The following is a 1,153,433-nucleotide window of genomic DNA, read 5'->3' as shown; positions in this document are numbered from 1 at the left end:
TTGGATCCAGACAACTAACTTCTAACTTCAAATCCAGGGTGAGATCCTATTTACTCAGTCAGCTTGTTCCCAAGTGTGTCTGGCTAAGTTTTCATCTCTCTCTTCATCCTCTAAGTAAATGAGAATCCTACGATGATCTTTGGGTTTCTTTGAAGAGTAAGAGGTGCTTGATGTGTGGAGTAGAGCTGACTCAAGTTAGATCCTGAAGTGACTTTGACTGTAGCTTTTGAAAAATGATGTTAGACTATGAGTGGTTCTGTAGTAACTCAAAGGATTGAGTGGGCAAAGGCTGGTGAGCTGGCTCCCAGAGGAGGCTGGGTCCTTCCAGCTGTGACCGAGATGACTTGAGTTGAACCAAGTAACATGTTTTTATGAAGCCTTTTTGGAAGGAACAAGGACTCTGGGGAAAGCAAAATATAGTCAAAATACACACTGAATTGTACAATGGTCTTCCTGTTTACTTCCTGACAGAATTCAAATTGCTGATCAGAATCTAACAACCAATTATATAGGTTGATTCCACTACCGAGAAAAATTTCTTAAGAATTCTAGTTAATAGGAAACCAGTAGAGTCCGAAACTTGGTAGGTTTCATTCTTGCCATTGAACTAAAATGCCCATCTCTTTGGCTGACAGAAAGGAAGGGAAGACACGACCTCCCCATGGAGAGTCTCTTGGTTCCCTGTGTTCACAATCTTCAAGGAGTCCCTATGGGATTAAGTTCACATAGCTCACATTGGCCTAGGGGTTTGAATGTGTTGCTCATTTGCCATCCTCACTTTCCAAAGGAAGAAATCAAGGTCAAGGGAGGGCAGGATATATTCCCAAGAGCATTCAGTCAGAAAATTAAGACGCAGATTGGAACCTCGATATTCTGATTCTCAGGCTATTGTCCCATTCATTTTCCCTTGTAAAGCTTTCTCAACTCAGTTGGCTTTGTGGTTATCTTAGTAAATAAGGACTTACTAGTAAGTTAGACTCTTTCTGTAGTCACCCAATTTTTGGTAGGATATTGGGCCCAGTGTGGGGTGAGGACAGGAATCCTTGCTGGAACTGGATCTACTCTCTATAAACCTTCCCAGAGAAATGGCTACATCAAGTTAAGATTTAATGCTTTAATCCGGTTTTCAGAGGGTTAAAATAAATTGTGTCCTTTGAACCTTTCCAGGTCTCTGGCCAAAGCAAGAGTTGAAGCTTAATGATGTATCCCTTTATCCAATGCTCCTCTTCTAAGGATCTGTGGGAGAAGCTCCCTGGAGAATTCGGCAAATGTAGGCAAGCTTGCTGACAAGGGGGATTCTATCCTCTAAAGTGTTTCCTTTTTTGCCTCAGATACCAGAAAACTCAGATTGAAACTCAGTGTGCAAATGTAGAAAACAGCTGGCCCCCAGTGCCTGGCAATATCTATCCTTTCACGAATCTTCCCTTTTGATTATTCATTGCCTTGTTTCATATGCTGCAGATTTCATCCCCCCTTCAGATTCTTCTGGGAATCAGGCAAAGGAAGCAGCAATAATAACTGGCATTTAGGAGCTTCTAATGTTTGTGGAACCCTTCCTCTAACAGCTCAGTGAGCATCCCCACAATGCCAAGAAGTAGAGGTTCACACTCCCCTGTTGTACAGATGAGAAAAAGAAGGTCGAGAAAGATCAGGTGGCTCCTAGTGGCCCATCCAAGAGTCAGAAGCAAAATCTGAACTTAAGTACTTGGTGTGCTGGAATGTTCAAGGAAGGAAGGAAGGAAGGAAAAAGGGAAGGAAAAAGGGAAGGAAGGAGGGAAGGAGGGAAGGAAGGAGGGAAGGAGGGAAAGAAGGAGGGGAAAAGGGAGAGAAGGAGGGAAAGAAGAGGGAAGGAAGGAAGGAAGGAGGGAAGGAAAGAAGGAAGGAGGGAAGGAAAGAAGGAAGGAGGGAAGGAAGGAAAGAGGGAGGGAAGAAGAGAAGGGAGGGAAAGAAAGAAAGTGGGAAGGAGAAAGGGATGGATGAAAGAAAGTAAAGAAAAAGACAGAGAGAAAGAGAGAAGAAAGAAAGGAACAAAGAAAAAAGAAAACTACATGTAGCTATTATCAACTCTATCCCCCAAACACAAGATGACAAAGGGTTTGCAGGGTGTGTGTGTGTGTGTGTGTGTGTGTGTGTGTGTGTGTGTGTTATAAGCATGGCTGGGCTCAGGAAGAAAAGCAATTTTGTGAAACGGGGATAGGGATGGGGAGCACGAGCTGGACCAGCTTTGCGCCCAGCTTGTCCCCACTTGGGAACGGTAGCTCTGTCCTCCCCCTGCTAGTTTCTGCGGCTTCTGGGCTGCAGGAGTGGCTGTGGGAACAGCAGTGTCGGAGACAGCCGCAGTAGCAGGGGCTCCCCCATCACCCCCACTCGAGTGTGGGCTCCCTGCAGCTGCCACCTGCACTTGCGGGCTCCAGCCTGGCCAGGGTCACACTCGGTGCCGGAGGCAGGCGTATTCAGATGAGGTTGGGAGCTGCCTCAGCAAACACCAGCAAAAAGTGAAAAGGCTTGGGGTGGTGGGTTATTTTCATTCTTTCAGTTTCTCTCAGCTAAAGGGTTAACAGAAACCCAAGCAAGGGGACTACACTCAAAGCCATGAAGGATGCTTCCTTTTGGGACTCCCTCTGACTGGCCTGAGGATGTGGGGGCTCACATTCCCCCACTGGGGAGAGAGTCTCCCCCTCTCCTCCCATTCCTGGCTCATGCTTAGTAAGCCAGAGAGGAAGCATCCCAGATCCATCTTCCGTCTGTCTCATTCCCGGACCGGCCCTGGTACTTTAACCTCGGCAGTGAACACCCTCGCCCCAAGAGCAGCATTCTGGGGCATCGGCCATCCATCCATCGGAGGAACCCAGGCTTGCCCGTCTTGACAAGCACAGGGGCTTCTGGAAGCGTGAGAAAATAAAACACAGATATCCATGTACTACACATAACAAATGCCCCACGTTCCTCATACCTATTAAATCAGCCTGGTAAGTTGGTCCCCAAACAAACAGACATCATGTTCTCCCTCATTTTTATGCCTCATTGCTGGTCTCCTCCATCCTTAAAAAAACAACTAAACATAAATACAAAGATATGGGAAAAAACACTTTTGCTTAAATCCTCCATCTCCTCAAACTCCTTCCCTTTCATAGGCAAAGTCCTCACTCTGGCCCTAAATTCATCTGGACTCTATGTGCCTGGTCTGGAGTAGCGTATTCCAAGCTCAGACTGGCCTGATCAGCCACACTGTAACTTGCCTCTAACTTAGCCATCCTTTCCCACCCACAGAGCCATCTATACTCATTTTCTCATCCTCCATTCACTTTTTAATTCCTTCTAGTCTGGCTTCTGTTCATTTCACTAAAATGAATTTCTTCAAAATGATCCAGTCTCAGCTAAATCCAATGCACTGTTTTCTTCCTACATCTCCTTGTCCTCTCTGATCTCGGGCAGTCATTCATCCTTTGCCTCTGGTCACTCCCTCCTTGGCTAGATGGGATTTCCTGGCGATCTCCTTCCCGTACTGCCCATTCATGGTCAGCCTTCTCCACTAAATCTTGCTTCCTCTCTGGCTTACTAAGCATGAATGGCCACCCAGGCTCTGTCCTGGGCCCCTTCTACCTCTCTCCCTGTGATCTGTCTTGGTGATCTCATAAACTCCTTCCCTGCAAGGAGACTGCCCTCCTTTGGGAGGTAACAACTCAAACTTAGATAAACAAATACAAGGTAATTTGAGGTTGCAAAAAGCACCAACAGTTGAGACAATTTCCTTGGAGAGATGACCTTGAGCTGAGCCTTTTATCCAACTGAGAGGCAAAAAGCAGGGGAATGTACATTATGGGCCAGAACCAAAGTTAAAAGTCCTTCCCTCCAGAAGGTCAGTTTCTTCTCTTTTTTACTCGATCTCTACCAGAAGATCTTCTCCAGGGACATCTAAATAAAAATGTATCCATATAGATTGTGACCAGGCTTCCCAAATGTGGATTACTGGGTCTTCCCCCACAGACACTCAGTATACCACAAGGGATATGTATATATATATATATATATATATATATATATATATATATATATATATATATATATGAGAGACATCCCATATTTCCCTTTCTTTGAGACTGAGATAAGTACAAAAGATACTTGGGAGTTTGGGGGAAAGTGTAGGATAAATATAGAAATATAGCCCTCAGTAACCATCAGGGAAGATGAACACATGTATTATTGGATGCCCAGCAAGCAATTCCTCTTGACCCAGGACCTGCACCAACTTTAGTTTCATGGCAATAACAGGGAAGGGTTTGGCCATATTCAGCCTCCTATTCCCTAGAACCCGACCCCAGGCCTCCAGTTGGACAGTCATGCTGGCCTTCTTTTTCTCCCCCACAGAACACATTGTGAAGAAAATGTTCTTCTTCTAGGAGATCATTATCCAAACTCTCAAACTCAGCAACTCTTGACCTTGAGAACCCATGATTTTGGAATTACCCAAAGGATGATCCCCATATCAGAGAAAGTCTATTCTCAGGAATCCTACATAGGCTCAGAAAAAGAAACAAAAAGGCAGAAGATGGTGGTCAGGTCCTCCAAAGTCCAACAATTATCCTGAATACTTCTACTGCTAATATGTAACACCTTTAATCAATAAATCAATCAGTGAGAATTTAAGCACTTACTAATTCCCAGTCATTGTTCTAAGCATTGAAGATACAAAGGGATAAAAAGGAAAACAATCTATCTTCTATGCCAGATTTGTACTATTATTGTTAAAACTCCTTATGTATTTTATCTCTGTCCAGGGGGCCTCTAAAAGAAGGCAACATGGAGTAGTAAAAAAAAGTAATCTGGAATCCCAGGATTTGGATCCAGTGCTGCCTCTGCCTAATGTTTCACTCCTCTGCACCTTCATTTCCTCATCCATAAGATGAATGTGTTGTACTAGACCACTCTAAATTTATGTTCCTAATATAATTCCACTAAACAATCTTTTCTGTTCTTGCTTCAATTGCTCTCCCTCCAGAAACTCCTCACTGCTATTTCTAAATCATCCCTTTCCCTCCATTACTGAGCAACATCTTTGCCTTTAGGGCATTTCAACTTGAAAGTATTTCTCCTGAAAGCCACCATTTTCTCCATCTAATGAATGTACTCTAGTCAAGAACCCAAGGGAGAAAAGGTGAAAGAAAGGATTCTTATTTGGAATCTCACCTCACTTTAAGAATCTATTTACCCTAGTTCCAGTTACCTAACATTTTAGAGTCAGCCTCATATCCTGGGAACCAAGCAAAGGGATCCCCTGTGTCCTCTCAACAAGGTTCATATATTTACCTCCATGTGAGTTTTCTCATCAAGTCAATGGTTATCATGTTAATAGATGGATCCCTAAGCAAGGGATTATTCGACTATTCCTCTCCTCTTCCTCTGACTCTTATGGGGTGATCTCTCCTTTGGGAATTTTTGTGGCTCTATTATATTATTGCTAGGAGTAAAAGCATCTTTCTCCTCCTAAGAGCCTCCACCTCCATCTTGAGGAGCCTCAATGAGGATGACAGAGGACTTTGCAGCTTTTACATTAAACAACCAGTGGAGTTGGAGTATGATATTCCAGAAGGCAAAAGAGCTTGGATTACAACCAAGAATCACATACCCAGCAAAACTGAGCATGATCCTTTGGGGGAGGGAGAAGGAGAAAGAAAGACTATTTAATGAAATAGAGAATTTTCAAGCCTTCTTAATTAAAACACCAGAGCTGAGTAAAAAAAAACATTATTCTTTAAATAAAAGACTCAAGAGAAACATTAAAAAGTAGAAAAAAAGAGATAAGGAAGAGAAAATCTAAGAGATTCAATAAGGTTAAATTGTTTATATTCCCATATGGCAAGATGATATTTGAAACTATTAAGAACTTTATCATTATAAGGAAATTAAAGGAGTATATACATAGAGGATAACGTTTGCGATGATTATGACATAACTATATAAAAACAAAATTAAGAAGTGAAAAAAACCATTTAGAGATAGAATGAGACAAAATTATCTCACCTAAAAGAGGCATGAAAGATCTGTTACAATGGAGGAAAAGATGGGGGAGTTGAAGGTTTGAATCTTAGTTTCAAATCTCTTACTTGGCTCAAAAGAGGAATAACATGCATAGTCAATTTGATATGGAAATCTATCTTACCTTATGGGGAAGTAAAAAGAAATGGGGATGGGGGACCAATAAAAAGGAAGCATATTGGAAGAGGCAGTGATCAGAATTAAATACTTGTGAGAAGAGACAGCGTTAAAGGTAAGAGAGAGAACAAAGAAGGAAAAAAACATAATAGAGGAAAATACAGTTAGTTTTCACAACTGTAAAAGTGAATGGGATGAACTCACCCATAAAATAGAAGCAGATAACAGAATCCCACAATATGCTGTTTGCAAGAAACACATTTGAAGCACAGAGAGATACTTCTATGCAGCAGAATCTATTATGCTTCAGCTGAAGTTAGAAAAGTCTTAGATCCAGTTTTTGGATCCTGATTTGTACAATTGTCTTTTTTTCCCTGTCTTCTCTGAATAATCTTCTTTCACTTTCTAATCATCCTGATAAAGGATAGCATTCATCTCTGATTCCTCCTATTTTTTGGCTCTGAAATTTTGGTTTTGTTTCTTTTAGGAACACTCTATTCTTTCCCAAAATCTTGATGTTAGAGAAGCATTCCTTGAGTCTTTTCTCCTTCTGTAGGAAATAAGCTTTCATTGGGACATTGAATAGTCAGTAATTGCTTAGCTGTGGCAGAAATGTAAACATCATGTATGTAATACAAGTCTTTACACAATTTCCCCTATTTTCTATGATGGTTAAGATCTCCCTTTTCTTCTTCTTCTGATTCTTGTTGTTGTTGTTGTTGTTCTTTTTTCTTTTGTTCTTTTTCTTCTTGTTCTTGTTTTTATTCTTGCTCTTCTTTCTCTTATCTGCTTGTTTATTTGTATACTTCAGCCATAAACTTGTGTTTAAAATAAGAACGGTTTAGAATTAGGGAAAACAAAGTAAAATTACACCTAAAGGGTTATAAAACTGTGCAGACCCTTTAACCCAGCAGTACCACTACTAGGTCTATAGACTTAGCAAATATCAAAGAGAAAAAATGATATATATACAACAACACTTACAGTAGCTCTTTTTATGGTGGCAAATAATTGGAAATTGAGGGGATGCTCATCAACTGGGGAATGGTGGAACAAGTTGTGGCATGTGATCATGATGGGATACTCTCGTGCTAGAAGAAATGACAATGGGTATGATTTTAGAAAAATCTGAGTTGCTGATACAAAATGAAATGTGTATATAAAATGGGAATTTGAAACTGAAATTTTTTAAAAATTAAAATTTTATTTAAAACCTTGATGGGGATGGTTAGTGATGGTGTGAAATTTGAGGTCTTCTACAAAACTACAGAATATAGCTTGAACCAGATTAAAACATAACTGGGAAATTTTTAACAAATTAATTTTTAAAAATAAAAAATAGTAATCAATTATCACCTCTTCTTCAATTTAGCAATACAAATTTAAGTACCTACTATGCAGCACCTGCTATGCGTTGTGTTAGGTGCTGGGTGTAAAAGCCATGAAAGAAAATAATCATACTACATATGCTTTGGTTCACCATCTTCATTGGAAAGAACTAGCTCAGTAATTGTAATTATGCTCGTTGCCACACTTTTCCTGTTTTTTCTCCCACAGGAGAGATCTCTTGGGGACACTCAAGGAACTTTTATGATTCATCAGTTCCTGCCCTAGGATGGTCCCTTCACTTCTATTGACTTATCCCGTTACCAAGCACAGTCCAAACATTGCCCTCTTCTCCCTCCACCTATTCTCTGAGAGTTGCCTCATCAGGTTATGCAGGAGAAGTCTGATGCATCCATGTTTTAATTCCTCTCAGTGCAGGCAGGGAAACTACTTCATCAGTTTGACTATTGAATTTTAATCCCTCAAAACACTTTGGGATTGCAGTGCAGACTTCATGATGTCCTAGCACCAAGGAGACAACTGAACTCCTACAAAAGCTTCTTCATTGATTCTCAGAATCAGAGAACCACAAACTCCCAGGGGTAGCCAAGATCTCAGAAACCATCTTTTCCCAGTAATTCTTGAAAAAAGAAAGGTTATAACGTTTTGGTCATGTATACTTATTGTGTATCTAATTTATATTTTAATGTATTTAACATCTACTGGTCATCCTGTCATCTAGGGGAGGGGGTGGGGGGTAAGAGGTGAAAAATTGGAACAAGAGGTTTGGCAATTGTTAACGCTGTAAAGTTATCCATGCATATAACCTGTAAATAAAAGGCTATTAAATAAAAAAAATTTTAAAAAAAGAAAGGTTTTTCTCTAATTCACAACAAGTGGTCCTGAGGAAACCCAAGCTACTTTGGACAGCTCTCATTAAGGAAATGGTTTTTTAGACATCACATTTATTTTATGTGGCTTCCATTAATTAAGGACTCCTAATTCTTCTTCTCTCTGTGACCAAACAGACCCTGTCTAACTGCTTCTTCCTCCCTTTACAGGTTTAGCTGTTGTCGTTTAGTCTTTTTCAGTCATATTTTATTCTTTATGACCCCATTTAGGGTGTTCTTGACAAAGATACTGAAGTTCTTTGCCATTTCCTTCTCTAGTTAGATGAGGAAACCGAGGCAAACAGTTAAGTGATCTCCCCAGCATCACACAGATAGGAAGTATCTGAGGCCAGTTTTGAACTTCCAAGCTGAGTCCTCCAGACTCCAACCCTAATACCTCACATGAAGCCCATCAAATCCTAGCTCTTCTGCTTACTACTCTATGGTCTTGGGCTATGGTGACTGAAACTCACTGTGCCTCAGTTTCCTCCTGTGTAAAATAAAGAGAAGCTACTAAGTGTGGTCTCTTCCAGCTCCCCTTCCATGATCCTATGACAAATAATTGAAGTTTTCTGTGACAATGCCCTGAAATCTTTCTTTCTACAAGATAAACATCCCTTACCCAATCAATGTTCATGTGGCATAGATACTGCCCTGGCTGCTCTCTTCTGGATGCTTTTCTGCTTATAGATGTCATTCCTCAATTATAATGCCTGGAATTAAGCAGAATATTCAATAACTTCTGACCAAGGCAGAGGATAGTACCTTAGCCCGATATCTGGCATGCAGTAGATACTTAATAAATGTTCACTGAGCTGAATGGAATGGACAATCGCTCCCGACATCCTGGAAGCCAATCCTCTCCAAATGAGGTTTTACTACTTACACCTGTTCTTACTGCGCTTTCAGTAATATGCCCACAGAACCTTCCTCCATTCTAGTCCTCTTCAAATATCTTACAATAGAGTACAGGAGAGTCTGAGGCCTCAGATACTTAGACCGAGGGCACAAAATCCACCATGCTGCAAAGACATCATGAATGGGTCTGGTGATGGACAATGTCTCCATTGTAAGAGAATTATGCTACTTGATACCATACAGGCCACAGAGTGATTAGTTGTGTTTTTTTTAATCCACAGAGACTCACAGAAACCTATTCCTGTCACCTCAAAAGGTTTTGAGAAGAGGCTTGATTCCCTCTTGTAGGGTATATTGTGCTGGGTTTCCTTGAAGGTATGGCTTAAACAAGATGGCTCCTGATGTTCCTTCCTCCTCTTGCAATCTGGGAATTCAAAGTTCCATAATATGACGGCATAAAATGGTAGACTACATCATTGGAAGGAGTCTTGCTTACAGAACTGAACTCCACCCCGCTCTAGTTCACATAGTATACATGACACATAGTAGGAACTTCAATTTTTCTTTGATTGATGGGTAGATAATGCCCCATTCAGCCCGTCTACAACTTAACAGAGTCGATCTGGCCGACAGAGTAGAGCATTGAAAGCTACCTCGGACTTGGCCTTTACCTGACATCCAGCCTGTGGGCACATCACTTCGTCATTGGGCCCGCCAAGAACAAAAGTCACAAGTCTCTCAAAAACTAAAGTACACGTTCTGGTGGAAACTTGTAGTCCTGCTGTCAAGAGACCAAGCAGGGGGACATCTACGTAATGGCACAGGATTGCCTGTCTTACAGGGTGACAGGCCTTTATTGCACAGGAAATTATATGGGGCCCCCCTTGGACTCCCTCCAACAGGGGAAATCACAGTGTGTATCCAGCTGGGTCATGCCCCAGTGCTTCTGGGTGAGATGAAGCAGGAAGGGCAGGATGAATACTGGTGGTGAAGGAGGTTCGACTGTTTAACTGAAAGTGATGCCAGGAGAATCTGAGGGGGGGTTGTTTCCAACCCAGGAAGCCAGGCTCGAGACAGATCCTCCAGCCACCATAGTTGCTGGGGCACTCATGTTAGCCAGCAGAGTCCAGAAAATGGCAGTCTGAATGGGGAAGGACCTTGAATAACTAACTGAAAATGTTTAGCCTGGAAGAGAGAAGTTATTCAATCATTTAATAAGCATTTACTAAAGATTTACTCTGTTCCAGAAACCATGATGAGTTCTAGGTTTGATTCCAGAAGCTGCCTTTCAGCATGTGAAGAGCTGGCTCCTGGAAGATGGATGAAAGTCATTCTGCTTATCTCCATAGGACAGATCTAAGAGCACCAGGAGGAAGCTCCTGAGAAGGAGATTAGGATCATCAGGAAAAAATAAATCCTTAACTGATAGAGCAAAGAATGTGTTGCCTCAGGACTGGTGGGCACTGTGCATTGGAGGTTTGGGGTATGTTAGAAAAAGGATTATTGTTCAAGGATGGTTTGGACTCAATATCCCTCTCCATTCTGAAATTTAGTGACTCAGTCATCCCAGAGCTCCAGCTTGTTGGCCCCTAGAGCTGCCATTCAATGATTTAACTGTCCCTCAAAGATTCTTCTTTTCTGCTAATTTATTGAGCACTTTATTCCTTTATTGCAGCATTGAAAAAAACTGTTAAAAAGCCCAAGTCCCTTAGGAACACACCGGAGACCATCCTCCAGAGTGACATTCAATAACGGATATGTTTTTGGTCCTATCATTAAGCCAATTTGCCTTTCGCTAAGCTACTTCTTTCCATTTTGTCCCCAAGAATATCAAGAGAGTTGGCCAAATGCCTTGCTGAGATGCGTGCCGGCTAGGTCTGTAGCACCGACCTGGTTAATAATTGCCCACGCATCTGTGATCTCACTGACATGGCTTCTCTTCTTACTACACGTGGGGGCCATCTGCTTTGATGATGATTTTCTTCGGATAAGTTCCTTTCTGCCGCTTCTCCAAAAAAATCCTTTAGACAATAGGACCTTGTGGCTTAGCACATGGCTCTTCAGTGCCTATTGGATGAGTCACAACTATGAGTCTATGAGATCTTGGTCTGAAAACATCACCAGAAGAATATAATTGCTCAAAAGGATGTGACTTGGCCAGTGTGCTTCCGGGGCCTTCTCCCACCATCTTTTATAGCTCCTCCATGTCAAGAGATGATTAAAGTCCCTACTTCTGAGAAGATGTGGATAAAAATAACTAAATGGACAAGTGTGGATAAGCTGCTCTCTGTCTGTTGGAGGGACTATCCACTTCAGGAAATTCTCAGATCTATCAGAGTACCAGAGAAACTACTTCATAGGGCCAATCAATGAGATGACCCATATGATGTGCTCTGGAAATGTCAGTTCTGCTATTGTCCCCTCCCACATATAGCAGACTTTGAGGTCCTAATATTTTAAAAGTCCTGGTTATTGCAGGATCTTCTGTGCCTTGTTGCTACACTAGGTTCTCTGGCACAGAGGGAGCAGAGACAGATGCTCCGTCACCTACATGTGCTCAGGATTTGTCACAAACTACATGGCTACTGTCCTGGAGTCTCCTTCAGAGAAGGGATCATAGAATGGGAGAGTGTGAGCTCCTGTAGAATGCGCCATGTAAGAGTGTGAGTTCAATATTATTCTGATTTGCACAATCAAGGCCAATTCTTCCTTTAACAGAGGCTCAGAAAACGTGGATGAGATGCCCAAGATCTAGCAACTGGTTCCTCTACATTCTGAAATTTAATGACTCGGTCATCTCAGAATTCCAGCTTGCTGGATCCTAGAGCTGTTGTCCAATGATTTAACTGTCCCAGCACCAAAATTAGATTCCAGGGGTCAATTCAGTAATTCAGTAGTATTTATCATTCCCCTCCCGGCTGTGCTTCTGACTTTCTGGACTTTATCAACACTGGGCCTCCACTGGAAGTCTCACCCTGGATCTCTCTTTAGTGTCCATGATCATCTTGCCCCGGAGCATCCAACTAGCTACTCCTGAGACCTTCTCTCCCCTGGTGGAACGTCCTCCACCATGCTGACTCATTTCACTGATGAGTCCCCACTCCCTCCTTCTCCTCCAAGGCCTCCATTTAGGGAGACTTCCCAGCCAACCAGCTCCTGAGTCTTCTTCCGAGTTTCTGGACTTCGTTAATAAGCCAAGAATTCTCCATCTGGCTTTTAAACACTTTTATGTGTGTTGTCTCCCTTAGAATGGATCCCCCTGAAGGCAAGGACAGTCTTGTTTCCTTCTCATAGTAAGCACTCGGTAAATGTGTGCTGCCTTCTCTGTTAAGCATTGTTCTGTTAGCTCCATATTCCGGACTGAAGGATGGAGACTTTTGGAGGCGGTGGATCCCTTCTTACCTTCTAGCTCAGGTTGAAGCTTGACCTTCAGTAAACATGTCTGCCCTGACCTTCAGGAGTGTTGGGGCTGCCTCTTTGGAGCCTGGGGCCCCCAGAAAAAACACAGAATGAGACCCTGCTTCTTTTCCAAGTTCAAGATGGTACAGAATTCTTTTTAACACCGTAGTCCACAAAAACCTTGATTCTGCTGACTCCCTGGATCAGGCTCATGTGGCTGAAAGAGACATTTGTCAGTTTTTGGCTCCACCTTTGATTTAATAGAAGCTACTATTCACTTGATGCCTCAATTTACCCTTCTGTAAAACACTGAGAGATTCAGACTGACATATCTGTCACTGGTGGGGTCTGGGCATGGGGAGCGATAGAAGGGAAAGGGATCGAGTCATAATAGTGTCTCCAACTCTTCTTGGAGCTCTTTCTGGAGAAAGACGTGGCAGGAGCGCAAACTCTGATTCCTTCTCCTGACTGCAAACCGAGGCTTTGGAAGGCACTTCTCCTGTTTTCCAAACACTTCCCTTGGAAATCCTGAAAACCTGCTGCCTCCGAGCAGTGCCCAGATCCCAGCTGGAACCGAGATAATCTCTTCTCACCTACCCTGAGTTCCTCCCGCTTGGCCTGCAGGTTTCTACCAGGAACATATCCCTCCCACAATGATGCTCTGCCCCACACAAGCCATGTTTCTCAGGGATCAAGCTGATTTCTGAACCCCAAATCCAAGAACACCCTTCTGAGACTCCTGTGTCCCCCCAAGTGGCGTAGAAACAGGAAGGAAATTTGTAGGGGCTGGGAACACAATTACTCAGCATAATTCAGCAAAAGTAGTAAACTTCCTAAAAGGTAAAGATTGTGCCATTCATTCATTTGTTTGTTTATTCAGGCATAAATTCATTAATTTTTTTCACTCATCCATTTATTTGCTTGTGTTCCTTTTATCCTCATGGACTTACTGTGTCTTGAAGCACACAGTAGGTGCTTAATTAATGGCAATGTAATCGATTGAGTTGAACTCCTAGAAAGAAACCCCCCCCCCAAAAAAAAGCAAGGAGAGAACCAAGGAAACTTCTGGGATAAGGAAGCAGTGGCTGATGGGAATGAGGCTGATGGGAATAGGGCTGAGGATAACTGAGTCCTAGACAGGTACACCTAGCCCTAGACTTTGGGTGAAAAAGGCAAGATGGCTACAGGAAAAATGGCAGCTCTGTATTCCTGGTGGCTCAGGTCTGCTCTGCAGCCCCCTGGGACTTGGGTCCTGGCTTTGACCCAGAGTGCGGGGGAAGCTGGCCAGGTTCAGGAAGTGGTCAGCCCTGCAGTGGGGGACACAGAACCCCAATGAGGACCAAGCCTATGTGTCAGTGATGGTATGGCCCGGCTCATGGCAGGCAGGGAGGATGGGTGGGACCTCAGCTGTTCAGTTCCATGGACGTAAAGTGCTCAGAAGCTAATAGAGGTGGCAAATATGAGGAGTAGGAATTAATCTGCAGTCCTCAAACTAGATGGATGCCTTTCCCTTCCTTCTTTCCCCGCACAACTTTTAGGTGCGGTCTGACCATGATGGCACCACCCACCCACCGGGTGCTCCCTGATTCTGGTCAAACTTCCTTCCTTCCAAGCCCTTGCAGAGGCTGATGGGATTGTTTAGTAAAATAGATAGATGAATAAATGGATGAGTGGATGGATGGACAGATAGATAGATGAATAGATGGATGAAATGATGGATGGATGGATAGACAGATAGATGAATAGATGGATTAATGGATGGATGGATAGACAGATAGATAGATGAATAGATGGAACAATGGACGGATGGATAGATAGATAGATTGATGAATAGATAGAGGAATGAATGGATAGATGGATAGATAGAAAGAAAAAGTCTTCATTTCTCTGTGAAATTATGTTTATAAAGTGCTTAGCACAGTTTCTGACTCTTAGCAGGCACTTAATAACTCCTTGTTCCTTCCCTCCCTTTCATCTAGACCCAACATTGGTATGGAGACATCCAGCTGATGGAGACTACAAGACTGAGCTTGGCTCTAGGGACTTAACAGCAACATCAAGTGATCATCTGTTTCTCATCAAAACACAATCAAAGAGGGATCTTGTGTCCTGGGTGCTTAGTCCATTGTATGATGATGGTGTTTGGTTCCCAAGAGCTTGGTCCTGCTTCTACAACAGGACAGATACGTTTAGAAAGTTTCAAAGAAAAAATCTGTCATTCGTAGCCATATCCAATGAGCTAATTTATAATAATAATAACATTCTTACAGTGCTTTATGATTTGCAAAACATTTTACATACATCACTGCATGTAAACCTCATAACAACCTTATAAGGTAAGTGTTATTATGATTCCCATTTTGCTGATGAGGAAACTGAGGCAGAGAATGATGAGGTTATATGTTCAGTTGGGGTCTGAAGGTCTGAGAAAGGAGCTGAATCCAGGTTTTTCTGACTTTCCAAGTTCCCCCCTCTCCTTAGTGCTACTCCCTCCATGCTAAGCCTGGGATCAAAGACAGCATTAACACAGCCCTGCCCTTGAGGAGTTCAGTCGAATGGGGGGTACAGCACGATCTTACAGAAGCATAATTAAATGAAATTATTACAAAGGGCGCAGTGTCATTTTGGGAAGGGGGCATTTGAAGCTGGGGGATGAGGAACAGCTATATATAGCAGGCGATGCTTGAGTTGAGCCTCAAAGGAAATCAGAGATTCCCAGAGGCGGAGGTGTGGAGGAAAGTTTCAGGGATGGGGGCCAGCTGGAAGCTGAGGCACAGAGATGAGAGAAGGGGTGTTGTGTGTGCCGAACACCAAGTTGGCCAACATGGCTGGATCACAGCGTAAAAAGTGGAGTGAGATGTGAGAAGACCAGAAAGGTAGGAAGGGCCACAGCAGCCTGCTTCTGTTTCGGGCTGCCAAGATCTACACACACTTTCACAAATATGGCAATACAAAATAACGGACGTGTTTCAGCGTCAACAATTCATTGAAAGTAGGTTGGATGGGAGCTGCTGCGGTTGTACACATCATCTTTAACTTTCCTTCTAATTTGATACTGATTTTGCCTTTAATCTTGACCTTCTGATGATCAACACAAAGATAATTTTTAATGGCGTTTAATGTTAATTTGGTCCCGGACCCTAAAATGCCAGACCACGTTTCTTTGTCAATAATTATTTCTATGATTCTGATCCCCAACCAAGCTGTCCCCTGAGATTGTAAAAATTTGACTCATTTTGCCTCCATCCTAGGTTTGAACATCAGAATTTCATTCTTGACTTTCTTATAAAGGGCCTGAAATTCCCCGTCAAGCATTCAGGCTGACAAAATATCGACTAAAGGACAGGTTTATTTTAACCTCCCCCCCCCAAAAAAAAAAATTAAAACCACCAAGCAGGCTCCTGCCCAAGCCACATTCAGGAAGACTCTCCACCCCTTTCCTGAAGGGCATGAAGCAACCTCTTTGTTCAGTGTGGAAAGAATGTCAGAGGGAGAGCCAGGAAACCTCAGTTTGTAACCTCACTCTTATGCTCACTAGCTGTATGACCATGGGCCATTCATTGAGGCTCTCTGAACCTCAAGCTCCTCATCTAAAGAATAAGGATAATGTTTCCCCGTTAAAATACGCAGGGCAGTTCACATGGTTGTTATGGGGACAGTGCTTTGGAAGGCATGAAGTATCAGGCACATAAAAGTAATTGTCTTCACTGCCGTTAACTGGACCTGGTATTTTATCTGTTCTTGAGTAAGGCATTCCTTTTATCAAAGCATCTCTGCAGAGATTCTGTTCTGAGGTCCTGCTGTCCTTTGAGGTTCAGTGACCGGACACATCTCAGGGATGGTGTAAATCACTGGCAGGATTTGAACCTGATCCTTGTGATCTTGGGGTTAGCTCTCCAGTTATTGTGAGAGCTCTCTCTTCTATTTAGGATTATTATTCAATTCCATTCAATTCAACAATATTTATATTTATTAAAGAACCAGATATAATGTGCCGAACTTGGGAGTCAGAATATGAATCCCACCTCTGTCACATTACCTGGGTAATTTTAGGCCAGTTATTTAAGCTTTCTAAGATTCAGAGAGAGTTGGGCTAAGTCACTTAATTTTTAGCCCTTTTCATCTTTTTTGATCAAGTCATTTAAGCTCTCTAAACCTTTTTTTTTCCTTTAACTAAAATGAGGGAACTGGAGTAGATAGCATCTAGGTGCTCTTAAAGCTTTAATTTCTGATCTTTCAATATAGCTGAATTCTAATAACTACTCAAATGAAACTTGCCCCATTTGCCCATCAAACATTCTCTGTACTAGAACAGAAGGGCATTAAGAATGGTGAGGAAAAGCAGTTATATGCTCAAAAAGCATTGGATTAAGCCACCAAATGTAGTAAATTCAGGAGGAGGAAAAGAGAGAAGTAGAGGTATTAGTGCTAGAATTCAGTGAAATTGTAATTTGCATTTCAGCAGCCCTTCCAAATAATTTGAAGTCAGATTAAACAGCCTTACAAACCAGGCATCTGTGATCCAAAAAAGAAAACTATAGACTTCTCCTTGTCTGAACCGCAAAGTGGTTTCATCCACCTAAGAAGACAATTGGGCATTTTTCTTATTGTTTGAAAAGTAAATTGGCGATTGTAATTTCATAACTTTAAAACTGGAAAAGAAGAATTAATGTACTCTCTTATTTTTGCAGCAGAGAAACATGATTTGTCCAAGGTCACCGAGATTACAAATATTCTTCCAACCTTTATTTAAAAATATCCAATGAAAGGTAAACTCAGTACTTCCAAGGTAGCCCATGATAGCTGCAAGTTTTAGGAAATTTGCTTGTATCAAACCTAAATTTGATTTTTCTCAATCTCTACTCATTCCCATCAGTTCTGTTCTCTAAGCACGAACAGAATAAATACAATTCCTCTTTCAAGTAGCAATCCTTTGAATATACAAAGTGAATTATCATATATTTCCTAAAACTTCTCTTCTCAAACTAGGCATCCTCCATGATTTCAACTAACCCCATATTAAATGACCTTAAGGCTCACCATTTTGAGTCCATTTTTCTATCTGTGCCTTATATCCATGCTAATTAGTGAAATTAGAGAAGGTCCTGACACATTGAATGAATCAATCAATCAAGAGTAGAAACTAAATGTAAATAAGTCTTTAATCAATTTGAAAGCATTACTTGGTTTGGATCATTGAATGAAGGCACAGAAAGTTGAATAGAAAAGATCTTGAGATTGACTGAAATAATCTGACATGCATCTGGACCTATGTATGAAAAGAAAACTCAATCAAATAGTAGACCTGACGACTAGCTGTTGGAAGAATTTCACCTCAAGAGTTGGAGCCAAGTCCCTAAGAGGAAAAAAATCTGGGCAACAGAAGTGAGAAGGAAGAGGTGTTGGAGGAAGGGGAAAGGTTATTCTTTCTTTCTTTCTTTCTTTCTTTCCTTCTTTCTTTCTTTTGTCCCTTCCTTCCTTCCTTTCTATCTTTTTTCTCTCTTTCTTTCTTCTGTCCCTTCCTTCCTTCCTTTCCTTTTCTCTTTCCCTTCCTTCCCCTTTCCCCTTTTCTCCCCCCTCCCCCCCCCAGGATGGGCACAAATAGAACAAATAAAGGATGGGAGGAAAGATAATGATATTTGGTGTCCCTTCTTATTTTAATTCACTCTAAGAATCTCTATGAATGGTCAAAAGCATGGGGATCAGAAAGTAAAAGGATGGATGTATTCAGAGGCCAGAGAATAGTCTAGTTGGCCACAGCTAGTATACCTGGAGGGAAATAGTTGAGAGAATTCTGGGGAATGAGGGAGGGAGTGAAGACTGGAGGGAGAGTTGCACCCTGGCATGGAGACTGATTTTTACCCTGTAGGCAATAATAGATTGAAAGGTTTTGAATGGAGGTGAGAAGCAGAGAAAGACCTGGAAAAATAATTGTTTTGGTTTTTTTCCCCTCAATAGTCCGGGGTAATTCCTACCAATTATTAATGAAGAATGAGGTATACATTTTGGGGCATGGCCAATTTGCTTTGTTTGAGGGTTTGGGCTTTTTGTTTTTCAGTTAGGAACAAAGGGTGGTAGGAGAAGAAAATAAATCTTTGTTCAGTGAAAAAGTTCAACTTTCAATATGGTTCAGGTGAGTGTATATACAAGTTTGAACTGGGTTGGTCATAGTAGGAACAGAGAGATGGGATGAGGTTTGAGAGATCTGGATGTAGAGCTGGCAATTCTTGTGACTGACTGGCTATGAAAATTTAGGTAAGAAGAATCCAAGATAACCAGCCAATAAATGTCTTGATTATATTCCTATAGCTATGTGGTAGTTGATAGAGAGTTGAACTCAAGAATATCTGAGTTTAAAGAGAGTTGAAGTCAAGAATATCTGAGTTTAAATCTGGCCTTGCATAATTACTAGCTGTGTAAATCTAGGTCACTTAACCTCCATCTGCTGTGTCCTCATATGTAAAAAGGAGATTAATAATAGCACCCACCTCCCAAGGTTGTTGTGAGAATAGAGCAAGGTTGTATTTATAAAATGCTTAGCAATATTTAAACCTCTTGATAAATGTTAGAAAGGAGGAGGAGAATGGTGAACTTGAAGATGAGGATGTGTAAGATAGTGTGATCTGGGTTCATGACCCAAAGACAAAAATGCAATGCTCTCTGCCCTCAACAAGCTTACATTCTATCAAGAAAGATTATGGAGACATAAATAAGGATGTTTTGTATTTTAAAAAAAAGGATTATTTGAAAGAAAGAGAAAAAAAAACACCTAACAATCCCAAGGGAAAAGATGGTCCCCAAAGCTATAAGCATGAGTAGCCAAGTAACTAGTGATACTAGAGACAGAGATAATGAATAAAAACAGATTTAATAAAATTAGAGGGAAAGACATATTGACCTCAGCTTGGAACACACCCAGTAGCTGCCATTGGTGTTTTCTGAAGTCTACTCTCATCTACACTAATCCCAAAACCACTTCCATGGGATTGAGAAAGCTTTGGAAAAATGAAATACTCAAAGGCAGTTAATTTGAGGAGTCAAAAACTTTTAGGAGCTTTACTTTTGCCATGGCAATAGTGGAATTCATTTCATAAGACTTATTAGCTTTTTTCTCACTGGGCTCAGCTAAGCTGATTATCTCTAGGAGCCTCAGATATCATTGACTGATAAATGTCTAGAAATCTACTCCTCTCCCCCTCTTCTTTCCCTCTTCTGATTGATTGGGTTATACTGACTTATGACACAGATTCATTTCTCTCTGCCTCCATCTACAATGATTCTCCATGATTCATGATTGAAAAATCCTCTGATTTACTCAGTGGTATATTTCCCTTTGGGATGTAGAAAAGGGAAAGGGAAAGATGAGATAGTTACCAAAATCTCTTATGCCAAGGATGGTAAATCTGTGTTTTGGTTTCCTTTTTTTTCTTAACTAGTCTAGTGTGGACAAGGGGGAAAAAAGGGGGGACTTATAATAGAGCATGATTAGTCTTTGGAAAAATTCTTGAAGGGACTTCTTAGAACCATAGTATTTTGGAAGTGTGAGAGCTTTCAGAGACTGAGTCATCCTCCCCAATAATCCCCCATTGGAAAGAATTTTATTAAGAATAAGGTGATGGTGATTGCCAGCTTTTATGGCGTACCAAAAGTTTTGCCAAAGACTTTCCACTCTCAGCTCTGATAACCTGGAACTTTTTCTCTGTTGGTGCAGTTGACTCTCTGGGTCAGATGTTATCACCTCTCACCTGGACTATTGCTACAATTTTTTTAATTGGATTCCAAGTTCAAGGCTCTTCCTACTCACTCATCTTCCACACAGCTGCCAAAATGATTTTTCTAAAGGGTCTAACCACACTGCTCTCTAGCTTAACTCCAGTGGCTCCTAGTGCCTCTAGGATCAAATGCATTGACAATATTTCATAATCTAACTATGACTAACATTTCCAGGTTTATTACACTCAAGTCCCCTTCCTGTATTCTTAGGATGCAGCCAAAATGACTTTCCTTCTCTCTCTGACAAATGACATCCCCTCCTCCCACACCCATGCTTTTATACAAGATGTCCGTCATGCCTGAAAAGCATTACTTCTCACCTTCACCTTTTAGAATCTCTAGTTTTCTTCAAAATCCAAAGAAAAACCTCCTACATGACACATTTCCTGAGTTCTCCGGCTACTAGTCTGCCTCCCCTCATCCAAAGACCCGGTATTGATTTTGAGAGTATTCTACATATATCTGTATATGCTATTTCTCCCAATAAAATGTGAGCTCTTTGAGAGCAAAGGTTGTTTTATGACTGACTCTGTATTTGCAGAGCCCAAAACTGTGTTGATTCAATAGTAGGCACCTTAAAAAATAGTTGTTGATTTATTATGATAAGGCTCAAAAGATTCAAGCTTGGTTACAGCTCTTGACTTGCCCCTCTATATTCAGATAAAGCACTCCCTTGGGAAGCATATATGCCTGGGTGGGGCAGAGACAAGAGCTTGTCCAACTGTTCCATCCTACTTTGAACACAAGATGCATCTTGTGTCACATCTGAGCCACAAACCTATCTCTAGGAGCACAGTGGTCCTTTTGTGAACATGAGCTCATCCAAAATCTACAACACTTGAGTCCTGGCCTTTTGTATATTTAAATGTAGTTTGGGTAGATATAAGTGCATGCTGTTTTCCTTGATAAAATGTGAGTTCCTGGAGGACAGGAATTTTGTCTTTGTATTCCCAGTAGCAAGCACAGTATATGCTTGCTAAGTAGTAAATGTATTACTTAGTAGATCTAGTAGATGTTTATTGGATGGTTGTTGATTGAGGGACTGGGGTAATAAGTCAGGCAGGGACTGGTGCCATGGCCGGAGGCCAGTCAGTACCTACTTGGCCAATGCCAATCTAAACCATCAGGGGTCATTATTATTGTCTTTATCTTCATTCCAAGGAGGCTACCCCCACCAAGGAAGTCTCTCTAGATCTTGTGAAATCTGAGTAATTAACTAGTCCCACGCCCGGGGGGCAGAGATAAGAGCTTGACCTACTGTTCCATCCTACTTTGAATATCCAAGCTCCCCAAATACACAAACTAGGACTTTCTTGCCTAGCTCCACAGTAGGTGAGTTTGTGCCCTCTTTCACTTTTGCCCATACTAAAGCTAACTCTGCTTGCAACCTTCTCCGAGGTCTCCAAGATGCTGCCGGCGCCCGTCCTGTTGGGCAATGGCCGACCTTATGCAAGTGTACTCTTCCCTACCTTTCGAGATTACTCTGCAACTCTGCCCAACAGCAACTCAACTGTGCCTTTGGATTTCAAGTGCAAAGTTTCTGAGGGGAACTCTATTCCTCCCCCACCCCCATCTGCCCTTGAGGAACTTAAGGGACCTCTCAGTCTTGCAGGCCCTTTTTTGAAGCTCTATACACCCCTCCACAGGTGCTAAGGTCTCTTGGCAGGGCATCAAAGGGTTGCATCTCACCCCTGCTGGTATCAAACCTCTCTGCAAGCTGGAATCATCAAGCACCAGAGTCCCCTCAGCTCCCATTTCCTTTTCAATTCAAGAAACATTTGTTAAATATCTACTATCTACCAATCATGATGCTAGATACTTTGGAGGCGACTCTATTAAATTCTACTCTCATCCATCTCTTCCTTCCATTCCTGTCATCCCACTCTTCTCTGAACTTCAAGAGCCTCTTTGTATCCAGATTGCATCACTGCCTTCTGTTTCTCCCCATCCAACATTATGCCGCCATCTTTTTTTCTCAATATTTTATTTTATTTTTCCAAATACACATAAAGATAGTTTTCAACATTCTTTTGTTATAAGATTTTGCGTTCAAAATTTTTGCTCTCTCTCTGCCTTATCTTCCCCCTCCCCAAGCTAACAAACAATCTGATACAAATTATAAAGATTATATAGGTACAATCCTTTTAAAACATATTTCCATATTTGCTCTGTGCAAGAGAAACCAGGTTGAAAGGGGAAAAAAAGTCACTGAAAAAGAAAAGCAAACAAACAAATAAAGTTGAAAATTATGTGCTTCTCTATGCATCCACTCTTTGTAGTTCTCTCTCTGGATGTGGATGGCATTTTCCCACCCAAGTGGGAAATTTTCTTGTATCACCACATTGCTGAGAAGAGCTAAGTCTATATGCTTGCTCATCCCATAATTTTGCTCTTATTGTGTGTAATGTGCTTTTGGTTCTGCTCACTTCATTCATCATCAATTCATGTAAGTCTTTCCAAGATTTTCTGAAGTCAGCCTGCTCATCATTTCTTAGAGAACAATAATATTCATCGCATTCATATACCACAGGCTTCATTTGTAAGCACAACTTAAGTCACATGGCATGCCTCTTATCAAAACCATTTAATAGCTAAAGCCTACAGGATCAGGGCCAGATGCTCTTGCTGGAGGCAGGCCTTGATTAAGAAATCAGAGAAATGGGCCCAAATTCTGCCATATTCACTCACTGCCAGTGTGATATTAGGCAAGTCACTGGGCTCAATATCCTCATCTTAAAACAAGGGTGGGTGACTCTTCCACTTTTGGAGCCATGGTGTGAGAAGCCCTTGGTTCTTCCAGGCTCAGCCTTAGACTTCGAGATAAACTTTCTATCCAGCCAAACTTGTCTACTCAGTTCTTCCCTGAACAGACCTCTATCTCTAGGCCTTTGTTCTCCTACCCCATCCCTTCTCTCCCTCTTGACCTTCTATCTCCACTGCCTATCAGCAGTCTATCTTGACTGCAAGACCTCCTCCATGCGTTTTCCCAGACTGCTTCAGCCCCAAGGCATAGCTCCTTCCTCTGGGACATTCACAGGACACATCATTTCACAACCTGGGTCAGCATTAACCTGTATTTTACCTCCTGTGCCTGTTTTTTATCTCCCCGATTAGGAGATAAGTTCCCTATGGGTACAGATCAGCCTCATAAGCCTTGGGATCCCCCACATTGCTCTGAATTAACACTTTGATTAGATGATATTTACTGATTGTTTTCGTTACCATAAATACAACTTCCAGGTCTTTCGAACACAGAACAGGAATCAAGAGGGGATTGGTTTCCCTCCCTGATCCCTGATTCAGAGTTGCTCTTTTCACCCCAAACACTGAAGCCCCATTCCCCCATCAGGGAGCTTAAGGAGGTTCAAATACCTCCTTCCTACCCTTTCTGCTCCCTTAATAAAATAATAGCAGATCACAGGTTCATAAATGTGAGATTATCTTCTCCTAATCCTTCATTTTATAGATGAGAAACCAAAGGCCATAAAAGTGAAATAATTAAATGTTTAGGCTGGACTCCAAAGCCCAGTTCTCCCAACTGAGGACTCCTCATGATGGCTAATGCCAAGAAGGGGTCTATGATGGAGTTATCATTAAGTTGGATGAATGGTTCCAGGGGATCTAAAGAAAGGTGTTAATCTCCTTAAGTTTTGAATTAGCTTAGCAAGACTTTTCATCTAGTCACCTCTGAAGGGTGTGAGTATGTATGTGTCCATAGCTTCTCACTATGCACTCAAAAGGAGGAGAATTGAGTCTTAGAATGTGGCAGGTGAGGAGATGGGAAGAAAGTTTCTTTCTCATAGGCTTCACCCTGAAAACACTGACTTCCCACTCTCACTTGAATCTGGAAGGGAAGCCATGTTTAAAAGCTTGACTCTCTTTTCTTGACCCTGTATGTTCATGGTCCCCATGAGATGCTGTCCTAGAGGAAGGCCTGCCCTTGAAGGCGAGGATCACGTGTTTCTGAGCAGTCTTCCACCTCCAAGCAGCCTTCACAAATTTACACACACACCCTTGGTTGTCAGGGAGAAAGCTTAGCTCAGCCAGTCTCCTATTTCTGAGCCCCTTAGTTCTCCCCATCCTCCCCCCACCCACCCCCTTCCTCCAGAGGAGACAAGATATTTTAAAGCCCTTGTTTTGATCTTCTTTGCATATCAGTTACGCTATTTCTGAACTCGTTTATTTTTCTTTTTTTCCGGTGGTGAGCTCTCAACTCGCTCATTTCCACTTCCTCTCACTTTCCTTCTCTGACTGTGTCTTGAGCTGATAGGTCTGTTCACCTTTGATGGAGAAGCAGCCTCCCTCTCCCTCCTCCCACCTCCTCAATGCTCTATAAGAAGAGGCTTGGGGTGAACTGTAATTAGCAGGTGAGAAAAAGCATCTCTTGACTTTGCTGTTTGCAAGTAGATTATGGACCAGGCTGTGGAGATGCGGAGGGAGGGAAGGAGGGGACCAAAGCACAAGAAAGGAGACTATGAATCACAAAATCATGCAACTTAAGAGCTGGAAGGGACTTCGGTAGCCATCTAGGCCAACCCATACAGGAAAGGAATTCCCACTGTATGTAACACAATGAGCTTTATTTTCCACAGTGCCCTGCATATTTAATAAGTATTTGCTGACTTACAATTGAGTTGACCTAAATTGCTGAATTCATGTGAAAAAGCATCACATCTTCTGGGAGAGGGCATGTGTGAGTTCTATGAATAGGCTGAGCCGGTCCAGGATCCTAGATATTTTACTGAGACAAAATGAATCCAGGCCTGGGGATGACGGGGCATCTTTTCCTAACTCTGCAATAGCTTTGCCCCTCAAGTTCATAGAGCTGTAATAGAGTGAATGATATTTTTTTCATTCTGTGAGAAAGTACTTCACAAAACTGCAAGTTTGGGGTGAGATTTCCTTCCCTGGAGGGTTTGGGAAGGTGGCAAGATTCAAATGTCACAGAATCTCAGAGCTAGTACTAATAACCCCAACAAAATATTATCCAGACTCTTCTTGCAGATCTCTAGTGATGGTGAACTTTCTATCATTAGAGTCCATTCCCCTCTAGAATAGTGGGTCTCACTGTTTGGAAGTTTCTGTTGGAGTCTCTACTAAATCAGCCTAGCATTCACAAAATCCCAGACTACCCACCTGGGGCAGGGGGCTTTGAAAGCAGGACCCCTTTGTCTTTGCAGATAAAGATTTGAGCTTACAAAGAGTTATGTGGGTGGTCAGTGGTGGTGGACTCTGGATTTGATCTGACCATGCTGGTTGTGGTCCCAATGTTCTTTCCAGTTTGCTATAACTCTTGCCACCACCTTCCATTATTCTGAAATCTACCCTTTGGTGCCAAGAAGAAAAAGTTTGATCCTTGTTCCACTTGGGAGTAAGTCCTTAATTACTCGAATTATCCATATCTCACCCCAAGTCTTCCTATTACCAGCCTAATTATCTCTAGTTCTTCTTCAGTTCTAGTTCTGGTCTTCAGTTTATCGCAACAATTAGTCAACACTATTTAAGTATAGAATATGATAATAGTTACTAGAGATACAGAGACAAACCCCAAAGATTTAAGAATCTGAGAGCTTAAGGGACATTGGACATCAATTTATTCCTTAACCCAAAGGAATCCCTACTCTGGAGAGCCAAGAAGTGATCATCCAGCCTTTTGTCACCAACCTGCAGGGAACAGGAATCCAGCACCGCCTCTCAGGAAGCTACTTTGGAAGAAAGAGTTCATTGCTAAAAGGCTGTAAATTACCCCAAGCCTCTTTCCATCCTCCACTCATTGTTTCTAGTTTGTCCTCAATGGCCAAACAGAGTGAGTCTGACTTCTCCTCCAAGTGACAATCCTTCAAAATGGCTGAAGATGCTGCTATGGTCACTGACCCTTCTCCTTTCCAGTATCACCTGCTCACTTCCCTCCACCAATGCTTACGTGACATGAACTCAAGACCCTTCCCATTTTAGTTGTCTTCCTATAGAAACTCTTCAGTTTTTCAGTGTCCTTGATATGCCAAGGTCCATAAAATTGAACACAATAATGCAGATGAAGTCTGACGAAGGCAGAATATCCTCCCTGCTCCTGGAGACTCTCTGCCTTATAATGCAACCCCAAATCTCATTAGCAGTCTTGACCGCCCCATCCCACTGCTGACTTGTATTGAGTTTGCCGTCCATTAAAACCTTCAGATTTGTTCCAAAGTGGTAGCTAGCCAAGTCATCCGATACATCTATGAAGTGGACTTTGAGATGTTCTGTCTGTCTTTGACACAAAGCCTTTCCTGATCCTGTAGCTGTTCTGTCTTCTGTTCCAAAACCACCTTGTGATTGTTTTGCAATGTCTTTATGTGTATGTTCTGTTTGCACCAGGTGGATTATAAGCTTGTAGAGAAAAGATGCTATTTTTGGTTGGTATCACAGCACCTCACATACAGTAGGTACTTGATAAATGCTTGTTGACTGGTGGATTTTAATGTCATCTTGCTAGATTTTAGCTACAACTGTTAGACCTCTATGGGTCCTGACTGTCATTCACTGTGCTACCTTCCTTTTAGCTTTGTGTAATCTAAAATTTTGATAGCATGTAACCAAAGCCACCTGCATCTTTATCTAGGTTATTGAGAAAAATACTGAATATCTGAGGGCATATCTCTGGTGTCCTTGACTGGAGACCTGAGGTCATCATTGAACCATTAACAACCAGTTTCAAAGCCATTGAACTGTATCATCACCGGTCCACATTCTCCATCACCATCATCATCTTCTTTCAGCTAGCATTTATCTGGCACTTTAAGGTCAGCAAAATGCTCCCAATTGTTGTCTCATTTGATCCTCAAAACACCCCTGTGAGGTAGGTGCTATTTTCTACAGATTTTCTACAGATGAGGAAACACACAGCTAGTAAGTGTGTGAAGCAGGATGTGAATTTAGGTCTTCCTCTAGGTCCGGTGCTCTATCTACTGTGTCATCGAGCTGTCTATAATATTTTACCAAAAGCTTTGCTGAAGGCTGGGTAGTTCCTGTCTATGGAACCATTGTACCCTTATGCTCTGGAGATTCAGCGTGTAATTTAAAATTTAAAGTGATTTAAAGCCATATGGAATCATTCAAAATCATTTCATGACATCCGTGAAACAAAGGGGGGAAAACGAGGGCCAGCACACTAGTGATTGTGGGGATAACTGTTAATAGCTACCCAAAGGAAGCTGCATTTTAGATGAGCTTGAAGGAAGGTAAAATCCTGAGAGATGGAAATGAACACATAGTGGGAGCCACGTATGGAAGAGATGAGAATGCACGGAGGCAAGAAGTGGAATCTCATGTTAGGGCACAGAATGGACGAGTTTGGCTGGAATTTGGAGACCATAAAAGGGAAGAATGAGAGGTAGCACTGGAGCCGTAGAATGGAGTCCAGCTGGGGACGTTTATTGGTTGCCTTGGAGAGGGGAAGGGACCAAATGATGTTGACATGGTCAGAACTGAGCTAAGGAGCCTGTAGTGACAGCAGACAAAGGAAGCCAATATCCAAGTGGAAGATTAAGGTAGTCCGACCTGTGCTTTTACAATTGTGTTTCCAGCTCTATGCAGGATGGATTAGAAACTGGAGAAAATACAGCAAGAGGGAATAATTGGGAGATTTTCACAATAGTACAGGCAAGAAGCACACATGAGGGGAGGAAAGGGGATACAGGAGTCAACTGCCATGGAAATGGAAGCCAGAGGCCTTAGCAATTGTGTATAGGGAGTAAGAGAGGAAAGCATCAAAGACGACCTCACTATTCCAAAGCTGGGTGAAGAACTTGGGCTTGCCCACCGGGAGGAAGAGGTGGCCGTGGGAGGGAGGGGGCTGAGGTGACAGCCGTGGCTTTGAGACCCCTCATTGCTGCACTGCACTAGCTCCAGTTGGTCACAGGCAGTGCCCAGGACTGAATACAGCCTGGGATGTGTCATCAAAGGAAGGCTGGCTCCCAGGGATTTACCTTCCCTTTTCTGGCTCCTCTGATTGCAAAGATGCCACCTAAAATCACATTCACTTTTTTTCATTGCCACATCACACAGGTGGGTTATGACTCAACCCATCTAAGTTTTCAGTCTATTAAAACCTCCAGGTCTTTTTCCCATGAACTCTTCTCTACCAATGCTTGTCTTGACCTGCGCTTGCACACTAATTTTTTTAAAAACTCAAATGGAAGACTTATTCTTATTTCATTTCATCTTCTTAGATTCAGCCCAGTCCACTGATCTGTCATGAACTTTGTCATCCAGCGCGCCGATTATTCCCACCGCTTTTTTGTCATTTGTAAATTTACTATGGGAGCCGTCACCATCTTCATTCAAGTCATCGATAACAATGGCGATCAGAAGTGAGCTAAGAGGCCTGTGTTTATAACTAGACAAAGTAAGCCAGTATCTAAGTAGAAGATGAACATAGTGCTTTAAAGTATGTTTCCAGCTATAGGCAGGATGGATTAGAAACTGGAGAAAGTACAGCAAGAGGAATAATTAGGAGCCATGTGAAGGCTCTTCCGTTCCTGAGCTGGAGCCGCCTTCCTTTGGTGATCTATTAATGCTACTCTTTGGTTCAGGTTTTCAACACACAATAAATCCATTTAATAAGAATGTTATCTGTTCCACAACTTTCTCTCTTTCCTATAAGGAAGACACGAGATAGTCTGTCAAACACTTTGTCGCCTCCTGATATACCATTTAGTGACCTTGGTTAAAAATTGGAAATGAATATTTGTTCTTGAAGAGTTCTCGTTGGTTCATAGTGTTCATTGCTGCCCTTTCTAAATAGTCACAAGTCATCCTTTTAATATTATGTCCTTAAATTTTCTCCTACCAGATTAAGCTGAATGAACCAGAGACATCTGCTCTTTGAAAGCTTGTTTTGAATAGTTCGTACCTAAAGAAAAGGGCATGAGTGAAATAACATTTCAAGCACCTCATTTGCCTGTGATTCTCAATTCAGCCTTGGAAGACACTGGCACGGTATAACATCCTGAGATGCAAGTGCCAAAAGAACCATCCAAGAGGTTTATGTGGAAGTCATAGTATGGGACCCGAGATATTTGCCCTAATTTAGGGTTCCAATTAATTAATAATGAATGCATCATCCTCATAATAAATGGTCTTTAACATTTTGAAGCAGTCTCACCCCTATTATCTCTTAGTACTCACAATCACTCCAAGCACAGCTATTATTAATATCATTTTACAGGTGAAGAAACTGAGACCCAGAGAATGAGCGTCTCAGCCAAGATCTTCACTCTAGATCTCCTAGAGAGATCCCTAGGGACACTTAACCTTGTTCTTTATAGCACTAAGCTCAGTCTTTCCTTAAGTGCCATACAAAGGGATAATGACAGGTGCTGGCAGGTATTTTAAAAACTCCAAGTAGCAAGATATGGACACACGGTGATTTTGTCATTCATGAAACATTTGTTATGTGCCAAATATTACTCTGAGCCACAAAAGCAAAAATTAAACAGCCTTTGGCATCATGGGACACACAGGGAAATGAGATCTGGGTAGGTATACATGGAAGGGGATGGTTCAGAAAAGCCTCCTATATGGGGTGTTCCAAAAATCTTAGTGAGATATAAATGAGAATAGTTGCAGGCTCCTCCTGCACAGGACCAAGCTGTAAGCACGGGAGCTGCATTTGGAGGGGACGTGGGGAGGTGTAGGTGGTACCTTTGAGGTAGAGGTGAAGAGGAAGGGCATTCCAGGTATAGGGATGGCCTATGCAAACGTGTGGAGATGGGAAATGAAATGTCACGAAATACTAGCATTAAATGTCAGTTTGGCTGAACCAGCCTGGAAAGAGTGGCCAGAGGCTGGAAGTAATAGTGAGCCATCTGAGCTCTTTGAGATGCAGAGTGACACGGTGTCAGAAGTGTACAGGGGGAAGCTAGGCGGAAGAGTCTCAAGTCTCAGAGACAAAATAAGAGACCATTGTAATAAATCAGGCAAGCGGTACCAGGGGTCAGAATCAAGATGGTGGCCATGGGAGGAGAGAATAGGCGATGGATAAGAGAGCAATTCTGAGGAAGCTTGGTATGGGATTTGGAGTCAGAGAGCCCAAATTTGGTGGGAAAATCACCACCAGATTTCTTCATTTGAACCAGGATCCTATGGAGTTCTGGCAAAACTTGGCAATTGATGTTTGGAGGAGAATCGAGTTGCATTGAAAATATTAGTTACTGAAGAGGTGCTGGTGACCTCAATGGAAAGAGATACATTAGGAGAATTACCATCTAAATTCAGAGACACCCTACAGGATCTGTTAGCTTCTTGAGAGCAATTATTCCAGGGGTTCAAATCAGATTTATATTTGGGAAATGTCCCAGAGTCCTCTTCTTTCTCTTCCTAAAGAAGGAAATGCTGCCGAGGGAGGGCTAGCAAAGCAGGGGGTGGGGGAGTTTGGGATTCCTAAAAGAGGGAGTGGGAAGGAGCTTTAAAGTCCATTTAATTAAGTGACCTTGTGTTACAAACAAGACACCAGAGATAATAAGACTTACACAGAATGATGGGACCGGGAAATCTAGGGCTCTTGGGACTTCTTGGGGCTGAGAGGTGGAGAGACCCCTGAGGGCTTGCAGGCCCCTCTGAAGCAGCTCCCCTGGGCCATTCCTGGCTGGAGAGAGATGCTTTGGTTTGCAAGAAGGAAAGGACTCTGGAGTTTCTGCTGTGTGGAGGTAGCCCCAGGGCTTCTCACTTTTCAGCTGCCTGATTAATGTTTGTCAAACGCCTGTGTGAAGGCCGGGAGATAGCCATGGAGACCAGTCAGGGACTCAGACTGGGACCAAGGTGTAAATCAGAGGGCAGGAGAAATCCCTCGGGGTAAGGACTTTCTCCCCTGGATTTCTCTAAGAGGGGGCTCCAAGGTCCTTTGCTTAAAACTGGAACTGATGAAATGTTCAAAAGGAAAAGGGGAGCAATTTCAAAACCGAGGAAACACAAGAAACTTCTAGTTCTTTTATGCAACATCTCATAACCTGCAGAGCTCATGAGCAACACAGTGCATCGAGTTTCACAGCAAAAAGGGTTAGACACTGACTCACTGTGTAATCTTAGGCCAGGGGCAGCTTCTTTGGAGCTCAGTCTCCTAATCTGCAAAATGGAATAATTGTACCCACCTCCTACTCAACTCACAGGGACGTCTTGAAGAGTAATTAGATTTAAAAAAAAAAAGAAAAGAAAAATGCTTTGAGATCCTTTAAGGGAAGGGGAAAGAAGCCTGTGTAAATAAAAGGTGTCGCTTATTAACTGTGAAGCAATATCTGCAGCCCTGTGGTATTGCAGTGGCGCGCCAGTGTGAGGTGGACGCTGGGCTATTTTTAAAACCCCATCTCTGGTAGCATATGGCCTCGGCGGCTGCCAGAAAAAGGAAACTGGACTGTTTGAGGGTTTTTGTTTGTTTGTTTTTGTGTTTCATTTTGTTGGGCTGTGATTGGCTCAAGCCTGCCCTCCACTCAGGTAAGGATGATCCCTTGGTAGAAGGGGACCAGACTCGGCGCATACGGCTCTCAATGTGTATGCTCTGTTTATAGCCAGGGCCACCTGGAGACTGTCATGGCAATGGGGTTTGTTTAGGTGACAGTAATGGAAGGTTACCGTGGAACGGTGTATTTACGGCCACAGACAAATCTCCTGGAACGCCTCTGGAGTGACTAACGTATGGCAGGCAGAACTTAGTTGGCTGCTTCGTATATTTTTTATTCTTTGATGTAGTGACCCCTTTGCTCTGCTGGCCATCGGCCATTGGACAGATTCGATGGCTATATAACAAAACACTGGGGGCAGCTCTGGGGTAGAAAAGGCGTGAAAATGCAGTGATTGCTCATCGATTGCCAATGGCTAAGAAAACTAAGGGAGATGGAGGCGATCGAGCGTTATCATGCAACAGACTTGCCGAGGAAAAGGAGAAATTCAGAGAACCATGAAAAAGATAGAGCAACAGAGGCAGAGGGAAATAAGTGTCGGTCAGATGAGTCACTCTCGGACTCAATAAACTCTAGTTATTTCCAGTCCAATGTAAAATGCTCTTCACACCTTGGTCCTGACCCTCTATGCCTTTTGCTGTTTGGGGATCATATGCTTGGGATCATAGGAATCAAGTGGATCCTATGGATCACTTCTAAAAAGAATGCTTTTAAATGCAGAAAACAAAATAAATAGAATTATATTGAAACAGAGATTCAAATTCACAAACCCTGAATTCAAGGGGTCCATGGATCCCAGGATAAGAATATATCATCATCATCATCATCATCATCATCATCATCAGATATTCAAGCCAAAGAAACCAGTCCAAGTGTTTGGGTTGTTCCAAAATGGCCCTTCCCTCTTCAACCTGGCTGTGTGTCATATTAAGAAGGGGGCCCATCAAAATTAAGAGATAGAGTGAGAGTTTCTCTGGAAGTCGAAGTTACAGAGCAGTCCCTGCCTGGGCAACCCTGAAGGAGGGCAACTTGTTCCTTACAAAGGCCCTGGCATCTTTCCCTTCCTCAGCTACCGAACTCACTCAATCAAATCATCCGGCCCCCACCCATCTCAAAAAAAAACGTTTCTGGAAAGATTTCTTTCTGATTTCTCTTGAATTATTTCTGAATTTTCTAGTACAAACGCCTCCCAGCCTCCTTCAGCCAAGTTCCCTTTTCTTTCTGTTTTTCCCCTTTTCTCTCTTCTTTGACAATGCTCGTGAGTGCCTTTGGCTCCAGCTCTCAGATGTGGCAGGTGCTTCTGTGATAAATGTTTGTTACATAAGTTCATTCACACTCACATGGCAGCTGCTGTGTATGTGTGTGTGTGTGTACATGCACACGTGCACACATCCAGTAGCTTCACTCCACTGTATAATTGTCCTTGAGAGCCAGAAGGCAGCGGTCTCCAAGAAGGAGGGCTCCCTTCCCCTCAGCCCTGCTTTTTCTTCTCTTCTTGGTCATTCCTAATGTTTTTTCCTCCTTGGATGGATTTGGGTCCTACTTGAATACCCCTTCCTGTGTAAATAGGGAGGGGATGGAGTAAGGGGTCTATTGTGTGTATGTGTGTGTGTGAGTGTGCATGAATGTGTGTGTGAGTGTGTGTGTGAGTCTGCATGTGAGTCTGTGTGTGTCTGTGTGTGTATGTCTATGTGTAAGTGTGAGTGTGTGTGAGTATATATGTGAGTCTGTGTGTGTGCGAGTGTAAGTGTGTGTGAGTGTATGTGTGTGTGAGTGTGTGAATTGTGTCTGTATGTATGAGTGTGAGTGTGTGTGAGTGTGTGTGTGAGTCTATGTGAGTGAGTGTGTGTGTATGAGTGTGAGTGTGTGTGTGTGACTCTGTATGTGTGAATGTGTGTGTGTGTGTGTGTGTGTGTGTGTGTGTGTGGAAAAATAGCCAGGGACAGAAGAAAGGGGTGATTGCAGAAGGTCCCTTGTGAAAGAGACTGAAATCCTCGTGACTTCAGCTTAGTCACCCACAGCATTTCAGAGACTGCATTTTATCTGCCTGGAGAAAAAGATCCTCAAGGGATTAACACTGAGCGCTCGCAGCCTACCTGAGAAACACCCCATCTGGTAACAACTGGTGACTTCCATGGGAGGACTGACTCATTCAGAAAGGGGAACAAAATGACGGGACCTGACAGCGCATTAAGATACTCGGCTTGCTGGCGCTTAAGGAGATGCTCCTTTCTTCTTTGGTTAATGTGCATGAAGAGTTCTTCGAAGCCGTCCAGACCAGCTCCTTCATTCTGAGCCAGCTGAGGCCTAGAGAGGTGGCCATTGCCCAGGGTGACCTAGATAGGGAGCGCCTGCCAGGGTCCTTTCCACTGCGCCCCCTCCCCAGATGGATGTTCAGGCGGCTGGGAGAAAGGCTGCTTAGAGAGGAGGGTGACTCATTTTTGTGCCTTCCTTTGCTAATCATTCATTTAATAAACATTTATTACATGCCTACTGTGTGGTAGGGACTGTGCTAAGCATCAATGATCCAGAAAGAAGCATTGAGTTCCCAGTCTGATGGGGAGAAAAAACTATAAACAGAGACACAAAGAGCTCTCCACAGGAGAAGCCACTAATGTCCAAGCAAGGGAAGGCATGGAAGTTAAGAAGTGATGGGGAAATGGATTTTGGGGGGGGCTTGAAGGAGCCCTTAGGTGAGACAAGCAGCTAATAAAAGTCTATTGAAAAAGGGAAGAGAAGAAAACAATGGGGATGGACTTTAGAAGAGAAAGTGGACTTTGTTCTTTTCCCTTGAGCAGCCAGGCCCAGGGGTGTGAGTGATCCCCTTAGTTAGCCAACCCATGTCACTGAGGGTCCTCCTCCTGGGACCCTCCCAGGGAGCACACACACATGCTCATCAGGTTCTTCATCAGAACCTAACTCCAGGACAATACAAACTGGGCCATCTTCTTCCATTTTGAAAGAGATGGATAAATGGGAGGGGGGGATACCAAAGGGCTTTAGGATCGCATCTTTGGAGCATCTTTGGAAGGAACTGGGAATGATTGGCCAAGAAAAGACTTAGAGGGATAGAATAACTGGGGCATTGAAAAGCCCCCATGTGGAAGACGGGGACTGGGTCTATGATATCCCCAGTATGGCAAGTCATTCAATGCCTTTGTGCCTTAGTTTCCTTGTTCACAAAGGGACTAACCATAGCACCTCTTTCCCAGGGTTGTTAGGAAGATCAATGAGACCATATCTGTAAAGCACTTAAAATGCTATCTGAGTGTGAATCATCATCATCATCATCATCATCGTTAAATCACCATAAGGTCGATTTAAGAGTGGTATTAATAATTAAAGTTGTCCAAAAGTAGAACAGAGCATTTTGGGAGGTTCTCTGTCACTGGCGGTGTTCTTGGTAAGTATTCAGTGTTAGTTGGACAAAATGAATTGGACCGATTTGGATTGGACTAGCCCAAATTGGTTTGGGCAGGGTTCGATTGAACGAGATGATTGCTCCCCAGAAACTTTATCAAAGGGATTTCTGTTGAGGTACAGGTTGGACTCGGCGTTCTCTAGTATCCCTTTGAGAATGATATTCTGCATTCACTGGAAAAACACAGATGGAAAGGGTCTCTCAGTTAAGGTCATGGCTTGAATTGAGAGGCAAAATCCCTGCCAACGAGGTTCAAAACAGCTGCTGAGGAGACCAGGATCATGGTCCATAGACTTAGCTGCCAAGAGCTTTCTCTAAAGACACATCATATTAAAATTCTATGTGTTTGAAGGCTTAATGCTGGGGGATGTTGGGTTTCAATGAGTCAGTAGAGCCAGATCTCGAAAAAAAAATGGAATTATTGGCTCTTTTTGTTAAATGTTGGCATATTATAGCATCCTGGCTAATTGCTTTAATGAGCCTTTTTCTATGGTGGGCTGTAACAAATCATAGGTTATTGGGGCAGAATCTGAGATAGAGGGGGGAGAGGTAGAAGAACCTTCAAGAAGGTCCCATTTGGCGATCCAGGATGATCCACTTAAATCATCTTCCAAAACCAAAAGCATTATTGGGTTGACATAAGGCCTGTGCATTACCCTATTTGAGAATTTTGTATAGACTTAAGTAGTCATAGCTTCAGAGGTGGAAGAGACCTCAGAGAATGAGTCTAACCTTTCTGTCTTAGAGATGAGGAAACTGAGGCACAGAGAGAGTGAGTTGCCCAAGATCACACAGTCACAGAGTTACGGTTGGAGCCCAGAACTTTGGACTCCAGACACAGAGCCAGGTCATTGGTACAGGATCTTTATCCAAGACGGGTCTCCCTTGAGAGGATGTAGCCTCCCCGAGGACAGGTATTACTTTATTTTGGTCACAGTGTCTCGCGTGCTTAGCATAGTGCCTGGTAAACAGTAGGGGTTTAATATATGCTTCTTCAATGCTTGAGTTATTGGCTTGAGCCTCATGACAACCCTGTAGGTCGCCCCATTTCATGGAGATAATGAGGGGTATATCAGAGATCTGCCCACAGGAAGGAGCCAGCACATTTAGGGGACGACCCGGGCCCTGGGAGTCCCGATCCAGCGGCGTTCTCAGTAATCTCTGAGGGTGACAGAGCTGGGGATGGTCTGTTCATTGAAGGGAAGCATCAGGAGGCTTTTTCAGGTTAAGAGCCTTCATTCAGCAGCCCTGACTGTAAGGGCTTCAGGAGAACAGCCAGCTCCCAGGTGGGGTCTGAGATCACCCCGGCCTGGATCATCCCTCACTGGGTCCCCAGAGAGTCTGGTCTGGGGCAAGAAAGGGACAAAGGGAAAATAAAGGGTGAGTGGACCTTACAAATAAATAAAGCATCAAACTGTGAGGGGAGCCACTGAAGCTTCCTGAGTGGGGAATGGCTGCTGATTTTTTTAAATATAGAGACTAGGTCTCTTGATCTACATCTGCCCTGATTCTTCCAGACCCAACCCCTGCCTGGGGAGAAGAGGGCCTAAAGGCCCCGATCACCTTTTTGCAGGCTCCCTGAGATGCTGACGCCAGAACCCAAGAGAAGACAAACGTGAACTAGTCTGGTTTCCTCAGCCTGCCCCGACAGACGTGGGGCATGAGCTGCCTGGAATTTTCCCTGCCTCTTAATAGGAGATTTGAGTTCAAGGAATGACTGAAAGGGGTCTGCGAATCTCTATGAGAATCAGGAATCTTTCACAGATTAACTAAGTGAGGTGTCCTTTCCATGTACAGGATATTGTGATTCAATACAATTCCACCAGCAAGTAGGCAATGTGCCCTCATCACTCTTTTTTCCCAATAAAAAACACTAATAGTACCATTATTACCATATGGGAAGCCTGTGGAATCCACTGATATTAAAAAGGAGCTTTGGGACTTTGGGGAAGGGATGCAGAGCCAAGCGAGCAGATACAGAACAAGCTGATGTGGACCAAGAACATTCTTCAGGATTAGAATCAATGCAACGGCCGACTGGCTTCCAAGAACAGTTTGCAGAAAGATGGCGGAGCCCGAGAGCTAAATGGTGCAGACACGGCGAGATGGGGCCGATCTCTCCATTCATTTCGCTTCGGTCATTCTGTTACAAAATTTGGTGACGGGGGAGAGAAGAAAGACAGGAACTAGAAACAATTTTTTTAAAAGAAGAAGCCAATTGTTTTGGGGAAGTAGAGTAAAAGGATCCCTAGAGGCAAAAAGAGTTGGAAAATCTGGCCTTGACAGGAGACCAAGATGGCCCTCAGTTAAGCTAGAGAAAGTCACGTTGAAGGGCGGGAGCTGGTCCTTCTGAAGAGCCAAGCGTATCTGGGACATGTCTGTCTGGCTCGGTGCAGAGGCGCTTGTCTGATTGTAGGAATGTTTAGACTTGCTTTGGAGAACATGAAGCTTTGAACCCATAGCTTCAGGTCAGAGAGGAAGGATAGGAGGCAGGACACATGGATGGAGAAGAATGAAGGAGAACATTAATCACTAAACAGCGAGGCAGAATCAGACAACCTTAGTTCAAATCCTCGCTCTTGGCAAGTCTTTGGAACCTCAGTTTTCCCATCTGCAAAATGAAGGAATTGGCTTAGATTAGTTCTAGGGTCTCTCCCAGTGCTTTACTGCAATCCCATAATCCTAAGAAGGGCTGTTGAGTCAAAAAGCATTACACAACGCCATGCATGCAGATGCGTCCAGCCTGACAGAGTCATCCCAAAGAAATTAGTTTGGAAACTCTGTTCAAAGAATCAATTAGTCTGAAAATCTGATTCCCCCCAGGGGAGCTAAAAATTAATATGCTTCCTGTAATCAATCAATCCTACAGACTCTGGAAAACTCCAGTTGGGAAATTTTCAAAGGTCTAGGGAATTTAGATTATTCGTAAAGATTTTTTTAAACTCTTCTTTCTTTACTCCCAGAAATATGTCCAGACATGAAAGAGGCAGAGGGAGCAAAGGAAGCGACAGCATCTTTCAGATGTAAGAAGGCAACAAGCAGACATTAGCCAGCCCTTCATGGGAGGAAAGACTATAACCGGGGAGTAGAATGTAGACTCTTTGAGAGCCGGAGCTGTCCTCCATTTAATCTAGGTAGTTCTCCCAGGTGGTTTGTAGTAAATTGGAGTCCCGATGATGTGGGAAGAGCATTATCTCTGGAGTCTGGAGAGCCGGCCTCTAGCCTCTCCTCTCAGGATTTCTCCCTGTGTAGCGTTGGGCAAGTTGCTCAGAACCAGTTCTGGGGCTCAGTTCTTCAGAAGTGAAACGTGTGGGTCAGACCAGGCCCTTAAGGTCCCCACCAAGCCTAGAGCTAGGAGCTGATGATTAAATTGGAATTGAAACTCATTTCAGTCCTGGACTACCTGATTTTTGCCTTTGGATCTCCAGTCCCAGCAGAGTTTCTTGCCCCATAATAGAAATTCAATAAATACTGGATTATATTGTATGAGCTCTGGTTTCAGAGGAGAAGGAATCTGGGATGGTAAGAGGAAAGGAGAAAGATGGAGGAAACGGGGAGTCTCCCTGACTTCCCAGTCTGGGAAGAAGCTTTTCAGAAAGCACGAGAGAGCTCCATCATCAGGGAGAGACAAGGCAAGGTTAAAATGATGTGCTTACGGAATTCTCCACTAGCTGATGAGTAGACCAAGAATCCATCTTTCATGACCCGAATCAGGGAAAGGATCTGCAGAATGACCCCCTAGGAACATCTGGGTGGTGAAGTGGAGACAGTGCTAGATTTGGAGGTCAAAGTCCCGAAATCAAATCCAACCTCGGACGCTAGCTGTGGGACCCGCCATTGCTGTTTGCCTCAGTTTCCTCATCCTCCCTCCTAGGGTTGTTGTGAGGATCAAATGGGGTATATTTGTAAAGGGTTTTGCAAACTTTATACTAGAAATGCTGGCTATTATTTTATATAATATAATATATTATAATAATTTATATATTGTAATGATATTATATATAATTGTTATATATAATATATTATAATAATATAATTATATTTTAGTCTTGAGACTGCAGGGAAAATCTGCCCTTTTCCTATTCCTTGCAACAGAGACCATGACTCCATGAGAATATTCTCAGAAGCTTCCAAATCCATCCCCTTCCCTGCTCCTGTGGGGCCGGGGCAGGCAGCCGGAGGGGTTCTGGCCCAAAGCTACCCCTATGCCCTTCCGTATGGCAAAATCCTTGGGCGCACGGACTGTGGCATTGGCTCTGTTTGTAGAGCCCCTGGCACTAAAAGCATGTGGATTCAGGTGCTTGATAATCACCCTTTGAAGTTGAGGAAAGAATTTGCCTACAGACACGCAGTGAGTCACCTGGAACCAAAGGCTGACCTTCCCCCGAACCCCTGATCCGGCTGGAGGGGCACGTTGCCCGGAGGATCTCCCAAAGCCCACCGGTGCCCACAGTGAAGGGCACGTCGGGACTTTTCCCGGCAGACAGGCCCCAACACAAAGCTCTCCTGGCCCCTTTGCCCTTGCAGCTTGACACACCTAATTGGCCCCAGGTCTAACTTTCCTCTACTCTGCTTGGTTTCCTAGGGACTGGGGATATATTCAGCCTCCCCTTTGGAGAACAGGTACCGTCTGGGGCTCTTGGGAGAAGAGCCAGAGGGACGTGTGAGAGGCAAACAGAAATAGCCCTGCCTGATTCCAGCTGAGGTTCCCCCTTCTGAATGTGTTACTGGGCTGTGCGCTTCCTGTCATGGTCCCATGGGTGGCCAAGATGCAGAGAGATAAACAAACACTGTTCTTCACTTGGCCCTCTCTCTCCTGGGGCAGAGAGGACTTGAGGTTGGGGTTTTTCCCTCCTGGGTCCTGATGAGGTCCATTTTTCCTTCATCCCTCCCTGTGAGAGCTGCTCCAAGGTGAGTCAGGGGGCCAGGAGAGCATCCTTTCCCAGCATCCTTTCCTAGCAACTCAGAGCTTAGAGGGGAGAGCTCAGCATCTCCCCCCGAGGTCGCTTTGGCCAGTCAGTCAATCCACAAGCATCCATCAAGCTCTTCTTGGGGGCGGGCCTGTACTGGGGGCAAAAACGGGGAAAGAAAAAGAAACAGACTCGACTCTGGAGGCTTGTCCCTTCTGAGGGCGGCGCACAGATTCAGGAAATCGTTATCAATTAAAAATAAGATGATTTGGTGAGGGAAGAGTAGGACTTGGGGCTGTGAGGATGGGTTTATGTAAAAGGCAGCTTCAGAGCTTGTAGGAAAGGAGGGTTTGGGGAGGAAGACATAAGAGGGGACACATTCTAGGCACAAGGGGAGGGGAAGGGGAGGTAGCCAGTACATAAGTAAAGAGGCAGGAAGCAGAAAGCTGGAGCGTTCTCTGGGAAGACTGGGAAGAAAACCAGTATTATTGGACCACAGTGTGAGTAAAGGGGAAATTTCCAGGCTACTGATCAACAGGGCTTGGACCACTGCAGAACTGTGTGACTAGGGGGATGTTCAGGGCTTGGTCCCAGGGCATCAAGTTTGGATGGTTCTCATGGCAAACCTTCAAATCTTCAGCATCACAGGAAATCACGACTTAGCAGTCATTAGCAAGAATAATCGTTCGGACCTTGGAGGCAGCATGATGAGCTTCCCCCAACCTTATCTCCCCTTCCCCGCCTTTCACCTGAGCTGAGCTCTGTTCTGGGCACGGGACATCCTCAAGATGTGTGCAAAAATGTGATGCCATCTCTGGACATAAATATTGGTAAAAACAGTGGCTCCATTCTGCCAAAGGTGGTTGGGTCAACAGCCCCCAAGGGGTATCCAGCAGGAAGGGTTGGGGAGCGTGGGACTTGGCGCCCAAGGCTTTCCTACACCATCACTGAAAAGGGGGCACTGGCTGGGTTCATAGCATTTGATGCCTCCAGATCTCCAGGGAACAGCAATCACTTCATAGGGTTCTCGGGCTTGGGGAACCAGAACTGGAAAGAAACCTTGAGAGTTTTCTAAAGCAACTTCCTCAATTCACAGAGGGGAAACTGAGTCCTAGAAAGGTCACCGACTCTTCAGCCCCTCGCTATTAATATCAGAGGCGGAGTGGGAAGGTCACTGGATCTGGAGCCTGACGACGGGGGTTCGAAATACATTCTTTCCCCATAATAGCTTGGAGAGCTTAGGCAGCTTTTTAATTCCTGGCTGAGGCTGGAGGGGTCTGGCCCCTCCAGACCCCAAGCTCCCTCCTCTCTCTGGCCGTGTCCTAATGATTCCGTGGTTGATGTTCAAGTGAGAACCAGCACCAGTAGTCTCCTCAGCCTAGAATAACAAGAACTTTTACCTTACCTAGTTCTCAAAGTGCTTTCCAGGGAGGGCTCCATGATGCTCTAGGGGCATCCAAGGGACTCCACAGTGCAGTCCAGAACACCTGACTTCAGATCAGTCTGTGGGCCTTGGCTCAAGCCACTTAGCTTCTCCTTGACTCAGTTTCCTCAGCTGTAAAGTTCAAGGTCAGGAAGAGGGTAAGAAGTGAGCAGAGAAAGGGACTGATTCAGGAGGGAGGCTAGGGGCTGGTGGGACCCCAAGTTTGGGTTAATTAAACCCAAATTGGCATCCTAGCGATTTTGCCTGAGCTTCTGACTCCGAGAGGTGCCTTGCCAGTGCCAAGAGCTGAGTCTTCGGCGTGGCAAGAGCTGGGCCGCTGCTCCTGCAGATGATTCCCACACATCTGGGTCCCGAGCAGCAGGAGGCTTTATCCTTCCTGTCACATGCTCACAGTGCTGAGGACATATTCCCTAGCTCTGCAGGCAAGGGACCGGATTCAGAGCCACCTCTGGTACTACATGACCATCACTTAACCTCCTGTGACCTCAGTTTCCTCATCTGTAAAATGAAGGGAATGGGCCTACCCTTCCAGCTCTGGGTCTGGGGTCCTGTAGGAGCCCCTGCCTTCCTGCAGCCTTATACTAGTAGGAAGCTTCAGGGGCTGCAAAGGAAACCCACGGATTCTGTGGCTGGAGATCATTGAATCAAAAATTCAGCTGGTTAGTTGTTTCAGTCCAACTCTTTATGACTCATGTGGATTCCTAGCAAAGATACTGGAGTCGTCGGCCATTTCCTTCTCCATCTCATTTTACAGATGAGGAAACTGAGGCAAACAGGATTAAATGGCTTTCCCAGAATCACACGGCTGGCAAGGAGGAAGGGTCTGAGGCCTGGTTTGAACTCAGGAAGATGAGTTTTGCCGACTCCAGGCCCAATGCTCACTATTGGGTCATCTGGCTGCCCCAGTCAAACAGTTAACCAGAATTTATTAAACACGTGTTCTGCGTTAAACACTAGAGTTACGTGGGCAATAACTGAGTCTCTGTCCTGAGGAGCTTGGTTCTACCGAGGGAGACAACGTGTACATATATAAATATGTGTGTAAGATGAGTATAGCAAGTAATCCAGGGTGAAGGGAGGCTGGGAAAGGCTTCATGGAGGCAGCAGCTCTCAGCTGAGCTTTGGAGAAGCCGGACATTCTGAGAGCTGGGACCTGGAGCCAGCATCCCGTTCGTCCAGAAACTGCCTCTGGGAAGGGGGCTCCCATTAACCCGGATCCTCTACCAGTCAGAGGAATCTCTTTTCTGCAAGGTGGAACCTTTAAACCAGGGGTCCTCAAACTATGGCCCGCGGGCCACATGCGGCAGCTGAGGACCTTTATCCCCCTCCCCCAGGGCTATGAAGTTTCTTTATTTAAAGGCCCACAAAACAAAGTTTTTGTTTTTACCATAGTCTGGCCCTCCGACAGTCTGAGGGACAGGGAACTGGCCCCCTATTTAAAAAGTTTGAGGACCCCTGTTTTAAACACTGAGAGGTTTGGGGGCTTGTCCAGTTCCCACAGCCAGGATGTGACAAAACCCACCTCCAGCCCAAGTCTTCTGGACTCCAAGGAGAATTCTCCCCCCTCACTTACTATACACTCATGCTCACAATATACATACACATATGTCTATATTTATACACATATATTTTTGTATATTATTATATAGATATATAGTATGTACATGTGTGTGTCCGTCTATTCATATATTATCTGATTTCTGTCGTGAAAAATCCGGATGACTTTTGGAAGTAGACATTGTCTAGAAATGCAAAAATCAAGATACATTCTTTTATTGTTATTTATGGGCCCAGTTGGTGGAAACTCAAGAAGAAAAAGATGACATGAGATCTCAGTTTCCCTTTCTCTAAAGCTGGGGGGGGGGAGGGTGTTGTGAGGGTATTTTAAACCTGAGCCAGATCAGGTTCTGTGACCCACAGCCCTGCCAAGGTGTATTTCTCACCCTCCCTGTTCCTTTATGTGAAGAAACATGTAATTACACTTACTAAGGGGGTTTTGGTTGACGTTCGGTTTTGTTGCAGAGAGGAACAAAGCTTTGGGCTCACAAACGCAAAGTTGGGTCTGCCATCGGTGACTGGGTGAGGTGGATCTCCCAGCCCAAACCACTCTCCTCAAAGACACTTGAAGAAGGACGGCAGCTGGTGCCCGAGTCTGTCCCATACCTGTCCCTTCTGAGGGCCAAGCGGGCCCACTGCAGTATGTCCCTGGGCCGTGGCTCTATGACTTCCTCAGGAGGAGCCTGGCCCACCGATGGGTCACTTAGGACATGTCATAACAGCAGCAATAAATGACAACAAGAAGAATACTTGTCTGAGCTCTACCTCCCGAGGAGCTCGGCTGGCCCTTGGACCGCAGCAGGCCTCCGGTCGGTTCCTGGGCCTTTGACCCAAGCCTTCCCATCAGCAGGGGCCCTTCCAAAGCTAATGCTCAGGTACATGGTTTTTGTGAGCTCTGAACAGCCTTTGTCTGGCAGGAAGCAGGCGGCCATCGGGTCTTCCATTGACCCAACCAGAATGGAGAGAGAATCACTTCCTTACTCTTGAATCTGGTCATCATTGACGGCCCCAGCCTGATAATAGGGTCCAGCGAATGCCAGGGAAAGTGGTCCAAACCTCGGGGAGCCCCACACTTCATAGGTCCTGTATCTAAGCATCCATCCCAAAAGGCAGAGGGAGAACAAGGACAATTCAAGCCACGGTCACCATCTTGTCAGCGTGGAATAGCTCCCTTTTTTGAGGGCCCGACCTGACATCAGTGATTTCCCTCTTCTCCAAGAAAAGAACCCATTTCTGAAACCCAAACACAATTTAAATTGTGGTCTGCTTTGCGTCTGGTTTCTAGAATCCTGTCCCTCAGCATCTTTGGGCACATTATGTATTTCTGCAAGTTAATCAGATTTCGGTTTGGGGTCAATACTGTTGGAAACTGGAGTGGAGTGGAGTGGAATAAATATGACATAAGCTCTTCCCTGAAGTCTTATTAAAGCAGTGAATGACACACTGGTGGGGGATGGAGGCCCCACGCAGTAGGTTTTGCAGGTGAGCTTCTTCTCAGGAATGAAAGTACCGACTTGGGGAAATGAGAAGTCTAACAAACCTGGAGCCAAGAGACACCTGGCTCTGAATCCCACCTTGGACCATAAGTCCTTGCTCTGGGACCTTGGGAAAACCCCTCAGCTTCTCTGAGGTTTAGGTTCCTTATCTATAAAATGAGGATGATATTTACTCTACTTCCTGGAAGGGGCTGTTGTCAGCCTCAAATAAGAGACTGAAAAGTGCTTTGAAAACTTCACAGCGCCATAGAAATATCCATCATCTTCATCATCATCATCATCAACATTTAACTCTACCTGGAGAACCCAAAGACCTTCAGAGGCCTAAATCACCACGTGGGCTCAGAACCCCATGAGCAATAGCCCTTCACCCACAATGCACTGTTTTACCCTTTCCCCTCGTGGAAAATGGCACCGGGACTCACCCGTAACTAAGTTTGGGGAGGCAGAGGGGCAGCAGAGGAAAAAGGGCTGCAGTTCAGACCATGTGCCAATGGGGAATGAGTTAGAAGCCGATTCATTTTATTAAAAACCCCACTCGGATCCAGTATGGGATGGAGCAGGCCGCCGAGATCTCCACATTCATCCTAGCAGCTTGATTTGGGACAAGCCGAGATCCCCTGGCCCTCATTCAGTCCCCTAATGGAGAAGAGGCCAGAGACAAAGTATTCCTGGTCTCCTTCCAATTCTAGAATCATCTGATTAGAATTACAGGAAATGCCCAGCTCAGTTTTCGGTGTCCTTACGTGACCCTGGGACCCAAGTGCTCTGGTCAGAGGATCCGACAGGACCTGAGCTCTGGAATTCTACTGGGTCATCCAACTAGGGACACTCTCTAAGGGTGAATTGGAAAGAAGGAAAGCAACCGGTCTGGCTTGCTCCGACTGAGGGTCTCCACATCGCTCCAAGGGCCCACCCGGCCATCTGTCTACAAAAATGGAAAGAGATTGTTGTCATCTTTTGTCGTGGTGGTGATTGTTGGAAATGGCAAAGAAACACAACTCCAATCGAATCCAAAATTTTTAAAGGGGAAGAATTAGAGAAATCTGCAAACTGAGAGCTGGAAAAGGCCTTAGAGGCCATTTATGCCAGGCTCTTGCTTTGCATATGGGTCAACTGAGACCCAGAGCATGAAAGGAAAGTGTAAAGAAGGAGGAAAGTTGCTCAAGGGGAGTAGAATCACAATTTAAACCCAGGGCCTGTGACTTCAAATCCAGAATTCGTCTTACTGTATTTTGCTACCTCCACACTTGGAGGAGCATCAATACTGTCCATTAGTCAGTCATCTAAGTACCTACTAAGTGTCAGGCTCTCGGAAAAGTGCTTCAGCCTCTTTGGGCTTGGCCCCTGGATTCTGAACCCCCAAACCATGATCCTTCCACTCGAGGGAGGTTGCTTTGGTCTCGGAGCCAAAACAGGCTTTCATCCCGTGTCCTGCTGCAGACTTCTGGGAGTTGCATTGTGTGCTGGGAATATTCCCACAATTTGATCAACAGTTTGTTCTTGCTCTGGCCACCCCCAGCTGTTGTTTTGTTTTGTGCCGTTCCCCACCCCCCTCACACACACCCCGACTTAACTGCCAGATTGTCAAGCATTACTGCTCCAAACAGAGAGGGGGAAGTCAGGACTGTGCTTTGAAGCCCACCCAGTCAGAAGTGCTGTTGTGGGAAAAACTGCTCCAATGGACCATAAAATAATCCTCAAAGGGGCCGAAGAATGATGAAAGGAGGAAATGCAGACAAAGAATAAGTTACCCAGCCAGGACCATGGGCACTGTGGGCTAGAAAGAAATGTTACTGAGCTTGTCATCTTATAAAAATCATGGGGGAGAGTCAGTGATGATGGAGGAGAAAGAAATAAAAAGAGGGAAAGAAGAAGAAGGGGGAGGAAGAAAATGGAGGGAGAGAAGGAGGAAGAGAAGAAGAGGAGGAGGAAGAGAAGGAGGAAGAGGAGGAGAAAAGAAGAAGATGAAGATGAAGAAGAAAAAGAAAGAAAGAAAGAAAGAAAGAAAGAGAAAGAAAGAAAGAAAAAGAAGGAAGAGGAGAAGAAGGAGAAGAAAGAGAAGAAGGAAAAGCAGAAAGAGGAAGAAGAGAGGTGGGGGGGCTATTAATGGAAGGAGTTGGTGAGCAGGCAAGAAGGCTTCAATTGTGCTAGTTTCCAATATGCCATGTCAGGGGAGACCTTGGGTCCCAGGGTCTCAGTTTCCTCACATGGAAGATGGTCGGGTTGCCTTGGCCAACCTCGGACTGGCTGGCCTCTTAGATCCCTCCCAACTCTCTGTCTGTCTTGATTCTCCATTTCTATGCAGAGATTAATAGAAGAGACATCGGGGCCCCCTTGTCCAGCTCTCTCGTTTTAGAGACGAGGCGTTTCCATGAGATGGAATAGGGTGTGCCCACAGTGACCGAGACATGGGCGGAATCCCGGGGACCAGAGCCTTGGTCTCCCTCCTTGAGGGCCTGAGCCGGTCCCCCCGCCCCTTGCTGGGGCTTCATCAGCATTGCCCATTTTCAGACTGCTAGGCTGAAAAGAGAAGGCCCAATTACAATCAGCTCCCCTGCTTGGCCCTCCTTTCTCTGTTATCCTGAAACTCTGCTGTGTTGCCTCATTCAACAAAACAAAATGACCCGCCCTTGCTAGGAACCTTTGAAGTCTGGGGGCTTCCCTCAAGCTCGCGGATGCACCAGCTGCTGCCAGCGGCTCCTTCTCCTGTCAGGACCAGACCAGGCATCTTGGTCCTCGAGTTTTGCTTCAGCTCAATCAAGAAGAGACTCAAAATTCTTATTTCAGTCCCCATTTTGGCCAAATTGAGGAATCGTGGGTGTTTGGAAAGAGCAGAAAGAAGAGACTAACCAAGCTTTTAAAAAAGCACTTTGATATCCACATATGTACCATACATATTAGACACATGTATACGTATATGCCACGGAACAGATACAGGTACAGGTAGATAATTTTGGTTTTGTTGGGGAACCTGATTGGTAGATTGGGGGCAACAGGGAAGGGAGAAGGGAAGGTCCGACTGCCTATTGTTCTGAGCCAATGTGCCCATCTCTGTTCCCAATATTTTCTGACCAGGCCATCCATCCATCATCTTTCCCTTGCCCTCCACTGATTGAATACTGCACTGCATGCATTATAAATAAAATTTAATTTGGCATCGGCTCAAAAACACTCTGCGGTTCCCAAATGGAAAATCTTCAATTTTGACCGGAGCTGACCATCGTCCATGGGATACCGGGCTGGGAAATGAAACTATTTGTGGGGCCGGGTGAGGTAGCCTGTGCTCGGGACGTCTGCAAGGAGAGACTTGCCAGTGAAAGGGCCAGAGATAGATGGGGCTCAGAGATCACGCGCTGGGCAATCGGACTCTTGGCCTGGGTCGCTCTGGGATTGTTACAGGGACCCGAGTAACCCTCATCCATGAAGCCAGAGCAGCTCATGTAATTTCATGGAAAATTTTTACTCTGGCTGCAGGTCTCCGGGAATCTTAGACTTTTGCATGACAGGATCTCAAGGCTCAGCTCTAGTATCGCCTCCCACCTGAGACTTTCTTTGGCCCACCTGTGTCCCCATCGTCCAGATTGTCAGCCCCCCCCAACTTCTCTAGAGCTCAGGGTCTCCGATTTCTCCCTCAACAACAACAATAACAATTATTATCATTGTTATAACCCAGCGCCACTTTAAGGTTTGGGGAGCACTTTACATATGGCAACTCATTCACTCCTTTCCCTATCACATCCTATGTCCCTGAATCACAGAAAATTCTCTTCTCAGTGAAAGAGGGATTCTTCAAGATGTGGAACCAGCTCCTGGGACTCAGCCCCAAGGGCCAGAGGAGCATCGAGGAGGAGTCAGCGGAGGAGGAGCAGGGGAGCAGAGACAAGCATCTCCCCTCCAGGGGGCCTTAGGTTCAGTGACTTGGGTGTGGAGGGGAGAAGGGCCAGGAGCAGGGAGTGACAAGGAAAGCCTGATGATAAAAGAAGTTGGGCTAAGACTTCAAGAGGGGGTTGGTGGTGAACCTTCAAAAGAGGTCTCTGTGGTGAAGGCCCAAATGCTTCTCTGCAACCTCTGACTTTGTTGATCATCTCATGGATTCTCTTCTTTTCTTTGTGTCTCTGTCTCTGTCTCTCTGTCTCTCTCATTTCTATCTTTTTCTGTCTCTCTGTGTCTCTGTCTGATTCTGTCTCTCTCTTATCTCTACATTTGTCTATCTCTGTCTCTGTGTCTTTGTCTATCTCTGTGTGTGTCTCTGTCTCTTTATCTCTGTCTCTGTCTCTCTGTCTTCGTCTCTCTTATCTCTACATTTTCTATGTCTGTGTGTGTCTCTGTCTCTTTATCTCTGTCTCTCTGTCTGTCTCTGTATCTTTGTCTCTATTTCTGTGTGTCTCTGTCTCTTTATCTCTGTCTGTCTCTGTCTCTGTATCTTTGTCTCTATTTCTGTGTGTGTCTCTGTCTCTTTATCTCTGTCTCTCTCTGTCTCTGGGTCTTTGTCTCTATCTCTGTGTGTGTCTCTGTCTCTTTGTCTCTCTCTGTCTCTGTATCTTTGTCTCTATTTCTGTGTGTGTCTCTGTCTCTTTATCTCTGTCTCTGTCTCTGGGTCTTTGTCTCTATCTCTGTGTGTGTCTCTGTCTCTTTATCTCTGTCTCTGTCTTGCTCTCTCTCTTGCCAGCATGGGAGTCCGCCCACTACGTTTCCAGGTTTACCCTTTATAACTTGTTTCTCAATCTACTTTCACCATCAGGTTTCCCTCCCACACCCACCCCTCAATTTCACACGGCAAAATAATGGCAAAGGTCTAGCCTTTTCTCGTTAGAGAGTCCCAGGGGAAACCCTTGTGGGGAGAGACCCTTGTCTCTCCAAGAGCCAGTAGCTGCTGCCCTTGGCTCCCTGGTGAAGACCAGGGTTAAACTGGGAAGGACCAGGTGGGAGGCAGGGGGAGAGGTCCCAGGGGCGGCTCCCGGCAAACGCGGTCTCTTTTTCCCTGATCTTGTCTCTCAGCCCCTGGGAGTCCGTAATACAAGTCTGCAGCTTTCCGGATGGGAAAGGGGCCCTATGGCAGCCTCTTTACTTGGCAAATGGAGACACCCCCTCTCCGCAGATCAGTGTAATCGGTCCCAACTGCAGTCCGACTCCCAGCGTCTTCCAGCTCCCCAAAATATCGCCGAGACCTGCCGGGCAGTCAGTGCCCCAACCCTGCTCCCGGACGAGCCCTCACGGCTGTTCCCCCTGGAACAGGAAGGGGGCCTTCCTGGTGAGCTCGGCCCTCCCCCCTTGTGGCCTGAGCCTCGGTAACCAGAGGTCCACGTCTGGGAGCAGCTTCAGTGGGGGAGACTTCCAGCCCAAGGCCTCGAAAGGGATTAAAGCAGCAGATGCAGCTGGAGCTCAAACCCACCAGCGGGGTCTGCCTTGCAGCTGAAAGCCCCACGCCGGCCACCTGGAGACACTCCCAGCCTCCCTTACTTACACAGACCCTTGTGTGCACACACTCACACACACACACACACACAAACTCACACTCACACACACACATACTCACACTCACACACACACACATACACACACTCACACTCACACACACATACAAACTCACACTCACACACACACACACACATACTCACACATAGACACACACACTCATACACTCACAAACACACACATCCACACACACAAACTCACATACACACTCACACATAGACACACACACTCACATACACTCACACACTCACACACACTCACACTCACATTCACACATACAGACACACACACTCACATTCATGCACACATACTCCCACATACAGACACACACACTAATATACACTCACACACTCACAGACACAAACTCACACTCACATACTCACACACACACTCCCACATACAGACACACTAATATACACTCACACACTCACAGACACAAACTCACACTCACACACACACTCACACACACACACTCACACATACTCACACATACACTCACATACTCCACACCTCCACCTCCACATACAAACACACTCCACCTCCACACCTTCAAACCTCACATACTCACACATACAAACACACACACACTCACACACACATACACTCACACACACACACATTCACACACATACTCACACATACAGACACACACTCACATACTCACACAGTCACACTCACACATACACACACTCACATACACTCACACAAACATACTCACACATACAAAAACACACACTCACACACACACACACTCACATACACTCACAAACACACATACACACACACAAACTCACACATACACACTCACACATAGACACACACACTCACATACACTCACACACACACTCACACTCACATTCACACATACAGACACACACACTCACATTCATGCACACATACTCCCACATACAGACACACACACTAATATACACTCACACTCACAGACACAAACTCACACACACATACACACACACAAACACACACTCACACTCACACATACAGACACACACTCGCATACACTCACACACAAACTCACACTCATACACATACACACACACTCACACTCACACATACACACACACTCACATACTCACACACACACTCCCACATACAGACGCACTAATATACACTCACACACTCAGACACAAACTCACACTCACATACACACTCACACACACACATTCACACACATACTCACACATACAGACACACTCACATACACACACACTCACACTCATACATACAAACACACTCACATACTCACACATACAAACACACACACTCACACACACATACACTCACACACACACACATTCACACACATACTCACACATACAGACACACACTCACATACACACACACCCACTCACACATACACACACTCACATACACTCACACACACACACATACTCACACATACAAACACACTCACACACACACACTCACACACACATACACTCACACACACTCACATTCACACACATACTCACACATACAGACACACACTCACATACTCACACACTCACACTCACACATACACACACACACACACACACATACTCACACATACAAACACACACACACTCACACACTCCCTCACACTAACCAGCTCACACCCGCCACTTTCAGCCAAGTTCATAGAATCCATAACCCTGGCTCTCCTCCCCACTCCCCCCCTTCACGGCCCAGAACGGCGACTGGCCTCCCCGACCCCCAGTCTGAGGCTCTGGTCTTTTGCCCTGAGCTCCAGCTCTGTTGGACCTCAGCGCCCTTGGAAGGGTCCCCCGCTGGTTCTGCACATGGCCCACTTGGCCACGTGCACTTGAGTGGTCTGTGGGGAATGAATCCCTGCCCCAATCCCAATCCCCGAATGCTCTTTTTTCCAATTAGGGAAGCCATTAATCTGGGCCTTATGTGGCTGGTCTCTCAGCAGCTGATGACCCCGGGTGCACCGGCTGAAGCAGAGTCTCCTTGAGGATATTTCCCAACCCCATCCCCAATTTAAATTCAATCAGCAAACCCAGATTGAACCCCTTTTCCTTCTGGGAACCTTATCTCTGCTGCCCAGCTTCTGGCCTTCTCCTGCTGGACACTTATCTGGGGAAAGCACAGCTAGGCCTCTGGTTTGTCTTCTTGTTGTTCTCCTGGAGAACAGCTCTGTTCAGCCTCTTGCTTACGTAGGCTCAAGAAGGGCTGATTGTCGGGGGAACTTTCCCTTCTCCAAATGCCCCCCTCAAAGAAGGCGAGCCTCCACTGGGCCTCCCTGTCCGTGTCCGCTGGGACTGGGGAAGAGGAGCAGGCTCTCTCTTGTGGGTGTGTGGTGTGGGGGTCTGAAGAAATTTCTTGGTTATCCGACAAGTTCTTGATTTTCTTGTTCTCTTCCTATTTGCCTTGGAAGTACAGTGGTCTCTGACCTCCTGGGGATGCTGGAAATGGCCTCCTTTGGGGGCAATGTCCAAGCTCTCATTTTCTGGGCCTCTGTGGTACTCTCAGGGCAGTTAAAAGCCTCAACTATAGCAGGTTATGGACAACAACAACAACAAAAATAATTATAATAGAATTTCCAAAAGCTCGTCGAAGACCCAAGCGGATGGAACTGGTCCTTTAGATGAGAGAATTTTTGCCCTGGCCTGGAAAGGGGCCGGGCGCAATTTTCATGGCACCCGAGAAAGAAGAGACAGGAAACAGGAAAAAGGGGGGAGGGAAACAGGATTGAGAGTTCTCTCCACTTGCCCATCTGAGTTGCGACATCCCTTTACAAATGCTCACACACACTATTTCTCAAGGGCTATTTATTTTCAAAGTTTTCTCATTTTATTTCTTCTGTGACCATCCCATGGGAGGTTCTCCAGAAAGGATTAAAAGTTTCCTTGTTAGATAGTATCATCCTGGCCCAATGGCTTGTTTGGGTGAGTCAGAGTGTTGTCTTCTAGTTCTGCTTTCAGGGACAGGTTGGGTGAGAAATTCCTAGAGAAGACTTGAACTCCTTGATCACTGCTCTCTCCCCAGTTGCCACCGTGGTCTTTTCTTAATCCTCATTATCCTTGACTTCTTTACAGGTTTTCCTTTTGTCCATCACCTTCTCCTAGAAACTGTCTCCTCTTTCTCTCTCTCTGTCCTTCTCTTTGTGTATCTCTTCTTCTCTCTCTCTCTTTTTCTCATTTTCTCTAAGAGTCTCTCTTTGTCTCTGTGTCTCTTGTCTTTTTCTCTCTATATATATGTCTCTCATCTCTCTCTCTCTGTCTCTCTATCTCTGTCTCTGTCTCTCTGTCTCTCTCTCTTTTTCCTCCCACTCTCTCTTTCTCATTTTCTCTCTCTATGGGTCTCTCTTTGTCTCTATGTGCCTCTCATTTCTGTCTCTCTCTCTCTCTCTCTGTGTCTCTTTGTCTCTGTCTCTCTGTGTGTGTCTCTCTCTGTCTCTCTCTCTGTCTCTCTGTTTCTGTCTCTCTCTCTGTCTCTGTCTCTCTGTGTGTCTCTCTCTGTCTCTGTCTCTCTCTGTCTGCCTTTCTCTCTCTGTCTGTCTCTGCCTCTGTTTCTCTGTCCCTCTCATCATAGCCCTGCTCTCTCCCACCTGTCCAATTACTCTTTAGTTTTCTTTGTTAGACTTCATCCAGGCTGTGGTTGTCTTTCAAGGCTCTATCCTGAGCTCTCTATTCTTTCCCCTCTGCTTATAGCTTGATGATCTCCCAGCCCCTGTGGGTTTGATTATCACGCCCACAGAGATGATTCTCGGACCTCTACATCCAGCCCAGATCTTCCTTTGAGCTTCAGTCCGACACCCTTCTGGTGTGTCTCCAACTGGATGTCCCAGAAGTATTTCACATTAAGTATGATGAAACTCGTTATCTTCCTAAACAGTATTCCCTCCTCCCAGATTTCCTCTTATTGTCAAGGGCACGGCCAAATTCCCAGTCACAGACTCCCCAGCAGTGCAGACTCACCTCCCTAGCTTTGAGTTTTGTTTCTGTCTTTCTAGTCCTTCTGTTATTCATTAGAAAATGTCTCCTTCCTGGGTTTCCAGTCTCTCCTCCATATTGTCTATGGTTCGGTGACCACAGCCCTCTTGTTTCCCAGATAAGACCCTCCCTCCCCTCCCTCCCCTCCCTCCCCGCCGCCGCACTCTATATTTTCACTGAATCTCTGACACATTTGGAGATTTCTCTCTCCTCAGCTTCATCTCCCAGAATCTCTGGCTTCCTTCAAGTCCAAGGTCAAATCCTACTTTCTGGGAGAAGCGTTTCTCAAACCTCCTCAACGCCAGCGCCTTCCCTGTCTTATTGTCTCCAATCTGTACTGTAAATGTCTGGGTTTTAAGTAGCATTCTGCACATGGTTTTCCCCATTAGATTGCAATCTCCCCAAAAACAAACAAACAAAACACTCCTTTATATGTATCCCCAGCACTTCACATGGTATCTGGAACTTTAATTCAACGCTAACTTACAGAAACACTAATCTAGACAACATTAGTTAGTACTAACACATGTGGGTGTGCACGTGAGCCTGGGCGATCACGTATGTGGGTGCAAGTACATGGGTGTGCAGTGGGCGATGGAGAGAAGGGTCCTCTTTGTACGATGGGTGCTTTCAAGCCAGGTAGGCAGCTGACCCAATAGAAGGAGGCAAAAGTGTTCTGGAGCTCCCTCTAATACTCTTAGTATTTAAGATTTACAAAGAACTTTTCTCATGAGGACCCTGGAAAAGAAAGAGCACATATGCTATTATCGTTGCTTTACAGAGAAGGAGACTGAGGTCAGAGAGGCTACCTGATTTTTCAGGTCATAGAGCAAATAAGTAAGCATCAAGGGTTTGATTAACTCACTTCTTCCTGATTCTTGGTCCACTCTCTCCTAGGTCAAACTGCTTCCAGTCGGTCAGCCTAGCAATTGAACAGTCAGTCAGCTTGAACCTATTAAAGGTTTTCTGTGTACCAAGCCCTGGGCTGGGTGCTGAGGAGAGGAAGAAAAAACAGAAATGGTTTCTATTCTATTCTTTTATTCTCCTTGGGAGGGGAGGGAGGAAAAAACTTAAAAAAAACATGGGAAGAGGGAGGGAAGAAAAAATATATAAAATAACATGGGAGAGAGGGAGGGAGAGAATAAAAATATATAAAAAACATGGGAGAGAGGGAGGGAAAAAAAAATATAAAACGATACATGGGAGAGGGAGGGAGAAATAAAAAGATAAAAAAAACATGGGAGAGAGGGAGGGAGAGAATAAGACTTAGATAAATATGTATACATGGGAGAAAGGGAGGGAGAGAATAAAACAGATAAATATGTATACATGGGAGAGAGGGAGGGAGAGAATAAAATATATATAAATACGTATACATGGGAGAGAGGGAGGGAGAGAATAAAACTTAGATAAATATGTATACATGGGAGAGAGGGAGGGAGAGAATAAAATATATATAAATACGTATACATGGGAGAGAGGAGGAATCTATATAAAACTATAATGGGAGAGGGAGGGAAAATAATATAATAAAAGATAATGGGAGAGAGGGAGGGAGAGAATAAAACTTAGATAAATACGTATACATGGGAGAGAGGGAAGGAGAGAATAAAACTTAGATGAATATGTATACATGAGAGAGAGAGGGAGGGAGAGAATAAAATATATAAAATCTATAAAGGGAAGGAGGAAAAAAACTTAATAAAATGTATACATGGGAAAGGAGGAGAGAATAAAAAGATAAAAATTGTTTCAAGGGAGAGAGGGAGGGAGGGAATAAAATATATATATAAAATGTAACATGGGAGAGAGGGAGGAATAAAATATAAAACGTATAAAGGGGAGAGGGAGGAGAGAATAAAAATAATAAAAGTATACAGGAGAGGAGGGAGGGAAAAAACTTTGATAAAATTTAACAGGGAGAGGGAAGGAGAAAAAAAACTTAGATGAATATGTATAAGAGAGGGGAGAAAAAAATATATAAAACGAACATGGGAGAGAGGCAGGGAGAGAATAAAACTTAGATAAATATGTATACATGGGAGAGAGGGAGGGAAGGAGAGAATAAAATATATATAAATACGTATACATGGGAGAGAGGGAGGGAGAGAATAAAACTTAGATGAATATGTATACATGAGAGAGAGAGGGAGTGAGAGAATAAAATATATATAAATACGTATACATGGGAGAGAGGGAGGGAGAGAATAAAACTTACATATCAATATGTATACATGGGAGAGAGGGGGGGAGAGAATAAAACTTAGATAAATATGTATACATGAGAGAGAGGGAGGGAGAGAATAAAACTTAGATATCAATATGTATACATGGGAGAGAGGGAGGGAGAGAATAGAACCTATGTATAAATATATACATGAATGAATAAAAACTTATACACAAAAATAGCTACAAGATCATGTTGACATGAAAAAGACACTTTTCATGTCAGATGAAAACGCCATCTGAGAGGACCCGGACGTGCTTCTCGCAGAAAGGGCCGGCCCTTAACAGCTGCATCTCTTCAGCCATCAAGCATCATCTCGAGATCTCAAAGCACACAATAAAAATACGTAGCAAAATGAAGACCATGATGGACCCTGGAATGAGAGGGACAATCTCTATTTTATACATAAGTAAACTGAGGCAGCCCAGGGATAATTTTTGGGGGGGAGGAGTGTAGAACTGAAGCCGAGAACATGAGTCCTTAAGCATCTAGGAAAATTTGGGGCATTCCTAACAGACCAAGGCTCCACGTGTGGACTTATTAATCACCAAGTACCCCGGCTGCCCCACAGAGCCAGCCTCTCCTGGGTACAGGCTCTCCTGGGCCCCCACCTTGGAACTCTTGGCTGTGTCCTCCTGCAAGCTGATCTCAAGGGGCCCAGTGAATGCCCCAGATCACAACCTACTTTATATCAGAGCAACAACTTGCCCCCAAAGCGCCAACGTCTGCTTCTCCGTGGCAGACCCATCCCCCATCGGGCAGGCGCTCTTCTGTCTAGACTGAGCTCAGCTTCCCGGCTCCTTTAAGAATCGTGGCTGCGCAGGGAAGTCCTAATTGGAGAAAAGCAATGTAGGCCACTGTGCTTTTCCTTCTCTTATCTGAGCCCTGATCTCATTACGCAGCAGCAGCAGCAGCGACAAATGTCACAGGCCGGAAGCACACCCCACGAACCCCTAACCACAACTTTTCTAACAAAACATACACAGACCCACATGGTGGGTGCGTGGGGGCAGGGGAAAAGGGCAAACGTGGCCGAGCCCCCCCTTCTACCAGCGAAGCCTGGCCCAGGGGCCGAAAGGGGAAAAAGGAGCTATGGCACAGTTCTCACCTGAAGGCCGTCTGTCTGGGGATCTCAAAGCACCAGGGCATTTGAGGCTGTTTACTCAGAACAGGACGAACCATGAACTCGGTCTTAACAACTGCAAGAGACTCTCCAGGACAGGGTGCTCAGCAAACTTTCTCACAGTGAACAACACTGCTGATGCAGGACGTTGGGGAAACGTATTATTTTTTTTCATCTTCAGTCGTTCTTTTTTTAATTATCGCTTTTTATTTTCAAAATACATACGTGTATTTTGGTAATTTTACATGGATAATTTTCAACACTCACCCCTACAAACTCTGTGTTCTAATTTTTTTCCTCCCTTCCCCCCCCTCCCCTTGTTGGCAAGTGATCCAATATATGTTAATCGTGCAATTCCTCTATAATATTTCTAATTATTAAAAATTATTACATTTAATATTTAAATTATTAAAAATTATTTTAAAAATAATTGGCAGAGGGCTTTCAAGGTTGCACAATGATTTCCATACATTGTTTTTTCCCCTGTGTAGAAAGCACCACACACGTGAACCTCCCAGTTTCACACATGAAAAGACTGGGGCTAACGGAGATTAAATGGTGGACTTCCATTCCAACTCCTAGTGGGAGCAGGATTGGAATTCAGGTCCCCTAAATCCCAAGGCCAGCGTCAATCCACCACAACATCCTTCTAGACTCACAAGCTTGACTCCTTCACACTCGATTTAATTTCTTTAGGGCCTTGAAGATTCGTTTGGAGTTCTCAAGCCTCACATTGATCTGACCTTGAGATTTACCAAGTGGTTCCCTGACAACAGTCTTTGGAGATAGATACTATATTATGATTCCTTTTAGAGAGAAGAAAACCGAGTCCCTGAAAGAGGAAGTGCCTTGCTCAGAACTGCACAGCTAGTAGGTGTCACAGACCAAACCTCTCTTAATGGTGAATTCAGTGACCTTCCCACTATCCTATCCTAGAAGCAGGGATAGACCCATTTCATAGATGGGGGGTCTGAATTACAGAAAATAAAATGGAGACAAAATGAGCTAGAAAACTTCCTCCACTCAGAGATGTAGGGTTGAAGGACAATGGGTCCAATCCTCATAAAGATAAAAAATAAATAAATAAATAACCGAGGCAGAAAGTGATTGAGTGGCTTACCCAGGGGCACACAGGATTAAGTGCGAGAATATGACCTCACATCATGTGACTCCAAACCCAGTCTTCTTCCCAGTCTGTCTGTGGAGACTTCACTTTATGGTCATTATTGACAAAGAATAATTTAATCAGAATCTCCGAGTTGGAAGGAACCTAAGGGAGCATCACACCATCTCCAGTCATCCGGATCTGTCTGGTCATGGACCCGAATGGCTCCGGAGGGGAAAGCGAGGCAGGTGACCTTGCCCAGCCCTCCCTCACCTCAATCCAATTTACCTGCATGTCATAGCCTCCCCTTCCTGATGTCATGGTCCCCTTCAAGAACAGAGAACAAACAACCTACTTGAAGAGGAACACTCTCCCAAACCACCCTGGGCTGGACAGCTCCCTCTCTGACATAATGGCCGATTCCGCTGTTGATCAGCTGGCTTATTAGAAATTATTCCTTACACATGGATCAAATGTGGCTTTCTGTGTCTTCTGCCCGCTCCTCCTGGTCCTGCCTCTGGAGCCCAAGCCAGCAAGCGCGCATCCCGGGTATTCTGTGCTACCAGAGGCGGGACAGCCCAGAGTAGGGAAGACCGTCTGAATCCCATCTCTGACACATGGTGCGAGAGGGAGTTCTAGCTCTGGTTCTTCCATCCCATTCCTCCCCCCATTATAAAGGCCTCAGGATTCATAGGAGGTGCTCAGTGAGCACAACCCCCTCCTATTACAGTCACGCCATAAATTCGCCTTTATGAAGTGCCTCCGGTGACCCTGGCACTGGGTAAGGGGCCACAGTCAAGTCCAACCATCCTTTTTCTTCTCTTCGTGTGATAGGGATCTCAGCCCTGCAAGAGACCACAGCAGTCAGCTAACCTTCCTGTCACTGTACATCTGATCATTAAAAAGGAAACAGCCTCTAGCACCTTCAAGACCCTCGATTCTCCAACGTCAAAACCGGTGTCAAAAAATTCTAGTCCTTCTCTTTCCAGCAAAGGACTCTCCGGGCGCTCGGTCGGTCAGTCAGTTGGCAAACATTTATTTGTCTTTATGGGTCAAGCACCGCACTGAGCACAGAGTGTACAAAGACAGAGCAGACTTTTCAAGAGCAAATTCACAGAGGCTCTAATTACAAACTTGCCACATTGCCAATCATCTCTTTTTCTTTCCCTGAATGAAATTCAGCCTTCTTTTGCTTAGTCCCCAAAGGGGGAACCGGGAGCAGTGGGGATCGTTTGCTAAGAGGTGAAGTTTGGCTTTATGGGAGGAACTCCAGATGATCATAGCTGGGCAAAGTAAAATAAGGTACCTCAGGAGGTGGTGAGGCTCCTGGCACTGGGGAAGGCTTTAACCCTGGTAGGTACCTGAGGATTCTTTGCTCAGGGATGATTATGACTTTATGGCCATGGAAGTCAATGCTGAGATCCTGGGAGTTGGGGAAAAGGAATCTCAGTTGTCTGCTCTGAGAAGGTGTAGATTTAGCCAAGATTCATGGGAGAAGACATGCACTCAATGCTTCCTCTTCACCTCTGGACTTGCCCAGCTTCAGCCAGAGGAGACACTAGTATGGAGGAGGACTCCAGAGCCCCAGAAGGCTGATATTCCTTTGCCAGTTCACTTGGGACCAGCCTTGTGGACAGTTTTTAAAAACAAGACCCAAGCCACAAATCACTTCCTGCTGCAGTCACACTTGCATGCTCAAGCTAAAGAAAACCCTTGTTTCTCTGCCATAATAGACCAGTGGAGAAGGTGGAGCTTTGAGAAGGCCAGGGGTTGCCTTATTACTTATATAAGCCTACATAACTAGTTATTCACCCAGAACTTGTACCCTTCTCCTCATCGCCAATGTAGATTTCTTTCCTCTATGTCTTTTTTGTTACCTTTGTTAGGTACGGACTGAGATAGACTACTTTCCACTTTAACCTAAAATAATCCCAGGGTTTTCTGAATTTCTTCTGGAACACTTCCCTGCCTCTAGCTGAGCTGTCCTGGTTGGTGAATGAGGAAAGGCAAGTTTACACAATCCACTGGACTTACTTGGTCCCAACCCATGCTTCCAGCCAACTCTTCCCCAGGATTCTTGGGATTATCAGTACTGGGGATATTAGCTTAACCTACTCCCCTCCTCTCCCTCCCCTACTACACATTTTTCCTTACTTCTAGCTCCAGGAACTATAATCTAATCAATTCTAAATTTCTAAATCAGCAATCATCAAATCCATTTGGTCAGTTAAAAATAGAAAAAAACAAACAAACAATGAAACAGGCTAGAGAAGAAAGGATAAGAAGCAATAAAATTCAATAACCAAAGTTTGCTAAACTCCCAAATATAAGTTGCTTAGACAAGAATTCTTTTTTTATTAAGAACTGCTGGGAAATATGGTAAGGCAGAAATTAACCTTAGACTAATATACCACCACACTGCACAACAAATTCAAAAGAGATATGTGATCTGGATTTTAAAGTTTTGCCATTAAAAAATAGAAAAAAAAAAGAGTATGGTAATACCATGGGTAAAAGATACATTCGGTAACAATTTAGGAATACAGGCAATTACAAAAGAGAAAATAATCATTTTGCTTACATGCAAATGAAAAAGGATTTGCAGAAACAAAATTAACATATAAAGAATAAGAAGAGAAGCTGTTGCCTGGGAGGAAAATGTTTATATCAAATATCAGCCAATAAAGGTTTGATCCAAGATATGTAGTTAACTAACAGAAATGCACAAAGCCAAAATTCCCGATAGAGAAATGATCAAAAAGATATGAATAAATGGTTCTCAAAAGAATTACAAAATATTAATAATGCTATGAAAGACTGCTGGTCACTAGTAATAAGAGAACAGCAAGTCGAAATCATTCTGAAGTTGTGCCTCATACCCAGCCAATTTGCAAAGAATGGAAACAGTCAACGTGAATCTTGTGGGAAGATAGTTGGTGAAAAAGTGAGTTGGAGCAAAAATTCTGGAAAGCAATTGGGAAGGATGGAAACAGAGCAGCAAAGATGTCCATATACTGTGACCCCAAGGTTCCACTGTTAGGTGTGTACACTAAAGGGATGACTGTCAGGGAGAAAAAAAAGGTTCCATATATAACAATGTCCATAGCAGCAATTTTTGCAGTTGCAAAAATCTAAGAGAAAAATAGATGTTCGTGGATTAACGATTTGCTAAACAAATTGTGGTACATGAAGTAACCCAATATGATTCCATTATAAGAAATATGAAATGTGATCCATCAATACATAAGTGGAAGTATCCTGGTGACTTAAGTAGACCTAAAATCAGCAAGAACCAAGCCTCTTACTAGCTCTATTCTGGGAGTGGAGGATGGGCAAAATTAAGACATGGAGATGGGAGATGGAGAACCAGGACTAAAGAGAGACCAGTCTGACAGAATCGCAGAGGATGAGAGGAAGAGGAATGGCCAGTGAGGCAGAAAGAAGGCAGCACCAGATTTCATAAGCTTTATTTGATCCTTAAGGCAATAAAAAGCCACTGGAGTTGATTGAGTAGAAAAGTCACATGGGCAGATCTCTGTTTTAAGACAACTACTTTGGTAGCAGTATTTATACTTGACTGGAATTAGGAGTTTTTGAGGCAGGGAGACAAATTAAAAACCTTGCAATAATCCAGGGGAAAGGTGAAGAGGGCAAGTTGAGGCAATTGTGAGGTGCTACCGTATTCCTATTAGATTGACTCATGAACCAAAAAGAGAGGATGAAATTATTGGAGGGAATGTGGAGAAAAACTGAGACATTGATGTGTTGTTAGTGGAAATGTGAATTTATTCGGCCATTTTGTGTGGGAGTTTGGAATTATACTCAAAGGATTATAAATCATGCATGCCATATTACTGCTAAGCAGTTAAGTATCCTAAAAGTGATCCAAAAAGAGGGGGAAGAAGGACCTATGTCTACAAAAATATTTATAGCAGCTCTTTTTTCAGGGCAAAGAGTAGAACACTGTTACATTCAAAATAATAATGAATGTTGGAGGGGATGTGGGAAAACTGGGACACTGGTACATTATTGGTGAAGTTGCAAACTGATTCAATCATTTTGGAGAGCAATTTGGAACTGTGTCCAAAAGGTCAAACTGTGCATACCCTTTGGTCCAGCAGTATCTTTATAAGGCCTGTTTCCCAAAGAGATCTTAAAGGAGGGAAAAGGACCCACACGTGCAAAAATGTTTGGGGCAGCCTTTTTTGTAGTGGCAAGAAAGTGGAAACTGAATGGATGTCCATCAATTGGAGAATGGCTGAATAAGTTATGGTATATGAATGTGATGGAATATTATAGTTCTGTAAGAAATGATCAGCAGGATGATTTCAGAAAGGCCTGCAGAGATTTCCATGAACTGATGCTGAGTTAAATGAGCAGAACCAGGAGATCATTGTACATGGAAACAGCAAGATTACATGATAGTCAATTCTGATAGACATGGTTCTCATCAACAATGAGGTGATTCAAACCAGTTCCAATGATCTTGTGATAAAGAGAGCCATCTACACCCAGAGAGAGCACTGTGGGAACTGAATGTGGATCACAACATAGCATTTTTACCTTTTTTGTTATTGTCATTTACTTGCATTTTTTCTTTCTCATTTTTTTCCTTTTTGATCTGATTTTTTTTTTGTGCAGCATGATATTTATAGAAATATGTATAGAGGAACTGCATATGTTTAACATGTATTGGATCACTTGCCGACTGGGGAAGGGAGTGGGAGAAGGGAGGGAAAATTTGTAGAGGTTAATGTTGAAAATTATTCACCTATATATTTTGAAAATTAAAAGCTATAATTAAAAAATGGTTTTACATGTAACTGGGAAAGTGAAATTTTAAAAAGTGAATGGGGTGAAATATGACTAAGTTTGACCCCAAAGAGGGAATAGGAAAACATAGTTTTCCCTTCTCTTTTTTAGAGGTGAAGGTACACAGATATGAGTATTCCCTACAAAGTCAAATTATGTTTTTGATGTTTTGATTATTTTTGCTGATTTTTCCTTTTTAAAGATCTTTTTTATTAAGGACATCTCTCTGGGAGGGGAAAAGATGAGAAACAATTAAAAATGTAGACAATCTAAAAACAAAAGTTACCAATAAAATCTGTTTTTAAAATTAATTCTATAATTTCTTCCAGATAAGGCATGACAATCAACTGCCTTCTAGCTTCACTCAGTCTCTAGAACTCAACAAACAAAACTCCCTCCACAGCCATCACCCCCAACTATCTCTATCTATAAAAAATTTCAAATCTTCATTCCAACAAAAGTTCTCTCAATGAATTTGAGGAATCCAGAGAAACACAACTGATAATCAATAAATGTTCATTACATGCCAATTGTGTGCCACGCACTGTGTTAAATTGGGGATACAATAAAAAGAAAGATAGTCCCTGCCCTTCAGGAGCTTATAGTCTAATAGGGAAAACCAATAAACAAAGGAAGTTACAAATCAGAAAACAGGGGAGAAAGTCCATGGCTCAAGTACATGATGAAAGAATCTCAAGCTCAAAGAAATCTATAAGCAGTTCTTATACCTGGTGGGAAAAGAAGAAAAAAAATATATATATATATACGAATTGATGTGGAGTTAAGTAAATTGAACCAGTAAATGACTAAAGTAATGTAAATTGTGGGGAGAATAAAATGAAACTGCAGACTGCCTAATTATAATGACCAAGATGTTCCCCAGAGAAGAGATAAGAAACGCATCCTCCTCTCTTCATTCCCTGTGAGTGTGGAATGTTACCTGTGCTGGTTGCTTAGTTTCACTGAATTGTTTTGGTTTTTGTTTTGTTTTTCTTTGGTACAAGAGAAGCTTACCTGGTAGGGAGAAGGGCTTGGAAATGAAACATGTCCCAATATCAAAAGCAACAACCACATTTTAAAACAAAACAAAACTACTCTTTCTGGGGCTCCTAACCTTCTCTTCATTGTTCCCTTAAGCACCTTTTCTCATTTTCCAACCTCCCTGATATTTATAGATTTTTTTAAATTACTGTTGAGCACTCCTCATCCTTGGTGTCTGGCCACCATATTATAAGAGAATCCCCAAGAGTTTAGCCTGCCTCCTTGGATTTCCATGTATGGCTCTCTTCCCATTTTCCATATATTCATCAGACCATTCCATTTCAGCGTCCTTTGTCAGCTCACTCATTTTCTGTCTCAATTTCGTGCAGCTCAGAAACATTTATTAAGTTTCTACTGGGCACAAAGGGCTGGACTAGGCTATGGGGATGGTATCATACCTCAGTGAGTCTGTGCCCTCCTCCACGGTGTTATCCTTCTAACCGTACAGAGTCCAATCCATCCACTCCTGCTTAGCTTGTGTGAACCAGTCTGGTTCCTTTATGTGGTATCACTCAACATATGTGAACCTTCCTTTAGACCACTGTCTACCCACCAATGAAATGCACAGCTTGTCCATTGGTTATTCCCTACTCTCACCATATGGCTAATTAGCAATTACTATTCCCAGCCCTCCTAGAACCTCTCTTGCCCTCTATCCATCGGTGACTCCCAAGGCTCTAACCTTCTTTCTCTTCTCTTTCCTCTCCACCTGTTTTAGCAGGTCCCAAGAGCCTAGTTATTATTTCTGTATTGACAGCTTCCAAATCGATTTATCTCGCTCTAGTCTTTCTTCTGAACTCCCAGCTGACATTTCAAACTACCCATCTCTACCTGTCTGCCTCATAAGCATCTCTAGCTCAACGTACTTCAATGAAATTCATTATCATATATCTCAAACCTGCTTTTCCTCCACATTTTCTAATTTCTGTGGAGGACATTGCCATTCTCTCAGGTCCTCAGTTTTCCCTCAGATCCAATTTCTCCCTTTCCTTCACCCCTATAACTGTATAGTTGTTGCAGTCTCTGACTCATCCATCTTTTTCTTTCTTTTCTCATGGTCATCTCCATTCCCCAAACAAAAGTTCTTTGGGAAAAGGACCTGGATCCATGTTTCATTCTGGTGTTTATGACTTATCCTAAGGATTTAATTCAACAATCATTTATTAAGTGCCTGGTACATACAAGCCACAGGCTTGTGAATACAAAGTTAAAACAAATTCTCTATCCTTGAGAAGCTTAGCATAGCATAAAGTTTCTTCACTGGGAATTCCCTATATTAATGATATCACTGAAGTGGACAAATTTACCTATCTATCTATCTACCTGCCTATTTATCTCTCTATCATCTATTTCTCTATTTGATAAAATCTGATAGGTTGTAGCTTTTTATTGCTAAGGGATAGCAATATAGGTAGAGAGAGAGGAGATATTGACACAGATATAGATATTGGTAGCTAAAGGTATAGAGACCGATGTAGGCAGAGAGATAATACTCCACTGTGCAAAGACCTAAGATACTTAGGGATTCATGCCTCTACATCGTTTCAGCCCTGCCAGGGGCTTTGAAATCCAGCTAGGGTGCCTCAGACTGCTGCTAAATGTTGTCTGGTCCCCCTGCCTGGGCAGGTAAGAGCAAGTGAGGGACCATGTGTACCAAGAAAGGCAGAGTCTCTGGCCAGCTTGCTGGTTTCTGAGAATTACCAAGAATTTTGCATGACTTTACCTGAGAGAGGAAGGAAGGAAGTGACTTGGGCCAGCCCTGGGGTTAGCAGCAGAAACCATCAGCAGCCCCTCTGGAGGTATCTGGGACCTTGTCAGTCAGGTAAACATGGACAAATGTATCTGATCAACAAGCTGATGTGCTCTCAGATTATGGCTGGTGATTTTTAGAGGGAAGCAAAGAGAGGGATGAGCAATCCATGGGACCCCAAAAATTAGGCTCAGTAAGAAAGGGAGGAAAGAGGCAACTGGCAGGCGGCAGCTGAAGAATTAAGGAAAACAAGAAAAGAATCAGGGGGAAGTCAAGTGGGTAGAAGGGGGAAGGAAAAGGGAGTCAAAAAGGGCAGCCTCCATTTGTCCCTTCCATAAATTGGGTCTTGCCCTATTATAAAAATCCCAGGCTAGCACCAAAGCTGCTGCCCCCCAGGTAAATGAGAGTTTTGTGCCACAGGACTCTGGAGTGGGCACTGTCTCTGGAGGCACTGTGCACCTGCCTGGTACCTGTCATATTCCACTTTGTAAGCTGGAGTTCAAGCTGTGAAAGGGGAGGGGGAAAACAAGTGTGGTGGCCTATCCAGACAGATGGGAACCACAGCTGGTTTAACTGGTCATCCTCCAAAGGATGGTGACCCAAGACCCATAGCCATCCAGAAATGGTGCCATCTGTGGATGAGTTTGGGCCAAGATTGGGAAACCCTTCCCCTAATTTGAGAGAACCTCCCATGATGCAGCCTTGGTTCCCATCTCCTTTTCTGGATGATTTAATTTTGATTTCTCATGACAGATAATTGAACTTCAATTTGGCCAGTGTTGGACTTACAGTCAGAAGTCCTGAGTCTGAATTCTGTTGGGAACATTGATTGTTTGAGAGATTCTGGACAAATCACTTAAAGCATTCAATCCACAAACTCTTCATCTCTAAGATGAAAAGAATACTATACCATCCTCCCAGGACTGTTGAGAGGATTAAAGGAGATAGTATGTGTAACATGCTCCTCAAATCCCCAAATGCCATAGAAATGTGAGTTACACTTTATTTTTTTCTTTCTAAGCTCCCTAATGTGTCAGACTCACTACAACTATGAAAATCCTCCCAAGTTTCCGTTGAGGAAAATGGTGGGTGTTGTTCACCATCTGGGACAGAGGCACTGGGTGGGAAAAAAAAAACAATTCACTGGAAGTTCCATTTTTGAGCCATTGGAGACATTATTTAGACAAACTTTCCCCCCCCCCGACCCATCATGGGGGCATTGTCATTCCCTGCCTGGGCAAAGTGGCCAATGAGCCATTGTGGGGCTTAGGATTGCCCCCTGGAAGCCAGGAGGGAGGTGTCCCATCAGGGACTTTGAGGCACTTGACATTTATCATCTTGTTTATGGAAGCCTAGTGAGGCGAGTTTTTTCACCATGTCGTAGGCACTACTGCTATTCCCATTGTATAGATGAAGAAATTGAGTTTCAGAGAGAACTCACCCACAGCCAGTACATAGCCAGTAAGGCAGGATTTGAATTTGGATCAAGCTGCCTCTGAATCCAGCTCTTTATCCCATTCTATTCCCCCCTCAAAGATTTAACCCCTGTGGGAAAATGGACAAAGTCTCCCTGAACCTCATTTCTCATCTGTAAGAAGAAATAATCAGACTAGATACTCTTTAAAGTTGTTTTCATCATTAGAGCTGATTTTCAGATCCTCTCTTTCTCTTTTTGTTTACTTCGAAGGTTTTTGGCTACTTTGGTCTATATCTTTCCAAGATTGTGCTATTATTGTTCCTTATTCAATAGGTCCCTGATCCCACCAATGGATCCTTGGCAATTTTTGATCTCCCCCCCCCCAGCCCCATTCACACCTAGCCCAGGTGTATTCCAGGGCATATCACCTTCCTTGCTGTATAAGCAATGTATAAATACATATCCTGTGTTTTAAACAATCTCACGGGGTCTCCTAGCTGTAAGGGACACCAGAGACCATCTAGGCCAAACAAGACCAGAAGGATGCTCCAGCCCCCAAAACATCCCCAAGAAGAGGCCATCCAGCCTTAGCTTGAAGACCTCCAGAGAGGCAAATGTCTGCCATTAAGAAAAAGCCCATTCCTCTTTGGGACAGTTCTGACTTTTAATACCTCTTTCCTTAAAATAAGACAAACCTTGCCTCTCTTCCAGAAACCCTTTGGCTTTCTATTTTGCTTTTTGGACCCAAGTAGAATTAAATCTATTTTCTCTTCAACAAAACAGCCATTCCATTGCTTGATCATTATTATGAGGCTCTCTTTGAATCTTCCCATGTCCTTCAAATCACCCTCCTATGGCAGGGTCCCCATTCCCCTGAGCATCCTGGTTGGAACTGTCCACACCCAATTCAATTATTCCTTTCTCAAGAAAATTTCAAAAAGCAACATCCAGTTAGGTCAGAAATCTTTCAAATCTGAATCAAAAGCAAGCGAGTGCTGGGGTTCAGACATTATCTCAAATCTCCCTCAGAGAGACCCCTGTTTACACTTATATTTTCTAAAAATATTTATCATATCTTCAAATTCCCCCCTTAAAATGCTTGTGAACCCACCTTTAGATCTGAACAAAAACAGCATTAGCCCTCTGAACCTCCATGTGCCTCATTGTATATCTTGGTAAAACAGAGGCAAAATCCCTAAGAGGTCAAAGGAAGGTTTCAGAGGAAAACACCCAAGCTATCAGCAGCCATATTAAAAAAAAATAATGCACTGAATAATGACTAATAACTAGAACAATGCAAATGAAAACAATCCTTAGGAAACTCCTCACACTTACCAGATTGGGCTGTGGGAAAAAGGCACATCAATGCATTGCTCACGGTGCACTGGGATAGCCATTCTGAAAAACAGTTTGGATCTCTGCCCCAAAAGATATGAAACTGTACATTCCCTTTAACCCAGCAATAGCAGTGTTTTTTAAATAATATCTTATTTTTCCTCAGTTACATGTAAAGGTAATTTTTACATTTTTTTAGAATTTCAAATTCCAAATTTTCTTTTTTCCTTTCTCATCTCTCTCTTTCCGAAGACAATAAAGCAATTTTATATAACTTATACATGTTCAATCACACAAAACATATTACTGTATTAGTCATGTTAAACAACATTAAGTTTATACTTCTAAGACATCAAAGAAAAAAGAAAAGGACCTGTGTGTAAATATATATATTTATGTCAACTCTTTCTGTGATAACAAGAATTGAAAATGGAGGGAAGGCCCATCAACTGAGAAATGCTTGAATTACTTGTAGTTTACAGATGTGATGAAAAACTATTGGGCTAAAAGAAATGGCAAGGAGGGGAATAGTTTCAGAAAAAACCTAAGAAGATTTGTATGAACTGACACAGAGTGAAGGGAACAGAGAAGAGCAATTGATGTAATAACATTGTAAAGACATATAATTTTGAAGGAGTTAAGGACCTTGATCAGCTCAATGACCATGTACATTTGCAGAGTACTCCTGATCAAATATGCTGCCCACCTCCACATGGAGATGTGGTTCTGATGGTCTCAGAAATAGATTGAAGTATATGTATATTTTTGGACATGGGTAATGTGGGAATTTGTTTTGCTGGCCTATACATATTTGTAGCAAGGTTTTCTTTTTTTTGTTGTTTTTCCCATACAGGGGAAGGGTGTAAGGAAAAAAAATTTCCATATATATATATATATATATATATGGAAATTCTCATATATATTTATATATATTAATTTAATTATTTATTATTATATATAATATATAATAGTAATTAAATATTATATATTTAATATATATATTAAGAAAAAAGAAAAGAAATAAAAGGATCATCAGAGACCCCTCTACTACAGTAAGGATTCACTATTTGATACAAATTACTAAGAAAACTGAATAACGGTGTGGCAGAAATTGAGTTCAAAGCAACATCTGAAAGCCGTACATTAAAACAAACTCCAAATGGATACATAGCTAGATTTTTTAAAACGTTACATCATGGAGAAATTAGAGGAGCAAGGAAAGAAATACATTTTGCAACTATGGGTATTGGAAAAATTCATGACTGAATAGTTGATAGGTTGAAGCAGACAACTAGGGTCATTTAATGATATAAAATTAAGAAGTTTTTGAACAAAAAAAAACTAACATAGAAAACATTAGAAGGAAAATGATTAAGTAGGAAAAATAATGTAACAAGTTTTTCTGATAAAGTTCTGACCCAGTGATATTACTACAACTAGATCAAGTAAATCAAAGAACAAGAGATGATGAATCTGTATCAGGATATAGTGATAGCAGCGCTTTCTGTTATACCAAAGAACTGGCTATCAGTTGGGAAATGGCTAAGGAACTTGTGGCATATAAATGTGATAGAATGTTACCGTGCCATAAGAAGTGAGAAAAAAGGCCATTTCAGGCTCAGATATAAGGGTTTGGCTGGCTGACAAGGCCTGAGGGAATGGCAGCCAGTGCCGGGGCTCTGGGTCTCAGCGATCCCAGCAAGCCCTCTTTGGCCCCTCAGGCAGCACCACCCATCCATGGACAGTGTCCTCAACTGCTTCAGGTTGAGAAGAGGCCCTGAATCCTCATGTACCCTGGCCTCGAGGGCAGCAGAAAGCTTCACAGGCATTGTGAGCCCCTCACAACGGCCAGTAGACCAGACGTCATCATTCCCAACTCACAAATGAGGATACAGGGTCAATCTAATGACTCTTCATTAGAGCCAGCAATCAGAGGTGTATCTGTGGAGAACGAGAGCCGCTCACTTTGTCTTACTGATAAAACAATCACGACAAAAATAAATCACAATGATGACGACTAGCAATTATAGAGAACTTTAACATCTGCCAAATACTTTATTCACTTGATCTTTAACTAACTTTTCAGGATTCCATTTGGGTTTTTTGTTTCTTTTGGCAGTGACTGGCCCCTTCCTTCTCTAGCTCTTTTTACAAATGAGGAAATTAAGACAAACGGGAAGAAGTGACTTGTCCAGAGTCACACACCCAGCAAGTGACTGAGGCCAGATTTGAGCTCAGATTAGTCTTCCCAGCCCCCCAGTCTCAGTGCTCTACGTATTATGGTACCCAATAGCCGCCCAGCCCTGGGAGTTAGGTACTATTACAGATAAGAAAACTGAGTCACAGCAAGATTAGTGACCTGCCCAGGATCACACAGCTGGAAGTGCTACCTCCTTCTCTTCTGCACTGTTGTATGCAGGCCACCCCCAGCTCCCTATCCATTCTCCCTCTTCACTGGTGATAGATGGTACTTTTTGGCTGCCTTTCTAGTTCTTCCCATTTTGGAAATCAAAACCAGATCACCTCAATCTGTTCCTCTAGACGCCCTCTTGTTTTAAGTGCAGACTTTGGGCTGAGTCTGGCACAGGACAATCTTTTGACATTTTTCCAGAATGAGCTCTGACTCCACAATTTATCCATTCACACTTCTTATGCATTCCTTCCTCCCAACATTCCAGTCATAGAATTGCTTTAAATCCTGGTCTTTTTCCTCTCTCTCTCTCTCTCCCTCCCTCCTTCTCTCCTTCCCTCCTTGTCTTTTTCTTTCTTTCTTTCTTTCTTTCTTTCTTTCTTTCTTTCTTTCTTTCTTCCTTCCTTCCTTCCTTCCTTCCTTCCTTCCTTCCGTCCATCCTTCCTTCCTTCCTTCCTTCCTTTCTTTTTTTCTTTCTTTCTTTCTCTTTCTTTCTTTCCCTTTCTTCCTTTCTTCCTTCCTCTTCCTTCCTCCTACTCCCTCTCCCTCTCCCCCTCCCTTCTCTTTCTCTTTCTTTTTTCCTTCCTTCCCTTTTTTTTTCTCTTTTTACCCTCAGCACCTAGTCTAGTGCCTGGAACTTAGTAGATACTAAAAAAAGTATTATTTGATTATTAATTTTCTTAGCCACATGCCAGATTTCTATGGGGAAATGTATGGTTATGGATAGAGGGCTGATCTTGGAGTCAGGAAGTCCTGGGTTCAAGCCCAGCCTCTGACACATAATTACAGTGATGGCGGCCAAGTCACTTCATGTGTGAATGGCTGAAACTATTCTCTAGGACTTTCATTAATAAATTTCTTATATGTGCCTTTGGAGGGAGTCCACATATTTGGAGTTCCCACACGGGACAATCACGGGTCTGAACAAAAACAAAAATTTCAGCTTCAAAAAAAATGAGCTCACAAAAATCCTCTTCTGATTTTTTATTAGAGTACAGAGGAAACTACTGAGTTCTCAAGTACTTGTTGACAGAATTCAAAGAGTGGCAGGTCCCATTAATTAATCAATTGATTAATCCGTGAAGGCCAGAAAGTCTGCAAGTAAGATCGCGTGGAGAAATGATATCCAGGACCAGTCTAATTAAATTCCAAATGGGAAACTCATAGGTTGACTGCAGGTGATGAGCTTATCAACCTCAACAAGTCAATAAGAATATCTACTAAGTCACCCAAGGGGTTGCAACCAGCATAGACAGATGGAAGAAGTACACATATTTAAGAAATCAGTATTAAACTATGTCGGATCATTTCCCAGAATTTGTAGTAATTGTCCAGGTGGGAGAGGGTTGTTTTCACTGTATTCCAACAGTTGTACAAATGGACTTCATTTTTAAATTGACAACAGGGACTATTTCCTAACCAATGGTTTCCTAATTCTATTAGTTTTATGTCTTATTCTCTTTAATATTTTTCTTCTCTTGCTTTCTGAGATACTGCTCTCTTCTATCTATCTGACAACTCCTCAATCTTCTTTGCTAGATCTTGGGTGAGACCCAAAAGGGGTGGCCTTTAAGATTCAGTCCTATGTTCTTTTTTCTTCTTCCTCTATTCTCTCTCAGTTGGTCATTTCTTCAGCCCTCATGGATTCAATAGTCAACTCCAGTAAATGATTCCCAGATTTGTGTATCCACAACTCATGATCTTTTCCCTAAGCACTCTCTTCTCCACGAGTTCTGGTTTAGCTATATTGAGTTAAAGATGTCCATGAGATATGCAGCTTGAAAAGTCCAAGAGGCAATTGGAAATTTGAGACTAGAATTTGAAAGAGACCTTAAGGCTCCTTCCCTCTCTCTACTCTTCCCTCCCTCCTTCTTTCCCTTCTTCTTTCCTTCCCTTCTCCTCTCTCTCTCTCTCTCTCTCTCTCTCTCTCTCTCTCCTCTCCTCTCCTCTCTTCTCCTTTCTTTTATATGACTATACATATTAATAATGGGTTCTCAATGGGTGGGGAAGAAGGAAAGAGAAGGGAGAGAATTTGGAAATAAAATCAAAATGAATTTGAATTTTCAAAATTAAAAAAAGACTCAAGTCAACTTTCTGCAGGAAACCCTTTCTTGGTTCTCCCTGCTACCAGTCCCTCCCCACTCAGATTAATTTCCATCTACTCTGGATCTATCTTGTATTGACTGTTATTGATTATCTCACCCACCAGAATGTGAATTCCTGGTCTGGCTTGGCTTGACTTTACTTCCTTAGTATTTAGCACAGTGGGCACACACGTGCACACACACACACACACACACACACACACTCTAGCTGCTTGTTAACTGACTGATTTTGAATGTCCAGGACTTAGCACAGTGCCTGGCACATGACCGGTAGGCACTTAAGCAGTATTGCTTACTTGCTTGAATATTAATAAATAAAATGTCTAATTTCAACATCTCACTAGCTCATATTGGTTCTTCACGGCTGTATGGTTTGTCTTTATTTATAATTTATTTTCTAATTCTTTTTTCATCTTGACTTCATAGAAATGAAGAAACTTATTCTCAAAATCAGCTCAGAAAAATTGTATAGCTCGGTCTCAGAGGACAGAACCAGGGGCTATTGGTGGAACTGAAAAACTAAAATGCAAATTCAGGCTTGCTGTCAGGTCAAACTTTCTACAGTTTCAAGCTACCTAAAAATGGAACAGCTATTCCAAGAGGTGCTGTATTCCTCTGCTCCGGAACAATAATGTTACATACACAGGTGATGGGTAACTAGCAAGATCTAATTGAAGCCAAGGCAACTGCTCCCCGTGGGACCAGAACTGAGGATCTGAACTTCATTAGCATCCTCCCCTAGACAACTGAGCCACTTGGAAACATACGTGAGCACTGAGCAAAGCTGCCAATAGACTGTAAGGTTCTTGAAAGCAAGAGGCTGTTATGTTGTGATCTTGGGATGTCCCAGAACAAATTATGCACTTAATGTATGCTTGTTGAGTTGATTAAGACTGAAGGATCTGAAGAGTTAGACTCACCAGAGTTTCAAGTTCAGGGAAAGACATCAAGAGCCTGATCAAATGTTATCATCCTTCAGAGTGATAGAATCTTCCTCTTGAGCGACACTGTGTGTGGAGCAGGTAGGGTACAAATGAGTTCCACTTTACAGATGAGAAAAAGTGAGACTCACAAGTGATTTACCAGGTATCACTCATCTGCCAAATTAGGGTTCAAACAGAGGCCTTCTGCTCCAAGCCCACCCCCTTCCTTGTCTTTTCTTCTTTCTCACCAGACTCATCCCACAACACAGATTCTGAGCCAGAGGAGATAGCAGAAGCTAGTGGGGAGGAAGTCATCAATGTCTTGGGTTTGTTTCTTCTCTGTCAAAAAAAAAAACTTTCCTCTAGCCCAGACCCATGAATCAGCGTTTCCTCTGTCAAGAAAACATAGCAAATGGAACTGCCTGGTCTGACAGAATGGAAGGAGGAACCTTCCATGACATGGCAGGACCAGCAGCCCCAGCAGGCTGCTCCTCCTCCAGAGAAGCTCTGGATCTGCCGCTCCCCCTCTCCCTGAAAGAAAAATAAATAACAGTTTTCAATTACATCCAATATTTTTCTCACAGAATTCCAAAGCAGCCTGAGGATTCCATTCTCTCGACAATATTCCCTCCTTGGATGGAGCAGAGACACCCTGGCAGGGGCCCGGGCCCAGTCAGATCCACAGCATTTGGCCCACGGTTAGCATTTTTATCAGTGACTTTGCTAAAGACACAGATGGTAGCCTTCTAAAACTGGCCCATGCTGCTCCACAATGAAGGCTTGGTAAATACATGGGAGGGCGGAATCGGGAAGCAAAGAGAAACCTGGATGTGGCAGAATGTTGGGCTGAACAATTTCAGATCTTAGAGAATTGCCTGAAGAGTGAGAGTCTGTCCAAGTGACCATAGGGCCAGGACATGTGAGAAGCAAACTTGAACTTGTTGTCCTGGCTCTCTGTTCTCAGTACTCCTGAGTCACCCCTCACTGACAAATGAAAAGCCTTATAATTGGGTTCAAAATGTCAATTCCACAAGAAAATAGATAGGGACGGCATGCCTGGTCAATGACTCATCTGAATAAAAATCTGTGGGTTTTAGTAGGCCACAAGCTTGGTATGTCTTTATGGCATGAAATGGCCAAGGAGAACAATAATGCAATCTTGGGGTACATTAAAAATCACACACTGGTGATAGTCCCCAGTCAGAATGATTCTGAATAGTATTTATATAATAATTTATGGATTTAAAAGGGCTTAACAAATATGATCTCATTTGATCTTCTTCATAACCTTAGAAGGTAGGTGCTATTATTATTATTCCCATTTCACAGATGAGAAAAGTGAGGAAGACAGAATAAAATTGCTACACAGCTAATAATTATTTAAGGTGTGATTTGAATTTGATTATTGGCTCCATGTCCAGTGTTCTAGCCACTGTGATATCTAACTGTCTCTGGTTAATTGAATCAAGAAGTCAGGGCCTTTGTAATTATTGAGATGGGGGGAAAGGAACATTTTTCATACTTAGCAAAGATCTCATTAGTTATTTTCTAGCCCAAAGCACACTAGAACACACAATTTTATGTTCAATTCTGGACTCTGCCTTTTAGGGAGGACATTTAGTATGCTCAGATCAAGTGACATGTCTTGAATGAAGTATTTCTTTGTCACTCATGTTAATAGCATCCTTTCCTTCATTAAATGATATTGTATTTACTTATTTGCAAAGATGTTTTTAATTCTCTGAGACCTACCACCCCATGCCCTAATAGAATGTAAGATCCTTGAAAGTAGAGAGTACTTTCATTCTGCCTTTGTGCCCACGGCCTATCACAGTGCTTTGCACATAGTAGGTGTGTGATAAATAATTGTTGGGTTGAATTGCATTAGAGTAATAATAATAATAATAAGGCAGCTGAGTAGTGAAGTGGATAGAGTCCTGGAGTTACAGGACTGATTCCAACTAGAATCAGATACTTACAAGTGTGTGACCCTGAACAAGTCACTTAACCCTGTTATCTCAGTTTCCTCATCTATAAAATATACTGGAGAAAAAAATGGCAACCTTTCTAGTATCTTTATCCAAAAAAAAAACCCCAAAAAGGTCACAAAGAGCTTAATACAACTGAAAAACAGCTAAACAACACTAACAACAATAGCAATAATGATGATGACAGTTAATGTTTATATGGAACTTAATATATGTCAGTTGCTATACTACATGCTTCACAATTATTATCTCATTTGGTTCTTACAACAACTCTAGGAGATAGAGACTATTATTATCTCCATTTTACAGTTGAGGAGAGATTAAGTGACTTACCAAGATCCCACAGCTAATAAGAACCTGAAGCCAGGTTTGAAGTTCATAATCCCTGACTCTGGGCCAGGCTCTCTCTCCACTTGAACCCTTAGCTACCCTCTATAATAATTCTTTCATTACCTAAAGGAGGACATGGAGGATGGTGAAGGACCTTGAATCCATTGAGATTTGTAGAAAGAATTAGAAATGTTTATCTTGTAAATGAAAAAAAAAAAACTTGACTGGGGGAAGAGTCTTAAAAACTGTCTACACTATCTTCAGATAGTTAAAGGACTGTCACTTGGAAGAGAGAACAGAATTTTTTCATTTAGGTCCAGAAAACAGGACCAGGAAAAATGGGTGGAGGTTACAGAGGTCCGTTTATCCTGGATGTAGGGAAAAGTTTTATGACTTTTAAAGATCTTCTAATTGGTTCTCCTTCCATTGAGGTCTTCCAGCTAAGACTGAGTGACCATTGCCTGAGTTTGTTGCAAAGAACACTCTTGTTATAGTCGAGGTCAGGCCAGATCACCTATGAGCTCACTTCTAAGTGGTGTCCCATACTCCTATTTCAATTATTACCGAGGATATTGACTTCTCAATTGAATCCATCAATCAGAGGGGTAAGCTAGGTATGAACCAAGTCCGGACATCTGCTAAATTAATTAATCAATCCAAGGCATTAGATTAAGTGCAAGAAATTTTGAATGATTTTGGAAGCAGCGAAAGCCACTAGAAGAAGTAGAAGCAAACTGAGATTGGCTAAAGTCTGTGGACCTCATATAAAGCAGCAAACCATTGAGGACTTGAGCATTTGACTGCCCAGATAATTGAAGAAGTTCCATCCAAATCCTAAATGTGAATCTCTTAGAGGAGGTGAAGAGTTTTTACCTATACTTTGGCCTTGTGAACTCTAACTTCTCATAGGCTTTTATCTAAACAAGCCATGGTTAATGACAGTATCTGTATAGAGGGCTAAGGATGAACTAGACATACTGAAGAAACACCTTCATTACTCTACAAAGAAACCTTTCTACAGAATAAAGCTGTATCATGTCATAGGAACTTCCTAACAGGCTTGTGAAAGGAAGAAAAAGATTCAGTTAAAGGACTCCTAGGAACTATGAATTATTGCTTCTCCCCAGATACTCTGTGTTCTCAAGGTAAAATATGACTCAGTGTATCAAGTGTTGTTACACCTTGATAAACAACCATTTCTAAAAGCTATCTGTCTTGCTAATTGAAGCTCACTGGTAGGGGTTTGCCAACCATAATACTAGAATCCACTACCATCCCTACCCCTCAGATCTTCCTCTAGTGACTTGAAGGGAAATGTTACAATCACCTTCTGAAGACTTGGGTTTGCCAGTAGTTTATGTGACTTGGGGTAATACTCCTTAAGCAGGTGCCCAGCTCAGATAGACTCTGGGAAAGCCAGTGAGAGTATCTTAATCACAGCAAATCAGCAATTGAAGCCCCTGGTCATGGCTCAGCAGAGAAGCAGATCAATGGAGCAGCCCCCAGTTTCAGCTTAGAAGGAAAACTCTGGGAAACCAAAATATTTCCTGAAAAGAACAGATAGAGGTATCCTCTGCAAACCCAAGGGATCCTTGTGATCAAAGCCAAAGGTCAGAGCAGCATAGGAAGTTTGGGTCAGCATCCCCTTTACCTCAGGAGTAGAGCTCTACCATAAAAGTAAAAATGAGGAAATATCAAAGAAAAGAAAATGAGCAAGAAACAGAAAAGAACTTAGACCATGGAAAGCTACTATAGTGATAGGAAAGACCAAAACATCAGATCAGACAAGGATAAATTGTCTACAGAGGAAATCTCAAAGAGTGATATTAATTGGTCTCAAGCCCAAAGAGACTTCCTGAAAGCGCTCATAAAAGGCTTTAAAAGACAAATAAGAGAGATAGAAGAAAAATGAGAAAATAAATGAGAGGTATGCAAGACAGAATCAACAGCTTGGAAAAGGAAGGCAATTCCTTAAAAAATACAATTGTCCGAATGAAAAAAAATCCACTAAAGAAAATACCACCTTTAAAAGTAGAATTAACCAAATGGAAAAAGAGATACAAAAGCTACAGCCAAACTAGAAAATATATCCAGAAGAGATAATTTAGAAATGTATTGTCCATGATGAAAAAAAAAAGAGTCTGGATAGCATTCTTCAAGAGATCATCAAGGAAAACTGACCTGATATTATAGAAATAGAGGGGTGAATACGCATTGAAAGAATCCACTGATCACTTTTGGAAAGAGATCCCATAAGAAAAACCCCAAGGAACATTGTTGCAAAATTTCTAAAATATAATCTCAAGGAAAAAATACAGCAAGCTGTCAGACAAAAACAATTCAACTATCAAGGAGAAATATTCAGAATTACCCAGGATCTGGTAGCTCTAAAAAAAGATCAAAGGACTTGGAATACCATGTTCAAGAAAGCAAAGGACCTAGGATTACAACCAAGAATTAACCACCCTAGGAGACTGAGCATCATCTTTCAGGAGAGGTGATGGATCTTCAATGCAGTAAGAGACTGTCAATCATTTCTACTGGGGGAAAAAAAACAGAATTAAACAGAAAAATCAATTTAGAAACACAGGATTTAAGAGCAGTATAGAAAGGTAAACAGGGAAAAGGTATATATTATTTAAAAGTTAAACTGTTTATATCCCTAGATGGGAAAATGATATCTGTAACTCCTGAAAACTGTTTCTGTTACTGGGGAAAATGGGGGGGGGGGGGGGAGGAGGAAGGGGAGGGAAACACCACATGGAAAGATGTGATCATAAATGGGACTCTGATGTGATGTTATCAAAGAAAAATAAGTTAAGAGGTTAAAAAGGGTCTGTACTGAAAGAAGAGGAAAGGGAAGATAGAATAAGACAAATTAGATCACGTGAAAAGGCACAAAGATCTCTGAAGCTTGATATCATCAGTTTTGGCTCTAAGAGGGAATAACTTAATCACTCAGTTGGGTATAGAAAATTATCTAAATCTTTAAAGAAACCAGAGGAGAAAGAGAAAAGAAAAGGGACAAGCTGGATAGAAGGGAGGGCAGAAACACTGTGAAAAAAATGTAAGAGAAGGGGGAAGAGGTGATATAGGATAAGGTAGTGGGTGGAGTGGGTTAAAAAACACTACTAAGAGAAGGGGGAAGGGTGATAGGAGATAAAGTAATGGGTGGAGTGGGTAAAAAAAAACACTACTAAGGACAGGGTGGAAAGAAAGAACAAAAGTATACACAAGAGGGAAAATAGGATGGAGGGAAATACAGAGCTGGTAATCATAAATATGAATGGGATGAACTCTCCCATAAAACAGAACTAAATAGCAGAATGGGTTAAAAAGCAGATTTCTACAATATATTGTTTACAAGAAACACATTTGGCACAGATAGACACAGAAAGCGTAAAGATAAAAGGCTTAAACAGAATTTATTATGCCTCAGCTGAAGTTTAAAAAAAAAAAAAGCAGAGGTAGCAATTTTGATCTCAGATAAAGCAAAAGTAAAACAGATCTAATTAAAAGAGTTAAGGAAGGAAAGTACATCTTGATAAAGAGCACTGTAAACAATGATGTAGTAACAATACTAAATGTGTATGGACCAAGAGGTGAAGCATACAAATTCCTAGAGAATATATTAAGCCAGTTACAGAAAGAAATAGACATCAAAACTGTATTAATGAGGAACTTCAGCCTTTCCCTCTCAGAATCAAACAAATCTAACCACAATAAACAAGAAGAAATTAGGGTTAACAGGGATCCTAGAAAACCTAGATATGATGGACCTCTGGAGAAAACTGAATGGAGACAGAAAGGAATACACCTTACTCTCGGCAGTACATGGCATTTATCTCAAACTGACCATATATTAATTAGGGCATTAAAAACCTCACAATCAAATGCAGAAAGGTATAAATAGTAAATGCTTTCTTTTTAGACCATGATGCAATAAAAATCATATTCAATAAAGGGCCAGGGAAAGGCAGACTAAAAACCAATTAGAAATTAGATAATCTAATTCTAAAGAGCAAGTGTGTCAAACAACAAATCACAGAAATAATCCAAAATTTCATCAAAAAAAAAATACAATAATGATACAATATACCAAAACCAATGGGAGACAGCCAAAGCAGTTCTTAGAGAAAATTTTATATCTCTACATAGCTACATGAACAAAATAGAAAAAGAGGAGATAAATGAACTGGGCATGCAACTAAAAAAGCTAGAAAAACAGCAAATTTAAAAAAAACAAATACCAAATTAGAAATTCTGAAACTCAAAGAAGAGATTAATAAAGTTGAAACTAAGAAAACTACTGAAAAAATTAATAAAACTAAGAGTTAGTTTTATGAAAAAAAAATCAGCAAAATAGATAAACCTTTGGTTAATCAGATTAGAAAAAGGAAAGGAAAAAAACCGAAATCACCAGCATCAAAAATGAAAAGGATAACTTATCACCAATAAAAAAGAAATTAAAGCAATAATAAGGAGCTGTTTTGCCCAACTGTATGGCAGCAAATCTGACAATGTAACTGAAATAGATGAATATTTTCAAAAATATAAATTGCCCAGATTAACAGAAGGGAAAATAAATTACTTGAATAGTACCATTTTAGAAAAAGAAATTGAACAAGCCATTAATGAACTTCCTAAGAAAAACTCTCCAGGGCCACATGGATTCACAGGTGAATTCTACCAAACATTTAAAGAGCAAATAATTCCAATACTATGTAGACTATTTGGAAAAATAGATAAAGAAGGAGTTTTGATAAATTCCTTCTATCATATAAATACAGTACTGATACCTAAACCAGGAAGAGCCAAAACAGAGAAAGAAAATTGCAGACCAATCTCCCTAATGAATATAGATATAAAAATTTTTAATAAAACATTACCAAAGAGATTATAGCAATTTATCAACAGGATAAATCACTACAATCAAATGGGATTTATACCAAGAATGCAGGACTGATGCAATATCAGGAAAACTATTATCATAATAGACCATATCATTAACAAAACAATTATCATATGATAATTTCAATAAATACGGAAAAAGCTTTTGACAAAATACAGTACCCATTCCTATTAAAAACACTAGAAAGCATAGGGCAGTTTCCTTAAAATAATAAGCAGTATCTATCTAAAATCAACAGCAAGCATTATTTATAATTGAGAGAAGCTGGACACATTCCCAGTAAGATTGGGGTGAGATGAGGATGCCCATTATCACCACTATTATTCAACATTGTAATAGAAATGTTTGCTTTAGTAATAATAAAAGAAAAATTAAAGGAATTAGAATTTTCCTAAGAAAATGAAACTATTACTCTTTGTAGATATGATGATATACATAGAAAATCCTAGAAAATCATCCAAAAACCTACTGAAAACACAGATTTAGCAAATTTTCAGGATATGAAATAAGCCCACACAAATCATCAGCATTTCTATACATTACTGACAAAGCCCATCAGCAAGTGATAGAAAAAGACATTTTTGTGATAACAAAGAATTGAAAAACGAATAGATGTCCATCAATTGGGGAATGGCTGTGGTATATGAAGATAATGGAATGTTATTGTTCTATGAAAACTGATGAACAAGCTCATTTTAGAAAGACCTGGAAAGATTTACATGAACTGATGCTGAGAGAAGCAAGCAGAACCAGGAATACATTGTCCACAATAACAGCAAGATTGTGCCATGATGAACTATGAAAGGCTTGGTTCTTTTCTCAGTGGCTCAGTGATCCAAGGCAATCCCAATAAACTTTGGACTGAAAATGCCATTTGCATCCAGAAAAAGAACTATGGAGATTGAATGCAAATCAACACATACTATGTTCACTTCTTTTTTTTCTGTTTTTCCCCCCTCTTCCATGGTTTTTCCCTTTTGTTCTAATTTTTCTCTCTCAACATGATTCATAAAGCAATGTATATTAAAAATAAATTAATTAATTTTTTAAAATCCTTATTGCCAAGGGAGGCACCTGAGCTCTGGGGAAGGTTGGATCCTTTGGACTGAGAGAAGGGAAGAGAAGATCTCTTGGTACCAATTCAATCCACTAGGGAAAACTATTTTGTGGTTTTAAATGTGCCACACAGTCAGTATCATTTAACCATAAGTTCATTATGAAGGACTTGGATATAGCAATGAGACCTAGAAAGGAAATGATTGATAGAGAAGGTTCCTTTTCTTTCCATTCTGGTGATGAAATTCTACCTTCAGTCTTCCTTTGTCATTCCAGTATGAACTGGCATATGTTAAGAAGGAATAATGGCAGATGAAGAAGGAGCCATGACAGAGATCCAGCTTTAGAGTCAGTTAGTCAACAAACATTTATTAAGCACTTACTATGTGCCAGGCACTTTACTAAGTAATGACGACACAAAGAAAGGCTAACACAAGGTCTCTGTCTTCAAAGTGCTCAATATACAAATAACAACATAATACAACAATGACAATATAAAACAAGGGGACAACATACAAATAACTAAGCACATCCAAGATACATACAGGTCACTGAGCACTTATCTCAGAAAGAAGGCATGAACTTTGAGGTAGACTAGGAAAAATCTCTTGAAGATGATGGGATCTGGGTTGAGACTTGAAGAAATCCAAAGAAGGTAGGAAGTAGAGGACAGGAGAAGAAACATTTCATGCATGTGAGACAGCTGGTAAAAAAAAAAAAGAAAGAAAGAAAGAAAAGAAAAGGACAGGAGATGAGGTTTTGTGTGAGATGAGGAGTAAGAAGGCTAATGTTATTGGCTCAAGTCCTGCCTATGCAATCTATCATCACCCCCGATAATTAATGTTGCCTTTCAATTTCATAGGCAAGTCTTGGAGATGATCAAATGGCAAAGAAGGAGCCAATCTACATTTTTTGGAGGAAATTCCCAATGCGAATGAAGTAGTAGATGTGGTCGTCAAAGGAAGAATGAGCTCAGTCTAGTTCCAACTTAGTTGTCATCCTCACCCAACAATACTCCCCAGACTGTGAACAACCCTTGGCTCTATCACAGATGGCCATGGAGATCCCTTTCAGTTCTGGGATTCTGTGGATATATTAAGTGTTTTACAAACCTTAAGAGCTGTTGGCTCTTAATATAAAAGCATTGGTTTTTGGAAGGTTCATGATAATAATAGCTTGTGTTTGTGTGTTGTTTTTAGGTTTTCAAAGTGCTTTACACATCATTACATTTGATCCTCACGCTAAGCCTAGAAGTTAGATGTTATTATTTTCAATTTAAAGATCAGGAAAGTGGGCCTCAGAGAAGCTAATTAATTTCCCCAAGGCCATACAACTAGTAAGTGATTGAGGTAGGATTTCAACCCAGGTTTTCCAGACTCCCCATCCAACATTCTTTTCACTTTACCATGTTTCTAGTGTCAAGGGACAAGCTGAGGCTGAGAGAAGTGTGGGTACATTATTTTAATAATATAGTTGAAATATAATTAGGAATCATGATAGATTGTTGGCAATGGGAGTGGAAAGAAGGAAGTTTCTGAAAAAGGTGTTGAAGAAGGAGCAGATTGAATATGCAGTGAGGGAGAAGGAAAACAGAAGGAATCAGAGATGTCTGAGTGATTGTAAATATGTGTGTGTGTTTTCTTGAACAGAAATAGGATTTTTAGGAAGAAGAAAAAGTTTGGAGGAAAGGATTTTTTATTGTTTGAAATATATAGGAGACAAGTGGAAATGGCAATCCAGATCTTAAAGAGAGAGATGAGAGCTCCCAAATATCCATTTGGGAGTCATCTGCAGAGATAAAAGCTGAAATTTTTAAAAAAATCAGATCAATCAACAATATTTTTAATTACTGTGTGATAAGCAGTGTACTGAGCACTAGAGATAAAAAGGGAAGACTATTCTGTAAGCTTCAAGACCTTACATAGTGAACAAAGAAGGGAAAGTTGGAAGAGACCTTACAGGTCACCTAGTTTAACCCATAGGTGCTCTTTATAGTATCTCCAACAAGAAGCTATTATCAGTCTCCATAGAGGATCTCCAGCAATGAGGTACCAATTTCTTCCAATATAACTCATCCTATTTTTAGACAGCTCTAGTTTGGAAATGTTTCCAAATAATAAACCCAAATATTTTCAATCTGATCTTTTACGTACTGCTTTTACGTACCTTTTGGATCCAGTAGGATAAGATTAATGCCTGTTCTATATGATAACCCCTCAAATATTTGAAGACGTGTGTCTATCATATATGAGATAAAAATAGCCCCAATTCCTCAACTGAACCATGATGGAATGTTCTATGGTCTTTTTATCACCACAATTACCCAGTTACGGAATGCTCTTCAACTTGTCAAAGTTGAAATTCGTTTACATAGCATTGAACAAAATATTTGTGTATTGATTATATCAGAAGACATTGGAATAAGGAACAGAGAGGATAGATTGCTGGTCCTGGGCATGGAGTGGGACGGGTCAAGAAATGATTCAGTTAAAAATCTCTTCTCTGATACTTACTAAATATGTTAACTATGGACATCACGTATTTTCTCTGATCTTCAATTTTCTAGCTGCTGGATAACATCTAAGTTCTCTTCCAGCTCTAAATCTGTGACCATCAAACTTGGTCCATAAAAACTGTCAGCTCTTTTACAGAATAGCTATTATCTCTCCAGACTTCTCTCCATATTGTACATATAAAGTTGATTTTTTGAGCTCAAGTGTAAGAAGTTTACATTTATCCAATTTGATTTTTATCTTATTAAATTTAGCCCATTATCCTAGCCATTTATAGGAAAGAATAAATTCATTGAATCACAGAATTTTAGAGTTGGAAGAGATACCAGGAATCATAAAGTCTAACCTAAAAGTCAATGAATCCCACTCTACAGCCTTTGCTGAAAGACTTCCTTTGGGGAAGAAACCAACAACGATGGTTCAGTCAATAAGAATTTAGTAAGCGCTTACTACTAAACCTTGAGGATACAAAGAATGGCCAAAAAATGGGCACCACCCTCAAGGAGCTCACAATCTAATAAGGGAGAAAAATGCAAGAATCTAGCTATGTATAACATGTATACAATATAAATGAGAGGCAATTTCAGAGAGAAAGTGCTATTATTAAGAAAGAATAGGAAAGACCTTCTCTGGAAGATAGGATATAAACTGAATCTTGAAGGAAGGATAAAAAAAAAACCAGAAAGCAAAGGTGAAGAGGTAGTGAAACGAGCAAGGAAGTAGAAAGAAGAAAGAAGCAAGGGGTAGACAACAGGGATTTCTAGAGGTTACAGAGATTTCAAAGAATTTAAAGATTAATTTTATAAAGAACTTTTCAGGTTTTGCAAGAATAAATGTTAGAAACTACTTATGCATATGTTTTGAAAAGAAAAGGCAGTATTAAAAAAAAGAAAGTAAAAAGAAATGCCTAAAAAATCCTTTTCAATTTGAGAATTGGACTCTCTGAAGAGAGAAGTTTTAGGAGAATTAGAAAGAAAATCAGATGATGAGGTATTGAATAATGAGCAGGCAAGGAAAACATGACAACAGGCAGTGTAGATTACTTTCGAGAAGTTTGCCAATAAAAGCAAAGAGAGCACAGTAAGTTAAGACAATAACAAGACCAAAAGGAGGAAAATTGTTTTGGCTATAGATGATGCAAGGTCACACTTATGAAATACTACTCAAGATATAACATGAAAACGATTGCTTAAGAGAATATAGCAGGAGCAATAGGAGGCCTACAGAGCAAAACAGATGAATTGATGTTCCTGGAAATCAAGAACTCGTCAGTATCTTCTTTTCTCATCTTTCCTTGCCAGACTAGCCCTTCATTTATTATAAACTTTTGTGCTTCAGTGTATAGCCATGTGCTCATGTTTTGGGTTTCATAGATTTGATCTAAACTTTTGGCTCATTATGTTCCTTCCCAGAATCCCATTGGGAAATCTCAGAATATAATTCTATTATTGTTCCTCTCTAGGTTTTCATCAAATTTTGGCAAGATTTGTGTAAATATTTAAGACAATAATGAATATGTGAACAGAATAGCCTTTTGTATATACTCCACTAAAAAAGCAAAACCACACATAAATATATTTTAAAAATACAAATATGTCAACTACTTAGAATAGCCCATAACAATTGATAGAATGCTTTCCTTTTTTACCCCTCATCTTTCTCTGGGCACTGAAGCTTCATACTCCTGCCTGTGATTTAGCATCCCTCAAAAGGGAAGAGTTTGCTGCTGCTGTTTTTCACATTTCACTGAGTTCCCAATTCCTCTCAAAGACCTGTACAAGCATCCAACTTTATATTATAGTTTTTCTCATAGTTGCCACCTTAATCCAGAACGTTACTGCATCTCATCTAAAATATCAAAAACAATTCCCTAATTTGTCTCCTTGCCTCCCTGTTTAGTCAGTCATCTACCTAACTGTCAAAGTGCACATCCCTCTAGTTTTCAACCACAGAATCCTTTTTTTCCTTCAAGAAACACCTGAAGCATCAACTTTATGAAAAGTCTTTCTTGTTATGTCTAATGCTAGGACCCCACTCTAACTGCCTTGTATTTACATGCTTTCTATCCATTCTCTTTATATTTATTCTGAGTCCACTTTATATGTCCTTGGGGTAATCCTTATTACAACATAAGCTAAGCGGTTCATTCTTTGTATTTGTACTGCCAGTGTTTAGTACTGATCCTGGCACATGGTAGCTTAAATCAATGAGTATTGATTGAATATTGAAACTACTTTAAAAACCCTAAGGAAAAAAAACTTCACCTAGAAGCTCAATGCCTTGAATATTATTAATCAATCAACCCTTTTCCCATCTGACTAGTCATTTTGAATATTTATGGTATCAATAGAGGGTGGAGTCCAGGAAGCTAGCTTCCTTAGTTTATGACTTCAGTCCCTTTCTAAATTCCTCCAGCTTCAGTGAGTCATCTGTAAAAGCCTCTTTTCCCTTTAAGAAGCTAGATTTACCCAGAAACCCCCTTCCCTTCTTTATAAAAGGAAGGATATTATAGGCCTCCAACTTTTCCCGACAGCTGCGATCCAGAAATCTAAACTACTTGGACAATGTAGACCTTTTTACCAGGCTGTCGTGTTTTTGAAAGGCTATCCCGCTAACTTTCCAAGGCTGAGCCCAAGAATCCTCCTTTTATACCATCTCAGAATGCTCAGAATGAAATGTATACACACACACACACACACACACACACACACACACCCCTCAATCTCTTCCTCAAGACTACCAAAGTTACTTTTAGGGAAGAATAACCCATTCATAGACTTCTCTGCATCCCTCTTAATAGTTTATAAGGAAAGGGCTGAATTGAACAAGTCTCTAATATCCCTTTTATTTTATGATTAGGGGGAGCGAAGGATAAAGTGCTAAAATCAGGAAAACCTGAGTTCAAATCCTGCTTCGGATACTAGCTCTGTGATCCTTAAGCAAATCACTTAACCCTGTTTGCCTCAGTTTCCTCATCTATAAACTGGGAATAATAATAGTATTTATTTCCCAGAATTGTTATGAGACTCAAATGAGTTAAGATGTGTAAAGTGTTTAGGACGGTGATTGGAACATAGTAGGCACTCAAAAACATTAGCTATTATTATTGTCAGCTTAAACATATGGTTTTTCCCATTGGAGGAGTATAAGTAAACTAACTCATCTTGGGGACAGTGTCAATTATTAAGGCTTAGTTGGGGTATATCCTTAGTCTCCTCAATAAGTTGCTAATGTTGGAACAGATGCACATTTTGCATTAGGGAAATGCCTCAATTATAAAAAATAAAGTTTCACCATCCCCTACACATCAACTTGATTGGGAAACTCCCATTCAGAGCCCTCTTATTTCCTTAAAGAAAAAAACAATCACGACATCATCTCTCCTGTGCAATCGAAGTCCACTTTTTTCCTACACAAATTTTCCCTAAAAAAGACTCTCTCCACTCCTGGAAAACTTCCATTCATTTTCTCGAAACCTCAAAAATGTTTGTGTAGCACTCTGGCTGTTGTCTCATTGTCCCTCTGCCTGTTGGAGTCCAGGCCCTCTTCCCATCATACCTCTCGATAATGCCATATACCATTTCTCCCAAGTACATCTTCTTGGGCAGCATGTGTGGCTTCTGGCATTCATCATATTCTTTGTATCATCTGTACTTTTGATTCTTTCAAGCTGGTAATATTCCCTCCGCCACCGACAAAGACCATCACCCGGAACATATTAGTGTTAAAGATGGGCTTTTGAAATAATGAGAAGCTTGAGATCATTAAGAAAAAATAGATACAATCTACTAGAAATAATAGAGCTTTCCCTTCCAGTCACATCAGCTCAAGAGGAGAAAGGTGTAGAGAGTAAAATCTTAGCTTAATATAAATTTATAAGAATAAGAATATTTCAAGTTGCCGCAGTTGTCTGCCTTAAAAGGCTCTGTGGTTCCCCCCACCCGGTCCTGTGGGAAGTCTACAAGTGACAGTTGTATAGCTCCTTATTGAGCAAATCATCAGGGATTTCTCATTCAGGCAATCAACTATTTGGGCTTTGAAATCTCTTCTAGATCTAATATGCTCTATTCTCTAATCATCCTATTTCTCATTCTGTATCTACAACACTTGTACAAGGACTAACTCGATGGGTTCACAATCTAGCTGCACAACAAATAGCCTGTTTTTCATCCACTTTGTGTATCCATCATAGATGGTTAGAACCACTATGTTAATTGTATCTCTTTCCTTTCTGCAGCCCACTGAAAATGCTACTTTTAATCCCCACCAGCACTCCCCTGCCATTCTGGATGTTTTTTTTCTTTTTCTTCCTCAATAATTCACATTTCTCTGAAAAACTGGATCTTTTCAGTAACATGTTTCATAGAGGAAGAGAGAGAAAGAAAAAGAGAGTGCTGTAGGAAGTTGTCGTACTCTTTCAGTTCAGAATGTGACTTGGATTTTTGATTATTTTGCCTGCAGCAAACACCGTGGTCATGGCTTGTGTTTGCTGCTGTACCACATTATATACACTTGTTATTGCAACGGGCTCAAAGAAATGGTGTTAAGAGACACACTTCATAAGTAGAGTTATTATTATCTCCGATGTTCAAGCTGCACCAAATAAATATCTGGCCTTTCCAGAAATTGCTATCGATTGAGTAGCAGAGTTTACAAGGCCAATCAATAACAGTTTCCCCCCTGCTATATATTTATTTGTGATCAAGCTCTGCTCCCTGTTCCTTCAATGCTTTCTAGTGCCTGTAATTGGTCCAGGATAAATGGATGATTTCATTCTTTTCCTGGAAAAAGAAGGAAAAAAATACCTGTCATTAAAAATATCTCTATCTCTCATCTGGGAAAAAAAACACAACTCAGTGTCAGTACATGAATGTGTTCATGTGCCCAGGGACACGGGACCTTCCTTGGGAATGTGAGTGTCCTTCAGTGAGCAAACCTTTGTGTGGATTTAGTTTCCCCTTGTACTCAAATCATTGACTCTGTTGCTTGATGGGAGGCTCGGGTTTCGGAGCCCCCTTTTCCTCATCTGATCTCTAAGGTCCCTCTCAGCTCTGTCTGGACCAGTGGTTCCGGCCTCATTCCTTGATAGGACCTTTAGGGCTTCAGGAAGGCACACTCAGTCTCTGTGACATTTAGTTCTGCATTAAAGGACAATGCGTGTCTTTCATGGAGATGGAGAAAAGGGATGGATCAATAATGTCATCAGCATAGAGAGCTACTGCTAAGGAACTCCTCTGACCAAGCTGCACTCGGCACATAGTAGGCATTTCACAAGTGTTGACTGTCTAAATAATATAGATTAGGTAAATTACATAGATAGATAGATAGATGGATAGATTTAATCTAAATTAGATAAAGTCTAAAGTCGGATTCTCTGCAACTTAAAGAGTTTAGCAGTTAAGGAACTGGCACAAATTCACACAGTCAGGATACTTCAGAGACTGGATTTGAATTCAGGCTTCCAAGGCCAGTGCTCTCTTCACTGAGCCATGCTGCCTCTCCATAAATAGAAATTGTGAAACATTAGCCCTGGAAGTGACCTTGGAGATCCCAAGCTTGAGTTTGCATTTTCATATAAGGAAACTGAGACCTAGACCCAGACATTAGATAATTCTAATGTCTCTTCCAATTCTAGTCAGTCAGTGAAAAAAATATTTATTAAGTACCTACTGTGTGCCAGGCACACAAAAAGAACACAAAACAGTCCCTGCTTTCAGGAAGTTCAGGTTCTAAGTTGCTAAGCCCTCAAGGTGGACACTCACTCAAAAACAGCCTCCTGCCCAGCAGGGTTGTGTTGCAAAAACTCTGAATATTCATGTTGAGAGAAATATGGTCTTGCTCCTTTGAAAAGTCTATTGAGGATATAATGTTTGTGGGGTGATTCTTATGAATTTCAGCCAATCTAAGAGGGAGTTGTTTTGGAAAATCTGGATAAAAAGGGAAAATGTTAGATTGGGGGTGAGGGAATGGAAAGATACCTTCCAAAGCTAGGAGATTCATCTGTTCAGAATTATATCCCCCTTCCGCAATCCCATTTTGTGTATTGTCTTCTCAGAATATAATCATGGAATGTCTTTTTTGGGGGAAGAGGTTGAATGACCAGCCTTCACACAATTCCGGTTATATAGTGGGTAATTAATAAATGCACATTTCCTTCTTTCTGTCTTATACACTTAATAAGTCCCTAATATGACTTAAACACTATAGCGTCACAGTGAGGAAGTAGACCTGCATTGGGATGACTTGGATCCCATTTGTGCCTCTGACAGAGACTGGACGAGCTAGAGTTAATTAAACCTCTTAGTACCCCTGGCAATGCTTAAAAAGTGGGTTTTTGTGAAGAGTGCTTCCTTACTGAGAGATCCCATGCAAATTAAATTGCAAATTCAGGCCAAAAAAATAAAAATGTTTAGACCCTAAAGATCAAAAGACGGAAACAAAACCAGTCCTGTGCTAGGACTCCCATTGGTTTGGGAAGCTGCAATATGTTCAGAGAAGAGCAAGGATGGCATAAACACTGACCCGTGAGGGGCAGAAGGCACAGCCCAGGAGAACAGTTCTCTCTTGATAAAGGGAGTTTCTTTCTATTCTTAGCTAGTTGGGTCATTTCCAGGGGAGATACGATGCAAATAGAGGAGGGCTGTATTCCCTGCTTTCTACCTGCAAAATGGGGCCCACCTTGAATCTCTATTCTAGTGTTTCCCAACACCTACAAGGTCATGGGCTGGGTTGGAATCTCCTATAAAGCAAGACTCCCAGCAAGGAAGGTCTGACCTGGCTCCTTTCCAGAAGACGTTTGGTTCTTCAAGTGGTCTCCTCACTTCTGCCCCCCAGCTTCCTTCAAGTTCCAGCTTAACCCCACCCTTACAAAAAGTCTTTCCTGTGCCCCTTGGTGCTTGTGTCTTCTTCGGCTGATTATCTCCAATTTATCTTGCATGAAACTTGTTTTTTTCTAGTTGCTTTTCTGTTATTGGCTCCAAAGCCCAGGACCTCTGTGACAGAAGAGACTCATTTATTGTTTCTTTGTTTTGGTTTGTTTTGGGTATTTTTGTGTTTCTAGGGCTTAGCACAGTGTCTGGCACCTGGAAGGTGCTAGGAAATACTCGCTGATTGACTAACTGACCCAAACAAAAAACAAAACATGAATCAATGCCCTTTCGTGAGCCACTTACTGTGTCCCAGACCATGTCCTGGGTACACTGGGTATCTTCCAGTCTCCCTTTTCTGCTGGTTGGGATAGTGAGGGAAGGACTTTCCCTCAGAGAAGGGAAGAGGGAAGAGAGAAGGAGAACTAGTTTTTTTTTAAGCCAACTCATCCTCCACAGAGATTCTACAAGGGCAGCTGAAAAGTTAGATCTGCCCAGGTTACTCCCCAACTCAAGAATGATCCATAGCTCCCTCTCCCTTCTCACTCTTGGTTTCTCTGTGGGACCATCATGCACTACTTGGAATCCATGGTTGAGCATAACCTCATAAATAACCTGTTGGTAGGGTTACAGTCAAAAGGTCTCTCAGTGGCTTTGGAGTCCTGTACTCTTATTTTAAAGATAGAGAAACTGAGGACCATGGGAGTGACTTGCCTGAGATCACATAGTCAGTAAATATAAGAGGCAAGATTTGAACCGTGGTCCTCCTTCTGGCTCCAGAGCTCTTTCCTATACACGCTCCCTCAGTGATGGTGATGGAAACATGATAAACATCAAATAAATGTTTTGTTGAGGAGGAGGAAGGAGATGAAAAGGGGATTAAGGAAGTAGAGATGGAGGAGGAGGTGGATGAAGAGGAAGAGGAAAAGGAGGAGAATAAAGAATAGGAAGAGGTGAATGGGGATGATGTGGCCCAGTTATATTGGGCCAGGAGGTTCCCCAACATCGGAGTGAAAAACCACTTTAGGGACCTTTGGATGGGCAAGGACCCAGGCACAGTAGTTAATTGTGTAACGCTCCCATTAAGAAAAGGCCAGAGGCTCTGGGCTCCAAGGCAGGTGGCTGCTCTGACAGGCTTTTCCGCCTCTGGTCCAGACCCACTCTGTCCCTCCAGATGGCCGGGCCACGCTCACATCCCCGAGAGCATCAGAAGGCTGCCTTCGTCATCACAGGCACTGCCCAAATGGAAAAATACCCAGGCCGACCTTCCACGGGCCTTCGGGGGAGGGAGAGGGTCCGCAAATACAGATTGTTCATAAACCAGGAGGTTTCCTTGTGTTCAGTGATTTCCCAGGTATTCTCCAGGCTCTAAGCCACGCCTGGTTAATCGTTGGCTAGAAATCAATCCCCAAAGAGATCGTTCTTGATAAAGGTCAGAGCAAGCACATTCAAGTTGAAGGGGCAGGTCGTTTTCTCTGCAGTTGGAGCTCAGTGGTGGGGTCTACGGCCCCATTCTCCTACGGCCTGGGGCAGCCTCCAGCCAATGAGCTCCAGGCAGAGAGCTTGCTGAGCAAACTGCGCTGGAAGCCTTATCGGCCTTGGGAGGGGAGCATCTAGCCAGGCAGACCCACTGGGCAGCTTTCTGGCCTTGCCCTCTGCCCTAGTTTCTGGAACCAGCACGTTTCTTTGAGGCTGCCGGAGGTCCCAGGTGAGCAGCTCCTGGGGAGGTTCCAGTGCCCGGGGATCCTGGCTGTGATATCCCCATGAGTTTCCCAGAAGGCTTTTTGCCAAAGCTGGTCATTACTGCTGGGCACCCACCCGTGTCCCTGTCTGTGCGTGCATGTGTGAATGAATGAGTGGGGAGGGAGGGGCCACAGGCTGGAGTAGGGAAGGAACAAGAAGGTGTCTCCTGGGAGCCCAGCACCTTGGGCCAGCCAGAGGCTCTGGGATGACCAATAGGACTCATGGGTGTATCAGAGCACCCATCACCCTCCTTGGAAATGCCTCCTCAACTCATCAAGGAGCTCCAGCTCATTGCCATCTGTTCCACATGATGGGGAAAGCCAGTCTATCCATCCAGATGGCTCGGTTCCAGCCCCAGCAGCATTTCAGAAAGGTTGGGATGGTGAGGAAGGACTTGCCTGGGAGAAGGTAACAGGGACAAGAGAAGGAGAACTCTTTTTCTCATCCTTCACAGAGATTCAACAAGGAAATCTGAAAAGCTAGGTCTGCCCAGGTTATTCCCCATCTCAAGAATGATCCATAACTCCCTATTATCTAGGATAAAATCCAAATGTATAAGCTTGTTTTCTAAAGTCCTCCAAAAATCTCTCTGCATGATATTTCCAGATTTCTCACATATTGCTCCTCATCATCTATGTCTTACCCAAAATAACCCACTGAAATTGTTTTCCAAACTCAACCCTCAGTCCCCCAGGTGTGCCACATACTTGATTCATTTCCTCCCCAGCCCTTCCTTTTAATCAATCAATGATTTTTTTTTCAAATTTGCTTTTGTACAAATACACACAGTCCCACACCGTCTTGCAAATAGTAAACACTCCATAAATGCTCGTTAAATTGTAGTGATTTAATCTTTCCCTTTAGACTTCCTTTTCTCCCAAGGATATAGGGCTGCATGTTTCAGTTTGCTGGAATGGGGAAGTAGGGCTGGGCAGCCTGGATGTAAATCAATGGCACTTTGGACCTCCGTTCTCACTTAGGAAAATAAGTTCCACATCCCAGGAGGACTGGCTGAGGGAACTCTCGAAGATCCTTCCAAGCTAATGTTCCTAAGAGCCTTCAGGTTTTCTTCAAAATATACAAGTGGAAGATTATTTTGCTGTCTAGGGGAAAGGGTAAAGTGAAGGGAGGGAGAAAAATTTGAAACACAAGGTTTTGCAAGGGTGAATATTGAAAATTGTTTTTTATGTATTTTAAAAAATAAAAAGCTATTATAAAAAAAGAAAAAAAAACACAAGTGGATATAATGTAGTAACTTTAGTGTTCACTGATGTGAACAGTTCCTCCTAAGGGGGTGCAAATTGTGCCCCACTATATCATTCTCCCTTAAGTCCTCCAGAGGAAAAATTTCCAGTATGATGGATGCCATTCTCTGGGTCTTTTGATATTCCAGAGGCCTTCCTTTTGGCCATCTATCGTCCTTTGTTTACCATTTCCATCAAGTATTCTGGGCCCCTTCTCAAATTCTGCAACAGTAAAGGAGCAGATTGTAAAGGAGGACCCTGACCAAGTACCTCTCCATTGCCTGTGGGGATCCCACAAATTCTTTATACTAAAACTCTTAATGCCCATAGAAGCTCATGCCCTTAAATAAGAAAGAGCCCAGTGAATCCATGGAACCTGTCAATGGCCAAAGCCTCACCTAGGTTGTTGTGGGCTATATCCATGATCCTGATGATATGGCTACAAATCTAGAGCAATCGGTTGGTTTTGCTTTCTTTCTTTCTCCTTATTTTCTCTTTCCCTCTTTTTTTTCTTTTTCCCTCTAACTTCCTGTTTCTTTATCTCCTTTTTTGTTTTCTCTTATCTCTCTGTCTCCTATTTTTTCTCTCTATCCTGTTTTTTCTGTTTGTTTTTCTCTCTCTCATTCTGTGTGTGTGTGTGTGTGGGTATGTGTGTCTATCTCTCTGTCTCTCTCTCTGTCTCTGTCTGTCTCTCTGGCTCTGTCTCTATCTGTCTCTGTCTCTCTTCTTTGTCACAAGACATTACTTCTTAATGGGGAAAGAGGAGAGCAATATACTTAGAAATGAAGATTTAAAAATATATTGCTAAATTTTGTTTTTACAAGAAAAAATGATTATTTAGCAATTGGGTCTCAATATGTTAATGAATGCTGGCAAATAAGGGGAAATATAGGAAATAGTCACTCAAAATAAAATCTTAATAAACCCACTTATTGACCAACTGGATGGTCGCTTTGTTATTTGCCAAGACTAAGAAAAAAGGAATAAGGTCCCTTGGTAAAAAAAAACAAAAAAAAAAAAAACAGAGCCAGGAGAAGAGCTGGCCCCCAGTAGAGTCTCCTGCAAAGCTTCATGGTAGCCCAGAGGAGATTACTGAAGGCTGTGAGAACACAGGGTATCCCACAGTGTGTCCCACCAAGCTACAAGAGGTTGGGCACATGGGCTCCCGAGCTCTATGCTAGGCATCCAAGGACCCTTCCAGCTCAGTTCTACTTGACTTGTCAGCAGATTGAGCCCAGGATGAAGACTTTTCTAGGCACGATGTCGCTCAGAGGCTTTCTTTGAGGTTACTAGAGGTTGGGCTCTCCGTCAGTAGACACGGACTCCACATGGATGATTCCAGGTCTACGTCAACGCTCTGAGCATTTCGTCAAGAAGGCACCAGAGCAGATCGGAGCCCAATTATCGCTCAATATGTCTTAAAGAGTTGCCTGAGGCTCAGAGAGGTGAAGCCACTTAGTCAAAGCAGCCAGACTGTGTGAGAGGAAGGACTCAAAAAGACGTTTCCCTGGACCCCCTGACACTGCCTGAATGCATGCAGGTGCCCAGAAACCTGTTTCTATCCAATGAGCTGAAGAAAATGGAGAATCAGGGATCAAAAGAAGCCCGCTATCTCCTCAGTGCACTGACTGTGCATGCGTGCCTCCAGAAGATTTGGTGGAGCTGCCTCTGGCACTAGTCCAGACTCAGGGTTGGCGATGCCATCGGGAGATTTCTATCGCTGTGTTTGATCACTGCACGGGGTGGGTCGATGGAACCCACAGCACCATGACCAATTTGTGTGCAATTCATTTGAGCTACAATTCATGGCGGATGCCCGCTCCTATTTCTAAAGCACCTCAAGGTTTGCACATTTTCCTTCATCACCACCAGGGGTGAATGGCACAGATTTCCCCCCCCCCCCCCCCCCCCGCCACTTCCTAGAGGAGGAAACAAAGTTTTAGGAAGGTCGAGTGGCTGACTCATCCAAGTGTTCACTGAGAGCAAGCTTTGCTGACTCCATGTCCTGTACATCATGCCCCGGGCCGCTGCCTGCCAGAGGAGATGTGCCCACAGCCCAAGGTGTGCGTGAGCTGGATGAACAGGGGGAATCTTCAGAGGCAGCGGACCTGAACTGCAACTCCCGTGAGCTAGGGAAAGGTGAGAGAAATTCAGGGAAAGACCAAGAGGGGAAGAAGAAATGCTTGAAAGAAACTCCTAAAAGAAAGGACTCATTGATTCAAAACTCCCCCAAATAAGAATTACTACAGTGCTGGTGACAGGCAGTGTGGGACAATACGTTGGGAGCTAAACTTGTAGACAGGAAGACAAGGGTCCGCATCACGCCTCTAACATGGAATGTTTGCCCAAAGTGGACAAAGTACTAAAGTCTCAGAGCGCCCCCAGAAAACTCACAAAAACTAGAGGCTGCAGAATAGGGCCTGACCTGTAGGTAGAGGAAGTTCACTGGGAATTCCCTACACAAATGATAGAAGCGCAGATCTAGACCCTCCTACACTTTTCTATCTCTGTATCACATCGATCTCTCTGTCCAATCTGTCCATCCATTCATCCATCCATCTAGCTATCCAATCCATCTCTCTATCTATCCAATCCATCTATTTATCCATATATCTATCTATCCAATTCATCTATCTATCCATCTATCTTTCTTTCTATCTATCCATCCATCTATCTACCCAATCCATCCACCCACCTATCCATTCCATCTATTTATTTAGATAGATAAATGCATATATACATATAAAACACACAAAAGTCTATATGTCATAACAAGTCAAAAGTTATAATATATAAGAAGGTCTAGTGGAGAGAGGAATCAGGAAATCTAGCTCCCTTTAATACATGTTGGTCATATGACCATGAGGAAGCCATTAGAATTTTCAGTGCCCCACTAAACTTTTTAAGACTAGATGGCAAAGCAGGTGCCAATCTATATTTGTAGAAGGGGATTCTTCATCTAGGAGTTCACTATACCAGCAAAATCTCAAATCCAGTCCATCCAGTCCAAATATGTTTAAATTTACACACACACACACACACACACACACACACACTACTGGAGTAATGGTATTAACCTCTTCCAACCTAAAATTTGATGTTACTGAGCCTGGGTACACAAATTTTACTTAAGGATTGAATATTTCTTTTTTAAATCAAATAATACATATTAAGCACCAGCTGTGTATATGAATAACTAGACAACATATAAAGATGAATGTTCTTTGGGGAACTTCCATTCTACTGTGAAAGATCTGACATGTGCCCTGAAAGACTGGTTTAGTTCATCTGATCTCAGACACACCTCACACCTAAATGGGTTTGGATGCCATATGTGGCCCCGAGCCCAGCCAGTTTCTCAAGCACACAGCTGGATTCTGGGTTCAGCTTATGGACTTCACTTAAGTGGAGTTGGGTGGTGGTCAAGGGACAAACCAAGTGGTAAAGGGTAGTGTTTGCCAGATCTTTTCAATCCTTTGTGGGGAATGATATGTATTTTCCTCTCCCTTTCAGTTTTGCACAGGGACAGTTGTGGAGAGAAACACAAGGTGATGTTAATGAAAATTTGGCAACAAAAGACATTTTAAAACACAATCTTGAGGCTCTACATTCAGATGATTTCCTCATCATTGACTAATGTATGTGGTCACATATTGTAAATACTTGCAAAAATGAGAATGAATCCTCTCTTGCATTGAGAATATTTTCCCAAAAAATTCACCTGGGACTGAGACAATAGAAGTTAGGAATCCAACTTTAGTCAATCCCAATTGTGGGGAGTCTGGGGATGGACTTTATACACACATCACAAGATCATGGATTAGGAACTGGAAATTACTTAGAGGTCACTGAATCTGATTCATTTTTATAAATAAGAAACTGAGTCCCAGAGCAATAACTCTTTCAAGGTCTTATAGATAATAAAGGTCAAAAACTGGATTTTAACATCAATGCTCTTTTTACCCTACCCCACTTATACTCCTTTTTTGTCTTCTTGGGTGAGTAGAACAGCATCTGGTTTCTTGTCATTGCTGAGGTCTGGACCATTTCTCCCTGATTGATAAAGGTAGATCTTATAATGAAGAAGGAATACTCCAAGCAATCCTTTCTGATGCTTAAAAAATGTAAGCAAAATACTGACAGAAAAAGGAGATCCTATGTAAAAGAACAAGCAAACAAATGCAGAAGCAAGCAATATGGCCAAGAAGTAGTTTTTGCTCCCCAGCTCCTGGCAAATGGAAGCAAGTCACAGCATCTCGGAGTCCCCAGGGTAAGGACAGACACCTCTACTATGGGTCAGAACAAAAGCCCTTTGTAAATCTCCAAGAGGTCCTCCAGTGTCTTCCTAAAGGTTTCCAGCAAAGGAACCCCAGGACCTTAAGAAGCATCTTATTCTACTTCGGGACAATTCTCATTCTTGGAAAACATTTCCTGACATCCAGCCCATAATGCTTTGCATTACTCCAAGTGGACTAAGTCTAATCCTCTGGTAAAGGACACTTACAGCACATTTTCCCTGAATCTTCTCTTCTCTCCAAGCTCTGGGACTTTTAGGGAGTTCGTGGTTGGCAAGTTTTCCTTTACATCTTGAGAACTTCTCACTATTGCTCTCTGGGAACAAATAGAATAAATACAATTCCTCTCTAAGGTCAAAGACGTTAAATACCTGAAGAAAATTGTCATGTCCAACCCTCTCTTCTCATATTCCATCTTATTTTCTTCAGGCTAAACATCTGTAGTTACTTTACCTGACCTTCATGTGACATGATATTCTTCACCAACCTAATGGCCCTTCTCTGGATCATCTTCAATTTAGTAATGTATTTGCTGAAATATATCATGCCCTGAGGGGTATACTGGTAAATGTTTAACCACCAGCTCACCAGAAAACATGTATGCATAACAGACTATTAAATCTAATCTGTATCATGAGGACTTGCTCCATCACTTTCATAAGTATAGATAATAAAACAAAAAAGCAGGTCTTCATCTGTAATCCTTGCCAATTTCTGAGGTGTAAATAAACCCAGTATCTAATTTATATTTTAATATATTTAACATCTACTGGTCATCCTGCCATCTAGGGGAGGGGGTGGGGGGGTAAGAGGTGAAAAATTGGAACAAGAGGTTTGGCAATTGTTAATGCTGTAAAGTTACCCATGTATATATCCTGTAAATAAAAGGCTATTAAATAAAAATTAAAAAAAAAAAAGAAAATTTAACAATCAGTTTTTGTCTGACTCCAGAACAAGCCCTCATGTTTCTTTCCCAATAATCCATATTCACATGGTCTAAAACAAAAGAGAAGAGTTTGCCTAGCAATGGTTGCTTCCTTGTCCTGAACATCATTAGTGCATTTAGTTGTGATATCCCATTATTGGCTCCTGTTTGCCTTAAAATGAGAGCTATCAGATTGTTATTCAGACAAACTCCTCTCCAGCCAAACTCCTCCACATTATGCTTGTGAAGTTGATTTTGGGGACAGAAGAGACTGTACGTTTCTCTCTATTAAATTTGATTTTATTCCATTTGGACAGTGTTTTGAATCCATCAAGCCCATTTCCTTTAACCATCCCTCATGTGACATAGATTGAAGACCCCATGGACTTCTGGTTGCCCTCCTCTGGACTGTCTCTGTCTCTCTGTCTCTCTGTCTCTGTCTCTCTGTCTGTCTCTCTCTCGCTCTCTTTCTCTCTCTGTCACACACACACACACACACACACACACACACACACACCACTCTCTCTCTCTTTTTCCCTCTCTCTTTTTAATCAATATCCTTTTAACAACAGCAATATTAACAACAAGAGCTTGCATTTATAAAAATGTCTTACAATTTGAAAACAATTTACATATGTTATATGTATGTTTAATCCTTATAAAGTAAACCCCATCATTACCCCCTGTTTTATAGAAGAGGAAATTAAGAATGAGGGAGCCAGTTTATTTTGGCTCCAATTCTAGCACTCAATCCCCCATTCTCCCTGAGAAGACAAATTGAAGTTAATACCATGAGGCTATAACACAACAGGACCATCACCTTCCTCTTTCTAGAGGCACTCCCATTTTAATGCATCTGCAGGTATATTTGCATGTCAAGCTGTCATGTTATATTGTTGATTCACATTGACCCCGTGGGGCACTAAAACACTCAGATCCCAACTTACACTTAGGAAGATGATACTTTTTTGGACCCAAATGCAAGACTTTTATCACATTTATCACTATTGAATGGGATCTTATTCAATTAATCCCCGTATTCTAGGATGCCATCAACCATTCACTGTTTTGGGATAAACTTCTCCCTTCTGTGTCATCTCCAAAACTGAGATACATCATCTATGCCTTCATCTAAGTTATTAATAAAAAAATGTTCAATAACAGAGGGCCAAATCATCGCAAAGGAGATATTTGTAAGGTGCTCAGCACGGTGCTGGGCACATAGTTGGTATTTGATCAATATCTGTTCCCTTCCCCTCTCCTTTCCCCAAATGCAAGTTTTCCAGCTTATTCAAGTGGAGATAGTGACTACATTGACATTAAACTACAAACAACTAGTCTTCAAATCCAATAAACCATCCAACTAATACGAATCCATCTGAGTGTATTTATCCACATCTCTCCATCTTCTACAAGAATTACATCAGATACCTTATCAATAGCTTCACGAAAATAAAGGCAAACACTATAAGCATTCCCTTCTACTAATTGAATAATCTAGCTAATTAAATATAGTATTAAATAATAATACTGTGTCACAAAAGGGAACGTGGTTAGCATGACATTCCCTATTTTTGATAAAGCCTTGTCATCTCCTATTTCCTACCTCCTTATCCAGATTGTACACTCTCTCTGAAATGATCCAGTCGTGAATTTTCACAGGAATCCAAACCAAGCTCTCCAGCCTTCAGCCTCCAATAATGAACTCTTTTCACTGAAATAAGATGCTTTTATTTCTCAGAAATTCTCTGTCCTTTATAGGAATCATGGAGAGATCAATACTGAGGAGATCATCCAATTATTTAAGAAGAAATGAGATAGTAGAGGGCGCATCTATTGAGTATCTCAAAAAGAACATTCATGTACCATCCAACCTAGAAGTAAGAGATGTCTCTTAGGCACATTAGACACTACATTTTATTTGAACCTCATTAAGAAAAAAACCTCTAGGTATCATCATTCCCATTTTACAAATTAGAAAACTGAGATTCAGCTAATTCAAATAACTTGCCTGGGCTTCCACATCTAAGTGTCAGAGAGAGGATTTGAATTCAGGTCTCTAGTGTCTCCATCCATTTCTCTATCCACACAACCAAAACGACCAGCATTCTGGAAAATGGCTATTTCTAGGGCTTCTCTGAACAATTAAACAGAAGATTCAATATTTAAACAGGAAACAGTAGGGGAGGTTGTTGGGGGTTGGAGCAGTGAAGAACCTGACTTGGAACTCTGACTTGGGCAGGTTTAGGGTACAGGACAGGATGTACCTCTCAGTAACAATCCAATTAAAAAGACAATTTATGTTTACCATTTCCCTTCAGGTAGTAATCTCCTGACAGGATACTCTCTTCTCCTGGGTAAATGGGGGGAAGCATTTAGGTGGGATGGAGGTGACTCACCAGCCTTGCTGTGCGGCTTAACAGCATCACACCCGGGCTTACAAGACTCCAAAGAACATAGGAGGAGGTCCCGCATTGCCAGCCAGGTCAGGAGTTGAAGCTGTTATTGGTGTGACTTTTTCCAGGATGCCTGGGGACAGAGGAAATTAAAAGTTGCTAAAGCCCAGACTGCTGCACAGGGAGTAAAATACAAGAGGAAGACATGCTCCCCCTTCTCCTGGCCAGTGGAGAATTGAATGAATTAATTCCAAAACTAGAACTCTTCCCAGGATTCCATTCTTCATCTATAATGTGCTATGTGATTCCACAAGTCTGGAGAATCAGTAGCCAAGCTGTATTGATTCTCTAGGTCCCTATCACCCCACTCACCCAGCCTCCACCCACCTCTCACTTAGATGATGAAAGTATGGTAGAAGTAAGATTTTTGGGGGGAAAATTTTTTATTTATATTAACTATTTCTCCATTACATGTAAAAAAATAACTGATTTTAAAATGTAAAAAGTATTTTATTTATCTAATTACATGGAAAGATCATTTTCAACATTCATTTTTATAAGATTTCAAGTTCCAAATTTTTCTCCCTCCCCCCTTCCTTCTCTCCCCTTCCACGAAGTGATAAGCAAGCTGACATAGATTATACGTGTGCATTCCTATTAAACACATGTCCACATTAGTCACATTGTGAAATAAGAACCAGAATAAAAGGAGAAAACCATAGAAAAGAAAAAAACAAAAGAAAAAAGTGAAAATAGTATGTACTCTGATCTACCTTCAGACTTCATAGTTCTTTCTCTAGATGTGTCCTCCATTTTTCATCATGAGTTTTTTGGAATTGTCTTGTGCTGATAAAATAACCTAAGTCTACCATCATTTATCATAACACAATGTTGCTGTATATTGTATAAACTGAATATAATGTGTTATAATGCAATATATATTGTATACAATTGTGTATTGTGTTGTATACAAATCTCCGGTTTTGCTCACTTCACTCAGCATCGGTTCATGTAAATGTTTCCAAGTTTTCATCATAAGTTTTGTGGAATCGTCTTGGGTCACTGTGCTGCTAAAATGACTTAAGTTATTATCATTGATCATAACACAATGTTGCTGTACATTGTATAAACTGAATACAATGTGTTGTAATATAATATATATTGTATCCAATTGTGTATTGTGTTGTATACAAATCTCCAGTTTTGCTCACTTCACTCAGCATCGGTTCATGTAAATTTTTCCATCTTTTCCTGAAATCCATCTGCTCATCGTTTTTTATAGCACAATAATATTCCATCACTTTCATATACCACAACTTGTTTAGCCATTCCCTAATTGAAGGGCCTCCTCTTGATGTTCAATTGTTTTGCCACCACAAAAAGAGCTGCTTTAAATATTTTTTGTCCACGTGGGTCCTTTCCCCTTTTTTGTGATGTATAGACCTAGTAATGGTATTGCTGAATCAGAGAGTGTGCACAGTTTCATAGCTTTTTAGACATAGTTCCCCATTCTCAGGAGCATTCTAGTAAATAAGATTCATGTTCTCTTCAGGGGCATTCTGGTCGTGTTTAACAACCAGTTCTCTGAAAGAAAAAAAAGTACTTATTACATACTTCTAAGTTTAATTGGCTTCATTGGCTTCTCCCTCACTTTCTTAAGTCTAAATAAAAAAAAACAATAATCTAAGTTCTGATTTATAACATCTGCCAATTTCCAAGGTACAAACTCTTACAACAAACATTTAACAATCAACCTTCCTAAGTCACCTGAGCTGATTCCAAAAAAGCCTAGCATACACTCCTAAGTGTTTACTTTGTGAATGTTCCTGCCTGTCCTTATCTATATATTTGTTGATTCCTACTCATTCCATCTCCCTGCACCCCACAAATTCCAGCTCCTTCAGGTTTTGAGTTTGGTTTTATTGGCTTGTTGGTGTCGTGTTCTCCAGCTCCTAGTATAGCAGCAGCGCAAGTAGGTGTTCAATCAATCCAAGTCGATAATGCCTCTAAGGATACTAATCAGTCTGGACCCAAGGGTACATGCCTTTTCATGGTGCAGTATTTGTGTACATCTTCCATGAAGTGCTTCCAAGAGAATACAATCAGAATATGGAAAGAGGGGGAAAGGGAAAAGTTTTCCCTAGACTTCTCTATATGGTATATGGCTCCCAAGAGCACAAATAGGCTTTCCATCAATTATCGTTTATTTTCACTCCATCACCAGACTACTTTCTCTTCTAGACATCTTCAGAGTGGCAATGTCATCTCCATTCCTATTCTCAGATATTTCATTTCTCCTGTGTATGGGGAATGGGAACAGGGTAAGCACTTACATTATGCCTTCCACATTCTAGGCACTGGACTAAGCATTTTACAACATTGCTTTATTTGATCCTCCCAACAACCCTAGATGGTAGGTGCTATTATTCTTCTCATTTTCCGGTAGAGGAAACTGGACCAAAGAAAGGGTTTTTAAAAAATCTAATAATATTTCATTTCCCCCCAGTTACATATAAAGGCAATGTTCAACATTCAGTTTTGAAAGATTTTGAGTTCCAATTTTTCTCCTTCCTTCCTCTCCCCTCTTCCCAAGACAGCAAGCAATCTAATGATAGAAGTTATACAGCACATGTTTCCACATGAGCTACATTGTAAAAGAAGAAAAAGAACAAAAAGAAAACACCATAAAAAACCACACAAAACCAAAAACTGCATTCAGATCCTTTCTCTGGCTATGAACAGCATTTTCCCACGTGAGTCTTTTGGAATTGTCTTGATCACTGTATTCCTCAAAAGAGCTAAATTAATCATAGCTGATCGTCAGAGAAGTGAAGTGACTTAACCGGAATTAAGTAGCTAGTAAGAGTCTGAGGCTAGAGTTGTATGCCTTCATGGGTGTTAGGACTCAGCTTACTCACACCCACTGGGCATCTCTCCATTGCCCTTTGAATGACCTGAGACTCTTATTCTTCCAGGATTTGGTAATCCATGACTCACAGCTATACAGTATTTCTAAAGAATACTGGTGTTAAAAGATGGATTTTTTCCTAAAGAAAAAGCTTGGAATTATAAAAACCACTTCACACTTTCCCAAATATGACCCATCCCCTTCTCTTCCTGTTCAGTCTTAGAGTCATTTCATGATCTGTTCATAGGCTTGTCTGAGATACGTGTATTGATGTCCATCCAATCGAGTATCATAATATGGATAACATACATTCTTCATCCATTTGGTGGTTTTCCATGTGGATAATTAAACTCAACTGTTCTGGGTGAATGTGGATCTTATTTAAGGGGTCCCGCCATGTCCATTGATTGTGACAATTAGCAAAACACCATCACAGAAAAGCCCTATCACCCAGAAGTGGTGCTTCCATATGGATGTTACATTGAGGTCATTCATGACAATAATTCTGCACAACGAAACAGCAGAGCCCTCCCCAAGCCATATTCAGTGGTTATATTTCAACCCATTTAAAATGGTCAGAAAAGACATCATGAAAAAAAAAACTATCTCAAGAATAGAAAACAGACTGGAACATGAGAGGGAATATGGCTTGATAAAGAGTGCTAGACCTGGAGTCAGGAAGACCTTGTTATCCCCTTCTCCATAAACTCTAATGACTCCTCATTTCCCCAAAGGGCAAAAGTACAACCTACTGTTTGACCCTTCCTCCCCTAGATATATAACTCCAGGAAAATCCCTCAACTTTCCTAAACCTCAGGAATTCAAAGACTCATCAACTTAGTAATAGTGAGATTGGGAACCACCAGAGGGCTAAGAATCGGGGTTCCAAAGTCCCAGATCGTTGCTCTATTTCCAATAATCTGGCCAGGAAAGTTAGGACAGGAAAGAGAATGATTGTAAGTAGAAAAACAAATGCCTCTCCCCCAAGTCTAAATGCAGAATTAATTGTCTGGTCAAATCAGCTACTCCGGATCCTGGGACAGCTTTTATTCATTTCCAAGTCTCTTCTGGTTTATAAGCCTGCGCTTCATCCCACCCTTTGCAAATATCTGCTTTCCCCACCCAAGTTATCCTGCCTAGACATTATTGCTTCCGGCTTAGTCTGCTTCCAGGTATTAATGGGTCTATTACGGTCTTTTTTTCAATGTCTGCTTTCCTATATAGATCATCACATATGTAATGAATGTCCTTCATGATATTTCTTGGAGGAGATACATGAGAAAATATTGAAAAGGGATTAAGCTAATGAAATGCTCTTGCAATTGAACATCAGGAGCCAAATCCTGGTGAACTACTTAGATACCACCTCCAATAGGAGGTCTTCCCTGATGGTCCCATTATTTAGGTTCTTCCTCTCTTGAAATTCCTTGGTATTTCATGCCATCTTTCTCTCCACCCAGTCTCCCAATTAAGTTAAGACAACTTAACCTTTTCAGCTCTAGAACTCCCAAATGAGGTGTAGGATGTCCAGAGTGAGGGGTGAGAGGATGACCTGGTCCACCTCAGCTACTTGGCTCCAACCAACTTCATTGTATCTTCCCCACTGTCACACGTGGTGTGACCCACTGAACTCTCTCTCTCTGATTTCTCAGTCTGAAAGGATTATTGACCCAATCACGCCATGTCAATCCCATTACTGATCCTTTATATTTCATATTCCATGGACTCTTACCCAAATGGATCAAATGACACAGCTCGGTAACTGGGTTGTAAATTTGTTTTATGTTGCTCACTGAAAGAATCCTCAGAACACCTCCAGGACATGTCTAGCAGGACAGTAAGAGTGCCATATATCTTAAATTACAGCATTAGTTTATTTTGGAAGCTTCTCAATCCATGTCGTTTGAAGATTGCTTGTTCTGTACAGTGTGGGATGTTAAAACTATTATTAAATTATAGACATACTAATATTTTATTGGCAGAACCATGATTTTGTCTGTTTATTCTAAAAATAATTTGGCTTTGGGGAGAGGGCGGAGGGCGGGAGGGGAAAAATCGGAACAGAAGTGAGTGCAAGGGATAATGTTGTAAAAAACTACCCTGGCATAGGTTCTGTCAATAAAAAGTTATTTTAAAAAAAATTAAAAATAAATAAAAATAAATAAAAAAATAAAAATAATTTGGATCTATGCAAACTGAAAAAGTGATTAAAATGTGCAGACTCTTTGATCCAGAGATTCAATTTCTAGGCATATTCCCCTAGAAGGTTAATGATAACAAGAGAGAGCTCATATATTCAAAATATTTGTTGTATCCATTTACTTTTTGTAATAAAACAAAAACCTTCACTGTAGATAGTCATTGATTGTAGAGAGCCATAACAAATTAGGATATGTAAATTTACTTGAATATTACATTGTGAATTATAAATTATAATTATGAACGATGAATATAGAGAATCCTTGTAAGAATTATGCGAGCCAAGGGAAAGCGAAGTAAGCAGAAAAAAGAAAATAATATTCCCCATGACTACAACATATAAATAGGAAGAATAGCAGCAGAAAAGAGTTAAAATTGAATGTTGCAAAATCCAAAGAAGAGATATGAGAAGGAATCTTTACTTTTTTCTGCAGAAGTGGGGGAGAGGGGATTATGGGATGGGATGTCATATAGAATGGACTTTTTCAATATCTTGTTTTCCCACCCCTCTTTAATTCTTTATTATGAAATGTTAGAGATATATAGGTGATATAAAAACAAAAAATAAAAATAATATAAAATAGGAGTGAACATTATATCTAGGAAGTTATGAATAGTGCGTTGTTCTGTCTTAAATGATGCAATTTATTTTATTGAATTATCATCATTATTATTGTTAGTTATCAATGATAATAGCATCAAAAATACTGCTTTTTCTAGCATTAGATTTGTGATTTGTGCTGTAGTTACAGAGTCTAGCTTTCCTTGATTTCTATTGCCCTTGAAGAATGGCCTCATATGCAGACTTGGAGCACAACTTGACAATTTTGCTTTGTCCCAGTATGGCAATGTAGAGGGAGAACTGGCTTTGGAGATGAAGAAATTGGGTTCCCAAACCCCTATCTCTGCTCTGTACCTTATTTTATTTTTTCCATTTTTAATATATGAAATAAAACAAGCATTTCCATAATATAGTACAATAAAAGATGATTGCATATGGAACTGTAAATTTACTATGTATGACTTGCTGTTCCTTTCAAATATACAACAAAATTATTCTATCTGTAACTAGTTACTTTATTTCTCTTGGCCTGTTTTCTCATCTGCAAAATGAGGAGCTTGGACTTCTGGCCGTGTTGTAAGACTGTCACCTCCATAATTAGAGACAGACCTTGTTTGTCAAAGAAATCAAACACTCAGAGGTGGGAATAAAACCCAAACACCTTTTAATCAGTAAGTCAATCGAAGACTTTTGATTACATGTAAAAATCCAATCATTTTAGATGCCTTTGAACTGAATTGAAATAAGGGTGCACAGGAGATGAATCTGACTTGATTGAGGAAATTTATTCAAGCCTGTGGCTCATCTAGAAAATGGCAGCTAGTTGGGAACCTAGAAATTTGAGCATCTGCTAGAAGCCAGAAAAGAGAGAGCCCGGGTGTCTGAGGAGACATTGCTTAGAAGAGGGAAGGAGAAGCACCTCAAGCTGGCGTTCATCTTCGGTCTCAGTCTCGGGCTTCTTCCTGCCTTGGGCAGGGGACATCGTCATGAATTGGGAAGGGTCCAAAGGATTGGGGTTTTGTCATTGCTTTTTGGGACACAGCATCCCCAGAATGGCAATGGTAGCAAGTGATAATATCTTCATGGGTAGTTCAGAAAAGATAGGATTCTGTAAGGAAAAGCAGGTGCAAAGCCCTAGCAAGGGTCCAGAAAAAACCATAAGATGCTGAAGGGGAATTTTTCAAGTACCCATAGAGAGGAGGCAAAAACCTGGAACAGCTGAGAGCTGGGAATGACTCTGGCCACCCATGCTCTCCCCATTGGAGCTTCCTTTTGCTGGATTCTGTACCTATGAGGGAGAGCATGCCATAGACTTGAGGGATCGATCTGCACTCACTACCATCTTAGTAAGTACTCTTTTCTAAAAGATTCCCCCGAAGACCTTTTAATGGTTAACTTGTTGGGAAGCACGCCACTGAACAGATAGGAACTTTGATCCTGCTTGCCCCTGCCTGGGTCAATCTACACCTAGAGTACAACACCCAGCTGTGGGTCTGGCATTTCAGGAAGGGCGTTCACAAGCTGGAGATCACACAGAGGAGGGTGACCATGATGATGGCGCTGGAAGCCCAGCAAATGGAAGAACCACTAGATTATCCTTATGTCCTGGGGAAAAGCAGATTTAGGATACTGCCTTCGAGTATTGGAAAGGTTATCACATGGGAAATGGAGATAACTTGTACTTTTGCCACCAGAGAAAAGAACTAGAGCCAATATTTTAAATACTTCTTGAAAGTTGGGACCCTTGGGAGCCTCTTAAACAATATTCTCCCCCCTTCTGGCTCAGCTGCTTTTTATCCAATGCAATCAGTAGAGACTGTAAGCTCCTTGCACAGAGAGGCTGTCTTGTATCCATCTTTTGCCTCTCTTTTGTATCCCCAATGTTTAGCATGATCCCTGGCACATAGTTGGCACTTAATTAATGTTTAAGCACTTATTATGCTGGGGCAACTAGATGGCACAGTGGATAGGGCACCGATCCTGGAAGCAGGAGTTCAAAAATCTTGACTAATGACCCCTGGCAAGTCACTTACACTCCAAATGCCTCCCACAAACAAAAAAGAGGGGGAGTGCTGTGTGTGAGCCACTGTGGTCTGCCCTGAGAATACAAGAACAAAGCTGCCCTCAAGGACCTTGCTTCTACTTTTCTGCCATTTCCCAGTGAGTCCGGGGCTGTTCAGCATCACATAGCGGGGAGGTGGGAGAAGGATGCCCAAGTTAGCATGAGCTTCTCTACCCAAAGGTGACTCCTCGGTCTCTGGAAAGCTCACCCCGAGGAGTAAACCCATCCTAAATTTGACTGCCTCTTATGGATCGGGCTGGGAGTCCGAGCTGAGATCCAGGCTGGCGTGGTTTGCCACCCTATCACAAGCCACCCCTCAAGGGGAGAACACAAACATCGCTCCCCAGTTCCAAACAAATGTGAGAAGAGTTGGATGTGACCTTCTGGAGCTACCTGGTATTGACCTGCCTCTACCCTCACATGAATGGGAGAAGATGGAGGATCCACCTCTGCCTCCAGCTGAGCAAGAGACCTTTGTCCCAGCCGCTCTCCCAGTTTCTGGAACCCTGGGTTCTACTGCAGGTCTAGCTGGGAACAATGGAGCAAAGGAGGTACAGGTGCTTCTGAATCATTTTTCATCTTCAAATTCAAACTTTGCTCTCAAAAGAACCCAAGTAATAGCAATGGTAACAGCTCACTGTCCACACCACAACAGAGATTGCTTCCAATATCATTGCTGCATATACACAGCCCACGTCAGCAATAGCCCATGCAATCGGGAAGGCCACAGATGGGAGAACCCTCAAGCCGGGAGGGAGGGAGGAGGCTAACCCAGATCTGTTCATCATCCTCCTGGAGGTAAGTGAAGGTGTTGGATGCTGGTCTGTGGACAAAGGACAAACTGGCTCACATGAGATCCCATCTCCACCGAGGGCACTCTGACAACTTCCAGCCAAGGGAGATTGCTAGTCAGGTTTCTGAACAGCCCCTGACACAGGGATTAAAGGGAGGAGGGAAGGAAAGAAGCCCCTCAGCCTTCTTCCTCCTCTCCTGCTGAAACACTGGGGGGCACTTGGGGCTTCCAAGCGTCTCAGGCCAAGGGCCACCTTTGGCCGGCCACCTGGACAGGTCATCAGCAGTGTGCCCCCAACCTATGGTCACCTGACTGAGCTATTAGCAATGCCCCCTGACCTGTAGTCACCTGACCAGACCATTAGCAGTCTCTACCTCCCCCACCAGTCAGCTCGAATCCAGGTCTCAGGGAGGGGGAGCCCTCTCAGGCCTGGGAAGCTAATTCTCTTCTCTTTGTTTCATTTGGGATTATGATGAAAGCTTGACAGCCATAAAGCCCATCATTTGCATGACCTTGTTTGACCTTCCCAGCCTCCCCTGGAGGTCAGTAAGGCAGGGATAATTTGTCTCATTTGTATAGAGGAGGTGCCATGAGGTCCAAGCACCAGAGCTGGAAGGGAGCTCGTCCCATCACTTTACAGGGGAGGAAACTGAGGCACATAGAAATGTGGCAACTTTTCTGGAGGGCCCACCCTGAATCCTGGGGCTACAGCTGGCAAAGACTTCAGGGCCAGTCTGGGGCCCAGAGAACTTGTAATTTGTCAGTGAAGGAAGAGGAGGTGGGGCAAGGAGAGGAGAGGGAAAGTGAAGGGAGCAAGCATTTATTAAGTGCCTAGTGTGTACCAGTCTTTGTGCTAAGTACTTTACAAATAGTCTCCCATTTGGAAAGTTGGTACCAGGACATTAATCTGGATCAGAAGAGGTGGGATTATGGAATTCTTGATCAAGAGCTCACTTTTCTAATGGAGAAACTGAGTCCCAGGGCAGTGGCTCCGGGTCACACAAGTACTAAGGGACAGCCAGGTCTGCCAGTCCGGGGCCCCTTCCACCAGCCCATCATGCCCTTCTCTCTGAGCCTCCCCAAGCAGGCAGGCATGGGAAGAAGCTTGCAGGCAGGGCCCCTCAGCCAGCTTGCATTTGCTTGCCCAGCCAGGTTTTGAAGGTTCTCCCCAGGAGCCACTACGGACTGGCCTGTCCCAAGTCAGAAATCCCAAAAGCTTTTCTCTGGCTGCCAGGGAAAAGGAAGGCAGCCGGGCCTGCTCATCTCCCACAAGGCCCTAGCTTCTCTGCTTCTGGCCAGAGGGCTGCAGGAGGCCTGAGAAGATGGGATCCGACTAGGGAGAGAGGCCCCCACTTCTTTCCCACTTCTTCCCGTCCTGAAAAGGGCTCCAGGGAAGCCCAGGGAAACGCTCCCTGCATTTCCAGGACGGCAATCTGGGATCTCGGGAAGCTGGAGGCCGAACGTGGGCCCTGCCAAGTTTGCTGCCCCACCTCTGAAACATTCAGGGGATGTTGGGGAGTGGAAGGGTGCCTTGGGGAGTAGGAGGGCGCCTCTAAGCCAGGTGGGCCTCTCTGTGGCTTCCAGCCCGTGGCCAAGCTGTAGGAAAGTCCGCTTGCTCAGTCCCTTGATAGCAGGCTGGGGGGAGATCTGATCAGATCCATCACAAGGGCTGCTGTGTCCTGGAAGGCGCAGAACCTCCTAGCTCTCAACCTTATAAGGAGCGAGAGACACGTCCCGGCCAAGTCTGGACTGGACAGCACGAACATACTGTAGCTTTCCACTCGGATGAGGGAGGCTGCCCTGAATGTCCTCCTTGTTTGAGAGCCTTTGCTGGCTGCCCCTCCCCTCCATCCCCACCCCTCTGCTGCCAGCCAAGTCCCGGGCCCTCTGTGAGCAGCCTCGGCCACCAGCCAGCTAGCCGGGAGCTCCCGTCCCCCGAGACCCACCGCTCAAGTGCTGGCTGTGGTGGACGGTGGCTGACTACTGCCGGGGCTGCCCACTGCCTCCCCACCCCTTTCCAGAGTGGGCCAGCTCTGAGCCTGCTTTGTGCAGACCTCCGCCCCGGGCCCACCTTGGGCACCCCAGATTGGAAGAGGCTGGGGGTGGGTAGTGAAGGAGACCAGGTCACCAGAGGGACCGATGTACTGCAGAAATGGGCCATCCCATCCCTTTCCAGGGGCTCCGGGTGGGACGAGGGGCAAACCTGTGCCTCCTCAGCTAATCTCAAAGTCATGGCTTTGGAAGCAGAGGGATTCAAGAAAGGAACACAGGGCAGCCATAGCCTTCTAGCTGAGGGAAAAGACAGTCATTAAGGTAAAGAGATACGGCCTATTTCCATTGTAATTCGGAGTTCTAGACTTAGAGCCATAGACTGTCAGAGCTGGGACAGGCAGATAAACTGAGGCTCAGAGAAGGAAATGGTTTGCCCTTAAGTGGCCTTGGCAAAGCCAGGACTGGGGCTCCAGGAGCCTTGCACCCTACTGCAATCATGGACAGAGCCTGAGGGCTTTGCAAAGCCAAAATTCTTGGGGTTGATGACCCGCAGAGTTGATGACGTGGGATTTCTCTAACCACTGCAAAGGGAAGCCGGCCGATGTGCGTGTGGCAATGTTTTTCAAGCGCAGAAGAGGCTCCAGTGAGGTGTTTGGGTGACTCAATGACTGGGCACCAGGTCAACATTCAGCCAGATGATCTCCTGTGCTACGTCTTCCAGAGTCCTTGGTCGCCTGTGGTCACTGATCTTCCGCCACAGGCAGGAGTCCTGGGGTCACCGAGAAATCTAGCTGTCACCCCAAGGAGCGTGGAGCTGAACCCGGCAATGTCACGGCAGAAGAGCAAGAGAGGGAATGTTTCTAGCCGGCCATCAAGCCATCATTTAAACGCCTCCTGGGGCTATTGGGCAGGCTCTGGGCTTACAGACACCAAGAATGAGAGTCCCTGTCCCCCAAGAAATTGGATTCTATTATGAAAAACAGCACAAATATATTATTGCATAATATATTTTACAAATATTATATTTAATATATTAACAAATATATATTTGTTATATAAATTATGTATATTTGTATTATATGTTAATTATATAAATTATATATATAAATATAATATATTTAACAAATATATATTAATAAAGCCTGCATTTAATCAGGTACATGCAAAATAGATGATGAGGGAGGGAGCTAGAAGTTGAGAGGGATAAGGAAAGACTTTAAATAGAAGGTGGAGCTAGAGCTGCATATTGAAGGGAAAGAGGGATTCTGTAAGGGGAGGACGAGACAGGTGGACCTTCTAGGGATGGGGAGTGACTGGTACAGAGACCCAGAGTGCCCAATGGGAGCTTTGTGTACAGATGGGGGGAAGTCACGTTATAACACTTTAAGATTTATAAAATTAAAGGCTTCCTATGCAACGTGAGAAGGCATGAGCCATAATATGTAGAAGGCCAGCCTCAGAAATGGGAAGTACTGGATTCAAGTTCTGCCAAGGACACACATCTACCATGACCTGGAACCAATCAGTTCATTTATCATTGCCCCTAGGCTCGTCTTGAGAGATATAAGTCACAGCTGGTTTATAAAATTACTAAAACAAAGGGACGGCTGGTGAGACCATAGAACTCCTAGATTCGTGGCTTGGTTGAGGGTAGGGAGAAATTGTCTCTTTCTCTCCAGCAATTCCCTTCCAGGTGCTAAGCTAGAGCTCCTCTACCACCATATTAGCCCTTTGCTCCAATACGTAATACCATATTGGCTTGCCAATCCCTATTTTGGCTCAGAGGTGTGTCTGATTCTTTCAGCCAATCACAAGACATTTTGGGGTATCATCCTCTGTCTTTATCCAATGATCAAAGCATGTTAAACTTAGATAGACGTAAACTATTTAAATTTTACCCAAAACTCAGAACAGAGAGTCCATTATCCTTGTGGACCAGCTATCCAGTTGTACAAATAGAGCAATTCAGAAATGATTTAGGATAGCTAGGGGTTATACAGCACTTTAAGGACTTTTCTCACAACAACCCTTTGAGGAAGGTGCTACAATAATTCTACTTATTTTTTAGATGAGGAAACTGAGCCAGAGGAGTTCAGTGACTTTCTCAGGTTCACGTAACTAGTTAGTGTTTGAAGTAGGACTCAAACTTGAATCTATTCATTATTGGGAGATCTCTATTGAAATTTCCCATGAATCTGTGGATGGCTATTTAACCTTTTCATTGATAACTTGCCTGACGGCATAGGAGGCATATTTATGAAATCTGCAGATGACCGATCCACTGAATCGTTGATAATTTTCCTGAAGGTTTAGAAGACGAATTTATGAAGATGACTGATCCATTGGATGAATGAAAGTCAGCAAAAGATCTCCACGGACTAGAATCCCCGGTGGGATCAACAATTGCATTTAATGGAAGTAAATGTGAATTCCTATCCCTAAATCTTCTCCTCAAAACAAACAAAAGCATGTATAAATAAGATTGAGGAAGTATGGGGAAATTATCCTGCGTAAGAAAAAACAATTCCTGTGGTTTAAGTGCATTCTGAGGTTAATATGAGTCAATAGTACGAAACAGCGAGTGAGCTGGTGCCATCCAAGACATTATGAGAACTGCAGAGTTCAGAAGAAGAAAGGAGGAGATAGTCTTTTGGGAGGTGATAGACACTCAAAGGAAGTGAGTCACAGTCTAGCTTGTCGGTATCTCTGTTCTTGACAAGCTACAAGTGGAAAACTGGTCAGATATGGATGTCACATTTTAGGGAAGAATCAATAAGCTGGAAAGTCCTAGAGGCAAGAAGCGGCTGGGATGGTGAGAAGCCTTGAAATCACATCACCTTGCCACGCTCAGAAGGATTTAGGGGTATTTGTTTTGGAGAAGGAGAGATTGGTAGAACACTGGAGAGATGTCTCTGAATATTGGAGGGCTGTTCGTGGGGAAGAAGGAGGAGACTTGGTCTGTTTAAGCTCAGTGAAAAAAATCAGGAGCAAACAAGGAATTTGGGATTTAGATTTGATGTTGGGAAGAATTGGGAGTGATTGAGGCATGAGGGCGTTGAGTTCCCTTTCACTTGGATATAATGACTTATCCTTGATGTTACAGAGGGTGTCCTGCTAAGTGGTTTGGTGGCTAGAGGGCTGCACCGGGAGCCAGGAAAATCAGAGGGCAAATCCCAACTGATGGCCTCAGTTTCCTCATCTGTAAAACACACATACTATATCACTGACCTCATATGTACCAACTGGAATAACATGGAAAGGGCTTTGCTAACTTTAACGTGCTTTATTAATATTAGCTAATTGCCTGATTGTGGTCTCAGAGGCTCTAATTTGGGTGTTTTGTGATTTGTGTGACTGTTTTATGTGTTCTGATTGGAGGTGCCTCCTCAAGCCCAGAGGAAAACTGGAGACCGAATCCTGGACAGATGCAAATGAAAAGCTTCTTTCTTCTCCCTCAGCAGCCACTGGGTGTGATGTCATAAGTTTCCACGTTGACCTCGTTGAGAGAGCTACAGAGTGGGCCTGTGCCAAACCACTTCCCTAAACCCGTGAGCCTTTGCCCGGTGTTGGGTGGATTGGTCGTTTGCCACGGCGGCAGGGAGAGAAGAGAAAGCCCCCCATTCTCTCCAGCCCCAGCAGAGCTGCAGAGATAAAGGGGAAGAATTAATAAGGCTCCTAATTGAGGCTGCCCTCGTAAATTAAGATGACTCTGGCAAACTTGCAGAAAGCCAGATTGTCTCTTTTCCAGTTTATTACCTGTGTTTAGATCACTGGCTTATAAATCTCTCTCAGGAATTCTGACTAGGTAGTGAAATAACAGCAGCAGGATGACACAGGCTGATGTCACCGGGGAAGCTCAGAATGTCCCTGGTGCCTACAGACAACTTTCCCAAGAACTCAGGTGAATTTGTCATACTTCCTAGTTCTAGCTCCAAAGTCACCAAGCCACTCAGTTCCTAATCTAGCTGCCACTGCTCCCAATAGGAAAAGTGGTCCGACCTGTGGACTGTTTAAAATCAGGGGCTCTCTGTATACCCACAATAGTTAGAACACAGTAGGTGCTTTAAAAATGCGCATTGACTTTCCATATTCTTCTAAATCTGAGTGGAGGACAAGAACTCGGAGTCACTTCTCCAATGGCGCCTTATTTTGATGTGATAACTTGCTGGCTGTGACTTTGTCATTTAATATCTGTCTGCCTCAGTTTTCTCATTTATAAAATAATGATAATACCAGCACCTACCTGTCAAGGCTGTAATGAGAACATACATAATATGTAATATATGTGTGCGTGTATATGTATGTATATGTACTTCTATACACATGTATATGCTATTATAGTATAATACACATGTGTACATATATGAAGCTCTTTGAAAACCTTAAAGTGATAAATATTGGCTACTTTACATATATGCACACGTATTGATGAACATAGATGATATAGAAATACAGAGAGACAGAGAGATAGAGAGAGACAGACAGACAGAGACAGAGAGAGAGAGAGAGACAGAGACAGAGAGAGAATTGACTGACCCAAACAAAAGGCTAATACAGGGACCATGAAGCACAGTGTAGCCACCTGGCCCACCAAGGGTCACTTCATATCTTTGGGGACTTCCTTAGTACAGTCTCTAACCAATTAAGCCAGGATAATCTCTAAAAAAAAAAAAAAAAAAAAAAAAAAAAAAAAAAAAAAAAAAAAAAAAAAAGATGCTGTCTTTGTGCCATCATGATGATTGAAAGTGATAAACTATTGTTCATCCTCCAGGGAAATCATTTCAATGATTTGATGCTGGTCAGTGACCAGCAGCAATTCTTTGAGTTATTTCTCCAACAAAAGGATGGACTTGTCCCGTCTTGCCCTGTCTCCCATGGTGACCAGATACACACACTGTGAGAAGGTCTTAGGGGTCTCATTTGGGGTCATAGACCAGGGTAATTTTCTACACAAATCAACTGGCTGATAATTTGAATCTGTTATCTTGGGTCTCATTAGTACCAAATTCTAACCAATGAGTATCGAGTATCCAGAGACTCAGAAAGGTCATATAGTGAGCACAGACTTCTATAACTCAAGAGACAGAGGGAAGAAATAATGGTCCAAATTTTGAATCACATTCATCAGAGTTTCTAAGTAGCATGCCATTAGCCCTCAAAACAATATTATTAAAACACATTCGGATAGTGTTTAACGTTTATTCCCCAAGCATTTTCTCGTCTAAAATAGGAGCCTTTCAAAATGGGTAAAATAGCTTATCCGCCTAAAGGCCCATCCGGGGACCCTCCAGAGAGTTAGCCTGGACATTTCAATTCACTAGACCTGGAATATCAGGATCTGGATTCAAATCTGACCTCCTTTACTTAGCATCTGTGTGACTTTAATCAAAGTGTTTTAGTTCCCTGAGCTTCAGCTATTTTACATTTGAGGAAATTAAGTCCCAGAAAAAATGGCCAAAAGCTGAAAGCGCTATCTGACCTCATGGATGACTATCAGGATCTCAAAAGATCTTGACAGGTAAGAGTATTAGACTGAATCTAATAGGATCATTAGAGATATATGTAAAGTGTTACACTTGGGCCCAAAGAATCAATTTCATGTGTAGAAGGTGGAGGCGATTTGGTTAGAGAGAACTTCATATGAAAAATGTCTGGGAGTTAGTCATAATGGAACAAATGCATTGGAATGGGATGGCCAAAAAAGCTAAGGAGATCTTGCACTGGGTTGAGATAGGAAGGTTTCCAGGACAAAGGAGGTGTTTGTTCCTCTGCATCCTGCCTTGGTCCAAGCACAGTTGAAGTATTGTGTTCAGTTTTGAATAATTTAGGAAAGATATTAATAATCTATAGAACCCCCCAAGCTGGACAACTGGGTATATGAAGTGCATTGATTCCAGAAATTACAAGCACTATTTGAAAGAATTGAGCAGGTTTAGACTAGAGAAGAGAAGGCTCAGAGGACACAGAACAGCTTTGAGCACTGTTCTGAGGCAGAGGAATTAATACTTATTCTTATGGATCCCAAAGGGCAAAAATGGGAACAAGTCACAAAGAAGCCAAGGTTGGCTTCCTGACACTTCCAGCTATTCCATAGTGCCATGGGCCACTTCAAGCAATCAACCAGCTGTGATCACTCTGGGTTGAGAGTTCACACAGGTAGAAATTGGTATAGCCAGTATTCAAAATCAAAATCAGTGACAAATAAATGGGACGTGAAAATATGAAGTTATTGTTCTTGAATACAAACCCACAAATCTGAATTAGGTCATTTGATAGAGGAGAGGAAGCTGGAGGTGTGGCTCCCTCTCTCCAGAAGATTTACATTACAAAGGATTTTCACAAAGGTTTCCTACACAGGAACCCCACATGCCCTACATACACAGTTAAACAATTTTGCCAAGAGGGCAGTCTGAAAGCAAGGGGGAATCGGAAATGCCTCGTAACCTTCTCCGGCATTCCTAGAGAATTATAGGAGTGAAGCGACATTCTCAATCTGGACAATCTTTAATCACATAAAGTTGGATTGAAACAGTATGATAATTTCCCTGCAAATAGTATCATAAATCATTTTTCCTACAATATCTAAAATTTCCAAAGTCACTTGGGGGGCACTCCCATAGTTTCCAGTTTTTTGCCACAAGCACAAAAAGAATTGCTATAAATAATTTTGTACATATGGGACCTATTAATTTTCTTTGAACTCTTTGGGATTTAGGTCTGGTATCACTGAATGAGATGCACGCTTTGGGACATGACAAAGGTAGGAATTTGTTCTGGTTATCTAAGCACATTCATTACAATGGGTTTATTTTTCTTCTCTTTATTTTTCACATTGAGAGAAGTAGAAGGGAGAGAAGATAAATGGCTGTTAATTGGAGAAAATTAATAAAATACAATCAACTTCCAGTCCTTAGTACATATATGGTCAAAGGGTATAAATAGTAGATTTGAAAAAATGTAGCAAGAAATTTTTAATAATTGGTTAGGCAGAGGGATCAACTTCACCAACAATCAAAGCAGGTTTGAGGTGACAGTTCAAAGCAGTCAAGGGGCAAAAACTATTAATAGCCAATTAAAGGATCTTGGAGCACCCGGCAAACTCATTTATTATTGGTGGCGTGGCCAACTGGAAAATATGACCCAAAACGAGCAATGGAAAAGGACCAGAGAAATAGGCAAAGAACAAGAGAGACCAAGGAAGCTGAGGGAGGAGGGATTATCTCAAAGGAGGGAGCTGACAGTGCCAAAAGATGCAGAGAGAAAGAAGGATGATGACTGAGAAAAGGCATTTTAGCAGTTGAGATCATTGGTATCCTTGGAGAGCGAAGTTTCAGTTAGAAGTCGGGGAGGGGTGGATGGGGAAGCCAGATTGTGAGGGATTGAGAAGTGTGTGGGAGGTGAGGCAATGGAAGCCCAGTGCAGATGGCTTTTTTCTAGGAGTTTGGCTGTGAAAGGGAGGAGAACTATGTGTTGATAGATAGCTCGAAGGGATGTCTGGGTCAAGTGAAAGTTTTATTTTATTTTTTTGAAGAGAATGGGTAGGGCCCTTGTTTATGGGTATCAAGGAATGAACTGCAGATAAGGGGAGATTAAAGAGGTGAGAAAGGGTCAGAGCAAAGGAGAGGGAGGCAAGTTCCTAGGATAGATAGGCAGTGATGGGATCAAAGGGCAAGCAGAGTAGCTGGTTTAAGGGAAGACAAGAGCCAGGTCTTGTGCAGAGACCATAGTACAGGAGGAGGAGAGCTTGGGGAAACTGTAAAGAGGAATGGAGGAAAGAAACAGGAACTTGGCTTAGTCATGGAGGAGACTTGGAAGGGCAGGTACAGGAAGTAAGATGGAAAGCAAATTAAGAATGAATAAAAGGACTATAATTAGGAGAAATAAAAAATGAAAGTCCTACAGAATAAATCATTTAAATGGGTTCCTTTAATGGCTTTAAATAGAGCCTGTTTTCAAGGTAGTTGTTAAGCATTACTCATCTGGAGGGGGAAATCATAAAAATAATGCATTTAACATGGCATCAATTCTGAAGCTTGCTTCTTTAATGTTTGGCAGCTGCTTATACCTATTCTGTTCCTACCTCTCCACTGTCCTTTGGATACTTCAGAGTTCTGGTCTTGTGGCCATATATGTCATGGCAAAGATATAGTGACTTAAAAGACTGGTCCCTCCCCTCTCATTTATAAAAGTGAGATACGATGAGAATATAATATTACAGAAAATGCCCAACTTTCAATATGTTAGTTGGATTTGCTCAATTTAGTTCTCTGATAAAGGGTTGGGGAAGGGACCTATTAGGATGGATAGGGGATATAAAAACAAAAAATATCAACAAAAATGTCTATTTTAAATAATCAACCTTTTATGCATTTGGAGGTCATTAAAAATAATAAAGTTTTCCAAGATCAAAAGCGTGCTCGCCCCTTCCTAAAAAATTATAGTATCAAACAACTGCCCATTTGCTATCCCAACATACTTATAACAATGGATGAGTTACCTAGATCATTTTTTCCCAATTGCAAATCAGACTGGGCAACAGACATTGTTGATTTTATCTGTGTGGATGGATGGTTAGGCTGGGCTCTTGAGAGATTATGAAGCATTTTTAGGAGTCTCTGGAGTCTTTTGGTGTTTGATTCAGTCAACACAATATCATCTGCAAATGGGAGCATTGGAAGTCCTCACTTTGCAAAGGGAATCCCTCTTTCTCTTGAGATTCTTCATACACTCTCTTCCATGACAGAAGTGAATCCATGTGGCAGACATATTTCTTGTTTCACTCCACGCTTTTGTCATGTGGACGTATTCATGGAAGACGTTGCTGAAGGCGAGCCATCATGGCACCACGTCAGATGCTTGCTCTGTTTGTGATGTCAAAGAACAGGAAAATAAGGAGAAGCTTATCTTTAGGGAACGTCCGAACAACTCATGGTGTATAAATGTGAGATGATGCCATTAGTCTGTGAAAAGAGATAAAAGCACTGACTTGGGAGAAACCTGGGAAGGCTCATATGAAGTGATGCAGAGTGAAGTGAGCAGAATGAGGGGAACAAGCAATGAAAACGATTGTAAAGACAAATAATTTTGAAAGACTTGAGAACCTCGATCAGTGTGATGACTCACCATGATTCCAAAGGGAAGGAGATGAAACATACCATCTCTCTCTGACAGAGAGGTGATGGAAACAATATATCGCAACAAAATATTGCGACCAATTTTTTTTGGACATTGCCTAGGATGGAGCTTGATTTTTTTCTTGACTATGCATATTTTTTACAAGGGTTTTATTTTATTTTGTTTGCATGACAATGGGGGAGAAAACAGATTTCTGTCAAATGAAAAATAAATTAACAAACCAAAACAAATGTTTGTTTGTTTTTTATTACAGTCAACAAATAATAAGCCCAATGGGATCTTATATCTTCTACATCTTTCATGTTAGGGGGAAAAGATACGATCAGCTGTGGAGTATTACTTGCCAACACCTGTTCCCTTCAAAGATACGCATCAAGGATCCCCTTGATTCCAGCATAGATTATTCTCATTAAATGTTTATTCAGATAGGAAGTAGGCAAAAACATCATGTTCTCTTGGGCAGCTTTAAGGACGGTCACAACTGACATTATGCCATTGACAAAATGGGGAAGACAGACTTGGGTCTTGTGGAAGTGATGACTGATGGGCAGCCTCTGGGTTCCATTGGTCCCTTCGGGGTTTAAAGGAAACAGAAAAAAGCCTCCAGGACAGTGGGTGGTTCCCCCGTGGCTAACTAGCTGGAACACTTGGACAATAGTCAAATAGGAAGTACAGGAATGGACAGGAAGTAATCTGCCTGGTTGGGAGGAATATTCACAGATCCTTTGGGATGGTGAATTTTGGTTCCTTAAAAAATAATCTCCATAGCATAATTGTGATGTCAACACAAGGGAAAACAGAGGGGAAATATAAAGAAAAGCTGGCTATTGGCTAGAGAGGGGGTTCTTTATAAATGTCAGCTAATAATATGGATGGCAGGAGTGAGATGGGCCCAGTGTGGTAAAGAGCATTCTCTCCTGTCCCCATACCATCCCTTGCTGTTTAAAATGATGATCTGTTAGATCTAGAGATCAAGGAACCTTGGGCTCTTTGAGTCCAAAACCCTCATTTTACAAATGAGGAAACTGAGCCACAAAGTTCTAACTTGCCCAGGGATGCATGACTAGTAGGTAAGTGAGGTGCTTATTGAACCCAGGTTTCATCCCTCCCCCCATTTGACTCCAAGTTTGGACAAAAGTGCAAAGGGTAAATATCATGTCATGAATTCCACTCTTGTGAATCTTCACTAGAATCTGCCCCCCACCCGAGCCAAACCCTCATCACCTCACCCCTGGGCTATTGCAATAGCTGCTGGGGACAGATCTGCCCACCTCAGTTTCTCCCCTTTCCCTTCCATCCTCCTTTAGCTGTCAAACTGATCTTCCTAAAGTACAGGTTGGTCATGTGCTCTCGTGTCCTCTGTACCCTCAGCTGGCTCCCTTGGGATCAAGGGATTTATCCTCTCTGGAATCTGTACAGGCTTTGCTTACTGTCTCTTTCCTACCCCCCTCCCACCTCCCTCTTCTCCATCTACATGGCCTAAGGGTTAGAGAACTGCATCTGGAGTCAGGGGGCCATTTACCAGCCCTGTGACTGGACAAGGCAGGCCCCATCTGAATGGGGGGTATTACTTGCCAACACCTGTTCCCTTCAAAGATACGCATCAAGGATCCCCTTGCTTCTTTAATGTTTGGCAGCTGCTTATACCTATTCTGTTCCTACCTCTCCACTGTCCTTTGGATACTTCAGAGTTCTGGTCTTGTGGCCATATATGTCATGGCAAAGATATAGTGACTTCTTTAATGTTTTATAAACTGGATCCTAACACCATCCACCTCCGTCATAAAGACCCAATGAGATGCTATTTGTAAAGTGCTTAGCCCAGTGCCTGGCATGCAGTAGGCACTTAATGTTGCTCTCCCTCCTTCTTCCCATTAGCATGTGAACTCCTTAAAGGCAGGGACTGTTTTTGCCTTTCTTTGCACCCTACTTCTAGGTACGATGACTGCCACCCTCTCTTCCTCTTTCCCCAGGATGACCCATGGCCTGAATCATCCCCAACAATGACTGAACTTCTTTTATGACTGTTCTTTGGACCTCTAATGTTAACGATGGGAACAACGGAGCAGAGTTAATAGTGACAGTCAGTGACTAACAAGTAGGTCAAGGCTGACTGCCTGAGCCTTCCAAGAAATTGGGCTCTGTGGGTGGCTGGCTGAGGCTGAAAGGAAATAGTTATAGGGATCTGGAACCCAAGACGGAGAAGGAGAGAGCTTGGGCTTGCCGGCTTAAGGAGATCAAGTCACCAGGTCCAGGTGAATTACATCCTCAGGTCCTGAAAGAAGTGGGAGGCGGGATTGCTGAGTTAGCCACTGCCAGTCATCATGGGAAAATCGGGAAAATGGGCAAGGACTTGCTGGACCTGAGATGGGCACGTGGCCTGACTTTCAAAATGGGAAGATGGAATCTTAAAACGGCAGCCCAGTACTGGGCAAAAGTCTAGAACATGCCTGAAAGGGCTGGCTAGTGAACAGCAGGAAAATGGAGGGACCAAGATGCTGTAGAGCCAGCATGGCTTCCCAAAAGCCAGGTCATCACCAATTATCCTCGTTGCCTCTTTTTTGAGTGGCTGACATCACCCCTATCCCCGTATGCACTTTCCCATTTCAATAAACTCTTTATGAGAAGAATATACAAGCGCGTTGAGGGCGTTCTCAAAGAAGCACAAGATAGGGCTGGCTTCTCCAAAGTCCATTCTAAGCAGCCTATACTTTCAGGGTTATACAGCCGACTAAAGATTCTATTTATGAAGTGCCTTGCAAATCTTAAAAAGATACACAGATTTATGTACAATTATCACTATTACTAAAACACCAGTCTTGTTTAAGGATACCATACGGCTGTAAAGCTTGAAATATCTCTGAACAATCAAAGTTGTAGGTCATTAAAAGGCAATGGATAGATTATTGATGGTGACTTAGGGACTATGGGATATCATCAATGTAGATTGGACTAGGTAGTACAAAAGATACGATCAATGAAATCAATGATATGAAAAGAAAAGGAGTTAGTTAAATAGCAAGAGCGAGATAACTAATAGCCAGCCTATGGGTCCTACCCACTGTCGAGAGATCCATGGCTCTTTGAGTAGACCTTCTGGAAGCTCTGTGAGCTGCAACATTAGTTTTGGTTGAGTTTGACCTCCTTTCCTAGAATGACACATAATAAGTAGTTAATAAAAGTAGGGCAGATTAGATGGAATTGAATTGAAATTTTATGAGCGGTCACGGACAGGAGTTGCAGAGATCGAGGAGGAAAAGATAAGCTATCTGCATTATTACGAGGAATGGCCATATCTAAGAACTAGAGCAAAAGATCAGGAGATATCAGAAATATACTTTATTTAGTTTAGAGCAAAGCATTAGATCAACTATACTCTCCTTCTTTCCCATTATGATTGTCTTTGGATATGGTGGAATTTTGGGGGGATGGTGATGTGGAGTCTAAATTGGCTGAATGTCTAGAATCCATTCTGGATTAGCATGGAAATTGAATTCTAGAAAAAGGTCTCTGGACTTTCTGGACTTCAAACCAATGACTCAGATAGAACCCTCTGTGATATGGTATGTTTATCAAACACAGTTAGGAAGGTAAGTCAACATTTTAATTAGTAGAATAAAGATCTATCAAGATCTCGGTAAGCAAGCATGTTGAGCCAAATCAAAGACGATGAAATGTAATAGTAATGAATTTCATGTTTTGCACTTGAATTTGAAAATTCGATTTCTCAAAGACAAGATGGAGGAAGCAGCATCTGAAAGTGAACATTGGAGGGGTCCAACTTGGAAAAAAGAAAAATAGATGGAGCACATGATGATTGTCTTCAAGTATTTGAAGTTCATCGTATGAAATAGGAATTGGGCTAGCTTTGCTTGGCCCTGGAGTGCAGATCTAGGAAGATGCAGAAAAAAACAAATTTAAGGGCAAAATCAAGAACAGCTTTTTTGTGATTCATAAAACAAGGCTGCTTCAGGAGGAAATGAGCCTCCCTCTTAGAGGAGCCTCTTCAACCAGAGGCTGAAAGGCTACTTGCCAGAGATATAGAGAAGGGTTCCTACTCATGTCCTCAGCATGCCTCCAAGATACCTCTGGATTCCCCAAGAGATGGGGCCACTGGTTAGCCTTGATTTGCCTCAAAGATATTAAGAGCTTTGGCAAAAAGGGATGGTCACCTGGAACTACCCTTGTTGCTCTGCCTGGTTCTTTAATACTCCCCATTTGGGAAACTGGCAAAATTGTACTCCAACTCAACCTGCTTGTTCTACTTTGTTCCTTGAAGCAATAATTCCTAGTGTCCATTCTGGGAAATGGGGTCAGGAGGATTGGCCCCTCCATTTTGGGTGGAAAAGTCCCCTAGAACCTGTCCTGGTACAAAATCCCTCACCTTGATCACTCCTGGGGCTCTGCATTCTCCCCAACCCAGTCTTTCCACCTTCTCCCATTTCTGACAAAATCCATGAAGAATAGAAATTAGGAATATGAATCCCAGGCCTAGAGTTGGGAGAGGACATTGAGTCCAGACCTTTCATTTTACATATGAGAAAACTGAAGTCCTGAGAAGCAACGTAACTTTTTACCCAGGCCATAAGTGTCAGGGTCAGGACTTGAACCCTTGTGATTCGCCTGCATAATGATCACTCTAGGAGCCAACTACCTTTGCAATGTTTCCCAATTTTCTGTCAGCCAGTCATTTAATGAGCATTTTCCAAGCACTTACTTCTTGCTAAGTACCAGGGATCCAAGTGCAAAGACATGGTCCCTGCCCTCTAGAAGCTTGCCTTCTGGGGGAGAAAACATTCAAACCCTCCAAAGGAATTGCAGAGGGAAGTCTCCAGCCAGGGGAGGGCTTGCAAAGATGTCAGGAGCAGGGGAGACTCAATGAAATCCAGGGGTGAAGAGTAGGAAAATGGGCATTGCCTACAGAGGCATTTACTACCAGGGAGAGCAAAAGAGCCTGAAGATCCTGGTCCCATGATGTCCTATACCAACAGGCTCCCTTCTCCAACCAAGCAAGACAAGGGTTAGGCAGAATCCCTGCAAAGTTTCTCTGGCCAGCTCATCTCAAAGGGCCCTCTTGAGTGGTGGAAGAAAATCTAGGCCAAAAAATGCTTGTGGCAGCCGTTTTTGTAGGCGAGAAACTGGAAACTGAGTGGATGCCCAGCAGTTGGAGAATGGCTGAATAAGTTATGGGATATGAAGGTTATGGAATATTATTTTTCTGTAAGAAACGATCAGCAGGATGGTTTTAGAGAGGCTTGGGGAGACTTACATGAATTAATACTAAGTAAAGTGAGTAGAAATAGAGTATTTTTGTGCATGGCAACAACAAGATTATATGATAATCAATTCTGATGGATGTGACTCTTGTCAACGATGAGGTGATTCAGGCCAGTTCCAATGGTCTTGTGATGGAGAGAACCATCTAAACCCAGAGAGAGGACTGTGAGAACTGAGTGTGGATCACAACTATCTATTTTCACTCTTTTTGTTGTCATTTACTTGCATTTTATTCTCTTTCTCATTTTTTCCCCTTTTTGATCTAATTTTTCTTGTGCAGCAAGATAATGGTGGCAATATGTAAGAAGAATTGCACATGTTTACCATTTATTGGATTACTTGCTGTCTAGGGGAGGGGGTGGGGGGAAGGAAGAGAGAAATTTGGAACCACTGTCCCACTCAGGTCCTGCTTACTATCAGATTGCTTTTTCCCAAGAAGGCAGTGTGACACATGGCAAGAACCCTGCCTTTAGAAGCAGAGAGCCTCAGTGTGAATCATGCTTCTACTACTTCCCACCCCTATGAATAAGTTACTTAGCTTGCAAGAGCCTCAGTTTCCTCATCTGCAAAAGGAGGCTGGACTCAATGATGTCTAAGGGCCTCCAGTTCTCAGTCTATGATCTTTGCATAAAGATGCTTTTTGGAAAATGAGTGCTTTTACCCTTATTTTACCAGCCTAGTTCCATCTCCAAGGAGAACACCATCTTGTACTCTCCTGGGTGAGGAGCATCAGCACATTGCCTTTATCTTCCCCTCTCCAGCTGATTTCATCTCCCTGTCCTTTGCCTAGAGGGAGAGTGAACCTTGTGCTTGGAATCAGGAAAACTGGAATTTGAAACTCCGCCCTCCCCACATCTAGCTGGGTGGCCTGGGAGAGTCATGTGGCCTGTTGGTTCCCTCATCTGGAAAATGGGCCTAATAACACTTACTTCAAAGAGGTGTTGTAATAGTTAATTAATGTTTGCAAAGCGTTCTGAGATGGGTAGATGAAAGTCCCTAGAGAAGTGCCCAGCATTATTATTAGAGAGAAATTAATCCCTCCATCACATTCTGGGAGTCCCCTGCTCAGTTATTCAGCCTGTGCCCTCTTTGGAGGGTGACTGGCCCACATTTGCAGCTGTGGAGGATTCTGGGTTTCCTAGCAACCGGACAGGGTTTTCTCAGCACCTCCCGGTTCAGCATCCCCAAGAATGCTTTCTTTCTCCTTTGATCCCAAGCCACTGGGGCAAGAGCTACGCTTTCACCAGCATTGGACCATGTCCAGCACTGTGTCGGCACAGAACCCACCACGAGTTAGAAGAGGCTGTCTCAGGGGTTGTCTCGGCTTCTACTCCAGAGATCAGGATATTTCCAGATGTCCACGCTATTGAGGAACCCTCATGCTTCCTGTCAATCATCATTCCCAATCATCATTCCTTGGGTCCACAAAAATATTTCTCCCTGACATGGATGACTTAACTCTCCATTTTTTCGAGCTGGAAATATATAAGATATGGTAGATATTAGAACCTCATCTCCCAATCTCAAGCTGTGGGATTACTGGGCAATCTGCTGGAAAGTGGTGCAGTTGATTTGGATATATCCTTACTCAATATGGTCCCAGGAGCATAAAGCAGCTACCAGGGCAGCTGAAGATACTCTGCAGTGACCAGCTGGGTGACTCTGGATGGACAGGCCCAGAGCTCTGGCTAAATGCAGGTATTTTGCTCCCATTTGTAAATTTCAAGCTTTATATTTTAATAGAAAAGGTTAATGTGACACAATGCTTAGAAAGCTGGTTTCAGGCTCAGGAAAAACTGGATTTAAATCCTCCCTCTGATCCACACTGGCTGTGGGACCCTAGAGAGGTCACCTAACTTCTCAATACCTCATGCTGCTCTCTAAGGTGATAAACTGCAGAGCATGCAGAGATCTGCATCGAGGAAGTTCCTCCCCAAGCACTTCCTGTACTGATGAAATCACAGATCTGATCCCAACAAAACAAAACAGAACTTTGATGGATTTGATTATTGTGGGCCTCCTCTTTACCAGGACAGATTGCAACCAAAAATACTACTGCTGTTAATAGCTAGCTTTAAGATTCGTGAAATACTTTACAAATATCCATTCATTTTCTCCCCAAACAAGGAAGTAGGTATTATCATTGTTATCCCAATTTTGAAGGCGAGAAAACTGAGACACAGAAAGTTAATTTGCTAGAATCACATAGGCAGTATCTGAGTCATGCATTAGAATTCAGGGCCCACTGGCTTCAGGTCCAGCACTCCATCCACTATACCATATTGCTTCTTGGAAACTTTCTACACCTTCTTGTCTTATATGATCATAATCCATGTCTTTCCTTACAGACTCCATTTAGTGAAATCCAGGCTGTCATTATTGCCAATATACTGTACCCTAGTTATGCTTGTCATGTTTGAGTTTCTTATCACTTTCAAACTTCATGACCACCATGTCCCATAATTCATAGCCATATATCATTACTGGAAGAATATTGATATTAATGTGATAGGCTTCGGGATTCAGTCCTCTCTAGTCCATTATGCACATAGCTATCAATCTGAAAAATCTAAAACACAGGTATATTACTTCCATATTTAAAAATATTCAGTGGTTCCCTTTTCCAACAAATCTAAAGGGCAAAATCATCCTGCTGGCATTTAATTCTCTTTACAATATAACTCTGAAATAGCTTTCCATTCTTATTTCTCGTAATTCCCCTTCACATCCTATCCATCACAACCCATCTAACTTATTAGATATTGCTCAAACATGATAATCTACCTCCTGCACCCAAGCCTTCGCATGGGACGTGCTACTTCCTATACCAGGACTTTCCTTCTTTGTTATTATTCTCCCCAGTAGAAGGTATGCTTCTTAAAAACAGAAGATGTGGGGCTAAGAGATACATTTGCTTTTCTTCTTTCTGTTTCTATCCATCACCTAATACACTACCCATTGCCTACTACACTCTTTGAAACATTGTACATGTTCTTAGTGCTATTAATTTGCTTTTCATAACTGTTTCAGCAAGATTCTTAAAGTTCTGATACATGATGTCAATGGTATCACTACCTTTTAAATGTTCTTTTTATTATTCCAGAATGCAATTATTATTTAAGGGATTGTTTTAGTTTTTATATATGTTTGAGTCTTATTAGTTATGATTGTTTATTTCTCAATTTCTTGTGCTATTTTCTGAAAATATACCATGTTTCTGTCTTTTTAAATTTACTGTAGCCTTTTCAATGCTCAAGTAAGCAGTTTCTGTGTTTTACATACATTTAAAAAAAAAAAAAAAAAAACTTGAGTATCCCAGCTTCCTTTATTTAATATTCTATGTCACATTTAGGTTATTTCACAAATAGTTCCTCTCTGCAATTAATTTATTAATATTTTCCTAGATTTATCACATTCTGATATGAAAATGCTAAATTTCTCTATTATTATATTTACTCATCTTAATTTTGCTATAAATTTTTGAAAAAAATTAACATTTTTTTAAAACCTGAAAAATAAGGAAATTTATTGCTTATTGTTTCCTTAACTTTTCAGATTCCATGGAATCCACTTATTTTTAAATTTGAGACTTCAATTTAATTTGATAGTTTTACTATTATTCCTTTGTTTTTGGAACTTGTGGTGCATGCGAGAGAGAGAGAGAGAGAGAGAGAGAGAGAGAGAGAGAGAACACTATGTTTTTGAATTTTAAATTTTTTTACTCTTTTTATCCAAGTAGGAGAATGTAAGAATGCAGGCCATTAACACTTTTGGCATATGGTTTCATCTTTTTTTTTTTTTTTTTTTTTTGCTTCTCTTTTCCTTGTTATTTCTTTGTCTAGAGTTAGTGAGAATTATCTTTTTCTTCTATGCTATCTTTTCAAATTTTATTATATTTCTTTTGTGATACATTTTACCCTTTTTTGAACTAATTCTATGGGATTCCTTGAAAGACCTGATTCTAACTGCAGTTGTTGAGAATTTCCCTTTTACTATCATTATAGATGCCTAAAAAAGCAAAAGGTTCTGGATTTGGAGTCAGGCAATACCTGGGTTCAGATATTGCCTCTAATAGAAAGCGATTAACTATGTGACATTGAACAATGACCTCATCCTCAACTGTGATGGCTAATTTTTTTATATTAGCTAAACTTTGGAATAACATAGTTAATGCTAGAACTTTTTGCTCAATCTTCCAAATTTTAAAGGTATTTTTAAAACCTGGGCTTATAGAAATTATTGTCTTATCAATTAATTTTTCTTTGCATCCTATTATTACTTCCAATAATTTTTCTCTTTTTTTCCATATCACATTGCTTTGTAAATTGTTCTTTGATTTCTTTTGGTGCTTACACATACCACACACACACCCCTGCTCCTCCCCCCTCCCCCCCAATCCCTTCAACAAATGTATTGCTCAACTTATTTTGTGTACTTAGGCATTTTCTAAATCTCTTGTAGAAATATTTTATGGTGCATTTCTGAAAAAAAAAAAAGTTTTATGTATTATAGGGTTATTTATATTGCAGATTTTCATCCAAACTTTTTTGCCTTGCTCATTATCTGTTGGATAATTCTATTTTTTCTAATTTTTACTGTTGCTTTCCCCATTCTTGTTTCTCCTTCCTTCTGGGGCAAAAATTGTGTCAGGAGATTGCTGGTGCATATATATGTGTCTCTCTACTATACTGCAAATAACCCTTTTGGTTTTGGATCCTCTGTCTCACTTGTTCTACCTCTTTCAGGGTCCATAGAGATCAGAGGAACAGTCTTGGGTAAGATCTCCTAGACAGCAATTGTGGCTGTAGAGACTTTGAAACTAGGATAGAGGGTGATAGGTAACAGCTACATCCTCTGAAAGAGTGTGGAACTTAAGATGTGAGTGAAAATGAGAACAATGTCTCCTCACCCCCAGTTGGAGGAAGAATCGGTTGTGAGAGTTGTGGCCATCAGGTCTGTGGTACTGAGGACAAAGTTTGTGACTCTGGGTCAGGGATGGGCTGCCTTGGTTTGGAAGGGGGAATCTTCATGGACCAAATGCTATTCGTTTCAGACCAGAAATACTGAGTGGGGGAAACTGGTCCTTACTATTTTAGATGGTAGAACTATTGAGGAGGGAGAATGAGTAGATCTCTATTGTCCTTCTGGGCTAGGACTGGGGACTACTGAGACCCTCCATGCTAGGCTAATGGGGATCAATAATGTGACTGGTTGTCTTGGGAACAACAGTGAATTTTCTGTATTTGTATTCAATGGCGATCTTGGGGTTTAGAAAGGATTGGTTGATATATTCATTTATCATCCCATCATTCCACAGGCATTGATGAAGGGCTTTTGTACGCCAGGTATGGTGCCCTTTTCAGCTTGGGGGAAGCACAGATAATCCACAGAATTGTGGAGTCTCTAGTCCCACCTATACCAGGATAGTAATCACTTCTGTAACTCAAGAGTCTGCCAGAAAAGTAGAACCCACTCCTTCCTAAGGCAAGCAACTCTATCTCGGAATACTGCTCAATGGTGAGGAAACTTTTCCTTCCACCTTGTTAAATCTTCCTCTTTCTGCTTTCACCCTTTCCTCCAGGTTTTGCCCTCTGGGGCCAGCAGATTGAGGCTAGTCCTTCCAGGTAAATCCTTGAAGACAGGTATCTTATCTTGTCTGAGTCTTCCCTTCTTCAGGCTAAGCCCCCTAGGTCATTGGATCATTAACAGCTAGTGTGATCCTTGGAACAATTTAGCCCAGCTCCTTCATTACACAGGTAGCATTTGTCAGAGCCAGGCGAGAAACTCAGGCTCTCTGATCACAAATCCCTTTCTCTTCCCACTGTGTCATAATTTGTCTCTAATTCTTTTCATTGATTTTTAAATGACATGAATGAGTCACTTTACTATTTTTGCAGCTTGTGTTGTAAGTGGAATCAGCAGAAGAATAATAGCTAGCATTTATAATGGCTCTTTAATTATCCCGCAGCAACCCTGGAAAGTAAGTGCTATTGTCTGTCACCTCCTTTTATAGATAAGGAAACTGAGTCAAGCAGAAGGTAAGTGATTTGCTGAGAACTGGTAAGATTCTGAGACAAGATTTGAGTTCAGGTGTCCCTGACACCAGATCACTCAGTGCTCTAACCATGGAGCTCCCTAACTGTCTCATGCAGTTGGCACTTAGGCATTTCCTTAGGGATCTATGGAATAACCTAAACATAAATAAACTCACCCTTTTCCTGGGTCAGGAAGGGAGGCAGTCCAACTCTAAGTCTGGCATCTCACACCATTAATCAATTTATTTCTTCATTCATTCTTTTATGTATTAACTTATTCATGGTTGTTCATTCACTCAGCTATTTGCTTTATTTATTCGCTTGTTTACTTATTTATCTATTTGTGTATTTGCTTATTTTTAAGCTCAATACTATAATCTCTTCAGTGTATGGAACTCCCAATGTGCAAAGCACCTGTTCCCTGAGCAACTCAGTCACTGTCTGCACTCTGGAGGGTGGAGAGCTGCTGGGGGCACTGATGGGGGACTTGCTCAGAATCATGCAGCTAGCATGCGTCAGAGAACAAACTTGCACCCACATTTTGCTGGACTGGCCCCCAATCTGCAAGGCGGAGCTGCTTCTGTCTTGTGATATTGTACTCTAGGCTTGCAATCCTGTCTTAATGTATTGAACCAGAAAGCACTAAGGGCTGTTAACCAGGGTCTTGCCGAATTTGAAGAGAGGGATACTTTGGATTTTCCTCATTTGAAAACCTTATTTTGAGATGGGATCAATGGGCTCCACCATATTGGCTGCCAAATCCACGATCCACAAAAAGTTAAGAGCTCCAGCTGAATCCAACACCTTATGCATTAATGAAAACTCAAGATCCCAGGGAGTGCAATACCTTGCCCAGGTGGTCCTACCTGTTAAGCAGCAGAATAAGGACCTGAACCCATTCTGGGTCCCTTTACTCTAAGCTCTATGGACCTTCCATCCCTCCCACTAGACTCTCTTCCCTGGATGATTTGAGAAGTGGAAATTTTCCCAGGCTGTGCAGTGATGATCACCGAGCCGTAGCCCAGTCTGGGTGAACCTGTTGAGTTGGCAGTTTTCCTTTGACATTGCCAGATTCATGCCTGTGCCCTTTTCCCCCTTACTAAGGCCCCTCCCCCTCAGGCACCAGTGCCCTTTGCTCCTGTCTCACTAACACCTCTCCCCACCTGTTCCCAGGAAAATCGTGGTCTGAGTCATTTCTACTTTAGGGTGAACTGAAGCCCATAAATTCTTTTGCTGGGAGGGTTTCCTTTGTGAAGCTTATCTCTCATCTCACAGGCCTTTATCGTGCTGGGGGGGCTTTAGTCAGCAGTCGGTAATTGAGAGAAGATACTAAAAAGGGCACAGGGCCTTCTCTGTGCCCTTAAAATCATAGGAAGGCAGGTAACTACCCACCTGCAGACATCCTGGTTTCCACCTTGGAGGGACTGTTAGAACAAGGGTATCAAACTCAAATAGATCAAGCTAAATCACACATAAGGATCTCTGTGGCACGGCCTGGTAACCTTGAAAACCACATATTTATAGTATCTGTGTTTTATTGTATTCTTATTTGTTTTGTGAAAGATTTTACAATAACCAAGAATTGGTATCTGTGTGGAAAGAATTCATAAAATTAAATCATTTTAATCTGGTTCAGGGCACACTCAGGAGTGTTGAATAAGTCCTGGGGAAGGTGTGTAGTACCACAGGTCTATGACTGATGTCAAAATAAAGACCCTTTTGCCTTTTTGCAGCACTATATAACATAAGTCCTTCAGAAAGGTGAGATTTTGGTTCCATCTGACTCCCTCCTCCTATACCTCAGACATTGCTTTGCTTATTTAGGTACCTTCCCTCTTGGCAGAAGGCAAAGCCAGGTAAAGAAAGATGAGCCCCAAAGACTGAAAAATATCAAAATATTGCAGATGGGAGCTATTCGGGCCCTCGATGGTGATGTAACCGAGAGACTTTCAATATCTGGAATGGTGAGGATCAATTGCTGAGAGTTAGCAGAAGGGCAAGATATTCTCTCTTAAAAGATGGGGCACAAAATTATCCCTAACAATCCAGTCCAGTCCAGTAAGATTTTATTCATCAGAAACTGCTAAGTTTTGGGAAAGGTTATGGATCCCTTCAATCCATTAACCAATGGATCCTTCTCAAAATGTTCTAAATTCATAAAATGAAATGGTTGGGATTAAAAAGGAAACCAATTATATTAAAAAACAGTTATTTTTTTAAACCCATAAATCCCAGGTCAAGGGCCCTTTTAAAGTGATAATTATGGGTCAGAAGATACAAAGATTAGAAGAAAAACAAGGAGTTTACATTCTCCCATTTGGGGAAATTTATTGAAGGAAAGAGGTGTGGGGGCTATATCTGTGGCTCCAGGGCCCTGGTAAGGATGAGGAAGTTGGGCTAAGGAACAGTAAGACCTTACCTGACTGCTTTCCAGGGAAGCCTCAGCTAAGGAAGCTCAGACCTGGCTGTGATGGGTGATTCAGGAGCCCAGAGGCCCTTGGGCTCCTGGGGCCCAGAAATCTCAACTGATGAAAAGAAAATTTTCCTCACTCTCCAGGAGTGGAGAGGCACAGTACACTCTGTGCCCAGAGCAGACCATGTGACCCTGACTCTTTCTTGGATGTACCGACTGGCAAGCCCTGAATAGCATCAAATGGGCAGGAGAGAGAGAGATGGAGGTGGGGAGGAGGGAGCAGAGACATTTTCCCATGGAAAATGAGAAGGCAGCACTGCACTTATTTGCAAAGCCCAACTCTTCCCACAACTAGAGGCTTTGTGGGGGGTACAGAGGACCTATTTGTTTCATCCTCTTTAAGTTTCATCCTTGGTGGTCCCTTAAATGCTCCTTGGTCCACAGAACTGAGCTACTGGAAGGGTCAGCTGCCGGCAGTTTCAGATTCCGGTGTTCCAAAGGGTGCTGGGCAAAGAGACACTTCTAATTCCTAAACGGCTGTCCCCTAGCAACTGATTTCTCAGGTCCTTCCCCCCATCTCCTCACTGAGTAAGTGAATCCGGTCATCTCCTCTTATTTTGCATACCCTCTTCCTAAATTATTAGGCTTCATTCTTCTTGTGTTTTTCAAGTGTTCAGAAGGAAATGGCTATGGAACAAGCCACAATTCTGATATTTATTCTTTCCCATTTAATGTTCAGCAGGGTAACTACAGGTGGATTAAAAACCCTGCTTATGAGTGAAAAAAAAAAAAAACGAAAGGTAAGATCAACTTCTGTGGGCTCTCGGATAGTTTGATACAGCTCAGCAACTAAGACCACAGGGATTATGTGCCCCTCATCCTTTTCTCTGGTTTATGTTTCTTCTGATAGTCTGTATTTCAAAACAAAACAAAACAAAACAAAAACAACTTCTCAGTCCATGTACCTTGAAGATGATGAGTAATTGGTATTATGGTGCCCTCTATTACAAATGAAAGTGGTAAACATTGTGATGACCTGCCTTAAGCTTCCTCCACTGGGAATTCCTTTCACTAATGGAATCCCAGGTCAAGGCCCCAGCCCTATCTTCAATTTTTATAGGTCAATGCTTGGTAAAGTAATTGTGGACACTAGTCTTGTCGGAGATAGTGGGACATGCAGTCCTTGCTTGATTGCCAAGTTATTCAGGATATTGGGGGGTGCTGGGTTATATTTCTACAATGGGGTCTTATTTTGGAGGAGTAGAGTTGCAGGTAGAGAATTCCGGCTGCTTGTTCATGTTTCTAGGTATCCGGTAGGTGTTAAATTTATGCAACCTGTGTTGTATAATTTCTATCATTTCCTTGTAAAAGTTGCATTGATCAATAAGATCGGACTCCTTAAAGATAAGCTTTCTCAATTTGGAACTTTGCCCAGAAAGTCAATAAACTGTGTATACCCTTTGACCTGATAAGACTGCTACCAACCCTCCACTCCAAAGAGATCAAAGAAAGAAGAAAAAGACTCATCTGAACCAAGATATTTATAGCAGCTCTCTTTGTTGGCAAAGAGCTGACTGAGGAGATCGCCATCAATTGGAAAACGGCTGAACAAATTGTGGTGTGGGAATAGAATGGAATATTACTGGGACATAAGGAAGAATGAGAAGGATACTTTTGTAGTGACTTGGAAATAATTACATGGATTACTATAGTGTGAACTGGGAAAAAAAAGCAAAAACAATTTAGACAATAATAAGAACAAGAAGAACTAAAGATAAATGACTTTAAAAGACTTAAGAAATCTGATCAATGTAGTGTGGCAATCAGCCATGATCACTAATGAAGCATATTACCTACCTGCTAAAAAAGAGTGATGGATTCAAAATGAATAACGAGAGTACATTTTTGGATATGGATAATTTGAAATTGATTTTTCTTTAACATACATATATTAAAAGTTTTTATTTTCAGATTTTGGAGAACAGGTGGGAGAGAGGGATAATAATTGCCTATTCTTTAAAAAAATAACAGTTAAAGAAGATATAAAAATAATATGTCATTTCTGTTGGCAAAGGTCTGATTTATATATTGTTATCATAAATCTGTCCATTTTCATAAATATTTCTGCATGGCTCACCTATTAATTCAATGCTACTTTGTCAATATAGTGTTGGTTGGGTTCTTGGCAATGTTTCCAATGGAATCTTTTCATTTCACTCTTCAATCTTAGCTGTTTTGTGCCTCCACCAGAAGGTAAACCACTTCTGGCTATATTTGGAAAGTCCAGCAGTGCAAACCTATTGCCTGTCTTTACTATTTCTCTACAAAGTGATATCTGTTTGATCCAGATGTATTTTTATCAGCTTTTAACCTATTTTATGTGCTCTGAGAATGTTGGTCAATTCTATTTCTCTTCCTTTTTTTCCATAAATGCTTTGAATCAATGAGTGCTCCATTTTTGTTATATAGCTCATCCTGTTTCCACATTCTTGCTAAATGTTTTCTAAATTGTTTTCCATTTTATTGTTCCAAATGTGTACTGCTATAATTATATCATCTTCTTCCTTTCCTACTGCTAGTGCTCCTCTCTTCCTCCTCCTTCCTCTCATCTTCATCTTATTCTTCCTCCTCTTCCTCTTCTTATGTGAGGCAAGAGAGAAAGTTTCTGAATGAGTTTGATGATCATCCTAACCATATCATGGAAAAGCTCTCAATTGTCCAGAAGCTTTTGAGTCTGATGGGGGAAAGTTCTTGTCCCCATTCTTGGGCTCGGGGGCCTAAAAGGCCTCCTGCTTTCCAGGGCAAGCTTCTATCCACACACTGCTTCTTAACTTGTACAATCACTGGCCTCCCTGCTGCATCATGCAGCTTTTGGGATGAATTACTTGCTCTCTATCTTGGAGAGGAGAATTACTGGCAACATGAAAAAAAAGGCATGGAGATACATTTGCATGAGAGATTCTAGGGAAAATTTTTCTCTATCCTGTCTCCTACAGTTGATGAGGCATGAAATGTGGCAGTGGGGGCCAAAAAAAGAAATAAGGTTGGATGACTCACCAGCTAATGAGATCTGGGATGGTGTTAGGGAGTTGGATGCTGGACTTTTGGGGACACTGGAAGTGTGCTCTGAAGAGACCCCGACCTTATGATGTAGGCACTTGGACAACAGGTATCCTCTCAGTGCCCCCAACCCTCACATATCCTTCTGATGTGGGCAGATATTTCACCAAGGTCTCCCCTGCCACAAGACCAAAGGCTCCATCTTTCTAGATGATTCTCATCCCCTGGACTGAGACTAGACTGTGAAATAATGAATGGGACGTCCCTTTAAAGTCAATTCCCATCTCTCCTACCTTTCTGGGTGCCTTCTTTATAATTTGCTTTCCTTCTGAAGTCTTAACTTTTAAAGCCTTATACAATTTGACCACAATCAATCTTTCCAATGTGAACCTTCTTGAACCCAGTCAAACTGGTCTTGTGTCCCAGATTTCATATTATCTCTGGTACAATATGTCCCTTCCCCTCAGCTTTGTATGAAGTCTGTACTTATTTAGCCACATACATGATGGAATCCCTTCCCGACCCCATCTCCGTGAGGGGATTCTTTCATTTTTACCTGGGAATAGTGTCTGTTACACAGTAGGTGCTTAATATATTTCTGTAATTGAATTGAACTGATCCCACTGAATAGATATTTATTTAATCCCTTCTTTGTCCAGGGAACTGAATATGGGGATAAGGGAGTATAATGTTTATAGAATCCCCATTTTAGCATCGAAATGGGCACGAGAGACCATTTAAAACATTGCTTTTGATTTTACAGATGAGGACACCCTGACCCCAATGTGTTAAATGAGGTCATTAAAAATAATAGATACCATACAATTACGTAAGGCTTTAAGGATTACAAAAGTGCTTTCCTCAGAATAATCTGTGGAATAGCAGTCAATCAATCATAGAAACATATGTCTTACTGTGTGCCGGGCATTCTTTTAAGCCCTGGAGTAGATAAAAAACTATTTTAACCCCATTTTCCAGTTGAGTAAAGAGATTCTGATTTGCCCATGGCCACCCACAGATCAGAGTCTGAGTCAGGACTGATGCCCGAAAGTCTCCTGACTCCCAGCCCAAAGTTCTTTGAACTAACTAAGCTGCCTCCTTATTCAAATACAGTGGGCCTTGCCTTCAGAAACACTGCTTTTAGTTCACTCTCATCTCCTTTTTCTGGGCTGCATCTCCGTGATTCAGGACCATCCACAGAGGGGAACTCCCCAGGCAACAGTAAGAGAGACCTGCCCGTGCTCGTGGCTGTGGAGCTGATTGTCCCCCTGCATTAGGTCCTAATCAGGCCATTTCTGTATTTTGTAAGGGAAACACCACATTTTAGCAAGAGAGCATCCAAAGAAGGTGAATGTGACTGATGCTGAAAGACCCAAAAGTCAGAGGTCATATCATGTGAGAACCAGTGGGAACTCCATGGAGGGGTAGGGAGGGGGATAGAATTTTACTTGAAGGTGAGACTTGGAGAGGATTTATTTTTTTAAGATAAGAAAAATAAGAAAAAATCAGCATAATTGAATGATACATTGAAAAAATCTGATGTTATGTGCACTGACCCCTACATCTGTAAAAGGGCAATGGGGACATTTTCCCAGTTCTTCACTGGGTCTCAAAATTCACTTTTGACTCTGTAGATGTCATTTTCATTTCTATTATTGGAATCATTGAGTAGAGCATTAGCTTCTCTCTTTTCATGCTTCTCTAAAATCCTTCATTTTCTAATAGCACAACAATCTTTCATAACATTTATAAACCACAATTTGATGAGTCCTTCTGCAATTTATGGGCATCGATTTTCATTCTAATTCTTTGTCATTACAAAAATAATTAAAAAAAAGATTCAGTATCTATTTTGGTATATCTGAAGATTGCTTCTTATCAGTGACTCCTTTAAGGGATAAGCCTAAGAACAGAATCTCTGGATCAAAGAATATGGGCATTTTAAATCACTTTATTTGAGTAATTCCAAATTGCTTTCCAAAATGGTTTTACCAGTTCACAACTCCACCAAAAATGAACTAGTGTGCAATCTTACCACAATGCCTCTGACAGTAATTATTCCCATCTTTTGTATTCCTTTGCCTATTTGCAGGGTATGGGTTGAATCCTCATATTTGTCTTAATATTTTCTATTAATTATTTAAAACATTCTTTTGGTTTTTTTAATAATTTACAATTCTTTTGAAAACTAGTAATATTAAGAGAATTTGTTCTATAATTTTGTATTTGTCATTTCAATAATTAGTATAATGGGGATGGATGAGGGGGTGGTAAGCTCCTTCTCACTAGAGATCTGCAAGCAAAAACTGGGTCACAACCTATAATATTTACTTTGATATGAGCAGGTATCAGCTAGAAGGCCTTGGATGCCTTCAAAGTCAGACTTTGATTTTGTGATTCCAAATTCCTGTATGTGAAGTTGGAATGGGAGTTCAAATTCTCACTCTGCTCTTTGCCATATAGATGATCTTAGAAAATTCCATTTTTCCCTTTATATCTAAGTTTCTGCTGTTTTAAAATAAGGGGATTAGATGAGATGATTGTTGAATCTTGTGTATGATATGAGATGGTCATATCTTGCCCTTACAATTCAAAACACTCAGAACTAAGAGATTCAGAGTGGGGGATATGAACAGAGATTTAGACAAAGGGTACTTTGGCTATGAGAAATATGGATACACATGAGAAATTGGTGTCCTTAATAAATTCTCTTTAGCAAGACCATATACAGGACCTTCTATCTTTTCCTTTACTTTCTATGAATATGGAAATAATACTGGAATGTATTCCAAAAAATTAGCAGGTCCAAGTTAATTGAAATATATATATATATATATGTTTAGAAACATTAAGTGCATATATATATGCACTTATGTTTCTAAATTGTGACTCAGGAAATTTTTTTTTCATTCTACAGTGGCGGTGAAGACAAACCCAAGAACTATATGAACACAATTACAAAACACTTCTCACACAAATAAAGTCGGATCTAAACAATTGGAAAAGTATTGTTGGCTCATGGGTGGGTCGCAAATATAATAAAAATTACAATTCTGCCTAAATTGGTTTAATTGTTAAGAGTTGTAACAATCAAACTGCCAAAAATTATTTTATAAAACTAGAAAAATAACAAAATTCATCTGGAAGAACAGAAGGTCAAGAATATCAAGGGAATTAATGGGGAAAAAAATATACAAAGGATGACGGCTTAACAGCATCAAACCCTAAACTATATTATAAAGCAGCAGACATAAAAACCATTTGGTACTGGCTAAGAAATGGAGTGTTGGATCAGTGGAATAGATTAGGTACACGTGACACAATAATCAAGGCCTATAGCAATCTAATATTTGATAACCTCCCAAACTTCAGCTTCTGGAATAAGAACTCACTATTTAACAAAACTGGAAAATAGTATGTCAGAAACTCAGCATAGACTTACATTTCCTATCCCATACCAACGTAAGATCAAAATGGGTACATGATTTGGGCATAAAGTATGATACCATAAACAAATTAAGAGAGTAATGGATAATTTACCTATCAGATCTTTGGAGAAGAGAGAAATTTATGACCAAAGAAGAACTAGAGAATATCATAAAAGGCAAAATGAACAACTCTGATTACATTAAATTAAAAAGGTTTTGCACAAAGAAAAGCAACAAAAGCAAGATTAAAAGGGAAAATTTACAAAGCTGGGAAAAAAATCTTTGCAGCTAGTGTTTCTGATAAAAGTCTCATTTCTAAAACATATAAAGAACTGTGTCAAACTTATAAGAATACAAGTCATTCCCCAATTAATAAATGGTCAAAGATATAAACAGCAATTTTCAGATGATAAAATTAAAGCTATTTATAGTTAATATGAAAAAATACTCTAAATCACTATTGATTAGAGAAATGCAAATGAAAACAACTCTGAGGTACCACTTCACACCCCACAGACTGGCTAAGATGACAAGAAAAGACAATGATAAACATTGGAGAAGATGTAGGAAAATGAAACATTAATGCATTATTGATGGAGTTGTGAAATGATACAGCCATTCTGGAGAGCAATTTGGAACTGTCCTCAAAGGGCTATCAAACTGTGCGTGCTCTTTTACCCAGAAGTGCTACTACTGTATCCCAAGGAAATTATAAAGAAGGGAAAAGAACCCACATGTGCAAAAATGTTTGTGGCAGCTCTTTTTGTGGTGGCAAAGAACTGGAAAATGAGCAGACGCCCATCAGTTGGGGATTGGCTGAAAAAAAAATTGTGGTATATGAAGATAATGGAATATTATTATTCTATAAAAAATGATGAAAAGCTGATTTTTAAAAAGGCCTAGAAAGATCTGCATGAACTGATGCTAAGCAAAACAAGCAGAGCCAGGAGTGTATTGCACACAGGAATAGCAAGATAGTAGGAAAGATTTGGTTCTTTTCATTGTTTCTGTGATCCAAAGCAATTCCAATAGACTTTGGGCAGAAAATGCCATCTGCATCTAGAAAAAGAACTATGGAGATTGAATGTAAATCAACACATGCTATGTTCATTTTTTAAAAAATCTCCAATTTTTTTTTCACTTTTGCTCTTGTTTTCCTCTCCCAACATGATTCATATAGCAATGTGCATTACAAATAAATTAATTAAAATTATTTTTAATTTTTTTAAATTTACAGTGGCAGTGGTTCTCAAAACTTATTCTCCACTATAAATGATTGGGACCCTGGTTCCCCAGAATCAACCCTTCTTTCTGAAAGGAAGAGCTAGAGTTGCACATTTCATAGCTATTGAGGGGGAAGGCCTTAGAGAAAGAAATAAAAAACGTTGTATTACTAAGAGAAGGGGTAAGCCAGAGCATTAGATTATAAGTTCCTTAAGGAGAGAGATTGTCTTTTGCCTCTTTATATCCTTAGTGGAGTGCCCGGTACATAGATGATTAATAAGTATTTTTGACTAATTGACTCATTGGGTGCTTAATGTGTGTCAAGAGGCATTGACCAGATTTCTGACCAATTGAACAGAACTTGAATTATTTCCCTCCCAGAAAACTCAATCTCCACTATCCTTGAAGAACTTTTCTGAATCCCTGAAACTATGTGTTTGGAAGAATCTTGCTACAAAGAGAAGAGTAAGGAAGAAAAAGAAGTTCATTAGATGACAGAAATTCAGAGCTGAAAGGTAGGTCATCGATAACATGGTCCAGACAGAGAAACTGAGGCCCCCAGTGGGAAAATGACTTGTCCGCATCATAGTATCACAGATGTTGTACCAAAGGGGATCTTTGGGATTGTATAGTGCAATACCTCCATTTTGCAAGGGAAGAAAGGGCAGTCCAAAGGCAATTTTTCTAAGGGCAAACAAGGAATAAATGGCACAGCTGGAATTCAAATGCAATCTTAAGCCATCTTTGTGCAGTGGGGATGAAAAGGGACTGAAGGAAGTTTGCTTAAAGATCCTTGAGTCTATTAGAAAAAAGAATATGACTCTAAAATGGAGTTGGACTGAAGCAAAGGAGAATATATGACATTCCCTCTTAGAAAATGACTTTTTTCTCTCGAGTTGTCCTCGTTCACATGGGCCGTTCCAGGACAGAGATAACGAGATCTCAGAGAACAAAGCTATTAACTTTTATCAGACAAGCTACAAGACAGAGGCCTCTCAGTTTTTTAATGGAAAAACTCAAATGGCCTTCCCCACTGACAAAGTCATTTCAGGTGCAATTTTATTCTCTGTTCTTCCTTCCTCAAGCCAGACAAGGTAGACAGGCCCCCTGCCTGGATCCCCAATGCCTTCAGACTGCTCTGGGGCCTTGTACCTTCTCTCTCCCCTTCTCCACTGGTCCCCATCCCTATGGCTACTTCCCTTGGTCCTTCTATCCTTGCTTTTTTTTCTCTCATCCTCTCATAACCAGAATTCCCCAAGTCCTGCTGACTTAGCATTCTTTATATTCACCCATCCACTTTTTTACCTCCTTCTGCCCCCACCCTGACCCAAGCCTTAATTATGCTATTTCTGGATTGTTGCAAAAACTTTCTAGTGGCTTTTGTCACATACCCCCCCCCATTTCCAATTCACCTTTCATTACCAGACTAATCTTCCCTATACAAAGATCTAGACTTGTTATGCCTTTGCTCAGAAATTTTCAACAGATGACTATTATCTATTGAGAAAGTCCCAAAGCCTTGGTCCTCTACAATATGCTGCCAGTCCTCCATTCTAGCCTCGCCTCATATCTCGAATCTCAGGCAACAGGATCCCCCTTTTACCCTGCTTTTCTACCCTGAGTCATTGCTCAGGATGTCCCTGATAGCTCAGATGTCCCATCCCCTTCACCTGTTTCATTTCTATCCTTTCTGCTTTCCAGACTCAGACACCATTCTTTCTCCTCCCTCCCCTTCCTTCTGTTCAGACTCCTTTTATATTTCCTCTTCTCAAATTAGAATGTAAGAGTAGGGTCTTTCTTTTTTGTTTGCATAACTCCAGCACTCAGCATGGTGTTTGGCACCCAGCAAATGATGAATAATTATTTGTTGCCTTCCCTTGCCTTGCTATTCTTTCTATACCAATTTGCACATCATTTTTTCCCCATGAAGCTTTCTGCAACTCCCCATTTATATAATGGCCTTTTCCCTTATTTACCCTTTTTCTCGGTCCCTCTCAAGGCACTTATGTAATATTGTACATTATAGCTTTCTATGTATGCATCCTCTTCTCTTAGTAGACTGTTAGGTCGATTAGGGTAGGGACCATCTTTCACCTATTTATTGCTGCATAAATCACCCAGCACCAAGCTCTGTGCCCCGAACAGCAGATGGTTCATATATATTTGTTAAAGTAAAGTGAACCAGTGTCTTAGTCCCAGACCAGACAAGAATCAGAGACATTCGTGAAAACAGGAAGGTGGCCATCTCTGTGAAACCATCCATTTTAGGCATGAATACGCTGGCTGCCTCCCCGCACCTGTCTGTCTCAACATCAGCTTTGTCACCCTGTGGGAAGTGGGGCATTTCAGGGCTAAAGAAGTGGAAGGGACGGGGCCAGTCCTTTAATTTCTGATCATTAGGAAATCAAGCCCAATGGGTTTGAGGATTTAGTACAGGGGTTAATTAGCTCAAACCCAGCCCTCTGATTTGTAACACAGAATTATTTCTGAGGTAACTTCAGGATGACTGACATTCTATCTGCATCTGCATACATATTGTTGGTCATACTATAGAAATGTTGATTATTGATTATTTATATACAAGTTCCTTGAGGAAGAGAAAGTTCCATTTATATCTATGTATTCCCAGCAACCATCACACTGCCTGATACCGAGCAGCCATTTAATAGCTTGTTGAAAAGAATTGGATACCAAAAGTTTTTTTTTTGGGGGGGGGAACAATTTTAAAACAATATTCTAAGAAAGATTCAATTTTAAAACTTTCCAGAATTAGAGGGAGGAGGGAAGAATGATATAAAACTAAGGAAAATCCACAGGGCCTTACTTAACAGAGAAGAATCCAAGATTGAATAATCTTGGATATGTTGCAGTTAATCTGTATTTGCAACTTAATGACTTCTACAGCCCAATAGGAAAGAAACTATAAGCTGTAACTCTTCTCTCTCTTGGCTGATGTGATTTAAGTGCCTGGATTAGTGTCTATAGGTCAGGCCCTTTCTCTCAAAAATGACTGAGAAGAGATAATTGACTTAGGGGGATGAAGTCTTCTTTTCTCCCTTCTTCCCAGATTTACACATCTTCCCAGCATTACACAAATCTAGATCATGATAAATTTCATTGTACCTATTACAGGTTCCAGTAAAATATTCCAGTAAAATACAAAGGATCTTTTCTGAGCTTCTTAGAAAACTCAATATATTGTTTTGGGAAAATCAACTAAGAATATCCATTTGTGAAGCTAGAACCAAACATCTTCTTCACAGCTGCTGCATCAGCTCAAGCATCAGTAGCTACTGTGTGTTAGAGATGCTTTGTTAGACATATAGAGGACGCTACTGTTGTACATGAAAATCAACCTAAAATTGGAGATTTAGTACCAGAAAAGTTTCTAGAATTATCGCCGAGTAAAGCTGCCTCATTTTATGTAGGAGGAAACTGAGCTCATCAACTTGCCCAACTAGTAAATGTGCAAGCCAAGATCTGAACTTGAGTCATCCATGCTCCAAGTCTAGAACTCTATCCACTAACCCAAACTGCTTCTCTTGAAGTCTCTGCTTTCAATTATCCCAAGGTCTATCTGTGGAGGTCCACACATATCTAAGTCACACATAACAACAATTAGAAAAATAGAAGTTTACAAAGCAAAATGAGGCAGTCCGTGCCCTCAGGGACTATGTGTAAATTGCTAATAAGCATATATATGCAATATTATAGGTTAAATAGTATAATTAGTTCTGGGGTAAGGGGGCAAAGATGGTAGCCCTAAAGTAATCATAGAGGATAGAAGATTTAAATTTAAAGACTATGTGATGTGTTAATAGAAGGGAAATGAGTCTCTCTGGAGGAGACAGGAAGAAAAGAGCACAGATCGTCCAGGGGACAGCGAGATCAATCAGACCAGAAGGTTGAAGTGGCTGAGCATGGACACATGTTGGTATCCGGATGCTCCAAGATCCATCCCCATCCCACTCTGGCCATGTCAATAAATGGTTTCTGATGTTGCTTCCTAAGCTCACTGTCATGCCATCGAGGTGGGATGTGATGTCCGTGAGCATATCTCACCACCTCTATTTGCACTCTTCCTTCATATCACATCCTTCACTTACTGAATTGTGTGCACATCATCTCCCTCCTTCTTTTACTAGAATACATGGTTCTGGAAGGAGATCACTATCTCACTTTTGTCTTTTTAAGTGTCCTCACTGAATAGCCCAGCGTCTGACACATAGAAGGCACTTAGCAATATTTGCTGAGTTGATTTTTTACAGTGACAGAGAGAATAAAAACAAGACCTCTTCAAAGTATTGTGGTCAGCATCATTTCCAAGACACACAGGATATGTCGGGACTCTCCAGGATTTTGCTCTGTCGTGAGTTTTGTGTGCACTAGAACTCTTATTAAAATTTGTTTATTAGACTATTCTGGGTCTCTATTATCTCGCCTCCTTGTGTTCTAGGTACCCAACTTCATCCTTTCTTTTCCTCCTTTTCTCTCCTTTTTTCTTCTTTCATTTTCTTTTTGGTTTTCCAGCCTTGTCTATGGAACATTTGCCTCTTTTTTTCTTCCTGTTATTATCCCAGATCATGGCACTTCCTCAAACACAAAGAGAAAATTAAAACATATTTAAAAAACAATGGGTTGGGGACCTTTTTGATCTTAAGGGTAGGGGGCCCAACCTGTAGGTGCTCTTGGTCCAGAAAGAAAGCACCTTAGACATAGGGGTGATTCACTGCAAATGGCCATTTGCATCTCCAGGCTTGGCTCTCCCTGTATGGAGACTGGCATCTCGGCTTCCCATGCTCTGCATTGCTTCTCATCTTTGACCTTCCCATCCCACCTCCACCGGCCAATTTCATCCGCAGAATAATGAGACAATTGAATAGCAAGAAGGCTTTGGTTCCCCCTTTGCCTTCTTCATCCCACTGACTCTCACCGGGGTCTTTCCAGGTCACTGGTCAAGCCACTCACCACCAAGCTTTGTTTGTCACCTCAAAGGCTTGAGATGTCTGAACTTGATTTGACTTTCAAAGCAAAGCTGTGGTGGCAGGTGCAGCAACTCTGGTTAGGGTCCCCTGTAAGGGAAGGAGACGAGAGGAGAAAAGGAGGAGGAGGAGGAGAAGGAGAAGGAGAAGGAGAAGAAGAAGGGAGGAATATGAGAAGGATGAGGGAAAGGGAGAGAAAGAGGAAAATGGGGAGGGGAGAGGAGAGGAGGAGAAAAGAAGGGGAAGAGGAGAAAAGGAGAAGGGAGGAGAGGAAGGAAGAAGAGAGGAGAGGTAGGGAGGAAAGAAGAGAAGGATGAGAGGATTGGAGAGAAGAAGGAGAAGGAGGAGGAAAAGGAGAGGAGAGAAGAGAAAAAGGTTTTTTAAAAAAGAAAGTAAGGGCCATATGAAAAATGGCAATAGTAACTGAAAAGTCTGAGATTGAGGCAGCTTCTATTCCTGTCCCTACCTGCTTCCTGGGCCATGAGCTTTGCCCTGCCTATAATTAAGAGGACAGGGCCCTGGAGATGGAGCAGATTGGAGACAGTCTAGGGCAGACCCTTCGGGCACAGAGCAAATCCTTCCAATTGAGTCACTCCCTCAGCCTCCTGTTCCTTGAGTGGAACATGAGAGTGGGGGAACATGAGAGTGGGGCAGACTGGCTACCTCCCGATGCCCTCTCCAAGCTGCTGACCCGTGCCCCTGCTGCAGAAATGTGAGCTGAGGTCAGCTGATCGCCGTGGCTACGTGGCCCATCAGAAGAATCCTTCTCCCTTGGATTTCCTCTCTCATCGATTATAAATCTGGGCAGAAAGAGCAGCAGGAGCTCCCATCTGCACAGTTCTAAGCTTCCCCCCCACATTTTCCCAGCTCTCACGGAGGGTTATTGGCAGAATAAATACCATCTTCTCCACTTCACAGGTGAAAAGCTGTAGCCCTGATTGGAATTGAGCAACCTCCACGCTAGGCCAGGGACCGAGGGACCTTTCTCAATTATGTGAGCTCTTTTAAACCCTTGGCAGCTGCTCAGAGAAAGGTCAGGTTCTCAATCCAGAGAGGTCAGGTTCTCAGCCCAGAGAGGGCTCAGGTTCTTGATCCAAAGAGGAATCAGGTTCTCAATGAAGGGAGAGGTCAGGTTCTTATTCAAGAAAGAGATCAAGTTCTTGATCCAGAGAGAAGACAGGTTCTCAGTCCAGAAAGAGGTCAGGTTCTCAATCCAGGAGGGCTTTGCTTCCTTACATTTTATAGCCAGCATGCTCCAGCTAACCTGGATGGGATTGGTCCCCAGTGAAGCAAACAGCATCCCAGGAAGAGGGTCGAGCAGAGGGATGTGGGGTACAAAGAAAGGCAAGAAACAGAAAAATAACCACAGCAAAGCCCATGGAAACCCAACTACTCTTAAAGACTTAAAGGCTAGTTATACAAAACTCCTCTCTGTATTTATGTTTTCAGTCATCCCCAGTTGTTGGGGACCCTTCTGAAATATCAGAGTCTATGGCCCCCCTTTCTCTAGTTCAGGGTCCTTAAAGAGACACTTCTGCCAGGGGAGATCGGAGCTCTCCTGGCCCACCAACTTCCACATTTTTAAATTACACTTGAAAGACGTTGATTATGGGCGTTGTATCTGGAATCAATGACAAAAAAGGACTTACTCACTGGCCTCAGGAAAGCTCTACTTTAGTGGTGGTCAAGGACAGAGGGAAGGAATGGGAAGAGTAATGGCAGGATCAATATCCCATCCCTTCGCCTCCATGCAAGTCCCTGAAAGGACTGAGCCTTTTCTTGAATTTTTGTTGACCCAAAGGCCTCAAGAATATTGACATCACTTCCTGGTCAGCCACATACTAAGCAGCCATGGAGAACTCCTGGACAGCTTTAGGGCTCAACTGGTGGTAGACACGGTGGGGATCCTGGTGAACAGCCCCGGCAAGGGAGCTTCCTTCAGCCGATTCAGCTCCTTGTTGAATATCCTGCGTATGGCTGAGTGAGCTTCTAATGTCAAGTGCTCCCACAAGTGACATGTTTGAGTCAGGATCCTAGAAGTGGCCTGAATGAGCCTCAGCCAGGACCATGAATATCTCCCCTTCAGGGCCTTGAGTTATCATGAGGGGTTGGAGAGGGAGTCTCCCCCCCAACCCAGACCCATTACACAGATGCTCAGGTTCACTCAGGAATAAGTGGTGAGAAGCCACAGTTCTAGCCATTCTGCTTTATCCTGGTCCCTCAATCCACATTCAGAATGGACTCAGGAAATAAGAGATCACTCGTCCCCAGCAGGGTCAGGGAGTTCAGACGTGATGGAGGGGCAGCAGAGGCAGGAAGCAAGAGGAGGATTTCCAGAGACCCGTGTCAGGGGGCCAGTTTGAGGTCGGTTCTCCTCCATTCTCCATGGAGACCCAGCCGCGTCTCTCGGGGTCTCCCCTTGCAGACCCCTCGTGTGGGCTGCCCTTCCCATCCCCACATGGGCAGCCACCATCTGTCTTTTGACTTACATGGTTATCCTCAGTACATGGGAAATAATAGTGAAAATCAGAGCCAGCATTTCCCGAGTCTTGGAAGGTATGAAAAGTCTCACTTGGACCTCCCACCATTTTGGAGGCAAGTGAAGAAATGAGTTAAACATGGGCCAACTTGCTGAGGGTCCTAAGTATCTGGGATTAAATTTGAACTCGGGTCTTCCTCGCTCCGTGTCTAGCATTCTATGGGATCACCAACTAGCAGCTTCTTAAGGAATAATGATCTGACATGAATTGACTCATCTGGAGGGTGTTGTGCGGTGCCGTAGTTGTGGATGGAGCTGATTTCTGTGGAAGCTTCTTAACCACCAGGATTGTGTGTGTGTGTGTGTGTTTGTGAGAGTGTGTGTGAGTGTGAGAATGTGAATGTGAGTGTGTGTGTGTGTGTGTGTGAGTATGAATGAGTGTGAGTGTGAGAGTGTGAATGTGAGTGTGTGTGTGTATGAATGAGTGTGAGTGTGAGAGTGTGAATGTGAGTATGTGTGTATGAGTGTGTGTGTGTGTGTGTGTGTGTGTGTGTGTGTGTGTGTGTGTATTTTCTTTTGTTCTTCCTGCTAAAAGGCAAGCAGAAGTAACAAAGCCTGGTTTACCAAGAGTCCTGGAGCAGAGGCCTAGACGTGATCTACAAGACAGCTTTGTATGGATTGTGTCTGCAAATGATCTTGGGAATGTCCCTTAGCTCCCAGGGGCCGAGTTTCCTCCCTGTAGATTAGAAGGGGAGCCGCTGAGACTTGTGGGACCTCTTCCAGCTCTAAGCCACTTTGGGGGGTGGGCAGATAAAAGTACATTGACATGAGAACCAAACCTCATTTTTTACTTTATATTCCTTGCACACAGTAGGTACAATAATATATATATATATATATATATATATATATATATATATATATATATTTTAACGGATTGATCTGGTATAGGAAACGGTAGCTGTTTATGGGTTCAGGTATAGTGAAATCACCCACCTCTCTTCCTGTCTCAGAAGAATAGTCGGTTTCTACAAATAGACTTCGGTATGGTTAGCCAAAGTGCCTAAAAACTGTGACTGAAGACTTTCTCTGGGGCCAATCTGGTGAAGTCCACCAGAAACCTCAGTTTCTTCATTTGTAAAATGGATGTAATAATAGTGGCCCATTTCATTTGGAGACGTGACAGGGATAATAGCAAATCCCACTGCAAATAAAAAGCTACCGCTTCCCTCCCCCTCAAAACAACCCTCGACTGAACTGATTCCTTTTATTAAAAAGAAAAGAAAAAAAAAGACAGGCAACTGAAATACCTCAGGTGTGCAATAAGACTGTGTGTTTGCTTAGCCTTTTAGCTGAGAAATGCAGAGCTTTTATGAGGCCATAAAGGAAGGCAAACCCAGAAGAAGTGAGGGGAGAGACTCCTGGGGCCCAGCCTCCAGCTTTTCCTGACTCCCTGTCAGGCGTCCAGTCTGACTCCAAGTGCCCGGCTCACTGCTCCGAGCCGCCCCACTTCCTGCCCTGACAAGGCAGTGGTTTACAGCCAGCCAGGTTCGCCCTGACTGTCCCGACACCGACTTTGCAGCCAGGGGCTTCTGGGCCATCGTCTCCATTTTTTCCGGGCCTGTTAGCACACCGTAAATAATTGCAAATCAGACATTATTGGTCCTTTCCCTGGCAGAACTCTGCAGCGAGCCCCATTCGCCTCCACGAGCTCACGAACCATCTTAAAGGTAAGTGCTCTGGGAAACTGTGCTCCACAAAACAGACAGTTCCCTTTGGTTAATAACCTTTTCTGTTAATGTGCAATGAATACGGAGGGAAGGGCACAGACGCCCACCCGCCACCGAAAGCCTGCCACGGTCCAGCTCGCATGCAGTCACACTGATCGATCCCAGCTCAGTCGGGGTATAGGATAGAGGGCTCGCCTGGGTCTTAGGGGCCAGTTTATCAATCCCCCCATTTACAGGTGAGGAGAAATGGCTGACCCAGGTTCCCTGGGCCATCTTGCCTTGGACACTTCCTTTGTGAGCCTCGGCCACCTATAAAAGGAATATTATGAACAGCCTGCTCTGCTTCAGAAGGGATTCAGAGGCTTCATTATGAAGCTCATCGGCTAATGGCTATTCTGTGGCCCCAGAGCAGGGAGAATGAAGCCTCCCATCAGCCCGCTGGCAGCGTGGCACGTTGGCAAGAGTCCTGGTTAGGAGGTCAGGTGCCCCAGTTAAACCAAAGGTCAGCCCTGGGCCCAGGTCATCTGAAGACTGAGAAGAAGGCACTCAATGGTTCCCAAGTCCCTTCCAGCTTTAACTCCCTCATCCCGGCCTCCTGTGCATTTGTCACTGATCCACCATGAGACAGCATCCAAACCAAATAGATTTTTGGTTCCAGCTGAGACCAGGGATCTCCTCCCTTTGGCTACCGGCTAGTTCCCTAACCAATGAGGCAAGTGGATAAAGAATCGAGTCTGCAGTCAAGAAGATCTGAATCCTGCCTCCAAGACTGGTTAACTCTAATTTCATCCAAGATCTGGATCCTGCCTCCTCTGGCTTTGTCCAAGTCACCTGATCTCTCACCTTCAGTTTCCTCATCTCTAAAATGGGAATAATAAATGGCAGCTACTTCACAGGGGATACCTGAGGACCAGGAATGATAATCCACATAAAACCTTAAACTGTGCTCTGTAAATGCCCAGAATTCTCTGTATATTCTCTATCATGCTGCTTCTTAAAATGCTACATACATAGACTACTTTAAAAAATGAGGAGAAAATGTGAAAAGAACATTGGGCTTAGAAGTCACAAGGCTTGGGTTCAAAATAGAGCAGTTAAATGAACCTAGACCCATCATCTTATCTCCTCAAGCCTCCTTATCTCCAAGTTGAGATGAATGATGATACTTGGTAAATCACAAAGAGCTAAATAAATAGGAATTATTATTAATGCTACTCTCAAAAGTTTTTTGTTGTTTTGTGGGTGGTTTTTGCATCCCCTGTTTTGGGGATTTGTATAAATCTATACTGGGCAATGTATTTTGAATGCTCTTTAACACACAGACAGAAGTTACACCATGCAAGGACAACAGGTGGAGAATGGACTAAATCAGAATCATTTGCATACTGTTGTCAAAATAAAGCATGAAAAGCCCCTCTTGGGTGAAATCAGAACCTCTGGACTCTGTTATTCGGCCACTCATGCGTTCTTAATAATGACAAAGTGACCAGTACCCATCTATCTCTGGAGCTTTGTGGTTCACATTGAGCTATATGGGAGACGCTGGCTAGCTAAAATTACATTTCACTTTTCACCCCAGACCTTGTCCTGTTCATGCTCTATTAGCCGGAGGGCCCTTGGGTCCCTGGCCCCTTCTGCTGATGATCACGGGCCCCCAACATCTTCTGTTCAAGGGTGCTCAATCACTCTCCCTCTCAACATGCAAAGGGAAAAAAAAAAGGAGATGCAAATGGAGAAGCTATTAATTGTTGAATGCAAACAATTGGTCAGAGCCATGGCCCGTGTTCAGGAGCCAGCTGAAGGCTACAGACTAGCATGGCCGGCCGGTCCCTCTGGGGAGATGTGCTTTTCCAGGCACTGAGGCATTTGCTAATTAGAGCAGACTGGGAACAAATAAAAAATCCTGTTCTTTGCTGTTCCATATGACTCTCCAAGTTCTCTCACAACCTCCACCTTTCCGTGTGGGGGGGTGACTCAGAGAACTTGAAGACCTGCTTAGACTGTGAGCTTCTTGAGAGCAGGAGCTGCTTTCACTTTACTTTCCATCCCTAGTAGTGAGCATGGCCTCCCACTTGGAGGACGTGCTTGATAAAGGCTTATTGACTAGGCCTTCAGAATAAGATGGCTCTGATTGGTGATCATTGGGCCTTCCCCTGCCCTTGTCACTCTCCATCTCTCTCTCCCCTCTCCCTCTCCTTCTCTCTCTCTCTCTCTCATTATTCTTTCTTTGAATGCAGAATGGCCCCTACCTGCCATGGCTATCAACCTTCAGCATGGTTCTACTTGTATATATAATCAAGGAAAAATAATTGCCTCTACTCACCATGGCCATCAGCCTTCAACAAACTATTATATACATTATCAAGTACAAGTAATGGCCCCTACCCACCATAGAAATCAACTCTCACCATGGTTCTGCTTGTATACATAATCAAGGAAAAATAAATGCCTCTCCTCACTATGGCCATCAGCCTTCAACAAACTACTGTATCATATACATTATCAAGAAGTGATGGCCCCTCCCCATCCTGGCAACCAACCTTTAGCATGGTACGTTTATATACTCGTATCAAGGAAAAGTCAAGCTTTAAATTGTGAAATGAAATTGGCTTTGCTATTGTTCAACTATTTCAGTGATGTCCAATCCTTAGTGACCCCATTTAGAGTTTTCTTGGGAAAAATACCAGAATGTTTGGCCATTTTCTTCTCCAATTCATTTTATAGCCGAAAAAACTAAGGAAATAAGGTTAAGTGACTGCCCACGATCATCCAGCTACTCAGACTTGAACTCACGGAGGTGAATGTTCCTGACCCCAAGTCTGGCATTGGATCCTCTGTACCCCCTAGCTCTAAATTAGCTCTAACAATGTATAATGAGAGTGAAGTAAAGGGAAGAGAAGGAAATAAGCATCTATATAACTCTACACATTAGGCCATTATTTTATAAATAATTATTATAATAATATTATTATTGTAATATATTATTATAATTATAATGTTATATGATATATTATTATAAATTATAATAATTATTATTTCATAAATAACATTTCATTTGAACCAGTCAAAGAGGCCACCATATCCCCCTCACCTAGTTCTAACCTAGGTAGGTGAATCTGTGGCTTTCCAGGTATGCTTAAGGGACAAAAGCACACATATCCAAGACCTTAACTATCAGGTGGTATGCAGTAACAAAAAGCCCTTTAAATGGCCACTAATCTAGAAGTGACTATGAATACAAAAAGTCCAAGTAGAAATCTCACCCTGGCAGTTTTCAAGGGAGGAAGAAATGCCAAGAGGAGAGGCAAAGGTAGCCCCTTCATCTCCTTACCTGGCAGCCAGGTGGCTGTGAATGCCCAGCTTCAGGCTTCTTTTGTGTCTTGCCATTATTATTTCCAGATCTTCATGGAACGAGCAGAGATGGAATGGACTGGGTAAAAAACAAACAAACAAACAAACAAACAAAAAACCTCATGGTCTTGAAAGAGGCCATTGGAAGTACAGTCACTAGCCACGGTATAAGAGTCTTTTAGTGACACATCAATACCAGTACCAGCACCAGCAGCAAGCCCACTGAGAACTCATCCCTTCAGAGTACTCTGCTTGACCTAGTCCCACTGACCCAACAGCTGAGGCTCATATCCTAGTGATTTGTCATGGGCTAGGCCACACCAATAAATGAGCTTTGTGGGGATTTCACGAAGGGGAAAGGGCTTCTAGGGCCAAGAGGTACCCACAGCTACATGTGTCCCCCAAAACCTAACAGAGCCTCCACCTGCCTGTGGAAGCAGGATCTGTAAGAGTGAGCCCAAGGAAAATAGTACATTAACCTCTAAGGTCCTTGGAAGACCCCCCCCCACTTATATTACTGATTGTAGTTGTCCACTCATTCACTATTGCAAATAAAAGCCAGCTTTGTAATGAAGAGCATTTACTAGCCCCCATTAGGACATTTGCCATTGAACCCCACCTCTGGGATGAAAGAGGGAGCCCTCTTTGGTTCAAATAAAATATTATTTATGAAATAATAATTATTATAATTTATAATGATAAATTGTAATTGACCATGACAATTTATAATAATATAAAGTAATTATTATAATAATCCTCCCATCTCATCATCCTCATAAACTTCTCCATTGTAATGGTGTCTTCTTCCTTGAGATGGGTCAGAGTCCACCTGCTCTACCTGATCTGTCCATATCTTCAGGATGTGAAGCCTTATTCAGAATCCCCATCTCACATCCTTCCTTTCACTTCCTTGACTCTTCCTCCTCAAGAATCGGGCAGACAAGTTGTTATAGAACTTTTTCTTCATCTTAATTAATTGTTTACTGTCTTCATGTTAAAGTGTAATAATTCATGTTGAAAGAACGTTCTTTTCTACAAAGCTTTATAATAAACAATGTCTCATCACGTTAATGTGTCGGTTGGCAAGGTGGGGAACGTTGCCTCTTTCTTTCCCACTGGGGACTGGGTCCACACGATATCCAAACAGCTGGTTCAAACCAGGAAAGGGTCTGAACAGGAGGCGGCTTTAGTACAAAGAGCTCTCAGGTGTGGAAACTCCCTCTACCCAAGGAGAGTGATTTCTTCTTCTAACACTGAGAGTTTGAGGGACTTTCCCGGGGTTGCCCAATTAATATGGATAAATGGGACTGGAACTCAGGCCTTCTTGGATTTAAGATCAGTTCACATTACCACATGACCAGATCAAAATGAGCAAAAAAATTCAAATTGTTTATTTTTAATCATGCTGATATAAAAAGGGGGATTATTTTCAATGGCTTTATATCTAATTGAGAAAAATAAAATTTTAAATATATTTTAAAAGGCAAAAATGCATACACTTTTAGGTTTAATTTTCATTATTAACAGTCTCCTCATAATTTTCTTAAGTCTAAATAGTCAATAAAGCAATAAATAATACAGAATTTAAAGAAATTAAAGAAATTTAAAGAAATTTTTAAAAATACATAGGATCTTGCTGACAAGGATTCAGGCTGATCAGTTGGAAAGTAAAACTGAGTTCATTTTGACCTGGACCTGGAGGGGGCCCATTGCTTTTGAGCAAACGCACATGTAGCATGTGCTTGATGCATTTCCGATCTGGATTGCCAGTTCAAAAGCCATTTGCAAGGAGGTGATTTTCAACCACTCTCGGAATAAAACTCCTTAAGGACAAACATGTATATTCGATCCCCAAAATGGCACAGAACAAGTGTTTAATGACTGTTGATTGAGTTGCACTGAATTCCCCTGATGATGTTGGGCTGCTTTCTCCCCGGACCAAGGGATGAATTTGAATCAAGTGTGAAATGTCTGCCCAGGTGACACTAAGAGTGGGAGGGAAAAGCACTGGCTGGTTCTGGGTCAGGCAGCAGGGATGAAGCTCGAGGCCAGTTCTGGCCTCTCTATGGGGCACTGTCCACAGGCTCCTGATCCCCACAGACTTTGCTCTCTGTTTGCACGTTTGGTACAAGTCCTGGGGTGCAAAGGATGTGGTTGAGAGGTCTACAGTCGCCATGTTGGAGCCATGGAAATCTCTCTGCTGCCCTGGCTTTTACAACAGATATTCATGGCCCTCCTCATGAAGCAGGTGAGGGACAAGAATGAGAAGAGCCTGGCTTTACCCAAGGGAGGGCAGAAAGGTACTAACTGCCATGTCCCAAACCATTGATCCTCAGATCACAGTATACTGTCCAATGAACCCTCACTAAATGGACCCTACTCCTTGCTAATGCATCCAGGAGGTGATCTTAGATGGTCTCATGGACCCATTCTCAGCACAGAAGCTGAGACATCACAAAGAGAAGACTATCTGAATATCTGATTAGCCCCTGGAGCCCAATCCTTACAAAGCCTACGTTGTAGCTAAGTTCTTGGGCAAAAGGGGGGGCCAGCCTCCTGCCCTAGAAGTATCCTCACCCACACCAGGCCCTAAGGATGCCAGGACCTGCAGGAAGCCATGGCCTGATTTATTTATCTCAAGCATCCAAGGATGTTTTCGAAGCAGCTGTGCTGAGCTGAAAGATTTGAACAGAAGGCTGTGGCCGGGGACAGATGTGGTCTGATCTAACACAGCATCGTGGGCTGTGCCGTATGACTGGCTGTCCACCTGCTCACCTTGACCTGCCTGGGACCCTGGCCAGCTCAGAACTGGGCGGCCCTCGAGCACAGCTGGATCTCAAAAGATTCCACATCAGGTCCATCTTCTCAATGGAAACCAAATCCTATTTTGTTGTTGCTTAGTGGTTTGTCAGTTATGGCTGACTCTTTGTGATCCCATTTGGGGTTTTCTTGACATAGATATCAGAGTGGTTTGCCATTTCCTTTTCCAGCTCAGGATTAATGACTTCTCCAGGATTACACAGCTGGTGAGTGTCTGAGGCTGGATTTGAACTCAAGAAGATGAATTTTTCTGACTCCAGAGCCAGAGCTCTAAACACTCCGTGCCCCCTAACTACCCCTTCTCCCAGCAATCAATATGTCATGGCAATTCACAGTTTCATACATTCAACCTCGTGGATTGTTTGTTGACATTTGACAGATGTAATTGTGAGCAGTAGGTGACAAGGATGAGGTCGAGGATGATGCTGCTGTTGATGACCGTAACTAGCATCTATAGAAGCTTAAGGTTTGCAAAGTGCTTTCCATAGGCTATTTCCAGGACAAGCCTACAAGGTGATTGTTCCTCTTCTGGTACCCTACTGAGTCAATCTGTACTTTCTCAAAAAAAAAATCCAAATCCAAAATTGTTCTAAAAAGAAATCGATTGGGTTTAATGGAGGAGAGGGAGCCAGAAAGGACCCTCTCATCCAGAATTGGAAAGGTTTATATTATAAAGGATTCAGACAATGGTATCCATACATCAATACAAATAAGCAAGTTTGCTGAGAAAGCAACTTGAAAGCAAGGTAGACTGAGATAGGAAGAACTCTAAATATTTGATAAAATTTGGACAAAGCTCAAACACAAGGAACCTCCTCCAAAATAAGCTTATGGACCCATTACAAGCCCTGGGTATGATAAGTCAAGACAAGGATGCTTTGGCTAGATCCAGGACCTGGGAGAACCTCAAATATCTTACAGCTATCTCCAGCCTTCCTAGGGTTACTGAGGTCAGGAACATCCTGAGTGCAAAAGACCTTTAATTCCATAGGGTTAAATCTAAACAGTATAATTCTTCATAAACACCCCCCCCCAACCATAGTACCCAGACCCAAAATTTGCAGCCAGCCTTATACTGATGTCATAAATTGAGCTAGGGGTCTAGAACTCTAAAATATCAGAGGAGGAAAAGATCTTAGAAAACAGGCTCCTGAATATAGACCCTGAAGAACCTTAGAGAGCACAGGATTCCAGACTGAAAACTGCAAAGGGTCTTAGAAATTACCTAACCCAGCAATTAGTGGATCGGGGAACTGGTGCCCAGAGAGGCTGTAGCTTGGCCAAGTTCAGACAGCTAGTAAGTGGCAGAGGCAGGGTTCTCTGAACCTAAAACTAACTGTTTTCTTCACTGCATCCAGCTGCCTCCTCCTCTAACACCCCCTTGCTTTGTTTATAAACTGAGATCCAGAATAAGGCATGAACAATCCAAGAGAACCTAAGTTAGTAACAGATCTGGGCCCGAGACCCAGAGTTCCTGATTCCAAAATCTCTCAACCTATGTCAGCAAGGTAGCACGCAGGCCAAAGGTAGTAGTACACAGACTGATTTTCTTGGACACTGACTTGTCCAGGGTCACACAGCACTATTAGGAGGTGCTCACCACTGTCTCCCACATTTCCTCCTGGCTGCTGAATTCCAGGAGGAAAGAGATCTTACTTTCGACAAATCACTTTTTAAAACGGTACCAATCCGAGGACTCTGTGGTCTTTCTTGCTGCTGCTCTCGCTCCCTGGGTCACCGAGAAAGCTGCTTCTGATTATTGCAGCTATTTCCAGCTTCCTGAAAGTATGTTTTGCCAGGTTACAGGTGAGTGGCACACACCAAAAAATAAAAATAAGAAGTCAGGTGACTTTCCCCAGGTCCCTTGGGTCCAGCTAGTTTAACATCCTCCTCTGACACATTAAAAAGCAAAGAGAACTGAACGTCTCCAGAAGATCATGACCCCTGGAGGAAGGAGGCAATGTGGTACCCTTGTTGACTCCTGAATCCCAGGAGCTGCATTCACATCCTGCTGCTGAGTCGGGTGATTCTGCGCCACTTCCCCTCCATAGGCTCCTGTTTTCTCAGCTGTAAAATGAGGGTGTTTGATTCAACGACTTTTAAGGTTCCTTCCGGCCCTCTATCTATAAGACCATTTAGACATGCAAGTAATTTGTCAGCCAAGTAAGACAAAACGCTTCAGACAGAAGTCAAAGTGTCTTTGTCCTGACGTGCCACATGACCTCTGACATGATTCCTCTGCCTCGTGTTTAGCCTATATTGGATTGTTCGCTGTCTTGGGGAAGGAGGAGGGAAGAGAGAGAGATTCGGAGCACAAGGTTTTATAAAAATGAAAAAAAAAACTATCTTTACATATATCTGGAGAAATAAAATACTATCGAAAAAATTAAATGATTCTTCTGCCTCAGTTTCTCTTTGTATAAAATGTCTTGTTCCTTTCTCCAGAAGATGAAGAAAGAAGGAATAAGAATAGGGATTCTCAGCATCTCCAGAGAGAATAGCTGCAGTTCTACCTTTTCTCTTTCAACAATAGTAGCAAATAGCATATTGGGATTAGATATAAATGGCCAGGGAGGGCAGCTAGTTGGTGTAGTGGATAAAGCACCAGCCCTGAAGTCAGGAGGACCTGAGTTCAAATCCAACTTCAGTCAATTTAACATGTCCTAGCTGTGTGACTCTGGGCAAGTCACTTAACCCCAATTGCCTCAGCAAAAAAATAAATAAATATATATACATACATAAAAAATATATATTCATATGTATATATAAGTGGCCAGCATTGAGTCCACTGATATCTTCCCTGTATAGACCAACCTGTCTCTTCCCAGTGGAAAAAGACAAGAGAAATCTGAAAAACACCCTGACCTTGAGTGAAGGTCAGCTCCGAGGCTCTCACACTTCCTAAGCTTAGGATTGTGGGCCGCCTGACTCACTTCTCTAAGCCTCTGTTGGATTCCTCCTCCACAGAATGCTGATAATCATATATTACAATGGCTCCCTCACAGGCTGTTGTGAGAGAAGTAGAAATGGGAGCAGAGTTTCTGAGTTGAAGGGATCTGGAGCCCAATTCTTCTATGACTCCTCCAAGTTCTTTGCCAGAAGACCACCAGTGAGAGGGGACTCCCTTCTCTCTGAAGACAGTCCACCCTACTTGGGGATAGCTTCAACTAATGAGAAATAATTCCTGGGCTCCAGATTAAATCAATCTCTTTGCTCCTGGTTCAGTCCTCTGGGACCAAGAAGAACAAAGAAAATCCTTCTCCTCCCATTTAACAGCCCTTCAGATAATTGACCAGAGTTATCATGTAACTCTAATTCTGAATCTTCCAAATATTGCTAACTTCTTCAGTCTTTTGCTGAATGGCATGAACTCAACAACCTTCCCCATCCTTGTTCCCTCTCCAGATTACCTTCCTCCTCTCTAAATTGAACATAGCTCTCCAAATGGACTCCGATTAGTGCAGAAGAAAAGGAAAAATAATATCACTTCCTGATTTTTTAAACCTAAATTTTAAATGATATATTTTGTTTTCATATTGCATACATTTCCTTATCTTCTCCCTTCTCCCAGAAAGCCACCACACCAAACAAATATTTGTAAAGAAAAAGTAGGAGGGAATCAGTAAAAATATTCAACATGTCGAAAAAAATACAGCAATATATAACTGTTCCATATCCCCAATTTCCATCTCTACAAAGGAGTAAACAGTTATATCTTCTCATATGTTCTTTTTGGGGACTGTTGTTCTTTGTGATTCTGCCATGTTTACTTTTGATTGTTTTGTGATGGTTATAATAACTACTTACGTTGCTGAAATCATTGTATAGACTTTTTCCTTGGTTTCATTTTCTCCATTCTGCATTAGCTCATCTAAGTCTTTTGATACTTCTCCCTATTCATACCATTCACCATTCCTTTCAGCACAGTCATACTTTACCATATTCTTGGATCACATTATGTTGTTGGGAAGAAGAATGGGGGGGAGGTGCTGCTATCAGTATTTTGGCTATAACTTCCTTGATCCTGGATACTTTGTGCCTCTCTCAATGCAGCCCAAGACTCCATGGTCTTTTATGGCTGTTACACCATAGTGTTCACTTGTATTGTACTTGCCTGCCACCAAACCCTTGGATCGCTTATAGCCAAACTGAGCCAGAAGTATATATGTAAAGCAAAAGATCTGGCAGATTTGGAGCCCTGGCTTTCCATTGGCAAGAACTAGAGCCTGAACAGACAGCAGCATCTGAGACAAAATCCTTTCTGCCCTAAAAATAGTGACCCGGAGCTGGGAAAACAAGTGAGAAGAAGATGGGCTGAGAACAGAAGCTCAGGCTTGGCATTTATGGAGGAAAGAGAAGGCAAGAGAGATGAAATATAGGACTCCATCGCAGACTCATAAACACCCTGAGTACTGGACCTGAACAGACCCGAAAGATCCGTCTTTTTCTTTGTCCGGGAGGAAAATCCAAGTTGACAATTTCGATAAAATTCATAAAATTTCCACCTGGGATTTCGGAATTCTAATAAGCTAATGGTCACAGAGTGCTTTGAGCTCTTCGGAGACAAATGGTATTTCTGTGTAAGGTATGATTGCATTACTTTTGATTACTGCTGTGCTTGAAAATATGACCAGACCGCATCTATTTTTTAAAAACTCAAATGTCTTTAAAAAAAGAAAGAAGGAAACATGCACACAATACCGAAATTAAGCTTCTTCATTGTTGGATAATTCATAACTAACCTTAGACAGAGCACCACATTTAGCCTTCCAGTGAAATCAGGAGTACCTCTTTAAGAATAGTCTGCTCCCTCCCTATTTGGAAGGCAATGAATTAGCTATGAAAACTGAATAATACGCATAACTATTTCCACTAAATTTCATTTATTGTAGCAGGATTTCATTGTTGTTACAATAGCACCTTATTCAACACAAGAATCTCTTCGGTCCAAAGTGGAGAGAGGATATTTAGGTTCAAATCCAGTTGCTGAGTTGGGTGGCCTTAGGCAAGCCAATTAAAGTCTAAACTAATTTCCTAATTTCACAAATTGTTCCATCTCTGGACTCTGGACTGGGGGTGCTGCCAGTAGTCGAATCCCATGTTGGGATGCTCTCCCTCCTCATTACAACCTGACTTCCTTCAAGTTTCATCTAAAGTCCTACTTTCTGCTCTTGCCTCCCCCAGTTCTCCTTAATCTTTGCACTTTCCCTCTGTCCCCATATCTTCTCTATTTCTTGTTTGTATGTAGTTATTTGCAAATTTTGTCCCCCATGAGACTATTATAGCTACTTGAAAGTAAGAACTGTTTTTTTTTTTTTTTTTGCCTTTCCTTGTTTCACCATCACTTAACACAATATGTGGCATGTAGTAAGTGCTTAACAAATGCGACTTGACTGATAACTGATCTCAAAAATAGAGGTAATAATAGTTGCACTCCCTATTTCATGGGGTGACTGTGAAGAAAAGGTTCTCTAAACTAGAGAAAAACTTTGTCATCATTATGATAATTGTCTCATTTTTCTCATCTTTTTTTGATGGAGTTCAGGTAAAAATGGTCATGGAACAATTTGCAAGTCCGTTATTATTGAATATTTAGTATTTGACGGCCTGCTGCACAGGAAGATGCAATAATTGTGACTATGTGACAGTAGTGGGATGTCAGCTCATTCTCATTAGACTAGGTATTTTCAGCACAACTCCCCTAGGGCCTAGTCATGTTTCCAAGCAGTTATAATTTCTCCCACTAGGTCTCTACTTCTTGAAAGTTTTTCATTTCATGTAGTTTGGAAAACAGAATTTTCATCATGGTAACATCTATTAAAAATGTTGTTCTCAAATTTTTGTAAGTCAATGTTACGACAAGACAGTTGTGGATAATAATCTATCATTAGTGATCTGGCCAGATAGAGTTTACTTTTTTAATTCTTAGGAATATTGGGGGGGGTCTTATTATAGTTTGTAATCAACATCATTTCTGCAGAGAAATGTGATTGTGTAACATGGCAAAGTCAGAAGATGAGCGTTTCAGTCTGTACCTCTCATTGTATCATCAGGGAAGTGATCTCCCCTTTGGGAATCTCAGTTTCTTGCTCTGTAAAATGAATGGGTTGGAGTAGAAAACGTCTATGATGGCTTCTAGTTTGAATTTTTTGGTATCATATAATCTTGATCATTGTTTCTGAACCTCAAAAGTCAACAGGTTCATTTTCTCCCTCAAGGGCAAAGCCTTTTGTTCAGGGGCTTGCAGCTCCTGAGCGATCAGCATCTCCTACCTGGGTGGCCCTGCTGTCAGGGGGATGCAGAAGTGAAATTGAGCACCTGGGAGAAGAGGTTGCTGCTGATGGGGAGATAGCCCTCGGGGATACTAACTGGAACTGAAAGGAGATAAGTTGCCACCCAGAATGGGTCTTGAGTGAAATCCAGAATGAGCTGTGGTCTAAAAGCACCTTCTCTCCAAGCCTATTTTTAACTAACTGTGAACTTCTCTAATACACAGAGAGATCTGCTCTGCTCCTGAAATAGCTCCGATGACGAGTGGCTGCCCACTTCTGTTACTATGTGAATTTATGAAGCTCGTCTCACGCTCCGTTACAGAATTATATGATGGTTCTATCATTGGGGGGGGTCAGGTATCCATGATACTCTCCTTCGTTGTTCACTGATAGATCAGGAGATTTTTTTCAGGTAATGGAGTCTCATCCCTTTGAGCCCTTTGAATCAGTGATTTTCTCTCTCCTGGCAGAGTGAGCCCATAACATATGGAGACTTAGTCAGGCTGGACAGCCTATGGCTACCCCTCCATGTTGGTTTCCTTTCCAAGACTGAATTCAAACCCTATACACTTGACTGTCCCAGTGAACCTCTCTTGTAGATCTCTAAATGAAGAACTTTCTTTATTCCTTCCTATTCTGCTTTGTTCATATAAAACCAAATTAGAAATGTGGCTTAGGTGTCATTTTCTTATTTTATTAAATGGTCTGTGTTTACTGTAAGTTTCATATCAAACAGCAAAAAAAACAAATAAACTTGTTTTCAGTGATTTAATATATGTTTAGGATGCATACATGGTCCTAATTTTTCAGTTCCTTCCTCTGTACTGTCAAGGTTTCATTGGCATTCATTTCTTTCCTCTTATACTTCATAGCTACTACGTAGTCTATTCATCCATTCTTGCCCTTTTCACTTAATACTACTCCTTAAATATCATTCTATATTTCTTTATAGACCTTAATCATTTCTAATTTAATTACATCCTAACATCCCAATATATTATTAGCAAACTACACTTGGTCGGTTTCACACTGTTGGTCCAACTTTTTGCTATCACAAACAGTGCTGCTGGGCACATCTCTGAACGGAGAACTCTCATTTTGTTGTTGTTGTCCATTTTTCATACTGTTTCCAAGATATTTTCCCACTAATAGAATTATTTAGAAGATGTGACTACTTTTTGAAACTTGTATTGGTTAACTGCCCAACTACTCTCCAGAAGTATTCATTTGCAGTTCTACCAGCAATGAATCACCACACACTTGGAGTTGGAAGAGATCCTGAAGGCCATCTCATGTACTCCACCCCCTCATGTTACAGAGAAAAAAGCTGAGGAAAAGAACAAATCTGTGATCGGCCCAGGGTCATATCAGGAGTAAGCATCATGAGCAGAATTTGAACCCAGTCTCTTTGACAGCAATATCAAAACTTTTTCTATTCTACCACGGCAAGTCAGGTTTACCTGTTGTCTTCACAAACTCACCAGCTTTATATTTTTGTTTCTCAAAGTTTTTGAGTTTTTTTCCCTTCAGTTTTAACTTATACCTATTCAAGGCCTCCAGTACTATGTTCTATGTTTTCTGGTGTCCCTCCCAACATGGATGTGACTCTTGGTTCTCAAAAGCTGTACTAATGGTATATAAATTCTGACAGCTCCTGCCCAAGTATTCCAGTCCAAGTATGGGAAGGGGGATAGTAGCTGAGGATAAACTTTTCTGGAAGAAAGGGGGTCATCAAGAGACTGGCCAGCAACCAATTGACCCGTGTAATCCCAAAGATAGCTACTCAGGAATGATGGGGTATATCAGTAGAGCCACATCCACACAGAAGATATATCATAGAAATAAGCACTTCAAAAGAATATAAAAAATTAAATTATTTAAAGTCTTCAAGAGATATGTACATCCATTCTAAAGCTTTCCTTGTTTTTCATTGGCTGCCTTAACAATCAGAGGTAACATTATATTAGATGTCATAATAAATTTAATATGATGACACATTGGCTTGAGCGCCTTTCTAAAGCGTCTCTCAATGGTGTCTATTTGCAGAGATTAATTATACTTCCTTTAGTTCCATCCAGACTGAAATTGTACACCATTTTCCAAAGGCTACATGGAGGCTACTTTTAGCTCTGGAAGTTTAACTAGCATAGAATAAAATGAAAACGAATGGACATGCACTTACTAAGTACTTATTGTGTGTCAGTCTCTGTCTGGGTTCTGAGGATCCACATTCAAAACAGAGAGAAAGAGACAGAGACAAGAGAGAGTTGTTGTCTTCAAAGATCTTACATTCTAATAAGGGGAATGGCAATTTGTCAGGGGGCTGGAGTCACAAGGATAGAATGGAGAGGTATAGTTACTGATGGAATAATCTTCCCAAAGGCAATAGTAATATTTATTGAAAAGATTGAATGACTAGCAGGGGATAGATGGAGGGAGCTCTCATGCATCCAGGGCCCAGAGTGGGAACTGGAAATCCCATTGAGAGGGGTAGTGGCAGATGCTACAAGTTATCTGAATAAAGGCCTCAGAATTCTGGGTAGAGCAATAAAATCTGTCCAAGTCCAGTAACCTGTAAAAAAACTTTCAAGCTAAAAGCCTTTAGATTATTTTTAAAAAGAGGAATAGGGTCCCTTCTTCTCAGGGGAATTCTGGAGAGTCTCCGAGGTTCTTACTATTCTCACTGTGGACAAGTAGTGTGTCCAAGTCAATTAATCCTAGGCCTGAGCCGAGTGAGCTTTCTGGCTGGATGGTGAGAACAATGAAATGGGCAAGACTTTGCCTCCACGAAGGATGAGAACTCACTGGGAAAAACTGACTTAATGATTCATTATCCCTTCAAGGATCGCCTTGTAGACTTTTGTAGATAGCTTCTGTCAGTTGCTGTGGCTCAAACAAACCAACACCCTATGGCCAGCCCAATGGTGAAAGGCTTCCCCCCATCGCTCCCAGCCATTCTTTGCATGACCCTGTCCTTCTTAGGACCCACATTCAAAAGCTCTTTCATTTTCATCAGACCTTCCGGAACTTGACAGCTAACAGCAAAGGTTGGAGTCATCTTCACATCAGAAGGAGACATTAGAACAAGACTCCAGTGGAGAGAGAAAACCCTCATAAAGAGAACAGAATGATAGTCTACATCTTTAGCAACAGGACTGAGATGCTCATATAGGGCTCATTCTACCAGTAATTGTGCATTTAGCATAATCCTGTGTTGGAGAAAATAAGAATTTCATTTGGTCTATGGAGATGTCTGAGCAGAGCGGGGTGGTGGGGTCCAGGATCATTTCATTATAGTAGGGGGTCACTTCTCACGGAGAGAGTCCTTTGCTCAGATTGAACCAAGGTTCACCTCCTTGTGCCAGAAAGGGTGGGTGACAAGTGTCCCTCTTTCTACAAAAAGCTGTTGCATCATCTCAAAGGCCAAATCCTCAGCATTGAGCTAGTTATACATCCCTTTGAAAGTGAGCCAGGGCACAAACCTCAGTCTAGCACAATCCAGTCCTTGATATCTCCCATTAAAGTAACTTTGGAGATGAGTCTCAGGAAATGAAATTTTTCTTGTTGAGCCTGGGTTCTGCTGTCAGAACTTCCAAATGACAGGTTGGTGTTATTCCCTCCCCTCGCTTCTCAAATGACCAGGTTTCACAGAGTTGGATGGGAAAGTAAATGGGGCATAATCCAATCTCTTCCTACAACTGAGATAAACTATGTCCCTGTCCACAAGCTAATCACTTGGCTGTTAAGAGAGAGAGAGAGAGAGAGAGAGAGAGAGAGAGAGAGAGAGAGAAAGAGAGAGAGAGAGAGAGAGAGAGATTTGGGCTGGTACTGACTTTTCCTTTTGAGATCAAAAGGAAGAGTCAGTGAAGGAAATAAATCCCAAGAACTCCTTCCATTTTCCTGACTGTAGAATAACTTGTCTTAATAAATATATTAAGTGGCCCATTCAAAAAATTGTGTTGTGTGTGTGTGTGTGTGTGTGTGTGTGTGCACATGGCTGAATGAATTGATACTGGCATTTGTGCATAAGTTTTTATGTGTTTGTATATATGTCTTTGTTCACTTGTGTATATGCCTAAATGTGTTTATGTAGGGACATGTGTATGTATGTGTGTCAGGTACTAGCTAGGAGAAATTCACTCAAACCCATATTGTTTTTCTGTCAAACAATCATAATTACTGGTCTCTTTTCTCCTTGCAGAAAATAAGAAGCTCTGCTATAATCATTTCATTGTAGGGAAGAGAACTGAGATTGCTCCTGCATATAAGGGCTTTCTTTTCTCCCATTGTGTTATCATGGAAAATTAAACCTTTGCAGATTTTAAAAGCAATTATTTTAAGTACAGCACAGAGAATAAACACGGGAGGTTTGACATACACCTGCCATTTTTTTCTAATCTGAGCCTGATGCCTGGTGACCACCCAGACAGCGAACCTGCCGCAGGATCTGGGAACATAGGGCAGGGAAGGGACTTGGCTTTCACCTGCTAATTTTCTGCCACTCAGCTCCCATCAAACTTGGAAGCGCTTGGGCCACACATGGATGTGCATCTCGTGTGTACTAACTTGTTATTGATGGCATGTGATTTCTAGTGATCTCGAACATTTTCTGCACCAACTCTTCTGAGATCGGTTGGTTTGTGCATGGGAGTGATGAGAACTAATTTATTACTAGGTATAGCTAACTTTAGCAGATTTACTACTAGCCTAAAACAAATTAAGTTGAGACAAACATAATCAAAGAGAATGATGTCGATCAATAGCAAATAAAAAGGATTTTTGAATTTTCCAGCATTTGGGGTGGTTATGTTGCTCCTCTCCCTGATTGTGGATAATTATCAGTTAACCAGAATGGCCAATTTCTCTCTCAATTTCCTCCTCTGTAGGATCACTTCACTGCCTTCCACTTGTAGACTGCTGTGAATTTTCCTGCCTCTTCATTGTAGCATTGTAGAAGCCTCAGCCAAGGTCAAGGCACTCTTGATGCCAGCCCAGCAAAGGAAAGCCCCAGAGCTCCTTCTCTCTCTGATCTTAATTAGGATAAAGAATTTTCCCACCGCACTTCTGACTAAGGTCACTTAAAAAGCCCTTTGCCCCTCAACCATCTAGCCTCTTCCCAGCAGGGGGAGAAAGGTCAGCTGAGCTCAGCTAATCCTGGCTAAAGAGATCATGAATGTCACCACACCTCAGGGAAAGAGCAAAAGGAGAGAAATAAAACCCTTTCTTTGGGAGGGTGCTGATGGGAAACTGAGCTCCACGGGGAGTAGCTTGGACTGTAAGCAAGGAGATGAAAAAGTGAGGCTGAAAGGGAATTTCAAAGTCTACTTTTCAGCTGAGCTTTTCTTGTCCAGTTTTTCCCTACTTAATGTAGAGAATGAATAACACTCTCATTCCATCTTCTTTTCCCCAAATGGGTCTGGGGACAGAAAGATATTCTTTCACATTTACCCTCCCACACAACATTAACCCTGCCATTTGATGACAGCTTCTTTATTTGGTGGAAACTTCTGTTTGCAAGAGAGACTTTGGCCTTTTGAATTGGTGAAAGTGGAGGGCTGGTAATGTTGCAAGGGTCATTTTTGAAAGATTCATGTAAGCAAACATGTTCTGGATTAGAAGAGTCTCTCTTTGGAAAACCCAGAAGGTTAAATTCTTTAGATCCCAATGAGCTCTGTTTGCTCTATGCCTTAACACATTAGTCCATTTTACAAAGTGCCCAGCACTGTGGAACATCATGTCTATCCATAAGCATTGTGGGTGTTCAGTCCGACTCTTCACTACCCCATTTAAGATTTTCTTGGCAAAGATACTGGAGTGGTTTGCCATTTCCTTCTCCATCTCATTTTACAAATTTTACAAATTTTCTTGTTCGGCATGATAATTGTATAAATATATATGTATATATTGGATTTAACATATGTCTTACCATGTTTACCATATATTGGATTACTTGCCATCTAGGGGTGGGGGTTGGAGGAGGGGGGAAATTAGAACACAAGGTTTTGCAAGGGTTAATGTTGAAAAATTATCCATGCTTATCTTCTGAAAATTAAAAAGCTTTAATAAAAAAAGAAAAACTTGAGAAAGTTTTTTAAAATGAGCATCATAATAATATCTATCCCAAAGTGGTTATGAGGATAAAATGAAATAATATTTGTAAACTACTTTGCAAATCTAAAAGTGCTCAATAAATGCTACTGTTAGAAAAGCTAGTTATCATGTATCAGGTACTGTGTTAAGTGCTCTAGATAAAGAGATAAAGATGGAACTATCTCTGCCTTCTGCTAGCTTATACTTACATCAATGCATCTACCCACTACTTTTATCAGGGACCTGCTTTTCCCAATCTCCAGACAGGATATATATATATATATATATATATATATATATAATCTGAGCTAGCTACTAGAACATTAAAGCAGTCGCTGAGCTAGAAGGAAAGGCAAAGGCCATGTAGTTCCAACCAAGCCTATAGAATCCTCTCCAGGAGGCATCTGACAAACAGTCCTCTAGGATAGGGAACACAGCTCTGGATCTAGAGTCAGGAAGGTCTGAGTTCAAACTCAGCTTCAGATATTTTCTTGCTGTGTGATCCCAAGCAAGTTATTTTGACCTCTGTCTCAATTTCCTCATCTGTAAAATGGGAGTGGTAATAACAGCATCTACCTCCTAAAGTGATTTCAAATTAAATATTTACAAAGTACTTAGCTCTGTGCCTGGCATTTAATAAGCACTTTCTAAAGGCTTGTTACCTTCTTCCTTTTCTTTCTCTGCCAGGGGAAGCTCTTGGGGCAGAATGGGGGGAGAGCTCATAACCTTCCAAAATGATCCAATGTCCATACCTTCTAGAGAAGGGAGAAACACTTGACTTTTAATAGTCATCTAATATAATATCAACCCACTCCCACCCTCTGCCTCAATTTTGGATTCCTGGTTTCTGGAGAGCAAAGCCAAACTTTAGAAAGTAACTAAAAATTTTGTTCCTCTGATAACGATTAAAATGGTATCATCAGTATACAGAGAAATTCTCAGCTCAGTAACAAATATATCAACCTGCCAAAACTAATTCCTATGTGATGAAAATAGAAACCTTAGCTGCAATCCTAAATATATAAGACACCCAAGTATTCCTGTAAAGATTGCTATGGGTTATAAGCGGTACCTGTCTTAGGCTCAGTAGTTCCAGATTGATCACAAGACCACATAGCCTTCCAAAACCCTAGGAGAGAGAGAGAGAGAGAGAGAGAGAGAGAGAGAGAGAGAGAGAGAGAGAGAGACAAAGAGACAGAAACAGAGAGAGACACAGACAGACAGACAGACAGACAGAAATAGACAGAGACAAAGAGAGAACAAGAAAGGTTAGGAAAATGGAAGACAGAAACTCTGCTCACTCCTCTGTACACCTGAAAGACAGACTTCTAGACATCTCTGCTCAGAGAAACTGGGCGACTGCCTAATGCTGCCTACTAGTCTACTATCTAGCAGCAGAGGAACCAGGACAGAGCCAGGAAGAATCCCCTAACTCATGGCTCAGTCATTGAGGATTGATGGTATCTTTGGCTTCATAAGCATCAATGGCTCAATCAAAAGCAAACCTAGGCTGAAGTTAGACCTACAACTTCTGGTCAAACCGGGTCACACGCTCTGTGTCACTTCTGTTCGCTCATTGTTCCCCTTGTCTTCCAAAAAGAAAATAATAACCATCCTATTAGAGCTGGGCCAAGAAAAGCTTGTGAGACCCCATTCGCAGAACAGAGAGTATCTGACCCAGTCTACGCAGTGTGGTGCTCAGCTCAGGTTGCCCAGTTTTGAATCCAGGGGGTCCCACTCTAGTAAACAGTGGAAGATCACCTCTGCAATCCCATGACCCATTTGGGGAGCACTGTTCTACCTGGCAGGTAGAAGAGAGGCTCTTTGGTCTTTTAGCTCTTCTCCATTCAGTTTGCATCATGCGGTAACTATGGCATTTTGAGGGAAAGCAGCATGAGGCGGGGGAAAGCTCTCTTCTCTGTGCATCATTGCTTGCAGCCAGTCTCTCCCACCAGATTGTGAGTTTCTTGAAAGGAGACATCCCTGACCTTGCTTTCTCTCCCCAGCTCTTAGCACACTGCCAGTAGAATAAATCTTACTCCTCCTCCAGTCCTTCTGATACTTGGAAAACAACCTATCTTTACCCCGATCTTCTTTTCTCCAGGATCAATATCCTTCAACTAATCTTACCTGCATGATCTCAAGACCTTTCCCCATCCAGGTGCTGCTCTTCTCCACTCATCAAAAGATATCAAAGTCTCTTCTCAAATATGGGGGCCAGAAGGGAACACAAAACTCGAGGGCAGCAATCCAACCTCCCTCGTTCTAATCTCAGCTGCCCCTAAGGTCGTATAACCAAGCGAAGACTCCACAGTGCTCCATCTTTGCACTCCCAGCACCTTGCGTGTGCCTCCAAAAGCACTCTGTAAAATGCTGGCTGAACAGAATTAAAGTGGAAATGGGTCATGTTGCAGGAGGCTACAGAGGAAAGAGGTAGTGAGGAATGAGATCTGCATGATTGAAAAGATAATCTACAAGTGAACAGGACTTGATTGACTTGGATTGAAGAGTTTACATGGAGGAGTTTTGGGGAGAAGATAGTAGTAAAGATTTGAAAAGGTTTGAGGGTCCCAGGGAAATAAGGAAGAAGTACAGAGAAGGGAGTTTGTTTTGTTCAAGAAATCTCTCAAACATGTGGGGATTATCATCGAGACCTCCCAAAATAGTCCATATGGATTTCACATAATTCATTCATCATCAATTCACCATAATCTCGTAGAATCATCTAATTGTGAGTATTGGATTGGAGTTCAGAGGTCATCAAATCCAAGTTTCTCATTTTACAGGTGAGGAAACTGAGGTCCAGAGGCAGAAAGTTATTTACCTAATGTCCCAAAAATGACCAAAATAGAATTTGAACTCAGAGCCCCTCAGTCTACATTTGGAACTCTTTCTACAGGGCCATCAAAGATGTCATTATTTGCCCATCCAAAATCTACTCTGGGAAAATCTCCTGTTATGGGTCCCAGCAGGACTTGTGAAGAGGCTTTCATACATTCCCAGAAACTCAATAAATCCTTGGCCTGGCCTTCGAGTAATAATAATTTCCTATCTCGAACAGCTTGCCTCAGTTCATTAGGGAATGGTGTTAATGAGGCTCAGATGAGGGGGTCAGTCTCAGTCCAGCCAGTGACTTTCCTCTATAGACACTGTTGATTGTAGATCCGCCCCTGGCTGCCATCCTCACAAATATATGCCCTAGATGGGGCTTGTGAAGGGCAGAGGAGGCCATTTGGAGATGGGAGGAAGGGAGAGGAGCTGAAACAGCCTTTAAGGGGAACGCAGAGTCCATGGTAGGCAAACAGAGACTGAGAGCTGCTGTGATACCGGCCGAGGGGAGATAGACTCTTAGTCTGCAAGGGACCCAGTGAATTTATGAGTTTGGTGAATTTATCCCTCAGTATTTGTCTACTTGGGATGAAGATGAGTGAAGATGGATGGGAAATTCATAGGACTAGAGGGAACTCAACAGCATCTACTCAAATAGAGTGTCAGGGAGGTTATCCAAGCTCCTACAGATATTAAATATAAGTAACAGAATTTCAAGTCAGGTTCTATGAATCCAGAGTCTTGGTCCTTCCTACTGGCCTACTGGTGTCAATGAATAGGGCTCTAAACTTACAGTCAGGACCGACTCAAATCTAGCTTCTCAGAACCCAGCTGTGTGTCTCTAGGTAAGTCACTGAACCTTTTCCTGCCTCAGTTTCCTCACTGGGAAAATGAGAATACTAATAGCACCTACCTACCAAGGCTATTGTCAGGATGGAATCATAACATGTGAGCTATTGTAATTATCAACTTGTAATTAAGAGAGAAAGTGTGAGATTAGGTTGGTACTAGTATCCCAAGAATCTCAGATGCCTTTGCAACTACCTCATTGTGAATACTGAGCAGCATTGCCGCTGACAGAGAAATGAGGAGAGGAGATATGGAGGAACTACTACATGTTTCCATTACAGGGAAGAGCAGGACTCAGGTGGAAACCACACTTTAGATCCCTTAATCTGCCTCTCAGAACACTAGTCTGAGTTTCTTGATATAAGCACTATGCTAGAAGCCACTGTTTGAAATTCAGAGGTAATCTTTTTTTTAAGGGCATTAGCCTTGTCTGTAGACTGCAAGCACTTAATAAATGCTGATTAACTGACTGACTGATTGACTGATGACAAATTAGTTATATCTCTTTCCTCATAGATCCCTTGCATAATGGGCTTAAGTGTACAATGAATGTTTATTTTTTAAATTTAAAATTTGATTTAATTTAATTTAAATTTAAAAATAATTGTTTCTCCTTTTTCTTGCTCTTGTTAAGGAGGTCCATCTTCGCATTCTAGAATGCCCACAGGTCATGGACTGCATCCAGACTCAAAGGTTCTCAGCCTCAGAATTTGTCATCTTAGGTAAATCAAGTATCACTTCTGGATTTCAAGTTTCCTCATTTGTAAGATGAGAGGTGTTTGACTGAATGGTTATCTAAGATTTTGTCCAGTGCTAAAACTGAATTTTCAGTATGATTTATCTAGAATTATATCATAATGGAATGGGAATGCATTTCTCTAGAGAAGCTCATTCAAAAGAGAAGGGAGAAGAAAACAAGCATTTATTCTTCACTATGTGCCATGCACTGTGCTAAGTTCTTACACACATTTGCAGTTAGCCAGTGTAGTGGAGAATGTGCAGGACCTGGTCTCAGGAAAACCTAAGACATCCTGTCTGTAATACTTAGTAGCTAGGTCGTACTGAGCAAGTCGTTTAGCCTTCCTCTACTCAGTTTCCTCATCTGTAAAATGGGGATAAAAATAACATCTCCCTCTCAAGGATATTGTTAGAATAAAAATGAGACAATAATTTGACATTCTTTGCAAATTTCAAGTGAAATTAACAGCTATTAGTATTAATATCCTACAAATAAGTAAGATCCATTATTGGATATTTTTGGATATTGGATATTTCTATAATATCCATTATGGAAACCCCATATTTACAAGGCTTCAGCACCACAATGGCAGAGGTGTTGATTACGCATCAATTTCTCGCTTTTATTGATTTGATGCTGAGAATAAAACACTGTATACAGTGAAACATGTTCTTTTACTATGGACATCAACTCATTTATGCTAAATTCACGTGACTGATCCCCGGTGAAATAGAGCAAGTTTAGTACAATTTGAGCAGGGATTTGAAGCTATCCCAACTGGATAAGACACCATAAAGCCTACCTCTTAGTTTACTGAGACGACAGAGCTATCCAGAAAAAGTTGAGTAGAAGAAGGGGGCCATAGACATTTTGAGGATCATAGAGAGCTTGATACTTCCTTCAGTCCTTCTGCTTAGTGGGGTGGAGTGCCCAATCACCAGGGAGAGTCAGTATGGTTTTGCCTACACCCAGAGTCTTCCTGGAGAAAGGAGAAAGGCTAGGGGCTAGCAGCACCACCTGATGGTGAAATATCAATAGGTTTCCTCCTCTTCCTCTTCTTCATCTTCCTTCTCCTCTTCATCATCATTATATCTAGGTTCCACTCACAGCCTTGCCTTTAGGGATTAGTATCTAGTGGGAGATTACCCCCTATCCAGAACTCAGCAGGGAGATTACTATCTCGTTGGTCAAGACTACCCTTAACCATTAGTGACATAATTTAGAATGCTTGGAGTTGACCTGTCCAGAGCCAACAATCAGAGAATCTGTAATTTCTGTGGCTCTATGGAAATATTGAATGATAACATGTCCCTTGATTTTTTTTTCCTGTGGCTATATTCACCAAAGCCAAAAGAATATTTCTGTCAGTCTTTTCTACTTTGCAAAGGGAAGGAAAAACTTGAAAAGCAGGTTTCCAAACTGAAGACTGAGGGTATGGTTGATTCATCTGCAGCTATAGTCTCTTATTTTTGAAATGGAGAAAATGTGTGACTTGGAAGATGATCGATGGAACTGTGGGTTAAAATGGGATTCCCCTCTAGGCAAAGATCCTCAGTTGGGTATGTACCTTTTGATATTATTTTAAAGTGATGGGGATACAGTACCGCTCATATTCTGTCAATCACTCTTAGCCAACGTGACCAGTGGCAGGTAGGGGTGAGATGCTCGGAGGAAGTGAAAGGCAATGTTCCCTCATTCATAATATTCTAACTAACCAAGTGGGCTGAGTAGTCTAGCCTTATAAAAGGGCAGTAAGAATAGCAAGACTAAGAATGATTACATTGTGGACGGTTTTGAGACATGGAGAAGATCCTACCATCCCAAGGATACCTTTGTGCTCTTTTCTAATGGATTTGTAGCCACATCATCCCATCCAATCATGGCAACACGTGAGGGGATAGTAACAATCTGAGTCCATGGCATGAGATGAAATCAATTGTCCACTGAAGGGACCAAATCCCAACTCTCCCACTTTGAATCAATAGAATGTAAGCCTTCTGAAGAGAGTTCTTTTGCACATTTCCTCTGCAACCTCAGAACTCAATGCCTTTCCCTTGATAGGCATTTAATAAATGCCCGTTGGCTGCGAATTTGATGGATTGACTGATCGGGCTAAGCTGGCACTCTGACTGAGCTCACTAATCATCAATTTAGAGTGTCATTCCTATAGCATTCTGTCTGCCATTGTAACCTCCAAGACTGATAAATCATAAAATCTCAGAGCTGGAAGGAACTTCTGATGTCACTGACTTATAGCATCCTACACGAGTGATTATCGGCTTGATAAAAACTAATCGCTCATCCTAAGTGGGAGGGGAACTCTCATTTTAAGGCATATTTAAGATCTAAGAACATCTGTTTTGAAGATGAAGATTACTAATTTCATTGCACTGCCAAGTTTTTGAAACGCAGACTCAGTTTCTTCATCTGTAAAATAGTCATAAAAATTTTGTCAGTCTATCTCACAAGGTTGTGAGGATCACTTCATATATTGCAAAGTGCCATATAAATGTGAGCTATTGGTGCTATTATCACACTGTTTCAGAGACAATGACAAAAGGGCTTCAAGTCTGTACCTGATTCTGGCCATGAATTCCTCTCATGAATTTGGCCAAATCCACTTTTTCTCTCCCGGATCTCCAGTGTCTTCTTTGTGTCACCGAGGAACACTTTCTCGAGAGTTGAGAAATTTGAAGTTGGGAATGTTTCTTTTTTCTTTCTGAAGATGGACTCTCTCCTTAACCTTAGCATTTATGTCTCTCATGTTCCATCAGATAAGTAAGTACTTGGTCAACATCCAACCTCCCCACTCTCCATTTCCCCTGACACTTCCCTCATCCTCACCTCTCACCTGGCCTCCTAATTGTTCTCTCAGCCTCCATTCCAATTCAGTCTCCCGACAGCCTCCAAATCAATATTTCTAAATCATAAATCTAACCACATGACCCCTACTCATGATCTTCCATTGGCCCTCTATTGTCTGGAGAACGAAACACAAGCTGCACTAGTATTCCAGACTCATTTCATGTCCCTATCCCTCCTGCATGCTCCATAGCAGCCAAACCGACCTTCTTCCCGGTGGTGCTTATACGTGGTACTCTATCTCCCACCTCTGGAGCCTTGCCCAGGCAGTGTTCCCTGCAGGCATAATGTCCCTCCCCACTCCCACCTCTTAGAACCCCTAGTCTTCCATCAAAGTCCAGGGGTCTAACAGCCACTTCCCCAAGGAGGTTTAGCCTAATTGCCCCTCAGCTTAGTGACCTATTGAAATGTCTTTCTTTATTTGGTAAATATTTACCTTTCACTTCTCTGAGTACCTACTGTTTGCTCTCAAAAGAATGACAGTTCCTTGAGGACAGACCTGTTTTATTTTTGCCTTTGGGTCCTTGGTACCTCGCCAATATTTGGCCTATAGTGGGTTCCTAATAAATGCCTGGTGATTGCATGAATTAATCATAATAATGGCTAACATTAATGTTTATTTCTATCCATCATGTGTTAGGCAATGCTCCTGGGCACTTTACAGATATCTCACTTGATATCTCACTTGATTGTCATAAAAAACCTGGGAAGGGTTATTATTATCCCTATTTTGTGGATTAAAAACCCTGAGACTAGACAGAGAAGCACTGACTTGCCCAGTCCAGTCGCTGGTAGCTAAGTGTCTGAGGCCATTTTTGCACTCTCCATCAGGGCCCTCTCACCACTGGGCTACCTGGCTGACACCAATGAAGCCCTCCTCTGATTTCCCACAGTGCTTTGCATTTAGTTTGCAGTGGACAAATGTTTGTCGAACGCATGAATGATATTACTTAAAAAACAAACAAGCAAAAGCCAACAGGATTTGCCAAGAGCTCTCTCTATCTCCCCTCTCCCAAGCCACAGCACCTTTGGGGTGGGGTGCTCTATGGAAAATTCCAGTGAAGAAAGAAGCCATCTCTCAGTCAGCTGGGAGCACGATGGAGCCGTCAGGGCTCAGCCAATGGGCAGAGCCACCCATCGGGGAACCCCTGGGAGGGCTAAGCTGGGCAAAGCTCCCCTCCTGCCAAGGCCCTCGGGAGAGCGCACTTTCCCAGAGGTAACAATGGGAGCCAAGGAGCTCTGCGTGGGGGGAAGAAAGGGGGGGACAGAGAAACTGAGAGCCAGGATCGGAGTGTCTGAAGCAAGAGGTTACATAACAGTCCTTAGAGTGGGAAAATTCTTTGTCCCATTGAAACCAACTTACAGCCTGGAGAGGGCAGCGCCAGGGGCCAGCCTTCCCCAAGGAAAGAAGGAAGGAGGAAAGAAAGAATGAGCACCGAGAGAGGCTGGCTGGACTCCTCCACCCATTTTGCAAATCCCTGCTCCCGTAAAGATGTTTTGTGTGGGGTTTTTCCATCAATAACACTGACTCTGGGCTTCCCATCTACAACGAGAGAAAATCCCAGTAAGGGATTAATATCTAACATTACACAAAAGAATGTTTGGTCTCTTGATCTGAAACCTCTTGGGGTGAGTTACAGGTTATAAAACGTCTATATTTTGTGGTGTAATAGGAGAATAGGATTCCAAGAAAGGGGGAAGGGACAGCGGCTGGAGCCCAGGGGAGGGGGTCCCTTTGGGCAGTCTGCAGGAGAGGGGACACAGCCCAAAATGAGGCTTCGTTCTGAGCTTCTCCTGTTTACTAAGGGCAGATTCACCTCTGCCATGTAACACGGAAGCCTTGCCTATGGAAGCTTTCCAATACAAGATCAAGGAGAGGAGAGAAAATATGGCAGACGGTGAAGCAGTGGAAAGAGCACTGAGTCTCAGGGTGAATCTTGATTCTGCCTTGATTCGTTTCACTTGTGACCAATTCTCCATGACCCCATTTGTAGTTTTCTTGTCAGAGATACTAGAATGACTTGCTATTTCCTTTTCCAACCCATTTTACAGATGAGGAAACTAAAATAATGAGAGTTAAGTGTCTTGACCAGGATCACACAGCTAGTAAGTGTTTGAGGACTTGAACTCAGGAAGACGTCTTCCTCATTCCAAACCCAGTGCTCTACACTTTGCCAATTAGTTGTCTCAGGCTGGCATTCTTTTAATAAATGTTTATTTATTATGATTGACATGCACAAGAGATGATTTGAATGTAGGATTGATGGGATTCGGCAACAACTTGGATATTTGGGGTGAGTATAAGTGAGAAATCAGGGAGGCCATCTAGATTACAAGCCTTGGAGACCAGGAGGATGATGATACACTCCAAAGTAGTAGGGAAGTTAGGAAGAGGGAAAGACTTCAGGGCAGGAGGAGGGAAGGAATAATGGATTTAGTTGTGGACATGCTGAGTTCAAAATGTATATGGGCATCCAGTTAGACATGTCTGACCAGAACTCAGGAGAGTCAGTATGGCTGGTACATGATCTGTGAATCATCTTTCTGAATTTGCTGTCTAGAACAGTGATGATTATTGAACCCATGGAAGCCAATGAGTTCAACAAATAAGAGTGTATAAACTAGAGTGGAGGAGAGAGGGAAGAGGGGAAAGGGGTGGGGGTAAGAGAATGCAAAAGGAAGAGAGATAGAGAAAGAGATACAGATAGAGAAAGGAAGAGAGAGACAGACAGACAGATAGAGAAAGAAAGAGAGAGAGAGAGATGGACAGATAAACAGAGAAAGGAAGAGAGAGAGACAGATGGACAGACAGAGAGAAGAGAGAGAATAAGTTTTAGAACAGAATCTTGGGGACATCCAGGTAATCAGCGTGATCTGGATATAAAACTAGGAGCATTCAAGGAAGACAAGCAAGAGAGATCAGTGTCACAGAATCCTAAAAAGGACCATTCAGGAGGAGAAGGGAATCAACAATGCAGACTTAGAAAAGACCAAAAGACTTGGGGATAAGAGATCATGGGAAATTTTGGTGATGTCACTTCCAGTTGAATGATGGTGTCAGAAGTGAGATTGCAGGGTTCAGAATCAAGTGGGAAAAAAAAATAAAGTGGAACCAGCAAAGATGACTGACTGTCTCAGGGTCATCTGAGAAAAGGACAGAAGTAGAATAATTGGAAATATTTGAATTAAATGATTAAAGACTTTTTAAGTGTGAGGGCAATATGTGTGTATTTGTAAATACCAGAAAAGAAAGAAATAGATAAGAAAGATTAACAATTACAGAAAGAATAAGGATGATACAGGGACTTCTGTGCTAATACAGAATAGGATGGGATTATGGGTAAATATGGAAGAGGGCATTGGCCTTGGCAAGAAGAAAGGTCATTTCTTCATATGGGGCAGGGATAAAAGAGATGATTAGAGTAAATGTTTGATTCAAGTGGATGTGAAGAATAACGGGGGAGAAGAAGCAAATGTCTTTGAGATCCCAGTTGACTCTACATTTTAAATTGTTCTGGTTCTCTCTCCTTGATCTGAATCTATCTTATAATATTCTTTGTCCTACTAACACCATATTAAGAATGATTGATTGCCACTGATGGTCAGGTCAGTTCAAGCACAATTAGGAAATACTATTGGACTTGGACGTTTTAAGAAGCACAGAAGGAAGGCAGAGGGAATCAAAGCTGACAGCGACAGAGAAAAGAACTGTCCTCAGAGGGCAGCCTATAGTCCCTAGAGTTAGGCTAAGAAATTGTCATCCCAGGTATGGTAATAGATAGAGGCAGGAGTGGAGCCCTTAGGAGGTCCCAGACCAACTACCAGCTGAAGACAAGGAGCATCAAGGGAGAGAAGTGTAATGTGGAGGAGTAAACCCTGACCATGTTCTTCCCCAATATTGTGAGTCATGCAGACTGTGTATGTCTAGAAAGACAGCAGTCAACTCTCTAGTGGCCTCTAGTGCTTCCTCCTTACAGAAAATCCTAAATTCCAAGGAAGAACATTATGTGTGGAGGAAGGTATAGGTCCCTTGGGAAAGAAGGCTTGACTCTCTAGAGAACCAAGATCTTTCATCCTGGGTGCAGAGAGCCCCATCCAGACTAATACCATAAATCTTAAACATATGTACAGGTTCCTGAGGAGTTACCAGAGAGAGAAGGAGACTTCTTTTGACTGTTTATAGTCACTCTTCTGAAATCTTCACGTGTTGTGTCAGCTTAAATATAGCCAATGCTAGATTTTATACATTGTTAACCTTGCACGAGAGCTGAGTTCTCTTTAAACCTTTTTTTTTCCTGTAGAAAATTAGATTCCTTCTAAATTCAAATGTTCCCAAGGCATTAGTCCAAAAATATATTTTAATTAAGAAGTCCCCAAGATGAAACTTGGTCCATGTAATCACAGAACTTTGGTTCTTGGCTATGGGGCGAATCCATTGATCCAGCTTCCACGCCATTCAGTGACCCAGCAACTTCTAATCAGCAAATAAAACAGTCCCAAACTTCAAATTCTGAGACCATCTGGATGGAGGACTTTGTTCATATATTATAAATCCTGCTAAAAATATTCTTTGGTATTTCCTTTGTTGCCATTTCACATGAAATACAAATCTCTCTCTCTCTCTCTCTCTCTCTCTGTGTGTGTGTGTGTGTGTGTGTGTGTGTGTGTGTGTGTCTTTCTCTCTCTCTCTCTCTCTCTCTCACACACACACACACACACACACACACACACACACACACACACAGAGTGAATGATCAGCTGGGGAGACCTTGTGTGCTCTTACCAGAGGCCTTGTAACCAAGCCCACAGAGCAGGAAAAAAAGACCAGAATTCAGGACAAGTAAAGACTTTGCCTTCTGATTCTACGGCTGCTTCCCCTTTCAAGGGAGCACCACTGTGGACCACTTTCCCATAGCACAGGTATCATTGCTGTCCAGAAGCTCTTGGCATTTGATCAGAATTTCAACCAACACTTGGCTAACATCTTTTAGACAAAAAACTAAACATTAAACTACTACACAATTTCAATGAAAGTTACTCTCATTTTTTAATGGTGCAATGGTCCAATTCAATTCAATAAATGATAATTTTCTACTGGAATAAATGCTGAGAACTCAAAAATCAAAATGCAACAACTACTTCTGTGGAACAAAATTTCCCTCTCCAAATAGGTGTGTGTTGCCATAGTTGTAAATGTGATTATCTAAAGGGTAGGGACCGTGTAATTGTTTTTGTTTTGTTCGTGGTATTTAGCTCATCATTATGCACACCCAGAAACTCACCTGAGCCCTAACTTTTTCCTTCTGATTTCCAGGTACCCATAGGCACAGTTGTGTAACTAAAGATTTTTCATATTTTTTAACTCTCTAAGAAATGAGAACTCTTTCCCAAAAACATCAATGTTAAAAGAAGGTGTCCATTAACTAGGAAATGTCTAGAAAAACTGTGGCATGTGGATATAATAACAGAATTCTATTGAATCATTGGAAATCACAATTATGAGAAGTCAGAGAAACATGAGAAGACTTGTATGAACTGATGCAAAGAAAAGAAAGTAGACTTGGAGAATAATAATAGCTAACTTTTACATAGCACTTCATGGTAGGCAAAACAGATATCATACATACTGTGTGTGTGTGTATGTGTGTGTGTGTGTGTGTGTGTGTGTGTAAATCTTATTGGAAAAAACATGCATCATGATCATGTAACAGCAAAGGGATACAGTTATCAATACCTAACTCCATTCTATAGTGAGATTCAACTATTGCCACTATTCATCCCTACCGGTCCTGCACATATTTCATACCATATAATGCTGTAGAGTAAGACCTAAGCTCTCTCTAGCTCTCAGAGAGCTGACTACCTCTTTCTCTTCCTAAGTCCATCCCTCTGTGAGTGGTAATATCTTGTCTCATTGATCTAGGGTCCCTGGTAATGATTACCAATCAGATCTTGATTTAACTCCCATCCTAAGAATCCTGTTCTTTTTCAACACATCACTGCCTGTGGAGTTCTTTGATTCATCCTTAATTCAAGGACATATTAAATAAGCATTCAAAAGAATTAAAATAATAAAAATAAAAGTAGAAGTGTTAGTTAACATGATTTTTTTAAAGATCTACCCTTTAAAAGATCTACATTTAAAAGATGTTAGTAGACAAAGAATATTATAAGATAGATTCAGATCAACGAGAGAGAACCAGAACAATTTTTTAAAAAGATAAAACAGTCTAGATTGTTTATTCATTTTGATCCATAGGCTCAAATTTTTCTGGGCTGCTGTTCACTTTTTTTCATTTTCTCCCTGAGCTGGAAAATGGAAAACGAGATCTAAACCAGAAGTTCATTTCTCAGCTCAGCTACCAATTGATTTTGAATTAAGTTTTCTTTCTTTCACTATCTGTCCTTGGAGTGAAATCTCTAGTATTTTGCTCTGATAATGGCAAGAACCCAGAACCAACTTTGTCCTTTTCCCTGAACTTAGTCAGAATTCGACCTAAATTCTGTTGTAGTTTCATTGTCCCTACAATCTCAAAACATAATTCAATTTAAAAGGTAATTATTATGCACCTATGAGCCTGGTACTGTCCATACAAACATAAGAATAGTTGCTTCATTCAATTATTTATATTTTATTGAAAAAGGTAAAGAGTGTATGGTGAATATACACACAAGGAAAAAGACCATAATAGAGAAAATATGAATTATATATATAAGGAAATTCATAAGTAGATGGCATGGGTCTAATATGAAGGCAGTTTGTTAACACTAGGCCAGGCTTCCAGAGAGCACAGCAGAAGATTAAGGACACTGGAAGAATGAACCTGACCCATTTGGGTAGGAGGAACAGATCAGAAGCCAGGCAAGGGCATTTTTGACCAAGCAACATAAAGTTCAAAATCAGGGGGATTTTAAATGGAGCCATACGTAGAAAAGGATATTGGTGTCTTTCACAAAAGCAAAGTAAAAACAAAAAAGCCAACTGAGAAGGAAGGAAAAAACAGGGGGTACAGAGTAGAGAAAATGTGCTTTCAGGGGCAGGCCCTCATGAAGTGGAGCCAAGGTGATTAGAGAGGGATGACTTGATTTTTAGGTACTGTCCTCCCAATGTTCAGCCAAGTCAGCCATAACTCACTCTAATGTCCAATGGGAGCCTCAGGCATAGCTTGAAACCTTCCAGGATCCTTCCTTGTGGTTGAATTCCGGTGATCATAAATTCAAAATGTACAGCAGGTAGAGGTGTATGGGATTGTCATGGCAGAGCTGATACTTAATACCTTCTTTCTCTTTTCACCTTTTCATCTCCTCCCTGGCTCTGGTGATGTCATAGATGTGAGCACTCTTTCTTTAAGTTCTCCCCACAGATGGTGAACTTTTCAGAACCCATATCTGGTCCAGAACAGACCAGCTCCAATGTTCATGTCAGTCCCGGGGAACAAATAACGACACAAACATCCCTCTTCTCAAGGGAAGTGGAGGACGATGGATATGGAAACTGTATATAAGGTGAAACTCATGGGTGTTTCGTCCATACCCATTCCTTCTCTTCCACAGGAAGATTTTGGTGGGGAGGAGGAGGTTGAAAGGGGGAAGAGAAGCAGTATATCAGGGAATGACTATAGCCTGAAAAAAATCAATAAATCTTTAGAAAATAAAATAAAACCGTTCTGGTGCCATGTTTTTTTTCTTTCTCCATGCTCTGGGACATACTTCCTCTGTCCTGCCTGGACAACTACATCCTTGTAAAAATCTAGTGAACCCTTCCATGACCTGTTGAGAACCCCAGGGTCTCCTGGCAAGCTCCTGCTTCATTCTTTAGTTCTGTGCTTTGGAAAACAAGCCATCAGTCTGTTCCTGGGGTCAGAGGTCAATCCCTTCTTCTTGCCTCTAGTGACAGGAGATTCTGTTCCCTTTCCTCTATTTAAGTATCTAACATGCCCTCCAGTATGTGCTAATTAATGCATCTGTTTGCCTCACTGAGCAGCTGAAAGGCAGCTATTTAAACTGTGATTCACTTTGCTCCTTCCAGTGCCTCTACACATTGCTGGGGATGAATCAAGAGAGGTGCTTGATTGCAGAGCCCCTTTCAAGAGCCAATTAAGGTGTTCATTAAGTGATGCTGATGTCTGTGAGTCCAGATAACAGAAAGGGAGAGGTCAACATGGAAATCAGTGTGGAGAGCAGCCAACCAGGAGGAGGAAGCGAACTTGGGGATGGCCCCATCTTCCAGAGAACCCTTTCAGGGGGAGGAAAGATAAAAGGGTAAAAGGGCTCAGTTTAGCCTGTTAGTGGGATGGAATATGTGCCTTGGAAGAGCTTCAGATCTAGCTGAATCACCCCTAGTTTCTTTTCCATGAGCTCTAATCCTATCACACCAACAGGTGTGTTCCCAAGAAGCCTCTCCTCTCAGTCAGCTTTTGTTTATCTTTCCACCATTTATTCAGTCACCCATGATTGAAATCTCAGTATCCTTTCTGGAGTTCACTTTTCTCTCAACTGTCACATCCAATATCTCCCCATCCCTGCCTCCTCTCTGTCCCCCAAACCAGCACCCAGGACAGGTCCTCCACCCGATTTACCTTGCTTCTGAGGCTGAAATGTCTTCTCCTGGAGGATGTTCATGTCTTTGTGGTTTGGTCTATCCTCATTGTCAGCAGGCAGATTAGATCAGCATGTCTGGGCAGGAAGAGAAAAAGAAACGCTTTGGCTCATGCTTGTCTCAGTGATCCGGTCTTCAGATTGCAAATTTAGGAAGTATGGAGGAGGGAAAGCTGCCTAACAGGATACACTGGTGACCTCTGCCTTTGTTTAGTTTTTCTCGATTTAGATTTTAGTTTTTCTAGATTCCCCCTTCCTGAAAGGGGAAAGTTGTTCTTTGACTTTCTTCACATCCCTAGCACAGAATAGATGCTTAAGAAATGCCAGATGGTTGCTTAATAGACGGTCCCTCCTGAACGGTCCAGATCAGCCCTGCTCTGGGAGTCCCTCCTGAAGCAAATTACTCAATAAAGGCATAAAATGATAGGCCCCGATTCAGGTGATACCGATTGACTCACTTCCAGACTTATGCAGTTCTATTAAAGGCTTCAGATAAACTAAGGTGCCCTCTTTGCTACTGGGAGCTCCAGGAGGCTGGAAATGGGAGGAGGAGGGGACCATCACACCATTTTCCAAGCTTTAATTTTTGTACATCTATTGTCACTTTATTGTCCATCATGCAGCATATTTTGTATATTCCTTGTGACCAGGGACATGTCCTAATGATCTCAATCTCTTCAATCCAATAGGCATATATTAAGCCCCTACTATATGCAAGTCACTGTGTTAGCACCTATAACTTTGATGTGGACATTGTAAGAGTTTTACAAAAACTTGCTGATAATAAATGCATAGAATGGAGAGTTAACTGGAAAAGAGGATCGTGCTATGCTCAGATGGTTCCTTTTCTGGTCAGAAGATCTGATGACACTTTCATCCATCCATGTGTTTCATGGCCTCCGGATGAGACGGCTCCCAAAGTGGCAGCAATGGGAAGGTGTCCCTGCTGTTGGAAGCAGAGGTGTGGACTGACAGAAAGATCTTGCTGTGATCCCTTGAGTCAGGATGAGGACAGGGGTCTGGGTGGGGAAAGGATGACCAGGAAATCCAAAATGGAACTCAGCTCAAGGCCTGGAGAAACAGACTTTACAAAGTGTGTGTGTAGGGAAAGCTCACACCGCAGGAAGCCATTCACATCCTCGGATAAATAAAGGTCTCCACTCTCGCACCTCCTCAGTGCATCAAGTATTCACTTGCCAAAACAAATAAATAAATAAAAAACTCAAAAAAAAAAAAAAAGAATCCTTATTTTAAAAATAAAAACCACTAGGGTGGGAATTCTCTGCTGTCAAAAGAAAGTCCTTGATAAACATTTCCCAGGAAGTAAATTTCTTTGACTGATCCTCCCTTCTTCTCTCCTCCCCTTTTCCCCTTCCCTTCTCTCCTCCCTTCATCTCTCCCTCCTTTCTTCTAAAAACAGTATAAGTCTGAGTCAGGCATTGGGGGAGATGCCCAAAGACCAAGATACGTGTCTTTTTTCCCAGAAATTCCTGTCCAGACCCACAGATGGTGGCTGCACCTTATGGAGGGAGAATGTAAAATGCTCCTAAAACCCTGGACCTAGACCCAATATGTCCCTCCCTTTCCCCATTGTAGCACACGTACCACTTCCTATACTGTGCACCTCTTCAAGGGCAGGGATTGTTTTACTTTTTGTCTTTGTATTCTTAGAACCCAGTTCAGTACCTGACACAAAGTAGCTGCTTTATTATTTTTTTTCCAAATGAATGGATGGGTTTAGAAAGATAGGGATCAGTTATGAAACCTGACCCTGTTACTTAGGACCTCGGTAACTTTGAGCAGGGTCCTTTCTTTTTCTGGAACATAATTTCCCCATCCTCCTTTTTTAAATATCCCAAATGCCCATATTTCCACATAGTTGGTACTTAATAAATAGTTACTGAGCTACAGATAATTTCTTCTTATTACCTGAAATATTCTCCCAAGTCACCTCCACTCTCATTTCCCTTCAAGAATCAACCAAATGCTACCTGCCCTCCTGGTCTTTCCTAATTCTCCCTTCCCCCCCCCCCAAATTTAGGTGCTCCATGCAACGAGAAGAACGATTTTTATTCCCTGAACCACCAGCATGACTTAAGGCAACTGTACATCGACTACAGCCCCATGACAGGAGTTTGATCTCCTACACCAGGACCAATGGCTAGGACTGGGCTTGAGTAAAAGTTATAAACCCTTGTTTGTCTCCTCCTCATCTTCCTCCTCTTCCTTCTCTTCCTCCTTTTTCTTTTTCCTCTTCCTCCTCCTCCTCCTTGTCCTCCTTCTCCCCCTCATCATTGTCATCATTACCCTCCTCCTCCTCTTCCTTCCCTTTCTTCTTCTTCTTCTTCTTCTTCTTCTTCTTCTTCTTCTTCTTCTTCTTCTTCTTCTTCTTCTTCTTCTTCTTCTTCTTCTCCTCCTCCTCCTCCTCCTCCTCCTCCTCCTCCTCCTCCTCCTCCTCCTTCTCCTCCATAACCCTTGGCATGCACAGTACCTTCTAGGTTCTTAATTAAATACTTGCTAGACTGGATTCGGATGGTGACAATCACCAAATTTGGCCTCTTTCGGAGCTCAGAACTGTGTAAATCTGATCTGGATCAGTGGGAAATCACTTTCCAAGTTCCATCTCTCAGACTATCTTTTCCACAAAATCTTCCTATTCTGAAATTTTCAGCTTTTGATACCTACATTTTAAAAGAACTGGGTTTTTTGTAATCCAATGTATATTATTTTACACACTTAAAAAGAAGTGACGCTCAATGAATAATGTTCTAACTCCCTACGTGACCAAATTTGAAGGCTCTAAACCTTTTCCCATGGCCTTCCCGAAGAAATTACAGTCCATGACATAAAGCAAATCTGGTTTCCAACTGTCCTTATGGCCCCTGGTCCACCTCAATCCCCAAATAGAAGCACTCGAATCCTTGCCAACTTCCACAAATAAAAGGTGGACAGATAGGATTGATTGCCTTGGAGGTCCTGGATTCACAGAAGAAGGGGCTACCCCAGGAGACGGGGAGAGTTGAGGATAAAGCTTGAGAACCTGCTCGCTACTTTCACACTGTTGTCCACTTCTACTGGAGGAAAAAAAATCCCAGCCACCCATAGTTACAAACTCCATGACTGTGTTCTCTGAAGAGGAACCACATAGAGGCTTGTAACAGTACCTGGGTGGAGCTGCATTTGACCAAGGAGGAATCGTCAGTGACTACCACAAGATAGGTCTTTTTTTTCCCTGATAGACTTTATGATTTCCTGCCTGGCCCTCAGGATCAATAGAATTTGTAAAATGGCTGACTTTGACCTAGCTCACTTGTGAAATTATATTTGGAATTCAGTTTGAACCATACCTTGTCCTCCAGATAATTTATCCTCTGTTAATTCTGAACTCCCCACCTTGTTTCCTCTTCCCTTTTCCAGTGGGAATGGAGAAGTGTAGAGGGCCACATATAGGGGGAACTCTGAGGGAGGTATAAGACCCTTCAGCCCAGAGGGAACCTGCTGACAGTGTCTGGCTCAGCTCCTTATCTCCCCTAAGGACTCTCAGCCTTCCCTAGAAGTCAGGAGGTGGTGACAACTTATATTGTAGTTGAAGCAGAGTGATTACAAGTGGCAAAGAGTCATCTACATACAACAGCAAGTTGTTTATGTGCCTGAATGCACAGTGTTACTTTGGTTATATCAGGGTATTAGAGTATATAAGGCTGAGAGAATTTGGAATAAACACACTCCATGTTTTTACCATCCTCATGAGTCTCGCCTCATCACTCCACCACTAGGACCAAGGACTCAGGCTGCTCCCAAGGTCCTCTAGAGAGCTGGTCCGGACAGAAAATTTGGCATTCCAGCGTGGGGGCTCTAGAAAGCACACTACAGAGAAGAGGATCTGCAACTTAAAAACCTAATACTGAGGATAGATTGGTATACATGTAGCATGTAGGATACCCATCTCTCACACATGGAACATGCAAAAAAGCCCCTCAATGTATAAGGTCCTCTGGGACTTCACATCCTCTCAAGAATGTCCACCACTGTGTTCATTTTCACTAACTAGCTAGTGGACAGAATTAGTTCAAATCAAAGATATTTAATAAAATAAGATGGTAAGAAAAAATATAGTAGATTTCACTGTAAAACTGGGATCCCCTTACAGATAGATAGATAGATAGACAGACAGACAGACATATCGGATAGATGATAGATAGATAAACACATACATACATTCATATATACATGTATATATTCATATTTATATACATGATATCCATGGAAAGAGAGGGCACCCTGAGAAATACACACAGAGGAAGAAGCATAGAAAACAGTATACACTAGAGCCAGCATGTATACTTGTATCAGTCCAAGAGAGCCAATTGCCAAATTTTCAGTAATTTTGTGGGCCAATTGCTAAACCCAGGCAGTGCACCATTCAATTAGCTCTTGCACCAATGTTATTTCTTGCTTTAATAAATGGTGATCGCCATAGAAAAGCATTTTTTCAGTGTATTGTCATCTACTTTGACTAATTGTGACTTTAGTAATGACATTTGAAAATGAAGTTAATTGCATTTAGTCTTAAATGTGCTAATACATCCAGCTAAAACACAAACTGTTCTATTAAACTTTGATGTTCTCTGTTGGTAATAGTCTTTTTACTTAGGCTTCAAAGAATATATTATTTTGCTTTTCTTCTGGTTAATACAACATATAATATTGAATATTATTATTATATGGGAATTCTGTCTTCTCCCATTACCTTACTGTAAATATCATGAAGACAAGAACTGTAGATTAAACTCTGTATTTCCCATGTTATCTAGCATAGAATCCTGTGGGTATTTTTAAAAACTGATCTTGACAGTTAATCTCTCTTGGTATTTTTGAATAAATTTTCTCACGATAAAAAAAGTGCTCATACAATGCTGGGGAAAAAAGTTTGAAATACCTAAAGTGGTTAGAAAAATCATCAGTTGATCTTGTTTAAGTCATCAATTGTGATTCTTACTTGATGATTCAGTATCTGAAATAAAACAAATTATTTGTTTTAAAATATTTTGGATAAAATTTATTCAGTTGATCATCAATCTAATAAAAATAAAATCAGGTTAGAAATTGTAGTGAAAGAATTTGAAACTGAAATTATCAAAATTGTTCAAGTATTGAAACCAAGATGAACAATGTGCAATTTATATGTACTACTGCTGCGTGGTCTGTCATGTAGCATGCATGCATTTTTCTCCTTCAGCAAAGCAATGAGCTAACATTAATTTCTTGCAAAACCTTACTTTAACCATTGACATTTCTGAAGAATTTTCATTACTTTCAACTCTATTGCAGTTAAAAAGAACTAATATTTTAAAAGTACAAAAAGTAATCAAGAAAATTGGAAAATTTAAAGATTGCTACTGGGAAATATGAATCTCAAGTCAAAGATCTGATTAAGTCAGATTAAAGACAGTACATTTAATAAAAATAATAAATGTAATGCTCTTCCTATGAATATGCGTTACTAAAATATAATTCAACACATGAATTATTAGAAACAAGTCATTTTAATTAATTTACTATATATATGTATGTATATCTAATTTACATATATATAAAATGTATTAATTTATTTTACCTTATGAAGGACTAACAACACTAATCTATCTCATTTAGATAGGGGGAAATATATCATTTAAGTGAAATTTTAAAATTTGTAATTTCTTTAAATGATTTTCAGAATTTTGTAGATAATCATGTAGCATCAATGCTCCAATCTTGTAGAGATTTAACTATTTTTGAACTTCTTTCCTCCCGTTCACCAAGAGCAACATCTGTGCACTAAACAACATCTGACTTAGAATTAGAAAGTCATCATTAATTATACCTAATGGCTCATCGGAACCTCTTCAAAATGATTTGTAGAGAACTGCATTTCAACAAACCATCCAAAAGTATTGGGATCTAAAATTCTGTGTTTTTTCCAATTACCCAAAAATGCAATGCAATTTAAGGGAAGGGGGAAAATCAACAAAACAACAAGGATGACCACAATAATAATTCAATGTAGGATACTAACAAGACATCTTCTTTCACCTCTATCATTCATTCTAACTTTCCAAGTTTATATTTGCATCCCTAGCAAATAACCTACAAAAATTTGTTCTATTCTACTCAGCACAGAGGTTATTATAATAAAAATTAGAATCTAATAAGTTCATAGAAAGAGTCTGAAGTGCTCTGAGTTTAGGGGTTGCTGGAGCCAACTCATACCAACTGAGCAAGTCAACTGTAAAATTTTTAGTGTGAACATTTGCATCCCGGAAATCAGCAAATCCCTTTCATCAAGGTTTAATGTATTATTGATAGTCTAGAGACCAGAAGAATCAAACATATAGCCTGTTAACACTAGAATATAGCTACAGTAGATTGAAATACATTTGGGAAACATTTAACAAAATAAATAATGATAGAACATAGATAATGCTGATATGTGGCTTTCTAAGTCAATATGTGGCCAGCAGGGATCCTTATGTAAGGTTTAGTGGTTCCATTTCTATTTGAGTTTATACTTTATTTGGTCTAGACTAAAGTCATACAGAAAATGTTAATAAAATAGACAAAGCTTAAAACTGTGCTGTATGTACATGCTCCCCCCCCGCCCCGCCCCGAGATCTGGTTGTTAAACATTTACTAGCATACTCTTATTTGAGATAAAATGAGGGAAATAATTCTAGATTATTTATTATTATTACTTATCTATTATTAATTCTTTTTGGAAAGATGTTTTGAACAATGTATCATGTGAGCTAAATTTTAAAGGATGAGGAGGAAGTCACTGAATAGAAATGATGGAGGTCATTTTAAGCGTAAAGAATAATGGGAAGAAAGACATTTGTAGGGGCAAGTTTGTAATATATTCTAACTGGAGCAGAAGATTTTTGAATGACAGTAAAGAAAGTTTATATTATGAAAGGCCTTGAATGGCAGACTAAGAAGCCTGGTTTCTATTTAATGGGACTAAGGATTCATTGGAAGTTTTTGATTAAGTCAATAACACAATTATACTTTAAACTTGAATGATCAAATGTATGCATATATTCATTTATACATGTGTATATTTAATGAATATATAGCTATGCATAGATTCATATATAAAAATTATTTATTTTATATAACTGGGAAATATAGTCCTTTCATCACACACTTCTCTAATTCTTGTGTTTGCTAATAAATTATAAGTTCTTTGAGGGAAGGGGCAGTTTGACTTTTTTTTTATCTCGGCATCCAGCATACTGTCTATATATAATAAGGGCTTAATAAATAATTTTAACTAATTGATAACTTAGAGAGAATCTAAAGAGATAAGTAAAAAATAACCATAAGATATAATTTCTTCTCCCCAAATTTTCCTCCAGATTCAGATGATATATTTTTGATAATCATGTGCAAATCCTCCAAATAACTTGAGGAAATTGTGTGGCTCCATGTAGTATGCAAAAGTCAAGACATAATTTCTTTTTTGTCTTTATGGGACAGAAATGACGATTTTTCCATTTTGCACAACTAAAGGATGTGACTTACTTTATGTAATATAATCTCTCTTGGGGTGTCTCCCTCCTAAGTTATGTCTTCTGGCTTCAGTCTTTCATCAACTTCCCACCTTCTGCAAGAAGCCCTTCCCAGTCCTTCTTAATCTTGGATCTTTCCCTTTGAAACTATTCCTGATTTATCCCGGATATATCTTTCTTGTAATCACTTATGTGTTGCCTTCCCAATTACATCATGTTGGGGACAAGGACTGTTTTTTATATTTCTTTGCATTCTTAGTATACTGTCTGACACATAGTAAATAAATAAGAAATACTAATTGACTTAATTATTTATAAGTTAATTCATGTTGTGCCCATGAAGGGAAACTCATTTTTTTAAAGGCTCCTTTAAGAATGTCTCATGTAAACCCAGATTTCAGTTTGCCAAAGGCAAGGTGTATTTTATATCTTTTGACATTTTAATGGGCCCATGATTTCATCAGTAAGGGTACTCCCTCTGCAGATAGAGATCATAGTCTGTCCAAGTATCCTTATCTGGGATGATTTATCCATAAATCCTCCAAAAGGGAATCACCCAACTTTGCTGGAGGCCCTCCTATCTTTCTTTTAACATTTTGAGAATACTTTGTCAATGAAATCATGTCCTACTGTAATATTGGATCTTAGTACTTGCTCAATTCCTGTACATATTGAAAAAGCAAACTGACCTCATTAGGGTTAGGGTTTTCTTAATCTAATTATCATACAAAATTTCTGAATATTATGCTGTTGAAGGAAATGTCACAAGGTTGCCTTGTTTATCCCCAAGGCAATAGATGCAACAGCAAAAAGCCCAAATCAGCCTGAATATATGAGAAACACTCTAGTCCTTCTCACCCCAACAAAGGACTTTGCCTAACTTCCTTGAAGAAAACATTTCTAGATCCCACGGCTGTAAAATCCTCTTTATCCAATTAGAATCTCTTATGGTGTAATTCAAGACCATCGCTTCATGTTGTAGCCTGGCCGGAGGAATAGGACAGCTCAGTAGCAACCTTTCTCTGGGAAAAATTTTCTCATGCTTCAAGGTAGTGACATCTGACCTGCTTAGAAACCTAGTGTGACTCCCCATTCCCTAGAAGACAAAATACAAGTTCATTGACTCAGCACAAACTGCCATCTGTAACCTTCTTCCCATCTGTCTTTCATGCCTTATTCCATGTTCCTCCTTATTTATGAGCTCTAAATTCCAGCCAAATTAGATTAATAGCTATAATCTGAAATCAATCAATTGCTTAATAGATATTTATGAGACACTTACTATATGCCATGAGCTGTCACACAGCTGATGCCTAAGAAGTGCTAAGGATAAGAGAATTTTCTGACCCCATGACAATCTAACAGGACAGACAATGTAATACAGGAATATATGGCAGATACACATACAGATAAATAGATACATAGAAGATACATAAAGATAGATAGATAGATAGATAGATAGAAAGGTAGATAGATAGATAACACTTAGATAAATATACAAGATGTTTTGGGTATGGCATCTGGGGATCAAGAAAGACATAAAGTGGAAGGTATAAGTTGAGTCTACAAGGAAAAGAGAGATTCTGAGAGGAATCCAGGCACTAGAAGGCAGAGCAAATGCAAAGGCATGGAGCCTGAGTATACCAGCATGGATTAAATTGTCATAATATCATTAAAACATGACATGTCAGGAAGAAGAAGGAAAAGAAGACAAGAAGAATATCATAGGACCAAGTTGTGAAGGGCTTTAAATACAAGACATGATGTTCCTAAAGATATAAAGATGAGTCATTGAAGTTTATTAAATGAGAAACAATGATGTAATTAAAAATAGACTTTAGAAAAATTACTTTGTCCCCTTGTGGAAGATGGATTGTTATTGTTGTCCAGTCATTTGACTCTTCATGACCCCAGGGACCATAGCATGCCAGGCCCTTTTAGCTTTTGCTATCTCCCTAAATCTATCCAAGCTCATTTTCTTTGCTTCCATGTCACTATTTATCCATCTCATCCTCTGCAATCCTCCTTTTTTGCCTTCAGTCTTTCCAAATAGCAGGGTCTTTCCAATAAGTCCCATCATCATGTGGCCAAAGTATTTAAGTTTCAACTTCAGTATTTGAGCTTCCAGGAATAGTCTGAATTAAGTTCTTCAAGTATTTTCTGATTTGATCTCCTTGCTATCCAAGGATTCTCAAAAGTCTTCTCCAGCAGCACCATTTGGGAGTGTTGATGTTGTAGCACTTAGTTTTCCTTGTAGTCCAATTCTCATAGTCATACAATGCTACTGGGGAAAAAAAGAAAAACAAAAAAACAAAAACATGGCCTTGACAATATGGTCCTTTGTCAACAAGGTGAAGTCTCTACTTTTTAGTATGTTGTCCAGATTTGCCAGAGCTTCCCTTCCAAGGAACGATCATCTTTCAATTGGCTGCATTTGCTGTCTGCAGTGATCTTTGATACCAATAATATAAAATTGGACAGCACTTCCAAACTTCTCCCTCTATTTGCCAGGAAGGGATGGTATCAATTGTCAAGATCTTAGTTTTTTTGATGTTATGCTTTGAGCTAGCTTTTATGCTTGCTTCTTTCACCCTCATCAAGAGGTTTCTTAATACAAGGTTTTGCAAAGGTGAATGTTGAAACCTATCTCTGTATATATTCGGGGGAAAAAATTGAAAAAGTTATAAAAAAGAGGTTTCTTAATTCTTCTTCACATTCTGTCATCAGAATACATATCTGAAATTGTTGATATTTCTTTCAGCAGCCTTCATTCCAGCTTTTGATTCAGAGAGTCTGGCATTTCGCATGAAGTACTTTGCATATAAGTTAAATAAATGACAATATCCATACTCACTCCTTTTCCAATTTTAAACCAATCAGTTGTTCTATGTTCCATTCTAACTGTTTCTTCTTGGCCCACATACAGGTTCCTCAGGAGATGAGTAAAATAATCTGGTATTCACATCTCTTTGAAGACTTGCCACATTTTGTTATGATCCATACAGTCAAAAGCTTTACTGTAGTCAATGAAGCAGAAGTAGATTTTTTTTTTCTGGAACCCTCTTGCTTTTTCCATAATCCATCTAATGTTGGCAATTTGGTGTCTAGTTCCTCTGACACTTCAAAGATTAACCTGATTTTCTGGTAGTTGTCTGTCCTAAATTGTAACTTGAAGAATCTTAAGCATAATTTTGCTGCTATGTGAAATGGGCTCAGTTGTTTGATAATTTGACTCTTCTTTAGCATCCCCCTTCTTTAGGCTTGGGATATAAATTGATCTTTTCCAATTCAGTGGTCACTGTTTAAATTTCCAGATTTGCTGGAATATGAGAGGGTAAAGACTGGGAAAAGGAAGTTGTCGAAATACATGTGAGAGGTAAAAGGAGCCTGGTTTTAGATGGTGACTATGCGAGAGAAGGGAACGTATATGAGAATACTGACAAGATTTGGCAACTCTAAAGATAAGAGGGAGGAAGGGAAAGAAGAAAGGAAGGAAGGAGGGGAGGGAAAGACACAGAGAAAAAGAGAGACACAAGAAGAGAGAGACAAAGAGAGACAGAGTGACAGAGATCCACAATAACATCAAGACTGAGAATCAAGTTGACTAGAAGAAAAGTTTGGGAGAGGGAAAATTTTGAGTTACATTGTAAATTCTGAGTTTGAGATATCTACAGAATATCCAGGCTGAAATATCTACTAGGCAGTCAATGTAAGACTTCAGTTCAGGAGTGAGCCAAGGGCTGGATTTAAACCTGAGAGACAGTTGTACAGGAGGGGTCACTGAACCTTTGAAGCTGATTAGATCATCCAGAAAGAGAATCCAGTGAGAAGAGATGAGGGTCTGCCTGTGGGCATTTTCATGAACTCCTTTCCATGCCTAGAATGTTCTCCTTTGTTATATTAGAGGACAAGACAAATGCTCAGTATCTAGAGCAGTGCTGTGAACATGATATACAAAGGGCTGAAACTCTTGAGTTGATGCACTGAGGTCGGACAACCGAGCACTTAAGGCTAATTTCCGATTGGACATACTCTATTAGCATATGCTTGGAGAATGGTCCTTCCCACTATCCTGTGCTAGCTCGATAATTGATGTATACAGAGAATTGTAGGAGGGACAAGGAGATGGAGTAAGACTAATCAGGATCACTTTTAGGCGGGAGACAAAGAGGAGAGGTCGTGGAGATTCCTGTGTCCATTCCCTTCATTTCTACTCCTAAAGACCAAGAATAAAAGACTAAGGACTTTTGCTTATTCTGAGTCTGGCTGATTCTAAGGTATCCAGGGTGCTAACTCGGTCCTCATAATGATGCAAAAGGATTTAATAAATTTGGGTTGAGATGTACTAAATTTAAATTATGCAATATAGCAACATTAAAATTAATGAAAATCTGAATAACATAAAACTGAGTGTAAGAATTGTAAAATGATATTAGCTCCCATTTAATGCAAATTAAAATTTAATTAATGCAGGGTATTGTACTAGTCAGATGATTTTGTAATATTCTACACTTGCCCATTATCAATTGTGAACATGATGTATTATTATTATTGTTGCCATATTGTCAATACTTATGTTTAAATTTTTTTCTTAATAAAATGGACACAAGGAGGAATGATTTACATGGAAACAGTGTCATCTAAAAAAAAGAGCTCTGATGTCATATCAGAACAAAAATTTGATGGAATTAAATGGCATGAACATGTTTATACTAACTCCAAAATAGGATGAGATGTTGGAATGCCTAAATCTATAATACGGATTATTATAAATTCATAGGTGAAATAAAAGAAAAGGCAAAATTGTATCCTTTGTGTATGCATGTGTGTGTGGGGGGGGGGTGGCAAACAACTACAAGAATAGAAGTGTTACAATGATAGGAATGGAACATCTTTTAACTGTATAGATTGAAGATCACCATAAAAAATACATTTCTCTTTGCAGAGCAGTCATTCAGATCAAAGTTTCAAGTTTATGAAAGACAGTGGAAAAAACATGGAAATCAAATGAGTCATGAAGAAACTTTTAATGTAAACATCGACTGGTTTGATTGCTTTAAAAATTGAGTTCTATTGCAAAATGTTAAAATTACTAAATCTAGTTAGTCCAAATAAAGTTGAGAAAATAAAACAATCAGATGTTTTGGAGAAAATCAAAAATCTGATCAACAAATTTTGTTTGAGTGGATGAAATTGTTGTTTTTTTCTGGAAAAGAATGTCTTCTGGCACTTACATTCCTAAGAAAGAAAAAAAATTCAATCTGAATTTAAAGTTTCTAAGGATCACCTAATATTACAAAAGTAGGTATCACAGAATAGGATTTTAAATGAAGAACATTGCTTTTTTATCAATCCCCAAATCTTTGTGCTTCAAGAAACTATAGAAATTAATTTCTTCCAGTTCTTTGATGTTCAAATAAAACTGATGAGTGACTACATTTTTTCCAAAGATTAGTTTCCAAGTTGTTTTAGCCAACCTATGTAAAAAAAAAAATTACAAACACAGCAATACCATCAGTGTAAATTATTATCAAATTTTTAAATAATAGCTTAGTTTACACAACTATGCTTGGTTCATTGGTGAAAATATAGCTTCATAAATTTGTGTAGACATAGCCAGAGCTCTTTGTACTTTTCAGCATATATATATATATATATATATATATATATATATAATGAAATAGAAGATAGCTCATTCTAAAATGCTAAACTATTTTAAATGAAAATAATGTTTTCAATATATTGTCAATGTAAATTTATTTTTACATAAAATATCCAATTTTTTTTTCAAAATAAAATGCTTTTTATAATTACTCTAATACTCAGTAATAAACTTGAATCAGAAATATTTTGTATCAACATCATCAGAAATACTTTTGTGGTTCTCATTTGGTATTATATTATTAGTAACAGAAAAAACAACTTGCTTTCAAATTTTTTTTATTGACTATCATTATTGATCTAGGATCAGTTATCATATGTTGCAATTATAACTTCAAATAGTGCAAATTCAAAAGATGGGATGACTTCATAAGATTCATTCTGGATCTAGCTGCACTCTTTTCTTTCTTATACTGATCAATCCTAATTCCTTTGGCTCTTTGATTATTGATTATTTTGCCAATCTCTTAAATAATCAAGTGATTCTCAACTTGTAATTCATGGTGTATAGGGGACTGATTTACTGTTACATTTGCTGACCATTTCAAGAGAAACACTAATCCAGTCTTAACATTCATCAATATATGCAATCATTCTTTATTCATAGACATTCATTACATGTTCTATAAATTGAACATAAATCCCTCTAGAATCAAACCACCCATCTTAATTTCGAACAGTCCCGTTAATTATGTATCATACTGATGCTCATGCTAAGGTTTCTCGTCTGCCCAGATAGAAGCAATGTATCTCCCTACAAAATGGCATCCTGGCAAGTCATCTTTGACCTGCACTGCTCTCCAGCAAACACAGGGTGCTCAATTCCCTAAGTGTAGGAAGTGTAGGAATTAGTTCTTGTGGCCACCTGGAAGCAACTTGATAACTAGGACCTCTGGTGAGTTTTTACAATTATAGCTAAAGTTGTTTAAAGCTACATTTATGTTCCATTTGTTGATCAATTACCTAAGATGATGGTAACAGGAAATTACCAATTAAAGCTTAAGTTTCCTAATATCATTAGCATTTATCACTTTTTGGGATACACACACATAACTACTCAAACATAGATGAGTGTTTATCTTATTATAGAAAATAATTTATAAAACAACTACTTAATCACAAGATGGAAACTTAAAACAAAATGGAATTAATGATGCTAAATTCATATAGTCCTTCTCACTACATTCCATCCCTTGGCTGCTAAGCTACTCCTGCAGTTATATAGGATGATCTATAACTAAGATTACAATAATCACTAAAACTATCAATATAATAGTTCCATATACATGATGCTTATGTTGCTTAGGAACAGAACAAAAATCCCACTATAGCCATATTGTTAGGATATTTCCTAATTCAGTTACTAGTGTTTTATCCACCCTAAAATTACTTTGTGTGTATAAAGGGGGTGGATTGACCAATGAGGATCATTCCTGAAAGTATGCATGAATATTCCCTCTCTTGTTTCAGTCCATACAACCATATGAATGATGACAGAATATAAGATTTATTGGATGGCAGAATATTGGATTTCAAAAGAGAACCTAAAAGCATTTGAGTCATACTGCCTCATTTTACTAAGGAAGAAGCTGAGGTCCGAAAGGCAATGTGACTTGGGTCACATAGATAAAGACATAGATTTTTCTGACTCATATTATACCACATAGCCTCTAAATTTGAATCTAATAATTTTTTAAAATTATGTAATGGATGAAAATATTCTTAATTGCCTAAAAAGCTTAAAAAAGGAAAAACCCTGTAATGACTCAGAGGTCACAAAGCTAAGCTCAAATTATATAAAATGCATGAGGGACACCTTTATTCCACTCTTTTTTTGTGGCTACAGGCCAGGCCAAACTACTTTGAAATGGTTCTGGAAGTGTGGGGGAAGGTGTAGTAGCTATGAGTATATGATAGTCTCCATCTCTGTGTTTCTTCTTACCTGATCTTAAACAGATGAATACTGGGGGGTGACAGAGGTATCCCAGGAGACCTGTTTGTCAGAGACACCCAGTCTTTCTACGAGAGGGTCCCATTAGAGACCACAGGGATTACTTGAGCAATATATCTCCCAGTAGAATGTGAGGTTCTTGAGAACAGGCATTAGCAGATTTTTTTATTTGTGTTCCCAACTCCCAACCTAATTCATTGTCCTGGCATGAATAAATGTGTAAAAAATGCTTATTGAATGCAACTGAGTTGTACATGTGGTCTTGATGCCTTCATACAGCCAACCAAGATATAGGACTAATTGCTTTCTAAGGTCATTTGGTGATCTAGCCTTCTGTGATGATTTATTGTGAAACATAAATAACTAGAAATGATATTTGGGAAAGCATTTTGTAGATGAAAAGTGTTCTGGGATTTAATTTACCAGGAAAAAGTAAATAGAGTTATGGTTGTGGTTAATGTTTGTAGATTCAGAGTTGGGGAAAGTCTAGACATGTGATGGAGCGGCAATGTATAACACAGACCTCTTCCTTAGACCTCACAGCCTTATTTTGTGGGATGGGAAGTGGGGCAGAATGAGGCTGACATTTTCTGGGGAGATTTTACGTTTTTTTTCCTAAAGTGCAGGTATGACCATATCAGCCCTTCCCTTCTCCCACTCAATAAGGCTATCTATGGCTAAAAGGATGAAATGCAAAATTTTGTGTTTGGTATAATGTTCCATCTTTCTGGTTTCTTATTCCTTACTCCCCAACATGTACTCTTCAATCCAATGAGGCTGACCTCCTGCCTATCCAGTGACAGGCTCTACATCTCTGCTCTGGGTATTTTTTCTGGCTGTATCCCATTCTTGCAATGCTTTTTCCTCTCATCTCTGCCTCCTGGATTTTAACCCCCTTGCCCAAATCCCACCTTCTATAGGAAGCCTTTCCGTATCTTAATTCTAGTGCCTTTTCTCCAGTAATCAATTCCTGTTGTTTCTGGATCTGCTTGTTTGTCATTCCCCCCTCCACTCCCCCATTATAGTGTAAGCTACTTGAGAATAACAAAAAAAATTTTTTTTTGGCCTCTTCCTGTGTCCCCAGTGTTTAGTCCAATGCCTGGTATATAACTTTCAACATTACACTTCCTGGGGAATGACAGCTTCAAATCAGAGCTCATTACTTTCCACCTAAACCTATCCCTCCTCCAAAATTCCCTATTCTGTTAAGGGTAACACAATCCTGCCAATCATCCAGAAAAAACAAACAAACAAACAAAAAAAACAATTCCTCAGAATCCTCTCTGACTCTTTGCTTTTCCTTGTTCTTCCCATCCAATCAGTTACCAATTCTTATTGATTTTCCCACCATAGGATCCTGGGCATATCTCCCCTACCTTCTTTCCAAGCAGAGGGCCACCAAGCTAGTATAGACCTTTCCTTTGACCCCCATTTTTAATTTTAAAAATCTTATTTTATTTCATTATTTTTTCTTTTAAAAAATTAATAATAGCTTTTTATTTTCAAAATACATACAAAGATAGTTTTCAACATTCCCCCTTGCAAAACCTTGTGTTCCAAATTTTTCTCTTTCCCTTCCTCCCACACACTCCCTAGATAGCAAGTAATCCAATATAGGTCAAACATGTGCAATTTTTCTAAACATACACATTTATCATGCTGCACAAGAAAAATCATATCAAAAAGGAAAAAAAATGGAAAAAAAATCAAGCAAACAACAACAAAAAAGGTGAAAACACCAAGTTGTCCCCCTACTTCTCTCTCTGGGTGCTCTCTCCACCCCAAGACCATTGGAACTGGCCAGAATCACCTCCTGAATTGTTGAAAAGAGTTGATCATCAGAGTTGATCACCACATAACCTTGTTGTTGCTGTGTCCCATATTCTCTTGGTAGACCTAATAGTTTCCTTGCTTCTTGATTCGTTCCCTTTACAATCCGTCTTTCCCAAAGTTGCCAAAAGAATCTTCTTCTTCAAGCACAGATAGGACCACGTTGCTTCCCTATTCTAAAAATTCCAGTGACTCTCTTACCTTTAGGATAAAATATAAAGTCTTATAATTGGCATTTACTATCATTCATGATCATCTTTACAGACGTATTTCACAGGAGGTTTTTTTAAAATAGCGTCTGTAGTCTTTCAACTAAATCTGTGCCTTTGACTAGTTGGTCCCTCCCCACGGAATGCACTCCCTCCACTTCCTTTCTTTTCATGTTCAGCTTTCTTCAAGGACAGTCTAGATAAGAAGCTTATCTCTTCCCTCAGCACTCTCCTACAAGGTATTAATCACTTAATCAGTCACCTAGTATTTATTAAGGAACCCCTGTGTACCAAGCACTCTACTAAACACTGAGGATACTAAGAATGACTGAAATCACTGTCAGATCTCAAAGAGTTCACAGTCTAATGCGGCATATTGTTTCCCTCTATGTTTTCTTCTATTTAGTGATTTGAAAAGAATATTATATCCTATTGTATTTAACTTATACTTGTGTATTAGTCAACCTGCCATCTGGGGGAAGAGGTGGGGGAAAGGAGGGGAAAAGTTGGAACAAAAGGATTTGTAACTGTCAATGCTGAAAAATTACCTATGCATATATTTGTAAATAAAAAGCTATAATAAAAAAAATATATTATATCCACTCACTGAATGTAAACTCCCTGAAGGCAAAGTTTTTCACTTTTATATTAGGATCCCCTGTCTCTATCATGTATACAGAAGGGGTTTACTAAGTGTTTGTTTTTCATTGAATACTAATGATTCTAAACTACAGGATGTACCTATTTCTACATAGTGATAACATCAAATCTCAGATTGGCAAAGGACTCTTTAAAAAATCTAAAAATCTAGCACAAACCTTCATTTTATGGATGAGGAAGATATTGGCATGTGACCAGCTGTGACATCATCACTGCTTTAGGATAGCCTCAGGTACCAAGACTTATTGGAAAGGAAGGTGCTCTTCAGCCTCAGACCCCAGCAGATTTTTCATGGTGTGTTTTATTTCTCCTTCTGCACTTCTCACCCAGAGTATCATAGGTGTTCAAAAACAAAAGCTCAACAACAGAGTATCTGTCTGCATTGTTAATGGTATTTCTTGGGGTCATCTACAATACTACCCTTAAACTTATTGTGCATATATACAAACACACAAATATACACACACATACACATATATGGATATATATATATTACCTTCCTTTCATTTCTTCCTTCCTGTCTTCCATTTCCAATTTGTAAATGAAAGCACAAAATTGTATTGTGTGATTCATGACATTTAGACATAAATCCTAGACATATTTAAAACTCAATTTTAGAATAAAAGTATATATTCAGAGACTAGGGACATTGAAGGGAAATCTAAGATGGCCATTGCCACTTCAAGGATGATATTTGTTTATATATATATATATATAATTTATATATATATATATATATATAATTAGGGATGACTGGGAGAGTGGGAGAGATACAGAGCAAAATTTCAATGATTAAAAAAAAAATCAATATAATTTATTTAAAAAAAAAAAGAACTAGAGAATAAAACAAATCAGAGGAATGGGGGAAATGATTTTTGGATTCTGGTTTCCTTACCCTGGGATGTTCCTGTCAGGTTTGTTTCTCCTTCCCCTTAAAAAAAATTCAGGTTTATTTTTCTTCCTTGATTCATAGGAGGACAAGATCATTTACATGAGACTTCCTGTGTCTGATGTCACTAGGAAATGGATAGTGCCCAGTTCCTGTCTGAGTCACTCACCCCAGCCCACATTAAAACCAGGCCAAAAAAAAGGCTTTAGACAATTCTCAACAGACAGAAGAGCTTGCTTTGCTGCTGAGGTTAGCCCTGCTACAAAGGAAGAGAAAAATCTCCAAACTCTGAAGGACTTGGAAGTCCTTGCAGTTCAAGCTTCCTCTGAGCTACAACCTCCCTGAAACATCACAGAAAGCAGTTCCTCCAGCATCTGCTTGAAGGAAAGGAACCCATCGCTTCCCTAGACAGCCCACTCTACTTGAGCAAATCCCTCACTCTTTTTTCCCCCCAAACACTAAGCTACATTCTTTCTTTCACCCATCATTTCTGGTTCTATCTTCTGCAGCCAAGGCACAATATCGAAAATGACTGTCATGTTTCTCCTTTTCTCACTTCTCTTTATCAGACTAAACATCCATCTATCCTATGTCTTCAATAGAGCATCTTAGGGTTCAAAATTTTCTCATTTATTGTTTCTAGCATTTCTCCAGTTTATCAGTCCTTCCTACAATATGGCAGCCAGAACCAACTACATTACCCATGGATTCTGACCAGGGTAGAAGAGATGATGGCCCCATCTCCCTCCCATGGTCGCCACATCTCCCTCTCTCTTGATTTACAAAGAGGTCACTAGCAATATAATCAGCAACAAAAATAAGAAATAGATAAATGAATAAGAAATAAGATCCATACACCCAAGAAGGCATTTTCGTTACCACCCTTAATCAATGGTTATTCTTAATTCTCTTGATTTTCTTGGCTTCCTTTATGACTTAGCTCAAATCTCACCTTCTTCAACAGGCCTTTCTCAGACCATTCCTTTCCCACTACCTGTTATTTAACCTTTGTATTCATGTATGTATGTACACCTATCTAAGTATTCAGATACATATATGTATACATGTGTATGTGCACAGAATATACATACAGAATAAACCAAGTAGACATGCATGTGTGTATCACCTTTATCTATATGTGTGCATGTACATCCATGCACACAGTATGTGCACACAATGTAAACTAAGTTTTAAAGAGATATTTATGCATGTATTATGTGCACACTATCTGTAACTATGTATATATGTGCACACATGTGTATTGCATAAATATAATATACACAAGGATTGAAGACAGGCAGTATGTGTGTATATATTTCCACACCTATTTACATCATGTCTCCTTCATGATTATGGACCCTTGAGGACAGATACCATGGTTTGAGTGTTTTTTTTTTTCTTTTCCCGATATTTCCAGTGCCGACACACAGCAAACACTTAATAAATGCATTTTTTTTAAACAACTAGCTAGAGAGGTATAAAGAATATGCTTATGTAAGTCATTTGCTTTAAGCCTTTCTGTGTTATGTCTATTTGGATACATTTATATTTACATATGTATATATGCCAAATATAATTGTGTATATAGAAACTTCAGATCAATGCTTCTCATATATTCACATGAGTTTACTGGATTACATGATTAGGAAATGGATTTGGAGGAAAGAAAGCCTGGGTTCAAGCCCAACTTCTGAAACTTCTTGGTTGTATCCCAATTACTGAACAAGTAACTAAATGCCTTTAAGCCAGTGTTTTTCCATCAAGAGAACCACGATACTTTCACTTGCTTTGCAAGGTTGTAATGAGGCTCAAATCAGGTGATCTAGTTAAAATATTGTATAGATTTGTCCATGAAAAAAAGTGTTTAAAGGCCCTGGGACTTCCCTAACACGGAACCTGCTATGCCAACTAAACCATGATTTCTTTGACTTAAGAGATGAATTTTTAAAAATGTTTTAGTTAATTAATCCCTCACCCTCTGACCAATCTGAAAATTAACTTCTGTGAACTTAGCTTGTATAGTCATTGAGTCAGCAAACACACAGTCCATCCGTAAACCCAGATATGAGGTCTCACAGTTTAAGGTCAGATGGATCAAGTTTTTGAGAGCAGAGTTTCAGTGAAGTCTTCACAGTTTAAGGTCAGATGGATCAAGTCTTTGAGAGCAGAGGATCAGTGGGTCGTCACAGTTTAAGGTCAGATGGATCAAATCTTTGAGAGCACAGGATCAGTTACAGGCTGTGAGGAAGCAGGAACTTCCAAGCACCAAGAAGAAAGCAATAAAAGGGCTTTGAAATTGAGGCAAGAAACTAATTAGGAAAACTTCATGGAGGACGAGGAACGAAGCTGGTCCTCAAAGGATGGATGAGACTTGAATGGACCAAGAAAAAGAAGGCCATTCCACTACAGAATGACATGAAGGAAAACTTGCAGGTGGGATAAGTATGGTGAGTTTAGGTGCAGAGGAAGAACTTGGATGATAAGAGCTCCCTTTGGGAAACAGTGGAGATCTTGATATAATTAATATGAAATGTTTATTATAATTGTTATAATATTGATGTGGATGACAAAAATAACAGAGGTGAAGGGTTTTGCAAAATCGAATGAGAATTCTCCATCCCTACATGACACAAAATATCAGATATGGACAGGGTCATAGACTTACTCAAATACCACCTTTGGTTTTATAGGAAGTTTCTATCAAGGTGATGTTGCCTTCCCCGTGTCATGCAAAAGAGGCAGCAGGGAGAGGGAAGGACCCTGGTCAGGGAGTCAAAGGATCTGGGTGTAGGCTATTCCAATTATTATCTGTGTGGAACTATGGGTAAATCCCTTAATTCTCTGAGTCTCAGTTTGCTCACAAGCAAATGTAGTGAATTAAATTAATATTCTCTAGGAGCAAGTCAGATGACATATATAAACTAACCCAAAAATCTAGGTTAAATATAGACCTATATTAATGTTAGCTGTTGGTGCTGTTTTTATTGTGAAATATTCCTTCTGGCTCTAAATCCTATGATCCTGAAATAACAGTAGAACCGGAATGGAAATCCAGTTCTGTAGATCCCAAATTCATTGTTCAGGTTACTATATCACATTGTCTCAATATTCTTTTAGAATGTAAACTCCAAGAAAATAAAAAATTCTTTCATTATTATTATTTTCATCCCCACACCTAGTAGTGCACTTTGTACATAGTAGGTGCTTAATAAATGCTTGTTAAGTGACCAGTTGATTCACTCTTCCATATATAGTAGCTATGCTGCAACTAATACCCCAATGGATCTCTCTTCTCCCTGATATGCATATTCTCTGCATTGACTCAGATTGCAACCCATCCAGAGTTGCCCTTCCTGAACAACTTTAGTCCATGAATTCAACACAGAGGTTCCACCTAATAAACTGAGTAAGCTCCTCTCTTGGCCCTGAGTGGAGTTTGGGAGCGATGCCTTGTGACCTATTCGTGTTTTGTTGTTTTTTCTTCTTACCAGGTCTTCCCCCAAAACATCCCTTCAGTCATTTCCCAATGTAACTCCTTGTTTTTGAAGTGCTGCTCATGACCACCATGTATCTCCCCATTGTCCTGTTGGGTGACACTCAACATCATCAATTCTTTGGGAATTGTGATCTCCATGGCTTGGATCTATACAAATTTTGGGAAATATTGGAATTAAATGTAATTAATTAAAATGGAATTAAATTGATCTCCATGCTTGTGTGAGCTTGAGGTCACTATAATAACTGGGATTTCCTAAAGGCCACCCTGCCTATTCTATGCCTCTTATTTGATTCTAGACCCAGTTCATCGTCCATCTGCTCTGTCTGTCCAAGATACACAAGCTGTTGGAAAAGCTCCAACGGTCATCAGTCAACTGCATGCCGTGCAACCCATTGAATGATATGATCAAAATCCTTGAAATGGCGAGGTGCGGGACACAATTTTACTCTATTTACCCTCTAAACTTCTCTCTGAAATCCAAACTGTGTTGTCTTAGCGTGATTCCCCTGAGCTTCCGAAGACTTTGCCAGCATCAGAACAGTAAGATCTCATTACATTGGAAGAGTTTCAAGCATAGTTTCGTGATGAATTATATGTGTCTCACTCAAGAATCAATTAGTTAAATTTGAGAAAGCTCATCATTGAGTCAAATATAAACTAATGGATCTTTTGGACATGACAGTTTCTTTAAAAATAGACAGATAATAGAATATACACTAACATGCATAAGTAAAAACATATATACATGGCTGTATATACGTGTATATATCTACACACATATATATGTATTTGTTGTTGCTCAATAATTTCAGTTACGTCTGATCCTTTGTGACCCCATTTGATGTTTTCTTGTTAAAAAATATTGCAATTGTTTATCATTTTATTCCCATTTTATAGATGAGGAAACTAAGGCAAACAGAGATAAGTGGCTTATCCAGGGTCATACAGCTAGTAAGTGTCTGAGGCCAGATTTGAACTGAGGAAGATGAGTCTGCCTGATACCAAGCTTGGAACTCTATCCCCTACCACTTAGTTATCAGAGAAAGACACATACACATACACACATAAAGAGAGAGAGAGAGAGAGAGAGAGAGAGAGAGAGAGAGAGAGAGAGAAACAGAGGCAGAGATAGATAGAGACACAGACACAGACAGAAACACAGAGACAGAGGCAGCAAGACACAAAAACATAGAGATATAAAGAGAGATAGGGTGGATATTTATTAAACACTTGCTGTGTTCCAGGCTGCACAGTCATGCAAGAAATCTTTTGCCATTAAGGACCTTGCACTCTAATGGAGGAAGAGAACACATAAAGAATAACTAAAAATACAGGAGGATGGAGAGATAGATGTGATAAAAGAATGGTGTGAAAATGTCCATTGTGACCTACTTCCAGACTAAATAAGGCAAAGGCTCACTTATCAGAGTCCAGAGGAGTAGAGTCCAAGTTTCAGGTCAAAGAGGGAGATAATAATCATGCCCAACGTGCAAATGGCCTGATATGGAAATAGCCAAGAAAAGCATCCACTAAGGGCATACTGGAGTTATAGTTTACACAACTAGAAGGTGAATTCTCATCCTAAAGAAATCAAATATTCTTGAATTATTGTAGTACTAATGAAATATCATATTGATTTTGCTGGCAAGTATGAAATTGTTGCAGGGTTTGGGGATTATTTTTTGTGATAAAATGTGACAGAATGAACAGAGGTTTGTTTTTGTAGACTGATAGGCCAGAATTTATGTCTTGCTTCTGACTCATGCTTGGCTGAGTGACCCTGAAATTACCATCAAACTTCCTGGAGTCCTACATCCATTAAATATATAGACTAAATGATAGAAGAATTGCTGATTGGCATCGGTGAAGGGAATTTCCATATCAGGAGTTGCTCAAACCATGAAATCAGGCAAGACCAAACAAAAAGCAAGTGTCACTGGTCATTAACTAAAACATAAGGATACTTCCCCTAGCTGAATTAAGGTGACCTTAGCATGAAAGAATATAAGCTTTGTGTAATATCCCTTAATAGTGGACTCCATTGTACCGTGTATGTATGGCAGTTTCATAGGATTGACAGGCAAGGCTGGATAGTTATCTAAATCAACAAATTAAGCAATTGAGTGATCCAGGACAAATTATTTCAAATCTACGGGCCCCACTTTCCTCCTCTGTAAAATGAGAAATCCCTTTTAGAAAACCTCTAGGTCCCATTTCAAGTGGAAACATGTGTTTTTATGGTCCTACCCAGTTGGATGGAATCAGAAGTCTCTTAGCATATTGGAGCATAGAAGGCTTTTGCTGTTAATTCCTAGGGATGTGGATTCCTGGATATATCTATTCCCAGTTAGACAATGTTGCATTCTTCTAGCCTTGAGAGAGACAGAGGGACTCTTGTGGGAGCTGGTGCACAGACATGTTATGTTGGAAGGAGATGTTGGGACATGCATGATTCAACAATGAGGAAATGGAAGGAATCTTTGAGTGGGATAGCGGAAGCCAGGTGCTAGAGAAAGCTGTCAATGAGATGCCTCTTGGAGCTCTGCAGCGGCTTTCTTGGCCCTTTTTGGACAAGGGGGCCTTTTGACACCCCAATAGAGATGTATGCAATTATTGCTGATTTTTCTCTTTCTAGAAGACTGATGTGGATAGGTCATAGACTTTCCCTTCTTCCACTTTCTGCTATCAGGAAGCAATATATTGAATCCTCAGCTTAGCTCCTTTTTTACTTATTTTTCTGCTTCATGCCTCAATTTCCGTCCTTCTCACTATGGATAATGGTTCTTCCTTCTGCTCTTCTTTTCTGATTGGTGACTCCCTAGCTGTCTGACTATTCCATGAGGTGTTCAAGACACACTCAATATAATCCAGGTTTTATTACTTATCCTCTGGATTTTATCTATTTGATATTCACCTTACAACTCTTCCCCATGGATTCCTCCTCCCCCATTTTCTAGCTCCCCTTTATATATTGTTTTCTCACATTATAATGAAATAAGGATTGTATTTTCTTCTTTAGTTCATATCCCCAGGATTTAGTACAGAGCCTAACAAATACCAAGTGCTCAATAAATAGTTTCTCTCTCTCTCTCTCTCTCTCTCTCTCTCTCTCTCTCTGTGTGTGTGTGTGTGTGTGTGTTTGTGTGTGTGTCTCTCTGTCTCTCTCTCTCTGTCTGTCTCTCTCTGCATCCATCTGCCTCTCTCTTTGTATGTCTCTCTGGCTCTTTCTCTCTCTATCTCTGTCTCTCTCTCTCTCCCCTTACCTACTAAGCTATCTATTTGATACTTTTAAATATCTTTTCCTAGTTGAAATACCAATCTTAACCACTTTGAAATGTCCTTATTCATGAATGGGTATGGGGAGAGTTAACAAGAGAACTACAATGTCTAAGATTGTTCCAGAAAAGAGCTAGCCATCTGATCTATCTAAAACGCTACAGTGTTTTGTTTTTGTTTTATTTTGTTTAGCTTAGTTCTAGGTGGGGACTCTGAGCAGATGGGGGGGAAATTCAATTTTTTGGTATTTTTAAATCAAGTTTTTAATGTACCTTTCTCAACCAGATAGAACTGATCTGATATGACCAAGCCTGAAACTAGTCAGAGCACGATTTTTCTAACATAAAGCTAAATTATTGGATCATAATGCCTCTTTCATTCCTCCTTCCCCTCCCCTTACACACATGGGGTAGAGAGAATTTTCTGCAGATATGTAGTAGAAGGGGGTTATTAAATAAGAGAAACTGTCTGATAGAAGATTGTGAATGCTCCTGATAATAAGTATATTCCAAAGGTGGGGGCCAGAGAAGGGAGAAGTCCTTCATATTCCGCTTTGACACCCAGTCAGAATCAGAAGCTAAACAATTTCTTTGCCAGGGGTTTTACAACAATTAGGTGACATAGATAGAGTGCTAGACTTGGAGACAGAAAGACCTCAATTCACTTCCAATCTCAGACATTTACTAGCTGTGTAACTCTGCCCATGTCACCTAACTTCTCTCATCCTCCATTTCTTCATCTATAAAATGTTCTAGAGTTGTGGGAATCAAACGAGAGCATATATACATTGCTTTGCAATCTCTAAAGAATTATTTAAATGCTGGCTATTCTTATTTATTTTACTGTTTTATGATTTCATTTTCTTAGAATGTACAACAGAAATTTATAAACATTGTGGCAGCCCTGTTCGTAGTGGCCAAAAACTGGAAACAGAGTGGATGCCCATCAATTGGAGAATGGTTGGGTAAAGTGTGGTATACGAATGTCATGGAATATTATTGTTCTGTAAGAAATGGCCAGTAGGATGAATACAGAGAGGCTTGGAGAGAATTACATGAACTGATGCTAAGTGAAATGAGCAGAACCAGAAGATCATTATATACGTCAACAACGATACTGTATGAAGATGTAATCTGATGGAAGTGGATTTCTTCGACAAAGAGACCTAACTCAGTTTCAATTGATCAAGGATTGACAGAAGCAGTTACACCCAAAGAAGGAACACTGGGAAATGAGTATAAACTGTTTGCATTTTTGTTTTTCTTCCCAGTTACTTTTACCTTCTGAATCCAATTCTCCCTGAGCAACAAGAGAACTGTTCGGTTCTGCACACAGATATTGTATCTAGGATATATTGTGACATATATAACATGTATAGGACTGCTTGCCATCTGGGGGAAGGGGTGGAGGGAAGGAGGGAAAAAGTCGGAACAGAAGTGAGTGCAAGGGATAATGTTGTAAAAAATTACCCAGGCATGAGTTCTGTCAACAAAAAGTTATAATTATGAAAAAAAAGGGGGAAAAAAAAGGAAAAAAAGAAGCATATAAATAAGCATTCTTCTTGGAAACATTTTGCATATATATCTATTATATACACACACACACACACACACACACACACACACACACACACACACACATATATATATATATATATATATATATATATATATATATATATAATTTTTCCAAATACATACAAAGAGAGTTTTCAGTACTCACCCTTGCAAAACTATGTTCCAAATTTGTCTTCTTCCTCCTCCTCTGGATAGCAAGTAACCCAATACAGCTAAATATGTGCAATTCTTCTAAACATATTTCCATATTCATCATACTGCACAAGAAAAATCTTATCAAAAGGGGAAAAAAAATCAATCAAACAAACAAACAAACAACAGCAACAAAAAAGTGAAAATATTACGCTTTGATCCATACTTAGTCTCCACAGTTCTCTCTCTGGATGTATTTGGCACTTTCCATCACAAGTCTATTGAAGTGTTTTGGATCATCTCCTTGCTAAAAAGTTGCTGAAATATTTTGAAATGCATTCGGGGGGGGGGGGGGCGGAGGGGGGAAGAGAAGGAGTTTCCTGGACATGATTCTTAAATTTCTTTTATTTTTCTTTCAAAAAGGAGATGAATTATCTGTTCAGTTTCTCTGGATAGGAAGTAGTTTCTCCTTTCCAGGATGGATAAAGTTATATTAAAATGTAACTCTAGGTGCTAAGGCATGAGGAAGATCTCCATTCATCCTCTTCTCTCTTTTATCAGTCATTTTTCTATTTCCTCAGGACTACGGGTTCAGCTTCATTAGCCTCCAATGTACTTTGAACCGTGTGGAGAAACTTGGGCTATAGCAGGCAATGAAGACTTTCTTTCTCTAAACCTATGAAGTTTAAGCTTCCAACCTGAAACTTGAAAGAGGAAATCTTAATTGCCAAGAACCCCTTTCTATCACTAACATATCAGTTTCCACCAGGCTTTATCACACAGCTACCCACTTAGCATCTGCTTAAAGAAATCTTTAGTAATTTCTCCAAGCTTGGGTGCCAAAAGGAAGAGAAATTTTAGGAGATTTTGATTTCCATTAACTTTGTCACTCATCATTATGCAGTACAAGTTGGACTCTAAAAGATTAATGCTAGTGTTGACAGATCAGGACCCAGATGCTTGAATAATTCCCCTCCTCTGAATCCCCTTCTTGTTTAGGCTAAAAAGTATGGGGGCAGGGCTGGGGAAAGAGGAAAGAGTTTGTCAATGAACTCAGTATATCCCAAGGCAACAGTGATCCTGGGTACACTCTTCTTGGAGCACAAAATACTTGCCCTCCCAATCAGACCCCCACAAGGAAATCTTTTTCAATTTAGAAAGAATTTCCATGTTTTCTGCATCTGCAGATCTGAACCCTTCAAATTCCAATAGGTACCTTACAGGATTTTCCTCATTTTTTATATGAGACCCAACAGGGGAAGGTGGTACAACACACCAGACTTAGAATCATGAAGACTCATCTTCCTGAGTTCGAATCTGGCCTCAGACACTTAATAGCTGTGTGATCCTGGACAAATCATTTAACCCAAATTTCCTCAGTTTCCCTTCTGTAAAATAAGCTGAAGAAAGAAATGGCAAGTCACTCTAGCAACTTTGCCAAGCAAGTCCCAAATGGTGTCATGAAGAATTGGACATGACTAACACAAGAGCAGGGAAAGAGAAAAGTAAAAGTGAGTCAAGTTGCTCACTGGAAGCTTGAAAGTGACTGACTGAAATAATCTACTTGGAAAGACATTTCCTAATCCCTGACTCCTTCTGGTACAGCTGAGTCCTTTGGGAACAGCTTGGTTTTTCGCATAATTCCCCATACAAAAGCAACCCCGTTGACTGACATGAAGGATTGGTGCAAACCAGAGGAGCCCTGGAAGAAAATATGAAGCATAGAATATGAGAGCAGGAAAGAAGCTTAAGTTCAGATGGACCAATCTATAATGGTCCAATAATTCTTTTTATAGAATCCTCCATAGGCAATCACTCAGCCACCACATGACAACTCCAGTGAAGGGAAACTGAGCCCCTTGTAAAGCAAGATTCCCCTTTTGGACAGCTCTAATTGTTAGCAAAGTTTTTTCTGACATTAAACCCAAATTGGACTACTTGAACCTTCTACTCACTACTACTGGTTCTGACCTTTGAAATCTCCCCTCCACATAATCTTGTGAAGACAGCTACTTTTTTTTTATGGCAGTCTTCTCCTGTCCAGGTTTAACACTCCCAGATCTTTCAACCAGTTTTCACCCAGGATGATTCTATAATCTTATTATCATCCTGATTGCTTTCTTTCAGCTCAACTGTATTTTTTAAAATGTGGTATTCATGACCTTGGGCAAATCACTTAACCCCAATAGCCTCAGCAAAAAAAAAAAAAAAAAAAAAAAAAAAAAAAAAAAAAAGTAGTATTCTGAACCAAGTACAGAACTTCAAGTGGGACCAAAACTATTTTGCTGTGGTGGTTGTTGCTGCTGCTTTTAGTTTTGTTTTGGTCAGAACTTGCGATTGCATTAATCTGGTGATTTGTTGGTGAGTCAGTTCCCTCTATTAAGGTCAATAGCTGACCTTTAATTTATTATCTTAAAAAGTTATCTAGGGTCAATTAGAAGTTAAATAACTTATTCAGTGTCATATAACATGTGTCAGAGGCAAGACCAGAAGTCAAGCCTTCTATAGCTGTGTCTGCTTCTCTATTGACTAAGCTACACGGCCTCTTTTCTACACCATTTAGAGAAGAATGGAGTGTAACTATTATCCATTTCATTTTCATTTCTTAATATGATGTTGGATGACATCGGTTTTTCAGGCTGCCATGTCACACTATTGACTCATGGTGACTTTCTAGTTCCTCAAAACCCCTACATCTGTTTCAGACAAATTGTAGTTAATGCTGCTTTCCCAAAACTGTGTTTGTTTTTTTTTTAATAATAACTTTTTTATTTTTCAAAATACATGCAAAGAGAGTTTTCAACATTCACCCTTGCAAAACCTTGTGTTCCAATTTTTTCTCCCCCCCCCCTTCCCTTCTCTCCCCACCCTAGACAACTAATAATCCAATATGGGTTAAATATGTGCAATTTTTCTAAACGTATTTCCACATTTCTCATGCTGCACAAGAAACATCTGATCAAAAAGGGAAAAAATGAGAAAGAAATTAAAATGCAAGCAAACAACAACAAAAACAGTGAGAATGCTATGTTGTGAACCCCACTCAATTCCCACAGTCCTCTCTCTGGGCAGATGACTTTCTTAATCACAAGATCATTGGAAATGGCCTCAATCATCTCAGTGTTGAAGAGAGCCAGGTCCATCAGAATAGATCATTGTATAATCTACTTGTTGCCGTGGATAATGATCTCCTGGTTCTGCTTATTTCATTTAGTATCAGTTCATGCAAATCTCTCCAGGCCTCTATAAAATGATCCTGCTGATCATTTCTTATAGAGCAATAATATTCCATAGCATTCATATGTCATAACTTCAGCCATTCTCAATTGATGGGCATCCACCCAGTTTCCATTTCCTTGGCATTACAAAAAAGGTCTGTCACAAACAGTTTTGCACATATGGGAACCTTTCCCTTTTTTATGATCTCTTTGGGATATAGACCCAGTAGAGACAATGCTGGATCAAAGGATTAGATAGCCCTTTGGACATAGTTCTGAACTGCTCTCCAGAATGATTAAATCAGTTCACAATTCCACCAACAATGCCAATATTCGATTTGTGAAATTAATCTTGGGTGCCTCATCTCCCTAATTTTATTATAAGTTCTTTGGTCCAACATCCTGTAACGTTGAGATCTATTTTTTAAAATCTCAAATCTGCCAAATATTAGTTAGCTATTCCTCCAAGCTTCATTTCATCTGCACATTTGAAAAACTTGGCATCTTCTAAGTCACTGATTAAAAAATATACATAGCAAAGGACACAGTCAAGGACAGATCCCCGGGTTTGTCCACTAAAGACTGCCTTCCAGCTGACATCAATCTGTAATAATGAATCTGTGGGTTACGTCATTCAGCCGATTCCAACCAGCTAATTGTGCAGTCCTCTGACCCTTATTTCTTCATCTTACAAGCAGAGCACAAGAAGCTCTCAAATGCCTTGTTTAAATTAAATTGAGACATACTATGCCCATAAAATTCTTCTAATTCCATCAAAGAGAGAAAAATCAGATTAGTGAGCACTGCTTCATTTTCTAAGTGTCCACATGCTCTCTTCTGAATATAGTTTAAATCTTTTCTAAGAACCAAATCCTACTCAGAGTATCAAGCTCTCTGGCTTCTCCTTCTCAGAATCCACCCACCTCTAGGTCTGTTGGTTTGTGTGTTTGTTTTTAATGTGTTAACTGTGATAAGATTCATCTTTCTTCCACTACGTTTACCTCTCCCTCTCCAAGACCTTTCAAAGACACAAATAGTCAGAGCAGTCACATCAGAATTAGTTCAGTGTTCTAGGATATCTGTGCTGGTGACGTGAACTCACTCGAGTATAACAAAACACTGGCTGAACATCCTCTTACTTCTCTTGGATTTTTACTTCCTACTAATTATGTCTGTTCTAATGTTCCCATTTTAATCTTTGTTATCAAGAAGAGAAAAGGGAAGCAGAAGAAGAGTTGACTAGCTCATTTTCTCACCATTTTCTAGGATTTTCCTTGCATCTAGTCCCACATGTGGTTCTTTTTACTTTTATCCCAATTATATTCAAGCACTCTTGTGGACCTATGATTTCATTGTTGCCATCATATTGTCTGTCTCTGTCTCTGTCTCTCTCTTCCCTATATACATATACCTCTATATGTATATATATATATATCTATATATATATATATCTATATCATATATACCTACTCATCTTGTGCCAGTTTAACCTTGTATTCCCATGTATTCCCCAGAACTAGTGCACTTAATGACTTTGGACCCCCCTTTTTAAAGTTTCCTGACATAGGGATGCCAGGAAAACATACTGTATGTCATTTATGTTTCTTTCTCTCCATGTGACTGAAATAAGTAAGTAAGTAAATAAATAAATAAATAAGGAAATAAGCAAACAAAAAATAAACAAACTTTTATTTTAGAGAGATTGCAGGCCATTGAAGAACTATGGAATTTTCCAAAGTCAATGCAATATATTTTTTTCTCTTGCTGTGAGCCCAGCTACTGTCCATTTATAATGTCTCTTCAAGATAGATGTGCTAATACATAGACTTTAAAGTTTATTTATCTGCCACCACATCCCTGTCTGGACCACAAGCAATCCGTATCCCCTTGGTTGCTTCTGTGTGAAGTACGTGTTATTTTTTTCTTTTTTGAGTGATCACAAATTACATTGAAGAGGTGGCTGACTCAGTAACCATGAACTCGTGCACCTGCTTTTTCTCCTATATAAATTTTTTATATGAACAATCCACACATGTGTCAAGGGCATGCTTACTGAAGGTTATAGAAACAGATCATCAGGCTTTTACATATGACATTATACAGTGAGCCATATCTTTAAAGTTATACAAATGACTAAAAGATGTAGCAAATACACAATTCCACAGGGCTTGCTTTTTGTTAACCATTAAAGCATTGCTCTCAGCAAAGAAAAATATAGCATAAAACTCTTCCTCTGATAAAATGTTGCTCCGATAAATCCAAATTTTACAAGATTACTTGAAAGACTTAATACTAGATATAATCTTGTGTGAACATGAATAATAAGTAAGACATAAAACAGTGAGATATGCTCACCAAAGGCACTCACTATTATTGTGAAAATCCAGTGTGAAGTCCAAATGTCAGAAGGATTCCCTTGGGAGGCTGAGTTCCTCCATAAGCTTCTGCTTAGGGTTTACATCGTGCTAGTTGCAAAATAGACTTGGAATATTACAGAGCCTCAGAAAAGACTTTCATAATGCCTTAAAACAAGACAAAACAAAAATCCCATATCTTGTTTTCCTTTGCTTGGGCTGAATTGATTTCTGGGCTCTAGGTCTCTGAAAGAATTTTGAGTTCATCTTCACTTAATTTGTCCTTGTTTCCATTTTTTAATGTTTTCTTTTTATTATATAATCTAGATGTGATAATATATCCTCTATACATTCACATCAGTCTCCTCAAACATCTCACCTTTGTCGTCCTTACTGAATTCACTTCTGCCCACGTGCAGAATTTCTTACTTGACAGTTTTCCATAATCCTTGGGCCCATGTATCATTCAAAATATTGGGTCATCGAACTTTATCTTTTCTTCAAACCCAGTTAAATCTTCTCCTCCCTCCCCTGAGTCCTCTTTTTTCTGTAGCGTGCATTCAGTGATGACGTAACCCTTTCCCTCAAGGTTAGCTTCTTCTTCTTGTTCAGACAGAAGTCCAGACAAACAGTTCTACTTACGGCTTCCTCTGCAATTGAAGGACGAAATAATCATTAAGGAAGGTCAATATTTATCAGCTGCATTGTTTTTGTCTAGGGCACGTTAGTACATGATTGGATAGTTGACATCATCTCCTCCTACAACATCATGTTTCTAGCTTAGGCTTGTGGATGTTTTCCAAAGTACTCATTAAATTCCTCCTTCTTTCCAAGAAGTATCTCTTGTACACGTGTAACATTGTGGCTTCTCTCTCTCCTCCTGTTGTTTGTCTAATTGCTCTAGAACATTGTTTTACCATCCAATTTCCGAATTTCCTCACATGATTGTGTATGTGTCTATATATACAAATCCGCAAACATATTGATGTGTATGTATGGATGTATGGATGTATATATATATATATATATATATATATATATATATATATATATAGTACTTCAAAATCCTGCTCCTTGCCCCATCTTCTTAGGGATCCTGTACAATTCAGAGATGGTAGCCACTTCTAGTGGTTAACTCTAATTGAGTCTCATCTCATTAAGTTGTAATGTCACTAATTTCATCATATGGGTCTCTTAGCATTAAACTCTCTGGTTCATCTCTACATATTTAGACATACATCTGGGCCCACGGTATTAGTGCTGGACTCATCTTGTATATAAACTCCTATGAATTTCTGGCTTTCTCCTTCGTTGTTCTAAAATGCCTGCTACTCTCTGGGATACCTTGTCATTTGAACATTAACAGTTTTCTCCCTCTCCCGATTTGCAGTTTAAAATTTTCCTGATTAGATTTCCAAGTCTTTAGAGGAATATGCTTTTACTGACTCTTTTTAGATAGTTTTCATCATTTCTATTATTGCATATCATTTCCATTCTTTATCCCAGGCAGGAAATCAAAACTCCAACTTCAGATATCATCATCTTTCTCTTCCAAATCATGACTCTCTTTCTAGACATCTAATGATAAAATACAGTCTGTGTTTCTGGTCTACGATTGTGTTCTCCCCCACCTATATCCCCACCAACGTCATGGTCCTTATTCAGATTTCCCACCTTCCTTTTGGTGACATTCATTTTTGGTCACATTATCAGAAGTGGGTAATGGTGGCCAAGTTTGACGTTTCTTGGGAGACTCTCACAGACAGTAGACCTTGTTGCTAACACCTCCTCTTAAGATGTATCTGTGATCGCACTCTATAATGCCATATTTCCTTTTTACCACTTCCTACCCTTTCCCCTCGGATTCTGTGATAGAAAAAAAAAAAGACTCATTTATGGCACTTAATCATTAAAGTGTGAGCTAAAGATTTAATTTTTTTAAATCCTTCTTCAAACTAAGAGAAAACAAGATCCAAAGGATGATGAAGAACTCAAAGAAATGAAAAGCCCAGGTTCTCTAATTTTGTGCTGTTTTCACCAGATCCCTGAGCTATGTAGTGGCTTTGCTCATGGACTCCTGGGAGCTATCATAATGGAACATCAACTTTGGCAAGTTTTGCCAGACTCGAAAGACTGAGTCTAGGCCCAGGGATGACTATTGTCTGGGGTCTAGCCCAGATGCTCAGTCCCTGGATGACTACAAAGAGATGGCTTCTTTTTGCTATATAAACTATTATATATATAAACACAGAGAGGTGTTTGGTATCCTGAATTATTACTATTTCACAATATCTCCTCTGAGAAGACTGATAACATCTCATGGTCAGGAATCATAAATGACATCGTCTTAATTATACATCCTTTCTTTTCCCTCTCAGTCTTTCTTTGAATTTGGTGCTGATTTTAGTATTTGCAAGAAGTTGATGGTTATACTGTATATAGACAGTTGATTCAGAAATGCTAACAACCAATTATTTCTTGTCACTTAATTCCATTTTTTATGTTATTTGGGGCTCAATATGTCCAATGCTTTTCTTCCCAATCTTTTCTTAAAGAAAGTAATAATGCTGAATGAATGAATGAATAAAAAAGCATTTTTGAGTACCTACAATGTTTTAAAGACTGGAGATACAAATAGAAAATTAAACCAGTCTCAGCTCTCAATGAACTCATAAACTATAAGGGAGACAATACAAAGAGTTTTCAGTAATAAGGTAGATGGAAAGGGCCAGAAGTGATAAGAGTTCATGTGGTAAGTCAGAGAGCAGTTCCTAGGGTGCCTGAAAGGCAAGGTAACAGGTAAATTGTAAAGCTTTTTTACCTTCCTGGCTGGACCCCCATTTCCTTCCTTTTGGAAAAGAATCCACAGTCCCTACATTGGCAGGAGGGCTGGAGGTTGAAGGACCCTTAATACCTGCTTTCTCCTGAGTCCACAAGGTAATAATTGGGCCACTGGAAGGGGGAGGGTAAGTATTTGTAGTTTACAAGTTTTTAACAACTTTGATTTATATATATAGTGATATTTTTCCATTTTTGCCCCTTTCTTTTCTCCCCCTCCTCTATGGTAAAGTCATTGAATATTCAAGTCTGGGGGCCAAGCCAGCTGATAACCTAGCACCAGCATGATGGGTATATGCATATATTTTTGACTGTAGCAGTAAGAACTTTGAAAAGACAGATAAAAGTGTGGAGGGGAGAAAGGAGCAACTACCATGAGTACCAGGATACTCCATGAGCCTGTCCATTTTGCTAGGGTATCGTTATCATTGACCCTCTATTGACATACTTGTTACTACCTTCTGGTAGCCCTATGAGAACCTCAGCTTTCTATGCCCAAAAGGTTGCCTGTGGATGCTGGAAAATGCAAAAAAGAAGAGAAGATCTCAAGGGGGGAACCTTCTTGGAGCTTGTCAAGATTGAGAGCAAAGCCAAAATGAAGGCAGAAGTCTCCCGTCATGGATTGGGTGCCCATTCCCTGTTTATTCAAGGGCTCTCTAACCTCAGAAGCATCCTCCCTGGGAACAAAAGTGTCTGACTCCTGGTCTCGCAGTGACTCTCACCTTGAACAGTGTCAACAGCCCAGATGTCAAAACCCACTGTTTCCATGGCGATGGGCAAAACATTAGCCCAGCAGCTCTGGGTTCCCTAAATTGATCTCGGTGCTGGTTCTAGGGCAAGGAGCCCAGAACAGGCTTCAGGGCTGAAACCATCTAGACAAACAACCTTCCCTCTTGATGGTGATAGTGTTACTTAGGGTACAGGTGTTGAAAGTGGCTGCTGATGGTATAATTTCCTGATATCATAAGACTTGCTAATTTAAGTCAGTGGCATTTTTTTTCCCTTTACTCCAATATGAAGTCTAAGCAGTTTTCAATGGCTTGATCTAAATAAGAAGTTTCTGAAAGTAGGGAACCAAGTAGGATGATCAGATCCATGACCCGGAGCAGGTTCTTGGGGAGCAACATCTTGTTGGCAGTGTTAGAGAATGTATTTTCTTCTTCCTCACTTGTGGAGGGAAAAAAGGGGGCTAGATTGGCCATAGGACCTAAGATTTCATTTGTATGGGGATTTCCCAAGAGAATTTTGTTCTCAACATTTTTTACATTCAAAGGTTCTGATAAAGTCTCATTTCTAAAATATATAGAGAACTGACTCAAATTTATAAGAATTCAAGTCATTCTCCAATTGATAAATGGTCAAAGGACATGAACAGACAATTTTCAGATGAAGAAATTAAAATCATTTCTAGTCATATGAAAAGGAGTTCTAAATCACTATTGATCAGAGAAATGCAAATTAAGATAACTCTGAGATACCACTATATACCTGTCAGAAGGGCTAAGATGACAGGAAAAGATAATGATGAAAGTTGGAGGGGATGTAGGAAAACTGGGACACTGATGCATTGTTGGTAGAGTTGTGAATAAATCCAACCATTCTGGAGAGCAGTTTGGAACTATGCCCAAAAAGTTATCCAACTGTGCATACCCTTTGACCCAGCAGTGTTACTACTGGGGTTATATCCCAGCGAGATCTTAAAGGAAGGAAAAGGATCCACATGTGCAAAAATGTTTGTGGCAGGAAACTGGAGACTAAATGGATGTTCATCAGTGTGGAATGGTATATGAATGTTATGGAATGTTATTGTTCTATAAGACATGATCAGCAGGATGAAGACAGAGAGTCCTGGAGACTTTCAGGAACTGATGCTAAGTGAAATGAGCAGAAGCAGGAGATCATTGTACACGGCAACAACAAGATTATATAATCATCAATTCTGATGGACAATGTGGCTCTTTCCAACAATGAGATGACTGAGGCCAGTTTCAATGATCTCATGATGAAGAGAGCCATCTGCCCCCAGAGAGAGGATTGTGGGAACTGGGTATGGAACATAACATGACATTCTCATTCTTTTTGTTGTTGTTCATTTACATTTTATTTTCTTATTCATTTTCTTTCCTTTTTGATCTGATCTTTCTTGTGCAACAAGATTACATATATTGGATTTAACATATATTTTATCACGTCTAGCATATATTGGATTACTTGCCATCTAGGGGAGCAGGTGAGGGAAAGAGGGGAACATTTGAACACAAAGGCTATTCAAGGGTCAATCTTGAAAAATGATCGGTGCATATGTTTTGAAAATAAAAGATGTTAATAATAAAAAAGAAAGAATTTCTTTCTCTGCCAATGTAGGTGAGTACCTCCTAGGCCTCCTGTCTTATAGAGTTGGCTTAAGAGCTACGAGATTCAGTCCCTCATCCAACATGGCAGAGTGAATATAGATCAGAGGTGAGGCTCAAACTCAGATCCTCCTGGTAATAAGGCAATGAGATAGCTGCTGTACCACATTACCTTTATGTACTGTGTATTATTTAATTTGGGCAGCAGGGTAATGCAGAGGAGAGAAAGCCAGGCCTAGAATCAAGAGCTTACAAACTGTATGTATCACTCTGGACAAATCACTTAGCTCTGATTGCCTCAGTTTCCTCATCAGGAAAATGAGCTGGAGAAGAAAATGGCAAACTACTTTTTTAGCTTTTCTAACAATGGAGTCTTGAAGAGTACAACATGATTGGAAAACAATTGAGCAACAACAATTATTTAATCTGAAGGTTTTTATCAAGGTCTTATGAGAATTTTTCTAACTCTTCATCCTTTTCATTGAAGTTCCAATTATCTTCACAGTAGCCTTTCTGCTTCTACTCATTAAAAACACGGCAAGATGAGATTATTAAGCGTGCCATGCATGAAACGATGCTTCTTGTCACCTTTGGAGGCAAGATAAAACTAACTCTGCTGCCTCCTTCTGCCTAGTCAAAGAGAGCCCACAAGCCATTTCTCCACTTAGCTGTAGAGCTTCTAGTTTTATTTATAGAAAGAATGTCAACATTGATATAATTCAGTTGCTCCAAGAGTAGGTCAAACTATTAGTTGTAGGACAAGTAGCTCACATTTTGTGTTCCAAGCAGTTAAGTGAACTTGTATAGCCAGCCTGCAAACCAGGGGCTCCCGGGCCCCCTTGGCCTCCTTTCCCACTATGCGGCCACCAACACGATCACTGCACAAGGGGAAGGGGCTGCTCAGAATAAAGGGACATGTGACGGTTGTCTTTGTGTGACAGATTACTCTGGCCAAAGAAGCCACCAACAGTGATTAGCCTGGAGCAACTCTGTATCAGCCAGAGTGACCTTCAGAGAGCAGACATCATCTGTCACTAGAAAAAAAATTAAACCTGGAGAATGATAGACAACATCAGGGTCATGTGTTCTGATCGTGGATGCAGAGAAATGTGGGAAAGATGCTGACACTGATCAAGACGGTAACCTTGGACAGCGATAGCAGTCACTTTATCCCCTAGGGTAGACAATTCTGATAGCGGTGGGAGAGGGTAGGGGAAGAGCTCAAATTGAGAAGCAAAATCTATATATACAAAGGTAATAATGATAGTTATTTCTACAGTATTTGAAGTTTTGCCAAGTTATGTAGTTATATATACATATCTATCTATATCTATATATCTATGTTTATCTATCCATCTATCTATCTATCTATCTATCCATCCATCCATTCATCCATTCCTCCATCCATCTATCTATCTATCCATCCATCCATCCATCCATCCACCTACCTATCTATCTGTCTGTCTGTCTGTCCGTCTATCTATCTATCTATCTATCTATCTATCCAATCTCACTTCATTCTTACAACACCTCTGGGAGTTGGGTACCATTATTAGCTGTGGGAGACTAAGATTGATTTGTCCAGGGTCACAGAAATAGCAAGTCTGAGAGACTGGGTTTGAACTCAAGCTTTCTGACTATAGCTCCAGTGTTTTATCTATACACTCATACATGTGTGTACATGTACACATAAGAACATACGTATGTATACACACAGAAAGAACATGAAATTCTTAGTGTTGCTTAAGAGCAGGTAGAGTGATCTGAAAATGACCCAGCTGAACTTGTAGAGTGACAAAGGATTCATTGGAGTGATAAGTAGCTAATAACTTAGAAGCCTAGATAAGGTTTGGTTTAGCTTGATCTGATTTTGGACTGGCCCTGTGTTTTCACTGGGAGTTCATTTAAAGGAACTCCCTCTATCAACGCAGATCCAATCCTGTTGTGAAATTCAGAGTTTCAGAGAGTCATTTGGATCACTAAGAGGTTCAGAGACTTAACCAAGATCACACAGTCAGTATATGCCAGAAATGAAACTTGAATTCAGGTCTTCCTTTTTCTAAAGTTTTCAAAAACTTCTCAAGTAATTATTTTTTAAAATTAAGATTATGCTTCACAGTATTGTAATAAGTAGGTTTCTATGCCTTTGGAGAAGATGAAGATTCATTTTTGATTGTAATGGAAATCCAAGAGCATAAACTGCTAATGATATATCGACTTCCCACCCTCCTTGGCTTATCTTTTTATGGTAATTCATCTATTCACCAATATTTATTAAATGCCTGCTGTGTGTAAGGCAACATGAGAGTTGATCAGTATATGTGCATTTGCAAAGGATATAGGATTCCATCAGCATGCGGGACTCCTTGTTTGGGAACTTCCTCTGCCAACAGAGATCTCCACTTGTCATTAACAACACACAAACCATCTGGAATTGTCTGAGGAACCAGGGAGGTCGAAAACCTTGTCCAGGATCACAAAGGCCGCAAGATTTGAACCCATTCCTTAATGCCTCCAAACCTAGCATTCTTTAATTTATGCCATACTGCCTCTGTTGATCTTGGGTATACAAAGGAGCCCCTTCCTTCATGGAGTTCACCTTCTTCTTGGGTGCAGTGGTGGGGAGACACCAACATGTATAGAAATAAATGCAGATAAGATGATTTAGAAGCAAGAAGAGATTATTAGCAATTGACATCGTGAAGATAGCTTCCTAGAAGCAACAAAACACATCTCTAGGAGTCTGGAGACCTAATTTAGCTGGATCATAGGATTTGTGGAGAGAAAAGTCAAATATGGATGGAAGAATTGTTTGGTGACAGAACTGGATAGTTCTACTACACTCAAGCTGACCTGCCTTGTAAAACAGATGATAGGCCTGGAGTCTTAGTGTATCTAGGCTACCAAGATCCTTTAGTAGTCTACCTATTTGCCAATTATTTTCCTAACCTGTTCTCAAACTGGAAATTTCAAGCCTTAGAGGCATGATTGCTCCATAAGTTTCTAGGAACACTTAAACAAATAGATCATGAGCCCCTACCAGTGTCTTTACCCTGGACAATTTGCCAGTAATTATAGTTCATTAGAAAAGATATGCATTAAAAAGACATAGAAACAATAGTAGTTATAAAGCATAGTTCCTTAATTTGGGGTGTACTTCAGGACATATATACTTCCTGGCTGTAAGACCCTGGCCAAGTCACTTAACCCCAATTACCTCAGCAAAAAAAAAAAAAAAAAATTCTTTAAAACACTAAGATCTTTTCTTTTTTTTTCAGGTGCAGAATGATATATTCATGTCTCTTTCACCATATACTTGTGATACTATAGTCAAGCTTCAAAGTACACAGGTTAAAGAGAAAATAATGGAAGCAACAAGAAAAAAACTATTTAAATATTATAGAACTACAATGAGGATTATATAAGACTTAGCAAGCTGTGGCAGAGAAGGATCATGAGTTTGGGAATACTATATTTTGTGGAGCAAGAGCTGGGGTTACAACCCAGGGTAAATTATCTGGCAAAGTTAAGTATAATCCCAAATGAAAGAAAAAATGAACATTTAACAAACTGAAAGATTTTTAGATTTTTGTGACAAAAAGTCCACAACTTGAGGGGAAAATGATAGGTAACAATCAGGAGAGACATAAGGTTATAAAATTATTTACTTCATATATGTGAAAATAATGGCAGTACTCATATGATTGTCATCATTCTTTGGGTAGTTTGAAAGAACAGCTGGGCTGAGCTGAATGTGATGGGTAATTCTAAAAAATATATAAATAAAAGGAGTAATTATTTTAGACAAATGAGGCACAAAAAGAAAAAAATGATGCAAAAGAAGCTAATAGGGGGAGAGTGGATAGTCCTGGAACTTTACTTTTATTCAAAATAGTTAAAGAGGAATATGTGTATGTGTATGTGTGTAAATGTGTGTAAAAACATCTTCCAAATTCAGAAATAAACAAGAGGTTAAGGGGATAGGGTGGGGGGATAAGATAAAGGAAGCACTTTTAGAGGGGTAGGGAAATAGGGTTAAGGAATAGGACAAACTAGCATGTAGAAGTAAAGTAAAGGAATAAGAAGAGGTATGGTAAATATGGTGAGAAAGAGGGAAAATTGGAAGAAGGAAAATACACACTAAGTAATTGTAACTTCAAATGTGAATGGGATAAATTTACCCATAAAATGAAAATGGATAGCAGATTAAAAATCTGATAAACAATATTTTGCTTTCAGGAAACACTATACAAATGAGAGATACATACATAGATAAAATAAAAGGCAGAAATAGAATTTATTATGGAAAAAGCAGGGATATTAATCATGATCTTAGTCAAAGGTAAAGCTAAAATAGATTTAATAAAAATTAATGCAGAAAAAAATCGGGGGGGGACTTTCATAGACAATTTCTGAGATAAGATGTGATTGGTTGAAAAGTTGCTGTAGTCTAAGAGATAATGAACTGGTTGATTTAGAAAATTATGGAAAGATTTGAACTTAGGAGGAAAGATGTTATTTACCATCAGAGACACAGAGAATAGGTAGAAATAAGCATAGTATGGCCTCACATATGTGTATATGAGTGCATATGTGCATATTTATAGTTAAGTATGTGTGTATGTGTAGGCATGCTTAATTGTAGCCTTCTTTAGGATGAGGAAGGGATGAAGGAGAGGGGAAAAAAAAGTAAACCATGTATAGCAGAGAACAAAAGAAAGCCACCAAGAAAGCAAAGGAAATCTGGGCGCCTTTAAAACAATGTGTAGTATTTTTTAGTTTTTCTTGAAATGGAAATTTGTTGTTTTATATTGACTCCTCTCTTGTGGTCTGTTGTATATATACATGGCTTTTTTTTTCTTTTGTCATTTTAAGCTTAAAATAAAAAAAATACCAAAAAAAAAAAAAAAATACTTGTGATAGTGTTGTTTTGAAAGAGTAGTGAAAGACTTTACACATGATTTCATTATGTGTCATCTTATTTAATTTGGCCAAATGTTCTAGCCCAGGGGTCAACCTCTGTTCTGGTTTTTTCATACTTTACCATTGGGGTGGTGTGAATCCCACCAATGGGATTCATCATTGAATGTGTTAGCTGATCACCATTTGCTAGCTCTTCTTATTTATTTTTTTCCTCTACAAGCTTGAGGAATGTTTTATCTATACCTAGGTCATTGATAATTATGCTAAAGAGCAAAAAACAAATAAAGAAAATAAAAGAACCCTAGAACATGAATGGACACTTTTTCCAAGCTGATGTTGAATGAGTGATGTCTCTTCTTGGAGCATCACCACTACACCACTTTCCATTTTGTCTCATTCCATTGTATCCCATATATTTTCATCTTTATTCCAGAGTATAACATTGTATGTGCTCCAATGAGTAAGAACCATTCCTTTCTGTATTTTATTCTGGTGAAAGTGACTCCCTCTTGGTTGGATCTCACATATATCAGGGCATATCTGAATTTCACATATTCAACGAAGTGTCCCAACATGTCTCTGTCTACATTGGCTTTTTTTTATATATACATACCGAATAACCCCAAGCATAATTGCCCCTTCCCATGAGGAATGCAGCTTATTCCTTGAAGTTTAGCAGAACAGAACATTCTGGGCTTGCTCATACCTATGGACTCACAACAGGACACTATGAAGAATGGGCAAAGCGAGCGAGATGTTGCTGCTTAAACCCTTTCTGAACTACAATCATTAGTCCTTGTAAAATAAAGGAGAACCAAATCAAAGACTTTCGTCCTCCTACCACCTGCCACCATGAGCAAGCACAATTTCCTTAATGAGAAGCAGAGGCAGGAATAGATTTGTATATGTGTCGAGATCCTGGGAATAGTATTAAAGACAAGATGCTTAAAAATATTAAGTGGCATTCCTGCCAATATACCCTGCTCCTTTCTTTAGAGCAGAAAGCACTGGATCCCCTTGGCAGATATAATCACATTCATCTTCTTGGCTCTTGATGCCAGGGCAGAGGAAAAGCCGGATAGGGATTATTTGAGGATGTGAGGGATTCATTCCTCAGAAAGTGTTGACACCATCTCTGCTTCTCCCTTCTCTTTATTCGACACATCTAAGTAGCCTCCAAGGCCTATTAGCTGTACTCCATTCCTCACTTCCCCTTTCTGTTCCCATAACCCTTCAAGCACTATAGGCCCTTGTAATCACCTGTAGAAACCATGTCAAGAGGTCCTTTACAGGTCTATCTGCCTTTATTCTCTCCCTGTGCCTCCAAATCATCATTCACATTTTTTTTTTTTTTAGATGAGTGAACCTTCTGCAACATCCACAGAGGGAAGACATTGGGATATTTCTAGAGGAGCCAATAGCTTCCCTTTTCTGGCATATGTGCTCTATATGCTATAAAATCTAAGCCAGAAAAAGATTTTTGTCTTAAGAGGGAAAAAGGCTAGTGACTTGCTCATTCTCTCCCAATTTTATAAGATCTTAGATTCGGGGCTCAAAGTCTAACAAGGGAGACAAAGTGCAAAGAACTAAACACAAACAAGATGTGTATAAGAAAAATGGGAGATAATCCAAAGGATGGAAGGGGATCAGGAAAGACAGCTTCTAGAAGATGGGGGTTTAGCTTAAACTGGAAGGAAGCCTGGAGATGGAGTTGAGAAAGTTCTTTGTATTTTAGTTTTATTTTATTTTGTTTATTTTTCCTTTTGTAATGTATTTACTGGTGTGGGGAACTCCCAGGCCAGGATTCCTCACTTCCATGCACAGTGATGGCAGTCAAACAGAACTCTCTGCTCCTCCTAAATCACTGATAATTATGCTAAAGAGCAAAAAACAAATAAAGAATAAACAAATAAATAAAATTTAAGAAAGCTCCTCAAAGGAATCCCAGGGTTGAGTGGCTAGCCCATGAGTATAGAACCTCTATGTGACAGAAGCAAGAATTGAATCCAGAACTTCCTTTCCCTACATTCATTTTACCATGGTGCTTCCAGTTGAGGAGTTGGGAGTTGAGTTGCTTCTAGTTATTTACTGTGGACATTAACTCTATTTCAGAAGGAGAACCTGAGGCTCAGAAAAGTGATTCATCCATGCTATCGGAGCGTCAAAGGAGAAGATTTGGAGGGAAGCCATTCCACATTCCCTGTCAAGCACTCTTTTCACCACTATATTCCCGTCGTCCTTATATAAGTTTGGCGTGGTAGATGTGGGACTCGGCCAGCTAATTTATGAAGGACCAGACCATGATATATATTCTCTTGGGTACATGATGTCCAACGGAGGATCATCAGGATGAGACAAGGGATGAGTGTCTTATTGAATGGGACATATTGTGTTGTTGAAAGAAAGGGAAGGAAACGGAATTTGATCGCGATTTCTTACCATCGCTGCTAAAAGGAGCTGGAGCTATGAGGACCAGTCAGATTTTTAGGGGAACAGGAAGTTGCCAGGGAGTTTTCTGGTTAATCAGATGAGGTCACCCAGAGGTGAGCCTTTGTTTGGGACTTTGCTTGCTTCTTCTTCTGCAGGGGGAGGAGGCAGCCCATGGATATATTACTGGAAGGTTTTCAGGACATTTCCTGGGAACTAGGGATGATTTGTGGCTTCAGAGAACCCCTCCCCCCTTCCCCTTTGTGTTGGAACTACTAAGAGGATCAGATTCAGTTTGGTTTCCTTTTCAGGAAATTCTTGAGAAAGGAAAGGGGAGACAAGCTAGATGATAAATATTCCCAAAGTAAAAACCATGCACGTGGGTAGCCTTCCTCTTCCTCCTGAAGAGGAGTAATGTGAAATAAACCCCAAAGAGTAGCTTTGAGATAGGCAAGACTGTTAGTGCTTCATTCTGAGGCAACAGGGAGCCAATGAAGTTTCTTGAGCAGGAAAATGGGATGGCCAAAACTGTGCTTTGGGAAGATTACTTTGATAGGTGTGTGAAGAACAGGTAAGTGGCAAAGTGGATCCAGTATCAGGCCTGGAACCAGGAAGTCTCCAATTCACCCAAACCTCTTTTAGCCTCTTCTGCTTTATTATTTTTTTTTTTTTAACTCAAACTTAGAACCATCTATTTACCCTGACTAAACTTCAGCTCTTTTGATTCCTTCAGTCCATTGTCACTGCCCATCAAGAATCTTTGGCGGCTGACTCATCCATCCATCAGCCCATCAGCCATCATGCTTCTCTTTATTTTTACAACTAATCTGAGAAGTCTGCCATCTATTCCTTCCTTCAAGTCACGGAAGACAGTGTCTTCTCAATCAATCATGAAATAATTGAGAGAAATGAATATTAATAACCTATGTTGTAGGGAGATCCAGAGTTCCCCCTTTTTCTAAAGTCCTCATTTCAAAAGTTCAGTCTCTAGAGGACATTGCTGATCATGAGATTGGATGAACTGTCCTAGCAAGCTTTTTCAGACCCCATCCACTTGGGGCAGCCATTGTACTGGGCTCAGGTTTCAGCAGGGATCAATTCTTTGAGTAGATTGCCCAAGGCGGGGGTGGGAAGGTGATCCCAGTATAGAGATAGTCTCTGTTTGACATGATGTCACTCTCACCCTTATTGTAATATTCATTCTCTAGTTAATTGTCAACCAATCAAAACTGATTGCCATCCTCAGGAATACTCCTCTTCCAAAGACATATAAGCAGGAGCCGCCACCATGATTGTCTGACACACCAGAGTGTCACAGACACGTTATGGAGAATGCTGACATTAGTAAAATGACTAAGAGCTAAAATTACGACTCCAACTTTTTAACCATCACATAATCATTTATTATGTTCTTATTATGTGCCGGGTACAGTGCTAAGCAAGGGTGTGGGGTTGGGGGTTGGGGATTGGGAGCTGGGAGTGGAGAATCAATCCTTGCCTTCCAGGAGCTTCCAATCTCACGATTCAGACAGTATGGAAATAATTAGGTCTACACATGCTCCATACAGTAGATAAAAAGTAACCTGAAAATGGAAGGCTCTGGCAGCTGAGCCCTGGGAGGATTTTAGCCCATCCTGCTTTTAGAACAGTGGTAATCAATAAAGGAAATGTGATAAAAAAAAGAAAGACAGAGGCCCAAATGGAGACCCAAAAAAGAGCTGCGCAAGCATGATCGGAACAGAACCAAAATTATTGAAATAATAAAATTATCGCAAAGATAATGACCATCAATAAAGCAGAGTCACATTTCCGTAGGACAGCTTAAGTAGTTCTTGGAAGTAAATTGATTTTCCTTCCTTCCCTAACCCATCTCCAATTTATGACAAGGATGCAAACAAAGCGAAAGTGTAAAGAACAAAACAAAACAAACAGCAAAATAAAAACAGCCTTTAAAGGCTTGGGGCCATGTCAGAAAGGGAGGCAGAACGCCACCGCTGACTCTGGCTTTGGGAATTAACTGTCTGTCGTGCTCAGTCCATTGCCAGACCCCTCTGGGAAATAGTAAAGGTCTGATGGGCAGGAGAAAGGATCTCTATTTTTTTGTCAGAAGCTCAGACAATGGTTCCAATATAATTAACACTTTTTCTGAATGTAAATGGCCCCTTCTTAAAATGTATGAAACCAAGAAAATTAATTATCCTAATTATGCCTTATTAGTTCCTATTAATCCTCATTAGAACCCTATTAAGTTCATTTAAGTGGGTTAATGAAAAAAGAAACACCGGTCAGCTCCTTTAAATCAAATGTCATCAGAGAGGGGGCAGTTTCTCAACACCCAACTCAAAATTCATTGTGTTCTTTCCAATACAGGCCATGGCTGGGGAGCAGCAGGCCATTCCTTGGCTTTTAGAGAAGCTTCCTGTCCCACACAGAGCAGTGGGCCCTTCACTGTGCTTTGGGCCCCTCCCCGAGACTGGGCCGAAACTCTCCTTCAGAATGGAGAGACTCCGACCCACAGTTCTGGCTGCTGGAGAGACTGGAAGAGATGCTTTGAAGAGATGAGTCACTTCAGTCTGTCTCTCAATCTCAGTTTCCTTATCTCTAAATTGGGTTTAAGAATCATAATGGCTGTAAGAGAAAAGGGGGAGGGCAGAGAGTGCAATAAGGTGAGCGTGAGTCCTGACTCTTTGGGAGCTATTAAATGTGTAACCATGGGTAGATCATGGAAACTTTCTGACCTCAGTTTCCCCAAATGCAAGGGAGGGGGTGGATTAAAGGTACTCTAGGGTCTTTCTGAATAACTTTTCCAAGTAGAAAAAGCATTATTTTTTATAAAGGCACTTTGTGAATCTGAGAACGCTGAGTTCTAGAATACAGTTATGGGAGGGGGGAGGTTCGGATTTCTGATTTGGTCCTGGTGCACATGGGAAAAAATGAGTAAACCATCTGGAGTTTTGCTCTGCTCCTACCTGGTGGCCTTGGGCAAGACACTTAGATTCACAATCACTTCACTCAACTTCAGTTTCTTGCAGTAAAATGAGGAGTTTGGCCCGGGTCCCTTGCACCCCTCCGGACTCCCCGGTAGGATTTTTATCCCAAATGGGTCTCTCCAGTAGAGTCAGCCCGGGCTGCTATCTGTTCGGCAAGAAAGAGAAGGAGGAAGAGGAGGAGTGGCTAGAGTGGGGAGATGGCAGGGAGGTAGTGATTGGAGAGGAGGAGGAGGGAGGAGACTGTATAGGAACCATAACATTAGATTCAGGCTTCCCAGGGAGCAGGAAATGTTGCTGGGATTCTATAGGAAAATAAACTGAAGACCTGAGTGGGTACAGTGACTGCCGGGCTGGGGCTGGCTGTCTCCTCTGGAAGCTGTGGCTGGGGGTGGGAAGGGGGGCAATAGAAAGAATATGACTGTTCCCTCAAGTCTGACGCTGGGGTCCCATTTGGGGCCATTTCCTTCTCTGGTTACATTTGAGGAGCCTGACTTGCCCAGGGTCACCTGGCCAATGAGTGTCTGAGGCCAGACGGAGCCTCTCTCTGACTCCAGTTCAGTGCCCTGTACCACTTAAGAGGCTGGGACTCCTCTCCAAGGGGAAGTCCTTGGTCACAGAACAGGGAGGAATCGGAGACATCACCGACCCTCCGGAACGGACTCTCCCTGTACATGAACTTATTCAGTGCTGGCCCTCTACAATCTTACAGTGGAGGCTCAGGGAGGCCTGGGCTTAGCCCAAGTCTCCCTGGTAGCAAATGGGAGGCTGGGGTTTGAGGGCAGGCCCTCAGCCTCCTCTTCTTTGCAGCCTCCAGCTCCTGTTTCTTTCCTGCAGGTTTCTATGAAAAGGAACGGCTCCCTTGCTTGTGGGCAAATGAGAGGGGCTCCCTGGCCCGGGGGGCTCTGGGGACAGTCCGTGAGCAAGGACCACAAGGAGAAGGGTAAGGGGTGGGGGGGTTGTCCCAAGATGGGCCTGCCCCCCAGCCCCCATCATTATTATTGACTGCCCATTGCCCACCTCCCATCCACAACAGCCTCAGAATTCAGAAGGAGGAGGGATGGTTTCAGCTGCAGAGCCATTGTGACCTCTGACTTTTCCTCCAGGGAAAGAGTTTAAGGAAGTAGGGCTTGGAGGGTCTTTGCTGCCGAGATGGAGGCTGGGTGAGGGAGGGCAGGAGGAGGCTGCTGGGCAGGAGGCCCAGGGAAGTTGGGAGATGGAGCAGCCAAGTTCGGGCCAGGGGCAGCCTGGGCCAAAGGGTGTGTGTGTGTGTGTGTGTGTGTGTGTGTGTGTGTGTGCGTTCTGGCCCGCCCGGACTAGAAGGTCCAAGAGCAGAGGCCCGGGCCCTGCAGGGACGGGTCTCGGGGCGTGCCCATGATGGCAGCTCTGCCAGGACTAGATGGAGGATGTCCCCGATCCTCCTCCCTCCTGCAGTCCAGGCTTCCTGTCCCTCACTCGGGAGAGGCAGGCTCGCCGGCCGCCCAGCTCCCGTCACCGCCTCCCCTTTCCCGTAGCTTGGCCAGCGCCTTCCTCTTCCTCCCTCCTCCACTCCCTCTTTTCTCTTCCTCCTCCTCTTCCTCTCAGGAAGCCCAGTGGCCGGCCTCCCTGCCTCCAGCGGAGGCCACAGGGCTGCCGCTTCCGCGGCCTCCCCGCCCCCCCCCCACCCCGGCCCGGCCCCCCCGCGCCTCCGGGGCGCCCTCCTTCTCCGGCCCTTACAAGGACAAATCTGCCGAGGGGAAAGTCAGGAATTCGGGGCCCTGACGTCAGCCCCCAGCGCTCCGGGCACTCGGAGCCCGGGAGACTGGGGGAGGGGGTGGGGAGGGGACGGGATGGGATGGGATGGGGAGGGGGGGAAGGAAGGAAGGAGGGGAAAGGCACCAACCAGCGGCGGCTCCGGCTCCGGCGCGGCTCGCCTGCCCGAGTTTCACTTTTTCGCTGGGGGTGGCTCCCGAGCCCAGGGTGAGGTTCCCCGGGACTAAGTAGCTTAAGTAGAGCGGGCGGAGGCCGGCGCGCGCGGCAAGGTAAGGGCAGCCGGGCTGGGCAGGGCGGCCGCGGGCCGGGGAGGCCGGGCCACGGCGGGCGGACGGGACAAGCCGCGGGGGGGCGGGGAGAGGCGGGCCTGCGGGCCGGCGGGGCCGGGGACAATGCCCGGGAGGGGGGCCCGGGTGCCGCCCGGGCACCACCCCCTCCCCCGCCGCCCTCCCCGCCGCCGCCGCCTCCTCTTCCTCCTCCTCCTCTAACCGCCGCCGCCGTCGCTCGGGCCGCCTCCTCCCCGGCGAGGTATTGTTGCCAACCCCAGCTCCCCCTTCCCCTCGGGGCCTCTCCCTCCCTTCCCCGGGCCTGGCCTCGCGCCCCGCCCCCCCCCCCCGGGCACAGCCGGGCAGCGGCGCTCGCGCCTCCCGGGGCGCCCGTGCCCGGGCCGCGCGGCTCCTGGGCCGAGGCCACCCGGGCCCGGCTTCCCTGGGCTTCCCGCTCCCGGGGCCCCGGGGGCGGCGGGCGGAGGGGGGGGGGGCGGACGGCCGCGCCCCGGGGAGTTCTCTCAGGGCCCGAGGGCTCCTCCCGCTGCCCCGGGCGCCCTCCCGGGGGGCTGCGATCTGGGGTCCCCGGTGGGCGGGGCCCGGGCTTTCTGCGGGGGGCCGCGCTCCCCTTTCCGGAGCCGGCGGGGCAGGAGCTGCCCACGTCCAGGGGCCCCGGGCTCCCGTCCCTGCCTCCTCCACGTTAGGGAGAGGAGGCTGCGGTGCGGAGCTGGGTTCCAATCTGGGCACCGTCTGTGCTCCCGCTCCGGGCGGCCTCGGGCCGGGCTCGCTTCGTGTCGGCCCCCGCCCTGCTCTGTGAGAGGCAGGGGTGGGCTCGGTCCGCAGCCCCGACTGTTTCAGCCTAGGTTAATATCTGTGGGTCGGGCAGGCTCCTCTGGGCCTAGAACGCTCTTTCTAGGGATTCCGGGTTAACACAGACTTCCTCTCCACTTCCCCATTGTCCTCCCTTTCCTCTGCTTGTTCCACTGCCCTTAATAAAACTAATTCACACTAAGGTGTTAGTGACTCCATGTGTCATCTACTTCTTGACATTTGCCCTTTAATGTTGGCCGGTGACTCGTGATGGTTTTGCTTCGGGAATCGTCAGCCTCCCTTCAGTGGCAAGGCTTGTGCCCACCTCCTGCCCGGAGCCAGAACTCATTCATTGAGTCATTCATTCAGGGAATCTCTGGATCCCTGGGGAAAAGGGAGCCCGTTCTCCTGGACACTTCCACGCCCCACCCCCAACCCTGCACTCGGGGAGCCTCTTGGGGATCCCAGATCGACAATAATTGGAAGGAGTCTCCTTTGGGACTTCATCCAAGTCACTCGCATGGAACACCTCACATTCGGTTGGCTCTATAGATGGATAAGATGGCTCCCGGCTCTCCTGGAGTGTATCACCTAGCACTTATTAGCATCTAATCTTATTTGTGGTGTAATTGGGATGGAAAAGTCCTTGGACCTTTGACTCTTCACCTCTGACCTCTAAGTTTCTTTAGCTTGAGTCTGGAGGCCCCCAGCACCTCTGGGAAGAGAGGGATGGGGGGTGGGCAGTGCTTATTCCCCTCTGGAATCTGGAATATTCATGATCCTATCTACAGGGGAGGACCCCTCTTCCCTGGGGATTCTAGAATATTCATGGATGCATCCAAGCACACTCTTCCTTGACCGGATCAGATCCATCCGGAGGCCTTGGTGAGCTTCTGTGTGTAAGAAAATCCATTTCCAAAGAAAGGCCTTTAGCTACTAGGAGTCTCAGAGAGGAAGGATCTCCTTGGACACACCCAAAGTCCACTGTCCGGCCCCTCCTGAATCAGTCAATGCACCAGCATTTATTAAAGATCTAGTCTGATGGGAGTTGGGAGAACCCGACCAGAGGCCAGCTGGGAGATGTACAGACCCGCATAAAAAGTCTCAAAAACGTCTCCGAGCCTGGGCTCTGGAACCTTTGTGTGTCCCATACCCCTTTGGTGGCTGCTGAAGCTCATAGACTCCTCAAACAAATGGATAAAATGAAATATGGAGGGTTACAAAGGAAACCAGGTATCTAGAAAACAAGGAAGAGAGAAAGAAAAAGAAAGGAAGGAAAGAGAGAAAGAAAGAAAAAGAGAAAGAAAGAAGGAAGAGAGAAAGGGAGTCAGAAAGGAAGGCCACAGAGCGCAGGTTACTGACCCCTTTGTAGGTGTCAGTAGTGGCTGAAAGTAGGGGTAAATCAGAGGCTGTGTGTACAAGGTGGTGGTGCTTGAGATGAGCTTTCAGTGTAATGATTCCCAGAGATAAGGGTTTAACATGTGCCTTCCAGGTAAGGTAGGAAGGCAGTTCAAAGGTGTGGAGGGAGGGGGTGGGGCAAGGTAGAGGAGGAAATGCATGAGGTCAGTCTGACTTGCCTATAGAAAGTGTGGGGGAGTGAACAGCAGAGAAAGCTGGAAAGGTTGAAGGAAAGGCTTTAAACAGCTGTGGGAGAAGTTGCTTGTTGATCCTGGAGGGAATAGGGAACTCCTGTTTATTCAGAGGTTGGCTTAGAAAGTGGTGGCCCCTCCACCCGGATGAAGAATCGGAGGAAAACTCAAGTGGGAAACTGGGAGCAGAAATGTTAGGGCTGGTTTTTAAAGAATCTGCATGGTGCTGTCGGTTATTACATCTGCTCAGTCTTAGACACATGTGAAAAGTTCCTGCCTTCAGGAAGCTTATCGTGGTGAAAGAGGGAGACTGGAGAGGGGAGAACAGCTACTGGGGAGAACAGCTGTGGGCTGCCCAAGTAATGCTGGGTTCCAGAATCTTTGGGGCGGGTGCCAGAGAAAGGATACATAGGTTTGAAACAATTTACCAGCAATGTAACACTGACTGTGTGAATGTTACACTCGAATGTTACATATAAGACAACTCTGTGTGTGTGTGTGTGTGTGTCTAAGCACTGTGATTGGTGGGCAGCTAGAACGCCAGGGCTAGAGGTGGGATTTGAATTAGGCCTTGAATGATGAGTAGAAATGTTTTGATGGAGGAGAGAAGCGACCTACCAGGCTGGGGAATGGCCTGAGGAAAGATCTGGGACTGGACAGATGCGGGGGCCAAAGGCTGAGTGAGGAGACACAGCTGACCAGGATGGAGAATCCTAGGAGTAGAGCCACCGCAAATGAGCTTGAAAAGGTCTGACGAGTACAGGTTCTGGAAGGATAGGAAAGCCAGGCCCCGGTGATTGGCCTTCATCTTGCTGCCCATGGGGAGCCTTGGGGGAGATTTGGGAGCTCTGGAGGGAAAAGATGGAAAATGCAATTCAGGACAAGTGGCCTGGCAGCCGATGGGCGGGATGACTGGGGAGGACTTGAAGGTTGGCGACTCCAGAGGCTGTTGCTGTTGTCCGGTGCGGGGAGAAAGGGGCCGGGGCAGGCGGAATCGGTAGCCGGTGACCTGGACAATCCATTAATCATTTATATTTAGCGCTGGCACTGGTCTCTGATTTTTGTGGTAGGCTTAACTTTCTAATTATGTTTTGCTGAAGCTAAAAGTACTGTTCTTTTCCATTCCCTTTGAAACTGAAGACAGGAGAGATCGGATAATTTAGACATGGGCGGTGGCAGGAGCATTAGTGGGATGCTCACTCAGAATAGTTATAAGGACAGTGGAAGTGAGGGAACCTGGAGCCCTTTGTGCTGACCCTGTCCCTCCCTCTGCCGGCCTGCCTTGGGGAAACTGCTTTTCCTTAGGTCAGTTTTTCTTACGTGTAAATCAGGGGTGTTGAGACTGGCCGTGTTCTACTAGAAGTGGTCCTCCTATGATAGGGCAGATGTGGCGCCAGTACAGCTGCTGATGGATGAGGGGCATGAGACTCAGATAGACAAAGAGACTTACCTGTCCACAGCTACCTGGCCACGATTGAGGCAGAACCAGAATTCTAAAGCAAGTCTTTCTTCCTTAGTCACTCTCTCCATCCCCGCAGAGGTGACATCCTTTTGCTAATTGGCCAGTGAGATGAGATCCACCATGGGAAGCCAAAGCTGACCAGCTTCTCCCTCCGTTCCATGAGCATCTGCTCATTTAATTCCTTCCAGGGATGCAGACAGAAAGCACTTCGGCCTTCACCCCTTTGGCCCATGGCTTCCCACTCATTTGGCGGAGGGGAAGCCAAAGGGCTTGGGCCTCCCTTTCTTTTGACATTGGGTGGAGGCCAATAGGGCAGGACCTGGAGGCTGCTCGGCCTCTGCTCTGTCCACATCATGCACCTGTTTTCTTTTTGGTTGAGACTTCTTTGATGACTTTTCCTTTCTCAAAGTACTAATGCAACAAATGGAATCCCCAGTTTTTCGAGTTTTCTTCCAAATCTTATTTCCTCTTGGTGGTGGATAGATCGGGGGTAACACAGTTAGGAGGCTTATGCTTTACTTGTCCTTGAGGGGTTGAGTGAGGAGAGCCAGTGGGGCTGGTGGCCACAAATCCCAGAGCAGGCTCAGCTGCAGCCCTTTTGCTGGACATTTCCCTTCCCTTCCCCTCCAACCCTAACTTCAACCTCCACTCAGAGGCAAACTGCTCTAGCCACGGAAAACTTTGCTTTTTAAAACTGATATCATTTATTTCTTAATTTATTCATTTTAAACTTAAATACAAAATGAGAAAAGGAAAAAAAAAAAAAAAAGAACATGGCCATGAGACACGCTTTCCATGTCAAAGGGAGATGCTGCCGCATGTCTGATGGGGCCATGGAAGCAATACCGGCTTGGGACTCAGGGGACCTGGCTGGGCTCCTTCCTAGTGGGTGACTTGGGCCAAACCACGCTCTCCTCTGTCCTTTTGGCATTTGTCTAAGGAGAGCGTGGGATTCGGGGATCTCTGAAGGCCCTTTCAGCTGCAAGCTTCTGGTTCTAGGAATGTGGCCTTACAGGCCCAAGGCAAATCTGCAGTCTTCATGAAGGCTTCCTTCCCTCTAAGTGGATGTGATCTATTCTTCCTCCATCCTTCTGTGGCACGTGGGAAGGACATCTGCTGCCTTCTGGTTCCTAGACATTTGTGCTTTGACCATTGATCCACTTTTAAACTTGGGGAAGGCAGGGAGAGGGATGGCAGGCGGCTCTTTGCGTGACCCATGTCTAGCGTGAAAAGCCCTTCGTGGCATTCAGACCCTTCCTCCAGGAGTCCCAATGTCCAGTTCCCCAGTTCAGCCGCCGACCCTCAGGCCAGTCCCGGTCGGGCTCCTCTGAAGTTTCTCAGAAGTCCTATGTGGAGAATTAGCTCCGACTTGACGTTCTCCCATGGCAAACGGTTAGGATGAATTCAGAAATGCTTGTGAGCTCAGCCATGTTTTTAAGATACTAAGCGAGCTTCCCTTTTAATGAAATCCTATTGCTAAACCAGGTGTGGAGCAGTCAGTAAGTCAGTCAACAAGCACTGAGTAGGCCTGTAGTTATGTGTAAGCCCCAAGGATACAAAGGGGCAAAAGCAATCCCTGCCTCCAAAAAGCTCACAGGCTAATGGGGGAGGCAGCGTGCAGTGCTGCACAAACAAGATGGAGACAGATAAATGTAATCTCAAAGGGCAAGGCCTGGAGGCTTGTGGGGAGGTGACCTCAAAAGGCTCCTGAAGAAGCTGTGACCTGAGCTCAGTTGTGAAGGAAGCCGGGAGATAGAGATAAGAAGGAGAAGCAGTGGCTGCAAAGACATGGAGATGGGAGATGTGAAAAGCAAATGAGATTGTCATTGTAAAGTGCTCAACACGGTTCCTGGCACATGTGGCAAATTGGCCAGTATCTAATACTGAGATGTGTAAAGACCGGGAAGGTCAGAAGGGGCCGCATGGAAAAGGGCTTCAAAATTTATAGGTGATCCTGGTGGTAACAGGGAGCCTGTGGAGCTTATTGAGTAGGGCAGTGTCCTGAAGGTTGGCGGATGCACTGGAGTAAGGAGGGAAGTGGGAAGAGCACGGTGAAAAGCTCTGGAGATGGGAGGTGGGATGCTACTTATGGGCAGCACCCGGTTGGGTTGGCCCGGACTATGCATGGAAGGGAAGGATGCTGAAGGTAGAGCCGGACAGGGCAGTGAATGGGACCTTAATGGCAAACAAAGGTCATAGTTGATCCTAGAGCTAATAGGGAGCCTGAAGGTCACAGAGTAGAAGCATGTCTGGGAGACCGGATGAGGAAGTGGTTCCAGCTCCAGCATCTCATGAAATCCCCCTACTGAGGGGCCTTGGAGCTCTATCCTGCCTGATCCCAGAGCCCTCTTTGGTGGGATCCCAGAGACACTTAAGGAGTCAAGGAGATGAAACCCTCTCTTTTGGAAAAAGGCTGCACTGTCCATCTCTTGCTTGTTCTTCCAGCCCTTTCCCTTCTAATTTCTCCATCACCTTGAGGTTAGGATTGTGTAGGGTAATGAGGGGCAGTAGCTGGGGGCAGACTTAGGCCATTGGCTAGAACTGTCCTGAAGAGAGAGAAAGGGTTGTTCAGAAAGGTGATGGTGAAGGGCTTCGCATTCACTGGAGGTCTCGGCAGACGCCAGAAGAGGCTTCTTGTTGAGTTGCAGATTGGACTAGCTGAGCATGGGCCTCTCCGCTAACTCTGAGACTGCAACTCTGCGACTTGGCGCAAGGTCCTTGCCCCAGGAATATCAGCTGAGCCTTTGCCCGAGAGCTGCTCCAGAACAAAATGTCAGTAACAGTCTCTAGGACCGTGGATTTAGAAATAGAAAAGGAAATGGAAAAGTGGGAATTGAGCCCAAACCCCCATTTTATAGATGAACAAATTGAGATCCAGAGGGAAGATTAAAAGTAGGACAGGCTTGCCTAAGTCTCTTGTGGCAGGGAGCTCTGTGGACTCGGGGTTAACATTAATGACAATATTCTCATTGGTCCAGATAGTTGCCCATGAAGGCCTTCCCATCCTGTGCTGGGTTATACGCATTAAGAAGGGGGGATGACCGGTTGTATGGCCCTTCCACCTCAGTGTTTTCATCAGTGAAAAAAGGGGGTTAGAGAACATAGTCCCCTGTGGACAGGAATCCAAAAGCTAGACTGACGAGCCTGTCGGTCTCTGGCCAGCCTCTCACGGTTCCTCTTTGTCCCCAGCACCAGCGCCTGCTGACTCCCTGCTGATTCCTTCTCCTCCTGGGAGATGTGCGTGGACCTTTTTAGTTTGTCTGTTTGGTTTTTTTGCTTGCTTATAGGCCTCGAGGGACAGTCTCCTTTTAAAAGCCCAAGTCCTTAGCTCTATGACGGGGCACTTCTTTTTCACCGGCACAAGGCCATCCCTGGGAGCTGGGACGCTTCCATTCTCACTCTTCATAGTCACAGGCCACAGATCGTTTTTCACCATCGTTCTCTTTTTTATAATTCGATTTTGTTTTTTAACAAACAAAAACATTTTCTCTCCCTCGGTTGAAAAAAGAAAAACAACTATTATAATAAAGAAGTGAAATTAATGTAATTTATTAATTATTATATATAATACATAACATGACATATATTAAATATTATCCAATATTAACATATGTTGTATAATATATTAATTGATATTAATAGAGTAGATGATATATTAGCATATATTATGCTATATTAATATAAACATGCTTTTCTATGAGATAGAAATAGATATATGTATGCATATATGTATATAAATGCACATATGTATCTGGAAGTACATATGGGTGGATGTCTCCCTCTGTCCCATGAGTCAGTGGGCTCTCTGTCAGCAGGTGGGCAGCAGCACCATTTTCCTAGTGGACCATGAAACAGCTCCCAATGCAAAGAGAAGCAAACTCCTTCTCCCTGGAATGGCCTTGAGCAGAGGTGGGATGCGGCTCCTCCCAGCCCCGGCTGCTCCTGCTTCCTCCACTATCTCGGCCCTCCCTGTTATTATTTGCTGATAAATCCTCTGGCTTTGTTCAGGGCCCTGCCTGGGAGATAGAAACGGGTCATCCCGGTGAGAGGGGGCACCCCGGCTGGCTTCCCTTAAAGAAAGGGCTCCTTTACTGAAGGTGGAGGTGGTATTCGAGGCTTTAGCATGAGGGTTCCAGCTACAAAAGCCCGGGAAATCCCCCAGCACAGCTGCTCCCGCTGCTTTGGGAGTTTCCAGAGAAAGCAAAGTTGGAGAAGGTTTGTGGGGAGAGAGGGAGGGGAAGAGAGGGAGGGAGAGAAAAGGGACAGGGAGAAGGAAAGAGAAAGAGACAGAGAAAAAGAGAGGGAGAGACAGAGACACGCATAGAGAGACACAGAGGCAGAGAGACACACAGAGACAATGACACAGACAGAGAGGAAGAAAGAGACAGACAGAGAAAGGGAAAAACACAGAGAGAAAAAGACACAGAGAGAGAGATGGAGACAGAAGGAGAGAGAGACAGACAGAGAGAGAGAGATGGAGACAGAAGGAGAGAGAGACAGAGACAGAGACAGACAGAGAAAGACACAGAGAGACAGACAGAAAGAGGGAGGGAGGGAGAGAGACAGATCTGCAGCTCTCTGGGAAGCTCTCTCCTTTTTTCCCTCCTGAATTTCCACCAGGGACTGGGAAGCTCTGTGACGCCCACCTTGCCCCAAATCACACACTTTAGGAAATGAGGGGACCTTGTGGCCACCCGATCCAGGTCACACACAAAAAGCGTCCTCATGTAATGTCCAGAGCCAAAGTGATCCTCCAGACTCTGCCCTAGGACTTGGAGAGAGGGGGCCTCCCCTTTGGGACCAGTCCCTTTGTTGGGAATCGCTCCTGCTATAGCTCGTTCTCTGCTCTGTCCCTGGTGCTGGCCCTCTTCCACATGACCTGGACCATCCCCCCAGCCCCCAGTCTCTTCTTCCCGTTCCCAGTCCTTCACTGATCCCCAAATGTCATGGACTCTAAGGCAGGGTTCTCCACCCCTTGTCCTCCTCCCCTGAGCACTCTCCCTTTCCCATCTCCTCTCCTTCCTGACACCGCTCCCGAGGAACTCTGACTGAGCACAGACCCTTCCTGTTCCGGGGCCTGCTGCTCTTTCCTTTTTTGGCTGCCATCTCCCACTGATGACTCACTGAGCAGGAGTCCGCACCCCCCCACCCCCCACCCTCTCCTCTCTGTCTCTGCTTGTCCACTCTTATGCACAGAAAATGATGAACTTGATTTTTTCCAGTGCTTTATACTTCGCCACCATCACACTCTAGCCAAAGTTGCTTCTGGCTGGGGGGAGGGGCGTTGTAGAGCTTTGTAGGGGGTGGGGAGGGGAAACCGGGAAGTCTGAGTTCGAGTCCTGACTTGCCCAAACTGACAGTGACCATAAGCACATTATCTACCCTCTCTGTCTGTCACTCGGGGCTCTCATCTGAAAAATGGGGACAATCCTAACATTGGCCCATAATTTGTTATTTGGATCCAGTTGCTCCCCAGTTCTGGGGTTCTGAGGCACTGCTACTCTCCGTCATCAGCACAGGGATGCTCCTTGATGATTTGGTAGATGGTCTGTGGTCTGCTCCAGTTCAATTGAATGAGCTTAGGAAGCATCGGCTGTGAGCCGACTCTAAGCGAGGCCCTTGGCTTTTCTCAGTGTCCCAGATATAACGGCCTGAAAATATAAACTGTAGGGAAGGGGCCCGTCTCTGCTGGAGAGAGTTTCTTTATTGGGGAAAAAAGGGGTGGAGGAGGATCTACAAGGTTCTGAGTGAGGCTGGGATGCAGTGGATCAACCAGCATTTATTACTTGCCTACTGTATGACAGCCACAGTGCTGTGTCACTGAGGGGGAAGCAGTTCCTGTCTGAGAGAGCTAGCTTCCTGTGAGGGGGGAGCCACTTTATAGATAGAGAGCTATGCTTGGTCATTTGAAGGAGAAATCACTCTGGACTGGAGGAGAGGGACCCCTGAGTTCTGCTTTTCAGGAAGCCCTGAAGGTGAGGTGCCGATGAGCAGGAAGGGGATTCCCATGGCAGGGAGGGGGCCGCTTTTTCACAGACACAGAGATGGGGGATGCCAGCGAGCTTTCCCAAACTTAAGTGAGTTGGGGCCACAGAGCCAGAGATCCAGGTTTTGCCCAGACCTGCGGGAGAAGCATCTCAACTCGGTGGATCCTGTGAGAACTTGTACTTCCCCGGCCCTTCGGGAATCCAGCCCAGGAAGTGTATTGGAACATAATCAGACAACAGTGGAGGACGCCAGTGGAGACTAAGATGTCTCCTCAAAGGCAGGAAGTAGGATCCCAGAGCCAGATGCATTCCCTGTTCTTTCCCCCACTTCTCTATCCCCAATTTTAGCCTCTTTGTTTCAATAAGCAGTTAATGGTGCAGTGACTTATTTACTAGCTCTGTGTCTCTGGGTAAATCGCTTCACTCTATATGCCTTAATTTCCTCATCTGTAAATGAGCTAGAGAAGGAAATGGCAAACCATTCCAGTATCTTTGCCAAGAAAATCCCCAATGGGGTTATGAAGACTCATGATTAATCAATAAGTGGGATGGGATGGGATTGGGAAGAGGTAGAGGGTAAGGCTAGGTGAGGATGGAGGTCAATTCGTCATCTGAGACAAAGTGAAGGAGGAGAGAATGACAGAATGTGTCAGAGTGATAGGAGATGAGGGAGCTCAAAGGGAATGACCTTGACTTTTTCTGTAAAAGAGGAGGCAAAGTTATAGAAGAAAGAGTAGAGGCAAGGGGAGCCATACAGGGTTTGAGGAGGGATGAGAAGGTTTGGAAGAGCCTTGGTGGAAAATGTGAGAGGGAACTGATAAAGGAGGCAGCAGGGAGGACCCCTCCATCCCCACCCCAAATGTGTGATACCCAAATATCAGACAAATTTGAAAAAAAAAAGACAGAGATTCCAGAATGATAACATGAGTCAGCTCTGCTGGAGGATTTTATGTGAAAATCCTGAAGCTCAGCATGGTAGCAGAGTATTGTTAGATCATAGATCCCAAAGCTGAAGCTAGTTCGGGATTTATAAATCATCTAGTCTAATACCCTCACTTTGCAGATAAGGGAACTGAGGCAGTGGCTTCCTGAGATCACCTGAGCAGAAGTGCCTGCCAAAGGAAGGATTTAAAGCCAGGATCTCTGATAATAAAACTAGATTTTTTTTTTCTGCTAGATTTTTTTTTTCACCTATGTCTTCTTACTCAGAATCTGGGCCATTTTCTGGTCTTAATGTGATACATTGTGAATTGGAGGAAACTCATTGCCGGCCCCATTCATTTTCTTCTGGGGAATAGTCTGTGAATACAGACTGGAATCATAGGATGATAGGAGGAATCAACGAGAGCCAGAAGGCTCAGAAAGTCTTTTGTTGCCCATAATTCCTTCCTGATTCAGACATTCACCATCACCCTGACCCCAAGGAGGGTTAGAAATCTGAGCAAATTTCCTGGTTGAGGGTAGGCTGAAACTCACCTCTGTGAGATTTCTGCGTCTGGGACTTGCTTTTAGTAACCGAAAAAGACAAATGAGATCTTTGAGGAGAATTGTCTTTAGATTACAGAGAAAATCTAAAGGCAATCTGCCTCCTCCGGATGGATCACAGAGGGTTTGGGAGCTCGTGGTTGGGGTGCTTTCTTCAGTGGGTCACATCCCAACCCATTTATGGCCACCATCCTGTCACTCTTGCCTCTTCCTTCCCTCCATTTACCATGGACAGAGTAGGAATGAATGGGGGGGTCAAAAGGGACAGCAAATGTGCTGAGCATCCTATGACCTTGTCTCGATGTAAATGGATCCCATGGATCATCCATAGGTTTTTTCCCTTCCTTTCCCTCTGGGATCACGTCATTTGTTTCCAATTGGACATTTTTCCTAACACTAGCCTCCCCTTTTTATGGTTCTTCCTATGGAGCCTGGTGCAGCCTGCTCCCTCCCCACCAAGCACTTCTCCATTGGCCTCTGGAGAGCCCTGGCTTATGGCATCCTGCATCTCGGGAACCATCCATAGACAATCAGTAGAAGGTCAGTGTTAAAACAAACAAATAAACGAATAAAAATGACAGGTTTTTATTTCTGGGAGAAGATTCTGGGAATTAAAAACAAATAGCAATACTTAGGGATTTGTCACGTCAGCTCTCCTTGAATCTCTAAGCCATTTGTTTTAGCCAGTAGCTTATGGGACTACAGAGAAATTAAATTGACTTGAATACATTTCTTTAAAAGTGATCCCTACTGAGGGCGGTTCGCCACATAGCATTCTCACTCTTTTTGTTCTTCTTTGCTTGTATTTTCTTTTCTCATTTTTTTTTTCTGGTTTGATTTGATTTTTTCTTGTGCAGCAGGATAATTGTATAAATATGTACATATATATTGGATTTAACAGATATTTCTACCATGTTTAATATATATTGGACTACTTGCCACATAGGGGAGGGAGTGAGGGAAACGGGAGAAAAATTGGAACACAAAGTTTTGCAAGGGTTAATGTTGAAGAATTATCCATGCGTAGGTTTTGAAAAATAAAAAACTTTAATTAAAAAAAATAAGTGAGCCCTAATTCAGACTATTCTCTCATTCAGATCATCCTTGGTCTTACTAAATTTTCTATACAAAGCCTTTCCTGAGCTCACTAGCTAACTACTAATGCTCTCCTCCACATCAACTTTTAATTTTTTCCTTATATTTATCTTGTATGACTTTTATTCGTGACTATTTGGGGCAGTCCTGGTTTGCCAAAATAATTTCGGCCTCTGGAAGACAGGAAGTGTTTCTTTTTTTCTTTCCTTAATTCAGTGTCTGGCACATAGATAATAAATGCTTTTTCATTGGTTTCCTGTATTTCAGCCAAAAGATACTGTATACACATACATATATAGAAATATATATATATTATACATTTATAAATATATAGAACACACATATATACATATGTGTACATAGAGAAAACATGTATGGATGCATATATGTGTATATATTTATAGTTGATTTATTTATTGAGAACTTTAATTATTTGATTATTGGCCAAGCTACATTCTGAGCACCTATTTAAGCAAATTTTCTCTTCCCCAACCAAGGAAATAAAAAGTTCCTTAGTTCTGCAAGGTCTTTCTGACTTCTCTTTCCATCTGAGACAGCTCTCATGCAAGTGTCTGCCTAATCAGCTGATACAGTGGTTCTTTATCTCTGCCCAAACAGACCCCCATTTCCCCCCCTCCCTTACCACTCTGGATGGGTCAGGGTGAAATGCAGAATGCAGATATTGGGCTATGATGCTGCTAGGCCGAGGCATTGATTGATTTCTGGTGGCTCATTCTGCTTCCCCGTTGGCTGGATAAGAGAGATTGTGGATCTCCCAATAGTTGTATGTAAAACTGGTGCATGATGAAAGCTAATCTCCATCAGCTCCTATTTGCTTAGTGCCTTCCTGGGTTAACAGAATGGAAAATTGTAGACAGACTCTCCCTAAAAAACAGTGAAGGTGATTCTTAATTTGATTGTGGATGTTCTTTCTTGTCAGCCTGAACTGCCCCTTAGTGACAAATGCTTATTTTGCGATTGAAAAGAAATTGGAGGGGCTTTGGTTTTGAGAATGGTTCCAGTATTTCCAATGCTCTTTTGAGATTTGAGATAGGAAAAAAAAAAAGAAGAAGGGTGATAGTGAATGCCCTGAATAATGCAACCCTGGGAAGTGGGAGGAATTCTTGTATCAACGCCATAGGGCTTGGGAAGATCAGTATTCATTAATCTTTGGACAGACGGGTTCAAATATAGGGAAGAAGACTAGTTTCTAATCCTTTGGCAGCCATGTGGTTTTAACCTCAGTTTCTTCATCTGTACAATGGGATAATGATCCTTAAAGGACATAAGCCCTAAGGTTCCTTATCTGTAAAATGGGTTTACCTGATAGTCACAGTAAGTTGGGACCTCCAGTTGGAAGGGACCTAAATGGCCACCTGGGCCACAAAGGAATCTCTGTCACAACATGCCCCAGGGAGGGTACACCTGCCGTTTCCCAGGGCAGTCCATCTCACTTTGGGGCAATTCTAATTCGCAGGAAATTCCTTCTGCCCTTCAGTCCAAAATGACCTCTGAACCTCTACCCTGGTTCTTGGTTCTGTCTGGGGCCACACAGAACAGCTCTGAGCCCTCTTTTTCTCTAGCCTTCAAATACTTGAAAATGGCTATGATGCTCCCTTGAATTTGTTTCTCTGGGTTAGATAACCTCAGATTCTCCAGCTTATTCTCATGACTGTCTAGGATTGTAACTCAATCTTCTCATCTTTAAAATGGCCATAATAGGACTATTATAACTTATTTCACAGGGTTGTTATGGGGCTTGAAAGGGATGGAGAAATTTTTACAAATCTAAAAGCACTATGGAAACGGCAGCTCTTATCATCGTTAACATTATAGGTAATAATAATAATAATAGCAACTTAAAAAAAGACAAATCTAGATTGATGAATTCTCATTTTTTTCTTTTTGAATTCTAATGTTATTTTTTCCAATTACATGTAATGCTAGTTTCAGTATTCATTAAAAAAATTAATAGTGTTTATTTTTCCAAATACATGTAAAGATAGTTTTCAACATCCATTTTTAAAACAAATTTTCTATTTTTAATTAATTTACTTTTAATAGACATTGCTTTATAAATCATGAGCAGAAGGGGAAATCATGGGAGAGAAAAAAAAAGTGAACAGAGCATGTGTTGATTTACATTTTTTCTGGCTGCAGATGCATTTTCTATCCAATCATTACATCTCTAAAAAGAATCAAATCTTTCATAGTTGATCATCACAGTCACTGTGTACAGTGTATTCCTGGTTCTGCTTATTTTGCTCAGCATCAGTCCATGTAAATCTTTCCAGGCCTTTCTAAAATCACCTTGTTCATCAGTTTTTATAGAACAATAATATTCCATTATCTTCATGTACCACAACTTGTTCGGCCATCCCCCCAGTCGATGGGGATCTGCTCATTTCCAATTTTTTCTGCCACAAAAAGAGCTGCTACAAACATTTTTGCACATGTGGGGCCTTTTCCCTCCTTTATGACACATAGTAGTGACACTCAACATTCTTTTTTTGCTGAGGCAATTGGGGTTAAGTCACTTGTCAAGGGGTCAAGTCACAGCCAGGAGGTGTTAAGTGTTTGAGATCAGATTTGAACTCAGGACCTCCTGACTTTAGGGCTGCACCACTTAGCTGCCCTCAACATTCATTTTTGCAAGGCTGCCCTCAACATTCATTTTTGCAAGGCTTTGTGTTCCACCTTTTTCTCCCTCCCTCCCTCGCTTATCTCCCCTCTTCCTAAGACAGTGAGCAATCTGATATAGTTAAATATGTGCAATTCTTTTAAACATATTTCCACATCTATCATGTTGTGCAAGAAAAATCAGACCAAAAAAAAAAAAAAATCAAACCAAAGGGAAGAAAAACCCAGAGAAAGAAAAAGCAAACAAGCAAAAAGGTGAAAATATCCGCTTTAATTTACATTCAGTCTCCATAGTTCTTTCTCTCCATATGGATGGCACTTTCCATTTCAAGTCTATTGGAATTTTCTTGAACCACTGCACTTCAACCTTCATTTTGGTAAGATTTTGAGTTCCACAGTTTTCTTCCTCCCTCTCTCTCCTCGCTCCTTTCCAACATGTAGCTGTCCATGTACATTACGTATCCTCATTTCTAAAGATGAACATTGTCTCACGTGACTTTAGGACTGAGCAGGAGCCACCCTAAGCATCCTCTGAAGGGAAAGGGATGAACCAGAGATACCTGCCTAGACCAGCTTTGGGACTCTTCCCCCTTAGGATAGAGAGCTTCTGAGTCACGACCTTTCATTTCACTGAACAAACCTCCAGCCACCCTTCAGTCCATTCGATGCTGTGATTGGTACGTGTAAGGTAGGCGAGAGATTTCGCTATCAAAGGAAAGCCTCCATTTTTGTTTAATAAGACATTTATCAGAAGGTAAAAAAGTCTCCGCTCCCATGGCCAAGTGTCTTACGGAAGGATCCCGCAACTTGTTTAAAATCCAGCTTGTTTAAAATCAGTTAGCGGCACCCTGGCCCTCATTGGCTGGGTACGATTTAATAGAACTCCAGTTAAACATTTATTGCTTATTTAATTCAAAATTAACTTAATCACCACAGTTGGTAACAACCACTGAGTATTTAATTAACATTCAGCAAACTACCTTATTAAGTCTAAATTGGATCCAGGCTGGTCTTGTTTATCCCTTCGGTTTGCAAACACTGCTTTCTTCACCTCTCGCCCCAAAAGGCCTTGGCTTTTCCCATCAAACACTGCAAGTGGACGAGGAGGCCTCTTCTGGTCACTGTCCTCTGAATACTTTGATAAGAGGCAGGAGCAGAGCAGGATGAGAGGGAGGCAGGACAATCATGTCGGTGACGGCACAGCGGGGATGCTGATTGTGTTAAGCATTTGTAGCCCGCGTGCAATGGGGCTCCAGGTGGTTAGAAAATGGATCTTGTGGAAACTTTCTCAACATGATCCGGTCTAAGGTGTTTGGTGAAGAGTCTCTTGGGAGTTGTCCCCTTTGTGGTGGCTCATGGGAAGGACATTGACTGCTTACTCTTTGAGGACTGGCATTAGTGGTGAGCCATTGGAGATTTTCCCTTGCACCCAACTTATCAGCAGGAAGACAATCTGGGAAGTGAAGAAGGGAATGGTGGATCTGTGGCAGCCACAGCAGAAATTTGAGAAACTTGCTTCTTCTCTGACTTTGTAGGATAGTGTCAATAACCTGTACATGAATATTTCAATTTTACACCAGTCTCCCTTATTCCTCCAACTTCCTTCTCTGTAATCTGATGACCCTGCCCTCTTCGCTTTTCCATCCATAAAATGCTCCATCTCTAGAATCCCGGCATTTTCATTGGTAGTCAATTCCATATTTGGAACCCTCTCCTTCATCATCTACCCCTCCTGGCTTCTTTCAAGTCCCAGCTAAAACCCCGCCTTCTATAAGAAGTCTTTCAGAATCATCCTTAATCTTAATGCCTTCTGTCTCTCAAGTGTTGTCACTTTTCCATCGTGTCTGACTCTTTATGACCCCAGTGGGAGTTTCAGAAATTCTACAGTGTTTTGCTATTTCCTTCTTCTGTTCTGCCATTTCCTTCTTCAGCTCATTTTACAGATGAGAAAACTGAGGCAAATAAGACTAAGTGATTTACTTAGGATCATAGAGCTAGGAAGGGTCTGAGACCAGATTTGAACTCATGAAAATCCTGATTATCTCCACTTTCTCCTAAATATCTCCTTTTGAACACAGTTGTCTCTCCAAATGACCTGGGAGTCCTTGAGGGCAATGAGTGAGTGAAATTGCCCTTTCTTTGTAATCACTGCCTGGGGCCTGGCTCACTACATGTGTTTCTTCATTCTTTTGACTTTTGTCTTGGGTGTCATGTTCAGGCTTTGCTCCTGATCTGCTGCGTCCCGTGCCCTTGTATAAGCTGGTCTAGTGTGGAACTAGCCATCACATTCTTCCTCTTTGCTCTGGACTCCTTCAATCTCTTTTCAGTTCTGACCCACTTTGGGGACCTTATCCCAGTATATTCTCTTAATAGCTCCCTTTTTGTCACACTCTTCAAAACTCACTTTAAAGTTTAATGTGTCATTTAATTATCATCAACAACAGAAACTTACATTACAGTGGCTTAAGGTCTCAAGTGACCTTGATTTGTTCAAGTTAAAATATATTGGACATCTAGTGCAAGGCATTAGGGGGTGGGCAGCACCAGTTCAATTAGCCTTCTAGACCAAAAACCGATTGGTCCAAGTGACCGGCCTGAGGTCATATAGCTAGTTAAGTGACTTGAAGTCTGGACCCCCCTGACTCCATGTTTTGTACCATATTGCCTCTGGTTAAAATGGATCCCACCAATCTTTGATTCCAAATGAGAAACCAGGAATTTCAAGCAAAGAAAATACACATATTTAATCTGTTTTTTCATCAGAGATTTGACGAATGACTTGGGTCTTTTTTGGACGGTGGGTGATTGCTTATTCTACTTCATATTGAATTGATATTCAATGTTTTGATTACCTCGATTTATCTATCTGGACATCTTTTCGTTATTGGCAATGGCTGCCATTTGTTTCCTTTGTGTGATTCCAACTTTCTTCTGAACATTTCATTCCCTTACCCATGATGCTATAGGGAGAGAGCTGGATATGGATTTGGGAAGACTTGTATTCAAATGCTGATTCTTTCACTCATTAGCTCGGTCCCACTGTCTTCTTTCAAGCAAATTTCAAGCAAACAAGGAGAATACATATATTTAATTTATTTTTTCATCAAGTCACTTACCTTAGTTTACTTGCCTGTATAATAAAGATGGAGAGATCTTAAAGTTCCTTAATGATTTCCTGTAGTCTTGGACTCACAGAATTTTAAAGCTGGTAAAGGTTCACACTTTACCCATCTCATTTTATAGAGGAAGAAACTGAGGCTCAGAAAGTAATTGAATTGTTTAGAAAAGAGACGGGACAGGAAGAAGCACCTACTATTGCCAGGTCCACTTTATGAATATTCTCTCATTTGTACCTTTCTGGGTTGGATAGCTGGTCACTTGCAGAATTGAGATGTCAACTGATGATGTCTGAGTCCCTACTCGGGGTTCTTTTCCTCTTCGATTCAGTAGGCTTTCAAGTTTTATTTGTGGGTAGTGAGAAAAGCGAAGCCCAATTTCACCTCCTAGGGATAGAAGTCCCAGAGTTATAACATAGACTGTTAGGTTTACACTGATCAGTCCTTCAAGTTGAGGAGAGTGACTGGATTAGATAGAGATCACCTTGCAGCATAGGTCTCCAAAGCAGGTTCCATAATGCCTTTCTCCATTCGAGGGAAGGGGATGCCAAAAAGATTCATCTTGGCCAAAGCAAAGTCACAGTGTAGCTTGGTCACTTTGTGAGCCCCAAGACTACTAAAGGAACACTGGGGCACCATGTAAGACAGTTTGTAAACCCTAAAAGGTTCTGATATTATTAAATTCAGTCTAACGATGAATGACAGGACATTTGTTGGGGGCTCAGTATGTACCTACCAATTTGCTAAAGTACCAAAGCAAAAGATGGTTCCTGCCTTCCAAGAGCTTCCATTTCAATAGGAAAGGCTACACTGAGAGCGGGGTGGGTGGTAACCAGGGAGGGGAGTTGGGGTCTGGGGCAAGAGTAAACCCAGCAAAAAACACTGGTCCCGGATCTGCTGTGTGCTGAGCCATTTGCTAGAAACTCCCCACAATGAAGAAAGACAAACCATTCTATGGAAATGTCAGCTAGAATAATAGTGTTCAAAGAAGGGGTGACAAGTAGAGCGATGGAAAGCAAACCCCAAGGCCCCGGAGCAGAGCTGTGACATTTTGTTGACCTTCACTGAGGACTTTGAGAAGTGAGTCCAATCATCTTCTGAGAGCTTGCGTTTCCTGTACTTGGGGTTAAAAATAATTCCAACCTTTCCTTGCTGGCAGCTTGTCCTTTGGCTGTTGGGTGCCTGCCTCTGGACGTGCTCCTGTCCTGCTTGAACACCTCTCCCCTTCCCTCCACCCCCCTCCTGTCACTTGGAAAACCTTCACTGGGCAGAAGATGGATTTCTGGGTTGGCTGTTGCAGCCTTAAAATAAAATGGTTCTTGGTATCATCTGGGCAGATATCTTGGGTTATTTTTCCAGTACAGGGAGTGCAGAGACATTTCCCCCCGACGTTCTTTCCTTTGGGCCACCTGCGGGGCTTTTGGTCGGGATCTGAGTGCAGTCTGTGGCCATCTGGGCCGGGAGGGCCAGCAAGACTTATTGCCCCTCTGGGGTGAGGGGTGGTGGTGAAGGGGGGAGGTGGCCGGGCTCTCACTTGAGGTCATCTTACTTATTATTCACCCTTGACCCACTGCCTCCTCTGAAGCTTATTCCGAGCTCTCTCTTTGACTCTTTTTTTTTTTTTTTTCATGTGAAATTCTAGACATCTCACCCGCTCATCTGTTTCTGTCATTATAATTTCTAAACTGTCCAGCTGAGCGGGTACCCAGCGCCTCTCCCTCCCGTGGTGTTTTCCAGTCTTGCTGGGCCTTTCGTGACCCCATTTGGGGTTTTCTTGGCAAAGATGCTGGGGTGCTTGGCTCTTTCCTTCCCCATCTCATTATGCAGTCGAGGCAAAGTTAAGTGACTTGGGCTGGCTTTGAATTCAGATCATCCTGACTCCAGACAGGGCCCTCAGTCCATCTAAATAGCTAGCTGCCCTTGTCCCCATATCCCTTCAGTTTAAAAATCCTGTTTGCTTAGGGTGCCTTGGTTCTGGCAGATACATTCTTACCAAGCCTGCTTAGGAGCCCTCTTCTCTGATAGATTGTATTTTAGGTTAACCTTTCAAGGGGGGAGGCAGAAGAGGAGGGGAGACTTTCCTTCAGTGGAAAGGGAGCGGGACGGAGAGGCTGCCTTCCAATTCTGCTTTGGCCACTTAAGAATGGAGCTCCTGGAGAAATCATTTAAGTCCCATGGCAGCTCATTTCCTTCTACTGGAAGATAAGAGGGTTGGTCTTTGCCCAATCTAGTCTCACATCAAATCCTATTTTCATCTCATCACCATCTTCCCAAGGAGTCTGGTCACTTTTTCTTTCTCTTTCTCTTTTTTGGGAGGTGAGGCAATTGGAGTTAAGTAACTTGGCTAGGGTCATACAGCTAAAAAGGGCCAAGCCTCTGAGGCTGGATTTGACTGTGGGGTTGGTGCTCTTTCCACTGAGCCATCTAGCTGTCCCGAATCACTTTTTGCTTTTCGGTGGCAACAGGGAAAGACAGGTCATCTTTGACCTTAGAACTGAAAAAACAAAATGGTGGCCCATGACCAAAGGGATGCCTACTAGATGTTCCAGGTCTTTAGTCTCCTCTTTAACTTTCCCTTAAAACTACTCATTCATCACTCAAATTGCCAAACCAATGCCAGGTTTCTTTAAATGCTCTTAGGGTCCGGTCTTTGAAGTGTTTGGACCTCTTATTTGGGAGGTTGGGAGTTGGCCCCTCTACCCCCAGAGGAAATCCCTGGGATGGTAATAGAGGGCTTTTTGGGGGAAGAGTTCTTCTGGACTATAAAAAGCTGGGATTGACCTTTGGGAGAAGGGCCTGGTCGTTTAAAACAAAATTAAAAACAAAAAAACAAAAATAAAGCAAAATTTAAGCAAAATACATTTTAAAAAACTCAGAATGTGGATTTTGCTGGAAAGATTCTGTCTGCTCAAGCCTCTGGGGCTTTTCACCAGAAATTCCCTCAGTGCAAAGATTTAGAGGATCCTTTGAATTCTGTTGTGAGATTTGTTATCTGGATTTTCTTCTTAGCTAGTTCACTTTTTCTTATCAGTTTTTCTGTAATTTGTTATTTATATGTAAAATGGCTATGATGGTTAAGTCTGAGTAATTCTGGGGGTGTGGCCATAGGGTGAGTGTGATGGGTAAAAAGAAGTGGGGAAAGTTCAAATCCTATCTCAGGCAAGTGGGTGTGTGACCATTACAAGTCTAAAAGCCTTTGTTTCTTAATCAGTAAAATGGGCATTAGCCTCAAAGAGTTATTGTGAAAATCTGATGAGGTAATGTATTCTTTTTAGTCTGACTCAATTTCATTTAATATATGGAAATTCCTTTCCCTAATTCAGTTTGCCAGACTCTTAGAGTCCTGGAGAATTGTGTAGGACGTTGTAGACTCAGTCACTAAGAACTGATTTTTGGGTTGCAGCACAGTGCTGAGCTACCTCTTCAGGAGCTCATGGGGGACACAGCATGGGAACGACTATTTCCTAGACATAGCGTAAGTGGGAAGCAGGGAGACAGGGTTAGGTAATACCTGACAGAGAGACAGGACCTCTGCAGAAGTCTTCTTGACTCCAGTGGTTCATTCTCCTGGGACTATAAAGCTACAAAATTAGAGCTAGCACATAGGACGATCTATCTGGCATAGGAGGATCTCCCCGGCCGGAGATCTTTATTTCATCATTGAATTTTAGAGGCGTATCTTGGCAAAGGTCCTGAGAACAGGAAGTAACAGAGTTATGATTCCAGCTCCTGTTTACTGAGGACGTAGATCTAAGCCAAAGAAAGGGAGAAGTGGGTTTATTATCAATGACCTTACTTAAATGGAGCAATGATGCTCCCGTATACTGAGGACATAGATCCAAGCCAAAGAAGGAGAAAAGTGGGTTTATTATAAATGTCTTTATTTAAATGGGGCAACGATGCTCCTGTATACTGAGGACATAGATCCAATCCAAAGGAGAGAAATGAGTTTGCCATCAGGGGGGCTTTCCTTAAATGGGGCAGTGTTCAGATGTTCTGCTCCTTCAACTGAGGAATCCATATATTGGGCCTGAAAACTGTTCTTTTCCCCAGAATGGAGCAAAAGAAAAGGGCTTGGCTGGGCGGAGGCGGAGGAAGAAAGAAAGCATTTCTATTCCTTGGCCACCATATGCCCGGCAGGGATGGAGCAAGGCCTGGAATGTCTGCTGTGCTAGAAGGCCTGTTTTTGTCTCGGTGGCTTTTATCATACAATGTATTCTGTTGTCGTCCGACTTTCACACAAACTGGATCCCAAAACTCCTTACAGAAATTAAAAATACAAACCCGTGGGCAGGATGTGTTTTATAAATTACAGACAACAGTAGTGTAAAGACACTGGTCTATGGAATAAATTAGAGCCTACAACCAGGCACTGATAAGAAAGAGATGGAGAGTCAGTTGGCAGGGAAAGTCCCTCAGGAAGGAGATGGTGCCCGATGAGGGAGATGGGCGATGAGGCGAAGGGGTGCCATCCTGGGGAAGCTGCCCAAGAGGCTAGCAGCTGCTGAGTGGAACAGGTTAGACCCACCAGGAGGAGCAGGTTAGACCCTCCAGGAGGAGCAGATTAGACCCACTAGGAGAAACAGGTTAGACCCACCAGGAGAAGCAGGTTAGACCCACCAGGAGAAACAGGTTAGACCCACCAGGAGAAGCAGGTTAGACCCACCAGGAGGAGGAGGTTAGACCCACCAGGAGGAGCAGGTTAAACCCATCAGGAGGAGCGAGGATGTATAGAAGCTAGCAGGAGGACAGCCCTCCTTTCTCTGTTGCTCTAAGAGGTAGAGCATCATCACATCCAGAGCTGGAAGGGATCACAGGAATGAGGAAGGTTACACAGGCAGTAAAAGGGGCTGAGCTTGGATTGGAAACTAGAGCACCCTTCCACTGGGCCTTCCTGCCTCTCATAACACATGTGCCTTCACCCAGACAGCCCGCTGGAATGGGTATAATCCTCCTCCCTGTTCAGGGGAAGAAGCCAGGGCTCCGAGGGGGTGACTGATGCCTCCAGTCTCAGACAGCCAGCTTGGGATTCAAAGCCAGATCTCCTGCTTTCCACGATGTCCCAATCACCCTCTGAGAAGGAAGAAGGGGAGTAAGAAAGCAGTGGAATCTGAGTGAGTTTTAATGGATTCCATCCTGTCCCATTTTCTCTTCTTTAAAATATTTATTCATCTCATGCTTCCATGAGTGTTCCTTGTCTCCCTGTTAGAAAGTCATTTCCTTGGGATAGTCTCATTCTTTGCCTTTGTGTCCCGGGGCCTCCCACAGTGTTAGGAAATGGTGGTCAATGGATTCTTCCCATCTCCTCGTCTGTTATTCCGCAGGCCCCTGCCACGAGCAAGCCTCCTTCCCCAGAGCGAGCCGGCTCCCCGGGGCCCAGACAGAAGCGCACGTTTCTGCCGTGGGTCACAGATGGACAAATGGCAGCCCAAATGTTGGGGGTCACCATTATTTCTCTACCTGTGGATTAGTGGATGGGCTTCGAACTTCATTCATTCTGGGCTTCCTGTCTTCATGGTCCTCTCTGTAGGACATAAGGCCTTCGGCCACTGCCCAATCCCCCTGCCCACCGCAGGAGGCCCCTTTCAACCTCCCCACCTGCTGACCTGAGACGTTTCTAGTGACTCAGGGCTCATGTATCCCATTGTTGAGAAGTTCTGAGTCTAAGAAAGCTCTTCCTTTGATGTGAATTCTTCCTGTTTGTTCCTTCCTCTGCCTTTTGGAGTAACCTGGGATGGGTCTACCCTTTGTTCCCCAGAGTGGCCTTCAGAAGGTTAAGCACTGCTGCCTCTTCCCTCCCCCGCCTCTCTTTCGGGCTAAAAAGCTGGAATCTGGTTTAAAGTGGATTCGGATCCTCATGTCAGCGATATTGCTTTCTGCGGGATGCTCTCACGCCAGACTCCTCAGTGCAATCATGGTGTCCAGGCAGGCATCCCGAAGGGCCCTTCTGGGCTCTCTTCTGCCTCTGTATATTGCTTCCCAAGGGGCTCTCCTCAGCTCCCAGGGACTTAATTATCATCTGTGCTGATACCTTTTTGGCCCAGTCTCTCCACTGGCTCCTGTGATCTTGGGTCCAAGATTTTGTTTTGGGGCTGGGGTCCACCGGCCTCAGATCCCTCCTCACTCCCTCCATCTTCCATTCAACACTAAAGTGATCTTCCTAAAAAAGCAGCTCTGACCTGATCTCGGGAAACTCCAGGGCCTCCCTATTGCCTCCAGGAGCAAATATCAAAGGCTCCATTTGGCAGGCAAAGCCCTTTCTAATCCATCTTTCAGAGCCCCCTCCTAGCTTTCGGGTATTCTGACACTTAACTCCCTAAAATATATATTTACACACATCTACATTAAATGTGCAATATATAAATATACTATATTTATGATATATATGCTAGTATATATAGTATATTTATATACTATTATATAATACTATATAAATTATAGTATATATAATAATTTATATTTATAAACTAATAATACTATACTATCATATATAGTCTATATATAATATATACTAATATATACTAGGATATAATATATATCTATACTATATAGTATATTTATATATTGTATATTTAATGTGTATACACACACAACACACATAAATAGGTATATGATATATTTGTACATATGTATTCTTCCATCTAATGACGTGGGCCTCCTGTCCATCTAGAGAAGTGGATCAAAACTTTCCTCTTGGCACTTTTGGCCAATTCATAACTCTCTCTGGTTGCCCTTTGTTCCTGCCTAGAATATTCTCCCTCCTCAGTTAAATTTTTTCTTCTACAGGAAGCCTTCATTCTTTTTATTTATTTTGTCTAAATATTTCCCAATTATGTATAAAGATTTTTTCACAATCTGTAAACGTTCTGAATCTCAAATTCTCACCCCTTCCTCTTGCTCTTCCCCCTTCTTGAAGAAGGCAAACAATTTGATTTTACTTAAACATGTGAGGTCATGGAAAGCACATTTCTATTTTAGTCAAGTTGTAAAAGAAAACACAAACAAAAAAAAACCCCAAACAATAAAAAGAAAGTAAAAATATACTTACAGGAAGCCTTAATTCCAGTGTCTTCTTTCTTTTAATTATTTCCTATTAATTTTGTATTTATCTTACTTGGTATATATTTGTTTGCAACTCTCCCATTAAATTGTAAGCTTCTTGAGAACAGGGTCTGTCTTTTGTACTACAGCATTTAGCAGAATGTTGGCACATAGTAGGTACTTCATAAACGTTGAATGATTGATTGAATTGCAATAGGGAGGCACTGGAGTTTACTGAGACATATCTGACCATATCTGATCCACAACAGCAAAATTTCCAGTGATAGTGATAGACATTTCCCAATGCATCTTATCTATCTTAGCAGCTTTATTAATTATTCTTCTTCTAGCATATCTATGGTGTGATCCATGAAGCATTCGATTCTTTCTCATATTATTGTCGGTGCAGTTCTAAAATCAGCGACCTCTTATCAAGCTCAATCTAGGAACGGAATGAGCTACTCATATGTCACTGAAATTTAACAAGGGAGGAATTTTTGGTTGATTGGCTGGTTCATTCATGTCTGATTCTGCCATTGCCTTCTCCAGTTGATTTTACACATGAGGAAAATGAGGCAAAAAAGGTAAATGACATGCCCAGGGTCACACAGCCAATAAATTTCTGGCTTGGGCTTTGCATTGTCCATTGGCTGGGAAGCATCAGAGAATCTGGGGCTAAAGGGAGTTCATCAAGGAGGCTGAAGGAAGTCTTGTAGTGATCATGTGTGGACATCCCAAGGAAGCTAGGTCTATCAGGGAGAAGAAAACACTGGATCCAGCCCATCCATGCCCCCTTCATTCTTAATTTACACGGCTAATTATTTGCAAGAGAAATCCAAGCTGCTTGTGTTTAAATTCATTTGGAAGCTTTTTTGTCATTTCCCTTGAGTGTTCTCTCTCTCTCTGTCTCTCCTCTCTCTCTGTGTCTCTGTGTCTCTCTGTCTCTGTCTCTCTCTCTCTGTCTCTTTCTCTCTTTCTCTGTCTCTGTCTCTCTCTGTCTCTTTGTTTCTCTCTCTCTCTCTCTCTCTCTCTTTCTGTCACTCTCTGTCTCTCTCTGTCTCTGTCTCTGGTCATTTGAAACTTTAAGTACACCTATATTTGATAAGTGTACCGAGGACAATGGGGAAGCAAGGCTGGTCTGAAAAACTAGGGCCCTGTGGGATTTCATTAGTAGCCTCTCTGTAGTTGGCTGCTGACGCACTAAACCCCTGTCTGGGGCTAATGTTGAGACTGAGTCCCCATCTATGGCTCCACGAAAGGGCGTGCAGCATCATTAAGAGATTTTGTCAGATGGCTCATGGGATCACTGAATTCTAGAACTGACAAAGACAAGAGGGATGATCTTATTGTTATCTTGTACAAAGGAGAAAATGATGTCCCAGAGAAGCCAAAGGACTTGTTTTGAAGTAATCCAGATACCCTAGGTCAATAGCACAAACTCCCCTTGAGTTTGAGATGTGTTTAGTAAACCCTTGTTGGCTCTCAGTGATCACCTTTTTTTTTTCTTTTTCTTTCTTGACTCAATGTTCCTAAATGATCCAGTGATTCATTCTGAGACGGTCTTGGGGACTTGGTACAAACCTTACTGTTCCATCATTTCTAAAAATCTGCCTTTGCCCTGCTTTGGTAGCCTGCTAGCCCGCTTTTGCAGCTTTTTCATGCATATGTCTTCCTATTTGAAATATTAACTCCTTGAGAACTTTGATATTTGTTCTTAATTCCTCAGCTTGAATATATTATTCAGTCATTTGGGTTCTTTCTGACCTCATTTGGGGTTTTCTTGGCAGAGGTGCTAGAACGGCTTGCCGCTCCCTCCCCTTCTACTGGTACATAGTAGTTCCTTAACAAATACTCGTTGGCTTGCAAAGATTGTTGATCATAATTTTGTAATCACATTAAATGTAATCAACATTTATTAAAGATATTCCAAGGTCTTTCATATCCTGAAATGAAATGAAAATTTCATTATTCATTGGAAATAAAAACTTTGCATTCATTTAAAGGAACCAGATGAAAGAATAGCTCGATGTGGGGACATCATTTTCTTATCTGACTTGAATGTGAATTTCTATTGACTATATTCATTCTCTCCTTTCTGGTATAATGATGCTTCTTTTTACCAAAAAATAATACATGGAATAACCGCGCTTCCTCTTTATCATTTCTTAATATCACCCTTCCCAAGCAGCCATTCGTTTTTGTTGTTGTTCTTTGTCTGGACATCGGCTGTAAATGCTATTCTCTGATCCACAGTGTTTTTTCTTGATCTTCATCCCGTCTGGGGTGTTTACTTCTCGCAGATACCATCTTTATTGCTTCCATGGCCTTTTTGGGGATGAGTTTGGCTGAGTGTCTGTGTCCATCCATCTTTTATAGACTTCTCTTTAAAAGCCGAGAGCGGCACTGATGTGGAGACATTGCTCTTCTTTTTTAGGATGGTTCGAGATTAGATAGTCTCCCTTTGGAGCCATATGTGTTTTGAGAGCTTTTAGTCAGGAGATCATAAATTAATAAGAATAATTTGGGGCAGCCATATACCTATCACAGTCTAGTTTTGTTTTGTTTGTTCTTTTCTTCCACGGCATCTGAGTGGAGGATGGACTGGAATGGAGAGAGCTTTTGGAGACCATTTAGAATGCTCTTGCAAAAGTCTAGATGGGAGGTGATAAAAGGCTATGAGAAGGTGGTGGCTAAATGGAGTGAAGGGAACATAGATCAGAGATGTTAGGAAGTTCACAAGATTTGGCAAGAGGTTGAATGTCTGAGTTGAGTGAATGTGAGGAGCTGAGGATGTCGCCGAGTTTGCAAAACTGGGTGAGGGACACGAAATTATGAAATAATTTTTTTATTAATTTTTAGAATTTTTAGGCTAAGTTCTGAATATCTTCTGGCAGGTGTCCCGGTAATTGACATCTTCTAGCACCTTAAAGGACAATACTTTAACTCTGTAAATAATCTGATGTGTATCCTCTGCCTGGCTGGGAGGTTTGTAGCATAGTATCACATAGATCCCATTTCCATTTCTCCTTTTTTAGTCTTTATGTAATTTTTCTGAGGATAGATGTTTATTCATTTTCCTGCAGGTATATAATCAATGTTGAATGTATGGGAGCTTCTCCTCTTCCTTAGATCTGTTTCCCTAGAACCAGAGAGCTTCCCCTTGCATATTCTAGTCATGAGTCTTACCTTAGCCAGTCTCCCTGATACATAAATGTTTTTTAATGAAAGTCTGTTCCAGTGGCCCTGCTCTTTGTCAGATTTTTAAGTGCATTTACTTTTCCTGTGCATTGTGGTCTTGAATTCTGGAGTGAGAAGGACCCTCCCCATACAGGAAAGCAGACTTCCTTCACTCTTTGTTTTTTCTCTGTCTCTCCTAATGTTAGCCAGAGTGCCTGTCTCACTGTCTTACGGAATGATTTTCTCCCACCCTGGAAATTGTCATTCAAAGCTCCGCTGAGCACATTTCCTACAGTCTTGCTGAAATGCCTTTACCTCCTTGCTAGGAAGGAGCACATCATTTCAAAGTCCAGAGTTTTAGTCTAGAAAATCAACCCCAATTTTTCTTTCAAAATCATGATCATGATTTCAGTCATGATTGAAAGAAGGGGGGAAAAATCTCTAAGCCTCACAGATGGGCATGTACCTTCACAAAGTTACTAGGGCTACATATGTTCCATCTTGCTGCCTTTGTCATTTAAAAAAAATATCACAGCATCTAAGGAAGACAAATATACCCAGATTCATCCAGCATTAGGTGAATTTTGATGGAAAAATCTCACATTTGGGGCTCGTTGTCATTTCCCTGGCAACTGTGCTCCATGATCAAAAGTTATTTGTGGAGCCGTGGCAGAGAGTTGTTTCTCCTTTTCAGGGAAGTAATATTGGTCCTTGAGTGGGAGCCCTAGAACAATGAGAACGCGCTGATTTGATTTACCAATTAATTTCATTTCCAGATACAAACATATGTAGCCCTGTTAAAAGGAAAGGGGGGGAAAAAGTCAATCTGTTTTTGTGAATGGAAAGAAATTGTTCTTACAACTCATTCTTTTCTTGTACGTTCTTTTCCATCTCCATTATGGAGTGGGGAGTTCATGGAAGTTGCTTCTGCAAGTTTTGGCTCAGGAGGGATGGCTCTCTTAAGTGCTATGTGTCCTGGGAGGGGAAGATGGCCATTTACAGGAGTCTCCAGCTTGGCTGCTTTCAGCTGCAGGAAATCTACTGTCCATAGCACTTCTTAATTAATAAAAGAAAGCCTGAGTCTGCTCCATTTCGCTTGGGCTAGGGCAGGGGCAGGGGCTTGAATCACCATGGGGATTAATTGTTCACAGAAATGGTGGCCCTCGGATGGCACCCTTGGCTGCTGGTGCCATGACTCCTGGAATAAAGATGCCTGACACGGCAAAGGGATATTTTAGCTTCTCGATAAGCTGGTGTTGACAGACTTTTAAAGGTCACGCTCACTGGCCACATTTAGTTCCCGATTTGGACTTCTCTCTGTTTCCCCCCGGCTGACACGGGCCAAATGTGTCATAGAGCTCCGGACGGGCCGGCTGCTGCTGCTGCTGCTGGGGAATGGGGCATCATGTGGCCTCCTTCCCTTTCCATCTCCTTACTTGTCTGTTCCTGCCTTTTCTTCTGCTTATTCCTGGCTCTACCTGGCAAAGCTACAACCAGACGGAAGATTATAGGGTTAGAAGTGGAAAGCATTTGGGGTCTGATCCTCCAGCCTTGCTGCCTCCATTTTAGAGATGAGGGAGCCAAGGGCCAGGGGATCGGGCCCCGGGCAGCCAGGAGCAGCACTCTGATTCGGGGCAGAGCTCTCGATTCCCAACGCTGCCCTCTCACTGCTCTGCCATCTTGGCATCTGATGGTACACGCAGCAAGCTCGCCTGGCTGGGCATTGCCCATTATCAGTGAGAGCGAGTTTAATCACGGTTACCATCCCCATGGTGTTGGGGGAAGTGCTGAGACCCAGCTGTGGGGAGCTTCAAGGGAGCTGGGTTCCAGTGGCCCACATTCTGAGCATCCTTGTTAGCTCCTGGTGCTTCCTCCTGTGAATAGTCTCAATAGTAACCTCCTTAAAGCATTATTAATAGTATACAAGGGTGGAGATGATCCTTTGAGTCCTATGACATAAGTGTAGCTAATATCCTGAAGCTTAGGAAGCACTTTGCAAAATTATCTGTTTGTTTGTTTGTTTTGTTTTTTACTGAGGCAGTTGGGGTTAAGTGACTTGCCCAGGCTCACACAGCCAGGAAGTGTTAAGTGTCTGAGACTGGATTTGAACTCAGGTCCTCCTGACTTCGGGGCTGGTGCTCTACCCACTGCACCACCCAGTTACCCCTACAAACATTATCTTACTTGATATTCAGCCACGTGAGGGAGATTTGTGCTGTTCTTAGCAAAAATTCTAAAGTAGAGAGTCATTTCCTTCTCCTGTTCATTTTATAGATGAGGAAACTGAGGCAAGCAGGATTAATTCCCATAGCTAGTGTCCGAGGTTGGTTTTGGACGCGGGACTCCAGCCTGGTACTCTGTCTCTGGACCACCTGGGTGCCCCATGAGGGAGATGGCAGCTGGCTACTAAGGGAGGGAAGCAGATTCTGAACCCAAGTCTTTACTCTGTTCCACATTCTTCCCATGACACGTCCCTGTCCCTCCCAAAAACAAGGAAAAAAAGGAAATCTTATTTTCCATCCTTCCTTCCACACAGAGATTTATCGTGGGAATCACAGCGAGTCTTTGTGTCTTTTGGGGCGAGGGTGGACGTGAGAGGAGGAGGCTTTCCCAGGAATTGTGGGGGATACCCTAGTAGGGAGGATGTGCAGTCATGCCTGGGTCCTCACAGTAGAATCTGGAGTCTTAGTTGAGTCTTCGTTGAGCTCTCCCATATGCTGGGCACTCTGCTAAGCTCAGGGGGAGGCCAAGATTGTACCATCTCTGCTTCCCGGGAGTCTGTGATCTTGCAAGGGGCAAAGGACATGGAGAGAAATGATTATAATGCGAGTTAAAACATGATTAACTGAATAGGAGCTGGAGTGAAATTTGAGGAAAGGGGGATGATTTCTGTTCGGGGAATGGAGCAGGAATAATGGGAAGCCAGAAGAGAGGCCTTGGCATTTTCCTTTGACATAAGGGAAAGGTTTCAGCTAGGGGAGATGTCCAGGCATGGGGTTTCATGAGCAAATGCTTAGAGAGAAGACAGACAATTACAATTGAGGAGACTGAGACCTAGGGAGTTAAATAGGCTTGTGTAAGGTCACCCAGCTAATAAATGTTGGAGGAGATTTGAACTCAGACCTTTCCTACTCCGGATCCTGTGCTCTGTGCCCCATGGCAGCAACTGGCTGACTGGCCCAGCCATAATTATGCCTCCTTCCTCTTCACTCCACTCTTGATGTTGAACTTCTCTCCCCAGTATGCCCCTGGGTGGGCACGTCCTCCCCATCCCTTTTCAGTTTCCTTTGAGTGTTGTCTTCTCTATTAGGATGTGAGATCCTTGAGGACAGGGGATGCTTGGTTTTTTGTTCATATTTATAGTCTCATTGCTTAGTATGGGCCCTTTTACAGAAAGAACTTACTGTTGATCAGACTTGATGTCGCTTCCTAAACTGTAGCATCCTCATCTGCAGCCGTGGCTCTAGCAGGGTCTGCCCGGGGCAGGCTCAATGTGCCCACTGTGGCTTTCTGAGTCTAAGAGATGCTGCCTGGGGAGGAGATGGAGACTGGTGGCAGTGCAGGGAGCGAAGGACGCCGTTCGGATTTCTGTCTGACACGTTTCGCTCTTGGAAACGGGCACAGAGGTGATTAGAAACTCTTAGAAATAGGCCTTCCTTATCTGGCCTCTTTTTCTTCAGCGTGAAATTGAGTTGGCTGGGAGCTCTTTGCCTATCAGAGACTTGATCTTCCTCTTGTTCCTTTCTCACTTCTCAGGCTCTCAGAGAATTGGAAGGGAATCTGTCAGAAGAAGCCCTGAGTTATGGGGAGTGTCTTGTCCAAAAGACCATGTGACTGAATGCCTTTCCGGGATCCTGGGTCTCTCGAGTCCCCAGAGACTGCAGCAAGGCTGCTTTGTGATGTGGGATAGCGTTTCCTTACTCTGACTCATTTTCTCCATTTGCAAAATGGATGGTTTGCATCCCGCCACCAAACAGAGGTGTCCGGACTGTCCGAAGGGGACCTTTAGGCTTCTAGGATGGAGAGTTGGGATTTCTGCTCTGGGCGTGAGCTGGAAACCTAGAAGGGGTTTTTATAGAAAGGAGCCCACTCCATCGTCACTAGGTCCCTTTCGCTGTATTTCTTAAACATTGTTGAAAATGCATCTGAGATTGAGGCGTATTATTTATTGTTGAAATCAATGACTGTCGCTCTAACAAGTGTACCATGTGGATAAAAAACCATGGGGTGTGGAATGAAATGTGAGGCAGTGGATTGGGGAGAAATGTCCCAAAACAGAAGCTGTGAGCTTTTTTTGTTGGGTCATGGACCCCTTTGGTGGACCCTTACTACATTTAATACTCTCGTCGTCTTGGGTGCCTTCATTGACCTTTTGAAATTTCTAGTTGTGTGAGGGTCAGGGGAGAGAAGGAAAGAGAGAGAGAGAGAGAGAGAGAGAGAGAGAGAGAGAGAGAGAGAGAAGGATGGAGAGAGGAGAGAAGAGGGAGAGAGAGAGAGGGAGGGGGGAAAGGAAGGAGAGAGAAAAGGAGAGAGGGAGGGATAAAGAGAAAGAAGGAAAGAGGGAGGGAGAGAAGGAGAGAGAGAGAGAAAGAAGAGAGAGACAGAGAGAATAAAACTAAGAATGAGAAAATGCCCTGAGGGAGAAAAAAGATATTCATATTGAAAATCTTAGTTGAATTATATTAAAATATCACTCTAAGATAGCTGACCTCTGGAATTTGTTCAGTTGTGTCCAACTCTTTGTGACCCCGTTTGGGGTTGTCTTGGCAAAGATCCTGGAGTTGTTTGCCATTTCCTACTCCAGCTCATTTTACAGATGAGGAAACTGAGTTGTCATTTGTTTATAGGAAGCATTATTAGTTGATATTGAAGGGAAGAAAGCGGGAGGTCGGCATTTCGGCCAAGAAGCATTATTTTGTCCATGTTCTGTGCTGAACTCCGTGCCATGCTCTGAGGATACGAAGAGCGGCAAATGGGGGCCCTGTCCTCGAAGAGCTCCTGTTCCAGTGGGGGCCACTAGCCAGTCACCAGGCTCACCCAGAGTAGCCCAGGGTAACCTTTGGAAGGGGAGATAATGCCTCAGTGACTAAGTCTCTTCAGGGCAGATGGGAAGTGACTTCTGGAGACATGGAAGCTCTTTGCTGGCTCAGATGGGCTCTGGAGGACCCTCACCCATGTGGTAAAGCCGAATTTGAGGCTGTCAGATTGCATTGTGAAAAACAGACTCAGATTTGAATATCCACATTTTCTTGGCTGGTGCAGACTGGGGAGAAGTCCTGAATAACTTCTCCCCACATCATCTCCATGATAGTCAAGGTAGCCTGTTCGTCCTTCTCCCACAATCCTCCTCTCATCACCGAGCCACCCTTTATACTTGGAATTTGGCATGGCTCCTTTGCCTCCCAGAACCCCTTGCTTCCTTGCTAACAGAGCTCAGGCACCAGCTCCCAAAGTCCGTCTCTTGGAGTTTTGTCATTGGTCTCCCCCTTTTCTAATTACTTGATATTTACTCACTTCATGCCCTTTTCCCTCCCCAGTATAACTATATAAGCTCTTAAGTACGGAGACTTTTTTTTCTCCAATTTTCTAATCCTTATATTCACCGTGTAAATATTTAATAGGGATTTCCATTGAATTCAGAAGGTTTTTTTCTTTTTCAATGGTGGTCATTTCCTAGCTAATGATGAGTGTGTTAAAATATAAATCCTGACGGAAACTGGAAATCCAGCCACAAAATGTTGTTTTTTCCTTTGAGATTCTGAAGAAAACAACATAATCCTCTTGACTCAGGGGGAATGAAAGTTTTGGCTTTAGCATCTCTCCAAATCAGTTGGTAAACTAGCATTTATTAAGCACCTGCTGTATGCTGGGCTTGAAGATACAGAGAAAGGCAAAAGGCAGTTCCTGGAGGGATGTCAGGGGAGCTGAAAGGCAGAGAAGAGGAAAAAGAGAGAAACACTGGAGAAGCCACTGGGAATTTGGAGAGGCATTGTTAAATTTGAGGACGGATGGGGTGGCTGGTGTCACTGGGCTGCAGGGCGTGTGGAGGACACTGTGTAAGAAGGCAGGGAAGATAGGAAGGGATCAAGTGATGGAGTTCTCCGAATGCCAGAGAACTCGGTATTTGATCCTGGAGGTGATAGAGAGCCACAGGAATGTATTGAATGAGGGAGACCTAGATGGAGTCTTGCTTTTACTTCTATCCCCCTGGGACCAACCTTCAGATTCTGGGACTCAGCCCCTCCCTCACCGCAAGCATGCCCAAGTCTCCAAACCAAAGATCCCTCCCTGCTCCTTCAGCTGTCCTTCCTACCTGTGGACTAAAAGTCCTTCCTCTTCCTCTCATTGTTCTCTAGACACTCCTCAGCTGTTTACTGTCCTTAAACCTTGGCTTCCAGAACTGAACACAATCTTCCAGGGCAAGTCTGATGGGGCAGAGGACATCCTTATGCCTGGGAATACTGTTCTTTTGATGCAGCCCAAGACCCCCGACATGACACTGTCTGTCCATCAAGACTCTCTGAGGGTCTCCTGTTGGTCTCTCTGTAACCCCAGCATTAGTGGGGTCCTTGCCCATAGCATGTGCCTATTGATTGTTTCTGGAGCTGAACTGAATTTCCAGCAAATTAATTTTTTCTTAGAGTTAACACCTCCCTTCCCCACCTTGCTCCCCCACTCCCCGCCAATTGTGGGAAAGATTGGATCTAGCCTTTCTGGACTTGGGTGGTTGCCATTAGGTATAATTGTGGGAAAGACTGGTTCTAGCTTTTCTGGAGTTGGGTGGTTACCACTTGGTATAATTGTGGGAAGAGATCTAGTGCAACTGGATTTTATAGGTAAGAAAAATCAGACCCTGAGATATCAGAACTTGCCAAAGATTCCCCAGAATCAGATAAGAGACCTTAAGAAGGCCTCATGTCCAGCTTGTGACTGATCAATAATTCCCTCTATTCCACTTCCCACAAATAGTCACCCAGTCTCCACTTGAAGATTTCTAATGAGAGAGAGTCCATTACCTTTCTTCTTTTGAATAACTTGGTTGGGAAGTTTTCCTGGTATCCCTCCAGCCTAAATGTGCCTCTTTGCAACCTTCCCTCACCAGTTTTTCTCCTTCTGCCCTCTTATTTGGCCTTCTGGCTCTCCATTCCCTCAAAGGAGGAAGATGGACCAGAGCAAGACTAATCCCTTTGCCACAGAGCAACCTTTCAAAAACTTAAAATGGTTCCTCGACTAGATGCCTTGTGGTCCCTCCCAGCTCTAACTCTATGAGCCTACGTCCTTTCTTCTTCAGACTGAGCAGAAGAGGCTCCTTTCACCGGTGCCCATAGGCGATGTCCCCAAAGGCCTTCATCCTCTCTGTTGACTTTCAAGCAAGACAGTCTCAATCTGTGTTTTCGTTGTCACGAAATAATTGTTTTCTTGAATAAGTCAGGTTACCTCTTTTGCCCTCTTTTCCTCAAGAAAACGGCGGGGCTTTGCCTTTTGGCAGTCAGGTGATGCTTCTGGACCCCCTTTTAGAATCATGTAAATCATGTATTTAAATGCATAAAATAAAAGAATTAGAGAAAAAAGCAATATTATATTGAAATAGTTTAAAAAAAACATATTTTTAAAAATACCTAGTTGGTAGGTCTCATGTAAAGAACCCCCAGTAGATGATGTCCAAGATATATTATCTTGGTATTCTACAAGTGTGCACATTTCCTGGTTCCATTGCTGATCGGATCAAGGAAGGGCAAGGTTGTTGGGAGGAGGTGGGTAGCAAAGGAAGCCATCCAGTTATTAATGTGTTTCTCATTTGGCATCCAGGCCCTGAGATGACCTCATTTTTGGCTTCTCAGGTTCTATAATTCAGAGCTTTTAATGTATAATGCCATCGGGTAAAGGCAAAGAGGAAATGGTCAGGCCCAGAGAGTCGGGGAGCTGCGGCCCCGTCACAGCAGAGCTGTTGCCCCTTGCACTGGGGGTGCTATCAGTACATTTGTTTTGGTTCCTCTGGGAGCCCCGCCTTGCCTTCTCCTCATGCTGGTTGACCTCCCTCCCCTGGCAAATAAGACAAACATCCACAAAAATGAACAACAAGCCAGAGAGCCTTCATCTGCTCTCTCAAAGCTGCGGCTTTTGATTGTTGTTGTTGGAGTAGCCGTTTCCTCCTCGACCTTTGAGAGTTGTGGAGATCCACCCCAAGCCAACTGAGTGCTGAGCCTCTCTCTCAGCTGAGTGGGTTTGCACCTTAGTAGCATCCACAATTTAGTCTGAGCCTGGGCTGCCACTCGAATCTCTTCCACCGGGTTGCCCTGGTCCAAGAGTATCCGAAGCTCCGCCATGCTGCATGGGACGCTGGGAAAGGAAAAAGTGGGCCAGCTCCCAAACTTCCCAAATATCCAATTTTGCCAAACAAATGCTGAAAACCAATCTGGAGTCATTCTGAATCTGGAGTGTGGTGACTCAGCCAGAACCCCGGGGGTCAAGAACCTCAAGTAGTTAACTCTGTGACGTGTGAAAGGATGGAGGGGAAGTCCAGGGGCCATGGGAAGGTAAGATGCTGAGGGCGATGGCGTGGGATTTAGCAGCCTTAGTGTTCTGGGCTGGTGCAGACCTTTCACAGGATCATGGGCAGGCCTTCCCGAATGTATCCTTCCCAGAACCCTGCTCTCTCACTTGACCGAATTCCAGGCCCTGCAGCTGACGCCTTGGAAAAGCTTTTCCCCCAAGGCCTTGGCCTCCCTTTGCTGAACTCTCCGTTTCTTGCTTCATTTTTCTGATTTCAGCCAGAGTGCTTCATCAATGGTGTTCATGGAAATGAGATATTTAGCAGGATGAGGATGAGTGCACTGACATCCTTTTCCACAGAAGCATTTTTCTGCTGACCAGCCCTTTAATTCAACACTTAAGTATCCGTATTTCCTTTTAAAATAAATGGATGAAATTGTGGCAGGCGGAGGAAAGAGTTCTGGTCAAGTGGAGTGAATTTAGTCACTCCCCAAGAATTCCTATAGCACCTACTATGGGCCAGGCACTCTGACGCTAAATATTGCATTCGATTCTCCCAACAACCTTGGGAAGTTGAGGAAACTGAGGCAAACAGAGGTTAAGGAACTTACTTGACCAAGGTCACACAGCAGCAAGCTATGTTCAAGATTTATTCTGAGCACATGAAAGGGAAGGCATTAATAGCTGTGAGGACAACCACTCACCTCAACCTCAGTTTACACATTTGTAAAGTGGGGATAATATAGCACTTAATCTTCCAGAGTTGTTGTAAAGAACTTAGGGGATGATATTTCTAACACACACTTCACATGCTATATAAATTGTAGGTGTTGTTAATATTGGGGAGCAGTTAGGGAGGAAGTTGGAAGTGGCCCTGGGCTGGGCTTTGAAGAAGCTAGGGATTTAAAAAGGCAGAATTGAAGAGGGAAGACTTTTCAGACATGGGGTGGGTGAGTGGGTGGAGGGAAAACCTTTACAAAAGCTCTGAAGGCAGAAAATGAACTCTGTATAGAGGGAACACCTAGTTTAATTCATAAGAGAATGTGTAAAGGGGAACCAAGACTAGAAAGAGAGGTGGGTTTGGGGGGAGAACCAGTGGGTAGTGAAGGAGCTTCACTGGATCGTGAGCCTTGGAGAGTGCATCCTGAGCCTTTCTCTTTAGTGTCCATGCTCTGATGTTGGAGCCTCTCAGAGGCTCTGCCATTGGAGGACAAGGGTGGCCAAAAAACAAACAAAAAGCCCTCATTGAGCTTTGTTTTGGGCACGTGCCTCATACATGGGGGATATTCCACATACATTAGACCCCATCCCCATTCTCTCCCACCTAGCTGCCTCCTCTCCTTCCACTGACCCCGAGACCCTCCCAAATCCAAGTTCATAATACCATGAGTTGGTAAAGGGGCACCCAGGGGTCCACCTCTACAGAATCACAGGCTGAGTAGAACCCCCAGGGGTGGGCTGGGCTGGAGCAGAGTGAGGGAGATTGATGGTTCCTTTTTCAGACACATCTGCAACAAGGCAGTGAGAGGGATGTGTGGATATGTATGAGAAAGAGAATGGAGAGAGAGAAAAGGTATGGAGGGGGAGGAAGGAAGAGGAAGGGAGAGAGGGAAGAAGAGGGCATAGAAGGAAGAGGAAGACAGAAAGAGAAAGGAGAAGGAGAAAGAGATAGGGGACAGAGAGACACAGGGAAGGAGGGAAGAGGAAGGGAGAGAGAAAAGGAATGGAGAGGGAAAGAAAGAAAAAGGAAGCAGAAAGAAAAGGAGAGAGAAGGAAGAGAGGAGAGGATAGAGGAAGACAGAGAAAGGAGAAGGGGAGAGAGAGAGGGCAGAGGGACCTGGCGAAGAAGGGAAGAGAGAGAGAAAGGATGGAGGGAAAAAGAAGAAAGAAGGAAGGAGAGAGAAAAGATGAGAGAAGGAAGAGAGGAGAGGAAGACAGAGAAAGGAGAAGGGAAGAGAGAGAAAGGGGACAGAGGGACATGGAGAAGGAGGGAAGAGAGAGGGACAGAGGAAAGGGGAGAGAGGGAAGAGAGAAGGGGTAAAGGGGAGAGGAAGACAGAAAGAAAAAGGAGGACAGAGAAAAAAGGGATAGAGGAGGAAGGAGGGAAAAGAGAAAAGGGTTGGAGGAGGGAGGGAGAAGGGGAGGAGAGGAGGGGATAGAGGGAAGAAGAGGGCAAAAATAGGAGAGAGAAAGGGGGCAGAGAGACACAGGGGGAAGGAGGGAAGAGGGAGGGAGAAAGAGAGGGAGAGAGGGAGAGGCAAAGGAGGGGAAGGATGGAGCAAGATGCTAGGTTGGTCATCAAGGGAACTCTGCCCTTAACTTGAACCAAGCATTCTGCAGTGATTTGTTGCCTCGTTCTTTGCCATGTCCCTCGTCTGCTTTCTCAGCTCGTGACCCTTTTAGGCAAATGCATGTTTTATAGGGGTCTGTTCTTTTGGCCATTTCTCTCTGATCCAAAGAGCCAGAAATCCTTTTCCTGTCAAAAGGAGGGAAACTTGGTCCAGAAAAGTAACCTGGAAAAAAAATCCAGTTGCTGTGTCTCCTGAGCTGGCTGTCCCTGGCAGTGTGGCCAAAGCGGGAGCTGGGGGAGAGAAGGAGTTTGTCCCGGATGCCAGGGAATTTGAACCAGAATCTCAGATGTCAGCACTTTTAAAAGTAGATTCTTGGATGTAGATGTAGGAAGAGGTGGGTCAGAATCTTCCCCCCGATACCCGGTGGGTAACACTGGACAAGTCCCGTCACTTCTGAACCTTGGTTTCCTCGTCTATAAATGGGGACAGTAATTTGCACAGTAGGACTTCAGCTAGATAGGGGAAGGCTGGCCTTGTGCCATCCTCAAAGGGGCGATTGGCAAGAGAGCAGGAGTGGTCTTTGGCCCTCCGAGCTCTCCTGAGGCTCCAGCTGTGGGCCCCAAGGCCCTCAGAGGTCCACACCTGATGAGTGGGGAAGGTGAGAGCTAATTGGTGGCAAGGCCAGGATTTTCCATACCTTTTCATGCATTTTCACGACTCCCGACTGCTTCTGCACAGTAATCCCCCATAGCAATGGCATTTCAACCAGAAAATAAGCTCACGGAGTTTGGGATTCATCTCCGTGGAGGAGGCTCAGGCACGTGGCTCAGCATCTTATCCCCGCCTTGCCCTTCCTCCCCCCAACTCATCCCTCCACATTTTGAGCAGAAAGCTCTGACTTTGGAGCTAATGGAAATAGCAGCAGTTATAAGGAAAACTGGAAGTTCTAACTGGATGCCATGGCCGTGGATGCCGGACAGCGTCCCTGCCCTTGGAGTCTGATGGGAAAGGCCCTAAGAATACAGGTGTGAACTGAGACACATTGGTGAGGTTCAATATTAGCCAACGAAATAGTCTGTCACGAATAGAGAGAAGGGAAACTGAGGAAAGGAAATGTTGGGGGATGGTGTCCTTGGGGGATGGTTTTCTGGCCCGGTTCTGAGTGTCCAATCGGTCTGACTGCCTTATAGAAACTGGGATTGCTCGAAGCTCGAGAAATGTTTCCTCTTGGGCAGAGGAGGGGGGCAGCCTGGGAACGTTGCCTACACAGAGCTCTCTATGATCATGGGAGATAGTGAAGGAGCTCTGGGAAGCCCCGGCTGGCTGTGTAGACCGCTCTGGCGGGAGAGGGTTAGTTAGCAGGGAATGCTGGTTAGCCCATCGGCTGCTCCCCCCACATGGGAGGCTGCCCACGTCCGAGCGGAATCACACCTTTCTCCAGCCGGATACAAATGGGACGTGTGGAATAGGATGCGGGCGGTCAGGTCTGACTTACCCAAAGCAAAGCGAGTCGTCCCCCCGCGGCTGGAAGCAGGCAGACAGGTCCCAGGTGCCCTCCCTCGCCCCGACCCGTGGATCAGAAAACAGGGGCATCGAGAGTTCACTTTCGGGGCCTGCTACTCGAGGTTATTAAAAATCGCCGTTTGAGCTGGCAATTTGTCAGCAGGGCTTGTGCGCAGTGATTAAGACCATGGGGGTCTCGGGGAGAAAATTGCTTGTTTGGGCCATGCCAGAAGTGCCTGCAGCTCAGGCCTCCTTGGGAGCATTATCCAGAGGGTCGATTCTTGCTACAGCCCCGTCGGTAGCGAGCACGTAGCAAGTGCTGAAAAAATGCTGTTTAATTTGTTCATTCCTGTGAAATTACCCAGGATGGCAGCTGTGGGCAGGGGATAGCACTTGCAGAAGGGGTTTCCTATGTGCCCCTGATCCCGCAAGAGCTGTCCTGTGGAAGAGGTAATATCAGGGAGAGCTGTCTCATTCAGGGACAGCACAGTGCCACTTGGTCCAAGGCTACCCCTCTGTACCCTTGGGGTCATTTTATTTATTTATTAGTTATTTTTGGAAGACATTTAATGAATGTTTATCAGTTAATTGATTGGAATCAAATACTATGTTTGACATATATTATATAACCATGGGCAAATCCATTTTCCCTCTAATCTTTATTTATTTTTATTTATTTTAAGTTTTTTTTTATTTTTAATATATGCACGGATAATTTTTCAGTATTGACCCTTGCATAGCCTTGTGATGCAAATTTTCCCCTCCTTCCCCTCAGCCCTCCCCTACATGGCAAGCAATCCAATATGTGTTATACATGTTAAAATATATGTTAAATCCAATATGTATAAACATATTTATACAATTCTCTTGCTGCACAAGAGAAATCAGATCAAAAGGGAAAGAAAATGAGTAAGTAAAGAAAATGCAAATGAACAACAACAAAAAGAGTGAGAACATTATGTTGTGGTCCAAACTCAGTTCCCACAGTCCTCTCTCTGGGTGTAGATGGCTCTCTTCATCATAAGATTATTGGAACTTGCCTCAGTTATCTCAATCAAGAGTCATGTTCATCACTAATTCTTTCTTTTAAAAAAAAAATAAGGCTTTTTATTTTCAAAACATATTCATGGATAATTTTCAACATTCACTCTTGCAAAACCTTGTGTTCTAAATTTTTTCTCTCCCTTCCCCTCATCCCCTCCCTTGGGGTCATTTTAGAAACACTTTTCTCCCCCATTGGGATGTAAGCTTCTTGAGAGTAGGAATTATTTCATTCCTTGTGAGCATCTCCCCTTGTGGCCAGTACATTACCAGGCACACAGTAAGTGCTCAATAAATGCACATCTGTCAGTTTAATGAGGATCCTCATTTAGAGGCGATAGACTTCTAGCTTTTAAGCTGTGATGAATCTCAGAGATGGTTTCCTCCAGTGCCCTCATTGGGCAGAGAAGGAGCTGATGTTCAGGGGGGTTAAGAAGTCTTGCCCGCAGTCACACAGCAAGTATATGGTAGACTGAATTTGAAGCCAGGTCTTCCGACTCCAGTGCAGTGTTCCTTTCTTGCTCCTAGTCTCTTCTGGGAGAAGGTAATGACTAGAGGAGAGGCGATGGGCTAAGAGAGGAGAGTTTGTGGGGTCTTTTTGTCTTCTGATTGTCCCTCCTTGTTCCGTTTCTTCTTTCACAACATGACTGTTGTGGGAACGTGTTTAACAAAATTGCACATTTATAACCTACACGTAGGTTATAACCTATCTATAAGGGTCGGGAACAAGCGGTCTGCCTCTGATACTTCCTACTTAACATCCCTGGGACCCAGTTTCCTTGTATGTCAAAGGAGGGGGTCAGCGGATTCTTGCTCGATTCCGTGGCTCGGTCTGGGAGAATGGCAGCATCTCTCAGGAGGACCTGGGCCACAGCCCAGCGAGCTTCAGCTTGGGAGCTGGAAAACCCGTGTTCCAGCTTTGGCTTTTAAAAAGAAATGATAATCGGGCTGTGCGAGCTGTGACTTCCCCTTCCTTGTTAATTCAGTTTCTTTTTTTAAGTGAGAAGGTTGGACTGGGAGATGGCTAAGCCCTCGCCCAGCCCTGATATTTTGTGCTTCTTATCCCCAGCTTCAAGAAGCTGACTCCGGGTTCTGGTGGAAGGAAGAGAAGGGATGCTGATTTTGGCGTCACTCATTGAAAGCCATCTTTGTAGCTTGGGAAACAACTGTCAATGGTTTCCAGTCACGTGCATTTAACATGGTGTCCTCCCCCATCAAGGGCTTGATTGTGCATTGCTCTAGGAAGGGATATTCGCCATAAGTTTTTGACGGTATGTCTGAAATTGGACTTGATGGCTCAGCTCTGTGACCCTGGGCAAGTGACAGCCATTCTGAGCTTGTTTTATCCATCAGAAATGGAAAGGGATTAGATTAGGGATTCTCTGAGGTCCTTTCCCATCTATGATCCCAGATAGTAAAGATTTTGGCTAGAAGGGGCCTTACGGCACATTTGCTAATCTCACTTAAAAAAAAAAATCTATTTATCGTAAACTTAATGAACACTTATGAACATTTCAAAATATAAAGAAGGAGGGTGGGTAAGTGACTCCATGAAACAGAAGTTCTGATATATTCAGTTTTCCACCATCTTTGTTTTAGGGAGATGGAATTTTCATATTAACATTATTTAAACAAAAAAAAAAAAACACAAGGAAAATAAAGAGAGTAGGAAAGTTATATTTCAATTTGTACTCAGAGTTTGCCAGTTACTTCTCTGAAGGTGGATGACATTTTTCATCATGAGTCCTTGGGAATTGTCTTGCATCATTGTATTGATCAGAGTTGCTAAGTCTTTCACAGTTGATCATCGTTACAGCATTGCTGTTACTGTGCTCAATGATCTCCTGGTTCTCTTCCTTTAACTGTACATCAATTCACATAGGTTTTGCCATTTTTTGGTCTGTGATTTATTTATTTGTAAAGAGTATTTTCTTTTTTTCCAATTACACATAGTTTTCACCATTCATTTTTTAGAAGGTTTTTAGTTCCAAATTTTCTCCTTTTTTTCCTCCATTCCTCTGTCCCCCTCCCAAAGAAATCAAGCAACTTGATATAGGTTAAAAATGTGCAATTTTGTTAAACATATTCCCACAATAGTCATGTTGTGGAAGAAGAAACAGAACAAAAGGAAAAATCACAAAGCAAAAAAAAATAAAAAAGCAATAAAAAGTGAAAATAGTAAGCTTTGATCTGCATTCAGACTCCATAAAAAATATGTGGATAGCATTTTCCATCATGAGTCTTTTGGAACTGTCTTGGATCATTTTATTGCTGTTTTAGCCTGGTGGATTCTTTCTCTTTTGATTTGACCTTCTCAATCTTAAGATATCAGGGCTGTTTTCCTTGATAATTTCTTAAAATATGATATCTAAGCTCTTTCTTTGACTAAGGCTTTCAGTTAAAATTATCTCTCCTGGATCTGTTTTCCAGGACAGTTGTTTTTCTGACAAAATAGTTCACATTTTCTTCTATATTTTCATTTTTTGATTTCTTATTGAGGATGTCTCATGGAGTCATTAGCTTCTACTTGTCCAAATCTAATTTTTAAGGAATACATTTCTTCAGTAAATTTGATATCTCTTTTTCCACCTAGAAAATTCTGCTTTTGTTCTTTAGTGAATTTTTGAACTTCCTTTTCCATTGGATTTATTTTGTTTTTAAGGAGTTGTTTTCTTCAGCGAATTTTTGAACTTCTTTTACTATTAGGCCAATTCCGTTTTTTAAGGTGTTATTTTTTTCAGTTCTTTTTGTGTATATGTACTTCTTTTTAGCAAGTTAATTCTTTTTTCAAAATTTTCTGATGTTGCTTATTTCTTTCCCCAGTTTTCCCTTTACCACTCATCTCTTTCTTTAACTCTTTCAGGAATTCTTGTTGGGCTTTGATCCAATTAACATTTTTTTTTCTTTGAGGCTTTTTTTTAGATAACTGTTTTTACATTTTTGTCTTCTTCTGAGTTTTTATCTAGGTCTTGAAAGTTCTTTTTAGCTCTGTGTCCCATGGACACATTTGAATTTCATCTGGACCACAGACATTTTGCGAGTACCTAACTCCAAGCTCCAAGAGTATATGAAATCTTCCCTTGGGCCAGACTGCGTCCCATTAGAAAAGTGTGCAGCTTAAATTTTCCATCCTGGAGTCACTGTAGCTATAATAGGCTAAGTTTCTCCAAAGCTGATGTTTGACTCCCTGAGTCTTCTGGTTTAGGTCATGCTTTTGCCATTTAAATTCAATAAGTATTTGCTAGATGATGAGGAGCAAAAAGCAGCACACCGACTTTGGAGTAGTCAGCACTGGATTCAAATCCTATGTCTTCTTCTTACTGTTTGTAACCTTATAGTTCACTTATCTTCCTTGTACCTCCATTTCCTCATTTGTAAAATGAATCAGAGGGACTGGACCTTCAGACCCTCTTTGAGTCCTAAATATGTGATTTTCTGAAGTAACTCAATGAGCCAGACACTGGGTTATACCAGATACCAGGCAGGGATACAGACAAAAAAGAAAAGTTTTCCATTGAGTTGATTACATTCTACTGGGAGGAAGGAGTGGAGGGGTCCGGGGGGCTGACGGCAATATGTTGATCCCCAATATGGACAAAGTCATTTAGGAGGAGCAGAATAGTAATAACTGGGAGGATCAAGACAATTTTCCAGCAGGGGCGGTACTTGAACTGAGGCTCCAATCTCTCTAGGATTTAAAGAGGTGGTGGTGAGGAGGGTCAGATTTGGCCAAGGCAAGGGAGGAGATAATATGTGGCGAGAACAGCAAATGGGCATGACTCCTAGGGCCCCCAAAGGGGGCATAGTGACAAGTCATTCTGGAATAAGTTAAGCCAGATTTAGAAGGATGCTAAAAGCCAAGTGGAAACATTTGCTCTTTATCCTGATGGCTAAGAGGACCTCTTGAAGGTTCTGGAGGGAGGTGCTTCTGGAAAGTCACTTTGGCAGCTCTGAATCTGGAGAGGGCAGTCAAACCTGGTAGGAATGACTATGTCGGGTGAGGAATATTGAATAGAATTTGAATTGGAGAGGGTGGGGGTAGCCTGGAAGCAGGAGACCTGGAATGAAGCTTGTTCCACATGGAGATATCAACTTCCTTTGTCTCACTTTCCTCCGTGGCTAAATCAGATCTTTTCCTCTTTCCCCACTCACAGGATGGTTTTATAGAAAACACTTTGCGTCCAGAGGTAGCAAGTGCTGTGATCCTGATAATTGGATGGCAGTATCATGTTTCTAAATAAAATGAACTTCTTGTTTTCCCTTGAGCTGTGAATGACTGTTATATTTACAGGAAGTCTCTCTTTCTGTCTCTGTCTCTTTGTCTATATCTTTGTGTCTCTGTCTCTTTCTGTCTCTGTCTCTGTCTCTGTGTCTCTGTCTGTCTCTCTGTCTCTGTGTCTCTATCTCTATCTCTGTCTCTGTCTCTCCACCCCCAATCCTCCCCTCTGTTTTAAATACCTTCTTCTCTTCCCCTAATCTCTTCCTGCCCTAATTCCCAGTGAGGAAGCACCCAGAGATTATGGGACTGATTCAGAGTCATATAGTAAAGAGTTGGTCATATAGTAATGACCTGGATCCTGCAGCAGCTCCAGCCCAGTTAGTTCAGCTCCTTCTCTGGACTATTGAGACTGAGAATCCCTCTTCTTCTCTTCCTCTCCGAGTTTAACAATGAGTGGAACCTTTGGAGGAGTCCAGGTCAGGGCAGATGATGGAGAGCGGGCTGCCAGCCACTTTGGGACACAGTAGCGCTTCTTTCCAGGGAAAACTCTTTGTGACTGATGAGGAAATTTTACTTTCCGCAGGGCTTGAAGAGAATTCTCAGGTGCCGTCTGGTGCGAGAGACCCGGAGGAAGCTCACGGAGGTCACCTGCTCTTCCACCCAGACTTTCCTTTCATCGGGCCGCCTTCTTTGGTCAGAGACATCACCGGTATGTACCAACCCCGTTAGTTTTTTACTCTTGTGGGGACTTGGCGGGTGGGAAACTTGGTTACTAGGAGATTTTCCTTGGGGAATGACTAGCACAGGAGGCTGCTGAGATGGTAGATGCATTTTCTATTGTGAATTTAGAAAATGTCCTGAGTTCAAGTACCGCCCCTGCTGGACAGGAAATATTCTTACTTCGAAATGTCTTCTTCCTTCCCTTCTAAATAGCTTCCGACCATACTCTTTGTGCATTCTCCTACTGAGACTCAACACCCAGATCTTATGTTAAGGCTTTTGGGAGCCTTAATTTCTGGAGCCCCCTCACCCTAAAAACATGTTAGGCCTGGTAGCTAAAATCTGGGATCTCCAGCTTTCTTCCAAAGTTCACCTCCATGAACTCTATTTGACTCAAGTGTTCATTTGTTCAATTGTAAATCTGCTAGAATGTGGAATTGTATATAGAGCTGGTTTAGTAAGTCGGTACTTTTAAGTGAAAGATAAACTGAGACTATTAGTCTTAGCTTGTGTGTATATATATATATATATATATATATATATATATATATATATATATATATATATTATCCGACCTGGATGACCAGCTAACAAGCCCCCCTTGGGGCTCTCCTGATAAAGAGCCTGGGAGTTTGAAACTCGGCAGTTACCTAAACACTTTGCACAGTTCCAGTGGAGACTGTGGGGGGAGAGCGCTTTGCTGTCCCGCTGTTTCTCGGCTAGGTTTCTGTAGCCCTTCTTATTTCGTTGTCTGGCAATGATCTCATCGCTTGCTGTGTTTATAAAGGAATGTACAGTTGCAGCCAGAACCCCCCCACCCACTAAGGAGGTGGGAGACCAGCCCTGAAAAGGACCCTGGTCTAGATCCCGTGGCTTGCACCGGGTCGTAGGCTCGCAGCCGTGGCATCTGCCCAGTGGCCCTCCCACCTTTGCCCTCCCAGATGCTTTGGAATTTTGAGAAAGAACCCTCTTTTATCCTATGGGGAAATGAGTTTCCTTTTTGCTCAGTAGTCCTGGGACGGAAGTTCGGAGGCTTGCTTGCCTTCCTGGGCTAATGGTGCAGCAATGAGGGAGTTTGGATTGAGGTCTCTAGCTTTGAACCCCTGACCGTCAGGGTCACTAGGTTCTGGGAATGCTGGACGTTCAGTGGGACGTGAATCACTTGGGAAATAGCCCTGCTGTGTTTTGAGTTTTGGAGTGATAGCAGAGTTGGGGAAAACCATAAGTGGCTCTTGGGTGGGAAGCGAGGATGATCACAAAGTCACTGGAAATACATAAGAGATAGCATAGTATAGTCAGAGGACCAAAGTTCAAATCCTTCCTCTGACACTTAATCTACCTAAAGGATTTAGAGAAGTCCTTTAGCATTTCTGGGTTTCAGTTTCTCCTGTAAAAAGAGGGGGTTGCAGTCACTGGCCCCTCAGGTCCCTATGAACTCCATCCAGGATACCGATGACGATTCCTAATGTTGATGTCAAATCCGAGAGAGAGAACTCAAGAAACTCCATGTGCTTCTCTGCTGCCAGCGAGGCTGCTGGGAGCTGCCTTCCCCCCGCGCACTAATAAAGTGCACATGTTTCTGGGGTGTAGTCATCGCCTTTTTTCCTACTTATTCTGGCTGCTATGATTACCTTTTGTGATTTGGCAGATGTTGGGGCCTTTATTCGGGTCCTGAGTCCTGGCAGTCAGACTACACTTGATTAATGACAAACACCTTTTCTTCTTTCCCCCCTTTCCTGGGTCTGCTCCATCACTTAGGCCTTTTGGCTGTCAAATGTGTTCTTCCACTTCTTCACCTTCCAACGCAAAGGGGAAAAACAAACAGCCAGAGAGAATGAACCACAGTGATCATGTATCCCAGCTTTCTCGTTTTTTAATTGAGGAAACAGGTCCCAGAGAGATCGGATCACCGTATTACTAATATTTTTGAATGACAAAGGACTTTTTCACTTCTTTGCAAACAGTCCTTTCTGGCAGTGTCCAAGTACTAACATATATATTTCTAGCACAGATACCTTGCATTAGTCAAAATAAGTGTAAAATTCTAAGTTAGGGACCAAAATATTAATTTTTTTATACCAAAATGGAGGAATCTAGAAAATAGTTGGCGTGAATACAATGTAAACATTTAGTGGACAAGAAAGTCAGTGTGAGATCTACAAGCAGGATTTCCATTTTTCCCCTCAATAGGTACTTTATTTTTCCTAATATATAAAAAGGTAGATTCCAAAATTTATTTTTGTAAGATTTTGTTTTCCACAGGGATAGCTAAATGGTGCATTCTATAAGAGTGCTGGCCCTTAAGTCAGAAGGATCTGAGTTCAAACCCAACCTCAGATACTTAATATTTCTTAGCTGTGTGAACCTAGGCAAGTCACTTAACTCCAATTATTTCAGCAAAAAAAAAAAAAAAAAAAAAAAATATATATATATATATATATATATATATATATATATATATATATATGATTTTGTGTCCCAAAATTTTTCTCCCCCTCTTCCCTAAGACAATAGATAATCTGATATGGATTATATACTTGCAATCCTTTTAAATATATTCCCATACTTTTCATGTCATACAAGGAAAACCAAACTAAAAGGGGGGGAAAATAACAGGAGAAAGAAAAAAAACAAATGAAAAAAGGAGAAAATTGTATGCTTCAATCTACATTCTGTCTCCATAGTTCTCTCTCTGGATGTGGATGACATTTTCCAACCCAAGTCTGTTGGTCTTGTCTTGGATCACTGTATTGCGGAAAAGAGCTAATTCTATCTTAGTTGATCATCACACAATCTTGCCATTACTATGCACAATGTTCTCTTGGTTCTGCTCACTTCATCAGCAGCAGTTCATGTAACTCTTTCTACGCTTTTCTGAAATCAATCTGTCCATCATTTCTTGTTGAATAGTAATATCCCATTACTTTCATATACAACAACTTATCTAGCCCTTCCCCAATTGATGGGCAACCACTCATTTTCCAATTCTTTGCTACCACAAAAAGAGCTGCTACAAACATTTTTGCACGTGTGGGTCCTTTTCCCTCTTTTATGATCTCTTTGAAATATGATTGCAAAGATAAAAGAGAAAGTAATCTTGGGCCGAATTAATCAATCAATGGGTATCCATTTAAAAAGACAGTGTCCAGCATAAGAGAATAAGAGCTGTTTCCTGTTCCGATCTGACCTTTGGGGTCTTGTATTCAATTCTGGGGATTACTATTTGGACACTGCTAAGCTAGAGCTGATCTACCAGAGGGTGACGAGTAGTTTAAAGGGACCTCAGGTTTTTGCTACATGAAGATCAAGTAAAGAAATGATGGATCTTTAGAAGAAGAGAATGTGATGACTAGACTTCAGATCTTTGAAAGCCAATTCTCACAGTAGATGCTTAATGAATGCATGTTCACCCCCCCCCCCCCCCCCCCACTTGGTTCCAGAAACTGAAATTTGGATCAATGAGCAGAAATTGTAGGGAGTCAGATTTTTGACTTGATGTGAGGAAAATTACCAGCAAACTGTCCCATTCAATAGAACAGGCTAACTTTTGGGAGGTAGCTCGTCCAATAAAGGATGTTTGTTTCAGAGGATGCTTCCTTTAGGATTCTGGGATTTTGAACCCCAGTGATGGATTAGTCTTTTGTTAGAACGTGAGTAGCTTTGAGCAAAAATTTGAAAACTCATTCCTTTTCTGTTCTCAGCACAATATTGGGTACACACAGTAGGTACTTAATATGTACTTGCTGGTTGGTTATTCCCTCCTCCTGTTTCATATGTGGCCATAGCAATTGACGTCTGATTCATCCTGTTCTCCTGTTGTTTCGGCTTATGATTACTTGTCTCCCCCGTCAGAGCTCAGCTTGTTGAGTTTGGGGATGAGATTCTTTTGACCTGCTTAGTGATTGGACACTGTGGGCACATAGTTGTAATTCTACCAGTGGATACTAATTGTTGGGTTGCTAGGGATGGATGAATGAACACTCCATTGTTTGGACTGACCTAGATTGTTGGGATCTTTGTAGAAGTGTGTGTGTGTGGTGAGGAGTGTAATGGACCATGGTATTTTTGTACCAAGTGCTCTGAGTGTCTGAGGTCATTATGGTAACTTAAGGAAATGTGTCACTGGGCACTTGGGATTTTCAGGAACGTGGTCTTTAATGAACTGGGAGGCAAGTCTAGCTCGTGGTCCTTCTTCTCTAATGATTTCCTTCCTGAATGTGAAATGCTATACTTTCTTCAACTTTATTTTGTCATCTGGAAAAATGGAGTCAGTTGCTCTGCCAAAGGACCATTCGTGACAGTCTGCCATCATGCATACCCCATGCCTTTATTTCCTCAACCCCTTCTGTCTCCTCGCCCTTTGTAGTCCAACAGTCACCTCTCATGGAAAAATAAAATTTTTTTAACTTTTCCATTTTGCACTTTGCCCTCTACCCTGCTACTCATCCTGCCCGAGAACCATCCTACCTTTCTATCTCCCGTGAATTGAAGCCCTTCTTTGGGTGCTGTTTCTTTTAATTAGCATGTGAGTTCCTTGAGAGCAGGTTCTGTCTCAATTTTCTTTTAGCATCTCCTGTGCTTGGTACCCGCTGCTCTACCAAGTGTACCCCCTAACTGCCAACGGAAGTCAGTAACTTTCTTCAACTGAGTCACGAAGAATGGAAGATAATAGGATTACCAAAAGTCATCTGCCTAGGAGAGGGTACCGCGAAGCCATTGCCGCTCTGTCTTATTCTCTGCCTCTCTTGTCTGACTTGTTGCAATGTTAACTACGGCTGAACTTACAGATCTGCCGTCACCTTCAATCCCTTCCATCTGATTCCACTTCCCCCATCTTGTACTTGTTAAACTGATCCTTGCACCCAATGGCAGGACTCTCTATTGACTCTACTTATCTCTATTGAATTTCTCTCTTTATCTCCACTGAGTCAGTCCTTTGTGGGCCAAGATCGCCATTGCTGGCTGTTGAGATCTTATTAGAGGGAGCAGATCTGATTCAGGGCACAGCCTGCCCGTGGTTCTGTTTGGGTCCCGTATGCTTTCATCCAATTTAGTACTAAAAATGTTGAGCAAAATGTGTCCAAGTATCGTATTGTGTTGTGAAAGAGCCTGGTCCACAAGAGCCCCAGGAGCCTCTTTTGGGCCTTCAGAATTGTGTCCCTCTCTCACAGGCTTTGGCATCCATTGGGTTATCTGGGGTATCCATTGGGCCATCTGTATCTATGACTGGTGATTTTCCCAGAGGGGAAGGAGGGGAAAGGAGAGGGTCCTGCTAGGGTCCCAAGCAGAATGGCCTTCCTTCCGACACATAAGGTTCCTCCTCTCTGGAGATCTTCACCCATCAAAGGCCGCCTCTGCTGCGGAGCAAACGCTTTCTAGCTGCTCTGGAACCGTTACTCCTCCTCAGCATTATTCCCATTGCATGAGCCTGGCGCCGTGGACCCGGGATTCTGTCTCAAAGATGAACGGGCACATTAGCTCACTGATGGCTATTGGGTCATGGCAACGCTACTTTTTTGGTTAAAAAAAAGTGTAAAATGAGGTTTGATTCATCTCTCTAGATAGTGATATTTGAGAAATGTACAAAAGTGTCACCGAGAATGATGGTAAAGTGAATGGAGCACGTGACCCCGGGAGGGGTAGATTGGATCTGTCCTTCCCTCGTGGCACGGTATTTAATAAGCACCTACTGTGTGCCAGGTGGTGGGATACAGAGACAAAAATAAATGCCTCCTGCTTTGGGGTCATTTCTATTCTTCGCAGAGAGTCGGGCAAGTAGGTTTTAGAAGCGAGGCAATTTGTGATTTTATTAGTCCAGGGAGGTCCTGAGGAGGGACTCCCTCCTTCTGGGAGACCGGCAGCAGCTTGTAGCTTCTCAAGTTGCCTATAGAAGCATATCTGAATAATTTACCAAATAAATAAATCTAGCACTTAGCAGAGTTCCTGGAAAATAGTAGGTGCTTAATAAATATTTATTGATTGATAACTACAGGGTATTTTGGAGTGGAGGGGGAGGGGAAGTGCTAGCAGCTGGGGGCAGGGAGCAGGAGTGTCTTCCTGTGGGCCACAGAGTTTGAGCCGAGCCCTGAAGGATGCTCTAGAGGCTAAGAGGCAGAGGTGAAGGGAGAGGGCATTGGAGGTGGAGGGAAGGAGAGGGCGTTCCCGGGCCTGCTGGGCCCGGAGTGGTCCTGGGGCCACAGGGTCAGAGCTGGGCATCCCGGTTCCCCGGGACCGAGGTCTGCTTCCATTCAGAGCTGATATTCTACCTGGCCCCGACATCCTTGAGACTCTGTGCCCTGAGTGCCCACCCAGGAGGGGGCCAGGGTCTCCTGCTGGGACCCAGTGGGTCAGGAGGAGTGGGGGGCGCCTGCTGTGAGCCCAGCCACTCCCTGCCTTCCACACCTGCTCCCTCCTGCCGCCGCCGCCGCCGCGCCCTTAGGTGTGTCCCCAGCCCAGCGGGAGGGAATCGTCATGATCCCGGCCTGTGGGGCCCTTTGCCACCCGATGGTATCTGCCTCCTCCGCCTACCAGGAACTGGAGGGCATCCGGAGCAGAGTCCGGCCCGGGCATCTCCGGGGGTTAATCATTGACAAGGAGCCCCGGAGTAGCTCCTGGAGGGGCCCGGCCTGCCAGAGTGCCGGAGAAGGCTGACTTTTTGGACATCCTCCTTAGCCTGCTTCTCCATATTTGGAAATGTTTACCCATCGCTCTGATCTATTGGGAGGGGAGGGGAGGGGAGGCGACTCCGGGGTGGGAAGGAGCAGGATTTGAATTCCTGCTTCCAGAAAAGAGGCTTTTCCCCTCCCCCTTTCCCCTTGCTCAGGAGGCCAAGCCCCGGCCCCCTCCTGCAGGACCTCCTTCCAGTTGAGGAAGAAGGGCGTGTGTGAGAGAGCTTCAGGGAGTGAGGGAGCACGCAGGGGAGAGCCGCCTCAGAGTGAGTACACACGTGTGTGAGCGGGTGGGGGGCCCGGGGGCTGCCCCTCCACTGGGGGCTGCCGGGAAGGGGCCAGGACGCCTCAGTCTGCACGGGTGGGGGGGGGGGTCTGCTGGGGCCTGAGCAGGGGGGGAGGTGATAGTGGGAATGTGTGTGTGGGAGTGTGTGTGAGAAAATTGTGTGTGCATCTGAGAAGTGTGGAGTGTGTGTGTGTGTGTGTGTGAAAGTGTGTGGTGTGTGTGTGAGAGGAGTGTGTGATTGTATATGTGTGTGTGGGGGAGTGTGATATGTGTGTGAGAATGGGAGTGGGAGTGTGTATATGTGTGTGTGGGAGTGTGATATGTGTGTGTGAGAGGAGTGTGTGATTGGATATGTGTGTGTGGAAGTGTGATATGTGTGTGAGAATGGGAGTGGGAGTGTGTATATGTGTGTGTGGGAGTGTGATATGTGTGTGTGAGAGGAGTGTGTGATTGGATATGTGTGTGTGGAAGTGTGATATGTGTGGAGAAGGGGGGAGGTATATTGTGTGGGGGGATATGTGTGTGGAGAAGGGTGGATTGGATATGTGTGTGGAGGGAGGGGAGGTGATGTGTGAGAATGGGAGGGGAGGTTATATGTGGGATGATATGTGTGGGGGGTGTGAAAATTGTGTGCATTTCTGAGAAGTGTGGAGTGTGTGTGTGTGTGGAGAGGGGGTGATTGATATGTGTGTGGGAGTGTGATATGTGTGTGAGAATGGGAGTGGAGGTGTATGTGTGTGTGGGGGTGATTTAAAGTGGGGGAGTGTGGATTGGATTGGGGAGTGTGATATGTGTGGGGTGGGGGTGTGGGAGGAAAGGGATGGTGTGGAGAATGGGGGGGTGTTTTTGGTGTGTGAGTGTGATGTGTGTGTGTGGGAGTGTGTGAGAAAATTGTGTGCATTTCTGAGAAGTGTGGAGTGTGTGTGTGTGTGAAAGTGTGTGGTGTGTGTGTGTGAGAGGAGTGTGTGATTGTATATTATTGTGGGAGTATGATATGTGTGGGGGGGAGTGGGAGTGTGTATATGTGTGAGTGTGGTGTATGTGTGTGGAGTGTTAAGAAAATTGTGTGATTTTGAGAAGTGGGAGTGTGTGGTGTGTGGTGTGGTGTGTGGGGGGTGTGGATTGTTTTGTGGAGTATGATATGTGTGTGGGAGTGGGAGTGGGAGTGTGTATATGTGTGTGAGTGTGAGTGTGATATGTGTAAGAAAATTGTGTGCATTTCTGAGAAGTGTGGGTGTGGGAGGTGGATGCGGTGGGGAGGGAAGTGTGATGTGGTTTGTTGTGTGAAAAAGGTGTGTATCCGAAAGTGTGGAGGCATGTATGACAATGTGTGTGGGTGTGATTGTAATGGGAGTGGGGTGGGGTGAGAGAATGTGTGTATATTTTTTTTAAATTTTTATCCAAAGGTGTAAGTTTTTGGAGGGGAGTGGATTGTGATTGTGTATTGTTGGAAGGGTTTGTTGCATTCCAAGGTGGAGGCAGTGTGAACATGTGGTGGTGGGGATTTATAAGTGAGTGGGGTGATATGTGAAGAAGGTGGGTGGGGGAGGTTTTGTGTGGGAGAATTGGTGTAAAGGGGTGTGGTGGGAGGGATTGAGGGTGAGAGAAATGTGTGCTCCACGTGTGGGGATGTGTGTGGGCCGGTGGAGGGGGGTGGATTTTTATGATGTGGAGGAGTGTGTGTGATTGTGTATGTATGTTTGGAGAAGTTGTGTGCATCCTGACAAGGTAGTGCATGTGTGTTGGAACGGTGGGAGGGGGGTTTTTTGTAATGTGGAGGGGTGGGATTGTGATTACTGTGTGATGTGTGTGGTTTGAGGTGTGTGTGTGTGTGTGTGTGGGAGGCCCCTCCCCTCGCCTCCCCCCTGCCGGTGGGGGCGGGTCCCTCCTCCAGACGGGCGGGGTGAAAGCTTGGGGGCCAGGTTCCCAGAGGCCGGAGGGAGCCAGAGACGGGGCCGGGGCTGTGTGTGGGGGGCCCAGGCGCAGCGACCGCACAGCCGGCTGGGGTGAGAGCCGCCCCCCCCTCCCCGGAGCGGGGGCGCTTGTGCGGGGTCTCGCTCTGCGCCAGGAGCCGGACCCCCGCGGGTGCACCCTGGGCTCGGCTCCTATTGGCCTCTTTCTGGCTTTTCCTCCTTCTCCCAGCTCCGCGCCCCGGCCGGCGTGCCTCAGTGGGACCGTCGGGCCCTCGGACGGAGGAGGGGAGGGCTGCGGGAGGAGATGCAGGGCCTGTGGGCCTGGCAGGTGCCCGGTGCGGGCACTGCCCTCCAACACCCTGGGCTTCTGCCCCGCAGGAGGTCCCCCTCCCTGTCCTGGGCCCACGGCCCCCCTGACACCCCACCCCCAACCACCCCCCTTTCTCGAATTGTGTGTGTGTCGGGCCCCACACTCTGCCCTTTATGTATTTTGCCAGTGCCCACTCACACAACACACCTCTCCTTCTCTTTCTCATAGATAATTGTGTGGCGCCACATGCCCCTCCCACCACACACCCTGCCTTCTTCTTTCTCATGATATTGTGTGTGGCGCACCACGCTCACACCACACCCACCCTCTGCCTTTCTTTCTCTAGAAATATTTGTGTGCCCACAGCTGCCACCCCACACAAATTTCTGCCTTCTCTTTTCCTAGATATTGTGTGTGTGTGTGCAACAACTGTCACATCCACAACCCATTTCTTTCTCATAGATATGTGTGTTGGCCCCAGCTCTCACCCACCACCAACATCTCTCCTTTCTTTTCTTTCTCTAGATGTGGGCACCCCTTAACACCCACTCACCTCACTCACACTCTCTGCCTTTCTCTTTCTCATAGATATGTGTGTGTGTGCACGTGCACACACAGCTGCTCACACTCACACACACACATTCTCTGCCTTTCTCTTTCTCATAGATGTGTGTGCACACACAGCTGCTCACACTCACACTCACACACACACTCTCTGCCTTTCTCTTTCTCAGATATGTGTGTGTGTGCATGTGCGCACACAGCTACTCACACTCACACACACATACTCTCTGCCTTTCTCTTTCTTATAGATGTGTGTGCACACACAGCTGCTCACACTCACACTCACACACACACTCTCTGCCTTTCTCTTTCTCAGATATGTGTGTGTGCACACAGCTGCTCACACTTACACTCACACTCACACCTGCACTCACATAATTCACACATGGCACCCCCACATTCACCCCTCCCCTCTCCTCTTCAGCTCTTAGTTCAGGAGCAGGGGGGCCCTTCTCTCCCCTCCTCCGCCCCCCGGGATGGCAGCCACCACCACCTCGGGCACCCCTCTCCCTGTCCCTGGACGGTGCCCACTCAGGCTGTTGCCAAGGGATGGCACAGCCTCCGGTCCTGCCCAAGGGACGCATGGGTACAAGGAGCTGGAGGCCGGGCCTCTAAGGGAATAATGTCTGTCCTGGAGACGGGGCTTTGTGGAGATAGGAGGGGGGACTGGGTTGAGCCTTGTTGTTCCTCCTCTAAGATGGGGCTGAAAGCAGGGCTTCCTATTTTGCAAGCTTAGATGAGATGCTCCATGGAAAGTGCATCGTAAAGTTTAGCAAACGTCGCCATTTTTGTCCTCACTGGGCCGGACTTGGAAGTCTTGGGTTGAAATCCTGGTTCATCTCTTGGCGAGACCCTCACCCCCTTTGGGACATCCCTCCCTTCCCTCGTCTGGGAAATGGCAGACTTGGATGCAAGGATTTCCTCGTTTCTCCTCGCCCTGGGTGGTAGCAGGACCTTTCTGAGGTGTGATGTCCCCCTCCCCAGGTTCCATGGTGTCGCCACTCACCATAAAAGGCTCCTGACTTCTGCCCTATAGATGGTGAGGTAGGAAATCTGGGAGCGTTGCTGGCTCCCTAGCCCCCAGCTTCCATCCGGCTGCCGGTCAGAATTGTGGGCTTCTCAGCCAGCACCAGCACCGTCTTCGAGCTGGAGGAGACCCCAGGGATCATTTAGGGCAGCCCTCTGACAGGGAGGGACACTGAGGCTCAGAAGTTGGCAGCCATGACTTTTCCTGCCTTAACATACCCTTCTGCTTTGGTGTTTCAATCAAACCGGAACATGTGTGGATCCCCACAGAAATCTTGCCTTTTCTCATCTCCTTGTATTTGTCCCCGTTCTCTTTTCCATGTCTGGGGGGGAGGGGGATTTCTTCCTACTGACACCCAGGGAAATCATTCTTTCATTTAAGCCCCAGTTCTAGCTCTCCCTCCATGAAGATTTCCCTGATTTCATTTGTCCAGTGTAGGAACTTGTCTTGCTTGACACTGCATGTTTGCATAATAATAATAATAATAATAATAAAAAGAAAAGAAAGACTTGCTTTTCTGGCCTTCGCAGTGGAGGGGGTCCTACTTAAGGTGTGTGTGTGGGAGGGGGGCAAGGATGCAGACCTGAAAATAAAATGAATTTTGAAAAAAGAGATCTCCCTGATCCCTGCAGCTGGAAGTGATTCCTTCCTCCCCACAGCAATTACTCATCAACTATTTGGTAAATACTTGATTCCAGGTGCGGAGGTCCAGGGATAAGGGTGAAATCATCCCCGCTTTCAATAGGCTGAGATTCTATTGGCCGGGTTAGTGGGGGGAGGACCAGGGCAAATGCTTCCTATTTAGAAGGTGCATTTTTTGAGGGTAGCAGAATGACTGGAGCAGAGTTATTGGAGGCCCTAATATGATTGGAGGCTACAGAATGATTGGTGGCCCTAATATGATTGGAAGCAGAACGACTGGAGGCCCTAATATGATTGGAGTTAGCAGAATTTGGAGGCAGCAGAATGATTGGGGGCAGTAGAATGATTGGAGGCCCCGTATGACTGGGGGCAGCAGTAGCTGGAGAGAAGGAGCAGGAAATGTGGGAGGAGGCTGAAGCCTCTCATCTCTTGGGTCTCAGCTCTCCTCTGACCTCTGTTATCATGAGGTATGTATGTTCTTTACCTTTGTACTAGCTTGTTAGAGGCAACTTGACCTCATATAACATCCCATATAAAGAATGGGAGCCGTGAGTCAGGAGGCCTGGGATTGAGTCCCGTAGCATGGGTTCCCTAGCATGGGGATTGAGGGCACCCCAGTTTCCCTCTCCGGGCTCAGCCATAAAGTGAGTGGGGTGGGATGAATGGGGCGGTCTGAAAGGGCTTTTCCATTACTGGGTGTCGGATCCTCGGATGTGGCCGAATCAGCACCTGGTCAGCGTTTGCCCCATCCAGCTGCTGATCCTCCCGAAGGCACCAGATTTTCCCAAGCAAAGGGGGGGAAACCCCCCACCTCTCCTCTGGATTAGTGGATTGTAAGGTGCTTGAGGTTAGGGAGTATTAACTCTTGGCTTTTCGTGTCTCCTGCTCTTAGTGCTCTCAAGGTCTCTCTTAAGAACATGGGTGGTAGGACATGGGAGACCCTGATCAATCAGCTTAGCCTCTAGTTTACCTTTCATCCATGTTGGCTGATTACTTGCTACAGATCTGCTTCTGGGAAATGTATCAGGTGCTACTTATGTCTTCTGACCAGAGCCTTGCCATTTCCCAGCAGAAGAATGGGACTTCCCTTTTCCTGAACTTCCTCTTGATCCAAGGCTATCTTGGTGATAGATGAACCCTGGAGGCAGATTTAAAACCAGATCTGAAAAATGAGCCTTGTTTGTTTGCTCACCAACCTCCTGAGGCTTAGAGAGGAGAATTACAGAAGATTAAATGAAAATAAAATAAATAAAATTTAAATTAAAAAAAAAAATGAGGGTCAACAATCAGGACAGACTTTCGGGGCCTATGGCTTGAATCTTTTTTCCTCAGGCAGTCTTAGACTGTTAAAGGCCAGAAGGATTTTTAGAGTCTGGGGTCTCTGATTTCAGAAATAAAGAGGTCAGCCAAGATCACAGATTTGGACAATGGAAGACATTTATTAGAAGTCTTCTTTTTATAGCTGAGTCTTAGAGAAGCAAAATGACATGGCCATGAGCGCACAGCCTCGCCTCTTCCCACAGGTGGGATCCCACAAGTACTTTCTTCTTTGACTCTAAGTTTTCCTCTCAGGCAGGAGGTAGAATGCAGATCTCACTGGCTCTCTGCCGTGGATTTGGAAGCATTTATGCATTGGACCTACTATGTGTCAAGGTATTGGACTGAGGCAGACCAAAGACCAGATTGCAATCATCTCCTGCACTTATGGGAAACCACTGGTTACTGTTGTCCCTACAGCTGTACTTAGAGCAGGTTTCACTCTCTAGATTTTGACCTAATCGAGATTTTTTTTTTTTTATTAAAGGAAAGCTATTATAGACATTTTCTGAAATATAAATGAAATTTAAATAGAAAACAACCAATGACATTACATCTAACATTTAATTCTCCTTGGAATTTTAGCCTGGAATTGGAAAGCTCTCTAATACCTGCTAATTTAGATTAAATTTAAATACCATTAATTGGCTGGTGGTAGGTTGGTCTGGAGCTCTGTCTGTTGGCAAAGCTCTTCAGGCTTCCCTTCATGTTTGACCATGATTTCTTTTTCTGGGGGACAATTTCATTAGAGGAGAAGCTTGCTAAGATGGATCACTTTGAGCAGAGTCAAGGAGAATGGTGGGGAAGTGGTGACCCCAGCAAATCCATTGAATAAAATGTTGGAAGGTCCCATTTATTTTCTTCTGGTTAGAGGCAATAATTCTTTATTCATTGTTGAGTTTATGCTAGGCGTTGCTTAATATAAGCAAAAACCAGAAATATTTTCTTGCTCCGAGGAATGTATGTTCTAATGGGGAAAGAAAACATAAAGGGGAACAGAAAAATGGAGGTGAGTGGGAGAGGGGCGAGAATCATGCTAGCAAAAGAGCTAAAACCCAAAACTCTTTCCTTGTGTAGGAATATAGTTGTCAAGCCTGGGGCACCATTAGCAAAGGTAGGAGGGTGACCATAGTTGGCTGGCTGGGCCTTTCCCTAAAGTGGAGGTCCTGGGAAAAGGGGATGTTATGGCAGAGGGAGGCTCCAGAGCGAGTAGGAGGCCCCAGGCATTAAGGGAGTGCGGCAGTCCTGAAGGGCAAAGAATTCTGAGCATCTCATCTTGCTCCTTACTCTCCTAAGCTGCTTGTATCCCCTCACAAAGATCTTGTTTTGTATTGTGGAGAGATTTGGGAGGGGGGTATCTTTTGCCCCTCCCTTCATTCCTAAAGACAGGGAGCCTCTGGACATCTTGGCTTTTCATGGCTTCACCAGCCCCAGAGGAGGGGGCTGTTACCCTGAGGGCTGAAGAGCCAAGAGCAAAGTATCAGTGCTACTCTACCTCACAGATCAGCGATCCTAACATAGGAGACCTAGCGGGGACCTCCAAGTCCATCCTCCATATTTTAAAGGTGGAGAAATTGAGACTTGGGGGATTTAAGTGAGTACTTAGGTCAGGGATTGGGCCCCAGTTTCTCCTAAGCCTGAAGGAGCACTTTGTGGCCCTCTTCTCGGTCCAGGTACCACTTCCCGCACTCTAGCCTTAGTCCTGGTGTTCTTTTATTTCAATAAGATTCAGAACCTTGCCCCTCCCCTTCCCAGGGTTAGGTTATTTGGTGTATCCAGGACTTCCCCCTTTAAGTAAACTCTATCCTTCCCTTCTGTCTACAGCACTGCTCCTGTTCAACCCAATCAATCTTTTCCAAGATCTTACAGCTTCTTTGTGTTGGGAGAAGCCATAGTCCTTAACTTGGGGTATACAGAGAAAGGGACAACCAGAGACCTTTGGGAGGTCCCTCCTGGGTGGCTCTCTTATTCTATGGCCATTTCTAAACCTTGCCCATCACTCACACTCAGGCTGCCCTCAGCCCCTGCCCACTGCAGCCTTGGTCTGGATGAATGTGGCTGATCTTAGCCAGAACCAAGCCATCCTTTTGCTCCTGTCCCTTCCCATCATCCTGTCCCAGGTCTCCCACTGCTTTCTTCCATACCAAACTGCTTTTCTTTCAGGGGAATCTTTGGACAGTATCAGACACTAGACCTGTAGTTTTATTGGTTTAGAGAAAGGATTTCTTTATCTGGTCTTTCTCCTTGTGTAGCTTCACTTCTTTGTGGCCACTAAGTCTTAGACAGTTGTCCAGAGTGACGTTTCTTGGTCAGTCCCCTGAGATTTAGAATCTAAACCCCACTTTTTCTGGTTTTGGGGTGAACTTTCCCCACATAGCTTCACTTCTTCATGGCCACTTAGTCTTGGAGAGTTGACCACAGCAAAGTTTCTTGGTCAGAGTTGCCTGAGATTTAGATTCTAAACCCCATTTTTTTCCCATTTTTGAGGTGAACTCTATCAGGTTGTATCTCATCAAGGAACAAGGTAACTAATATTTCTCCACAAATAAGCTCCTAGAGGGCAGGGATTCTCATCACTGATGTCTATACGCAATAGGTGTCTAAAAAATAGTTGTTGAGTTCAATCAGTTATGCATTTATTAAGTACTTGCTGTGTGCTGGGCACCGTGACAAAAATGAACAGGTGCCTTTTCTCCTAGAGCCGACATCCTTTATCTGAATTAAATGAATGAAATCCCCAGTGCCCCGTCTCCTTTCCTGCACACGTTTGGTTATCTTGCGGGTTATTGCTCCGGCTCTTTGAGTAAGAGTTCAGCCTGAAGTAGACTTGTGATTAAAACAAACAAACAAACGAGCTCCCTCTCCATCCTGAGTGCCCGGCCATGGGAAGAAGCCTCTTCAGGGGTGAAGGGAAGCTCGGCTCCTCGGAGACCTCCCAGGAGGCCTGGAGCAGCCCTCGCTTATTAGGTAATGGCATCTCTTGCCTGGAGGCCGAACCGGGCCCTTCAGGAGTCGGGAAGGAAGTCGTTTTCCCCTGTTGACATCATGGCATAATTGGATACTCTGACCAGGGTGGTATTTCTTTTTAAAAATTTAAATATTTCCTCTTTTTGTCCTTCGAAGCAGCAGGTATTGGTTTTTTCCGGAAGCAGTTTCTTCTGGCAGAAGCCAATTTCATCGTTCTTGAGGATTATTAGTGAGTCATGTGGCTTCTCGGGGCACAAGGCCATCTGGTTCAGACTGCACTTTGTAACCTGAATGGGCCTCCAGCCCGGGCAGCTGAGAACCGGGTGAGGGACTGGAGATGCTGGGCCTGGGAAGGGAAGATGGGGTGGGGAAGTGAAGGCACCATTTATTTAGCGCCTTCTGGATGCGACCCATTTTACAGTAACCCTGGGAGACATCTCTAATTCAGTTATGGAAACTGAGGCAAACGGGTTAAGGGACAGAGCTAGCCGGTGTCTCGGCTGGATTTGAGTTGAGCTCTTTCTGACTCTGGTTCTAGCACATTAGAGGTCAGAAGTCTTGGGGACCGAGTTTAGAATGAGGGGACACGGGTTCAAACTCTGCCTTGGATGCTTGTGGTCTTTGTGAACTAGGGCAAGTCATAACCTCCCTGAGCGACAAGTGGGTCAGTCAGCCGATCATCTGGACGATGCCGTGGTTAGAGCCGTCTGTCCCAACCTGTCTGGCTGCCTCGGGAGTCAATGGGGTCCAGGTGATCTCACACAACTGGGGGTCCCCTGCATGACAACCATCAGTCTCTGGCAGTTGATAATTCTAGAAAAATCAAAATGTGATTTTTGAAAGGGCCTCTAACTTGTCCCTCAGAGCAATGGAAACTTTATTTTCATTTGAATTGCTTTGGGGATGACATGGCATCTGTTTCCTGAGCCCATAGCAGCCCTCACTCTGACCTGCTTTGACTTACCTGTGCAATACTGGGTTCCCCAGAGGGAAGCTAGTCCCTCGAGGGCAGGGATTCTTTAGGCAGCCAGCACTGAGATTGATTTCATCGTTTCTTATTCCTTACGACCTAAGGATCTTGCAGCAGAAATTATGGGTTTGCAGCTCTTGCCTGAACAGGACTTTAGGTGCCATCTATTCCAGTCCCCTCCTTTTGCCTCAGTTTCCTTATCTGTAAAATGGGGTTAATAACAGGGATGGTTGAGAGGATCAAATGGGATAGAAAAGCACTATATAAATATTGGCTCTCCTTTATTTTGGAGACTTGAACTTGCTTCAGACGCAAGGCTTTCAGTGGCAAAATGGGAATCTCTGTTGCATAGAGGGCAATTCCTCACCTCAGAGTTCCCTGTACTGGTGAAGTGAGAGGTTTGGCCCCTAAAATAGAGGAGGAAACTACTGTTGTAGAAACCCTCCATGATTATAGATCTTAAACTAAAGATTTTCACATTGGTCCTTCCATTTAGTCTTCCCTCTTTCCTGTACAATGGACAGATGTGCCTGTTTTGCAGACCAGAAAACTGAGGCACAGACTGGTGACATCAGCTACTTTCTCCCCATCCAAAGCTTGACTCATAGCTTAGATAGAAATCCGGGCCTGGCTTCCTGCCCTTCTCTTCCCCTCCTCCCTCCAGCTTCTCCGAGGCTGTTTCCATGTCCGCGTATTGCGGATTTGGGCTGTCTGGAGATTTCCCAATGGTTTTCCTGAATTTGGGAGGGTTCCCTCAGAAATGCCCAGAACTGCTTCCTAGACCTCCTGGAGTGCCTGAGGAGGAAGGAAATTCCCAGAGAGATCACTTAACGGTATCCTTTTGGAGTATTCCCAAGGATGGGAGGGAGTCTGTTTGTCCAGTGGAACCTTTTATTCAGTAAATTAATATTTCAAAGGCCTTCTCGAATGGAACATCTGATCATTCCGGTGGCCTAATTTTGAGGGTTCTGGGAGCCCGCTCATCCGCTACCGGATGCGTCACGTGGATGGTTGTAAATGTGTAAATGTGACCGGCCTTTTCACCCCCTTCAGACCACAGAAGAAAAACGATTTAAAATCCTGCTTTACCGTATCCAGTTCAGATTTGTATGAAACATTGGAAGGGAGGCAGCTAGCTTAATGGCTAGGGCCTGGCACCTAGTAGATACTGAATAAATGTTTATTGATGGGCTGATAGGGGACTGATGGTGGCGACCGAAAGGAGAATCTTCAGCTAGAGGGGACCTTGTCGGTCCCTGATGAACTCTGATACTCGATGACTTGCTTATAGCTACTTGGTAATAAGCAAGATGGGGTTTGAAACCAGTACTTCTGATAACAAATTCTACTTTCTTTTCCATTACATAATTTCCATTATAAACTGGGCTCCATTTTGACTCTTACAGCTCTGTCTCTAGGCAAGTCTGGTGGCTCGGGCAGCTCAATAAGAGTAGAAGTTGCCAACCTTATCAAGGAAGGGAGTTTCCATGTTGGAATCTCCCACACTGGTAAAATCACAGGTGGGGACATCTGTCATTCTCCAGAACTCCCCCGATTTTGAAAGACTCGATTCCTTGTCTAGGACCCAGGTTTAGATCCTCTCAGGCTCTCTATTATTACCCTTGACAATCATAGAGAAATTGTCGTTTTTTGTCTTTTATATCTTCTTTCAGCAAAGCCCCACAAAGACTGGTGTTGGTTTTGCAGCTGGCTGTAGCCTTTACAAAGTGATTTACATACATTACCTTCTTGGAGCCTCATAATAACCCTTTGAGGTACAGTCTGATTAGCCCCATTTTAAAAATGAGGAAGCTGTGGTTCTGAAGGTGAGAGACTCCCCCACAGTCACCCAGTCTGCAGGCTCCAGAGCTCTCCCCTATCCCTTGTCCCTCGCCTTTTAATTCCGTTTCTGGATCTGGGTCTTCTCTCGGCCCAGGAACCCTTGGTTCTGAGCTAGCACCAAAGACGACATTATTTGGCCTGGGCTGGGAACTCTTGGAGTTGTGAAGAAGGTTCCCATTAAGTCCCAGGAGTGATACAAGCAATTACTTCTTGCCAGATTGATGGTAGCAGACGCAGACCTGTCCCTAACACTTTCTGATTGAATCCAAAGGGGGCCAGAAGGCATTTTTTTCAAAGTCCAGTGATTTTCCTCCATCTCTCCTCAAAGCTCTTCTCACAACATTGTCTAACAGGTGATTGTCATTCCTGAAAAAATAAAAATAATTTTAAAGAGAATTAATGTATTGAAAACAATGAAGAAGATTAGGGACCGGGACTCAAGCTGATGAGCATTAATCAAGTACAGTTTTTAGTCATATCTGACCTTTCCTGATGCCATTTGAGGTTTCTTGGCAAAGAAACTGGAGAGATTCACCATTGCCTTCTCCAGATTGTTTTACAGATGAGAAAACTGAGGCAATTAGGGTTAAGTGATTTGGCCAGCTAGGAAATGTCTGAGGTCAGTGGAAACTCAACTTTTTAGTCTTCTGAAAAGTCACGGATGAGGGCACTGGGCACTGTGAGCAAGGAGGCTCCTGGGAAATCCTTGGGTTTCAATTACCAGTGGCTAGCTTGGACCGGTCAGAACAGAGCCTCTGAGGCCATCCCACCTAATTTTGTCGAGGTCCCCTAATCCACCTGTCTCTTATTCAGAGAATCAATTTTAGAAAATTGATATCTATAGCCACAAGCATATCTACATACATGTATGCGTGTAATTATTATGTATATAGCAGTAACACACATCTACATGTATTAATACAGATATACCAATGTATACATATATGTAGTGATATATATATGTAGTATATATGTGTTAATATATGTATGTGTATATGTAGTTATATACACATACAAATACATATTAATATATAGATATTAATATACATACACGTGTATATATATAGTACTATATGTCCCCAACTATTAATATATACACGTGTACATGTAATAACACACATTAATATACCTATATGTATAGGGTGTATAGCAATATGCAGACATGTGTATATAGTAATATATACCCCCATGTATATTAATATAAATACACGTATATATAGTACCATATACCCATTAATATATACCTATATATAGTATATGTATGTTTAGTATATATTTATATTAATATACACATGTGTATATAGCAATACATACACACACACATACATATACACATATTGATATATACACACATGTGTGTGTATATATAGTATTGTCTACACAGCCACCCAAATAAAGCCAGCATAACACAGTGGCTAGACAGCTGGTTTCAGAATCAAGTAGAGCTGGTTTTCGATTCGCCTTCTGCCACAAATGGCAGCTCCCAGGGTGGCCCCGGGTGAGGTACCAGATTCCCAGCATCCTCATTGGCAGCTCCCAGAGACTCTGGGCCGCTCGTCATCGGCAGAAGGAGTCTCCTCATGAGGGAGTTCTTGAGAACTAATAGGGACCCGTGGTCCTAGAATAACAAGTGAGATTTGTAAGACACTTTGCATCCAGTTTCTTATCTGGTCCAAATGCTAGACCTGAGGGCTGCCCTTCTGAAGGATGGGCCTCTATTTCCCAGGTGAGCAGCAGCCCTAGAGGCAGTATGGGGCTTGGGGGTTAAAGGACCTTCACCCTGTCCCTGCTTTTGCTTTAAGAGTCACCTCATTGAGCAGAGGAAAAACCCTAGTGATAGATTCTGTGAGCGGAACAAGGTCATGCCGTTGGGTGGCAGAGCCAGGATTCTTTCTCCAGACTCCCTGAAGGCAGTGTGTGTCCCCCATGTTTGCAGCGGCTCTGATGGCCTTGGGAGAGCAGCTTTCAGCTTCTTACACCAGTGCCTTGCTCTTGCTCAGCCACTGGCTCTGTAAGAAGAGCAGAGATGGCCCTGTGGTTTCCGGCTGGGTTGCACCACAGAACCAGCCATTCTGTCTCTAGCATCTCCAAAATGGCCCGAGAAGGTTTGCAGAGGGCCCCAGAACCCCTCCTCCCCCCGGTTCTCCTGGGATTGGATGGCTAAACTTGATTAGTATCTCTCTCTGCATCGGCTCTACCCCTTTAGCTTTGCTTCCTAGGCTCTACCCCCTCCTCCCGGTTTGTAATCTTTCCAAACCTCGTGTGTGTGGGGCCCCTGAGCGCCACGTCTCCCCTCGGCCCCGGGGCGCTTCCCCGCTCTGCGGCCCCTGAACTCTAGGTCCCCCCGAGTGGTCAGAGGACCTGCCACTTTCCTCCTTGCTCCACCGCTCCCGTATCGTCAGACGAGGTCACCAGCGGTTCCCTTGTCCCAGTGTAGCCCATTTACGAGCCACGTAGACCTGACTGGAGACGGAGTTATTTGGTCAGCAGGAGAACATGTGACTGGGTTCTGTGGAGACTAAAAGGAAGAGTTTGGGGTACTAGAGCTCAAACCCTCTGTTCTTCATGTGTTTATTGAGCACTGACTGTGAGCCAGGTGTGTGCCCTGAGGGGCTACATTCTATCAAGGAGACCCCCTTGCACATATGGGTGGATACAAAATGGACACAAGATATCTGTGTGTAGGAGTCCCAGCAGTGGGGAGGAATCGGGAAAGACTTTCAAACAGACACTTAAACCGAGTCTTGAGGGAAACCAGGGATCTGTGGGACAGAGGCATGGAGAACGGTGTGGGCAAAGATCTGGAGGTGGGAGATGGAGTGTCATGGATGAGTAATAGCACAGTGTGGCTGAACCATAGACCACGTGGAAGGAAACCAGGTGAGAAAAGACTGGACTGGATCCAGCCTGAAGTTTCCAATGGCATTCTCAAGAGTTTAAATTTGTCCTTGGGGTGATGATAGAACCACTAGAGTTTGGGTAGTGGGGGGACCTGCTCGGACCTGGGCTTTCCAGGGACCTCTTGGTCAGCTGCCATCATAAGCCCAATCAGAGAGGACCCAAGACTCTTTTCTCTTAAATCCTTGACCGTTTGCTCTATTTATATTATGCTATAAGACTGCAGCAGAGCCTCTATATTATTAGCCGGGAATGATGGGAAGGCTAAGCAGGCTTTTACCTAACAGATAACAACACTCTTGGGCGCTTTCCGATTGGGACTTGCTTAGTAGGAATAAGTCTTGTCTCTTCCTGAACCCCTTTTCTCATCCCAATAAGGGGAACTCATTCAGTGAGCTCCAGTGAGAGCCCAAGTGGTCCATAGATGATGGGCTTCCAGGAGCAGGACTCAGACTTTGTGCCATTAGATGCAAATTCAGAGACTTGAATCCAAGCCTTTTCTAAGATCCAGGCCTTTGGGCTCTCAAAACCCAGGGTGGCAGCTATTAGCAGAGATGAGGTTTAGGGCGCTTTGCTGCTGGGCCATTGCGGTGATGCAAATCATTTTCACCAGACTTAAAAATAAATAAATAAATCCCCACTGGCAAGCTATATTTAGGGTTTCTATAGCCACGTGTGAATAGGGCTGAGAAAAGGAGCAGATTTGGACTTAAGGGCTTTATGTGAGCTTCGGAAGGCCAAAGCTGACTCAGAGTGTACCGTTTTCTATACATGATGCTCAGCCTTCACTATTTCTGTCTGGGGCTCCTCCATTCCTCCCCTTACTGAGGCTGGCAACTTTGGAGTCATCCTCAGTTCTGCCCTCTCTCTACTCCTATCCTGCCCTTTACCCCATTCGATTACGGGTCAGATCTATCCGTCTGTCCCATCTCCATGACATCCTTCATATTAGTCTTCCCTTCCCTGGCACAACTATCCTCTCCCTGAAGCTCAAGTCCTCACTCCCTTTTGAATGTGCTGTATGACCATAACCTTCAAGGGTCCATCTCCCCGGGCCTTTGCCACTCTCCAATCATCCCTTTGAAGCTGCCCAAAGAATTTTTTTCTTTTTTAAAAAACTTTTATATTTTTTTATTTTTAAAGCTTTTTATTTTCAAAACATATGCATGATAATTTGACAGCATTGACCCTTACCTAGCCTTGCATTTCAGATTTTCCCCTCCTTCCCTAACCCCCTTTCCTAGATGGCGAGCAATCCGATATATGTTAAATATAAAATATTTTTTATATTTTTACAATGTTTTTGTATTGACTTTTAATTTTTAAGAATAACTTTATTTTCAAAATATTTTGAAATTTTTTAACAATAGCTTTTTATTTTCAAAATATATGTAAAGATAGTTTTCACCATTCACCTTTGCAAACTTTGTAGAATTTTTTTTTTTTTTTTTTTTGCTAAAGCACAGTCACACGATGTTATTCCATTGCTCAAGAAGCTTCACTTTCTCCTTATTGCCTTTGGAATAGATTGTACTCCTCAACTTGGCACTTAAAGCCCATCATAATCTGAGTCCAGTTTTCCTTTCCAGGATTAGATTCATTTTTCTCTTATATACCCATGTTCTAGCTAAACTGCTTGACTTTTTTTCCCCCTTAGAGTCATCTCTGTTCAGGGTGATACTATTTCTTCCTCTGTGAGAGCTGCTTGCTATATACTGATGGCATCAGAAATAACCCCGGTCCCCCAGTTCTCTGTCAGCCAGCACTGACACCTGGGAAGATCATGTATATCCTTTTGCTTGGTTCCCAGAAGGCAATGTCTTTCCCCTGTGTCTGTTTCCACTGAGAATTCCCTTCTGAGGAAATCTGATTCTCCAGAGTCTTACATTGGAGATATATCTGCTTCTTTTAGCGTTCTTATTTTCAGGGACAAACTTCCCCATGAGTATTCTCTCCGAGATGAAATAAATGTCATTTTATTGTGGTTTAGTCCCCGAATGACTATGACTACTGGCAACTGGAAGGGCCCCGCTGGCGTGAGATTCAGCACCACCTTTAGATAAATGGTTGCTTAAACCAAGACCGCTGTTGGTCTTGTCCTTTGTGATGGTAGCAGGTGATGGGAGGTAGAATTGTTGATTGACTGACAATAGCTGGCTATGAAAATAAGTCATGTTTTGAAACATGTAAAGAGTTCCACCTTATCTCTTGGCTCTTGGGCCAAAAAACCACGACTCTTGGATCCCATTTTGATCTTCTGCTTCGTGGTTCTTTTTGCTGGCTGGGGTTATGATTCACAAATTCACAGCATCTCATCTTAAGTGACTAGCAGATTCTTAACTGTTTAAGAAGGGAAATTATGGGGCATGTTGGATAGAGGGCTTGCACCTGAAGTCAAGATCTGTGTAATCTTGGGCTAGTCTTAACCCCTGTCTGCCTCTGTTTCCTCCTCTGCAAAGAGAGGATAATAATTGTAACCTCTCAAGGTTGTTATGAGGATGGGGTGAGATAATACCTATGAAATGCTTTGCAAACCTCAAAGTTCTTTGTCAAAGCTCTAGTTGTTGTGATTTTATGCCATTGACCTGACAAGTTTTCAAAATAATACTTGTAAAAGCATAAAATGAATTACTCAGAATCACAAAGAGAATCAATTATATGAAAGTTGTGTTATTAAAACATGAAAAACAAACAAACAATCTCTAATTTCAGGTCCTCATACAAGTCCAGTTCATCCTATTTCCCCCAAACCCTGGAGCTTCACTGTTGGAGACTTTCATTGCCCAGGATCCTCACCTCCCCTAAGAGGCCTCCTTCCCTTTAGGACAGATTTACCTCTTTGTAACCCTTACCCAAGTCCTGTCCCCATAGGCCAAACAGAAGGCACTTCTTATTTCTGGGTGACTATTCTTCAGCTACTTGCAGACAGTGATGATTTGCTTTCCCTCCCATGCATCATCGGCGCCCCAGTAAATGTTTACCAGCCGAATCTAGAAAACAAAATGTGTGCATGACATATTTAAATTTAATTTCCGTTATTAATTTTTTCTCCATTGCCTTCTTAGATCTCGACAACCAAACAAAAAGTAGAGCCCTGATTTGTAGAATTAGCTGACTTGTAAAATATAGTATTTCATTATAAATACAAAATAAAGTATACTATTTCATTATAAGTAACTAAATATAAATATTTTAAATAAATAAAAATTATAAATTCATTATAAATATACATATTTCATTATAAAAATAAAAATAAATTATAAATAGAAAATTCAATCTAAATAAATAAATTACATATTTATATAAATAGATGTAATATATAATAAATGTACATGTATTTCACACTGAAATTTTATCAGCTCTTGAGTTCACCTCCCTGTTTCTAAGTCTCTTCTTCTCTAGGTTAAACATCCCAATTTTTCCCTGTAACATAAATTTAAAACCCAGCATCCTCTTGGTTGCCCACTTCTGGACAATCCAAAGATATTAACATCTTGGTTGATTTCATACTACCACCTCCTTCCTTCTATGCTCACCTGGCCAAGTACAGATGGAGAATACTCATGGATGTGCAAGGCTGGCAAGGTTAGGAACCATCTTCTGTGCTGGGACCTTCTGGGGAGCTCAAGTTCATGGGGAAAGAAGAGAAGGTTCTGGGCATGTCTCCGGCGGCCCTCAGGCCAGAGATGAGTCGTTCCTACTGTCCCCTACCTGACTGCTGCTTTTTTCCTTAGTCCCCATTGGTCCCAAATGACTGTTGTTGGGGGTTCTATGTGTTTGTTTTTTGTCATTAAATAAAAGCCCTGGGGAAAAGCTCCTTTCTCCCTTTTTTCGTCATTGTCTGAGCACATATTGATGTTGGCCCTGTTTCAAGTAATTCTTCTTCCTAGTTAGTGTTATTGATGGTGGAGATAAAGTGGCTTCTTAGTTCAATAAAGAATGTCCCATTTTTCTTTCCCTGCTGCCTTTGCTGCAGTGATTTTGTGCTGATTGTAAAGTCCTCGATGGGAGTTGTGTGTGGCAGACTGAAGTATCGAGGATTAACATGTGGGGATACACATACAACTTTTTGCTTTTTGGCCAAAGGAACTGAGGCAGACGAGGAGTGGAGGGAAGTAGGAGGCTCAGGTTTTCAGAGACAGAGCGGAGGAAGGAGCGTGTCTGGGGCAGGGATGCAGGGGGTGATGGAGGCAAGAAATGGGGGCATGTGGGAAGAGCAGCAGAAGACTATTGTGACTGTGGACGTTGGTGCTTGGGAAGAGTCAGGGCTGAGGCCTCTGGTTCCCAAACCAGAACGCTCCCCATTGTATCCTGCTGTTTGATGGTCCCAAGGAAAGTGTCTTGGAGGTGTGTGTGTGTGCACATAAGTACATGTGGTGTGTGTGTATGTGTGTGCAGCACACCCAACAGACCGACATTCAGATTGCCGTGCCTCTGCTTCTGACACCTGCAAAGAGAGTGGATGCATGTGTGGGCAGGGTGGTGAGAATTGCAAGCCTTATCACCCATTCATGCACCTACTTATTTGCTTGCCACATGCAAATATGGGTTTTTTGCAGATGTGTTTAATATATCTGTTGTTTCCGCCTTTTATTTTTATTTTTAAAGGGGGGGGGCAGCCATTTCAGTTGTATCGGGGCCTTCGTCTATGACAAAGCAAGCATGCGCTTGGGGCAAGTTCTTTTTCACTCTGTTCCATTTTATCTTCATCACAAATGATCCCTCTGCTGCTTTTGTTAATGACAACGTTGCAGTGGCCACAGAAGGTCCCTTTCTCCAAGCTCTTTGATGACGATGGTTATCTTGGGAGCAGTTTTCCTTCTGTCACTCGATATGTTTATGGTTTGGCGGATAAGGAGACGAGAGAGCCATTTTATTCCTTTTTGACCAGTCAGTTGATTACACACAGATATCATTGGTGACTTTTGAACTTTCTTCTATTTGGGGGAAAAAAAGCTAAACAAAACTGAACCCAAGAAGCAAACTGAAAAATCATCTCCCTCCGTCCTCTCCCACAGCAGATTGTGGTCATTGCCAAAGGCCAATGACAAAGCAACTTATGGTTATGGGCCAGGGGAGGTAGATGCATGGGACTTTGGGAAAAGGACTTGGCTTTGTTGGTAATAAAATTAAATATGACGTCAGCTTCTGAAAGGTCACCTGGCTGCAGCCTCAGTATTTCTGTGTTCGGGCATTCTGAGGTTAGCAGGATATGACTGCTTGGCAAACTTGGGGCATCTAGAGACTGATGGATTGGTAGGTGACTTCATCTGTGTGTGTGTGTGTGTGTGTGTGTTTTAAATATAAGCAGTTTTCTTGGACAGATTTATTTTTACTTTGGGGCTTGCCAAAACCTATGGAAAAGATGGGGAGTGAGTGGGAAGGCAGCCAGGTTGTTGGGCATTTAACTTGGGCATTTGATGACTACAAGGTCTTTTGGACCTAGCTTCGTGTCCTAGCTATTTTTCCAAGCAAAGGTTCCCTGAGTGAGTCAGTAAGAAATCTTCCAAGAGGAGGTTTTTTCTAGATCCCATCATGGTTATCAATAGAACAAGAGCTAAGAATTTTTCAACTTAGACACCATCATTTTAAAGTCAATGGGGGAAGGAGGATGAGAGAACATTTGTATAATGGGGGTGGTTGGACTGAGAGAGAGAATGTTATTGATCTCTAAACCTGCTGGAGGTGGGGAGAGTAGACCCCTCAGCTAAGAAGGAAAGGAGAAATCCTGCATTTAAGTACCTGCCCTGCTTGGCACTTTACCAATATTGCATTTGAACTTGATCACTGTCACAGTGAGACCCCTTAGAGAGGAGATCATGGGGCTGATTGTGCTTCCTGGTGTCATGGGTCAGTGGAGAACCAAGAAGAGAGAAGGGGGACTTGAGCTCAGGGAGGAAGTGCATTGACTGCTATCCTAATTTCAAGCCTTTGAGGCCCTGGCACAAAGTCCTGTTTGCTAATCAGTTAGTCCACATTTATTTGGGACCCACTATATGTCAGATTAAGTACCCAGTTGCCTTTTTTTGGAGGGAGGATTCTCTTACCACTCAGAGACAAAAGTAAAGCAGGAGGTTCATCTTTTCTGATAGCTGCAAAGCATTTAGAATAAGCAAACAAGTTGTAATCAAGAATACTTAGTGGTCCTTAGAAGAAAGTAGCTTTCAAGAAGGGAAGGACCACTGTCACTTCCAATAATTTGGCTATTCTTATTTCAGCATTGGGATTTAAGGGATCTCTTAGTTCCCTTTGGACTATAAATTATGATTATGTGATTGATTGCCTGTATTTGAATTGGTTCTCTTATCTTTAAAATGAAATGGCTTAAGTTTCCTTAATTTTTATTTATTTGTTTTTTTATTTTATTTATTTATCATGAAATATTTATTTTTATATTTATTTATACTTATTATTATATATTTATTATTAAAAGAGGTTTTGTGTGTGTGTGTGTGTAGGGAGGGTGTAGTTCACTGCATAAAATGGAATTTTTTCTTAGTTAACTCAGCACATAGTATGGTGCCTGACACATAGTAGGTGTTTAATCCAAGCTGCTTCATTTATTGACCGATTTAATGTTAGAGGAAAATTGTTTACAAATGTGAATATCACTCCAAAAGAGATGAGGGATGGGAAGGAGAAGAGACTGAAAAAAGAAATAATAGTAAGATCACCATCAAGTGAGAGATGGGAAACTGAAACATGTGTAGGGGAGCATGGTCCGGCAGAGATGCTGTTCTTATAGAATCCGATGTGTTGTCCCATATCCCTGCTTGCCACCCCTGGGTAGGTTGTCTGTCTTGCCGCAATGAATGCTTCAAGCAGCTGTTGTTGTGCCTTCGATGTGTACACGCATCCCCAGCTGACCTGGCTGTGTCCGTACTTTCCCGTGCTGCCGTGTCCGTACAATCAAGCAGGTCGGCCTGGGGAGATGAGGCGATCTTATTTCAATTTTAGACTTGTGGCTTGTACATTTAAATATTTCTGTCTGTTCTCATGTTGTTCCTCTTTTTTGTCTTTCTTTATTCATTTGGAGTTGTCTGTTCTTTGTGTTGGACAGTTTGTAATTCTGTAGTTAATTAGACGATTCTTTTTTTCAGAACAGCATCTTTCCATCAGTCACAATGTGAGAAGACAATATTTGATCAGGCTGAAGTATTCTCTTGGTGCTTGTGTTTTTCTTTAACTAATTTATCCCCACTTAATTTACCCTTAACTTACCCACTGATGCTTCCATCCTTTTCTCTCTTCCTTCGATCTCTAAGGTAGTCCCAAATCAAGTGCAGAAACTCCTTTAAATTTTGATCAGGCTGATATAATATTTGATCAGGCTGAAGTATTCTCTTGGTGCTTGTGTTTTTCTTTAACTAATGTATTCCCACTTAATTTACCCTTAACTTACTCATTGATGCTTCTATCCTTTTCTCGATCTCTTAGATAGTCCTAAATAAATTGCAGAAGCTCCTCTAAATTTCATTGGGAGTTCCTAAAAACTCGACCGTGGTCTAAATTTAACCTCACTTGAAATACAATATTTTATTTTCATTAGAGATTTGCTGGGGGAGTGGAATATCATAGAGCTCTCCTAAAATAATGACGGCAAGACAGATAATATTCTCATTCTCAGCAGGGGTTATGGAAAAAAAAAAAAGTCTTTTTATGTCACTGACCTCTACTCACTGGAAAAAGTTTGGGCTGTTGAATTCCATTAGGTGACGTTGCAGGGGTTCTAACGTTTCCCTGGGTGAGGAGTTTGAAAGCCTGGGCAGAGGATGCTCGTCTTGGGCTTTGGGCTGAGGGGGGTGATGAGGAGACACCCTGTTCTTACTCAGACAGATGAATTTGCCTATTGGTTTAAATTTAAGGAATAATATTGGGCAGAAGCACTAGAGAGAGAAGGTAGCCTGGGGTTAAGGAAGGGGGGAATGGGATGTATTCCACCAGATCTTCAAGGGAGCCACTCCTCTTTTATTTCAAAGCATTTTAGAGGATGTATGTAGACTAAAAAAGGATAAATAGACAAATTAAATGTTAGGTTTTCAATAGTTTTCTTCAGAGGACCATGGATACATAATGATTAGAGAAGGGCCTGACCCCCCACGGATTAGCTGTGTTATTTTAGGTAAGCCATTTAACCTCTCTGCCTCTGTTTCCTAATCTGAATAATAATAATAATAACAATAATAATAACATGGTTCTGAGTGGTGAGCATTATGTGAGAAAACATATAAAGGGTTACATAAACCTTAAAGCACCATATAAATGCTAGTGGTAGTGATGATGCTAATGATGATGATGGAGATAATGAAGAGGAGGAAGAATTAGACAAGTTCAGCTGGTTTCTGGACCTTTTTATGCTCTTAAAAATTATGGCATCCTGCAAGGCTTTCATTTATATGGATTATATCTGTTGATATTTGACATATTATAAATGAAAACATTTTGGCATTATGAAAAGAGTTTTGACCTCAGGGTTCCTCTGACAAGGGCACAGGGACTCCCAGAAGTCCCTGGTCTACACTTTGGGAACTACTGGACTAGACTGTAAGTTTGTGTTCAGGATTGGATTTGGAGACTATTCTTAAGCATTTTGGAAGAAGCCCTTCAAGTGGAGAACGTCTTAGGAGGAGGACTTTGGGGTCTGGGGGCCCTCCTGGCACTCTTTTTGCTTTTGTGGAGACATGTGGGGGAGATTCAAGTGGGATTAGGGATCTTCTCCTTCATCACAAGTACAGCCTTCATCCTTCATGCTTTGTTACAGAGATTCGTGGGCCGTGTTTGACTCCATAAGACATGCTGGAGTTCATTTCCTTTTATAAGGATGAGTGGGTTGCTCTTCCAGTCACCTTCACCAGTGACCTCCTGGGGGAACATGGCCTTGTAGCCTCATACTATGGCTTTTTTACTCATAATATTATTTTTTAAAAATCCTCTTCACTGAGGCTCATGGGAAGGCATAAACATGAGAATCAGCTAAAGCTCCAGCCTGATTTGGTGCTTCCCTCTGGCTAGTGCTGAAGTCCATCGCAGGGTCCGTCAGACATCACTGATTCACAATAGGGAAACAATTCTGTGCTTATGGGTGTTTGTTTTTGCTGTGCTCCAGGGCTTAACGGCCTGGCCACTTGGCCAGCCTCAGACTTCTAAAGGCCAGAAGACTGAAGGCAGTAAGTAGCCAACCCGTGAGACTGGTTCTGCTTGGCCCAAAAGGGAAGAACTAGGCTAAAGTGGACCTTGATTCTCATGGGCTGCTGAGTCCCCTCCCAGCTTCCCAAACCCACGATTCCTTTGTGAAGCCGATTTTGAGAAACATGTCACTCCCCCAAAGTGGAATGGTGGCTTTGGTGGCCAGTGGGTTCCAGACTCCAGAAGTCTTCCTTTTCTTGGGGGCATCATAGAGGGGATTCTTTGTCAGGCATGGTGAGCTGCTAAGAGCTGCCACCAGGATCCCTCTTCACTTTCAGATCCTGTGATTCTGGGAGGGTGAGGGAAGCGGCCCCACAGGACTCGGGACCTTTCAGTTTCAATCCCCATTTGATTGGATGAAAAATCAAATCATGATTTGAAATGAAAAAAAGCCTGAGCATCTCTTAGATTGGAGTAGTCCCAGGCACTGCCCGACTCCAAGGTGATGGAAGATGGAGGGAGAGCTCGACCTGCCCAGGGATATACATTGCTCTCTGCAAGGATTCAGCGTCAGCTTTTCTTGCTCTAACTCGGGGTTCGACCCCCACCTCCTCACACTTCTAAGTGGGTTCAGAAGCCCCAGGCTGATCCAGTCTTGTGACCGACTAAAGGGTGTGTGGGGCATGTTCCTGAAAGGCCAGTTTGGACAGCTGGGAAGCAGCATGTGGACAAGGATCCTGGCTGGTGTCCCTTATCCCAGCCTCGAATAACTCAGCTGTGAAAAAGGGTCTCTCTACAGTGGCACTTCTCAAATTGTGGTCTGAGGATACCTGGGGGGCCTGTGGCCCTTTCGGGAGATCAAAACTGTTTTTACGGTAATACTAAGGGGTCTTAATTTCTGCTATATTAAATATTGCTAGATATAACCCACACAAAACAGAGCCCTTTGTGGGGAGGGACTCGATTGTCTTTAAAAGTATAAATGAGTCTTGAGAAGAAAAGATTTGCAAATTGACAGTTTAAAGAATATCCTTCTTCCTCTTATTTTCTTCTTCTTTTTTTTTTTTTTAATATCTTTGACTCTTTGATTATCATGATCAGGCAAAAACTTGGTTTCTTATAACCAGGGTTATCTCAGGCACAGTTTATGTAAGAGCTATTTTAGGATAACTGTGTAATTTATTCCTCTAATCCAAGGAGATTTACATACTAGTCTTAAATCTGAAATTGGGCACTGAACCTTAGCTTTTGCATTTCCTGCGCCTTGAGCAGCTCACTTTACACCCTTATCCAGACATTATATTTTAAGCTGTGACATTTCAGTTTTTTCCCAGTGTCTTCAAGTCAGCTGCAGGGATGGCGCAGCAGGACCAAAGCCTGGATCTTCCGTAGCTCCCTATTACCCCTGGAGATAAAAGCAAGACTTGTATCTTGGCATCCAAGCCTTCCTCTGCAGTCTGGTGCCTGCCTGCCTTTCTGGACTGATTTCCCATCAGTCACCGGCATGGGCTCTGGGTTCCAGACACGTCGGCTGAATAGCTGTCTGCCCAACTCGCTGTTGCAGCTCCATGACTGCCAAGCCTGGGGTGGGCTCTGCTTCCTTCCCACCAGCCCACCTCCCAAATCCTTAAGGTGCTCTAGAAAGCCTTCCCTGAGTCCCTCGCCAATCTCATTGTATTAATGAGCTCTTTTTTCTGAAATGACGTTACTTATCATGTAGGTGATGTGCCTCCCGAGGGAGCTGTGGGCTCCTCAAAGTAAAAGCTGTTTTTGTTATCGCTGTAGGCCCTTGACAAATATTTGTTTAATTGAAATAGAGCAAATTGCCAGGCACACAGTAGGTACTCAATAAATGAACTTGGCTCGGGCTGACTCCAGGTCCGGTACCCTCTGCCTGCCTGCCCGAGGAAGACTTACTGAACATCTTTAGTTAATAAAACTGGGATGTTGTCGGTTTCTCCGTCATGCAGAATGCTCTTGTGAAGATGAATGAGGCTCTGTCTTTGCCAAGTAAGTTAGAGAAAGGTAGACTCTAAGTAGGAGGCATTTATTATTAGAGCACTTGCGAGAGAGGGCTAATATTTGACGAGAACAGCTGGCTGCTTTGTTCATCCTTTGTCTAAAAGATGAATAAAATAAAGGCCCTCCAGTGGAGTAGAAAGCCCCTCCTCCATGTCTGATCGACTTCAGACCGGAAGCCTTCTTGTTACACTTGAATCCCTTCATTTCAAAATAGTTTCCACATTGATCAAACTGTAATTAAAAACGATAATGATAATAAGGCAAATCCCGGTTCCAAAAGATGCTGCCACAAATGCCACGATCTGGAGGAAACAACTTACTGAAATTGCTGAAAACAAGGGTTTTGTCCTCAGTGATTATTAAACATATGAAGGAGGGGTGGGGGCAATGAGGCACCAAGTTCTAATCTAGATTTGGGTCCAGAGTCTTACCCTCTAACAATCCTCCCCCAAGTTTTATTGTTACATCTCGGAGATCTCTCCTGGATTCCCAAAGATTTGCTTCCCATCCAATCCCTTCTTCCCTCTCTCCTCCATCTCTGGTAGAAAATCCTGGCTGGAAAACAGAAGGACTGATCACTAGCCTGACCTTCAGGCTGCTTCTTACATATCCTATTCTCTTTCCCTCAAACTTCCTCGTGCATTGCCCTCTCTGGATGAGATGGAAGCATTTATAAGCAATGAACCACCTTTGGACACTCCCCATGACCAAGGGGACTGGAGAAGGGAACAAACATTTATCAGGGGTCTAATATGCCCCAGAACTGCAAGTACTTTACCTTATTATCTCACGCAAAGGGCCATCAAGCTGTGCATCCCCTTTGACCCAGCAGTGTTTCTACTGGGCCTGGATCCCAAAGAGATCATAAAGGAGGGAAAAGGACCCACACGTGCAGAAATGTTTGTGGCAGCCCTTTTTGTAGTGGCAAGAAACTGGAAATTGAGTGGCTTCCCATCAGTGGAGAATGGCTGAATAAATTGTGGTATGTGAGTGTTATGAAATATAATTTTTCTGTAAGAAACGATTAGCAGGAGGATTTCGGAGAGGCCTGGAGAAACTTACAGGAACTGATTCAAAAGTGAAATGAAGAGAACCAAAGAACATTGTACCCAGTAACAACAAGATTAGACAATAATCACTTCTGATGGATGTGGCTCTTTTCAACAATGAGATGATTCAGGTCAGTTCCAATGGTCTTGTGATGGAGAGAGCCAACTACATCCAAAGAGGAAACTGTGAGGACTGAATGTAGATCACAACATAGGTTTTTCTTTTCTTTTCTTTTCTTTTTTTTTTTTTTAATCATTTTTGTCCTTGTTTGCTTGCATTTTGTTTCTTTCTCATTTTTTCCCTTTTTGATCTGACTTTTCTTGTGCAGCATGATCAATGTGGAAATATGTACAGAAGAATTGCACATGTTTAGTATATATTAGATTGTTTGCCCTCTAGGGGAAGGAAGGAAAAAAAAATTGAAACACAAGGTTTTGCAAGTGTGAATGTTGAAAATTATCTGTGCATACATTTTGAAAATAAGCAGCTTTAATCAAAACAAACAAATACTATCCCACTTGGTCCTCACCAAAACCACGAGAAGTGATCATAGATAGTAATAATAATGATGATGATGATGATAATAATGGCTAGCATTTATATGGCATTATTGCATGTCAGGCACTGTGCTAAGCATTTTACAATATCTTCTTTGATATGTGCTATTATTATTCTGATTTTACATTTGAGGAGACCGAGGCAGAAATTGGTGAAATGATTTGCCTCTGGTAACACTATTGAGATTTGATTTGATTTAGATTTCATGGCTCCAACCCTTGTGCTCCATTTTCCGTACTATTTATAACCCCTGACTTAGGTTACAAGAGACCCGAGTTCTAGGTCAATCCCTTCCCATCTTGGGTTTCCCATCCCCGAGTCTCAGGTTTCCCATCCATAAGATGAGGATGTTGGATCAACCTCTAAGGTCTTTCTCTTCAAGCTCTTGATCTCTGGAGTGCAGTAGAGAGGGTCTGGAAAAAGGAAAGGTCATATTCATCTCTGCTCGAAGACCTCTAGTCATGGGGAGCTCATCACCTCATAAGATTGTCCCATTTGGAGTGGGAGACTCTGTGATTTAATCTAGTCAGTTGATCTATAAGCATTTCTTGTCTTTGCTGTTGCCCCTTGACAAATAATCCTTGGCAATACAAAGAAAAGCCCAAGCAGTCTCTGTCCTCCTCTCATTGAGGGGCTAACTAGGACCACCTTGCCTGGCTCCAGCACGTTCAAGGCGCTGTGGCCGTATACAAGAAACTTTGAATCTTCTCTCCCCAATTGTCTTTTCCTCATTGTCCCCGTGGCTGGCAGACTCTCCCTCCACCCCTTGGCTCCTCCTGGCTTCCCCGATGTCCTTCAAGGCTCCACTCAAAGCCCACCTTCTCCCAGAGGCCCCTCCACTGCTGCTGCCTCCCCTGGGAGATGATCCCCCTTTCATTCGTGTATCTTGTGCATCCCAGAGTTCCGCTTATTGTCTCCCACTTTTAAAGGAGTGCTCTTGGAGGACTAGGATTATCTTTGTGCCTGCCCTTTGTACTGGGCCTGGCTCAAAGGAGAACTTACTATATGCTTGTTGATGGGTGTATTGCAAATCCAAATCTACAAGATAAAAATGGTAGGTGGAAGATAGGCGTGGGGGAAGGGACAGGGCTGGGAACTCGGAGGTACTCCCAGAGAGATGGCTGGCTCTGAGCTGTCTAAAAGGAAGGGTTTAAAAGATCATGTATTAATAGGGGGCTGCCCCTGGTATTTGTGGGCCTCCATCCAGGTCAGATCTCTGCCATCTATTACTATGGCAAAGTTAGTTCAGTAGGCCTTTCATTTCATTGGCTCCTAGAACTAAAACCCTCATTTCACAGATGAGAATATTTAGACTCAGAAAGCCCAACTCAGAATTTTGACTTCATTGGTCCAAAGTGATCCTAAGATGGAGAACCGACTCTCTGCTGTCACTGAGCTGTCCCAAATTTGGAGCCCCATCCTTAATCCTGAGGTCCTTCCAGCATCCCTAGATGGATGTTAGATTTATCTTTCCTCTTTCCTGTAACTTCTTTAAGGACTGAGGATTGTTTTGTACACGCCTAATTAATAATTGAACCAAATGGAATTACTGTAGTGATACCATTCCTGTTATCTAGGAAGTGGCTGATTTATTCTGATGTCTTCCACTAAGACCTAAAGTCTAAAAAAGAAATTGCTGAACTCTTGGGGCTTGAGTGGGACCCTCTCCCTTCTCCCATTCTTCTCTCTTCCTTCCCCAAATACTTCATGACCAACTTGGGTCACTTGTGAAGGTTTAGAAGGCTTTGTTCTCGTGAATGGGATTGCTATGGGTTTGTTGGCCCTTCCCATTATTGTTTCTCTATCTTGTAGGCTTTCAGGATTTAGAGCTGTTCCCATGTGGGATGTCGCTGCTGGGAGGAAGGAACCAGAGCAGTTCTGGGTCTCTGAAAGCTCAATCTTTTTGGCAAGTTCCTTGGGAAAGACCTGAGAGGCACATGGTGCTTAATGACTTCTCCTCAGGATCAATGAGGAAATAGGGTCCGAGGGATAGTTGACCACACCGGTATTACAGCAAATCCTTTGGTCTCCAAGGAGGTTCTCAATTCCAGTCTTCTCATCTCAATCCCATGCCTTCAGTCATGTCCAGCTATCTTAGTATGCAGAGGAGTGGAGTGAGAGCTGAAAGGGTCCTTAGAGACTCAAGCCTCTTGTGTTACAGGGCAGAAAACGCCTCAGAGAAGGGAAGGGAATGACTTGCTCCCAGTGAGGAAGCTGGTCAGCTTATGATTCGGACCTAGGCCCCTTTCTCCCGTCTCACTCATTGCCTCTGCAGCCTAAGGATTCAGATCCCCATTCTACAGAAGAGAAAAGTGAGATCTGAGGAATTGCCCAAAGTCATATGTGAGGGACGTAGAAGACCCTTACCCAAAATGACTACTCAGTAATCATTCAATAGAGAGCAGAAAAATTGTTTATTAAAACCTCAGAGGATGAGATAAGAAAGAGAAAGCTTGTGGTAGGAGGGCTAAAGAAGTAGTAAAGATACACAGCTTTTATACAAGAGATTACATCACAAGTAAGAGAGCATTGAGAAAGGGGAGGGGGAGGCATCTGATTGCTTGTTGCTATTCGAAGAGATTGGAATGGAAGCTTTCTGTTTCCCCAAAATCTCCTGATTTCAAGGAAACAGAAGATCAGACCTTCAGGCTTAATCAAGCAGACAGTGGCCAGCTAATAGACTAAATATCAATAAATGTCAAATACCGATAAATGTCATCAGCTCAGGTTAAGTAAATATGTTTCTAGCTGGCCAAGGCTACATATGGACCTGCACATATTATACAGGTCATAGGGGAAACACAGAAATAATGAAAATAACATACAGAAAAAGTTCATCCATTCCTGTTCTTCACCTTATCTCTCTATTCTGCACAATACCATAGTAAGTTTCCCAACTCAGATTAAATTATTGTGGTTTTTTATTTTTGTGTTTTCAGTCCCAGTAGCTTTCCTGTGACATTCCCTCTCCTTGCCAGGTATCCTGGGGGATATGGTGCGAGAGACCAGAATGGGGTCACTGTGGTTTTTGAGCTCATCAGTGTCTTGCACACATGGCTGGCTGATTCAAGAATAATTTGGGTTTTTCTCAAGATGACAGACCTCAGATAAAACGAGAAGACCTCCTTTCATGTCTTCATGGCAGTCTTTGCCATTTTTCACACCTCCTGACAATATCGGACTTTGGCAGAAAATCTGACAAATAGAAGCTGAGTCAGCTGACTCACCTGATTAGGTAGAGTGCATTGTGTTGCTTGGGGTAGAAAACCTTGCTTGGTTTTCCGGGGGACGCACAGATGAGAGGATGGGGCTCTTGCTGTCAGAGTACTTGGAATATGGTTGGGAAGGCAGAGTATGTTTCCATATAGAATCATAGACTATTAACCTTTATGTCTTTGTGCCACCTTGGTAGTGTGGAGAAGCATAGGGACCCCTTTCCAGATTGTGTTTCAATGCAGAAAATATAATATATAGGATTAGAAAGGAAGCCAATTATATCAAAATACTACTATCAACATGTTAAAAAAAAAAATTCCTAATTTCACTGTTCCTAAGTTAAGAAGTCATCCATTAGCCAAAGAGATTAACAAATACTGAGTCTGGGTGACCGAGTTATTGAAACTCAAAGTTAGAAAGGCACCTTCCAGGTGATCTGGTCTAATGGACCCCTATCTGATCTAAAGCATCCTTTTTACACAGAAATGCTCACCTGGGGGGGGGGGGGTGAGTGTCTTTATTTCTTTATTCCATTATTCAATGGAGCCATTTTGATTTTGGACAACTCTGATCAGTAGGAAGCTGTGTGTACATCAAGTCCTGAATTTGCTTCCCTGATATTTTTACTCATTGCTCTCTATTGGTAGGGCCTTCGAGTAGGCACTTTGGAAACAAAGGGAAACCACAGGGACCGGATTTCAAATCTCTCCTCCACTAGTGCCTCTGTGTTTTTTGCATATAAAATAAGTGGGCGCTATATGTGATGCCGTGGCCTCTTCAGTTCTTTGTCTGGTAGATATACCATCCACTCCTTCATCCACCCATCTATCCATTTTTTCATTCATTGAAGCATCCACCCATTCATGAAGAATTGAGAGCATGTGGCAGTGTGTGATAGATGTCATGGAATCAATAATATGCGTATTTCATATTTTCTTCCTTTGAGAAGGCCCTTATAGTCTATACATGATCTCTCAAAGCAAAGATCTGAGGGGAAGGATTAATTCCTTTTTCAAATGAGGAAACTGAGGCAGAAAGAAAGGGCTAGGGCTCCTTCCAGGACACCTTCTTGGGCCTTTTTGAGTTAAGAACTGCTGAGGGCTCCAGAGGACTTTCAGGGTTAGAAACCCCTTAAGGTTGGTTGTCCTAGGATTGTGTTTCCTATTATACAGATGAGAAGACTGAGGCATCTGAGGAGAATGACTTGACTATATTGTGGAAATATAGTTAGGGCAGGGCCTTCTAGGAAATGCAGAGGTTAAACCTGTGTGACAGAAGAGTATTTATTTCAGTCTTTCTGTGAAGGCTTTGAGAAGGTAGAAAGAAATGGATTTTATCCCTTTAACTGGACAAGGTCTTTTAAAAGCAGTTTCAGCTAAAGTGGGGCTGCCGCTTTATTTTAGGTTTGGCTGGGGGGGGGGGGGGGGTAGCCTCAGATGGAGCAGGGCTGTGATTTTGAGTTGCTGCATCTCCCCAGCAGAGCTCCCTTTGGAACTGCTGGACTGGGGGCCCGGGAGCCCCACCCCCTTCCTGCTCAGGCAGCTTCTTGAGATGTCAGCTTCCATTGACTTGATGGTTGGCGACCTCATACTGTCCAAGCTTTTTTAGACCGCTCTCCACAAGGCTCTGGTGCTGGATCCTCTCTTGCTGGGAAGTTGGGACCAGTTCTGGGCCACCAGCCTTGATTCTCTCCAGGGGCCCCCAGAGCCATCCCTCTTCAGCCTGGGTTACCCCTGAGTGCCCCCAGAATGTGGGGGGGCTGCTGCAGGCTGCCTGTTCATAGAAGCTTCCCCCCGTGGCCAGGCCCTCCCCGTCCTGCCTGAGCCTGCTCTTTCTGGAAGGTCAGTAATACTCGGGTTGCAGAGGAGAAGTGGAATTTCAGAGGGGGAGCTGACCTCCCGGTCTTGTCCATCCACCCAGCTCTGGTTACACACTGGCTGCATTAAGTTGTGGAACTTAGGTCTTCCCTCGCAGCCCAGGCAGGAGGTTATAGGCAGAATTCAGACTCCTGTCATTTCCATAAGAAGTTGCTCAGTGAACCCACAGTGGTTTGGGGAGCTCTGATGAGAGTTGGGAAGCAGAGGAGTCTGGAGTTCTTGGAAATACTCCAAGATATTAATTTCCCCCCATTCTGCGGATGATGCTTTCTTGCCTCCCCTTCCTCCTTTTTCCAGTCCCTATTTTAGCTTCTGGGATGCTTGGACCCACACTCAGGACAGGTGGAGAAAAAGGAGAGGGACAGAAATAAAGTCATGGAATCCTGGCTCCAGAACTGGCAGGAAGCTCAGAAGGCCTCCAGCCCCCTGTATTTATAGATGAGAAATGAGGTTTAGGCAGGCACACGCCATGTGACTTGTCCAAAGTTACCCAGGTAATAAGTGGCCACAGCTGGGGTTGAAACCAGGTCTTCCGACTTAGGGAAGGAACATAGGCTCTCTCCTGAGTCCATGTTCTATTAAAATGTGGGTGAGATGAGGAGTTTCCAGCTTGGGGATAATTTGTGGGTTTTAGGGTCACTGGCAGTCAAAGATCGGCTGTTGCAATAGTAGTGAGGGGCTGGAAAGCCGGAGCTTGTGGGGCCGGTGTGGCTTGGGGCATCCAAGGACTAGAGAGTTTAGGGTCAGGTGACATGATTCAAATGCTACTCTTGACTTTTCTAGTCACTACCTAGGTGAATGTGGCCATTTAGCCCTTCTGAGCTCATAAAATAGGGGGATTAGGCTAGAACAGACTTCTTTTTTTTTTTTTTTTTATGGAGGTGTCAAAGACCCCTTGGATAGCCTGGTAAAATCTACATAGCCTTTCCCAGAATATTTTGAAGTACAAAAACAGTCTTTTTTTCCTTTTTTCTTTTAATAAACAAATGTACCAGATTATAAGAAAATCAATTCTATTGAATTAAAGATTTTATTTCCCCCCATCCAAGTTTAAGGACCTCACATGAAGGACTAGTGAACCAGTAGATCCCTTCCAGCTCTAGAGCCAATATTTGTAATGCAACCAGTGAAGTTTTATAAGTCATGGTCCAATTATCCAGTTTGGGGGACTAACCGGGACCTTTGTTCCTTCTTCATCGAACCACCTTGCCATCATTTCTCTTGCAAAGTGGTAGAATCTAGTAGTTCTTCCACTGATCTTAGAGTCAGGTTTAAATTCTGCCTTTGATGCCCATTAGCTGGGTGACCTTCATCTAATTTCTCCTAATCTTGGTTTCCCCATTTATAAAATGAAGATGAGCATAGTGGGGACTTTCTGGGTTGTTTTGAGGATCAGATGCAATAATAAATGGAAAGCACTTTACAAACCTGCATGAGATGCTTGACAGTTCATGACCAAGGAGTTAGGGATTATTCAATAAGCTGTAGGGTGACTGATTGTAGTGAAAGCATCTTTCCAAGCCTGTTTATCTGTAAACTTAGGATCCTAATTATCTCCTGTCTCCCTATTTACTTGAGAGAAATGTGCTTTCTCTACTTCTCAGTGTGCCGTGCAGGTGGCAATGAATGTTTTCAGTTCACCAGGAAGGTGGTGGTATTAGCCTAGAACTGGGCAATGGATAAATAGGACATTAATACAGTGTCCTATGACCGTCCATCAGGTTTGGAATGTTTAATAATGCTCAGTGATCTGCTGTTCTCACAGGAAATGAAGTCCTTTGTAACCAAAGGTAGATTAAAGTAAGTAGAATATGATCCCTCCCCTTTGGGATTACTGAAGAGAAACATGAGTTATTTAATCAGATCAATTCAGCAGGCATTTATTAAGTCCCTACTGTGTTCCTCAGTGATCTTCTCAGGACCCAACATTGGAACTTCTTTGAATGAATCAGAGGATGTCATTGGAGGCAGCTGTTGGCATCTATCACTTCAGTCATTCTCACAAGTTTAAAAAAAAAATACATTCCACATCTGCTTAAAAAACATTCCGTTGGTATCTTTTGCTCTTTTAATTAGCCATTTTCTGATTTGGTTCCTCTCCAAAAGAAAATGAGTTGAGCAAAGCAAGTTGACAATTTAATTTCATAGCACATACGCCATTCGTCCTTGCTGATGGCCCATCCTTTCACTGAGTGAATAGGAACTCGGATTCATTGGTCTAGAACGGCAAGATCCCTTAGAGGCTATTTTACTTAAGTCAGGGTGGCTAACAAGTATTCATTAAGCTCTTATTATGTGCCAGGAACTGTGCTAAGGGCCGGGGATACAAATGAACAAAGGAGAAAAAAACCCCAACAACTAGATTTTTTTTATTGGATCCTGGTGGTAATAGGGAACCACTGGAATTTACTGAGTAGGGGTGGCATAGTTGGACCTGTGCTTTAGGTCACTTTGTCAGGGGATGGACTGGAGTGGGGAGACCCACCAGCAACTAATGCTATAATCCAGGGGTGAGCTGGTGAAACACCTGGATATGGTGAGAGATTGGCTATGATGTGGTGACAGAGAGAGCGAGGAAGAGAGAATGACTCCAACCTTGATGCACTATATAAATGCTGGCTATTTTTCAGACGTTAGGAGGGCCCTCAGAAGTCAGCAGCTCCAAAATCTGTTTAAAACTCATGTTTATAAACAGGTTATGTCTGTTAGCAAATTAACACAATTGTTTATGATTCACTGCGGAGGGAGAGTCATTTATTAATCTAAGTCCTATTCTGAGAAGTAGCGATTCTGTTAAAATTTTGACTTGGGAGGAGACAAAGGTCATGAAGAGTGGCTGGGGTACTCAGATTCCTCTTCCTGGCCTAAGAACAAATAACAGTCACCTTGGGACTGTTGTTTAGTCCCAAGAGGGGACAGTAATTTATAACTATTGTGTTTGGTTTAAGAAGAGATGCTTTTAAGGACGACAGAAATCTAAGCTAGTCTCTAATCTATTTACAAATAGTTCTTGCCTATTTTTAGGATGCCAAATAAATAGCTGTCCTACCAGGTGTGTTTGAGCCCAACGTTTACTCGGTGGAGGGTTCTGCCATGACATGAACACTGAATTCAGATAAAAAAATAAGATGATGTCAGTGACTTCTCACCATCACTTTTGCTTTTCTTCCTCCTTTTGCTCTTTCTTCTACAAGGTAAAGGACTTTAAATCATGATTCTTTGTTTTTGGCTGGAATCACCAGGCTCTAAAAATGGAAAAAGCTTTCCTGCTTCTGCCTAGGTCACCAATGGGCACTTTCACCCCTTGCCTTGATGGCCACATCTCAGCATCTCTAACCCCCAGGTTATCAGGGAGTTTGTCTGTTGGTGCTGCTCTCAAAGAGCTCCCACTTAATATCAGAGCCTGGTTCTTGGTCCTATGGGTTAAACTGTCTGCTCCTCAGACAATTTAACTTGCTTTTCACCCCCTCAGTTAATATCCCTACCTTGTTAAGGTAGATATTAATAGATGCTTTGTGGAATTTCCCTTCATCCTTTATCTGAATGAGAAGATGTTCTAAATGGCCGTGACCTGGGAAGGCTCTGAGAGTTGAGGGATGGATGGGCAGCCCTTGCCCACATTGTCTCTGGTGTCCAAGGGATCAGTGGCTTAGGGAGCTGTCCCGTAGACCCAGGTCAATGAGCCTGTGAAGATCCTTCTTAGGTGTCTGTCAGCTCTCTTGTGGGCGATTCCTTTCCTCTTTGGGATGGCTTCTGTTCCTCCCCCCAGTTCTCAGATTCTCTAATTTCATAGAAAGTTCAACTCCTTGCTTTTTGCTCTTTTTTTCCTCGCACCTGGTCTAGTGCACTGTAGCTAGATGTCTGAAAGGTGCTTATGGCGTTTGAGTTTTATGGTTGAAATCGTCACCCATTTTGTCAAAGAAGTCGTGTTGACAATCCCTGTGGGGCTGATTTAATATCTCATTTATTAATTTTTTGAAAGACTTTGATTAAAAGACTTTGATTGGGAAGGAATAAAGTATCCCCCCAAATCTCAAGCTACATTGGAGATACATAGCATGCTCAGAAAAGCCGATGTATTCCTTCACTCCCCGTGGCTGGCCCCCAAATGCAGCCTCTTCAGGATATTAGTAGAAATGACGAAAACCTTGGCGAGATCCTGGATCCCGGGGTGAGATTCAGTGACCTACTTACGGGAAATCCCCAGCGGGCAGACGGCTCAGGAAGGCTCATGTTTAAGCACAGCAAAAGGAGAGCATGTTTAGGAAATGAATGGGGAGCCTGCATGGTGCATGGGGAAGAGACAGCAACCCTCCTGAGGGAGAAATCCAGCCCCTTGCTGGGTTCTTTGTTGATGTAATGAGCCTCTCCTTGGAGACTTGATGCAAAAAGTCCAAGTTCATTCCCCAGTTTTCCAGTGTCCCTGGGATGCCAGGGTCTCATTGTGATGAAATACCTTCCCATCGAATTGCATTTGGGGTGGTTTTTGAAGTGCTGCCTCTTCATTAACTGGGTGTGAATAAAATGTGCCATAGATAAAGATTTTTAAAGAAAAGGGTAATTGAGCCAGAAGGAAAAGACCCCTCAAGTTCATATTTTTTTTTTTTTGATGGGGAGGGAACAGATTGTTTTGGGGGTTTTTTTTTTTTTTTTGATAATATTTTATTTTTCCTCAGTTACCTGTAATTTTTTTTAAACATTCATTTTTTTTTTTTAATTTTGAGTTCCAAGTTCTATTTCTCCTTCCCTTCCTTCCATTCCTCCCTCAGATAGAAAGCAATCTGATATAGGTTATACATCTGTAATTATATAAAATATTTCCACATTGGTCATTTTGTACAAGAAAACTCAAATGAAAAAGAGAAAAAGAAAAAGGAAGGAAGGAAACAAGAGAAAAAAAGAGAAGTATACTTCAGTCTGTCTTCAGATGACAATTCTTTTTCTTTTCTAGAGATAGTCCCAAAGGCCCAGGGGAAAAATGCTATCACGAAGAGCATATTACTAAGAAAGGCCAATTCATTCACAGTTTTTTATTGTACATTATTGCTGTTACTGAATACAATATTCTCCTGGTTCTGCTCATTTTACTTTGAATCAGATTATGTAAGTCTTTCCACAGCTTTTCTAAAATTTTCTAAAATTGTCCTGATTGTCATTTCTTATAACACAATAATTTTCTATTATGATCACATATTATGACTTGTCCTGTCAATAAAAAGTTATTTAAAAATAAAATTAAAAAAAAACATATTATGACTTGTCCAGCCATCAACTGATGGGCATCCCATCAATTTCCAATTCTTAGCCACCACAAAAACCCATGACTGCTTTTTTGAACAAAAAAGATTCTTTTTCCTTAAAAAGAAAAATCTCTTTGAGATACAGATATAATTATGGTATTCAAAATCCATATTTCTTAATGGGTAAGTGGAGATGGGGGTTTTTTGTTGCAGGGCAAGATCTGGGGTGGTAGTGAAAGTTACCTGAGGTGACTACACTGTGCCAATCTCTTTCTCCAACTAACTCCTTGGGCACAGAAATTCTTGGTTGTAGCTTGGGATCCCAGTCCTTCAGCTTGGAAGTGGTTGAGCCTGGAAGGTACTAGGTGCTAAATACATGCTTTTTTGAGGGGTTGAGTACTTTGGTAGGGTGAAGATAATAAAGTTAATTGGAACCACAATTCTGTGTGTCTCTGTCTCTGTCTCCTTCCTTTCCCTGTGACCATTTATTACTGATAACCATATGATCAAAAATCTACAAGGAGATTTTGATCTATAGCAGTCCTAATGTTATTCACATGTATGTTTTCCTCTTTTTCTCTTTCTCTCTTCCATCTTTTCCCCCTCCCACCCTGTAAATACAAAGCAATCACAAGGTTTTTCCTCCCTTGCCCTGTCTGTCCCTCCTTTTCGTTATGTGGCATATAACAGTGGTGGGATTGGATGACTTTAGGGGGTCTCTTCCAGTTGTAGAGCTGGGATCTTCTGTACCTTCCATTTTTCTCCTGTACTATTGAGACGATGGTACCGAATAAGAATCGACTCTCCTGCTGGGGATGCATAGGAGGCATTCAGGCTCGGGGGTAGCCTTAACATTAAAATGACCACATGGGTCAATTTGCAAAGAAATGTATTTGACAAGAAATATTTGCTTTCTCTCATGAATAATAAAAAAAAAAAGATAGTACTGATCGATATGGCTTAATCCTTCAAAATATTCTTAATCTTGGTCCTCCCAGTGGTTGATTATGTTGGCAGTACTCGCGGTGCTTCCCTGGCAGGTCTGTGGTAAGCATAGCAGGGTTTGTTTTTGTTTTCAGACATTGGATTTTGCAGACACGATAACATGACATTCAAAGCTTTCCATATCCTCCTTCCCTTCCCCCAGTTCGCCTTTCCAGTACTTGTATCTTAATTCCCCGACACATATTCTTCAGAGCAGTGACTCTGGCCCCTGGCTGTTCCTCCAACAAGTTACTCTAGCTCTCTGCCCTGGGTATTTTCTCCAGTTTTTTCCCTTCCTAGGACATGCTCCTTACTCATCTTTGCATCTGGGCTCCCCAGGCTTCCTTCAAGTGCCTGTTAAAAAATCCCATCTTCCATAGAAAGCCTTTCCCAGCTCCTCTTAATTCTAGTTTCTTCCTTCACTTATTTATTTCCTATTTATTTTTTCTCTATATTATTGACACATCTCCCTATTTCTTTGTTCTCTAGCTTATCTGTATGTAGTTGTTTGCTTTAATCTCCCCTGTTAGAATGTGAGCTTTTTGAAAGACTGTTGTTTACCTCTTTTTGCATCCTAGCACTTAGTGTGTTGTCTGGCACACAGTAGGCGTATTGACTGACCACCTCCTAGTATTTAGGAGTTTCCCTAAGACAAAGTTGAAGAGAAATGCCAACCTGTACCGAGGGGGGAATTTTCCCACTTGGGAGTTTCCAGACCTTCTCCTTGGCCTTTCACAAAACTCCATGGCCATAGGTCTCGTCCTAGTTACTTGCAAGTTTTGATCAAGACCATGAGGATCCTGGTGTGGGGCCGGCCACGCTATTCTAGTGCTTCGGGGTCTGTTCAGTCAGGACTTCTTGCAGTCCTTATTTCCAGTGTTGCCGAGGTCATAGGTCTCCATCTGGAAGAATTCTGGGAGGCCTTTAAGTGCGTTCTCTTCGTGTGACTCGAGAGAATTGAGAGACAAGTAACTGAAGATGGTGGCCACCATTTCATGAAAGGGAAGCTCCTCTCCTAAAGGCAGGAGATCCCGAGCATTGGCCCCACTGTAGCTTTAGAGCCAGAATGCTCGGGCAGTCGCTTGATACAGGTCTAGGTGGCCTTCTGTTGCAAACTAATTAGGGAACATTGTGGATGTGCTAAAAATCTCAAGTGTCAGACATTGGGGAGGGCAGGAACACTCTTGGGAATTAGAAATTCATTTAACTCAAAGAACCTTTAAAAAAAATCCATAGAAAACAAAGTACCATCAGTCCTTTTAAGAGCTCCAGGAGCTGTTCACACCTGAGTCTGAATTTAATTTAACCTGAGATCTGATCTTCTGAGTTCCTAATGGGCTCCTATTGTTGATGGGGGCTTTGGATCAGGGCAACGGTTTTCGGAATGGGGGCACTGGCAGACCTAGCTGGGGTGTGCTATATTTGAAGTTGGGGTTCCATGTTCCAATCCCTCCTGTGACACGAGCCTTATGACCAGGCCCAAGCTCTTTGAAGCTCAACTTCATCTCCTGCATAATACAAAGAATTGTTGAAGATCATAAGATAATACATGTCCAGTGCCTTGTAATCCTTGAAGTATTGTCAGAGTGAAGGATTACAAATCAAGATCAATGGAAAATGAATCCTTGTACCTTCTGCCCCTTTCTCTCCATTGATCCCTTCTTCCTTACACTTCCTTTTCGAATGTCCCATACATGGGACTCTATCTCTTCCCATCTTTCCCTCTTCATCCTCGAACCTTCCCCCCACTGATTTTCTCCAATTTACCTTGCTTATATCTCCTCTGAACATAGATGCTTGCCTGTTGCCTACCCCACTGGGTGCTGAGCTCCTTGAGGTGGGGGACTAGCTTTTTGCCTCCCTTTGTGCATTAGCATGAACGGGATGCCTCAGTTGGCTCATTACTGCTTTTATTTACAAATGCACAGTAGACTTTTTACATGCTTGTTGACTAGACTCCTTTGAAATTCACTGGTACAAATGAAATTTTCTAGTTTTACTCCAATAAGTCAAAGACCTGGATGTGTACCTTATACCATGTGGGACAGAAAGGTTAAATAACTTTTCTTAGCGGGTAAAATCTTGACTGGAGCCAGTTACTTGTAGAGAGTAAAACCTCAAACACGAGTCGGAGAGAGCCATGAAAAGATCTCAGACGTGGTCTGCAAAGTCATTCTTGCCTCTGACACATGGACTTGGGGACACTGGACGAGCCCGCTGGCTTTCATGGACTTCTGTCGGACTGGGGGGCCAGTGTTCCTTCCTGTTCTAGACTTAGGGCTCCTGACCTTCTTTTCCCATCCCAAAATGAGGTGGTTGGACTAGGCGGACTCCTTGTAGAGGTCCCGTGACCTCTCTAAAATGAGGGGTTTGAGCAGAGGACATCCCTTAGGAACTCTTAGTTCCCTCTCTGTTCTAGGTGTGTTGTTCTAAGGAAGCAAATGTTGACTCATCAGGATTATTTTTAGGGCACATCTGAGCACTTGTGGGGGGGGGGGAACGTGATGGAGTCTAGGTAGATGTGGAGTCAAGAGTGAGAGAAGGGGGAAATGGGTAGGGGTGAAATGAAAAGGGGCGGCTGAAGTAAAAGTAGAGAGAAGTGGGTGGAGTAAGGAAGGAAGTGAAAGTCTGCTGGGAACTTTAAAGTAGGAATTCAGGCTCCGGAAGAGGTTCCCCCTTCCCCTCAGGGGATGGAATGTACTGAGAACCATGGGCGGCTCTTCCCTTCTCTTCTCCCTTTTGGAGAGGTTGAAGCATTTTGTTTTATTTATTTTTTAAAGTTGAAAGGAGGGGGGAAGAGGAGGCAAAAGAAGGGAGAGGGGGAGGGAAAGGGAAAATGTTTTCTAAAGGCAGTTCTGCCCAAGTGAGCTCCGGAGCGAAAGTTCCCAGCCCGGGATAAACAGAAGATGCCCACCAGGGCCTGGGCGGGAGCTGACTTCTTGGCCAGCCTCCTCCGAGCTCGTCATGCTCCTGGCCAGCTCCCCCTTTCCTCCTCCTCCACTTGCTCCCTGTGGGCCTGTGGCCCACCAGGAAAAAAAATCCAAATCTTCAAGCAAGTGGCTGATTTCAGTCGAAAATTATTTTCCAGTTCATAAAAAAGGATTTGTTTTGGATTTATTAACCCTGATCACCTCATCTGTTTCCCATTGAAGGCAGCCTCCATCCCCCACCTCCCACCCACCCACTGACTCCAACCAGCAGCAAGGCTGCCATATTTGGAGAAGGCAGCGGGGAAGGGCAGCTCCCAGGAGCTGGGGCCAGAGGCTGGGGGGACGGCCAGGCCTCCTCTCCCAGGCAGCCGCCACTGCCCTCCTCGCTCGCCTGTGGGCCGGGCTGCCTTCCTGGTGGCAGCAGCCGAAAGTCTTTTTAGGAACGGTGAGGCATCCTTGTGCCTCGTGGGAAGTCAGCGGCCTCTTCCCTGCAAACCCCACCCTTTGCTTTGGATTCTCCATGTTTCAACTTGGTTCCTGGGAGCTAAGGTTGGATTGCAGAGCTGGTCGAATTCCTTCTTCCCTCCTTCCTTCCCCCCTTCCTTCTTCCCCTCCCTTCCTCCTCTTTCCTTTCCTCCTTCTCTTCCCCCTCCTCTCTTCTTCTATTCCTTCCCCCCTCTTCCTTTTCTCCTCTTCTCCACCTCCCTCCTCCCTAAAATAAATAAACCAGTCCCTCCACACAGGTTCCAGGCATATTAGTCACATATCCCAGAAGTTTAATACAGAATTATTTTGACAGCGAGAACAAGGAGTGTTTTCTAGCGAACGCTCGGAACGCGCTATTCCAACTGGTCTTCCTGCCTCCCAGACAGATGAGATGTTTTTGAGATGGCTCTGCCTTGGAGGAGACCGGCTGGCTTCCCTTGGAGACGTGACAAACTGCTCACTACCAAGAGGGGCTGGGGGAGAGAGAAAAGGCAGCCTGAGATGGAGTCCTTCTGGCTTTTCTTTCCAACAATCCCAATATGCACGGGGAGGATTGGAGGATTCATTGTATGATTGTGTGGATGTGCTCATGTCCCTTCACCAAAATCCCTTGTTTCCTCGGATGCGCAGCTAAGAGACTTCTTCCTTCCCCTTTCCCCCATGAACACTTTCTCCTTCTTTAAATAACTTTGGGTTCCCTTAGAGTCACACGCGGAGAACCAGGAAGCATCTCCCAGAGCATCGCTCTAATTCTGTGCCCCCTGGCCCCTCTAATGGATGAGAACACTAGGAAGCCCGCCGTATTGCCCCCATGTCCCCCCAGCAAACACTTATGGAACAACAGTATGTGTCATGAACGTGTTTGATATTAGAGACACAAATATCTCTCTGGGGGACACCTGGGTGCTCACAGGATGAATACAAGGACGTTTCTTCTTGGGGAACAGGACAAAGGGCATTAGCATCTGAGTGTTGAGACCCAGAGCTGAATCTCGAAGAGAGAAAGGTGAGGGAGGAGGTAATGTGCTCCAAGCATAAGGGCAGGAGAAAAGGCCTGGAGATGGGAGCCAGCCTGGCACGTGGAAGGAAGGAAAGGTGGGAAAGCTCTCTGTTGCGTCCCATGTTTAGTCAGAGACTTCAGAAGTTGGCTCTCTGAGGGCAGGGAAAATGTAAAAAATAATATTGCATCTCATGAACCTAGCAAGGTCCTTTGCAAAGAGGAGGGATTAGAGTCAGCAATTTTAGAATCAAATTGAGTTGAATCATAATGAAGAATTGGCATTTAAAGCTGGCTTTCCACCATCTTGCCTCCCTTAGAGGCCTGAAGCTCCTAGTTTTCCATGATCTTTAGATCCAAGTCTCTTAACCTTGGCTTTTCCAGTTCATTCTTCCCAGTGAGAAGAGGAAGCACGTTTCCCAATGATCTTGCAACTCACAGGGTCCTTTCTGGATTTTGGGGAGGGCTCCCCGGTCATTTTCCCTGTTGCCATGGAGGGAAAAATGGAAACTTAATGATTCTGGGTGAGAACGAGTCCCTGGCCACTTTGCTGGGTCAGACCCAGGGAGCCTGAGGCCTAGGAGGAATCTGCCTTGCTGGGTCGCCTTCCTCAGAGCAGGGACCAGGGGAGTTTGGGAAGGCCGCCTACCCATGCCCGGAGGGGAGCCACTGGAGGCTGACTTTATTTATTTATTTTACAAGTACAGGTAGCTTCTTTTTTTAAGCCAGAAAATTCTGCTTCTTCAAGGTAGGTGTTTATTTTGATCGTGAGATCAGAGCTAGGACGGCTAATATTAATAATAGCCGACACTTCTATATTGACATTAAAAATTTGCCTGATGCTTTAGAGCTATTATTACAACTATTTTTTTGCCCCATTCCAGTGTGTGTGGGGGGGTGCTCCAGAATTCTTATTCCCATTTTACAAAGGAGGGCTCCAAGAGCCTGGTCATGTTCCCACAACTGGGGATGGGGTGGGAAGGGACCTTCTAGGAGACCTTTCTTTATCTCCTGCCCCACCCAGGTGTTAAAGCTTCTCCCTCTTAAAATTTCTTGACCCCTGCCTGTATGTATGTATGTGTGTGTTTATGTGTAATATATACACAGAGAGAGAAGAGAGAAGAGAGAGAAATGTGAGGGAGAGAGAAGAGAGAGATATGTGTGTGTGTCCGGTACCCCGGGTAGAGCATCTCCTGGAGGAGCAGCAGGAGCCTCTGAGCCCGTTGCCGCTCAGCCACAGGGGCTTCTGGTCCATCACCAGGTTGGCCCATCCTTGCAGCCTGGGGACTCGGTAGGATCTGCCCAGCTGGCCTTTCCCCTCCTTGCCTTCTATAGCCTAGGGCCACCCCCTGTCAGACTGAGGCTCTTCTTATGGGATTGATGCCGGGCTCCAGTTACCTTCTCTTTCTCCCCAGTCTTAAGCCTCCATCTTCATGAATGATGTCTGCCATGTCTCCAGCATAGAACTGCTAACTTTGTGCTAGCTATCCAAGGTTATCTCTTTATAGCAACCCCAGGAGGTTGAGGCTATTCTAATCTGGTGAATGAGGGAACTGAGTGAAGCACTTCCCTCGGGCCCAAGTCGAATTAAGTTCAATAAGCATTTATTATATGCCTACTGTATAAATTGCACTTTAATAATCACTGGAGACACAAATAAACGGGAGCGCGTAGTTCTGCTCTTGAGGAGCTTAGATCTAAGTGTGGAAGGAAATAGACATTGATAAAGCACCTACTATGTGATGGACACCGGTAAAGGATTTACAAATCCCATCTCATTTGATCCCCACAAAGTCCGTGCTGGGAGATGTGCTGTGACTGTCCCCACCTCACAGATGAGGAAACTGGAGCTGAGACATGGCAGCCTCTTGCCCAGTCATCCCGTGAGGGTTTGAGGTTGGGCACAAACTCCGCTTTTCTCGCCTTCAGACCCAAAGCTGGACACCCTGCGCCCTCGCACCTGTGGGAGGCTGAGATGAATGCGCAGGTGACTGGCCCAGAGGCAGGGATCGTGCTTGGCAGGGGCCGCAGTCCCACCTGGGGCAGGCTTCGGACACGGAAAATCATTGGGAGACGGCGCAAGGCCCGTCCCAGTGCGGAAGGGACTGCCCTCAGGTGGCGGAGCCTTGGTTAGAGGGCGAGGGGCGGCTGGGTGAGGAGGGGGCAATGCAAGGCAGGGTGAGGAGGGAACGAGTGAAAGAAGCAAATTCACTGGGTTATTTAGCGCTTCCCGTACTTCCGGGGGGATGCTAAGAGGGACAGGAAAGAGGCAAAGACAAGGGAGTTTTTTATTGTTGGGTTGGATGGAGCTAGATCTGAGAGACGGGACAAGTACAGCCCTGAGACTGTGGTGGAGCTGGCCCCGACCAGAGCAGGAAGGGGGGTTGCAAGTGTTGTTGTAAACATTATAGGTGGGAATATAATAGTATGTAACATTATACATATATGTATATATATAAAAGATTATTTTATTACATAAATAGTGTATTATATATACTAGTATATAATATAATGGTAACTAATAATAGTTTCCCCAAGGGAAGTTTCCCACAGGGTAAAAGTGTAGCTTCTCTCCCTGCTCCACGCATGGACAAAGTCCCGGTCACCCAGCCCTCGTTACGGCTCAGACAGTTCTGGGCATCCTTAAATGGCAGAAGCGTTTCTCCCCAGGGAGATGGGCTCTGATACGTCTTCTTGTCCCATTGCTTTGTTCACTTTTTTCCTTGTTCTTGGAAAGTTTGGTTCCATTCTCTCTTCCTGTAAAATAAAATGGCGCTTGAATGGCCGAAGGGCCCATTTTCTAGGGCCGGGAGCTGCCATCTTGGCCCTGAGCGAGGATCTGGAGGGAAACCTCCCGGGTGAGCCGGGCCGGGCGTGGGGGCCGCCTTTGTCGGGGGCGTTTCTCGCTCTCTCCTGAATCTGGCCCCACTCTTGAGGGAGGTCATTTCGGCCTACCTGCCCACGGTTAGGCCACCTTCTGGGTCCGGGCCCAGCCCTTGGGCCTTGCAGTGAATGTTTCCTAGATGGATTCATCAGATTTCCAGTAAAGACAAACATGCTGGAGACCAGATCGCTGGTGACCCAGCCTTCCAGGCTCACGTCCATATAAGGCAAAAAGAGAAACAGCCCCGGGCGACGAGGGGGCCGCCCCTCATCCTGCCAGACGTGGATGCAGCGCTCAGGAATGTTCCTTTGTCAGGAGAACATGGCCCTTCTGCAGCTTCCCCAGCACGGGCCTATACCTCGGGGAGGCAGCGGCCCCCAACCTCCCTCCTTCCCTGGGGTTTAACTGGAAGCAGAGGCCTTGCTGCCAGGCGCTGGGACCACGTACTTCTGTCTGGCAGCATCTTGGACTCCGAGACCGACAGAAAGCCGCCCTCCGGCTCCTTGCTCCAACCCTCCCATTTGTAAAATGGGGAAACTTCAAAATTGTCCTTCATCCTACAAGGACAGAAACTGAACCTGGATTGTTTACCCTAAAGTTCAAGATTACTCTTCATCCTCCAGATGAGGGAAACTGAGGAAGTGATTTAGGATTGTGGAAACTGCAAGATTGCCCTTCATCCTACAAGGACAGAAACTGAACCTGGGTTGTTTACATTGAACTTAAAGATTGCCCTTCATTTTACAGATGAAGGAAACTGAGACCCGGATTGTTTACACTACTTGGCCAGGGCTCCTAGCTAGGCAATTGCAGAATTGGCAGTTATGGGGTCATTGTTACGGAGCCCCTCCTGTCATCTTACAGAAGGGGAAACGGAGTCCCTAGAGCTCACTGAGGGGCTCGTGGGTGGGAGCAGCAGGGATGTGCTTCAGAAGGTCTGCCCCTCCTTCCGTGCTGGCTGACCCCAGGTCGGAACCAGCCTGAGCAGAGGCTGGCAGACAGAGCCCGGTGCCGGGCCCCCTCCTTGGGGTGGATCTCTCTGTGTCCTCTATGGGGGAATCGGAGTCCAGCCTCCACAGCCTCGGCCGCTCACGTGGCTCCCTCACACCTTTGGAAATTGAATTTGGGATGTGAGTCTGAGGTGTCGGTTCCCCAGTCAGTAATTAGATGAGTCACTCACTGTCACAGATGTTAAGCAAAAGCAGAAACTGGAGCTCCAGGCCATGTGCCGGGCTCCGGAGGCCTGTCTGCGGGGTCCCTGCTGTCCTCCGTGGGGGGTGCCCCCCGCTGCATCCCATGGAAACCGCACCCATGGCACCGAGCCGTGCCCACCACGTGGATGCTCCCAAACAACAAGGCCCGAATACAAGAAGCTGGGACCCCCGCCTGCGGCTGGACAGCCTGGCTCATGGACTTCCAAACCAGCAATCTCCTGCAGAGGTGATTTTGGAGGAGGAAGATCCGGATTCAAATTCTGCTTCTGACAAACACCAGCCCTGTGGGTCTAGGCCAATCATTTAACTCGAATTTAAGCCTAATTTCCTCCTTTGTAAGATAAGAAAATTGGATCTGAGGGTTCCTACTGCTTCCTCCCCCTCTCAGTCTGTGATCAATCTGGGGTCGGAGAGCTTACCAGCCTTGAGTTCCGTCACTTAGGGTGATCTCTCCACTTTTAAGGCAACTCTCTGGCCTTGGATCCATGAGTTGTCCATCTGTGGAGGGAGTTTCCCTTCTGGAAGTTCCCTATACTGATACAATAAAATTCTACCCCTAAAAAATGATGGGAAAAACTTGTTGCCGACCGAAAGGATTTGTATTCTTTTTAGGAACCGCCAAAGGGCGACCCCCTTCCATCTCTCCCTTAAAACCTTGCTTTTGGGGTTCGTTTCTCGGTTGATGGAAAAGGGGAGCTTTTTTCTTTTAGGTAACTGTGCTAAGTTCTTGGCCCCAGAGGGCAGGGCCGGGAGCTTCGGGTAGGGCTTGGGGTATGATGTCTGGAAGGATTTCAGAGAATGAGTTTCTCATATGGGGCGTGGGCTGTCTTGGGAGGAAGTGAGCGCCCACCCCCAGTGAAGGCCTTGAGAGTGAGATTAGGGCTTTTGTAGAGGGGACCCTTGTTTCTGCAGGGGATGGACCAGCTGGTCCTGAGGTCGTAGGAGGTCATGAGCACATGGAGTCTCGCTCACCCTCTCCCCTAAAAAAGAACACTTGCCATGCTGGTTGCTGGGAATCGGGCTCCCCCACCCTCCAAGGGGACAACGTGCTCTGCTGAGCTGGGGAAGGGAGGCTGGCTCCGTCGGAACACAGCATCTGCCTCTGCGAGGCAGGTTTTGATGACTGGAGCTTTGCTGCATTTGGCAGGCTGGGCACTGACTCCCAGAAGTGTGAGGAGAAAGAGGGGAATGCTAATGGCTTGGAGACGGGGTGTCCAACGCCCGCCCCCGCCTTCCGGCCCCAGGCAGAGCCTGCTGGGCACAGAGCAGCGGCTCTCCGGGAGCAGGGACAGCACCCGGTTCCCTGGGCTGGGGTTTGGGGAGGAGGTGCCAGGGTACAGCCAGCATTTCTCAGGCGCGATGGGGGACGGGAGGTGGGCGGCAGGAGGAGATGGAGCATAATTAGGAGCCCGAGCTTGATTGTGGGAGTCTGGGGGATGGGGATGACCTTGGAGCCGGTGCCGCCAAGGAGAAGCCACAGATTAGAGCCACCAAGGCCTGTGTCTCCCCCAGTCCAGCTCTGGGGTTCGTCCAGGCCTGAAACCCGGCCAGATCCCTGGGCAACAGATGGAGGAAGGACTGGACAGCCCCGTTAGCCTGATGAGAGAGAGAAGGTCGAGGGAGGGGCCTGCCATGGAGTTTTGGTTTTGTTTTGGGTTTTTGCTAAAGAGGAGGTGGAGGGAGGGCAGTAAATCATAGAAGACTTCCTGGAGAAGGGGGAAACTAAACTTCAGGTCAGTCAATCTTACTGGGTGCCGTGCTGAATGTTGTGGTAGGAAGATGAATAGGGACAAGCTGGGAATTGTCTCCGGGCTCTCTTTTGATTTCTCTCTCTTATAGACGTTCAGCATCGTCTCTCCATTCCTTATATCAAAGAGAGTTTGTAGGAAAAAAGATTTGCCTCAGTTTCCTTTTCCTTAAAATAAGGGGCTCTAAGGCCTTCACTTTCTCCTTTATGTACTTAGCCTTTTATACTCTAGCATAACTAAGGCAGTGTTCTCCCCCTGCTTTCTGGGGTCCCCTCTTCGGCCTCTCGGCCCCTTCTCTGACAGATGCACCGACCTCCTCCTCGACCTCCTCCTCCAGTGAGGAATTGCCCATGCACGTATCTGACATTTGCAAGCTTCGATCACTTGCTGGTGCCTTGTAGCCAGGATGGAGGAGGGGCCGGTCTTCCCAAGACCAGGATCTCCCCATTTCCTCGAAAGCCTTTTTATGGTGCCTCAGATGGACTTGTCTCAGCTCCAACCAGCTCTGAGCTGTCGGGGTCTTGGGGAGTCTCATTGTCTTGGAGCAGGTTGACGTTCTTCCCGATTCTGGGTCACCTGTCGATCTGCTGCCATCTTTGCCCTCATCAGAGGCACCTGATTGTACCGCGTCACCCGGACCCGGCTTCCCGTCGGCCACAGGGGCCGAGCCAAATCTCAGCCGGCCCCCCGCCGAGTCATCCCCCAGGAACCCAGCCGGGACCGGCTCCTGAGGAAGCCTCGAGGGGTCTCTGCGATCGCTGCTTCTGTTTCAAGACGTCCGTTCCCCTTCCCTTTAAGGATCCCGAGCTCTGTCATCCTCCGGCTCTGTGTTCTTCCTCTCTCTTGGTTTAAAAGCTGGGTCCACATGGGTCTCCGCCGCCATCCCACGCTGCGGACATCGGTGCCGCCTTGGGACGGCATCTGCTGAGATGAGCGACTGATCCCCTGGTGGGGCTGGGGATGCAGGGAAACTTCCTTGGGAACCTGAGTGGAACCAAGGTGCGAGCTAATGTGTGACCATCCCAAAGCGAGGCCGGAAAAAACTAGTCTCTGCTTCCGCTTGGGAAGGGCTTCTCTGAGTGATAGAAGGGATTTGAGATGGTGGAGGGTGTCGAGGTCCCCAAAGGAAAGCCGCGAGCCATTCCATTTTCAGGGCTGGGGCTGGAGAAGGAGATGTGAAGTTGTTCAGAGATCCGGATGTTTGCCTCCAGTGTAGACACTCAGCAAGTGCTAGAGTCATGGGGCGGGGAGGGAGCGTGAGGGGCTCAGTGAGACACCACAGCTTTTCCCTTCACTGTGACTTAGTAGGGTTGAGATCCCTGATTCAAAGGGGGTGTGTGAGAGAGAGACAGAGTCTAAAACAGTCCAGGTTCTAAACCACCATTTTAGACCCAACCTTGATCTCACAGGTAGGGGAAACTCCCTCTCTCTCAAGGCATTTTAGCTCCTGTATTGTAGCCTTGGAGGATTGCCTCAGGCACTGAGAAGTTGGGATTTTCCCCAAGTCCCACAACCCGGACATTTGGAAGTGGGCCCTCTGGTCTAGGCCTCCGAATCTGTCATAAGGAGTGCTGGGGGCTGGGTTTTGGCTTAGGTTTAAAATGTCATGTTATCTTTTGTACTTTTAGTCATTTTGTTAAATATTTCCCAATTACAGTTTAATCTGGTTCAGGCCCCACAGGGGCCAAGTATAATTTTTAAGTAATTTTTAGAAACTGGACATCTCTCTGTCATTCCTCTACTCTCGGTTCCTTATGTTAACCCTTAAGAATAGGGAAGTCTGGATCTCAGATTCTGCCTTTGACCTTTTGAGCAAGTTCCACAACTCCCTCAGCCTCAGTTTCCTTCTCTGTAAACTGAGGGCATGGGACAGATGACTCTGATATCCCTCCCAGCACTCTCAGTACAGGTCAGAGCATTGGGTGCTGACTCTGGTGGCTTCTGGGGGGAGAGGCAAAAGCAGCTCCTGTGTGGGGTGGGTGCCACAGGTGATCCCAGCTGGGCTGGGCTTCAGAGCCAGGAGGGTGGGGCAGAGGAGCTGGGTAATATGGGGAGGTGGGGGTCAGCACAGGCCCCGAGGCCAGGCTGGCCAGGAAAGGACCTGGGAGTTGGGTGGAAAAAAGGAATAACTAATGGTGGGAACGCTGGCTGGGGGTGAGAGTTGTAGGTGGACCGGTTCTTTGGGGGCTGCTGAAATCAGAATTCAGTTCTCATTGAGCGTCCTCTCCCTGAGGGGAGTTGTCCAGAGTTAGCAGGGGAAGCAGAGGTAGTATGGGACTTCTTCCCATCTCCCTTTCTCCCTTTGCCCTTGCCTCCCATAGGAAGGACAAGAGGTGGGGAGTTCAGTGCATGGGACAGAGACTGGAACATGGAATTTTCAAAAGGCATGGAATGGAAAAAAAAAAAAAAAAACAAACCTAAAACAAAATGTATGAATGACCAAAGCCCAGTAACCAATAAAAAATGTAATCCAGAGCAGATGCAAAGGGCTCCATTGGTCATAAATAAGAAGGGACTTCTAAGATTGGAACAATTGCAGAAGGAAAGGCTGGCTCCGTCAGGAGCCCTAATGTTTTGCTGTCCTGGTACCGGGAATGGACTCTCCTGGAATTAGAATTGATTTCTGTCTTTTTTTTTTTTTTTCCTTTTAACTAGTCCGTGCACAATGTTGAGCAGGAACATTCCCTTTAGGAGTTGTCAGGGAAGTCACCAGTGAAGGCCCAGGGGTTGTTGGGAGCAGACCTAAAGCCAGACTGACCTCCTCCTTGTACCCCCGGCTTCCTCTCCCAAAGCCTTGACTGCCTCACCCAGGGATCTCTGCTTGCCCAGACCCACAGTTTGTCCCTCTAGGTTCAGAAGATGGTCCCTTTCTTCCTTAGAGGGACCTGGGACAGTGAATTCTTCAATAAATAGTCATTAAGTGCCTCTTAGCATGGGCCAGCCATTATGCTGAGCACTGGGGAGAAAAAGACAGAATGTGCTGCTGATGGTCCCTGAAAGGCTCAAAATTAGCTCTCACATAAAAAGATGTTCTGGCATCCACAGAGCCACAATGGAGGCCTGAATAGAATGGTTTCTGGTTAACTCGGCCTTCGTTTCCCACGGATTACTTCCTCTCCATCTTCCACCAGCCGAGCCGCTTTATAACAAGGCACTTTTTGAAAAAAAAATGACCCACCGTGCTCTTCCTCTGTCGTTGGGTGGGAGACTCCAGGTTCCAGTGCTCAGTAATAACAACCACGGTAGCTATTGCATTAACTGAGTGCTGCTATTTATAAGCAGCTGCTGGGGTTCCCCACTAGTGGGAGGTATCTTGGGGGACTTAGGATGGTAAAAAAGAATATAAATTTTAAAAAATTGTGATTTCCTTCTCCCATTTTTATTGCCCCTTTCCAATCTTCCCTTCTTTCTCCTTTACCTGAACCCTCTGTAACTCTAGAATTGGAGCTCAAGAGACTTTAGAAGCCATTTTATTTACAGATGAGGAAGTGAATTGACTGGGTTGAGGTCATCTCTTTCCCATTCATCCTTTGCTCTTGCCACGGGATGTCCTCCCTTCCCGGGCTGTTCAGTGGTGTAGTGTACGGGAGACTTAAGGACGTGGTGGTGGGTATTTTAAATGGATTGCCATCTCTTGGGAACATCCAGAAATTCTTAGCATCGTCATCCTTAGTCTTAGGGACGTTTAAATCAATGGCAGACTGGTCATTTTTCAGGAGTGACACAACGTTTTTAGAATTTATTTTTTGGTAGCACGTCATCACCAAATGGGTCCCCTGGCACACTCCGGTGCACTTGTGATCTCGGGATGAGGCAGTGGAAATAGCCCTGGCTTTGGAGTCAGCCTGAATCCAGGATGAGCTCTGGCTTTTCCTCCTGAATGACTCCGCCACAGAATGTACCTACTAGGTGCTTGTTGATTGATTGACCTTCATGGTCTCTTTTAGCTCTGAACCTGTGGGTGTCAGTGTGGGCACAATAAAGCCCCTTCAGTCTGCCTATGCCCTCTAACAATTATCCCACGGGCATGGGGGTTGATTCACCATGCTAAAGACCTTCCTCTTTTTTTTTTTTTTTTAAATACTGAATCGATCTGACTTCCATCTCTTGGGCAAAGCTCTTCTTCTCTGGACCCCAGTTTCCTCATTTGTAAAATGAAAGGACCACACCCAGTGACCTCTAGCTCCAAATCTGCCAGCCTCCCAGAAGGCACAAGAGGGCCCACAGCTACCTCTAACTTTTCTACTATTGATTATTCATTTTCCATTATCCATTTTCTACTACTGATTATCCATTTTTTTTTCAGTCATTTTTCAGAAGACTTAACTCTTCCTTCAGGATAATTTCTTATTTGTAATGTGTCTTAGCCCACTGTTCCCTTTAAGTGATTTATAACCTCATTTTTGGAGAGGGGGAGGAAGTGAAAAAGAAATAGAAGGAAGAAAAATGGTAAGAGGCAGAAGGGCACAGGTACAGGCACATTTCATTTTATTCCAGAGCTGTCATAGCTCCGTGGCTTAAAGGAGCTTGAATTCTAATAAGGGAAGACAACAGGGTAATGGGGCCAAAAAGGGAGCATTTGGAGAGGAGTGTCAAAGAGAATGGCCTGGTGGGCAGCTGGAAATACTCACAGCAGCGTGTCATGGGGATGGTGAGGAGTTACTTCATGGTCAGGGCCCAAGGACATCAGGGTGGTGGCCCTGCTAACATACTGGGAAATATAGAAGAAAACTTGTAAAGAGGAAGGGCTTTGGATTCAGGGAGGAGTCTGAAAGTCATCACCAGGACTTTGCCAGGAGCCTTCCTATTTAAGCTGGACCACAATCCTTGTCTGTTGATGGCCCCAATGCCATGATTGATTGTCAGGCTCTAGAGGAAGACGTCCAACTGGAAATGGGCGTCTGGTTGGGATGTTGTTCTTGCTTGGCTGGACAGTTGGGTCAGACCCTTTCAGTGTTTGTCCATTCTGGTTCAAGGACTTCTCTGGTTTGCCTTCAGGCTATATAACGGACTCTTGCTTCAATTCCCTGATGTCTGCCATTTCTGGAAAGTGGATTTGAGCCTTCTTTGTTGGAAAAGGAGAAGCTCAAAGCATCCTCACTCTCTGCCGTTCTTCTGCGCTATGGATGCTTTTTAGAGTAGATCCATTCCCTTGTTGTTTATTGACCTTTGTTCTATGGTAAAATAACTTGTTCTGGGGTGGCCAAAGATGCCTGAAGTGAAGAAGAGCCGAGCATGGACCAGCTGGGCAAGACACGTCATGTCATCCTGTTTACCTCAGTTTCTTCATCGGTGAAATGAGCTGGAGAAAAAAATGGCAAAACCACCCCCTTATTTTCACCAGGAAAACCCCAAACGGGTCACGATGGAAACAACTGAACAACAAAGTTGTCCTGAGTAATTTTTTCCTTTCATAGTTTATGTAGAAAATAACTTGGATCCCGCACGTCTCCTAGATGCTTTTCTTCCTAGCTACAATCAGACACTTCTGTCACTGTGGCTGCTTTCTCAGTCTTGCTAGGGGCATGTCTACAGTGATAGAATCCCCTTGTCTCTCATTACTGGAATATTCAATGTTTTACCCCTTTTCCCCCATCATTCTCTGTGCTTGAGCCAGGGTCTTGGGAGAACTTGGGTGTGGGGATCATCACATTTCTCCATCTGGCCCTCAATTAATACAAGACATTCCCAAGAAAATCTAGGGTTGAAACATTTATCTTTCCCAGTGGGGTTTGGGGACAGTCCAGTAAAGAGACCACGGTCCAAGGGCTTTGGGCTCGGTGGCCAACACTCTGAAGTCTGAGATTTCTTCCTGTTTCTATCAGTAGGATCCTATGATCTGAGTAGAGACTCATGCATTCATACTAGTGCCCAGAGCTGATCTGAGGTCTTGATCCATCAAGTAACAAGTATCTATCATTCAGGGTCTTCTCTGTGTCAGGAGCTGTACTAGTGTAAGGGATAAGAAAGAAAAAGACAAGGGTTCTTTTTTTCCTCCAGAAAGCTAGGCCCAATCACCCAAGCTCCTTGCACTCTGCCTTCCTAACTACCTTTGATTAATGTATTTATTCTCTTTGCCTATGTTTGTATTCATTGTTTCCTCTATTGAAATGGATGCCTTTCAAGGGCAGGGCCTGTATTGTTCTTTGCTTTTCTATCAGCCGTGTACCTAGTATGGTGTCTGGTATATAGTGTGTCTAATACATGATTATTGATAACTTTACAGTACCTGCCTACAAGGAACTTTTATTTTACTGGACCTCTCCACAAAACTGTAATTGTAATTCTTTCCATCCCAGAGAGCAGTCTGTTGTGAATTGAGCCTTGGATCTAAAGTTCTGATCCAGCCTCAGTGGCTGAGTGGTCATGAACAAATCATTTAATCTCTTTCTGCCTCAGTTTCCTCATCTGCAAAGGGATAGCAATAGCACCTACATCCCATGGTTGTTGTGAAGATTGGATGAAATATTACTTGTAAAGTGCTTTGCAAAACTTAAAACATATGGAACAGAAGGTTTTCCAAGGGTCAATACTGAAAAGTTACCCATGCATGTATCTTGTAAATAAAAAGGTATAAGAAAAAAAAAAAAGAAGAAAATATATGACCAGAAAAACAAAACAAAACTTAAAACATAGATGAATGCTACTTGATTATTGTTATTATTTTTAATCAGTAAGCATTTATTAAGCACCTAGGATCATAGTCTTGAAGCTGGAAGAGCCTTGGATGGATTGTGGGTCGAGAGCTGAAAGTGACCTTTCAGGCCATCTGCTCTGACCCCTTTAGTTTTACAGATGAGGAAACTGAGGGCCGAAGAAATGGACTGACTTGCCCAAATGACCCACGCCCAGGTTACTGGAGGCGGTGGGGTTTGGGTGTCCTGACTACATATTTATTGGATACTCTTTTCCTTGTGCCCCCCTGCCTGTGCCTTCCAGCGCAGGAGGTCGCTTTCCCTGTATCCCCAGTGCATCTTTATGTCTACAGTGCTTGGGGCCATGCTTTCCCTTGGTCCTTCCAGTGCCCAGCCCAGAGTGTGTGCACTTCACGGTCATTTCTTGCTGCCTTGCCAGCTGTACCATACTGGGAACCCAGGCCAGCTAGTGCCCTGCTGGTTTTGGGTTTTACAATCCAAGGACACCTGGGTCTGAGTCCTTTCTCTGCTCCGATCCCCGTTGTCCCTTTTACTCCTTGTGTGACCTTGCCATGTTCAGCTCTCTCATCTGTAGGGGGTCGAGTCCAGATGACCTTTTGGATCCTCTCAGGTGTGGAACCTGTTGTTCTTAGGGAACAGCTGGTGTTGAGTTGAGCCCTCCCCTGTTCCTGTAAGCTGGCGGAGGCAGTCAGTCACCTCAAGGAAATTGCTTCTGCCATCTTCTCAAAAGGCCTGAGCTTCTTCACAGATTGATGGTCTGAATTACATGACAGGCGAGAGACGTCTAACCTCCTGCCACAACCCGGGTGAGGCGGGCGGCTAACGGCCCTGTCTCCTTTTCTAGGGATGGAGGGATGCTGACACACTCTCTTTCTGATCCCCGCTTCCTCGGAGGAGCTCTAAGCCCCCATTAACCTCTTCTTCTTCCCTGTTCAAAGGGGAGTCAGTGGGGCCGGTGGGGAGAGGAAGTGGAGCCTGCAGCCGAAGCCTCCATCCAGCATCGTCCGGGGTTGTGGAGAGTAATTAGTGTACCTGATTATCTCCCTGGCTCAGCACATCTTTTCGGGGATGTGATGTAATGCGCGGAAACGGTTCCTTGTCAGATTTTCAGCTCTGATCAGATTTATTCTCAGAGGAAAAGGCGAGTTGTCAGGGACAACTCGGAATTGATTTTCCTTTTGCTCGTCTCGGCTGAGTCTGTTCCCCTTTGAATCACGCCTCTAATTTAATATAGAGAACTGAGTGTCCCCACCTGGAGATGGACTGTTTCTTAATGACAGGTATTGCAGGCAAACGGTTCCTCTTTCCCACAGAGACCGAGAGCTGCGGCTTCTCTCCCCTGCTACCTGCTACTCTTCCTTTTCCCCTTTGTTTATTTGTGGAGGGTGGCAAGGAGGACTATAACACGGTGGGTGTCCAATTAATCACGGTTTTAATGGGGCCCACGGAATTGTGATAATCGATGGCTCCCAGCCTGCAGTGCATGTGTGGGAACGGAGTCTGATTGGAGGAGGAGGATGATCAAGGCAGGTTCCATTGCATAAATGATGGATTCTGGGCCAGCCCTGGAGCCCAGAAGCCCTGGGTTCAAGGCTTCCTTTTGGCACAGTGGGTTTTTTTTTTTTTTTGATCTTGTGCAAGTTACTTGCACTTTCTGAGATTTAAGTGTTTTCTTCTCTGTAAAAGAAAAGCACTCTGCTTTCAGGCTATTGGGGCTACCAGCTGAGGTGATACATATCTATATGGATATAGATATAGACATATAGATAGATATCTTTTTCTGTCTCTCCTTCCCGCCTTCTTTGTGTCTCTCTTTGTCTCTCTCTCTCTCTCTGTCTCTGTCTGCTCTCTCTCTTTCTTTCTCTGTCTCTCTCTCTCTTTCTCTGTCTCTCTCTCTCTTTCTCTGTCTCTCTCTCTCTTTCTCTGTCTCTGTCTCTCTTTCTCTGTCTCTGTCTCTCTCCCTCTGTCTCTGTCTGCTCTCCCTCTGTCTCTGTCTGCTCTCCCTCTGTCTCTGTCTGCTCTCCCTCTGTCTCTGTCTGCTCTCTCTCTCTCTTTCTCTGTCTCTCTCTTTTTATGTGTAAATGTCAATGATTTTTATTGGGTCCTAGAGATTCATGATTAATGCCATGAGAATATGGGCTGAGCTGAAGAAGAGGATTTGTAGTGGGAAGGGAAATGGGAAAATCTGAGTAGCTGATCTGAAAGGTCCTTTGCAGTTTTAAATCTTGATAAGCAATAATTATATTGCAATATATATATATTGATTATAGCAATAATAATGATAATGATACTCTTTGAAAACTGCTTGACACATATTATCTTATGTAGTTTACACAAAAATCCTGTGAGGTCGTTGCTGTTATTACACTCCCATTTTACAGATGAAGAAACTGAGATAAGCAGAAGCTAAGTGACTCCCCCAGATTCATAAAGCTAGTAAGTGTCAGGCTTGAATCTGGGTCTTCCTAATTCAAACTTCAGCATTCAGGAATTAAGTGAGCATTTATTAAGTGCCTACTGTGTACCAGACCCTATGCTAAGCTTTAGGAATAAATGGAAAGAAAGAAAAAGGTACGTCCTGCCTTTGAGGAGCTCACAACCAAATGAGCATTCTCTCCACGAGGTCAGCCAGCTGCATAGGCTAGCATAAGACCCTGGACAGCCAAAGGGTGTTAGCTCTAATTCTGGAAGGGACCTTTTAAAGTCCTCTCTTCCAAGCGCTTTGTTTGACAGACCTGCCAGAGTAGACTGTCAGTGTCAGAAGTGGGATTTGAACTCTGGTTCCAGACACATTATTCATCCCATTGTCCCAGGGCTTGTCTCTTCCAATCAATGACTCTCACCAAGTCATTTGAACAGCAGCCCCAATATTTAATGTGGTTTGGTCTAGTTTATCTCTACAACCCTCAGGAATAAATTGGAAGCATGCATTTGTTTTGTTTTGTTTTTTTATTTTTGTTTTGGTTTTGGTTTTGCTTTTAGTTTATTTGATTAAGTAGCCAGGAGTTGCTTTAGATTTCCATTAAAAATAAGCTGCATTGCTTTCCTCCCTTCCAAGTTTTTCTTTTTGCATAGTTAGCCCTCCCACCCACTCAAACTGCAACTGCATTTTTCCTTCTAGCAAAGTAAAGTGACTCAGAACCACGAGCCAAGTCATTCCTGCATCTGGCCCAGTACACAGCACTCTGCCCCCTTAGCTCTACCTTGGAGCATCTTCAGCGCCTCCTGGTGGAGGGAGGGCAGGCCGACCCTTTGTCAGTTCTCCATCTGTCTGAGGAAGCCATGAGCTTTGGAGGGTCCCAGGGCTGCTTAGGGTCTCCTTAATGTTGGGTCTGACCGCTCGGTACTTCCGGATGACTTGGCTGCCCTGAGCCTGACGTGGTTTCCTGATTTTTCTAGTGGGCAATGCTTGCTGACCTGTTGGGAGGGGAGAGGAGTGCCAGGAGTGTAGGATGCTTAACTAGCAGAGTGAGACCCAGAGTGCCTGGGCCAGAGCCGGGAACTCCAGTCCCCTCTGAGGACCCTCTCCTCCGGGTTTTTCTATAATCTCTAGAAGGACTTTGTAAGCAAAAAACCCCAACAGTGACCAAGGACCAAGGGAGACCTTACCGGTCCAGGGAATCTTATTTTTGGAGCAGGAGCATGTTCTGGGTAAGACCCTGGAGACCCACTGGTGTAAGTGGGAGTGGGCTGTGCTCCGAGTTTGTTGATAGAGACATGGTTCAATCATAGGATTTTAATGGAGAGGAATATCAAGTTTTCTGGGACGTTCTTTAAATGTTGGTTGCCCAGAGGGAGAGGGAATGTGGGACATAATTAAGAAATCAGAGAGGCCTGAATTGTAGGAGGCCATGAGGTGCCCTCCTTGGTCTCCTAAAGAACTCTGAAAACAGGAGTTCTTCATTTAGGTTGTACCGTGGACCCCTTTGGCAGTGGAACTAAGACTGCAGTAACCCTTCTCATAAGGTTTTCAAATGTATGAAAGAAAATATGTAGCATTATAAAGGAAAACATTTATATGGAAATAGAGTTAGCAAAATATTTTTTAAAAAATTCTTAGGTTCTATGCCAAGGATCTTTTCAGAGGTCCAGCTTCTCCGATCCCTGAAACAGAATATCCCTGGGAGGAAGGATGTAGCTTACATACAGTATGACCTTGGACCTGCCAGACTTAATCTGCTGCTTCAGTCTTCCCTACAAAAGTCCTGCAGTTGCTTTGGTTACAAGACTTGCTAATAAGACGAGGGACTAGGGCAGACTTTTAGCCTCCTGGCTCCTCCTGTGATCGTGTTTATTGGAGGAGGTTGGGACTCCGAGGTATCAGATGCAGCAAATCATTGCTAAATGGGATTCCCTTTCTTGACCCCCCACTTCCCTGAATGCTTTCCCCCTGTATTAGAATATAAGCTAGTCAGGAACAGGGACCATTTCATTTTCACCTCTATGGTTAGCCTGCCCTGTACCTGGCACATAATGAGCACTAGTAAGGGCTTTTTCATTCATTTATTTATACATACATGCCTTCTTCTTTAGCTTGTCCTGCCTATAAAGTGAGCAGACAACATTTCTCATCAGATATAAGACATGTCAGAAGCTACTGTGGGCTGCGGTGGCAGCAGATATATAAGCCTAGAGGGTCCCCGGTGCCTAACATGGTGCCTGCCACATAGTAGGCACTTAATAAATGCTTGTTGATTGAGTTGTTAGAGTCCCTGTCAATTTTAGGACATTCACATTCACCCAATTTCAGAGTTAGAAGGGAGCTACCTGATCATTTAGTCTAATACGTACCCCTCCCCTGAATACAATCTGTAATACATTGTATGTCGCCTGCATTTCTTCCCTGCCTCCCTCCCTCCCTGCTTCCTCTATCCCTCTTTGCTTCTTTCCTTCTTACCTCCCTCTCTTTCTTCCTCTCTTCTTCTCTCTCTCCCTCCCTTCCTTTCTTTCTCCCTCCCTTTCTATGTACACAATGCTGTTGTTATAATGCTCCTTCACTTTGCATCAGTTCATGTAAATCTTTCCAGACCTTTTTGAAATTATCAATTTCTTCCTATTACATCTTATTTAACTATTTTTTAGTTCAATATTGTCTTAGTTTCTACTTGTTTGCCACCATAAAAAAGCCGCTATATATTTTTTTGAAAATAAATGTTCTTTCTTTGATCTCTTTTGGGTTCAGGCCTTTCTAATGTATTATATTATCATCTCCACATCTTTTACATGTGATTAAATAAATAATTCTACTTCTCTGCCCTTACCCTTCTCATGTATAAAAAGAGAATTAAGAGTACCTACCTCCTAGAATTATTGGGAGGATCAAATGAAATATTTGTGTACTCCTATATAAATATGACCTATTAGTATTAGTTGCCATACTCTCAGTGGCAACTGATACCTGAGGAGAGCTTCAGTTATTTTGGGGGATATAGAGTTGGTTCTTGCTCTTCTTTGCTATCTCACAAAATGCACAGCTGAATAGCAGAGGTGGAATTAAACTTAAAAAAGAAGTAAGAAAAAGCACAGGACCAGAATAGAATTTTAGAGGGAAAAATATGTTAGGCCACTGATGATTATTGAATGGAAATAGAAAGGAGTACCCATATTCTCACATACTCATGGCATTTTGACAGAAAAAAAAAATGGATCATGTTTCAAGACAAAGAAATCCAACCTCTCAGTTATAGAAAAGGAGAAATATTATAAACATTCTTTATTGATCATTATGCAATAAGTATACATTAAAGAGAAAATTAATAAAATCTTAAAATCAACTGGAGACTAAATACCTTAATCCTAAAGAATTGTTGGTTCAAAGAACAAATCATAATAACAATAGAAAATTTCATTAAAGATATCGATCACAATGAGACAATGCTTCTAAATTTGAGGGATACAGCCAATTGAGTTTCAAATCATACTAATAAGACAATCAAATTAGAGCAGTTTCTACCCCTCATCTCTCAGAATAACAAAGATGAAGATAAAAATGGGAAATGATTGATATTGGAGAGGCTGTAGGAAAAAAGACACATTGATGAACTTTTGGTAGACTCCTGAATGAGTCTTCCATTTTGAAAAGCAGCTTGGAATTATACACAAAAAGTTACCAAACAGCGTGTGACATTTAACCCAGCTATAGTCCTTCAAGGCCTATACCTAAAAGAGATTAAAGAAACAAGGAAAAAGTCACTAATTTTCAACAAAAAAATATAGTAGCTCTTTATGTGGTAGCAAAAATGTCGAAACTAAAAATATTGAATTGAGGAATGACTAAAGAAGTTGTAGCATGTGCATGAGATAGAATATTCTTGTGGTATAAGAACTAAAGAAATTCATAATTTCAAAAAGGTCTGGAAAGATTTACATGATCTGATGCAAAGTGGAATGAGCATTATAACAACAGAATTGTAAAAATGAACAAATTTGAGGATTTGTATAAACCAATGAAGAACGAAATAAATAAAACCAGGAGTACACTTTGTAAAATGACAACAATGTAAAAACAAATAACTTTGATTTGCAGCTAAATGTTCAGTGGGTAGAATTCCAGGCCGAGGGTCAGAAACACTCATCTTTATGAGTTCAAATTTTTCCTCACCTGTCACATGAACTGGAGAAGGAAATGACAAACTATTCCACTATCTTGGTCAAGAAAAACCCAAATGTGTCATGAAAAGACAGACACAACTGTAATAACAGAACAACAGAGAATTCTGATCAATACAACGATCATGCATAATTCCACAGTATGGATAGCAAAACCCTCTGGATTTAGGGTGCACGGTAAGACTTAGAGATTTTGGTAGTCAGTGGAGGAATTTATTTTGTATGACTGAGTATTTGCTAAAAGAAATAAGCTCTTTCTCCTCTTTTTTTAATTGTTTAGATCAGACTTTATTTGTGTGAGAAGTATTTTGTAATTGTGTTCATATAGTTGCTGGGTTTGTCTTGGCAGGTAGACACCCAAATATTTTATTTTGTTTATAGCCATTTTCAATGAAATTTCTCTTTCTATCTCTTGTTTCCGGGCTTTGTCAGTAATATATAGAAATGCTGATGATTTGTTTGGGTTTATTTTATATTTTGCAATTTTGCTAAAGCTGTTAATTGTTTCAAATAGGTTTTTGGATGATTCTCTAGGTTACTCTAAATACATCGTCATATTATCTGCAAAGAGTGTTAGTTTTATGTCCTTGTTGCTTGTTCTAATTCTTTTAATTTCTTTTTCTTTTCTTAGGATATTACTATTATTATCATTAAAGCCAACATTTCTAGTACAATATTGAATAGTAGTGATGATAATGGACCTGCTTGTTGTTTTATCCCTGAAATTATTGGGAATGTAGCCAGCTTCTTTCCATTGCAAGTAATGCTTGCTGATGGTTTTATATAGATGCTGCTTATTATTTTAAAGAAAATTCTTTTTATTCCTATGTTCTCTAATTTTTTTAAATAGGAATAGGTGCTGTATTTTGTCAAAAGCTTTTTCTACATCTGTTGAGATTATCATATGATTCCTATTAATTTTGTTATTGATACAGTCAATTATGATAATAATTTTCCTGATATTAAACAAATCCTGCATTCCTGGTATAAATCCCACTTGATCATAGTGTATTGTCCTACTGATAAATTGCTGCAGTCTCTTTGCAAATATTTTATTTAAAATTTTTGCATCAATATTCATTAGGGAGATTGGTCTGCAGTTTTCCTTCTCTGTTTTGGCTCTTCCTGCTTTTGTTATCAGTACTATATTTGTATCATAGAGGAATTTGGCAGAACTTCTTCTTTATCTCTTTTCCCTAATAGTTTACATAGTATTGGAATTGTTCTTTAAAAGTTTGATAGAATTCACTCGTAAACCCATCTGGCCCTAGGGATTTTTTCTTAGGGAGTTCCTTGATGGCTTGTTCAATTTGTTTTTCTGTAATGGGACTATATAAGTAATTTATTTCTTCTATTAATTTGGGTAATTTATATCTTTTCTCCCTCCTTCCCTCCCTCCTTTCCTCCCTCTGTCTTTCCCTCTCTCCCTTCATTTCCTTTTCCTCTGCTTCCTTCTCCTCCCTTTCTCTTTTCCTTCCCCCTTTCCTTCTTCTATTTAAAAAGAGAGAAAATAGATTTGTTCCTGTAAAAAAAGAGATGTGTGTGTGTGTGTGTGTGTGTGTGTGTGTTTGCCTTTGTGGCTTGTACTACAAATGTTACATATTGCATTCACTTTCAGATGAGGTCTCTATTATTAGTTTTACTTAGCTTTTTCATTTTGTTACAAGAGACCTCTCATACAGTGGGGGAGTAATCTATATACATGAATGAATGTAAAAGTAAAACAGCAATAAAACTAAAAGGTAGATAACACGACATTTTGAAACTAAGACTTATCGGAGATTCCTACATCCACCTTAGTGGCTCTGTTTCGGTTTGAGTTTGGCATCTCTGGTTAGAGAGTAGGGCCAGAACCTGGCCTCAGAATGAGCTGAGATGAAATTCTCCTTTAGACCCTTGCTAGCCTTGTGACTCTTTTTAATTCACTTTATCTCATCATTTTTAGTTTCCTCCTTTGTAAAAATAAGAGGACTCAGGGGGCAGCTAGGTGGTGCAGTGGATAGAGCACCAGCCCTGAAGTCAGGCAGACCTCAGTTCAAATCTGGCCTCAGACACTTAATACTTCCGAGCTGTGTGAGCTGGACAAGTCACTTCACCCCAATTGTCTCAGCCAAAAAAAAAAAGGACTCGGATCCCTTTCAGAAAGTTTTAAATCTGGTGTCCTATGACCTTTTCTTTATTCCCTCCCTTCCTCCCTTCTTCCCTTCCTTCCTTTGCCAAATTTGAACTCAGGTCCTCATGACTTCAGGGCTAGTCCTTCTGTCCATAGTGGCGGTCCCAAGCAGCCTCTCTATAACTCATTCTTGATAGGATTATATAGATGAATATATATATATGCATGTGTGTGTATATACATATATATATGTGCGTGTGTGTGTTCATAATAATAAATATCCTCTTAGAGAACTGGAGCTTTAGAGAGGAGCTGTAGAATCTCCACTCTTCCCTCCCATATCCCCTTCATCTCGGCTCACGCCTCCTTTGGACCATCTTGGGACCTAGATCCCCGCACTTGCTCTCTGTAATCCACGAGGACCTCTCGTTGGAAGATGAGAGCTGCCATACATTCACCCAGAGCTCTTTGTTTTGGAGAAGGCAGCCTCCCCTTTCCACTCTGCAGGGAGAATTCTCCTTTTGGTGGTTAGGGTGATGAGCAACAAAACCCTTGGATTTCTTGAGCCTTGAGTAGCCTAGCTGACCCACTGTCCTTTGTTCTTTAGTCCAGGAAGGAAGTAAAGCTACTGAGTAATTGTCAGTCTGGAAAGAGGGTCTGTTAAATCTGAGATACAGCAGACAGTGACTGGAGACAGCATCCTCATCCCCCATATGTATAGGTATATATGTTTATATATAATTACAAATACATGATTAAATATATGCAGTATATGAAAGCTATACATTATGGAACATATGTATATAAATATATACATAACACATATATGGACTGTGTATATATATACACATATGGATGTATATAAATATACATATACATGTATATATGCACATATACATGGTTCTTCTTATATATACAGGTTCTTCTTAAAAGCCGAAATTGAAGGTGGAATCTCCCTACAGACTTCGAAGGCTGCCTGATTCCAATTTTCAGGTGAGATTAGCCTTTTATTGAGTGTTTTATCTGTCAGATTCCATCCTCCATGTGCCAGCCTCCCAGGCTTATTAGCATAATTGTGTTGCTTAAGCAACAATACCCCCAAATCCAGCAGCAAAATAGCAGTTGGCTGTGGCAATTTGTTATCAAAAGCTTTTACTTAAGGGCAGTCCCAGCAAGTATTTATTATCAAGTTAGGGGATGATTTATTTTTATTTGGAAAAACAAAGGGGGAAGAAAAGAATTTTCTTTTTGTTGTTTTTAAATAATGGAGAAATTAGAAAGCATTTCCTCTCCAGAAAATTGTTCACATCCCTTTTCTCTCCCCAAAGCAGTCTGCTCGGGGAGCGGAGAGCAGATTCGACTCTGTTCTCCTGCTGGTTCAGAAGGAAGGTGACCGAACTGTGTTCGCAGAAAATCAGATTCCCCTCCTGGGTGCACCTGGTCCCCTGGCTAGGTGGGGACCAGCTCCTGGCTCCCTTCTTCCTCTCTCCTCCTTCCCCCAGCTCTGGGGCTTTGCATTCAAAGCCTGCGGCCCGGTTCCAATTTTTGAGCAGCCTGGTAGAAATTGTTTGGCTGTGCTCTCATCAGTCATCAGTCACTTCAGACTCCAGGCGGGGTAACTTTGTGTTCATCTCTCTGCGAACATTCTCTTTTCTCTTTATTTCCTGATCAACTCTCTGGAAAACACTTGTGATTACTGTCTGTGAAGGACAGAGTGTGAAATAAATGATTTTGTAAGTAATTTAGGAACCTTCCAGGGAGAACTAGAGAGATCAAGAGAAATCTAAAATGAGAGATTTGCAAATTGCATCTCTTCTTTTTTTTTTTTTTTCTTCAGCAAAAAGATGACTGAAATCCTCCTCTTAGGCTTCATTATACTGTACAGGAAGGTGTGGGGAGTCTTAGCAGGTCTCTGATCTGGGCTGTCCGTCCCGTGGGATGCCCAAGCCCTCGCCGCCCTAAATCTGCCTATGTCTATAATTTTAGGACTGGCTGCCGTGTGACTCTTTGACACGACCACTCGTGACACTGTTTTCTGAGACTGGGGTGAGGGGGGAGGCTGTGGTCTGACCTTTTGTGGCAGGAACACCGATAGAAGTGAAATAATGATTGTTTTTAAGAGCGTAGAAATTTTGTAGAGGGAAAAATCTACTGAGAATTAATGAAAGCAGCACCCAGTTTCCAAGAGACCTCCTTATTGCACTGTCAGCTCCCATTGTAATAGGACTCTTCTCTCTTAAGATGTGACTTTAGCTGGGGGAAGGAGATTCCCTTTCTCAGTTGGGGGAATTATAGAATCAGAGATTCTTAGGGCTAGAAGGAGACTTGGAGGTTAATCAGTCTAAACCTCATCTTCCAGGTGAGAAATCTGAGAAGCAGACAAAAAAAATATGGTTAGTAAGTGTGAGAGTGGATATCTCTAGTGCTCCTCCATTGTTGTGTGCTGATAATTGGGAAAAACCAAAGGGCCGAAGATCAACGACAGAATTCAGATGTTCTTCCTTCATCATGGAAATTGTTGATTTCTGTGTCACTTCCCCCTTTTCCCCAGAAGAAACACATCAGGAACTTCTTGGACTCTCACTGTGTTTTTGTCATCTCACCATGGTGTACACTGAGGATATTCTTGGTCTAAGTCTTCTCCCCAGTGACACAAACTCCTTCCTTCTCTGTTGATGAAAGGGTTCTTGGGATGGGTGGAGACTGGACCTTTCCCACTCATGGCTACCTTGCCGTGTGTTTCTTTGAGTAAAATTAGACTGCTGCACAGGGTCAGGGACGGTAAATCTTGGGCTCCAGGCATTTAAGAATGGTAGAACTGATCAGGGCTTGAATATTACTAGCATATGTTACTTCTCTTGCCTGTTGAGACATGAAAACGAGACTTTGAGGCAAATGGGTGGTAGCTAACCCAAGCAGTAAATCAATCGACACTCTTGGATTTGAATCTCGAACATCAGAGGATCAGAAATTCTGCACCCAAAGAACACTAGATATTGTTGAGTTCCAGACTCTCATTTTCCAGAGGAGGAAACTGAAGGTCAGAGAGCTAACTGGCCTAAATTCAGAGAGAGTAAACAGCAAGTTCTGTCCTTGAGTCAGATTCTCCAACCTGAAATCCAGGGTGCTGCTCACTTACCACACTGCCTCGAATCAGAGTGATTTAGTACTCGTTTAGTGAAAGTGATTTCATCTTTCCTGGTGATGAAGAAGCTATTTGGGGGGCTTGGGTTACCTCAGGATTTCATCATTGAACATACTCTCCACTGAGTGATTAATACTTTGGAACAGAAACTGATTAAGGTTTCTGTTGTATGGATTTAGAATCAAGTAGTAGGGGCGGTTAGATGGCTCAGTGGATAGAGCATCAACCCTAAAGTCAGGTCACATGTGACCTCAGACTCATTTAAGCTGTGTGATCCTTAACTCTGATTGCTTTAAAAAAAATTATATATATATATATATATATGTGTGTGTGTGTGTGTGTGTGTCACACACATGCACGCACACACACACACACACATAAAATCCCTGACAGTGATAGAGGTAGTGGTGGGGTATGTTTCCAGAGAGAACTGTGAAAGATCAGAGGCAGTATTTAACTGCCATAAAAAAATAAACTTGGGGATTAGAAAGGCCCTCATTATTCAAGGAGGAATCAGCCCTCTAAGAATATTTTCCCAGCCTGGTTCTCCCATGATATTTGGGCCTAATGGAATTTTTAATGCTCCTGTGTTTTGTCCAGGTTTGTCTGCCTCTCCCCAACCCCCCCCTTTCCTCCCCCCCACATAAAAGTTAATTACCAGCAGACGATGAGGCTGTCTCCTTCCTTACCTGAAGAGCAATGGAAATCTAGAGAGAAAAGTGTGTATTTTTAAAAAGCATCAGGTCTGAGTGTTTCCTGAAAGTGACTCTAATGAGAGATGAGAAGCCAGAAAGACACACACAGAGAAGTGAAGGTAATTTCCCTTTCTGGTTAGAAGTAATTTCTCATAGCGAAACAGGATGTGTTTGGACACTGCAGGAATTGGAAGGGGAGCCATTCGAAAGGGCTGGGGGTGGGGCGCGTCAGGGGCCAAGGGTGACAGAAACTTTTCTCTGATTGTGTGAAATTCTGAGTGAGAGCAGCTCTCCTCAAAGATCTCAGTTCTCTTTTTGAGGGAATAAAAATTCCTCCCTTGTTGAGCAGGGCTACCGAGGGTGAGCCACGGTGCTATTTTCTAGGTAGGTAGATTTTTTAAAAAGCAAAAACCACTGTTCTCACTTGGTTTCGGACATAGGTGAGCCGCCTTGCTTATGGTCTGTGACATCTGAGGGGGCAGAGGAGGCAGTCCGCAGCAGAAGGGTAATGTGGAAACTGGGGCTGCTCCCTCTCTAGCTCTGAGTGACCCAGAGCAAGTCCCCCTCAGCCTCCTTTTCCTTGAAGGTGCCTTTAACCAGTAGAGCCTATTCTCCTGTTGATATCCTCCAGTGATTTCCCATAATTTATCACTTTAGGAGCAGAGATCTTCAGGTGGAAGGGGCCTTGGAGGCCCAGGTCTCCCTCCCCAACTCTCACTTTTTACAGAAGATCAGTTGAGGTTGACTTAACTTGTCTGGCTCAGATTCAGAGAAAGCAGTATTTTCCCACCTTTAAGAATGGCCTAAAGGTTGTCAGAAGTCTGACTCTTCCCTCTGTGTGCAGAGAAGGCTTCCTTGCAGTCCACTGGTTGGAAGAATTTTCAGTTGTCCCCTGGGTGCGGGCAGGAGGTGGGAGCCTGTGTTGAGGAGAGAACGAACGGCTCCTTCTGCTGCTGACTCTGGCCCAAATCCTCTGTCTGCTGAGCATCCCCAAGAGAGCTTGAATAGGCGTAAACAGAGAAGTAGGAAAAGCGAGTGATGAGAAAATCGGGAATGGGAAAGAAAAAAGGGAGGGAAGAAAAAGGGAAAGAGACTAGGAAGACAAATAGCTGGCGTTAAGTGGTGAAAAAGGAAGGGTTTCTGGGGATGAAATGATCTTTAGTAGCCTCTGAGGATCTGCCTCTTATTGGCTCTCTCCTTGTGTTGGAAGGGATCACGAGTCTTCCTGTGCCTCAGTTTCTCCTCTTGATTAAATTAAATAACAATGATTACTGTTGGCTGTTTACCTAGCATCTTGGAGAATGGGATAAACTCCATCCTTTGATGGAGGGTCCTTCCTCCTCCCCTCCATCTCTTGGAATCCCTAACTTCCTTTGCAGCCCCACTCAGGGCTGCCCCGATTCCTGCTCCCAGTCACCATCTTTCCCCAAAATTCCCTCGTCTAGCAGATCTGGATTTGCTCCCCTTTGAACGCAACACCATTGTTGTGGGCCGTTGGCTCCTGAAGGCAGGGGCCATTTTGTTTTTGCTTGTCAGCCCAATGCCTGGCACAGAGGAGATGCCCAGTAATGGGCTTTGGGGGTAACGGGAGGACACTAAATGTCAGCGGGCCGCACGGCATTTCTCGAGTTCTGCAGGGGGCGGGCACCAGCAGGTGCCAAGTGATCCCGGGGCCAAAGGGAAGTTGCCACTGGGATTGAGCATCTAGAATTGTCCCTAAGTGAGCCAGAGCCCTCTCCATCTTTCCCTCCCCTCCTGTCTGATGTTTTCAGAAACTTTTAAAATGGATACTTCCTGAAATGTTGATTAGAAAGCTATCTGATCAGAAATCCTAGGGTAGTGACAGCCCTGATTGCATAAATAGATGTTTGGGATCGTGTTCCTGGCTCACTTGTGGGTACCAGGGAAATGCATGATTAGGCTGAATGATGGCAGACTGGTGACTTTTCCATTTCTCCCCCTTTGAAAGAAGGGCATCCGGGAGCCTGGGAGGGGAGCGGCCCAGAGTAAGCCTGCGGTTCTGCTGTGAGAGCCCGAAGTGTATGCTGGGGAAGAGGCAGGGAATGTCCCCCCGCCCCGGGGGATTGGGTGCAGGGTGGGGCTTTACCTGATCTGGGGGTTTGGAGCATCATCTCCTACCTTGAGGCTGCCACTGATGGATCCAGAGCCAGGCAAGGATGGAGAGCCATGGAGGCAGGGCCGCTGCTGCTGGGGGGCAGGAAGCAGAGGCTGCCTGCTGGCGGGAGGCAGTGTGGGTCCGAACAAAGTCCTCTAGATCATACTGTCAGTGCCTTCTGAGTTAACTCTCCTGGGGCTAAGGCAAGGCCCTGCTCCCTGGCCCTGGTTCCAGGTGGACTCATGGGGGGTAGAGCTGGATCTAGGCAGACTGAGGTAGCTACCCAGTTTCCCTTGGAGGCACTTCTAAGCTCGGCGTGTTCTACTTTACGTAGACATTTCCTTTCCCCCCCGAAAGCCCCTGATGTGGGATGGGGTTCTTGGGTCACCAGTGGGAAACGGAGAGCCGACGGATGCTAGGAAGAGCCGGAAGGCAGGTGCGTTTTGGGGCCTGTACACAAACCCGTCTCTGCTTTGATTAAGTATCCGGTGAAACCAATTTACATGAACTTCAATTAAACTTTAATGAACACGTGGGTGTATTAATATCATCTGAGTAATATGGGCAGTGTGGATTCCAGTAAGTGAGGCTTTCTGCGCAGCTCATTTCCCATGCAGGGTTCCTGTTACTAGAAAGCTTCCAGCCTGACTCGAGGGGTTCGGGTCATTGCCATGAGCCCCGGTCCTTCAGTAAACCACTGTCTTCTGGTTTTGTTTTCAGAAGGAGCTTTGAGTCTGGGTAGCGGGTTCTAATTATCCTTCGTTGGCCACGACCAGGGAACTTTTCTCCCGCATTCCCCCAATGACGATAGCACTGGCAGATGACTAAATATCCCTTTGTCGGCCCATGACCAGGGAGGTTTTCTCCCTTATTCTCCCAATGGGGATAGCACTGGCCAATGACTAATTATCTCTGTTGGTCACAACTGGGGAGATTTTCTCCCTCATTCTCCCAATGGGGATAACACTGGCCAATGACTAATTACCCCTTTGTCGGCCCATGACTAGGGAGGTTTTTTTCCCTTATTCTCCCAATAGCAATACTGGCCAATGACCCAAAGTACCTTTGTTCAATTTCTGCCTCTCTGACTTTGGGTGAGTCCCTTTGCTTCCTTTCTCTCAATCTCCATTGTCTTACCTATAAAAGAAGGGGATTGGACGAGATGGCCCGGAAGGTCTCTACTGGCCCTCGGCTTTGGGCCTGGGCTGGACTCCACACACTCTCCTGCCCTTCTGGTTCTGAGATTCTTTGCCTCTGGGAAGGGAAACAATTGAACGCTATTCTGGGGATTTTGTATGAACCAAATGGACTCATTAGTCAATGGCAAACTTCTCTCTAGATGAGTTGACGATTTGAATTGGAATTCAGAGGACTACCAGCCTCCCCATTTGGGAGTCAGAGATAATTTGTAATCCTCCTTGGACCCTACAGAGTCAGCAATGGTTCCTCTCATAGCCTGCCAAAGTAGGGATTTAGTAGGCACTTAATAAATGCTGATTGATTGTCTGTTTTACAGGAGAGCTACCTGGAAGGAAGAGGGAGGGAGATTTGGGTCCAAGGACAATCAAGTTAGGTCTCCCTGGGCAGACTGTGTTTATTTTGCATAAATCTATCTTGATACATTTGTATACATAGACAAAATCGAGTATTCACTTAAAGTTGTTCTTACAACAATGTTACTGTTATTGTATACACTGTTTTCTAGATGCCCCGAATCTTAAAACCTAGTAGGCTGTTTTAGAAATAGGGGAACTGAGGCTTTTTAGAAGTGGAAGAGTTTGGCAATTATTTGGCATCTGATTCTGGGTGAGCAGAGGGCTGAGGTCGTAATCTCTCTTAATCTTAAGAACTAAATCCTTTTAGGTTCACCTTTGAACCATTAGTAAGCACCTACTATGTGCTTAGTACCCTGTGAATTGCTAGAGAGATAAAAGAAGGCAAAAACCATCTGGCCATCTTTGTGGGAGTGAAGTGCTTCCCCACTTGGCTCAACTGATTACTTGAGCTCCAGCCCTGAGGAAAGACAGTGGGCTCCCCACTGAGCCTTCCTCGAGAGCCCGTACAGGAGAGATGCTCTCAGCCACTTCAGCTCCCCTCACACTGGCAGGCATGGAAATGACATTCTCCCAAGGGCAGGGCTTAGGACTATTGTGGGAAACATCAGGTGCCCTTCTGGATTTCACTTTTAGCTTCCTTGTTAGTTTGTAAAATGAACCTTCTTTACCCAGGAGTACGGCCTTTTGTTTCAGACCGGAGCCCCAGCCGAGGGGTCCGGGAGCCAGAATGACTAAGAACTAACCCTGTTGGGAGATTGGCGAAGGCCGCTGGGCCTTCAGACTCTGGGGCTGCTGATTGCTTTGCTGTGATTTTCTCATCTAATAGACACAATTACCCAGGAAAGAAGTCAGCAGTAGAAGTATCCTTCTCCCCATTTTATAGATGAAGTAGCTGAGGCTCATTGAGTTTAAGCGACTCCTCAAATTAAGGATATCGTAGGACATTGAGTATTAGTCTAGTTCAGAGCTTGCCCGGTATACAGTAAACATTTAATAAAGGTGTCTGTCTCTCCTTCCCATTTTCCTTTAGCTATCTCTCCCCCACCCCCGCACCAGCCTAGATCTGTGGTGAGCATCACTGACTCATTTTGTGCTGGCTGCTCGGACAGAGGAACAAAGCCCGTCGCAGGGGGCCTGCAGGCCCAGGGACAACGTGGCTGGATTCCAATTTTCAAGGGGCTCGGGAGCCCCATGGGGACCCAGGGCAGGAAATGAAGTGCAAAAGTTAGCTGAGGAGGCCCCAGTTCCTTCACTTTGGGTACAAGTTGAGGAATTGGTCACAAGGAACATGACGAAGCCCCAGTTCCTAAAACTGGGGCAACGACGTCTGTGCAAGGCGAGCAGCAAAGCTGGCATCCCGAGCTGCTGAGCTCGGCACTAAGGTGTCCTTAGCTGGAGTCCGTCCCCTGCCCAGGGACCTGGCTCTTCCTGGAGCCCGCAGCAGCAGGAAGCCAGATGTTGGGGCTCAGGGGGACCTGGCCCGGCTCTGGAAACAGAGCCTGCATAGGAGCAGGGAGGCCAGCCGGCCCTGACTCCAGCATCCATGTTGTCCCCCTCCCTATGTTGTCCCCCTTGGGTCCCCCACACTTCCTCCCTTGGGTTCCCCACACTGTCCCCCTCGGGTCTCGACGCTCAGGTCCCCCACACTGTCTTCCTCCGGTTCTTTTTAAAGCTTCTTCCTTGGCCACTTGGATCCTTCATTCATGATCGCAGGGCTCAGTATTATTGGGGTTCTGGCTAAGCCGGGGTGTCATTCAGCCGGCCCCCTGCGGCTCTCTGGCCGGCTGCTTTCCTGAGCCGAGACCCCAGAGGTCAGCTTCACCATCACCAGACCCCACTGGAGCTCAGAGACATGAAACACATCATTAAACCTCACCAGGCAGTGCGGTCATGAGATCCTGCTCCCAGCCATCGCCTGCCTTCTGCTGAGGCACTCAGGCCGCCGAGGGGTCCGTGGCAGCTACCGCTGATGGGCTTTCCTGGGGTGCCGCAGGCCTCCTGCTGGCGGTGCCAACCTTTGAGGCTGGTGAGGGATGGATGGGAAGAAAACTGGCCAGGCTGGCATGGGGAACCTCACCCACTTTCCCTGTGCTTTGGGCCTGGTCATCCCTTTGACAAGGAAGTAATAAATGCTCTTTTCACATTCTTCTCTCTTCCAACCAATCAACCAGCCTCTGGTGGTCCACTGTGCCCTTCAGCGGGCTCATCAGAGGCCCCATGGGCGGAACGTGGCAGCTTGCTCATCATGCAGAATGCCAGGGGGAGCTTGTCAGGACTTTCCCTCCCTTCTCAGCCAGCGGCAGCACATAGTAGGCACTTGGGCAGGCAGCACATAGTAGGCACTTGGGCAGGCAGCACATAGTAGGCACTTGGGCAGGCAGCACATAGTAGGCACTTGGGCAGGCAGCACATAGTAGGCACTTGGGCAGGCAGCACATAGTAGGCACTTAGGCAATGCTTATGCAATTACACTGAAGTCCCAGCCCTTGGGGGCTCTGTCCTAGAAGTGTCCAACTGAGGGATCGACTGTCTGTTTATTAAGATAGGTGTTTGTTAAAGTCAGAACCCATCCAGGCCACATTTGTCCCGTAGTCTGGGCCCGTGGGTAATCCATTGGGTAACAAATAGAGGGACCCCAAGGTTCTGCGGTTGGTCCGTCCTTGGGACTGACTGTGGACTCCAGTCTTTGGAGTAGTGCGGGTTGCCCTAATTTCCCTTGGGGGCAAAGTGAAGGCCAGCCCCCCCCCCCCAAGTCCCCACTCCCCTTAGGTTACAACCCCCGGGCGGCTTCTCCAGGGAGGTGAGTGTTCATGAGTTTCTTCTGTACGCTCAGACAGGTGACTCGCTGTAAAAAAAGAGAATCTGGCTCCTCAATGTCAAAGTCGGAGTCCTTTCTGCCTTACCTCGGCTCTGAATTCTGGTAACGGAGGGCAAGCTCTGGCTGCCAACGGCTCCTCCCTCTGATATTGCCCATTGTCCACTCCTTCCTATCTCTTACCTGGCTGTTTACCTGTTCCTTTCCCTCATCAGCAGAAGTTCTTTCACTTGGCCCTTTCTTTGCATCCCCAGTACTTAGCCCAGGGCCTGGTATGCAGCAAGTGCCTCATAAATGCTTGCCCAGTGACCCATGCTACAGGAAGGGACCAAATCTATACCTCTGTGGACTCCCTGATCCTCCTAATGTGCGCTGGGGGGAGCGCTCTGTCCCGCTCACCCACCCCCTGAGCTGCTAGCAATGGGTGACCTTTCATGTCAGAAGCAGCAGGTGGAGGAAACAAAGAGTGGAAGCCATCGATTCCTCCCCTTTCATAGGATGGTCTTGGAAACTGAGACCTGGAGTGGGCAGGGGCTTCCTGTGGGTGCCAGGGGTGGGTCCTGCCCCAGGACCAGTCCCATGGGCAAGCTGTGGCCACCTCCCAGCAGCCCCAGGAAGGACTTCTCCCCACAGCTGGGGCCAGGTTGGGGGAGGATGCCACTCATGCCTACTCATACCCACCTCCCATGGGCAGGGGCACCTCAGGCCTCATGACGAGCCCCAGGAGCACCCGTGACCACCACCTACAGGCAGGGGCTTCCTGTGGGCGGTGGGAGGTGGTTCCCGCCTCAGGACCAGCCCCAGGCTCCCGACAGCCAGGAAAAGGCTTCTCCTCCCCACGGCCCGGGAGGATGCCCACTCGTGCCCGCCTGCCAAGGGAGCCGGTTTCCAGCAGCCACAATGCCAATATTCGCAGCAAGCCTCCCGGTTGTTTTGCAGAGTGGGCCGGCTCTGACCCGGGGGAGAGCCGGGAAGGTCTTCCTGTAAGCATCAGGCGGCGGCCAGGCGAATCTCAGAAGAGCTCGGGGTGTCGCCCCAAACACAGTTTCACATCGCTCACCCAAGCTCTTCGGGTCTGAGCGGCCCGAAACTCGCTGCCGACCACAAAAAGTAAAAGGCGGCCTTTTTCTTTCATTATTAATACGGTGGCTCTTTGTTTTCCTCTAAGGGAGAAGTGATAACAGCTTCAGTGGGAGATGCTTTTGGAGCGGCCCCCTCCCTCGGCGCTCGCCGGGCTCCCACCCCACGTCCCCAGGATTCGGGGCCGGGGCCACCCCTCTCCTCCCGGCTTCCTCCCACTGGACAGACGTGGCCGCCTGGGCCCTTCCAGGGCGGGTAGTTTTGTCCTCAGCCATGTTCGGAGTGAGTGGCAGAGACAGCTTTGGGATACAGTGACCCACTTGCCCCTACATGGGGATGAATCCCTGTGTGTGCCTGACTGATGGCTGCAGGATGGAAGATTCACTCTTCGGGGGGGGGGGGGGGGGGGGGGGGGAAGGTTGTGCCATCTCCTCTCCTCTCCCCCCAGTATTAATGGTGGGGAGGAGGGCAAGGCTACTTCCCTGTCCTAGTTTCACCCCTCCTGGACCTGAGCAGCCCAGAGTTCCTGGATTCTGTTCCCAGCTCTGTGTATTGGGCCTGGACAATGGCTGCCGAGTCCCAAGTTGTGGGGAATCTGAATCAATGAGGGTCAAAGCTCCCTCGTAGTTCTAGTCTTTATTGTGGGGCAAGAAGAACTAAAAAGGGCCCTGGATGGGCCAGTTCCCTGGAGAAAACCAGCAGCTGTTCCTGCCTCTGTCTTGGCTGCTGTGCCGGCTGGCCCTTGTTTCAGGGATTGTCACCGGGGGGACCCGTGGGGGTCCCTCGCCATCCAAGGAGACCCGGGAGATGCTGGCTGCCCTTGGCTTCTCAGTGCCCGGGGGCGGGGGCAGGGGACCCTGGAAGTCCCACACCGAGCCCTGTCCTTGTCCCGGGTAAGCCTGGGTCGGGTTTGAAGCTGCTCCTGTCCCTTGGTGAAAGCAAGTCATCAGCCTGAGGGAAACAATGGCGTCCTCGCATCAGGAGAATGGTGACCCAGAAGCGCGTATGGTGGTCAGCGCGAGTCCCCCGTCCTCCCTAAGTGTTAGTGAGCAGGTCTCCCCTCCCTTGCCCCGCCTTCCTGGCAAGCTGGCTTCCCACTGCGGCTTCATCTCCTGCACCCATCACTCCCGAGGCTCACTGGCTATCAGGGTCACTCCCCTGGACATCCCTGGGTGCCCTTGAGGCCATGTGTCCAGCACGTGTCTTTTTATCGTTCCTTCTCCAACCCTCAGTCACACTCTCTCTGTCGGTTGCCCCTCCATTTCCCCGATTTTGGGGGAATATATGGCCCTAGGTGAGACAGCTTACTTTTCCCAACCTCAGTTTCCTCATCTGAAAAATGGGGATATGAATGGCGGCAGCACCCTCGTAGTATCGGGAGGCTGGCAGGAGGCAGCAGATAATTAGCATTTGCAAACTTTATCATCCCCCATACAAATGTCAGTCACAATCACTCTCATCTCTGCGCCCCCAATGATGCATTCTGGTCCCACTATGTGCCTAATGCTCATTTCACAGATGAGAACACTGAGACCCAGGTCACGCCACCGGTTAGAACCAGGGGTCCCCGGGCTCCTCCCACGGCCCCCAACCTGTCCCATGCAGATGACGAGGGCCCAAGCTCCAAGTCCCTGCCGGGAAGCAGGCTGTTGGGGCGGCGGGACCCCGGAGGCGGGGAAGGATTTCTGTCTTTCTGCCCCAAGTGTTTCAGCTGAGCCGGCTCCCGGGCCCCTGCCGAGACGGCTAATCTGGGCCAGTGGTGCTTCTCGTCATATGGACACCTGCCCACACATCATGATTAGAAATTATAATTATGAGGATGATGAGCTTTCCAGGACACCCACGTCCTCTTGGAGATATTTCTGCTCCTCATCTCGGCTGGAATCTGGAGGAGAAGGCCCGGAGCCTTTCGAAATCCCCCTCTCCTCCCCGAGCTAATTGAAGGTGTCCGTCTAGCGGCTCTCGCCTGTTTGGGGGAGACGTTCTGGGCGATTACGCACGCCTCACTTCCGACCCGGAAAGGCCGGGGGCTCTCGTTAAGCTCTCGGGCTCTGCTTGGCCGAGGACAGATGGGCCCTTCCCTCCAGGATCCCCCAGCACCAGAAATGGCAGCTTAGCAGGCGGAACGGTAGTGGTTGGGCTGCCGAAGCGCTCGCCACCTTCTCCCGGGGCCTTGCCACATTGTGAGCTTCACGCTGTAAGGAGCTTTTTTATTTTCACAGAAAGCTTCTTTTTAGAGAGGCTCCTTCCCAAAGTTTGTGACGCACCGAACTTAGAATCCACAAGACCCGCGTTCCAGTCTTGCCTCGCTGTGTGACTCTGACTGGCTCACTTAATCTCTCAGCCTCAGTTTTCCCATCTGTAAAATGGACTAACTGGCTTCCAAGGGTCTTTCCAGCTAGGACCCAGAATCTGGGTGAGATTGTCTTGTGTTGGGTCATAGAGAGTGTCAGAAGTTGGATTTGAACTCAGAACTTCCTGATTCAAGTTTCAGATTTTTGCCCACTGGACCACACCTCCCGTCACTGTGTTAACCAAGGGTCTCTTGGGGCCGTGTCAGCGGAGCACGAAGCTGGTCCTCCCCAGGGGTGATGGCTTCAAGCCCAGGAATGGTGGGAGAACCAATCAAGCTAAGTACCTAACTAACCAGCTCCAAAGCAGGGAACCAGATTTTTGGGCGGTGATGGCAGCCGTGGCCCGAATCCCAGAGATGAGATCCCTGCCCACTGAGGTTCTGGATTGGAGAAAAGAGGGTTGACATGGATGGAATCATAGAATTTTGAGGCATTGATCAACCACAGGGAGAAAGGAATAAGCATTTATTGAGTGACTACTGTTTGCTGGGTACCATGCTGAGTACCAGCTGTTCAGAGACAAGCCAACGACAGCCCCTCAAGGAGCTCGTGGCATAGAACCACTGTACAAGTTGTACGCAGGATGAATGGCAGATAACCATGAGAGGAAAGGTACCAGGATCCCCAGGGAGGGGGGCAGACTTCCTGGAGAAGGCGGGCTTTCAGCCAGGCCTTGAAGGAAGCCAGCTTTATATATAACCTCCAGAAGGAGTTAAACTGCTGCCTCCATCTAGCGCTAGTATCCACGAATAACTTAAGTATTGGGGAAAATTGGGCTCATGATTACGATTAATAGCTTAATTAATTCTCTGGAGTTTTTGACTAATTTTAAATACCCAGGGGGAGTGAGTGAAAGATAGCATGAGAGCTGAAGATTCTTGCTGTGTGGGGTGAGGGGGAGCGAAGGCCTTTTAAAAACATATGCGCTCTTTTCCGTCTCATCGTGTAGTGACTTGGGAGGGGTACGAGCACAGCTGGCAGCCTCTGACCCGTGTGTCCAAGGGCGGGAAGGACCACTGGGAGAGACACGGCCTTGCCCCCGCCCATGCTGGGAAGGAGACAAGATTTGTTCCGGCCCCAAGGTCACTTTGACCTTTCAGGGCCCGAGCGGCTCCAAACGGATGATTTTCTTTGGGACTCTGTCCCCATATTCATTATGAGTCAACTGCATTTTTGAAGTCCTACTGTGTGCCAGGCAGCGTGCTAAGCATTGGAAGCACAAGGAAAGGAAAAAACAAACAAACTCCCAAACAGCCTCCCCCAGAATAGTCTCTGCTTTACAGGAGCCCAAAATCTTACGCAGAGACAACCTGCAAACAACCTTGTACAAACAAGACTTCATTCACAACTGGAGTGAACCCCTTTATGCAGTATCATCACCCCAACACTGTCCATTTATTTGCCGTGGTGGGTGGAGGAGGACGGTGGCCATGCTTTATTAGCCGAAACCTTAATTATCAGTCACCGCTTTAATAAGGAATCATTTGATGACCAAATAAAAGCAATAAAATGGATTGGTTGACATGGCACGAGACTTGTATGGGGTCGACAAGTTCAGCTCTCTCGCTCTATCAGTGGAGAAATGGAGACCCAGAGAAATGTGACTTGTCCAGAGTTTGACAACTAGATAGGGAGCAGACGAGGGTTCAGGTCTAGGTGAGAAATCCATTACTGTATTCTCCATAAAACCATCCGACCTCTCACAAGTACGTGAACAATCAGCCAGTCTGATATTGACGTTGACCTCTGTGATCAGTGAGGATTTAGTCATTTTTCCATGTTTTGTGTCACTTCCTTCAAGGCTTCCCCTAATTTTCTTCCTATTTATCTCTCTTTATGGAGTAGCATGACCTGTAAAGCCATCTAACCCCATCCTATCCATTTTAAAGATGAGGAAACAGTCTTGGATGGATGAAACTTTTATAGGACCATAGAGATAATAAGTGGGAGAGCCAATATTTAGGACCCAGGCTCTTTGATTTCCGTAATATAACTTTTTGCCTTGTGCTACCCTGTCTGTCTGTCTCTCTCTCTCTCTCTCTCTCTCTCTCTCTCTCTCTCTCTCTCTTTCTCTCTCTTTCTCTCTCTTTCTCATCACTTAACATTCCTAGAACAAGTTTGTTTGGTTTTTTCCTTTAATACTCTGGTGGTTTCAGCAATAGTCCAGGGATACTTGCCTTTTTCATGAAGTTGTGAGAAGTCCTGTGGCTTTCTTTGTCAGACCAGCTCTGAGAATGATTTAGATGGTCCACAGAGATGGTGTTTGACTGAAGGAAGGGGAATTGGATTGGCTATCCTCTCAGTTTCTTTCTTGGTCAAGATTTAGATCACATGAAGGTTTGTTCCAAGAGACATCTTTAATGGAAGTGATGTTTTCGGTTTTGGGGAATGAGAAAATGAAGGAAAGCCAGTTCAGAGCAGTGGGGGTCTTCTGAGTCAAGTACAAGGTCTTGGAGCATCTGCTCTGAATGTTTCTTGGTCTTGGATTCGGGGACCTAGAGAATGGAGGTCTCTCCTTACAGTAATGACCAGAATTGGAGGGGAAACAGCTAGTCTCTTGCCCTTTTCTTCCTAGCTCTATAGGTAAATATCCTTTCAATATATATATATATATATATATATATATATATATATATATATATATATATCTTTTAATATTTAGGGACAGAGCATGAGTGACAATTCAGTAGCTCCTGAAGGAGCTAGAAAATGGAGTCCAATGAAACCACTCTGCAGACAATCTCTCTGAGATGTGATTGCTGTTGTTCTGAAGCTCTAATTGCTCTTGCAGGGAGGGGGTTCATTGAATTAGATAAAAAACAAAAAGCAAAACAAAACCCTAAAACTCAACAGGTAACTTCCAAGAGGAAAATCAGAGGAAACAGTCATCCCAGGCCCTCTTCGTGGTTCCTTAAAAGAGGAACCATTTCCAGCCATTCTGAATATAGGGACAGCCAAGGTCAGAGCCATAGCAAATGTTGGAAAAATCCTGGAAAACGAGTTGCAAAGTGTCTTCCCTTTTGGCTTATGGGCTAAAGAATGGTTTCTTTTCAGGGACAATGGGCCAACAGCAGCTTGACTCCATCCTGAAGGAGCTTTTCTCTAGAATTAGATTCAAAGATAAGGTGGTTTTTTCAGCCAGGGACAAACATAGATTCATTGATTATTTCCTCTTTGAAAATGATCCACCTCCTGGGTCCAAGTCTCTCCACCTTTCCCTTATTCATTTTGTTAAGTCCCAAATTTTATGAAACTAATTTCCATTGAGCTATAAACTAATATGCTATGAAACATGCATTAAAGCTTTGTACTTAATGTGGAATCTCACAGTTGAAAGGATCATCTGGTTCAAAATAGACTGAAACAAGAAGCTCTTTTTCATTAGCCTTTGCTAGTAGACTTCTAGTGAGATCAAATCTACCAATTCCTGCCACAGCAACCTCTTCTACTTGGTCCAGCTCTCTGGAGTAGGGAGCTTTTTTTCCTGATGTCATGCCCAAATTTGCTTTACTTCATCATTCTAATCCTTTCTCCTGGTTCTGTCTCCCAGTGCCAAGTGGAACAAGCAATCAAACTAACATTTATTAAAAATTTATGATGTACCGTGTACTATGCTGAGCGCTGGAGGACAAAGAAAGGCAAAACCAAAACCAAAACAAAACAGAAACCAGTCCCATCTTTTACAGAGCCCACAGTTCCAACACAGGGCCAACACGCAAACAGCTATGTACAGATGAGAGCTACACAAAACACAGAGGAAATGCACCAGCATTGAGGGAGATGGAGAAAGACCCCTGTGGAAGGTGGGGACTAAATAAATAGAATGGAACGGTTCCATATCATCAGAAATTGTGAATTTGAAGAATTCAGAAAAACAACCAGAAAGGCTGTTGTGTATTTATTCAGAATAAACAGAACCCCTGTATTATTTCATCTTTCGCATGAATACTCTTCAAATACTGAAAGGCAGTTATCCCCCTGAAGGTCTCCTTTGTCTACCTCACACTTTACCAGTTCCTTCACCCAGTCTTCCTACTAGAGAAGCTCAAGGTCCAAGGTGATCTTGATTGCCCACTTCTTTGCTCTTGATCCTTGTTGATTTGTGGAGCCACAGGGATGGCTCACAATTGTTAGCATATTCTCAGTGAAGAGCCCTTCAAATCCATGAAATTTGTTTAAATGCTAATTTCGATAGCATTGTTGAATAATTAGCAAATGGGTATTTTAGGGTTTTAGATCAATGGGTTCCTGAAAATTTGGTGAACTACTAGTCATGATAACTTTATTAAAGGCTACTTTTATGTGGTTGTTAAGTAACCCTCAAAATTAGTATTAATACAGTGTGTTTGAAGGTAGTGAATTGCATGGATGAATACCCCAAGTTCTACAACTCCAGGCTTGTCATGGACAGCAGAAACTACTTAGTTCAGCCAAAGCCATCTCTTAATGAGCACTCATTTCTCATGCTCATGCTGAATGCTGGGACCTTTGTGGAAGATCTATAGAAACGTCAGATGGTCCCTGTATTCCAAATGATTGCATTCTACTGGGGGGAATGCAATGGACACATTCACATATAAAAAAAAAAATTGAGTATAAATAAATAGAATACCATGTAATTTTTTGGTGGGTGGTATCGCTAGCAGCATGGGTGAGCAGGAAAGTCCCCGGTGTAAGAGATGATGCTTCAGTTGAAATCTGAAGGAAACAGGGTATTCTAAGAGGGGGAAATGAGGAGGGAGATGGAGAGCATTGTGTGCACAAAGGTGCAGAGAGAGGAAACAGAATATCGTGTGTGAGGAGCAGGGCTAAGTCAAGTTTGACTGGGCTTAGGAGTGCATGAAGGGAACTGATGTTAAACAAGGTGGGAAGGTGTTCAAAGTCCCTCAAAACCCATCCTTCTCCCACATGCTGCAGTGGATAGAGTGCTGAGCCTGAAGTCAGTAGGACTTGAGCTCAAATGTAGCCTCAGAGGTCTATTGGTTGTAGGATCCTGAGCGAGTCATTACATATTCTTCTGCCTCAGGTTCCTTGACTGTACAATAGAGATGATAATATCACCTACCTTGTGAGGATCAAATGAGATAATACTGATGTGCATGGTATGTATGTAGTAGGTGCTGTATAAATACTTATTTCCTCCCCCCTCCTACACCTTCCATTCCCTGGTTTCCCCCATATAGTCAGCAATCTGGTGACACTGACCTTGTTGCCTTCCTCTTGAGCCATTCCATCCCGTGCCTTCTTGTTGACTGTTTTCCACTCGGGGAATGTTGTCCCTCTGGATCTCTCCTTGAGCAGAAAGCCTTTCCTCATCCCCCTGGTTCTGGCACCTTCCCCCCTGATGCTCGTTCCAATTCATCCTCGCTGCAGCTGCAGAGACACCTTGTCTCTCCTACCATACTGTAACTTCCTTGGGGAGGGGATAGGGACTTCTTCCACCTTTCTTTGTATCTTCACCCTGCCCAGAGACTCACGGCTGCTCTTTGGAGCTTATATTTATCAGTTGGAACCGAGTCAGAGGGTGCCCTGGCTTTGGGTTCCCCCGGTGATAAAATAATCCCAAATCAACAGAAGGAGAATTCCAAGTAATCTCTTCTAAACTTTGAAAATTGTGGATGAATATAGCCCTGAGGGGCCGCCATGGAACCTACAAACCCCTTGGTGTTGTTCAGGAATAGATCTTTTGGGGGAGCATTTAATAAGGACCTACTATGTGTCCAGGATAGAGGAGCCGAGGCTCAGGGATTTTGTTTGATGGGTCTTGATAAAGTAAACACCAACAGGCTGGAACTTTCTTTACAAGGAGGCCCTGCTAAACCTCTGGGATTGCTCAGAGGAGCAGGACCCTTGGGTGACCCAGCCTGGCCAGTCACCCCTGCCCACCTTCACCTTCTGGACCTATTCCCTTTTGGGCTGGATTTGATTCCTCAAGTGGACCCAAAGTGAGGCTCATCCCAAACTGAGCTCTGCTTCCTAATCATCCTCCCAGCTCCAGAGGCATCCTTGTCTTAGCTCCCACATCCCCACATCCCTTCCATAACTCCTTGTAATTCTCACTCTGCAAAGCCTTTGTCATCCATCTCTTTCCTCTTCCCCTTGGTAGGTCCTCCTCATTTCTCAGTCCCCTTTCCTCCCTCTCACCCATTTTGTTCTCTTTTTAAATCACAGCTATCAAAATAACATCCCTAGGGCAAAATTTGGACCAGGTTATTCCTCTGCTCAAGTACCTTATTTGACCCCCTATTGTCTCATGAATAAAATAGAAACCTTTTAGCCTGAAGTTACTCCCAAGCTTCTTATCACTGCTGAAGAGTCTGTTTCCTGAATTGACTTGAATGGAAGTTAGTTAGAAGAGAAAGGAGACACATGGAGCTAAGGGTTAGAGGTCAGAAAGATCTGCCCAGAGAAAATGGGTCCCTAACCTTGGATGCTTTTTCCAGACTGAGGTCAATTCTAGATTTCTGGGAATCCCAGTTGAGTTAAACCTCTTATTCTTCCTGGTTAGCATTATTTGCATCTTATTTAATTCATGTATTTTTTTTTCTCCCACTCATCGCATCTATTTCAGCCATTTTCTATATCACCTGCCACACTGCTGGTATTTAATAAAATATAGCTTTAAATTGTTTACTCCCCCTGGTGAATAAAAATCCAAATTAGGCTTGCAAAGTGTAGCCCCAGTAGAAAGTGTTTGGGGACCTGATGCAAGTGAAGAGATAGGGATGATTTGTAATTAACATAGCAATTATTTCCATATAAAAGGAGGCTTCCGAGGTATTTGAGCTCTTTTGAAAGTGGTTTATGCTTTTCGTATGCTAAACACTCATCCTTTCTGTACACTCTTAATCTGTGCTGTTTGTTGAAGAGTTTGCCAAGCAGAGCCAAACTTCCCCCAGACTCCTTTGCAGACGGCCACACATGAGGCTGAATCCCACTCTCCCGCCTTAATGAGATTTCAGGGTGTTTTCTTTTCTCCCCTCTGATCCGGAAAAAGCCTTCCTCCGCCCCCAATCTGATGGGAATTGAGAGTAACTTCACTTGGGCTTGGATTGGATTAATGGAGATGAAACTGGGTTTAAGTATTGGATTGGGCAAGTATCTCAGTCCCTCGAGGTACCTGTTGATGCTCTTTGGGAGAAGATTGGAGGAGACCTGAGGTTGAATTATTGCCACAAAACAAAGCAATGAAACTCAAGGTATGGTGGAAAATGTGTGGAGAAAGCATGGAGTGGGGACCACGTGGGCAGGTCAAAGGATAAGTGTGTATGGGGAGGGATGAAGAGAAGCTTCTTGTTCAGAAGTAAGTGTAGTGAAGTGATGGTCTGGGCAGAGAACAGGGGAAGTGCTGCAATGGCTTGGTGGGCGCCATAGTGCTTGGAGCACCAAGATGCCTTTCTGAGTTCGATTCTAACCCCAGACATCTAGCTGTGTCACTCTGGACAAATCTCTTGGTCTTGCTTGCCTCCGTTTTCCCATCTGTGAAATGAGCTGGAGAAGGAAATGGTAAACCATCCCAGTATCTTTCCAGAGAAAATCCCAGCTGGGGTCATGAAGAATAGGACACAGTGAAAAATGACTGAATTTACCAAAAACAACCCCACCGGTTTTGAATTGGTCTGTGCCAAAAGCAAAGAGTCCAGGGCCCTTTCTTACTACCTCCCTGACTAAAAGAGTTTAAGAGAAAAGGCTTCCTTTGTGGATAAATTAACAAATCAGCACTTATTTAGTGCCTACTATGTGTTGAGATGGCTTCATTAGGGATCAGTCAGTGTGCATTTATTAAGAGCCTGCCATATACTATGAAAAGTAGCTTACTTAGAGATCAATCATTGAACATTTAGTAATGTTTACTGTGCACTTTCAGAGATGTCTTCCTTGAGAATCAAATGATCGGTGTGCTTTTATTAAATGCCTACTATATGCTCTGAGAAGTGACCGACTTGGAGATCAATCAGTAAGCTTACTGTGGATTCTAGAGATGTCTTCCTTGGGAATCAATAGACCAGGATGCATTTATTAAGTGTCTACCATGTGTTATGAGAAATGGCTTCCTTGAGAAACAATCAGTAAATATTAAGTTTCTACTATATACCAGGCCCTGGGCTGAGCATTGGGGATACAAAGGCAAAGGTGAAGCAGTCCCTGACCTCGGGGCTTCCATTCTAACGGAGAATATTACATACATATGTAAAATTATACATAGGAGTTGTACATAAAAGTAATTGTATGAGAAAGGGCTCAAAAAGTCAGTGAGAACAATTATTTATCGATTATTGATTAAATGGCCCCTTTTATTCAGGATCAATCAATAAATCAATAAGTGATTATTAAATGCTATGAGAGACTATGAAGTTAGTAGTATACTACCATATTACTACATATGTAGTATGTATATATGTGTGTATATATGCCATATGTGTATCATACTATATATACTATGTATGTATTATACTATAGTATATACTATATATACTGTACTACATATATTATACTGTATATACTATATATAGCATGTATATGTGTGTATATTATACTATACTATATATGCCATATATGTATCATACTATATATACTGTATTCACTATGTATCTTATACTATAGCATATACTATATATATATATACTAATACTACATACATACATGTATATATGTATGTATACACATATTTTACATTATGTATGTACAGTATCATTTAAATATATACATGCTTATATGTATATGCATACATATAATATTTTATGATAGTATATATATAAAAAATAACAGGGCTTCTCCACGGAGCCCTTGGTTATCTGTCCCACCCCCCAGTTACCATGTGGCTTTTTCAGCATCATACCCTGGAAGTGAAGGCCGGCTGCCTGTGTCTCAGTACTCCCAGAGCCCGGGGTTCCATGAGGGGTGATGTGTACTGGAGTGAGGGGCTCCATCCTCAGTGTTTCTGATTTTCCCACTTCTCTTGGAGGCTTTCAGAGGCTGGAGGCTGGACCGGGTGCTCATCGTTGTGGTGTGGGTGACAGGAGGGAGAAAGAGCAATGGGAGCTTTGGGACAGAGATTGGGGTTAAGCTTGGGGGACTTAACTGAATGGCTGGCTGGCTGTCGAGGGAGCCCCTGGTCTGTGCAGAGCTGAAAAGCTTGGGGGGGGGGGAGTGGGGATCCTGGGCTGGGATGTGACAGAGAGGAAGGCCTGAAAACCGGGGCAGAGCCAGGGTTGCCTGAAGTGGGGGGGAATTTGTACTGAGTTGTTTTCCTACATTCAAGCCACTACCTGTTACTTTTAGGGGGCTTCTTTACTTGGTCCTGGGAGGAAGGAGCCCTGGCAGATGGGGGGTCTCTGAGGAGCACCCACGGAGAGCAAGCATTGCTAGGGCTGCTGGGGCAAGAGGCAGGCTGCTGGCTGAGGGAAGTGGAGACATTTTAGGAGAGGATCCCTTCCCTGGGGATTGGGCTCCCTCTGCCTGCCTTCTCCTGGGGGCCCCTAATTCAGGTGCTTAAAGGGGAGCCCTCTGTTCCTGCAACTTGTCCAGCTTCCCCTGTGTGCTGCCCACCCTAAGGGTTACTCGCATTGTCCCAAAAGGTTGTCACCACTGGGGTATAAACAGGGTCAGGCCGGCTGCGCCCAGCAGCCCAGGCAGTGTCACGTTGACAGGCCAGTGGACACTCCCTTCCAGAGAGCATGTCTGCTGGGAATACAGTATCCAGGGATCATTTACATGCTATGGGATATTTCTAGAGAGGGACTGAAGGAGCCCATGCTGGAAAAAGGGCGAATACAAACAGGGTCATCGGATTTCAGAACTGGAACGGATCTTCTTAGTCCTGGAGAGTCAGAGAACTCACTTCCCAGGTCGTTGAGATCATTCAGATAGTAGGTGAACCCCCAGATAAAATCAGTTGCTGCTGCCTTCCCTCCCTTTCTTCACTTTTCTTGCTTACTTTTGCCATTTCCCAGTATTTCCTGCCCCTTTCCCCTGCCTCTAGCAAACATTCTCATGGATCAGTGCAAGACCAACCAAGTCATCAACTTGAACCAAGTTATCACTCTTGGGTCACATCTTTGGAACTTCCACAGCCGTAGTCGGCCGTGTCCCCAAGAAAAGATGGCTGGCCATTCCCGTGTCTCTATCCAGGGGCTGAGAAGGGTTTCCAGTGTTGGACTTTTTATTTTCATTTCTTTGAAGGTAGTCACTCCTGATTTGGCCTCCTTTACTCTGGAACCGCTCAGAGATGGCTGCTCTCAATCCTTCTCATTCACAGCACTCTGGGACACAAGTCCAGTTATTCACTGAGGGCCACGCTCCCGGTCAACAGGTTCCTGTTTTGTTTCCGATTCTTTGCTCTGTTCTGCTGTCAATAGTTTCAGTGAACTGCTCTTCTGGTTGGATTTTTTCTTTATTCTATGGTCAGTCAACAAGCGCTTTCCTGTCCAGATCCCCAGAGAAGCAAAACTATGGCTCCTGCTCTCAAGGAGCTTCGCTTCTAGTGAGGGAGACAACATGCAAACAACTGTGTGTATACATAGTTCCATCCAATAATTACCCATCTATCCACCATCGGTCCATCTCTCTACCATCCATCCATCTACCTATTTATCCATCTTCCCCCCATCCAGCTATCTCCACTATCCAGTGTAAATGAAAAGGAATATCAGGAAGAAGGTCCTTCCCTGTGGCTAATAAAAATGTTTCCAGGTGGAAAAAAGAAAGTTTGTATGAGCTACATTGGTACTGAGGGAAGAATACTACATTCTCTGGCATCCACTTCCTATATGAATTCAGCCTCAGTTTATTCCTCTGTATGATGGGATGCTTGCTTTGATGATGCCCGATGGGCCTTCCAGCTCTTCCACTGATTCTTTGTGTCCACCTGCTGTCACCACAAGGAGGGAGCTAGAGGTAGTCTGGACACCTGTCTCAGCAGAGGATGCTTTTGCTGCCAGTTAGGACTTTATTTTGGCCCATATGTTTTGTCCCCTTCTGCCTTGCGACCCGAAGTTCATTTTTTGTGATCAGGGTATCTGTGTGTGTGCCAGGGGAGGGGACTAGTGTAAGGAATAAGAGAAGGAGAGGTGGTGATCACAGCCCTCCTGGGAGCTCTACCGAAAAGCCCTCGACAGGGTGGCTTAGGTTTCCCGGTAGCCTCTCCCTGGTGTCCACAGAGCACAAGGAACACATCAAAACCACCCGAACATTTCCTTTAAGGGCGAGGAAGCAGGTCCCTTCTGTCATCACGGGGGAGTCTGGGCTGTGAATCATACCCACTTTGTGACCCAGAGGAAGAGCTTGCGGCTCCCTCCGTACCCACTTCCCAGGCTGGGGGCTCAGAGCCAGCTAATTTTTCATGTTCACTGATGGCTTGTCAATATTCTCCACCTAATGGCTCAAGTGGCTGTTTGCTTGTTCTCACGCCTTGCTGCGAGCACTGGACCGAAGGGCAGTGGGCCATTTTGGGGGAGCTAGGGAGTCCAAAGGAGAGGATAATCAGAAACCTTGGATGTGAACAGAGGGATTTCCACAGTTTTCATTTTACAAGTGAGGAAACTAAAGTTGAGAGAGGTTGCGTGACTTTCTGAGTCATGCACTAAGGAAATGACTGAAACAGTATTCACACTCAGGTCTTTCTGACTCCAAGTCTACTTGCCTCCTAGATGTTTGGTGAGGAAAAGGATCCAGTCTTTGTTTGAAGACCCCCAAGGAAGTGGAAGATACTGCTTTCTTCAGTGACCTTTTCCATCTTTAACAATCATTCATCCATAATAATTATCCATCTATCGACCATTCATCCATCAATCCATCCATCTACCTACTTATCCATCCTCCATCCCCCTATTTACCTATCTACCCATCCATTCAATACTCATCTACTCATTCACCTACCATCCATCCATCTTTCATCTCTCCATCCGCTTATCTATCTACCATCCATTTGCCATCCTTGCATTTAACTACCCCATGACTATATTTTTAAGCATCTCTGTTGTGCCAGGCAGTGTATTGTTGTTGAGAATACAAAGATAAAAATGAAAGAGTCTCTTATAACAGGAAACTACATTCTGTTGGGGATGGAAAGGGTAACAGATAAAATAAATACAAGTTTAATTGCTTTTGTTTTTACCTTTTTGGGTCAAGATCTGTGGTTTATTGGTCTAGGGCACTTCCGGTGGGTGACCCAAGTCCTTCTGCTGATGCAGATTGTCTGTCACCTCTGCAATCTCAATCTTAATGAGATGCTAACAGCACTGAGAAGTAGGTGAGTGGCCCAGAGGAAACAGCCGATTTATATCAGAGATGGGGTTAACTCCATCCTGACTCCAAGGTCTGTTCTTTATCAGCAACTCCTACTGCCTTAAAAGCAGGCACCAAAATCTTTGAACACAGAGGAGAAGCAGCTGGGGAAATCGGGGCAGGGTCCCTGCAGGTCGGATCTAATTACTAGGATGGGTTTCCTGACATGACAGCTAGCTAGGTGGTGCAGTGGCCAGAGCCTAAGGATTGGTCAGGAAGATTCAGACACTTCACTGGATGTGTGCTCCTTGGTGAGTCTCCAGCCCCCTATCTGCCTCAGTTTCCTCATCTGGGAAGGTGATCATAATAGTACATACCTCCCAGAATTGTTGTGAGGATCAGAGATGATATTTGTAAAAAAACACAGCACAATGCCTGGCATACTGTTGGTGCTTAATAAATGCTTGTCCCCTTTCCCCAATATTGACCTTGCTGTAGCTTCTTTCCAGTTCTCTCTCATTCTGCTCTGCAAGGTCAAGGAGATGAAGACCTCTTCTTATTTCAGATGAGGGTCTTCATTTACCACCCCCTCCCCTCCCCTTCCAGGCTTCTCTGCTCTGAGCTGAACAACACTGACTCCTCCAATTACTAATAATGGTTTAAACCCCAGTTTACCTGTCTGCAAACAAAATTATCTTTTGCCTCCTTTTTAATTTTTATTGCAAAGGGACATCCTCGGGATAAAAGGAGATATAAAAACGTTTTGGAAATGAGGATAGTGGATAAGTGCAAGCAAATCTTTTAAATCAATCCTGAAACCTTGAAGTCATCCTTGAATCCTTCTGGTATTGTTGGGGATTGTTTCTTTAATGCTGTGTTCTAGGATGCTCCTTCCTCTTGTATCCTTCCTTGCTGACCCAGGCTCTGGTTACATATATATTTATATATTTATATACATACACACAGACATACATACTGCAATTGCTTTCCCCAGCTCCTCCTTCCGGCAACATCCCCCCCAACCTCTCAATTTCTTCAACATGTCAGAAGCAGATTCTTTTTCTCAAACAGGTTACCTTCCCATTCAAAAGCCATCATTCGTAATAACCACACGGTCTGTATCTGGAGGTCTTAGTCTATGTCCGGTGACCCCCAAAGGGTCTATGGGAAATTTTTAGAAGGTCAAGAATGGGAGGGGAAATGAGTTCTTTCCACTAGCTTCTAACTGAAATTGATAATTTCCTTCCATTTGGAAGGTATCAAATGGCGTTCTGAGAAGGGGATCCCCAGGCTTCACCCCTCTCCCTGCCAAAGGAATTTGTGATCTGAACATTTGCTGAACTGGGTTCTAGTCTTACTCTGTGACTGACTCTCTGTGGAGTCCAAGAAAAGATGTTTGGGGGCTCAGTTTCCTTATCTGTTTCCTCTGCCTCTTGATACTTATTATGTGATCCTGAACTCTCAGTTTTTCTGAGCCTGTTTTCTCCATCTGTAAAAAGAAGGGCTCAGACTTGATTGTTAATTTAAGGGGGATTGCCCCTTGATCGGGCAGGGTGGACCCTCGTTAGGACATTTTGAGGCTTTTCTTCTTGAATCATAAGCACTATCTCCACCAGAAATTCATGGGTCTCAGAACAGAGGTGCAAGAAGCTTCTTGTTTCCCTGGAAGCAGCGTTAGAGACGATGAGGGTGAGTAAGGGCCGAACCCAGAGGGATGTGATTCGTGAACGATGATCCCGGCATGAAAGGCAAGGTACAAGACAGTAGCAATTTCCTCCCTCCTCCTCCATCTCCCTCCCCCTTCCGAAACCCTTGGTAGTGAACAAATTCACTCTTTGTTCTCTCTGATGTTTCATTTAAAGAAATCTCATTTGAGATGTCAGAGAGGACCAATGTCCCCAGTGGCCCTGAAGCTCTCTCCTTCCCCCACTTCTCAGTCTAAGCTGACCCTGAGCCCACTGGACAGATGGCCCTTGGGGCCTCTAGCTGGAGACTGGCCCCTTGGGTCTTCCCAAGAGCCCTTTCCTCTTTCTCCCAGTTGGCTTTTTTTGTGGGAGGGGGCTCATCCCAAAGCGTCTGACAAAGTTCTAGCTTCATGTGCGTTGTGTGTGCGCACATTTCTTACGTGCGTCTGCGAGGAGTTTGTGTTATTATGGGTTCAGGCAGCCGTAACCATGGTGAAGGGACCTATCACACAGCATTTTTCTGAGTCAGTTTAAAATGCTGACAATTAAATATACCGTACTCTTTTAAGAGATCCATCAGTCTCTCCCGTTGCCATGGGGACCGGAGTATATTTAGAAATGTGACAAGTACACGGAGTTCAATTGCACTTTTGCCAAAACATAGTTTTGCAGCTAAAATTGAATTTCCTGATTGAAGATCCAAGGGCTGTTAGGGCCAGGCTCATTTCTATATGTTATTTGGGGCACGCAGATGATGAGATCGGTCTATTCAATTCAGGAGATCAACCATTATCGGGCTCAGAAGGCACCGACACAAAGCAGCGACATGTACGGTTCCATTTGGAGAAACCAAAGAGATGCACCCCTGCTGCCGTTCCTGGAAAGGCTGCCCGAGTCCTCCAGAGCATAGTTCAGGGGCCTTGCTCCTGTTCACCCCCAGATCTCAGCTAGGCAGGAAAACTGGAATCCATAGCAGAGCACTGACTCGGGACCAGAAGTTGGCTTCCAAGTCTCATTGCCCCAAGAGCTTCCACCAAATGGGGCATTTCCCCAAGGAGCTCCCTACGTAGAAAGGTAGGGGGCTATGGGAGTGGAACATTGTCTCCTTGGGACATAATTGTCCCTTCTGATGCTATAGCTCCCACCCTGAGACCCAGAAGTCATGACTCCTGAAGCCCCACACTCCCACCCCATTTTTATTAAGAACAACATCATCCTGGATTTCTCCCTCTGATTCCCTCACCTAGAAACACCTGGGAAGTCATGTTTCTACCTTACAACGCTCCTCACTCATATCCCTTTCTCCGGATCCATAAGACCACTATCATGCTAGCTTGTCACCAGAGCTGTTGCTCTAGCCTCCCCACCTCCGGTCCCTGTCCCTCTGAACAATTCTCCACACAGCTGCTGATCCTATTGCTTTACTGTTCATAAAACCCCAATGGTCCTCTCTTGCTTCTAAAAGTTTTTTGTTCTCCATTTAAAGCTCTTTAGAAGAAGCCAGGTGGCTGAATTTTAAGTCAGGAAGACCAGTATAGATATGGCCTCAGACACTTAAGTTGCCCAATGGGATGCTAACTCCTTAAGGGGCAGGGACTATTTCTTTATGGCTTAAAACCCTCAGAACTTAGCAAAAAGTAGCTACTTGATAAATGTTTGTTGATTGATTGATTTAAATCACAGTGATGTAAAACAAATCAATTAAACATTTTAAAATGGAACTTAATTAATCAGTTCCTCCTCCCCCCCCCCCCCCCCCCCCCCCCCCCCCCCCCCCCCTTCCCCTGCTCAAATGGGAAAACCATATCCTTATCTGAGTTGGACTCTGCCTCTTAAAACTCTCTTGATTCTTCTCCTCTCCAACTGCATTCTGGGTTTGGATGGAGGTGATTGGAGATGGAGTGGACAATCCTGCTTTTTCCCATCTTCTCCTCTTGGGCTTGACTTGGGTTGTCCTCCCTTCTGTATACACAGTGCTGGCTTTAATAGACTCCTTTTGGAGTTTGCTGAGGGCTCAGGGCTTATTAAACCAGCATTTATTATGAACCTAAGGTGGGCTAAGCACAGAGCTACAAATGGATTTGATTTTCAGTGACAAGGTCAGGGAGGAGCCTTTTTCAGCCTGAAAGCCAGATGCCCCAACTGAAGACTATTTGAGGGCTGTTTGAAGGAGCTTTGGTGCAAAGCTGATCCCTCTCTCCTGGTGTCTTTTTTTGCAGGGAAAAAGGCAAAGGGAGGAAGAATTTCTTTACTAAAGCCTTTTAGAACCAGGCATAAAGAGGGTTGTTGCTGATTGATTCAGGTCTCCAAAGTTAGAGGGAGGAAGGCTCCATTGCTGTTCCAGACTCCAGAGATGCTTCTTCAGGGATTTCTGTTATCTTAGAACATTTCTTTAGTGTTTGCCTTAGAACAATCACAACAAGCTCTTAGGAAACCTGAGAAAGGACTGTTTGTTCCCAAGAGGACTGATTCCAAGGTCTGGCTCCTGTGAGCGACGGAAGGGAGGTTCTGGACCGTCTGACCCAAACTCACCATTTTTATAGATGAGGAAACAAATAATTTCCCCAAGATCATAGGATCAATCATGGGATCATAGATCTTGACCTGGAAGGGAACTCCATTTAGTGTTCCTTTTTTCTTCCTCACAATCCTCTTATTGAAAAAATAAAATGCTCTTGGAACAAGTATGAATAATCAAGCAATAGACATTCCCACATTGTTCATGTCCCAAAATATCTAGCAGTGCAAGCCGAGTCAGAAGCATTTATTATCACCTACTGTGTGCCAAGGATCCCAAGAAGGTGGGGGAGTCCCTCTTTTCAAGGAGCTCACAGTCTGAAGGGAGAGACAATGTGTAAATAACTAAATGCAAATAAAATACATGCAGGACACACTGGAGATCATCTCCAAGGGACTGACTGAGAAAGGCTTTTTGTAGGTGGGATGTTAGCTGAGCCTGGAAGGACATCCGAGAAAACAGGAGAAGCTGAGGAATAGGGCAGGCATTCCATGCAGGGAAGATAGTGAAGATCCCCAGAGTCTGAGTAGAAGTGTATGGAAAGGTGGGAAGGGGTTGGGTTATGAAACACTTTAAAAGCCAGAGGAGGCGTGTCTCAGTCTACACCCAAGTCCCTTGCCTTCTGTCAAGATGGCGCCAACAAAATCGTCCTCAGCATCCATTGGCATTTTAATTCTCCTTGTACACAGAAGGAAACTGAGGTCCAGAAGGGTTGTTGAATAATGTGGTTAGGAACTGGAAAAGATCCGAGAGTTGATCCAGGTGAATCCCTTTTACTCAGGGGGAGACAGAACGACAATTTTCCCTAAGTGCTATTTTGGTCAGAGGTGAGATTTGAACTCATCTTCCACAACCAAAGTCTCTTTTTCCTGTGCTTTCTTGGTGGTTAGGCCTCTAGTGATTTTCTTTCTGATCCTTATGAATCTTAAAAGTTGTTTCTGGTTTTAAAATTGGATAATTGGCTAGTGCTTATTATTATTCAAAAGTTAAATAATAATAAAAACTAGGTAATTATCTGCTTTTGTTATTGTAATTAGGTGGGAGGGAGCAGATTGCTTCTGAGTTTCTCTGGAATCCTCACTCATCTCCTTTGATAATTTACTCCATCTACTCTAAAAAAATAAAAACAAAAAAACATTTCTCTCCAGCCCCTCCCTTCCCAGGGTGTACGATCTCCCTCTGCTAGGACTCCCATTGTTTGATTTTAAATACTTTTCTGAGAGCTCACCCCCTGCTGTCCTTGGGACTTCTCGGATCAGAACATGCAGGGTCCTCTTTAGGGGGACAGAATGAAGTTGAAGGAATATCTGACTGCTGGTCATTGGCCAGATTATTGCTCCTCTTGCCGGGTGCTGTCCAGGACCTAGAAATCATCCTCACTGGCCTCTGCTCCTCCCATCTAGCTTCCTATCCTTAGATAGGAAGGCCTGGAGTAATCCTTTCCATACTTGTATTTGGGATTCTAGAAGCTATCAGCTCTTATGTAAATTTGTTTAAATGTCCTTTCTGTTTGTTCTCAGATCCTCACTCTTGGGATGTAAATATTTGGAGGTAGAGAGCCTACAGGCTTTTCCTTTCTCTGGGAAAGCTGATTAAATCAATCAACAAGCATTTATAAAGCACCTACTAAATGCTGGGCTTTGTGCTAAATCCTAGGATTACCTAGAATAAAGTAGGACAGCTGCAGGCTTTCTGGAGCTTCTTTCTTGTGTTTCCTCCATCACTTTCCCTGTCTTTGGCTACCCCATTGCTACCTTCCCTTTAAGCAATCTAGGTCTGTCTAGGGCTGCTGAAAATGAGAAATCATTGACTCACAGCTGTGGAGTTCACCAGTGAGCATCTTTACTTGGCACCCTGATCATGCACAATAAAGGCTTTTGATGGTTTCATTTCAGGTTTTGGTCTCCTTGCTTTTCTGTATTCGTCCACAGCTTAGAACATAGAATAAGCTCCTTATTAGTTCTCAGCTCCTCATTTCTAGCAGAGGAAGCCCAAGGTGGGAGGGGACATGTCCAGAGTCTCCCAGGTAGCCACGATTTGGCTGCCTCTGTCTCCCCAGAAGCCTTCCCCGTGGCTGATGCTGGGGGGACCCTTACTCAGATAGGGTTGGGGGAGGAAAGGCTGAAGGTCTTTTTTTGAATGTCACCTTCTTCTTTCACATAAATTGCAAATCTTTCCTCCTTCCCCAGCCTACCTGAAAATCCAGAAAGAGCCAGAGAAAGCTCTGGTCCCCCCAGTGCTGAACAAATAGATGCTCTGTGAGTCACTGTGCTGTGACAGCTGCAAGTGAGAATGGCAAAGGCTAATGAAGGTGTTGGGGGAGGATTGGCTGACTAGCAGAAGTCCATAGACTCTTGATAATCAAAAAGATTCATTAACCACCTACTATGTGCTAAATCCTAGGACAACAAAGGAAAGAAAAATACAGAACCTTCCCTCCTGGAGTTTATAATCTAATGAACTTGTATCCTGAAGGGGGCTTTTGCCACTTTCACTCTCGCCTCCTACTTTGGGGCCAAAAGAAGAAGGAAAATTCCTTTTATCTTTGATAGCTCTTCCCTTACGCTCCTTCATCTCCCCCCTGAGACTTTTCTTCTCCAGACTAAACGTCCCCAGTTCCTTCAGCAGCTCTTCTTGTTCACATAGATTTCCTGTCATTCCCCCCTTTGCTGCCTCAGACACTCCAGCATCTCAGGGAAGAAAAGAGCATTATGCAAGTATAACCAGTGGCTACTGAAGCTGATGATAGAGACTTTAAAAAGGGGGAAAAACCCTTTGGACTCAGAATGCAAAAGCCCAAGGTCTCCTCTGGAAGAATTCCGAGTGTAGACAATAGGTACCTGCCCAGTTATGTAATAAAATAGACAGAAAACAGGAAAATCACAATAGCTGGCATTTATACAACACTTTAATAAGGTTTGAAGAGGTTTTTACTTTAGTTATTGGTGCCTCACAACCTTACAAGATATACGCTTTATTGTTATTTTATAGATGAGGAGATTGAGGTTAATAACTGAAAGTACTTACAAAGTAGTTACAGGGCAGTGAGTTGTCCAAATATGTAGAAACAACTGAGCTTTTCTGTGCCTCAGTTTTTGTTGTTTGTTTGTTTTTGCTTTTTTCATTTCAAAAAGAGGATTATACTTGATTTCTTAAATCACTTTTTATTTTAAAAGTATATGATTTTAGATCTAGAACCTATGATAAGGAAAGTCAATGGGATGCCAAATATCTGGCGCTGGTCTGATTTCTTCTGACCTTAGGGAAATCCCTTCATTTTTTTCATCTATAAAATTAAGGGATGGAACTGGATTGTTTTCCCATTTAATTCATCAATAAGATGATTTGGGGGGCTTGTGATAACTTATATAGGAAAATTGTCCAGCAGGATAAAGACTTTCTCAGAAATGAAATGGAGAAAGGGCTTGAAATTTGGGAGAAAAATCATGCTTATTTTCAGAAGACATTGTTGCTTTTAATGAGAGTTTTTGCTATGTACATAATTTAACAATTTAACTGTGTACTTCCTTCCCTAAGGAAACTTATCCATGTAAACTGGGTAAATCAGCTGCCACGTAGAGAAGACCAAAAGAGCTGAGCAATTATCTCAGCCATCAAACACTTGATGGTTTTGCTTCCTGAAGAGAGATGGTGGCCACAGGCAACATTTGTTTAGAACATCAGCTTATTTGTAAAATCTGAGCGTGGAGCATGGTGGGATCTTGTGAGTGACCAAGTGCTGGGCACAGAGTGAGGGCTTAATAAATGCTTGATCTATCTAGTTATAAAGCAATAAAGAGCAGAGGAAGGGGGGAAAAAAAAAAGGATATTTGAAGGTCCCAGTGAGCAAAATCATCCTGAGGGCTTTAAGAATAAAACTGGAAAGAAGACAATTTATAGATGAAAAATGGAAAAGATCTGTAATCATTTTTATAAGAAACTCCTCTCCATCAAGGAGGGGGAAGCTGCTAAATTTGGATTCTTACATTTAGTCTTCAGATATGCTACATGAGGAATCCAAAATGACTCTGGAGAAAAAGTTTTTGGAGGAAAAGATTTCTAACCCTGCCTTTCGTCTCATTGAGTCCTTCATGTGTATAGAATACTGGGTTTTGGGGAACAAACACCATGTGGGAAATGGGCCTGCTTGACTGGGTCCTATTTCCTTCTTATCACTGATGGCTTTAGACTATGGTTTTCATTTTCTCAACGACCTTCCTTCCCCTTCTCTTTGGCCATCCTGGCTTTCTTCAGGGAAACTGGGTAGTACAATATAATTATTGTTATGGTTCCAGAGCCCTGGAGACAGGAGGCTCTGAGTTCAAATGTGTGCTCAGACACTTACTAGCTGTGTGACCCTGGACAAGAAGTCATTTAACTCTTTGCTTTAGTTTTCTTATCTGTAAAATTAGTAGAAGAAGGAAATGGTAAATTACCCCAGTTTTTTTTTTACCAAGAAAACCCCAAATGAGTTCCTGGAGAGTTGGAGAGAAGTATAACAACAACAACAAAAGAACAATTTTTCTTGAAATACTGATCATGGACTTTGAGAAAGGGTCATTTATGAATTATTTCTCCCTCCCTTTCTTCCTCCCTTCCTCCTTTCCTTCCACTCTTCCTCCTTCCCTTCCCTCTGCCCCTCTTCCTCCTCCTTCTCTTCCTTCTTCTCTCTCTTTCTTCCCTCCCTCCCTCTTTCCCTTCTTCCCTCCTTCCTTTTTTCCTCTCTCTCTCTGTTCTCTCTCTCCCCCTCTCTCTCCCTCCCTCCCTTCCTTCCTTCCTCCCCCCCACATCTCCTAGTACTCCATTTTCTCTTTCTTTTTTTTCTTCTCCTTCTCCTTCCACTTTTGAACACTTATTTCCTCTCTTCCTTCCATGATGGATTCCTTTCAAATATATCTTTCTTGGTTCTTTTCCATTTTTCTGTCTTTTATTTCTGGGGACTGTTAAGTGGTGTCCTGCCAGCTGATTCCTGCCAGGCTCCTCTGGCTTGCACCCTCCCCATCCCATCCTCACCTAACTATCTCCCAGCTCCATCTCCATAGCTCTTTTTGGTCCCTTCATCATCTTCCCCCATCAGTCCCAACTCCAAGGCTCTGCTTATCTCTTTGTTCCTCTTAAGCCAAACCTTTCATTTCTCCTTCTCAGTTACTGCTGCCACTGATTTTCTTTCTGACAATAACCGTCCTTGGATGAGCCGCCACTTCGTTTTCTTGCATGCTATTTCTAAACTTCTTATCTGCCTCTCACGTACATAACCTGGAATCACTTAAAAAACCAAAACATACTGATAGCACAGTTTTCTCTTCTGATTTCATCTTCTGTTGCCCTTTAAGGAGTCAGCCATGATGTTCTCATTCAGCACCCCTTCCTTTCACGTTGCTAGAGTCTGACAAGACTTGGATTTATTTCTAGGCTACCTGCTGCTTTATTCCTTTGACCTTGCCTCCGTCCTTGATGATTGGGGGCCTCCTGGAGGCCACTTGCAAATTTAAGCATATTCCAGTGATCTTTGGGCTACTAGAATTTATTTCAATATTTCTTGTACTGGCATGGGCTGAGGTTGTTTTTGGTCATTTAAACATTTTGGTTAGAACTGAATTGCTTGTGTTACCTCCACGGCTTTGGTAATAAACAGAATTTGGACTCGTCCCTTTCTCCCACCCCTGGACTAGTGCTATTTTTTCCTCTCTCTAGTATAACGGGCCAGGCTTTGTTCATTTCTAGACTTCCGTTTCCCATAATCACTCAGTTTGCCTCTAAATGAGCCGCGTTCTCTGCTATATACAGCGGGACCTGGGAAAACCAAGGTGGAAATCCTGCCTTGGTTGATAACACAACAACATTGCAGGTTTATATTTATAGAATGCCTTACATATAGGATCTCATTTTATCCTATAAAGCATGTGCTATTTTTATCCCATCTTGGGAACTTGACTAGAGGTTCAGATATTCCAGACTCTGAGCCCAGAACATTTTCTGTGGAACTATAGGCCAGCTCCCTGTCAAGCCATAGTTTCACCATCCAGAAAATGGGGATCATAATAACTGTATTAAGGACTCTTTCCATCCCAGGGTTTCTCTGAAGCTAAATGAGAAAATGTAGGCCTTAGAGCACTCTCTGGGTCTCGGCCATTAGTAAGCCCCCTTCATAGAACTTTATAAATAAATACCCTCATAAGAAATTGCCATTTCTACATTAGGGCCAAAGCAATTTACAGTTAAAAAAAAATCTGATTAATTTCAGCACAATCAACCAGGATGTCAAAAAGATCTCAGTGTGGCTGATGGATGCTGACAGGTAAGGAAATTAAAATCAGAAGGGAAGCAATTAAACACTGGCAAACATTCCTTTAATGAGACAACCAAATCATTCATAGGTGATGGAATTTGTTGTATTACAGATCGGCATCTTGGGTGGGCTTAGGCGGGAAAGGGTTTGGTGGCCCCTCGAGCAGGAGACAGGGTACCTTTGTCTCCAGCCGACGGTATTATAAGTACATTTGTGGGTTAAATTTCGAATACCCACATTTTTTAATTAATTCTTTAAAAAATTAGTCTGGGGTCTTTTCACCTTGGCCTGAGGATACATCCACAGACTTTATGTGCATCCATAAATTGATTATACCTTTGTGTTAAGCTAGGAGGGAGGGATGGCTACCTTACTTGAAGACAACCAACGTTCTGTTTGATCTTGATGGGCTAGAGCAGGGGTCCTCAAACTTTTTAAATAGGGGGCCAGTTCACTGTCCCTCAGACTGTTGGAGGGCTGGACTATAGTAAAAACAAAAACTTTGTTTTGTGGGCCTTTAAATAAAGAAACTTCCTAGCCCTGGGTGAGGAGGATAAACGTCCTCAGCTGCCACATCTGGCCCGCGGACAGTAGTTTGAGGACCCCTGATAGGGCTTAATCCATTTAAATTTAAGAAGAATAAATAAAAAGTCTTATGTGAGTTCAGAAATTCTTGACTAGAAAACAGTTCATCTTAAAAACAAAACAAAACAACTTTGCGTGTTTAATGGCTGCATGAGTCAATAGGACGAGCTGGTCAGAGACTACCCAAATGTAGAATTTGATGATGGAGAGAAAATAGTTTAATCCATAGCTTTCTCAATGCTTTTAAGCGTGGACTTCCATAAGGCTTCAAACTTGGGAAATTTTACAGTTGATTTTGAATCCTGCTTGAAATTGAGTTTTGGCGTTTAACTCGACAAAGTACTCGTCGCACACCCACACACAAGCTCCTGTAGACATTGGCTCTTCTTGGGGCCTTGGTCTTCACATACATCTTAGGACAAGATGAGAGGTTTGAGAGTAGAATAGCAGCCAAGGTAGTAATTACATAAGATGTAGTTTTGTTGGGATTTGACAGGTCTTCCATAAAGAAATCAGGAACATATTATGAGAGCTGGAAGGGACCCTGGAGATGTCCAGACTTGGCCCCCACATTCTGCTTCCTGATCCTCACTTCCCCCCAGAGAGGAACCCCCCCCAAAGGCCCTCAGTGTGTGGACTGGGTCTATTGCCTTCTGGTTTCTGCATATGGTCTGTCTCTAGACAATCTAATACAAGCTTCCTGAGGGCAAGAACTGTCTCGTTACTGGTCTTTCTATTCCTGGTGCCAAACTTAGTCGGCGCCTTTGCAAAGCGTTGGTGCTTGAGGCATTCTTAAGCTTTTAGTGCGTCTCCAACCCTGCCCCGGCAGTCGGGGGCAGCCCTGGGAACCCCTTCTCACTATGATATTTTTAAATGAATGAAGTAAAATGCATGGAATTGTATAGGAGGTTGATTTATATAGAATTATAATTGTGAATATATGTATACACACACACATATATATATACACATACACAACTACACACACATATCCACACAAACATATATATAACCAACACACATATGTACACAGACATACATATAATATATATACCAGTATACACTAATATACACAAACACATCCACATCCACACAACACACATACATGCAAAAACACCCACCCATGCAAACATGTATATGTATGTATAATAGTGCATAAACATATATATATCCAACACACACATATATATGCAAACATATATATATACACACAGCACACATATACATACAAATGTGCACCCCCAACACATGTATAGTATGTATATAGCTGCAATATATATATATATATGCACCAAATCATACATATACACATCTATATAGATGTCCTATATACACACACACACACACACATATATATACACAAACATACATAATATAATGTTATATATGTATATATACAAATACATAATGTACATATATACACAATATGCACACACATATACACACTTGTGTGTATATATATATATATATATAGGGTGTGTTTGTGTGTGTGTTTATATATATGTATGCACGTTCCTGGATCCATTCCATCTTACTCCATCATATATACATATAAGGAACCTGGAGTCCAGTAGGTAAAGCTGTTACCTTAACATCATCAGAACCAAAGATGGGCTTCAGACCCAAGCCTGACTCTGTCCCAAATCTGGGTTCTGTCTGTGCTCCCAGATCTGACTGGGGACAGAAAGCCCTGACGGGAGATTCCCCTTCAGGACAAACCCATTGTAATTCCATTTTCTGATTCATAGGAGGAGTCTTAGATGACTGAGGGATTATGCAGAACTTGCCCCTGCTGAAGGTTTATCCAAGGTGGACTTGAGCAGGTGTTGGGGAGGGGCTCATTTGTTTAAGTTCCAGTTCTCAGTTTTCAGCTCATATTGGCCCATGTGTTGACCAACTTCAATCAAATAGTCGAGCACTGATTCCCCTCTAAGGCCAGGCCAGGGAGATCTTGGGCTTTGCAAAGACAAAAAAAGAACCGATTTGTGCCATTCGAGGAGCTCCCCAGCACCAGGAGGAAACCACACATACCCAGGCAGTGATGCACACATGTACAAAGCATTTGCGGGGAAGGGCCGCCACCCTCTGGGGAATCAGGAAGGCTTCCTGTAGGAGGGGGCGCTTTAGTAAGCCTTAGAGGCAAGCAGGAATTCTAAGAGAGGGACCTCCATGTCAGGCTTTCCTCCTCCTCCTTTTTGCCCCATGACCTTGTGGTACAAATACCAGTGACTTACATATGCAAACCATTGTTTTTGGTAGAAGGCAGGAGAGCACTTTTCTGAAAAATGACCACAAAAAGTAGTCCCAAGAGCAAGTAGCTTTCCAGGAGCCAGACTCCCCCTTAACCCAGCCCAGCTCCTTCTTCCTGGGGAGGTTCTTCAGCCAGAACTTCCTATGCAGGTAAAAAGAAAATGGCGGCCCAGATGGGTGGGTTGGAAGGTGTTCCCCTCCTCTGCATCTGGGCCTTCAGGCTGAGCATCAGTGGGTCCCTCTGAGTTGTGTTTGTCAGGACCCCCTTGTCTGAGAAGGCGAGTGGGAGGCCAATATTGCATTATGGGACGTGAGAGCCCTTGTCCCTTGCTAAGGATGGTGGCTTTCTGCCTGGCTATGTGAGCTGTGCTCGTTGCTTAGAGTAAGCGTGTAAGCGAAGTCGGGGGCGCACTGCAAGCACGCCGCAACCTGGCCTTGAGTTTGGGTCTTTGCCCCGTTACTCATCGTCAGCTGAGATGTGGGGTTCTTCCCGCTTTCTCTTCCTTCTCCCGCAAGGAGCTTGGGAAGGGCAGGAGAATCCCATGAGAGTGTTTGCGCCCCACTTTCAGGTGAGATCCGTGACAGAGATGGCTAATAAGAAAGAGTGATGGAAACCTCAGACCTCAGAAGCAGAATGAGAAAGTCTCATTATACGCCTGCGAAAGCATCTGTGGTGTCATGAGGTGGCCCCAGCCCCGACACCTTTCCCCCTCCGCTGAGAAACGTTGCCCAATGCTCCCTTTCTGGGTCAGGAGACTTGGGGCTTGGGCCCTTCTCTCATACTGCCGTGTGGCCTTTTGGTTAGACCACAGATGAAAAGTCCTCTCTCCCTTTCACTTGCTCAGGCTGCACCCTGAGAGTGCTAGTGCACCCTGGAGACAGATGCACCATCCCCATGCCTTTCAGCCTTCGCAGGCTGCCTCCCCACAATGAAGAGTTGGTTTGGGGTGGGGGGGGAGGGAAAGTTTCTGCTTTCTGATCGCAGCTCAGTGACATTTTTGTTTTTGCATCACCTTTATTTCTAGCTCTGTGGGTACCTCCCCCCCGCCCCCCCCCCATCCCCTGTAAAACTCATAAGCAAAAAATGGAAACTCCACAAAATTAACAGTCTATCAGTAGAGCCTGACAATATTTGTAATGTAATGTTAAATGTAAATAATAATGTAATATATTGTACATGAATGTTCACCCATAGTCCTCTTCTGCAAAGAAAGAACTGAGGTATATTTTTTCCTCTTTCCTTCAGGCCCAAACTTGGTCAGTTATAGTGTATACAATTACACAAAATTTGCATCATTTTTGTGGTTATTGTCCTTTGCTCTCTCTCTATTTTTATCATCATATGAATTCCTTTCCTGCTTCTGCTGATTCCCTGAATATGAATCATATGAATCAGTTGAATATGAATATGAATCAGTTCATATTACTCTTTCATTGCCTCTCTGAATTTTTTATAGACAATGCCATTACATTCTATTTTTAATAGGATTCTAATAGAAACTAGTATATTTAATACACAATATATTATATAATTATTAAATTAATAAAGTATCAATTATTCTTAATATAATTAATGATATAATTATTAAATATATAACATAGTTAATAAATATCTCTCCATTTCCCCAATTGATATACAATTAGGTTTGTTTGTTTTTGCTGAAACAATTGGGATTAAATGACTTGCCCAGAGTCACACATAAAATTAAGTTTCAAACCAATTTTTCAGGGTGTCCAAAAAACTCTAATTTTATTGGTTTAGTTATCCTTCTATTAACATAAGTTCTGTCTTTAGGAATTCTGTGGTCTTCAGGAATTTCTGAAGGCAGATAAATTTTATGCCCTATGATCAAATTGGTAATCAATTTGGTAATCAACTAGTCCTTGGGTAGCAGATATTCTGTTAGTGGCCAATCTATATTCCAGGTTTTTTTTTTTTTAGCATGGTGAGGTCCAATGGACCTTATTTTCTCCTGGTACCCAGAACCAAGGGTCACCTTTGTGTCTCAGAGGGACATTGGAGGAGGACCTCAGTGGAGACTTTTAAAAGAGAAGTTTAATTAATCCTGAATTCAAACAACTTTGAATATTCTGTTTTGCAAATGATAGCAATATAACACAGTTGGACACATTATTTATATGAATAGTAAAAAATTGCCCACAAGCATTTATTCATTGTACAAAAATTATTGAACTATTAATCCATGCAAAGGGCTTTGAGAAATAAAAATAAAATTTGCTCTTTGGGGAGTTGACTCCCTATAGGGAAGAAAAAGCAGGAGGAATAATGTTAGACATATTAAAACAAAAAAATGGCATAGGAAAACTATCCTTACCATCAGCTCATCACCATCAGGGATACCATCCTGAAATGAGCTCAGCCACAACAAAGGAACCAGCCTCATCTTTTCAGTAGGTTGTGATAGAGTAGTCCATCAATGGGTATTTATTAAGCACTTGCATTGTGGTAGATACTGGGCCAGATTTGAACTCAGGAACTTGGGAAGTCTTCTTGACTCCTCCTGGCCTGGTGCTCTCTGCACTATGGCACCCCTAGTGCCTGTTGTAGATAGGTCATCATTGGTTGTTCAAAGATAAAAATGAATCAGTCCCTGGACTCAGTGAGCTTTCATTTAATTGTGGAATTAAATCTCCTCTAACTCATCACATACAACATTTATCATGGAGTAAGTAACCTCCAACTTTCAGAACTCCTGGGTTCCTTTAAGCCTTGGTTCAAAAGCTGCTTTTCTACATTAGTCTTTTCCTCACCCCGGATGACAAGAACTTCTACATGGTTTTTTCCTCCTGTGTCCTACGGATCCTGTTCATAGCTAAGCAAGGGCTTGTGATCTTTCTCATTAGATTGTTAATTCCTTGAAGGCAGGAGGTATTGCTGCTTCTTCTATGTAATCTCAGCCTATTTGTGCTTGATTAATCATTGATTGATTGAGCTGGAGTCTCAAGTTCAAGTCCACTTTTTGTCATTTGACTACTTGCATGCTTTTGAGTGTTCTAGCTTCCCACCTGATCCTGGGTTTCTCCACTTTTATAATTTAGCAGTTGGCCTAGATTATCTCCTCCAGCTTTCAAACTATGATGCAATGATCTTTTTGAACTGGAATTGGGTCAGGGTAGTCTCCTCTCCCCGCCCCCTTTTAGGTTGAGGTAATCTTGTTATTACCTTAAACTGGTTGCTTTCTTGCATTCACTCTATTAACCATTTGTTGATGAGTGGTTGCTCTGCACTTGTAGTTAATAAGGGACCTTGGTCTCAATGACTTCATGCTGACCTCCTGCTCTTTCTTCCACAGCCGTGAGCAGTCATCTGCTGAATCTGGTGTCCCTGGACCTTTGCCGTCACCGCTGCTGCTGACCCTCTGAGGTAAGGGCTCCTGTGCACAGACAGAAAGGTTGCTAAGGTTTTCTGGGATGGGGCCATCCATCTACAATCATGACTCGATCATTGGGAGCTCAGACTTAGAATAGATTGACTGCACAGTTAAGGATGACTTGGGAGTAGGGAATCATGGACCTGGCTCTTGCACTTACTTCCCAACTGGATTTCATTTCCCTTTCCTGTAGAAAGAAGGGGTGAATGAGATGGTCTCATTCTTCCCTTCCAATGCTTGACATATGATTTCATGACTGTGAGCTATGGAATATTATATGGGCGCTATGAGAGACTTTAACTTCTCTTTATCTTTACAGAAATAAATTAAAAAAAAAAACAAAAGATCCAAATGAGCTATTCCTAGAGTCCAAAAAGACCTTTTAAGAGTAACTATAGTTCACATTTTATGGCTTTTAAGGCTTCCAAAACACGAGATTTGTTATCTCATTTGATCCCCAAAGGAATCCTCTAAGGAAAGTGCTAATCCCATCTTCCTGATGAGAATTAAGTAAGAAAAGTTGTGATTTATCTAGAGCTACTTAGCTGATCATTGCCTGAGGCAGGATTGGAATTGGGATCTGAAACTAATCCCAATACCATAGCTGCCTGGTCAACATGAAATCAGAGCATTAGAGCTGTAGAGGACCTTACTGGGTATCTGGTTCAGTCCTCTTATTTTAGAGGGGACAAAATATATCTTGATATGTTGATATTTATATTTATGATCAAGAAATAAAAATATATTTATGATAAAAAATATACTATATATATCTTGCAGCTAGTAAATACATCTGTATGCTTTAGTCATTGTCCAACAAATGATCTTGGAAATGTACCCACAAGACATAGATTTTCACTTAAATTCCCTTAGTGCACACTCCCAGACCACTGCCCCAGGCACTGGCCCTCTCCATCACATTCCTACTTTGATTGGCCAAAGAGCCTCTGGGACAGGACTTACCTAGTGAGAAAAGCCAATTGGAGTTTTGTTTTGAAAGGAACACATTCATCATTAAATTTTGAAAACTGCAAGCCCCAGAACCATGGGAAAGGCCAAGGGAATTGTTCAGTGTCTGATAACAGTGACTCCCCGGAGGGAAGCATCTCCAAGATGTTGAGAAGAGCAATACGAGAGATAGGAATAAAGCCTTGTGCATCATCATCCTAGCTGATGTTTATGAAGCACTTTAAAATGTGCCTATGTCATCTCTGTTGTTTGCGGAAACAAACCCCAAAATCTGAAATAGTTTTAGAAAGAAATGTATTTGGTCATTTGGCAAAGGAGACGGAATTGGAAATAGGTGTTCCATCCGGGCCCAGGAAGGTTTAAACCATACAGGATTTAGCTAAGGGGGTCGCACACCAACCACATATAAACAGTTGAACAAAGTTGCCAAGAGGGCAACTTGAAAGCAAAGTAGATTGAAGTGGATGGGAGGAACTGTAAACATTTTTATTTATTAATTTATTTTAAATACACACTGCTTTATGAATCATGTTGGGAAAAAAAAATCAGAACAAAAGGGAAAAAATCTGAAATAGTTTTAGAAAGAAATGTATTTGGTCATTTGGCAAAGGAGACGGAATTGGAAATAGGTGTTCCATCCGGGCCCAGGAAGGTTTAAACCATACAGGATTTAGCTAAGGGGGTCGCACACCAACCACATATAAACAGTTGAACAAAGTTGCCAAGAGGGCAACTTGAAAGCAAAGTAGATTGAAGTGGATGGGAGGAACTGTAAACATTTTTATTTATTAATTTATTTTAAATACACACTGCTTTATGAATCATGTTGGGAAAAAAAAATCAGAACAAAAGGGAAAAAACGATGGGGAGGGAAAAAAAACAGAAAAAAGAAGTGAATCTAGCATGTGTGGATTTACATTCAGTCTCCATAATTCTTTTTCTGGATGTAGACGCCATTTTCTGCCCAAAGGCTATTGGGATTGCCTTGGATCACTGACTCACTGAAAAGAACCACATCTTTCATAGTTGATCACATTTTTGTTGTTATTATATTACTGATTCTGTATGTTTCACTCAGCATCAGTTCATATAAATCTTTCCAGGCCTTTCCAAAACTAGTTTGTTCATTATTTTTTATAGAACAATAATATTCCATTACCTTCGTGTACCACAGCTTTGTTCAGCCACCCTCCAATTGATCCACTCCTTTTCCAATTCTTTACTACCACAAAAAAGAACTCTCGCTACAAACATTTTTGCACATGTGGGTCCTTTCCCTCCTTTATGGTTTCTTTGCAATACAGACCCAGTAATGGCACTGATGGGTCAAAGGACATGCAAAGTTTATAGCCTTTGGGCATAGGAATAGTAAATTAAATTAATTTTTAAAGTAAATTAATTAAATTTGAGTAAAGTCAAAATACAAGGCAACCCAAAACACAAACTTGGTGAACCTAGCCCAGTTCCAGGGGTGCTAACCCAAGACAAGGATGCTTTGGGTAGATCCAGGATCTGGGGGAACCCTGATATCTTGTAACCATCTCCAGCATTCCTAGAGAGTTACTGGGGACAGACACTTCTGGATGTAGACAACCTTTAATTACATAATGGTGGATTTTAACATTCTAATAATTTTCCCGGACAATATAATGAATCATTTCCCCCACATCGCTTTATCCTTATTTAGCAGCTGATTATTAACTAAAACCAAGGTACTATTTTAACAAACATTTTGAATGGAACTGATAACGTATGAAAGTGATAGAATTTTGTCACCTGAAAGAATTCAGGGTGTGATGTCTCACCTGTTTAATGACCTTATAAATAGCCTGGACTTATGACAGAGACAAGGGATATTTTTAATTTAAATGTCTTCCTATAACCTGTTGCCAACATCCAGAGGCCAGTTCCAATAAGGACAAGTTTAGTCTTGGAAGTTTTTTAGTAATTAGGAATATTCTCTGTGATATCTTGGTGCCTTGTTACTCCGTCTATTTTTGCTCCCTATAGCCAGCTCAGTGGTTCTATGGATAGAGAACTGGGTTTAGGATTTGGGAAACCTGTGTGCCATTTCAGTTTTAGACACTTAGTGGCTATGAGATCCTTTACCCTCTGCCTGCCTTAGTTTCCTTATCTATAAGATGGGAATAAAAATAGCATCTACAACATAGGGCTGTTATGAATTTAAAACAAGATGTTTGAAAAGTGCTTTGTATCATATAAATTCTAATGGCTCTCATTATTAGTAAGATTATATTGATAATATAATCAAGAAATAGTATAAATATTATTTATGTTAATATTACTGTTATTCACAATAATTGTTTGGGGCAAAAATAATTCATTTCGTTTTAAATCTCTGTTATGGTTACTAAATGTTGCTTTTTCTAATCTTCATTTAAATGTTCCTTTGTATCCCTAAGTCCTGGTCCTGTTCCTGGCACATGTTGCCCCCATCATTTTTAGGCTGTGAGGTTGCCAGGATTACCAGGCCCATTTGTGTAGCTCTTGGCTCCCCCATCTTGCATCATTGCAGCATTGAGTCTTGGATCAAACACTGCTGATCTCTCATCTTGGGGTTGTGACCTTCATCCATAGTACTTCTCTCATCTTTAGCATCTTCTTTCTCCCACTGGCCCTTATTTTTTGTTTCTCTGTGTACTATTTTAATCATTAATTAACATTTACGAAGTACCTATTATGTGCCAGGTCTCTGGGAATACAAAACCCAGGATGAGACATTGTCTTATTATTGGGACATCTCAGCCCATTTACAGAAATACTTTGAGTGGGGAGGAGGAAGGTGGATGTGCAGGGACTAATAAACACTGAATGGGACCCATCAAGGGAAATTTAAGGATTCTGAGAAGTCAAGAGGAAGAAGCGTGGAGATGGGAGATGAAATGTGAAGAGGTTGTTCTCCCCAGATCTTGCAAAGGGGGGTGAAAGAAAGTAGAAGAGGTCTATGACTCACTGGACATCAGAAAGCAGCTCATTATGCCACATTATAGTCCCTGCAGAAGAGGAAAAGTACATTTCTTTGGAGTAGTAGGAAAAGCAAAGGAAATAAAAATGAATCATTTCCTGTGCATCTCTCCCCCATGAGCCTCTTCCAAAAATATCCATTGCTTTCTTGTTTGTAAACCACAGGGGAGAGTAAATAGGCATCCTCCAGTTAATTAAGACCAATGGAGTCATTGAATAAATGGATTCATTCTGTTGTATTTCTTTGTATATACATGTTGACTCCCCTTATAGAACATAAGCCCCTTGAAGTAAGTTTTGTTTTCCCACCCACAGTGCTTAGTACATAGTAATCAATTCATGTTTATTGGCTGATAATCTCTCAATCAATAAAATGCCCCCCAAGCTTACCCTGATTGGATCTTTAATGAAGCCTGGAGGTGCATCTGGAGGGCTGTTAAATTTCTTCCATGATGGCTCCTCTAGGGGAATATGTGTTTATTGTGTTACTTGGAGAATTTCAACCAAATAATTGTCTACCAGGAAGACACGAGGGCTTCCTTCAGAGTAGTAGATCATCTGGCCCCTAGAGGTATAGGCAGGAACCACATTTGCTAACCCCATGTGTTGGCTATTTTCCCTGGCTTGGGACATCAGTCCCTGATTTGGGCTCGGGCTCAGTCCTCCACATTATGTTCTCTTTAGACAGAGTCTATTTAAAGCTGCCTTTTCATGCAGTTTGAAATGGTACACCCTGTTTACAGTTTCAAACTGAATATCTAATGGCCTCGGTTAATCTCCATCCCTGCTGGGAAGACTGATTTGGGGGAAAAGCCTCAAGCCTCTTCCTGATCTCTGTATTCTATAGAAGGAGGGATTCATGAGCTCTCTCAGGTGAGAGTGAGGTGTTTGTGGGTAGCAGCACCCCCAAAGGGTTCTATCGGATTCCCTTCCATCGTGGGCAGAAGATTGGGGAATGAGATCTGGACAAGAGCTCGTACTTATTTCTGAGAGAAGCATTGTGGGAGATTGGAAAGACCACTGGGATGGGATTCAGGAATTTCAATGTTTGGCGCCAGCTGAGCTACTAATAGCGAGACTTTGGGAAAGTGATGTCACCTGGCCTCCATTTTCCCATCTATAAAATAGTCCAGTTGGAATGGGAATGCCATCTAGTGAAAAGGGCCTTGGTTTTGGAATCACAAAGTGGGGATGAGGAAAATGATGTTGCTTCGCTTCTAGGACTGTTGTTGTGAAGATGAAGTGAGGTAGGATGTGGAAAGGGATTCACAAGTGTCCAAGGCCCAGTGGAAAAGTCCTGGATGTGGTGTCGGGAGCACTTTGTAGCTGGGTGAACTTGGGCATGTTGGCCAACTTCTTCATTTGGACCTCAGTTTCCTCTTTTATAAAATTAGGGGGTCAGCCCAGTAATCTCTGAGTTCTCGGTCAGATATAGATGCATGAGACTGAATATTATTAAAGAAAATCCTTGGCTTCCTCTTTGTTTCTTTGTTCTCTTTTTCTGGAGCCTTTTTCTTTTTACTTAAAAAAAAAATCGCATTTGTTTTGAAATCACCCAGATATATCTTTTTTCCCTTCTCTACCCAGAGAGCCACCCCTTGTCGCAAAGAATAAAAAAGAAACATGGAGGGGGGGAAGGCAGCCCAAATTAGCACATCAAGCGAGTGTGACAGTAACACATATATGCAACATTATACTCCTAGAGTCCTGCAGACTGCCAAGAAGGGAGGCGGTGCCTTCTCGGAGCTCTTTTTCTAGAGGAGCTGGGGACCCCGTTGGCTCTCAGCATCCTTCATTTCCCCCAGAGCGCTTTGTGGGGAGAAGGTGAGGCAGGGAAGGAGACTCCTGGCTCGCCCCTGCAGGATGGCACCTCCGGCACCATCTGGCCCAGGGTTCTCCTTTTCCAGATGAGGAAGTGAAGGGAGAGCAGACGTGGGAGGACCAGGCTAAGGTCACGTGTAGGGGAGCTGGCCCGGCTCTGATTTCTGGAAGAAAGGTCTTGATGGATCCCATAATGTCGCAGGAGAATTGTCTGCTGTCTGATTCAGATCTTTGGGTGAATTTGCACATGTGGGACTGTTTTTAAAAAAAAATTTTATTTGGGCAGAAATTGACTTAGGGTCTGTCCATTAAGCGAATGGGGCAGTCCCAGCTCTGTCCCCTCTTGGGGTCAGCTCCTTAAACCCTCATTTAAACTGAGACAGTGTGCTGGAAGCTCTTCCCCTCCCTCCTCTCCCATAAACCCTTTCCCCTGTAAGGTTTCTCCCTGAATTATGGCAAGCCAGGATGAGTGCCCGGCAGTGCCGACTGCAGCTAGCGGGGTGCATTAATAAATAGTGAGACCGAAAGACAGAGGACGGATTAATCAACAAGAGAGCCAGGGGTTCATCATACCATGGCGGGATGTTGTTCAAGGCTTGCAATTCCCAGATGCCAGCGGGAGGAGATGAATGGTGTATCTCTATCCCTTTCGCTCGCTCTGGCTTTGTGGGGCTATAACTGAGAAGCACTGAAAGGAACATTTGTCACAGATAAGTGCCCATTTTCATAGGTGCCAGCTTTTAAATGCAGGGAAATCGAGGTGGGGAACAGTTCCCCTTCTCTTACCCTTGCTGGCAGGAGAAACTTGGGCCTTTGTTTCATTGCTTTGGTCATAAGGATGCATAGGAGTCAGTTATGGGGAGTCAGGTCCTAGAGCTTGGAATCAATCAGATAGCAACCCTTAAGCACTGTCCTGGGTTCTGGGGTTCCAAATACAGACATGTGAGTCCTGCCCTCATGAGCTTATATTCTATAAGAAGAGGCAGGTACTTAAATCTCTATCAAAGAAATTCATATATTCTTGGTGGTGCTTTTTAGGGAATGGGACAGGGTGAATACATTAACAGCAATGGGGAAGGGGAGAAGCAGGAAAGGGGTCTCTGTAGATGGGTGAGAAGCCTTTCCCAGGACCAGGCTTTGAACACTCAGGTGCTGACCACCTTTTGTTATCATTGGACTTGAGTGGTGTTTGAGTCCCTCTCAAGATTTGGGTGTCATAATAGGGAGTATTATATAATATTATATATATAATATATATTTAGAGTTTGGGATTAGGGTTAGGGTACATGAATTTAGGGTTAGGTTTAGGATGCATTGGAAGAATTTTATATATATATATATATATACACACACACACATATATACTTATTATGCAATAATAAAATTTTATATATATATATATAATTTTATTATTATTGCATAATATCATATTTATATATGTTATATAATAGTCCTTATTATAACACCCAAATCTTGAGAGGGCCTCAAGTACTATTCAAGTATGTATGTGTGTGTATACACACATACACACACACTATACACACTATAATACAATAGGGACTATTGTAGTGTATAATACACTAGGGATGGAAAGATGGGCACACATTAGTCTCTGTCCTGAACTCTACTTGTTGGCCAGGAGGTGAGGAGATGCAATGTATAGGCAGGTAAGGAAATCCACAGTAGGTACAGAATTATGCAGAATTATGTGACTTCAAGATGGAAAAGTACCCACTGCTGGGAGTGGGGGCCAAGAATTTTGCATTTCACCCTTGGAGCACTAGGGAGCTTCCGAAGGTTTAGGGGTGAGGAGATGCCAGTTTGGCATCTGTGTCGACTACGGATTGGAGTGGGAAGGCACCGGATGCCAGAAAAACAATTAGGTGATTTCATTAATGAAGGTTTGAACTGGGGTCCCAGCTCTGCAAGAGAGAGGAAGATCAATAATAACAGCAGCGGAATTTGTATCCTACTTTTGAAGGTTTATATAGCAATTTGTCACATTTAAACCTGTCACAACAACCCTGGCATGTAGATGGTACAGTTATTATTTTTTTCTCATTTAACAATGAAGGTCATCGTTCCTATGGCCACCCAGCTTGGATGCTCGTGGCGCAATTGAAAGGGCACAATCTGGAGTCTTAAACCTGAGTTCAAGTCTCCCAGCACTTTCTTTTTGGTGCTGGGCAAGTCACCTGGATTTTCCAGACCTCTGTTTCCCCATGTGTAAAATGATAGGGTTTGACTAGGTGACCTCTGCAGCTTCTGCCTCTAAGTCTGTGATCCTAGAATCTGTGACCACTCCTATTAAATGGCCTGACTTCTATTAAATGATGGTTTCTTTTGTCATCACTTTAGCATCACTGTGCTCCATGGTCTAATTCTTCCTGTGCCAGCTGAGGGAGCAGGAGCAGCTTCTTCCTTGTGTTTTATAATCCCAGAGCTGGTGTGTCCAGCTTGGAATGAGGCTGGATGGCAGATCTAGTGTCTGCTGAAAGAGAATCTATCCTTGATGGAAGCTTAAAGCTCTGATGAGTTGTAAACAGAGGCACCAGACCAAGCAGCGGGCTGGTCCCTTTGCTCTCCATATTTCTAGTTCTCACTTCCTTTTTTCTCCTTTGCAACAAACAGCCATAGAGTGGGCCATGGGAAGGAATCCTTGAGCTCGACAGTGCTGACATTAGATTTTGATGGCAGCCATCCCTTAAGAGGTGTGAACTCAGTGGTTCATGTGTAGCCAAGGCTATTCCTTGTAGAGGGGGATCGCACACACACACACACACGCACACACACACACATCCCTTCAAGAGAGAGAAGATCTCTTTGAGGTTCTCATAGGGAAGAGGTCAATCCCAGCACATGGCACATCCAGAGCAAAGAATAGAAGGCAGAGGAAGCTACTGGCAAGAGGAACAGAGAAGGCCATTTTCTGTCTTCTCCTCTCTCCTGTTTGGTCATGAAATCTTTATTCTGGCATCTGAAAAGAAATGAATTTCTTATTTCTATAATTTGTTCATGATGTGGCACTTTATCTCTTGTCATGTATATATTCAGAATCCCTCTTTGTATATGTGGTGTGAACTGTTGGTCTAAACCCAATTTCTGCCAGATTTATTATTATTATTTTTTTTTTCTGTTTTCTTATTTTCTTTATGAAAGATTTTGAGCCCTTATTCCCTAGTTCGGTTCTTTGTGATTATTGTGCATTTGACTAATAGTTTATTTTTTTTTCTGTATACTACATACTTAATCTGTTTCAATGATCAACCTCTGTTTTTAACCTGTACCAAATTGTTTTGATGATTATTGTCAAGAAACAAATTGAAGGAGAGGGGGATTTGCTTTCCTTGTCCCCTTCCTACGTTAGGGATTAATACAGCTATCTGTCTTTAGAGAAAGGTGGCTGAAATTTTGGGATAATTGAAGCAACTAAGTCAAAACCAGAGAGCCTGGGTTGGGTATCGGAAACCCATTTGCCAATCTGGCTTGGGATTTTTGGAGGCTTTGGGAAGGAAAGAAAGAATATTTTTTCCTGGTGTATGGGCAGGATGAGAGGTCAAGATGAAGGAGGGGTTAGTATAGTAACTGAGCCCAAAGAGCATGGATTTGGGGAATTTTAACCTTTCTTGACTGCTCTGTTTGTGGAAAAGCCCAATTCCCTAGAGTCTTCTCATATCCTAAATGCAAGCAACCCCTCCTAGGGGGACTATGGATGGTATTTAAAAAAGGTAATTCTAGAGCCTTTTGTAAATTCAGGATATGCTTAGTTTATTGTTGATTTGGATGTTGAGTATTTGGATGTTCTGTATTGTTTAAAAAGTGGTCTCCTTTGGGTGCCATTGGAAGAAGTATGTTTGGGGTCATTTGGCAGACGTGAATCTTGGAGGCCCTATCGACTGTCTCTTTCCGGGTGACCTTTTAAGAGCAAGGGCTTGTGTGCAGGACACAGCCAACTGTGGTGATGATTACATGCCCTTCCTTGAATTCTTATTGGTGCTTATTTGATTCAATTCAGAAATTTTCAGTAAGGATCTAGCAATGTATGGCACTGGAAACAGTAAACAAGATGAAAAATGGCCCTTGACTTCAAAGAGCTTACATTGCTCTTGAATCCACAGAAGGTGAAAATTCATTTTTTGCTCTTCATTGCCCTGACCTATCCATGCAATTTAACCCCATGGCTGCAGGGCACCTTAGTAATGCTTTCTCAAGCTTTTCAAAATTAAATCTTCCCCCCCCCCCGCCCCCCCGCTCTCTGCCACTTCTTTAAATTTCCTACTGCTTTCAGAGAGATGCTCCTTCCTAATGGACCTTGAGACACCTGCCTCAGAGAGGGTATGGCCTTTTGTAGTGGGCTTCTCCCTCTTTTTCAGCTCCATCTTCATATCTTGGGAAGAAGACATAGCACCTAAGTGTTAGACTAGGTGGGGGATCATCTCAACATGAAGCTTCTTCTAGTTACGCGATTTACATCTCTTGACTGACTTTTGGTGTGACCATTCGGTCTTGCGTAACCTTCCTTGACCTAGAGCAGTGCTTGGGGACATGGTATTGCTTTGGTTCCACCTAGCTGCCAGAGTAATTTTCCAGAAGCAAAGGTCTCATCAGATCCTTCCCTTCCATAGGAAACTCCTGGTTCTCTCCATTATCCTAGAATGAATTACAAATCCTTCCCGAATCCCAAGCCCTTCCCCATCAGGGTTCAGCTAATTTTTCTTTCTTTTTTATTTTTCAAAACATATGCATGGACATTCTTCAACCCTGTGTTCTAATTTCCTCCCCACTTACCCTATGCCCTCCCCTAGATGGCAAGTAGTCCAATACATGCTAAGTATGGTAGAAACATGTTAAATCCAATATAATCAGCTGATTTTTCCAAACATTATTCCTTTACTGGCTCTATTGTCTGTAGTCAAAGTGTGCTTTCTCCCTTTCCCCCCGTGCTGGCAAGGGTCTTCCTTTCCTTGGATTCACTGATTTTCTTTAAGGCACGGCTCTCAAGCACCATCACTTATGTGAAATTTTTCCTCTTCACACCAGTTGCTCCCATTGCTTATAGTATAACTTTTTTTAAATAAACGGGAGACTGGGCATATATGTTAGCAGTTATTAATCTTCTCTTAGTCACCTTTCTGAGATAATAAAAAACTCTGATTTCTTCTGTGCCCATATTATCTTTTCATCCTGGAAAAATATATCAATCCCTCAATGTTCCACAGTTAAAAAGCCTTCGGTATTGGTCTCCTTTCGATATAAACTTGGTTGAGTCTGGCTGCTTTTCTTGCTTTCATTTTCTTTGGTGTCATTTCTTACCCTTTGGCACATTTCAGAGATTGTTATGCCAGAGTTCAAGTGTGAAGGTTCCACTGCCCTTGGAGGGGAAAAACAAAAGAGCTGGAGTTGGTTAAAATGGCTTTCAAAGATCATGACTGTTCTTCTGTTTATGTGCTTTTACGAAAGTCATCTATACATGGATTTAGCTTGTCTTTCTGAAAGTATTAATAGGGAATAAACAGGTTTTCATGAGTGTTATTCAAAAATGGAAAATGCAATGGATATTAATCTCATTGTCCTTATTGTTTACTTTAAATAAACTTTGACTCACTAGAACAAATCACCACCTTCTTTCTTAGCTCTTTCCAGAGAAATTCCCTCCATTCATGTATTAAGATCATTCAGGGCTGGTTCTTTGGAAAGGGCAACAAGAGGAAATAATCCTGTTCAATGACTCTTTGATAATCCACATTATACAAGGCATTTCCAAAGGCCTTCTCATGGACATAGGGAGTCCAGGTTGAGGAGGGATTGATTCCCAGTGAGGGTGAGGTCTTCCATACCCTCTGTTGGGAGAGAAACCATTGAAGAAACCCTCCTAGGTTAGATGGGCAGCTACCCTAAGGAGCTTAGTCTGGTCCTTCAGTCATGGGAGAGATCAACTGGATGAATCATGTCTCTTACTCAGACAGAATCTGAATAAACGCCCCATAAAACTTGTTCAACTGCATGTATATCTAGAAAAGAGTACAGAGGGACAGTGAACTTGGTCCAGCACTGAAAACCTGGAAGAGAGTATGCTGGATGAAATTATTAAGCTTTTTTATTGACCCCTAAGTTTCTTGGAATTAATCTTTAATAAAGTTTTAATTAAGCGCTAAGGAATTATCTGTGAAGGGCTTCCTAGAAAACCCCTCCCAGAGGTTCTTGCATTGGCCTTTTAATGGTGAAAGTCCCTGGTCAGAAGGTCTGGGTAGGTGGAGGGGAGCCAGAAGTCCCAGCATTTCAAGGCCCACGCCCAGTGATTGTGGCAGGAAGATTCCTCCTTGCTAGTGAGTTTGATACGTGGTCACCCCTCCCACCACCACCGTTTGGGATGCTTCTGTGACCAGGAACCTTTCTTTCTCTCTCCCCTTCCTTATTTGTGAAGGAGAAAGGAATAACCTTGGGAGCAAATCTCTGAAACTCACTTAACAGCCTTGAGCCTCCTTGTGCAAACATCTGGGAACCCTTCCCCAGGGGAACCTCGATGTCCTTGTTTTATAGGATTTAGAGCTGGAAGATAGAATGTCTTAAAGCCTCAATTCAGCTCTTTTATCTTACAAAGGAGGAAGCCGAGGTCCAGCTGAGTCAAGTTAGGTTACTCAGGTGGCAAATAAGAATCAGATTTTACATCCTGGTCTTAGGGTCATGGACTGGGACTGGACTCAGTCCCTCTGCTCCATTTCCTTACTTTACAGAGCAGGAAACAGGTCCCCCAGGGAGGTCCCAGGATCATTGATTTAGAGCCAGATCCTAGAGGTTGCTTAGTCTAATGTTCTCATTTTCTAGGCAGGGAATTAATGCTAAACTCAGGTAAGCATCAGAAAAACAGATTGCAATTAGAAGACTGAGCCAGGCCTCCTGAGTCTGTTTTCCTGCAGTCCACTCCCTTCCCTGCAGGCCCGTCGATTCTTACTTTCATCCTTCTGGCCTAGAAAGACTTGGGTCGACTCTTGCCATTGCTTTGGGCGAGCCTCTCTGTGACTCCCAGTAACTTGGGAGTCTTGGAGTCCATGATCTTCAAGGTCCCTTTCATCCCCTCAAAGCCTGGGATCCTCCGAATGCTCTGCCCTCTAATTACTGCTTCCCTCCAAGTTCCTCAGCACTTCTGAGGGTGACCTTCCACTCCATGCAGGCAAAGCTCTTTCTTTACCACAGTCCCACAGGACTCATAATCCCAGATCCCATTTTCCATGGGTCCTTGGCCACAGGGCTCAGCTGGGGGGCCAGACACAGCCCTGCCATTTTAGGGAGCGTGTTCTCCTGACCATAGGATGGGCTCATTGTAGATCTACCGATGGAAGCTTTCTTCATCTGAGACTCGAACACCAGTGTCGGCAGAGCTAGGGTGAGCTTAAGTCTTCTCGTCTGGGTGAGTGGGAGGTGCGCTTACATCATGGAAGCTAAGTGGTGAAGAGGCACAAAGGGACACGGGGGAAATTACAGGAAGAATGACAGTGGGGCGCTTGACTTGGGGACGCCAAGGTTGGTGAAAGCAGCTTGGCCAAGTGCAACAGAGATCTGCAGCCACAGGAGTCCAGAGGAGAAATCAAAGGCTCTCCAAGCTTTGCCTTTGGTCACATTCCCACAGGCAGGGGGCCAGTCTTGGATGACGCTTACCCATCAAAGTATCAAAGTAGGGGGTCTAACCTTGGATGTCACTTGCCAGTAGAAGCTGGGGGCTAGCCTGGAATATTACTCTCCAATAGGAACTAGGGGCTAGCCTTGAATGACACTAATCAAAGCAATGAACCTCAATTTGCTTCTCTGATATGTTTTTTTTTTGCCCATCTTCAAGGGCCAGAGAGAACAAAACTGATCCCTTGTCACATGTCAGTCCTTCAAGTTCCTGGAGATGGCTCTCATGTTCCCCAATGTCCAGGCTTTTCCCCTTTACTCCTCCACCCCAATCCGGGATGGTATCTATCCTACAAATTACCTTTCTTCCTCCATTTCCAGCACAAACAATTAAGTCTATTTTAGAAGAGGCTGTGTTTTTAAAAATTTGTATTATGTCAATTAAATCACTGAGGGACAGTGGGCTTGTTCCCCCACCCTGCACTGCTGTTGAAAGCTCTGTTCTTTTTTTTTTTTTTTTTTTAAGAAATAAAAGTGCCATCGTCCTCCCAGTAGCCCAGGCTTACAACCTGACTGTCTTCTGTGAATCTTTTTTCTCCCTTACCTCCTATATCTGTTCCTTTGACAGATGTCCATTCTGCCTCCACAATGTCCCTGTGAGGGTCTCCATCCTCTCTGCTCTTCCCCCATGCTCTAGCTCAGCCCTCCCCTCCCCACTTTCACCTCTCCTGTGCTGGTAGCCTCCTAATTGGCCTCCTTGCCTCCAGGATCTACCTTTCCTCTACCTCCACACAGGTGAAAATGAACAATTCTGAGCTCCAGCTCTTAAGATGTCACTTCTTGCCTCAGAATTCTCAAGGGACTTCCTATTTCCTGTGACCTGAAGTCTAGAGCTCCTCCTTGGCCAGCTGCAAAGGCTCTCCATAATGTCCCCAGACCAGCTGTGGCTCGCACGTTTCCCTTTCGCTCACTTTCTCCTGCCGTCACAGGGGCTGATACCCGATCCCGCCTCCTCCCAGGGTGAGCTGTTTCCCACACCCTACCCCCATACTTAGAGAATATTCCCTCCTCATCTCTAACTCCCCCCTCCCCAAACCTTTCTCTGTCTTCAGGGGCTGCTCAGAGGCACTGACTCCTTGGTGCTGGTCGTCCCCTCTCGATTCACTTCCTTTTTTGGGTGCTGGGAAGTAGAGCAACAGATATGGAGGGTCTGGGTCATTCCCAGGCCATGGAAGTGGCCACATCTACAGGGCCCCAGGCCCTGGAGTCAGGAACACCTGGCTTCCGATTCTCCTTCAGACTCTATGGGTTGTGTGATTCTGAGAAACCCTCTTTACCTCTGTTTCCCTCAGTTTCCTCATCTGTAAACTGGGAATAATAATCGTATATTCCTCAGAGAATTGTGGTAAGGATCAAGTGAGATAATATGCAAAAATCTTTAAAGCATGATATAGTCATTGTGGTGGAGGAGGAGAGTTAGAAGGCAGATGCTCCCAATGGAAACATGGGATGCCCCCAGCTGTGTTCTGTCTCGACCACTGGGGTGACCCTCTCTGGGTTTCAGTCCCTTTGTTTCAGATGAAGGGGATAGGATGGGGAATTTTTTAGGGCCCTTGGAGCACTTTCTTTTTCATGCTGAATCTCTTTTTCTGTTTCTCTGTCTCTTTTTCCATCTCTCTCTGTCTCTATCTCTCTCTCTCTCCCCCATCCCTCTTTTCTGTTTCTTCTCTTTCCATCTCTGCCTTTCCTTATAAGGACACCAGATACTTTTCTGCTTCATTCACGTTGTACTCGGTGCATTTAACATTCCTTCATCTTGCACGTTCCTGGTCTCTTTGGAAGGGGGCAGATCTGTGGAAGCTACAAAATGCCTCATAAATAGTTTCAGGCCCCAGCCCTCCCTCTCCCCCCAGCCTCACGTGCCCTCCTTGGATCCCCCTCTCTCGTCACCGCCGACGTGCAGACGTGGGCCCTGGGCGGCAGGGAGGCCCTCTGGTTTGCCCGGGGGGCCCCTGGCCCATAACCCGCCGCTCTGAGAAGCCGCCGCGGCTGAGCTCTCCATCGTGCGGAGCATGCTACTTTGGAACGTGGAAAAATTTCCAGCACGCCTGGGTCAGCATAAATACAGATGTGAACAGCTACAACGGGGCTCCTGCCAAGTGCGTAATGCTTCCCACATGTGCAGAGGCCGTCCGTCTTCGGTCCTGGGCGGCCCGCTGTGACTACGCGCTGCGTGGAGGGGGAACACAAAGGGCCAAGTTGGAGTCTTCACTCCAATCTTTTCATTCTTCCTTTGAAAAGAATAAAAACTCCCAGACTGTAGCCCAGAAGGGCTAAGTTACTTGTGCAGAGTCACCTGGCTCATTGTGGGCCGTGCTGAGCCTTGAACTCTGGTCTGGAGATGGCTTGCTGCTATCTAAGTGGAGCACTGGGTCTGGAATCAGCAAGATCTGGGTGTGAATCCATCCTCCAGACACTTTGTAGCCATAATCACTTAACCTCTGCCTGACTCAATTTCCTCCCCTGTAAAATGGGGGATAATCGTTAAACCTGATGATTTTGTGAAGATAAGATGAGATCATTTCTAAAGTGCTTTGCAAACTCTACGGGGCTGTATAAAGGCTCTGTTACTGTGCTGCCTCTGGTTCTACCTCCAGTTCTATAGGGCAGTGGTTTTGTGACAGCTAGTTATATCTCATCTAAGCCCCAGAACCATGAAGTATCGAGAGCTAGATTAACAGCTGGATGAAACCTCATCTAACACCTTTGTTTTAATTCTTATTTTTAAGAAAAAAAAAAAAGAACAAAAATCTTGTCCTTCAAAGTTTTGTCCAAGGGCTACCTGGGAAGCCTTTCCTGATCTTCCCGTATGCCTTTTTGTCTATTTTGTAGGATGAGATGGGATCCCACATTCTAAAGTGCCTGGCACACAGTAGGTGCTACAGGTTTCACTTTGTTTCACTTTTTAATTTCTCATACCTGCGCATATTATTTTTGCCCAATAGAGTTCCTTGAAGGCATTAAAAAAAAATAAATGTGTCTCCATTTTTGAATGTGGTACCTGATCCATAGTCAGTGGCCAAATGCTTATTTGGAAGGAATGAGATGAACGAACAAACAGAGTGAGTGATGTTTTTTATTTATATAACGTGCAGCCATTTACAGATCTCCTTTTTGAACTTCTTTTTTGAGTTTTCTAACTCAAACTGAGAACAACAGATCCAGTTGGGGTGTGTGCCCCCGTCTGACTCCATCTCCCCCATTTCCCCAAAGCCATAGCTGCCTCGTGTTACAAAACAAAAAACTGTTGCTCTGAACATTGAATTCCCTTTCTCAAAATGGAAAGAATCAGAATTTGAAACCGGGCCTTGTCAATCACATGGCAAGGCTCTTCCCACTGTGACCATCCACTCTCTGGTGGTTGATAGCCACTGAGCCTTAGAGAATGGCCCACCTTGGGCAGCCTGGGGGCAGGGAGGGGAGAGGGAGAAATGGAGAGCCACCATGTCCTCTGGGTTGGGGGAACCCTGCTGGCTCTGCTGGGATTGTCTTAATTTCTCAAGCATTTACGCCCCCTCCTCCTCAGCCAGCCCCATGTGTGCGCTATCTTGAATTCCCTGCAGTGTGGATATTCTCACACTGGCTCCTTTCCCTTTATTACTTCATTCCTAGAGGAAGGGGGTGTGTGGGGAGTGTGTTTAAAGCCAGGATCCTGCCGTTTAATCAGTTATTTTCCTCTTTTAATGAGGGTGACTATTGTGAAATAAGTAATTATTAATTACTCCAAACTAATGAAATATTGTCATTTCCTTGCCCAAAAGCATATGGAAGAACAGGGAATGCATATGGGTATTTTTAGGAAAGCATATTGGGGAATGGACAAACTCCACTAGTGCCAATCCTCCTGAGCTGTCTGGCTGAGACCACTGCCACTCCCGTTGGCTTTCGAGGCTCGGGGCTTTTGCAGTCCTTTCCCAAGGTAGCATCTGATATGCGGGGAGAAGAATGAAAGCCCAAGCTCTATCGGATCATTCTTGAGAAAACATGGGAAGATCCTTGCGGCCCGTCTCCCCAAGGAGGAACTCCCCCCTTCCTCGTGTCCTTGGTAACTTGAGAGCATCTTTGGTTTGGTCTGCCTTGGTCAGGGCTGACGGCTGGGGATGATTCATGGCATCTCGAGGCTGGCAGAGAATCTGAGATCACCTAGGGACGGGGGGAGAGACACAGCCCCCAAATCTCTAGGCTCATTAGCAAAGAGGCTTAAATCCACAAGTATAACATTCGATGGGTATAAATGTCAAATGAAAGCCTTGGGTTCAAAATGTCAGCTTAGCTTAACATACTACCCGGACACCTGGGAAGTGCTTAATGACTGAAAAGTACAAGGTGGTGGAAGGGAGGCTGGACGATCGTTCATCAAAAGAGAAATTGCGCATCCGACTTGAGGTAACCAAGAATAATGTGATCTGGATCTCCATGAGAGATAGAGCTTCTAGGCTTTATTCTGGACTAGAAGGACCACGTCTGCCGCAGAGGCTCCACGCTTTGGGCCTTGAGAGGCTCAGAAGCCAGAGGAGATTAAACGGGATCCAAGTGGCTTATTAACTGGTTGTACGTCGTGATTGGTTGTACAAATTGGGCGTTTAACCATGGCGAATGGAAAGGCTCAGGAGAGATGCGGTCTGCCTTCAAGTGTTTGCAGAGATGTCACGTGGAAGAGAAAATATAATCTATTTTCCCTCTGGTTTTGCTCTAGAGGGCAGAGCTAGGAGAAATGGGTAGACATTGCACAATGACCCATTCAGGCTAACGGACGGCAAGAGCAAGAGGGAGACCCTTGTTAGCAGCGGGACCTGTTCCAAAGTCAGCTCAGTTGCTTTAGTGGAGAGAAAGTTGCTGCTCATCGGAGGTCTTCAAGGACCAACATCTTGATAAATTTTCTCTCTCCCTCTCTGTCTCTCTCTCTCCTTATGTTTGTGTGTGTATATATAGACACACGTGTTACCTGTCTCTCTCTATATTTTATATTCTTTGTATGCACGTATGTTTGTATGTTTCTTTAAACCTGTGACTCATCCCTGTGAGCCATTTCCAATGTGGAAAATGCTTCTTTTGATGAAGACTCACACTTACTTTGGGAGTCCTGAGAGGTTTAGTGATTTGCCCAGGCTGTGCAGGTCGTGTATACCTGAGGTGGGAATTACTTACAGGTCTGCCTAATATCTACCACCTACTTCATACTGAGATCTATGAACACAAATATGATAATTATTCATGAATAATAATTAAAGATTGATAAAGAGATACGTATCTATAACCCTCTTCCACCACCTCATGAGAGTGAAGGGAAGTCAGAAGCCTAAGGGAAAGGTGACCAGTTTCAGTCCCTTCTCACACACACACACACACACACATACTTAGACTAAGCATTTAATTTAGAAAATTAACTTTTTCTGGTAAAGTTCCTTTCTTCCCCCTTCTAACTCTTCAGCTCTCACACTTTTCTCCTCTTGGATTTCCTGGGACTGATCTCAGGTGGCTGTTGTTCTGGGTTCTCTTTACAGGACTTGGAGGTCTTTGGAGGAAAGGTGATCTGCAATTCAAAAACAGCTCATGATCTATGGGGCTTGGTATTAAGCAAGGCAAGATTAATGAGGGGCGCCTGCTTTGACGCGATGTGGCAGCTGCACATACGTATTGACAGCCCGTAGGCACTGAGTTGCTATGACACTCATGGATTCTGTTGAGATCAGCTTTTCTTGGGAGGATCCACTGACCTTAAACTTCATTTGCTGCCCACAAGCTGTCGGACTGATTGGCCCATTTAGTCTCCCATCTTGGCAAAACCCTTGGTCTTTGGGCTTCTCTAGAACTTGTCCCCTTTGGCTTCTTGGTAATGAGTTGGCTCCCACCACCATGTGGCACAGGGGAGTGATCCTCTGTGGGTCCTTCCTCATGTCTCAGGGTCTTTAAAGCGATGGAGTGGAACCTAGAAGTGTCACCAAAGGAAGGGAAGGCATGAAGAAGGCCAAGGAGAATGATGGAAACAATTCCCATCAAACCAACCTCCAAACATTACGTTCCTGTCTTGATTTTGGACCTTTGTATATGGTCTCCAGCCTTAAATAATAATAACAGGTGACATTTATATAATGTCTTCTTTGTGTTAGACACTGTGCTAAGTGCTTTACAAATATCAAATTTGCTTCTCACCATAATCTTGGCAGGTAGTTGGTCATTATTGTTTCCATTTTATAGCTGAATAATCTGAGGCAAACACGGGTTCTTTGATTGGCTCTGGATCCCACAGTTAGTCATTGTATGAGGGCAGATTCGTTCTCAGGTCTTTCTCATTCTGGGCTTACTGCTCTAGACACCATCTACCATGGGTAGATAAATGGATACAAGAGAGTTTTTTATTGCTCACCTACTATGTGCCTCATGCTATTCTAAGACTAAGAATATAAATACAAGCTTCCTCCCCCCAAAAAAAGACAGTTGCCATTCACAGGACCCTTCTATTTTAATGGAGAAAGACATCATCACACAAAGAAGGAATGGGGAGAGTTTCAACAATTTTTAAAAAAATTTTTTTATTATAGCTTTTTATTTACAAGGTATGTGCATGGGTAATTTTTTAGCATTGTCAACTGCCAAATCTTTTGTTCCAATTTTTCCCCTCCTTCCCCCCACCCCCTCCCCGAGATGGCAGGTTGACCAATACATGTTAAATATGTTAAAGTATATGTTAAATACAATATATGCATAACGTCCATTTTGCTGCACAAGAAGAATCGGACTTTGGGAAGCCTATTCAGAATAAGGAGCCTGAGCTACTCACTCGGCCCTGGAATCAATCCTGTCCTCCCCTCCCTTGGCTCTGCCCAAAGCATTGTTGTTTCAGTAATTCCCCCAGAGGTTGAAAAGTCCCCTTCCTTCATGGTGTGTTCTCATTCTGTATCCTCCTTTCCCCCTTCTGTTTGGCTCAGGTTCTCTCCAGTAACATTCCCCTTCTCTTCCAAGCCAGGCTGCCCTCAGATCTCATTACTTCATTGGATTGTTTGGCCAGTTCCATTCTGTTCAATCCAGGACTCTGCAAGTTCTGGTGATCCCATGACAAAAACAAAAAACAAAATTAAACCAAAAAAAAAAAAAATCCCAAACAAACCAGTCTCTGCCCTTGCAGGGAAAGCCAGGAGAACGACTCCACACCCTCCCTTTTCCTGGTTACGCAAGTCCGTCAGCCAGTCAGTCAACAAGGGTTTAATAAGAACCTAGGATTTGCCAGGCACTTTGCTAAGTGCTCAGAATATAGAGAATGACCAAAACATCCTCTCTGCACTCAAGGAACTCACGTTCTAATTTTATTTCTGGAAGAAATTATTAATGATGATTTTTTTTTCCTGTATGTAAATAAAACAACATAACATGATAGGAGCAAATTGAGAGAGCGTTAAATATTTGGTTAGTGTAAACTATCCAGGGTATCGATCTTAACTCCATACATTTAAATTAAAGTGACCCTAACACACACTCACACACACACACACACACACACACACACACACTCTCTCTCTCTCTCTCTCTACATATATATATATATATATAAAACATAAACTATATGTATATATAGATATAGAAACATATATATTAAGCAATCAACAAGAATTTAACACTTACTCTGTGCTAGACCACAATTTACACACGTGGGAATATACAAAAACAAAACTAAGATGGTTTTTGCCATTAAATGACTCATCTTCCTTTAGGAGAAACGCTACTCTTATGGACAAACATACACAATTAAGCTATCAGCAAGATTTATTAAGCATCTTCTGAGTGGCAGGCGATGTGTTCGGCACTAAAGTGACAAAGGCAGTGGATCCAAGTATCTCTACTTCAGTGAGTTTACATTCTAATTCAATGGGTCAACAAAGATATATACAAGTCTATCCAGGAAAAAAAAAAATAGAAGAAATGCTAATAGATACAGCAGTCTGAGACCAAGCGTTGTTGAAGTACTCTAAAATGGGCACCAAATCTAAGGTGGTAGGAAACCGAATGTACTTCTGAGGGAATCAGCAAAGGCTTGATGGGTAAGAGGATGTCTGGCTTTCTGGAAAGAAGGGAGAGGGAAGAGTGAATTCCAGGCTTGGGAGACAGTTGGTTTGGTCAAAGCCAGAGAGAGGGAGAGATAAAATGTAGATTAATAAAAGGTAGAGGCTCAATCTGGTTGGACTTAATATGAGCTTAATACAGAGATGTGAGGCAGTGATACCTGCATTATTAGCATAGGAAGGAAAGTATTTGGAGTTGGACTTTGAGGTGCTTTAAAGGAGGAGGAGGAGAAATGTCTGGTCCGAGGTGCGATAGGGAGCCACAGAGATACAATAATCAGATCTGTACTTAGGAACAGCATTTGTGATACTGTGTGGAGAATAGATTGGAGTTGGGAAAGACTGGAGACAGGGAAGAAAATAAATATTCAAAGATATATGTAAACATATACGAATCACGAATCTGCAGTTTTGCTGAAGTAGCTTCTTCCATTGGTACCAATCACACTCCTATGATCTTTATGAGCTGCTCTGGTCATTAAGCCTTGCCTCTTGATTTACCCAAATTGTGATGGTTGGGTAAGTTTTCTGATGAAAAACATACAATCTATCGCTTGGCTTCTACTTACGAGGTCTCTGGATTTCATTTTGCTAGTCTGTCCCTTGAGGATTCAGATTCCCTCCCTGTGATCTTTAGGGTCCAAGTTCCTTTGATGGAATACGCTTGGGAAATGAGTCTATGTTTTCAGTGATCTTAAGTAACGGCAACCAAATTGGGCCACGGTTCATAAAATGTCACAGCTTCTCTGGAGTCCAAATTTATTTGACTGAAAGACTGATAGAAAGACTCATGACCTACCCAAGCAAGTTCCAGAGCATTATCAGTAAGGCCCTGCAAACAGAAGTAGCCTAGGATATTTTTTCCAGAATAAGTAGCTTTATTATCTATTAAACCCTCACACAACATATGATGCCCTCAGCATATTGGAGTTGGGGTTCAAATGTGGAAGGTATGTGTTCCCAGCTCTTGGAGAGACTTGACAGTCATGAGAGAAAACTAGACAATTTGTTGAAGAATCCATCTGTGTTATCCACAGCTAAATCCTTCTATTTGGCTAATGTCACCATTAGTTTGCCACTCTCGCTATCAGCCACATTTACTGGATAACATCCGTCATATTTTTAGATACCTTCTGCGTAAATGGTCCAGTACCTGCTCCCAAGAGAATTGAGGTGAATGGTAACAGAATTTATGAGGTAACAGTTATAACAGCTCCCCACGCTCCTCATTAAAAGGAGAAATATGAAGTACTTTCTTCCTTGCTGGCTTAAATTAGTGACATGCAGAATGGAAGAGAATAGTATTTTTTATTCCTTGAAAATTCCCTTCCCTTCCTTTGGGCCCCAAGTTAAGCATCCCTCCTAAGGGACATTAAACTTTTTTTTAAACTATTTAATATATTTTTTTTCCACTTGATCTCCATAGTAGCCCTCTTAGAGTGCCCATTTTGCAGATAAAGAAATTGAGGCTGAAGGAGAAGAAGCCCAGGGTTATACTTTTGAGTGTGACTAATGCCATGCAAAACCCAGCTCTCCTCCCTCAAAGTTTAACATTCTCTGGTCTGCACGATGTCGTTTTGCTAAAAGACTTTTTTTTTTTTTTATCTTGACATCTAGAGTATTGACAGCCTGCCTGATGTGGAGGAAATTTCTTGGGTTCTATTTCTCCTTCAGGGTAACAGCACTTGATTTCTAGGCAAAAGGTCTGAATTTGAATTCTGCCTTTTCCTCCCTGGGTGACCTTGAGGCTATAACATCCAGTTACCTGGAGTTCGGAAGCCCAGAATTCCAGTCTGGCCTCCGTTCCTACTTTGGGACTCTAGCAAGTTGCCTTAATTTTATCTGCCTCTGTTTCCTTATTCACCAAATTCATCTTCCTCCCAGGATTTTCATGAGATTCATGCAAAGCGCTTTACAAGTGCACGAGATAACCGAGTGCTATTGTCACAATGGGGGTGTCAGGGGGGACACTTCTCGGCCTCTCCAGACTGAGAGATTTACATCTGATTGCCTCTCCAGCCTCCTGATTCTCTCATTCTATGAACTTCATCTCAGTGCTCAAATGATGACTTTGGGTCACACGAGGGTCCATCTTGGGTCTTCCAGTAAACGGGTCAAGTGCTCCAATGTCAAGTCTTCTGGGATGACCTTCTCTTCGGGTGCTCTGAAAGACAGGACACGTTGATGTGGAATATGCCCCTCCTCAGCTGAATGGCAGTCTCTGGAAGGAGATTATTCACTCTGGCAGAGTGGCTTCGGTTCTGCATTTCAGCTCTTAGGAAATGCACAACCTCATACAAAGAACATTAATTTTAAGTGGCATAAATTAATTTCAGAAAGTGCCCTCGATAAACTTTTTTTTTTCCTAGTGAATCTTTAAAACACTTCAAGATCTCCTTGGTTTCTCTGCACTAGGGTATTCATTTCAGTTTTACATTAGCAACACTTAAAGCCCGGCTTAATGCTAGACCGAGGTCACGGAATGGGTCAGGAGTCGGTCCAGAACTTCAAAGCGCTACCTGGGGCTCCCAGGACGAAGAGGCATCCGTCCCAATCCCGTAATTAATGGTTCCTCCAGTACTTGGAGCAAAAGAAAGCTGGAAAAACCCCAGGCAAGACAGTTTCTCTCTCTTGCTCAGTGCTCAACGTGAACGTGTCAGAAGCAGTATCACGCCCCTCGGAGATGATGTGAAACCCATTCAGTTGGAGGAAGCACATCTGAGTGAGTGTGGGAGACACGTAACCCCCGTGGGTCCGGTTCCTAACTTGTACCAGGAATTCATGAGGCGGCAGTGGTCGGGAGGAGCGAGGCAGGGAGAGCAAGCGTGTTAGGGAGAGAGAGAGGGCGTTGTTGGGAAGGGGGAGAAACGTTGTGAGACACATTTGATGTAATAGTCATATGATTAACAAACTGTCACATCAAACTTTGCTGCTAAGTGGGAATGCGCTGACACTTCATATTTTTAAAACTGACATTTTGATTCATTACTGTAAATAGCACTTTGTGTTAAATATTGTGACAAAGAACAGATCATATATTATAGATATATGTGAGTGCCATATAGATAGATGCGTGTGTGTGTGTGTGTATTGTCTGAGATCTTTGACATTTGGGAGGTTGGAAACTTTCTATGCTTTAGATCGTTTGGTTAAATAAAGTCAGAGGGCACCTGGAGGCGTAGGGAAAGGGGGCTCTTTGCCACCCGTCCTTTTAATAGGAGTCCTGTACTTAATTTTAGAAGGGACAATTGATCTGGGACTGATCTTTTTCCAAGTTTTGATGTAGTTTTTACGAGCCCAGCCTTGACCTTCACTGAAGCCGATCTGTTATTGAGATGCTAATGGTGGGTCTCTCCCCAGAGATGTTCTATCTCTTTGGTCAAAGGCCTTGGGGAGTTGCCAGGGCCCAGCAACCCACCGGGCTTCGATCCTCTGCTTTGACCCTTGTACCTCCAAGATTTTCGAGATGTGGGATCAGTCAAAGCCTCTTTTCTGAAGGCAGACACTTCAATAATTCATCGCCCCTTTTCACAGTGAAAGCAAAATGCTGCAGAGAGAGGAGCGGGCTTGGGTCTTGCCTCAGACCCTTTTCCCTTTGCGACTCTGGGAAAGTCTCTTAGCTGCTCCAAGACTCAGTTTCCTTATCTGTGAAATGAAAGCTTTGGACTCAGTGGTTTTAAAGCTCTCTTGAGATGGGAAGACTTGAGAGGAAGAAGGAGTTCAGTGTATCAAACTGGCTGCAACGACACTTGGAAATCACTCAGCCAAGTCACCTGTGAGCTCCACTATGAGGGACAGGGAGGTCTCTTTGACTTACTCTTCCATTCAGTCACATACCTCTCAACCAACCAGTTATCAAACATTTATTGAGCACCTACTATGTGCCTGCATTAAGTCCAAGACTCGGGAGCTTAGAACTGGAATCCCCATCTCCAAGAGCTAACGGCATCCGCTCCGGGTGCTGTGGGATGACAGTTATAGGGTGTCCGAGTGGGAGAAGGGATGCTAACAGCCCTCTCTAAGCCGCCTCCTACAGTCGAGGGGGTCAGCTCTGCTTGATCCTCACAAGCGGTCACCCGGCCGCTTGGGGCCGACCTCCGGGGAGGACTGGCCCACCTATTTCTCTCTGATGTTTGCACTCTCCATTAGCCTGAACCTGCCTTTGTGACTTTTACTGCTGTTGTTCTGCCCAAGCCAGCAGAAATGGTCTAGTTCATCTTCAGTGAGTTTGGATGTCTTTTTTTCTGGGCCAAACACCCCTACTTCTTTCAGGCTCCTTGCAGGCAGGGACCATTAGGCTTGTGTCTCTGTACCTTCCCATGAGGACAGGGCTGGGCGTGTACCTCATTCCTAGTGAGCTGGTGCTTACCTGAAATGGTACTTGAAAGAGGCGACCTGGCGACCCCAAATGATGGGGCATTTTTTGCCTGGGCAGGGACAGGAGCCAGAGCTCAATTATTGCTGTGGATCTGAGCTAGAGCTTGTCCACACTTTGCCCTTGGGTTCTGGCCAATCTGCTGGTGCACCCAGGCAATGTGGGGGTTCCTTTGACCAAGCCCTTATAATCATTTATCTTCCAGATCCTAAAGGTTCTGGGATCAAGAGGGACTTTCAGGGCCAGCTAGAACAACACCATCATTTTCTAGGTGAGGAACTGGGGACTCTGAGAAGTTAAATAATTTACCTAAAGGTGACATCAGAGTTAGGATGTGAATCCAGGTTCTCTAGGTCCAGATTGCAAGAGTCACTGGTAGCTACTGTAGAGTTTCTGCCTGAACAGGGTTGCCATTGACAGCCAAGATCATGGTGCTGGAACCCCAACATCATGGCGTGTCGGCAAGACTAGGGCTTCATTTCCTTGTTTTGAGTTTTCTACCTAAGTTTTTATAAATGCCTCACTAGCTTTACCTTGTTATTTTTCAACAGTAATGATGGATTATTGCATGTCTCATGTACTCTTCAAATTACTTTATTCCTTTTTTTCTGCTATGCTTGTCTGTGCACGGTTTTTTCCTCCTTGATGGAAGGTAAGCTCCTGAGGGGAGGTGCTGGTGTGATTGTGCTTTTATATACTCGACGCCGAGTACGGTGCCTGACACCCACTTAATAAATACTTATTGGTTGGTTGCTTTCATTTAATTAAATATCGTTAATAGCTCAGCGACTATACTGCATCTGGCCTTGCATAGTCTATATTCTACTGGAGGAATCAGAATATATTAATTGAAAACTAAGTCTATATATGTGTATGTGTATAAACTTATATATGTGTGTATACACACACACACACATATATATATGATATGGAGCATATATATGAAGCATATTCCCAGATAAGGTCCACATATGTGTATGTATGTATATAGACACCCACACATATCAGTGGCCAATAAAATATGGAGAGCCAGTGCCTTCGAATGTGGAGGCAGAAGGATTCTGCTTTGAAAGCCACTTCTGATGCTTTCTGGCCATGAGCTCAGGTCCTCCCCTCTCCTTTCTCACCATGAGCTCTAGAAAACAGGGATCCTGGTCTTTGCACTACTTATTGTACCCTTTAGGTTATTGTGAATATCCCACGAGGTCATGTATGTGCCATTTGCAATCTACCTACCTGTGGGTGCTGAGCTCAGGTCCTGTTACCCCTGGAGCTGCTTTCCATGCCCATTGTCCCCAAAGTGGATGATGCAGAAAGAGGAAGCCGCCTTGTGCTCTGTGGCAGGTAGGAAACTTCTGTGTCCTTTAGAAAGAGGTTACTGTAACCCAGAGAATAGGGTTGAGAAGCAGAAGTCCTGCTGGAGAAGAGGGTCAAGAGAAGCCCACCCTGGCGAGTCCTGGGTCTGGAAACAAACAAACAAAACCATCTGGAGAGTGATGGAGTCTGGATCAGAGGGGGCATCAAGGGTAGGACCAGTGGGCCCCTTTGCACTGCAGATGCAGGGGAATCATAACCAAGTAGATGGCCTTCTGGCCCTTCCTGCACAGGAAAGGGGTGCACCGGCAGCAAGATGATGGGCTTTGCCCTTTGGCCCCTTATCCACGGAGGTGCCATTGAAGCCATCCTGTCATTGGCTTCCTTATTAATTCCATCGGGGGAAATTCATTAGGTTTCGTATGTGTTTGAGGCCCAACTGTTTCTTGAATTATTATTACAATTATTATCTACTTTTTTTCCTGGCTGATGGGAAGAGAAATTTAACAGATGTGTGATTAGCAGGGCATGAAATTAAAAATGTTTTTGCACAGAAGCAAGAGGATGTTTATTACCAAATTCCTAGTCTGAGAATTAAGCATCATTCAGGTTGACCACAAGATGTTCCCTCTCCCCATTGAAGTTCTTTTTTTGTTTCATTCAGTTCTTGGTAAAAAGATATTCCCCCCCCCTATTAAAAAAATAAATTAAAAAGATTCCCCCCCCCCCCCCCGGAAAGTTCAATGCTTCCATAGAAGGGTGGGGTCCCACTAGCAGCAGTGAAAGTCAAAGTAAGTTAACCACATAGGAAATTTCAAGTAGAAAATAGCAACAAAACCCAAAGATGCTCACTGTCATTCCCCCGGCCGCATTTCTGCTGGGGGAAGAGCTCCTTCATGGGGGTCTTGCACCCAGTCAAGCAACTAGTGTTTGCTGGTTGTCTACAATGTCAGTCCATCTACATGCACATTTTCAGCTTTTTCTGGGTGTTGGTCGCTGTTCTAGATGCCCAAATGCAAATAAGAAAATCCCTCTGGGAGCTTAAATCTGGGTGACTGTGGCCGACCCTGATGGGTGTGGGGACACAGGGAAGACATGTGTCTTCCAAAGAGAAGATGCAAGGCGTGTTTTCTGGGAAAGACCAAGTCATTGAAGCGCCCGGGAAAGGCTTGTGTAAGAGAGAAGGCAGCCTTGGAGGAAAAGGCCGAACACTACAGGAACCTGGCTCTTTCCTCCACATCCTCTCTCTCTCTGTCCCTTAGAAATGTGCTGCCTTCATCATCAGAAGCTTGCACTTTTTTGTTTTAAAATAGATTTTTATTGCTATCTTTTGTTGATAAATCACCTAGATTTCCTCTGCAGCTTTCCTCCTGCCCTGTCCCAGAAGGTTTTCTGGCACAATAAGGAAAAAGAGTGGGGAAAGAGAGGGAGGAGGAGAGAGAAAGAAGGAAAGGTGAGAGGGAGAAGAAGAATGTGAGGGGGAGGAGGAAGGGAAGAGGGAAAGGGAGAAGGGGAGAGACAGAGACAAATAGAAAGGGGGGAAGAGGAGGAGAGAGAAACAGAGACAGGGAGATGGGGGAGACAGCGATATAGAGACAGAGCAACAGAGATGGATGCAAAGAGAAAGAAACACAGAAAGAAATAGGAGGGGAGACTGAGATACAGAAAGAAATAAAGAGACAGATACCAGGGTGGGGGAGGAATAGAAAGAGAGAGATAGAACGACTGAGACAGAGAGAAAGAGACAGGAAGGGAGAGAAGAATAAAGAGAAGAATAAGGAAAAGAAGAAGAATTAGAAAATGAAGAATTAGAAGAAGAATTAGAAGGAGAAGGAGAAGAAACAACAGCCAGAAACTTAGAGAAAGACACGAAAGCAAAGGAGAAGGGCAGCAATTAGGAGAGGAAAGGGAAAGAAAAGAAAAAGAGGGAGAAAGGGAAAATAATACATAAAACCAATCCAAGAAAGGCCTGCCATTCTATGCCATTGTCTCCACAACTGTGGCTCACGGTAATACCATAGCAAGCTAGCTTTCCGTCCCAGCTGTCATTTGTGCAAGTGCTCTGGGTATACCACTGAGGAGTGGTCTGGAAGGTATTTCATTGCTCCCTTTGGGGAGAGCACGTCGCCTTCTACCCTAAATCTTTTCTTTGCCAGGGATGTTCCAATCTGTTGCATAGCAGACATTTCTGTCACACTGTGCAGAGGGCCTCCCCGTAGCTCATGGGAAGGTCTTTGTCAGGCAGCCAGGGTTGGCCATCAGCTTCCCCAGCTTCGGGCTCCTCTCTGAATGCTCGGTCTGGGCAGGGGCACGTCTGAGTTGGGGCCATTGACTGGGGTAATGAATTGAAAAAAAAAAAAAAAGAGAAAACAACAAAAACCAAAAACCTTTCTCTTGGAGTGATCTCCATGTTGCCAGGAGCTTTGCCAACCTTCAGTGCCATAACAATTGTTAGTGGCTCTCATTGTTGGTGCTGCTGGGGCCTGGACTCCTAGTTTTTCCATTTCACCAGCACCTAGCCCAGTGCCCGGCACGGAATAAGTGGTGCAGAATTGTGTGTTGATTGGTTATCCTCCCTGCTCTGGGGGCTTCATGTGCTTTCATAGCCGGGGGTCACCTGGTTCCTTACATTATCTCGCCACAGACCCCATTTGGCAGAGAATTTTTGAAACAAACACAGACATTTGGGCAGACAAGAAAGTGCACGTGTGTGAGTGTGTCACGTGTGTGTGTGTGTGTGCACAAAAGCAGGCCTCAGTTTTCCCACATTTGTGGTACTGATTGATAGTCAGGTCCCTTCCCAAGACCTTCTACCATCAGTGATGGAGGCCTTGTGGTATGAGCAGGGGGCCTGGAGGGATGAGACGCCACTGGATTCCAAGTCAGAGAGAGGGAGGGGGCTTGGGATCCTGACACTTACTGCCTGTTTGATCATGGTCAAGACTAGGAGCCTCTCAATGAGCCATCCCTTGAGAAGGCAAGTGATATATTGATTATACATCTGTCTGATGGAGTTCTGGTGTCCAGCCTGACCTGGACCCCATCTCACCCTCCTTTTTCCTTTTTTCTGTTCAGGGGATGACTTACAGGTATCCAAGCCTCATGTTTTCTTGGCTCATGCAGTGTTACCTGAGTCAGATATTGGAGACGCAAAATAAACACAAAGCAATGTCTTGGGTCACGAGTAGCTGGGAAATCAGAAAAAGGCTTCATGTAGGTATCATTGAGCAGAATTGCCGTGTGTGCTGTAGTGAGGGTTTTGGGGGTGAGGAGAAAGTGTGGATAAGACCGGATGACGCCCAAAAGATTCCTTCTAACTTTAACGTTTGTGATCCTCTGATTCTGTGATTTAGAATTTGGTCCTCTTACTTTCTGATCCCGGCCACCGCTTTGGGGGTGTTGTTGGAGAGTGGGGAAAATGGAAGAGGAATGTAGAAGGGATTCTTTGGAGTCTCCATATTAGGAGATAGTGCTTTGTGTTTATTTCCTTTCAGTAACTTGTGGAATGTCCAAGAACCACTGGTATTAACTGCTGAGCCTATTTTTTTCATAATTATTATGAAAACTCCCTCCCGCTTTCCAGATCAAATGGGCAGAAATAAAAAAGCCCAAACCAGGTCAATATGTCCACCCTGCCTTCCCCTGCCAACCTTTCTCCAACGCTGCTGACCAGTTGTCTTCTCTTGGCCGTTCCAAGTGGTGGCTGCAGTTCTGGTCAGAATGAGGCTCTTGGAGCCATAAAAATCCAACTTGGAGGAGTTGTGAAATGAAAGAAGGAGGGAAAGAGAGGAAGAGGAAAAACAAAGCAGATATTGCTCTAATAACTTTTTCTTTCCTTTCTTTTTTTGGTGCTTTAGCTTCAAATTGAATGGATAGAAAAGTTTTAGGAGTATGTATGGAAAGACGTTCTTGGTGGGTAGGATGAAGGGAAAGATAAAAGTTTGAGAAAAATATTCACAGAGTCCATCTAGTCTTCTGCCCTTGAACCATGCCATATTAGGAAAGGGTTTTCAAGATTTATTTAATAGATTTTTTTTTACCCAATAAAATGTAATGGCCAAGGGATCTCCACATGTATGACCTTTTGGCTGTTCTCAGTGTGTCCAAACTAGAACTTTCTGCCCCTTCTTCATCCTGAGTTTATGTTAGAGCTGCTCAACTTTGAGTCATTCTAAGCCCCTTTAGCAGAAATCGTGGTGTAGGCCTTGGGCAGGAACCCAATGATGATGGACAAGAGAAAAAAGAAATCCTTGGTTCTCATTTTTCAGAGCACGTGTCTCATGTGCAGGATGGGTGTCTACATAAGTGGATCAAATGGCAGATTTGAGGCATTAGCCACAGAGGAGAAAGTCCTTTGCTCAATGGGAAAAAAGATGAATTATTCTATCCCATGCTTCTACTCATAGATTTGATTTTTTGAAAGTATAATGAATCTCATCCTAATTATTTTTATCACGAAGAAATGAAAATCCAGAGAGGAATTACCAATGAACCTTGATAAATATCTGTAAGAACTCGGATGAGATCCCCTGCTCTGATTCTTTATCTGGTCTTTTCTATTCCTTATTTGACTCCTGAGATTAGATGAATGGATGGACCAGGTTCCCTAGGTAATTCTTCACCTGGCTACTCAGCATCCGAAGACAAGGTAGTAATCTTTCCTCTTAGGCGCAATGGATTTACTATGAGAAGAAGTGCCTTCCTTTGAGTCACCCACGTTACCAAGCTTGGGGTCACCCAAGACTTTTCACTATACCTATCTATTCCATCTCAGGGCATCTCTTCATTACTTCCTTTGGCCACAGATTTCCCCTTGTCTTCATTCTTATAGTCACCAGCTAGATGAGAACCTTCATTTCCTTGGGCCCAGACAATTGCTGTAGTCTGATTGTGGACTTCCCTGCCTCAAGTCTCTCCCGCTGCTCAGTTGTCAAAGCAACCTTCCCCTTCCTACTCAAGAAGTCCCAGTGACATCTTAGCTCCTCTAGCAACACATGTCTAATGATCTTTTACATTTCAAGCTTTACCTACCTTTTTTCCATCTTATATCTCCCCAGTGGACTCTAGAAGTCAATACCACTCTTCCCTGCCATTCCTCATACATGTCACTCCATCCCACTGGCCTCCCCACAATTCCTCACACAAGTGACTCCATCTTTTAGCATCCAGCATCTTCACTAGACACTATCATTTCCCTATGTATTTTTCCTCTTCATCACTACTTTCTGGTTTTGTTCATGATTCATCTTCGATCCCAGCTTCCTCAGGAGGCCTTTCTTGTGCTTCATGCCTCACCTCATCCCTCAGTTGCTGAATTCTTTCTTCTGAAATGACCCTCCATCTACCCAACTTTATCTTATCTCTATGTTATTGAGAGTTATCTCCCCGCATTAAGAAGTCGATTCCCAGAAGTCAGAAAGACTGGATTACCATTAAAGACAACTCAGGTATGTTGCTATATATTCCCAACCCTTGAGGATGATGGCAAAAATGGAAAATTTCCTTCTCCCATGAAGCATTCCCTACAATCCCTGCTACAGTGTAGAGAATGGGTTGGATTTTGGTTAATTATTTGAAGCATTGACGATCACAGATCTTATTATTGGAAGAAAGTCTCCCTAACTCCTCCATACAGTTGGAGTCTTTTTGCTCCCCATCTTTGTCCTTGATGTCCTCAGACTCTGTAGCTCCTTCAGAGCCAGGGTCAGGCTGTTTTTTCATGATGTCAAAGGAGGGGTAAGTCATCCATGTCTACAATGGGTCTGGCTGCAGGGCTTGTCCAGTTGTGTTTTGGCTGCAAGACCCAGCAGCCTTCAGAGAATGAGGATGAAGGGAGCCTTTGCAAGTCCTCTAGGAACCAGCCTCAGAACTTAATGGGATTCTCTTCCAGCCCCATCATGCATATGGATGATTTCTCCTCGAGGGTTCCATGATCTTTAGAGATTTCTGGCTTCACGGGCCAGTGTAGTTGGTGCCTCTGGTTACAGAAGGTACCTCTATAAACGGGAATCTGGCCCATTTCCGGTGGCGACACGTTTCATGCTTCCTTCATGAGCTCGGGGAAGACCACAGGGCATATTTGACTGGAGTCAGATGCTGGCCTTGACCGTAGCTATGTTTAGAGGTTTTCATCATCACCGGCACGCTGATGTTGTTTACTTGTGGGCTGGAGGCTCCACAAAGCTGGGATGGATGTGTGGGCTGGCAACGTGCTCCTAATAGGATTCTGGGGCCATGTTTTCAGGCAGAGGGAGATTCGTTGTGGCGTTTCTATGCAGCCATGTTTAAGGTTAGTGTCATGAAAAGAAGGACCTGGCAATTTGCCAAGTGTTTGAGGGAATATGGCTTAGTTATAATGCATCATGTGGTTATTTCTCCCTTTCCTCTTAATTCCCTATCTCAATGTACTTTTCAGAGACTAAATTTCCTCTGTTCTCAATGAACAGAAAAGAAACTGAGACACTGGAGTATAGGATCATCACGTTCTTAGAGTTTAATGGGTTAGAAGAAAGTCTCTGTCCCTACTTGCCTGTTTTTGCCATGAGCTCATGGGTCAAGAATTGGGAAAGACCTCAAGGTGATGTAGTGCAGGGCTTCCATTGTATAGAGGAAGAGCCCAAGGTCTAAAGATATCCTAGGAGGTATCAGGGTGGCCTTAATGGCCACGTATTTCAGAGTTTCTTCATTTTTTCTGTGACCTGGACCCCTTTTCGGGGTCAGTCTGGTAAAGCCTGTGAACCCTCACATAGAATCATATTTTTAAAGACTTGAAAAAAATTCTAAATTTTATTCGGAGGTCAGCTAGTGGAAAGAAAGCTGTAATCTTTTCCCATTCTTTAAGATCTAGCTATAGATCCCTTTGGGTTAAGAACTCGTTAGCTTAGACCTATTTTGATTTTTGTTGGCATGCAGAGGCCCTGCTCATGCCAGATTCCTAAGCCCTTCCATGATCTCGGGCGCTCTGCCATAGTAAATGCTTATTTAGTGAATGATTTTTGTGACCCCCCCTCAGATTCATCATCCATTGGCCAACTTGGTGAGGATGGTCCAGTGGTGAACCATCATGGGACCCATTTTTGAAATATCTGGCTATACCTTTGTCTCTGCTGATCTAGCCTTTGGGAGCCCAAGGTCCCTTCTATAGCACTCTGTGATTTGCACAAGACAAAGACAAAAATGATAATTACGGGGCAAACCAAGGGGGTGTCGGCATAGGGTGATTTTTCATCATTGAAAGTAAATATCACACTATGGAATAGCTCCTTGCTTTGGTTTTTGTAATTAATGGACATGGCTTCAAATCTCAGCTCTACCATTACCCATGTGACCACGACCAAGGTAGTCCCTCTTTCTAGGTCTCAGATACTTCCTTTCACTAATGTGAGAGTGAGTGATGGGTGGACTTTGACCTCAGTGACCTTTGAGACCCCTTCCAATGCTTGATCCTATGGCAACCCCACCCCACCACTCTAGAGATCTTTATTAAAAATAAATTCCTCTATAGCCAATAAACCTGCTGATTATTTGTTATGAGTCACTTTCTCTTGGGGTTCTATTATGTATGTCACTCTGCTCTCTTCTCCATATTTATCCATCATCTCATTCATCTAACAAACATATTAGTTCCCTGCTATATACAGAATCCTGTGCTAGGTGGGGTGATAGACTGACAAACAAGATGGCAGCTTTGTCCTATTGGCAATGATTGATGAGATTCAGAGGGAGGTTTATTAGTTTGTCTTAAAAATAAATAAATTTAAAAATGTATGTGTCATAAACACTATATATATATATATATACACACACACACACACACACACACATACACATATATGTACATACACAAAAATTGTTATAAACATAAGGCATATTTGTACATGCATGCACACACAGGAAGATTTTAATATGAAGATGTACACAGGAAAGGAATATTACAGATGAAGTAGTGAAACATACAACAAACATACAAGATGTATATATATGTATTTATAGATGTAGTTACACACATGAAGGTTATATCACAAATACAAAAGCTATATATGTGAAAGTTATGTTATAAACATAAAAGAGTACCTGGATAGAGATAGCCACACAACATATACATTCACATGCGTATATATGTACTGCTTTTAAATCACCTGCATTTCCCCAACATCCTTTACTCCTCCCAAGAGTTATCCTTTGCAAGAGTTGGCAAACCATGGCCAAAGATGGTAGCCTGCTTTTGTATGAATTGTAAGCTAAGAATGATTTTTTTACTTGGACGCACAATAAAACTGCTGACTTCAACTCTGCTTTATAACAAAGAATAAAAAATAAATTAAAAAAGTAAAACAGTTTACAAAACATGCTAAGGCATGAATCGTACATTCAAAAGTGCAGAGTTCCATCTCTGCAAATTTGGGAAGGAAATGGATTCTTTTTTCTTCATCCAATCTTGGGCTCGTGTGCAATGAATACAGAGAGAAGGGGCTTCATGTTGTTTCTTGGATACAGCAATCTTTGATCATTTATTGTCTAAGTGTCCATAGGTTTGTGACTTACTCAATAATTTCCAATCTGCTCGAATTCAGATCTCGTGCTCAAATTCAGATCTCGTGCTCATCTCTCTCCATCTGGGGCTTGACACTGCAGTACGAATATCCGAAATTCTCAATAGACGATTGAAGGCTTGACCAACCAGCTGCTCGCTGCTTAAAAGAGATGGCTTTTGTTTTCATACATTGATTGCTTCCCAATCCTCCTTCCTGTAACAGGACCTTTTATCCCTTCCTCATTTTCCTGGGCCAAACTGGCAATGTGAGAGCTTGGTATACGTTCTCTGTTTTTCGTGATGGGGAAAACCAATTGTCGGCTGAGACCAGTTTGTTTTTAAACGGTCTGTGATCGTATAACTGCAAATATCATCGAGCTTGTTCTGCTTTATGCTTTTCCTCCTCAAAGGTCTGGTTTGCTCAGACTGCTTTGATGTAAGATTTGCTGCTCAGCTACACGCGGGGAGCAGTTGCAGCCCGACTCAATCTGGGAAGTATAACTCAGGGGCAGGGAGATGCTGCTGTAAATCTCAGCCCTGGAAGCTTCCTGTGTGGAAGGATGGCCATCTGTAGCTTTGCTCGGCAAGAACTCCTCCAGGCCTGCTCTGATCGTTCCAGCTGGATGGAACCGTCCTGGAACCAAGCGGCCTGAGAGGAAGCCATTGGCTCTTTGTAAAAATTTTTTTTAAAATTCTGAACTTATACCCCTTCCTCCCTTTAAAAAAGGGCATCCCCCCCATGCACAGCAGAAGCAAAAAAAAGATTGTTAGGAACATCATGAATCTCCTTTGCATCCTCCGTGTTCCTCCTTCTGCTGTTCATTCTTGGGATGTTTCCCTGGCTCTCACTTACTGCGGACACTCTCTCGGTCCTCCCCATCTGCTGGTCCACTGAAAGGCTTTCTTTTGCCGGAGGCGAGGCAAGGCCTCCAGACTTTGGAAGCTTCTCTCCAGCTCCAGAAACAGGAGGCTGACGGTCCCAGAGCCATGTGGGTGCCTTCTTCTGCAGCCTCACTTTGCTTCCTTAAAAAAACAAACAAAACACAAACACAAGCACCCACCCAACTGCCTGCATTTATTAATACTTAAGAGTGTTAAAATAATTCATTGTATGACACAAGTATAACCCAAGGTCTTGGAATCCAATTAGTAAGAACACATTGTGAGATGGATTAAATAAATAAAACAATCCCAACCCCAGAAAGGCCCAGAGCAAGGCTGAGCCTAGAACTGGAGAGCCCAGGTCAGGGAGACAGGCAAGGAGCTGTAGGCCTTTATGAGCCCTGTGGCAGTTGGGGGCGGGCACAAGGCCAGGTTGAGGCCGGGCCCCCCGGAGGAGCACACACTGACCCTCCTCAGCGCTGGCGGGGCCGTGTTTTTCTGGAAAAATTTGTAGCGTCCTCAGAACAATAACAAACACTTTGCAGGTCATCCTCAGTCCTCCACGCCAACGTCGGGGGCCAAGGGATGCTTTGCAAAGTTTTCCAAAGGACGCATTGCGTCTTTGTCCAGAGCATGTTGCCTGGATTGTGAATCACACCATCAAGATCCCCGCCCATTTGGGGATCTAGCATGAGAGGGACCCACAACATGGTCTTGGGAGGATGGAATATTTTTTCCTTCTGACTTTCTCATCGTGTCTACCAGCAAAGGCTTGGCAGTGGTCATCGGCACATCTGCCATCAAGTCAGATGGGAACGTCATTCAATTATGAAAGTTTAAGTAGGGCAGCTAGATGACACAGAGCACTGGCCCTGGAGGGACCAGAGTTTTGTAGGAGGACCTGAATTCAAGCCCAACCTAAGACACTAGACATTTATTAGCTGCCTCAAAATAAAATAAAAAGAGAAAAGAAAAGAAAAAAGAAACCATCTTTTGTGCTACAGGGAATGTGCTTTGTTCTGAGGAGACAAGGACATAGAGGAAATAACCTGTGCTTTCCAGGACATCAAATTATAAGCGACGTGATTAAAGACTGGACCTGGAATATCATGGGGATAGGGAACTAGCAGATAAAGAAAGGCTTCCAATACAAGATGGTACCTCCTTGGCAGGTACAGAGAAATGGGAATTCAATCTATGCCTTCCTGGCTCTTCAAGTTTTCTTTTCATTGATTAAGTCATGAACAAGACTTCATGTCTTCCTATATACATTTATAAGCATATATATATGGATAAAAATATCTCTATTTGTCTGTCTTTCTCTCACCTCATCATCTATTCCACTATACCTTATCTATTTCTCTTCTATTTTTCCATCAGTTTATTACCTATCAATTTATCATTTCTCTCTATTTCCAATGAAAATCATACAAGATAAATCAAAACAATGTCATTAGGAAGGGAGGTTTTAGAAGTTTTTAGTAACGTGTCAGTAAAATGGATAGAGATAAGGGCTAAATCTCGATTTCACTGGTATGGAAAACTCCCAGACAAGCAACTTAGCTCTCCCTGTGCTGGTCATCATCTTCTCCACAGCATTATCTTAGTTGCTTAGAAGATTGACAAGTTCAATGACTTGTCCCAGTTTCTGCTGGGGCTGAAATTTGAAGTCTGATTTTTTTGAGTCCAAGGCCCGGTCTCTGCCTATTTCTCCAAGTCTCCTTCAGGATAAATTGAGGTTCCGCAGAGTCCTTGGCTCAAGGTTGCTTTGTTAGCCAGATGGCAGCCAGATGAGTCATAGGATTAGTGTAGGGTCCTTTTATTTGCAAATTTCTAAATGTCCAGTTTATTTTCTGTAAACTCCCAATTATCCAGCATGCACATGGCTAAAAGGCTGATTTTTTTTCTCCCTTCAAAATACAGTTAATGAAACAAAGACTAATCATCAGCACCAAAGCAGTGCATTCACACACATGTGCACAGACCTACACACATGTACATACACACACACACACAAACCAAACCAAACAATACCATATTCCGAAGGGACCAATAGTGATGCTGCCATTTATTAGTTGAGTGATCTTAGACAATTTCCTCAGACTCTGTATGATCCTGTTTTATTGTCAATAAAATGAAAAGAATGTGGTGTGGCTGAAAGAAGGATTGACTTGTAGCTTATGAAGCTTGGGTTCAAATACCAGTTCAGCTCTTTAATACTTGTGTGACCTTCAGCAAATCACCTGATCTCTCTCAGGCCCTTCACCTCCTCATGTCTAAAATAACCACGTTGATCAAGATGTCATCCAACTAATCTGGCCTGGCTCTTGGGCTTGGAATAGTGAATTGGCAGTGGCTCCAGAAGGTTTCCATTGAATCAAGTGTGCCAGGCCAGACAGATGCAATGTGACCTTCCTCTGGAGGCTGAACCATGTTGCTTCATGGTTTTAGAAAGGTCATTGGCAAGGCTGGTGGTTTTGGAAATGAGGAAAAAGAATAGACTGGGAGAGAAATTTTCATGGCAAAATTGAGCAGATTGTGGAGGTTTGGGGGAGGATGATATGATCTCTGATCATCTTGCTTGGGAGCTCTGAACTAGCCTTAATTAGCAAACCATTTAGAAGAAGAGAGAGAGGTGTTTGTTTGAGAAGCTGCAACTGGAGAAAAATTGAGATCCTCAAAATGATTTCCATGAAATGTATAAAATATGTCTTGAAGACGTTTTAATATTCTGATGCTTTAAATTTCTAATATCCATGTTTCCCCCGAGAACTCAGAGTGTGGCCTGTCTATGCCAGCTCATTCTTTAATAACTAACCTATTAGTACTTGCCTGAGGTCTCACCTAGGATTGGGGATGGATTTATTTTTCTCCTTGTACTGCATAGTTGTGTTTCCCACCTTTCCACTCCGCTCTGCCATTCCATTTGTCCTCTGTTTTATCATTGTCTCTGAGTACCTCCCCCCCAAAACTTTAGTCCTTCAGAGACAATGGTCTTCCTTTACTCATAATCACATAATATCTCTGGGCACAGTTGAAAATGTGGGATAAAATGACAGGACTTGAGTGCAGATCCAGACTCTACCACTTCTTCCCTTTGTGACCTCCAGTGAGTACCTTCATTGATATGGACCCTCATTTCCTTACCCTTACTTACAATGAGGGGCACTAGCTAGATGATCTCTTAACTTTTCTTCTACTTCCAGATCTATAACCTATATAAATACTAGTGTCAAAATTTTGGCTTTTTTAAGATCAAAAAAAAAAAAAAATAGAAGCTTTGTGTGTATCTGTGGGGAAGAGAGGAGTCTTTAAAAACACTATGCTGTTCCTTCAGTATAATCTCATTCACTCCCCTCTTCATATTCAATTCTTGATCAGTATTTGTCAAAGATGTCCAGATGAGCTTGCTCTAAGCTACAAGCCCTAGCCAAGCTAATAAGTATCTTATGGCTTCCAACATCCATCTGTCCATCTATCTATCTATCCATCCATTTATCCACCCGCCCATCCATCTACCCATCCATCCATCTATCCCTCTATCCATCCATCCATCTATCCATCTATCCATCCATCCATCTATCCATCCATCCATCTATCCATCCATCTATCCATCCACCTATCCACCCACCCATCCACCTATCCACCCACCCATCCATCCACCCATCCATCTACCCATCCATTTACCCATCCATCTATCTTACTGTGAATTATTTTAAACAGAAAAAAATGAACTCTCATGATAATTTAATATACTAATCACAATATTCTTTTAGATATATCTATGAAATCTTTAAAGTAACTAACTTTTGCCCCAAAAGGTCTGAATTAAAAAATTCCACATGGAATTATAATTGTAAAATATAAAATTTTCTTCTTCTTATGATCATGAAAACTCTAAATATCTAAAATCCAAATAAATGTGTGTATGATTGTGATGGTTTTTGTATCATTTTAGAACCTAAATGCTTAAATCATGCATACGCTCATTGTCAGAGAGAAAAAGATATATTTGTAACATAATTGGGCAATTATGTACTACTTCAAGCACCATTTAAGAATTTTTAGTGTGAACCCTTTAGATGTTCTTCAAGCACTAAATGGAGACCGCTGATGTAGACAATAGGATCATTGACTGAGTGGTTTGGATCTCAGAGGACTTTTAGTTACTGAATACTGTAGAAGTCATTGAGTCTGACCTCCATATTTAATGGAGAAGATGACTTCTGCCTAGAGAAATCACATCATTTGAAGTGGGGTTACCAAATTAGTAACTGAAACTGTAGATGAGAAGGACCAGTTTGTCCTGACTCCAGTCAATGCTGTATTTTCCTACCACTGCTTTTTAAGTTTTCTTAATCCATTCTTTTTCACATCTCCCTTTTATCATGTTGGCTTCTGTGACCTTCCTTAGCCAACCCAGAAGCATTTCCACCAGCTGACCCCATATCTGGAACTCTGTCTCTCTTTACCTCCACTTCCTGAATTCTCTAGTTTTCTTCCGTTTCAGATAAAGTTCTGCCTTTTCTCTTCCTCCTTCATTAAGTACCTTCCCTCTGAGATGATCTCTGTACATAGCTATTTGCATGCCATCTCCCCATTAGACTATGGGCTTCTTTGGGATAGGAACTGCTTTTGTTTGGTTCAGGGACGGCTTTTACTTTTCTTTGTGTCTCTAACACTTGGCACGATGTCTGTTGACTTGACCAGTTAGATTATGCCCACCAAGTGAAAAGTTCAAAGCCTTTATCAAGTGATGTGGGGGCCATAAACTCCCTCCCAGGAGTTCTCGTGAAGTTCATAGGGCAGAGATCACAGAGACAAGTACACTTCCCACTTAATCTTGCATTTCCATATCACAGTCGAGGGGTTTCCATTCCACTTCCTCTCCTTGCCTTTCCTTCCTCATCTCTCTAATTTAAACAGCAACAACCAAGACGGGGGAAATAGCCTTTAACTGAAGGGATGAGCCAAATATAGGCTAGGACTGAAGCTTATCTCCATGTAATTCAGAAAGAGAAAGGAAGGGGAGCTGCACACACTTTTATGATGAGAGATGCTGGGTTGGGGAGGCTGCATGGAAAGGTCCCAGAGCAGCCAAGCCTTCAGAAGGAGAGCCTTGTCTTCATTCATCTCTCAGTTACCTCCAGTGGCTAAGACTTGGCAGACGTCACAGGACCAAAAGCGGTCCAAGTATAACTCATTGGTTAGGCTCTATCGAATGATTTATTCCCTAAGGGCATACTTTGGATCTAAACTTATTTTTATGCCTCGTTTATATATAATAGCAAATTCTTTCTCCCCTAATTCTCTTCTCCGCCAAAAAAGATTTTTTTTTTTTTTGCAGTATTTTATTTAACTAATGCGATGGTTCGAGTGGTTATTGTTCCATCTGTTTAAAAACAAGGTACTTCCTTCCAAATTTAAACCTATGTTTTGACAGATGGGTAAATTGAGGCCAAAAGTTTATCCTTTAGTTTCATGGCGAGAAAGGGTAAAGGCTAAATTTGAACCCAGTTATCTCCTGACTCAGGTCCAACACTTTATTCTATTTCCATTGGGTTGGATTAATGTCTCCAAAGCATTCTGATCAGAGAGGAAAATGGGCAATCATTACTATCCAGGTGGTAGTTGAAGACCATTGTATTTGCCGATTGAGTCATTAGTGATTTTGAGAGAATGGTCTCCCTACGTCTTAGGCTGGTGGGGAGGGAAGCCATTGGTAATCCATTTTTACCATTCTGAGTCTTCTCGGTGGAACTCTTGGCATGGCTGAGTGGCTAGAAGAGGGACTATTTAACAAATAATTATGTGATTGTTGGTAACTGAGTCTTATGAATTGTTGTCCATCAGCCAGTGAAACTCAGAATGGGCCATGGGCTACTCCTGGCAAATGTTTCAACCCAGGACAACCTTCCGCTAGGTCTAAGGGACATCTCATCTCATCTCGGGAAGAAACAAACTCTCTTATCCAACTTCCCTCTTCCAAAAAGCCAAAAAACCAAAAAAAAAAAAAGTTTGTTTAATTCAGCTGAATCCCACAAACATGTAGTAAGCTTCTATCAACACCCTAAGTGTATGTGTCTGTCTGTATGTGTGTGTGTGGGGGGTAAGTAAACCAAGGCTAGGAGAGTTTAAGTGATTGTCCCAGAGTTACACAGCTACAGTGTGTCCAAGGCAGGATTCAAAGTGAGTTGTTCCTGCCTCTGGGTCTGCCGTTCAGTGGTGGGGCCTCCCTGGCTTCCATTGATAGAGCCGAGAGCCCAGAATTCTTCTTTGTGTGTCCCCATAGCGAGCCCACCCACTCCACTTTTGTTCTGGTCCCCAGGAAGGATGCTCTTGGGATGTTTGGCCCGAGGATGCGAAGATGCCTATCCTCAGAGCTCTGCCTCCTCCTTGGGTGTCCCAGATATCCCCTGGCCCTGGGGGGATGCAGGAGGCCCAGCGCTCCAGGGTCTGCTGCTCCTGCCTCTCTCTCTGGGGTGGCCTGGCCTGCTTGCTCCCAGGAGGATTTTCGATTTCTTAGTGTTGACTGTTCCTTCTTCAAGGGTGGCTCTTTCCCTGAAGAGAGGCTCTGTCCAAGTAGGACATGGAGCTGCACATTTATTTTCTCTCCCTGTTAACAGATCTGTGGTTAATTTATCCAAGAGTTGTTACCCAGGGCTCCACCTGAGAGCCACAAATACAGCTGTGTCCTTTGGGCCCACGTGTCCCGCCTGGAATCGCGCTTGGTTGGAGGAGGATGGGAAAGGCAGGTGGGAGGGCAGGAAGCCCATGGCTTTCTGTCCTGCCCTCTGCGGGGCCTAGGGCAGCCAGAGCAAGTCGCCCCAGCTATGCACCAAGCACTAGGTCAGGTCCATAACCCAGAAGGCCCTTCCTTCCTGGAGCTCACCTTTCTATGGTAGAAGCTGCCTGCAAATCATTGGATGGACTGAGTAATTGAGAACTTTTAGAGCAGATGGTAAGTAATCAAGCTTGGGGATGAGGAGGCTCGGAAAGGCCTCCTCTAAATCAGGGATGGGAGGGAGGAGAGTGTTCTGGGCGTGTTGGGGGGCAGAGGGCAGGCAGTGCCGAAACGAGGTGATGGGAGGTAGAAGGTCAGGGCCAGGAAGGTAGGTGCTGCTGTCATCATGTATTCCCAGCGTGCTGTGGGGCCTCCACAAACAGAGGAGTGGGGGCAGATCTCCTGGGCAGAGATCTCCCCTTAGCAAGTCCAGAAGCTTGGTTGGGCTAAAGAGCCCAATTTGAGCTGATCCCTACTTACCCTTCCAGGTTTTATCAACTGCTGGTGCCATCTTGCATAGAGCATCCAAGAGGACCCGAGCCTGAATGTGTGACTGTGCTCAAATCCCATCACCTCTACCCATCTCTGTTTCCTCATTTGCAAAATGGGGACACAAATATTCCCTTACACCTCAGGTTCTCCTGAGGATCCCATGAGATAATGGTTGTGAAACATTTAGTTCAGCACTTGGTGCATAGTAAGTGCTATATAAATATCATTATTGTTGTTGTTATTGGATTTTAGGTTTCAGAAGAAGCCGTATTAAATTTATTCTCTGTCGAATAAAAGTATCTCCTTCCCCTGCTTCCCACCAGCTCTGCCATGCTCTTTGGGCCACCCCAAGCCCAGCTTTTGCTGTTTGAAGGACTGAAGATCCGACATGCTCACTGACTGGGGAAGGAGCATTACTTATAAACAGAATAGCCCAGGAGACCCCCCATGGCCTGCTCGTTTCTGATATCTACCCAGCCTCCAAAAGGAAGGGACAAAGCGATGGCTTATGGGACCTTTGGCTATGCTTCCAGCTGGGAGGCCCCAGGACCACATGAAGTAGAGGCAGCCACGGGTTTCCTTGGCAGGGCAGGCCTGGTTTTGGCCTAGTCACAGACTCTCCAAGGGCGGGAGGAAGTGGTTTCCTTCAGGAAGACCAACCACTGACAGGCCAAATAGATACTAGAAATCTCTCTTTTAGGAGAAATTTCTCTTTTAGAACAGGAGTATGAATGGGGGGGACTATGGGTTCAGAATGTCGCATACATCATCAAGCTCAGACAGGTGATTTTCATGAATAGTTTTGTAGAGGGGCTCCCTGGGGGGAGGGGGTTTATATCTGATAATCACCTGGAAAAAGAAGGGGACAACAAAACTTGTTTTGAGAGATTGGAAACTGGTAACTCTAAGCTAGAGACAACTTCATCTTAGCATCCTTCCAATATTTTTAAGAAAATGATGGTGGAACAGTCAGTCAGTAAAAGGGAAAGCTGGTGGAAACATGAAGCAGATGGGAGTGTGTGGGATTACGCTGACCCGTGGCCCAGTGGTGTGAATCCCACAACTGTCTACCCACAAATATTTGTGGGATGTTAGGGCGGGACATCCTTGAACATCTCCACGTTTATTTTCTCCATGATTAAAATAGAGATTCAGACTGGACCATGGTGGCATTAATGTGCAGCATTTGGGGAGGAAACACCTTTTATTGATATAGGTTGGTCGCTTCTTGGCAGTTTAGTCTTACGCATTGGCAAGGGCATAGAGAAGAAGGGTCATGGGCATTTCACTTCGGTTTGGCTCGGTTTCCTTCTCTGCAAAATGTCTATAACAGTAACCCTGCCTTCCAGGGTTGTTGGGAAGATCAAAGAAAGTACCATTTAGAAAGCATGTCCTTAAAGAGCCTGCAAATGCTCGCTGATTATTGTTCTTGTCATAGTTCTTGTCATTATTGTTCCTGCTACCCAGGCTGTCTGTAAATCATTACAATGAGGACCTTAACTCTTGGATCCTCTCCCTTTACCAGCCTCCGCTGATAATTAAGGGGATTAATGTTCAATAAATATCTCCCATCTTGTGGGGTTTTGTGTTCTAAAAATGCTCACAGAGACTTTCTTCTTGAACAATAACAGGAAATGAATTTGCTAAATTTCTAAAAGATCAACAATTTGACATTTCAATGATGTCTTTGAGGGATCCCATGAGGCGAATACTTTAAAATCGTGGAATTTTTATATTTGCATGGAGCAAGCCTGAGGGAGAGTCTCATCCAACCAACCCATTTTACTGCTGAAGAAATTGTGGCTTATGCCTTGACTCCTTGTGTATTCAGAGCCAGCAGTGAACTTGAGGCTCCCTGGTTGAAGTCCACCCCCACCCCCCCAGTCTTTTTTCCCCAGTGGTTATTTCTCCCATTGATATGACTCATTTTTGTCGACCATGTAAATGATCTTAATGAAGGAAGGACAGGTTCAGGCTTTCTTGATCCCCGTTTCATTCCATGGCACAACTTCTTGAAGGAATAAAGTTCATGCTGGATCTTATGGGATTTTGGTTCACAAATTAAAATGAAGATGTTTTGGTTGAGCCTGTAAAGTAAACAATTCATTGCTGCCATATCACACAACATGTAGATCCTGATCAGGCTGGACTTTGAGGTCATCCACAGATTTCCATTCATTTTTTCCCTTTTCTTAAAAATTCTTTGATCCTTTTATCTTCCTTCCTTCCTTCCTTCCTTCCTTCCTTCCTTCCTTCCTTCCTTCCTTCCTTCCTTCCTTCCTTCCTCTCTCCTTTTTTCCATCTCTTTATTGCCATGGATTTTTTTTTTTTTGTATTTTTGCAATATTTGTATTGTCATTTGTAATATTGGTAATAATCCACATTTGGGGACCTTTGCCATCCCATCCTCCACTAAGGAAAGGCTGAATGTTTCCTCTTCAGTTCTCTGCAAATAAAAGGGCAGGGTTTCTATAATCTCCTGTGTTTTCTCTACTGTCATCACTTACATTAAAAAAAAAAAAAAAAAAAACAAAAAAAAAAAAAACCACTGTCTAGAATAGGGTTTTTAGCTCCTAAAATCTTTGTCCCTGAACTTGTTGGAGCTCAGAGGTCTTTGAGTCCAACTCCATTACCTTACAGATAAGGAAACTGAGACCCAGGAGTTTCGGCCATTTTCCCAGGGTCACCCAGCTAGTCCAGAGCCGGGACAAGATGAAGCCAGATGTTCTGACAAAGTGGCTGCTGCTTCCCCCCTCCCCATCAGCCCCTACAAGTTATCTCTTGTTTCCTTGAATTGGCCAAAATTCCATTTCATGAAATGTGCTTAGCCATTCTCATCTCAACAGGCTTCCAATTTGTTTCCAATTTTTTGTTACTGTAAAAAATATGGTGACAATGTCGGTATCTCCCAGGGCTTTCTTTCTGTCCTTGTGCTTTGGGGGCCTGTGCTCCTTAAGGGCAGCGGAAGGCAGGATCATGTTAGTTTTTGGTTTGGGTCACTACGCCGAGTCTTCCTCCATCCAAGGAGGGTCTCTTGCATAAGTTCTGATGACAAGTGTTGCTGAATAAGTGCTTGCTGCTAATTAAATGGGATGAGAGTTGAGGGGGGTGTATTGCGGAGGGCCCACCATGTTGAGGACTCTAGAGAGTCATGGAAGGGAAACGCAGAAATGCCACCATTTCACTGAGTCAGGAGGAGGTTGTTTGTGTCCTTGTGGACCATGTGGAGATGAAATCAGGACATAAGGAGTGCAAGGAGGGGAAGGAAGGGTCTACCCTGGCTGCAGAATAGATGTCGGCCATGAAGGGGATGCCAGGGAGGATGGCAGCCATAATGAAGGTCTGGGACAGCCACTACGGTCGGGGAGTAGTGGAAAGATGAAGGAATACTGGATCCTGAGGGATCCCAGCTGGCCAAGCCCCTCAGTGCACCTTGCAGATTTTTTCCAAGAGCTGTTGAACGATAGGGAGGGGGTGCAGTCACCTAGAATTGGGGGGGGGTGAGGGACAGAGAGAGCCTGGAAAGTTCTGTGGGGAGCAGTGATGGTGCTGGAAGGCATTGGAATGGAGAGGTGTGGGCTGGAGCCTGTGTAGGGAGTGACATGAGAGCAGAAGAGAAGGACTTGGGCATGGAGGGGCACAAAGAGGTTGGGAGATTGGAGGCCCCAAGCCTTGTGCCAATGTACGGGGTCAGGGATCGACATCTCCCCCAGATGGGCCTGCTCTGGGAGCTAGCCATGACCCTCCACCAGCCACAGGGAGGTCAATGGGATGGAGTCCAGAGGAGGAAAGTCAAGAGGAGGAGGTGAAACCCCCACGCTTCTCCTTTGGGGACCTCGTTCCTTTGGCCCCACTTCCCGAAAGCAGAGTTCTTGGGGTGGCTCGGGCCTCTTGCCAGCTGCAGTCTCTTGGCCCCCTTTGGCCAGGGAGCTCTGGTTCCCCTCCTCTCCTCCCGGCCTCATTGGCTTTTGTTTTTGCTGAGATGTGGGTTTGTTCATCCCTTTCACTTCTTGCTTTCAAGATGATACAGAGGCTAGAGCTCAACTTTGTTTCTAAAACCAGGGAAACTTTGAGGAAGTAAGACTGGGCAAAGGGTGGGTCTGCTGGCCTGGTCTCCTTGCCCCTCCTTGGTCTGGTTTTGTTTCAGCCTTCACCCCTCCCCTCATCTGCATAGAGCCCGAGACCCTGGCAAGCAGCCCCAGGTTAGAGAAAAGGCATTTGACCCACAGGAAAAGGGAAGTGACCTTGAATTTAGACTTGTGGACTTCCCTGCCCCATGTGGCATGGATCCAGAGATAAGGCCAATGGCCGGGGCCCTCACCTCACATCTTGGTCTACAAGTAGAGGTCAGATGGCCATTTGTTGGGTGCGAGATTCTCACTGTAGCAGAGGAAGGGCTGAGTTGGCTCTTGTGGTTCTGGACTTAGGAGAATTTAGGCTGGTTCTCCTTATTCTACTATTGTCCCATTTCTGAAACATCCCGTTACATATGTTGGGGGAATGGAGAAAGGAGGAAGAGAGAAGTGAAGGAGAGAGAGAGAGAGAGAGAGAGAGAGAGAGAGAGAGAGAGAGAGAGATATGGAGAGAGAGAGAGAGAGAGAGTGAGTCGGGGGAGGGAAGGAAAGAGAGAGGGAAAAGAAGAGGGAAAGGGGGAGAGAGGGAGAGAGAAACAGAGACAGAGAGAAAGCCAGAGAGATGGACAGAGACATAGAGAATAGGAATGATTGCCTTTCTTCTATTTGACTGAGAAATCCTTAACAGCAGAGATGTTTCTTTAGTACTATTGTCCTCCTAGTCCTCCCTAACACATGGCTGTGTATTTAGTATTCAGTAGGCGTCCAACAAATGTTTGTTAAGTATTCTACCAATTTAATTCCACTCTAGTCCAGGGTCTTATGTGCTCTTTCCCAGACTGCGGGAGCCATGTTTCTTTGCCTTTTCCGTCTATCCCCCAACTTAGATAATTTTGGCAAGTATTTATATGGGTTCTCTGATTAGGAGACCTTATCTGATGGCTTCCATCTCAGGGGAGGATGTCAGGACAGGAGATGAGCCTGTAAACATGTTTTCATGAAAGGCAGCCTTTTAACCCTCCTCATTTCCCCCGATGGCAGCTCGCTCTATGAGTTGAGGTTCGAGGATTTCCTGGAGTGACCCTTCTCTTTGCCTGAACAGACAGCTGGAAGCAATCACATCCCCCTCTCAATTAATTCAGTCCAATTAATAAATTGCCAAGTGGGGGCGGTACCAGGGAGACGATGCTTGGAGACTTCCGACCTCCTGTTGGAGGGCCCTTGAAATCAGGATTGATGGCAGGTCTTCGGTGTCAAGCCCGTCACACTTTTTCCCCAGCTGGGCAGGAACCGGCTGACTTACTGGTCCATTCTGGGTCATCGCCGGCCTCAGACGGGCCTCAGGAAGATGGCTGACCCCGTTTCGGAATAACCGCTGTCGCTGCCTGAGTGAATTGTTGTTGCTCCCTCTCGTCTTTCCACCATGTTCATTTCCAAATGTCTTCCTCCCCTCTCCTCTACCCAGTGAGCCATCTCTGGCAACCAAGAATAAAAATAAAATAAGAGGAAGGAGAAAACCAGGTCAGCAAAACTAATCAATGTGGCCGTCACATCCGACCCTTTATGCAACGTCCTCTGCTCCCGTCCCTGCCTCGTCTATGAAGGGAGGGCCGTGCGTTTTCTCATCTCTTTTTATAAAACTTGCTGGGTCATTACAATTCCGAGTGTTTATATAAGTGACATTTCTATGTGTGTCACACCTTAAAGTTCGCAAAGCTCCTTATGGAGGTTATCTCGGTTGAGGAAAATCCTCAGAGGATTCTGCTGTTCTCTCTATTGGACAGACGGCAGCCTTCCATACCAGGCTCGGGAAGCCCTTCCTGCTTGCCCTCAAGGAACGTCCCTTCTAAAGTGGGGACCAGCACCCCAACAACCAGGTGGACAAAAGAGATGGCAGAAGCCATTCCATGGGGGCAGCCACCTGTGCTTCATGGGGGCTGGGAAAGGCCTCTGGGAGGAGAGGAGATATGGGCCGAAGGGAGTCGGGGAAGCAAGGGCAGAGGCAGCAGAGTATTCTGGACATGGCGGACGATGAGTGCGAAAGCACAGGTCCCCTTGTAGGTCTCTGTGTAGCCCACCATGCGACCGACCTTCCCGCTGACTGGTTTCTGAGAGGAGCCAAGGCGCATTCAGAGAATGCCTAATGATTTCCTTAAGGTCCCTCGGTCTCCTTTCCTTCTCCTACTCAAACCTGGACACCACTCAGCAGTTGGGTCTAAGTGTCCGTCTAAGAGTCAAGGACTGCTGTAATTGCTTATAACAGGGAACCAGAGCAGCTTTCTAGCCTGATTTCCTATTACTCCCCTTCACACAGTCTTTGTTTTGGTCAAATCCCCTTTCACCCATGGTACTCCACAAACAAGATGGTGGTGCTTGTCCCTGTACATTTCTAGTGTATATGCTCCGTGAATGGTGGGTGTGCTCCTTCCCCCTTAACTCCTTTGGTCAACCCAAGTGCCTCTTCTGGAGAGATTTGTCCTGATTCTGCGATGTCAGGTCAGCTCTTCTTCCTCACATTCTACATCTAGTTATATCGGATGGAAGTTTTGGAGGATTGGGATCTCCTTCCCTCCTTCCCGCCCTCTCTCTCCCTCTTCCCTCCCTTCCTCCATCTCCCTCTCTCTCCTTTCTCTTCTTTCCTCTCTCCCTCTCTCTCTCTCCCACTCTTTCTCAAGGTATATATAGATACACATATCTACCTATATACAGAAGTGATTGCTATGTATTTCTACTTCTTTAATTACTATGTATATCTATAGATACATATATCCATGTAACTACATATGTATCTCTATACCTATATTAACAGGTAGATACATGTATCTACCTGTATGCAGAGATAATTACTATATTTCTACCTTTATAATTGCTATGTATATCTACCTCTATACCTATATTGAGAGATAGATACATGTCTCTATCTATATACAAAGATAATTACTATGTATTTCTATAGAGCTCTCCATATGTTTATATGAAGTTATATAGCATATCGTATATATTACATGATACACACACACACACACACACAGAAAGGGGAGGTATATGTAGATGTTGATAAATAGATATTGATCCATAGCTTTAGATATTGATGGTTATTGAACGATCTTGTTACCGATAGATCTAGATATCGATGTATTGTGGGTCCCGAGCACAGTGCCTTGCCCAGAGGAGCTACTGCTTTCTAACGTTTGTTGGTTGGATCCTTTCAAACACAGCCATGTTTGTTCTCTTCCCCTCAGTCCCAGTCATGTCTCACCCTTCGTGGCTGCCCCCCAAGAGCACCGGGGAGTCCCTTGCTCACGCTCCTGCTCGGATGGAGACGACACATTCGTTTGGGACACCCAGCATCTCCGTGTCCATGCAGCAGACACCCAAGAAGTTTGCTCCGGTGGTCGCTCCCAAGCCCAAATACAATCCCTACAAGGCGCCTGGGGCAGAAGGTAAGAAGCGGGGTGTGCCCTGGCACAGTGAGGCGGAGGGGATCTGTGTGGCACAATGTGCCGGACGACAATGGCCTCCTTTGTGAGGCGGTGCGGTGCAGTGGTTGGAGCACTGAGAGGGGGGTCGGCAAGACTTACTTTCCCCATATGCTTTGAAGCTTGTATGTGACTTGGTACCTTTGTGAGGATGATCCACCAGTGAACTTTTCTGAGGTTTTCTCATGTGCCAAAAGGGAATACTCAAAATGCAGTGGCCCTTACCTGCCAGGGCTGTTCGAGGATGAGAGCTCCATGGGGGGCTGGGGAGGTGCCCCCTGCTGTGCTGCTTGCATACAGTCGGGGCTCAATAGAGGCTTGGCACATTAACTAAGGTGAGAACTATCAAATGCCCTGCAACTTGAGGGGCAACAGTGGAGATTTGGCTATTTGGGCTTCCACAGTCCTCCTTGAGCACCCCCGTGGCACAAACTCATGTCCCTGCCCCTCATTTGGACTTTAACCACACACACAAGCGATGGCTCCTTTTCGGATGGCTCTCTGTGTGAGGGGGTGATTCATAGACTTTCAGGTGTACAGATGCCAGGAGGTCAGTGTGGAAATCCCTGCTCATCCAGCTGTGTGATATTGGCTAATCATGTCACTTCCTGTCCCTCAGTTTCTTCATCTATAAAATGGCCTAGCAGCCTCATTGCTTTCTAAGTTCTTTCCTAGCTTAGATTTCTTTGATTTTGTAAGTCTTTGTTCCCCTCTAAGACTGTTTCCTCATCTTTGAGTTGGATTTGATAATTCTTTGTTCATTTGCTCCAGGAGAACTACTTTCCCCTCTCTGTCCCCCTCTCCCTCCCAGATCTGGGATTTCCCTGGGAGTTCCTAGTCACAATCTTCTACCACCTTCTCAGATAGTGACCTTTACATGGAAATGATCAGTGACTTATTTAGAGGCTCCCACCCTATGTTTGCCAGAGAGGGAAGTAGAGTGAAGTTCTTCCCGACTCCAAACTTGTCTCTCTCTTTCCACTCTCCCACATGGCTTCACGGGGATATTTTGTTGGTTTTGTTCCTTGGTTTCGGTGCCCCAAAAGATATTCCCTGCCAAGGTTAGGGCAAAGGGCACCTCTGATTAGGCTCTCTCCTCTGGTTGCTTCCCCTCTGCATCATTTTTTTTTTTAGTGCCTATTTCCTGTCCCAGTCATTGGCAATCTTCAGTTCACTGCTCAGCCTTTTCACCCGGAAGGCAGTGCTTTTCACTCCCATACTGCAGTGTGTCCTAACCTCCATATCTCAGGTACTTTGGGTCTCTTCACTTCTCAGACCTGGTGTTACCGACTTAGTAGCCATTTCTCCTCCAAGGTTAGCTCGCCTCTCCTTCCATTCCCCCACATATATATATTTGGATTTCTGTTGTGTCTCCTCCAAGGTTTGCTCTCTCTCCTCCTTCCATTTCCCATATCATATGCATTTGGATTTGCATCTTTACCACAAAGTGGAAGCTCTTTGAAGGCAGCATTATTTTTATTTTTGTATCCCTCACACCCAAGATAGTGGTCGCATAGTGTAGATAGGGGTAAAGACTAAAATAGTTATTAGCAATTTTTATTGCTTTCTTCTACCCCCATGCTCACACCCCCTCCTTTATTTAAGAAGCCCATAATTAATTTCCCAACGACTTAACCACTCCCTCCCCTACCAACAAAGCAAAACCCTCTCACAACAAATCAGTGTGATCAAACCAAACAAATCAGTGGATTAGCCACATCTGAAGACATGCTAGGTGTCTGCCATCTCTTGACTGACAGGTCTGCTTGACTCTTCACCCTCTGAGTCCCCATTAGTCACTTAACCAAGGAGGAATTCCAGAGCTTTCACCTTAGTGCACCTTTGTATTATTTCATAGTCACACGTAAACGTGCTTCTCCTCTTACTTATTTCACTTCATCATTTAATAGAATTTGACCAAAGTTGTTTTTTCTCCTAAAATCTCCATATTGATATTTTTATTCATTTCATGAATATTTCATTTCATTCTATATGTCATTATATAATATTTAATTTCTAATTATATTTCATTTATAAACCACAATGTAGTCATTTGAAATTCATTGTTAAAGGTTGAGATATAGTGTAAGATGTTACTTTAAATCTATTTTATGCTAAACTGCTTTCCAATTTTTCCAACTTTTTTGAATAATAATAATAATAACTATCCCTTAGATATACTTTAAGTTTCAGAATCCTTTACAAATGTCTCATTTTTTTTTTTCTCATAACAATCTTGGGACAGAATAACTTTTTTAAAAACCAGAACTAAATAATTTTGAACATTACTTGCTTCTTAGTCTGAAATCTGGCCACACTAGGTTCCTTAAATTCCTCCTTTAAAAAAAAATCCCTCAATTCTTCCTTTTTAAAAAATGTTTTCCCTTGAGATTCTTCACTCTTTGGTCTTCCAGATGATTTCAGTCATTATTTTGTCCAGTTCAATAAAGTGATCCTTTGGAAGTTTGGTATGGCACCAACTTTATAGATTAATTTAGCTGGTTTCATCATTTATATTATATTATATTATATTATATTATATTATATTATATTATATTATATTGGCTCCAGCTGTGATCCTTGTCTTCCTTTTCTCCTATTAAAAATGTTTTATAGTTCAATTCATTTAAGTCCTGAGTGAATCTGGGTAGGCTGACTCCTAGAGATTTTATACATTTTGTTTTTATTTTCAATGAAATTTCTTTTTCTATCTCCTCCTGCTGGGTTTTGTTAGTAATATATACAAAGCTTGATGAGTCTCTTATGGGTTGATTTTATATTCTGCTACTTCCTGAAATTACTGGGGTTTGTTTGTTTGTTTTTTACATCTCCTCTCTTGAATACTCTAAGCAGCCCATCATGTCATCAGCAATTAAAAAATGGTGCTATTTGTCCTTTTTTTTTTTTTTTTTTCTGTGCTTTTCAAAGGGAGATACTTATATTTCAGGAGTTTTACTGCTTTCTGTGAGTGATAGAGTGGTACAAGGCCAGGCTAGGCCAGGGAGTTTGGGCTGAGAGGCTGTGGTTCCCAAATAATATTACCTGCAATCCTGAGTCTACCAAATAAGGGCCCCCTCTTGGGCCTTCCCAAGCCTCTTTGCTGCAAGGGTAAGGAAGAAGAAGCCTTGAGATACGAGCCTTTCCCTTTGTCTCCAGCTCTGCCCCAAACCCTTAAAGCTCTTTTGGAGTGAGAGCTCCTCCAGAACACGCTGTAAGCCCTAAAGACTGAGGACCATTAGCCTTGTTCTCCAAAGCTCTGTGATTCGATGGAGATGCTTGCATTTTCACTGGTTGGAGGTTGAGCATCCACAGCCCTTCCCCCCAGCTCCCCCCGCCCCACCCACCTTAAGTATACCCTGCCACTCCCGTTCCCCCCCTGCCCGGGACACAGAGCGGGCGAGCAGTTTGACTGACAAGCAGCCGCCAGTCGGTGTCAGCATCTTGGCCAAAGTCTTGGGACCGCAGGGTCTAATATCTGAGCATCAGAACACGAGACTTCTGGGATCTGGGAGGGAAGGGACAGTTAACGACTCTCCAGTCCATCACACTCCGTTCCCTTTTTATTGACTCATTCTCTCCACGAGGCTCTCTAATTGTTTCTCCAATGACCTCAGTGTTGTTGTTGCGGCAATCTTGCCTGAGAGACCGTTCGGCGCATTTATGGCTCTCGGTGCGGAGCAATGCTCTTAGTCATCTCTCTTGAATGTGTTTTCTCATTCTCATTTATTCCCCTTTCCTCCTTGGGCTCAGCCCGGTGGCGAGCTTGGGAGCCGTGCTGGCCGGTTACTCGGTGATGGATTTCAGACCGAGCTCCTTCCCGGCAGTAAACTCTTTATGAGTTTGTTTGTTTTTAAGGCTGATGTCATGGGCCCGGTGCCCAGCTTCCGAGGCAGGCTTCTGGAACTTGTCTGGGGACTGAAGCAGTTGGGGCTTGGAGAGATGGGATTTGGGGCGCCCAACAGCAACAGTGAGCTGGCATCCTGGCGCGTAAGCATGGCGACGTCGCATTTCCTTGGGGTCATTCGCTGGCTCAGAGCAAACAACCCATAAGCTTCAGTGGCCCTCCCGTTGCACTGATGGCGTCCTTTTAAAATTTGCTTCGGTGGTGGGCTGACTCGCCCCGAAGGAGACCCCAAGTGCATGATTAGTCCAGGTTTTAATGAACCCTTTTCCCCCCTCTGTCATTTGTGTAGAGAAAAGTATCCTTATCCAGGGGAAGAAATAGGAACCCTGTGGCACTTTGCCTTCTTTGGGGTACACCTTCCAGCCTTCTCCCTCGTGGGGTCACATAGCCCATGTTTCAGTTGGCTGCAGGATGCTGTTGTGGGATTGTGGTGCTGGGAAGCCGGTCAGGAGAAATATCACGTGTGTACCAGGACTTTGCAAACCTTAGCCCAGTGGCCAACACATAATAAGTGTGTAGTCAGTGCCTGGAGTTTGTGTTGCCAGTGGTGATGATGGTGAGGAGGATTATGGGACACAAGAGAGCTATTTCTTTGTAATTCGCAAGGTTGTATTTAATTTTTTTTTTCATTTATCAAGTATTTTCCTCCCTCCTTTTACCCCTCCTGTCCCAAAGGATGAGAGAAAGGAGAATCAAACTAAAAATTCTTATAACATATCTTACTTCTTTTAAATATATTGAGGCGGGGATGGGTAGTCTAGGCAGTTGGCTGGAATAGTGGTATAGACTTGGAATAAGGAACCTGAATTCTAATTGTGCTCCAACACTTACAAGCCTCCACTAAGCTTGTTTTTTTCATATGTAAAATAGGGATAATCTAGCATCTGACTTGCAGGATTCAGTAGCATATATCAAGTGCTTTGCAAACATCAAAGTGCTATATGAATATTAGCTATTAATATTGAAAGTAAAAAGGGGAGTTTTATCTATGGGTTGGCTTTGTACTTCAGACTTTCTTTGAAGACTAATTAATTCAATGAGTATATATCAAATGTCTACTGTGTGCCAGGGGCTAGCTCAGTCAGTTCATAAGCATTCAAAGCACTTACTATGTGCCAGATATTAAACAAAATGCCAGAGACTTTGTCAGTTCATAAATATTTAAAGCACCTACTATGTGCCAGACATTGAACAAAATGTCAGGGACTTTGCCGGTCAGTTCGTAAACATTTAAAGCCCCTGTTATGTGCCAGATATGGAACAAAATCTCAGAGACTTTGCTGGTCAGTTCATAAACATTTAAAGCACCTGCTAAGTGCCAGACATTGAACAAAATGCCAGAGACTTTGTCAGTTCATAAATATTTAAAGCACCTACTATGTGCAAGACATTGAACAAAATGGCAGGGACTTTGTCGGTTAGTTTTTAAATATTTAAAGCACCTACTATGTGCCAGATATTGAAGAAAGTGCCAGGGACAAAAATAAAGACAAAGGACTGCCCCTCTGTGCTGGGAGCTCACACTCTAATTGCAGAGATTGTTGTGATATGAAACCCAGAATAAAATCAGTCCCTGGCCTCAAGATTTTTGCATCCCCTTGGGAAAAAAACCACAGGAACACAGAGTTAGGTGCCGGCAACTGCCTGAACAAAGAAAGCTCCAATGGAATTGTGTTTGAACTGGATGAAGGGCCTTTCGATTGGGTCCATGGGAAGGGAGCGGCATTGGGAAGAATTTTTTTGTCCAGACTAATCTTGTTGAAGGCTCCCAGAAACCACTAGTCCAACTCAATGATGCTGATCTCTGGTTGCTTAGCTCTTGGACTTCCACGGCCACACATGAATGACCCCGAGTCTGTCGCGGGCCCCTGGGGGTCCAGCTCCTTCTTTCCCGGACTTTGGCCTCTGCTTTCCCACCTTTGGCACATTTCTGGAATGGGGAACCTTGGACCAGATGTATTCCAGTCACGGCGCAGCAGAAAGGACACCGGCCTTGTCAGGCCATATTTCAAGGTGTAGCGAGCTGGCTACCGGATCTGGCCATCATTCAATATCTCACAGGAAGCAGGGGCTGTTTTTTCCCTTTGCGTGATGGTTAATTGGATCAGTGTCACCTCTCAGACAGCCTGTGGCCATCGCCAAAGACTTTCTCGCTGGGAAGGCCTGTCCCACCATGAATTCTGTTGGGATCACCTTGGAGAATCGAATGGTGGCTTTAACAGCAGGATGAAAGCTCGAAAGAGGATTATATTGACGGGAAAACAAATCCAGAAGATCTTTCATTGTTGAGCTCCTTGCAACATCTTCCCTTTGTTTTGAAATGATCTATTCAGTAGCCCTCATCATCTTGGGAGATTAAGAGCTCAGTAACCTGGGAAGGTAACGCATGAAGTGAAGACTGAAAAAACCTGTACCCATGCCCACATGTGCCCACAGACGTGTCTTCCTTGGCAGCGACCTACTGATTTCTGGTTCCAGCGGTGTCCACCAGGTGGCCTGAGTGGGGTCATGCCCTTCATTTCTCATTGGCCGTCATGGAGATGCCGGGCCAGCCGCCATCCGTTTGGCCGTTGGAACCTAAGAGCAGGCGATCCCAATTCTTTGCCCCTAATTATGTGTAGGCCTTTCCTGCTTACTCTCTCTGACTGTGAAAGTGAAAAGTACCCACAATTCCTCCCTGCCAACATGTATTTAAGTGAACTCTCATGGTATAATTTCCTTGTATAAACCACAGGACTAGTCACAATAGCCTATGAAGGTTATTATTATTATTATTATTATTTTGGTAACCTCCGATTAAGGAATAGCTTTAAAAAATTTTTTTTCCTCCCTTTTTATTTGCCTTCCAGTTTAGGATTGGTGCCTTTTGGACTATTTTTTCTCCTTTTTGATCCTTTTCAGGACGTTAAGCTTTTTTTTATTTTGGGACCAAAAAAATACTTTCTCTGTTCCTTATTATACCCATTCTTTCCAGAACCGTCCTTTGGATCTAGTAAAGAACAAGTAACAGCCTCTAAAGATTGGATTAAGGTTTTTCCCTACATAAATTATCTGAAGTAGAAGCAAAGAATGAATGAATCATAAAGTATTGATTATGTTAAAGCACTATGTGTCGAATGCTGTACTAAGTGCTATAGATTCAGATTTAAAAACCAGACCATCCCTGCCTTCAAGAAGCTCATTTCAAGTAAGAATAAACATCACCTCTATGGCTTTCCACAATACTAACATTACTACATGGCTCAGAGATGATTGTCACAGCATGATGAATTCCTGCTCCATTTCCTTTTTAAGTGCTTTATTTATTCATTTTTGTTGTTGTTGTTCTGGAAGGGAATTAGGAATTAAATTCTATGGAATATTCACCTTTTTTGGTCATTGGTTATATTTTTTAAGGTAGGATAGCTATGTGCAAATAGATAGAGAGCCGAGTCTGGACTCAAGAAGACTAGTCTTCCTGACTTTAAATCCAGTCTCAGATGCTTACTCACTGTATGAATAAGTCACTTAATCTTCTTTGTCTCAATTTCCTTTTCTGAAAAGTGATTTGAGGGGGGGGATGGCAAACCACTCCAGCATCTTTACCAAGAAAACCCCAAATGAAGCCATGGTAGGTCAGATATGACTGAAATAATTGAAGAACCAATATTGGTTAGGTAGGGAGTGCCTGGTTCCATGGATGTGTGTGCAGTGTCCAGAGAAGGATGGATTGTTTGAGAATATTTTGACATCGCCCTAGAAGATAACAGAATTAGAAATTCATATTAGACAAGAGGCGAATCTCACATTTCCTTTGCCGCGAGTTAGGGAAAGATCAACAACCTCAGACTTATTTTTGTTCAATTTAGATTTTCTCTGTTTACATTTCACTCATTTAGTTTCCTGCCAATGTCTGGGAATCCCAGTAATCAATAATCTGGGAACGACTGTTGGATGGATCCTCCACCCTGAATGGGAGAAGCTAAACTCGGGGAATTCCTTTTTGGTTCTCAAGATCCAAGAGCATTGTCTTTCCTATCAACTAAGGGCAAATCAAATGTCACGATGATGAACTCATCTCGAGGAATCTTATTATTGAAAGTCCTATGAATTTAACTGTAGCCACAAAAGGTGACTTTAACCCATCAATCTGTGTGTGTTTCTATGGGATGTGCTCTATTTACAAAAATGATTATACTATGGTAGCTGGAATATTAGTAAGCTGTCACATTGATTGGTTTGTTCCCTTTACAAGTTCATGGGAAATGATCAATTCTCATTGATAATTTTGCATGTGTGTGTGTTTGTGTGTTTCAGTAGCCTTGTAATATGACTTTTAAAAAAATTAATAGTATTTATTTAACAGTATTTTGTTTTTCCCAATATATGCACAGATAGTTTTCAACATTCACCTTTACAAAACCTTGTGTTCCAAATCCTCCCCCTCCCTCCCAGACAACAAGAATTCTGATATAGGTTAAACATGTGCAATTCTTCTAAATGTATTTCCATATTTGAATGACATTTTAAAAGAAGGAAATGATCATGTTATTTAACTGATCATCACTTTGCAGCTTTCACCAAGGAATTAGATGAGATTCTAACTTGTCTAATATAATTTTCTAAAATTCTCTGTGCCTCTTGTGATGTTTCAGTGTCAATATCCATCAATCACCACGCGTTTGATTGGTGTTTGCTGATTTTAGACTGCACTTGGTGCTGATAATGCAAAGGCACGTGGTCTGGGAGAGCAGACTCTAAATTGGAAATAAAAGTGGAATTAAATATTTCTTCTTTGGGTCTCCATTCACCCAAAGTAAAATGGCAGTAACTAATATTTCTGTCCAGTATCAACTCTGTGGTATATTGAGGACCAAGAGTGGAGGATTTCTCAGGGATTTCTTTGGATATTTCTTATAGCAGAATTTCTAGGAAATGGAAGAAGCTCAAACGAGGCTGTAGACATGATATCTCACGTTTGTTAGGGGTCTTCTTGCTGGAAGGGTTCATTCTGGGAGATCCCTCCCAGCTCTTGCCCTGTTATGGGATTCCTTTGGATGGCTTCAGCGTCTGGTACATTCTATCTCATGGACAGCGTGGGAGAGTTTTGGAATTTCTCTGGCAGCTTTCCCTTTTCCCTGCTTTCCTGCATGTGCTTTTATTCCTATGATAGTGCCAGGGCTTTGTACTTTTTGTTCTCAAGGATTTTTTTTTATGAGAAAATTTAATTTGGATGACAGGAGTGAAGGAAGAAAGAGAATAAAAATGAGAGGATTCTTCTCAAATGCCCCAGTCATGCCCAAGCTGCAGCACTGTGAAGCCATTTCATTCTTAGTGCCTCAGGTAGCACTCTTGAAACCTCAATACACTTTTTTTTTTTTTTTTAATGTGGAGCCATGTAAATCATTTATAAATTGATTCATGATTAGGATTATAAAAATGTTCTTGGGGACCTGATCCTCTGGGCAAATGCACAGCATTAAAAAAATTGAATGAGGAAAAAATTTCCATCAGAGGATAACAACAATCCCAATTATTAGAGCCACCAAGCTTGTTGCGTATTTATATATTCCTTTGTTCTCCCTTATATTCAGAGGTAGCCCTGCTGCTGACATCTTCACAGGTGCTAGCACTGCCTCCCCATTAACTCAAGTTCCAAAACAGAAAGACCAGCACTAGATGTAACATGAGAGCCTTTTCTGTTTGCTGGGTCCCTGTGATGCCTTTTGCTCCTGTCCAAAGAACACCGTGGGCTTTGGAAGCCTGGAGGTAGCCAAGAGACCTGACTTAATAAGAGTGCTCTGAGGCTTGGCCCCAGGTCAAGTCCAGGCTCAAGCAAACTCGAAGCAAAAAGAACCCAGGCTATGTAGGCTGTGATGATGATAAGGAGTCACTAGGTGCTCGAGCCATAGTCTGAAGCTCCCTCTACTACCTCAATTCTCCAATTATCTTTTTCTTTCCCTTTCCCTTTCCTTTTCTCCTTTCACTTTCTTTTACTCCTTCCCGTTCCCTTTCCCCTCCCCTTTTCCCTTCCCTTTTCTCCTTCTGTTTCCCTTTCCCCTTCCCTTTCCTTCTCTTTCCCTTTCCCCTTTTCCTTTCCCATCATAAAAAAAAAGTTTATTTATTTATTTTTATCTTTCTTTCTTTTATTTTATTTTCCAAGTGTTTTTTCAACATTACAGGCAGTGTGATGTGCTGGCTAGAGCACTGAACTTGCCATTATTGAGTCCTCAATACATCTTTTTTTTTTTTTTTCAAACACTAGCTATTCAACACAAGTCCCAGAGACTCTTTGTGCCTCAGTTTCCTCATCTGTGAAACAGAAGTAAGACTTGATGGCCTCAAAGGTTTCTGTTCTAAATCTATGACTCTATGAAGAGTGACTTTAAAAGTCCCAACTTTCAAACCCCACCTCCCCCATCATCACACACATTGAACACATGCATAAATAGCAATCAGCAGTCCTATTAAGGTGAAAGTTTGCTAAAGGCAAAAAGGGGAAGCCAAGGGTCTTCTCCTTACGAGGTTGCCTCTTCCCCAGCCCAAATAGTGGTGCAGATTCAGCTCCAACTTTTGACCTAAACAAATAGATAAACAAACTCTCTCTGAATGTCAAAGAACATGGAAAGTTTCTTCCACAGTGGGGAATTTCTGAGAAAACAGGAAGCAAGAGAAGGCGGATTTTACTATGGTGGTGTGTCCATACCTTCCCCCTCACAGCCAGCTTGGTTGGTAACTTGAGACTCTTCAGAGCAGAATAATCAACACAAAAGTGTTGTTTCTTAAAAGTGATATTAATGGAATAATTGAGGGACAGATCTTGGTTTAATGCCCTGTTGAAGCGTGTTCAGGGAATCACTCTATTTGAGAATTATTAGAAGCCATTTCTGGTGTTTGCTTAGTATTGGTGAACAGCCTAAGAACATATATAAATCATCAGGGCAAGATGACAAACAGAGATGGGTCCCATGGCTGCCTTAAGAGAAATGCAATAGCCGGGAGCGTGCCCTGTTCTCAGCCCATGCAGCAAGATGGCATTCAGTTCTGGGCACCACATATATGTTTATATGAAATATCATATTGTATAACAATTGTGATTTATAAGGCATGACAATATGTTTTCTGAATTTATCAAATATCAAATATAATAAAATTTTTGGTAGAATCAGAAAAGAAATTGTGTATGAAATTGTGGATCTCTGTTACTTAGAGTTTGCTCTCCCTTTAAAATATATAATAAATTCAATGTATTACTTTTCTTCATGTCTTCTTTCTGTTCTTTCCTGTTCACTTTTTAAAAAATGCTTTCAGGACCCTTTATTCCTTATTCCCTTCATTCCTTATTCCCTTCATTTGTTTGTTTGTCCATTCTTTCTTTCCTCCCTCTTTCCCCCCTTCTCTCCCTTTTCTTCTTAGTCTTCCCTTCTTTTTCCCCCTCTCTCTTCTTTCCTTCTTTCCTTCCTTTCTCTTTCTTTTTTTTTTTAATTGCCCCTTTTCTTATTCTTCAAACTTTAGAAAATCACAGAAATTCAGAGTAAAAAAGATTTCTGATGACTATCCTATGATATTCTGGAGCTGGGTAGCACAGTGGATAGAGCATCAGGCTTGGCAAGAAACTCTGAGTTTAAATTTGACTTTAGATACGAGTAAATCACTTTACCTCTTTTTCCTCATCTGTAAAATGACAATAGTAATAACTCCTACTTTCCAGAGTCACTGTAAGTATCAAAGGAGATTATAATTTTTACTCACTTAGTACAGTATCTGGTAAGTAATAAGCTTTATATAAATGCCATCATCATCATCATCATCATCATCACCACCACCACCACCACCACCACCATCATTATCATCCCTTTTTGTTTTATAAGTGGTCATCCAAGGCTCCCAATGAAAGGAACCTCTTGCCTCCCAAGGCAATCCATTCCACTTTGAATTTATTCAATTTCCCTTCATTCTGAGTCTTTTACCACTTTGTTAGACCCTTTTCTGCCTTCAAGGACATGAACAAAGTCCAAGTCCTTTTCTAGAGGTATCCCAAGTCAATCCAACCACAGGTTTGATTGGACAATGATTGTGTCCGAGGCTCTGCCTTTGTTGTTGAAGGGAACCCAACGATGCAAAGAGTTTACTTTCTTCTTAAAGACCGAAGTCACCATCTTGTCACTGTAGCCCATGTTGCTGACGGGGACTAGGGATGACTTCCTGAAATCAGCACCACAGAATGTCAGAGAAGAAAAAGCTCCCTTTGACCTGTGGTGGTCAGAGAAAGTTTCATAGAGGAAGTGGGATTATCTTGTACTTTCACATGGGCTCTTGTCACATGGACATTCTGTGTGTCCTACTTGAGCCAAAAGGCAGTATTAGTGTTTATGAAGTAGAGCATCCCCCCCTCGCACAATAAGCACCAAACCTGATTATCCTGAAGAGGACAGACAGACACACATACAAATGCACCAACACACACAAAACTGTTTTTAAGATCAATTTTCTTTGGAAAATAATATTTTCATCATTTTTTCTTTTACTAAATTAAAAAAAAAATGTTTTTCTACCCCCTTCATTTCCTAATATAGTCCTTTTTTCTCCCATAAACAGAAAGCATATAATCATCTGCCAATTAGCGAGCATGTTATTACCATACTATGTGCCAGGCAGTTTGTGCTTGGGGATAGAAAGACAATGTCCCAAACAATCCCTATTCAAGGAGGTCAGGGAAGGAAAGAAAAGTCCCCCGTACGCTCGTGTACTTATAATAACATTTTTTTTTGCGTAGCCAAAAACTAGAAACACTTTGGGTGCCTGTTGATTGGTAAGTGGCTAAACAAATCATGGTACATGGGTAATAATTAAGTATTACTGTGCCATAATAAATAGTGAATATGATAAGTTCCAATAAGCATCAAGTTACTTATGGATGCATAGTCTGGAGCTGTAGGGGACATCAGAGGGTATTCCCGTTCATTTACAAAAGGAGTCATTTTGTAAAATGAATTGTGGGTGATTGTGTGGCTTGGAGTGATTGTGCCTTTCCTAAACCCAGTCGAGCTGGGATTTGCAAAAGTGAAATTAATAGGAATAGAACAGCAGTATGTACCGAGCCTAAAATAATGGCAGTAAATCTAGCTGCCACACACAAAAAGGGATTTCTGTTTTTTCAGTTCTTTGGTTTGGATAATGGATAAGCTCAAATATAAAGAAATTCAAGGAGACTCTTTGTGAAATTGTTTGCCCTTTTCATACTTTTCCAATGTTGAGTCCAGCCAGTGAGGGACCCTCAATGATATTAACTAAATTATTCATTATGATGAAGATCAGGCATTTTGGGGTCTTCAGCGCTGTATCCTGAGCCACTTTCTTCTGTATTATTTTTTATGAGTCATCTCCTCAGCTTCCATGGATTCAATTCTGATCTTTATTCTGATGATTCCCAGATCTATTTATCCAGCTCTAACCTTTATCCTGCCTTATAATTTCATATGTCTAGCTACCTAGTAGACATCTCGAGCTGTGTGCTCCATAGACATTCTCAGCTCAGCACAGCCAAAATGTGAATCACTTTCTCTACCCCCAAACTCTCCCTTCTCTCTGATTTGCTTATTACTGTCACAGGCGCCACCATCTTGCCAATGACCCGACCCAAGGTCTCTAAAACTCTCCCCCACCCCTTATCCACTTTGCCAAGTCTTGTCGAGTCTGCCTTTCGGAATATCTCTCCTCTGCCTCGACCTTCACTCTCATGTCCTCCACTCCACAGCTCTCCATTACAGTCTTGTCGTGCACTCTGTTATCAGAGTGATCTTAGGCTGAGGTCTGACCATGTCACCTCCCTATTCAGCAGTCTCCAGTGACTCTTGACCTCCAGGATCACATAGAAATCCCTGTTGGACTTTTAAGAACCCACTTTCCCCAATTTTCCTTACATCTTACACTTTATGCACTCCAGTGTGTTCTTCAAGTTGACTTTTTGGCTCTTCTTCCCAGAAAACAGTCTCTCTCTCTCTCAACTCCATGTCTGTTGACTGTCCCTGGACCTCTCTCTCCATCTCTGTCTCCTGATTTCCTTCAGTTTCAGCTGCACTCTTAGCTTCTGTGAAAAGCCTTTCTCAACCTCCCTTATATCCCTCTGTTGACTGTCTTCCTTTTTTTGCATGGTTCTCCTTAGTCTCTTTGCCATTGGACTGAGAAGACAGCGATTGATTTTTGTCATTCTTTATATTCCCAGGGTTTAACACAGTTCTTGAAATACAATAGACACGTACCAAATAACCTCAGCGTTATTTATTTTGTCTCATTTGATAGTCCCAATGACCCTGGAAGGTGGCGGTTATTATTATTTTCCATCTATAGACTGAGAAACTGAGAGAAGTTAAGTGACTTACCCATTGTCACTCAGTTAAATATGAAAGGATAATATCTTTTTAAAAAATGATGAAATTAATAGATGAGAGAGAAATGCACTGGGAGAAAGGGAAAGGGAGAAATAGAATGGTACAAATAATCTGTCTCCAAAAAAAGAGATAAGAAAAAGCTTTTACAGTGGAAGGGAAGGAGGGAGGAGAGGGTGAGTGAGTGAACCCATTGTCCCCCAGTAAACATCTGGAAGGATTCTCACTCTGGACTCTGCATGCAGCCCTTTTTTTCTTCCCCACCACTTCTCTGCCTCTCCGAATGGCAGCCATGTAACTTCTGGAGCTGTTGGGATCCTTAGTCACCACCATCACTCCCTTCTTGGCTCGGCCGCTCCCGAAAGGCTTTCCTTTCTCTCCTCCAGGCAGGCCGGCTTAGCCTTTGCTTGACTCTGTAATTCCATGAGCATTCGGTTAAGGTTGTGTGATAGCGAACAGTCCTGCCTTGCCATGTAATTAATTTCCCATTTACACACATGTATATTTAAATACACATATATAAAAATGACATTTTTCCATCCTTTCCCATTATTTCAAGGTTTGAAATGGTGATTCATCGGTGCAGTGGCCTATTTTTGTGAACCACAATAGCTTGGATAGAAAGATTGAAAAAAAAAATCATCATCCTCAGGAATGGAGAGCAGCCATCTTTTTTTAGCTAAAATTGCAAACATCTGGCAATTACTCTCTTGTACCTCCCTTTACAAAAAAGGAGAGTCATCCCTCATGCCTTGGAACGCTGCTGTGTTTAATCAAGGCCGGCCTGAGAACCTCAAGGCGCAATTGGTTATGATTTGGGGAGACCACTGGTCCAACCCGGGCTTGGCTTGAGATGTTTCTGAAAGAAAAAATGTTAATGTTCCCCATATGCTCCCGTGTTATATAATGACAACAATCGTAATATGACAATTAATGAGCACATAAAATCCTCTTTGATTTTTTTTCCTCTTTACTCATTTGTGGCGGCTCTCATGGCAACTTTTATATCCCCCAAATTAATGGTTACGGGAACATTTGACTATGGCTCTCCCCTTCGGTTTTTGGCCTGGCCAGGCACAGGGGCTGCGAAGTCAGAAAACCAGTAAACGTCTCTGATTATGTTGCAAGTTGGCCCAATAAAAAATAAAAAGTTTGAGGAATAAATCGGCATTTCTTTCCAACCCTAGTTGTGGGTCTGGTGGCCCGTAGCCCACCCATCGTGATGGAGGTTTGGGGGACCCCGTCCTGTTTTAGTTGTAATAAGTCCTGGGGGCAGGATGTCTCCTGTTTTGTAAGGCTGTTGTCAAAAGGAAGGGAGTGGAGGGAGGCGGTCTGTGCCTTCGGACCGGGCTCTGCTGCCGGCTTTCAGTCCGACCCTGACCGGTGCACTTAGCTCTGAGGAGAAGCTGCCCTGCCAAGGACTTCACCCTGGCCTAGCCTTCTGGCAGGGGAGGGAAGCTGGGTCAGTGGTACTGAGGGGGAGAAAGGAAGCCCTGGCTACGGGGTCAGGGAGCTCGTGGGAATATCACAGAAAAACCTAAACACGGGCTGCCCTGTGATGCCGACATATTTAAAGAACATGCAAATGGATATGCAAATGTACCCATGGCCTTCCTAATCATTTCACACCTGGATTGGGCCCTTGTGAAAATCCTGGTAGAAATCTCTCACACTTAACTGCCCCATTTCTTTAGATATGATAATCATAACTAAGCCTGAGCTTTTGGGAAGGTTAGTGAGAGAGAAATTCAGAGCACTTTGCAAACATCTCATTAACCTGAGAGGCTGCCTTCAATACAGCTCACAGCCAGGACTCTCAAGCCACTTGACAGAATATTAGTGCGTGTGTGTGTGTGTGTGTGTGTGTGTGTGTAGGGGAGGAAGGTCTTAGATGGCTGCAGGTCACATGAAGGGTGGGATGAGGGGACTGGGGCTCCTCACATATATGGCTCCCACTTTCACAGCAAATGACTTTTCATGACTTTTTTCGATATTATCTTCCTTTTTCCCTTTGCTTCCCTTTACATGGCTGCTAATTCCATGATTGGTAAGTTTTAGATTTTCATTTTATTATAACTGGTGAAAGATACTTCTCTGACTTTTGCTAGTTTGACGCATCAGAGCGTCTCAAGGAGTAAACTGAGGTCCAGAGCCAAGAAAGAGGTTATGCAAGGTCCCATATGTTGGTGGCAGAGCCAAGACCGGACTCTGGTCTGCTGACCCAAAATTTGGTTTCACAGTCCCAAGCTTCCTCTCTTTCTCCTTATTCCGTATTCTCCATGTTTCTTTATGTTCTTTCTTTTATTTAATGCCATAAAGATCTCGGATTGTCTCTGTATCTAACCTGAATTATTATTATTATTATTATTATATAACAATATATTTTATATATTACCTTATATAAAAATGTAATTATATAAATATATATTATACATAGATATACTTGTTATATAATATAGATAAATATAAAATTATATACAATATATATTATAATTATTATTATACTTTTAGGAGTTGATTTGTGTTTGAATGAGACAAAGGCATTATATTCATCCTGGTCCACCTTTTCACCTCACTGCTTCATTATGTACCACCATCTTTGACAAGTATTGACAATCAGGACTGGGTCCTTTGTGGCTCTCTTCAACAATGAGATGATCTATATACTTATTGTGTATCTAATTTATATTTTAATATATTTAACATCTACTGGTCATCCTGCCATCTGGGGGAGGGGGTGGGGGGAAGGAGGGGAAAAATTGGAACAAGAGCTTTGGCAATTGTCAATGCTGTAAAGTTACCCATACGTATAACCTGTAAATAAAAGGCTATTAAAAAACAAAAACAAAAATAAAAACAAAAACAATGAGATGATCTAGGCCAGTTCCAGTGGTCTTGTGATGGAGAGAGCCATCTGCACCTGGAGAGAGGATGTGGGGACTGAGCGTGGATCACAACAAAGCATTCTCACTCTTTTTGTTGTTGTTTGTTTGCTTTTTTGTTTTCTTTCTCATTTTTTCCTTTTTGATCTGATTTTTCTTGTGCAGCAAGATAATTGTATAAATATGTTGGATTTAACATATATTTTTTAACATGTTTAATATATATTGGACTACTTGCCATCAAAGGGAGGGAGGGTGAGTTGGGGAAGTTGGAACACAAGGTTTTGCAAGGGTTTATGTTGAAAAATTATCCATGTATCTATTCTGAAAATAAAAGGCTTTAATAATAATAATAAAAAAAGGATACAAAGCATGGGGAAATACTTGGGGCAGGGGGCAAGACTGTATCACCATTAAGCCACATCCATAGATGTAGATTCAAGAGAGATCTGGTTCACCTCCTTATATTCCCCACTTTTCAAAATATGACATTGAGGTTAGCAGAGCTCCAGACATTCAGCACAGCATCACAGCATTCTGGGAGAAACACTAGACCTGCAGTCCTCACCCCCAACCAGAAGTTTCATGTCTTCCCTTTAATAGGAACAGTTGGAAGCAGCAATAACGATTAAGAACCAGCACAGCCAGATGCTGTGGGAAGCACCTTACACTTATTATCTTGTTTGATTCTCACAATAACCCTAGTAAAGAGGTGCTCTTATTATCCTCATTTTATAGTTGAAGAAAGGAGGGCAAATCAAGATTTACTGATTTGTCCAGTCAGTATCTGAGTCTGCATTTGAACCCAGATCTTCTGAATATAAAATATAGGATCTGAATATAGATACAGCATTCCAGCCACTGAAGCCACCTTGGGGGAAAAAAAAAGTTGAACCTCTTGGAATCTCATCTTAAAAAAAAAAAATAAAAGAGAATAATGATCAAACTGATAGCATTTGCTTCCCAGAATTTTTGTGAGCACCAAATGTAATCCAATTCATAAGGCATCTTTCATTATGGATTTTCAGATCAGATTTTTATTATGATTGGCAAACTAACCAAGGCCGGTTAATAGTACAGTGTGCACTAGAGCCTAACTGTCCTGACTACCAATTGACTGTTTTTTACACAGTGTATATGTTTGTTTATTTTTGTGTGTGCATGATTTTCCCTTCAACCCCCAGACCAATTTCTAACTCAAGTGACTTCTCTTTAGCTTCTGATTGTTATCGTTGCTCATCTCCTACCTGTTTTGCTCATAATAAGGATTTGATGTAAACCTACAGAGATCTAAATGTAAATATAGTCAGTGATGCCCTTTCACATAAATCATTTATGAGGTCATAAATTGAATTAGGAAAGACTTTAGAGACCTTCTGTAGAGACTTGTGCCCTCTTGCTGCTGATCTGCTGCTGGTTGATCTGACGTCTGAAGATTTAAATTGAGTGAAATGACTTGTCCAAGCTCACATAACTGGCAAATGAGAGAGGTTGAATCAAACCCTTTGTTTCACTGTTTTGTAAGGTATACAGAGCTGGATCATCACCTCCTTTTTTATAAGCACTGGCCCCTCGGCTCAGCTGATGAGTTGCCTAACCAGCTAATAATTGATCATCCCAGGCAGGACTCGGGTGTTCTAACTCCAGATCTGCTACCTTTCTGCTGTATTTAGTGAATCCTTTTGCTCTTACACTTACTCTCTGTCTGCTCTTACACTTATTCTTTGTCTGCCTATTTCCTCAAGTGTAAAATCGGGATCCTAATAGCATCTCCCTTATAGGGTTATTGTGATGAGCAAGGATGCAATGTTTGTAAAATACTTAGCATGGTGCCTGGCGCATAGTAGGACCTTCATAAGTTCTTTCTCCCTTTCCATTCTTCCAAGCAAGTTCTTTTTTTTAAATCAGATTACCATACCTTGGAAAGGACTTGCAGAGAATTTCTGGTCCCCAGCTGAAGGGGGCATTTTGGAATGTCCTTGATTACCCTGGAGGGACAATGGCAATCCAAGGTTGGAACAAGTGCACTTGGGATTTGTGCCCAAATGGGGAGATCACCGAGGCATTTTCCATTCTCTGGGAGAGTTGCCAAGGACACGTCTTGTTCTATGTCCCTTGGCAGTCAGAGCTGATGGGCTTGGGCAGCCTCTTGGCAAAGGCTAATAATGCGTTAGGAGGCTAAGTTTATTGTATATGAAGGAAGGACATGATCCAAGTCAATAAGATCTGAAGGAAGCCAGGGAAAAAAGAGACTTTCATTGACTGCTAGGAACTTGACATTGGGACAGAGATGCACCCAACAGATAAGATCCCAGTAAGCTGCAGAGCTTTTGGCCTGGACACCAATGGGAAGGAATATTCCCCGTGATCAGCTGACGATCATTCTCTAGTTGAGGTTCCATCCCAAATGTGATCTCTTAATTGTGGGCGTAGATCAGATGGGTGGCAGCCACCAGGTTGGCAATTAAAGTTCAGGGAATTTTGAGACAGAAAAGGGAGATCATTTAGCAGCTGACCGGGATGATGAGCGAGCTGCGAGGCAGGATGCTATCCTGGGCATCATCCCCAGGAGACCTGCATTCCAGTGCTGCTTCTGCCCCCAGGGCCTCCTTGCCTTTGGCTCCCCAGAGTGCAGCATGACATCTGACACATAGGGAATGTTTAACAAATGTTTATTGATGGATTGGACACGACCCTTCCCTTTTTTGGGCATCAGATCCCTCCTCTGCAAAATTGGGGCCACTTTCCTTCCCCACAGAATTATCCTGAGGATTGAGCTTTGTCATCCATGACTGGGACTTGTTACTACAATCACAGAATTGAAGAACTGGGCTAAGATGTAGAAATCCTAGTCCAAGGCTCATCCCAGATTTAAAAACCAAAAACAACAACAAAGGAAAATGTCAACAATAGCAAACAACTTTGATTCTGCCATGTTATTTTTGTGTGGTGGGGAAGTCTTGTTTGTGTAGTACCTTGGATTTTCACTGGGTGAGGGCTCAGAACCCAAGCCATGGTATGAGTCACGGAGCCAAGCTCATAATGAGGAGTCCTTGTGAATTTGCTCCTAGCTCAGCTCTGGGATTTTTCTTGGGTGACTTAGTTTACTCATCTTTTCATCAGAGAGAACGCTATCTGCTCGAGTCACAATGACCTTGTACAGAAGAAGGTTGTAACTTATGTCTGAGTCGGGGCTAGAGAGTGAACGTTCAGATCTGAAGGCGTTGGCTGAGTCTTGCCCCTCACGCTTTTGAGTGAGCTGTTCTCCAGACACACTCGGAACAAAGGGAGAACTAATGACTTGTTTCCCTTCTGAGGGCAGCATCCAAGGGCTGGGCAGGATTCATGGAGCCCTCTTGTTCACCAAGCCCCAATGTTCTTGTAAGAACCATGTCAGGATGTTGTCTGCATGCTGTCTCCCCTGATCACAGTAATCGGGTCAGGAGAGAAAGAGAAGTAATAGAGCGTCTCTTAGCAACCAGCCCCAGGAGACAGAGAAAATTACTCAAACCCGACTATCTAGCCAGGGAAGTCGAAAGAAAAAAATGTTCTGAAAGTCTGTGGAAAAGTGCTCAGGGACAGGACTCTTTAATGCACTCTGCTCCTATAGGCTCGATTCAATGGGATCCAATGACTCTTCTTCCTTTAAAAAGAGCACGGAAAGTGGGAGGGGGAGCAGCACAAAGTAAATATTTTCTTCTCTTTCTCTGCCCTTCCTCCCTCTTCCTCTTCTGTTTTTTTTTTTTTTTTTTTTTTTTCCCTTTTAAAAAAACATCACAGAAAAATACGGTGGAGACGAGGGAAAAGGCTTTTTAATAAAGGAGATGATTATGTCCTGAGAGCAAAATGTCATTTTGATAAACAAAAACACAACACAACCGAAAAACTGGGGGGGTTGGTCTCATCTCTTGCTTAGAGAAGTGGATTGACTCAAAGAGTTATGGGCAGAGTCTAAGCTTGGCCATGTTGTTTTTAAGCCAGAAGACCAGCTTTTCCACTTTCTGTCACGTTGGCTGTTTTTCACTTCATTTTTGAGTAGGTCTTTCTGGTTGGAGGTCAGGTTCCTCTGCCCTTTGGGGAATGTTTAAGATGGCAGAACAAGATGGACTGTGAGTAACATGGTAATGGGTTGATTTCTCAAAGGTTCCAAATTCCCTTCCTCAGGGCTCCAGAGATCAGATGGCTGATTTTGACAGGGCTAGCAGTTAACCCTCAGATTCATGAACCCAGGAATCCTCTCCTGTCTTCTCAGACAGCCCCTTGGATCAAAAGCGTCCAGCCTATTTATGTCTTTGTGCCATCAAATGTTGCTCCAATACAGCCAGCATTGGACACCAATCCGGTCTCCCCTTGTCAGCCTAGGAAAAGAGCTGTTGAGGGCCAAACAAACACTCCCTTTGTTTTCAGTGTTGCCCTTGTCCCAGAGGTATTAGAGGGGACGATTCTCCTTATCTAAGGTCTCTCTAGCCCCTATGAAACCGGTCCTAAACCCAAATAATTAAAAAAAAATAGGGTCAACCACTTAGCTAACTCACCCAGTGAGCTAATCCTTCTTTGTATGGGGATAAAAAAGCTTTGGCTTCTCTTGCCTGGGACCCAGAGACCTAAATGTGGCTCAGTATGAGTCAACTCTGAGATATGACAGCCTAGAAAGCGAATGTAATCTTAGGTTTTATTTCAAAATGAGGTTCAAAGTATCAGGAGGAAGAGTCCTCAAGTTCTGAGCTTTGGTTAGACCACACATGGAGTTGTTTTGAACACTGGGAGCCACAGTTTGACAAGGGTCTTGATGAGCTGGGGAATGGACTAAGGTTGGGGGGGACATGTTACCAGCAGAGTGAAGGGTTTCCACTCCTTGTGGAGGAGCTCCTGAAGAACCTGGAGCATCTAGTTTGAGGAAGGAAAGATTCAGGGTGGGCTTTTCCAGATTCTCCGGGTTGTGCTCAGGTCCAGGGGGCAGAACGATGGTCTTGATGTGGAAAAGCACTTTAAACTTAATATGAGGAAATCTCTCCTAACCCAGTGAATTGCTCCAGTGTGGAATGAGTGAGTTTTTAATAAGTAGAGGCTGCCCCTGCCTAGACCTTTTTAATGATGACCTCTTGAGGAAGAGGAAGAATTGAAGAAGGTTTGTTTGTTTTTGGTTTGGTTTGATTTTTTAAAATAAAGGTCAAATTTGATGGTCTTTGGGATTTCTTGTAACCTGGAGATACTGTAAAATTCCATGGGCCTTTGTCATTAAGAAAATCCCCCAGTATCTTTATAGCTTTATGTTATCATCTATTAGTCTGGTAAGGGGAAGGGAAAGGGACTAAGCATTTATTTGGCACCTACTGTGTGCTAAATTCCATGCCAGACCCTTCACAAATATTGTCTCATTTAATTCTTAACACAACTCTGGGAAGAAACTGCTGTTCTCCATTTTACAAATGGGGAAACTGAGGCAGACAGAGGCTAAGTGACTTTGAGGATCACAACTGGTAAGTTTCTGAGCTCAGTTTCTTGGCTTCAGGATTAGCAATCTATCCATTTTGCTACCTGGGTGCCCCCTCTGAGAGTGTTTAGGATACTGGTATGATATCAGTAATGAGACATTTGCCATATTCCTGTGATCTGGAGAGGAATATCAGATGGTAATTTTCTTGAGGGCAGGGATTTTGCTCAGTTTCTTTGTGAGCCAGTAGCTCTAATACCTAGTCTCTTAGTAATAGTAGGTGTTTAATAAATATTTATAGGATTGAATTGAATTGCTAATTAAATAATAATATCTATGCAGTGCTACAAGTTTCCTGGAGAGAGACACTGTATAAACACCAGGTGTTATTGTTAAATTCCTTTTGTTTTCCCAGAAAGAAGAAAGTAAATAGGCACAATGTTAATTAATATCTGGCATCTGTTCAGAACAAATAAATCTTTATAATTTGGGGCAGAGATATAGTTTGCAATGCAGGGCAGGAGGAGATTGTTTTGAGTTCTCAGCTGGTTGGTTATAGACTCTGGTAACACCCTCCATAACAGGGAACATTGAAAATAATGCTCTTAATAGATTTAATTAAATTGACCTGCAGAGCTCTGGAATGACTTTCATCTTCTACTAAGGAGATGTGTGACCACTGACAAGTCAACATAACGTTTGGATGCTCATCAGTGAAACAATTATAATTCTCGTTGTACCAAAATTAAAAGTAATAGTGAGGGTCAAATGTTTGGAAAACATTTTCTCAAGTTTAAAGGACTAATTGAATGTCAACTTAATTATATCAATTTGGACTAATTAAATGTCATTGAGTATTATTATTATCATTTTCATTCCTATTCCTGCATCAGTGTAATTTCATAACCGATTCTTCCCCCAAATGTTTGCCCTGAAACAACATCATGGTAGCCCTTCCTATCTGATGGTACCTTTCATAGGTGGTGATCAAATGGCTTTTAGGAAACCACGGTCCCATCCACAGCCTATTGACACCTTCAGCAATGACCAAACTAGAGGAATCTTACTATCATCACTGGGGAGAAAAACAGTGAAAGGAGAATGTGGTGGCTCTCCTGAGTTTGCCCTGAGAAGACTTGATTGTTTTCTTCTTCTGTTGAAGAAGAAAGGGGAGGATTCTCCCCCCTCCCTTCTACCACCACCCCAAGTTCAATGATTAAGTCATCAGCCATCTTTACTATTTTGGTCCTTGTGGTAAATGATGTTTCCTGGAAATTTTCCCCCAACTCTATTAATACTGTCACAGGGGGTTACAACAGTGAGTCACTCCAGGAAGTCAACCATCGGAGGCTTCCTCAATCTCACAAACAGTCCCCGTGTGCAAAATGCGAAACTTCTGCAAAAAGACTAGTTTACATTTCTCCAGAAGAGATTTCTCAAAATTTCACCGTCCCTTGCTCGTCAAAGACCCTTTATTGACCGGGAAGTGGAGACTTTGAGAGAAGAGATAGATTCTCACTGGAGCAATGTTCCTCGCATTTTATTGTCCTTACAATAATTGATCAGATTAGCTAGGAAATCTCTTTGGACAAGTTCTTTCTCTCTAGCAAGTAAGCAGGAGATGTTACTCATTTCTGGCTCCTTGCAGAATACCTCTGAGTACAGAGGTTGCTGTTAATTCTAGCACCATCCCTGCACAGTGTAATGCTGGATGGAGGCTCATACTTCTACTCAGTGACTCTCTCCTGCATCTGGTTGCTGCATAGTAAAGTAGGGGAGGTGATCTTCTTTGAGGTTATTTGGAGAGAAGAAATGTGTCTACTAAGGTGGCATAGGGAGGCTTCAAATCATCAGCTTTGTCTTGTAAATGAACAGAGCTTTACTATTGGTTCATACAATTGGAGACTTATAAGGGGTGTCTTTTATTCATTCAACAAATGTCTTTCTTGTACCTAATTGTATAATGTACAATGTCATGGCTTTTGGAGACAGACACAGATTTTAGAAGTCACAGTGGCCCTCCCTCCTGGAAGTTACAATCTAGTCTACAAACATCAATAGTGAAAATGTACAATGTTGTAATAGAAATGTATAAAACAAAGTGGTAAAGTGAGTTCTTAGGTGGTTAGTTGCACTCTCCATAATAGGGGATATTAAAAATGATGCTCTTAATGAAATTAATTGATCTGCCTTACTACAAAGGGGTTTCCCTCCTGGTGATGTCTCTGAATTTCTTTTGAGGGATGGAACACAGCTGTCTTCTGTAGTTGTGGACCCAGCTGCAGAGAAAGCTAGGCTTAGTGTCAGAAGTGACTTTCATCCCTTATTTTTTTTTTTTTTTTTATTTAATAGCCTTTTATTTACAGGTTATATGCATGGATAACTTTACAGCGTTAACAATTGCCAAACCTCTTGTTCCAATTTTTCACCTCTTACCTCCCACCCCCTCCCCTAGATGGCAGGATGACCAGTAGATGTTGACTTTCATCCCTTATTAAGGAGCAGTGGGACCATTGACAGTTCAGAAAATGTTCTTACTGACCAGGGCCATCAAAAAGCAGTGATCTGCTAGGTCACTTTAAAAGTTGCCTAGGAATTCAAGAACAAATCATTGTCGTGTAGAGACATCTTAGATCTCAGGAACAGGAAGGAAGAGGGAGGAGAGTGAAAGGTATATGGAAGGAGAGGTGTCTACTCTGGCTTGGCTGGAATGTTGAGTGTGTGGAAGGATAATGGTGTAAAATGATATGTTGAGGAAACATTTGCAAGATAGCCAAAGGTATCTGATTTTTATACTGTAGAAAAGAAGTTTCTTGGGTGAATGGGAAATGATCACATCTGTGCCAGAGAAGGAGTATGGAAGTAGAGAAGAAGGTTGGGTCATTTCATGATGATGTGAAAACAAATTGGAAAGGCATGTTAGGCAGGAAGTTGATTTCAACAGTCTGATGGAGTTATCTAAAATTTATCCTGTACTGTGTATATTCTTTCTGGGAGTTGGGGGTAGTGTGTGTAGTCTCTCTATATAGGATATGGGTTTCTCAAGGATTTTTCTTTTTCCCTTTCCCTTTCCCTTTCCCTTTCCCTTTCCCTTTCCCTTTCCCTTTCCCTTTCCCTTTCCCTTTCCCTTTCCCTTTCCCTTTCCCTTTCCCTTTCCCTTTCCCTTTCCTTCCTTCCTTCCTTCCTTCCTTCCTTCCTTCCTTCCTTCCTTCCTTCTTTCTTTTTCCCCCATCCTTTAGTCTAGGGCTGGCACATGATAGGCACTTAATAAGCACTCGTTCCCTCAGTGTTACTGAAAGTCCTGTGGAAGCGTGACACCACTAGAAATAAATTCATTGTCATGGGACACACTGCTGAGACTTAATTCAAGAAGCTGAAGAATTAATGGTATGACCTGAGACAGGTGGAAAAGTCAGAGGTTATGAACTATGAAGGCAGGTAGCTTAAAGGTCCGAAGGAGAAGCAATTTTCTGAGAAGAGCTGGAGTAGACCTCAGAAGCCACCTTATTGACACCCCTTTTCTTCATTTTACAAATTTGAAAACTGAGTTCCAGGGAAGTAAAGAGATTTAGAATCATAAGTCTAGATCTATAAGGGATCTCAGAGACTGTGTAGCCCAATGCTTCCTTTTTACAGATAAAAGAAACTGAGACAGAGTATTTATATGGCTTACCCAAATGTCACTAAGATTGTGAGCAATTGAAGCAGGATTTGAACCCAGGTTATCATCATCATCACCACCTTCGACTGCCCCAGCCAGCTCTCTGACATAGTCATTATAGGTTAGTTGTAATATACATTGGTAGAGTGCGTTTCCTCATTGGGAAGCTCCCTGCACTGATGAAAGCACGGGGCCAGATTAAAATATAAAAATTGATGTAGAATGGATGCTAGGGCTCTTTATTATTGTTGTTCATAGTGATTTGGTAGTTTCTTAGGATTCTGCTTGGTGTTTTGAGAAATATTTTGCTTGCATTTCCCTTCCTTTGCCTCCCTTCTTCGTACCTTAGTTCCAGCCCTTTCCAGCACTGCTCTGGGACCTTCAGGTCCTCCTGTTAGTGCTGACCAAAGGCAGAGCTGGGAGGGGGGAAGTCAGCTTACAAGGAGCACAGGTATCGGGGGTCCAGCTCACTTCTCGTGATGGGAGGCACGGCATGTTGGGATCAGGAGCAGAATTTACAAGCCTCTGAGCTTTACTTTGAAATTGGCAGCCTGAAGATGATTCATTAAGGAAGCATTTTTCATGTCTTGAGTTTTCTCAGGGGAACAAAGGGAAGCAGAGCACACTTGCATTTCTAATGAGCCCTCATTCACTAAAGGTGCCATTCTTTGGAGCTGTGTGTACATGGATGTGGGGGGGGGGGAAGGGGGGATAGGTGTGTTGGTGTGTGGAGAAAGCCCAGATGGTGGAGAGGTTCTCCTGGGCAGAGTCAGAGTCCAAATGTCACAGGGCTTTTTTAGCCGTTGTGCTTCTGAAACATTCAGTCTGTGATTTTCTTCTGCATTAAAATGTATCCTCCAGGTAAAATTATACAGCTTCTGAGCTTGTCCTGGAGAAGAATCAAGAAAACACATGTCCCCGATTCCATTTTCAAAGTGGGGGACTATGGGTATAGAATATCATATGTAATATCAGAGATCATTTTATGGTTTGTTTTTGTTGTACTGCTTATTTTTTTTCTCTCCCTCATCTATGAAACAAGGGATGACTCTCCCTGTCTGCCTCCCCTCCTTTCTATCTCTCCCTTCTCCCTTTCTCTCTGGTATTCTGTTGATATTACATAATGAATGCAATGTAAAATAATGTTATTTTTTTCAATATTCAGGAAATTCTAGTCTTTAGGGGATTTCTCCACTCATTCTTTGGAAGAAAAAGATGTTATGGATGGACTGTGTGAAGGTCAATCACTTTCTATTGCCATTCTTCCTTCAAGGGTGAAAGACTTGCAGATCCTAAGGCTGTAGATAGTGAGCTCCAATGGATGATCGGATGTCATCCAAACTGTGGCTCGGAGAGGAAGTCAGATACCATCAGGGGCAGAGCTGAGATTTGCACCCAGGCTCTCTGGTACCCGATGTTCACCCCCTTCTACCACATCCTATCACTCCTTTCCTCTTCTTTTCTCTCTGGTACAAAATCATACAAGAAGAGTGTAGGGAAAGGGGCTGGTTTTTGTAGGATTCAAAACCAATTCTACTCAGAGGCCAAAGGAGAAATACCTTTCAGAGGATGCTTCAGTGGAGATAAGAACCAAGATACACATCAGGGCCAGAGCTGGATTGTGCAGAGACTTGTGGGAGGAAAACTGTGAGCATTTAAAGTACTTAGATGAACATCCCGACAATCCATCTTATCGTGGGTGCCGGACAGGGCATCCCATCGATCACCAGCATGGTGGACAATGATTCATGGCGTTGGATAAAACATTGCCCTTGTCTCCATGACCGTCCATTCCCTCTATGGCCCTGCAGTCAACAAGGCTGCAGGTGTGTCTCCTGCTTAGTAATCTCAGTTTCATTGTAGCTGCAATGTTCCATTTCCAGAAGGCTGTGGAGTTCCACTGAAATGACTAGAGACGGCTCCCTCCAGTAAACATGCCAGCCTCCTCTGTTCTTTGGAGGGGACCCAAGAGACTTGATTTCCTTTCACAACTCAAGTGCCCTTTGATTGTTGAAATGAGTGAGAAGACCAGGTGGTTTTAGGCTTTCAATCATTGCCTCACGTAGCTAGTTGTCCATCTCCACCGGGGGTATATGGTAGGAGTTCCTGTGGATTCAAAATGATGGGATGTTCTTCAGATTGGCTTAATATAATAAATTGTGTGTGTGTGTGTGTGTGTGTGTGTGTGTGTGTGTGTGTGTGTAAGTCTGTATGTATGCACACATCCATTTAATTTTGCCAAAACAGAGAAGCCAAATCTTTACAGAGGGGACAGATCATTGAACCATCTCTTGTGACCCATGCCTGAACTCAGTTCCTTCTGCTTCTTACTCAAGAATTCATTGTCCAGTGCTGACTTGAAGAAGTGAGAAGAGATTCCAGTGTCCCCAAGGCAGCCATTCCTCTTAGGGACCACTTTGGTTGTTAGGAGTTTTTTCCCATCATCCACCCTCATTTTGTAACTCTTTCCCTTTGCCAAGAAGGAAAAAAACATTTTTTTTTCCTCTACCAGGTGATGACACTTAAGATACCTTTTCCCTCCTTCCCCAAGTGAAAACAAAAATGAGTTCCACAAAGCCTCACATTCTTTGAAAACACTTGACCAAAGCTACCTAGCCCCTTTGCTTATCAGCTGTTTACTAAAAGGAAGAGGTTGTGGGCATTGACTGAAATCACTTCATGGGAACACTGTCCATTGCCTTTGGATCCAAGCCTCCTTGTGCTTTCTTCTGGATGAGGGATTATGGAGAGAGTTTGACTTTACTTACTTTAATCTCCATCATATGATAATGGTTTTCCTCTGTTTCTCTGCAATCTTCACGTTTAGATCACAGCTCAAGAATTGGTAGGGACCTCAGATGTCATCCAACCCAATGCTTTCACTTCATTGATGGGAGCTTGCAGTCTTCTCCAATCTTTTATTCAGTGACTGAACAGGTTCTCTAGTTCTAGCTTTTGTAATTACACATTAAACTGTTACAAATACACGTCAGTCTTTTCTTTGATTAGCCTGCCTGGAGAAGGATCAGTAGTGGGAACTTTGGGTATATAAATTTGGGAATTATTCTTGCCTAATTCCATATGGTTTTTTAGAAGAATAGGATCCTTTCACTGCTCTTTATGAAATCTCCTACTTCTTCAAGGTAGGGATTGTCTTTTTCTTTGCACTCACAGCCCCTAGGACATGGCTGCCTTTCTACAGCCCCTCCATCAGTGATTTTCCCAGTTTCCCAGTTTCCTTGGTGGGAAGTTACAGACATCTGGTTGTTTTAGTTAGCATTTTTCCAATTAGTAATAATATTAACAACTTTGTATTCTTTTTCCTATGTATCTTATTTAGAAAACTCCTCCTGCCTCTGGCCCCTTGTCTTTTGGGATGGCTCTGATGGATTTGTACTGAATTTCTATAATCTGTATAGATTTTAGAGGCTTGGTTGTAAATTTCAGTCTAAACTCTTCTGCCCATGTTTTGAGGATTCCGCAACCTGTTCCCACCCCATCTTATTAAAGCATCCCCTCCTAGTAGCCTCCTTTTGTACCAATGATCCCAGCATAGCCCCTGTCCAGTGAACTGCCACATTTCCTCCTGTGTGTGAGCAACAAGTATAGAGAATCATAGAAAAGCCTGGGAAGGGGATCCATGGACCATAATGTCTTAGAATCCTGGATTTGGAGTCTGGACACCTGGGAATGAATCCCAAGTCTGATTGCCTGTATGGTTACCTTCGAGTCCTGCTTTATTCATCTGTCAAACAAATGTAGTCATTCCTATGCGATCTGCCTTGTGATATGGGGTTGAATTATTAGGGAAATATTTTTTTAAATAATTTTCACTGTAGAAATGTGAGCTATTGTGTTTTTTTTTTTCAATTCCCTAGCCCATTGTTCCTCTTTCCTCCTTCTCTCCTCTGCTTATCTAAAACCTAGTCACCCATAGTTCCCCATCCTCCAACAAGCTGCTCTTCCTGCCCACTCTCTGTCCCTGATCTCTCTTGAACTGCTGCACCACCAAGTGTTGGTACCACATAATTCAAGGCTTAATTAGCTGCTCTCTTTTGTCGTTCACTGTTATTGTTGCCACTGTGGTGGTTGTGGTTGTTCCGGATCCCTCTTTCTGAGCTGTAGTGAGAACAGAAACTTTCCTTTTTTCCAGTCTGATCTCTCCAGTTGCTAGAGTTTCTCCTCCTGAAATTACTTTGTGTTTAGTTTGGACCGAGTCTTCTGTGTCCGGGTTGTTGCCCTCAGATGACACATTTTCCCCCAAGACAGAGACTTTCATTTGCATCTATCCCCTCCCTAAGCCAGTGCCTGCTGTGGGTGGGCACTTAGTAAATGTTTTGAATGAATCAATGTCTGATTTTTTTATTAATACTCTCACTAAACTTCTGAGTGTTGTCTCTGAATATCCCTCATGAATCTATTGATTGGTAAAGTCCTAGAGAAGCTGAAGCTGTTCTTTGGGGCAAGGGAGACAATTGATTTATAGGGTTTGGTATTTAAAGAGATCTTAGAAGTCATTTAGCCAAAATTCTTGATTTTGTAGATGTGGAAACTGAGGCTAAGAGAAGGAAAGAAGATTAGAGAAGGTCATAAATAAGTATCAGGGGAAGGATTTCAGTCCAGCTCCTTTCATGATTAGAGGTCTAGTGCTCTTTTCTCTATAGTGGAAACTCTGGGGAATGTTTTGAATCAAATATTTGCTATATCTTGTTTGGGCAGCTAGGTTGCTCAGTGGACAGAGCACGGGGCCTGAGTTACAATCTGGCCTCAGTTATCTGTGTGACCCCCAGCACATCATTTGACCGGGTTTGCCTCAGTTTCCTCATTTGTAAAATGAGCCGAAGAAAGAAATGACAAACCACTCATAGTTTTGAGTATATTTGCCAATAAAACATCAATTCGGTCATAAAGAATCAACTGAACAAGTTTCTTGTTTAGAAAAATTGGAGTTGGAATGATCTCTTTGGCAATTGTGAGGTTAAGCTCTCCAGATTTTCATTCTCTTATAAATCAGGAGCTCCATATGTTGAACCCAAAACCAGAACAGAGAGTTAAGGGAATGGTCAGATTGGCTCGAGTCAAGTATTTTACCCTGCTTTTGAGATGTACTTCCATACTAGGTGCCATTACCTCAAAATATTTCTTTGACTTTTATTACCTACTAAAAAGTAGAGTATTTTAGGCTATGAACACTATCATCTCATAAATTAAATTTGAACTCTTGGGTGGGAGAGTTGTGCAGATTTCTGGTACCTTCTGTTTGTTACCCCCTATCCATTCAGTGATCATCTTATGTTTTGAAATATAATGTCTTAAAAACCACTTTTGTAATTAATGTGTCATTTTTAATCAAATATAAATGAATAGAACAACAACAATATTAATGGCTCGCATTCAGAGGTGCTTTAACTTGCAAAACAAATTACGTATGTAATATCATTTTATTCTGACATCTACTGTGGGAGGGAGATGCTATTATTATACCCATTTTACAGATCAGGAAACAGACTAAAAGGGATTAAGTAGCTTGGTTGGGGTCAAGTAGTGAGTCAGTGACTGAGGCAGGATTCACCCTCCTTCTGGACTCTGAAGTCCATTGTTCTTCCCACTCATTCGCTGAGCTGCCTGTGATTTTTATAGGCATATGGACAGAGCTTTGACCAGTAGTACTTTTCTTTCTGCCTCCTTATGCATTTCCTGCAGACCTTTCAGTGACAATTTTCAGCTCCTGAACATCTCAGAAATTGTCTTGTTGCCATAGAGCTACTGTTCTTGCTGAACGTTTCCCGAGCTGTTCTCCAACAGCAGCAGGTGTGCACAACCACCTGGTCCTGGGGGAAGAAATGCCAGCAAGACTGTACAGATCCAGATCTGGGGCTTGCAAGAAGATGGGGAGTGGGGGAAAGGGGGGTTACTTGGATTTGGGGGCCTAGGATAAGTTGGTTATCTTATTATTCCTGATTTCTTTTTGGACAAGCATCCATGCTCTCGTGTGTGTGTGTGTGTGTGTGTGTGTCTGTCTGTCTGTCTGTCTGTCTGTCTGTCTGTCTTGTTCTCATGAAAAATTTGGGGCAATTGACTCGAGCCAATCTGACCATTCCCTTAACTCTGTTCTGGTTTTGGGTTCAACATATCGAGCTCCTGACTTAGAAGAGAATGCAAATCTGGAGAGCTTAACCTCACAATTCCCAAGGAGAAGATGATTGCCACTCTTAATATTAATGTAGTTCTTCAGTGACTCTGGAATTAGAATATGTATATGTGGGACAGAGTCCCTCAACATCTTTTTCTTAGAGAATGCAAATGACATAGTCAAGGAACATCTGCCTTCCCACAACTGTTAGGAACCTCTGTCAAATGTCATCCTATAGAATGCATGTTACAAAGTTGACAGAGCAGGGCTTATTGTGATAAGGATCAAAATATTCTGGGCTTTTACTCAAGGAGATCGGTGACTCCCATATTATCCAAGATGTTTCTAGCTGCATTTTTCACGATAGAAAAGAAATGGTGCCCATTGACCGGGGAATGGCTGACCCAGTTTGGTAGATGAATGTTTTAGAATCAATCGGGGTATTTACCATTCCATCAGAAATGGTAGCGATGAGAATTCAGCCCAGCAAATGCCATTTCTTATTCAGTAAAATGGAGGAAAATCAGCAGAAATGGGAGAATATCATTGACAATTAAATCTCCGAGACTTCAGAAATCAGGTCCAAGACAGCAGCCAATAGTGAGTCTGAGAAGGGCCCTCATCGACCAGCCTTCCATTTGTTTGGTTGATAGGAAGTGAACGACTGGGGGATACCCTCTCTACTCCCTTAAGCTCTACCCCTTTGGACTTAGATTTGGTTAACCATTACTCATTCTCATAAGGAAAATTGTGTTGGCTTTGGAAACAGTTTACTAGAAAATGACTTTTTAAAAAACCTAAAGCCATTAATAAAATATGTGCATATAAACATAATGTATGCATACATACATATAATATATACATATAACCTAATATATGTACAGAAGATATATTATTATAATGTATAATAGATCACACACATGATATATTATTTTAATGTATAATATGCATATCATATGCATACTACACATGCATATCCCTGTGCATGTCATGCATATGTGCATATCATACATGCATATCATAGACAAATCCCTTTCTCTGAAATCTGTGTCCATGGGAGACAAAAGCTAAAGACCAAATATAACTTGGAGGGTCTGGTCCCTAACACCAGGCTGATATGTGTCTGCTCAGAGATAGGGTTATCCCCTAACAACAAAGGAGAAGGGAAAACTCTTCTTTTGTGACTGGAGAGTAAGATGGGCAGTAGGTGAAGGTACGAAGCTTTGAAAGCTGGAGGAAGGAGCAAGGAATGCTGGTCTCACTGGCTTTCATCTTCTCCACCCAAAATCTCAGTCACCTGCTGAAGGGGGGGGGTGTCAAGGTCAAGTGGAGAGAAATTTCTCAGGACTTAAGTGTGAGAAACTAGCAAGGGGGTTGGTAAGATGAGACCGAAAATTTGTGAAGCTGAAAGGAGTGCTTGGTTAGAATGATGTAGCAGAAAGAATTAGTACAGGGTTGGATACATGGATGGCTTACCAGGGCCATGTCGACTTGGATTGGGGGGAAATGCCATGATGTCCATGAAAAAGGGCAGGGGACTTCAGAGTTAACAGAGGGAAAGTGATAAGCATTTATAAAAAACCTACTATGGATTAAGCTCTTTCTAGAAATGTCATGTCATCTGTTACCTCACAACCACCCTGTGAGGTAGATACTGTTATTATCTCTATTTAACCATTGGGGAAACTGAGGCAGACAGAAGTTAAGTGACACACCCAGAGTCACTCAGCTAATGAACTTGGGTCTTCCTCATTCCAGACTCAGTGTCTGTGCATTTTATTTATTTATTTATTTTGCCATCTAACTGCCTAGTCCACTCTTTTTCCATATGAGGAAACCAAGGCTGGAATAGAATTTTCTAGCAGGAATAGAATTTCAGCTAGAATTCTCTAAGCTGAAATGACACTCAAGCCTCCTGAATCCAAAGCTGGTTCTAGTACAGTCTGAATATAAGCCAAGTGCGGAAAAAAACAAAATGAAACAAATAAAAAGGAAGACTTTTTTTGCTTAATGTGTGAACTCAACTGGAGGAATCCTTGGACGTGTGAACTTGGCGAAAGTTGGTCTGCTAGTTGTGGATGATCTTCTCCACATCTCAGACTGGGGACATTTGGAAGGATCCCTTTCAAGTAGGAGAGGGCTGAAACTTTGAAGACCTTTCTCTTTTTTACTGGGAGCTGAGTGATCATCCCAGGATCGCTATTATCTCCCATCGGGAGATCACTGCCGTGAAGGCTGGACCAAAGATGGGTCAAGCTGGATGTTCTTCAGGCAAGTTCCCTGCCTTCAGGGGAGCCATGCCAGATAAAATCCATTCTCGAGTACTCTGGGAGCTAACCAGCTGGTGAAATCTCCAGGTCACTATTTTTAGCCCATGTGTGAGGGTTGGAAGATGTCTGATGTCTGGTTCAGGCATGCATCATGCATATTTGTAAGAAGGATACTGAGAATTACAAGGCACTTAGACCAAATTTTATTCCTGGAAAAATTCTAGGGGAATTCATTTCTAAGTCAATCTACAAATGCCTGGGGAAAAAAAAAAAAGGCAGATGGCATCTACCACGAAGTGGTCAAAACCCAGTTTCCTTTTTGGAAAGTCTTCCCAGTTTCACGAAGTGAAATGACCTAATGTGTGTATGGTGGAAAGCAGTTGCCATTGGATGACCGGAGAGAAACAGAAGGATTTTCAGTGATGATTGCTACCTCCCCCCATCCCCATGAACTGAATCAGAAATCTGTTCCACCGTGCCCAGAGGATAGAATGATTATAAGTTGGTGGGGAGCCTGGGAGGAGAAATCAAGCCCGGCAGGCGGGTCCCTGGACCAGGCCTGCTGCTGGGATTGTCCCCTATGGTGGGACCTCATCCAACCTCCCAAACCAGCCTCAGGAGGGCCTTTTGTCCCCTTTGGCCTCTACAGAATTCCAAATGAACTCACTTTTCCAGGGTCAGCATTCAAAAGGTGCGACTGTGGTCACAGAGGATCTCGGAGGCCATCCCTTTGGGCTGGTCCCTCCATAGGAACCCCTTCCATCCATATATCTGTGTGAGAAGCCTGAGTGGGCAGGTAAAGGCCCAAGCACTTGCTTCAGCTCATTTTCATGTACCAAGACCTTGGTAGTCTTTGTCATTCCCTCAGCACTTCCCGGCAGCAGATGCAGTTTAATTAGAGTTCTGACTCCAGAGCCAGAAGGACCTTAGAACCCATTTAGTCCAACCCCCCTTTTTATAGATGAGAGTCCTTGACTTGTCCAAAGTCCCAAAGATATCGTTGTGGCTGCTGCAACAAAGCGCTCATTCCTCCATCACTTCACATTTGCAAAGCATTTTCCCTATTTGATCCCCACAATACGGTGAGGTGGGGGCTATTTGTGATCTCCATTTTCCAGATGAGAAGGTTGAGGCTGAGATTGACTTACCCAGAATTGTACAGCCAGGAAGTGTCTGAGGAAGGGTTTGAACCCCGATTTTCTCACTTGCCAGCCCAGCCCTCCATCGTTATCTCGGGTGGCCTCTCAGGTTCCCACTAATCAAATGCCAAAGCTCCTCTCTGGCTCCCTTTTACCCTTAGGGTATGGTTGGAGAATCAGTTTGGGTATATTTAGATTACAGCTTGAAGTTACTGAAATAATTACTAAAAATGTCCACCCCGTAAGGGAAGATTATGAAGCCATGAGCCCATGCCTGGAGCAGGAAACAATATATTTTTAGTTTCTTCCCTCAGGCAAATGCAAATCTTGACCATGTCAGCCGCCTTGGGTACTCACAAGGAATAGGACTCCCAAGCCTGGGCTGAATGTTTCAGGGGCTCAGCTTCTCCCACCCTGCTTCCTGTCTCAGCACTAACTGCTAGTGACTCTCAGAAAGGGGAGCAGGGGATGGTGCCTCCCCAAGCTTTCTTCCCATCCCCTGACTAGGACCTGGACTGAAGTTAATACACCTTTGCAAAGTGCCTGAGCTGAGTCTCTTCTTGTGTTAATTGTTGGGGATCAAAGGAGAACAATTGTTCCTTTGTTCCTGCCCTCTGGAAGCTTATCTCACAAAGGGGTGACCATCCACAAAAGGAAGGGGGGCTGGACCTTCAGCCCTGGAGCGCGCCCTGCAGCAGAGGGGCTGATGGGAAAGGAGATGAATCCCAAATCTATACTGAGTAAAGCCAAAAGGGAGGGCTTTGGGAAGCCTTTGCTGTCCTACCCTCCAGCGTTCCAAGGAGAAGGGAGAGGAGCTGTGGGGGCTGAGAAGGTGTCGGGATCCAAGATGCTGCTGCTGAGATTTGGAGCAACTGGCTTGTCCTGGGGAAGGTGAGGATGCTGGGTCCGACCGAGCCACCGCTGATGGAAAATGGGTTAAGGCATCATGTTCCATTTTTCTAATTTGCTCATTGAATGCTGTCATAAAGGAAGCGGAAGACAATGTAGTTCCAGCAAGACTCTGGAGCGCCATCTTGGTGAAGGGGATTTATACAGTATAGAGTAAAGGAGGATAGTGGTGTGGGGGAAACGTTGGGATCCATGGATGTACTGACATGTGCATTTATTTGTGTGAGATAGGGGCAAGTCTTCAAGGGGAAAGAAAGGTGAGGAGAAGGAAACAAGTATTTATGGAAAACTTATCTTGTGTCTAAGAGTTTTACCATTCTTATCTCATTTGGTCTTCACAATAACCCTGAGAAGTAGGTGCCATCATTATGCCCCTTTTACAGATGAGGTAAACAAAGGTGAAAGTTACAATTGTTATTTCATTTGGTCTTCACAATAATCCTGAGAATTAACCCCATTTTACAGATGAGCAAGATGAGGTAAACAGGTTAAAGCGACCACTTGCCTAGGGTCTCCTTGCTGGTAAGTGTTTGGGGCCGGAGCAGAAGTCAGGTTTTTCTCCCTGCCCGCCTGCACACCGCCCACTTGGGCACTGGATGCCACGGCAGCATTCTCAAGTAAATTTTCACTAAGGGACACTGGGATTTGCTGAGCCATTTATGGCCATTATTTGCCTGTTATCCTTTCATTCCATCGGTGCAGGCCTTGAGGTTGTGGTTCCTTCCTCTCTTGCGAGGAGATGACACACACAGTCCTTACCTTTCAGGATGCTCTGGATGCTTCGGGTAGAGGAGGCAGGGCAGCTCTTGCAGTGAGAAGGAACTAAGGATGGGGTTGGAGGCAGCAGATTCATGGCAGGAACCAAGGTGGGGGCTGAGCTACAGACCAAGTTTCCCTCCTGTCTGCTGTGGAGCCACAGCCAGGGAGTGGCTCTGAAGGCCCGTTTGGGTACAGTTGAATTTTGTATTGATGGGCTCCTCTATGTGCCTTTGCCCACCGTGGTACCCGCAGATCCCGGTCATAGTTTACAATTTTTGTCCGATACTGTTTTCCCAATATCGAGGACAATATCCCGGGAGGAGCAGGTGGCGAGGGGAGTCCGTGGCCCCTCTGCCCGTGGTTTGGCCCATGTAGATCTTCCATCTGTTGTTCTACCCCTCCCTTGGTAACCTCCAGGGATTGCTTATTGCTTCCGGGATCAAATATAAAATCCATTGCGTGGCCACCGAAATTCCTCATGATCAACCTTTTTTTAATGCTTTTCCGGTCTTCTTACACGTCACTCCAGTCACGAAGCTTTGCTCCCCTGACATCGCTCTCCTTGCTCTTCCTAGAGCAAGACCCTCCACCTCTCTGCTCTGACCCCTGGGTATTTTCTCTGGCTGCCCCTCCCCACCTCCCCTGCCCAGAGGATTCTCCCTCTTCCTCTTCACTTGACTCCCTTGAAATCCCAGCTTAAAACTTCATCTTTCCAAGAAATCTTTCCCAACCCTTCTTAGTTCTAGTGTCTGCTCTCTCTTCATTATTTCCTATTCTCCAGGTCGTGTTTGTAAATATTTATTTGCCGGTTGCCTTCTTCCATTAGATTGTGATCTTCTCAAATGCAGGAATTGTTTTTGCTTCTTTTTGTATTCCTAGCACTTAGTGCAGTACCTGACACATAGTAAGTGACTAATAAATGTGTATTTTTTGTATTCCCAGTCCTTAGCACAGTACATAGTAAGTGATTAATAAATGTGTATTTTTTTTTGTACTCCTAGCTCTTAGGGCAGTACCTGACACATAGTAAGTGACTAATAAATGTGTATTTTTTGTATTCCCAGCACTTAGCATAATACCTGACACATGCTAAGTGATTCAAATGTGTATTTTTTGTATTCCCAGCACTTAGCACAGTCCTGACACATAGTAAGTGATTCATAAATGTGTATTGATTGATTGGATCTGTGTGCCACATATGTTGCCAGATGAGAGAATACTCTATAAATTATCTTATTTGATGTTCAGCCCTAGCACAAGGCAGGTGAGATTATAGTGATAACTGTATTCATCTATTTTCAGCCAACTTGGAGATGAGACTCCCAAATAGAACTGGTCTTGACTTTGCTTTTCCAGTTCTACTCGAGTAAAACGACCAGAAGTCTGTGATCTGCCAGCATAACCTGCAAGACTTCCTCCATATCGCAGGGAGTTATTAGCACAGGATAGTAGTGATCTCTGCGCAGTTAATCAGAGAGGGTTTATGAAGAAGAGCCATTCCTACTGACGAGTTCTAAACCTACATAGTGTCTATAGACAAAGCTCCGTCTTATTTTCACATGGCAAGAAATTCTTTTTATTATGTGAATCGTGTGTAGAAATAGGGGGGAAGTAACTTTGCCTTTCACGAGTAGGATTTTCGTTTTGCTGGTGCTCTAAATTATGGAAACGTGTTGTTAGGTACACAGACGTTACTGAAAAAGAAAAACAACAAAACAGGAGCCACAGATAAATTCCAATGTAAAAAAGCTTTTGCCGTAAGTGGCAAGCCCCCATTCTGTCTATGATATTAATTACATATGTTGATTCATATTCTAATGCTTTACACTTGCATATGCTGGGTAGTTTTGCAAGGTTGAAAACCCTTCTTTAATGAAAAAACAAATCCATTTCTTGTCTCTGTGTCTTTGTGCACAATGGAGTCCCACCTTCTGCTCATCCCTCTGGATCACCAGGTTTCTTCATCTTGTCAAAACTCTATCTTGAAAGTGATTTGCATTACCTTACACACACACACACACACACACACACATACACATACACTCACGCTCACACACACACACTGTCACACTCATACACACACTCACTGTCTGTCACACACACACACACATACACATACACTCACGCTCACACACACACACTCACACATACACTCACACACACTGTCACACTCATACACACTCACTGTCTGTCACACACACACATACACACTCACACACACATACACATACACTCACACTCACACACACACTCACACACACTGTCACACTCATACACACACACTCACTGTCTGTCACACACACACACACACACACACACACACACACACACAACTTTGTATTGGTATGTCCCAAACAGTTCATCCTGGATATTAAGTTCTTACCGTTGATAATCCATTCAAGCTACAGCTTGAACTATCACCCCACCATCAGCAACTATTGTTTCCATTTTATGTCTTAGAAAACTAAGAACCTGGATGGTTTTCCTTAAGCCCCAGACAGATCCAGGCCCAATAAACAATAGAATTAAGTACCCACACACATTTATCTCCTCCTGGTCATCCCAGTGAGACAGACTCGTCTTCCTGAGTTCAAATTCACTCACTAGCTGTGTGAGCCTGGGCAATTCAATTAACATTATTTGCCTCAGTTTCCTCATCTGCCAAATGAGCTGGAGAAGGAGATGACAAGTTATTCTAGTATATCTACCAAGAAAACCTCAAAGGGGTGATTGAACCTGATTATTTCTTATATTCTTTTTCTCCTTTTGAAATTCACTCTCATTCTGAAAATTCCAGTGTCCATGACTTGGGTAACAAATACTTTTGATTGCAACTCATGAAGGTTGTTTACAATTAAATTCTGTAGGAAAAAAAGAAAAAAAAAGTTTCCTTGTTGAAAAATATTTTGAGTTCAAGGCCCCACTGACTGCTATGATCCTCCGTCCAATAGGGGAGGGGAAGGGCAAATCAAGGCACATGGACGAGTGGATTATGTTCTCAGAAACTTTAAAGACAAACAAACACGTTACAAAAATAAAAGAAGCTTGCCCCTGATTGAAAAATAAATAAAAACAAAACCAGAAAGAACTCCCCCTCTAGCAACAAATAGGATTGAAAGTGAGTCGGAGCCACTTGCAGTTCTCTGTCCTTTGCCTTTCATCTCAGAACTGGTGTTTGGTTTGTGACTAAGAAGAGGGAATGGATGAGGGTTATTTGTCAAGAATCCCACAAGGTCTGGAAGTTGGGCTCCCAGGGGGTGATGTCCAAGAAAGAGCGAGTGTCACTTTTCAAGAGGTGTGTGAAGAAAATCTGACACGCCTAGTGGGGCAGCCATGGAGGCCGGCCCGTCTAATCCACTGGTGCAACTGCTTTTCAGAAACCTTTTTCTCAAGCTAAGCCCCAGAAAATACAAGCACAATGGCCTTCATGTTGGAGAATGTATGTGTCGGCTCATGTCAAGAGCTCTTGGGGTGAGAACAATGCCGCTAAAACCCTAATCTAATCAACAAACAGACCATCTCTTGGGCTCTGTCTCAGTAAGGTAAACATCTCTCTCCAGCCTTTTCTTGCACCTTTTCCTCTATTCAGAATAAAAGGATTATGCGTGGGAACCCAGGGAGACTTTCCCTTCAAAGGGGAGTATTTAGACCTTGTGACTGGACGCCTTGTTTTTCACTCTGGAACTGAGGGCTGTTTATATTGGGAATTTTCCGTCTCAGTAATTTGGTATTTCTCTGGGCCCTCACTGGGAGTGGTTGAAATCCATCCCCATTGGACTTCAGACACGTTACATCACCTCCACCTTTCTTCCAGAAGATCAATCCAGAAAATCCGTCCTGCTTACCCAAACCTTAACCCTATGGCTTGTGTCGCTGTATTCCCACAGGGAAAGAGAAGGGAGGTGTTTGTCATAAATCTGCCTGGGGGGCAGAGAGGGCCAGGTCTGGCCCTCTCAGCCCTGCCCCTTGAGGGGCGGTGAGGACTAGGGGCTTCCTCTTAGGACAATGGATTGATTTCACTAAAAACACATAGGGTTACCCAGAATGCCCAGTATGTATAGCAGTCAGAGTAAGTAAAACAAAACAAGACAAAAAATTAACCCAGAGTCCCCTGATGGAGAATGTCGGTCCAGAAGGAGATTTCTGGTGCCATGACGATGCTAGAGGCCTTGACTGGACCAGCTTCGTTGTTTCTCAGGTCACCCAGAAGACACGAACATCTGTGGTCCAAGAATATTCCTCGTCTTCCTGGGGAGTTTGGCTCTCTCACCCAAAGTGCTCTTCACTTTCCTTCCTCACCCTGATATGGTCTGTTTCTTGTAGGTACTCTGTGTTGGCTTATGCATTGTTTTTCTAAAGGACCATAAGCTGTGTTTGGTTTGGGGTTTCCAATGCTTAGCGTGGTCCCTGCCACCTAGAGTCGGGTACGGACTTGACTGGCGGGTGCTCTGGAATAAAAGACAAAATTACTTCTATCAGTTTCTGTAGATACTTCATAGAAGGAAACAGACATTTATTAAGTCCCGTCTCCATTTCAAACAATGATTACGTGAAGCACTTGATGAATATTATCTCTTTTGTGGGGTGAATGTTATTATTTCCCCCATTTTCTGCGGAAGAAATGGAGGCAAAGCAGATAAGTGACTTACCCAGTATCATACTGGTGGCAGCTGACCAAGATTGGATTTTAACTCGGGTTTTCTGTTTCCTGTGTCACCTGGCTGCCTCCAAGTGCCAGAAGTAGCCCTCCTCGTTGAAGCTGCAGGAGGGTCATCTAGAATACTGAGACCTTAAATGCCTTTCCCCAAGTATATTGCCAATGTGTGTTGAACCCAGACCTTCGTGTCTTTGAGGCTGGCACTTTGCCCTGAGGCCTTTTAGGGCCGTAGTACAGGCTCAGTATATCTTTGCTGAATGATTATCTTCAGGAGATTCCCAGATGAGAATGTCTTAAAGCTAGTCCTGATCCTGAGCTCCGGTCCTCTCTGTGGGTGCAGAATGCCCTTGTTCCCCGCCTCCCGTTCCCCTCAAGGCCTTTCCTAGATCCCTCCCTCACCTCAGCTCCCTTAGCTCAGAACGTTGCCTTCCTGAGATTCTTGCTATGGGCACCGGCTCCCTCTCCACCCCCGACTTCATCCAAACACCACAGCTCTGATAAATCCCAATTCTGGCCTTCTTAGGGACGAGAGCTGGGAAATCAGTGCCAGGATGGGCTCTTCTCTGAATCACCGTAAACATCCGAGCTCTATCCAGGGTGGACTCGTAGTCTGGCTGATGGAGGACATGGAGGAAGGGCCAGGAGAACAACTGCACTTAAAGAGGAAAAGGAGGATGGAGAAAGGGAATGGGGGCCTACTGTCAATGTAGTTACTGAAAAAGTCAAGAGTAAAGCTCTCAGGGGAAGGTCACACCAGATACATAAACACATACATGTATGTGCATGTGTATGTTACATATGATATTACATGTGATATATACACACACACGGGTAAAGAGCTGTTAGCTATGGTCTAGCCATGATGTACATGTATGAGAGAGAGAGAGAGAGACAGAGAGAGAGAGAGAGAGAGAGAGAGAGAGAGGTGTTAGCTATGATATATCTACAGACATAGACCCATAAAGAGCTATTAGCTAGAAACGAGCCATTTCCAGCCTGAGATCTTGTGTAGCTCCCTGTAAGTCAGCTCCTCTCCCTTGGCATTACTGACCAGCTGGGCAACGTCTCTTGCAGCCACTTAGTCAGTCCACATTTCTCCTCTGGAAGAGGGATCCCCCCGGTGTCGGTCTGTAACCAATGGTATTTGTGCCCAATGTGAAGGAGGGAGGGAGGGGCAGTGTGGGCTCACCTCGGTCTCCCGAAGACCCCTCGGTGCATGGCTTGGGGGTATGGATTCTGACCCCTGGGCCCAATGTTCCGGAGCCAAGCTAGGAACCCTGGAGCCCATTTAGGCTCCTTGTCACAGAGCAGTGCCCCAGGGAAGGAGTGGTTTGGGGGGCAGTGAGCTCCCCATCCCCAGAGGCCTTTAACCACAGCTGAATGGCCGCCTGTTCGGAAGGTGTCGATGCCCTTCTTGTTAGCCTGGAAGGCCCATGAGACCCCTTTAGACCCCTTTACTGTTAATAAGGCGCCACCCAGCAGCATGAGGGAGAGAGAGGAACAAGACACAGTCCTTCCCCTCTCTGCTTTTCCAGTCTTCCTGGGCACTGAGGACACACGGCATCTTGTCGCTCAGGGGCCTGAGTGGTCACTCGGTGTCCTTTGCCTCAGTTTCTTCACCTGGAAAATGGAGAATGAGATCACCACTGGGGACCCTAGGGCCTCTCTGGGGCTCCCTTTTTCACCTTTCTAATGGGACTCTGGGATGTAGCTCTCGTGCTATCCCTCCTGACCTGTGTTTTCTGTGGGTTTGGAGGGCAAGGACGGACGGGGAGGAGCTTGGAAGGGAAGACATGGCTGTGGCCTGGAGCAAGCCTGTTTGCCAACAGTGGTGCCCTTTCCTCCTAACTTCTCATAAAACAAACAAACACACACATAAAACCTGTGGTTCCTGCTGTTCCAGAGGCAGCTCACTTAAGGATTCAGAGCCACCGAAGAGATAAATAAAGGGGACCTGGGCAGGGGGAGAGCGCTCTGGGTGGGATGGGCCTGTTTGCGAGCCGACATCATGCTGCCGGGAAGGGAGCTGCCGCCATGTCCTTGGCGGTGACGATGGACAAAGCTCTCAAAGAGCAGATGCAAGCCGGTCCCCGAGTGCCAAGGCTGAGGTCATCCATCTCAAAACTCCTCGTGGAGGGATAAATGGAGCGATAAATCCTTTGGCCTCCAGGAAGTCCGTCTCTCTGCGGCGGCTCGCCAGCTTCGGGGGCTGAGTGGAACGGGACCCACCGGAGCCCAGGGCGGGCGCGGCCAAATGCAGCGTGAGGTACACGAGCTCGTGCCCGGGACCGGCCTCCCCACCTGGCAATGTGGGACCGTCTCCTGCCCAGTTACTTCTTACCTCGAGCTGACAAAGGATGCTCGAGTTCAGGGTGAGAGGGCCTTTTGGCCGTGACTTCCAGCCTTGCTGACTTCTTGTCCCTGGGAACCATTAAGGCCCAAGTCAGGGAAGGCCTTTGTTATGTTCTGCACAAGGAAAGGGGTGGGGGGAGCACTTAGAGGGAGTGTCCTATGTGCCAGGGACTGTGCTAAGCATAAAACAGTATTGTCCCATTGGATAACAGTGGTTGGATCTATTATTATCCCCATGTTATAGTTGATGGAACTGAGGCTTGGGGGCAAGGGATGGGGGCGAGACAAGACCCAGGAAAAGTGCCTGAGAAGTGGTCAAAAAGCAGGGGAGAGACACCTCATGAAAGGAGAAAGTTCGCTCTGAGAAGGGACGCCTTTCGCCTTTTCCGCATGTTCAGCATCAAGTGCTGTGCTGATACACAGTAGGAGCTTGTGTGTGTGTGTGTATAATTTTAATTTAGGGCTTCCTATTTATGTTATGATTCTGTTATCTTCCCCCCTCTTCTTCAGCAATAACTAATTTGACATTATTGTCTCAAACTCATCTTATTTTTCTCATTCTTTTCATTTTTAGGTGGGGGGTGGGAGTCTGCACTTACTGCTTTTTCTTAATCACTTTCTATTCCTAATTCTTTGAAATCTGGGTTTTATTTCCATCCCTGTAACTTCTTTTCAGTCATTAAGATTTTCTTGCTAAATCCAGTGACCTTTTTCTTAATCCTTTTCTTTCTTGACATCTTGTCAGGGATTGACGGTATTGACCACCCCTTCCTTCTCTCCTTCACTCCTTCCCTCTCTCTCACTCTCTTTCTCCCTCTATCCCTCTTTCCCTTCCTCCTTTTCTCCCTCCTTCTCTTATCTCCTTCTCTCCCTCTGACTGTCTTTCTGCCTCTGAGGTAGAACTTTATTCATTAATTTTTCCTCTAAATGATTTGTAACATCCCTTCAAAAGACCATGGACATCTTCTTTTAAGAGCTCTGTATCCTTTGGCCCATTTCTCACTTAGGGAATTGCTCTTCTTCTTAGATATTTGAATCTTCCTTGTACTTTTATGATCCTCCACTTTTTTGTGGTTCTCTTCTTATCTCACTGGCCGATCTTCCTTAATCTTTGCAGAATCATTATTGTTGACTTATCTCCTCTGACTTGGGTTCCTTCCTATTCATTCCTTGTCTTGTCTCTGGGTGATCTCATGATCCCATCTCTATGCAGAAGACTCCCAAAGTTACCTGTCAGCTTCCTGAGTTTTGGCCCTGTACCTGCTGGAGGTTGTCATGGGGATGGAGGCAGCTTGACCAAAACAGAGTCCATAGAACCTCCTTCTAGTTACCTGAGTTTGAAACCTACAAGTCATCCTTAAGCCTTCTCTTTGCTTCAGCCCTATGTCCTAGCAGCTGCTACATCTTATTCTACCTCCTCAGCTTCTTAGATCCATCCCCTTCTATCTCCTTATTGAGCATCAGTCTAACGTATCCCATTTTACCCCGACTATTGTGATATCCTCTTGATTTGTTCTTCTGCCACAAAAGCACTCCACCTCCCCCTATCCTCCCCGCAGCTGCTAAATGTGTATTCCCAGGCTCTGCAGCATCACTTATCTGCTCACATGGTTCTAGCAGCTCTCCATTGTCCCTCGGATCAAGCACAATGTTCTCCAGAGTTCATAGCCCTTCACAGTCTGGCTCCTCATACCAGACTTATTATATGTTGCTCTCTATTAGGGCCGAACAACTCGCTTTTCTCTGCCCACAATGTTCTCTCTCTCCCACCTTTGTGCTTTTGCCCAGGCTGTCTCAAGTACCCGGAATGTCTGTCTATCTCCACCCCCTCTCCAATTTTGCCTTTTAGAATTATAACCCTTAGGCTCCTTTCAAGACTCCACTCACAAAACTACCTTCCTTCAGAAATCTTCTGATTGCCAATTTTTTTTCATGATAATTCTGTACATGTGTTAGGTTTCTTGATCTGTGAATACATTGTACCAACCATCCTCCCTCCACTGCAGTAGAAAAGAAACTCCCTGAGGGAAGGTCCCATTTCTCTGCTCTTTGGGCCTTCCATGTAATCTATTTCATAAATTCTCTTTGGTGGATGGACTGATAGAGCAGGAGCTCCATCAGTGCTTGCTGAATCAGCGTGAAGACTTTCAAACATTAGGAGAAAAACAGTTAAAGGAAGCTCCAGTGGGGATTCAATTAAATTCTATGAATATATTTATCCAGTGGCTACTATATACCAAGCACTGTGCTAGGGGTTAATCCATGCTCATTAGGAACATAAATTCTATTGAGGTGAAACTATAAGTACATATACACTTAAAAATCCCAAATTGATTCAAATTAAGTACAAATTACCTATGGTGGTCAGATGGGATGATTCCCATAACTAATTCCCAATTTGGGCAGATTCAGAATTGGATGAGTGGTCAGGATAGTCTTTGAGTTAATTCTTAAATGAAGCTAGAGATTAAGGAAGGGATCTATCTCATCTGCTTCAAATTCCTACTCCAAGAAGAAAAATAACAATAATGCTAAAATGCATGGTCATATTTTATATTTACATATTGCCTTAAGGTCTGCAAAGTTTTCTTTCTACATTATCTCATTTGATCCTCATGACGAGCCTGGGAGTTCTAATAATCCCCGTTATATAGGTGATATTAAAGACAAGACATCCCTCTAGAGAAGGCCGCCAGTGGTCTGTAGACTTCCATCCTTATTTGCTCACTTACACTTGCCATAGGAGACTGATCTAGTTGGAGGTTTGAAATAAGAGGACCTACTCCTGAGTCATGAGCAGCCACGGCACTACTCTGAACCAATTTTTATAATAATAAAAAAATATATATATAAACTTATAGTAATCCCCAAGGACCTTGCGTACATTAATGGACACAAAGATCATTCAGAACATTACGTTATAATTTTGTAGGTGGAAATGTCCTTCAGATCATACTCGGAGAATCTAAATCAGATCACCCTCCCAGTAACTGAATCAAAATCGTTCATACAATGTTCTTGATGAGTAATTAAAATTCTGCATTTACTGGTTAGTATCTGGGTCACTTGAGACAGATCTCTTCCCTTCATTGGCTGTCATTCTCTTCATTTGTAAAATCTGGGGGCTAGACTATATGATCTCCAGGTCCCTTTGTACCATTTGAATATCCAGTCCCTCCGAGTTCTCCTTTTCTTAAGAAGGAAAAACAAAAACAAAAACACATCAGGGAACTTTTTTTTTTCTTTTGAAGGGATAAATAAGTGTAATGATTTCAATGATGAATCCAATGGCTGCCCATCAGTGCTGTTAGTAAATCGCATCATTCAGCGGTTTGCTTTTTCTTATATGCTGCATTTGCAGACAATTGATAGGCAGTCTCTTGAAGCTCTTTTACCCTGCCTTTTCTTCCTGAGTACCGGGAGTGTAGCATCCTTGTTGATGTGGGTTTTATTTTTAAGAGAATATTATGCGTCAGGTCTGAAATCCATAGCCTTCATCTCTGGGAGTCCTATGTTCCTGTCTTCCAGCTGAGAGAAACTAATTCACCATCTTGTGTTGTAAACACTCACTCATTTTAACTGATTACACCTCCAACGAGGCTCCAATCACTAAAATTACTAATTGCTATTCCTTATACATCAAAGAGTGAATCCTGAATAATTAACCCCAAATAAAATTAGATGAATTGGCCCTTTTAATTAGGGTCCCTGCTGCTGTTTGTTCTGAGCTTCCTTTTCTTACTGTTAAGAGACTTTTAGAATGATTAAAACTGTTGTAGGCTTAAACAGCCAGTGACCTTTTAATACAATATAAATCCATAATAGCAATATTTCAGCTAGCAGGTGGTGACGGAAATTTTTAGTGCAAGTACCTGACAGCTTCAGTGTTACTTTTAAAGACAAGCACATGGCTCATCTAAAAGGAAGGAAGGGAAGAAAGAAAGAAAGAAAGAAGAAAGTAGATAAAAAAGGAAAGAGGGAAGGAAGGAAGGAAGGAAGGGAGAAAGGAAGAAAGAAAGAAAGAAAATGATTGGCTTTTCAGAGAATTTGATTTTTCTGGAATATTTTCACATTTGTCTAGATAGAAGGTCTACATTGGAACAAATTAGTTTTTAGCTGAAATATTTCAACATAACTAGCAACTAAAACCAATGCAATCATGAGATCATAGATTTGGAGCTAAAAAGGACCTAAGTAATCATCTGATCTCACTCAGAAGAAAAAACAGACTCAGAGAGTTGAAGAGACTTATTTGGGCCCTGTGATTTTACCTTAGTGGTGAAATCCTCCTGGTTCATGTGTTTGAGGATGATGTTGCACCCTTTGAGCCAAAGGGCCTTGGAGAATCTACTGGAGGAGGTTCACAAACCCTTAAAAGATTTAGGTTTTACCATTCACAAAAGAAAAACCAAGTGGATGAAGAGTGCCTCTTGTGGGATACTGAGAATTCCCTGGAAAGAAAGAAAGAAGAAATAGTAAAAAAGGAAAAAGGGAAAAAAGGAGGAAGAGAGAGAGGAAGGAAGGGAGGGAGGTAAAAAGGAAGAAAGAAAGAAAATGATTGGCTTTTCACAGAATTTGATTTTTCTGGAGTATTTTCACATTTTTCTAGATAGAAGACCTATGGTGGAACAAATTAATTTTTAGCAGAAACATTTCAACATAACTAGTAACTAAAAACAATGCCATCATGAGATCATGGATTTTGAGTCCTCTGTGTATAAAGTAAGGCTTTGGGAAGAGTGTTTTGCTCCATGAGGCAACTTAGGAAGTTGTGAAGATTTGAATTTGAAACCTTGAACTAGTAAGCATGGTGATGAGATTTCACATGGCCTACTCTCAGATTTTCACATAAATAAAGGTCCTTTCCCCCCTAACATCAATATTCCCTCATGATTGTTAAAGGCCTGAGGAAGGATACAACCAGGGATATCCCCTGGGAGATTGTGCGCACGATGGTCTTTAGTTTGGGGTAAGACCAAGAGAATCCCTTAGGGTTCATGCTTCAGTTTCTGTGTCCTAATGGCTGATGGATCAAACCTTCTTATGTTTGATGAGGGGTCCAAGTCATCCTCACATCAAATGGGTTGTGCATTGAGTTATAGGTTAGGAGCCAGCGATCTCCTTGGAAACTGGAAACTTTCATATGTAGAAAATTCTGATTTCAGAACTTCTAGACAGGAGACAGGGTAAGAGGAAAGGGATATTAGGCAAGGGAATATGCTTCCTTTGGGACCCAGAAAATCAGCTGGAAAAACAACAATAACAATCTCAACAGATTCCTCTGGACAAAAGAGTCGGCTGTATGGATCCAGCTGAAATGTGGGCTGATAGGTCCTTTTCTTGGACAAATTTAAGAAAGACATCTCCATATCTCTGAATGTACATCCCATCCCTCCCCACTAAAGTATTTCTTCTTCCCAGTGGCATTTGTCATGCTTGAGGGAGAAAGGTTTTGTGTTGTGGGGACCTTCAGAGGACTTTGTTTCCAGATTACCACAGAACTGGAAATTGGTAAGCAGCAAGAGAAAGACACATTCCAAATCTCCTTGTGGATAATGGAACATTGGATCTTCAGGGCTCCTCTTTTTCCACAATCTGAAATGATGATGATGATGATTTTAATTTAACTTTTAAGCCAAAAGGAATCAGCAATTCAATTGTCACAGGGCCTCGAGCTTTCCCGTGACTGAATCGAAAATTGAAGGGTGAGCCTCAACTCATTGTCCCATTTACTTCATGGACATGTCTGGAAGTCCAAGTGCATCGAGTGTGGTTTGCTGTTTGGGCAGCAATTATTTTGTTTTTGCAAGACAAATGAGACTCGGTTGGTGCAGAAGTACAGCCTGGTTCCAGTTCATTTGCAGAGCCTGGCTGTACTCGTAATTTCATATTATTTGAAATCTATTCAATATTTTCAGCAGAGGCACTGGATATTATTCAACAAATGGACCCCCTGGAAACCACAGCGTCGTGGCAAAATACAGTCCTTTCAGATCTGATTCTCTAGCATGTCTCAAGCTTACCTCGGCAATTTACAGGTGATAGAAACCGAGGGTTGTTTAACTCCGGCGTGGCCCAGAGCTTTGAACAGCTTGTGAGCCAGAAATGAAAATGCTCCCTTGGGGGTTGGGGAGAACTGTGCTTTAGGGCTAGGAGGGGTGCAAAGCATCTCTCAAAGGCCTTCCACAAACAGAGGATGCAGCTGTTAATTAATTGTGAGTTTGCTTGCACAAGGTGACCCATTTAAAACAGACCTTTATTCTTCCTGGCCCTTTTGTTCCTGTGAACGGGCCTGGCAGGCTTGTAGGGGACTGGCACTTGGAGATGAGTTAGGAGCGTGCCCTGGAAACACCAAAAGCTAATCAGAGTTTTCTCCGCATTAAGAGTCAGTGCCCCAAGTGGGGCAGGTGATTGTCTGATTGGAGTTCTGCATCCACATCTGGGAACGAGCCCAGAGGAGGCCAGCTAAGGGAGGGAGCAGGTAAGCCACAAGGGGCTCATACAACCAACAGGCCATTGGAGGGACCAGAAGAAGAGAGGACCAAGGAGGGAAGGGATGGTTTCCTACTGATCACCAACAAAGTAGGATTTGACTTTGCTTAGTTCCAGAAAATCTCATCGGGACCAATGGGAGAAAGCAGGGAACTATTTCTGGTCACTAGGTAGAATGGACTGTTTTGGAAGCAGGTCTTTCACATCTCACTTAAGGTTTAGAAGGCTCACACGTTCAAGCCAAGTCAACATGCATTCATTTTGTGTTTCTGTGTGTCCATGCTCACAATACAAAATAACACAAAAAATGGTCCCAGCTCCAAAAAATCCACAGATAACACGGGAACAACCATGTACATAAGAGTATAAATTGGAGAAGTGCCTAGAAGTAGAAAGGGCTGGGAGAGGGAGAAGGTGAGATGTGAAGGAAGCAAGGAGGCAGAGGTGGAGAGAGACAGGCAGTGAAAAGGTCACGTGTCAGGGATCCTGTGAGACTAAGCCAGGGAGGAATAATGAGCAAAAAGACTGGAAAGGGGCAGGAGGGGCAGGGGAGAAAAGCACTCTGGTTTGGCCTTTATCCTGGAGGTCAGAGGGAGCCACTGGAGCTTCTTTGCTAGAGCAGAGATATGGTCGAACTGCACTCACAAAAGCTGAAGTGGATGGTGGGAGCCCTGGCTGTCACAAGCATTTGAACGGGACGTGCTTAACTTCTTGTCCTGGGGGTCAGCGATGTCATGTATCAGCCTCTTGCCTCTGAGCTCCCCTCCAGCTCCGAGCTTCGGTGATTCTTTGACTTCTGCCCTGCCTCACCAGTCACTGTGCCCAAAGGAGGTTAATTGTTCACAGAACCCAGCAGCCATAGCTCCTGCTCTGGTTTGCATGGGGCTTTCTCTTGGGCTGCTCATGGCAGACATGGCCGAGGTTATTCTATCTGTTTTTCAGAGGGGCCATGCAGGCTCAGAAAGACTAAATAACTCCTCCGGAGCTGCCCCATTCATTAGCTGCAGAGCCGAGGCAGAGTCGGAACGGCTTACTCAGTAAGCACCATGGAAACGGAAACATTTTGAGCAGATCACAGCAATTTGGTGCTTTTATGTAGACGAAGCCGGCGCTAAGTGAATAGATTCGAAAGGCAACAAGAGGTGCTTCAAATGGGTCCTTTTCTCTCTGGGAGACACTCTGTCCAGACTGTACTGGGGAGTGGAGGCTGGGAGGTTGTTTTTTATTTTTTTAGTGTTGTTGTTGTGGCTTGGTCCTGGGTTTGTTTGAACCTTGGTCCACTCATGATTTCTGGGAAACTGAGCAACAAGCATTTCTTAAGCACTTACTATGTGTACTAGGGATAGCAAACCAAAGATGAGAAGCCCTTCCCTCAAGGAGTTTGTGTTTTATTGGATGGGAGGGGAGAGAGAGAGAGAGAGGAGAGAGAGAGAGAGAGAGAGAGAGTGTGTGAGTGTGTGTGTGTGTGTGTGTGTGTGTGTGTGTGTTAATGTAAGGAAGTTGGTCAGGGAAAGCATTGGATGCTGGAAGGAGGAAGAAGACTCTTGTTGCAGTGGATGGTGCTTGAGATCAGCTTTGGAGGAAGCTAGGCTCTCAGGTACAAAGGATTCAGATTTATCTCCTTTTCTTAAAATAAAGTAAAAACCAATCACTCAAACAGACTGCTCAAATGGGCTTGTACAGGTGCACCAACCCTGGTCTACCTGCAACTGCAACTCTGCCTATTGGTCCTTCTTGGAAAGCTCCTCAGTATCCCCGCTTGTGTCCTCTGTGATTGCAAACCTTGGGCAGCTCCTTCAGTAAAACCATCTTCTAGCCCTGTTCCTTAGACCAAATCTCATCCCAATGGCCGGTTTTCCTCCACCTGTATTCTACTTTGACACTTCACCTGCCTCTCAGAGACACACAGGAGCCATGTTCTGGGCCTAGCAGTGGGATCAGCTCAGCAGAGGAGAGTCTCAGACTGGCTCTTTCCATGGAGCTGTAGCCAAACCACATCTCCTCACACTGGGGTTTGGACTGTTGGCCCTTGCCATGAGGAAACAGATGTGTCTCAAGGAAGTGAAGAGCCATATAGCCATTGGTGAGGAAGTCATCTCTCACTTCTTGGCAATAAAGAGTCTCGGTTCCTTTAGGAGAACAGTGGGTATGTTCTCTTTCCCAACCCCTTGGCCATTTTTCTTAATTTTCTACCTCTTACATAAGTCAGGGAACTTCCAGCTGAGCTTAGGACTTAAGTATTACCTAACTCGTCTCTTCTTATAAGCTAGTACATGTCCATGTGATGCTGCCTCTTTGACAAGAAGCCTTCCAGGGTCATTTTGAGGGAATGAGCCACTAGGAATTCATTTTTCACATTTTCTTTTTTCTCAATTTAAATTACCTCTAAAAATTTTAACTTTTTTTTTTTTTTTTTTAGTTCCAAATTCTCCCTCTTCTCCCTACATTGAGAAGACAGAGAATTGGACATAGATTTTATATGTGCAATCACACAAAATACATTTCCATGTAAGTCATTCTGTGAAAGAAAACACATACACACACAGACACACACAAGAAAAAGAAAGTAAAAAGAAACTATTTTTGATCTGTATTCAGGCTCCACCAGTTCTTTCTCTGCAGATGGACAGCACCTTTCATCATAAATCTTCAAGAACTGTCTTGAATCACTGATATTGCTGAGAATAGATAAGCTATTCATAGTACATCTATTTCCCATATTCCTATTTGTGTATACAGTATTCTTCTGCTTTTTCTCATTTCACTTTGCATCACTTCATGTAAGTCTTTTAGATTTTTTCTGAGAGCATCCTGCTCATCATTTCTTGAAGCACAGAAGTATTCCATCACAATCATATGTAATAGCTTGTTTGGTCGTTCCCCAATTGATGGACATCATCTCAATGTCCAATTCTTTGCCACCATTAGAAGAACTGCTATACAATTTTGTACAAATAGATCTTTTTTCCTGTGTGTTTTTGGTTTCTTTTGGACACAAACTTAGTAGTGGTATTACTCAGTCAAAGGATAAGCTTAGCCCTTTGGCTATACTTCCAAGTTTCTATCTGGAATTATTGTATCAGTATACAATTTCACCAAAAAGCACCTTAGTGTTTTAATTTTTCCACATCCCCTCCAACATTTGCCATTTTCTTTCCCTTTTATTTTGTCTATATCTTCTTTTTCATACAAGCCTATCTGATGGGTTTGAAGTAGTAGCTCAGAGTCACTTTAATTTGCAATTCTCTCATCAATAGTGATTTAGAGCATCTTAAATCACTTTAGATGCTTTGATTACTTTGTCTGAAAACTATATTCTTTGAACATTTATCATTTGAGGAATAGCTCTTTTTTTAAATATAAATTTGACTTTATATATGAGAAATGAAAACTTTATCAGAGAAACTCATCACAATTTTTTCACAGTAATGATTATCAGCTATATATTTCTTTATATCCTATTTCCCTTCTATTTATTCTACTATCTCCTTTTAATTTGTCTATTTTCTTTCTTTCTTTTTTTTCTGGTAAAGACCTTTCTTTTTTTTTTTTTTTTAATTCCATAAACATTTTTATTAAAGTTTTTACTTTTCAAAACAAATGAATAGTTAATTTTTTCAACATTAACCCTTGCAAAACCTTGTGTTCCAATTTTCCTCCCCTTCCCTCTATCTCTTCTCCTATATATGTTAAATAATATATGTTAAACATGATAAGAATATATGTTAAATCCAATATATGCATACATATTTTATACAATTTTCTTGCTGTACAAGAAAAATCAAGTCAAAAGGGAAAAAATGAGAAAGAAATTAAATTGCAAGCAAACAACAACAAAAAAAGTGAAAATGCTATGTTGTGATCCACATTCAGTTCCCACAGTCTTCTCTCTGGATACAGATGACTCTCTTTATCACAAGATCATTGGAATTGGCTTGAATCATCTATTATTTAAAAGAGCCACGTTGTCCATCAGAATTGATCATCGTATAGTCTTGTTGCCATGTACAATGCTCTCCTGGTTCTGCTCACTTCACTCAGCATTAGTTCAGCCTCCTCAGGTCTCTCTGAAATCATCCTGCTGATCAATTCTTACAGAACAATACTATGCTATAACATTCATCTACCATAACTTATTCAGCCATTCTCCAACTGATGGGCAATTACTCAGTTTCCAGTTTCTTGCCATTACAAAAAAGGCTGCCACAGACATTTTTGCACAAGTGGGTCCCTTTACCTCCTTTAAGATCTCTTTGGGATATAAGCCCGATAGTAGCACTGCTGGATGAAAGGGTGTATAGTTTGCATAACCCTTTGGACATAGTTCCAGATTACTCTCTAGAATGGTTGGATCATTTCACAACTCCACCAACGAAGCATCAGTGTTCCAGTTTTCTCACATTCCCTCCAACATTTGTCATTATCTTTTCCTGTCATCTTAGCCAATCGGAGAGGTGTGTGGTGGTACCTCAGAGTTGGCTTAATTTGCATTTTTCTTATCATTAATGATTTAGAGAACCTTTTCATATGACTAGAAATTAACCTGTTTATTTTCAGAAACGTTTGCTTCTGACTTTTACCTCTGCCAAACTGTGGTTCCTTTTTATCAACTCCCATCCCCTCCCTTCTCTTATTCCCTTCTTTTCTTTTTCCTTTCCTTTCCTTTTTTTAGAGTGCTTTATGATAAGATAGATTTCTATTCTCAACAGAATATGTTTATTATTCCTTCTTTGAGTCAATTCTGGTGAGAGTAAGGCTCATGTGCTGCCTCATTTCCCTCCTCCTCTCTGAAATCTCTTTCAGGCTTCTTCTATGTCAGATAATTTATCCAATTCTACCCTTTACCACCCCCTTTTTCAGTGCATTCATCTTTTTCATCTCTTAATTTTTTTTTAAAGATAATTATATCTTCACATTTAACTCACGCCTCTGTTTTCTGTCTCTATACACCACTTCTAACTGCCCTAATAATAAAAAAGTTTTTAGAAGTTATAAATATCATTTCCCTACACAGGAATTTAAATATTTCAATGTTATTGAATCTCTTGATTTCTCTGACCTGTTTATATATATATTTTTTCTTTTGTATCTTGTATTTCAAAGTCAAATTTTCTATTCAACTCTGGTCTTTTCATTATGAATCTTTGAAAGCCTCTATTTCATTGAATGTCCATTCTTCCCCCACCCCAAATACTTATGCACAGTTTTGCTGTAAAGATAATTCTTGATTGTAATTCTAGCTCTTTTGCCCTACAGAAAATCATATGCTAAGCCCTTTGATCATAAAATGTAGAAACTGCTAAATCTTGTGTGATCCTGACTATGGCTCCTTGATATTTGCATTGTTTCTCTCTGGTTGCCTGCAGTATTTTCTCCTTTATCTGGGAGGTCTGGAATCTGACTATAATATTCATGGGAGTTTTTATTTTGGGATGCTTTTCAGGATGTGATCAGTGTAGTTTTTCAGTTTCTATTTTACTCTGTTTCTACGATATCAGGGCATTTTTTCTTAATAATTTCTTAAATGTTTCTATCTAGGATCTTCTTTTGATCATGATTTTCAGATAATCAATAATTAATCAATTATCTCTCCTGGTTGTATTTTCCATTTAATTCTTTTCCAATAGGTTATTTCACATTTTCTTTTATTTTTTCATTCTTTTGATTTTGTTTGTTTCTTGATAGACTTAGTAGTATTCACTTGCCTAATTCTAACTTTCAAAAAACTATTTTCTTCAGTGAGCTTTTGTAACTCTTTCATTCGGCCATTTCTACTTTTGAAGAACTTCTTCTCTTCAGTGAATTTTTGTTCTTTTTACCATTTGCCCTAGTCTGTTTATTAAGATATTTTTTTCTTTAGTTTGTGTCCTTTACCAAGCTGTTAATTTGTTTTTCATGATTGTCTCATATCACGTGCTTTTCTCTTTTCAATTTTCCTCTACCTTTCTTGTTGATTTTTAAATTCCTTCTTGAACTCTTCTATAGTCTGACCAAGTCTTTTTTTTTTTTTTTTTTTTTGAGGCTTTTTTTTCTTTTCTTTCTTTCTTTCTTTTGAGGCTTTCAATACAGGAATTTTGACTTTGTTGTCTTCTAGTGAGTGTGTGTTTTGATTTTCCTTGTCACCATAGCAACTTTCAATGGTCAGAATTCTTTTTTTTTTTTTTTTTTTAATTTCTTCATTTCCCAGCATATTTCTTGATTTTTGAGTGTATGCTCAGGTGGGGTCTGCTGCCAGTGGACAGGGCTTTGTCCCAAGCTTCAGGTTTTTTATGCAGCTGTTTTCTGAGAGTCTTCTGGGCATCTATACATTTCTGGCTCTCACCAGGTGGTGTGCTCTAGGGAAAGCTGTGTTTATTATTCTCCTGTATGGTCCACCTTCTTGGCTGGGCATGCAGTGACTTTTTCAATGTTGTATTTGTTAGTGAAAAATAATGTACTCTGCATTTTAGGCACAGGTTTACTAGAAGCTTTTGAAAAAAAAAATTTAGCTTTATTCTAAATCAAGACATTTCTAACTTAAAGAGGGAACTACCCACAAAAGTCCTTCTCCTTCTCCTCCTCCTCCTCCTCTTCCTCTTCCTCCTTCTCCTCCTTCTCCTTATCATTATCCTCATCAAAAATATAAGCCAGAATTTTCCAGATGCTATCTTGGTTTGTAAGCACTTGGCAATTATTCTCTCATTTGATACTTACAAGAACTCTGAGAAGTAGGTTCTATTATTATCCCTCATTTTACAGATTAGAAAATTGAAACAAACAGGTTGACTTGTCCAGGGTCACATAGCTAGTAAGTGATTGGGACTAGATTTGAACTCAGTTCTTCTTGACTTCAGTTTCAGTGCTCTTTTTATTAGAATTATTTTATAAATATGAGTCTTGTTCTGATTTAGTTGTGACTAGAATGTCTCTGCGGTCCCTTCCATGTACGAGAAATTCTATGATATCCTCATGTCTTATTGTAAATTGTTTTGGCAAACCTCAAAGTACTACAACAATGCTAGTGTTCTCTCTCTGTCTCTGTGTCTGTCTGTCTGTCTGTCTCTCTCTCTCTCTCTGTGTCTGTCTGTCTCTCTCTCTCTCTCTCTCTCTCTCTCTCTCTCTCTCCTGTCTCTCTGTTTATGTTTAAATTTTCAATCCCAGCAGCAACCCTCCCTGTACATGCTCTACAGCTTATGATCAGATCAGCACTGTCTTTCTCTCTCTCTCTCTTCTTTGGGAGGAAGGAGGGGGGCTCTGCATCTACTTAAAATGCTTTCCTCTTTCACCACCTGCTCTTGACATCAGTTGTTTTGTCTGTGCTGCTGCCCTTAGCTAGGAGTTGGATCCTCCCCAGGACTCTTGGTGACTCCCCAGCAGTGCCTCCTTTTACCTTGGTTTCTAGTATGCCGAGGGGTCAAATCAAGGCAAGAAAAATGTTTGAGAAAGGAGAAAAAAAATCCATGTACAAAGTGGGAGAATTTCTCCCTCTTTCCCTTCACAGATTAACCTATTATCCTCTGAATTGAATTGGTAACAATTTGGTCCTGTGGGTCCCCGCCCTTTCACCCCTTCTGGAAATGCCATTTGTCAGCCCAACGGTAAAATGAAATTCATGGTCATTCATCATCTGGGCTTGACAGGGCCCCCAAGACCAGTGGAATTTTGGTGAGGGAGGCCTTGCACAATGGCCCAGCCTGGCCGCGGCCAGTTCTGGAGGTCGGCTGAGGACCTTGGCAGTCACAGACGTGGGTAGGCCAGAGTGGTCCAAGCGGGGCCCCTCCCACCCCGTAAGAGATTGGAAGCTCACCTTCCGCAAGGTTGGCGTTCAGGAAAGGCAGGGGCGTCGGGAAAAGTGCAAAAAATGCTGGGAAAAGAATGACTGGGGAGCAAGGACACGGGTTGTGAATAGAGAATCTGTGGTTTTCCCAGAAACAGGGCCCGGGGTGAGCCAGTGTCGGGACAGGGGCAGGCCCCCCTTTCAGACAGAGCGGGAGTGGCCATTTTCTTTCCTGTTCCTAAGAAGGCATTCCTCCCAGGCCGGGGAAGCCAGATAATTACCTGGGCTCCTTGTGTGCTTTTGAGACCAGCTCAGAGTCCCAGTATCCCTCAGTCTGAGAGCTGAATAGCACCCAGAGGTGGGATCGTACAGTCTGTATGGGAAAGGCCCTCTCTCCAAGACACCAGCCTCAGACCCCTGGGCATGTGTATGTGCATTTCTGAGTGTATGTGTACATATTTAAGTAAATAAAATGATGAATCACTGCACTGAGAAGGGCCAGGTTCCCCTGCATTTAAAGGAGGGACATTTAAAATGTGCCCTCCCAATGACTTAACTCTGACCCAGTGTCATGACCAATAGATAATAATTCTAATAACAGAATTGAAAAGACCCTGAGTTTGGAGTCAAACAACATGGGAGGAGGGTGGAGAAGGAGGAAGAAGAAGAAGAGAAGGGGACGTCGTCACTCCAATGCAGAGCAGGCTCTTCACCCTGGTGACCAGAAAGTTCCCGGAGACTAGGGATGGTTTCCCATCCATCTTTGTACTGAGCAGGGCCTGGAACATAGTAGGCACTCAAAACTGCCTATTTCTTTGTCTGATTAAAAGACAAATCACCCCACAGTCATAAAAACACTAGGTGTTCTTGAGAAAATGGACTTTACTCATTATTTTCTAATTATAATTAATCCCTTGAAATTTGCTTCAGAGTTCCTAGGTGACTGTCTTGGATCCTAGGCTATAGAAATTTTAGGACTATGAATTTATAGTGGGAAAGGACATGATGTTCATGGTAAAAAATAGATAACAGGGACCCAAGGAGATGACCTTGGCCAAGGTCCCACGGGGAGTTAGCAGCAGTACTGAGTTTTAAACTGACATGAGGGCAAAGGTGATAAACGTCAATCATTTTGGGATCTTAAAATGCCATATAAATTTGAGTTCTCGGCATCATTCCTCTTCCGCATTTCCCTTGCCCTCTGCCTCTTCCTTCCCCCCATCCCCTTCTCCTCTTCTTCCTCCTCCTTCTCCATCCCCTCCCATTTTGTTTGACTCCAAACTCAGGGTCTTTTCAATTGTTACTTGGAGACAGTAAGTCTTGAGAGTAGGAAAAGACCAAGTAAGTCACGTTGCTGCCAGCAAAGAAGCGAGGTGAGATGGTCCATCCTAACCACGTGTGTGTTTCTCTTGGCTCCAGGTGACTTTCTGCCCCCTCCGCCTCCCCCTCTGGACGACCTTGGCAGCGTGGCCCCTGGCTCGGGCTCCTTCCCGCCGCCTCCGCCACTCGATGAAGGTGTTTTCAATGTGCAGGTAAGTTCTGGCCCCTGTGGTGATCAGTCCTTCTCAGAAAGCACCACCCTCAGTAACTGTGCTCCTGGGAGGGATGGGCAGCGGGAAACAGTCAAGGGGAGCATTTCAAACCCATCAACACCTCTTAGTTAGCTGCAGACGCCCAACTCTCGGCCCTCCCGACGCCAGCAGTTTGTGAGCCCTGCACGTTGGCGTCCCGGCCCCCTGCATGCCCCGGTTTGGTTTGGACCACAGCGTGGTTATTTAGGAAGAAAATCGGACAAGTGCAACTTCTCACTTTCCTGGGGCAGTTTCTAGTCCACTGCTGCTGCTTGTTTTCTTTGACCACAAAAGTTGCTTTTCATTTTCTGGTAAGTGGATGAGGATTATGGCGTCTGTCAGCAGAAGGGAGACTCCGATGTGGAGGCCCTGAATGTGGGCCTGGAATTTCCGTGCTTCTCAGTCACTGACGGCCCTTCAGAAGCATTTGTGGGCCAGAGTGAGGCAGGCAGCGGCTCACGGAGGACTTCTCCTGCCTGAGGCACTGAGGAGAGCCGCTTCCAAAGGGCTCTGGGCACGCAAGGAGATTTTTTCCTTTGGAGATCTTGCTTTGTTTGATGGTTTCGGCTTTGTTCTGGGCAAGGTCACTGGTGGCAAGCTGCTGAGTGGTGGTTTCCAGAATTTATCTTTGTCAAAGGGAAAGTACTGCCTGTAGGAAATGATCAATAGTGTGGTAGCATCATATCCCATTTTCCCTCATCTTTTACACGGAAGAAGAAAAAGCAGATTAATAAACAAACAAACCATGAATGAATAAATATATTTGTATCAACCTATCCATCCATCCATCTATGTATGTATATATCTCTCGTCTATCTGTCCGTCCATCATTCATCTACCTATCTATCTACGTACCTATTTATCTGTCCATCCATCATCTATCTAATTATATATCTGTCTATTTCTCCATCTATCCATCATCTATCTACCTCTTTGAATGTGTCTATCTTGTCTATTTATTCATCCATCATCCGTCTACCTTTCTATCCATCCATACATACATCATCTATCTAATTATCTATCTGTCTCTATGTATGTATCTATCTTTCTGTGTTTTTTCTATGTTCATCTTCCCTCCCTCTCTCTCTATTTTTCTCTTTCTGTTTCTCTCTCTCTCTCTGTCTGCCTCTTTATCTGTCTGTCTCTCTGTCTCTGTCTGTCTGTCTCTCTCTCTCTCCATGGTTAGGAATAAACAACAAATGAAGTTGGCTTGTTGTAAGAACAGTCTTTCTGTTCTTGGAGCCTAACAAATAATTGGTGCTTCATGTTTGCTCATAATTCTTTGCAGTTTTAATGGGAATCTAATTGGTTTGGGGATTAGTTCTCCCAGAACAAAATATACATCTTTGACCTGTTGGCCGCTACGCTCTATGCTGACCCCACCCGATCATCTTTAGAGCCGTGACTTCTAAAAACTAGCATGTGATTAAATGCTGTCATTTCAATCGAATTGGAACAATGCTACAATTACATATATGACCAGAATGCATTGGATATTATCTTAATCCCAGAGAGCACAGATTGTACAAACTTGCCTCGTCCCGGTCAGCTGTGGGGAGCTACAGGTGGGGCTGTGGCTGCCCCTACAAGGGATGCTTTCCTCTTAGTCAGCACCGCTTCTCCCCGATCATGATGGAGGGCTTCTGATCACGATCGTCATCGGAATGGGGCGCGTACAATATGTGCAAATGGAGAGTTCCAGCTTCCTGGGCCTGATAAGGCCGTTAGATTAAGACCCAGGATGGAGTGAACAGTGTGAGGTGATTCAAATCCTGGAAATAAACTAGAATAATGGACCCCTGTCTCATTTTGGCCATTCCTCTGTTCTCCAGGTGAAAAGCTGGACTATTCACTAATGTGGCAGCTCTCTCAGAAAATAAAGAGTTTGGGTTATAATTCCCAACGCTAGATTCTTATTCTGTACCACAGTGTCTCAATATCCTGTGCCTAATGTGACTTTGCCCACCTTTGAATATGTTTGACTTTGCATAGGCTGTCAGGGTGGCTCAAAGAGCTCTGATCATAGACTTTCCCCTTCCCTGGCGCCTCCCCAAAACCCCCTTACAAGCAAAACCAAATCAACCCGAGGCCCTTGTGGTCCTCACTTATTACCCAGCCAGAATGCATGACCTTGGAGTGGTCAGATTTCTCTATCAAGACAGATTTCCATGGAAACATACCAGAGTGGTGACTAAAGTTGTGAAGTCTGCCAGCCCTTTTTTGGGTGCCTCTGAGGCCCTGGGTCAGCAAGCCCTGGAAAGTTTACAAGTCTGTTTGAGCCCATGACAGCCACAGATTCTTTGGGGATTATTTTGTCCTTCAAACCTTCAATATGTGGGTCAGTGGTATGGCTGGGTATTTTTATTAGGCAGGCGGTAGGACACCGTGGACCCTGCCTGACTGTCAGAAGGCTAGTGTTCTTGTCTGTGAGTCATCTGATGATAGCATCCAGAAAAAAAGAGGGGGACTTCAGGGAGGTACGGATTTGTAAGAAGCAGCAGCATTTTCAGAGACTTTGGGTCCCTTGTAGCTGCACGATAGAAAGTTTGTCTTGGTCAGTTTTTTTCTTTCTTTTTTTAATGGAACTGCCAGAGAAACAAAGGAAAGGAAAAGAGAGATATAGACAGAGACAAAAAGAGAGACACAGACCAACATAGAGAAAGATGGAGGTAGAGACAGAGAGAAGGCTTAGCAATTTAGATTTATTTAGAAGGAACTTGAAAACCCATCATCCAATCTCTTTATTTTATTTATGTGGCCACTGAGACAGGGGCTGAGAGGAAATGTCAGTCTCTCAAGGTCACAGGCCTAATAAATGTCAGATGCAAGATATCAATGGACAGAGAGGAGGGAGCTGTTCACTTTCCTTTTGATGAATTAAGGGTGACATTCATATGTTGTGTGTGTTCCTTATTCCTGGGATTATGGATTTAATCCTTGTTTATTTTTATTTTTTATTGGTTTATTTTTTTCTGGTTATACATGTATATTAATTTTTAATACAGATTTATGAATCATGTTGGTAGAGAAAAATCAGAATTAAAGGAAAAACCATGAGAGAGAGAAAAATAAGACAGAAAAAAGAAATGAACACAATATTTGTTGATTTTTATTCAATCTCCAAACTTCTCTGACTACAAATGGCATTTTCTAGCCAGAGTTTATTGGGATTGCTTTAGATCACCGAACCACTAAGAAGAACCACATCTTTCATAGTTGATCATTGTACAATCTCGCTGTCACTGTGTACAATTTATTCTTGGTTCTGCTTGTTTCACTCAGCATCCGTTCAAAACCTTTCCAGCTCTTTCTAAAATCATTTTGTTTATCCCTTTTTATAGAACAATAATATTCCATTACCTTCATATATCACAACTTATTCAGTCATTCCCCAGACGATGGAATCTAATTATTTTCCAATTTTTTTCCACCATAAAAAAGCCACTACAAACATTTTTGTGCATGTGGGTTCTTTTCCCTTCTTTATGATTTCCTTGGGCTACAGAGAGGGATCGTGGATTTAGAACTAAAAAGGACTTTAGGGATCATTTTCTCCAATGCCTTCACTTTACAGATAAGGGAAGGGAGATCCAGTGGTAAAATGGTAGGTACTAAGTATCCTCAGAGAGTGAGTAGCAAAAGCTGATTTTGAACCCAAGTTCTCTTAAGAGAAATTCAAGGTTCTCTCCAACACGTCAAGCCATGCACTTCTTCCTGAAATGAAAAGTTGTTTCTTTCTAAGTTTGGAGTTAATAAGCCAAGGAGCTGGTATTTGTGGGTGTTGCAATTCCTTCTACTAATGGATGCAACCTTCCTGTGAATTGGCCAAGAAATCAGAGACAAGGATGACTTGGGGAAATTTTAGAGACGTTCCCTTGATAAACCAGCTTATTATTATAAGAAGTTAAATTTGAACCCCATTGTTTTAGATCCAAGTCCTCTATGATAGGTGATGGACCGGCCACCTGGGGCCCCTGCATCCTGCTTATTGACTATCATAAAAAGCAAACAAAAGAGACAGAAGTGTTTAACTTCCAGCCCGCTTTTTTCTTTTTTCCATTGTAAAGTTCTTGTAAATAATACACACACAAACACACAAACCTATCACATAACACAATGCAACACACACATACACACACACACACACACACACACACACACCTCAATAACAACCCCATTTTTACATCTACAGAAGAGCAACAAAGATTCATGTGAAAAGCTTCATCCATAGACCCTTTTTGAAATGTCCTGTGTCAAGTCATTCTCTCAATAAACCTCTTATTATCCCTGTTTCACAATGAGCAAACTGAGGATCTGAGAGGTCAGGTAAATTTCGTGGGACAACATAGCTTACAAGTGTCTGAGGGGGGGATTTGAACTCGGGCTTTACTGACTCCAAGTCCACCCATTTTGCCAACTCACTTTGCATTTGCTGATCAAGCTAAAACTAATGTGTACGATTTGACTACGAGCATAACCGATGAGCTCAGGGTTTCAGGAAATGGTTTCTCCTTCCCCTTTTTTCTTCCCACTGCCAGTTTCTCAGTGACACCATCTATAGTGATTTTTTTTCCTAAAACTTCCTTTGTTGTTGCACCCCTAGTGCCAAACACATAATAGAGGCTTAATAAATACTTGGAGATTGTTGAGTGATTTAGAGGTTTTTCTGTGATTTGGTTCTTTCAATTTGTCTGACCCCCATTGGGGTTTTCTTGGCAAAGATGCTGGAGGATTTTGACATTTACTTCTCTGGCTCATTTTATGATGAGAAATCTAAGCCAAACAGGAATAAGTGACCCACCCAGGATCACACAGCTAGTGAAGCTAGATTTGAATTCAGGCTTTCCTGGCTCTAATATCAATGCTCTTCCCCTGTCTGCCATTTTGCTGCCACTAGTTGATTTAGAGCAGGAACAGCATTTTCCAAGAGTGGTAGCTGGACTTGGAGCAATGGTGACTCTTCTGCTTATGAGATGAGCGACCTTAACCAAGTCCATCTCTCTCAGTCTTGTGTTGTCATCTAGAAGGGGATCAGACTGGACTCTGTGGCCTCTGAGCTCTTGGTCCACTTCTAAACCTGTGATGTCTCACTCCCTTCTACTGGGAATTAGACTTGATTTTATTTTATTTTCCCAACTCGTCTACTTGATGAGAAGCAATGACGAGCTTTCTGATGAGGTGTGGAGACTTGCAGAGGAGAGCTCTGAGGACAGCCGTGGATGGATGATAGCTCCGGAAGAAGGAGCCACCAGGATTGTGTTTGAAAAGGCTAAGGGATCTTTATCTTAATAATGTTCTGAGACTCTTGAGAAGTCTGGTGGGACCTTGGGAGCGCTGTTTTAGAATACTATGTTCAAGTTCAGAAAACAAAATCCATAGGGTTACAAAGGATAATCATCATCCTTCTTTCATCTTTCTATTCTCTAGATATAAATATCTCTATTTCCTCCTCTCCTTCCTTCTCTCTTTGTCTCTTTCTTCCTCTTCTCTCCCTCCCTCCTTTTCCTTCTCCCTCTTTCTTTCCCTCTTTCTCCCCCTTTCTCTTTTTTTCTCTCTCTTTCCCTCATTTATTTCCTGATTTTTACTCTCTTTTTCCCTTTTTCTTCTCTCTTTTTTTCTCTTCCTACCTCCTTCTCCTAAGTTCATGACCCCCAAGTTAAGAATCCCCTTGTTTTAGACAAAGCACTGCACTTGGTGATTCCTGGGTTCAAATTCTACTGTTACCATTTATTCAGTTTTCTGAATTTTAGTTTGCTATGATAATTCTCTCTGAAAGTATCTACCCCAGGGGCAGCTAGGTGGTGCAGTAGATAGAGCACCAGTCCTAAAGGTGAACTCAGGAGGACCTGAGTTCAAATCTGGTCTCAGACACTTAACACTTCCTAGCTTTGTGACTCTGGGCAAGTCACTTAATCCCAATTGTCTCAGGGGGAAAAAACCTCCATGAGTTACTCTGAATCTCCGAGGAGGAGATGATGTATAGAAATCATTGTGTTTGAGGAATTCAGGAGAGCTGAATCCTAGGGTCTGTGCAAAGGAGAAAAAGCAAGAGGAGGGAGTCGGGGAGAATTTGCTCAGCCGTTCTGAGCTGGGATATTTTTCCCCACACAAAAGAGATAATCCTTCTTTCCCTCCTCACTCCACTGTTGAGAAAGCCAAACTGAGCCAAACTCTAGAAAAGTCTGCAGTTTGTCTACTTGCTACCTGCTGCTTCAAATTGGAGGCCGCCTGGTGCATGGTCAGGGAGCTCCCTGGGTTCCAATCCTTTGCAGTGTGGCTAAGTCTCTCTGAATGGCGGGCATCTCCAATCAGATAGGTCTAACTTGCAGACAAGGATGGAGCCCCCCACTCTCAGGCTGCGATGGTCAAAGAGCAGAACCAAGCTCCCAGACACAGCTCAGGATCCTAAGGCACAAACATGAAGGTAATAGATGCAGCCTGTTGCTGCTGGGAGGTGAGGGCTCCTCATCTTTCAGAACATGTTGCTTTGTCTTTGGCACTAGAGGATTGCACCCAAAGGCCGGGGAGGATCAACCAAAAGGATAAGGATTTGCTACCCAATCTGTGTCGCAGGAGGCGGGTGGGGAGTGATCAAGGAAAGTTGTTGGAGGAAGTCCTGCTCCTGGAGGTGACAGGTGCCCTCCCGGGAACCAGCGAGGAAAGAAGTTCTCCTTTCTTGGAAGGCTCACACTGAACCTTGTCTTCAGTGCTTTCATCCCTACCCCATTGTGACTCTCAATAAGTAATGGGGTATAATTTCATCCTCCCTTTTCCCAAGTTGTGGCCCTGACTATGAATCAGAAAGCTGAAAGGCATTTACAAAAGTACCAGTGCCCTCCAGGTTACGAAGCCTACATGTTGGCACACCAGGGTGATCTCAGGCATGGTCCCACACATCCAGGCTTTACATTTGCTCCATATACATGAATGTGTTAAAACTAATAATTCTGTCTATCTATCCATACATCTATCCATCCATACATCTATCTATCTGTCTGTCTGTCTGTCTCTGTTCTGTCTGTGTCTATCATTTACCCAGCATGTCTATCTTTCTGTTTATCCATCCATCATCTATGTATTTATGTATCTATGTATCTATCTGTATGTTTGTATTAAAAAAGGGAAACCAAAATGGAAGTACAAGTACATTCGCATGAACACACACATATAAGATTATACTAATGGAAGGAAAGCAGCATGGAAAAGTGGCTAAGAATAAGGATAAGACAGAATCTGGAAGAAATAGCTATGAAGCCCAATTGTGTCTCTTCCCCTTCATGTGTGACTGTCTCTCTCCTCCTCCTCTGCCCTTCTGTCTTTTCTTCCTTCCTCCCATTTAAATCCTTCCCCTGACACTTACCAGGTATGATCATGGGAAGGTGATATTTCTTTCTGAATCTCAGTTTCCTGATGATTAAATTGAGGGGTTTGAATTAGATCGACTCTCCAGTCCTTCCCAACTCTAAATTGCTAAACAAATGTGTTTCAGGAAAGATCAAAGACTCATCTTCTTATCCAATTCGGTTGAAACCAAAATTAATCTTAAGAGCCTTCTTTTTTCCAGTTCTTTTTAAACTGTGCACTTAGCATAGTACCTGGCACACTCCAAGGACTGGATGAAAGCTGATTGAATGATTGAGTGATTGCATTGGTAAAGAGAATCCCCATGCCAGTGAATTTACAGTTCCATGTTTGACAGACTGTTTTCAGACTCATCTCCTGTTATAGGACATGGAATTTTCCAGGGATAACATTTTCCACACTTTGCTCTCTCTCTATCCTGATGACTGCTGGTTAAACTGGGATACTTGACATATTTCTTTAGAGCTTGACAGGGGACCTAGTCCTTCTTGAATATTGAACTGGACCCTACCTGTGTATAATAGAGAGATAAGGTGAAGAACTTACAGGAATGGATGAATTCTTTTTCTGTATTTTATTTTCATTATGTCTGTGTTTCCCCTGTGACCCGTATAATATGTGCAGGCCCATATGTAACCTTGGCCAGCTAGAAACATATTTACTTAACATGAGCTGATGACATTTATCAGTATTTGACATTTATCGATATTTAGTCTATTAGCTGGACCACTATCTGCTTGATTAAGCCTAAAGGCCTGACTTTCTGTTTCCTAGAAATCAGGAGATTTCCCTGAAACCTTCCATTCCAATCCCTCCAAATAGCAACAACCAATTAGATACCTCCCCCTCCCCTTCTCAGTGCTCTCTTACTTGTGATGTAATCTCTTGTGTAAAAGCCGTGTATCTTTACTACTTCTTTAGCCCTCCTACCACAAGCTTTCTCTTTCTTATCTCATGATGGAATGGCTTATCCTCCGGAGGTTTCAACAAACAACTTTTCTGTTTTCTATTTTTTGTTTTCTATTTCTTCTCTGAGTAGTCATTTTGGGCAAGAGTCTTCTACATCCCTCATATACCTTTCTGGGGCTTTGTTGGGTTCTGGGCTGGAGTTAGAGCCACCACAAATGATACATATTTCAAATCTTTCCAGAAAATTTAAGTACACTTATGATATTAGTTCCCATTATACAAATGGCTATAAGATATTAATGGTTTATAAAGATGATTGTACTTTTTAAAAATAGTATTTCATTTTTCCAAATACAAAATCCAAATATGCAAAAATAGTTTTCAACATTCACCTTTGTGAAACCTTGCTTCGCAATTCTTCTAAAGAAATTTCTATATTTGTCATGCTGGGCAAGAAAAATTTGATCAAAAGGGGAAAAAAATACAAGGAAAAAAACCAAGCAAACAAACGACAACAAAAGGTGGAAATACTATGCTTTGATCCACATTCAGTCCCCCGTCCTCTCTTTGAGTGCTCTCTCCATCCCAAGTCTTTTGGAATTGGCCTGAATCATCTCATTGTTGAAAAGAACCAAGTCCATCACAGTTGGTCATCTCATAGTGTCATTGTTACCATGTACAGTGTTCTCTTGGTTCTGTTCACTTCACTTAGCATCCGTTCATACAAGTCTTTCCAGGCTTTTCTGAAATCATCCTGCTCATTATTTCTTATAGAACAATAATATTCCGTTCCCTTCATATACCATAGCTTATTCAGCCATTCCCTAACTGATGAGGAATTTTTAGTTCCTTATCATTATAAAAAGGGCCCCAAACATTTTTGTACATGTGAGTCCTTTCCCCTCTTCTATGATCTCTTTGGGATACAGGCCCAGTAGAGACACTGCTGGATCAGAGTATGCATAGTTTGAAAGCCCTTTGGGCATGGTTCCAAATTGTTCTCCAGAATGGCTGGATCAGTCCACCAACAATGTATCAGTGTTCCAGTTTTTTCACATCCCTCTAACATTCATCATTATCTTTTCCTGTCATCTTAGTAAATCTGAGAGATGTGTAGTGCTACCTCAGAGTTGTCTTCATTTGCATTTCTGTAATCAGTGATTGAGAACATTTTTTCATATGACTAAAAATAGTTTTAGTTTCTTCATCTGAAAATTGTGTTCATATCCTTTGACCATTTATCAGTGGCTTGTATTCTTATAAATTTGAGTCAATTCTCAATATATTTTAGAAATAATGTCTTTAAAGATCATTTTTCTTTTGGTAAATTTATTCTTCATTCACATTTAATTTTCTATACAGGAAAATTCAAATTATTAAGAAATTAAGGATACTTATTCACATATCTATATATTTTCAAGTCTCTGTCTGGTCTGTGTCTATCTCTGTCTCTCTCTGTTTCTCTCCCCTTTCTTATAAGATAATAGTTTACTTTATGTGTAATTTATACTATGCTCCAGACACTGTGCTAAGCTCTTTATAATTATCATCATATTTGGTTCTCATAATGAGGTAGGCATTAATGTTATTTCCATTTACACATGAAGAAACTGAGGCACATAAGTTAAGTGGTTTGGCCACAGTCACTTAACTAGAAAGGACACATTTGAATTGACTTCTTCTTGACTCCAAGCCTAGCCACCTCTTGTCTATGTACTTACACATAACCATAGACCAATCTTCAAGGAACAACCTCTTAGGAAAACTAGGTGAGAACTTATGAACCCCAGAGGTAATGGAAAATGTGTGACTTATGATGCCTTGTTTTTTAATTATATTTTTTAATTTTGTTAAATATTGCACAATTATATGTCAAAAACTAACTTTTTTTAAAAGCTTTTAATTTTTAAAACATATGCATGGATCATTTTTCAACATTAACCCTTGCAAAACCTTATGTTCCAATTCCCTCCCCCTTTTTCTCCCCCCTCCCCTAGATGGCAAGTAATCCAATATATAATATTCACTTTTTAAAAATCATCTTGATTTCCAAATTCTCCCCCACCCCTTCTCCATCCCTTGATAAAGCAAACAATTCATATTGATCATACATGTGAAGTTGTGTAAGAAGTAGTTTCCCATTAGCCATGTTGCAAAAGAAAACGTACCCAAAAAGCAAGAAAAAAAGTCTAAATTAAGTCTGCTTTTGTCTGCACTCAGAGTTCCCCAGTTCTCTCTCTGGAAGTGGAGAGCATTTTCATTATGATGTCCGTAGATGCTGGGATGTTAAAGGACTCTGGTAATGAGACACGGCTTCCCAAAGGCCCCTTGCCCCTAACCCCCTGATGTCGGTATTCCTGCCTTAGAATTCAGTCTCGTTTAATCTTCATGGTGCCGTCCCTCGAGTCTTTTAACAAGACCAGAAGCAGCCACAGTGATGCTCTAAGTTCCTTTGCTGCTCAGTTAATAGAGAAATGAGTCACTTTATTCTTTATTACTGGCTAAGTCCAATTATGGCCTTAGCAATCACGCTGAAGTAGTTATGCAGATCACCAGCTGCAGGGAACGGGAACGGGAACTTTTTCCCCCTATGTTCCTCTGTATACATGGTTTAGTGGACTTCCTTCATTGCTTGGATTGGCCTGAATTACTTTATAGAAACATTTGTAATGAGAAGAAGGAGGAAATGTGGTGCAATGGAAGGAGAACTGGTTCTGGACATAATTGGGTTCCAAGCCTTCCTTGAGCTTTCCCACTGTCACTGAACAAATCGATTGGCCTTCAATTTCCTCCTAGCTGAATAAGGGGATTGAACTGGGTGCCCACTAATGTCCCTCCCAGCTCCAGATCCCTGGGTCTGTGATGCTCTGAAGTGCTAGTTATTAGTGATTGTTTCTCCACCCACGGAGGTTGAGTACACGTACTTGTTATTGGACATTTCCTGTCCACATTTTGGTGATTAGAGATTAATAAGGCTGATGGGAGTGAGTCTTCCCACCACAACATGGATCTCTCCTAGGAAATTATTCTGCATGTTCTTGTGTCTCTACACACTTTCTCCTTCTGTGCCTTCCCCCACTTCATCCATTCCATGCACGAAGGAACCGTCAGTCCTAGCATGTCTTGTGCAACTGTTGTACCCCCCACACTCCCCAGAGCAATGTCAGCCCTTTGAGGGCAGAGATGCTTTCCATATCATCTTTGTATTTGCAATATTTAGCACCTACAAACACTTAGCAATTTTTTTTGGGGGGGTGGCTTTCCACCAAATCCTTCTGTGCTTTAGTCAATAATGTCTGTAAGAAAGAATTCCATCTTGGCTACTAAGCTAGTGATGGTTTCCTGGGAACTTTGCTGGGCTGGTACCCAGATGAGTGGAATGCCCTCCATCACTAGGGCCTCTAAAGGACAGTTTTCCATCCTGAAAGAGCCTGCCAGAAATGCCATCCTTCTGGCCCCCCCTTCAAGAACCAGTCACCTTTCTATTGCTGTGAGGCATCTGGAGCAGGTGGGAAATGTAGAGATCCTGTAGACTAAATGAGTAATTGTACATCATCTTAAGACTGTTGACCTTTTGTATACCATATAGTTGCTTGGAAAAGGTGCCATGTGAATTGCTCTAAAGATTTTACATCCTTTTCTACTGTGGTCTCACTCCATCTTTAGGGCAATGCTGCCATGTGAACTGGGAAGCTCTTTATACTCACATTTTTAAGAGGTAGAAACTGAAATCCAGAGAAGTTTGGTGACTCCCATGTGATTACTTGGGAAGCAGGATTTGGTCCCAGACCTCCTGATGTGTGTCTTTCCATGGGATGTAGATCACTCTTTTAGGCCATATCAGCAACTGATTGAAGAGCTGATCCTAGATTCTGAATTTTGGGGCCCAATTCTGAGAATCATGTTGTTCCTCTTCTGCCAGAAGACATCTTTATTTTAGTGTCATTTGTTTTTTCCTAGCATGTACCTGCTACCCACGAGTCCTTGGTTCTTAGCCAAACCCACCTCTGCCTTTGGCTCACTGTGTGATATTGAATAGGTCCTTTTAATCATTACTCTCCATTTCTTATGATTCAACCTGAGAGATTGGAGAAGATCATTGTTCAGGTCATCTCCTCAGTGGCAGGTTTCTATGATCTGGATGATGGAGAGTAAGGATGATGGTAGCAATAATATACTTCTATAGCTCTTTAGGGTTTACAAAGCATTTTCGAAATGTTATCTCATTGGATTAGCACAACAACTCTGCTAAGTAGATGCTGTTATCATGATCTTTATACAAATTATCATGATCTTTATACAAATGAAGACACTGATACAGCTAGTAATCATCTGATGCTCTCTAAATGTAAAGTTCTCCCAACCTAGGCCCACCACTCTCTCTGCTCCTCCACCTAAATGGCTTCTTTGGATAATTTCCTCATTGTTGTCAATTGTGCAAATTAAATAGTCTGGTGGAGCTTGGCTGGCATCTATCCATGTGACAATATGAATGGGAACCAATGGATGGCCAACCCTTGATATCGGAAATGGAGATAATTAGATGACGAGTTTCTCTGTAAAGATGAAAAATACCAATCCCTGGATTGCTAGTTGTAGAGTAGAGAAAACCTAGGTTCAGATTCTTACTCTACTTCTAGCTCTGAATAACTTGCTTAATGTTTCTGATCCTCAATTTACTAATCTGTGAACACATTCATATCTATAGGATCACTGACTCCAGGCAATTGTGATACTTAAATAATAACTCCAAAGTGACTTAAAACATTGAATGAAGATGAGGATGATGATAATAGCTGCTTAGATTCATGGAACCTGAATTGGAATCCCTGTTCAACCACTTACCAGTTGTTTAGATGTCGGCAAATCTCTTTATCCTATTTAAGCCTCAGTTTCCTTAGTTGATGGTGAATGGATTGGGTCAGAAAACCTGTTGAATACAATCCAGTTGTCCCTCCTGGTTCCTTCTTTCTCCTGATCTAATCATTGAGAAGGTAGAATCTTGAGAGTTAATGTCCTTTGGCTTTATGGTGTAAGTATATCTGCTTTTCCTGCTTCAGGTGGAGAAATAGTCCTAAAAAGATGAAGAAACTGCCTTGTCCTCCTTTCAAGACTGGAAGGATGGTCTTTAAAGTGCTTTCTACAGCCAAACTTAATTCTCAACCCCAAACTATGGCAACTGATTCCATGACCCCTATCTAGGAGTATAGAAATCTTACCACCAAATTTCCCATTTTTGTCTGTCTCAAGGAACAGATTACTTACATTTCTGCCAGCCAGATATTCAAGCATTTTGCCCAGTCTTTTTCCTCCATAATTGTTTTTTTGAAATATATTTACCATTTGGCCATTTGTCATAGAGTGAGAAGTCCACCCATGATTCTTTTCTTCTGTTGTTATACTAGCTCTGAACAACTGGTGCTCAAAGTTGCTTCTTTGTGCCCAGATGTGAAAAGTGCCTAGACAAAATGTGGAAGGGAGGGACTAAATAAGGAAGGACAATTTTAGTTTCCCTTCTTGTAAAAACTGAGCACCTACAATGTAGTGTGGGGTTGTTTTCTTTGTTGATAATGATGTGTGTGTGTGTGTGTGTGTGTGTGTGTGTGTGTGTGTGTAAAATGCCTTCGGCAGCATTAATAACAGATAGCAATAATAATATAGCTCAAGATTCTATAGTGCTTTCCTATTTACTACTTATATTCCTGGACATGACCTCATTTGAATCTCACAACAACTCTTTAAGTAGGAACTATGGATATTAATATCCTCATTTCCCAGATTAGAAAAGAAAATGAGACTCAGATAAAACTTTCCTTCCTTATTCTCCTTTATCATAGTCCCTCTATTCCTTTCAAGGTGCAACTCAGGCACTATCTTTTGCATGATGAGCCTTTCCTGAGCCATCTAACTATTCATGCCTTTCCTCTTGAATCACTTTGCTTTTAAGTGAGTGAGTGTGTGTGTGTGAAAAATCGTCCCAATCTTTTTGGACAATCTGTGTTTTTATGTGTCCTCATTGTCTCTCCCATAATATAAGCTTATTGGGAGAAGAGATTGTTTCACTCTCTGTGCTTGTATGTCTGGCATGGTGCTTGGCACTTATGGATTTATTGACTTGTTTTAACCTCCCTTTAAATATGTTTTCTCAGTCCAAAGGAAATGCCATTTGGGAAAGATTTGTAAAACTTAATGTGCTCATTTTCTCTCTCTCTCTCTCTCTCTCTCTCTCTCTCTCTCTCTCTCTATATATATATATATATATATATATATATAGTGCTATTGTTGTTGTTAGCTGAATACAGGTAGGAAGTGAGGTGCTTTAGATTAAAATCAAACCATTTAATTTATTTTGGGAAAGTGCAGGGAAAGATCTACCTTACAGAATAATTCATACTTTTTATCCATGTTCTAAAGAAGCAGGAACATCTGGCATCATGGGAGTTTTCTTGGCCTGTTTGGCACAGCCAGTTTTTTGTGAAATAGCTTAAGTTGTGTGAAAACCTTTTAACATGCAAAAGGGGAAAATTGTAAAAATAGCAGAGTTTTTCCATCAGGTAAACGTGCAATTCCTCGGGAAGCAGCCCAGTGATTTGTCCCAGAGAATTAAATTGAGTGAGAGGAACGAAGTAGCTCCTCGTTACAAAACAGAAGAGGAAATGAAAATATTTCATGAATTTTCTTTGGCTTTTATTTCTTCTTTTCCTTTTTTGATATCTATCTTCTAGAAGATAGTATTAATTTCTGTTTTTTCTAGCCAGTGAAAAGGCAATCAGCTGGCACAGAGATGCTACAGCTGTAACCTTGCTCAAATATCCCCACAACACCCCCGAATCGGCCCCAGCCAACTCTTTGAAGTTTGAAAAACATGTCACTTTTAACACTCACTTTCTGTCATGGCTTGTTGGAGTCAATTGACTGTTTTTCGGCATTTCTTTTGATTATTACTCAGAAATCATTTCCCCCAAACAGGAGAAGTATTTAGTTCCTGAGTCACTGGAGACCATCTGCTTCCAGGCGTCAGCCAGAACTCTGTACCCCAGCTAGGCAGCATGGTTGGCTTGGAGGGTAACCTTTGGAGAGAAAACTACGGGACCTGCCCCAAAGTGCTTGGGAAGTAGGGAGATTGAGGCTTTGTACACTTGGAGAGTGACTGAAAGTCTCATTGAGTCATGAAGCATGAGAGCCGGGTGAGGGGTTGCAGGTAATTCAGGATGTCTTCACTTGAAAAGTGGGAAGACAAGGAACAATGATCCCTGGAGCAACCCTAGTCCTCAGAGGGGTCAGCAGAGGATTCTAGGATGTTACCCTGTGGGGATGGGTGGAAATAGACCTGCCGGGACATTGGGAGGCTTGGTTATAGGATGGGAGGATGCCTTCTTTAGGGAACTTCTTTGTTAAATCAATTATTCTTACTATTCATATAATATTTGATTATCAATCAGATAAATTATTTGCCCATAATTGTGTGCAGGATGTCTTTCCCCCATTAAAAAGGGGGTTCTTTGATGGTTTGGACAACTCTTTTGCCTTTCTTTGCATCCCAGCCCTTAGCACAGTGCCTGCCTGACATGTAGTAAGTGCTGACTCCTCAGAAAGTCAAAGCTTGAGGAAGATACTGAAATTGAAACAGACCATTTCCTCACTTGTTCACTAAGAGATCTCTGTCCGATAACAACATCCTGGTCGTGAGAATGAAAGGGAGTGCAGGCTCTACTGAGGAACCGTGAACTCTCTGATAAATACAAGTTGCAGTTCAGGCCAGTGAGCATTGATTTGGGGTCTCCCTTGTGCTGGGACCCCAGCCTCCTGTGCTCAAGAAGCTTCCATTGTCCTGGGGAAAGGCACAATCTGTATAAATACAAGTTCAGTATAAATCCGTGAAAAGTATGTGTAAAGTAAACATAGAGTAATTTGAGGCATGTGCTGGAGGTGGGAACGCTGAACCCTGAACCTTCCCTTGGCTCTCTGTAATATCTGGTTGGTATCATGCTAAGAACTATGTTTTAGAATCAGGATTTTTGAATTTGAACTTGCACATTCTACCATGTGACCTTCCATTGAATTCAACACTCTTTTAATCTGGGCCTACTGTATACAAGACATTATGCCTGGTGCTGTCTATCAGATTCTATCAGATATATATATATATATATATATATATATATATATATATATATATATATATATATATATATTGGTACTTTGATAAGGATAGTATTGCATAAGTAAATTAGTTTAGACAGACTTGTCTTTTTTTTTATTATATTAACTTGGTTTACCTATGAGCAGTTAATTTTTTTCAATCATTTAGATCTGATTTTATTTATGTGAAAAGTATTTTATAATTGTGTTCATGTAGTTCTTGGGGTTGTCTTGGCAAGTAGACTCCTAAGTAATTTATGTTATTTATAATTATTTTAAATGGATTTTTTTTCTGTCTCTTCTTGCTGGGCTTTGTTGGTCATAGTTTCTTTCTATGACTATCTATGCTGATGATTTATGTGGTTTAACTCTATATCCTGCAACTTTGCTAAAGTTGCTAATTATTTCAAGTAACTTTTGTAGCTGATGCTACAAATTCTCTAAATATAACATCATGTCATCTGCAAAATAGTCATCATTTTGTTTTCTCATTGTCTGTTCTAATTCTTTCAATTTCTATTTCTTTTCATTTCAAAAGCTAACAGTTCTAGTACTGTGTTGAATGGGTATCCTTGCTTCATCCCTGATCTTAATGGGAATGTTTCTAGTTTATCCCCATTACAGATGATGCTTCCTGATGATTTTAGACAGAGAGTGCTTCTCATTTTAAGGAATACTCCCTAGCTCTCTAGTGTCTTTAATAAGAATGGATGCTTTATTGTTTAAAAAGCTTTTCAGCATCTGTCTTTCAGATCACATGATTTCTGTTGGCTTTCTTATTAATGTGATCAGTTATGTTGCAGGTGTTCCTAACAGTGAACCAACCCTACTTTCATGGTATAAATCACACCTGGTCATAGTGCATAATTCTTGCAATCTACTGATGTGATCGCCTTGCTAGAATTTTGCTCTAAATCAGTGGTTCTCAAAGTCTGGTCCAGAGCATCCTGGGAATCTCTGAAATTCTTTCAGAGTCTACAAATTCATAATTAGTTTTTATTTTTTAATGTGATCAATATCTATAACTATATAAACCACATAAACAAAAACTCTTTGGACAGATCCTCAATCATTTTTCATAGGATAAAGATATTGAGAACAAAAGTTTGAGGACCACTACTCTAAATTTTTGCATCTATCTCCATTAGGGAAATTTGTCTCTAATTTCCCATCTTTGTTTTAGCTAGCTAAAGCAGGAGGAGCTGAAGCTCTAGATGTTGGGCAGGGATTACTCAAGCTTCTGTACATGGACATTCCCATATGACTGTTACAGCAACAACCCTTGGTTTAAGAGTGGTAGGCTTGGAATCAGGAAGGCTGAGTTCAAAGCTGCCTCTTACCCTAGCCGTGTTTATTCTTCTTTATGATATTTTATACAATCTCCGAGGGAGTAAATAACTTACTTCTGACCACAGAGGTTGCAAATGGCAGAACAGAGGGCATGATAACACTTTGGCACTTTCAGCCATTCCTAAGCTCTTATTAAGGATCTGATAATGGGCCAGGGATTGTGTGGGGCATTGTGCAGGTAGGCGCAAACAAACCTAGTCTTTGCCCTCCAGGAACCCACATGCTTGCTTAGGAGACAAGAAGTACTTATATGGGTAGAGGCGCAGGAGCAGGAACAGTGGGGCTCCATTGATTATACCTCCCCCTTGAAAAGAATTACCTTTGTGAGGTAAGGAAGTGTTGTTTTAATGAATCAATTAGAACCAAGTTTGAACAGGTCTGCTTCTCTATCTTCCCGAAACAATCCAACCCATTGTGTGATGGCCTTGGTCACACCCAGAGGGATTTGTATGAAAGACAAGGGCCATATCCAGTTCAGAGATAGAGATTCTGAGGTCTGCAAGGCGTTAGGGAAGAGTGGGCAGCATAGAACCAAAGTCACATCCATTGCTCGGGAGCAAGCAGCTGAAGGAGTAGGGGAAGGCAGTGCTGAGCTGTAGCAGAAAAGAAGGAGATTGAGGAGGGACGTTGCTATGGTGGGCATCCCAAAGGAAAAGACCTTGGTTAATGGCACCAAGGGGCCCCCCTGCTCAAGGACTAAGGGAGATCTCCATGAAAAGGTAGGCTCTCTTTTCCCAATTTCCCTTCCCAGCGTCCCTCTGTCTGTAGGCGCTCCAATATAATCTGCTTTTTCATTATACAAACATTTCCAGTAAATCTGAATTTGCCCTCAACCACAGAGAGAGCGTGGGTTAACTAGATGAAAGTAAAGATGGAAATTCATGCAGAGAGTCTAACCTCTGTCTAATTGTTAGGTATTTTCAGAGCCAGGTACTTAAGGGGATTAGAGTGATATGACATAACTTTTTGTTTCAAACAAACTCCCTCAAGTTGAAGAGGCAGGAACCTTGGGGTCATTAGGGACCATTACATTGTCTCTTGGCTTAAAGGGATCCTAGGCTATTTGAGAGATGCAAAGTAATGCTGTGAGGGCAGCACTAACAACTCGGGGCATGAGGGCTCACGAAAACCTTCTGGAGGAAAGTGTCCAAATCTTGAAGGCAGTTGGAGTTTGACAGAAATGGAGGGACAATATTCCAGGCAAAGTGATAAACCTTATATTAATAATAATGTACAATAATATTAATTATAATTAATCTTTAAATTAAAATATTAAAATTTAATTTAAAAGTATTTTTGAAATAAAAATTAAATTAAAATCAAGTATTTAAATAAAATAATAATTACTAATAATAATATTAGTTATTATGATCAATAATAACTATCATTTATATGTCATCCACTATGCGCCAGGCATTATACTAAATGCTTTACAAATATCAGCTTATTTGATCCTCATGGCTACCCTTGGAGGTAGCCAGAACTATTATCCCCATTTTGTAGTAGACAGAACTTTGACAAACAGAGGATCTCACAGCTAGCAAGTTTCCTAAGCCAGATGTGAACTGAGGATTTTCTGACCCTAAGTTCAGTGTTCCATTCCCTGGACTCCCCCTTTATCCATCTGGGATTTCAACCAAGGAATCTGCCGTACTTAACGTGCCTGCCAAGATAGTGCGTTAGCTTAGGGTGGCGTAGAGAACATGGAGGTAGGCTTGGCAGGGCGAGGCTCTCCCCCCCTACTCTGACCTTGAATGCGTCCCCTTTGCACCTCTTTTCCCCAGTAGGATTGGTGGAGTTGCTCTCCAGGGTTCCTTCCTCCTCTCCCATTCTTTGACTCACACGAATGTCCTCCTGTGTAGGGGCCGTGTAGTGGTCATATGTCCTCCCAGACTCGTCTGTGATAGGAGCAAACTCTGGTATTTCTGCTGCCCGACAAGTCATTCTTTTTCAGTAGAGAACGTCGCTGTACGAGAATGAAGGCGAGTAAGATGGAGTTGGACTGACCGCATCCAAGGGAAGCCGGCTTCTTCTCAGGGGCGGCGGCTTCCAGCGATGTGGCACGTTGGCATTAGCCCTGCTTGGGCTGACAATTGTAGAGGGCCATAGTATGAGGGGGGCAGCTCAAGAAACAGGCAGGAATCCAAGTCATACCCCAAGGCCTTATCGGAAAGTCCTTCGGAGGAAACGCTGGGAGAAAACCAGAGGGACAAGTAGCCCATTTTCTCTGTAACAATTTGAAGCAACCTGGATACTTGACAAACTTTTTTTATCCCTTGATTATCCTCTTGAGCATCTGGGGAATCATATTTAGGAGAGGGGTCTCCTCCCAAATACTGAGTTCGGTCCCTGATACTCTCATTCAAGCTGCAAAGCCAAGACAGTCCTTTCCTCCTCGCGGGAGCTTCTGATTTCACTAAGTCCTAAGAGACCCGAGGGTACTGGAGGAGTCAGGGACTAAATATCGCCTTGCACTCAGCACCCTGGTGAGCAATCCTCTCTGGAGTGAGCTCCCAGAGCCCTTGGGAGTCAGCCCTGGAAAGTACCTGAACTCTTAGAGCCAGGGGAGAATTAGCGGGGCTGGGGCTGCTTTGAGAAGTTAATCTTAGCTTGGGACCAAGACAAGACATCCCAGGAAGGTTCTCAAGGCGGGAAACTTGCCCCTTGGACTCAAGTCATTTCCAGACAGTACTGGCAGGTGGTGCCCAGAGAGGATTTTCAGCGTTCAGGTTAGGGATCCTAATGTAGATTCCCTTTAGTTATAGTTTTGATGATGGCCTCAGAGGCAGCTGGGAGCTCATTGAAGAGAGCATTTGGCTTAGAATCAGGAATATCTAATTCAAATCTTGTCTCAGACACTTATCAACCATATACTAGTCCTTGGCAAGTCACAGCCTCTCAGTTCCCTCATCTCTAAAATGGGGATGATAATAGCACCTGCCCCCAAGTTGGCTGTGAGGCTCAAATGTGATGATAATTAAAATGTCTAGCAAAGTGCACGACAAGCAGTGGATGGTATATAAAATGCTAATTATTATTATTGTTCTAGTTTCTAATCATTATTATATAAGTACCTTTTGACCTTACATTCTGTTATTCTTTATCCAAATCAGTTAATCAATCAACAAGCATTAGTGCCAGGTACTATGTGTGCTAAGAAAAATATACAATAAGTTCTAGTATCATAGGAACTAGTATTAAAATAGAAATACTAACAATTCCCCAAAATAGGATGCGGGCTGGCATTTGTCTTTAAGCATGTCCCGGTTCTCAGCTTACTTGCTGTCAGTTACCACATCTGAGACTGACAAAAAGTTAGCTAATTAGATAATTTTTTCAAGAAAACATTTATTATGGGACAGCTGGGTGGCACAGGGGATAGAGCACCAGCCCTGAAGTCAGGAGGACCTGAGTTCAAATCTGGTCTCAGACACTTAACACTTCCTAGCTATGGGACCCTGGGCAAGTCATTTAACCTCAGTTGCCTCAGGGAAAAAGAAAGAAGGAAGGGAGGGAGGGAAGAAGGAAGGAAGGAAGGAAGAAAGGGAGGGAGGGAAGAAAAGAAGGAAGGAAGGAAGAAAGGGAAGAGAGGGAAGAAGGAAGGAAGGGAGGGAGGGAGGGAGGAAGGAAGGAAAAAAGAAGGAAGGAAAAAAAGAAGGAAGGAAAAACATTTATAGAGCACTTACCATTTTCCAAAATAGTTCTCTGAGAGCAGTGGATACAAAAACATTCATTTGAGTGACTCCCATTTTAATTGGATGAAAAACAATATATGTGAGGTTTTAACTGCAAGTTAGATATAAAACCAACTCCCTATCCCCTAGAAAGACACACACACACACACACACACACACACACACTCTAACTCACAGTAAAATAGAGATTTTGCAGGCTCTGAGCCAGATGGTGGAGTGGGTAGAGCACTGGTTCTGGAGTAGAGCTGAGTTCAAAAATGGCCTGAGATTTTTACTAGTTGTGTGATTCTTGGCAAGTCACTTAACTCTGTTTGCCTCAGTCTCCTCATATGTCAAATGAATTGGAGAAGGACATGGCAAAGTGCTTCAGGATCTTTGTTGAGAAAACCCTAACGTGGGTCACAAAGACAGGGCATGACTGAAAATGAGTGAAAAACACAGAATTTGGATAGATGTGGGAGATAGGAGAACTAGGAAAAAGCCCAGGCCCAGGGGAAAGAATAGACCTATTTATGAGGCAGGGAAGAGACTCTGATGGATGGGTGAAATCTGGAAGAGACATAAGAAGTCATTGGGCTGAATGCCCTCTTTTTACAGATGAGACCCTAGTGAGGTCCTGGAGATATTAGACAGCAGAGCTGGGATGAGAACTCGGGTCCTTTGAGTAGAGTGCATTGGCAAAGAAAGGCTTTCCTCTTCCTGTTCCCTGTGCTCTCAGTGGAATGGATATTCTTTGAGGGCAAGAACAATGCTACCTTTTTTGCTGCTGCTTCCTCAGTGCCGGGCCTGGGGCTTTGGATGTAGTAGATTGTCAATAAACCCATTGAATTAGATTGGGAGGACAGAGCAGTAGGAAGCCTTGTAGCACCTATAGAAGTCATTGGCGGGAGCCGTACTGCAAGGCCATTTGGAAGCATAGAGACAGCCGAGTCCCAGAAGCACCCAGGCCTCTGAAAGTCACACTGCAGTGAATAAGGGTTAACGTCAGAGCCTCAAATTGGAAGGAACCCGGCGCTGTCCATCGCAGGCCAGGCTGCCGGTAAGGGGAACTGAGCAGCCAGAGGCTCCTCCAGGAACCCTTCCTGAGCATTTCCAGATTCACCCAACACGTCGTGATCTTTCTCATTTAGCTCCCCAAGTCTGTCCCGGCTTTTGTGATTCTTGTATTTATCAGCTCCTTTTCGTGACTAACGATTTCATCGATATCATTTCACGATTTCATTCAGAGAAACTCTCTGAAGACCCTCCCTTAATCAACGTCTATTGCCACTGGTCTGTCAACTTCAATGGCTCCATCATTCTAGATTTATTAAGCACCTGCCATCTGCTGGAAGCTGTATCAGACACCGGAGCTACGAGGACAAGGAACAAAACAATAGCCATTCCCAAAGACCTGCCTCTTTTCTCAGAGGAGACAGTGAGTGCATGTGGAACTGTACGGGGACATAGCTGAACTTGTCATTTCTTTGAGTTGCCTTGAAGCCCCAAGAGATGATCATTCTCTAGTCTTGTGGTTTTAAAATTGGGCACAGGTAGCATAAGGACCAATCCCTGCTTTTGTGCTTCCATCCTGTGAAGTTCTTCTAATTAATACGCACTCGAGCTAGCATTTATTTGCTTTTAGTATTTACATTTAGCTTTTATTATTTATTATACTTATATTTGTTCAGGTTCTGTCCTAGGTATTGGAGGTACTTGAGTGACTTCAGTGAGTCTACACTCATTTGGGAGACATGTATATAGGTGCTCAGGTACACACATTTGTACACACATTTAGATACACAAATGTACATAAGTATTTACACCCCCCATCCTCATATATACATTTATGTTGATCAATAAACATTTATTAGGCACCCACTAGGTACTAGTTGCTGTGTTAAACCCTGAAGATCTCTATTTTAATTATGCGTCTATATACACATAATTATATACTACATATAATATATTACATAATCTATATACTACATAATGGTGGTTCAGAGTCATGGAATTGTGGGAAGGCCACAGGAAGAGTGTCCTAGAACTTTCATGTTAGCCTCCATCTGTAGGGGTGACCAAAGTCCTGGTTCTGGCTGAGGGGAGTGCTAGAATGTAAGGGGAAAACATTCTGCAGTTAGGGAGGACTCTCTCCGGGAGCTCACCCTGCTTTACAGAGGCCTTCTTTTCACTGCTGTGTTTAATGGGGATGTTTGCATCAATTTTCCTTTTTTGGAGATTCAAGGCAGCCGCTGCCGGATAGTTACATAGAGCTTCATGGGGAGATGAGGAAATTGGAGAATCTTTTTCCAATATGTGCAATAAATATGAAAACAAATGAGGCATTAAGTTTCCTGAAGGATGAAGAAAGCTGATAATATTGAGTGTCTTTGCATTCATTTTCACAAATGTCTTATGGTATTGGAGCTATAGGGTTACCCGCCAGGATATAATTACTCCCTCTTTTGTCTTCATCAGCAGTGGAATATTGAGGTCTCTTGGCCCCTCGGGGACAAATGTTGGAGTTCTTTCCTCAGGGTTCAGTATTTATTTTTGAAAGTCATTCACTTAAGAAATAAGCATTTCTATTGATTAAACACTTACTATGTGCCAAACATCATGCTGAGTGATGAAGATAGAAAGACAAAACATGGCTCCTAACATCAGTAGTGCTGACATTTTAATGAAGAAAACAACATGCACAAATAAGATTTTATGCACACACACACACACAATACACACCCATTCCAAATGGAGAGAGCAAAGTTCTATTTTTTAAATGCTTATTTTTGTTTCTTGATTTTTTGGGGGGTCTTCTATGATCACCAGAGTGGACTTGCCCATCCTGTCCCTTTACTCTGAATTAACTCTCTCTTATCATAAAGGAAAATAATTAAGCAGAATACTCTGACATAGTTTTCACGTGGAATAGTGTCTACCATTTTCTACATATTCCTCCATCCTTCTGCTACAAGGAAGGTCAGGTCTCTTTCGTTGTCTCTTCTCTGGAGCCTGAAATTGTCCATTATCATGAATCAGAAAATGGCTACTCTTTAGCCTTATTTTCTCTATAACCTGTAGATTATTGTCCATAATGTAGCATGCTACGTGCTTAGCGGGGCAGTAGTTAGTGCCTACAGAGACTTTCATTTTTCTTTGTATCTTCTTTTGAAATGTTTCTTCCAGAGTCTTGGGGTTCCCTGGAGAGCAGAGGTTAATTTATTTTATTTTTATTTTTCAACAGCTAACACAGGGCCAGATAACTGAAGGTACTTAATGTTTGTTGATTTATATGCACAGATCACAACTTGATGAGCCCCAACTTTGTTTTCAGTCCTTTGCTATAATGAAAATTGTGCTATGAATGTTTTGGTATATAATAGTATTCTTTTAAAAGAGGGAAAAAAAAACAAAACTTCTTTAGATGTCAAATTGAAAAATGTTTTTTTTTGTCTTGTCGGAAATGTAACAGTATCTTTTTAAAATGGAAAATGAGTTTATCATGTATTGTTTTTAACACTTGAATTTATATTTTAAGATTGAAATGTTAAAAAAGGAGTCCATTATACTGATCTTTGTTCTTTTTGAATATAACAAGGACTTGCAAATTTGTCTTTTTTTAAAAGAACTCAGAAAATATAAACTTATGTAGATCGTGAGTTAAATATAGCTGTTATAGAAAATAGTAAAATAATTTTGAAAACATCTGAAAATTATCAAGCAAAATTAAAAAAAATATCTCTTGACAGGCAAACATCTCTCTCCAACAAAGTAAAAAAATAAGGAAAGAATATTGTGGCATCTTAATTATAACATATGGACAGACAAATAGCATGGCTCCTGAGAAGTCAGAGAATAAGACAGTATCCTTGTGGTATTGGGTCTCTGCCCCCTGATGATGGAATATCTTTTGTGCAATTATGAGGCTCCATCCCCATGGTAATATAACTCCACCCTGAATGCAGTAATAGGGTTCTTCCCATTCCCAATGGAGCTTTGCCCATGTAGTAATGGGGCTCTGTGCATTTGATCTATGATGGATTCAGAATTGATGGAGTCTTGGAAGGATCTGTAGTCATTTAGAAGTCTTTCCCCTCCTCTCCTGCCCCCAATCAAATTCTGCTTTAATCTCTACTTTATTTCTGGTGGTTTTTATATCTCATTTTGTAAACATCTTGTATGTGGCTATTTATAGGTTGTCTTTTCTCTTAGAATATCTGCATCCTGAGGGCAGGGATTGTGTTTTTGTTCTTCTTTTTAGCCCCAGTGCTTGACACTATGTTTGATGGATATAAGAGAAAGGAAGGGAATATGTATTTTTTTAAGCTCCTATGATGTGCCAAACACTTTGCTAAGAACCTTTACAAATATTATTTCATTTGATTCTCACAATAATCCTGGTCAGTAAAAGCTGTTATTATCACCATTTTCTAGTTGAGGAAACTGAAGCAGAAATGAAAAGACAGAAGTAGTAGGAGCTAAATAAATGCTAATTGAATGCGTGAGTGTCTACCTGACTTACCAGCTGCTGCCTGCTTATCAAGCCTAGACGAGACTCAGGCAGAGTCCAGACTCCATTGGAGTTGGGAAGGTGAAGGGCACAAGGGGCCATTCAGTGTGCAGACAGGAGCTATATCATGTATCTCATATTTGTTACATGAATCACAATTTCCCTTCTGATTCTGAATCCTTTTGCTAACCTTAGAGAGCCCAATTCTCATCCCTGCTCTCTGGAGGGATCTTGTTGATTGGAGGGCTTAAGACTGAATGGGAAATTAATGATCTCGTCTGAGAGTTGTTAACCTTTTTCAGGATGGATCTCTTGGGGAGTCATTTTTGTATAGCCCGGGGACCCTTCTCAGAATTATGTTTTTCAGTGCATCCAAGTATACTGAATAAAGCTATCCAAGTACATCTCACCATCCATCCATCCATCCATCTATCTATCTATCGATCGATCGATCTGTCTGTCTATGATCTTTTATCTACCTATCATCCATCAATCATCTATCTATGTATCTATCAATTGTGTATCATCTATCATCTATCTATTATCTCTCTACCTATTTATTTATCTATCTCTGTATCTCTGTATCATTTATCAACCATCTATCATCTATTTATCATCTACCTATTATCTATTATTTATCTACTATCATCTATCTGTCTATCAATCTATCAATCACCTCTTTCTATCATCTATCTATATATCTATGTATCTATCTATCATCCATGTACCTACCTACCTCCTACCCACCCATGGAAGTGCACAGATTCCTGACTTCTGACCTACTCAGTCTCCTTCCTCAGAAACTGAGGCCCAAAGTGATGAAGGTCATTGACACAGACCCTGCGGGCAATCAGGAATTCTCTGACTCCAAATCCAGTGATTTTTCTTCCTGTTTCCATGAAGCAGTCAATCATTTCACTCTCTTTAAGAGAAATAAGTGGACAATAAACAGTGGAAAACCACAGGGAAGGAGAGTCCAGGTTAGAAGCAGGAATCTGATTTGTGAGCTCCTCCGTGGACAAAATGATCAGGGATTATGGTGCTTTTGTTAATCTAATGTTCCATTTCACTGACAGTTACCTTGGATACCATATTAATTTTCAAAAACACTATGTAACACAGGCTAATTGGAGGGGCAACGGCTCCATCTCCAGTGCTGTTAAAGGGCCTGTGGATGGGCCTGAGTGAGGGTGCCAGAATTTCCATTTCTATGAACTGTGTGTCTGGTGAATAGGTTGATTGTGTTGGGAGGGTAATTGGGTATTTTGGTGTATAAAGAGAGCTATGTGGGATGGTTGGTCTGGTAATGTCTGGTGAAAGCAGTGGGCAGAGGGGGCAGAGGGATAGCCTTTTTGCTCTACTGAGAAAGAAAGAAAGAGAGAGAGAGAGAGAGACAGAAAAAGAGAGAGAGAGAGAGACAGACAGACAGACAGACACACACACACACACACACACACAGAGAAAATCAGTCATGAAGCTAGAGAGAGACAGAGGCAGACAGACAATATTCCTGCCGTACCTGGGAAGACATTTCAGTATCTTTCTGCGTGCTCCATGGCTGCATTCTCCCAGACTGCAGTCTGCCCACACCAGAGACCCTCTCTCCGCTGCTCTGTGACTCCCGGATTACTTTTACTTCCTTTTGCTCAGGGCTGAGCTCCCTTGCATTAATGATCATTTCAGATCTGATTAAATCTTTTGCTGTCACCGTGCAGACCTTTATGATGATCTGGTAGCTGGTTGCAAGCTCTGTGCCCTCCGAGGTTCCTATCTGAGCTACATCCAGCCACTCCTGCTCTATCTTGTACCATAATCCACAGTGTACCCAGGCATATCATGCGCATCCAAGTGCAAAGTAGTCTTTAAGTTATTACCACGGGACTGGATCTAGAAGGAAAGAAATAAATCCTTTATGGCTGCTTCGGTACGGAAGCCGCAGGGTCCTGAAGTGTCAGTATATTATTGCCAAAATATGGATATTCCAGCTTTCTGGTTAATGTTCCATGTCATAAGACCTGGCTCTAAAGCAGTAGAACTTTTGGATATCCAAAGAGAGATCTGTAGGCCCTCAGACTCACCTGTGGGAATGGGGAGCAAGGTTCCCCAAAGGGTAACCCAGGCATGAAAATCAAGATATAGGCATATGGAGGAGAGGGAGAATGAGACTGTGGAGAGGACAGGGAGAGCAGAAGAGGGCAGACACATGTTCCAGCCCCTTTTCTTCTGGAGTTACTCACGTTGGCAGCTTCACCCTGGTCTGGGGCTCCCCTCTATCTGTCAGGTGGCGTGGTAGCCTCAGGCCAGACCGCCTGTGCCCACTGTGCCATAGGCTCCTGCCCAGTCCTGCTGACTCCAACCTCTCACCCTCCATTCTCCTTTGACATGAATAGTTGAGGTTAAGGAATTTGTACCTCGTGGGTTTGAGGTTTCATCAAGAGAGAAAGAGGGAACTGATGTGATTTCACTGAGGAACTATTTTCGCCACACAAATTCCCTTTTCTCTCCCTTTGAAATGGCAGTGAAACAACTCATGACAGACTGCCTTAGAGTGGAGCCCGTGTTAGCTACACAGCAGTTAGAACTCAGCAGTTAAAAATAGGACATTTTTATTTGTTCAAGATGTATATGACTTCCTCTCTTGTTTCCTATCCCTTTCAGCACTGAGTCAGTATATAGAAATGGGGAGCACAGAGGTCCTGGCCAGTCCTAGGGGGTTATTAAATGGGTTGGATGCCCACATCTGGCTATACTCCTTAGAAGCTTCCAGCCATCGGTGATCTCAGCCATGAGGCTGCTTTCTCCACTTTTATAGTTTCAACTTTCTCGTATCTTCTCAACCTGAGTGATTCACGTGTTCCCCGTGGAGGTGCACATGCCCATGGCCTTGTCTGCCATTTTGGTTCTGCTTGGACAGTAGCGTCACATATATATGACCATTGCCCTTCATGGACAGCATAAGGGTATTAATAAAATAAGCAATATTAAGATCATTGGGGGACAGTTGGGCACCCTTTAAAAATCTCGACTTGGTAGTCCACGGATAGTTGTTCCAGTCCCATATCTATCACTTACAAATTGTTTGACTTTAGCTTATCCTAGTTTTATCTCCCTGGGATTGCTTTTTCTCCATTGGAAAACGAGTCCATAATTGCCCGAAAGCTTCATGTCTCTGCGATGACCCGGCTGCACTAAGGTGCTATCATTTGGTACAGAATGGATTTTCCCCCATTATGTTCAGTAGCTCTGGAGCAGGAATGATGAAGGCTGATGAAACCTAGGTCTGCTAAATCTTAGTTCCAGGAGGCCAAGGGTTTTAAGGATTATATTGTATTTAAACATACCAATTGATGGAGTCAAGATCCTAGACTGAGTTCTGAAGTAGTATGGCGGAGGTATCAGATGGCAAAAGCTTAGAGGGAATCAAGGTTAGGGGCATCTTACTGGGGAAATGCCTAATTGTACTGGTGTGGCTGAGAGGAGACAGAAGTGAGGCTGGATCTGGGTGGAGGATTTGATTAGGGAGGGCTTCTGTGTGCTTCCTTGCTTGGACCTCACTTTTCTTATCTTGAAGAAAATGGCAGAACCATTCTCAATGGTTCCTTCCTATCTATATCCTATCCATCTATCTCTCTGTTCTGTCTCTGTCTCTCTCTTTCTCTTCTGGTCTGACCAGTTACAGAGGGTAGGCAATAATTTCTGAATTGTTTTTCCAGATTTCAGACAATTATCCCATGTTGCCACAACGCAATACAATAAGCCAACAATTTAAGTTAAAAGGAAACAAGCAATTACAAACAAAACCAACCTAAACTTTAGACCAGCTTCCATCTTTAGTTTTGATCTTCTGGAACAGACCTTCATAGTTTTGTGTAACTGATTTAAAGTCCTTGGATGGTCACAGGTCGCCATCTTTGTTTTCTTCCTTGTCCCTGCATTTTGAGATCTCCTTTGCTTTTTTCTTGACTTCAATAAAACTCCTGCCTATCTGGGTTATAATTCCAAGGCCATAACCTGGAAGAACCACAGCCTCAATTCCACTCCCTCACTTCTGCTTTCCATATCTGAGGCTTTCTTTTCCCTGGTGCTTCAAGTCCACTGAGAATTCTCTTAAATTGTATTCCCGGCAGGAACAATAGTGGGGCCTTCTCTGGTCATCCTTGATATTATCACACGTATTAGCATCACTGGAGCCACATCAATTAAACTCCCCCACTCTGTCATTTGTTTTGGCTGAGTTCCTCTGAGCTGCCAGTGCAGTGAGGAGAATTCCAAGTTAGCAAGTTTGGGGCTCCATGTGGGAATTCCAGATAATTTCTGGAGCCCCCGAGCCAATAGAGGGGTGAGAAAGGTGGGTGCCCTCCACCTGTAATGTACTTTGTTGAATAGTATTAAGATAGTATTGATATATATTGATATAGTATTGAAGTATAGTATTGATATAGTATTAAAGAAATCAAAACACAAATGGGAAAGAAAACTACAAGTCCCTGGATTGCCGTCTCTATTTTGCCAGCGAGTAAACACGTTTACTCATTTGGATGAATTTTTCTGTTGCCTTTCCGCTTGTTTCTTTCACTGATATTGCAAATATGGGAATAATGAAGTTGAGTGAAGGTGAGACGGGAAGCTGTGAGGAGGAGGAGAAGTCGGGGGCTCAGTCATGTCGCTCTCCAAAGCATTTATACCCAAGCTTTCAAAAAGCACGAAAGAGTCTAAAGTATATATAGAATTCAAGTGCTGATGTTAATCCCTGGATTTTCTGGCTCATTGGGGATGGATACCATTTTAGATTGGAGAACTTGGGAGAAGTGCTGCTTTTATTTATGCAAATATGAGCACCAGAAAGCTCCCAGCACAGCTTTCTCTTCTCAGGCAACCAATCTGTCAATCAAGAGGCAGGATTTATTGGGTGCCAGGCAGTGTGCTAAGTCTGCCCCTGAGCTAGCAGGTGAACTTAGGTGCGGTCCATGTCCCCTTTGTCCACCAGAGAGTCAGCAAGGTTTAGTGGATAAAGGTGAGAAATGAAAGTTGGGTTCAAATCCTGCTTTACTAGCAGCAAATCAGTTAACTCCTCTGGGACTCAGTTTCCGCATTTGTAAATAGAAGAGGGTTCAATTAGATGCCCTCTAATGTTCCTTGTAGCTCTAAATCTAGGATGTGGATTCAATCCTCCTTTCTCAGATATGTGTAGGTGAATATAAGATATAGAGATCTATCTATGTATGTATCCATATGTATGAACACATAGGCAGACGTGTGTGCACTGTGGAATCACCAGGGAAAAGGCAAGTCAAGAAGAACATATTAAATCCCACATGCATGTAAATGTAGGCGTGTCCATGCACACATATGTCCGTGTGCATCTTGATGCACACGTGTGTGGAGGTGGATAGCCAGGCCCTTCTGGACTTGCCCTTTCCCAACTTTCCCTGCCAGTTACTACAGCAGAGAGAATTCTCAGACCTTGTGCTTTTTGAGATTTATCAGTGACTTGGATCTTTATCCCGAGATAGCACGCCTGTTAAATTTGCAGATGGTACAGAGCTGGGAGGGGGCACAGAGATGCTGGATCCAGGAACATCTCAGCAGGCTTTCGCGGTGAGCCAAATAGAATCAGATTGGATTAAACTAGTTAATTTAAAAGCTTACTTTGGGTTCTCAACATGCTATTCCCCAACACAAGCAGGAAGAAATGGAGCTGGAGAAGGAGCATTTTGTCTGACAGTAGCTGGGGTGGTACGGAACTGTCATGGGATCATGTGTTCCCTACGAGCCACGGTGAGATGGGACAGCCATAGGAGGCACTGTGCCATCAGAGGCTAGCGGCAGAGGCCCATCCCCACTTGGAATTCAGAGTCTATTTCTGGCTGCCATGTTTGAGGAAGGACATTGAGAAACTGGATTTGGTCCTGAGGGTGAAGGGTCTTGGAGCTCATGTCATATGATGATCAGATAACAGAACTGGGACCATTCAGCATCAGGGAGGAAAGACTTAAGTAGGATATCGAGGCTGCCTTTAACTCCTTGAGGGTCAGATTCAGCTTCTCTCCCCAGAGGCAGAGCCTCCCATCTCTGAATTCCCATGATTCCAACCCATGTTCCTTTGACTGCTTCTCTGTAATGAGATTGGGACATCTTCCTCAGCAGTGAACGAACGTCGCATGTTGCAATCCCATGCCCTTCTCATAGTGGCGTCTAAGGATAATGATTAATGAGTAACTGCCAGTCTATTGTGTCACAAGTGGCCAAGGGATGGAATATTACCCAGGGAACCAGGAAATGCCATCCCTTCTAAGAGGAAGTAAGCAGTGGTCCGGAGGAACCCGGGGTGCCTGAGAGAGGTGTAGATGTTTTCCACAATGATGGTGTCTGCCATAGGGCTCGTGCATGTCCTTCCAGCAATGATGTCATGTGAAAACGAAGGAAAGGAAAGCAGGTCATAGACTTCTCAAACGAATCTAATTGAAAGCCTTCGGGGTAGGATTGATGGTACTAACAGTGGCAGTATCCATGACAGCGAAGCTGCTGCTGCTGCTGCTGGTAATAATAGTCGTCATGGCAGCAAAGATGCTTTGTGATAATGTTTGCTCCTCCCCATGTCCTGGGACCCCTTTATTCACTGCTTGAAGAGAATATTCACAGCAAAGAAGAGTGAAGTTATCTGTCATCTCCAAGTCTCATCCTTTTTCCTTTCTTGCACATGAATCATAGCTTTTACGCTGGGTACAGAAGCATATACCAACGGAAAACAAAAACAAAACAAAAAATAAAAAAGAAAAAGCCTTAGCCTTGCTATCAATGAACAACCTTCTCTGGATGTGCTCCTTTTTGCTGTGTCCTTTTTGAAACATGGCCCATCTAACTGAACATTTTTCCCTCAGCTCTCAAGACTATACTTTTATTCATTTTCAAGGCCAGAGATTTTGTTCCCTATCGGCCCATCTCCTAATGATGAGTCTGTTCATTGATAGCAAGGCTAAGGCTAGTGGTTTTTTGTTTTGTTTTTGTTTTTCATTGGTAGATGCTTCTGTACCCAGTGTAGAAGCTATGATTCATGTTCAAAAAATGAAAAAGGATGAGACTTGGAGATGACAGATCTTTTTTATTATGAATATTCTCTTCAAGTAGTGAATCAAGGGGGGTCCCAGGACAAGGGAAGGATCAAACATTATCACCAAAAATGTGATCACCATTGAAGTAATAGCCAATTTGGTAGTCGTTTCATTTTTTAAAATAGTATTTTGTTTTTCCAAATATATCCAAAGATAGTTTTCAACATTCACCTTTGTAAAACTTGTGTTTCAGATTTTTCTTCCTCTATCCCTTCCTCCTCCCTCCCCAAGATAGCAAGCAATCTGACATAAGTTAAACATGTGCAACTCTTCTAAACATAATTCCATATTCATCATGCTGTGCAAGTAAAAATCTGATCAAATGGAAAAAAACGAGGGGAAAAAAAACCAAGCCAACAACAACAAAATAAAAAAGGTGAAAATACTGTGCTTTGATCCACTTTCAGTCTCCATAGTTCTCTCTCTGGAGTTGCCTTGAATCACTTCATTGATGAAAAGAGCCAAGTTTGGGAGTCATTTCTAATCATTGTCTCAGCAGACATCACTTGCTATAGCAGTGTGAAGTCTTGATAACAAATTAAAAGAAAAATAAAGAGGGAGGAGACTTTTGGATGTGTAGTTAAATAAGCTAGGTTTATTTATTATTTATTTTCTTTTTAAAGAATTGGATCCAATAGTCGGGGATCCTCCTTGAAACATTTGTGTAGAATCTGCTAGGGCTCATAATCTTTGGTTGGGTTCTGTAGACTCAAGGCCACCTCTACAAACTAAGAGTCATCTGACTAAGACCTTTATGACTGATATGATGAGTTGCCAATGAAGTCGTTCCCACCAGATTAAGCTTCAGGAGAATGAAGACTCTCATTGATGCAGCACAAAATTCTCAAGGGAAAAGTGGGTAAAAACCGTTGGTTGGAAAATAACATGTAGATTGATGATGTCTCAACTATTTATTATCTATATCCTGGGCAAACTCTGTAGATGGACCCAAGATTAGACAAGAAGAGATAAGAAGGCTGGATTCATTGGAAAATTGTTCCTTGTGGCTCTCTTCAACAATGAGATGATTCAAACCAGTTCCAGTTCTTCAGTGATGAAGAGAGCCAAATACACCCAGAGAGAGGACCATGGGAGCTGAGTGTGGACCACAACATAGCATTCTCACTCTCTCTGTTGTTGTTTGCTTGCACTTGGTTTTCTTTTGCAGTTTTTTTTTAATCTTTCTTCTTGAGCTGATTTTTTTTTTGTCCAGCAAGATAATTGTATAACTATGTATACATATATTGGATTTAACATATATTTCAACACATTTAAAATGTGTTGCCATCTAGAGCAGGGAGTGGGGGAAGGAAGGGATAATTTGGAAGAGAAAGCTTTGCAAAGGTCAATGTTGAAAAATTACCCTGTAAATAAAAAAAAAGCTTTAATTAATTTAGGAAAAAAAAACTAAAAAAAAAGAGAGATTTGTCCTCTCAATCAATTCCTTTGAGAACTGACCCCACATGGCCCCCAAACACAAACTCTACCTTTTAAATGTCATTTTCTGGGTCATAGAACTCCTCTGAAAAACATGGCAGTATTATGATCTTCCAAAAATCAATGGAGAGACACACAGTGAGTGCAAATGGGTTCCATCAAGATGGCTCTTACATTAGAAGTTGTACAGGAGATGAGATTAAGCTTACAAAGTGTTAGAAGAAAACTTAGAGGGAAAAATGTAATACCTAGTGTACACCCTCAGATATGACCAAGAATTGCATAAACTAAGAAGATATGGATACATTTTGATCTTCATATATAATCTTGGAGACTGATGTAATCACAGACACATCTAGAAAGCAAAGTAAGATCATACTGATTTTATTTTTGTTTTATGTTTCAATTTCTTTTTTTCTATCTTCCATTTCAGTGTCCCAAATTTCTGAGCTTGTGGTCCGCTAAGATCCTAAGATGTTTCTCTTAATGGAATGCTTTTCTTTTGTCTTAAAGCACTTTCATTATGCATTTGATTTTTTTTTTTAAAACACATATGCTAAAGTTTTCATCCAACTTTATATTCTTTTTCTTTATTTTTTTCAGCTCATCATTCCATTCAGTGGGTTATTTTTTGGAATCAGATTCTATCATCTAACATGTTAGCTTTTCCTCTCCATCTCTTGCAATTTGAAAAATACGTAGTCATCCTCGTTTTTATATAACTAGACTTCCATCTTTCTAAAGGAACATTAAATTGCTTTTCTACAACATCCTTTACTCGGTAATACAAGAAAATTGTGCCCCTGTTACATTTCCTAATATCTTGAGAGGAAAGTTTTTATTCTCATTTTCTAGATTGTGTAACTTGGGTGCTGAGAGGACTAAGTGCTTGGCCTTTAGATGTGTTCTTTCACAATCTCTGCATATATTTTGATGCTTTAATTCTGATAATAACCTCCGCCTAATGATTTACTTTTCTCAGCCCATCCCTTGATGGAACAGTCATCTTTTTAAGTACAGAAATTATCTGTCTGAGCTGCTTTACAAAGAAAGGTACATGTGCATCAAGAAAATGAGGACTACTTCAAAGCTCCCCGGGATGAATGAGGATGGCCAATCCCAGGCTTTCAAATGGGCCACTTCGGTCCTTTTGAATCCCAATTCCTGCCTCTCACTTCTCTAAAGCTTTGATACTTGGTGACAAAGTCCTTTGTTCCCAATCAACCTGAAGTCTGAACCTTTTGATAACTAAGTGAACTGTTGGACTGAACCTCTCATCGAGGTTGGGAGGGAGGATTCCAAAGTTAGGAGATGGTGTTAATAGCTTATGGTCACAGGGGCTGCCTTGACAACATGAAGTCCAACCTTTATGTTCTACAAATGGGGACACTGAGGACTAGAAAGAGCAGAGGCTCATGGATCTAGAATTCAGAACAACTTCTGAGGCCATCTGGTCCATTTTTCTTTTTTTTCATTTTATGGATGCTCCAAATCCATTTTATGGATGTAATGAGATAAATTAGTAAGCCTCTAGTCAGGGGATGCCACAGTGCACAGAGCCCTGCCCCGGAGTCAGGAAGACTCAACTTTCTGCGTTTACATCTGTCCTCAGATACTTACTAGTTGTGTGTCCTTGAGCAAGTCACTTAACCCTGTTTACCTCAATTTCCTCATCTGTTAAAATGAGCTAGAGCAAGAAATAGCAAACTACTCCGGTATCTCTACCAAGAAGACCCCAGATGGGGTTCCAGAGTGATCAAACCTAACAGAAAACAACTGAAGAACAACAACAAAGGTAAAATGAATGTTACTTATAATGAAATAAAACAATGAGCTAAGAGGGAAGGGAAGGAGAAAGTAATAAGCATTTACAAGGCTCTTATCTCATTTTACCTTCACAAAAACTCTGAGAGGTAGATATAGGTGGTATTATTATCCCCATTTTACAGCTCAGGAAGCTGACTTGCTAAGAGTCACACAACAAGTTAAGTCTGAGGCTAGATTTGAACTCAGTTGTTCTTTCCCCCATTTTAATGTATTTTGTTTTTCCAAATATATACAAAGATAGTTTTCAACATTCATCTTCGCAAAGTATTATCTTTCAAATTCATTCTCATTCTCATTCTCTCTCTCTCTCTCTCTCTCTCTCTCTCTCTCTCTCTGTCTCTGTCTCTGTCTCTGTCTCTGTCTCTTTCCCTCCTTCCCTAAGACAGCAAACTATCCCTTATAGATTAAACATGTGCAATTCTTCTCAATATATTTCCCTATTCAATATGCTGTGGGGGGATAAATCAGATCAAAAGAAAAAAAAATGAGAAAAAACAAATAAACAACAACAAAAAGGAGAAAATACTCTGCTTCAGTCCACATTCAGTCTCTCTGGATGTGGATGGTCCTTTGCCAGCCCAAGTCTATTGGAATTGTCTTAAATCACCACATTGTTGAAAAGAACCAAGTCCATCCAGCTGATCATCACATACTCTTGTTACTACTGTGTACGGTGTTTTCTTGGTTCTGCTCGCTTCACTTAGCACCACTTCATGTGAGTTTTTCTAGGCTTTTCTGAAATCAGCCCAAGTCGGATCATCCTGACTCCAAGCCCGGCATGCTTGCATTATGGCACCCACCAGCTGCCCGAGGCTCTTGCAGAAAGTCAGCCTCAACTCTTAGTGTCTCGGCCAGGAGAGCCCAACTTCTGCCTGCTCCTCCCATGCTAGCTAGACTACCGATATGGCCGTGGGCTCCCAATCTCCAGGTGTTCATCCTCTGCTTGGCCCTGACCTTGGTCCTGGGCTGAGGGATTTTTCCTTAGCAGTAGCACCTTTCAGTAACCCATTTCCAAGGACGGGAATATTGGTTTTTTGCAGCTGCTCTTCATGATTCTCTAGAGATTCTAACTGACAAAGCACCCTCAACCCAGGAATTTTCTGTTCTTCCCTCTTCAGCTGCCTGAGAAATCAAGCTGAGAAGAGTCTGTTTGGATTGTTGTTTTGTTTTTCTTTGACTAAGGGAAAGAAGCCATTTTCTGCCTCATTTCTTATTTAGCCTTAATCATGGCTTAATCAAACCACAACCAAAAAGTGAGTGTTGCCTCAGTCAAACTGAGACCTGTTAAAGGTCTTAGCTTAAGAAGGCCGAAGTCTTCCAGGCCTCCAGGGCCACCTCCAGTCTTCCCGATCTTCATCTGGCCAATGGACCCTGGTGACTTTGCGCAGCCTCCTCTCACTAAGTCCAATTTTCTTGCATGTCATGGAATCACTTCCCTGTATCACGGCCCCCTTCCAGAAGAAAGGACAAACAAGAACAAGTGGAGTGCTTTAGGATCACATTTTGCAGTGGACACCATTTTGAAATTCTCCCATGTCTTCTCATTGTAATATGGCTGGGCTGATTTCTTCCTCATGTCTGAGGTGACTGTAGGGAATCCAGTCAGCTTTGGTACTCACACTTCAACACCACATGGGGCAGGACCTTCCCTGAAGCCCCGAAGAGCTCTTGAGTTGGACAGCTCCTCATTCCCCACCTGGCTGCACCACTTGGGATTTCTCTGGCTGCCATTGTGCCCGACCACTGGAGTCCTCCCACCCGATTTTGTGTGTTAAGTTCTACCATTAGACATTAGATGGGAAGCATATTGAGGGCAGAGATTATTTTTTTGGTATTTATTTCCCCAGTGCTTGTCACTGACTGACGGATTGATCATATATATATTTTTGAGATATTCTTCCCTCTCTCTTCCATCTCTCAATGTTCCCCTTTGGTGTTTCACAAGTGTACATCTCCATGAGGACTTGTCGTCCATGCCTAATAGTCTTGGAATACTTGGGGGGTAGGGTTCTTATAATTTGAATACAAATTATATTCTGACTAAATGCAGCAATTATAATCAGCTAGTGAATTATGGCCTTACCAAAATATCTTTCAGGGAAGCTTTAGATACCCCAGCTTAAGGGGACATGGATCCATTCAGAGCCTGTAGAGAATGGCAGCCTTCAGTCCATGTCATGATGATTGAATATTAAAAGAAAGGAGGATAGTTCAGGCTGGAGAAGAAAAGACTCAGAGAGGGTTGGGCAGGAGAGCTGTTTTTGTTTTAAAGCTTTTTTTTTTTATTTTCAAAACATATACATAGATAATTTTCAACATTCACCCTTGCAAAACCTTGTGTTCCATTTTTTCCCTCCTCCCTTCCCCACACTCCCTCTCCTAGATGGCAAATAATCCAATATATATTTAAAATGTGCAATTCTTCTGTATATATTTCTATATTTGTCATACTGCACAAGAAAAATCAGATCAAAATGGGAAAAATGAGAAAGAAAATAAAAAGCAAGCAAAGAACAACAGAAAAGGCAAAAATACTCTGTGGGGATCCACACTCAGTTTTCAGAGTCCTCTCTCTGGGTGTACAAGGCTCTCTTCATCAAGTCCATTGGGACTGACCTGAATCATCTCATTGTTGAAAAGAACCATGTCCCATCAGAATTGATCATCATGTAATCTTGTTGTTGCCATGTACAGTGTTCTCTTGGGTCTCCTCACTTCACTCAGCATCAGTCCCTGTAAATCTCCAGGATAGCTATTTTAAAGACCTTGAAGATCTTTGACTCCCTGGGACAGAAAGAGGAGGGATGGGTAGAAGTTTCAAAAGTTTGGGTTTGGGATTGGGGTGTGTGTGTGTAAGTATTAGTCAACAATCGACTTCCTAACAATGACAGCTGCCCCAAAGAGGATAGGATGAGATCCCCCAGACTACCATGGACTTGGAGTTGTAATGGGACAAAATACAGCAGGAGCTCCTAGGCTGGCTTGACAGAGTAGGAACCCAGAGTGTATACGTTTCCAAGAGTCAGGCAATAGAAGGAGGCTGAGTAAGAGCAAAGTGTAAGATGAGTGGGTCGAGGGCAGAGTTATATTAGAGGAGGAATTATACTTGTATTACTTAGACAGGACTACCTACAATTGTTGGTATTGCCAATGCGCCTCCATGCAGTTGAAAGGATCCTGAGAACAGAAAGGGGTGATGGCGATTCTTGGACAGCATGGGCTGGGGACCAGAAAATAGGGCTGGGACAGAACAAAAAAACCCAAACCTTTCAATAGTGCTTGGCCATGAAAGTTAGCATGAGCGCTTGATTATGGCAGAAACTATTTTAGTCATTTTAAATTTCATTCAATATAAGTGACTTCATGTGATGTATGGTGTAGAGAGAGAGTGAGAGAATTTGTGTGTGTGTAGACAGGTAGATAAGAAGATAAAGAAGAATTGTTCCTGTGATTTCATTATGGTGTGGGCGATTCCCAGATGAATAAATATTCTCTCTCAGTTTATGTCAGAAAAATGATAATAATAACAGCAATGATAATAATATTCATATTGTGTACACATTTTTTTTTCCTTTAAAATAAGCTTTGTTGGTTTTTTTTTCCTATTTCCCTGGTATTACCTTATAGCAACCTGAACCTCTGAAATAAGCAATGTGGAAACTTGTTCCTCTTGCTTCCCAGGTGCTGGGTTCATCTTTGTTTCCGACAAAGTGCTCCGAGTGTTGTCATTAATTCAGTTCCGGGGATCATGGCTTTGTCCCCCATCCCAGTTCTGCCTCCAAGCAATGGAACAAGCGTATCATCTTCTCTCTCTTGAATATGCTCCCTGGTACTTGTTCCTCCTACATCAGAGAAATGTTGGGCATTTGAAGTGAGATCATAAGTGGGAAAATGTTTTTTTTTCTTTAAATTGAAAGTGTTTCAAAGAGTCTTGGCTTGATTAATAAATCAGCAAACATTAGTAAGGGCCACCCTGTCCACGGCACTAGTTCCTTTAGAGGCAAACACACAAACGCAGTAATGGCCTCTGCTTTCAGAGAGTTTGTATTCTATCAAGGGAAACAACATTCACATCTAGAAAAACAACATGACCAAAGTGAGCTTTAGTAGGTCCCGGACAAGGCAGCCTTTGCGGTGCTCTCCTTGACCCTCGGGTTTCTCCCTTTGCAGGTGAATCCTGGGAGCAAGACCCTCGAAGAACGCCGCTCCAGCTTGGATGCAGAGATTGACTCCTTGACCAGTATCCTGGCAGACCTCGAATGCAGCTCCCCTTACAAGCCAAGGCCTCAGCAGGTAGGCATCCAGCTCTCCCCTCGGGGCTGGGTTCTCACTTATCAAAAGTCACTCAGCCGTGAGTTTACCGATGGGAGAGAAAGGAAGGAAAAACATCAATTTTCCAGCCTTTTAATTTTATTGATTGATTTTACTCTAAGGGCAAGGGAGCTAAGTTAGCATGTTATGTAACATGTGTATGTATGGGAGAAGCTTTTAGGACATGAATAATCGGCCTAGGGGCCGATCGCTACACGATCTCCCTCTGGTTTTGGGGGCCTTCAGTGTGCAGCTCCCAGATGGAATGAACACCGTAAGCTGTGCCGGGTGTTTCCCTCTCCTTGACCCTTCCGAGCATTATCCCGTATTTCCGAGGGATGGGGCAGGTGGGATCCTGGACTTCCCATCTTTGCTCTGGTCGTACCTTCCGTGTCACCTTTCAATGAAGGTAATTCCTGCACGGCCAGCCACCTGGCCTCACAACGGCTTCCAGAATCTGTTCTGGAGTTATCCCGGGGCCACTGGAGAGAGACAGTATGAACCGGGGTCCCCTCATCTTTTCAGCGGGATCTGCAAAAGCTAGGGGATTCAGGCACCTCCAGAATCAAGCAAACATCACACAGTCCAACCGAGGGCAGTGAGACCCCTGCTAATACTGCTGTTCTTGAGGTGTTTCTAACTCCATTCAGTCTTTTGACTCTTATGATAATCACATGTGTTACCTGGATAGAGAAAAGTAGAAATTTCCTTTCTTCTTGGATGACTCTGTCACTTGGAGAGAAAGGCCCTTAAGTCACCTCACCTGCCTTGTCTCTTACCTGGTCAGTGAGAGGTGAACTTGATGGTCAATCCTGCTCTTGCCGCCATCGATCTCTGATCCTTTGCTGTTTCCACCGTTTTCCCTGATGGAGTTTGAGTAAAACTCAGTAGTTCTTTCCCAAATTCCCGTCTTCTAAAAGACAGTCTTTGTTCAATAAATGGTAACATACTTTTTCTCGAGCAATTTCCTCCAAAGTTTTAGATGGCTGTGAACTCTAAAGATATCCCTCTCTTTTGTCATCATTCCCCATACCCCTTAACAGAGCTTTAATTCATTGAGTCTCTGCCTCCACATGCCCCTCAGAAGCTATTGGGTTTTATTGAGAACATAAATCCGTTCCCTTTTGGAACAAATAAACTCATCTCCTACTTAAACCCTTGAAGGTTTGCCATTAACATTGTAAACATGGAGTTCAGATTTACAGTTTTTCATAAGTGACTATCAGCAAAGGATATCAGCTCTGGTACGATCCCCTCCTTTGGGATGATAGTTTCCTGCCATTCTCCTCAAGAGATGCTTTCTCCCACGAAGGAAACACAGTGAGATCACCGCGCTGCTAGTAAAACTCACTTAAATTAGAACGTGCAGGAAATGGCGGGGGGTGGGGGAGAGTGGGGAGCCGTTCTTTCTCCATGCCTCCTCACCTTCCTCTTGCCATAGTTGGGCACAGAGGAGGAGGGAGGGAGTTAGGGGTGGGGAGTCTTTTTTTCCCGAATTATCTCTGCTCTGGTGAGTTTGAATTAGATGTGTTAATATTTATTGGCTCACATAATTATATGCTGTAAGGACAATAATTGCACACACAAAATATTAAAAATTGGTGCCAAAGATGATGACGTCTGGGTAAATGTGTCGCGTTGTAATTGAGAGGGACTTGAAAAGTCCTAGAAAGGTTTCCTGTGAATGCCTATCTTTGATGTTTCCTTTTTTGAGCCACAGAACATCTCAAAAATGGGTGAGTCACCTGACTATTTAAAGATGAGAGAGTGGGGCTGAAATTTCTCATTAGAAAAGTGTTTGTGCTTTAGAGCATCCTGTACGACCGGCGTGCTTTAGGATGGGTGCAGAGAAAAGCGGGCATTTGTAGGAGTGGCCCACGGGCCAGGCCGCCCACATCCTCGGCCCTCATGCCCCAGGGTGGACATCATTGTGGACATGTGGACTTCGCTGCTCTGTGTTCTGTCTCCACGGCCAACATCTGGCCTTCCTGCTGTGATCCTTCACAGCTCTAGTCCATGTACTTTCCCAGTCTTGTGCTTGGTAAAAAACACTATATTAGGGGCTAGCTTCGACATCAAATCAAGTCATTTATTAAATGCTTTCTCTTGTAATCCAAGTAGTGGGACAAATGCTGGGCTGGACTTAGTGGTGGAGGAGAGCTCTTCCCATTTGATATCACCTTAGGCAGGACATTTCTGGTTGTGATAATTAGAGAAGGGATGGCCTTTACCAGATTTTTATCTTGAGGGGAAAAGCACAAAGGAATGAAAGCTTTTGTTTATGTGAAAAAATATAGATTTATTAGTGCCGAATATTGTGCCATCCCTTGGGGACACAGATGCAAGGACTAGAAATTCCCTGTATTCTAGGAGCTTACATCCTATTATAATATAAATTACATCTTCATGTAACTTAACTACTTTCTCCAGGGATGTTCAGGGAAAACAATCACAATCTAGTACAAGGCTTGGTACATAGTAGGAGCCCAAAAATGCTATTGACTTTGTTTGACATGGGTCAGTGAGTCATAAAGATGGTGAGTGAAGCAATGGGATCATCATTTGATTCTAATCTTTTGTTGATTTTCAGGACTTTCCATTGAAATCTCCTTAGGAAGCCAAACAAATTAATTTTCCTTAGGCCCCATGGAAACTCCCAGCCTGTGTGGAAGAGGATTAATAGCTGTGAACCCTTTATCATTCTTGGGGTAATAATGTCCTGTTTTTATTCACTTGATTTTCTTCTACTTACCCATTTTTCAGTGAGGAAATTTGAGAGATTCAAAGGTCAGGCGATGTGATCCGATTCTACACGTTGTATCTGAGGCAAAAGGTAGTGTCCTGTGCCCACTAAACTCATACTTGGGAGACTTTTAGCCACAGAAATAGGTCGGGATTGTGAACATCTTGCCCTGTTTGGGTGAGTGTTTTGTATCTTTTTTTTCAGAGGCTTCTCTGTTACTGATCATTGATTGTCATTCTATCTTGGAAAGTCTGTCTGTGAGCTGGGTTCAAAAGTGAACAAGACGGGCAGAGCAAGCTGGGTTTTCTTAGGGAAATGACCTAAATGATCCATGAAGGATTCCCAAGTCTTCTTTTGAAATTAAGGCCTACAATGTACTTCCATCGTCTTTGTATGGTTGTGAAACATCCAATACTGTAGTCTCCAATGAATGGGGAAAAAAACTTCCCAAAGGTTGTTGGAAGGCAGGCAGAGGAGTCAGGAGTCGGGTTAAGGTTAGAGTCGGGGAGTCGGGAGGCATTTAGGGTTAGAGTTAGGGTTAGCTCTGAAAGATTAGAAAGCTGGACTTGTGAGGGAGATGGTTCACAGGGAGAATATCTACAGCAGCACGTGGGAGCAGAACTAAAAATGCAGTGGTCATATTTTGAGGGTCAAGGGTAACCACTGGGTATCTTCTATGCTCCACTGGGATTTTCTGGAGAATTCCCAGAATCCTCTTCTATTAGGGGCTGGGGTCGACAACTTGTGTTGAACCTGTGGGAAGATCTGAGCATGAGCTGTTCGTTTATGGAGGATGGATGCTCAGCAGTGAGGTCCATCTTGCAGGAGTGCCCTTAGTTATGAAGTTTTTGATATATTCAGCTATTCAGGACTCTGCCGTGACCAGCTTTGCTTTAGGCCTTCTTTTGCTTGCACCTGCCCATGACACTGGGGGTCCCTGGAGCTTTGGAAGTCCGTGCCCCAGAGGATTTTGCCAGACTGCCTTAGGAGACAGCTTCCTCAGAATATCTCCCGATCTTCGGTGAGGTTTTCAGTCTGCGTTGCCTTCTGCAGACAAACAACCCCGGTCTGGGCAGCTGCCGATAAAGTCGAGAGGCCGAGCCAGGGATTGCCAGGAAACCCGTAGCCCGGGTCCTGAGGCTTCCTGTGGAGAGAGAAGATGAGATCTAGGAAAACATGAGGGGAAGAAGGGCTGGAGGTCCCTCTGGCCCTGAGGAAGCACCTGAGAGGTGTTTGTCGAGGAGCCGATTATATCTCTGGCCCTCACCCTCAATTAGGTCTGAGAGAGACTCAGTGTTTCCATCTGTCCAGCAACTACAGCAACAAAACAGCAACCGCATTTGTTTAGAGAGTGATTTCAGGTTTGCAGAGCACTTTCAATATTCACTTTATCCTCACAACACTTCCTGATGGAAACATCTGAATGTTGCTTCCTCCAGTGCTCCTGTAGTCTACTTAAGTTAAGAGAATCCTTGGGGAAGGAGCCATATGATAAAATCCCCATGTTGCTGCCATCGAGAGAGGTAGAAAGCAGGAGGTAGTTTTCTTACACCTATTTTACAGTTGAGGAACCTGAGGAAGATAGAAGTTTTCCAGGACCCATACCTCTAATAACTGTTTGAGGTTGGATTTGAACTCAGGACTCAGGGATTTCAGTTCTGTGCTCTATCCATGGCACCACCCAGCTGCCAATTTTATTCCCCACCTCAAAGAATTCTTTGGATAAAAGGCACAAGCATGAGCTAATAGCCTGATGTGATTCTTCTTCTCTTATCACTTTGTGGCCCCTCAGATACATCTGAAGCTTATTTTGGAAGGCACATATATATGTATTCAGAGCTATAAAGAGCTTTAAAAATCATTTAGTCTTTTTCTTTCACTGAGACAATTGGGGTTATGACTTGCCCAGGATCACACAGCCAGGAAGTGTTAAGTGTCTGAGACCAGATTTGAATTCAGGTCCTCCTGACTTCTTCCCAAAAAATCATTTAGTCTTAACAAGTCATTTTCTAAATGAAAAAAATGAGTCCCAGATCAGGGTCCTGTAAGTTCTACAGGTAGAATATGGAAGGTCTGAGTATTAACCCAGGGCTCTTTATACAACATGATGCTCATCTTGGATGTTCCACAACAGATTTTCACTACTTCATTCATTCATTCATTTGTTTTTGCTCCTGGTTTCTAAAGAGATAAGTCCATTGCAAATTATGATTTGCAGCTTTATTGGAGTCTCTAACTTTCTTTTGGACTTTCTCTCAGCACGCCGAGTCTCCCGGACCATTAAGGTTCTTGGCAATTCCCCAGACGGCCTGTTGACTGTGGATGGTGGGTTGGGCATGGTCTAGTAACCCAGTTTCCTTTCCTTGGCAGCCAACACAATAGCCATTGCCCTTCTTCTGCTTCCTGCCTCTAAATTTCCTGTCATTCATGCTCTCCTTAAGTCCTATTACTCCGACTTTGAAAGCTGCCCCTGGGTGGGATGTGATAGTTTCTAACTCGGAAGACTTTCGGAAGGTTCTGAAGATGCCACTTTTTCCTCTTCTCAATGCAAGCAACATGGGAGCCTATCGCACCTGCATCCTCCCCCCAATGCTCCCTTACCGTAACTCGAATTCAGGAGCTTTAAGGAAACAATGTCCATATTCTTCTGTCAGGAAGTACTACTAGGACTAACATTTCAGCTTTGTAATGGAACAATATCTTTTCCTTCTGGGATTTTTTCAGCTTTGGCTGGTTGAATACCTCATATGTGGACCCCACCAAATAATCAGTGTGTGTGTGTGTGTGTGTGTGTGTGTGTGTGTGTGTGAAATTATGAATAAATGCATATGGGAAGTTCAAGCAAATGATGTAGTGCAGGGGAAGTTTCTAGCTCAATAAACATATACCAGCCCACAAAATAGTCTCTAAAGATAAACAGACTGAGAGGAAGGAGTTAACTGACTTGGTCAGGATCATCAATGAGTAACTATCTGAGACAAGGTTTAAGTTGAGACCCCCTAACTCCACACTCAGTACTCTATCCTATATGACACTAGACTGACTCCATAGCTGTCATTGTCATTATGAAGATCAGATCACGTGATGTTCCCAAATGGGCCATGGTTCCGTTGCTGGCTGGCAAAATTGATCCATGATAATATAAAATTAGATGATTAAAAATATCCCCAAAATATGACATTTTACTATATCTGAAGGAGCAATAGCAATGGGCACAAATCCATGCCCCATCGGGCCCCAACAATCCAAGTTTCCAACTCCTAGCAGCAAGACAATGGGAAAAAAAGGAGGTGAGAACAAAAGGACTTCTTGTAGCTCCTTTGCCCATCATGAGATAAGGGGTCTTCCCTCCAAAAGAGCCATCAGTGTTAGCAAACTTCCCATGCTGCTCTAACCACATCAGGCCCTCCTGGTCCCATTCCTTCCGTGTGAGAGTCAGACTTTCTTAGCGCCACTTTCCCTAGGACCTGAGGACAGTTCCATGATGGACACCAAGGATTCTGCTAAATGGGAGGGTCAGAGAGTGGGTTCCTCTTCAAGGCTGACTGAGTTTTGATTATTGCCCTGCTTGTACAGAGAAAGCTCTCATCAGTCCAGGGGAATGCCTGGATTACAGTGGTGAGGCTACTTTCCTCGCACTCTGTCACATTTGCCCAGAGGCGTTGGGAGTGGATGGATGTAACCCTGAATGGCGGACCAGGCCAGCCCTTAACCTAGGGATTAGGTGGTTGTAAATCCTTCACCTTCACAGACACAGACGGACTCCCTCTGAGTCTCACCTGAACTCTCCGGGCCCAGAAGGACTCGGTCTGACTCTTTTGGACATGAGTCACCCTATAAAAGTGATTTATTTATATTCATCCTTTCAAAGTTCCGGTTAGTCAGCCGGCTTGCCTGGTACCTAACTGCTCCATGTTGGCTTTGCTTTGTGGGTACCCGTCGTAACCTCAGTCATTTCACTCCCAATTGAGTCATTCATGGACGGGACCTCATGTTCACATCAAGGCTGTGTAATGGCTTCTGGTGAGCACTGTTTGTTGAAAGGCCTTTATTAGAATTAATGTGGCCTAAGGACTTAGAAACCAGGCAACAGAGTCGCACAGTGGAGTCCCACGGCCTCTCTTCGGTGTCCGGTGTTCTGGCTTGCGAATCCGAGAGAAGCTCTGGGGGTGCTGCAGGGGTGATTAATTTGTAACTGATGTTTTTTAATATTTCATCACCTTCTTGTGAAATCAAAAAGAGGAATTATGGGTGAATCCAACTCTTCTGATCTGCTTCCATCCTGCTAAGACCTCGACCTTGGCTGTTTGGGAGTAGGCAGAGGGAAATGCCGGTGTGGGCTGCTGCTCCCGGCTTCCCCCTGGCCCTCCGTGCTCTCTCTTTCATCTGAGTGACCCCGAGCTGGGCCGTGTTTCCAGGCCTTGTGGAGAAAGTGCTCAGTTCTTCCTGCCCGGCACCTTACTGCTCCTCGGCCACCTGGCACCCTTGGGGACCCCCAGGGTGAACTAGACGCAAAGGGAAATGAAGGAAGCTCTAACAATGGAAATCCCTGATGCTTGCTATGTCCACAATGGAAGGCCATAGCCATTCTGAATCTCTCTACAACTGCCAGAAAATGTTGCCATAAATAACAGACTAATGTATGACTCAGAGGGAATTATGCACGCCCTGCATTGTGGGTGATGATGATGAAGATGATGATGATGGGTGTGTGTACGTGGATGTGTGTTTCTGTGTGGGGGGCAATTTTTAGAATGGATTTAATTGCCTTCCTCCTGCACTGAAAGAGCCAGAGGTGCCTCTGTTCTTCCTCCTGTTTCCTACCTCCAGGAATGGAAAGTTTGAGGGCGGCTAAAATACAGCCATTAAAATCTCGGTGAGGGGCTGAGTCTCATTAAAACGGCTGTGTCTGTGGGAGTGTCCTCGGGAGCAGCGGGAAGTTGGAACTCTGCGGTGGAGTTCGGCCCGACATTGTACCACGTGCCCCCGACGTGTGAGGCTTCCCTGTAGTTAAAAAGAAACGGTCTTGGGAGGGGGAGTAGTTATGGCCAAGTGATTACTGATGGTCCCCGGGCCGAGAGGAAGGCTTACCTTATTCCGTCAGGCTAAGGTCGGGAACGATGTAAATGACATCCTATAACATCACATGACATAAGATGGGAAAGTCATATAATGACGTGATACCCTCTGTCCCCATGGGCCATGATATGACGGCATGTGCTGCGATAATGAATCCAGTGCCCTTAGTCTTAGTTGTAAATGTTAATGGCTTAAAAAAAAAAAAAGCTTTACTCATTTAAAACTACACTAAGACTTTCTGGATAATCTGAATCATTCGTCCAATGCCAGAATACCTCCCTAAGGGGCTTACGAAGTGTTTGGTGACTATGACATGGCATAAAATATAATTTAATATGGGATAATATCATCAAGTTTAATAGCATATAAAATAATGCAATATGGCACAGTGCTGTATAAACACATCATCATTCAATATGGTAGGAAGGATTCCCATATGTAGAGAGAGAAGCTCTGTCTGTCTGTCTCTCTGGCCTGCAATGGTGGAGACCCCTCATGGATTAATCCCTTTCCAGGAGACCCTGCAAAATCCTTCCATTACCCTTAGCTGTAGAGGTGATCTGGGGCAGGGGGTCTCTGAGGCAGTTCTAGATTGCTCATCCCAAGTTCTTGCTTTCATTCCCTCTGGCTCAGTTTGAGAAAACTTGCTGAGTCCTTGGTTTTGTGGTGATTGGATAATGCTTGAGTAAATTAGCCAGCTCCATGATTGGATTTTAAAAGTTAAAAAATAAAATCTGCCTGGTTGGTTCACTGTGAGTAGATTCTTTTTGGGAATGATTAGCCTCATCTCTACTCAGAGGCACACATGACATTTGCAAAATTAAGTCATTCTCATATTTAAATGGTTTGTTTTCTTTCTTTTTTCCCCCTTTCTTTCCTTTATTCCTTCCTCTCTTCCTCCCTCCTGGGGGTGGGTGGGACAGGAGGGCTTTGAATACCAGAGGATTTTGCTCTTTCTCATGGGGGTAATAGACAACCATTGAATTTATCAAGACTGACGTTTACAAAAATTGCTTCTGAGAATTGTTTGTTTAGATCATTGAGCACTTCTCTATCAGTCCTGGACGTTCCTGTTAGTTACCTCTTCAATAGCAATTATAGATATTTGATTAACTGTTTTTTTCCCTTCAGTTGCTTCCCTTTTTTTTTTTCCATCCTAGTTTCATTGATTTTGTTTGTACAAAAGCTCTTCAGTTGCGTGCAATTAAAATGATCTACATTTCTTTAGTGGCCTCTAGCCTTAGTTATGGGCAGGACCTGATCTCGTATGTATAGCTAAGTCTGTGTTTCTATATCTTTCTCTATTTACTCCATGTGTGTGTGTGTGTGTGTGTGTGTGTGTTAAGAAATTGGTATGTCATCGTTGATGTCATTCAGTCATTCAGTCGCATCCTATTCTTCCATGTGCCTATTCCATGTCCTGGCACACCAGACTCTTCTTTCTTCCTCTATTTCTCAAAGCCTGTTTTGTTGTTTCCATGACACTCCTTAGCTGTCTTATTCTCTATCATCCCCTTTTTCTTTTTGTACCTGACATATCCCCAGTTGGGCCTCCTTTTGGCTTTGACCCAACTCCTTCGTCTTAGTACTGGAGCTACTTGGAATTTTTTTCCCACTAAAGTGCTGAACACCTTCTGCCTCGAGGGACTCATCTTCCAATGTCATGTCTTTTCTCTCCTTAGTGTCATGCACAGGGCTTTCTTGACAAAGATACTGGAATCCTTTGCCATTTCCTTCTCCAGGGGATCATCTTTTTTGCCGGAACTCTCCATTATGACCTCCCCATCTTGGGTAGCCATCATGGTATTGCTCATATTTTCATTCAGCTACTCAAGCCCCTTCACAAGAAGGCAGTGATCTGGAGGGGTAGGGGAGAGAAACTGGTATTCCTTTTAGTAAATATTTAGGCCATGAATTCATATTGACTTTATTGCAAATATGGCATAAGGTTTTGGTCTAAACTAAATTGTTGCCATAGAGACACAAAATAATGGACGTTTTCATTGCTAAATGAATCTAAAATCTCAAGGTAGGAAAGAAAAAGAGAGAGGGAGAGACACAGGCGCAGTGACACAAAGATAGGGAGGGAGAAATGACCTTTTAGCAAATACTTGGGTCATGTATTTCTATTGACTTTACTGCGAATATGGCATAAGGTTTTATTCTAAACCAAATTGTTGCTATAGAGACACAAAATAATGGACATTTTCATTACTAAGTGAATCTAAAATCTCAAGGTAGGGGAGAGAGAGAAAGGGAGAAGGAGAGACACACACATAGACAGAGATAGGGAGAGAGATAATCTTTTAGTAAATACTCAGGTCATGTATTTATATTGACTTTATTATGAATATGACATAAGATTTTGGTCTAAACCGAATTGTTACTTTAGAGACACAAAATAATGGACATTTTCATTACGAAATGAATCTAAAATCTCAAAGTAGGGGAGAGAGAGGGAGGGAGGGAGAGACACACAAAGAGACAGAGACACAGAGAGAGAAATAACCTTTTAGTAAATACTTAGGTCTTATTCATATTGACTTTACTGTGAATATGGCATAAGATTTTGGTCTCAACTAAATTGTTGCTATAGAGACACAAAATAATGGACATTTTCATTGCTAAATGAATCTAAAATCTCAAGGTAGGGGAGAAAGAGAGAGAGGGAGAGACACACAGGCACAGTGACACAGAGACAGAGATAGGGAGGGAGAAATGACCTTTTAGTAAATACTCAGGTCATGTATTCCTATTGACTTTATTGTGAATATGACATAAAGTTTTGGTCTAAACCGAATTGTTTCTATAGAGACACAAAATAATGGGCATTTTCATTACTAAATGAATCTAAAATCTCAAGGTAAGGGAAGAGAGAGGAAGAGGCACGGAGACACACAGAGAGACAGAGACAGGGAAAGAGAAATAATCTTTTAGTAAATATTTAAGTCACATATTCATCTTAACTTTATTGCGAATAGGACATAAGGTTTTGCTCTAAAAACTCCAAACTTTATTCTAAAGTATTGATCATTAAAATTATTAGGTGCTGGTTTTAAAAGAGAGATTGAGGAAAAAAGAAAATCAGATAAAAAAAGAAGTATCAGAAATACTTGATCTCACGAACTCAGCGTTTGACAAGTTTTAAAAACAAACTACCTCAGAAGGGACATCCTTGTTGAGGGAAGAGCTGTGAAAACTGGAAACCGGTCTGGAAGGGGAGTGATTTTATTTGGTATCACCATGTCGGTGAGCCACACCGGGGCCCAGGCATGTGTGAGTCTGAATGCAGGGTATGGATTTTGCATAACTATGGAACATAATTTCTCTCTAAGGAAAAAGTCGAACTGACAGTGATTTTCAGCCTCTTTTCCAAAAAGTGACTTATTAATGGGGCTGATCATTTCCAGGGAGATTGTGGTGACATAAAGAGTCCGTTGGTAGGAGGCCAGTGGAGAAAAGCATCCTTTGGCCAGCCTGTGGGCTGGTTGTTGCTCTGGGGAAGAGACAGCTGTTGCCTTCTTGCCTGGATGCCCCACAAACATACGATGCCGATGCTTAGTCAGAGGAAAGCAAGGCCCTGAGAGCAGTTGGGGAGAAATGTTTGATCAGACATGAAAGATATCTTGGGTTACTGAGAAAGCAGCCGGGTCCCTTTCCAGCTTTGGTTCACTCCCATGCGGGTCCCACCTCCGTGTCTTAAAGGAACTGTACCTTTGCTTGGTGCAAGTACCACACATGATCGAGGTGTAGACATAGTTTTAATCTCAACATTCTCATCTGTAAAATGGGAAGAAAATTTGTCCTTTGTACCTATTGGGGTTGTGTGAACAAAGCGCTTTAAAAATATAGTCCTTGATTTTAATAACAAACTCCAAAAATTTGAAGGGAAAATATAAGTCAGGGAATGGAAATATGTTTTAAAAAGTGATTTTTCACTTTAAAAGGTGTTTCTCCCCAGATTGTATTAAATAATCTGGTATAATACTGAAAATTATACATAAACCAGGAAAGAAGAAAACATAAACAGGAAACAAGGCTGTCCCCAGTGCCTGCTCCATGGATCCCTGTGTTAAGCCTCTTACCAATCCTATCTCATCTGACCTCTGCAGGTGAGGGGGTTAGTATCCCTATTTTACAGCTGATTAAACTGAGGAAACAGAGAGTTGGTGACTTGTTCAGGATCATGTAGTTGCTAAGTGTCTGGGGCCCGATTTTCTAGAAAGGCTCCTTGACTCCAAGCCTGGCGCGCTACAGATGTGCCAGCTGTGTGTGTGGCTGGGTATATGCCCACCTACTGCATTAATTGTTTTCAGCCATTTCTGACTTTTGGTGACCCCTTTTAGGGCTTTTCTTGGCAGAGACAGTGGAAGGCTTTGCCATGTCCTTCTCCAGCCTCAGGAAACCGAAGTAAATGGGGTTAAGGGGCGTATTCATGATCATTTAGCTGGTGTCCTATATACATACATGCATATACATGGGCATCTATCTTATATAGACGCCCCCACATATAAATATAAATATATATATATATGTATATACACACATATATACATGTAATATGTATGTATGTATATATATATAGCGTCTAGTTTTATATGTGTGCATATCTATGTATCTCTATACACATAGATGATAAATGAATAGAAATTAACAGAAAAATCGTAAACTTATCTATAAATATCTGCTGATTTTTGTTTGTTTATTTATATATGATAAATACCAATAAGGAAAATTCTTATATATACCACAGGGGGATAGTTGTAGTCAGCGATGGGTATATGTTGGGGCGTCTAATCCCACTCTGTTAATGATATTAACACGTTAGTCCTTGATCCTGCTGACAATGGCCTGCAACCTTTCTCAATCATCCTTACGCTTTTTGGTGAGAGTTGAATCCTGGGAAGTGACAATTCTGCAAGTGAATGACTCACTAATGAAATCAGAGGGCTGGACACAAACCGAAATGCCTCCAGGTGCTTGGCCCTTTCACCAGTTAAAGCGCCTGCTCTCTGGCAAAAGGGGGCTATGCAAAGGAATAGGCTTTCTCTAACCTCCCTCTATTGCTGAATTGATTTTTTAATGAGGCATTCAAATGTAGAAACAAAGGAAAGTGGGATGGAGAAAAGAGAGAATGGTCTTTGTGTAGTACTGGCTTTCTCTCTCTTCTTCTCCCTCTCCCTCTCTTCCTCTCCCTCCCTCCTTCTCTCTCTCTCTTTATCTTTATCTTTCTCTCTCTCTCTCTCTTCCTCTCTTCCTCCCCTCTCTCTCCTCCCCCTCTTTCTTGCCCTTTCCCTCTCTCTCTCTCTTCCTCTCCCTCTCTTCTTCCCCCCTCCTTCTCCCTCTCTCTCTTCCTATCCCTCTTTCTCCCCTCTCTCTCCTTCTCTCTCTCTTTCTCTTTATCTTCTCTCTTCTCTTCTCTTCTCTTCTCTTCTCTTCTCTTCTCTTCTCTTCTCTTCTCTTCTCTCTCTCTCTCTCTCTCTCCCCCCACCCTTCCTCTCCCTCTCTCTCTCTCTGTCTCTTTCTTTCCCCTCTCCCTTCTCTCCCCAAAGATATTGCAGAGGTGCTTTTGCCATTATTATTATTGTTGTCATTGTTATAGCATATACTTATAGATCTTATGGATTAGGGTTTATGCCCTGGGAGTAAGAGTTCCAGGATGTAGCTGTTTTAAATCTCTTGTCCCAGGACACACTCTGAGAAGAAAACTGTAGAAATAATCATCAAGGCCATCATGGTAAAGATAGAAAAGTACATCAGAAATGGAGATTAATTGCCACGTACACACAAATAGACATGAAAATGCATTGGGGATGTTGGGCTAGAAGTTTAGGGAATAATTAAATTCATTAAATTATTAATTAATAATAGTAAAATATTATTAAATTATTAATTAAATTAGGACATAATTAAAGCCAAGGGACAATGGGAAGACAATTTTCATAGGCTAGATGTACAAGTAGACCTTGGAAAGTAGCATCCTTGACATCCTATGTTTGAATGTTCTGGTCTCCTAGGGGGGAAAAAAAAAGTCTAGCAAGGAGAAGAAGACCTTGATCCACCTTAGCCATTTCTTTTCAAGTCTTCCTTCTGACTACTTTTAGGCTGTTTGAGCTGCTTGATTGGGCCATGTCAATGAGTTTCAGACATCTGATTTTACATTGCTCGTGTTGAGAGAAATACAGTTTTTCCATGGGAAATTTCCCAAATTATTATGAAGTCCTAGTGATCTTCAAGATAGCCAAAGGATAATATTTTATTTTATTTTTTATTTCTTATTTTTATTTTATTATTATTATTATTATTATTAGTTTTTTTATTATAGTAACTTTTTATTGACAGAATCCATGCCAGGGTAATTTTTTTTTTTTTTACATTATCCCTTGCACTCACTTCTGTTTCGATTTCTCCCTCCCACCCTCCACCCCCTCTCCTAGATGGCAAGCAGTCCTATATATGTTGAATATGTCCTAGTATATCCTAGATACAATGTATGTGTGCAGATCCAAACAGTTTTCTTGTTGCACAGGGAGAATTGGATTCAGAAGGTAGAAATAACCCAGGAAGAAAAACAAAAATGCAAACAGTTTACATTCATTTCCCAGTGTTTTTTTTTTCTTTGGGTGTAGCTGCTTCTGTCCATCATTAATCAATTGAAACTGAATTAGGTCTCTTTGTCAAAGAAATCCACTTCCTTCAGATTATATCTTCATACAGTATCGTTGTTGACGTATATAATGATCTCTTGGTTCTGCTCATTTCACTTAGCATCAGTTCATGCAAGTCTTTCCAAGCCTCTCTGTATTCATCTTGCTGGTCATTTCTTACAGAACAATAATATTCCATAACATTCATATACCACAATTTGCCCAACCATTCTCCAATTGATGGGCATCCATTCATTTTCCAGTTTCTGGCCACTACAAACAGGGCTGCCACAAACATGTTGGCACATACTGGTCCCTTTCCCTTCTTTAGTATCTCCTTGGGGTATAAGCCCAGTAGTAACATTGCTGGATGAAAGGGTATGCACAGTTTGATAACTTTTTGGGCATAATTCCAGATTGCTCTCCAGAATGGCTGGATTCGTTCACAGCTCCACCAACAATGTATCAGTGTCCCAGTTTTCCCACATCTCCTCCAACACTCATCATTATTTTTTCCTGTCATCTTAGCCAATCTGACAGGTGTGTAGTGGTATCTCAGAGTTGTCTTAATTTGCATTTCTCTGATTAATAATGATTTGGAACACTCTTTCATATGAGTGGTAATGATTTCAATTTCATCATCTGAAAATTGTCTGTTCATATCCTTTGACCATTTATCAATTGGAGAATGGCTTGGTTTCTTATAAATTAGAGTCAGCTCTCTATATATTTTGGAAATGAGGCCTTTATCAGAACCTTTACCTGTGAAGCTGTTTTCCCAGTTTGTTGCTTTCCTTCTAATCTTGTTTACATTAGTTTTGTTTGTACAGAAGCTTTTTAATTTGATGTAATCAAAATTTTCTATTTTGTGATCAATAATGGTCTCTAGTTCGTCTTTAGTCACGAATTTCTTCCTCTTCCACAAGTCTGAGAGATAAACTATCCTATGTTCCTCCAATTTGTTTATAATCTCGTTCTTTATGTCTAAATCATGGACCCATTTTGATCTTATCTTGGTATACGGTGTTAAGTGTGGGTCCATGCCTAATTTCTGCCATACTAATTTCCAGTTATCCCAGCAGTTTTTGTCAAATAATGAATTCTTATCCCAAAAGTTAGGATCTTTGGGTTTGTCAAACACTAAATTGTTATAGTTGACTATTCTGTCTTGTGAACCTAACGTGTTCCAGTGATCAACTAATCTATTCCAAGGATAATATTTTAGCCAAACTCTTCCACTGAGTCTTCTATATCTATATTAAGAATTTCGGGGATCGTTGATTTCAGCTGTGGATTATGAGTACTCCAGACTCAGTAGAACATTTTCCCGAATCTTGTGCTTCCCTCCCCTACCCCATCCCATTCACCATTTGGTAACTTACCCATTAGTGATTATAGGTTTATAGACTTAGAGTTACAAGGCATTTTAAAAATAATCCAGTCCAGCTTTCTCCTTATACAGATAAAGAAACAGATCCTGAGGGGATGACTCATTTGTTTAATGTCACATAGAAAATAAGTGGGACCTTTGAACCTTTATTCTCTTTCTCTAAATCCAGTATTTTTTGAAGTCCTCCTTGGCTCTCTAATTGATTCCCTTACCGGTTAGTAGAACTTTCTCATGCATGTGGCAACCTGGCATAGGCTTTGAGATCCACCATTTCTCAGTGATGAGAAAGAGCACTTCAGTTAAAATTCTTACCTTAAACTTTAATCCACTTCCAGCAGAAGCAGAATGGGTAACCTCCAAGATATAGGGCTCCTTGGAGACCTTGTGGGTTATGACCCAGGTCTTCTAGATCTTTTTGGGAAAAGATTTTCCAAATTTGATCTCAAAGTGAAAGCCAGAACCAGTTCTGTGAATGATCTTGACTTCTCCATCATTCCCTCTTTGCTCTGTTGTTATCGTAGAGACTAGCAAACGTTACATGACCTAGGTCATGCTTCCTACCTGAGGAGTAATCCCTTTGCCCACCTGTGTACCAACAGGCTATCACCACTGTAAGAGAAGCTTAGCAGATGCTTGAATCTCAAACTTTAGTTCTCATGTACCAGATCAATTCCTTGGACAAGAATATATCTAGCTTTAAAACAAACAAACAAATGAAAACCTGAAAAAAATATAGATGATTATTTTGTCCCTGTTTTATGTGAGATAGTACCGGTCCTGTGGCCCAAAATTTTAGCGAGATATAGCCCATTCTCTTAATATATAAAGCTTGAGATCAGAGCATATCTTGAAATTTGATAATCAACCTAACTTTTCAGAAACTCTGGTCCTCATTCCACACTTCGGTCTATCCCTTGGACTTGCAGAATTTGCAACAATCCCAGTTGAGTCAGAAAGGATTCTGAAGCACAGGAAGGTCCTAGGCTTTGGGACATAAGAGTAGACCAAAGGAAAAACCTCAGAGTGTACCCCAAGAGGTTCAGATAGAACAGCCAGGACATCATTCTCATGACTATCATTCATGGTAAGATCATATTCAGGGAAGCAAATGGCGAAAGGCAGGGCATGGGCATGGAACACTATGACGATGAAGAGGATGGTGAGATTGATAATAATCATAGTTAGGAGACATTATATTCTTCGTTAATTATTTCTTGTTACTGACATTGTAGATTGATTGGTTTTGCCTCCTGAAGAGGAATGTCAGGAGTATTGCCAGTGCTCTTTAAACTCTGGCATTCTGGGATAAAGCTCAAAGAGCCCCTCCCTAGTTACAGCTTTGTCTTTTTTGCACCTGTAGAGGAAACCCTCTCCGTTGCCCATTTCCTCCAATTCTGGAGCTCGGAAAATTCTCCTCCACCCCCTCCCCACTTACTCATTATGCCCTTAACTCTTTGTTAAGTTATGTAGAGATTTTTTCATCATTTCATCCTTCTTATGTTTCGGGGTAAATATTGACTTTTAAAACTATGATCAAAAGCAAATAAAACATTATAAATTGCTTTCTTCACTCATTCTTTTCTTCTCTCCCTCCCCAACTCTCCACCCTCCTGGTAAATAATCCAAACCCTGTCATTTAGCTGTTGATGCATTTGAGCCTTCTTATATAATGTGAGATTTGGTTAAACTAAAGGAGAAAAAGAACAAGGGTTTAATTTTCTTCTCATTGGCACGTTGCCCTCAAGGCCAGTTCTACAACAAACATACATGAGGCAATAAGTGAGTAGGAGTCCTGCTGCTGGTGTCCTTCTTCCCGGGTGAACTAGCCGGCTCCCCAATGGGGCCATTTTTTGAGATAGTGTCCGGGGAGTGCTGGGCTTTTATCATTGTCTAAGGCTGGACGGTAGATATCAGGCCTCAGCCCTAGCCATGATCTCATTGTGGCAGGTCCAGGAGGCTGGATCAATGGCACCCTGTCAAGGCCTGTTCCTGAGAACTCTGACTAAGTACTGGTCTTGATTCTTGATCTATTAGTCTCTGTCTCATTTCGGTCTGTCATTGTTTTTTTCTGATTATTTTTTTTTCCCTTTAAAGGCATCAAGGTCCCAATCCCATTTTGTAAGGAGCCTGGCAAACCAATCAGTTATGATTCATAAGTATTTGAAATGGTACCCCAAGCTTCCTGGCACAGTGAGGGCTTTGATTCATCTAAGTAACTTCCATAAAAGATTAAAGGCTGAATTGCTCTAAATATCAATATCCAAGAGGAAGACGACTGAGGAGTATATTGGGAAAAAAAAAGTCCAATATTGGAAGGATTTTTTTTGCTGCCTACTGTGTATCGGCAAATCATTGGCCCTTCCTGGGTCTCAGTTTCTTTATCTGTAAAATAGGCTAAATGATATTTAAATAACATTTCTTCTCATTCTAATATTCTATATGTCTGGCACGAAATGGTGACTTCTGGAAATCCATCTAATTTTTAGGTGTTTTTTAGTCATTTCCAAATCTTTTTGACCCCTTTTGGGTTTTTTTTTGGCAGAGACACTGGAAGGTTTGCCATTTCTCCATTTCATTTTACAGATGAGGAAACTGAGGCAGACAGGGGTAAGCGAATTTTCTAGTATCACATAGCCAGGAAATTTCTGAAGTGGGATTCATATTCTTGAGTCTTTTGTGCTTCATGCACTTTGGTGCCCCAGCTGCCCTCTGTCTGCTTAGCGATGCTCTGAATGGAACCCTCCTGGATGGAGAAGATCGGGTCCTGCCAGTGGCGACTGTTCCACCATTTTGCTCTGACTTGACCCCTGTTTGTGCCTCCCTGGCTCTGATTAGCCTCTCTGTGCCATCATTTCTCCTGGTGCCTCCATAACCAAACTTCCCATCAGTGTTTGCGTTGGCATTTGCCTTGATTCTAATGAGAAGCATGAAGTAGAAACTTGTCCCATCGATCCCACAGGGTCATAGGATCATTGCCGAGCTAAAGGCTCTTCTCTGGGCTTTTTCTGGCAACAGGCACCTGATAAAGAAGGGCCTCTCTGGCATTCCCTGGCTGGGGATTGCCCGCCCACTGCTTGGGACCTCCAGGTGGAACAAGCCTACTCTTTCTGGTGGTGGCTCATGGCATTTTGGGCCAGATCTTATTGTTATGGTAAAAAAAAGGCCATGACATGAAGCAGCAGTTTACCTCCTTCCATTGTGCATCTGCTGCCACCTGTCTGGCCCCGTGGCCAAGCAGAGCGAGGGCAACTCCTTTTTCCCATAAGCACTGCTGATTAACTGATGGCAGCCTCTATAATCTCAAACTGGCCTTCTCCGACATGATCTTCTGGGACCTCCTCCTCCCATTCATTCACTTTTACATCCTGTCCAGCATATCAATGTCATCCTACAGTGTGGACAGAGCTAAAAACATAAATCAAGAGGCAGAGACATTCAGAGAACCCTCCACTCTCCAGCCCTCACCTCTGTGTTGGGCTCGATGGAGCCCAAGATTGTATCCATTTATTAGTAATTATTTGACATATGACTTATACTGAGCTTGCAGTCCACCGATACCCTCAGATTGTTTGGGGGTGACATATCCACGAAACATACTTCCATAATTTAATTTTGAGATTAACTTTAAACCCCCCCTTCATTTATCCCTATTAAATCTTATCTTATAGATGAAGTCTTTCCCAACTCTTCTAAGTGCTAGTGCGTCTCTCATCCACCAATTTTCTTATATTTCAACTGCATTATCTTTGCATTTATTCTTCATTTATTGATATGGGCCATTTTGTTTTGTGTATTAAAATTAAAATCAAATGTCTATAAAAAAGAGACATTCTTTTTTGTATCCCCAACAATCATTCCAGCCCCTGGCATGGGAAAAATGGCCATAGTTGATGCTTGATCTTCCCCTTCTTCTCACAAAAATTAAATCTCTTGTAGGAAGCTGTAAAATCTTAAGAGAACACAGTGGATTGGGAAGTGAGAGGGCCCGGATTTGAGTCCTGACAGCATTCTTCACTGAGACTTGGAACTTAGTCAGGAACATTTCTTCTAGGGAGAAGTGGGAGGTTGGAGTTCCTTTTTAGCTCTCAGTCTGGGGACATGAGAGTTGCTCCTGGCCTAGAACTTGTCCCCAGATTGCAGGATGTTCCAGCCCAAGACAGTGATGTGAGGAGCCGTCCTCCAGAGGCAGGTTGCAGGGACTTGTCTGCATTTTGTTCTTTCTGGCTCTTGCTTTAGTCCCGAGTTCAGGTGGATCAGCTACGCTGAGCAGCTTGGGATCCGTGTCACAATGTAACAAGACGAGGTAGGAAGGACACAAAGTGGCGGAGCTCCCATAACTGTGAACCGTTCTCCTCATCCTCCTGGGCCTCCGGCTCCGTGTGGGCTGAAGAGAAGGAAGTTGGCTTGGCTCCCTTAACTCAGGAAACGGCGAGGAGCGCTTGTGGAGAGGTTATTCCCAGCTCATCTCGGAGCTTAGTTACAGAGGGCTGAGTCACCGGGAGCCTTCCTCCTTCAGGGGGCTTCTCCATGGGGGGGGGGAAAGAGGGGCGCAAGAAGCCCCCGTGTTCCCCGAGGTAGAGAGAGGAAGGGAATAAGGGTCCATGCCTTCTGTACCAATCTCCTACAGACGTGCACACTCCATGCACAGGACACACCCACTTAGGACACACAAGCACACACACAGCCCATACACACACTTAGTGTACACACATACACACTTAGCACATGCACAATTAACACACACACACACACACACACACACACACACACACACACCCCTGTAGGCACATAAGCATCCTCTGGCTCAAATGTGGCAGAAGAAAATTTTCTGAAGAAAATACTTGGAAACCCGATGGATTGGGAAACCCTGGAAGTCCTGTCTCTGCTATTCAGGGAGAAGGGCATCTACATGTCAGTTTTGTTTCAGGGGAGTTTCATTTACAATGCTGTTCATTAATTAGTCTATTTTAATTTTAATTGAAGTTTAATGATGACTTTTTGGTTCTGTTTTCTAACACAATGCTTTCTAGATATTTCCTCCACCACTGCCATGGTGAATCTTTGTTATTAGGAGGAAAAAAATATGCAAAAGGAACTAACCTGGTTGTATCTGCTGAATATTACCCAGAGTTCTCCACTTCTTATAATTTCCTTGTTTATTCTGCAGGTCCAAAATTGGTCATTACAATCAACCAGTCATTGTTTTCTTTTAATTCTTTTCATTGATATTATTGTAGTCATTACCAAGATAGGGAGACAGAGATGAGAGTTTTTGTTGATTTCTCCCTAGTTCTGACAATTATTTGAATTAGTTTATAGAAATCTCTGCCTGCGTCACTATATTCCTCATATTCATCTTTTCTTCGATTATAATAATATTGCATTATATCCATAGATCATATTCTAAATAGATGGGCAGCCAATTTATTTGAAATAAAATGTCCAGATTTATAAGCAATAATTAGAACTCTTAAATACACCTTTTTCAGGAAATGACACTGAATGAGTCATGAAGAGATGAATTTCGGAACTGAGGTAGAGCCTCCATTTCACTGGCAGAGGGAACTTCTAGGAAGGAAATCCTTTTCCAAATGTAGAGCGTAAAAAATAGCAATTTTACTCTCCCGGGACAGTCAGTCATGGACCTCATCTCTAACACCACCAGAACTTTCCATCACCTGTTTTACTCTCAGTGCTCCCTTACTTCATCCCTTCCCAATGATTTGCAAACTCCCAGGCTTCTCTCTTCTTACCCTGGCTGTTATTTACTGGGCCACTTCTAATCTAACCCTTCCACAGCCCCCGTATTGCCTTTCCCCTAACTCTTAGCATTCTCTCATGGTGGAGGAGAAAGGTCGTGATGGAAGTGTGCAATTAAAGACATTTCCAGCCCTGTTATAACCAATAGTCTGGCTTTGTTCAAGCCGTAGGAAGCAGGGAGAAGACAAGAGCTTGCCTGTAACTTAGGTCGTTCCAAGAATAAATCCAGTATGTTGAAACAGCGATTTATATGGCATTTTGAAAGAAGAATCTGAAATAAAAGTGAGAGAAAGCAACAAAAACTACCTGGAACCCATACTGCTGTGAAAATAACTGTTAGCAAACTGCCTTTGGGACGCTCACCACGTTGTGGAGTGTTCCAAGGAGGCTCCTACTCAGACAGATGGGCCCTGGGAGAAGGAGAAAATAAGGAAGTCATTGAATTTGCAGGTGTCCAAATAGACCCATGTCCAGTCTCCTGGAAACACTTTTAATGAGAGATCGCCATGATGGATTATTAGCCAAGCAGAGATCATTAACAGAGCTTGGGAAGAAATTGGCTTCCCAGGAGTTTGAAGGATCTGTGGGGGGATTTTGAAAAGTATTTCTAATTGTGCTTTTGAACTCTGGCCTCAATTTTGTCCTGTATATATGACAATATCTCCCTGCCTCACTACCCCTTTGCAGAGGCCATCCTTGGCCCACTGCCTCATTCTCCAAGGCCCTTCTTCCCTCCCTTGGCCACCTGGGATCCCTTGTTTCCTGTAAAGTTTGACAAATAAAAGTCCCACTTTCTGTGACACACTTCTTCCTCAGTCACCTGGTCAGTAGTGCTCCTTTCCTTCCCAGAGTCACACGTGTATAAAACACACACACACACACACACACACACACACACACACACACACACACACTTTCATTTTTCCATGATAGGACATCATTTTCTTGGAGATCGCAGCTGCTTTTAAATTTCTTTGTCTTCCAGCTATTAACGATTACAACAATCATTTGTGAAGGGCCTACTATGTGCCAGACATTGTTCTGAGCTTCAGGAATACAGAGAAAGGACTTTACCATCTAATAGGGAAGATAATATATAAACAGTTATATATAAGCTCTCATTTTCTCTTTCCTTTTCTCATTTGCTCACTACATACACACATACAAGCACAATATTTACACATATGGAGAGATATATGTATACATACATACATATAAGCCCACATACATACACATCTCAATAAAATTTTATCAGGAACCTACTATGAGCCAGACACTGTCATAATCACAGGACAAATTTGAGGTAATTTCAGAAGGAAGGCCCTAACATTAAGGGATCTTAATATGTGTTTGTTGAACTAGAATAGAGAGGTCACTCTCAGAGAGCATAGGGTGTGCACAAACCTATTTTCTGCAAGAATACCCAACCTTTCCTGGTGATAAGTGATATCCAAAAGGTGATCACAGTGATAGGCTAAAAATAATGCATCTAGCCCAGCAAAAAGAATTATAACGAGGATAATAAGAACAACAGCTCAAAGTTACTGAGGATTATCAGTTTGATCCTAGGTTTTCTTCACGACTCAGTGGAAGGAAATCATACTCAGGAAGGTGAGAAAGTTGGTTTGCTTGGAGTCACTCTTTATGTAGAAGTAGCATTAGGACTTGGACCACAAGGTTAATGTGGAAAACTAGCTTTGCAAGAGTTCTGAAAAATAAGAAGCTATTATTATATTTCAAAAAAAAGAATGAGCAGCATCAGGATTGAAATCCACATCCTTGGTTCCATCCTCATTTCCCAATTCCACAATACCTCCAGGTCAGGTCATACAAAGTCTTGATTTTTATAGCCCATATCTCAAATTCTAAGGATGCATCTTCTCTGTTCACTTCCTCCTTCCACATCCTCCTTCTCCTCCTCTTCCTCCTCTCCTTCCTGAGACAAGAAATAAAGTGAGAGATACATAGAGGTCTCCAAGTCAGTCATCACCATGAAATACCTATAAATGATCCTTTGACTTCTCCTGAAAGATCTCTTATCAGAGGGAGCAGTTAGCACAATTATGTTCCTGATCCCCTGTTCTTGGCAACTGACACCCTTTCTTCTGATTCACAGAATTTCAGGAGCTCTCAGAAGGCGGCTAGTTCAAGACATTCCCCAAAATAGACTCTCCTTGGTAAATGGGCCAAGCAGACTGCCTATTTTTAATTCCATGTGGCAATCCCTCCAATATTTGAAGACACCCTTGTTCTATGTCTTGCTTTCTAATTAGTTATTGTTATTCTTCAGTTTCAGTGTCCGAGTCTATGGGACCTGATTTGGGATTTCCTTGGCAAAGATACCACAGTGGTTTGCCATTTTCCTCTCTAGCTCCTTTTACAAATTAGGAAACTGAGGCAAACATGATGAATTGACTTGCCCAGGCTCTCACAGTTAGTGAGTGTCTGAGGCCAGATTTGAACTTAGGTTTTCTGGACTCCAGGGCCAGCCCATCTATCCTCTGCAAGACCTAGCTGCTTCTGAGGGACGTGTGACCTCATCACCCAAAAGATTTTCCTACTGGGGAGATTTATGGTCCACCTAGTTGCAATGATTGCTTAATCATGTCTGGTGAGGACAGAGGCGGCACAGGATGTCAGCTTGTGACCCCTGTGATGGAAGTAATCTCAAGGAAGGTGATATGGGAGCGGTTATGTCCTCGAGGCCTGCCAAGAATGAGTCATTTCTGTGAAAACACCTCCAATGGGTCATGGGATAGCTGATCACTGACATGGGAATTGGGAGCGTGGGCTTCTGATCCTCCCAGGAGAGGAGGTCGGCAAGTAGAGAAGGGGAGGATCTCACTAAGTGGAACTACTTCTGACAAAAGTGGATATTAGCTCCTACACACTAGGGAAAGCACCCATCCATCAAGGAGACTTACCACATGTAAAGGAAAATGAAAATTGCACATTTGAGTTGATGGTGCTGGAAGAGAATAGAATCCTGAAATCCCAAGTTTTCCCAGTGTGAGCTGCTAACACATTATGGGAGTGTGAGGGAAGAAGCTCCGCTCTGCTCCAAGTGTTAATAGTGTGATAGAGGTTTCCAGGAGAAATAGGAGCGTGCTTGTCAATGTGTTCTTTCCCCGTATAATTGACAGAATGTTGAGTGAAACTTTTCTTCTAGCTCAGGATGTCTTCTCCTTTTATTTATTTTTATTAACATCATGGACCCCTCTGATTGTCTCATTAAGCCTGTGATCCTTTTCTCTGAATCCTGCTTTTGAGAAGTTGACAGAAATGCTTAATTTCAGTGAGAATTTAAAGAAAATAAATATGCAATTTTTTTTTCTATCCAACTTCATGGAACCTTTGAAACCTATCCATAGAATCCTAAAATAGGACGATTCCCTAGGCTAGGGTCTCCTACCTACACACCTTGAAGCAGTTTTTATAACAGCAGTGATTTTTATAGACCTGTATAGATGACAAATCTTCCTCAGTCAACACAGTCCCCAATGTATTTTTGAGTTTCAACCAAGAAATTGTACAAAAATCGAGGCATTTTCCCAGAGAAAATTGATTGGAAGTAGCACCGATCTGGGGAATAAAACAATTAATTTTTAAAAACGGTGTCACCATTCCAAATCTTCCTAATTTCCTAACCATGTGGAACAAAAAGCTTTCAGAGTAGCAGTTGATCGGCCAATCAGCTAACCATTTATTAAACACCTGCTGTGCTCTTGGCACGTCACTGGGATTACAAAATAAAAGTGTACTCTATCTTCAAGAAGTCTTCATTCTGAAAGTATATATGTGTATAGGTCTATAAAAATCTCACATGAAGCATGCCCAAGGTGAGGAGAAGAATGTTCTAGCATCTATGGGGACTAGGAAAAGCTTTGGGGAAAAGGAGCCATTTAAGGCTTGATCAGGAAATGTAAGAATCTAAGATGAGGATGAGCATAGGGACTGATGGGAGTTGGAGCATTGTACTTGGGAAGAAGGCTCTCTGGGTCATTATCACACTATGTGGTAGATTATGTAGAATGACATCAAAGAAGAGTGAAAATGCAAGTTTGGTCCAGGTTGTGAAGAGATTCAGGTGTCAAAGAGAAGGGATTCTCTAGAAGATCATGTGGGAAGATCCATGTCATCCTGTGCTCTACTGGGCATCTCAAAGACATTTCCAATGATTCTATTCAAGGGAGCTTATTTCTCAATTTTTAAATTCAATTTCTAGCCAAATAGTTCCTTTATCTTCCTGTATAATCTGTCCATAGACTGATGTATGTGTACTTAAAGTATACAATGCACATCCATAATATCAATCCAATAATATTATAATGTATAAAGTATCCATCCATGTATAGGGATAGCTCTACATACACACATGGAGTGAATTGATGTCTTATTCCAAGATTTACAAGGTCCTTGAGGGAATTGGCTATTTTGGGGTCTCTTTGAAATCCTTCTGCTTAGCATAGTACCTTTACTATGATTTGAATCAACAGATTGTTTTTTTTATGGAGAAATAGCATCATTTAATTGCTCAAATTATGTCGGGATCTCTAGGGTGTTTATTTCTAAAGCCTGTGCCTTTCATTTAACCAGCCTCTATTAAGCTCCTACTATGAGCTAGATACTGTTCTAAAGATCAGGGGTAGCAACCTTCCCCCCAACCCCCCCATCTCCCCACTCCTGTGCTCCTCAAGCACTAGGGGTAACACTCTTGCCCTCAGAAAAGGCAAAGAAGAGCCATTGGTCTCAGGTCTTGACCATCTGATGGAAGCTGCCATTCATGGTCACTTTGTGAGATGTCCCTTTACTCCTGGCCCCTTGGTCAATCCCTGAAAGGGAGAGAGAGAGAGAAGCAGAGAGCCATAGAATCCAACCAATCCCTCTTTTTGCTTCTAATTTTTCTAGTACTGTCTTCTACTAAGTTCTCTGCTCTTCCATTGAGATTTGAGGAGGAAAAGACCCAAACAGATCATTTGCTGTCTCTTTCTTATGTAGATTCCCAATGTCTGAGCAATATGGATTCCATTGTGCCTTATAGAGAATTCTCTAATTCCAAAGACCAAGGGAATTTGGGCTGGCTGAACTTGGAACTGGAAAGGTTCAAATCCTACTTCAGATCCAAGTGTGAACATGAACAAGTCATGGGACCCCCTCTGTGCCTTAGTCTCTTTCTGTAAAAAGAAGGTGTAAAAAAAAAAAAATCACTGACTTTTCTTCCCAGCTCTGGCTCTTTGATCCTGTAGTCCCATGATCTCCATTTCTAGTTTTTTGTTTGTTTGTTTGTTTTTTGCTATTGATTTTAATATCCCATAGGAGTTCTTCAGTACATTCTGGAATGCCCCTTCCTACCCCAGCTCCTTCTTAAAGACTGGATTTCATGACCACTGACTTGCTGCTGTCCACTGATCCATGGTTTATGTCTTTTTTTTTTTTTTTTTTTTTTTTTTTTAAAGCTTCTGACATCCTCAGCTTAGAAGGAATGAAAATATCACTCAGAAAAATTGCTTTTTAGGCAGATGGCTTTTAGCTCCATCCAGGTGGTCTCTCCAGAGGAGGTTTCACAAGATCATCATCTGCAGATTTCTTTAGCTTAAAATGAATCCTCTTCTTTTTGAGGAATGCTTCCACATTTATTGATGAAAGTGGCCCCAATTTAAATAGTCTCTTCCTTTCTCTTAGTTTCCAAGGCACTTTTGTTGCACTTATTGTAAAGAACTCCTTGGGTTTGATTTCTGGGCTTTTCTTTTTCTTTTTCTGAAACAGAAGCTCCTCATACTTGAATACTGTAAGGATTTGCTATTTTATTAAGTGGGATTATTTTACAGGTATGATATACACAAAACTAAATCCACTGAAATTTTTGGAATCCACTTTTCAAATATGGAGTAAACATGGGCTTTGTGGCAAAGCATTATGTTTCTCCCATGCTCAGTATCCTTTTCTGTAAACTACGGATAATAATGTCAGCACCTATAGAACCCTACAGTATCAAAGTCCAAGAAAATGAGTTGCTCCTGGTTGTATGTTGACTTAGAAAACTACAAATTAACATGTCTGCTGAATTATATTTTTTCATTTATTTATATTTGCTGGTTTTAATTGTTTAAATTATTATTAAACTATCTCCCAGTGACATTTTAATTTGGTTTGATCTCACTTGAGAGTTTTACAGCCAAGGTTGTGAGCTTAACACCTCTGGTGCCGCAGCACAAACCCACAGCTCGGATCCGTGTCCCAGCTGAGAAACACACGGGCTGCTTCTCCTGAGCAAGTCACTTCTCTTGCCATTGCTCTTGGCACTTCTTTATGATTCTAAGTTTCAGCAAAGGTTGGTGGAGGGAGTTTCCTCACCTGGGAGTTTCACTGTGCTGATGAAATCACCCATCTAGTCTCTATCTCTAATGATATATAGTAGGTGGTTAATAATGCTAGTTGGCTACCCTCACAGGGAAGTTATAAAGGTTGGGTAAGAGCCACTGTGGCACAGTGTCAAGACTACTAGATTTAAAGTCAGAGATCCTGAATTCAAATCTTGTTAAAGATTTCCAGCTGGGGATTCTTGGTTAAATCCCTTAAGCTCACAGGGCCTCATATTCCTCAAAGGTAAATTGAGGGGATTGGACTAGGTCATACACAAATCTTCAAGTTCTACATCCCTGTCTCTATCACCATTAAGAAAAGGAGTGTTCATTGAGCAGTGAGCCAAATGTCCAAATGATTTCAGCTTCTGGGGCTTTCATTTTCCAGTCTTCAAAATGATTGATCCTCACAGTCTACCTTTCTTACCTGCTCATTGCCTACTTCTCATAAATAATGATCTTGGCTTTGATGGCCAACTCAGCCAGTGGTGACACAGATGACCTTGGAAGCCTGCCATTTTTCCTTGATTTCCTCCTCTGTAAATGGTAGTCATAGAATTTCCATTGCCCACTGTCTGGGGTTCTCAAATGGAAAGTGTTTTGTCAGCTTTTGGAACCTGAAGAAAAGGGAGTTATTCATTCAGCTCCTGTACAGTAACTCTAAAGCACATGTTCTTAATCTTTTATTTCTTTCATATCCTGCTTCATTTTGGGCATCTGGTAAAAGCCATGGGCCCGGGGTTTAAGATCCCTCCTCTCAAGTCTATTATATGTATTGGTTTGCTTCAGGAGAAATGTGTAACTGAGTTGGATTGGATAGCATGGCCCCAGAGAAGTGTTTGCCTACAGGACCCCTTTCCCTTGTTGAGCTTCCCCCTTCTTCTGACCCCAGGGTTTCCAGACGCTGTCACATCAGTGGGCCAAAATGCCCACATTAGATTTTCTACCATTAGACAAGAGCAATGGGAGGATTGAAAGGAAACAGCTAATGTCATGATCAAGCAAAGCCATTTCCATGTCCTTCATATTAATTCATCGATGATAGGTTTTCCTTGAATTTTAACAATCAGCTAGTTCTTCGGAAATGATCTATCAGTCCTTTTTGTGGCAGGATATTGAACTATAGTGCAATTTGGGCCCAGAACTTCTATCTTTGGTGACAAATGTATTTAAATGCTGAGCCTTAAATGGGGTTTCAAGAGATTGGGGACTTGGCTACTTCTGAGTTTGGCAGAGAAGCTAGGAGGTGGCAAGGGGAGAGTGATAGCGCACAGAGTTGGGATCTAGCAGAAGGAACACCCAGGTGAGGGGAGAATAGCATTATCCTTCCCTTCCTTCCTATTCCATCTCCAATCCCTGTTCTTATCTTTGAGTCCTGCAATTACAACCCATTGGACCACCCGGCCTCCCCAATCTGGGATCAGTTTCGTCATTTTCTCAGCAGAGTTCTTTACCAATGCTTAGATTACTCTTGCCCTGACGTAAATGCATACTTCTTACCACTACACAGATGTCTCTTTTCTATCTGATTCCTTAGTTCAAAAGCCAATCCTTTCTTAAACTGGTTTCAAGCTGGGATGAGTTGTTCATTCTTCTTTCCTCCCTCCCTCCCTCTCTCTTTCTTCCCATTGGAATCCCTGGGTCCCCTCAGATCACAGGTCACGAGCTACTTGTTTTCCTCCCTGTTGTTGGGATCCTTTCCATCTTATTTGTGCCCCTGCTCCCCCATGTGCCCCCACCCCTAGTACTGTGGGAGCTCTTAGAGAGTAGGGACCGCCTAAGGCCAGTTCTGGTCATAGGGAAGTAATCCTGTTGGTGGAGGATCCGGGACAGTTTCCTTTTCCGTGACACAGAGCCCACCCTTTCACCAAGAGCAGCAGGACCGGCGGGAGCGCTTGCTGATTCCCACGGTTTGTAGCCTTTGAATTACATAATCCTTCCAAGGATTGGGGTGTCCGGGCCCTTCCCCTTCCTTCCAGCTTGTGCCCTCCCCAGCCCGGCCTGGATCTCATTACAGTGTAAAGGAATATGGGGAGTATTCACGAGGGAAGTGAAAGCTGGGGAGAACATGAGTCTGAGGCCCTAAGTAATGGAAGTGGCTTTCTAATGAGTTCAGGATGATCCCGTAACAAGAGGCTCAGTCAGCGGCCGCCAGCAGCGGGACGGGTGTGTGTCTCCGGGTCTGGGGCTGATCATGGGGCCCGCGGAGATCGTGTGTGCCTCAGTGTTGGGTGACCGTTCATGGAGTCAATGGTCTTTTTTAAGGTTGCAAAACAAATTCCCAGGCCATTCTTGGGCTCAAGTCCTCCTCATTCTCTGAAAAAGGGACACAATGTTCAGTTCTTGGCTCCCAGCTCCCGCTGGGGATTTTTCCTCCCCCTTGAAGGAGAAAGGCTATAAAGGGAAGGAATCTTGATACTCGTGTTTGGGAACGAAAAGGTCTTTCCGCCCTTAATTTGGCATTTCGGATTCCTCAAAATAATTGTCCTAAGATTATAAATCATGAGCGTCTTGACATTAGCCAAGAGCACTGACCGGCATTATGGAGTACCCGGGGGGAGTCCTGTAGGTATCAATGCCCAAGTGGGAAATTGCCAGTTTGAGGCAGAGAGTTCACACCTGGGCTGCTCACATGGTGATTCTCTACTTCTTCCTCATTCAGACGGGCCCTGGAAGCCAGTGTGGAAATCTGTGTGTAATCTGGCTTAGAGGCGCTGATTCTCCTGCATCCTAAGCAGGAGCTCTGCCATTGGTCAGCCCTGTGGAAACCTGCTGGGTCTGCCACGGGCACAGCAACATGACTTGCCGGGGATCCAAAAACAAAGCAGTTCCTGCCCCCAAAGAGTTTACATTTTATTAGGAATAAATCTGTGCATGGATCAGTCATTATAAATGATGAGATCAAGAGGAAATGTGGAGAGGTGGCTCACAGTTAAAGGCAGGAGAACTTCTGGGAAGGGCAGATGTGGATGAGCCGTGGATGGCTCTGAGCGTTCCAAGAACACCAAAGAAAGCTTTCCTTCGTGGCCCTTGGCCCTGCCTAGCTTGCCTCTTGAGGACCCAGAGGTCTAAGTGGACCATCTTTTAGGAGGTCGAGCCAGCTATAGCATGGGTGTCCAGTTTTCCTAAAAATGTCCTCTTAGGAGAAATCAAGAGCATTCTCAGCAGCTGTGGGAGCTAGATCTGTTTACTTCCTCGTGTTTGGTCTTAAAGTGCTAATCTTCATACATCAAAGGTCAACAAAGACCTGGCCCGGGCTCTGTAGTGCCCATTAGCCCTGCTCCTTCTCTCAGGGAAGCACCCCAACTTTGCTGGGAGGTTGCACAAGCTGATGCCTCAATGTGAAACGGTTCATTTGTGTACTGGGTTGGCCAGGATATGGGATCCATGTTTCTTCTTCCCTCTGGCCTGGGTTCCTTTTTGTGGAGGCTGAGTGACTCTGCTTTGCCATTGACTCTCAGTGCAGGGGGAAGGGGAAGGGGATCAGCCATCCCTGCTGGGTTCAGGACACTGGGCTAAGGACCTTTTAAACATTTTGTTTGGTCATCGCGTTGGGGCACTGAAGCCTTGGAAAAGTCCATCTTACACTGGGGGAGTCTGGGGATGACAATGGCTATGTTTACATTCTCCATAGATACAAGATCTCTGAACTCTGAGCCGGAGGGAGTGGTGGGATTCTGATTTCCCTTTCTTTAACTCATCATCGTTACCAGGAGCAAAGTTATTAAAGAAAGAGTACGGCGGCGAATTGATTGACAGCATGGATATGTAGCGTACCTGACCTGACAGATATCATGTATGATAGTGCCAGCTGACAGGCAGATTGTCTCCTCAGAGCACAATGTACAATTGCTTAAGAAGTGATTAAGAACAAACACCCTCCTGACATGTCTGCCTGCCCTCCCTCCGTCTCTGCTCCCCTCCTCTTCCCATGTTTATAGGATTTGAAAGAGACACAGTTTTATTTGAACTAAACCCACTCGTTTGGAGTGTATTTAGTGACAGCCGTCTGTGACAGAGAAAATAAAATCCTCCAGCCTCATCCCCTTGTTTGTTTGATTTCCAGGCCACAGGAAAGGGAGAGAGAAAGGACAGAAGGCCTAAAACATGCCGAAAACAAATGATCTATTATCATTAACTCATGGGTTTAGCTCCTGGGACGTCTCTAGGGAGAGTCACTAAGACTGAGTGATTGTGTGGGGAGTTCAGTTGGGCAAAACGTCGGGATCCTGCCCATTGATGAAACTCACCGGGGAGTTCTAATCCATTTACGCGTCCGGTGCAGTGGACGCGGCCGCAGATTAGCAGGTGTTGTCTAACGGGGCCGGCGCGTGTTTGCTTTGGCCCGCGCCACATCCCGGCCCGGGCCAGACGTTTGTCCAAAGAGATGTTTGTGGCATCTCAAAAGGATCAACTTGTGGTGGAGTTATTTTCCACAGGACTGTGGGTGGGTGAGCTGTACACACGGGAGAGGAAGACTAGGGCATCCTTGTACCGGTTTTGTTGACTAAAAATACGACAAGTTATGTTTTTCCTCAGAGTAATAGAAAGTGTTTTGGTGGAATAAAAAATAGCCTTATAGTAATTAAGGTTAGAGGGTTGCATTCCCTCAATACATTTATAAAAAAATCTTTATTCTTTTAAAAGGAATCAATACTTCTGTTGTAGTCCTATAATTAGATTCACTTCTGTTGCTTTAGATTTCCATTATGGCCCCGTTCGGTACGGATGCAGAATGGAAAGTGCCTCCACAAAACCGGTGGGGAAAAGAGCTGTGTCAACCTTTGAAGAGTTAGGGAATTGGGCATTTTGAAAATACCCAGTGTGTATGATGAGTGTTCACAGAACTGGGTTCATCAATCATCAACCATGTAATAAGTGCCTACTGTCTGCTGGTGGCATATTAGGCAACGGGCTTACAAAGGCAAGAGCCAACTTTCCTGCACTCAAGGATCCTTTTTACATCCAAACTTGTAGTTTCCGATCAATAAATATGAAACATATACAATAAGTATCAGATGATTTGTCATTAGGGTTGAAGGATAATTAGCTGCAGTGACCACAAAAGACTTCAGATAGGAGAAGGGAACTGAGCTTAACTTTGAAGGAAACTCAGCATTTTAAGAGATGAATTTGGGGACGGTATATTTTGCAAATGAGACTCAGCTGGGACAATGGCATAGAAAAGGGAAATGGAGCTTGGGGACTGGGTTGGTCTCAGGATGATGTTTTTTCTTTACCACAGTAACACCCCCAGCCATCTGTCAAAGCGTCCATGCTCTAAGTGACCAGACAGATGACCTCTCAGGTAACTTGGAAATTAAAAAAGCTCTTATTTTCCACTGTTGTTTCCCTGGTAAGAGATGGATCTGGGGACAGCATATTTTTAAAGTGAGATACAGCTTGGACAAAGGCATGGAAAAGGAAAGAAAACTTGAGGTTGGTCTCAGGATGATGTTTTTTCTTTACCTAAGTAACTCCCCCAAGTCATCTACCAAAGCGTCCATGCTCTAAGTGACCAGACAGATGACCTCTCGGGTAACTTGGAAATTAAAAAAGCTTATATTTTCCACTGTTGTTTCCCTAGGTAGAAATGCAGTCCATGGCCCACATACATGAGTGCACATGGTTGCATGGATGGGAAAAAAGTTTGCAGAATTTATCAAAGTGCTCTGGGGAAACTGAACAACCCTTTCAGAATAGGTCTATTTTTTTTTTTCAATGTGTCCGTATGAGTAAGAAAACAACTGAACGTGGATGGGAACTTGAAATAAAAGTTGTAGCCCCATAGATTAAAAGGATAAGAGGCAATTTCTATCCTTATGAAATTGGTAGTGAGCAAAATGGAATAATGGGAGAAGACAAACTAGTCTGACAGTCCAAGTGGTCAAAGGCAGCTTTGTCCCAGTTGTGCTGCAATTTGGTCATTCCACAAATATTTACCGAGCACAAGTTCTCTCATGGCATGGTGCCCGGGCCGGGAGCTTTTATATACACATGAGAAAATTACAAAACTGTCCCTGCCTGGTTGTGTGTTTGGAGGAGGGGGTGGAGAGTGGCTATGTTTAAAAGGCCATTAGGGAGATAAGAAATTCACCTGTGAAAAGGTAAATAGCAAATCAAAGAATATAAAAGGAGTGGCCTGGGGGATTCTAGAAGGCAGAGAAACCATCTGGGAAAAGATTGTTATTTGGGGGGGGGGGGGGGTGAGAGGGAAGTAGGAAGAGAATTCTGTCTTGAGAAGTAAGGTTCATTCACATCATGGAGGCAAGGCAGCCTGGAGAAGGCAGTTGAATTCCTTAAGCTCACTGAAGGGATCTGTATTGTCCCAACCTTTTCTTCTTGTTTGCCCCCACAAACGCACATGCTGGGCCCATCCCAGTAACTGACTTCATAACATGTTGGGCTTCCCCATGACTTTTCTTATTGCCCATTATAATTAATAAGCATGTATTGAGCACCTGCTATGTGTCATATACTGTGCTATTCCCTGGGGATTCAAAAGAAAAAAATAAACAATCAAAAAACTTAACAAACTTTTTAGCCACCTTCTCAATGTAAATATTAATATTCCCATTTTATCTTCCAAGAGGAATTGGAATACCTTGTGTCCCATATAGCTCTATATCTGGGATGGTTTTCAAAGACTTGTCTGCAGACCAAAGACTGGTAGTGAATAGATCAGAGGAGAAATTACTTCCTACACAGCCCAACTAAGCTTTTTTTTCTGTGGAGTTGCCGAGAGGTTCCATCCTTCAAGGCCAGTTTAGATGAAATGACCTGTGAGGGGCCATAGGTTGGGGTCTCTATGGCTCTATGGTCTGAGACTGTGGGTTCAGTATTAGCGACAGAATCCTGTGTCTGAAGTCTAGAAATCAAAGCTTTCTTTAAACCAAGGAAGCAACACTGAGGAAAAGCTGAACCTTGGGGGCAAAAAGCAACTGTAAGAAATGGGTGATTAGATGTTTTGGATGTTTGAAGAAGAGAAATGCTGAGGAGACTCAAATGTTTTCATATGTGAGAAAACTAAAGATGGACCATCTAGAAGAGGGAACATGGTCCGGCGGGGGAGGATGGGGAAGACTCATCATGTGCAAGGCTGGTGAGATAGATTTTGGCTCATCTCCAGGGACATTATGAGGCTCCCTGGTTCCAGTAGCAGAGACAGATTTGGGGTTGATGGGATTCGGCTCTTCCTAAGCCATCCAATAATGAAATCAATGCAATGGCTGTAATGAGTTTCCTGTCTTGGATATTTTTTATTGTTTTCTTTATTTTTCAGGTTATAGATGTACATTATTAATTTTTTTAATCTTGGATGATTTTTAAGAGGAGTCTGAGTGTTGTAGATTCCAATTTGGGATGATTAGATGGCTTTCAAGGGATTCTTTCTCTTTAAAATTCCTTGAATCCATGAGTCTCTGGAAGGGTGGGGACAGGCAGACATTGAAGAGGGTTCCTCCCCACCCCAGCCCCAGCTTGGGTAGCTGACAGAATAGTGGAACTTCTGGCAGAAATGAGGAAGTAGGGTGCCAGACAGAGGGTGTCAATCTGTGCTGATGAGTTTGCTTTTGACATGTGGAGTTGGACGTAACCACAGAATGTCTCAATGGGAGTGTCTGGGAGGTTGTTGGAGACCCTGTCCTGGACCTACGGGTGGGAGTCAAAGAGAAGAGTCTCGGTGCATTTTTAGGATTCATAGACTTCATAGGGTGGGAGTGCTGACCTGGAGGACAGAATCTGGTGAGATCCTCCTTGCCTGGATGATTGAAAGGAGGAAGCAGAGTTAGGGATACTAAAAGGGGAAATAGTTAGAGAGATGGTAGGAGTACCAAACAAATCTAGTATCTTTATCAGTAAAGAAGGAATGGGTTTCAAAAGGGGTGGTTTCTCGGCATCAAAAGGTAGGACCCAGAGGTAGCTGTGCTCTGCAGGGCTGGCAAATTTGGATAATTGTCAAATCTCTCTTCCACCGGAAATGTCAGGACCTCTCTGATGAAAGTGTCCATTGCTATTTTACCATGTCTGTAGTAAAAATAATACCGAATTCCCTGTAAGTCCTTGCTTATCTATTACTTCTACTTTAATCTATCTTTGTTGTCTTCCTTTGCTCTGGTTTATATATTTAAAACAAACATTTCAAGTCAGGTCCTCCTAACTCTAAGGCTGGTGCTCTATCCACTGCACCACCTACCTGCCCCCAGTCTGTGATTCTAAATCATGGCAGGTTTGTTGTAGAAGATGAGAAAGGGATAAAGACTTGAACTAGAAGGGAGAGAAGGAAAGGGGTGCTTACGAAATCCTGGAGGCAAAATAGAGCTGCTTATGTATTGTAAGGAAAGACTAAAGTAGATTCCTTTATGATGGAAAACTTTTTTCAAGGATGGACAACTCTGGATTGGATATGCTGAATATTGGCAAGATTCTACTAGATGATTTCAGACTTTCCTTCTAAGTCGACAGTTCTGTTCTATTTAAGGCTCATCAAGAGAACATTAGTTAGGGTCATTTGATCAATTGTTGTGCAATGGCTCAAGCAATGTGGTATTCTTTGTAAGAATTCTTTGACATAAATATTTTGCTTTAGGACTGAAAGTATATTTTTACTCATCATTCAACATCCTCTACTTCCCTAGACTTAGTGAGATTAATTGTTCAGCTGCTTTAGCTCTCTAAGATCTTGTCTGTGGGTCACAGGTCCACATTGGACTAAGTGTCTACCTCCCCATCAGAAATCATCTAGAAATGAGAGACAGACATTTTTATGTATTTCTCTTAAAAATATATCTTTAAATTGCACATGTTTAGCATATAAGAGTGGGGTGCAGGGAGGAGAGGGAGAAAAAATTGGAACATAAGGTTTTGCAAGGGTGAACGTTGAAAACTATGCATAGATTTTGAAATTAAAAAGCTTAAATAAAAATATTTAGCCTTAACAAAACCAAAAAAGCAGTAGCAAGAGATTCACTCTGGGTGTCCTCCCAATCGCTTGCCATTTGCCCTTTTACACAGATATACATAATAGGAAGTTGGCAACCCAGAGCTATCCAGGCCCCTAAAATAAAAGCGTTTAATTCATCAGGCTCAAGTTGCTTTTTATTTTATTCCTATTACTCCATCCCCAAAGTTAAAAATAAAAGCCGCGTGGCTCTATCTTGCTGTACATTAGTGAGCAGAGTTAATATTGAGTTCCTAACAAAAAAGCATAAAAAGATCCAGTGTGTCTTCATTGTATGGTGGGCTCGAAAGCCCGGCGAAGATAATTATCCAGACACTCCCACCGTATTACCCTTCAAAGAAACTGAGCCTAATATTCTCCTCTTAAGCTTTTAAACCAACTTTAAAAAAAATTCACCAGATCTTATTTAGAGAATGAAATAGCTACTGTATGTAATCAGGAGAGGGAATCATAGCAAATTATTGTACTCATCTGATAACAGTATAAAAAGCTCCACTTAAGACACTATATTATTTCTCTTTGGTAATTGTTCAGCAGTGCGAACTGTCCTCAAAATGGGAAAGATAAAAATCTGTTGGGGGAAAAAAGCTTACCCATTGTTCGGCTTGATCTCCGAGGCTTTCCCTCTTGGCTGAGTCTGAGTCTAATTTTATGTTCTGGAGAGGGCCGAGCACATTTGGATCGCTCAGAGTTTAGTAATAATTATGATTTCTTCTCCTTTCCAAATGATGCTATTATTCTCTATCACTAATTGAACTTGACTGTGATAGTGAGAGGTAGAAGGTCCCCGTAGGCTAGGGCTCAATGTTTTGAACTTGAAGGACATGTATCAGCGTAAGCCATGGGAGAAATATTTCCCATTTTTTGCCCCCGGTGGGAGCCACCGTTACCGAGTCAGTTCACATCAGCACATTTTAAATCACCCAGGGTGAATAATAAGGCCCATATTCAGTTAGCTCTGTTAGGATTTAGACAAAATGATGCTCTTGGGAAGAAGTTAGGAAAGGGATATTTGGAAAACTTTCCTATTTGAGAATTTTCAGTCCCTGGGAAGATCTTGAGATGGATGGAGCCTCAGAGTTCAGGTCTGCAATCCTTGTGTTAGGTTTGATATTATCAACCCAGAGCAAGTCTGGAGATGTTGGAGAGGGTGGACACCATGCAGCTAGGAAATTGGCTCCAGGTATTAACCTGGAGAACATGGAGGAAAGCGTGATAGCTGGGATCTTTACGGAGTAATTCCTTGGAAGAGGGAAGAATAGAAGCAGTGAATGGATGGCCATTGCTAGGCCCAAGAATTAGGGACTTCATATTCTTGAAGACTGCTATTGTGTTCTTAAAGCTTACCTTTTCTGGCAAAACCTTCCTGTTTCCTCCAACTGGTCAGTCTTTCCATGTGTGTATCTTGGCTCGACACTGGGGTGGACAGTGGACCCCTTCCAGAACTGTGGGGAGGGAGAGATCCGGCTGGCCGGCATTTGGGAACTGAATGTGTTCTTGGGACTATTTTCCAATACTGAGCTCCAGCATTCCTTAGAGGACTTCATGGTCTGTGGAGAGAGGCTCCCAGAAGCCACCTTTACCTCTAGGCCGTGGAGGTGACTGTGCTCTGCGGACGTAAGATAGAGGTCCGCCGAGTTTGGAAGCTGTCAAAGCTCTCTTCTCTTGGAAATGTCAAAACTGTCTTTGGAAAAGTGTCCATTGCTATTTTACCATGTCCATGATGAAAATAATACTAACTTCCCTGTAAGTTCTTGGCTATATAATGCCTTCATTTTATAATAATCGATCTTTGTCCTCTCCCTTTTCTATGGCTCATGTGTTCAAAATAAACAAAGAAATAAGAAAAACTGAATTAATAGAAATCTAGTTTGAGTCTAATCTCTTCATTTGCTGGGTGAGGAAATAAGCCCAGAGAGGTCAAGTGATCTGAGAGCACAGTGTCCTACATTTAGAGCAAGAAAGGACATTAGAGTCCATCTAGTTCTTCCTTCCTGTGGATGCTCAGAAAAGTTTCCTGGCTTGTACAGGACCACATAGGTAAGTGACAAGGACAGGGTCCAACTCCTTAGCCAAGTCTATTTTAAGGGAGATGCTGACCTTCTGACTGTTACCAGAGTAGAGAGGAAGGTCAATCTGAACTAGTCTTGTCTATGGTCTAGCAAAAAAGGGTTAAATGGTCATAGGTGAGTACATTACCACGGAGAGTCTGAGAAGGACAGAAGTCACACCCCCCAGGACTTGGGGACTCTCAGCGGAGATGGCCACTAAGAAGCCCTTGAGAGGGGGGAAGAAGGGGCACAGAGAAAGCATCACCAGGATAATTTCTCAGCTACCTCTCCTGCTCCAGAGTCTCTTGTGCCCACATAATGGGATCAGCACTTTCCTGAGTGACCGGACTGCCCTGCCTATGTAAGCATTGTTCCCAAACAAAATAGATGCGAGATGCTCCAGTCGCTGGAGTTTCCTTGCCAGCCAATTTAGTAGAGCAGAGGAAACAATTCAGAATAACAGTCCAGGGTCCTGAAATGACAAAGATTCCCCGGCCTTCTGGGATGTGGGAGGATTGTTTCCGCAGGGAGCTGGACATGTGGCGGCTTCTTGGGATGGCCGAGTACCCCTGGGGGAGCAGTCTGAAAAGCCAATCCAGAAGACACTCACAAACACTGGGGATAAATGAGGTGACCCCATTTATGATAAAATAGGCCACTATTGTCTGTTTTTCCTTTTATTTTTATTTGTTGACTTTCAAATGGGCCAATTGGGTTTATTTCTCCCAGAGAAGAAAACAAGCTGGTCATTATGAGGAAATAGTCATTTGTCTTATGAACTAGAGATTTCTGCTCTGTCAGGCAATCTCAGCTTCTTACGGATCAAAGGGAATTGAGTCCGACTTCCCCTGCCCCACTTCTGACAGATGGAGCCACTGAGACCCAGAAGGGTTATAACGGATCACACTCACAAAGAAAACTGGCAGGGCCGTTTCCTTAGTCCTGTGTGACTCAGTAGTGAATCGGGTCCCCTGCATGGACTCAATGTGACATACTGAGACAGGAGGGAATCATGGAAGGCACAAAGCCTTTAATGAGACGGAGAGGAAGACTTAACTTTGGAGAAGATGCAGTGGTAACCAGGCCACATACAAGCTCCAACAATTTGATTTTAAAGGGAACTTGGAGGGCAGGTGGCTAATTCCTTCCATATGTTGACCGTCCATACACTGTGCTCTGTCCTATACAGGTGGAAATGTCTGACGGTCCCAGACCTTAAAGAGTTTACATTCTGTGGTCATCTGTAGTCCTCTGGTCATCAGCCCTTTGAAGGTAACTCAATAAGGACTACAGGACTTTGAGAGCCTTCCATCCTATTTGGGACAATAGGAGTTAGCGTTCCTGTAATCAGGTCTAAATTTACTCTCTGCTGCTTGCCTTCTTCCACGTTCTGTCCTCCAGGACAAGCGTCACCCAAGTGCTCTATTCCACTCTCACAACCCCTTGAATACTTGAACACAGCTCTCATGTCCCCACCCCTATTTAAACATTTGAACACAGCTCTCAAGTCCTCACTTAATGATTCTCCTCTTAAGGTAAAAAAATAAAAAAATTCAAAGTTGACAATATTTTCCATAAAGTAGGAGTGTCATCCACCAAGTGAGAGGTCATCCATCCACCTGTGTGTTTGGGGATGAGGGGGAGCAACTGGAGACGTAGGAACAGAAGAAAACCTGTTGTGTCACTTGTGGAAAGACCAACGGTGGCAATTTGGACCTTCCAAGGGAAAGTGCTAGATGAAAAACAATCCTAATGCATGTAACCATTAATAAGTGAATCTTCTTGGAGTGGGAAAGTGCTGTCTTGGGTATCTTGGTCTGGAAGATGTCCTGAAATCCCTCATCCTTACAACAAAGCCTGGACAAATTGCTGGTTTTAAGAAGATGTGGTGGCAGGGCTGGGCTGGGCTGGGCTCTTCCATTGTTTTCCTTGACAAGGAAGGTACATCCCAAATATTGCCCATAGGGGATGTACAGGGTTCTAAGAACAGGCATTTTTTGAGAGTATTCCATACCCTTCTTGATCCTTTAGAAGATGGTGGACATAAGTGGAAAATCCAGGTTCTACCTGCTTCTGATGAGCCTCCTAGCCTGGAGATGGGCAAATTTCCGATGAAGGCTGGGTGCTTCCCCTTCCCAAGGAGGATTGCTGTCTCCTGAATTATTGTGTACTTGTGGGAACCCAGTCCCCTTTAACCCAAGCCAACCAAGGTACCGCAGACTTTCTAGTGAGGAGCTCAGCTTTGGGAGAGGATTCTCACCAGACAACTTTCCCTTCCATGAAACACTTCTAAGAGAAATTCACACCAAAGAAACCAGGATTCTGTAAGTGAATGTTGTGCTGTAGTGGATAAAGCATACTGGACTCGAGTTTGGGGTTTAAGGCTTTAAACTCTTCCTCCAGTCATCACCTCTGAGCCTTGGTGTGCTCCTTGGTAAAAATGGGCATCAATCTCCTTCCTACCTACAATCCGGACGGTTTTCAAAAGAGACAGTCAGTCCTTTGAATAGCTTTTATCAATTGTTTATTCTGTGCTGAGAAATGTGGTTAGAAAGAAAGGCAAAAAATGGATCATTTGCTTTCTGTCCTGGAGGTGCTCACCCTCCACTGGGGGAGAAAGCTCCATTGATGAGCAAGTGCCTATAAGAAGACATCTCCAAGGAGACAGGCTGTTTTTAGTCCATTTAACCCTTAAAGTTCTCTCTGAACTTCATCTCTGGCTCCCTTCACAGCCGAGTCATGGCCCCCCTCCCCACAGCTTTTTGCCACAGCCCACCGCGTGTCCCAGTGTTCCCAGGGGCTTCCTTGTTCCTGGTTGTCCATCAACCTACTCATTTGTGCTCCTTGAGGGCAGGGACTTTTCCCATCCCCAGAAACTGGATATCAGTGATAATATAATGAATTGGTAGGTGGACCAATGACTTGAGCACCTTTTTTGAGCTGCAGACAAGCCTGGGATGTCTCCCTGAAGGTCCCAGAAAGGCAGCGAGAACCCGCCGGCCGTCTTCGCGGCGGATTCTGGCTCCCACCGCCAGCTCTGATTTCACTCTAAGTTTTCCTAACACCAATAGCTCTTTTCTTTGCAAAATACATTTTTATCCATGTTCCCTAGCCTTATTTCCTCCCCCATGTTCTCCCCCCACCCACAAGTTGGCACCAGTGACTGCTGGGCATTGGACGGCTTGGCTGGAAATGACTCGCTGTAATGTAGTCCTTCTCTCTTCGCTGCACATTTGGACACATCTGGACCCTTTTCCCTGGTGCATTTGCTACCCAAGAAACAGTTTTTATATCTCCAGGTAATGCTTTTAGCATTGGAGAACTGGCGTCCTAAAATAAGGCATCCTAGTGCCAGGAGGGCCTCCAGAGGCTACAGGTCGGGCCTCTGCCTCCAGGCAGGTACATGTGGAAGCCAGAAATCGCCTGCTCAGCTTTGTCAGACCTCCTCAGGGCCGGGTCAGCTCTAGGGGGGAGGAGCAGCCCTCTGCTCTAGCCTGGACCTTCCCCAACTGTTCCCTCAGGGTTTGGAGAAAAACCAGTCTCCTCAGGGTCTGGGGGCCTGCCTGCCCTAAATGATGGGCCCCCAAGTGCCACATGCTCCAAGTGCCATGGGCCCCCAAGTACCATGTGCCCCTGAGTACCATGTACCCCCGAGTACCATGTGCCCCCAAGTACCATGTGCCCCTGAGTACCATGTACCCCCGAGTACCATGTGCCCCTGAGTACCATGTACCCCTGAGTGCCATGGGCCCCTGAGTGCCATGTGCCCCCGAGTATCATGTACCCCGAGTACCATGTACCCTTGAGTGCCATGTTCCCCCTATTACCATGTACCCCTGAGTACCATGTGCCCCTGAGTACCATGTACCCCTGAGTGCCATGTGCCCCTGAGTACCATGTACCCCTGAGTGTCATGTATCCCCAAGTACCATGTACCCCCGAGTGCCATGCACCCCCGAGTACCATGTACCCCTCAGTGCCATGGGCCCCCAAGAGCTGTGCGCCCCCTGCTTCCTGCCTTCCCTGTTGCTCTTGCAAATGCTGCTGAAGCCGGCGCCCGCCCGCCCGCCGTTCCTCTTCATTTTAATTTTATCCCCCATAAATATAGGCATTAATTTAAATCCCATCCAGCACATCACAGTTTGGATAGAGGCAAACGCGCTGCATGTTAATATCTCACTTTGCCATCTTTTCTCACTTGCTTCCAGAATAGTATCTCTTCCTGCCTCAGCATTTAATCTTAGGACAACGGAAACTTTTTTGTCTGTGCACGGCCTTTTTTTTCCAACTTTCCTCATCTGCCTCGCTGTCTCGCCGCCTGGGGTAGGGAGGGATTTTTTCCTTCCTCCTTTTGCTGCTTTTATAATCATTTCTCCTCTTCAGCAGTTGTAGGAGTCCCTGTATGGAAGGCTCGGGCACCTGCTCGGCCTTCCTCCTCTTCCTCCTCCTCCTCCTTCTGCTCCTCCTCCTTCAGAAGAAGGAGAAGAAGGTTTCCGATCCCTAGGCTTCAGATTCCCAGGTTTCTGATCCCCAGGCTTCGGATCCCCAGGTTTCTGATCCCCAGGCCCCAGGTCACTTTCTCAAATCCAGCAAAAATTCAATGCTTGCAGGTGGGCAGCGGCACTCAGGGGCTGGAGAGACCAGAGAGAAACCCCACCTGCCCAGGGGAAAAGCAGGGGGCCCGGGGAAAACAAGAATCAGTCCATCAGCAAGCATTTATTAAGCTCCTGCTGTGTGCCAGGCAGTGGGCAGAGCCCTGGGGTTACTAAAGGGAGCAAAAAGTCATTTCTCTCCTGGTGACTTCCGACCTAATGGGCCTAGGACCGGTAATGCACAAACAAGCTCTCTGTAGGATGAATGGGAGGGAATCAGCAGAGGGAAGGCCTTGGGACTGGGGAGGCTTTCTGTAGGAGGTGGAATTTTACTTGGATTAGAAGGAGCCAGGATGTGGAGAGAGGGGGGAGTTCTTGAATTAGGCAGGATGGTCCATCTTGCTTCTTTGGGGGCACTCCCCAAGGAAAAGGAAAGTTTGTGCTCTCCGTGGGAGCCGCCCTCCCCATAGCCAAAGGACCCCTGTGGTTGTGGGGGGATGGCTGATTTGGGGGTCTGCAACATCCGGCTTCCAGGCCTGTTTCTGACCCATTGGCTCATCCCTCAGAGCTCCAATCAGCTGTCTCGGTTCAGACTAAAGGGTTTCTGGATTCTAATTACCAGAGGGAGTTTGTCCATTATCCAAGAAAGCGCCGGTTGGAAGCCGTGGGGTTGGAGTCCTCAGTCCCCAAAACTGGACAAAGTAATCATTTCTGCTGATCAGATTTGGACTGAAGGGACCTGAATTTATCTCCTGGTGGTGACACCTTCTACCTATGTGATCCCATTGGAACAATGTTGCCTCAGTGTCCTTATCTGTAAAATGAGGGCATTGGACTAGATTACCCAAGGAAAGAGTTCAAATCTCCACTCCCCTCATTAGCTGTAGGATCCTAGGCAAGTCACTAAAGCTGTTTCCAGCTATAAAACAGAACCTCATTTCTAGGATTGAATGAAATAAAAGCCACCAAGGGCTGAGCACGATGTTTGGCGCACAGTATGTGCTGTGTGTTGGATTAGTATGGACCTGAGATTTCTTTCAGCTCAAAATCTATTGGGGGAAAAAGAAACCACCAATCTTTGGGCCTTAATATGTTCATTTTACAAATAAGGAAATTGAGATTTGGAATAAACTTAACTGGGGACCAAGACAGGTTTTAAAGCTCCATCTTCCTCCTAACAACTCCAGAGCATGTGTTCAGTTGTTCCATCTCTTAGATATTAAAGAGAAAAGTCTAATTAGACCATGGCATAGGGAGAGAGGGAGCACCTGGTAAAGAACCATAGTGAAAATATGGCAGGGGGTGAGGGGCGGAATCCTGGCACCCAATGGGTTGGGGGCATTTCATGAGAGAGTCAATCGTCCCTGGGCTGGTCACCGGGGGAGGAAATGCTCCTCTGCAGGTCGGATGCTGGGCTACAGAGGGCACAGGTTCCAGATTCAGGAACACAAGCCGGGTGAAGGTTGGAGGCAGGAGGGTACAGGCTGAGAGCAGGGGAGGTCAGCCCTCCACAGGGAAGGCTTGTAAAGGGCATAAATGGGCAATACAGCAAGGGAAAATTACGGGGAGGGTCTGAATGAAGAGGCTTCTTGTAAAGAGAATGGTTTGGTAGATGGGCCCCTGGACTCAAGTTTTCCTCCTTGGCCTCCTGTCTTTGGGGGTGAGAGAAAGAGAGAGAGAGAGAGAGAGAGAGAGACAGACAGAGAGAGAGAGAGAGAGAGAGAGAGAGAGAGAGAGAGAGAGAGAGAGAGTGTGTGTGTGTGTGTGTGTGTGTGTGTGTAATTTAAAGGATTCCAGGCAGTCATTACACTCTCGTCTAGACCCAACTTCCTGACCCTAGCACTGGACCTGCAAGCTCTCGCCTTGCTCAATTAAGACCTGCCAGTTGCCTTGGCGGTGGCGATTCCTTCCCAGAAACGGTAACCGCTACCTCCTGACGGCCCAAGGACAGCGCAGGGTCTAGCTGCCTGCTGAGAGAAAATGGTTTGTTTTCTTTTGTTTTATGAGACTTTTACAAACCCTGCTCCGGAGTCTCCATGATTGTAATTTCTTTTAGCTCTGAGTTAAAAATTGCAAAAATAAGGCAAGAATTCTGCTTCCCGGTCTGTCGGGGTTAATCCCACTTGGCTTGGGCTCCCTCGGCACCGGGGCGGGACATATGGAGCTGCCCTATGCCCTCTCCTCCCTCCCTCTGCCACCTGTAACCCCCCGTGTTCTCAAGGATGTGTTCATAGGGGCAACTGAATTCAGCCTTGGGTGGCTGGATCCACATTGGGGGGGGGGGGCAGGCGGAATCCCATGAAGCCCAGGGAAAGGGGCCGTGTTTGGGCCCATTCTGACCATCGGCATCGTCCACAGCCCCATGGGAGGGCTTGAGCTGCTCCCTCTGCTGCAACCCCCCCCCCCAAACACTCTCTCCTGGCTCGCGCCCCTCTTTCTTTTTCCGACCCCCCAATGTCTGTATTAACATTGCAGTGATTTTATCTGTGGCAGAAAGGCTGGGTTACCCCGGTAACCGCATGAGTGAGGATGTTAATCCATTTATAGCATCGCTGCCCAGGTTTGATTCAATTAGCGTGGTGGATGACGTGCTTTTGAGGGCTGGTGATATTGGGAAGCGGCTCTGCTCAGACACCCCTACTCTCTATTGACCGGCTCTGCTTCTTTTTTGGTGAGGCTCCTGCAGGAAGATGGGGGTGGCTGCTGGGTCCGGGGACTCGTCCTCAGGCCAATCCCTCCTTATTTCCCAGAAATTCTGCAGTGCTGGCTCCCAGTCAAGGGAAACAGATGTGGGAGGGGGTTGCCAGCCCCTTCCTCATAGGCTGCTTGTCTGGCTCTCACCTAGCCCTATCAAACTTCACTCCACAAATGACTGTGCTATTTAAGCTCCCCCCCTTCGAGTCTGTGACCTGTTGAAAGGTCCTTTCCTCTGCTCTTTCTCTATCTCTGTTTCTGTCTGAGAGAGAGAGAGAGAGAGAGAGAGAGAGAGAGAGAGAGAGAGAGACACACAAAGTGATAAGAGGCAGACAGACATAGAGACTTAGGGATAATTCTGTGTATAGTACCTACCATGTTCAGACACTATGATAAGGATTTTACAGATATCTCCTTTGATCCTTATGAGAACCCTGTAACAGGCTGTTTTTATAATTGAAGAAATTGAGACAGACAGAAGTTAAGTAACAGGCCCAGTCTCCCCACTAATATGTGAGCATGGATTTGAATTCAAGCCTTATTGCCCCTGAACCCAGAACTCTATTTCCTTCCCCACTTAATTTCCCCAGGAACAGACAAAGGGAGACCCAGAGACTTCCCCCTGCATTAAACTCTCCTTCGATTCTTGGTAAATGCACAGACTTTAGTGTCCTGAGGTTACTTAATGGTGTCGGCCTAATAGAAGATCCCATTCTGCTGCTCATGCCTCGAAATGGTTAAGGACTCAGAGCTTCTGAAATTAGTGGAAATGAAAGATAAGCCCCCAACTGGGCAGCATTTCTTTCCTGACGATGACCATGCGCCGGGGCCTGGGCTTGACTCTCTCAGGAAAGATGTCCCGGGAACATTGATTAATCAATCAGCAAACAAGGACCCACTATGTGCCAGGGGCCTGCACTGGGTTCTGGGAATGCAAAGGCAAAGGAGTGGTTCCTATTCTCAGGGAGCTGCTGCCGCTCTTAGATAAAACCCAATGGCTGCAAAACAGAAATGAGAAAGCGGCAGAGCCCGAGTTCCCGAGCCCCACTCTCAGTGCAATTTTATTTGCCTTAAAAATGACCAAGATCAAGTTTTCCGTTGCCGTCTGCGACCCGAAGCATCGGGGAGGGCTCCTTGCAGGTTATGGGCGGCGGGACTTTGGCTCCTTAGCTTCCAGCCCTGTTTGTGGGCAGAAGAGCCGAGTTCTCATTGCTAGGGTACATGTGTGAGGCTGTGTGCCCTCGGTGCTCTCAGAGTCGGTGACTCAGGCCGTGTCTTCTCCCCTAGGGGATGAGGGGAAGGAGGCTTCGCCGGGGCCGGTGGGAGAGAGCGTCTGGCTGGGGGCTGAAGAGAAGGCGTCCTCACACTCTCAGTGTTTCTGTTGGCCCCCAAACAAAAATTGCTGTGCTTTGGCCCAGATTAGGGGGCTTAAATCAGGAGAACTCCCCTTCCTGAGTTCAAATCTAGCCTCAGATAATTCCTGGCTGGAGGGAAGTCACTCAACCTCGTTTGCCCGTCTCCTCATCTGTAAAATGGGCTGGTGGAGATAAGTGGCAAATGCTCTGGTGTCTTTGCCAAGAAAACCTCAAATGGGATTATGAATAGCTGGAGCAGATTGAAATGATCAAACACTCACACACACACTCACACTCACACTGACACACACACACACACACTCACATATACACTCATACACACACTCACATACACACTTACATACACACACTCACACACACTCACATCCTCGGACTTCCCAGACTCATAAGAAATAAGAAAACAATGTATTTTCTTCCACAATTACTAAATCCCTGGTTTTGTTCTTTCCTGTGAATTCACGACTAAGCTCTTATATCTTTCTGAACCTGGCCCATATAGACCCTCCATAGATTGCTTGTTGATTGACTCAGTGTTGTCTGTAATTGGGGTAAACCAGTTTGATCACTGAGGTTCGTTGGCCAAGTACTGAGTGTAGCCCTGGCCTTGCCGTCATGGCGACCAGAACCCTTCCTCCCACTTGGATGACATGGGGATTATGTCTTATTTCTCAGCCTTAGTTGTCTCATCTGGAAAGTGGGGCTAGTGGCCTCTGTTCCCCTTTTCTTCTAAGCCTATAGTAAGGCCCAAATGAGAGACTGACCGTATTTTATTCACATTAAAGCATTTCAGTGGCGATGGTTATTATTTCTTCCTCAATTTGTCCCCCATCATCTGCTAAGCTTGAGGAAGGATGACCCTGAAGGAAAACAAGACTGGAAACAAAGGGTGGGATTTAATGGAAAATACATGGGGTGGGGGGAGGATTAGGCTCAAATTCTGACCCTTCCCCTTTCCGGTCTCAGTTTCCCTAGCTGTTAAAATGAAGATACTGTTCCACATGGCTTCAGAGGTCCCTTCTAATTCTGATTCTATGACTCTTAAGAGTCCATTTTAGGCCTGAAGGCAGGGAGGTCTTCCCGACCCTTTGTGCAGTGGGCTGACTCTAAAGGGGACATGTTTCCCCTCTCCAGAGGTCCTGGAACAAAGACTTGATGGCTGCTTCTTGGGTGGAGAATTGCGGTTTCCTTGGGGCTGTGGGCAGGACTATGAGTCCCTCCTTATGTTAGAGCTTGAGATCGCCCCCACCCACCCGCTGTCCCTGGATCCCTGCTTCGAGCTGTGATGCCTGCCTGGGACCCCCGAGGGCCCGAAGCAGCGGCCGAGTCCAGCTGTGGGGGTGCGGGCCCCTAGGAGTACCAGCAGCCCTGCCTCCCGCCCTCCCCGAGCCGCGCCTTCGCCACATGTTGTGGGGGGGGAATGTTTTAAGTGATCAGCAGCAGTGTTGCCTCATCTCAAGTACAGATGGAGTTTTGATTGGGAGAATCGTTCAGTGAAATGTTTTCCAGGGCCTGCAAATCGGTTATCGCTTTAAAAAGTCAGGAAGAAATACATACACTTAACCTTTCCCAAGGAGGAATGCCAGGGAGCTGTTAAGGTTGCTCTCATCACCCAGCAGTTTCTGCGAGGATGCTGGGGCCGGATCAGGGCCCCTACCAGCGACAGCTCCTGGCCCTTGTGGGGGTGAGGGGGTGGGGGCAAAACTGCTTTAAATTCGGAATCTCTGCTTTTGACACTTCCTCTCTTAAAAGAAACTTGGAGCAGAGCAAGCTTTGGCATTAGCGTGATGGGATGGAGCCACAGTTCCCCTGGGAATTTTGGGGTTCGCTGTCTATTCACCCCCAAAACAACAGCAACAAGAAAACATAAACAGATAAATAAAAATTACTGCGACCGAGCCACTGTTGGCAGCCCGGATGCCCTGCCCAGTCTGGGGAACCGGAGTGTGCATCTTCCAGGCCTTTCCTCCCTTTGCAAGTCCTACAAAGCTTTGTGGGCCAGCGAGGGGTCGTCCAGCGCACTCAACAAGTCCTTGGCAAATGAGGGCGCAAGGAACCCTGCAAAGCCAGTGGTTCTTAAAAGTCCAAATGCAGAAGGTCTCTCTTGAGATGCTTATGTTCTACTGCAAAGATATGAATGAGAACAGATAAAAGAAACACAGTTAAATTAAAAAAACAAAACAAAACAAACAAAAAAAAAAACCCTTAGCTGACAGCATCAGGAAAGGCCTGGAATAGCAGATGGCACTCAACATGTGCCTTAAATGATGGGAGGGGTTTTAAGAGGCAGTTCTGGGGAGGAAGGGTCTTCCCCACCCTGGGACAGCCTACTTGATCTTGAAGGCACAGCTGCAGGCCGGAACACCAAGTTCAGGAATCTGGTTCTTTTTTCTATAAACACCCAGGATCTTTAACCTTTGTTTATATTTTTTTGAAAATACCCTGGACCTCTTCGACAATAATTTGGGGAAGCCTGTGGCCCCTTTTGTCATGTTTTTAAATTAAATAAAATAACAGAGGGTTAAGAAGGAAACCAAACATTTAAAAGGAGTTATTAGAATATTTAGACATAATCGTTCAAATACACACACAAATATACCCCCCAAAATACATAAAAACCCTCACTCAAGTTCATAGAACCCAGGGTTCTACAATTCCTTTTGTGTGGAGTTCAATTCAGTTCCACAACCATTTTTTAACCTTTTACTATGTCCAATATACTAACCCTAACCCTATTACCCAAGACCGTGACTATGATCTTCCACTTAATCCTGTAATTCCTGAATTTTAGGATTGGAAGACATCAACTATTCGAACTTGTACCATCCAATAATTCCACATCTAAAGTATCCTGAACAAATTGTCATCCATCCTTTGCTTGATGATCCTCCTGGAAAATAAAGCAAATTCCTCTAAAGGCTACCACTTCCACTTTGGATTAGCCTTCTGATGGCTGGGAATTCTCTCCCAATCTTAAATCATCTTCCATACCCTGCCCCCAGTTCTGCCCCGTGGAGCCAAACTGAAAAACCCTAATCCTTTCCCCACATTAAATCCCTTTAAATACTTGAAGACAGATATCAGGTTCCCATAAACCTTCTTTTTCTCCAGGTAAGAATCATTTATTTTTTGTAGTAAATTTCTAATAGACTTATATAATCACTAGACAAAAGATGTGTGGATTTACAGTAAGGACTCAGCTAGCTCCAGCTCCAGCTACATAGGGTAACTGGCATTCAGCTATGAGCCAGGAGGGAAGGGGAGAAAAAAGCCCCATCATCACCACAATTTCCCAGAAGGCCTTTACTCCCTTTGGGGCTCGGTGTATTGGCACTTATTTTGCACAGAAGCCTAACGAGCTTGGCTATTTAGCATCCCAGTTCCCAGATAGTGGAAGGATCACATTGGAAGGGAGAGAGAAGAATCTCTGCTTTAAAGTAACTTGACAGCCATGAAAAAGCCACAGCTATCGGCCTAATAATCGGCAAAGACACAGAAGAGAGTTCCAAAGAGAGACCCAAGAGTTTTGAGCATTAAGAAGGCTGGGGCTATTTCATGAGAGGTAAATCCATACCTCAGGGGACTAGGAATAACTTAAAGAACTATTAATATTTCATGTTTATGACTGATTCTGAGTCACTGGGAAAAGGTTAAATTTTTCTTTGTCATCAGTAGGGGAAGATGGGGAAGTCAGCTGTAGATCTGAGAGAAATTTCCATCTGATAATTTTGGAAAAAGCTTTTATCTTTATTTATTTATATTTCTGCCTTAAAAGGGAAAACCTTTAGCGAACTGGAAAACTCGGTAGTTCTGAGGACCTTCTAGAATTACAGAGTTCTCTTGTGGAAGGGACTTCAGTATCTGTCCTGTCCAGCTAGTCCCTGTGTCTGATTCTACTCCCAAGGGCTGTCCCAACATTCAAAGCCTTCCAGGTAGAGGGAAGCTAAGACCTCCTCAGGGAGACAATCTCCTTCCGAAGAGCCCTCCTTGTTAGGAAGTTCTGTTTCATAGCCATCCTCAATCTCCTTGCAATTTCTCTCTTGTTTCTTGCTTCTCCCATGTGACACTTTACCCCTTTTCTATGAGACATCCTATCACTCTGGTCCACGTCAACCTTCCATTCTCCCAACAGACATCTCCTGTTCTTCTCGGTACAGAATCCCTCTCCCACTTTCCCTCTCTGCTTCTTGCCTCTCTGCAAATATGGTGCCTGAATGTAAGGGCAAGTCCATAATACTTGAAACATCTTCTCATTTTTCTTTTCCCTCTCCCCCTTGTTTTATTTTTCACCCACACATATATTTGTTTTTGAGATTAAATCCATTTCTTAGATTTGAATTTCACAACAACCTGAGAGATCAAGGCTTTGTGTGTGTGTGTATGTGTGTGTGTGTATATATATATATATATATATATATAGAGAGAGAGAGAGAGAGAGAGAGAGAGAGTGAGTGAGTGTGAGTTGGGAGGCATTTAGGGTATTTAGGGTTAGGGTTAGACTCAGGAGGCATTTAGGGTTAGGATTAGGCTTAGAGTAGGGAGGCGTATATACACAATGTTCCTAAGATACATACAAAGCATCAGATCTAGAAAGAGCCTCTTAGTCCATTTAGTCCAATCCCTTTGCTTTAACATGGGAGCTTAAGGGAGTTAATAAGGTCAAAAATTGAAAAGTAGAAGTGATCTCTGAGACCCTTAAGTGCAACCATCTCATTTTATGAAAGGAGAAACAGATCCAGGATGTTTTGAAGTGACATGTCCATGGTTCCACACAATGTCAAAAGTAGTCCTGGCATCCAGGTTCTCCCGTGGAGCCAACCTGCTTTTCCTTGATATCAAGCTCTTACGTTGGTCTTTTATCTCAGAACTCCTGATGGGCAATGGCCCAAAGAAGCATATTTAATTGTTGTTAGATATCTTTTGTGCCATTATAAAAAATGAAAAGGATTCCTCCAATAAAGTTCTACCTTGACATTCCCAAGAAGAGGAAGAAATGTTGTCCATTCAAGATGGTGTTCTCTTCTTTTTAATGAAGGTTTTTATTAATTTTTTTTAACATGATGATTTTGCCTGAGATAGGAAGTCTCTTTCCCATCTCCCTTTTGGATTCCCAGCTTTCTCCTTTTCTACTTTGAGAAGGGGGCATTGAATTCTGGATCACACAGCTGGTGTTTGGTAGTAATGCTTTCTTGGTCTACCTGTGTGGCACTGGGAATCCATGGACCCACAAACATAATAGTGTTTTATTATGATTGAAATTGTTCTATAATGCCATCTTGGTTGAGGAAACCAGCTATTCTTATGTCCTAAAGTTATCAGCCTAACTCTGAACCCAGAAATTGAACCCCCCAAAACAGCAACAACAAAAACAATATAATTTTTAGTGGTGATAAATGCGTTCCTCCTGAGAAACAATGAACAGTAAAGGAGGAGGGAGGGGGTGAAGCTAACAGGTGAAAATGCTGTCTCTGTCAAGTGTTCCCTGTGTGAATGTGAGAAAATCAGCTTCTGGTCTTCAATCTTTCAGGCTCTTAACAGAGAGTTTAGATCAGATGCTGCTAAAGGTGCTTCCAGCTTCATAATCTGATCCTCTAGCCATAGATTATATCCACAGGTTCTAGAGCTTGCAAGGATTTTGAAGTTCTATTTTATGGAACTTCCCAAGACCCAGAAATGGAACAAGAAAGGATTCAAGGGAGGGCAGGTAGTCAGTTCCTGGGTCAGTGTTTAAACTCCCATACTCTGCTTCATGTCCAGGCACTTTTAATTGCAATTTTAAGAGGCTGGTTGGTCTCACAAGGAGAAATAAATGGGAGATGAGAACAAAGGTTAACCTCTCTCTATGAATGCCAGGAAGAAAACGTACATGAGAGAAAAGCCATGTTGGACGGTAGAGTAGAAATGATTTGTGATCAAACATGGGGGACTCTATCCCTAGCTCTGATGACAGTCAAAGGAGCCCAAACTTTTTCAGAGAACACATGGAAAAGGATGGAGAAGGGACTAGTACCATGTGGATAAAGTTACAGGCTTAGGAGAAGGGGAATCTTCTTCATTTAGGAGCTGTGTTATCCTGAGGAGTCTTTTTAACCTTTGTGCTTAATTTCTCCCTCGGTCTAGTAAGTCCCTGACTTGAAATCAAAGGTCCAAGAGCCACTATATGACTGTCACTTGCTGTGTTTGAGCCCCTTTGCGAGTCTCTGAATGCCTGTGGTCTCCACAGGCCCTCTGTATGTTTGCCCCTCTGTATGGTGAAATGGCATCTATAACTCCTGTTCTAGGGTTGTATATCGAGTCTGGAGAGATGGGTCCATCCCTGTAGCTCCAGAACAGACCAAAGCATTGATTATCATGTTTGAGTATGATTGTTTTAAATAAGCTATTGGGAGACTAATCTCTTCATAGTTAAAGAGCATCTAAGCCTCTGAAATCAATAACCCATCAAAATAGAGTTTCTATTTAAGAGAGAACGAGTGGAAGGGTGATGTTGTAGTTTAGAAAGATTGCCACTAAAAGAAGTATAAAATAAAATAAAAAATCAGAGACATAGGCACTGTTGCCAACCACCTTTTGAATGAGCTTTTGGAGGTCCTTATTAATTTAATTTGAATTGTGTCTTCTTCCCAGTAAGTGGAATACCCGCTTAAATTTGTCCAATTTAATTAGTTTTTACTGACATAAGATTAGGCCCAAAAGGATCTTTATTATCTTTTTATAATTGCTATTGATCCAGTTTCTCTATTCTTACATAGACCAATTCAAGCAATTCTAAAGGAGAATGGGCTGCCTCCTTAGGATTCAAGGCCTTGCCACCTTGCAAGGGGGATAAGCTCCTCTCAGGAGAGCCGGAGAAGGCGTTCTTTGCAGAATTGGGTCAGAAAGGGTGGAGAAGAAAAAATGAACTTGGACCTAAGGTCAAATCCCACCTCTGTTAATTAGTAGCTTAGGCAAACCATTGGCTTTCTCTAGGCCTCTGTGCTCCCATCTGTACAGTTAGGGTAGGCTGGGGGTCTCTGTGTTCCCTAGAGCTTGGCTCCTCTCCAAGAGCCTTTCCCACTTTGAGATGCGGTAGTCCTGTGACCCTGCCATTATCCAGAAGAGCTTATTCCCAACAGTTCCAGATAGATGGATTTTACATAGTGCCATTGCTCACCTTCTCTATCTACGAGTTCCATTGGCTTTCCTAGATGGGCCGGGCAACCCGAGCAGCAGTTTTGTATTATTTCCGTGAAATCATTCCTTCCCATTTCCAAGCCGTGAGTCCATCAGACTCTTGGAGGCCATCCTGGACAGTGTGGTTTAATTTAATCCTACTTTTCCATGATTATATATTCAGTTTAATCGAGTGAACATTAATTCAGGGCCTCCTGTGTGCAAAATGATATGCTAGGCCCTGGGGGGACAAGGCTGATGCTTCTCTTTCTTCCTGGCCAGTGTGTGAGAGAAGAAAATATTAGACAACGAAATTTTCTCCTCCTTCTGATGGCTGCCTGGTAACTAAGCAGTTTCTAGGGAGCGATTCACACCCCCAGGTTAAGTGATATTTTTCATCGAGGTGGGGAAAACCCCAGTAAAAAGCCCCATCCCTTTACCACAAGCTTCTCTGATTTCTATCTTTCTTTCTGGTTTGCTCAAAAGTTTGATTCACCAAAGTGTCACTTCATCCCCTCGCCCCCATGAAAATCTTGATTGGGAATGCACACGGCATAAATTCTCAGGTTATTAAATAGATAGGGCTTGGCGGGGGGTGAGGGGGGTGTTGGAGAAGGCAGAACCTGTGGAAAGTTGCGGCGGCCGGGACTGCTCCGGAGGCTGCCGGGCAGCGGTGGACAGCTCCCTGTGATGTCTCTCAAACTTTGGGGGTGGTGGGGGAGATTCTTGACAGTGTCGTGCCTGGAGAGAAAGTTCACAATATTTAAAAGAGAATTTTGCCCATTTTATTAGATCTTAGCGCTGAGTCATGGATGAGAGAGAAGCAGTGGGCGTCTGAGCTTCAGAAAGAGTAAGATTGTCATTTACACTTGCAGACTGCTATGCTTTCCAGAAAACTTTTTTCTGTAGGTTGTGAAAGTGATTAATCTGCCGTTGAACTGACAGAGAAGATTCTCTGTCCAAAAAGGAGAGAAGAAGGAGAGAGAGAAGGAGGGGAAAGGAAGGAGGGGGAGAGAGATGGCAGGAGGGAAGGAGGGGGAGGGAAACAGAGAGAAAGGGAAGCAGGAAGAGGGAAAGGCAGGGAGGAAGAGGAAAGAAGGGAGAAGGAAGAGAGACAGGGATGGAGATAAAGGCACAGAGAGATGGAGACAGAGAGAAAGATCAAGATCTCACAGGTTCCCAGAAGCTCAAAGTATTGAGGGTTTTAGGAGACATCTGTTAAAACTTGTAACTGAGCAAAAAATTCTGCCCCCATCCCCTTCTCCCCTCTTCCCCCCCCCCCCAAAAATAAAAGACTCAAAAATGGTCATCAGATCTCTACTTATAGGTTCTCCTAAAGTTAGTCCATTCCTTTTTCAGACAGCTCCCATTGTTAGGAAATCTCCATTTCTCTACCCACCCCCCCCTCCTACCCCTGCTTTAATTGAAACCTAATTTTTCTTCTTTGCAATTTCTCCTCTTATTTTTTTTTTTTCTTCTGTTTTGATTTCTTATGGTCAACATTTATGGGGTTACGTGGGCCAGAGTAGTAGTGGATGGGTGGGTGGGGATGTTCATTGTTAGAGAAACATGGGTAAGGTGGGAGGACAACTCACATCTGTTAGAGCTGCTGCAATATAGAATGAAGTGCTTTTCATTAAAGGGCTTCAAGCAATGGCTTGTTGGTCTCTCGTTGGGTATGTGATTTGGAATGGATGATGATGACAATTTATTATTCATAATGGTGGTGATGATGCTGATGATGGAGATGGTGATGATGGTGATGGTGATTGTGATAGTGATGGAGATGGAGATGGAGATGATGATGGTGATGGAGATGATGATGATGATAGTGTGGTGATGGTGATGGAGATGATGGTGATGGTGATGATAGTGTTCATGATGGAGATGATGGTGATGATAGTTGGAACTTAGATTTCACACTCCATGACTGGTCCCCAAACTTTTCTATGTCTTAATTCTATGAACCAATTTGCATATATCAAGATAACATTGTCTTGTCACCCTGATTGACTTTCTCTGTATGTTCTCCAGCTTCTCAGCATCCTTCTTAAACAGTGGTAGTTGTTTAAGATAGAATTGAACCTGTTACTCCACATATGTTTCAAACATGGAAGAGTTCATAGGCTATCATCTTTTTTCCCCTTGAATACCTATAATACTGTGCCTTCAGTACAAGTCTGAATTACCTTTCTTGACTGACATATTGTATTCCTGATTCATAATGAGCTTATGATCAACAAAACCTCTAAGATATTATTCAGACTGGCTACTCTGTAACAATGTCTTTATTTAGTTTAGTTTATTTAGTTTAGTTTATTTAGTATCTGTGCAATTGATTTTTTGAGCTTAGGTAGGACTTTACATTTATACTTATTAAAAATAGATTTGCTCAAATAAATGTAGAGTGTTGATTTTTTGGAATATTTTGGTTCTACTCAGTGTATTAATTCTTCCTCTTTGTATTATAAATATTAATTGACAAATTGCCCAAACAAGCCATCTCTTTAAGACGGTTGATAGATAGAAATGTGAAACTGCACATCACTAAACACAACCCAATGAGACATTCCCTCCAAGTTCTAGATAATGTATTCAATCAGTCAGCATTGATTAAATGCCCACTAAGTGCTAGAGACTATGCTAAATGCTGGCTCTGCAGTAGGGATCAGGGAGGCACACTAAGAATAATGTACTTTTTGATCATAGGATCATCATTTATAACTGGAATGAACCTTAGCTACCATCTTTTTTGGTTTCTTTGACACTTGAGAAAACAGAATAAAAAGGAAAGTTACTTGCCCAAGACCATATGTAAGATGAAGGAGTGGTCCTGAATGTGGACCTTCCTATTCCAAGTTTCATCCACCTTCCTCTACCATGGACCTCAGCCTTGTCATGAAACTATTTGTGTCTCTACTTTTGAGGTCACCAATTCAATCGGCTTTTGATCCATCTAATCCATACCCACATCATCCATCCCATACCCATAGCTCCCTGTCTTTTCCACAAAATTAATATGAGAGTTAATTTAATGTCTTTCCCCCACCCCCTAACATTTACCTATACTGTTTCTGCAGGATCTTCCTGATTTTCCAATATTTAAGATTAGGGATTGAGGCAGGACCTGTGAAGTCATCGGTACATATTGTATTGGTATATTTTCTATTGTGGAAGCTCCTTTTATCCATGTAAGTTCTATCTGAAACCTGAAATTTTAGGATAATAAAAGGTCTAGGGACCTGCTTTGGTTCATTCAACCAATCACTCAGGACTTGATTCCAGATTTTCCTGGCTTTGAGATTCGATGCTCTATCTTACTACCCGTGACCAGTTTAGTAACATGAGGGAAAAAGGCATTCTGACACACTTTGCCTAATCTGCATAACTTTCTTAAGTCTAGGCAATACACGAAACTCCTTCAGATCTTGATTGGTCGTGTTGGCCTATTTTCATAGATTTAAATTCTCACACCCAAAATTCAACAACAAACAAGAGTCTGTTTGATCTGGTTCCAACTTCATCTTAGTTGTTGATTAGTCATTTTTCAGTCACATCTGACTCTTCATGAGGCCATTTGGGATTTTCTTGGCAGAGATACTGGGGTGGTTAACCATCCTTCTCTAACTCACTTTACAAATGAGGAAACTGAGGCAAACAGGGTCAAGTGACTTGCCCAAGGTGACACAGCTAGGGAGTGTCTGAGGCTGGATTTGAACTTGTCTGCACGGCCATCACTCTATCCACTATGCCTCCTAGCCACCCCCATTTCATATCCCTGCCTTTAACTATCTTTGCTCTTCTTAACCCATTCTGAGGCTTTGATAGCATTTACATTATTCTTATCACCCTATCCACCTTCAGTTCACTTTCCTTGCTTCTCTACCCGGCTTTTCAAAGATTATTCCACTGCTGAGTTCCCTGTGCATCCACATGAGTACCTGAAAGACAAGCCCATGTTCTCTAGAACCATAGAAATCACCTGGCAGGGTTTAGTGGATGTGGTGATTAAAAAACAAATTTAAAAATTAAGAGTGTGTATATGTGTGTGTAGGACACCTTTTGTCTAACTTACAAGCTTTTACAAGATTTGTTTTCTTTGATGAGTATGGCTTTGACTGTCTTTGGATGCAAACAGAGGTAGAAACCCAAATTCTCGTTTCCCTAGCCCCGAGTTTCATCCTTGTCCAACAGGCCGCCATTTGCAGCCGTACCTGTACATTAAAAGAAGCACATACCTCTAGCTTGGTCTAATACTTTTACAATTCCACAGAGAAGCGGTGCCTCATTTAGAGAAATCCGAATCCACAAAGGCTCAAATTATGTTTTCCAAGCTTATTGAATATGTTGGTCACCGTTATATTTTAAAGCCTGATGTTTGGGATGAATTGTTATGACTTTGGAAATTCATTGAATTTACTCTTCTCTCTCCTTTCTACCCCACCCTACCCCCTTTTCTTCTTATTTTACCCCAAACTTTTGGATGGACATTGCCTTGGCAATTTCTCTGTCAAATTATGAGGAAGAGTATCAGGGGATTTCCTTAGTAAATTCGACCTGGGTCTCTAGGGCCGTTCCCTTCAAGATGCTGAACCTCAGTTCTTTTGTCTATAAAATACAAAAGATAGTCCAGAGGACCTCTAGGATCACTTCCAACTTGAAATCTAGGATCACAGGCTAAGACAATCCGAGGGAAAAAATGCCTTGGTCCAGCTTCAGCCGAGGAGACCTGCGAGCCAAATTTAGAAGGCTTTTCTGAGTCCCAAAGTTTGGGGATTTATGTAACAGCACTTTTGGCCCCAGGCTTGAAATCCATTGGTTCAAATTCTGAAGTCAAAAATGTCAAAGCCGGTTACGACTGAGAAGCCAGCAGCCCTCCGCATGTATTTCACTGGCTGCTCGATGGGGGGAAAATTGGAAGAGAAACGCAATGTGCTTGTTTAGTGTTTGAGTTCCCAAGATTATTTTTGTTCCTTGTTAAACGTGTCTGGGAGGCACACGCACATATATTCTCTATATATAGAGCGCCATTATTAGATAAGACGGGTATTGTACGCTCTCACCCCTTGCTGAGGTGCCACGGGGGGCCGTCCGAGCCCAGCTATATTTACCCTTATCGATTATGAATTCTGTTTTCCTTGGATCAGCTTCCAATAGGAAAGAAGGTGATTGGAGAGCTTTTTAATTTCCATTTTTAAGTAGAACGAGATCATTGCGACCTGATTTGGCGGCAGCGACGTGTCCACGAGTTTGTTATATTTCTGATGACGTGGGGAAAGGCTTCCACTCGAGGAGAAATCTCTCTCTGTGTGTGTGTGTGTGTGTGTGTGTGTGCCCATATGTGTAATTAGCTTAATTCTCCTGCCACATCTATAAGTTGAGAATAGTGGGACTTGACATTTTTAAATTGGCAAAAAAAGTGCTCTGTGTACTAGAGAAGGTTCCGTGCCGTATCTAAATGCCACCAGGACAGCGCGGAGACCCTGGAGGACTTCAGAATCTATGGTAATGAGAGATGATTGTGCTTCAGCGAGAGAGAGAAATATCCTGCGGAGAATAGTACAAGGGAAGGAAATTAGGAAATGATGCTAAATAGGTCTCATTAGTTTACTATTGAACAAGTTTAATTGACTTCTTTTTCTTCAGGGTAGGGGGAGAGTGAGTCTGAAGATCTCTGGGACTGTTTATGAGAGAGAATTTGGGATTAAGCTCTTCCACAAGTCACTGGGATGTACCCGGTCTAGAAACTAGAGAGAGGAGATGTCAAAGGATGGCTCTCCCAGAATCATCCCTGATGGGTCGGTCCCAAAGCCATCAGCACCTGCAGCAGAGCAAAAAGTGGAGTGCTATCCTCGGAGCAGGGGCCCCAGCCTTCTCCTCCCTCCCCCGGACCATTTTCTGTCACACCGGCAGCATCCTGATGCTGCTGTGGGAAGTGGAGGGTAGTCACAAGGCTCTTGTCTCCCCACCACGGCTGAAAAGTGGATGGCCAGATGTTGAATTTATCACCAGGATGCTGCTTTAATCCAATCTGCTATTAGCAATACAATTAATAAAGTGGCCCGTTTCCATGAATCTTTGAGGCATTACCATAATTTTTGCTCTGCTGTCTCCCAGAAGCACAGCCCGTTCTCCAATAACGCGTCTGGGTAGTGGAACAACAGCTTTTCTGTCTCTGAGGATTCGAATTTTGACCATGACCCTCCCTCCCCCACCTTGTGAGATGCTCCAGGCTGCCAGGTTTTAGAGCTCCAGTTTGGGTCCAAGTGGTCGGCCTTGATGGCCACTTGTGGGCCAGGTGTGGAGCTGGGTGCTTCCGGTGGACTCTGGGCTTGATGGGCACAGGGAGGGCTTAGTCAGGAGCTTGGGCAGTGTATGGATGGAGATGAGATGAACAGGCCAGTCCATTGTCCTCCTTGACTTGGACAATCACCTGAGCTTCCTACCAACACAGGAGTCAGTACAGTTGGACTGTGATCTCCTAGAGGCAGCCACCTCCCGTGATCCTACCTCAGTTCTTTATTGAAATACTTTTCCTTCTTTCCTTTCCCTACCTGTCTCTCAATCTCTCTGTTTTTGCTTCTCTCTCCTTTTCTTCTTCCTTTTCCTCATCTCTTTCTAATGGTCTCTCTCCTTTTTATTCCTCAATTCTTTCTTTTTAAGAGACCATTTCAACTAGATGGCTGGAGAAGACCTTCCTCCTTGAATTTATAAGAAAAAGGTTTGAGATCTCTCCTCTTTCCCTCTGAGCTCCTCAAACAGCCAAACAGACCAATGGAAGCATGGGGGTGCTCAGCACAAATGGCATGGTGTTCAAGGAAATACCATGGGGGGGCCATCGGCTCTCAGGGCTTGGTGCAGGCAGACTTTGTACCGGGACCCCTGACTCCGTCAACCATCAGCAATAGCGAGTGAGTTTTGGTCTTCTCTCCAGTTCCAGGCCCATTGGGCTGGGTTTTCCCTGCCTTACTCTTTCCTTGAAAAGGGGAGCCCTCTGAGTGACTCAGTGCTTTGTCACCAAGGTCACCAGTGGCCAGCTCTGACATATATCGGGAGAAAAAAAGTGAAGGAACCAAAGCAAAAGGCCCGTTCCAGCCCAGTGGGGCAATCAGTAGCTTCCCCTTACAGAGTTTTGCTTCCTTCCCTTCCATGGCCCTCGGAGAGCATCTTGAGTCAGACATGTCCAAGATTGCAAAAGAACCTAAGTTCTGCAATTATTTAAAAGGAAAATGAAAGAATTGCCTGTGGAGGGACCCATATAGAAATGCAGAAGAGTACATTTGAGTAGATCTCTTTGCATATATGAGGCAGTTTAGGAAAATGCAGATGTGAATTCCAGTCAAATTACAGAATGTCTGAGCGACTGGGGATGTCGGGGACCACAATGACCTAGACTCTAACTTTACATCTGGGCAAACTGAGCACTTAAGTGCTAACTTGTTCTCGGTCACAGACAGACACCCAGTTTCTTTGCTTTCTTGTTTTATATGAAATTAATTTCCAATGATACCTTTTGTTTCCCATCACCTTCGTTTCTAAAAATACCACTTTCCTCTCTCCATCCAGTCTGTCATTATAAAAATTAAAACAAAACAAAAGATGAGGGGAAAAGAAATCTTCCAGATCTGACAGTCTAGGCAGTATTGTGTACCTACGGGGCCCCATTTCTGCACAGAAGCAGGGGGGTCCATGTGTGTGTTAGTTTTTGCATTTGGGAGAGTGGGATTCAAGGACATCATCAAAACAAGAAGCAATGAACAAGACCCTTTAAATCTGATGCCATAAAACAGATCCCTGACACCCACTTTAAAAGTGTCAATACCACTTATTTTATGTTATGTTATTTTATTTTATTACCCATCTTCCTTCCTTGGGGATGGTACAGTCATGAATATTTAAGGTGAATGATTTGCTTGCAATTGTATTTCCCAAACTAATCTTGCCACAGGGCACTTTAGGGTTTGAAATACATCATTGGAAAAGAACAACAGTGATGTTCTTATAATATCCCTTTGATGTTTGCAAAGCACCTGAGATCTCTTAGACCTTCACAACAACCTTTTGAGGGATGTGCTTTGATTAGCTCCCTCTTTTTACAGACCAGGAAACTGAGGCACAGAGAAGTCTTGCCCAGGAGCACAGTATTCTTATGAGTTTGGATTTGAACTCAAGGCTTCTTTACTCCTAGTCCAAACCTCTTTCTACTCTCCAGTTCTTCTCTGGCACAAGAGGGAAAGACAACATCTTTTCTAGGATACAGAAGTAGAGGCAAGAGGAACGAGAAGACTTTGGAGGAGAATCAGATTCCATTTAGTAAGAACTCTTGCTATCTGTAACATTCCATATTTAATATTCATGGGTCCCAAACCCCACCCTTTTGATGATTTTAATGATAATAATAATTTAATAATATAATTTTAATGATTAGTGACTTTTAAAAATGAAGTAGGCTACTGTGCAAGGAGAGGATGAGCTAATGATCTCATCCCTGGAGTTCCTGGTGCCTTCTCACACCCATTTCATTGTCTTCTGCTGATCTCCTCAGGTCCTAACACTCATCCCCACCACTATCTGCTATTGCCCTTTAAATCAATTCTCTTGCTAGTTATTCTCTATGTGCTTAAATAGCTCCCAATGAGAAGGGCTGGTCTTTCCCCAGCACCCGGTAACATTGCCCAGATTTGAGCCTAATGCTTGTTGACTTATTGATTACGGACCCATTTTTAAGTTTAGCCAACTAGGAGATGGATACCCTGGGAAAGAAGGAACATCCCTCCTGCCACGTGTACACATCCCGAATTAGCCAGCCTTCCATGGGGTTGCTTTCCCTTTGAAAAAGGGCGCTCCCATTTTGTTCTTTGCCATGTATGTGTTGGCTTTTCTTTTAAAAGAAGATTTCTGCAGTTGTCTTAGTGTTAGCGTTCAGGGCATAATTGTCTTAATGTAGAGCAAGAAAAATCTCCACCCTTTAGACAATGACATAATTTTAACTTGTGTCCATGAATATTCAATTTGGTTCAATTCAGTGTAATTAATTGCCTACAGTATTCTAGGCCTCCTGCCAGGTATTCAGCATACAAAGACATGAACCAAACCATCCCTGACCCCAAGGAGTCGGTATCCTACTGGGAGGGTGGGGGCAGGGGGTGGGCTACAGTTTGACATGAACCCTGGCACATCACGCCAAATAATTTGGGTGAAAGCCCAAATAAAAAGGGGGCAAATGGAGAAATTTGTCACATGGGACAATGGTCCTCAAGCTTTTTGGTCTCAGGAACCACCCCTTTAAAACCCTTAAATTCCCACCCCCAAACTTTTATTTATGCGTGGTGTAGCTATTGAGATTCATCTCATAAGAAATGGAAGTGCCTTATGGGCAATTGGGTGGATGGAGAACTGGATTTCAAATCTGGTTATGTGAACCTGGGCCAGGCCTTTAGCCTGTTTACCTCCACTTACTCATCTGTAAAATGACCAGTGGCCAAAGACGCCAGGATTTCTGCCAAGATCCTAATGGAGTTATGGAGACTGGGATGTGACTGAAAAGTATCAGTGTGAAAAGATTTTTGACTTCTCAGAGCCCCTGAAAGGATTGGGGGGATCCTGTGAGGTCTCCACACTGTGAGCAGCAGTGAGAGCAACATCAGAGCTGATCCTTGAAGGAAAGCTGATCCTTGAAAGAAAATATGGAAGCAGAGAACTGGTGGGAGAGCTGACTAATGAGGAGTGCATGGAAAATAGTGGCGAAAATCTAGAAACAAAGGGGGAAGGCAGGTCAGCAGGGCCCCAGTGCAGTCTCTTTTAGCCAGAGACCGACCAACGTCCCCCATGCTGTCCTGTGTGACTTCCACAGAAGCAGCAAGCGTGAGACCCAGAGTCGGGAAGAATCGTGTTCAGATACATCTTTGGACATTAAATTAGCCAAGGGACACTGGGGAAATCATTGAACTTCTGGCTGCCTCAGTTTCCTCAGATGTAAAAGGGAATGATAATAATAACAGCTGCCTTCTAAGGTGGTTATGAGGTTCATATGAGTGAATGAGTGTAAAGTGCTTCGCCCAGTGCCTGGCACATAGTAGGTGTTGTGGAGAAGTGTGCAGATCCATGTCTGTCTAGATGTCTAGAGGTTCAAGTCTATATGAGGATCCATTTCTGGATGGACAGATCTAGATAACTATATAAACTGATTAGAATCTATCTGCCTCTCCCTCCCTCCCTCCTTCTCTCTCTCTCTCTCTCTCTCTCTCTCTCTCTCTCTCTCTATTTCTCCTTTCCTCCCTTTCTCTCCTCCTCCTCCTCCTCTTCTTCCTCTTCTTGTTCTTCTTTCTCTCTGTCAGTCTGTCTCTCTCTCCCTCCCTGTCTTCCTCCCTCTTCCTCCCTCTCTTTCTCTCTCTCCCCCATCCATCTATCTATCCTGTCTGTCTGCCTATCTGTCTGTCTCCTTCCCAGATGATTGTAGATCTCTAGGGAGGTCAATATTGGTAAGTGCCATTGATTCTCGCCGATCTTCTTTGGGGTTTTCTGGATTCTTCATCTTCATCAAAACCCACTTTGGGGCCAAGGCCAGTTATTTCCTTGGCTCTGAGCCAGAAGTAACAGTGTGCAGGTCAAATATTCATCTGCTCTCTGCTTTCCTGGGAAAGATCTAGAAAGCTGAGCTCTCTTAACTTTTCGGGGTGACTCCCATGTTGGTCAGGGCCAAGTGGGGAGACTGAACAGACCTCAGGGCTGCCTTTGCCCTTACCTGGGAAGGATGTAGAAGCTTTAAAGACAAAGGCTATCACAGGCCCTCTGAGGCCTCTGGGCACCCCACTGGCCTCTGGGCAATATGGCTTCCCTTCCTTGTCCCTCCTCCTGCTTATGTTCGGTCTCTGAACTGGTTTTCTATTATCAAAGAGTCCCTTTGTGACAATCTTTTAAAAAATTTTAATTAAAATACATTTCAATGAGGAATATATTGATTTAGAAGTAGGCACATCTGCAACTCATTCACTTCACTTCATTCTCTAAGTATCTATTAAGAGCCTACTATGTTCCAGATGTTTTCAGTGTTGCTCAGGATACTTGAGTGGAGCACTCCTTGTGGAAGGATTTTATTTTTTGAGCATCTTTATTTCTGTTGAGCTGAGGCTGCCTCAGTGTGTCTGACCTTTAGCAGACGAAGCTGGATCGGATGGGTTTGCCCACCTTTAGTAGGTCCTCTTCTATAGGAAGGTTGGATTTTGTGTTCTTAAGAATAGACATTACTCCTGGGAAATATGAAAACTTTGTGGCTTAAAAAAACCCATTTCTGTAATTGTTCGAGTTCTTGCCGTCATTGTTTGTGTCAGCACTCAAGCGCTTCCAAGATCATTTGAAGCCAGAATGAATGAGATCAATTTTACTGAGGGACAAAGGAAATGTCTATTAAAAATGATGAAAACCAATCTCAGAAAATGAGCGTAGACACTCCAAGGGACCTCTGAAGAATGGCATTGGTTTATTACATTTGGAAGAATAACAAAGGGTTAGTTTTAAAAATGCCACTAACTGTCTTTAAAAGAAAAAAAAATTCTTAGCACAGGTAAGACAATAGAAAGACTGGAGTACTGAAAACTGGGGAAAAAATATTGGATATTGAAATGTATTTCTCCCTTCAAAGCTATACCCAAACAATCATTGTAAGAACAATGGATGAACCCCCAATATTCCACAGGCACTTTCAACCTGAAAAAAATGTTTTGGAGATTTTTTTTTAACTTTTCAGGGCCCTGAAATTCCTATAAATGGAATCATTAATATTGTTTAACATATTGATCGATGAAGAAATCAAGTAGTTCCAGAATCCCAGAAATCCCCCATGTAGGCGCAATGCTGCAGTGTCACCTGGAACCGCACGAGACTCACATAAATCTAAGAAACTCCTTTAGGGAGGAAAAGAATCCTATTTCGGGGTTCTCTGAGACCCTGTTATTGAAGGCCTATAAACCTTGGTCAGCTATGACCAAGGCTGACACGTTTGCCAAAAGTCTGCTCAGTCTTCAGTGTGTTGGAAGCACGGCTTCATGGTGTAGAATTATAGAGAATATACATAGATTTTTGTGAACCCAATTCCAGTTTCAAAAAGCAAGGGATGACAGGTAAAATAGCACATCATACAGATTTAAAGGCGGTTTTAGATGTAAAAAAAAGGCATGTTTTAGTGCATAAGTTCTCTCGCTCTCTTACTATATTATATATATATGTGTGTGTGTGTGTGCATGTGTGTATACATACACACATATATAATATACACATATATTACATATATACACATATGTGTATGATATATATGTACCATACTATATAATATATATATATATAGTGTTTATATGCATAATATATATACTATACTATATATAATAAATATACATATATATACTATGATGTATATCTATGCAAAGTATGTGGATTTCTTTAATTACATGTGTATAGATAAAATTTAAGAAGTCTCTCTTTTACTATAGATAGATATAGAGAAATATATACACATACTTTATCTCAATTTTCATATTAAATTAGTATAAAGAGAAATAGCAAACAGCTCCTGCCTTCAAGGAGTTTTCACCAAAATGGTGACTATAACACGTGCAAAGAGCATTATATTTCGCTTTATGCAAAATGACACAGTGGAATTCTAGGGCTGGCTCACTCTAGGGAAGGCATGGGGAATCAGGAGCCGGGCCTGGAAAAGAATTGCCACTTGAGCTGCGCCTTGAGGCCATCCAGCATTCCAAGAGTCGGGGAGGGGAGGAACGAGGGCTTTCCGAGGCGAGGCTGCATCACAGACAGAATGTCCCGTTCTGTGGACATCACGTCGTCCGGCTTGGCTGGAAGCGAGCTTTGGTAGTTCTTACCCTCAATCCCTGGGGAGGTTTTATGGAACCAGATTGTAAAGCGTTTTAAGAGTCAACATGGAAAATTTGCATTCGATCCTAGAGGAAAGAATGAGCTTTTTGGACTCCTTCAATGGGAAAATACCTATTTTTATCACTATTGCTTTGACCTCTGTATTGATCACAGACGTAGATACTACATGATGTCTATCCCCTCCCATTTTTGTTACCTACTTATTTTGGGGAGACACTTTGAAGGAGTCCAGTTAAGAGAAAATGATCTAGGAGAGAAGGGATAATAGCCTGAAATATGGCAGAGGCCAAATGAGTGGAGAAAAGGAAAAAGAAGCAAGAGACATTCTGGGGATGTGATCAATTTAATGCAGAAGGGGGCTGAATGGAAGTGAAGGATGGATCTGGGATTTACATCTTGGGCACCTGGGAAAATGCTGATTTTCTCAGAAGAGACAGAGAAGCTAGGAATGCAGCACTGTAGGTTTAAGCTTAAATGCCTTAGAAATCATTAGCTGCAACCTTTTAATTTTCTAGATGAGGAAACTGATGTACAGAGGAGTTGTTCAGAGTCACTCAACAATCATTCACTTAAGGGGAGATCTGAACTAGTCTCCTGGGGATTCCAGTCCAGTTTGCTCCCCACTGTTGCCATTCAGGCCACTGCAAATGAAAATTTCTGGGCTTCCAGACTGAGGAACCTACCTAAGGTGAATACACTCCAGGGGCAGCCTTAGCTTTCTGCAACAGATATTCCTAAACCACTGTATAAATTGAGAACAGTCATAATTTAAATGCAGTTCAGGTCTTTTTGCTTGTAAAAGCACCGATAAGCATCTTATAAGACTCCGAATTTTCTCCTAATGTATGTTTTTGTACACACCTGAAGGGTATGGCGAGCCTGTTTACAGCAAGGATCAAATGAAACAATATATATTTAGTACTTTGCAAGTCTTACTGCATTGTATAAATGCAAACTATTACATCGTGATTATTAGTGCCAGGTACATAGCAACCTACTGAAGGGCTGTCTCATTCTCCGTAATTGGATGGCTGGCGGTTCTCTAATGTTGAAAACGATGCTTTCTGTGGCAGGGTCGGAACATGGTTCCTTGTCAAAGCAAGCAGCACCTGATCCTGGGTCCAGGGGAGAATCACAAGCCCTGGCTTGGCTGCCAGTGTGTGCATGACATTGCTTAGAGAGACGCGGAAGGGACTTTGATTTGTTCTTTGTGAAATCTGGTTGAATCTGCTGTTGCCCTTCTTACTTATCCCAACTCGTATGGCAGTTGTTACAAGGTGCTAGGTTCAAATGAATGATTTTTGGAGTCCAAACTATTGAAGAGTCAACTTGGTTTCCGAGACCATTATGTAGAATTAGAGTTTGTAGAAAGATCTTTGTGAACTCAGTTCCAAATTTCATAAAGCAAGGGATGAGGGGTAAAAAGCGGACAACATGCAGATTAAAAGAGGTCTTAGATGGAGAAAAGCCATAGTTTATTACATGTTTTACACATATACATATACACTATAGTATGTATATATACTATATAATAATAATAATAATATAGCATATATAAACACACATATGTATATATGTATTAATATAATATATAATATACACATATATAATATATAATATATGTATACATATACATTATATATAATATTCATATAATATATAATATAGTACATATAGTTGTATGTATAATATATAGCATAACATTATAGTATATATAGTTATATATATTATATATAGCACATATACACATATATACATATACATATATATTATATATATATATATATCCATCTATGCAAAGTGTATAGACTTGGACCCAGAAATCTTGTGACCAAATCTTGGATTTCCTGTTTATTTTCTGTATTAACATTCACAAGTCTCTTCACCCTCATATATCTCATTTGCATCTTTTACAAAATCTGACACAACCCACTTACCTCACAGGACTCCTCAAATGAAAGGATGGATAAAAGACCAAGTAGACCAATGTGGAGCTTTATTGAAGAGTGCATGGAAGATCAGTTCCTCTGGGCCTTCTACTTTTCTGAACCTTTCTCTTCATCCCATTCCCCGGTAGTTGTTTCTTTCCAAAGAAATAATTTTGCTTTTTCAGGACTTTTCTGTATAGATATTATTCCCCTCCCACCCAATAATGTAATTTCCCTGAAAAAAGGTGTTTTCTTTCTTGTGTGTACATCTCAGTGCCTAGGTTTGCCTAGAACACAATACATACTTAATGCCATCTGGTTTACTTGGCTTGAACCGAATTTCTCCCACAGCCATCTTAGCAGGTAGGAATGCTGTCCTAGCAAGTGAGTCCTTTTGGTCATTAGAACAGGGATGGGGAGAGGAGAGAATGGAGGATGCTCAAAGATGGCTGATGGAGTGTCACCAGCGGAACACACCTCTGAAGCCCAGAGCCCCGGTGGCTGCTGGGGCAGGTGGGGCCAGGCAAGAGGCAAGGGCTTGTTACCTTAGGTAATTTCAGGGTCCTTGCAGTTTGGGGCTTTGAGAGACAACGGAGTGAGAATTCTGCTTCCTTGTGGAGTCTAGCAGTCAAGTGGAGGGCTCACAAAGGCATCTGGTTGGTCCAGCAGATATACAAAAAATTATAATAACAACAATAATAGCTATTTAGATAGCACCTCAAGGTCTGTGAAATGCTTTATAATTATTATTTCATTTGATTTTTATGACAAGTCTTCCGGACTCCAAATCCAGGATTGTGGCCACTAGGATGGAGAAATGGACTTGGATTTGGCCGCACCTTGAGACAAAGCCCATCTCAGACACCTATTAGCTGTGTGACCTTAGGGAATTCGTTTATCCCCTCTGGATCTCAATAGCACCTATGTCACCTGCTTTGTCATGAGGATGTAAACCTTGAAGCTCATATAGTCACGTTCACTGTAAGTTGAGGGATCTCCAGTGTGGGCCGTCTGCCCATCCCAGCCAGTTCCTTGCCTGTCCTCAGGGCCTGGATCCGAAGCCTTTCTTAGTCCTAAGGGAAGCTGCCTCAGTGCTACCCTACTGACAGGCTCCAAACCCACCGAGCATCTCAGGTATGGATACTCAATTAAAAATAAATGAAACAATGGATGCCTGCAAGAGTTAATGCAATTCTGAAAGAATTTAATGACTGCATTAAAGAATAAACACCTCGAAGATTCAAAATAAGAAGGTCCCCAGTCGCTGAAAATGACCAAGGAAGGCTGGGTAATTCTAATTATACTTTAGAGAGTGTAAAAGCCTATTCTGATGGCTGTGGGCTCAGTCCTGATTTCTGGCCCATTATGCCCAGCCAATGAGCAATGAGGAATAGTGCCCGTCTCCCCAGGGCGTGGATTCCCACTTTCGAGAAGACCAAGCTGGTCTCCACTGAGGATCACATTTGATCTTTACCACAACCATCCGACTCTGATAATGAGAACAATTACTTGTGGTGGGATGGCACTTCAGGGGTTTTAGATCCATCAGCCTCTTCTTCCTTAGAGAAGGAAGTCCTGCAAAGTTAGGACACATTATAATCTCCTCTCCCCTCTGGGGAAAGTGAGGTTCGGGGAGCTGGGGGCCTTTTGCCCAAGTTACAAGACAGCCAAGAGTCTAAGGTGAAATTTCAACCCTTGTCCTCCAAATTCCACCTGCAGCATCCGGGCCTATGAGCAAACGTCTAGTGTTTACAAACATCATCAGCCCCATTTTGCAGATGGCAGAAACAAGGCTCAGAAGCTTTAAAGGGCTGGCCTGAGGAAGTGTCCGAGCTCTTTCTGCCTCCAAATCTCTGTTCATTTTGTGGCCTCTGGTTTGAGAGGAGCACCCAGCCTGGCTGGATCCTTCTAGCCTCCACCTCTCACCTCCACCCGACACTGACCCCATGTGGTCACTGCAGCCCGGATCTGGGGCTGGGCTGAACCTGTTTCAGATTTATTTTCATTCCTTCCGATTGACATGGACTTGGCTCATGGGAGTGAATTCTTTTGGGGGCAGCAGATGCGCCTGCTCCATCTGTCTCAGCAGTTTGTATCACAAGAGGGGGGGAGAAGAGATTTATACACACACATATATGTATATATATATATATATATAATATATATGCATATATTATTACACATACACATATATGTATACAGAGAGGAAAAATGCATATATAGAGAGATATAGTATAAATTGAAACATTTATTTTGCAACATAAATACTTGCTTTTATATATATATATATATACGTTCTTTTTTCAACACAAAATATATATTTATGTATATGTACTTATATACATGTATGTGTATACCCATATATACATAAATATATCCATATTTGTCTTACTAGAATTTGTGTATATATTATATTCACATTCACACTATAAATATATATATACATATGTATACATATATTGTGTACCCATGTATACACAAATATATATATTTATCTTAGAAGAAGCTGTGTAGATATTATGAGTATATATACACACATTCACACGTATAAACGTGTATCTACATATGTATACATGTATGTTATATCCACATATACACAAATATATACATATTGTCTTACAAGAAGAATTTCTGTGTATATTATGAGTATATCCACACACTTGCACACATATAAACGTGTATATTCGCATGCACACATGCATATGTTCTTAAATTTCCCCCCTAATGGCAAGGGTGGTTGAAGGGGGAGGCTTAAAGAAAAACCTCCATTTCTGTGATTATGCCAAGTCGGAATGTGAATAATTTGGCTTCGGTTAGTCATTATCTGCATTCAGAGCTTGTTTGCCGAGAATAAAGGGATGTGTGCAGGTTGGTTGAATAGGGGCCTTATTTGCGGCTAATAGTGCCTCTTCATGAAAACATTTCCTACCCTCCCTCCTACTCGGTGGCAAAAGTGTTTTTGCCTTAGAAATTATGCCCTTCTGTTCTTCAGTCTCTTTATCCTTTTGACAATAAGTGGACCAACAGCCTCCATTTAGAAGAACAAAATATGTTATGAAAAGAGAAACTTCTTTGCCATGTTACACATAATGCAGTTGACATGCATTCAAAGTCGTAATAATATAGTAATCACTCGAGAAGGAGCATTTTTCCAAAAGGAGGGAGGGAAAAACAGCCAGCCTGTTTGCCTGTGAGCTTGTGGGGTACGGGAGATTACAAGTTTTCTTTATAATAGTTGTTTGACAGCGGCCGGGAACGGGGAATTCTTTAAGCTCGGAAAATGCTGCCCACGGTCCCTTCTGTTTTGGGACGCCCCCGGACGTTTATAGAAAATCAAACCCGATGAGTGTGGCCCACTTAGCTCCCCAATATAACCCCGTGCTCCTCTTGTGTTTCCCTCATTGAACTCTTCAGATATTGTGTTATTCGATTGTTCAGTCTTGTTGACTTGCACCTGTGGCGTAGGGAGCTGATTACCCTTTTTTTCTGGCTCTTATGAAGCCGGTGTTTTTTGAAACGTGTGGCATTGGAAAATGGGGGCTTGTTCCTCAGAGGACTGGCCAGGTTGAAAGGCCTTGACTAAGCTAGCTGCTTTCTTGGGTCTGTCCTTTTCAAATGGCATCTGGTCTTCCCACTATTTGGGCCCCTGTTTCCTGGAACTGAGATCCCGGTGTTGTTGGAAACCCTGGCAATGCTAGATAACCCTTCCTTCCTCCCAGCAGGATTTCTCCTGGTCCTTATTTATTTCAAAGGGCACATTAATCCCAATTAGCTTTCTGCTCATCACCTTCCTGGGAAGAGAAGTGAAGTGAGCACTTTTATTCCTAATTTACTGATGAGGGAGTCGAGTCACAAAGTCTTGCCTGATTTCATAGTTATCGATAACAACAACAATGAATATATAAATGAACAAATAAGTAAATATATAATAAAGTATGAAAATAATAAGTAAAATAAAGTTTGACAAAATAGGAAGTTTTTCATAATCAATGGACACATCTCTATCAAAAACCTAAAATGAGTGTGATTCAAAGGAAGAAGAAAATTGTGTGTTTGTGTGTCTGTAGGTATGAGCTCCCTGCCCAAGTCCATAATGCATATTAACCTTTGCTTGGGGCCTTCCAGTCAGTGTTTCTGGCTTTTCACTGGGTTTGGCTTCCCCTTCCCCTCCCTAAAAAGTGGGACTCTCATTTTCTTTCTCACTAATGACTTCTAGCCTCCCCACCCCTTTTATTTTGCCCTCAGCTTGGCTGGTGATGACTGTAGCCGAGTCCGTTGGAAAAGTCACTTGCTCTGGAGATCAGCCCCTCTCTCTCTGCATTCCTAGATTAGGGAGCTCACCAGATGAAATTAGCCTTCAGCCCAATGGCATTTCAAAGAGGGCCAGTCAAGCCGGTGCTGGGACAATGTGTCCTCTGGTTATTTATAGCAGAAGGACCTCTTACATTTGAAACCGATGGCATGCAAATCCCACTGAAAGCAGAACTGGGAACTAACACCTTAGAAAAGCGGCTGTTAGTGTGCAGCAGGAGGATCCGTGAGCGCGGCCGCATGTGTACGTGCATGTATGTGGGGTACGCTCGGATATACACAGGTCGTTGTTGTCTAGCAGTCATTTCTGGGGACAGACATAGTCACACCCCCATCTCTCTTCTGTGTTGTTTTATCTCACTTTACCTCAGACCTGGGGAAATGGCTTCCCCATGACAATGGTTTTCAGCCTCCCCGTGGCAGATGAGCCTACATGGTGGAAGACTTGCACAGGTCTTGGGTCTCAGACCCAAGTCCTGTGGGAGCCCGGTCCCACAGCCTCCCGAGGTTCGCTATTTGTGGTTCTGAAAGAGTCCAGAATAGCCCATGACTTGCTCATTGCCAGGATTGTTGAGCACATCATGGTGACATCTTGAGAGGAACATCTACCGGCAGCTCCAGCTCCTGATTGGGGCTGTGACTTCATGCTTGTGCCCCGCAAAGTGGGTCGCAGATCCTCCCTCCTCAGAGACTTAGAGAGTTCAGTGTCTCTCCATAAATACTCTGCACCTGGGAGGGGATGCTTCATGCTTGGGAGTGCCCATTTTCTGGGCTTTAAATACCTGCCAGTGGGGCTGTCCATCACTGCCTCGCCACATAAGCAGTCCACCTCCAGACTTGGTCTTTGGTCATCCACGCCGTTTTCCCAGCCGCATCGCGGGTAGGAGTCCCCCTAGTTCGGGGGCTGACTTTATTGTCAGTGAGTTATTTGCGATCTGGCTCCTTCTAAATTCATGGCATTCGATGGCTGTTGACTACATCGGACCTCAGACCATAGAGCTTGAGGTGGAAAGGACCTCAGAAGTTTGCATCTTGTTTAACCTGGAGGATACTGAGTCCCATAAGTAATAAGCAGCAGAGTCAGACACTGAACTCATGTTCTTTGGTTCAGTGTTTTTAATGAGGCTTTAAAAAGGTGGGGGAATTACATAGGTTTTCAGGGGGAACATGGCCAACACAACACTATAGAACCTGAGGAGTGTGTGTGTGTGTGTGTTTAGGGAAGTCCCTTCACCACTCTAGGTTTCTACATCTTTATTTGTGGAGTGAGTCATTTGGATCAAATGAGGTCTAACATCCCTTCCAGGACAAGATCTTAGATCCTCAGATCTTATTTTCAGGATGACAGGCAGGGCTTTATTTTTTTAAACTGAAATAGAGCTTGCCCTGCCTGGCCCCAGGGACTAGAATTAGGAAGAGTGGACAGAAGCAAAATGAAAATGGATCTGTGGGCTAAATGTGGGATTTACAAAGAAAAAACAAAACAGTCATAGCTCTCCAGGAGCTCATGGTCAAATAGGGAAACATGCAAATAATTCTCTTATGGAGAGGACAAAATGGGGTTAATCTCCAGGGAATGGCCCAGTGTTATGGATGACCAGGAAGGCTAGCTCTCATCCTCTCATCCTTCCTTCTTTGGGTGGAAATTCTCCTTTTTATTCAATCAGTCCTCAAAAGAATGGACCTGGGTTCCTTTCCTGGTCACTATCATATGGATGCCGTCCTAAATGATGAATGTCATTTGAAATTATATTACCCAGAATCTCTTAGAAAAAATAATAGGAAACCCAATCACTCTGGAGCATATGGACCCAGCCATCTTTGAGCAAAGCTTCTTAAACTGTGGGTTGTGATTCTGTATGGGATCACAGAATAGAATGTAAAAATTTGGCAAAAGTGAAAGGTTTCCAAACACAATGACCAAAAATTAATTCACAATCTAACATGTCCTGAATCCAAGGTGTTTCTGGCAGCACCTGCCATGTTGTATTGTGCAACTTCATTGACACGCACAACGTGTACACTTTGCAGCGTGCATGCACGAGCACTGTCACAGCACTCTGGTTTAGATTCAAGATGGGGCCACGTAAAAATGCCTTAATAAAAAAGAGGCCATGAGTGGAAAAAGTTCAGAAACCTGCCTTACAGAATGCCGATGCAATCACTATAGAGTGTGCCCTCAAAAAGATCAGAAAATTTGTTGCATACACACATACACTTTTTGTGTGTTCCAGTCATTGTCTTCTATAGATAGAGCTTCATTAGTTTTTTGTTAACTTCTTCATTTTAAAAGATGTACCTTACATATATGTAGATAAATGAAGAACGTATACGTATACGTTAACGGAACCCACTATATAGCATATTTACCCATCTCTTGTGCATGTTCTAAGTCATTGTCTTCTGTAAATGTAGCTTCATTAATTTTCCATTAAGTTCTTCATTTTTATAAGATCTCATATAAATGAACATATAGGTAATGGAACCCACTATATAGCATATCTACCCATCTCTTTTGTGTGTTCTAGGTCATTGTCTTCTATAAATGTTGCTTCATTAGTTTTCCATTGAGTTCTTCATTTTAAAAGATCTATCTCATATATAAAATGTAGATAAATGAACATGTAGGTAACGGAACCCACTAGATAGCATCTCTAGCCCTTCTGTGTGCCTTCCCTTCTAGCCACCTCCTCTGCTCTATTTCTCCCATCATAATCTGGCATGGAGAATATGGGTTAAGGGTACAGAGCACCTGAGGAACTCGGAGAAGATAGACATATATGGAGAGGAGGGGAATTCTGTTTGATTCGGTTCTGTGGATATCCCTGAATCCTAGGGATACAAAAGAGAACGGATAACTCTCCCCCTCTAGGAGGTTACAGTCAGGAGTCTGAGAGGTAGAAGGTGCAATCAGTCCTATAGGAGGTAGAACCAAGATGGCAGGGATAGCAGGGGAAAGAGGTGCAGTGAAGGGCCTCCCCCCAGAACTCTTCCAAACAGATCTGGAAAATGGACTTGCACCACTCTGACTAGGGCATCTGAGCCAGCAATCATATGAGTCAGAATATGGAGACAGATAGAGAGGTCTGAGGATCATGGGATCTCGCCATCAGCACTCCAGCTGGTGCACCCCTTTGCAGGGAGAGGCTGAACCCCAGGTGAAGAGGTAGTTCCAGATTTATCCTAGAAGGGCCCAAACCTGTCCAGCTTAAGAACACAGCAGTTCTGTTGCTCATGACCCAGGTTGGGTTCACAGAGTAGAAAACCCTAAACTGTAGAAGTCGTGCCTTCCTTCAATTCTTTCTAGTGTATTCAGTCATTAAATACCATCCCTCTTCTAAAGGAACCTCTTTGGGGTCTGCACTATGGCCACATTGGGGGGTTTGTGGTCTTTACAATGGAGTTCTTACATGGTTTAGGGGTGTTACTTCTGATGGCTCCAGATTTCTTCTCCTTCCTTATTCATCTTACTTTGAAAATACATCTTCCTTGTCTCTGACTATCCTCTGAATATCCCATAGAATGAAGAGAAATCCCATTCTGCACAGTATTGATGCACTATACTATAGGATCTAACGTTGGAGGGTTCAATCTCCTTATCTAGCGTCCCTGAAGTTGTCCAAGAGGTTTGTTTTGTTTTGTTTTGCATTAGTCCCATGTTTCTCTCTGCATGCCTCAAGTGTAGAACTTCTGTTTTCCATAAGGGAAACTGAGTCACCTTCTGTTTTCCCTAAGGGAAACCGAGTCACTTGCCTTCACATGGCTTGCCAACGGGCATGCAGCTTAGTTACAGCAGCAGATTACCCAGGGGGCTCAGTGTTCGGTTCCCTGCTGCCAGCCGGGCAAACATTTATGGCTCTGAATATGACTGGCCAAGGAATCTGGTTTCCGAACAGCCGGGACAAGACACAAGTTCCATGACTTATTTAACGGTCGCTGCTTCCTTTAGCTGGAATGGTTCGATTTCCTCTTTTTGCCGGCTGCGACTCTCACCTCCCCTTCTTTCTTTCTTTCTTTCTCCCCAGGGAGCTGCCGTTCCCACGGCCTCGCCTCCGGTCTCCACGCCTGTCACGGGGCACAAGCGAATGGTCATCCCCAACCAGCCGCCTCTGACGGCCACCAAGAAGTCCACCTTGAAGCCCCAGCCGGCGGGCCAGCCCTCGCCCATCCCCGTGGCTCCCATAGGAATGCTGAAGCCGCAGCCCCACCCGCAGCCGGTGCCGGCCTCGTACGCCACCGCGTCCACGCCGTCCAGGCCCACTTTCAACGTGCACGTGAAGTCGGCCCAGCCCAGCTCTCACTACCTGCCCGCGGTCTCGCCCGGACAGTACTACAGCTCCGGACCGAGCCACGCCTACGCTCCTCAGGCCCCTGCGGCCCCGGGGCCCGCTCAGTACGCCCCGCCACCCTCCCGGGGCGGCCCCGACTACGGCTACGGCCCGGCGGCTGCCCGACAGCCGGAGCCTGCCTACGGCTACGCGCCCAGTCAGGGCCGGTACCACGATCCTTACTACCCGGGCTACGGGGGACGAAACGGTTCTGAGCCCAGCTACGGGCAGCAGAACGCCTGGAAACCGGAGCCGGGCTACGCTCCTCCTCCGGCTGGGCCCCAGAATCCTGCGGGGATGTACCAGCCCCCAGAGCCCAAGAAGACGTACATCACTGACTCTGTCCTCGCTCCCCAGGCCCCGGCCCCCCAGCAGCCCAAGGTAAGACGCCAAGCATGGGGACCGCAGCGCTTGAGTGGTGGGGAATGCGCCTCTGGGTCACTCGGGGACACGTTTGGGGGACGCTTGGCAGGAGGCACAAAGTCTGTCTCTTTGGAGACACAAAGACTCACACATACTTTTCCAGGGTGGTTCCTATAATGTGTCAAAGAGACTCAGATTTGGAGCTCGGTCCCAAAGGTGTTGGCTGAAGGCGGCATCCGCGATCTCGGGCCAGCGTGCAGTGCCCCAGACCTGAGTTTCCTCACCGAGGAAGGGAAGGGCTGAATCTAGGTCCTCTTCGCCTCCCCTTTGCCCTCTGGCCTTCTCCGCTTCTAAGGGAGGCAGAACCGTTTACATCCGCAGACATTGGTTAATCTCCTTCGCAAGCCATTGTATTCAATACCGAGGGTTACGATGGCCAAACCAATCAGTGTCTGCTCTCTGGAGGAGCGCACCTTCTCCTTGGAGATGAAACGCCTTCTCCGTGAATCAGTAGAGAGATTTCTGAAGGGAGAGAGGGCTAATAAGTGGAATGGGGTAGGGAATCAGAAAAAGGGTCACTTAGGAGGGGGCGGATGAGCTGTGGTCACCAGAGACCGTACAAGTGCGGAACCAGCTCCTTCCTTAATGGCCCAAGTTGGATGTGGCTCTCCTCAAACCCAATGTGGCAGGATGCTCGTTGCTGGCTTCCATTGAACGATGGGAAATCAGCGCCCGTAAAGGTTGGGTCTTGCCTGCGGTGTGAGCCTGGAGGTTCTGGTCCGGCCCCGGGGCATGGACTCCTGGAGAAGGCAAAGGCCCCTCCGAGAACCACCTTTGGGGTTTCAGAGTCAGCGGAGGTAAATGAGGCTCTTGACGCCACCGGTGTCTCCGGCCTGTGAAATAGGGCCAGCTCCGGCCCAGGCCTGGCCCGTTTCCCCACCCGCAGTGTGAGAACTAATGAGAGCTGACACGTCCTGCCCGGACGGTGATTCGGGGGCACGGCGGGGAGTTGGGTGGTGGCTGACAATCTGTAAGGCGCTTTGAGAAGCCCAGCCCCCATGACATAAATCAGAGTGCTTTCAGAGCTTGGCCCTGGAAGAGGCCCGAGTTCCCAAGACCTGTTTTGGAAAAACCAGAGAGAGATTATTTTAGCTCTTCACAAAGATTAGCCCAATTAGCCCAGCTGGACAGCCTGGCCTTTGTTTGAATTCGGCACCAAGTTTTGAAAGGCCCCCTTTGACACACAAAGCCACCGATTCAGGAGAAATGGGATTCAGTGGCCGGGCACTCGGCTACCGCCCCAGCACCCCCTCTCAGGGAGCATGGAAGTGAAAGCTGGCACTTGGCGAATGCCAAAGTCATTGGGCACGCACACGGACCCCACCGGCTTGGGAGGGCTCTCCGTTGGCCCGGATTGTCGAGGAGATTTATGGGAGGGTCGCGTCCCACACCCCTGGCACTCCTTTCCTAGCAGACCTGCTCGTACCAAGTGGGGGGATGAGGGCGGGGGCGTTGGGTGCCTAGTGGGGAGGGGGGGGAATTGGTCTGAGGCCTGAGGCTCTTGGAACTCTCCCATCCCAAGAATTCCCCATTTTCCTGAGATAAATGGGATCTGCATGTAGAGGTGTACTGGCCCTTGTGAAAGGACCCTGAAAAAGGGCTCAGCTTGTGTTGGGGACCAGGTTCCCTCCCTGGCCCCCCATTCAGAGCAGAGGAGCTTGTGGCGTCTCTTAGCTGATGAGTTACTAGAAAGACGGCGGCCTCCTCCCCCTTCCCCTTCAAATGAGTTTGTCATCCCCAATAATCCGGCGTATAATTATAGAGATGCCATTGGTTTCTCTTGTCAGTTATCCATCAAGAACGTTTGTTTTTCAACAACGTGGCACATTCTCAGCATCGAGTTCAGCGGCTTATTAAAATAAGGAGAGCCCGATGGTTCGGTGCTCAGGTGCTATTTCTTCCCCCAGATAGGTTCCAGGTTGACATTCAGCCATCTGCCTGTATTTTAGGAAAGGGAAGCAGAGGTCTTTGGAGCGACAAACATCTCCAGTGTGTGTGTGTTATTTTCTCCCATAGTGGGGCTTTGAGCTGAACACTGCTGTATTCAGCCGGCATTGTACAGAGTCCATTATTGTTCTGCTATTGACTCAGCTTGGCTCAGTGCGATCGCGACCGGTGGGCCTGGTGGCAAGAACTCGGCTCCAGGGCCTCCTATATACTTCTTTGTGCCTCAGTTTTGACCTCAAGAAAGTGGGATGTCATTTCAGCTAATTAATTAATGATTGCAAAGTGCTTGGAAATTTCCCAGTGCCATATAAATGCTGAGTGAGGACTATTCAGCTGTGCCTCTAGCTTGTGTTTATTTTTAATTTTGTAGTCCCTGATGGAAAACTTGCTCACTCACCCCTGTGTCGGAGAACAATTCTCGTCTATTGATTGAGAAGTCCTGGCTGGGGTCATTTTGTATTTAACCCTTTGACTTAGGAGATCCGATTGGAATAAAAGAAATCCTTAGGAGGAAAGAGTTTTCAGTGTTTTGTATTTGGGTTGGTTTTCCCCTGTCAGTTCCAGAAACAATCCAAATTGTCACTCCTACTTGATTCTGACTGTTTAAAAAGAATTTCAAACTATAAAGCTTAGGGGAATGGAGAACCAGATATCCCTGAGATTAGCGGGTTTGTTCATGAATAACAGCGATTCTGTGATGTGAACGATTCAGAAAAAGCAGGTAATAGCATTTCTGTGCCTTCGGCAGAAAGTACATTTGCTTTAAGAGGAGGTGACCAAAGATGAAGATGATAATAGTCATAATTCAAGAATCTCAGCTTGGGGAGGGACCTCGATGGCCTGGCGAAGAATACTCTATGGCACACCCGACAAATTGCCATGCAGACTGTTCCCAGTGACCCCCAAGGTGAAGGATGAGAGCCTTTGCTTCAGAAGGCATCTCCGAATAATCTTGGCTTCCAGGAGGCTTTTGGTTTTATTTTCTAAAATATAAATGGCCCCTACCTTCTGTATCTGCTCCCAATTTGCTTTCCCTCAGGGTCATTCAGAATTCAATATAATCCCTTTCCCACATGACAACTCCTTAAATATTGAAAGCTTTTCATATGTCCCATATGTCTACCCCCCCAAACTGAGTTTCCTCCAGGTTCAATGTCCTTGATGCAAATCTCATTTGGCAAAACCTCAAGGACCCTCATTTTTCTGGATGCCTTTTCTAGGAAATTTAGAGCTTTTCAATGTTCATCCTAAATGTAGTACCCAAAGAGAACCCTAATACTCATATGTGCTCCATCCAAGGCATCCATCACGTTCTCATTCCTGGAACCCATATCTCTCTTACTGCAGCCTAAATGTGAATGAGCTTCCTGGGAATTCTGGGGCAGCGAGTAATGCAGCGGATAGAGCCCTGGGCCTGGAAGTCAGCAAAACCTGACTTCAAATTTGATCTCAGACACTTGCTAGCTGTGTGACCCAGGGCATATCACCTAACTCAGTTGTCTCAGCTCTAAAATGAACTGGAGAAGAAAATGGCAAGCCACTCCAATGGTTTTGCCAAGAAAATCCCAAATGGGGTCATGAATAGTCAGCCGTTTCTGAATGACAGCAAGTTACAGAGCCCCAGGGACTGAGGAGACACAAGGAAGCCTGAAAGGAGACTTTATTCTCCATGAGAACAAAAAGATATATCTAATAAAAAAAAAAAAAGATATATCTAATAACTAGATAATGACCAGTAAAGGCAGTAGATGATTAGTTTCCATATTGCTTAGTGTAGTGAAATAAAACTGGTCTGAGATTAAAGAGATTAAAGAGAAAACATTCTGACCATCTATGTGAACTCCAGTGAATCATCATCCCTCCCTCACCCTCCCTCAGTGGTCAAACACAAGAGGATTTAAGGTCATGAGTTGGTCGTACCTAGTCCAGTCTGTAACTCACACCTGTAAAATACACCTGAGGTCTCCACCAGACTATAGGGAGCAGAAAACTATTAGTGTTTTCCAGCAGCTGGGGTTAATGTAGACTAAAGATCCAGTTCCTGGGAAGAAAGGAGAGACTGACAGGGGTGTTGAGAGAATCAGGAGAGAGGGAAGGAAAGGAGAAGTCATTCTGTCAGTTACTATCAAAAGACCAATGACTTTTCACTTTAAACTTGTTTTCTCTTTGTCTTCCAAATAAAATATTTCCACAGGCCGGTGTCTGGGAAATGCTATCAGCATTCCAGAGGCTCTGAAATTTCACCATTCTCTTGAGTCATACAGAGAAGAAATACTGAAAGATTTTAGAGGATTTTAAAGGTTCTAAAAGAGAGAGAACTATTAAGTATCAGATGACCAGAGAAGGCTTCCTGGGATTTCTAAATGAGCTTTCCAATGTGAGTAGCCTTCTCAAGGACAGGGAGGGCTCGGAATAGACCGATTGTTTGTGGATGCTGAGGCCAGAGACCAGAATATTTGACCTACAAGGCAAAATGGGGCCAGGAGAATATTCTTGACTTGTTCATGGGGTTATAGGGGTTTTAATTTCAATTATATCATAAGATCAGATTAAACTGTCATTTATTCAGTGATTCCTGAAGAGCTTGGGGAATAGCACAGAGTGGAGATGGAGCTCTTCAAAACTATCACTTTAGACATAGACTAACTGTATCCTGGACAAATCACTTAAACTTTCAATAATCTAGAGAACTCTATGAATGTAAGTTTCAGAGAAGGTATTGACCTGCATTGATAAATTGATAAAAAAAAAAAAAAAAAAAAAAAAGAAAGGAAGGAAGGAAGGAAGGAAGGAAGGAAGAAATGAACTTCTCAGGATTTCCATTGAAATTGCAGATTCAGTACTTATCTTTTTCCTGTATCACAGGCACAATTTTTATCACTGGATGAAATTGCTTTAGTTAATGATTTTTAGTTTGGAGCTCTCTAAACCTTGACAAACCTGATGGTAACATCACTCCCTTTCCATCGCCTTTGACAAAAGAATTCCTCTCCTTGTCTTTTAGACACTTTGTTTATCTGCTGGGATAAAGTTTGGGAGTATTTTGCTGGGAGTTTGTACCCTTGATATGGGAAAAATCTCTATTTGTTAAGACATCTGTGGCAATCATAGTCTAAAGGTACTGTGGGGTACAAAGGGTCAGGACTCCCAGGAGGCCTTGAATTTTACTTCAGTAGAAGTCTTTTGACAAAGGTAGGATGATGACTTGTTGGGGATATTGTAGGACAGGGCATTTATGTGTGGGTTGGCTTGGGTAACCCCTTACAATTCTGAGAAACTTAAAAAATTGAGTTCCTACAGATTTGCCGATGGCTTCCAATGTCAAGAGACAACTATGGAGAAAATATCCTTGTCAGGGAAGGCAGGGGGTTGAATCAGAAGGGGAGTTTTGAGAGCACGTACTAGACTAAAGAGGAAGATGTTGAAATATTCCTGGTGACAGAAGAATCATGCAGAGATGAGGGTAATAGTTCATAAGGAAAGAGAGGGAAGGATAAATTCAAGAAATAAGAGGAAAAAATCTGACAGGACTTAGGAATCAGGAAAAAAAAAAAAAAAGATGTGCCAGCCAAGGGTGAGAAAGGAAGAACATGCCAAACGCATCTCAGGGAAGATTTGTCTGAGAAATTGCTCTAATGGCCTTGTAGCCATGATGGATTCCTAGGTTCTTGGAAGGAATGCTGGTGGCACGCTTTCTTTTTTCTTTTTCCCATTTGTAATTTTGTTTCACAAGCATAATTTTCTTATTTTATCATAAGTTATTGTGGATATTCATTTGTTTTTGTTGTTTGTTATCATGTTCTTTACCATGTGCAGATCAAAATGGTATTAATACTAATTAATAATTGGTATTGATAACAGTGCCCATTGTTATCATCATCTTTTCCTTTACCAAGATTATCAGTGTTTCATGATCATGGAGTTGTATTTAGATAGTTTTTCATGTTGGGAAAAGAGAGGGAAAGTGCTCAGGGTCATACCTCTGCACTGTGGCTCTTTAGTGGTTTTAGCTTTGATTCATAAGATGAAACGATCTAAAGTCTTTCCCACCATCCCTTCAGTCTGACTGGTCATGTGAAGGTTCTCACCAAACCCCCACTGGACTCGCTGGAGAGGTGAGCTAAGTGATGGCGTTCTGAACTTTGGGAACCAAGGTTGTGGTCATCGTCAAGGAGACACGTTGGGTCACTAAACACTGTTGGTCAGGATGAATACTCGGCTGTTTGTTGAGACAAAGGAGAACACTTGAGTTAAATGTAATTTCTTGGCTATGAAAAGACAAGAGCTTTACTGGAAACGTCTGGGTCATGCAGTACAGCCCACTGTGTCTTTCACCTCTGAGTCATTATATCAATGTTCCCACATCTTTAGAATGAGCTCTTTCTTCTCCTGGTCCTCTTGGAGTCCCCAGTGTCCTCTGAGAATAGCCCAGTAGCCATTTTTTTTTACATACAACCTTTTCCAGTTCCTTTCGAGTTCTTTGGTTCCCAAAATTATATCCCATTACTTTGTATTCCCTCCTCTCTGATAAATACCCTCAAGGGCACTTTTGTTTATTAGTGACTCTCCCTCAACTATAGTATTTAATAAAAATCTGTTGAAGTGTCTTTATTGCATCGAGAACTCCTCAGGTGGAAGTCTCTGCCACCAGTATATGTTGGTGATTATCCCTGGAGACCTTTACCCACATTCATGGGAATACCTCCTCCAGTAACTCAGAGATGCATATTGTGGATATCATCATCATCATCATCTCCCAAACAATGCCTCTCTTCACTATTAATGAAACAATCCACCATGGCCATCCCCCTCAGGACATTGCAGGAATGATGGCTGTGTCCTTGATAAAAGTAATGAAGAAGATTGATGGAGATTCTCTAACAGTATTTCCCTTAAACCAGGATGACTTTACCCCTGAGAAAGTTAAGAGCACTTGGCCCTTGGATGGCCATTTTAAAAGTCTTTGGGGGAATTAACATCTGAGCTGAGAAGAAGACTACAAAGATTCAGAAAGAGGAAGATGAAGTGGAAGCGCCTTCTAGATAGCAAGGATAGCAAGACAAAGGCCTGGAGGTGGGAGATGAGATTGTTAGCTAGTCTGTAGTTAGTTATTTGACTTCTTTATGGCCTCCTCTTTTTATTTTTTTTTATTTTTTTATTTAATAGCCTTTTATTTACAGGATATATGCATGGGTAACTTTAGAGCATTAACAATTGCCAAACCTCTTGTTCCAATTTTTCATCTCTTACCCCCCACCCCCTCCCCTAGATGGCAGGATGACCAGTAGATGTTAAATACATTAAAATATAAATTAGATACACAATAAGTATACATGACCAAAACGTTATTTTGCTCTATAAAAAGAATCAGACTCTGAAATATTGTACAATTAGCTTGTGAAGGAAATAAAAAATGCAGGTGTGCATAAATATAGGGATTGGGAATTCAATGTAATGGTTTTTAGTCATCTCCCAGAGTTCTTTTTCTGGGCATAGCTGGTTCAGTTCATTACTGCTCCATTGGAAATGATTTGGTTGATCTCGTTGCTGAGGGTGGCCTGGTCCATCAGAACTGGTCATCATATAGTATTGTTGTTGAAGTATATAATGATCTCCTGGTCCTGCTCATTTCACTCAGCATCAGTTCGTGTAAGTCTCTCCAGGCCTTTCTGAAATTATCCTGTTGGTCATTTCTTACAGAACAGTAATATTCCATAATATTCATATACCACAATTTATTCAGCCATTCTCCAACTGATGGACATCCATTCAGTTTCCAGTTTTTAGCCACTACAAAAAGGGCTGTATGGCCTCCTCTTTCCCCAAAAGCCCTATGCAACATTCTCACTCATTCTATATGTTTGATATTTAAGTAAATAAGATAGTTTATGAAGAAAAGACGTAGGGTACCTCGTTCTAAGATTTGCAGACACCCTGGAGATTTAGTCAGAATCGTGAGCCAGTCAGCATCCTCTTAATATTTACTGAGAACTGTGACAGTTTGACTTCTTTTAAAAATAAGCTTTTTTTCTCCCTTTTGAAAGGGACTTGACTATTATGTGTATTGTTTTCTTGCATGTACTTCCGTCATGTGGTATCCATTCATATAAACGTCCCCTTGCCCCCCTCTAGCTTCACATTCATTGTTTTTGTTCTGTTTTATTGCAGAAAAATAGTGGTGGGTTATTTTAAACTATTACCTCCACGCATTTTTCTTTAAATAAGCAATGACTCTCTTGGATGGAGAGAGTAATGAGATTCTGATGAAATGCAGAGAAATGCAGCTGTTATTAAAAACTATTAACATTTTTTACTCAAAAATAAAGATAATAATAGTGAACTTTTCCATCATATTTTAAGGTTGGACCTTGGGCCTTCTTAATTCCAAGTCCAGAGCTCTATCTGCTGCTCTGCCTAAATTGTTTATTAAACAGTCAATAAATTGACTTGGTATGGACTTAGAATTGTTTTTGAGCCAGTGGTCCATTTTGACCACAGGGTTCCTTGCCAACACTCCCACGTCTGCCTCCCCTTGGGCTTATAATTTGTTTTGTTTTTTAAATTCTTTATCTTGAACTTATCTCCTTTGGCTGCTTTGATTGTGTTCCTTGTTCTTGCCATCCCTGCTTCTTGCCAAGGACATTTGGAATTCCTGTTCCCTGTGCTGGGCTCCCCTTCCAACTGAATGTCATCTGCAAACTTAATGAGAGTATTTTGTGTTCTGTCACCAGCAAAGAAGCTGTTTGCAACTGTTGGGCTGGAGACCAGCCCCTCAGAAAACTTCATATCCTGATGGGTCTACAGTGATTACCGGCCAATTACTCAGTAGCCAGGAGTGTAAATCATTAGGTCTTTCAGAGTTTAAAGCATCTGATTTATGTCACAGATCCCCACATTCTGTGTTCTTCCTGTCTTTAAGCTTTAAGTTACTGAGGGGAAAGCTAGTTATATACTCAGCTCTATAAACATGAAATGGAGTCATATGGTTTCTCTCTTCCAGCTGCTCCCATTTTTTTTCTTTTTTTGAAAAAAAGATCCTTATTATGCTCTTCAAAGTAAGGACATTTGAAAGCAAGTTTCTCGTTGTTTAAAACCACAAGGTGATGATTAGAGTGAGTAAAAAAATTGGAAATCACTGTCCGGCACAAGCCAGCAACAAATCAACATGGCCAGAATATGGCCTCAAGTGCAACTTTCCGAAGGAATAACAGAGCTGAGCATGCCCCCACATTTATCCTTGTCCTTCAGTTTCTGACCATTGAGTGGACTAGAGTGGAAGAGGACTCAGTTGTTGATTAATAAAGAAAATTAAGTTACATTATCCCTTTCTGCTTCTCCCAACTTTCTTTCCATTCTTTTGTTGAGATGTCTTGTTGAGAAGAGCCCTCTGCTTGTTAAGTAGCTAGGGAGTTACCTAGCCACTGTGTTTTGCCTTTAACTTCATCCTACAATTAAATTTCTAGATGGGGACTTTATTTTATGGTACCATCCAATTATTTGGTGAGCATTCATTAAGTGCTTGTTCCAGCGAGTGTACTAGGTGCTGTTAGATCAAAATGAAACATTCTCTTCCCTCACCAAAGTTCCGTTTTATTAGAACTATTAGACATAACCCTATGCACAGGAAATATCTTTGTAGCAACTGAGGGGATCCAAAAGTCCTTTTGGAGGACTCTATATGGAATTTTGAAGGAAGCTTGGAAATCCCAAAGTCCTTCAACTACAAGAAGCTATTTTATACCTACTACGGGGCAGACACTGTGCTTGGTTCTAGAGATAGAAGAACAAATATGAAACAATCCCTCCTTCCCTGAGAATGTCATAGGGATCCTTAGTATGAAGGTATGGAGACAGGAGATAGAGTAACAAGGGTAGTTACTCTAGAAGGCCAGTTTTGGATAGACTGCATAGTGCAGACAAGCATAGAATGTATAATAAAACTGGAAAGACAGGTGGGAAGAGGCTTATTTGTATTTGATCTGCAAATAATAAACCACTGGAATCTATTGATCGGTGGAAGGACACGGTCAGTCCTCTCCTTAAGGAAAATGATCTTGACAACTTTTGGGAATATGGGATAGAAAGGACTGAAAATGTAGGCAAGGAGACAAATTAGTTGAGTCAAGATATGATGTGACTTCAAATGAAAATGGTGGCCATATGAATAGAGGGAAGGGGTCAGGTGCAAGAACTGTTTAGAAGTGGCAAAATCCACATTTGGCAACTATCTAAGAGGCAGAAAGATTCATTACAAAAGTTTGGTAGATCAGCTCTGCAAAGGCAGGGGCCAAGAGGATGAAATGTTCTGTGTGAAGAACTGATTGGGCTGGGAACGAGAGCCATATGGTAAATGGTGGGGACAGCTTCACACCTGCAGATCATGAAGGACTTAGAGGACCAATAGGAGGACTTGGCATTTTATCCTGGAGGCAACGGGAAGTCATTGGAGGGAGGTGATGGCTCCTACCCTGGTACCCTTTTGGAAGGTAACTCCGATAGCTATGGGAGGACAATTTGGAGAGGGCAAGAACTGGCAGCAGATGTACCATTACTAAAAGATGTAGCTCTTGTTCAGTCGCGCGGCTTCACATTTGTTTTGGAAGGCAGTCATTGGACAAGATGGAGCTTCTGATTCCTCCTCTGGAAAATGAAGGTTGGACCGAATGCTTTCACTCACTCACTCATTCATTTCTTCATTCAACCATCGTTGAGTCGGTATGATGCAAAGCGCCCTGGTGCATTCTGACTCGGAACGAGAAGAGGGCCCTTCCAGATCCTCAGTGTCGTGATTCAGCCCTAGAACAGGGCCAAGCGAGTGGGTCCGTGCTGGAATCCACCGTGTGGCCCTGGCCATCTTTGAGAAGGTCACCCTGGGTCAGCGAGCCGTGGAAGTTGAGCTGAGGACTGTCTCAGTTGCCACATCCTGTGGCAGAAGAGTGTCTCCACATGCAAAGTGAAGAATTATAACAAAATAAACAATGGCTGTTTGCTCAAGAGCGATGTAATTTCACCCAAACCTATGGCCCGCTTGCCAAATGCCAGAAGTCGCATTGTTTCAGACATTGTTATGAATAATGTATAACCTCATCGAAGAGGAGGTGCCTTGGAATGGGGAAGCATGGTTAAAAAGGGTGAGGAAAAACAGCTCCTTAATTGGATCATCTGCGAGGCGGAGGGAGCAAGAGCCCCTGATCGTTCTGGGCCACTCTGCACCGGCCCGCCACACAGCCGTGCTCGCGGAAAGCTCAAACTGACCGACTACAGGCCACCCCAAGTCTTGGTCCTTGAGGACTGAGAAGGGGAACTGTGCTCAGGCCCCAGACAGGGCTTGTGGGGGATCAGTCTAAGTGTGTTTAGAAAGTCTGGGTTCTTAAATGTGTGTGACAGAGACAGAGACAGAGAGACATCTGGTAGTGTGGTAGAGTTTACTGACTCTTAGAGGAGTCATTTTTTGAAAACATTTCTATTTATTAGTAATTTTTTTAATATTCTCTCCTTCTAAATTTTAAGTTCCAAATTCTCACCCCATCTCCCTGAGAATGTAAGACGTCAGTTATGCACATGAAATCATGTAAACCATTTTTTAATATTAGCCATATTTTTTTAAAAGCAAGAAAAATAAAGAGAGAAAATGAAGCTTCAATTTAAAGTCAGAGTCCATCATTTCCCTCACTGAAGGTAAATGGCATTTTTTCTTCTTGAGTTCTTTGGAATTGTCTTGGATCATTGTAGCCAAGATCTGAGTAACCAAGTCTTTCACAGTTGATCATCACGATGTTGCTGTTTACAATGCACCTTGATTTCCTGGATCTTCTTCACTTTGCTCAGTTCATTTATTTCTTTCCATGTTTTTCCATTCTCTTCATCATTTCCAATAGTATCCCTTTACAATCACCTTGTTCAGCCATTACCCAATTGATAAATATCCTTCAATTTCTAATTCTTTGTCACCACAAAAAGAGCTGCTATAAATATTGGTTTTTTTGTTTGTTTGTTTGTTTTTGGTAAAAATAGGTCCTTTCCCTTTATTTTTGCTCTTTTTTTTTTATTTTTGCTCTTTTTTAAGAATCTAGACAATAGTGGTATTTCTGGATTAAAAAGTATGGGGCAATTTTATAGAGTTTCGGGCATAGTTCCAAACTGTTCCTCAGAATAGTTGGACCAATTCACTGCTCAGCTAGCAATTCATTAGTGTACCTATTTTCTCTTATCCCCTGAAGCATTTGTTATTTCTGATAGGTATGGGCTGGTGTCTCGGAGCTGTTTTCATTTGCATTTCTCTAATCAATATTGATTTAGCGCATTTTTTCATAGGACTATAGATAGCTTTGATTTCTTCTTCTCAAACAGCTTGTTTACATTATTAGACCATTTATCAGTTAGGGAATGGGATTAACTGTTTTTAAATAAATATAATATATATTGGATCACAAAGAAACCTAATTAAAATAACACCAAGATATTTTTAAAAATAAATTCATGGATCCCTTGATATCTCCTCAGACTCTTGTACTTGTACCCCTTTTTAAGAATCTTGGTTTAAACCTAACACTTGGAAAGAGTGGTGGCAGCCTAGAGCAACAAGGACCTAGGATGAAAACTCATTTGTGAAATGTCAGCTTGGAGGACAAATTGACAGGAGGGCATTAACAAGAATGGAACAAGATAGGCAGGTATGGCTCGGGCACAGTCTGGTCTATTGCAGATCCATTGTCATACTGTCCCCAGTGGATGGTGGGAGACCACCCTCGGTGGGTAGCAATACAACCTCAACAAATAATGAAAAGGTCAAGAGGTCTCCAGAAAGTGGAGGGAGGAAATGGATGAAATCAGATCATATGGGGACATTTGTAGATAAAGATGGCAAGGAGAATAAAAACAGAACAAATCTGTCAATATTATTGTGATAATTATTTTTCCCCCATCAATGATCACCAAACCACACCCCATTTTCCTGTGTGCTATTCTAAGTGGAAAATTGATTAAAAAAAAAAAAGAAACAAACAATTGGTCCATATTATTGTTATCTACCAAAAATTGCTCGGTCCTGAAAATTCAGATGATTTTAAAAAGATTTGGAAGAAGGGAAACTAGCAATTGAGATATTGGCAATCAGAATTTTTTGTCCCTCCAAAAAAAGGGATCAAGATAAAATCAATGAGCATCAAACTATCTATAAAGATAGTACTTTCACAAAAAGCAAAGGAAAGAAGCACACAGGAAGAACACATTTGGCTTACACATAATCACACACATGTACGCGCTCATACATGTTCAGTTCTACCTTTGGCATGATTTTTGGAAGAACCTTCTTTGTCTTTTGATTCTTATTTGTAAAATAATGAGTTAAGTCTACAAGTTGTCCCTCTCAGGGAATTACTAGGTATTTTTGAATGGTTGGAGTTTGGAAAAGGGAGGGGATTTTGTCTTGTGACAGAGAGCAGAATGAGGACCAAGGAGAAGTTATCAGAAGATGAATCTAGGTTTGGACTGGCGTGGGATGGGGGATAGAACAGGAGGATCCAAAATCAGCATGTCTGTTGAGCACTTAGCTCTTTGGGTCGCCCTGGATTTCCTCCTCCCCGAGGTCTGAGGACAAAGGCTAGATGGCCATGGGTCTCATGTGCTGTGATTTCCCTCCGGTCCTCGGGAACTTGGAGCTTCTCCCTGACCATTGGTGCCCTATGATATCATCGGGTCAAGGACCACTCACAATTTGAGTGAATTCTAGTTTCCAAGTGAATTCTACTCTGGCTCCTCGGACAGCAAGTCTGGGACGGTCTCATAGGGAGCCGGTAACCATGTTGAATAAATGAAGGGTATCATGTTTAAAAGTGTTGAAAGTGATGTTGTGCAGGGTGCCCGAGGCTTTCCAAACCAAAGGGAAAGGTACGGGTCTTTGAGTCATTCACTCTAGATGACCAGTGACGGCTACTTTCCTGCCCATCCAGTTTCCTATTGGTCCCTTCTACCTCTCACCTCGTGAGTGAGTCTGAGGACCCGCAGGTGGCAGCTCAGTGACCCCCCCCGGGGCCCTGGGACCAGCTCCATGCTCGGGTCCCTCAGAGGGCATCGCCCGGCTCACCCAGGTCTTTCCGGCCTCCTTCTGAGGTTGCCATGACACCCGCAGAGCCCTCCCCGGCTTCTCGCCTGCCCCCTCCGCGCTCCTCCCCAGCCCGTCTCTTTCCCTAGCACAGACTGCGGCTGGCATCTCGTAGCCTCTCCTTTGTTCCTCACTCTGGCATGACCCTCCGTTTTGCCCTCCGGGTGAACCCCCGCTTCTGTTCTCTGAGACTATTGTTTCATGACATCCCTGCGCTCAGCGCCAGGTGAAGAACAGTCTGGGGAAGAGCAACCTTTGTTTCAGAGAGAAGCTTATAATTGCATGTCAGCGTCCCCCTTTCTGAGTATCTCCAGTGGAAATGGGCACATCAAAGTGAAAGAGCAGGCCTTGGATCGAAATCCAGTCAAGCACAGACAATAACTCACATTTCAAAAGTCCTGAAGCCTTGTTCCCTGACCAGGGGCCACTCTCCTTGTTCCTCTCAGCCTCAGTGCAGCTGTCAGTGAAATGGGAAATTTTCACAATCCTTATACAGAAATCTCTGCATGCAGAGCACCCAAACCCAGAGCTCCCGATGCTCCTATTCCTCCCCTCATCCCGGCCTCGCTGGCTCTGGAGCATGGCCCCCAAATGAGGAGGGGGCTTTGCTGCCCCTGCCCCCCTGTACCGGTCCTGCGATTTTTTCTTTTTTTTTACACTTTACAGTCACACTGTCTGCCTTGTTCCAGACAAGATTCCTTGTTGCCTGCTGGTGCACCGCCCGATCAATGGGATGGAGAGATCAGCCCTGGCTCCAGGCCTGGCCCCTCACCCTGGCCCTTTTGTGCAAAGTGGGGGTTGGGTGTTTGTGCATGTGCACACACACACACACACACGTGCACATGGCCACACATGCACATCATCTGTAAAGCAGAGAGAGCTCCCCAGAGAGTGCCGTTACATAAACCTAAACCTTCCCAAACAGAGGCAGCCAGACAGCATTAAGTGGCTCCGGCACCAGGCTTGGGGCTCGAGCTTGTTCTCCCCCCCGGAAAGCCTCCAAAATTACCATCATCTGCCACCGTAACAATGTCTTCTGAAAGACGTAGAGGAGGATGAAAAGGGCAACAGAGAGGGAGGGAAAGGAGGAGGAGAAAAGGAAAGGAAAGGGAGGGAGGGAGGGAGGAAAAGGAGGAGAAGTAGAGACAGAGAGAGAGACAGAGAAAGGGAGGAAGATAAAGGGAAGAAAGGGGGGAAGGATGGATGGATGGGGCGAGAGAGAGACAGGAAGATAAAGGAAAAGAGAGGGGAGAGAGAGGGATGGAGCAAGGAGGGAGGGAGGGAAAGAGAGACAGAGACAGGGAAAGGGAGGAAAATAAAGGGAAAGAAAAGGAGGGAAGAATAGAGAAAGGGAAAGAGAGACAGAGAAAGGAAGGAAGATAAAAGGAAAGAAAAGAGGAGAAAGGAATAGAGGGAAGGAGGAAGGGAAGGAAAGAGAGAGACACCCAGAGAGACAGACAGACAAAGACAAAGAGGAGACAGACAGAGAAGGAAAAGGGGAAGGAGAGAGGAAGGAAGGGAGGAGAACAAGGCAGTCGGTACCATAACAAGAGGCTCATAGGGTCCCTTATCATCCTTGACCCTGCTCTGCCTCATCCTGAGACACCTTGGGCCAGCAGTGAGCCAAGGCCAGAGTCTTTCATCATTTGGTTTGGATGAATGCTGGCCAGCTTGGATGTGTTTCTGAGCTTCTTTGATCTGAAAATGGGAAGCTGGAAACCTCACAAGGCAGTTTGTTCTCAAGAGGTTCCCGGTACTTTGGGTTCTCATCCACTCAAAAACATTGTGAGAACAGCCTCTGTCAGACTATTTTGGTTTTCATGCTCTGATCATCCCAGACAGGCTTGGCTGAGCCAAGGAAATGCTCAGTGTGCATGTGTGTGCATTCCATGTGCAAATGTGTGTGTGCACGTGTGTGTGCAGTTTGGTCCAGGGGGGAGCAGTGGGACAGGAGGGAAAGACCCCGCTGTATGCTAATTCCAAAGGGGGATGAAACCCGAGGTTGTTTGGATACCGGGGACACGTGTCTCTGATAACTGGCTTCGATTCAGTGCCATTTAATCAGCATTTATTAGGTGCCTTCTGGGTTCTAGGTGATTAATCTGAAATCTTTCCAAGCAGCGTTTGTTCCAGGAAGTCCATTGGAGAGGGGGGAGTTGCAGGTAGGCCATTTCCCCACTTAGGGCAGGTTGTTCAGTGCGGTTGCTGACCCCACACAAGAGTTTGATGTGAACACCCAAAACTATCCGTGATCCTAAGCTAAGGATAGGTTCCATCGGTTCTGCTGTGGACAGTAAGAGTTGGCCCAGACGTAACGAGGAGCACAGCAAGCTGGTTCTCTAGTTTTCTCAACCCTAACTTCTTCCTCAGTAAAGACTCGCCATCATGGTGTATTCTTCTGGCGATGCATCGGTAGATGTAAAAACTTGATGGTCTCCAAAGAATTGAAATTCCAGATCATCAAAAGGGCACGATGGCCAAAACCTTCTAAGGAAAAACAAGACGTTATAGAAGAAGGGGAGAGAAGGCTGCCATTAAGGAAATGTATGAGGAGAAGGAGGCTGGAGTGCCCACGTGGTGAGAGGGAGGGGTCCCCAGCGGTGTAATCCCTTAACCTCTTGGCGGATTGCTGTGAATGTTTGGAGAACCTGATCTGGTGAAAGGATGGGAGGGCCCAGAACCATGTGGAACTTGCAAGCTGAGAGGTCCTGCAACGGCATGGGAATGCCCACCATGAAGAGATACTAGAGCATCTGGATTCTTGGGCATTTGAGCTTAGCTCAGCAGTCACATGATACAGTGGATAGAGCGCTAGACTCAGAGAACCAGAGACTTCCACCTCAGGGAGCTGGCTGTGCGATTGCAGAACCATCCCACCCCATCTTGGGCTCATGCCATGGTCTGTAAAACAGGGTACGTCAAACTGCTTCTCTTCCAGGTTTGTTGGGACAAGGAAGTGACAACATAGTGAAGTTCTTTGTAGACCTTAGAGTGTTTTTGGAATGCCGACTCTCATTATTCAGATGATCATTTTCCTCTAGTCTCTTTACCTCCTTCCCCAACCTCCCAGTCCGGACAAGGCAATCGGATGTTGGTATAGATGGTGGTTAATCCCGCAGGGTTTGGGATATGACGCCTTCATTGGAAAAGGTCTTGAAAAGCACCTTTCACACCCAAATGCAGAAGTGCCCTCCCATAGATCCCACAGTCTTTGAATCACAGGGAGTTCACTATTTGACAAGGGAGCTCTTGAATTTTTTTTTTCTTTTTGGTTTGTTGTCATCATTTTGCCAAATGATTCATAGACACGAAGGGCAGAGGCACAAGCCGCTGGCAGGCCCTGGAAATACTTCTCTGAGCCCAGACCAAAGAGTACCCTTCCTCCATGCTGGGTAGATGCAAAGTGGGCATCCTAGTCACGCTTGGGAGCCCACTCAGAAAACGAAGGGCGGGACGATCATTTGCTGCCATCACCCCCATGTCCCCCTCTGGTTCCCCTCCGGAGCTATGACAAAAGAAGCACCCCTGACTGACTTGGCTTTCCCCCTCTCTGAGACAGGCAGCCACTCTTGCCTCTGCCTGCCACCCCCTCCCCAGCATTCCCTCTCCCAGGATTAAAACGAGAGCAGCAATTAAAAGTCCACATGCCTGATTCAAAGAGAAACCGAGTCGTACATTTCCCTTGGAGGAAAATAAGTAAAGAGAATAAAGGAAGACTCTCCAATTGTGTTCTCTGTGACCTGTTTTTGAATAAACAACATCATATTCCGCAGTCAATTATCTCCAGAGTACACCGTGTTCTGCAGCTGGAAAAAAAAAAAAAAAAAAAAAAAAAGACTGTCAGTTAGAAGTGGTTAGAGGAAGGGACACAAGCATTGGAGTGTACATTAATCCATTGTATTCCAAATAATTGTATATAATTGGGGGTGGGGGGAGAGAGAGTGGAGAACCGGCGGGCTTGGATGGTATTTTCATGTGATTTCCCAAGTATCTAATTGCAACCTTCAGTGAGAGGCTCAAGCACGGCTCAGGAGAAACAAAAATGGCCTGCTTTGCTCAGCTCGGTAATAGGGCTTCTAATACAAAAGTAGAAAAACAAGTCATTAGAAAAAACCCTTTGGATGAAAAAGGTCTCACGGCAAGGCGTTCTGGTTGGTCGTGGCTCTCTCCTCCGTTCTGGAAGACTCCTTAGAATGATTTTTGGCAACGGTCACTCGCAAGTTCGGAACCCAAGAGGGAGACCATTATTGTGTTTACTTAAGCCTGGCCCACCGGTTGAATAAATTTGGTTTTGTTTTGTTTTCTGAAAGTCCCTTTTTCTATTTCACCTGTAAAAAGAGGGAAATGGTCTGCAAGTATGGCTTGGATGGGAAGTCTCCAAAGCCACTCGGGCTTGGCCGGGACAGCGGGGATCAGAGGGGAGAAGGGCGCATTAGCTTTGGCTTCCCAGTGTCTTGTTTTGGAGGGACGTTGGCAGCCCAGACAGAGAGGGGCCAAAGTCCTCGGAGAAAGAAGTTCCCTCTTTATCTAGGCAAGGCCTGGGAGACTCACTGGTGCCGGAGAGAGCAGCAGGGTTTGGGAACGAGAAGAGCTGGGTTGGAGTCGTTTATTTCTCTGCTATTCTTGCACTTTGTGGCTGTCCTCTGAAAAATGTGAGGCTTGGATTAGAAGGTCCAGGGGTTTCCTCTGCTCTGTCCTAGAGGAAACTTTCTCTGGTCAGAGGTTTCATCGTGGCCTGTCCTGTGGGAGCCACTTCGGCAGAATCCCAGCATCTCATTCCCCTGAGCTGGCTCTCCTACTTCATACAGTGGTTCTCCCTGTGGTCCTAGGATGCCTGGGGGTACCCGAGATGATGGGGTTTGGTCTGTAGGGTCAAAACCATTTTCATAATAATAGCAAAATATTTTGATGTCAAATATATTAAATATTTCTAGGTCAAACCCATGTAAACAAAGGCTATTGGAGAAGGAATCTTTACTAATTTTTAAGATTGCAAGATTTAAGGTTCATAAGATTGTCCCGAGACAAAGCAATTGAGAACCAGCTAAAGAATCCAGACATTCTCACATTGCTGTTTATTTAAAGTGATCCTAGTACATGATGGGGGAGAGCAAATTCTCAACGTCACAAACCAGAAAGGTTCCTGTGTGCACTCAGATGTCTCCATGTTAAGTGTAAGCAACCTGAGGGCAGGACCAGAGTCTGTAAGTTGCTGGAGGCTAGCCCGCGCTTCTCTTCTAAGCACCCCAAATGCTTGTTGTAGCTTGCTCCTAAAGAATAGTTTTTAGAAGGCTTTTCTGCTCACCCTCTTGCCAAGGATGGAGGCCACCGATGTAAATAATATGTCATAAAATGGCAGATATTTTTAATGGCTTAATTGATTTTGTTTGATATTTTTTCCTCTATTAAAAAGAATCTGTGCTATTTGTGATAACTATAGGAAGCAGACAAGGAAAGGATATAGAGGGAAATGTGGGCAACATGAAAAACCATCCCTAATAATCTATTTCTTTTTTTTTTCAAAGCTTGATCATTACTTGATTGCTCGTCGTATGATCTCCCCGCCTCCCCATTCTCCCGACCAATATTCTTTCCGAGCAGTTATTGGTTGATTTTTATCTTTTCATCTCTACCTAGCCCAGTTCCTGGAACACCTAATGTGAGTTGGATTGGATAAGGGCCTGAAAAATAGTCCAAAGTCTTTTTTCAAGGTTGAAAGAGAAGTCTTTATTTTTTCTTCCCTTGCCTGAGGTAGAGAGTTGAGGCTGGTTACCGAGGACCAACATTTGAAAACACTTTGTCCAATTGTGCTGACAGATCCTCAGAACTTATTTATTTCCCATTTTAGATGTTGGACAGTGACTCAGTGTGCCCTGGAAATATTATCACTCTAGCAATTTTCTCGTGTGGCTCAGCTTAAGGTTGAAGAAATGGGTAGTTACAAGTCCAGACGCCATAAAGATGGAGCGAAATGTTCTTCTAAAAATAAGATGTTTGGTTAACTTTTAGTCGTCAACAACTTTCCTTCAGCCACACACATAGCCGGCTCCAAGGATGGAACAAACAGCTTCATGCACGGCCTTCTGCTTTGTGTGGCGCCTTCGGGAGAGCGCATTATGGGTGCGAAGGGACACAGGGAAATTGGACCGATTCCCAGGGCTCATCATGTGGCCGAGCAGAGACTGCTCTTTGGACAGCAAAAATCGGGAATAAAAACAGATCGGTGAGGTTGTGTGTGGCCAGTTAGGCCGGATCTATTATGCCCCAGATGGGGGAGAGCGGGATGGGCATTGAGTCAGAACCAGTACGGTCAACTCTTTTTTTTTTTTTTTTTTGGAATTTGCTTATCGTATCCAGCTTTCTGTGCTCAGAGTTAGAATTAAAATAAATCCAAATAAAAGCCTGTCTCTCCTTTCAAGGAACTTACATTCTTCCAAGGGTACCATATGGATACAGATAAATCAAAACAAAGTAATTGCATGGGACAGAAAGCTAATAATTTCGGAGCTTAGGTGGGGTTCCAGAAAGTGCTCACGTGGAAAATGGCTCATATGATTGTAGGAAGCTATTGACCTGAATACACAGGCTCTCATGAGCTATGTGACTGTGGGTAACCACGGGTCTCAGTGCTTTGTTTTATTTAATCTGAACCTTGGGGGTAATGAATGTTGTGCTACCTACCTCACAGAGCTGGTCAGAAAAGCAAATGCAATCATGTTCTTAACCCCTGGGGGGCACGGTTATTTTAGCATCCTCTTCCTCCACCAGCATCCCCACCAAATAAGTCAGTGTGTGTCTTGTGCATTATAAACCTTACATTGCGTTATGAGTTCTTGCTATCTTCCCCATCATTAATATCAACCAAAACAATGGGGAGATACTTTTCAAGTGATTTATTGTCTTTTTTTTTTAAAGGCAAAAACCTGGCCTCCAGCTTGGGTCATGCTTTTGACAACCTTGTTTTGGCCATTGGTGAATGCTTAAAATAATAGGTAGTATTACACAAGAAAACAGTTGGATTAAATATTTTTGTTCTTAAGTTCACATACCCTAATTGAAGAACTCCTTGTCTAGCATCGCCTTATCATCTTACAGTCAGTCAACAAGCATTTATCAAGGCCCTACACTGTCCCCAACACCACTAATTACTGGGATTACATAGAAATGCAAACAGAGCTGAGCAATTCAACGGATTCCTCAGCATTGGCCAAGCATCGGATCAAAGAGCCAGGGTTCAGATCCATGTCCCGTGACTCCAAAGCCAGTGCCCTTTTCATTGAACCCTCTCATTTTGGGCTAAGCCCAAGCTAAGCACAATATTCAGTATCAATCTCAGGAGATGCTGAAATAATCTTCTGCAAGTAGCAAACTCCTCATCGTCATCAGTCTCATAGAGGATTTGACAATTGGTATTAATTTTACATCATTAGCATTGCATTAATTTGCCTAGATTTTGACAGATGTGGCTGATAAAGGCTTTAGGCCACAATGGGAGTTGGAGAGAGAAAAAAGGGCATAGATGCTAAACCAGAGAAAAGAAAAGGAAATCAGCAGGTAAGGTGGCACCCACCAGGAATCAGCTTTGTTATTCCCAAGGTGCAATGTCATGAGGGAAGAAAAGATGAAGTATTCATGGGCTCAGATGTCTGCATACCAATGCAGAATATGGATAATAAATAAAGCAAGAAACTTCATTGTTGTGGGGAAGGAGTGGGGAGACTTTGTTACTAAAGGAGTCCGTGTCAACCAATTTATCACAAACTTTTGGTAAAATGCAACTCATGACTAGACTATGGCATGATTCTTGACCTGGAAAGATTAGGTGGAAGGTATTCTGTATTGTAATGAAATCTGTGATTTTGACTGGGGAGACATGGGGAAGGAGAAGAGGAGAAGAAGAAGGAGAAGGAGAAGAGGAGGAAAAGAAAAGAAGAGAAGAAGAAGAAGAAAAGAAGAAGAAGAGGAGAAAAGAAGAGGAGAAGAAAAGAAGAAAAAGAGGAAGAGAAGAAAAGAAGAGAAGAAAAATAGAGGAAAAGAAGAGAGAAGAAAAAGAAAGGAAAAGAAGAGAGAAGAAGAAAAAAAAGAAGAGAATAAGAGAAAAAAGAAGAGAAGAAAAAGAGAAGAAAGGAAAAGAAAAGAAAAAGAAGAGAAGAAAAGAAGAAAACAAGACCAAGAAGGAAGAAGAACAACAAGAAGAAAAAGAATGAGGAGGAAAGAAAGAGGAGGAGTAGAAGGGGGAGGAATAGAGACCACCAATATAGGAGTAGGACCCAATGTAAAGGCATTAAAAGTGAGGACATGGTCTCTCTGAGTATCTTTAGGCCAGCAGATCAGCTGGAAGAATTGAATGATGAATTTCTGATACTGCTCATAAAGTTTGATCTCAGGAAGCTTCTGATTAGGATGAGATATATCCCGTATGCACACACTGGATTGAACTTCCTCTATTAAAAGCTGAGGTTTTGCTTTGTCTTGTTGATGATTTCACTGAACAGATTGTTGAGATAGAAATGAGAGGAACTTGGAGAAGAGTAGGAGAGTGTTAGTGTGGTGTAATTTGCTTCCTAGAGTATAAGAAATTTTCAGAGCCTTCAGACATAGAATGGAAAGTCTCATGAATTGAGTTTCAGAATTAGATGTGGACTTAAAATATGGGAAGTGATTGGAAATGAAAGACTTCACAAGAATCCGAGTTGTATATTAATGGAACAACCTGGCTCAGGGGCTTGATGGGGACTTTAGGAGAGTTATTATAAATGGGACTCATGACTTGAATTGGCTTGGGACTAGGAAATCTCTCCAATCATACTATCATAGCTCCAGATCTAAAAGGGGCAGTGGGAGTCATCTCATCAAATCCCGGTCATCTCACATGCCTGAGCTATGTTTCTCCAATGTCATTACGGGGCATTCTAATGCAATTAGAATCCAGGGGAGAAGGTCCTCTAATTGGGTAGGTGTGTCACAACACAAAGTCCATACGGGCAAAAGAAAACTTCACTTTTCTCCTCTTTCCTTCTTATCTTCTCATTTTGTCTCTGTTTCCTTCTCCTCCCTTCTACCATCCCTCTTCCTCCTAACCAATATAGGAAAATCATGTGAGCACATGGGTCTGGCCAACAGAGGACAGTCTTTCAGCTGCTGAATATCATGGTTTGACATTTTCAAATAGAATTATGTGACCACAGAGGGCCTGTGTTTCGCTAATGTAGACTCTACAAAAGATTCCAGTGTTCGAGAGGAAGGCATGTTGAGTCAAGAGGGAAAGCGGAGGGAAAGAAGGAAGAACCTGCCAGTTAGATCAGTGTTGATTGATTGAACAAACAAACAAACAAAAATAAGCTACTAAACTTGCAGAAAGTGCTAATGAGTGGCCACAGCTATGGGAGGGAGAAAAGGACTTGGAGCAAAGAACACTGTTTGTTGGGCCCCTGTCTTTCAAGATTTCTCTTCTTCAGTCCATAGCACCCAATCAGCCGGACCTGATGACACTGACCTCATGTGGGCTCCTGCTCTTTTTCCCAAAGCAGTTACCTCTTTACCTCCTATGGAGTTGAAGAAATACTTTTAAACTCATTTCTTATTGATGTATGTATTTATTTAATTCCCCTTGTATCCCTTCCTGTCCTCTACATGAAGACCCCCCCTTGCATAACAAAGATTTTATTTTTAAGAAGGGAAACCAAAAATTAATTGATACATCTGGAAAACTTAACATTGTTTGCAATGTTCCACACTTAGAAGAGACGCGTGATTAAGATCATTAAGTCAGTTTAACTTAAAATTAGGCTCCTTGATTGACAGTTATGTCTGAGATACTTTGCTAGGTTCTGTGGCTACAGAGAAAAAGGGAAAGTAACCTTGTTCTCAACATGCTTACAATCTAACTGAGGGAAGCAATTAGCACATGTGAAGGTACATAGTTTCAGTAAAGTTGAAGGAAAAGAATTAATAAGTGGAGGACCTGAAAAGATTTCCTAGGAAGGTGTTGTTTGATCTGAGCCTTGAAGAAAGCCAGGAATAGAGATGGGGTACAGTTAGAGATGGAGTTAGAATGAAAGATAAAAGTTTAGGGTTAGAGTTGGAAGCTTTTAGGTTAGACTTCAGGAATGGAGGAAGGGCCCGGTGATGGAAAATTGCGTGTTGTGATGGATCCAATTAGTCTAAGCATTGGATATATGAAAGTGATGTATGTGTCTGGAAAGGTTGTGAAAACCTTTACAGGTCAAAGACGGTGCCATTTCCTTCTCCAGCTCATTTTACAGATGAGGAAACTGTGGCAAATAGGGTTGAGTGACTTGTCCAGTATCACACAGTCAGGAAGTGTGCAAGAGCAGATTTGAACTCATGCAGATGAGGCTTCTGATCCCAAGTTCTATCCACAGCACCATTGAACTACCCTACAAATAACATTCAACTAAACGAACACCAGTATCATGCCCTTCCCCACCCCCAGTCTTGCCTTTTCCTACCTAAACACCCTCCATCGCTTCGGTCTCTCTCTAGGCAGAATCATCTTTAGGTCCATTTCAACAAAGATTGACCAAGTAGATGGATGTGAGGCCCGAGTTCCCTTTGGTCCTGGAGATGGAGGCTCAGAATGAAGCCGGCTCTGATGTAAAGGGGTTTTGGTTCTTGTGCTTCTAGCAGACACTGACCAGGTGCAGACTGAGAATCCCTGGTCAGAAATAATCCTTTTTCTATCACTGCCCTTCTGAAAGCGTGAGGGCCAGAACCATGCACAGTTCTCACAATGAAGTTGGATCTGTAAGAACAGATCCAGTGTTTTATCACTTCCCTTGTCTGGGCTACTTTGGCTTACTGGTGGCCAATGAAAACCAGCTGCAGATATGAAATGGAAAGCCTGCCTGGGACATAGATGTTCTTGAATTATGGAAGACTGCGGCCCAGTTGGAGGAGGAGGCTAATGGGGATTGGGCTGGCAGACTCTTGGCTGCTCTCTGCCTCTAAGTCTTCACCTCTCTTTTGTCTATTTTTTCTTCCCCTTTCCTTGCTCCCCCTAATCGCCTGCTCTTTCTCCCCCTTTTTGTCTGTTACCTTTTCAATGTGTTTACAGGATAGACTATAGCTCCCTCTTATCCTCTTCTAAGCTTTGGCAATAATATTCAAACCTCTTCCTCACCCTCTCCCCCCCATCTATGTGTGTCTGCCTGTCTTTCCATCTCTGTCTCTCATTGTCTCTCTCTCTCTCTCTCTCTCTCTCCTCCCTCCCTTCTTTCCTTTTTCCTTTTCTTCCCTCTCCTTCTCTCTCTCCCTCCAAATTCCCTTTAGTGGGGAAAAAAATGATTGGTTTTTTTGCTCAAGGATGTGATTTATTCACATCTTGTATCAAAAGCTTATTAGAGTGAGGTTTCTCCCAGTAAGTTCAGCCTTGAGAACCAGCACAAAGAGTTGCTCTGCTTTGACTTGTCATGGGATGCTGTGTGTTCCAGCACTTGGGTGATGGCCATCAGTGGTCTTGACCGATAGGAACTCTTTCCTCCCTCCAGGTCTTCTCATCCTTCCTATCCCACCCCACTCCTAGGAGATCCTTCAGTGCTTCTTCCCAATTACCATAAAACTTGGTCCTTTAGGATTTAAAGAAAACTTCTCCAAATCCAGTTCTTTAAAACAAGATACTTGGTCCTTTAGGATTTAAAGAAAACTTCTCCAAATCCAGTTCTTTAAAACAAGATACTTTTGCATTCGAGTGGCAGTTTCTATTTATGTGGCTTGTTTAGGGGAAGAGCAAACCACAGCCTCTTGTGTACAGGAGGGAGCAGCAGAGCAGGCCATTAAAGGGAGTTGAGACTTCTGATTGGCCTGGAAGGTCAAAGCCCTCCGTGGGCCTTTTCTCCATATTAAGCATAACAGAGACCAAGGCTTTGGATTATTCATTGACAAAGCCTGTGTAGGGACTTTCGACACCAGATTCTCAGGGCCTACGTTTATTGTCTCCCCTCCTCCCCACACTGGAAATCCTGCTCTTAGAATTTGCAGGTTAGTGGTACGGAGTTTGGGGCCGTATCCTTTGGAGAACATTTGGACACAGACTTTGCTCCCGCTGCTGAGTAGTTCGACCTTTTGGATGGAAGGAAGCAGTGTGGTCTCCTCATGGAGTCCCTCATGCTCCCTGACACATTCTGGGGCCTCTCCTTCCCAGTCCCCCTATTTTAAGCATAATGTCTACCTTCTGGTATTGACTTACAGTATTTCTGAGGCTGGGAGATTAGCCCAGAAGGTAGTGAATGGATCCGGTTTCTAAGTCTGAGAAAATTTCCACTTGAGGCAAATCTGGCCTCATAGATTTCATGTTATTCTTTCCCTCTATATTTTATGGATGGGCAACATTTGCCAGAATTTTGCTAAGTTGTGTTGGGATTTTTTTTTATTTTTTTCATTTTTGGCTTCCAAGCCCAGATGTCCATCAAAAAAATATTTTCCTTTTTCTACTTCTTCTATAATATTATTTTTGCAGGGGGAGGAGGGATGGCTATGAGGGAAAGGAAAAGGAAAAAAAAAATACCTCCTTGATTTTAATGTTGTTGTCTGAATGTTGAATTTTCAAGAAAGTTTTTAAAAATGTGTTATTAATGTCGGTAACGAGTCACAGTGCTAGCACTAGATTTTTTTTTTTTTTTCTAAACATGGTTTCCCTTTTCCTGGTAAAGGAAGTTTCTGACTTAATAAATTGATGATCCTCAAACCACTGAATTTCACAATGTCCAATTCCTCCAAGCTAAAGACATTTTTAGAATGGAGAATATCAAGTGGTAGATGTAGTTCTCATTGGGAGAATAACCAGTCATAGCAGATCTTTCAGTATACAGAAGATACCTGGAAAGTGACATGGGATGGGAGTAGGTAAAAACATCATCATGGACACTGGGAGGTAGAATCCTAGATTTAGGGTTGGAAAATAGGAGTGAAATCTCCTCTTTACAAATGTGTGGGTTCAGTCAAGGTCTCACCAAGAGTCAGGCCTTGAGCTGGCATTTTAAACCACATCCCCTGACTGTCAGAGACCACCTGCACCAGCTCAGATCCGACTGGTGGTCCCACTTTCCTTTTGAAAGATCCTTGAAAGTTTTGGTCCAGCCATTACTTGCAAGTAGTTTTTGGTGATGGACCGACTTCCTCTGTCAGCAGCCCATTCTCCTATTGCCCATTTCTCATTGTGAAATTCATTATATTGAACTTAAATCTGTCATTTTTCAACTTTTAGCCACTGATTCTACCATCTGCAAACCCATGCATCAATGATCCAGGGAAGTTCATCCACAATGCTTATGTCCTCTTTGAAGTGTTCTTGGAACAGTCTAGTTCTCATTCTGGTCCTAATAATAAAAGTATTATCGAGAACATCATAACGACAGGATTTTTGCAGTTCTTTAAGATTTTAAAAACATTTCTAGGTTACTTTATTTGGTCTTTAAAACAGTTGTGTGTGGTCATGCTTGTTACTTATTTTTCCCTTAATAAATAAGCAAAGGGAAGCCCAGGATGACTGGGCCATGGTCGTGTAGCTCAGAAGTGCTCGATGCGGGATTCCGAGTCGGCTCTTCCTGGGCTCTCAGTGCAGTGCTCCCTGTACCACGCCAGTGCAGGGCACCTGCTTGGCACCCAAGGTCAGACTCTTTAAATAAGGAGGTAGTGAGGTACAACGGGAAGATGCCGGGCTTCACAAGAAGAATGCTGAATCCGAGTCCTCTCTCTGGGTCGTTGGGCAAATCAATTAACTTCCCTGAACTTCTGCTTAATTGGCTGCAGAACTACCCGGAGTCAGACTTGTGATGCTCGTGTCACAGCTTGGTTGTCAGAAAGATGCTTTGTAAGCCTCCTGCACCATGGAAGTACAAACCCCATTATGTGGCAAGGCCCTGGGCGCTTCTGTAACTCTGGAAACTTGATCCTGCATCAGGACTTCATGGCCCTGCCCTCAGTGCCCGGCTCTGCCCTTAGTGCCCGCCCTGCCCTCAGTGCCCGCCCCAAGCATTTTCTTCTCTTGTTGATCTGTGACTCAGTGAGAAGACACCGGTAAATGTGACTGTCCTTTTCTTCCCTCCCGACACAGGCTGATGTTTTGGGCTTTGCCACTTCCTGGGCCCACCCTTCTGCTTCCTTTCTCCTATGACACTTCATCATCTCTGCATTTCTAGGCAGGCCCCCTCAGCCAGGGAAGCGTGCTCCAACCGACGTCCCCTCCCTCTTGTTTTTCTCCCATACGGTAACTCCTGGAGAAGAATTGGCTTGTAAGCTTCCAAGTAAGAGCAGAAATCACATCTTCCGCTTGGAGTCATTGAAAATCTCAGGAGTTGGGACTGAGCCAGCAGGGAAGTGAAGTCTGTGGCTGCCCTTCCATACCGTTAGCCCGGAGATCTGTGGCCCGAGGGCTGATGGGCTCCAGGGGCTAGGGCACCAGGCTTGCCACCCAAGAAGCCAGGCTTTCAGGTCTGCCCCAGGAGCTCCCTGAGAGAGCATGGGCAAGTGGGTTAAATTCTCCATTCCCCACTGAAAAATAGGGATGATAATAGCCCTGAACTCGGTGGGAGGTTGTGAGTCTCTTATAAGATAATTCAGGTGATAACCTTGTCATCTTAAAGCTCTCTCTCTCTCTCTCTCTCTCTCTCTCGAGAGAGAGAGAGAGAGAGAGAGAGAGAGAGGTGAGTTTTATTATTGTAGCTAGAAGGAACCATTGATTCCAGTGGTTGGCTTTCCTGCCCGGGGTGAGTGGCTAAAGATGGAAGGGATGGAAGTGCCCTGATGACTCAGGGACAGTCTGCTTGGGGCTCTCTCACTTTTGAGTCCCTCCTATTTACACAATGAATGACAATTTCTGTCATACAAGAAGCTATTGCTGTCAATGCTTTTGTCACTGACTCCCCTTATTATCAGATAGGTGACCTCTCCCTGTCTCTGAAAACCTTTAAATATCCTGCTGTCATGGAGCCTTGAAATTCAGTGGATCTTTGAATAACCTCCAATCCTTGCTTAGCTGGTGACTGGAAGTCTCATTACTTGAAAGGCAACACATGCCAGGGTAATCTCATCAATCAGATGAGACAACATTCATAAAGCACTTAGCACAAAGCTTGACTCATCTCAGGCTCTTCGTCCCTGACTGTTCACCTTCACCCTCTTCCCTTCCAATCATCATGTGATCATAGATTTAGAACTGGAAGTTCTTCTAACTAAAACTTTTTTTTTAGTTTTTACATCATGAAACTAAGACTCAGAAACCTGTGATTTGCCCAAGATCTTTAGGAGAAAAGGAAGTAAACTCAGAACACCAGATTTTAAATCCAGGATTCTTTCTACTTACTGAGACTTATGTCTACTGTCCAATGGTCTTTTCTTCTTTGAATTATTTATCAGTATCATTGGATCAGCTTGACTCCATTAAATATAATCAGGGTATTTTTCCTTTTTGCTTAGAGTGATCTCCTCACCTGCCTCTCCTCCTTGTATTCTTCCTCTTTCTCAACATCAATAGCATCATCATCATTTTATTGATATATTTTTTTAAAATATTATCTGTATTTTTCCATTATATTCTTCCCACTTTGAGAAGCTTGTGCTTTTATTTTTATAGCAAAGATTTTAAGAAGTGAAAGTAATTCATAAAAATTAACTTCTACATCAATTACATTCAAAATTTCATGTAATATTCCTTATATATAGTCTCCTACTTTGGTTTCAAAGGAAAAGAAAAAAGAAAAAGTAACATAATGTGGAAGCTTTCAGCCTATAAGAGACCTTTTGGGCCCTCTAGTCCAAGCTTCATTTTACTGATGAGGACCCAAAGTCAAGACTTGGCCATGGCCAGTAATATTCCATTACATTTATCTACCACATCTTATTTAGCTATTCCCCAATCAATGTGCATTTAAAAGTATTACTATAAATATCTAAGTGTTTATAGGACTTTAAAAAAAAATCTTTGACCTCCCTGATGCATCCATCTAAGAGGGGACCCAAACCAACCCTTCCCTGAGCTACATATGGAAACATGCTTCCTAACTAGTCCTTCTTGGGGGTATATCTGCCTTCAACCTACTTGCCTTTTCCATTCCTTACTGTCTCAGGGATGAAGTTTCCATGGAAAAATTACAAGGAATATAAGAGGAGCAGGTAGGCTGGAGGAGTCTGAGTATACAACCATCTTGGAATTTTCCCCTGTTTCCACGGATGCTTTTCAGAAGGCAGGTCTGTGACTGACCCCATTGTAAACCATGAAATCTTCTTCAAGATCAGCCTTGGACTGGTTTAATTTCTAGTGTTCTATGAGAACAAAAACGTGGATCCTGGTTCTGTGTCCAAATATCTGAGGTGACCTAGCTTGGACTCCCAGAGGAAATAAGGTTATTTAATAGATCATTTCCAGGATTCACTTGTTTTCTTTATCCTTGTAAAAAGAAAGAACAAAAAGAAAAGCCTCTTTTTTATAATTTCTTTGAACCGATGGAATATCTGGGAATTGTGGTCAATTAGGTTAATTTAAATGAAATTCTGGTGATGTGGAGTCTTGAATAAACAGAGAATCTGTAGCTCTTGTTTGAAACAATGTTGTCTCTTCCCCTTCCTGATATTCCCATCCCATCAAATGTCGTGTTTTAACCTTATATTTTCCTAAAGAAGCACAGATTCAATATCCTTTAATTGTTAAACCCAGTGTCTGCCATAGTAGTGGGAATTTTAAAGAAAAGCCCCTTGACTGATTAAGAAACTGTTCTCAATCACTATTTATTATTATTTTTTTTTTTAAAGGAGGAGGGAGGGAGTAGGAGGGCTTTATTTGACTATCAGAGTGAAACATCTTTGACTGTAGGAAGGACACCATTTTATTTTATTGACATTTTTACTTGCTGTGATCAGTGAGGTAGATTTGTCTGGGCCATGACATTGCATAGGAAGTCTTTCACAAATGTGAAGAAAGGAAGTGATCCCTGACCTGACGGGCCTCGTGCCCAGTTGGAGCATCTTAAAGCAGCAAGAGTTTCTGGAGCTGTCAGCTGGCTATGACTTCCTTCCACAGTCTCCCCACCTCATCTTGAAGACCTCCAGTCATGGAATCGATTCTCCTACTTCCCACCTCGCCCTTCCCGATGTAGTCCGTTCCACTGTGAGACAGCTCTAATTCTTTAGACATGTTTCCTGGAATTAAGGCTAAATTGGTGTCTCTGTGACTCTGACCTGACCCTATGGGGTCCCAGCAGAATCAGAATCAGGTGAACCTCTCTTCCTTGTACCAACCTTTCAAACCCTTGACTGCTATTCTATGCCCTCCTTCTCCTCCCCTCAGATCATTGTTATCTGGGCCAAACATCTCCATTTCCTTTTACCAGTATATTCATAGCTTGTGGGAAATAGGATGGTGTAGGACTTTCGGAAAGCCCATGTAAATTTTTCCACTAAATGAGATTTTTTATCTATAACTGACAGTCTGCATCTTAATTTGCTAAAATGCTCTTCTCCAGGGCATCTGCTTGGGGTGAGGGGAAGGCCACCCTACCAAAGGTGGAAATTCATACTTTCCCACAATGCACAAGCTTTATTTTTACCATCATTGCCGATAGTTTTGAATTTATTTTTCTGATTATTAAAAATTAAGCACAGGAAGAAATTCCTTCCTCCTTTTCCCAGTAGAACAAAAAGACCAGGAAGAAAAATTGAGAAGACAGAAAATACATTTTTTTCTTTTAATGGGAGAGCAATTGAGAGCTGTGTTAAGTTACAAATCCAAAAATTCAGCCAGAATCAACCCAAAATTTCAAAATTTAAAAAGCATCATTATTATTATTTTTAAAGAGTTTTAACTGTTAGATCATTCGATCTCCAAGGCCATTGACCTGGCAGCAGAGTTGCTGTGTTTGTCAGAGTGACTTTGCAGGAAGGAATACAAACATTCTCTGCTTTCCTACAAGGCTTTCTTGCTTTCTTCTTGGCTCAGGTCAGAAATTACATTTTTAAATCCTCTTCCTTTATTCTATCCCCAGTGAGCCTAAAATTTGGGACCACATATTTTAGGAGTGATACTGATAAGCTGGTAGGTACTAAATGGTGAGAAACTCAACATTTACATGTGATAAAACTGGAGATGGGTAACCTGATGAAGAGTAGATTTAGTGATAACTTGAAAAGTTTCTCTTCTTATATTTAAACAATATTCCTTAGAAGAGGGCTTAGAAGCCTTCTGTATGTTCTTTGAGGGCAAAACAAGGAACAATAGTTGGAATTTACCAAGAAGCTAACTTGGATTTGATGTGAGGAAATATTCCCAACAAGGAGAGAGGGCTCAAATCAAAGTGGGCTGACCTATGTAACCATTAGAATGACCCTTCCTGGACATGTTTCAGGGGGATTTTGTTCAGGTTCATGAGCTGGATTAGAAGGTGACTGAGATTTGGTGATTCTTGAAATCGAAGGTCCTCCTTCCTGCTCACAGAATGTTTAGGGGGCCCCTGCGTGATATTGTAATAATCCATGAGTTTTACAGTTTCTGATCACTCATTAATCAGCAAGTATTTATTAGGTACTCCTCATGAATGTCGGATACAATGCTAAGAATACAAAGTCAAAAATAAGAAACAATTACCACCCTTAAGGAGTTGACATTCTGTCCAATAAAATGTTTTGTATTTTTAGATATTTACCACAGCTCCAAAAATATACATTTTGCTTCTTGGTTGGTTGGTTTTGATTTTTAAGTGGGAAAAGCACTAGTAGCTGGAGGAATAGGGAAAGTTATCACTTGAGCAGAGATTTAGAGGCAGCAGGGAAGAGGTGAAATAAAAGTATCATCCTTTGCCATTGCAAAGGTTCTGAGATGGGAGATGAAAGATCCTGTGTGAGGAACAATAAAAAGGTCAATTTGTCTAGACTTCAGGATGCAGGAGGGGGGGAAGTCATGTATAATAATGTGGGAAATGCAAGTTGTGGCCAGCCTCTGTAAAACTTTAAAAGTCCAATAGGAGAGCTAATTCTAAAATTATCTATTATTCTTATCTTCCACCTTTTTGTCCCCCTTAATTTCCCGGAGGCTCAAGACTCTATTTCCTAGAGTCATTAAAGAACAATTGGCAATATAACAGGCACATGCTATTTATTTGGTTTGGCTAGTTGGGTTTTCCTTGTTTTAATTAGAAAGGTCCTTGCATTGAATTGGGCATTCTTATTTTATGGTCTCCAAGGGGTGGACAGGCCTGAGTCAGGGGCCCATACATCAGGGACACCTCATCCAGGGGCCTCTGATTTTATTTTAGAGCCTCTTCCCTACCACATCAAATGGCTTCTTTCTTCACATCACTCTCCCCAGCTCCCCATCAAATCCATCAAGGCAACAGATATTAAAATTAATAGTCAGCATTTATTTAGCACCTACTATTTGCTGGATGGGGGTAGTTTCTCAAAAGCTCTCCATAATTCATGTATGTAAGTATGTTTTTGGAGGTGGGGGCAGTAGGTGAACCTTTTTCTCTCCCTTAGCTGGATCTCACTAGGGGAAAAAAATAAAAGTAATTCTGGCCTTTTGGACTTTGAAAGGCAAAGAGATGTGTGGGCTTTCTTTCTTTATCTAGAAGCTCAAAAGTGAACGCTCAATTTCCTTTTTTTTTTTTTTTTTTCCTTTCTAGTGCTTAGAAACTCAGCCAGAACCATGGACTTAGAATATCTTAATGCATGCATCTTTGTTGGGCAAAGCTAGAGAGCATTTAGAGCCATTTTGTTGGGAAGTTACTCCTAGGCCAGCCCCAGACCTGGATGGTTCTGATTTCCTCATTGATGTGTCTAAATGTTCCCCGAATTCATCAGTTTGAGCCTTGGTCTCCCTGGCTTTAAGTCCATAATGCCCCAGGTAAGATCCGAGTTGGATCTTGAAGTTTGAGTAGGATTCGATTGGGTGGAAGCAGATGGAAACTTAGTGGTGATTTTCATTCCAGGGTCCCAAGCACTTCTGATCCACTGGTTTATCAGAGCAATCCATAAATCATGCCTGTGGATCCTTTGCATCAATGGTGTCCAACTCCTGTGGGCCACGTATTGACTTGGAAAACCACAGGTTAACATTATGTTTGATTGTATTTTTTTAAAACAAATCCCAATTCTATTTTGATTCCCTCGGGACGCACTTGAGATTTTTGCCCAAGGCCATGTAGTTTGACCCCTCCATTCTATAGGACAGATTATAGCATGAGATTGTTAAGTCTGACTAAGGAGGACCCTGATCACACCGAAATGAATTCATTAAAATGCACAGCTGTGTGGTTGTTAGTGTGGATGCCGTTAGGTCACAGGCGGAGAAAACCCCACCTTGGGAAAACACTTGGAATCAATATCTCTGCCCTGGCCAAGCCGTTTCTGACTGTGACCAGCCTTCATCCTGCAGCCCAGATGACCCGCCGCGCTCCTTCCTTCCTCTGCATGTGTCGTGTCTGCCAATATTTGTTGCTCTTCCTCTATACACATTGCCTGACACCTCCTGGTTTCCCTCTCTCCAGGTGGATCCACAAAGCCTCGAATCAATAACAAACTGAGAGATTCCAAGTCAAGGAATGGATTGTGTAAATTCCAAAGAGCAAGCAAACACTTACTTTGGAAAATAAGGTGTTGGAGAGATCCATCACATCTTTTTTTATTTCCTTGCTTTTTAAGACCTAGAGAGGGTGGTTTCCCCAAGGGGTGGTTGATGGCACTTGGGAATCTTCCCCAGACTTCTGAACGGGGGACAGTGTCCAGTATTGAAAGGCAGAGGAGTCTAGAGCTCTTTTTAGACCTGACCCATGCTTCTGGCTTGAGACTGGATCCTGAGCTTGGGTCCTTCACCAGTGATAGTGATGACTGCTGCTACTTCAGACTTGGAGTCCCAGGACAGCTTCTTGTCTGACTCCATCACCAAATGATGGAGTTTGTGCTTTATCTCGTGAGTCCCGGGCAGAGAGTTTCCATAACTCCTTGTGAACATAACACCTGCATCATTTCAATCAGTTTCAGGAAATCAGGTGACTGTGTGCTGCATTTCACTCAGACCCACCCAAGATCTCACCCAAGGTGATCTTCCCCCTTAGTTCTTTGGAGACCCTGATGGTCTGTCACCATAACATGAGTAAGTCAGGATACAAGTTTAGGTCACCTCATTTTTACTTGGAGAGAAGATCGGGGGCTTTATGAGTTGGGAGGGGAAGAGTAAACAGGGGCAGCTTCCTGAAGTTAGGAAAAAAGAGGGATCCCACTCCATCCCTCACCCCCACCAAGTGTCTGTATTCATTCAGAGGAACATAGGAACAGTAACTGGTTGTCTCATATAGGGCCAGTTTTCAGACAAGACGTACGAGTTGCTTGAGATGTATAACTGAGGAAAAATTGCATCAGTCTTTGGATCTGAATGGTTTTAGGGGCAGCATCATTAAGTCTTTAGTTAAGGGTCTCTAAACAGCACCTAGAAGTGGTCCAGCAACCAAACCACTCAGGGTAGGTTCAAGTGCAAAAAAAAGTTTTAATAATTCCCAAAATGGAAAAGAAATAGAGAGAATTAAACCCATAATTGAATTCAGGGCCGCTAGGAAGTGCTGTAGAGCACAGAGTGTGAAGGCTGGAGTCAGGAAACCTCCTCCTCTTCCTGAGTTCAAATCTGATCTCAGTCACTTCCTAGCTGTGTGACTGGGCAAGTTACCTAACCCTGTTTACCTCAGTTTCCTTGTCTGTTAGATGAGCTAGAGAGTAAACCCATTCCAGTATCTTTACAAAGAAAGTCCCAAATGGGGTCACAAAGAGTTGGATATGACTGACCAGTGACATAATTGAATAGAAAGGGAACTGGGCTAGATCCAGAATTGAGTCACAAGCCAGAGTAAGTGTAGTTCACTCAATTCCCACAATTCTCTCAGTGGGGATCACATTTAAAAAAAAATGAAAGAGTAAATATTATTTCAAGTTTCTCACTCATTACTCACCTTTGAGCCCTCTCCATTACACCCAGACTGGCCTTCCCTGTTGGTCATCAAACCAGCCATCCAAACTCCCATCTCTCCCTCTCTCTCTTCCCAGCCTGTCCCTGGCTAACTTCAGAAGTGACCTCAAGCCTCCCCTGTTGTGTAAGACCTTACCCAATTACCCCCATCTCAGTTCCTTAACCTTGCATTCATTTTGTCTTGTATCTGCTTATGTGTGTACATTTCCTTAGTGAAATGAGAACTTTTGGATGGTTAGGATTACTTTGCCTTTTTTTCTCAGCAGCTTCCAAGTATTTCACAAGCGCTTACTTTTTCATTTGATAATTTCCTGTATTCTTCCTCACCAACGCTACTAAGCTGTCTGCTCTTTTCCCTTCTTCCCTTTGATGGCTTTATAACCTTGTCAGTCATATGGAAAACAAAAATAGTCGTAGCTCAAACAATGATGACCCTTTTGGGGATCATTAGGATACTATGGGAGAAAAGGTGCTTCTGATGAGATCCTGGGAGATATGGGACTAAAAGGGGCCATGGGCAAGGGAAGATGGGCAGCGCTGCCCAGTGATGTCTGATGAACATGCAAGATGAGGAATTGGAAATCCAGTGGGAAGTTTTTGACGGCCTTTGGAAAAGAGGTTGCTGGTTGCACAGGCTTGCGATTGGAGGCCCATGAAGAGGTGGAGGTATAAGTCGGGAGCCACTTTTATAAAATGTGTGCTCCTAAGGGCAGGAAGGGAAATGTCCCGAGGGTTAGAGAAAGTAGGAATGTCAAGAGAATATGCAGCCATTTGGTGACAGAGAAGAAAGAATGAAATGTGTGCAATCCAACTAATCCATTCTGTAAGTGTTTAGTTTCCAGGTACCACAAATTCAAAGATTAAACAATGAATAACATGAATAAACAATGAATAAAAAAATAAATATAAGAGCTAGGTGCTGAAGCAAAGCCATCCAAGGATCTTGGCACAAAGGCTTGGGGAGCCACTTCCTCTGAGATGGGAGCACAGGAGACCAGGGATGGTCTGGAAAAAGATCTGAGGTGACAAGGGAGAACTGCCATGGCAAGAAATTTAAGCTTTTTCAAAAAGCTTGCAACTGAACAATCTGATACAGATGTGAGCCTTGGGATGGGTTGGGCCCAAAAACTAAAAAAAATTTACTCCTTTGGAAGATACAGAACTCAGTGAAAGTTCTGCTGGTAGGGACTGAGATCTTGTGGCAGAAATTCATAATTGAGTAGTTCATTGTAGGCATTTTATTTCATTATTATTTTATAATCATGACAATAATAGTTATTAGTATTGTTTTATTAGGCTTTGCAGCCTCTCTTGGTACAGAAAAGGGCAGCTAGGAGGCTGGTCCAGAGTACTGGACCTAGAATCTAGAAAACTTCAGTTCACATGTAGCTCCAGATGCTTAATAGCTTTGTGATTCTGGCTAAACTACTCGACACCCCTCAACACACACAGAGATAGGCATCTTGTACCCTGGGAGCAGTAATAGCTTCTACCTGCTAGGGTAGATAGAAATGCAAATGTGCGTGTGTGTGTGCATCGCTCCCCCCAGATTATAATCTAGATTGCTTCAGCATTTGTATTATATCTGGGCAAGCGGCACCTAGCAGAGTTTCTGTATCAGAGGTTTTTAATCAGAGCTTGCTGATTAGTTGATTGACTGACTGATAGGTCTGGGACTGCATTTACCGAGGCACCCAGAGGCAGTTAGAAAAACGTGTGTTAGATACAATTGACGTGAATGTGTCATGATACAATTTTAATTTTTGAAAAATGTAATTGTTTCCCAAACTACACGGTTTCAAAGCCCCCTCTCGGTTGTTCATTTCTCTAGACAGTGGTTTTAGGTAGAAGGTATGAATGAGCTGAGGTAGATGGAGCAACAACAACTCTAGTGGTCCCCCTAGTGATTTCTGCATGTTCCCACTGATTTTCCCTTCTCCCTGGAGCTCACAGTGCCCCCATCCAGACTCCCATTCCGGCCTTGTTCTCGGAATCCCCCCAAGGATGTTTGCTTGTCCTCCCCCTAAGAGAAGCCACTAGCCCCCGTTTCCCTTCGGTGCTTTAACTCTTTGTCTTCAGACCTGCTCTATGAGCTTGGAAACGCTGGCCTCTAAACCAAAAGGGCTCCTTGGGTTTGCTCCAGCATCCTACTTAGACAGCCAGCAGTTAAACTTACAAGTTGCCAGAGCGGATTAAGTGAGTGCATGATGAAGTGACAGGGAGATTGTAAATGCCCTTAAAGAAAGACAGGTTGGTCTCTTGGTGAGCCACAAGGCTGGCTCCCTACCATGGCGGAGCTCAAATCTATGGTTCCAGGCAGAGTATTGATTCTTCATAAATGCTAAGATATAGTAGTTTAGGTGGACGGATGCCTCCGTAATCTATTTTATAATATATGGGTGGTTTTCCATAATTTATAAAATCCTACTTTAGCAATGAAAGTGATTTCAGTTCAGCCATAAACATTAAGTGCCTGTTGTACAGGGGACTCAGCTGGGTTCTAGAATGGAAGGCTGGCACCGTTCCTGTCCCCCTGCCTTCCCCCCAATCCCCGGTCCTCCAGGATTACAGGAGCAGACATGGACTGAGGGTGAGATTAGGCAGAGACCACTGAGGTCTACAACCAAGGCCAGACAAAGAGCTCTAGGGAAATGGTGGGAAGGACGGACCAAAGAAACTTGGCTGCTCTTTTAGGGGATGTTTGCGATCTTTGCAATGACCCAGGGGATGGAGACAAGGTCGCATCCAGGTCCCAAGGCCCTCCTGTGGCGCCGACTGCAGTTCCCCAGCCCTGGCATCTGGGTGCCATGCTTGTCTTCTGCCTCCTACAAATCCACACCAAAAGGTCTGCCCGGGGTCTGCCCGGTGGGCCCAGGTGGATGGAGATCATTGCCCCCGGGATAGTCAAGTCTTAAAATCTGTATTAGAATTAAGCAGAATGAGAGACTTCAGCGCTTTCCACGTGGCCAGTCACATCGAGGGAGCGGGATCACTCTCCTTGGACATGAACCTCCTGTTCTGAAGCCACCGAGGTTGATTCCACTCCCTTTCTCCCTTTCTCCTAGAGAAAATCTCTGGTTCTCACCTTTGCTTTTTGCCTCTGATGATTAAAAGTCAGATCCTGACCATGGGAGCAGAACGCCCCAATGCGCCCTCCGTGAATAATTGCTTGTTTTTTTAAACTGAAGTAGAGCTGGATGTTGCTCGAGGCGAGTAAACATGCATGTACATGTGCATGTGTATAAACACACAAATCCCAATAACAATATCAGTGGAACTGCCTGGCTCCTATTAGGGTTAGAAAGGGGGGGGGACTCCCCCTTCACCAGTGTTTTGTCAGGAGATAATTATGTCTGATTGATTAGCCGTAGCCAAGCAGTTCTCATCATGGAGATCTACATCTTGTGCACCCAAGGAAGCACGTCAAGGTCAGACCTGCCTCCTTTCCTTGCCCCCACCTCCTACCCCAACTCCCAAAGGAGAGACCTTTCTGCTGTTCATTCAGGGCTCTGGGGGAAAGGATTTAAGATTTAAGAAAGGGATTTCCATAAGTGCTTCCTGAGTAGCAACGAATGGCCTGACTCACTGTCCCCAAAGTGAGGTCGCCGTTTGGGGTCTGTCCATCTGGGACAACTCAGGAAGCATGAAGGAAACGCATGAGATGCGGGTTAGACCCTTGAGGGACAGAGACAAGGTCACACCGGTCCCAAAGGCAGCAGGAGATCTGCAAGCTCAGCGGTTCAGGTCCTCTGGCCGCTTGTGTCTCCTTGCTGGGAGAGCCTAACAAGGAAACTCAGCCTCGGTTTTGTTAAATGACTTAACCCCCTCATTGAGGTACTAAGGGGGCAGAGGCAGGTTTGGAACCCAGGACTTCCTGACTGAACATGTAGCTTTAGTCCAAGCTTCCAATGGGCTGGGACAGATCGATAACCACCAGCATAATTCTGACAACAATGTCCCCAGCTGCCAAGAAGGATATGCTGACATAATTTATGATGATTCTTGTTGAACATTTCTTAAAATGGGACATCTCTAGGGGGAAAAAAGGGTTTTTTTTCAGGCTTATTTTACATGGTTTTATTTGTTGGTTTTTGCCCAGGGTCTCCCAAATTAAGGGGATAATTGCATTGACTTGAATTCACCAGAACCCTGGCTGCAAACCATACATATTGTGACCCTTAAGCCTTCTCTCTTGTCCAGATCATGCTCCCCTTGCCCCCTTCCCTTAACACCCTCCAGGGACTTCCCACCCAAGCCTCGGGCTGTCTGCTTCCAAGTCCATCAGGTCTGCATCCCAGTGACATCACTGTGACACATGCAGGGGCCCCTGACTAACTTGCTGCCCCTAAGACTCTGACTGGAAGGTTTTAACATCACTTTTAAATGTCTAAAGTAAAAGATAAATTTCTACAAGGCAGATTTGAAGCTATTTCGTGAATGAAGTCTTCCAAATGGAGGTACTTTTTTGACTTGTGATTTGCTCAGTCCTCAATAAATTAGTTTGGGGGACTCTTGGAGAAACATTCTCACTAAGTATCTCCCTCCAGCCCTTTCCCTTTTGCTCAGCAATTCCAGGACTTCAGGGAAGCAGAGGGATGGCCGGGGGCGTGGGGGCATTTGGGCCGTGCCCATATGGGACACGTAGGATACCGACCCCTGCAACCACATCCAAGCAGAACAAAGGGCTGTTGCACAATTTCCAAGTAAACCTTGGAATTGCCCATAGAAGAGATGAAAAGTCAATTATGTCTTTAGAAAGAGCTCGAACCTCCCGATGGGGAAAGGAGATCTGCTCTGGAGTTTATGCGACGGGTTGTGTTCCTCGGTACGTTAGCAATTGTCACACGTGCCAAGCATTCCTGATGGGAGGAAGGAACGAGCAGCGGCAGGAATGCTCCACCGGCCCGTCGGTCCCGAGGCTCGTTATTGAGGAAGGAAGGACCTCTGGCTCAGACCAAACCAGGGTGAAATGCAAACCTCGTGGGCACGATATTGTCATTTACCAAGATGTGGCCTCGGCCAATTTTATTTTTCATTCCAGGACTGGTTTTGATTCTGAGCTGAAACCATAACATGAATATCTGGGCGTCATTATATTCCATGTAACATCACAGCAAATCTCTCAGCCTCTGCTGATGACATTTGATATTTCAGAATCCATTCCAATTCATAGCAATTAATTGTCAAGGATTAGAACGAACTTTGGCTGGATTCTTGAGAGCAAAGCAGTACTTTAGTCAAGGTACTCTTTCTGGACCAGTGCCCTGGCCTGCTGGGACCTTGCGATCTCCATGATGCCATTGTTTCTTTCCACTGGTCACTCCCAAGTGGCAGATCCCCAGAGGTCCTTCTGGTGGGGGTATTGGGTTCTCATTTGAGCTGCTTGTTCGTTCATTTTTATTTATTTATTTTTACTGTTGTTATAAGATCATGCAAGGATTCCTAACTAGAAATATATGGATGCTTAAAAAATAGATAATTGTATTTCCATATAATTGGTTTCCTTGGTAATCCTACCCATTTTTTTTAAGTATTGAAAAATATGATCCTGATGAAAGGTCCAAATACTTCAATAAACTCTCAAAGATGATCCATCACACACACACACACACACACACACACACAATTAAGACCCTTTAAATTCAAGGAAGTTCCAATAAAGGATCAGACTGGCCGGTGATGTGTAGAGCAATGGGCCCTCATTAGGAACTCACACAATGTAAATCTCAAATCTAGAGTGAAATGGTCCAGGATGGCAAAACTAACAAGGTAAGAAGAATTTGAGTCAGTAAGCCAGTCAATCAGCATTTATTAAGCATCTGCTGTGTGGGGATACAAAGGAAGCCAAAAGACAGACTCACCTTTGAGGAGCTCACAATTTCATGGAGGAATCAAAAAACAAACAAATATGAACAAGTTATCTAAAAGAAAAACAAGAATTGATTAAAGGAGAGAAGTAAGAGAGATCAGGAAAGGTGTCCTGTAGAAGGGAGGATTCTGGTTGGGACTAAATCAACTCAGAAAAAAACCAGGAGGGGGTGATGAGGAGGGAGAACATTACAGGAATGGGGAACAGCTAGAGCTGAGAGACTGAGCTTGTTGGTGGGACCGTTGGGAAGCCACAGTCAAAGAATACCTTTGTGTCTCTGCTCCTAGGGGGTTTTCCATTGCTGGAGATGGGGGTTGCTGAAGGACAATTAGGAGCAATCCTTTGGAGAAATTGTGGTTGCTCTTGGGCTTCCCAGTGTAGCCAAGCTTTTCATTATGCTTCCTGGAAGATACATAGGATATTTATCTCAAACCCACAACTTTCTTATTTTTTTTTGGGGGGGGCGCTTAGATGCATCTGCTGCTAGCCTATTTGGACTCTGCCAAGTTGTTTAAATGCTAGCCCTCAGTTTCTCCACCTGCAGAATGAGGGGACTGCTATACTTAGTTTCACAAACTTCCAGTTCTGGTACTGATGGTCAGGAAGCCATCATGGGGTGGAGCAAGTTCCAGCAAAGGCCCGCGCCCGTGCCTGATGTTCTAAATCTTGAACCTCCCACACTGACCAGTGTGCTACTGGTAACAATAACTGGGGGCGTGTGCTGCGGCTTCTTATAGGCTCAGGAAGTCTCTTCTAGTCCAAAACTGCCCCACCTGTTGCCAAGCCAGCCCTTCCCCAGGATGCGTGCAGGAGAGGCATGTCATCAGTAGCATATCTGGGAGCTGAAACTCCAGAGAATCCCTCATTGGATCCATTGGGTCCTCCTTCCTCCTGGATCTCTCAGCCAGCAACTATCTTTCTGGTTTATCGTTTCTCATAGCTCCGAGGAGCAGCCGGTGTTACAGTAGTGCACAGAACACTAAATCTGGGGTCAGAAAGGTACGAATTCAAGTCTAGTCTCAGAAAAACACTCACTATATAGTTTTCCCCCTGTTATCTCATCTGTAAAATCAGGATAATAATAATATATACCTCTCAGAGATATACAAAGAAAGTCAAAAGACAGACTCACCCTTGAGCTCACAATTTCATGAGGGAACCAAAAAAAACAAACAAATATGAACAACTTATATAAAAGAAAAATAAGTATTAATTAAGGGAGAGAATTAAGAGAGATCAGGAAAAGTGTCCTTTAGAAGGGGATTCTCATTGGGACTAAAATCAGCTCAGAAGAAAACCAGGAGGACGTGATGAGGAGGGAGAACATTACAGGAATGGGGAACAGCTAGAGCTGATATACTGGGCTTGTTTGTGGAATAGCTGGAAGATCAAAACAAATATAAAAACATAAACCCACACATAGACTTTGCACAGTGCCTGGCACATAGTAGGTGCTACGTAAAAGCTTGTTAGTTTCTCTTCCCCTGACGATGGCCTTCTTCCCTTGGAGTTCTTGGTCTTATTTGTGTGAATCTCATTCCCTAGAGTGTAAACTCCTGGAGATCAGGGACTATATTGTGTCTCTCCTCATAGCATGGAGCCCAGGACCCGTCAAAGCTTAGCGTTCATACTTGTTGAATTGCTGGGCATTCATTGGTTACCCATTGTACATGAAATCTGGCTTGATCTTTATTTCAGCGCATGTGTGAGAGCCTTGCTATGGTCTTCTTTCTAGTTTTGCCAAATGGGATCTATTTGAAATGCTCTAGCGGTGAATGGATTCTCTGGAGTCCTCTGGAAAGTTTTGTACAGGGAGTGGTCAGACTATGGTCTCCACCAATGGTGGAACCACCCTGACAAGTGACATCTTGTATTCCCTGATTGTTCTAGTGAATAAGAAATAAAAATGAGTAAAATTTTCCCTTTCCCCAAAATAGAATACCTAGCTCATGAATTCTAGAAAAACACATCAGTTAAAAAAAAGATAAAAAATGTACTCAATTAAAATGCCATTCTCCAAGAAGCTCACTCAAGAAGCTCTAGAAGACTAGATGTGTCAATGTATGGATGACTAGAAGTATCGAGTCTAAGAACATACTGACCACACACAAAGGCCACATATAATGAGATCTCTGCATCCCTCAGAGAATTGTTAAGAAAATAAAATTAGATAAAAGATGAATTCCAAAATGGGCAAAAAGATTAAAAAAAAAAAAACTAAACTAAAAGCACAACATTATTAGAGAAGACAGTAGGTGGAACTGCCAAGTTCCCACTTCCTTTTTGAAATGGAATTATACACATGCTTAAAAGATGATGGATACCAAGAAGTGTCTGTGTTTTCCTCTCTCCCCCCTAACTGTAGCTTGGAATAAAGCAAAGTTTTCAAAATCATAATTGGAAAAAAATAAGCTTTTCTAGTAAAAATGATGATAATAAATTAAGGGCAGAGCCTGGTTCACTTTTGTGTACTTGAAACAGAGTAGATTTTTTAATAATTGTTGAATTGATTGATAAATTATATTTTGTCATTTTGTTTTCAACATGGTATATTATACATAGTAAGCATTTAATAAAGATTTTGGTGAAATTGATTTAAATTGAATTAATAGCCAAATTTGGTGGCTATTTTAGGGAAACTAAATATTATGTCTAGGGAGAGATCTAACGTATTTGCTTTGCCATGTAAATTCAATATACTTTGCAACTATCTTCCTACTGAAGCAAATAGATTACATTGAAAACATTGCATTCAAAGAATACCCCCTAGTTTGCAAAGGAGTTTATCTTTCCTTATCTTCCTAATGCTATATTTTTGTTTTGTTTTGTTTTGTTTGGGATGAAAAAGGACAAAAACAAGCATTTTTCAGGGTTTTATTTGGTCAAGATTCTAGTGGTCAGTTAGCTCACTGATGAAGGTGTACCCTTCAGTGATGTATATTTTGACCTGTCTATCCTGTGTGACTCTTACCTAGATCTTCTAAAGACTCCATGGAGGATCTCCCTTGACAAGCTTCCCTTAAGCCACTTAGCATCCTTGGATGCCCATTTCTGTCTCAGGCTTCCCTCTCGTTCCATGATTACCCACTGTCCTTTTCTGCTCATGCATGTCCAAAGTGGACTCTAGTATTGATGGTACAAAACCTACTCGAGCTGATCATGTTTTTTCCTCTATTATGCTTTGAAACAGCCACGACGTTTATTCTTCAGAGAGTGTGCTAGATCTGGGTGTACAACATCCTGGGGAGAACTAGAATAGAGCCGCCATCATCATTTGCTTCTTCCAACCTTCTGGTGGGGATGGATTTACTATTTGGTCCAGTTATTTAGTGAGCAACTATTGCCTGGCAGAATTACTGCTCTGGCTGCTGGGGATACTTAAAACTAGTCTTTGCTGCCTTTAAGAAGTTTATGTACTGGTAGGAATGGAGAGAAGATCAAGCAATCCCTCCCTTCTAGAAGTTTGTGTTCTACTGGATGGGGCAGGAGATGGAACGTGAACATGCATTATTCTATGAGCAAACTCACGAAGAGGAGAGCGGTAATCCCCGAGGACATCAACCCCCAAAGCCTGAAGTGCAGCGGGAGGGCTTTCTAGGCTTCAGGAAGTCACCTGTGTAAAGCTATTTGGAAAGAGATGGAAGATCCTCAATAATGAATTGGCTGGAGGAGGATATAGTAAGCTGAAATAGAACTGTAAATGCAGATCGTAAAGGGCATTGAATGCCAGTTTGGTATCGTGGATTTGGTGTTTGCTTCTAGAGGCAAGAGGGAACCACTTGATCTTTATTTTCAGAATGCTGAATTTTTTATCTGCCTTTTATTGAAAAACTTTGAAAAGCGACTTCTCGGAGGCCGCCAGTCACCCAGGCCCTGCGTCCAAGAAGTTCACGTTGCTTTTGTTGTTGTCTGTCATGTCGGATCCTAACTGAAAAAAACCTCAGACTAAGTACCTGGAAGAAGTCTGGAGAATTAAAGACCCTGAGCTGCTTCTCCTTCCCTCCTGTTCCGAGGGAAAAGGTATCCGTGTCCATATTTCTCTTGACGGCTCACAGATGCCGGCGCATTGTGATGAGAAGTGCAAGCACACAGCCTACTCGGGGTCGGGCAGTGCCTTGAGTCATTCTGTACATTTGAACAATATTTAGGATGACCCTGTATAAACTCATATTATCACTTAAAACCCAGTATAAAAATACTACCCATCTGCTGCCGTCCGCTGCTGCCTGCAACAGTTCTCTGACAAGCTGTTACCTCGGTACTTAGAGAGAGGATCCATTGGGGGAGAGAAAGGGAAAAAGAGAGGGGAGGAGGGAGAGAGAAAGAGAAAGAGAGAGAGATGGGGAAGAAGGGGGAGAGAGAAGTAGAGAGGGGGGAAGAGAGGAGGAGGAGGAGAGAGAGAGAGAGAGAGAGAGAGAGATGGAGAAAGAGAGAGAGAGAGAGAGAGAGAGAGGGATGGAGGGAGGGAGGAAAGAAGGAAGGAAGGGAGAGAGAAAGAAGGAGGGACAGAGAGAGAAGAAGGGAGAGAGAGGATGGGAGGGAAAGAGGGAAGAAGAGAGAGTGGGGAGGGGAGAGAGGGAGAGATCGACAAACCGACAAAAAGAGAGGAACAGAGGGAGGGAGAAAGAAAAGGAAGGAGAGACAGAGAGACAGAAAAACAGAGAAAGAAACAGCCACACACACACAGAGAAACAGACAGAGCGAGAGACAGAGAAACTCAGGGAGAAGTCTGTACATATGGTCTCGATTCTGCTCTCCAAGTGTGGGTTTGCAACGCCATTTATTCTTAAGAATGATGAGGTATAAACTTTGTTTTACTTGCTCTTTTCCTCCTTTCTCCCCCCCGCCTCCCTCTTGGCCTTTGGAAATGGAAACTTGTGTAATTTTAGGCCTCTACTCTGCACACTGCACAATGGGAAATCATTCATCCACCGGTCCCCTGCATGTGATGTGCGCTCCGTGGGTGCTGGGGAGGCCGCGGCGCTGGCGGGCGGGGGCCACCCTGTTCCAAGCCCGTGTTTCCTCCAGAGTGTCTCAGGGGTTCTGGTTTTTCCTCTTTTGGGAAAGATTCCTGGAGGTGACTTAGGAGACGCTGGAATGGCTGAAATCCTCTAATTCTCTAGGCTGAAGCTCGGTCTCTCATTCCAAGGCTTTTATTTTTCTTTCCAACAACAGGCTGCCTGGATAAAAATGTCTCCAAATAGGAAGCAGCCTCCCAGATGGGAGGGGACTTTTGGGGTTATGTTTAAGCAAGCAGTAGTAATGGGGCCCAGAGTTAGCTAAGCAGGAACTGGGCGTCTGGGCACCGAAGGAATCATTTACTTTGGACAGAGCCTTAAACAGATTGAAGAAACCCGGCTCTGGCTCCTTGGGCTGCCAGGGCTCTCCCTTCCTCCTCACCCCCACTTCATCATTTCCTTTTTTTGTGCCAATTTCCTAAATAGTATTTGGGTTTTTCGGTTTGTTTTTGCTTTTGTGTTTTTTAAATGGAAATTATTTCCTACAATATGCAAGTATCCATTGAAGAAAACACTTCACATCCCTACTGTGCGCATGACACCATCTTGGTAAGGCAGGTAACAAGACAGAAACAAAGCACAGTCTTGAAACCAGTAGTTCTTCAGCTCCCATCATTCTTTCTTTCCTGATGCTGGGTGTGAGGTGCCATTGTCATTGGGGTCTGCTGAGTCTGCTGTGCTGTGGGGGAGATGTGGGGGGGAACGTCCCCCAGACGTTCAGGGAGGGACCGCCTCTTCCATCGTTGCCCTCCTCCGTGGAGTCGCCTCCTGCCCTCTCTGCCCCAGACCCTCCTTTCACTGCCATTGAGCCCCAGGTTTGGAACTGGATCCTAGAATTGTGCTCATGCCCGTTGTCAAGACAAGGAAGTAAACCTATCCCCAAAGTGCTATTCGGTCCCATTTCCATTCAAATACTCAGAAAAGGATGGATCCAATTATTCCTATTCCTAATTCCAATATCACCTGCCGTTACAGAAGGAACAAGATAAGCCTTCAAGCTGTTTCCGGTCTCAGCACTTCTTCAGGAGATTGTGCTTCAGAATCAGCTTCTTGGATCATCTGCTTTTTGGGGGGCATTTGTGATGACCCCCATTCCCGGTTATTTCAGGTGCTGTGAAAGCAGTTCCATTTCTGCTCACGTTTGAGACAAGGAGCTAACACTGACCTGAATTCACTTCTTTATTGATTTCTTTATTTCCTTTGTGATTTTTCCATTGGACTCAGCATGGATCGTGGAGCTGGATCATGACGTACTTGATAATTCTGCCTCTTTTTTTGCTTGCTGCTTCCTCTACCCACAAGCCACTGGAACGGACAAAACATCCAGAATTTGGACTTCCTCGAGCTCCTTCTCAGCGTGTCATTGTATCACTTGGGCATTGGGGTTACTAAGTATTTCCCAAACATCAGTCTCTCTTCCCCCATGTCTCAGGTGCTACGTTAGTTGTTGGGGATCCAAAGATAAAAAGTTAAGCCTTCCCTGCCCTCAAAGAGCTTACTGTCTACTGGATGGTGATCTCTGGATATTGTAGCACTCACTGAGGACTGAAGGTACAAATCTGCTGCGAATACAAGATGCTTCTTTAGGCTCAGAGCTGGGAGGATCAAGGAAGGCTTTGTCTAATGCACCAAGTGAACCTTGAGGGGAGAGGCGGGTTTCAGGGGAGGATGGGAATATCCCAACCGCCCAGGAGCTGTCAGTGCTTTTCAGCCGAATATATGCCCATGCTTCGATCCATAAATGTACATGGATGTGCACACAGACAGACACCCTTTATATTTATGGTAGATAGTGTATTCTCACCTGTCTTCCTCGACAGAATGTAAGCTCCTCACAAATGGGGTTGTTTCCTTCCCTGTATTTGTAACTCATATAGAACCTGGGACGTGGTCACATGCTTAAAACTGATTGATTGACCCGTATATTTCTGTATGCATACTGTATGACTCCACATATATCATATTCTTTTTTAATTCATTCAACTTTTCTTTTGATTGACTGGGGATGGAAAAAACACTTTTTTTCTGTGAGGCTGGTGGAAAAGAATATGAATATTGATTCAGTAGATAGAACTTCACCATTTTTTGATTTCCTAACAGAGATTAGAGGGGATGTTGTTGTTGTCCGCGTGCTAAGTTGTCCTGCAATAAATGTGTAACCTAAGCCTGCTCTAGGGGTGTGTGTGTGTGTGTGTGTGTGTGTGTGTGTGAGCTTGCATGTGTGTGGAGGGGCAGGGGAGTGACTATTAGCCATAGAGATTGCTTCTGGAATTTCCCACAACCTGGGCATGGGTTCTACCTTCAGTCCACCTGTAGGTGAGGGCGATAGGTGGAGATTCTCACATTTCAGAACTCTACAGTTCAAACTTGTGCCTTGCCTTTTGTATTTATATTTGAAGAATCTCAGAGGAGAAAGGAACAGTGGGAAAAAATGGTTAGAACTGAGGCCAGACTCTCGCCCTCCCTCAACTTCAGTTTCCTCATCTGTAAGGGGAGAGGGTTGGATAGATGGCTCCCTCAAGTCTCTCCTTCTCCAGGTCTATCTACCTGGATCCTGAGCTAGAATCTCCTCCTACCTCTCACTTTCATAGAATCTCACCTTAACTTGAAGGAGCCTGGTATATTGAAGTAAGATGTGTATAGTTTGGACTGTTGCTATTGTAAGGAAGTTTTTAATTACGTTTAATGTAAATTTTCCTCTTTCTGTGGATCACTCAGTTCCCTTCATTTGTTTGGAGGGCAAGTAGATCAACTGAATCCCTTCCCTGGGAGCCTTTCCAGTCCTTTAAGATGATGGATGTCTTCCTCCTTACTAGAAGTGAGCTAATCATCAGCGGTGCCCTCCCTCCTCCGAGCTTTTTAGGCCAGTTTGAGGTTCCTTAGATGGTGTCCATGTTGTCCATGTGCTGCAAATCAAACACATGGTACCTGATGTGGCCACATCAAGTGGGCAGAAGCTAATTGACCCCTTCCCTCTCCCTGGAGACATGAATGCTCTTATTGCAGGGTACCTAAGACCCTTTTAAATGTGTGGTTTTTGGGGGGTGGGTCAGTACTCTTACACCTCAGACCAACAAACAGGGCCAGCTACGTGCTGAACGTCCTGGACTCCGTCCTCAGTGACAAAGACTTGCCGTGTCTCTCCTAATCTCTCGTTATGATTTCTCTGACTCGTCCCTTGAATGGTTTGGATTTTAAAATGAGAGAGAGGAAGAGTTGAGAGAAACAGGATACAAAGAAGAGAGGAGGGAGAACATTTCAGTGCTTTCGATGTGCCTCAAATCGGCCCGTCCCTTCTTCACACTGGCCCACGTATCCAAGAAGCCTTTGCTCCCACAGTGAAGATACGCTCCTTAATGATGGGAAATAAATAAATAAACACATGAATAAGAGACTAAATAAATAAATAAGAGAAACCTTGCTATAAAAAAAAGCCCGTTGAAAGGGAAGATTGCTTGCATGTGCTATTTCTGAAGCGCTGCTTAATTGTCCGCAGTTCCGGGCTTATTTGCATTTAGAATTGTAACTAGATTCACCACGCTTGACCCGTTCTTTTTGGAGGGCAGTGTGTCTGCTTAGACAAATTACTCCAGTGTGCCAGTCGGTGAAGGCAAGGACAAATTCCTCCTCACACAGGACGGCAGGAACCCCGGAGGCGGCAGCGGGCCGGCCGAGTGTAATACTGACTAATTATTTAATTGTGAGTGACAGCTCTGAACATCGTGTACTTTTTGCACCACTTACCGTGTTCATTGCGAATCCAATTATGAAGACAATAGAGGACCCTCCCTGGCCTCCAGAAGACAGAGGGAGGGGGTGGGACAAATGCGGTCTTGAAGGGAGACCCTGGCTTTGGAGATGGAGCAACGTTGCCCAAAGGCCCTTTGTGTAGTAGGGTCAGCCTGACATGGCTGGGCAAGAGCAGGAGGTAGAAACAGAAAAGGAAGGAGGAGGAAGAGGAGGAGCGGCAGCGCGCATTTTGTATTTTAATATTTCTTGTCATTACATTGTTACTGAGATTGTTCTATTCTATTTTTAGAGTTTTCACTATTTCATTATGTTTTCCACTTTCTGTTCTAAGCTATTTATTTTCATTGTTTCCTCCCTCCTGTTCGGACCCTTTCTCAAAGGATGGACAGCCATACATCTGTCTTCCAAACACTCACCTGAGGGTGGCCAGCCCCAGGAAGCCTAGTTACCCAGAGGCCCTCAGGGCCTCAGAGGAGCAGCCCGCTGCCATTTTTCTCTGGGGCCTTTCGGGGAAATTTGTTCCATTCCGGCCTTCAGTGTCTCTGCCTGGCCCCTTCCTGCTTTCCCCTTAGAGAGACTTCTCAGGGACCCATAACTGGCCGCCTTGGTGGCGGCAGCTGCTTTGAGGGGGAACGGGACAGAATGTGCCTCCCCCACATTTATCCCAGCGCCTCCCCATCACCCCGAGGGCTCTTGCAGCAGATATTTCATTGCTGCATTGGGAGTGGAGCGGCGCAGGTAAATTGTTTCCATCTGCTGCTGCCGCTCCCTGGGTTCCATTCCTGAATGTTGGGGCCAGAGCCGAGGCCAGCAGGAACAGACTCCCAGCTTGCCGGGGCCTCCGAAGCCCTGGGCAGAGCCGTGGCTGAGGGGCCGGAGTCCTTCTTCCCTCCCTTAGCAAACCAGGGAAGCTCTGGAAGAACCTAGAAATCATCCAACTACTCCCGCCTGGGTTAGCATGAGGGGGAAACTGAGGCACAAAGTGGCAGGATGTTTCCAGTAGGTTAATAACAATAATGATACCTAATGTTCCTAAGCAATGGAGGTTCTGTCTCTGTCACTTCATGCTTATGTGACATCAGGCACCTCGTCAGATCCTTCTAAGCCTCAGTTTCCTAATCTGTGAAATGGTGGTGGTGGGGAGGGGAGCAGTTGGTTTCTAAGGTCCCTTCCAGCTCTAGGAGCTGCTCCAGCTAAGAGCTCCCTGTGCAACTGCTAAGCCAGAATGTCATGCAGGAGACCATGGCCCTCGTTGTGGGTGTCCCAAAGCCCTTGTTGGGGTCCGCTTCCTTCTCTCTTTAGAGCACAGGTTCTGTACCTATTGCGTGTCATAGATGTCTTGGACAATCTGCTGCATAAAAGTACATCCAGAGGATTAGAACGAATGCCAAATAAATCAAAACACAGTTATCACAATATTTGCTTGAGCTCATGGACTCCAGGGGGAGCCCCTGCTTGGAGCCCTCTCGGATCTCATTAGAGTAGATTTAGAGCTTAAATGCAAATTAAACTCACATGAGTTTAGTTCTCAAATGTTTTCTGCTCTGAAGACGTCAGCTTGCAGTATGAGGGGGGACACACGATTTATTCTCTTCCTTCTAATACCAGGGCCCAGCTTCGTACGTACCTCACACACAGTGGGCGCTTTGTGTTTGCTAATGGATCCGTCATTTCTAAGCTGGTGACTCGGTCTATACAACCGGCCCTTGCCTCTCTCCTGAGCCCTAGGCCCAACTGCCCGTGGGAGGTATCCCATGAAACACATCTCGTGAGTCTCAAAAGCAACTTTTCCAAAAGACAACTCATCCCCTTCCCTCAAAAAAACAAACAAAAAACAAAAAAAAAAACTTTCTTCTTCCTAATTTCCCGATTTCTCTCTATGGCACTGCCTTCGTTCCGGGAGGTTATACATAAAATCTGGTCTTTGTGAAACTGCAAGAATCCAAGTTCTCGGAGCCGCCTCAACAAGCCTGCCGAAGAAAACCTCACGTCACATGTTTTTCTTTTTGCCCTTTGTCCATTGATCCAGTCTATCAACTAGTATTAATTGGCTACCATGTGTCAGGTATTGTGCCAAGCAGTGAAAACACAAAGAAAGGCAAAAAATAAAAACGGACAAGCTCAAACAAACAAGCCAGAGACTGCCCTCGAGGATCGCCAAGAACGCAACGTCTTCCTGTCTCTCTGCTCCCAACAAGAATAATCGTCACGGAAGCCAAGGTCTACAGGGCTTTGAGATATACGGGGTCAGATAGGGCAGAGGAAAGGAGAGAGAGAGAGAGAAAGAGAGACAGAGAGGAGACAAATGGATGGGAGAGACAGAAAAAGACAGAGATAAAGACACAGAGAGGAGACAAAGAGATAGAGAAACAGACACAGAAAGAGAGACAGACATAGAGACAGAGACAGAGGAGACAAATGGACAGGGAGAGACATACAGACACAAAGACAGAGAGAGGAGACAAACAGACAGAGATGGAGGGGAGAAAGAGAGGGATGGAACAAACAAGACGGTGAGTAGCAGATGTTGTTCAGGATAGAGCAGAGAGACCCAGGTTTAAACCTTGCTTCTGACACCATCTATGTTAGGGACAAGTCTCCTAACTTTGCTGAGACTCAGTTTCTTCCCCTGTTAGATGGGAATACCTGCGGTGCTTTGTCCGCAAGGTTGTTGTCAAGATCGAATGAGATCATGCATGGGAGCTCTTTGTCACAGAACGTCTCTCTTCTCACTTCTGTCCCCCTCCTCCCATGAATTGCAAAAACCAATTTAGGAGACAACATTAAGTCAGCTCTTGAGAAAAATGTGGGGAAGGGAGATTAGAATTTCATCCCAGCCTTGGCACTCAAGCCCCTTTTCGGATTCAGGCAAGTGACATCATCTTTTGGCTTCTCCCTCAGTAGATGTAAAAGGAGGCCAAGTCGTACTCTCCTCTTCAAAGACAGATGAAGGAGACTTCTTCATCATCCCCATTAGAAGAATGAGAGGTGCTGCCATCTTTCCTGACACGTCTTGGTGTCCGGGGGCCCTCCCCCGCTGGGCCCATCCAAGCCCCCGCACCCAGGCTCTCCTGAAGGGAGAGGAGCAGAACTTCTGACTTAGACCTGCCCAGAAAGTAGGGCTGAGTCATAGTTTGGCTCCTCGGGATGGGAAAAGCAGTGACCTCCTTCCCCGGGTTATTTGCATTTCATTTCTCTCTCATGTTAGGATGGTGCTCTTTTTGTTTTTCTGTTTTAACAAATTTCCATATTAGTCATGTTGTGAAAGAAAAATCAGAACAAAAGGGAAAAATAGAGAGAGATAAAATGCAAATGACAACAGCGAGAAAAAGGTGAAAAGGCTGTGCTCCAGTCTGCATTTAGTCTCCCTAATTCTCTCTCTGGGTATGAATGGCGTTTTCCATCCCGACTCTCTTGGAATATTTTGGATCACTGCACGGCCGAGAAAGAGCTACATCTCTCAGAGCTGGTCATCATGTGACCTTGTTGTTCTGCACAATGTTCTCTTGGTTCTGCTCACTCACTCAGCATCAGTTCTTGTAAGTCTCTCCAGGCTTTTCTGAAATCAGCCTGCTCATCATTTCTTTCAGACCAGTAATATTTTGTTGCATTGATGTACCACAGCTTACTCAGCCGTCCCACGACTGATGGGAGTCCCCTCTAGTTCCAGTCAGGACGGCGTTTTAGGAAGGGCCCGGTGACCCGTAGGCCTTTCTAGATTCATGGTCTTATAGATGTGATTTTTATTGGCTTCACAGTCACACTCCCACCCCCCTTCATAGTTTTAAAAAAAACATCTCTTGACTATTTCAGAAGAGAATGATGAGTTTCTAGTTAAATATTGTAGATAACATGTGTTATACTGTAGATGTACAGAAAAAGGGCATTGCCCTCTGAATGCCAACTGAACATCGGGGCTCTCAGGGCTATTGCACATATATATATATATATATATATATATATATATATATATATATGTAAAATAAAAATAAAAAATAAAAAAAAGATATGTAAAATCTTTATTCAATCAAGGTTAAGTGCAAGTCTGACCTGATCTAAAGCATTGAATGACGTTCAGAAGATGACATTTTAGAGAGTTCTCTGTTATTCTAGGAATGTCCAGATGAAGATGTTTAGGATGGTGAAGGGTCTTCAAAACATATTGGGGGAAGATTGGCCGAAGCAGTCAATCAGTAAATATTTATTAAATGCCTATTATGCAATTCACTAGAAAGACAAATGCCAAGAATTAAGTGATCCTGCTCATGGGTGCTTATGTTCTGACTAAGAAACCACGATGAGGAAAGATTATTTGGAGAAGGAGTACTTATGGGGAATGGGATGATGGCCTTCAACTATCAGAAGGATTGGTCCATGGGAAAGACTTAGTTTTTCCCCTTGGGTCAGAGATGCTGTCTTCTTTCCTTCCTTCCTTCCTTCCTTCCTTCCTTCCTTCCTTCCTTCCTTCCTTCCTTCCTTCCTTCCTTCCTTCCTTCCTTCCTTCCTTCCTTCCTTCCTTCCTTCCTTCCTTCCTTCCTCTATTTCTCCATTTCTTCCTCCCTTCCTTCCTCTATTTCTCCATTTCTTCCTTCCTTCCTCCCTTCCTTTCTTTATCCCTTTCTCCATTTCTTCCTTTCTCTCTTTCTCCCCTTCTCCCTTCCTTTCTTTCTCTCTTTCTCCCTTTCTTCCTTTCTCTCTCTCTTCCTACCTTTCTTCCTTTCCTCCTTTCTTTTTTCTCTTTCCCTCTTTCTCTCTTTCTTTTTTTCCTCTCCTAACAAAGTGACTTAGAAAATTGTCATAAACACAGAAAAATGTTTTCATCATTGCCCATGTATAGCCCATTTCAGATATCTTGCCTTATCAAGGGAGAAAGGAAAGAGGGAGAAAGGAGGAAACGAATGAATTTGGAACTCAATTTTTAAGCACAGATGTTAAAAATTGTTTTTTACATGTAACTGGAGAAAATAAACTAATTTTTTTCCTGAGGCATTTGGGGTTAAGTGACTTGCCCAGGGTCACATAGCTAGGAAGTGTTAAGTCTCTGAGACCAAATTTGAACTCAAGTCCTCCTGATTCCAGGGCTGATGCTCTATCCACTATGCCATCTAGCTGCCCTGAGAAAATAAACTATTAATTTAAAAAAAAGAAAAGATAAAAAAGAAAGTCATGGAAGTTCCAAAGAGATAATAAATTTAGGTGAGAAAGGTCAAGAATTTTGGGAAATTTTTTACCCAATGTAGCTCTTCTCAGGTGGAACAGAGTTCTTCAGGAAATGTCTTCTTCTCCTCAACCCTGGGGGACTTTCTGCAGAGGCTGTTTGAGCCACTGCCAGGGTACTTCTAAGGCCTCAGAAAGACCAGTCTGGGACTGAAGCACCTTCTCACCCTGGAATCACGATTCCATGATTCTCAGCTAATTTTTGGCCTTTTCTCAGAGAGTTTAGTATCTAGTTTGGGTTCATGGGGCCTTCCAATCTTGACTTTCCCATTATCCCTGGGAGAGCCAAGCACAGCCCCTTCCTTCTCTGAGACTGTTTATTCTTTTATACCCAGCAGAGGGATTCAGATTGGTGACCTCTGGCATTTTGAGTTTGTGGTCTTGCCTGTGTCCCTTCCCTTTTCTGGGCTTACTTCCCTGATCTGTAAAAGGAGAGGTGGGACCGATTGATCCCTTAGATCCCCTCTATCTCTGACCCACTGACCCTCCTCTATATGGCCCAAGTCCCTGTTGTCGTCCTATCAAGAGAATTCAATCTCACGATGCCACGATCTTTCTAAAGATGAGCATTAAAGGGACAAATCCTCCGAATGCCAGTAATCTTCTTACTTGGTTGACTTTCTATTGAGTGGCAAGGGGGTGTAGTGGATGAAATGCCCACCTTAGAGTCTCCCTAAGATCAAATTCAGCCTCTAAGATTTCCCTTAGAGTGACCCTGGGCAAGTCATGTAATCCTGTTTGCCTCAGTTTCCTCAGCTGTAAAATGAGCTAGAAGAGGAAATGCGAAGGTGTCCCAGTATATTTGCCAAGAAAACGCCAAATGGGATTACGAAAAGTTGAGTGTGATTGGAAATGACTCAGAACCAACAAAAATCCTTCTCTTATATCTGTCAGCAACTAGAGGTCCCATAGATTCAGTCTTAAAGCGGGAAGTGGCCTCCGAGGTCGTCCTCCTGAATGCTTTCTACGTTTGTGACTTTTTAGTGTGAGTTGTTCTCTGCTTCCAATGGAGGAGAAGGGGTGTGTGCCCCCCCAAAGGGGGGTCTGTGCCATTTAGGGACAGCACTAATTACTATTAGTTAATTCGTGAACAACGTTTGGCCGAGTGTCTCCTATTCCAAATGCTTTCCTGTATCGAGCTGAGAGGTCTACCTTGGTCAGACATTTCAGCCGTGTCCTACTCCCTGTGACCCCATCTGGGTTTTCTTGGCAGGGACACTGCAGCGGTTTGCCATTTCCCTCTCTGGCTCATTTTACAGATGGGGAAACAGAGGCCAGCAACAGTAAGTGTACGGGCCTGGATTTCAACTCAGGGAGATGAGACTTCCTGACTCCAGGCCTCTCTGGAGGTCTGTGCATTTGTTCAGCTTTTTCCTTCCAGGGCCATGCAGTATAAATGAAACACCTTAGTGGAGACTTTGCTCTTTAGGCAGAGTGTTCCCGTTTCCTCGATGCTGTGCAGAAACTTGATAAGTTCTTCTCCCTGGGGTTGCCGTGATCACTCCAGGTTCCCAGCCAAGCACACTGTGTTCCTTCTTGTGCCAGGGCATTGGTCTCCATGTCTCCTTCCGGTTTCCCGAGAGGAGGCTGCTGGCCTCCTGCAGACATCTTTCAGTGTCTGGCCTTAGTATCCATCTGGTAGCTCTCATTCATGCTCCATGACTTCCCTGCCTCCCTTTCCATTTATCCACCAGCTCCATGACTTGCCCACTTCCCTTTCCATTTAACCACCAGCTCCATCACTTATCTGCTTCCCTTTCCATTTATCCACCAGCTCCCTGCTATCCTTTCCCCACTTCTCATGCCCAGATCATCTTTGGTAATATGATGCAGTCACTCCGAGACTCCATCATGTCTCTTAAGCTGGCGTACACTTCTCTGTCTCCTAAAAGAAAAAAAAAAAGAAACTCTCTGTTTTTTGCCCTTTTCTTGATGACTCAGGGCTACCATTTTGACAGTCCCTCCTTCTAGTCTTGTAATCCAGTGACTGCTGTGCCCTCCCTCCTCACCAGCTCATCTTCCTGTTATCTGTCTGTACTTCTTGCAACCTATCCCATTCTTAATATTAGTTGTTTCTATCTGCTCAAGTCTGCGATATCAGAAAACCCCATGAGATGGGGATGAGTCAGTGGGTTCTGAGTGATGGCCCAGAGGACTTTCCTGCAAAGAGAAAGACTTGGGTGCAAGCTGCCCGTTAGCGATTTCATTAACTAGCAGGTTTCTTTTTTTTTTTTTTTCTTCTTTTCTTTTCTTTTTCTTTTTTCCCTGGTTCATTGGCAATCCTAACAAGGGAGAGATTACTGCAAATGGGCAATTCCACCGCCTAAGGAGATCTTTGGTTTTCAGTCATCATAATTAGTGGGGTGTTTCTAAATTCTTTCATTTCAAGGGGTTTCATGCCTCTTCATGGAAAGCCAGTCAGTGTGGACTCCCTGATGGCTCTGGTGACGTTCACTGGCCATTTGGAGTGGCTGGCGAGGAATTCCTCGCCATTTCAGTAACTGAAAATGGCTTAATTTCGGAGAGTGAATGACGAATGAAGGAGCAGAACTTGAGTTTTCTTTTATTTTTTACCTTGGGGCTCCTAAGGCCAGGTGATTGGCAGACTTCTTGAGCTCCTCCATGATCCAAATCCAGTGAGAAATCACCAGTGGTCTTCAAGTCTCTGGGAGGCTGAAGATACTTTCTGACGGCTTCCATGCTTTCATTTATTTATTCTTCCAAAGGGTATTGATCAAGATACAAAGACTAAACAGATCCTGCCTTCAATAAGCTTACATTCTAAAGGGGGAAATCAATGTGTTTACAGATTTAAAAAAAAAAAAAAAAGATGATTTTTACCAAATGGGAGACAAAATGGGAGCGCTGACCTTGGGGTCAAGGCTGGCATCTGCCTTAGATTCTCTTCCTGATTGGAGAAAATCCCTTAATCTCTCAGCTGATTCTCTAAGACTAAGTTGGGGAGAAGCTGCCAAACTACACCTAGGGGGATGTTCCTTTCCAGGAGATTCCTTCCATTTCCTTGCCAATCAAAGGCATGGTATAAGAATAACAACAGCAGGAATATCAGGAAAACAAGAACAATAATAATTTTCAAGGCTTAGGAATGGGGAGAGCACCACCAACTGAGAACATCAAGAGAATCTTTTGATAGTGGGGAGCCCCCGAGTTTGGCCCTGAAGAAATCCATTTTATTCAGGAGGCAACGCTGAGCAGGGGAGAACATTCCAGGTGTGGAAGGCAGCTTGAGCAAAGGTGAGGAACAGGAACATTAGGTCCATGGGATGTCAAAGAAGTCATGATATAATGACTGAGTGGGAGTAGGGTGCAGCCATTAAGGAAAAATAAAATAGAGATGGTGAAGGGTTTGAAAGTTAAATGGCAATAGGGAGCTACTGAAGATTTTTGAACGTGGAAGAGACAGTTGATGAGTATGTATTGAGCACTTTCTGTGTGTCAGGCATTGTATTTAGTGCTGGAGATATTAAGAAAACAAGAATCATTCTCTCCCTTAAGGGAGTTTAAAGTCTAATGATAAGACAATATGAGATCTGAAACAAATGATTAGATATTTATAGGGTGGATGTTGAGAAGATGGATTTAATCAGAAAGGTGAGTAAGTAAAAGGGAAGGATCAGATCTTGGCTTTAAAAATATAATCTTAGTCACTGTGTGGAGGATGGATTTGTGGCAAGACTCTTGAGTTTCTATAGTGGACCATTCCTGAAGAGGAATTTAGAACCTCAGAGTTGGTGGGTTGTAACCTGCTTTCTCCCCAACATTCATGTAGTTCCAGTCCCGGATTCATGGAATCCCTAGGGTTGCTCTCAAAAGGGCAGCTATTGGCAGAAGCTTTGAATAGCACAATCAATTTCTTACCCAGGGAAAAAAGCGAGACTTAGGCGTTGAATACTAGTATTCAAAAGAGGTAGAGGAGAGGAAGAAGTAAAATCAATTAGTCATTCTACAGGCATTTACTTTGTACGTGGCAGAAACAGAAGGTAGGGCTGGAGATCTCCCCTCCTTTGGGGTAAAACTCCTGGGAAGGAGTCTGGACTGCTTTCTAAAACGAAGGGAAAACCTTCTCTGGGGATTTATATCTTCCCTCAGGCAGGAAATACCAGACAAGGGAAAATGGTTTTCAAATCTAAATTCCTGGCATTCGACAGAAGGAAGGTTGGATTTCTGAAGCATCTGTAACGACTTCTCTTGGGGATTTATGATGGAAAACCCTCCATTGATGGTTGTCTTCCCTCCCAGTGGGAGAATGGATGGGCATGTGCTTCTGCTTATTTGGGAAGATGGAAGATTGAACTTTTCCATGCTCTTATCTAAGTTTTTCATGGGAGCTAGACGGATTGGGCACTTTGCTGTGTGCCGGGGCTGTTGCCTGGTTTACCCAAATGCCGGGGACAAACAGACATGGCGGGACGCCATGGTTCGCAGGACTGGTCTGAAGCAGACCTTCTTGTGAGGGAGGGAAGTATGCAGTTTCCCCAATGGTGGCTCACATTTGAAAAACATGAACACCCAGGCAGTCGGCGTCGCTGCTGCCTTCTGTAGCGCTGCTAACCTTGGGAGCCAACAACACTGTCTCTTTCAGCGGCGACAGATGCCAGGCTCCAGCATTGGAAGGAGTTTTGTTGTCCCACACCTCCGCCAGGAAAAGGAAGCCTTGAATGCAGAGGAAGGAGCCATGGTGCACTGCTGCCTCACGGGAGGGGAGTCAGGAAGGAGCCAAATGTGGATCTGGCTGCGCATCGTAAGCCTACTGTTTCCAAAGCACCCGGCGTCACCAACGGCGGCCCGAGGAGGCTGTTCTTCTGGCAGTCCTGCTCTGTGCTTTCTGGGGCTTCTTCCCTGGCTTTTTGGAGCCTCAGGAGCAAAACTTCCCGTGGTCTTGGGATAGGAGGAGCTCCAGAGATCTGGGGGGAACCTTCCTTGCTGCACGTTCTCACAGTGAGCGGGAGAATCCAATCCTCCACCATCCCTGACCCAGCCTGGGGCAGCAAGGCTGAGCCAGCTCCTTCTCCTGGACTGGACAGGACACTTCGGCAAAGGGGCTTGGGCCCCTCCAAAATGAACACAACCTAGAAGTCAGTTCTAATCTGGACTCCAGGGTTGCCTCTTCTTTTTTTTTTTCTGGGTAATGTCAGGCAGTCTCTTTGTGTTCTGCCTTTGGCAAGTGTTGTAACTTCTAAATTTTATGTTGAAGCTTCCCGGAACACACAATTCAGCAACCACATACAAGGCATCTGCTGTGTGCAGAGATTAGCATTCGACCCAGTCCATGTTCTGTCTCATTTCCCCTCGCTGTGCCTACATCATGGGACTCATCTGGTGATTGTCCATCACTGACCACTGTCTTGTTGCCTTTTCCCACTTATGGAAGCTTTTAGTTTTACCTTATCGGTAGTACCTTATCAATACTTGACTTTAGAGGTAGTCAGAACCACTGTAGAGACACCATCCTAAGAAACAGGAGCCTGACTCTGGTTAAGAAAGGGGGTAACCCCCCTATATTTCCATTTCCTCCTCCTTTTCTCTTTATTTTATTTGATTCATATTTGGGAAGCAGAACCTCCATCTAATTTGTTTGGGCTTTTGTATAATTTCTAGATTGGCCTGAGAGATAGAAGAGAGAGACAAAGACATACCTCCAGAGAAACAGAAACAGTGAAATAGTTAATTGGGGTTTCCTACGAATCCATAAATCCTATTTTCTATTTCTTATTTGTAATCATCAAATATATTAAGAGCCCATGGTTAGTCCCTATGAAAACAGGGTTTGTTTTCAGATGAAGAATTCAAAGCTATCTCTAGGCACATTAAGAAGTGCTCTAAATCACTTTTGAGTTGAGAAATGCAAAATAAAACAACTCTGGAGTGCATTCTCACATCTATGAGATTATTTAAGATGACAAACAAAGGGATGCGATAAATGTTGGAAAGGATGTGGGAAAATTGGGACCCTAATACACTGTCGGTGGGCCCTCTCTGTATTGGTGATTGTGTGTCATGATAACCACTGATCCTGGTAGAAGAGCAGAGGATCTAAAGCCATCATGAGCTTCAGCTAATTCTTCAGCAGTTGGTACATAGATTGATTCTCTTATCTATTTAGGTAAATAAGGGTATTATGCAAGGAGAAGAGTAGAAGAAATGCTGGGAGAGTCAAAAAACTAAAGGGAATATTCATTTTTCACAAATATTATTTTCCACTGATTTAAGCATTTCTACATGCTCTCAATGCTATGTCTGCATATGCAATTACTAATAGTTTCTCCATTACAACGTTGGCAGTATTTTTGATCCCACCTCTGCAGTAATGTGGTTTTGAGGTGCTACTAAAATTTACCTTCCTTCCTGACTCTCTCTTGTAGTTAAAAAAAAAAAATGGTAGATGAGGTGAGATTATAAAGTCTCATGTTGGACTAAATATTATATTGTCTCCTAGATCCTAGAACCTCAGCATATTGGGGAGCTACTGAAGGTTTAGGGTCAGGGGTGATGCAGTCTAATTCATGCCTTAGGTAGATTATTTTTGGAAAACTACTGTGGGAAAAGCCATTGTATACTCCGTGAATTTACTTCCTTACCATCTCCTCATTTCTCCAGCTTTGGTGAAGGTGCAAAGGGACCCACATGATTCTTAATTTGTAAGACCTAAGCTTTTTCCAGTTTTTACACTTCTTGACTTCTCCATAGAATATGGCCTTGCAGATTGCCTTCTCCTTCTCAGGGTCTTCATGATGGGATCTATCACCAGTTTTCTCCCATGAGTCTAGTTGGCTAATCTGTCCTATTATCAGAGAAGATAAAAAAAAAAAATCAATGTAGATGGGACAGTGTAGTAGATGTATGGAGAGGACAGCCCTTGTCCTTTTCTAAGCTTTGATGTAGATGGTCCCTAAACTCCTGCCCAGCTCTAACACTTTTTGATATGTCTTCTTTGTAGCCTACTGCTAAGCACAGTACAAGGCAGAATGTTTGCATCCTCATCCATGTTCTACCCTCTATAGGCATAGTCCAGCACTCTGTCTTTGACCCTGGCTCTATTTCTCTCATTAGCTTTCTTACCAAACCTACTTCTTTCCTTCTTTTTCTAACTTAGTTATCTTTCATTCTCCAACTTTCCAAGTCCTTAGTGACTCTTCCCCCTCCCTTAGCCCACATAGGCATTCAGTTACTAAGTTTTATCTCTTTGGTCCTGACAAGATCTTTGGCATCTGTCCTTGACTTATCCAGCTTCTTCTCTCAGGGACACCAACAAATTATTGTGCTTATGTCATTGTTGCTTGATGTTGATGCTGGTACACATAGTAGTTCTTTCTTCAGACCACTGCAAAATGTTTCCTTTTTTCCAAGGTTACCAGGACATTCCAAGTTATTGGCTGATAATGGCTGGCCTTGTGCTAGGCAGTCTAGCTAACTACTGACAAGCTGGTAGGAGTTCCCAAACCATTATTTGCGTTATTGATTTTGGCCTTTCTCACCTACTTATTCTCACTTCCCTATGTAGCACTCCTCGGTGACCTGCTTTTTGTTTAAAATGAACAAATCCCTGCTAGAGATAAACTCAGACATTTTCAGTATCTTCTCCCTCCTTTTATTCTCCTTGTTGAGTTGATTCTGGATTCCTATTGTCCACTTGCCCCTCCATTGTCCATGAGTCTCATCTTCTCATCATTGCTGGACTTCACCCCACTCCAGGCTATTTTCTTCTTTTTTCTCATCTTCATTGTATATTTATGTGGAGCAAACATTCTGGAGAGTCAAAGGAAAAAAAGCCCTATTTTTGATGGTACTTCCTTAAAATCAATCTTGAACTGGAAATCAATCTGACAGAAGTTAGGCATTAATCAACATCTCACATTATATACCAAGATGAGCAGGCTTTATTTATAAATAATGACATCATAAGTCAATAACAATGGCAAGAAAGAAATTGGATCCAACCCCAAGTAATATTTTGGGGAAAAAATCAGTCCAGCTGGGACAGTGTGACAGATGTATGAAAAGAAAAACCCTTCCCCTGCTCCAGGCTTTGATGTAGATGGTCCCTAAACTCCTGTCCAGCTCTAACAGTCTTTGATGTCTTCTTTTTAGCCTGCTGCTAAGCACAGTGCATGGCAGAAATGTTTCTTGAATCAAATGAAAGGTTTGTAGTTCCAAAAAGCATCAGAGGATGAGCTGGAGAGAGACCCAACTTAGTGAGACTGAGGTGGTTTTCACCTGGGAGAACCTGACAATTCTATAAGGGGCAAGAAGTAGCAGCTGCTATGTGAGGTCTTCCTGGGTCATCAGAGGCTATATCTGCCAGAATTGCCATCCCTAGCAAAGGATAAGTGGGTGTCCCTGGCAGCTAGTGCTTCTGGGGGATTAGAGCTTCATTTCTCTTGCAAACCTATAGTTCTTTTATGAAACATCTTCAGTCTCCTTATCTCCCACCTTCCTTTGAACCTTTCCACCCCTGCTGTAGCAAGTGCAGTTGGAACTATTTGCCTCTTTTTCTCTGTTTTCCTAAGGGGGATTTCAGAATTAAGCTTCTCAGAATCCTTCCAAGTAAGTCACTCCATAAGCACTTATTAATACATAATATTAACATTTTGTTAATAAACATGTGTTATAATTATAATTAACATATATGTGTGTGTGTGTGTGTGTGTGTGTGTGTGTGTGTGCCAGGCTGTGTGCTAAATGCATGGTTTGTTACTGAAGGCAGTAGCTACAGAGGATGGTTAAGGATGGCAAGATTACCTCCCCTCCCCCTCCAGAGCCTTGTAACAGTTTGAAGCCTTGTACAACCCCCTCCTCCAACCTTGTCCTCAGGTCTAATTGCCCACACGGCAGTGGGAGCCTCATCATTGCCATCTGAATCTTGCTTGACCAATTAGCAGGATGAGTTCATGCTGTTCTCAGGGAGACGGGCAGCGGTGCTTTCGGATGCCACTCGGTTCCTTTGGGAACATTATGCCTGCGTGGTGTTTGCTGGCAGTCAGGACTTAGTTGATTCTCCCAAATGCCCCTTGTTTGTTGAGTCATCCGGCCCCTCCCCACCCTTGTCATCTCCTGCCCCCCAGCCTAAACGCCAGGGCTGATTTGTCCCACTCTAGGTCCGGCGTCCGGCTCAGCCACTGCCAGGGAGCAGACTCTCACTTTGCCTTAAATGGCCCCGTGGGCTTCTGCCTTCCTTGCTGTCCTCCCAGCGGTGCATCCGCCCTCCCCGCTTGTCCTGAGATGGGCGGCTGCCATGACTCATCCTGCTTCTTCTTGGCGACGTGTTTTGTTCCACCAATTCCCAGCCTTTCCCCAAACCCTGACGCACAATCATGGCTGGCTAATGCACGAAATAAACAGAAAGCTCGAGCTGAGGGCCCTGGACAGGGACCTTTTAGAGGACTTTATCAGCCGAGTCTGCCGGGAGCAATGGTTGGAGTCCCTCATCATCGGGCAGGGGCAAGAGGCAGACATCCTTAGCTTGGTCATTCATTAAACATTTATTAAGCTCCACTAGCATGCAAGGCACTAACAAGGCAGCATGGGAGGCACCAGTACCACCTTTGAGACTGAGTTGTCTACTGACTCTGGACGGCCCAAGTTCTTTCCGAATTCAGTTTCTTCATGTACAAAAGGGCAGAAGGGTAGGCAGATTATGTCTGGCTCGAGGTTTCTAACCCAGGAATGAAGGATACGGCATCTGAGTCAGACCTTTGGGCAAGCCAGGGCTTGGGAAGGAGGGAGGGCATTCCAGACAGCGGGTGTGGGCACACAGGTGGGCGAGAGGTGGGCACACAGGTGGGCAAGGGATGGGCACACAGGTGGGCAAGGGGTGGGCACACAGGAGAGAGATTCATGGGATGTAAAGTAGGAACTGCAGCTGGTACCGGGCTGTGAAGCATCATGAGTGCCAGAGCAGCTTCTGTTTTGTACCAGTGGCACTAGGCGGCTGCCCGAGTTCTCACCCAGGATTCATGGCATAGAAGTGCAGATGGATTGGATGTAGGTCATCCAGTTTGGGCATCTGGACATTCTTTCCCACATCTCCCCATACTACAGAAGTGCCTGTTATCGCTTCCAAGACAGAGGCAGGGGGATTTTCCCTGCCCGCTGCTGAGATGGAACCTCCTTAGGCATGGCCCATGGGGCAGAGCAGTGTCCCCTGCCCTCCCTGCCCACTCCCCAGCCCTGGGTGGGCTGACTGCACTCAGCCCTTGTGGAAGGGATCTCTGCAGTTTCCATGTTTGTACCAAACAGTCCTTACCTCAGCTGCCCCACAGTCCCGCTGGGGAACCGTGACTTTGAGGAGAAGTGTTGTGTGCCAAATTAGAGGTAATTTCCGTTAAGAACATTGGAGGAGCAAAACAGTAATCTGTATGAGGGTGATGTGTCCTGAACTCCCTTCCTGCGCTCTCTCTAGGGTGAGCTGGCTGACCTAGGAAGGAAGATGCTTATCTCTAATTGGGTGTTTGATTTTTTTTTTTTTTTTTTTTTTTTTGCGCTTGGAACATTGACATTTAAATGCGATGAAAACTTTTTTTAATACGATGTCATCAGGTCCCTGTGAGACCAGCTCTAAGCTGAGAGCTGGGACTGCTGGTGTGGGGTGCGGATGCATGTGCCCCTGCGTGTATCTGTACGTGGGCATGGGGGCACACACGTGCATCCTGAGGAGGTTTGGCCCCGCATCCATGACCAGCAGAACTCTGGGGCACGTTCTTCCCATATTTCCCCAGACCGTGGAACAGAGTCAGTCACAAGGCTGTCATCGAGTCGTCCCCAGTACATCCCCCTACCCCATCTTCCAGTACTCTAAAGATGTCAAAACCAAGTTGGAAAAAAATCTCCCAATTCATATTTGGGGAGGGAGACAGTCCTTGGTGTGGAGCACTGCAGTGAACCCTGGGCCAGACCTAGGGGTTCTGATAGCTCTCTCCTCTCAGAAAGAAGGAGCAATTCCTAAGTTTGAAAGCTTAAAAAAAAAAAGAAATTCAGAGTTTTTCCATGTTAGTTTACTGAATCCTAGGATCTAGAGAAGGCAGGTTACAGTGAACCCATTTACAGGTTGAGAAACTTTAACTTAGCTCCCTTCAATAGGAAACCTTTCTTGGTCCTCATCTCTCATCCAAGTAATGGATCCCATCCTCCCCTCAAAATTACCGTGTATTTACATTTTGAAAATCTACTATCTGTGTAATCAGTATTTGCTAACTATTATTATTTCGAATGTAAATTCCTTGAGGGTAAAGATTTTTGTTTCCTAACAGGTTGTTCTTCTGACATTACCCAGTGACTGGCACACAGCAGGTGCTTATTGATCATTGGGTAATTGATTGGTCGTTTAGTTGGAACCAATGACTTCTGGGGTGGCTTTTGTGCTATCATTTAGCTCACCACTTGTAGTCTCTGGTTATCTCCTCCATCTTCCTAAGCAACCAAAAGAAGTCTACTCTTCTGAAATCTAACCTTCCTTAAGCAGCCTGGTCTGTTTGCTCTCTGTGAGGAGGACTGCTAAAACACGCTCTCTGAGCCTTGCCAACTTACTGCAAGGATGAAGGCACTCACATATATTTTAGCATGACTATTACATGTATATGCATTGTAGTGAAATGTGTTGAATGTATAATTGTGAAAATGGGTAAATAGAATATAGAGACTATAATTACTTGTTAAATGATTATATGTTGCGTCGTCCCATCCCCAAACATATATGCTTTTTGTAAATGAAAAGTTTTCTCATAAACTTCTCCATTCACTAATCATCTCACTTCATAGTGAACAAGATGCTTGTGACTGAAATCATGAAAACTCGCTTTGAATTCATGCTTCCACAGCCTCCCATTAAAACAATCAGTTGGGAAGATGGGAAATCACAGCATATGGTTTGGGAAGCAGGTCTTCGGCTCCGGGTTTCCACAGCTGCCTCGCCATGCAGATGTGCTGGACAGATCCAATGGCAGAATCAGACGCTGTTGGAAATGTTTCAGTTATTCCTGTCACGCTGCCACCTTTACTTTTACTGAAGTCCCCATTGGACCACCTAGATCCAGAGCTTTCAACTCCCCACCCACCCCTGAATCCTTTGGTCAGGGTGTAGTCTCGTTCTCAAAATGATGTTAAATGGGGAAAAATACAGAGGATTACAAATAAATTTATATCGAAATATACATACACACATATAAAATTGTGTGCACATCCTATAAGTTTGTATGGATTCAAATGGTTTCCTTTTCCAAGTTCATAGAGACTTGAACTCTGTCCCCAGTAGTCCACAAGATCCCAGGATAAGAACTCTTACCTTTTATGGATTAAGCAGATAAAGGGGAGCCAAATGGCAGAAAAAAGGTTCCTTAGTCCAGGTGTAGGATGTTGGCTGACTCAAAGATCAGGATTAGGAACCTTGGGACCAAAATGGTGGACCCTGTAATGGTGTGTGACTGCAGGTCATGGAATTCTCTAGTTTCTTAAGAATTAAATTTGATGAAACATCGTCTGAAGCCCCGAATCGGGATGGACATAAAGTTGTGTTGAAAGTCATGGGCAGGATCTTGCCTTGTGACGGCCACTCGCCTCTGTCTGATGCACACGGGGTGGTTTAGGAGTGAGGAAGTGGAAGGGATGAGGGTGAGGATCAGGCCTGAGGCTGCAGCTGATGCCAAAAAAGGGCAGAAGTCATACCATGAAGGGCACAAAGAGAAGGTGGGAAGGTGGACCCTTGCTTAGCAAAGGAAAAAAGGAGAGCAACTGGCTCTCACTGGGGAGGCCGGGCCCGGTTCTCCAGGGGCCACATCTGCTTCTACCAGCTGTTTCACAGAGAAACAATCTAGGAGAAAATAAAAACAGCGTCTGGGGCAGAGACCTCGCGGTGATGTATAATGAGAGGTGACAGCCTCCTACACTGGGCAGACCAAGAGGAAACTTTACATATTGCTCAAAAAATGCACCCACTGATCTTCCCGATCGATGACTAGATGTCTAGTAGGCTGCCCTTTGCTAACTGAGATGAAATGTTCCTAGTGCAATTGGGAAAGAGGCCCTGCGTGGTTCTAACAGACTGAGAGTCAGCAAACATGGCTTCGGTTCCTTCCTCTGCCACAAATCAGCTGCTGACCTCGGGCAGGGCACTGCCCGGCTGCAGAGCTGCCCTTCCTCCTGATGTAGAAGGGGAGGCAGTGGAGGTGATTGCCAGAGTCCCCTGGGGGCTGTGAATTCTGAGTGCGCAAGTCTTAACATGGGGATCCATGGCACATTAGGTATACCCTTAGTGTATCCGAGTCACCCGTGCCATATTTAGATTTTAATCTCAACTTTCATCCACTGACTAAAAGGAAACTCAAGAACGTGCTTTCTTCTGTGGCTGAGGGCTAAGTTCCCACTTTAACTTCAGCAAAGAAACGAGTGAAGTCTTTTGTAGGGTGTCCGTGATTTCTTTGCCTGATGTGCAATGGATGAGGGCGATCTCCGAGATGAGGGTGGCCAGTTCAGTTCCTTCAGGATACTAGTCATTTATAATGGCGTCTTGGGATTGGAAATGGGGTCCAGAAAGATGTGGCTTAGAGTTTAGTGCCCACCCCATGAGGCGAGGATCCCACGGATGGTTTTCCGTGGTTTTTGTTGGAGACACGTATTACAAAGTCGCCATTCAGCTCTCCTGCTGATATATGTAATTCCACAAGTAGCCTAAGGTAGGACCAGGGTCTGTTCTTCAAAGAGGGAAGCTGGGGACTTTCAGAGTTGGACAGCTTGTAATAGTCATTGAACCCTGGTTGTTTCCCTTGTTCTCAAAGAGCACCAAAATGACGTCACTGTTTTAGAGTCGAGTGGCTGATCGGACCGCCTCCAGTACCTAATGAGCACGCCTGACCTCGGTACGCTAAGTCCTTCTTTAGATTGTTAAATGTCCCCTAGTGGAAGGCAGACTGGGCTCAAGCTCAGAGGCTCTGGGCTCCATCCCAGCTCTCCGACATGTTGTCACATGTCACATAACTGACCAATCATCTAAGGTTTCTGGGCCCTTGTTCCCCACCTGTGAAGGGAGGATGCTGAATGAGGGATATCCAAGATCTCCTCCCAATTCTCTGTGAGTAGAGTCTGTGCAGACTGGAGGCCATATTAGTGAGTCCCTGAAGGGCAAACATCAGGTTCTGTATTTTTTGTGTCCCCAGGACCTGCCCATTTCTTGCCAAGTTACAGGCGCTTAATAATTGTTCGATTGGGTTGAGTTGGAACGCCATGCGATTGCTTAGAATGTTCACATCACTCAGCACACGTCTGTCAAGTGCTTAAGCAATGGAGATACCAAGAAAGTCAGGAACACGGCTCCTGTCTTCAAGGAGATTCCATTCTCACTGCTATGACTCCATGTAAAAAACTGTGTGTGGGCAAAATATGCCCAGGGTCAAGGAGTGGTAGGAAGTCACTAACAGGGGGGAGCCCACCTGAAGCTGGAAACAAGTCCGGGAAGCTGGGGGTGAAGGGGAAGTGGGGGGCATTCCCAGCATGGGGACATGCAGGATCCAAGTTGGCAATAAGAGTGGACAGGGAGGAGGGAACCAGATGGTGAGGGGCATATGGCAAAAATGTGGTAGCTGACGTGGAGGCAATAGGGAGCCATTGTTAATCAGTCAGGACAGATCTGACCCCTTGTCTTCTTGATCAGACTCCAGCCTCCTCAAGGTCAAAAACAAAACCTAAGCCTTCTGGATGCCCCTCCCTGCAAGGCTATTTTGCAAAACACTTTGCTAATTTGCATATTGATTCTGATTAATGGCTCCAAAGGGGCACCATCCCCCAGGATGTTCAGATGTATTTTAGGACAGAGTTCTTTATCCCCTTTATTTTCAACTTTGCTGTTTTCTGGAGAGGAGGAGACTTCTATCCATATCTCACTAGTTTATTTAACAGCTTATTCCAAAGCAGAATTTCTATATTTTTCTCCCTTAGACCCGTAGCTTGGCTCTCTGCTGGAATCCCAGAAATCCGGTGTAATTAGTGGCCCAGTCACAGGAGGGTATTATGTGCTTGTGTGTGTTACTTACTGAGCTAAACTCTCACCCTACTTGTTAATCCTCAATCTCATGAATTGCCGAACAAGGCCTCCGGTGACTCAAACAAAAACTGGCATGTGTCAGGTGAAACACTTTGGGTTAACCATCGGTGAACCTGGTTCCATTTCCCGTGAAAAACTTGAAAACAAAAATTTACCTTCATTATGGAAAGTGATGTGTGGAGGGTTGTAGTAAAACCGAAAACCGATTTGCATATTGGTTCAGTGTGATTGATGGGTGTCATATTCAGGGCATCTTCCAAGAGCCCACTGGATGAAAACCACGAGGATGGGAGGAAAAGCATCAGCGCAGGCCCATCTCGGGAGGGACTTTAGACAGGACCTTCTTGTTCTTCATGCCGTGGCCGGGCTGGGCTCATGTGGCTTCATCATCTGACAAAGCAATCTGCCTTTGAGAAAAGAAGCCACGTCTCCTTCTTGGGTCTCGATGTCCCAGCTACCAATCTCTGGGATGTCTCTGAGTCTTCCATGCTGGCATTCAGGGGCATTTCCAGAAAGCGGGTGAACAATCATACCCACAGCCCCTGATAGTGATGGACCGTAACATAGTCAGAAAGAAACAAAAATTCCCATCTACAGGTGAACATAATTAGGAGGAGAGTAAAGACAGAGTGAGAGCGAGAGCAAGAGCAAGAGCAAGAGAGAGAGTGAGAAAATGAGAATATATATATATATGAGTGTATGTGTGTACATGTGTGTATACACATTTATTCAAATGAATTATACATAGGTAGAGAGTAATCATATACATTAAAATAAATGCATGCTGAAATTAATTTATAATCCAATTGTTATGGTTATAATTTCATTTAAGTATAAATTGTGGTTACAAGTATTAACCATTATTTTTAAATTATAGAGATTAAACCATGGAGGCATATTTTGCTGGCTTTAGAATAAAGCTTACAGTTTGCTGGTACTTCCTATCTCCAATCTCATTTATTGCTCATAAGAACTCTATGAAGTAGGGGAGACAAAGATTATTATCTGCCTTTCACACATAAGGAAACAGGTTGAATGGTGACGAAGGCCCATCCTGGGGTGGCAGCAGTGGCAAAGGAGAGAAGAGGATGTATACACTAGATTTGAGGTACAAAGGTTGAATTGAGAAGCCTTGACACATATCTGATATGATGGGGGTGAGGGTAGGAGCGTGAATATTGAACTTGCCAGATGGATTGACTGGGCAGTTGGTGGTACCCTTGACCAATAATAAACCAGTTTAGAAGTGGGGTGGGTTGGGTGTGGGGGTGGGGTGCAGGTATCTTTATTTCTTTTTTTTGGACACGTTGTGTTTCAGATGCTCGCTAACGCCCGATTTGAGATGTCTGAGAAATGAAATGATGGGTTACTGGCACCCAGGAGAGCAATCAGAGCTGTAGCCTTAGATAATGGTCAATCAATATTTAGTGCCCACAATGTGCCATGCACTGTGCCAGCGCGTTACAGAGTGAGCCCCAGGGAGCAGATGAGATCACCAGGAAGACGAGGTGGAGAGAGGAGTGAGGTAGCTCAGGACCGATGGGAGGGGAGGGAGTCCACCAGTGGTGAGCCCAAGCCAGAAGAGCCAGCAAAGAAAAGGAAAGAGCCACAAAATGAATTCCTAAAGGAAGTAACTGGGGCTGATGGTGGCCATGGCCAGTTTGCAGCCAGGGCCCAGATAAGGTCGTCTGATCTGATGTTTGGTGATTAAGTTGTAGGAAAAAACTGCAGCCTCTGAGGGCCGGGCCTCTACAGAGATTCTCTGATTCAGTCTTGAAAGAATCAATCAGCCGATCAATAGGCATTAAGTATCTTAAAGGATTTCAGCAGGGTTCTGTCCCATAGGCATTAAGGAAAGGGCAGGGATTCCAGTCCAGTTCCTCAGATCATGAAGCCATCTTTTCATTGCATTTCTCCTCTCCCTCTCCTGTACCACCCCCACCCCCCACCTCACACACACACACACACACATACACAGATAATCCAGTCACATTTGGACAACCTTCTTAGCCAGAGTGAATGTGACTCCTGTTAGCTCCTCTCTGGCTGCCATTTATGTCAAACAAAAAAAAAAAGGTGGAGGGACCCTGGACTCATTCTTTGGGGACCAAAATGTGGGCTGAACCGGGGCAGTTGTGCAGTATCGGCTTGACACAGCGGAACAGGAGCAAAAAAGAGAAGACATCAGAAATAGATATGTAGATATATCCATATATGTATAGAGATATTTTTTCCTGGCAGGCTTTCAGCTCTAAAATAGGGCTAATTCTACCTTTTGAAAAGAAGATAATTTCCGTGTTTCTTTTTTCAAGAACACATAATTGAAGTGTTTTTCCCGATGAGAGAAGAGAAGGAGGCTCTTGTACATCATTACCAATGGACAAGAAAAGTAAATGGCTGCAGTGGATGGGGAGGGATCGAGCATTCATTAACCACTTTTTAAAAAATAGCTTGGCTTCCTTTTCCCACAGTTGTATGGGCCAGGGAGGTGCCTTCTGGAAAGTCTTGGGATAGCAAGGAGGTCAATTATCTACTCCCAAGGATTCTGAATAAGACCTGGGGGTGGGGGAGTGAGGAAAGGGGATTGAGAGAAATGGCCCCGTGGAGTGTGTAGACCCAGTGTGGACATAATGGCCCTGCCCAGCACAGAGGGCCCTGTCACGGGCAGCTGCTTGTATGTTTGCGTGTGCGAGCACATGTGTGCATGTATGAGCTTGGGTGGGCAGAGGGGGAAGAATGAGCTTAATGTTCGCCTCAGGTTTGATTTTCCCCTCGGGCAGTAAGCAGTTTTTAGGAGCTGCCCCATGGGGCCCAGACCAAGATAAATCAGCCAAAGGCCCCTTACGTTCTGGAGATCTACAGGCCTTACCGGCCCCTGCCCGGGACAGTCCTCTGCCAGAGCAAGTGCGACAGGCAGCGATGGCCACGTTGTGGCTGACTCTCTGAGATCCCCTTTGGGGTTTCCTTGGCAGGGATGCTGGTGGCCTGTTTCCTTCTCCGGCTCATTTTACAGATGAGGAAACTGAGGCAAATGTTTGAGGCTGGATGTGAAGTCCCAAAGCAGATCATGCCCTAAGGTTCTGCCCGGCTTCCCCTTCCTCACAGACTTAGGTGTACGATCTGTGTTCGGTAGCCAGGCCTTGTGGAGTGCACATAATGAACCTTGAGAAATCATGGGATTATTCTAATTCTCACGTGCAAATGTAATTATATGTAAAATGTGGTCATTGATTTCAGCCCAGTGGGAATATGTGATGGGAACTGGAATAATGAATAATGGGCCAGTAGTGAGAAGTGTTATCCACACTAATCTGTACTGGGCTTGTTTTAAAGGGGGATATAGTATAAATGTGTGTGTATATATATATATATATGTATGTGTGTGTGTGTATAAACTCGTTTTATATATCTATATATTGATATAGATACACATACATATATCATATGTACCATAGCTTCCTTTGGTATAGAACATACAGTATCATACATATGTATATATATAAGTGTGTGTAAATATACCCTCGGGTACACATGCAGGCATGTATATTATATGCAGCCTATGTATCACAGCTTCCAATTGTACAGAACTTATAGTACATGTGTATGTATATGTGTGTATATATATATTCATGTATGTGTGCACATATGTATATTATATTCAGCATATATACCATAACTTCCTGTAGCATAGAACATACAGTTTAAAGGAATGAATAACATGGGATGTATCTTCTTTCTTCCCTGCCTAATTGATTTGACTTCAATTAAATTTGACCAATATTTATTAATCACTTCTCGCTATTACATTCTGAGACTACAAAGATGCAAATTAAACAATCCTGTTCTCATGGAGGCTGCCTTCCATCCCCTCTCCCCTCCTGCGTTGGGGAAATAACTCTGTTCCAGGAGGAACATGTTTGCAGAAGAATAAAAACAAAAAAAATACCCTTCAGTTGGGAAGAGGTCTAGCATCTGAGGGAAGACCATGGAAGGCTTTTTCTAAGAGATGGCCCAGCCTTGCCTTGTACAGTGGAGAAGAGAGTATTCTAAGCCCTGTGCCAAGGCATGGGATAGCCTTGGGTTCCCTAAGCCACGTCCCTTCTTGGAACCTGACTCTCTCCTCTCCCCCATCCCATCCTTCTGCTGCTCTCTGTCCATCTTCCATCAATACCCAAACCCAGGGGACAGGTGGTGGGGAAAGTCGGGGAAGAAGAAGAGGAGAAGGCCAGGGGCGATTTGAACTTGACCCTCCATTGCACTGGACTCCCCCTCACCATCCCTTCGTCTTCCAGGTCCAAACATGGCTGGTCCCTCAGACACCATTCCCTGCATTTGATGGTTTTGCCATGGAAGCTTTTTGAGGGCAGAAGTTACCTTCCTTGGTCACATCCCTGTCTCCAGCACTCAGCCCAGATCCCACACAAAGGCCTAACCAGTGTTGGAAAGCTTGGGCCTGTAACAGATCTATGAAGGATCCTGCATTTTTGCACCTGGGGCCGTGGGGGTGGAGGGAGGAGGTGATCACCAAGAGAAAGTTTGCAAGGTTGGAGACATCTGCCTTACAGATGGCTGAGTCACAGTGAAAGTGCTGAATGGGGTGTGAATCTCTCAGTGGGTGCTGACCAAGGTGATCAGCTTGTGCCCCCTCCTCGCCACCCTCCTGCGTTGGGGAAATAACTCTGTTCCAGGAGGTTTCCACTTACAGTGCATTTAAACACACATGCCCCATGTTTAGAGGTGTAAATATCTGTGATTTCCCTTTCTGCCTGGGCACAATCGGGTGTTTGTTGAGGGATTAAAAATGTTTCTGAGATGGAAGTGATGTAAATCATCCAAATTTTGTCCATGGATTTTCGGATCTTGTAAAGGACACTGGGAAAGTCAAAAATGTTGGAGATGTAATGGACTTGGGAACGATCAATCCCTCTTGCTTCACTTGACAGTAAAGAAAGAAGGGCCCAAATAGTTATGTCTTGGTGAGGTTCACACAGGAAATTTGGGTCACAGCTTCCACTGGAACCCAAGCCTTCTGTCTCTTAAACCATTGTAAGGTGATTCTAGAATCACTTTAAACACTCATCTTGTTCTGGTCTACTTTGAAAATCATGACTAGTTGGAAAGATAATGGCAATCAAGTCACACTCTTGGTGATTCCACAGACCAAAACTCCCCTTTCTCCCTTTCTTTCTTCCTGATAGTTATTGTGTGCTCATCTTAGGATGTTGGCCCCTAGGGAATGATGTATCTCTGTTTCTCTAGGTCCTGAGCCCTAACATGGCATCTAGAGAAATAGCTACCAAAGAGAAGCTTTTTTAAAAAATCACTTCATTTGTTCATTGTGGAGATGGACCTCATGTCTGCATGACCCTCAGGCACAGACATAGTGAGAATAAATCCAGGGGTCTTCCAAGCCATCCAGCCCAAGATCATGCATTCAAATTTGGAAAAGACCTCAGAAATCACACAAACCTATTCCCTCATTTAACAGCCCAGGAAACTGAGGCCCAGTGTGGTTTGGTGAATTGCCTAAGATAACATGAGAAGGAAGTAGCCTTCCATTTCCTCAGATAAAGCATCCTGATCTACCACCTGCAAAATCTGCCAACCAAGAATGCTTCCTGAGATTTAGCATCTCACCTCTTGTTTGTAGAGCTCCTCACAGGTTGCCTTCAATTCCTGGCAGATACTTCAGCCACTATTTGAATTTTTAAAGTAAGGGAGGCTGTGAGTATCCAAGGGGAAAGGAAGTGGATGACAGCAGAAGGTAAAGTGGCAGCCCTTTGGCTTTACTTTAACAGCTCTCCCCATCCCAGATTATTTCTACTAGTCATCTCTTCCCACTGATGAACCCTTTAGCAGCAGATTGGGAATGCCTGCAGGTACTGATGCTCAAAAGCCTCCTTGGAAGCTGGGCTTTGCTTAGAAATTCTGGCTCAGCAGTCACTGTACAGACGCTAAATCTAGAGTTCCCGAACTTCTTCAAAGTCTTTTCTGGGTCATTGGCTTGGGATGTGTGACCATTACCCCTGCTTCCATCGGGGATTAATTTGTTGCATAAGACTGGAAACTTTGCTCCTGTTTGAGGAAGAGTCCAGGAAGTTACAAATAAGTGAGAGTACAACTTTGAAATCGGGAATGTCTGTTGCTTTAACCAAAGCACTTGGTTTGGCAAATAATATCTATAGATCACATGTAGAGATGTGTACATTCATGTCAGGGATATACAGGGACTCCTCATCTACCCGGAATCATGGGAGAGGGAGATGTTTGAAATGAATGAATTTCTCTTAAAAAAAAAAAAATACTCCCCTACAATTCCATACTTTCCCTGTCCCCACCTCCCTCCACTTCAGTCATTCAGAGTAGACTTCTACTAAAAACTGAGCTGCTGACACATTCTGGCTCTCCTCCTCTATAAGGCTCTGAACTCATAAGGAGCACATCTCCTCTTGTTGAGGAAGGTGCCTCATGCAAGAGTCTAATCACATATCTCATTGCTAACCCTATTTACTGACATAATTTAAGATATATACCTTAAGGCCATCAATATCCATTCCATTTCTCATGCTCTAATACAGAGAACTCAAAAAATGCATCGAGTCACCACAAATAACTTTTGATTATGTATTATATGTAATAATATTTAACAGATTAGAAATAAAGCCATTTTAGTATTATCAAAATAATTTTGATGTCACAAGTACTCATAAACGGTCTCAGGGATGATCACCAGATACCACTTAGAGAATTACTGCTCTAAAACAGTTTTCCAAAAGTCATAGTACAGTATGAAGGTACTAAAGTTGAAAAGTACACTAACACTTTTGTGACACTGTATATATACAATTGTCCATGGGAACCATTGAGATAGGGTGATGTTTTCCCCTATATTCAATGGGTCCATGAGGCTGTTTTGTTCATTAATTCTTTTTTTTTTTTAAAACTTGTTTCCAATAGGGCTTTTATTCTAATTGGAATATTACTATCAAATGTACAATCCCATTAGTAAGTCAACAGGCGTTTATCAATCACCTACTATATGCCAGACAAGATTTAGAATGAAATTGAAGTTTTCAAGACAAGCCAGATGACCAGACTTTTAAAATTAGGTTTCTTAACTTTACATACAGTGTCAAGCAAGCAAACTGTAACCTGGGGAAATATGACCATGGGATTAGAGCTTAAAAACAACTTTAGAAGTCACCTACTCTAATCCCTTCCGTTTTTAAAATGATAAGACTAAGGCCCAGGAGGTTAAGTGATATCTTCATCCTCAGCTGAAGCCCAATAAGGTGTGCCCTGGCCCCTTATTTTCACTTCGCATGTCTCTCTGTTTCAAGTGTATTTCTTATAAACAACATGTTGTTACATTGTGGTTTTAAATCTATGCTGCTATCTGTTTCCATTTTATGGGCAAGTTCATCCCATTCACATTCACAGTTATGATTACAAACCGGGTATTTCCCCCATCCTATTTTTTCTCTGTTTATTCTTCTTTCTCCCTTTCTACCATTTCCTTCCTCAAAAGTATGCTTTACTTATGACCACTGCTTTTTAAAAAAATAATCTGTCCTTTCTTTTATCGGTTCCCCTTCCCCCTTGCTTTCACTTATCTCTTGACTCTCCTACTTCCCTGTAAGGTAAGATAAATTTCTACACCCAACTTAGTTATTTCTCTTTGAGTCAATTCAGATGAGAGTAAAGTTCAAGCATTGCCCCCCTCCCCAGCTCTAACTGTAAAAGTTTTTTCATATCTCTTTTGTTTGAGATCATTATCACCATTCTTCTCTCTTTTTCTTCTTCCAATGCATCCCTCTTTCTCTCCTATTATTCTCATACAAATTCCAGCTCTTTATGTATATATTTTCTAATTGCTCTAATAATAATAAAATTATTAGAAGTTACAATTAACATCTTCCCATATAGGACTGTAAAATATTAACCTTACTGAGTCCCTTATAATTTCCCTTTCCTATTTCTCATTTTTTATGCTTCTCTTGAGTCTTGTATTTAAAAGTCAAGTTTTCTTTTTAATTCAGCTCTAGTCTTTTAATTAAGAATGAAAATTTCAAATTTCCCTAAATATCCATTTTTCTTCCCTTGAAGAATTTATACTCAGTTTTTCTAGGGAGTTCTTGGTTATAATCCTAGCTCCTTTGCCCATTGGAATATCACATTCCAAGATGTGTTTAATATCCATATCTGAAATACAAGTGAAAGAGTAAATAGTTCCTCATAAACTGTGTCACTTTTGCTTTCAAAAGCATACTTACAAAATGCCCATCACACAATAATATCAGGGCCTGTCTCTTTCAAACGCCAGTTTAAATGTTGAAGCCTTCCCTTCTGCAATATAGATTTAAAGAACTAATGGATGGAACTTGTATATGTTTGTGGCTGACATCTTTCTGCTGCTGCCAATTAACCTGGTGATGAGACCCTCCAAACTTCTGGGTCTTTGGCAGAGAAAAAATATCTTGTCCTCAGCATTAGGGTTTTGGGGCCTTATCAAAATGACTCCGGAGCTTGTGTCGTCCTAGCATTATCTTGGAAAGACCCTGGCCAACAGGAGACGTGTTGGAAGTGGACAAAGATTAATTGAAGATTAATAACAATATCTGTGAGAAAATATTCTTCCAAGAAAAATATTTTCTTCTTTTCTGAGAGGAGAGAAGGAGGTCTGTGTGGTTTTCTCAGGTGGCTTTGCCACTAAGTTTCTTTTTTCACTATATAACATTAGGTTTTTACTAGACTCTAGATGTTTGACTAAGTATCTTATAATTCATAGAACCATGGCAATTAAATGGAACTAACTAAGGTTCCTTCTTCCTGTTTCAAGGTAATAAAAAAAAAAAATCTGTCTCAAATCAGAAATTGTTAAAAAATTTTGCATGTGGTATATTCCTTTTTGGCTCTTTTTAGAATAATGTTCTTAAATGCATAAAATAAAATACATAGGATTACCAAAGAGACTGATGATATTGAAATTATATTGAAGCAGTTATCAATGTATTTAAAAAAAGAATCAGGAACCCCAGGTTAAGAACTGCTGCCTTAGAATATTGTGGTCAGATTTTCCATAAATATCCTTAGAGGACAAAATTTTTTATTAAATCATCTATCAATAGGCATTTATTAAGTACCTATTATGTGACAGTCACTGTGGTGGGCTGTGGCTAGAATGGATGGTTACTGAGTAGCCACAAAAGAAAGCAGTGGTCCAAGAGAGGCAACATGCCTTAAAAAGGCATGTTTGTGTCAGAATAGCCCTATTTATATTTTTGACAGTGTTTCTAAACTGGTGAACCGAGAGATTTTCTAGCAATAGTTTAATCTTGATTTCAGCCAAGCATCTGATGAATTTCATATGCTGTCCTTGTACACAAGATGGAGAGATACAGTAGATAGATGTTGCAATGGTCAAATGACTGGACCACACGGTCATTAATGGCAGTCGTTCGTTGTTGCCCTGGGAAAGAGTCTGTGGTGAAGAACCCCAGATACTTCTCTTTGTCCCTGGGTTATTTAATATTTTACCAGTGACTTGGAAAAAGCCATAGATTCCTGGCATCTAGTAAGTGTCTATTAAGCATTAGTAAATGTTTTTTCTCATTCATGAAATTGCTCATTGTCAAGATGCTTATCAAATTTGTATCTGACACATTTCCAGGATACAATTGGGATCCAAAAAACAGTTTTTCAATAGTCTAAGCTCGAAATAAAACAAACAAACCTAATTACCAAAGGGAACATAGAACTATTGGGAGGGATGTGGGAGAAGGTTGTTGTGGAATAGGGAGATGTGGAATATCATTAGTTGAAATTTAAGGAGGTTAAATGTAAAATCTCACAATTGGGTTAACAAAATCACATTTGTAGTTATTATTATGGGGAAGTTGTTTTCAGAGATGTTTGGATGAATAAGCCTGTGGGTTTCAGTGTAATATAAGCTCAATATGAGCTGGTAAAAATACGGAGGCAGATAGACATTGGAGCACTCTTGGGCTTTTTCAAGAGATCCTGAAGGAACAGTGGCACTTCTTGGTGTCTCACTCTGGCCAGAATCTGATTTATTGGGTTCTATTCTGGAGACCTCACTCGGGATGGGACGGCAAGCGCCTTCCAGCTCCAATATCCTTTGATACTTCTGGGGTCTCTGTCCTAGAGTTGTAGAGTTTAGTGTTTCAGTGAATGGTTGCAGACTCATGGCTCGTTTCATCCATCATATGAGTCATGTCATCCTCTATAATACGTGCTCATGTTCTCTAACGTAGGAAAGATCCACCTTAGGCCTTCCAACCAGTCTTTATATTTCTGTCAGCCAATGTCATTATTTCTGGTTTTTGATCATCATGTTTTCCCCCTTCTTACTCCTCCATGTAAACAATTTGTTTTTCATGTCACTACTTTTGAGGAGATCATGGTTGAAAATCCGTTTTCCCTGCTTACTCCCACCACACCCCTTTCTTTTTTTTTTTTTTTTTTTTGAATCATAATGTTCAATTCTTTGACATCATGTCATATCACTGAGGGAATATTTGACTTAAAAAGATGATTTCTTAAAAGAAATAATCCTGGTGGAATAAATCTTGTAATATCCTTTCTTAATACATTATTTGCTAATAGTTTTTTTTTTTCCTATGCAACATTTGGACAATGAAAGAATTATATGTTTTTGCATTTGTTTCTTATAAGCTAAAAGATACTGACAATTTTAATATTTGGATTTCAATCTTTTTTTTTTTAATTTTCCTTGAATTGTTAATGCTACATTGGGAGAAGGAGGGGCCAGATTCCCAGCAGAGAGCGTGCTATTCTTTTTTAGATCGAGGATGAAGCAGAGAGTGGATTGTTGTTGAAAGTTTCTCTCACTCTAAGGAGTTTTCCATCCCCTGAAATGAAACATGGACTTGAGAGTGCTCACCCTTTGGCTCTCTCCCAGTGTTTGCAGAACTGGAAGGGTATGAGATCTATGAACATGGCACAATTGGCTTCGTGATGTCAGGGAAAGCTTCCTGTCCCTTAGTTGCGTCCCAGAATAGAATGGGCCTCCCACACAAGTCATGGTTTTGCCCTTCACTCTAGTTGACCGTTTGATTCACGTACACATCCATCCTTTCCTGCTCTGCTATCCCTGAAATCCAGTGCTCATTTCATCCTCCTACAGAGGGGCTCCCAGACACCAAGACTTTCCTTGCCCGGTGTTTATTTTCCCATGACCAATCCGAATTGTGAGCTACTTGCTATTATTCCTCTCATTATGATTTTATCAAAGACAGAGAAAAAATGAAATGAGTAACACACACTCAAACAGCAAAATTGTGGCTATTAAGAGTTTTTGACCCTCTCGTCCAAACCCACCACATTTCCATCCTTTCTTCAAGTGTTCTGTGGATTTCTGTAAAAGGCCTGAGTGAGACAAAGAGCATGAAATTTTGCGCAGCCCATCCCTTCACCTCTGACCTGATACAGGCAAGTGTAGAGTGGTTTGAGGGTTAAAAAACTGAACTCCCAAGGATTGGGTGGAGGTAGAGCAGAAGGTTTTTGTTTGTTTGTTTGTTTGTTTTTATCCGGATATCATCAAAATAATACCACGAAATTATCGAATTGACCTCTTCTAAAAAACAGCAAGGGGATGCACCAAGATCTGAACTCACAGAGTAACAGTGCCACAGTCCAGTTAGTTCAGACTCCTCATTCTACAGAAGAAAATCCCGAGGTCAAAGAGATAAAACCACATGGCCCGTGTTACACAGAAAGGAAAATAAAACCCACAGTGATTTGACTTTACAACTGAATAACTTTCTCTTGTAAATTCAATAAAAGGTGATTAAGCACCTACTATGTGCCAGGCACTAGAATGTACCAGGCAAGAAATGAAACAGGCTTGTACCCCTCATATTGTTCTAGAGCAAAGTGCTCCAACCCTCACTTGCATGAATAAATATGAGCTAGACAGAAAATTATGAGGAAGTAACTTGGTTGGGGGACGATGGACCTCTAGTGGATTAAATGCCTACTATGTGCCAGGCACTAGGATGTACCAGGGAAGTAATAAAACATTGTTCTAGAGCAAAGTGCTCCAACCCTCATCCCATGAGTAAATATGATCTAGATAATGAGGAAGTAAATTGAATGGGGGATGATGGACCTTTCAGGAAGCTGGGTGGTATAGTGCATCTGAGTTCACATCCAGTCTTAGACACTTATTAAATCAGCCTTGTGTCTTAGTTTCTTTATCTATAAAATGAGCTTATGAAGAAAAGGACAAATCAAATCAATGTCTCTGCCAAGAAAACCCCAAAGGGGTCATGAAGACTTGGGGGTTACTGGGAATGGATGAAATGACTCAAGGAGCAGGAATCATGGGGAAGATCAGGAGAAAGTTCTCCTAGAGACTCCTGGTGGCACCTGAGCTGCACCTTAAAGGAGGGATATAGTTGGGCAGTTCCTCAGGCAGGAGAAGCTCCATGAACAAATAAGAACCTCTGGCTTTTCTTGTCCCAGACTCCTGATTTTTTCCTGCCACGTTCCACTTTCTTGGTCCTCCCACATGTGGCTTTAAGTTATGTTGCTCCCCCTCCTACTTCTCCCCCCCAATGGTCTTAAAATCAATTTCCTTTTTGAGCTTTTTAATGTTTTTGTTTTTTGCTTTTGGGAGCTGTTGTTTGTTTTGTTGTTTCTGGTTTGTTTGGTTTGTTTGGGATGCTTATTCTGTGTGAATTTTTCTTTCTTTTTTTTGAACTTCCTAAATTAATGAGATAGTTGCTTTTCTCCCAGCCTCATGGCGAGGTTTTCTGTTTCTTTGGTTGCCAGTGTTTGTGAAACAGTTGGAACTCCTCAAAGAAAGATGTTCTTAAAGACCAAGGAAGTTATAAATAAGAAAAAGCCCCAGGAATCAATCGAGGAGTATCCAGGGTGCTTTGAAGCCAAGCTGCCTCCAGGCCTCAATTGTAAAAGACTTTAGTTTGTAGGTTTTTTTAAGTGATTTGATGCACAAATATGTATTTTATCTCTGTGTATTATACTATATTTTTAAAGTCACACACCTATATCTCGTCAGGCAGATGCATTTTTATATCACCCTTTATTCGTGAGATACTTCTCCTTCCTCCTCTTCCAGAAAACCATCTCCTAAAAGAAAAATCTGAAAAAGGGAATTCAACAGCAGTCTGACATCATGTGCTGCGTTCCCCACCCATGGTCCTCCACATCTGCAGGGAAGGGTGGGGAACGTCCATTCTTCTCTCTCTATTTTGGGGACAGCTCGGCTGTTGGGTTCCATGGTGTGACATGGCAGAGTTCTTCTTCCTCTCTCCATTTCGGCTGCCATGGCCATTCTGTGTATTAGTTTTCCTGCATTGGCTTAGCTGACATTACCTAAGTTCTCATAAATCTTTAGTGTTTTAGAGAAGTCGTTTCAAAAGACCCCAGAGTACTCCCTCAGATTCATGCAGGCAAAGTCATTGCGTTTCTTACCACGTTAGAGCCTCCATTTAATCATCTGTAAAAATGGCTTCTCCTTTTAAATGGATCATTGTTGGAACTAGGCTCTGGTCCCATAGTTCTAAATGCTCCGATCGCTGTTTTACAAGTGACTAAGCCAAGACTTAATGGAATGATTTGAACCTAAGGCCCTCCTGACATCAAGCTTGACCAGCCCTCTTCCCACTGCCATTATTTCCATTTCTGAAACGAACATATGAACTCTCCTGGGTCCCAGCGCTAACTGCCTCCTCTCCCCGCTTTACTTAGAATTCCTCATGGGTCCTGTTCTCTCTGTTCTGTGCAAATAAATCAGCCAGGATTGGAACCCCTGCAGCAGAGAGGGATGACTATTCGCTTGGGCTTGTTTCATGCAGTCCCAAGGGCCAGCAGGGGTTCCTGGATGGGTGCCTTGGGTCAGTGGGGGATGCTGAGTAAATTCCATTCAAAGATGTTTCCCAAAACCCTGTGTGGCAGGCGAGGTGCTAACCAGTGGAGGTCCCGGCCCAAAATGTCACTATCTGCCAATGGGGAGCTAACCCTCTCTTGGCAGGGAACAACTTGCGTGCAGATCAGAACATGGACCATACATACTGACATACAGAAGTAATCTCAGAGCTGAAGGGAAAGGCTTGAGAATAGAATGCTTTGCATGGAGGGGAGCCATAGCCACCGGCTCACAAGCCCCGGGTGCAATGTCCCTAATCAGCCCAGGGGACTCCCACACTCATCTGTCCGGTTCTAACCTTCTTATTCACGGCACCCAAAGGGGATGATTTTCTGTCTGTCCCAGATTCCCAGAGACTCAGGAACCCCTTGGTTTCTAGCATCTTAGATGACATGAAGGTTCTGTCTCCTGCCCACGTATCAGCTGCCCTGGGTTGTCTGAGAAGCTCCCAGATCCTTGCAGAAAAAATCAGATTTCCCTTTCTATGTGCACTGGTGACTCTGCATGTGGTGACTCAATTTGTGGAGCTTGGAATATGGACCTCCTCTGGAACCTCCTTGGAACTGGGGAATACGATGAGGCTGACCCCCTTTGGTTTTTTGAGTCCCCAAAGCTCATTTATTGATTCCTTTTGTGATCCGTCCAAATCCAAGTGATCCTAGACCCCTTCGAGGTACATACAGAGTAGTTGGAACATCCCATTTGAGGGGGAAGTTCTTCTGCAGAATGGTTTCCTCTGAGGATGACAGTGGGAGACGTCAGAGGCACCTGCGAAGGGTATTTAAGGAAAGTAAATGACAGATCCTGTGATTCACGGAGCCCTTAGAAAATGGATAGGATTAAGATAGGTAGAAGGTAGGTGAAAGAGCATCACGTCATGGCCCTTACATAATCCCTTTCGGTCTTTATTGTACAGTGCACTGTGTGCAAATGTGTCTCAATATTCCAAGAACTTGTGATTGTGTCTCTGTGGGTCTGGACTCCAGGAGCATGAGCTGCTGCTTTATCCCAACACAGCAAATTGTCTCCCTGCGTTCAATCTGCAGAATGAAGCCTGTGCAGGTTTCCCTGGGCTGCTGCCTAAACAGTCACCCTGTATCCTTCAGTGTTCTTGGAGCTAAAGCCTTGGATCATGAAGCCCTATGATGCAGCTCCCTCCTTTTTACAGATTTAGAAACTGAGATTTAGTGAATTAGGTACAGCAGTAAGGGGATGCTGGGGCTTGAATGAGGGGTGGTTGAGCAGCCTTCACCTGGAAGATTATCACATAGGAAAAAAAGGCTGAAATTTCTTTCTGGTCTCCTAGGGTAGAACCATGGGTCCTGGGTGAAAGAGGAAAAGAGGCTCGTTTAGACAATCAGTTTTGTTCAGTAGCATTTATTACCAGGCAGTTTTGGGGGAGGGGGGCTCTAAGGGTATCAGTGTCAGGATGCTGTAAGGCTGACCCCCATTGGGATGCGTTTCTCTGAAGGGTGGAAGGTTAGCCCTCATTGAAGGCTTTAATCTGAGACCACATGGCAATTTATTGAATGGATGGAAGTGGGGCCTACTTTTCCAAGACCAGGTTTGACCTGAAAGCCACCAGACTCCCCTCAGATCACACACACCCCTGCCCGTGTGTGTGCACACCCACAGAGACACACACTGTCAGAGCTAATGATTTATCCCCCCGAAGTCAGGGTCCTGCACAGATGAAGGGCTTCCTCTTGGGAAATCTAACGGTGTTTGTTTTCCTCCTCCAGGGCGGCCATCCTGGTCCCGGGGGCCCTGTTTCTGGCCCGTCCTTCCGCCCAGAGGACGAACTGGAGCATCTCACCAAGAAGATGTTGTATGACATGGAGAACCCCCCCTCTGATGAATACTTTGGTAAGTGCTGCCGCGACGTGGATCACTAAAGCCAGGGTCCTTTGACCTCAGATCCTTTTAATTCCTGAGATCAATCCAGATATCACGTGCTAACGTGCCGATGACTTTACAGCCGGGTACCTGAAGCACAGTGATGCTGAATCACTTTCCCAGTCAAGTAGCAGAACTCAGATCCTCTGGTTCCAGATCAGTTAACAGAGATTTCTAAAGCGTGTGTCAGGCACTGTGCTGAGCACTGAGGCACAAACAGAACAGTGATCTCTGTCTGGAAGGAGCTGGAGGTATGATGGTAGAGACCTTCAAGGTACAATCAGAGTAATTGCAATGGCCCTTTTGAGGGGCTAGTTCTCAAGCAGAATGATTTCACCTGAACTTCTTCCTCTGAGAGTGACAGTGGGAGACATCAGAGATGGCTGGGAAGGATATTTTTTCATTATTATTATCATTAATAATAATATCATTATTATATTCATTGTTCTTTCATTTATATATTTATTATATTATATTCATTATTATATTATTATATTCATTGTTATTTCATTTATATATTTATTTATGTCAGATGCAAAGGTCCTTTTTCTGTCTCTAACCTTAGTTTCTGAAACATCACAATCTTCTCATCTTTTCTACCCAGTCATTCCTCATCTCTACTTCCTAGACTCTGTTGTTGCTGAGGGAAGGGTGTTTAGGGAAAGCTTGTGACAGAGCCTTTAGATCAGGGAGCCCTGAGAAAACGAATAGGATTAAGATGGGAGGAGGGCAGTGAAAGAGGACCTTCTCAACCTTGAATGGGATATCAAGGGGTCACAAGGAAGACTAAGAGCGTTTCACCAATGACATCTCGGATCCTTAACAAAAGGGAGCCTTGTTTAGTGACAGGAAACACTCCTAAAGACTAGTCCCAAAGGGGGAAGGGGGCAGAAAGCTCACGCTCTGGAGTTGAAAGGGATGATACAGTTTGGTGGAAAGTTGATGGCAGATAGAGTGAGATGAGCATTGCCATGTTCACGTCTGGCTGTGGACCTGCAGGCTGCTATTGGAAGTTTTGACCAATTGCCATGGGAACTGGAGCACAGTAAACAGCTGTCAGCTGAATGACTTACATTTTATTGGTTTGGTTTCAACAAATTCAATTGTCTTATATTAAAGCATATTGTGAGGCAATAAAACAAAGCAAGGGTGATGGGCAGAGGCTCCATCCAGAAAGTCCACCTGACACCTTTGTTCTCTGTTGCATAAGTAGGTAACAAAAGGCTTTCAACAAACCCTGGGTTTAGGGCGACTGAGGATGGGGCTTTTGGGTTCCCTGAACTCCGGGATGTTCCCAGAACACATGTTTACCAATTATTTCCACACCCATCACATTATGGCATCATTAGCCCTGATGAGGAACCGAGTTAAAGGGAGGACGAGTGATATTTCTAAGATGGACTTTACAATTTCACAACGAGACAAGGTAATCGCCTTAATGGTTGTCATAGTATTCCAATCAGACCAAAGGAGGGTCTGACCTTCAGCTGGAGCCAAATGGAGCGGGCTGGAGGCAGGGGAGGATGGAATCAGAGAGAGGTTTTATTTCAAAATGAGGAAAAAGGCTCCTAAGCAATGAGGAGATCTATGTACATGTGTGAGGGGCGGCTCCTAGGAGGGAGAGCCACGCAGTGTGGGGAGATCCCAGTGGCTGTTCAGAGACCCATAGCCTGACAATGAGGGGGACGGCGACCATGATACCCTGCTTCCCAGCGGGGCTTCAGGACTGAAACTCGGGGCTGGTCTGATGTTTGCCCGAGTTCAGAGAGCACCTGGAGCTGGTCAAAACAACACATCGTTATGCAGTTTTGCCAGAGGGAGAGTGCAAGGGATTGTTGTCGTGCTGAGCTCCGGCCACAGTCTTCTCACTGAGCCTTAGCTCTGGAAAACAGGGGGTCTCCTGATAACTTGACAAGTCCTTAAGAGCATATGGCTTTTACATCTTTAGGAGAATGGCAACAAATCTCCCCCCTGAGCCAGCAATTCATCCTGGTGAGGCTTTGATTTGAAGAATCTAATTAACCTTTTTTTTTGGACATCTCTGAGGCATTCTATTAAGTCATGGAAATATTTTTATTGAAAAAATTCCATTTGAATAGATTGGCTGGAGAAAGGTCACTTATTCAAATCAGCGGCAACTTGTGGGCTCCAGATGAAAAGCCCTTCCTTGAGACTTGATTTGGAGCCTTCCTCTACCTCTTCTCTTTATCAAAGTGTCAATTTGCCATATCCCATAAGGCACCAGCGCCTTCCATAGTTTTCTGCCTGTTTGGCATTCTTTCAGAGCCCTGGCAATGGTGGATTTTGCAACCCCAGACAATTCCATGTGTCTGTCTCTCTTTCTCTCAAACTCTGTCTCTCTTATGTTGCTGTCTCTGTCCCTATCTCTCTGAATATTCTCTCTCTCTCTCTCTCTCTCTCTCTCTCTCATCTGTCTCTATCTCTGTCTGTTTCTGTCTCTCTGTCTCTGATGCAACTATTTCCCCTATTACATAGCTGAGACAACTTGAGGAGATGGAGGATCAGGGTCTTGCTTGGGGTCTCAGCTACTCCCCAGCCAGGACCTGGCTGAGGTCATTGTTGAAGCCAGGTGTTCCTGACTCAGGCTCAGCACTCTTACTTGCTGATAAATTAGGTTTCTGACCTTGCATCCCGAGATACAAATTCTTGGTAGGATCTTGGAAGCACCGACCCATGAAATGAAACCTTGGTTCTGTCGTGGGACACTCTGCTACGGGTTCCATCGTGGATGGGAGTGAGGAAGCTGGCCATTGCAGGGAAGCCAGCTGTCACTATCAGAGAGAGAGTGAGAGACAGAGACAGAGAGAGACAGCATGAGACACAGAGAAATGCTTCTTTTGGTAGCATGTAGGGTATAGATCTTACTTTTCCTCACAGTCAGCTCCACAACTAGGAATTCCATCATACGTGAATGGTCTTGCCAATGTTTTCCTCATCTCTGCATCATCAATCCCTCAGAAGCCAGGGATCAACTAGAGAGATAAATATGAATACAAATTAAGGTAGAGAGCCAGATCTCTTCTTAAATGTTAGGAACTTTACAAACTGTGAGCTTGGAATGATTGTGATTTTATTTTATTTTTCCAAATACATGTAAAGATAATTTTCAACATTCATTTTGGTCAAACTTTGTGCTTCAAATTTTTTTCTCTTTCCTTCCTCTCTCCCCAAGACAGCAAGCAATCAGATGTAGTTATACATGTACAGTCCTTCTAAACACATCTCATATTAGTCATGTTGTGAAGGAAAAATCAGACCAAGAGAGAAAAAGAAAATACAAGAAAGAAAAAGCAAACAAAGAAAAAGTTGAAAATGCTATGTTTCCATTCACATTCAGTCTCCACAGTTGTCTCCCTGGATGTGGATGACATTTTCCCTGTGATTTTATTCTTAATTGTTCATCTCGTATAAAAGCAACCAAATAGGGAACCCCATAAACATCTGGGGGCATGCCAGTGCCTTTAGGCTGAAAGGAGCTAATTATTATGGCAAGGCTTTATAGAAGTAAATATAATATCTTTTCAAAATGGATATAAAGTCAGTGCAAAGATTTAAGCAGATTCTAGCAACTAAAGGGCAAGGAAAGCTCTTTCTTTCTTTCTCTCTCTCTCTCTTCTTTCTTTTCTTTTCTTTTCTTTTCTTTTCTTTCTTTCTCTCTCTCTTTCTCTTCTTTCTTTTTTTTCTTTCTTTCTCTCTTTCTTTTCTTTTCTTTTTTTTCTTTTCTTTTCTTTCTTTCTCTCTCTCTTTCTTTTCTTTTCTTTCTTTCTTCCTTTCTTTCTTTCTTCCTTCCTTCCTTCCTTCCTTCCTTCCTTCCTTCCTTCCTTCCTTCCTTCCTTCCTTCCTTTTCTTTATTTTCTTTCTTTCTTTTCTTTCTTTCTTTTCCCCCCCTTTTTTGAGGCAGTCATGGTTATGTGACTTGCCCAGAATCACATAGCTAGTAAGTGGCAGTATAAGGATTTGAACTCAGGTTAGCAGGGCCAGTGCTCTCTCCACTGCACCACCCAGCTACCCCAAGGAAAGTCCTCTTATAGGAGGTTGCCCTTGAGGACAGCCTAGAGAGATGCTTGTTTTTGTTTGTTTGTTTTTGAAAGGGGCAGAAGAGGAAGGGAAATTCATTAGAAGTGAGTGGGGGAAAAAGGTACATAAATGGGTGATGTTGAGGGTGGAAGAATCAATGTTTATTTCCACAGTTAGTCAGGATAAGTGGGTAGTGGTCAAGAGGAGGGGGAAGAATTTGAATCTTGACACAGTCTCTGTCATGAACCTGGAAAGGAAGCCCAGTTTCACTCCTGCTTAGTTATGTCTGAGCTATCTCTTAAGACCTCAGAAATGTGTCAGCAAATGCCACAAATGTATAGCTTTTTTCCAGTGAGACACAAGTGGAGAGCCATTTCACCTTGCCATTTGTACAGTTTTTCAGCCTAGTGCCCTATGGCAAGGTAGTCTGTAAAACTGTATAGCATGGACTCGTCTCTCTTTCCATCCTTCCTTAAAAATAGTAGTTCTGTCCTTCAGTTCGGCTTCATGTGATGACAGAGGCGTCCAGTTAGAGGGAAGAGTCCATTTCTTTGAGCCAAACGCTGGTCGTGACCTCTGAACTGAGCCTTCCAGTCTGTTTTTCAGACCAACAATGGCACCCTTGAACATGGAATACAAGCCCAATTGAAAGGCAGAAACATGAGAGAAGTTAGAAATTGGAGAGAGCTCCTCATTTGGTTCAATTAACCAGTCAGTTGGTCTTCAAGCATAAATCCATAGGCAATGAGGCTGCCTGCCTTCGTTCGAGTGCCTGCTTGCCTGAATCCCCGAATGACGGGTTTCCATGGGCAACTGCTACAGGGACCTGTGCGGGAGCAGACTCTCCCACTGAGTGATGGAAGGAGCCATGAGAGATGAGGTCACTGATGGAGACCGGGGCGAGGGTCAGGGCTTGGGTGGGGAAGGAGATTTTGTACTTGAATGTCAAAATCAATGGGGTGGAGACTCACCATGTGCTGGACTAGAAAATGAGACATTTTACCTTGTGTGTGTATGTGTGTGTGTGTGTGTGTGTGTGTGTGTGTGTGTGTGTGTGTTGGCGAGGGGGAGCTGGCTGGCTCCTGTGCACCTCTAATTCTTCCTTATTATGAAGGAAGATTGCATTCAGCTCCGACTGTCCTTGAAGCACTCTCTCTTTCAAACCTCCAGCTTCTTGGCAGAGAAGCCCAGTGCTTCTGAATGATGTCCTCTTGTTCACTTACAAAGGGAAGATTCCTGAACTGGAGCACCCCGAATGCACTTCTGGAGGTGGGCAGGAGCCGCTTGGCAGGAGGCCTCCAAATCTCCACTTTCGTGGTGTTGAACATGAGCTTACAATTATTTCTTCATTTTGGGTCCTGGGTCCCTTTATTCTTCCCTTCTGTCTTGAAATTAGACCCAGTGCGTCTAAAGTCTGTTTAGAAAATTGATTTTGTTGTTCTAGTTGTGGGAATAAACAATTAGCCTTGTTTTTTCTCTTACAAAATGTAAGCATCTCCAAAGCAAGTCTACTTTTCTTTGTCCTCAGATGCCTAGCTCAGCCTTGTTATCCTCTGAGCACTTAAAAAGTGCATATTGAGTGTGTCGTGTCTGCTCCCTCCCTCTGCCACCAAGTTTGTAGCCTTGGGTGGTATATGGCAGCAGGGATGCCTTTCGGGACATTGCTTGAGCCGGCTGATACTCAGGTCCCTTTCAACTTCCAAAATTCTATGTTCTGTCATTCAGAGTAAGAAAACCAGTTTACCCAGAATGCCTGTGGTAGTGGAGGCAACATTCCACACCCAGTCCCCTATTTCTCCAAAAAAAGAGAAGGGTTCCCTGGGATCCCACATCTAGAGCAACACAGGACCCTGGACAGGATCTCATCAGCACCTCCCTTCTACTGCCCAGGGGTCTGAGGCCAGAGGTGGAACTGTGGATCAGGGATGCCAGGTGCCAATAGTCGAGCTCACTTGCTGATAGCTCATAGTTCCTTCAACTGCCCATTCTATGTTCTGATGATTGAGTAATTGAAAACCAGTGTTCCAAAGCCTGTGTTAGTGGGGCAACATTCAGCTTTCTGTCCCTATTTCAAAAGGAATCTTGGTTCCTCGGATCCCCTTATCTATGACACTTCAGACCCTGGACGATCTCATCAGCACTTTCTGGAACTGCCCAATGGGTCTTTGGCCTAAGTGTGACAGTATCCTGCTTGTATTCAGTCTGACCAGGTGCCATCAGTCCGCTCACTTTGCCTAGGGATGTTGGTTCCTCCAACTGCTCACTGGATTGTGATGACCCAGTCAGTGTGAGCAACAAGTGTCACCTGTCATTTGAGGCTTGTTCTTCCATATTTGAGTATCTAGTTGTGTATCAGGATCTTCCCTTACTGTGGGACACTTTCAGACCTCTCCTCTCTGTATTCCTCGATATGCCCATGTGTCTTTCCTATGTGTGAAAGAATCCTCTTGTATTCTTCAACGCAACCATCCCATTTCTAGGGTATGTTGGTGCCATTCATCATGATTAGTGACGTCCAGAGTCAGTGAGTGTGCAGAATGCCCTTCAGACATGAGTCATATTGATTAGTTGAAAAATAGCCTACTGAATAAGAATCCTCCAAGTATTCCTCATGGTCTAATTTGTAAAAGAAATTAATTTGAACCATATTTATACTAATGGGGCATTGCTCTAGAGAGTCAGAGACATTGATCAGATGAACAATCATAATGATCTTGTTTCACAAAAAAGCTAATTAATGTAAAATCTAAACTACAATGGAAGAAAATGCCTTAAAACTAATAGCATGAAAATGTTTCCCTTCTTCACAAATCACTCTCTTCTGTCTTCCCTCCTGAGAATCTTCCTGTGCCTTACCTGAGTTGCCTTCCTAAATCTGTGAATCTTTCCTTCCTTCCTTCCCTCCTTCCTCCTTCCTTCCCTCCTTCCTTCCCTCCTTCCCTCCTTCCTCTTCCCTCCCTCCTTCCTTCCTTCCTTCCTTCCTCCTTCCTCCTTCCTTCCTTCTTCCTTCCTTCCTTCCTTCCTTCCTTCCTTCCTTCCTTCCCTCCTCCTTCCTTCCTTCCCTTCCTCCCTCCTTCCTTCCTTCCTCTCCTTCCTTCCTTCCTTTCTTCCTTCCTTCCTCCTTCCTCCCTCCTTCCTTCCTTCTCCTCCTTCCTTCCTTCCTCCCTCCTTCCTTCCTTCCTTCCTTCCTTCCCTCCTTCCTCCTCTCCTTCCTTCCTTCCTCCTTCCTTCCCTTCCTTCCTCCTTCCTTCCTTCCTTCCTCTTCCCTCCTTCCTTCCTTCCTTCCTTCCTCCCTCCTTCCCTTCCTCTCCTTCCTTCCTTCCTTCCCTCCTTCCTCCTTCCTTCCTTCCCTCCTTCCTTCCCTCCTTCCTTCCTTCCTTTCCTTCCTTCCTTCCTTCCTTCCTTCCTTCCTTCCTCCCTCCTCCCTTCCTTCCTTCCTTCCTTCCTTCCTTCCTTCCTTCCTTCCTTCCTTCCTTCCTTCCTTCCTTCCTTCCTTCCTTCCTTCCTCCTCCTTCCTTCCTTCCTTCCTTCCTTCCCTCCTTCCTTCCTTTCCTCCCTCCCCCCCTTTTTTTTTGGTCTCACCCTTCTGTGTACCTGCTGTTTCTGTCTCTTTCTGCCTCTCTATCTGTCCCTCTCCACTGCTGCTAAAAACATGTTTTCCCAGGGCAGTACATATTTACAGGGCTAAAAAAAAAAATATTTCTCTAAGTTTTGTTTTCATTTATCCCATTTTAATACACATTAATGTTTAATTAAATCACTCTTTCCCCCCTTAGGCATTGGATTAGCCTTTCCTCCTGTTCTGTTAGCATTAATACAGCATTTTCCAAACTAGGGACCCTGTAGATGGTGGAAGGAGGGAGGGGGGCTGTGATGCTCTTTGTTTTCTGGGGACAAGCCCCCAGGCACTGTGATCGCTGGAGCTTCTGCTGTGAATACAGGCCGGGAACTGGAGGGATGTACTTCCCTACCTGGCTGAGAAACCGAAATCCAAGCTTCACGGAGGGCAGGGGCCAGGAAGGGCCGGTGCTTTGGGAGGTAGGGATGGGGTTGCTATTTTTGTGAACTCAGACCTAGATACATCTTATCAAGTGATGATTCACACGAGTCAGAGCCGCACTGGTCAGAATAGAACTCTACAAGCAGCACCTTTCCAGGAGTCTTTCCAGTTCATGGGCATATGTTTTCCTGAGTCATAGTTTCCTCTTCCAGCTACAAGTCAGCCCAGAAGAGGTCTAGGTGTTCCTTCACCGGTAACAAGATGGGGAGCTCTATATTTTCCAAGGCCAGAATCCGTGTCTAGTGGGCAGTCAAGAAGGCAGCTGGGGGCTGGGGTGGCAGCCAGCCCCCCTCTAAGTTGTCTTTCTCCCTGACATCTCTGAGCCTCACTTTAGGGGAAGTTCATTCAATGCTTGTGTAAAGCCCTACTGTTAGTAGGGTGTCCTAATAAGGATGTGAACCCTAAAACTACCATCTGAGCATCAGGATGGGAGCGGATTGGACCAGTCATGGTTCTGCCAGTGCAGTGAGCATCTGATTTTACATTTCTAAACTACAGTCCCCTAGTTCAGACTCAGGCAGTATGGGATGGAGATGAGATTAGAACCCGTCTTTCTGCCCTGAAGTGTAGCTCTGTATCCAATGAGATAATGTACTAAGCACTTTCGAAACCTTAAAGATCTTTCTCAATATGAGCTATTAACATTTAGGGTTATCATCCTTATTCAATTAGCATTCTTATACCTGCTTCCTCTCCATCTTGGCTTTACTGTAGACTTAATGGGTATGAACTGTATAGAAACTGGCGGACGGCCATAGATGCTACAGGTCTTTAATTGACAATCTCCTTAAATTGGGCACTGAGGCTGTTACAACAAGTGTGCGATAATAGGACAGTGTCCGTTGATTATGTTTCTAAGAGGAGGCTTCCATATTTGTTAGAAACATCCTGAAGCAGTGAGTTCTGTTCTCAATAGCTTTCTTTTGTTTATTTCTGGTGGGGAGGGACACCCCTATCCTGTGTTTTCATTCCCTTTCCCTCTGCAATGAAAGGGAAACACATAAACAGAGCTTTGCCCACATTTTAAAAGCCCAACATCCCTTCTCTCCTCCCCATCCCCAATTATATTCCTATTTGCATTTCCTATTTATTTACTAGTTAAAAATTCATCTGGATTGCTGGCAGGTCATTCCTCTGACAGGTGAAAGTTTGATAAGAAAATGGGTTATACCAGTTTGAAGGGAACCTATCGATTAGTCAGGGGAGTGTCTATCCCAAGCTTGGGAAGATTCCCCCGCTAGAATATGTGGAGAAGAACAATTTGTTCCAGTGGCCGTGAAGGCAGCTGGGGAGTACTTAGAACTTGGTCAGACATTGAACACACTGAGGTCATTCACTGCATCCCAGACTATTGCTAGTATTCTAGACTTTGACATCTCAGAGAGAGTGGGGCTAATGACTTCGTTTAACTCTGCCTCACTTCAATTCAATTCATGAACAAGTCAAGAAATAACCTGCAAGGGCAATTGGTCCTCTGAAAATAAATAAAAGACCAAAAACAAGGTTCTTCCTTCTACCATCTTGTTTATGATATCACAGGAAATAGGAAGCATCATGTCCCCAAGCTTCTTGAGATTTCTTCTGCCTTATCAATAACCTCTTTTTCTTCTCCAAATGAAAATAATTGAAAGTGAGGTATCCTTTTGTTATACTTTGGGCTAAACTTGTGAAAATCCTCTGTGCCCTTCTTCCTCTACTCTCAAGTGGAGATCAGCATAATCCTGTCCAATGATCACCTTCCCCTGTTGTTAATGATCACCTTCCCCTGTTGTTAATACCTTTTCTCTGAGAGTATTTATACGGTATAGATAGATGGATGGGTGAGTGGATGGATAGATAGGTAGATAATTTATCTATCTGTCTATCACCTATCTTTTGCATATTCTTCTCCCCACATCCCATGTTGTATTCTCCATGGGAGTAAGATTTGCTTGAGATCAGGTACCATGTTTTTGCTTTCTTGGTACCTCCAATGCTTGATACCATGTCGGATGCAGAATGTTTAATAAATGCTAGTGGAACAACTTACTGATCTTGATTCTGGCTTAATCTAACCCTATGCATCTTGTACCCAAGATTATCATGCGGCAGCTCCGATTTCCAAACCATAAAATGGATATTAAATGAGGCTTCACCAAATCTTACCATTAATACTATCCTGAGTGCATCATTAGGCAACCAATTTTTCATAAAGATGCTGTGTCTTTGACTACACCTCCAATTTGCGGCTAAAAGCCTTTTCAAGACATTATCTTCTTTATTCCTGGCAAAATTGAGTTGTCTTTGCTGCCACCATTCAGGCAGGTTTTTTCTATTCAATAATTAATTATTAAGATGCTGAGAATATTAATAGGAATAAACTGGGTTGTTCTGCCCCAGTAGAAGCTTACCTTGTTTGAGGAAGACTATGTCTATGGACATTATTCCCATTCATTTTAGTGGGTACAAAATGAAACAAAATACATGTATTCATCACTTACCATTTACAAGTCATTGTGCAATGTGGGGCTTGGGAGTGAGCAAAAGAAAGCTATTGAGAACAAAACAAAAATGCAAGTTCTCTGTTTCTTAAGGAACTTTTGCTTCAGTATGGAGAGAATATGATAAGGTCTAATGAAAGGCACAAGTGAAATATCTTAAGTCTCACTGCAGGAGATTGGTTGGAGAGAGAGAGGAGTGAGAGGAGAGAGTGTATGTGTGTGTGTGCGTATGTTAGAGATGGGTGATTAGACAAAGGGGATGTTTCATGGAGGAGATATTGTGGGAGTTGGTCCTTGATGGACTAAAAAAGGGTCTCAGCAATTGTTAAATGATGAGGGAGTCCAATTTGATAATTGACAGTCATCATGAAGGTGAGAGAATGAAGGGTCAGAAGTTTTCATCCAGAAGAAATCTTAGAAACTCTTCACTTTGTAGGGGACTCCTGAAGTATGGAGGAGCCAAACTTCTTGGGAAAGGATGGATTACTAATAAATGTTGGAATCAGTACTTGAATGGAGTCCTTGCTGGTCCCAAGTCCTCTGCCTTTTCCATCATTCCGGTCTCTCAGGCACAAGGCCATGGAAGATTTAGTAGTAGGTGTTTAAGTCACTCCATTTCTCTTAACCACAGTATTTATATTAAAGTCAATTTTTTTGGTTTGTTTTCTTTGAGCTCTTAATATTACATGGTTTTATGTGCCTATTTTAATTTATATATAGATATAGAAGTATGCATACTTTGTGTGTGTATGTGTGTGTGTGTGTTTGGAGCACCGCAATTTAGATTTTGCTTTTGTGATGTAAATGGATAATTTTAGAAAATGCATCTCCCATGCAGAGTTGGAGTGCTGCTCTTCAGAAACCTATTTCCCAGAAACCCTTCCCTTCCCAGAGGTTTATGAGGTCTGGTCACTGACTCGATGGCTGCTGCCTTTATTGTCGGCTAATAAAGATAAAATAAGATGCCATCATCTTCCACGGGGCACCATCGGGAGGCATCTTCGCATCGGGGCTGTCGGCTGTCTGTAAATCACAAGTCCTATTTTCCTGAGTTAATACAGTTGCTGAATATTTTAAAAGTACTCCCCGATGACACTTGACACATCTAAGTGATTTTAATACAACGTAACCCTTAATTTCATCATGCTGTACATTATAGATAATTTGCTGCTATTATCAAAATGGATAATTCCACCTATTAATATATTTTCCTCCACTGCTGTAGCCAGTCTGTCGCCACCGACCTATGTGCAGTCTCGCAGACACGTGCATGTCAAAACAGATTTCTCTCCCTCTCCCTCTCCAGCTCTCGTCTCTCTTTGAGTCAGTGTTCAGTGTTTACTTGTGGTGATCTGCGAATATTTGGAATGGCCGGAGATGAGAAACAACAAAATTGTTTTTTACCTCATTGTGTAGGAGAAAGCCCCACGTGTTGTTCTAACCTGCTGAGCCAACGACTTGATCTTTTTTTCATGTGGATCCGATCAAGAAATAATTTGAAAGAACGAGAGAGAAACTTTTGACTCAACCCGTGCAGAATGAATCATAAACCATTTTCTCATCGGAGATGGGAACCAAGATGCGGCCTTACCTCCCTGTCAGCATAACCACCCCGGAGCCCTTCTTAGCTGGGGCCCAGTCAGTCCCCCACAGTCTGGTCCGAAGGACCTTTTCTCATTTCTTTGGGCCTATCCTGGCTTTTTTCCCATTGGACTGACACTTTCCATTCAGGAACACTAGTGGTTGGAAGTCCCAGGGAAGACCTCCTTCTGGGAGCTGAGGTTGGTTTGGGAGGGAAGCCAGAGATTCTAAGGGTGAGAGCCAGGGAGCAAAAATGTTTCAGGAGGGGGGAATAGTCAGTGAAAAGACATGGAGCTTGGGGATAAATCAGTCGTACATCAGTTGGCCAATGGCAAAGCTTGGAACACTTTGGGCCTAGCAGACCCAGTCCCAGAGTAAATGAGGATAAACCAGGTGAAAATTGGTGAAAATATAGGAAAAAGTAGTATCTTCATGTTGATGGTTGATTGAAAGATAACAATAGATAGTTCTCAAGGGGCAAAGCTAAGGCTATCTATAGTCATATTAAAAATGCTTCACTAATAATTATTTTTTAAAAACCTATTAAATTTTGAAATTCAATCTCACACATAGCAAAGTGAGCAAAAAATGGAAAAGATAAATATTGGAGGAACTGTGGAAAAACAGGCATATCCATCCATCATTGGTGGACCTGTGAGTGGGCAGAACCATTTTGGAAAGTTATTTGGAATGATTACAAAAAGTTGCTCAACAGTACCCTTTGAGCCAGCTACACTGCTCAGGATATACCCCCCAAAAATCAAAGAATTAAGAAAATGCTCATTATATACAAAACAAAGATATTTATACCAGCTCTTTTTATTTGTGTTGGCAAGAAACTGAAAATGAAGGGTATACTCAGCAATTAAGGAACAACAGAATAATTGGTGATATGAACCTGAGAGAATACTGCTGTGTTATAAAGAATGAAAAAAAAAAGTGATTTCAAAGAAATATGAAGAGATTTGTATGAACTGATGCAGAGGGAAGTAAGAAGATTGAGGGCAACTTAAAAATATCAAGAGTATAACAAGGAACTATTTTAAGGGCCATTATAAACTGCTGAAGAAAGGAGTCACAATATATACAATCATAAACAAAATAGACAAACAACTTAGAAAACTGGAAGAACTTTGATCAATATAACAAACATCCATGATTCCAGAGAACTGATGGTGAAACATGCAAGATATTATGGAGAAATGACAGATTTAGAGTGTGGAATGAAACATGTGTTTGCATGTAGCCATCAGAGGGGATTTATTTTGCTTCACTTTTCATGTTTGTTACAAGATTTTCTTTTCTTTTTCCAGTCAGATAGAGATGGATGGGAGAGAAAATAGATTTTTGTTCAGTTATTTAAAAAAATAGAGGGGAAGTAGGGAGAGGAGGCAATGCAGATGTTCAGTATTAGCTATATTTTCAGATGAGGTTAATGTAGTTTCAATTTGCTTCTTTTTTAGAAATCCTATTACCAGGGACCTGTGATGGACTGAGAGTGCTCTGTAAATGTATGTAATGTAAAAGCAAAACAAATTAAAAATGAGCACTCAAATCATTTTGGAAGAGTACTGGGTCTAGAGCCTTCCTTGACCCAGCATATTCTTTCCCCGTTCCCACTTCTGCCCCAGAATGCAAACTCCTTGAAGTTAGGAATTATTTTCCATCTGTCTCATATCTCTAGTGTTGGGCACATTAAAAAAAAACCAAAAAACTTTTAGTAAACACTAATTGTATGTAATTGAATTATTGAAGAGCATAAGCTGCATCTTTCTGTGTTTCCAGATCCAAGTACCATTGTTGCTGTACTAGGGTCGAGCTTAGCCCTTGATTATAAGGCTGAGGTTAAGGTGATGTGTTGGTAAATATTCCAAGCCATCTGCTAATGTCAGCGTCACCATTTTTGCATTTCTATCTCTAGTACTTAACCGAGGGCTTGGCAGGTAATAAATGCTTAATCATGTATAAAAGATGAGCAAAGGATTTTCACTTAATTCGTGAATCCATTCCTGTGGTTATGAAGATATGATTTCCTATTTATTTGCATCAAGCACTGTGGTGATCCCATCTGGATCTTCTGAAAAAAAAATCTCTCTCTCTCTCTCTCTCTCTCTCTCTCTCTCTCTCTCTCTCTCTCTCTCTCTCTCTCTCTCTCTCCTCCTCTCTCTCTCTCTCTCCCACTCTCTCTCTCCCTCTCCCACTCTCCCTCCCTCCCTCCCTCCTCTCTCTTCTCTCTTTCCTTACTGCTAGAAATGATTCTGATCACCTGATTTCCTGGAGTTCATCAGACTGCATTCAGCACCAATGACTAGAGCTCTGATTCTCTGGGGTTTTTTGAGTATGTTTCTAATGTAAATAGTATGGCCCACAAGCCTTGGGAAACCTATAGGAGATGGGACTTTACTAATGATGTCTGGGTTGTAGTCCAGAACTGAACTGGAGAGGAGATGAAGAGACCATTACTGTTGCTATTATTGTTGTTGTCATTACTACTATTGTTATTATTTCCTGGGTTCCATCACAGGAAACATAGACAATTCCTTCTGCTAGTAATGGTCAGGAACTCCTCTATGGTAAATCATCTTTATAAGTTACCTGGGGCACTGAATGTTTTCATGACTTACAGAGGGTCTCTTGACCAAAATATTTCGGGAAGTTGATATTAGTCCTGATTGCCCCCAATCTGATCTCCCCTTGTCTGTTACACGACTAGAAAAATGAGATCCACCACCACTCAAGCACAAAGGGACCTAATGAAAAAGCAAGAGTCCTCCCTAAGTACCCTCCCCCCATGTAAAAAAGGACCCCAAAGAAGTCTTCCATCTCTGAAGAAATTCTGGGAAGCTCCCTGGATGAGACGGCACCAAGATAACAAGGCAAGGCTCTGTCCGGCCCCGGTCCGGGTCCTTCAGTTGGGCCGGAGTCCTCATGTAGCCCATCTTCATCTTCCACGACGCTGAGGTAACTCAGTCCAACTGCCCTGCGGCGTGTCCGTGCCGGTATCATTACTGGACAGGGGCCAGGGATGATGTCACCCCTCCCGGAGGCCGGCGTTAATTGGATGGACTGCTTGCCAGGTTCGTTTCCCCCCCCCTCCTTTTTGGGGGTGAATGGCATTTGGGATAATTTGATTTCCTTGTGTTCCAAGGCCTCCATCGGCGGCTCGGCAGCGCCTGAGAATCCAGGTGTTCCAAGCTCTGTTTATTCTGCACCTGATGTGTTCGGAGGCCCCATTGCTTGCCCTGTCTGGGTAATGGTGCCCAGCTGGACCCTCATTAGATTTGATGCAAGACAGATGCCGGCTTTCAGTGTGCTGCTAGGAAGGTGTCGTGTGGCTCGCTCGCCCCCCAAGTGGACAGAAAGGTTCTCTGAGCTTTGGGTCCATGTCACAGCCTTGGGGCAGCTTTAGAGATGGACAGAAATGGGGATTTTTAGAACTACGTCCCAATGGTCCTGGAGCCTCGGGCCCAGTGGCTGGAAGACTTTCAGCGGCACAAGGAGCTTCCCTGAAACAAGGTCACCCTTTATCAGCCAGAGTTTGCCGCAACTGGCAATGGGCTGGTTTGGTCGGAAGTCTCTGCTATTTTGGGCTTGCAGGAGAAGTGGCAAAGCATCTGTGACTCCTGTGCATATTTCCTCAAGGTGGTTGAAGAAGCCAGATGCCGATGATAAAATTCTTCGACTCAGTTGACACCCCTAATTTTGGAGACAGTGATTTCAGATAGCTGTGGTGACACCCCAATTCTAAAAAATAAAAATAAATAACTTCCCCCAAGCTTCTCTGGAGGACCTGCAAGAGCTCCTCCTCAACACGCCCTCACATGTGCACCAACTGCAGCAAAATGTGATCGGAGGTTTCTGGTCTGCTCGGGTTCCCTTCCGATTCTGTCTTAGTCTTTAACTGATTATCTCTCCCTAACAACGGATCTAAACAGTAATAACAGCCTAAGCGTTTGTACATGGATAGTGTTATAAATCCTAACACACAATCTTGGAGACCGAAACAAAACTCAAGGGCAGGAGAATAAATAAATAGGGTCAAGGAAACAGACCCATGGCAATCGATTCATTTAGCAACATGCATTAAGCACCATGTCTGGGCTGGGCCCTGTCCCCCTCCTTCAGGTGTTTGCATTGCCTTGGGATGCAAGACATCAGACAGCGTGGCTGGATCTTCTCACTGCCCAGTCCAGTGTGTGCTCCTCAGGTGGTCACCCTGTCCAGCTCTGCCCAAGAGAAAGGGGGCTTGGCCCAACACTGAGAGACGAGATGGGGGGACTTGTACGGGTCTTCCCACTGCAGGCCCACTGTTCTGTCCACTTAAGGCCTGAGGACATTTAGCTTAATGTCATGTTGGAACTTAGATAGTTCTTCCTACTGCGGGCCCGCTGCTCTGTCCACTTAAGGCCTGAGGACATTTAGCTTTGTTAGAGTTTTGAAATACAATATCTGTCTTCAAATCTCTATAGACTGGACAAACAGCAGATGGACCAACCTGAGTAGGGTTTCTGCAGCCGTAGTATTTGTGTACCTCATTGGCACACCTACCATGCTTTCATGGGGACCAGTAAATGCTGGCCAGAAGTGAGAAAGAGGAAGGAGCCACAAGGGCAGGGAAGGGAGGTCCAAGGAAAGGGAAGAGGGCTTAGGGCAGGATTTCCAATTACAAACTGGGGAATTACTGGAGGACAAACAGATTTGACTTGCGGCGGTGTCAGAAATCAGTGCCTGTCCACTGGTAGACTCCGGGACTCCAGCCATGAGTGGGGAGGCTGGGGTTCCCCTCTGGTTCTCCTTGGGCCAGAACATGGCAGCAGGGCACGGGGAACGCCGGGTGTGGTGACCAGCAGGGCCTGTCCCTGAGACGATCCTGGAACGTGTCGGGCGGAGGACGCCGAGTTCTGGGTGAGGAAGCGACCGGCAGCGGGCGCTTTTCCTCCTGTCCCTCCCTGCGCTGACGAATGTGAGCCTTCAGATTCCCTCCTACCACCTACTGTCCATCCCGAGGGCGGGAGCAGGCCGGGGTGAGGACGCAGATCCCCTTCAGCCCCTGATGGGCGCCCAGAGCCGGGGGAGGCACTGGGGGCAGACACTGAGATTAGCTTTAGCCCCGATTCCCAGTCAAGATGCTCCTCTGGGTCCCGGACTGTGCTACAAAACTGCAGGGGTGCAGAGATAGGAAGGGCAGCTCCTGCCCTGAAGATTCTTGCTTATATTTGTGGGGGGGGGTCAGATAATGATATCCAAAGTCCTGTGGAGAACAGGGACCCTCTGAGGTGGTCCTTCGGGGAGGGCACAAGGGGGTGCCATGAACAGCTTTGCCCGACAAATGCATTAGAATATGTACAACCAGGAATTATGTGAGCTGAAAGGGGCCCTTGGGTGGGGAGGGCGACAAAGGCGCCTAGAAAAAAAGCGCAAGGCAGAATTGGAAATGAACCTCAGGGAAGGGGCCTCCTGAGTTTAGGGAGCCCATGGACTGAGGTACCCTTCTTCAGCCCTCGCTGCCCCCCAACCAGAGACAGAGATTGGGAGTGAGTGCTGATGGGAGATTCAGTGCTGATAGGGGGGATCAAGTGTGGATTTGGTGCTGATGGGGGGATCCAGTGCTGATGGGGGGATCCAGTGCTGACATGGGGGGATCCAGTGCTGACATGGGGGATCCAGTGCTGACATGGGGGATCCAGTGCTGACATGGGGGGATCCAATACTGACATGGGGGAATCCAATACTGATATAGGAATCCTATATGCAAATGCACAAAGTCACTGATAGAATGTCTTATGTAGGAAAAAGCTGGTGAAGGGTGGAGCGAGGCGGGCGAAAGTGAGCAGCCCGCCTCCAGCAGAGCAGTATGAGCATGGATTATCTACAATCAGACAGGGAAGGTTGGTGGGAGCCGGGTAGTGTCAGGACTCGATTGTCTAGGAGAGGAGTGGCTGTTTTATCCTACAGGCAGTAGGGAGGGAGCCTGTGCGAAGGTTGTGGAGCACGAGCGTGACTATAATTAAGGTCCAGTATAACTGGAGACGAATCGTTCTCCTGCCCTCCAAAGACCAGTCCTGGCCCTATTTCTAATGGCCATGGAGGTGGTAGCAACAGGAGCGGTAATAATTAGTGATATATCATCATAATTCAGGGTTGTAATAATAACTATGCAATTTTATTATCAAATATGGCAACCTTGAATTCTGGGCCTTTTTCCTGGCCCTTCCCCTGGCGTGGGGAGGAAGAAGGTGGATATTTTCCTGCCCTGGGATACGTGGCCCCCCGAGGAGTCACACAGATGGGCTTCCCAGTCCTTGTGACATCAGGAGCTGGAGTCAGTGGGAGCACTAGAAGAAGGCCCAGGATGTTCACTGGGCCTGTTCGGGGGGTGCATTGGGCAGCGGGGGCCCAAGGGAATATGGGAGTCCCAAGGATGAGGATTGCGGGGGCTGAACCCCAGAACGCATCCACTTCTGGGAGATCACACGGCATAGTCCTGGGATGGACGGTCATCAGCACTGGGAACGTTATTACTTTAAGTCTTGTAAAATCTGTTTTTTTTCCCCCATTTCATCTCACTTGAGGCTACGCCGTATTAGGAGTGCACGACGTGGGTTCTGCTGTTTCAGAAAGAACAGCACAACCCCCTAGGCCATGTGGTCCAAGGCATCTCTTGTCCTGTGGACGATCACGGCTCCTCCAGACCCAGGGGGTTCCGCAGCCCAGTCCCGGGACCCTCCCAGCGAGCGCACAGAAGCTGAGTCAGCTGTTTTGTCATAAAACACCCCGGCAGAATCCGATCCGCCTGCAGGCCCGCGGGGGCATCCGAAGGGCCCTCCGGGGTGAGGAGGTAGCTCTGGGGAGCCATTGGCTCCCTTCCAGCCCTTCACTGGGAAACAAAGGCGCGTCTCATGGCCACCTGCTGCGGACTTAGGGCGAGGATCCTCAGCGTGGCGGGGAGACATGGGAAGAGATTACCCTGCGGACCCGCGGGACCCCCATCCCCTGAGATGTGAGGGGAGGGCGGACGCTCCCACCTGTCTGGGTGGGTTAAGGAGCAGCCCTTCCCGGAGGCAGGTGCATGGATTAGATGACCTTGGACGATTGCCATCCCTGCTCGGGCTTTAATGGGGAGGGATTCTTGTGCAGAGATTGGAGAGGATCTAGGAGGAGCTTGGGCAGGTTTGGTGGCCATATGGCCCGAGGTCTCATGGTGGATTTAGTCCTGGCTCAGAGTCAAAGCCTTTCCGTGGGCCCACGTTCACACGCCATTTTTGGTCAGAGGCCGACACCAGCTGTCCCTTCTGACACGTTTTATGGACGGCAGGTTTCCTTCTCTCGGGCCCATTAACCTCTCCGTGACCTCTGGTTCCTCTAGGAGATGGTCAGATAAGACCCTCGATGCCCGGGGGCAGGGGGAGGTCGCGCTGAGGGCTCTCGAGCCTCCTTCCCTCTCAGGCGTCTGCCCTTGCCAGGCCGGCCCAGGGAGCTCTGACTTACCTTCTTCCCCAGGCCCGCAGCTTGACACGGCGGGCAAACAGGAAGGGGGCCAGATACCATCTCTGCTTGCTCGGGCTCGGGAGCCCCGGCCCGTGCAGCGCCTCTGCTTTTCCGTCCTCCCTCATCAGTTAAGAGCCCCTTGCCTGCCGCTGCCCACCCGCTGATCTGGCAAATTAAAGCCAGGCCCCGAGGGCTGCGTTGGGGAGGAAACCAGCCCAGCTCTGGAGCTGCGAGCTCAGCAGCCACTTCAATCGGCAGTGTGATTTTTGGCTCCCTCGGCGTCTGGTCCGCTGCCTACCGCCCTGCCATGCATTGATGAGATGCTAGATTGCCTTCAGAAAAGGGGAGCTGTGCAAGAGGCAACAAGGGCCCAGGGGCTCGAGGTCCTTGGGGAACCTAGGGCTTGGCTAGGCAAACCCCATTATTTTTACAGATGAAGAAACAGGGCCCAGAGTGGGGAAGGGGGCTGCCCCAGGGAGGACCTGGTGACCCCAACTACCCTTTGAACCCTGACCCGACTCCCCTCGCTGTGTCTCACTGTCCCCCTGGCCTTCAAGTCCCAAATCAGAATTTGTTAAAGACCAAGCCTCGGGATACGCAACAAAGGCAGTTGCCACCGGCTGCCAACCCTCTGTAAAAGCAGGACAAATAATTCACTACTGAGTCTCCATTTCGTTGGTAGCAGGCTCCCCGCGAGGGTGTGGATGGGTTAGCAAAGGCAACCTGAGTGTGACTTTTCTGTCATTTTGTGCAGATAAAAGAACAGACTTAAAGGGGGAGGAGAGAAAAGAAACATCTCCAGAAGTCAGTCTGGGGAGGGCTGCAGAAAGATGTGCGTGTGTGTATGCTGTGGGCAGGTAGTATTAGTCCTTCTCATTAAATCATGCAGAATTAATGTATTAACTACCTCCCACCCAAAGAACTGTACTGGCCTTGGGATTAAATGGATAAAACTTGAGATCAATTTTAGCCTCAAGTCTACCTTCTATGTGGATGTAGATAAATATGATAAGACTTTGAAATAATAGAGATCTGAATCTGAGGAAAGTGCTCCAGAAAAATCTGAGAAGAGATTACTTTGAAGGCCGTAGATACAGGGAGGCTTCCCAGAGGACATTGTCCTCATGATAATGTCCTGGGTTCAAAGGGAAGCATTTTTTCCCACCCATTTAAATCATTTAAATCAAACTTCCCAAATATTGGTCATGTGATAAGCATTAGCATTTGGTCACTACAAAACAAAACCAGAAGTCCATTGTATCCATGACCTGGATGGAAGGACACGGGCGATTTCATCATGCAAGGTCTCAAGATAATAGAGAAGGGCTTTGGAACAGCACTGAGATTTCTCCCCACAAGGGCGACTTTTCATGTCTTCTTGGTTCCCACAATGAAAATGGCACATATTGTGTACATGTGTATATAATATATAAATTTGGGTATTTATGTGACACATGTCTGCCCCTCTGTGTGTTTATGTGTGTTATTCATGTGTATATGCACATGTATGTGTTTATGCGTGTGTGTATTTTGGGAGAGTCAGAGAGAATGGACATGGGAATGGACATGGACATGGACATGGACTTTAAAATAATTGCCGATTGATTGGTCCAGTGGACCAATAATCAAAGGATTATGAATCTAGTGTGTTTCCTCTGGCCCAAACAATCCCTTTCAGCTCTCATTTTTCAAGCTCTCAATAAGTACTTCCTTTTATACTTTAATTTATCTGTGAATAAACCTGAATAAATCACTAAGTTCTCTGATTTCAGCTTCTTTCTCTGCTAAATTAGGGATCTGGAAAGGTGATTTCTAAAGTTCTTTCCAGTTCTCAGTCTGTGGCACTTGGTGTATTTTTAATTACTTATATTAGCAATCTCCACGTTTTAGGGCTACAAAGATGCTGTATTCTTTGAGCTAGATGAGGTCTGCCTGGGAAAACACACCACCAAGGGCCCTATTTCTGTGACCTTCTCCAAGGTTTTCTGGGTTTTTCTTTGGGCTTTTTTTGGTGGGTCACATCTGAGTCTTGGTGCCCTAAGCCAGTGATGTCAAACCCAGACAGAAACAGCTCCCTGACTACCATGTATTGACTCAGGGGAAAGGAGGTGCGAGGCTTGACTGGGATTCTCCACAGAGGAACATTTTGTACACAAGGTGAGCTTTCAGTTTGCAGTCACATTGGCAGAGGTCGCCATCATGGTTCACTTCTCTTGTTTGTTGCCCCCCTTTCCCTTCCTCCTCTTCCTCCTTCCTTTTTCACCTTCCTTTGGGCTGATCCACTGGCAGCAGAAACCAGAGGAATCGCTTTGGGACCCCTTATAACCAGAGACATCTCCTCATGGCTTCCTGCCCTAGGCCAGGCCCTTACCTCCTATCTGCAGAAGGACCACGGACATCATCTCCTACCCACGTTCTTTTCCAATGAAGTGATTGAAGCTGGGAGCTGGGAGAGCCCTTGGTTATTTATCTCAACAAGTTATTGTTACAGTAAAGTTATTTACATAAATAACAACAAGTTATTTATCTTTAACAAGTTATTGTTACAGTAAAGGGAGGACTGAGTCTTCCTACATCTAGGAGCTACCGGAGGCCTCTCAGGGGTCTAGTCCATGGAGTACTGGACTTAGTCTGCAAGCCCCGAGTTCAAAATCTGCCTCAGGAGCTTATTAGCCATATTAGAGCTAATTAGCTCAGTGTATTCGCTGAGAAAGCTATTCGTTGCCCATCAAGTCTCAGTTTCTTCATCACTGAAATGGAGACGATAGCACTTACCTCAGAAGGCTGAAATCTAATAAAATACGTGTAAAACACATTGCAAACGTTAAAACATTCATGACACATGTTGGTTTTGAGGATTATTATTATATTATCTTCCCACAACACACACGATGCTCTTGGTCCGGTGGGATAAGGACTGTCACACTCCACTCCATTCTAGAACTGACTGTTTTCCTGATTAGTCTAATGAAGGATACAACCACCACTCAGCCCTATCTAACAGCCAAAGAAACTAGGATGGGGACAGAGACTCGATCAATAGCAGATGCTAGGAGGTGGCGAGAGCAGACCCTTCAGTGGAGGAGCAGAAAGCCTTCATTTTCCCAGCATCAGTGCCTGGAGAATGGTTGAAGTACAATAATAGGATGCAGTGAAGTAATCAGCAATTAAATCACAGAATTTGATTTAATTTACTAAGTGTTACAAACATGCCTTGGAGCATGAAATTCTGTTTACTATGAGATCCTTGTGTTTGGCTGGTGCCTGCTGGAGAAATGGAGGAAGAGCCGCGCACCCGTGCCCAAGCGTTGGGTAAGATCACTGATGCTAGACCCAGTGGTGTTCAAAGGGCGGCTTGTAGTGAACTGGCGTGTGGGGGGCAAGAGCATCCAAAGGTGTTTCTTTGGGGAGGGCGACGCCTACTCCTCCACTCAAGGCTCCATGGGAAATTCTGCAGATGCAAAGCCACATGCAGTTTGGACCCTGCCCACAAAGAGATTGCCGTCTAAACTTGATGTGCACCCAAGGGGAGGAAGTCTGGAGGTCCAGGAAAAGTGCTAGAGGATTCACCTCCATTGAGAGACAGAAGGAAACGATGGGTGGATGTCGCAAAAAGGAAAACTTCATCTTGATGTCAGTGGGAGGGGTTCGGAGTGGGGGGGACTTCCTAACCGAACTGCCCCAAATAAGGTCTTTGAGACGCGCCAGCTTTCCCTTCACGAGAGGAAGCTGGTGACTCCTTCTCCTCCAAGGGGAAATTCTTGTTGGAGCAGATGGCTCCTGTGGTCCCGTCCAGCTCCCCAATTCAGCCATCCCAAGGAAGGCTGCGGGGAGCAAAGGACACTTGGGGGGAAGCCTTAAAGGGAGGGAAAGACGCTCACCAAGAAGAAGATGGAAGGATTGGGAATGTGGGCGAGGGAGGAAGGACCATTTACCTGAGCAGAGACTTGGAAACATGAGAAGCAAAGGTGAGGGAACAGAGGGAAAGCAGGGGAGTCTGGCTATGATGCAGCAGATCCATGAAGGGTGACGAGATGGATGACTGCTGGAAAGGTCGTTTGAGCAAAGCTTTGACAATGGATTCTTGGGTTAGTGTCCCCAATATTATTTTTCATATATTTTTCATTGATCTCTTTGTGTACAATCATAGATATGGAGTTGCAAGGGACTTTTAGGAACCACCTAAAACCACCAGTTTTACAGATTATTTACAGATTAGGAAACAGAGGCACTGTCTCCAAATCTGTTTTTCCTGGTACTTTACAGCAACACTGTAAACTATTTTATTTCACTCAATAGGTTGTCTTGTGATCAGTGACCATTATGTTTTGGTGTCCTTAGTGCCTAGGGTATTAGTCCCTGGTATGTAGCAGGTGCCTAATAAGTGCTTGTTGAATGTGAATGAAGGAAGGAAGGAAGGAAGGAAAGAAGGAATGAAAGAAAGACAGTGAAGGTTTTTAGTGGAAGAATGCAGTCTTCTATTCTGAAGTGGAAGTGGCTGTCAATCAGCAAGATGTCAGAGCTCCTTCACCATGTTACCTAGTGATACCCTGGGCTAGCCTTCGTCTCAAGCCCTCAGATGCTATCCAGAGACTTCTCTCCCCCTCGAGAACAAGGAGAGGAAGGGGTTCTAAGGAAGAGAAAGGCTTTGCTTTGCTAGACTAGGAGCTGGAGAACCACTTTTTGCCTATGTTTTTAGAACGACTCTTCTCTTTCTGGGCTATTGGGGGATTTCTAGAACATAGATTTCTGTGTTCTAGGCTACTAGAGAACAAACTAAGAGCCAAATTTGGAAAGTTCCATTTCGAGCCTGTGAGAAACTGGTTTCTGGCCCTCCATTTGCCAGGGACATGCCCAGTACCCTTGGGCCAACTAGCACTGCCCCTCCCCCCCAAATCCAGTTGCCTCTCCTCAGGCACATGGGATGACCAGGGAGTGGACGGGAGATGGGGCCGGGTAGTTCAGCAGCCCCACCTCAGAGGCAAATGAAGGGAGTGAGCTTGGCAGGATCTCTGGCAGTTTTGGCCCAGGATGGTGGTCGCTGTGTTCAGAGCCAGCCCTCGGAAAAACTGAAGTTTTCTTTGGCATCCATCCCTCCCTCCCTCTTGTCCCTTTGCCAGCATCCTGACCCACGCGGGACCCCGGAGGCTTATGGGGTGCTCCAGGGGAGAGAGCACTGGATTTAGGATTCAGGGAGGACCACGGGCTCGGACTCCCGGGGCTGGCGTCTCTAGGAGCCGGGTGAGGGGCTCCCAGCGCTCCTGCCACTGCCATTTTGGAGGTGCCAGCCACCTAGTCAAGCTTCCCCTCCTCAAAAGGTACAACCAGGGCTCCAAGCCAAGCCAGGGCTCGCTCAGCTCCGCTGGGCTTCTTGTGTATACAGTTACTAAAAATGGCTCTGGGGTTGGAGGGCTGGTTTCTGAAAAAACAAAAAGCCTCTGATTTCTAGCCGTGCTTCAGACGAGGCTTTGGGAGGGTGGGGGCCCAGCCCGACGGCTCAGCTTTCCAGCTGCCTCTGGATGCAATCAAGGGGGCTGAGGCTTAAGAAACCCCATTTGTTTCATATCTTATGGCTTCCAGAGCACTTTCCTAAATAATCCCCAAGACAAGGGGGGCTAAGCATGGAGTCCAGAACGGCCCGTGCAAATCAATCACTAGGCAGCTATAAAGCACCAACTGGGCCGGGCCCTGAGCTGGGGGCCACGGAGGCAGGAACCCAACTGCAAACAGGCCCCCGGGGGTGCTGGGATCGTGGACAAGTCCCACTTTCAGCCTCAGTCGCCTCTTCTGTGAAACAGGATCGTGGCAATCCCGTCTGACTTCCCTCCTGTGTGACATGAGTCAGTGACAAGCAGCCGGGACGCCGGCCAAGGTCACGGGCAGTGGGAACTTCAGAAACACCTGAGGCCGACCCGAGTGCAAGGAACTGGATTGTGCCGGTGTTGACCGTCCAAATGACCCTCCTCCCGTTCCCAGGCTGCCCCAGTGAGATGGAGAAGGCTGTCCTTCTGTCCCACAACTTCTCTGCCATGAGTTTATGGGCCAGGGGCAGGGGGGCGGGAAGACACAAAGAGGATGCCCTCTAAAGGGACATAAACAGACAAGAGAGCAGTCCTGGTTCTCCCTCCCACATCAGCAACTGGTCCAAGGGGATGGGAAGTGCTACCCCCTTGTGGCGGGCTGGAGACTTACTGGCCCCTCCTGCTTTCCTTCACCTGGTAGCAATTATGTTTGTATATATATTTTATATTTATACATATTTATATATAAGATATAATATAATCTAGCCCCTCGCAGATTTTTGGTTTTGGTTTTAGATGAGGTGGAAAAGGCTATTCTTTGCCTCATTTATTCTCTAGCCTTAATTACCGGTCGGGCGTTGCCTTAGCCAAACCGAGCACTTATTTAAGGTCCCCATTGCATCCAGGGCCATCTCTCACCACTGGACCCGTGGCTCTGGAGGGGAAACTGAGGCAGGGGACCTCTCCTTAATCCAATTTACTTCAGATCACAGCATCATTTCCCTGAGGTCACAGAACTCCTCGAGAACCAAGGACAAAAAGAGCTACTTTCACCCAGATGGTGCCGGTGTTGAAGTCTCCGTGGGTCAGCCTACTCTCCGAAGCACCAAACCCCTTCTGCCCATCCACAGCAGCTTGGGGACAAATTGGACTCTTGTGTTATGAGTCCGTGACTGAGAAGAGTGTTTGAGAAGTCAGATTTCTGCTTGGGGATTACTTTTAAGGCATAAAATAGCACCCATTAGAATGAGTCTCAGCCTTCTGCCATTGGACCCCCTCATACTCTCTGGAGGAAAGAATTGGTTTTGTCCCTGAGTCTTGTCTGCTCTAAGACAAACAGCCCATCACCAGAAGGTGTAATTCCAAGGCTCTTCGCTCTTCTGGATATTCCCCTCTAGGTACTTCTTAGCTTATCAATGTTTTTCCCAATCTGTGGGTTCGATATTCCTACCAGCTTTGTGTTCTTAGAAATCAAGCCAGTCATCCATACTTTTATCCAAGTCATTCTTAAAAAAATACTAAGCCCTCTGGGGCCATACCTGGCAAGCGTCTTTCTGGAAAAAGGCTTATTTTAAACAAATTGCCCAAAAAAGGGCAAGGCCACAAATACAGAAACTGTTTGTAGATGACCGCCAATGGCGAATAGATGGAGGGAGTCTTATGTCCCAAAGGCTTTTGGGAAGAGAACTGATGGACAGAATCCATGGTGGATACATTGGTTAGGAGATGTTTGTCAGCACTCAGACTTTTCAGGTATTTCTTCAGCTGCATTGGTTCCAATTTTGTCAGAGGATTAGGGCAGTCAGTGATCTGTTACGTGTGTAAGAGAGAGAGAGAGAGAGAGAGAGGGAGAGAGTGTATTTATTAAGCAATTTGGCATTATTAAGCACTATGGTAACGAAGCATTGGAGAGTGTGCTGTTGCGTTCGTGTGCCCGAATACTTGCCCCAGAATATTTTACAGATAGGGGAGTTAATCGGTCATCTGTTAAAGTAAAAGAGTGGCCGGTATCCCTTGAACCTTCCCAAGGTGCCTCTGGGTGTCTCAGGAGCTTCGAGTGAAGCTCTGTTAATAATGGAAAATTCATCTTCTGACTCCCAGGCTGGGCTCCCTTGGAAGTTGTTAAGTAACCGTGAGCCCAGTGGAGGGTCCCCCACTTTCTAGCTGACCAAGGTTCTACTTGGGTACCACCTTTATTGTGAAGCTTTCCCTCATTCTTCCTGTTAACAATTCCTCCTTCCTCCATTATCCATGTATATACTCATTTTGTATGTACTATCTCCCCTTCCTCATCCCCCAGGGAGAAGGTCAATTTTTTAAGGGAGGAGTGTATTATATTTCTACCCCTCTTACAATGCTAAGCATAGTACTCCATGTATTAATATTAACCCTAAATTCACATATTAATTCACTTTATTGAGTTGAATTTCCTAGATCAGCCAGGGGGGGGCTTGTTTGGTCATTGAAAGTAATGTTCTTTTTGCCTCACAGGCTGGGCTGGGCAGGCCAGTGAGAACCATGTGGCAGTGGTGGCAGGGGGAGTGGGGAGATGTGTATATGCTTCTGCTTCGGATTTGCCTTTCCAAGCCCATCTTGGAAGATAAATTCTAATAAAGGAGCAAGAAGACTCGGGGCTAATTGAGCCTCTCTGCTTTCCTATCAGTCTATTATGAATATTTTATTTCATACGGTTAGAAAAATGAGTTTCATTTATCAGTGAATAACGTTTCTTTATTAGAAGTATTTCACTCTTGGAGACCTTGTCAGATCTCTGAAACGTTTCTGGAGGGATCCACGTGAGAAATGAGGACCGGGCCCAGAGGATCGTGGCTGGCCAGTGAGAGCAGAGCTTCAGTCACGATATCAAAGTCAGACAGATCTGGGCAAAGTTGCAAATGCCAGATGAGTCTGCAGAGTGCCATGGGGGCCCTTCTGCTTGTCATGGGAAACTTGGGAAACTAATCCCTGTGACCTTCAAAAAGGGGCTTGCGTGTCAGGAGCGCGCTGCGGTGACTGTCCCAGATGGGAAACGGCAACAAGGTGGAGGCAAAACCGGCGTTAGCCAGAGAGTTGTTAAACCAGCCATTAAGCATTTATTAATCCCTTCTGTGTGCCAAACACTGGGCCGAGGACCTTGAATGGAAGCTCTTGAGCTGCCTAATCACAGCTGTCCATCACCCGGCCTACGTAGAATTTCAGCGCCAGATCAATCACTCGCAAGCATTTATTAAGTGCCTACTGTATTGGCCCAGTTACGGGGCTGGGTGGGAGGGATGGAGAAGCGCATGTGAAACAGTGTATTCTGCACAGGGCAGACTGATACCGGCCGCAGAGATGCCGGGCTGTTCCCTCTCCCTACCTAAAGGAAGATATATGTGTGTATATACACATATATGTATACGTGTATATCTGTGTGTATATGTATACGTGTAGCTCTTGGGCCTGCCCTGAGCCAGACGCAGGCGATGTCCGAGGCAGACTTAAGCATCCCTGCCTCCCCAAGTCAAGGACCAAAGATTCTAAGTAAGCGCTGGGAACTCTGGGAGCTCATTGGCCATTTGTTCTCAGGAAGCCTGTCTGCTCTTCCTCAAGTTTTCTCTCTTGAGTTTCTATTGTCGTTAATGGTGTTGGTGAAGGGGGTTTGGGAGCGAGCCCTCCTCTTTCCACCCCCTTTGGGGACAATTCTCTTCTGAGCCGGGGCCACAGCTGACCCCATTGCATGGTCCTGGGGCCCTCCGTGAGCCCGAGATGCCCCTTTCTCCTGGCCAGCCCAGGGCTCCCACTTCTGCCACCTGCACCCACCTAAACCCTTCCTGGGTGTTGACACCTTTCAAATATTTATAGATTTGCCTCCTGGCACTCCTTAGTCATCATCGCTCAGCGAGATCTACTCTCCATATTTAGTTCTTTTCATTTTTTTCTCCATAAATCAATTCCTTCATTCCCTTCATCACTTGCTTTGCCTTATTATTCCCTCGAGCTGTTTTCATCCATTGCAGATGGGAACAAAATAACCCCGCCATGTTGCTGCAGGAGGGGGAGATGCTCCCCGGAGACGTGAAAGGAGCAATCCACAGGTTAAGCAGTGGCATGGGTGCAAATATGTCCTCCCGTTCTGCTTTAAGAAAGAGCACGTGAGAGCCCTGGAGGCTGGCACATTTTCTCTGCCTCTCCGAGTCTGGTTTTCCATCTAGATTTCTGCAAGGAACCTGGAACTTCCCAAAGCCATGTCTCTGGCTTCCAGTAAAGGCATGAGACTGAATGTCGCCATTTTCTGTGACCCCTAGTGAGCTTTGCCAATTTTAGAAGAATTTTATGGTTCTTATAAGCTTTTTTTCTTTTTTTTACCTCACTGTTGTTGCTTTATTATTACTATTATTATTAGTCCAAATCCATGGGGAGAACTCCCAGTCTGAAAACTCCCTCCCCTGAAGTAAGTCATCGGGGCCTTCAGTGCCATCTAGTCCCATCTACTTGGTTTGTAGGGAAGGAAGAAGGGGCCATCCCAGAAAGAAAGCATCTTGTCCAGTGTCTCACTGATGAGTACCAGCAAAGTGAGATGAGAACTGAGACTTTTTAACTTAACATTGAGTGACCTTTCTGCATTAGTGAGTTATCTGAGGCCTCTGGACTATCCAGGAACTAGGAGAAACACCCAGTTAGTAGGCGTCATAGAACTTGAACTCAGGTCTCCCTGATTTTTGAATCTGACCTGCAGTCTCCTTCTCTTCCTCCTCCTCCTTCCCCTGCTACACTACACAAACCCACCCACACACACACACACACAAATATAAAGACCAGCACACTCACAAATCTCTGTGTTGTTGGCCCTCTTCTTTGTCTTTTCTTTTTTAAGCAGTTTTGGTGAAATTTCCACATTTTGGAGTACTTGAGGACACTTTGGGTGGTCACTGTCTGCTCCATTCACATCCCCTTGACCTAAATTCATCCTGAATTGGGGATATTTAAGATTTATAGACAGAGGAAGTCAAGCGCATTTGGAGGAAGCGGCCTTCATTGTTTCTAGCCGTCACCGCAATAACCATATATATTTCGATAACACTTGGAGATTTGCATTATAAATATGATCTCATTGGACCCTCCAACCACCTGGGAGGTGGGTGCTATTATGGCATTTACTCATATGTAAACTGAGGAAGCCAAGGATTGTGTGACTTTAACTTCCACAGCTTGGAAATTTCTTTGGTGCAAATGTTTGCTCTGTGAAGCATCTGGGGCACAAGAGGTCTATTTGTTCTGCTTCCCCATGATTGCAGGGGGAGGAGAAGGGACATGGGGCCCCTCAGACCGAGAACGTATTTTCCTCTAGGGAATTTCCTCTCTAATGTATGGCTTGTGCTGTTCCAGTGGAATTTGGCCCTTATTCAACTTGACATTGCAGAGAGGATTAATGGTCCCATAGCCAGTGGAATGGATGACCTAAAGAAGCCTTCCACCTCTGCTTACTGGCCAGCGTTCCACTTCCGGGGTCGAACATGATCTTCTCTGCTTGGTATTTAAAGTTTTTCAGGAGTCGGGAAGACCTGAGCTAAGAGTTCAGCCATCTTTCCCTTTGGGTTCCAGGATTATAAATCTAGGACATTTCCGAGCTCATCTCAGCACTTACCACTTTACAAATAAGGAAACTGAGGTTTGAATTCTTGCCCAATGTCACATAGCTCATAAGTTCAAGTGATCTGTATTTTGCTTGTCTGAACAGAAGGGGAACAATGGGCGAGAGCCACAAAGAGGCAGTTGGTTGTATTGGGAGAAAAAATCCCAAAGATCAGACTTAGCCAACAGTACAATGAGTTGCCTTGGGTTGGGGGGGGGGTCCCCCATCCCCGGAGGTGCTCTGCTTGCTCAGGGGCAGCATGGGTAAGAGGAGGCTCCTTCCACTGCTGGGGCCATGCCTTGTAAGTCCCAGGATGCTCCTTGGCTGGCTGTGTGGGACCGGTGGTTAATTGTTCTCTCCCAGAACAAGAATGAGAGGCAGTTACTCTGTGAATGAAAGAGGGAGGGGTGATAGCAATGAACTCATGTTTTATTCAGATGGTAACAAAGAAAATTGAGAAGTGTTTGCTTAAAATTGACACCATTTTTTTTTTTTTTTTTTGCCTAAACATTGTGTATAAATGATACCAGATGACTATGAAATCCCACAGAGGAAAATGCCAATTTTCCAGTAGCATATACCCTGTGGGAAAGGCTGCCTCAAAGTAATCCGCTAATAGCTTCCCCTTTTGCATTTTTTCACATGCTCTGTATATTCAAACAAGTAATAATCACCACTCCCTGTGTGAGTATAGGGGTGAGGGGGAGGAGAAGCCTCCGAGCAAATGCAGAATATGTCCAGGGACTAGGTCAGAACTCAAGAACTCAACTGTGGACTCTGAAATGAGGAGGCCCTCCGCTGGGGTCTTTGTATCCAAGGATGTTCTGTGGAGCAAAGCCTTCTCATCCAAGGGACACCCTTGGTAAACACCCTGCCCTGCACAGAGTACATGAAACCGGTCTTACCAGAAGGGCCCATAGAATATACGTATTGTTTTACATTTGGGGTGAAATGAGTCTCTTCAACTTACTAGAAGGATTTCTTTTTATTTTTCTAGTTTCTTAAACATTTTTATGGAAAATTTTGAGTTCCAAATTCTATCTCTTTCCTTCTTTTCTTTCTTCTCTTCTCTCTAAGATGGTAAGAAATCAGATATGGCTTATCCATGTGAGATTATGTACAACATTTCCATATTAGTCATTTTGTACAAGAAGACTCAAATAAAAGAAAAAATGAAAAAGAAAAAGAAAAATAGCACGCTTCCGTTTGTATTTAACCAATATCAGTTCTTTGTCTGGAGGTGGATGGCATATTTCAGCATTAATCCTTTGGAATGGTCTTGGACATTGTATTATTGAGAATAGCCAAGCCATTCGCCGTTCTTCATGGAAATATTGCTGTTACCTTGGACAGCATTCTCCAGGTTCTGGTCATTTCACTGTGCATCAGTTCATGTCTTTCCAGGTTTTTCTGAAATCATTCTTCTTGTCATTTCTTACAGAAGGATTTCTTAAAGTCTTCCCTGGAATAAAAATAACAAAAAAAGATTAGTTATAGATGCATTTTTTATAGTATCTTTCCCCATCTTATGTGATCTCTCATTATCTCAATAATTATAATAGTGATGACAATTCTTTCCATTATAGTAGTCAGTCCATTTCATAGAAGGTCATGTCAGATTAGGAGTGAGAAGAGACCGCCAAAAACATCTAGCCACCCACTCTACCTCCATTCATAAGTGAGGAAAGCAAGGGATTATGAGATATTTAGAGCTAGCAGGGATCTTAGAGACTGAGAGGCTTGGTGGATGTGGTCCTGAAATCACATTGGAAAAGATCTGGATTCCAATTCTACTCTGACACTAATTGTGTCAAAAGGAGAAAGGCAGTCAGTCTTGTTGGGCCGCTGCCAACTTTTTCAGATTTTCATCTGAAAAATGGCCTATTTGAGGTTTTAACTGGTGGAGGGAATTTCCACCTAGATCTAACCACAGATTTTGGATTCTTGGATGCTCAAACCTATTTAGGCAATCCCCACACCACCAACAAAATCTCCAACCAACAGACTTTGATAAGTTATCATAGAGGGGAAAGTCTGAGGAAAATACGTTTCTTTTGTCGGGGCTACAACCACCTCCACTCCCACACATCCCTGCAGCCACAGTCACCAAGAATCCAGAAAAATAAAGTGCCTCCAAAATCCGTAGGATTGTCAAAAGGCCCAATGTCAGGGATGGATATAGAGTTTTATCTTCACCATTAGCAAAGCTGCATCAGCTTCTATTTTACCAGCATCCTGGGACCACCAAGACTTCTCATTTTTCTGATTGCAACTCCACCCCCACCCTGCAGATGTTGTGTTTGAATGTAAGTTCTTTGAGAGCAGGGACTGTCCCCATTTACTTAAAACAGAGCATTACTTATACTAGACACTTAAAAACGCTTTCTCTAATTATTCACTCTTTCCTTTTATTTATCCCTATTTTTGCTATACAGGGGAATGAAGAGATTACACATAGTCCTTTCATCCGTAGCTTCCCTCTCAGTCTCGGGTACCTTTCTGGAGCCCACTTTTCCCAAACAATGCCTTGACTATGTTTATTCAGTGCCTTGCACCCAAAACATTGTTTGGCAGTCTTTAGGAGTTGTGCTTGTTGGGACTTTTTGGGGCTCTGTGATTTGGCCGCATATGGCAAACAACCATGATGTTAGAGACAGGGGCTCGCAGGGCTGGAAGCAGCTTAGGGTCATCGAATCTTTGAGTTGGGAGAGTCACACAGATCCAGTGACCCAATTCATATCTGAGCAGCATCCTTTTACCTATACACCTGGCTAATAATACTCTCCCCAGCCTTTTTTCAGAGCGCTGGACCTGGAATCAGGAATATTTGGGTGCAAATTCAACCTCAGACCCTTGTGGCCAGAACACGTCACTTAACTGCTGCCTCAGTTGTCTTCAGATGGAAAATACAAATCACAAAAACACTGACCTCACAGGGTTGTTTTGAGGAACAATGGAAGTAATATTGTAGTACATTACTTGGCATATAATAAGCTTTTAATAAGTTCCTGTTCTCTACTACCACCCTTCCTGAGATGGCTGATTCTATTTTTCTAGGATTTTCCCCCAGCGTCATCTAAATACATCTTTTTTTAGATTCTTCTACAATGGTCCTACTTCTGTACAGAGCCACCAAGTACCTCACAATAGCCCTTCAAATTCTCCAGTTAATACATCCTTTATTCTCCCAAACCACCTTTAAGAGCCGCAAACTTAATGCTATTTGCCATCTTGGTTTATCCCTCTGTGACTACTTTAGTTTATCACTGTCCTTCCCAAAATACATACTTACTCATTCCCCAGTAGATCAGGTATAGCGAGCACTTAGGACATTGTCACCATCTACAATTGGAGATCCTCAGTTTCTCCAAACTGATGGCTAAATTGGTACATTTCTCCTACGTATGACATAATAGGGGCAATAGTGTTTTTCATCCATTTGTTTCTTCTGTGTGGATGGTTAAGCCAATCTTTTTTTTTTTTTTTTTTTTAACAGTGAAAGATATAAAACCAATTTTTTAAAAAAAATTATATGTATTAAGTGAGTTCTATGAGAAGGAGCTATCCATCCCCACCACTTGTTGACCATCTGCCATCCACAGGGCAGGCAAGTTAACTTTGGTGAAACAGCAAGGCTCCCACAGGAAAGATGGGAGTTACATGTACCAAATGAGTCAAGTCAGTACTACTCCTCAAATCCCATTCCTTTTCACAGCCCGATAGAAACAACTCAGGACTTGAGATCCAAGTACTGAGAGTTTACCAATGATCCAAAGACTTCTATCCTGGCTCCCTGGCATTTATTACAGACCCACTAGATTCCATCCATGTATTAAGTCAGTGTTCACCAGAAAACTGGCTTTAACTACTTCCCACTCCCTGTAACCATCATCTGTGATCCCCCTGAAGATGCAGCCCAGCATGATTTCTGTTAATACCTGCCCAGGTCTTTGTCAAATGGGTCAGCACCAGAAATGGACCTAGTTGTATCACTGACAATAGCACTAGAGAATATGCAATACCATCTGCTTTGCCATAGTGTGCTACGAGCATAGAGCCTTTCCATCTGACTCAGTGCTTAAAGCCTCTATTTGGGTTGGCTCCTCCACTGAAGTTTGAGGTCATTGAAAAGGAAACTGCCTATTTTTTTTCTTTGTATCCTCAGGGCTTAGCACAATGTTTTTCTTTTCTTTTTTTTTCCTTATCTTTTTTGGGGGGTAGTTGGGCAAATTGGGGGTTAAATTACTTGCCCAGGATCACACAGCTAGTGAGTACCTGAAGTTAGATTTGAACTCAAATCCCTAACTTCAGAGTCAGTTCTTGCCACCTAGCTGCCCCACAATGCTTTCCACTTAAGTGTTTTCTTTTTTAATTCATTCATTTATTCATTGAATCATTTCCCATACATATAAGGAATCTCAGCTTTGTCCATTGATAAGTCACTTCCTGTCTCCTTTTCACATGTAAAAGGTATTTCTTAGAGCCAGTGATGTCAATGAAGATACTTAGCCAATCCTAGCATTTTGTGAAGGACCCAGTCTCCTTTGGAGACCAACAAATGTTGCCTTTCTGGAGAATCTTGTCACTTTTGTTGTGTTATTATGTACCTGTCTTTAAGAGAAATTCTTTACAGATTTGTGTATCATTCTGCATAGAATATACTGGGAACAAAGGCCCCTTACCCTTTTGGGGGGATAGGGAAGGAAATTTGAAAGCTTTGACCAGTATACCAAGAGTTGAGAGAACAAAGATCTCTTAGTTTTAATCGCAAGGGAGATTTGGCTCCTGCAGATCAGTTTTTGAGATCCCAAAGTATTCCCCTGAGAGATGGTACTGCTGTTCTATGCCACATTTGTATTTTTTTTTATTGTATTTTCTTTTCCCAAATACATGCAAAGATAGTTTTCAACATTCACCTTTACAAAACCCTGTGTTCCAGATTTCTCTTCCTCTCTGCCCCCTCTCCCGTTTCCCAAGACAGCAGCGGTCCGATAGAGGTTCACCATATTTTTACAAGGCAGATCCACAGTCCATTGGAGAAAGCCCATAATGGGGTGAGTCAGTCTTCTCCCGTGGGCTCTGGGCTGTCTTGATGTCCCTGTGATTCTTAGAGGCTGTGGGTGTATCCCTCCTCATCTGGAGCCTGTTTCTTCACCTGAGTGTTCTGTTTGTGGAGCTTATGTAAGATGTGGAGCTTGTATCCTCAGCCTCCTGCTCTCTCATCCTGGAGGAGAGTCGGGGCCACAGCAGGAGGGGCTTTGCAGCAGCTGTCAGGATTCAGATACAGCCACAAACTCTGGGGGTTCTGAAAAGCCAGAAAGAGGGCAGACTGGGGTCAAGGGCACAGGACCCACTTGCAGCCCTCCCTGTGACGCTGACCATCCCCATAACCTTGGGCAAGCCCTTCATTTTATTGTGCCTCAGTTTCCTCAGAAGCTGGACTGAAGGGCTTCTGAGGTCCCTTCTTGCTTTCAGGTTATGTCCTATATTGATGGAGGGACCTTCTATCCAGGGAGCTCCTCTGCATACTAAGATATCCTCAGGAGAAGATATTTTTAACAGTTCAGTTTGTTTTTTCTTAAAATATTAATGCTGTAAACATGACAGCCTCATTCACAATATCCCCTGTTCTCCATCACCCAGGTGTGAACCAACAATTTGGGGATTATCCTTAGCCTTTATTTACTCTCTGGCTGATTTCCCCCTCCCTTTTTCCCAGAACCCTTTGGGGCCACCTTTGTTGTCAGCTGGTGGGTATGCAAGGAATGCATTCACACTGGGCTGTTATTCTAAACCTGACCTAATTAGGGGAGGGGCTTTTCTGCCCCAGAGCACCTTGGCTTGTACCTCCAACCCCCACAGGACTGACTGTCATTGCCTGCTGCTCTGGTCTGATGGAAAACCTCTGCTCTTTGGAGATCAAAATCTGAGGATTCTGGAATGGCTAATGATGGTGGAATTGGAGTCAGATCACGGGTGCGAGGTCTGTGTGCCTCTGGGCAGTGCCTACCCTGGGGTAGCAACTATGGTTCCAAGCACTGGCAACAGAAAGTGAAGGAGTCTGCTTCTCAAGGATCTCATATTCAATTTATTTTTGAGGTAGAGATGGGAAGTCAATCAGTAGTCAGTCAATCAATAAACCTAGTTTAAGTGCCTACGATGTGCTATTATACTAAGCAATGGGAAAACAGAAAGAAAATTGAGTCAAGTAAATCACAAACTAATGAAGGAGACAATGTTTAAACAGCACAAACAATATCCATAGGACAGGAGGAAAGGAGATGAGCCGTTGGAGTGACCTACTGTGGCTGCAGTGGAAGGTGATCTGTGTTTAGAACTGGACATGGTCTTAGAGATCACCTCACCTTTACCCCCTACCCACTGTCTAGATAAAAACTCGAGGTCCAGATGGGTTGAAGAAGTTCCAGATTTCTGTTCCATTGACCCCATCCTTCCATTTTTTCCAAGTTTGTGGTCTTAGCAGATGTTTCTCGATTTCTCATTTCTCCTCATGCCTTATATTCAGTCATTTGCTAAATCTTGCTGGTTTTACTCCAACATCTCCCCACTTTTTTCCTTCTCTCTTCATGCTTCTAACACCTTTCTTCAAGCTGTTCTCATCTCTCACCTCAATTATTACGACAGCCTCCTAATGGATCTTCCAGCTCCAGTTCCTCCCCATTCCAGTTCACCCCAAACACATCTGCCAATTGGTTTTCCTTAAGTACAGACCATGTGATTCTGCTAGTCAGACACCTCCAGAGATTTCCTCAGATAAATTATAAATCCCTCTGTTTGGGGCTCCGTGTCCTCTCTGCAACCTCATTGGCTATTACTCAGGACCTTCCACAAGCAGACTGAGCTTCTCTCTCTCCCTCACCCATGACACTCCGCATCTCATCTCCATTCCTAGACACTGGCTGTCCCGTGTTCCTAAAACGTCACTTCTCGCCACCTCTCCTCACTGAGTCACTCTCTCTTTCACAAGCAGAGGCCATAGACAGTCTTGGCAGCTGGGAATCCTTTTTGCTCTCTGTCTCTCCTACAAAATTACCTTTCTGGGCACTAGACTCCCACTATTGAAGGGGGATGAGTTAGAAGGTGAATTAAAACAAATAAATATAAATCATTTAGTAAGTCATTTTAATGGAAAAATTTTTCATGAGAAAAGTAACTCACAATATAGCCATGATTAAGGACTTTCAAGCTTCCCGTGACATATTGAGTACGACTTCAAAAGATTTTTGTGCTTAGACCTTTTTCAAATCAGAAAAAAAGAGATAATAGCAAGGGAATGAGGGACTTTGGGCGTTGTTGGATAGTAAAGATCTTGGATCATGAAGATATAAAACTCATTACTTCTGGGAGGTCACCCAGTGATTTAAGATATTTAGATTTTGTGCAGAAAGGAACTTTCAAAGTCACTTGGTCCATCTTCTTCCTTCTATTTATGAGGTAATTGAGGCCCTTGGAGCAGCTAGAAGCTGCCATATTGCACAAAATGTTGAGCCTGAAGTCAGGAAGATTCATGTCCCTGAGTTCAAATCTGCCCTCAGATCCTTCCTAACTGTGTGACTCTGGACAAGTCATTTAGCCCTGTTTGCCTCACTTTCTACATTTATAAAATGAGCTGTAGAAAGAAATGGCCAATACTCCAATATCTTTGTGAAGGAAGTCCCAGATGACATCACAAAGAGTTGGATATGATTGAAACAACTGAATAACAAGGGAGTTCTTAGCCAGGTCTGCACATGTAGTAAGATGACACAGGCAGGTTTCAAAGTTATAGAATTTGGATTAAACCCCTCTCTAATTGATCCTAGTGCCATTCAAATCATTGAAAAGGTGAAGAAATGAGTGATGGATTGATTGTATGAATTAATAATGATAATAATCATAATCATAATTTGAAAATATTAAGGGCTTCCTTTGTGCCAGCTGCTGCACTAGAGATATGCATTAAAAAAATGACTAAGCCCAGTTCTCAAGGAGTTACCTTCTCAGGAATTACAGAAAACACAGATAGGGGAGTAACCTCCAGCAGGGGCTATTTTGTTCTGGGGAAGTTAGTGAAAGTGAAGGTAATGGATGGAAGACTGGATGGGCTGTAACACTAAATCTGCCACCTGGGGCCACTCAGGAGACTTGGGGTGCTAATATGTATATACTCCATTGTTTCGGTCCCATTAATAAATTTGTTGTGAGTAAAATAGACAAGTTAGGTTTGAGCTGAAAAGGAGGCAGCTGGCCTCCTGACACAGAAAACAGAAATACTGTTTGGCAAGATACTGATCAGTTGGAGGATACCACCAACTATGAGTTAGACCGTTCCTGAAACAAGCCCCTAGCAACAGAGTGCTCTTCCTCTTGTCACTTTTATTGTTTGTTTTGCATATATTTTATACATTCTTATACATCTGCGTATTTTCTCCAGAACTGTGTAACTTCACATTGTTGAATTATGCTTTACATTATTGGAAGGGACAGTTTTGTATTTATATCCCCAGAAGTCGGCACCATGCTTGGTACATAGCGTGTGCTTGGTAAAGGCTCTCTGATTTCCCAGAGGGTGAGAAAACTACTCGGGAGGAGGCTGTTTCATCTGGACTTATTAACTTGTTTTCAGTCCCATTTGGCATATTTTTATTTTAGGCTGAATCCTATGGGTGGGAACTAGGGACAAAGACCAAAACATCAATCCTTTTCCCCAAGGGCTTGACCAAGGAACAACTCTGTTTTGATGCATCCAGGTCATATTGTTGGACTCCATCACTGAAGGATTGATGTTCAGACTTATAATTTCTAAGAAAATAGGTCTTGGAATCACTGCCAGGGGCCTCACTTACTTAGTCCTGTATCCCCCACTAGGACATCCTGGTGGATGGTTCTGCCTTCAGTGGAACATGGCTCCAGAGTCATAGAATTGAGCCTTAAATCACAAAAACAAAGTAGCGCTGTGTTCAATGACTGCTTTTTACCACATTAGGTAATTGCACTGAATATTTTCAAGACAGTTCCCCCCAAAAGCAGTGATTGCCTAAAAGCAGCATTAGGTTGAAGCTTCGTAATAACCCCAGAGGGCTCCATTGCCCGGAAATGGACTTTCTCCCTGGGCCTGTGTGATCTCCCTCTCCCTCCTGGATGCTAGGAAGAAGTAGCGGTGGATGTCATTATAGCGTTAGATGTGGGTAGACAGCAAGGGAGCCCCTGATTGACTTAAGAAATCTTGACTCTTCCTGGCCCAGATTCTCTGACTCAGTGTTTCAGAAGCCGAGATCAGCCTGGGCTGGGGAGTTAAGGAAGAGTAGATAAGGTCTGCTGGGCACATGAGCCCGTGGCCTGGCCTCGAATCATGAAGTTGTGGACCCTGGGGAACCATAATCAAAATGAAAAATGTCTTTGCTCCTCTCAGCACTGGTAGAGTCAGACTTTATGGGCTCCATTCTCTATTACACTGGAAAAAAAAGGGAGGGAGCGCCAGCTGTCGACACATGTGCCAACAAATGGGGCAGTGCCCGTATAGATGCCATAAAGCAACATTTAATAAAAGGGCTGCGTTCAGCTTGGCCATTCTGAGTTTCTGGGCCCGGCCGTTGAGGGCTCTGATTGGTTCCATGGGCCTCATTCACTGTATTCTATAGCCTTCCTCTATCCACGGACCCACTGAGTTCTGGCGGCCTCGGTGAGCCTGGCTCTCCAATCGTGACCGTTAACAAGTCTCTTGGGCCATCACTTATCCCGGACTGAAGCTTCCTGGGAACTCTGCAGTCAGCATCTTCCCCAGATGCTCTTCCGCCTGCCCGGAGTCCGAGCCCTCAGGTTTTTGTACCTGGGGGAGCCCGAGCCACTTGTCTCACAGATGGTGGCGTTGTTAATGGGGTATAGCCAAAGCTGGCCTGGAGGGGCAGGATGGCTGGGTCTGGCTGATGGGAATTCTCCCGTCCCTTTCCAAGAGTCTCTTGGAAAGGCCTGGTCCTCATTTGTCATCCTGCTAAAAGGAAGTATCCGGGGCTCTTTGCCGTTTCTGCTGATGCACAGGGTTATTTTTATTTATGCTTTTCGCCTTGCCTCTGTTCTTGTGAATCCAGTGCTGGCGCAGGTGCCAGACTGACTGCCCCAGAGGTCTGTGCCCTCCCTCTGTCCCCAAAACAGGCAGGGTTGGGGCCTTTTCACATCGGAGCTGCTCCCTCCCATCTGGCCACTGACTTCAGGCAATCAGGCTCGAGCAGGAAGGAATCTTCCTTGTAGAAATCCGGTACACGAATCTTTTTTATTATTATTTTTTAAACACATGATGCCCTGGTGATTTAAGATATTTAGATTTTGTGCAGAAAGGGACTTTCAAAGTCACTTGGTCCATCTTCTTCCTTCTATTTATGAAGTAATTGAGGCCCTTGGAGCAGCTAGAAGCTGCCATATTGCACAAAATGTTGAGCCTGAAGTCAGGAAGATTCATGGAATCTTATTATTAGTGATTTGTCTGATTAATACTATTTGTCAGTTCTAGAGCCTATATTTGAATTTAGGTCTTCTGACTCCAGAGTCTCTGCCTTTCCACAGATTTAAACTAAGATCAACTCCTTTGAAAGAAATCATCTTCAAAGCTGGGTACCCACAGGAAAGATTGGGTTTCCTCCCCAGTCCAGCCCTGCCAGACCACAGAGTTTAGCACCAATTATCCCAGACTCTCCTGCCTTACGAAAATTAAAGATGACATGGATTTGCCCAATAAACCCTTCTTCCTCCAATAAACCCCCAGGCTCAGGTTTTATTCTCCTGTGCAGCAAACGATGTAGGATATTAGAGCTGGGATCTTAGAAGTCATCCAGCCAAACGCCTTCATTTTAAATGAGCAAAATGCTCAGAAAGCATATTCCCCAAAGGGCCAAGAATAACCTATCCTGAAAAGCCAAATATTCTATAGGAAAAATAAATGACCTTTAAGCAGAATAGAAGGAATGAAGGCTCAGGGAGATTAATTTCCTTTTTCTTCCCTTTTTTTGGTACTCCTTTTAATTTATTAAGTCTGAACTTAAACACACACAGATGAGATGAGAATTTCTGTATAGAGAGCCAAATCCCCAAAGGATAGTTGTTTGTGAAAATATGAATCTCCATTTCATACTAATTACATACATAGGTATAAATATAGATATAGATAGATATGCAGAACATATGTATATATAAAATGAGAAAAATGTCTCCTTTTATCCTCACAATATCCTCAAGGAGTGGCTATTATCCTCCTCATTTAAGAGGTTAAGAAACAGACAAATAGAGACTTGACCGGGCTCTGAAGCTCAGATTTGAGCACAGGTTTTCCTGACCACATGCCCTGTGTTTACCCACTGCTTTACACAACTGCCTCATCCCAGCTTTTCCAACTTCTCATAATAAACTCTAGAACTTTCATCAAAACTGCTTAGCAATCCTCTATTATATTAAAAATCCTTTTTCCCATCTATAGCACTATACTCAGCTTTGTAGGTTGGGTTATTTTTGTCCAAAAGCCTCTATCTTTTGCCTTTGGGAACATTATATTCCTAACTCTCCTCCCATGTTTGGAAGAAGCTGCCAGGTCTTGCTTGACCTTGATGATGGTTCCTTGGTACTTGAACTCCTTTCTTGGTGCTTCTAGAATTGTTTTGCTTTTGATGTCGGTTTCTTTTCTTTGATGTAAAAAGGAAATGGTTGGTTCTTTCTGTATTCACTTTGCCCTCTGATTCTCATGGAGTTGGATGGTTTTCATTTTTCATTTATTTAAACATAATATCCAAGATTTTTTTTGTTTTATTTTAATCATAGTTTTAAAGGAATTTGATATTCTTAAACTCAGTAGTTTTTTCAGGTTAATATTTTAAAATATCACATTGAAAATTTTTTTCTTCTAGCTTCGAAACTTTTTATTCTAAAATGTCTTGCTCTCTTACTGTCATTTGTCTCTGTTCTCATTCTCTGCGATTTAGTTTCTTCAGGAATGTTTAGTAGTTTCTTTTTCCTAAGCTATTTTTTTTTCCAACCCTTCCTCCCAAGATCTCTCTTTTTTTTTTTTTCTTCTTTAATCAACTATTTCATTTATGTCAGGTATTCATTTAAACCTTTGAGAAGATCTGTTTTTTTCTTAGAGTCTTGATTTATAGTTGTTATTATCTTTTTTTATTTTTATAAAGCTCTTTATTTTCAAAACACATGCATAGTTTTCAATATTTACCCTTGCAAAACCTTGTGTCCAAGTTTGTTTGTTTTTTCTCTCTTCCTTACCTCCTCCCCTAGATGGCAAGTCATCCACTATATGTTAAACATGTGCAATTCTTCTATACATATTTCCACATTATCTTCTCTTCTAGCTGGATTTTTGAACATCCCCACACTCTGATTTGTGTCATCTTTGATTTATTTATCTCTCCTGCTTTTATTCCCGAATTTGAGTTTGGTGCCAGAGCGAGGTATTAGGGTGGGATGCTCATCCCTTGTTTTTCTCAACTCAGACTGGATTCTTTCACCTATGAAACGTCCCTCCCCTCATGAGAAATAGCACCTCCTCTGAACATTTTAGATCTTTGCTTGGCTGTCAAACTGGTGCATTGTGCTACACAAGGCCACATAGGTGGTGACTCAGGGTCCTGTACAGGTTTTGAGCCCAGGACCCCTGAGGGATGTGGGCTTGTTACAGGCCGACTCGTGTAAGTATTGGAATTGTTGCTCCTATTAAGGTGGTCTGTGACAGCCATTGTATCCGAACGTTCTCCTCTCCTCAAAGTGAAGACCTTTTACCCATTTTGTGTGTCTTGGGACCATTGACATTTCATGTCTTTTCTAATCTGATTCTCCCTGCATATCCTGGTGTCTTTCAGGCCGCTGTGCCCGCTGTGGGGAGAATGTTGTTGGCGAGGGCACCGGCTGTACAGCCATGGACCAAGTCTTCCACGTGGACTGCTTCACCTGCATTGTCTGCAGCACCAAGCTCCGCGGGCAGCCCTTCTATGCTGTGGAAAAGAAGGCCTACTGTGAGCCCTGCTACATAGTAAGTGCTGGACCCCTTCCCTGTCCACTGGCCTCCATCATGAGAGGCTCAGACTTCATTCTTCCACCACTCACTTACCAAACTTCTGTTTGCCCCAGGACGTGGCTGGGCTTGGTTTGATATATTGACAAGGTATGGTTCAGCTCACAATGACCAGGCAGGGGAAGGGAGTTTCTGGGAGAAAAAACCCTGCAACTTTCTGGTTCCTTCCCAGTCCCCAACTCAGCCTTTGTACATGAAGATTTGATCACCTCCATCTTCGTTTTTCAAATGTGCTGTAGGGATTCAGTCTACGGGCCATAATAGCTCCTTTACAAATGCTAGTTGACTAACTTGTTCTGGGAAATATTATCCTCCTTTTAGCTCCATTGTGTGTTGGTATGGAAACAATTTAATTTTTTTTTAAATTTTGAAAATATAAAATTTTAAAAATATAGTATGTAGGACAACAGGCTGGGTGATTAATAACGGGGATAATAAATACTAGTTTCATCTACCTTACAAGAATGTTACAAGGATTGTATTAAATTATGTATCTGTCTCTGCAATTCTTTAAAAATTACACATATAACCATCACTGTTAATCTGAGAAGACTAAATGGAACAAGGGTATTCAGAGTGAAAAGACAAGTATTATACAGTGGAAGGGACACTGATTCTGACTCCGGAGCTCCTAGATTCAAACCTTACCGTACTATAATACCTGTCATTTTGGAATAGTTATCTGACCTCTTCACACCTCAGTCATCTATAAAATGACCAAGCAGGATCAGATGGCCTTTGAGATTCTTCCTAACTCTGGGGCTATTCCAGAAGAGCACAATAATGCATTAAAAAAATTATCTCTCTTAATCCATAATTATCTGGTTACAGAATCACAGCCCTAAAATGTTTGAGCTCAGAGGGACTCTTGAGATGATAGAAGCAAAGGATCACACTCCTAGAATTAGGAGAGAAATCTGAGGCAATGCAATCCAACCTTAAATTTTACAAATAGGGAAACTGAGGCCCAACCAGAGGCGATCCTATTCCCCCAAGGCAGCACTTGGTATTTTGGGACAACTCAAACGACAAGGACTTGGAGATGTCCTGTCGGTGCTCAGATACTGAGTGAAAAAGCCAACACTGGCCGGCAGCAGAAGCCCAGTCTTTTATCTAACAGCCCTGATTCAAAGTGCTGGGCTTCTCAAAACCTTCCCATTTCTGTGATGCTGCATGTTTGGTCTCATTTAATGGATTTTTCCTACTAATCCCTCATTATAGCTTACAGTAAAAATGAATTAATACCAATACGCTCTGAGTTAATCTCTGTTTACTTTAAAAAGCAAATACAACATGCTTTCCAATAGCAGAGATTAGCTTCTGAGAAATGTCTTTCTAATTCCTTATCATGGGTTAACAAAACTTAATATTTCTTGGTGGGGCGGATTTTGAGTTCGTGGTATTTTCTTAATCTACCTGTCATCAAATAATTTATCAGCTTCATGAACTGAATGTTTTTTTTCCCCTTCTGTTTTATTTAATTTTTTTTTTTCTACAGGAGAATGTAGGGTGGGAGGCAGGGCAAGAAAAATATGGGCTCAGAGTCAGGGATTCTAATGTAGTTTTTCCCACTTTTGTGACTCTGGTCAACTCTTTTTTCTTTATGGATTTCAGGCCAGTCTCTTAAGCCCTGGGTACTAAGTGAAAGGTGGGTTCTGATCTGATTTAATGTTGTTTAGTGAAATCCCAGATCCCTGATGTCTTGATGGAATCATGCCGAAGGTATCTCAGGTATTCCTGAGGCATGCAGGCCTTTACCTCCCTGAGTGGGAGTAGTAGAGTCTGAAGACCTGGATTTAAATCCTAAGTATTATAAGGCAGGTGTGACTTGGGGCAGGTCAGTCTTCCTGGCCCATTTGGAAATGGCCTAAGCAGCGGCCCTCTTGGGGTTCTCCTGGCTGCTTTCTGAAAGGGTCTTTCATCTTCTCATCTCATCATTAGGTTCTCTGACTGTCTCTGCCTTTGGTTTGCCATGAATTTTCCACGTTAGCATTTCCTTCATCTACTCTGTTACCACTTGGGAATCTACTTATTTCAGTGATACCTAAAGGCAGGTGATTGACTGACGAGCCTGGATACCTAGGGGCAGGTGATTGGCTAAGGAGGCTTGAGACATTGCCTTGTGACTTATGGTCTTGATTTGCTCAGATTTGGCTTTCTTTTTGTCCTTCCTCCTTGTGCTTGTATTCCCAGGGCTTAACACAGTATCTGGAACATGATGAGTGTATCATAAGTCTTGTTGAGTGACTTTTTGAACACCTGTCTCTTTTCTATTTCATTTACTTATCTTGTGGATCCATGACTAGATTGCTGATAATCCATTCATAAATTAACAAATATTTACTAAAAGATTATTATGGAATAGACATCACGTAAGCCCAGAGATCCACAGCTAGACACAAAGTTTTCCTAAAGAACTTGGTTTCAATCAGGGGAAGGGACTTGGAAATACAAATACAAAGGAAATATGGAGGAGGGGACCACTAATAATCGGGGGCTTCCTGCAGGAGAGGGGTTCGACCCGAGTTTTAGAGTCAGCAAGACCTGAGTGTGAATCCTCACTCAGAGACTCTTAGGCTACAGATTCTAAGAGGTAGTGAAGAAAGGCACCTTCCTTCCTAAAATAGGGGGCTGAAATGACTAAAGGCATGGGGCCTGAAGCTGATATATTGCTCCGGAGGATTAGCAGGCAGTTTGCTCTGAATGGGTGGCTTTTGAAGGGGAACAATGATTGCCAAGCCTAGAAAGTTGGGCTGGAGCCAAAGTGTAAACTCCCAAAGTCAAACAGAAGAGTCATCTGCCATTTTGTTCTAGAGTCAATGAGGATTTTTGTCAACAGAGTCAGTAGAGATTTTTGAGTCAGGGAATGGTCAGATCTTTATTTTAGAAATATCACTTTTGTACCTGTGATGAGGTCTGTCTTCTCTCTCCAAAAATACTACCATGCCCATAATATGGATATATTATATGCCCTAATATGGGCCATAATATGGATAGATGGATAAGGCTGTAGTTTTGTGCGTGTGTGCAAATTCATATTCAAAAGCAATGTTGAGGACTGGATCATGTATATAAAGCAGTGGGCATGGAGTTAGGAAGGTCTGGCTGCAAATCTGACTCAGTTCTCAGTAATTGTGTGATTTTAAAAGATTTATTTCACCTCAAGACCCATGTTTCTTTATAAAATGAGAAAATTGGACTCAAGGATCTCTAAGTTTCCTTCCAGCTCTAACCCTGAGAACCTGAGATTCTGTATCTCGATGACTAGTTCTCTGGCCATCTTGTCCACAAGCATGGACTAAGATCCTTGATTCTTAGCAGAGAAGTCTCATTCACACATTCCAGAAGAAATGAGAACAATCTGGGCAGTTTCGTTCCTAAGAACTAGAAAAGCCCAATGGCTACAAGTAAAGCATTTTGGGGGGTCTCTTGCTCAGAGCTTTGGTGGAGCTCCTTCTGGAAGGCAGAGAGTTCCAAGGGCCTCTAGGGTAGTGCAGTAAAATTGTTCAAAGATTTCAGTTAATTTTACTAAGATGACCTCAAACAATATTTATTCATGGAGTTTAACTCAGTACTTGAATTGATGTGATGGCTTGGGACTGGATTTTCATCACTTTGCTGGCATCTGGATGGAAGTTTTTTTCAGAGGCTGTCCCATATTTCACTCTGCAAATGCACAACTGATTAAAATGTCACAGGGGAGGGAGGAGGCCAATAAGTCTCATGCGAAGCTAAGCTCAGGGTCCATCTGCCTTCCATGTTAATCTATTTAAACAAAATAGTAAACCCTGGAATCGTCCAGTGGAGAACAGACAGAGACCTTATCCCACCCGCTTCATTGTATGTTGAAGAAACCCAGAGACAAGAAATTCCCTATTACCTAGGAAATAAATCGTTCCATCAGCACCTTGGTCTTGGTCCTCTGACATCATACACCATATTGCAGATACTATGTTCAACAAAATAATTTTCAGGAAGAGATAAAACGATACCTTTGACTCACTTTCTGTCAATAAGACCCACTCTGTTATTGGTTCTGGAACAGCCTTAACTAAACACTAATGAGGACTTTTCCCCTTTCAGTATCTTTGACATTCACTCTACCTCTTGGTTTAGGTCATGCCCCATGGAGATTGGGGGAAAAAAATACAGAAATAATTGAACGGCACAAGAATTAATCTTGTGCTCCAAGAAAATTCCAAACAATGGTGGAGATGGTTGTCGTCTCTCTAGTCTGTCCTCCACTCATAGCACATCATGGTGTGGGATTGGGAGGGAGCTCTTGTGGGTTCCGCCATTGAGGTCCAAGCTCCAGCTTGGATCTGGTTAAGCTGGAAGCTGAAAGTGTCTGGGAAAGAGCTTGGGGAAGTTCACAGAGTCCATCACAAGAGTAGCCACAGGCTAGGAGAAATTTCATCCCTAGCAAGCCTCAGATTCCATTATTTAGCAAAAATGAATGAAAAAATGGATGGATGGATGGATGGATGGATGGACAGAGAGAGAGAGAAAGAAAGAAGCATACATACATGCATAGACAGACAGATAGATACATAGATAAACAGACAAATAGATATGTGATAGATATATAGATGGATAGATGGATGTATGGGTAGATACATACATATATACATATAAACATAGATGGATGGATGGATAGATGAATAGATAGATAGATAGACAATAGACAGACAGATGCATACATACATACATGAACAGATGAATAGATAAATAAGTAGACAGATAAATAGATACATATATACATACATAGATGGATAGATGAATGTCTGAATGGATGGATAGATGGATGAACAGATATATTGATAGATGAATAGATAATTGGTCTTTGTTGTTGGAAGGAAGACTCACAATATCTGCTCCCTAGCATTGTGGTGATGATCGAATGAAATCAAGTTTGTGAAACACTTAGCACGGTGTCTGGCACATAATGGATGATTACTAAATGCTTAATAAAAGCAATAACATGTCATATCTGTAACTTAAACTTGGAGCTGAATAAGCTCACTTATTCTTTCCTACAAAGGCTGAGGTTACACAAAAATGATATGGTGTTTAGAGTGTTGACCTTGTAATCAACAGTATCTGAGTTCAAATCCCACCCAATCACTAAGCAGCCATGTCACCCTGGGCAATCTCTTTTGTCTCCAAATTGGTTTTTTTTTCCTGTAAATATTCAAGGACTGAACATAATAATCTCTCAGAGAACTTAAATCTCAAGACCTCTGATCTTATGGTAACCTTGAAAGAGTGTGAAGAGTGTGATTATGTACCTACTGTGTGTCAGATACTGGAGATATGAAGAGAAAAATTACATCCTTCCTTGCCTTTATGGAGTTTAGATTCTATTGCAGGAGATTACACATACATTTACAAGTTTACTTTATTAAGTCACAAAATGAATCAAAGGGATTAGAGGGGGAGTTCCAAATGAAAGCTCCAAGCAGAATTTGGTGCTCCCATTAAGTCTTGAAGGAAACTGCAAGGTACAGTCAGTACTGGTGAGTGGGCAGTGTCTGAAATCCACTCTCTCCCCAGTCATTTTCCCCATCATCTCTCCCTACTCATACAGCCCAGTCTGGAGCCCAAGATTTTTCATTATGGTTAAAGCCTAAGTGATTACTTTGCTTCTGAAAATAGAAAGTTAATTTCCCAGGTGTCTGAAGAGCAAGGTAACTTGGCTAAAAGCATTAGCGGGAGACATGTCCATGTTCTTTTGAACCCTAATATCAGCAAAGGGCTCCACTTAAAAGCATTCAAAAGTTTGAGACCATCGTGAGTGGTTGAGTTTAGTACTTAGACAACAAAAAAAATGTTTTCTCATGTTCTTTGCTCTTCCTAATAAAGTGTTCCAAAAGCAATTACGACTGAGACATTAAGTGGGTGGGAGGAGCAGAGACTGGACAAGAAGTCACTCACTGCCTAGTACACTCACCTCATACTCCCTCTCCTGCCTCATGAACAGATCTCAGCTTGATCAGTCACTGGCTTTATCCCTGGTGCCAGAACTATGTTCATTAGTCCTCCCTCAGTACTGCCCCATGTCGGAAGAATGACCTAGCGCCATATTGGTTTCTATATCTAATGAATCTGTACAGCAACAAGAGGTGTGAGGATGGATCCATCCTCGAAAAAAGAATAATTTGGGGTCTTTCTATGTTTAAAGATATAGTCATGGGTCGCATCCAGTGTTGGTTAGCCAGCAGGAGATACTGCATTAAAAATTTCCAGGCCAAGTTGTGTAGAAGTTGCTTTTTAGGTCAAATACACAGATGGTTCATATTTCAAAGTTTGTGCTCCCCTGAGGCATCCCTGGCTTACTCTGCCCAGTAAGATTCTGTGTTTGAAATGTAAAAACAAGGATTTAATATATTCTCTCTGTACATCTGGGGGAACACTGGACCTCCTGGGTCAAAAAGCTGGTCTTACAATTAGGAAGACTGGGGCACAACCACCTCCTGGCTGTGAAAATCTGGGATGCAAATTTAACTCTCCAAGGCTAGTTGGGGCAAAAGGACTGGCTGGAAGGCTTGTTTGGATCCTCTTCCTCCGTGCTCCCCAATCCCAGCGGTGAGTAGCCAAGAGATATTTCAGTACTCAATCAGGGATCGCAGGGATTCTTTCTGATACGGGATGGACCAGGTGCCCCTGGGACTTCTGATATTCAGATGCTCTGCTGATACAACTGTAGCAGCCTCCGCTTTGTCTGGAACCTGACGGTTACTTGGTGAGAATTCCAAGATGAGGCTGTAGCTTATTATGCCAACTGGGCTAGAGTACTCTAGTCCACAGACACCCCCGTTTTTCTTACTGAGGATAATTGGCTCTAAAGAGCTACATGAATTTGGAATAAAATATGTTTTGAAAAACACTTCTCTCTTTAATGAGCATTCTGATTATGACCCTATAATTATAAAGTGCCTTCACGGGCTCCGAGGAGTTTCGAGACTGACTGACAATGTGTTGATGACGAGCCTTGTCTCTAGAAGGCACCTTTCTTTCAAGGAGCTCAAAGCATTTTATGGACATGACTGCCTCAAGTCTCCTCACATCAGGCAAGATTGACAGAAAGAGGGCGTCATTATCCCCATTTACAGGTGGGAAAGAGGGAGGCATGGGACAGTGGGCAAGAAGCACCCACTAGAACAAAAAGAATGAGAGACCGAAGCAGAATCTGTCTCCGCCTCCCCTCCTAGGTGCAAACAATTGACAGAAAAGAGAATCTGAGTTGGAAGAAACTCAGAGATGGTATTGCCCCATAGTTTCATTTCCCAGATGGAGAAACTGAGGCCCACAGATGTGAGATGAAATTTCCAATGTCCCTCAGCTACTTGTTGGCAAAACGGGAATTACTGTAGGTTTCCCAAACCTTTCTCTAAGAACTGAGTCACTTCTATGTATGCCTTGTTATGTATCCCCAAAGCTTAGCACATAATAGGTGCTTAATAAATATTGATTGAATTGAATGATTGTTTTCCTCTGGACTTAATTGGAAAGATACTTAAACATGTGTTTTAATCAAATGTGACATGTATGAGCAGAGAGTCACTGACTCCAACCCTTCTGGGAAGATGCAGGTTCTCCAGTCCTGTTGTCAAGCTGTTCTAAGGTCAGATATTTCTCTCTCCCCTGCTACTGAATTCTGTTGGCCTTGCCCTGAGATCTGACGCCATACCCATGACAATTTGGGGCTTTTTTCATTATCTCTGTGGCTGACCCATTTTTATGTTACCTCTTCCAAATGGAGTTAGAATTCTGTGAGAACCTTGTCTTTACTTTTCTCTTGGATCCCTGTATTGCCTTAGGAATACTAAGTAAGTGCATAATGATGAGGTAGTAGACTGCTAGAATTGGAGGCAGGAAGATTCACCTTGAATCCAAATCTGATCTCAGATACTGACCAGCTGTGTGATTCTGGACAAGTCACTGAACCCCCTTTGCCTCATTTTCTGTAAAAGGAGCTGGAGAAGAAACAGCCAAGCAAACCCAATTGGGTTCAATACTGAAAAGTACTGAAAACAAATGCTTTTTCATTTAAGCCATTCACTAAGGCTCTCTAATCAGGACATTCAAAGAGACCTAATTCCTCTATAATCCAATCATGGGGGTAAGGGTAGGGAGTATTGTATGACTGATCATTTGGAATCTGCTATAGATTCCTGAAAACTTTAAATGAATATCCTGCCAAGTCGGGTGGTGGAAAAGTGCATGAGAATTATGAGTAGTCTGCAATGACTTGTCAACATGGCGCTGGGGAAAAACAGACTAATTAACATCATCCAATCAAAAAGTGATGGGAAAAGTAGATGAGTCACTCTGATGTCCAGAGGAAGAGATAGCTTAGAGACTGCCTATGTGATTCAGTGGGGTCAGGAGAAAGTGAAGAAACTGAAAACAGGGAGTGGTAGATCCTGTGCAAAACTTAAAAAAGAACATCTATCAGACTCTCTTGGGCTAAGGAACTATGAATGGATTGGGATCTATATCATTGAAGGCAATGATCTCATTGTTGTTATGGATGAGCTAAGAGATCCATTGAGCTATTGATTAATTGACCCATTAGAGTACATTGAAAAAAAAATTGAATTGGCAACACTAGGGGGAAAAAAAAGCACCAAAAACACCACCTTATTTGCCCAGACTCTGTCCAGCATGGATGGATGGGTGATGGTTGCCAGGGTCTGGAAGTTCCTGCTTGAACCTCCCTCCTGCCCTGGTTGGGTGGTTTTAAATCAAGCATGAACTCACTTCTCTGCCTCTGGAAGCATTTCAACATCAGGCCACTGTAATAATGGTTTAAGATTATTTAATCCCATTACTTATACACTTCATTAGGCTGAGTGAATTGTTGGCGGAGATTCAGTAAACTTCCTACTCTTGAGATAAAGGAAATGAAAGAAAATCGGGACCACAGTCTGTTCTTCATTTTCTTTAATATTTGTCTTATATCGTTTTAAAGCTAAAGGAATGATAATTGGCCCCTGCCTGCAATATAGCATGTAATCTCCTCTAACAGGTTCTTCTGCTTAGCCCCATACACACAGGGATGGGAAACCAACTAAAATCTGATTTTTCAGACAATGAGGAAAAATACACTCGGACAGGACAGTTGGTGTTGGGTGGGGAAGGGGAGGAAAAGAAGCATTCCTTTAACTGGGTGGTCTGTGGTAAATATATATATATATATATATATATATATATATATATATATAAATCTCCATAACAACACAGTTTCAGAAGGAGCCGAATGCCCCAATTCAAGAGGCCATTCTTTGGCCATGTTCCTTGGCCATATTCAGTGCCATAGAAATGGTGCCATTGTTTAAAAACTAAGGAGGCACGATGGAGATCCCCATTCATATAGAAGATCATAGGGTCTGGAGTTTTACCTGAAAACCTCCCTGGTATAAGGAGGCTGAAGATTTACTCACCAAGTGAAAATACTTGACACGTGAAAAGCTAATGAATTGTGTGTCAGTGCAAATTTACTGTGGAATTAGTTACCTGTAGTTACAATTCATTTGTTTTAATGAAATTATTACGAATCTGTTAATATCACTTACATTTACCAATGTCTGTGTCATTCCTCCATCCGTTCCGAGAGCCATCTCATAATAAAGAACCAAAAAGGGAATGGAAAGCAAAAACAACTTGGCAAAATAAGCACCTTATTGGAAAAACTTACTCTCAGTAATGGTACATTTCTGCAAAGACTCAAGGGAAGAGCCTTCTCATGTCTCTTCTTGGGAGCCATGCTGCCTCTTCATAATTTCCCAGCATTCAATTTCATTTGTTTTTCTTCCCTATTATTAAGTTGAGAAATATTTATTAAGAGCCTCCTGCGTGTCAGATATTTTACTAAGTGCTAGAAATATAAAGAAAGGCAAATAAACAAAATCAGTCCCTGCTCTCAAGAAATACTGCATGCAAATGGGGAGATGACATAAATAAATAATAATACATAAATAAAAAAATATATAATATATTAAATAAAATACATAAATAAAATAGACATGCATGTATACATATATAGACATATATATGTGTGTCTTATTCTTAGAGGAATGCCTTTAAAATTAAGAAGGAAGGACTGGGAAAGGTTGCTTGTGATAGATAGAGCTATAACTGAGACCTGGAGAAAGCCAGAGAAAGGAAGAAGAGGGCTCCAAGCATAAGGAAGGTGCTGGTAAAAATGTCTAGAGCTGGGCGATGGAGGATCATGGACTTGGAACAGAAAGGAGGCCCCCGTACTAGAATTAAGAGAGTTCATGCAATGGGGGAAGGTACATGAAGATGAGGAAGGGGACAGATTACGGAAATCTTTAAATCCAAATGGAAGATTTTATTTTAATAATGTCTAACCTTTATATAGCACCTACTATGTGCCAGGCATTCTGCTAAGTACTTCATAAGTATTATCTCACCTGATCCACACAACAACCCTAGGGGGTAAATGCTATTATTTTCCTGGACTTAATAGAGAGCACTGGAGTTTATTGAATAATAACATTTATCATCATCATCATCATCATCATTATGATCTCATTTTCATTTTTTTCCAATGAGTTTCAGATAGGAAGAGTCCTGTAATATGTTGGAGAGGGAATAAGTATTTTTATAATGCCTACTATGTGCAAGACATTGCGCTGTGTGCTTTTTACAAACATTACCTTGCTGTCCATCACTTGGGGAATGGCTGAATAAGTTTTGGTATATAAATGTATGGGATATTATTGTTCTGTAAGAAACGAGGATGATTTCAGAAAGGCCTGGAGAGACTGACAGGAACTAATGCTGAGGGAAATGAGCAGGACCAGGAGATCATTGTACACAGTAACAAGAAGACTATGTGATGATCAGTTCTGGTGGATGTGGTTCTTCTCAGCAATACAGTGACTCAAGGCAGTTCCGGTAGATTTGAGATGGAAAATCCCATCTGCATCCCCAAGGGAATCTGAATATGAATCTTTATGTAGCTTTAAAGTTGGGGCAGTATTTTGAATGCTTTATCTACCTGGTAGACTGGTGCTAACATTATCATCCTCACTGAACTTAGGAGAGATCTGAGTCTGAGTGAAGATCAGTGATTTCCCCAGTCATGACCAGGACTGGATTCAAATGCAGTTATTCCTGCTGCCAAGTTCAGCTCTCTAGCCACTGCCATGGTACATCGGGCCTGCTAACCGGCAGACCCCCTGGGACCTTGGGGCAAGTTCAGATGGAAGGGCAGTTTGTCCAAGGCTTGAGCTCAAAAAATCCCATGGAGCCGGCTCCAGCCTTGCCTTTATCCTCTGAATATTCTGCACATGGATGCGATGGGTTAAGGTGGAGGAGAATTTTTTAAAAAACTGGACCGTGTGGCTCTCAAGGAAGGTCCTTTAGAAACTGGCCTTGACATGCTTTTTAACCTTAAGGAGCTCGTTCTTCATTTTTAGAAGAAGAGCTGACAGGATTTTAGAAGCATCCAATCCAATCCCCTTCCTAAGCCAGTCTGCAGAGAGTGTCAGTGAATTTCCATATGGCTCAGTTGCCGACCCATCCAAACCTTTTGGCTTTAATTAATCATTAATTAGCCCAAGCCCCTTAAGATGTGGCGTGTCCCTCCCATAAACTTTGTCCCCTGTTCCTCAGTCTTTGTGGGGAGTCTCATGGACTCATCTTCTCTCTTTCCATGTTGGGAGAGGGACATTCTGGGTCAGCAGAAAAGCTGCTGGAAAGGACGTCCCTCTGTTCCCGACTCCTACCCAATGGCCCAGCTCCCCGTCGTGTTGATATGCGGAGCGTGGGTCCGCTTGTGTTATTCCAATTATCCTAATGTATTCTTTGCTCACTGGGCAATTGACTCAGGCTGACGTTAGACCACAGCATCCGCATGGCAGCCTGCCTTTGGTCTGGGCGACGGGGATGGGGGGAAAAGCTTGCAGCATGGGGGGGGGGGGCGGGGGCCAGTGTTACCACTAAAAACATGGGGTGGAGGTTGGACAAAAAGATGATGTGTCTGGCTTCCAGCTCCAGGCCCATCACAAGTCCTTGCTCAAGGTGAAGCAGACATGCCGATCCATGGTGATGGGACGGGGGATGATGGGGGAGATAGTCCAGATGACTTTCAGTGGGACATGGAAATTCCCTTCCACTTTTTCCCTTAAAAGGAAAAAAAAAAAGTGTGTATGTACCTGTGTGTATTGTGTGTGTATCTCTATGTTTCTGTGTGTACTTATATGTGTATCTCTGTTACAATGTATGTGTGTATGTATGTTTCTGTGTGTATTATGTGTGTGTCTCTATTATGTATGTGTGCATCTCTGTGTATGGGGGTGCATGTATGTGTGGACCCCAAAGCACGATTAGAGCCCCTGGCCCTTCTTTCCCAAGCTGGCCCATCCTTCCTCCTGGCTGAGCCCTTCCCTCAGCCATAAAGTGACCGTGATGATATTTGCTGACCCCTCAGGGTTCCTGTGGGACTGACTCAGACATGGTACTGGAAGCCCCGGCCCCGTGCAGGGCCAGCTCAGGGCAGCTGTGAAGGAGGCTTCTGCGACTTATCGGTACCCATCGGGTATGGGCGTACCTGGAATGGGCACACCTGGAATGGGTGCACCTGATGGAGGCTCCTTGTCCGGGGCTTTCAGGGGACCAGCGAGCAGGCTCACCCACGGAGAGGGGGCTCTCATGGGGCGGCGTAAGTGGGTGTGGCAGGGCCACAAGCAGGGACAAGTCCCTCCTCCCGGGGACTCTGTTAGCACACAAGACTGGAATCCTAAGGCCTTATGTCCAGAGTGGCTCCCAACACTTAAGAGCTCTGGGACAATGGCCGTCGTGGGTAGGAGGCAGGTGCGTGGAGACCACCATTTCATTCATTTTGGAGGAAAAGCAGACCCCGATGATGGATTTAGGGGGATTCTGGGGCCGGGAGGGTCAGGGCCAGTTTGTTTGGGTGTCTTGTGAGCAGCCAGAACGTGCATTCATCCCACGTGTGCGGCCCGGGCTGTGCTAGCAGATGTCGGAGACAATTCTGCCATGGAAAATAGTTTGTTATTTTGGTGGAAGCAGCTGTTGCCCACCCCGAGCTTGGTGGGACTCCCGGGGCGGAGCGCAGCCTTAGGAAGGAGAGGTGAAGGTCATGTCTTGGAGAGTGAAAAGGTCAGCCTGTCTGTCATCGGGTATTTATGGAGCCTTTGGGCTCCCACGGCCCCATCTGGCTGGGACCAGGCTTTGAGGGGCAGGAGGGAGGGTCTGGGGGGCAATCGGGCATCCCAGTGCCTGCTGGGTGAGCGAGTTTGCACCAAGACAGATCTTTCACTTATTGCAGAGGCCCTCTCCCTTCTGGCTAGTGTCAGAGATAATTAATAATAATCAATTAATCAGCTAATTAACAATAAATGGCAGAATGCTGGCCATTTCAGCTTCTGCCCTAAAAACAACAATAACAACCCCAATGCAATCCCTTGTAATGGTGACCCAAAGAACAGACAATGGCTCCCTTGGCAGATTGGGCCCCTGGGATTGAGACACAGCCGCAGCTCAGAGCCCGTCACCCCTGGAACCGGCCCCCAATACCTTCCAATACAGCCACTCATCTTCAAGGGGAGGTGAGGGAACATGAAGACCTTACTCTTTGTTCCAGCCTTTATAATCTACCTAAAAATTGGACTCTTCATCTTCAAGAAGGTGCCTTTTGGTTGATGTTTTTTTTTAAATATACAAATGAAGTAATGTAGCACAATCTTTCCTTGTTTTAATCCAACTTTTGCTGCTATTAGTTATTTATTTAGATAATTTACGCAGCCCTAAGATTTCACTGACAGAGTAATTTCCCACTCTGGAAACTCCTACTTGCGGAGCCCTAACAACATTGGTTTTGTTACCCACATTTTATAAATGAATAAACTGAGGCTTGGAGAGTTACGAGGATTTTATAAAAAGGTAGACATATTAACACATCTTTAATCGACTAAACAGTGAAGGAGGGAATATTAGAAAAAATATAAGTCTAAATGAAGATTAGTGTAGGGGACATGTCAAAGAACAAATCCCAGTATTAAAAATTGTTTACATTAAATAAATATATTATTAAAGAGGATAATAGCAGTGAGTTAGTGGATCAAAGTTGAGTTCATGAATAAACCAAACTTTAAAAAATATATGTGTAAAGGAAACAGAAAATACTATTTGTGTAAATACTTATTGACTAAATATAAATAACCAACAAAAAGTACTGATCACACAGCTCACATGGCTAGCAAGTTTCTTCTTTTTCTTTCTTTTTTTTTTTTTATGAGGTAATTGGGTGACTTGCCCAGGTCACACAGCTAGGAAGTTTTCAGTGTCTGAGGAGTATTTTATTTTATTTTTTTCAAATATATATATATAGCTAGTTTTCAGCATTCATTTTTGTGGAACTTTGTGTTCTAAACTCTTCACTCTTCTTCCCTTACATCTCCTTTCTCCAAGACAGCAATCTGATACAGGTTAAAAATGTGCAATTCTTTTGAATATATTTCCATATTTATCATGTTGTGCAAGAAAAATCAGATCCAAAAGGGTGTGGGGAGATGAACATACTATACACCTTCAGCCTCTATGGTTTGCCCTCTGGATGTGATTACCTTTTTCCATCCCAAGTCTAGAAATTGGCTCAAATCACTTCATTTTTTAAAAGAACCAAATCTATCAGTTGATCATCGCATCATTTTCTTGTTACTTTGTACAATGTTCTCGTGGTTCTGCTCACTCCCTTAAAATCAGTTTCTGTAAGTCTTCCAAGGTTTTTCTGAAATCAGCCCATTCATCATTTCTTATAGAACAAAAGTATTCCATTGTATTCCATTATATTCCTATACAATAACTTGTCATTCCCCAATGGATGGGCAGCCATTCAATTTCCGGTCCCTGACAAGCAACTTTCAGAGCTGGGATTTCAATCCAGATCTGGCTCTGAGACTAGCCAGACACCTGGACTTCAATACTCGTTCCTTCCTTGTTTCCCTGAAACTCTGTGAGCCAACCTGTGGCCCCCCCAGTGAATTCTCAGGTAAAGCATTTCTGAGTCTAATATTCTGGAGGGGCAGCCACTGGTCACCATCATGCATAGAACGCTGGGCCTGGAGTAAGACTCATCTTCCTGAGTTCAAATCTGGCTTCAGACAATTACTAGTTGTGTGAACCTGGGCAAGACATTAACCCTGTTTGCCTCAGTTTCCTCATCTGTTTCCTTAGAGAAGGAAATAGCAAATCATTTCAATCTCTTTGTCAGGAAAACTCCAAATGAGGTCACAGAGACTTGGACACAACTGAAAAATTGCTGAATAACATTCCAAAAGTCAGCTAATTGATCATTAAACTCCTAAGTTTTAATTATTCTAATTCTATGGAAGATAAGAGCTCATTATAAAGATGCTACAGGGGCCCTCTGTACAGCAGAAATGACCTTTGCAAACATATCTCCTGGTACTCCTGGGGAAAGAATAAAAACCAAAAAAAAACCAAAAAAAAAAAAACCTGAAGAAGTTCTGGCCCTGCTTCAATTAACACTGGATTTAGTAAATTAAAAAAAAAAAAAATTAAAAAATTAAAAATTTAAAAAAAAAAACACAGAAAAGGAAGCAGGGAAGGGGGAGGGGGGCATCTAACACAGAAACATACAGGCAAAGAAAATATACCTATGCCCTGAGAATGTTTGAAGAATAAAATGGAAGACTCATTACATAATTACAGGCATTTTGGGGAAAAAATTAATTTAGAAATTTGTAAGCAGACCTCAGCACTAATTTAGAAACTGAGTACAATTTAATTGAACCAAAAAAAAAAAAAAAAAAAAAAAAGGAGAGAGAGAGTATAATTTAAAGATTTTTTTGGGTGTGTGGGATTTTTTTTTTTTTTTTTTTTTTTTTTTTTTTTTTTTTTTTTTTTTTTTTTTTTTGGTCAAATGATGTATTTAATCTGCTAGTATTTTCTGGAGAGCCCTGCCAATTTGGTCTTTCCAGTGCTCCACAATTTGAATTTAAACTGTTTTTTTTTTTTTTTTACACTGTTCAATAGCATCATTAAGGCTATTATACATGTTTTCCAAAGAGCTTGAATTTAAATGACAACAGAAAGAGAGAGAGAAGAGAAGAGAAGAGAAGGGAGAAAGATAGAAGGAAAAAAAGAAAGGAAGGGAGGGAGAGAGGGAAGGAAGGAGGGAGAAAAAAAGAGAAAGTAAGAAAAATTAAACATTCACTGTGTGCTGGGATCTACAGAAAAGCATTTATTCATCTCTAGGACCTCCCCTCAAAAGGGAAGGCAACACAAATTATGAACATCCATGATGTAAATAAGGTAAATTAAGGAAATGTGAGGTTTGAGTTCTTTGGATCCAAGTTCTTTTGGAAGGTACCCATTCAGGGGCTCCCAGAGGGAGGAGACCTGCTCCAATCCAGTCAATGGTTGACTCCAGCTCTTGAAGCTTCATGGTGGAGAAAATCTCTGCTCAATACCAGTCACCTACTGGTTGCTTCAGTTCGGTAGAGAATGTCACCAAGATACAGTGTAAGAGACCTTCAGACTCTGCCAGGAGGAAGGGATCTAGGGACTCTTGAACCCCCTTGATTTCTGAACACTCTTCACTCTTCTCACATGCTCATGTTTCTTGTGGGCTTTCTTTGGAGGCCGCTGGTGTGGAAGCCATGTCCTTCCTTCCAAGAGAGGCCAGGCCAGGAGTCAGCTCTCATTCTAGGGAGGGTTTTCCTACTCTCAAAACCAAAGCTTTGCTCTTTCTGTCTCCATCCCCCAGTGCTGTGGCCACTCCTCCCCATCCTAGTTTTGCCTTTAAGGTGACACTGAGCAAGTCTGCCCCATTTCCAGATCTTCTAGTCTTAAGAGACCCGCCATGTCTTCCTGAGTTCTCTTCTCATCATTCTTTCAACCAATCTTATATCACATAATCTAGATGCTCTTGGCCACCCTGATCTCTCTTCTCACTCCACTTTAACAATGGGCTTCCTGGAACATGACTCTAAGAACTGAGTGGAAAAGTCCTGAAGTGCTGTGACTGAGGGGATATTGCTATCGGCCTGTGATTTCTGGGTATTATGCCTCAGATGGTTCAGTGCATAATCACAGAACAGCTGGGGGGTGCAGTGGATAAAGCACTGGACATGAGGTCAGAAAGAGCCGAGTTCAAATGGGGCCTCAGATATTTATTAGCTGCGTCATCCTGGACACATCCATTAACTCCTGCCTGCCTTAGTTTCCTCATTTGTGAAATGTAGATAATAAGTCTTCTCCTTCGGGATTGTCCTGAGGATCAAATGAAAGTCATTTATAAATTACATTTGTGAAGTGCTTAGTACGTTGCTTTGCATGTATTAATTAATATATATTATTATTATATTTTGTGTATATATAAAATGTATTCTATAGGGTATATAAAGACTGATTCCTTCCCCTTTGCCCTATTCCTTCTTTTATCCATTTATTCTTGTAGCATTTTTGAATCATAAAAAGATGCAGCGATCACACCAAGAAGTTAATGTCCATCCTCCGTTCAGTCACCAAATAAAGTCTAATTTTTTTTAAGTACCACCCCTCTCCCCCTCAACACACAAATGCTCACAAACCCTCAGACTTCCTAATGCCTTCAGAATCAAATACCACGTGCTGCCTTTGGCCTTCCAAGCTTTCCTATCTTTCCAGTCTTCTGGTCCGCCACACTCCCCAACACATTCCTTGTGATACCAGCCTCCAGGTTTCACCATGCTCATCTCTCAGTTCTGGGCATTCCCTGCTTGTCCACTGTGCCTAAAAAATTCTCCCTCCTCATCACTGCCGGCTCACTTCCCAAAATTTCTCTCAGGACAGTGAAAATCCCATGCTCTGTCTCAGGGTTTCTTCAGCTTTTTGCACTCATGACCCCATTTTGCCAAGAACTTTTCATGTGACCTGGGTGGATAGATACATAAAATTGGTATACAAAGGAAACATTTACTCATAGTACATCATAAAGAAATTGATTTTAAAACAATTCTTTGATATACATCTAATCTTATTTATTAAAGAAGAAAGGAAATTTTCATACCAATGAGACGGATGTGCTTGTTTATTTTTGCATTAAGAATTCAATCTTGGTGGAATATTTGATACCTTTTACAGCTGCCACGTTTTTCTGGACCCCACCTTCTGTTATGTGACCCCACATGGGGCTCTGACCCACCACTCTACACACAACTCCTCTTAATTCTAGTGCCTTCCTTCAGTTAATTATTTCCTTTTTATCTGTGTAAAGGTTGTTTGTATAACTTTGTTTGCTCATTGCTTCCCCCATTAGATTGGGAGCTGCTTTAAGGACAGGAGCTGTCTTTTTTTTTTTTTTTTTTTGTCTCTTTTTATTGTCCTCACCCCATTCCCACTGGGGATCATAGAAAAGGGGAACTTCTTGTATTAATCAGGAGTGCATCCCAGGGCAGTCCTGACACAGCCTGGGAGTTCCTTGATTAATCTGCTCTTTAGGGAAATCCCTCTGACCATTGTATATAGCTGGGGCAGAATGGAGGCCACTTTGGGTCCCGCTATAGTCCACATAAGAAGTAATGAGATCTTTACCCAGATGAAGGCTGTGGGAGCGGAGTGAAGGGGACTCAAGGTGGACCCAATAAGAACATCTGACATTCCCCTGAAAGTTAATGTTTCCCAGAGAATCTGCTTTGGAGCCAAGCGTGGAAGCTTCGTTTCCAGATTCCTCAGCCAAACCTTCTGGACTTAAATGAGACTTTGCTGAATCACGGCAGACTCCTGCGCATCTTTCCCGCCTTCTGAAGGCTCCCTTTGTGCCCCCCCCCATCCCTTCTCTGTGCCCATTCTTTCTTCCATGTTACCTATAAAGCTCTGGTTCCCCGGTTCCCACTGGGCCGCCTGTTCCTCTGCAAGGACACCTGACTTTTGCACGGTTGGTGCATCCATAAAAGCGGCTCCTCCTCATCCTATAATCAGCAGCTTCCCCCCGTCATCTGGAAACACTGAGAACAGTTGATTCGGCTGCCAGTCCCAAGGCCAAGAGAGCGTGGGCTCGGTTTGTAGTGAAAGCTCTTGTCTAGACGGGGAACCAGCCCCCAGCTCTGAGGCTGGGGGCAGCGAGCAGCTCGCCGCCTGTCTAGCAGCAGGGACTCCATCGGAACTAGGAACATGGGGGGCCGAGGCACTGGGCTTGGCCTCCTGCAGGGACCTGGGCACCCAGAAATGCCGACTCGCCCCGGGCAGGACTGCCCACCAGGCACAAAGAAACTGTGCCTTATTTCCACTGATCTCTAACTGAAACGTGGTCTTTCCACCAAGCGTGGATGTGGGCAACCAATGTGAGAATGGCTCGGGCTGGATCCTCTGGTCGGCCCGGGGGATACACAAGCAGCTTAGAAGCTCCTTCTGCCAGGCCCGGGGACATTTGGCCTTTCCCCAGGGGGTGGGCATGTGAAGGGGCTGGGGGTTGGGGATGGCTCAACCCAAGCAGCAAGTCCCCAAGGTGTAACAGCTAAATGCCAGCAGAACCATCCAGGTCCAGGTGTGCATTCTCTTCGGGCTTACTCATGACTGATGCTGCCCTAAATTAGCTTGTTTACCCTCAATTATACAAAGAATGCATGCCCTGGATGGGTGTGTGTGGGAGGAGGTAGTGGAAGGGCTGAGGCTGGCCCCTTTCCCCTGGCTGCTAGCTGGGCCCCGTGTTTACCGAGGCCTCGGGACCCAAAGTGCCCACATTCTCCATGCCGCCTTTGTTTTTGTAGCAACAGGATGAATTCAGGTGTTCCCCTGGAGGGGAACGTGTTTATTTGTGAATCTGCCTTGGCAGGGAGTGACATCTTACCCAGGAAACTAGACCCGCTGACCACTGAATACTCATCCCAAGAAGCCCCTTCCCCTCAAGGAAGGAAGAAGGCACGGGTGAATCTGGAAGCACCAGAATTCCTTCTCATCTCGTCTTTGTATCCAAGCAATGAACTGCCCTCGTGCTTTATGATAATGTTTGTCAAAAGAAACAGAATGGAGTTATCAACCCAGAAGGTGACAGGACAGGACTCGAGGAAAGTCCTGGATCTTGTCAAAGCAGGGGGTCAACCCACTTCTTCAATGTACTTCAACACTGCTGAAGGGCAGGCTTGGAGGGGCAGTAGATAACTAAGAATCCAGTATCTTGTGTATGAATTTGGGATGCTGGGGGAAAGTAAATGGTGTGATCAATGTCCAAAAGCAAGATGAACCCAACTAGGATAAATCCCCATCCTTACCACCACCCATATCCCCAATCTGTCAGTAACAACCAAAAAAAGAAACATCATGCTAGGTCCTAACTATGAGAAGTATCGAAAATAAAAGCACCCTTTGGAGGCCTGCTCTTAAAAAAATATATTATTTTATCATCTTTATTTTCCAGTGTTTCTCAAGCCTTTCTCTCCCTCATAGACAACTATCCCTTTTTAACAAAGAATAAAACAAAAAAGGGAGAAAAACTAACCAATATAACTAAGATGTCTGATGACATTCATTATTTTTCTGTCCATTTACTCTCTATTTGTCTTATTATCTCTGGTCCTTTGCATAGTCTCCCCCCAATAGAATGTTAGGTCCCTGAGCTCAGGAGCTTTTTTTGCTTTTCTTTGTAACCCAGTATTTGGCAAATAACAAACGCTTACTAGAACCTGGTTGACCAATTGCCTGACGATTAAGTGACTGTTGGTTGACGATAGACCCTCACCTATGCAGAGAGGAAAATTAGCCCCAAAGAATAGGTAGGAGAGGCCCCCTTTAATCGCTTATTATTAATGGAAGTAACTTTGTCAGAGACAGGAGCAGAGACAGGTAAACGATTTATGCAATGACAACAGCAATTAAAATGGAAATACTAACTACCCCAAGACAATTGAAAATGCATCTTGTGAAATGATAAAGAAAAAGGCTGGCAGAACACCCCACCTCTATCTACCTCCTTTGTTTTTAGAAAAGGAGTCACAGGTGTGCAACACTGCATATAATATCAGATGTTTTTAATATATTGTTTAGTTAAACTGAATTTTTAATCTTCCTCTTTTTTGTTTAGATCTTTGTTATAAATAATTTCTCTGAGGAAGGAAAGAAATACAGGAGGATGTCTAGGCAATGTAGAAACAAAGATATCAATAAACATCTATTTTGGAAAAAATAAATTCATGTTGGGAATTTACATATTGAAAAAAAAAATTAGTAAGTATCTTACAGGATTCAGGTCCAATTTGGGGCTTGAAGAAGGGAGATTGGAAAAGCTGGGCACTGAGGAAGTGGATCATGTGGTCCAACTCCAAAGCACTTGCCATGATTTTGGAATATAAAGCAGATGCTCTATTAAATATTTGTCCCTTAGTCTGGATCTGCATGTCCATCAGAGACTGGAGAGTCAAGGCACTTTTTGCCCCACAGTGTACTGGTTATTATAATAATTTATCATTTGGATAGAAATCCCTGGTTCCCAGGGAAGGCTGTCCAGTTCTGATTTCTGAGTCATGATGTAAATAGTATTATCCTCTCAGAGATGTGTGAGGGGAATAAATAAACCCCTTCATATAAGAGTGAATATAATAAATATTACAAAAATCATCATCAAGGAGACAGGAGATCAAAAAAAAGGAGCTGGGCAGGCTTTGTAGATGACAGATAGACTTCCTACCTTCCACCAATAACCCTGTAACATTGATGAGACTCAGAAAGTTCCCAGCCTTTGAATAGAATGAATGAAAGACTATAGGCAAGTATCACACCTGATTAAGAAGGGGTGGGTGGCTTATATTTTCCAGCACTCTGAGGGAATATCACAGAATCCCAGCTGCACATTAGGGCTGATAAGAGTCTAACCCCTGCCTAAAACTCCTTCACAAACCAATCCCACCCTCCAACTCTGCCCTCCCCATCCCACTTATCTTTATTAAAAACAGGGAGTCAGTCATAAGATTGGGGTGAAAGACCATTTTCGTGGATACTCAACAGAACCACGTGGTGCAATGTCCCTGGCGAGACTCATTCACAACCAAGCGTGAGTCTTTGGGGTGCCTTTGGAGCCCCTCTCTCCATTTTCACTGGAGTTATCCTGATGTTTTAACTTAGCCCAGAGTCTGTTTGTTTCTTAGGATCTTATTTTTGTTACCGTAGTTAGTCTCCACCATAAAATCAACATTGACACAGCCAGATTACTTAATACGTAAGTGAGGGACATTTGCCCAAACACTCAGTCAGGGCAGCGGATGAGTGAGTGCCGGTGATGTGCCAAGTCCTGGCCTTCACTCCTTGGAGGGAGACAAGGGCCAGGGATGATTAAGGCCCAGTTCTGGCCTTTGAGAAGCTCGGGGAGGGAAGATGTGACATGAAGAACCATGTTTCTGAAGGATAATTGCATGTGAAGGGCATGGAGGAATCCCAGGAAGTGGGCTCCATTCCAACTGGGAAGGAATCCCTGATTTTTCAAACCCAGGATGCAATGATCAGCATACTTTTGGTTTCGGAAATGGCCACATTCGCTGCAAATGGAATTTAATAACTGGAATTGTACACACTGAGTTCAGACTCTTTGGTTACATAGCTCTGTTACGTGAATTTCCATATGCTACCAATCTACTCATGTGAAGACCACCCACCATAAAAAAGTCTGTTAAAACATTACCCTAAAAGGCAGGTAGGGATCCAACCTGAACCAGCCCTACTCCATTATAAGTGGATTATGTACACACATATCTTCATGAGTGGATTGGTAGCATATGGAAATCCATTTTACAGAATGACATTGTAAAGAACATTTATATGTATATATATATATATATATATATATATATATACACACACACATACACACTCACACACACACACACTGAAAAACTAACACAAACCAAAATAATGTCATAATTTGGTATTTACTATTTTCTCTTGTCCCAGTTCATTTTTTCATAGTTTGGGATGGAGAACATGGGAAAAGAATGAGTACAAAGGATGATATTTTAATAAGTTCTTATAATATTAAAGGCATAGTAGGATGATCTCTGTTTGGAACATCGTAGTGTGGTTGGAAAAAATACAAAGCTACAGACAAGAAACAGGCATTCTAATCTCTCTTTTCTTCCTAACTCCCTGGTGTAATCTTAATAATAAATCCTCTTGGACTCAGTTTTTTCATCTTTAAAATGAGGAGGTTGCATTGATCAGGGATTTTTTGCCTTTTTTTTTTTTTTTTTTTTTTTTGGTGGTCCTTTGTTGGCAGTCAAGGGAAACCTTTGGGTCCTTTCTCAGAAGAATGTTTTTCAGTATTTTCTATACATAGAATTGCAAAGGGAAAATACCATGTACTAAGATAAGATCAAAATAGATAAGTGATTTAGACATAAAGTGATTAGACATAAAGCTTGATATCATAAATAAATTAGAAAAGCATGGAAATGTATGCCTGTCAGATCTATGGATAAGGGGAGAGGGTTTTTATTTTTTAACCAAACAAGTGGTAGAGAGAATTACAGGAAGTAAAATGGATAATTTGCATTACAAGATATTGTGCAAAAGATTTTGCACAAACAAAACTAATGCAACTATAATTAGAAGGAAAATGGAAACCTGAGGGTAGAAGAGATTTATACAAGACTCTCTGATAAAGGTCTCATTTCTCAAATGTATAGGGAACTGAGCCAATTTTATAAAAATAACAGCCACTACCCAGTTGATAAATGGTCAAAGAATATGAGTAGGCAGTTTTCAGAAGAAGAAATCAAAGCAATTAATAGTCATAAAAATTCTCCAACTCACGACTGATTAGAGAAATGCAAATTAAAACATTCTGAGATATTACCTAATAGCTATCAGATTGTCTAACATGACAGAAAAGGAAAATCGGAAGGGATATGGCACAGTGGATATTGTTGGGTCTGGAGGTAGAAAGAATTTTCAGTGGATTTCTTTGGTGTCTTCAATGCCAGCCAAATTCTAAATGAGCCACAGCACTTTCCAACAACTGAGTCCACTAGGGAAAACCTCCACACATTCATGGTAGAGATTTCCCTGAGCCACTGACAGATTTGAGGCTTGTAGGTTCCCCTCATTCTGGTTTAGTTCTTCTGCTGAGACAGTTTACTGGGATGTGGTCATTGCACATGCAGTAACTTCTTGGAGCCAGAGGTAAGAGTTGGGTGACTCAGATGGACACCAAAGGTAGATGATCAGCCCTCAAAATCTCAGCAAGCCCCCCACTAGAGGTACGACACCTCCTGAACACCTCATAGACCCCAAAGAGATCAAAGAGAAAAGAGCTATGTGTACAAAAGTGTTTATAGCAGCTCTTTTTGTAGTGGCAAAGAATTAGAAATTGAGGCGTTGCTCATCAGTTGCGGAAAGGCTGAACGAATTGTGGTATATGATTATGATGGACTACTACTGTGCTAGAAGAAATAATGAGCAGGATGGTTACAGGAAAAACAAAATCCAGAAAGACTTATATGAACTCAGGCAAAATAAGTGAGCATAACTAGGACAAAATTGTATTTAGGAGCAGCTATATTTTAAGTATAACCAACTGTGAAAGACTTAGGTGCTCCAATTCAGATAATGATCCAAGACAATTTCAAAAGGCCCATAATGAAAAATGCTCTCTACCTCCAAAGAACCAATGAACTCTGAGTGCAGATTGAAGCACACTTTTTTAAACTTTATTTTTGTTTTATTATTTTAATGTTTTCTCTTTCACAAAGACTAATATAGGAAGATATTTTGCAAAACTTATACATATTTGTATCAAATTTGCTTTTCCTCTCAAGTTGGGAGAACAGGCATACGAGAAACATTAATTTAAAACAAAAAAAAATTTAAATGTTAACTTTTAAAATGTATAAGGAAATAGCTAACAAAATGAAATAATTTTAAATAAAAAATAAAATACCACGTAAAAGCAGTTGATATTGTTAACTCTATCCTCATTTCTTCGTCTGGGAATTACTGACCAACAGAAGGAATTGTAAAAACATTATCTCAATCCCATCCTGCTAGTGGCACTTTATTAAAAAGGTAAAATGATCCCTTTTACTTTCTTTTTTTTTTTTTTTCCACTCTACGTCCTTCTGTTCTTTCTCATCAAGCTTGATTCTTGTCCTCTTCCTTCTAGGGTCCTCCCACTGAGTGGAGGTCCCTTTCTGCCTTTAATGGCTTGGCAGCACCAGCACATCTCAGGCAGTTGCTCATCCCTCCTTGCTCTTCAAGAGCTCATGTCCTTTTCTGGTCATCCATCATCTCGATGATGTCTTTCATACCTCTTGTGATTGTCGATCACTGCTGGTCACTGGCCCCTTCCTCAGTCTCCCAGCAGGTGTCTTTGCATTGGTCTTTGCATTATTTGAAGTAATTCTTCCCAGATTTTGATGTTCCATGATTTGCTGCCATACAGTAATAAAGTCTAGTGATAAAAAAAATGAACTGGAATCCTGGCTATCTCCTTGGACAAGTCCTTTCTAAATCTCAGTTTCCTTATTTCTTTTTAATGGATGAAAACATTGAAACCATCTATCTCATAAAGCTGGCATGAGTCATTCCGTTATGGAACTTTAAGGAGTGATGGACATTTGCCTTATTGTTTTACTCTTCTTATCTTTTGGATAGTGATGAGGTAGAAATGTTTCTGGAACCAATGATTCTCCTTTTATTATTAATTTACTTTTTTGTTCAAATAGAAATGAGAGCCATTAAACCAACCATACGGATCCCTATAGATCACATATCAACTTAGTCTAGAAATGTAATGTTGTCAATGTTTCATTGTACTTTAATTTATTTTGTTAAGATTCGGACTCCAATCAGGAGTGTCATGGACCATGGATTTGACACCTGCTCTAGGTACCTCTGAGATGTGAAATTACAGCTTCTTCATCTACCTGTTGAGTCAATGCTTAGCACAGATCTTGCATGTAGTAGGTGCTTAGTAAATATTTAATAAATTGTAAATAAAGAATGGCTGGAGTTCTCTGTTAAGGACATCGCAGGGACAACTTTTATCCTATTTAATGCAGTATCTTTTATTGTACAAGTGGGTTTTAAAAGCAATGACACAACAACAACACCGCTTTTGCTAATTGAATAAAAAGATTAGAGGATCATCTCCTCCTCTTGAGGCTCATCAAAATCCTCTGGACGAACTTAAAAGCAGACAGGATGATGGGAATGTCATGTCCCTCATCTTTTCTCTGGTAACGTAGGTCTCCTTTTCTCGGTCTTTCTCTATTGAAAGCTTTTAAATCTTTGTAGTTGAGAGATGGCAAACATGGGGCTGGTGGAATTTGTCAAGATGCTATTCTTACATTTTTAATGGCTCAGTGTCACACCCAGGGGCTTATGGGCGGCAGTTTGGTCTGTGATAATAGTCTTGTTCTGGTACGATTCGCCAGTGGAGTACTTCAGGATATGTGGAGATCTATATTTGTAGTGTGGGGATTTGTCACCTGTCAGTCTGTGAAAGACAGTGAGCTTTGGGTATAGAATTCCAGTCACCAGGTCATCGGCATCCAGTAGCTAATGCATGTTTGCAGCTTACGGCGATGGTTTCTGCATTCCCCTTGCATTAGCTACATTGAGCTCTTCAATCCAAGCTCCTAAAGGAGAGCCCTTCTTTCATTTCTCTTGGCAATGATCAGCTCCTTAATTGCCATCATAAACACCACCGTTTCCACAAACAAATCCATCCGACTCGGCTCTGGCTTTGTCCACCTATCGTTGGCTGAGTCGCCCACGGAAGCCTTTTGGATTCCACTCCTGGGTGGGATTCCCCAAGCTCCCTCCTGAGTTAAAACACATCTCCCTATTATCTCCCTTCACTAACACTCTCTGAAGCCATGCCAGCTCATGTACATCTGCAGAGCTTTCTCCTGCTTTCGCATGCTCCAAGAATGCCCATCCATCTTCCTGTTTCTTTGCAAAGGAGTGTTCATTCCTCCATGGCACCTGTAGGTCAATGAACCAGAGTTTGGTGGATAGTGTATGAGTTTCATTACAATCCTTTTGGAGTCTGTCACGGTCCACACACATTTCCAAATATGTACATTCAGACTGGCTTTGGGGAAGTGTTTGTTTTAGTTATGTTCTATTCATTCAGCTTTGAGTTCGTGCATTATCAGCAGGAGCACAACCATGACATCTTACTCTTTTCATCTATTATTAAAGATTTGGGACAGTGGGATGTGGGAACTGGTGGAATTTTTACCCATTTCTGGAAGGTAGCCCCTAACAACTAGCATCCCAGCACCCCCAAGTCTGCCCCTTCCCCTCCCAACCCACCATAGGTTTCAGCCTCTGACGTGACAAGTTGTGTTAAATGTAAGACAAGTTTCATGTGAATAGCAAATAGCATGTGACTCTTTAATCCCCCTTCTTTTTATCATGTGGATTTTGAGTCTCATTCTTACTGATGATGAACAGATACAGACACCTTGCCCTAATTAGCCAATTACTCAGCTGGGATATATTAAGGACCATAATAAAATAATAATATCTCACATTTATATAGCACTTACTATGTGCTGAGCAATTTACAATTATTATCTCATTAGATCTCCACAACAACTCTGTGATGGATGTGCTATAATTATTTCTGTTTTACTGATAAGGAAACTGAGGTATAAAGGTTAAGTGAGTTGCCTGGGATCCCAGATCCGGAGACTGTCTGAAGCCAGATTGGACCTCCAGACCTAGCTCTCTGTTCATCGGTGTTGCCCTGTGTTCTACCTGACAATCTCTATCCTAGTTACTTGAGATCCGGAGACAAAATGACTTTTCCTTAAAGACATCACCCTGTGCTTAATTAACATATTGGAACAGCACATCTTTACCTTCTGACAAACCAAATGTTAACCATAATCCTTTGCATCAGTGGCCACACAGAGTGCTGTCCTTGGACCACCAACCTAATGAAAGGTTCTATTTTATCAAGAATTTTTTCAAAAACAAAACAAAAAGCCCAAACCTAAAATAAACAAACATAAAAACATTAGTCTTAAGGAAAAAGTCCCTCATTAACTGGGCCTGTATAATTTTTCTTCTCATAATTGGAGAGTTTAGTTGTAAAGTGTCCATCTTTACTTTGTATTGTATTCTCTTTGCACTGATACAGGAATGTGTTTCCTGAAAAGGTTTTGGAGAAAGAATTGGGATTGTAGATTGTCTTAAGTGAGGGAACTTAGAAGGTGTTTTTCTCTTCATTTGTGTGTCTTAGAGCCCTGTGTAGAGAAAAACAAAATGGAACCATCTTAGAAGCAAGAAGTGAGGACACAAAAAAACTAGTTAGTTATTCTTACTACCATAGATTCCCCCAAGGGTCCCCAATACCTTGCCCCTTTCTGTATTTTGGGATGCCCTTCCTGCCCCTTTGGTTTTCTGTTAAAAAGCTAATGTGGTTGATCATCCTTGACTAAAGGCAGTGGGGTTTCTCCTCTTTTCTCCACTATTTGATTCTTTGGCTTCTTCTAGATTTGACCTTTTTGATCAGCCCTGTTTGAAATTTTCTTCCCACTTGTTTTTTTCTGTCTCATTGTCTGTCTAACTCTTCTGATTCATGTGCCATCAACCTGTGACTATCTCTATTCAATGTTAGTTCTGTCAACAAGCATTTATTAAACCTCTCCCATATACTGATGAATACTAAATATCCATTTATTAAGAATTTATTATGTAGTACTGTGCTAAATGGTGTGAATACAAAAATAAAGGTAAAATAAATAGTCCTTGCCCTCAAGGAGTTTATAGTCTCCTGATTTTTCTCTTATTTTACCTAGAGTAGGATAGATGTTCTCATGATTTGTCCACTCAGCTCGCTTCTGATAAATCCAAATCTGAATCTCTATACTGCTTTTGTCTCCAATTCCACCTTTTTTTAGCTATTTTTGGAATATCTGTCTTTATATTATCTGACTATCTCTTGATAGCGTATCCCAAAGTACATCCCTTTTTGCCTCACTTTTCCATGATTGTCAGAAAGCCTCCATTTTCTTGATCCTCCAAATTTGTCCTCCTTCCTCCATCACTCATCCACAACCCTGACTTAACTGATCCAAGATATTACAAACCCCCTTTCCTCTATGTGTTCATAGTCAGCCTTCCAGTCCAGGCCAGTAAGGGTCACATGTCTGGACAGTGAAATGGCTTCCAAATGGTTTCTGTCAACTGCTTCTACTATAGCTTCATCCCCTTACTGGATCGTCGTCCCCAGCACAACCTAAGCATCACAACCCTTCAGTGACTGAGTTTCTTGGGACTTTCTGTTGCCTGTTAGACCGGATTTATGTCCCATAGTCTGACTTCTCTCTATCATTCTGTTTTTTGTTCTTCATATAGTGCCTGGCACATAGTAGGTACATAATGAGAATAATAGATAAAATACTGTGTTCCAAGGAGCTTACAATTATCTCATTCGCTCCTCATAACCACCCTGGGAGATAATTATTATTATAAAATAACTGAATCAAAATTTAAATGACTCACTCAGGTTCACATAATTAGTAAGTGTCTAAGGCTAGATTTAAATTCAAGTTTTTCTGACTTTAGACCTGGTGCTTTATCTACTGCCACATGATAGATGAGTGATTGACTGAGCCTGGATTTGGAAACATGAAAATCTTTATCTACGTTATTCTTCTACGCCTTGTGACATACATTGTAATTGTCAACAAGTCTCTTGACTTTTATGAGACTCGGTTTCCTCATCCATAAAATTGGAATAATGCTATTTGCAGCTCCTAGTCTATGGGATTATAAGGATCCAATGACTTGCTTTCCTTGGCTTAGTTTTTCCCTGAGCAGGACTTAATGAGTAATGTTGGCATCTTGGACACACAGCCTTGATCCCTGGGCAAGCAGGAGTGTGCTCAGCTGCTATAGTGAAACTCAGGGTTCAAGAACCTGTTTTTGCCACTGGTGCATAACCTTGCTTCAGTGGATTGATTTTATGTTTTAGTTTTTTTCCTTCATAGTAAAAGAGAATAAAAACAATCCAGCTCAAAGAGATGCTAACTAGGAAATATATCAAGGACCAAGCATCCTGTCAGGTAAATATGAAGAGTTTTATGGGTGTCAAAATGGCATTTGGCAGTACATTAGAATGTAGTGGATACCCCCCCCCCTTTTTTTTTTTTTTTAAATCTTACTGTTTTAAATCTTACACATTTAGCAAGGATATGGGTTTCTGGGATGAAGATCCTGACTGTGGGGAAAGATGGTACAATCCGAGCTTCTTCCCTCTGTATTGGGAGAGTGCAGTAGATGATACCAGAATAAAGACCGACAAATTTGGTCTCATCAAGAAGGAGCTGAAACAGAGAACCCAAAGAAATAAAATGAGAAACCAGGTACTGAATGAGGTGCTTAATACTGTTAGGGTCCATCGTGATAAGGAGTCCTATTTAAGGTTTGCAAACCTTACAGTATTTTCCTCATTTTACAGATAAGGATGCTGGCTTTCACAGGATCGTTCAGTGAGTAAGAAGCTGTGATGAGATTCTAGCATAAGTTTTGGGGATTATCTATTTTGAAGATCACCTGGTTCAAACCCCTCATTATTCTACCCTACTTTTTAGCTGTGTGACTCAGACACGCTGCTTAATATTGCTAGGTCTCGGTTTCTTTAACTGTAAATGTAAACTGGTTGGTCCAGAAGACATCTGAGATCGTTTCCAGCTCTAGGTTTATGTGCTTCTCACATTAAATCTAAAAATCTTGGACAATCATATCCCTGTCAGATGCCCTCTGGGTGTCCATATTCTGGACCGGTGAACAAATGTTAAGTGGTCTTGTTGACAGGAGGATAAACCAAGTCCTCAATACCAGTTGCTCCATCCAGGATAACCCAGGGTACTTTGGGAGCATGTGCAGTTCTGAATTCTGTCCTGGGAATTCCCTCCAATTGTGTTAAGGCTGATAGTTCTTCAAGGTCAGCTAGTCTAACTCCCTGAACTTATGGGTAATTCCTACAATAAGGATGTTAATTGGCTAAGATTCATTTTGGAGCTGGAACCTGACTCAGCTCCTTGGATTACAGATCCAGTTCTCTGGGTTCCCTCCATGACTTGGTCTCTGCCATCGGGAATGGCCGGAGAACCTACAGAAGGGCACTTGTCTCACCTACTCCCACTCTGAGGGCAGTGGTCTAGGAGATAGTCAAAGAATGGGACTCTCATGAATTGCAGAGTCTCATATAAAATGTTCTTTACTGAGTCAGGACCAAAACCTGGACCCATCCAGAACCTGTCCTCAAGGAGCCAAGATTCCACCCGACAAACAAAATATTCCCGGGACTGAGGAGGGAATGTGAGAAGCACCGTCGGGTATATCCATGAAACCATCTGGCCCAGACTCAACAGCCCAGCACCAAATAAACGCAGGATGAAGGGCTCATCAACTGGAAATCTAGGCTTCTCCCTTGGCAGGCACCCATGTCTGAGCTGGACGGGCGATACTGGCGGCTGCTGAGCTCTCTTACTCCTGCTTGCAAGCGGAAGCTCAGCTGCGGCTCAGGTCCCGCCCTGGCCCCTTAATAGGCTGATGAATGATTCTTGCTCAATAATTATTTAATTACCAGCTTGGCTCCTATGTGTGTAGCTGTTTTCCTCCCCCTCCCCCACCATCTATCAGCCAAGTCTTCTCAATAAATGTAAACTTTAGAATTCTTTGGGTTTCCCAAGATCTTCCCAGGATCACCCAGTCTCCAGGCTGGAAGTGACAGACAGATAGCCCAGACCATACCTTTCCAAGAGTCACTTTTAACACAGGACTCGAGGTCCAGAGGCTGAGGAAATCAGAGGTCACCTATTTCAAGCCTTTCCTTTGAGGTGGAAAATGTGCCCAAGGAGGTTCAATATTGCTCCAGATCACTAAGTAGTGACTGTCATGGAGAGGATTTGGACCCATCTTTTCAGAGCTTTCACTGTTCCAAGCTTCCTTCTTCCTGACAAGATGGCCACTCATCCAGTCTTTTCTTGGAGATTTGATGCAGTAGAAAGAGGGCTGGATTTAGAGGTAAATAATCTCAGTTTGAAACTGGTCCCTAACAGATCCTGGACCAGGTGGTCTTAAAGGTCCATTAGATCTGGGAAGCTGTGATCCATGAAGGGGATCCAGAAGGGGAACCAACTGTATTCCAGATTTTAGGGAATTTTGTCTTATGCCAAGATTCAATGTCTTTCCTTGATTTTTTTTTTCCCATGCAAACAAGTATAACAAGTATGTTCCATCCTTCAAACTCCAACCCTTTAAGACTTGAAAACACTTCTCATGTCTCACTATCACTCATCCCTTCCCCAGATGTAATTACATCCTCTTTCAGTCCATCATCACAATGAGGACTGTGGAAAAGAAAAACTAAAGTTATGAATGGTGCCTCCATCTCAGAGAAACATTGCCTGGCTCCCTCTTACCTTCTTAGTGAGCTGGATTTTGAACTCAGCATGTGCCATAAAATCTCAAATTCATTCCGAGCATTTTACTGTCTCTTTGGATAAAACTTTAATCAGCTAGAATTATTGCTCTTCTAATATCCTCTTAGCCTTTATATTTCAGACTTACACCCTATCACTTAAAATTTAAAGCCCTTTTTATGGACTGGAATACTCACTCGTTCTCGGAGATATTTTTGCCTGGACTGTCTGTGGCGGTCACAGGGTCGGGCCAAATGGAGCAGCCTTCAGCAGCCATCACTTTCCAGCAGCACATCCAGGACATATCGTTAATTATTTTAACAGTGACTTGCTGGTCTCAGGGAGTGCTTTATTAACACCACTAAATCTTCTTTTAATGTTGTTTAAACACTTTCCCTTTCCATTATGTAGATGTAGTTAATGCTTTCTGTCTCTAGCTTGGCTAAGTGCATCATTTTGCAGACAGGGAGCTGGAGACTTTCACTTTTTGTCTTTGAAGGAGTTGGGGGACAAAAAAAAAAGTGGCTTCAGAATGGATTCATTTGCCCCAAAGTTCTTCATTGTGAAATTGGACATGAGAATAAGATGAGTCTCATGTGGCGGAAAGAGCTCTGGCTTCTTTGGGAGTCAGGAGACCTGGGGTGAGCTCTGGACCTTCTAAAATGTCACCCAGAGGGTGTTACAGCTGGAAGGGACCTTGGGACCTTCAGAGTCACTTTTTGGAACTTCCTCATTTGTCTCATGAGGAAGTCGAGACGGGAAGAGGTTTTATGACTCGGTATTCCTGGAAAAGAAATCAAGAATTGCTCTTCTGGGTCAAGAGTTTGTCATTCATCCTGTGTTCCCTCTGGTTTGTTTCAAGCAGGCAAAGCACACCTCTGAGGATGGAGGGCCGAGATATTTGGGTTGTTACCCTGTGATAATCGCCTGTGAGTGCCTGGTGACCTTGACGGGTACCATAATTGGCCCTTAGTGTGCCCAGGAGGGTAAAAGGGGGCAGCCTTATGCATCGAGTTCTCTGTGCCTCCATATTTAGGCTGATAACAGTGTTCCCATTGGACAGATCTATCAATTCCATAAGGCATTTACTATTGATGTGACCTTGGGCCTTGGGTTTTTTCCTCAGTAAACTGAGGAGCTTGGACTCAGTTACCTTTCATGAACCTTTCAGGCTAAATCTAGGTTTCACTTATGTTTCTCAGACTTGAAGCTGTTGGCCACACTGGCTGTTTCTAAATCTTTGATTCTAGTGGTTTTGTCCCCCATTTCCAGTTTCTCTTTGTTCTCAGAACACAAAATATTGACCTGTGGAGTTTTTTGGTTAGCACCTCCTTTTTAACAATCTTGGCAAATTACACACTTTGTCTTCAGTTGTTTTCTGTTACATTTCCTCAATTCTCCCTCTCTCTCTTCATAGAAGAACCTGCATCCTCAGGTTCCTAGTATCCACATGTTGATACCATGATGGCCCATCCCACTCTCGTCCTCCATCTTCTACGACTCTTTAGTGCTTTAGAATGTGGTTTTTCCCCCTTTTCAGTTTCAGCTGAATGTCCACAGATGTTACCTGGGAGAGCACTGAGAACCTTATTCACACTCAGGGAAGCCATTCCGATGGCTTATTCCAGGCCTGTGTCCCCAAAGCATCAACAGCACTGAGACATGTACATTGGCTCCTGGTAGCCCTCCTAGTTCTTCCCATCATGTCACTCCCACCTTATCCATGGGATTTAGAGGCGATCCCTACCCTCAAGGAGCTCATAGCATAATGGGAAATATATGAGATGGATGAAGGTCAGGGTAACCTGAGAGGGGAAGCCCAACTCCTTTATCTTTCCAGAACAGGAACTGAGAGAGCTGGAAAGGGCAGTGACTGACTGGGAATCCCACAGCTCTGGGCCCTGCCTTGTCCGGGACATCCTGCCTTCAGCCTCTAAGTATTCCCCTTTCCTTCTTTATCTCCTACATTGTTTGGTACCAAAGAGAGATGAATTAATGTGTGGTTGTGAAACTGAGAATTTGAAGTGGCCGTTGCAGAGGCAGCACGAAAGGCCCTAGAGCAGGGGTCCTCAAACTACGGCCCACGGGCCAGAAGCCACAGCTGAGGACGATTATCCCCCTCCCCCAGGGCTAGGAAGTTTCTTTATTTAAAGGCCCACAAAACAAAGTTTTTGTTTTTACTATAGTCCGGCCCTCCAACAGTCTGAGGGACAGGGAACTGGCCCCCTATTTAAAAAGTTTGAGGACCCCTACCCTAAAGGCTAAGCAAAAGTTCTACCCACTCTGACTCCTTCCCCGTGACTCCCCAAGGCCAACATCCCTCAGTCTGCCCATTGGCAATCCTACTGAGACCAACGGCTTTGTTGCTGAAGGATTTTACTTGCAGCGGAGATCAGACCTTAAATTCCACAATTTTAGCCGCTGTCAAAAATTTTCATGGTGAAAATATATTCTAGTTAGTACAAAAGTTCAGAATGTGAGCTTTGAAAAGCCTGGAACTTGCCTGGAAATACCTGCTCTCCCCTCTTGCTCAGCAATTTGTTTTCGTTCCTCCAAGCTATTTGTATTTTTCTTCTCTCTGATAGATCTTGAAGGTTTCATAAGCAATAAACATATATATATATACATGTAGACATGGTATATATGTACATATGTATACATGCACATACCCATATATACTATATAAATAACACTATATATGTATGTATATTTACATAGAATATATATAGTGTATATGTATATATACTATATAAATAATTATGTGTATATGTGTATATATACATAGTATATATATATATATATATAGAATGTATAGTGTATATATATATACATAGTGTTTATGTACATATGTGTATATACTATATAAATAACTACAAAGATAGTAAAGTTTCCATGGATGGGAGTCAGTCATTTCATTAGCATTGATTAAGTACCTGTTTTGGGAACGGGCAAACATACTAGGATACAAAGAAAGGCAAAAATCTGGTCCTCAAATTGCTCACAGTATAATGTGGGAAACAACTGTGTCCCAACAGCTCTATGAGAGGGGAAGCCTTAGACAAGTGCGGCCGGGGAGCCGTCGGTTGGCTATGTTGCTTCAGGGCCGGCCTCCCCGGCACCCCTGACTGACCAGTTAGCCTTTCCCCTTCCAAAATGGGGCAATTTTAAGATCCTCTCTCAGGACCAGGTATCCTGGCTTTTCACGTGAGAAGGGATTGTTTTCTTCTTTGTGCTCGTATTCCCATGGTTTCACATGGAGTCTGGCGCACAGTAGGCACTCGAGCAATGATTATTGATTCTTATTGGATATCACACCGGGCAGGAGAGTCTCTCCATTTGAGGTCTTCCTCATATGGAAACTAGTTTGCTCCCCCCCTCCCACCCTCGCCCCCTCCTCCAGCCCCACCCCAGTATGTTTGTTTTTAGTATAGACAAGCAAATTCTGGAAAGGAATTTGAACCCGAACTGGCAGGCCGGTCACGGGGTGTAAGGGATAGCAGATCTGAAGCCACTGAACATTCCGCACAAAGTTTCCCTTTGTTCCAGCCCGTGTTCCCAAGCCAGCTCTGCCCAGTGATGTCACAAGTAGTCTGTAACCGGGACACCTGCTCCTCCCTCCTCCTTTCTCCAATCTATTTTCCCTTCTCTCTCTCTCTCCTTCTCCTTTTCCCTCTCTCCTCCCTCTCTCTCTCTCTCTATTTCTCCCTCCTCTCTCTCCCTCTCTCCTCACTCTCTTTTCTCTCTCTCCTCTCTCTCCTTCCCCACCCCCCCTCTCTCTGTCTCCCCCTTCTCTCTCCTTTCTCTCTCTCCTCCCTCCCTCTCTCTCTCTCTTCTCTCTCTCTCACACACACACATGTCGTAAACAGAATTAGGACGTGATCTCCAGGTAGTAAAACTAACGCTGTCCTCAAAGCTGGGGAGGCTGACCTCTGTTCCTTCCCAGGGAGATTAATAGGGAACAGGGTCCCTCCAGCCCCAGTCCATTGTTCAGGCCAGGATTGCCCTCTGCTGTCCTTGCACGTAACCTAAAGGCACGGAGACCTTCTTGCTTCGTGCAGCTGGCAGTGGGCTAGGAACCCCACCAGCTGCTCCCCAAAGGGCGCCCAAGAGACCCAGGCTCGCCTCCTAGAGGTCGAGCAGCCCAGACTGCCATCCGTGTTGCCAGCAGCTAGCTAAAATACATAGAAACCATTGAATAGGACTTGCCCGGGGAAGCTCATCACAAGGTGTTTGTTGACAGCCTGCTGTGTACCGAGTACACTGTGTACATATTAATCATTGGTGCAGAGTGGAACAGGAATTTTTAAATTGATGGCTTTTTTCTCCATGGAAGAGTTCAGGATCTATCTCAAAAACATAGATTTTTCACAGACAACAACTCCAGCGGGATTCCAAAAAATATTGATATTCATAATATTTGCAGTTGATTAAGGTTCTATGCTTAGTATTGGAAGTTCAACAGCAAACCTTGAGAAAGATTACAGAGCCATGTGCCAATCAGAACAAAACCACAGAATACTAACAAAATACACAAAGACGACATAAGCTCCCAGGCTTGGAGGGACCCTGGATATATTCTAGTCTAACTCTCTCCTTTTCAGAGGCAGAAAGTGGGACTAAGTGACTAACCAATTAGGTGACTTGTTGAAGGTCACTCTTCAAAGTCACTGCCCAGCCAGAATCCCTACCCCTGACTCTTAATTCCCAATGTAACCCTTTTCCCACAATAATACCATTCTCTCTCTTAAAATGAGCCTTCAAGATCATCCAAAAGGGAAGAGGACTCGCATGTACAAAAATATTAATAGCAGCTCTTTTATGATGTCAAAGAATTGGAAATTGAGGAGAAAATCAATTGGAGAATGGGTCAACAAATTGAGGTATATGATCGTGATGGAATACTACTGTGCTATTAGAAATTATGAGCAGGCAAATTTCAGGAAAAAAAACAACTGGAAAGATTTAGATGAATTGATGCTGAGCGAAGTGACCAGAACCGGGACACAGTAACAGTGGCACCGTGTGATGATCGGCTACGGCAGACTTGGCTCTTCTCAGCAATAGAGTGATCCAAGACCATTCCAAAAGCCTTGGGATGGAAAATGCCATCCACACCCACAGAAAGAACCATGGAGACCAAATGTGACTTGAAGCATACTATTTTTGCTTTGTTTGTTTGGTTTTTTATGGGTTTTCCTTTTTTTTTTACTTTCACAACATGACTAATGTGTAATGATGTTAACATGATGGCACATGTATAACCTATATCAGAGTGCTTGGATGGTAAGGGGAGGAGAAAAATAAACGAAACTCAGAATCATAAAACAAATAAATGTTTACATGTAATTGGGGGAAAAACAATTTACTTCCCCCTCCCTCCCAAAAAATAATATTCAAATAATGTTTGCTTATATTCTAGAGAGGAAATACCCAAATGGATGTGCAGCAGTATGTGGTAGGCACTTAATAAATGATCATGGATTCTTGAAATAAAATAGCATCAGAAGCCATCTAGTCTAAACCTCCTCCAGCCATTTTTTTAGAAGGCAAACAGTGCCAGGGTCTTGAAGGTACTAAGTGAGAACCCAGATCTTCTGATTCTGAAAGGAATATGTTTTTTCTGCTATGTCTGAGACAATGCTGAAGTGCCCATTAATTCATGGCGATAGCAATTCTATAATTTTTTTTTTGATATCAACTGAATTGAATTGAAATGCAAGCTTCTTGGAAAGTGACAGAGGTGGAAAAAAAGGGGGAGCTCAGCTGGTAGCTGCTTTCTTCCTCTGAATTATCCTTTCCAGCCAGTTCTATTTGAGGCCAGAATTATGTTGGGCAGCTCTGGTTTGTGTTTTATAGATTCTGAGGGTTGTACCTTAAGCAGATTCTGGTCATCATCTCATTCAGCTACAGCCCAGTAGACTTATTTACAATGTCTTTCAACATTTAATCATGTAATTTCTGCTTGAATATTTCCAGCTTTGGGGAGCCTACCACCTCACAAGATACCCCATTCCATTTTATGACAAGCTGAATTGCTCTTTATTGAATCAATGTCAGTCTCCCTCTAATTTTCTCTTCTGTTTAAATAAAAACTCAAATGATTAGGAGGAAACCAACCTAGTTTTTGCCCATAGAGTCCCTCACTTCCCTCAAGGTATAATTACAGAATTTTCAGATGCAAGATACCCAAGGACCATTTTGGATCCAGTTCCCAGTCCTTAGCTGGGGAGGAGTCCACTCAAAATAAATATTCTTGCCATCTGCATGATTGCACTGGGTTTTCAGCAAATCCACAGGAAAGGTAAACTTTTTTCTTGGTGGCGGAGAGGACTTGTTCCTCTGAGAATTTCTGTGAGTTAGCCAAAACATTCAATGCCTGGGAAGCCCAGTGTTTGGTTTGTCTTTCAAGAAACACAACTGGGACTTAGTTCTTTCTGAAAGACTGCAGGGAAATGAAATCTACCTTGGCCTGGGCTCCTACTCCGGCCAAGAGAGAGATTCAAGCATGTAAGAAGAATGGGAAAAACACTGAAGTGCCATTCTGCCCGTGGGATGTCCATGGAGGCTTCTTTGAAGCTAGGCTTTGGGCTGGTTTTGTTCATGATTTTGGGTCTTGGTCATCATGTGTCTCAAAAGAAGACTTAGAATGTTGCTCTCATTTTACAAGCATTTGGACTTCCCTTGGAAATTTGACAGGGTCAGTCTGTTCTCTCAATTCCTTCCATAATGTCATGAAGAGCTGGCTGTTGTCTTGGTGACTGTTCAGGGGAGAATTGCTGCTTTCTAGATCTGGATCCGGAATGGACTCCCTGAGAGCTCCTGAATCTGTGAATTGTGATTCAGGGCAGAGAGGTTGGGCTCTCTTGTTGGCTTTACAATCTGGCCTGATGGAAATTCGGGATGGGGAAGGAGGAGGATGAGCCCCATCCACATCCTCTGTTCCTATCTCTGCCTCTCCATCTGTCTCTCTGGGGCTCCGTCTCTGTCCCTCCCCTCCTTCCTTCTCTCCTATAAAGCTGAGTGTCCCATCTTCCAGCTTAGAGGGCTTTGCAGTTGCCGTGTTTTCAAAATTAAAGCAATAAATATATTTTTGGAGTTCCTACCACGTCCAAAGCACCACACTAGGATTCTAATGTCTCCATGAAATAGCTGTTTATGGGCATGTCTTGCCTATAAAGATTTTGCTGAATTCTCCTGTGGATTTGGTAACTTACAGAGAGATTTAGTGTGGCTCAAGTACCTTCCTTGTCATGGAGCGGAGGAGAACCTCAGTTCTTTGAGGCTGTCCCAGAGGGCCAGCCAGTCTAAGCACCTACTATGTTCCAGGCACTGTGCTAAGCCCTGAGGATACAAAAAAGGGAAATGGCAACAATTCCTGCTTTCAAGACATTTCTAGTGGGGAGAGGCAACAAGTAAATGTCTTGATACATATGAGATACATACTTATTACATGGAAGGAAATCTCTAAGGAGAAGGGACTTGATACTGTCTGCCTGTTGTCAGAAGACCAGCCTAGCTGAGTGAGAAAAAGCAGAAGCAGCAACAGAAGTGAATGCGAGATGGTTTTGTCATCCTCTCTGTCAGTCTATCCATCACTTAATCAGCAAGCATTTTTAAATGCCTGTAGTATACCAGTTACTGGAGGAGGGAAACTGGGTAACATGTGGGTGTATGTGTTCTTGGGAACCCCTTTCAGCTCTCAATCCTACCAACATCCTATTCAATCTTTCTCTCTGTGTCCTTTCCAATACCACCAAACTCGTGGCAACTCTCACCGTCCTAATGTATCCCCTGATGAAGTAGACCTGTCTTTATCAGTCGTCCCTTTCTAAGGTCCGCAACATATCCAAACTATGAGTCTCTTACATCTTGTTATAATCCCACTTGACTGTACAGCGACCAGAAGAGCTCCTGCCTAGCTCATGCCTTTTCTATATCTCCCATCACTCCCAACACCTTGCTGATCCCTTGGAGATTTTGGAGATTAAGATTTAAGAGACACTTGTGAATTGATGTTTTTCCGAAACCATCTCCCACCCCAGCTCCATCCTTTGGATTTTTCCTCTTGTAAAACGTGAGCTGTAGTTTCCACCTTCTGCTGAACAGGATGACTTCAGGAGACAGCAGGGAAATGCTTTCCTGTCACATTTTTGGCTGCCTGCATGTAAACAGGGACGTGTGGATGTAGGCTGACAGTTTGTCTTCTGCTCCAAAGAGAAATGACTGTTTTCAAATAGGCATGAAATGGAATAATTCAGGACATGATAGAAAAAAAAATTTTCAGCATAAACGGGTCAATTTCTTGTCACTGTCTCAATAACAGCCGCTAGGAAAAAGGAATCCAGGAGGCCATGGCAGAGCCGATTCTCCTCTTCTTTGTGCAGTAGCCTCTGCCCTTCTCTCATAATAGACAATGGCCATCACTCACCATCTCACGGAATCTTCGAGTTGGAAATGACCAATGCACTCTGAGAAAGCCATACCTGGGAAGAAGGGTTTCTGACCCTTGTGCTGTGTAGCTTCTGCCTTTGGTTTCTGATTCTTCCTTCCACAATCAGGCAGGACAAGTTTAATCTCTCTTGTGCACAAGAGTTCCAAGAATTATTGAAGATGGGCTGATGGCTTTCTGTCCTGAATAAATCCATGATGACTTTCATGGACACCATATTTCTTTCTTGGTCCACACATCATCTCTCCAATAACGCATACTGATTTCCACCCCCTGGAATTAAAAGTCATTTTCTTGGTCTCTAGTTTTAAAGACATCATCTTGTTCCTGTCTGTCCACCCCCTCTTTTGAAAATAAGGGCATATTTTTCCTTGTCATTTCTTTCTGTACCTATTTCTCCATATTCTTCATGATTTTTCACAGATCACTGAAGATCTTAGCAGTTATATCTATAAATTATACCTTAGTATGAATGAAGACATGACTAAAAAGACATCCATGTGGTAGACATTATTCTAAAACTAAGAATACAAATTGAAAAAGAAAAACAGCAGAAGGAAACTCTTGATTTCAAGAACCTTTCATTTTTAAAGAGAAATAAAAGACAACTGGTACTATGGTACTCAGGGCAAAAAGAGTTGGAAAAATCACTGGGATGGTGACTGGAGACAGAGGGCACTCAATGCATGTGCCCTTTCCACAAGCAGTGGAAATGTTGCTTTTCTGAAGCAAGAGAGGTGGAGAATCACCTGTGGTGACAGGAGGATGGCTAGATGGTTTTGTTGGATGGATCAATAGATGGATGGATAAATGGATAGATAAGATCTGAAGGTGAAACATGATTTGGTATCTGGGTCCAGGCAAATATAGTAGGCCAAAAGGGCTAGTTTGGACTCAATCAATCGCCAATCAGGATAACTGGGTGCTAGAGGGATCATTCCAAAGATAATCCCATTAATTTTCTCAGGGATTGGGCCGTGGATTCTGACCCAGAGTTCAGTGTTGGAGATCCATTGGGAAGGGAGGATGCTTTCACAATCAGGGATGATCATGACAATGGCAACAGGAAGATGGCACATGACTAGAGTAAATATGAAGATAAAATGTGACCTGAGTCAGGACCAACTAGACTCTAAAAAAGGAAATGAGTTAATTTTAATTCTTAGTCACTAATCAATATGACTGGGTCCCAGAGGCAAAGTTTATGTAGGACTACTGAAATTAATTCACTGAAAAAAAAAAAAAAAGTTGATTTCTTCCTACAACTCCATTATTATTTAGTTTCCAATGGGTTTTTTTTAAAATCATTTATTATTTTGTCCTTGGCATTCCAAGATCATTCTTCTCAGAAAAGAAAATATAAACTGATTCAAGTATGCTAGTGCCCCTTTTAAAACAAAGAATAGCCTTATGTAGCTTCATCCCAATCATGAATCCTATACAACTAGACTCTTATTAGTGCAAATTCTGAATCCTAGGAAGCAGGGGCACATTTTTAAAATTTGTGTACTTATTTCCATTGAGCTGGAGAAAAAATTACTTTTTTTTTACATAATTATAACTATACACACATATATGTATATTCATGTAAACATATATGTGTGTGTTGTATGTATGTATACACAAACAAACACTCCATGAAGATTCCTGATTCATACTAATCAATCATACTAATCAGGACCTAGCTGTCTTCCCAGTCTCCAGGATATGCATGAGTTAGAATTTATCTTCTTGTATTAAGATTTCTGCTTTACTTTGTTTATCGGTTATACTTGATACATTTATGTTCAGGTATCTGAGATGATAGTGTTTTTATTTTTGTTATTTTTCCCTCTACCCCTTTTTATGGAATATTGCCTTTTGTGATCCGGCTCTAGTCTGCTCATAACCTTCCTTCATTGTGTGTTGTTTTCACTGTGGTATCTAGGGCAGTAGATTAAATATAAGCAACATAATTCCTCCACATTTCATTTTCCAGCAGAGTTCTTTTGGGTTCAGTCTTGAAAGGCCCTGGACAAATGTATATTTATCAGGATTTATGGGGTGCACTCTATTGCTGGCAGAGTGCCCATCATTCCAGGGCTTTAAGCTGGGCTCTGGAAATTCAAATCCCGTTCTCATATGCCATCTTCTTCACCAGTTGTTCATTCCCCAAATCCTTTTGTTTCTCTTTTGAAGCTACTACTTTGGATTGGCAGCAGTGCTGAAAATACCACCTGTGCCCAGAAGAGCCTGCTCAGCGGCTGACATTCTCTGGCAGGGCCTTCCAAGCTCCTTTTGGAGATCTCATTCATCCCTTGAGAGTTATTGGAAGTGGGGCTGTGGTCATCAGGTTTAACAAGTGCGTGAAGGGCGTCCTTTGCATCCTACAAATGGGTCTTAGACAAACCCCCCAGCTCCCAGGTGGTCATGGCACCTCCGGAGAGAAGGATGGCTTGGAATGAGCTAATTAAGGCACGGCTTAGGCTGAGTAGAAAATCCATTCATCTTGCCCCATCTTTTCTAATTTCAGAGTGGTTTAGGAAGCTCTTAGTTTTGAAGTACAGTGATACAGACAGAAATGCGCATAATAAACTGTCTCCCCGTTCTGAAATGATGCCAATTATATTGCCAGCTTTTCTCATCTCTCCCTGTTCTTAGCCATTTGTCCCTTTTGATTAGTGTGTACAGTTTCTTCCATTTATAGAATGTTTACCTGCTTGTGGACAGAAAATAATACAATAAAGGAAGGGGAAGAAGAAGAAAGATGCTACTTAAAATTATAGGAAGCAGCAGAGTGCTAAGCGTTCTGACTTGAATTGGAAATGGCTATAAATTTGCTTTGCACAGGGAACAAAAATGGAAAACCAGACCCTGCTTCTTTTTTTTTTCTTCATAGTTGAGGTTCCAGACTTTAACCTGAAGTGAATAAACAGATGCCACTGTCTGGGGAAACTTCTGGGACATGGTTAGAGTGGAATGCAGGCAGGGAATCACATTCAGAAACCTAATTTAGATGGAGGCTGCTTAAGTGGCGTGTTCTAATTTTTCACTGAATGTTCTCGTAGGACCAGCAGTGCTTTTAGGAGAATGATGTGGATTGTAATTTGTCAAGACTTAACATACAACAAATCATCATCTCCAAATTGTCAGTAGGAGCACAGTTTCTGATTTTTGCCACGAGTGACATTGTGCAGGTGCTCAGGGAATCTGACATCGTAATAGGAATAATGATAAAGATGGGAGCACACTGGAGCTTTGCTCTAAGGGTTTCGGTAATCCAAAAGCTGTGTGTACTGGGGATGGCCATCTTGAGTTCCCTTCCACGTGGAGTTATTCTACAGAGCACCAAATGGCAAAGTTGAAACAGAGAGTTAGCTTTGTCTTAGGGAAATTAAAGCAAACCGTAGGATTCTTAGCTTTTCAGTTATTGGAAGTATTTCCAAGACTCCCACTGTGGATTGCTGTACTGCTTTGGGGTACGTCAAGGAGATAATAAATTTGAATATTGGTCAAATTTTCACAATATTCTCTCCTTGTGATGGATAATGATATTATAATTGATCAATTAAACTCCAGAACTGGGATATCCAAGTTATATCCCATTTATCTGAGACAGATTCTAAAGTCTTACTCTTGAGTTCAAAATAAAACTTCACAAGTACTAGAAGGGAAAGTGTGGTCAGACAGTACAGTGTCTGAAAATAGATCTTGGTGTTTTCGTGGACTCCAAACTCAATGTGAGTCAACGGCGCAATGTGATGGCCAAAAAAATCAAACGTGATTTGGGGTTGCATTTAGAGGAATGGATTTCAAGGATAGGGAAACGATTGTCCCGCTATAATCTGCCATTATCTGATTTTCTTAGAAATTCTTTGTTGGGAACAGCATTTTAGAAAAGACATTATTGAGTTAAAGAGTGTTCAGAAGAGGGGAACCAGTATCTTGAAGGACTTGGAGGCCATGCTATAGGAAGATCACTTGAAAGAACTAGGAGCATTTAGCCTAGAGAAGAGAATACTTAAGGTGATGGGAAAACATGGCGATTCTAATTGAATATTTTAAGGGCTGTTATGAGATGTTTGGATTAGATGTATTTTATTTAACCTCAGGGTACCCAGGAGCATGAGTGAACATTGTAAAGAGGCCCACTTTGGCCGATGTCTAGACAATTTTTTTTTTTAAACAATGAAAGCTGATCTGAAGTGAAATGAGCTGTTTTCAGACCTGAGACGTTGCTACTCCTTTCAGATTTTCAGTGAGAAGTGAATAGACCATTGAGTTTTGTGTTTGGGGTAGATCGGATGGCTACTGTTATAATCTCCAATCTCTAGATTTTAGATTATGTTAGTCAAATATTTTGACTCAAAGAGTAGACCTAGCAGCAATGAATAGAGTGTCCACTTGTGAGAGGGCAATGTAAATTGAAAATCAAGGGAAAATAACCTTTCTAGAAATTTAACCTATCATGTAAAAAAAAAAATGGATTCTCTTAGTAGGTAGTGATTTCCCCATCATTGAAATAATTCAAGTAGAAGTTAGAGCTCTACTCTTCAGAGCTGTTGTAAAAGAAGATTCTAGCTCCAGGATCCTCTGACTAGACAATCTCTAAGATCTCCTGCCAATTAAAGATATATAGGATTGTAAAGCAACCAATTTTATTCATATGGATTATGATCATTCCAATTTTATGACTGAAAAAAAAACTGGCAATAGGGTGGCCAAGAATTTATGCTGATCACATAGTATTTCAATTATTGATTTGAGAATGAGGAGTCTCCTCCCAACTTTGTGTCCACTGATTATGGAATTAATCCGATGATTTTTTTTCTTCTCTTCTTCAAATTTGCATAGTTTCTGATAATCTTTTCCCCTTCATTTTTCTTAGCTAGCAGATTCCCTCTTTTCTTTCTAATATTAGATACATGAATTCACTTGCTTGTGCTTAGCACAAGGCAACTCTAGCCAAGCCTATTGAAAGCAGTGTTGATATAGAAAAGAGAAATATAGAGACGGCTAATAAAGAATTGAGAGAGTATCTGTCACGAAGGGATGCCCATTAGGGCACAAAGACCACTGCTTGGAACTGGGTAAAAGTGAATTCAAATTCCGGTGAATCCAGTGTATCTATCCTGTAGCACCTCTTTTGCCTCACTGGATCCTCTGTGTTCTTAGCAGTAAATGGAAAAAAATAGCCTTCTGTAGCCAAATTTTCTGCTTATTATTGAATTGGACAAGGACCAAAAAGAACTGAAGTGAGACTTTGCAATTGAAATTTTACAAATACCTTGAATTTAATTTTATAAAATGCCTTGTTAAAACTATAAATTACATCGGTATTGGGGATGCTGTGATTCATTTTAGTTATTTATTTTACTCATTTATTGATTTTTTTTAACCGTAGATAACTTGTGGATTGTTGGGGGTGGGATAAGCATTTACTAAGCACCTGCTCTGGGCTAAGTCCTTTATAAATATATAATTTGATCCTCACAACATTCCTGTGAAGTAGGAGCCTTAAAAATGGATCACCTTTTTTTTTTAATTAATCAATTATTTTAATTTTTTAAACTTTTTCTCCTTCTATTTTTATTGGAGCTTTTTATTTTCAAAACATGCAAGAATACATTTTCACCATTTACCCTTGCAAAACCTTGTGTTCCAATTTCCCCCTCTTTCCCTTCTCTCCCTCCCCTAGAACCTCATAATTTTTTTTCTTTTTTTTATTATAGTTTTTTATTGACAAAACATATGCATGGATAATTTTTCAACATTGACCCTTGCAAAAACTTCTGTACAGATCACATTCTTTGTGTTACATGAGAGAATTTTAAAATATCATTTACTGCTTAATCTGATTAGTTGCGTCTGTGAAAACATGTCATCTGGGGAGATGGTGTTCCTGGGGCTGATGAAAGAGCCTTTGGCAGTGTCTTTAGGCACAAGCAATAAGGAAGGAGACAATAAAAATGGACACTCAGAGGACTTAGCATCTTCTTGAGTGTTTAATAATTTTATAGTGGGATCTGATTTGTTTGTTTTTTGTTCCAGAACTGTGATTTTAGCAGTGTTAAAGAGCCCCAGGTGCCTAAGCTCCCTCCTACATGAGTCATCTTTAACATGTAATGTGAGGGGCTTGCTCGGGATCTTGAGAGATGACGTTATTTTCTCATGGTTTTGGAGGAAAGAATTGATGTCAAGTGTTTGTGGCTCTAAGGCCAGCTTTTCCCCCATGATCTCTTCCTTGATTTCAAGCATATTTCATTTTAATGTACGAAAAATAGTGCTTTAGAATGAGATTAATAAGATGATGTAAAATCTCTCTGGTCCATAGTCCTGTGTAGCCCAGTCTCCATTCCTGACCCAAGTTGGACCACGTGTGATGAGCCCCAATAAAAGTAAAGTAAAATCAGCTTTGACCCCATGGAACTCAACGTGCCTTTCTTACCTCATATAAGAACAGATTCAGTTTTTACAAGAAATCTTGAGCTAAAGAGAACCAATACATTGGGGAGCCTAAGACGTCAGCTGCCCCCAAATCAGCCTCTTGGGCCATTCACTTAGTTGTGCAGGAGGGCTGCCCTGGGTTTGTAACTTCCCCTACCAGGGAGGTGAGCACATTTTGGAACCAAGAGTCCCTCTTGCAATAAATCATTGCTTGTGTATAGAGGCAAAGGTACCCCTGGGTGTTTTCTTTTATCTTTAGAATGTGCTTATTGAGTTCTCTGGGGTGTTTTTTACTATCCCGTAAACTGTGTTTATTATTGAATTGGGCAGTGACCAAAGGGAGCTGAAGTGGACTTTGCAAATTGAAATTTTACAAATGGACTTTGTTTCTGGAGAAAGTGAGTGAATGTGTGTGTGTGTGTGTGTGTGTGTGTGTGTGTGTGAGAGAGAGAGAGAGAGAGACAGAGAGAGAGAGAGAGAGAGACAGAGACAGAGAGACAGAGAGAGACAGAGACACAGAGAGACAGAGAGATAGAGAATGAAATTATTAAGAGATAGAAATAGTGGAAGAGAAATGAGAGAGACAGAAACAGAAACAGACAGGAAATTATCAAGAGACAGAAATAGTAAAAGAGAAATGAGAGAGAGGGCAAGAGTGAGAGCGAGAGCGAGAGCGAAAGCGAGAGCGAGAGCGAGAGAGAGACAGAGAGAGAGAGAGAGAGAGAATGTTTTCAGTCCTCCCCAAGTCAATATATTTTACTTGCCTTTACTCTGATATAAACATAACAATAATTCAGTGTGGTGGAATATACCAAGTTGGGCCATGGCCCCTCTGCTTGCTCTCTTTATACATGACTGTATGCAAGTCATTTCTCTATTCTGAACCAGTCTGCTGAGGGAAAGCTCCATCTTTGAGGATCTGCTTTTTGGGTGTTTGTAGGGAAGAGCCTTTATAAACCTGACAGAGCTCCATAAAGAGAAGCCCTTGTTCTTTGGAGATGGCTCAGCCCACCCCACCTCGCATTTCTTACTCCTGTTGCTTCAGATCCATGTGTTAGAAAGAACAGACGTCCCATGTTCTTTCAGCAAACTCCATGCACACTTCAGGAAACCACATGCTTCTCTCTGAGTAATGAACTCCATAAAAGAGAATTGATTCAGTGCTGACTAAAGACCAGGCAATTCACCCTAAGGATGCAGAGAAAAAGAAACACAAGCAGTTTCTTCCCTCCAGGGATTTACCCTCTAAGGCCTGTGGTTGGACCAGAAGATGGCAATGAGTGGGTGGAGGGGAACTGGGCCCCTCTTGGTGGCATCCATGCATTTGAAGAAAGCCCTGGTGGCAATCTCAGCTTCATAGCTGTAAGTTTTTATCCCAAGAAACACCAAAGCTTAGTCCTGCCTCAAGAGACAGAGATGACCCGGAAGAACCCTTGGTCAGACTGTTTTTTGACATTGCAGACTTCTTCAGTTTGACTTCCTAATGTCAGATTAAAAATTGTTAGGAAGATGGAGCTTGGGAAAGGGTGACCGAGACTATTGCCCATTAGGTGATCCAAGGGATGCCCCAGAATATTTTATGGTGCCCTCCATGGGGTCGAGGGAACTGCCCTGTCCATCTAACAAGATCTGTCCTGAAATGATCTGGGACCGAAGGTGGGCCCTGTGGTAGCAGCTCAGGTTGTCAGGCTGCCTTAATGATAAATTCAACACTGCTTCAGCATAAAACTGCCTGGAAGAGCCCTCCACATGGTGTAAAATAAGATGAGATCTGGATGGAAACTTGGCATCTTCAATTGGAAACAAATTTTTATTGGGTACAGATTTTTTTGGGGGGAAACAAACAGTTTTATTTTATAATTTTTTTGAGAACATGAAGAAGTAAAACTAATTAAAATGTTCTTGTTTTGCTATCCTCTGCCATTCCCATGACTCCAAAATAGTTCTGGTTTTCATGACTGTCGGCATCAGTAATATTTCATGGCTTCATGATCTGCTGAGGCGGGGCACACCACACCCTACTCTGGGGTACATCATAGTCCTTCCACAACATTGAAGGCTGTGTCTTGAGTTACTGTGGCTGAAAAAAATCCATGATGTGCTACCTAACCTCCGAATGAGTCTTTTTCCTCAATATTTTTTTTTTGATAGTTCTTTTTTTTGCTTCATTTTCATTTTCCAGTAGAATTTTCCTTGTTACAAAAAAGCCTTGACAAGAAAAACAAATCAAGGCAGTGTTTGGTGGCGAGACACATCACCGGAGGAGACCACCCCCTTTCCTTCCAGAGAAAATTGTCCCATTCCATTATGAAGGCTTTGAGAGTCAAGAATGCTGGGAACAATGTTAGGAGGAAGACGTTCTATTCTTTTAGTGTGGTGTCCCCACTTCAGTTATTGTTCTCCCTGTTTAGCTGGGGGAGTCTTTTTATCCTCAGATGGCTCAGGCCTTAGATCAAAGTAACCTTGATTGCCAAGTCCATCCTCAAAAGGTACCCATTTGGCCAACTCAGGATTACTGATATTCTCTCATGAATCATTAGCATTTACTATAGAAAAACAATAGAACAGATATTCAGTTAAACGAATTGAATCAAACTTTTCTTCCTAATAACTAGGATTTGAAGCAGCCATTCTGGGAGGGTGCAGCTCAACAATGAGTATGTTTAATTTTCAGTTGAAAGAAATGATAAGTGGCTCAAGATTATGCTGGGGGATTTTCTCACTTGCCACTGAACTTCTAGTTCTATTGTTTCTCAGCCAACCAATAAGGAGGTCATACCATGGTCCACCACATTACCACAAGTGTTAAGAAGGAAATAGGATTTTTTTTTCTTTTTCTCCACAGTAATTCCTCACAGCCTCTCCACCCAGTAGTAGCATTCTTGAACTTCAGGGAGTCTAACAAAAGAATTTTTCTGAATACAGCATTCTCATGTGTCTTCTATTAGTGACTTGCAAGCGTAACATTTGGCATAAATACAATACTTTATAATTATTTCCATCGTGACACTGCATCTTCACAATAGCCCAAGGGGTGAGAAGGAGTTAGCTCCTATGGAAATTGTTATTACTCTAGAAGAGGGAACCCAAGCTTCCAGCAAAATGGGTCACCAACAATTCCTTCCTAGTGGTTGGGATGGGGCAGAGATAGAGCTCAATTGGACATCTCATGACTACAAATTCAATGCTCTTTCCTTAGCCAGAGAAACAAACTCTCCACTGACTGGGCTTTAAGTGGCCTGTATGTATGGACAGGGCACACTTATACTTTGGCCAATATCCAGGCACAATTCTACCCTACTGATGATCTGGGTTCCCTTGTTCCAGACTATTGATCCTTTCCTAGAATGCCCTCCCTCCTAATCGTCACATCTTAGAACCATTGGATTTCTTCAAAGTTCAGTCCGAGCACCATCTTATGCATGAGGCCTTTTCTGATCCCACAACTACTGATCCCTTCTTTCCCTCTCAATTCATGTCTTGTCTGTCATAAACGTCATGCTTTAGTACTGGGAACCTCCATGTTCTTGTCTCTTATGTGGGAATATTCTACCAACAACTTTATCTCCTTCACAGAGAGCTATTTGTAGGCTCAAATAAAATACTAGTGCTCCAAGTTCACAATAATTTTAAGAAATTTCTCTTCCATTTTTATTCTTTTTTAATATATTCTTTTTTTTTAACTTGTAACTTCTTTCCCTCCCTCCACTTCTCCTTATCCAATGAGAAGGCAAACAGTATATCAGCTATACATGTGAAATAACGCAAAACATATTTCCATATTAGCCATATCATGAAACAAAACAAAAAAAGAAGGAAGAAAGGAATGAAGGGAGAGAGGAAGGAAGGGAAAGAGGAGGGAGGGAGGAAGGGAGGAAAAAAGTTGTGATACATGATTATTATATAGCACTATTGTGCTGTGGGAAAAAATGAGGGGTGATGGCAGTGGTTTCAGATAAATATAGTAAAATCTATATGAACTGATCAAAGTGAAGAGTGAAGAACCAGGAGATCCCTGTGCACTGTAACAGCAATGTTGTAATGATGATCACCTATGAAAGATTTGAGTCCTCTGATAAATTAAATGATCCTATACAATTCCAAAAGACCCATGTTGAAAAAGTTAGATATAGATATAGATATAGATAGATAGATATAGATAGATAGATATAGATATAGATATAGATAGATAGATAGATATAGATATAGATAGATAGATAGTCTAGTTAGTTCTTGTTTTTATTTGCTCATTTTCTAGCTTTTTTTTCCCCCCACTTTGAACTTTATATTGAAATTGAGCTCCGCTCCCCTGGGGGTGGTATAACACTGTGTCAGGCTTTAGACTTTTTTGTACAGCTCTTTTCAGATCTCATTCTGAGGGATCTGCAAGTTTTCTGTGCTTCCAAGAGGATGTGAACCTGAGAGAAGTCTGTTCTCCTGGTCTGTTATCTGGTCATTAGGCAGGAAGAACTTCTGCTCCTCTTCAGTTGCAAGTACTAGCATCCCTGTTGGCCCTGGAACTGTACTGGGGAAGGGGTCCAAAAAGGCTCCCTTGTAATCTCTTTCAGACCAATTCTCTGACTGCTTTCCCCTCTCTGGGCTGAACCCTCCACTGTGCTGCTGCTGTGTCTGCCTCTAATACCCACTGGCGGGACTCCTGCCCATGGGCTGGCCCTACTTCCACCCAGGAGTTAAAGACCTCCCCGAGGACTTCCTGGGTTGTCTTGATCTGGCTAAAGTTCTCCCTCAGACATTTTTTGGCTCTCCTGCTTCCACATTTAACTTGAGGCACTGTTTTAAAATTGTTCAGAGGGGAATGTTGGGAAGGCTGGTCCCAGCCTGTGCTCTGCCATCTTGATTCCAGCTCTCTTATTATACTTTTGATAATCAAGGCACTCATCTCTACTTGGCCAGGATATTTTCTCCCAACATTCACCGAAATGTTTTGGGTTCGTATTTGGAATTCTCCGTGGAGCTATGATGTTCTCTCTGTCAAGTGTCCTTCCCCCAAGGGGCTGAGATCAGCCCCTCCCTCAGGATGCTAAGAAAAGAACACTGCATTTAGATTGACTTTGAACCATTTCTGTCATTTAGGGAAGACGCCCAAACGTCCAACACCAAACCTTAGTTTCCTCATTTTCCAAAAAATTACAAAGTTACAAAAGATCTCAAAAGTGCCTTCTATCGCTAAGCGCAGGACCCCCAGAAGTACTCATCCAAGGAAGATTATTATCATCAATAAGATAATGACTTGCTGATAAGTCAGATCTAGAAGTGTCTCTCAGGTATAAATGAGCATTTTTCATTCATCGATTGTTTAGTAGTTTTTATATGTGACATGTGCCAGGATATAAAGGCAGAACAAATAGCTTCTGCTTCCCCACCCCCTGCCAGGGGCTTATAGTCTACTGATGTCTTTAAACTGTGACCTAGTCCCTGATGGCAGTAATAAATTTCCCCATCAGCAGTGCTCTGGAATGATCTCAGTACATTAAATATCTGTGTGAATACCTTCTACCAAGATAAATCAACCCATTGTGACTTAGAAGAGAGTGTTTGCATTTAGTAAAAAAAGACTTTTAGGGTCGGGAAATGGAAGGACTCAGAGGTCACCAGATCCCTTTCCCCCATTTTATGACTGAGAAAACTGAGGCTGTAGGGAAATCACTGCCCCTGATCACATGAGTGTCAGAGACAAGGTTGAGAGCCATGACTTCCTGACCCTCCAAGTGTAACGTGCCATCCCTTTAATGTCCTGATGCCTCAGACCAAGTTGCTGAAGCAAGTGGTCCCTCGGGGCATTAGCTGAGGAGTGTGCAGATCCCCACCTGTCGCAATCCCTTGGCCTCTGGTATGCTGGATTAAGTTTGCCCACCAACTGCAAGGAGGGCCATGTGTGCTGGGCTCATCTCTTGGCAACCTGTAGTTCAGCCTTGGGTCTCTGTGCACAGGGGGGCTATGATGTCATCGGACATGGCAGACTCGTAGTGGGCACAATAGGCAGAATGTGGGACCTCCAGATAGGCCGGATTTAGTCCCACCTCAGACACCGAAGCTCTATGGGATCTCAGGCAGGACATTTCACCACCGTGTCTTCATCATAAAAAACCCAAGGATACTTTTAGTACAAATCCACCAATAAGCATAATCACCTACTATGTGCCAGACATGTGCTAAGGGGATTAACAAAGAGAAGACAATTCCTGTCTTCAGAAATGTCAGTCACGGTGGATAGTTTTATTTTTTTTATTTCTTTTTTAATTTCTTTTTTAGCTTTTTATTTTCAAAACATATGCAAAGGTAGTTTTCTGCTTTCACCCTGGTAAAACTTTGTGTTCCAAATTTTTTCTCCCTCCTCTCCCCCGCCTTAGACGGTAATAGGTTAAACATGTGCAATTCTATACTTTTTAAGACACTGCGAGTCTGTAAATGTCTGATCCCAGCTCAGTTCCTGCCGATGCTGAGCTCAGCCACCCAGATACCTTGAGGACAGAGCCATGCTGCCGGTGGCAGGACCTATTTCACATCCTGCTTACCTGCCGTGTGAATCTGGCTGAGTCACTCACTTTTCTCGGGTTTAATTTCTTCATCTGTGAAATGAGAGGGTGGGGAGGTAGGACAGATACAGGGTGAAGTGAGGAGGATCAAGGGGGATAATTTATATAATCATCATTGTGAGATAAACAACTTGGAAGGACTCAGAGAATTCTGTTCAGTGACATAAGGAAACATGAATCCAGCTGGATGAATGAAAGAACATTTTAGCCAAGTCCTGGGAGAGAAGTGATGGGTTCAGGATACAGACTCAGACGTATGGATTTGGTTTTTTGTTTTTGTGGTTTTTTGGACGTAACCAATGCATGAATTGGATTTGCTCGATTACACATATTTGTTACAAGGGTTTTGTTGTTTTTCTTCCAAAAAGGAGAAATTTGGAGGGAGAGAAAATCAGATTTTCTTTAAGTTAAAAAGTAAAGCTTTCCATAAGGGAGTTGACTCCCTTATCCCTTTGAACCCTGCCTCTATGATCACACGATGCTCATGGAATTTTTCCTCCATGAATGAGCAGTGTCTCATTCTTTAGCAGGCCTCTTCCTTGCAGCTGCTTTTTGTGGAACTGGACTCTGAGATCAGGTCTCTGATAATCGGGCTGAAGGCGTTCCCAAGGAGGGTCCAATTGCAGGTCTGTCCTGGGAAGCCCCCGGAGTGTAAGAGCTCCCCTCGCTGGCGGCTCTCGGCAGGGAAGCCGGGCCACCGCTCACCGGGGCCAGCTGCCTGGGCCCCCGAGATGCCTCTCACTCCGGACGACGTGCACACCGAGGGCAGCAGAGCACACATGGGGCATGGACTGAGCGGCACGCCAGCTGTCCCAGCCCCGGCCTGCACGGGGCAGCCCTCAGAATAGCTCGGGAGCACCATGTGTCCAACGCCTTCCTCAGCACATTTCTGGGGCCTTAGAGAAGGCCCCGAGTGAAACCCTTGCCTCCCTTTTTGTAAATTTAGAATGACATAAGCCAGAGATCGTGATGATGGGCAGGGGACTACGGGGAGTTCTGCGGTGCCCAAATTAACGTGTGACCTTTGGGTTTGGCACAAAGCTGGCTCTTGGCCGTTTGCCACCCCCCACCTTAGTAGCCCATCTTTTTCTGGCTTAGCTCGTTGCTCTCCCCCTTCTAAGAATGCAACCAAGTCTTCTGTCTAGATTTCTCTGGAAAGGGTTATTTCAGTCATAAAGGGAGACCAAGGAAAATCCTCTCTTTCCTCCCCACACATGCCCATACTTGAGATCCAGAATCTCTAACCTTTGCTCCCCAGAAGCTGAATGGCTTGGGGTGTGACAAAGGTCATTTGAGCCTCAATTCACCCAGTTATAATAAACCAAGTAATAGGAATTAATAGACATAATCATGTTAAAATTTGTCAGTTTTCAGAAAGTGTGACTTCCTCTATAGAATGTAGTTCTAAAAGTTGATAGATTGCTTTGGAGCTGTACTTTCATTGTGGTAGGAACTTCCTGGGGGGAAGCTCCCTCCCCTAATCCAGACATAAGAATAATCAATTTATAATAATGGGGAAAACATACAACCCAATGAAAATCTTGCCATTTCCCCTTTCCATCTCCCAGATATGTCCTTCCCTTTCTTTTCAGAATCAAATCAAATCCCTCCTCTTGCAGGGTTTTTCCTGTTTCCCTGTTCTGAGATTGCTTCCCGTCCATTGTGCTGCCGTTAACTATTCCTTTGAATGTTGAATTTATGCTCTTGAAGGCAGGCCCTGTATTTTGTCCTTTATCAATTAATCAGTCAATTAGCAAAGCGCCAGACACTGGGCTATGATAGGCTGGGGAAATAAAGGGGAAGGACCCCATCCTTGCTCTTCAGGGTCTCTCACAATCTCAGGGGAGGCAACCTGCAAACAGCTATGTACAAACTAGAAATCTGGGATAAACTGGGGGATGGTGTCCTCAGCAGGAAGCTACTAAGATGGAGGGCTGCTGAAGGTGGGCCTTCAGCCAAGATCTGGGGAAATTAGGGAAGCAAGAAGAAAGGAAAGAACATTTCAGACATGGAGGAAAAGGAGCGTTTTATGTGAGGAATGACGAGGTGGTTGTGGACATTGAATTTCAGAGAATTTGGAGGGAAGTAAGATGTAAGAAGATGATAAAAGGGAGGAGGGACCAGGTTGGAAAGAACTTTCAAAGCCCAATGGGAGATTTTTTAAATGAATTTTAAAGATAATAGATCGCTAGAGTTATTTGAATGGGAGTTGGAGGTAGTTCATATGATCAAGCTTGTTTTTGAGGAATATCAGGAAGAGATCTGATTCAAAAAAGATGGGGCTGGGGTTTAAACTAAGGTAAGGAGACCCAATAACAGTCTCCATTTGTGAGGTGAGGAAGGCCTGCGTGAGAGGCCTTTCAGGGGCCGGATGGATGCGGTAGATGATGGGACGGCAGACATAAGAATGACCTGTGCGACTGGGAGCAGGATGTCTGGTGCCCTCGACAGTAATTTAGGAGGAATGGAGGATGGGAAAGGGGGCGAGATCCGGCCGAATGGAGCATGATTTTGGGAAGACTCGGGGCAGGCAGACCCGCCAGCTGGCTTTTGCACTGGGGTGGGCGTGAGGTGATGAGGGCCTGTGCTGATGGGTGAGAGAGGAGGGCTTGGAGATCTTATTGGGGTAGAAAAGTACCAGCTCTCTTGACACTGGTTATTGGGAGGGGGGTGAGGAGTTGAGAATCACAGGCTTGTGAGACCTCGTGATGAGGAAGCAGCAGCAGCAGCGGCTCTAGGCCAGTTAGGGAAAGGGGTGATTGGGGGAGAGCCCGCGGGGTCAATGTGGGACCTGGTGAATCGAAGCCATCTGCAGAAAGTCCAATTTCAGATGCATAATCGGCACTTGGAGACTGGAGCCTGGAGATTGTGAGGGAGGTTAGGGCTGGACAAGCAGATTTCAGAGACATCTGTAGAGAGGTGATAATTAAAACCAGGGAGACGACCGAGGAAAATAGTATAGAGGGACAAAGGAACAGGGTCCGGGACAGATCTTCGGGGAAGTTCCCGAGGTCGGGGGACATGATCTAGACACAGATTTAGCAAAAAGAGACACAAGCAGCTGTCGGACAGGACAGGGAGAAGGGGAAGCAGAAAATAGGCTGGAAACCTAGAGAGGAGAGAATATTGGGAGGTGATCAATACTGGCAACGGCCTGGAGACCGTTGAGAAAAGGTCCATTGGATTGGGCGAGCAGGAGGCGCTCGGTCACCTGGGAGGGCGATTTCCAGGGAGCAGTAAGGCAGATGGCTGGGGGAAAGGGGCCCTAGCAGAGAAGGCCGATTCCACGTTGTGAGGAAGACTGCCCTGGCGAGGTGAATGAGGAGCCCCCAGGCTGGCAGAGGGGATCCCCAGGAGCGGCTCCTTTCCCTTGCACCTTTGGGGGCCTGGTTACCATGAAAGCTTTTTGTGGCTTATTGTTCTGCATCAGTTCTCCCCCCGCCCTCCCCCCTTTTCTCTGAAGTCCTCCTGTCACTTATCCAGCTGCCAGAGTCTCCCAACTTCCCAGCCTGATTTTCCAGGGAAGTGGTTCCTTTCATCTCAGCAGAACCTCTGTCTGTGTACATTTTCTTCCCAATCAGCGTGTGTGTGAGTGTGCGTGTGTGTGAGTGTAAGGGTGTGTGTGTGTCTGTGTGAGTGTGTGTAAGTGTGAGTGTGTGTAAGTGTGAGTGTGTGTGTGTAAGGGTGTGTGTGAGTGTCTGTGTGAGTGTGTGTAAGTATGAGTGTGAGTGTAAGGGTGTGTGTGTGTGTGTGTGCGTGTGACTGTGTGAGTGAGTGTGTGTGAGAGTGACTCAGAGGCGGCTTCCCTTCGCACAGGGCCTGACTGCGCTCCCTCGGGCGGGAGCTCGAGGCCTTGGGCACACACAAGGCAGCATTACGGTTCGGAGACACCCCCCGGGGAGCCCGTGCCCCGCCCGCAGAGCCAGGCCCCGCTGCCTGTTTGCGGGAGAAGCCCCTGCCAGGCAGAGGCTCTCGGGCCGGGCCCGGAGCGGCCGCACAAGCCCCCTGGGTCCAGGTGGCGGTAACGGCGGCCCCCGCGGGGCCCTCCCGGTCCCGCCACCCTCCTCCCACGGGCCTGGCTCAGGGAGTGGGGGCCTGAGGGGCCCCGCAGCGGGGGAGGGGGGGCGGCTCGCTGTGCTTGGGGACCGGCGTGGGGAGGACGCCGCCCCCGTAATCGAGCTCCCCACAGCGCCAAGGCCCCTTCCCTCCGGAATGTGCGAGATGTTTGCGGGTTGCCATGGCAGCCGGGTGACGTCACCGCGGCGCCCCCGGCCCCTCCCCTCCCCCGGCTCTGTCCCGGCCGGGCTACGTGGAGTACAGCCTGTCCTTTGTGTCCCTGCAGCTGATTTTCACTCCTGCCGGGACACAGCTGCTCCCGGGCCGCACGTGGGCCCGCAGCCCACCCTGGAGCTCCCCCCCTTCCCGGGGTGATGGCCCAGCAGCGCCCCCGCCCGCTCCCCGGCCGCCAGTGCGGCCCGAGGGCGTCCTGCATGAGGGAAGGTGGGGGCGGCCCCCCCCCAAGGAGGGCTCGGCTCCGGGACCGCGCCCTTTCCCGAGAGGGGGGGATGGGATGCTCAGAGGCAGGGGCTGCCCCCCAAACCCCACCAACTCTCACTCAGGCCCTCCTAGAGGCCCCAGACCCCCGCTGTTGGGCACAAGGCATTGGTTATTGGGGGGGGGGGGCAGGAGAGGGGCTGCCCGCCAGCTCCCACCGACTGTCCCTCACGTCTTCCAGAGCCCGCAGACCCCCGTGTCGGGCGCAGGGCGTTGGTTACGGGGAGGAGGGGAGCAGAGGGCTCCCCGGCCCGTCAGCCATGGAAGGAGACAGGGGGGCCCGGCTTGTGCACGTGGGCCGCGCCTCCGGCCGGTCCCGAAACTCCCGGGCCGGAGCTGCCTCCGTCAGCACCGACCGCAGGGAAAGGGGTGACCCGGTCCCGGTCCGGGCTTAGAACCTTGCAGCGGGGACAGGGCGGGGGGCACCTGGAACCGGGCCAGAGGCGAGTCCGGCCACGCAGCCGGCCCTGACTCCGGGACCTTGTTGGGCGGTGTCGGCAGAGACGCCGGCTTACATCTTCTTCGGCCAATTCTGCACACGGGGGAACTGAGGCAGACACAGCGAAACCGAGGGGCCCAGAATCCGAGGCCGGGCTTGAACTCGGGGAGACGCGTCTGACTGTGCGCTGCGGCGCAGCCTAGCGCCCGCAGTGGGACAGCGCGGGTCTCCCCCTGCCTGTGGGATCTGAGCGGGTCCCGGACTGTGCGCGGCGGGTCCCGGACTCTGTGCGGCGGGTCCCGGACTCTGAGCGGCGGGTCCCGGACTCTGAGCGGCGGGTCCCGCGCGGTGTTTGTACAGAGACGGGTGTACACACGCAGGCTTTATGTAGGTGCGTGTGCGGCCTGCGTGTGCGCTCTGCAATTATGCGTGCAAAGTCACACAAGTGCGTGTGTAGTTGTTGTGGTGTGTTTGCGTGGATAAAACATGGGTGCACGTGTAAGTGTATATTGTATATGTACGTATGTTGCAGATGCACGTGCATGTAAAATTGTGCGTGTGTAATTCTGTCTATACATGTATGTGTGTACATGTGTGCACGTAACATACGTGTGTGTAACGGTTTATGCGCACACGTTTGTGCATAGACCAGTTATCTGTGCACTGCGCGTGCATGAGTATACAGACGCACGTGTGTCTGTGTCTGTACAAAATCACCCCCCGCACCCCCATCGCGCGGCGGGGAGGCCCCCGGGACGGGAGGGCGCGCGGGAGGCCGGGGCGGGGCCGGATTCCTGCCCCTGCAGACAGAGCGGCCGCTGAGGACGTGCGGGGAGCGGCGCGGCCTGTTCCCAGCCGGGGCCGCAGGAATGTGGCTGTAAATCTCCTCCCCAGCTCCCCGCCTTCCTGCCGCCCGGCGGCTCCCCCCACACACACACCATTCCCCCTCCCCCTGCCCTCCCTGCCGCCCCTCCCCCTGCTCTCCCCGCCGCTCCCCTCCCCCAGTCCCGGATTCAGGGGCGAGGGGACACAGGCCCCTTGAGCCAAGGCCGCGGCCGTGCAGCCACAGTTTTCAGGGCACTGGCCCAGAGCCAGGAGCTCGTCCCCTCCCCCGCCTCGCGCCTCCCTGACCGCCACCGGCCCGCTCCGGGGCCCCAAAGCCCGTGACAAGCTCTGTCCCGCTCCGGCTTTGCGGCCCAGGCCCGGAGCCTCCTCTCAGCGCGGCCACCGGCCTTTTGTCCCGGCGAAGCCCCCGCTCCTGGTCTCCCCGGCCCCTTCCCCCCGCCCCGCAGAAGCCTCGGGCCCCGGACCCTGTGCCGGCCGCCGGCCGCGTGTGGCGGGGTTGGCCCAGGGCCTGCGGGCCGCATTGCGGAAGGGCCGCGGGTGAGAACTTGCGGAAGCCGGGCCTTAGGCCCGGACTGACCGGCTGAAGCACTGGGGGCGTCCGACCTGCGGGAGGTTCTGCCAGCAAAGGGGGGCCTCGGTCCTTGCCGGGGCCGCGCGTGTAACCGGGCAGACTCGTTCCCGTTACCTCGGGAAGGGCGGAGAAGGACAAGGGGCGGAAAATGCACAAACGCGGCCTTTAAGGAAAAACTCCCCAATCACCCAAAGGCGCCCGAAGAGCGGGGGGGGGAGGGGGGGCAGCGGCTTCCCAGGGTCCCTTCCCCCCATCAGAGTCGGAAGCCGTTTGGCCCTCGCCCGGGAGGCTGGTACAGGGCCTGGGGAAGGGCTCCTTCCTTCAGGGCTCGCTGGCCCTGCACCGGCGCCCGGGCCTAGCTGAGCCCCCCAATCACGGGCCGTGCCAGCTCCCGGCGTCGGGAGCGCCGGGCCTGGGCATCCAGCAGGGACCGTCTGGCTTCCTCTCGGTGCCTCCGTGAGTGACCCGAGTCCCTTGGACTGGGGGGAGGGGGAGGAACCGGGCTGCTTGTGGAATCGAACCGAGTCGCGCGGGCAGAGCCGCGCCTGTGGCCCCATGGGATGGAGCCTCCCTCCCAGACCGTCTCGTCACTTGGGGCGGCCTCCTCACCCTCCTCCTCCTCCTATAAACAGCGGCGCGTGAGGCTCGGTACCTGCCGCAGAGCCGGAAACACATGGTCAAACACCCGGGACTCTTCGGCCGATCCAGCGATGCTCCGCAGGCCGGAGGCGCCGTGGGTCTGACTCGGATGTGACAACAAAAGGCAGCTCCGTCCCCCAGGTTACTCAGACCCAGGGCTGACCCTCGGCCCTCCTCCGCTACACATTCCTTGCCTCCAGACTTAAAGCCCAAAGCTCTCAGCCGCGGAGCCCGACTGGCAAAAGGTGGCGGCTGTCCTGGCGGGGAAGGGCCACCTGGGGGGCTTCAGAGAAGGACAGAACCTCCCAGCTTTGATTCATGTAAGAATCAGTGCTCCCCCATTTACCTGCAGGGTCGTTCACTAAATAGTAAACACAAAGAAATAACACTGAGCCACTTTTCCCGAGAAACACTGTATATGTGAAAACTTTTCATATGAAATTCTGGGGAAAATTGCTTTGAAGGTAAATAAGAAAACAATTGGCACCAATATTCTGCTTTAGGTTTTCCTATTTCACTTGGTTCTTTTCTCTGTGATTACTTTCTAATTATTTTTTCAGAGGGTGCGTATACCCCGCTGTCCATATGTGCTCATCTCCCCGTTAAAATGTGAACCGCTTGAGGGCAGGGACTGATTTTGTTTCATTTTCCTTTTCTTTTATCTAATGCTCTTAGTACCGGTGCACAGTGTTTAATAAGTACCTATGCACAGTATTTTATGAGTCCCGGCGTGTTTATTAAGTACCTGTTGACTGGCTGAGATGTCACCATAGCAAAGCAGGAAGGGATGGAAGAGGGTTCATATATTATCCCTCATGGCCAAGAAACCGTCCTCTAATGGAGGCAGTTTAGCCTCCTAACAAGTGACTTCTGATAGAACGTGAGCCTCTCGAGGGACAGGACTATTCCAGCTTTATTTAATGGTTACATAGAGACAAATTAGCCTCCTTCTGATAGAATGTAAACTTTTTGAGGGACAGGACTATTCCAGCTTTATCTAATGGTTACATGGAGACAAATTAGCCTCCTTCTGATAGAATGTAAACTTTTTGAGGGACAGAACTAGTCCAGCTTTTTCTAATGGTGACATGGAGGTAAATTAGTTTCCTTCTGATAAAAGGTAAGCTTCTTGGGGGACAGAACTAATTCCAGCTTTTTCTAATGGTGACATGGAGGTAAATTAGCCTCCTAACAAGTGACTTCTGATGGACCATAAGCCTCTCGAGGGACAGGACTGTTCCATTTGGATGTGACCCTGCCTGGTACCCAGCGGGCTTTCCACAGATGCTTGTTAGTTGTCTGTTTGATGGCTAGGCCCATGCTGTATATACTCCCACAGGTCCCAGCATGCAGGAAAGAGATCCAGCACGGCCCTAGGGTACACCGTGGTTCTCATGTGGAGACCAGCCTACCTTTGTTTGGAGCAGCTCCTTATAAAGGAGCTGGGGATTTCAATAGGTAATTAGTTGGGTTTTTTCAGCAGGCTAACGTCTAAGCTGTGGAGAACCTATAAGTAAATGGAGCAACCCCACTGGCAAACTCGGGGATAATGGAAGAAGTGGCCCAGTGCCCCCTTTCCCCCTCCTCCCTTTCACTTCTCACAGTGATGGTGGTTCTGTGATTGGCTTTTTGTGGGCACAACAGAACCCAATAATTTACGATCTCTCATAGTGCATTGACCAAAGAGGGAGGCCCTCGGACCACGGAAAGATAAAGCGGAGGAGCCCAGGGTGGGTTTGCTCCCCCGCTCCGGATTCTCTCTGATGCTTTCCAGACCCGCCTTTAAGAATTTAGTTTTTGTTTTGTTTTGAAAGTACAAGGATCTCCTGGAGCCAGTCAAGTAACCCTGTCAAGAAAAAAAGTTCCCAGTAATTAGCCATCGTCTGCAAACATGTGCAGGAAATTGGAGGTTGAAACTTGAATTTCTTGCCACAGGTGGAGTGCAGGGCTCCCCGAGGCAGTGTGCAGCCAGGCTATTTTTATGCCTCTTCATGTAAGAAGGTTAAAGAGATCCCAGGTAGGACAATTAGCGTGCCTCTGTTTGTGGGCTGGGCTGGTTAGAACTTGCTAACCCGTCTGCCCGAAAGGGCAGCTTGGGACCTCGGTGCTCTCCCTGCCGGATGATTTCACTCCATCCAGTGGCTTCCCCTCCAGAGCCGGCCCCTTTTCAAGGCTCTCCCTCAACCCCAAACACATTCTTGCCTTCTCCATTGGCCGGGCGCTGGCCCTGGCTGCCGACCACAGAGATGGAAGCTAATCTGCCCGAGCTCGAGGAATCGCAGGCCCCTTGGATCTTCCCCTTTGGAACGAGATGGCAAGGCCACTGGGGAGCCAGTCCCTTCAAATTCCAGTTTTTGAAGTGGTTCCGGGCCCTTTTGGAGGGGCTGCGGGGAGGCAGCGCAGACATGTCGCAGCAAAGACTCCGGGCCATTCCCACTGGCAGAAGCATTTTTCTCTTTATCTCTTGCTTCATTTTGCCTCCTTGAGGAAGAGCTAGCCAGAGAGGTCCCCTAATCCCCACCAGCTCCACCCCAAAAGCGGCCCACCTTCGGCCCCTCCTTTCCCTAGCACCTTTCAAAGAAAATAAAAATGGTCCAGCTGGTGAATCGGTTGTGTTTTTAAACTGACTGCCTTATCCCGTGCATCCTTGCCCCAATTCCTGTTTCATCTACTTGCCCTTTTGCAAATCTGTATAATGTCTCATTAAACCAAATTTGGTTTCCGTGCATCTCTAAATATGGCTTCTGTCAAATCAGCTTCTCATTTGCTTAAAGCCTGAGGTTCCTCCTCCCAGTGTGTGACACATGGACAAGATTGCTGCTGTTTCTTAGTGTAGGGGGAAAAAAAGGCACAAGTATCTGGGAGGCCCTCACAGTTCCCCCAACACTGGGTTAAGGGCTTTACAATTGTTCTCCTTTTTGGTCCTGCGAGGTAGGCGCCATTGTGATCCCCATTTTACAGATGAGGAAACTAAGGCATATGGAAGTGGAGAGCCTTCCCCAGGGTCACACAACGGACAGCAGATTCAAGTGCATTTCTTCCTGAATTCAGCTTCCATGAGCTGTACCAACAGATGCCTCTCAGATGGTATTGATGGGTCTGGGGTCTAGGGCTGATCGTTCACCCAAAGCCCATTCAGGCCCTCGCTCTCCCTTGGAGGACCCCTTGTGGAAAGGACTCGCTGCTCCATTCCTGTTGGGCATCGTGTGTGTAAAGGCTCCTGGCCTAAGTTAAAGCATTTCACTGGGTGTTGCGTGGAGTGGAAAGACTTTTACCTTTTCTTCATAATAAATTTATGAATCCTACGATAAATACAAATACAATAAAAATACAAGTACACAAAATAAAATCCACAATAAATTTGAGGATCGGGATGCAGGATTACTTGCTCTTCAAATGTATGTGATGACTACAATATTGTAAAAGAGTCCTGAAAAGCAGCTGAGACACATTATAAAGCACCTTCAGAAGCGGGGGGCCACAGGGGCAGAATGCGGCATATCCCCTAGATCTCTTATTCAGTTCTGCTTGGCTGAACTTCTTTGTTATATGCACAGAGTGTTCTGGATGCTGGAGGAGAGTTATAATGGGGAAAATTAAAGGCAGCAACACATTAAAAAAAATAATAATCCTTAAGTAAAATCAAGGAACTGTCGTTTTCTTTTTCATTTGTTTGTTTTCTGGGTTGTTGGTTTTTTTGTTGTTGGCCTCCAATGTCTTCCAAGCTGACGGACGTGTTCCCACAAGTCCCCTCAGCGGGGGAAGTCTCCCTCGGGATGAGGGAGCTGTTTACACACTGACGCTGTCAGACTGTCTCTGGTTTGGGGTGGCATTTTAAATGGTGCTTTATCTAGATCTGGGAGCTCTTCGTAGACATTAATCATAACCCTCCGCGGCTTTCCCAGGTCCTGCAGGACATAGGCTGGTGTGACTGGCAGCTGCAGAAACTGAGGCAGGAGAAGGTGGAACCGGGCGTGGGGTCCAAGGCCTGTTTGTTCCCAGACACAGCCTGGCTACTGGGATAGGATAGGATCATTCACGTGTTGCTTCTCACAGAGACCCTTCCATTGGGCTCTCCCTGCTTCAGCTTCTCCAGGGCTTCTGGACATGGCAGGTCCCCAGCTCTTGAGACAGCTTCTTTTGTTTCTCTAGCACATTTTTCTCCTGGAAATGCTCTCTCTTCCCCTTTAGCTATCTCAGCAGGAGGCAAGCAGACCCAAACCTACCTTCCCCTTCCAGGGACCTTCCTAAGCTGGCTCTCCCCCTTTCTTTGTGCCCCCTTCCCTCCAGGCTCAGGCGTTATCCCAGCTCGCCTCCTCTTCCCAGAATGACTTTCACCTTCCGTCTTTCCTTCAAGGTTCAGGTCAAATCCTCCCTTCTCTGTTCAGCCTTTCTGGACAGTTCAAATCTCAGAGAGAAAAATCACTGAGAAGTTCCATTCTGGAAGGAACCTTTGAGGGTTTCCGGCCCATCCCTTCTCCCTGAGCAGGAATTTGGTCCCTAATATTCCTGACTTATGATCGTCCTTGATTCGGAAACCTCCCTAGATGGAGAGCTCACTCCCTATCCCATTTCCATGGCCCTGGCTCTTTGGGAAATTCAAGAGTGCACCGACTTCCCTGAAACTTAATTCTGTGCTCCCCGGTTTTAACCTCTGAAGAAAAGCAACTAGGATTTAAGCAAATTTATGTTTTAAATTTCTCTCCGAAAATCCTTCAGATACTTAAAGGTAGTGTGGTCCCTTTGAATTTCTCATCTCTGGGTGGTTGGAAGGGGCTTCTGAACCTCCCGACAAAACTTGCTTCCTCAGCCCCTGCTGAGTGCGGAGAGGAAGGCAGCCATTGGCTGCGGAGGTGGCCGGAATAAGAGGTATCCTGGTGCAGGAGAAAGCCCTGTGATGCATCCGGCCCCCTGGCCCTCATAGCTTCGCTCTATTAGTCTTACCTGGGGCCGTCTCTCAGCCAGTGTGGCTGTAATCTATAAAAATCGCTTTACTTACAGCCCTTCTCTCCCAGGACTGTGGTGCAAATCAGTGCCCTGCTAGTATGTAAATGTGAGTTATTCTTATTTCAGGAAGTTACATTGGACTTAGAGTCAGGAAGACCTACATTCAAGGATTTCTTTGGGAAACTTCCTAGACGCGCCATCCTGGGCAAGTCCCTAATCTCTCTTGGCCTCAGTTTCCTTGGCATGACACAAATAAAGCACCGTGTAAATACTGTCGTTCTCATTGTCCCCCAGTGGGTTCTCCCTGAGCACAGGGATGGGGTCTGTTGCTGGCTTCGATCACAGGAAGAAGAAATAAATGGGCCTTTTGCTTCCCACAAGGTCATCTCCCCAGTGAATACAGGGAGCCAAACCTCTAAAAGACAAAGGGCCTCCATTTCTTTCTCCTGGCAAACCTTAGGCTGGAATTCTCAGGGGATGGTGGGCCCTGAAACAAGGCAAGAGAAAGGCCTGGCTTCGAGTCCCAGCCTGGGATTTGTTGGTTGACTACCCAAGGATTTCACTGCTGCGAGCCTCAGTTTCCCCTTCTGTAGAATAGGCACAGTATCTTCACATGGCTTCCCCCCCGGGCCGTGATGGGGAAAGGGAAGGGGAAGAGCATCGCACACAGGCTTTGTTGGTCTGAAGAGGAAATTCAGTGTGTGAACAAGTGTTGGAAGCCCCCTTCTCTCTGGCACGGGAGCCCCACTGCTGGAACCTCCGCCTCACGTGCCGGGGCCCTTCTTGCTTCCCCAGGCACTTTCCCTTAGAATGCACCTTGTCTCTGATGACTGGAGGGCTCGTCACCCCCTCAGCTGCTCATGAGCCGGCATTAGTCACCGCTGAAAGTGAAGCGGAGGTGGGGCAGGAACTGGGCGGGAAAGGGCATTGGCTGCCAGGCCCTGGCAGAAGCTTGGGGACTCAGCCGCCTGGGGTTGCTTCACTTTCACACGCCGGGCACAAGATGGACACAGCCCCCTCAGTCAGGAGTCCAGTCGTGCTTGGGGGAGAGTCTTGTGGCACAAGGCTGGGGTTCGAGTTCTCTCCTCATGGGGAAGTGGGGTCTAACCTGCGCTTTCCTCCTTATTGTGAAGCGAGAGTGTGCCGAGACCAAAGAGAGTCCGAGGGCACCTTCCAGCACGGACGAGGTGGCCTGAAGGTCTGGTTTCCCTGACCTGTAAAAGGGGTGGGGAGGGGGGCAGGGGACCTTACGGTCGCTTCATCTTCAAGATCAGGGAAATCAGAGCTGGGCCTTCACGCCAAGTCCCCCGATGCCCAGGGCTGCGGCCTGTGGGACCTGCAGTGCTATCCCTGCGTCCCAGCCAGTCCCCATTTGTGATGCCATTTCTCTGGGACTGGCTGACTTCCGCCGTGTTATGGCATCCAACTATATCCATGTAATACTCCCAGTAACTCTATAAGGGCTCATAAGCAACAGTCACAGACCCTGCAAAGTTCTGTTTCCAGCTCTTGTCAGTGGATCCCTTCATCTCTGGGGGCCTCCGTTCCCCAGGGCCGGATTGGGTGATTTCTGAGGGCCCGTCCAGCAGAACATCGGTGAAATCGGCTTCCGCCACTCCGGGTGCTGCCCCATGGCCGTGCTCTGCGCTCCCTGCGGGACTTTCCCTCACCTGTTTATCTGGCTCGCTGAATAGCAATGATTTGGTCAGTGACGGTGCTGAGAACACAGGCCCCATGGAAGGTGGTCTTTGCTGAGGGGCGAAGTCACCTGCACACACTCCCAGGAGTCCGGCCTTTAACTTGGGTCTTCCTGGATTTTGGCTGTCTCGAGTCAGTGACATCCTGCCTCACTGCTACAGTCCAACTTTGGTTTTGATGGGGTGGGTTGGGAAAAAGATCAGTCACTAGGACTTTTGCTTTTGTACCTGACCCACTCCCCCTACAGGGGGCACGGAAATGTTTTTCCTAAGCTTCTGTGTCTTCCATCTTAGGAAGCTCTTGCTGTAGGTTCCCGCCATTGGCTCAGAGCTGCTTTTGCCCTTTAGTCCTAAGGGGCCCCTTCTCTGTCCCTTGAAAAGAGAGGGGCAAAAAGGGGGCAGCAAGACACATGCTCCATGGCTGCCAGGGCAGAACCAGCTCTCCGGTTGTTTGTGCAGGGGAGGCGTTTTGTCCCCCATCCATCCCATCATTTCCCCGGCCTCCCGAAGCCTTTGAGCGTCGGTGAGCGTTCTTTGCTGATCCAGGAGGGATGAGCGAGCAGCATAAATAAATGCCCTCTCCTGCAGCCGCTTCCATAACTCTCTCATGGCGTCTTGTCTGCGCACCCTGACAAGGAGAAGGCTTTTCAGGGGAAGCCGAGTGCTCCCAGCTCAGGGTGACCGGGGAGTCCCACCTCGTTGGGTCTGAGGAGGGCTGGACGACCTTGGCCAGTGGAGTCACAGACACCAGGCAGGTGACATCTGCCGGAAGCTCCTCAGAGAAGGGCTGCGTGACTGGCAGCAAGGCGGTCAGGACCGGGGGGTTGGCCTGAGGAAGCAGAGCAGTCTGACTGCCCAAACGGCAGCCCACAGCTTCCTGATCCAGAAGGGCTAGTTTCCTGTCCCAGCCAAGCAAGATGGGGACTTGCACCAACCCTGCCCCAAAACAGCCCAGAGACTGGCTCTGGCCATCTTCACCTCCTCGTTCCATTTGGCAAGTCTTGGTGCTCCCTACCTTCCCCCTCCTTCCACACACGTGTCTCCTCTCCCACAACCTCAGCTCTGGGTCCTCTGGACTCTCACAGTGGCCTTTGGGCTGGCCTCCCTGCCCAAGCCCCTCCCCACTTCTGTTCCTTCCAAAGGGATTTTCCCAAGTAGAATTCTATTAACGTGAACCAAGCCAGCTCCTGACTGAACTGTGGACCCACCATCACTTCCTCTGTTTAGCAGTGGGAGCCTTTATGCCCTGGCCCTTCCTGCCTCTCAGCAGTGACTGATCTCCATACCCATCGGGCAGTTCACCTCCATGGCTTCCTTCATGTCTTAGTCAAAATCCCCCTTTCCTCTGAGACCTTTCTGGGCCCTTCGGCTTCTTTCTGATATTACATCCCATCTTCTCTTGAGGTCCACCTATATTCATCTTGTCTACTTCTCCAACGTTGTTTCGGCCAATAAAAAGTAAGCTTCCTGAAAACTGCTGACAAATGGCTTTGGCAGGTGCCCCCAGCTCATTCGTTCGTTCCAAAAGCACTTACTGTGTGCGAGACACAGTCTGTGCACACCAAAGTGAGAGCATCCCTGCCCTCGGGGAGCTTTCCATCTGCTGCTTAGAGCTGGTTGGAGCTTGGGGCCAAGGAAGTCGATTGCTGTTGTATCTCACCGGCCCAGAGGCCGAGCTTTGTCAGACGCTGGACCCTGAGTGTCCTCCTTGGCGAGTGCCCCCTGAAACGGCCAGAGGAGACCCTTGCAAAAGAGTCCAACAAGTGAGTGTTTTGTCCTCCATTATAATGTGAGCTCCTGGGCCCGGGGGCTGGGTTTGGCTTTCTGCAGAATAATAATAATAGTAACAACAAATCAATGATAAAGAGCAATTATATAGTTTAACCTCATTTTATCAATATTTATCTCATTTTATCCTCATAATAACCCTGGGAAGTAGTTACTATTGTTATGTCTCTTTTTTATATAAAAGGAAACTGAGGCAGACAGAGCTTAAATGACTTGCCCAGGGTCCCACAGCTAAGTATGTGCCAGTGGTTGGATTTAAACCGAGGCTTTCCTGACTCCGTGTCCAGGATTCTGTCCACAAGGCTGTCCAGCTGCCTAGTTAATACACGATGATGGAAGAACTGATAATTACAGGATGTCCCCAAAGTCTTAGAACAGTTTTCAGCTCTATAGCATTGTTTGTCGGTTTATGTGTGAGATTGTAAGTCACTGAGATGGCTTTTGAATTCTGTTTTTCTCCTTCCATGTTCAGTTCCCTCTCCACTAGACCAATTATGATAACCAGGAAGGCAAACATTGGCAGAGCAGGAAGGAAATGAGTCAGATGAGATTATTTTTCAAATAAAAAATTGGAAATTTTTTGGAAAGAAGATTAAAAAAAAAGAGTACATCTTGAAGTTTGCTTTCTCCGTCCTGTGAGTGGTTGTGATTGCCCCACCAGATTTAAAATTGAATGCAGAAAAATCACGTTTGAATTCTTATCCATTTCCCTGTTACAGAACAGCGCACGTTTAAATGTCCATAGCATACGTTGGCAGTTTTAATGCCTTTGGTCTTGCTCCTGCCACTTGAGGTCTTGGCTAGGGGACCAGATGCCCAAAGAGGGATTGGTGGGAAGTTGCTTAGGCTTCCCTTCCTAGCTCTAGAACTGGAAAAGATCTCAAGGCCATCTCTTCCAACCTTCTCATTTTACAAATGAAGAACCGAGATCCAGAACGCTGAGGGAACTTGTCCCCTGTTGCCCAACGTGGGAGGTGGAGATGTGGGCTTTGGACCAGGTTCTCTGATTTCTGGTCTAGAGCATTTCCTAGAAGACCATTTGCCTTCATAATGAACAGAATGTTTAGAGTGACTTCACGTAGCCATGGTTCAGCAGCCTGCTTTGTTGTGGAGGATGTCATTCATCCTGAAGCTACAAAAGCCGGGATTGGTTTGGGAGACTTCTGGGAGGAAGGGTGAGCACATCTGAAATCCCCTTTCTTTGTTTCATAAAATGTCTAATTTTGGCTTTCTATATGATGGAACCTTGGAGGACATTCTCTGGGAAGATCCCACTTGATTTCTCTCCCCCTTAGTTGGCTAGGGGCTTAGGGATCTTCCCAGCTAATTAATCAGGAATCCCCACGCCTTGCTGGCTTTCTCATTTTGATGGCTACATCTGGCCTTGATTTTTCCTTGTGGTCTGAAAAGAATGGGAGTGAGAGAAGCAGTGAAAAATGTCTGACAGCAGCTTCCTTAGGAATCTCTGTTTCACTAAGGATGGGCTACCCTCTGTATGATCAGAACAAATTCTGGCTTCCCCCAAGGACCAGCCTCTTTCTCCAAGAGGTGTGGGAAGGTCCTGTTGGTTTCCAAGTTCACGTTCCCAGAGTTTCATGTCAATTGTGCATTTAAAATATGGAATGATAGACCTCTGAATTCTAAGGGGAGGACAAAAGGGACTATTTTCTTTGAAGAGTATTCAGACGATTGGGCCAAACTCAAAATATCAGTGATAGGAAAGGCCCTCCTCCTACTTCCTTTGAGCTAACGCTGTCTGGGCGCCTCCGATTTGTCTCCTGAGTCATGTCCAGAATTTGGAAAAGTTGGAATGTTGACTGTTCTTCAAGGAATCTGATGTGGGAGGAAAGTGCTTGGATAATTCTGCCCTTTGGAGTTCTGGACTTCCAGGTAGAAAGATTGGCCTTCGAATTGTGCTCAGGCTCTGCTTTGTTTTCCTGCACAAACCTCTGACCTTCGGCTTCCTCAGCCTTTTTTTAGTGCTCGTCTATGAATTTAAGCTCTAGTTTCATTTACAGTTGGAAGGAAGGAAGGAAGTTTCACTTAAAGTTAGTTTTTCCTTTGCTTTTTTATTCATCTATTATTAAGCTGGACAATTCAGCTGTGGATGAACTTGTTTCCCCATCATTTTTCTGATATTTAGGAATGAATTTAGTGGGTGGAATTGAATTGGCCAATATAATCAAAATAGTCTCTGGAGAAGGGGGTGCCATCAGCTATGACCAGGATTATCTGTCTGTGTCCAGAGAATTTCATTATTCCATTTAAATAATCAAATCAATCCAGCTTCTGTGGTCCATTCAAGCTCTGAGATTCTATGATTCCATCTTCATGAACTGATAGAAAAGCTTTTATTAGGTTCTTATTATATGCTAAATACTGTTCTAAATTCTGGGCTTCAAGAGTTGAAAGAATCTGTGTACATCCTTCTCCTCTGTCCCCTTTGAACTCTTATATTCCGTATTCAGCTCTTTGTTTTAGTGCTTTATGAATGTTAGGGAAACTTCCTGGAGCCTGGCAATCTTACTTATACCTCCTTGTTGTCTCACTTTCTAGCACATAGTAGGTCCTTGGGAGATGTAGCAGAATAAAAGCGAATGGAGAGCAAGAGTTGTTGATTCCTTTTGTCTCAATATCCCCAGCACCTCATACTGGGCTCAAGAAATGATTGCTGATCCACAAAGTGATGGAGTTAGGATTGAATTGAATTGAATGTACAGTTCAGGCTCCTTCCAGCTGCTAGAGGTTTTGATTCTGGTTTGCTTTTCCTATCAGCAATAAAACAACTCTCTAATTTCAAGCTATTTTAGTGGGGTTTGCTACAAGCCTTTTCCAAATGATTTTTCAAAAACTTTAAATAGGAAATAGATCCGAATCCCGTCTCAGTGCCTTTATTCGTTCATTCAACAAATATTTATTAGGCATCTAATGTGTACAAAGCTCTCTACTATGTACTGAAGCAAATAAGCAGTTGGGTAAAATTCCAACTCAACTTTCCCTTATGGAGCTTGCAGATTAATAAGGAGATAAGAAATAGAAATAGATTAAATGCAACGTTAGGGCAGCAATGTGGATAAAACTCTGGGCTTAGAATCAGGAAACTCATCTTTACTAGTTCAAATCTGGCCTCAGACACTTACTAATTGTTTGACTTTGGGTAAATCACTTCATCCCATTTATCTCAGTTTCCTTTTCAGTAAAATGAGCTGGAGAATGGTCAATCCCTCTAATTTTTTGATCAAGAAAACCCCAAAGAGAATAGCAGAGAGTCAGCTGTGACTAAAACAACTCAAAAACAATTACAATAAGCCCAATATTGCATAAATACAGTTACAAAATTGCAGAGGAACATGCTATAGGATACCGAAGAAGAGAAGTTTATGTTATTTATTTGAACAAATCAACTCTCTCTGGACTTCGGTTTCTTTAGCTAAAAATGTGATTAGACTAAGTGATCTCTAAAGTCCCTTCTTGATTGAAATCTTTGGAAATCATGAAATCACTTCTGCCCTATCTCCCAAAGAAAAACAGAACTCATCAAACTCCCTTATCCACACATATATTATCTCTGGAGGAATCGTGTCCCCCATAGACCACTGGCGAATGAGGTTTTCTTTGAATTGATATATTTTTAAGGCAAACCAATAGGGGACTGCAGAAAGAATATGGAATTGTCAGGCAGAGGATACAAGTTCCAATTCCAGCCTGGCTAAGTGTTATCTGGGAGACCCTTCATTTATTTGTCTTATTTGCCTCCTCTATAAAGACAAAGGGTTAGATTCAGTGACTGCTGGGATCCTTTACAGCTCAACATCTCTGATTGAATCTGAATATTCATCCTTATGTTTGTCATATAAATCAAGAGATGGAGACACAGACGTAAGGTGGTCAGTCAATAAACATTTGTTAAGTGCCAAGGACTTTACTGGGTGCCAGGTACTATTCTTTGCACTGTATACACAAGGAAAGACAGTCCCTGCTCTCAAAACAGGACACAGTCTATTGGGAGTAAACAAGTAAGTGCATTGAATTTGTATACAGGAGAAACTGGAAATCACCCCCAGAAAGAAGCCACCAGAATTAAGAAGGATTGGGATTGCTCTATGTAGAAGGGGAGACTTTAATTGAGACTTAAAGGAAGCCCGGAGGTAAAGTTGAACAGGGAGAATATTCCATGAATAAGGGACAATCAAGGAAAATGCTCAGAGGCAGAAGGGGAATGTCTTGTTTAAGGAGCAAGAAGGAGGCGAGTGTTGCTGGATCAAAATATATACGAAACACACATCAGTACTGTTCTATCCATCTCTCACTCCTATCCCTTTCTGGACAGGGGGAACCCTACACAACCTTAGAACAGAATGAGGTGATAGTTGTAAGTGAAGGAAAAGTTTAATTACATTTCAAGTCTATTAGCCGTATTTGGTAGGCATGGGACTTGCGAGACAACTTAGCATTTCGGTAAAGAAAACAAAAGGTGTTTATTGTTGGGGTTTCACTTCTTTGACCAGAAAGAAAATTAATATCCAGTCCCAAAAGATATAGGAAGCATCATCAACTCTTGGGATATTCTCATTAAAAAAAAAAAAAAAGTTTAATTGATAATTTTTGTTTTTACATTATCATTTCTAAAAAGTACCTTTTGAAAACTGCATCTTGCCATTTAATAAAGGAAAACAGATAAGCCCCAAACTCCCAATAATATGATTGTGAATAGCATTTGTCCTTGCTACTTTGATCTGCTACTCCCCTTGTCTCCTGGTTAGAGGAGGACCTCACTATGGACAATTGGCTATTCATTTTCTCCTAGCCCAACTTTCTTTTAATTTTTTTTTCATAACTATTGCTCTCATCTTGCATATATTGATTTTTCCTTCTGCTTCTTTAATCTTGTATCAGTTCATAATAAATCTTCCCACATTTCTCTAAGTTCCTCATATTTCTTGCTGGCCAATAATAGCCCATTAGTTAAGATAAACTAGGAAAATCAGTATTATAGTTGATAAAATTCTGAACTTGGAGTCGTAGAGACTAAATTCAAATATGGCCTTAGACATCTAATGATTGTGTGACCTTGGACAAATGGCATATCACTCAGCCTCAGTTTCCTCATCTTTAAAGTATGGAATATCACTTGCCTTTGAGGGTTAATGTGAGGATCAAATGAGATAATAGATGGAAAGTATTTTGCAAATGCTAGTGATTATTAGATATTATTATTATTACACATGTGAAACCTTTTCAATTTGTTCACTTGTTCCTCATCTAACAGCATCTACTTAGTTCAGTTCTTTATTTTTAAAAGAGACTGTTATGAATTGTTTGACTTATATTGGACCCGTGTCTTAGAGCTCCTGGACATCTTCTCTCTCTCTCTCTCTCTCTCTCTCTCTCTCTCTCTCTCTCTCTCTCTCTCTCTCTCTCTCTCTTTCCTCTAATGAAATACCATTATTTTAATGTTATTCACACACTCAACCACAATTGCTCCCTCATTTGTAGTGATCACAAACTCCAAACCAGGCAAATCACTTACCTTTCTTTTCTGAACCATCCCAGAAAGCCCTTGGATGGCCACATGCAGTTGAGCAAGCTTGCCGAAGCCAAAAAGAATGGAGCGTTCTTCTCTCATTCTCAGAGTTCTTGGCTCCGGATGGAGTGAGAAATTCATACCTTTTTCAAGTCGTGTGGGCTCTCCCCCAGCCCCCATCCCTCAAACCCATCTGGTTCTCTGGAGGTCTTGGAATCCAGAAGAGTATCGGTTCCCTGGGTGGAAATCCAAAAAAGACAGCTCAACTGTGAAACAGAATTTACATTCCAGAAATGCTGAAAGAGTGAGATCGCCACTCTTTGCAGTAGTGAGGGGGGGAAACATCTGGATCTTAGGTGTCATCAGCAATTATAACACGAAACACCCTGAACTCTCTGATTGCCTTTGATACCTACTTTATCAAATCTGCATATTTTAAAGAACACCCAATCACAAAATAAAATGATTTTGTTTTTAGTGTCAGAAAGGGTTGCAGTGAAAATACGGTTTTCGGAAACGGCTTGAGTTCTTGGCTGCCCAACATACTCTATTTCAGCATTTTTATAGGTGCTGATGGGTTCCACCCTTGGACTTCTTACTGGAAACAGCAGCCTAGCTTGGGTCACAAAGTAAGCCTCCAGTAATGGCCCTGACATTAGCATTAAGGGAGAGTACTTTCTAAGTAATGGATTTGCCTTTCCTCCAGGAGAATTAGAATGATGGCAAATGTCTATTACTTTCTCCAGAAGTAACGTCCAGAGTCAAATCTCATTCTCTGATCTGCCCAAGAATTCCGTTAGCTGCTAGACCATCTGGCTTTTTTTCCTCTTGGCTATTCATCTCTAAATTCTCCAGGGTCTCAGTCTTCTGACTGCTGAACACTGTTGCCCTTGTACCTCCTTCCCAACTTCTGGGACTATTCCTGCCAGTTTTCCTGGAGATGCAAAAATTCCCAGTGATACTGGGTTCAGGGTTCCATTTGTCCAGCCTCAGACAGCCTAAGGATGTCTTTCATGTCCTTGTGTTGTATGGGATAATGACTTATGACTGTTTGCATTTGAGGGGATTCACAGGGGTACTGAAAGGATCCCAGGGGGATCGAAGCTCAAGGACAATGTGGTATCGGGGCCTTTCTGGTCCTGGGTTGCGAAGCTCGAGTGTCCTTAGTGATTCATTCACAAGACTTTGATTCTCATCAGAAAGATTCAGGGAGGGCCAATTAGAGGAAAAACAGCTCCCCTGCCTGGGTTGTGAATGTGAAAGGGGCAGCTTTGAAATTTCCTTTCCTTAGACATGAAAGGCAGATCACAGGGAAGGTGATATGAAGAGCAATGGCAACCTCTTCCTTAAGTCATGCAATTAGAACAGACAGTTGAGATGGCAAAAGCTCTTTTAAAAAATGTCTCTTGCCTAACTCATACTCTGGCCACTCTCAGTAGAATTAGATGCCTGATTCCTAGATAACTGGCTATGGGAATAATGAATTCATGTCACCCAGAGGGAAATGACTTGCTGTTTGGTGGACTGGTTCAACTGTGTGGTCAAAATCAAATGTCTTACTGCCCGGTATAGATCAATGATTACTCCGTAATTTTAGACCATACTAATGACCCTCGGAAGCCATTCTGTAAAGATTCATGATTGGTCCCTGGAGAGGAGCCAATTGGGGAAATTAGTTCAATTCATTCTCACCACTAGGAGAGTACAACTTAAAGTGAATTCCACAAAATGTAGGTCATTTATGTAACAGTCATCTGGGCCCTGGGCCTGAGAACTTAGTTATTTGTGCTTGCTGCTAATATTGGAGCCCAGATCTTTGGCCTTCTAGTCCCTAAACTGTTTCTACTATCTCATGATCTTTTTAAAGTTAAAGTTTTCTTTCATTTTCCCCATCCATGAAGCTTAGTGTTACTCAATGATGTCTATCAAGTGAGAGAAGAATTGGATCTGATCTTTTCAGACCAAGAGGGTAGAACCAGGAGTAGTAGGCAGATGTAAATCATCATCATCATCATCATTCTAATATGATGGGTTCCTCTTTCTGCTCCCCTGAAGCCTTTGAGGTCTGAGATTTGGAGATCTCCAATGTTTTTTCCACCTAAAAGTTTCTCTGATCTCTGTGAAGAACAATAGAGCCTCAAAGGCTATTCAGTGAGAAGATCTTTTGTTTTCACATGAAAAAGTAATATTTGATTTAGTTAAGAGATGGGTTTAATGGAAGCTTATGGGGCTGCCCATGTACCATTGGAGTCAGTAACTACTGGAGAAGTAACATTTAGCTCATGTCCATTAACCTTCATAATCCTTCCCCATGCAATCACTGGAACAGGCAAGCATGAACTTCCTTTGATGAGAGAAAGGGCTTTATTGCCTTCCCCCCTTCCATGAAGCCTAGGGGAGGTTGGTACTGTTTATCTGTTTATGGTCATTGCCTCCTTCCATCAGCAACTGACACACTCTCTAGTGATCTATATATCCTTGCTTTTTGGTGAGGTTTAAGAGACATTCAGAAAAACCTTGGGGGAAAAAAAAGAAATTCACTATATTGCAAAGACTAAAATTCCAGTAGATCAAAGGAGACAAAATTTTACTGCTTTAGGACCTGGGGTTAATCATAACCAAATGTCATTGAATTAGAGACTTTTTCTTTCCAAAAGATTGGAAAAGATTTAAGAAGAACAATGTCGCAGGGAAAATTCACTTTTAAAGTATGGTATTTGTGTCTTAGAGCAAAAGAGTTAGGGTAGTATTAATGATTCCACACACACACTCTACACACACACACACACACACACACACATACTCCTTTTTGCTTTGCGGTTTGTTTGCATATTTCCTATTCTTCAAAATAAAATTGCTTCCATCCCAGTGTAAACAAAGACTTGGCAAGGAGCAAGATTTTGTAATCTCATGTGAATTTAGTGATATGTGGATTACCAGTTTCCTTCTTAAGGCAGGAGCCACTGTGCCAGAAGCTCAGGGGAAAACTGCATCAATAGGTAATTATATCCACAAAACCCATACACATACAGAATAGCAAACATTCACATGCACAACAAACATTTCATAAGCACGTCCTGAAGTACCAAATGTAGCCTATCTCAAAAACATCGCAAGAGAACCAAGTGTTACTGCCCTAGGAGAAATGTCAGTGGCCACTGAGCCCAAAAGGGAACTTTTGCCATCTCTCTCATAGTTCTCCTACTTTGTCCTGATCCCAATGACTGAATTACTGACTCTCAGAGTGGCAAAGGAACTCTTGGGCTAAATAATCTAGCACCAATCTAAACCAGAATTCTCCCTGCAACATAAACAAAAAAGAGTCATCCAGTTTTAGTTTAAAAACCATTTAAAATCATTTACTTCCAGGGTAGCTTATTCTATTTTGCTAAGTTAGGAAAATCTTTCCAACTGCAGCCTTGGATGCTAAAAGAATAACTCCATCTGATCTATGATCCTGAGATCTCTGAGACTTGAATTTCACACATGAGTCTCTCTTAATTGAGGTGATTCCTTTGCAATCCAGTACTCCTATAGTCTGGTGAATTCACTTCTCTTGTATTGGTAGAAGTAGCTGAAAAGAAGCCTTCTCCTGCATCATTGAGTAGTGACTTCTAAAATGGCGACCACAATACATCAGGAACACAGGTTTTCCTTATGAGAATTCTTCTTTTGTCAGGGAAAATCTTAACCTCTCTATACCTTAGTTGATCATCTTTGAGAGTGTTTAGTGGCCAAGAGTCTTCATTCTAGCCATAGCCCTTGGTGATTACCTTCAGTAGACACATGGTTGGGATTGTCTATAGATGATGGAAATACATGGTCCTTCCATGGGTAAGGTGATTGGTTCTTTTAGCTTGAAACTCCATCCTTTAGCTGAGCTGGATTGGCCAACAATGAGTTTGAATTCATCACATTGAATCTATCTAGGTGGACTCAGATGTGTTTCATTTTTCAGCCACCATAGACATTTGGAGATACTTTACTATCCACCCTGCCACTTCTTATAACTTTCTGATCAGACTCTCCCATCCCAACAGCAATCATATTCTCCAGTGACTTCTTTTTTTTTTTTTTTTCCCATGGTTAAATATTCTTACTTCCTCACAGATATCTAAGTTCAACAGCAAATTTTTTTTTTTGACCTTTTAGCTCAGGAGCCCAAATTCAATCCAATCCATTAATTCCGGGGGGGAGTGAGGGGGAAGACTTGTCTATTGACTCAAATTTATTTTTTTATCACTTGCCGCAATAAATCTCCTTTTCCTGCCCTTCCCCTTCCATTTTTGTTGTTTCTTTTAGTAAAATATAATCTCCTTGGAATCAGGGAATATCTTACTATAAAGAGTCCATGTCCATAACACCTCACTCATTGTCTGAGATCTAGAAGGAGTCCTAATAAACCCTTTTAAAAATGTATTCATATAGCCTTTCACCAAGTCCATACTTGAACCCATTCCTGCTGGGCAGGACCTGAAATACCACTTTTTCTTAGCATTGCCTCAAAAGTCTACTGTCATCTGAACTGCATATTGAGGAGGGATCCGAGGTAGATTTTTATGCCACAGAATTTGATGCAGTATAGAATCATGTTTATTATTCTGTCTAAACCTTTCAAAGCATTTTGTAATCGATTTAAGAAGGCAACCCCGATCTACCCTTCCATTTACCTAGACTTAACAATTCAACATTTAATAAAGTAGAAAATTGGACATTTTTGTACCTTGTAAAGAATTTTAATGGAATTTCTCTCTTTGTCATTACATCTTGGTTTTTGTTATTACTGTAGAGAAATATTGATAGTTTATGAGTTTATTGTGTGTGTGTATTTGTATTTTGCCCACATTGAGGAAGCTGTTAATTGACATGGATAGTTTTTTTTCTGATTCTCTAGAGTTTTCTAAAACAACCAAAAACTATTTATTCTGTCACTTACTGAGAGATATCTAGTCACTTTAGAAACATTACCTCATTTGAGTCTCGCAACTCCAGGAGGTAGATATAGAATCTATTATCTCCTTCTTACAAATAAGGAAACTGAGGTTTGGAAGATTATGTGGTTCTTGAAATAGTCCTTTTTTTAAATCAATACTAGCTAATAAGCATGAGAGGCAGGATTAGAATCATTTTCTCCATGATAAATCCAGAACTCTACCCACTGTTCCATAATACCTTTCTGAAGGATTAATTCCTTGATGTCTACTCATCATCCAGAAGGAACAAAGCTCGTTCTCACTCCATAAGCTTGACTCCCTGCCTTAGCTTTGAACTGACAGTTCACCCTATTTCTATAGAGTTTTCCCATTTCAAAAGGGAGATACGGACTGAACATAACATCCATTGGAGCATCAGGAAATGAAAAATTTAACATTTCCAGCTGGCAGAGATCGATACATTTCACATTAGACTCTTTGGGAGCGTTTCATGCATATGCTCCCTGACACTTGTTAAAATAAAAAAAAAAAAGTTTTCAGTTCTGGAGCGAGATTCTGCCTGAGGCATCCAATAATCTTAATTTCTTTATCATCCAGACATCAGAGCAAATGTTTGTACATCACCTGTGTAGTTTATTTTTATTCAGAGGATGGTTCAGAAGCTCTTGCTGCGAAACTGGGCTGTTAATTATGCCAGCCCAAAGGGGAACACGGGCCTCTCCAGATTGTGTGTATCTCTAGTTAAGAAACAGGAGGATTTGGGAATTGATGCAAAGATTATGTTAGTCAGCAAACTTTTATTTTTCTGTTTATGACCCAAATTTATTGTTTTCATCTCAAGCGTTATTATTGGACGATGGTAAAAATGCTGTGGTCTGGGGGAGCACCAAGGCCCCAGTTATTCTGCGACTGTCGGCTTAAAGGCCCTTCATCTCCCCTCCCTGAAAGCTCCGATATATTGCTTGGGGGTTTGCAGGGGGTTTAGCTGCACATTCGGACAGCTCCTGGAGCTGTGAGGAGAAACTCACAGACACTTGAACTACCCTTGTTCTTCACATCACCTTTTGCCATAAAGTCAATTCTGCTCTTTTTGGAAATCAAGCTATCGGTATATATTTATTGTCATTATTGTGCACCAGACATTGGGTTTGGCCCTAGGGATGCAAACATAAAAATGAATCAGACCCTGCCCTCAAGGAGCTTATATTTTATTAAAGAAAACAACTCATAAATCCTGTTTCTCTATAGATACACAGGAAGCTAGAACTGTCAGGAAGGGCCTATGGTACAGAACAACAGTGAAGATTATTTTTTTATTGAAATTAGGGATTTGTAACAGTGGATGCTAAATATGGTTCTCTCTCTAATCTTTCCTAGATGAGAAAATGCTAAAACTTGGCGTAAATTTAGGGGTAATTTGTACAAAAATAGAAAAAACAAAATGAGGGCCAAAGAATCAGGAACTTATTCAAAGCCACCTAGTGAACAAGTGGTGTCCTTGACTTTGACTCCATGACTTCCCATACTCAGTGTCTTTTAGCCTAAAGAATGGCTGGAATAGTGGATGGGGCATTGGCCTTTGGGCCTGAAAGTTCACAGATGCTATTGCTTTTACCCTGGGATATCTGTGCCTTAGTTTCCCTACCTAAAAAATGAAAAGCTGGAACCCTTAGCAGCCTCTATGGTCTTGTTCAGTTGTAAAGTAGGTCACTGTGGTCTTTCTCCTGCATCTAGGAACTTGTGATGGGTTTGATTACCTCTCTTGACTTCCCAGCTAGAGAAAGAAAAGCAAAGAGTATTTGCTGAGTGGTGGGGAATGGGTAGAGAGGAGAGAGAGTCACCAAGAATTTCCTAAACTCCTACTATATGTCAAACAATGTGCTAAGTAAGCCTGTAAATACAAAGAAAGGAAGGGGAGAAATGTCTCTGCCCTGATGGAGCTTAAAATCTAGTAGGAGAGACGACATTTGCTTCCCAAGTTTGCTTTGAAGATCAAGTGAGATAATGTATGTAAAGTGTTTTACAAGATTTAAAGTGCTATGAATGTTAGCCCTTGTTCCACAGAGGGGGATACTGAGGGCCATAGTAATGGAGGCGCTTGCCTCGGGTGATCCAAGCGGGAAGGGCCAGAGCTAGGGGATGGATCCAAGTTCTCTGACCAAGCTAGTGCTCTGTCCATTGTGCTACCGTCATCTGCAGGTCACTCATTAAGAGGGAACCGTGAAAAAATTAAGATTCTAAAAGTTAGCATCAAATTAATTAGAACATAATATGAGCTTCCTCCCAAACGACACCATAGACATTTATGGTCTCGTATATGATTCCCTTCACTTTTTGTATTTTGAAATATTTGTGGGTTTTGGTGATATCAAAAATTAAGTATTTCAAGGATGAAGAGAATAACAAGTATCTGAGACAATGGGAGAAGGGCATTGGCTGGGTCTTGAATTATAGATCCTGTGGCTTCTGAGCAGAGGAAATCAGTCGGAAGAGTATTCCTGGCAGGGGTCAAAGCTCGTCCAGAGGAAAGGAGGTGGCCACGGGTCACTGAGCGATTAGGGCAGTTTGGCTGGAACCTCCTCCAAAAAGGAGGGAAAGAATCTGTACGTCTGGTGGTTTCCATGCTTGGGTTCCGTTGAGTACTTCTGGAAGCAGTAACAATGTACCTCGGAGATCATTTCTCTCAGCCTCCCACTGTGGCTTCCGCAGTCACAGCGAGAGTCTCCGGACTGGGGTCGGTGTGTGCTTTGGCTGAGGCTGTTGAGCTGGAGATGGCTGCTCCCTCCCACTCCCACTGCCCTGCGCCCCTTTGGCTGCCCCCCTCCTCAGACCCTTAAACCTCTGAGAAATGGGGCCTGTTCCTCCTCATGGTCAGAGAGCCCAGTCCTCCTAAGGGGCAGAGCAGCTTCGGAGCCGGGAGATCCATCTCTGAGGGCTGGCTGCCTCCCTCCGGCTCTAAGTGGCCACAGATTGCATTGACCGAGGGAAATCTTTAGAACTGTAACACCATCGATCCGGTCTGACAACAGCAACAGGACCCGATCTCTAGAGAGCTCTTTCATATTGGCCAAATTGGTCAAATTATAGACATGGTCTCCCTGGAGCTTTACAATAGATGGGCAAGACTGGTGCTCCTGGCATTATTCCCATTTCACAGAAGAAGAAATGGAGGCTCATAAGTAATGCGTCCAGGATCACACGACAGTGTTAGGTGGGCCTGCATGTAGCCCCTGGTATGTTCCATGACTCTCCCTTAGTCCCCCCTCTCAGAAAACACTCTTTCATTGCTATTTTTTAGAATACTCTCTAGAAAAGCCTGGAGAAAATGGTGGCTGAAGGCTATCAGGGAGCCCCACAGTCAGCAGCCACTCGCACTAACCCAGCTGCGCTTCTTGTCCCTCCACAGAACACCTTGGAGCAATGCAACGTGTGCGCCAAGCCCATCATGGAGCGGATCCTGCGGGCCACGGGGAAGGCGTACCACCCTCACTGCTTCACCTGCGTCATGTGCCGCCGCAGCCTGGATGGGATCCCCTTCACCGTGGATGCCAGTGGCCACATCCACTGCATCGAGGACTTCCACAAGTAGGATTTCCACTTCCCCTTCCCCTGCCGACCTGCCCCTCTTCCTCCTGCTTCCCCATCTTCCCCGTGTGTCTTCCTTCCTTCTCCTCCTGGATGAAAGAAAGGCTCAGCTGTAAGTGACCCTCTGCGGGCAACCAGAGGTGGCCACTGGGAAATGGGCGACGAGACTAAGATCAAATCCTGAATCTCGTAAACCTTTCTCCTTGGGTTATTCCCATAATTCACATGGTGTTCTTTATTCCGGGATATTCAAAGCACACATTGTTTTAGTAGTTCAAGCATCGACCAATTAATAATTATTTATTAAACAAGTACTGTGTGCGAGGCACTTTGCTGAGGGCTGAGGATGCACAATCAAAGAATGAAATTATCCCTACTTGCAGGGACACTATTCTAACATGTGAAGTACATGTAAATATATATACAATGCAATATATATTTACATATATAATACACATATATGTATATGTATTATACATTATATGTATACATACATATATTATATATATATAATACATATATTACAAATATATATACATATATAATACATAATATATAATAGAAATATACAAAAATAGTTAAGATAACTGACTGTGGGAGAGAGGGCACTTGCAGTTGGTGAAATCAGGACAAAAAGTGGACTCTGTATCACGGAGAACAAACCCACATGTAAATATAAGAAGATAAAAATGTGATTTCCCGAGTTCCTTTGTGAGGTTAGTAGTGCAATAGTGCAGATGTCAGCCCCTCTGTATTGTAATCAGTAGCATTCAAGAGACTCAGAAAGAGATTGAAGTTCATATAACTAATGTCAGAAGGGGAACCTGCATTCAGGTCTTCCTGAAAGTCTATTAGTGACCACTCCCCACCAAAAAGAGAGACTCAGAGGCAGTGAGAGAGACAGAGACAGACACAGAGAGAGAGACAGATCACTTGGGACCGGCCTTCTGAGTGACTGCTATCCGAAGGGGCTGATGGGCCTGTGACAGCAGACATAGTCTGTCCCTGGCTGGATTCACGAAGCTTTTTGTACTTGGGATGACCCGCTAGAATTTTTGGTTCACAGCCACAATCCCCAGGGACCTCACTTTACTTCCTTGGAGCCCCCTCTAAAACATAAGAGAAAGCCTTTGGTGGAGTCACAAATTCAGATCATTTTAAATTTTTTATCTGAAAGCTGAAAATGCCAAATTCTAATAGGGAGCTCTCCCGTTTTCAGTTTTTTAGTGGCTATGTGTTTGTTACTGATGATCTGAAACTTGAAAAAACCTTTTAGATCATGAAGTCTGACCAGAGAAACTGTGTTTAATGTGGAGATGGAAAGATTAGAAAGCCATGTCATGGTTTTCTTGAACCTTTTGTGATAAGAGCATGTTAACTGTAAATGTGGAAGAGACAGCTTCTTCCTTCTAGTTCAGCTCTTTTTTACTGCAGCCACCAGAGGGTAGAGGAGCCGTCCAAGGTCATACAAAGAGATGTCAGAGGCAGGGTTTGAAAAGGCTGCCCAGGACTATGTTTTGTGAGAAGGATTAGACTCAGTTTCTCCACATCGTACAGAATTAGAAACAATAATGATGGTTAAAGAAAGATGGAGAGAAGAGGTAAGGAAGAAGAGAGAAAACAAGATCATTTAGGAGCCACTGGGCTAAGTCCTGGGGATACAAGTAGAGCCAGCAGATAATTGCTACCCTCAGTAGAGCACAGAAAACACCAAGAAAGAAGTTCCAGAGGGGAAGGGGACCTCCCTGTGTGGGAAGGGGGAGTGATGGAGTCCTGAGTCCTGGAAGCATGGTTAGGGCCCCTCCCCAAAGGGTATTCCCAACAGGCAGTTCACCAATTGAGCAAGTAGGGATTTTGTTCCCCAAATAGTGACAGATTTAGCCCAAAGGAGAGCAGACTATTTCAGAAGGAAGTGAGTTTTCTCTCATGGTAGTTTTTAAGCAAATGTTTGAATGGACATAAAAGTCCAATGTACTATAACAGGGCTTCTTCCTCAGGTATGAGGTGAACTCAGATCCCCTTCTCACACCCCATCCCCAGCCTGCCCTTTGAATATCATTCCCGCAGAAGGCTGGAGTCCAGTTGATCTATCTCTGTCTGTCTTTGTCTCCCTTGCTGCCCTTGAATCTCTCTTTTTTTGGGGGAGCGATGATTAATCAGGAAGGCCTGACTCCACTTCTAACATTAGTTATGTGACTCTGTATGAACTCATAAGAGCCCCTGAGCCCGCTGGGTCCAGGACCAGAGATTAAACACCCAAGGGCTCAGATCCGGCTTCCCCCTTTTAGAATCCTCTCCTAGTTTGACTCGATCTCCCAGGATGCATTTCCAGAGAGCTGAGGAGACCGGAGGGGAGCTCTCTATGCTGCAAAATGCAGACTTGTCCTCCCGGGCCTTACTGAGCGGCTCCATCGGCAAGTGAGAAATCCGTACCACCATCACCTTGTTTCCCAGAGATCTCTGGCCAGAAAGCCCAGCAGAGGACGTGCTCCGAGCTGGTCGGAGCCCTGGAGCCGGAGGCATTCTCGATCCAGAGCAGAAAAGGGCGGGCTCACTTAAAGGACGGTCAAAATATAAATTAGATGCCAAGTTATTGATGTTTTTGGCTGGTAATTGCACTAAGAGAAGCTCGAATCTGGTTGAAGGAAGTTGAAATCCACCTCTGAGGCTGTTCTCGTCTCCCCGTTTCGCTCCTTTCTCCCAATCCAAGAAAGACAGATAGATCTAATCAGAGCACAAATGTTTCTGTTGCTTGAATAGACATATATTACACCCCTCAATTAAAACAGGAAATCAATACTGACAAATGTAGGTTTCTGTCTGACACATTTATCCTTCCTTTCTAAGGGCGGGGAAACATAATTAGAGACTTGTGACTGGTGACATAAGTGTGTAAGCCGGAGAGTGCCAAGATCGACGGGGAGCAACCCAAGGAGAGCATCCGAGGCCCCAAGCAGCGCGCCCTCCCCCCCACGGCCCCCGACCGTCCCCGGCGCCCTGTCACGTTAAAGCCTGACTGCGTTACGGGTTTCAGGGCCCCCTCGCTCCTATGACTGGCAGGGGCACGAGGGAAGGGGCTGGGGCAGCTTGTGTTTTGATCACTTCCCTTCCGGCCTGCTGTATGGGAACCCTGCCCAGTGCTCTAATAAACGGCAGGCGTAAGAGCAGCAAAAAACTGCCCTCCCCTCTACCCCAAAGAGCCAAGTGTGAATCGCGGTCTGCCGGGGCGAGGGGGGACACCTTGTCTGACCGCTTCCCTCTGGGATGAAGGCCCCAGATGAGAGGGGGCTTCCCACTGGAACGGACTCCTCTGAGGGTAGGGAAGATGTCAGTCTGCCCCGTCTCTACCCCAGGCCTTCTGAACGGTGTCACGCCTGGAGGAGAACTTCAACAAAGGATGCGGGACCAACCGCCTTGAGGCAGATGCTTCAGGAAACTGCCAACAGCATCTGTTTCCTCCAGGTTGGGCCCATGATGTTGGGGAGCAGATGTGCCTGGAATGCTCTGCTCTCATCCAGAGGAGCCGCTTCTGTCCCTGGGGGAGGCGCCCGAGAAGGACCCCTTGTCCCTGAGAGGGGGGCCCTCTGGTCACCCTTTGGGCTCTCTGGCCAAACCTGGCCTGTTTTCTATGGTCAGAAAACACTGGGTAAGCAAAACCTAGGCCTGCCCTCGAGAAGCCCCATGGGGGATGCCATACAGCTACGTCCAGAGAAGATGCTGCCAGAACCAATGGGAAAGTGCAGCAGGGACAAGGTTCTGGCACCAAGACGGGCTGGGGAAGGCTACCTGTAGGAAGCAGGTACTTGGAGGAGGGCAAGGAGGCGCAGATGAGAAGCAAGAACATTTGAGCCAAGAGAAAAGCCAGATAAAGTGATCAAGAGATGGATGGTCTTTCCTGAAGAAGAGTAAGAAGGCGAAAGAAAGTGCAGGGAGGAAATAATATGAGAGGAGCCCTGGCCATACAGGTTGAGAACTTCTCTCAATATCTGATGCTTGAGTCCGAAGGTGCTAGGGAGCCACTGGAGTTCGTTGAGCTGGGGACAGATGAGATCAGAGCTACACTGGAGGGAATTCCCCTTGGTGGACAAATGGGCAAATGGGGGATGGACTGGAGTGGGGGAGACTTATCAGGGAGACTAACCAGCAGCTATTGCCATGAGGCACAAACCAGAGCTGCAAAATTCTCAGAGGAAAGAAGGACGGGCATTTGAGAGTTATAAATTCAACCCAGCCTTTCCTCCTCAGATGAGATATGAGGGTGATTAAGGAGACAGGGGAGTACTAGGTTGGAACCCCGGGGAAACGGAAGATGAGGGTGTCCCCAACAGGCCGAAGGAAGTTTAAAAGGGGGGCAGTGAGGTGTTTGTGGGAAGAGAAAGGAAGGAAATAGGCATTTAAGCACTTTACAAGTATTATTTCATTATAACAACCCTGTGACTTAAGTACTCTTATTATCTCCATTTTACAGGTGAGAAAACTGAGGCACACAGAAGTAAAATGATTTGTAGTAAGTGTCTCAGTCAGGTCTTCTTCCCTCCAGGCCCAGTGTTCTATCACCCAGTTACTCTTGTTTAGAAGGAAGCATAATGTGTTTTGGGGAAAGACGCTGCGTTCAGAGTTTATAGAGTTCACAGACACTTTCTAATCTTCCCCTTAACTGGGTCTGTCAGCGGACTTTCCCTTGGGGGACCTTTCTCTCTTCATTATACATTTTCTTCCCTTGGGTTCTCCTTCAGCAGTTCCCCTTTGATGGGTTTAACCTTGCAAACTCCTGCTGTCCATTGTGTCTTCTCCCTTTCTTCCTCAACATTGTCTGTTGGAACCTAATATCTAAGGGAAACATTTCAAACTAATTTCCAGAAATTAGTCAAATCCTGTACGACGAGTGAGATTTGAGGCAGGTGGGAAGGACTCTTGGCTCTCCAAGAAATGGAAGAGAACTGAGGAGATCAAAGAAACGCCTGGAAAACTTAGACTCCTCTCCCCAGCTTTCCAGGGTAACATCCCTGGAGAAGTCGGAGACCAGCTTGGTGCGATGGAAGTAGATCTGAAATTAGTTAGAGGACCAAGATTGGAAATCCAGCTCTTCTTGTGTCCCTGGGCCAAGGACGTCTGTGGGCCTTGACTTCCCCAACTGTTAAATCGGTCACTAGGACTGGATGTCCTCTAAGATCTCTTGGAGCTCTAGGATTCCCTTCCCCTACATGCCGGAGTTTGGACAAGGCAACGCCCCACTCTATATCTCTTCCTTCTTCTAGAAAATGAAGAAATCATGGTACCTGATCTCTGGCCTCCATTCAGGCTTTAAATCCATGATTCTAAAATGCACTTTTTCAAAGCTTAATATATTTATAGCCATGAATTCTAACCCCAGAGAGTCTCTGAAAATAGTTACCATTAACATTTTATTAAAATAAGAGGATTCAAATTTATAGATAGAGATTTGTTTTTTCCTTATTCTTAATGAAAGGATATGATTGACTCATATTAAGTGCTGAAGGCTGGAGACATTAAGAAAAATATATACATATACACATTTATATTTTATATGTATATGTGTGTATGTATGTATATACATGTGTGTGTATAATTCCATTCAAGGATAATTCAGGGGGGAAGGATGGGCAGACATCTTGGATACATGTATGGGACAAGGAAAATGGAGGATGGATTGAGCAAAGAAGTTTTCCCTTGCATCAAATGAGGTCATATTTCTAAATCGTTTAGCACAATGTCGGGCACATAATAGCTACTTAATAAATGAATATTTGGGGGGTCCTTCCCCTTAGCAAATGGCCCCTGCATGAAGCTATAAAGGGGATGAAATATTCCTTGCTTCTTGTTTAGTGAATCAGAGGGGAACTTTCCAGGTTTGAGTTGGACTGGACAGTCCCCAAGTCTGAATTTTGGGAGACCGAGGAAAGCAGGGAGTGAATTTCCGACATGTGCCTCAGCGAGTGAAAAACAAAAGAGATGGGAGATTGAATGCTGAGTTCTGGGCACAGCAAGTAGACATTTGACTGGCACACATAGGGCGTGAAGGGGAGTAATGTAAAATATGTTTGGAAACAGAAAGTTGGAACAGGATTTCTGAGAGCTTTAAATGCCAGCCTGATGAGGAGGCATTTTCCCTCTAGAGACAATCCAAAGACATGGGCAAGTTTTGAGTAGGGAAGTGTTATGGTCACATGGGATCTGTCACAAGGTCCCTGAGGCTTTTGCCTGGAGACAGACAAGAGAAAATGAAGGGAGACTAGCCGGCAGCTTCTCTCTAGAGTCCACATAAGAAGCGCCGGACATCTGAATCAGGGGGCTAGCTCCAGGGGTCGGTAGAAGACAAGACTCCAAAATTTAGGGTGAATCCTTTTTCCTCAAAGAAAAATATAAACTTGCTGCATCCCTCCTGCCTTTTTGCACTTCTCCCAACTCCTGAATTTGGAGCACGGGCTTCTACGGCTCCTTTTAAGTCATCAGTTGATCCACTCTTGGTGCCATTCTTTGTGGAAGACTTCAGCACCACAGACGCGCGATGTGTCCTGCCAGCCCCATTTGTGTGTGTATATGTTTAGCGTATACGTGAGAGGGCCTGGAAAACGATTCATTCATGACTCTCGGGCTCACTCCATGCATCTGCTGATGCTGGGATGTTACCCCGGAAAGCTGGGGAGCGGAGTCTGAGTTTTCCAGGCGTTTCTTTGATCTTTTCAGTTCTCTTCCATTTCTTGGAGAGCCAAGAGTCCTTCCCACCTGCCTCAAATCTCACTCGTCGTACAGGATTTGACTAATTTCTGGAAGGATTTTCTTCTTTCTTATTACTACGCCTACTACTATTATTATTTTATAAAGCAAACTTCCTTATTAAGGCTTTCAATCTGGTGACAAAGAACCCATCAGCTCAGGAACAGTAGAAGAAGCACAGATATATTACACCCCCCTGGCTGGGCTTATGTTCCATCATAAATACCCACAGTTTTTCCTCTTCACTTTTTCAAGAGACAAATTATCAGTTGGAAAACAGAAGATCAACACATTTAGGAGAGTCTGGAGGGTGGTCATGAAGCACAAATATGCTTGCTCATGGTTTCCTGTGTGACACTGGAACAGTTAGTCAACTTTCCATGTTTCTATTGCTGAGAGTTGAGAAATATGGGGAAATGGTCATTGTGATTGAGTGGGATGTGGCAGGAAGGAGAGTGGTGCTCTCTGTGGTTATTCTTGGATAAGACGTAAGAACACGGAGAACGAGGCAGCAGACCAAGTGGGAACCCGGGCAAGTTTTGGCCAGGGTTGTTTGTTCCTTCTGGGGAAACATCCTGGTACTTGGTCAAATGGCTTAAGGAACTGGTAATTCAATTCAATAAATATCTATTAAAGCACCAGTCACTGCAGATGCAAAAACAAAGACCTCAAGGAGATTACATTCTACTTTGGAAGGACAACAAATCATAAAAAATTACATACAGATAAATTGCAAGGAACCAAGGGAGGTTGGAGGAGAGCACTGAGGAGGAGAGGAAGCACAACGGCCTTCATGTCCTCCCTGAGTTCTGTTGGCACTTGGGATGAATCTTGATGGGAGTGTTCAAATCTAAGAAGGGAAATATTTCAGGCATGGGAGGATGGCTCCTGCAAAGGCTTGGAGGCCGAAGATGGAGTGTTGGAAATAAAAAGTGAGATGCATGAGCAAGGAAAGGGGATATTGGATGCAGATCTTAAATATCTCTAAATATCAAACAGAGACACATTTAAAAAAAAAAATCTCGAGAGGTGAACCTGATGTATTGATCACAATCAGATATGTGTTTCAGGAATATCAACTTGGCAACTAAAGGGAAAATTGATCAGAAGCAGGGAGACCAAATAGGAGGCTCCTCTATGTAGCCAGGAGAGAGAGAGCCTGAACTGGGTGGAGACTGGGAGCTGAGAAAAGAGAATGGGAGTAAGTTGTGGAGAGAGAATCAACAAGGCTTGTCAACTGCTGGCATTTGTGACATTTATCATTTGTGGAGTGCTTTAAGGAGGGCTTTATGTACATTCTCATTGATCCCCACAACACAGGAAGGACCCATTTAACTCTAATCCTATAGATATCCAAACTATTAGGTTGGTTACTATATGTCAGCATCAATACCATTTGATAATCCCATTTTGATGGCTGTTGTGCTTTGAGTATTTTTGAAGGGACTTCTTGCCACACCCCTGGAAAACATGTAATCACCAAGTTTGTGGAAGAGATCCTCTGTGCCATCATTAGGATGAGTGTTCTGGTCTGAGGCGCTGTTACCAAAATATTTTTGTGAGGATGTAAAAATGTAACGTGAAGGCATAAGCACGTTGGCTTCTTCATGGATTATAGTATATATATATATAATTTCTGAGGACAGGAAAAATATCATTTTTTATCCTTGCCTGGCACAGGGCTTTGTACATAATTGCTGTTGTTCTGTTTTTCAGTCATTTCCTACCCTTTGGGACCCCACTGGCCATTTTTATTTGTTCATTTTTGTTACAGTCACTCAAACATTCTAAAGAGCTGAGTCATATTCTGGAAGATGAGCAAATCTAAATGCTCCCATAAACCATACCCAGGCTTTGGACTTGGGTCAAATACACTTCTTCTCACATCCATCTTTGCTTCTTCCCTGGAGCTCCCTGGGCAAACCTTCTAACGAGACCCACTTTCTTTCCTTCCCCCCAGGAAATTTGCCCCTCGATGCTCAGTGTGCAAGGAGCCAATCATGCCTGCCCCGGGCCAGGAGGAGACCGTCCGTATTGTGGCCTTGGATCGGGATTTCCATGTGCAGTGCTACCGATGTGAGGTATGTGTGTAGCCCACCCCCAAGAGCATACGTCTCCCCAGCATGAGAACTTCAATACAGGATCCGAATCCCTAGCTCTGCCTCCAGTGGTCAAGCTGCCCTCTGTCAGTCTGGGTTTCACAGGAAGCTTCTGATGGGGCTGGGGCTGCTGAGTTAGAGCTGTATGAGCAGAACAGTTTGCTTGGTGGCAGAGCAGCTAATGGGTTGGAATTGTAGTCAGGAAGGCACAAAGTGAAATCTGGCTTTAGATACTTACTAGCCGTGAGACTCTAAGAAGCGATTTCATTTACTGCCATTTTCAATTCCCTTATCTAGGCATAATAGCATCTATTTTAGAGAGTTACTGTGAGAGATCATATTTAAAGTACTTTGCAAACTGCAAATGTCCTATCTATACATACCAGCTCTGATTCTGTTAAAGATTAATCAGAGACAGCAATAGAAGATCCTGGGACTTTGAAAGTTAAGCGACAGGTTTATCTGCAAAGATCCTAAAGTCACAGAAATATAAAAATATGAATAATCACAGAAGCTCAGGATAGATTCATGAAATCTCAAAGGCCATCCAGTCCAAACTATGCCTGCTAAAGAGTATAGTAATAGCAAAACAGTGACATTTATACAAAGTGAGTGAGGTTACTCTTACAACATCCCCCAGTGATTATTATTCTAAGTCCCATTTGAATATTTACAGTGATGGGGGACTCACTAGCTTCCAGGCTATTTTATTATTTTAATTTATTTTTTACTTTATTATTTAGTATATATATATTATATAATATATTATTTATTTTAGTTTAATTTACACTTTCAGGATGCCCCATACTATTATAAGATAGCTTAATAGGAAGTTCTTCAGCTTAGAATTTTCTCAGCATAAGAAAGGCATCAAAGACCACTGTTGAGGAATTTCTTCTATATTTTCTTTAAGAAGGAAATCTTCCCTCATTTTAAATACACATCCCCCTTTCCATAATCCCCTCCTAATGGGATCAGGCAGAACCAATCAAATCCTGCACGTAGCCACTGGACCCAGCTCTGTATGAGGGTTTTAATGGACGCCATGTTCAGTGTGAAGCAACAGTGGAACCCTGGGCAAAAAGAGCCGATGCTATCTTGGACCATGCTGAGAGGCAGAGCAGTCGGGCATAGGAAGGGGATTGTACCGCCATGTTCCGGACTCACTACCCCTTAACCCACATGTTCTGTTCAGTTCCGGCACCACAACTTGAGGAAGTTATGGTGACCATTTGGGATGGTGAAAGGTCTCGAGTCCATGTCGTCTGAAGTGCGGCTGAAAAGGCTCTGAGTGTTTAGCCTGGAATAAGATTTGGAGGGTGGGGGGTTGGGGGTGAGCAGAAGATAGAACAATTCAGCAAGTGTTTGAAGAATGATCTCATGGAAAAGAGCTGAAGCAGCCACAGTGGCTCAGGGCTGCAGACGGATGGATTCAGCCTCCTTGTCTAGGAAGAAAGTACCAAACTAGCTGTGTGCCGTTCAGTGTTTCAATGTGCAGCTCCCACCATTGGTGAATTAGTCCCTGTTGTAGGCAAGAGCTCGCCCCTGGGAGGGGCCGCTCCCTTTAAGGAGGGATGTCTCTTGCCCCTTTTCATTCACCCCCCCAGATTCCCTCTAGGGGAGTTAGAGGCAGGTGGAATGGCTTTGCAGAGAAAGGTCTGGGGTCCTGAGAAGGAAGGCCCATTTCCACCGGGACAAAAGTGAGGCTGACCACCGCCTCCCAACCCCTCACCTGCCCGCGTCTGGCTGCTCTGGTGCAGGCCCTGGAGGCCTGCCTCTCAGCTGGAGGCGACCACCCATCCTTTGCCTCTCTAAGCCTCAGTTTCCCCCTGGTGCTTTGGGCTCGGTGACCTCTGAGGTCATAGCCAGCTGGAAATCGGCTCTCTAGGGTTTTTCTTCTCAGCATCTGACTAGCATCGTCTCCCCTTTAACCGGATGAAATATGGAGAATCCTTCCCTTGGCGGGTTCCCCTCTGCCCTTGCCTCTCCTGCCAGGGAAATGGCATCGTCACAGGGAGATTAAGTGAGTCTATTTATGGGCTTTCCGCTAGCTTCAAGAGCAGCTCGTTCCTCACCTTCCTGCAGACAGGAGGGGCAAAGACCGGTGGTTGGAGGCGAATGGCTTGGGTTCTTCCTCCTCCCAGTCCGGGGCTGCCCGAGCTCTCCTGTTCTCAGAGAGGCTGCTCCCTGGCGAATTGGAGCCCAATCATTTTGCCGCCCAGTGTTTTTCTCTCGTCCACCCCCCGCATCTGTGGGCAGTCAGATGTCCTGGAGGCTGCACAGGGTGGGGTGACTGAGGCTGATCAAATCTGAGCAGAATGTGGAGCCACCAGGGTCTCCTCCCCCCTCAGAAGACAGAAGGCAATATTCCCATTTCTCCTTCAGGAAAGTTTTCAGTTTATTGCATAGATATTATCTCATTGGAGCCTCCCTGCCATCCCGAGGGCAGGGGTCATAAAGGCACCCATTTTAGAGAAGAGCAAACTGAGAAACTGCTTGCCGAGGACCGATGGGCGTCTCTCACCCCATCAGATGGATTCGGCCTTCCCGGATGTCCCTCGGGAAGGAGCCGCAGGTCCCTCCAGTCACCTTGAGCGGGAAGTGGGGGGCCAGCCTTGCCGCAGCCTGACTGGGGGAGGGTGGCTGGCGCTCCTCCCGCAGGCCCAGAGCTTGGAGGATGCTCGGAGCGTGTTCACTCATTTAGAAGTGCAGACACAACTGCAGTTAGCACCTTGTTAGCAAGAATCCTCCGTTAAAAGGAGATGCTGCTCGGAGGCCTTCTTCCTTCCAGGGAAGCCTGGCTTCTCGTGGGCTCTGGACAGCCCAGAGAGCCCCCCAGGGGCGGGGGTCTGGCTCTAGACTTGGGCCTTCACAAGATGTCAGGAGCATGGGCGCGGATGCCCCCTCGGTGCCAGCCGCCCTCCACCCCCCCGCAGGGCAGAGATGCCTTTCTCAAAGCGGCTTGATGGCACAGGGGCCACAAAGATCTAATTCAAACCCTGACTAGTTGTAGAAAGTCACTTAACCTCTGCCCAGTCCCCTCCCGGGGAAGGGGAGATAACGATCCTGAGGTCAGCCAAAGTCCTTGGCCCGCATTAGGTGCTTAACAGACCTGTCCTCCCCTCCCTTTTCTCATTCTCTCTCTCCCCTTCTCTCTCCTCATAGGACTGCGGGGGCCTCCTGAGCGAAGGAGACAATCAGGGCTGCTATCCCCTGGACGGGCACATCCTCTGCAAGACCTGCAACTCGGCCCGCATCCGCGTGCTGACCGCCAAGGCCAGCACCGACCTCTGAGAATTGCTGATGTTCGTTGTCTCCGAGCGGGAGGGGGTGGGGAAGGGAAGGGGGAGAGGGCAGGGTTGGGGGCGACTCTCCCAGGTTTCACATCGCCATTGGGTTCGGCGCCATTCCAGGGGTGGGAAGGGCAGGAAACTTGGGGGCAGGGGGGGGTGCCTCTGGCCGGGGCTTCTCTGCTGCCCTTCCTTTCCCCGCCCCCTCCCCCCGCCGAGCCTTCCGTGGTGGTCTCACAGAAGCACAACACAGTGACCCACTGGGCCGGGACCCATCCTCGCTCTGGCTCCGCCGGGGCCCAGGGCCCGTTCTCCAGCCCTTTCTCTCCGGCGTTCCCACAACCTAGAATCCCTGCGCCGCCCGACCCTCCTGCTGGCGGAGCAGCTTTGATTGCCTCGCCTTTCACTGCTGCCGAGTATTTATTCAGGGGGAGGCCAGAGCGCCCCAGCCCCTCGAGGGTGGCTTCTTGGAGCCGGGGCTCCCCGAGGCGAGACACGCTGTGTGTACATAGGAAGTGATGTCTGTGTGTCTTACGAGAACTCTAAAACCAATCACGTGCCTTGAAAGAATCACAAGTGATGTTCACTAGAGTACAGAGAATGTAACTAATATATTCCAGAGTCAGCCTGGCTGGGATGGGACCCCTGGCGTAGGTCGGGCCGAAGCTGTGGCGCTCGTTGCCCGGCGACTTCAGATGGCCCAAGAGCTGCCGGACTTTCTCACAGATTTCCATGGGTTGCTAGAGTCTCAAGGGAATTAACTTGCCCTCCCTGGTTTCTCGAACCAAACTGAGCATCTCGTTGCAAAATGGAGACAGGAGCCCCGAGGAGCTTTCAGAGGATGCTTTGAACCGGCCTCTTATTTAGCATCTTTTCCAGTTAGGCCCAATGCCCTGCCCAAGACGGCCCAGGAAAATTCGAATTTGACTCGTCCCACATTGAACTTGGCTAGGATGGCTCCTTCCGTCTGGAGAGATACCGTCATTCCCCTTCCCCCCAAACCATCTGTGGTGGACAGCATTGGCTTCCTCCCGGGTACGTTCTGCCATGTTAACCTTGCCCCCGGGGTCACAAACCGGGGCTCCAAATGGCTGTCAAAGTCTAGTTCATCAATTTTAAAAAGAACAGGAGCAAGAGAGAACATTAACTTACTATGGGCATAGTCTTAGCTTGCATTAAAAACTCATTTTTATCCAGTGGTTCCAGCATTTGTTCCTCTGTGCCAAGGAAGTCAATAAAAATGCATAAAATATATAATTTAAAATACATGTACATAGACACACATGCGTGTGCTACGTATAGTATATGTTTGACTAGATGAGAACTAAAAGAGTAAAACCCATAGTCCTTGCTCGATGAATCCCCATTGGCTAAAAGCAGCTTAGTTTTTATTTGGAAAAGACCCTGGAACTTGAAATGTTTCAGTCCACAGCTCAGCCCTGGCTTTGAAGTGATACGGACAAAGGGGAAGTTTTGTGGATTCATCCAGTGCCACGGAGGTAGCTTGTCACGTCCATCCCGTGGGGTGCTTCCCGACGCGTCTCCACTCCTGGTCTCTCCCCTTTGATGCTGAGATGTCTGATCTGGACTTGGGAAGTTCCCAGGGGGTTGTAAGGGGGAGTCAGGGCAGGACTCTCTGAACCCTGGTCCAAGACTAACCCTCTGCAGCCCTGGGCTCTCTTCATGATCATTACTTCTTTACAAACAGGGCGTTTTCATGATTTTATTTTAACTGGTCGTATTTTTAAGAAGTTAAAAGCAAAAATTCTGAATTCTATCCGTGAGGTCTGAAATGTTTTTAAGCCTAATACATATATGACTGAAAGGCCCATCCCTCCATGCTCCATCCTTCTCGTTTTTCCAATTTCCGTTCTTCGAATCCTTAGCCCTGTCTCAGGAATGCTCAGTATTTTCTGCAAATGGATTTTTACTCTAATGAGAACCTTGTGAAATCTGTGAGAATAGCCCATTTTGTAGCCCGTTCTTCAGAAACCTTGCCCGGCAGTGAGTCACCGCAGCTTGTCCGAGTTACTTTTGAGTTTGCTCATTTGCTGGCACCAGACTAGAGTTCAGTAAGCCCCGCCACTGTCTTCCACCCTTATGCTACCCCCGATACCTCAGTGCTCCATCCCCTGCCCCTTCCGGCACCGACCTCACCGGGTGGGGAATGGGGACTCTGGTGGACTTGGACCACTTGGGGGCAGCAGCAGGAGTTTTGGATTCAGTGGCAATGAGCAAACTCTCAGGATTGAGCCTAATGGGAAACCAGACTGCCTTCAGCACTGATTGTTGGGAGACGGGAGGTTCTAAGAGTGAGGAACTGACATCTATCCCATAGCTCCTTTCCCAGAGAGCAGGTCAGTGGGGAGATGTTCTCCCCAGCTCAGAAACAAAGCGCCTGCCTCAGTGAGGAATGACAAAGCTGACCCGCAGAGTCATGGCTGTCCAAGGACACAAAGGACACGCGTCCACTGATGCTCCCTGGAAAGGGAGCGAGTGGATGCTGGCCCTCTCCCCCAGGTCCCCCAGAATCGGATGTTCCCACACTCCCGTGCAGGAGACGACACTGTCCTGGCCCCCGACCCCACAGCGTGACTCTCGGGTACCAGCACAGGACTGTTTTCTCACACTCTTTATAGTGTATTTATCACATAACCTCATATATCTTTGCCAAAGATTTTTAAAGTAAATCTGTTTTTAATATAGACTTTTCTTAGACTTTTGTAATGATAAATGTGCACACTTTTTTTTTTTCATGACACAGAAATATTTAGAGTTTGTGTGTATGTGTGTTTCTTTTCACACAAAATACTTCACGAGAAATATAAAGGATTTTAAATTAGCTTATTCCAGATTTTAGTTCATTTTAGTCTCTGATTTTATTTTCCTTTTTTGGCTTTGCCAGCAATTATTTCATTTTATGAGTGACAACTTCACCACCATGAATCTTTCTGATTGAATTGCATGAAATCTTGTCTATATCGTGATTTATAAAGATAATATAGCCTTAAGGATAGGATTATATTCTGTCTTAAAGAAAAAAAAATGCAAAAAAAGCCCACTATCTTTATTTTCCTATAAATGTATAAGCAAGGAAAGAGATACGGACGCCATATTTGGTTTTAACCAGTTTATGTTGTCCATATCAGGTAATATTTTGAAGTCTAGGAGGCCTGGGGAGGGGCGCGCTCTGATGCATTATGTGCTATGCGGAAGAAACAAAATGAGAATTCTTAAATGATCTGAAGTCCCAGTACATTTCCAGTGGGTATAAGGACTCATCTGGAAGTGGGCCTCTCCTTTAACAGATAAAAGCCATTTGTACATTCCAACCTAAGAAAAAGTACCGAGAAACTCGGTTTCTCTGAAACACCAAGCTCTGGATTTTTCCCTTTCATTTCCTCTGTTATTAATGTGTGTGTGTGTGTGTGTGTGAGAGAGAGAGAGAGAGAGAGAGAAAGAGAGAGAGAGAGAGAGAGAGAGAGAGAGAGAGAGAGGAGGAAGAGGAAAAAGAGCTGAATTAACCCAAAAATAGTTCCTTAAAGATAACTTCTATAAGGTTCATAACACTAGAAATATCTTCTACTCAAGAAAGATGCTGCATTGATTTGTGGTTGACATTCAAAGCTTCTAGTTGATTTTTTTTTTTTTTTTAATTCTCTGTGGATGAGGTGTGAGGTGCAAGCACTGACTTCAGGTGCCTGTGGGCTGACAGGAAAGGAAAGAAGGAAGGAAGCAGAAAATAATGAAAAACCTGGAGAACATAACTCCCCGACTGGCTCTGAGTTTCTTAGTCAAACTCCTCTTATTCTAAACCTACAAGGAAAAGCAGCCTTCTTTCTCAGAGATGCAGTGAAGTGATCCCGATGATGTCGGTTTCTGTGTCAATGGCCCCATCCTTCCTCCATTATCAAGTTGTGAAGGGTGTTAGGGAAACGCTGACAGCCGCTGCTGAGGTCAAGGAAACATCCACATGACCTCCCAGCCTCACGCCATCCCCTTTGGCTTGTTAAAACCTATTTTCTTTCTCTTCCTTTTTCAAAGGCATCTCTAGAAATATTTCTCTTCTACCTTAGCATTTCACATTTGTCATCTAAACAATTGCTCACCCATCTGTTGCCTGGAGCTACGGTACATGTGTGTTGCCAATGAAATGTGACAGAGTGTTCCATGTGCACCCGTTTTAGACATTTGGACTTTGGGGATGGGGCGAAGCTTGCGGGAAAGGATCTGACCCTGTAGAACGTACTGGGAACACATCAGAAGGGCAGGGCTCCTGCTGAACTTTCCATGGAAAAGATCAAAGAGACAAGTTTAATTTTCACCTTATTTTCAGTTAAGGAACTGACTTGACAAGCCACCGATGAATTTGTGAGAGCAGGAAAATGTAGCAAGACCAAAAATAAATTCATTAGAAAGACAAGAGCGAAATTCAGAAACGCGAAGGACTCTTTCTCTTTGGCAGAATCTCATTGTGCTTCTTTCCTCTGAAGTCGGTCTCTCTTGCAGGCTTTTTGGCTGAATCTCATGAATCAGGAAGTGTCTTGTTAATCCCTAAATCATGAGTAACATTTCGGAACACAAAGGTTGATTTATGGCCCGGGGTGAGCATTTGCGGTTTGACCTCATTCTGGGATTAGTCAACCGTAATGATAATAAGGACAAACACTTCACACTTGTGGCCTCTGACTTCCATTAAGTGCCGCCATTTTGAACATTGTCTCTGGACTTCCTATCAAAATTAATGCAGACATGAAATTCGTGCCAAGGCTTTAGGGAATCCTAAACATGATTTAGGGGGATGTATGGCTGTGAACATTTCAGTTCACATTATTTATTCAATGAATCGGTGGAATAAGAGTCCCTGTTTCCCTTTCCCCACACTCAAGCTTGGTAGAATTGTCTTTCTAGACTTCTTTAAGATCTTCAACCAGAATTTGCTGTGAATAAGTGGAAATTGTTTCTTTTCTATAATTTAGAGTTTCATCGAGTCTTTTACTTGACTTTGCTATTTTCATGAAACTATGGATTCATTGCCATAGGTGCTGTGTTTATTGCTCTCGAGGCTCTATCATATTATATAGTCTTCCTCCTTGTATTTCCAAAGCTTGCCTTGTTCTTCTTGTTTTAATATTGAGACTTCTCATAATTCACATCAGCTAGCCATCTTTGGCTGTCCTTAATACCTTCACAAGCCATCTTCTTTTCCCAGAAGAGAGTCCTGCAGACTTCTGTGGTGCCATTTACAGGGTCCAATTCTCCACTGAGCACATACTTTTTCACCTGAGTCTTTTGGGGGTCTTGACGTTTCCCTTTCAATGATCTTCCATTTGGATTTGTGAAAATGAAAGCTTATTGGTATTCAAGAGACGAGTTTTGGGGGTTGAATGACTGGAAGATTGACACATCTGATCATCACCTTCTCCTTCTTAAGGCTGGACCACGCTCATTTTCCACTGCCAAAGATAGATATTTTAGTGAACTGATTGGACCAGGCAGCAGGTGGTAAATCACTGAACAAGCATTGATTAGATGCTTACTATTTGCCAGCTGATGGACTAAGCCTTGGAGATACAAAGAAACACACACACACACACATACACACACACACACACACACAATGCTGTCCTTTCCATTGAGAAGTTCACAAGGGGACCCAGCAACATCTTCACTTTTAAGAAAAATAAATGAATAAATAAAAGAGTGAGTAGACAAAGGGCATGTATTTGTCATTACCTTTACAATTGAGGTACCCTAACCCACCCACCTACGCTGGACAGATACAAAAGTTCACATGGCTTCCAGATTTTCACAAACACTTTTTGGAAGATAGATCATGAAATGTCACCCACAAAGGGAAGAGAATGGAGACCATATTGCCTTCTCTTTATTTACTCAATCATGGTCCTTAGAGTCTCAGATCATAGTTCATGGCCCTCAGAGAATGCTTCATCTTATCCTTTCCCAAAGGAAGCTCTGATCTGATCACTGGTATACAAGGTGATTAAGAAAAAATAACTAGTTTGAAAAGAGGGAACTTTATTTTTGAAACATCAACTAAAATCAAATAACTGTGGGGGTGGGAAAACGTTTTGTTCCTTTGGGATATGATAATTCTAACTTTCATGGAGAGGAAAAATGATTGTCCTCCCAGATTTTTGTTGCAGATCAGCCTTTTACATATGACACTAATATTAAACGGGAATAGTCAAAACACTCGACGTGTGGCCTCGTTCCAACTAGTTTGAGCTAGGAAATGGTGTCAGCTCCCAAGTTTTTTCTTAGATGACAGATTACAGGCCTGCAGTTTACCAAAGCAACTCAAGAGGGGGAAAGCAAGTTTTATTATCTAAAGATCTTAAGGTTGTGTTTCCATTTGGATGAAGGGTAGTGCTGGCCTGGCTGCACTGCCACAATGGCTCGTCCGGGCTGTTGCATAGCTTTCCTGGCTGGGAAAGGTAGGGAGGCACTCTATTAACTGCTTTTTTGGACTTCTTTTCCTTTCTTCCTATTTGCCACATGATGGCACGGTTTTGATTGAGGTTTCCTTTCTTTGGGAGATTAGATTGGAGTCATGTCAGTTAAGGATATCATGGCAGTAGCTGTGTGGCCCTGGATAAGTCACTTAACCCCAATTGCCTCAGCAGGAAAAAAAAAAAAAAAAAAAAAAAAGAATATCATGGCCCTCTTGGACATGAATTTGTTTCAGTAATCCGGTTCTTTTCTTTAACTTTTATTAGGTACGTACATGTGCCAAGGGCTAGGGATACAAAAACAACAAGGAAAGAATTTTAAATTGGGCCCTTAAGGGGCTTCTATTTACTGTATGCTCTGGCTTGGGAGAGAGAGGGAGTGGGGATGATGAGTAAAACTATTGCCCTCATGTTCCCATGTAATACAGCCAGATTTGACCTATTATAGATGATGACTCATAAGCGATACTTTGGAACACTGTCTCTGACTTGCACCTGGAGAAGTTAGGGAGAAGGGAGGGGTGCTTTTCCAAGGGCATGACCATGAGTGAATGGGAGCCTCCCAATCACTTTTTGCTAAGACTTTTCTCCCATAGGTTCTGAGTAAAAAGAATGAAACTTTTTTCCTCCCTGACAAGCACGATTGTAGGTTGTGATGAACTTGCATTTCCAAGGCCGTTTTCTAATTTAGTCAACATTTTTTCTAATTTTTTTTATTATTTAGTCAACATTTTTAAGGTAATAAATTAGCTGCTTGTAAAAGGGACAATAGTGGAAGAGGGTCTCATCACTTAACCTTCTCTGAGGGGTCTTAAGCCATGAAGTTTTGTGATCCCTTCATGGCTTTCTTTCATCGCATTTGATTTGAGTTTGAAGCCTTTGCTGGGCTCTTAGCTCTCTCTTAACTCTCCTCCTGAGTGAGCTTTTGGAATATAATATTGGAGATCGCAACTATGCTCCCTTTGGCAAGCATTTATTAAGCGCTTACTATATGCTGAGCATGGGGAATACAAAGAAAGACAAAAAACAAAACAACAAGAAGAAAAACTTGCCCTCAGTGTCCTTTCATTCCAATATCATGTTCAGGAGTACATTATATTCCTAAAGCAGATACACCTGTATTAGAAACAATAATCTAAATTTACAACTTCTTATCTGAGCCTCAGGCAAATGACTCCAAGGAAAGAGATGCAAGTGTGTTTCATTACCTCCCAGAGTCAAAGAAAAATGCCCCCCTTTGGGCCTGTGGCTTCCTTAATAAGTTTTCTTGACCAGCACATTTTATTTTAGTAAATGGGGAAATGATATTTTCCCATGTAGCAATGATCTAATTTTAGAAATAAGTTGTATGAGACAATCTCTTATGTCCTTCCTTCCAACTATGAGATTTGAGGATTCTAATTTCTCTTTTCTGATTCATCTCCAGGCGGCACTGCCTTCAAACTCTCTGAGGGTCTTTGCCCCCAACAGGCACTTCATTATCCTCAAACACTTAAATATGCCTGGGAGACTCTTATTTAAAGGAAACCTGCACCTAATCCTTTTGCAAGATGCATAATCCTTCCTTTGTGCATTTCTTTCATATAAGCAACTCAATTCAATAACTATGGAGCATTCTGTGATGTGCTTCAGAATTCACTGTAGACACCAAGAGTCTTGAGCAATAGTATCGGTTTCTTCCACTGTTGTTCAAGCTGAAGCCTTATTGTTTTAGTCGTCTTAGGGCAATAGGGTTGGGTAAGAGTTCTCTTCTCTTTCTTTCCTTCTACCTGCCTTCTTTCCCTTACCCACAGAATGGCACCAAATGAAAACTGCAGAGGCAGATTTAAGCTCAGTATAAGAAAAGTATTCTAATTACATCTACTCAAAACAATCAACTGTCTCATGGTTCCTTTCCCAACAGGTCTTTCTGCAGATGCCGTTGCTATTACTTAGGTTTGCTATAAAGGAAATACACGATTAGGTATGGCCTGAAAGAGATGGCCACAGGACCCCTTTCAGGTTTGAGATGCTGCAATTCTGAGACGTGACATTAGATCACGGTGCCAGTAGCTGATCCCCCATGTAGTTAAAATTGTCCCGAATTCGTTGTTTTGCTCTTTCCAATCTGCCCTTTGATTCTGTAGTCACATTAATGAACTTGTGTAGGCATCTACCTCTCTTGCCCAGGGAAGTTAATAAAGACGGTTTCCAGATTTCCCATTTTCTAATGTGCAGAAGAGAGTCTTAAGTGCCAGAAGTACCCAAGAGCTACCACTCAAGCTCTCTGACCTGCTAACCATAACCTTGAACTATGTTGGGGATAGTAAATGTCAGAGAGTGTAATCTCCTGGGATAGATAAGGAAAAGCTTGTAGCAAAAGACATTATTGTGGAAAGATGATCTCCTTGGATCAGATTGAGATAGAAGAAGATATAAAGATCCCTTCCCTGTCCTTCCCCTCCCCATATTCATTAGATTTAGAAGGAAGCTTTCCCATATTTAATGCAGCTTCTTCATAGGATGGAAGAATAATATACCATGGGTCGGGACTCTGAACTGTTGTCCATCCAAATCTTCCTCACGAGAAAATGAAAGCTGGACTTCTTCAGAGATTCCCACTTGGCCATTTCTCTTTTGCTTTCTTGGAAGCTACCACATATGGTATTAACTGGAATGGAATGACTCCATCTTGAGCTGCTTTCTAGTTTGGGCTTCATTTATCGGCTCTGTACAATGTAGTGTTCCCCATCCCCTTGTGCTCTCATCGTCTGTGGGGAACAGAGTTGTTTTCTTTGAGTTAGAACCTCGCAAAATTGTTGACAAATGTTCTTTCTCTACTCGGGTTAGTCTGGCTCCAGATGTCCATTAATGAGAACTGCTGTGAGAACAGGAGATTGGGGTACTTATCTGTCTGCCTTTGGGAGGATTTTTACATCTTGGGTTTCTCTCCTACCTCATTCATCAAGCTAGTTTCAACCTGATTGTTTAGGAAAATTGGGTTGAGAGCGGAGCACAATGGTGGAGGGTCCATATCTCCCTCTCTTCTCCATGTAATACCCAGTGCCAGGACACCACAGACCCCAATGGAAGAGCAATAATCTGATTTTGGCAGGGCTCTAGAGATCAGGATTTTCCTTCTCCTTTAATTTGATGACCTCTGTGATCATCAAAGTGGAATCAGACAAAACAGAGGTACACTAGAGTGAATTCTGATCCCTGCCTTCATCCCTCAGTCAGAGAGAGGAAAGGGGAATACACTCCTTAAGGACATTGTTGAGTAGTGGTCTGCCACACAAGAGCAAGGAGAGAATCGTGGGGCACATGGTTTCTAGTTGGAATAAAAGGGCCATAAAATATTTTGTTCATTTTGTTTTGTTTTTTAGGGGTGGAGAAAACAACAAAAGCTGAAGGTTTTTTTTTATGTCAAAACCAAAATTTTGTGATTCATAGATCACCTTTCTCTATTCTGTTCAACAAATCCTATTTCCTCATTTCTGTCTGTCTGTGTGTGTGTGTGTTTCTCTATATGTCTGTCTCTGTGCCTCTATATCTTTCTCTCTCTCTTTCTTGCTTTCTCTGTCTCTCTCATTCTCTCTTCACTCTCTCTCTCTCTCTCTCTCCCTCAGACTCTCTTTTTCTGTCTCTGTTTCTGTGTCTCTGCCTCTGGGTGTGTCTCTCTGTGTCTGTCTGTCTGTCTGTCTCTCACTCTCTCTTTTCTCTCTCCCTCCCATTACTTCTAAGAAAGCTAATCCTTCAAGAAAGAAATTTTACTTTGAAACACTTTGGTTTTTCAGGCTGGGAAATTAATAATTTCTAGACCTGACCCATTTCTTGTGCCTGCCAAAAAGGAAAAGAAAAGCTATTTAAATTTTTTGTGGAGCCATTTATCTCTTAAAATATGCCAAAGCAATTTGAGGTGGGGGAGGAGACGAAGGTATTTATCTCTGCCGCTTGATTCTCTCTTTTTATTTCTATCTGTCAGGAAAAGGGTAGGAAACTATTCTTGGGCTATTATTATTGATGCATTGTGCTGTTGTTAGGCCTGACGTCTGCTTTGCCATATGTGGCAGCATGGGTATAATAGCTGCCCCGCATCCCCACCCCGTCTCCTACACTGGAGAGAACTCGGAAGGCGGAATATCTTCCCTCAGCAGAGTTTTGAAATTCATTTAGGAACTGGTTGGGAGATGGTGTAAGGGCCTGCTTTACATCAGCAAGCCCTCGAGGTTAGAGATGTCAGAACACATCATCCACTTGCCTTTCACAGGGCCTGCCACTTGGCACTTGTAAACCCAAAGTGGGAGAAGACTTAAATAGCCAGGTTCTTAAGGATACTGCCAATCCCTCTGGGTCAGATGCCAAGGGGCAAAGGGAGCCGAGGGATCATCTGATTATCCACAGTGAAGATATTCCATTTTTGCTTGAAAATGAAAAAAAAAAATTCTTATTTTTGCTCTATTCAACACATATCTAGTATATCAAGCTAATCTAAACTTAGTTAAAAGCTTAACCAAAAAGAGAATGTGCCTTAGAAGTAGATTCACTTTGTACCAAAGCAAAGCTGGGCCCCCAGCTTGGATGAAATGGCCAGACTAAAGAAATCAGAATGGCATCTCCCAGGTAGGATGTCACAGGATCGCGGGCTTGAAGCTGCCGTTTGACCCACGCCCCATGTTGCAGACGGGATCAGTTCAGGGCTGCTTAGAAAGTGCTGCTTTCTCCTGATATTGGGAAGTTTCCATGGAACACGCTCTGTTTTCCACCTCTGATCTCTCCTTTGCTCTTGCCTCACAGCAGCCATTCTTTCCTTCTATCATAGCACCCATGGAAGCCCAGGGCCCGGGCACCATCTTTAACTCCTGTTCTTGGAGATCGGGCATTGGTTGGATGTAACAGCCTGCTCCCTCCGGCCTCTCTGTGGCCCTCTGTGTAACTCATTTTTTCATTCTCCGGAGGCCGTTTTGGGCTGTATTTGTCAGCCTTTCAAAGGAGCCATTGACTTCCAATGAGCAGATACGGGGAAGATGAGACATAGAGTCAGAGACAAAGATGGGACCCTGTACTGCTTATCCCATGCTTAAGCTTTGGTTTGCAACTGCTCCACAAAGCATCTGGTCATCCATGAGGAGGCAGGATTGTGCTGTAGAGCAGGGAGGAGGGGAGATTGTTCTGCATCCTGGAGAGAGGAGCTTTTGGTGGTTTTGTCTTGTTTCTCATCCTGAGCCACACTATTACTTTATCCAACATGGGGCTTCTTTATTCTATTCACAACGGGAATGTGTGCAATTATGGGAGGAAGGAGAAGCAGCGTTAAAAAGGCCTGAGTTGTGGTGCAGCTATTTCGTAGAGTTCCAGGAAATTCATCCTGCAGGCTGACAGCTCACGGCCTGGGGCTCGTTCTGGGGTTCTCTCCTCCCATGTCATCATCTTCCACAAAGCCATCACCTCTCCGCAGCTTCACCACTGCCTTTCCCCCAATAGGTCGGATGTCGCTGCTGAGCTGGGATCCGGCTCCTGGGTGACTAGGTCCTATTTGCAAGAATGATTCGAATCCATGATCTTCTGCTGCAGCTTACACGTTAGCAAAGTGAGATGGTGATTGCTAAATATATCCTTTATCAGCCTTGCTCTTCGATTGATTGACTGCCATTTGAAAAGTGCCTATTCTGAGAAACTTCAGAGTTGTGTGTGTGTGTGTGTGTGTGTGTGTGTGTGTGTGTGTGTTTGTCGACACTCCTACAGCCAAAGTCACAACGTGTCGCTGTCCCAAAGGTGTGGCCGGAAACAGGAGGTGGCTGAGAATTTCTTTTTTCATGGTGCCAAATGGAAGCAAGACATTTGTCTCCAGCATTCCCTCTCCAGGGGAGTCAGGGCTTGCTGACAAATAGAATTCCTTATTATTTTTCCTCTTGGATGGGAAGAAATTCTAGCTTTTTCTAGTCCTATGATGCTTAAAGAGAACATATGCTTTCAGTAATTAGACATGACTAAGACGTGAGGAAATCAGAGGAAGCAGGGGTCAATCGATGTGTTTTTAAAAGAAAAAAAAAAACATTAAATTGTTGTATGTTTGAATTGTCAATATTTCTCCTCCTCTCTTATCTCTCAGGGTAATGTTTGAGAAAAAACTGCCGAGCGGGCTTGGCTCCTGTTGTTGCAGGTTCAGGGTGCCAAATGTCTGTGCCAGTTCCTCGGTGGGCTCTCACTTTGCTGCCTAAAAACAGTCAAAGCGACGCACTCGGCTCAGCTCCCTCGTTGGTGGAACTGTTTCCCCAGCCCCGAGGCTGATGAAAGAGCCGGTTCCTGTCCGGGGAGATCCCAACAGACAGGCAGCTCTGCGCCTTCCTTTGTAGCCCCCCAAAGCCTTAAGGATGAAGGCTAATTCTTGGAATTATGAAACCAGCCTAAGGTGACAAGTGTCGCAGGAAGAGCATGACAGGAATAATTTCCATGTGGTTCATACTGTTGAAACCAAGTACAAAAAAGTCATATTTGCCAAAATTTGAAAGCTTAGTTTTATGTTCCTCTTCTTCTACCTTAGTAGGATTCTAATACCAGTCAGTCAGTGAGCATTTATTAAATGATGTGCCAGGCTCTGAAACTAACCACTTTCAGAAGTGGTGATTCCCAACTGTTGCTTTCTCTTCCCTCTCCCCCATGATAGGTTTTCAACCACAAATTCCCCCCTGAACCCGCTTTTTTCCTACACAAGCATCCAGTAAAAGAAGTCTTCTCTGACATAGAAGGAAACCCGTATTATCTCTTCTTGTTAATGTGCTGAGAGCTGAGAGAGAGTGGCTCAAATCTAGCAAACTCAGGGCTTGTTTGGTGCGAGAGTACCACTGACAGTCACCCAAGAGAATGAGAGTATTTGATTTCTCTTCGCTGCCGTAGCGTAATACACTTCCCTGAATTTGGTACTTAGAACAAAGAAGGGGTTTTCTCACTCTAAAAGACACCCCCACACACACTCCGAACACAGCCACAGAATTCATGTCTTCCTTCTTTAGCTTGGCCACATTTGATAACAGATCTGACCAGCTAAAGGCTGTGTCTACACTGTGGACAGAATGATTCCCTGTAGAATATTTCGGGGTGACCTTGAGTGGGAAGATAGGGGTGGGTCCTGCACACAACGAGCTTCTAACATCTCCAACTATGTCTAAAAGTCATTTTGGTTCTTGATAAAAACAGATTCTTTCCATCTAAGGTAGATAGGTGGCTTCTCACAGGAATGGGGAGAAAAGAGAGAGTTAGGGTTGGATTTGTCTAGACCTGTCGAGTGCTATTGAATATGGTTAACCTTTCTGCTAACTGGTTGGAGGCAAACCATCTATTGTTTTATGAATCAATCTATCCTGTAATTGTTAACTCAATTGTGTATTGTTGATAAAACCACAGAGTTCCTAGAACAAGAGTTCTTAACCTGGGATCTTTGAATAGACTTAAGGTCTGTGAATTTGGATGGGGAAAAAAAAATACATCTCTATTTTCACTAACCTCTAACTAAAATTTACCATTTCCTTTAATTATGAATTTCCAAAATAGGAGATTTCTGGGAACATCTGTACCAGATTGCCAAAAAGGATCTTTGACACACAAAAAAGGTTAAGAACGCTTGTCCTAGGCCACAGATTTCCATTTTTGATTCTGCTTTCAACTAATGACACTTGTGTATTTCAACAAAGTTTCTGACAGATCCAGAAGAGTGCACATGGTTACCTCTGACAATAGGAGAATAAAACTGTTCTAAGCATGTGTTTTCAGTATTCTTTTATTTTGCATTATTCAATTGTGTCCAAATGTAATTTTCTCTCTACCCTCTTCTTTCAATTATCTTTATCACTTATGTGTTTTTTTTTTCAAATGTTCTGTAAGAAGAGACTATGCAAATATCAGATGCCTTTTTTTTCCTGCAAAAGAATAGAAATTGCTTGATTACATTTAGAAATCCAATAAACTCATTAGCAAATCTTAATTCTTGTTGTGAAAAATTCTTTTCAAGTTGAGTGGTCTCCATTTCTAGCTCTCAAAATATCTTCATTAAGAAGAATTCTTTGGGCTGTCTGTTATCCTGATGAGCATCTAAGGAAGGGGGACATGGTTAAGTGCCATCTCCATAATTTAGGAAGACATCTGGTCATCAGGTTCTGGCCTCCAGGTAAGAACACATGATTATAATATGAGTAACTGAACCAAAGCTATATGAGTCTTCCTATTCCTATAAATTAGAGTATATTTTTTCCACAAGATACTAGTGACTGTCTTTTTCACAGACTTATCTAATGAAAGAACATAGATTGATGGACTTGGAGATGGGGAAACATGAGTTTGAATCCCAACTCCAACACTTACTAGTTGTATGACTGAACAAGTCACTTAAATTTTCTGTGCCAGTTTCTTTATGTGTAGAAAAAAAAATAAGGGTATTAGACTTGATGGTCTCTGAAGTTTCTTTCCCTTCTAAATTGCTGTCCCTATGATCTCTCTATTTTTGTTTATACCTACTACCTCTATCATCACCCCACGGAGTTTTCTGTGTTTTGGCAATGCTTAAAGAGCCGGGTTCTGCATGGTTACCTATTAACCAGTAACATCAAAGAACTGGGGACGGTCAATGTCAGGATCTCATTTTTAGCCTCTATTTGGCTGGTGCTACTTCGAGGGTCATTGGGATGAGCAGCCCCAGTGAAAAAAAAAATAAAACTTGTACCCAAATTCTAATTCTGCCAGTTGCTTAATGATTTGTGAACTTAAGCAAGTATCACCTATGTGGGCATCTCTTTGATGGTGATTCACACACTCACACTTCACTGAATCTCTTCCCAGTCCCCAAAAGAGACACCTTATCTACGAACCCATTTTTGCTTCTCTCTTCATCTTAAATACAAGAGGAAAAACTATTTTGTTGCACTAATTCAAGTCTCTCCCCTGCATTTTACAGACGGGGAAGCTGAAAGCTAGAAAAATATAATAATTTGTTTGAAATCACACAGTAAGTGGTGAAAGAAGAATTTAAAACCAAGTTCCCAACCACAAAACCAAAGCTCCTTCTATTTTATAACAATGTGTTTTTCTCATTATTTTTTTTTTTTTTTCCCACAGTCCACATTGATTAGTTCCGTCTTAAGACCTGGTTCAATACTTCTCTATCCAGGATACCTGAATATCAGGGTATCACAAAACTATCACATGATATCACCTATCATCACTTCCTATCATCTGACCTCCTGACTGCTCTCCCTGCTCCATTCTTTCCTACCCTTGATGGCTTGCTTAATTTTCCCTCGACACAGGTCTCCCCATTCAAAGAGGAGTTTAAATTTTCCCCACTACCAAAGGAAAAATAAACTCCCCCAACCTCACTTTCAAATTTCCTCTCCTATTACTCGTTAACTTCAAACATATACCAACAAACAGTACTCAAGAAAAGAATTTCAAAATACTCACAACCACATGAAAACATGCTCCCAATCTCTAATGATAAGAGAAATGTAAATCAAAACAATCCTGAGGTTTTATTTCTCACTTTGCAAATTGGTAAAAATGAAAAAAAAAAGTGATAATAGTCAATGTTGAAGGAAGTGTGGGAAGATAGGCACATTAATATATTTTTGGTGGAACTGCGAAGTAGAACAGTCATTTTCGGAAGCAATTGGAAATTATGCAAATGAACTTACTAAAATATCTATACCACTTGAACCAGAGACTCCATTATTAGGCTTTATATATACCACAAGGGAAACATCCATAATCTGGGGAGGGAAGTCCCTCTTTACTCCAAAATATTTATAGCAGCACTTTCTGTAATATCTAAGAATTGGAAAATATGTATGTGTGTGTGTGTATATATAGATAGAGAGAGAGAGAGAGGTGTATATGTGTGTACACACATATGTAAGTTTGTATACGCATACATACACACATAGAGAGATCTACATATATTTATACATATATTGCTAGATATGTCCACCTTTATCTACCTATACCTATGTCTGCCTATCTATCTATCTATCTATCCATATCTTTCTATGTGCCTAATGCTAGGGAATGGCAAAATAGAGGGTGATACATGAATCTAATAGAATGATTCTGTGATATAAGAAATGATATATACAATGAATACAAAGAAGACAGAAAGATATCTATGAACTGATGCAGAGCCAAGAAAATGAAGTAAACAGAAAATACAACAATGGAAATGAAAAGAAAAACCACACATAAAAAATCAAAAGTAAATGTAGCAAAAACACCCAACAAAAACAATCAAATAGGTTGAGAATGAAGAGATATGAGAAGACACCAACCTACTCTTTTGTGGAGGAAGGAAGTCCACAAGTATTACATATTAACTTTTTAAATTTATCGATCCGTTACATTTTTCTTCTATAAAAATAGTATTTGTTCTGTGAGATAGCTCACAGAGAGCAGGAAGGATACATGGGAATCTATGGCAATGTAATCAATAAAAATTGATTAAAAATAACTTTACAGCAGAACTCATTCCTGACAAATTAGAAAGTTGTTGTAGTTTTACAAATCATTTAAATAAGGAATATTTATTTAAAAATCCACTATGGCCCAAGTACTATTCTGTGATATAAAAACAAAAGTTAAACAGTCCCTTCCTTTCAAGACCATAAGGTTTGTTGGGAGAAAAAATTACATATACATTTATGACCATATGCAAAATATCTAACAATATGATGAAAAGGAAGGGACTAGTAACTGTGGGAATCCTAAGATCTCATGGAGAAGACAGAAGTAGGGATGAGCCTTGAAGGAAGCTACAAGTTTTGAGAGAGAAAAATGAGGAGAGAAGGTATAATAATCATAGGGAAGCATCAGGTCAAAGGCGCATAGGCACAAATGGAGCAGAACATAAAAGGAATGGGAGGAAGACCAATTTGGCTGGGAACCCATTTTACATTTCCATCTTATCTATGAACTTGTCTGCCCAAAATAAAGGGTTAAGGAAAGGATAAATCTCTCTGCCTCTGTCTCTATTTCTGTCTCTCTCTCTATATATATATATATACACAAATAAACAGACATTCATATGCATACATATACATATTATATATATATATATATATATATATATTTTTTTTTTTTTACACTTATCAATGGTGATATATGGATATTAAGCAACCTTAGATTGGAGTCGTGGTGGAGGGATATAGTGCTATAAAATCTTTCTTAATTCCAGACAAACAGCCAAGACTCTCTTGGAGGAGAAAAAATGAAGTGTAATTTTGTGAATGGGAAGCCAAAAATGCTAATCAAAATGTTCCTTGTTGTATATCCATTTGGATGGACACGGAGAACCAAGGAGATTGATTCTTACTGACCAGTTTTACAAGAACATAATAGGTAAAAACAAAAACAAAAACAAACAACAACCCTTAGCCTGTGAGCACTTTGTTTAAAATGACCTTCCTTCTCTGTGGCTCTCTGCTTAGGGGAAAGGAGATGTAAAGGTAGGAGGACTGAGTCACAAAACTGGTGAAAATTGTTTCATCAAGAATTAATTAAGGCAGATGTGCTGGTAGAGAACAGGGCTCTTTCTGCGCCTGTGATTCAGATCAATCAGTCATCTCTTTCCAGGCTATCCCAGTGTGGACGGGGCCTCTTTCCTATTCTCAGGCTGTGAAGGGCTATAGAATTCTGCTGTCTCAAACATCCCCCACACACACAGATGACAGAGCCCTCAACGTCCTTCATTTCAAAACTTGTCAATGGAAAGGGCTGATCTTGGCAATCCCTGGGTTTAAATGTGTGATGTAAAGCCAATTCAAACTGTTTTCCACATTGTTTTCCAAGGTGACTAAGCCCTCCCTGATATTACTTCCTCTGTTGCACTTTTTTTTAAACCTTAAGAGAATGGAAGCGTTCCAGTTCACTGTTATAGTTTGCTGTCTGGGCAAAAAGACTTCCTGCAAATCATGACCTCGTAAAGGAAAGGGGAAAAAGGCTCTTGGAAGTTTCTTTGGTTCAGCTGCGTCTTTCTTTTCTTGGGATTTTGTTGTTGCTCAGCATTATTTAAAGAAAAAAACCTGGCAGTACCCAAAAGTAGCTTGCCTTCAAGTTCACCCACCTGAACAGAGCCTGGCCCTGATTCCTTCTCCTTACTGTTCTCCCTTCCCAAACCACTGCAGAGACCTTTAGCTACAAAACCTTGTATTGCTCTCAGAGTCGTGAAAGGGGACGCTGAGCCTGTAGGTCGGTGGGATGTCATTGTGTGTCCTGCGTGAGAATGTCCGACTCGAAAGGAGACAGGTCTGTGTGAAAGACAAAAGACTCAAAGAACTGCCCATGGTTGGTAAGTACTTTAGGTACCAGGAAGGAACATCACGGTGCTCCCCTGATTCTGATAAATGGGGAAACAGCTGTGGGGAGAAGTCAGCCCCTGCTGTTCGAGATGAACTCGATCCATTGGAATGGAGGGAGGTCCAAGAGAGTAACGGCATCATCAGTTCACATGAGTGTCTGGTTCTGAATCAGTTCATTTATCATCAGGATGTGTTATGGGTAGAAGTAAAAGCCATTTATGGATTTCTGGGGAGCCTGTGGATATGTTTTGAGTTTTTAGATCCCCAGAGTTTCCATGCCCCTTTGGGTCGATTTTCTCATAGGAAGATGGGGTGTGATGGAGAAACTGGTCATTCTAACTCAGCCCCAGATTTTGGATGTCAAAATGTGTGTTTGGAAATCCATTTTGTTGACTTTGACTCCCCTCTTCCTTCAGATAACATTCATATGAGAAGCTGCCATTTAAGAGCTAAAGTAGACCTTTCTAATGGAGAGAACTCAATTCCTACGAGATCTCACTAGTTCTCAACCAGCTTTCTGAAGAGGGGCTGTGTCCCCTCCCCTTCCAAGCAGGATTTTCTCTGCTGCGTGGGCTGCATTTCTTTGGGACCAGAGCCATTTGTTTTGAATCACAGGGTTTCTGTGGATGTTGCAATCAGAAGAGCAAGTGACCTATCTGATCATTCAGACCCCTGGAAAACACAGAAAAGGAAACAGTTCACAGTAGACCTGATTGCCTTTTCTTTTAAACTAAGGATGATGGCCAACCTCACTATGCCATTAAGCATAAAGGCTCTGCTAAATCATCACTATTCGAGCTACTAATTAAGGGTAATGTTCATGGCAAAGGAGTCTACTAGGCAATGAATGGTTTTTGCAAGTGATTAAATACTCAGGCTAAAGTATTTTGATTACCACAAGGGTCATTCCCTTGCCAGTGTTCCCCAACAAAATGAGCAGGTCTCCTATTATAAAGCTTGACAAAAAGAAATTCAGTCACCTAGAGCTTGGAAAATGAGAGATGGCAAAATAGCTCCCAGCAGCCAGCATGGCTCATTTCCTCATCATCAGAATGCACTTTCTCAATCTGCCCTGGGTTGTGTCCTTGTTTAATCTCCCTTTACAGACTGCTACCTCCTTTCAGAAGTCTTTTTGTTTTGATTCTTCTAGATATTATTACTCCTTCCCCCTCAGATTCTTTTCTGTTGTATTATCTGTGTACATGCTGTACCCTCTCAGAAATGTATAGGCTTCCTGAGGACAGAGCACACTAATGCCTAAGAGGCACTAGTAGGAGTCAGGAACAATGATTTGCGAAAAAATTTTGGAAAAAATCCAGGCAAACAATATTGACCCTCTGGAATCATGATTGAGAAATGCCTTGCCTTCTCTGCCCTTCTGCATCTCTGATGGAAAAACCAGTCATATGCTTTTAGAAATGGTTGTTGTGGTGATTTGTTTTGTTGACTATTCATATTTATTTATTTATTACGATCCTCTTCCCCATTTTAGTTGGGAAAAGGGGAGGATAAGCAAGAAAAAAGAAAAATACTTTTTCATTAAAAAAATCAACTCTTTAAAAGAAAGAGACTGAGAAAAAGTTTCATGTTCTCCCATTTTAAAAAAAAAAAAAACAGCTCTGTTAAGTCAGTATAAAAAATTACTTTGATGAACTCAAACAGGTTGACCTCATATTTCTGGCCAACCCCACTCCTCACCTTCCCTAATTTTTTTTTTTTAATTTTGTTGAGACTGCTGGATTTTTTAAGTGACCAAAGCTATAACTGGTTTTCAAGAAGGCTTTTAAATTCTTCCTTGTGCAATGGGACATGAGGAAGGAGGAAGGGAAAGTTTACCCTGCAATACTGCCACATCCCAGTACAGTGTCTCTCCTAAGTTTCTGCATTTTGGAATTTCTGAGTTCATATTTTAACAGAATTTCTGCTGTATCACTGAATTTGAGAGACCACAGAGTCCAATAAAAATGAAGAATAGTCTCTGTATATTCAACATCTAACATGATAATCTGCATTTAGTGATTACTCAATCGATGCATTCTGATTTACTTATTCTGACGTTTAGTATCCCTGTAAGCTAGGAAAAGACACTGAATTCTCTTGGGTATCATTTTCCTCATTTATAAATGGGGGGGGTTAGGTGTAATGGCCTTTGAATTATGGGTCTTGTAATTTTACATATAATATCTTCAAATGATCCTTATATGTGATGAACTGAGAGTGAGCATTCTGCTTACCTGGTTCTTTTGATGTATTCTAGTGATTGTCTATGATCTCTCTTAGTGACAAATAACCTCATTCTCATAGTCATGGTGCAAAAATATTTATAGCATCTGTTTTTTTTGTGATGACAAAAAAACTGGAAACTAAATAATATGCACATTAACTGAGGAATGCCTGAACAAATTATGGTATATGAATGTCATGGAATAATCTTGTATTACAAGAAGTGACAGAGGGATGGGTTTGGGGAAATCTGGAGAGACTTGTATGAACCGATGCAGAGTGAAGTGAGCAGAGACAAGAGAACATTTTATACAATGACAGCAACAATATAAAGACAAAAAGCTTTCAAAGACTTCGGGACTCTGATCAAAGAAATGACAATTGCACAATTCCAGAGGGCTGATGGTGAAGTGTAATGCTCATTGAAAGAGAAGAGAAGAAATCAAAATGCAGCAGAAGATATACATTTGGGAGGCTGCAGAAATTCATGTTGCTTAGTAATATATTTCAGCCACACAAATTTCATATTTTTTTTTCTTTTGCTAATGGTGAATGGGAAAATGGGAGGGAGAGAAAATAAGTGCCTGTTATTGAAAAAATTAAATTAAATGTTAAAATAAAGAGGAGAAAAGGACATAGAGAGGAAATAGGTTTAATCTGCTTAGCAACTGTGCAATAAAAGACAAGGACCAGAAGGTTCGGAAAATAGAGCAGGCAACAGAGATTATTATGAACCTACCCAATTATTTTTGTATTCCTGGGGAAACGGATGTAAAAAAGTTGATGTTGGATTTGATGGAGAAATAAATGTTGTTTGCATCTATAGATAAACGATTCTCAAAAACTATCCCTGCATGTATTTTGAAAAATAAAAAGCTATTATTATAACAATAATAAACAATTCTTTTAACAAGAGCATGAATAATTTAGGGTAAGATGTATAATGGGATAGTCAGAGGATGATAAAATCCAGTAGTTTATATGGAAACATCTCAGTGTCCGCACATGTGTCTATGCTGCCAGGGATATTGTTGGTGGAGCACCACTTCTGCAAATGAGAGCAGGTGTTTTTGGGTAGGAATTCTGCTCATCCTGGGGTAAGCTTCTCCCTGTCTGGGAGGCCTCAATTGTAACTGACAGCAGAGATGTGGCCTTTCCACGGATTTCCTTCTCAGACTTCCCAGATTTCTTTTTTAATAGGAAGACAAACATTTCAAATGAAATTTGCAAAGATTGGGATATTGGATCACTATCCATCGCAGCTTCAAGTATTAGCACTTATCAACCTCAGTGAAAGTTTGAATAATTAATGTGCCTACTTTCTATAGAAATCATTCATTTTCTCAGCCATTCATTCCCCTTTCTTGATTGATTACTTCAACACACACCTACAAGATAATGTGTAATGGCAATCTAGCATCATCTATGTATATATTTGTCCATTTGCATTTGTTCTACATATATGATATGTATAGTTTGCAAGCATACATATATATGTACCTATGTGTGTGTGTACATTATAGACATTTGGATAATTATTATATTGAAGGGATTATGGATCAGACACAGGAAGATAAAACACTATACCTGCTCACAGCCCATTAAGGATGTGACGTAATAATGTGCATTTACCTGTAACAGGAAAGGTAATATGGCAGAGCAAAGAGAGGGCCGACCTTGCAATCAAGAAGTTCCCAATTGAAATTCTGTCTCTGACACGTTGCTTGTTCTGACCATGTCGCTTGATCTCTTGGGGCTGTAGGCAATCATCTAAAGCCCTAAGTTGTCAAATTTCATCCCAGGATGGAATCTGAACCCTGCAAACTACCCCTCCAATGAAAAAAACAAAAAACCAAAACCAAAATAGAGCTGGATTTTAAAATGATAGATGAGGCTTTTGAGAGGAATATTTCTGTGGTGGGATACTGGAAGAGGAAGAATTGTTGAGTGATGGTAGCTGGGAAAAGTCACAGGAAACTGGCATTAGGGTTGGGCTTTAAAGGGTGGGATTTAAATAGGTAGAAAGGGGAGAAGGACATTCCAGTCATAGACAGCCACGTGGCCAGAGCACAGATATGGCGAAGAACAGGGGACTTCTGGGCAATGGCACATGATTGAGTGTAAGTAGGTATGGAGGTAACATATGGGAAAGAGGCTCAAACCAGCAGGAGAGGGAGGAGAGCCTTGAGTAGTAGCAAAGGAGCCAAACTTTAGTTGGGGAGCTTGAACTGGCCAAGGGTTTGAAACAGCAGAGGACTGACTGAGAGCCTGCAGGAACCTGATTCCCTTCATTTTTACAGACAAGGTAACAGGCCAGGAGAGATGGAGTGAGACTCATGGGATCATTGCTTTAGTTCTGGAAGGGATCTCTGATGTCAGCTAGGCCAGTCCTTTCATATTGTGGATGAGGAAACTGAAGTCCAAAGAACTGCCCAAAGATGTCCAAATAGAAAGCGACCAAACTTGGACGCAAAGAGCTTGTCCCCTTTCCAGGGTGTTGTACCGCCATTGCCTCCTCTCTGCCGAAGGATGGCAGGAGGGGGAGAGTGAGAAGGCAGGAAGACCCGCTGGGAGTCATCCAAGTCAGTTAGAGACTAAGAGACAGAGATAAAGAGAGAGAGAGACAGAGACAGAGACAGAGACAGACAGTGGAGGGGGGGGGGGGGTTATAGTTCACTCCAAGGTTTTAATTTGAGGTATTAGGCAAATAGAAGCGATAGCAGAATAATGGCTCTCAGAATTGGAAGCACTCTACTTAAGCAGGAATCTGATTTGCAGCCTAGGTGACAAGGAGCCAGTCAGGGTTTAAGACCTGCAGTCAGAGGGGAAGGCCACCATCTTTGGAGGCCATCCGTTCCACTCTAGACAGCTACATTTGCTAAGTGTCCGGCCTGGACGGACCCCTCTTCTTCCATGTGGCAAACTGTGTCCAAGCCCACCACTCCCCAGTTTTTTCTCCAGGCTAAATATGCCCAGTTTATTCACCAGATGAACCCATGACTCTTCAGCTTCCTGGATGCTGTCCAGCTCATCAGTGGCTTTCATTCTCGCACACAATGCTGCAGATGTGTTCTGCCCATGGAAGCATGACTGTATTGGGAGCGTGGGACCTCCTTCTGCCCTTTGAGGACCTTGCAGAGCAGCCCATCCTGCGGAAGACCCCATCACTGGGCGCGCTCCCTCAGCTCCCCGATCCCACCATCTTGTGCCAGAGAAGAGCTTTTCAGGGATGAGGCGCCTGTCTGAGTGGGGGAGTGCTCCTTGGGAAAAGGAAGGCTCCTCTTGGAGGGGGTTTCCTGGAGAAATACTCTTAGAAACTCCTTGGCAGGAAACCTGAGCCAAGCTTGGCACTGGCACCATCTTCATGCTGGCATTAACAAGGCTCTTATTTAAATGTAAATGAGCTCCCGGTGCCAGTTTGTGAGCAGAACATGTTGCGGGTGCTAAACCAGAGCTGGGAATGCTACAATTACCAAATGTCGGGCTCCTCTCCTGCCGTTTCTGCCCCGTCTTGGGCTGCGTGTGTCACTACTCGGTTCCACTCTTCCTGGAGAACCGGGACACCCCTTTCCCTGTCTGGAGGCAGGGGTGATGGTCCCAGGGGAAGGGGATAAGTCCAGGGCCTGTTCTCCTCCAACTCTGGCTTACTGAGCAAAACCCTCACTTTTCTCTGCCTGCTAATGGCAGACATGGCACCACAGCCCTGCCAAATGGTTCATCTCCCACCTTCGGCCTTTGTGTAGCCCGGCTCCCATGCCTAGAACATTTTCCCTCCTTACCCCGATCTCTGAGATTCTCTAGTTTCCTTCAAAGCTTAGTTTAAGCATCACCTTCGACTATACAAACAAGCTTTCTGCAAGCTGCAGAAGCCCCCCAAACTCACCTCACATTTATTCTGTAGATACATTTATGGAAGGTTCGTGGGTTCAGGGATTTAACACTAAACTATTAGGGATGAAATAGGTCCTGTTCTCAAGGAGCTTGCAGCCTATTGTAAAAACAAGAGAAACAAAGCAGTCATTAAATCTGTTACATATATATATGTATATATATATACATATATATATGATAATATGTATAATTAAATAAAATTAAGTAAAGAAATTGTTAAATCTGTGATACTTTTCAAATAAATCATATTTTGTTAATAACAATATCTGTGTACATTTGAAAATGGTGATATGAAGTTTTGATGAAAATAAGTATTTTTCATATTTTATCATTATTTTAAATTTTCTAGCTGGGTATCCAGTTGTCATCTGTCTACCTATTATCTATTTATCATCGACTTATCTAATAATTTTTCTATCTTCTACATCTCTATATCATCTAAACCAGGAGTCCTCAAACTACGCCCCATGGGCCAGATGCAGCACCAGAGGACAATTATCCCCCTCACCCAGGGTTATGAAGTCTTTATTTAAAGGCCCACAAAACAAAGTTTTTGTTTTTACCATAGTCTGGCCCTCCAACAGTCTGAGGGACAGTGAACTGGTCACCTATTTAAAAAGTCTGAGGACCCCTGAATTCTAAACTATAACCTCTCTGTCTATGACTCCTTTTTATCCTTTCTATAGTGATTAATATAATTTAGGATTATAATATAACATAATCAGATGGGATGATCTGTGATGATGTTTCTTGTGACTTGTTTTTCTGATTTTTGTAGTCAAGACTTGGAAAGCGGCACTATGAAGACCTCAAAAGTGGGATCCAGGATGAAGGATATAATGATAAACATTAGCCATACAGACTGTTACCTAACAATATAGCCTAATTAGTGTGCAGCCAACTCCATATGAGTCAACAAATGACAGAGCAACAAAGGAAGCAAATATGCTCAGAGACTGGGTGAAGCCAGATAATGTTTTCCAAGATAAATGAGATTTAGGGATTGATATGAGGAACAGCTACCCATCTATGAGAATTTCCTTCAAGTGCAATGTCCTTCCTCAGAAGGGAATAGATTCTTTCTTTCAACAAAGGCAGAGGGGTTGCTTGTCATTTGCCATGCATGGTCCCTGAAACTCTTAACATTCTGTGAGATTACAATCTTGCTATCCTTTTCCCTGTCAGGCAACATCTGGATTTGATTATCACTTCTAGATGTCCCAGTTTTTCAAGGACATGGGTGAGCTGGAGCTGTCGTGATGGTGAAGGTGAAGAGCCACAAGTTCATGCCATGTGAAGACAGTTGTTGGAGAAACTGAAAAATATTGACATTCAGAAGAGAAGACTTTGAGTTATAATAGCTGTTGTCAAAGTTTGAAGGACTGGTATATGAAAGAGAAATCAAAGGCAGAACAAGAATCAGTATTTGGAAATTGCAAATGGGCAACTTAAGCTTGAATGAGAATTAGGGGGAAAAAAATCTCCTAAACTCTACCAAAATAGAATGGACAGTGATGGAAATCACTGGAATCAGTGGAGATCATCGGAGAATCAGTGGAAAGCATTGAGAGGAAGCTGAATGGCTGATCACTTGTTAAGTATCTTTAGGGAAACAATGTATAAGTTAATAAATTAGGACAATGTGAGAAGGCAAACATGATGGACAGCAAGGGAGAATTTTATACATGATCTGAGCCTTGAAGGAAACTCAGGATCCTAAGAGGAAAAGAGTAAGAGTATTTATGTGATTAAGCACTGCCTATGCAAAGCTACACAGTGGGGAAAGGGAATGCTGTAGTTGAAGTACAAAGAGCACAGTTTGGTTTGAACTTAGGGTATATGAATGGAAGTATATTTGTAAAGTGTGAAATCAATCTGCCTGGGTATCTTGGTGCTAGATTGGGAGGAACTTTAAATAACAAACTGAAGAATTTGTCTTTTCTCTGGGAACAATAGAGAATCACAGATGATTCTTGAGTAGGAGTGACATGGACCATGATATAATGTTAGACAGATTATTTTGAGAGTTAATGTTCCATTGTAGTTGGAAGCCAAACATCCCATTGGGAGGATGGTAAAAATAGTCCTAGAAAAAGGTAATGAGGAGCTGAGCTACGTAATGAGTTAAGTAGAAAGGCGATGGATGGGAATGTAGGGAAGAAAGTTTGGAGGAGAGTAGAGTTAATGAGTACAGGGTCACATGTATATTCAGAGTTGGAAATGCTTATGGGATATACTACTGAAAATCAAGAGATTTCCCTTGTCACATGGGACATAAAATGAAGTCTTCCCATTTTAATTTCCAAGTTCAAGTTCAGAGCTCTGTTTATACCTCAAGATACTAGATCTTCTGCCTATTGCCTGCTAGAGGATTCAGAAAGGTGGATAATCTTCTGAGACCTTCTGGATTATGATCATGTTTGAGAATTTTGATTTTCTTTTGGTTCGTTGTCTTTTCTTTTCCCTTCAAAGCCCCATTGGAGTGAATGCATTGAAGGGGATGAGCTGACAGCCAATGATCAGATTTACAGCACTAAAAAGCACTTCCTATGTGAGATGGACACAGGAAGTGATAGATGGTTCTGTTGTCAATTTATATTTAGGGGACAATTTGCTTTTAACATCTAAGGGCTTATCTGGGGAAGGGGTGGGGGAAAGGAGGGGAAACTTTGGAATGGAAGGTTTTTTGCAAGGGTCAATGTTGAAAAATTACCCATGCATATGTTTTGTCAATAAAAAGCTATAATAATAATAATAAAACAAAAAAAAATCTAAGGGCTTGACCTCTGAACCTGAGGTTGCTGACAACAGCTCATGAATGCTGACAGGATGACCACAGGGTAGTCAGGGAACATCTGAGAAATGTGGGTAACTGAAGAAACTCTCCATACTGATATTTCACTTAAGTTCCCTAAGACCCAGAAGTTATGAATTCCAGAGAACCACTGGCTTCATTCTTCCCATTATCTAAAATCATAGAGGTACAACCAATGTGCATCCCTATACCTGCCCTTTGCCCTTATTTTTCCATTTTTGTTGGTAGAATCAGCCAGGCTTGAAGCCTCTAGATTATTCTTGATTTTCTTTCTTTCTCATCTCATTTCTTATACAATATTGAATAGTAACGGTGATAGTGGGCAACCTTGTTTCACTCCTGATCTTATTGGGAATGGTTGCAGTTTATCCTCATTACATATGATGCTTTTAAATAGATGCTACTCATTACTTTAAGGAAAAGTCCATTTATTCCTATACTCTTTTAATAGAAATGGATGTTGGATTTTATCAAATGCTTTTTCTGTATCTATTGAGATGATCATATGGTTTTTGTTAATTTGGTTATTAATATGGCCAATTATACTGATAATTTTCCTAATATTGAAGCAGACCTACAGTCCTGGTATAAATCCTACTTGGTCATAATGTATTATCCTGGGAATGATTTTCTGTAATCTTTTTGTTAATATCTTATTTAAGATTTTAGCATCAATACTTATTAGGGAGATTGGTCTATAGTTTTCTTTCTCTGTTTTCAACCTACCTGGTTTAGGTATCAGTACCATGTCTGTGTTATAAAAGGAATTTGGTAGGACTCCTTCATTCCCTATTTTTTAAAATAGTTTATATAGCATTGGGGCCAATTGTTCTTTAAATGTTTGGTAGAATTTACATGTAAATCCATCTGGTCCTGGGGATTTTTTCTTAGGGAGTTGATTAATAGCTATTTCTTTTTTCTGAAATGGGACTATTTAAGCAATTTACTTCCTCCTTTGTTAATCTGGGAAGCCTATATTTTTGGAGGTAGTCATTCATTTCATTTAGATTATCAAATTTATTGACATAAAGTTGGGCAAAGTAACTCATTATTTCTCTAATTTCCTCTTCATTGATGGAAAGTTCTCCCTTTTCATTTTTAAGACTAATAATTTTTAAACTTTGTAAACATTAAAGAGTTTCATATGTCTGAGCAACAATGCATTTCTAATTCTTATTAGGATATTCAGCCAAGACACAATCCTAGGATTTGTAGATGAAAACAAAAAGATGACAGTAAGCAGATGTGAAATGGAATGGATCTGCTCATTATTTCTCTTCGGCTCTCTTCTCAATGGAAGTGAGTATGGAGCTACCATGTTTGTGCTTTATCAAGTCAATGCCCAGTGTCCAAAGGAAGTGGCAACACCCTTTTGTATTCTTAAATGTCATCAGCAAGAGTATATGGATCTCGATTTTTCTTGTGCAGCAAGATAACTATATAAATATGCATACATATATTTTAATATATTTAACATGTATTGGACTACCTGCCATTTAGGAGAGTAGGTGGGGGAAGGAGGGGAAAATTTGGAACAGAAAATTTTGCAAAGGTCAATGTTGAAAAAATTACCCATACATATGTTTTGTAAATAAAACTCTATAATTAAAAAAAATGAATTTTGAAAAAAAGAGTGCCTGCATCTGCTCAGTACTTACAGGAAAACAAGCAAACAAACAAACAAACAACCCAAGCTTTGGGAAATACTGTGATTTTTAAAAATTATATATATATATATATATATATATATATATATACACACACACATATCTCTATATATGAAAAAATATATAATATATAATATGTGTATGTATATTCGTTTTCAACATTTACCTTTATTAATCTTGATGTGCATTTTTCTTCCACCTTCCTTTTTCTCTAAAACATCAATCAATATGATATAGGTGATAAAGTACGGTCATATTAAATATATTTCCATATTAGTCATTGTGAAAGAATCATAACACAAAGGAAGAACCATGAGAAAGAAAAAAAGTGAAAATGGTATGCTTTGATCTTCATTCAGCCTCTATGGTTCTTTCTCCAGATATGAAAAGCATTTTTCATCATGAGAATTTTGGAATTGTATTGCTGAGAAAAGCAAAATCTATCCAAGTTTAATATCCATACAATGTTGCTGTTACTGTGTAAAATTTTTGATTTGTTTGAATATAATTTTTATCAGAATCTTTCATTTTTACATCAACTGCATTTTTGTACCTTCCCTTCTTTTCCCCAGAGAGCTTGTCTTTGTAACAGACTATGTCAAAGAAAGGAAAAAATCAGCAAAATCAAGTTATAGATTAAGAGTTGGATTAGGGTTCATTATTCTATATCCATTGTCCCCCAATTCTGCAAAGAAGTAATTGGATGAAGTGGAGTACTTTCTCAGATTCCTTCTTTGGGACCAAATTCTACTTCTAATTTCAAAATATTCAGCTCTGATTTCCTAATATTCACAATATTTTTTATTCTTTCCATTTATATATTATTTTAGTCATCTCAGCTATTGTTTTCCTGGTTTCACTGGCTTCACTTAGCATCAGTTCATTTAAGTCCTCCCTTGCTTCTTTGTATTTATCTTTTCTTTTAGCACAGTGATAGCCCATTACATCCATATACCTTAATTTATTTAGCCTTTTCCCAATTGGTCAACATCATTTTATTTCCAATTCTTGTTGGAATATGTTGCTATATGTAAGTTAGCACATATGGGATCTTTTTTTCTGCCATTGACCTCACTGAGAATATGTGTCTAGCAATGGAATCTCTGAACCAAAAGGAATAGACATGTTAATTACACCACATGAGTATATGCATATATATGTACTCTGTCTATGTATATTTGTATGCATGCATTTTTTGCCCAGAATGGTTGGACCAATTTACAATTCCACCAACAATGTATTAGAGTAACAATATTTTAAAGGCACTCAAGATTCATCAAGGCCTCTTCAAGATGCTAAGATTCCAAAAGAATAAGTGGAGAGAGTAATAATAGATAGATCAATATCAGAGAAAAACTTTCTAACAATTAGTTTACACATTAGCAGACTGTCTTGGCCCTAGAAGTAATTATTTGTGCTCCGTCAAGTAAATTCTCCAAATAGGTCATTTGTGTGGTCTGCTGAACTACAGATTCCCCACCACCCACCCAGATATGGGGCAAATGAGCACTGGAGTTCTTTCTCACTTTGAGATATTACAGTTCTGTGGTTTTATATTTTTAAGAGAAACAGCAACTCTTGATCCTATGCTGATGTAAGAGTGGAGAGGATGTTTCCCCACATGAGAAAGTGGCTGCGAAATATGCTTCCTTGGAGGTGTGATGATGTGTAACAAAACTGCCTTGAGGATATGTGGACCATATGCAGACATGTTGGAGCTGGTTCTGAGCTTTTAACACTACATGAAGAGGAGCTCCTTTGATCAACTCTGGAGCCAGGATTCAGGAACATTCAAAAAGGCACCAAGCTCTTGCCAGGGATTTTTCTTTTCTTTTCTTCTTTTCTTTTCTAGCTACAAGAAATGGAGGGGGAAATGACTTACTAGAAATCTGGTAGTTAAAGTGGAGGGAAAGGTCACTGGCTCCATCATGAAATGAAAAGCATGGGGCTAAGAGCTTCCTTGTCTCTTTTTGGTGGCAGTGTGTCCTATTTCTAGGGGAAGAAGACTGAAGATGATTGTGCTTGTGTGAGCTTAAAAAAAAATCAAGAAAATGAAACATCTAAGGTCCTATCATGGAGTTTGTAGTAGGTTTTTGGCCAGACAGTATCAGTGTCCTAAGCAACAGCCTTTGCAACTCAGCCCACAGTAACTAAAATCTGGACTCAGCTGGAGACCATATTATATTTGGAAGTGATTTCGGTTCTATATATGTGTGTGTGTGTGTGTGTGTGTGTATGCATAATATATATGTGTGTATAATATATGTATATATGTATTGATAGTAAATAGCCATATATAAATGTTTATGTAGTATGTGTATAATATATGTATATATACATATTGATAGTAAATAGCCATGATAAAAAACTAACCAATGTGAATTGGGGCAAATGGTAGCTAACACATGGAGGAGCATACTGCAATGGGAATATAAACTGATGGTTTTTAGATACAATATCCCTTAAAACCCTCAGAAATATTCCTAGATTTTTGAGGGGTGGATGTAGCCAACCTCACTCTGTGAGAGAGAAGAGAGCAATTGCTATACTTAAATTCAGAAATATATACATATGTATTGGGAGTGATTGTACACACACACATACACACACACACACACACATTATACTTATTGTTTATTGCTTATTTTAAAATGTCTCCCTACAGAGAAATAAATCCTTGAAAAGCTCCTTCAAATAAGTTGTTTCATACGTACATATTGAAGTTTTTATGCTTCTATGACAGATCTGACTATCGAGATTCCTCCCTCTCTCCCCCCACAAGAACAACACACTCAATCATCGGCAAAAGAGTTACCATTTAAAAGGTATGAAACAATTTTATTCCCCCCCAACATACCTATGTAAGTATAGATAAATAAATACTAAGAACAATGGATTTCAATGCATTCGTGTACCTATAGATGGACAGCTAAGGGAGGCTATAGATTGGCTGCTAAAAGTAGAGTCAAAAAGACTCATCTTCATGGTATCAAATCTGCCCCCAGACACTTACTAGCTGTGTAAGCCTAAGCAAGTCAATTAGCCCTGTTTGTCTCAGTTTACTTATCTGTAAAATGAGCTGGAGAAGGCAATGCCAACCTACGCTAGTACCTCTGCCAAGAAAATCCCCAAAAGGGCGCAAAGAGTTAGACGTGACTAATAAAATTGAACAACAACAAATAAAGTGTATTATATACAATGTGTGAATATGTGATAATAAATGTGTCTAGATAAGTAGATAAACGCACACTTAAGACTATTAAGTATATGCTTAATTGACTTAATTAACATACTTAAGTCTGAGTAATTTTTGTATTGTTCCAAGCAAGAAACCTTTTATGTTTGTCCTCTTTGCAGAATACCTTCCATGATAGTGGTGAAACCTTAAGTGAATGAGTGTGTATAATTATGATAGTATATTAATTATATTATGCTATATTTATGTATGTGTATATATGTTTATCATGTAACTTTATAATGGACTTTCCTCTGTGGGTGTGTGCAGTGTGACTGTGAGTGTATACATGTATACACACACTCATTTAAGATGTTCATCAGTGTTACAGAAAAAAACAGTGTCACTGAAAATAATACAAATAGGAAAGGGCTGTACATTGTAACAAGGCAATGCTTGCTTCATATAATCTGCTATAAAGTTGCAGGGATTGGTTTAATAACAGGGAAAACACAGGAGATAGATAAATATGGAAGGAATACAAAGTGGATGAAATAGCTTCAATTTTCTCATACTACAACATTCAATGACATGGGGAAAAATTGAGTTAGTCCAGTCAGGATCAAAGAATAAAATGGCTATAGAGCATCTTCTAAAAAAACAAACAAACAAGGCCCCACAGTCAGTGCTATTCAATGAAAATGGAAAGAGATGGGAACTTCCCTGAAAATGGCAGCTCTCTGAGGGCTTTGCCTTCATATATCCCTTGCTTAGCATCATGGCTGGCACAGAGTTAAGCTGTGTAGGAGTTAAATCCAGAACAGGAATTTGTATTTTATTTTATAGGGACTAGCGAGCCACTGAATTTTGTTTCTTTTTTCTTTTTGATTAGGGGAGTGATATGGTGAGATCTGCACATGAAGAGCACGCTTCGGCCACATCTTGGAATGGATCAGAGAGGAGAAAGACTAGAGGTCAGGAGACCAATTAAGAAGCTGTTACCATGTTCTAGAAGGGAGGTAGTAAAGGCCTAAGTTAAGGCTGTGCAATTAGAGATAAGAGACCAGTTAGGAGAGATATTGTAAAGATGGGAGATACGATATTTGCCATTTGATAGGATATATGATGTGGAGAAGACAAATGAATGGAGAAGGCAGATGATATGAACCTTGGAGGCTGAAAGAATAGTGAGGCTCTGAGATGCCAAGAGTTCTGGAACCTAAGTGCACTCTACCTAATATGTAAAAAATATACATTTACTGAATCAAAATGAACAGAAAATCAGTAGCTGCACTGGACAGGGATTGACGGCTATAGAAGACAGGTTTACCAAAAAAGCTCCACATTCCCAGTTAACTGTTCACCTTTTGTTTTTGCAAAGTGTTCCAAGCCTGTCAACAGCTCTATTATTATATCCAAGTAGTCCTATAACTATTGAAGTCTTCTTTAAAAAATATCCCTTAAAAGAAGTAGCTAATGGCAATAAACACTTCATGGTTTGCAAAGTGCTTTGTATATGTAACTCATTTGAACCTTACAACTCCATGAAGGACTTGCTACTATTCTTTTTTTAATGAAGAGGAAACTGAGGCAAAAAGTTGTTAAGTGACTTATCCTGAGCTTCACAGCTTAGTCAATGGCTGAGGCAGGATTTGAACTATAAAGCCTTCCAAATCCTAATGTCTATAATTCTAATTCATACTCCAAGACCTGCTCTTTGAAATAGCCAGTAAAAATATGTCAATCACAAGTATCCGTGTATGACAGAAACCTCCATCCTCTGATTAGAAATATCTTACAGATCTTTTTCCCTCTTCTCTTTGTTAATTCATGGTCCTCTTTTTTCCCCATGCATGGAGATCTTCCAAGCTCTTCCTTGACTTTCTTCCCTCATTCACATCCTTTTTCAGCATTGTGGTTTTTCTCCTGCTCCCCTGTTTTCTGTTATTTATGACTTCTTACAACTGCCTCATCTCTGCTGCTATTTATCCCCATTCCCCATTCCCCAGGACTAATGCTCTCATTCTCCAGTCCTGTTTCCTAGTGACAACCAATGGGACACAAAGGAAGTAAATGTGCTTGGAAACCTGGCCTTGTTCTGATCTCCATCTTCAACTTGTCTGGGATGGAAAACAAAACAAAACAAATTCCCAACCCCCAAGGCATTTCCTCTTGTAGTCAATAGTGCCCTTGGTGTCTTTGGTAATGACTTTGTTTTTGTCTAGGTGTTTTCACTAAAAGGATTTAAGGTAAGGTCTTTAACAGGTCTCAGTTTAGGTAAAGCAAGAGCCCATCTTAAGTGATTAAAGGTAAGTAAGAGAGAAATGAGACAAAGATAACCCTTTTACAAAGAATGGGAGAGAGAGAAGGGAGGAAAGGGGAGAGATTGAGAGAGAGGGAGAGGGACAGGGACAGGGAGAGGGAGAGGGGGGAATGGAAGGAAAAATAGAGGGAAGAAAAAAGGAAGAAAGGGAAGGAGAGAAGAAAGAAAGAAGAGAGCTAGCCGTGTTACCTGCTCAGGGGATAGCTCTTACTCACAAGGTTTTTGTTGGCTCTTGGTCTCAACCATGATATCAGGGAGATGATGCTTTGGCATCCAAGTGAATTGGATTTGAGGGAGGAAGGACTTTGCAAGGTCACCAGCCTCACTTTCTCCTTTGGAACCATCTGATGCAGCGGCCAGGATCAGGATGGCTGAAGATGGCCCTGACCATGCCTTAAACCCAAATCACTTGGGTTCTCACTGATTGGCCAGCTATAAGTCCAGGTCGAGGCCACTGGGCTTTGTTTTGGCCCAGATTGCCTCAGAGTGAATGTAAATAGCAATTGTTGCTGTTTTAGCCTAAAGTCTTCCTCTTCTAGATTGATTATTTTCTTGTTGTTGTTGTTGCTGCTGTTGTTGTTGTTCTTCTTCTTCTTTTTTAATCAGATAAAATAGGCCATTCTTTTTTTTTGCCTCTTTCTTTCTTACCTTTGCCTTAATCCCTATACGGGTGTTGCCTCCCTCAAATTTTGAACTGTTAAGGACCTTAGATTAAAAAGGCCAAGATTTCCCTCTGTATTCAGGCCCACCTTCAGATTTGTATGTTGCCACTGGCTCCAGATGCCTCTGGAGATGAGCCAGGTGACCTTGCCCAGCCTACCCTCCCTCAAATCCAAGTCACCTGCATGTCACGGCATCCCCTCCTTGATGCCATAGCTGTCTTCTAGAATGAAGGACAAATAATAATGATGAGAGGGTTTAGGATTTGGATTATCCCCAGTGAGTGGAAATAAAGACATCTTGATGGGAGCATCAGCTATCTTCGAGATGTTTCACATAATGCCAGATGAACTGAAGTCCATTAGAAATGCCCGTCTGTGCCAGACATTTCAAACTCAAGCTCTGATTTTGAAAACTAGCAGAAGGATAGTATAACTTGTGGTTTAAGATCATCACAGCTGGAGCCCATCTCCCTTCCCAGATCCTCATCCTGGGTGAGATCTACTTCTATAACCCCAACAGAGTGGGAAGATCTTGCCTTGGTATCTCCTGTTCCAGGGCTGTGAAAGACTGAACAGCACGACAGAGCAAAATGTGCTTCCCCAATCTGAAGGACTCAGATTTCCTGCTAGTCTTATTCTGACTTTGCTTCAGCTACCTGTTTGCCTTCAAGCAATGTCCCAGGCAAATAGCTTATGCCTCTACTATCCGTCAGTCACTGTCATGCTCAATATACAATGACAAGCATGGGGGGGCAAAACACCCTACTCCTGCTTCATGTTCAGCAAGAGTGTGGTTAGAGAGGAGAGCAGATGAAGAAACTTGACAAATTCCAGTCCTGTTCTTAGAAATTGAACAGAGACTCTTAATCAACAGGGAGTGTGTATATATGTGTGTGTATGTGTGCATGAACATTTGTGTGTACATACATGCGTGTACAGATCTGTGTATATGTGCATGTGCATGGGTGTATGTACAAGTATGTGCTCCTAAGGCTCTATTCAGTGGAACTTCTCATGTAGGTAGACATGAGACCTTGAGTAGGATCCCAGATTCCCATACTGAATGAGATAAGGGTCTTTCGAAGTCATTAACTTCTTATTTTATATTATTATAAAATAATATATTATATATTTTATTTTATAACTGAAGAAGCTGAAATCATGTCCTTATTAAGTGCTAGAGATGGGATTTGAGTCCATCCTCTTGGCATCCTGTTCAGTACTTTATTAATGGCACCAGGCAGAGTCTCACTTGAAATTTGATTCCTCTGTTGATCTTTGCCATGTCAGCCAGAAGTCGATTGAAATCTTTGCCATAACAGCCAGAAATGGATTGAAATCTTAATGGTTTAGTTGAATTTGAACTTGTATTATGGAATCAAAGTGTTAAATTTGAAGAAGAACATACATAAACCAAAAAGCTTCAAGAGTAAGGCAACTAGGCTACACCTTATGCTGATATATTACATTAAAGTTTTTATCTCTTTGGATTTCATTTAATTCACCTAACAACTCTGGGAGGTAAGTGTTACCATTATCTTTATCTGACAGATGAAGAAACTGAGCCACAGACATTATAAGTGACTGTCTCACAGTTAGAAAGTGCCTGAGGTGTGAATAGAATTTTCTGACTTCAAATCCATCCCTGTATATCTTGTGCCATCTAGATGTCTCTTCAAAGCTCCTGCCAAACTAAACTTGTTTGAAGAAAATGGAAGTACTTTTCCTGTAGGGAAAAAAAGAGACTCAGGGTATATTTGCTAGAGTTCTTTAAGTATTTGAATGGGCACAGGGAGGAGCAATGAGTTTTTTCTTACTTGGTCACAGAGAGCAGAGCAAGGGGAATAAGTCTGAAGTATTAGGTACAATTTGGAGGCAGGGTATGATAACAATTGACACTCCCCCAAAATACAACGGTCTTTCTCAGGAAGTACTGGGTTCTTCCTCAAGAAAAAGCTTGTCTAGAATATTATAAAAAAGGTTTTTTTATCTTTACAGCTTAGACTAGCTGGTCTCTAAGATGGCTTCCAACCCTTACATTTTGTGGTTATGTCCAATTAGTTACGAGTGCTGGACTGCCATTGGGATGGCCGAGCTTGTCTCAGGAAATCAGTTTATTTGACCGGTTTCCCATTGCTACCGAAATGGTTAGGTCTAATTTGGACACGCACATCAGGATCCACCGCGGTGGTAATCAGACAGTTGAATGCTGTCACTCAGAATCACTACAGCTGGTGCTGGGGGTGGTGTTGCTACTTGACATTTGGTTCCCACTCTCTATTTGCCAAATGTTTTCCTCCCTGTCGCTCTCCAAAGAAGCTCATGTTATTAGCCTCATCTTTCAAAAAGTATTTTTAAGAGGGCTGAGCTGTCAACTCAAAGATTTATGACAAGCCAAAAGAATGAGAACCTGTGGCTCCCACACCATCTGCCTGGAATCACACCATCCCAATTCTGACCAGTCCTTGTGCTTTGTCCATCCTTATTGGCCCTCACCTCGATGCTCCAAGCCTGGGAACAGCACTGTCTCTGGAGAATAAAAGATGAACACTGCCTGGAAGACATGGAATTTGGTGTATGGTGAGTATGAACAAGAGCCATATAGAAGCATGAGAAATTCTAGCAAGAACATTAACAAGGAATTAATGATGGGGAAAGAAGATGATCCAGTCGTGTGGAGAAGATGAGGGAGGGGAGATGGCTGGTCGGCGGACTCCAATGGAGTCTTTGCAATATCAGGGGAAGGAGGGGAAGGTGTCTGCCATATTGTGCAGTTTCTTTGGAGCAGGCAAGTGAGAAGAAGTGGGTGAGAGTCACAGGGAATGGTCTACTCTGAGAAGGGATTGTTTTGGGGACGCCAGTGTGGGGCTGGAGAGAGAATTGCTGCCTCCGCCTTTCCCTGAGGGAAAACTATAAAGTTGAAAAAGTCCTCTCCACCAAGGTAAGTGTTGTTCCTGAAGTAGCAGTAGCTGCAGACACTCCTGATTCAGGAGCTAAGAAAAGTTTCACCATTATCCATGTATGTGTTTTGAAAATAAAAAGCTTTCATAAAAAAAAAAAACATTGCCAAGGGCAATCTAGATAACTTGATAACAGGCATCTTCAGAACTACTAAAAAGACAGGGATCTTCAGAGCCAAGCAGAGTTCCACCAACATGAGAACTTCCGGAGGATAACAAGAGAAAAGGACTTCCTATGATTAGCAACCACAAGTTGAATCATAAAATCTTTTTAGTTTTGGAGTATACTTTTCGCTAAATTAAGTGTGGGCTTGTAGGAGAATGTTTTCCTACTCTAGGGGATGTATCATCTTAGAGGTGATAGAGAGTCCTCAAAGATTTTTGAGCAGACACTGACATGAACAGAACCACATTTCTGAATTGTACATGAAGGTTAAGTAGAAAATATAGAGACATAGGCAAGGACAACAGTGGGGACATTGCAACAATGATATGTGTACGAAGTGACAAAAACCCACATGAGGGAATTGGCTGAATGAGTGAATAGAGAGAGGTGGATGGATGAGTTGTCATGGAGATCAAAGCGACAGCACTTGAGAATGAATTGGGTCTGAGTGTGAGGGAGAGTGAGGAGTGGAGAACAAATCTAAGTTTGCAAAATGGGTCTCTCCCCTTTCCTGGTAGAGTGAGGGGACCAGCCACGGCCACCATGACTCACTCTCTCAGTACAAGCCTCTTGCTTTGTGACCAGTAAGCCAAAGAATTCCAAAGGTCCTGAGGGTGACTTCCCTGGGCAATACAGACAAGCCCCGCTCCGGGCAAAGCTGTTCTCACAGCTTATACCACACAGATCTAAAACCTCTCTTTCTCCCTCTGTTTTGTCATTTCAAAACATAAAGAATAGTAGAGGACAACTGAGATGTGACTAAAAGGTTTCATTTTTCTCAGGCTATAGTTGATTTTAAAGATCAATAAAATTATTTCTCTATAAAGGAGCAAAATGCTTCATTCAACACAGCAATCGTGTCCCCCAAAATACAAGAAGGGAGAACCATTCTACCAATCATTAGACTTCCAGAAAGACAAAGAGATATTAGTAGTTTTTCTGTTTTCCTTCTGTGCTTTTGGTTCCAAACTTCCCTGACTCTATGACTTAACCCCCCTACTTCTTTTGTCTATCTCTTTCAAACGTTTTCTCTCTAGTTTCATCTTCTAATATCTCAAGTCAGAGCTTCCTGGTAGTGATGCATCTTTACCAAATGAGGTAATAGTCAAGAAACCTACCTTTTTGCAGGATGCAAATTTTGAATCTGTGCCCCAGTATTTATTTAACTTTATAAAACTGTTGGTGATAGCTTTCAAAAGTCAAATGCAAATGAAGAGATTAACCAAAATGTCCTGAAGTCATCATTGATCTCACTCAGTACTTTTCCTTCCAACAAATGCTATCAGTGATGCCATCTGAGGGATAATTTGGTCATCAAAACAATTTGTACTTTTTCTCAAGCATTTTATCTAAGAAGTTTTATTTCTTATCAAGCTTTGCTTTTATCAGATTTTATTGTAAATGGATTATGTCCTTTTTTAGCAACCAGACTTTGTGTGTGTGTGTGTGTGTGTGTGTGTGTGTGTGTGTGTGTGAATAAGAGGGTCAGTATATATTTACAGCCCCCTACAACTTAAAAAATCAGGAGAGGAGAGGCATGTTCAAAAAAATATTCAAAAATAAAGCAAATATTCTACGCCATCAACATACTTTACATTAACTCACTACAAATTAAAAGTTCCTCATTTGAAACAATTCACATTTCATATCCCATAGGACAAAATAAACATTATCTTTCATATATATACTTTTCACTTAAATATACAAAGTAATATAAATTAGATCAATATCATCAATACATAGAAATAATTAAATAGAACTTAAGAAACTAAAGGCAAAATTTAAATGTAAAATCCTACATACATTATGCACATACATACACACAGATACATATACATACTCATGGAATTTATGCAGAATATTACATGCAAGCATTTATGTCAAGATTTCACCAACAACCAAAAACTCCCCACATATTCCAATAGTAATGATGAATATGATAAATACATAGCCAAGCTTAGTAACACATATGACATACCTGTCATAACAGAATTGTGTTTGTTTGTATGCATGTTCATCTCCCATGTTTCCCTGGGGAATCATATAAGACGTTAATCACTGCTTGATACTTTTATACTATTAACCTTAGTTTCTAAATATGCTGTTTGGGATGACCAATAGTTTAGGTCTATGCTCATAGGTGATTTATGAAAGAGATTACAATCCCCTGAAAGTGCATTCTGTTCTCTTTTCTTCCACCAGTACCATTAAAATAGAATGGATTCTCTCTGAAGTTAATCCTTCATTATCATATGCTTATTGATGCCTCTGATACTTTGATGCATTCGGTTGAGTTCTTTGACTCTTTGTGCATTGGTTTAATAATAATTTCTTCTTAAACAAAATCATAATTTTCAGTTACCATCTAATTCTTCCATGATTTCTGTAAGAAGCAACAGATGAGCCCTTTCCATCCAAATTTGCTTACTAGGTTGTCCATCATCACTGACTGACCATTCATTAAGGTGTTAGATTGACTTTTCAATATGTAACAGATGCTTCTGATGCTTCCCTACTAGAAAATCCTACTCAGTTTCTGGTTTTGTTTTGTTAAATGGAAATTTTTTTTATGTTCTCTATAGCCTTGTAGCAGTTAGATAATTCACATGTTTAATGAACACCTAGTTGTCTTATGAAGTCTCTGTCAACTATAGGAATCTCCTGGTATCAAATTCAGGCACTGCACATTTGGTCATTTCTATTGGAGATTCCCTGAGCCAATGCCACTGCTAAAAGAGTAGCCTATTCAGAATATCCCTAAATGAAAAACACACTGATTATGAACCTTCCATTTAAAACAAACAAACAAATTTTCAACTCTAAAGCATAAATTAATGGGTAGATATGATTCATGCATGTTTCATATACATATATACACACGCGTGTATATGTATATTCATAAAATATCAAATATAGTCATATTTATCTACTAAATAGAGAGAAGTCTATACATATAAGTAGATTGATAGACTTACTGAAAGCTTAGTAGATGATAGAAAATAGATATATTAATAAAGGAGAGAGTTGATACAAAAATAGAGAAAAGATAGATAGATTTAAAATAAATTAATAAATAATGGATGGATAGATAGATGATAGACATAGAAAGAGAAAGAAGGAAGAAAGAAAGGAAAGAAAGAAGAAAAGAAAGAAAAGGAAAGAAAGGAAGGAAGGAAAAAAGAAAAAGAAAGAGAAAGAAAGAAAGAAGGAAAGAAAGAAGGAAAAAAGAAGGAAGGAAAGAATGAAAGAAAGAAGGAAGGAATGAAAGAAGGAAAGAAAGAAAAAGTGAAAGAAAGAGTGAAAGCAAAAACAAGAAAGAAGGAAAGAAAGAGACAAAGAAATGAAAGAAGGGAAGGAAAGAAGGAAGAAGGAAGGAAGGAAGGCAAGAGGGAGGGAGAAAAAATTAGGCATTATGTTGAGTAGCCTTCACTAGATGTGACAAATGCTGATTGGGACAGGATTCAAACTCTGGACTTCTTGCCAGTCATTCTCCTCCTCTCTGGACTCTCTATGCCCTGGGGAGGAGAATATTCCTCAGTCTGCAGGAGGGACCAGAGAAGTCCCTTAAAGAATCTTTCCTTCTCATGGCCAGATGAGGAAGAAGGAGGAGCAGAAGGGACAATGCTATTTCATCTTGAGCCCTATTTTGAAAGAAGAGAAGGTCCGGGTTTGGTGAAGAACCTGGACTCATCACAAAAGACTTGCTCAGGATGTGGCCATAGTGGTTATTGCTGAGAGAAGTCTCAAGGTGCATTTAATTGATGTCTCTGAAAGGTGAACTCCCTGGGTTTGGGGAGCTGGGAATTCTTGCCATCGGAGCTGTTTTAAAAGTGGAGTATATTAACACGGGAGTTTGTTTCCCCTCCTTGGACATCTTTGGTGACGGTTGGATGACCCCTTGTTAGTCATGGCTTTCGGGGCATCCTATTGCAAGTGCAGAGTGGGTCAGGGGACCTCTGAGATTCCTTCCTGAGCTGTAACACGGTGCTCTTGTGAAGGCAGAGGGGGTCAGGGTGGTGGGGCAGGAAAACTAGAGGCCTCCTGAAGGGGAAAAACACAGCACAGCACAGAAGCACACCTTCTCTGGCAAATAGAATGGCTGTTCCCTGTTGCCTTTTAAAGTCTGGCCCACTTACTTTCAGGCCCTTGGCAGATAGGATCAGGGCCAGGCTTGTGGGTGTATTTATATACGTTTCTTGATTCAACAGAGGGAGTGCGCCTATGCAGGCCCCCCATCCTGCATTGCGTGTAGCCGGCTGGCCATTTCAGATGTCTTCTCAGGCTGTGCTGGTTGCTGCAGCCAAATCGATGGTGGAGACGGCTGAAAAAGTCATTCAGATGGTCCGGGATGATCGGCCAGCTGTCCCCCCTCCTTCCCCCAGCTGGAGCCAGAGCAGCAAAGGAGACACAGAAGAGCAAAATGTGATGAGAGCTGGCAGGGAGGCAGGGATGGCGATGAGAGGGAGCACATCTGCATCTCCATTGTGGGTCCTGGAAAGTGGGATGTGTTCATGCTTCTCGGGGGAGGAAGGGGGGTTCTGCCTTCAGACTGGTTGTAACTTGAGATCTTGATCTTAGGGCTCTGCTGAATGTACATGTCTGAGTAGGTGTGCGTGGGACCATGCGGTGGCTACCATCACTCCTGCAGAACCAATCACCAGAGAACATCTGACCCCTCCCGTGCCCTTGGCCAGTCCCAAGGTACTGGATAAGCAAGGGGAAAGAAAACGCCATCGAGAATATTTAAGGACGTCCAGAAACTTTCCCTAGGTTAGAGGTATTTGGAGCAAAAATAAATAGCAATTGTTACCAAACTGTTTCTGGTCAGTGTGTTACCTTCGGCGCCCATTGGGCAAGACCGAGGGGAAATAGTCATCCTCTAAACATGTCTAAAATCCACCCCTCCTGTTATTCTTGGACTGGAAGTTTTGGCTCTGGGTGGTCAGTATTTCCTGTAAAATCAAAACAAGCAGGCTGAGGAACTGAGCCCCAAAGCCGATCAATGCCCCCTTCATTGTGCCTTCCTTTCCTTCCTCCCTTCTGCTTTTCTTCTCTTTTATCGGAGATTATTATAAGAATTATCACTTCCCAAAGTTCTCATCTTTTCCTTCCCACCCCCAGAAAATAGTGACTTTTTGCTGGTGAGAATCATCTTTTGAAAGACAAAATTATTAAGATGAAGAAAAACCCATTTAATTTCTTTCTTGTTTTTTTGTTAAAGGGAGAGTTCTCTAGGCTTGGTACAGAAAGACCGAGGTATTTATGTCTCCATGAAGTCAATGAACAGATCCCAAATCTGAAGATGAAGTATTCAGACTTCTGGTGAAGGAGGAGCTGTCTGAAGGTCAAACAGCAGGATTTCTAAACCTATGGTGATATTTCCAGTCATGATCTGCAGGATGCCTGCCTGGGCAATAATATTCTAACTCCCTCCCTCATCTCCCCTGGTCAATGTTTCCTCTGACTAAGGAGAAAAACCAGCCTTCCCCTGAGCTGGTAAATAAGCTCCAGGCAAAGGTCTTTCAAGGCCTGTGTCTGAGCCATTCTTCCCTGGGGAGATGGAGGGATGGACCTATTTGGGAGCCATAATATCAGCGAATCTTAAAACAGAAACAGATTATTAGACATTATTTAATTCAGTCTCCTCATTCTACAGAGTAGAAAATTAAGGTCCTGAAAGCCACAGGATTATAGAATTTCAGGGAAGGGATCTTGGAGTCCATCTGCTCCAGCCTCTATACCGTACCTGACTCTACTCATAGAACTCTAGTGATGGAGAAATTACTACCCACTAAAGCAACTCATTTTAATTTATGGACAATTCTCTTTCATAGGAAGTTTTTCCTCTTGTGTTGGGCAAAAAATATACCCTTCTTCAACTTTTAATTATTACTCCTCATTTAGTTAACTAAACCCATGAGATCGTTTCCATTTCAAGAACTAAACCTCTTAAATACCCTGAAAAAACAGTTCTTGTTTATTGTTTTTAACCTGTATCAGATTTGACATTCATTCCCAATGATGTGCTGAACACCAAGATCAATTAAAATGTTCTATGGGGAAGCACCTACTCATCTAAGGGAAGTTTATTAGAAGGAGCTCTGTTTATGATGAGTTTTTATTGTTTTTGCATATTTAGCACCTAATGCAGAGCCTAGAATATAGCACTTATTAAATAAATACAGATAAGTATTAAATTGATTGTATTTGCAGGTTACATTAGATTACTTATGTTGACACTTGGAGTCTAGAAGTGTAATACAGGAAATCTTTAGTCCCTGAATTTCCATTCTAGAAAAGCAGAATGGGTTACAGAGTATGTTGGATTATTATGGCATACAACTGGTTGGGCAGAATCAGTGTCTCAGAGCCAGAATGGACCATATCTGTACACTTCTCCTCCACGATATCCCTATTAAGTGGTCATCTTGCCTTTGCTGGAAAACCTCTAGTAAGAGAAAGCATCTCTTGATTTTCTTCTCCTCCACCATGATTATTATGGGAACTGGTCATTTCCCAAGGTTCTCAACCTTTCCTTCCCATGTCCAGCAAATGGTGACTTTTTGCTAGAGTGTCTGCTTTTAAGAGGCAAAATTATCATGATAAAGAACAATCTATTTAATTTCTTTCTTGTTCTTTGTTAAAGGGAGAGCTCTCTAGTTTGGTATAGAAAGACAGATATTTATATAGAAATGAAGGTAAAGAACAAACAAAAATATGAGCATGTTGGGATTTTTCATTTCTATTTGTAAACACAGGTAAAAAACATTAGCTGTTCTGCTTTTTTATGATAAAAATATGATAGGAAAACATAATAAATGGAAGAAAGAGGGGATAACCCTTTGGTAAGGGTGAAAGAGGACAGATGCATACTAAGAGTAGTCCACTGATAAACTCACAATGGTAAGACAACCCGAGAAAGGCTTCCATCGTTGTGGGTGAACCCCCTTTGGGCAGTCTTTGGGACAAGAGTCATCAGACCCAGATGGAATGTGAGCTGCAGCCTAGACGGAAACTTTTCAGTCAATGAGTTCACAGACCCATTGAAGTATGGAGTGTCATTATCATGTGATTGTGCCAGGCTTTTGGTCTATTTTCTGATCTCCCCATCTGTTTCTTCTTTCTATCCAGAAATAATTGCTTTTGATTCTTCTTTCTTTGATCTTCATTCAAGTGCCACCCTATCATCCCTGGATTTCCATATGCAAATATAAATTCTCATTATAGTATGATGGTTTTCCCTCAGTTTCACATTTTTTTTTTTGGCTCTTTTGAATAAAGCATACCTTTTCATAGACATATCAAGCCTCAGTGACACTTTTAAATTGAGTTTGACTCCTTCCATTGGATCTCTTTGTCATCTTGTTTGTTATCCAGATTTTGAGCTTAGAGATAAGAAGTTCTTTTCTTGGATTATGTATCTAGTGACTTGTAGATTTCCCCACTTGTCTTCTTCCATCTCCATTAGGTATCCTCTATGGTTCTTGACTTGATAAACACATACGGTCAATTTTTTCGTTCTTTTTCCCTTTTCAGTTTAAAGACTTTTTTGATTAGATTTTCAGGAAACCCAGAGAATAGGAGCTTTGGTTGACATGTCTTCCTTGGACAGGTGCTGCAAATGGACAATGGTCCAGTATGGAACAGAAATAAATATCAGAGCAGATTGCATTTGTTTAACCATGAAAGACTCTCACTGGTCCCACAATACTTGTTAAATCTTCATTTTAATTTTAAGGGGAAAAAACATTCTTTTGGTGTTCTTTGTCTATGAATTAGGGAAATGAAATTGCAGATGACCCAAAGGCAATGGCAAGATGCATGGTGGGTGGAAACCAGCTGCAGTGAGTTGACATCAATGACTTGAACATGAAAAGTGGCACAAGAGACATCAAGGACACACAGGACTGGAAAAGGAAGTGGATTAATCATGGAGAGAGAGGGAGGGAAAACAGATGGACCACCCCAGTGTTGCTGCCCTGGTGCTTATGGAAAAAGTCAAGAGAAAAAAGAAATACACATTTGTTGGTGAATTTATGGAAAGACACGGACATTTCAATTCAATTTAATGAGCATTTCCTTTGTGCAAGATACTTGGCTTGGGACGGGAGATTCAAAGACAGAAAGAAAAATGGTTTCTGCCCTCAAGAGGCTTGCATTCTATCACATGGGAAAGCATCACGGACATAAGTATTCATGTAAATGCCAATTATTTACAAAATGAACCTTTAGCATCCTTCAGGTTGAGTGAAGTTCCAGGAACATATCAAACACTTTTAAATGCTTAATGATTGATTGAATGGATGAATGGATTAGATAAAGTAAAGAGTTCTTTACTTTAGGAATATTTATTTTGCATCTATATGGAGAGGGGAGGGCCAAGAGCCAAAAGAATAATTGGTAGCCAATACCAAAAGTCTAGGTGAGAAGACAAAAGTTGCATAGGATACAGAAGGTTTTCAATCTCTATTTATTAAGGGAGCCTCCACATCTTCAGGGTCATGAATCCATCAAAGGATTGAAAACTTCACTTGCTTCAATAGTGTCTTCTTTCATGGTGGAGATCTCTTGGGGCCATTATGTCCTTGTCTTTGGAGCTCTCCCTGCCACTTTTGTGTTTCCCATAAGCTTGAATAGGAGTGATGATGAGAAAGCCATTAGTAACTCCATGTTCTAGTGTAGGGAATAGGATTATTTGCTATCCCCTACATATATATATATATATATATATATATATATATATATATATATATATATACACATTCACTCTTATTAGTGGTAATAATAACCAATAAATATGTAAGAAGTACCTCCTGTATGCCAGGTACTATGCTAAATAAATGCTGATATTTTATTAGCTTGTTGTTTGATTATAGTTGAGAAACGCTGGCCATAGTCCTGAAGAGAGGGGATCTTAGTTATAAAAATGAAAGCCAGGTCTTTAAAATGTACTCATGTCATGGGGGGGCTGGGAGGCCTGGTACATGTACAGAGTGCTCTTGATGGCGTCTCCACAAGTTGAGGATCCTATTTCAGGGAGAGTTGTGACAACATGTGATGAAGGCATTTGAAAGACAGTAGTTTGTGAGTAAAATATAATTGCTTTTAGGCTACTTAGGTTTTTAGGAAAAGGCTTTTTTTTTTTTTTCAGTTGATGGGACGTCTTCAAAAAGCCTGAGTCAGCCTCAAATTGTCTCTTCCTTCATTCCCTTTGCCTCATCTCTTGTGACTTGGCTCCTGTTCTGAAGGTCTTCCTGTGAAGATGCCATTGGAAGAGCAGAGAGCCCTTCTCCCTCTCAAGGCCCCAAGAAAGGAACCGACCCCCTTGTTCTCAAATGCTTTGTTTTATTTTCTTCTATTATAGGAGAAGGGGTTGGATCTTTTGAGTTTTGAAAGGTCAGGGGATCCCGTGCATGAGGGTTCTAGAGTCTGGGTTTTGCATCCAGCTCCACATGGAGACCTGAAGGAGCAAGGACTGCCAGAATGACCTCTAGAACCCAGCCCAGATGGATTTAAGACAAAAGACTCCTCTGGGAGCCATGTCATATGCGAACATGCTTTTGGTGGGACTAATATTGTGGAGAAATTCAGCCCTCTTTCCCCAGAGTTTGAAATAAGATAGGAAAGAAAAGTTTGCTCCTGAAATTGGGAAGGAGGGGAAGTTATTTGTGCTTTTGTTATTGCCATATATATATATTTTGTTAAAAGTAAATTACAGAAAAGTGGTCCAGTGCAACTAGGATTGTAGTTAGTGGCCAAGTGGGGAAACACAGATGGGGAAGGCTTAAACCAATGATAATAAAGAAAAAAAAAATCTCAAACTCCCTGAAGGTATCAGTGGAACCCCAGAAGTAGTTTTCCTGATTCTGAATTAGTGAACCAGAGCACACTTGGTACACCAGGATACCGGGTGGGGGGGGGGGTCTATTGAAAAGAGAAAAAGGGAACCATTGAATTAGGCAGTGAGTTACATTCCCCACAATCTATGGACAGAAGACTTTGTCATTTGCTAACTATGTGATCTTGGAAGATTAATTTAATCTCTCTGGCTCTTAGAATCCTCATTTATGAGAAGAGACTTTGAGAAAAACCTATTTTTAATGTTCCTTTGAATTCTCATTGTATGAAACAGCCACATGCCGGGTAGGGCAAGGATCCATGCAAGGGGAGGCAAGGGACGTTAACTCTGTCTTGTTGTCATCATTCTGAACTCACCGGAGCATCCTGGAAGAATAAATCTCTTCCTGAAGACTTAACCAAGAATGACTGGGACTGGCTTCAGCCTTGAGAAAAGAGAGCTCAGCACACTTCTTGCAAATAAATACTCTTCAAACATGAGATTTTACAAAGTTATTAATTTTCCTCTCCAAAACTCAACAACTCTTGTAGATAATCTATTATTATAGCGATTGTTGTTCCCGTGCTTGCTAATTAAAGAAATGTTTGTTTTGATGTCCTTTAGTTGTCCCAATGATCTCCAAATAATTCACGAGTTTTTTTTTTTTCTTTTCTCTTTAGCACTTTTATACTGTGAGGATTTTCAGTTGTTCACAGCTATTTGGCAACCTCCTTTACCTGTGCCTTTTATCTTACCCACTTTTTCTCTCGCACATTGCCCCTTCCCCTATTGTCAATCACCTGGTGTCTCTCTTTCTGTCTCTGTCTCTCTGTCTCTCTCTGTGTGTCTGTTTCTGTCCCTCTTTGTCCCTCTATATGTCTATCTTTCTGGGTTTTTTTCTCTCTCTTTCTGTCTCTTTTTCCTCTCTCTGTCTCTGTCTCTTTATGTGTGTATATATTTCTGTCTCTGTCTCTCTGTGTATCTCTGTGTGTCTGTCTCTCTGTTTTTCTCTCTGTATATCTTTTCCCCTCTGTTTCTATCTCTGTCTCTTTGTTTCTCTCTGTGTGTCTCTCTCTATCTGCAGGTTAGTCAATAAACATTTCCTAAATCCTTGAAGATGGGCTCAGTTCTGTGCTAAGTGCTGGAGGATACAAAGAAAAACAAAGATAGCTGTTCCCTACAAGGAACTAACCTTCCATGGGGTCAATGACTTCAGCTAAAATACATGTGAGAAATAAAGGACATTGGGAGCCATCTCAGTGGGCTCATGCTAGAGCCAATGGATGGAAGAGCTCACAAATGAACCCCTGCCAAAGAGGAGAGAGGGGCTGATCTTGAAAAAGCTGGGGAAGCCAACAGGTACGGAGAAAAAGGTTATTCTTATTAAGTGCTCTTCCTCCTGAAGGAAAAAAAAAATCAAAATTAGACTCCACTGTTGTCTTTCTCTCCTCATCCAGGTCTCAACCCTTTGCAATCATGGCTCAACTGAACTTCTCTTAAGTTCTTGCATGTGACCTTTCTCTAATCTTAGGGAGTATTTTGGGCATTTTTGTTTTGTTTTTGTTTTTTTTTCTCCAACACTGAGGCTCCCAATTCTACTGTTGCTGAAAGTTCAGGGGTCCCACAATACTTCAAAATAACTTTTATAGTCATGGGAACTTAGGTTTGCTTTGCTCCTGATCTGGATTTCTTTATCCCTTCATAAAGTATCTGGTGGCTTCCCACCCTCCGGAGTAGTTAGATTGAATTTAGGGTTAGAACTAATTCCAAACATTAAGCAGATCTGATTCACCCTGGCTGCTTAGAACCCCTGAGTTCAAGAGATCAGATAGGTGGGAAGAAAATCAGGAGAGACTGGTGTCCTGAAAGCCTACAGAGACAAGCCTATAGAGATGAAGGAAAGGGTGATCAGTGGTGTTGAAGGTGCAGAGAGGTAGAGGAAACTGAGGATCGAGGAAAATGCCATTGGATTTGGCAACAAAGAGAACTCCACTCATAGAGAAGATGGTCAACGGTTTGGGCCATACCAACCATTTTCATCAATGGTCCTCAAGAAAGAGGCTGAAGATGGGCAAAAGGTAAAATGATCTGGCTTGCTCCTCCCAGAAGCAGCTGTTCTCCAATTACCTATTCATTTCCCTAATTACCTAATCAGCGAAATCAAATCAATCAATGTTAATTTCAACTTTAATAAACATTCTTCAGTTTACATATATGATCCTATCCCTCAGATCATAAATAACAGGGTGATGTGTTTGAACTTTGGGAAGGTAGTTTAGATGGGAAAAAAATAACATTTAATTAATGAGCCTGTCAACGGTTAAATCATTACAAATGACAGTCAGCAATTTTCCAGCTATGTTTTTTAAAAAGCTAATTGGAAATATACATTTTTAAGCAAAAGTTATACCATCTGTATAATCAATGAATAAAGAAGACCTAAGTATAGATTCGAGTGGCATTTTGGCCCAGTGGCAAGAGAGACAGGTCAAAAAGAGCAGTTGTCAAGTTGGGTTTTTTTGCTACATCCTCGCAACTTGAACCTGAGAAAGTCACCCTGAAGGCCCTTAGGCTGGAAGTTATCCACAAGCTGTAGGGTTGTTTCAATTGATGGAAGACATTGAGTTCTAGAGAGCTCAGGGGATTTTCTGAATTTTGGAACTGAAGTGGAACCTCAGATCCCATTCCCCATCCAGTATTCTTCTCACTGTCACATGAAGCTTCTGATCCCAGGTATTCATGCATACACATACACATCTCAAAGTGCTAAGCCCAGAAGGGAAGGTCCTTAAAGGTCTCATTTTTCTTCTCCTCTACCATCAGATGTTTCAGAAGATGGGGGACTGGTTTGGCCATATCCTGGAGGTGATTTACTAAGGAGGCGGAAAGTGTTTTGTTTTGTTTTCCAATTCTATTTTCTTGAATATAGACAATCGATCAGCAAGACGGTGTCAAGAACTGAATAACAAAACAAAAAATGAATGATATTTTTAGAAATCCAAGCCTAATTCACCTCATTTCACAATTTGATTTTAATCATGGATAATGATCCAGGAGGATCAAGGAGGAGGGAAGGCAGAAAGATGGCACAGTGGTTAGAGCAAGTTCCAATGGACGTGGAATCAGGAAAACTCATCTTCCTAAGATCAAATCCAGCCTCAGACACTTATTAGTTGTGTGACTCTGGGCAAGTCACATAACCCTGTTTCCCTCAGTTTTCTCAACTACGAAATGAGCTGGAGAGGAAAACGACAAAACACTTTAGTGTCTTTGCCAAGAAAACTTCACTTGAGGTCACAGTCAGACAGGCCTGAAACAACCCCACAACAACAGAACTGATGGATCCAGCAGGATGGGGCTTTGGAGTAGCGTGTCAATGGCAAATCTGGAAAAGCTGTCGGGATAGCAGAGAGAGAAGCAAATTATGGTCACTGAGGCTTTACTGGGCTGGAAGAAACCATCACAATCAAGACACTTTGAGGGATTTAGATTAGATGTAAAATAAGGGGCTTGGAGGTCCAGCTCTAATCAATATGACTGTGTGATTGTGTGTGTGTGTGAATGCATGCATGTAAATATATGTAAAATATATATTTATATATATAAATATGTGTAAATATATATATATATATATACACACACATACATATCTCAACAATGTGTCAGAGAGCTCAGATCAGTCATGCTCCTGAGCTCCACTCTTAGCTCTGCTATTGGAATATTGTGTGACTTCGGTTAAATCATATCACCCTCTCTGAACCTCAGTTTCTCATCTGTAAAATGTGCACCAGAAGATAACTGGTCCTTTCCAGCTCTGAATCACCATCATGTGGGGCTGTAGGACTGGAAGGCATCTCAGTCACCATCTAGGTCAGCTCCCACCGAGCAAGACGCTCACTATAATGCGCCAGTAGGGGCCACCTTAGGTCTGGGCTGAGCGACCCTGAGCGAGGCTCTCATTCTCCCAGAGCCCAAGTTCCCCCATGTGCCCAGTGATGCCTTTACGTCCACTTCATGTGATTCTGGTGAGACTCCAATAGGATAATGTGTGTAAAAAGCCCTTGGAGTCCGTGATCCTTTGTACGTCCCGGGGAGGCAATCGGTGCTTGGATCTGATGCCCAGGGAGATGGCAAAGTCTGCTTTAGGGTCCTGGGGATCATGGGAGTGTCTTTGAGAAGAGAAGCTTCCTCTCTAAAGCTCTTGCAGCCGTGTGAATCTCTGCCTCGATGGGGAAATTCTCTGCCCCTGGGACCTGGGCAACCCCTTCTGCCATGGCTTTACCGGGAAGGCCGAGGGGGGCTCTGTCTTGCCACGTGGGTGAGAGGCTATTTCCAGATCCCTGGGGGAAAATTCGTCCAACAGCTCAGTTTTGGTGCTTTGAGGACAATTTGTGTGAGATATGGGTCAGCAGACGCCTCCCCCAGAGCCCCAGCCTCCATGCCCCTCCCACCATACTTGCCTTGCTCTGCTCCTCCCTTTTCCTCCTCACCCTGGATCTAAGAGTGGATCCCAGCCTGTGTCCCAGGTGCTGTCTCTCTTCCACTTTATATTCTCCCCTTGGGACAAATTAACCTTGGAAATGTCTTCCCTCCCAACTGGCATTGACTGTTTCCTCATTTATGTTGGGAAACCCTCAGGAGGTTAAGCTTTCTGTCAGCTGAGGCTAAAGTTTCCACTCCAGGAGCATCTTTTGATTTCCCCTTCGTGCCCGTTAATAGCGTGTGGGCTTTTTCCTTCTTGTGGGATGGATCTGTCCCTGAAGGGCCAGAGGGAGGAGCGTAGGTGGTAGGGCAGAGGGTAGGCAGTTCTGCCCTACTGGGCAACCTTGGCCTGGGGTTTTACCCTCTCTAGGGCTAAGTTTCCCCATCTGCTACATGAGGATCAGAGAAGATGAGCTTGCAGGCCTGGGAGTGTGATGGAAAGAGCCCAGGATTTTAAAACAAAGCTTTAAGGAATCATGTTTAAAACGATGTCCTTGAAGGAGGTTCTGGGGGCATCAACAATAAATAATCTATGTATCTATCTGTCTGTCTGTCCATCCATCCGTCCATCTATATTCATCTCTCAGTCTCGTGATATGTGTATGTGTGTGTGTGTAAAATACGCTGGTTCTGTACATGTTGTTTCCCGCATTTCAATGGGAGCTCTTTGGGAGCAGAAATTGGTTTTGCTTTTCTTTGTATCACCAGGGATTAACACAGCGCTTGGCTTGCAGTAAGTGCTTAATGAATGCTTCTTGGCTGACCTTCCAGCTGATGGAGTAGACCTGGTGTTGCCCTCTGGGGCACACTTCCTCTCGTAAGTGAATACTTGACAATCATTTTTGTGCCTACTCTCCCAGCTAGGAATGTCCAGTTCCTTTCATTGCTCCTCCTTGGAGGAAAGCAGCTAGGAGAGCAGGAGGCCAGGTGGGCTCCTTGTGTGACCCTGAGGTGGAGAGGAGCCCCAGGAACTGGATGCTGAGTCCCCTCCAGTGCTGGCCAGAAGTCCTTGGGGAAGCTTGCTCTGCTGCCCTGCAGTTCAGACTGTCCCAATCCGCTCCCCACCCTTGCCGGGGGGTAAGACTGGGAACCTCTCACTCTGGATGGCTTCTCTTCTCACTGATTCAGACAGTTTTAAGTCATTTGACTGAGTTCTAGTTGGAGCTAATTTTGTAAGGCAAATTGCTTAAGAGAAGCATATGAAATCCTTGACTGAAGCCCAAATATAAAAATACTCACCACATTTCCTTCCTCCACTAATTTTGCAATTCTATTTAAAAAAAAAATGTTGCTGGCCACCATGCTGTCCAGAATAATTAGTTTTTGATCTCCCCAGCACCCATCTTCCCTACTCCTCATGTCCACAGCTCTGTTACTCTCTTGTATTGTCTCTTAGCAGGCTGGCTCCATCGTTTAACCAAAATTTGGGGAATCGTGTTTAAAATGAGGACCTTGCATGACACTCTGGAAGCCTTGACAGTATATGTTCCACAGAAGCATCCAATATCAGACTGAATTGCAAGTGGCAATCCTGCTGCAAATCTTGCCGTCCACTGATGTGGCCAAATCCCATCAGGATCCATGTTCTGCTCTGGTCATCACATTTTAGGTAAGGATGGAGGCTCAAGAGTCTTGAGTCTATGTCCCATGGAGATCAGGGAAAGTCATTAAGAGTACTCAAGTTAAAAGGGAAGACTTTGGGGAGGGGAGATGGGAATGATAGCTATGTTCTAAAATAGGATGGGCTGTCCCATTGAAAATGGTCCAAATATTGAGATGGGAGCTTAGGATCTCACCCAATTACTGACTTTGAAGGATGAGAAACATTTAAGATTATCTTATTCAATCCCTGATTTTACAGTTAAGGCCACTAGTTTTCTTTTGAGTAATATGAAATACTGTCACAAAAAGAAAGGAATTTGCTCGTTATACTTGGTCCTAGAAGGCAGAAGTAGATGTACAGGTTAGAAAGTAGAATATAAAGAGACACATTTAAGCTTGATGTTAAGGGGAAGTGTGTCTGGGGGGATGCGATAGGAGGGCTTTCTGACCACAACAGCTGTCCAAACAAGGCAAGCCATGCCTTTGAGCTCATTCTCCTCCCTGGAGGTCTTTGGGGAAGGATGGATGGCTCATTATTGAGCATGCTGCAGGAGAAATTGTCTCTCAAGCATGGGTTGGAACGCATGGTCACGGTCAACTCTGTTCCAATTCTGAAATTTGATGATTTATTTGACATCATCTGAAAAGGAGATGTGTTGCTTAAGACGGTTTTCCAGATAACTGAAATTTTCCCATTCAATCACAAAACTTTTCAACTTCCATCATCTTTGATGTTTTTTAAAACCCTTTTAGCACTGCACACTTTTCTGCCTTTTGAAGCAGATTATATAAACTTAATTATTTTTGATGGCTTGAGATCATTATTTAGGGAACTATTTTGTAATACTGATGCCCTTAGGGTGGTAGCTATTGAGGCTATCTGGGCTACTGTCCCAGACTATTGAGGTTTTGATGGTGTCAGCTTTTATTTTCCTCCTGATTTCTGGTTCTGTCTAGGCCGGCCACTGTCCTTTGCCACTGCCAGTGTTTTTGCATTCACGCCTTTCCTTCTTCCCTTCCTGGTTTGCTGTTTCTGATATGCTGTAGGCTGAGAAACCAGAATGCCAAGCCTCTTGTAATTAGGTTTAAATTAAGGGTAACTGGGTACTGAGGGAGGGCCTGAGGGACTCCTATGGGAAAGAGGAAGAGCTTCCCTGAACAGACAGAAGAACATCTGCTTTGGCTTCAAAGCGTTCATGCTGATTTACAAGTTCTGGATAGGTGGGCTCAACAGATAAGCTACCTCTGAGTACTTATCCAGACATGCTGGATACTTCTAGAGGTATTCAGACAGATCCATGTTGCATGTGACTGTGAAAATCTTTGTAAACCATAAGTTTGACCATGTGCTAAAGAACTTAATACCCTTATCAAGAACCTTCAATGGAAAACAAACAAATAAACAACGACAATCACAAAAAACCTTCAATGGCTCCCTATGGCTTCATTTTGGTTTATTAAATCATATTTGTATAAATAAATCAATATCGCTTAGGTATTAAAATGGAGACATCTCTTTTCCCATAAGTTTGCTAAATTCGGTTTCTAGTTCAAAACTCTTACTTTCCTTGGTTTTAAAAAAGTATCAAAGTTATAGACTATAAAAATTATTAAGATTAACAAATGTAATCGACTTTATAATTTATTCACCAAAATCAACCTTGACCATTACTGTCATTCACTTCTTTTCAATTCTGAAATCAAACTGAACTTAGTTATGTAAAGGAGCCAGTTATTCTAACAAGATTATGTCATGATCCATTGTGATAGACTTAGCTCTTCTCAGCATTGCAGTGATCCAAGATGATTCCAATAGACTTGGGATGGAAAACTCCATCTTCATTCAGAGAGAGATTTATGGAGAATGGATATGGATGGAAACATAATATCTTCCCCTTTAAAAAAGTTTGCTTGCTTTTTCTTCTCCTGTTTTTTTCCCCCTTTTGTTCTAATTTTTCTTGCACAACATGATAAATATGGAAATGTGTTTAAAAGGATTAGTTAACATAGTTAACCTGTATCAGAGTGCTTGCTGCCTTTGGGAGGGAGGAGGAGAGAGATGGGAGGAGAAAAATTTAGAACACAAGGTCTTACAAAGATAAATGTTGAAAGCTATGTTTACATGTATTTGGAAAAATAAAATACTATTGGAGGGGAAGGAGCTAGTTATTTGCTTCTCAGTGATTGCTTTTATCTTTCTTCACCCAGCCCACTCTTTTTGCTAATTTTGCAACAACAACTGTCTTTCAGACATTGTAGATGACCAGGAGACATCTTAAACTTAATGTGTCCCAAATCACAACCCATTAGTTTTGTCCCCACCTTCCCCCCTCCTACTTTCCCTATCACTGCCAAGGACAATACCATCTCTCCTAATTCCTCACAATTACAACCTGAATGTCATCTTCGACTCCTCACTCTCCCTCCCCACCCATCTCGAATTTACTAGTATCTGCCCATTGCCACCTTTGCACCATCTCTTTCTGCCTGACATAACCCGCCATCTTTTCGGATATTGCTACCACTCTGGCAAAGCTCTCATTGCTTCATGCTTGGACTATTACAATAACCTGATGTGTCTGCCTGACTCATTTCTCTTCCTATTCCAATACATGCTCCAATCAGCCACAAAAATACTTTTCCTAAAGAGTAGGTCTTTCCCTCACTCAATAAAATCCCAAGGCTTTCTATCAAATACAAAAATCCTCCATCTGGCATCAAAGCCCATCATAACTTACATCCCATTCCCCCCCCCCCCCCCCCCCCCCCTTTCAATCTTCTTATACATTATTCCCCACTTACTCTGCTTCAGTGACTTCTAGCTGTTCCATGAACAAGGCACTCCATCTCTTGGCTCCAATCATTTTCTCTAGGCATCTCCCATGATGTTTTTTTTAAACCCTTGATTAAACCCCCATGATTGGAACGACCTGGTTTCCTTGGCTTTCTTTAAGTCCTAACTGAAATCCTATTTTTTTCAGTCTAGCTTTTAAAATCATGGTCCATAAATACAAATGGGATCTTGTAACCGATTGTGGGGATTGAGAAATAATGATTTATTATTCGTAAATGTTTGATTTGTATACCTTTATCTTTAGAGTAACATGAAAATTTCTTGGGTGAAAAGGGGTCTTCAGGGGAAAAAGTTTAAGAAGCCTTGATCTTCAGGAAGCCTTTCTTCAAGCTTTCTTAATTTGGGGATCTTTAATTATTTCCTTTTTAACCCATACATGTCTAATTTATACAAATGTGTTTTTTTTTTGTTGTCTCCTCCATTATACTGTGAGCTATTTGAGGGCAGAGATTATCTTTTGCCTCTGAGTGCTTCCCTAGCATATATAGGAGGTGCTTGATAAATGTTTACTGACCGAGTGAGATGAGGAGTTAAACTTATTCTCTAAGGACAGTTGCAAAATCAATTTCCTCGAAGATAGTTAACTCCTCCACAAAGTTAAAATATCATTTGCAAGAGTCCATTGTCTTAAAGATACAATAACAATATCTGAAATCTCTGTGAGAAAGACTACAACATGTGTACATGCAAATATGCAACACACACTCGCCTATTTATATGTTGTTTCCACAAGCTATTCTGTATTTCATTTTGTCTTTAAGTCTTTTGCACCTAATGCATTACCTTGCACATAGTAGGTACTTCATACATGCTTATAGGATTGGATTAATGGATTGGTGTATAAAACTGCCAGCTCAGTTCTTCAAAACAGGAATTCTGGGCCATCTAGATTTAATGTCAGCATCAGGGCAGTGCTAAAATAGACAACCACATGGTGTGTTTGGAAAGATACTGAAAGCCATCTCTTCAGGATCAGTTTCTTTTCTTTTTTTTAAAGTCTTTAAGAGAATCACAGAATCTGAAAGGGAAGAAAAGGGAAGAGAAAGGAAAGGAAGGAAAGAAAATGAAGGGAAAGGGAAAGGGGAAAAAAAGGGAACGAATTTACAGCACTTGTTATCAGCCAGGTACTGTATTGAGTCACAAAAATCCTGTGAAGTAGGTGCTGCTTTTATTCCCCCCTTCACAGCTGGAAAAACTGACATAAACAGAGATTTACTGACTTGTCCAAGATCATACAACTAGTCAGTACTTCAGACTGGATTTGAACTTAGATCTTCTGGACTCCAAGCCCACAGTTCTATTCACCCAGATACTGAGGAGGAGTATTGTCATCTCTTGAACAATATACTGACCTAGTCATTAAAATTTGCACATGAAAACTTCTAGTGAAATGAAACTCATCACTTCCCCCTGCCATCCATTCCATATTTGGATAGCTCCAATTGTTATAACTTTATAATGGGCTGCAATGTGAGAGGGGATTGAATAGCTAGTGAGGGAGGAGAAGGATAGATATTTTCTACTTGACAGTTATGCTCATGGCCATCCCTGCTCAGCGGGATGAAAATGCCAATGGCTCTCTAAGATCAGGCTTCTTGGAAATCTAACTCACTGAGAAGACAGATTCTTTCCCTTGTCTTACATTAGCAGCCTAGTCGAAAGAGTCTAGATTTAGCTCAAATGGGACTTTCAAAGTCATCTATTCTCAATTTATTGTTGGCACAAGCTTGAAAAGAGATCTGGAAAAATAAATAACCAAAGACCATGCCAATGAAGAATGGATAAAAGTGAAATTTAGAAATGATTCCAAAGGGAAGCTCTGTATAGATAAAATGTTCTCCCAAATCAGTGCTTCCTACAGTAGGGATAGTATGAAGGAGAAAGCTCAAAAATGAATTTTGAGAGAGTAAAAATATTGTCACCAAGACACAGGTTTACTATATCATTCTCTTGATAAGTAATGTGCACTGGCTCCCTATTGCCTCTAGAATGCATATTCCTGGGCTTGTCGTTTAAAACCTCCAAGCTACCTTTCCAGTTTCATTTCATGTGACTCCCTTCATGAATTCTCTCTCCCAGCCCAATTGGACCATCGGTGGGTACACACATGCAATACAGCATCTCCCACCTCCATCTAATCACACAAAAAATTCCTCTTGATGAGAATGTTCTCCCTTCTCTTTGATTCCAGAAACATATTTTTTGGTCTTTGTAGCCCCATTGTACTGCCTGGTGATAAGTTAATCAACAAGAATTTGTTAATTACCTACTATATTCCAGTCACAAGTGCTGATGAAGCAAAAAGAGAAACCCACAATTATTACAAAATAATTGCTTGTGGAATTAAAATGATATCTTCTTTCTGGATTCAGTTCATGTGTAACCTTTTGGCCAGCTCCCTGGCCAGCTCTAACAATCATTCTCAGACATCATCAGGCCCAGGACATGTTTTTTTTTTTCCTTTTGTTCCTTCTAAAATTTGGTGAAAAGACTTGGATTTCCCCTTGCTCCTTTCACACCCAAATTTTCATTTTTACTTATCTGCCTATATACCCTCTCATCTATGGGACCGGGGAGTGGTGCTGCAGAAAGGCACTGGCCAAGCAGTAAGCAAAATTGGAGCTCATCTCTAGCCTTAGACATTAATTAACTATGTTCCCCTACTGGCTTCACTTGGAGTCTTATTTCTTCCTCTGCCAAAAAATGGGAATAATAATAGTATCAACTTGCACATTTTGGGTAGAATAAAATGGGATAATATTTGTAAAGTGCTTTATAAACTTTTAAGTTCTTTATAAATACTAGTTATTATCACTCTCTTTCCACTATGAGACTAAATTTCTAGAAGGCTGGCACTGTCATTATTCCTTCTCCCTCCTAAATTTTAAGCTGGTACCTAGAACATACAATTTGTATTGTCTCTTTGGGTGGCTCTACTTTGTTTTGCCCAATTGTGCGAAATTAGTGTTTGTACAGATTAGTTCTAAGGAAACTTTCTGTAAAAACATTCTATAGGTCCCTCTTGATACTAATTATACTCTTCTTTCCCTTCTCTTTCTTTTCCTTTTGTTGCTTCATTCCATTTCCATTTCTCACTAACGGTTTTAATCTAGGGGAATGGATTAACCTAACCTGTCAGTGTTTCAGATTCCTTCTGTATAAAATGAAGGGAGTGAAACTCAGTGGTCTGTGGGGCTCCTTCCAGATTGAAATCTGTGAACTCAATCCCATGACCCAGATTTACTCAGATGTTTGGTTTTAAAGTGATTTCGCTTCACTTCAATTCAAAAAGCTTGGATTATACATTTGATTATTTTGTTCTGCACCGCTCATATAAGCCTTCTTATGATGGTGGTCATCCTCATATTCATGGTCTCTAATGATGGAATAATGTTCCATTCCATTACTCAACCAGGGAGCATTCACTTTGATTCCATTGTAATTTATGTTTTTGGATAAATAACTAGTGTGTTAATTATTTTATATGTTTTATGTTTATTTCTATGTGCACTTTTGTATATTCTTAATGGAACATAGATTCCTTAAAGGTGGGAACTGCTTGATTATTAGCTGGATCTTTGTGGTATATCACAGTTCTCTGTAGAGATAGATACTTATTAAATGTGCACTGAAATAAATTAATTGAATTGAACTTATTTCATTGAAAAGTATTGCTACAAAGATGGCAGACATGGGGCTGTTATTTTTACCTTTTATTCTTGAGGCAGAAAAAATTTGTCAAACTCACTACATAAAGCTCCTGTATGGAGTGAGTCAGGTTTAAAGCTAATTGAGAGATGTTTACCACATTTTTTTGGTATGCTGATTTGTGGTTCTCTAAGTCAATAGACCACTATTTGAGGGTGATATAGTAAAGGGATTGTTAGGTCAAAAAGTATCAACAAGTCAATGACTTTTCTTGGATAATTACAAATGATTTTTCAATAGGGTGGCTAAATGTACATTTTCACCAACATTTTCTAAGATCCCTCTGATTTGAAGGAAAAAAGAGACCAGCAAATCCAATGTCTACTCTCTACAAAGAGGTCAGCAGAATCTGAGACATCAGTCTTCTCAAAGGAAGATCTAACATATCTATTAAAACTAGCCTGAAAAGAAGATGCAGAGAAGTCATAAGGATGTCCTTTACCATGTATAAGAGGGGAGCAGAAAGCAGAGCTGGAGGATCAACAAATGGGAGAGAAAAGCAGAGCTTGCTCACTATCTAAGGGGAAAGATATTTTGAAAAATTAAATCTGACCCAAAATGGAATGGGCCGTCCAAATAGGAAGCGAAGGCCCTATCATCAGGAGTGTTCGAAAGGAGGCAGAATCTGTTGAGGATTCAAAAGTGGGATTCTCACCTAAGAAAGGAGGTTGAACCAGCAATTTGTTGTAATTCTCATATCCCATAATCTGATGGATCTACCATTCTTATTCAACCCTTTGCAAGTAAAATCAGTGGGATTCCTGTCTTGTTTCCAAGCTTGTGACTGGAAAGGATCCAGGCCACATAAGATTTTAGAAAAGAAGAAAATGGGCTTCTTCCCACCACAGCTCTCCTGAATGTTTACTTTCCAAAGAGGGAGGACTGGAACCAGGTGGTCGTTAATTAAGACATCTAAACATAGTGATGGAGGTCAGAGTTCCAGGAGGATTGTTTTCCCCGCATGGTTCCTCGTTTTTTCTGCTAATAGAAGGCTTTGTTACGCTCCGTCTCCTGCTGTACCGGGCAAAGGATGCTGCATTTGGACTGAGGTGACCTGGGACAGAATACCAGCTCTACTACTTATAGCTTACATGACCTTGGGCAGGGGACTTCATTTCTCTGAGCCTCAGTTTCTATGAAATGAGCTTGGACTGGATGATCTCTAAGGTCCCTTCGAGTTCTTCGATCACTTCAGTTCTTTCTGGTTTTACCCTTTTCAAACAAATCCAATTGAGAAACAGTGACTGTTCACCCATTCTCTGTCTTCTCGTCAAAAATACCCCATCTTCCTCCCCCTGTATTGTGTGACCCATGTTGTTTGGGGCGATTGCATGGTGGGTTGGAGATGGAAAGAAGCCTGGGGGGGCCTCCAGCTCTGCAGCATTGTATTCATTGTTGGGAAAGCTTGGACTGTGATGGCAGCAGGATGGAACCTGCTTCTTTGTAACTTCTCTCCAATCCTTCTGTCTCCGGCAGGGCTGGAGTCAGGTGGCAGGAGAGTCCGTGGGAAGCATGGTTTCTGATGGGAGACCCTGGGGCAGAAGGTGGGGTCCAGGCCAGAGAGCCTCAGATTTCTAAGCACTGACATGCTGGGATTAGTCTCTCTCTCTATATATATTAGACTATTCTCCCACAAAGCTGCCTTGCATGTTCTATGTAGACTTGGACAGTGGCTAGTTTAGTTGATTGGAAGCTTTTTGAAGGTGGGGACAAATGCATTTGAATCGTTTTTAGCCCTGCCCGGCTCTGTGACCCCCTGGGGTTCCTTGGCAGAGATCCTGGGGTGGTCTGCTGTTTCTTCCTCCAGCTCTTCTGACAGATGAGGAAATTGAGGCAGATGGAAGGATGTGACCTGCCCAGGGTCACATGGCTGGGAAGTGTCTGAGGCTGGACTTGAACTCAGGAAGATTCTCAGGCTGGTGCCTGTGCATGATGGTGCTCCCCAGTGGCCTAGTGTATAGTAATTGCTTAAGAAATGCGTTTGATGATTATAAATAAATTAGATGAACATTGGACAGTTTCCCTCTCAGACCTGTGGAGGAGGAAGGTCTTTATGACCAAAGCAGAACTAGAGATCATCACTGATCCCAAAATAGAAAATTTCGATTATACCAAACTGAAAAGTTTTTGTACAAACAAAACTAATGCAGACAAGATTAGAAGGGAAGCAATAAACTGGGAAAATATTTTTACAGTCAAAGGTTCTGATAAAGGCCTCATTTCCAAAATATAGAGAGAATTAACTCTAATTTATAAGAAATCAAGCCATTCTCCAATTGAAAAATGGTCAAAGGATATGAACAGACAATTCTCAGATGAAGAAATTGAAACTATTTCTAGTCATATGAAAAGATGCTCCAAGTCATTATTAATCAGAGAAATGCAAATTAAGACAACTCTGAGATACCACTGCACACCTGTCAGATTGGCTTAGATGACAGGAAAAATAATGATGAATGTTGGAGGGATGCGGGAAAACTGGGACATTGATGCATTGTTGGTGGAGTTGTGAACGAATCCAACCATTTTGGAGAGTAGTTTGGAACTATGCTCAAAAAGTTATCAAACTGTGCATACCCTTTGATCCAGCAGTGCTACTACTGGGCTTATATCCCAAAGAGATTATAAAGAAGGGAGAGGGACCTGTATGTGCCACGAATGTTTGTAGAGCCCTTTTGTAGTGGCTAAAACTGGAAACTGAATGGATGTCCATCAGTTGGAGAATGGCTGAATAAATTGTGGTATATGAAAATTATGGAATATTACTGTTCTGTAAGAAATGACCAACAGGATGATTTCAGAAAGGCCTGGAGAGACTTACATGAACTGATGCTGAGTGAAATGAGCAGGACCAGGAGATCATTCTATACTTCAACAACAATACTATATGATGACCAGTTCTGATGGACCAGGCCATCCTCAGCAACGAGATCAACCAAATCATTTCCAATGGAGCAGTAATGAACTGAACCAGCTATGCCCAGAAAAATAACTCTGGGAGATGACTAAAAACCATTGCATTGAATTCCCAATCCCTATATTTTTGCCCACCTGCATCTTTGATTTCCTTCACAAGCTAATTGTACAATAATTCAGAGTCTGATTCTTTTTGTACAGCAAAATAATGTTGTGGTCATGTATACTTATTGTGTACCTAAGTTATATTTTAATATATTTAACATCTACTGGTCATCCTGCCATCTGGGGGAGGGGGTGGGGGGATAAGAGGTGAAAAATTGGAACAAGAGGTTTGGCAATTGTTAATGCTGTAAAGTGACCCATGCATATAGCCTGTAAATAAAAGGGCATCGGATAAAGCCGCGCTCCCTGAGGCAAGTCAAGGAGCAGGATTAGGCTAGGAGAGTTAGCCGGGCCGGGAAGGAGAGAAACGCCGCAAAAGGAGCCGGGAAACGTAAGAGAAGAAGGGGAGGGTCAGCGGTCCCTGGCCTTGGGCAAAGGGAAAGGGAGGCGGGACTCTCACTGGCATCCTCAGAGACAGGTTTACCTGGGGGGTGAGTGCGCGTGCGTGGGACGCGGGGGGCACGCGCGCGCGCGTGGGACGCGTGCGCGCGCAGAGGGGCGCGTGCGTGTGAGCGGGGACGCCCGTGTGTCGCGCGGGCATGTACAGGCCATAGGTGTATAGTGTGCGTGCGCGCGCGCGCGGCCTTGCGGCGGCTCCTCGACGGCTGGGGCTGTGAGCCCCTCTGCGTGTGCGCGTGTCTGTCGCGTCCACCTGGGCCTGCGCGCGTCCCGGCTCCGTAGGCTTCTGGCGAGGCGCGCGCCCGTGCGCGTGCGCGTCTGTGCGTGTGCGCGCGCCCGTGCGCGTGCGCGGCGGCCTGCCCGCCTCCCGCCTCCCCACGCCCGTGCGCGCGCGCCTCGCCGTGGGGACGCGTGTGTCCGTGCGGACGTTGGGGCCGCCCCACGGCCGACCCCCCCTCGCCCCCCCAAGCTCGCTTTCTCCCGCTCTCGCTGGCGGGGACGCGCGCGCCGGGTGGGCTAAGGCTTGACTTTCTTCCTGGCGGGCCCCTCCCCGCCCCCCTGGCGCCCCGCAAACCTCTAGCTCCACCGTGTGACCCGCGCTGAGAGAACGTGCGGACGCACACTTGGGGGTGCGGCGGGGGTCCCCTCCCCCTCCCTCCCCGTCCCGGGCTCCTGCGCCCCCGGGAGGAGCCCTCCCCTGGGTGGGGAGCACTTAGGGTGCTCCGAGGAAGGCTCCAGGTCGGCCCCCGTCCCCGGCCGCCGCGGCCTCTCCCCTCCCCCCCCCCCCCCTCCTCCCCCTCCCTCCTCCTCCCCCCTCCTCCCCCTCCCCCCTCCCTCCTCCCCCTCCTCCCCTCCTCCCTCCTCCTCTTTCTTTGTCGCATTACATAGTAATCCGAGCTGCCTTGGCCGCGCTCCAGGGAACAGAATGTACTTGGCAGAGGGACGGGGCTGGATGTCTGCAAAATGTCGGGAAACGCAGCCAGAAGCTGCTAACTGGGTCATTAACCTCCCAGAGAAGAGCGAGCCCCGGAGCCGCCTCTGGCTCCCTTCATCTCCCACCGAAAGCGCCCGGGGAGGGGAGGAGGGAGGACGGGGCAGAGGGCCTCCCCGCCTCTCCCCCGGCCCCCCCTGCTCACACATCCGACCCCGCTTAGAGGCCTGGGATCCCCCATCCCGCTCCTCCTCGAGGTCTTCCCTCTCATTCAGGCGGGGAAACTGAGGCCCAAGGACGGTAGAGGGGTGAGAGACGGTCCCAGACTCGGCCCCGGGCGGCGCCCCGGGGTCCGGTTTACGGGGGGGGGTTGAGCCGGGACGAGGCGGTTGCACCAGGAGGGCGGAGGCAGCGGCCGGGGTTTGCACCCGGTGCCCTGGGGCCCGGCAGGGACAGGAGGAGGGACCCCGTCCTGTGTCCGCGCTGCCACCGGCCTCCGGCTCCCGCAGGTCCCGCCCCTGGCAGGTCCCGCCGCCGCCGCCATCCCGGGCCTCCCGCCAGTGTCGGGCCTTCCCGGGAGGCGGCGGGGCTCGGGGCCCGCGGGAGTCTCCTTGGCCGGGACTGACTGAGCCCGTCCTCAGCGCGGCCCGGCCCAGGCCCCGGCTGCCCGGCCCGCGGGGCCCCGAGGTTCCGGGCACGCGGGCTCTGGGAAGCGCTTTGCGGGGACGGTCCCGCTCCCCTCACGGTAACCCGGGAGGGAGAGGCCGGCGTGGCCCCCGCCTGTCAGATGAGGAAACTGAGGCAGGCGGCGACTAACCAGCGGCGACCGGGCCGCGTTCGAGTCCGGGCTCCCCGAGTGCTGTCCGGGGCCGTCAGCGGCAAAACCGCCCGGCGCTTCTTTGCGGAGTGAGCCTCTTTCCCAGGCCCGGGCCTGACGCTGCCCGGCAGGGCCTCCCATCCCGGCCCCCGGCCCCGGCAGGGCCTCCCATCCCGGCCCCCGGCCCCTGCAGGGCCTCTGCCCCCATCCCCGGCAGGGCCTCCCGCCCCCGGCCCCGGCAGGGCCTCCCATCCCGGCCCCCGGCCCCTGCAGGGCCTCTGCCCCCATCCCCAGCAGAGCCTCCCGCCCCCGGCCCCGGCAGGGCCTCCCATCCTGGCCCCCATCCCCGGCAAGGCCTCCCCCCCGCGGCCTGTCCTTCCCCGCGGCTGAGACTGCGGACGAGTCCCTCACTTTCTGTGGGTGACACCGGCCAGGTCCCCGGCGCCCCAGCCGCCCAGTCCTTTCCCGTCAGTGAGCCCGCCTGAGGCTCTCCGGGCAGGGAGCCCGCAGGAGCTGCCACGGCCTCCCCCGGTTTCACAGGTGGCAGAGCTGAGGCAGGGGGAAGGGCCGCACCACCGGCAGGTGTCGGAGGCTGCATCGGAACCCAGAGCCTGCTGGCGTCTGGTGCTCCCGGTCCGGCCCTCTGCCCCCCATTGCACCCGGCTGGGCAAACGCGGTGTGGGGCCCAGCTCCGTCCTATACAAAAGGCCGAGGTGGGCCAAGATCAGGGACTGTTCATCTGGAGTCTCCCACCGGCCCTGCCCGCGCCCTCCTTAGTGCCCAGTGTGGGGCAGCAAGTCGAGTTGTGGAGCATTTATTAAGCACCGACTGTGTGCCTGGCCCCGTGCTGAGTGTTGCAGATACAGAAAAGGCACAATGCAGCTCCCGACCTCAAGGAGCCCACAGCCCGATGGGGAGCGATGTATAAGCAGCATGTAACATGGAGGGGAGATCAACGGGAAAGAAAGGAGAGGAGAAAATGAGTGTTCAAGGAGATGGCGAGTCTTCGGCGAAGGTGCTACTTTAGCTGAGACTTGAAAGAAGCCTCAGGGACAGAGGACAACCAGGGGAAAGGGAGGTTCTTTGGGAAGGTTCTTTGGGAAGAGGTTCTTTGGGAAGAACCGGGGAAGAATGGGGGAATTTGGGAAGAATGAAATGCATGGAGATTTTACCAGAACACTAGAGATCTGTAGGACCCAGGCAACTGACTGGAGGCTTGGTCTCCACCTGGATGGCCCTTGTCATTACTGGCTGCAATCTTATCTGGGGCAATGTTCAACAAATAAAAAGGGAGAGAGGCATCCCAGGCATGGGAAACGGCATTAGCCAAGGAGCAGAAGTGGGGAGGGCAGAGGGCACATTTTGATCAATGCCAGGGAGGGATATTCAGGTGGCATGTGGTTACCTATTATTGCACAAGTGGGTGCTGGGTTGGATTCAATGTTAGAAATAGCCTATTTCGCTTTTCTCCAGATCTGACTCCAGGAGGCTGCTCACTGACTCTGGAGTTGGAGAATTTAAATCCTTTCTCTAATATGGGCCCTCTGTGTGACTTTAGGCAAGCCACTTCCCCCCTGGGCCTCAGTTTCCTCATCTGAAACATGTGGATGGTAGTGTAGATGACCTCTGAGGTTGCATCCAGATGTAAATCAGAGTTGTTTTGAATTTCACAGACTTGAAGATGGCTTCCCGAGGAGGAGACAGCATTTTACAACAAGCCAGGGCACCTTGATTATATAATATTTGTTTAATGTCCTAGATGTGGGGTGTAGGTTGGGAACGACCCAAGCCCTGCCCTTCTGCATACTAAGAAGGAGCTTCCTTGCCAGCAGCCCAGCAGTTCTGCCTAGAGGAGCATTTGTTGCTGTTTTCCAGTATTTGGAAAGAAGGAAGTTTGCTCTGTGCCCTCAGCATGGCTGGTGCCCGGTCTCGTGGCTAAAGCACCATCTAGAGCATCTTGGGCTGAGCTTCTCTCCCTCTTTTCTGCTGACTCATTTCTTGCCTGAAGATGAATCAAGCCTGCTTTCTTGGCCCTGGGACTACATTGCTGGGGCTTCCTAAGGAAGCAGACCCACTGGGCTCCCCTCCCTCCTATAAGAGCCCCAGGAGTGTGGGGGTGAGCACAGCCAAAGGGTCACTCCCAGAAAACCTACCTTGAGTGGAGGTTAGGCCTGAGGCTGTTCTCAAATTCATTTCCCTCATCGGGACAATTGAATGGATTGGACCAAAGAAGAGAAAGGAAGGAGGCCCGGAAAGGGCTGGGAAAGAAAGCCCTTGGATATAGAGTGAGATCACAGGGCCTGAGGACTTCTGAGATGGAAGCACCTGGAAGACACTGGAATCCATCCTCTTTGTTTGACAGATGAAGGTGAGAAGAAGGGTCTGGAACAGAAGAGCTGGGTGCAAGCTCCTTTTTTCACTTAGCATCTCTTGCCTCTGTTTCCTCATCTGTAAGTTGTGGATCACAGGCTGTTCAAGGAGGACCAGAACCTCTAGGGAGAGCCCATTTCGGGGATGCTTCTCCACCTTTGGGGGCACTTTCTGCCCAGCTCTCACCTGTGGTTCCAAGACCCACATAAAACCATCTCAGCCTCACTGAACCAGGTTAAATGTAAGTGCAGATTTCAAACCTGCAAGGCAGGGGGCTAATCTACCCCAAGCATGGGAAGGCTTCCCCCGGAGGAAGGACTGGGTGAGGACAATTCCTTCCAATGGCTTGAAGCGGGTGTTGTGGAGCCCTTAGAACATAACAGGATGTCAAAGACACATTTCTGGCCATCTTGACCTTTGTCTTGCTGCTGGATTTCGAGCGTTCTGAAAGAGAGCGAGACTGAGGACCTGGGGATGCTCTGTGTCACTTAAATCAATTCATGCGCACATTGACATCACCCCATGATGTCATCAGTCATCGGGATGAACAACAGATGGCCTTTCAGTTCTATGAGATTATAAAAAGAGAAGATCAGAGAGAGAGTGGCCTAATGTCATCCAGCTGGCAAGTGATGTCATCTCATTCCTGGGAAGGGGTCCGGCCAACTCCACGCTGCCATTATAGATCGTGGCGTAGCGGGCCGGGAGTCAGGAGACACCGCTTCCAGTTCTCACTCTACGGCCTTCAAGAAATGGCTATCTCAAAAAAAAAGCTCATGTCCTGTTTTTGCATCATCTTTACTTTTTGATCCAGGCTTTCCCCTTCACTGATCCTATAATGAAGAATTATCTTGTGGAAAAAGAGAGATCTGTGGCTCAGCCAAGTTGACCAGTACAATAAGTTGTTAAATCAACTTAACTACTTCCTCCATGTCAAGCATTAAATCTAAAACTGTGTTGAGCACTGCATGCGGTGCTCAGAACCCATAATCCCCTAGAAGCTTGGCCCTGTTAACTGCGCTTATTTTGTGACCTTAAGAAGACCACACTTCAGATCTCAGACTCATTCTTTCTGCCAAATGGGATGGAGGGGCTGAATGATCTCTCAGGTTCCTTCTGGCAAATTCCATCATTTAATAGGTCTACCTAGGACTAATTTGCAGGAGTCCAGGTTTGACATGGAAAACAGAAAGGAGAAATTGTTTTCATTCCCAGTCCTGCCTGTTCTGACCTGCCCCAGAAGGGAACCCAGACTGAGGGTTTTCCGGGCTGGCTGCCCCTCTCTAAGAAAGAGAAGATGGTTTGAAGCTCCCCAAAGGATTTGCAACATCCACGGGGATGAATTTGCTCTTTGAAAGTGAACAAAACTAGCCGAGCTGACTGGTAATAAATCATCTTGGTCACAGGCAACAAAGGGCAAGTCAGAGCCTCTCCTGAAAACTAGAGAAGAACCAAGGAAAGAGAACGTGAACCTAAATGGCATGGGGGAACTTTCCAAAAGATGTACTGCTTGCCTTGGAGCTGGCTAAGGATTTAGGGAAGGAGCTAAATTAGGACTCTTCTCTTCATCCAAAGCCTAGTTCCAACATGGCTCTCCATCTTGTCTGGCACGTTGCTCAATCACTTATTGTCAAGTACCTTCCCTGTGGATCCTGAACAGGAGGGAACCATAACCTGAGACAAAGATGAGGGTCTTCCTTATAGATTTCTATTTTCCACCATTTCTTCTCCTGCCTTGTTTTCCATCTCTCTGTTGAAAGGGAAGTGTCATGTGGAAAAGGGAAGGGGAAGGATTGGATGGACCGTTCAGAAAGATGACTAGAACCCAAGGGGGTGACAATGGGGGTTGGTGGTTGTCGGTTCCAGGAATGGAAGATCCGGGCATTTATTTCTCCCCATTAGATTGTGAGCTCCTTGAGGGCAGAGCGCTTTTTGCCTTTCTTTGAGTGACACATAATGAGGTCCTTAATTAATGCTTACTGACTTATATGTGACTCACCAGCACTTCAGTTTGTATGAGCAAAAAGTGCCATCCCTCATGGGAACAGGGTATTCAGTGATGGGCAGGAAGCAAAAGTGATTGGGAGAAAGGTCCAATGTCCAACGTCACTCAGAGTCAAAACAAGACAAGAATCATCTCTCAGCTACTAGTTCATGGAGTGTCACGAAAGTAAGATGGGCTAATAGAAGGAATCCAGTTCTCTGACAGAAGAGATCTGGATTCAAATTCTGTCTATAATATTTACTACCCTTGTTATCCTGGTCAAAATTCACTTAATCTTTGTGAACCTCAGTTTCCCTATCTGTAAGATGACAGGACTCTGCTAGATGGCCTCTGAGGTCATTTCTAGACTCTGAAAAAGAGTGAATTCGTTGATTCTGCAACTGTGCCTCCAATTCATACATGAATCAAGACATCACCTTACAATGTCATTGGTCCTCTGAAAACAAAGCATGGACAATAGTTCCATGATCTTTCACTGGAAGAGATTTAAGGACACACTTCAGGGAGTCGCCGTTTTATGGACTATGCCCTATTTGCTGAGTCTAGGAGCCTCTCAGTCCTCAGAGAACACAAAGATAACATGGTGGAATATGGAGCCAAGGGAACCTGGATTTGGAAGAGTCACTGCCTCAGCCTCTTACTAATGGTGCAATTCAGGAGAAATCACTCTGACTCTCAGTCTCAATCTCCTCACACGTGAAATGAGGACAATTTTGTCAACCCACTCACAGGTTCCTTCTGAGGATTACGGGAGAGAAAGCACAGGAAATGGTTGGCAAGGGTGCGGTACCGTATAAATGTGGGTTATTATTGTTAAAAAAAAAAAAATCTCTGCACTCACAGCCAGTCAAGCACAGACTAACTGGTCCTACTGGGACTTTTCTCCTTGCTTTCTTTACTTGTACCCCAAAACATGAGAATCCCTGAGCACTTCATCATGCAGAGGTCCTTGGGAAGAGCTGGACATACTAACAGATATAGGGATAGAGCTTTTAAGATTTGTAAATAGAGGGGCAGCTAGGTGGCGCAGTGGCTCGAGTGCCAGCCCTAAAGTCAGGAGGAATCTGAGTTCAATACTTCCTAGCTGTGTGACTGGGCAAGTCACTTAATCCCAATTGCCTCAGCAAAATAAATAAATGAATAAAATTTGCAAATAGAGCTTTCCACTTGGAATGTCTTTTGATCCTTAAAACAATCAGAGAACAAAGATTCTCCCCACTGGTGGGCTCCCGTCCCCAAAATCCTTAAAACAATGAGAACATTGTCCTCATTGCCCAGATCAGATGAGGAAACTGAGGCTGAGATAGGAGAAGGATTTGTGGAAGGCCATACAGCTCCATCAGAGATCCAATTTGAACCAAGTCTTCCATTCTCAAGTCCAATTCTCCTATTCAGATACAGATGTTCTAGGGTGCTTTACAGTCATACATTCCCAGGCCATGGGATGGCTTCAGTTGTCCCTTAGCCCAAAACTGTTTTAGAGAGAGATGGGAACCGAGGCAGCCCAGAGAGATGCAACGATTTGGTCCAAGTCACATATTAAAGACAGAGCTGAGACCAGCTGGACATCTCCTGACTCCCAGGCCCATCAGTGCTCTCTTGTAGCAATTCATCATTGGTTAAATATCTACTAGCTCCCTATACTGATGGTGTCACAGGTTACAGGGAGCCCCTGGTAGGACATCTCTTCTCTGGGAAGGTTGCCACTTTCTCTGCAAGATCTAGCCTCAGAGTCCTGAGAAGTGAGTTTCTCCTTCTCCTTGGCAACAGAGCCAAGACAGGTCAAAGGTAGGATTCGAATGGAGCTTCTCATGGCTCTGAGGTCAGCTTCCCTAAAGAACGTTAACCTACCCTTCTCATTTAGTAGATATAACAGAAATAAGGTAGAGCCAGCTGTGGGCGATTCAGCTTCGAAGAGCTGCCAATAATAGCTTCTCCTTCATTAACCTCACCCTTATTGACACTTCCCTCAAGGGTGGCAGATGATCCCCGCTGATGAGCCTGGAAAAGGCATCCCTTTGCTCACAGGCACTATCGAATGGCTTTGGAAGTCCCCTCCAGCCCTCAGCTTTCACCTCTCTCATCCTGTGCTCTTCTGAGTCTAGAACTGTAGCTCTAAGGGACGCTAGAGCGAATCCAGTCCAGTTTCATGCTTCCAGGGATGACCTATGGCCCAGATGAGGCAAAGAGTCTGCCCCAAATCACAGTCAAGAACAAGTCACAATTTTAACCCAGATCTTTAAATGAATAATTCAGATCTCCTTCCATTGCCCAAATGAGATAATAAAGCACTTAGAACAGGCCGGGCCCAAAGGAGGCACTTAAATGCCCACCCCTTTTTCTTTCCTTCCCCTTTCTGCCATGTTGCCCTGGTCCCCTTCCATCCTAGGACGGAGCTGACTGACTCCTTTTTAAGGAGCATCCTTGCCTTTCCTAAAATCCTTCTCCATTGGGATTAGTCATTCTAGGAGTCAGTCGATTAGGGGCTGAGCCCAGGGCCTCCCCTGAGCCTGACTGGAGTCCAGGGCTAGAGACCTTCTTAGTGCAGGCTGGGACCGGCTCACCAGGAGCCAAGCACATGGATCTGAGCCCCTGCCTCCGGGATCCAGTTACAAGAGTGGGCGTTCTCCTGCCTTGGTCCACCAATTCTTCACCAAGAGCACCCTCTGCTGGCCGGAGCAGGAGGCAGCAGGAATAGCCACCCTGGGGAAGATGCTGGAGAGGTGCACTGAAGCTGGGAGTCAAAACTGCCTTGAGACACGATAGGGTATCCCCACCTAAAGGACTTGGTGTGTTTAAATTACATCCTCCCTTAAGAAGTAAATTCTCATGTGGTTTTCCATTTTGTTTCTCTGTTGGTTTTTTTTTCTTTTCCTTTATTTCTTTCTCTCTTTCTCTCTTTCCTTCCTTCCTTCCTCCCTCCCTCTCTCCCTCCCTCCCTCCCTCCCTCCCTCCCTCCCTCCCTCCCTTCCTTCCTTCCTTCCTTCCTTCCTTCCTTCCTTCCTTCCTTCCTTCCTTCCTTCCTTCCTTCTTTCCTTCCTTCTTTCCTTCCTTCCTTTCTCTCTCTCTTTCTCTCTCTCTTTGTCTCTCTCTTTCTCTCTCTTTTTCTTTCTCTCTCTTTCTTCCTTCCTTCCTTCCTTCCTTCTTTCCTTCCTTCCTTCCTTCCTTCCTTCCTTCCTTCCTTCCTTCCTTCCTTCCTTCCTTCCTTCCTTCCTTCCTTCCTCCCTCTCTTTCTTTCTTTCTCTCTCTTTCTCTTTCTTTTCTTTCTTTCTTTCTTTCTTTTTCTTTCTTTCTTTCTTTCTTTCTTTCTTTCTTTCTTTCTTTCTTTCTTTCTTTCTTTCTTTCTTCTCTCTCTCTCTCTCTCTCTCTCTCTCTCTTTCTTCTTTCTTTCTTTCTTTCCTTTCTTTTTCATTGCTTTTCTTTTTCAGTAAAAATTACCTTCCTTGGCTGCAAGTCCTGGAAACATTTTCTCATGATAAGAATTAGTGCTCCAAGTTGACCAGGTCATGGGGAGGGGAAAATGGACATAAGGCCAGTGACCAGATTGGGCAGATGTGTTACTGCTGACAGTCACTGATTTGTAGAAACCCATTGATCGGATGTTATGAAATATTGCCTCTAGGCAAGCTTGATAAAATAAATACTTATTTATGTGAGTCTTACTTATGCTTGGTGTTTTCTGATATCAGGGATTCCCAGTGAGTGATTAAGAAGGTTAGAAAAAATCCCCAGGTCCATCAGGGGGCCGGGTCCACAGCTATAGGTTTCCATGGCAATATGCCCCATGACATGTTGGTATTTCAGACAACTCCGAATTCTGCCACCAGCAGCTAGCTTCCACCCATAATCCTCTCCACATAGAACAGGAAGATTCAGAATAGATTCAGAAGTCTGACCCAACCACCTGTTGTAGAATCGGGAACCAGAGGTCAAGATAGCTCAAAAAACTTGACCAAAGTCAAATCAGCAGTTGCTGGCTGCCCTTTTAGGGAACTGTCCTTATTCTCTCTGAAGTGTGACTTCCAACACCTATAGAGAAGAAACTCCATCCCATCCCTTGATCACTGATCCAGCTCAGGTGAAAACACTGGATGTTTCCGACTTAGAATTTTGAAGGGGGGGGGGAGGAAAAGTAAGGAAAGCCTTGAACAAAATCAGCATTAAATCAATGTTTCTGCATTTTGTTGACTTGAATAGTGTGAGGATCATATATTTAGAGCTGGAAGGAATAGCAGAGATCATTTAACTGCATCTCCTCATTTTACAGATGAAGAAGCTAAGGGCCCGAGGTGGCCCAAGACCTATCGGGAGTCACCCAGACAGTGAGAAACGGAGTTGGGATGTGATCCCAGCTGGACTCCAGATGGAATATTCCATCTCTGAGCTGCCTCCAAGCACCCCTCTGGCACTAATGAAGTGAGGCAGGTAAGTTGGCAGGTTTGCTGATAAGTCTGGGAAATGCTCATTTTTCTTTCCTGCTGTAAACATTCTAATCCACGCCCCATGAAAGGAGTGGGGGGGGGGGATGTTTACAGCAGGAAAGGAAAATTATCAAATACACTAAGCGTTCTTCTGCCTCCATTTCTGTTCCCATGGCAAACTGCGTGTGGGAGGAAGAGGTTGGATTCTGTTCCTTAGCAAATCAAAGTGTGTTTGTATTTCAGGTGAAGGAAGTGGGGTCTGCAAACACTTTGATGGTTTATGAAGCAGATCAAGTTAAAAGGCCTCTGGGAGAAGCAGATTGTGCTTTGGGTCTCATTGAAGTCCATAGCATTCCCTGGAATGGATGGAGTAATAGAATCCTTACCGGCTGAGCTTCTTTGGGCGAGGGAGCTGTGCTGCAGAGGAAACTGAGGGTCCAAAGAAAGGGGCCATTGCTTTCTAAGAGAGGGGGTCATTTGGAGAATAGATGGTATAGATGCTGTTTTCTCTATGGCATGCACTGGGGGAAGGGAGGGAAATGAGCATTTATTTTATGTCTACTGTATACCAGAAACTGTGCTAAGGGCTTTGCACATATGATTTCATTTGATAGAGGTTATATTTGGAATCCTAGAACAGGTTGTGACATTGCAGCCACCCAGAAGATGATGATCTCTGGGTGTTCCTTGTCTTTATTTACATGATCTCTGGGTGTTCCTTGTCTTTATTTACATGATCTCTGGGTGCTCCTTGTCTTCTTATACATGATTTCTGGGTGTTCCTTGTCTTTATTTACACGATCTCTGGGTGCTCCTTGTCTTCTTATACATGATTTCTGGGTGTTCCTTGTCTTTATTTACACGATCTCTGGGTGTTCCTTGTCTTTATTTACATGATCTCTGGGTGCTCCTTGTCTTCTTATATATGATCTCTGGGTGCTCCTTGTCTTTATTTACATGCCATCTGCCTCATTCAAAGGCAAGATCTTCGGGGCAAGGACTTTCTTTGCATACTCAGTGCTTAACATGTCTAGCACACAGTAAGTGCCTCATAAATGCTCATTTAGCAATTGATTGGATGAGACAGGCTGTGGGACTCTTGTTTCCTCGTCTGTAAAGAGAATTCAGATTAAACAAAAGCACCTACTTCACAGAAAGTGTGGGATGAGACAAATGAGGCTTGTATGAAGAGCTTTGCCAGTCTTAAGGCACCATATAAAGGCTGCATGATAATTTCAAAATTAAATTAACCTTAATATAAATAAATTTATATTCATTTTATATAGTTGTATTTATATAAATATGAGTAAATGATAAAAATAAAATAGATAAAATGAAATAAAAAAAATACTTGTTCATTGGGTGATCGATTAAAGCAAAGACCAGGTAGTCACTTATTCAGGATGCTGTCGGGTGCCTCCTTGTTCAGGAATGGACTGGAATGGAGGGATGCTGAGATGTTAGAAACCCCAGGACGCCTTTCTCCAGGCATGTCTCCTCACCTCGTTCTCGGTCCTGTTTCATTCTGGGCAGGAGGGGCTGCTGCTGGGGTCCTCAGACACATGCTTCCTCCCCCCCTTCTTTAATTTCCCAAACTCAGAGATTGGGCCCCTGTTGGGGAATGAGCTCCCACAGACACGGCGTCTATCATCGGGGAGAGGGGGTGTTGATCTGGAGCACTGGTTTCTGTGAGGTTCAGCTGAGCAAACATGCTTTTCACTTCATCCTTGGAGCTTCCCCACTTCAGCTTGTTGCCGAAAAAAGACAAAGGGTCACGTGATAGGGTGCGAGGTCCTTGGCAAAGGGAGCCCTGAGAGATACTAAGGGCCGCCTGTCCTCAGAGGTCACCTTGAGCCGCCAACATGGCCTGACCCCATTCAGCTCCAAGCTTTTCCTTCTCTCCAGATGCTGAGTCACTCTTCTCCCTGCAAGGAATGGCAATGGGGAGGGTCTGCAGGGGCAGCAGGTGGTCACTGGGCTGAGTGCTCCTAGGACTAAATGACTACTTCCAAAGCTATCACAGATCTTGGGGAGGGAGCCCACCAGTGGGAGGACAGCGAGCCAGCACAGAAGGCAGGAGGGCAGCAGAGGCTGTTATAGGAAGGGTCCCAGGACCCCTGGAAGCAGGTTGTCATTGCCTCTGTGTCCCTGAGTGAAATGGCAGAACTCAATAGTCCTACCTGTAAGCATTGACCTTGTCTGCCCATCAGAAAGCAGGTCCAGCTTGGGAGTCAGACAGCTTGGTGGCAAATCTCAGCTTGGCTACTCACCAAGAAGCTCCGCATGGGGGCTTTAGTGCTGAGTTTGACATCAGAAAAACCTGGATTCAAATCCCTCCTCTCAGACACTTTCCCAGCAGTGAGACCTTGGCCAAGACCCTTCGCCTCCATCATCCTCATTTTCCTCCTCTGGAAAATGAGAATAACAGAAATACGTAACCCACGGGGTTCTTGGGAGTTTCCAAAGAGATTCCATGTATAACATACTTTGCAAACCTTGAAGTGGTCTAGAAAGTGCAATCGTTCTGACCTGTGGGACCTTGGCAAGTCAAGGCAACCAGCTTGCATTATTGGCCTGCTCTATGCCAGCTTACTGCTTTGATCCTCAGTTTCTCCATTGTTAAATGAGAGGGGTGGGTTAAATGACTCTTAAGTTCCCTTTGATCTTTAAACCTGATGGTTAAACTCTCTCTCTCTCTCTCTCTCTCTCTCTCTCTCTCTCTCTCTCTCTCTCTCTGTCTCTCTGTCTCTCTCTCTCCATCTTCCTCTCCCTCCCTCTCTGTCTCTCTGTCTTTCTCTGTCTCTCTCTCACTCTTTCTCTTTCTCTACACACACACACACACACACACACACACACACACACACACACCCTATTACTCACACTTAGCCCAAAGCTGCAGTTCATTAGAGTTCCCCATATCAGGACCACAGGGAGGGAACATAAAAGACTCAGCTGGGAAGAAACAAGGCAGGTCCCATAGCCAGACCCTCTACATTATGAGGATCCAACTTACTGGAGACTGAAGAAGCTGAGTCTTGTGCTCTCCTTCCCACCCCCCTCTACCAGGATTTCTACAAGCTCCTGATCCACATAGGTCCAAAGAGCAGAATCCTACGGAACCTTTGCACACAGTGGGCTTATGAACAAGCTTTCATTGAGTTGTTTTCAAAGAAGCACAAGGAGTCCGAATAGAAAGTCAAAAGAGACAGGAGTCACGCCATGCTCCTGGGTCCTTCCAGCTGGGGGAAGAGTCCTCCAGAGGGACGGGAAGAGCCCACAAATTAACATCTGGCTTCTTGGGCCTCATTGCCAAGAATGCTTTCTGTTCTGTGACATTCTGTTCTAGGCGGAGGTTCTGCCCAAGTGGGGTTAGGGTTTACTTGGCCCCGGGACTGGAGTGATCATGGAGCCTTGCCCCATTTAAGGGTGGTCAGAGCACAGCTAGAAGTCTCCTGTCTCCTCTTTTCTGGCTGCCCATATTTACACATGTCCTGTCAATGGTCCTGCTGAGCCTCAGGAAGAAGAGAGATCTTTGAAAAGAGCCTAATTGCCTTGAAAAGCAAGGTTTTGCACATAGCATTAGTTTCCATGAGTAAAAATAATCCCAAAGAGCAACAAACAAAAGAGATCGGCAAGAACTAACAAGAACTAACTGTGGCTTATCAAAGATTTTGTTGGTTGTCCAGACATGTACAAAGACTGGATTCCAAGGAGGGCGAGCTTCATGGCACAGTTGGGTTGACTTAGTTTCAACATAAGGAAGACCTCCAATGATCAAATAATGTTTCTACCAAAGTAATGGGACGGGGAGAAATGGCAAAGGATTCAAAGAACCACAATTTATTAAAGATATTTGAAAACATGAATGAATTAAAGGATTGGGGATTTTGTAGACAATAATAGAAAAGAATGCTTTTTTTCAGATTTTCTAAAGTTTTATTTTGTCCCCAATGACATATAAACACAATTTTAAACCTTCACTTTTTAAAGTTTTGTGTTTCAAATTCTCTCTCACCTTCCCTCACCCTCTCCCACTGAAAAGACAAGCAATTTGATAAAGGTTATACATGTGCAGTCATGCAAAAGATATTTCCATAGAATTATGTTGTGAAAGAAAACAGATACATACAAAAAAACAAAAGAAAATAAAGTCTGAAAAAGTATGCTTTGATCTGTATTCAGATGCCATCAATTCTTTCTCTGGATGTGGATAATATCTTTCAGAATTGTCTTAGATCATTGCATTGTTAAAAATAACCAAGCCATTCATAGTTGATCATTTGACAATATTGCTATTACTGTGTACAATCTTCTCCGGGTTCTGATAACTTCATGTTGCATGAATTCATATAAATCTTCCCAGATTTTTCTGAAATCCACCTGCTCATCATTTCTTATTCCAACACAATCATAAGCCACAACTTGTTCAGCCATTCTCCAGTCGATGGATATCTCCTCAATTTCCAATTCTTCGCAAAAGAATTACTAATATATATATATATATTTTTTCTTTTTTAAATCTCTTTTGGATATAGACCTAGCAGTGATATTGCACGATTTTATAGCCCTTTGAACTTAGTTCCAAGTTGCTCTCCAGAATGATTGCATCAGTTCACCACTCTACCAATAGTCTACTAATGTTCCATTTTTCATACATTTGCTCCAACATTTGTCATGTTCCTTCTGTCATATTAGCCAATCTGATAGACTTGAGGTAAAACCTCACAGGGTTTTATTTTTAATGTTAATAGTTCAGACTTTTTAATGATCAAGAATATTTTTGTATGATGTAAGTTAAAAATAAACAATAGTACCCATTTAAATACATTCAAGGTATGAGTAAATAATATATTGACATATAAAGTAAGGGAACTTTCTCCTGAGCTTCAACCCCAACACCATAATAAATTAAACTTTAACAAAAATGATAATGATTTACAATTTGTCTGCTGGTTCTTTGTTCACACTTGCATTTTGGTAGATGCAAGACTGCTTTTTAATGTCTAATTTTCTCAGCTGCAGGAAAAAAATAAACTTCATAAGTAGCAATGGATATGTGATAGGCAATTCACTGCATTCTACATATCTGGCAGAAAATATATAGAAATATAGGTAGAATGAACCTATCATTTGAACTGGTTTTTAAATTTTGTTTTTTCCTTTTTTCTCCTTTTTAAATAAAAACTTTATTTGATTCTACCAAGAAAATATAAAACATAAGGTTGTAAATAACTTCTAGTTGTTTTTTGGGCTGGGGGCAGTGCAATGATCCTTCAGGCCACAGCACACACTGTTCACTGCTGTTCGTACTTGGCTGGCTTTGAATCTTTCTTCAGATCATATTCTGGATTATTTTCTTGATCAGCTTTTTCTTCCCCTTCCTCATCATCAGTCACTTTCCCTTCCTCCTCTTCATCATCATCATCATCTTTCATAGCTTATCCTGTGAAATATAATACCACTCAGGACTATAAACTGACACAAAAAGTAACGCCTTTCAGTCTGATGCAAGTCTAGGTTCATCATCATCATCATCCAGGTCTCTACCTCAGTAACTTTAGGAACAGAAATGAAATTGCAGAAAGAATCATCAGAAACTGTTTTCATCACAGTTCAAATGGTTCCACATCCCTTGTGTTTCTGTTTCTTCTCAATAGTTTTCAAAGTGTCATTTTCCCCTTTTCCCTATTCTACCTGACACCCTGTGCAACTCATAATTTGTGGTTTGTCAAAAGAGAAGGGGCAAGAATTAATTGGCTCTGACTACATCCAATGTCTTCTCAACTCCTCATTTGTGAAATAGTCATTGGGTTAAAAGTGGAATTCTAATGTAAACTTGTAGTTTGATAAACATCTGAGAACTTCACTTTAATTACTTTTAAGTGCTTCAGAATAGGTTCATCGTGTTCCTGAACCACGTCACCGAGTAAGTCACTCTGAAAAAGTCAGCCAAAATTCAGGAAATCTTTTAGGATTTTCTTTTTCTTCATCTTTTTTTCTCATCTTCAAGCTTATCCTTCTCTTTCATTTTCTCTGAAATCTCTTCATCATCATCTGGTCTCCAGTCATCTTATGTGTTTGAAGGTTTATAAATTGCATTGATAATTTCACTTCTCTTATCAAAAGTAGCTGGTAAAGAACAATATATTTTCTTTCAAGAGTACAAACTTCCTCACAGAATTGGCTTTTATTTGGGCCATTTCACTTGAAGATTACTGAGGACATTCACAAGTCCCTTAACTACTTTTAGCAAAGTTTATCCAGTTGATTTTCTGATTTAACCATTTAATCTTTCCTGAAGAGCTACAAGAGCTTAAGGATTTTGCATCATCTGGACAGTCGACTTGTGAGCTTTGCTCTATTTGCAGCTTTACCAGATTCTTTTTCTTTAACTTTTTTTTTTATCAGATTCCATATCTTGTAGGTCCGGTTCACTTTCTTTGTTGACAATGTCCACCATGTTGCAAGATTTCTGAATTTTTGCGAGCCGTGACTACTAGAAGGACTAAGAACCCAGAGTTGTGCAGGGAGTGACTTAGGGTGGTGGCAGTGGTAGTAGTGCCAGAGAATGGAGACAATGAAGGAGGAGGGAGGGAGAGAAGGAGTAGAGTTGTTTTAATTTGTAAACGATAACTTTTAATAAGAATATGACTATGTAAGTTTTTCTCCATCTCTGCAAAAAATAACATGGGGAATGAATGGACATATACTACAGCATGAGGTTGGAAAGATAATGATTTATGGAGTAAAAAGGCTAAAGAATCTCCATTTCCTAGAAATTTCTGAGGAGATACCAGATTTTTACCGTTTATAGAATGTTTTGATTTAGGATCTTATTATGGGAGGGTTGGGTGGCACAATGGATAGAGTGCTGGACCTGAAGTTAGGAAGACCTGAGATGAAATCTATCCTCAGACACTTATTAGTGGTGTGACTCTGAACAAGACACTTCATCCTATTTGCCTCCGTTTTCTTATCTGTAAAATCAAATAGAGAAACAAATGGCAAATTATTCCAATATCTCTGCCAAGAAAATGCCAATGAGACTATGAAGAGTTGGACAGGACTGAAATGATTGAACAACAAAAACTCAAGGAAACATTCGAGGAACAGAATCCAGGACTTTGAGGATTAGAAGAGTCGGTATTCTTTTAGATATAAATGCTTCAAAATTTTACCTTTTTGGAACGTGACATACATGAACAATGTCTGGTTAGAAGGTTGGGCTTCAGTAACTTTTCCTCTTGAAGACAAGGGAAAATTTCTGTATCCAACTGACATCATGCTTTCAGTTTCCTCTGGGAATGATAAGATGTGATAAACTATAATTGGGATTACAATCAGTGTCACAGGGAAAGGAAATCATGATACTGTGGCCAAATGACATGACTTTTAGTGGTACGCTAATCATTCCAGATAGTCCATGGACCAAGAAGTGCTCTCCTTGGGTTGTGAAGCTTTTCCCATCAATCAAGCCTCATTACATTCTTGAAGTTACTCTGATGAGTCCAGTGGCTGCTCTGCCTGTTTTGTTTCAGAATTCATTTTTCTAAGATTCAATATTCATTCTCTTCAACTATTCATTCTAGAAAATGGTTCACTGATAAAGTTTACTTGGGACATGAATAACGGGCCACTAACTAGAGGCAAATGATTTCAGTTGGTTTTCCCACCCTCTTAAAAAATGATGGGTTACCTGAGATGATTGTTAAGTTCTTTTAGAATAGTAAATCCTTTGTTTTGGGACCAGTATCTTGCCAACTTTGCCCTCTAAGCCAAGTGGGAACTCTGGCATGACCTTATAGTTGTTGGAAGGAGGGTAGATCACACCCCATTCCTCTGGATCGTCTTTGACTAGAAGATCAACTTTTGAACTGTATGTAGAACAGTCCTTGGGTCACCATTACATAAAAGGTGGGAAGCATTGGAATGGTTTTACCTTTAGCCAGAAACATCATGCATAATTCACATTTGGGAGGAGCAGAAAAAGCCTCTTGTATTTGAAAGGCTGAAGTCTAAAGGGACAAGTCTGGTGAACTTTTCTGGAGTGCAGGTATCTCTGGGGTCTCTTTTTCCTTAAGAAGCCAGGAAAGGGTCTGGACTTCTGTGCCTCTGAACGCTATCTGAATGCAGGAGCAGAGGCCCAGCAGGCCTTGGAAGAAGCAAAGCATAGCTTCCCAGAGCAGCTGTGCCATTTACACCACTTCTCTTTATGTCTCTACATTTTTAATTGAAATTTTAATTTTTCAGTTAACACTCATTTATTTTCAATCTTTCTCTCTCACCTCCCCCCATTGGGGGAAAATAAAAAGAAAAACAACACCTTTGTAATACAACATATGTCTCTACTTTAAACAAATTATGGGTATCTTTTGTTTTTACATCACCTACATTCCCCCTCTATATCTTGTCCCCCACCCCTCCCAACGAGCATTCTTTGATAACAAAGAATATAGAAGAGAGTGAATGAACATCGACATAAACAAACAATCAGAACCCACAAAACTAAGGAAGATGTCATCCAAGTCTTCGATCTCGGCCATAGTCTCTACCTCCCACCCCTCCATCATGAAATGAAGCAAGGGACATGACTTCTCAGATCTTTTTTTCATACTACTCACCCTAGTCTCAATCTTCTTCCTGCTTTTCAGATCTGAGACTTATCCTTATAGATGTGAACCCTTTCATCTTGGGGACTTTTGCCTTGGAGCCCTGCTTTACAAATTGGTAACTGGATCACTCGACCTCCTCTTTCCCCATCCCCCCAATTCTGGAAAAGATTTAATTCAAATGTGTTGTGTTCCTAGAAGTATTATGTCATCTACTCCCTTTTAGGCCCCTCACCATGGAAAGTATCCTTTCCTGGCTATCACTGTTCTACATATGTATTGCTTCCCTCTGGTCCAATGAATGCTCCTTGAGGGCATCAGTTGTTTATTTTTATTACTCAGACTTAATACCATGTAGTACTACTTACCATGTAGCATGTAGTAAGTACTTAATAAATGCTCATTTCTTTTTTTCCCAATCATTTGTTTTTCTTTGGGGTCAGATTTGGTCATTATAATTTCATAATAAAGTAGTACTACTGGAATACTACAATGTACTAGTAATACTAACCATATAGCATTTATAAGTACCTAATAAATGTTCATTCATTTTTTCCATTCATTCATTTTTCTTTGGGGTCAAATTTGTTATTATAACTTTGTAATATTCAATTTTAGTCATTTCTATTGCTCCACCCATATACCATTAACATTGTTTTCACTATTTCTATATCTATCTATCAATCTATCTCAGACGTAACTTTACTATACATAATTTGATATCTCTTCCCATGTCTCTTTGATTTCTTTATATGCATTATTTTTTACATCTCCCTAATGATCCCTTACATTCATATATCAAAATATATTTATACATCCCCCAATTTATAAGCATCTACTTAGCTTCCAGTTTTTGCTAATATAAAAAAGTGTTGCTTTAAACATTTTGGTGACTCTCAGTTCTTTCATGTAATTATTGACTTCATATACTACAAGAAGCAAAGATAGTTTTCAACATTCACCTTTGAAAAACCTTGTATTCCAAATTTTTTTTCTTCCCTTACCCCTCCTCCCTTCCCTAAACATCAACCAATCCAACATGGTAAACATTCTAAATATATTTCCATATTCAACATGCTGTCCAAGAAAAATCAGATCAAAAGGGGAAAAGAAAAAAAAAGAAAACAGGAGAAAGAGAAGACAAACAACAAAAAAAGGTGAAAATACTATGCTTTGACCCACATTCAATCTCCATAGTTCTCTCTCTGAATGCGGATGGCTATTTCCATCACAAGGCTTGTGGAATTATCTTGAGTCATTGCTGAGAAGAGCCAAGTTAAGGAAAATTTCCATAAGAGCACAAGGCCATGGATCTAGAGAGAAAATGTTCTCTTACTGGAAATATTCAAGCAGAGGCTGACTGATGACTATTGTCACAAATGTTGTAAAGGGGATTTATGTCCAAAGTCTTTTTTTCCCAAAAGTCTGAGATTCTATGACTGTGTAGAATGAAGCATGGCTGTTTGAGTCAGAATCTCTATGCCCCATGTACCAAGCATGATGGAGCTGTAGCTCTGCTTGTCATGAAGCTCCAAACTATGAAGTTTTATGTCTTGGGTTTAGACGAACTGTTATTGCAAGGACGTCTCATGTTGTTCATTTTCAGGAACGACTACATTTTTGATGAGATGAAAAGCATGGTGTTCTCTACCACAGAAGAGAATCATGGGATCAGAGAGTTAGGACCAGAAAAAAACTTTGCAAGTTTTCTAGTTCAACCCCCTTGTTTTACAAAGGAAGATTTGAAGTCTAGGGGTAAACTATATGACTGAGCTCAGATCAAATTCTGAGTATGGGACAGAACAGAGATTCAACTTCATGTTCTCAGACTTGAAAGCCAATTTTCTTTCCATTGATCATTGATCAATAATTCTTTCTCCACATCAACAAATAGCAGCCAGTTTTCCTCAACTGTAAAATGGTGAAAATAATAGCACCCACTTCCCAGAGTTTTCATCAAGATCAAATAAGATACTATAAGTAAATAAGTATCTGGCACACAATGGGGCTTTATCCATATTTGTGCTTTTCAGCTTTCCCTTTCTTGTTCTGAGAAAGAAGAGGCTGGACTGAGCACTTCATTATGTCAATAGGATATTCCCTTTACCCACTCATGACAGTGTCTGTTGACCTCCCTTCCACTCTCCATTACCATGGTCACCATGTTCTGGACCGAGGTCCTATCTTTGCTGAGGAATCCCAACAGGTAAAAGTAGACTTGCTTATGGAATCCTTGAATTCTAGACTGTTTGGACCCTCCTAAAGACTAAAATAGATAAGATTAACTAACGTAAAACCTCAGTTTATGAATTGTTATGCAAGCTGAAAATAATTATAAAAATAGTAATAACCATTTCTATAGCATTTTAAACTTTAAAATCCTTTTTTAGATATTATTGTACTTTGAGCCTCATATTAAAACTGGCAACTCTAAATTTTGTTAACTCTTTTATAAAAGCTGCCCCATTTCTGGTCTAACATAAAACATTCATGGCTCTTACTGGAAAGGGGACGGGTGACATAAAGAAGCTTTTAAAAAAAAATGAGCCAATTGAGAACGAGATGAGAAAGAGAAATTTCCTTTAAGATGAAATTATACAAAACGGTCCAGACACACAAGTAACAAGATGGGGAAAAGGCAACTGTGTATAGAGATAAGATGTAGCTAAATTTGCCAGGCTCTTGGATGCCATTTAATCCTGAGGAAATTAAGACCCAGAAAGGACACCCAGCTCTTTCACTCCCTCAGATTTGGATATTGTCTGAAGAGGGATTTGAACTTAACTTTTGTCTCTGAGGCTTAGCCATGAAAGTCCTTAAGGATGGTAAATATAAATCAAAAAATGATTAACTACAAGAACTGAAAGAAATTCATTGATCCATGACGGTTTATGAAGAGAATTGAGGATGCTTGGGAACACTGTTGGCAAGGATATATTCCCTTCAATAGCAGAGTTGTTGATCTGACAGAGAAAACTACCTCAAATGCTGAGGCTAGTGAACACTGGTCCCCCATCTTGAGTTCCTTCTTTATTTCTCTTTGGAATTAAGCTCTTCTCATGCTAAGAAGACAGAAAATGGAAAGAGGGAAGAGGCCCAAAGTCAAGTTTCTTCTTCAGTAGTTTCCTGCCATAGGGTGCCAGTGAGCCATTTGACTGAGCTGCCACCTTGCCCAATGTTTTCTTTATTGCCCACTTAATACGCAGTAAAGAGATTACATCTTCAAATAGTCAAGCACTTCATAATTAACTGCTGCCTATTTAGCCAGACAGCTAGAACAAGTTAATTTGATGTCTGTTATAAGACTTAATAACTGTCAGGGTTTTCCCCCCAACAATTTGCTGGTATAATCATCAACTACCCCTAGATTATCTTGTCAAATTCGTAATTAAATGCCTCAAAATTCATCATAGATTTCATATATTAATAGCAATGTAATTAAGTAATGTTTACTTCTATAATCTGGAGTTTATTACCTCTATGCTTATTTATCTTTTCTTCCCTTACTGAATCATCTAAACAGCTCTTTAAAACCAAAGGAAGACCAAGAGTCAAAGAGAAAAATTTTAGAAAATCTTCATGAGGGTACAAAGGAGGAGCCATGAGGCTTCTTATACCACACAGAAAACATGAACGTCTTCAAAGGCGCTGGCTTTGGAGTCTCCAGGTTCCAACAACAGCACACTCTTATTAGCTGTTTGAATTTTATCACATCCTATTTCTTCCCTGGGTTTCATTTTCCTTATCTGTACTATGATTGTGTTGAACTAGATATTTTGTAAGAGCCCCTTATACTTGAAATATATGAGCCTATAATTTTCTCTAGGTCTCAGTTTCTTATCAGTAAAATGGGAGGTAGACTAGACACTTAGTAAAGATGTCTTTCGGCTCTAAATCTCATCATCCCATAATATAAGAGAGAATGAGGAAATTCAAGAAATTCTTTTTAAAAATAATTTTTATTGTGGAATAGTTTTATTCTTGTTTTATGTTTTTGACATTTTTATGCACATTTTTTCTGAATAAAAGTAGGAAATAAACATTTTAGTTAAAATTGAATTAAAATTACTATAAAACATAAATACACAATTGTTATTATAACTATAAAAGAAGAAAAAAATTACCAATATATAAACCCCAAGGTCTATATGGATTTTAAGATCAATGAATGAAAGATGTATTCTAAGTATAAAATGCTTTTTCTTTTCCCAAGTATATAAGAAATGTAATTTCAAATCCCATCTCTGAATAGGATTTGTCAGAAAGTGGCATTTTTCATTTAAAAAAACCACACATTCTTCTAACTTTTAGCCAAGCTCCTGAATGGCTGATGCCCCAGATGGATTTTCTCATGAGCATGTCATTATTGCCTACAGAACTGTGATCAGTGACACAGGCAGGTTTTTAATCTTCCCAATCGATGTGGCAACACGTGGATTCCTAGATTTGAGATTTGGATTTAATTTCCAGCTTTGTCACTTATCACCCATGTGAATGTGGGAAAATTCCTTCCTCTTCCTAGACCTGGAGTTGGATTTCTTGACTTATCTCTGAAGCCTCTTCAAGCTTAAAATGAATCAGTGCCCAACATACTTGTTTTCCCATATACTAGAGGATACCATTCTCTGGGACCTACCGAGGAAGTAGGGAACAGGTGAGATCCAGGGGGAAGGAGAAAATCCAGTGGGAACAAAGACATGTAAGGTTACCTGTTTGTTGTATTATAACATCACTTTCTGAAACTCAGTATGGCTCACAAGACCGGAGGTCAAATCCCTCTTGATGTACTTAATGACAAATAAAGTCAGGATAAGTGGCGATGGCCTGGGAGGCTACGGATGATTTTGGTGTCTTTGATGCCTGAATAAAAACATGATATAAATAACAGCTCCCTCTCTTCCCCTTTTCTTATTTATGCTAGATGGAGCTCACAGATCAATGCTTCTGGGATTAGTTTCTATTCCATCATTCTTTTCTTATGTTTAATGTCCAGTGAATTCTTGAGCCGATGGATAAAAGGATGGTGATATGTTTATTTGTTTTTATTGAGGGGGAGATAGGATAAAAGCTTTGGTTGTAGATTTATCTCTCAGACACTCAGTAAAAGCATCTTCAGAAAAACTCCCATAGCAAACAGAATAATGGGATATATTTATTTATTTTTTGACAAATGTTTTCATTTCTCCCATTAGATTCCTATATTTGAGTGCTTTTCACACTATGTAGTCTTAGACAATACTAAGAGATTTCCTTCTAAAGACATCAATTAGACACATTGCTATTATTATTTATCATTATTATCTCTGTGTGTATGTACACTGTGTTTTTGAACATTGGTTTTGTCTGTGATAATGCTCCTGTTTTAGTATTGTTTCATTGTTATAGTCTCGGGAATATTTTTAGCATGCATTTGTAGAATGGTCATTTGTCAGCTATTTATTTCTAAATAATAGCAAACTTCTGGTATAGGATTATGGCTATTTAATTATGTACGTTAAAATATTCGTTAGATGCCAAATTTTTCTCACCTGCAATACTATATTGTAGGATTTTTTGTTTTTGTTTTTAATACCATTTCCTCACAGAATCTTTACTCATCAGTGAGACAAACCTCCTTTAGAACAAACCTCCCATCACTTTTGTTAAGATAGCTGTCATGGACCTTGCCATTTTGGTTAACATGCCCTCTTTATTTAACCATTTATTTGATCATTCTTTGTTTGCAGAAGATGTGTTGGATTTGTGTGAATGTCACCCACCAAGAGTCTCTTGGTTCCATTCTGGGACTTTACCCATTTCATAGCTTTTATCTAGAGGTAAATCTACATTAGTCCCATTTGATCCAGTAGCATTCTTTTTTTTTCCCCTGTTATTTTCTGAGTAAATGATTTGTGTCTTTACCTTTCTTCTGTAATGACAAAAATAGTTCATTTGTATAAGATGCAAAGTCACTATTGCACTTTGTCAGACTCATAATCCACATGCACATATGCTAATTCTGTATCTATGGTAGTTAATCGTCAACCCTGGGTCTGGCACGTGTTCTCTTCTCACCTCTGCCTTAGAGATGATTTTATGGCAAATAACCATAATATGGTCAATAAAATCATAGGACATATGATTTTAAATCATAGCTCATGGTCCACTTTCTAAACAAAGCCATTACTGATCCCAGTGGTTGTTAGCATCCTTTCCTCTCCTCTGCACTATTTTGTATAGTTGTCAGATTGATTTGCTTGGGAACTTGATTTCTCTTCCAATAAAATAAGTGAGCCTTGGGATTAGCCTTTTGTCTTGGTTCCCCCAGCACCCAGCATAGCTATATACCTAGCACAGTAAAGCTATTTCATAAATACTTGGTGAATGGATTGATGACTGTGTGTGAAGTTTGCTGGAAAGTCGGAGTTCTTGAATCGCGTATCACCACCAAAGGCGAGGAACTCACAACATCCAACTCATCGTTCATGTACGAATCTCTCTTTCAGAAATTCATCTCATCTTTGGGGGAAGCTATTTGCCTCATGGCTTCTATTTCAATATAGAAATCAATATTTTTTTCATATGAAATACATTTCACAATCATTTTATCAGGTTAAAAAAATTTCTGAGTAATACATAGGGTGATGTTTCTGTCGTTCTGTAAATGGGAAAATGGAAACTGAGCAGTGAATCAACTAGCCTAGGGTCATAGAGTGAATTAGAGCTAGATATACAATAAAAATTTGCCTTTGGTTTGGCTCTAAACAATCCTGGTCCTTCTCCAGGGATTCCTGCCAAAGAAGAAAGTAGATACAAAAATTCTGAGTTCCCTGAAACCTGCTATCCAAGAAATTAATCCCAAGAGGAGACCTAAGAGATTTGGCTTATCCTCGGCACATAATTATAGCCTTTAGGACACTATCACAAAGTTAATGCCCTGTTTGCCATTGTTTATTATTATTATTAATTTCTTGGTTGTTATTTGGTGTGATTGATAAAACACATCCAAGTGTCCTCTGCCCTCATTCATTGTTTTCCTTCTCCTCCCATCTCTCAGTAATCCTTCCATGTTGTCTCCACCAGTTCCTACCCATCCTTGGTGTTTGTTCAGTTGTGTTCAAAGATTTGTGCCCCTGTTTGGGGTTTTCTTGGCAGGAACGCTGAATTGGATTTGGTATTTTCCTCTTCGGCTCATTTTATGGCTGAGGAAACTAAGGCAAACAAGATTAAATGACTTGCTCCGGGTCACATAATTAGTAAGTATCTGAATTTGATCTTGATTTCAGGGAGAAGAGTTTTCATGATTCCAAGCACAGTACTTGGTGCCTGGGGCACCGAGCTGCCCTACTTTAAAGAGCGTAACTTAATTCTCTGTCTCTCCATCCTTCTCTCCCTTTCTGACTGTTTCTGTCTGTCTGTGTGTCTCTCTCTCCATGTCTCTTTGTCTCTGTATCTGTGTTTGTCTCTGTCTCTGTGTCTGTATTTTTGTCTCTCTCTGTTTCTCTATCTCTCTTCCCCTCTGTATCTCTATCTCTCTGTCTCAGTCTCTCTCTCTCTCTCTCTCTGCTTCTCTCTTTCTCTTTCTCTGTCTCTCTCTATTTCCCCTCTGACCTCCGTTCTCAAGCCTAAACCCAAGCTGCTTCTGAATACTTCTGTTGATGTTTTAATACAACTTCAAAAATGGCGCTCTCCACTTGATATGTTCCATGTAACGTTTACCATTATCACTCCCCGGCTCAAAGTCTTACACAGATAACTGATGAAACTACCATTGCTTCCTCTGCAGTTGTTCCACTTTAACCTGACTCTATGTAGCCCCCCTGGCCTTCCCTGCTCCACAAGTGTCCTCCTCCCACGTGATCCAGCACATCCCTACCTTACTCACATGGTCCCTGCTTTAAATGCTCTTTCCTTACCTCCCTGAAACCCAAACCAACCAAATCTATTTTGGTTCAATGAAACCTTCTCAGACAAGGTAGGATCTATATCTATATAAGATCACAATTTGGCTTGAGCCTCAAACCAGGTCTCTATGCTGACTTTAATTCAATCCCACATTTAATAAGTGTGCCAGGCACTAGAGAAGGCCCTGGAGACTGATACTGCTGGAAATGGTTCCTGCCTTTGAGGATCTTCCATTCGACTTCCTTATTTCTTTAATGATTGCATCACTTTTTGCGTCACCTGGGGCTGAAAATTTATAGTCACTTTTAGTCCTTTATTTCCTCAGTCATTCTTCTTTTAAAATTTCTCACCAAGACCAGATGATTTTTCTTTCAAAATATCTCTATTTCATTTTTTAAAAAATCTGCTTCATTTTCTTTTTAAAAAGTGCCATTTTTTAAATTCATGGTGGAAAATGCTGTCCATAGCCAGAGAAAGAACTATGGAGTCTGAATACAAATTGAAATATACTGTTTTTACTTTTTATGGGTAATGGTTTTTCTTTCTCATAGTTTTCCTTTTCTCTTGTGGGTAATGGTTTTTCTTTCTCATGGTTTTTCCTTTTCTTCTGCTTCTTCTTTCATAACATGACTAATATGATTAATATGATTGTGCATCTATTGCACCTCTGTCACATTGGTTGTCTTCTTGGGGAGAGTAGGAAGAAAAATGGAAATCAAAATCCTATAAAAGTGAATGTTGAAAACAAAAAAAGTAAAGATGCCTTTTTTAAAAATTGAAATTGTATGTTTTTTTTTGGTTTTCCATTTCCCATATTCTTCCCTTGCTTCCCATTTCCCCTGTTCTTCACACAGCTAAGTGTCTGTTCATATCATATTTACTAATGGGTCCTTGGATGCTAGAATTTCTGCCTCTCATCTATCCTTTCATCATAAGCTCAGGCCTAGACAGAAATGCTATGGAAAGCTTGAAATGCCAGTTTGATCTTTTGTGTCCCCAGCTCAGACTGTAACTCCCCTTTGCCTTCAAAGGGACAACATCTTTTCTCCCTAACTAAGCCCTCCCCAATCTGACTTTAACCACCTCTGCCTCCCAGAAATAGAGAACTAGAAGGGGCCCTAGATGGAATCCAGTCCAAATCCCCTTTTGTACAAATGAAGAAACTGAGGGATAAAAAGCTAATTAATTTGACCAAGATCTTATAACTGGTCAGTGAGATGGCTTTGATGAGACCCCAAGTCTAATGTCTTCCCCAAATTCTGGTTGGTGTTTCCTCATTCTTTTCCTCCTGAATAGTAGTCATTTCTCTAGCTGAGTCTTTGAGCACTGGTGAAAAAATTCTAGCAGAGATTACACAATCTGTCTGTCTGTCTGTCTGTCTCTCTGTGTCTTTGTCTGTCTGTCTATCTAATTCTTTCTCTCTCTCTCTCTCTCTCACATACACACACAGAGATACCCCCAGACACAGAGTTTCTCTATCTCTCTCTGTCCCTGTGTGTCTCTATTGTTTCTGTCATTTTCTGTCTTTGTCTCCATCTCTCTGTCTCTCTGTGTGTATGCATTTCTCTCTCTCCCTCTATCTCTGTCTCTGTCTTTCTGTCTGTCTCTGTCTATCTCTGTCTTTGTTTTTTATCTCTGTGTCTCTCTCTCCATGGTTATTCCCATCAATCAATTAATAAAATTTTATTAAGTGCTTACTATGTGCCAGACGATGCACTAAGCATTAGTTCTATAAAAGGATGAAAAAAAAAGTCATCGTCCTCAAAGAGCTTACAGTCTAAAGGGGGAAGCAACGTGCAAACAAAGTGAATAACATTTTTCCCCATGAGAATCTCCAAGTGCAGCAAAGTCGTATTTCACTTTTGCCTGTCTATCCAATGGCTGAGCTCCTGGCAGGTGCTGGCCAGATCTCACTGACTGATTAATGAGTCATTTGGTGCTCTCGTGTCACAAGTATTTGGGTCACAGAAGAGGCCCCCCTTAGATCCCACTTATTCATATTTTGCACATAATTCTGAGAAGCTTGGCTTCCTGCTTCTTAAGCTCCCTGACACTTAGAGTAAATGCTTGGGAGCTGGAGGATGGTGAACTGCTTTTGGAAAGTAAGCTGACAGAAGGGATTAGTGGAAGCCCATAGCCAGGATGGGGAAAGAACATCTGGAAGTCAGAGTCATGGATCTGAGTCAATAACGATTTGGGCTTCTAGAGCATCTTCAAGAACTGCCTCTTCCAGAATAATTGAGTTCAGGACAGTTCCATATTAGAGCCTTTTCAAGGTTCAGGATGATGCTCTCATGGCACCAAAGAAAAGGGCCATTCCCTTTTTATTCTCCATTTAAGGACAGGATGTGTCTAAAGAACTTAGGGCAGCTTCCCGTTTGACATAATTAAAATAAAAGAAAATCAGTCCTTTGAAGGGTCAAAATTATCTGTGCCCTTGCATTGTCCTGCAGTGGCATTTGCTCTCCAGGAGAGCAGAGATTATTTGACTTTTGCCTTCTTCTCTCCAGTATCTGCCACTGGTCCTTCCTTCCTCCTAGGACAAATTCTGCAGATGTTGCCCCAAATCAGTCTGGGAAATTCTAATGGCCAATCTTGGCCTAAAGCCATAGAGAAGGTAAAGGAGAAGCTGCTCTCCCTTCTTTGCAGGGGTGGCCAGATCAGGGGGTGGGGGCTGCATGTCTTATCAGCTTTCTTGAGTTGCTTTTGAAACATTATTATTATTATTATTATTTCTACATGGAAAGATCTTCTTTGAGAATAAGATGTGATGGATACATTAGAAAATGTAAGTGATGAGAAAACAAATAAAAAAACACTAGCATTGGAATCTAAGGACTCGGGTTCTAATCTTATCTCTTCTGTCTACAGACAAAATGCTACATTTCCCTGGGTCTCACTTTCCTTACCAGAAAGGAAGATTTTGACTAGAAAGCCTCTGAAGTTCCTTCCCCTCTGGTCCTCTAATTCAATAAATATTAAAAACAAAAAACATAGTTGCATTAAATTGATTTCCTCGTTATCCTCATTCTCTGAATTGCTATGGTAATTCCATTTAGAGAGTGGTTCCAAGTGATGTCATGGAGGCTGCCTTCCAGAAATGTGAGGGTCTCATTGAAGGGATTTCTAGTAACTCCTTTAGGTTTGGAAGAAAGTATAAAGTCATTTGTCCTTGGGGTTGTTTGGGGTAACAGTTACGGGGACTGAGAATCTAAGCCATGATGACCTTAAGGTATCCATGAGACAATGACACTGAGCTATAGCAAGAGTGTGGAGAAAGGGGCTTTGTTCCAGGGCCCCACATTTTAGAGGGCAGTTGCTGTAATTATTGTAGCCATTTCTCCTGAGATCAGTTCCTGGTCCGCACTCTAGGACCACCCCGTTGCCTTCACAGCATCCTGAGGGCCACACTACTCCCCCTCAGCTGAATTACTCATAAGTATTGGAACTGCTTGACAGAACCCTCTCCCTCAGCCCTCCAACCCTTGCCTCTGATTACCTCATCACAATACATTGTGCCAATCATGAGGAGAGCCATCACGTCACCATGTTTATAGAACCATTATCACACATAGAGTGGGTAATTAGCCTTAAGTGTTCTGCTGTCTTATATTGGAATACACCTCTTCAGAGTTCCAGCCCTCTACATGTACCCCAAAGCAATATGGCCCCCGTACCCCATGTTTAGAGGTGTTCTCCAATCCTTTTTGCACAAAGAGCTCAGAATCAAACTCTTGACTCACATCTTGACACATGCTTTAGATTATCTTTTTAACCCTCCAGTTTTATCCGTATGTTCGGTCCCCAATTTTTGTAGGAAAACAGGTGTCCAGACAAAGAAGGGATGTGGGCTCAGGAAGTCGCCCTGACTCTATACAGGTGGGTTAGACTGTGGGAATACCTGATCAAATATGGTCTAAGACAAAAGTTAACAAGAGGCTAATGGACGCTTTTCTCTAACTTGAAAAATTCAGCTCTTTGTGAGGAGGGATCCTTCACTTAGGACGTGGAGCTTTATGGGACTGGGCACTTCCTAGGTGCTTAATAATTTTAATTGATTGGAAGCCATCCAGCTGAGTACACTAATTTGCCAAATGATCAAATTGAGATTTAGAAAGTTTAAGGGGCTTTCCCAATGCTACAAAGGAAGGAAAGAGCAGAGAAATAAAGCATCCCAGACCCAGAACTAGACACCACCTCAGAGATCACCAGGTTCAAAATGAAACCATCCCTGTTTGCCCTTAAAAAGATTACACTCAGTGTGGGGTGGTGGGGATGACATGCTCATTACGTAAATGGGAAAAAATGACAAGTAATTTCAAGAAGGTGAAGAGGGGGAGAATTGAGGGAATTGGAAAGGTCTCGTGAAGGAGGTGATCCTTGAATTGATCTGAGAACCAATCCGTGGGGTTGAGGAGCAAATTGGGGCCTAAATAGTGGTCGAAAGTTGTAAACTCCCAGGGCCATGTAGGGAGAGATGGTGGAGACTGGAAGCCAAGGCTTCTGACTCCAACCTCAGGATTCTTTTAGAAGATACCATTGTCTCTTTATTCAGTCAGTCAATAATTTTTTATTAAGCACCTACTGTATGCCAGGCTGGTTCTTCCCCATGGCTGCCAGGTAACAGGATTGAGCCCAGATTAGAACAAAGCAGCAGTGGGTGGCAGAGAAGGCCCCTGGCAGCATTTAAGGCTCAGAGGATGATTCCTATCCTCATCACCGTGTCAGTTAAGATTCTTTACAGTAATCTCATTTCATGGTTTTCTTTGCAAACACTCGCATGTAACAACCATGAAAATCCCAGGTTATTGCCAAATTTAATTCTATTCAGTAGATATTTATTAAACCCCTCCTGGGGGCTCAACACGGCTTAGAGGCAGAGACAAAATGAAACCATCCCTCCTTGCCCTTAAAGAGCTTATACTCAGTATGGGGTGATGGGGATGACATGCTCACTAAGTAAATGGAAAAAAACAAAAACAATAACAATAACAAGCAATTTCAAGAAGGTGAGGTGGGGGAGAACTGAATTGAAAAGGTCTTGTGAAGGAAGTGATCCTTGAATTGATCTGGGAACCAATCCGTGGGTTTCTAAGAGGAAGAAGTAGGTGATCCTAAGACCAATGTCCAGTCTGAAGAAAGGTTGGGAGGTAGGGGATGAGAAATGGCAAGTCAGACCATTTGGCTGGACTGCAGAGTATATAAGGGAGTGATTTGCATTGAGCCTGGGAAGGCAGCTTATGTAAGACTAGACTTAGCTTTAAATGACAGCCAGGAATGACTATATTGATCTCAGGGCAATAGGGAGTCCCGATGGTTTTTAGAGTGGGAGAGTAACGTGTTCTGTAAGAATATCACTTTGACAGTTTAGTGAAGGATGGATTATAGTAAGGGAGGATTATAAGTAAGGCCAGGGGACTCAGGCTACTCTGAGAGAGAACATGGTAGGGGAGGCTGGCTGGAGGCCCAGGGTGCTACAGTCCAAGGGGGTCCCAGGGGAACTGGAAACAGAAAGGAATTGATATTTCTTTTGCTGAGCTCCAAGGAAAGATTACAAGATGGTTTCATTCTTTGGCTGAATTCCTGCCTGCCTCTCCCCACTCCAACGCACCCCAACTCAGCTGTCAAACTGATCCTCCCAAAGAACAGTTCTGATGCGTTACCCTCCTCCCTCTAACTTAGCTCACTCCAGTGACTCCCTATTACCACCACGATCAAGTGGACAATCCTGCTTGGGTTTTAAAAATCCTTACAACCTGTTCCCACAGCCTTTCCTTTCTCATCTTCTTCATTGTTTTATAATCCTATCCAACTCTTTATGACCTCATTTAGGGTTTTCTTGGCAAAGACATAGGAATAAAACCATTTTCTGATCAGGAAACTGAGGCAAATAAGGTTAAGTAACTTACTAGTAAGTGTCTGAGGCTGGATTTGACCTCTGATCTTCATGACTCCAGCCCCCAGCTGCCTGTGCTTGAGGCCTTTCCCAGTCCTTGCCTCCCCCTTAGATTACATTTCTCTTTTTGACAATCTATATCTTCTACATGATTAATCGTTTTTACATCATCTCCCCATTGCATTGTGAGCTCCTTGACAGCAGGAGCTGGTCTCGCCTTGGGTTGTGTCCCCAGTATTTAGCACAGTGCTTGGCACATAGTAGGCAATTAAAAGCATCTTGTTGACTGGGTTTTTCATAATGCAGCGACAGGAACGAGAGGGAGGAAAAAATCAATCCAGGAAAGATCTTTGCAGCTGCCGCCGCAGCAGCTCAGACATTCTCAAGCTCTGGAGCCAAGAGGTGGCGGGAGCTCAGCATCCCGGCAAAGGGGACGGAAGGAGACGGCTCAGCTCTTATTGACTGACCCTGAGCAGCATGACTTCATTCTTGGAAGGGTTTGGGATGAGACCAGAAGGGCTTCATTCATTGTCCTGGGAACAGGAGCTCCGGCATCTGTTGGAGCAGGACTTAATTGGGGAGCATTAATAACACCAAAATTGTACTAAGGTCATTGGGAATTAGCCCTCTGTCTACTTACTAAAGAACAAGGGCCTGGCTCCCAAGCCCAGGGGGAGCCGGCCAGGCTGCTTTCTTCCTCATGTCTTCTCAAGTCTGTTTAACTTCCACACCCCAAATAATTGTCCTATCTGCTGGTTCAGAGGCCCCTCTCATCAGAGACTGGATACAAGGCTTCAAGTCTGTTCCTGTTCCATCTGTTGTTCTTCCTCAACCACTATTATCGTTTCCCTCTCCTTGTAAATATTGATATGAGAAGGCTCTGCTCATGGCAGGATCCAGTGCTGGGGGATGGCCCAAAGGGAGGAGGCTTGGGCTACCTTATCCTTGTTACTAATAATTAGATTAAGTAGATTCCCTCCCTAGCACCTCATTTTTCCCATCCTAATAACATCAATTGGAAGAGTCTCAGAATTAAAAATAGGTAAGGTTCCTTCTGCCTTTGAATCTGTTCCCTGTGATGTTTTGGGTGTAACCCAGTGGGTTATCTCTGAGCAGCAGAAATGTCATAGATGGCGGAGGAAAAGCCCAGTTATTGTTCATTGGATGTAAGGACTGAAGGACAGTTTTTCATTAGAGGGCTTGAGGAAACTATCTCTTTACACCCTCAGGAGAAATCAGGGCATGGGGGGTTTCTCTGCTCTCATCTTTGTATGGGACACAGGACATCAAGCTTTTCTTCTGTGTCCTCCATCATTGTCATTGTGCTTTTCTTGGGCAATCTCATGCATTATGGTAGCTGAATGATTGCAAAATCTCTCATAGCTGCTGTCCTAAACTCCAGCTGCCCATTGCGGGGGTCACATCAGCAAAGAGTCTCTCCTACGGTCGTCCTGGCTGCTCGTTACGCAGCCTTTGCTTGCAGAATTCCAATGAGGGGAAAGTCAGGACTTCCTGAGCTGTCTCACTCTACTTCCAGAAAGTAGGATCATTGATATCATTTTATAGAACTGTCATTTAAAAATTTTCCTCTCCATTCTGTACTAACTAGTGAGTCATATTTTATAACAGAATAATAAAAAAGAAGAAAATAATAAAGTTTAAAAAAAATCTCCAATCTATCTACTGAGTCTGGGAGTATATAGAATGTTCCATACCCATAGCCCTCTCCTCTCCCCTGTAAATAAAGGTCTACACATTTTCTCAACTCTTTGAAGACAAATTTGGTGATTAAAAACACACATTACACTTACTCTATTTTGCTTTATTCACATTGTTATTGTAGATATTCATTTCTTAGTTTATTATATTAGAGCAAAATAATCCTATTACTCTCACATAGCACAGTAACATCCCATTTAGTCTGTTTGGTCCTTCCCTAATCTATGGGCTTCTACATTTGTTTCTCGGTCCTTTTTTGCCCTCCTTGTATGTCCACCAGTGAAATGTCTGGTATGAATATCCGTTATTTAACAAACCAAAAAGCACAAAAACTCTAATTCTTAATGGATTTCTTTAATGTTTTTTTTTTTTGTTTGTTTTAAATCCACAGCTCCACCAGTTGTGGATTTCTATGCCTAGCTTTCCACAGCCTTTCCAGCACTGATAATTACAATGTCGAAGGGACTCTAACTGTTGGGAAGTTTTTTGTTTTCTCTCTAATGTGTGTCTTTGGAACCTTTAGTAATTACTTTACACCTTTAAAAGTTTGCCAGCTTATACCACGATGAGCCGCCATTCCCAGCTTCCGATGTCTGAGCTTCCTATTGCCCTCCAGATGAGATCAGCCCGAGTTTATCAGGGACTGACACATGGGCATTTAACAATTAGGGGTAGGGTTATAGTCTGGGAGAGGGATGTGCACACTTTTATATTTAATCTATGTTATTAACTCTTTCTTAAGTCTAGACAATCCACACAACAGTGAGCCACTCCTTGATTTGTAGATTGGGGATTTTTGAGCTATGAAAGGTAATCTCTCCCTCTGCATCTCTGCCTCCAAGCTTCCCAGGCTCTTTTTAAGTTCCCACTAAAATTATATTTCCTACAAGAAGCCTTTCCTTAATCCCAGGGCCTTCCTTCTCCTCATTATTTCCTTTTTATACTGTTCAAAGTTGTACATATATGTTTGCTTGTTTTCTCACTTATTGTGTGCTCCTTGAGGGCAATGCAACCTTGGCACTTAGCACAGTTCTGGTAGGTCTTTAATAAATATTCACACCCCAAATTCAACAATTGGCTCTTACCCTTTAAAACTGGTTCTGTGTTAGCATTCTGTGTATACATGTACATGAAGATACACATATATATCGTATATATGTGTGTGCATGCAATTATGCTTATATATATGTACATATATTGAATTATACATATAATGTACTTTGGCAATCTTAAAGTATTTAGTGTAAACAATAACAATAAGGATGATAATACTACTCTCAATACTACTACTGATTCTCCTTTCTATAAAAAATAGAATTTAATAATAAAATTATTATTTCAATAATATTATTTATAATATTATATATACTTTATAATATATATTTATATATAATTTACAATAATATAATATTATTTAATAATAATTAATAATTTAATAACAATTAAAAAACACTAGCTTTTTATTGATTCAGAATTGTGTAACAAACTGATTCTCCTTTCTATAAAAAATAGAATTTAATAATAAAATTATTATTTTAATAATATTATTGATAATATTATATATGCTTTATCATATATATTTATATATAATTTATAATAATATGATGTTATTTAATAATTTAATAACAATGAAAAAACACTAGCTTTTTATTGATTCAGAATTGTGTAACATTTATAGGCCCCCAAGTTCTGTCTTCCATCTTTTTAAATTGTATCTATCATTTCACTATTTCTCTATGTGGGCCTTATTTTCAGTCGATGTGTTCATTAATTTATAAATATAATATTTATAAACTAAATCCTGGCATTGTGAAAGGGAAAACAGACATGTTAGTCTCAAGAATTTTCACAATATGTATTTTATTGGAATAATGCAATAGGAACACACACATTGGTTGGTTGGTTGGTGTCCTTTGCTCTTGAGGTGGACCGGAATGACATCATTGTGCTAGAGTTGAGTCACGGTGTTCTGACTGTGGCTGATGAGACCAATCTGAACTCGGAGTGCTCTGCCGCAGGCCAGACACAACATGTCCCTGGGAACATTTGGGGAGCTTCGCTAATTTGGCGTATTTCACTTTCCTTTGGGCTCCTTCAATGCTGCTTTGCCCCTTCTCTGACGAGGGCGTGCCAGGCTGGGCAGATCTGGGCCAGTGTCTCCCATGTCATCCAATCAATTCTAACTGTTCTTAGGAGAGACCTTGACAGTGTCCTTGAGTCATGTTTTCTGACTGTCGTGTGAATCTTTTCCACGTGGGAGTTCTCCTGCTCCCGTGTCTTTTGCTCACACCCTTCTCTCTGCCCGACCTGATCTTCCTCCTTCCATTATCTTCACCTGTCAAAATCCTCCTCCTCCTCTTCCTCCTCCTCTTCCTCTTTTTTCTTCTCCAAGACCCAGCTCAAAGCAACCTCCTTTTAGTTGAATCTGTCTTCTCCGAAAAGAGTCTTCCTTCCTAGTCTCAGTAGTTTTCTGTGCCCCTATTGTGGGATCCTTTGTGTCTTGGTTCTTCCTCTAAATGAGGAGCTCCTTGAGAACAGGAGTTGGAGCTGCTTCCTCAGTCTAAGTTCCAAACTATCTAGAACAATTTCTCCGGTTCTCCACATGCTTATTGAATGGGCAAGCACCTTCACTTGGCTACTTTCTTTGAGGGAAAAAAGTATCTTCCATGAGATACAGTTACTTCTCTTCCCACAGAGAATCCACTTAAGTCAAAGAATCATTTTAGGGTTCAGAGACAATGACTCAGCTAAGGTCACCGAGCTAAAGCCATACAAAGGCAAGTCCAGAACAATCCTGGACGTCTGCCCATGAAGCGAATGATTTGACTGCCCTTGGCAGAAAATGTTCTGTGAATTTTCTGCCAAAATTTGAAAGAGAAGTTGGCTGCTATGGGAGGGAGAGACACACAGAGAGAAACAGAGACAGAGAGAGACTGAGAGACAAAGAAAGAAAGAGAGACAGAAACAAAGATACAGAGGGACAAACACAGAGACAGAGACAGACACACAGAGAGACAGACACACAGAGACACAGAGACAGAGAGTCAGACAGAGACAGAGATCAAAAGGGAGAGAGACACAGAGACAGACAAAAAGAGAGAAAGAGACAGAGAGAGGGAGAAAGGGAGATGGATGGATAGATAGATCTATAGTTAGATGGATAAATAAATGTATATGTACATAGAGATACATGTGTATATATAACATATACACAATGTATATATTTATCCTAATGCATGGGCACATAATAGTAGCTAATATTTCATGCAGCACCTACTCTGTGCCAGACCCTGTGTTAAGTGCTTTACAAATATCTCATCTGATTGTCGCAAGAGCCCTGGGAGGAAGGTGCTGTTGTTACCCCTATTTTACAAATGAGGAAATGGAGACAACCGGGGCCAGGTGTCTCCCCGGAGTCACACCGGTACTGAGGCCAGCTGGGAATTCAGGTGTTCCTGACTTCCTGTTGGGTGCCCCGTCCCTGGAGCCATCCCCTGCCTGTATGTGACAGATATGTCTCTCTCCATATGTGTGCGTATGCTCAGCCACATGTGCTGATGCACACATGGACACAGAGCGTAGCTGGCCTGGACGTGTCTGGATCATTTGTCTTCACCCTCCCTTGGGATTGGGTCTCTTTCAAATGCTTCCCTCTTTCTGGGCTCAGAAAAGCTATTTTCCTCCAGAGATTGCAGGCCATCCTTGCCCCTTTTCCATTGCTAAACATGCATCCTTGGAGAAGATCTGGTTGGCCCAGAGAAGGAGCGGACTGAGAGGCTGAGACCCCCCCTCTCTTCTAGCACAGGCAGTTGCAGAGCTGCTCATTGGCTCATGAGTGGTGAGGGATTTCTCTTTCCCGACAACTGGCTCTGTTTTGCCATCTCTCTTCCTTTTATCGCCCTCTTCACAAGAAGATCCCGTGTTCCTCAGAAGCTGTCCTCTGCATGGACAGACTGTGGTGGAGAGCAAGAACCCAGAGCAGACATTGGGTTCTTCTCACCCAGGACGGAGGCAAGGGCTGAGTTCCCAGAAAAGATTCCGGCCCAGCTAATGCAAATGGAAGCATCATTTCAGAAAACAGCCAATAAAAGTCCCTGGGACACAGTCTCCCATTCATGCTGGAAGAGATGGGAGGAAGCCTTTCCTCTCTTTGGCTCTGGCCAGGCTCGGGAGGATGCTTTCCAGAACTAATGAATCTTTTGCTTAGTTTCAAAACCTCCAGCCTTTAAAAAATTTCCCAGAGTGAATTGGTTGGAATTGGAGCCATTTCAATGTTTCTTTAATTAATTAAAATTTTTTTTCTTATTATTCAGAGGACAGGACAAGAGCCAGGAAAACAACTGGAGTGAGGGAAATGGAACGGGGAGGGGAGAGGGAAAGAAAAGTGAAGAGGAGAGGAGGGGGAAGGGGAAGGAGGAAGGGAAGAGAGACAGAGAGATAGAGGAAAAGAGAGATATATAGAATTGGGAGAGAAAGAGCAAAGAGAGACAGAGAGGGAGAGACAGAAAAACAGAGATACACAGAGAGACAGAGACAGAGACAAAGAGACAGATACAGAGAGACAGAAACAGACTGATACAGAGAGAAAATTACAGAGAGATAGTGAGACAGAGATAGAGAAATAGGGAGACAGTGAGACATAGAGAAAGAAAGACAGAGATAGATAAGGAGGAAAGGAGTGGGACAGAGCAGGAGGGGAAAAGAGAAAGGAGAAGGAGAAAGAGAAGCAGAGAGAAGAAGTAGAAGAAGAAAGACAGAGAAAAAAGGGAGAGACAGACAGAGAAGAGAAATAGAGACAGAAAATAAGAGAGAGAGAGAGAGAGAGAGAGAGAGAGAGAGAGAGAGAGAGAGAGAGAGAGAGAGAGAAGGGAGGGAGACAGAGAGAATCTCGGAATTTTATGACAGAGACTGCTGCTGCTGCTGCATGAGTCATTCTGCAGGACAAACACGAGCTCACTCCTGGCCCAGTCTTCCTCCTCTCCAGCCAGAGAGGCAAACAGTGAAGTCCTGGAAAAACATGAATCCTCCTTGTAGCATCTGTATGGGGAAGATTTCCAAGCCACAGAAAGATGGCTGTGGATGCTGCCTTAGCTCAACTTGGGGTTTTTCCCAGACAAATAGGAAAAGCCCCAACACTGACCTTGGAAAAACACACTTACTGAAGCACACACACGTGCAGACACGTGTGTGTGTGTACATACATCTCTCCATACGTGTGTTATACAAGAGAGTAAAACAATATACTTGTGTGTATGTGTGGGCATCCATATGTACACTTATTCAAAGCTCTTTTGGAGATGGCTAAAGTAAAAAAAAATACACAGACAAAAATTGGTTAGTATTGCCTTCCACTTTTCCATGAAAAATGATTGCAGGCTTTCAAACCCACAGCGAGAAAGGGCATTGATCCTGGAGTCCAAGGTCAAGTCCGTATCATGGCCATCTACACATTAAAAAGTGCAAGAAAGGGAGCAAGCTTCTCACGTTCCTCTCTGCAAAGATGCAATTAGCATTTTTATGAAGAACATAAACTCTGTGTGTATCAAAGATGCACATTTATTGCCCTGAAACCAGCTCTCCAAAACATCTCCCAAATGTTTGCCTTTCTCCCGGCAGGCAGTGAGGAGGTCAATTAAGATCTAGACTGTTTGCCTGCCAGCGAGGATCTGCCTGTTGGTGGGGGCAAGAGCAGTGAAATCACAGCAGCCCCGGCCCCTATAAACATGCCTTTCTAGTGCTCCTTCCCTGGATCTCAGTAACTAGAAATCCTGAGCTGCACCTACCCTACCCCCCTCACTGTCTCTGTCTCTCTTTGTCTGTCAGTCTCTGTCTTTCTCTATGCCTTTGTGTCTGTGTTTCTGTGTCCGTCTATCGGTCTCTGTCTCTGCTGTGTCATTTTTTCTCTCTTTCTTTGTCTATCTCAATGTCTATCTGTTTCTATCTCTGTGTCTGCAGCTCTGTTTATCTCTCCTCTGTGTCTCTCTTCTGATGATCTCATTTCTGGGTTTTTCATTCTCTGTCTCTTTGTCTGTCTGTCTGTCTCTCTCTGTCTCTCTGTCTCTGTCTCTGTCTCTCTGTCTCTCTGTCTCTCTCTGTCTCTCTGTCTCTCTCTCTCTCTCTCTCTCTCTCTTTCTCTCTGTCTCTCTCTCTGTCTCTCTCTGTGTGTCCATCTGTGTCTGTGTTTGTGTCTCTATCTCTCTGCCTCAATCTCTGTCTGTCTTTCTCTCTGTCTGTCTGTCCCTCCGCTCCCTCTCTTTCTCTCTGTCTCATTCTGTCTGTCTTTCTATCTCTGCCTGTCTGTGTCTGTTTCTCTGTCTCCTTCCCTCCACCCAGTGATGAACTGTTTGTCTCTGAAGGACAATTTAATTTGCATTCAATTGTGCCCGCCTGTTCTCTCCCACCCTGGTAACAGTATGGCTCCAGGGAGTGGGATTGCAGGGGGGGGTGGGGAACACACACACACACACATACATATTTATATATATATGTGTATATATATATATATGTTCATGTTGATGGTGCCAGTGCATTTTATGAACTGTTGTTTGCCTCTGGAAATCAGCCAGTGTGGATATGCTGCTACCTCTGGGGGGCAACCTCCCAGTCCCCCAACAATATGGCGGCGAGCAACAATGGGCAGCAATGGATTTTTCTCCCATTGACTCAGTCCCTGATGGTGACTGACCTGCCCGAGGCTCTTGCTGTAGTGTAGACAGCATCAATAGCATGGCTTGGGGTCCAAGATGAGGAAACAGGAGGCAGAATGACTTTGCAGGGAAAGACTGGAAACTGAATTTCGATGTCTCTACCTCTGCCTCCAATGCAAATGTGCATTCACTGGAGGCCCAAGTAAGGGGCTGGAATTCATACTGGTAAAGACTTCTTCATACTGGCAAGCTCCAAATGAGCAAACGTCTCAATGAAGTCACCAGAAAAAGATGGAGATCTCAATATTTATTAGGGGAGGCCTGCCATTGGCAGTCAGTATCTGGAAGAGAGCCCTCACTTTGGAGCATCCCTCTGAAAGGACACCAACAAGATGGATTTTATCTAGAGCATGGAAAACATGAAGGAATGGGGAAGATTTAGATGAGGGAAGAGCAGGCTTAAGAGTTAGGACATGGACATTGGGATCTTCAAAGCAAGAATAACTTATTAAGCGCTAACAATACACCAGATATTGCTACCATGTGTGAAAGCATCCTTGAGGAAGCACAATGGGGCAGGGACCCTGAGCCAGTCCTAGCTCCTACGGCATTGGTAGAAGGAGGACAGTGGTGGGATCTACCTCAGATGGTTGCCCTGAGGATCAATCAAGAGAGCATATGAAAAATGCCTTGTAAACCCCGAAATGTTGTGGGAAATACGAGCGAGCATTATTGGAACACTGCCACGGGTTTGTCATGAAGAAAAAGTTCCAATGAAATTAAATAGGATGAGGAAACATTTTTAACATCATCCATTAGATTGTAAGCTCCTTGAGGGTAGGGACCAACTTTTGCCTCATTTTGTTTTCCCATTATTTACCAGAGTGCCTAGCACAAAGTAGGGATTTAATGAATATTGATTGATTGATTGACTTTCTCTGTGCAGAGCTTTGGAATCACAATCTCTCTGTGTCTCTGTCTCTGTCTCTCTCCCCCCTCCCTCTTTTCCTTTATTCTATCTATAAATTCATCCCCCATCTACATATTTACCTTCCTATGACAATAGTTTAGCTGTGGGGCAAGAAGGAAACAGAGATCTAGGCAATAAAGAGCTTATTTTAATAGGATGCCAAAGATTTTGAAAAGGTACAATTAGTCACACTTGTTTACTGACTGGATGCTGCTTCCCCCTTTGAACTCCTTGAGAGGAAGTCTTGTCTTCCTCCCCCCCACCTTCTTTGTATCTGAAACGCTTAGCACAATGACTGTCACATAATAGGTAATTTATAAAAAAAAAATTGTTGACAACATATTGAATCCTGGCTGCCTACATGATATCTCAGAGGAGATTTCCAGCACGAAGTCACTGGTGTGTAACTGGAGTTCAGAAAAGAGATTTGGCTACAGGTTTGGAGTCCAGAATTATCAGTAGAGAGAATACCTGGGAGCTAATGAGATTAATGAGAGAAAGGAGAGAGAGAGAGAGAGAGAGAGAGAGAGAGAGAGAGAGACAGAAAGAGAGAGAGAGAGAAAGAGAGAGGCAGAGAGACAGAGAGACAAGAGAGAGACAGAGAGACAGAGAGAGACAGAGAGATAGAGAGAGAGAGAGACAGAAAGAGAGAGAGAGAGAGAGAGAGAGAGAGAGACAGAGAGAGACAGAGAGAGACAGAGAGACAGAGTGAGTGTGATTCTGCTGACATTTTAGGCATTACTGCCATGGAAGCCCACTGGACTCCTTAGCCTTCCTTCTTCTAATCAGAACTTCTGTACTTTTTGCCTTCATCTCTTAGTTGTGTTTTGTTTGTTTTTTAAAGTGACTCCTGAAAAAGGTTCTAGTTTATATGATAATGTTGAGATTAAGGACAGGGAAATGCTATGGCCAGAATTGGCTACCACCCAGGACCAGAGCACAAGCATAACCCACTCAAGCGCTCTTCTGGGTCTTTCTCAGGTTTTTCTTTTAATATGTTTTTTCTTTTGTTTTAAAAATCTCTGTTGGCTGTCATGTCTGAATTGTCCCTAAGTTAGAGGAAATCTTCTAGTTCCTGAGATCTCTTTTTTTGAGAGCTAATTCTGACCATTGACTATCCATGCACCTCAGGGATGATCCTATAGCTTACCCAAAGGCCTAAATTACAAGATGTTTAAAATGGGGAAATATTTAAAGTTTATTAAATTTAGAAAATCACTATGGGATATTGGATATAAAGCTGATTTGGAACCAGAAACATCTGTGTTCAAAACTCACCTCTGCAATGCACTGGCTTTGTGATCTTGGGCAGAGTTTTCCAAGTTAGAGAAGTTGCTGACTTTCATTTATAGAGAAAGGTTCCCCACCATCACCCCAGGAGTTCCTTAAGCTCTCATCACTGGGCTTATCACTTTCCCTGACATTTTATTTTATTAGATTAATCCTAATACTTTAACCTGCCAAAGTTTTTGTGGATTCTGTCTGTAGCCACCGTGATTTGTGCCCTCTCCAAGTTTCATATAGATCAATGCAATCTCAAAATACTTCAGAGGCCATCAGAGCCAGCCCACATCCACAGAAGTTCAACATACAAAGGAGTTGTCATCTAGACTTTATATGAATACCTTATATTAGGAGGTAAGGAATAAGTATTTATGAGGTGCCTAATATGTGCCAACTACTATGATGAGTGCTAAAGAAATCCAATCTCTCTCGGAAAAATCCATTCTACTTTTGGATAACTTTAATTTCTAATGCGCTTTTTTTGACCAAAAAAACCCAACAACCCTTGTTTTTCCCCTTTTGCAGTATCCAATTATTCCTTCTCATTTTGTCAGAGAAGCAAGATTTTTTTTGGTTATTATTTTTATTTTTTTCAGTTATATGTAAAACAAATTTTATATTTATTTTTAAAATTTTAAGTCCCAGATTCTCTTTCTTCCTATCTCCACCCCTCTTTAAAAAGGCACATATGAAGTTATGAAAACATTTCCATAAAATCCATACTGTGAAGGAAAACAAAGATCTCACCCCCCAAAAACAAAACAAACAAAAAACAAACCTCAAGAAAAATAAAGTTTTAAAAATGTGTACGCTTCAATCTGTATTCAGACACAATCAGTTCTTTCACAATAATTATGGGTCATCGTATTGCTGAGAATACCCAAGCCATTCACAGCTGATCATTCCATAACATTTCTATTAATTTGGACACAGTACATTTCACTTTGCCTGAGAATATGGATCATGTTCCAGGTTTTTGTGAGAGCAGCCTGCTTATCATTTCCCATAGAACAATAATATTCCACCATAATCACATATCATAATTTATTCAGTCGTTCCCCAATGATGGGCATATCCTCAATTTCCAATTCTTTCCCCTGAGAACTGCTATACATATTTTTGTACATAAAAACCCTTTTCCTGAAAAAAAAAATCTTTTGACTGTGGGAACTGAAGGGTGATCACAACATAGCATTTTCACTCTTTTTGTTGTTGTTTGCTTGCATTTTGTTTTCTTTCTCATTATTTTTTCCTTTTTGATCTGATTTTTCTTGTGCAGTAAACTTATTTTATAAATATGCACACATATATTGGATTTAAAATATATTTTAACAAGTTTAATATATATTGAATTACTTGCCATCTAAGGGAAAGAGGGGAAAACCTAAAGCACAAGGCTATTCAAGGGTCATTGTGGAAAAAAAATTACATGCATATGTTTTGAAAATAAAAATCTTTAATAAAAAAAATCTTTTTTTGGGGGGGATTCATGCCTAGTGGTTATATTGTTAGGTCAAGGGATAAGCATGAGATAATGATTGTTCCAAAAGACAGCTGTCCAAATACTTGAGCGCAATTATTATTTCTTGTCTCTCCATGCAAGTCTTCTCTTCTCTAAGGTAAACATTCCTAGTGCCTTCCATCCATTTGCATATGGCATGGACTTCAGAGTTTCTTCACCACTGTGGTTGCCTTCCTCTGGATGTTTTCCAGCTTATCAATGTTCTTTTTAAAATACTGGCCAGATTCAAAAGAGACACTTCAGAGAAAAGTTCACCATGTTGTAGAGGAAACTGAACTCCATGCCGTTCTGTTCTGGCTCTATACATTGGGAATTGAAGGAATGTTGACAGAATTGAATTTGATCTCCTCATTTAGGAAGCTGAGATACCAAGGTTGTGGGCTCAGCTGTTATTCTGAGATGCTCATTTCTAGCTGGAAACTGCTTTTTCCTGTCTTCTCTTTACAATGGCATTGCTTTCAGTGCACCAAGCAACAGATGTCCTCCCTGATACCTCAAAATGTGACTCTTTATTGGATGCCTCAGCGAGTGATCATCTTGTTGGTCCACTAATAACTTTTTTTCTGTACGAACTCTAATGGATTTTTGAGAACTTTTAGTGAAAGAGAATTGCTGACAGATAAATCATGAGGGGCTAGTGGGTGTTATATTGTACCAGCTCCTTCCATCGGATGTCCTATGACATGGTCAAAATTGAAGTTATACCAGAGGATTAATGTCAGCAAGAGGTTTCCTGATTTTACCTATCACTAATATTTCCTGTTTGGTAGTACTGAATTTGTGTTCTGTCAAATCAAATCTCTGTATCAAAGCCTATTTGATTTTACTCCAAGAAGCTTCTGCTCATGATTCACTTAATAGTAGTGTTCTTGCCCACTACACTAAACATTAGTCACGAGCTTCCAATTGCCTAGAGAAACTAATTCAAAGTAGACCATTTATTTCCCATCATTTCCTGCTTTCAAATTATTAGTCTTCGTGGATGGAAGCTCTTTGTCCAGGTACACTCAGTAACTACCGTTTGGGGGGAAATGATTCACTGACAGACTAAAGGGGCTGCGAGTAACTGTTTTTACTCCAGCCACTGACTTCAACACTATTTCACCCAAGAAATGAAAGTAACATCTACCAATTGAAGTGATCTCCTAAAGAAACTGGGAGCCTTTTGGGATGTTTTCAGGGGCACGGAAGCTGAGGATCTCCTGCCCAACTGATCCCTTCTAAAGCCATAAAAGACATGCTCGTAAGAGGTACAGAAGATATCTAAAATATTGAATGAAAGTATTAAGTTCTAAAAAGATCTCCATGAGCTAGAGCATTGGAGTGCCCATAGCAAGATTCAAATCAAAAAGGATAAATGCAAAATCATCCACTCAGGTTCAAGAAATAAATCAAATTTATGGGGAGATGATTTGGGGAGACATGATTAGATAACTGAAGAGAAAAGGACATACTATATATAGTTCTAAAATTTTGAAGTATTTCATCACTAGCAAATTAGCAAGCACATCAATCATATATCACAAAACTCAACAATCTAGGTTTCTGGGTTAGTTGATTTGAATTCATTACTTTCTTTTTTGTCTACATTTTGATCCTGTGAATTTACTCTATTTTCTCATTTTTTTCTGTTATTTCCCATTTCATTCTTCTTTGCAAATCAAACAGAAGAAAAATCAGAACTGATCAACTCTGTTTTCTCCTTGTCTATTCTCCTTATCTCATCTGTCCCGAGCATTAAAGCATCACTCAACACCCCCTTTGCTGTTCTTAGCCTTCCTTTCTTATCTTACTTCATTCTAAAGCTTGGAATTTCTGATACTATTGTTAAGAGAATCATGAAACCTTTTTATCCATCTTCTGTTACTTGCATTTGCAACCATCTTTTAAAAAACCTTTTTTCAAGTTAAGAAGGTTGGAGGGTTCCCTCAGCGTTACCATCGTGCTTTACTATTTTTCTCTTTATTAGAGTAACTTCTCTTTGTGACTTCCAGAATGAGATGTGAATTCATCCTGGACTGATTTTATATGAAGAATGTTTATCCATGGGATCCTGCAGCCTCACAATTACTGGCTCACTGTTATTCTAAACCTGATCCTGAACCACTGGGAAAGGTGTTAGAGGTGGTGGTAATGGAGCTCTGGCTATTTAAAGTGTTTGAAGTCCCTGACCATCCACTGTTTCATTTTCTGCTCATTGACAATGTATGAGACAGGCAGTTTCATTGTCTGAATTTCCCACTTGATCTTAAGGTTGAAAGAAGCAACTTGATTAGATCTTTGTAACTCAGAAAATACTAGAGGGTGGTTTCTAGTCCACAGTTCTTTAGACCAGTTCCTGGGATTTCTCCATGACTGCTAGATTCCATTATTCTTTGCAATGAACCTCCTGAAGTTATTGTATCTATTTGAATTTGTAGTATTGAAAATTATAATTATGTAAAATATGGTCTTTGGGTCTAATCTAATGGAAATGTACAGGACAAATTCAAATAATGTGGCCAATGCAGTGGAGATTCATGATTCAGACTGAGTGGGACTTAGCCATATACCACACTGAAAAGAGTGATCATATTTTGTATTGTTGTTTGTCTTTTGTCCTGGAAAACAGCACTATCATATCAAGATACAAAGTACGGTACCATTCACTGCCTCCCAAATTCCATTCCAAATGATCCGCCCACCTGGGAAAACATATTCCAGCATCAGGGAAACTTCCCAGGATATTCAGACAATACAACCACGCCCTTCCCAAGGCTCAGAATCTGACTTGCTTCTGATTCTCACTGAATAAACACTATTTACCCCAAGGCACCCATCTTGTGGCTAAGCTAATAATCCACTGGCACCAGTGATGAGAATTCCTTCTCCTCAAGCACCTCCAGGAAAGGTTTCCTCTTTATAGCCAGCATTGTTTGTGGTACAGCTCACCTGTTTGCCATGTCTTCACAGGCTTTTCCCAACTGCAATGCTAAAAGCACCAACGTGGTACCAAAGAGTAACTTCCACCTGCATAGAAGGCCAAACCAGATGAGAATCCCCAGCTCATCTCTTCTCTTTTGAAGAGATTTCTCAAAGCTCTGTCAGTAAAAAATATGGTTGTGCTCTGAGGATTGCTTTGATTGAATGGCAAAGTCAAGTGCTTCACCTTCAAGGCTATCCATTCTCCTTTTGTGATAACAATAGTACTGATTTATAAGTGGGTTCTACCCCAATTTCACATGGCTCCTCCCTGTATCCTCATATCCCTACTATGGGCTTTGTGGGCCATCCTTCCAAACCCATCCTCAGTGAATTCACAGAAAATATAAAAAACAAATAAAGACACAAAATATTGGTAGACATCAGAACTTTATTTTAGGTCCTGCCAGTTTTATCTAGATTTGGAAATATAAAGAATATGCTTTGGGGTTAGACATCTTTATTAAAATGCTACCCAATCTTCACTATTCATCTAACTTTGAACAACTTATGTTTCAGGCTAAAGAGGCCTCTGGTGCAGAGGGAGGTTCCAGTATGAGATAGTCATGATTCAGAAGTCTGAAAGTAAAGATGAAAATTTAAAAAAGTTATGGGTCCCCCACCAGGGGCTAATTTATAGAGCTGTTTTTCAATAATGGTTTCCTCTTGCAATTATTGGGGGTGGCTATTGCTGTATAATTCACACACTTTTGGAGCTGGAATGGATTTTAAGGACCAATCTCCCTTTCAATATTTCACTCAGAATCAAGAATTTGAAAGTGCAACTCATTATTGTATCCACCAAAACCCCAGAAAGAAAGAAAAAAGTGATCTTCCATCTGCATTTGCTGGAATCACTAGGTATTTTCTTCAGGATCCTTTCCTCTGTTGAGTCGTATTCAATACCTATTTTTACCTATCATCACTACGTCTGTTTTCCTAGTACTAGACACAACTAAAAGGAAATTACTGTCCTTTTGATAGATTATGTCTTATTGCCCTTATGCTTCAAGGTGATTACAGTGACATAGGAGAGAAGGGAACATCTATGAGAGATGCTGAGAATATGGAAACCAAAGGATTTAATAATTGATTAAATATGGAAGATGAGAGAGAGCGAGGAGACTATGACTCCTTTGTTCTGAGCCTGGGTGAATTGGTGGAAGGTGGTGTCCTCTACAATAATAGGGGAGTTAGAAAGAAAGGGTAAAGATAATGAGCTCAATTTTGACATGATGAGTTTAAAATGTCCAAAGGACATGTCTGGTGATTAACAGTATCAAAGGCTACAGAGCAATCAAGAAGGATGAGGATCGAGAAAAGATAATATGATTTGGGGGGTGAAGAGAACATCAGTGACATCAGCTGTGTTAGACTGTTGGCTACCTCTCCATGGCCCAGACTTTCCCAAGCACATTTTCCCAAGAATGGTACAGCTGAGACAAGGAGATGACCAGAGCCTTGGGAGGAGGGAGGCTGTTCAGCCTGGAGATAGAAGATGCCCTGTGAGGTCTGTTCTCTAACTTCTCTTTAATAATCCAATTAAATGGATGGATGTTTATGAGTATAACACAGGGCACAAAGCCACTGAGTGAGTTAGTCATAGCTTGGTTCTTTTCTGTCCCTTCTCTAAAAGCAAATGTTATCCAACTGTGGCCCCACAATAGCATGATTTGAGATTGGGCAGAAGGAGTGGAAGGGAGTCATGATGATGCCCGAAAGCTGTTTGAAGAGCCCAGTTCCAATTCACAGTAGATAATAGAAGCAAGAGCCAGACAGACAATAGGGCCAGCAGCCATTGACTGCTAAGAGACTGTCTGAATATGCTGACCGAGACAGGCCATTCCAAATTCCTTAATAATATTTCCTGGGAGAGAGGAGCAAAAGGGGGGTGCATGTGGTGGGTGTCATGCTCATAAGTGGCCCAAAGGAGGATCAAGAGGAGAGGTGACATGTATGGCAGGAAAGGGACTTGAGTGTGAATGTGAGCTGTAATAAAGAAAGGACCCATTTCTTAGTGAAATACTGAACAGTCTTAGGGTGGGGGAGAGGGATGGAGGGACGAAGTTTAGGCTCTGAAGCCATGCAATCACAAGAAGGATGCTGGTCTGGCAAAGGGACTGATTCTTTGTTCCTTCCTAAATAAATCTTTTTATATTTCTTTTTTTAAGTAATAGCTTTTTATTTTCAGCATACATGCAAAGATAATTTTCAACATTCACCCTTGCAAAATCTTGTTACAATTTTTTCTCTCTCCTTTCCTCCCACCTCCTCCCCTAGACAGCAAGTAATCCAATATATGTTAAACATTTGCAATTTTATTATACATATTTCCACATTTATCATGCTACTCAAGGAAATCAGATCAAAAAGGAAAAAAAATGAGAAAGAGGAAAAAAACAAGCAAACAACAACAAAAATAGTGAAAATCTTCAGTCCCCACAGTCCTCTCACTGAGTGCAGATGTCTCTCTTCATCACAAGCGTATTGAAATTGTCCTGAATTACCTCATTGAAAAGAGCCACATCCATCAGAACTGATGATGGCATATTCTTATGGTTGCTGTGAACAAGGTTCTCTTGGTTCTCCTCATTTCACTCAGCATCAGTTTGTGTAAGTCTCTCCAGGCCTCTCTGAAATCATCCTGCTGATTGTTTCTTACAGAACAATAATCTTCCATCACATTCATATCCCATAACTTACTCAGCCATTCTCCAACTGATGGGCATCCACTCAATTTCCAGTTCCTTGCCACTCCAAAAAGGGCTGCCACAAACATTTTTGCCCATGATCTCTTTATAGTTCTAATCTTCTTTCCTTCCCACTATCCCTGAAAACCAGAAAAAAGACTTCCCACAGAACAATACAGTCACCAGGTGACTCCATACTATATTACATCATGCCAGGCCTATTAACATTCTGTGCCATGTCTTCTATCATTTCATGGGTAAATCATTGACATTTATTTTCAAATAAACTGTGAAATCAAGCAAATAAACAAAACTACCATTTCTCTAAATGGCATTAATTTTGCCCAGTGATCACTGTCTATTCCCTAAGATCAATCTCGGTTTTCAAAGGACACCAAATAAATTTTCCTAATAATTATTGTCCCAACATGGAACGGACTATTTCAGAGAGTAGTGAGATATCTCAGGAGTGTCATTCAGGCAAAAGATAAATGTATGCTGGTTGGAGTTGGTGGAAAGGGGGGGTCTTTTTGAGATATGGTTGGTCCAGATGGCCTGTTGGGGTACTTTGACTTTAATTTTTGGTATGGATCATCCTTCTTACTCCAGACTAGTTTGCATAGTGAAAAGAAATAATGAATATCTCTTTGTAAACTGCAAACTGATTTTGCAGACGTGAGATATGAGATTACTAAGGGGGCTAGGTTTACAATATGTTGTCACTGATGTCTTTCCCACTGGAATCACTGAGAGCAATCTGTTTGGTTATCAATATTATGTTCAAGTCAGAGCTAGAAAAGGAGGCAAAGCCCAGTGTGGGCAACTGGGAGCAGGGTTCACTCACATCCATACCCTGAGCCTTTGGGCTCTTCTAGACACATGCTCCCTGGCCAGAGGGATGACTAGAATAGGGGTGCACATAACTACACAAATGTCTGGAAGAAGTGATGCCCCAAAGCTGTGCTCTTTTGCTTTGAGTGAGCATAATTTGCATAATCAGAGAAAGACTGGGGCAATAGAGAGTGTCCTATATTTAGAGACCTAGGTCCAAATCCTGCCTCTGACACTTAGGATCATGGGTAAGTCATTCAACCTCTAAGAAGAGGGTGTTAGCTGCAATCTCACTTCATGAATTGGATATTTAAGAATGCACTGGTGCAAAAATTCCAAGCCCAAGGGACTTAGAGGCCAGTGATGGAGTGTCATTTGTAGGGAGCAGTAGTTTGACTATGATTGGTATGGGACACTGAATGTATTTGGGGGAAGTCATGAAGAATCAGTCTGGAGATGGAAGTTGGATCCAAATGGGGAAGGGCATTGAATGTCAAACAGAAGAAGGGTTTTTTGTTTTTTTTTCCTTAGAGGTCCATAGAGAGTTCTGCACTGGGGGATAGAGTGGTCAAGTCTGCCTTAAGGAAAATGGCAGCTGTGTGGAGGATGAATTGGAAAAGAAAGAAATGAAGGAGGCAAACCAACAAGGAGATCAGTGGAATAGTGAGGGATGGAGAATGCCTAAATTGTCATAATGGCTGGGTGGTTGAAGGGAAAGGACCGGATAGGGAAAAGACTATGAATTGAGAAATTCTAGAGCATGGCAGATGATCAGAGATGGGTGATAAGGAAGAGAGATCTCAGATACCAGAAGCCCTACATAAAAGAAATCCAAGATGGCACACCAATAAGGCAAATGAGATTTAGGGCAGAAGTGATTTGCCCAAAATCATACAAGCAGAAAATAACTGAATAAAAATTCAAGATCCAACAATTAGAAGAGCAATGTCTTTGAACTGTACCACACGGCTATGGGTTAAGTCAAGAAAATGCCATGAAGTATTTATTAAGCACTTTCTATGTGCCAAACACTCTTCTAAGCACTGGAAATACAACTAGAAACAGGAAAACAACCTCTCTCCTCATTTGTTCAGATACAACACATAAAAGGAAGTGAGAAATGAAAGAAAGATCCCTTTGTTGGCATATGGAGCAAGATGAGGAGAGAGGAGGAGAAAGAAATGACATGATGGAACTCCACTGAGCACTGGAGAAATGACTGACTATATTTGGCTTTGTTTTGGAGGAACTGACCCACCTGAGAAAAAAGATTTTAGGGACAGAAAGATCTTTCAGTCAGAAGACTGCTAGATCATAATGAAGAACATAAGTTTGGAGAGTAAGGAGTGGACAGGAGAGGATTAAAGAAGTAAGGAATCAAGTGATGGCTGAAGGCAATTAAAGCTGGAGGGGGAAGTCACTTTTCTGAGCACAAAGTCTTTTAGGTGCTTCTGGGAAATGACATGTTCTTGGGTTAGCCTCATTTGCAGCTTGCTCTTGAAAGTCTCCTAGATGACTCATAGTCCAGGTCAGACTCTATCCTAATTAGATTTTCTCTTCCTTTTGCACATGGAGAGCACTATTTCTAATAGTAACAATTTAAGCCTTGAAACCTGAAACAAGGACCACTGGCCTTTGGGGACACAAGAGATCATCATTCAAGCAAAACATAAGTCCTAATTTTCCATCCCATCAGCAGGGCTGTTTAGAGATTTGGATAGATGGAAAAAAAGGAGGGGCAAACAAAGTATTTACACACACACACACACACACACACACACACACACACACAATTCCCCTTTCTTTTCTCCTTCATTGTTAGAATGTAAACATATTTCAGACTGTTTTGATCTGAGGCCAGTGTTGTTCCCAAATGCAATCCACCTGACTTGAGCAAGCCCTTGCCAAATTGTTTGGCTGACTCCATCTATTTATCTCTGAAAACTATTCTTTCATTCATTCATGCTGTTTATCCTGAAGATTCAAATGCTCTTGCAACTTATACAGGATGCTCAATGCTGGCCTCTGCTATCTCAGTCAACTTTCAAAGAGGTTTGCTAAAGGTCTGTTCTCACTGGAGCCTTTCCTGATGATAGATGAATGCATCAAGGAGCTTACCTGAATCTATTTCTTTCATCTTATCAGACTCAAGCTTTCAGCTGAAGCTCTTGGGCCAAGGAATATTCCAATCCATTCCAAGGGCTCTGGAATAGAATTTTTTCCTGGACCTATTTTCTAGGGATCTCATTTTTTCATTTTCTAGGTTCTACCTTCGACAACTGGGTTCTGTCTCATTTGTCAAAAGCCCTTCAGTTGTTTACTTTCCTTCTCTCACCTTATCAAAGCTAACTACTCTCCCTCTCCTGTCTATCTAGTTACCACATCTAAAATCTAATAGGGGTCTAATCAATTCACTGAGAGCGATGAAAGGGAATTTCCTGTAAGGAAGACTGTAATTTTCACAACAACCCCATGAGATGAGTATTGTAGTTAATATGATTCTCATTGTCCAGATGAAGAAACTGAGTCTTTCTCTAAGTGACGTGATTCACTCAGCATCATACTTAGATAATGTCACAAGTAGATTTTGAACTCAGGTCTTTCTTGACTCTGGGTGAGTCCAATAATTTTTTCCCTTGCCTGCTGCATAATGTTTATGCTGCAACGTCTGAAAGAGACAGTGACTATATTTGAAGTGCTTGTTTGCTTGTTTGCTTGTTTTCTGAGCATGATGTGCTGATGTCCAAGGGTTTACAGAATCAGGTCTTTTCATTATATGTCATCTCATCTACAGCTGGCATCTCTGGAGATGGGATAACATGGATATCATAACATAGCAGAATGCTTCTTTCTCGATCTAGGATTGGCTGAAGCATCCATTTGGATCCTCAGCTGGAAGATGTCCTCAATTCCAGGAGGTGAGCTTTACAAGTCTTATAAAAATCCTCATCCCATCCTCGGGCCGAAGCCTTTCTCTGCCTATTCAACTTCTTCATGTTTGATTTTCATCCTCCATCCCTATTCCCATCATCCTTAGGGGGCCATATGACACTATGGATCCCTCAGCCTCCATCTACAGTGTCATTATAAGGTTGATGTCAGATTGAGGATGAACATTCCCTCACTTTGCTCCAGAGGGCCCATATCTGGTTCTATATCTCAGCAAGGTGAAATTCAGAAAGAAATTTCTTATGTTCAACCCAATATTTGTAGCAGCATCTTTTACGATAGCAAAGAACTGGGAATTAAATTAACATTTGCTTAAGGGATGGGTGACCAAATAGTGACATAGGAACACAAAAGAATATTGCTACACCATAAGAAATGACAAACATGAAGAACTGAGAGAAGCATGGGAAGGCATATGAATAGACAAAGGATACAACGATGATAACAATAAATGTGGCAAGAATATTAAACTAAGGCACCAAATCAGAAATGAAGCTTGTGATGGATAGGATACTGTTTTTGGAGGTAGAGAGATCTATTTTCAAATTTAGCCTCAAGTACTTATTATATGTGAGAGCCTAGGCTGGAACCCCTCTCTAGGGATTTTCATTTAACTTGCTTGCCTCAGTTTCTTCATCTGTAAAATGAGCTGGAGAAGGAAATGACAACTTGCTTCAATATTGAAAACTCAAAGGGGGTCACGAAGAGCTGGACATGACTGAAACACCGAACAACAACACAAATTGAGAACTTGGACTCTGGCCTCTGCAAGTTCATCCAGCTCTAAACCTTGAATCATATTATACAGTCAGAAAGGCTGTCCAAGACAAGCTAGAGTAAAGCCTGTGTTTCACCACCCCTGAGAAGATTTAGGGAGGATGTGACATGTCTATAATTCATCAAGTGGACTTCATAAGGCCCTGATATTTTATCAGAAGTGGGGTGACTTGCCTGATTTACTCAATTAGCCTTCTCCTCCTCCCTTGTGAGATTATATAAGGAAAAGATCATGTATCATTCATTTGTGTGTGTATGCATGTGTGTGAGTATGAGTGTGTTTGTGTGTGTGTGTGAGTGAGTGTGTATGTGAGAGAGAGAGAGACAGAGAGACAAACAGAGACAGAGAGACAGAGACAGAGAGAGAGAGAGACAGAGAGAGAAAGAGAGAGACAGAGAGAGAGACAGAGAGACAGGGAGAGAGAGAGAGAGACAGAGAGAGAGAGAGAGAGAGAGAGAGAGAGAGAGGGAGAGAAAGAGACAGAGAGGGAGAGAAAGAGAGAGACAGAGAGAGAAAGAGAGAGACAGAGAGGGAGAGAAAGAGAGAGACAGAGAGAGAGAAAGAGACAGGAGGAGAGAGAAACAAGGGAGAGAGAGAGGAGAGAGAAGGAGAGAAGGAGAGAGAGAGAAGAGAGAGGAGAGAGAGAAACAAGGGAGAGAAGAGAGAGAAGAGAGACAGAAGAGAGACAGGAGACAGGGAGAGAGAGAGAGAGAGAGAGAGAGAGAGAGAGAGAGAGAGAAGAGAAAGAGAGACAGAGGACAAGAGAGAAGGGAGAAGAGAGAGAGAAGAGAGAAGAGAGAGAGAGAGAAGAGAGAAGGAGAAAGGGGAAGAGGAAAGGCAAGAGAGACCAAACAGGGCTATTTCCTTGGCAGAGGACGGATGATGGTTATGAAAGCCAAACAGCTTGAGTGCAAGAGATGAACTTTTAACACTTTCTGAGAGTGTCCTGGGACAACTTGGAAGGAAAACTGAAAGGCAGAAACAATTAATCATTTTCACTGAGGACTCGGCAAAAGGAGAACATAGACGGGGGAGGTCCTTCTGGCAGCTTTGTTTGGTTCCCTTCAAAGTAGGAATGAGAGGCAAGGCAAGGAAATCAGAATCAGTGTGTGTGTGTGTGTGTGTGTGTGTGTGTGTGTGTGTGTGAGAGAGAGAGAGAGAGAGAGAGAGCGAGAGAGAGCGAGAGCGAGAGAGCGAGAGAGAGCGAGAGCGAGAGAGAGAGAGAGAGAGAGAGAGAGAGAAAGGAGAGAGAGAAGGAGGAAGAGAGGGAGAGAGGGATAGAAAGAGAGAGAGAAGGAGGGAGGGACAGAGAGAGAGGAGAGAGAGAGAGAGAGATGGGAGAGAAAGAGATAGAGACAGACACAGAGAGGCAGAGACAGAGAGAAATAGAGAGACAGAGAGAGACAGACACAGAGACAGAGAGACAAACAGAGAAAGAGGCAGAGACAGAGACAGAGAGGCAGAAAGACAGAGAGACAGAGGAGGGAGAGAGAAACAAGGAGATAGAGACAGAGAGAGAATGTGGGTAGGGGTTGGGGTTCTTAATTAGAGGCACAAGTGCTGCCTTCTTCCCCATGATCACTTGCTCTGCCACTGAGAAATGCTTTGCTTTGGGAAAGAAATTCCCTTCTCTGTCTTTTTTGTTTGCTTTATTTTGGAAATATTTCAAGCTTTCTCCACCTTTGTGTAGCGAGTCAGAGGTTTGGTTTGGTTTGGTTTGGTTTGGTTTTCATAAGTGGCTGAGGGTCTCTGGAAAGAGAGGAACATATAATAACTGGATGAATTGTGTGTGTATATATATTCACGTACGTCCTCACGTGTGTACATACGGGTGTATGAGTGTGGGGAGTATATGGGTGTGTATAAATGTAGATAGGACCACGCCCATGGGGAATTGTAAAATCAGTGGCAGGACTTCTCAGTGAGGGACCCAGACAAAGGCTGCCATTCTAACCCTCCATCTTCCCGCTTGTGGGACATTGAGCAAACCCCACCATGTCTCTGGGATTCACCTAAAGAAGGGGTTTCATGAAATGACCTTTAAAGTCAATTTTGCCGTTACCCTCTGATTCTAAGGGCCTGTGATATTCAGGGCTTTAGGTATCTTCCAGTCATTGAATAACAGGATAAGAGGGGCGGGGGGGGGGGGGGGGGGGGGGGGGGGGGGGGGCTCATTGATATGTCAGTTACAGCTAACGGATTACTGGAAAAAAAATGATCTCAAAAAATGCTAAATATAGAGAGGACTACTTTCAGATGGCAAATGCCCATCAGATGCCCACTCTAGGAAATGGTGGGAGGCTTGAAGACTTTAATCACACATAAAGAGACCAACAAGGAAATGAATTTCCATGGTTTCTGAAACCTACAAAGCAGATGATGTCCTGGAGCAAGGATGAGCTGCATTTTATCTAGTTACGTGTTTCTTTGTCGCTTGGAATCTCTGAAATTGGTTTTCTTTGTCTAACAACCAATCACATTTGGGCCACTTTTGTTTCTTCTTAAGACCAAATCGATTTGCCTGATGCTCTGCTATCACCTGGACAGGTTCTCCAATCTAGCTGCATTTACCTCTTCAAATATTATCGTTCTGCTTCTTAAAAGTCTATACTATTCTCTTCCTGGGTTTCAAATTCTAAAGTCCTCTCCCCCTTCACTGAATTTACACAGAGGTAAATGAAGATGGAGGGCAATTCTTCTGGAACGGCATCGTTACTTCTCGTCTTGATCGATCTCTCATCTCCATGACCTTCCTCGTCTGCGCTTTCAGGTCTGAAGATTTCAGACCAAACACTTCCAAAAGCAGTACCCGGAAGGTTTCCCAGCAGTCTAGATCCCAGTGCTGTAGTCCTTCAATCACATTTCTATTCTGGGTAGCTTATATTTTTTTTCCTAAAGGGGATATGGTCCTTTTCTTAGTCCTAGAGTTCCACTAGGGTGCCATATTGTGTGTTGTGAGGAGTGGGAGGCTTGTGATAGCTGAAGCTATTTCAAGCATGATGGATGACTTTCCTTTTAAGCTCAGTTCAAATAATCTGTCTCCAGGTACTCTTTAATTGATTAATTGAGTATAGCATTATGGAGGTAGCTGGTAGTTGGTGATGCAGTGAATACAATACTGGGGAGGAGAGTAGCTGGAGGATCCCGGACAAGGCATTTTGCCTCTGTATCAGTTTCCTCAACTGGAAAATGTAAAATAGCAACTTTCTCTCAGATTATTGTAAGTATCAAATGAGAGAATATTCATGAAGCACATAGTGGTTCTTCCTTTATTCCCTTAGTCTATATGAAAGGTCTGCTATTCAATTTTCCCATACTTTCTGAAACTATCCGGCTGCGTAGGAAGGTCCATATCATGAAGTGACATGGAGACATCCATCTTTTGGAGCCAAAGTGGATTCTCTACAACGAGATTATGGGATGATCAAGTCTGATGGACATGGCTCTTTTCACCAGCAAGATGATTCAGGTCAGTTCCCATAGTCTTGTGCTGGAGAGAGCCATCTGTACCCAGAGAGAGGATTGTGGGAAATGATATGGATTACAACATAGTATTTTCACTTTATTTTGTTTTTGTTCTTTGCTTGTATTTTGTTTGTTTTTTCACTTTTTTGCTTTTTGATCTGATTTTTCTTCTGCACAATCATAATTATGGAAATAGAAGAATTGTACATGTTTAACTTATATTGGGTTACTAGCATCTAGGGGGAGAAAAAATTTAGAACACCGGATTTTGCACAGGTAATGTTAAAAACGATCTATGCATATGTTATGAAAATTAAAATCTTTATTAAAAAAAACAAAGCAGTTGCTCTAACCTCTTTTCTTAATTGCCGGGGCCTTTCTCTTAACTGGGTTATCTCTGGCTCCCCACCAGCGTGCCATACCAGTGTTCCAAGAATTCATTACCCATATCAATTAAAAGAACCTCCATGTTGCTAAATATGCTCTAACACAACAGGTCTCAGGGCAGATATGTTCACCGATGCACGAGGTATCTCAGAACTAATCGGGTGAGCCAAGAAGGAGTATCCTTGCTGTAGAATCTCTACAGTGGGTCCCTGAAAATGAAAACGCCGAAGGGGTCTACACAGATCTTGAGTGAGTTTCCACATGTAACATCTCCCTTAATTCATTCAGCTCAACAGTTACTGACAAGTGGGATCCTCAGAGGGCTGGTTGCTATGACTTTCTGGATTGCAAGTGTAGCCCCGAAGGAGGCCATTCTCCTAGAAACTAGCTCAAAAGGTCCCTGCTTGGTGCTTTCCTTTAACAACCAGTGGACTCAGTTAAGTTTTTGTGTTGTTCTGTTTTTTATTCCAATAGTATAGCAGAAACGGTGCTTACAGAACTTTTCCGTCAATTAACATGCATATATTGACTACCTACTATGTGCCAAACACTGGGGATACAAAAGAAGGAAGGAAAGCATGAGGGAAAGAAGGGCAGAAACAAGCATTTAATCTGTGCCACGGGCAGATAGGTGGTACAGTAAACAGAGTCCTGAGCCTGAAGTAAGGAAGACTCAAAGACTTGGGCTCAAATGTAACCTCAAAAATTGTAATCCTGAAAAAAAAGAAAGAAAGAAAAGAGAACTGTGATCCTGGGTAAATTATTTAGCCCTGTTTGCCTGAGTTCCTCCTCCATATAAGGAGTGGAGAAGGAAATGGCAAACCAGTCTAGCAACTCTACCAAAAAAACTGCAATCAGGGTCATAAAGAGTAGGAATAAGAAACAAGGGAGCAATAACAACAAAAAGTGCTCCACACAGCGGTGGGTACTTGGGATTCAAATAGAAATGAAAATCAGTCTTTGACCTCTGAAGGTTATGTTCTTTTTTTTTTTTTTTCTTCCTGAAATACCAAGCTTTATTTAGAAACTGTTTAAAGTAGGAAAAATCCCTGTCAAGAAAACTCAGGTCAAATATGGTTTCCCAATAAAATGGAATTTTTAGGGCAACAAAAGTCTAGAAGGCCACAAGAGAGAAATAGCACCACTGTATTCTAACAATGGTGAGTTATTCGTCTTTTGGGCATTATTATTATTATTCCATGAATTTGGATTTTCCTCAGAATTCCACACAGATCATCGTTTACACAATTTATTATAAATGCTGAGTTATATTTTAATGAGGAAAGTCAATACACAAAACAGAGCTGAAAAGCTGAGAGATGGAGGGCAGTGGGAGTTGAGGTTTCTGATCTAATTTTCAAGTTCAGAAGTACCAAGTAGGTTTGAGTTAAAAACCTTTCTGCCACTCTGCCTCTGTGGCTTTTGATAACACAGGTAACCTCCTTTTGCTTCAGTTTTCTCTTCGTTAAAATGAGAGATTCAGGAACAGGAATCAGGACCATTGAATTCTAGTCCTGATATTTTCTTGTGCTTCTGGAAGTTAGCATGAGTACAAAGGAATCTGGACTGCTTAAATCTTTTTGGAGGACTCTGGGAAAGCCCTTATAGAAAGGGAGAACAAAGGTCTTCTTGTTTGTTTTGTTTTGTTTTGCTTGTGTAACTTTTGGCTGTCCATTAGCTAGCATTTAGTATAGTATCTGGAACATAGAAGATGTTTAATAAATGTTATTATTACTGCTATTCATATTTTACCTTTTTCTGAATAGCAGAGATGCTCACACAGAGCTTTTCCCTCAGCAGTTCTGATTAGAATATAGCCATACATGCTGTTTATAATTCTGGAATTGTGTCCATAGATGCTTCTGCTCAATGTGTTGTATCCACATCTCACTCCTCATTTAGAATTCCAATGTACGCATTGCTTTATTTTGTTTCATTATTATTATTGTTGTTATTTAAGTACCTTTGTTGAATTGTTGTGAAAGATTCTGGTTATATGCACCCTCCAAGAGTTGCTGGGGTCTCTTACATTTAAATACAAGAAGAAGAAAGAAGAAAGAAGAAGAAGAAAGAAGAAAGAAGAAGAAAAAGAAGAAGAAGAGGAAGAGGAAGAGGAAGAAGAAAAAGAAGAAGAAGAAGAAGAGGAAGAAGAAAAAGAAAAAGAAGAAGAAGAAGAAGAAGAAGAAGAAGAAGAAGAAGAAGAAGAACAAGAGCAAGAGCAGGAACAAGAAGAACAAGAATAAGAAGAAAAAGAAGAATTATGCCTACAAACTAATTCTATTTTCCCCATATTATGCTGTTGGTTACTTGATTTTTTGAACCAAAGCATAAGATTTTGTATTTACGCCTACTGAATTTCATCTTAATAAAATCATGTTTAGCTTCACTTTATGCACTGCTTTTTGCCATACAGATTTGAATGCCCTTTTATTCAGTTTTCTCCAAGTTTTATTCAATGATTCTGAACCTAGAAATCTTTCCAATGCTTTCGTTGTTCTTAACTTTCAACTACTGGGAATGGATTACCTCTGACCAAATCCTGACACAGCATAGAAAGGGCCTGGGGCTTGCCCAGAAAACCACTTCTCCCAGAGGGGCTGAGGTCTTTGGAATCTTGAACAGAAGCCACAGAACCCCAGGCTGGCTGGCATTTGCTGAGCTGATCCAATGACAGCTTGTCACGAAGAGTGGGGCTCCTGGAAGCACCATCCCACTCTGGAGCAACTCGGAACTGCTGAGCCAGCCCATACTGTCCAGGAGCCTGGCTAGTGAGAGAGAGGCTGCTTTTTCTGGCAGCCAGGATGTATGCTTTTCCCCTCACACCAGATGTTAAGAGGTGGCCGGATTTCTCAATATGGAGTCCCACATGGTGTGGGGGAGGAGGGAGAGAGAGAGACAGAGAGAGACAGAGTCAGAGACAGAGAAAGAGAGTAGGGAGAGACAGAGAGAGACAGAGACAGAAACACAGAGAGAGACAAAAGGAGGGAGAGAGAGAGAGAGACAGAGACAGACAGAGAGAGAAAGAGAGAGAGACACACAGAGAGAGACAGACAGAGAAACAGAAAGAGAGAGACAGAGACAGAGAGAGACAGAGTCAGAGACAGAGAAAGAGAGGAGGAAGAGACAGAGGCAGAGACAGAGACAGAAACACAGGGAGAGACAGAAAGAGGGTGAGACAGAGACAGAAACAGACAGACAGAAAGATAGACAGGGAGGGAGAGAGAGGCAGAGAGAGAGCCAGAGAGGCAGACAGAGAGAAACAGCCATAGATAAAGAGATATCTTTGTCACATGGGTTGCTGGAATAGCCAAAATGACAATCAATCACCATTTTTTGAGATGATTTTAGAAGATCATTAATAACTTTTAGTAACTGGCTTCCCTCCCTCAACGGTCATGCACTGGCTGAAGTGGTTCCTCAGAGGTAAATGAAGACATTGGACTGATGTGACTCAGCAAAGAACCAGGATTTTGGTGTTTTAAGGACTGAAGTTTCTTTTTTTTTGTTTATTTGGTTTTGTTTTGGATTTGTTGTTGTTTAGAAAAGAATCAAACAGAATTTCTGAGAGGAATAAGAAAGAATATGGAGGCCAGAATCAGAAACCTGCAAATATGAAAAGTCCCTAATATCCATGATGTAAACATATAAACAAAAGTCTCCACTTCATTCTTCCCAACAATGAACAATCATCTATTGCTTGATGACCTTCAAAGGGGAGAGAGGAAGGACCCATGGTCCCCTGGAGCAACACATTCTAGTTAGGGAAGCCTTTTATTGTTAGGAACGTTTTTCTTATATCAAGCCCAATTTTTCCCCAACAATTACCCATGTCTCCTTGGGATGTTGTGTACATAATTTCTACTAGATAAATGAGGACATGGGATGACATTCTGCCAAATCTCTTCTTTTCCCACTCCAAATACTGCTAATACAGAATACTAGGCTGCTGTTTATCCAGATGAAATGGGACAGACTGAAAGGAGCAGAAATTGGTATTTTTATATAATTTTAAAAGTTAATAGCTAATTTTAATAGTTAATAGCTAATAGATATTTATTAAGTGCTTAGTATGTAAGCACTGGGGATACAAAAGACAAATGGCAGTCCTAGACCGCGAGGAGTTCACAATCTAGTTAGGGAAACAAAAAGTAAACACGTATGTACAAACAATGTTACAGACAAGGAATGGGAAAGAATTAAGAGAAGAAAGGCAGGAGAAATAAGTGGGATTGGGAAAGCTTTCATTTAATAGATGGTGTTATAGTTGGGACAGAGAGAGACAGAGAGAGAGACAGAGAGACAGAGAGAGAGACAGAGACAGAGAGACAGAGACAGAGAGAGAGAGGCAGAGAGAAAGACAGACAGAGAGACAGGGAGACACACAGAGAGAGACAGACAGACAAACAGAGAGAGATAGAGACAGAGACAGAGACAGAGAGAGAGCTGTGTTGAGGAATGGGAGAAGCCAGAGCAAATGCCCAAAGCTGAAAGATGAAGTATCTTCTTCGCAGACAAGGATGTGCACTGTTGGAATGAGGATAGGTTAAGAAGGGCTTTGGACTATAAACAGGATTTTATATTTGATCCCAGAGATGATGGGGAGCAACTAGAGTTTATTGAGTAGGGAGAATGACATGGTCAGACCCGTGCTTTAGGAAAATCACTGGTGACTAAATGAGGATGGATTGGAGTGAGGAGAGATGTAAGGCAGGCAGATCCGCCAGCAGCCAATTCACTAGTTCAGATGTGAAGCAATGAAAGACATCACCAAGGTGAGGGCAGGGTAGGGGAGAGAAGGGACACATTCAAGAGACGGTGCAAAGGTGAAACCAACAGGTCTTGACAAAAAAGAGATATGGGGGGGGGCAGTGAGAGAACAGGAGAAGTCAAGGACACTAAATAGGTTGTTGTCCATAACAGATACATAGAGATGTTTGTGTATATATATATGTGAATATATAGACATATATCTATGTGTATATATACATAAATCACATTAAAATATTGCATTATTATACTATTTTATTACAAGATATATTGCTATAGTATTAATACTAATTCTATTATTAAAACATTATAATATTTATAATACGATGGACTGGGAGGATGTTGATGCCTTCAAAGTAATAGGGAACTTCAGGTGGGGGGAGGAAAGAGAATTTCACTTTTGGCCAGATTTAGGTCGAGATGTCGATTTGCCATTCGTTTGAGATGTCTGGAAGGCAATTGGAGATGTGAGATTGGAGGCCAGTGAAGAAGTGAGGGAAGGACAGGTAGATCCCAGAATCAGCATAGAGATAACAATGGAGTGCACAGGAGCTGATAAAGTGATGTAGGATAGGGAGAGGAGAGAAAAGGACCCACGTTAGAAACCTTGGGGAATCCTGCAGTTTGAGGAAGTTGGGTGAAGTTCCAGTAAAGGGGGCTGAGAGTTAGGGGTCAGACAGACAGAAGGAAAACCAGAAGAGAGCCATGTTCTGAAACCTTAGAGAGAATATCATGGAGGAGAGAGATCTCGGCTGTGGTAAAAGCTGCAGAGGTAAGAATGAAGATTCAAAATTGACCTTTGTATCTGACAACTAAGAGATCATTGGTAGAGATCTGGAGACAGTGGTTTGGGTGGAACGATGAGGTCAGAAACAAGACTGTCAGGTACTACGGACAAAGGCAGAGGAGAGAAAGTGAAGCCCTATATGACTGATAGTCTTTTCAAAGAATTTGGTCACAAGAAGCGGAAGAGATATAGGATGATCATGGGGATAGATGGATCAAACCACAGCTTTGTTTCTTTAGGATATAGACATAGGTGTGTTCTACAGGCAGGAGGGAAGGGGCCAGTGTTTGTGGAGATTTTGTAGACCCGTGACAAGGGGATATAGGATGGCATGGGGATGCTTGTGCAGATAGAGGGGTTAAGCTTGGTAAGGAGTATATTTTACAAACACATGCATGTACATAATGCAAATACATATGTGTTTGTATATATACATATGTACTCATAGCAAAAAGGTACCATATATTTAATGCACACACATATGTATCTATACCAATGAATGTATACATTCATACATATATATATGCACATATATATGTATGTATGCATGTGATCATTTCTTCTACTACTCACTACTTCCACTACTTCTGACATGTTTTTGTCTCCTAATATCAAGATGGACTCTAAGTTCTCACAGAAGCATTGCTGAGAAACCCCGGTGTCTTAGCAAGCCTCACCAATATGGAAGGCTTAGAGTCCTGGATCCGTGATGGGCTGTATGTCTGTCCTCCGAGGTCCGTCTTGGATCAGTTCTGCACTCGTCACCAGGGAGACCTCAAGGTGATGGGATCTGGGACCACAGCCACTCATGAAGACCTTTTAGCTTAATGGTCTGTATCAAGGTTGGGATCTACGTGAACCGGACATATTGGTAAGTTAGGTATTCTTGCAGCACTGCAGTAAATATCATCGTAATTTATATGGTAATTTAAAAGAGTAGAGTAAACTCTCTATGGTATTATTTATAGAAATGCCTTTTGCATACTGAAACATCATAAAATAGACTTGTTATATGAGAAATAGAAGTGTACATATGGTATTCTAAAACATGAATTCTGGACATGACTATTATGGAGATGAAGGGACTCTGCTTCTACTTAAGTTCTTATCCTCGTATGGAAAAGTGCTTGGAGGGATTCATGAAAATTATGCCAGTGGAAGAAAGCTCTGAGAGGTTCAAACTAAGAAAGAGTTTGAATTCAGCCCTGCCAGTGGATTCTGTTTTTATCATATGAGGATAACTTAGATTCATTTGGGAAACATTCATCCTCAGAAGGTCAGCCGCACAATTTACAAAACCGTTTACTTAGGTGTGGGGAGATTGGATTCAATAAAAACAGACAGGAATCATAGCATATACTTCTTGAAGTAGTGAAATTAAGTGTGCTAGCATAAGAAAAGAAAGAAAAGAGGCATTTATTGAGCAACTACTATGTGCCAGATACTGTGATAAGTACTTTACAAATATGATCTTATATGAAAAAGTGCTAGACTGGGAGCCAGGTGTCAAACCCTCGACACAGCCCTATTCCTAACTAATTGGATGACTAAGTTTTATCAGTCATATCCCCTTTCACTTTATGTAGCTCTAAAATAAAGGAACTGGATTAACTCTAAAGTCTTTCCACTCTGCAGTTTATGAGCTCATAATGACCTCTATGGCTATTTCCATATTTTCTTAACATTCAGGACATGTAAATATAGTTATGAATGTATATGGTATGAGATGAGACGTTGACCAGGAATGAACATCTCTGATCAAATTATGGAGTTCTCCTGTCAACTGGATGCGATTACAAGTCATTGACCATTGGGTTATTCTTTCATTAGAGTGAAGAATCCTCCAATCAAATTGTTTGGGATGACTGTAATTACTCGGGATGGGTTTACTGAAAAAACCAGTTGCTCTTCTTTCTGGTCTATAAAGATAAGTGGATTGTTCTATTTGGAGCTCTCGGATCTGGAATACTCCTTCAGTTTTTCCCGTCTGTGTTCTTTGAAAGTGTGACAAGGGAAGGGGATTTCTTTCCTCCAAAGGAGTGGCACTCGTAAATTATAGCAGAAGCACATGGCAGTGGGAGACATGAGCTTGCAAAATTGCTTGCAAATGGTATCTCAATGGTATTACTCTTAAAGCCAACCTTCTGTATCAATGAAAGTACATTTCAAATTCCCTAGACATCATGCTGTTTGATTCAACCAAAAGTAGCAATATCTTGAGAAGTACCAATTTTGAGAGCTCCTCCTTGGATAATTCCAACTTCAAGAGTTCCTGAATTTCAAGTTGTGAAGAAATTTAGATATCATATTATGAGAATTTTATTTGATCCTGGAGGCAATATGGCCTCACTAGAATTTGTTAAATAGAGTGACATCGTTAGCCTTATTCTTTAAGAAATTATCTTGGACTGAGTGAAAGAAAACTTGTATTGTGGGGAAACTGAATCTGATAAAACATTTAGAAGACTACGTAGCAGTTTAAAATTGATGATGCAGGCCTGTATCTGGGTTGTGGCTACAAGAGTGGAGAGAAGGATATATTCACGAAAAGTGATGCGAAGATCAGTATGAAAACATTTGGTGTAAACTGGATAGATGGGATGGCGATTATGAAGAGTAAAGGATCACCAAACTTGCTAACTTGACCACGTGCATGCTGGTGCCCTCAAGAATAACAATGGGGAACATTCTAGGGAAAGATAATGAATTTTCTTCTGGACATTTTGAGTTTAAGATACCTTCAGCAGTTCAGTTTGAAATAGTAAGCAGTATTGGAACTAGAGATTAGAAGAGATACATAGATCTAGGAATTCATTTGCACAAAGTAGATGTGACCTAGATATAACGCCAGCAAAGGAAATTGAGAAAGAATGGTCAAGAGGTAAGAAAATCAAGAGATAACCATGTCATGAAAAGAGAGTAGCTATGGAGAGATCCAAGAGGTTGAAGACTAAGAAAAGTCAATGAAGAATTCATTGATTGAGATCATTAGCAACTCTGGAAAGTTTCCATTGAATGATGAGACGGGAAGCAAAATTTGGTAAGATTAGAAGACAATGTGAATAGGGAAAAAATGCACCAAGTGTGGCTACATTTTTCAAGGACTTTAGCTGAAAAAAGGAAAGAGAGAGAGTGATTTCTAGCTATCAATGATGGCAGGAATACATTAATTTGTTTATTTGTTTAGTTAGGGACTCTTGGGCATTGAGGGAAGATCATATAGATGGAAAGAAATTGAAGGTTAGGGAAAAAGTCAGTGGTTGTGATTTGGACAATCTTCTAGAAAAGATCAAGGTTGGATATAAAGGGGCTTACCTTGGCAAAACAAGGGACCACCAGATGTGGAAGTAGAGATGTGGACAGTGATGGTATGAGGATGTGAGATGAGGACAAGATGGAACTCAGGACAAATTAATTGATATTTTGGACCTTTACTATCTACTTATAGCTTGAGAATCACAAGAATATTTAGAGGGTATCTAGTTTAACTCTCTCATTTTTCAGTTAAGGAAAGTGAAGTTCAGTGAATTAAATTCAATTGCCCAGTGATGTCCAGAGGCTAAACATCTGAGGCGGGTTATGAATCTGGGTCTTTCTGATTTAAAGACTAGGAGGCTGTACACTTAACCACGCTGCTTCTCAATATGTGGTTCTATTTAATTGCATCAAATAAATATTATATACCTACTATGTGCAGGACATTATGCTCATTATAGGATAACCAAATGGACTAATCCAATGAATTCAAGAGACAGTCTGGAATGGAAAATCATCTAAGGGAAACAGGTCCAGTGATGGTTGGTAGAGAGGAGGTCTTCAAATAACCCAAAAGAAAATTTTGCGCCAAAGGAGATGGAGGAGGACCAATGATTACCTGATTCTTCTATCCAATTGAAACCAATATGTCTGTATTCATTCGGCATAGTTTTGTACAAGATCCTAGGCTAGCTGCTATTGTTAGTGAGACAAAAGGAAAGCATTATCTGCCCTTAGTGATTTATTTTATACTGGAGAGACAGAACATCAAGATAAAGGAGCAAATTTGGTGTGAATTTGAGTGTGAAATAAGCAGTCCCACCTGGGGAGGTGGAGGAAATGCCATATGAAGTGTGTCTTGAAGGAAGCTAGGGTTTAGGAGAGGTGGAAGAGGAGGGAGGTCATTCCAGCCATGAGAGATAGCCTCAACAAAGGTAAGGAAGAAAGGAATGCCATAGGAATGGCAAGTAGACCATCCTGGCCAGTCTACGTCTGAAGGGCACTAATGTCAAAACAAGCTTAGAAAGTAAGAAAGGAGCAAGCATGTACGAGGTTTGAAATGCTAGCTTAGGGCATTTCTACTTCATCCTTGAATCAAGAGGGAGTCGGTGAAGGCTCTTGAGTGACACGAGCAGATCTTTGCTTTCTGGAGATTGTTCTGAATGTGGTTTAGAGGATGATTTGGAGAGGGGACATGATGCAGCAAAGAGGACATCTAGGGGATTCTTGAAATATTCTAAGAAGAAGATAAAGAGAACCTGACCTAAGATGCAGATATATGCACAAAGGTAAAGGAATGGATGGGAGTGGTCAAAGTGATTGGATTGTGGTATTTGGCTAAAGGGAGGATTTGAAGAGGACTTAAGTTAGGAACTTCATGAAATGGAGCCATGGTGGTGCCCCCAAAAGAAACAGAGAAACTGGGAGGGGAGGGGATCTTAAGGGAGAAGAAAATTAATTCTATTTTGGAGTTCTGTGGCTCCAATTACATTCATCTTTCAGGAGGTCCATCTTTACAAGTAACCAAATTCCCTCCATCCCTCTTATCCCCCTTTTCTCTCCCATTATCCCCCTCCCTAAAGAAAAACAGCCTCCTCCCTCATCCTCTTCAACAACACAGGAGGCATCTGAGCAATGGCCTCAAGGTTTGGCCACAGCAGGATACAGATGTTTGGAAAGTTTGGATTTGCTTCAAGTCTGGTCTGTAAATAGACAGCAGGAGCTATGTCGGCGATCTCCCCTTTCCTCAAGTCTCCTCTCTCATACCAGAGGGGTATGTGGCAAAACACCACGGAGTCTGTTTGGAAACCCAAACGCTGCATGCACCACCACCAGGAGGGATGGTGAGTGCTGGAAATGTTAGCATGATGTAAACACTGCCGAGCTCAAGTTCAATGGGAGGCTGGCCTGGACATATGGAAGCCATCATCTTTAAATACCCACTGCAGTGTTATTGCTGCCGACCAATGGACCGCTGCCCTGCATGTGAGCACTGCTCTATATTTAGGCCGGGTTATATAAAAGCTCCAATCATGTATTTTGTAAACATGGGCAAGGAAGCAATCCCAATGGTTGGCAGTGTTTAATGCTGAGGCGCTGAATTGGGAAAATGAAAAGAAGGGTCAATCAATCAACCTCTTTTCCTTAAGGCTCATGCGATCCAAGTTTACCACCCTATGTAACTCATGGTGGTTGTTCTCCTTTGTCATAAACCTGGGTCCCGGTGGTCCTCTTCACTCAAGCTAACAGTTTGAGTATCAACAGACACATTAACTCCAACACTCTGTCCATTTACCCAGTTGTTCAATCTTCTGTGCATGTAAGACCCGCTCTTTCACTCTTCTTCAGCCACACATAGCCATGTTGCAGTCTTGAGCTTAGGACAACCACCAAGTGCACCTCCATCATGATTACAATTTCTAAAATCCCTTAATTTAATCAATCCTTTTTCTCATTGTATCTATCTGCCTCCCTGTTAAAGGAATTTTTACCATCATAATCTCTAGTCCATTCATCCCTTGATGATTTTCAGTCCATTAATCCTGTACTAGATTGCTTTTCCTTTTGTCTTAATCTCAATTCTTTAGTAAGAGAGTTCCATAAGACCTCATCTATCTTTAAAATTCTTGTCTCCCTTCTTCTCTGATCACAGGTCTTGTCTTACTAAAACTCCAGTGTTGGATTAGTTCCATCATCTCCTTCTTCCATTTTTGAACCTTCATGCTGCTAAATGGATCTAGAAAGAAAAATAATATATGTTATCCTGTCCATTGGTCCTACTGCAAATTCATGTTATACAATTTCACTTTGGTTCCTATTGGAGTGGGGTGATCTTACTACTACCTAATTGATTCTCTATCTTATTCCTCTCAGCTACTATTCCAAACCATCCATTTCCTTATCTAGCTTACCACCTCATGTACTTCCTACTCTTCCATTTGAGGATCTTGTTTTTTACTCTATTAACAAAATGGAGTCCACTCACCAAGAGTTCCTTCTCTCCTTCTCTGTATCCCAAAATTACTTTACATCATCCTCTACCCTTTCCTTCTAGACTATATTTTCTTTTATTTTTTAAGGCAGCAGATAGATTAAAAAAAATTCCCACTTAGTAGTATTTTATTTTTCCCCAATTACATGTAAAGATAGTTTACATTCATTTTTAAGGTTTTGAGTTTCAAAATTTTCTCCTTCCACCCCTTCTCTTCCTGCTTTTCAAGACAACAGCAATCTGATATAGGATGTACGTGTACAATCATGGTAAACATTTCCACATTACTTATGTTGTGAAAGGAGGTAAAATTGAAAACAGCATGTTTTGATCTGTATTCAGACTCTTTCTGTGGATGTGGAATTTTTTGTCATTAATCTTTTGGAATTGTCTTGGATCATTTTATTGTGAACAAGATCATTTCACAATCTGTCTGTTACTGTGTACAATGTTCTTCTTGTGTACAATGTTCTCCTGGTTCTACTTCACTCAGCATTATTTCATGTAAGTCTTTCCAGATTTTTCTGAAATCCATCTGCTCGTCATTTCTTATAGCAGAATAGTATACTTTTACACTCATGCACCACAACTTGTTCAGCCATTCTCTAATTGATGGGCATCCCTTCATTTTCCAATTCTTTGCGACCACAAAAAGAGCTACTATAAATATTTTTGTACATGTGGATCCTTTCCTTCTTTTATGATGTCTTTGGAGTATAGGCTTAGCAGTGTATTGCTGGATCAAAGTGTATGCATGGTTTTATAGTCCTTTGGGAATAGTTCCAAATTGCTCTCCAGAATAATTGGGCCAATTCACAACTCCACCAAAAATGCATTAGTGTTGTAATTGCACCTTCAATATACATAATTTTCCTTTTCTCTCATATTAGCCAATTTGATCAATATGAGATCATGCTCCAGAGTTGTTTTAATTGGCATTTCTCTTATCTGCAGTGATTTAGAGCATTTTTTTTACATGACTGTAGTTTTATTTTTATTTTTTTTCATTTGGAAATTGCTTCTTCATATCCTTTGAATATTTCTCAATTGGGGAATGACTTGTGTTGATATAAATTTGATTCAGTGCTCTAAATAATTGAGAAATGAATCCTTTATCAGAACACTGGCAGCAAAAAATGTTTCCCAGATATCTGTTTTCCTTTTAATTTTGATTGTGTCAGTCTCATTTGTGCAAAATTTTAAAAAAAATTTTGCAAATTAGTGTAATTGTAGTATATGTAAATGTAGGATAATGTAAGTGCAGTGTTATCAAAATAAAAATAATGTTTTCTCTCTCTCTTTTGTTTGGTCATAAATTCTTCTCTTCTCCATAAATCTGAAGTTGGAATCTGGGTTTATCACTAAAGCCATGTACTACTATATATTGTGTAACTAAACTATTCTTCTGATCCATCACTCTATAATTTAGCTGGAACAAATAATCTTGATGAATATCACTTTAAAATATAGTCTTAGATGTGATATGGATAGACCACCTTCTTTTGCATTTTTTTCACAAATTCCTTTGCATTCTTCTACATGAATTTTGTTGATATTTTTCCTAGCTGTGTAAAAGCTTTTGGTAATTGGATAAGACACTAAATAAGTAATTTATCACTTTTATTATGTTAGCTAAGCCTACTCATGAGCAATTACTACTTCCCCATGTCATTTAGATCTGACTTTATTTGAGTGTAAAATATTTTGTAATCGTGTTCATACAGTTGCCGGGTTTATTTTAGCAGGTACTCCCTAATATTTTATATCATCTATAGTATTTTAAATGTAATTTTCCCTCTATTTCTTACTGCTAGGTTTTGTTGGTAATATATAGAAATGCTGATGATTTATGTGGGTTTATTGTATATCCTGAAATTTTTGCTAAAATTGTTGTTTCGAGTCATTTGTTAGTTGATTCTCTAAGTATATTTATCACATCATCTGCAAAGAGTGATAAATTTGCTCTCATTGAATTTTCTAATTCCTTTGTTTCTTCCTCCTCTTCCTCCTCCTTTTCCTTGTTCTCCTCCTTTTCCTCCTCCTCCTTCTTCTCTTCCTCTTCCTCCTTCTTCTCCTCCTTCTTCCTTGTTCTTCCTCTTCTACTAAAACTAATATTCCTAGTATAACTTTAAATAATATTGGTGATAATGGGCATCATTTTTCCACCCCTGATACTATTGAGAAAGTTTCTAGTTTATCCCCATTACACATAACACTTGCCTATGATTTTAGAGAGATAATCCTTATCATTTGCATGAAAACTGCATTTATTCCTATGTTTTCTAGTTTTTTAAAAAATAGGAATAGATGCTATATTTTGTCAAAACTTTTCCTGCATCTAACAAGATAATATGATTTTGGTTAAGTTTGTTATTGATATGGCCAATGATGATGATAGCTTTCCTAATATATAATCTGATATAAATACCATGTGGTCATGGTATATTATTCTCTTGATAAAGTAATGTAAGCTCTCTGTTAATGTCATTTAAAAATTTTGCATGGATACTCATTAGGGAAATTGCTCTATCATTTTCTTTCTCTGTTTGGCCCTTCCTAGTTTTGGCACCACATTTGTGTCATAAGAATTTGGTAGGACTGCTTTGCCTATTTTCCCCCACTTAGCTTCAATAGTATTGTAATTAATAATTTTTTAAAAGTTTGATATATAAATCCATTTGGCCCTGGAAATTTTTTCTTAGGGAGTTCATTAATAGCTTGTTCATTTTATTTTTAATCTAAAACTGGGTTACTTAGACATTTTATTTTCTCTTCTGTTAATCTGGACACTTTATATGTTTATAAATATTCAACACTATGTATGTAAATATTTGTAAATTCTTTCAACATTCTTTCCCTTTTCCCATCTATTTCTCTATAGGATAATACAAAATGTCTACATCTAGCTGAGTGTATAAGTTATTTTCCCTTTGGGACAAATATTATGAGAATAAATTTGAAACAATGCTCAGTCCCTTTATTTTCTCCTTCTACTGTAATAGGTATTTTGAGTCTCCTCTTATGTTATAATTTATCCTGTTCTGCTTCCATTTTTCTTCTTCTCCAGGTACAATTCTTTTTTTCAAACCTTCTTTTTTTAATATTGTCACATCAACATTTTATAGCCATACTCTTTGTCTATTTTTACTCCTTTTAACTGTCCTTATAGAGATGCCTTTCTCGAGTTATAAGCTTCATCTTCCCATGTGGGGATGTATTGAAGAATTTTCTTGTTTTTATTTTCTTTCTTGCTTACCTTTTTTATGCTTCTCTTGAGTCTTGTATTCGAAGATTGAATTTTCTGTTTAGTTCTGGTCTTTTCCTCAGGAAAGTTTGAAAATCCCCTATTTTTTAAATGTCCATTGCTTTCACTGACAGATTATGCTTAATTTTTCTGAGTAGTTGTTATCCAGACCCCTTTATCTCCCAAAAGTGATTAGTGGTTCTAGGTGTTAGGATATCAGGGAAGTTTCCCTTAGTAATTTCTTCAAAGATGCTGTCCAGGCTTTTGTCTTGATCATGCTTTCAGGTAGTCCAATAATTCTTAAAATATCTCTCCTGAATCTGTTTTCCCCCAAGCCAGTTGTTTTTCCAATAAGGATTTTACAGTTTCTTCTATTTTTTCATTCTTTTAATTTTGTTGAATGGATTTTTAAGGTCTCAGAGTCATTAGTTTTCACTTACACAATTATAATTTCAAGGAATTATTTTCTTCAGATAGATTTTGTATCTCCTTTTCCATTTGAGTAATTCTACTTTTAAGGCGTTGTTTTCTTCAATTCTTGTTTTTTCAGTCAGTTTTTGTCCTTTATTTTTCATGCTGATTTTTTCTTGCATAACTTTCATTTCTTTTTCTCATTTTTCTCATTTTCCCTTATTTGATTCTTAAAACCATTTTTTGAGCTCTTCCAAGAATGTTTTTGGACTTGAGACAAATTCATATTCTTTTTTGAAGCTTCATGTATAGGTATTTTGACATTGCTGTCCTCTTCTGAATTTGTGTTGTGATCTTCCACATTACCATACTAGCTTTCTATGGTCAGAACTCTGTTCTGTTTTTTACTCATCATTTAGCCTATTTCATGACTTCAAAGTTAAGCTCTGATCTTTGGGCACTCTCCCAAACTTATTCTGCTGGGGGTCATTGTCATGATCACTGACTTTCTATGATAGGATCTCAGTCGGTGACAGCTTGCCCACTGCCTTGGGGTAGCCTACCCTATTCAGGGCTCTTGTGCTAGAGTTCTGGGGCTGGTAGCGTATTTCTTCACTGGATCTAGAAGCCCATTGGGCCCCTGGCCTCCTGAGCCTTGATGAAGGAGTCTCAGTTGATGATCTTGCTGTGACTATGAGCATACTGCTGATTCGCCAGGACATTTTCTGTGGTGGGCTGTGTTTCCCTATTACCTAAGTGATACTTACCTTTCCTGAAGTCCTTCTAAGTTAACCTAAGCTAGAAAATTGTTTCACTTTGTGTTTTCATGGCTTCTATGACTTCAGAATACACATAGAGATTTGATTAAATGTGGTTTCTCTGGGAAACTGGGGAGAGCTCAGACACTTTCCTAGATTCTCTCCACCTACTTGGATTTTCCCCATTGACTACATTTTCTTATGAAAATGTTAGGCCTCCTCCTATCAAGATCAACCTACTCCCATCTCCATGATTCTATCCTCTGATGTCTTAACTGCAAAGAATGCTCTTACAGTCATCCCTTAAGTTTAATCTTTCCTTTCTCGCTACTAGCTCCTTCCCTTCTGCTTACAATTATATTCATGTTTCTCCCATCCTTAAAAAAACACATAAACAGACCAAAAAACCTCTCGACCCAGCCTTTCCCTCAAGCTATCACCTTCTATCTAGTCTTCCTTTTGAAGCCAAAGTCTTGGATAAAGCTATATATACTATTTGCTTCTACTTCCTTTCTTCTTATAAATTATTAATTTTTAAAATTCAACTTCTAAACTTTAGCTGTTCTCCTCATATTTGGCAATGATTACTTAATTATCAAATTTGATGACCTTTTCTTAATACTTGTCCTTTTTGAACTCTCCATAATACTGAATGTTGCTGATTACCTCTCCTACTAAATGATCTCTTTTATCTGGCTTCGTGTAACTCAACAATCAATAATCATTTATCAGATGCCTATTATCTCTCAAAGACAGTGCTAGGCACTGAAGATATGGAGACTTGAATGAAAGGTTCCCTACCCTTGAAGGGAGGTGAAGGAGAAGACTAGTATACATATAAGAAGATAGACAGAAAACTATTGGAACTTGTGACTGGGATAGAGATTTGAGTAAGGATCCAACAAACTTAGATGGAGGGTTAGGAAAGCCAGATTTTTTCAGGGTTTCTGAGCATTCAATCTTTCCCTTCTGCTTCTGGACAAATGGATTCTGCTCCTGCTTTACTCTCAGGGACAGTCATCAACATTGTGGTGACTGAGATCCCTGGTACCTTCAACCTTACTTGCTTTGGCAGAGGAGACTGAGGATGATGGGAATCACAATATAGAGAGACATAACCAGGGGACCAGAGGACAACAAATGAAATCAAAGAAAAGGTCGATTAGACATTTAGAAGGTCAAATATGACCAAGTCAAGTCCATGTACTCATTTGAGTGTTTTTAGACTTATAGACTAGATTCTTATAAACTAGATTATTGAAGAAAATGTTTTCAAAACAAGGAGACACCATTTGTGTGTGTGTGTGTGTGTGTGTGTGTGTGTAAAGCTAGGAGTCTACTAGACAAATGTGGAGTCTATAATCTTTTCTCTTCCCTGACCTTAACAACTTGATCTTATAAATCACAAAACAATTGCTATCACAGGGAAAACTGAATTAAAGAAAACTACCAGTTTTTGAGATTTACTTTGAAAAAAAAATTATTTCTGAGTTTTCTCCTCAAAATGTAGGAAGAAAATAGTGGCACTTCGGTTTATTCCAAGCAATACCTGATGTGGTGATATATCATCTCAGGATGAAGATGCAGCCAAGGCCAAGTATCAGTGTTACAAAACATCTCATGGGAATAAACAATAACAGAGACAAGTAGGTATGTGTGGGCATGTGTACGCACATGTGTGCATGGATGCGTGAGAGTATGTGCATGCATGTGTGTATATGTGCATCTGTATATGTGTGTGTATGTGCAGGTTGGGTATGTATCTATGTGTCTGTGATATAATTAATATGAAGCTGTTTGGGAGCTGTGGTTCTTTGTAGCAAAGATAAAATGATTTAAATGGACTTTTCAGAATCAGCCTACACAGCTTTAGTCAATAAGTTAATGAATTCTGTGGCAAAAAAAGGAAAAGAAACGAGAAAGAAAAAGTGCCCCATAAAACTTTCCAAATAATGGAGATAATTCCTGAACTTAATAAAAATAGATGCTTATTAAGGGATGTCAGAAGAGAAGACTTTTTCTTAACTAGACAGGATCTACTTCTGTTGGCCTCCTTTTCAATTAAAGATCCTTTCTTAATAAAGAAAATTAAGCTTTTCTCATTCTAAGGCTATGCAATGTAAAATGGTCCACTGGGATCAACTGCAGCGTTTAGCAAACAAGGCTGTTGTGATAAGGAGGCATGGATACTCTTGGCCACTAAAATCTTCCTTTTGGCTTGGTTCAGACATGGCCAGGTTCATTTACTAAACCATCATAGCTGTCTTTAGGGGCCAAAGTCATTTCCACAAAAGAAGTAAAGATGCTTGTCATGCAAAAAGCTAATAATAATAATAACAGAAACCTTTTCCCACATTCAAAGATATATGCTTAACTCCAGGCACCCAACCTGGAAGGCAATAAGGACATACTGGGTTCTCTGTCCTGGAAAAAAAGGCTACTTGGATGGACAGGAAGGTGATCCAATCAGCTTTAAGATTGTCAGAGGGAAGAAGGAGTTCTATGTTTCAGGTAAGAAATGTTCCCCTAAATGTAAATTAAGACAACTCTGAGATACCACAAAACACCTTTCAGGTTGGCTAAGAGGGCAGGAAAAGATAATGATGAATATTAGAGAGGATGTAGGAAAACTGGGAATTGATGCATTGTTACTGGGGATGTGAATTGCTGCAACCCTTCTGGAGAGCAAAATGAAGCTTTGCCCAAAGGGCTACGAAACTGTGCATACTCTTTGATCCAGCAGTGTCTCTACTGGGTCTGTATCCCAAAGAAGTCATAAAGGAGGGAAAATGACCCACATGTGCAACAATGGTTGTGGCAGCCCTTTTTGTAGAGATAAGGAACTGGAAATTGGGGATGCCCATCAGTTGGGGAATGGCTGAATCAGTTGTGGTATATGAATATAGTGGATTATTGTTCTATAAGAAACAACCAGCAGGATGATTTCAGAAAGACCTGGAGAGACTTATATGAACTTATACTGAGTGAAGTGAGTTGAACCAGGAGAACATTGTACAAGACATGGTCCAAAAAGAAGATTATGCAATGATCAATTCTGATGGACGTGGCTCTTTTCAACAATGAGGTGATTCAGGTCAACTCCAGTGGACAAGTGATGGAAAGAGCCATCTGCACCTAAAGAGAACACTGTGGGGACTGAGTGTGGATCACAACATACTATTTCCACATTTTTTTGTTGTGTTTGCTCTTTTTTCTTTCTCATTTTTTTCCTTTTTGATATGATTTTTCTTATGCATGGTAAATGGGGAAATCTTTAGAAGAATTGCACATTTAACCTATATTGGATTACTTGCCATCTAGTGGTGGGGATAAGGTAAAAGGGAGGGAGAAAAATTTGGAACACAAGGTTCAGCAAGAGTGAATGTTGAAAACTATCTTTGCATATATTTGGAAAATAAGAAGCTATTTTTAGCATAAAAAGAAAAGAAATGTCCTCCTTTCTTGTCCAAAGTCAATGACAGACCCTTGATCACTCCTGTTTGTTAGTCTGGACACCTAGGCTTTTTCTATGAAAAAAGTATTCTGATTCATAAGAGGGTCAGGTACTTCCACAGAAGGATGTGGGAGGAGTGCTGTTTAAGATCCAGCCAACTGGTTTCCCACCATGGGAACTCAGATGGCATAGTGGATAGAGCCATGGGCCTGGATTCCAGAAGACTTTAATTTAAATTTAGCTTCAGATACTTACTAGTTCTGTGACCTTGGCAATTCATTTAAAATCTGTCTTCTTCAGTTCCATCAAGATGGGGATAATAATAGCACCCATCTCTGAGAGTTGCTATGAGGATCAAATGAGATATTTGTAAAACTGTGCAGTGCCTGGCCTATAATAGGATTTAATGAATGTTTCCTATCTTCTTCCCTCCCTTTATTTATTATTTCCTCCTTTCTCCCTCCCTCTTTTCCTTTCTTCCTCTTTCCTTTTCTTCCTTTTCCCCTAATTCCCTCTTTCCCTTTCTCTCTCCCTTCCTCCTTCCCTTTTTCTCTCGCTGAACTCCTTATCTTCCTCCCTCCCTCCATTCCTTCCTTCCTCCATCCTTCCCTTCTCTCTATTTCTCCCTCCCTTCTTTCCTTCCTTCTTCCCTTCTTTTTTTCTCATGCCATAGGCTAGGCGATTGGAAGTTTTTAGAAAACAAAGCAGATGTGGGCAGAGCATGGATACAAGGAAGGTGAATCAGGGCATCAGGCAATCCAACCAAAAGATCAGGATCAGGAAACCCAACTATCACAGGGTCTGAAGCAAATCTAGGAGACAGTTATTTCTGGAGGTCTAGTGTCATGATCCCAGGCCTCATGGACTACAGAACAGAAAAAGCCCCAAAGTTTAGGGTAACAGAGGGGATCACTACCAACTGAGGGCAGAAACAACCATTAAAACCAACAAAGCCATTGCCTCAGGGACACTAGAGAGCAATGAAAGCTCATGAGTCAATATGAGAAAAAGAAATTTCAGGAACTGGAGCCACTGGAATCTTCTAGAGGATGAGAGGAGCCAGAGTACTATTGGGTCATAAAAAGAACACTATCCAGCTTTGATTTGATGGGGCCTAAAAAGGGGATGCTTTGCCCTCCTTCCATTTTAGGTCCATTTTAGGCTCAAAACAATATCTATAATTAATTAGTGATACTGAAAGCTGCCCTGACAGGAGGAATCAGGAGTAAAGAATAGGAATCAGGTGTCTGCCACAGCTCTGGGACTAGCACTTTGGCAAGAACCTAAATTCTAGGAAGCCTAAGCCATCTCAGCTGAGCCAAATTAAACCAATGGTAAGGCTCCTAAAGGATTACCTAGCACCTAAATCATACATTTTTCCAAAAAATATGTAAACTTCAGTGGTGGTGATCTGGTCAAAGCCTAACTTGAACAAGAAATCCCCTTGGCAACATCCCTTGATGTAAGAAAGACAGTGAGGATTTGAAGCAAAGGAGAGAAACAAACAACTATCCAGGTAAAGGTTCTTAGTGGAGAAATAAAGTTCCAGGGGATATTGCCAAGGGAGCTTGCCTAGTGAACAGAGAGAATATTTTCTAAACAATAACATTGTGCTATTGAAATCAATCTCTTTATTTGAATTCTGCTGGGAATATGCAGAGTGAGATCTCAAATGCATTTCCTTTCATATCAAATAAGGGAATGGAAGATTTTTATGATATGCCTAGGTATGGCATCCACTCGCTTTCATTTGGAAAAGGTTATATGGAAAGATTTCCCAGAAGTGCAAGGTTATAAGCAGCAGAAATGTTTGAGGAACCGTGACCTGGGTGACTTGTGAGATCCTTTCCAGTTGCAGCTCCATTCAACAGAGAAGATTCCATCTTTGGAACTCTAGCATTCCGGGGAAAAGCAGAGCTATTTCAAGGGGTCCACAAATCCATATGCAAATCCCTAAAAACAGCCACCACACATTCTGCAGCCTGGATAAATAGCACGCCTCACACATAGACTTTTAAAACATATGGAGATGAGTTTTGATTCAGCTTTCAATTAAATTCAATAAGCATTTATTAAATTCCTACTATGTGCCAAGCACTATGTCAGCCACTGGGGATTCAAAGGCAGAACTGAATACGCTTTGTCTTTGCCCTGATGACATTCTATTGGAAATGAGGGATGGGAGATGGAGGAAGAAACAAATTTAAGAATAGGAGAGTCTTTCTTGTCATCGTATGTGTTCTCACCCCATGATCACTGTTAGCACAACTACTGCTTCCTGTGTGGGGTCTGTGACAGCACTAAGAAGTCCTCATGTTGGAGTAGGTCGGGAAACCAGGGTCCAAACTCATTCAAAGCCAAATTCAGATGGAAATGGGTCTGAGTGAGAGCTGGATTGCATTTCAGAAACTGCTTGGAAAGGGACTTATTATATTTTCGGATAGTACTTTAAGTTTTATTTCATGAAATTTCCAGATGAAATGGGCTCTGCATTGGCTTTTCTCCCTAGGGGGAGCGTTGTTTTCTGGGAACTGGCTGGATTTTTTTTGTCACCCTTCTTTGCCCCTCCTGGAGATGTCCTCTTCATTATTTTGTGCACCTGCTGGCCCTGGGAGCGTGACACTCATCTGGGGAAATGAGTGCCGCAATCTCCTGTGCTTACACCCTAAGACCCTGCCTTGGCACGTCCTGGGAGCCATTTGCCATTCATTAGCTAAACATGTGGGGGGGGGGACCTTCAGGAGAGCATCCCTGTCATGCTAGCTCCCTGTGCCTGGGTGGCAGTCTGCCGTGGTACACCGACTCTCCCTCTCCACCCAAGGAGAGGCTTAGGAATCCACAAGCATGAGCAGGGCTAGAGTGAGCCAGGAGTTCCTCTTTTGTAGCAGTTATCTGGAGTCCAAAAGGTGAAATCTCCTAGGAGCCCTTGCAGTGAGTCCTCTGATCTCCCCACGTCACAGCTCCCTGGGAGTTTCTTGCCCTGAGCTTGTTCAGAGGAGTCCAAACAGCCAGAAAAAACAGGTGGCCCAGTGAGTTACAAGGTCCTATCCCCCATTTCCTCTCCAGAATTCCAGACTGGAAGATATCCCAACTGGACCCGAGAAGCATCTCAGGATTTCTCTCTTGTCTTCTCTGTCAACAGCCCTTTGGATATTTTGTCATTCAAAGCTCTTCAAAATCTGCCTCCCACCTCTCGTTCCAGGCCAAAATGGCTTCTTTGATGTTCTCTTAAAATACCATTCCATTCCTGGTCTATATGCCTTTGTCCTGAATGCCACCCCCCCTTTCCTCTTAGGAGCCCTAGATCTCTTCAGGGCATACACCAAGAACCTCCTTCTTTGAGGGAAATTTCCTGATTTCTTCTGTTGCCCCCCTCCTTTCCTTACCTTCCTCCCATGCACCCCCCACTGACTTCCTTGGTTTTTATTTTATATTTATTTGGCAGTAATATTCATGCAAATGTTCTCTTACATGTGCATCAAGGTAACTTGCTGGTGCAGGTGAGGTCCCCTGAACCAGGGATTTGCAGTGTTGCAAACATTCTTGTCCATGAGCATCAAGGTAGCTAGGTGGGTCCGGGCTTCTAATTGTCAGGAATTTTGGTTCTTCATCCAGGAGAAGCTGGATTTCAAGAGTTTGAGTGTAACAAATATATCATCCGGACTCTTCTGGCTCTGAGGTGGGCCCAAACCCATGTTCCTATATCCATGCACATTACACAGGATACCACACTGCATAGGTCATGGGTCTCTGTGGGTATTGCTTGGTCAGTTCCTTGTCCCCAAAGCAAAGGTTATTGGGCATTTTCCGCTTACTTCTTCAGTAAGTCAAAGATCATTCCCAACATAGCCTACAATCCTTCAAAAACTCGGTCACTATTGTCTGAGACATTTGTCCTTCTGTAACACAGTTAGTTAAAAGCCTCAGTGAACATAGTCCCTGTAGACTAAGCTTTGGTCAAATCACATGCAGATCCGGGCTGGGCTCAAGCTTTTGGTTCCTATAATATCCAGGAAAGTACATATGATCTTGACTGTGTTCAGAGTCCGGATGCCCACCTATTAGATGGTGGTCACCTGGGCTTTGGGTAGACAAGCTCTGGAGTAGAGTGGGCTCCCTTTGAGTGGAAAATTTTAGGAAAGACTTTGAAAAACTAGAAGGCATTCGAAGGCAGGCTTTCAGGATTTGGAAGGGCCTTAATAAATGTTTATGGATGGATGGATGGATGGATGGATATATGGAAGGAATTAGGGATTTTTAGTAGGGAGAAAAAAAGGATCAGGGTGGGGTGAGCCTGGCACTGATCTTCAGGTATTTGAAGGAGGTCTCTGGGAGAAGGGATTTGACTTCACTATCATCACTAAGCACCTATTAAGCCCTTGGTGCCAATAATTGGGGATATAACGAATTACAAAAACAAGGTTCCAGCCTCCAAGGAGTTTTAATTTTATTTGGGAAAGAAAACATGCAAACATCTATGTCCATATAATATATATACAGTACAAATGAGAGAATAAAAGAGAGATAATTTCAGTGAGAAGGCACTAACGTTGGGGGAGTATGGAGAACAGGAAGACATCCTTTAAAAGTGGGCTTTGATCTGAGACTTGAAGGAAGACTAAGAGTCTGGGATTTGGAGGGTGAGAGGGAGGGAGACCATTGTTTATTCCCAGGGAGCAAAATCAGGAGCAAAAAGCTGATATTGCAAAGAGACAGATCTAGGATGGAAATCTCGAGAAGCTTCCTACCAACGAGAGCTGTCCAAATGGGAAATGGTTGGCGGAGAGCTCCCATAGGCTGGATGACCACTTGGTGGGGGCGCTTTATTGCTAATCCTTGGTCAGATGGTCGGGAGGATGTAGATGGCCAGCACTGACCTCCTGGGGATTTTCTATGAGTCTGTGTGCCCCACTGGCATCATCATCATCAATCACTCCCTGATGGAGATTGGAGGAAGACTCCAGTAGACATGATCGCTTCTTTCTGTCCTCCATTACTTAATTTTCATTAATTTTCCTCTAACTACCATTTGGTGGGTGGGAAATGGAGACCCAGAGAGAGGAGGTAATTTCCTCTTAGCTCTCTGATGGGTTAAAGTGGCTGCACCAGATTGAATGACAGAACTTCTCTCTCAATGCCAGTGTCTGACCACTAGATGGCATTACCTCTTCTACCTGAACTTGGTACTTTTGCACAGCAGGGGCAGAACCGCAGGGAAGAACCGTCCTGGTGTATCGGTGACCCCCAGGTCTCCAGTGTTATCCCTCTGCTGGGTGACTTGGATCTACAGAAAACACCCTGGCTGGTCCTGACACCAATCGGTGGGGCAGGCGGTGTTATTATCGCTGTTTTACAGATGGAGAAACTGATGCTGAGGAAGATTAGTGACTGGTCAGGGAGTGTGGCCAGGAAGTCCCTCCAGCTGGATTTGAACTCGGGTCTTTTTGGCTGTATCCCGTGCTTGCTACACTAAGTTAGGCTGCATCGTGCTTGTGACGTGAATGGCTTTTAAGGAGAGTCAGCATCGTATAGAGCAAAACATGCTGAATTTCGGAGATGGGAAAACTAGGCTCAATTCCTTCTTCCAGCATTTGCTGGCCCGGTGACCATGGAGATGCTGCTTCCCTTCTCTGGGTCTCAGTTTCCTTCCGTAGCAATAAAAGGGTCTGAATAAGACTTGTGGTGCCTGTCTTAGCAAGTTAAAGGCAAGTATTTGCCCCTTATTTTTTAGGGGGAAAGGAAGGTAAAATGAAGGAATATCCACAAAGTGCTCTGTAAACCTTAAATCATTGAGATTATTATGGTGTTGCTGCTGCTCTTGTTTGGTGATGGTTGTTATTGTTGTCATTTTGCCGAGCCTGCTCGGCATCCCCACCCACAACCAGCCTCCATATTCTTGAGGATTAGGTCCTACTCTTTGCCCTGGAATGGGCTTTATGTTTTCCAGCCTCTTATTGGTCTCTGTAGCAATAGCCAGGACAGCCAGATGTGGCTCTTCTTCATCCAAGTCCCAGCCTGAGGGCTTCTTCTGCTGATGAATCCTGCTCGGGGATCAGCATATTCTCCCCAAAGGCAGGAGACGAGGCAGGCTAGGGTTCCAGCTCAGCTGCGGCAATGGGGATAGATCGAGGGCAACATCTTTGTCCATCCCGGAAAGCCTGACCCATACATCGAGACTAGCCTGGAATCAGATGCTGAGGAGTTGGGGAGGCCCCGACCTTGCTTGCCAATGTCTTGGCCCCTTCTAGCTTGCATCCCTGAGCTTGATCAGTAGGGAAGTTGTCCTTCCCTCTCCCCTTCTCTTGAATCTCTTCACGGGTGACTTATACCGGCCTCACCCTTCCCAATGGGCCTCTGTGTTTTCCAGTCCCCCTCTCTTACTTAACCTTGCTGTGGGAGCAGCAGAACAGGCTGGCCTGCAGCAATCAGCCTTAAGTAGGTCACGGTACAGTGTCAGGCGCCTGAGCTGGGTGCAGCCCAGATGGCAGATGTAGGATGATAAATGGCAGGCTGTTGGATAGACACGGGGAGGGGGATGCTGAGGAGGGAGCAAAGAGAAAAGCAGAAGCCAGAGAGGGTAGGGGAACGACCAGGGTCCCAAGGCCCCCTGCCCTCTTCCTTTTCTCCAACTGGCCCTGGCAGCCTAGCGTGGCCACTGGTCAGCCAGTGAGTGACCTGGTAGCGTGGCCTGCCTCCTACTGGCAGAGAAATTGACCGCGAGGCCCAGAATTCCTATGAGCAGGCACCGCCTAACCCCAGCACACAGGACTTGGCCCCTCAACTGCAAAACTGTTTTGGTCTTCAAGTATGTTGAAATGTTTTTTTTTTTCTTTTTTTTTAAAAAAAAAAAGAAAAAGAAAATACGATAAATCAACAAATTCCAAACTCAACCCCCATTTTTAATTTTTTTTTAAAGGAGGCGGATGAAGTGGTAAGTATGTGGAAAACAAGGCTCTTTCTGTGAATGTCTTCCAGGGCTATGTTTCCTCAAGCCAGTATTAGGAGTTAGAATTGGAATCATCCACTTAAAGGGAAAGGAGGCAGGACTTGACTTTCCAGCACATTTCTGGAGGTGACTAGAGTCATCTTTGAGTCCTTAAAATTCCCTTTGATTTTTGGCTATCTATCCCTCACTGACTCCTGCACTTCTCTTGCCTTCTCCATCCGTTTTCCTTCTCTCCATTGTCTTAAATCCTGTGCTTTCATTAGGACAGACCTATCATCCCGGTCTCTCAGCCTCTGGCCTCTCTTCCCTCCAAACTATTCTGAGCTCTACAGCCTGCTGAGTGCTAAAAAAAAATCGTCAGTGGCTCCCTATTGTCTTCTTAAGAAAAGATGATGCAACTCTTCATTGGAGGGTCAAGCCTCCTCATTCTGTGGCTCCAATCTGTACTTTCTCCGCATTATCTCACCGAATAGCCCTTCATATTCTCTACATTGCAGCCAAATGGGATGATTTAAAGTTCTGGATGTGATCCTTTTTTTTTTTTTTTTAATATCACTGAATGTTCTGACCCCCTATTCCCTCACTCCCTCACATGGAAATTGTTTTTATCTTCTAAAATCCAGTTCATATGCTACCTACTCTTGGAAGTTTTCTTGATTTCTCCTAGGTAGAAATGATCTTGTTTTCTCCATTGAACTGTAATGTTATACTTTCAGCTCTTACATGTACTTACAATCTATTAAAAACAAAACAGACAAACTAAGGTTTCTATATACCTTCTCTCTCTTTAATTTTCCAGTCCTTGAGATTGGGGGGTCTTCTCATCTATCTCTCAATCCCTTCAGCACCATGTGTGCTCCATAAATGTTCACTGAATGTGGACTCAAGCAATCAGGAAGTATATATTTAGAGCCCATTAAGTGTCTGCCATCACTGTGTTGTGTGCTGGGGAGACACATTTCATTTAGCAGAAGGTTAACGCTCTCCCCTGGATTAGGACTGGAGTTAGATCAAGAAGATCTGGACCCAAATTTTGCCTCAAGTCCATTACCAGCTGTGTGACTCTAAAGAGGCCATTTAACTATTCTGAGCTTTATCTTTCTTATCTGAAAAAAAGGGAGTAGACCAGAGTTTCTTAAAGCTTTTCCACTCAAGATCTCTTTTCACTGAGAAATTATGTGACCCTGCAAGGTAACATATAAAATAGAAATAAAAATTGAACATTTGCTGATAACTAATCATAATTTGATGACCCCCAAATTCAGTTATGAGACCCCATATAGGGCCACAAACTACAGTTTAAGAAGCTGAAGGCTAGACTTGATCATCAACAAGGTCCCATCCAACTCTAGCTCTATGATCCCACAACGATGAGAATGATGATGATGATGATGATGATGATGATGGCAAGCTTCATAAATAGCAGACATTCTCAGAAGAGAAATCTTCTTAGTGACTAACCTAAGTAGGAAACCTCCTTAGTGACTTTTCCTTTCATGTAACTGGAAAGATCATTGGATCCTGGGCTTTTCATATGGAAGGGATCGTAGAGCTAATTTTAGCCAGCCTTCGTGGTCTCAGAACAGCCCCGTGATTTAGTGAAGGTCACCCAGCTATGTAGCAGTAGAACCAGAATGAGAGATCAAGTCTCCAGCTTCCAGACTCTGATGTCCAGTAACCCCAATGTGGAGTTCATCGATCAATATTGTCCCTGGCAAACTGTGACATGAAGACTTTCTGTTGATCTGTTGACTCTTCAAATATTTTGGAAAACAGGGGAGAAGAGCACATTGGAGCCCTTGCCAGTCAAGCACATCCTTAAGTTTGGCTGTAGTGGTGACTGTGCTCATAAAGAGTAGAGATGTGAGCTAAGAGAGCAAGGGCGAGAGAGAGAATGAGGCAGAAGAGTGAGCTTGGAAATGATTGATGGATAGCATCCTCAAGAAAGTGAAAGGGCTGTTCTATGCATGCTCCCTGCTCCTTGGGGAGTTAGGAGCAAAAATAAACGAAGCTCCCAAGGCCTGGGGGATTTTAAAGAAGTGCAACATTCCTGCAGATCAGCCAATGGCTATTTCACCTTTCTTCCATTCCACAGCCAGTGCCCAGACTTGGTTCTGCCAAAAGGTTCTGACTGTCTCCAGAAACTGCCTTGTGGATATTGATTGCATGCCACACCCCGCCTCGGCTTAGAACTCGGCTCTGTGGATTCAGCATTCGATGACTCCACTCTTTCAAGGCAGAAGAGGTCACGGTGACATGCCTGCCTGCTTGAGGCTTCTGGTTGGAGTGTTCTGAAAAAAACCTAACCATTGGACTGATGCCCTATGACAGCTTTCCAGCCAGAGATGAAACTTTCCAACGCAGTTAGGAAAAAGCTCTGTCTGTGATCAAAAAAGCCAAAACTGGGTGGCCCGAGGCTCTCAGATTCTGGACAGAGTGAGCTTCTCCTCTTTCTCTATTTGACAGAGCTAGGGCCTGGATGTAGGGGTTCCATCATTTAACAAAATTGTTTATCTTCACCTGTACACCGAGCCAAGACAGCATTGAGCTCTCAAATCAATATGGATGAGAGTGAATTCAATCTACCTGGGAGTCAAAGGAAGCTGGGGGGAAAAACAAACATAATGAAGACATACTTTAGAGTAGAAGGATTCTCAGAGACTGTCAGGTCTGATAATCTCAAGTCACAAATGAGGAAACTGAGACTCAGAGAGAAGGAAAATAAGGTGAGATACAGCATGATGCAGAGAAATGTTAGATTTGGAGATTAATCATGGGAATTCAAATGTTGCCTCTGAAAGCTATGATCCAGCTGATACTGTTTGTCATTTCCAGTTACTGGACCTCAGTTTCCTCATTTGTAAAATGTCTAAAATTGGCCACATGGTCAACTTCCCCCTGCCCTTTGCAAATTTATGTTTCCATGACTATAATCAAAAATATTTATTATGGGTCAGGCACTATATTAGGCACTGGGGACTCCCAAAGAAAACATGAAACGATTTATAATCTCAAAGAGCCAATGGAGACGTCTTGTGGATCTCCAGGCTACATTTGTGTTTTTCTCTACTTTTATTCTTTGCTGGGTACTTTTATTCCTCCCTCTTCTCCCTTGAAGCTTCCTTTTACAAGTTGTCTTCTGAATTAGACTGGAAGCTTTTTGAGCACAGACACTGTCTTCTTTCTGTTTGTATTTATATTCCTAGACTTAATAGCATTTTCCATATTCCAAGACCCATGCCATGATTGGGCCCGTTCCTCTGTGCTCTATGATAGACCCAGATTGAGATATCCATTTATATTCAAACCAACAGGCAGTCAACAAGCCATCATTAAGCACCTAATATGTGCTGGGCTTCACAATAAGCACTGGGATAAAAAGAAAGGCAAGAATACAGTCTCAGTGTCTAAGGGAAAAGGCAGTACAAATAACTCTTTACAGACAAGATCCATATGGAAGAAATAGGGCCCATCACTCTGAGAAAAGCATTAGTTTTAAAAGGAACAACGGAAAATCTATTTGTACAAGGCAGGGTTTTAGGTATGACTTGAAGAGAGTCAGGAGGCATAAACAATAAGTGAGAACATTCTAGGCATGGAGGAGAGCCAGCAAAAATACAGAGCTGGAAGGCAGAGCATTACATATTAGAAAGAACAAGGAGGCTAATGGCCCTGAAGCATAGAATATGTGGGAGTCTGGTGCAATACAATTGGGAAACTGGGAAGGATCCTGGTTGTAAAGGGCTTTAAAAGCTAAAGGATCATATTTGATCTTGGCAGTAATAGGGAGCCACTGGAGTTTATAGAGTCAATGAATGACATGGTCACACTTATGCTTTCAGAAGGTCAAATGAATAGAGGAATGTCTGGGTCCATATGGAATAATTGTTCCACTGGCATCAAACTTCCCTTTAGCTTTAATCTTTCCATCGCTGATTCCTTTTATCTATTAGCCATCACTTAAACTCGACTCCCCTAATGATACTGCTTCCCTGGCCACTCTTTTCATACTGTCTGCACCTGCATCTACTCTCCTCAGTTCACTGGTCAAGACACAGAGTTTAAATATTCTTTGCTCCTCATTGCCACTTCCAGTTTCTTTTCCTAGCTCCATCATTCAGTAACCACTCTTCTCTTGAGGCTCATGCAGTTCATATTTACCGATCAAAATCCTACTGTTACTAGCTGCTGTCTTATAGACAACAGGATCTCTATGATCTCTAGAGAACTCCCTTTCTTTCTCGATGAATTCTGTATATAACTCACAATTTTACTCTTCTGCTCTCCTACTAGGGGACTTCAACATACATGTTTAATTTTCTACAAACATTATTAGCACTCAATGTAGCAACCTATTCAATTTCTGTGATTTTTCCACTCACCTCAGTCAAGCAAAACCTGCTATACTTTTGATCTTGCCATGACCTACACATGTATTACTTCGATATTCAACCATAATCTATCAGCTTTCCTTTTATCTGTATCATGATCTCCAATTACTTGACTCCTCATTTCTCTCCGAGGCCATCTCCCTTTCACTAGCCACTCTCCTCACTTCCTCCTATCTTGATCCTCAGTCTCTGTCTCTGTCTCTCTTGTCTCTATCTTCGTCTCCCTCTCCAAACTCTAGTCTTCCTTTTTTGAACTCTTAGCCCAGTTATCCTTTTGCCAAATATGACCAGTCAAGCTTCAGCCTTGTATCATTTATCACTTTCATTTCTACATACTTTTCCCCAAATAAAAGTGGAGAAAATCATGTAATTGTTCTGATTAGTTCACTATAAATGTATGGTGAATAACCTCAACTGGCCCTTCACTCCTGTAGTCAATCCTTCTTTGCAACTCACTATCTCACTTTCCATAGCAGTTGTTCCAAACTTTTCCAATGTCCTCAAAACTCTCCTGGTTTTCCTGCCCCCATTCTCTCAGCTGAGACTTTGCCTCATGTTTTACAGATGAAAACATGGAAGCCATTTGTTGTCAGTTCTCCCTTCTCCTTCTTCTCTTCATTCAAATACCTTCTGTCAGATCCTTCTCTTTTACCTCTGTTTCACATGATAAAGAGATCTGACTCCTTTCCAAGGTTACTCTTCTACCTTTTCAAGGGATTCCATTCCATCCGATAGATTGCCAACTCTGTTAATGCAATCCAATAGTTTATCTTCAATTCCTCACTGTTTATTGGTTCATTCCATCCTTCCCAAGTCTCCCTTATCCTAAAAACAACAACTTGATCCTTCCTTCCCTGCCAACTCATTTACCCTTTGTGACTAAACTCTTCCAAGAATCATCTATAATAGGCGCCTCCAAATTCTCTTCTCTCTCCTCTTAGTACCTTATAATCACAAGTCTGATCCCATCATTTCATCCAAACTACACTCTCCATAATTACCAATGATGTCACATTGGAAAATCCAGTGATATTTTCTCAAACATCATTCTTCTTGACTTCTTGACACTCTTGTTCATCGCCTCCTCGATGCTCTTTTCTTTCTAGGCTTGTTGGTCAGCCCCTTGTCCTGATTTTTTTGTCCTATCCTACCACTCCTCAATTTCTTTTGCTGGATCCTCATCCAGATCATACTCTTGAACTGTAACTACTTGCGGGTGTTCTCTAAATGACCAATAAAGATCTTAAACTAAAAATGTCCAAAATGGGACTCATCATTTCCCTCTTTTTCCCTCTCTACCTCCCCTAGTACTCTGGAGGCCACCACCATATTTCATTCTCCTGCCTCATTCACTCCTCCTTGTCTGTTTCCTAAATCTGTTATTTTTTCCCTTTGCAACATCATTCACAGATGCTACCTTCTCTCCTCTGCCACTGCCTCTACCCTTGTCTTCATCACTGCTCATAGTTTGCTCATGAAGATGCCTGCCTCAAACTTCTCCTTGCTTCAGTCCAGACACTCAGCCACTGAATGTCTTCAATTTCTCACTGTTTCCATAGCAGTTGTTCCAAACTTTTCCAATGTCCTCAAAACTCTCCTGGTTTTCCTGCCCGCACTCTTATTCTAAAGAGATTATTCTAAAGGGATTATTCTAGAGAGTAGCTTCAAACATGCTTCGATGGGTTGAGGGAGGCCTCAAACTTATGGGTGGCTTAGGAGGTTGTCTCTCCCTGGAGATTTTGTCTGGGGGAATGAGTGAATAGAAACCATTTGTTCCAAAGACCATGAAGACAGCTGAAAGAGGCAATTTGGACTATTTAGAGCTTGGTCAGACATTGATGACGCCAAGGTCATCTACTCCATCCCAGACCATTATCTGACTTCTCTCCTGCCTTGTACTTCAATGATTCTGGAAGAGAGAATGAGACTGATGATGTTGTGCAACTTAAATCCAATTCATGTGTGAGTAAAGACACAGATCCATGATGTCATTGGTCTTCTTCAAAAATAAAGGATGAACAACAATAGGTCCAACCATATCCTCACCCTCTTCTCAATAAGTTACAGTAGTTCCATATTGTTTCTAGGATTAAAAAAAAATTAACAAAATAGTCTGTTTGGCATTCAAAGCTCTTCATAACTTATCCCTCTGCTGCCTTTCCAGTCTTCTTAAATCCTATTTCCCATCATATACTCATCTTTCCAGGGACATTTTACTCCTGGCTGCTCCATGAAGAAAATACTTCATTTATTGATTCTCTCATTTTTTTTTTGATTGTCCCCCATGACATAAATGTTTTCCTTCCTCACTGCTATGTACTGAATTACTCAGCGCTCTTTAAGTCCCAAGTAAAATTCAAGTTTTAGAAAAGGAATTTATCCCTCTTAACTCTAGTGACTTATTTTGTGCTCAGCTTTTTGGTATATATTCATTTATATGTTGTTTTTGCCATTAGATTTTAAGCTCGTTGAAGACAAAGGACATTTTTTTTTGCCCTTTTTTCCCTGTGTTTCTCCAGTGCTTTATACAGTGACTGGCACAGAATAAGGACACAATAAATATTTGTTGATTGATTCATGGGAAGATATATTTATATGGCAAGAAACCTGTAGTGGAGATCTACTTGCATGGCTAGCATAATAATTAAGATGTTAATAGTAAAAGGCTTGGAAGATTGAGTTAGAGAATTGTGTAGAGAATGTGTAATAGAATGCAGAGAAGGAAGTATATTCTAAATATGGGAGAAAGCCATGAAAGCATGGAGATCCAAGACGGAGGTCATCTTGGATCTTCATGTGTGAAGAAGCACTTCATCTGTGACAAAGAGCATGTCCTTCCTTATGTCTGGACTGCAATTCTTTAAGGGCAGTAACAAAGAAAATGGAAGAAAACTGGAAAGATAAGAAAGGGCTTTACATAGAGCACTCGGTGTCTAAGAAAAGAGTTTATATTTGATCTTAAAGGCAATGGGGTCATTAGAGTCTATTGCCATTTGTGTGTATGTGTGTGTGTGTGTATGTGTGTAGGTTGGGGGAGGAGAACAGCATGTGTGTTGGAAAAATTCCATTGTCAGCTATGTGAAGAATGGATTGGAGAAGGCAAAGAATAGATATGGGGACACGGTGTTAGACATTGTGACAACAGTCCAAAGACTTTGCTGAATTTCTTCTGCCTTAGTCTCGGTTTCCTCATCAGTAGAATGAGAAAGCTAGACTAGATGCCATCAAAGGGCCTTTCTACCTCTAAATCCTTAATTTTATGATCCTAAGGTAATGGGGATGAGAAAACAGATGAGAACAGAGGGTTTTGCCCTTCCCAACCCATGACCACAGAGCCTCTTTTCTCTCTGTGGGACATGAAGAGAAGGATGTTTTTGAGTTGAACTGAGAGGACTGACCCGCAGTAGGTGGGCAAAGTCCTCCTTTGATGGAAAGAAAATAAATTCTTGCAAGACACCTAAGGATTACCCAAGATGCTGAGCAATTTCTTAGTGTAACTTATCAAGCAGCCCTCCCGCTGCCCTGAAAAAGATGTGATTTACCTGACATCAGCAGAAGTGTAGTCAGAACAGTTTGCTTAACCTTGGCCCTCATCCACTAGGGCTGTTATTAATTAAGTCTCACAAGCTTTTTTTTTCTTTTAAATTCAGAGAAACACCCTGAGGATCAAAACCTCTATAAAAAAAGATGTTGCCACACTAATGTCCTGAGAGATTTCCAAATTGAAAGCTGGCTTGTTTCTCAGAATTAACACAGCTTAATTATCTCTGGCAGAGCGTCAGATGGAAGGGCTGATAGCAAAGATGACTTCTGTTTCCAGGTACAGGATCAACGGTTTGAATACTGGTCCTCCAAGACCCAGCCAAGATGCTGTTGTGATGGGCTGGTCAGGGCTGAAGGTCGTGAGAGAAGGGCATCTCAATAATAGCTCCCTGAAATATGTGGAGCAGATTTTGGAAAACAGAAGGCAGGGTTGTTACTCAGGTGCTTTCAAAGACTTCATGATTCATTGGCCCAGACACGGCTGAGGCTAAGTTGCTCCCTGTGAAGTGTCAAAGACACCAGGATTCTTTCAGGAAGAGATCTCAAAATTCAGGAACACTGATTAATCATTTCTCATGGGTCAGACACCAAAGTTTTGGGGATAGAAAACCCCAAAGATAATACAGTCTCTGTCCTCTAGGAGTGACATCTAATGGGAGAAGACAAGATGTAAAGGATGCTAGCTATCATGAGGGATCCCAGATTGTAGGAGACTGGAGAGTGAGCTGGGAGGTGATTGAATAAGGTACCTGGGAGTTTGTGATATGGAAGGTAATTCTTGGCAAGGAATTAGCAATTATGCTGTTATCTTTTAGATTGAATCATCTTCAGAGGTACAAGGCCATTATTTTCCCAATCATATCTCCAGGAGAAGATTTCAATTTAAGGAAAATAGGAAAATATGACCAGCATGTCCCAGACTTACATGAAGAATAGGAATATTTTTAGACTTTGAGGACTTATAGGTCTCTTTCAGGGAAATCTTGTAACTTGGACTATTCCTCCATTGCTTTCTCAAATGAGAAATTCTTCAAAGAAATGAACAAAGATCATGAAGTTCTTGGATACCTGCTGACTTTGGGGGTGTTTGAATGGTGTGAGATTAGTTTGTGAGTAAAAAAGTAACCTATAATAAAAGGAAATAACAAAAGTATTATTATTTGAATCACTGGCTTGTTGGGGACAAATTGATCTTAGCTAAAATTGAGAGAGAGTTCAGATTCCTTTTCTCTCTTACATCTCCCTTCCAGTGTTTTCTCCCCATCAAACCTTCCAGGACATCTGATACCCTCATGCTACCTTCTAACTTTTTAGAGCACATCATCAGAACTTGGCCTCCTATAGATTGCCAATAGACTGGATGTTTCTTTACTCTCTTTTAATTATTTTGAATCTTTTTCCCCCTTAGGACCCTTCTAAGGGACAAAAGATAAGATGGTAAACTAATTTGAAAATAATTGTTAATCGAGAATAATGGATTCTCTAAATTATAACAAAAGGAGTAACATGGAACTTTTGGGCATTGTGGCAGCTTAATACAGTGCCTGGTATATAGTAGGAACTTAACAAATGTTTGTTAGTTGGTTGATTGGCTGGGATAGTCATTAGAATTTAAGGCATAGGAGCTTGCTATCATCCCTCCAGTTATATAATTTAGGCACGTGTCATTTTTACTTATGGACAGATGCTAAAGTTCCTCCCTTTTTGGGGTTTGGGTTCATCAGTTGTAAGATTCAAAAAGAAACAGATTAAACATCTCATAGTCAGATTATTGGGTTTACCGATGATATACAAATGAGTTTTGAGGGCTTGCTCATAAGAGAAAGGTAGGAAGCATATTGACTTGACTCCCTTCTGTCTTCAGTCCCTGCTTCCTTCTGATTTGGATGCATAAAATAATAGTTGTTAAATCTAATTGAGGTCACGTGCTCTCTCTGTTGTGGGTGGTCTTTAGCTGTTGAGTGCTGCACAAATTCAGACTGTCATGAACAAGGGAGTTGGGTCCCTTTGAAAATTTACTATAAGATTATAAGAGGATCCCCCCTGCCCCCAGTGCCTTTGACAGCTACACTGCTGAACAGGTAAAATAAGGCAAACTTTCATAGTATATGGTATCTATATATCAATGGATACAGTAAGGAAATGGTCAGAAAGTTATGAGTTCAAGTTCTGTCTTTGCTACTTACTACATGTGCCAGCTATGTGATGATGATAAAATTCTTATTTCTGAACCTCAGTCTTCTCATCTGTAAAATAGGAATGTTGATACCTGTAGCACCTACCTTAAGGGACTGTTGTGGGCCATTAATGAAATAATGATGGAAAGTGCCCACTTCAAAGTGTCAATCATTATGAATGAATGGATGGATAAAAAACACTACACAGTTACCATGTATCAAATACTATTCTAAACTTAGGGAAACAAGTGCTAAAACAAAAAAGATCCCTACCCATGAATAACTAGCATCTCATTGGGATAAATAGCACATGCTTCGTAGTGGAAGGATATCCAGGGTAGTTATGACATTGAAAAAATGGAGAGTGTGGACAGTGAGTCATAGTCAACTGTGAGTCAGTTTAAAGCATTCTTATGCCCCAGGAATTATCCTGAAGGAGAACTCTTGTCATCTAGGAGGCTTCATCCTAATGGGAAAAGATAAAACATAAAAAGGAGGAGCTGAAAAGCAGGGGTTAAGGAAATGGTGACTAAGTCAAGATGAGGTGACTCTTGTAGGGACTCCCCCCAAATGGAAGTTACCAGTGGGAGAAGAAACATCTAAGAGCATAGACATACATAGAAAGAACCACTTCAGAGATGATGGCAAAGTTGATTTGACTCCAGAACTAGAGGAGTGATGGAGTTGGAAATGGTATGAGCCAATCACAAAATGTTTGGCCAGGCTGTTGAATAGTATGATGGGGAATGAGAGATTAAGTAAAGTATGACTGGAGTCTTTGCTAAATTCTGGGCAAAGAGATGCAAAAAAACAAAAAACAAAAACAAAAACAAAACAACAATAAAAACAAACATCCAAACAAAAAAACCAGGAAGAACTAAACCTATACCTCGAAAAAGAAAATATAAAAACCTTCCAGCATAGCTTCTGAAATGAGGCCAGGAGGCCAGGAAGTAGAGATGAAATAGAGGTTTTATTGTTATCATCCTCATCCTCATCATCACTTTTATTCCTTCCCTTATCAAGAACTTCCATTAGCATATATTGATGTTAATTTCTATTCTGTCTCATCCCACAATCAGAGACTCGGAGCTCTAATCCAACCTAAAAGGTCTTCACTCCTGAAATCTTAGATTTCAAGTTATAAAAGATCTATGTCATCTTGTCCAACGCTCTCCTCTTCTTGCCCTGATCATACATATTATTGCCAAGATCACAGCTGATTCCAGGTAACATTGACAAGGAGAACACCTCTGCTTTAGGGGGCCTAGATCATGTAAGGGTAGACTTAGTGAAAGCTGATTTTGTCAAGTTTATTCCAATTCGTTCTTGCCCACGTGGATCCTCAGAAGCATAAGCTGTGTCATCATAGTGGATTCTATAAATATATCCCCAGTGTTTAGCACAATATCACCTATTAGGTGCTTAATAAATATTCATTTATTGATTAGTTGATGGTCTTTTCTCTCACCCATCCTTTCGTGACCCTGATAGTTTTTGGTTTCTTTTGAGGCAATCTGGCACCTTGATAACTGGCTGGTATTAAGAGAACTGTCAGGAAGATCTGGATTCTAATCCCACCGTGTACTTCTTGGCTCTGTGACCCTGTACAAACCCTCAGTGTCCCAGGCAGAGGCCCAAAGCTTCTTAACAGTTGCTGATCTGCATTGGTAAAGTGAATGACTTGGCTCGACATTTCCTATACTAATTAAATCACAAGTCTGGAACAAAAATATTCTGTCAGCTACAATGACTTCTAGGACAGAATTAGCTCATAGGAGTTTATAGCAATAAAAGGACCATCAGACAAAAGTCTGTTTACCCCTAACGACTTACTGAAGCTTGACTCACCAGCCGGGGATGTTTACCGAAATGATCCAACACCTTTGAAAAACAAAAATGCCACATTAAGGCTTAAAGTTGAAAAATACTGCCGTGATGTGATCCTTTTCCACGGGGCTAATTTCTGAAATGTAAGAATCAATTACTTTTCTTCCCTCCCTGAAACATCCTTGAATTCACAGTTTGGCACCTCAGGCAGCACATTTTTTCTCAAAGATCTTTTAGGTCTGTTAATGTTGGGGAGTGGCTGGGGATAGAGGGAAAAAGGAAAGAGCAAGATAATTTTCCTTGGGAAACACTGGGGGAATACACAAGTGCCCTAGAAGGATGGTGCTTGAGCCATTTGTGTGACTTCAGATAAACTCACCAGCATGTTGTGGATATCCAGCCACACGACACTTTCCTCATGTCTCTCCAAATTTAAATCACTTAAGTAGAAACCATTTCCTTCAGGCTGTAACATGGGGGAAAATATTTTCAGCTTAGAAGTATTTTTATAAACATCCAGGAGTTTTATTTTGTCTAGACATGAGCCATAAAGGGAAGAAATGATCAGCAATGATCATCCCACAGGCTCTTGGGAGAAGATGAGCTCCGTTTGGAGATATTGGCTGCTGTTGTTTTAACTTAGCTGATGCCTTGATTCAACTCTCCTCTCCCTTAATCTTTCTTCTGCACCTGGCTAAGCCACCTTAAGAGCAATGGGGGAGTGTAGGAGATAACTGGGGCCAGGATCATGCTTTTACATGAGTCTCTCTCTCTTTTTCTCTGTCTCTGTCTCTGTCTCTCTCTGTCTCTTTCTTTCTCTGTCTCTCTGTCTCTGTCTCTGTCTCTCTGTCTCTCTGTCTGTCTGTCTCTCTCTGTCTCTCTGTCTCTCTCTCCTTCCCCCCCCCCACCAAGGACTATAGACCTTTCAGATGAAGGGGTGGGTTTTTGCTCATGTCAATGCAGGTTTTGGGGAGTGGAAGCCAAATGTCAAACTGCTGTCACTTTCAGAAACCAAAACAAAGGAACTGCAAGAAATGCATGACTTTGACTGATGGGAAATTTTTTAAAAAGTGGTATCCCCTAGATAATAAGTGTTGATGATGTCTCTAGGACATCCACCAATCAGGTGAAAAGTTGGGGAAAACTCTGGTTGAATTAGCTGCATTGGCCAAGTCCTTTATGCTTCTGAATCTTGGGACTTCCCATAGCATGGCTTAGCAGAAGATTTCCTCAGGAAGTTCCCTCAGTCTCTGAGACTTCCTCACTCTGGAATAGTCAGCCATCTTTGCACCCTGGAATATTTCTCCATCCCTCAATCCTGCCCCCTTCTCCCATTGTTTAGTGCCTCCTGATACTCACTTTGGCCAACTTTCATTCTCTTCTCAGATGGGTTTCGACATCAGCTCCAACCTAGGCACCTGCTTACCCTTTCTCCCCACTCCATTAACATGTAAGTTTCTTGAAAGCAGAAAATGTCTTTTTTTTCCTCCTTGCATTTGTATTCTCAGCACTTAGCACAGTGTCTGGCTAACAGCTAGTGCTGTGGGTTGAATGAACCTTGTGACTAGTGGATTGTTTCATAATCACAGGTACTGGTTCCCTAAAGCCCCAAATTGAGTGGGATCTTAAATGTATGTAAGATCCTAAAACCTTCCCAAGAGTGGTTCCCAGACTTTATTTTGCAAGATCTCAGGTTGTTTCCAAGTATGATTAGAACAACCTCCAACCACAATTCCCCTTTAATGGGGCCTGGTTCTGATTCTTTGCTCTTCCACTGAAAAATGAGGGTGATGAGAATGGTGATTGCTTGGGTTTTGAAGTGACTTTCAGAGGCAGTCTGCTAGAGTGGATATAAGATTCTGAGCTCCAAGCCACGGCTATTTATCTCTGGGGAAATAATTTGAACTTCCCTGTTTCAGCTCCTTTACCTGTAGAACCAGGAGCTTGGAGTTAGGGGCCTCCAAAGTGCCTTCTGCTCTAGGTCTATCATCCTGGGTGTGAGTGTGGGCAAGTCACTTTACCTAAGTAAGGGACCTAATGAGTCTCGCTTTTTTGATGTGCAATTCAAAATGTACAGATTTTATAAGTTTGATGGGTTCTAAGTTTGCTTTCATCTCTAGATCTAGGAGCCCCTGAAATCATGTTGGCAAAGTACTTTAGAAACATTATCACATTTAATCCTCACTGTCTTGAGAATTAGGTACTATCGATATCCCCAAGATGAGGAAATTGAGACTTGGAGAGCTAGAACATATCTAAGGATTCAAAGTCAGGTTTTCCTGGCACTCCTGACACTAGCACGCTCTCCTGAGTCATATTGTCTGATGGTGAGCAAGACTTTGAGCCATAGAAATAGAGTTTCAGGAGAGGGAGGGAGGCTCCTGATACAGTGAATACAGCAGGGACTCTAGAGCATCTGGGTACAATTGACCATCTGTGTTATCCTGGGTGGATCACTTCCTGTCCACAGGTCTCTCAGTTTTTTCTTTAAAATAAAGAGGGTTGAATGAGTTGACTCAGAACCTGGCTGCTCCAAACCAAACCTGAACAAATCTTTTGCTACAAATGAAATTTGCCTGAAAAGTAGATGTGGGGTTTCCCATGAAGACCTTCCCATGAAAGGAACCCAATTATGGCTTGAAGTAACCAATTATATTTTTATTTTATTACCCTAATTTTCAGGTCTCCTCCTTACTCAAACACAAAGCCTAAATTTTTCTCCCATTGCTTCCATATAGTAGCCATCCATTTCAAATTTTAAAGACCTATTCTGATCCACAGAATCCATAAGGGGAATAGAGAGAAGGAGGCTCAGGAAGGAGAGCGGGAGGAAGGAAAGGGGAGACAGAGAGAGAGAGACAGAGAGAGAGACAGAGAGAGAGAGAGAGAGAGAGAGAGAGAGAGAGAGAGAGAGAGAAGAGAGAGAATCAGCCCCCTGGAGAATTTTTTGAGAAACAAGCCACTTCCAGCAGAGCAGAGACACTCATCAGACTCTTTGACTGCCTAGGAAATTTCCTTGCAGAAAATAATCCCACTGTCCATGTTTAATCTATTGAAACCAGGTTGTTTACTGTCCTGGGGAGGGAGGAGGTAAAAGAAGGAGGGAGAAAAATTTGGAATGCAAAATCTTACAAAAATAAATATTGGAAACTATCTTTATATATATTTGGAAAAAACAACAACAACAAAAAGGCATCCCAAGTTGTACAGAAAAAAAAGAGAAAGTAATCCTGGTCCAAAATTGTTCCTTAATCATGAGACTCCATGGGGAAGCAGTTAGGATCTGTCCAGTGATGGAGCTTATCTGAGGCTTGGCTAACTGGTGGGGGCTGCTATCTGTATACCAAGCTTGAAGTAATAGAGCTGAAGTTCTAAGCCTGAGGGAGAGGGGAAAGATTCATGATTTGCTTGTAGAAACTAGATTAAATGGTCTCCTGAATATCTTGGGGCAGGCGGTTGCCATATTGGATAGAGTGTTGAGCATGGAGTCAGGAAGACTCATCTTTTTTAAATTCAAATCTCTAGCCCCACACTTTGACTAGCTGTGACTCTGGGTGTCATTCAATGTCATTTGCCTCAGTTTCCTCATGGAGAAGGAAAAAAAACACCATTCCAAGTATCTTTGCCAAGAAAATCCCAAATGGGAACATGAAGAGTAGAGAATATGACTGAAATCACTGAAGAACCAAGAATGCTAGAGCATTCACAAGTTCACGAGTGTGCACATGCATCTGGACACTGCGAGACACACATGCTGAATCAGTGTTGGAGACTTGGAATGGACCTCAGCAGCCTCCAAGTATAAATCATGAACAAAAGGAATCTCCACTCTTAAACAGTTCATCAAGTGGTTATCTAGCCCCTGCTCAAACACTTCCAGCTGGTGGAAACCCTTGTCTCTGAGCAGCTGTGATTTTTAGAGCTGTTTGTAGATAGAAATCTTTTATAGAGAGAGGTAGCTGGTGGTGCAGGAGCTAGCTCTCTGGACCTGGAATCAGGAGGACCTGAATTCAAAATCAACCTCAGCTATTTACTCATTCTATGACTCTGTGCCACTCCCTTAATATCTGTTTACCTCAGTTTTCTCAACTATAAAATGGAGATTATAACATCACTTACCTTACAAGATTGTTGTGTGGATGAAATGACAGAGAATATTTGTAAAAGAAACAAAATACTTACCCCAATAACTGGCACACAAATAATTATTCCCCTCATCTTCCTTCCCTGCCTTGTATTTATCAAGCATAAATTTATCACCCATTGCTTCTGATTATGACTTCCAGAGTGCCTTGGAACAGGTCTCTATGCTAGTCTTTTAGACATTTGAAGAAGGATATTATTTTTAGCCTGGATGTATTCTTCTCCAGCCTAAATACCCTTAATTTTTATCTTGCTTGTATGAACTTTTGTTCCTGCACTCTCCTGATTTTCCTTCTTTTCTTGTCTCCCACTTCCAATCCTTCCTAAATAGTGCAATCAGGATTGAATAAAAGGATTTAGACAACATCTGTTCTGGGCAGAGGCCAAAAGGATTCCCATTCTGGGAATCTTTACCTCCATGCTACCATCATTTGAGACTTGGCCAGTTAGAACTTTATACTGATAACTAGGATGACACTTGCAGTCCAGTAAAAGCTCAGATAGTTTTCAGACACATTGGTCTAATGACTCTCTCCCTGTTTTCTAATTATAAAGTTCTTTTTTTCCATTTATTTATTTTTAACTTTCAATTTTTAAATTTTTGAGTTGCAATTTTTCTCTCCCACATTTATTGAGAAGGCAAGCATTTGACATCAATTATACATGTGAAGTCATGTGAAACATATTTCCATGTTAGCCATGTTGCCAAAAGGGGAAAAAAAAAGGAAGTGAAAAAAAAAAGTCTGCTTCAATCTGCTGAAGTTGATTTTTTAAATTTTGACTTGATGTTTGTCCCTATTTGATCGTAACTCATTAGAACCAGGCAAATGCTCTGAGCCTGTCAAAATCTCTTTGGATCCTCACTGTGTCATCCATTTTATTAGGTGGCTCTCCTAGTTTGGGCTCACCTGCAAATTTGAAAAAAATATTCTATCTCTGTCTGCATTGTCATTGACAAAAATGGTGGTCACCTCACAGGCCAAACACAGACCCCTGGAGCATTAGATGAAACATCCTGACAACTTGACAATGAACCATTGATAACTATTCTGAATCTAGTAATTCAAACAATTTGGAATTGATCTAATTCTATTGACTCCTTCATAGATCTTCATTTGTTTTGAAAAATCATATGAAATTATTTACCAAATTATAGCACTCCATCCTTCCACTTTCCAATTTCACTTGCATTTGGCTCTCCAGAATGCTGATGACCATTCTCCTCAGAAAATTAGGGGTAACCCTGAGGAGCTGGTGTTTCTAGACACATGAATCTCCATCTGACTTGTTCTCAGTTGAATCCTAGCTAGTCATCCAGAGTTATTTAACTTTCAGAAATAGATATTTGCCAAGACAGTAGAACAAAATTACTGTAAAACACTTGTTCCCCAATAGACGGATAGATCTATATACAGATATTTATATCTACATATGGATAGAGCTAAATATATGCATATGTGTATAAATATCTATATGTAGGTGTCTGTATCTATATATACACATACACACATATAGAGCTATATATGGATATCTATCTATAAATGCATGTCTGTGTGTATTTATATGTGTGTGTCTATGTAGCTATATCTATTATATATATATGTTCACACACATATTTATGTGTATCTATCTATCTATATCTATATCTATCTATCTATCATACACACAGAGCAACCAGGTGAATCATGAAGCTTTTATCACCGAGATCACTAAGATCAGCTGAAGCTGATGTCCCTATCACTATGACACCATGTCTTTCTGGGTACCATGCTTGTTTAAATTTCCCAAAGTCCTCAATGATTCCCTATTTTTGTTTATGTGGTTCATAAAATACTCCTGTGACAAAACAAAGAAACAATAAGCAGTTCTTCTTCTCTCTCTATTGATCTCTACTAAATTGTTCATCACCATGCTTTTTTCCCTCTGGATTTGCCCCTAAGAGAACTGTTTGTCAGTATTTTTATCCATCACCACTTTTTCCACTCTGTTTCAACAGTGTTCTGTTGAACAGGCTATACCCATCCAGAGTCACATCCCAATCATGGTTTACAACTCTCCAGGCAGAATGATACTTTTGAGACCAGTTTCTCATAGGGTCAATTGGCCACTTTTTAATACAAAGTATTAGGACTTTTGTTCTTCATTGTTGGTCATGGTTTGTGCATTTGAGATCATGGATTTTACTACTGCATCATACATCTACAAACAATACTAAGTCTCTCCCTCTCTCCCTCCCTTCCTTCTTCCCTTGTCCTCCTCTTTTCCTTCTCCTCCTCCTCTTCTTCCTCCTCTTTCTTCTCCTCCCTTCCTCTCTCAACACATATACACTCAGACGAAAGTCAAGGAAACTTCGTCTATCATCACGGTCCCTCAGCACCTAGGTGACTCCAAGTAAATAATTACCTTTTAGACTCAGTATCTCCATGTCTATAATAAGATTAAATTACATGATTTCCAAGGTTCCTTCTAACACTAAATTTACAGTCTACAATCCCCCAGTGCTACATACAAATAGCACACATACAGATACAAACAAACACACACACATTCACAATGTGTAGACAGAGTCCAAACAAACCACACACACACACACACACACACACACACACACACTATAATCACTCTAGAAAAATAGTCTAGTGATTCATCTTTTTCTCCTTCCTCCTTCTGAGAATACTGTCACCTTCTGTGTGTTCAAAGGCAAAGAAGTTTAACTGCAGCCAATTAATGAATGGGGGAGCTGCTTTTTTTTTTCTTCAGAAAAAATGGTGTGAAATTATATTATAATGAAAGGTTCCAGAGTTCAAGTTCTATTAATTAGCCCACATCATCTACCTGGAAATGTTATCATTCTTGCAGATAGAACAAGGATCTCTCTCATTTTGAAAGAACATCAAGGGCTCCATGTTTCATGAGAGTAATTCGGATGGGTTTATACCAAAAGGAAAAAATACACACACACACAAACACACATGTACACATACACATGCGTGCACATGCAAATACACACATATATTTCTCTATCCTCTGAAGAAAGGAGAACAATAATATCTGCCATTTCCTGAGAAGTCGAGGGTTCATGATTATTTTATTATATATTGGTATATTTGATCCTCACAAAATTGTGTGTGGCACGTGCTAGAGGCATTGGTACTTCCATTTTAGATATAAAGCAACTAAATCTTTGAGGAGTTAACACTACTATAGACAAATAGCTACTATGCAAGACAGGATCGGAACCTCAATTTTCAAATTAAGTTTGCTCCCTACTGCACCAGGTTGTCTACTACAAGTTTCTTCTTAATCTTCAGTCATTCAATAAGCATCTATTTAGTGCTTACTATATCTCATGTACATCACATCCTTAGTGACTTGGAAAAGCTTATTCTCAATCACTTTTGGACCATCACATAACATTGGAAATTAGGTAAGTAAATCAGTTTCTGTATGACTTTTACAGTTAAGCTACAGCATCTGTAACCTCTTGAAGGGTACCCTTCAAACCTCAGGCTGTCTATCTATCTATCTATCTATCTATCCATCCATCCACTTCCCATCCATCCACTCATCCATCTATCTTATCTATCATATCTATGTCACCTATCTTATCTACCTGTTTATCTATGTATTCATCTACCCATCCATTTCTCTTATCTATCTGTCTACCTGTCTGTCTGTCTGTCTACCTATCTAGCTAGATAGCAAGCTAGATAACTCACCAACCTATGTTATCTATCATATCTATTTATCTTTCTTATCTATGATATCTATCTATTTATCTTTGTTATATACACACATGTTCTCATAATAATCTTGGGAATTAGAAGCTATTATTATATACTAATTTTACAAATGAGAAAACTGAGACGCAGCCAGATTAAGATCTTGTCCAGCATCCAAAAGTTGATAATTATCTGACCCAGATCTTCATCCACAATGTCACCTAGCTGCCTATAGGAGAGATTTTCTGTTCACTGTTCTTGATCTCTCTTCTCCTTTTTCACAATTACTTTAAATATAATTTATATTTACTGATGTGTAAATATGTGATTTTTCTCTTGGAAAAGGTAAGCAACTAGAAGTTAGGAACAGAGAAATTTTGTTTATTTGTGTTTTGTTTGCTTTTCTTTTTTTTTTTTTCTTAAATTTTGTGTCTCCAGAATCTAGAGCAATGCCTGACAAAGAGTAAATATCCAATAAATGATTAACTGAAAAGAAATGAAATTATATCCTTAGTCCTTTGCACATCTATCAACAGATGTTTTTTAAACAGTTACTATGTGCCAGGCACTGTGTTAATGGAAGTGAATTTGTATTCTTAGTCCTTTGTGAGATTAATCAGCAAACATTCATTAACTAAAACCTTAAGGATACAATAAGAGACAGTCCCTGCCCTCAAAATATGTGATCAAAGTTTGCTATGTGGATCTAGATCACTCTTGGGAGTTATTCTGCTCTGCCAATGAATTTGGGTTTTGCTTATTGATTTGGAGTGTTAGTCTTCCCAGAATCCCCAGATAGGAGAGGCCTCTAGAATTCATAGATTTTTACCTAGAGCCAGGAGGCAAAAGAATGGTAATGGCAGGAACTCTGGACCAGGCATAGCCCCTAGATTCCTTTCCTTCAGATTACCTCTTCCTTTGGGGACTTAGTTTCTATTACTTTAAATAAGGCTAAACTTGATAAGGACCAAGTAAGGTGTCAGGGACCTGAATATTACCGCACCTTGGCATGCTGGTGATATTCCACATTTTATTTCCAGCATTCTTTCTTGGGTCATAGACCCTATAATACTCAATTAAATAGTAATGGAGCCATGGGAACAGTTCTAACTTGGTTTTTTACTTGCCATTTGGATTGAATTTCACAGTTCAGGATTCCCTATTTTCTTTTTCCTCTATTGGGATTTATGTTGCTGTTTGTCCTTCATGTTTTAAAAAAAATGACATCACAGGTAACGTTTTTGACTCGGTGGGAATTGGATATAAATGGCAGAATTGCTTAAATTGGATTGTGGTAGAATTACGTAAAGCCATCAGTGTCATTCTCTTGTTCTGAGTCATTTAAGTCCAGTGTCAGGATAAAAGTCAAGAAAACTGGCAACAGTCCAAGATGCAGTAGATGACCTTGGCATCTTTGAAGCCTGACCAAGTTCTAAGTACTCCACAGTGCCTTAATGATCATTGGGACAGATTGTTTTTATCCATTCATTTTTCCAAGAGGAAATCTTCACACACTTAGGGTAAACATTCCCCTAAGTAACCAATAGATTTAAAGTCTGCCAATTGCCCTCAATCTGTTTTAGGCCATGGTTTACTTGCATATGGCCAAAGCACTCACTATAATTTCTTGGAGTCACAGGTGAGAGTTCAGTGAATTAGTTAGACACAAAAGGTAGATGAGCAGCCCTGAAAGGGGCTCACACAAGAAGTGTCCTGAACACCCCATAGACTTCTTGGATTTGTGTACTGGAAATCAGGAAGCACAGAGAATATAACCAGAACACTCCTGATACAGTGGTTTGCAAATCTCACCTTGGCTGCAAGGTCATTGGGAATGAGATTCAATTCTTTTCTTTGACACATACTAGCTGTGTGACTTTGATTAGGTAAGTAACCATCTCTCTAAAACCAGGAATTACAAAGTGGGTACTACTGATTTTTTTCAGTAAAACTAAATTTATTGGCAGAAAATCCCTAGGTTTTCTCTCTTATTAGAATGTAAGCTCATTGAAGGGAGAGCTTTTCTTTTTCTTTTTCTTTTTGGGGGTGGTGGTGATAGTAAAGATGCAAGGTTCAAATTGCAAGAATAGATTTGAGACTCAAATGTCTTTAGGTTAACTAAGTAAATTTTCAAGTGTAAGAGACAATGGGGTTGTGGAATGGTATAGTAAATCTAGCTTAATTAAGTCTTAACAAAATAGAATTAAAAATCAATTTTCAATTTCATAGAGGAGAAATGGTGGTAAAATCAGGTAACACATGGGGCTCATTATCATTGCAACTGGATTAAGGGAAGAAAAATAAACATACACATAGTTGGAAATATCTTACTCAACAGGAAAGTAAGAGGGAAAAGGACTAAGAAAATGAGATGTTTAAGATGAAAAGGGGGATAAATTATACGAGGCAGTGTTTAGAAGCAAAAGAAACTCTTGAGGAGGGGAGAGGGAAAAAAGAGGGATATATATATAAGAAAATAGGATGAAAGAAAACATACAGAAATTATGACTATAAATGTCAATGAGAATGAACTCATTTGTGAAACAGAATAGAATTGCAGAATGAATTACAAACCTGTTAAGAATCATACCTAAATGTGAAGGGGCAGATTGGTTCTCTGAAAGCCCTCACAGCTGTTAACTGCAACACACTTGAATGAATTGCAAATCAGTTTTTACTGGTGCAGATGTTGCTTGTGAATTGGGAATGAAATAAATTGGAGGCAAGAGGGAAGAGGAGAGAAGTCAAAGAGGGCACCTGACTCTCAGTCTCCTTGTATCATGGCCATCCTCTCATATGAAAGGATCAATTCTGCTGGTCAGAATTACATCCCCAACAGCCACTAACTCTTATAACACCCAGCAACCTCTAACAGGTGGCTCCCATAACAAATGGCGCCCAACATGGGGCACAAAAAACAATGAAGCAGCAGACCTTGAGAGCTGTTTGTGAGTAGGATCCTTCCAGGAGCATTCCTTTGGTAACCAGCAGGGAAGGAAAGGAAGAAGAGATCTGGTAAGACTTTTTCAGTTGGGGTAATTAAAATGGACCAACACATCAAAGGGCTGAGCCAGGAGATTGATAAGAGACATATGAAACATGCCTACTCTGACTGCAATCCTATTTCTCCATTTGTCAGAAACTTTGCCTCCATGACATCTCACAAGTTTCAACACCTGTTATGGCATCTCACCCTGTAACCATCCAGATGAATAGGATGGAAAAGTTCTTTCTATGACAAAATATATGATTTTCATACATAAAAGAGAGAAAGAAAACCTGTAAACCAAGTATAACCATTTGCCTAGTGAAAATCAATGCAAAAATAAATAAATAAAATGTGAGCAAAAAGATAAGAACAGTATATCACAAAGATTATATCAGGAATGTATAACTGATTCAATATTAGGAAAACTATAAACATAATTAACTGAATCAACACCAAAACCAACAAAAATATTACTTAAATAGATACAGACAAAAAAACCCCTTTTTGTCAAAATATAACCCTCATCCCTTTTAAATACATTAGAAAGCATAGGAATAAATGAGATGTATATATGTGTGCATACACACATATATGCATAGATGGTTTCTATCTAAAATCAAGACAAGCATTGAAATGAGGATAAATTAAAAGTCTTTTCAATGAGATCAAAATCAAACAAGGATGACCTTTTTACCATTACTGTTCAATTTTGTACTAGGAATGTCTATTATTATATCAACAAGACAAGAAAAGAAAAAGAAACTGAAGGAATAATATAGACACTAACAAAGTCCAATCCTTAGAGAACCCTACAGAGTAAACAAACAAACAAATGAAAATCTTACAATAATTAACAGCTTTAACAAAATTGCAGGACATAAAATAAATCCACATATATCATTAGCATTTCTATATATTGCCCAAAACAAACAAAAACAAACAAAAAGAACCAAGAAAACAGAAAACAAAAATTTCCATTTAATATAATTGCAGTTATTACATAATACTTAGGAGTCTACCTGTTAAGACACATTAGGGAACTGTATGAACATAATTATAAACCGCTCTTTATACAAAGACAGATCTAAATCATTAGAGAAATATTAATTGCCATGAGTCATCTAAACTGACATAATAATAATAATAATAATAAAAGAAAAATTTCTTAAATTAATTTACTTCTTGTGTCATGCCCATTAAGTTATCCTCCCCCTAAAAAATAGAGAGAGCTAGAAAAATAATAACAAAAATTCAAGAATATCCAGAGGATCACTGAGAGAAAATAAGAGAAGAGGGCCTATCATTACCAGATCTCAAAAATACTACAGAACTCTAGTTATCAAAACAAGTTGCTACTGTATAAGAAAGAGAGAAGTTGATCAACAGAACAAATTAGTTATACAAATTTAAAGTAAATTGTTTTGTAAATCCAAAGATGCCAATTATTGGGACAAGAAGTCATTATTTGACAAAATCTATTAGGCAGTTAAATGGCTCACTGAATATAGGGCTGAGTCAGAAGTCCGAAAGACTCATTTTCCTGAGTTAAAATCTGGTCTCAAACACTTACCAACTATGTGACTCTAGAATAAAGTCACTTAATCCATTTTGCCTCAGTTTCTCATCTGCAAATTAACTAGAAAAGGAAATGGCAAACTACTCCAGTATCTTTGTCATAAAAAGCCAAAAGGGGTTACAAAGAGTTGGAAATAATAAAGACAATGACTAGGAAAATTGGAAATTTGTTTCACAGAAACTAGGACTATACCAGCAATCTCACACCATCTACCAAAATAAGTTCAACATGTTTATTTTTTTTTAAAGATGAAGAGTGATTTTATAAGCAAATTAAAATAGATAATCTTTAGTATATATATATATTTAAATACATAAGCAAAACCAATGCAGTGAATCCTTTCATTCTTTCATTGTCTGTCCTTCAGTCTCAAAGAGGACCATGACGTGAGGAGGGTGATTTCGCAGCTAGGAAGTGAATTGGATTTAAATGAGTCAGGGCTGTGCAAAGCCACCAGCCTCACTCTCTCTTCAAGAACCGTCTAGCTTCAGCGGCCAGTTTTTTCAAAACATTGTTAATACAGAACTCTTATATGACTTTATGTATGTACTAAAGCTGTGTGGCTATAGAGAATATGGTATTTCTTATCTCTTTAATTGATGAAGGAAGGAGGGAAGAAAAGAAAAAATATCGGATTTGAAAAAAATAAATAATGACATGATTGAAAAATAAATGCTAGGGCTGAAGAGTCACAGCAAGGCTCAGGTGGACATAAGGAAACAGTAGAGTACTATCAAGGAAATCTCTATTAGCCTGTGAGCTCCTTATGGTCAGATAGTTTTGTTTGCCTCTTTTTATATCTCTAGGGTTTAGTAAAGTACCTACAAATAATGGAAATTTTATAAATGTTTTTCAACTGACTGACTTGCTCTTGAGAAGACTCAGGAAGAGCATCATCAGGAGCACGGGAGACCTGAAAAGGAGCTAGATGCTTTGGTCACATAATGACATATAATAATCTTTATATTTAGCCTGACAGTTAAGGGTATACTCTAACCTCATGGTGTATTCCCTTTCTCCTGATTAATTGTGAGTTCCACTAGAAAGCTTGTCTTTTCACTGTTAACCATATGCTCTCCCAAATCTATTTCATATGTACCATTCCCAGTGTCTGTTGTATCTCCCCCCCCACTATGGTTAAGCTCTGTATGTGTACATGCAGGCGTGTACATCTGTGTATGTATATATATATGTGTGTGTGCATGTGTGTGTCTAGTGACTGGCAGGACTTCCACACATTGGATGTTTAATAAATGCAGGAAAAAAAGGTGATGATTTAGTTGGCAACTTGTGGAAATGTCCTGTTTTCCTGACAGGATCTGTTTCAGGCAGCTTTCTGTAGGTTTTGGGACTCCTATTGCTTGGACTCCTATATATTCAAGCTTTGAAAATAGCTTTGAAGGACCCTCATTGCCTTGGGGAGTCTGTCCTAAGGTAGTAGGGGAGAAGTTGTAGTTTCCTGGCTGGCTCTTGGGTCTTGTTGGGTGAGGGGAGGCCATGACCTTAAAGAAGAAGGAGAAGATTGACCCAGAACAACCATTTTGAGATTTTTCATGTAGTTGTTTTGACATTATGGATTCTTTAAAGTTTGTGTTTTTTCTCTACTTTATCAACACAGTAATTTGCTATGCTTAGGTGCTTTGTTCTTGTTGCTGTTGCTGCTATTGTTTGCTCATTTTTCTGCCCTATTTTTTGATTTTCTACTTTACATTAAATTTAAATTTATGTTAAAATTCTGCAGCTGGGGTGGAAAGGACAGTGTCCCAAGCTTCAGGTTTTTTGTGCTGCTATTTTCAGAGCTAGTTCTGGAGGTATGGAAGTTTTCAGTTCTTCCAAGAGGATGTGATCTGAGAAAAGGTGAAGTCACCCTTCTCCTAGCCTACACATTGGTCTGTGAGTGACCTCAAACACTCTTTTTTGCCTGATATTGTGACCAATGACCTTGTTCCCCTGTGGCTGTGAGATCTAGTGTGTTAGTATTCTTCCTTACAGTGGGAGTAAATCCCAGTCTGACTCTCATATCCCCATAAAGACAATGCAACAAAATCTGATCCTCAGTACTGGCAAAGTACTCTTCTCCTATACTCTTCTCTTGATCAGTTGTCTGAGCTCCTTCCTGTATCTGGACTGAGGGCTCCAGAAGTTGCCACCTCTGATTTAGTCACCTACAAGACCTTCTACTGGCTTGCCAGACATCATACTGTTGAACCGTCAAGGCCCTCTACTCTCACCCCAGCAAGTGTGGCCCATCCTTTTGACCCTTTAAGTTGTCTTGGGCCAGATAATTATTTCACTCCACCCTTTTTGTTCTACCATTCCAGAATTTATTTTGGGGCATCATTTTAAAGTTGTCTGGACAGGCATTAGGGAAAATTCAGATAAGTCCCTGCATTTACTCTACCATCTTGGTTCTACCTCCCCAAAGTAACTTTCTAAGCCTTTGAGGCAGGCAGAGTGGAGGAGTGAGTAGAGCATTGGACATGAAATCAGATATATATGAATTTGTGACCTGTCTCAGCCACTTAGCTGTTTGGTGACCCTGAAGCATGACTACATCATGGCTCAATTTCTTTATCTATGAAATGAAACCTTTTCTGGATGGCTTATGAATTCTTTTTCAATTTTATGTGATCTTAAGAAACTAAATTGTTTAGTAGTTTCTAATCCTCAGGAGTTGAGTAAGTTTCCTAATTATGAGTTCTTGATATCAATGAAATCATATATGTAGTTCTCCTCCCTTTCTCCTCCTCTTTCTTCTTTTCCTCTTTCTTCTTTCTTCTTTGCTGTTGTTGTTGTTGTTGTTCTTCTTCTTCTTCTTCCTCCTCCTCCTCCTCCTCTTCCTCCTCCTTCTCTCTATCTCTTTCTTCTCCTTCTCCTTTTCCTGTTTCTCCTCCTCTTCCTTCTTCCCCCCTTCCTCCTCTTCCTTTTTCTCCTTTTACTCCTTTTTCTTCCTCTTCCTTCTTTTCCTGCTCCTCTTCTTCCTCTTCTTCCTCCTCCTCCTCCTCTTTTTCCTCCTTCTCCTCCTCCTTTTCCTCCATCTTTCTCCTTTACCTTCTTCCATAACCATGAGGAATTTTAGTCTTCAAACAAGTTCAATTGGCTTTAGAATTTGAGATGGGGGTGGAGATCATATAAATCTAAAGGGAATTTAATGCAAACATCTTTAGTTCAAACTTACAGAGGATCATGAGTTCAAAAAAGAGGAAAAGTGTTTCCATTTCTTTTCTAGATCCACACACTGGGCCCATCATTAAGATCTTTTCCATATTTCCATATTTCCAATGTTTTCTCTAGAAAACTGCAGATAAAATAGCCTTTGAGCCATTTATTTAAAAAAGAAGAAGAAAAAACTGCTGACTGGAGGAGTGAAATAACCTGACCGAGGTCACAGAGTTAGCATGAATTAATAAATGAATAAAGCAATGAATATATCAATCAATTAATTATAAAATTTATTACAAAAATATTCAGGGGCTACTTACTATGTATCAGGAGCTTTGCTCTTAAGTGATAGGAATATATAAACACCAATGAGATAGTCCCTGCCCTCCAGGAGCTTATATTTTAGGAATTTTAGGCTTCAAATAAGTTCAATTGGCTTTAGAATTTGAGATGGGGGTGCAGATTATATAAATCTAAAGGGAATTTAATGCAAACAGCTTCTTTGTGGAGGTGAAGGGGAATGGCAATACGAGGTGAGAACAGTCTCAACACCAATCCGGCCAGCAGTTCCTCTGCCTCTCATCCCACCCACCAAATCGTCTCTACGTCATCTCCTATACAACACTTCAAAACTTGCACAGAGAGTGGGTGGGGCCATTCTTTCTCCAAGCATATTTATTAATAGAGTATTGTCCGATTGCTATTTAGCCTCACGCGCTTCAGACCTCAGTGCATCAACTTGAGCTTCAGCCCCTTCATTCCGAGACCACATAGTCCTTTTCATACTTTTGGCTCCTAATTCAGCCCTTTGTGGCCAAACAGAACTTGTCTAATCATCCCTTTTCTCATGATATACTTTCAGAAACTTTCTCACAGTTGCCAAATCCCTTCTATGTCTTTGTCTGGGCCGAGGCAGAATTTGTTGAAACTTCAAGGAGTTTTCAACTCATCCTTTATTTTTACAGATGTGACCCAATGGGAGAAGTGACTAGGCCAAGGGCATATGGAGAAAGAGGAAATGGTATTTCTGGGACTATAGCTCAGGTTTTTGGACCTTTACTTTGACCAGGGACTTTTGTATCTCATCATATAACTCTTTCCAAAACATCTCTTATGTTCTGCATGCAAGAGGATTGCTACATACTGTAGACAAACACAAATTTACTTTTGATTCAGAAGAGTCCAGGGCTTCGGTTCTTTCTGTAGAGAAATACAGCAAATGGTCTTTTGATGAAAACAAGACAGGTTTGACCTACCAGGGCTCTCTCTAGGCTAAAGTTTTGTCTCACATTTTCCCCAGACATAGAGAAGGGATATCCAGAATTTGACTCAGTGTAGAAAACTTCTGCTACTTCAAGAAGTCCCCAGTCAATGACAAAATGTAAGGAACCATAGACACCAAAACTCTGTGAGCAGAGCTTTTCATGATAGAATAGACTGAAAGTAAAATAAATGGGGGATTGCTGGGCAGTTATAGTCTTTGTATGTAACTGGATCTTACTATGGTATGGGCAATGATAAATGACAAATTCAGAGGGGCACAGAAGAGATCTGAAGGAATTGCTACAGGAGGAAAATAAACAAAAGCAGGGACACAATTTAGACAATGACTCAATATAAACCCAAGGAACAACCAAAAGCTATTAAATCTGAATACATAATGAAAAAATAATGAGGAATTTTGGCCCCAAGGAAGAGATAGGGGACAAAATATTCTACTTCTTTAAGAGTTCAGCTCCCTCCCTCTAATTTTCTGGAAATTAATGAATAAAACTGACTAGTTATTCTCCTCATGACAAAATAGGAGGATCCTTATTAGGAAAATCATTTCCTAGGGAGGACTCTTACTCAGGACAACTTTCATTTATTTTATTTGTTTTTTTAATGCTTTTAATTCTCAAAACACAGGCATAGATAATTTTAAACATTCACCCTTGCAGAACCTTGTGTTCCAATTCTTTCCCTCCTTTCCCTCCAACCCTTCCCCTGACAGCAAGTAATCCAATCTATGTTAAACATGTTCAGTTCTTCTATATATATATTTCTACAATTATCATGCTGCATAAAAAATATCAGATCAAAAAGGAAAAAAAATGAGAAAGAAAACAAAAAGCAAGCAAAGCAAAAAAGATGAAAATACTTTGTTGTAATCCAGACTCAGTTTCCCCAGTCTTTCTCTGGGTTCAGATGGCTCTCTCCATCACAAGTCCATTGGAACTGGCCTGAGCTACCTCATTATTGAAAAGAGCTATGTCCATCAGAATTGGTCATTGTATAATCTTGTTATTACCATGTACAATGATCTCCTGATTCTGCTCATTTCACTCAGCTTCAGTTCATGTAAGCCTCTCCAGTTCTCTCTGAAATCACCCTGATGTTCATTTCTTATAGAACAATAATATTCTATAACATCCATATACCATAACTTATTCAATCATTTCCCCACTGATGCATCCGCTCAATTTTGAGTTTCTAGCCACTACAAAAAGGGCTGCCACAAACATTTTTTGCACATGTGGGTCCCTTTCCCTCCTTTAAGATCTCTTTGGGATATAATTCCAGTAGAAACACTGCTGGGTCAAAGAATATGCAGTTTGATGCCCTTTTGAGTATAGTTCCAAATTGTTCTTTAGAATGGTTGGATCATTTCACAACTCTACCAACAATATATCAGAGACCCACTTTTCCCATATCCCCTCCAGTATTCATCATTATCTTTTCTTTCCATCTTAGCCAATCAGTCAGGGAAACTTTGGATTAGACAACTAGTTCATTTTTGCAGTAATGTCTGTTTTCATACAGCCTTCCAGATATACAAGGGCAATCTCCCAAACTACTGAGAAGATCCTAATGACTTCAAAGATGACAGAAAGAGAGAGAGAGAGAGAGAGAGAGAGAGACAGAGAGAGAGAGAGACAGAGAGAAGAAAAGAAGGGAAAAAAGGTCTGTATTATCCTCAAGTTCTTGTACAATTCTGATATCTTAAGATTTTATGTTACTTTTTGAGGGACATCAGGTAATCATTAGTTAACTGTTTAAAAAAATCTCCCACCCACACACTTGCTGAGAAGCATCGAACTGAGAAATGAGGTTGTTGGTTTTCCTTCTGAGTGGGACTAAATGGACTGTGGCCCAAACTTAATGCAGTGTATCTGTGAGCAAAGCAGATCTCATTCCACATCAAAGGTAGTGAGGAGTGCTGAGCAGTTCCCTTGAGTCGGAGTAGGAGGCCACTCTCAGCCTCATTAGGTTCACTTCTGAAAAAGCCTTCACTCCTAATGATCCTGTGGCTATGTTTATACTAGATTTACTTCCTATTGCTAGGATTGTATGTGGATTGTAATGGAGATGAGTCCTGAACTCAGAACTCTCCCCAAGTCTGCGAGTTCTAAGGGTCATCTTTGCTGGAGGTGACTAGCATGCTGCTTGAAGGAAGAACAGGCTGGGTCAGGGCATTTTCCACATTTCTCATTTACTTTAACGGTGGTCTAGTCCAAGAGACAAACATCACCAATAAATGGAGAGATGGCGGCGATTACTCTCTGATCTGTTTCAAATCAAGGAACCTTGTTCATAAGAGAAAATTGTTTCCTTCTGGTTCCGGTTACAGAAATCCAGGTTGCACATTTCATGACACATCTGTGCTCTGTCAATAGCCAGGATAGGGGAAGGGCTATGCATTATGATCCCATGCCAAGCAAGCAAAGGTAAGAGGATGATAACTGTAAATTGCAAGGATGGCTAAGCATCCTGAGCCAAACTTTAAAAGTCATGACACCAAGAAAACTGGAAAGGACTTGAGTGGGAGTCTTTATTTTATGTTTCATGGGAATCATTTGGCAACTTTCAGTTGCTAATTAAAAATTGGACTCAGAAGACTATCTCAATCTTTTTTTCTAACTTCCCCAGACCTTACACGTAGTAGGTACACATTAATTATTTAGGACAAGAATGAATGAGTAGATAAATAGTAGCTTGGAGGTGGGCCAGGACGTCCTAGTGCCAGGGCTCTTGGCAGCAGTGGTAGAAAGGTCCCTAAGCACATAGAAATCTGGATGTACTAGATTTCTAGAAAGAATGAAAAGGAGAATCCAAGCAATATTTGTTTATAACCTTTAATTCATAAACTCCAAATTATTTATGAAATAAGAATTATTAAATGAATAATAAATGATAAGATAAACAATTGACTTGGCACACACACAAGCTCACAGTGCTTTTCATCACAAGAGACATTCAATTGTACAAAAACAATAATAAAACACTCTTAAAATTTCCCGTGTGTGTGTGTGTGTGTGTGTGTGTGTGTGTTTAATTTACTCCAGAATCCTTCCTTATTCTTCCAATCACTCTCATGTTCTCAATAAGCTTTTATTTGCCACTACCTGTGCTTAGATCACTATCACCTGCTCTCTGAATACCTGTTATATTCTTATAATTAGTTTCTCATCTCAGCCCCATCTAATTAATATAACACCAGTTGCCAAACCAATTTTCTTTGATTTAAGTCTATGATTTTTAAAAGATTGTCTTTTTTTAGTGTCACCATAATTATTCTACTATTTCTAATTCTTCTTCTCTCAGAGAAACATCCCACAGAAGGATGACACTTTTTAAAGACAAAAGAAAAAAAAAAGGAAGAGAAGAGGAATACTGGACAAAATTGAGAAATATATTGAAAAAAAGTCTGAAAATGTGTCCAAAGTACACTAATGCATCTCTCATGTCATCATAAGTAAGTGGTAGATCTTCACACATTTATTCTTTGGGATTTTTGCAATCTTCACTTTACATTGTTGTATTCATTGAATGCATAATGATTATTGTCTCTGCATACTCTGCATCAGCTGATACAGTTCTTTCTATGCTTTTCTATATTCTTAGTATTTATCATTTCTTACAACCTGGTAATATTTGATTCATTCATGTTCTGCAATTTGTTTAGTCATTCCCTAATTGATGGACATCTACTTTAGTTGCAGTTCTTTGCTATCACAATCTCACACACATACACACAAATTGCAATTATACATATTTTGATGTATCTGAAGATATAAACTTAATAATAGAATCTTTAGGTAAAAAGGGAGATTTTTGAGGATCTGTATTTGTATAACTGAATTACTTTCTAAAATGGCAGTTCTGATTCACAGAGCTAACTTTCTTTTCTATTTTTTCAATTGTAACTTTTTATTTTCAAAATACATACGTGAATAATTTTCAATGTTCACCCTTACAAAATCTTGTTATCTAAATTTTTTCTCTCTTCAACCCACCTCCTCCTTTACCCAGCAAATAATCCAATATTAAACGTGCAATTCTTCTATACATTTTTTCACTATCTATTTTGATAATTTGGTTTAGTATCCTCTTCTTTTTAGTCAGATTGGCACAAAAATTATCAATTTTATGACTTTTAAAAAGTTTCAGTTTTTGATTGCAATTTCTACGGTGTTCAAAAAAAAGTTTCTTTTGATATTGCCTCTGCCTTTAAAATTTCCTCTATTTTTCTTATTTTAGATTTTTTTTATTTCTAATTTTAATGTCTATTCATTTTAAATCCTCTATTTCAATGTATAATTTTAGGAATACATTTTTTCATGTGTTCCAAATTAACTGCACCTCAGAAAATTTGGTATGTTCTTTCACAATTGTAGTTTTACTTTGTATAAGTAGTTATGGTTCTTATGACTTGTTCATTGATCTCATTATTTATAATTTCATTGTTAAATCTCCATTTAGATTTGTGTCATTCGTTTTACTCTGAAATGATTAAAATATTTTTAAAAATTTCCTTATAGTCTATAAAAGGGGAATAAAATTCCTCTGTGTACTAGTGCTAGGACAGTTTTTCTTAGAGCTTCATTTAGTGGGGAGAAGTACATATATTTTTAATATTTTTTTAAGGTAATATCAATCCTTTAGTTTAAGTTTCTCTATCATCACTTCAAGTCTGTGTTTTATTTTTGTTTATCTCATATTAAACTTCTATAAAACAGAGGGGACAATGAATTCTTCTGTTACTAATGTACTGTTGGCCATGACTTCTTACATTTTTTTCTTTTATGATTTTAGATGTTAATAGATTTGAAACCTATAAGTTGAATACATTATTGGTTTGTTGTTTATCTTTTTTTCCCCAGGAAAAAAATGTAATTCTTTATTTGTCTCTGTTATGAATGTTTGCTTTCATTATGTCTTATAATATGTTCAAATTCCTGGTTTTTTAAATTCACCTGTTTCTTAACAGATTGTGTTTCAGATTCTCATTTTTATTCTTTCAGGTTTTTTTTTAACTGAGGTTTTTGCACGCAATAGACAGGAGTTGTAATTTCTCATCCACTGTATTATTCTTTTTCATTTTATTGGATTGTTTAATCCATTCACATTAAAAATTATGAAAGATAGAGTACATATATAATTGCATTAATATATTATATGCAATAAATTGATGTTATAATGTATTAATATTATGCATTCCTGTATTAGGAAACATAGTACTTTATTGTTTCAGTCATTTTAGCTTAATGTAGTTTAAGACAGCTTCAGTCCTCCTGACTCTCTTTCTTTCATCCTCCAGCCTTGCCCTATTTTTCCCATTTATGAAGCTTTTCTCTAATATGAGTTTTGCTTAACTTGTTAGTTCTTCCCCTCCTTCTTTTTATCTAATTATTTGATTTTCCTCCCTTTTATCCTTTCAGTGAAACAGTGAAGTAAAATCTCATTTCTTTTCCTTTTTTTCAACCAATTTTGCTTGATAGTTTTTAGAATTTCATTTTATGGATGTTTTATAAAAATGATTTATTTCCTTCATTTATTTCATGATTTGTTTTCCTTTCTGACTATTTTATACTTTTTTTTTTTATTCAAGACACTTTTTACTTATCTAGACCTTGATTCTTGGCATTCTTCATCAGAGTAAAAATTTTAAGGCATCTTTTTTAAAATATTATTTTTTTCTAAATATATGCAAAGATAGTTTTCTTTTTTTTTAAAGATAGTTTTCAACATTCACCTTCGCAAAACATTGTGTTCCAAATTTTTCTTTCTCCTTCTCCTTTCTCAAGACAGCAAGAAATTTGATATAGGTCAAATATTTCCATATTTTTCATGCTGCACAAGAAAAATCGGATAAAAAAGAACAAGCAAGGAAACAAACAACAACAAAGGTGAAAATACTACGCTTTGATTTACATTCAGTTTTCATACTTCTCTCTCTGGATGCAGATGGCACTTTCGAACACAAGTTTATTGGAATTGCCTTGAATCACTTCATTGTTAAAAAGAGCCAAATCCATTGCAGTTGATCATCATGTGTATGTATATGTGTGTATATGTATATCTGTGTTTGTATGTGTGTGAGTGCAAAACTTCTCAATTTAATGTAATGTAAAATTACCTATTTTGCATTTCATTATATTCTCTCATTACTCCCTTTTCCACATCTAAGAGGTAGATTATCTCTTGTTTTTCTAATATGCCTATAGTATCATCCTTTATGTCTAAATCATGAGCTATGTCTAATCAAGAAATGTGTTTTTTTCTTTTCTTTTTGCTGTTGTTCAGTCATATCAAAGTCTTTATTACCCCATTTGGGGTTTTCTTGGCAAAGATACTGGAATATTTTACCATTTTCTTCTCCAGCTCATTTTATAGATGAGGAAATTGAGGAAAACAAGGTTAAGTGACTTGTCCAGGATCACTCATCTAGTAAGTGTCTGATGACAGATTGGAACTCAAGAAGTGAATCTTTTTGAGTTCCAATCCTGACATTCTATCCACTTCCTTCTTAAAAAAAAAAGAAAAGAAACTTTAATGTTCTTTCCTTACAAAGCTTACCCCCTAGTTTCCTTTTGTTCTTCTTTTTATTGTTCCTCACTCTTAAAAATACCAATTCCTAACTATGCCCAAAGAGAATCAAATTGAATGCCTTTTGATCAAGCAATAGTACTAATAGATCTGTATCCCGAAGAGAATATAAAATGGAAAAGGAACACTTTGGCCATAGATATGTGCTCAACAAACATTAAATGTCTAATAAATGCTAACCATTTAATTGATTCATAGGCTGCTTTAACTGAATTTGCTCTATGGTCTACAGTTGCTGTGAAAACTCAGGCTCTTCCATTCTGATATCTTGCTAGAGCATTTCAAGATATGACACAAAGCCTTCAAACAGTGGAGTCATCTTTTTTTCTCCCATTCCCTCTCTCATACATCAGAGATGATTCTCAAGTCTGCAGCTGTATTGTCCCTGTTTTTATTAAGGCATCATGGGCTAGTAAAAAGAGGCATTATTGTGCAGTCGGAGAATCTGGGTCCAAATTGTTGTTCTTCCACATTGTACTTTGGGAAAATCATTAATCTCTCTAGGCCTTACTTTCCCTTACCTACAAAATTAGTTAGAGGGGTCAGATGGTCCCTAAGATCCATTCCAGTTGTAAATCTATTATCCTATGATGTGCTTTGTTCCTTTGTATTCTTGTGGACACTACCTCAGTCTCCTTTCAGCTCAGTTGTTTCATTTGCTTTGCTACTGATCTCTTATTTTTGTCCTCTTGAAAAATTATTTCATTATACACTGATGCCAGTATCTTCCAAAAACACAGCTTGACCTACGCACACACACACCCACACACCCACACACACACATCCCTTCCCATTACCCGAACAATAAGGTGAAAACTTCTCATCTTGGCATCCAAGGCTACCTTTCAACTTATAATTTTCATATCTCTTTAATATAACCAAAACTCTAGCCAAATTGATCAATTCATCATTTCCTAAGTGCACCCTGTACTTTTCCATAAAAGTACAAAGGTGAATGTTTCTCCTGCATAAATTAATCACAGCACCTCCAGATATCATAAATGAATTAAAGAATAAATCAAAATCAGACTACATAGGAATAGGTCTTTAATAAATTTTAGAGAATCAAAGGGGCTTTTGGTCATTGAATGAAAGTCAATGATACATAACAGGAAATACCTTGTGATTGGTTAACAAACATTAGCCTTGCCCTGAAGGACTTGTACAAATAGCATCATCAACAACAACTCCAAGAGGCATACAGTCAAGTTATCTTGGAATCTAGTAATGATGGATCCCTGAGAGAAAGGACTATTTTTGGGTGAAGGAAGTGGTACATTTTCTCTATCTGTCTTCCCTGACTAGATGATAATCTTGTCAATTTTAGAGCCACTTTCTCACATTTTCTGAAGTTGAAGGGTTAGTCAAGTTTTATTTTTGTTACTTAATAAAAAGCCTTAGGTATTCTGACCTTGAGAAAGAGCCAATGTATACATTTTCATATACAGAAGAACTGAAATATATAATTACACATTTTCATGAGAGATTGTTAGTTGTTTTTTTTTCATAACATTAATTCAGCACATCAGTTTCAAAGGTGTCCTTTAAAAATATTGCCTTCTGAACCTCCTTCTGTTGTTTTGTACACTGAAAAATGTTTTCTTGATACCCTTATCATTCCTTTTTTTTTTCTCACACAATCTAATCCTTACACTTTCCGTCCTTTAAAAATCCCTTTCTTGGTAATTTAAAACCATAAACAAATCCATGTTGTCTGATGTTTCAATCCAAAAACGTATGACTGAGTCTTCATCTCTAGGTCCTAAACTCACTGTTATCAGTTGAGGAACACAGAAATCATGGATTGTGAATGTTGGCACACACTATTGTGATGCATCGCTATTTCTATGCCTCTAGTCCACTCTGGGAGGCTGCAAAGGGAATATTGCACAAGGGTGTGCTAACATTCTGGGTTTTACACTCTAGACATACCTGTGACCCCTCAAATTTTTAGGATTTAGAGACCAATTAATCAAATCATCAAGTTTTGTGTCGATATGGAAACCCAAAGCCAGGAAGAAACTTGCCCAGAGTTAAATTGTTAAGTCTCAATAGTCTTTCCAGCTCGCTTCGGCTGACTTTTTCCCACTGTGCTGGTATCCCATTATATCCTGTTTTCTGTTGACAAATTCTGCTAGATGGGCCAGGCTGATGCTGCTGGAAGAACAGAAAGCCAGCCTGAGCTTTTTGGAAAGAAGAGGCAAGGCTAAACCATGTCACACAATAGTAATTACAGAGACATGGACACTTAGCCAATTAAGCAGGGTAAAGAGCAAAGGATAGTTTGGGTGGATTCCTCATTGAAGCTGCTTTGGTAAGCCTATTCTCACTAATCAGGATATTATTTTGAAATCATGATGGGATTATAATTGTAATCATTCATTATCTTGGTGCAATCATTTTTGATAAGAATGAGGCATGAGTGGTATTGTTAGCATGGGAACTCCAATCACAAAACATGGAGATTATGCTAATTATGTGATGTGAGGTCTGATGGGGGGGCACTTCTTTTTCTATACTCATTATGATTTGCTTTGAATCAGCAAGACATTGTCACCCAACCCAGAATGATGAAAAATAAAACAGGAGCGATGTCTACATTCTTCCTATGTATGTTCCATATGATTGCAATACATTCAACTCACATGAGAATCTCTAGTTCAACTTTCTTGTTGCTGAAACACCAGAATTTGTGTATAGAGTTTTATTTTTCCTACTTCATTTTTTTTGGATTTTGTCTTTCATGAACATTCTGATTTCTCAACTATTACTCTTTTTAATAGCTTTTTATTTTTCCAAATGCATGCAAAGATAGTTTTCGACATTCACATTTGCTCAACTATTAATTCTTAAGCTCTGAACATTACCAAGTTGGGGATTGGGAAAATAAAATATTAAAAATTAATAAGTATAATATATAATAATAAATATTAAAATTTAATTTAAAAAATTTAAAAAATAACAAACAAAACAACAACAAAATAACAACATACTTCTTGTCCTCAAATCCTTATAATCTATAATGAAAATAGGAAACACTCTGTGCACAAATCATTATGATACAAAACAGGATGTGATAGGAGAAAGAGTCAAAGTTCCCTGGAGGAAGAATACTACGTAATAGAGGGAGAGATGGATGTAGATATGTATAAACAAACAAACAAACATGTGTATGTATGTAGACAGGTGCTATACAAATTATCTAAAATAGATAAATACTTGTTTAGCACCTTAAAAATTTAAAGTGATTATATTGTGTAAATCTATCTATCTATCTATCTATCTATCTATGAAAGACCTGAGCTCAAATCCAGTTTTAGACATATAATAAGTTGCTAACTTATTATTTTTGTGTCCCTGGAAAAGTCACTTATCCTCAGTTTTTCCATCTATAAAATGGGGATTATAATATTCCCTGCCTCCCAAGGTTATGTTGATTATCATATTAAATAAAACTTATAAAGTGTTTTGCAAAATTTACAATAGATACATCTCTTTCATCATCTCTATCTCAGTGTATGGATTATAGCACATAAATATTTACATTTTGCTTCCTCTATTAGATTATGAAGTCCTCGAAGGCAAAGTCCATGTTTATCTTGTGTTTGTTGTTGTTGTTGTTGTTTTATTTTATTTTTGCCTTTCTTTGTATTCCCAGCCCTGACCGCAGTGTCTGACTCATGAGAAACACTTAATAAATGCTCATGGACTGATTGACTATTTGACCCTCCTTTGGAGTGAATCAGGACATTGCCTAATATATTAAGATTATTTGGCAATTTGTTGAATGACCTATGGGTGATGACTTGAAGAAGGCAAAATATTAAGAAGATGTTATATTAATCCATGGAAGTGATGCTAATCATGATAATGAGGATGCTCTCAATGTGGTCATGAAATCTCAGCAGAGATTAATCCATAACTAGATGTTGGAAATGGGCAAGAGTTGGAATCAAAAATGATTTGAAAAGATCTACCTTGAGTGACTTAGAAAATAATTGTGTAAGAGATAATTGTGAGTTAGTGGAAAGTCTCTATCTGGAGATGGAGGCAAAACAGAACAGAAAATATGCTTTATTGGATATGTGACTTTGGAAAAGTCACTTTCCCTAAGATTATGTTTTTCATTTGTAAAAAAAGAACAGATGGATGAAATATTCACTAATAGCCAATTCACTATAGCCAATGGGCCATCAATAGATTTAAGAAGGAAGGGAAGAAGGATGAGTTCAAGCACTAAGAAGAGTTCTATTTAGGACATGTTGACCTTGAAATGTGAGTGAACCATCCAGTTGGCATTTGGAAATCTATGGTAGGAACTCAAAGTAGATATCAATAATTAATAATAACAATAGGCATTTATGTAATATTCTAAGGTCTAGGAAGCATATTATGCAAACTATCTCATTTATTTCTCACAATAATTTTGTGAGGTAGGTGCTATTAACTTCTTAGTTTTACAGATATGGAAACCAAGGATTAGAGATGTTAAGTGATTTTCCTAGTATCCTGTAAAGGGCTGAAACTCTTGCGTTCATGCACTGAGGTTCGGAAAAGCAAGCACTTAAGGCTAATTACCAATAGGACAATACTCTATTAGCATTTGCTTGGAAAATGGCCTGCCCCACCATTCTGTGTGGGCTCCATTTGCTGGTGTATAGAGAGATGATGAGGAGGGATAAGAGGGTCCAGTAGGACAAGCGAGGTGACTCTGGGTGGGAGAAGAAAGAGGAGATTCCTGTGTCCACTCTCTCTCCTCTCGCTTCAACAAATAATAAAAATCAAGGACTTTTGCTTATCCTGACTCCAGCTGATTTTAAAGTATCCAGGTACTAATGTGGTCATCACAGTATCCCCATAGTTATAGTTCGAATGACTTCGAACTCAGGTCTTCCTGACTCTTGTACCCTATCCATTATATCACCTCCTTGCTACTAACAATATTCCATAAAGAAAGATCTTAGATTATGTCTCAGAAATTTCTAGTTGTATGAATATAACCTAGAACTTCTCTGGGGTCCAGGATCTTCTCACTAAGTATCTATTCTAGGATTCAATGCAATTAATGGATCTAATTGCTAGGTGATTGCTATTTGTTCAATTGATGTTTAGTTGTGTCTGACTCTATGTAATCCTGCCTGAGGTTTTCTTGGCAAAGATACTAGAGTAGTTTGGCATTTCCTTTTCCAACTTACTTTATGGCTGAATAACTGAGGCAATAAGAATTAAATGGTTTACTCAAGTCATACAGCTGGTAAATGTCTGAGTACAGATTTGATAACAGGTTCTCCAAAATTCAGGGCCAACTGTATCTACCGCACCATCTAGCTGTCCATAGTCTCTCTATAAAAGTGCTATTTGGAGCCATTGGAGAGAATGAGAATGAAAAGAGATACAAGAAAAAGAGATAGAAGACAGCCATAATCTCCGAGATACCTATACTTGGATGGCAGGGTGATGGTGAGGAATGAGAAAAGGAGACTGAGAGGGGGCAGTCACTTGGAAGAGCCCAAGAAGAGGGCTCTTCCTTGGTGTCAGTGATGTCAGAAGCAATGGAAGGAGGGAATAACAAAGAGGAGGGCTCCATTAGATGATTTAATTCCAAGGGTATAGAGAAGATAGGCTCTTCTGTTTGTCATTGAGGACTTGGGAAGCTTGGAGGCACATTGTTGGGAGAGAAGTAAGGGAATGAGAAAATTGGGGTCAGGAATTGTGTTCTACTCTTTTTAGTACAGGGCTCAAGGCTGCACAGATCACTTTCTTTGACTGACTTCAATGTTCTATCCCTGGAGAAAGGCAGTCTCATTGAAGGTTTAATCTTATTGAAGAGTGAATGCTTGTAGCAGTTATTCAAGATCACTGAAGGAACAACTCAATAATATGGTGACTTCTTTCCTCTGATGAGTAATTTTTGTCCCATTTCATTATTATTCACACCTAGCATCTGCTCAAGGGATAACTACAGAAAAACTAATTCAATGACTTTCTCATTGAACTGCACACAAGTGATTGATATTTTAAAATATATATTTATTATTGTTGGATATGATTAGGATATAAATACTCAGCCAACTTTTCTCTGATTAAGAATCCTGATTTTCTTTAGACTTCTTGTGATCTAATGTCCTACATTGTGAAGGCTTTTGAATGCCAGGATAAAGAGTTTGAGCTTAGTGGTACCATACAGATAAAATGTTTATAGGATATTGAGCAGAAGGAGTGATATGACTAGATTTTTATTATTCATCCGTTTCAGTTGGTTCTAACTCTGTGATGCCATTTGAGGTTTTCCTGGCAAAGATACTGGAGTGATTTGTCATTTCTTTCTTCAACTCATTTTATAAAAGAGAAACTGAGGCAAAGAGCATCAAGAGCCATGAACAGGGTCATATAGTTAATATGTATCTGAGGTCAGTTTTGAATTTAGGAAGATGAGTCTTCCTGCCTTCAGCCCCAGCAATCTATCTCTGGGCCACTTAATTGTCATGTCTAAAGATTAATCTGGCAGCCATAGATGAATTTGTAAAGAGAAAGAGTTGGGGCCCTACCTGACAAGGTGCTAATGAATTATTCCAGCTAGGTCCTATGGATGTTCATTTTGAGCTGCTCTGAGTTGGCAGCAATTGAGAGGAGGAGAGGTAAGAGTTAAAGGGAGGATTAAGGCCCTAATCTGAGAGTTGGCTGAAGATGAGTTTATAAGTATAAGCAGGATTCAGGGAGAGATGAGAGGTTTTGTTGTTGAAAATATTGAGTTTGAAGAGGTGGTAAAACATCTTCTTGAAGTCAAGAAAGTAAGTATACACACACACACACACACACACACACACACACACATATTCAGTGGAAAGAATATTGAAATTGGAAGTCATAGAATCTGGAGTTGAATGTCTGCTCTGGTACTATTTAACTATGTACCCTTGGGGAAGAACCTTCATTCCTCTGAGCCTCCATTTCCTCATTTACAAGATGAGAGGGTTGGGCTAGATGCCTTGGACAATCCCTGTCAAATCCTGAAGCTCAATGAATATTCATTTTCCACTAGAAATAAATGAGTATAATCCTTAGTTATCTAATTAAAAAAAGAAATAAAATTGTCACCAGTCATTATCAAATATTTTCAAGGAATGTAGATAAGAAGATTTATTTTGTTTACAATGTAATACAAGCATAACTAAAAGACTCCCCACTGGGAAAGACAAAGGAAAGAACATGAATTATGGGCTTTCAAAGACTGAATTTCATTGACTGCAAATCTCCTATTATTATCACCTTTCATATGAAATCTTTTCAGAGTGATTTGATGGGCGATTTTATTTTTAAAAAGGTCTCAGAAAGAAAATAAAAGAAAGGAAGAAAGGAAGGAAGGAAGGGAAAAGGAGGGAAGGGGAAAAAGGAAAAAAAAAGGAAAGAAAAAAGGAAGAAAAGAAAAAATAGAGAAAGAAGGAAGGAAGGTTAGAAGGAAAGAATAGAGGAAGGAAGGAAGGAGGGAAGGAGAGAAGGAGAGAAAGAGAGAAGGAGGGAAGAAAGGAAAGAAAAAAGGAAGGAAGGTTAGAAGCAATGAGGGAAGGAAAAAAGGAAGAAAGAAGGGAAGGAAAGAGGAAAGAAGGAAAGGAAAGAAATAAAGAAAGAGGGAAGGAAGAGAGGAAGGAAGGAAGGAGAAAATGAGAGGAGGGAAAGAGAAAAAGAGTGAAAAAGGAAAGGAGAGAAGGAAGAAGAAAGAAAAAAGAGGAGAAAGACAGCATGATGCAGGAGGTTTAGGGAAAGGAAATCCAGAATTGTAAGAGAGAAAACCCCTCTTTGACAACTCGAATTGGGTAAGGGGAAGCCAGTAAAGCTATAAGAGACCAAGAAAGAATAAAATTAAAGAATGAAAAAGTAGAAGAGAATGTTAGACATCTCATGAGAAAAACAACTGATCTGGAAAACAGAGCAAGAAGAGGAAACATAAGGATAATTGGACTACTTGAAAACTATGATTAAAAAATATATAATAATACAAGAAATAAGTAAAGGAAATTATCTGGAAGTGTTAGAACAAGATGGAGAAGTAGAAATAGAAGAAATCCACCTATCACCACTTGAAAGAGATCCTACAAGGAAATCTTACAGAAACATCAAGAACCAAATTCTAAAACTCCCAGGTCAAGGAGAAAATATTACAAGCAACAAGAAGGGAAAAAAAAACTCACACATGCACAACACAATTAAAATATTGTGGAGGCACAATTAGAATAACCCAAGATATAGCTGTGATTGCATGAAAACCTCCTAAGTCTTGGAACATTATATATCAACAAACAAAAGACTATGATTTTGACAATAATATTATAGCCAGCAAAGGTAAGCATAATACTGAATGGGGTGGAAAAAGAACATTCAAAAATTGTCATACTTTCAGGATTTTTTTTTTTGGCAAAAAGACCTGAACTTAACAGAAAAACTGACATATAAGATCCAAGAAAAATATCAGATAAACATCAAGGACAAATTTCATTGGATTCATTAAGACAAACCATGTTTTATTTGTTGAAAAGTAAACCATGTGTCTAAGATTAGTCAATTAGTAATTGGATAATTCAAAAGGAAGAATGGGGTAGAATTGAATATGATGTGGGTCTAAACAGCAAAACTATGCAGAAAAAGCTAAAAAGAAAAATTGTTATACAAATGAAGTGAGAGAGGATGAATTGACACAGAGGAATTAGATGTGGGAGGAGGGCTAGGAATTCTGCACCCTACTCACATTGGTAATGAGTTGAAGAGGGAATAATACATACATACATAAAGCTATATAGCAATAGCTATATATATATATATATATATATATATATATGTCTTCTAAATTCATAAAGAACTATGAGGGGGAGGGAATAGGATGGGGAAGATAGAAAGGTGTATAGATGATTGGGTATATGATAAGGTGTGTAGATGAACAGAAATGGGATAAAGAGGGAAGGAAAGGATGAAGGGGGAGGATAAGGGAAGGATCTTTGGAGGCAGAATAGGTTAAAAACAACAAGGTCAGATAGCAGGTAGAAGTAAAATACGAGAATTGGAAGGCATAGGAAATAAAAATTGTATATGAATATAAGAATAATGAGCAGGCATAGAATTTATTAGGGGAAAAGTAGGGGTAATAATCATTGTTCTCAGGCAAAGTTAAAGTTAGAATTGATTTACTCAAAAGAGAAAAACTAAGGTAATTACACTGTATATTTATTAATCAATATTGTTTTAGACTATCAAAAAGAACTTCATAATAAAAGATTCAAAAATTGCTAAGATGTAGGAAATGATAAGTTCATGGACTTAAAATAAATTGGAAGACTTGGATTTATAACAGATGATAATATCCACCTTCAGATAAACAGAGAAAAACATTACCCCCCCCCCCTTTATTCTCAATGTCTCACACTATGATTTAATTAATGCCTGTTGATTGGTTGTTGTACTAAGGGGACTATCAGTATGATTTTTTAAATTGTATGTTTAATGAGTTTTTCCTTTTCTTTTTTTTTTTTTTAACATCACCATAGTTTTACCCAGTATCACCCTCCACCCAGGATCCACACCATTTAAAAAAAAATTTAAAGAAGAAAAAAAGGAAAAGAAAGCAGCATAACTAATGAATGCAATGAAAAACCCTCCCAAAATATGCGATGTGTACCATCTCTGGTTCTCTTACCTCTAAGAAGGAATAGACTGAGAATGTCATTTCACATTTTTTCATTAAAATCCTGCTAAATCTTTATAATTTTGTAACATTTTCATTATAATCACTGGGCATATTCCTCCCCCTCCCTTGACTCTGCTGACTTCATTTTTCATCAATTCATGTAGTTTTCCCCATAATTTTCTGTATTCAGTAAACATCATTCCTTCGAGCACAATTGTATTCCATTCCATTCATGTACTATGTACTTCATGTACTATTCATGTACTATGATTTGTTTAACCATTTTCCTATGGGTGGGCATTTATTTGGTTTCTAGTTTTTTTTTTTTTTTTTGCTATTTCAAAAGTGCCATTTTAAATTATTTAAAAATAAAGATTCATATAGGGGATAGCTTCTTCATAATGGATTCCTTGGGATATAAGTCCTAAAGAGAGTAGAATCTCTGGTTCAAAGGATGTGGACATTTAAATCACTTTATTGAAATAATTCCAAATTAATTTATGAACTGTTTTATTTCACAGCTCATCAACTATCCCACAGCACTCCAACTTCATCTCTTGCCATCTTTCATAATTTTTGCTGGTTTTCAGAGTGTGTTGTGAAGTCTCTGGGTTGTTTGAATTTGCATTTCTTTTATTATTAATGATTTGGAGTATTCTTTCATGAGAAAAATGATTATTAGGGAGATTTCTGACTTGCCCCCAAATTTACCCCACTTAGACCATTTTATCTTGGTTGAGCTGAAACCCAGCTAGGAAAACCTTACAAAGAGATTCTAATCTAGTGTGAAATCTGGTCTGATTTGTTTAAGTCAGCCAGGTCTCCATAAAGGTCTAGTTTTCTGTAATCCAGGGTGATCTAGATAAGACTAAGTGATTGGAGCTCCAAACCCCTGATTCAAATAAGCCCACCTCTTATTGTAAAATTCATTTTTCTTATTAATTGCTAACGAGTCAGTGCAGATTAACACCTTTAGGAATTTCTACTTTTCTGAGGGTACATAAATATTGAGTGGATTCTATGAGGGGTCTTTGGCATTCAAGAGTTCCATTGAGCCCTTATATTAATCAATTTTTAATTAATTAATAATTATTAAACAATTATTCATTTATAACTTAATTAATAATTTAAAATGAATTTATTAATTTAATCATTAATTAATAAGCATTATTAATAACAAGATTCATTGTCCAGAAACAATGTCTCTCAAACTTTTTATATGTCACAAGGTTGTGAATATTTTGCAGTATCTGGATGATTATTCTCTGTTTTAGATGGTGTAGTTTATTTTATTTTAAATTAGAATCCCAGGGAACTGAGAAGAATAATCGAGATAGTCAAGGCTAGGACTGTATAGACAGAGCAGTGTTTGAAACAACAAAAGGACGACTAGTTTTGAAAAGAGAAGATGGACTGGGATGACGTAGGACATAATAAATCTCAAGAGTTGAAAGGACATTTTAGAAAGATGATTGATAAACTGGTTCTTGTCTAGGGATGGTTGATTGTGTAAGCTTACAATCTTGAATGCATGAATGGTTGAAAAGGCTGGGGATGTTCATCCTAAGGAAGATAAGTTCTGGGGAGTAACCATGCTAATTGTCTTAAGTTATTTGAACATCTCTTATGTAGAAGACTTTTTTTCATTTTGATTCTGCAGGGCAGAACATGGGAAAAGTAAAGTGAATAGAGAGAGATTTTATCTTGATATAAAAAAAATCATTTTTAACAGAGCTATTAAAAAAGGGAATGGGCTGTGTAGTAGGTAGTGAGTTCACTGTCATGGATTTCTTCACATGGAGACTGAGTTGTATGACTAACATCATTTCCAACTCAAAAATTTTATTATTTTCTGACTTTTGATTGTAGCTGGAAACTAGAGCATCCCTATTTGTTCTAGTTCTATAATAGAGAAGTACAGATAGGAAAAGAATAGAAGTTGCAGGAAAGATAATTTAAGAAATATCTCATTAATGGAATAAATAACTTCTAACTTTCAGAGCTATCCTAAAATTATTGCTTTTTGAGGTAGTCAGACTCCTATAAGTAGAATTATATCAACAAAGAAAATAAAGTAAAAAGAGCAGTGACATAGGAGTGCAGAGTGTACCTCTGATACATACTGACCTTGTGTACCTGCATAAGTCACATACCCTATCTCTGCTTTCAGGAAAGTTTCTGAAAGCAGAAGTTAGAAACAAACTGCCCGTTTTCATCATCAGTTAAGTCTCCCCACTCTGAGAAAACCAGAGGTCCTGATCAATACTCTGATGCTAGCTGTTTCTATAGATGTAGAGCGAATCTCATCTGTTTACATTTATTTCTATCTAAACATATTAATGCATCTCTATCTCTTTTTTTTCAGAAACCAAACTCCCTTTGAGTTCTTTTTTATTTTCTGACCTGAATTCACTGGACTAAAACTCTGTGCAGACCAAAAGATGAATTGCGAAGCTTTCATCATTGAGAATTAGCCCTTTAAGTACAGTGACCTTACAGGCCATAACTGAGAACAGGAAGAATATTAATTTTGGCTTCTAAAGAGGCAGCTTTTCATAACTTTATTGGAGAAACATCTTGTTTTTTGCCAGATGAATTGTGTGTTTGAGCTAAAGAACCCTCTGCAGGATCCTGAGGGCTTTCAAGGATGTCATCGGTAACATTGACTCAGACTCCCAAAAGGGAGCCTTTGAAATCCAAGGTCTCAACGGACTCTGGATTATTAGCACAAAAGAACCTTTCATCAGAGAGACTTTTCATTTTCCATTCTCGATGGGTCTATAGAGGAAAGGAACAGGTGAGATGCTCTTCCTCTGGCTAGAGGTTGATACCCTAACCCATACTATATCACAGCAACATTGGGTCCAGGACAACTGGAAAACCATCTTGTCAAACATATTCTCCAAAGTCCTTTGTTTCAAAAAGGAAACAGATGGTACATCCCAGGAGTGGCATAGTTTTTTAAAGAAATATTTCTTCAGAATTGCCTGCCATTTCTAATGCACTGAGGGAAATTTCTAATTGCCCTAATTAGGATTAGACAATTGGTTATGGGGGAAGGTTAGTATGGACCTAGACTGGGCAAGATGGGAGCAACAAGTAGGGATGGCATGTATGTCTTCAGATCTTTCTGTTAGTTTGCTAAAACAATTTCTTTACTACATTCATCTTGCTATCTTCCATAGTCTTTGTCTCTGATAGCAAAAAGATACTTTAAAAAGTGTTTTATAGGATGATTTCAGAAAGACCTGGAGAGACTTACATGAACTGATGCTGGGTGAAATGAGCAGGACCAGGAGATCATTATATACTTCAACGACAATACTATATGATGATCAATTCTGATGGACCTGGCCATCCTCAGCAATGAGATCAACCAAATCCATTCCAAGGGAGCAGTAATGAACTGAACCAGCTACGCCCAGAGAAAGAACTCTGGGAGATGACTAAGAACCACTACATAGAATTCCCAATCTCTATATTTTTGCCCGCCTGCATTTTTCATTTCCTTCACAGGCTAATTATATACTATTTCAGAGTCCGATTTTTTTGTACAGCAAAATAATGGTTTGGACGTGTATACTTATTTTGTATTTAATTTGTACTTTAACATATTTAACATGTATTGGTCATCCTACCATCTAGGGGAGGAGGAGGGGAAAAATTGGAACAAAAGGTTTGACAGTTGTCAATGCTGTAAAATTACCCATGCAGATAACTTGTAAATAAAAAGCAATTAAAAAAGAGTTTTATTGTTGACTTTAAAATTAAAAAAAAATCAGATTCTTCATCCCACTCCCCTCAATAACAGTTTTCCCTTGGAACAAGAACAATTAAGTAAAACAAATCATCATATTACTGTCTAACAATTTATATTTGATTCTACATTCACATCCCACCATCTCATGAAATACAACATGGGTAGGACATGGTCATCTCACTTTAAAAAAAAAATGTTTTCACCAAGGGAGATCCCATGCTCTCCAGAGACAGGCCATTCCATTTGTGGATCACTTTAATGACTAGTAAGTTCTGACATTCTTCTATAACAAGTTGAAATATGCCTTTTTGCATTTTCCTGTAAATGACTTCCCCCTTTCTCCTGTCACCATTTACAATCATTTGATTTCTCCTACTTCTTTTCACTCTGTCCCCTCATTTCCTCTACTGCTTTCGGCCTGTCAGACTCTCATCATTTCTTATCAACTCTCATGGTCTTGCTGCTTCTAGTATCTCCTTTCTGTCAAATACTCCTTATTATTAGGATGTCATTTTGTGACTTGGCTACTCAAAGGCCTTTAAGAGTCTCTTTAATTATCTTTACCTCTACAAGATGGACTCTTTTGATTTTACCATTTCAAGTCCTCACAGTCTGTCTCCAATCTACTCATTGAACCTTATTCCATGTTCTTTCTTATATATTCAATGTCCCAGATACACTGGACTAGACGATGTTCCTAATTTTCACTCTTCCCTGTTCTACTTATTTGAATAGTATCTGAGGTAAATAAATTCATCTTCTCTGATACATTTCTTCTCTTCCTTCCAGACCCCTTTCAGAGGCCACATTCTACTTGGTGCTTTTTCTGATCACCTTCCTTCAATTACTACCTTCTAACCCCTTCAATTACTCACCTTCTAACCTCTTTATTCTTAACTCTCTTATATTTATTTTCTACTTATTCCATCTATATTGATACAAATCCTTTGGTCTCTCCCAAGATATAACCTCAATAAATGAAAGGATAGTTTAATTAAAAAAAATATATTCCCAGTGCCTATGAAGCACATACTAAGTGTTTACTAAGTGCTTAGGGACTGATCCAGAGGGAGCATGGTGTGGTGGACTGAGTGGAGGCCTTGAAGTCAGGAAGACCTTAATTGAAATGTTTCTTTTGTTGTGTGACCTTGGGCAAGCCATTTATTAATCAACAAACATTTAGTAAACACTTAGTATGGTCCAATCACTGTGCTAAGCACTGGAGAAAATGTAAAAGCAATCATTCTCAAAGAATCCACCGTTCAATAGGGAAGACAAAATGGAAATGACTATGTACCAACAAAGATATATGCTCGATAAATTGGAGACAATTGACAGAAGGAAGGCCCTAGAATTAAGAGGGATTGAAAGAGGCTTCACATAAAAGCTAGTATTTAGAAAGCCAAGAGGTAGAGGGGGAGAATATTATAGATGTGGAGGGCTGCCAGTGAACATTTCTTTCTTTATGCCTCTGTTTGAAATTACAGAGTACTGAGTGAAATCATGGTTAATGGGAAAGAATGGAGCAATTGGTATCAGATGTCCTAGGAGTGAATTCTATTTATTCCATTTACAATACAGGTATGCCTCTGAGATATTAGGGTTCAGTTCCAGGCCATCGCAATAAAGCAAATATTGCAATATAGAGTCCCATGAAGATTCTGGTTTCCCAGTGCATATAGAAATTGTGTTTATACTATATTATAGTCTATTAAACATGCGATGGTGCTATGCCTAAAAATACAACCTTAATAAAAATATTTTATTACAAAAAAGTGCTATCCCCTGAGTCTTCAGTGAGTATTAATTTTTTTTCTGTTTTTTGTTCTTTCCAATGGAACATCTTGCCTTAATGTTGATGGCCACTGACTGATGTTGATGGTGATTACTGAAGGGTGGGCTGTCTGGTAATTTCTTAAGATAAAACATGAAGTTTTCCTCGTCAATCAAGTTTTCCTTTCACTTAACACTTAGAGATCATTCAGTGGCTTAACTATAATATTGTTGTGTCTCAGGGAACAGGGTGATTTACAGAGAGAAAGGTGGAGGACAGATATTGGTGGAGTAGTCAGAACACACACAACCACTGTCAATCAAGTTCACCATCTTATATAGGTGCTGTTCTTGAAGCCCCAAAATAATTATAATAGCAGAGTCAAAAAAAAAAACATTGATCTCAGATCACCATAAAAGATATAAGAATAATGAAAAAAGTTTGAAATATTGCAAGAATTGCAAAAATGTAACAGATAAACTATGAGCACATGCTGTTGGGAAAATAACCCTGAAAGACTTGCTGAAGGCAATTGCCATAAACTTTCAATTTTTTTTTTAAAGGAAGGAAAAAAAGTTCTGATTATTTTCAAGTGAGCCACAATGAAGCAAGATTTGCTGGTATGTATGTATGATCTTGGCCATCTCATTTCCCTTCACTAGATTTAATTCTTGAAATCTGTAAAATGAAGGAGCTGGTGTGACCTCTAAGATCCCTAGCAGTTGTAAATCTAGGATCCTCTAAGGTGGACTATATTTCATAATCCAGCCCACTGTCTTACTCATGTGTTAAGGAACTAGAGTAGGGATGGCAAATGTAACCTGGAGTGATGTCCCCTTATGGACAGAACTCCACAGCAAACAGGTTGAAATATGTGGTTCAAGAAGAAGCAAGAGAACTAAAAGGCTTGTATGATAGATATAGTGCAGTGCAAGGGGAACCCATCAAGCTGTCTTGCAAGCATATAATGGGATTATTCAAGATCATGTGAGCAATGAAATTCTTGAAAGAACCTCTTTCCATAGGTCTTTGACCATCAGTGTTAACCAGTATTTGCTAAACTCTCAGAGGGCAGTGATCATTGGTCTTTTTAGCTTTCTATTCTCAATCAGCAAACATTTATGAAGCACCTGCCACTGCTGGAGGCCCTGAAAGCTCGGAGCCAAGAAGGAAGCATTGTCTGCCTTCTGAAAGCTTAAATTCTATGGAGGAAGGTTGTGATGCTCAAAGATAAGCAAATATAAAAATACATAAACAGTCAATATCAGGCCATTTGGGAAGCTGATTATGGGGACAAGTACCAGCAACTTGGTACTTGGTAAAGGTCTACATGTCAAAAAGGATGATCTTTAAAGCAAGTTGGGGATTTTGTGAGACAGAACATTTGAACCACAGGGCAGAACCAATTTCAAAAGCAAATTAAAACAGGAAAACTTATACTCACCCATGGTATTTGTTGGTGCTATTAAGGATATCATGAACAGATTCCAAGTGGATGAAGGATTCTCTGAAAGTTATATATACTTGTTGTGGTTGTTGTTGTAGACAACATCATCCTTAGAACCATTTTTGGACACTTCTTTAAATGGGATGAATCTCAGAAGAAATGGGTTTAATAGTCTTCTGGAGGGAGGAGAATGAAAATACCTATTGCTTCATTTAGGCTGAATGGAGAGTTCATTAAAGTTAATATATTGACTTAGAACAGGCATTATTAAGGCACAGTGAACTGGTCCCTCCTTTGGAAAGGAGGTGGAAGGCAGGTAGGATTCTGGTTTGTTAATTATGCTGTGTGTTCAGAATTCCTGACTGTTCACAGCTGCAAACGCCCATCTTTTAAATGACAAGATTCTGCTTGTGATGTTTGGGGGCTACAGATAATGAGGAAGTAGCATTGTCAAAGAATCAAAATCCCGGGTGGCTGAGAGACCAATGGGGAAAGAGAGAAAATGGGGACGGGCAGATGAGCAGAACAATAGTGGTTTAGGATTTCAGAAATATTAAAAGAATCAGAATATTCCTTGATTTCATGACTTAAAACATTCCTTCCTGATCACCACAGGATTTCACTCCATTAGAATGTAAACTCCTTGAGGACACGGATGACCTTGCTTATTTGTATCTTCAACACCTAACTCAGAGATCAGCACATAGTAAGCATCTGATAAATGCATTTCATTCATTCATTCATTCATTCATTCAAGTATATTCACTATATTTTGTGGAATTATTTCATCTGAAGAAGAAAAAAACTCAGCAGGGTCTATGGCCACTATCTTCAGGAACCTAAAAAAAATGAAAATGGGAAAGATCTTGGACTTGTTCTGTTTGTCCAAAGAGGGTAGGCCTGGGGACAACACTAGGCCAAGAAGCAAACTACTTAACCATTTAGATGTCCCAAAGTGGAGAGGGCTAACTTAAAGGGGAGTATGATCTTTTCTCCTCAAGAGCTGTAAGCAACAGGTTGCGTGGATACTTGTTGGGGAACTGGGAAGCAAAATCGTGGTTTAGTATGGCCTGACCTCACTAGTCTCTATAGGCTCTTCCTCAGAGACTTGGGGATTCTTCCACAAAGAGTCTCTGGAAACCACCTGACCCAGAATCCCAGAAGATAAGGATGCAAGAGAAGACTGATTCCTGCAGCAATCAGAGGAGAATAAATCCTCATATGCAAAATCATGGCTACCTCCAAGGGTAGGAATCAAGGTCACTCATAGATCAAAAGCAGAATTTGTTCCTTTCCTTGGGATTTTAAAATCTTCTCTGCATCTTGGATATTTGTCCCTTTGTTGAGCATCAGGGCAAAACATCAGTCTTTGGGCTGCAGGAAGAATGAGCAAAGAGCTTCTGTTCTCCCAGAGCGTCGCTGTTTGTGAGATGGATGCAAAGAGAAATCATTTTAACCTGGGAGTGCGCACTGGCAATTCTCCTGCTTTCGGCTCATTGACTTGGGTCAGGGAAAAGGGGCGAGCTTGGCTAAGGAGAATGAATGACCGGCATGGGAAACGCACCGTCCTGTCTGCTGGCAGGGATTCTGTGGGGGGCTGAGCCATGAAGACTTTGTCGGCTCTCTTCCAAGCTTCCCCTTTCCCCCTTCCCCTGCCAGGGCTGGTCCAGCTGCCAAGCCTGGAGAATGCAGGAAGTTCTGGGTCAGGGTGACCTGAGAGGCTGGTGCCAGATGTAATAAGCCCTGGAGTTTCTCCAGGGTCACATGGATGATGGAACAAGAGAAGGCAGAAGCTGCTCCTGGGCTGACAGGAGATTCTGGACTCAGTTTCACATCCTTTGGCTATGGAAGGGGGGGGGTCTACTTTGGGGCTGCAGGAGCAGCAGAACAGCTCTTGTCCTGTATGCTTGGCTCTCACCCAAACCTCCCCCTTTCAGGAATCAGGAGGCAGAAACTTAAGCATAATCCAGAAATTGGGGGGGATTTCTGTTTTGTTTTGTCGGTCGACTTTAATATTTTCTGGTCTGTGTGGGGGAGGAAACAAACAGATTGCTTCTTCTCAGGACTACTGGGCCTTGAGGCTGGAAGGAAAAATATGCCTTTTCAGAATGAGTGAGAATGATTTACGGTCATGCACCATCAGATCCCCTCGTCTCATCCTTCCCTCTTCTCTCCTCCTCCTTCTCCTCTTTCTTTTCCTTTTCTTCTTCCTATTCCTCTTCCTCCTACACACACACACACACACACACACACACACACAAAATACAAATTGAAATGAAGACACAAACACGAACACCAACCTTCACATACCTCTTTCCTAAAGTATCTGTTGTTTTTAAAGAAAAGGGTTTTTAGTCAGGGTATGAAGGTTTAGGTGGGAGCCAAAATAAAAAAGGACAAGGAGGAGGGGAGATAAGAAGTAAATCTCTTTGGTGTATGTGAGCCATAGCCAGACCAGGATTGACCTTCAGTAGAATCCAAGAAACCAAAATTCTCCCTTTTTCCCCTTGGCAAAATTTCCCTTTTATTTCAAATGATGTTAGGTTGTTTCATAGGACCATAGATTCATAGCATCTTAGATTTGGGGGTGAAAATGTTCTTGAGGGCAAACGAAGATAGGCTGATGATTTACAAATGAGGAAACTGCAAAGAGAGAAGAAATGACTTGTCTAGGATCACTCCAAAAGTGTGATCCTACTCATCATCCTAGAGATTTCTCCATTTCTTCACCGGCAAGGATTGCACTATAGAGATGCTTTCATTCTCAGTCCCACTCTACTGGTGAGCCTCCACCCCTGATCATCATTTCAGAAGGCTCTCAGGACCTGTTTAATTCAATGAATGTTATCTTTTCCCAACTGGAATGTAAGCTTGTTAGGACATGGCTTGCTTATTCACATTTGTATACCCAGGCACTGGGCACAGTCTGGTAGGTAATGAGCTCCTAATGAATGCTCATTCTATCTATCTATCTATCTATCATGTCTGTCCATATTTTTACCTCTCTCTATCTATCCATCTATTTACTTCTATCTATCCACCTATTTACCTCTCTTTCTCTCTGTCTCTCTCTCTTTCTCTCTCTCTCTCCCTCTCCATCTATTTACTTCTATCTATCTACCTATTTACCTCTCTCTATCATCTATTCTATTATTTATCTATCTATCTGTCATCTATTCTGTCTGTCTGTCTATCTACCTACTTACCTACTTATCTATCTTTCTACCTACTTATTTGTCACAAGACTCCAACTAAAGTCTTCCAAAACTCAGGTTCTATGCTCTATGAACATGAAGACAATAATATACTGGGACATTTAGCATGTAGGAAAAAAGATTTCAGTGAGAACAGTCTATGGGAGATATTGAACATTTAGAGGGATGTCATAGGAAAAAAAAGACTTCAGAAGACAGTTTTGGGGAGTTACAATGAGGTGGATTTAAAAAGTTAGCCCTAAGAACTGGAAGGGAATGGGTGTCCTCATCAAGTATATATTTTATGTCCTTGAAGTTCTGCAAACAGAATCTCAATGTTTATTGAGAATAAAGACTCTCTGAGGGCAGGGACCATTTTATTTTTACTTCATGTCCTCAGGGCCAAGCATAGGGACTGGAACACCAAAAGTACTTAATAGGTATTTGTTGATTACTTGCTTAAGTATGGATTGGTCTAAATGGTCTAAACTTCCCCTCCAATTCTGAGCTTCTGTGATATTTTATGCATTTTCATACTTGTCAGTTTCTACAGGGGAAGCCAGAGAGAGTAGTCCAGAAGGCTTTCATGTCATTTTTTTCTCAGTTTAGAAGAATTTCTGTATCTCCCTATCCTAACCTCTGATCCAGAGGTGAAGTTGTCCCAGAAAGAACTATATTTGTCCCACTGATTTATCATCCTCTCCCTGTGACTTGGCGTAAGGAACAAGGAGTGAGGGGATCCACCACACTCCTTGTAAACTTGGGGACTAAAGTGGAAACAGCTGAGAAACAAGAGGCCAAGAAAAACCAAGGCCCAGCTGGGAGACATCAAGCCAGATAAGTAAGCTGACCATAGTTGTGAAAGGTCAGGCCCATGGCTGATTGGGTGTAGTAGTAGGGAAGAAAGAACTTGGTCAAGGGAACAAAGAAAGAAAGGAAGGAAGGAAAGAAAGAAGGTAGGTAGGTATAAAAGGAATACCTACAATTCTGTCCACATTTGGCTTTAGACTTGGCGTGACCCCTTGATATAATCATTCTGTTTTCCCATTTGGTTGAAGCAGGGATAACTGGGGTGTGTCTGGGAATTTGGAGGGCAGGCCTATTTGGTAAGGAAAAATAAATCCTTAACTTTACCTCAGGTCTGTGGTGAGTGTGTGTGAGGAGTAAGTAGAACATAAAAATATTCTGTAGATTTCTAACCCAGTCGGGGCTTTCCAGTGGCTGTGGCTGGCCATTAATAATAAAGTACAGGAGAGGGCATGGGTGGCCTAGTAGCCAACCATACTTGGCTGACTGGAATCTGGTGCTATTCTGGGATTAGACTGCAAGGAGTGGAAGGAATTTCAGACAGTATCTAATCATAGCATCATGGGCATAGAAAGGGAAGGCACAGAGGAGGCAGAGGCCATCTAATAAAGCACCCTACTTTTACGGAGGAAGAAGTTTAGGTCTACGGAAGGAAAAGGCACACAGGGAGTGAATGGCAAGAGACGGATTGGGATGAATGGATTCTGGTTTGAAAGAAAGCAATCTGTGTTTCTTTCCCTATATGGAGAAACGTTTTCATCAGTGTCCTGGCATGATGTGGATCATATAGGCAAAACAGGGACTAGATACCCTATTTAAAAAAAATCAATAATATTTTATTTTCCTCCACTACATATAAGGATAATTTTTATCTTTCATAATTTAAAAAAAATCAAGTTCCAAATTTTCTAGTCCTCCTTCCCCTCCCCTCATTGAGAAAACGAGCAATTTGATACAGGTGATATATGTGTAAAACAAAGTTCCATTTTGGATTATGAAAGAAGAAACAGATTAAAAAAACACAAAAAGGAAAAAAAAGTATGCTTTGATTTACATTTCAGATTCCAAAAGACCTTTTTCTGGACATAGTATTTATTCATCATGAGTTCTTTGACATTAACTTGGATCATTGTATTGCTAAGAATAGCTAAATCATTCACAGTTCTTTATTGTACAATGTTGCTGTAACTGTGTATAATGTTTTCTTGGTTCTATTCACTTTGCATCAGTTCATAAAGAAATCTTTGAAGATTTTTCTCAAGTTAATTTGTTGGCCATTTGTTTTAGCACAGTAATATCCCATCACCTACACCGCAACTTGTTTAGCCATCCCTTAATTGCTTGCCATCTCAATTTCCAATTCTTTACAAACATCACAAAAAGAGATGCTAGAAATATTTTCCTACAAATAGGTCTCCCTCCCTTTTAAAATCTTTTTGGGATACAGACCTAGTAGTGTTATTGCTGGATCAAAAAATATGCAGTTTTATAGTCCTTTGGACATAGTTTGAAATTGCTCTTCAAAATGATTGGATCGGTTCACAGCTCCACCCTCAGGGCATTAGTATCCCAGTGTTCTCATACTCCTTCCAATATTTGTTATTTTCCTTTTTTATCATATTCGTCAATCTGATAGGTATGAGGTGGTTCCTTAGAATTGGTTTTAATTTGTATTTATTAAAAAAATAGAGATTTAGAGCTTTTCTCCTCATTTTTGTTCAGGGATCTTCCAAGTATCTTGTGGAATCTTTTATATCATCTTCTTATCTTGGAGACTTAGCACTCTATACACAAGTGTATAAAGACATATATGTGTGTGTATATACACACACATAAGTGTATATGTATGTGTGTGTGTGTGTTTGCTGCCTGCATGTGTGTCCTCATGCATAGTGGTGATGGGGGACTAAGGACTTCTCTTTAGCCAAAGGCTCTTTTTATCATTAGCTACTTTAGAAAAGTAAGATTTACCTGTTAGAATTCGTACAAGGTGCTAAGTCAGTGGAATTGATAGAGACAATAGTTGTTTAGTAGGTGCTTAACAGTTCTCTAGTTGTACTTAGTATTTATTAGAGTTCACACCTTTAAGAGAGGGTATATAAGCCAGGAGCCTCAATCAGGATGCACTCTGGGAGATTGAGAAGCCAGGATTCAATTGGGCAGAATGAAGGAAGACAAGAGAAGTGGTGGCAAGCTGTCCTGTGAAGAACACTGAAACCAAGATCCAAAAGGCCTCCAGAAAACTAGCTGAGCCCCAAGGAAGGACAAGGCTTGGGCGGAGGCAACAAAGGATTTGGACTTAACTCCTGCCTACATCTGAGGTGATTATTACTCTGAACTGAAATGAAGGCTGCCTCCAGAAGCCCCCCAAGAAACCTGCTCCCAGAGAATGATTATAATTTAGAGAAGAACATTACATTTATCACTAATTTCAATAATTCTAAAATGTTTATAAAACTTCTCAGCACAGGTAGGAAAATAATGGAACCCTCTCATATTTTTAAAGTGGATGATTAAAGGACTAAGAATGTCACCTCACCAGCCATGCTGAAATTTAGAGCTTATATTCTAATATTACATATATATATATATATATATATATAAACATGCATACATATATATGTATATGCATATGTCTCCCATATACCTTATTATGTATATATATATATCCCATATCTTATATTTATATATCAGATATATTTGTCTACTCATAAAATTCTGTATATGTATTTATATATCCTATATCTAGCTCCCCAATTATTATCATATACATATATATCTATATTCTCTGTGTGTGTATGTATTTATATGTCCCATATCTATATCCCATCTATATCCTATATATATATATCATGTATGTATATATAAGATAAAGGTACACCTAATAAAGATTCTATAGCTAGAGCTAAAGATGGTGATCATCTAGAAATAGGTGCTTAAATTGAATATTAAAAGAAATGAGGATCAGGGAGAGGAACAATTACATTCCACGGTGAGGGATGACTGGGGCAAAGGGACCATGATAGGTGGGGGAGTGTTATGTGTGAGGAACAGAGAAAAACCCTGTTTGACAAAACTGTGAAGTGTGGAAAACAACTGATGATTAATGAGACCAGAAAGATAGGATGTGGTCAAGTTATGACAGGGTTTAAAACCAGAATAGTTTATACTGTGCCCTAGAGGCAATAGGAAGCTACTGGAATTGATTAAGTAGGGGAATGACAGGATCAAATCAGGTCTCCTCTTAAGGAAAACAATTTTGACAGCTATGGGGAATGAAGAAAGACCAATTAGGAGATTGTTCTAAGTAGGTGAGTGATGAGTAGGGCTTTAATTAAGGTGTGGCCATGTTAGAAGGACTTGGAAATTATATCTGAGAGATTTGTGGGGGTTTTCCAAATGATTGTATAAGAGTATGAGGGAGACTGAGGAGTAAAAAATTATTTTAACTTATGAATCTCAGACTAGAAAAAATGGTGGCACACTTGGGAGACATAGGGGTGGTTGACAGAGAGGAAGATTAGATAGACTAAGCTGAGCTCTTCATTCACGCTATGTTGAGTTGAGATGCCTCCAAACATTCAGATAGAAAAGTATAAATCATTGGTGTTCTGGAAGTAGAGATTTGGGGCAGGGGGAGGATTCAACTTTGAAATATAGCTCTAGAAGGCTTTTTTTTCATAAATATGATAATTAAGCCTATGGAAATTGATACATCCATTGGGAATGTACATGAATCATAGCACTTCATATTGTCCATGTTTTTGTTTTGCTTTTGTTTTTGTATTTTTGCAAAGATACTATAATTGTTTTCCATTTCTTTTTCCAATGAACTAAGGCAAACCAACGTTATATGACAATGATGATACAGCAAGTAAGTCGTCTGATGCTCTATAAAGGCCTAGCCCTGAGGCTGCCAGCTGCCCCAAGAAAAGTCCAAGATAGAGGGAAGAGCCAAGATGGTGGGAAAAAGGCATATGCTTGCCTGGGCTCTCTACCAAACATCTTTAAACAATATAATAAGACAATTTATGGAGCAACAAAACCTACAAAAGATTGGATGAGATAATCTTCCAGCCAACTTAGACAGACAACTAAGACAACTTAGAAGGTCAGCAGAAAAGAGCTGTCATACTCAGGGGAGAATGGAGCACAGGCAGGTACAATTTGTGCAAGCACGGACACAACAAGCCAGGAACAGGCCTTGTGAGCCACTGAATAGGCAGTGAGAGGGTAGGTAGAAGCACAATAATTTTGAGGAGAGACAGGGAGAAAGGAGAGAGAGAGAGGGATGATGGAGGGAAATATAGTTAACAATAGTAACTGTGAAAACAAATTTGAAGAAAATTTCTGAAATACATGGAAAACTGTCAAATTTATAAAAATGAGTGATATTCCAATTGATATGTGATTCAAAGATATAAACAATTTTTAGATGAAGTAATCTATATGAAAAAAAAAAGCTCTAGTTGATTATTGACTGGAGAAATGCAGATTGAAACAATTCTGAGGTACTTACTTCATTTCTATTTGGTCATTTTTCTTTTCTGTCCTATTAGCCAATGTTGGAGGGGATGTAAGGGGCAAAAAAGAGCCTAACCACTGTTAGTGGAGTTGTGAACTAATTCAATATTCTGGAGAGCAGTTTGGAACTATGTCCAAAAGGACTAAAAAAATCATGCATACCTTTGACCTAGCAATACCATTACTAGTCTGCTACCATGTAAGCCCGGCAGAAAGATAGAAGAGCAATTTCATTTTAAATAACTGCAGACAACATAAAAAAAAGTCAAGTGTTGTCTGCAAAGACATACACAGGAATTTTATGCACAGAATTGCAAAAGACTTTCAATGCAAAAGCAATTGGAGAAGTATGCATTGTACATGTGTAGGCTGAGTCAATGTAATACCAATGATAACTCTAACTACATTAATTTGCTAATTCAATATCATAATGATCAAAGGATTGTTTGTTTTTCATACTAAAGAAAAATAACAAAATTCATCTGGAGGAACAAAAGGTCAAGAATATCAAGATAATAAAATTTTAAAACATGAAGAAAAATGATCTAGCAGTACTAGATTTCAAGTTATACTAAAATGGAGTAATCGTCAAAACAATCTGATACAATATAAGAAATGAGTGGGTATAGTACTTAGTATATAGTATTTATAGTACTTTTTTTTTTTTTAGTACAGTAAAGGTGTTAGGTTACTACAGTAATCTAACATCTTATAACACTAAGACCTAAGCAATGGAGATAAGACCTTTTTGTTTGACAAAATTTGCTGAGGAAACTAGAAAACAGTCTGGAAGAAACTAGGCACAGAGCAACATTTCACAGAGTATTCCAAGATAATCTTTAAATGGTTACATGATTTAGATATAAAGGATAATACCCCGTACAAAGTAAGGGAAGGTTAAAAAAATATAAAAAACTTGTCAGATGTATAGATAAAAGAGGGCATGACCAAATACATGATAGAGAGAATTGTGGAAAGTAGGATGAATAATTTTGATGAGTTTAAATTAATTTTCCTCTAAAAATGCAGTCAAAATTAGAAGGAAATTGGGAAATTAGAAAAAAAAACTTGGGAAATTTATCTGATAAAGGTTTCATTTCTTAAATATTTAGGGAACTCAAGCAAATTTAAAAGAATAAATGCCTTCTGCTGTTGATAAATGGTCAAAGATATTAACAGTAAAGAAGAAATCTGCTATCAATGATATAATCAAATGTCCTCAATCATTAATATTTAGAAAAATGCAAATTAAAACATGGAGGTGGTACAGAGAATAGAGTACCAGGCCTGGAGTTGGGAAGACTAATCTTTCTGAATTAAAAATCTGTCCTCATACACTAGCTGTGTGACTGGGCAACTCACTTAATCTTGTTTGCCTCAGTTTTTTCATCTGTTAAATGAACAGGAGAAGGAAATGGCAAACCACTCTAATATTTTTGTCCAAAAAATCCCAAACGGGGTCATTGGGAGTCAGACATGATTGAGTAACTATAACAATAACGAATTTCAGTGGGAACAGCAATACCTCAGAAATCTACAACATAAGAAAGTAGGAATTTTTTTGTCATTGATTGTCTAAACTAAAATGATGGACAAAATGTTAATAATGCAGATTTTACTTACAAAATATTGTTCCTGAAAAATAATGATAGTAATTTATTATGTTAATCTTTGCAGATCTTTTCCATTTTAATTTTCTTGTCTTCCTTTTATTTTTAATGCCTTAAAGATGGCTTTGATTAGCTAGATCTTGTTTCAAGCTTACAAACACACATACATACATGTATATCCCTCCATGATTTTTCACTAACAGCTAAGGGGGTTAAGATGTGGCACATTTTTATGCTGCAACTTACAGATAGTAGATAATGAAACAACAATCCATAATAACTCAAGATAATTAAGTAGTAAATCTCTGAAGGGTTATCAACAAAGGTTTTGGAAACACTATTAAGGAAGCTTCTGCCTTTAATCCTGGAGCTACAATGGACATCCTTAATTTGATGAACCTTGTGACTGTGTTCCTGGTCTAAGGATCTCTCATCCTTTTTTTTTTCTCCCTCCTGGCTTTGGTCTGGTTCATCATGCCAGTTATCCTGGCAAATTATCTTCACTCATAGCTCCATAACTGACCTAGAAAGTTAAAACAAGGCCTGGCTGAATAAATAATAATGGAAGGGAGAAAAGCCACATTTGCAGAACCATTCTAAGTGTAGAAAACTGCAAGGGAAAGTGAATAAGTCAGTGACAACTGACCAAAGAAATATTCAAGCCTTCAGTCTGAGAAACCCTAACTTAGAACATTTATCCAGAACTACTCTTAGCTAGGGAACTAATGAGGAGCTAGAGGATTTAAAACTTCAAACTGAAAAGGGATATATGTAAGTTCTTCTTAGGGTCTATCCATGGTTATCATAAAGTTGATTTTACCCTTTTAAGGATTTTAGTATTTCTTAAAGATGGGTGCTGAAAAGGGCTGAGAGCCTCTGAGAGTGCTACAGAAGACAATGGGAAAGGTTCCGGGTTAGGAATCCTAGGGAGTTGAAATCTTGGCTTTGCCACTTGCATACTTAATGACTTCAGTCAATCAGTCCATTCATTTGATTCCCTTTTCTTCTTTTTAAAATGAGGGTTTGTATTACTTAACCTCTAAAGCCATGATCCTGTGATCCATGAATCTAGTAGAGGCTAGTTTTGGCTCAATGTAAGAGAGAACTTACTGTCAACTGTGTGCTCAACAATGCCTTCTAATGAATTGATCATTTGCTGAAGTAGAGATTATTTTGTTTGAAGTCAAAAAAACAGAACTAGGAAAAACTGGATGGAAAATTCAAAGAGGTCAATTTGAGCTAAATTTCAGGAAAAATACCCTTCATCACCCATCAGAGGAATGGGCTCTCTGGATAGGAAGTAGGATTCCTTTCTGTAGGGATATTCAAGGATATAACACCAGAGATCTTTAACTCTGGATATGATTTGGGGGCAAGTAGATACTTAACAGTGATAGTTGATTGATGACAAAGAATACTCGTTCAGGTAGAAGTTGGAGTTCTGGGATTCTTTCCACTTTTGAGATGTCATGATCTGGTCCATTTTGGGTCTTCTGTAGGTAATAAAATGCCATTTTGAGTTTATTTATGAGATATTTTCTTATAGAGGTTAATGACTTGTCCAAGGTCAACTTTAAGTTTTCTTTTGGTTTTAAAATGATGGATGTCTTCTCTTCTACATAGATGGCATAAGATAATTAACTAAATGGAAACTGGATGGAATTCCAAGATGACAAATCAATAAAGATTATAGATATATTGAGTGCTTTTCCATTGTACTGAGAAACTTTAGTGGGTGAATATATTTTCTTTTCAAAAAAAAATGACAAGGCATTTTGTTTTGCAAACAGACACATTTAGTCACAAGGACAAATTTCCTAATCCAAACAATCCTATTTTGGGTAGGGGCAAAATTACTCTTCCTTGTGGCAAGAGATCTGATTTTTGCCACCCCCCTGCAAGTGCTCTGCTCTTCCTCTTTTTACTGGAACTCTTCTTGACTTACCTTTCATATTTCATTCTAGAAATTATGTGTCGGGCATGGTGTTAGTTGCTGAGATACAAAGCAGAGACAGGCAGAGAGAGAGAGAGAGAGGGAGGGAGGGAGGGGCAAGCAAAGAGAGAGAGGGACAGGCAAAGGCAAAGAGAGATACAGGGGCAGAGATAGAGACGGGGCAAGGAGGAAGGATAGAAAGAGAGCAGAAGAGAGAGAAGGACATGGAGGGGCAAAGAGGGAGAGAGGGGGAAAAGGGGAGATAAGAGGAAAGAAGGGAAGAGAAGGGGGAAAGAAGAAGCGAGAGAGGAGAAAGAGGGAAGAGAAAGGACACACAGAGAGAATTCCAGCTTTCAAGGAACTTACAATCTACTGAGCAATTCCTTAACTTCTCTTAACTTGCTGTTAGTGACATCAAAGGTGAGCTAGTAAGAGATCAAATATGCCTTGTAGAGTTCCTAAATCTCCCTTCAAAACCCTGGTGGGTGATGAATGAGAAGAAAATTTTAATCTGCTTTAATCTCTGACATGAATGTCAGGGATTTTTAACAAAAGGGATAGAATAATTCCTTGATGGATTAAATCACACAGAATACATTTTATGTTTATTTTTTTATTTTTGAAACAATCATGATTTATTGATGTCCCTCTCTTGGTTTCATCTTTAAAATAGATCTGGTGAGTTAAATCTGCAAATCGGACTGAGAGATGGGAGGAACCTAAAATAGGTCACCTAGATCAACCTCCTTACTTTTCAAATGAGAGAACAGAGGACCCAGAGGGAAAAAAAATTACTTGTTTATAATTATATAGTTATTGAGGAAAGGGATTATTACTTCAGTTTTCATGTGAATCTTCTTGCCCGTTATTTGTATTTTTCTTTTACTCCATCTTAACTATTTGACAAGAAATGTCATTCACATATCTTAACATGCAGGGAGATATTCTACATGAGTAGATTTCTGGAAAATGACTTATTCCATAATTGCCAACATAGTTGAGTGTGTGTTTTTTTTTAATTTTAATGATTTTAAGATATGCTTTCTAAACAGAATGACATTCTTCTCTGCCTTATTAAACAAAGTATAATGAACATAGCTTATTATTTTCATGTTGATTCAAGATCATCACTAATGAATATCCATTACTGTGTGTGTCTTATGATGCTTTAGGGGCCTATTGTGTTTTATAGACTTATTTTCCTCTGCCCTGGATAAAACAAACAGAACCCCCCAAAATTCCTCTTGCAAAAGTACTTTACAAAAGCCTTTCCTCACAACCAATTTTTAAGTCACTTATACTAAGTGTCACTTCCAGTTTTCAGATCAGAAATACTTAGAGAGGAGAAATGATTTGATTGGTTTTCCAAGGTCAGTTTTCAGGTAGTATCTTGTAAGACTGTGTCCTGTATAACTATGTCACACCATCTCTCAATCTTCTCTAGCCTTTGCTTTTTTATTTCTTTTATTTCTTGCACCCCCCCCCTTTTTTTGTTCAGCTACAAGTTATCTGTCACTGTCCTAATCAACCAATCAACTATCATTTATGACAAGAAAACTTGTCAGGCTGAACAAAACCTGTAATACTAAGAGAGAAAAAAGACAATTGTTGACACTCAAGAAACATTTAGTCTATTGGAGAACTCAGTGTCTTAAATCATAAATGGACACAAAATTCATACCGGATGAATTTTTGGCAAAGGCACAATTAAAGAGGTGATAAGGAATTACCACTTGTGGGAAGAATAGTGAAAGTTGAGTGTTGAAAATTAGTTGGAGATTCAGAGGTAGAGAAGAACAGGGAGTTTTTCCAGAGCCAATGACGATTTGGCAAAAGTGAACGCTGGATGAAGGAAATGGCAGGTGATAGCCAGATTGTAAAGCTCTCTAAGTGTTAAATGTTTTATTATGTATTTGCCTCTGGGAGTGGTAGAAATCATGGGAGTTCACTAAGCACAGGAATATTTTGGGGATTTCACTCAATTAGTTAGGTGTGGATACTAGAAGAAACCTTAAAGATCAACCAAATCGTAGAACACATGAATAGTTTTCAGGGGGGTCCATAAACTTGAGTGGGGAAAAAAATATGATTTTGTTTCTACATAAATGGTTTCTAAGACCAGCTATTTCATTTCATGAATTAAAAAAAAATGAATAAAATAACCAGACCCTCAATGGGTTCCATGGTACACACACAAAAAAAGTTAAATTAAATAACCCTAATCTTACCTTTCTATAAGATTTTTCCAGTCCTATATCTGAACACCACTCAATTCACTGAAATGCTGATTCTGTGATGTGCGATTTCTCTCTCTTCCTTTCACACAACACTGAGACTCTCAACTCCTATTTTTTTCCACTTTGTCCCAGATTCCTGCAATATTTCCCCTTCTTACCTTAGCCTCCTAGCTCATCTGGCTTCCTTCAAGTCTCAACTAAAGCAAGAAGCCTTTCCCAGCCTTTCTTAATCTTCCTGCCTCCCTTCTGATATTCTTTGTCATCATTGTTGCCTACATCTTGTTGCCATGTAGTTGTTTGCCTGGTGACTTCTCCATTAGACTGTCAGCTCCTTTAAGGCAGGAACTGTCCTATTTTCCCTGTTTCCTTGCTTCCTTCTTTCTCCATTGTATTTAGTGTAGTTTATTTAGTGTAGTTTAATAGATGTTGATTTACTGATTGACAAAGGAGGAAACCCAGAGAGGAAAAACATTGTACTTTTGAGCCTAGATCTTCTTCTTTTAAATATCTCTCTTTTCCTGCTACCCCTTGCTGTATTTCCCCCTAGAGACCAACCTTTTACTTTCAACCTTTGCAAAGCAGTTGTTCAAGACATATTTGTTGTTCAATGACTGAATATGTGAATAGATTTTTCACCCAGCATTTGGGTGAGCATCTGGGACAACTGTCTATCCTGTCATGTAGAGCATATCGATGATTGACTTACGATTGTTTTTCAGACTTCAAAATTTCCTGGTCTAACAACAGGATCAATACTGTATTACTGAACTCAAAAATTAATATATTCACAAGTAAAGTTTTTTCCCGTATGACTCAATTCTTACCATGAGCCTTTTTCCCTTCCTTGTTTCAGTTTTTATCTGAGTCTAAACTCCCTGATATTGATTGCTCCCTATCAAGAAAAATGGAGTAAGGAAGAGGAATTAACCAAATACTTTCAGAACTGCTGCTCCATGGCTGCTTTCATAAGACATGGGACTTTATGGCATGGGGGGATGACCAGTTTTTTGGTGCAAACTCCATCTGTTTCACTAGTGGTCTCAGATAAGTGTTGCATACCACCCAAATCTTAGATCTGTGGGTTCAAACCCCAGGTCTCCAGTTCCAACCTTTCCACTCCTGAGCTGGATAACCTTGGCAAGTCAGTCTGTGGACCTCAGCTCCTAACGTGCCAAATGACATAAATACTGCCTTGTCCTGCCTTGCCATGTCATTGTGAGGAACACACTCTGCTCTCTAAATGTGATGTAATTATTATGCTACAGGGCTATTCTGAGGCTCAGTGATTATAAAATATTCTGAACACTTCCAGAAGGAAGCTGGGCAGGGATACTGTGCAAAAAGCTGGTACCAGGGCTTGAAAGTAATTAGTGAAGGCTTAAAATGGGGAAGGGAAAGGACAGATAGACATAGAGACAGAGAGTCAGAGAGAAATAAACAGAGAAAGAGACAGAAAGAGGAGGGAAGGAGGGAGAGGGCAATGGGGGAGAAGGAGAAGGGGAGAGAAAGGGAGAAGGAGAGCCAGGGAGAAAGAGAGAGGGAGAGAGGAAGAGGGAGGAGAGGAAGAGAAGAGGGAGAGGGGAAAATAAGAGCAGGGAAATATAAAAAGCATCTAATAAAAATCCACCTTGAATTCCAATATTCTTCAGGAGATACATTTCACTTTAAATGAGGGGTGAAGTATTCGAAATTCTACAGAAGTAGAAACAATATTATATATAAGTGCTCAGTTTTCAACAATTCTGAGGTAAGAGAGACTCAGTCTGTGTCATTTGTAAATTCATTAATATGTCCCTGCCTGATTTTATTGCATATCTGGGTTAATCCAGAAAAGCGTGCTGTTATTTGAATTTAGGAGTGGAAGTTCACTGTGGACAGCTTCCAGTGGATAACTTTTGTCTAACTCATCTTAGAGCTTCTGCCTTTTGGGAATGAAGTTGTTGACCTTAATTCTATACAAACATCTCTGTTATGTTCTTATGTTAAAAATTAAATGTGATTGAATTAAAAAGTTCACTCATTTGTAGCCTATTTCTAACAGTTATTCTCCTTGCAATCATAACATATTTTTCCTCCTCCACGACTTGACATAATAAAAGAAATAAGATCTGTAGAGTGCCAACTGTCCATTGGAAGAAGGGGAGGGCTTGGGGTTCTTATTCTTCCTTATTCTCAAGGGCATCCTGACCCTTGAGTACTTGTTCCCATGATACCACCTCAGAGGAGTTTTTAGTAAATTTTCAAGGAGTCAGTTGCTGGATATTTGGAGATCTAGCCATCCTCTTTGGATAGTGAGGCTCTGTATGTACATTTTAATGTTTTAAAAACTTGAGAGGATCCTGATGCACAATAAGCCAATTTCTTTCACAGTAACTGCCATTTATCAGGGCTTTAGAGTTGGCTATAATGTGTTTTTTCACATGCAGGATGAGCCTCCCAATAAACCTATGAAGGGGGTTCTGCAGGGATATTTCGCAGATGCAGAAAATGATGCTATTTAATTGTTATTTTCTAGTCTTAAAAGCCAAAAGAAATTCTGAATCATTCAAAGAAAGAACTTGTACTCCAGAGTCCTTCCATTTAAAGATTTATTTCTGTCCACATAGTCCGGGAAAATTGTAAAGTTAAATGGTACCTAAGAGATCAGAGGGAGGGAAGCAAACACTTCATAAGTGTCTACCATATGTCAAATACTTTACAAGTATTTTATTGTTTGAATCTGACAATTCTGAGAGGTAAGCACTAGCATAATTCCCACTTGACGATTGAAGAAGCAGAGTTTAAATGACTTGTCCATGGTCACATAGCTAGTGAATGCAAGAGGTAGGATTTGAATTCAAGTATTACAAACTACAGGAAAATATTTTTGATTATAGGTCCCATGTTCCATCCTATGCATAACCTAGTTGCCCAAATGGAGTCTCCATATTCTCGTTTTTTAAATTCTAGGAAAAGACTTTTTGGAGAGTTGCTATTGTTATAGATTAGGTACTAAGGGGTCTAGAAGACCCTGGGATGTTCAAATCACCATCTTTTTCTTTCACGCACACCTAACTATCACCAAAGCTGAGCATTCTGGAAACTCCTTTGTGTTTATCACTTGAAAACTCCCTTGCCAGAACTAGAGAACATTATGAAAGACGAAATGGACAACTTTGATTACATTAAAATAAAAATGTTCTGCACAAACAAAATCAACAGAAACAAGATTAAAAGGGAAGTACAAAACTGGGAAAAAATGTTTACTGCCAGTATTTCTGAAAAAGGTCTCATTTCTAAAATATATAAAGCACTGTGTCAAATTTATAAGAATACAAATCATTCTCTTTTGTTCTGATTTTTCTCTCCCAACATGACTCATAAAGCAATGTGTATTAAAAATAAATAAATGGGGAAAAAACACTACTTTTTCTTTTTTAATCTGTCTGGATTTCTCATCACCTGGAAAGGTACTAGCAGCTGAAGGGGGAAGAAAATCATCAAAGGTCCAGTGTAGGTCACATTTGAGCTGAGCATGGAAGTGAATAAGGATTCTAAGACACAGAAATGAGGAGGGAGCTCATTTCAGCCATGAGGATGGTGTGTATCATGGTGGGTGGGATGAGGAGCCTGTGGAAAACCAAAGAGATGAAAATAATAGATCCAAAACTTGAAGTTGCGTTCCATAATTCCAACTCCAGTTCTTTTTGCAGTACCATACTGCAAAAAAATGTTTCGGATCCACAGAACATCTTGCTTGTTTCAGGATAAGCTGATCCCTGAGACTTGGGTTTTGATTCCCAGTCTCTTCTCAAGTTGTTTGTACCCTTTGATGACTGGGCTGGAGGATGGAACACTTAGCTCCTTCTAATGCCTTCGTTTATAAAGAGCTCAGAACTTTTCAGATAACTCTCCATGTTTTATTAGTTGCTCTGTTTGGTTTTTCATTCCACAGAACATCATGGTCCCAGAAATCCCCAATCCCCCCTTTCCAGGTTCTTTTTGTGTGATGTCTTATTCTGTTTCCTTAAGGTCAGGTACAGTATCTGTTTTGCTTATTTGTATCTCCAGCAATTAACAAAATGTAGAGCACATAGTAGGACATGGATAGTTTTTTTAAAAATTGAGTTGAATGTAGACTTTTCATGGTATTTCTCCAGGATTTATCAATGAACCATAGATGAGTGAACTGTACTTCTCTTGGCATTTCTGTTTCCAATATGATGACTTGTTTCTTCCTTTAAATGTTGATCTCTAAGGCATCTATGAATAGCTCTTGAGCCTGGAAGATTGGTGAATTTTTCAAATGTTTATTCTTCAATTCAAGGCTAACTAGTTTCTGGCAGATTACAAAGAGTAAATAATCCGTTTAGACGGTGAAAGCTCTAATGGGAGCCCAATGTACTGGTTCACAGATGACTGAAATTAGCCAGTTGATAGAATGTGCATTTCAGTTTTGAGGTGAGATTTTGCCCCTCTAGACTTCTGGTAAAATAGCTTATTTTTTTTTAATTAAAAAAATAATTCAAACATGTTTAATGTTCAATCCTCCTATGTCACCCTGTTATTGGAAAAAACTATTTCTCCCCCCCTCCCCCAGAAGGATCTCTATTTAGCCTGGTTTGTTCTTGGTTCTTGTTATTCATGTCCCTGTGTCCAAATCTGGAGTAAGGCACAAAGGCTGACTTCCATTGGGCACCCTTACTTTGGATATTCCAGTAATGTTGGTGTATGTGATCACCGTTGGAGCAAAATTGAAAAGTCCCATTTTCAGAAAAAAGTAGATTTATCATAAGTAAAAGGAAATGCAATAAGTAGTGTGTATGTGTGTTTTCCAAACCAACAACTTAATAAATTACAAATTCCTTAAACATGCCTTCAAACACTGCTTCCAGAAATGATTTCTCATCTTTCTGGGACTTTAAAAAATTTTTCTGTTATACTTCTATGCAATATACAATACAATGTGTGGCTAGGGAATATCTCCTACTTTATTAGCAGCTAGTTCTATTTCGTAGTGTGTTCTCTATTTTGCTTACAATTGTGTGATCACTCTGATTTGTGGATCCCACATTGCAGTCATTTTTTAAGTCATGCTATTGAATTTTGGCATATTGAGATGGACCTTGAGTTCCCTCCATTCTGGGTCCATCCCCTCATTGTGCGGGATCTGAATGTGCTCATGGCCACAATCGGCCCCATCGGCATGAGCCATTGTTGGGCTCCAGTCCTGCCAGCAGTTTGTCCTGGCTTATGAAATATGCTACTCAATTTTCTGAACAATATGTCCTGGCTTCCACAGTCATAGGACATCTGGAGAATGTGTTCTGCCTTTGCACCAATCTGGAATTACTTAAGCAGTATAGTAGCATGGAGGGCCAGACTTTATTGGTGCCAGATGAAAGGGCAGGCTGGGGAGCAATTTGGTGAACAAAAAGTACTTCTGACGGCCATATTGGCTAGAGGAAGGGGGTTGGAGATGACCTGGACAGAGAGAAAGAGGAAGGCCTTGTTAATGGGGACTAATTTAATCCAGCAAACACTTAGCACTACTCTGTGTGCATATATGATCCCTTCTCTTATAGTATGTTACCCTTGGATGGCAGAATGTGTGTTTTTGTTTACCCAGACCAATCAAAATGTTGGGCCCATAGCATGTACTGCCTAAATACTGGGGACTGAATTGAATTGAGTTGCTATATCTTAAGTGGCTCAGCTAATTCTCTTACTTGGCTCTAATAATCCTCCCCAAGGTGTTCTTTTCCTCTTACAAGTGATTATTCAAGTCCCCACCAGTTACTTGTTTATCTCAGTTTCATAAATATGTCCAAGGTTTAAAGAATCATGGGAAAAGAAATCTAGAGTTAAAAAAAATTCTTAGAAGTCACCTAAACTGGTTTTCTCTTTGACACAGGATAAAATGAAGGTTAGCGATGTTAAAGAAAGATAAACAGTGAATAGGAGTCACTTTTTCTTGACTTGGGTAGGTGCAGTACAAGAAATTAAAAGAGAAATCTTCTTAAAGTCAGGAAGAACTCAGTTTAAGACCCCCTTCCAACACCTTCTGGTTGTGGGACCTTAGCTAGTTCATTTAATCATCATGACTTTAGTCAACTCTCTAAGACTAGAAGATGCAGAGAAGGTCCCGATCTCTATTGGTAGAGGGGGTTTCTTCACCTGGGAGTTCCCCATGCTGTTGGAATCATAGATCCAAGACTTGGCTCCAAAGCTCTTGCTTTATCCAGTATAACTGAGGTGCAAATTGGGAATCTTAAAAGATGGAGAAGGCAAAGGTACACCTGAATAGAAGTTTGAGGGAGGCTTTCATGGAAAGGTCAGATCTTCATTTCTTTTCCAAGTTAAAAAAGTAGATTTTTGATCCAACATGTCTCAGAGGCCACTTCATTTGAACTGTTGCTCTCTTAAGGTGTCCTGTCTCCTGTCTTCATGACTTTGTCCACATACTGGGGATATTCTATGATCTTGAAATTTCCTTGTTTCCTTCGAGGCTCAACTAAAATTCCATCACCAGGAAGTCATTTCTGGTCCTTTCAGCCATTGGCATTTTACCTCTGCAAATATCTCCCACTTACTCTAGATGTATTCTGTGTTCTCTCCTTCATTAGAATACAAGTTCCTGGGATGGAGAATCTTGTTTTGCTCATTATCTTTAGTGCTCAGGACAAAGCCTGGACATAAGGGCTTAATAAATGCTCGTTAACTATATGACATAATGAATATAGCTCTGGAGCTGGGATATCACTGGGAGTGGAATGGTTAAGTTTTAGTTTTTCCTGGGTTTAAGTAAAAGTTTGGAAATGACTCTCCTAAAATGCTTAATATGGACCATGTCCATTGCCAATGATGTCCCAGTTTGGGTTTCTGATCTTAAATTGGGATGTAGAGTAACTGAAGACATTAGACATGTACAAAAACAAAACAAAAGGACATTTTATTTAGTCCTATTTAGGGGGAGAAGGTCACACAGGAAAATATTGAAGGGTTTATTGTTTAGAAGACAAGGCTGAAGGGCAACTTCTGTCTTCCAGAATAAGATACTATTATGAAAAAAAATCTTGATTGGTTCATTTCCATGTCTAGAAAATAATGACACTTTAGTTGGTCTGTGATAAGTTTGGGTAGATAAGAAGAAGTATTTCTTGATGACCATATGGTCAATAAGTCAATATAAAGATATATGTGGTCTCAATACCTATAATTTATAGATAGATATAGATACGCAGATATATATGTATATAGATAGATAGATCCATCTATAATAGATAAGGATTTTTACCTTGAAGTTTATGTATATATACACACATAATATATTTTCATATATGTCATATGTATGTATATATAGTATATGCATATTGTTTTGATAATGATTTTACAGTTCTTAGTTTCTTTCATAATTCTTTGTTTTTTATTATTTTTTTATTTTATAACCTTAAACACATTTTTTTTGATAAGGATCCATTGGCTCCCCTAGACTGCTACCCAAAGGGTTCAGGACAGGCAGACACTCATACTTGGCCAGGGAAATCCTGAAATAGACAATTATCTGCCCAATTTAGGGGTCTCTTCTCAATATGACTCCATTTATTCCACTAGCATTTACTAAGCACCTGTTGTTTGCTGGACACTATCAAATAATGAAGTCCTCAAAGCAAAAATAAACTAGTTGCTGCATTCAAGGAGCTTACATTTTATTGGAGTTTGGAAGAGTATCAAGAGTGACAAAGTGAGAAATAATTCTAAAAGAAGGCAATAGTGGTTGACGATGGATTGACATCAGTGATTTTCCCAGGAGATTTTTTGACAAGAAAATGACCTCTAAGAATTCAGAACAGACCAATCTAGAGTCAGAGAGAGGCAGTCAAAGCACAGATAAAGCTAGCCAACAAATGTCAGCAGCAATGTAGAGAGCTGGAACTTTGGAGAAGTATACTTGAAGCAAGGTGTTAACTCAATGGAATTGATGAGGTCATGTTCTCTAGAAAACCATGATCTCATCAATTCCATTGAGTTAACACCTTGTTTCAAGTATACTTCTTTCAAGTATACTTCCCCAAAGTTCAGCCCTCTACAGAACAAGACCAAATTCGACCATCCTGGCTCTGAGGCTGGGTCTCTCTCCCTTAGGACACATAGACAACAGAAATATATAGTTTTAAGTGAAAGTAGGGGTGGGAAAAGCTCCAAAAAGATAGGAGATGGTATTTGGGTTGAGAAACTAAGCAGATTTTGGGGATTCTAATCTTATCATTTGACAATAAATATCTCCTGCTCCATGAGACATCTTCATCTATGTAATGATCTGGATACTTCCCCAAGCCATAGTTCATTGGACTGGCTGGATAGCAGGAATCTTCTTTCATAGTGCCGATTCCTGGAAGAGTGTCCTTCATATCTACTTCCATAACTGTCTTTACTGCAAAGGATCACCTGTCTACCTGGAACCTACTGATATTACTGATGACTTCTCAGGTAGTCTGCTGTTGAGGCACACTCCAGTTACCCAGTAGGTCTGCCTGTCTAATCTCAGTCATGCTTAGTAGGGCTCATTCAACAACCAACTCCCAGTAGTGACAAAATAAAAGAACAATAATAACTCATTTCTATATGAATTTGAGCTGGATAAAGCATTTTCATTATGACACATCTATATGAGATTCTTGGCACAAGACATTTCAATCATCATAAAATCTATGTGTATGTGTCATAGCAACTGTCTAGCAAGATAGTTGTGAGGATCAAACGAGATAATAAAAGTAAAGGACTTAGTATATTACTCAGTATATAATAGATTCTAAAGAAATATTTTCCCCTCCTACTCAATCCAAAAGAGATGTGAAAAGATGGTCATCATAGAACTATGGCATCTTCAGAGAACATGACTATTTGAGATGAATGGAAGGTGCATCTGTACTCAATCAAGTCACCAATCCTCAGAGCTCAGCAGAGAGCCACAACTGTGGACAATCTCATAAGCCCTCTACAAAAGTATTCAAGAAAGGACTTCTAGCAGACAGGGATTATGAATTTACCTTTTTGTTACCTGTATTTGATGTATCTTGAGTCACTAACATTATACTTTATTTTTGAGCCTTCACACCAGGTACTGTTTATAGGTAGGGAAAGAGTACACCATGAAACTTTGTAGTGAATTATTCTCAGTGAGAAATATTAAAATCTAATGTTGATGAGCTCTTGAAAATGAATGCCCTTGTAGAGATGAAGGGAGAAATCTGTTTTATCCTTCCCCTTTGCAGAAGAAGGTCATAATATTTAGAGTTCTCATCCGCAGGAGTAGCTGTGTCCACTGGAGTCTATCTCAGGAGCATCGGTGGCTGATAGCAATATCTTCATGGGACTTTAATGGCTCAGCAAGGACAAAGTAGACACAGTAAAGATAGATGACTTGTAGATTGTTTTAATCTGAGATCGAGAGAAGTATCATCTATAAATTCTATAGGGGCATCGGTTCTTAATCTCCCATAAGAGTTATACTTTAGAAATTCATAAGGACTTTAGAAAGGGAGAAAAATAGTTTTAGTGACCAATTGGAAGAATCCCTTTGTCACATGTGTTTTCTACATGTGCTCCTCATTACAATTTTAAAGTATATATATATATAATTTTATTATAAGTCCACTTCCGAGGGAACTTATAGATTCAAGAAAATAACATGCTGGAAATTTGGGAATTTATATTTTTAATGACAAGTCCACTTACTATACCTGCTTAGTAAATGCCCTTCCTAAAACCTTATTTAATTTGTTTCTTTAAAAAAAAAGGGGGGGACATGCAGTGATGGGGATTCAGGAAATACATTACAGGACATCCTGAGGATATGCCTTGCATACTAAGCAGAAGTTGTAAGTCAACTCTATGAGGATCTTCTTTGCCAATAAGAGTGATAGTTGTTGAAGGAGCCCTGGTTAGACTGCTATTCTTTCCTTCCTACTTTTTTCTTCTCCTCCTTTCCTTTTCCTCTCCCTTCTCCCTTCACCCCCTCCCCTTACCTCTTTCTCTTACTACTTCCCCTTATCCCTACCTCTTCTTCCTTCTTCCTCCCTCCCTCTTTTTTCTTTTCCTTTCTTAACTATTTTTTTTTGGTAATAGACCTAATCTTGACTTTCCTGTGACATCTAGATCAAAGTTTTTTAAACTGTGGGTTTCAATCACATATGGGGTCACATAACTGAGTGTGAGGAGGTCATGAATTATGATTTATTATCAGTGTGCCTCTTTTATACCGATAAACTCAGTCTTTCATAAAATTTTTTCTTGACAAAAAGGGGTCATGAGTGGGAAAAGTTTAAGAAATCCTGATCTAGATGATTACATTCCAAAGCAAATGCCTATAGTAAGCATTTAATAATTATTAACAGATTAACTATAAATGTATTGTATTGATTTTCTCTTTAAATCCTAACCACTCAGTTCCTCCACTGACTCAGTTCTCATGTGCTACTTCTCCACACCACCTTAACCACATACAAAGATCATCATACTCTTGACCTTGACTTCACTCACAATGGTAATACCTCCATCCATATTCAAGAATTTCAACCCCCCTTATTTGACCACAATCTATTGTGTTTTCACCTTTAGGATCCGGATTTATGAAAGCATAACAAAGATTTCTGGGTTAGAATGTTAGGATCTTATTAGGTTCGTTGGGTCCCAATTGGGGTGAAAGCCATACCAAGAGGGAGGTCATAAAAACAAGTGTCCAGAAAATATTCTGGTGTGTGTCTGGGGACTTACTCAAACTGGTCAGTATATGGCCTTGAGTACCTGAACATATAACCATTGCACTGGTCTAGCACCTGTATTCCAGAACCAGGTCCAGTTATCAAGCAATAAATCAAAACATTAGCAAAACCGCATTAATGTATGCATGATACTCTATAGCTTCTCCTTTCTTTGTCTGAATTCTAAAATTGCCATTGGACTTTTGGGGGTGTGGTGGTTTGCAGACTGGAATAGTCTGCTGCTGCCTAGACTGCATGGTGGGATGTGAGATCCACTGACTTTTGGCAACTGCCCTAGACAGACCCTATGTAAATAATCCAGATTATTATTAAAAAAAACCTTTTATACTCAAAGTGGAGCTGCTAGTTTCTTCGTTCAGCACCAATTTGTTCCTTTGGTTGAGGGGTATCGCTTGGTTGGGGCTGGAAGGAGGCTCGAGTTTCCACAGTTGAGGAAGACTAGCCCTGACATCATCTCTCCTTCTTCCTTCCAGCTCCTTTTCATACTGGGGCCTTCCCTTCCTTATTTTTCTTTACAAGATAAATATAATTAGTACATATTTCTTTGCTTAAAGTCTCCCACATTAGATTATGAATTCTTTGAGAGAAAACATTATCTTTTCTTCTTTTTACACTCCCAGCCCTTAATATTATGGCCAGCACTTAGTAGGTACTTAATAAGTGTTTATTAACTTATTTCCTGACCTTTACCCACTCTCATTTTATAGTTGCCTAAACTAAAACCAAGAAAAATCAAGTATCTCTTCATCATACAGATAGTTTGAAGTTAAAGTGCTCATTTTCTAGCTATGGGACCTTGGACAAGTTGTAGCCACTCCCCCAAACCCACATTTCTTTATCTTAACAATGAGAAAAATCAACCTTTGTCTTTTCCTCAGAGTTTTGTTAGGAAGATCCAGTGAAATGATTTATATAAAGAACTTAACTTTGCAAGTGTGACCTATTCTAAACCAGGGAAATATATGATTCATGTGGGAGCTTCATGGCCCAATGGGATGTACCAGGGGTTTAGAGCTAAATGTCAGATTTTTCAAAGGACTTTAGGCTCAGAGTTTTAGTCTCTATAAAATGAAAGATTATAATCCTTACTTTGCCTCCTTTTAAACTGTGTGGTATTGATTGAATTTATACTTCTGTGGATCTCAGCTTTCTCATCTCTAAAATGGGGTATTTGGATTAGAAAGCTTAGAGCTTTGGGCTTAGAGTCAGAAGCACTAGCTTTACATCTTCAGTCTGGCACTGGTTGTGACAAGTTGCCAACTTCACTGGGTCTCAGTTTCTTCACCTGTAAAATGAGCATTTATATTAGATGGTCTTTAGCTCTAAATCTGTGATCCTCCTGTCAGTAATGTTGCTTCCATCGTTAAGATTCCCTGAGATTTTGTATTGAAGAAAAATCTCCTCTCCCTGCCATCGCCACCATAACAGATACTTCGGTCTTTCAAGAATGCCTAGGCATGTGGTCTCAGCTGTAGGATAAGGGAATTGCAAAATTACATACAATTTAGGGCTTGATAGAATGGGCAAAAGGCTCAGGCTTTCCTGCTTGGAGATTGACAATTGGCCGGTCACGGCAATAGTAACCCCATCTTGGCCCTGGGAATGTCTGATTCCAACATCGCTTTCTCTGGCATAATTCAGAAAGTCCAGCAAGTCCTCAAAGGAGCCCAACAGAATGGGAAATGGACACGAAGGTATTCAGAGTCGAAAAACCAAGTGAGGAGACCCTGCTGTTCAATCTGTTCCATTAAATATGAAAATTAAAATGCCTTCCCAAAATGAACTCGCGCTCTCTCTTCCCAACAAACAAAAGCTTTTGTTCAAAGCCTGAAATTGCTCATCAAGAGGAAAAAGAAAAAGACCAGGCAACGATTTTAAATGTATTCTTTTGAATGAAGCAATTACCGAACAGGGGAAGAGACTCTCTGTTGGTCCCACTCCTGCCCATTTCTAAGGCAAAATCTCATTTATGCTTCTTGTTACTCTAGCCTCTGTCCTTCTTAGACTAAGGTCAGGGAGAATCGCTTTCTCATATTCCCCATTGACCTCTGGCCATCAGAAGACTGCAGTGGACTTAGCTTGAGGAGTCATGTCTGAGGGCACTAAATGCATGAAACTAAGGTTTAGAACTCCAGAACGCTTTTAGCTTTGACTCTGACTCAGTCGCCCTGATAAGTCATGCATCAATTTCTCCATCTGCATATTGGGTTGGTTATAGCTAATACCTATACCTATACCTGCCTAGAAATTCTAGAGTTGGATGAAAGGTACCAGAGAACTGTGCAATACTGTCTTAGTTTGCTTTGCTGTGTGTGTATGCTTTTTCTCCCCAAAGCTTCACCTCTTTAGAGACTGTGAATCTTTGCTGTTTATTTTCTCTAAGAATTCATTATTTCTTGGCAGTGTGGTAAATGCCAGGAACTGAAAATGATCTTTTAAAATGTCTTCTCCCTCAATGAAAATGCAGCAAGTGTATTTTTCGATAGAGACAGCAGGAGAAGGAGAGGCTGGCACTGGTTCCTCTTATGGGCATGAATGAGTGACTTGAAAGAAATCACTTCACCTTTCCAGACCTTATTCCCCCACTTCTAAAATATAGGGGCTGAATTGCTGAATATTCCCAAAGTTCCTTTCCATTCTAATCTTCTATTCAGGGACTTTCGCTGTGTTGCACAATGAAAGGTAAGCTCCTTGAGTACGGTGAAGACCATCACATTTTATTTGCATCATCCTTACCTGGTATAGTGATTGGTCCAAATTAAGCATTTAATAAATGCTTGTCAATTGTTCAATGTGTGAATCAGAGCAATGAGTCTCTCTCTTTGTGTATGTATGTGTGTGTATATATATGTATACATATACACATTATATATATATATATATATATATATATATATATATATATATGTGTGTGTGTGTGTGTGTGTGTCACAAAATTATTTTTTTAAATCCCAGGCAATTCTAATCACCAAAGAGCATAATCTTATACCTCCTAAATGTCATCCTGGCTTCTATCAAATTTCCTATCATCATTCATCAGGGCATGTGAAATTCAACAATCATTTATTAAGAGCCTATTATGTCCAAGGCATGGGGGTGTAGTACTAAACAGTGATGCAGTACCTGTTTTCATGGGATCCATGCATATACATTTTGATTCAATTAAAATATACAGACTTACTGTGTGTATTTGGCTTAATTTGATGAGTGACAGCTAGTATGAAGTCCAAGTTGAAATGGGATAACCAAAAGCTCCTGTTCCACAAGGAATTGTTATCTTGGCATCAAGCCTGTGCACAGTGCAGAGCTTCTTGGAAGAACATTGAGAAGAATTTGTACTAACCATCTACCCAGTGGAAACCAAGCAAAGGAAGAATGCTAAGCCATATGGTTAGGGCACATGCTTTCTGGACAACTTTTAGAAAGCGTCCATTAGTATTTACAGTTAGGGCACAGGGCAAGTAAGAAAAACTTGTATCTAAAATTAAACAGGAGGAGGAGGAGGAAAAATGGATTGTCTTTGGGGAATAGCAAAAAGCCTTCCTTCAATGAACCCATTTCTCCCAGAAACAAAAGCCGGTCCCCAGCTCCACCACACAACTATCCCTGTCTTTCTATAAGTCCTCCAGGATTGTCTACCCCATATTTTTCATCTTTGCTAATTTTCTGGATATGAGGTGAAACCTCATGGTTGTGTTTTTAATTTCTCTTGTTATTAGAGAATTGCATTCTTTCAAGTGGATCTTAATAGTTTGAAATTCTTCTGAGAACTCTTTGTTCATATCTTTGAAGCATTTCCCTGTTGGGAAAAGCCCATTTTAAAAATGTCAATATTTTCCCAGTGTTGACAGGTTTTGAAACAAGGGACACAGTGGTATTGGAAGAACTGAAAATGCAAATTCCATAATGATGTGAGCAGGATAATTGTATCCTTTGCACATTGTAAAATGGGTGATACAGGGATAGACTGGAATAATATAGACCATCAGGAAAATATCCAAGTGACAAAGATAGTCCAGTCACATGAGGTGATCACAGGACAATAGCTGCACAATTTCTACTGGTATCCTCAGAAAATCAGGAGAAACCAAGGAAGTCCCCAGGATACTTGGAGATATTATGAGATCTAGAGCTAGAAGATGCAAAAGCAATTTAGAGAGCATCCATTTCACAAATGAAAGGAGCCGAAGGGAAAAGAAGTTAAATGACCTACTTTGGCCACAGGAGTAGTAATCATCTATTCGGGATTGCAAAGCAAGTCCTTTGAGTTTACTTTATTCCCTTCCACAGAATTGCCCATTCCACAGAATGGACAGACACAGAGGGACTGTGATCTATATCACTCGGAGCCATGTTTACAGACTAGCATGAGTTTAATTGTTCCATGTGATTTTCAGACATTGTATAGATAAAAAATGAAAGTCCCTACCCTTAAGAAACTTAGTTTTTGCTACGAGAATGTAACTTACATGGAAAGAAATAAAAAAAGAAAGTTCAGACAAAGTAATGATACAAAATATGTTGCCATTGATACAAACTACTTTACTACAAGATAAAATGGGAAAGTATAAGATCAGAGCTAGAATGCTTCACAGACAGAAAAGGAAAAGTTAGTTCCCCATGGGATTATCACGGAAGACACCATGAATGGAGTGTTGGCATTGGAATTGGGGCTTGAAACATTGGTAGCAAATGGATAAGTAGAGGTGATAAAGACAGGCCATTTCTGGCAGGAGAAACAGTAGGACCCAAGGCAGGGATTTAGGAAACACCAGTGTCAGTTCAAGGAAATAACCAGGATCTCCCTAATCAATGTAGAGATGTTGTAGGTGAATTAAAGAGGGCTAAGAAGGGCTTCTTTTAGAGTTGTGAGCATCATGGACACATTTAAGTGTTTATTTACAAATACTTGTCCTCTGTGGGGTAGGAACACACAGAGTCTTAACTGATGCTATTAATTCGTTAGACATTTTTACCTTCTTTATCCATGTTCTGAGTTCTTTGTTTAAGATGATATTTCTTACACTGAGGCACACAGCTTTTAATTTCATGTATTCAAAATTATGCATTATGCTTTTTCTAATTCTTTCTATCTCTTACATGATTATAAAATCTTCCTTTATCCATATAGCTTAGAAACACATTTTTTGCTCCCCTAATTTCCTCATGACCCTTTATGTTTGTCTTATATACATTTTGATTGTTTCATATCAATTTGTTCAATTTTGGTTTTAAGTTGTTATTTTCTTTGATATGTTTTCTGCTTTGTTTACCAAGTTAATTCTTGTTCCACAATTTTCTTTTATCATTCTATCTTTTCCCAATTTTTGGTCTAGCATTTTTATTTTTTAAAAAATAATTATTTGAGGAGTTCTTGTTGTGCTTATTTCCGATTTGTATTTTTCTCTGAAACTTTATAGCTATTTCAAATTATCTTTTTCTGGATCTTTATTTTGATCTTTCCTGTTACTCTAGTAACATTTTTTTTATGATCATGTTCTTTTGTTGTTGTTGTTTGCTTATTTTTTAAACTCATTTCTTGATTTTGAACTTTTTGTTAAAGTTTTTATTCTGCTGACCTAGAATCAGAGAATCATTATTTCAATCTTCAGGATTTTTGATGCTATTATTTTCAGATCTAGTCTGAGAGTAAGTTTTCACTGCTTCCAAGATGATGTTATTATGGGAGAGATATAGGTTATTTCTCTCCTAGTCTGTGCTGTTATCTTCACCCAGGGAGGGCACCTTCTCCTCTCTAGTGCTCCTCTCTGCCCATGAACCTTAATAAGATTCCTAGCTAATTACAGCCCAAGTGCTGATGTTCCTTTCTACCCTGGAACTGCAATAATTGCTCCCTTTGTAATCAATCACAAATGTTATTCTCTGCCCTGCAGTCATAACCCCAGAACAATCTATGGACAATGAGGTTACAAATACCACCCAATCCTGTAACCAGTATCAGCTTATGGTTCTCTGTATTCTCTCTCTCTGTCCAATCAGCCAATCCCCTTACAATCTCTGGCCTGAAGGGTCCTGAGGCTGTTGTAGGTGTTATTGTCACAACTACCTGCAAGGTCCTCCACTTGTGCTGCTTTTGCATGTGTTCCAGGCTGGCTCCAACCCTACTATCAGTTCTCCTGCTGACCTTCTAGGTTGTCTTGGGCTGGCAAAACATTTCACTTCATCCTTTTGCTAGCCAGGCTGCTCCAGAATCTGATTTGAGTTATTTTAAAGTTGTTTGAAGGGGAGTGTTGAGAAAATAGCACAGAGGCAACAAACTGGGTGAACTATCTTGGCTTTATTCAGAGACAAATATTTTTGACTAACTACCAATGTTGCCAGGGCTCCACTTATTCCTAGACAGATATAAAACAAATATCGAGCATGGCTAACGGGTCTTCTGGAGCTAACAACCTCTTTGTGGCAGAAAATGTAACTCAGAGGATAAATTAGGGAACAAGAGAAGTTTTCTGTGACAGCCAATCTTTCACTTCTATGCTTCTGCAAGGACTATCTCCCATGTCTGAAATATAATTCCTTTTACCATCAGATACCTTTAATCTTTAGCTTAATTCAAGGTACAACTCAAGAGGCCATGTCTTACATGAGCTCTTGCCAGAAATTCCCCTTCCCCAATTGTTCATTCACTCTCCCTCCTGAAATCATTTCATATTACTGGGCATACATTTTGTATTGACTGATCTGTGAATGAGTTGTTACTATTTAATATAATAGATGATTTACGAGGGCAAAGATATATTGTTGTTTATTCATTTTTTATGTGTGTGTTTTTTTCCCCTCTCTCTGTATTCATGGAGTTTCAGGAATGGAAAACAACTCGGCATTTTGTAGAACTGGCCCTAAAGTCAGAAAAAGCTGGATTCATGGTTCACTTCTGACACTTCCTAAATGTGTGACTCTGGGCTAGGCATTTAATCTCTTAATACTCCAGAAAATTCTCCAAGTGGAAAAGTCGTGTAATAAATATAACTGTGATAAAATGCAGATTGTATTACACTAGAGTCACAGATCTAGTTCAACATGTACATGTGAGTGCACACACACACACACACACACACACAAAGGTGTGTGTACACCTTTGTACCTGAAATACTGAAGGTATTTTTTAAAAATATGGTTGTTGGATTGACAGAATCCAACGGGTTTCTATCTCCCAGGCCAAAAACATTTTCCCCGTTCTGGTTCCAATGGCTGCCATCCATATATATAGTCTCTTGGTAATGACCTTTCTTCTCAGTGAGGTGATCAGTATGTCATGTGTGGTCTCACAATGGCCAGTGAACTAAATAATGAATGGTGAGCCAGAATAAAACATTACTGTGAAGACTCCTTTGATATTAAATGGTTTGCCAGATCAGTACTTTGTTGACTGGGCTGGGGCAATCTTGACATTTCTTAGGAATGGTTGGATGATCTGATAGGATGAAACTTTCTCTGTATTTATTAGGAGGAGCTTATTTGCTATGGTTCACAAATAAGGACTCAGAACAATTGGGGCTACAGTAGGGGTCAGAGACTTTAGGGTTTGTGCAAAACTGAAAAAGAAAAGGTGATTTGTGATGGGGAAGCTATATCCTGAGAAGAAAGGAGAGGGGGTAAGCGATGGGTAATGATGGAAGCATATGGATGAGAGAACGCTGGAATGACAATTGTGTGGTGGCAAGGAGGATGCACACTCAAGGAGGTGTGTGTTTGCACCCCCGACTCACCAGGGAGTGACCTATACAACGATTGTGGGCTTGGATCTAAGCAGAAGAGAGCATGTTCTAACAATTTTCAATTGATTAGACTTACTTGTTTGTCTGAAGATGGACAATTGTTGAGGGCTTGAAGCAAGAGTGCTGTAGACAGCACATGTGCTATGGTTTGGAAGAAAGTAATGAGAAAGGGAAAGCGTCTCAAATTGCTACCTGGGGATTGGATAGTGATATTTTTTCAAATGCTAATTTTTAAAAGGAAGCTAAGGAATTGGATGATCTGGGAGAAAACTCAAAATCTGTAACTTCTGCATCCTACCAGAAAGACCATCATGTGGAAATGGAATTCAATTTCTTTTAAACACAAAGCACAGAATTAGGAACAATGGCAAAGGTTGTAACACACACACACACACACACACACACATATTTATAATCTTCTGTTACGGGGAGTAAAGTAAGTAACGATGGCAGTTATTCCAAAGCAAGATGGGCTTCTCTGTGGGCTAACCTGTTCCTTCTTGTAGGATGTCTTCAGGCATTGCCTGAATGACCACTTGTGAAGGATGAGGTCAAGGGGACTCTTTTCTCAGAGCAGTTGGAACTAGATGGCTGTGCCTTGGGAATTCATTTAGGCAGAGTCCAATATGCTTCCTTGATCTCATAGGGCAGAGGTTGGACTCTAAATCCATGAAGACTTGACTAAAATGGCACAGCAGTCACAGGACTCAGGGGCAGAGTCAAAATGAAATCTCTGAGCCAAAGTCACAGACCAATAAATTCAGCAATGGGAAGCATCAAAGCCAAGGGACTTGGTGTATAGCACTCTGGGGAAAGAGAGGGGCATTTGCTTCTCTTAGATGAAAGCATTTGCTGGCTTTTAAGCTGAGGTGACAGGCACTGGGACCGCCTACCCAATCCACTAAATGAGCCTGTGCTGTGGGTGGCGCTGACTCATTACCTTCCTTTTCTGAATGGATTGGTGACGGATAAGCCATTTTTGGCGTTCATTCACCAAATTCACTGAACGCCTCTTACTTACATAGGAGATGCAGGGCTCCATGCTGTCTGGCTCGCAAAAACTCATAAAAAGTCCAAGGATCTCATGGACAAAAAAAAAAAAAAAAAAAGGCATGGCTAGATTCCTAAGCAGTTACATTAAGACAGAATCAGGGAGTTTCTCAACAGAACAATGACTTGAAATTTATTCATTAAACACCCTAAGGAAACTCAGCATCATAGAGCACAAGGATCCCCAGCCTCTTAAATAGAGGGATGGAATGATCAATCTCAAAGTCCATGTGGTTGATCACTCCAGTGCCATTTCCCTGCAAGCTGATTTGTGGGAGTCCTCAGCTAGCACATACCTTTCCTCATTCCTGTCAGCATCTTGCAACACTCAGTGCTGTCCACTTCTCAATAGCCATCATCATTACACTTCAATGACATCTAAACACACTGTTCCAAATCCCCAAAGCAGAGCACACGAGGAACACACGCTGTACTTTTGTGGGATTTTCATTCAAACTCAGTGAATTGGCTAAGGGTACAAAGATATTTTAATGTAACAGATACCCTTATAAAGAAAAGATCTGTTTAACAAAAAGATGCCCTGCCCTAACTGAAGACAACTTATTACAATGAATGGCCTAGATGAACAATTCCTTATATTACAAAAGACCAGTTGTGGAAATTGGCTTAACTCAGTGCAAATGTTTGTCTTATGGGTAAACAGTTTATGTTCCCAAAGTGCGATGGGCTGCCTTGGAGATAATGGGTTGGTTCCCTTTTATTGCAGGAATTCAAGTGAAGGTTGGATGATGATCATTTGACCTTTCGTATGAAAAATTACTTTTTCTTGTGGAGGTTGGAAAGGCAGCCTAATGTAGTGGATGACATGCTTGACTTGAAGCCAAGAAGATGAAGGTTTAAATCCTACCTTATATATTTATGAGCTGTGTGATGCAATGCAACTGATCTAACCTCTCAAAACTCCAATCCATCTTTCCTTCCCTCTCTTCTTTCCTCTCTCTCTCTCCCCTTCCTTCTCTCTCTCTCCCTTTCCCTCTGTCTCTCTCCCCTTCCATCTCTCTCTTTCCCCTTCCCTCTCTCTTTCCCCTTCCCTCTCTCTCTCTCTCCCCTTCCCTTTCTCTCTCTCCTCTTTCTTTCTTTTTCTCTCTCCTCTTTCTTTCTTTCTCTCTCTCCTCTTTCTTTTCCTTTCATTCTCAGAAAGAGTTCCTGCCTAGCCTCAGGCATTTACTAGCTGTTTGACATTGATCAAGTCACTTAACTTTTCTTTGCCTCAGTTATCACATACGTAAAATGAGGATGATAATTACATTTATTCTCAGGGATGCTGTATGACCTTATGAGATAATAATTGTTAAGAACTTAGCAGAGTGCCTGACACATAATAGAATCTGTATAAATGCTAACTAGCTAGTAATAATAAGGATCACATGAAATAATAGTTACAAAAAGAACCTCTTACCACATATCATATAAATACTCCCTATTATTTATGGTCTCACCCTTTAACATTGTATTGATTTTTTTCAAAATATTTTTTTCTCTCCAGTGTTTTCATCCTTTAAATTCTCCTCCTTCTCACTTTTCTCTGTATCTATTTATAAAGATTATTATGGTTTCATCAGAAATTGTCCATTTCACCATATTTTAATAGCATAAGAATATCCCATTAGATTGCTGTGCTACAATTTGTTGCGGAAGACTGGTAGCATGATGCTTTCTTACTTTCCAGTTTTTGTTGTTTTTTTTTTATTTCCACCAAAAGAGCTGCTATCACTATTTTTGTTTCAGTACATCCCTTTTCTCTTTCTTTCCGCTGTTTGGAGCAGAGTTAGCCTTAACTTGCCTTTCTATTGTTAAAATAGGGATAATAGCATTTGCCTCACAAGAGTGAAGGACAAATGAGATAATTCATTCAGAGCTCTCAGCATATAATGGAAAGGAAAGCAATAGTCTTTATTGAGAGTATAATAGCTGGCATTTACATAGTCCTTTAAAGTTTGAAAAGCATTCTACAAACATTTTCTCATTTTATCCTCACAACAATCTTGGGAGGTATGGCTATTATTATCCCCATTTTAGAGATGAAGATGTTGAAACAGTCAGAGATTCAATGACTTGCCCAGGGTCATATAGCTAGCGTATGTTTAAGGCTATATTTGAATGTAACTTATGCCCAGCATTCTATGCAGTGTACTGTGTAATTGCCTTAAAAGAACTATATATTAAATAGTGCTATATTATAGATTTATTATTACTATATACATTTTTGGCTAATCTTATTAGTTAGTCTTGATTCCTGACAAATCTGTGCTATTCTAAATCAGCTATTTACTTACTATGAATTGCCAAGTGTCCATGGACAGCTCCATGATGGCTCTTGAGGGGAATACAGACATATATATACATACATATATGTACATATAATCTATATGTATATATAATACATATATATGTATATATATTTAAGCAAATTTCCAAAATGCAACACAGACTTTATCAATTATCATTGTCCAGTTGCTTCAATATCTAACTGTCCATGGCACCATGTTTTGATTTTATTGGGAAAGATGTCAGAATGGTTTGCCATTTTCTTCTCCAGGTCATTTTATAGATGAGGGAACTGAGGCAAACAGGGTGATTTTCCCAGGGTCACACAGCTAGTATGTTCCTGAGGCCAGATTTGAACTCATCTCTTCTTGAATCTAGACCCAATACTCTATCCAGAGTGCCAACTAGCTGCCTCCTTTATCAATCATATAAGTACAAAAGGAGCAAACTGGATTGGGGCTGGGACTAGAGAAAGGCAAATTCTAGTCTTTGTTCTGTTATCAATAAACTGTGTGATCTTGAGCAATCCCTCATGTATCTCTCATCTGTAAAAGGGGATTGGGCAAGGCTGAATGAAATGGTTTCTACCACCTCTTCTTGCTTCCTGCTTCTATTATTCTAGTCAGTGTAGGGAAAGGATGAACGGATGCCAGGCGACAACCGGGCGTCATCCAGTGTTTTCCTCTGCTGATTGAAAAAGCCCAACGGAAAGGTCATTTTAGCAGACATTTTAAGGCTTAATTCTAATATCCTCATTTATTGACAGGAGCCAAGATTGGCAGACAGAGAGGAACATTGAATCAAAGAAAAAAAGGCAGACTCATCCAGCTGCCCCATTCCAGGGTGGTGAGGGAGGTGAGGGCATCCCAGTACCTGGAGAAGGAACTCAAAAGCAAATGATGTTTTTCTTTCGTCCTCTCTTTTTTCTTTCCCTGATTCCTTTGACTTGATGCATGTGATACTTCTGAGAAGTCAGAAAAAGAGAAAGGGAAAAAGGGAAAAAATTGGAGTTGTAAATAGGTTCAGAATAGCAAAAGATCCAAATAACCAGGCACTGGCTCCTCTGGGTAAGTCACCATTTAAGCCAAAGACAACATAAGGAAGCATGGTCTCCCTTATTAGCAAGTGTCCTCCTGTCTGGAGAGGAAAGCTTCTCAGCAGGGAAAAGGAATCATATTATTGATGTCAAAGGAACTGAATGCCCAATTGGGCCCACCATAAAGACCAAGGGGGCTTTCCAAAGGAGTGGTCCAGATAATCAATGGCCCTGAGTCATTTCACTCAGACCTTGAGCTGAGCTGGGATGCCCTTGGGTGTGGTCACATGAACTTGTTGTTGGAATGTTCACTTCTCACTTAACTTTCTCCAAATTTTGTCAATAAAATTGGGGTCTAGACAGGAGTCCCCACATAAACTGAACTCAACTGGAAGAAAAAAAAATAAGATTTGTCTTCCTGCCTCGGCCTTTCCCCTCTCTAATCTATCTTTCAAAAATTGTCTAATTGATATCCCTAAAGTTCAGCTCTGATTGGCATTTTTGGCTAAAAATACAAACACCTCTTTCTGGCCCTTACTCGTCCACACCCGTGTTCCAATCTCGAGTTCCAAGCTGATCCCAGATTATGCTCAGCTCCCCTACTCTGGATTCATCCATTGAGTAAATAATGTTTCTTATCCAAAATGACATGTTCTTTCCCTTTGCCGCCTCTTTGCCTTACACCCCTGGAATGTTCCCCTGGGTCTTGCAAGTCCTAACTTCCATTATGAAGCTTTTCCTGTTGATCCCAGTTGTTAGAAAACCAATAATCATTTATAAAAAAACAAACAAACAAACTTACTATGTACCAGACATTGTGCTAAGTATTGGGGAATACACATATAAATAAAAAAGGACAAAACCTGAACTCAATGAGCTAACATTCTGATGGTGAAAGACCATATGAAAAAGGAAACCAAAAGCATAAGATTTTACCCATGGAAATGAGAGAGAGAAGTCTGGGGTACAGCCTCATGAGCAATAAAGCATGGATTACCTGATTGACCTCCTTATGTGGAAGAAGAAGTAGCCAATCAAAGAGAACAGCTTTAGTTTCACAAGCTGGGACAAGCAGTTGTTAGTATTTTTCCACTCAAAAAAAAAATTACTTTGTTGTTTACAATTCCCTTAGTTCCCAAATTCCCCAATCATGGCCCAAATACCATCTCACTTTGGAACGTCCCTTAGAACAGTCATACACTCCAGTAGCCTCTCCATCCTGGAACTTCTCTCCACCTTAGGAAGGCCCCTTTTCCCAGAGGTAAGTTCCTCTCCAGATAGGATACCCTCCAATACCATCTTTGCTTTGTTTCCGATATTCTTAATTTTGATACATGCATCCCCCTCACGCTGCCTTTAGCTTCCTTTTATGCATTGTATCTCTCCATTGAAATATAAGGTCCTTGAGGGCTGGGCCTTTTTTCCAGGGTTTAGCTTAGTGACTAGCACACAGTGAGTGCTTCAGAAATACTTTGCCTTGTTGCCGTGGCATTTATTGTGTGTGTATATAGACTTAATTTTATCTAAGTATCTATGTCTGTGTGTATATACACATGTGTATGTGCATGGACATATATACATATATAAAAATACATGTACATATAGCTATAATTATTCATGTTTTGTTTCCTCCAAATGCAGTGTCAGTTCCTTGGGGCTAGTTCCTGTCTATCCTTATGGCCATTCACAACGTTTGATGCATTGGAGGCACTTGAGAATACTTATAAGATTGAGATGAATTTAAATAGAAAGTGGAGATTACTACAAGGAACACGTTTCTGGGTTCCAGTAATAGCATCATTGATACAAACAAACAAATACAGGCCATCGAGGCTTGGTTCAAAATCCCCTTAATCCATCAATAAGCAATTGATAAATAAACATGTATAAATGACTGATACATGTTAGGCACTCAGCTAAGCATTAGGGATACACAAAGAGGAAAAGAACAGTTTCTGCTATCGAGAGCGGACAAAGTAGCTCAATAAACAAACCACTGTGTACAATCTATATAGATGACAAATAAGAACTAATTAAGAGAGGGGAGATCTAGAATTGAGGAGGTTGGGAAAGGCTTCCTGTAGAAGGAGGATTTTAGTTGGGATTTAAAAGGAAACCTGCATAGAAATAAGGAGAGAGGGTATTCCAGGCATGGGGGACAACCAGAAATAATGCCCAGAGTTAAGAAATAGAGAATCTTGCTTATGGAACAGCCAGAAGACTATTGCCATTGAATTGAAGAATATGTATCTGGGAGTAAGACATTAAAAGCTTGCAAAGATTGGAGATGGGCAGGCTATGAAGGGCTTTGAATGCCATAAAGGATTCTGCATTTGCTACTGGAGGTAATAGAGAGCTGCTAGAGTTTACTGAGTAGAGGTGACAGATTGGATCTGTAGTGTAGTGACCGAAACGAGACTGGATTGAAGTGGGAAGAGACTTGAGGCAGGAAGACCTCCCAAAAGGCTGCTTCAATAGTCCAAGTATAATGTGGTGAGTGCCTGTAATACAGTGAGGGCAATATCAGAGAAAAGGGAATATATTAGGGAGATATTACAAAGATTAAATCAACAGTCTCTTGAGGGACTGGAGATTAGTGCTGCCCTAAACAGTAATAGGAAAGGTTGGAGTGTGGAAGATTTGGGAGAACAATGATGAGTTCCATTTTGGACATCTCGAGTTTACTGAATTCTACTTGAGTCTACTGAACAACCAATTTGAGATGTCTGAAAGGTAACTGAAAATGGGAGCTTGGAGGTGAGCTGAGGGTTTGGGAACAAAATATGTAGATTTGAGAAATGTTTGATATTAATAAAATTCATGAATTAATGAGCTCACCAAATGAAGGAGCAAAGAAGGAGAAGGGAAGAAAAAAGGTCATATGCCTATTGGACACCAATGGTTGAGGATATGTTTTGGTTGAGGATCTGGCAAAGGAGAAAGAAAAGAAGCTGCTTAAGAGGAGAATCAGAAAAGAGGAGTGTCCTAAAATCCTAGAGGGAAGAAAATATCAAGGAGGAAAGGGTGATCGATAATGTCAACAACTGGAGAGAATAAAGGAGAATGAGGATCAAGAAAAGACCATTGCATTTGGTAAACTTTGAAGAAAACACATTTGGTGGAATAATAAGATGTGAAGCTGGATTATAAGGGACCAAGAAGAGAAAAATTGGAGGCACATGTTATGGAGGAACTTTTTGAGTAATTTCACCACAAAAAGCAGAAGAGATATAGGAGAATGGTTAGCAAGGATCAAGCCAGGGTTTGGGGTGAATGCCATAACACTAAGAGGCCTAGGATAAGAGTCAAGAAAATAAATATCCAAGCTCTGCTCATAACTAATTGCATAACCCTGAGGAAATCACTTTGCTTGGGTTTCAGATTTCTCACCTCCAAAATTTGGGTCCTGTTCTATGTGCCACTGAGTTTCCTCTTAGATTTAGAGTTAAAAGTGCTATATTCTTAGGTTTAAAATGACCATTTAGAGCTCTTCCAACTTTACAACTGTAATCCTTTGATCTTCGGAAAACAATTTCTTAGGGAACCAGGAACTTAGACTTTTAGTTAGAGGAAACTTCTATGTTCATCTAGTTTTAGCCACATGTAAAGGGAATTTTCCTAATAGCATCCTTAATAAGAGCTTATTCAGTCTTTCCATGAAGCTTTCTAATTAAGAAGATCTCATATTTTCTACTTTGTACTTCAAGTTTCCCATGCATGAAATGAGGGATTTGAGCTTGCCCGTTACTAATAATCTGTGGAAATAACACAATTCTACCCTCAACCCACCGAGATATGGAATTGATTAGAAATATTATGAAAGAAAGCAGAATTTTTAATCATTTTTAAAAATTATCAGGTCACCTTAAGGGTAGAAAAAAATTAGGATTATTTTAACTTAATTCATTTAAAATCAGCTTAACACAGTAATTATTTGCAGACCTAGTATGTGCCCAACACTGTGTTATAAAGTTAGGATATAAAAAAAAACTTAAAAAAGGGGGTCCCTAATTTCATGGAACCAAATATATAGAGATATAAATTTTAAATACATATATACATACACACACACATATAAACACAGATACACAATACAATTTTAAGGATAGAAAAGAGCAATGAGAATGAGGAAAACAGTGGGGGAAAGTCTCTTAAATAAATGGAGGGCACCTACATTCACAGTGGGCAGAGTGCCTGGCCTGGAGTCGGGAAGACTCATTTTTCTGAATTCAAATCTGGCCTCAGATTCTCACTAGCAAGTCACTTCGCTTTGTTTGCCTCAGTTTTCTCATCTATAAAATAAGTTGGCACAAAAAATGGCAAATCATTCCAGTATCTTTGCCTAGAAAAGCCCCAGATGGATCCCACAAAGAGTTTGACACAACTTGAACAAAGAAACAAAAAGCAAATGGCCTTTCAGCTGATGCAACAAAAGACAAACAACAACAATAATAACAACAACAACCTTTTGCAGCTTGATCTGTTATCAGTAGGAATGAGGTCAACCAAGCACTGCTCATCCCCTTGCCCCAGCCCCACAATGCTGCAAGAAAGAAAAAGAAGATCCTTTTGTTTTTGTTAGCAGGTCTAGTTCCCTTATTATGTAACTACTGTTTCTCCTGGTAATTCCATGAACTAGAAATAGATGAATTCAAATAGCAAATCCACCAAACTTTGGGGTCCCTACAAACACTGAAGAGAGAGAGGCAGAGAATGACAGGACATTTCTTAGTATGGTTCAATGAGGATAAAACAAGGGGTTCAATCTTTAGAGAAGGAGAAACTGCTGCTCTGTGTGACTCTTGGGCAAGTCACATCCTCTCTATGGACCTTTATTTTTTTACCTGTAAAATGAGAGATATGGGCAAGATAGATGACCTTTCAGTTTTTGTCTAGCTCTGAATGGATAAATCTGGTGTCTCCGCAGATGAAGTCCCTGACTTGAGTCAGGGAAATCTCGGACACCTCAAATATCTATTAACTATATGATCTTGGGAAAGCCATTGAACCTCTGTCTCAGTTTCTTCATCTATAAAATGAAGATAATAACAGCAGCCTGAGAGGTAGCTCAAGAGGTAGATATTTCTTTTCAACCTCTCAAGTTTGTTGTGAGGGATGACCGAGATCCTGTTTGTAGATGCCATCTAAGTGCTTATTCTTTACCTCCCTTTCCTTCCCCAGAATCAATGATCCTACTTTAAAATAATCCTGTCAGGTTAAATCCTGGAATGAGGATGAGTGTGGTTCATGTGCAGTCCTCCATCACAGTGTCACTGACACCCCGAATAATGGTGTAGCAGGGTTGGTATTACCTGAGACTTCACTCTAGTATAGTACTTAGAACAGAGGATGGCAGGTCAATTGACAAGGGTGCTGAAGTCGAGACAAAGGACCTGGCTAATGAGGCATGTTTGAATGGCATTTAAACCCTTTCTCTGACTAGTTTATAATATTTGAAGTGTCTCCCTGCATTACCGAGGCAACTAAGGTTCAGAGAGACAAAATAGCAGTTAAATGCACAGTTTTAATCTTGTCACTTAAAGTCCTCCCTAACCCCCCTCTCCCCTCTATTCCAGCCTTTTATTCCTAATGTCCTCCATTTCAAGTCAGGAATTCTCATGAAACATTTCCTCCACATTCATACTCACAGATGTGTCCTTAGTACATTGGTTCCAGTTCCCCATTCATCTCTCCCTCCCAATGCCCAGAATGCTTTCTCTTGACCTTTCCCAGCTCCCTCTAAATGCTATTGCAAGCACTACAGCTACAGTCCTCATTCCTGGAGTTCTGGCTACTCTCCTGCCCTCTTAAAACTACTTTGATTTTATTCTACATCATTTGCATTTATATATTTGTGAGATTGTGTCTCCTTTACAGAAAACAAATTCCATGAGAATAAGGAGATGTTTTCTTTTGTGATCTTTGTATGATTAACATTATACTTAGGATACAGGAACTTAATAATTATGTTTTTTTTAATAATTACTTTTTGAAATGAATTGAATAACAAGAGGAATTGTGGGAGGATGTATAAAAAAGAATAGTCATGACAATAATGGTAATAAATAATCCAGTTGTCAAGTAAATTCTGAGATCTCAGCTGTCTAAATTTAAGACAGGAGGAAGAGCAAGAAGTTAAAGATATATACCCGAGGCCAGGAAAGATGGTGGTACCTGCCATTAAGATGGGGAAGCCTGGAGGAGACGTGTCCAAAAAGGAAGATGATCAGCTCCTTTTGGACATTAAGGGTGAGATGCTAATGGATGATCAGCATTAGTGTGAGGTGCTCACCTAAGGGGAGCTGTCTGGCAGTTAGAAGGCAATGAAGGATTGAGAGTCAGGAGAGATGAAATAGATAAGTTTGCCAACTTCTAGAAAATGATCATTGATTCCATGGGAGCTGATGATTACATCTAAAGAGAGAGAAAAGAGCCTAGAAGAGTGCTCCCATTTAGGAAGAAGGATTTAGCTTACAATTAAGCAAAGGACACTGAGAAGGAAATGTCAGGTAGGTACCAAGATTTAGTAGTATATCACTCAGCTTAAGAAGAGAGGGAATATCCACAGGGAACTGGTCATTAGCAGTGTCAGATACTGTGGAATGACAAGAAAAATTTAAAATAAAAAACGGCCCTTGGATTTGGCATTTAAAAGATCATTGGAGAGAGCAGTTTGATTCAAGTGGTGGGGTTGTAGCCAGATTGCAAAAGAGCTGAGAAGTGAGTGGGAGGTGAGGAACTGGAGGCAATGAGTATAGAGAGCTTTTTCTAGGAGTTTGACTGTAAAAAGGATGAGATGTATGATGATAGTCTGAATGGATAGCAGTATCAAGTGAAAACTTTTTTTTAGGCATGGGAGAAATCTGGGTATGGTTATAAGTAGCAGGAAATATATGAAGAGATCTGGAAAGATTGGTATTGATCTGAAGATCACTGAAAGTTTTAGCTCTCAAGAAGATGGGAGATTAGTTCTAGAGTGAAATGGAGGAAATGGTCTTGGCAAGGAGAAGGGCCACTTTTCTGACAGATACTGGAGCAAAAGAAGAAAAACAGGGAAATAATGTAGAATTTTGAGGTTCGACCACGAGATGGTTACTAGTTGATAACTTTATCCTATTCAAGATTCAGGAGGGTGAGGAATCCTTCCCTTAATCTTGGTGATAAACAGATAATGTGATTACATGGAGTGCTATCTGCTTCTTAGAAAGTGGAAGGCTTTCATCCCTGTATGTGATTCTCTCTGGTTCACTACGCCATCCCATCATTCTGGTGGACATCCATCGAGTTCATTTCCCCAGCCAGAATCGCCTCTAAATCCCCATCAAAAGGCAAGCTCCTATTTCTTCATTGACTTGTTATATTTCATTAAGCTCACAAGATGTAGCCATAATGGAGTTGGCTCTCGACGGGAACAGACAGACCACACCAAACGGTAGACAGTGTTTGATTCTTTGCCTAGAAAGAAACCTGACAATAAGACCACATAAATGAAAACACCTACTGTTCTACTGTATGGCTGCGGCATTTTAATTTATATAAATTCAACAAACATTCATGAAGCACCTACTAAGTACCAGGAATTATACTGGGTATTGACATTAGGTGGCTTATAGACTCCAGGATGCTCTAGATGATATATGAGCCCAACTTAGCCCAAGAATTCTGGGGAGCCTTAGTTCTGTTTAGCCCTTCCATGGTTTTCCATCCAACTCCAGGAAAAGGACAGAATATACAACCCAAATCCCAATTGGTCTGCAGCTTGTGTGTCCCATAATACACATCCTTAGATGAAAAGTGAGGAGCTCTGGCCCCAGATAATGGCTCTGCCTTGTCTTACCAGAGCTCCCGGACCACAGTTCCAGTACAGTCAGAAGATCATACATAGAGTTAGTTTCTTATTTTGGAGTCTCTTTCTCATTGTCTCTCTGTCTTTCTGTGTTTCTTTCTGTTTCTGTCTCTCTGTCTCTGTCTCTCTCTATTTTTTTGTGTGTCTTTTTCTCTGTATGTCTGTCTCTCTGTCTTTGTCTGTCTTTCTCCCTCCCTTTTTTAATGATTTTTAGGAAGATCAGTGGATAAATTGCTGAGTAGAGTCAGGAGGACCTGAGTTTAAATCTGCTCACTATTTGTGTGACCCTGGAAATTACATTTAATTTTTGTTTGCCTCAGTTTTCTCAACTGTAAAATGGGCCTAATAACAATATTGCTGCAGAGTTGTGAGTATCAAGTAAGATGTATTTGTAAAGCAAACCACCTGACACATTGTGTCATACAAATGCTTGTTCCCTCCCACTTTCCCTTTCTGTCTGTCTGTCCATCTGTTTGTCTACTTATCCATCTATCTAAATATCTGTCTTCTTTTCTATACTTCTGTAGATAGAGAGACAATTGAGAACTTGCAATGGGAGAATCCAAAAGAGTGTGAAATGAGGTTCCCTGCATAGATCAAGTGGGGAATGAAGTCCAAATAGGAAACTTGTGGAAATAAGGGAAGGTCAAAAAGAACCCTCAAGGGATAATGAAATAGAGTGGGAGTCAGGGAGGAAGGAAGAAGATAACAACAAAGAGGAAGTAAGGATTTTGGGCCAAAATAAGTCCAGAGTGGTATGGATCTATCTAGTAGTGTTCATCAACTTATATTCAGCACACAAAGAGCCAGATCAATTCAAATCCATACATTTATTAAGTGCCTACTATTTTCTAGACACTGTTCTAGGTACTGTGGATAAAAGACAAAAGAAATCAGGAGGAGGTTTTTGACTCGATTTCCCAGGAAATCACAGCCATCCCTCATTGGGTTAGGAGCTAGGTATATAAATAGCATCAATAGAACCACCACAAAGCAGGGAGAAAAGCCAGAAACTATGAACAACAACAACATCATAATAAAACCCAAACCAATAAAAACTATACAAAACCCAAAGCAAACAAAAATCTCCTGAAAATCTGAAGAAGAAAAAACAGATGAGAAACAAGACAACTTAGAGCAGCTTGAAAAGAAACAGTGAACATTGAAGAGATTCTCTAACCTGGCCCAACCCCAGAGAGCCTTCCCTATCACCCAACATGAACACAGCAGCACATCTATTCTTGGGTTGCACCAGGCAGTCTGTGATGTGGGAGGGCTTGGAGCTCTGCTCGGGCCAGTCTACCGTGCTCTTTACATTTGAAAAGCTGCCCTTGACTGGACTGGTGACCAAGGAATGGTAGTGTCACTTGCCTGTAGCAACAGCATCCATGGAGTCTGCTATGGTTATGTGTTTGAGGGGGGCAGGTGGCAATGGAGGCTGAGGCAAGAAGTGGGGATACTAGATGGGGACTTTAAGGCTCCTCAAAGGGAGGTCTCAAAAGCAGGAGGACACAAGATTCCAGGGTGAAAGGATCCATAGTAGCTCTTCGATTTAAACTAGTATTGCATCAGTCAATAAACATATTAAATGAATAATAAATAAATAAGTCAATAAACATACTATATGCCAGGCACTGTGCTAAGTACTAAAGATACAAAGAAAGGCAAAAATCATACCCTGCTCTGAAGGCACTTCCATTTTTAATAGGGGAGACCCATGTACAAAATTAAATACACATATAATCTATACAGAGTAGATTGATGATAATCACATAAGGAATGGATAAAAAAGAGGGTAGGAGTAGATGGTTTGTGGAACAAATGGCCTTTTGATCTAGGTTTTTAAAGACAACAAGGAAGGTGAAAATCATTATAGCTCAAGGTAACCCACTGGGGATTCATGGAGCTCTAGGTCTTAAAAAATTTATTATTTTTTCTTACATGGAACATACATTTGTTCCTGTGTCATTTATCCATTGTTTCTGACTCTGTCTTCTATGGCAAAGCAGAACAAGTCTATTCCCATTTCCATGGTTTAAATATTTGAACAAAGAAAATATATCCCTTCCTTTTTCTTTTCCTCTTCACCCCCCAACAGAAGACTCTCCTTCTCCAGGACAAATTTTCCCAGAAGGGTTTTCAATGGATACTCATTTCTTTTTTTTTTAAATAATAGCTTTTTATTTTCAAAATATATGCAAAGATAGTTTTCAGCATTCACCCCCACAAAATCCCATGTTCCAAATCTTAGGCTCTCTCCTCTCTTTTATGTTAAATGCGTGTAATTCTTCCCTACATATTTCCACATTTATTTTATACAAAAAAAAATCAGATCAAAAAGGGAAAAAAAAGAAAGGGGAAAAAAAGCAAGCAAACAAAAAGAGGTGTAAATACTATGCTGTGATCCACATTCAATCCCCATAGTTCTCTCTGGACATAGATGGTTCTCTGCATCACAAGTCTATTAGAAATGGCCCGGATCACCTCATTGTTGAAAAGAGTTGAACACATCCATCAGAGTTGAACAAATGGATATTCATTTCATGGAACTCATGGCCTTTTCCTAGTTTAGGTGACTTCTTCTTGACTATTGCCCAACTTATCAATGTCCTTCTTAAGTTATGGTGATCAAATGTGAACACAATACTCCAAATGAGGCCTCTTGAGGGCAGAGAACAGCTGGATTAAAGTTTCCCTATATCTTGAAGTGATTCATCATTTACTGCATTTTACGGACTATTGACTTATATTGATCTTGACATTCACTAAAACCTACTCTTCTTTTTCCCTCCATATAATTGCTCCTTGACTCTGCTTCTCCCATCTGAGATTTGTGAAATTGATTTTTGCATCCATTCATACAATTTTACATTTATCTCTTTTGATTTTTTGTCTCATTAGTTTTAGTGTGATCTTCTGCATAGTCTTGATCCTTTTGCAAACTGGCTCCATCATCTAGCTTATCCGTCATCCCTTGTAGTTTTCTTGTATTACCTTAAAATTAGGGAGATAGAACACCCATTCCTCTCCAAGTCACTCATGTAAGCTAAACTACAAACCATATATGACTTCTCTTTGGGCTTGGTCTAAGAATTTCTGAAGCCATTCAATTCTATTATTATCTACTGTCATATGGCTCCCTATTTTCCACAGGAAGAACGTACCTTTACAAAATGCTTTGCTGAAAGTCTAGATAACTTTTATTTGCTGCATTTCCCTATTTCTTGTATTGTACAGAGGATTTCTGGCGCGAGAACTCACTTCATTAGTGTCAGTTACAATCATCTTTCAGTTGCTAGATTGAGCAAATCTTAGGGAGTTCGCTGAGTCATAGAGAAATGGGGAATCTTTCTCAGAATCACACAGCTGAAGATGGTTAAGAATCCAGGTCTTCCTGAAGATGAGCAAAGCACTCTACTTGGTGTTAGTGCCACAGTGTGTAGCACATTTAACTTGGAGTTGGGAACATTGGGCTTTAAATCAAGTCTCAAACACTTGGAAGCTTTATGACTTTGGCTAAGTCCCTTCACTTTTCTCCACCTCAGTTTCCTCAACTGTAAGATGTAGAATAATAATAGCACCTACTTCCCAGGGTCATATCAAATGAGATATTTGCAAAATATTTAACATTCAGCTGGAACATAGTGGTTGCTAGTTTCCTTCATTCCTTCTTCTTCATGATCTCAGGGAATTGCTCAGGTCAAGCCTCATGCAGTTATTTAAAATGAAGTAGGAGAGTGAGCCAAGTCCCTTAAATGCCCTGAGTCTCATTTCCCTCTTTTGCAGATGGAGGGGGTTGGGGCAGATGTTCTCAGCAGTGTCTTCTAGCTAAGGATCTGGACTTATCTTCTGCACTAGTCATGATAGCTCTGAAGGATTTTCTACTTCTGACTTAAAACTTGATGTTTGATGCATCCCATGAATTGTAAGTTCATGGAAGACTTAACACAGTTCAGCCCTTGCCTTAAATCCATAGCTCATCCAGTACACAGTGATTTTCAGCACATAGTAGGATCTAACTAAATGAATAAATAGTCATTTTATCCCCAGTGTACAGTTGAGGAAACTGAATTAGACATAAGTTAAGGGACTTTGTCAGGGTCACAGAACTTGTAAGTGTCGGTGGTCACATTTAAACTGAAATCCTCCTGATGCCAGCCTGGCACTACTTCATTATGATGCCATGTAATTCCAAACCTAATTTTTTTTGCTCATGCATTTTCCCAATGACATCTTTCTAACCAGTTCTTTTATGTTCATTAGGACTTTTCCAAAGTCTAGCACAAGAGACAAAAGATGAGAAAATGGCAAAACAGCTGCTCTTAGATCCTTGGTGGAAGAGGCTTGGAGTCAATAAAACAGGAGTGCAAGGTCCACCTTGGGTACTTGGTCTATTTTGTTCCTTAAATCCCTTAAGTTCCCCAAGTCTCATTTTCCTCTTCTGCAAATGGAAGGGGCTAGATGTCCTTCACATCTAGCTAGAATCTAGGCCTGCCCTGTACACTAAGTGCAAAGAACCGGGCAGAAGGTCTGATTTAACTCATAAAGATGGGCAATGGGTTCCATTTCTGAGGGGCTCCGGCCTGAGCAGGCTGACTGAGGACCAGTGTCTGAGAAGACATGGAAGGTCTAGGCAAGATTGCCCTGGCCCCCTTGTTCACTTGCCTGTGACTCTCCCTCTCGGGCTGGCTCCTGTGCGTGCTGTCAGCCAGCGAATGTTGGGGTGTTTGACAGTCCTAATATCACTGTTTGCATTATCAGACAATTACCAGCAGAGCTCGTATTCATCATTTGACTAACAACTCTCAACGATTATTATTTTTTTTTTCTTCCCTGGCAAAACAAATATAGCAAAGCCTTCCTTTCAGCATCAGTGCTGATGCTTCTTGGCATTCCATCAGCTGAAGAGTTTTTTGGGAAAAAAAAAATAAACCCACCAACCTTCGCGCCGCCGCCGTCGTCCTCCCCCACATCTCACTAACTTTACAGGCCCCCGTGGCATCTGTGTGCGGTGAACCGAGCTGTTGAGACTCAATGTAATTTGCAATCCAGCTTCTGTTAACATGGAAATGTACCGGCTGCTCTCCTGCAATCTGGGGCCTCATTCTGTCTAGCATATGGTTGCATTAAATCCAGTCTCCAGAATGTCTCTCGTTACCACGTTGTCAATCCTCGGCGAGCAGAGAACCCTAAAAAACCACTAAAGGGATGTATTTTTGGAATTGGCTCCTGTGGTCCATGCTTGATGAGAGCTGTCCAAAGGCACACTTGGTTACTTGAAATGAACTAGCCCTGTCAACTCCATGCACGTAGGCACGTGTGTGCTCGCACACATATCCATACACACAATGGGAAATAGGAACGTTGAAATGAACGCCCTGTTCTTCCAGAATAGGAGTCATGTTAGGATAAAAAGAGGACTGAGAAGGGGGTCGGAAGAATGGAGTTTATTAATGCCCTGTAGTATCAGCTCATGCTTAGGAAGCATCTTAAGATGAGGAGTCGGGTGTCCTATTTTGTACAATGCGACTCGAGGGATGCGAGGCTTAAAGCAAGGTAAACATATCCATAAGATCAAGTCGTACTGGCAGGATGAAATGGCCACTCAGGTCCCTTTGGTCATATGCTTCTAGGATTGATCAATAAAGAATACAAGCCATGCACTTTTGTTTTTCTTCCCAGGTTATTTTTACCTTTCTAAATCCGATTTTTCTTGTGCAGCAAGAGCTGCACATGTATACATATGTACATATATCTTATATTTAAGATATACTTTAACATGTATGAGACCACCTGCCATCTAGGGGAGGGGGTGGAGGGAAGGAAGGGAAAAGTTGGAACAGAAATGATTGCAAGGGTCAATGTTGAAAAATTACCCATGCATATGTTCTGTCAATAAAAAGCTATAATAATAATAATAAAAGAATATAAGCCAGACCCAGTGCTTTTATAGAGACACCTTACCCAACCTCTGAACTCTAAGCCAGGCACAAGGCTGACCTGGACAATGTTGGGGAAACAGCAGGTATTAAATCCTGTCTTCATGTGGCAAAGTTTATATGTAGTGAACAAAGAAACAGATTGGTTCCAGGAAGAAGGTCTAGGTCTTAGACTGAGGGTATCCTGGGTTCAGAGCTCGTCTCTGAAACAAACAGGTTGTGTGACTCTGCTCAATTTGTCTTGGGAATTTAGACAACCTGCTAAAACTATGAAAAAGTTATGAGAACGTTACCAGTGTATATTAATGGAAAGGCATCCCCGGAGTGATAAAATGATAGCTACTCAAAGACACACCCAAGTCGATGCTCCCAGATGTCTAAGTTTACCTTCCACTTCAAATACTTCTGTACATTCATTAATCTCTGAACGTCCATTTCTTCATCTGTGAAATTGGACTAATTATCTCAGAAGTAGCTACCTCTCTCTCAAGTTGTTATGAAACTCAAATGAGAAGAAATTTCTTGAATTTGATGGCTAATTATCCATCGTAATTGACAGCAGTAGTGGATGATGAGCTCAATAGAAGACATCAATCTGGCTCCTGCTTCCTTGGGCTGTGCTGACAAATCCTGAATGGGAAGGTTGCCATCTTGCCCTCCTTTATCCTGGACTAATCTGATATTACAGATCTGCAATAGTGGGTCCATTTCTTAAATACATGTTTAGAAATAACTTAGTGCAGAGAGTATCCAGATGAAAACAGGCAGGTGGTTAAAGAGTTTGAGACTATGTCGTATAATGATCAATTGAAGAAATGGAAAATGCTTACCCCAGAGAAGACATGACACAGCTGGGATATATGAATCAGGATGCCAAATTCATCTGGTGAACCCCACACAGCAAAACCAGGACCAATGGAAGAAAGTTGCATGAGGTTTAATATAAAGAAAAACAACAAAGAAGTGAACAACAAAAAACCTTTTCAACAATTGCTTATTCTTTTTAAAAATCATGTCTAACCCTTCATGATCCCTTTTAGGGTTTTCTTGGCAAAGATACTGTAGTGGTTTGCCATTTTCTTTTCCGGCTCATTTTATGGATAAGGAAACTAAGACATATTATAAAGTGACTTATCCAGGATCACAAAGTTATTAAGTGTCTTATAGCAGATTTGAATTCGTCTTTCTGAACCCAGATACGGTATCTATCTACTGTATCACCTAATTACATTTTCCCGACTATTACAGCTGGGCCAAGGTGGAATGAGGCATTGGCTGCTTCTACAGGTAATAAGGATACCATCACTGGAAATATTCAAGGAAGAAGGCTCACGATGAGGGCTGCAGAGAAAGGTGCATGATGTAGATGGGAGTTGAACAGGTCATTGACTGAGATAATTTTAGAGTCTACCATTCAGTGTGACCACTTGAAGAAATTTCCTAGCACACTCCTCTGTAAAGGAAATAGCACTCTTATTGCATATGTAAATCCCATTCTAAAAGGAAGGTGTATATTTATAGAGAGAGTCCAATACTGAGATTGGAAAGAAAGGATTATTGCCCTTTAGGTCACCTTTGTCATTTTTCTTTTTTTCTTTTTGCAATTAAAATTTTGTAATATGCAGTCAATCATCAAGCATTTGTGAAGCATTGGTTGTGTGAGCTAGGCATTGTGCTAAGCTCTGAGGATACAAAAAAAAAAAAAAGACAAAAACCTCCTGCTCTCGAGAGTCTAATTATGTAAACAATATGGAAATACATAATACATGTACACTATAAACTGGAGATCATTATCAGAGGGAAGATGTTAGCATTAAGAAAGATTGCTAAGGCTTTTTATGGAAAGTGGAGTTTTAGCTTAGATTTGAGGGAAACAAGAGGAGCCTGGAGGCTAAAACTGGGAAGGAGAACCCAAATATGGGGTGGTTGAGTCAATGAAATTGCATAGAATCAAAGGATGAAGAGCTTTGTGTGAGAGAGTAAAAAGATCAGGGTAATGGATTTCAGTGTGAGTGTGTGAGGTGTATGTGTGGGGAGGGAGAAAGTGTAAGAAGACTAGAAGGAGGAAGTCTCATGATACAAGGATTTGAAGGAGAGTCTGAGAGGAAGCTAATTCCATATAATAACTCTATTAGTACCAAGCTGACAAATATCAAATACCATTGCCTATATTCTTACCTTAAATTATCCCTTCTTCTACCATTCTTATTTCTAAATAAACCTACAATTCTTCCCATCATTAAGCTTTTCACACTTAGTACCAATCTCTTCCCTTTCTGTGTTCCCCTCATTCTTAAAGCAGTTGTCAAGTCTTGTCATTTTGCCATATCTGTCCATTCTGTCTCTTTCTCTCATCAGTACATCAGGCCCTTGTTATTTCACCTGGACTATTGTAACGGCTTGAAAATTTGTTTTCTCTGCCTCAAGTCCTCTCCTTCTTCAATCCATCCTGCAGTTATTTGCCAAAAAACTCAGATTTACACATGTCACTCTTTAGATCAAGAAACTTCAAAGACACCTTTTTGTCTCTAGGATAAAATATAAACTTTTCTAATTAGCATTTAAAGCCCTTCATGCTCTGACTGCAGTGAAAATTTCCAATGTTATATCTCCTTAAATATTCTTTAGTTAAAAATACCCGCCTTAGGTCCTCAGTATCATAGGAGTTTAGCATTTATGCAGGCTCAATCAGTTTGCCCAAAGATGACATTGTTATTGAGGAAGGATGAAAGGAGTAAGTTCTCAGAGAATAAGAGGATGAAGTACAGGAGCATACGGGGACATTCTGTGTTGATCTATCACCTAGTTGGAAGGAGGCAGTTTCCATTGTTTGAATAGCTACAATAACACACCAAAAGGTCTCCGTCATTACTGGCCATGGCTTTGAGAAATTAAAATAGGAGGGACTGAGATTCTTTTATTATCATTTGGTGAGAATGTGACAGAGGAGAATGCTTCAGTGGAATCCTGGAAGTAGTCAACTCTTCATTCTTTATTAATCTCAAGGAAAGGCAAGCTTTGATAACTCATCTATATTGTCTTTGTAAAGAAACTCATTAATTTATTTAATTAAGTAAACCTAAAACTTTCAAACTCACTGGTTTCCCATCACCTTAGGAAGAAACTTTACACCTTTAATGTGAATAATACATTTTTTGGTCTCTTAAAATATTTAGCAGTCGGGGAAAGAAAGCATTCTCTAAAGTTTGAGAGTAGTCTTCACTAGCACTATGTATCTCCAGAGATTATTGAGCCCATTGTCTCTGAAGAAGCTGAGTGAGAAATGGAGGTTCAGCTTATTGACCCAAGAAAAGCCTATGGCATAGTACAAAAAGAAGACAATTAGCTAAGAAGTCTTGAGTTCAAGTTCTGTCTTTGCTAATTTCTAGCTGTGCAAACATCATCAATGAACTATTTTACCTGTAAGAACCAGGTGAAAACAAGTTTGACTAGTCATGTCCTACACCCACTAAGGCTAATAAAGGCAGCCTGGGCTTTCCCTGCTTCCTCTAATCATCCAGGATGGTCCTGCTAAAGTCAAGTCCCCAGCATACCTGAATATCATTCATCACTTTTTATTAAGTGTATGAGAAAATAAACTCATTTTTACTGGTTCTCATGCCTCATGAGTATCCTTAGTACCTACTGCCCCTCGTGAGTGGAAGGTGACTGACCATCTCTTCCCAAAGCCTCCCTTTAGAGAGGATACCCACACCTTTACTATTCCTTTTTGTTCTCTCTACCATAACCTTGAATAGGATACTTTCCCCATTCTCATTCTCAACTTATTTTTGATATTTTTGTTGCTGTTGCTGTTGTTTAGTTCTGTCCAACTCTTTGTGATTTCATTTGGAGTTTCTTTGCCAAAGATGCTGGACTCTTTTTACCATTTCCTTCTTCAGTTTATTTTGCAGATGAGAAAACAGAGGCAAATAAGGTTAATTTGTTCAAAGTTACAATGCTAGTAACTGTCTGGAGCTAGTTTTGAATATGTTTCCCTGATTCTAGCTGCTCTCAGTTTCATATTTAGGGATAGTTGTAGGATCCTTGGGGACATAGATTATCTTTCTTTTTTTTCTTTTCTTTCCCCAGTGCTTAGTATAATAATTAGCACACATTTGGCATTTGATAAGAATTGATTGGCTGACTAACTATTCCAAATTACACACCTCCATTCTCCTTTTAAAACTAAAGGGATCTTCCATGTCAATCATTGCCATCCCTGTATGGATCCAATACTCTTCATCCTAAATCTCTTGCACAAGGACTGTAAAATTCAAATAAAAACAAGGCCTAATAAATGTTACTATTATGGGGGAATTAGCTCCTTTTCTAGTTTGTATAGTAGTAGGTAGCTGCTGCTGAAATCAAAGTTCCACAAAACAGAAATTGCAGAGCTAAAAATCCAACTTTTATTAGACTTTAAGCACAGGTTCAGACTTCAGAAAAAAATTGAACAAAGATCAGGATTTTCTGACAAATTTTTATAGAAAAATTTATGAATTTGTTCCTTTTAACTTTTATAGCCTAAGATCATCTATAAAAATTAAAAGGGATGAATTCATGATCCTATGCTTACTTCAATGTCATAAAAGTTGGAAAAAAACACAGTTACATAGACTCATAATCTCATATATTCCTGAAGGAAATAAACCTGGTTAAAAGAATTCTATAGGTAAACTAATCCAGGTTACAGATTAAACTACATTTAGAGGGTTCAAAATGAGTTGATTGAAGGGGGGAGGGACCTACATGTCAGCAAGACATGAGGAAAGTTAGGATTCTACTTCGAGAACATAGCACTTTGGGAAGATTGAATTTTGGGTTTTATCTGAGGAAAGTCAAATAGTCTTTCCTTAAAATTTTTATTCCATGAGTTAATTTTTTGTCAGGTGAGAGTAATATTAACAGAAGACAGATTTTAGTTAACCAAAACTTGCAAGAGGAATGGACTGATGTACAAATAATAAAAATTAAAGAAAGGAAATTTAAAAAATTAAAAGTTTACATTATAGTATAGAAGGATCCTTATGAGTCAAGGTACATATTGACTTAGAAAAGCACACATCAATATTATCTGTATTCTATTGTAATTTTATTCAATTTCTTAAATGGTCCCAATTATATTTTACCTGGTTTGGAACACTGAGTATCGTGACTGTTTGATACCACTGTCGTACACTACAATCATCCTAAGCCCAGCCTTTACTAGAGTCTACCTCCAAGGGTTATTGCAAGAAACCGATGAAGTGTGAGAAGAGTATTTTGCTAATTATAAAGTATTATAGATATGCCATTTATTGTTGTTGTTAAGAAAGATGCAGCTTTTTCTTTACCTTCCCTCACACTAGTAATACCAGTAAAGATAACTTAACCTGAGTATTCTGGAACATTAAAAATTGAGGAAATCGAGGGTAATCCAAATTTTCCTGCACAGTTTTGCAAAAACACCCCTGTTTTCATTTTTGTGCCCAAAGGCACAGTGTAATTCCTACCTTTAAAATCTTTAGAGGTCTTCAGCATTGTCAGAGTTCAGTGAAGTTTTAACTGGCCCTGTTTGCATATGAAAAATTAGGGATATGGACAGGTGAGTAGAAGATTCTTTAACTTTGTTTTCCATTCTTTCCCTGCCCAAACATGTATATGAAAGAATAGAATAAGTTTTGGGTTGGAAAATTTAGGTTATTAAAGTAATTACTATTGCTTGGTTGAGTCTTCAGAGATTAAACCTGGAAAATACATAGAATTTTTTATGAACTATACTCAAGTCATATAGGAAGACCTCTAAGCTAATGATCTATAAAAGCGATGAGCCTGACCCTTTGACTCCCTTTTGGGCTATACTCCCACACTCCTTTTCTCTCATATTTTTCTGTTCTTCCCCAGATGGATTCCATGAAGGTGAGAGGGAGAGGATTTTCCTTTCCCTACCACCTTTATTTTACTTTAACTCTGAGAAATGGACTGGAGGTGGTTTTTTCCCCCTATGTTTTGTTCTTTCCTCACTTTGAAGGGATAGAGATTACTCTTATTGGATTAAAGTAATAGAAATTTGATCCATGTTCCCTTCGAACCCAGAATGGCAGTCAGGGAAGAACAGTTAGCCAAATTTTCAAGGAAACCCTAAGAAGGTTGATGGGGAGTTTGTACTTGGAAATGGGACAATTCTCTATAGAAATTGTGCTGAACCATGAAAATAGTCCCCTTCTAATCCCTAAAGATTGAAGCAGAATAAGGAAGGGGAAGATTATTTTCCCCAGCTGTTACAGGAGTAAGTATGCTTTTTGATTGTGTCTTCTATAGTAAATGTAACCTAAGTTCCCTAAGTAGTCTGAATGTATGGGGTGTATTGGAGAACGTGGGGTATTCAGGGAGGACTAACACCTCCATTATAATGGCTTATTGTACCCTTATCAGGTATGCCTATCCACTCCAAAGAGTGCCCCTTCACCTAATTCTCACCTGCGGTTCCAAGAAGCTACAATATGTGCAGCAGTCATATCCCAGTAAAGCATCTTGGCAGATGGGCTAAACTAGGATAAGGGTAGCTACAGGACTCAAACCCATTAATGAGTTAGGGGGAAGGGTATCAACCTCAAGCAGATGATGATTACTCCCAGCAGGATGGACAAATGAACAATTTGTTACAAGATGAATGAAGGCTGAAGCATTTATTGTGGAGCTTAGAGATTAGTTAGGCAATGAAGACTCCAAAGTCACTCACTGAATTCATGGCCATTGCCAGTCATCTTGACTTTTATCTTGCTACTGGACTTTGATGACCCTGGAAGAGAGAATGAGACTGATGACTTTGTACAATTCTGGTTGACTTAAGTCCAATTCATGTCAGAGTCAATACATCATCTATGATATCATTGGTCATTTTCAAAAATGAAGGACATGCAACAGAGTGAATTTGACCAGATTACATCCAAAATATATTTAGTAGGAAAATCCAATAAGCTTTAAGTTAAGAATATTCTTAAAGCCAAAATAGATGCATAACCCAAGATATGAAGAGAGAGAACATGAATGTTCTATATTATCTATCAGACTTAAGGATAGGAAAATAATTTGTGAATAAAAATGAGATAGAAAGCAGCATAAAGTATAAAATGAATAATTTTAATTATGTTAATTTTTTTAAAAAAAGGCTTTGAACAAATAAAACAGATATAGCCAAAGCAGAAAACTGGAGGGTAAACAATTTTAGATAAAGATCTCATATCTCAAGTATATAAAGAACTGTCAAATCTATAAGAATATGAATCATTCCCCAATTATTAAGTGATCAAATAATATGAGCAGGCAGTTTTCCAATGAAGAAATCAAAACAATTTATAGTCATAAAAAGTTCCAAATTATTCTTCATTAGAGAAATTGATAGAGAAATTAAAAGAACCTTGAAATATAATTTTATCTCTATCAGATTGACTAACATGGTGGAAGGGAGAATGCTGGAGGAGATGTGGAAAAATTGGGACATTAATTCACTGTTTATGAGATAGTGAAATGATTCAACCACTTTGAAAAACAATCTGGAATTATGCCCAAAGAGTTATTAAGCTACCGATGCCATTTGATCCATCAATACCACTACTAGGTCTGTTTACAAATATGATTAGAACTTATATATTTTCAAATGTTTGTAACAGCTCTTTTTCTGGTGGCAAAGAACTGGAAATTACAGGGAAATGTATCAATCGTGTAATAGCTGAATAAGTTGCGGTATATAATTGTGATGAGATACTGCTGTGCTTTAAGAAATGATGAGCTTGACCATCTTAGAAAAACAGGATAGATTTGCATAAAATAAGAAAAAGGAAAAAAAAGGGAACCAAGTTACAGGATAACTATTGCATGTTTAAAAATAATAGCAAGTTGTACATAATAGATTTGGAGTTTCATGTACAATTATCTTTTTGTTTTTATTATTTCTATTCTACTATGTTATGGAAATTTTTTCTTTATTTCATAAGCTCAGAATAGAACAGTTTTTTTTAAGACAGAAAAGGAGACACAGAGAGAGAGAGAGAGAGAGGGACACATACACAGAGACAGAGGTACACATACAGAGATACAGAAAGAGACAGAGACAGAGAGACAGAAACCGATTCATTCGTCCCTTAAAAACATAGATAAAACATTCAGGTAAATCAGAAAAGGGAGGTAACAGAAGTATACATTTTCAGGGTATCTGGTGGAGCCTGCAATTTTCTGATCAGTGTTTAGGATTCTAATCTTCATACAATCCCTCAAGGCTGTCTCCAACAGTGACTGTTTCTGTCTTTTATCATCTTTGATAAAAATATAGTGTGAAGACTGGTATTTTCTTTTTCTTTGAATGTCTTTTTCTTAGTGACTTGGAGCATTATTTTCCCCAAGTGGTTGTTCAGTGTTTTCATTTTTTAATTTTCAAAACTGTTAGTTTATGTCCTTTCTCCACTTACTTATTAGAACCTTTTGAGTAACGGCCAACAGATTTTAAATATTTTATATATTTTTGCTTTAGGTGTAGAGGTATACAAACATCATAAAACCCAGCTACAGTTTTCAACTCTGTGAAATATTCTTCAGATCTTGAATAACTTTACCAGGCAGTTTAGTCAAGAGAGTTTTAAGATAAAGGATACCAAATCATAGACTCCAATGAATCCTTATCACTTTAGTGCCCCCAGTACCAAGTCTAATTTCTTCCAGTCTGCAGGTATGTATTATCTTATTTCTTAATAATACCTTTTTATTTTCAAAATATATGCAAGGATGGTTTTCAACATTCACCCTTTCAAAATTTTGGGTTTCAATTTTTTCTCCTCCACCTCTTCCCCTAGACAATTCTTTTATATATATTTCCACATTTATCATACTGCACAAGAAAAATCAGATCAAAAAAGGGAAAACATGAGAAAGAAGAAAAACAAGCAAACAACAACACAAAAAGTGAAAAACTATCCACATGCAGTTCTCATAGTCCTCTTTCTGGATGCAAATGACTCTCTCCATCATGTCTATTGATATTAGCCCGAATCATCTCATTGTTGAAAAGAGCCACGTCCATCAGAGTTGATCATTACATATGTATTCTCTTCTTTAGAGAGTCATGGATCAGGAAGGAATGATCCAAATTGCTCACCTAATTCTTAAGCATTATTAATTATTAATAGTTTAACAAAATTTCCATGCAAAAAAACAAGAGGAGAAAATATTATGTCTTTGTTTCCTTTTAAGTTTTTAGTGCTTCATAATAGCTGGATGATCATATTATATCTTATATGTGTTATTCTTACCAATTCCCATATATTTCTAGGGTTTGGGAAAGTGTTGATTACAAATTATAAGGTCATGGAGTAGATCATTCTTGAATGATGATAGCCTGCCCCCAAATAGCTGGAGATTCCAGAGCTCAAGCAGTCTAATCAGTCATAGAGAAAAAAAACCCCCCAAAACAAAGAAAAACTGAAACTGGCAGTTTTGTTTTAAAAACTAAAAAGATTATGAACACTGATCATTAAGAACTAATGTTGGTTGATTAAAAAGGAAAAAAAAAGTCATGTCCAATGTACTAAATGACATTTTCTAATATGTGCCCCCTTCTCCCTCCCTCTCTCTCTTTCCTTCTCTCTCTCTGTCTGTTTCTTCTTCTTTCCTTCCATTCTTCCCTCCCTTCCTCTATCTCTCTTTCTCTTTGTCTTCTCATCAATTACTGGATTGAAAGCAGAATAAAGATGCTTATCAAATTTAAAATGACATAGATCTTGGAAGAATAAATTTAGATGACAGAATCAAAAGTCAAAATAGTCTTGACAGCATCAAAATCTGGATGAAAACAAATGAGAACAAATTTTACGGGTCTAAACATAAACTGACAAATAAATAAAATGCTGGCTGTTGTAGCAAAACTGGGACACTAATGCACAATTGGTGGAGTTGTGGACTGATACAACCATTCTGATGAGCAGTTTGCAACTATGCACAAAGGCATATAACCGTGAAGATCTTTGATTCAGCAATAACACTACAAGGTCTCCATCTCAAAGGCATCAAAAATGGGGGGAAGAGGATCTATTTGTGAGATATTTACATATATACACATGTGAGTATATATATATATATATATATATTTACATACACAGAGACACATAAATATGTGTTTATCTGTGTGTGTGTGTGTGTGTGTGTGTGTGTCCTTTTTGTGGTGACTAAGAATTGGAAATCAAAGGAATGCTCATTAGTTGTGCAATGGCTAAACAAACTATGGTATATGATTATAGTGGAAGATTATTTTTTCATAATAAATGATAATCAGGATGATTTCAGAACAACTTGGCAAGATTTACATGAGCTGATGCATAATGAGGTGAGCAGAATCAAGAGAATATCATATACAGTCATGTATGATATCTAGGAGTAACTTGTCTATTCTCAGCAAGACAATGATCCAAGAAAATCCCAAAGGACTAATGATGAAACATATTATCTTCCTCCAGAGAAATAATTGATAGTTTTAATACAACTAAAACATGCTATTTTCTGCTTTCTTTCACCTATTTTCCTTTATTTCAATCCTCTTTTACAAAATGATTAATATAGAAATGTTGTTGTAAACTATTTGACTTTGCTTACAAATTCAGGGAGGGGGAAAAGAAAGAAGGGATAAAATTTGGCATAAAAATCTTTAAATAAAAATACTTAAAAATTGGAAAGAAAACCAAAAAGCAAAAACAACAAGAACAAGACAAAATAGAGACCTGGCTTGGCATACCTTCACATGAAAAACAATCTTATGGTTTTGATTGATCACAAGAGCAATATTTCACTGGTTTGGGGAATGGAAAGGCTCATCCATATGACCCGTACTATCTGATAGAATTCTTAGGTCTGATGGAGCTTTGTTGAATACAAAGCCATAATTGAATTACAAGATGGTGCAAAAGATGGAGAACTAGGCTTGGAAGCAGTAAGCCTCATCTTCAAGAGTTCAAATTTACCTTCACACACTTACTAGCCATGTGATCCTGGACAAGTCATCTAACCCCATTTGCCTCACTTCCTTTTCTGCAAAATGAAAGTGATATGAAAATGAGAAGAAAATAGTAAACCATTTCAAAATCTTTGCCAAGAAAACCCCAAAATGGGGTCATGAAGAGTGAAATATGACTTAACAATGGATAATAAGCCTGAAAAAGAGAAGTACTGGTGGGTAGTACTGCCTATTATCTGTTTTCAAGTATTTTAAAACCACTAGTTCATGCAAAGGAGAGAGCATCAGATCTGGAATCAGGAAGACCTGACTTCAAATGTGACTTCAGAGTTATTATTTTTAAAATGAGGATAAAAATAGCAACTACATTTAATAGTTATTGTGGGGATAAAATGAAGTAACATCTATAAGGGTTTTGCAAGACTTAAAGTACTATATATATATATATACATACACACATACACATGTATGTGTCTGCATCTTGTTGTTATGTAACAAAACCTATCACAGGGAGAGAAGGAAGTAAGAAGTTAGGGAATTTTCAGTGTCCTGGATCTTCTCTAGATGATGAATATTTTCCCAAAATTATAGTTTTTACAGCTTAATACTGTGGCTTAAATATGTTGTGGTCAAGTGAGAGCTCAGCGGCACTATCACCCCCTCTCTTCAAGTCCTTCCTGGGACTCTCAATTTTGTCCCTTATTAAATGAGCTTTATTTGACTTTCTCAATGGACTATTGACTCACATTGGGTTTGGAGTATTATAAAACTCTGTGGTCTTTTTCTCAGAAAGTTTACACAAACCTTTGTCTTGTATTGTTTAGGTGATTTTTTGAACCTTTGTGTTATACTTTACATTTATTCCTAATAATTTCCCACCAATCATATTTGGCTTCATATATTCTTGCTCATAGAGAGTTTTTCTGAGTCTGCTTCTGCCATTCAATAGTTAGCTCTTACTCCCAGCTTGCTATCAAGCTCCTGAATTTGAGAAGCATGTCACTTGGCCCTCTGTCCAATGTTTGACAAGACAGAGCTGGCCACTGATATATTCTTAGGATATCTGAGTAGTTCCCATCAAGCCAACATTCCATCACTAATGATTGTTCTTTGGGCTATTCAAGTTACTCCCATTTTTTTCTTATTTCTACTTTCATATGTCCTTTATCTTTCCTTTCTAATAACTGATACATCAAAGGGGAGATTAGATTAGTTATCATCTATTATTGATAAAGTTACATGACATCATTTCTTTTGTCTGTTTGTTTCCTTTATAGGTTAACTAAACATTCCTTTTGGTAATGTTCTTTTACTTCTGTTAATTTCTGGTCTTCTCCATTATAACTTGATAAATACTTTCATCTTGCTTAGATGGAGATAAATGGAGATAAATACTTTTAGCTTGCTTAGATGGAGATGGCAATGAAGATCAGTTTGCTCTAGTGACTTAAACATCATTAAGAAAGCTAAGAATCCTTACTATCTAACTACTTATGGTGGATATTCATTACCTGCTAATAATTGTTGTCCCTTCTTTTTAAGTTAAAGCCTCATTCTCCTTGAGAGAAAGAAAAGAGGAAAAATAAGTGTTCAATAGTTCTCTTAGCTATTCATTATTATAATTCCAACTCCCCTGAATAGTGGCTCTTTGTATTACCTGAGCCTCTTTTATTTTAATTCAGATTATCACTTTGTAAAATGCCAGCCCTTTTTGTTGTCCTTATTTTACTAGTCAGTCCGTCTCATTTTGAGCTTTAGATCCTTACAGGGCTGTTATAAGGCTATGACATGCTTTTGTTTTCATGTATTACTTTACCTTATTTCTATCTTTAGTTTACTTCTAAAAAATTAAATAGTGGATAATTCATTTCCCTGTGCAGTCAAAAAGGTCTCCTACACCAATTCTTCCTTTTTTCTTGGCTTGTAGATTTGTTTCTCTTGTGTCTTCATAATCTCGTTCTTGAGAATAGCCCATTTTTCCTGGAAAGGCCAGTACTATAGAATATAGTGCAAAACGACAGAGTCTATCCCTTCTTTCAAGCCTGTTAAAAATATTCTCCCTAAAATTAGAATTTATGATAAGAGTATTCCTGACTTCCTTCAAGTATTTTGCAAATTCTTACATATCACCTTCACCTTATATGCAAATGTTTTTATCATTTCCATCTATAGAGACTGATTCTTTTCTTTGTCCCCATTTCAGACACTGCTGCCTTGAATGCAAACTGATATTATTAGATGTTCTTTTGGCTAATAGAAAGTTCCAAGAGATGTACAGATAATTGAAATCCCAGTATATATTCTGTTATCCCTGAATGTCAATTTTGCTTGATATATGTTGAATTCCTTGTCTGTTTCCTTAATCTACATAGGTTGTATGCAGTGTATTCTGATATCAGTATCACTTTTGTTTCTATCTCATAGGATTTTTTTTAAATGTACCTTATCATGACCTTGCCAAATATCAACATGAATGTTTCCCTCTTCAAAGAAGGACACAAATAAGGACTGCATATAAAACCACAAATCTCTACTATAAAGTTTTTTTTAATTTTGTTTGCATATTTCAAATTAATCGTATTCATTCTTATACTGCTATACTTGTCTGTGAACTTGTCTGTTCGTATTTCTTATACTTTCTTCTTGTTTTTCTTTGTTTTTCTCATAAATAAAAACAACAGATAAAATCAAATTCTCCAGAAAACGTGAATTTAAAAATACTTTTATCATCTGGCCTGTTATTTAACTGAAGCTTTTTTTTTCTTTCATTTTTGTTGTTATTGACTCACTAGGGTTCTCTAAGTAAATGCTCATGTCAGCTATGAATAAAGTGAAATTTTTCTTTGCCTTTATCTGACTCCATAATCTATGTGTAAATATACCATTTCTATCAGAAGAAGGCACATTTTAATATGCAGATTTAATATTATATCTTCCCTACACCTATTCCTTTTTTAAATACCTTATTTGATCCTTCTCTTTTAAAAGGGTGATCAGTCAGTCTATCTACCTTTCTAATACAGTACACACATCTAGAACCATATGTATTCCATAGGCTTCACCCCACAAAATTAAAGTCAAATTTGTCCATTTTTGGGTTGTAGTTCATTTCATCTTGGTGACATCAATTCATCAAGGACAGCTATCAGGTACTCTCTAAACATCTTTCTCCAACTTAATGGTTAAGAAAAAGCAGCCATTGGTCCAGTGGATAGGCACTAGTCTTGGGTTCAGAAAGACAAGATCAAATATAGCTTCAGAAACTTACTACCTGTGTGACTTTCAGTAAGTCATATAAATTTTGTTTTCAGGTTTCTCAACTATAATATGGAGATAATACTACACCTCTCAGAGTAAGTGAAAGAATTAAATAATATAATAATTATGTAAGTGCTTTGCATGTTACTTAACACTTAGTAAACATTATATAAATATAAATATATCAGTATTTTTAGGGAGCTATAAATATAACATAATGGAAATGCAGATAATAAATTCCCAATTCAGATATAAATCTGACACCTTCACTTCTACAAATTGCGGGATCAGATATACTTTTGGAAAATCTTTCCTGCTCTACATCTTATGAACATTTGAATTGAAATTAGTTCTTTTCCTTGATTATTTGTGTTTTTTCTTCATTATTTGAGCTTGAAGAGCCTATAATAGTGAAATTTTAAAGAAAATTTTCAAGTGGAGATGCAAGAACATAAAGGTATGAGAAGTTACAACACATTGTGCCACTTGAAAATATTAATTTGAGTTTATCATCATGGCCGCTAGCTTCTTTCTTATTTCTAGGTCTTTCAGTGTTTTATAGATACCAGCTTAGGTCTGACTCTCCTTTGGTCACCACTCCTTATTCTATGATCATTTCACACAATACTTAGGTTGTATATCATTAATGATGTCATTTAATAATTTCTCATGTAGAGTATTTCATCATCAAATGATGGTGTCCCATTGGACATATATCAATGTCCTTGCATTGTCATTTGAATCACTAACACTTTTAAATCTGACAATCATGCAATTTGTGATTCATATCTTATTGTATTATCAATAAAATATCACTTAAATTAATAGGATTTTGTGACAATAAAAAAAATACTTGGCATTGTTACCCAATCTTCAAAATACAATCCAGTTTATTCCCTTTCTCTCTGTTATTTAATTTAGAGTATACATATAACACCTATATTTATCATCAGGATCAACTCCAGAATCCTTGAGCTAGCCTCAGAAAACTTTTTATTCTGCAAGATCTTGTTAGGCCTGGAATTCATACTGAAGAAGGATTTCCTGTCCCTGAAGGCTCTTTCTCTGATTGGTTCTTCCTAGAACGTCCATTTAAAAAGGATGGCCACGGTAGACATCTCTATATATCTTTTCTCCCTCTCTCTGTATCTTACCAGATTGTTTTCTAGACTTCATCATGCCCCTGGATTGAGTAAGGAAGAAACACCTATTTTCCTCAACATTTTAGCAATTTTAAAAGTGGTTTCTTCCCGCATTAGAATGTAAATTCCTTGAGAATAGGGTACTGTCTTTCTTTTTGCTTTTATTTCACTACATAACACAGTAGATAGCACACAGTATGTGCTTAATAAATGTTTTCACTAACTGACTGCCCAGAGATATAGTGATACATGAACTCAACAACTTAACCGTCCATATGCATGTCATAATAATCTTCATCCATTATGCCCATCAACTGGAGAATGGCTGAATAAATTATGGTATATTAATGCTATGGAATATTATTGTTCTATAAGAAATGACCAGCAGGAGGATTTCAGAGAGACTTGGAGATTCAAACCAGTTCCACTTGTCCAGTAATGAAGAGAGCCATCTACACCCAGAGAGAGAATCATGGAAACAGAGAATAGATCACACAACACAGCATTTTCACTCTCTTTGTTATTTGCTTGCATTTTGTTTTCTTTCTCATTTTTTCTTTTTCTTCCTTCTTGATCTGATTTTTCTTGTGCAGCAAAATGACTGTACAAATATGTGTCCATATATTGGACTTACCGTGTATTTTACTATTAAATATTAATTAATTATTAAATTATTTTTAATTTATTTAATTTAATTAATAAAATAATATATTGATTAATAAATAATTAATTACATGTTAAATAATATTTAACATGTATTGGACTACCTGCCAGCTAGGGGAGAGGGTAGGGGGAAGGAGGTAAAATTTGGAACAAAAGGTTTAGCAAGGGTCAGTGTTGGAAAAATTACCCATGCATATGTTTTGTAAATAAAAAAGCTTTAATATTTTTTTAATCATTCCTGCATGGATTGTTTAGAATACCTGAAATTTATATTTGCAAGTCTCATTAGTAATCTGGGTGATACAGCCATTATAATTTATCTACACATAGGAAACAAACCTGTAGAGGTACAAGCACAAATATAAAGAAGTCATTGTCTGTACACAATCCCTCTTCTAGTTAAACTACATATAGGATGGAACAGAAAATCTTCCTTCACCATAACAAAGATGATTTATTGTATGTTTCCCTGCTTTATGTGGCACTTGACAGTGATATTTAAAAGATGTTTGAACAAGGTAATATCTAGATTCCACCTTAAGGGATATTATACATTATTAAAATGTCCATGAGATACATCATTTTTCAGAATGGCTTTCCAGCTTTTGATTTTTTTTGTCAAATCAAGTGTGTTTGTGTATTGCTAGTAGTAAGCAGGGAATTAAGACAGTGAGATTTGTGTATTATCTGTCCCTCTGAGTCAATAGTCAAACAAGGGTTTGTTTGACTAAGTTGGGTTGAGCTTGCCTATTACAGATGCTTCTCATTTTGATATTTTCTTCTAACTAGTCTAGATTTTTAACCTTTGCTTTAACTAGTAGATGATTATCAGAACACAGCAGGTGCTGGACTGATATATGTGTTGGTAAACAGTCATTTCTTTCTTTTTTTAAGGATATATATATATATATATATATATATATACATATATACACGTGTGAACATGTATTAGGTAATTTGCCTAGACTCGTGTGATTGCATCAAGTCCAAGGTATTGAAGATGAACATATTTTCCTTTGCCATCTGTCATGTACAACTTGATATTTTCAAATATTTTTGTTGGGGGCACACAAAAAGGGTCTGTGATTGCTTGTGACCCCACAGTGGTTATGACCAGCTCTTCCTGTTTTGATTCGTTCAGTTGTCAGCTATTCAGTCAGTGGAGCTGAGATTGTTAAGATTTCTTTTTCTTCCTCTAATGCTATTTGTTATTTCCCTTCAAAAAATGAAAAAAATGCTTTTAAATCTATAAGAAAAGGATCAGGGTGTAGCTTGCAATGCCAGGCTTTACCGTTACTTACTCTCTGCCGTTTCTAGATCCAGTGGGTTGATGATGTCAGTTTAAATTCCAGGACTCACTTCATTGTGTATTCTGCTCGTTCCAAAAAGCCATTTTTGCATTTCACCCATCTTGTGTGTGTGACTATGATTTATACTGCGATGTAAGTGGAGAAGTGCGACAAATACACACTCACATAAGTACTTTTCTGAATATCCCTCCTGAAGGGCAGAGAAGAGAGTCTCTTAGGTGGTTGGGAATGACATTGGCGACTGTCTGTTCTTCCCTTGACCTGAACAAGCAGCACCCTGGACAGGTGGTCCTCCAGCCACTCTTCCCAGAGCCCCTCCTGGTGCTGGCTTTGGGAGATCTCAGATTTTTAGCATGGCTTTCCTTAGACTGAGTAAAGATGTGCCATCCAGAAAGGTGAGGGGATTCATACAAACCACAAATCTTAGTATAGAGCAATAGCACCTCAACATGAATATTTTTCTGATTCTCCCAACTGCCAGTATAACCCCCTTCCTAAATACCTTCTATTCTACTTTAAATTTATTTGCTGTCTGCTCTTATTTAGATTTTCTGGTTTCCCCATTTGATGGCAAGCAGCTCTCAGGAAAGGAAAGAGTGTTTCTCTTTTTGCCACTTGCATGTCTAGCACCTGGTACACTGGGTGGCACATAGAAGGGTCTTCATAAATGCTTGTTGGGTGATTATTTCCAATGTCAAAAAAATTACCTCAAAATTAGAAGAGATAACTTCTCTTCTAGAGAAGAGAGAGGCCTCTTAGAGGCCTTAGAAAATATTCCATATTTTTAAGATATTATGCAATTCAACCTTCTCTCTTTACAAAAGGGGAAACTGAGGCTCCTCAAAGGAAAGTTACTCGCTCAAGATCATACTGGAAGAACCAAGGATCTCTCTCAGGTCCTCTGGCTCTTATTCCTAGGGGTTTTATATAATACTCCGCTGCATTGTATATAACAGTGAAATGTCTTCATTAGCTCAGAATAATGAGGGAGCAGAAAAGGAAAGGTAGTGCTGAGAAGAGCCAATCCATTACCTCATTCCTAATTTCAGTGATTGCTCAGTGCTTCCTCTGAGATGCATTGTAGGCAGCTTCCTGAAGAATCTGAAATACTTCCCCTCAATTCATTATCTTCCCTGTTCCCCCATCACCATTAGGAAGGGAAGGAGGGCCAAAAAGATGATTTCAGCTATAGTTCTTTCATTCAACACAGAGTCCCATCAGCAAGAAGGCACAGACGCTTGGAAGCCTCCATGTTTAGTGAGAACGTGACCTAAAGCTGTCAATGAACATACTACCTAGATCTGCCCATTAAGCCTCATGCATCCCACATCATTCAGGGAACATGACAATGATGGTTTTTGATGGACACTGGCCAATCTTTGTCAAAGATCTGGCCCATTTCATCTCAATGGCTTTTTCCTTGGGTCTGAAAGAAGTGGGAATCATGCAATGAGAATTCCTTCTGCTTCTAAATCTTTTGCCTAGTAAAGTGAATGTGTGTATGTATTTGTGAGCATGTTTGTAGGTTTGAATGATATGAGGTAAGATTGGCAAGAACTTTGATGCATAAAATCACAGAATTTAAGAGCTGGGAAGAACCTCAGAGTGCCTTCCCTCTGGGATGCTTTCCTGTTCATTCTGTACACAGTTATTTGCATGTTGTCCCTCTCCTCAGATTGTGAGATCTTTGGGAACAGGAACTATCTTTTGCCTTTCTTTATATTACCGGCACTTAGCCTGGCACACAGTAGGCATTGAAATATTTATTGACTGACTAATATCTAGACCCAATACTACCTGCTTACATATCTCCACTGTATCAATCTCCACACAGGCTCACCTTCCTTTGCTGGCACACTACCATTGATGACAAACTCACTACCTCCTAAGGTGTCCTGTGTCTCCTTGGAAAAACTCTAATTATGAATAATACTGTTTATACAACACTAAGGTTTGCGAAGCACTTTATATAGATTATCTCATTTGATCTTCATATGAACAGCAAAGTTGGTGTTATTTTTACTGATGATTAAACTAAGACTGAGATTCAATAACTTGCACAGGCTCACACAAGAAAAATGTTTGAGATAGGATTTGAATCTATATCTTGTTGGCTTCCAGTCCTGGACTCCACTGGGTCACCCACTGGGATTCCATCTACTAGGTCAAAAGTTAGATTCTAATGAGCTGTTAGCTTTTTCTACTATCAGACCTAAATTTACCTTGTTACTCTCCATGCCATGCCCGTATTTGTGAATCAGAACCACCTCAGTCCTTTTCACCCCATTGTAAAGACCTTATAATACTTAAAAATATCTCACTCCACCTTCCCGTCAAGCTCAATGAACCAATTCCCTTATATTATATTCCCAGGCACCATATAACATGGATTTCCAGCCTTTGAAGAACCCAGTCTTCAGCTTTTCATCACCCTTCCTAAAATTTATGCTCCTTCCTCCCTTTCACCCCCCCCTCAAAATTATTAAACATGTGGTCTGAGCAAAGCCTAGTATCATGGGACACCATCTCCTTTATCTTGGAGCTGACTCTTTTGGTTCAGCCAAAGAGCACACAAGTTTTTTTGTTGTTGTTGCCATATCATGTTCATTCTCATAGAGTTTGATCCGACTTCATTAGTGAGCTCATTCCTTTGAACCGCAGATGTACTTAGTGACAGACATGATCACTCCTTTTGAGTTTCTGGGAAATGGTTGTGTTGCACTGAAGTGAGTTTCTATGCATTTCTGATTCACTCTACTCTGGTCCTTGGAGTTCCATCATATTTCCTTGATTCTATCATTCATCATTTATCTGTCCCCAGATATAAATACATGGTGTCCTTCATTTAGAAGAACGAGGGCAGTTTAATTTTGGGATCTTAGTTCAGACTCCTCCAGTTTCCTGGAGAATTACAAAATTGTAGATTCTGGAGCAGCTGTCAAACGATGATGAAGATTGCTAGAATTTATAGAATGCTTTAAGATTTACAAAGTACTTTACAGATTTGGTCATATTTTATCCTCAACAATCCTGGGAGATGGTGTTATTATTGTCACAATTTTAACAGATGAGAAAGCTGCGACAGAGGTCAAGTGATTTGTCTAAGGTCACACAGCTACGAAGTGTCTAAGACTAGATTTGAACTCTAGTCATCTTCAAAGCCAAAAAGTAGTATCCCATGATATGCCCAACAAGGGTCATTCAGTCCCTGATTCAAGACCCTTCAAGGGAAGGGAATTCAATTTTTGAGATACATATCTCAAAAAATCCAAGTGCTTTACAAATATTGTCTTTATTTTATGCTTATAACAATCCTGGGAGGTGGTGCTATTATTATCACAATTTTTAACAGATGAGGAAACTGAGGCAGAAGTCAAGTAATTTGTCTGTTTCCAAGTGTCCAAGCTAGTTTTGAACTCTAGTCTTCTTCAGAGTCAAAAATAGTCCCCTATGGTACACTCAACCATGGTCATTCCATTTCTGATTCAAAACTTCAAGAGAAGGGAGTTAGTTCAACCTCTTGAGAGTCTCCAAAAATCAAGCCTAAAATGACTTTGTTTGGAACACCCCTCCACTTTAACAGTTTCTTCTCTGGATTTTCTTCCCTGTTCTAGCCCCTTTTCCTTCTTTTTTCCCTTTCCACAGCAATAATCAATAATAACACTTAGCCTGTGACCATATTTATCCATCCAGGGGATGATCTGAATCCTCAGTTCTGACAATGGGACTAGACAGTTCTAAGAGGCATCTAGGAGAGGCCTTGATTTGTGTTTGGGGGCATAAAGTCTACAGCTTTTGCAAAATCCCACGCTTGGACCTGTGTCTGTCTGCTTAAGGAAGGAGAAGAACTATGTCTTGCTATGGATTTCATTCCCAGCTGCCCTTGTAAGGTGATAATCAACCATTTCCTGCCATCTGGTGGACATGAATGATCATCGCATCCCTTTTCTCTTCCTGAATTCTTTTTCCCTGCCAGAATCTTTGGCCATAGAATCAGAATCACTATTTCCTATGAGGATCTTTTTAGTTTTATTTCCCAAGTTGCACAGATTCCAACTCTTCTCTTCTGTGGTCGAACGTAAGCTTCTTGAGGAGAAAAACTATTTTCATCTGTGTTTTACATTAGTCATAGTATACAGTAGGTGCTTAATAATGCCACATAATTAAATTAATTCATTAAAGTCCAATAAGATAATTCGGTTCCTGAATGCAGTTGATGCAATCTTAGGAGATGGTGATACAGAGAAAAGAATACTTGGTCTGGAATCAGAGCCAGCATTCAAATTCGACCTGGGACACTTCATTGACACCCCAGCCGATTACTTATCGCTACTGGACCTCAGTTTCTTTCTATGTAACACGGAGGGTTTGGACCACGGATTTGTAATCAGATTTTGGACCCCTTTGGTACCGCTTACTGGCTGTGTAACTTAATCCTTTCGGGAGCCGTTTCCTGTGTAAGACGTGGAGATTGTATTATTTGACAAAGGTCCCTTTCAGCTCTGAACTCAATTAGTCTTCTGCCACCAAAGGTACCGAGAACCTTAGAACATTAGACCATCTCAGTGATCTCATCATGCAGCCTCTTTATTTCACAGATGACAAGCTTGAGAGATAAAAGGATTTGTCCAAGCTCATGCTGCTAGTTATTGACAAAGCCAGGAATAGAAATTGGGTCTCCTGGCTCTCGGCCCAGTGATCTTCCTATGGTGCCATGCTCCCAGGAAGCTTAGAAAAGCAGCAGGGAAGATCGGCTCCCTCCAACAGCCTTGCGCTTCTATACCACTGGCTCAGTCTGTCTTGGAGTCTCATATATCCATCCATCAATGATTGTGGTAAAAGCCTCGTGTTCCCTTCTGAGTCTGAGTCTCTCATCCCACGAGCTCTGGGTATTTGGACTGAGTGTCACTGACCTCCCCGGCTCCATATTTACTTCAGTGCTTTTGTTTGAATATTTCATGTGAACGTGTGTCCGGCACTGATCACCTTCTATGGCTCCCAAGTTTGTTCCTGCCCCCATTACATTGCATTTATTTTGTCCAATCTTATATCCATATGTGTACATCTATACATAGGTGGATGTTTGTGCATGCATGCATATTAATATTTATGGGGATATATTACATTTATTATATATGCATGACTCACGTATACACATTTTTGTCTTAGAATCTTGAGCACTTGTAGTTAGGTTTGAGTAAATGCTTCTAAATTGGGAGACTATATAAGAGATGGGACCCCCTCCCATTAATTAATGACAGAAGGCCCAGACAGCTGAATGAATCAAGCAAAGTAAATTGCATGTGGCTAAGTTCTTGATCCACTTGAAAGCATCTAAGGGGATCTGGATCATTGATTAGAAGCATATGACATCACCCAGGATGGTGGATTAAAAAAAAAAGTCCATCATATCTCCTGGGTGATGTATAAAGCAGTAAGTGAATCTCCCAGGTCACCCAGGTAAGTATCAAGACTGTGTTGTGGTGGGGCAGCAATAGTCATGGCCTTAATGGAGAATCATATGGCAGATGGAAAGACTTTTTTTCTTTCCCTTTTCCCCAAGACCCCATGAATTCAAAGCCAGCAGAGTTTCTACAGTGGACCAGAGGCAGTAGAAATGTTTCCAGAATGGTGGTAGCCAATGTAATAACCAAAGGAGTGGCCAATGATGAGGAAGGATTTTAAATTGGATGTGAAAAGCATCCTCCACAGGCTGGGGACAGTTTAAAAGAAAAAAATCCTTGAAGGCAAAGACAAATGCCAGATAAAGAATCTAGAAAGATTCCTTAGAGCACAGAATAAAACTTAACCTTTGTGAAGACTCTACAGAGGGAGAAGGAGACTTTTGGTATCTAGGGGCTTTGAATGAACCCTTTAGCAACATGTTGTATACATAAAAGCAGATATGTGGTGCAGTGGGTAGAGCACCAGACCTGAAGTCAGAAAAATCCTGAATTCAAATTTGCCTTCAGAATCTTACTAAGTGTGTGATACTGGGCAAATCATTTAACCCAGTTTCTTCAAGTATAAAAGGACCCTTGGGCTGAATACTTTCTTCCTTTGTTCTGTGATTTGCTACTGTTGAATATATCAAAGATTCAAAACCTGGTGAATATAGACTTTCCCCTAATATTTAGATAATTGTATTCCAATATAATTTATTTTGAACTCCTACACATTCACCAAAAGAACAAATGAAAGAATATTTGTAAAGTGCTTAGCACTACAGTCCGGTATATAATCGGTGCCTAATAAATGTTCCTTTACTTTTCCTATTAAACAAGCAAACAAACGAGCTTCTCTGGGTGGCCAAAGAAGTCCATGACACATACAAACATTGATTACCTCTGTTTTGGGTTATGAAGGCATAGAGGGATATCTTTAGAGGATGTTATCTATGCCTTAAATCCCATTCAACAGACACAATTGAGCATTACAAAATGAAAACCAAGCCAAAGTAAAAATGACTTACCCTCCTTGAAGTTTTGTGACACTTTGACTTCATTTTCAGTTCTTCCTGGTAATGAGGTGAACCTTGTCAAGGGGGTGGCAGGTGAGATTTGATACATCTTTGTGTTTTGATCCTCCCTCTGCCCTAGAGGATTTACTATGAGAGTATTCACTTTGATGAAGATAGTTGAACAGCGATGGGTCTAAGATAGATCTGAACACATGTGAGAGAAAAGAGCAGGCGGGAGGGAAAGAAAGAAGGGAGAGTGATGTGCAGGAAGGGAAAGAAAGAAGGAAGGATTTGATAGTCAATATTTATTTCTATTCTACTGCTCACTATGGCACCTTTAGAAATTTATTTTATCTAGTCCTGTTCTGTTTTCCTCACTTAAAAAAATTCTTATCAAAACCAATGTTTATTATCCTCAAAAGAATATAAAGCCTTCATCTAAGGGGCCCCTCAATCAGTCTCAAAGAGGGGCTTTCTATCCTCACCTTCACTTTTAGAGGAGATTCAATGGCCTCCTTTGGTGCTGATATTAATGACCTTCATCTGGACCTTAAGCAAATCCCTCCTCCCTTCCTAGCAAGGTCAAGGTTCCTTGGGCTGTCTCAGTGTCTCACAGCCCTCTGCCATCTTACCCCAAATCCTCCTACTACAAGTCTTTTCCCCTGTTGACAATGGAAACAGGGACCAGCTGTTCACTGTCACTCCTACAATATCCCTTCATATACATCAGGACAATAATTGAGTGTCCACCCCCGCCACTTGCTCAAGACTAAATAAAACCAGTTCCTGGAATATTGCCTTATAGGGCTGCTTCCCCCAGTCCTATTTTGATGGCTCCATGGGACCTCCAGCTTCTCCAGGGGATGCTTTCATCAGTGTCTCCAAATAGAGTCCTCTAATGAACAAGTGACTGATGAGGAGGAGGAGGAGGAGGAGGAATGGAAGCTTTTTATTCCCTGAGACAATGCTGACTGTTGCCAATGGTAGCACCATGATGCTAAATGAATTTCTAATCTGCAGTGGAAAAAGTGATCGATGAAGCCTCCGAGGACGTGGATTTATCTGCCACTTGTTCCTATGTGACCCGAGGCTGGTCACGGAATGGAATCTGGACCTCCAAGTCTTTCATCTATTAAACAAGAGGAATGGCTCCTCTGGCCTTTTAGCTGTCTTCCATTTCTGAATCTCTGATCCTCTTTCAAGAATCGAGAGGACTGGAGAGAATTATGTACAAGGTCCTGCAGAGGGTGAAGTTGGGTCTCACAATGTATAACTCATAACACGGACACAAAAAGGGTGATGGGAAAGAAAAGGCCCTGTCACCCAGGAGGTAGGAGTGTTCCACACCCACAGCCCCTGGAAGTAGAGATGACTTCCGCAAAAAACTTAGCATCATATCCTAGCCCTGCCCCCCTCCAATCTTACCTTCTCCGGGCTAAAGTGCTCCAGTTGCGTCAACTATTCCCTCTAGGCTGTCTTTTATAGGAAAAGACATTGAGGTTGATGCTACAGGATGGTTTTCATATCATTCTACAGGGCTGTGGATGGAATAGGAGCTTAATAAATACTTATTCCTTTCCTTAAGGCATCAGGTGGTATAGAGGATAGAGTGTCACTCCTGGAGTCAGGACTAGAGGTTATATCCTGCCTAGGAAACTTGCTAGATGTGTGATCCTGAGCTAGTTACTTAACTTTTTTTGCCTCAGTTTCCTCATCTGTAAAATGATCTGGAGAAGGAAATGACAAATTCAGTATCTTCATAAAATAAAAACAATTATATAGCCATAAAGAGTCAATTCAGAAGTAAGTGTACAGCAACAACTATACCTTTCTTATCCCAAGTTTCAAGGTTTGGCAGAAAGGATACTCAGTGATGGGTTTTGGATCCTGTTTTCCATTGGCACTTTGCTCATAACCGGAAGCTGTGGGAGGGAGGGCAGAGTTGTGCATGTGGGGGTAAAAATTCAGGGCCCTTGAGGATGAAGGGGATTCTACTTAACCAATGGTTAGAATTGCTCTAAAGAGCATGACAATTCTCAGAGCCAGAACTGAATTTGCCTTTCTTTATCTCCCCAGTGTTTTGTAGTGTCTGGAACATAGAAGGTGCTTAATAAATGCTTTTTGCCCTTAGTTTCACTAGATTCTCAAGTCCTTCACAAGTTCTTTCCTTTATCTAAGATGTTGGTCCAGGAAATGTAATTGCCACACAGCGCTAGTGGGGTCAGGACCAACCTGCATTCTGGAAGATGCATTGTACTTCTAGGATGCCAGGATAAAGACTTTGAGGATCATAAAGACCAATGCTCTCCTTTCATCCATGGGGAACATGGGTTTTTCTTTTTTTCTTTCCTAAATCATCTCTGGGAAAGCAGGGAAGAACATAAGCAAGGATGAAAGCGATATATAGTACAGCCACTTATTGGGAGCTTTGGGACAAAAACCTGTCTGCAAAGCCAACCAGTAAAAGGCATTATTTGGGCAAAGGTGGTAGGAGATGTGTTAAGGACATACCTGTTATCAGGACCAACTCTCAACTCTAGTTCTGTATTTGTTGTGATCTTGATGGGGTCTCCAGATCTTTTTCATCATTGATAAAATGGGGATAAAGATAGAACTCTAAATTTCTCACAATAGGCAGCTCCCAGATATCTAGAATTCCCAGAGGAATAAGTATTTATTAAGTTCTTATTCTAAGCACCTCCCCAGGTGAGATAACTCCTTCTATTAGAGTAGGTCAACAATGTGTTTTTTCAGCTATATCCAGTTCTACATTTTGGGTTTTCTTGGCAAAGATATTGGAGTGGTTTGTTATTTTCTTCTCCAGATCATTTTTGAGATAAAGAAACTGAGGCAAATGGGATTAAATAACTTGCTTGGGGTCCCACAGCTTAGTGCATGAGGCCAGATTTGAATTCAGCAAGATTAACCCTCCTGATTGCAAGTTCAGTGCTCTAGCACCCTATAGCCTATCTGCTCGAACATACTTTGTGAAGAACCATAGTCTTAGGAGTTGCTTAAACCACTGAGGCTTGCCTAGAGTCTCAAAGTCAGAATGTATTAGAGACAAACATAATCCAGGTCTTTCTGGGTTCAAGTTCAGCTCTTTGGATAAAGACTATCTATATCAGAATCGGTCAGACTATCAGTTATCTGTAAAATGATCATAAATAAACTTCCTACTTTCCTTCCTTAGAAGGAAAGAGCTTTGTCAACTATTAAGTTCTTTAGAAAGCTGAGCTATTTATATTTAAGCACTGATAGTGTTCCTTCTTTGCCGGAATGAAAGCCAGAATTCTGGCTTTTTAACCAGTGATGTCTCGTCAATGGTATTAACTGTACAAAAGATGGACCATACTTCTCAGAATGATAACAGAAAATGATAAATGGGTGGGGGGTTTTCTGCAGAGCCTTAAATTTCATTTGCCTTGATATCTGCTGCTTGATACTCTAGACCAATGATGTTGAAAAATAATATGGCATGATGGATGGGTAGGAGGTTGGACTAAGAATCATGAAAAACCAAACCAAAACCAATCCCAATCCCTATATAGATTGTATAGTACCTCAGACAAGTTGTGCAATCCTGGTCAAATTTCTCATTTGAAAAAAAAATTCCATGGTAAAGGGCTATATATAAATGATACAATGAGTTACCTGGTAATTCCTTTCTTTGGGCCACGGTTTCCTTTCCTCTTAAATGAGTATGTTGGACTTGGCAATTTTTTATATCCCATTGAATTCAAAATCTGTGACTCTGACAGCCATGCTTGTTCACATAGCCCTTCTTTAAGCCCTGAAGAACAATCCCAGGACTATTTTGTTCTATTTCTTAGTTTCCCTCATTTGACTTTTTTATTCTCCGGATGGGTTGTCCAAACAAAGGGATGAATCCTGGTGTCCATGGTGCTGAACTTTACCTGGAAGAAAGTATAACAGAAAATCAGAATCCCTTTTTCATGAGATGTATCTATACACAAACACACACAAATATACATGGACACATAAATTTATACACATATATTCATAATATACACAGATCATATTAATTTATGTCTTGTAAAAATCCAGTATGAACAAAGTCTCCACAGGAATTCTGGAGCCTCCTTCCAAACTGACATTGAAGTATTAATGGTGCTTTTTTATTTCAGTCATCAAACAAGGTCTGAATCTCCCCAGCAGTTCCGATGTGTAGCTCACAATAGCCCCATTTTATACAAAAGAATGGCAAGATATCGTTGAATGTTTTAGTGCCACAGAAGAATGCTCCATTTACACCATCCCCTAGACCAGTCATCCTGCCGACATGGGAAAGGAGGTTAGTGTGACATGGCCTGTTCTTGAAAAGCATGTTGGTTCTTTGTAATCACTTCAATTTTTTTGAAGTTTGCTCTCTAACCATCACTTAAAATGCATATCAGAATTTGGCTGAAAATCAAGCCCCTAGCTTCTAATATGTAGCTTCTATTCCCCCTCCCTTTTTGCAAAATTGATTAAATACTTGCCCTTTCTCCAGTTCTACAGAAATCTCCTCATTCCCAGAAATCTTTCAAAGGCCACTTGCTACGGCTCAGCAGACAGATCTGTGAGTTCTTTCAGAAACCTGGGATGTAGTTAATATAGGTTTGGTTCCTTGAACTCATTAAAGGCAGCTTGATGTAGTCTTACAAATGTATTTTCTTAGTTTTACTTATCTTCGTGTGTATGAGGGAGTATGTGTGTGTATGCACACGCATTTATGGGAGTATGTGTCAGCAGCTGGTCTTTGATCAGTTGATTCCTCCCTCTTGCCTTTTCTATTTTTTTGTGGTCACAGAAAGTGAGGAGCAGATAATGAGGTTGTAAAACAGCTGTAACCATTCAGTATACCAAACATCAACTTATGATGTCTGAAAAGACATTTCTTTGATTGAATTTGAAATGATACACTGGCTAGATCAAAGTTGTCTATGCCCCTTCTGGCCAGGGTGAGTTTTCCAGCCCTAAGTTCGACTGGGAGCAGTAGAGTGGGGTAGGACACTTAGACCCAAGGTCAACAAGGAAGGAGAAGGGGATTCTTTTTCCTTTCCACATTATGCTTGATCTCTAAAAGTGGTACAAGGCACCATTCTCTGCCAAGTAGATGGAAGGATTGGGTGCCCTAGGAGATTTAGAGAAGGAATAAATAGATTTCAAAGTGCCCCCTTGGTAAGTAGGGCAGTGTATTAATTAGGGAAGTGTAAAAATATTGTTTTGAGTCAATGAGTGCCCAGTTGAGGTTTTGCAAGATAAATTTCTTATAGACCCAGTCTGCATGTTTGTGATTTTCTCCATCTTCATTCAGCAACCTATATGTAGGGGTGAAGCTGGCAGATGGTGGGAGTGATCCAAGTCTGAGGCTTGGCAGAACAAGATCAGAGATAGAATAAGGGGATGAGAAACTCAAGAGAATAAAAGAGTGCTCTCTATATACTGCAGTCCATAGGTTGTCTCTGTCCCTTGACATAGCCTGTCCTTCATGCCTTAATAGCAGTAGCAATAGTAATACTAGTGGTAGTAGTAAAAGAAGGAAAAGGAGGAATAGTAGTAGTTGCAGGAATAATAGTAACAAGAGAAGGAGGCAGAACAGGACTAGTAATAGTAGAACTAGTAGTGGTAATAGTAGTAGTAGTAGGAGTAATAGTAAAAGGAGCAGGAGAAAGGAATAGTAGTAATTACAAGAATAGTAGTTACAGGAGGAGGAAGCAGAAAAGGAGTAGTAATAGGAATTAGTAGTGGTAATAGTAGAAGTAGTAGTAGTAGTAGTAGAAATAGTAGTAGTAGTAGTAGTAGTAGTAGTAGTAGTAGTAGTAGTAAAAGGAGGAGGAGAAAGAGGAACACTAGTAGTTGCAGGAAGAGGAGGTAGAGCAGGAGTAGTAATAGTAGGAGTAGTAGTGCTAGTAGTAGTACTTGTAGTGATAGTGGTGGAGTTGGTGGTGGTGGTTGGCAACAATAGAACAATAGCAGCAGCTAGACTTTATATAGGACTTTAAGTTTTACACACCACTTTATAAATTGCATCTCATTCAGTCCTTTCAGCAACCTTGGGAAGATTGATTTCTATCTTTTATAGAAGGGTAAACTAAGGAAGGCAGGGCTTAATTGAGTTGCTTCAGAGTCTCATACATAACTACTATGTGTCTCGGGCTAATTGGAAAACAGGCCTTTCTCAGTCCAGGTCTGGAGTCTGGTAAATATAAACAAAAGGCTTTAAAGGGAAATGGAAGGTGGAAGGAGAAAACTGCTTGTGTCTATTCAGCAAGTGACAAACAGAGAGAGCTCAGAGAGAATGTAAGAAGTAGGGCTTTCACCTAGCTGCATTTACTCTCCCTTTTCAACAACAGCTTGTGGAGTGCCCGGCTTTCTTCAAAGCCCAGCTCAGCTATCATTTCCTCCACTAAGCCTTTTCCATTCTCATTGTTATTGCCCCATTACTTTCTCTTTACATTTGTATGCATGTGTATTGACTTGTCTATTGAGCTGTTCTTCACCCCAATAGAATGAAAAATCCTCTAGGGCTTGGAATGCTTCATTCTTTTGTTTTTCTAACTCAAATGTCTACCCTTGTGTCTGGGAGGAGGAGGAGGAGGAAGAGGAGAAGGAGGAGGAGGAGGAGGAATCAGAGGAGCAGGAAGAATAGTAGTATTGCATTTTATAGCTGGGATTTTATTGATGGAGATACCAGAATGCTTTGCCATTTCTTTTTCTCGTTCATTTTGTAGATGAGGAAACTGAGGGAAACAGGGTTAAGTGACTTATTCAGGATCATAGCTACTAAGTGTCTAAGGTCAAATTTCAACTCAGTAAGAGGACTCTTCCTGACACCTGGCCTTGCTCACTAACCACTGAGTCACCTACCTGCCTCTTAGTGTATAATATTGGTTGTTTCAGAAAAGTTTCCTCCTATTTTCTGGATACTGTTCCTTTATTGGCTGCATAGCAAACCTCCATCACATCCTTCCCACTCTCAGTGATACCTAAGTGACAAATCTGGCCCTTGGCTTGGGATCCCCAGTGCATTTATTTGCCATGTTTTCTGCACTGACGTGTCACTGAAGTGGTGGCTCTTATTACTTCCTCCTTGAATTTTGTGTCCTGGGACCTTTGATTATCTAAACCACCATTCTTCTCCTTCGGACAGTCTCATTGTACTCTATTTCTCGTTTGCTGAAAACAGGCAGTTTTCTCCTTCCCCATTTCATCTCCCTTTTAAGTCCCTTTTGCTTCTCCAGGTGAACAAAATTGTACCCATTCTTGTTAGGTACAAGCCATCCCCCTGTAATGTATCTTTTAAGTGATTCATATAGTAAAGATGAGGAAGATGGTTCTTATAAAGGTGAGATTGGGGTGGGGATGTGGGTAAAGGGAGGCTGTGTATCAGTATCTTGCAAGAGATGCCATATTGCATCCCTGGATAGGTTTGGCTGGAACATAGAGTGAATGAAGGCAAGGAATGTGGGGGCGAAGGGAAGGCTGGAAAATGATAATGGAATCAGACTGTGAAGGCTGTTAATTGCCAGGCTAGGGAGTTTGCAATTTAACCTAGATGTAATAGAGAACTAATAAATGTGTTGGGAGGGAGGTAGTGACATGTATCTCTCAAAAACGATTTTGGCAGTTTAGTGGAGGATTGCCTAGTGAGGGGAGCAGTTGGAAGCAAAGAGCAGGTAGGGGGCTATGGCTATAGGTCTGAAGAGAACTGAGAAGTCTCTGGGGTGGGGAGGAAGCTGATTTGAGTGGAAAGGAGAGATTCAATTCAATTCCACAAACATTTATGTGGAAAGTGTTTTGGAGAAAAAACTGAGTGGAGTAAAACAATCAGCTAATGTAATGTGACACCTGTTATGTTTACTTAGGAGATAATGACCCTGGGAGGAGGGATCCCTCCTTTTTCATAAGCATTGCAGAAATGGTCAGAAAACTTTACTGGACCCATTATATTGGCCTGAACACCTGGAGACAATAATAAGGGATGGAGAAGCCCCCAAACCCACACCAACAAGCCTCTGAGCCTTTCAACTCCCACTTCTCATACAGATCTTTTTTTTTTTTTTTTTTTTTTTTCTGGTTGGGAACCTCAGCAATCTCACTCTGCCACACATCCAATCAACGGACAGATTTTGTCACTAATACTTCCCAGCATCCCTCCCATTGACCCCTTTCTCTGGATTCAGCTCAGACTTTAGTTTGAGCTCTGGTCACCGGTCCTTTGAAATAATGTAAGAATCTGCAGTGGGCCTTCCTGCCCATTGGCTCTGCTCTCTCTGAGGCATCTGCCCTAAAGCTGCCAAAGTGTTAGCAGCCAGGCTCCCTCAATGAACTACAACAATCCCTTATGAGTTCTAGAATCAAATCTGAAATTCTCTTTTAAACCCAAACATACCCTGATGAAAAGCTTGTAAAACTTCCTTGTGCTCTATTTCTTGATCTTACCATTCTTCATTGCCCTTCTCTGTGCCCTTGGTCTGGGCTATCTCTGCTATCTGGATCACACTCATGCTCAATAGTTCTTATTTGCTCCAGTACTCCCTGCTCCAATTCCTAGAGCCTTCTCTCCCAACATTAGACTGTATTTTTTAGATATTCTTGGTACAATCAGTCTGCTGGGAATATTGTCTCCCAGGAGAGAGTGTCACCTCCTTGAAGGTAGATTTTGCTGTATTGTCTTTACATCTTCAGTACCCGGCACGGTGCTTTTTACAGAGTAGTGTAGTTCCATAGTTGATGTTCAACAAATGTGTTTTATAAGAGGCAACACAGATGAACAATGTTCTTTCTCCTCTTGGATCCTTGATGAATTCTATCAATAGAAGACCCTTCATTAAATAAGGCCCTGTCCAATGCAGAGCAGCATCTTTTGGTATCTACCAAACCAATAATAGAAATTGTGATAACTATCTTATATTCTACTTTACATAGATAAGGGGGCCTTTGGAACATGCTGGGATTGTCTAAAAGGTGGCACCCTGAGGAACTTTCTGGGATGTGTCCAAATCTCCTACTATGGAGGGACTCTGCGATACCTACCATGTGGATGTAGAGTCTCCTTTGTTGGGCTGTGTCTTTAAAACTAGCAAGAATGAGATGGTTGATCACTTTCTATTTCTCTGTCCCTGTCTCTCATTCTCTGACTTTTCCTTTCTGTCTCTGTCTCAATCTCTCTCTCTCTTTTTTCTTTCTGACTCTTTTTGTCTCTGTTTCTGTCTCTCTCTGTCTCTGTCTGTGTTTCTGTCTCTGTCTTTCTCTGTCTCTCCATTTGTTCCTAATTCACCCTTGGAGTGATGATCACATTTCCCCCACAACATAGTCAGCATGAACTGAGGGCGAGGGGAAGAAGTTCCTTCCCAGATCTCCCTCTTTTACCCTCCAGCTCTGAAGGTTTGTGCTTGTGTTCTGTGTGGTTTTTCCTTCTCAGTTCTAGGTGTTGCCCAGTGATCTCCACTCAACTATGAGCTCAATCCTTTTCCCCTCTCCAAATGCTGAGGTGATACAAGGAAGAGAGTGATTATACCTTCCACATATTGATAAAATATGTTAGTTATTGTACCATTTGAGGTAAATAATCCTTTGTAAAAGCAACTCTACTCTGTTAGTAGCTGAATGGAACTAGTATCCAAGAGAAACCCTTTACCTCAGTTTCCATATCTGTAAAATGAGCTGGAGAAGGAAATGGTAAATTACTCCCCAACCTTACCAAGAAAACTCCAATGGGATGATGAAGAGTCAAACAAGATTGAAACAAGTGAACAAAAACAATGAATCAAATACCCTACACTTAGGGGATGGAGAGTGCTGCCCTTCTAGGGAATCTAGACAACCCAAGCTCACTTAAGGATACCAGAGAACCCTGTGGAAAGGGGGGGGGGAGAACAGAGACACCCTTCAGTAAATGAGGAGCCAGTATGTCCAGTGTTAGCCATGTATTATCCCAATTGATTTTCATAATTATCTAAGAGACAGTTGGGCAGAGTAGATGGAGGTCCAAGAAGACAGAGTGGTAATCCTCCCCCTAACAGATCCTGACTGTATCATCCTGGGCAAATCCATTAGCTTCTCAAAGCTCCAGGCTGATCTCTATAATTCTGGAGACTATGCTTCCTTGGATTGCCTAAGAGTTTCCTCACTGGTTTGTTCTCATGTCAGTATAATCAAAGGCCAGATCTCTTTCCATTCTCTCTCATAATTTGATGAAAAGGAGCTACAGGTAAATTGTTCCTATTTTTAAGAGAAAACTGGAGCTCTGGAAAGTGAATTGACCTGATTGTGGTAAAAAAAATCAGGCAGTGTCTGAGCTGAGATTTCAATCTAGATCTCTGTCCCTGGCTCCAGGTCCATTTTTTTTAAAACATAGAGTTTCTTATTTCCAAACAGAATTCTTCTAAATATGGATGGACTGATGTTCTCCCTGAAGCAAGTATTCTACACACCAGAGAATACAATAGCCCAGACATGGCTACCCTCCCAGTCAGTGGGACTCTTGTCCACACAAGGCATGCCTTTGGGGCCTTTGAATGAACTGGGTTGGGCCAGTTCATTTCATAGCCTTTCTTTTCGCTACAACTGAGATAATAACACAATTTCAAACACAGCTGTTTCTCTTCTTACAGTGTAGTTCTCCCCACTCCTTTAAATATACCCCTGAGGATTCATTGGTTTGTAGAGATCCATGGAATTTCTCCTCTGTTATAGGATCAGAGAAATGATGATGATGAGGAGGAAGATGAAGATGATGATGATGATGAAAATGAAGATATTGTGTTAATGATATTTAAATATCTCTTTAAGGTTTGCAAAGTACATACGTTATCCAATTTGATCTTCACAGATCCCTGTGAAGTAAGGATTCTGTTATTATATGCTGTTATTATCCCTATTTTGTGATGTGTTTTATGAGGTATCAGGGGGTGTGTTGAATAGAAGGCTGGTGCTGGATTTTGGAAGGCTTGAGTTCCAATTCAGCCTCAAAACACTTTTATTGGTTATGTTACCTTGGGTAGGTCACTTAACGTTTCCTGCCTCAGTTTCCTTAATTACAAAAAGAGATGATGATAATAGCAAGTACCTCATGGCACTATTGTGATGACCAAAGAAGCTGATAAGTGCTCATTGATAAATACTTAGTCCCTTCTCTTTTACAGTTGTTAAGTGAGACTGAGAGATGTTAATCAGCTTTGTTGGGGATCACACGAGGAAGTGTCTGAGGCAGGATGTGAACTCGGTCAACTTCCATTGCACCATCTAATTGATTCTAACAGAGTCTGCTAGATTTAAAGATGGAAATCTTTGACAGCATTAGTTCTCAATCTCTTATTTTACAGATGAGGAAACGGAGGCACAGGAAATCTAAGTGACTTACCCAGGGAATACAGAGAATGTCTGGTACAAGAACTGTACCCATTCTGAACAACCACTGTTGTCTGAGACTCCTACGTACTATTTCCAAAGCCAATTTACTGCCAATGAAGATTTATACCTGCTAGGAAACTTTTGGCTTTAGAGAGCTGTCCAGAGAAAATGATTTATCCAAGATCTCATCCTTACCATGTCATGCAAGCAGAACCTGAATAAAGGTCTTTCTTGCGAACCCAGGTACTCTCCAGGCACAATGAGCAAATGAGATCATATAGATGGACATATATACACATATATGATGATATATGGAATCCATATGTAGATATGTATAGCATTTTGCAAATGTCATGCTCTATATAAATGTAAGTAATGATGATGAGGATAACCCAGAGACTACAAGCAATTAGAACACTCATAGTCTCAAAAAGGAGCAAATAGGTGAAATTTGATCTTAAATGAGCTTGGGAATTCCTCTATTTAAATCCAGATTCCCTGGGGAAATGAAGCCGTACCCCAAACAGGATGTGGAAAAACCACCCAAATCTGTTGTGTAAATGTAATATTTTCAGTTTTTTTAAAGTGGGGATCAGCCACTTTTCAACCTTCTTATAGGAAAAAAAAAAACAAAGGAGTAGGTTGCTGTCATCCTGCTCTACAGATCTGCCCTTCCAGCAATCCATAACCCACAATTATCTTCCTACCTCCAAATCCTCTTGAAATGGACTAAAAGGGGAAAAAATAAGTTTCATTTTTAAAAAAGATCGACATTTTCATAAACTCCATCAGTATCACAGCATCCCATGAATATTTAATCATCATCAGAAGAACAGGAGGCTGAAGAGAAATCAGGTTGTGATATTTGGGAACAGCAGGTGTGGGAAAGAAGGCGTTGACATGACACCCTCTAAGAAAGGATTTGGCATGTTGTAGAATGGGCCCCCTGCCCCTCCTTACAACACGGGCTCTAGGGGAGAGGGTGAGAGAAGAATCCCCAGAGATGAAGGTAGGGGCAGATAGGTGGCTGGAGCTACTAGCGGGGGGTATGAGGTGTTGGAGTCACATGTGTGTCTCATGTATGTGTGTGTGTGAATGTGTAACAAAATATGAAGGCTCTTCTTGCCTGAAGAACTGTGTATTGGGCAGTTGATTAATTGGATCCTACACCTGCCCTTCTGTAACAACCAACCCACTTCCAGGGTAAGGTCTTCCCTCAAGAGTCTCTCCAACTGATTTCTGCCAATATTGTATTTGAATGTCATTGTTAAATGCTGTCTTCCCTGTTGGAATATCAACTTCTTGAGATCAGGAATCAATTGAAAGAATCTGGAAGTATTTAGATACTAACTTTTCTTTTAAACACAGTAGCGGAGAGCCTTCGGTATAGGGAAGTTATGGTGAACAGGAAGGTGTCTAGACTCTAGCATTATGTTTCCTGGTGGAGATTGGGCTTATCAAGTATCTGAGAGAAGACGGCCACCATAAGTTTGCAGCCTAAAGTCACCAGAAGCAATGAGATCTCTTGGAACAAGTAGTAGAGCTTTAGCAGTTCCCAAAGGCTGACCTAAACCGGAAGGAAAGAAAGCATCTTGTTTCATAAATGCCTTATTTTCCATCATGTTACTGTGGTAATCTTAGAGACAATTAGGGAGTCAAGAAGACTTATATTAGACTCTTAGTAGTTTTGTGACCCTATGCAAGTCACTTAACCCTGTTTGCCCAGTTTCCTGATCAGTAAAATGATCTAGAGAAGGGAATGGCAAACCCCAACCAGTATCTTTGCCAAGAAAACTCCAAATAAGGTCACAGAGAATGAGACACAGCCAGATAACAAAGATAACAAGTGATGATCTTGCATTTCTATCTCCTCCAATCTTTGTACCTTTAGTAGCCTTTAAGAATAATCTATTGTAAGCTGTTTAGGAAGTCATTCATGATGCTTTCCCAATAAATGATACATTCATTCCCAAATCTTCTGGGAAATGTAGTCTAGTCAAAGAACATTTGTCTACACAGATGCAGATCTAGAAGATAACCTGAAAGTATATACAAATTGACTTTTTTTTGGGGGGGGGTTTAAAATAGCAGAGGCAATATTTATATAATAAGGGAGTAAATTCTCTCAGCAGCAAGGGCAGAGAGGGGTGGTCACCAAAGGCCTTGTTTTATTCCTTAGTAAACCCAGTCCTGTCTGATGGCCCACAAGCAGGGAGGAGCTCAGTTTATTGGACGGAATGATGGACTCCACCCTGAGGATGAGTCACTGCTAAAAAGCCACCCAAGATGGGGAAACCTGATAGGAGGTAGGGCAAGCAGCAGTTTCCAGTTCTCCAGCTTTGTCCCTGGCATCTGATCCACCTTTAGCTGGCTTTGAAATTGTATCTTATTTACACTCTATCAGTGTTCAATGGGCCTAGATAGGAGTGTGAATCCATCAAAGGCAGAAAGGGGACTGGTACTGATTCTTGGAGCATCTCTGTCTTGACACTACTGCCCTGGGCTGACTCCTTTATTGACTGACACAGCTGCCTTATCTGTGTGCGTTTGTTTTCCTGGTGATTTTATACTCTCTCAGAAGTGGAGCAAATGCAGGACTAAAACTGAGCTTGTCTTTTCCCTCACTAACTGTCCTTGACCTAGGCCAGTGAAAGCCATAGATTGTTACTAGCGTCTTCCAGCCAGACAATGAAAATTGTAATAAAAGCCTGTTGGGGTGTGGAGATTCTTAGGCTAGTTGTTGCATTTTCAGTCTTGAATAGCTCTCGGAGGCTTGCTTTTCTTATAGGTTACATTGGGAGCATCAAACTGGAGAAGAGAGGGGTATGACATGAATGATAACATAAGTCAAAAAATGTATAGAAAAATGGAAAATTTACAGAAAAAGCAAGTTATCTTGTCAAGTTCAAGATGCCTTAGGACATCTCAGTGTATATAGAGAGAACAAAAAGTGGCTCATCTTAACTGCTCCCATTATATAGGCTGCCTACACAAAATGATTTTCTTACAGTTTTCTTTACAGTGAGGTAGGTATGGCCTTGTTTTAAAAGTGAGGAAATGATCTTGAGAGAGCAGGGGATGGGACCACGGTAATCCTGAAAGTCTTTAGCAGATCTGGGATTCAACACGAAATCTTCTGATTACAAAATCATTTCTCTTTTCATTCACTGTATGTATGGGAATGGGAATCAAGAGACACTTGTGAATATTAAGAAAGAATCCCTACCTCAATGGTGGCTTTATTTGGGAAAGATACATGAGGCAAAAGGAATCAGAGAAGGGAAGAAAACTGAGCACAGCTGGCTGTTGGATAAAAAGAGCCTCTTTATTGGTTGAAGGGGCTGGAAATTCTTAGCCTCAAGAATAGAAGATTTGATGGAATAATGGGCCAGGAAGAACTGAGTTAGAATTGCTCCTTAGGTGCTGACTATGTATGTAACTGAGAAAGTCTCTCTGTTGGCTTCACTATTCTCTTCTGGGAAATGAGGATAATAATAGCACCTCCTTCCTTGGGTTGTTGCCAAGATAAAATGAGATAATATTTGAAAAGTGTTTTACAAATGTTAAAGTGTTAAAAATGCTAACTATTATTAGTTATTGTTATTTAAGTATTTGGATAGCTGTCATGTGAAGGAGGTATTCATCTTTGGTTCCAGCGGGCAGAACCAAAAGCAATGGGTAGACATTGCAAAAAGACAAAATTAGACTTGGATGTTAGGGAAACAATCTCCAACAATCTGAAGCCCCCCAGGTGAAAGGGCTGCCTGGAAATGTCCTCCCTCACTGGTTGCCATGAAGCAGAGGCTGGATAGCCCTTTGCTGGGGATGTTATAATGAGTCCTCTGCTGTATGGGTGGCTCTAGAGGGCCTCTAGGTCTTGCCAGTACCAAAAGTTTAGCTTTTAGTCTTAGTCTGGTACACTGATTTTATCAGTTGAGAGTTCTACTCCTCCACCCCCAAAAAGAGAACAGAAAACTCACTGTGGCTGTATTGCTTGTTGTACTTAAAGTCCCATTGATATTTGTGTTTCTTGAAGGAGGAGACTACCTCCCTTTTGTATCTCCCACATTTAGCACCGAACCTGGCTCTCATCAGATACTTCCAAAAGGATTTATTGATGGACTATCTTGCCAAGAACTTGTGTTTCATAAATATTTATTGAATAAATGAATGCTAGAAGGAGTAAATGAATAAAAGTATGAATGAAAGAATAAATGGGAGAACAAAGCTTTTATATCTCCCTCTTACCTCAAGGATCAAATGAAAAGTTTCTTTTTTTTTGAAGTCCTTCATGATTGGTCCCTTTCCTATCTTGAACTTCACTCTCCCTCATGTCCTCTTTATCCGATGACTCTGCTCTCCTTGATTTGTCTCACACATAACACTTCAGCTCCTAACCACTCATTTGCAATGGCTCTTGTCCATGCCTGGAATGCTCTCCATCTTCCCCTCTACCTCATGGTTTCTTTTAAGTGTCAGCTTAAACCACACCTTCAGCAAGGAGTCTTTCCCAGTCCCACTCAACCTTCTATCTACTCTTTAAATATCTTGGATATACTTAGGTGTTTGCATATTGTCTCCACATTAGACTGTGAATTCAGTGAGGCTGGTGACTTTCTGTTCATCTCCAGGGCTCAGCATAATATCTGGCCCACAGAAAGTAATTAATAAATGATTGTCGTCTAAGCAAATGGCTGAATTGCTCCTTGACTATTGAGAATGACATCATAGGAAAGTAGAATCTCTTCTCTGTCTCTCTTGGTTTCTATGTCTTTATTTGGTTTCTATGTGTTTGTGTTTGTGTTTTATTTTATATTTATATATTATTTCATTAATAATATTTTATAATTTATATATAATATATTATATATTTTATATAAATATAAATATATATTTATATAATATTATATATAAATATATATATAATATATTATAATTATAAATTATATATTATATTTATAAATTATATATTATAAATTATATAAATTATAAAATAAAATATATTATATATATTTATATATAATATATAAATATATATAAATTTATATAAATCTTAAATAAAGATCTTGGTTTCTATGTCTTTATTTCAGAATTTGAGTTATGGCTGACTCTATTACCAAGGGCCAATATTCACTTGCTATACCCATACCAAATTATCTATGTATCCAGGGAATAGTGTCTTTCCTCAGCACACCAGACAATGAGATGTGCCAACGAGCCTTGGCCTTGGTGCTGATGCTGACCACTTCCTGATTTATCTTTTCTACAATGATTTTGTGTTTTAGGTGCTAGATCATAAAGCTGGGTCAAATGGCAGTGCACAGCCAGTAACAACTGGGACTGAAGCAAAGGACGTTGAAGATATCCCTACATAGGAGTGAACGAGGATGACAAAAGAAGAGAATGTAGAAAAAGAAAGACTTAGGGCAGACCTTTGGAGAACACACTGGTCAAGAAATCTGGAAGGGAAAACAAAGTCTGTAACTAGAAAGGGATGTTATAGCATTTGGAGAGAAATAGAAGAGTTGGGCATCTCTGAAGCTAATGGAGGACAAATGATTTAGAAGAAGTTAACTGTGTCAAAAGCATGATCGAGGAAAAAGGAAAATGAGGAATGGGGAAAACAGAATCCTAGATTTGTCACTGATAATGTGATTTGGTAAAGTGATAGGATAAAAGCTAGAGAATGGAGGAGGAAAAATGATAAATAAATGGACAATGGAAGGGGGAATGGGAGAGATGTCGGGATATAAGCCAGAGTGAAAGAAATTGAGGAAACATTGAGTAGGAGAGAAATGGAGATAATATCAAATTTTAAATAATCAGAGAATGAAACGAGATGCAGGGGCCATAGCAAAGTAACGCTTAAAAGTGAAAGGGAAATTTTGTTTTAAAGGATCACGGTATCCTGAGTCTATGTGTATGTAAAGAGAACTTCACCAAGAGGGGAAAAAAAAGAAAAAGAAAAGGAGACACAGAAATATATGTATATACATGAGACTACTAGAACAAGATTCCAGAAAAAATGAAAGGAGATGAGCAACAGGTTCAGAGAAGCATAGGATGACTCATAAGAACACTGAAATATAAAGGAGGAGGGGTGATATTTCTGGGAACCAAGATAACAGAATAAATCAACTCTAAACTATATAATCACACCTCAGAATGAATTCTGAAGTGGCAGAACTAACAAATGACCTGATGAAACAGTTTTCCAACCTAAGAAAACGTAAGTCAGCAGAAAAGATCTGTCTAATTAGGGTAAAAAGGGAGCATGAAGTACAAACAGTATCAGGGCAAGCCAGCAGCAGACCCCATCTCTCCTGGGAGCCTTAAGTTTTAGGTTGTCAGTGACTGAGGCCTGGGGCCCTAGTGTGGTAGCATTAAGGAGCCAGCCTCCTGCAGCCCAAGCACAGCAGCAGCAAACAACTAAGCTCCTAGCCCTGGCACAGCAACAGGAAGTGGCCAGTGCAGCAGGCCCTGCAGTCCCTGGTCCAAGAAGCATAGGATAATGACACTGTCACCCCAGGAGCATATTTCAACAATAAAAGTCAAAAAATGGATGGGAAAAATTAGAAGAGGAGGAGGAGCTGATCATAGAAAGTTACTATACTCACAGGAAAGGTCAAACGACAAACTCAGAAAACAATGTCAAAACACCTTCATTCAAAACCTCAAAAAAAAGTGACTTGGTCTCAAGCACAAAAAGAATGAGGAAACAAAATATCTTTACTGAAGAAACAAGCTCCCCCCCCCCCGAAAAAAAAATCCTGGAAGAGCTCAATACAAAAATAAAAATTAAATTTAAAAATTAAAATTATTTTTTAAAATTAAATAAGAGAGTTAGAAAAAATTTGGGAAAATAAGTGATAGCCATGTTAAGAAAATCATGGGAAATGAGTCAAGAGTTTAATAAAGGAAGCACAAAAAGAATGAGGAAACAAAATATCTAAAAAAAAAAAAACTTTACTGAAGAAACAAGCTCCTTAAAATAGAAAAAACAAATGAAAAGGTAAACAATGCTAACTGAAGAAAACAACTCCTTAAACATTAGAATTGAATGGCAAAAGTTAATAATTACATGAGACATTAAGTATCAAGCTAAAAAATTAAAATAATTTTTAAAATAGAAGAAAATGTGAATTAAGTCATTAAAAAACTGACCTTGTAAATAAATCTAGGAGAGATAATTTAAAAAAATAATTGGAATGCTTGAATATCCATGATTGAAAGAGAGCCTGGACATCATATCTCAAGAAATTATCAAAGACTTCCTTGCTGTCCTAAAACTGAAAAGTATAATAGAAAATGAAAATAAAAAGCAATTATCTATAATCTATTGTGAAAACTCCCAGGAATATTATAGCCAAATCCAGGTCAAGGTGAGAGAATTATAGATAATCAAAAAGAAAATTAAAATGTAAAATCACAATAAGAATTGCATAGGATTTTATAGCTTCTATATTAAAGTACTGGATGACTTAGAATGTGATGGTCTAAAAGGGAAAGAGCTAGGATTGCAACAAAGAATCACCTACTTGGGAAAACTAAGCATTATTATTCAGGGAGAAAACCAGATGAACTTTTAAGAATTACTGATAAGAAGACCTGAGCTGAACAGAAAATTTCAATTACAAAATTCAATATAACATAAAAAGATAAGTAGGAGAGTGAAAACAAAAAAAAAAATCAGAAAGATTACATTACTAATATCTCTATCTAGGAAGCTATTAATTATAACTCTTAAGAACTGTGTCACAATTAGGTCTATTAGAAATTACAGGCCAAGATGTAAGTATAAGTTGATTTCGATGGAATGGTACCTTAAAAAAAAATAAATAAAGGGCTCTGAGAAAGGTTACACTGGGAGAAGAGGGAAAGGAGAGGTAAAATAGAATAAACCATTTTATATGAAGAGACATGAAAGACCTACTACAATGGTGTAAAAGATGTGGAAAAGCAGAGAGTAAGGGTGATCCCTTACTCTCAATGAAATTGTCTCAAAGAAGGAATGACATGCTTAATCAGTTGGGCATAGAAATGTATTCTACCCTAACAGGAAGTAAGTAGAAGGGTAAAGGCATAAAAACTGATAAGAGAAAATTGGGAGAAAGTTATCATAAGAAGCAAAACAGTGATGAGGAGAAATAGGACAAAAGGGGAGAGAGAGAGAGAATAGCAGCAGAGTGAATTAAAAACCACAATCCTACAATATATTGTTTAGAAGAAACACGTTTAAAGCAGAGACATACAAAATAAAGGTGAGGGATAGAGCAAAAACTATTATGTTTCAGTCGAACTAAAAAAAAAAAAAGCCAGCAATACCAATCATGATCTCAGATAAAGCGAAAACAAAAAATAGCTCTAGTTAAGAGAGATAATGAAGAAAACTACACATTGCTACAGGTACCATAGACAATGAAGTAATTTCAATTTTAAGCAGATAAGCACCGAATGGTATAGCATGCAAATTTTTAAGTTAAATGAGCTACATGAAGAAATAGTAAAAATACACTTGTATAGTGGGATATCTCAACTATTATCTTGCAATTAGATAAATCAACCCACAAAAAATGAAAAAGAAATTAAAAAGTGAAAATATTTTACACACACACACTGTTCTCTCAGTTGCACAACATCTACACAAAAACTCACCATTTTATTAGGCATAAAAAACTCACCATCAAATGCAAACAGGCAGAAGTTTAACATGTATGCTTTTCAGATCTTGATACAATAAAATTACAATGAATAAAGAACAGTGGAAAAATAAATTAGAAACTAAATAATATAATCCTAAAGAATGAGTGGACCAAAGAAAGTCATAGAAACAATTTCATTCAAGGAAATGACAGAGACAACATAACAAAATTTATGGGATGTAGCTTAAGGAAAAAATAGCTTTAAACTCTTACATAAATAAAATAGAGAAAAGAACAGACCAATGAATTGGGCATTTAACTGAAAAGTACTAGAAAAAGAGCAAATCAAAACTCTCCAATTAAAAAAAAACAGATTGGAAATTCTGAAGATCAAAGGAGAAATTAGTAAAATTGCATGAAAGAAAAGTATTGAACAATAAAACTACAAGATGATTTTTATGGGAAAAAAATCAATAAAATAGATGTGATTGTTTAATTTGATTAAAAATAAGAATAACATCACTAATATCAACAATGAAAAAAGTAAATTTATCACCAATGAAGATGAAATTAAAGTAATTATTGGAAGATATTTTGCTGAATTATATATCTTTGAATCTGACAACCTAAACGAAATGGGTATCTTTCATCAGATTAATAGAAGGGGAACTCAAATATTTAAATAACCCAAATTTAGAACTGAATGAATTGAATGAATCATCATTGTGAATTCTATCAAACATACAAAATAAGTAATTCCAATATTTAATAACTAATTGGAACACAATTGACAGAGTCCTACCAAATTCCTTTTACATCACTTAAATAGTCTATATGTAAACCTGGAAGAGCCAAAACAAAGAGGACTATGGATCAATTTCCCTAATGAATACTAATTAAGAACAATATGTCACAAGGTTCAT

At 42.3% G+C, this 1,153,433-nt stretch overlaps 1 protein-coding gene, 3 long non-coding RNA genes and 1 pseudogene across 12 annotated transcripts; 2 read left to right on the top strand and 3 right to left on the bottom strand.

The window, feature by feature from the left end:
• Positions 1-5,215: 5,215 nt before the first annotated feature.
• LOC116422178 lies at positions 5,216-29,534 on the top strand. 3 transcript variants are annotated; one of them, XR_004232726.1, is made up of 4 exons: positions 5,216-5,313; positions 14,606-14,962; positions 28,610-28,785; positions 29,233-29,534. It is a non-coding gene; the product is annotated as an uncharacterized LOC116422178 (long non-coding RNA). The 3 variants fall into 3 exon arrangements; XR_004232727.1 differs by lacking the exon at positions 28,610-28,785 and adding an exon at positions 9,509-9,602; XR_004232725.1 differs by lacking the exon at positions 28,610-28,785.
• A 204,491-nt stretch (positions 29,535-234,025) lies between these two features.
• LOC116422176 lies at positions 234,026-237,604 on the bottom strand. The gene is made up of 3 exons (XR_004232723.1): positions 237,516-237,604; positions 235,616-235,781; positions 234,026-235,274 (listed from the first exon to the last, which is right to left on the bottom strand). It is a non-coding gene; the product is annotated as an uncharacterized LOC116422176 (long non-coding RNA).
• Positions 237,581-864,275, top strand: LPP (LIM domain containing preferred translocation partner in lipoma). Of its 7 annotated transcripts, XM_031957435.1 has the most exons (13): positions 237,581-237,654; positions 284,184-284,309; positions 356,354-356,427; positions 398,062-398,132; positions 449,341-449,541; positions 509,712-509,824; positions 550,357-550,479; positions 628,452-629,135; positions 715,770-715,893; positions 759,561-759,730; positions 842,979-843,157; positions 851,856-851,976; positions 855,160-864,275. In XM_031957435.1, exons 5-13 carry the CDS (start codon positions 449,349-449,351, stop codon positions 855,286-855,288), a joined length of 1,836 nt encoding a protein of 611 aa, XP_031813295.1. In that variant the 5' UTR covers positions 237,581-237,654; positions 284,184-284,309; positions 356,354-356,427; positions 398,062-398,132; positions 449,341-449,348; the 3' UTR covers positions 855,289-864,275. The 7 variants fall into 7 exon arrangements, with proteins under 7 accessions (XP_031813295.1, XP_031813294.1, XP_031813296.1 ...); XM_031957434.1 differs by lacking the exon at positions 356,354-356,427; XM_031957436.1 differs by lacking the exons at positions 237,581-237,654; positions 356,354-356,427 and adding an exon at positions 237,858-237,913.
• A 5,296-nt stretch (positions 864,276-869,571) lies between these two features.
• LOC116422177 lies at positions 869,572-889,849 on the bottom strand. The gene is made up of 3 exons (XR_004232724.1): positions 889,642-889,849; positions 880,178-880,282; positions 869,572-869,652 (listed from the first exon to the last, which is right to left on the bottom strand). It is a non-coding gene; the product is annotated as an uncharacterized LOC116422177 (long non-coding RNA).
• A 45,906-nt stretch (positions 889,850-935,755) lies between these two features.
• Positions 935,756-936,958, bottom strand: LOC100927929 (annotated as a pseudogene).
• Positions 936,959-1,153,433: the final 216,475 nt, after the last annotated feature.

The sequence above is a fragment of the Sarcophilus harrisii genome, chromosome 3, assembly GCF_902635505.1.
Source record: "Sarcophilus harrisii chromosome 3, mSarHar1.11, whole genome shotgun sequence".
Classification (NCBI taxonomy): domain Eukaryota; kingdom Metazoa; phylum Chordata; class Mammalia; order Dasyuromorphia; family Dasyuridae; genus Sarcophilus; species Sarcophilus harrisii.
Note: the sequence above shows the minus strand (reverse complement) of the source record. Positions and strands in the feature narration are given on the sequence as shown.

Coding starts and splice junctions, on each gene's coding strand:
- LPP (XM_031957434.1), top strand. CDS start 449,349: ATGTCTCACCCTTCGTGGCTGCCCCCCAAGAGCACCGGGGAGTCCCTT. Junction 509,825..550,356: donor AAGGTGTTTTCAATGTGCAG/GTAAGTTCTGGC, acceptor CTCCCTTTGCAG/GTGAATCCTGGGAGCAAGAC. Junction 759,731..842,978: donor ACTGTGAGCCCTGCTACATA/GTAAGTGCTGGA, acceptor GTCCCTCCACAG/AACACCTTGGAGCAATGCAA.